Below are 1,140,181 nucleotides of genomic sequence, written 5' to 3'. Positions count from 1 at the left end.
AGGAACCGCTTCCTGTAGGGGAAATGGTTTGATAATAATTTAACTGAAATTCTGTTAAACCAACAGTATATTCATATTCATTGAATAACACACCGCAAGTTTATTCTCAGAGAAAAGGCTACTATACCTGAGCTACATATTTTAGAGTAAAATATATATATATATTCAGGGTTTGCTCTCTGTAATTAGCTACTGTTTACATATTTCTTTTTCTCAACTCAATTGTAAGCATTCTCCTGTAATATATGTGTGCCAAATCTAAGAAACACATTGAAGATACTGTACTTCTTAGGATTGTCAAGCTTGTCCCATCTACTCAAGAGTAGGTAGACAGGATAACTAGAGGGTACATTTGAAAGGATGGCCCCACTTCGTAGTGGTTAAGCTCTTGGCAGTTCACACCCACCCAGCCAATCTGTGGGAGAAAGACCTGGCCATCTCCTCCCATACAGGTTAAGCCTGGGAAACCCTATGGAGCAGCTCTATTCTGTCATATAGGTTCACTATGAGTCGGAATCAACTCAATGGCACCTAACAACAACAATATATTTAAAAAGAATATCAGTTATGAGTTTATCCAAGGGACAGAACACAGCAAAAAATAAACATCAACTATTGGAGTACTTGTTTCTTACATACCAAAGAACCCCACTGCCGTCGAGTCGATTCCGACTTATAGCGACCCTATAACACAGAGTGGAATTGCCCCATAAAGTTTCCAAGGAGCACCTGGCGAATTCGAATGGCTGACCTCTTGGTTAGCAGCCGTAGCTCTTAAACATTACGCCACCAGGGTTTCCGTTTCTTACATAGACAACCACAAAAGTGTTCAGAAACTTAATTATTTCTGACTTCATAGTAGTATGAGAAATTAGCAGTTTTGGGGGACCTCTCCTACGTCCCTTTCTTTGAGGAAAGAGTTACCTTTCGGAAGGATTTGAACCATTCGTGCATGCAAACAGCAGCTCTTCTAGATATGCAGATACGCCTTAAAAGTATACCTAGGTAAAACAAGCATCCCGGAGAGCTCAGGGCATATAAAATAATTCAACACAAATAATTGTTACATTTCAGAAAACTCACGTTGTTTTCTCGTAGGAGTATATATGCAGTCAGTCACTATTATTAGTTACGGTAAAACTTCATTTGGAAGGTTAAATGTAATCGTTCTCTATAATTTACACATGCAACAATGATATGTTATTAAGAACAGACAACTCTGATCATTTCTTGTACAAGAGAATCATCGGGTGACCTGTGATACTGACTTAGATTTCTTAATAGCTGTATCAACAAGAGAAGTGTGCGTGTATTTGCTGAGGCTTAATTTTTTTCACTGTTGGGGGGAACCCACTTTTCTAATAACTCCAAACCAAATAATTTGCGTATCAGTTTCATTTGTGAATATATTCTCAGTTCATTCTTCAACTACTTACAGATTTAATGATCTTAAATCACAGTGGTTAAGGGTGTGATTTTAAGAAATTTTTGTCTACTTCGATAAACCAAAAAACCAAGCCAGTTGCCTTTGAGTGGATTCTGACTCATAGTGACCATATAGGAGAGTAGAACTGTCCCATAGAGTTTCCAAGGCTGTGATCTTTATGGAAGCAGACGCACACATCTTTTTTCCTGCAGAGCGGCTGGTGGGCTCCAACCGCCAACCTTTCCGCAATTCTCCTTTTAATTATAGTGCAATTTAGTTTGCTATTCTTTAACTTTACAGTACTTCCAAGAATATTTTCATTAATTTTAAGATGAATACAGGTTAGTCAATGTTCTCATTTACCTGTTTGGTATTCTCCTCTTCCCCCCAAAAAGTTGCCATGGAGTCGATTCTGATTCATAGCTACCCCATAAGACAGAGTAGAACTGCCCCACAGGGTTTCCAAAGAGCAGCTGGCGGATCTGAACTGCCGACCTTTTGGTTAGCAGCCTGAGCTCTTACCACTGTGCCAACCAGGGCTCCGAGATTCAATATACATGGATGAATTTTTTTTCTTTTGTGTTCACAAACTCACAGAATATACATTGGCACACAGAACACTCCCATAACACCTTCTTGGATTGATTTACCTAAAATAATAAAATATTAATTCTACCCATGAAGGAAATGTTACATATGACATTGTCTTTAAAAACCAATAAAGCAGTGTTTACAAACTCTTAAATGATTTATATGATAATTTTGCTTATTAAGAGTTACGGGTAGGTGTTGAGGGTCCCAGGGCCGCATGTCCTCTCTTGAGTGTGGGCTCTGGAGTCAGACATGTCAGTATCTCCAATTCTGCTTTACTATCTTAACAAATCCTTTCCTGCCCCAAATCTGGACTGATTCTGTTTAACTCTCTATTTTTCTGGGATGTGGACCTAATTGCACACTTAAGGGAAACCCCAGTTTTTGCAAGCCTGCCACAGTGACTCCATCCACATTGAGACTGATTGCTGAGAGTGGGCTTATGACAGAATGTTTTATGATCAAATGTCAGAGGTGGTCTCTTGGGGCGCTTCTAAGAAAGAGTTCCTTGCTTTTAAAGAGAAGCATAAGGAAGAGACAATCTTCTTCTGCCACTGGACATGAAACACCTGCACGTGACAGGCTAGAACTGTAGCTGCCATCTTGCAACTCTGTTGATGCCCAAGCTAAAATGTAAAGAAGGGGACGGCAGACTCATAGAAGAAATGTGTGTCTTCGGTGACACTGTTACGCTCCTGAATTAGTCAATTCTTCATGTTCCCTTTTTGGGGACTTTTTGTTATATTAGGTGGAGTTGTTCTGGGTGATACAAATGGTTAATGTACTCAATTGCTAACCAAAAGGTTAGAAGTTCAAGTCTATCCAGAGTCACGTCAGAAGGACTTGGAAATCTATTCCGAAAAATCACTCATTGAAAACTGTGGAGCAGCTCTGCTCTGACGCACATGAGGTTGCCATGAGTCAGAATGGACTCTGCTACAACTGGCTAACCGGAGTGGGTTATATTAGGTAATATGTTTTCTTTATTATTTAAGTCATTTTGACGTAAGGTTGAATGCTAACTGAGGCAAAGACAACCTAACTAATTTTGCTAGTTTGAGGAGATTTATATTCCTACAGCCAAAGAGCTTTGCCTAAAACCATTTTCAATGCTCTTTCAGAATTTTTCCATTTGTCCACACCTATAAAACTATGATGTAAGGAGACACGGCCAGTGTTCATAGGCTAGAAAAACAAATTCATTTATCAAGATGTGTCTTATTTCCAGTTCTACTGTTATGTTTTAAAGTTTTTTTTATAACTTAAGTTGATTTAATAGTGTTAGGAAACTAAAGAAAAAAATATCAGTGAAACTGAGATATTGCTAATGAATCTGTCCTTTCCACAGGAACCAGAATGAATTAAGTCACATCTTTCAGAAAGGAACATGTGAAACCAGGCTTGTGCACCTCCATGTAAGATAGGAATCATCTCAAACTAAAGAAGAACCAGGGCCGGCCCAGGGAATTCTAGGGAAAATGCATGGGAATGCCCTTTTTTTCTCTCTCACTAGGAACATTAAACCATCTACCTCTTCAGAGGCAAACTTCAGTGGTGCCTAGAACCAACTGGATGCTAATGAGGCCTTGGACATAGAGAAAAATGATGTGAGGTTTTTTCCCCAAAAGTAAGACTCTTCAGAACTGCATCTGAGACCTGAGTCTCAGTGGATCTTGGGAAGAATGGGTGAGCAGAAATCTGTGGGCTCCCAGCAGTGGTCAATATCAACCCCAAGTGATCATGCCAAGTTCCCTTGACCCCGGAGAGTCCACAGGGAAATAAGTGGGCAGGGTAAAACGTCGTTATCTTTGAGGTTGGGAGACTATAAGATCAGAGCAAATGAAAGCCTCCCTCAAAAGCCTCATCAAAGACAGGAAGTTATCCTGTTTGTTCAGTGGGGTCTCACAGGGTTAAAGATCACCTGATTTTCTCCCACCAGGGACTAGACCTGCACCAGAATGATCCACTAAAGAAAAGTAATAACCTGCTTAAGGGAACTAAGAAGGTATAGAAAGAAAGAAGAAACAGAATACATCCCCCAGAAAATAGAGGAGACAGATACCAACTTGAGTTTAAAAAATTAATAAAAGGCTTAAGATGATTCAATTGCAGGAAAGAATATGTATATATATAGTAATCTAATAGATGAATTGATGAGCTCTGAATTCCTGGTCTGCAGGCTCAAGTGCAAGTAACACCTCAAAACATAGCGGAGGTGTAAAAGGGAATAAAAGGTATAAGCTGAAGAGAAGGAATGATTTAAAAACTTGTGGAAGAAAAAAAAATCTTAATCTAAGAAAGACCTAAAATTCTACTCACTGGTCAACAAGTTTCGGGTTGAAATGCTGAGAGGAAAAACAGATTAGGCAGGTCCTATTGAAATTTCTGAACAGGCCACAACTTGTGCATTGTATTGAAAATAAAGCTTATCAAAACACGTGAGGTTCTCTTAAAGCTGTTTCTACAAGGACAACAGTATCTTTAATTTGAGTGTCTCAGAAAAGAAAAATCAATGAGCTGAGCCTATAGCTCACAAAGTTGAAAAAAAATATAAAAATAAATTAGGCTTAAAGATAGAAATAAGGAACAGAAAAAGAAAAGAAGAATTTAAAGAACTAGATAACAAAAATTCAACACAGGATAAAAAAAATTGGTTATTTGAAATGACAAATAAAATCAGCAATTTGTAGGAAGACAGATTTCAATAAAAGAGAAGGTACAAATGTACAGTAACAGAGATGAAAAATAGGACATTAATGGAGCTATTAAAGATAACAAAATGATAATATATTATGAACAAATCTGTACAGCAACAATAGGGAAAAATAAGAGTATTTACACACTTTACTTACGCACAGAAAACAAAACAATAAGACAGGAAAAGCAAGAATGGCATTTGCCATTCGCTCCTTCAATAATGTACTAGGTGCCGGTGCTTTAAAAAAACAAACAAAAAGTTGAAAACCCCTGATTCATGAAGCTTAAATTCTATTGTATATGGTTATTTAAAACAATTTTAACGTTAATTTCACAGACTTACACAAAATAGTTTATCAGGTTTTTAAATTCTTTTGCATCCGTGGTTATTTCTCTTCTTTAAAAAAAGTATGCATTTATTTCTGATTTTCTGATTTCTCCCTTTATGTCTTGAAAAGAGAGCTAAGGTATCTGTTCTAGGATTGTTGTTTAAATAATCATTGCGTGATTTTTATTTATTGTCTTTATTATTTGCCTTATTCTGCACTTAAGTTTATCTTGTTCTTGATTCTTACTTACTCAGTTGAATGCTTAATCATTCAGCTACTTTCTTAGTTGTTGCTATAAACGTATAGGCTATTAAGTTTACTGTGAGCACTGTTTAGAGGTATCCAATCATATTTTATATGTAATGTTTTTATTATTAACATTCTCTGAAATGAATTATTAATATATTTCTGGATTTCCACTTTGACTCAAAAGCTGCTCAAGAGATATTTGCTAGTTGTTTTAGTTAAGGTTCAAGTAAAATTAAATTTCATTAGGTTTAGCCCTCTCCAAGGAAAAACTTCTCTTCTTGGGTTTTCTTGTTACTCAGGTTATACAACTAAGGGCTTCCGTGTTTTTAATTTGTTTTATTATGGAGTCTCATTACTCAGCCGAAATATAAATTTTATTTGAAAATTTGTAAAAACTGTGTTAGGTAGAGGAGCCTTGGTGGCACAATGGTTAAAGTGCTAGGCTGCTTACTGATGTGTCAGCAGTTCAAACCCACCAGCGGTTCCAAGGGAGGAAGATGTGGCAGTGGGCTTCCTTAAAGATTTACAGCCTTGGAAACCCTATGGGGCAGTTCTACTTTGTCCTGTAGGGTCTCTATGAGTTAGAATCCACTCCATGGCAGTGGGTTTGGTTTGATTTGTGTTAGGTAATTCTAGGCAGTCCTAAAACGTGCCTAATAAAGGAGGTAGTAGGAATTCATAAATTAAACTCACTGTGAAGTGCTTCTGAACTTACTGACTTCGAAATAAACTTGCTGATTTGTGTGGTCTGTTCCTGTGAATGTAAGCCTCTTTGTTCAAATATTACCATTAAAAAAAAAAGAGAAGGTGATTTCCAGAATTTTAACCAATAACACAATCTGTTATCTCCTGGGTACAGCTATTTACATACTTTAAACTGAATAATGAGCTTCCAGCAATTAAAAAAATGTAACACACTCCAGACCTGTATTGATATGTCCACACACAGAAGACACAATCATGACAAAGTGCAAAATTCATGTGAAATTCTCATTATCACTTGTCTACTAGTAATAATTAACCAAGGGTAACAAGGCAAATCAAATAAAGTATAAACTCTATTAGCTACTGTTAAAATTCTTCATCATTTCATAATACTATACTTAAATCATTAACCAAAGCTGTGTTTTAAAGTTCTCTTATTTGTAATGTTAAAGCCATTGATAGATACAGATCTGATTCACTGGTCAGCAAATTCTTTTAAAATACACTGACCCACATGCACATTTACTAATGAAGTACAATTAGAAGCACAAAGTTGCTAAGTTTGACCAGGGTATTTAGTTGAATTAATTAAATAGTTATTGTTATCAACACATGCTAGAAACATAGCCTACATTGTCCACCAGGGTAAACCAAAAAAAAAATCCAAGCCCGTTGCCATCGAGTCGATTCTGACTCACAGTGAGTGTGATGGTTAAGATTGTGTGTCAGTTTGGCTAGGCCATGATTCTCAGTGTTTTGGCAGTTGTATAACGTTGTGATCACTTCCCTGTTGAAATTTGATATGTGATCACCCCCATGATGGAATCTGCTGAGTGGTACATGCGGGAGCTGGGGCCTGTGGTGGCTCATTGCCCCCTCAGCCTTCATCTCTCTGCCCTCCACTGCCTGCTTCCTTCCTGCTCATCTTACCAAGGCCTTTGGCTGGTTCTCGACCCTACAGGGGCCTCTTGTTGTCTGACCTCTGGTTCTTGGGACTTGAGCTAGCAGCTTACCAAACAATAATGGGATTTGTCAATCTTGACAGCCTGTGAAAAAGAGTCCTCCTCTCTGGCTTGCCGATCTTGAGTTCACCAGCCTCTGCAGCTACATGAATCAGGAGGAGCCTTTCAGACTTGCCTGCCAGTCTTGGGATCCATTGACCTTGACAGCCTGTGATCCTGGGTTCGCCAGCCCCTGTAGCTGTGTGAATTGGGAGAGGTCTCTATCCTAATCCGTGGATTTAGGACGTTCCAGCTTCTACAATCACATGAGCTGTTTCCTTGATATAAATGTCTCTATATATACATGTATTTATACACTTAACTGGTCTTGGTTCTCTTGAGAACCCAGCCTAAGACAGTGACCCTATAGGACAGAGTAGAATTGCCCCATAAGGTTTCTAAGGAGCAGCTGGTGGATTCAAACTGCTGACCTTTCGGTTAGCAGCTGTCTTAGTCATCTGGTATTGCTACCCCAGAAATACCACAAGTGAATGGCTTTAACAAAGATAAATTTATTTTCTCGCAGTCTAGTAGGTCGGAAGTCCAAATTCGGGGCATCAGCTGTAGGGGAAGGCTTTCTCTCTCTGTCAGCTCTGGAGGAATGTCCTTCTCATCAATCTTCTCCTGGACTAGGATCTTCTTCACGCAGGAACACCAGGTCCAAAGGACACGATCTGCTCCCAGTACTGCCTTCTTGGTGGTATGAGGTCCCCAAATCTCTGCTTACTTCCCTTTCCTTTAATCACTTCTATGATAAAAGGTGGTGCAGGTGACACTCCATGGAAACTCCCTTTACATTGGATTAGGGATGTAACCTGAGCAAGGGTATTGCATCCCACCCTAATCCTCTTTAACTACAGACAGAGATTATGATTTATAACACAGGAAAATCATAAAATGGAGGACAACTACGCAATACTGAGAATCATGGCCTAACCGAGGTGACGCATATTTTGGGGGGAAACAATTCAATCCATGACAGTAGCCAGGTTCTTACCCACTTCATCACAGGCCTGCCCATGACAGTCATACTCTCTAGGATACCCCCTTCCTTGGACGTGCTGGAAACTTACCGACAACCTGACCTCCATTTTCTAAGGGCCTGTTACTGACCAATCTCTCTAACTGAAACATACTTTTAACCCATTATACTTTGCTTTATAATATAAAATACAAAACTCAAATGCAATGTAGGATGCAGATGAAGATCCGGGTTTTAATAGCTTTAAAAGAATTTTGGGGGATGATTAGGAAAAGCTTAATATGAATTGGATATTTTATTGTTGTTGAATATATGATAGACTGCCGGAAGAACAAACAAATCAGTTTTAGAAGAAATAAAACCAGAATGCTCCTTAGAAGCAAGGATGATGAAATTTTGTCTTGCTTACTTTAGATGAGTCGGAATTGACTCGACGGCACTGGGTTTATCATCAGGTTTCATGGATTGAAACTGTGTCCCCCCAAAATATCTGTCAACTTGGCTGGGTCATGATTCCAAGTATCGTGTGATTGTCTACCGTTTTGTCATCTGATGTGATTTTCCTATGTGTTGAAAATCCTACCTCTATGATGTTGATGAGATGGTATTAGTAGCAGTTATGTTAGTGAGCCAGGACTCAATCTACAAGATTAGGTTATATCTTGAGCCAACCTCTTTTGAGATATAAAAGAGAAAAGTGACCAGAGAGACAGGGGGAACCTATACCACCAAGAAACAAGAGCCAGGAGACTAGCACGTTCTTTGGACTTGGAATCCCTGCACTGAGAATCTCCTTAACCGGGGAAGATTGATGACAAGAACCTTCCCCCAAAGTCGACAGAGAGAGAAAGCCTTCCCCTGGAACTGGCACCCTGAATTCAGACTTCTAGCCTCCTAGACTCTGAGAGAATAAATTTCTGTTTGTTAAAGCCATCCACTTGTGGTAGTTCTATTACAGCAGCCCTATGTAACTAAGTTATCAGGAAAGACCAATCCATAGAAAAGAACATCATGTTTGGTAAAGTAGAGGGTCAACAAAAACGAGGAAAACCCTCAATGTAATGGATTGACACAATACCACAACAATGGGCTCAAACATAACAAAAATCATGAAGCCGGTGCAGGACTGGGCAATGTTTCACTCTGTTACACATAAGGTTGACACGAGCTGGAGCTGGCTCAATAGCAACTAACAACGATTTTTATTGTTAGTCATCTTAGTGTAATAATAATATTGTATTACATAGGAGGATGTTCTTTTTCTTAGGCAACACATGCTGAACAATTTAGGGATAAAGTGTCATCACACCTGCAACTTACTTTGAAATAGCCCAACAGAAAAGGAATAGATAGATACAACTGTTTGATAGACATGTAGTTGAGACAAATATTGAAAACAAACAAACAAACACATAAACAAATGCTGAATCTAAGCTATGGGTAAACGGTTATTCATTTTACTATTACTTCAACTTTTCTATATGCTTGGAAAATTTTATAACCAAAAAAAGGAACAAAAGCTCAGTCACCTTTTCCTATCTACAAGTTCTTGTAGAAAGCCCAGATTGAAGAATGGATCTTCACTCTTAGTCCATGTACATTACAATCTCATCCTTTTCCTAAAAAATAAAAATGATGATGTAAAATTGGGCTCAAAAGTAGCTTTTTGAGTTAGACATTATCTCTAGTTTATAGCTCCATACTTGCAATTGAGCTTACAGTGTAAAACTAACCCAGCTAAACAACTGTACCAGCTTTTATGCTGCTTCTTGCTTCTGCTCTTTCTCAGAGAGGACAGACCAGCTATGTTCAACTCGTACTCCTTCACAGCCTATGTCCATCACATGCTCTGTCTATTTCGGATTTTTAAAATCACATAGTATCTGTCAGTTTCTCATCAGAAAGGCACTCGGCAATGAGACTAGAAGACAAAAGGAGTGGTTTATGTTCAAATAGGAAAGACCTAGATCAAGCACCCTGGGACCTCTGATAGAGGTGTCTGTGGGGATCGCAGGGTCTAAATGTTAAATGCCTTGAGCTCAGAAGCCATGGAAAATACACTCATGGCTGAGCCTGGTATGGAAGAAGTAATTACTGCCTTAGAATAAACTCCATTTAAGAATGACCCAATGAAGACTTAAATAGCAAGCACTTCAGCAGTTATCATGATACGTTGAAAAGCAGAGGCCCTGTTTCAATTTTCTTACATTGCATAGGTCACATGATTTTTGAGCCATCCCAGAAGAAGATAAGGGTGCCCAAGATCACCACCACCCTTCAGCTAATCGCTGAGACTGAATATCCAGCCAGACAGGTAAGTGAGGGCTGAGCCAGATTTAATGTGATTTAGAAAAATAAGAAAACTCGATGTGTCCTGCTCTTGAGCGAATAGAATAACTCTTTCATAGCGATCTGTTCTTTCCAATTAGGCCACTGCTTTTTTCTACTTGTATTACATGTGCATTATTTGCTTATTCGTTATTGTCCTTCTTCCCACATCTTCCCAAATTCCATGAGAGCAGAAGCTGTGTCTGTTTAACTCCTGAATACCTAAAATATAGCACAGTACTAGACGTGTTATCCGAAAAAACCCAATGCCGTCGAGTGTCGAGTAGATTCCAACTCATAGCAACCCTACAGGACAGACTAGAACTACCCCGCAGTTTCCATTGTCTTGGTTAGCAGCCAGTCTCTTAACCACTGCACCACCAGGGCTCCACCAGACGTATTACAGATGTTCAATTCACTGAACGAATCAATGCAATATCCATTACGTGTTACTTGTGTGTGTGTGTGTGTGTGTGTGTGTATGTGCGTGTCGGATATAAAATCAAGAATTTAGGCTAGTTGATCTAAAAAAAATTTTTTTTAATAAAAAAGAATTTAGGCTACTTTATCTAAATATGCATTTACCCATTTATAGCTATACACACAACAGTTTAGAGTCATTTCTCACATTTCCCACTATTTCAGCATCCTTCCGTACCAAAATCTTATCAGCGTGTCTTAGGTCGCTATTATGTAGCACTTATGGTAATTTAATTAATTATGATGCAGTGTGGCAAGTGTGATGCACCTGAATTAATTAATCAGAATTAATCAGTTGGAGTTAGCTAATTATTCTGTACAGTTACCTTGTCTGTATTATATCTTAGATTGTATTAGAAGCATAAAAGCTGTCAGAAATGATCCCCAATTAGCAACATCAGGGACTTCAGGATATGTGCTTAGTGGGCACTGATAAAACAGGTCCGCTGTCTTTGCGTATACAAGGAGGAGAAGGTGGCCAAGCCAGGAGTCCATGGTGCAGCCCTCAAGTTTGGATCCTGTTAAACTCATCTCTCTTCATTCCAGAGGAATCCTGCTGTCTGAACAGCCCCACAGAGAATTCTGATATTATGACAAGAATTATCAAATACACATTGGGGTGACCCATTGATACAAGGGGCGAGGTGCACCCGAGGGCAGAGAAAAAGGCTTCTCCCACCAGTAGAAAATTATTACAACTATTGCTAACGTCTATGCTATTGGAGGAGCCTTATCTAAGACTCGCTCTTCTTGTAACCTACCACCTGGTAGTTAGATGGAGAGGGTAGGTGTCAAAGTCTTCTTCTAACTCCATCATCAGAGGATATAGATACTCACAAAAATAAACAGATATTTGCTACAGCTATCATTCTAGCAAAGAGATATCATAGTCTCGTTGAGGGCTTGTGATGTAAAACTCAATGTTATTTTTCTTGTTTTTCAATCAAGTTCAGATCCTTACAATTCAATAAAATGCACTTTTAAAATATTCCTGAACATATTAAGTGTAAAGTGTATGGTGGAGAAAGTTGTGCATAGTATGCTACCATTTATCTAAGAAGGGGGTCAGTGGGGATATGGATGAAAGAGAGAAAGAAAAGAAAGGAAGAGACTTATTTTCTAAGCAGGCTGCCCTTTCAGTCTGCTTCTTTACAACTGAAATATTTTAGATACATTTTCCTTATTTCAAGCAAATTTACACGTGGACTTCTAACACCATATCATCAGAAAAGATTTCTGCAGTCAAGTAGAAGAGAAGAAAAATATTTTTAAAATCATGTACAAAAAAGGAACTCTGCAAGTTAATTTTTTTTAATGTTAAGTACAATAAAACCCACAATATTGTCCAAAGCTCCTTTCTATTAAAAAATTATTTCTCTTATACTTTAGTTCAATAAAATACGTGCTAATTGTGACAAGTCGAACAATGTTGAGTTGTATACCAACTAATGATCTTTCCTTCCTGTGGCAATCTCTTCCCCCAGGTTACTAAATATCAAGAGTTTAATGAAACCCTGGTACTGTAGTGGTTAAGAGCTATGGCTGCTGACCAAAAGGTCGGCAGTTTGAATGTACCAGGCACTCCTTGGAAACTCTATGGGGCAGTTCTACTCTGTCCCATAGGGTTGCTATGAGTCAGAACTGACTAGACAACAATGGGTTTTTTTTTTGTTTTTTTGTTTTTTGTTTGGTTTAATATATATATATACTGTATATACAATCAGATAATATACAAATTCTATACAAACAAGGTACCACCTCTCTCTCTCTGTCTCCGTCTGTATGTTTTTCTATATAAAAAAAAACAAACCAAACCTGTTGCCATCAAGTCGATTCTGACTCATAGTGACCTTATAGGACAGAGTAGAACTGCCCCATAGGATTTCCAAGGAGCGCCTGGTGGATTCTAACTGCCAACTTTTTGATTAGCAGCCATAGCTCTTAATCAGTACACCTCCAGAGTTTCCACTTTATAATATACATATATATATATATATATATACATATATATATAGTTGTTGCTGTATGCCATGGAGTTGATTCTGACTCACAGTGACCCTATGGGACAAGTAGAACTGCCCTGTTAGGGTTTCCTAGGCTGTAATCTTTACAGGAGCAGATCGCCAAATCTTTTGTCCTGTGGAGCCAGTGGTCAGTTCAAATCACCCAACCTTTCGATTAGCAGCTGAGCACTTAAACGTTACACCATATACATATATATACGTATACATATATATACCCACATACCGTAAACACACATACATATACACACATATACCCATATGTCTCCTAAAGGAGCCTGTCCTCAGGCCCCCAGAGTGTGCCAGCTTCTGTATATGGGGTGTGGTACTTCATCAGTGTATGGATGGGGCATACCAAGCACAGAAAGCCTTTGTAGAAGCAAGGAACATTCATGCGAGCAGTGAAAACATCGTATGGCAAAATATATTAGGATCCAGGAGAGTCCAAAAAGCAAAAATCAATCTTAACCTGTGGCAAAATGAGTTTTTTGCCTTGATTCTTTGGAAAAACAGCTTGAGAAATTTTCCCCCTAAACTCTGAGCTTAGTTTTTACACCAGAGCATTTGTTACATTTGTCCAGGTTGATGGATATTTCCTGGGTAAGCTGTGAATAATCGTTGTTTGATACTTTATGTCTGGTCCTGGGCTGCAGCCTGCCGTATGATTGCTATGCACCTTGCAGTGATTGGGCAATAGACAATGCAAATGAGGTGACTATAGCTTACTATGCAAATGAAGTATCTGTGGTCTACCTAGAGGGGATTGGTCAATTTGTGACTCTTTTGGGAGGGGCCATGCCTTGAAATTGACAAGGAGTTGTATACATATTCTGCGAACCCCACATAGGTTTTTCAGAGGGAAAGAAGCAGGAAGAATCAGAAGGAAGAAAGAAGAGAGAAGGAACAGAGGGAGAACAGGCAAAGAACCTCCTAAAAGAGCTGTAACATGGGTGAAGGGCTGTAACACTGAAAACAGTGAGAGGACCAGAAGGGGCCCAGTGGCAGAGCTGGTGGCAACAGATGGTAGGGCCGAGAGGAGGCTGTCCTCAAGGCCTGAGAGGAGCTTGTCCTCAGGTGGCCAAAAGAAGGCCTGACCTCAGGGGGTCAAGGGAAGGCCTGCCTGTAAGTAGCCGAGAGAGCTGTCCTACACTGAAAGAGGAAGACTGCCTGCATGCTTGCTGACACTGATCCTGATCCCAAGTTGTACCCTGTTGCTTCCTTAATAAATCATTTAAGTATGGACTGTGAGTTCTGTGTGGCCATTGCAATGGATTATGGAACCCAGAAGAGAAGTACAGAGTGCTGTGGGAGGAATGGCTGGTGTCAGAATTGGTTAAAAGTTTGGAGGGTAGAGGTATGTCTGACCTCTACCTCATAGGGATCAGCTTTGGGCTCATCTTGATTCTCCTTATTCCCCCTGAAGTTCGAGAGGTTCTAACAATACCATTACTACTACTACCACCATTTTCCAACCTGACAATTCAACACATACAAGCACACACACGTACAGAGTAAGCAGCTGTGGAGAAGAAACTGGAAAGCAAATTAGTTAAAGTAGATTTGGGCAATGTCCTGATGGAGTCCAACCACTTTCTAGGACAAATCCTGACAAGATTTAAAAAAAAAAATTAAATCTGCAGTGGCAGCAACAGTAGCAGCAGCAGCAGCAGGAAATGTGGAGTTGGTGGAAACTGACCCATTTTAACCTCCGTAGACAAGAAAAAAACATTCTCTCTATGTATATATGTATGTGTGTCTTTCAATCTCAACTCTTCCTTTTTATATAACATCTGCCACAAATGTTGGCAAGCGTGTGGGGAAATTGAAACTCTTGCCAATTGGTGGCAGGAATGCAAAATGGTACAGCCATTGTGGAAAACAGTGTGACGGTTCCTGAAAAAACTAAAAATAGAACTATCATATGACCCAGCAATTCCGTTCCTCCGTATATACCTAAAAGACTTGAAAGCAGAGACTCAAACAGAGCCTTGAACACCAATGTTCATTGCAGCACTATTCGCAATAGCCAGAAAGTGGAAATAACCTAAATGCCCTTCAACAATGAATGGATGAACAAAAAGTGGTACATACAGACAATGGAATACTACTCAGCCCATAGGAAAAATAAAGTCTTCATGCATGCTACAATATGGATGGAGATGGAAGACATTATACTGAGTGAAATAAATCAATTACAAAAGGACAAATATTGTACAATCTCACTTATATAAAAAAGACAAATGTATAGAGAACAAAGTTTATTAGTAGTTACCAGGGGTGGGAGAGAGGGAGAAATGGAGGGTTAACAGTGATGAAAATATTACATTGATTAAGGATAGGGTTGCACAGCCGATTATTGTAATTGCTGTTAATAAGTGGTATATCTGTAAAATGTTGAATTGGCAAAAGTTGTGTGATAGATATATTTACAACAACGACCCCCCCCCCCAAAAAAAAAGAGTAGCTGCAAAGGCTGATTATGTACAACCAAACACCTCGTGGGATTTGGTTTCTTGGTTTGGAGGTTTAGGGTCACGGTTTCATGGGACATCCCAGTTAATTGGCCTAATAACATGCTTAGTGCCTCTGTTCTACCACCCAGTTTGATGCATAGCACCTGGGGTCTTAAAAGCTTGCAAGTGGCCACCCACGTGAAAACAACTGGTCTCTATTTACCTGGTACAACAGAGAAAGAAGGAGTGTCAGGAATGGGAGGAGGATATGGAATGAGTGCTAATTGCCTCCATGAACAACTGCCTCCTTTGAAGAAGAAACTGGACGGTGCCCAGCTACCATTACTGAACATTTTCATCAAAGATTTTATCGAAGAATCCTGATCAAAAGGAGGAAATATAGAACAGAATTTCAAATACTCATGGATTCCAGACTTCCTGGAGCCATTAATTTTGGATGAACCCCTGAACCTATCGCCCTGAGATAATCCTTAAACCTTAAACCAAAAATATTCCCCGAGGTCTTCTTGAAACCATAGAATAGTTTACCTGAACAAGTAAAGAATGTCTGCCTCGAGCATTATGTTCATTTAAGAACTATCTATATGGGATCAAATTGACAACAGCAACTCGAAAGATTAGATAGGATCTTTAGGGGGCGGTGAGTTTATTTTATTGGGGAGGAACAACCCGGAAAAGGAGGATGAGAATGGTTATACAACTCAAAGAATGTAATCAATGCCACTAAATGGTACATGTAGAAACTGTTGAATTTGTGTAAATTTTCTGTGTATATTCCCAACATCATCAACAAAATTATACATTAAAAAGATTAAAAATGTATATAAAAATTATTAGACATAAAAAAAGCAAAAATTGTAGCCCATAATCAAGAGGAAAAAGTCAAAACAAGCAGACCACAGATAACCTGTATATTAAAATAGCAAATAACTTAAAAATAAATATTATAAATATGTATGTTAAAGAATTCACAAAAAAAGATGGGTAGAATGAGTGGAGAGAGGGAGCATGTTAGGAGAGAAAAAGAAAGTCTGAGAAATAGCAGGATGAAAATGTGAGAGCTGATATGTGAAATTAAAAAAAATTGGCTGGGTTTAACAACAGAAGAAAGGTTCGATAGTAATCATCCAAACTAAAGCACAGAGAGGGAAAAAATTGAATAAAAGAAATAAAAAGAACATCAGTGACTCCTGGGCTATATCAATAGCCCAACATATTTGTAATTGGAATTACAAAAGGAGAGGAGAGAAGAATAGAGCAGAAAAAATACTTAAGGAAATAACGATTGAAAAATTTCATGAAGTTGATGGAAAAATTAACTCTAATAATCTATTTTGTCCTTCTACTCTTGGCCAATGAATGGTTAAAATAGTTAAATAGTTAAAATTCCAAACCTGGAATTTTCCATGTAACAGAACATCTAAGTAAATGTAAATCCCATCATCTCCTTTTCCTCTTTATCTGCATGTAAATATGTTCACTTTCATTATCCCTAAGTTTCAAGCGAAAGAGAAGAAGGAAATATTAGAATTGACTTTGTCACTATTTGCATTGTTAACCTGGAGGAGGTGACATTATTAAATAAATAAAGGTGAGGTTATCCAATAATGATGGACGTTGTTGATTATAGCTGCAGAACGTGACCCAAATGCATAAATAAATCTGACTTGAGAAACAATCTGATTAAAGTGTATGTCAGAATCATGATTATAAGGTTAAGACTTTTAAGAAAATTGTTTTTAGAAAATGTCCAATGGCTTCTTCTATACAAAGTATAGAAGAACTGGGCTGAGAGCAAGCCCCACCCTCCCTTCCTGTGGACTCTACGCCCCAATAAAAGGAGGCAGTTCTTTGCCTTGACACCAGTTGCTAATCTTTTTCACCATGCTAATAAGTACCGAATTTTACAACCAAGTGTAATTACTTAAGCAATTAAAACTGAACAAACTCAGCAACTTCTCTAGCTCGGAATTAGGCTCATGTATTCATTCAACTTTAGAACAAAGCTACAAACTTTGAATCAAACTGTCAACTGCCAGTTACTGTGCTAAGAGCTGAATAAAACATTTCATTTTCATTCTCCTTTAGGAATTTCTTCTACTAGTTCTCTTATCTCTTAAATATTCAAATTCCTCAAGCTAGGTCTCAGGCTGTCTTTTCCTTCTAGGCTTTCCCCTAGAGATTCCCATCCACTCTTGTGGTATCATTGATGACTGCTCAAATGCCTACCGGAGCCCAGAGATCTCTTCCAAAATCTAATGGCCTATTCAACATTTCCTACTGGATATTATATCATTCAAGTTTCTCTTAGATGCAAGCAGCAGAAGCCATCTTTGGCTAATTTAAATAGAAGATTATTTTATTAAAAATATTTTGGGTAACAACCAGAGTTTCTGGGAAAGATTGGAGGATCAAGCTTGGAGGCTACGTAAGTATGAAAAAAACTCCCCAAATCACAATGCAGAATTGGGACCATAAAGATACCATTGCTGCTACCACTGGACTTAGATGCTTCCACTTGGGCTGCCATTTGCAACAGTGTACCTGGGACCTTACTGCTACAAACACAGCTTCTGGAGGCCCTGGACCCTGGATGCATCCGCTGCTGTTGCTCACTGCTGACACCTGCGTTAACATGAGATGTTTTGTGGCCTAGCTTTTCCACGTCACCAGCTCCAAAGTCGGGAGCAAAGGTGTCCCTTGACAGAGTCCTGATCCCTTATAGAACTCGCATTCATCCCATAGAGGAAGATGGCCTCTGCCTCATGAGATGGAGAGTTGCCCAAGCAAAAGAAGAGGGTTCAAGTGCTGGGCAGCCTAAAAGAATGAAAAATACCTGATACATTGTTTCATAAGTACTTCAAACTTGTTATGAACATAAATTGAACTCCTGATCTTTCTCTTCTTAAAACCTGCTTTTTATATTTTCTTCTAACCATCCAAGTAGTAAAGGCAGAAATAAAGGAATGAATGCACTTGGCTGCTAACCAGAAGGTTGGAGTCCACCCAAAAGAGCCAGAGAAGAAAGCTCTGGGGATCTGTTTCTGAAAAGCCAGGCATTGAAAACCCCATGGAGCACAGCTCTACCCCGACACACATGAGGTCATCAAGACTTGGATGGAGTTGACTCCACAAGCAAATGATTAGTGGTAGTCACACACTTAGTTGTCACACAGGTAGAAGAAGAGTGACAAGGAAAATGTTTCTCTCAGCCAAAGTATAAATAGATATCCACAGTGTCTTGGTCATCTAGTGCTGCTATAACAGAAATACCACAAGTGGATGGCTTTAACAACAAGAAATTTATTCTCTCACAGTCTAGTAGGTTAGACTGAATAAAGAACTGAAAAACCAAGCCCCTTGCCGTTGAGTCAATTCCAACTCATAGCAACCCTATAGGACAGAGTAGAACTGACCCACAGGGTTTCCAAGGAGAGGCTGGTGGATTCACACTGTCAACCTTTTGGTTAGCAGTTGAGCTCTTAACCACTGCACCACCAGGATCCAAATAAAGAATATTGGGGAAAAAGGAGCTGAATTTTCATTTTTCCATAACTTACATAAATATAATTATGAGCATTCATATTCAAAATATTTACAAAAAGGTACTCCGTACTTTGGACAGCGTTATGGAAGTTTACAATGGCTTTAGATTTCTATGTACTTAGAATCATGGAACAGTTTTGGTGGAAGAGAACTTTGAGATCAACTAGTCTACCTCCCGCCCCCTCCGTTTTGAAGATGAGGAAACCAAGACCCAGAAAGGTGAAAAGTCATACCAAGATCACAGAACTCCTTAAACTGTGGAATAAAGAATCATTTTCAATAGCAGCTCACATACATTTTAAAGATGATTGAATAAAATGATATATTTTTAGGAGGAAAATGTGATTCTTGATAGAAATATAACCACATTTGTAGGCAAAAAAAGAAAAAGAAATATTTTATATAGACTGAATGCAAATTATAAATTGCATCATTATATTAAGTAACTAATAAATATGGAGAAAAATACTTATAATGTAAAAATACTCATAAGTTTAAAAAAATTGTCTTTTGAAATTTCTGAGTTTACAGGTGAAACAACAGAGATTACACTGAGGATTATTTAATTTCAGAACCTGAGTTATAGTTCTTGATGTCAGAAATCTAACTTAATACTTTGCTTGTCTTCCTTTTATGAGACCAAAGAAGTAGGGACCCTTGACAAAATTGTCAAGTGATAGTCATATATCGTCACTGGATTAACTATAGGTGTAGGGTCTCTACGAAATGTTAAAGTAGGATGAGTAATGAGAAACAGGAGTTATGTTTTAGTTATTATAAAGTTAATGACCAGAAATATATCCAGGAAAACTCATTGCACTAACAAGTCCACCCAACATTTTCACTCCATTACCAATCTGGTACTCTGGTACCATTTTAATTAAGCTTTCTCAGACCCTTTGTCTTGAAAAGGAGAAGTCTTGCTAACAGTTTAAAAAAAAAACAAATCCATCTGTTAGCCAATTGCAGCAAATTGATTAGCACAATTATGCTTATTTTATATACGATATTTAGGCTCAAGTTAAAGCAGACCAAACAATAAAAGAGTTACTACTTAATAAGAACTCCTGAAGTGGGGAATTGCCAGGACTCATTGTTGACAGTGAATCATGCTGACATCAAGGACACAGGTTCTTTTTAATATACTCTGTTCTGCCTCACTATCTTGCTTGAACTTCTGACTATTCCCCGTCGATGTATGACTGCAGTCATTTTTAAATTATCTTCAGCAAAATTTTGCTTGCATATGATAATGATATTATTCAATAATTTCCACATTCTGTTTGGTCACTATTCTTTGAATTGGGCACAAATATGGATCTCTTCCAGTTGGTTGGCCAAATAGCTATCTTCCAAATTTCTTGAAATAGATACGTAAATGCTCCAGAGTTGAATCTGTCTGTTGAAGCATCTTTCTTGGTATTCCATCAATTCCCGGAGCCTTGTTTATCATCATTCCCTTCAGTGTGACTTGTACTTCTTCCTTCAGTACCAGTGGTTCTTGTTCATATGCTACCTCCTGAAGTAGTTGAATGTTGACCCATTCTTCTTGGTACAGTGACACTGTATTCCTTCCATCTTCTGATGCTTTCTGCATCATTCAAATGTTTGCCCATAGAATTCTTCAATATTGCAACTCGAGGCTTGAATTTTCTCTTCAGTTCTTTCAGCTTGAGAAATGCCAATTGCATTTATCCATTTTGGTTTTCTAACTCTAGGTCTTTGTACAATTCATTATAATATTTTACCTTGTCTTCTTGAGCCACCCTTTGAAATCTGTTCAGGTCTTTTTCTTCATCATTTCTTCTGTTCTCTTTAGCTACTCTACATTCAAGAGCAAGTTTCAGGTAAAAGACTTATGGATTACATCTGAACACAAAGAAAATAAAAATCCTCACCACTGGACCAATAAATAACATCATGATAAATGTGAAGAAATTGAAGTCATCAAGGATTTCATTTTTCTTGGATCAGCAACATTCAATGCCCATGGAAGCAGTAGTCAAGAAATCAAATGCCATATTGCATTGAGTAAATCTGCAAAAGACCTCTTTAAAGCGTTAAAAAGCAAATGCCTTACTTTGGTAACTAAGGTGGACCTGACCAGGGTCTTTTTCATCACCTTATATACATAGGAAAAGTGCACAATGAAAAAGGAAGCTGAAGAAGAATGGATGCCTTTGAACTGCGGTGTTGGCAAAGAATACTGAGTATGCCATGGACTGCCTGAAGAATGAACAAGTCAGTCCTGGAGGAAGTACAGCCAGAATGCTTCTTAGAAGCAAGGGTGGTGAGACTTGGTCCCGCTTACTTTGGACACATCATCAGGAGAGACCAATTGCTGGGGAAAGACATCATTCTTGGTAAAGTAGAGGGTCAGCCAAAAGAGGGAGACCCTCAATTAGATGGATTGACACAGTAGCTGTAACAATGGGCTCAAACATCCTTGATTGTAAGGACGGGGTAGAAACGGGCAACATTTTATTCTGTTATACATAAGGTTGCTATGAGTTAGAATTGACTCCAACGTACCTAACAACATCTCCTAACCTAATCTATGTTTAGAGACTTGCATGATCATTGACATAGAGGAATGCTGAACTCATTTACACTTCAAGGAATATGTTCTGGAAATGAAGGTCAAGAAAAATGCCAGTGTGTAACATTAATCCAAGTGCTGGTCATATCTCATTTGTTTTTAAAAAAATAAGCATAATGATGATTTTTTAAAAAAGGAACCACAGGTACCTGGTGCAAGAAACAGACTGTAAGGAGTTAAAGATAAGGCACAATCCTATCAGCCAGAGTAGCAGGTCCATGGTAATGGTTCTTTGGCTTCCACTGATACCTCTCCTGAAGGTCTATGGTTCTTCTTATCTTATCTGACCACTTCTATTAATTACAGTTCGGCTTATTGATCTCACCTAATCTCCTGTTTCATATCCACCATCTGGGTTCTTTGCTCCTCTATTTCCTTGGCTTATTTTTACCTTTGTCTCTTTCCTTTGCTCAGCTTTTTATGCTAGATCCTTCTATTATAAAGAATTGAGTATCATTAAGTATCAATACACAAAATGCAATGAGTGCAATGGGTGTTCAGAAAGGGGAGACAACTATTGTTAGAGATACCACAGAGCGGGTCCTGGGCGGGCTGCAAAGGCACTGGGATAGGGAACACAGATAGGCCAGGGATAGGTATTGGGTGGAGTCTGAGGTAGAGAGCGTGTGACATTATACCCAGGGGTTATTTTAAAACATAGGACATTGATTAAATGCAGAGAAGTTAGCTTGGTTCAAGGAAGAAAAGAACAAGTACCTTTTACAGCTAGGTTAAGTTTCGTTTGTAACGGACCCTATACTGAGAAGTCTGGCTTTGATCTAATGAGAAATTCAGTCACTGAACGCCCTTTGGTAGGGAAAGACATCACAATTTTTCTGTAAAGTTAGAATGAAGGTGATATCTGAGGGGTAGATCAGTGAAGTTAGGATCTAGTTTGTATACTATTCAGTTATCAAAAATAAATAACATACAAGAGTCAGAACCATACTGGTACATTATAAAAAAAAAGTACATTATAAGCACTCGGCAAAGATTAGATATTATAAAATACTTTCAGGGACAAGTATGATGGCAGTGGAAATGTTGAGAAAGCAAATTTTATTGGAAAGAAATAGCAAGATCAGTTTCAACAGTATCAGGAATTGCTTTAGGAGGAAGATGACTCCCAGATTTTTTGAACCTTGGTTATCTATAAGAGGCTGAGAAAGGAGGTTAAGAAGTCTTATGTGAATCTTAATTTCTAGATTTTCTTGCAGGCACTCACATGTAACTACTTGGAAGAAAATGTAATTTATTGCATAACAGTCCTAATCTTAAGAATAGATTTGACCCGTTGAACACTAATGACCGAAGACCAGACGAGCTGTGGAATGACATCAAAGGCATACATAATACGTGAAGAAAGCAAGAGGTCAGGACAGGATAGAAAGAAAAGACCAAAATGGATGTCAGAAGAGACTCTGAAACTTGCTCTTGAATGTCGAACAGCTAAAGCAAAAGGAAGAAATGAAGTAAAAGAGCTGAACAGAAGATTTCAAAGGGTGGGTCGAGAAGACAAAGTATTAAAATAACAGGTGCAAAGACGTGGATATAGAAAACCTAAAGGGAAGATAAAATGCTCAGCATTTCTCAAGCTGAAAGAACTGTAGAAAAATTCAAACCTCAAGTTGCAATATTGAAGGGTTCTATGGGGAATATATATCAAACAACACAGGAAGCATCAAAAGAAGGTGGAAGGAACACAGAGAGTCCCTGTACCAAAAAGAACTGGTCGCCATTCAACCATTTCAGGACATAGCATATGATCGGGAACCAATGGTAATGAAGAAAGAAGTGCAGCTGCACTGAAGGGGTTGGCGAAAAACAACTATCCAGGAATCAACAGAATACCAATTGAGATATTTCAACAAAGAGTCGAGCGCTGGAAGCACTCACTCATCTATGCCAAGAAATTTGGAAGACAGCTACCAGGTCAACAGGCTGGAAGAGATCCATATTTACGCTTATTCCCAAGGTGATCCAACCAAATGCGAAAATTATTGTACAATTTCATTAGTATCACACACAAGTAAAATTTTGCTGAAGATCATTCAAAAGTGACTGCAGCAGCATATTGACAGGTAACTGCCAGGAATTCAACCCAGATTCAGAAGAGGACATAGAACCAGGGGTATCATTGCTCATGTCAGATGGATCCTGGCTGAACACAGAGAATACCAGAAAGATGTTTACCTGTGTTTTATTGAGTATGCAAAGGCATTTGACTGTGTGGATCGTAACAAATTATGGATAACATTCCAAAGAATGGGAATTCCAGACACTGAATTGTGCTCATGAGGAACCTGTGCATACATCAAGAAGCAGTTATTTGAACAGAACCAGGGGATGTGAGACAATGTCTCACATACTTTGGACATTTTATCAGGAGAGACTGGCCCCTGGAGAAAGGCGCCAGGCTTGGTAGAAGGTCATCGAAAAAGAAGACCCTCAAGGAGATGGATTGACACAGTGGCTGCAACAATAGGTTTAAGCGTAACAGTGAATAGCGCAGGGCCAGGTAGTATTTCATTCTGTTGTGCATAGGGTCGCTGTAAGTGGGAACCAACTCGATGGCACCTAACACCACCATCTGATTTGTCTAACTAGGTATCCCGGTTCATAGCCAGCTCTTCAGGAGTGATCCCCTCTGTTTACTTGTAATTCCATTTTAACCTTGCAAATGTATTCCAACATGAATTAAGTTGTCATGGATTTAGGATCGGAGGACTGAATTCAAATCCCTGCTCCATTCTCTGAAATATTGAGCCAGATACTGAACCACTCTGAGACTGTTTCTTTACCTATAAAATGGCATTACTATTACTCAGGTTTGTTGGGAGGTTTCGGTGAAATTACACGTGCAATATCTAGGCCTTATACTTGTAATGTCTTCTCCCTCCTGCTCCCCCCACCCCCAATAAGTTAGGACAATGTTCTCCAACCAGATCCAGCTGCTCATGATCTTTAGGACACAACAGAATGTAAAGGAAGAGGTGGGAAGTGAAACGGCAATGTGGAAAAATTCTTTTGAAAGAAATGGTGATGTAAAAACTGCTTCTTGAGAATCAGGTTGGCCGTTATCCAGGGAAGTGTTTGAGAGACCCCATTTCCCACCAGATCTACCCATGAATAGATGTTCCCTGATAAGTGAATATTCATCTCCACACCCAGTGGACCATTTAAGGTTTGTCATATACTTCCTACCAGCCAGCTGGTTCTGACACTACTCAAGCATGGCAAGTTTCTCGACAGGGGAAGTTAGGTTTACAGCTCCTGAAGGTTGAGGGTTATCGGGCTGTTATTTAACTTTACAATAACACTGATGTAAACACCAGTGGCAGAAAAATATAACTGAGATTTTCTTAAGAAGGCATTTTATGAAATGTGGAGGTAACATGACCACGAAGAGTTAAATTCTTTTCATATCTAGATTCATTTAACTAACCATATGTTTTGGGGCCAAGTCATCTACCAGCAGTTCATATACAAAAATCGTATTTTTAATAATAGCTGAATTCAATGTATGTAAGAGAACAATATTCTTGGGGGAAGGGAATATAAACCCAGGTTTCTACTTTTTATCCACACCTTTACTAGAGTAAACGTTTACTAATTTCACTACAAATTCAGGACTTTATTTAACCATTAAAGAAACTGACATGCCTTCCATACAATTTAACAGAGAATAAGGAAAAGAGACTAAATACAAACTATCTTAAGACATTATTCAAAGTTTTAATGTATCAATTTATTGCATATGTCAGTACAGAAAAATATATTTTAAAAGAAATTGTAAAAAAGAAAAAAACATAAATGCTTGCCATGGTTAGCACATAATTTACTATATAACATTTAAATTTGAGTTATAAAATTACTGCTTCAAACAAAATATGGCAAATAACAAAAATATGATTTATTGAAATTGAATTATTTTACCCCGAACGTATTTGAATATGTTGAAAACAACTTGAATTTTCAGTATATGCTGTACTGACAGAAATTTTTATAAATTATGTTAAACAACACACACTCATCCCTGTTATGTATGTATATATGGCACTTTTGTAAAAAAAAAAAGTCTCTTATACATAGTCCTATTTTTAAATCTACATTTTTAAGATACAAAATATAAATGGAGGTATATTTGTGCCATTTGGCAAAAATGTGTTCACTACTACTTAGGATGACTGTTGGCATCTACTTCACCACACATTATTTCTGATTTAGCTAAAACACTGATGTGCATATATAAGGTAATATGAATAAACACAAGTGCTTCATATATTTTACTCCATTGATTTAAAAAATAGATGTCTGTGCTCTGTCGTTTCAACTTTACCTGAGTGATATGGAAATACCTAGCTTCAAGCAGATAACTCTGAAAGCATCATTTATGACTAATTTTTCCATTTTTGTTTTTTTAAATAATTGTCGAACATAATACGAAAAAGGAAGAGGGATCAGTGGAGGATGTCCACGTATGTCAATCATGGCCTAAATGACAAAGTGACTTGCGTTACATCCTTCGAAGTTTAAACCCCTGACCACAAGGATGGAGGTGGCTCAAGAATATAAATTATACTCAAGCTGTCAGAGTTTGCAAGGTAATTTGTATAAAATTGAATATGGCCTTTATTCTTTGATTTCACCTGGAACAAAATTTTACAAACATAAGAAATGTCCACATAAGCATCAGATGGCACAAATTCTCAACAAGAAATAATACAGTGTAATTACTCCAGTAAAAGATTACTGAAGCTGGGACGTGTGTAATTATCGAGTGTCTATAGCTTATCAAGATAAAATTGGTCTGAGCTGTCCTGTACCAAAGTTGTTGTTAGTTGCCATCAAGCTGGTTGCGACTCATGGAGATCCCACGTGTTCACAGTGGAACCGCTTCACAGGGTTTTCAGAGCTGTGACCTCTGGGAAGCACATCACCAGGCTGATCTTCTGAGGTACCTCTGGCTGAGTTCCGACGGCCAACGTTTTACCTAGTAGTAGAGCACTGAGCTGTCTGTACCACCCAGGGATTCCTAACAAGATTTAGAATATCATTTTAATGACAAATACCAATTTTACAGTAAAAGTATTTGCAAAATGGGATAGTTGCACTGAAATATCCCAGCCACTCCGCTAGAAGTGCTTTACAAATGTTTTGTTTTGCACTGTTAAGTTTCCTTCGTACCCATCTCATCAATTATTTCCTCCACCTAAATTTAAGAACCACCTCACATTTTCTCTTCTAGGTTGTTTCAGTCCTAATGATTACCCTTTGCCTGTCACAGGTTATTTCTTCCCGCTATCTTTTCGATATGCTTTTTATGGGAAATCACAAGTTTTCAACAATCCCCTTTAAAAAATGGATTTTGGATTTCATTCTAAATGAATTGCATCTTGCTGCACTTAGGTCTTTCTTTGCCAAATTTACAGAAGCTTAAAACCAAAAAATGTGTAAAACCAAAAACACCAAACCAAACCCATTGCCATTGAGTCACTTCCAACTCATAGCAACCCTATAGGACAGAGTAGAACTGCCCCACAGTGTTTCCAAGGAGCAGCTGGTGGATTCGAACTGCTGACCTTTTGGTAGCTACTAACCACTGCGCCACCAGGAATCCATTACAGAAGTTTAGTGACATAAAATTCATATATAAACTCCTACAGCTGTTATTGCATGAACAGGCCAGAAATTAATTCACGAGATGACCACACTCCCATCATCACTAAGAGATGGGTCCAAACCAAGTAGCGACTCATGAAGGATTCAGGTTTTGACCAATTGCCTTGGTCATGAAACTAGAAATTCTTTGAAAGAATGATACCATGGGCTTCACGGACCTCTGGTAAGAAGGTTCTTTTCCTTCCCCTTTTCATCCATGGAAAGAGTCTCAAGCAGACGCTACTACAGAAAGATGTAACACAACTGGAGACAGAGCCTTCTCCCGCTGCTGCAGAAAGGCTCTTTAGCCCTTCAGTGAGACTGAAGGTCGGGGACGTACACAAGAACTCTACAACTTCACTCCCAGCGGAAAAAGGAAAAAAGATGGTTTCTAAACCTGGCATATCCCAGAAAACAAAAGAGCGTAGAAACAAAACGCTGATGAAGGATCTACGCATCATCAGCATAGTATTAACAAATAACGTTGCTGAATTCTTCCACTGAGCAGTAGACTAAATGATCACAGGAAAAGATAAGGTGGGACCTTGTAAACTTCAAAGAATGTTACAGATATAAGGTGTGCTAGATAAACTCATTTCTAAATATACTACATTGTGTTGTATTATTATTCTTTAATATGTTATTATTTAAGATAGTCATTCTATGTAACAATGATTTGACAAGATGAAAAGTAGCCTTTAATTTTGGAGAATTTATACATACAAAATACACCTTCTATATGTTACTCTTTCTTAAAAAAGCAAGACTTTTTACAATTAATCATTTATAGAAAAACAATATTCTTTAGAAATTATACTTTTTTTTTCCTAAATACTGACATGAAATGAATAGTAAGAATGTCATCTGGCAAAAGTATTTCCAGCCCTGTCTCCTTGGAAAGAGCTTTAAATTAAGGTCAAGATTATTGACTCATTATTTTTCTGCTCTAGCTACTTGCAAAAAGCCAATAAATATAGCTAAAATATTCAGAATATACTATAAAGCATACGTCACAACCTACAGAGCTCAGTTCCATGTAATTTTTGAGGATCACTTGACACAACATAGCACAATTATGCCTCACAGCTTTTATTTTTATTAAGGTAAATCCTGCAACTTTTAAGGGGCTAATTTTTTTTTTCTAAGTAAGGTTTTTCTTACTCTTCTATATATTGAAATGCTGCTTACCAATTACAGCCATTTAACAGTTAAATGTGGTAACAGGTTCTGTGTTAAAAATCTCTAAGTTACCTTCATTTCCACATTCCTACATGTAAGAAAATAAGACTTCTTAAAGACAATCCGTCTTTTTGGTCCAAGAGTTCTTCTATTTCACAGCAAATAAGACATTAAACCAAAAAACTGTTTTTGTGTTTTGTTTTTGTTATTTTAACTTTTATTTTCACTAACCCCGATAAATATCTTGGCTTTGATGGGTTACATATACCTAGGTATTGGGACTTAAAAATCAAATGTGGGAATTTTTGTAAAATAGTATGTACAGTCATGTAATCATAAGAATTCCTAATTTAAATATTAAACGAGTTCTAATCCTCACTATGGCTGCTACTACTGGTTCAGCTATAGACTTACAAAATTGACATAAGCTAAAATTCTTGTTGCCACCAAAATTACAAATGTTAAAAAGTTCAAATATGCACATCAAAGCTGCACTAAAATTCTAAATTTCTATTTTTCACATGCCATGGTCCAGATTGTACCTAACAAAAACATGGTACATTTATACTGGAAAATTGGGTCCCATTTATTTGTAACAAAAAGCTGGGTGTCAGCATTCACCAGAGCAAAATTCAATGGCAGCCTGCACACAGGCCTCAATCTCACTTCTTGCCAAAAACAAAACTGTTTACATAAAAATAGATATAAGCCAGGTAACCATATACAGCAGTATATGACCAGTGCTATTTACATTAAAAATGTTGCATTGCATAATTCAAGGAAAATACCATCATGCATTTCATATTAAATTTTAATGTGAAAAATGCAATTACAGAACTAAGTTTGCTCTCCATGATTGTCCCAACATTCACCTAAGCGATAATACCCAGAGCTTCTTATCTACCTTCTTCCACTCCCAGTCACGAGTCTAAGCGTAGCACAGCTCACACCTTTTTTAGCAACAAGAAACTTCTGAGTAGTCTGTATCAGCGTATTAAACTAAAGACATGGATACATAACCGCATTGAAAATTCTGATGAAAATGTATGAAATAATCCCAAGAATTATGGTTCTTCAAATGTAAAAAACTGTTTGGATCATCATAAAGCAGTACTGAAGTCCTTTCAAAGTTTAATATCACTCTTTAGACAAGTACAGATATAACACACTTCTAGAAAGGAACATTCTTTCCATTCTGCACAAATTAAAATACAGTGCATTAATCAAAAAAAAAGGATACATTATATAATTGTTACATTAGATGAAGTTTTTGCCATTTCTTCTGGAGAATGACTCTTTATTACTTCTTTGATGAACTGTTCAAGTGCGGTGAAATAGCCTTGGCACTGCCACGTGTCGTTGTGAGTTCCATCTGGAAAGATGGCCAATCTCTTAGTCCGAGATGGGGAAAGCTCATAAAGTTGCTTCATCATTACTGGTGGAATTAATTGGTCAGAGAGACCAGAGATGAAGAGAGAAGGCATTCTGCACTGAGAGATTTTTCTATAGGACAAAAACTTATTTTTATAGCACCACAAAGGAAGGTAACGCATTGGAAAGAATGAAAATAAAGTGCTGGCCATATGTGGTATGCTTAAAAACGTGTTCTCCACCATAATGGCTGATATCCTGTGTGAATTCTCAGAAGCCAAATGAATAGCCACCGCTCCTCCCAAGGAGCGACCAAAGAGAAAAATTTTTGTTTTATCGAGGTCAGGTCTAGTCATCATATAGTCTAGCACGGCTTCAGAATCCAGGTAGAGTCCTTCTTCACTCGGTTCTCCTTCACTTTTTCCGTACCCTCGATAATCAACAAGCAAAAGGTTAACTTTGAGGTTAACCAACATAAGCAATGCATTTGGTAACCTGTGGCCTATGTTGCCTGCATTGCCATGAAAATAAATTATAGTTGGGGAATAGGGTGAATTGTCTCCAGTGTACCTTATCAAAATAAGATTTAGACAGACTCCATCTTTGGTTCTGATGAAAATGTTTTCATGTGGAATACCAGTGGGCATGGGAACATAAAGGCGTGAGGATGACGGCTGTTCTGGAAAATAAAGCAATACATCTTGAAATTTATATAGAATACCTGCTATTGATATAAATATTAACAAAAGTAAGATAATGCCTCCATACAGATGAAAAGTCACTATTAAAGGTAAAAGAGAAATACGGCAGAGAGCCCAAGACCATGAGGCTAAGGCTATGAGCCATCTTTCCAGAAAGTTCCACAGCATCCATGGCTTTTCCATTGTAGCTCTCCGTGAACTATTATTCCATAAGTGTCCTAAAGAGAGAAAGAGACGTTATCAGTGACTCAACATTTGTCTACTAGTTTAAAAGATCCATGATATAATAAATGACGGTAACAGGGAATTCCTAAAAGCCAACATCAATCTATGTACAATACAGTTGCTATAATCCTCCTTCCCCTTTCTGTCCACAAAGGTATCCTTTCTCCTGTATCCTCCGTTGCCAGATTCTTCTTTTTATAGAGTCCTTACTCGCTGCCAGGTACTTTCCTGCACATGATCTTACTGATTTGACAGAAAAATTAAGTCGGTAATTTCCTAGTTTTTTAATATTCAAGGACATAAGTGAATCAGCCAAGGTCCCAGGTCTGCAGGTAGCAGAACCAGGGGGAAACAAGCATGATTCCAAAGCTGATAGTGCACTACTGCTAAAGTATGTATATTCAGGCCAAATTTTGTTCTTAAAAAAGTAGATAACAGATTCTAACCTATCAAGTGCAATGCAATATAATGTACAGTTATTTTTCCTTTTATATTATGGAAAAATTTTCTAATTACACTGGGATAAGGAGGAGGAAAAAAGTCCCCTCCTCCATCTGGAGGTTTTCACATCTAAACTTAAAGAATAATTTAAATTAACTGCCAGATTTTAGCATCCTTTTAAGAAAAAGTGTAATGATGTCTCTCACATCTGATTAAAAAGAAATTTCAGATTGCTAATGTCATGAACTACACAACACTTTTCATGTAATCTTTTTACAGGTTTCATGCTGTGGGGTCAACACAGGTTGTTACGATGTAATAAGGGGGTAAGTACGCGGAGAATAAGTGGGAAAAAGAATTATTCTATTTTAGAACCAGAGACAAATAAAAAAATTGAAGAAAAACTTAAAAAAAAAACAAAATAACTAGAAAATACGACTAATATAAAGAAAACGGGGGGGGGGGGGGAACTATCCACAGTCAATTTTCTTTATTTTAAAAAATGAATCAAATCAAAAAGTTTGTGTGTTGTCTTAAAAAGGCAAAAAGGAGATATGTTACGACTTTTTTTTAACATAGTGTTTACCTGCTTATTTGCCTAAGTTAAAAACCAAACTATATTCTGTTTTATTCACTGATAAAACCACCATAAAGAAATGCTATTCTTAACTGCAGACATGGTTTAATAATTGTTAGTGGCTGATTTTCAAAATTTTACTATATGCCATAAACTAATAAATGTGACACATAACATATATAAATCGGATTTAAACACCAACAAATTCATTATAAAACCAAGTTAGATTGGTTATAAAGATGAGCTGAATGACTTAAGTAAATCTGATTTTTCTCTATTATATACAAAGATACTTTCATATTTAAATTCTTGTTCAAATGACTTTCTTTGAACATAAACCAACAGTATAGCATTTTTTATGACGTTTCTTAGAAATCAACACTGCCACCCAGTTGTAGCAAGTTTTATTACAATGAGTACGATACGCAATCTAAAGAAAGGCATGTATGTAAGGTAAAACGCAAACCAAAGTTGGAAAACCTGGATAGCTAATGCCTAAACCCTGTAGGTGTAAATCTGGCTAAAATGTAGACTAAAAAAAAAAAAAATGTTATATTATAGGATGCAAATAGTAAGTCTATTATATACTACACTGCTTCAGGTCGATAACCTGACATAAATAAGCGATTTCTCTGGTCTGCCGTGTTTATTTGTCAACAGCTTGCATTAAAAGATAGGGCTAATTTATATTCCCAACAACATACTGGGTCTCAGCTCCCGTTTACTTAATTTTTAAAAAAATACAAGTGATACCTGAATTCTTTTGGTTTGAACTACAAAGACGTATTAAGGATTTTTGAAAACACATTGGTATTAACTTTACACATCAAAATAAAATGGTTTTTGTATGATCATTAGGATTAACTAGGTGTGGGTTATCTAAAAACACACACATTTTATAACCAGAGAGCTGCAGTATTTGGTAAATAAGAGTCCATTTATTTTCAGGAAAAAAATATCAAAATTTTACTGTTTTGTCATAGTCAATCCAATCATTTATGACAAACAGTGATATCAGGGAGATGAGTAATTCAAATTTCATTTATTTGGCAATGTATTACAAACAACGCTCAAAAATCCCATTACCCTGCAAATCTTATCTGTATCACTTACTTATTAAATAACCTTGGGTCTATCACTTATTTCCAGTCTGAAGTTCTTTTTCAGTATGATGAGAATTAAAAAATATTTTCCTGTAAGATTGGTTATCTGTACCATGTGAAGTTAATTTAAAAAAAATCATTTACAAATGCCATATAGAAGGACTAAGGTGCACCTGGCCCAAGTCATGATATTTTCCATCACCTCATATGCATGTGAAAGCTGGATAATGAATAAGAAGACCTAAGAACTGATGCCTTTGAATTATGGTGTTGGCGAAGAATATCGAATATACCATGGACCGCCAGAAGAACGAACAAATCTGTCTTGGAAGAAGTACAGCCAGAGTGCTCCTTGGGAGCTAGGATGGTGAGACTTCATCTCACATACTTTGGACATTTTTCAGGAGGGACCCGTCCCTGGAGAAGGATATCATGCTTGGTAAAGGTACAGGGTCAGCAAAAAGAGGAAGACCCTTGATGAGATGAATGACACAGTGGCTGCACAAACGGGCTCAAGCATAACAATTGTGCTAGTGCCGCAGGACCGGGCAGTGTTTCGTTCTGTTGTATACAGGGTCGCTCGGCGGCACCTAACAACATAGATACGCTTCTTTATTTGCTTTTGTGACCTGTATTCCTGATTGGCGCCCCTTGAAAACTCTACGGGGCAGTTCTACTGTCCTATAGGGTTGCTATGAGTTGAGATCGACTTAACAGCACTGGGTTTATTCCTGATTGTACTACTACTTTCTTAATTGTGTTCAGCTCTAATTAATATAAAAATTTACCAATCACTTATAAGACAAAAAAAAAAAAAACCTAGAAATTTGATAAGGACATGGCAAAGAATTCCTATAGCTGGATAATCAGGGTTTACCTGACTCAATTTTCAAATCAAATAAATAAACTTCTTATAAAGAACTATTGTAACACCAGATAAAGTATAAAGCTCCTACTACCTGGATAAAGCATACTTTGAAATTCCAACCTTATATTAACATTTGTATAGATTAAATCTATACGGTTAAAATGTGTAACTATTTAGACTTTGAGAAGTTATCTTTTTTCCCTAGTAGTCTCAGTTTCTAATTTCAGCACACAACACGGAATTCAAATCTAGAAGGTCGGGAAGTGTGTTTCTCCCTTTCACTGCAGCGTCCCTAGTGGGAAGCATGTTGTTGGGTGCCGTGGCGTCCATTTCAACTCATAGCGACCCCATGTGACAGAGCAGAGCTTCCCCAGAGGGTTTTCTGGGCTGTACTCTTTACTGGAGCACTCTGCACATACTCAAAGCTCAAATGCTTTTTGAATGAATAATCCAGTAATGTACCTGAATTATTAGATTTCTAAAAGAAAAAAAAATCTATGTATATTCTGAACGATAGGCATGTATGTTCAGCATTGAACATCAGAAAAGTTGGTATTTGTTTGAACCCATCACTGGGTAGGAATAATGATTAAATTCGCAGTTTTCTAAACCACCGGTGCGCCAGGACATACTGAAAAGAAGACACACATGTACACACACCGCCGCCCCCCCCCCCCGCCCAGGCAATATAACATATTCTTAAAATTGACTTCCATTTGATATTCTTCAAAGCAAGCTGACTTTTATTTTGATTCCCACAGTGTGATGCTTCACTGAATTGGTGTATATTTTGCTGAGTATATTCTTAACAACGAAACTAAAAAAAAAAAAAGTCTCCACTACCTAGTATGTATCTTTTTTATATTTTGTGTAACAAAATGGGATGTACCCATAAAACACTTCTGTGTACTGAAATACATTTGAGTTGTGAGCTGAACTAGCCATTTTTTTCATGTGACACTATTTTTACATAAAAGCACAAATGATGAACTGTGGTTACTCAGACTCTGGTGTTTGGCAGACATTTTCTGCAAAACGAATGAAGTGCAGCGGCCATGGTGAAGGACTTCCCCATATTAAGGGACTTTTCTGATGATATCGTGGTGGTGGTTCTATTAACGAATGTGAATTTTCATAATAATCTATGGGATGTGTCAACATTTGAACAGGCCTGCAAAACTCGGTAAACCGATTATTTTCCAAGTGACCAATCAATGACGGCACAAGATTAGGCACGGGCAAAAGATCCATTAAAAGGACGAGATAAACCAATGTTTTTAATGTAACAGAGAAGCAAAGTTCCTTGATAATGATATCAGATTCCACAACGTATTTAACCTTTAAGAAACTACCACCTGTTGAATGCTGGAGTAGTATGAGATAATATTCTCATCTGAAAAAATTATTAAACTACTCCTCCCTTTCCAACTACGAATTTGCGTGAGGTCTGATTTCCTTTACATACCTAGAACAACATATCCTAAGAGTGAATGCAGAGACACATGGGATAATCCCCTTGTCTTCTGTTAAGCAGACATTAAAGATACTTATGAAAATGTTAATGTCATACTTTTCATTACTTTTTTTCATTAAATACAGTAGCTGTATTGCATTTCTGTCAATATGTAATGGGTTTAGTATTATTTTTAATTAATTAAATATTTTTAAACTTCCCAGTTTTAATTTCTAATAAGGTAAACATCTATAGACATAACCTACATACACAAAAACTCTCTGGGGTCCTCCATGATGTTGAGAAGTCTGAAGGAGTCTTGCGATCACAAAGTTTGAGAGCCACTGTTCTACACCATCTAACTACACCACTTTATTGCCTTTCTTCCCACAGACTTGCTTCCTTCAAAGAATCATGTACTAAATTTACTTAAATTATTTGTGCATTATAATACATACAATTACAGCCTGCTATTTTTTTTTTTTTTTTTTTAGATGCTGGAAGGAAAACACCTTTAAAAAACACACCTAACATTTTTCAGGTTCCCATAGCCAGTCGCCACTGAGTCCATTCCGACTCATAGTGACCTTACACGACAGAGCAGAACTGCCTCATAAGGTTTCCAAGGAGCGGCTAGTTGACTCGAACTGCCGGCCTTTTGGTTAGCAGCCAAGTTCTCAACCACTTGTGCCATGAAAAAAGAAAAACAAAAACCAAACCCGCTGGACTCATGTCGATTCCGACTCATAGCGACCTTATTAAAAAAAAACCAAACCCACTGCCACTGAGTTGATCGCAACTCATAGTGACCCTATAGGACAGAGTAGAACTGCCCCATAGAGTTTCCAAGGAGCACCTAGTGGGTTTGAACTGCCGATCTTTTGGTTAGAAGCCACAGCACTTAACCACTATGCTACCAGGGTTTCCAGGACAGAAACCCACAGGGTTTCCAAGGAACGGCTGGTGGATTCAAACTGCTGACCTTTTGGTTAGCAGCCAAGCTCTTAGCCACTGTGACACAAAAAGCAAAACCCAGCGCTGTCAAGTCGATTCCGACTCATAGCGACCCTATAGGACAGAGTAGAACTGCCCCACAGAGTTTCCAAGGAGCGCCTGGTGGATTCAAACTGCCGACCCTTTGGTTAGTGGCCGTAGCACTTAACCACTACGCCATCATGGTTTCCACTGTCACATAAGAAATCACAAATACAAACAGCAGCATTGCAGAGGTGACAGTTCAGCTTGGGCTAGGGCTCTGTACCTTCCACAAGATGAGGGCGGAATGACAGAGCTCCTGAGTAAAACTTCTGCCCAGTTAGTGTTGCCTGGCACAGCCTCCCATTACCAGCCAAGTTTTCATCTACACCCAGTAGGAACGGGCATCCTTGCATACGCCTTTACTTTGGGTCTGAGTTACCACATTTGTAGAATGAAATCAGTCACCTGAATAATCCCTAAGGTCTCACAAACCCCATTTTATAGGTGATACAGAAAAATAAAAGGTAGAGTTGGAAAACAGATACTAGATTATAAATAATATTGTGTTTCCTAACTAGTAAAGTAGAAGGTTGGCAGTCCTGGTTATACAATTGTTATACGTAATTGAAAAGTTAGTGAGAGAGGCAAGTAAGCACATATTAAAAACAGACCTCCAGAAGTCTCAGGTGTGCACATATGTAGTGATGTGCATTTCAGTTAAGATTTGTTAAGTATTTTATTCTTCATACATTTTCAGTTTCCTTACCAGACCACTACCATCAAGGCAGTACATTTTTAAGGTGTACGTAGTTAAAATTGTTGAAAATGCCTTTGGCTAAACAATCTTTACATAGAAAAACAGACACAGTATGTTTCAGGAGTAATTATATACCGGAAGGAGGAAAAGCAGGGAAATAAATATACAGGCAACTGTCATGAGTTTCTATGAGCTCTGCAGTTTTTCTGCTTTGGTAATGGAGCTCTGGGTTTATTCACTCTAGTAAAAAGTAATGGAAATGATGGCAAACAATGCATTCAAGATTAACTCCAAGTCTGGAAAAACAACCATCCTCAACCCCTTCCTCTGCCGAAGAATACTGGTCTTCCACTGAAGTTGGTAACCTGTGCGGCTCAGTTCTTTACTCAGCAACATTTTATCCAAAAAATTAAATAACGAATAACCTGAACATAAGAATAAACTCAAACTATGGGAGTGGATACATTTTAATTATCACTGCCCCAATAACCAGCAAATAATAATCCCAATAATGAGACAAATCTACTCCTCCTTCGATTATAAATAAAATTCTTTTTCAATAAATGTGGGAAGTGCCCCCATAAAAAATTAAATGCTTGAATTATTCACATTGTTTTTAAGTGCAAAAGTTTACACTGTATTGCACACTGTATATTGATTTACTGATTCTGTCAAGAGTAAAAGATCTTTGAAAACTTAAGCTGTTTTACTTACATGTGAATAAATATGAATTAACCAGAAACAATTTGGCCAAAGGCCATACAATCATAAATACAATTTTAAAGAAAAGTCTGAAGCCGTAAATGTGCTATCACACCCACTCCTCACTTACTGATGTGGTTAGGTTCCGAAGACCAGGTCGCTATGCAATAGCCGGTATTATGCAAAAATGAAGGATGTCCACGTATCAGATGACAAAATGGAGAATGATTACATCATTACATAATTGCCAAACCACTGAAAATCATGGCCTAGCCAAGCTGACACATAACCCTAGCCATCACTGCCAGCGTTACTCTCACCTCACACCTCCGTGTTCATTACTGCCAGATGTGTGTCGTTAATGCATGAAATTGTCAGACGGTAGCTTTTTTACCATTGTTTTAAATGTGAAATGTTGGATAGAGATAGTAAGTGAGGAGTAGGTATATTTTCTAAAGGTTCTTGAGTGTATCTTAATTTGATAATTTTAGGAACAGCTTGTTTAAAAATAAAAACTGCTCATACATTTTAAAACACAGGCACGAGTAACGGTGTCTGTGTTCACGTGAAGGCTGTGGACAGGCGAAGGCAGGTTCATATATCATTAACACTGGTATCACAGGAGAATGAGTGCCCCACGGTGCTCGTCAATTCCTCTGATGGAGTTCACAGCTTCCAAACGCTTCTCTCTCCAATCACATTTCAAGTTGTATAAAACTCAGATTGAACATTCTCCCATCAATATCTTATCTTCTTCTGTTAAGCACTGGGAAGAAACCACGCCAGATGCATCGTTGAAAAGGAAACACACATAGTTCCTATCAGCGTGTTGGAGACACCACAGAATGAATTATCCATTTCCCTGATGGTTTACCCACACGTCATCAATAAAGAAGAAAATGTGTATTGATAGTCCCATGGGAGACATGAACAGCAACTGCCTATGGAGGCATGGGACAGTAACTGAACAGTTCCAAGAGCATTTTACACTAGGATTTAAACCTGCTTAAGCAAATACCTCAAACAGATTACAGTAGGCAGCAACACAGCTGCATTTTTATACTTTCCCCCTCACTTGAAACATTAGATAACATGGCAAATAGTCAATGCTGACAGAAGGAAGATAACAGATTAATGTCACTATGGAAGCCAATCACAATTTGTTCTGAGATTATAAATATCTGTAAGAAAGAAAACAGAGGGGCAGAAAAAAGGATTCACAAGACTAAACATGTAAATGGTAATGTTAGAATTGAGGCTGATGATAAAATTCAGGAAGGTTTCAACTTGAGAAGGGGTAATGTTCTAAAACTGTATCTATAAATTGGTGAATGAAACTTGGAATTTATTTTCTTACAGAATGAGTTGCAGAAGTAGTGAGAGTCCCAGGCTAGCTCATAAATGCATATACTTCACCTCCTGGAAACACCATACCTCTGTAAGGGATTCCAGTAGAAGGTACAACTGTAGGAGCTAAGAGCTATGTTAAACCAGCAGAAAACACACTGATACCTTCAATGAAGTCTGTCATTTGAGGAAACAACAAACTTAATTAGAAGAATTAAAAGAATTAGAGCTTTTTTTAGGTCCACTCTAAAAAGGGAATTTAAGCCTTAGGCTTTTTCCCTGAGGCAATGCAACAAGAATTAGAATCGCTTTAGAATCTGGGAGTAATAATTAAATGAGTTCTTAATCAATGAAAACAGAGAAATAGACTCTCCTGAGATAAGTGACCAGGGAGGAGAGAAAAATGTTAGGTCCAACGTTTCTTGTGCCCACCACTACGTCCTGTCGTTGGCTCAGGACAGGCTGGTTAGTAAAGCCTACCATTCTGACAGCAGAGAGGCCTGCGGTGTGCCTGAGAATGGAGACAGTGTGCCAACAGTCACCTGAATATACAAATGTTCATAAGCTGGTTTGCTGTCATCATTCCAAATCAACTATCAGTGGGGAGGCCGTTCCATGGAGTATAAAACGGGGCGGTGTTTTCTGGTTAGGTCAGTTAAGAGCTAGGTAGTTTTTGCCAACTTGCTTTGCCTCTCTAGATACGTATTTTCTCATATGTAAAAGGAAGATGGAAAGCGTAATTGAAAAACTGCTGAAATCAAATGTAATACAGAGACCAACCAATAATGTGCTGATAAATGCAGCTACTTCCACGAGGCAGAATTTAACGTGCTTTATTACCTTCTAGAGCAGAGCAAGCGAAAGGAAGTACAACCAGTTCTGTTAGGCTTGGCTGAAATAACCAACAAGACTCACTGGAGGCTACCTTGACTATTTGGACATGGGAAATAATGAGGTCAGTGCCTTATTTTCCCTTCAAAACCCAGCTCAGGTGACGGCTTCTCCAGGAAGTCTTCGTGACTCCTACTGTCAATCATTCCTTATTCTGTACCTTGTAAAAACTTGCGTGGTGGCCCTCAGTATACTGTAACTTATCTACTTACATGCCTATCTCCCCTACCTAAACTACGAGTTCTTGGTGGCGGTGGCTTCAACCTATTCAGCTCTGCGTTTCTGGTATATAGCAGTGCCTTGCACACAGCAGGCCTCTATTAATGATAACTGAATTGTGCAGTTCATGTCTCAGGAGGGAAAATTATGACATAAGGCTAGACAGACAATCATGAATTCATACTGAGTAGGAGAAAATTTAATATTTAGCAAAAGTGGGTGATTAACATGCACCCAAGTAAGTATGACATCCCTGCCAAATGAAACCAAGGGAGGATCAGGGAGACTGAAACATCAAACCTTAAGGCCAATATACACGCGCCGTTCCATTTGGTGGAAACCCTGGTAGCATAGTAGTTAAGAGCTACGGCTGCTAGCCAAAAGGTCGGCAGTTCAGATCCACCAGGCGCTCCTTGGAAACTCTACGGGGCAGTTCTACTCTGTCCATTACGGTGGCTATGAGTCGGAATCGACTTGACGGCAGCGGGTTTGGTTTTGGTTTTTTTCCATTTGGTTACTATTACACAGAAGACATACATTAAGACAGGTCTGTGAAATAAAAAACTTAGTTTTGATCATGACACTTCAGGCAATAATACTAGTAATGCATTTTGCATAAGATGAACTTTGACAAAAGTATCTACAAGCAACTTTGTTGTATGGGTATCTATTCCTCAAAAAGAAAAACATCAAACTTCCTACCATGATATCAGTAGGTCTAAACCTATGACTTACAGGAACAGGTCACAACTAGTCTATCGTCAAACCCAGTAGCTGATATTTCCTATTTTGCTTTTTGTGTGCGTGTGTGGGGAGGGGGATCGGGATGGAAAGGGGTGATATCTGAGTACTGGTTTTGTATACATCGCTGGAAGTGCACCTGACATATAATGCTAAAATTTGCTCTAGGTTCCGACTACAAAATGACAACAGAGGAGCCATAGGCAGGTAATAAGCACATCTTACTTTCCAAATACGTGTTTATTTATTTCTTTTTTTTTCCTGCCTGCGAGGTTACACAACTAACACTTCCTGCAGTGACACAGGCAGCTGCCCTGGAAGACGTGGGGCACCGGGAGCCAGGGTTCTGGTCAGGCTTCTACGGTCGCGCCCAAAGCACCAAGACACTGAACTCCTTTCCACACTGAAGGCGCAGCGTGTGTTGACTTCCTCTATTTGGGATCCCGTCGCCCTGCCGCTCTGGGAAAACTGCGTCGCTCTCTGGGGCGGGAGAGAGGCGGCAGGCTGCGCAGGTGCGGCCGGCACACCTGTGAGGATGCCCGGAACACCTGGGAGGACGCCCGCCCGGCACACCTGGGAGGACGTCCGCCCGGCACACCTGTGAGGATGCCCGGAACACCTGGGAGGACGCCCGCCCGGCACACCTGTGAGGATGCCCGAAACACCTGGGAGGACGCCCGCCCGGCACACCTGGGAGAACGCCCGCCCGACACACCTGTGAGGATGCCCGGAACACCTGGGAGGACGCCCGGCACACCCGGGAGGACCCTCGGCACACCCGGGAGGACCCTCGGCACACCCGGGAGGACCCTCGGCACACCCGGGAGGACGCCCACCTGGCACACCCGGAAGGACCCCGGCACACCTGGGAGAACGCCCACCCGGCGCGCCCGGGAGAACGCCCACCTGGCACACCTGAGAGGACCCCAGGCACACCTGAGAGGACCCCAGGCACACCTGGGAGGACCTCCGGCACACCTAGAAGATCGCCCGCCCGGCACACCTGGGAGGACGCCGGCCCGGCACACCTGGAAGGACCTCTGGCACACGTGGGAGGACCTCCGGCACACCTGGGAGGACGCCCACCCGGCGCGCCCGGTAGAACGCACACCAGGCACACCTGGGAGGACCCCGGCACACCTGGGAGTACCTCCGGCACACCTGGGAGGACGCCCGCCCGGCACACCTGGGAGAACGCCCGCCCCGCACACCCGTGAGGACGCAGACCTCGGTCGGCCCGGCCCCGCGGGCTCCGGCGTCCCGGGGACTCCCACTTACTTAGACTTGCTCGTACGCTGCGCAGTCGGCTACGAGCACGAACCCGGGAACCACGCAGCAGTGTCCACCCGCGCCTCTTCGGTCGCTCTTCATCCTCCTTCTCCCGCAGAGGGGCTGCCGCCGTCGCCACCGTCTACTCCGGAGCTCCGGCGCCGCCGCTCTCGGCTCCTCCACTTCCGGCCCGCGGGCAGGTGTCTCGGGCAAACGCCACCGCCGGCTCCCTCATAACCGGATCTCCGTCTCCCCGCCCGCAGTGGAAGCCAGCCTGCCCTCCCGGGCATGCGCAGAAGCAGCGGCCGAGGGGCGTGTCCGGGCCGCTGCGCGACGGTGGCTCGGAGGGACAAGACACCGCGGCGTCCCCGGAAACGGGAACGCGGGGGCCAGCTGAGCGTCGGAGACGCTCTGCGCCCCCCCGGGCCGGGTCAGGTTGTCCTCGCAGTGGGCCAGGTACTGCCCCGCGACGTGCTGCTCTCGGCCGCACGCAGTCCCCGGGGCCCTCGGGACGACCTCCCGCCCTGCTCTGGACTCCGGTGCGGAGGAGGAGCCGAATCCGGGGCAGGGACGACCCGGGAGCGGGGTGACCTTGGGGAGCTGGCCGGAGCGAGCTGCGACGCAGCGTTTATAGGAGCTGTGTCGAGCTGGTAGGGCTTTTCGGGGAACCAGAGTGATAACAGTCTTTAAAGGTCTTTGTAACTATACTTCCCTTCTTATCTTCTCCCAACCCAGGCTGTATCAGAGAGCCTTCTATCAGAGTCCTTTATCACAGGCAGATGCAGGCTTTCTGGAACCTGAACGTTGCACAATTCGGAGTGTGCTTGTAAAGAAGAGAATACAGAATTTGCTTAGTTCTGAAAATTTTACAGAAGCACAAGACCGTGTGAACCCATTGCCAGGGCACCTCCCAGGATCTTGGAAGTAACTAAAAAAATGGGGCCCTGAAGCTTGAGCTTCCTTGGTTTTACTATCAGTACCCCCTGCGCACCAAATGGTAGACAGTTTTTTGTTTACAGATGGCGTCGTGGCTAAGTACTACGGCTGCTAACCAAAAGGTCAGCAGTTCGAATCCACCATGTGCTCCTTGGAAACTCTATGGGGCAGTTCTACTCTGTCCTATAGGGTCGCTATGAGTCAGAATCGACTCGACGGCAATGGGTTTGGGTAGTGGACTTCCTGTGCACTATACTGAAGTGTACAGAGTATTTTGTTTACAGGTGTCTGACCCCCTCCCCCCCTTCGTTATTCCTTACCCTGTGTACTCTGTATATGCAGAGAACATCACAGGCACAGAAAGAAAGGGCAAACTTAGATGCATATGTACCCTGCTTCCACATTGGGAGCACCAGGAGGTTCAAGAGAGGCTCTCAATAATAGTTTCCCCTAGTTGATGTCTCCTATATGTCAGGCACTAAGGTGGATGGTTTTCATTAAAAAAAAAAAAAAAAAAAGGATCAGGAACTCTAGAAGATACTTAGTGAGATTCGCTGATTTTCTTTGAAGTATTAAGCTAAAGTGACATGGTAAATGGGAGGTTGGATTCATTAATCCATGCTTGTCTTGTTAAGCATAGTGTAGTCTCTGACATAGCGAAGAGGCTCAGATGTTGAACGAAGGCATGACTACACAAGCAAGTGCTCTCTCATAAAGTGCGCATGTGAAGGAGCCTCTAATTAACGCTGTGTTGGACGATCCTTAAAAGTGAATTAAGTGATAATTAAATTGAATAATAAGTAGAGAAATTACCCACAAAACAGTATCATGTGACTTTATACCATCACAGATGATTTCAGAGAAATATTCTGGTAATTTAGGTGAATTAGACATATAAAGAAATTCATAGAAGATTGTTGGGCTAGAAGTAAGGAGCCCTATTACTAGTTCTACTACAAGATGTGAATCTAAGTGTAAGTTTTGAAAAATAAAGTTTTTGTACCTTAGACAACCCCTGTGGGCTCTGGTGGCACAGTGGTTAAGAGCTTGGCGGCTAACCAAAAGGTCAGCCACCAGCTGCTCCTTGGAAATCCTGTTTGGCAGTTTTACTCTGTCCTGTAGGGTCACTATTAGTTGGACTTGACTGGACAGCAGCGGGTTTGGTTTGGTTTCTGTTTTGGTTAAGGGCCCTTATCAGGTCTCTATCGTTGTTGAGTCCATTCTGACTCATAGCAACCCTATAGGACACAGTAGAACTGCCTCATAGGGTTTCGTAGGCTGAAATCTTTACAGAAGCAGATCACCCGGTCTTTCTTCCACGGAGTGGCTGGTAGGTTTGAACCACAGACTTTTCAGTTAGCAGGCAAATGCTTAAGCATTGTGCCACGAGGGCTCCGACCCTATAGGACAGAGTAGAACTGTCCCATAGCGTTTCCAAGGAGCAGCTGGTGGATTTGAACTGCTGACCTTTTGGTTAGCAGCTGAGCTCTTAATTACTGTACCACCAGGGCTCTAAAAGTTCCCTAGGTTGTGCAAATTGTTTGCACTTGACTACTAATCTAAAGGTTGGAGGTTCAAACCTGCTCACCGAGTACTATGGAAGAAAGACTTGGCAACCTGCTTCAAGATTATAGCCATGAAAAGCCAAAGAGGCACAGTTCTAATCTGAAACATACGGGGTCACCATGAGTCAGCATGAACTTGATGGCAATGAGTTTGTTTTCTTTTTTTTTTTCGGTTAACAGCTCAAAAATGTTCACTCAGAGACCACTGCAGCAAAATTTCACTTTCATCTTAAGGCAACAATATTTTAAATTAAAAGGAAATAATTCTAAAAAGTTGTTTCCCACAAGCTTTATGTATGATTTCTCAATTCTCCATGGTAGGACAGCCCATATTATGGATTGAATTTTTTTCTCCCAGAAGATATGTTGAAGTCCTAACCCCCGTACCTATGCATGTGACCTTGTTTGGGAAATTAGAGTCTTTCTAGTAACAAGCCCTGGTGGTGCGGTGGTTAAGAGCTTATGGTTCCTAACCAAAAGATTGGCAGTTCAAATCCACCAGCCGCTATGGAAACCCTATGGGGCAGTTCTACTCTGTTCTATAGAATTGCTATGAGTTGAAATCAGCTTGATGTCAATGGGCTTGGTTGGTTTTTATTGAGGAGCCCTGATGGCGCAGTGGGTAAAGCATTTGGCTGCTAATGGAAAGATAGGCTGTTTGGACCTACTAGCCACTCCTCAGGAGAAAGATTTCAGCCTTGGAAACCCTACAGGGCCGTCCTACTCTGTCCTATAGGGTCCCTAGGACTGGGAATCCACTTGAAAGCGATGGGTTTGGTTTTAATGGATTTATGAAGGTATTTAAATCATACTGGAGTATGCTGGGCCCTCATCCTAATCCCTCCTGAGTGGTGTTTTATAAAAAGAACAGACATTGAAACAGAGTCAGGCACACAGGGAAGACACGATGTGAGGACCTGCCCATAAGCCCAAGGCCAAGGAACGCCTGGAGCTACCTGAAACTGACAGACATAAGAAGACTACTTCTCTAGAGCCAACAGAGAGCAAGCATAGCCCTGCTGAAGCCCTGAATTTGGATTTCTAGACTCCAGAACTGTGTGACAATGAATTTCTCTTCTTTCGAACCGCCTACTTTGTGGTATTTTGTTATGGCAGCCCCAAGAAACTAAAGCAGCCCATAACAAAATGTTAGAAATCGACAGCTTATGTAACCAAGGGACTGTGTTTTTCAATTTCTCAATCCTGAGTACTTAACACAATTACCATGTTATAGTAGGTGCTCAATAAAGGTTTGCTGAATAACTGTTTTTAATCCTCGAACAGATATTGGAAAGTTCATAGTTGATTTCTGGGTATGCAATTGTTTATTTTTGTATCACACAATCATGGAAAACACAGACTTAAGATAATTTTGCAAAAGCGTGGTTTTCAACCTAAATGAAACCACACAGGTTGTGAGAGGGTGTCCTGTCCTGGGCGCTCTCACAAGGTCCAGCGAAATAACTTGTTATCACTGTTCTCATAAAAGGAAAAGGAACTCTGAGAGGCTAAGTCACTTAACAGCAGGTCGAGCGGAGGGCTCAAGCTCGGGCTTTGAAAGTCAATTTCCAAGTAATTCAGCCCACAACACTATCACCGGGTTCACGTAACGACGAAACCCACTCATGTGGGTCAACCGTTGTGCAAACAGCACCTGGTGCCGAGACCAGAGGAAGCTGTCTCTGTAATCACAACTGCCATCTGCTAAGATCAAATATAAACGACTCCTCCCCACCCCTGCCAGCCTGCGCTCCCGCGGGGACGCCCAAAGCCCGGCGGGAGGGACCCCGGCGGGAGGGACTCCGGCGCGCCCTTTAGGCGTCATCGCGCGTGCGCACACCTCTCCCCCGTGACATCACAGACGCCGCCGAGGCCGGCCGTCCCGTCTGCGCCTGCGCGGCGAACAGCTGGCGGAACCGGCTTCTTTGGGTTCCGGTTTGGTGGTGTCGCCTCTGGCTTCGTGTTATGGGAGCCGTTTGTGCGGCGCATGTTGTCCGGGGTGTGGACAGAAGTGGCCTCCTGGTCAACGGAGCAAGCAAAAGGTAATGATGGCCAGGTGGAGGCTGGGCAAGCGTGACGGAGGCAGGACGTGGTCGTCTCCTGCCTCTCTCGTCCCTGTTCAGCAGGTGTTTGTGGACAGTGAGAGGTGAGGGAGAGACGAGCTAGGACATAGCCTTGTCTAAGTTAAATTCTTTCTCTTACTTCTGGTTGGGATGTTAAAAAATTCTTCAGTGCATCCGCCTCAGCCGACTTGACAGACGAGGGCTATGGATCTCCGGGTTATTAGTGAGCTGCCAGGTTTACATCGCCGTTGGCGATCGTTGATTCAGGGGTCTTTACCAACCCCCGCTGGGTGGCACGTGAGGACGAGGGAACAATAATTTGTCCTATTTTTTTTACTGTCAAAAACCGTTAGGTGCTGTAATTGCCTACATTGATTCTCACGACAGTCTCTCAAAAAAAAAATTATGATTGCATTTCACAAATAATCCTCAGGCTCAAAGAGATAACGTAGTTTGTTCACGGAGAGGTATTTATTCGGAATCTCCTGAGGGTTGGGGAAGGGGTAAGTAGAGGAGTTATAGGTACACCTCAGAGGTGTGATTTTGCCTCAGAGCGAAGGTAGCATTGGAGTGGAAGAACTTGTTTGGAGGAAATTACATTATTTCTCTGATTATACTTTGTCATGTGGAAAGTTGTTGTTGTTGTCAGGTGCCATCCAGTCGGTTCTGACTCATAGTGACCCCATGTGCAACAGAATGAGACACTGTTCCGTCCTGTGCCATCCTCACAATCGTTGCTGTGTTTGAGCCCATTGTTGCAGCCACTATGTCAGTCCATCTTGAGGGCCTTCCTATTTTTCGTTGACCCTCTGCTTTAACAGGCATGATGGCCTTCTCCAAGGACTGGTGTCTCCTGATAACATGTGCAAAGTACGTGAGAGGAAGTCTCGCTGTCCTCACTTCTAAGGAGCACTCTGGCTGCATTTCTTCCAAGACAGATTTGTTAATTCTTTTTGCAATCCATGCTATATTCGATATTCTTCACCAATACCATAATTCCTTGTCCAACTTTCACATGCGTATGAGGTGATTGAAAATACCATGGCTTGGTTCAGATGCACCTTCGTCCTCAAAGTGATGTCTTTGCTTTTCAACACTTTAAAGAGGTCTTTTGCAGCAGATTTGCCCAATGTAATACACCGTTTGATTTCTCGTCTGCTGCTTCTGTTGATTTTATTGATTGTAGAAGGCAGGCTACTGTAAGCCCTTTGTCTCATAGAAAAACCCATCATCTCATTAAGGGCTACACGAATGAAACTTCACTTTCTCCCCATTAAATAACCCTGAATCTTCTCCCACATTTATGGAATAAAACTGGGTGCTTTGTTTTTTTTGTCACTTCAGGACAGTATAACCAGCATCTGAATGGATGATAAATCGTTATGCCCTAATTACTTGTGTTCATTCCTGTGGAAGCTTTGCTTAACATTGTCAAAAGCTGGAGTGTCCTGCCCCTCATTTGATATTTGTAATATTTTTTAATGTCTGTATTTTAAAGGTTGCTTGGATTATCAAGCATCATAGTAGTAATGTTTGTTAAGGATTTAGTAAATGCGAGGTACTGTGTTAAGCACCAGGAACTCTCAACCTCACTCCAATTTCTAGATAGTTGTCAACCCCATTTTACACATAAGGAAACTGAAGGTTAGAGAAATTAAGTAATTGACCCAATCACCCAGCTATGAAATGTTTGAGTTCTTATTTGAACCCAGATTTTTTGTATTCCCTTAATCATCTGACTCTTTTGCTTTGTCTTTTCACAAATGGAAAATATTAGCCCAATACTGCAGAATTCAAAGAAATAATATTAGAGTGCATGCAAAAAACAATGGAAACCCTAATCTTGGATTTTTTATGCAATTGTAACAAGTAAAAACATTTAGATCTATTAACTTTATGTTAATTTTGGAATCCTTGATACCTGTATAACAATTTCAGGATGTGTGTGTATCCACACCATTACCTAAATTTCAGCACTCTTTGTCAAATACTTCGAGTCTCTGCCTGGAACTTGCTGAGGGAAACTTTGACTTTGAGACCACATAGAATCTATAGATGGATCAGAAACTGTATTCCAATACTGAGACTTTCAGAGAAGTATTTCGTAGCGTATTTCATTTTATCTGCATTGTAAATAGTAAATGTAAACATGCACCCAATTGAGGAAGTGTGTTTTTAGAGGTAAGATATTGTTCGTGCATAACCAGAGTGATTTGTGGTCAGTCATATAAGCCAGACACAGGAGAAGCAATTACTATATTCAAAAATAAAAATTAAAGAGGATAGTCCCATGGTTTATCCGTTAGTCTGACTGGCTCAGTCTTGGGAGTCCTTTATCAGGAATTAGCCTGAGAATTTCAACCTTCTCCCGTAGGCCACCACATGGCTGTTGTGAACCATTGCTAACACAGTCAGAGCTGCTTAATATTCTTAACCAAATTGAATCCCACCAGCCATGTTGGTGTGTTTGTGTGTAACTAGTCTGTGGCCTTCCCTAGCATGCTATTCCAGGAACTCAACTTTAGGTATCCAGTAATTCATTCAGGAAACAAAGCCAGCGTGTGTCAGGCACTAGAGGCACACATTACAACCTGATTACTGACTTGTAGAGACTGATAGTTTGGTAAATGTGGTATTCCAGTTAGCCATTACATTTTTGCTAGATACTAGATAATGTAGCTTTGGACTGATTGTGTGTGTGTGTGTGTGTGTTTCTGTTTTGTTTACTGTGATGGGAGCTTGGCAGACGGGGAATCTCATAGTATCTGTACTATATTAGAGGATCTTCCACCATGAAGCTTCGCTGACTCTCTGCTGCCTGGGGTACATGGTGGTGTGTCAGGAGCTGTCTGAACCCACTGGAGCCCATATTTTACTTGAGGTGTTTTTTGGAAAGGTAAGTTAATGTTACGTAGTTTAAACTGTATTAAAATAACTCCGATATATTATAGATTGTAATAAAACTTACACAAATATTTAAAATCTCAAAGAAATTTTACATCTGTGTGACCTCCTTAGGAAATTTTTTAGATGCTAGCCTAGCAAGTTACCCATTATTTCCTCCATGACTTTAGAATACACTGAAAAGGCTCTGTCTCGGGATGTTTTACTTTGGCCTTATTTTTGTTACTGCACTTAGCATTTTACTACAATCTGTTCTTAAAATGTCCCTTTTTCTTACAAGACTGTACGCTCTGATGGCAGAAACATCGTACTTGCCTATAGCACAGCTCCGGGCTCCTATGTAGTCAGTGGGTACTTAGCAATAACTGGCATAAGAATATGAACAAAAAAAAATTATACTGATGAATTTAAATTTATCAAGCTGTAAGAAACTACTGTAAAAGAGTTAAAAGAGGTAGGTGCAGTTAGGATTTTATGGGGAGGGTATTTTGAGTTGGAGAAGTTGCTGGGTAATGCAAATGGTTAAGTGGTCTACTGTCAGCTGAAAGGTTGGCCGTTGGAATCCACCCAGAGGCGCCTTGGGAGACAGGCCTGGCAGTCCATTTCGGAAGGTCATAGCCTTGAACACCCTGTGGAGCAGTTCTGTTCTGTGTACTCCGAACACTTGTGGTCCTCATGCGTTGGAGTCAACTTGAAGGCAGCCAACAACAACAACATCTTGGGTTGGACTTTGAATGTGGGGGTTTAGCATAGTTATCAGTAGAGACTGGAATGAAGACAAAGGCTTTGGCTGGCTGGGACAGAGTTTTTCCTAAAAACTAACAAAAAGAGGATACTTTTTTTTAGGGGGGGGAGCCCTGGTGGTACAATGGTTAAGAGCTCAGCTGGTAACCAAAAGGTTTGTAGTTCGAATCCACCAGCTGCTCTTTGGAAACCCTGTGGGACATTTCTACCCTGTCTTGTAGGGTCCCTGTGAGTTGGAATTAACTTGATGGCAACAGGTTTGGGTTTTTTTTTTTTTTTTTTTTTTTGGTGAAGGACCCTAGGCTGAGAAGTTCAGTCTTCCTATGAAGCCAAATCTAAATTCAGTGACTGGGAGAGAGATTTGATTTTTAAAAAAGCCCATTCTAATAAGTTTGTGTCTGGTGCTGTGTGGTGGAGTGACAGAAAGAGAAGAGATGTACAGGCAGGAGGAACCTTGCCTGAGGCCCAGAAGTGAACTCAGCTGAACATAGTTTGGTTTTCTGTCATTTTTACCAGTATGCATTTGCATTATATGCTAAATAATTTTGCGATGGAATGATTAATTCAGTGGACGTTGGGATTCAGGGAGAAAGGTAATTAAAATAATTAATTTCAGGATTGTGACTATAGGAAGTGGGGCCAGTGATACTTTTGATAATAATTACTGATTAGACTTGAAATAGTTAATTATCATAAAATGTAGAGGTTGAAAAGAGACATTTATAGTATTGATCTGTTTTCCCTTAGCAAGCATTAATAAGCATTTATTATGAACCCAGAGGAGCCTTGGTGGCACAGTGGTTAAGCCGTGGGCTGATAACCCAGAGGTCAGCGGTTCAAACCCGACAGCTGTTCTGTGAGGTGAAGATGTGGCGGTCTGCTCCCATGAAGATTTACAGCCTTGGAAGCCCTATAGGGCAGTTCTGCTCTGTCCTGTAGGGTTGCTATGAGTTGGAATCAACAGCAGTGGGTTTGGTGATTTGGGTACTATGAACCAAGTGCTGTTCTTTAAGGCTTTATATTAAATACTTGAATTTTCTCTTTTACTTAAAGTTATTCTCTTTTGCTTTATTAGTTAAACCAGAGGATTCACCATGGCTTCGGTGGCTGCCTCCCAAACTTCACCAGCTGTTGCGTCACATGTTCCTTTTGCAGATTTATGTTCAACTTTAGAACGAATACAGAGAAGCAGAGGACGTGCAGAGAAAATCAGACACTTCCAGGAGTTTTTAGATTCTTGGAGAAAATTCCACGATGCCCTTCATAAGAACCAAAAAGATGTCACAGACTCTTTTTATCCAGCAATGAGACTCATTCTTCCTCAGCTAGAAAGAGAGAGAATGGCATATGGAATCAAAGAAACTATGCTTGCTAAGCTTTATATCGAATTGCTTAATTTGCCCAGAGAAGGAAAAGATGCCCTTAAACTTTTAAATTACAGAACACCCACGGGAACTCGTGGAGATACTGGAGACTTTGCAATGATTGCGTACTTTGTGTTGAAGCCAAGGTGTTTACAGAAAGGAAGCTTAACCATACAGCAAGTAAATGACATTTTGGATTCAGTTGCCAGCAATAATTCTGCCAAAAAAAAGAACCTAGTAAAGAAGAGTCTTCTTCAGTTTATAGCTCAGAGTTCAGCACTTGAACAAAAATGGCTCATACGAATGATTTTAAAGGACTTAAAGCTTGGTGTTAGTCAGCAAGTTGTATTTTCTCTTTTTCACGATGATGCTGCTGAGTTGTATAGTGTCACCACAGATATGGAAAAAGTCTGCAGGCAACTGCATGACCCTTCAGTGGGACTCAGCGATATCTCCATCACCTTATTTTCTGCCTTTCGACCAATGCTAGCTGCTATAGCAGACATTCGGCACGTTGAGAGGGACATGAAGCACCAGAGTTTCTACATTGAGACCAAGCTAGATGGCGAGCGTATGCAAATGCACCGAGATGGGGATGTGTACAAATTCTTCTCCCGAAATGGATATGACTATACTGATCAGTTTGGTGACTCTTCACAGCAGGGGTCCCTGACGCCTTTCATTCATGGTGCTTTCCAAACAAATACGCAAAACTGTATCCTGGATGGTGAAATGATGGCCTACGATCCTAATACTCAGAGTTTTATGCAAAAGGGAAATAAGTTTGATATTAAAAGAATGGTAGAGGATTCCGATCTGCAAACTTGTTACTGTGTTTTTGATGTACTGATGGTTAATAATAAAAAGCTAGGACATGAGACCCTGAGAAAGAGGTATGAAATTCTTAGTGGTATTTTTACACCAATACCAGGGAGAATAGAAATAGTGCAGAAAACACAAGCACATACTAAGAAAGAAGTAATTGATGCTTTGAACGAAGCGATAGATAAAAGAGAAGAGGGAATCATGATAAAATACCCTTTGTCCATTTACAAGCCAGGCAAAAGAGGTGAAGGATGGTTAAAAATTAAGCCCGAGTATGTGAATGGTCTAATGGATGAACTGGACATCTTAATTGTTGGAGGCTATTGGGGTAAAGGTTTACGGGGTGGGATGATGTCTCATTTTCTGTGTGCCGTGGCAGAGAAGCCACCTACTGGTGAAAAGCCATCTGTGTTTCACACTGTCTGTCGCGTGGGCTCAGGTTACACCATGAAAGAACTATATGACCTGGGTTTGAAATTGGCCAACCATTGGAAGCCTTTTAATAGAAAAGCTCCCCCCAGTAGCATTTTATGTGGAACAGAGAAGCCAGAAGTATACATTGAGCCTTGTAGTTCTGTCATTGTTCAGATTAAGGCAGCAGAGATTGTCCCCAGTGATATGTATAAAACTGATTGCACTTTGCGTTTCCCACGAATTGAGAAGATAAGAGAAGACAAAGAGTGGCACGAATGCATGACTCTGGATGAGTTAGAGCAGCTTAGGGGGAAAGCCTCTGGAAAGCTCGCATCCAGACACCTTCATGTAGATGACGATGACGATGAACCGCAAGAAAAAAAGCGGAAAGCTGCTGTCCCAAAGTTGAAGAAAGCTGTTGGAATTATCGAACACTTCAAAGCACCTAATCTTTCTAACATAAACAAAGTTTCTAATATATTTGAAGATGTGGAGTTTTGTGTTATGAATGGAATAGAAGGCCATTCAAAGCCTGATCTGGAAAACAGAATTGCAGAATTTGGTGGTTATATAGTGCAAAATCCGGGCCCAGACACAGCCTGCATAATTGCAGGGTCTGAGAACATCAGAGTGAGAAACATAATTTCTTCAAATAAACATGATGTCGTGAAGCCTGACTGGCTTTTAGAGTGTTTTAAGACCAAAAGCTGTGTGCCGTGGCAGCCTCGCTTTATGATTCATATGTGTCCATCAACAAAACAACACTTTGCTCTTGAATACGACTGCTATGGTGATAGTTATTTTGTTGATACAGATTTGAACCAACTCAGGGAAGTGTTCTCAGTAATTAAACATTCTAACGAACAGACTCCTGAAGAAATGGCCTCTGCGATTGCTGATCTAGAATACCGATATTCCTGGGACAGCTCTCCTCTCAGTATGTTTCGACACCACACGGTTTATTTGGACCTGTATGCTGTTATTAATGACTTGAGTACCAAAATTGAGGGAGCAAGATTAGCTACTAAAGCGTTGGAGCTTCGGTTTCATGGAGCAAAAGTAGTTTCTTGTTTAGCTGAGGGAGTTTCTCATGTAATCGTTGGGGAGGATCATAGTCACGTTGCGGATTTTAAAGCTTTTCGGAGAACCCTTAAAAGAAAGTTTAAGATCCTACAAGAAGCTTGGGTAACTGACTCAATAGACAGGTGTGAATTACAGGAGGAAAATCAATATTTGATTTAAAGTTAGCCTTCCTAGTGGGGAAAAGCCTCTGTTGTCTGGTAGACTCTGCAGTAGGTAGTAATCATAAATTATTAAACCATATTTTGTTTGTATTCTTTTAGCATTATATTTATATAGCATCATTAGAGATAGGAAAACAATTTTAAATGTTGAGATTGTAGAGACAGTCAAGGGCACAAAGCCAAGGATTTTATTACACTTCTTAATAAAATATTTAATACACTAATAAAGTAATTCCTTATGATTGCTGTATTTTTAAAACAACTTGTAAGTTATATAAATTCAGCTTGATGTTACTGTATCAATGTAATTTTTGATTGCTTTAAGTCAGATTCCTTAAAAGTCTTTGTATATCATACTGCTGAATGAACTTTGTTAAAAATTTTAAACTTGTATATTATGTATTTTTTTCTATCATGATTTAGGTAAAAGTTTACAGCGCAAATCAGTTTCTCATTCAGAAATTCATACATGAACTGTTTTGTGACATTGGTTGCAATTCCCTCCTATGTGTCAGCACTCTTTCCCTTTCCACCCGGGTTCCCCGTGTCTGTTTGTCCAGATTTCCTGTGCCTTCCTCCCCTCTCCTCTTTGTTTTTGGGCAAGTGTTGACTGAACTAAGAAGCACATTCCTCACCTGTGTTACTGTTTGTTTCATAGTCCTGTCTAATCTTTAGCTGAAAGGTGGACTTCAAGAGTGGCTTTGGTTCTGAGTTAACAGGGTGTCCGGGGGCCATAGTCTTGGGGGTTCCTCCATCCTCTGTTGGACCAGGTAGTCTAGTCTTTTTTTTGTGGGTGTGTGTGAATTTGAATTCTGCATTTTTCTCCTGCTCCGTCTGGGACCCTACATTGTGATATTTGTGAGAGCAGTCAGTGGTGGAAGCCAGGCACCATCTAGTTCTTCTGGGCTCAGGCTGGTGGAGGCACAGTCACCCAGTTTCTACAATTATTGGTGACCAATCTTGTTACATATTTACATAGCCCCTGGATTATTTTAAAGTAAATCTTAACTCATGTTTCATTTGGAAATATTACACAAAGAGAACTTTGGATTTCTCAAACAGACTTACATTGCCTTCCAGTGTTCTCACTAATCTCTTCCTGCAAGCTCAGACTAAAAACCCTGGAATTATCCTTGACTCCACTTGTTCTCGTAACCTCTAACATACAGCAAATTTTGTTGGATAGAGCTTCAAAATAAGTCAGAATGTGACCTCTCACCACTCTGGCCAGCAACTGTAGGCAACTAATGGTCACTGGATTACTTTATAGCCTCCTAACTAGTCTTCCTCCGTGTACTCTTCTTTCACTACTTCCAGTTCTCCAGAACAAAATTATTATTATTTTTACAGATAGAATTCACATCACGTTATTCCCCTAGTCAAAATCACCGAATTCCCAATTCTCTTACTTTCCAAGGTCTAAAAAAAAAACTTAACTTTCAAAGCCCCAAAAGAGAACTAGGACTCCTTGGAAGATGCTGATTCTGTTCAGGAGCAAGAGCTGTATAAGATCCACTTGGAACTTTTGGTCTTAACTGATAGCAAGGAAGCTATCAACTCTAGTAGGTTTAGGACAGAGGTACCCAGGAACCAATTTGAAGAGGTTCCTACTGTCAAAACAATATGGGAATGTTTGAGCTTTGAAAATGACAATAATTGCAATTGATTGAAAGCTATCAGATGTTTAAATCTATGATTTCATAATGATACTAAACAACAAAATTTTAACCTTCCTGGGAAGATAACCAGTTGCCCTCCAGTTAGTTCTGACACATGGCGACCTCGACGTGTGTCAGAGTAGAACTGTGCTCCACTGGGTTTTCAGTGGCTGATTTTTTCAGAAGTAGATCGCCAGGCCTTTCTCCCCAGGTACCTATGGGTGGGCTCGAACAGCCGAACTTTGAGTTAGCAGCTGAGCACGTAACCATTTGTGCCACCTAGGGACTCTCATAGGAAGATAGAGAACCATTGTTTTTTCTGAAAGCTAGTAGATAAAGGGATAAAGTTTCAAGCGTTTATCCTGCATTTCACGTGACTCCCATGTAAGCAGTACTGTTGGGCTAATCAAATAGTTGGGGAGAAGGAATAAATATACAAGTAGTATAATTACTAAATGAAAAGACTCTATGGGATTAGAATATCAACATTTTGCAACCCCCAGTGGTTAATGTATCTATACTGACATCACAGAAAAGATGACAGAACACACTGCGATAGTCTTTAAGAAAGAATCATCCATGCCTCAGATCAAGTCTGTGTTAGATACCGATTTGCAGGAAATACAGAGGATATATGATCGTGTTGATTTGCGCCAGACGCTGGGAAGCTATACAGCTCAAACTGCCCTGGTTCTGCAGCAGGAAAGTTACAAGGAAAACAGAGATGGGGGAAGAATCTGTAGATAAAAGAGACATAAAAAGCATTTTAAAACAGCCAGAACTAGATTGTCAAGGTACATATATTCGGGTGATAAAACTACAATGAAATTCAAGGAAGTGAGTACTATAACAAAGTGGTGGTTTCTTCTGAGGGGAAGAAAGGATTTTGTAATTGCCATGGGGCACGTGAAGGAGCTTCTGAGGTGGATCACAAATTTCTATTTCTTGACCTCAAACGTGTTTGCCATACAATAATTCATTAATATATATGTGTGTGTGTGTCCTTACGTACATACATAATATATATATGTTTTGTGTTATTTTAAATATATGGGTTATTTTTAATTTTTACAATAAAGTGGTTACACAATACAAAACAAAACAAAACCCATTGCCGTTGAGCTAACTCCTACTCATAGTGACCCTATAGGACAGAGTAGAACTGCCCCACAGGGTTTCCAAGGCGGTAATCTTTATGCAAGTAGACAGCCACATCTTTCTCCAGCAGAATGCCTTGTGCGTTGGGACCGCTGACCTTTTGGTTAGCAGCCGAGCACTTAACCACTGTGACACTAGGCCTCCGGTTAGAGGATAGCCAAGTAAAATCGTGAAAATATTAATCCCAATAAAGGTACAAATTGGAAGGCTGCTTTCTTTCAGCACTGTAATTATTTTTCTCAAGGTTGTATTTAATGCTGTAACACAAGAAAAACAATTCAGGTGAAAGTAAGCGAAGACAAATAGCCCTGAACAATTGAAAAAGAGGAATAATGTGGGGTTATGTGCTCTCACAAACGTAAGGATGTGTTCGAAAGTGACAAAAATGAAAGTGATTCCTCCAGGTGGGGACAAATTGATTAATGAGATAGAGAGGCCTAGAGACAGATCTATTTGTATATGTTTATTTAATATGAAAAGGTTGCATTTTAAATCAGCTGGGGAAAGTTAATTGGTAAATAATTTTGGGAAAATTGGCTGTCCTATTAGGATGGAAAAATGTATGTGTATATAACATAGTTCCCTGCTGTCTATCATTCCAGAAAAGAAACTACAAATAATTAAAGATCGAAGATCTAAATCTCAAAAGTACAACTAAAAGCCCTGGAAGAAAATAAGTAGTATTTTCATAATCTTGCAATTGAGAGAACCTTCTCTGTGTGTGACTAGAAACATAAGTCATAGAAGTAATTGGTACATCAAGCTACATAAAATATTAAATCTCTGTCAGCAAAAGACAGGCAGCTAACTGAAACAGGGATGGTCAGGAAACACCGCCTTTATGTCTTCTTAAATATTTTTGTTTGTTTTTTTATTGTAATTTAGGTGAAATTTTATAGAGTAAATTAGTTTCTTATTAAACAGTTAATACACAAATTGTTTTGTGACATTGATTGTCAATACCATGATGTGTCAACACTCTCCCTTTCTCCACCTAAGTTTCCCTGTTCCCATTCGGCCAGTTTTCCTGTCGCTCCTGTCTTTGCTTTTGGGCTGGTATGCCCGTTAGTCTCATATATACGTGATTGAACTATGACTATGTAGCACGTCCCTCATGTGTGTTATTGTTGGCCCTATAAAAAACCCAAATCCGAACCCGTTACTGTTGAGTCGATTCCCACTCATAGTGATCCTATAGAACAGAGTAGAACTGCCCCATAAGATTTCTAAGGAGTGACTGGTGGATTTGAATGGCCAACGTTTTGGTTAGGAGCCACGCTTTTCACCACTGTGCCACCAGGGCTCCTGTACCAAACCAAACCAAACCCGTTACTGTGGAGCTGACTCCAACTCCTGGTGATCCTGTAGACCTGTCTAATCTTTGGCTGAAGGATGAACCTCAGGAGTGACTTCAGTACTGAGTTCAAAGGGTGTCCAGGAGCCATTTCTTACTGATTTTAATTTTTTTCATTGTGGTGAAAATAAGGACGTTTACCGTTTCAACAATTTCTATGTGTATAATTCATTGACACTGATTACATTCTTCATGTTGAATGACCTTATCCAAAGTATTTTATCAGCATTAACAAACTCGATGCCCCTAAACAAAATCTCCTCCCTTTCCTTCCCTCCCACTTCTGGTAACCACTAATAATCTTTGGTTTTTATACATTTGTTTATTTCATGTAAGTGAGATCATACAGTATTTGTCCTTTTATGTCTAACTTATTTCACTCAGCATAAAATTCTCAAGGTTTATCCATGATATATCATGTATCAGAACTTCATCTCTTTATGGCTTTATAATATTCCATTGTATTTAGATACCACGTTTTGTTTATTCATCTGATGATGGGCAGTTTGGTTGTTTCCACGTTTTGGCTATTGTGAAAAGTGCTGCAGTGACAGGTTTCTGTTTGCATTCCTGCTTTCACTCTGTGTATATCCTAAGATTGGGATTGCTGGGTCATATGGTAGTTCTAGGTTCAGCTTTTTGAGGAACCACCAAACTGTCTTCCATGGTAGCTATACTCATTTTACATTCCCAACAGCAATGGATGAGGGTTCCAGTTTTTCCACAACCTCACCAGCGCCTGTTGTTTTCCCTTTTTTTGGATCATTGGCCTTTCTAATGGGGGTGAAACAGTATCTCATCGTGGTTTTGATTTGAATCTCCCTAATGACTAATGAAGGAGCCCAGCTGGTACAGTAGTTAAAGAGATTGGCTGCTAACCAAAAGGTCAGCAGTTCTAACCCACCAGCCACTCCGCGGGAGAAAGATGTGGTGGTCTGCTTCTGTAAAGATTTACAGCCTTGGTATGACATTTCTGATCAGCATCTGATCTCTAAAATCTACATGGCACTACAAAAACTCAACAACAAGACAAATAACCCAATTAAAAAATGGGCAAAGGATATGAACAGACACTTTACTAAAGATGACATTCAGGTAGCTAACAGATACATGAGGAAATCCTCACGATCATTAGCCATTAGAGAAATGCAAATCAAAACTACAACGAGGTTCCATCTCACTCCAACAAGGCTGGCATTAATCCAAAAAACACAGAATAATAAGTGTTGGAGAGGTCATAGACTGGAACACTTATACACTGCTGGTGGGGATGTAACATGGTACAACCACTTTGGAAATCGATTTGGCACTTCCTTCAAAAGCTAGAAATAGAACTACCATACGATCCAGCAATCCCACTCCTTGGAATATATCCTAGGGAAATAAGAGCCTTTATAAGAATAGATATATGCACACCCATGTTTATTGCAGCACTGTTTACAATAGCAAAAAGATGGAAGCAACCAAGGTGCCCATCAACGGATGAATGGATACATAAATTATGGTATATTCACAGAATGGAATACTATGCATCGATAAAGAACAATGATGGATCCGTGAAACATTTCATAACATGGAGGAATCTGGAAGGCATTATGCTGAGGGAAATTAGTTGCAAAAGGACAAATATTGTATAAGACCACTATTATAAGAACTCAAGAAATAGTTTAAATTCAGAAGAAAATATTCTTTGATGGTTATGAGGGGGGAGGGAGGGAGGCAGGGAGAGGGGTATTCATTAATTAGATAGTAGACAAGAACTATTTTAGGTAAGGGAAAGACAACACAAAGTACAGGAGCGGTCAGCAAAACTGGACTAAACCAAAAGCAAAGATGTTTCCTGAATAAACTGAATGCTTCAAAAGCCAGAGTAGCAGGGATTGGGGGTTTGGGGACCATGGTTTCAGAGGACATCTAAGTCAATTGGCATAATAAAATGTATTAAGAAAACATTCTGCATCCCACTTTAGTGAGTGGCATCTGGGATCTTAAACACTAGCAAGTGGCCGTCTAAGATGCATCAATTGGTCTCAACCCACCTAGAGCAAAGGAGAATGAAGACCATAAAAGACACAAGGTAATTATGAGCCCAAGAGACAGAAAGGGCCACATAAACCAGAGGCTACATCAGCCTGAGACCAGAAGAACTAGATGGTGCCCAGCTACAACTGATGACTGCCCTGACAGGGAACACAACAGAGAATCCATATGGAGCAAGAGAGCATTGGGATGGAGACTTCAAATTCTCGTAAAAAGACCAGACTTAATGGTCTGACTGAGACTAGAAGGGCCCCAGAGGTCATGGTCCCCAGACCTTCTGTTAGCCCAAGACTGGTACCATTACCAGTGCCAACTCTTCAGACAGGGATTGGACTGGACTATAAGATAGCAAATGATGCTGGTGAGGAGTGAGCTTCTTGGATCAAGCAGACACATGAGACTATGTGGGCAGCTCCTCTCTGGAGGGGAGATGAGAAGGCAGAGGGGGACAGAAGCTGGCTGAACGGACATGGGGAATATGGGGTGGAGAGAAGGAGTGTGCTGTCTGATTGGGGGAGAGCAACTAGGAGTACATAGCAAGGTATATATAAAATTTTATATGAGAGGCTGACTCGATTTGTAATCTTTCCCTTAAAGCACAATAAAAAAAAAAAAAAAAAGATTTACAGCCTTAGAAACCCTATGGGGTCTCTATGAGTCGGAATTGACTTGACGGTAGTGGGTTTGGGTTTTTTGTAATGACTAATGATGTTGAGCATTTTTGCATGTGCTTGTTGGCCATTTCAATATCTTTTTTGGTCAAGCATCTGTTAAGTCTTTGCCCATTTTTTGATCGGGTTATTTGTCTTTTTGTTGTTAAGCTGTAGACTTTTTAAATACATTTTGGATATTAGACCCTTATTGGATATATGGTTCCCCCCAATTTTCTCCCAATCCATAGCTTGTCTTTTCACTTTGATAGCCTCCTTATATCGTCACTCTGTCATTGACTTCCTTCTTTTACTTTTGTTGCTCCTTTTTAATACTTGTATCGTTCTATCGCTTAAATGTTGTTTTATTCTCAGTCTTTGTCATGCTGCTCTCCCTTTCCTCAACATTCCATCCACTCTTCCAGCTTCATATACTTCTATACCACAAGCTCTTAATGTGGGATCCACAGACTCCCAGAGATCCAAGATGTCTCTGAACTCTGAGAAGTTGAATGCAATATTTCATGTATGTGTAAAATTACATTTTTCTGAGAAAGCCTTAGCCTTTTTTTTTTTTAAAACAAAATGGCCCATTAATTAAAAAATATGAATCCCTGAAACCAGGCTATCTTTTATATTCCCTAATTCAGTCAATAACACTGCCTACCCAGGTGCTACAAAAAATTTGATTTTGTTATCTTTATGTTTTATTATGTGATGGTTAAGATTATGTGTCAACTTGGCTGGGCCATGATTCCCAGTGTTTATGTGTGATCACCCACATGCTGGGATCTGCTGTGAGTAGCCAATCAGTTGAAAGGGAGTTTCGTTGGATGTGTGGACTGTATCCGAATATATGAGGACAGTGGATGTTCTGGCTTTTGCCTGCTCTAAATCCTGCAGCTGCCTCCTGTTCGTCTGACCTCCAGTCCTTGGAACTTGAGCTAGCAGCTTACCTGCCGATCTTGGAATTCATTGATCTCCACTGCCTGTGAACAAGAGCCCTGCTTACCGACCTGCCAATCTTGGGTTCTCCAGCGCTTGTAGCTGCGTGAATCAGGAGAAGCTTCTACCCTGATACATGGACTTGGGACATTCCAGCCTCTACAATTTCATGAGCCGTTTCCTTGATATAAATCTATGTATATATTGATAGGCTTTACTGGTTTTGCTTCTCCAGAGAACCCAGCCTAAGACTCTTACCAAGTCCTTTTGAGTTTACTTCTGAATTATAGCATGGTATCTAACAGCAAGATTTCTGGAGCAAAACTGCCAGAGTGTGAAGCCCTAGTTGAGGGCAAGGTCCTTAATTCTCTCATTTGTAAGATGGAGACATTGTCTTTGTAAATTGTTTTAGAGGGAATAAATGTGTTAAAATGCATAAAGGATCTGGCCCATGGTAGGCCCTATATAAGTGTGAGTTGTTATTATTCAATGAGGATTGTATCTGTACTTCTATAGCCACCACCATGGCTGTCAGATTCCATTAACCTGCAATGCTACTGTAACTTTCTGTTCATTGTACCTGTATCTAATACTGCCACAATGGCAAGGTTAATGAAGGTCAATTAAACCCCTCTACATCCAGCCAGTACGATGAAGGCACAGAATTTGAGGGGCAGATAAGAACAAGGAAACCTGCAAGCAGTGATTGGTTGAGAACATAAGAAATGAAGTGTGGAAAAGAAAACCGGAATAGAACAGGGAAAAATGAAGAGGGTGGGGGAAAAAAAGAGCAGCAGCATGTACATTGTGTGAAATTGTGTGGATTCAGTAGGAAAACCTGCATGCTAGTCCCGGACCTAAAAGGTCACGTAACCACCCTGCACCTCGATCATTCAGGAGGACATAACTGGTCATGAAGGTTCTTTCCTACTTTCACATCGTGGTGCATCCAAGAACCATTGACCACTAGGCTGCAGTTTGTCCAGTAGTGTGTGTTTTGTTTTTATTGTGAGTTCTTTGGCTAGTATCAGTGATTTTGTTAGTAGATGGGACTGGATGGGCAGCTGTTGGAAGGCCTCGGAGGAGATGAGGAGATCATGAATTATGAATGCAGCACTGGCTTTTCCAAGGAATAGCTTCTCATTCCATCAACCTTTTGGTTTGGATATATGAGCTTTTTTAATCTTACATAAATAAAACTATCTTGCATAGCTTTGAGATTTTTATTGATCTTTAACATCAATATAAGTGTGAACAAACTGCTTATTATACCAATACGCTTTCACGATAAATCCTCTTGGCCTTTCCTTACAACACAAACTTCTAGATTGCCTTCCCTGTGACCCCTCCTGTGAAGGAATTGCTGCGTAGAAACTCAGGAGCAGCCACTGGAATTCCACCGTCTCCTATTGAAATCATCCTAGCACGGCAATTCATAACAGAAGCTTAACCTAACCCTGGCGTAGGGCTGGTGCTCAAATAATAGAAGCTCCTACTTTTATTATTATCAGCGTTAGTATGTCTTTTTGTTACGGGATAAGGCAGATAAATTAACCAAAACACATGAATTCGTGAAAATCTTAATTCCTTGAAGTCTTTTTTTTTTTTTTTTAAGGTTTAACTAATGGTGCTAAAATTGCCAAAGGTCCCGATTGTCTTAATGAATAGCACTATTATTTCTTATATTTTTCTACTTGCTGATCGTTGTTGTTAGGTGCCATCGACTTGGTTCTTAACGAAAAGATAACAGGCAGTTCTTGCTAAATGTAAAGCATAACATACCCTTTCAAGGAACAAAAGCAAATTGAAATCAGCGACTAATGCAGCCCTTCAGTTCTTACAAAATGCGTATCATAGTATTTAGCACTGTGCTTTCCCTACATTTTCTGTTTTATGTATTTAAGTGGCTAAGTTACATCCTTTTCCTTGTAACTTTAGCAAAGCTTTATACAATTACTGTAGCAAATTTTGAGAAAGGCTCTGAAACTGAGGTCCCAGTAGGAAAGTACGAGTCATGGTGCTATTTTTCCTTCCTCCATTTCATTCTGTAAATTACTTCCTTTCAGCCAGAAATTCAGCACTGTTAATAGCCGTAGAGGGGGCTGTGAGTCATTTAATTTAGTCCTAAGTGACACAGGCAATTTGTAGTGTGTTTAAATGAAGGGAGAGCATCATTTTTCAACCGACAGTTTGAGGGCCTCAAGGGTCTACAAAGATGTTTCCATCTAAAATTAGTAATGGTTTTAATATCTTTGCTTTTATAGGAATTGATAAATAAGATAATTAATGTTTCCTTTAAGATGGAGTAATTTCAAAACCTCTGAGAACAAATTAAGCGAGCACTTGTAATAGTTGAGTCTGCGAAGTGGCCGTGTGACTCAGTACTGAATCGTACAATCACTCAGCTGAACACCACTTGCTGATACGGAGGGTAAGGCCATTATTCAATTTTAAATTGTTTTCATCCTTTAGCCACATAGAATATAATTTTTTCTCATGATAGGCCATTACTTAAAGCAGGAAAAATAAGGTACATTAACTAAAATCTGTTAACGAAGAGCACTTAAGTAATAATATTACAAATACATATTGAGATGACTATCGCCAGATTAATAAGTTATAGTCATCTGATCAAAATTCATATATATCGTATTTCTAGCATTTCTTAGAACATTGTTGAACAAAAGAGAAACTGTATTGGCAATCACATCCAGTTCGCCTTTTTATTGATTGGTAATAGAGCACTAGTCTCATCCTCAATGTATTTATTTGTAGAGAGGTACTTGCAAATAGCAACTCCAAGCATTTTCTTTCTCTAGCCACTTAGAAACAAACAAACAAAAAACATTAAAAAAGAATAATCCACTTTATTTTTGAAGTACAAAATGCAAAACTTAAAAATCAGGAAATGAAAGTATATTTTTATATAATACTGTTGCAGCCATCTTGGAAAAAATTTCCTACAAATATTGTTAATATTTGAATAAAGCAATTTATAAAACTTTGTGTTTATAGTCTATTCTTTATTACAACTCATTTCAACATGTCTTAGATTCACTCATGAAATTATGTATTAGAAGAGATTAACAAGTCAAGGAATGCTGACTTAGAGATTTAAGTTGGCTTTTTTTAGGGGAACAGGGTTTTTTATTTATATTTTTGTGTGGTTAAGTGACACAACGTTTTGCCCTCGACAGCTAACCCAAAGTTTGGCGGTTAGAACCCACCCGGCAGTACCAGGGAAAAAAAGGTCTAGCCATCTATCCCTAAGGATTATAGCCAAGAAAACCCTCTGGAGCAGTTTTACTGTGTAACACATGGGGTCGTCATGAGTCAGAATCAACTTGCCAGCAACTAACAGCAAGTATATATATAACCAAACATTTGCCATTTCAACCTCTTCTGCATGCATAATTCAGTGACATGAATTACGTTCCTTGTGTCATGTTTTTGCTGTCCATCTTGACAAGGACCATTAAGCATCACTGACATGTGGACCCTTGTGTGTAAAAGGCTTTCTTCCAATAGCAGCAATAGAAAAAATAGAAAGACTTCAAGATTTGGCTTTTATCCATATCTCGAATCCTTGAACTAAATAGCAAAATTCCCGTTTTTTCCCCTTATGTGACTTAATAGAATAACCTGTGCAATCCAGGTACAAGCTTTTCATGTCAGAAACAATTATACCTACTCTTCATCCTGCCACTACCAGTCCTTGGCTTATTTCATTAACATACTTTTTGAACGGTATTGTAGTATATATTTTATGAACCCCTTTCGTTTCCACAAAGTGAAATCTAATTTATATTCTCCCATTCTGACTGATATGGTTCTCTGGAAAATATATGTGTAATCAAATTGATATCTTTTTTCAGGAACCATTGTTCTTGAATTACCTACCCATTGTCAATTCCTTGTCCTTCAAGTTAGTTATATTTCCTTGAAAACATATTCTCCATATCAATATATTCACAACTGAACTTCAATTTGTCCTCAGTTCTCCAAATCTGTCCTTTCTCTTGACCATTATTAATGACTATTCTTCCCAAGGATCATTTTCATGAAGATCCAGACTTCAATCTTTAGTTACGTTCAACCTTTTCTTATTTTATTGTATTACATCAGTCACTTTAGGCTCTTTCTGATTTTTTAACCTGCATCTTATCTATTCCTGTGTATAAAATCTTCACACAAGACCCCCTTACCTGTCTTATGGATTATTATAATAGACTCTTGCTTTTGATCTCTTGCCCTCCTACTGTATTTAAACACTAACATAAGAAAAAACAAAATTCCCAATTTGTTTCTTGTGGTGGACAGATTTTAAGGTGTTCCTTATAATCCTCACCTTCTGGTGTTCATCCCCTTGTATAATATAACCCCTTCCCCATGGTCAAGACTTGTCACTTGCTTTTAGCCAATAGAATATGACCTAAGTAAGCAATTTGTTACATCATCTAAGATGCCATCTTGCTGGAAGATTTGCTGTATTCACTCTAGCTGCTCTTGTTGGCTTTGTAGAAGTAATCTGTCATTGATCCGACAGCTGCAAGGAGATGATGCTGCCCAACAACCACGGGAATGGGGAAGAGGTGGTTCCTCACATAATCCTTAAGTGAGAAAATAGTAATACATAACTAATAGAGATTTTGGTGTCAGAAGTGGGATGCTGCTGTAACAAATACCTAAAAAGTGGTTTTGGAAATTTTCAGTGGGCAGAGGGTGGAAGCATTTGAGGAACATGATGAAGAAAGCCTAAATCATCTTGAGCAGACTGTTAACAGAAATCAGTACTCTAAGGACACTGCCAGTGAGAGCTCAAAAGAAAATGTTGTTGTTGTTAGTTGCCTTCAAACTGATTCTGACTCATGGCGATTCCATGTTTGTCATAGCAGACCTGTGCTTCATAGGGTTTCCAAGGCTGTGATCTTTGCCGGCCTGTCTTCTGAGGCACCTCTGGATGGGTTTGAACGACCAACCTACCTGATAGTGGTCAAGTGCTTGAACATTTGTGCCGCTGAAGAACATTATTGGAAGCTGAAGGAAAAGGAACCCTTGTTAAGTAGTAGCAAAAAGCTTTGCAAAATTGAGTTGAAATTGACTCAACGGCCATGGGTATATGTATAATTATGTAAATATAGCTGTCATGGATTGAATTATGTCCCCCTGAAAATGTGCGTATCAATTTGGCTGGGCCATGACTCCCAGTCTTGTGTGGTTGTCCTCCTTTTTGTGATTGTAATTTTATGTCAATGAGGATTAAGGTGGGATTTTAACACCCTTACTAGGCCACATCCCTGATCCAATATAAAGGGAGTTTCCCTGGGGTGTGGCTTGCACCATGTTTTATTTTACAAGAGATAAAAGGTAAGGGAAGCAAGCAGACAGTAGGGGACCTTACACTACCAAGAAAGCAGTGCTGGGAGCAGTGCCGGGAGCAGAGCGTCTCCTTTGGGCCTGGGGTTCCTGTGCAGAGAAGCTCCTAGTCTGGAGGAAAATAGAGAAGAAGGCTGACAGAGAGAAACCTTGCCCTGGAGCTGATACCCTGAATTTGGACTTTTAGCCTACTTTATGGTGAAGAAATAAATTTCTCTTTGTTAAAGCCATCTGCTTGTATTTCTGTTATAGCAGCATTAGATGACTAAGACAGTAGCCAAGGAGATTTCCAAGCAAAGTGTTTATGGTACCACCTGGTTTCTTGCTGCTTATAATAAAATTTGAGAGGATTTAAACAAAATCTGGTTTTTAAACAAACAAAAAATATGACTTGGTAATTACAAAAACCCTCAGCCTATCCAGATAGCAAGAACTGCTGAAATTAAGCAGTCTTCCAACAGCATGGCATAGATAAAAGATTGAGGGAGTGATCACGCAGCCATTTGCTCCAACCTTGGAAATACCAGATCAAAGTATTCAATCTCGCAAAGAGTCCTTTCAAAAGATTAAGGATATACCTCACAGATCTCAAACTATAGAGCCTGTAGGAAGGTTAAGAGTGTAGTTCCTGATCCATCTCAGCAGGAAACTAGAGAAGGTCTTATCTTTCAAAGACCTGTTGGTGTGGCTTTTACATAATGAGGTCAACCCCACTGAAAGCCTCATGAGATCTGTAATGATCCTGGGAAAATTATTTCAGCAGAAATGCTGCCAGCTTGGACTGAAAGGGATAGACAGAGAGAGTACAGAATGTAAGAAGCTGCTGGACTGCCAAAATTCTGCTGGCGGGAAGCAGACTCATAAAACTACTCAGTTGCAAACATGTGCTAGCTTTCGTGAAAAAGGAAGAATGACACCGAGGGTAGAACTGAGAGTCCAGAGGGTGGACCCAAGAGCCACAGAGAATTATCGCCAAGCTTTGAAAGCTAAGTAAGGAACTTGCAATATTTGGACGACTGGATTTCAATACTGCTATGTTTTATGAAACAAAGGCTCCTTTTTCCCTTCCGTCTCTACTGCCAACTATTGAAGGGGAATGTCTATAACAGTTGTCCTATGTTCCACCATTGTGTGTTGGATGTGTTGGGTTGAAATATCTTGTCATCAGTTTCACAGTTCTATAGATGGACACCTGTACTCAACAGTTTACATCCCAGAGCTTCATATTCACTTGAATCTTTAGATGATGAGTTTTGTACTTTGGTAGTGTAGGTGTTAAGAGACCTGCTGCTAACCAAAAGATCGGCAGTTTGAATCCATCAGCCACTCCCTGGAAACCCTACGGTGCAGTTCTACTGTGTCCTATAGGGTCACTATGAGTCAGAGCTGACTCGACAACAATGGCTTTTTTTTTTTTTTTTTGGTTTATAATGGGGTGGGACTCTTGGGAACCTTGGGAGGGGGCAGATATATTTTGCAAGTGGGAGAGAAATGAATCACTAGGGGCCCAAGGATGGGAGTATGTTGGGCAGATTTTAAGGTGGCCCTTGCGATCTCTACCTCTTGGTTTTCATACCCGTTTAGAATCTCTTCCACCTGATCGTGGGAAGGACCTGTAATTTGTTTGTTATCAATACAGTATGACAAAGGTGATGGAATGTCACATCCATGATTACATTGCATTATATAAAACTCCATCTTACTAGCAGACTTGCCTTAGTCTCTCTCTCTCTCTGTAGGTTTTATTGTAAGCAAGTTGTCATGGATCTTGTATCCTCAAATAACTGGATGCTGCCAGCAACCATGAAAGCAGGGAAGTGTATGTTTTCCCAGGTAAGCTTACAGATGAGAGCTCAGCAGTCGATGACAAACACACACCTCTAATTATGGTCTTCTCTTTCTGAAACCTTTCAAGGATTAAAGAGGGTAATGTTTGTCAAAGTGCTCAGCAGTGTTAAGTGTACAAAACACACTGAAACATTTCTTCCTTCTCCCTCTCATATGCTCTATAAGTCCTACCGGAAAAAATTGAGATTGATTGTCATTCATTTCTAACTTGACCTCAAACTAATTTTTTTCTCTCTCCTTAGCCAACCCCAGCTGAAATGACTTGCTTCAGCCTTTCTACCTCCATACAAATAAAAAAAAAAACCTATAACCTGTTGTCATCGAGTTGATTCTGCCTATAGTGACCCCATGAGGCAGAATAGAACTGCCCCACTGAGTTTCCAAGGAGCACCTGGTGGATTCGAACTGCTGACCTTTTGGTTAGCAGACATAGCTCTTAACCACTATGCCACCAGGGTTTCCAAACTCCATAACTGTCCTCTATTTGAAATGGCCTCTTTTGGGATCTGCTGGGCGAATCTCCAAATTTCCAAATCCTGAAGGTACTTCTAAAGTCACAGACTATATGGTGTCTTTAGCCATGAGGACTATCCCAATTCCCTATAGATAATGAATCCACTTCTCCTTACCGCTCAGGAGTTTAGATTTATTATTTTGTGCTTCTTAAGATTTTCTGTCTCATAATCTGTTTATCTGGGATTATTTTTTAGTTTAGCTCTTTGAGGATACGAAGAGTGCTATGTGAACGTTTTATCCTTCACTGTGTCTGTGTTCGGAAACCCTGGTGGCGTAGTGGTTAAGTGCTACAGCTGCTAACCAAAAGGTCAGCAGAATGAATCCACCAGGCGCTCCCTGGAAACTCTGTGCGGCGGTTCTACTCTGTCTTATACGGTCGCTATGAGTCGGAATTGACTCGACAGCAACTGGTTGGGTTTTGGTTTTGGTGTCTGTGTTCAATGAGTGTTTCATGAATATATTTAGAGTATACAGTGCGCCTGACCCAAGCCATGGTATTTTCAATTGCATCATATGCATGTGAAAGCTGGACAATGAATAAGAAAAACCAAAGAAGAATTGATGCCTTTGAATTGTGGTGTTGGCGAAGAATATTGACTATACCATGGACTGCCAGAACGAACAAACCTGTCTTGGAAAAAGTACAACCAGAATGCTCCTTAGAAGCAAGGATGGTGAGACTGCATCTTACATACTTTGGACATGTTGTCAGGAGGGATCAGTCTCTGGAGAAGGATATCACGCTTGGCAAAGTACAGGGTCAGTGGAAAAGAGGAAGACCCTCAATGAGGTGGATTGACACAATGGCTGCAACAATGAGCTCAAGCATAACAATTGTAAGGATGGCTCAGGACCGGGCAGTGTTTCGTTCTGTTGTACCTAGGGTTGCTATGAGTCAGAACCAACTCAACAGCACCTAACAACAAGTGTGCCTCAACCCTTTTGTTTTTGAAAATTTTCTTCTTTCTTTATGCATAGTTCCACTGTTGCTTTTTGGAGACCTAACATCAGGACATATGGAATTAGAAAAGTCAACTCTGCTTCTCTACCTGAAAATCTCTCTGCAGAAACAAACAAAAAAATCCTCTACATTTATAGCTCAGCGGTCAAAAGCAGTTCGAATTTGCCAGGCGCTCCTTGGAAACCCTATGGGGCAGTTCTACTCTGTCCTGTAGGGTCGCTGTGAGTCGGAATCGACTCAACGGCACTGGGTTTATATATATATATATAGAGAGAGAGAGAGAGTATATGCATATATAAATGAGTGTATGGATCTAGATAGATGATATCAATGTAGATACAGATACATATAGATAATCCCTAGGTGGGACAAATGGATAATGCACTTGGCTGCTAACAGAAAAGTTGGTGTTTTGAGCCCACCCAGAGGCACCTTGGAAAAAAATCCTGGCAATCTACTTCCAAAAAATTAGCCATTGAAAACCCTAATGGAGCACAGTTCTACTCTGACACACATGGGGTCACCATGAGTCGGAATTGATTTTTTTTTTCGGTATATATATATCTATGTATAGATGGAAACCCTGGTGGCGTAGTGGTTAAGTGCTACACCTGCTAACCAAAAGGTCAGCAGTTCAAATCCGCCAGATGCTTCTTGGAAACTCTATGGGGCAGTTCTACTCTGTCCTGTAGGGTCGCTATGAGTCGGAATCGACTCGACTGCACTGGGTTTGGTTTTGGTTTAGTATATGTATACGTGTGTGTGTGTGTGTATATACATATGCATGAATATAGATATGAATATATATAGAGAGAGAGTGCTTAGAATGGTGTATCGTGCACGTTACTAATTTTGCACGTGCTTCGAGAAGGAAAACATAATAGATGCAGAGTGTTGTAATGTACAGTACTAATGGAATGTAAACTGGAGGAAAAAAGTGCATTTGCAAAGAAAAACCTTACAACAAGCATTCCTGATCTTTCTTTGTTCATTGTTTCAGAGATTGGTTTACAACTGCAAGTGAATTTTACCCCCCGGGGGGCCTTTGGACATGTCTGTAGGCTTGTTGATTGTCAAGTCTGGGGTGACACTACTACTCTCTGGGGGTGCTGCTAAGTATTTCATCATGCCCAGAACCAAAGCCCGTCAAACCTCACCCACTGCTGCTGAGTCGACTGCAGCTCGTGGCAACCCTGTCGGACAGAGTGGAACTGCCCCGTAGGGTTTCCGAGGAGCGTCTGGAGGATTTGAACTGCCAGCTTTTTGGTTAGCAGCTGTAGTGCTTAACCACTGCACAAAACAGACCCTCTCAAAAAGTAGTTTCCTGTCCAAAATGTCAATACTGCTGAGACTGAGTACACCTGTTCTAGAACCATCTGAAATGTAACAAGAAAAACACTATTATTTCTGAGTAACCACTTCAAATCATGCGTAATCACAGGTTTATCGCAAGTCAGCTTTTTCAGCCATAAAACAAATGCTAATTACCTGCTCGCTTCCATTAAAAAGGTTAGTATGTGGGCTAATTGGTGTTTACAAAGCTCTTTGAAGATGTAAAGTCCTATGTAAATGCTATTTATTATTAATTACTATTCTGGAAGACCTGTGTTGTGATCTCAGTTGTTCACTAGCAGAGCCAAGCCTCAATAACCGTGGTGATGCTGAATTATTTTTGACAACTTGGAATGTTTATAATGAGAAAGATAGGCATCAAGGGACCTAAGCCAATTTTAGATAACTGGAATCTGACTGTATATAAATTGGCTCATTAGGATCAAGGAAACTATAGATTTTGCTTTGGAATATTGTGCTACATACAAGTAAATTTCTTCCAGGTTTACTATGCTACGTGTATGGAAGGGTGGGAGCGGGAATATATAATACAACTGTAAATAATTATGAAGAAACAAAAATAATTCATAGAATATACATTTCTGTTATTGATATTTATAAACTGTTTTTCTCTGGCCAGTGAGTCACTGTGTTATTTGGACTGCGTTTCATATGATAAAAACAAATGATTTGCAAACACCTTGGAGAGCACACAATACTGGGCTTAATGATATGTTTTTTTCTCTGGACACAAAGTGTAAATCATGTCATGTGAATGTAATTTTACACTTTGACAGTATAAATGTCCTTAGATTTCAGCATAGCTCTTGATCTTATTTAATGTGACATTTTCCTGTTTATGTCTAGCTTCAAGATTCATATAACAATTAAGTTGCGTTCTGCTAAAATGCCTGTAGTGCTACCTTTACCTCAGCATCTACTAGGAGGAATTATTTGTTGGCGACATGCTGGGGTGAACCTGGATGGGGTATCCTGGTTGAGGTGTAGTCAGAGATGTGTGATTTGCTTTGGCAAATTACTTGGGAACACATCTACGTCTATGAATCAGCTTCACATCCATACTGACTACAGTTGCTCCTGGGTACCTTATTTTGAAAGAGAAATTTAGAAATAGAAAGCAGGTAGGCAAGAGGTACCAGGGAAGATTTGAAACTTGACCAAAAAATCCTGAGTGCGTGACAATTCTCTTCAAATTGTGAAGAACTGACATGACAGGGGTAGTAAGGTTCTCTCCTCGTGGCTTTAGGTAAGAATATGATTACTGGAACTTGAAAGTGACCAATTGCTCCTCAGTAGGAGAAAGGAGGAGCACCCTAAGTATGGAACGAGCTACCTTCGAAGCTGAGTTCTGTGTTGTATTGAAAGCCTAGCAAGGGTGACCATTTGTGCTCGATTCTGTAGAATGTCAGCAATTAATGAGAGGTTGGAACATATGGCCTTTAAGGTCACGTCTGTCTATGAGATTTTTACTATTATAGTTGAGTTGGCCAGTGATTTCTTTTACTCCCTCTTAGCACATCCAAAATTAAACCAAATTTTCTTGACATGCCAAAGATAAGAGTCTTACCGTAGAATCTTTTTAAATTGCGAATTCCGTGATCCCCTGACAGGTTCTTTATTATATCACCTTAGCTTCTTTGCAAGGAGCCCTGGTGGCTCAGTGGCTAAAGCACTCGGCTGCTAACCGAAGGGTTCAAACCCACCAGCTGCTCTGCAGGCTTAAGATATGAAACTTGGGTTCTGTAAAGGTTACAGCCTTGGAAACCGTATGGGGCAGGTCAACTCTGTCCTCTAGGGTCGCTATGGGTCGGAGTCCACTCAGTGACAGTGAGTCGTGAGGTTTTAGCTTGTTCGCATGGTTTCACTGTTCCAGTGCAATTTCTCTTTCATTCACGTGTTAATCCAGCACAGATTTATTAGACGCCTTCTGTGTGCACAAGCAAGACGCTTAGTGCGATGGGGGTTACATGGGAAGTTCCGAACTATAAGACGCCTATAATTTAGTAAGAAAAATACGATTACAGTAGTAGGTAGTATATTAAACTAATCAGAGTAATATAAAATGTGACGAGTGTTCATATTTCGAAGAGATAGTTCCTAACTGAGATGCTTTAGAGAAGGAAGTAGCATTTGAATTAGTACCTTGAATAGAGAGAGGAATTAATAAGGAAGGGAGCCTTGGTGCCATAGTGGTTAAGCGTTGGGCTGCTAACGAAAAGGTCAGCAGTTCGAATCCACCAGCTGCTCCTTGGAAACCTTAGTGGGCAGTTCTACTCTGCCCTATAGGGTTGCTGTGAGTCAGAATTGACTCGACGGCAATGGGTTTTGGTTTGACAAGACCAGAGAAAAGCCTCTTGCCACAATGTCGGAGCATCTCAAAATTTTCATCAGGGTTGATATAAGCCTAATAGAGAATGATTCATTTTTTCTTTGCATATCCTCACTTCCTCGCAAAAAATAAAAAAAAAATTTAGTATTTGGGAAATCAGTACTTTTTGTTCTAATGGTTAAGTTTATATAACAACTGAACCTAATACCCTTAGTTCTGTCTCTCTTCAAACGTACTATTTATTTTGTTCTCTACTGTAGATAATTGAAATTAGCAACCACCGTACCGTGTTCTCTCCTGGAGTTTGTATTTTGATATGGTATTTTATCTTGTTGCCATTGAGTCAATTCTTACTCGTGGTGACCCCATGTGTGCAAAGTAGAACTGCTCATAGGGTTTTCAAGGCTGTCACCTCTCAGAAGCATATCGCCAGGCCTGTCTCCCAAGAAGCCTCTGGGAGGGTTCACACAGCCAGCCTTTCGGCTGGTAGTCAAGTGCTTAACCATTTGTGCAAAAAAGCAATAAGGGAACGTATTATATTTTCCATATATTCTTCTCTGTCTCCTCCCATTTTTTAATCTTTCAATTATATCTACCAATATGTAATGCTTCAATGATCATTATTGTGCCAAACTCCTACAATCATTTCTTGGTGACTTGAAACTTGTTACCTCATGATTCTTGAGGTAGGACTTATGGAAATAATATTCCCAAATTCCTTCACTTTTATAATAGCTTCCTGTGACCTTTACATATAAAGTTTACTTAAAAACCCACTGCCGTCTAGTCAATTCTGACTCACAGTGACGCTATAGGACAGAGTAGGACTGCCCCGTAGGGTTTCCAAGGCTGTCAGTCTTTACAGAAGCAGACTGCTGCATCTTTTTCTCGAGGGGCCGATGGTGATTTCAAAACGCCAACCTTTCAGTTAGCACCTGAGCGCTTTAACCACTGTACCACCGGGCCTCCTAAGTTTAGTTAAGTAGAAGTAAAACCCTAGGCTCTCATTTTCTTTCTGAAGTATATTAAAAATATTATCCCATTGCTCTGGCATAAAATACTGCTGTCAAAAAGCCTGGTGGCCATTATACTTCACTCGTAAGCGACTTTGCCTGGATGACAAAGGAAATCATTTTTAAAAACATTCCAGGTGTTTTCCTAGAATATTTCTTGGTGTTGAGCATTCTGAGTTAGTTCTTTCACACGTACAGTGTGTCCTTTCAAAATGTAAGTTCAAACCTTTTATTACCTGAAACGCCTTTTGGATTATATAATAGAAGTACTTCTGTTACATTGCTTTAGTTTTCTTTGTCCAGATTCCTTTTATGTGTATGTATATTTGCTAATTTTGTCTTCTGTTTTTCCTACTTTTTCTTGAATCCTGTCTATCTTTTTGTTTATTTTTTTCTCCAGAATATTCCTTTCTGTCCTCTATTCTCTTAAAAATAATTTCTATGCTTTCTATTCACTCTTACGTTTCGTTTAGTTTAGGCTCAATTTCCAAAATAACACTTGCTTTTATTTCAAATTCTTTTCTGAGCATGCTCAGCTCTCTCTTTATATTCTCCTGTTGTTTAGTCCTCCCAATACTGATGTTTTCTAATTTTTTTTGTAAACTGCTTTTCCCAATAGATTCTGTATTTTTTCTTAATTTACTATACCATGATTTGAAATATTAGATGATGGTTTTTCTCTTTTGTGGCCATATGTTTTAGGTGTACCTTCATTTTCTGTAGAATGTTATTCAGATTTTTGGTGCAATTTTTCTTATATTTCTTTGGGTTTTTAACTGAAACCCTTCTATGTTGCTAGTATTTAAGTAAAATAGATTTCCTGTATGTTTAAGGAAATTTTCTTATTTAGGGCTGGGGATGAACTAGGATTAACTTTGTTAGCTTTATAATTCTGGAGTTTGATCTTTTGTTGTTCCTGCAAAGTACTAAAAATTGTCTTTTTCACGTAGCCAGCTTTTCAGTACTTTATGCTATCTTCTTCCCCTTGTCCCTTCCAAAAATAATATCCGAACTCTCTTTTTCCATTACTGCCACCATTCCTGCCCTGATAAATGTAGGTTGTATTCCCACAGACTCTTCTCTGTCCTTTACTGGCATTTCAGAGATCCCTAATGGCCTGGCCTTCTATAGCCCAGTCCCCTTGCACTCCACAGAAATTGAAGCTTTCAGAGCCTTCTTCCAATTTAAAACATTTTCAGATACAACACTCTCAGTGGGTCCTTCTCTTTTTGGAGATTAGTAATTGTTGGTAATTTTGGGTTCCCGTGTTACTAAGACCAGCAGAAGTCTTCCTTTCTTCCTTCTCTTTGTCCACCACGGCTGCCATTTCCACTCAGTTCTTACCACTGTGATTGGTTTAACCCTGTCTGCTCGCGTTCTGGGGTCTACAGGGATAGGTTTTCCCTAGTTTTGTGGAGCATGTTGCTGTCTGTTTTATTAGCTGTCCTAGTTACTCCATCTGCTTCATGAGGAAGGAAGACAAGGTTTTAAAACCACACGTTTTCTGTACTTGCTTCCATCTTGACTTTCCAGGAGAGACTTTCGTATTCTTGCTGTTGACAGATTAGTTCTCTAATGTTTCTAAATTAAAGAAAGTTTTATTCTTGAGTTGGAAATTCACCATTTCCTAGAAAAAGGAAGATTGGTCTTATATTTCCAAAATGTTTTAAGAAATAACCTTTTTCTGTTCTTTCTCAAATAGTTAGCAAAGTGCTAAGTTTAAACGGTATCTAACCAACCAGTTGCCCTTGAGTTGATTCCAGCTCGTGGTGACCCCATGTGTGTCACAGTAGAACCGTGCTTTGTAGGGTTTTCAATGGCTGACTTTGTATCACCAGGCCTTTCTTCTGACGTGCCTTTGCATGGCCTTGAACCTCTGACCTTTTGGTTATCAGGCGAGCACGTTAACCATTTGTGCCATACACACACACAAAAACCAAGCCCATTGTTGTCGAGTCAATTCCGACTCATAGCGACCCTATAGGACAGAGTAGAACTTCCCCATAGGGTTTGCAAGAAGCGCCTGGTGGATTTGAACTGCCAACCTTTTGGTTAGCAGCCTGAGCTCTTAACCACTGTGCCATCATAGAGGCTCATAATTATGCTGTATGAGATCAATTTCTAAGATGGAGATTTTTTTTAATAATTACAGCAATATTGATGGGATGTCATCTTAGGTTTTGTTTACAAAATCTTGCCCTCAGAAATACTGTAGCATTTCAGGAATGTCAATTACACATTAGTTCTTTGTTTGTAACAGATCTAGAAGTGAGGTGGGGAAGCAGGTGTAATCTTGATATAATCTGGCTTCCTGGACTTTCTCCCTATTTTTGTCAATATTTTAGTGCCCACCACCGCAATGGTAATTGATGGTTTGGCATGAATCACACGTGTGATTTTAGACATTATTACCGTATATGGATCTTACTCCTTGTTTGGCAATTGTCGTATTTGCTAGATTATTAGATTTTTTTTTTCCTGATAACACCAGCGCTGGACAGGTTGAGAAGATGGATTTATTTTTTCTCTAATTAAAGCCAACAGAAAAAGTGTTTCCTAGGAAAGAATTTTAAGTATATTAAATCCATTAACATATTGCTAATTTATAATGTTGAAATACAGAATATGGAAAATATAACCACCTCATCTTATGACATTGTAATCATATTTTGGGCTAAACAGCAGGGATTACAAAAGAAAGGGAGGTTTATTTTGCCTCTGAACATCAGAATAGCTCTCACACTGTATTTGCTACGTCCCTTCTTTCCCACGGAAACCCTGGTGGCCCTGTGGTTAAGAGCTGTGGCTGCTAACCATAGCAGGTCGGCAGTTCAAATCCACCAGGCGCTCCTTGGAAACCCTATGGGGCAGTTCTACTCTGTTCTATAGGGTTGCTATGAGTCAGAATCGACTCAACAGCAACGGGTTGGGTTTTTTTTTTGGTTATCAGTTAGATTATCAATAACACCTACAACTACATACAGAGATGAACAAGGCATTTTCTATGCATGCCAATATAGAACTATCTTTAAGATGTATTAAACAGAAGAACAAAACAAAGGAAGGGAGGCACAGCACACTGTGTAGATTCTTCTGCCTCTTGTGTTTTTTTAAAGGGAGGTGTATACTGGTGGACTTGTACATCTATTGTGTCTCTTCAGATTTATAAGGAAATGTCACAGCGATTCTTCTGGAGAAGGAAGCTGAAGGGCTATTAAATAAGGGTGAGGAAGATATTTACTGCTCTTCTTTACACTCATTTGTAACTTTAAAATTTTGCACCATATTTATGTATATTCTGTTGAAATGAAGGGAGGATTAACGAATGAAGTACCTGTTTATAATAAAAATCATGTTCACTACAGTCCTTAGCACTTTCCAATACTTATGGCATGCTGCCTCCTGAGGGATGTGTTATTGCCCTGTACCTGCATGATTGTAGCACAGTGGTTAAGAGCTCAGACTGCTAACCAAAAGGTTGACAGGTCAAATCCACCACTCCTTGGAAACCCTACTTTGTTCTATAGGGTCGCTAAGAGTTAGAATCAACTTGATGGCAATAGGTTTGGTTTTTGGTTTTGTGTGATTGTGGAATGGCCATCTTACTGGCAGAAAAGTTTAAACGTTATTTTTGAGTACATTTTGGGATTGAAAAAAATGCATCAAATTTTATTATTCAATACATAAGAAAAAATAGAAATGAAAAATATTTTTAAGTAAAATGTTTTCATTTATTAAGAACAAAACAAGTGAACAACAATACCATTTTAATCACAGAACAACTGTGTTGGAGCTAAGGGACATCACCATCCAAACTGAAATAGCCTAGATTAAAAAGCCTCAACTATTTTTTTTTAAAGATTTTTATAATGATCAAATTTACCTGACATTCATGTTTGGCATGAGAGCCAAGCTAAATCCAAAATATTTTCTGTGTTTCTTTTTCAAGAATAAAGAATAATTCTCAGAACTCAGTCTAAAAGCGACCTAATACTTTGTGAATATCTAACACTAGAATACTTTTAAGTATTGGCTCCTTGTTATTATTGTGCTGGCAGTGAACACATTTGAATATTCATCGTTGTGTTGACAGTGCAGGTAAAAATGTAAGAACTGACATGTCCAAAGTGGATACTCTAGATTAATGATTGGATAGAAAATTCAAGAGCACAAACCTGTTGCCCTTGAGTTGATTCCAACTCATAGCAACCCTATAGGACAGGATAGGACTGCCCCATAGGGTTTCCGAAGAGTGGCTGGTGGATTCGACCTGCTGACCTTTTGATTAGCAGCCGAGCTCTTAACCACTGTACACCAGGGCTCCACTAAAGAGTAGAAGGATTGACAAATTGATTCATTTTCCAGAGGAAACGTTTGGGAAGGGGTGGGGGGAGATACAGTTTCCTCCTCTATACAAAAACCAAATTCATTGCCATTGAGTCCATTGTGACTCATAGTAACCCTATAGGACAGCGTAGAACTGCCCCATAGGGTTTCCAAGGCTGTAATCTTTATGGAAGCAGACTACCACATCTTTCTCACACAGAGCAGAGTAGCTGGTGGGTTCGAATCACTGACCTTTTGGTTAGCAGCTGAGCACTTTAACCATTGCACAACCAGGACTCCTTTCCTCCTCTATAGTCTACCTCAAAATGAATGTTCTCCAAAGTATCCTGGTTTTCTTTGATATAAACTTATTAAAGGAAGTAGTTCCCCTTTTTTTATGGGCAACTCAATCAATTTGAACTTTTTTTTAACAGACAAATTTAGTGATAGGTTTCTTAGAATATTGTCTCCTAAGAATAAGTTTATTAGATGATAAACAGCAAAATGCTTTTCAGACAGTCTGTTAACAGCCAGGAACAAGTGCCTGCATTGGTAGTAACAGCTGCCACACTCATGATTCACTGAACAGGACAATAAATTTCAACCTTATTTGATTTTGTTAATTAGTGTAAATGAGATCACTGTAGGAGCAGTTGCTAATTATCAGTTATCATCAAATACCTGATGGGAGAGGTGGAGATGAGATGTATAATTTAAATTATATTCATTTCTTGAACATAATGAGAACGAGAGATTTACAGTTTTTCTCATCCAGTTCTTAGTTAGCATCCTTCTTTAAAATGAAATTCCTTATGAGTGTGGAAAGAAATATGTGCAAGGATGTTCATCACAGTATTATTTGTAATAGGGATAAGCTGAGAACAATCTAAATGGTTACATAAAATAGAGTACGTCATTCAGTCATTTGGTAGACAGCCATTAAACTATTGAGGAAGAAGATTTAGTGACGTGATATATACACTATGGTATATAAAGTACAATTTTTTAAAAGCGTGTTTCATGTGCAGGCAATAAAGTAAAACCTTGTGGGACATATATGAAATTGTGAACACCAATTATATCTAAGTGAAATTATGGATGCTCTTTTTGTGTATTTCTGAGTTTTTCCAGTGCTTCTGTACTGAAGGGAAAGGTTCAGGTAAAGTGGAATTGGTATAAACTTAAAAATGAGACTGTATTTTATTTAATTGAATAGTGAAATAAGAGATCTTATTTTTCTCTTCAAATGGAATTTATAAGATATTTCCATCTTGACTAATTTCATTTTTTCAGATATCTGCTTATTTCTGATGCCTTCTTCATTTATTTCAAGTTTTTATTAATGAGAAAACAAAAGTTATCTATTAATGTAATTACAAATCGTTAAGTATAATCTAGTTCTAATTCACTGATAGCCTTGCTGACGCTGAATAGAAATAGGAACATCGTAGGACTACACTCAGTCCTTCATGCTATCAAGTCTAATGTCACCCCGATGAGTAGGCACCATCTACTGAATAGAATTCTATGAGAACAAACGCACATATTTTCTCTCCTATTTCCTTTGAACCAAAAACTGATATTATAGCACAATATATGAGTATAAGGTAAGATAAGAAGTAAAAATTCACCAACTGTCCTTTGGTAAATGACAGAAACTGTAAATTATGAAGCTAGCAACATGTATCAAAGGGATTGTAATAGAATTATGATCCTTGGTCTCTTCAGTTCTCTCAGGAACCTTGAGGATGAACTTAATGACCAGGTATAGTTTTGCATTCCTAACTCCTGTGTAAGTCATAAATCTTGTTCACAGACTGTGCCCGTTAAGGATAACAAATACAAACCAATTAAATGAGTTAATACCTGTAAAGTACTTAAAATAACTGCTTGTCACCAGGAGCCCTGTAGCTTATAAAAATTTTGGGCCTTTCCACTGGAAAAAAAAAAAAAAGAATCCAAAAATAGATATAATATCAGGTGATTTCATCAGGAAAGGTGGAGTAAAAACCTGAAAGATCCTCTTCTCCTTAAAAGCAACGAGAACACTGGCAACAACAACAACAAAAAAAGTGGTAATTTTTTTCAGAACCCTGGTAGTGGGTCAAGGTTTGCAATACTCCAGGGTACATTTGTTAAAGAAAGATGACTGAATTTTGGTCAGAACTTTATGATTTATGTTTTTTTTAACTTACCCTATTCTCATTCCCCTCCCCCTAATGTCATGATAGCTGTGAAAACAGCCTGCAATAACAGTGAAGACCAGCAGCCTAGCAGCTACTAGATGGGTCAGAACAGGTTTGAAGCCTTTCAAAGCCCCATTCTCAATGAGTTGTCATTATTTTACCTGTCTAAATATCCCCTGAAAACCCCAAATTTAAGTTTAGTCTTTATTTTACTAGACTCAGAGTTTGACTTGGGCAAGCAGCCTTTTTCCTGGGTGTATTGGTCAAAAATAATCAGTGGCAATTGTTTAACATCACTTGCTCTCTGAGCCACAGATAAGAGTTGGGGCAAAGAATCAAGCCAACCAAAAACATAAAGGAAAATCAGAATTATATGTCCATAGATTTTGAAAAACTCCAAAAAATTAGTGGGAACCTAGAAAACCATGTCTGTACCCAGGACTGTGTGCATGCTCAGGAAAGACCTGAGAAGTTCTAACTTCTAGCTGACTTTAAGGCTCTACACAGGCAATAGGTGAGGCTAAGGCAGTGTTGGAAACTGTCTGAATATTGAAGATGTGTCCCAAAATGCACATAAAGCCCCTTGGCAAAGACTGGGAGATGTATCACTTCAAGGAATTTAAGGAAATCTGGCAAATCACTACTAGCTCACCCCAAAAGTGACTGAACAGAGACTTCAGTGGGCACACATGACAAAGAATACAGACTTTATAGAATTAGTTCACAACAGTCACTAAACCAACAAGCAGCAGCAACAGAAGCAAGAATAACAACAAAGAGCAACGACAAACTCGGTATGAAGGGGTGATTTCATTTTCAGAGCTGCCATATTACATTATATATGTACAGTTTTAAACAACAACAAAATTACAAGACATGCAAAAAACCAAGAAAGTATGATCTAATATCAGGGGGAAAAAGGCAGCCAATTGAAACTAACCCAAGGAAGCATAGATGTTGAACTTATTAGAAAAAATATTTTAAATCACTTATATTAAATATTTTCAGAGAACTAAGAGTCCATATCTGAACATCTAAAAGAAAGTACGAAAACAATGTCTCAATGAATACAGAATCTCAACAAACAGATAGAAATTAGGGGAAAAAAATAGATAATCTATAGTTGACAAGTAAAATAAGTGAAATTAAAAGTTTCCTGCAGGAGATCAATGGCTGTTGTCAGCAGTCAGAAGAAAGAATCAGTGATCTGAAGTCTGAGAAGCAGAATGAAGAAAGATGAACAGAGCTGCAGAGAACTGTGTGATGCCATCTAGCTTACCATCATATGGATAATGGAATCCCAGAAAGAGAAGAGAGAGGAAACTGGGCAGAAAGATTGTTTGAAAAAAATAATGGCTGAAAATTTCCAAAATTTGATGAAAAACTTTAATGTACACATCTAAGATGCTCAATAAAATTCAAGTAGAATTAACTACAAGAGATACACAAAATATACAACTTGACATGTCATAATAAAAGTATCAAAAGCCAAAGTCATAGAATCTTGAAAACAGAGAGATAGAAGCAACGTGTTACGTAAAAGAGGTCCTCAGTAAGATTAACCGCTGATTTCTCATCAGTAACCATGAAAGCAAGAAGGCAGTGGGATGACATATTCAAAGCACTGAAAGAAAAAGATTGTCAAACAATTCTATATTCGTAATAGCGTCTTTCAGAAATGAAGGATACCTTAAAGTATTCGCATATAATCACAAATAAAGAAAACTTTTTTGTTAGCAAACCTGTCCTACAAGAAATACTAAAGAGAGTCATTCAGGCTGAAATGAAAGGACCCTCAAATCCACATGACACAGTCACTTGAGTCCACATAAGGAAAGAAAGAGCACCAGTAAATGTAACTTACATAACCAAACCCTTTGCCATCGAGTCGATTCTGACTCATAGCAACCCTGTAGGACAGAGTAGAACTGCTCCATAGAGTTTCCAAGAAGCAGCTGGTGGATTCCAACTGCTGACCTTTGGGTTAGCAGCCAAGCCTGTTAACCACTACACTACCAGGGCTCCATAACTTACATAAATAAATATAAAAAGCAGTATAAATGTATTTTTTTGTGAAAATCTTATTTTCTCCTATCCAATGTGAGGACTGTTGTATAAAGCAATAATTATGGCAATAACAATAATTGTCAATTGTTTTGATAGGCATACAATGTACAAAAATGTAATTTATATTACAATAGCAGCACAAAGAAGGGGAGACAGAATAAATATCAAAATTTAGTAACTGTTAATAAAAACTATGTTGTTATAAAAAAAAAAATTAGGTATTAATTGAATTCTCAGGGTAACCAGTAAGAAAACAACTAAAGAATATATAGTAGAAGAATTGACAAGGGAATTAAATGGTACAATAGAAAGTATCCATTTAACACAAAAAAGCAGTCATGAAGGAATACAGGCACAAAAAAGACATAAAATATATTGAAAACAAGTAGCAAAATGGCAGATATAAATCTAACTTAGTAATTACATTAAATGTAAATTAATTAAACCCTCCAATCAAACAATACATTAACATAATTAAAAGATAAAAATGATTCAACTCTATGATGTCTATAGGAGACACACTTTAAGTTAAAGACATGAATAGGTTGAAAGTAAATAATGGAAAAATACATACCATGCAAACAATAAACAACAAAAGAATTGAGTGATTATACTAATATCAAACAAAACAGAGTCTAAGACAAAAATTGTTACTAGAGACAAAAAATAATATTTTATAATAAAAACGTCAATCCTTCTAGAAGATATAACTATTGTAAACATAGGTACACCTAATAAAAGAGCTTCAAAACGCACAAAACAGCAACTGACAAAATCAAAGGAAGAAATAGACAATTGAACAATAATATTGGACATGTCAAGACTCTACTGTCACTAATGACTAGAAAGATGAGGCAGGAGAGAAATAAGGAAACGGAAGACTTGAACAGCACTATAAAATTAACAGCAAGCTATACAACACTCCATACAATAACAGCAGAATACACATTCTTCTCAAGTGCACATGGAACATCGTCTAGGAGAGAACATATTTTAGGCCGTTAAACTCGTTTCAATAAATTTAAAACGAATTAAAAGCATGCAACGTATGTTAAAAAATATGTTATCCAACTGTAATGAGGTTTCATGTATCAAAATAAGTCAATCAACAGCTATAAATTTACCTGATCAGTTTGTTTGCATTCCATAAGTTTTGGTGTCTTGCATTTTTGCCTTTTTTTTTTTTGATCTCAAAGTATTTTCTAATTTTCCTTGTGATTTCTTCTTTCACCTATTGATTATTTAGGAATGTGTTGTTTAATTTCCACATGTTTGTGAATTTTCCTACTTTGTTTTTGCTATTGAATTCTAATTTCACCCCATTGTAATCAGATATTCATTACTCATCTTACTACAGAATAAAGGACTAAAAACACATAATCGACTTAATAACCTCCAAAAAAGCTTCTGTCAAAATCCAACATGCTTTTATGATAAAAACATTAAACAAACTAAGAATAGCTGGACTTCTTCAATCCGATTAAAGACATCGGTGGAAAATCTAGAGCTAACATCCTACTTAATTGTGAAAGACTGAAAACTTCCCCATTAAGTTAAAGAACAAGACAAGGGTGTCCCCTCTTATCATTTCAATTCCACATTGTACTGAAGAACCTAGGCACTGCAGTTAGTTAAGAAAATGAAACAAAAGGCATCCACATTAGAAAGAAAGAAGTAAAACTATCTCTACTTTCAGATGACATGACCTTTTATACCTAAGGAACCACAAAAAAAGTATTAGAGATAATAAAGGAGTTTGGTAATGTTGCAAGATACAAGATCAATTGAATTCTATTATATTTGCAATTAACAATCAAAAAGTGATATTAAGAAAATAATTCTATTTACAATAGCATCAAATAGAATAAAATACTTAGGATAAATGTGACGAAAAAAAGAAAAAAGCAACACTTGTGAACATTGTTTAAAGAAATTAAAGAAGACCTAAATAAATGAAGAGACATCCCATGTTCATGTTTCAGAAGACTTGACATAGTGAAGACTGCAGTACTCCCTCCGTTCATCTGCAGATTCACTGCAATCCCTATGAATATCCTCGTTCACTTCTTTTGCAGCAATTGACAAGCTGATCCTAAAAGTTGTACGGAAATACGAGAGACAGAGAACAAAGTCAGGAGAGTCACAGTTCCTGATTTCCAAACGAACTACAAAGGTACCACAATCAAGACAGTGAGGTACTTGCGTAAGGAAAGACATACAGATCATCGGCACAGAATTGGAAGTCCAGAAATAACCCTTTACATTCGCAGTCAATTGATGTTCCACAGGGTGCCAAGTCAGTTCAGTGGGAAAGAACAGTCTTTCAACAAATGAATGTGCACATGTAAAGTAATAGAACTGGTCCCCTACCGCACACTGTATGTAAAAATTAGCACAAAATGGAGCAAAGACCTAAATGTAAGAGGTAAAAGTATAAAACTCTTAGATAGAAACATAGGCATAAGTCTTTGTGATCTTAGACAATATTTCCTTAGATATGACAACAAAAGCCCAAGCAACAGCAACAAAGTAGATAACTTGGACTTCATCAAAATTGAAAACTTTTATTCTTCAAAGGAAGCTGTCAAGAAAGTGAAAAGACAACCCACAAGATAGTAGAAAACATTTCCAAATCATATATGTATATAATGGACTAGTAGCCAGAATATATAAAGTGCTCTTACAACCCAACAGTAAAAAGGCAAATAACCCAATTTTAAAGATTGGTAAAGGTATTTGAATAAGCACTACTCCAAAGAAAATACACAGGTAGCACATGAAAAGATGTTCAACATCATTAGTCATTAGTATCTTATTTATTTTGCAAATAAAACCACAATTATGTACCACTTCACATCCACTAGGGTGGCTATAATAAAAAAAAGATTAAAAAACAAAAAACCCAGCAATTGTTGCAAGAATGTGGAGAAATTGGAGCCATCGTACATTGCGGGTGTGAAGGTAAAATGGTGCAGCTGTTTTGCAGAACAATTTTGGAGTTCCTTAAAAAGTTAAACATAGGTTACTTGTGACTCTGCAATTCTACTCCTAATTCTAATACCCAAGAGAACTGAAAACATGTATCTAAAAAAAATCTGTACTTAAACGTTCATAACAGCAATATTCATAATTGCTAAAAAATGGAAACAACTCGAATGTCCAACTGATAAATGAATAAACAAAATGTGGTATATACCTAAAATGGAATATTATTCAGCCAAAAAAATAAAGGCAGTATTGATATATGCTACAATATTGATGAATCTTGAGTATATTTTGCTAGGTGAAAAAAATCTAGGCAATAGACCACATACTGTATGATTCCATTAATATGAAATGTTCAGAATAAGCAAATCCATAGAGATAGAAAGTAGGTTCCTGGTTGCCAGGGAATGTGGAAGGGGATAATGAGGAATGATTGCTAACGAACACAAGGGTTCTTCTGGGGTGAAGAAACTACTCTGGAATTAGATACTGGTGATGTTTGCACAACTTGGGGAAAATACCAAAAACTGCTAAATTCTTCACTTTGAAAGTGAGTTTTATTGTTTGTGAATTATATCTCAATCCATTTTGTTTTCAGAAGTGCCCCACAGGAATCATGTGTTGGAATTCAACTTTGCCAGAGGCTAAGATTTTTTGGCTTTAGTTAGAAAATAACATCAATGTGAATATTATTTAAATTGAGAAATGACAACAAAAAATTTAAAAAGTCACAAGAAATTAAAAATTTAGAGAAATGACAAATACCACAAGCATTACAAAATGTAGAAAAATGGCACTTTACATTGTTACGTGCCCATCACACCTCCCTAACACTTTTCTCCACATTTTTGGCTGTAAATTCTTTGATTGCATCATCATGTGAGGTTTTTTTTGTAGATAGGTCGTTTTCCTTCCTTCCTTTCTTCCCTCATTCCTTCCTTTCTTCCCTCCTTCCTTCCTTTTCCTTCCCTCCTTCCTTCCTTTTCCTTCCCTCCTTCCCTCCTTCCTTCCTTTTCCTTTCCTTTTTCTCTCCTTCCTTCCTTTTCCTTCCCTCCTTCCCTCCCTCCTTCCTTCCTTCTTTGTTTCTTTTTTTATGGTAAATCACTGAGACCTGTTTCAAGATAGATGCAGGACAAGAACAGATGCTGCTGGAGGGCCATCAGTGTAAGAAAAACATTTCCTAGAATTACTCCCAAAACGATTTCAGGTAGTTATTATCCGTATTTTCCGAGAAGAAACTGAGGTTCAGAGAAGTTAAAATCTTGCCTTACTGTATGGAAAGGGGACAAAGAGTAGTTTTACAAGTGGAGTAGCCTGACAATAACTTCCTCAGCCTGCTGATCAAGGTACCATCAACAGTGGCATGTCATGCTGATAGCAAGTGTACTTACTGAATGTGATGTGAGGAGAATGGCACTTTACCACTTCCTAAAGACCCACAGCTCCAATCTAGCCATGAGAAAAGCATCTGACAAATCCCAAGATGGACATTCTCAAAAATGCCTAGCCAGTACTCAAAACTATCAAGGTCATCAAAAAAAAAAAAGGGGGGGAAATCTGAAAAATTGTCACAGCCCAGTGGAACCTAAGGAGACATGATAACTAGATGTAACATGACATCCTGAATGGGACCGTGGAACATAAAAGTGATATTAGGTATCCAGTAAACAAAACAAAAGCAAAAACAACAGCAACACAACCATGGAACTCCAAATAGAATAGAATTTAGTTAATAGTACTGCATCAATACTGGGCCATTAATTGTGATGAGTATACCATACTAATGTAAGATTTTGATAGGAAAATTGAGTGTGAGATTTATGGGACCTCTCTTGGTCCCATCTTTACACCTTTTCTGTAAAACTAAAACTATTCTAAAATAAGAAGTTTGTTTTAAAATTTCTGCCTTAGGGAACATAGCTAGTATATGGTGCAATTGGGATTCAGACTCATGATCTTTGCATTATACCAGGGTACTTCGAATTTTGGGATTAAACCATGTATTTTTAAGAACTATCTTTCATCTTACATTAAAAAAAGGGAAGGACAATACGTTTAGGAGTTTTAACTGTGTGAAATCTTAATTGAGTTGCAAGTCCCTGCTTTAACGTTTCCTTGAAGCCACCTGCAGCTTCTGCCTGATATAGGCTGCTCACCCTCCAGCCTTCAGACCTGCATGTTTTTTCCTTTCCTTTCCTCTTGCATCTGGGCCTTTTATCTCTTTGTCCTCTCCTCTCTCGTTTTTGTATTTTGTGCTCACTTGGTATTGCCTGTATCTAATGCATCTGAAGGTGTTCTTTTCTCCTAATCCAAACCCTCTCGTTTTTGAGATCTCTACAAGCTAATGCAACCAGATCTTTTTTATTCCTTTAAAAGTCAAGATGTACCAGTAGTTCTAAAGAGACTTCTAAAAATTTCCATTACGTTTTTATGATATTGTCCACCTTCCTTTTCCTGTTTTACCCTAGGCCTTGGTCGCCAATCCAAAGATTCGCTATCAGCTGTTTTTAGGTTGGCTAGAGGTCATAGTGAGTAGTATTTTCTTATGCCCTATGTTGTAGGAAATTATAGCTATAAGAAAATGTTTTATGTTGTAGGAAATTATAGCTATAAGAAAATGTTTTATAGGGAGCATAAAAAAGTGGAAGAATATGAAACAGTCAATAATAATTTGAACTGAGGAATGTTTTAGTTAATCTTAAAAATTATGTTATATGAATAAATTATACAGGCTTGAATGAGCTGTAAGATTTCCCTAAACATCTAAAGGATTTTCAGAGAGGGAGAATGTCTATAATTAAAGTGGTAAATCTTTAAATAAGCGGTAGCTAAATTATGCAGAAGCTCTTGAAGAACTTGCCAGAAATAAAGACGAGACAGGGAGTTAGGGTATAAATAGATGATGATATATATACTTTTTTGTTTCACTTGGTATGCTTTTGAGACTTTAAATGTACTAAATATTTTTAAAAAATTGCAAGTATATAATGCATGAGATAACAGGATAGATTAAATATCTTAGAATCATGGAATTCTAAGGAGGCTCAACGATCATGTGAATTCTCACACTTTATTTAATAAATAAGAAAACTGAGGTCTAGAGAGATGATATGTTGTTGTTATTGTTGTTAGGTGCCCTCAAGTCGGTTCCGACTCATAACGACTCTGTGTTCCACAGAACCAAACACTGCCCAGTCCTGTGCCATCTTCACAATTGTTGCTATGTTTGAGTCCGTTGTTGCAGCCACTGTGTCAATCCATCTTGTTGAGGGTCTTCCTCTTTTTCCCTGACCCTCTACTTTACCAGGCATGATGTCCTTCTCCAGGGACTGATCCCTCCTGATAACATGTCCAAAGTATGTGAAACGAAGTCTCTCCACCCTTGCTTCTAATGAACATTCTGGCCGTATTTCTTCCAAGATAGATTTGTTCGTTCTTCTGGCAGTCCAAGGAATATTCTTCACCAACACCACAATTCGAAGGCATCAGTTCTTCTTCAGTCTTCCTTATTCATTGTCCAGCTTTCATATGCATATGAGGCAATTGAAAATACCGTGGCTTGGGTCACGTGCGCCTTAGTCCTCAAAGTGACATCTTTGCTTTTAATACTTTGAAGAGGTCTTTTGCAGCAGATTTGCCAACGGCAATAGACTGCTTGGTTTCTTGACTGCTGCTTCCATGTTACTAATAGTGACAACATATTGACAAAGCTGAACGTGTTCCGTCTTCTGAGCACCACGGGCAAGCGGAACGAAGAGAGAGGCAATCAAATTCATGGATGCTTTTGAATATATGACCAATGGTAGAAAGGAAAAGGAGTCGATATAAAAATTCCAGTTCTTCCTATTCCTCCACATAACTGCACATATATACACTAATTCCGTAAAGTTGATTTAATCTCTAATGTTAACAACTCTAGTTGATTAAAATGGCTGCACAGTCCCTCTCCTGCCCTGGAATCTTGGCTGACCTGTGATGGCTTTGACTATAGCGTATGGCAGAAGTAACACCATGCCATTTCCACGCCTAGCCTTGAAGAGGACTGGTAGCTTCCATCTTGGTCTCCAGGAGCCTGAACCTTCATGTAACATGTCAACTGGCCTGCTGAAGAGAGGCCATCTAGAGAGGCTCTAAAACTGCGTGGAGTGGCAGAGGGACCCCAATGGGCTCGGCCTTCCAGTTATTGCTTTAAAGGCACAAGACCTGTAAATGAAGCCACCTTGAACCCTAGATTAGTCCAGCTGCTAGTTGGCTACCACTGGATGACTTACCTCAATGCCCTGCCTGAATTCCTGGCTGACAAAATTGTGGGATATAATAAAACTATTGTTGTTTAAAGTCACAAAGTTTTGGAAAGTGTGTTATGGAACAGCGGGTAACTGAAACACTATATAAAAAAAATACTTTCTGTTAATTTAGGAAAAGATGTAACATTAATTTCAGGAAATGACTGTTTTTACCAAAACTCATCTAACTATATTAAAAATAATTATACTAACTATATTAAACAAACTAACTATATTAAAAATAATTCAAACTAAAAATTAAGAAGTGCTCATACCCTTCGTTTTCAAGCAGAGGCCACCATTCTCCTGTTAACTCATACACGCACAGGCTATTCTTATACTTAATGCCCTGAAACTAGTTGTACTCTAGTCCTTGACGCTAAAATTGCGACCCAGGGCCCAGCATCATCGGCCTACCCTGGGAGCTGGCAAGAAAAGCAGGATCTCCGGCCCCATGACAGGCACACTGAATCAGACCTACGTTTTAACAAGATCCCTGGGTGATGCGTGTGCCCTGTAATTACTGAGAAGCACTAGTCTGGATAGTTTTATTAGAAAGAGTGGGAATATGTAAATAAATGTGGGAGGAACATTCGTCATTTCATTGTGAAGTGCTCCTTCTTTTAGAATGTTTTGGTCTGTGGTTAAATCCAAACGGGAAATTGTCAGCATTTATTTTGTTCTCCCTTGCCCTGTAGTGATTTCTACTTTTGGGTAGCTTTGTTTTCCTTTAATATCAAGTAGTTACAGGCTGAATTTATCCAAGCCAAACGTGTTTAAGCATAGGAAAATAGACTTTCAAACCTGGGCAGGTATTATATACGTATTTCAATTATAGCTTAATTAGATGAGTAAATATATAAACCTGTGTATCAGTTCTTTGAACATAAATTTTTTAAGTTAGGCAAGTGGGAAAATAGACCCAACAGAAGGATTGTTACATGTGGAAAAATGAAACTAGTTCTGGTTTGTGACACTGGAAAAGGTGTAGCAAAACTGGAAGACATTTAGAGAAGAACAACTACGTTTATTAATACAATAGGTGACTTCCCCTGGCCAAACTGGTCGCCCAGCTGCATTCCCAATACCAAAGTTACTGGGTTCCCAAAGGTCATTCCCTTGACACCTTTCTACTGTCGCCACGTAGTGATTAAGAATAAAATTTCTTCTCCTGGCCTTGCTGTTTTAATCTTTGTTGACTTATGTGATTTTCTCGGAATAATTTAGTAAGTACATATTAAACCAAAACCAATCCCATTGCCATTGAGTCAGTTCCAACTCATGGCAGCCCCACGTGTGCAGAGTAGAACTATACTCCTCAGGGATTTAAATGGCTGTTGTCTCTTGGAAGGAATCCCTAGGTGTCACCAATGGTTAAGTGATTGACTGCTAGCCAAAAGGTTGGCGGTTTGAACCCACCCAGGGGTGCCGTGGAAGACAAGACTGGCAATCAGCTTCTCAAAGGCACAGCCTTGAAAATCCTACTCTGCATGCCTGGGGTCGTCGTGAGTCAGTATTGGCTCAACGACAACTAACAACAGAAATCTTACAGAAGTAGTTCACCAGGACTGTCTTCTGTAACGCTACAAGTGCAAACTGTTCGTGCCACCCAGGGTTCCATTAAATACACATGAAGGGCCTTTTGTATGAGAGGTGGAGCCCTGGTGGTGCAGTGGTTAAGAGCTTGGCTGCTAACCAAAAGGTCAGTAGCTCGAATTCACTAGCTGCTTTTTGGAAACCCTGTGGGTCAGTTCTACTCTGCCCTGTAGAGTCTGTATGAGTCAGAATTGACTTGATGGCAGTGGGTTTTATACGAGAGTGATAGAACAACTATAAGATGTGTTCCTTGACTCTAAAAGGGCATAGATTTGTTGAAAAGAAAGACAAAACCAGGCCATGACAACCACTTTGTACTTTGGGGGAAATGGCTTAGCCTCTCTCGGACTTGGTTTGCTCACTGGTACTATTGGAATATTAGGAATACCTACCTCATGGGGTTGTTGGGAGGAAGAGTAAAGAAAGTATAAGTAAAGAACTTAGAACAGTGCCTGGTCAGTAATAAGTGATTTTAAAAAAGTTAAACTTTAACCTTATTTAATAGTATTCTTCCTGGGCTCAGAGCACAAATGGTCAGCAGTTTAAAGGTATGCCCACTAATTTTCCCACACTATATAAGAGTATTTGAGCAGATTAGTAAATCCTAGCTGAAACGTTCAACAGGGTTGATGCCTTAGTTCCTTTGGCCAGCCTTCCCTGCTTTACTACTGTCAAACCAGCTGCCTCCACTTCTAGGTCAGGTCTTTGGAAAACAGGCCTTGGTTTTGCTGTATTTTTCACTCTCTTTCCCACCTCTGTACACAGGCTCAATGTTCATCTCAGTTTCCTTCAGGTTATCAGATTTCTGGGTATCCCATTTCTCTGGACATTGTCTGGGTAATTCCTCAATCAGTCTTTTTCTTCGCTGGGCCCATTATATTTTACTCAGCTGTTCAAGGGTAACTTTTAGTGTAACAGGTATTTTATTTAAAGGGGTGAACCTCTTTATTGTTTACAAATAGTAATGCATTGCCCCATATATTCTGTAATATTAAGTGTAAAAAATATATCCCTACCCTATTAGCCCTGGGATATTATTTTTTAAAAAAAGTATGACACATTGCTTGATATAGACCTTTTAGTTCAGAAATAGTTTTAATTTTTTTTATTTCAGTTCCTAACTCGTGCATTCTCTACATACTTCCCAATTTCCTCATGTTTTCCCGTCCTGTCACAGCTCACCAACTTCTCCGTGTAGCTGCAGAATACGCTTTACCTAGTACTTGTCAGCCTGTTTAAAGCACTCATATATCTTTCTTGCTTTGATCCCACCTTATATTTTATTGGGTTACTGTTAGTTCCTGGGTGAACTACTGATTATAAGGAGGAAGCCGCCTTTACTTTTTGGACCCTTTTCTAATCACCAGAAAGTAGTTAAGGTATGAATGAACATTCCTATTTACCCAATGTTGTTTCTCTCATTTGGAAATGAGTTTATTAAAACTTTGAGGGTTTATGCTCATTCAAATTCAGACTTAGGGAATAAGGTGGGTAGGTGGGGAATTACTAGAAACTCTGCCTTAAGGACATCATGCTTGGTGAGGTAGACGATCGTTGAAAAAGAGGAAGACCCTCAAGGAGATGGATTGGCACAGTGGCTGCAACAATGGGCTCAAGTATAACAATAGTTGTGAGGATGGCACAGGACCTGGCAGTGTTTTGTTCTGTTGTACATAGGGTCGCTGTGAGTCGGAACCAACTTGATGGCACCTAACAAAAACAAATGCCTGAAATTAGTTTTCTCTGTGGAGGTCAGTTGTTTATTCTGAATACTACTATATGGTTTGAAGTCCTGGTCATGAGGGTTTGAGAAGAATTGCCTTATCTACACACCCAGGTAGCAACACTCATATTTTAGTGGAGATCACCATTGTCTTTTGTGTGAGTGTTCAGTGGACTTGATAGAAAATGATGAGACCCATGAGAAATAACAGCCAGACCCCAGGGTTAAATATCGTGACCAGAACCAAGGATGAAAACAACCCAGAGTCTTGCATGCAGTTTCCCGGTGGACAGTAAGTTCCCCATGTGGGAGGAAGGGGAGAGTCAATAAAGCTGGGATAAGCCCTGGACTATAGTTTGGTCTTTAGCTATGGGGAGATGGTTCTGTTAGGCCCACGGGAAGGTCTTCTGATCCAGCTCCAGGTGGCTGAAAACTCTTTATGAGAAGGGACTATAGGAAAGATGATAATTAAGACCACTTTCTATGGCACCAATAACAGATTTGTAATATTGTCTATTCCTACCTCAATGACAGCAGCATGTTATCCCTGCTACATTCTAGGTTCCATGAGAACAAGGGGCATGCTTACTTTGTACACGCTGTATTCCCAGTAGCCAGCCTGGTGAGTGGCACAGAGAGCTAGCTGTGCACCAAATATTTAGTGATTGACTGACAGACAGGAGGAATATGACTCACTGAACAATAAAGAAATTGAAACCTGGAGCAACATCACAGACTAGTAATAAAGTCAGGGCCAAAGGCAGGAGCAGCACTAGCTCCAGGAACAACGTTGGAACAAGGAAGCTGTTGAAGGCTAAGTGGAGGAGACTGGCGCCCCCAGAGAGGAAAGGAGAATGTTAATTGCTGAAATCAGGAGTTTACTAGCCATCTCCGCTTGTTTTCTGAGGGCGTGGAGAGTAGGTATGAAGAGATAGTATTTGCTTTGCCCTCTGTTGGTGTTCTTCTAGGGCTGCTATGGCTTGAGAAAGCCCAAGTTACAATCCAACTTTTGCTTCTATCACGTTATGCAGCATGTTATTGTTTCTAAGGCCATCTGTATTCACACAAAATGAATCCTTATATTTTATCTCTTTTTTAAGCCCAGCTTTGGTGCCTACTCTCTCTTTGAGTACACACTAATTTATAAGGAGTGGACTTTACCATTTGTCCTACGTCCATGTACTGATGGCTGAAATAATCTGTTCTCATTTGTATGTAAAAAGAAACTCAGAGAACAAAAATAATTAAAGTCTGTAAAATCCCGGTGTTATGGATTAAATTGTGTCCCCCCAAAATGTGTCAGTTGGGCTGGGCCATGATTCCCAGTATTCTGTGATTGTCCACCGTTTTGTCACTGACGTGATTCTCCTATGTGCTGTAAACCCTACCTCTATGCTGTTAATGAGGTGGGATTACAGGCAGTAATGTTAATGAGGCAGGACTCAATCTATAATATTAGGTTGTGTCTTAAGTCAATTTCTTTTGAGATATAAAAGAGAGAAGCTAGCAGAGAGACAGGAAGACCTCATACCACCAAGAAAGCAATGCTGGGAGCACAGCGTGTCCTTTGGACCCAAGGTTTCTGTGCTGAGATGCTCCTAGACCAAGGGAAGATTGATGACAATGTCCTTTCCCCAGAGCCGACAGAGAGAAAAAGCCTTCCCCTGGAGCTGGCACCCTGAATTCTGACTTCTAGCCTCCAAAACTGTGAGACAATAAACTTGTGTTTGTTAAAGCCATCCGCTTGTAGTGTTTCTGTGAAAGCAAAGCAGCACTAAGACACGTGGCCTAAATACATTATATAAATCTGGGTATTGATCTATGGATTAAGCGGTGTTAAGATCTGTAGGACACACACAAGGGAAATAGTTTCAGAAAAGAGGTTTCCTGCACAAGAGTTAATAAAAGGTGAACAAAATATGTTCTACAAGCATTTATCAGGCACCTGCTGTGCCAGGCACTGTGTAGCTGCTGGAGATTAAATAGTGATCAAGACAGAAGAGAGTGCTTGTCTTCATTGTGCTTATAGGCTGGTAGAGAACAGAGAAAAACAAACAAAGAAATTGCAATAAAACATGAAATATTTGGATTGGGGAAATGCAGGAGTTGGAAAAAGGCTTCTCAGAGGAAATACTTAAGTTGGGAAACAGTAATTAGTGAGCAGGAAGGAGGATGGGATTTGCGGTGGAGAAAGAGGGCCCCAGGATGTTAGAGAATGACTCAGCATTAGCAGATAAAGTCAAGGGATTTGTATTTTTACCCTAAGGGCAGTGTCCATTCATTGAGGGTTTTTTTAAAGAAGAGTGATACGTTCAGATCATCACGTGAGAAAATTTGACCTGGCTCCAGTATGAAGAATACTTTGGAAAGGTGTAAGGATAGATCAGGAAGGACCAGTCCCTGGAGAAGGACATCATGCTTGGTGAAGTAGAGGGTCAGCAAAAAAGAGGTAGACCCTCACGAGATGGATTGACACAGTGGCTGAAACTGTGGGCTCAAACGTAGAAATGATTGTAAGGATGGCGCAGGACCAGGCCGTGATTCGTTCTGTTGTTCATGAAGTCGCTGTGAGTTGGAACTGACTCTTTGGCACCTAACAACAACAACAACATGAGTTGGAATCTACTGGAAAGTAACAGGTTTTTGTTTCTCCTTTTTTTAAGGATAGAGACCACTCTGTATGGCACCAATAACATGTTTACCTGATTTGCTTTCCGTCTCTCAGAGATTGAAATGGACAGATCCTAGGATCTTGAAGCCATGGTTTCCAGTTCCATCTGTCTTTTCATTCATTTGCATTTCCCCCCATCATTAGCACTTTTTTTTTTAATTACCATTATTGTTGACAAAATTTTTTTTTTCTAATTCTTTGAACTTTATTGAAAATACTAATATTTAATGTTTGTTGGAAGGAGGGCAGATGGTACAGTGGTTAAGTTCTTGGCAGCTAACCGAAAGGTTGACTGTTCAAACCCACCTAGTGGTTCCATGGGAGAAAGACCTGGCAATCTGCTTCTGTAAAGATTTACAGTCTTGGAAACCCTGCGGGCAGTCCTGCTCTGTCCTGTAGGGTCGCTTTGAGTCAGAATAGACACGGTGGCAATAGGTAATGTTTATTGAGCAAGGTAATGAGTGTTCTCATTGGATTTTCATAGCAATCCTTTGATGTACATGCTATTTTCATGTTTCAGATGGGAAACCTGAGGCTTAGAGTTAAGCAACTTGAGCAAGTTCACTCAGTAAATGCTAGTGATACTGAGATACACACCCAGATCTCTCTAGCTCCATAGTCCTGTTCTTACCCAGTAAACTACCATTAAAAAATAAGCTTTCCAAGGCAGATTTGGGAAGTATGGAGATGGAGAGAAATATGATATTGTGTTGGATGGAGTGAAATCAGTCTAAGGAAAGCAAGATAGGAAGTTTTCCCTTAATTTTATAGAACAGTGAGCATCTGCTTCTCCCCAAGTCCATCCTGGGAGTTTCTGCAAGATTTGTGGCAAAAGGATGAGATGTAGGTTAGCCGAGAGAGCTCTTTGCTAATGGAATACCTGTAGTTCCTCCAACAAACAGTTCTCAAAAAATGGTGATTTAGAGTTTGGGACCTTTTTACTGGTGTCCAAACATACCATAGCACAGTGGTTCTTGTCTTGAAACCATTATTTTAACACTCGTGACCACCTAAACATACCCTGTTTTCTTAAGTAATTCCAGTCCTTGGTACTCTAAGTGTGATCCACAGACCAATTGCCCTGGCATAACCTGGGATCTATTAAAAATGCAGAACCTCAGGCCCCACCTCAGAGCTTCTGAATGAGAACCTTCCTTGCAGCAAGATCACGAGTGGTTTGCATGCACATAAAAGTTTGAGAAGCACTGTTCTAAGTCTTTCAAAAGCCTTGTCAGTGATTTACAAACCTATGACCCGGTTGTACCAGAATGGCCTGATGTACTGATTAAATAAGATGCACATTACCAGGCTCCACAGTAGACACACTGAGCGAGAAACCGGATATAGAACCTAGAACTCTGTATTTTTGAAAAGTTGTCCTGTAATCCTGATGTGTGGCCGTGTTTGCCCACTAATGATTAGGGAAAGCTCTGATACCTGCTAGTTTCTACATTATTATTCATATGCCAATAAACCTGTCTTTCTCACAGAAGTAATTGGAGCTAAAATGTAATGTAAAATATTAGAAAACAGTCCAGTTTTATTTCTGAAAACATTTAAATTGTCATTAAAATGTAATGTCAAGGATATGTTGCAAGCAGATGAGAAAATTCTAAAATATCTCTAGGCAGATACATTGCATGAGTACATGTGTTCTTTCATGTGATAAATATTTTAGGCTTTTGAATATCCACTTGGTCTTTAGAACTTGCAGATATTCATATAAAAATCAGAGAAGGCTGTGATGGCCATTCAAATTCACAGTATGCCTGGTTTTTAAGGTTTTAATCACAGAGTTTCATAACGTGCAGATGCTAGACTCAAATTGGGAAAAGTCAGTGTTTTAAAAAATTTCCATTTCTATTAAATCACCACATCTGCTGTCTTACGTGTCAACAAATTGAAGTAAGTAAAACATACACAAAAGCAAATGAAATGTGTTCTTTTTTTGTTATTAACTTCAAAGGGGAATGTTTCAGTGAGACCGTTATTCTGTTGCCTTTTTTTTTTTTTAATATAGGCCAGGATGCTTTGATCCCCAGAACTGGGCTATTTGCACATGGTTCTGACTGCTGAAATAACCTAAGGGCTACATTTGTTTTACATTCAAGCCTTGCAATGGCACTCGCCTCCCACTGGCATCACAGGAAATTACATGCTCGTTAGAACTGAGCCATAGCTGTAATAAAGGGGATATTTTCTCTGGTACCTGACATGTCTGTGTTAATACTCTGTTAGTATTATATTGTGGATAAAATAGTTGTTCATGTAGGAAACTAAAGCAAATCTATGATAGAGAATTATTGAGATGGCAAACCATAGTAGGTTTTATTAGCATGCTCACTCTCTAGGGTACACATCTGTTTGTAATGCTTCATACAAAGATTAAGAATCTAGTATTTCAACCAAGATGACTTGATGCATAACAGGAAATCAGCTTCCTTTCTTGCATAATTTCAGAGGGTTTCCTGACATTCCCAATGACCACTCTTTCCTACCTGCATGCTAATACATTTAATTCTGCCATCAGGAATTTTTGGGTCCAAGTTCTGGTTTCAGACAAAAAATAAAACTACCAGTATGCTGGCAAAGCAGAAAGCTTTAGGAATCATTTGTAGCTTCCTGGCTTCTGGGATTATTCTTTTCCTCAACAGCAAGTGTGGACGGTGTGGCAGAAATGGCTAGCTGTACGACAGTTCGTGCCCCCCTTTCAGAGTTGAGTGTTGTAGCTGGAAGGCTGCCGCCTACCCATGGTCTACACTTCTCAGTCCCTTTCTATGAAGGTGTGGCCAGGTGGCTGCTTGTCCAATGACAGTGAGCAGAAGTGATGTGTAGAATTTCTGGACCAAGACATTTTAGAAGCAGACACTCTCTCTTTACCACCTTTTCCCTTCTGCTATCTAGAGGAGCCTCAGAATGGGAAGAGCCTGGGTCCGGAATTACCCCAAGAAGGAAGGATGCCTACTGACTGGGAACACCCATCTTGGTTAACCCTTTCATGTGCTGTGGGACATAAACCAACAACCATTTTTTTGGGAGGTTTCTTGGGAAGCTCATTTCCCACTTTTAGTGTGTGCTGCCACCTGGTAGGAACCTGTTTAACTGCCTAAATCTGAATAAACAGGCCTCATCCCACCAATCATATGGGAAATCTGAGGCTTAGAAAGAGTTAAGTAACTTGAGCAAGCTTGCTCAGTAAATGCTAGTGATACTGAGATACACACCCAGATTTCTCCAGCTCCATAGTCCTGTTCTTACCCAATAAACTACCATTAAAAAATGGGCTTTCCAGGGCAGATTTGGGAAGTATGGAGATAGAGAGAAATATGATATTATGTTGGATGGAGTGAAGCCCATCCAACTTGGTACACATGTGTCCCAGGTAATGTATCAAAATTCATATTCCTCAAAATTATTTTTCATTGATTTTAGCATGCTTCCCATTACTGAAAACACATGGATTCAAGAAGAAATTCAGAGTGGGAAATAATTAGGTCTTTGTGCTTTTGGAACTATTTATTCTTTCAGTTTAGCCTATCTTAATTAAAATAGAATAAACTGGAAAGGAATGAAAGCACTGCTGCGGAGGCACACTACTCGATGGAGCAAGATGCAAGTGAGGACAACACAGGTGGGCTCTCCCTAACTCACACACTCACCTGAGGCTGGCCCTCAGCATCAGTGAGTAATATGGTATAGTGTTCAGTTTTCATGTTTTGTCAATTTTTTGTCCAAAATGTAAATGGCCAATGAATTTACTAATTTATCCTTTTACTTAGTAGCACAATGCTATGTACCAATACATGCTAGGCATAGAGGGGAATACCAAAAAGAATAAGACCAGCTCCTTGCCCACAAGAACCTTATAACAAAGGTTTGGCCAAAGAAGTTAAGGAAAGAGGAGAGACAGGGTAAAACACATTATCACAATAGAATGTGATAAGGGCTATAACAGAGCACCTGGAAGAATAGGAAAATGTTTGGAATTCTGAGAAAGCTTAGACACGACAGTGATTCTGCTGGTAGGTGCTGTGGAGTGATTCACTAACTTTCAAATTGTAGTGCTTAGGATTAATAAATAGTTTTATAACTGAGGGTATTTTTATTAAGCAATAAAATTAAAATAATTGCAATGAATGGAAAAAATATAAAAATTAGTTTAAAAATACTTGTAAGTATGTTATAAATTGGAAACTAGAGGACAGATGGTACAGAAGAAGGAGGCAATTGATAGTTTATAGATTAATGATTAGACTTTCACCAGGACATTTAAGAAGGCTATGGCCATGTCTGTGGAGTTTCTTTCCCACGCTAGCCAATAGAAGTAACACAAGTGAATAAAAGGAGTGCACAGGTATGACATTCTTTACCTTCAGTGCGATTTATTTTATTACTCTGTTTCTTCTGTTAGCCTCATAACTATGCTATCTAAACATTTGTTTGCTATGTTTCATACTAGACTTTGAGGATCTACCAAGATGTCATTTTACATGGGTGAAATCAGCTGTCTAACTTGCATAATTTCTGAGAGTTCATGGGCATTCCAATGACTACCTAAAGAATTGTTATCTAATGAAAAATCTATCTAAAGATGTGCTCAACGGGATATTCAGTGATAAATTTTAAAAAGATCGAACTTTCTCAAATGGAAGTTTGTGGTGCTACTCTTACATAAAGTGGAATTGGATGTCTTACCATCAAATGATATGTACCCAATATTAATATCATGAAAGCCATGGTAAGACGGTCAGGATTTTTTCGAGACTATTAACTGCTAATTTACTCTAACCCTTTTCTGCTTATCTACTTGGACATGAGAATGTAGAAGGGTAGCTAACACACATAAAAAAGGAAGAAACAGGAGAAAAATACAAAGGAATATAGTTACATATGTGGAGGCCACAGCTTCATTGTGTACTATTAATTCTGAATTTAGAGAGGTTTTATTAAAAAAGTCAAGGCAAGACTGCTACTTTATGAACAACCCAGCTTAGAGTCTACCTCAGAGATGATGAATCAAGGAATAAAACCCTGAAATTTCAAACTAAGGAAACTTTCCCTTAGCCTCTAGTCTAGTCTGTAAACACTGATTTGGCATCCCATAATAAGCATAATTATACAGACTAAAGAGCAAGCAGGGGATGTATCGTTGTGCAAACCTTGAGTGTGAAGCCAAAGAACATGCAAGGCAGGCTGACACCCTTTGGCTTGGCAACACCAGAACCAAGAGAGGCTTTGCAAAGGACAGATAATTTGCAGAGGAAAGAAATACTTCGGTTGAATTTCTACGGTGTGCTGTGTAGTACACAGGGGACTTTCAGGCGTTGTCTCAATGAGTTCTCATGTGACTCTGCAGGGTGGATTGCTCTGCTTGCTCCTACCCAAGCCCAAGGTCTCTGACTTTAAGGGCCATGCTGTTTTTGCTCTGCTGCACTGCAAGGAGGTGGTTAAGTTAACAGAAATACTACAAGTGGATGGCTTTAACAAAGAGAAATTAATTTTCTTACAGCCTAGTAGGTTACAAGCCCAAATCCAGGGTGTCAGCTCCAGGTGAAGTCTTTCTCTGTCAGCCCTAGAAGAAGGTCCTCATGGTCAATCCTCCCCTGGTTGAGGAGCTTCTCAGGCACAGGGACCCCGTGTCCAAAGGATGCTCTCTGCTCCTGGTGCTGCTTTCTTGGTGGTAGGAGGCCCCCAACTCTCTGCTTGCTTCCCTGTCCTTTTTATCTCTTGAGAGGTAAAAGGTGGTGCAGGCCACACCCCAGGGAAACTCCCTTTACATTGGATCAGGAAGGTGACCAGGGTAAGGGTGGTGTTACAATGCCACATTAATCCTTTTAACATGAAATACAATCACAAAATGGAGGACAACCACAAAATACTGGGACTCATGTCCTAACCAAGTTGATACACACATTTTTGTGGGGACATAATTCAATCTATGACAATAGCCTAACCTAGAAAGGATAGTACAGTGAACACCCATATGGTCATAACCCAGTTACAGCCATCATCAGCTCTTGGGGATCCTTGTTTCAACTCTACCTTAATTTGATTCTGCTTCCTCTACCTCCAACATCACCACTACTGAGCTATTGAAGCAAATCCAAGACTTTATATCGTTTAACCCATAAATCTTTGATGGCACTGGTTTTGGAACCCATAAATCTGTATCTACAAAATAAAACCAAACCAAAACTGTTGCTGTTGAGTTGATTCCAACTCATAGCGACCTTATAAGACAGAGTAGAACTGCCCCCTAGAGTTTCTAAGGAGCACCTAGTGGATTCAAACTGCTGACCTTTTGGTTAGCAGCCGTATCTCTTAACCATTACGCCACAACGCAAGTTGTGTCTTTTTTTAAAAAACTGTTGCCGTTGAGTCAATTCTGACTCATGGTGGCCCCATGTGTTATAGCGTAGAACTGCCTCATAGGATTTTCTTGGCTGTAATCTCTATGGAGGCAGTTTGCCAGGCCATTCTTCCATGGAACCTCTGGGTGGGTTCAAACTACCAACCTTTAGATTAGCAGCCAGTTGCAAACCGCTTGTGTCACCCAGGCTGCCCTCTATTTTCTTCTATTTTATTAAACAACTACAATACCATTATCACCCCTAAAAAATAAATAATGATTTCCTAATATCATCAGATAGTCAGTAGTGTTCACATTCAAAGAGTTTTGATGGATGGTGGGAATCGAACGTTTTGTGTTAGGTATGTTGTTTTAGATGCCCACTGGACTCCTAAAAAGCGATGTCACACAAGGGGGAGATCATATGAATTTGGAGTTTTCTTGGAGATTGAGGAGAGAGATGCGGATTTAGGAGTAAGCAGTAGATGTACATAGACAGCATTTAAAATTCGAATTTTGTGTTACAGCCCATAAGGAGTGAATATTGATATAGAAAAGAAGAGGTCCAGGGATTGGGCCCTGGAGGCATTCCAACATGTAGGCGTTGGGAAGAGGAAAGACATACAGGAAAGAAAAATTTTCAGATAAAAACTAGAGCCCAGAAAGGATCAATGATTTGTCCAAGGTCACACAGCAGTTTGTGTTAGAACTAGAGCTTGAACTCAGAGCTTTTTATTCTTACATGAGTCATGTCTCCAGTTTGGTAATAAAAAATTAAGAGAACAGTACATTTCAGTTTTGAAATACCTGCTTGACTGTAAAGTTGAATCTAGTCTGTAAATCGATCTGTTTTCTTATTGTTATTAATTTATTATTATATACCATGTTTGTTATGGACAAGAAAACAGGTTGAGTCATGGAGGAGGGGCAGGGGGGAATCATGTCTGAAGGCTTTGCTTGCAAAAGGATCAATTTTGTTTTAGGTGGGAAATAAGATAATATTGTGAAGCTGTCATTGCCAAGGACTGTGTGTCTCCAGAAAGGAAGGAATAATACCTTGATGATGTTAGAGAATGACTCAGTAAAATAGGAGCACAAAAGCGTACCGAACCTATTGAGAGATAATAATATCTCTGCAATGACCCATAAGCTAAGAGCAATCTGGAATCCCATCAGTTGTTCTACATCTTATCTTCTTCTGTCTTAGGAAAGCGACACTATTAATGCTAACGTAATAAATTCAAAGCAAGGCTTTTTCAACAAGTAGAAACTAATCATTTGCAATCAAGTCTTTAAGGTCAAGAGGGCCTGAGAACAATACAATGTCAAGAGTGCTAGCATGAAGATATTTTGGACCTCATAATACTCTTTTCTTAATTTGAATTTAAAGTTTTATTATCTCGTAGATTGTATCCTTTGAGGCAGGCAAGATACATGTATGAAATTATGATCGTGCTTGGATTCGTAGCCTGATGGCAAAGGGCAGATACCTGGCTATAAGTCTCTTATGTAGGCCTTTACTTGTAGGGAATGGAAGGCAAAGGGACACTGACAGTAAGATTACAAGGAAATGATAACCTTTTTACAATTATTAACAAAATCCTATTCCAATGAAATAATTAAAAGCGAAAGCTATTCAGGAGTTATAACTTTAAAAATTAGTTATGATATTACAGTTGCTAAGAACATTGATTATCGGCATTAACAAGTTAGAAAGAAGTTATATCATTTGGTATTGTAGCAGATACTTTTCTCAAAATATATAATAAAAAACGGAAAGTAAGTGCAAGAATACAGTGTTTGACAAAAAAGGAAACAAATCGATCAAATTTATTGGAAGAAATCACCCTGCTTGGTATCTGCACAACATCTTACCTTTGATGAATTCATATTAAGTACTGTTAGTATTAGGCTAGTATTAAGTACTATTCTCCAGTGGTGTTAACATATTAGTGGATAAAATGGGAGAAGAGTTTAATCTTATCTTCAGTGGTTTCAGCCATGCAGCTGTGAAGATGAACATAATGTAGGAGACTTTTGATATTAGACAAACATAGATTACCATTCTGGGCCAGCAATTTGCAAATCATGTGACTTCAAGTAGGATGCATAAACCCCCTAAGCATCAGTTTTCTTATCTGTAATACCTCCCTTCAAGAGCCCTGGTGATGCAATGCTAATGGGAAGGTTGGTGGTTTGAATCTACCCAGCGGCTCCATGGGAGAAAGATCTGGCAGTATGCTTCCGTAAAGATTACAACCAAGAAAACCCTGTGGAGCAGTTCTACTCTGTGACATGGGGTCACTATGAGTTGAAAATTGACACAATGGCACTTGGCAATAACAATATCTCCTCTGCTGTGTTGTCAGATTTAAAATGAAAAGGTACATGAATCTATATACATATACATCTTTCACAAGTATCTGCTGTACAGAATATGAACAAATTATAATATTAGTAACTTAGGCCACATCTTGCAATAATTTTCAAGCTACACCCCCTGAATACTCAGAAAAAATGACCATTGATAATAGTAGTCCCTGCCCTTACTCTGTTATTCTTTGACTCTCAGTCATGCTTGCTTAATGGTGAATGAACAGATTACCTGAGAAAGGACATGGGTCTGGATTTGATTGTGGCCAAATACAACAAAGGTAAAACACTTTTATGAGGTATAATTGGGGGTTAAGGCTTTCACTTTTACAGCCTTGAAAGTAGGTCAAAGAGGACCATATATACATGAATGTGTTATGGATTCATAGCAGATCACTGAAGGAGAGTTAGGAGTAAATTGGGGCCACTTCTTTGAGGTTAAGGCAATGAAGGATAAGAAGCCCAAGATGTCTCAGGCAAAAACAGAACCATGAGCTGATGAACCTACCGCTGACATTCCATGTATTCTCTGCTTTTTAAGATCCTGCTTATGTATGGACAGGCTCTGTACGGCTACCCCTTGGGTGAAAGTTCTAAGGCCTCCTGACGGCTGTAAGGAAATGCCTTTCAGTGAGGTACCTGTAATTACAAGCCAGCATCTGTAGAGAAAGTAACCAAAACTCCCAAACCAAACCAGGAGCCGAAGGGCGCGTTAAAGCTACATTTCTGCGGTTCCGCTGCCCCTCCTTATTTTCCCTAGGAAACTGGATTTCCATTCACCTCCAATTCTAGGAAACAAAGCTGAAGATGCTGTGACAGTAAGCAGGAGAGTTGATAAAATATCTACTGGGCAAAAAATGAAGGGAAAAATTTGCCTCCATCTCTTATCTCCGTTCCTATATCTATTTCAAAAAAATATTTTAGGTATAATTTCAGTGCAAGAATTAATTTAAGAGAGGTTGATAGAATCCTATTAAAGCTATTTTTGGCTACCCTGTATCCTCCACCTGGTCTTAGGTCTTTTGTCTCTCTTTTCCGTTGTTCCGCTTCTCCAAGCCAGCTTCTTCATCTGTAGAGCAAAACAGTGTTTTTTCTTTTGGTATTGTATGATATCTATAATCCTTCCCAGCTCTAAAGTTCTATGACTGTAGGCTCTTGACTCATTTTGTATCTCTCCATCCTTCTCTTTTTTCAAAAGTGGCCTCAGGAGTCAGACAACCGGGTTTTTAGGCCTGGCCGTGTCATTGACTTGGTATGCAAATGTAGACATTCAGTCACTTGTTTGAGCCACAATTTCTTCAGCGGCTAAGTGTTCTACATACATTATAAATGTAGACATTCAGTCACTTGTTTGAGCCACAATTTCTTCAGCAGCTAAGTGTTCTAGAACTACATACATTATAAATGTAGACATTCAGTCACTTGTTTGAGCCACAATTTCTTCAGCAGCTAAGTGTTCTACATACATTATCACACCTAATCCTTACGACAGAGCCCTGGTGGTGCAGTGGTTAAGAGCTTGGCTGCTACCCAGAAGGTCGGCAGTTTGAATACACCAGCTGCGTCTTGGAAACCCTATGGGGGTAGTTCTACTCTGTCCTATTTAGGGTCATTATGAGTCAGAATCAATTCGACGGCAATGGATCTGGTCCTTAAAACAACCATCTGAGATTTCTATGCCAATTTTCATGAAGGAAATTGAAGCTTTGAGATACTGAGTTATCTAGTCCAAGTAAAGAGTAGGGATGATAGTCAAACCCTGAGTCTTAACTCTGAATTATGCCATAATGCCTGTGAGGGAGAGTGCAAGGTTTTGAGTGGCCTAGCTCTGGATTCCATTCTACTTAACCAATAATTCCTTAGAGAGATGACAATCAAGTACAAATATGTCTCCCACAGAAACCCACATTTCAGGGCAGATAGTGTTGTGTGCTCCCAAGGAAGGCAAGACAGGCATTGTGGAAGCTAAGGTAGCCATAGTGACTTTCTAAAATGTGGTACAGCCCAACTCACTTTTATTTGCCGTTCAGACACATTTTACTGTCATTCTCCATGTTCTGTGCATCAAGCCTGCATATATTTGAACTGTTGATTGTAAGAAAAATTACTCCTCTCATGATATCCTCAAACATGAGATGTCCTATGTTCCAGTGTGACTCTCGTCCCATGTTGTGGAAAATACCGTTATCTGTCTTATGTTATTCTTTCAGGTTTCTGATTTCCAGAAAGTTATGGACTCTTATTTTACATTGTCTACTTGCTACAACACATTAGCAAATCCTGCCATTTTCATGCTTGCCTGTCTCTCCCACTGCCACTGCACCCACCTTTCTACTACGGAGTCACACCACCTCAAGCTAAGAGTTCTACAAAAGCCTCTCCAAGTTCTTATTGATTCTGCATATTACTTCCAGAAATGTCATCCTGAATGTATCGTCCTTCATGCCGTCTCTCCAGGCAGAAATTTACATGCCTTTCTAATAGCTATTAGGTCAGACTTTTCTGTTTGGATTTCAAAACTTGATAAATTACCAAACTGATTGTTTATTTGATCAATTAACTAAATTGAAGTTGATATTCAAAGCATAAAATGGGATATCATATATATTAATATGACAATAGTTTAAAAAAGCAAATAGGAAAATATTGTTCTGCAGTTATCATGCTGGCTGTAGAAAATATTCATGAATTATCTTTTTCATGAGTAAGGGCACTTCTGGGCTAGACTTGGGTTAGAGTATCCTGAGATATATAAGACAGAAATTTCAAAACTGCTCTGGGAAAATTCATCCTCTGGCCCAAATAAGAGTAGATTCAATAGGGTTCAAAATAGTTAGCGATGAGTCATCTCTTGAGACTCTGGGTACGCTGATAAGCATGTATTAATTCTGATGTGAGTTCCTTTTCCTGCAATTAAAAAAAAATTATTTATAGTTGCCCCTCAATTTCCTTCGTGAATTTTTTTTTTTTTTATTAAGGCTAAATTTACTACTTTTACTTTAGTATTGGATTGGAAAGTTCCTAAGATATGACACAGTTCATAGATTCTTTTCCCTTGATGAGTCCCAGGAAGGAATTTAGGAGTCTGATGATTGTGTGTGTGTGTGTGTGTGTGTATGTGTGTGTGTGTGTGTGAGATGTATATGAGAATTTCTCTGGGAAGAGCTTCACAGCTTTCGTATGGCTCACAACTGGTTCCTTAACACTCAACACTTTAACCACCATGTAGTACAAAAACCCCACAAAACATACAGTGGGGTCCAGAGAGAGGCATAAGTGTGCCCAGGTGCACAGTTGTCCAACGTAAAGCCAGGAATGGAGCCGCCCTGTTTCCTCACCTAATGTTCTTGGCCCTAAACCATGCTGCCTTCTGGACAGATAATCCAGTGTTGAATGACCTAAAACCAAAACCAAACTCGTTGCCGTTGAGTCGATTCTGACTCACAGCAACCCTATAGGACAGAGTAGAACTGCCCCCATTCAGTTTCCAAGAAGCGGCTGGCGGATTCGAACCACTGACCTTTTGGTTAGCAGCCAGCTCTTAACCCATGTGCCACAAGGGCTCCATTAATGATCTAGTGGTTATTAAATGAGTTGTGGTGATTCACTATTATATGTAAGTCTTAAAAAATATGCCCCAATACTCTGCTACTTGGGATTTGTCACCTTTTAGGGATAGTTATTTTACTGTCTTTTAGTGAAAGACATACTGTGAGAGATTGCATATACTGTAAGATTCTGTTTTGGATTAAGTACTTTTAAATAACAAGGAGTTATGTTTTCTAAGCTTTATTTATGAAATCCTGCCATATTATTTTCTGGATTTTCATATGGGTTTATCTTCATTTTGGACTGAAGGTTAGCAATAGTGTATAACAACAAAATAACTCTCATTACACACCTCTGTTGTGTGCAATCCGACTCATAAGGACACTTAGGACGGAGTAGAACTGCCCCACAGGGTTTCCTAGGCTGTAAATCTTTAAGAGAGCAGATCATCAGGTCTTTTCTTGCTCCGAGCAGCTCATGAGTTCAAACCATGGATCTTTGGGTTAACAGCTGAGCGCTTAACCATTTTGTCACCAGGACTCCCATCCTGTAAAACCCAAATCTGATAAAAAGGGGAAACTAATAGAAGGATTTGAATTTTTAAAAATTTTTTCCTTAGTAACCTGACTATAAATTATTGATATTTTTGTCTGTGTCACGTTGTTTAAATTTTTTTTTATTTTATACTTGTATTTCTAAATAACATGAGGAAAACTATATTAATTCAAATTCCTTTTAATATGAAAGAAAACCAGTCTTCTACAGTCACATTTATTTCACATTCTATTTCTTATTATATTGGCCAGTGATAACTAAGAGTGTTTGCAGGGGTTACCATAACCATGCGTTGCCATAACGCATCGTCACCACAGGCGCGGCCTTCAACAGACCACGCAGCCTGTCCAAGGGTTTGAAGGTCACATTTAGTGATGATAGAGCCACCCAATGAGAGAGATCCCTCAGTGAATATCAGTTGAATGCTTCGAGTCACCTATTTTACTTTTTTATTTTGTTTAAATATGAAATTATGTCAGAAAACGTGGCACCGTTAATCACAAACGTAGGCTTTGGGAACAATTCCTGACTATTCCAGCAGGTGGCAGCATATAACACTGCAAAACCACAGAATATTAAAAAAAAAAAAAACCTTTGCCATCCAGTCAATTTCGACTCTGACCCTGTAGGACAGAGTAGAACTGCCCCATAGGGTTTCCAGGGAACAGCTGGTGGATTCCAACTGCCGAGCTTTTGGTTAGCAGCCGAGCTCTTAACCACTGCGCCACCAGGGCTCCAAGCACAGAATGGCATGTTTAAAAACATTTTAAGAGCCAGCATGCAATTCTCTCTCTTTTTAAGATGACTGAATATTCACTCGTTCCCTTTAATATGAAAGTAACATTTATCTGTGTGCTTAAGATAAAATAATTTTTCGGTTTGGAAATATCTTAACCAAAAACAAAACAAAACAAACCTGTTGCCGTTGAATCGATTCCAACTCATAAGCGACCCTATAGGACAGAGTAGAACTGTCCCAGGGGGTTTCCAGGGAGGGGATGGTGGATTTGAACTACCGACTTTTGGTTAGCAGCTGAGCTCTTAACCACTGGGCCACCAAGGCTCCAGTTTTCAGAAAAGAGAACTGCCTATTGAAAATAATTGCAAAGCTATAGCGGAATTACTAGCTCATTAAGAAGCCATCCACTATGAAATAAAGAAATTAATGAGTCCAACTAGAAGTCACTCAAGTTGAAGAGAAAATGGAATTTCCAGGAGCCCCAGCGCAGCTTCAGTTAGGCAGGCCAAGGAAAAGGCGGCAGGGAAGGACGGAAGGGAGAAGCAGGAGAAACTAGCAGGAGCACACACAAATCTCAGAGGAGCACACTGCGGCCCTGGAGAAGGCACTAAATCTGGCAGCATTATTGAAAGCATCAATCCTTATTGTGTTTCTGTGCTTCACTGATTCCATCTAATTCCAAGATTATTTCTTCATCTCAGTTGTATCTGTGCCTGTAACTAGATCACGTAACCCAACAACTGGGGCATATGCCAGAGGTTACGGAATATCTGTAGCCATATTTTTTCTTGGTGTGAACATTAGGGGTAATAAAGATACAAATCTAAAGGTGGCCTTTTATTTAATGTGAAAGTCAGAAGCCGTGATGACATATCTTGTAATGTCCGCTCTCCCAAAAACCTTACTCTCACCGCAGCATACTTGCTGTTTCTGAATTCATCTCTCGCTTGTGTGCTTGTATGTATCTGTGTATCTTGTTTTCTATACCTGGAGGGAGCTCCCATATCCAATTCCTTTCATTAATGGCTATAGAACTCATGTCAGAATTGACCAAAGAAAAGGTGGCATGTCAGGGTGGGAGAAATAAAGCAAAAAGAAAATCAGAGAGACTGGAATACACAGCAGTCCATGTTTTAAAGCCAATGTTCCCATTTGGATCTTGCAAGGGAAACTGCAATGAAAAGCTTTCTTTTAGCATTGTTATGTTAACTCTCTGGTGTCAGGGTTATTTCCCCAGGTAGACTGTAAATTCCTTTGAAAGGCGAGGCCACACAGTATTATTTCTTGGCATGCCTCCCAACCTTATCTACTGGGTGCTTTACAGTGGATAGGAAGTCAGTGAATTATCCTGGAGGGCTGAGCAGTGCAAAGTCCACCTCCAATGGCACATTTCTTATCTTGGTTGGACCTAAGTACCCTGTAGGCTGGGTTCTTAGCAGCCCTGAGGCCAACGGGGAGACTAAACAAGCTAAAATCAAACAGAAACCCTTCTTTTTATGATTTTGAGGAGAGGGTAAACAGCTGGAAAAGATGCCCATACAGAGAATAGCCAGATGGTGTAAGTCGCAGTTTACAAAATAAAGATATGCTTCTCAGAGCATTATCAAAACCAGGGGATACATTCTTCTGCCCATAGACTAGAAGAAGAATTAAAGAATACCCAGGGTTGAGAGATCGGCCCATATGTAGCACAGCTTCTATCTGGAACAGGAACAGGAGATCCAGGTAGGAAGAGCAACCATATGTACAAAACCTGTTGCTGTCGAGTCGATTCCGCCTCACAGTGGACCCTACAGAACAGAATAGAACTGCCCCATAAAGTCTCCAAGGAGCGACTGGCGGATTCAAACTGCCACCTTTTGGTTAGCAGCCACGCTCTCAACTACCGCGCCATCAGGGCTCTAGACCATTTGATTAAAAAAAAAAAAAAATTTTTTTTTTTTTTTCCAAGGCTGGAAAAAGCTAGGCAGACCTCCACAGAGTCTAACAATTACCTGAGCGTCTTAGAAAGCGCGGGAATAGTTAGTACACAGTAGACTCAAACTCTTTGACTTTAAACAAGTGGTTCTCAACCTTGGTAGATTCAATGCTCCCTGTTAATAGTAAATATTTTTATGCATGCTCACTGTAGTGAATGAAGTTTGAAGATGATATAACCTATTTGTGTACAAAACCAAAAAATCAGTATGAGTGCCTTACTGCATTTGAAAGACAGAAAAGCAGGAAAATAACGTATAATGAGGTAACCACTTCCATATAACTGCTCAGGAACTGCTATACTTGGTGAGATACTGAGGTATCCAGCTACGGGCACCCTCTAATTCGCTTCAGGAGGTCCAGCACTCCTGGTGCGTGCCCGTGAAATGTCAGTAGCACCTCCACTTATTTTGACAAAAACAACCCCACAAATTTACAAAATGCCCTTGAAGGGTATTGCCACCCGTATGAGAATCACTGCTTCTAATTAATTGCCAGAGTTAAACTCCTGGACCCCCACGTGTCTGTCAGTTTGCTGTACTGTGGGGGCTTGTGTGTTTCTGTGATGCTGGAAGCTATGCCACCAGTATTCAGACACCAACAGGGCCACCCATGGAGGACAGGTTTCAGCTGAGCTTCCAGACTAAGACAGATTAGGAAGAAGGAACTGGCAGTCTACTTCTGAAAAGCATTAGCCGGTGAAAACCTTATGAATAGCAGCGGAACATTGTCTGATATAGTGCTGGAAGATGAGCTCCCCAGGTTCGAAGGCACTCAAAAGATGACTGGGGAAGAGCTCCCTCCTCAAAGTAGAGTTGACCTTAATGACGTGGATGGAGTAAAGCTTTCAGGACCTTCATTTGCTGATGTGGCACAACTCAAAATGAGGAGAAACAGCTGCAAACACCCATTAATAATTGGAGCCTCGAATGTATGAAGTATGAATCTAGGAAAATTGGAAATCATCAAAAATGAAATGGAGCACACAAACATTGATATCCTAGGCATTAGTGAGCTGAAATGGACTGGTATTGGCCATTTTGAATCAGATAATCATGTAGTCTACTATGCTGGGAATGACAACTCGAAGAGGAATGATGTTGCATTCATCGTCAAAAAGAACATTTCAAGATCTATCCTGAAGTACAACGCTGTCAGTGATAGGATAATATCCATATGCCTACAAGGAAGACCAGTTAATATGACTATTATTCAAATTTATGCACCAACCACTAGGGCCAAAGATGAAGAAATAGGAGATTTTTATCAGTTGCTGCAGTCTGAAATTGATCGAACATGCAATCAAGATACATTGATAATTACTGGCGAATGGAACGCAAAAGTTGGAAACAAAGAAGAAGGATCAGTAGTTGGAAAATATGGCCTTGGTGATAGAAACAATGCCAGAGATCGAATGATAGAATTTTGCAAGACCAATGACTTCTTCATTGCAAATACCTTCTTTCACCAACATAAACAGCAACTATACACATGGACTTCACCAGATGGAACACACAGAAATCAACTTGACTACATTTGTGGAAAGAGACAATGGAAAAGCTCAATATCATCAGTCAGAACAAAGCCAGTGGCCGACTGTGGAACAGACCATCAATTGGTCCTATGCAAGTTCAAGATGACCCTGAAGAAAATCAGAGCAAGTCCATGAGACCCAAAATATGACCTTGAATATATCCCACCTGAAATTAGAGAGTATCTGAAGAATAGATTTGACGCATGGAACACCAGTGACCAAAGACCAGATGAGTTGTGGAATGACATCAAGGACATCATACATGAAGAAAGCAAGAGGTCACTGAAAAGACAGGAAAGAAAGAAAAGACCAAGATGGATGTCAGAGGAGACTCTGAAATTTGCTCTCGAACGTCGAGCAGCTAAAGCAAAAGGAAGAATTGTTGAAGTAAAAGACCTGAACAGAAGATTTCAAAGGGCTGCTCGAGAAGACAAAGTGAAGTATTATAATGACATGTGCAAAGACCTGGAGATGGAAAACCAAAAGGGAAGAACACGCTCAGCGTTTGTCAGGCTGAAAGAACTGAAGAAAAAATTCAAGCCTGGAGTTGCAATAGTGAAAGATTCCCTGGGGAAAATATTAAACGATGCAGGAAGCATCAAAAGAAGATAGAAGGAATACACAGAGGCATTATATAAAAAGAATTAGTCGATGTTCAACCATTTCAAGAGGTGGCGTATGATCAGGAACCAATGGTACTGAAGGAAGAAGTCCAAGCTGCTCTGAAGGCATTGGCGAAAAACAAGGCTCCAGGAATTGATGGAATGTCAACTGAGATGTTTCAACAAACAGATGCAGCACTGGAGGTGCTCACTCGTCTATGCCAAGAAATATGGAAGACAGCTTCCTGGCCAACTGACTGGAAGAGATCCATATTTATGCCTATTCCCAAGAAAGGTGAACCAACCAAATGTGAAAATTATAGAATAATATCATTAATATCACATGCAAGCAAAATTCTGCTGAAGATCATTAAAAAATGGTGGCAACAGTGTATCGACAGGGAACTGCCAGAAATTCAGGCTGGTTTCAGAAGAGGACGTGGAACCAGGGATATCATTGCTGATGTCAGATGGATCCTGGCTGAAAGCAGAGAATACCAGAAGGATGTTTACCTGTGTTTTATTGACTATGCAAAGGTATTCGACTGTGTGGATCATAACAAACTATGGATAACACTGCGAAGAATGGGAATTCCAGAACATTTAATTGTGCTCACGAGGAACCTTTACATAGATCAAGAGGGAGTTGTTCAGGCAGAACAAGGGGATACTGATTGGTTTAAAGTCAGGAAAGGTGTGCATCAGGGTTGTATTCTTTCACCATACCTATTCAATCTGTATGCTGAGCAAATAATCTGAGAAGCTGGGCTATATGAAGAAGAACGGGGGCAGCAGGATTGGAGGACGATTCATTAAAAACCTGCCTTATGCAGATGACGTAACCTTGCTTGCTGGAAGTGAAAAGGTCTTGAAGCGCTTACTAAGGAAGATCAAAGAACACAACCTTCAGTATGGATTGCACCTCAATGTAAAGAAAACGAAAATCCTCACAACTGGACCAATGAGCAACATCATGATAAACAGAGAAAAGATTGAAGTTGTCAAGGATTTCATTTTACTTGGATCCACAATCAACAGCCATGGAAGCAGCAGTCAAGAAATCAAAAGATGCATTGCGTTGGGTAAATCTGCTGCAAAGGACCTCTTTAAAGTGTTGAAGAGCAAAGATGTCACCTTGAAGACTAAGGTGTGCCTGACCCAAGCCATGGTATTTTCAATCACATCATATGCATGTGAAAGCTGGACAGTGAATCAGGAAGACCGAAGAAGAGTTGACGCCTTTGAATTGTGGTGTTGGCGAAGAATATTGAATATACTATGGACTGCTAAAAGAACTAAGAAATTTGTCTTGGAAGAAGTACCACCAGAATGCTCCTTAGAGGCAAGGATGGTGAGACTGCGTCTTACAAACTTTGGACATGTTGTCAGGAGGGATGAGTCCCTGGAGAAGGACATCAAGCTTGGCGGAGTACAGGGTCAGCGGAAAAGAGGAAGACCCTCAACGAGGTGGATTGACACAGTGGCTGCAACAATAAGCTCAAGCATAAAAAAGATTGTAAGGATGGCGCAGGACGGGGCAGTGTTTTGTTCTGTTGTGCACAGGGTCGCTATGAGTCGGAACCGACTGAACGGCACCTAACAACAAACTCCTGGAGGACACTTCTTTTCCTCTACCTTGTAAAACACTGTTTTACTCTTTTTCTTCTGCTGGAAGCACTGTTTCTCTCAGGACCTTTGCCCATTCTGAGGTATATTTATATGTCCTTTAAAACCCTTTGAATAAAATTGCCATTATGACTAAAAGTAAAATGCACTAAGCCAAAAGAAGATAGAACTGGCTGTAATTATATCACTTAAAAATAGCCACGGTTGTTACATGTGACTTACAAAATGTGCCCTATAGTGTATGTCTTTGATAATGTCTTTTTTTTTTTTTTAACTTAAAAATATATTGGGCTGGCAATATTTGGACATGGTGAGCAATATAAAACATCATTAAAAGTAGAGGTAACAGAAATTTTGAAGTATATAGCTCCGGCTCTGAAATATTCTTGTCAAAAACTTGAACTTGAATATAATCAAACATATATCTCTAAATTCCAATTTGCAGAACATGAGGGGATTAGGGGAACCAGATAAATGACAACAAGAGGATGCAGTCAGCAAAATAAAGAGTATGAGAAATTCTATGTGAAAATGAACCGCCTTTTTTTCCTTGTAAATAAAAATGACATACAAATGGAGGGAGTATCGTTATAGATGAAAAGAGACAACAATGGAACGCAATGTGTGACCTTGTTGTGTGCCATCAAGCCAACTCCAACTCATAGTGAGCCTCTAGGACAGAGTAGAACTGTCCCACAAGGTTCCCTAGGCTGTGATCTTTATGGAAGCAGATCGCCGGGCCTTTCTCCCATGAAGCTGCTGGTGAGTTCAAACCTCCGACCTTTTGGTTAGCAACCTAGAGCTTAACCATTGTTCTGCCAGGGCTCCTGGGTAGACCTTATTTGCATCCAAATTCAAACAAATAGATTATAAAAAGAAATTTTTGAGACAATTGGGAAGATTTAATCATAGACTCTGAGATTATACTGATTATTGATATTTTTGTGCTAATAGAATTGTATTCTCTTAAGAAAAATGATCATGTCTGCTAGTAATATATATTTCCGTATTTGCAGACAAAATGATGTGGTAACTGAGGTTTGTTTTAATATACTCAAGTGGATACTTCTGTGTCCAGCTATGATGGATTCACTTCGAGCAAAATTAGGAAAGTTATATGTAATACAACAATCACCCTGCAAATAAATAAATACAATAAAAAACAACAAAAGTCTGTTCAGAAATCTCAGAGAGCAACCAAAGCAGCCAAAACTTGAGAGTCCAATATCTCTGAGAGAAGAGAAAGCCACTGAGCTGAGCTTGAAATTTCATGCCGCATTCTCCCTAAGGGCTCCTGGTGGCTTTCCAGTTATTCTGAACAAGAGGCTAAGAAACCAAGGAGAAAGCTTAACAGGAGGCAGTGGCTAAGGAGAGCTTTAGGCTACCTCATAGTACTGCAGTCTAACAGTGAAATTCAGGCTGACAAACCAGCTACGATTTGTGAGACCAATTCCAAAAGAGAGGGAAAGACTAGAAATTCCAAAAGAGAGGGAAAGACTAGAAAAGCAAGCTTGGCAGTCTGAGCCACTTTTTCACTTGAGGGATACCCTGACTACTATGAAGCCAAGAGGAGGAAATCTCAAGCAAAGGGTTAAGCTAAGAGGATGAGGTGTAAGCAGGGATTTTGTAAGTTTCATAGGATTGGAGAAATGAAACAGGAAGATTAGGCTCTGCCCAGGAGGAAGAGCACTGATAGAAACCCACACTCTGGGTTGGGAAGCCCGAATGCCTGAAGGTCTACATCCTGAGCAAAAGTGTAAGTGAGAAATCAACCAGGACTTTTAAAGTCGGAAGCCCGAAATCAGTCTCAAAACTAGGACATGTAACTTTTTGTTCATTGACTGGAAAGAAGAAAAAACATCACAGCCAGGTGGAAGAAACATATCCACACGTTGCAGAACTCAATCCCTGATTGGATTAAGAGGATATTTCTTTATTTTACTGTTTGTTAAAACTTTGTGTTCAAGAAGATGTGTTACTAGTATTTATACAGGATATCCAATATTTCATTAACAACTACCAGGTATGTCACTATGGTATGGTATCCTCCCCATTCTCATTGTATGTGCTTATTAATGTAATTTACAAAAGCTATAGATATTTGCGAGTTTCAGAGTCTCCTCTGACATCCGTCTTGGTCTTTTCTTTCTTTCCTGTCTTTTCAGTGACCTCTTGCTTTCTTCATGTACGATGTTCTTGATGTCATTCCACAACTCATCTGGTCTTTGGTCACTAGTGTTCAATGTATTAGATCTATTCTTGAGATGGTCTCTAAATTCAAATGGGATATACTCAAGGTCATATGTTGGCTCTCGTGGACTTGCTCTGAATTTCTTCAGTTTCAGCTTGAACTGGCATATGAGCAATTGATGGTCTGTTCCACAGTCGGCCACTGACCTTGTTCTGACTGATGATATTGAGCTTTTCCATCATTTCTTTCCACAGACGTAGTCAATTGATTTCTGTGTGTTCCATCTGGCAAGGTCCATGTGTATAGTCGCCGTTTATGTTGGTGAAAGAAGGTATTTGCAATGAAGAAATCATTGGTCTTGCAAAATTCTATCATTCGATCTCTGGCATTGTTTCTATCACCAAGGCCATATATTCCAACTACCGATCCTTCTTGTTTCCAACTTTTGCATTCCAATCATCAGTAATTATCAATGCATCCTGATTGCATGTTTGATCAATTTCAGACTGCAGCAGTTGATAAAAATCTTCTATTTCTTCACCTTTGGCCGAAAGAAAGAAAAGACCAAGATGGTTGTTAGAGGAGACTCTGAAACTTGCTCTCCAATGTCAAGCAGCTAAAGCAAAGGGAAGAAATGATGAAGTAATAGAACTGAACAGAAGATTTCAAAGGGCGGCTTGAGAAGACAAAGTAAAGTATTATAATGACATGTGCAAAGAGCTGGAGATGGAAAACCAAAAAGGAAGAACACGCTCAGTGTTTCTCTAGCTGAAAGAACTGAAGAAAAAATTCAAGCCTTGAGTTGCAATAGTGAGGGACTCTATGGGGGAAAATATTAAATGACACAGGAAGCATCAAAAGAAGATAGAAGGAATACACAGAGTCATTATACCAAAAAGAATTAGTCGATATTCAACCATTTCAGAGGTAGCATATGATCAGGAACCGATGGTACTGAAGGAAGAAGTCCAAGCTGTTCTGAAGGCATTGATGAAAAACAAGGCTCCAGGAATTGACGGAATATCAATTGAGATGTTGCAACAAACAGATGCAGCACTGGAGGTGCTCACTCGTCTATGCCAAGAAATATGGAAGACAGCTTCCTGGCCAACTGACTGGAAGAGATCCATATTTATGCCTATTCCCAAGAAAAGTGATCCAACCGAATGTGGAAATTATAGAACAATACCATTAATATCACACACAAGCAAAATTTTGCTGAAGATCATTCAAAAATGGCTGCAGCAGTATATCAACAGGGAACTGCCAGAAATTCAGGCTGGTTCTAGGAGAGGATGTGGAACCAGGAATAACGTCGCTGATGTTAGATGCGTCCTGGTTGAAAGAGAAACCGGAAGGATGTTTACCTGCGTTTTATTGACTATGCAAGGGCATTTGACTGTGTGGATCATAACAAATTATGGATAACATTGCGAAGAATGGGAATTCCAGAACACTTAATTGTGCTCATGAGGCAGTTGTTCGGACAGAACAAGGGGAAACTGATTGGTTTAAAGTCAGGAAAGATGTGCGTCAGAGTTGTATCTTTCACCATACCTATTCAATCTGTATGCTCAGCAAATAATCAGAGAAGCTGGACTATATGAAGAAGAATGGGGCATCGGGTTTGGAGGAAGACTCATTAACAACCTGCGTTATGCAGATGACATAACCTTGCTTGCTGAAAGTGAAAAGGTCTTGAAGCACTTACTAAGGAAGATCAAATTGCACCTCGACATAAAGAAAACGAAAATCCTCACAACTGGACCAATGAGCAACATCATGTTAAAGGGAGAAAAGATTGAAGTTGTCAAGGATTTCATTTTACTTGGATCCACAATCAACAGCCATGGGAGCAGCAGCCAAGAAATGAAAAGATGCATTGCATTGGGTAAATCTGCTGCAAGGGACCTCTTTAAAGTGTTGAAGAGCAAAGATGTCACCTTGAAGACTAAGGTGTGCCTGACCCAAGCCATGGTATTTTCAATCACATCATATGCATGTGAAAGCTGGACAATGATTAAGGAAGACCGAAGAAGAATTGAATCCTTTGAATTGTGCTGTTGGCAAAAAATATTGACTATACCATGGAGTGCCAAAAGAACGAACCAACCTGTCTTGGAAGAAGTACAGCCAGAATGCTCCTGAAAAGCAAGAATGGCAAGACTGCGTCTTACATATTTGGACATGTTGTCAGGAGGGATGAGTCCCTGGAGAAGGACATCATGCTTGGTAAAGTACAGGGTCGGCAGAAAAGAGGAAGACCCTCACAGAGGGGGATTGACATAGTGGCTGCAAAAATGAGCTCACACATAACAAGGATTATAAGGATGCCACAGGACAGAACATGTTTAGGCCATGATTCCCAGTATTGTGTGGTTGTCCTCCATTTTGTGATTGTAATTTTATGTTAAAGAGGATTAGGGTGGGACTATAACACCCTTACCGAGATCACATCCCTGATCCAAGCAACGTACAGGGAGTTTCCCTGGGGTGTGGCTTGCATCAACTTTTATCTTACAAGACATGAAAGGAAAGCAAGCAAGTGTGGGGACCTCATACCACCAAGAAAGCAGTACTGAGAGCAGAGTGCATCCTTTGGACTTGAGGTTCCTGCACTGAGATGCTCTCAGACCAAGGGAAGACTGATGACAAGGACCTTCCTCCAGAGCCCACAGAAACAGAAAGCTGTCTCCTGGAGCCAATGCCCTGAATTTGGACTTGTAACCTACTAGACTGTGAGGAAATAAATTTCTCTTTGTTAAAGCCATCCACTTGTGGTATTTCTGTTATAGCAGCACTAGATGACTAAGACAGAATTTGATACTCTAACAGATACCTAAAATGAGGAAGAGGTTTTGAAACTGTGAAGGGATAGAGGGATGGCAGCAGAGGTACCAGCAGCAGCAGAGAACCTGCAGTGGCAGAACCAGGAGACCAGCATGAGATGGTGCTGGAGCAGACCCACGGATTGAGAGAGCTGAGTGCCTGTGCCCAGAAGGCTTCCTGGCAGAGTGGGGTGCCTCTGGGCACTTATCGGTAGAGCTGCAGAGTTTGGAACACTTGCCCCAGCAGGGCAGATGCAGGCGTAAGGCTGGAGGAGCCGAGAGGCCAAGAAACCAGGAAGTAGAAGCTGAAGAGACAAAGAACATAAGAAGTGGAGTTGCCTCGGTCTCAAAATGTGTGGCCACGACCTAAGGAGTTTCAAAGGGTGGGAGCCATGGCCTCGGGTGTTTCTAAGTGGAGTCACTACTCAGATAGACTAGGAGAATGGCGTGTCTAAAGCCGAGGGAGCAGAGTTGCTGTCCCGGTGGGCCTGGAAGGCAGAGCCAAAGCCGAAGCCCAGGGCTGAGGGGCCTCCACTCAGAACCTGGAGACTGGCCAATACCTACAGTCTGGAAGGCAGGGCCATTGTGTAAATGGTCTCAGAGAGCAGAGGATTATTTTCAAGCTTTGAGGACTAACATAATGTGTTCTGCTAACTTGACTGGTGCCTTTTATGCCTTCTTTCTCTCCAATTTCTCCCATTTGTAATTGAAATGTCTAGCTTGTGCCTGTTCTGCCATTGTACTTTGGAAGCAGATAACTTGTATTCGAGATTTCACAGATGAAGAGGAATTTTTGGACTTTGAATTTGATTTAATATTTTTCTAAGATACAATGGGGTGAATGTGTCTTACATGTAGCAAGGATGTGAATTTTGGGGGCCAAAGGATAGAATGTCATGGATTGAATTGTGTCCTCCCAAAATATGTGTCAACTTGTTTAGGCCATGATCCCCAGTATAACTAGATAATTAAGACACCCTTTAACAATGTTTATAGAAATTGTTCCATGACATTGGTTACAATTTCCACAATGTGTCAACATTCTCCTTCTGTTTGCTCTGTATCCATTGCTGTAGTTTCCCTTCCCCTCCTTACTTTCTCATCTTTGCTTTTGGGTAAATATTGACAGTTTGGTCTCGTATAGTTGATTGTTGAAGGGAGCACATTGCTCATGGGTGATATGGTTCCTTTCATAAGCCAATCTAACTGTAAGGTGACCTCCAGAGGTGGCTTCAGTGTCAAGTATCTTAGTGCCAAGGGTATCTTAGGATGATAGTCTCTGGTTTTTATTGGTCCAGACGGTCTGGAATTTTTTAGGAATTTGAGCTTTGTTCTACATTTGTCTGCCATTCTATCTAGGACCTTCTATTGTGTCCCTGGTCAGGACTATTGGAAGTGATAGCCGGGCACCATCTAGTTCTTCTGGTCTCAGGTTAGAAGAGGCTGTGGTTCGTGTGGACTGTTAGTCTGTGGACTAGTTTCTTCCTTGAGTCTTTGGTTTTCTTCATTCACTTTTGCTCCAGACGAGTAGAGACCAATAGCTGTATCTTAGATGGCTGTTTGTGAGCTTTTAAGTTCCGAAGACACTACTCACCAAACTAGGGTGTATAACATTAACTTTATGAACTATGTTATGCCAATTGACTGAGTTATTCCAGGAGACTATGATCCTAAGTCTTTCAACCCCATAAACCAATCCTGAAAGTTGTTTGGATATGTCTAGAAAGTCTTCATAACTGTGCCCCCATGTGCTTTATTATATATGTGGATATATACCCCGCACACACAAGCACGTATGTACATGTGCCTACAGATACTCCTATACATGCATATGCATGCACTCATATGTGCCTTCTTATACACATAGTTGCATACATATCTACCTATGTAACCACACACATAGTTTTTGGTTGTTACTACTGCTGTTGCAAAATTGTATATGTTATAGCATTTACTGAAATTGTCCCTTATTCTCTCGTACTTCTTAGTGTCTTCATTTACCTTGGTCAAGTTGTGCAGACTTCATCTATATTTGGTATTGTCTTTCCCATCACCAAAAATAACATGTGTCTACTATATAGGGAGTGACTCACCCTTCTTGTCCCTCGCATCCCTAGTAACCATCGAAGAACCTTGCTTTCTGTGTGTATATCTATTCTTGACTTTTTATAATAGTGGGATCATACAATATTTGTCCTTCTGTTATTGACTTATTTTACTCAGCTTTTAATGTCCTTCAGATTTATCCATGTTATGAGATGTTTCACAGCCTCCTCATTATTCTTTATAGTGTTCCATTGTATGTATGTACCACAATTTGTTTATCCATTCGTCCATTGATGGGCACTTAGGTTTTTTTTTTTGTTGTTGTGAATAATGCTGCAATGAGCATGGCTGTGCAAATGTCTTTTCCTGTCACTGATCTTGTTTATTTCTTTAGGATATATATCTAGGGATAGGATTGCTGGATCATAAGATATATTTATTTCTAGCTTTTTGAGGTAGCATCATACTCTTTTCCATAGTGTTTGTACCATTTTACGATCCCATCAACAGTACATAAGAGTCCCAATCTCCACACAACCTCACCAGCCTTTGTAGTTTTCTGATCATAGCCATTTTTGCAGGGCTGAGGTGATATCTTATCAGAGTTTTGATTTGCATCTCTCTTATAGGGTCACTATGAGTTGGAATCAACTTGACGGCAATGAGTTTTTAATGGCTACTTGGAAACTCTGGTGGCATAGTGATTAAGAGCTACGGCCACTAACTGAAAGGTTGGCAGTTCGAATCCACCATGTGCTCCTTGAAAACACTATGGGGCAGTCATGCTCTGTCTTTTAGGGCTGCTATGAGCTGGAATTGACTCAACGACAATGGGTTTGGTTTTTTTTTTTTTTCAAATGGGTAGTGATCACAAACATCTTTTCATGTTTGTTGGCTACCTGAATATTCTCTGTGGTGAAATGTCTGTTCATGTCCTTCGTCCATTTTTTTTTTTTTTGGATTGTTGTTTTGTTTTTTTTTGGATTGTTGTTTTGTTTTTTTTTGAGTTTTTGAAGTTTTCTTTGATTAGACCCTTGCATGTTGTTGTCAAAGATTTTCTCCCAGTCTGTAGGTTCTCTTTTGTTAAAGTCTTTTGATGAACATAAATATTTAATTTTTAGGAAGTACCAGGTATCTAAATTATTTTCTGTTTTTCATGCATTTTTAATTGCATTTGATATGCTATTTATGCCTAAAACTAAGTCCCCTAGTTTTGTATTCATGTTGTCTTCCAGGAGCTTTATAGTTTTAGCTTTAAAATTTAGGTCTTTGATCCATTTTAAGTTAGTTTTTTGTGCGTGGTGTGAGATATGGATCCTGTTTCATTTTCTGCAAATGGGTAACAGGTTTTGCACCGTTTGTTAAAGAGACTGTTTCTTCCTCATTGAATGGACTTTGACCCTTTGTTGAAGATCGGAAAATAGATACATGGATTTACTTCTGGGTTCTCAGTTCTATTCCATTGGTCTATATGTCTGTCATTTAATGAATAGCAGGCTGTTTTGGTTACTGTGGCTAGTTAGTAAGTTTTCAGATGGGGAAATGTGAGGCGTCCTACTTTGTTCTTTTTCTTCAATATTACTTTAGCTATTTGGGGCCTCTTTCCTTTCCATATAAAGTTGGAGATTAGTTTCTCCATTTTATTAAAGAATATTGCTGAGATATGGATCAGTATCGCATTGTATCTATAGATCACTTTGGGTGGTATTGACATTTTCACAACATTAAATCTTTCAGTCCACTGGCATGGAATGTTTTTCCATTTATGTAAGTCTTATTGGTTTCTCGCAGTAATGTTTTATGGTTTTCCTTGTATGTCTTTTATGCCCCTGGTTAGGTTTATTCTTAGGTATTTTATCTTTTGGGGGGTTATTGTAAATGGTATCGTTTTCTTGATTTCCTTTTCTGAGTTCTCCTTATTAGTATAGAAGAGCCCAACTGATTTTTGCTTGTTGATCTTGTTCCCTGCCACTTTGATGAATCCTTCTGTCAGTTCCAGTAACTTTCTTACGGAGTCTCTGAGATTTTCTATGTATAGGATCATATCATCTTCAAATAAGCATAGTTTTAATCCTCCATTTCCAATTTGGATACACTTTATTTCCCTTTCTTGCCTTATTGCTCTAGCTAGGACTTCCAGCGCAATATTGAATAATAGTAGTGATAAACGACATCCTTGTCTTGTTCCCATTTTCAAGGGGATTGCTCTCAATCTTTCTCCATTGAGAATAATGTTGGGCATTGGCTTTGCATATCTGCCCTTAACCAAGTTGAGCAATTTCTCTTTTATTCCTATTTTGATCCCATATAATTGTGATTTTTCAGGAATTTTGTAGTTTCTGGTCACTAGGTGTTCCATTTTATTTTTCCAATGTGGTTATGGTATATTTACAAATATTTAAAAAATTCTTCTAATACTTTGAGGCAACACAGTGAATCTGTTATGTGTATTTGCTTCATTATTTTTTGAAATGAATTTCTGAAATGTTTGTAGATTTTAATGAACATATTGTGATGCTTAAAAAAACTAAAGTACGTTCAGTCAATAAGAATAATTGGAAATATTTTTAAAAGCAATTCCTAGATTTTATTCAATTTAATAAATATTTATTAACTATCTAGTTTATAAGTTAGGCTATATATAATTCGATAGGTATACCAGGATGAGTAAGACATGGATTCTGACTTCAGATAAAAAAAGCCCGTTGCCATCGAGTAAATTCCAACTCATAGCAACTCTATAGGACAGAGTAGAACTGCCCACGGAGTTTCCAAGGAGCAGCTGGTGGATTCGAACTGCCGACGTCTTGGTTAGCTCTTAACCACTGTACCAGATATTTATGTATATGATACTTACACAGTGCAGTAAGAGCAAACTTGGAAGAATATATGGCCTATTTGTGAAATGGCTAGTAGCTCAGTGTTATTATTGGGTAAATTTCAGACGGAGAGGAGAAAAAGTAGATGAAGAATAAGAATAGGACAATACTTGATCTTGAATGGTCTTATTAAGGAAATTAGATTTTATTATATAAGCTATGGGAGGGTATTAAAGACCTTTACATGAAATAGAAGCCTAATCAGAAAGCCAGAAGGAATTCAATATATTCAGCCAGAAGAATATCATCTAGGGAATAATTTACTGAAACATAAAGTAATTTTTCCCTATGCAGATACAGCAATTGCTGAGGTAAGATAAAAAAGGCTAGTTGTGTGATCTTAGGCTCACTTGCGCAGGCCTCCAGCTAAGATGATTAATAAGGGCTTGAGAGGTAGTTCAGTTTATCTTCCCTCATTATTACTTTTGGCTTTTAGCCTCTTAGCTACTCTCATTCTAAATAGATATAACTAAGTGCCTTCTAAAAGTCGTGGTTAATATCCACAATCAAGTCTCTAAAGTAGGACAAAATTATTTCCCATCTAAGTGCTTTCCTGACTACCTCTGAAAAGAAAAAAAAAAAATGAAGTTAATTTTTTTTTCCTGCTAAGCTTTTTTTTTGGTCTTTCCTCTTCAACCTCTAAAGGAATATCTCCGATTATCCTCTGAAAACCCTTTTCAATCCCCGGTTCCCTTGCTGGCTCAATGTCTATTAACAAACAGTGGCCGAGGGGACTTCTGAGTAATTTAATATCTAGATGCCAAGTAATTTGAGATACAGAACAATTATTTCCTCTGAGGATTTCACAGTCCTTAATTCGGGATAGAGTCTGTACAAGTAGAACTGCCCTTTCCTTGGGAAGATACGACTTTCTTTGCTGTTAATATTCTAGGCACTTATATACAATGGGCGGAAAAAATTACGTTTTGCCTGATCTTAAAACGTAGTTTTGCCACAAATTGCAGGTGGCTTGTGTAGAAAATGATATTCAACTGTATTTCCTTTTTCATTTTTGAGAGATTTTTAGGGCACATGAAAGTGAAGGACTGATAACGTTGGCTTGAGCTACGGATAATAAGCTTTTGTGTTTCTTCGAGCCTGCGTATTTCCAGTGCCTGTTTCCTCAGTGTGAACAATGCCCTCCTTGTGGTCATATCGTGATTGTTTAGAACAGGTTTTAGAAAATCCCAAGTGTCCAATATGTTTGGTATTCTTCTTTATGTCCTCCTTTTCCTCTTCTTACTATTTTTAGAATTATTATTTTTCGACATTTGCTTTGTTCATGTTTAAAATATACTTAGAAAAACCTTTATAGTCTTAACCTAAGGAAATATCAAAGAGATATTTCCATTTCATTTTGAGAGAATTACAGTTTCAAAGGGTTAGGAGTCATCCCCTTTGGTTTTTGCCACCTCTGCACTTGCACAGGGTAGTTTATTTTCTGGAAGAAATGAGCCTAAGGTTTTAGCTTTTTAATCATTTCTTTTGAGCAGTAGTGTTAGGATTTTGTTCCTGTCTTATTTAAGGGATTTCTCTTCTGACCTCTGACTTCCTTTTGGCTATGACTTACTGATCTTTCAGCCTCAATAGAATAAGACCCAAAAACCAAACCCATTGCTGTAGAATCGATTCTGACTCACAGTGACCCTACGGACTTCAGTAGAACAGGGAGCTAAAAACCTACGTGGTAGAATGAGAGGCTGTTTATTCTGCTTAATAGACCCCAAGCCTCTATTGAGGGTACACTAATACCTGACACTGGGTTAAGCTCTAGGAACACAAGTTTGAATAAGACAGCTTCTGCCTTGAGGTAGCTCTTGGTCCAGGATGGAGAGGGTTGAAACCAACATAATCAACAAAATGATAAATTTTAACTTGTTGCTCTTGTTAGTTGCTGTGGAGTTGGTTTCAGCTCATAACAATTCCATGTGTCCAGAATAGAACTGCTGTACAGAGTTTTCAAGACCTTTTGGAAGCAGATCACCAGGACTGTCTTCCAAGGCACCTATGGGTAGGTTTGAACTGCCAAACTTTTGGCTACTAGTCGAGTGCTTAACCATTTGCAAATGCATAGATGGCTGTGGATTTAAGTGAGATCTGATGAGATAAAAGAGAGAATGTTGTTTCAAGTTGAAAGAACATGTGCTAAAGCAGGTGTACGCATCACAGTATGTTGTCTGGTGATCTACACATTAAGCACATGGCATCCAGCAATAAGTGTGTGTCTTAGTTATCTACCGCTGCTGTAACAGAAATACCACAAGTGAGTGGCTTTGACAAACAGAAATTTATTTTCTCATAGTTTAGGAGGCTAGGAGTTTGAAATCAGAGCGCCAACTCTAGGGAAAGGCTTTCTCTCTGTCGACTCTGGGGGAAGGTCCTTGTTCTTTGGCTCCTTGGTGATCTTCTTGTGGCATGGCATCTCTCTTCCCCCATCTCTGTTCGCTTGTTTAATCTCTTTTATATCTCAAAAGAGATTGATTTAAGACACACCGTAAAATGATACTGTGTTATTAACATAACAAAGAAAACCCATTACCAAATGGGATTATAACCACAGGTATACCCAAACCAAAACCAAACCATTGCCGTTGAGTCAATTCCAACTCATAACAATCCTATAGGACAGAGCAGAACGGCCCCATAGTGTTTCCAAGGAGCGGCTGGTGGATTCGAACTGCGGACCATTTGGTTGGCAGCTGAGCCCTTAACCACTTCACCACCAGGGCTCCAACCACAGGTATAGGAGTAAGGATTTATAAATACCTATTTTTGCGGGACGCAATTCAATCTGTAACATGGTGCAACCAAGTGGTTGAAAGTGGGAAGGAGGTCCAGGACCAAATTGTGGATAATCATGCAAGTACTGCTAAGGAGTTTGAGTTTTAGTTCTATAGGAACAAGTAATCATTGAAAGATTTTAAGAATGGGGATAAAATCTCAAATTTATAAATTAAAAAAATATGAAAGTTTGTATATTTTATGAAAGAAGAATTGAAGAGAGTAAGACAAGAGGCTTGAAGGAGAAAAGAGCATAAAAGGAATTATCTTGCTTAGCACCCAAAACCCTGTGACGTGTTTATTATTCCCACTTTCACATGGAGGCTCAGAGTGTTAACTTTCCTAAATGTTATATAACTAGGAAATGGGGAGGGAGTGTAGTTTCAAACCCAGTCTTTCTCCCCAAAAGCCCAAGAGCTTTCCACTTGGCTGTGAAGGTTTTGAGCCAGTAACCATCAAGTAGAAAGTGTGTGGGTTTCCCTTTGTGAGATATTGGATGCCATGTGAGTAGTGGGACACAGTAATTCTGCATTCATGGTACTTTCATGATTATGGAGGACTCTAATGTAGAATCAATATCAGTGTCAGATGGATTGAGATGGATGTCAACTCTTTGTAGAAGCATACTCCTGGGATCTGGGCCAAGGTAAGTTTCTTTGGTTTCCCAGATTGAATGAGATAATGCACGTTAAACAGCTTTACAGACTGTAAAATCCTAAGAGATGGAGGCTATTACTTTCATGTTAGAAGAATATAAATTGTTTATAAGTCCGTTTCCTTCCTAAGTGCACTAGAGTGGATTATATTCAGACTAATCCCATCATGAATTATTTATAAAGTGAAGAATTATATCTTTTGTGTTACTGTGGATTACCATATTTTTTTGGGTTGTCTGTGGATGACTCCAAAACCCTCTTTGAAATCCAAGAAATTGCCTTGAGAAAAGATCTACATATATATATATATATATATATATATATATATATAAAATATAAAACTTGAGATGTTATATGTTGCAAATTATGGAAAACCCCAATTTAAGCTGTTTTAAACTATGTTAATTTACTGGGTTTTTGTGACTGAAAATCTGACATCAGGAGAGGGTGTAGATAGCAACTCGAACAATGGATCCAGGACTTTGTTTTATTCTGACTCTTCACTCTGCCTCACTCTCTTAGTCTGGGTTCTCTAGAGCAGCGAAACCAGTGACGCGTGCACAGATATATATATACAGAGAGAGTGAAATTTACTTCAAGGAAATGGATCATGCAATTATATGGAAATGGCTCACACAGTTGTGGGGACTGGCAAATCTCAAATCAATGGTCAGACAACAGGCTGAACACCTCTGCTGGCTCATGTCGTTGCAGGGGCTGTCAAACCCCAAATCTGCAGATCAGGTGGCAGGCTGGAGGCCTCTGCTGGCTTATGTCCCAAGAGCCAGAGGTCAGGTGCTGAGAAGATTGCAAGGTTGAGAGAGAATGTGAGCTTTGCCAGAACATTTGTTTATACACTGGATGCAAGCCACACCCCAAGGAAACTCCTATTCCAATTGATTGGATGCTCACATCAGATCACAAAATGGGAAGTGATTACATTGTGTCTGCCAAACCTTTGAGAATCATAGCCTAGCCTAGTTGACACATAACATTAACCATCACATTCACTCAACGTTGGTTTCATTCTAGACCTTCAGATACTACACTACCTCCCACCACTCCCCCTTGCAGCCTCTCTTCATGTAGAAGCAACATGGTTTTAATGCTTCTAGACCTCTATTCTCATGTCACAACACAGTTCACACAATATCTTCTGTGGGAAAAAGAGGAAATTTCTCTTTCCCAGAAGGTCTTAGCAAATACCTCCTCACTTCTCATTTGTTCTCATTTGTTCACTGGACCAACCACTGTGAGCAGAGAAGGAGCTTCACTGAGTAGTTTAAGGCAATGAAGATCCCCTCTGCAGGTGAGGTTGGCTCATCCTACCTAAACCACATGGGCATAGCGGTTTCCCAAAGAATGGATGACTGCTAGGGAGCAAGCAATGAATAGTTTCTTCAAAACTCAATTTTAGTGGCCTTTTTGATTGACTTGGTGGGTGCTATTGGAAACATCCAAATTTAAATTCAGCCAATTTTACCAAATTGATCAATTTCCTTTGCGATTTCATCTTGAATTACTTGGAAGTTGAATTGGTCCTTCTCCGACAGGTTTATTGGAGGGCAAAAGTCAGGTCTCATCTTTTTCAAGTTATTTTATGGTTTAGTTCTGCATATTTTAGTGTTTTGTTTAGTTGAGTCTGGAATTTGTCTGGAACCTGTTTGGTATAATGTGAAGTGAGAATTTAAACAGGCCTGTTTTGGGCCAGATTTTCTAGTTGTCATCACCATTTATTGAAAAACTATTTCCCTTAATGTGTATCACCATTTGTTGAAAAACCATCTCCCTTAATGTTCTTGAGTATCTGTTTTGCTTTATTTATTGGCTATCCTTTTGACATAACTAAAGTTTTGTATATTTTAACTTTTAATCAATTATCTTTTTGAACTTAGGTCTCTTTTTAATATAAATGCAAGATATTTGCGTGGTGATTTTTCAATCAAGGATATATGAGATAAAATATCCCTTCTGTGGCCCCTCCCATCCCATTCCCCAGAGATAATAGTTTGTTATATTTCCTTCCAGAAATGTTCAATGCATATGTTCACACACATATGTAAAAATACTGAAAAGAAGTTACTCTGCACTTGTTCTATACTGTGATATTTATAGTTAATGTCTGAAAACTATTTCCCTAACAGAAAGTAAAAAAAAAAAATCAACTTTACTTTCTATAGCAACTTCAAAGAATATGACTTTATAGATGTGGCCTAGATTACTGAATTGGAACTCTTTTAATGGACATTTATTTTATTTATATATTTATTATTATAATATGCTGCCGTGAACATCCATGTTTTTAATATATTTTTACCCATGTGCAAGTAAACTAGTCGAATACATTCCTATAGGTGGATAGCTGGGTCAAATTATATACATTAAAAATTTGGAGAACTAAATTGCTGTCCACAGAGATCACACTATCGTACTTTTCCAACAAGAGAGTATGGCAGTGCCTGGGTCTAATGTTCTCTCCAACATTCTGTGTCAAACATTTAAACTTTGACATCATGATGGGAAAAAATATTATCATTTTCTTTGTTTGCATCTCTTTAATTCTGTGCGATGGTGGCCACTTTTTAAATATGTTTATAAGCCATTTATTTCTTTCTATGACATTACATTTCCTTCCAGATTTATAAGAACTCTCTATACATTTTGGGTATTATCCTGTCACCTGATCTATGTGTTGAAGAGAAATATACTTCCCATGCATGGATGGTGAGATTTTACCTTGCTTACTTTGGACACGTTATCAGTAAAACTAATCCCTGGGGAAGAACGTTCTGCTTGGTAAAGTAGAGGATCAGCAAAAAACAAGATAGACACAGTGGCTGCATCAGTGGGCTCAAACATAGCATCAATTATGAGGATTGCGCAGGACAAGGCAACGTTTAGTTCTGTTATACATAAGTTTGCTGTGAGGTGGAGCAACTCTATGGTACCTAACAACGTCAACAGTTAGTGCTTTCTTTGACTTTGTTTACGGTGGAGTTTGCTTTATGATAATTTTTAATTTTTATATGTCAAATTTTTCAGTATTTTCCTTTATTCCTTGTGGAATTTGTGTCTGTTTTCTTGAGCTGCTATAACACTCACTTGATTTTTACTGCTTTGTAATATATGTGATGGCCAACTTATGTGTCAACTTGGTTATACTATGGTGCCCAGTTGTTTGGTCAAACACTAGTCTAGATGTTGCTTTGCAAGTGTTTTGTATATGTGATTAACATCTACAGTAAACCAAAACTCAAACCAAACCCACTGCCGTTGAGTCAATTCCAACTCATAGCGACCCTATAGGGTTCCCAAGGCTGTAAATCTCTATGGCAATGGACTGCCACATGTTTCTGAACAGACAACCTTACAGTTAAACAGTTGATCACTTTAACCACTGTGCCACCAGGGCTCCTAAAATCTACTGTAATTAACTTTAACTAAAGGAGAATACCCTCAATAATATGGATGGGCCTCATCCAATCAGTTGAAGGCCTTAAGAGCAAAAGGAGAGAATTTCCAGAGAAGAAGGAGTTCTGCCTCAGGACTATGACATAGAAATCCTGCCTGAATTTCCAGTCTTCTGTCCTGCCCTACAAATTTCGGACCCCACAATTATGTGAGCCAATTTCTTAAAATACATCATACATGTTTGGCTATGTTTCTCTGGAAAACTTATTATTTTTCAGAGTGTTTCTGGTTAGTTTGGCATGTTTCCTTTTCCACACATATTTTGGAATGTGAATGTTTTGCTTTCTAGAAAATCCAGCTGATATGTATTTTTAAGGAATTTTCAAAAGCACAAATCCATAAAAACAAAGAGAACAGGAGAGGGGAAAACACCCACAAAATTTTGGAATCTGGAAAGCAGGTGTACAGTAGCAGCTGATGTTGCATAAGCAAGAACTATTAATGCTAAACTAGAAATGTAAAAAGGCATGAAGCATCCTGAGTCACACGGCAAATCCCCCACAGGCTCAGGATTAGAGGAATAGGATGTATCTGGAAGTGGTAGATCAAAGGCTACAGCTGGGAGAATTGGTACTCACCTACTTAGACATCCATATTCCCTTCCCCAACCTGGCAGAAAATTGGAGGCTCCTTCTCAGATGAGGGTAAAACAGTGGTTTGCTGGATGGGGCAAACTAGGCACAATTGAATAATCAAAATGAGCTAATGTGTTTAAAAGCCCACTTTTATAATTATCTAAGAAAGGCCTGGTGTTCTACTGCTGAAAAACCAGCCATTGAAAGCCTGGTAAAGTACATTTCTACTCTGACACACATGGGGTCACCGTTAAGTCTGAGTCGTCTTTACAGCAACTGGGTTTTTTTTTTTTTTTTTTTAAGTTTTTATAATTACTATCTCCTGATTTTATGTCTTTTTCACCAAAGCCCACTCCTAGCTCTATAATAGGGGGTTACTGGGGTAGATGCTGGCTTTGCGGGACCTGAAGCTTGTAAAATTTGGAGACCCTTCTTTAAGAAAACAAATACAAAATCATAAATTTACAGAAAATATGACCATGAGAAAATATGCCAGGGCCTTGGAAGGGGCCATGCAAGTGAGTGAGGAGGCTTAAGCTTAATCGGCGTCACTGCCAATCATTTCTGTGCACCGAATTGAACTGGGATTGTGTATGTGTATATACATACACGCAGTCATGCCCCGCAGAATGTCCATTCAGGCAATGTTCTACCACATATACTTCCGTGGTCCCACAAAGTTATAATGGAGTTAAAAAATCCCGATCAGAGAACCAGACTTAACCGAATTAGTGAACACAGCAGCCTTCCACACGCAGCCGCTTATAGGTCCGTAATATACATGTATACGTATATATGGAAACCCTGGTGGCGTAGTGGTTAAGTGCTACAGCTGCTAACCAAGAGGTCAGCAGTTCGAATCCGCCACGCACTCCTTGGAAACTCTATCGAGCAGTTCTACTCTATCTTATAGGGTTGCTATAAGTCGGAATCGACTCGACGGCAGTGAGTTTATATACATATATATATACATATAAATTATTAGTGATTTTCATTACACTTACAAATTTAAGCCTAATCTTATTTATTTTAGGCTTTGGAGAAGTAAGCCAGGCTTTATTTTCATAACTAATTTTTGTTATTTACACTCAGAAATCCTCCCAACAGGACCAATAAGCAACATCATGATAAATGGAGAAGAGACTAAAGTTGTCAAGGGTTTCGTTTTACTTGGATCCACGATTAATGCCCATGGAAGCAGCAGTCAAGAAATCAAATGACTTATTGCTGCAAAAGACCGCTTTAAAGTATTGAAAAGCAAAGATGTCACTTTGAGGGTTAAGGTGGGCCTGACCCAAGCCATGGTATTTTCAACCACCTCATAAGCATGCAAAAGCTGGACAATGAATAAGGAAGATCCAAGAAGAACTGATGCATTCGAATTACGGTGTTGATGAAGAATATCGAATATGGTCCATGAACTGCCAGGAGAACGAACACATCTGTCTTGGAAGAAGTACGGTCAGTCCTTCATACCCGTGGGTTCTGCATCCGTGGGTTCAACCAACTGTGGATTGAAAATATTTGGGGGCGGAGGAGCTCCAGAAAGCACAACTTGAATTTGCTGCATGCCAACCACTGCACTGAACCTACAGGAATGAAGGCTTCCCCTGCTGTAGCCTCCCGCCATTTAATGGATCCTCGGTCTCTCTCCGGAGCCCTGGTAGCGCAGTGGTTAAGAGCTAAGACTGCTAACCAAAAAGGTTGGCAGTTCAAATCCACTATCCACTCCTTGGAAACCCTAAGGGGCAGTTCTACTTTGTCCTATAGAGTCACTGTGGGCCAGAATCCACTCACTCTCCAGCACTTGTCTGAGTATCATTTGCTTTGTGTTTGCTACTTGTGTTGTGTGCACCCTTGGTTTCTGTGAGGAAAAAAAGGCTCCTAAAAAGCAATTAAATGGTCAAAGCAGCCTGTCAAAGGCTAAGAGGGAGCCTCAAGTGCTATTTATGTAGTACTTTACGACTATTTACATACCATTTACATTGTATTAGGTATCATAAGTAACCTAGAGAAGATTTAAAGTATATGGGAGAACGTACGTAGGTTAGATGCAAATACTGTGCCATTTTATATAAGGGATTTGAGGACTACGGATTTTGATATCCAAGGGGGTCCTGGAACCAATCCCCTGCAGATACTGAGGGACGGCTGCATAGCTAGAATACTCTTTAGAAACGAGACTTCGTCTCGCTTACTTTGGACATGTTATCAAGAAGGACCAGTCCCTGGAGAAGGACATCATGTTTGGTAAAGCAGAGGGTCAGCGAAAAAGAGGAAGACCCTCAACAAGATGGACTGACACAGAGGGTGCAATCATTTCGTTGTACACAGGATCTCTATGAGTCGGAACCGACTCTATGGTACCTACCAACATTAAATATCATACCACTGGAAAAAAAAATCAAATACAATTTTGGCCAGCAAGTTCTCTAGACAATTGAAGATCAGATCTCTCATAGTTATTTTTAATTTCTCAACTAACTCTAGTAACTGAAGGAAACTTTCTCAGATAAAAATGATAATGTCTTCAGAATAAACAAAAATTTAGGCAAATGTATATGGAGTTAAGATTATTGCAAAAGAACCGTAATCCTTTTATGTGTAGTGATTAGTTCTGAAATACGTTATTAGCTCCGAAGTGTCTTTTAATAACTAGGTACTTTTTACATAATGCACTTTCTTCTTAAAAAAATTCTTAGGGTGACAATTTGAATATGATTTAGCTCTTTCTGATTTTATTTCAGAGAAGCTCAGAAACCTCCAATCTAATTGCCTATTAATGTTTTTGGACAGATTGATAAGTCTCTGAGGTAAAAAAAAGAAAATTTCTAAATCACAGCCTCATTCAAAGAATTCATGTACCTCTCCTTTTAATGGAAGATTAACCCAAAAGAAGCTCTTGTGTACGTATAATGTGTACGCATGTTGCGTACATACCCTTGGTATGAATGCACTCCCTATCACGCTGTGATCGGTGTGTACAGACCCACAGGGATCCTCCCCTTGCCAAGAAATTCCAGATTCCTTTCTGCTACTTATATTACTTATGAGCTTTCTCTCGCTTAACTTCCATTTTAACTTTCCCTCTGCTTATTCATTTTTCTTGGCTTAAGGATCATATCAGGTAGTATTAACAGGGTCAAGAAGTTCATTATAGGTTTAGGGTAAAGGAGATCCTCTAGCTAAATGGGTGAGAAAGAAGGAATGCAATATAGCTGGTTGACATCCGGAAAGTTGGATGGAGTGGTGGAAGTGGGAACTTGGTTGGGTCAAGTGGCCGTCCCTTTGAAGGGAATAGCCAGGGGGAACACCACCACTGGAGTAGGATAGTCACTGATCTTTCCATTTTGTTTAATTATGGGAAATGTAATCCTTATTCATTTTTTTTCTAGGAATTAGGTTAAAATGCTCAGAGCCTGATCAGGGTATAACACTAATGATATAATTGCCTTTTAATTTAACATATGGATTTTAAACATGGCCCATAATAACAGTAACCATTTATGTTCTGAGGTGTTTTACATGTATAATTTCATTTAATCTTTTCAGTAAGTCTATGAATATTTTTATTAGGTCAGTTTTACATATGAGGAAACAGGGGGTCTGAGAAGTTGAATTTATCTTCCAAGATCACACAGCGGTGGAGTACGCACTCTCACCCAGGCCTTCTGATTCCAAAGCTTATGTTCTCAATTTTCCCACTCTATTGCAATCATTCTATTTGAACAGTAAAGTTTTATAAATTCCTATGACTCTGAAGTAAATTCTGCCTGAATTTTCATACAACCTGAATAATATACTGTCTGAAAAGAGAATGGAGTCCTCTCATGTGAAAATTGATCAACAAAGTGTCATTGGGTGTTATTTGTAGGGTACTTGGTTTACTGAGGAGCCCTGGTGGCACTGTGGTTAGGAGCTATGGCAAGTACAGCTGCTAACCAAAAGGTCGGCAGTTCAAATCCATCACTGCTCCCTGGAAACCCTATGGGGCAATTCTACTGTGTCATATAGGGTCACTATGAGTCTAAATCAACTCAATGGCAATGGGCTTGGCAACAGGCTTGCTTTATTGAAAGGAGCCCTTGTGGCACAGTGGTTAAGAGCTCAGCTGCTAACTGTAAGGTTGGTGGTTGGAATTCACCAGCTGCTCTTCGGGAAAAGAAGATGTGGCAATTTGCTTTCATAAAGATTTACAGCTTTGGAAACCCTATGGGGCAGATCTTCCCTATTCTGTTGGGTAACTATGAGTTGGAATTGACTTGCTGGCAATGAGTTTTGCTTTATTAAAATATTTGAGAGATATTAAATTAGCAACAATGCATCTAAAATATTTATATAGTTAAAAACTACTCTTATTTTGATTTTATAATTTAACCCACTGTACATCATATGAATTGGTTATTTTTTTATTAATCTTTAAATTATTTTAGTGTTTATTCACGTATATGCTTATTCCATACATGTTCGTCAAGGTGTGCTGTCTTGTCCTGGCTAATTTGGCTGTTTTAATGATCATTTTCTTTGATCGTATGGAGACTCAATTGTGGGCTATTTTGAAGTCATGTAAAGAACTTTGTCAGGGAGCACGGCTATAGAACACCTAACTCAGGGCGACACACAGAGAAATCTTTGAGAGCTAATGATAATGGCTTTTACTAAATTAGCAATTTATAGCCAGCATGCTGGGCACAACTCCTGTCTCCTGATTGTGCTAATATTTCAAACCAACCCACTATAATAAGTCTAAATGTCAAAAAACTGGACCTACTTTGATGTTCTACTATAGATATTTAAGAATATTTGCTTTCTAGAACTGGAAACGATGAACAATAATTGTATAATAAACTTATGGGTGGCTACTGCCAAGAATGCACTGTATTATATCAAGTTTCCACTAAAAGCACAATGATCAAAGCTAAAATCATTTCTGAGGACCAAGACATGAAGGAACCTGAGTCAAAAACACTACTTATTTTTGGCTTTGAGATTTAATAAATACTTTTGTAGGTAGGAAATCCAACTGATGAAGGGATTTCAAAAACTTAAGTGCTTAATAATACATAAATCCTTTGAGCAAGAAGTGTTTTCCTCAACAAGCTTGTGTTAGACCTTATTGAAATCACACATTTGAATATAGGGTCTGCCACTGGGCAGCTTTTGGAAAACACTTATCCATGAAGAGCAGGGGGTAGACAGTATAACATGAGGGATGCCCATGGTGAAAACAACCCTGTACCTGATTCATAAGCTAATTATCACCCTATTCTTGATAAAATTGCATTCTCACAGCAGATTTTCTGCAAACCAATTTTGAGTTCTATAAATTACATTATATTCAGCTAGTATTCCATTATGTGAAATACCTGTGTTGTATTACAGGGCCTCTGCTTTACTCACTTAGTTCAAATCTATTTCTGACATCTTTTTTTTTAATCTCACTCATCTCTTCACTCATGATTATTATTCTTTTGGAGATTTCTTTCTAAGAGACTTTTTTTTTCTAACTATCTGATTATTTCTCTTTTCTGTACTTTGAGTGTCATCCCTTAACTCGGTTTTCTTTCCTCATGTATGTGTACATTTTACTCATTGTATAGTTACTCTGTAGTTTATCCTTGTTCCTTCCCCACAAGATTATACTATTTTAAAGAACTATGTCTCCTGCTTCTGTGTACCCCAATGTTCCCAATGTGTTGTTATTTATATCCAGTAGGCATTCAACAAATAAACATCCAGTAAGTGAAATGTTAAATTCCATATAGCTTGCATATGACGTCCTAAATTGATGTAACATTAAAAATGGGAGGCATAATAGGTAAATGGTAATGATCATACTTTTCCCTGCAACATTAATCGGTCTTTAATCTTGTCATTATCAAGGGCTTTGTGCCCTTTCTAAGGTGAATTAAGCCTTGTTCTCTATCACAGGATTTGACTAAAACTTTAATTATTGATATAATACAACCCTAATATAGCATAGCTCATTATTCAAGTCAAGTCCATGAATATATATTAAGTACCCATCTTCCACTGGAACTGTACAAGGTGCTCTGTGGACACAAATTGGAATCAAAAGACAAAAAAGCACAATCTTTGGAATTTTTAATGTATTCATATATATAGTAGCCCAAAGTTTACTTTCTGAAATATTATCATCATATATTGCAGAAATGTAAGATGATATAGAAAGCTTATAACCTAAAGGAGGAAAGAAACACAAACAGATAATTTCAATATCGTATGGTTCTTTTCTCACTTGGTGACCTATTCAGGTGATACAGAATGGAAGATAAACAACACACTATCTAGGCTTCAGGCAGACTTTTCTGGCCAAACTGATGCCATACCTGAGTCTTGGGAGAGAGTATGTGTAAGCAATGAAAGTTTAGAAGACTTTCAGGGTACTGGGGCCACATGAACAAGATGGATATAGCATGTATGTGGAAGCAGAACTCTAAATTATTGATACAGGAGGAGGCAAAATGGTTGTAGATGAGGTTAGAACGCTAAGTAAGAGCTAGGTCAAAGATTCCCTTATATGCATTCATTGAATTTAGACCAAATCCTATAAATGAGAGAGAAGATGGGCTAGGCTTTACTGTGGCAACAACTTCCAAATCTTGGTTACTTAATGTAACACAAGCTGATTTCACGATCAGTAAAGTCTATTAGAGATTGTGGCAATTCACCAGAGGTCTTCCCCTCCATGTGATGATGCCACAAGCTAGGCCAATTTGATCTTGTGCTTGTACCATCTCAGCCCAATCCCTTCTTGTTTGCCATAGCAACAAACAAGTGACACTAGAGACTCAGACAAACACGTTTTACTGCCTCACCCTGGATGTGACACACATAATTTCCATTCATATTTCATGGGCTCGGACAAGTCACATGTTCCCAGTTAATTGCAGGGACTATAATGGTTATCGCTCTCTGAATACTTTATGTCCAGGAAAAAAAGCAAACTGGGTATTAGTGAGCATTCATAATGTTTACCATGATCAGATTTGCATTTTAGATAGATCTATCTGACTGTACTATATTATCTAGTTTTATTTATATCTAGTAATTTATGAAGACTGTGAGGATTTGTTAAAAATGATGACACCATACTTAATAATGAAAATTAATATATTTAACAATATATCTTTTTACAATTAACATGAAATAATAAAAAGTGGATCTTAATATCAATTTTCGGATCATTTTTGACTAAGGGACTTGTAACATGTAGATGAGGCAAGCAGTTAAATAGTGATAAGATTTGATAGGAAAGGCAAACCACTCTCTCCAATTCCACATTTTCTTCTTATTTCGAACTATAATATTTGAAATGCATTTCTTGGTGCTGATTACTGACCTTTCTGTCTTTTAGAAAGTAGAAATCTCCGGTTGGAGAAAAGCTTTGCCAAAAGCCTTGATGTGAATAAAATTCTAAGATTATCTTGCCCTGTTAATAGAAGAGCTAGCAGATGGCGTTGGAGTTATGAACGGGAAAAAGAGGGAAACAGTGAAAGAGAAGAATTTGATGGGCAGTAAGGTGAAGATAGACTATTCCTTTAATAGTAAGATTGAGTATATTCAAAGGAAACCAATCATTCTCTTTGGCTGAGTTAATTTTTTGCCACGATTTATTCAACACTTAACAGAAAACACAAACCAATCTGGAGGAATTATTTAGCGCTGCATTCCAGGGTATGAAAGCAGTGCGAAACACAGCTGCATATCAGAGATCCTAAGGGAGTACAGGCATATTTTTCAGGAACCTAGGCTCTGGGGTGAAACCGACTGGTATTTGCAGCTTGTAACAATGCTTATTAACTACGTGATCTTGATGAAATAACTCCCAGAAGTTTCAGTTTCCGAACCTGTGAAATAGGGATAAAACAAAACTTATTCTAAGGGTTGTTGTGAGATTTAAACTTACCCATGTTGGCCAAAACACTTACAATAGTGTCCAGCACATGATAAAGCTGTATTACTTTCCTAGGACTGGCATCACAAAGTATAAACTTGGTGGCTTAGAAGGACAGAAACTTACCCTCTCACAGTTTTGGAGGCTAAAAATCCAAATCACCTGTCAGCTGGGCCGTGCTCTCTCTGAAGTCTCCAAGAGAAGATCTTTCCTTGTTTCTCTGAGTTTCTGGTAGCCCAAGACATTCCTTAGCTTGTAGATACATCTTCACATGGTCATCCTTCCTCTATGAGTCTCTATTTTCCTTCTCTTCTATTATAAGAACACCACTCATATTTTATTAGGACCCACCCTACTCCAGTATGACCTCACATTAACAACTGATGACATCTTCAAAGACCCTGTTTCCAAAGTCATGTTTACAAGTACTAAAAGTTGGAACTTCACCCTATCATTTAAAAAACAAAACAAATAAAAAACAGTTGCCGATGAGTCAATTCCAATTCATAGCAACCCTATAGGACAGAGTAGAACTGCCGATAGGGTTTCCAAGGAGTAGCTAGTGGATTCGAACTGCCGACCTCTTGGTTAGCAGCCAAACACTCAACACTGCACCACCAGGACCCCACCCTATTCTTTAGGGGAGGGGCACTTCAATCCATAACAGAATGCTAACTCTTTATCTTATTCTTATGAATGTTTGTTCTATTGAACAGAAAATCTGAAAAGTCTTATGGTTCGGCCTCAAATATATTGTAAACAAAGGAAAACCATCCAACACCAGAGTAATTTCAAAATAGGTTTAAAAAATCATTGCAAGTTATATGGCTCAAGCAATATTTCTTAAATTCCTTCGCTTTTCCAACTTACTTTTCCTTTCTCCTACTTACTTTTCCTCATATTCTGCAGCTTCTCCGGTGTTTGTTAACTCAAAATCTCTAAGACCCCTCCCCATATCCAGTTCTCCATCTGCAATACAAAAGCCTGAACAAAACTTAAAATAGCAGAACTCTGACTAGAGTAAAAATATATATATTTATATAAGGAAGAATAAAAACTGACCAGGTAAGGCCAGTCAGTACCTCTTTGGTGGACAGAGAAGAAAATCTTGGGATACTCATGTATTCATACCATTTGTCTTGTCACAAGAACTATTAGTAGGAACGAGAGCCAATGCAATGAACATATAACCTACACAGTGTTAGGAGTGAACTGGATAGAGTTGTTCCTCTGACTTGTCCCAGAGTTACTGTTGTCAGAGGGATTTTTAATTCTCTTTCACAAGAAGTGACATGGTGCCATGCAAATAGGTGCCAACGTTTGGCTCTTCCCTGAGCAGGAAAACTCTTCCTGGAGGCCAGTGGTTAAGAGCATGGCTGCTAACCAAAAGTCAGCAGTTTGAATCTACCAGCTGCGCCTTGGAAACCCTCTGTCCAGTAGGGTCACTAGGAGTTGGAATTGACTTGCCGGCAATGGGTTTGGTGTTTTTTATTTTTATTATTTAGTGTTGCTTCAGACTGCAAAAAGACTCTGATGCTTTTGTGGACCAAACAGTCACTTATGGGAAGAACACTGATCCTCAAGGAAAAAAGATAGTAGAGAGACAGTAGACAGATCCCTCAGGCAGGAAACACAGGCTGCTGAACATCACCTGGTTTATAAAGCAAAGGATACACTTCATTTCGGACCAGAATGAAGAACACTGAGGTAAGAAATAGACGTTCTAACCCAGACTAGACCATATGGGATAGCACCTGTCTAGGACACACAGATTAAACCTCACACTGGACCAAAAAGAGGCTAGCTCCCAAGCCTATCATTGCTGTGTGAAATCAACAACAGCACTAGAAATACTTGTCAAGTATGTACAGACAGCAAAGAGACGGAGGAAGACACACAGACACAGAGACAGACAGAAAGACACACACACACAAAGACACGCACACACAGACAGACACACAGAGAAAGACAGACACACAGAGAAAGACACAGAGACAGACACACACACACACAGAGGACACGGAAGGATTACTGACACGGTACATTTTAGAATTTATTTTCATTTGGTCTGCTTGGTAAATACCAGTCACCTCATCACATAATAATAAATCGTAATTTGAAAATAGAAGTTTGTCAGTCTGATATTTTTCCCCCAGAGGAGAGAAAGCTTGAATATTAAAATTTTCTAGGTTAAAACCAGACACCTAAAACATATCCTTTTATTAGTGGGGAGGAACCAGAGATGTGATACTGGATCCCTGTAAAGATAACTCTGTGACTTCACTGAAGGTAATTGTCAGTTCCACCTTTGCTCCCAGACAGGAGTGGCCCCCGGCCTGGACTGCATGTTTTACACTCACTGTAAAATGTGCAACTTGTAACTTAAGTGAAAAACTGAAGAAATCAACTTTCAATTTTAGAAAATAATTTTAAAAATTTGCTGTGCATAAAACAAAGCCTGTGATAATGGTGCTAGATTGAAAAATTTGAAAGCAGGAAATTTTAAGATATTGTTATGTATGGATTTATATATTGCTTTAAGAAGTGGTAAAAATCATCATATGAGTGATAAGATAAAAATATTTTGGAATGTTTTCTAATGATAATTTATTTCAAATATTCCGTCGCAATGAACAATGATATATAAAATCTATAAAATAGTTACAAATCTAGTTTCTTCCATTTCAGCAGAGCAACTTTCTTCAAATTGAAATAATTCATAAAACTGAAAACTTCAGCGACCCAAGAAAAGTTATCTAGTTTGTCATCACTGTCAATAAAGTGTAAATTACGTGAAAAAAAATCATTAAAAACTTCTAACTGATGATTTAGCAAAACGAAGTCAAAAAAAGTAAATTTTAGGCAACAGGGTACCCAAGGTTGAGAAAGGGAGAGTGTTGACATGTCGTGGGGTTGGCAACCAATGTCACAAAGCAATGTGTGCACTAACTGTTTAATGCGAAGCTAGTTTGTTCTGTAAAACTTCATCTGAAGTACGGGAGAAACAGAGACTGGAGAAACCAAAAAAAAAGTAAATTTTATGAAATGAATACATAATAATTATATATATGTACATTTTATTACTCACCCCAATATCACCAGCACATTAACGGAATACTCAGATACTCACGTTAATAATTAAATTCAGTCAGAAGATTTTGGAGAGGAACAGAAACCCGCTGTTGATGAAATCATTATTTTCTGGGGACTTCCCTGTGGATGCAAATCTTGTGCAGCTAACAGCGTGTGTGTGCGTTTGTAAATCATATTAAAATTTATAAATAATTAAAAAAAAGTAACATTAATTTCTCAGAAATTCAAGAGATAAGAATTTCACTGGTTCTAACTTCAACTGAGACAGCATACCTGTACAAAAGCCAGAAAAATTCCATTCTAATAAAATTCATGGAAACCTCATGTGACAGTGTCTTCAAAGGAAAAGCGAGCTGTGTATTTAATAATGTAGGTTTTAGGGAAGCACGTAGCAATTTCATGCATCACAAGTGAGCCTGAGTAATTTTGTTTTCTTTTTGTAGACAACTACAACAATTATTCTTAGAATTAATTAAACAAGTAATCACATTGATTACTGCTACCTTTAACTGTTTACATATTTTGTTATTAAAGTTTCTGTTTTTAGTATCTTTTGTCTACATTTTTAGTATTAGGTATCATTTGTCTACGTCTGGATTGTAACTCCCTCGATTCTAGGAGCCTTGTTTTTTATTTTCATACCTTTGCCACAATATAGAGACACAAATAATACTGCAGAGATCTTTGTGGATGATGACAATTCTATGACATCAAGAGTCTTTTTTTGCCCTATTTGTCACTTTAGGTACTGTAATTGCTTATCTGTTCGTCTTAGACCTGGTAGTATATTACCTTAAACAAGAAATCGTCTTTGAAATTAAGAATACCTGGGGAACCTATGAGCTTAGCTTGTGGATTTAACTACAACAGAATGGGATGGATTTCAGCTATATTTTAATGGTGTTGTATGTTAAAAAGATGGTTAGGAAAAGAATAAGAAGGAAAATTTTAGCCCAATCATGAATGGCCCTTGATCAGAAACTACCTCTCACAGCATAGTAACATTAGGTAGATGGAACAAAAACCCCCGAAACAGGCCTCATTAGAGAACAAAAGCAAGAGGAAATGATTTAAGGAGCAAACTGTGGGATACAGGATGAAAACGAATCTGGAGGAATACTGAGAAAAAAGGAACACAAGAGGCCCCTCAGCGGGATAAAAGTTAACAGACTAAAGAGAAGTGCCTTGATTTCAGTTGCTTCCAGAAATGTGCTAATTAATTCGATTCCCGTTTCATAAAATGGATGTCAATGTAAATTAAAGTACATTAAACAAGGGATAATTTAGGGATTAATAAAGATATTAAATTTGTTAAGAATTTATTTTATCAAATGCATGAGATGAATCATTTTTAACTGTGCCATATCTTTTAGCTGTGAGAATGTAATTAACGTTTTATTTCTTAAAGTTTTGGGAATATCATAATGGTGGAGTGAATTACCGTATTTTTAGACAAACATGTGCCTTCTACATTTGTTTGCCGAGCTTGCCCTCCCCCCAACAGGTATTTTTGTAAGCGTGCTATGCTGATTTTTTTTTTCAGCAACATGTTTAAAAAATTGACATAGTGGCATCCAATTAAATACTTCATGGGGGGATGGCGCCGTTGACAAACAAAACGTAGAAGGCGCGCATTATTTGGGTAAAAATACGGTACTGGTTTTCCAGCTTAAACCCATGATGAACTTTCACATCTCTGCTCTCGCTTAGGTTGTTTCTGCTGACTGACGTGTCTTTCCTTCAAGTCCCAGCTCAAATGTCATACCTAGCCTTGTTCATTCTCTGATCCCCTCGGAGAGCGTCATTTGCCCACCCTTGTAATTTGTAGGCATATACACATCTCTGTGTAGTATTTAGGAGCCCCGGTAGCACAACTACAGCTGTTATCCCGGTAAGCAGCTCGACTCCACCAGCTGCTCCTTGGGAAACCTATGGGGCATTTCTACTCAGTCCTATAGGGTCACTATGAGTCAGACTCTACGGCAGTGGGTTTGGTTTTTTAGATAGTGTTTATAATTAGACATTACAGTTCCATGATTTATACATGTCCTCTCCCTGTGAAGCCCTCTAGGACCAGAATCATGTCTTGTAGTCTTTTAACTTCCCGGTATGGCACTTAAATAAAGTGAGAGCTTAAGAAAAGTAGCTCAGAAACATGAGGGTAAGGAAACCCAGGTTTTGAACATGACAGGACTTTACAAAAGTCACAAGTGGAATGACTTTATTTTATTGGCTCACTGTTGTCTAACGATTTGACAGGTTAACCCTAAGGTTGTGAATTAACCCTCTCGGCCTACTTTCCTCCCAATCCCCTGCCTCAGATGAGGGTAGCCATTCTGGGCTCAGAAACTCAGGTCTTGTGGTGGAGAGGAACAGATAAAGGAATTTCGGCTCGTACTAGGGGCCAGTGGTGGCACAGTGGTGGCATACTCAGCTTCCACGTGGGCGACCCAGGTCCAATGCCCTGTCAACGCACCTCAAGTGCTTGTCTGCCAGTGGAGGCTTTCATGTTGCCATGAAGCCGAACGAGATTCAGCGGAGCTTCCAGACTAAAATGGACCAGGAAAAAAGACCTGACAATCCACTTCTAAAAAACAGCCAGTGAAAACCCTATGAATCACAGTGGTCAGAACCACAAGTGACCATAGGGATGGCACAGGGCTGGGCAGCATTTTGCATGGGGGTGCCATGATTCAGGGGCAACTTGAAGGCAGCTAACAACAACAATACATTTGTTCTAGCTGTAGTGGAGGGGAATGGATTTAGGCACAGAGAAAACAAACTCTTTGAATGTGTTTGGTGGGTCCCTTTCCTCAAACACCTTTTAACTTAGGTGGTCTCTGTCAGGAGCAACATTTTCGTGGTTATGATCACATCCTGAGGTACTGGTTCATAAAAGAATAAGAAGAACAAATTAAACACATGACAACAAAAGCAGCCAAATACTTGGTTAAAAAAAAGATTGTTGAGGCGTTGTTTTTAGATGCCTTTGAGTCAGTTCCAACATATAGTGACCCTATGTATAACAGAGTGAAACACTGCCCAGTTCTCCACCATCCTCACAATCGTTGCTATGTTTAAACCCATTGTTGCAGCCACTGTGTCAATCCATCTCATTGAGGGTCTTCCTCTTTTTCGCTGACCCTTTACTTTACCAAGCATGATGTCTTTCTCCAGGGACTGGTCCCTCCTAATAACATGTCTAAAGTACGTGAGATGAAGTCTCGCCATCCTAACTTCCAAGGAGCACTCTGGCTATATTTCTTCTGAGACAGACTTGTTTGTTCTTCTGGCAGTCTGTGGAATGTCCAATATTCTTTGCCAACACCGTAATTCAAAGCCATCAATTCTTCTTCAGTCTTCCTTATTCATTGTCCAGCTCTCACATGCACATGAGGAGATTGAAAATACTACGGCTTGGCAGCTTAGTCCCCAACGTGACTTCTTTGCTTTTCAACTCTTTTGCAGTAGATTTGCTCAATGCGGTATGTCATTTGATTTTTTTGACTGATACTTCCATGGGATCTAAGTAAAATGAAACCCTTAGTAACTTCAATATCTTCACCGTTTACTATGATGTTGCTTATTAGTCCAGTTGTCAGGTTTTTTGTTTTCTTCATGTTGAGGTGTAATCCATACTGAAGGCTGTGGTCTTTGATCTTCATCAGTAAGTGCTTCGAGTCCACTTCACTTTCAACAAGGAAGGTTGTGTCATCTGTATAACGCAGGTTGTTAATGAGTCTTCTTCCAGTCCTAATGCTGTGTTCTTCTTCATGTAGTCAAGTTTCTTGGGTTATTTGCTCATCATACAGATTGAATAAGTATGGTGAAGGGACACAACCCTGTTGCACGCCTTTCCCGGTTTTAAACTATGTAGTATCCCCTCGTTCTGTTCAAGCAACTGCCTCTTGGTCTGTGTACAAGTTCCTCATGAGCACAATTAAGTGCTCTGGAATTCCCATTCTTTGCAATGTCATCCATAATTTGTTATGATCCACACAGCCGAATGCCTTTTCGTAGTCAATAAAATACAAGTAAACATCTTTCAGGCATTCTCTGCATTCAGCCAAGATCCATCTGACATCAGTATTGATATACTTTGTTCCACGTCCTCTGGTGAATCTGGCTTGACATCCTGACGGCTCCCTGTCTATGTACCTGCTGCAATCATTTTAATTATCTTCAGCAAAATTTTACTCAATGAGGTGAAACACCTGAAATTGTTCACTACAGATGACCTGGTAAATACTGTAAGCACCCTGCTTACTTTGCCTATTGGATAACCCACCCTTGCCCAGGACCTGAATTCAGTGGTGGAACTAACCTCATACTCTAACTTGACATCATATCCAAACGGCTGAACATGGTCTGAAATTAGAAACCTGAAAATTTACTTATTACTTTCACACTACACATCATATATTAAAAACCCAAACTCATTGCCATTGAGTCGATTCTGACTCATAGCTACCCTATAGGACAGAGTAGAACTCTATCCCTGGGTTTCCAAGGAGTGCCTGGTGGATTTGAACTGGCCACCTTTTGGTTAGCAGATGTAGCTCTCAACCACTACACCACCAGGGTTTTCACACATCATATAACACTTCACAAACTGTAATTACTATTAACCATTGAAGGAACCCACCCAGTGCCATCGAGTCGATTCCAACTCATAGCGACCCTATAGGACAGAGTAGAACTGCCCCATAGAGTTTCCAAGGAGCACCTGGCGGATTTGAACTGCCAACCTTTGCAGCCGTAGCACTTAACCACTACGCCACCAGCTTTTCCACTGAAGGAACACGTATGGATTTGGTACCTAAAATAAGAGACTTCGAGAAAACTATAAACTGTGGCTGCTGTCCTTACAAAATTTACAATGTATTTGAATGAATAAATACTTCACAATAAAACCAAAACCAAACCCATTGCCATCAATGAGTCGATTCTGAATGATATCAATAAATTTGAGATAAATGCCAGACAAATGAGAATTAAGAAACACTTTGAGGAGCTCAGAGGCAATTTCTTGTGTGCTTATTTCATAGTTAGTTTCTCTCAACGTTGACTTACCTCAATGTCTATTATCTTCTTCCATCTCTAAGATGCTGCAATTCACTCATTATGTAATGCTGCTTATTATAAAATGCAGGAGAACAGGAATAGGTAAAGGAAGCACTGTTATACAAAAATAACCATGACTAACTTGGAAGATTCTCAGTCTCTCCAAGTGCCCAACAACACTACAATTAAACATGACTGCTGAGCAAATATCTAATCCAGGGTGCCACTGGAAAAGATGAAGAAGAGAAGGCCATTGTAAAATGCTTTGTTAAAACTTTAAAGGTGGTGCCCTGGAGATCCCTTCTGTCAGACAAAAGGCCCTCTAAAGAGATTAAGGGTCTGCAGGTCCTTTCAATCGAACAATTGGACTTTCAGGAAATTTAAGGGGAAGTTCCTCAGGTCATTGAGCAGAAGGCCAAGGTAGAGAAGGGCTTTTTTTTTACTTGTACTCGGGGGGAAGAATTTCGGAATTCATTGACATAGTTTCTAGCACGGATGTTAGACAAGTCCTTATTTTTTGCAGAGTCCTTATCCATACTGGAATTTACTTCTTTCTTTCCTAGAGACAATCCAAGCAGCGAGAAAACACAGCCTGAAAGGAATGAGCCCCTAGACTTTAGCAAGGTATTCCTATTCTTAAGTGGTCTCCACATGTAAAATATCTCTATTTTTTTTTTCTTCCTCCCAGCAGACTCAGGAGAACTCAGCTACTTTGCCCTCTTTGAAGAGCAGGCACTTCATATTTATTTTGTTTTACTTTAATCTCCTCTATGCCTGGAAGTAGAACGGATTCCTATCTTCCTCGTTCTCATTGCTATGCTAAAAACAAGCACAGGGGGGCTTTTCTATGTAAAAAATTTACTGCTAACCTCTGCGGAGGAAGAGGCAGAGAGGAGAGCAACAAAAATAACTTATACAAACTTTTGTGGACAAGCTCTATGTTAAAATGGTTAATTTTTAGTAACTCTTCTTAGAATTTTCAGAGACAAATGTGTATATTCTGTTTATTTTTTGAAAGTTAAAAAATGGCACGTATCTATGACTTGGTTTCAAAGTATACATATGCATATATATGGTATGTGTGTGTGCATACATGGATAAAAATGCCTAGAAAGGTATATTCCAAAATGCCAAACATAATTTATCTTTCAAGTACCTTTAATTTTTCATTTCTCTCTTTATTAGCCAAAATTTTTATGGTAAATATATATTACTTTTATAGTAAGAAAAATCAGGAAATCTGGTTCTAATGAGTACTTTGCACAACTGAGAACGTAAAACACACCGATTTAGTGGAGAGCGAGCCTCGAAGTGACCCTAACATCATCTTTCTTTTGGCTCCTATGTAATTTGCTGGTGAAGCATTTAACGTGGGTAAGAATTCACTGTGATTGCTAAATTTCCTGATTAATAAGAATATACGTGCAGGAATGTATATCCCTGAAATTCGTGTTACTATGATATTAGTTCTTATAATTTTCTCATACCATTTCTAACACCTTTTCTAGAAATATCCCTACTTAAACATTCTTTTATTGAAGCACTTCTACTTAACTCTAAGTGTATGTTATAAGGACACCCAGCGTTTCTTGAAAGATCAGAAAGAGGTTCAAACATCACCATTAATTTAGATAACTTTTCCATAGTATCCCATCTGACATTATCAATATTTTTCCTATTTCCAAATTACATAACAATGATACACAAGGTGGATGAGAGGGCCTTAGACTTAGATGATTTAGATAAAAAAAGATTTTGAATCTCAACTTGATTTGATTTTATATTTTTAAATATTCTTTGCATTTTCAGTTGGGTTCCCTAGAAGCAGAGCCTTAGATGGGGGTTCTTGTCCTAGTAAATTATTAAGAGATTGCTTTCAAGTAAAACCTATAATGGAGTGAGGGAAGCAGCTAGGCAAAGATGTGGGATCACCTGAGGTCTGCCTTAGCCAGATCCCATGGGGAGCCCCAGAGCATTAAAAATGCCACAGAGGTAACCCAAGGTAAAACTAAAGGGCCTGCCTTTTGTGGCCCTGTATTTGTTGCTCACTGGCTGTGTGCTCCCTAGGGGAAGACTTGACTTCAACATATTTCATGATAAAACAACCCACTTTAGCTTGGGCGCTAACATCTACTACACTCAATTATAAAATACATCTTGTGTCTAATTAAGTCCTGTCATGGAAGAGGTGGCACATCCAAACGGTGTAATTAAGAAGTGTTTATAAAGGGACTATTACTGGGGTATGGGTAGACAAACAAAGACAGAGAGAAAACCAAACCAGTTGCCATGGAGTGGATTCTGACTCATGGTGACCCCATATGTTGCAAAGTAGAACTGTATTTTCTATAGGATTCCTAAGGCTTTGACCCTTTGGGAAGCAGGCTGCCAGGCCTTTCTTCTGAGGTGCCTCTGGGTGGGTTTCAACCTCCAACCTTCTGGTTAATAGCCCAGAGTTTAACCATATGTGCCACTGAGGTACTCCATGGTGTGGGTTGGTTAAGTGAAATCAACATGTGATGTTTAACTAAACACCTGCCTTCAGGGAGCATTAGCACTCCAGGCCTGAAGGGACAAAGAGTGAGAAGTTGCTGGAATCTAGAGAGAATAGCAGCATCTGTGGGAGAGAACTACCCAGCAGGAGTTGTCTTTTTAGATCCAGCCAACTAAGGTTCTCTCCACCTTAAGATCTCCTTGCTGGTCCCTCCCATTGGCTAAAGTCAACTGGAATCAAAGCATCTTTCTGGCACGCAGCAGGGTGGAGAATAGTGGAGGGTAGATTTGGTTGGACAAATAGAAAGTACCCTACATATTTAGTTTTAGAGTTGTCCCTACAAAAAGTTTGTCTGCAACCAAACCACTGTCACCTGTTGGATTTACCTCATGAAAAAAAAAAATTCCCAGTCAGCACTCCAAAGTTTCATATCCTGTTTTCTTCTACTTAACAATGGAGCGTATTGATAATACTGCTACATGAACACCTTGTTAACTAGATAGTCTTATCATACTAGGTAATGCAATGTTTAAAAGGAATTAAAATGCCAGTATGTACTGTTTATGGAGTCACAATGAAAACACCTGGAGAGATGGGCTTGAATACATCTCTACTGTCCTTCTCTGTTAACTGAATCCAACAACCAGGTCCTCTATGTAAAATAGGAGGACTGAATGAAATAATTCACATATAGTGCTGACAATGCTAGCTTGCATATTGTAAAAATTCTATTGTCAGGGTATATACGTGATACAAAGTATCTGATGATGTGACAGCAGGTAGGTAATGCCAGGCAGGTGTGAGTAGGGCCTAGGATTCTCACAGATCGGAGTAGGGATGCTTTACCTCCTGGGGAAAAAAAAAAGAAAAAGTCTTGGTGCAGTAAATTAACTTGAAGAGGTCTAGTCTTGGTAGAATTTCAGGGTACCTTTTGGGTTGTGGGTGGGAAGCAAACTAAATTTTCTCTGGAGGTGCATAACCTGAATATAAAACTCACATAGTGACAATAGATGAGCTAACACACACACACACACACATGTACACACTATAGGGAAAAAAAAATCTCATCACTGATGAAGTTATTAGACAAAAGACAGATTGGGAGAAGATATAGGCCATGTCAAACAAACAAACAAACAAAGAAATGAATAAAAACAAAAACAACAGCCTGGGACTGATATCTGAAAATGGAAGCAGTATCTCTCCTGAGTTGTTTGTACCACTGGGAGCCCATGAAACTAAGAAACATTTACCTGTCTAACTAACACATCTCATTATCCCTATCAGACTCCTTGGATAGTGGCACTGTCCTAGGACTCATCTTCTATGACCTGGGAGATATTTCCGTTTAGATTTTTTGCTCCTCTGCGGGGAATAATGCTCAGTTGATAGTTTAGTAACCCTGGATGAATCACATTACTTCTGAGCTCCCCTCCTGTCTCTGCTCCTGGTTATTTTTCCATTTTATACACATAACCTGTTATATCTTAACTCATTAGAGAACAACCTGTACAACTACACAAGCCTCTTCAAATAGCTGATTTTTTTTTTCTTAGTGAGGTCATATGTGACCATGTCATTGCAATTTTATTATGAAAGTCTCCCATTATTCTTGAGTTGTTTTCCCTTTTATCTCTTGCCGTTGGAACACACCTATGCTTGCTCTTTGAAGTTTAGCGAGACCCTGAATTTTTCAACCCATTTGATTCAACCAAAAAAAAATTGCTGGATACCTACTGTTGATACAAAAATGAATAATACATTGTCTGTTGCCCTTGAGGGAATCACAGCCTGGTTAATTTACACAGACCATGTACAAGAATACAGTATAAATTAATGGGGCTGTAATAGCGATTGGGAGTGAATCTTTGAGGTCACAAAGGCAAGAACAGAACAATCTGCAGAGGTGTTGAAAGCTGAGTAGGAATTTGCCAGGCTCAGAAAAATGATAGGGCATTTTTGACAAACAGTAGCAGCATACGTAAAGGTATTGTTTTGTGAACAGCGTTTGTCTCCTGAGAACAGAGAAGACGTTGTTAGGGTTGAAACAGGGTGTATGACTGGAGAGTGATTAGAAGGGACAGTAGGAGTAAGATTATAAAGAATATTGGTTTCCCTGCTAAAGTTTGAGCCTCGTCAGACAGGTAATAAGGATCCATATACAGTTCTTCAAAAATGAAATGCTAAAACTTATGTCCTTGAAAAAACACAATACCGTATTATGACTACTTTTTTCTTTACAGTTTGAGAAATGATAGTGTTTCACTTTTAAAGCCTTCGTGGATGGAAACAGCCATTTTAAAGAAACAGAGCATCTTAGTCATCTAGTGCTGCTGTAACAGAAATACTACAAATAGAGGGCTTTAACAAAGAGAAGTTTATTCTTTCACAATCCAGTAAACTAGAAGTCCATATTCAGGGCGTCAGCTCCAGGGGAAGGCTTTCTCTCTCTGCCGGGCCTGGAGGAAGGTCCTTGTCGTCAGTCTTCCCTTGGTCTGGGAGCATCTCAGCACAGGAACCTCAGGTCCGAAGGACGCACACTGCTCTCGGTGCTGCTTTCTTGGTAGTATGCGGTTCCCATGTCTTTCTGCTCAATTCTCTCTTTTTATCTCAAAAGAGATTGGCTTAAGACACTATCTAATCTTGTAGACCTCATCAATATAATTGGCACTAACCCACCTTATTACATCATAGTGATAGGATTTATAACGCATAAAAAAATCACATAAAATGGTGAACAATCACACAATACTGAGAATCATGGCCCAGTTAAGTTGACATATATTTTGGGGGGACACAGTTCAATCCATGACACAAAGAGTTTAGGAAAGAATCTACACAACACTCACGTGTGTTGGGAATCACAGTTTATATGGTTAATGTGTTCTAGGCTATTATGATTCACTACCTCCACTTGCTACCATCTGTCAGTTTGACGTACCGCGGTGGCTTTTCTCTCACTCTGATGCTGGATGCTATGCCACTAATATTTTAAATATTAGCACAGTCATGGTGGACAGTTTTCAGCAGACATTCTAGACCAAGTCAGAATCGGTAGAAAGGCATGGGGATCTATTTTTGAAAATTAGCCAATGAAAACTTTATGAATCACAAAAGAACATTATCCAGCTCTCTTGCTTTGGACACATCACCAGGAGAGATCAATTGCTAGGGGAGAACATCATGTTTGGGGACGTAGAGGGTCAACAGGGGCCAAGGAGACCCTTGAAAAGATGGATTGGCACAATAGTCACAAATATGGACTTGAGCATGCTGGCGACTGTGAGGATGACACAGGACCAGACGACATTTTATTCTTCTGTAAATATGGTTGCTATGAATGAGAGTCATCTGGATGACAACAAATAACCTCTACTTGAGTATTTCCCATGATCATAGTCACTTTCCACGTTTAGCCACAAGGAGCAATTTGATAGACAGTAACTGAAACTCTATTTTAAAGCTTATTGTGGGAATATGGGAGAATGTGAGTTGAGCTTTCTTTCAACTTTGTAAGAGTCCTAGATGACTCCAGCGTATTTTGTGTGTGCCTTGTATCCTATATGAAGGATGTTATGTAAGGTTTGAATGTGGAGCTGTCTTGTTCACCATTGTATCCCAAAGAACTCTCATGAAGCTTATGATTCAGTAGGCATTCAATATTTATTGAATGAATAAATGCATGCATGAGTGAATGAAATGGGGAAAAATGATCAGTCTCAGAGAACTGTACCATTTCCTTGGCAGGTCTTGGAGACAGGTCTAATCTGGAACTATAAAGGTGATATAAGACTCAATTTAGCATGTGGTAGAGCCTTGAATCACCCCAAAACCTGATCTTGAGAAATTCAGCTCATCCTTCTTCCATGTATTGTCAGAGATGAGAGGGACCAGTATTTCAAGGAGAGAAATGGCTTAAATTTGTGAACTAATTTAAAATTCTGACATGAGTGTAAAGATTCTAAAAGGTTTTAGGAAAAACTGAACGTCTGCTAGTTGTATTTTATATTCTTTCCTTCTGGGCAGTATTTTAATTTGTGTGTACACATGCATTTTCTATATCTGTTTGAGTTATGGAAAGCATAAAAAGTTAAAATGAAGGAATAAAGTGTCTATAAACAAAATATAGGAACAGGGCAGAAAGACAGGAAATATTTACTTTTCACTAAATGTCCTTTTGCTTTCTCTGTCTTATCCACCTTTAAAACAGTCAGTGTTCATTCTCCTCTTCTTTTATTCATTTACTCCACAAGTATTTAGTGCCTAATGTTTGCTACAAACCATGCTTAGAACGGAGTGAAGTTAGTCTTATATACAGGCAGTCCCTGCGTTACAAATGTCCGACTTACATACAACCCATGGTTATGAACCAACCCCTGTGAAGCCTACTGTATTAAAAATTCAAGGTATATACAATGTTCGTAATAACAAAAAGGGAAATACTTTGTGACACGTATCAAAACATTATTATTATTATTACTGTGTTATTATGTTAAAATGTTTTAGTGTATCTGGAAGTGTTTCTTTAATGTTTTTTATGCATAGAAACTTATACTATATACTAATCATTGGACTAACCGACGCTAGGTACGAATTGTATCTTCGACTTACGTACAAATTCAATTTTTAAAGACTTAGGAGGGGAACTCACTTGTGATCCGAGGCTTGCCTGTATATTTTCCTTCTAGAAATTGCCACACAATATTTTGTTGCTGTTGTTATTGACTGATTCTTTTATAGAGGAACAGAAAATGTGTAGTCGGTGGCTATGGTGTGTTTTCAGGCATTTTTCCATTAGTGGCTATGATGTGTGAGATCAACAGCAATCTCTCTACCTACCTTGAGATCATTCATAGACCAGGAACTCAGACAAATTTAGGGAATGATAGTATTTTATAGCTAGAGAAGCACTTAAAGAATATGCAAGTTTATCTCACATTTTAATTATGAGAAACCGAGATTGAGAAAAGTTATAGCTGTGTATCCCCAAATCACATGTATAAACAAAAACCAAACCCAGCGCCATCGAGTCGATTCCGAATCATAGCGACCCTATAGGACAGAGTAGAACTGCCCCATAGAGTTTCCAAGGTGGCCTGGTGGATTCTAACTGCTGACCATTCAGTTAGCAGCAGTAGCACTTGACCACTACGCCACCAGAGTTTCCATCACATGTATAGTTGCTATCAAAGTCAAGACAAGAACAAAGGTTTCTTACTTAATCAAGTGTTCTTTCAGCAATAGCCTGTGATGGCTAGCATTATACAGGGACAATAACCTGTAGAACATATTTTTTTCTGTGGCATATACCATTATAGAATACTAGTTAGCCACCTGCCTTCAGCCATTAATAATTATAACTGCTGTTTATTGAGCATTTTCATTTGTAGGGTACTTTCTGTTCATATCTGACTTAATTGTCATGGCTACATCATGTGATACTATCATCCACATTTTATGAAAAAGAACAATGAGGCTTAGGAAAGTTAATACCTTTACTTATGGCTTCGTTGCGGTAAATCACAGAACTGACACCCAGGTGAAATTAGTCTAACTAAAAAAATCCCATGCCCCTTTCAGCTGAATGATACTCCCTGAGTTAGGCTTAGCGTTGAAACAAATAGGTAAGATTAGCCCATTTCTAAGGTTTCTTCCAATTTCTATAAGCAATAATTTGATTCCACGTACAATTATGGAAGTTTGTGACACAGCAGTCATTAAGTAACTCACATTAAAAACACAGGTAGTCTTTAAACCTTAAACCAAAAATATCCCCTGAAGTCTTCTTAAAACCAAACAATAGTTTAACCTTAACGAGTAATGTCTGCCTTGAGCATTATCATTATGCCCTTTTAAGACCTATCTATATGGGGTCAGACTGACAACAACAACTCCAAAGATTAGATAGGAACCTTAAGGGGCAGTGAGTTTATGTTGATGAAGGAGGAGCAACTCAGAAAAGAAGGGTGAGAATGGTTGCCCAATTCCAAGAACGTAATCAATGTCACTGAATTGTACACGTAGAAACTATCAAATTGGTGTAAGTTTTGCTGTGTATCTTCTCAACAAATAAATAAAATTAAAAAAAAAAAACTACTGTAATACTTTGTTCTCAGAAAGTTTATTTTATTTTATTTCCACAAACTGCAGTGAATTGATTTCAAAGCTTTGAGTGTAATTTTGAAATATCCAAGGTATCAAGAAATTTTTAGTTGTCACGTGGACACAGAACAAAGGGTTGCTGTCATGGGAATGGCGTCCAAGTTGAGCCCTGATCATTTTCCATTAACATTTTTACTGGTCTTTAATTGTAAGGATGGTACAGCTACAATTTTCTTTTAAAATAGTACAAGTATCATGCTGGCAAACATCGACCTTTTCCAAAATGCCAGAAATAATATAACTTAAAAAAAAAATTCTTCCTTATTATTATTTTAGAGGGACAGCCAGATCTCTTCAAAGGGGAGCAGGTGATCCAGTTAGTTCATTTTCCATGACCTGGTGTTTCTCTGTCTCCTTCTTGTTCCTGTCTCTTTGAAAATGTTGTGCTTGTTAGCATCACTACTGCACTCTGCGGAAAGGCAGAGAGGTCGTTTTCTCTTGGCTGTTTGCAAAGGACTAAGTGGATAAATAAGCTAACTACAGCACGGATCTGAGGAAGTATCTGATGTTTCTAGATATTTATATGAATATTTCTCATATTCATCCTTTTGGGAAATCACTAGTTGAATATTTAGATTTATCTTCTTCGGGTTATATTTTCTGTAAATAAAGCAGAGTATAGGAATAAATAGTAGGAGTTTTTAGTACCTCGATAACCTTAACTTCACTCCCAGTAAATATTTGTGGTAAACTGTACAAATTAGGGTTTTGGAGGAATTTTAGAAAAGTGTTCGAGGTATTGAGCCATAACACTGCTGTCCCTGGTATGGGCTGGTATGAGCTGGGTAAACCAAACCAAACCAAACCCAACCCATTGCCACTGAGTCATTCCAACTTATAGCGACCCTGTAGGTCAGAGTAGAACTGTTTCCTAGGGTTTCCAAGGCTGTTTTTTTTTTTTTTTTTTTTAAATCTTTATGGAAGCAGACGGCTGCGTCTTTCTCTTGCGGAGTGGGTGGTGGTTTAGAACTGCTGACCTTTCGGTGATCAGCCAAGCGCTTAACCACTGAGACTCCAGGGCTCCTATAGGCTGGGTATAGACTGGCGTAATCTTATGCCCCAAACCGCCTGTGCTGTAGCGGACACGACCATATTTGTATTGTTCGTAGAGGTATCACCTGGTTCCTTTGTCAACATCAATTTTCAATGGCTCATTATCAGTGTATACTTTTTCTGTTCCTTATTGTGGCAATGATTGCAATGTATACCTATGATACGTAAAATTTAGTAACACAGCTATGCAAACTTTATATTCAAGTAAATAATTGTACAGAATTAATACGTAGTTTGTCATTAAGCTGGCATTGGAGAACTTCTGGCAGTTCATTAAAGTGAGAAGTCTGATTAGCTCAAGTAGTATTGAAGTTATTAATATTTCATAAGACATACCAATGCACGTAGGTGTTTTCTGTATCAGTATATTTAAGTTAACATGGGATAAAATGTTAAAATATGAATAGACTTGGGATAAATCTTCCTTGTTATTAAATACATTTTCTTTATCATTTAAGCCATCATTTGTAATTTAACAAAACAACCTACTTGAATAGAAATTTTTTATTTAAAATAAATTTACCTCTTTAGGTTTGTTTTCATTTATTTCACAAATTCTTTTGAAGTCGTAGATGTTTAGAATCATTGAGAGTAAGGGATTTATATCAGGCTGTGCTGCTTTAAGTGGCTGCATGATCAAAGTCACGGACAGTCTGAGCATATCCTGTCATAGGCTCCATGAACAGTATCTGCTTGGCAGAAAATGTTCAACATATTAGAATCACAGAACTGGAAGAGGTCTTAGATGTCATCTAGTGTAAGCCTCTTCTTTTGGCAAAATGTCGACTCAGGGAGTTAAAACCTTGTCTAAGGTCATATAGCTAGTTCAGGCATTCAATCAGCAAATATTTCTAGGTACTAAAAATATAATGTATACCCATGGTTAGTGGTAGAACCCCATCGAGAACCTACACCTTCTATGATTAACTCCAGTTCTGCTTTTATTTCACCGTGATATCTTTCTAGGCCTGCACAGCAACCAAGATGAAGCTCAATGACTTAGGCAGGAATCAAACAAATCACAATGGCCTCTTCCATTCTGGATTCTAATTCCATTAACTTCCTAAGTCATTTTGAAGTTAGTTGAGAGGCCTATGAGTTGAGTTTTACAAAGAAGGAGAGGCAAGGGAATAAGTTCATAAAATTTATATTGACCTCAGGTTACCAAAAAAACCAAAACCAAACCCGCTTCCGTCGAGTCGATTCCGACTCATAGTGACCCTATAGGACAGAGTAGAACTGCACCATAGAGTTTCCAAGAAGCGCCTGGTGGATTCAAACTGCTGACCTCTTGGTTAGCAGCCGTAGCACTTAAACACTATGCCACCAGGGTTTCCGACCTCAGGTTAGCCATGGAAAAATAACTGTCTCTTTCTTCATCAAAGGCCATGTTTTATTATTTTGGTAGGGAGGGCAGGCATTTTATCATCTATTGGCCTTTCCAACTATGATGACAAATGACAGAAATTAATAAGTCAATTATCGAAGCTATCCATGTTATTTATGTACCCAGTCACTGGAAAAACACTTACAAGGCAGGCTTGGGGTGCCATAGATCTTTTGGCACAAATATTAGAAGTGCATTTACTATCACTTCTCTATAATCCATAGTCTCATTGATGAACCACCAGTATAATTCTAGGTTGACTGCGTTTTGGGTAGAGCTTAGGTCAAAGAGACCTTGAAAATTATGGGTATTTCCTATTCCCATCTCACAGTTAACCCAATAACTGTGTCTAATGTTATGGCATGGCTTTTTCTGAAGAATATTGAGCCTCACTTTCATTCAAGGGGCTCTGACTCAGTGTGAAAATTGAGCAAGAGGTCATGACTTTTGGTCATGGATATTGAAGAAGGTCTTTTGTAGTTGACATTAACACTGTCTATCAGATAAACCCAATTCTCCCCTGCTCGAAGCATGTGGTAGGATGGCTCTTTCTGACCCCCCGTAGAGCCCTGGTGGCACAGTGGTTAAGAGCTCAGTGACTAACCAGAAGGCTGGCAGTTCGAATCCATCAGCCACTTCTTGGAAACCCTTTGGGGCAGTTCTATTCTCCCCTATAGGATCACTAAAAATCGGAATCTACTCGATGGCAACGGGGTTGGTTTGTTTTTGGAGGGCCTGTTACCTGTAGTTCAGTCTCTGGTGCAAAATTCTGTATTAGATTTCTTGGATTGCAACCCAGAGAAACAATTCTAATTAACTTAAAGAATAAAAGACATTTATGGGGAGGACAATGAGTAGCTCAAAGAATTAAAGGAATAGCTGAAAAACTCAACCTTGGGAAGGATGGAAATTAATACAGTTCAGGTATAAACAGCAGAAACTTCTGAGCATCTATCCTGTTCATTTGTTCTGAACCACGAATGAGCCCTGGCCACCCAGGGGAATCACCTGGAGATCTTTTAAAAAGTACTAGTATAAAAAATAAGGTAAAAACATAGATCATCAAATGAAGGAATCCATGGATAAAACTGGTTGACAGGTAGCAATAAAAGAAAATATTTTCAAGTTTAAACCTGGCAACTAATACGTAGAATGTGCAAAGAATACTTAGAGATCAACAGAAAACCAAAATCAGTCTGATATAAAAATGAGTAAAGGATATGATGGAATATGAATTGAGATGTTTCAACAAACGGATGCAGTGCTGGAAGTGCTCACTCGTCTATGCCAAGAAATATGGAAGACAGCTTCCTAGACAACCGACTGGAAAAGATCCATATTTATGTCTATTCCCAAGAAAGGTGATCCAACCAAATGCAGAAATTATCAAACGATGTCATTAATATCACACGCAAGCAAAATTTTGCTGAAGCTCATGCAAAAGTGGCTGCAGCACTGTATTGACAGGCAACTGCCAGAAATTCAGCCTAGATTCAAAGGAGGACGTGGAACCAGGGATATCACTGCTGATGTCAGATGGATCCCGGTTGAAAGCAGAGAATACCAGAAGGATGTTTACTTGTGTTTTATTGACTATGCAAAGGCATTCGATTTTGTGAATCATAACAAATTATGGATAACATTGCAAAGAATGGGAATTCCAGAACACCTAATTGTGCTCATGAGGGACCTGTACATAGATCGAGAGGCAGAACAAGGAGATAATGTTTGGTTTAAAGTCAGGAAAGGTGTGCATCAGGGTTGTATCCTTTCACCATACCTATTTAATCTGCGCACTGAGCAAATAATCCGAGAAGCTAGACTTCATGAAGAAGAATGGGGCATCAGGATTGGAGGAAGACTCATTAACAACCTGTGTTATGCAGATGACACAACCTTCCTTGCTGAAAGTGAAGAGGACTTGAAGCACTTACTGATGAAGATCAAAGACTACAGCCTTCAGTATGAATTATGCCTCAACATAAAGAAAACAAAAATCCTCACAAATGGACCAATAAGCAACATCATGATAAATGGAGAAAAGATTGAAGTTGTCAAGGATTTCATTTTACTTGGATCCACAATCAACACCCATGGAAGCAGCAGTCAAGAAATCAAAAGATGCATTGTATTGGATAAATCTGTTGCAAAAGACCTCTTTAAAGTGTTGAAAAGCAAAGATGACACCTTGAAAACTAAGGTGTGCCTGACCCAAGGCATGGTATTTTCAATTGCATCGTGTGCATATGAAAGCTGGACAATGAACAAGGGAGACTGAAGAAGAATTAACGCCTTTGGATTGTGGTTTTGGCGAGCAATAGTGAATATAGCATGGATTGCCGAAAGAACGAACAAATCTGTCTTGGAAGAAGTACAATCAGAATGCTCCTTAGAAGCAAGGATGGTGAGACTGTTTCTCACATACTTTGGACACGTTGTCAGGAGGGATCAGTCCCTGGAGAAGGACATTGTGCTTGGTAAAGTAGAGGGTCAGTGGAAAAGAGGAAGATCCTCAACGAGATGGACTGACACAGTGGCTGCAACAATGAGCTGAAGCATAACAACGATTGTGAGCATGGCACAGGACCAGGCAGTGTTTCCTTCTGTGGTACGTAGGGTCACTAGGAGTTGGAACTGACTCTGCGGCACCTAACAACAATAACAACAAAGGGTATGAAGGAGCAATTTCTATAAGAAAAAAACCCTAAAGCTAATAAACTCATGAGGAGACACCCCAAATAATTGACAAATATAAACCTGTGAAGTAAAACAAAAATATCCCTTTTGTAATTTTGGAATGACAAAAATTAACAAGCTGGATGTTGCCAAGGGTTAATGAGGGTGTGGGCATCTATAAAACTGCATGCCTGCTCTCAGGGGCATGAACTGGGGCAGCCATTTGGAAGAGCAATCTGTCACTATTTAGTCAAATTATGCACGTAGCACGGTGATTCCATTCTTAGCTATATACCCTGAGGAAAATCTCACATAAGTCCCTAAGGGAACATGTTCAAGAATATACATTGCAGCCTTATTTGTGCTACAGTGAGTTGGCTTCAAGTTGCCTGTCCAACTCTAAGAGAGAGGACGGTTAAATTTGGTGGACACACACTAAAGAGCATTCTTGCAGCAGTTAGGAGCAATTAGTAAAATACATACATAGCAACATGGATGGATCCTCAAAACATTTGCTTAGCAAAGAATGAGATAATATATTTCACATAAAATCATTAAAACTATTTGAAATACTTGCATACAGTCTTTAACAAATATTTTTTAAGAATACATAAAACAATGTTTCCTATGGAGCTGGAAAAGAATGATAGTATAGTACAAAAATAAAACAAATAAAATAAAAACAAATCTGATGACCATGTCCTACCCCAGACCAGTTACATCAGAAATTTTTGGGATGGTGCCGGGATAATTTTATAATTTTTTTTTTAACTTCTTCCTTCCTTCCTTCCTTTCTTTCCTTTCTTCTCCCCCTATCTGTTTCTCTCTAAGGGTCCCCAGATAATTATAATGCAGAGCTACAACTGATAGTTTATGGCATTGTCACCAGAATAAAAAATCTCTGATGACCTTTATCCCTTAAAAGTCTTCACACAGATTCCAATTCCCGTATGAGAGAATCTTTTTTACTTAGTATGGGTGATATCTCCACCCCTGGGTTCCTGAGATCAGAGCGCCAGCTGACTCTGTGATCCCAAAGAAAGGGATCTGGAGAATCCAAAACCCCAGGTGGGCATTATACAGTACCCAATACTAATTGGACTGCATCCCAAAACACATTTAAGACAAGATATCTGCCTCTAGCTGTACATCAATAGGAAGCTTCCAGAAATTCAAACCAGATTCAGAAGAGGCTGTGGAACCAGGGCTATCAATGCTGATGTCAGATGGATCTTGGCTGAAAGCAGAGATTACCAAAAAGATGTTTACCTGTGTTTTATTGACTATGCAAAGGCATTTGACTATGTGGATCATAACAAAATTATGGATAACGTTGCCAAGAATGAGAATTCTGGAACACTTAATTGTGCTCCTGCAGAACCTATGCACAGACCAGGAAGCAGCCGTTCAAACAGAACAAGGGGATACTGCGGGGTTTAAATCAAGAAAGGTGTTCGTCAGGGTTGTATCCTTTTACCATACTAACTCAATCTGTATGCTGGGCAAATAATCAGAGAAGCTGGGCTATATGAAGAAGAATGTGGCATCAGGATTGGTGGAAGACTCATTATCAACCTGTGTTATGCAGGTGACACAACCTTGCTTGCAGAAAGTGAAGAGGACTTGAATCATTTACTGATGAAGATTAAAGACTATAGCCTTCAGTATGGGTTACACCTCAACATAAAACAAAAATCCTCAAAACTGGACCAATAAGGAGAACATCATGATAAATGGAGAAAAGATTGATGTTGTCAAGGTTTTATTTTACTTAGATCCACAATCAATGCCCATGGAAATCGCAATCAAGAAATCAAACTATATATTGCATTGGGCAAATTCGCTGCAGAAAACCTCTACAAAGTCTTAAAAAGCAAAAACATCATGTTGAGGACTAAGGTGCGCCCGACCCAAGCCATGATATTTTCAATCACCTCATATGCATATGAAAGCTGGGCAATGAATAAGGAAGACTGAAGAAGAATTGATGCCTTTGAATTATAGTGTTGGTGAAGGATACTGAATATATCATGGACTGTCAGAAAAATGAACAAGTCTGTCTTGGAAGAAATACAGGCAGAATGCACCTTGGAAGCAAAAATGGTGAGACTTTGTCTCATGTACTTTGGACATGTTAGCAGGAGGGAGCAGTCCCTGGAGAAGGACATCATGCTTGGTAATGTAGAAGGTCAACAAAAAGGAGGAAGACACGGTGGCTGCCACAATGAGCTCAAACAGCAACCATTGTGAGGATGGCTCAGGACTGGGCAGTGTTTCATTCTGTTGTGCACAGGGTTGCTATGAGTCAGAACTGACTGGATGGCACCTAACAACAACAATATCTGTCTCCAGGATAGTAAAGATTAATTAGTCTATTGATGATTTCTGTAAATTCAAGATTCAATTTATTTCGCTTAAAGAAATATTTGAGAACTTGCACTACACTAAGTACAGGTAAAAAAAAAAAGTACAGGAGATAAAAACAAATATGTTTTGGACCTTGCAGTAAGAAGTTTCAGGTTAGATTGATTTGCCTCTGTTTTAAAAAATTTATTTTTATTAGTGCTAGAATGATATGTTTATCAGATATTTGTGAAAGATTAGGAAAACTTAGGAAATGATTTTAGGTAAAACGTCTATGACTTGAGCTAAACCTTCCTGACTCTGATTTTGAGTTTTCAGTGCTGGATTGGACTCTGTTCTCTGTGTTCTCCTCTGATTCCTAATCAGACGATAATTTATTCATCTTGTCTTTGTGTAACATCTCATTTTAATTACTGAGCATGTTTTAAACAATAGAAACATCTTTAGACCTAGAAGTGATCTTTGAGTTCTTATTGCCTACATTTTTAGTTTTATAAGATATAGGAACTAGAGCCAAGGGTCTTAAAGTCACTGTAACTAGATTGTGGAAGAGCCAGAATGTCATTCCATGTCCTCAGACTTCAACAATTTTATGATTCTTCGTATTCTTGTTGTCTCTGGTGGGTTACTTCTTCCTGGCACATACAGACTAGATGAGGCTGAGTGGTCTGGAATCTTGTTATCACCATGATTGAGAGTAAAACGGCCCATCACTTTATTTTCACAGCTTAATCATTTCAAATTGGATGTGGCAATGCCCCAATGTTTTCAATCCTAAGTCATATAGTATTATTGAGCTGCTGAATACATGCATTCAAATTCATTATATATGTGTGTGCGTGTGTGCGTATGTATACAGATTAGATATATATTACCTATGTGTACATACAAATATATATATATAAAATCTTCCATGTCCAAGGCACTGTCCTAGACATAGGAAGTATACTAAGATGGAAAAAAACGGGTAATTTTTGGCCCCAAGGAGCTGCAGTTAAGGAGAGATTATCAATTTCTACCAAAAGCAAGCAAACACACAAGAGATACCAAACCACAACTGTACATGGCTTAGCTGCTTAGCTGTTTTGTGCTCATTCTCATGAGTATGTGTGTGTTTGAGGAAGGGAAAGTAGATTGGAAAATGGGATGAAGAATGTTGTGTATTTATTTTATAAAGCCCTCGGAAGTTTGAAGAAAAATATATTTGGGAGAATATTTTCATATGAATATCTTTCAACCACTGAAAATAATTGTGTTACTGCTGGTGCTGATTGTGCACGGGGGTCCCCTTTTTCCTTCCCATTCCAACATTTCTCACTCTAATTTAGAGTGTAATTTGCCAACTGACTCTACTCAGTTGGTATTTTATGAGCTTTTATCCCTCCAGTTTTTCATAGGAAAATATTTTCCCAATCTTTAAAAAAAATGTGTGAGTGTTTTACATTTAAGCACAGGGAGTTTCAGTAAAATGCAGCTCTCTGATTATAAAATATTCTTTAATACAGGTTATACTGGACACACAGGAGAACTGATTGCTTAGTTGATTTTCATCACTTGAGCTCACCTCATGTCACTGCCCTTGAGTCTGTGCTGCTTTCTTCCTTGCACTGACACAATCTCAGGACTCCAAACAGAAAGTTGTACAAATTACTCCCACATCCGTACCTCAAACGTTGACTGTTTTCAGAGCATGAGTGTCATTGGTCCAGAAGGCTAGCGTACATCCCCACCAGGCTGTTGCACAGTAACGTATCAGTTTCCCTGAGCATTGAACTTTCCGACATCTTTTTTTCCATGGATGTTAGACCAATCTTGTAATCATTCAGGTTTAAGAACTTGAAATCATTAACTCGTCTTTCACTTTTACTCCTTATATTCAATCTGTCACCGGATGGAGCTGGTTCTCATTGTGCAAGCCTTTTTCCTGATAAGTGAAATCAATCAGGAGGTAAATCTGTAGTGTTAGCCTAAGAAGGGGTTGGTAGGTTAAGGGAAAAACCATGGAAACAGAGTCTGGTTGCTTGTGATCACTCGTACTTGAGAATATTTTATATGTTCTGTTATGGTGATGATTTCACCTCATGGGCTGGAAACTTAATTGAATCACTGAAGTATTGCTGCAAAGTGATTTGTTGTTTATGTTGAGTTTATATGCAATAAAATGCGCAGACTTTAAGGGCTTAGACTGATGAGTTTTGGCCCATGTGACCATCTTCTGAAACAATATAAAGAGAATTTCCATTACCCTTTAAAGTTCCCTTACAAAGTCCAATTAATATTGGGTACTGTAGAGCTGGTTTTGGTTCATTCAGCATCCCTTTCTTTGGGAAGCAATGCCTACCTACCTCAACTCAGTAGTGGAACTCTGATCACAGGGACAGAAACATCACTCATTCTATGGTAGCAAGACTTTCTCACACAGGAATCCAACTCCTAAGAAAGTAAGGCGACTGGAGATGGTCACTGACGACAATGCCATAAAGTAGTTGTTCTCATCCCCGGCTTCGCGTTAGAGGCATCTGGGGAGCTCTCAAAAAGACCTGTGTATAATAATGCTGTACTAAGGGAAAAAAATCTTAAAAATAATATACGTGAGACTAGGATTCTAAAGGAGAAGCTACGTCATTTTTTTTTTTTTTTTTCTTAAATCAGACTGGGTTCTCCACATGCAGGCTTTAGGACTAGGCTCTGTGATAGTTCTTCGTGTGAGCAATTTTACTAAAAGCAAAAATAATCAGACCGTGGTTTACTAGAAGAGGAAAGAGAAGAGAAGCAATAATAGCACATTAATTAACATTTATCAAAGCTTTTTGAAAATGTTCCTTGAACTGTGCCAAGAGGTTTACATACTTTATTTCTCTTAGTACTCACAAATACCTTACGAGGCATCACTATTATTATTGACATCCCTATTTGACGAAACCCCGGTGGCGTAGTGGTTAAGTGCTACGGCTGCTAACCAAGAGGTCGGCAGTTCACATCTGCCAGGCACTCCTTGGAAACTCTAGGGGGCAGTTCTACGCTGTCCTATAGGGTCGCTATGAGTCGGAATCGACTCGACGGCAGTGGATTTGGTTTTTGGTATTTGACATAGCCACCGCCCATCTGTCAGTTTGCCCCTATTTGACGTAGCCACCACCCATCTGTCAGTCTGTCCCTATTTGACATAGCCACCACCCATCTGTCAGTCTGTCCCTATTTGACATAGCCACCACCCGTCTGTCAGTCTGTCCCTATTTGACATAGCCACCACCCGTCTGTCAGTCTGTCCCTATTTGACATAGCCACCACCCACCTGTCAATCTGTCCCTATTTGACATAGCCACCACCCACCTGTCAGTCTGTCCCTATTTGACATAGCCACCACCCGTCTGTCAGTCTGTCCCTATTTGACATAGCCACCACCCGTCTGTCAGTCTGTCCCTATGTGACATAGCCACCACCCGTCTGTCAGTCTGTCCCTATCTGACATAGCCACCACCCGTCTGTCAGTCTGTCCCTATCTGACATAGCCACCACCCGTCTGTCAGTCTGTCCCTATCTGACATAGCCACCACCCGTCTGTCAGTCTGTCCCTATCTGACATAGCCACCACCTGTCTGTCAGTCTGTCATACTGCAGTGGCTTGCGTATTAATGTCATGCCGGAAGCGCTGCCACAATCAGGGTCACCTATGGGGAACAGGTTTCAGCAGAGTTTCCGGACTAAGACAGAGAAAGGCCTGGCCATCTATTTCTGAAAATTAGTCAATAAAAACCATTTGGATCACAAAGAACATTTTTTAATTACCAACGATAATGAAGATGGTGCAGGACCAGGCAGCGTTTGTTCTGTTATACATAGAGCTCTGGTGAGTCAGCGAGCCGTGGCAGCTAACAACAACAAACGGTCTGACATATGAGGAAACTGAGTCTTAAGGATGTTCAATCATTTTCTCAGGTTGATAATTTCCAACTGATGAAAACAGGCTTGAACTCGGTTTTGTCTGAAACAAAAACCTCAAGCTCTGAACTACTCTTCTGTACTGCCACTCATAACGTTATCTGCTTTACATGGCAACAATGCCGTATTTATTCTGACAATTCCTGCTTCATCATGATGGGGAGAAAATTAAACCTGAAGTATTGTTTTTCTCTTATAAAAAGACTACACGTATAATTACACACAAAACAAAACTGTGATTAAAACCACCGACATTTTGTGGATACATTCCAAACCTCGGATAATATAGATCGTTTCCCTTTAAATATACTAGATTTCTAACTATAAAATACTAGATTTCTAACTATAGCCTCCATAAAACAGGCTTCCCTCTAACAGCATAAGGCACCATCACATATTTCTATGTTTAATACAAACTCAAGTTATTGTGTGCAATTTCCATATATGAATTCCTCTCATTTGCTGCAGTGAAGACTAAAATCTTAATCCTGATGTCAACAAGGAGCCCTGGTAGTGAAGTGGTTAAAAGCTCAGCTGCTAACCAAAAGGTTGGCAGTTCAAATCCACCAGCTGCTCCTTGGAAGAAAGAATGTGGCAGTCTGCTTCCATAAAGATTTACGGCCTTGGAAACCGTATAGGGCAGTTTTACTCTGCCTGATAGAGTCGCTATGCGTCAGAATCAACTCAACAACAACAGGTTTTGTTTGGTTTTGGGTTAATGTCAATAATGGTATTCATAATGATAACAGCAACAAAGCATCGGCTATGCGCCTGGCGCTGCTCCAAGCAAGCTATAATCTGAATCTGAATCCCTGTACAACCCTCAGAAAAGAGACAATAACGTGCGCTCACAAGCGTGTAAGTGCCAGAGTGACGTGGCACAGGGTATCGATGACTTTCTTTTCCCCGATTCTGGGGCATAAACCCCCAATGGCTTTTTCCAGCATGTTGAACAGAGATTCTCCTCCTTCAAAACTGCTGCCTCTCCATTATCATTTTAAAGCCAAGACCAAAGTCAGAACTGCAGAATAAGGTATTTCTTGTCTTACTTCAGGCAACTTTTGTTACTTATGCGAACTCTCAAATAATGAGGCCTCTGTCTTGGAAGAAGTAGAGCCAGAATGCTTCTTGGAAGCAAGGATGGCAAGACTTTGTCTCATATACTTTCAACATGTTATCAAGAGGGACCAGTCCCTGGAGAAGGATATCATGCTTGGTAAAGTAGAAGGTCAGCAAAAAAGAGGAAGACCCTCAATGAGGTGGACCAACACAGTGGCTCCAACAGTGGGCTCAAGCATAGCAACAACTGTAAGGATGCGCAGTGTTTCGTTCTGTTGTACATAGGGTCACTATGAGTCGGAACTGACTCGACAGCACCTAACAACTATTGTACTTAACACTCTGAGAGGACTGAGTGGAAGATACTATCTCTTCATCCACCAATATACCTGGGAAGTCTTCCACTGGAACTGACATTGCCCCTTCAAAGCTGTCTTACTCTCACTGTAAGACAAATGTAGAAGTGAATTCCTGTTCTTGTGTCTCTCAGGTTTTCCACTTGGGCACGCACCATAATTCTCATACTAAAGTGTTAAAAATCTAACTACTCTTTATAGTAACACTTTGGGCATGTCTATTTTCCAAGGATCTCTAAAGTATCTTGAAACCTAGACCTGTAATATTTTTGCTAGTCATAGGCAGTAGTGTTATGAGGGAAAAGAAGGAAGACAGAAAATACAGAACAAAGAGAATGACTTTCAGGAAAAAGAGCATGGATTTAAAATGCCAGTCTATTCAGAACATCAGTTAATCCAAGGCTATTTTCCAAAGCCTTTCATGTCTGAACTTGAAGCTTGTTTGAAAGATACTTCTTCTGAAGAAGTTTAATAAACCCTCAAATAGTCTCACATTCCAAGGAAATTTACCACTGTTTATGGATTTTTTTTTTAAGTTGCATTTGGCCTATATTTATGTGAATGGCGAACTTGCAATACTTTTCTTTGATTGTGATTACTGATATATTTGGATTTATTTTCACAACTTATTTTGTTCTCGGAAACCCTGGTGGCATAGTGGTTAAGAGCTTGGCTGTTAACCAAAGTGTTGGCAGTTCGAATGCACCAGGCGCTCCTTGGAAACCCTATGGGGCAGTTCTACTCTGTACTACAGGGCCACTATGAGTTGGAATTGACTTGACAGCAGCGGGTTTTGTTTTTGTTCTTTATTCTGTTTTTTTTTTCCCCTTCCCCTTTTTCTTCCTTTGAATTAATTAATGGCTTATTGATTGTTTATTTTTTTCCATCTACTGATATGGAGGTTACACAATGTTTGTTATATTTTTAAATAGTTGCTGTTTATTTTAACACGCAAATTAATTAAAATTAATATAATTAATCTCCTTAGAAATAAAAAAGAATACCTTAACTCCATTTCCCTTCCTATATTCACTAATTCTGTTCAATATTTTGGTTCTATATTGCTTATTTTTTAGGTCACAAATTAGAAATTATTACAATTGTTTTATCAATTCCATGATTTCTTGTATTTACTTACCCACTTTCTAATATCAGTACTTTCAATTTACTCCTGCAACTCAGACTTACCATCTGGGGTAGTTTTACTTTTTTCTGAATTACGTCTTATAGAATTTCTTTAAAGATTGGTAGCAAACTCCATATTTATTTGTCTCTATTTCATCCTTATTCTTGAAAGATACTATCACAGTTTAGAATTTTAGGTGATATCTGTCCACAGCTCAGATGTATTTTTAGCTTGGTTTAGAATACCCTCATTATTGATGGTCCGTTAATAAACCTAGTATCTCAGACTACTTCATTTTAGAAAACCCACCCATTTTCCAAAGATTTAGACAAAACGTTTGAAAATGAATTTTAGAACTATATACTTGGGTGATCTTTCTCAGTGGATCCTTTTTGTTATAATTTTTTGGTTCCTGCAAACACCAGCCTCTGCAGAAAATGACTTCATAATTTTATATTGTTTTTGCATTGAAGATGTAGCAAATACTTAATGATGTGTATTAGTACTCTAGAGTTGCTGTAACAAATTATCGCTAACTGGGTTGGTTAAAAAAACAGAAATTTATTCTCTCATAATTCTGGAGGCTAAAACTCGAAAGTAAAGATGTCAGCAGGGCTATGCTCCCTCTGAAGGCTCAATGGGAGAATCTTTCTTTGCCTCTTCCAGCTGCTGGTGGTTCCAGGCACTTACGGTTGCATGACTCCAATCTCTGCCTCTGTCTTCACATTGCTTCTCCTTTGTGTCTCTGTATCTCTCCCATTCTGTCCTTAAATTTAGGGCTCAAACAAATCCGTGATGCTCTCAACTCCAAATTCTTACCTTAATTACATCTATAAAGTCCCTTATTCTAGATAAGGTCACACGGTTCCTGGTGGACATACCTTTTATGAGTCACGATTTGATCCACTGCAATACGTATCACTATCTGTGGAAAAAAAAAAAAAGTTGCTGGAAGACTTGTGCTTTGAGAAGAAATAAGACAAACATTCTAAAAGGCAGCAGTAGTAAAGGTAGACATTTAGTCAGCATGTAAATGTTGCCTACTTTTTAATTCTTTCATTAATTTTCTCAGTGGAGAGCTGAGATAAGCAATGTGTTATACCAGCCCATTGGGATGCAGTTGTCAATACTTTGCCGTTCTCTTATGTATTCTGGTGTTAACATTCAGGGTGACATAAAACCCATCATTACCTTTTCTGAGGTAATTACACATATTAGGCATCGCCAGTTTTGCTTGGTATACATATTTCCATATTATATAACTCACAAGGATATTTAAAAAGCTTAAGAAGTTATGATATTTGCTAGAGAAATTAGGAAACCCTGGTAATGTAATGGTTAAGAGGTATGGCTCCTAACCAAAAGGTTGGCAGTTCAAATCCACCAGGCACTCCTCGGAAACCCTATGGGGCAGTTCTACTCTGTCCTATAGGGTCGCTATGAGTCGGATAGAACTTCAAAGTTTCCATTTTCTACAGTGAGTGCTAAGAGAGGATACGATGTGGAGTTTAAGGAGATGCTGAAGTCAATTTCTTTTCTAGCTATTATGATCTCCTTCGATTATATGGAATTTTGGTATGTGCATAGTCCTGGAGGCCTCTCTGGGTCATCATAATAACACCTTTTCTTTTTTATTATGTCTGAGCAGTGTGAATTCAACCTTAAACTGTAATGTATCTTTTACAGAGTTGAAACGATTATGGAAGAGTATGACATTGTACATTTCCAGATTTAAAACCACTTTAAGTGAATTTAATGCTTGTGAAACTTGCTAGTGTGGTGAAGACCATACCTTTTTCTTTAGTGATAGGTCAGTATAGAGACCATTACAGCCTCTTTTCTGACAATTTGCTTCACCCATAAAGGAGCTAACTCCTTAAGCACCAAGAGAAGTTCTTTCCGCCAACAAAATCATTTATATAATTCTCCCTACAAAGAATTCAAAGTGCTGTTAATAAATTTGGTAATATTACATTTCCCTAGAAAATTGGACTATTTTATGAGTAGGACTTGTTAAGTTCAAAGAGTTGACTCAAGGGCCTTCTTATGGCTGTATTTTAAGCAAATAATTGGGCAGACTTTCCCACGTGAGTATGCACTCTCTTTTCAAAGCATCTTGGTGCTGACCCCTCTGTTTCACTTGCCCCTCAATGGGCTTTCAAATATTCAGACTTTTTAAAAAGTGTGTGTGCCTATTCATAAAAATGATTGTGGGCTTTCTTCAATCATGTCATATCATACAAATTATTTAAAACTTTCCTTACTACAAATATAAGAAAAAATATTGGTTTGCTGAGGAACATATAAAAAAAAAAAACAGGTTTTTTTTTTTTTTTAATATGTTCCTTGGAACCCTGGTGGTACAGTGGCTAAGAGCTACAGCTGCTAACCAAAAGGTTAGCAGTATGAATCCACCAGCCATTCCTTGGAAACCCTACGGAGCAGTTCTACTCTGCCCTATAGGGTCACTGTGTGTCGGAATGGACTCGATGGCAAGGAGTTTGGTTTGTTTGTGTGTGTGTTTTAAATATGTTTCTTATAGAATTTTAGATCCAGAAGGTATTCTAAAGACAATCTAGCTCTAGTTCAAACACCCCAGAGTAGTCATCCAGAATCATGTTTAGACATTCTGTGTATTGCACTACACTGGCTCTGAACTGGGCTATTTATACCCAGAAATTAAGACAAATTTCCAAGATTCCATCTCACTGAGAAAATTTCACTGGAGTGTTACTCTAGCAAAAGTCAATGGGAGTCAGAAAAGCTATAAAACTTATAAAAGCTGCTGTGGAGTATCTTGAACTTCCACAAAAAGCAAAAAAGTCATTGAGAAAATTTTTGAGTGTTCTCAGAAGCCATCTGCAATCCCTAATATGCTTATGGAAGCCAGCTATTGTCAGACCAAGACTTCAACCCTTTTCAAAGATTGCCAGGTTTGGCCCCAGAGGGAGTTTAGGATCCAGGAAGATAGAATCTAATGATGTCATTCTCTTCAAATTGAGGGGGAAATTGAATTCTATGTGGAAGACCCAAACTATTCAGCAGAAGGGTGCTTGTGTACAATAAAAAATTGAAGGAGTCTGACCTAGATAGAATATCCCACTTAGGGTTTTGGAAATCACAAGAGAAATCTGGACATTTAAGATTGAGTAGGCTCTATCCATTAGGTGAAATAACCAGGAAGCTTTCAGCTATCTTCAGTTAAAAGACTATCTTTCTCTCTTTTTTTTTTTTTTTTAAATTGTACTTTAGATGAAGGTTTACAGAACAAACTAGCTTCTCATTAAACAGTTAGTACACATATTGTTTTATGACATTGATTAACAACCCCATGACGTGTTAACACTCTCCCTTCTCGACCTTGGTTTCCCTATTACCAGCTTCCCTGTCCCCTCCTACCTTCTAGTCCTTGCCCCTGGGCTGGTGTGCTCCTTTAGTCTCATTTTGTTTTTATCTTACCTCTTTTTACAAAAAAGAATAATGAACTGTACAGTACTTCAGTAGCTCACACAGAATGCAAGATGCTGAAGGATATCCCAACTATTAAAAATATTACCTTTGTCTCTAAGAGGCTTAAAAGACAATATCCACAGATGAGAAACTTAAAAACAATAAAACGCAAGAAGTTATCAAAATATATACAAACAAGGAACACTGACCATTCCTGCCGAGGCTCTAGAAAAGCGGTAATTGAGATCAGATTACGAGGCTGGGATCAGAATGACAGAGGTTAGTAAAAAGAAGCAGATATAGCTGATATAAACTGAGGTTAGGAGCAAAGGAGATTAAGATTAGGTTATTAAAACTAAGGTCGAGAGCACTTGATGTATCTGCTGCTTTTGGTGGTTTCTGTTCTTCAAAAGCCTGTGTTTGACGCTGTTGGCTCTAGTAGCGAATGTTCTGGCAGGTTCCTCAGAGTTGAGAACTGTGTAGTGGTCAGTGCTGACTATAGTTTAGCTAGACCATGGGTTCCATCATCCTCCAACACCACACACCTTCTTCTGGTAGGGAACTGACCCTTCTTTTGTAGAATTTATTTCACGTTGGTTTTTAGATAGTTTTGCCACTTCTCCCCATCTTGCATAGGATTTACCTCAGAACTGAGATCAGCTGACAAAAGTCCTGTATCTACCTGATAAAGTTATTAGCAAACAGATCAACAGTTGACCCAAGCAGAGCTGGTCAGAATCCACCAATGTCATTTGTGGGAATAATCAGAAATAAATGTGGTTTTATTTCTCTAGGCTTCTTAGCTATGAGGGTGATGTAAGCAAGAGTTTTCTGTGTTCATTTTGGATACCTCTTGGAGACAACCCGACAGAGAATGAGATTATTTTGCCGTTGGGTACAACAGAAATCTGGGACTGCTCAGCTGCATGACAATAAATTCCTTTTACTTTGCTTAAGCTAGCCTGTTAAATTTGTGTTATTTGAAATGGATCAAGTTCTAATGCAGAAAACAAGAGTGATTAATCAGAATGGCTTCATAGCCTTGATATTCACTTTTACCTCATGAATGTTACGCAACTTTATCTTCTTAAACTAGTTTGCTCTTGGTTGTGATGATGGATTTTTACTTTTCTACTGTTGGTGGTTATTATGTGACTGTTGGCCCTGCCCTATATTTTACATCTAAATCTGCATAGCAGATGTCTTGAGTTTTCTTAATAAAATATATGATCTGAAACTTCATGATGCTGATTAATTATCATATTAACATGAAGAAATCTATATGATCACACCCACTGTTAGAACTGATCGTCTATATATCTCTTTACTACATACCATGACACATGACATTCATGCTTCTTAGCTCCCTGACATATTTGTTGTGCAGGAATGTATACATGTATCATGTGTTTCAGAGTAAAACTGCGCTCCATAGAGTTTTCATGTTTATGACCGTTTGAAAGCAGATGGCCAGACCTTTCTACCAAGGCACCTCTGGGTGGGTTTGAACCACCAGCCTTTTTAGTTAGCAGCCAAGTGTTTAACCATTCGCACCACCCAGTGCCTCAGTAACATTAATGAGAAGGAAAATCAAGGGGAACTCCTTAACACCATTTTATAAAAGCGCAGTGAATTGCAGGAACACTCTATAAGCTATAAATTACAACTTTCCCCAGCTTTAAGATAATGGTAAAATGTTTTAAAATAAAGGGTTATAATAAGTATAACGACACAGAAAAAATAGACATCTGCATTTTCAACACATTCAAAGATGGGGAAAAGGCATAGATATCTTCAAAAAGATGACTATAATAGTCAAAATGTGAGACCAGTGAGAATATAAGCTTGTATTTTCACCTCAAGAGTAGTTAAGTGTCTTCTCATTTTAGAAACATTAAATAACAGATGATGACACAATCTTGTCAGACGTGTGATGTAGTGTAGAACGAAGCCATGCAATGTCAATGATAGCCTCTCGAAGGAACTAGATGTCATGGAACTGAGTTAACCCAAGCCGATTGATGAAGATTGGTTGGTGAGCTACACTGCAGCATTTTCTTCTGGCTTGCAAGAAACTATTTGCCAGTCATGATGCCTTTGCAATAATTGTTCTTTGTCACTATCCCTAGTCCTTATCCAGAGCTATGGTAGACAGGATTTATAGCTCATTTAATTTTGTGTAATATTTACTGTCAATCTATGTGAAACCTTAAGTTCTTCATTAAGATTCTGCTGTGATTGGTTGTTGTTGTTAGGTGCCATCAAGTTGGTTCGTACTCATAGCGACCCTGAATACAACAGAACGAAACCCTGCCCGGTCCCACGCCATCCTCACAATCATTATATTTGAGCCCATTGTTGCAGCCACTGTGTCAATCCATCTCATCGAGGGTCTTCTTCCTTTTCTCTGACCCTCTACTTTACCAAACATGATGTCCTTCTCCAAGGACTGGTCCTTCCGGTAAACAAAGTATGTGAGACAAACTACTGTGGTTAGAGACATTATAAAGTGGGCAAAGTTGCACAAGGCTATTTTGTGATGTTTCTTTTTATCTTTGCCAAACTCAATTCTACAAACACAAGTTGTCATTTTGCCCAAGGCACTGCACTAGGTCGCATCGTACAAACATGAACAATATGTAGCCTTTCCCCAGAAAAACGTGACTTAGTGGAGAGGACAGCCATACACTCTAATGCAGGCTGTTGTTTGAACCCATTGTTGCAGCCACTGTGTCAACACAAACTGTTGTTACATCTTTCATATATATCCCACACATTGCTTAAAGAAAACCCTGAACAGCATTTTGATGTTACGACAGTTTCCATGTAAATCTGGATTTGTAGCTTCTTATGACCTCTGGAAACCCTGGTGGTGTAGTGGTTAAGTGCTACGGCTGCTAACCAAAGGGTTGGCAGTTCAAATGCACTAGGCGTTCCTTGGAAACTCTATGGGGCAGTTCTACTCTGCTCTATAGGGTCGCTATGAGTCGGAATCGACTCGACGGCACTGGGTTTGGTTTTTTGGTTGGTTATGACCCCTATTTTAAGGGATATTCGGTATCAACAGAAGAAACCATGTATGTTCAGGATGCATAGCCCAGTGCTTGCAAGCTTTGCAGTCCCAAGGGTGAATGCTGAAGGACTTCATCGCATTTATATGACAACAGTGAAAAGCCAATGACAATCACTTAAGGGGTTTGAATGAGCGCGTCCAAGTCAAGATTATGGGCCAAAGAAATAGTAAGCCTCTTATTATACTTTCATTTATTTCAACTCCTTGTTTTCACATTGTTAGATACACAAAAGAATAAATGTAAAATTACAGGAGTTCAAAATATCTGTCACCTTGGGCATAGGTAATTAGAGGAGGAAAAGTACAAAGGCATTAGTTTTAAAGTACTTGAGCAATTCCCGTTGATCAACACAGAAAGAAATGGCTAGGAGTAAAACAATACACTATTTTGTACAGGTGACACTATTGCTCAAAATTGGAGAGCAGGCATATCTATCAGCACGTAATTGCAACACTTCCTTATTTCCAGTTTCAATAAAATGACAACACTACTTGGAAGTATTAAACTGTCACATCCTTTTTAGTTGTCAAGGACCACCTCATCATTTCCAGTCATAAAGGAAGCCCTGCTACTTAACTGGCTTGCTGAGCACTTTTGAGATAGAATACCACTTTCTTCCTGATGTCTGCAGATCTTTCTTTTCCACCTTTGGTACTTAACCTCTTACTGGACTCCTCAGTAAGGATGCACAAATGACCAACTATTTGGAAGCTGAGTTTTCATTAAGGAAATTGATGAACCAATAAAAGGCCCCTTTCACTGATCATGTCTTTATACTTACTAATCAGTCCCATGTCAAATGTTTTTGAGAAACATGAGACATTTAATGTTAACCTGGCAACTCATTATCCTGGGATATTTTGAAAATTAAGTAACAGTCAAAAGACCTACCAAGCATAAATTGTCACTGTAAATGAAGTATTTCAACCCACATTCCAATACCTTGTCAACAAAATCTTCTGGGAAGATTTACTTACCTATGTTTGCGTCCTCTCTGGGAAAGCATAATTGTATTTTTCGTTTAAAGTAAGTAAATTTGTCAGAGCCGATACTTGGTACCACCTGCCTTTTGGTCTTGACTTTTCCTCACAGAATATGCACTTCCTTCAAAATGTTCTAAGTAGCTGAAGGATTCAATTTTATTTACATACTATTTTTATTTATTTTTGGTGGCAATATAGTCAGCCAAACGTACACCCATTCACAATTTGTACACGAACAGTTCAACATTAGCTACAAACTTCACCTGTTGTCAACATCACATCTCTACCCATATGGTTTCATTACTAAGGGTTCAGTTTTAATCATGAATATAAATTGGTGCCAATGGAGAAAGTAGCCCACATTTTAAAGGCCTTTTGTGTAATGTTAATTGATCGTGGATGTTATTAGGGCATTAAAATGAAAAAAAAAAATGTTTTGGTGACAACATATAGAAAACAACGGAAGCAAAGTTATGGGTGGATTTTTGGTAAATCATCCCTTTACGAAAGGAGAACTAAGCTCCACCTCCTGGAATGAAGAGTAGCTACACATTTTTATGTCAAATTCTGTCAAGAAATTTTGTTCTTTCTTCCCCGTTTACTTATATCTGTATGAACACATACATTAAAAAAAATATACTTTGGGATATACGCCAATATTAATTACATTATTTAATTTGGTGCTTAAATTGTTTCAGGTTTGTCCATTTTTAAGTTGGCTCCTGTATCCTTCTGACACGCCCCATCTTTTTGTATGTTTGATTTTTGAGCTTTTTCCTATTTTCTGACACCACAAAGTGCTCCAGGATCATCTTGTATTTTTCCCGTCCCAGGCCTAGGATCAGCCATTTCTCCAAGGTGCTTTGGTTTCTTTTACTGGAGAATGGTACTTAGAAATCAAGCTTTGGGCCCTGAGTATGCTTTTTGCCACTGGGGCGTCACTGCTTCTAGCCTTCTCAGCAGACAGAGGTAAGAAATATTTGTGTGTATACATCTATAAAGCAAAATAAGTAAATAAATCAATCCAGTTGCTGTGGAGTTGATCCCAAATTCTGGGGACCCCACGTTTGCGAGTAGAACTGTGCTCCTTAGGGTTTTCAATGACTGATCTTTCAGAGCTAGTCTGCCAGGCCTTTCTTCTCAGGTCCCTCTGGGTAGATGTGAACTGCCAACCTTGTGACTAGTAGCTGAAAGCTTAGCCATCAGCACCACTCAGGGACTCCTTTATATATTTACACATATCTATAATTTTATGTCTGTCTATCTAACTGCATATACGTATAAAGATAAACATGAGCTTATACTGATATCTCTGACTGTAATCCAACACCACAGGGTTCATTCTAGCTTTCTCCTTCTTGCTTATTTGTAACTTCTTTCTCAGACAGTGAGAAACTTGGATTCCATTGCTGATTAACCAATAGAAACTTAGTGAATCTTTGAATAATGTTTTAAACAATAAAACTTCTGTTTATCAAAACCCTGCCAATCATTCCATACACTGGTAATATCTATACTTTTGAGGTAGCCCATGAAAGAGATCTTGACCATCATTTGTTGTCTCTTCCCAGGCCTTAATATTTCTAGTTTCTTTAACTGTGCTTTATAGGCTTCGTTTATCAAACATATTGTAACATTAATGCTATCTGGTTCCCACAAATGGGGCAAAAATGCTTACAAGTAGGCTTGTAACCTGCGTCACTTTTTAATGTATATGACGGTGAGAAAGTTACTTAATTTCTCTAAGATTACAATATGTTCTCATCTGTAAAATGGGCTTAGCAACAGACATCTCATAGGAGTTCTTGGGAGGTTTACATGTAAATCTATCTAAAATATGTACCACAAAGCCTGGCAGATATTTAATACGCTTTGGTTTTCTTATCTTTTTATTTGCAATTGTTGGAAGATTAATGCACAATAAGATATTTCTTATTATATATACTGTTTTTTATAAAACAAAAATTGTAATAATCAAACATATTTATAACTCAAAACTTTAAGCAACATAGTATTTTGTTATTTCTTGCATAATATTTATTTCATTTTTGTATGGTGACAATTGTTATTGACAATGTCACTGAGGCAAAGTCCTACAGGATTGGGGGCAGTTTTTTGATGACTGATGGAGCCCTGGTGGGGCAGCGGTAAAGTACTCAGCTGCTAACGGAAAGGTTGGTGGTTTGAACCTGCCAGCCGCTTCTCAGGAGGAAGATGCGGCAGCCTGCTTCCATAAAGATTACAGCCTTGGAAACCTTATGGGGCAGTTCAACTCTGTCCTATAGGACAGCTATCAGTTGGCGTTGACTCGATGGCAAAGGGTTTGGTTTGGTTTTTATTGGTTCCTTGATCATCAGAGAAAACTTAACATGTTTGACTCTAGAATTAATAAAAGCTGTACCCTGGTATAATGTTTCCAAACTGTGCTTTTGAATTTTTTTCTAAAACTTATGCAATTTCAGACTTACTGAATATTTACATGAATCCATATATTTACATTTTATTTCAGTTGTTTTATTTTTTTCTCAACTGTTTAAGAGTAAGTTGCAGACATAAGCTCTTTTACTCCTAAATAATGCATAATAAACATAAATAATGCATACTTTGTAAAAAAAAACAGCATAATTTGTATTATTGGATTATTTTTGGGTAGGGGAAAGAATATTAAATTCAGAGACAGAATAACTGCCTACTTGACCTACTACAATGGCTGTGACTATTAGCTTGGGCAAATTCCACTATCTCTCATACATAGAATGAAGTAGAAAAACATGACTTCCAAGTCTCCTTTGAGCACTAAGACAGCCATGCTTAGGAAGATGATGACAGTGATGATCACTAAATGAAAAAGTGGGGTTGCAAGATGTCAGTGTTAATGTCTTGATCAACAGCCTCTCACATACCTGTTCACCAAGAATGTGGAGAGATGTACACCAATTATTATTAGCTTATGTTGTTCTCGTTAGGGGCATCCCGTCAGTTCCAACTCATAGTGACCCTACGTACAACACAACGAAACACTGCCCAGTTCTGCACCATCCTCACAATCATTGCTGTATTAGCTTATAGCGCTAGTTAATAGTCAATAACTAGCTAATAACCTTTCCAAATAGGAGAACCTTAGTATTTTTTATTATATCAAAATAATGATTATTTTGTCTATATGCAATTGAACAAGTAGTGTTTCTATGGTTTGAGTCATCCAACACTTCAATTAGTATTCTTCCTAAACTATCATATTTTTAATCCTTTAATTCCTCCTTTCCATTTTAGTCAGGCTTTAAAAATTTTTGCTTGACCTAGAAAAGTCTTATGTAACTGTTTTTTGATATGGTGGCATATTTTCTGACTATAGATACTGTGATTATTAAAACAAAGATTGCAATAATCAAAACATTTGTAATTCAGAAAACTTTAAGTAAGACATGAAAATATGAATTCTGATTGTGCTTTTCTTTGGCTAACAGCTCAAGACTCTGGTGCAAGGCATTGACATTTTTAAACAGGGTGTATATTAATCACGGCTTACAATGTTTTGAAGACAAATGGAGAATAATGTCTTGTTCATAAAGAACCACCTAAACCCACCTTCTAGTGCTGACACTTGAGGAAGCTTAGCCTGCTAATATGTGAAGAGAAATTAATGTTGGATGTGTTTGGCACTTTGGGCACTGTTACCAACTCAGCTGAATTCAAAGGCAAAGGCACTAATGTTCATCTTTTCAGAAATTACCCAGGTTTTACAAGATGGAAAAGTTGGTCTGCTCTTGCACAGCGAATCCAGATATAAAAAGGTCACCTCTTAATCATAACGTACATTTATAGAGTTCCCTTGTTCCCTTACTCTGAATTCTCACCTTTTTAGATTACGAGGCCATTTGGATTCAGTATTTAATTTCAGGCTTTTTGGTTGTTATTATATGTCTCTCCATCTTGCTTAGGCACCAAGTGGTCTAAGAATTTCAATATGTGACTTATTAGATAAAATTGAAAATCTCTAAATATTGAAAGTACCTTGATTTTAAAATTTTTAAATATTTTAAAATGTATGTAGATGATATGTGTACTTTACTGAATTGTTCACATTTTTATGCTTTTCTTCTGAAAGCTTTGTTAAAATAATTAGGTAATTAATCAACCTTGCAACATAATTTTTAAAATCATACATATATCATTGATCAGCTTACCATTGGGGTAAGACTTCATTTTGGAAGATCTACAAATGTATGTGATGTCAAGTCTCCAAGTATCGTTTGAGAGGAATCATGCTTGTCTCTAGAAGTAGTGCTGTATATTAGAAAGAGTATGAAAGTCAGAACTAAGCAGGGCTGAGTTCAAATTCTCTATCTGTATATCTAGGTTGAAGAAATTATATCACTTGTAAAATAAAGACGGTAATAATTGGGAAGATTAATTTTGATAAATACTAAAAGTTTAACATATGATAGTTTGTCACTTTGAGTTCTCCAAGAAGCAGATGTCATTAAGGGATTAACCAAACACCAAACAAAATTCATTGCCATTGAGTCAATTCCAACCTACAGCGACTCTAAAGACAGAGCAGAACTGTCCCATAGGATTTCCAAGGGGTGCCTGATGGATTTGAACTGCTGACCTTTTGGTTAGCAGCCAAACATTTAACAACTGGAGCCACCAGGGCTCCATTATGGGATTAGAGGTGCAAAAAAATTTACTGTGGGAAATGTCTGTGAAGATTAAAGGGGGAGGGAGTAGGAACAGGTAGGGAAAGCATTTAAATTTTGATGCAACTCAGACAACTGTGAAAGAAGAAGGAGAACGTATTGGGTAGGAAGAATGTCGACCACAGTTGAGCTCTGAGAAAGATTCACAGGCCGATGGAGAGTTCCCAAGTGAAAGTTGCTCATTTGAGGGGTCTCCAGTCAGGTAGGAACAGGCTGGCACAGTACCCCCACTATGCTCATTCAATGAATGGTATCAAAAAGGTAGAGATGGCCTAGCTCAAACCTTGTATGGATCCAAAGGGGCAATGGCTGGAGCTGATTGTCATCTCTGCTCCTCACAGCAGGTTGTCTTGAAGGAGATCTGAGCAACAAACTTCTTGGGCTGCGCTGATAAGGAGACTCAGTAAAGGATAACAGATACTGTAAAATGGTATTAATCATAAAAAAAAAAATGTGGATTTTTTAGGAGAAAATTCTATTTGGATTAATTACTGGTTTCAGAATATATTGTTAGGGTATTTAAGGAAAGGTATACCAGAGCACTTAATTGTGCTCATGAGGAACCTTTACATAGATCAAGAGGCAGTTTTTCGGACAGAACAAGGGGATACTGATTGGTTTAAAGTCAGGAAAGCTGTGCATCAGGGTTGTATTCTTTCACCGTACCTATTCAATCTGTATGCTGAGCAAATAAATAATACGAGAAGCTGGATTATATGAAGAAGAATGGGGCATCAGGATTGGAGGAAGACTCATTAACAGCCTGTGTTATGCAGATGACAGAACCTTGCTTGCTGAAAATGAAGAGGACTTGAAGCACTTACTAATGAAGATCAAAGACCACAGCCTTCAGTATGGATTACACCTCAACATAAAACAAAAATCCTCACAACTGGACCGATGAACAACATCATGATAAATGGAGAAAAGATTGAAGTTGTCAAGGATTTTGTTTTACTTGGATCCACAATCAACAGCCATGGAAGCAGCAGTCAAGAAATCAAAAGATACATTGCATTGGGTAAATCTGCTGCAAAGGACCTATTTAAAGTGTTGAAGAGCAAAGATGTCACCTTGAGGACTAAGGTGCACCTGACCCAAGTCATGGTATTTTCAATTGCATCATATGCATGTGAAAGCTGGACAATGAATAAGGAAGACCGAAGAAGAGTTGATGCCTTTGAATTGTGGTGTTGGTGAAGAATATTGAATATACCATGGACTGCCAAAAGAGTGAACAAATCTGTCTTAGAAGTACAACCAGAATGCTTCTTAGAAGCAAGGATGGTGAGACTGTTTCTCACATACTTTGGACATGTTGTCAGGAGGGATGAGTCCCTGGAGAAGGACATCATGCTTGGCAGAGTACAGGGTCAGTGGAAAAGAGGAAGACCCTCAACGAGGTGGATTGACACAGTGGCTGCAACAATGAGCTCAAGCATAACAATGATTATAAGGATGGTGCAGGACCAGGCAGTGTTTCGTTCTGTTGTGCATAGGGTCACTATGAGTTGGAATCAACTCGATGGCACCTAACAACAACAACATACCAGTCAAAGGGGGAGCCCTGGAGGCACAGTGGTTAAGAGCTGCGGCTGCTAACCAAAAGATTGGCAGCTCAGATCTACCAGGTGCTCCTTGGAAACCCTATGGGGCAGTTCTACTCTCTCCTTTAGCATTGCTATGAGTTGAAATCCACTCCACAGCAATGGGTTTGGTTCTGGTTTTAGTCCAGTGTTTATTGTATGAGTGGAGTTCTAGCGGGACCCAAAGGATTCCAAGAGTGTAGCCTCTTGACATTATCTAGCTATCAAGGCATGGGAGGGCTCAGGCCTCATCTGGATTCTAAAGAGTTTCATGATCTCTACACAAGTGAGATCATCCACAAAATAAAACATAGCCTTTGAGTACATAGAGGAAACCTGGTCTGGTGACATTATTAGCAGATTCATTAGAGGGAATGGTATAATTTGCCAATTTTCAGAAAGAGAATTTTGTGAACAGTCTTTCCCAATCACAGGGACTGAGGAACTCCTGGCAGACCAAAGCGTCTCTTTTATAAAGCTTAGATTTTTTTCCCTGGACAGCTTTCATCTAGGAAATCAAAACTCTTGGTTCTGTATGGACGGAACCCAAATCTGGCAAAGCCTAAAGTTAAATTATAACAAATGCCCGTTAACTCAATTTAATATCAGTAAATTACAAAAAAAAAAAAAAAAAACTTGGAAATTATTTTAGTAAAGTGGGATTTCATACTTACATGATAGCTCCAGTGTCTATCAAAACCAGCAGGTCTCCTCATTCACTTTGAACTCTGTTTTCCCATTTTGGCCTAGCTGGAGCAATGCCGGCTGCCTGCAGAGATATTCCCTGAAGCCCCATCAATTTTGAACAAGCCCCACCAGTAGCTGATTTTACCTTGGAGGGCATCTGTTGAGAGGGATTGGGGTCAATGGAAGAGGAGGCTTCAGAGATGGAAGAAAAAGAAAGTTCAGCCAGGACTTGGAATCAGGTGGGCAGGGTGAAGAGTAAGCAGGTAAGGTAGACTAAAGAGGCAGAGGGCAGTCAGTGTCACATCTATCAGGTCTCTGAGATGCTTTAACTTATCTACCTGAAATGTCCCCATAATGGCCACCAAAAAAAAAAAAAAGCCCATTTCTATCAGTTGATTTCAACTCGTAGCGACCCTGTAGGACAGAGTAGAACGGCCCCATAGATTTTCCAAGGAGTGCCTGGTGGATTTGAATTGCCTACCTTTTGGTTTGCAGCCATAGCTCTTAACCATTACGCCACCAGGGTTTCCATAATGGTCACAGTCCTTCTAAATTGATCTTAGTTAACTTGCATAAAGTTTGCTGCCATTCCTTGGATTCCCAGGATCCCATGTCTTACCTGCAAGTAACAGAAAGTCCCAGACAAACTTAGTTCATCCAAAAGGCTAGACCCAGTCTGTCCTACTCCCAAATAAAGCTCAGAGAACTCAAAACACAAAATGAGTGGAGTTCAGATCTGAAAGGAAAATTACTGGACAGCTGTCACCAGCGGCACATGGACAGAAAGCCCAAATGGCCTGGCGGGTAGTGACACCTGCTTCCCCGGAGTCCTTGGGCATTACAGGGTTTCTCTTTCAGAATCCCACTTCTGACACTGAACCTGTCCAAAGAAACTGAGTCAGTAATAAAATTAATCTGTTAGAGCAGGTTTATTCCTGCGGCAGGTTCGAAAATCCAGTAGCGCCAAACCACATGTGGAAAGGCATTCCAATGAGTATCAACAGAGATTGGCTTATACCGACAAAACAAAGAAGCCAAACCTTATTTCTGATTGGTTTATAAAATTTACTATTGAAATGCTGTCAGTATTTCATTGGTCAATGAGGGTGGAAGCAATGTCAGAATCTCATTGGTGAGTGACTAAAAACCTGCTGAAGGTGGCTTGATTTATAGGAAAACTAGGCTTAAGTTTCAGTGAAGACAAGCCTTAGGGGCATTGTCTCAACTTCCTATACCATTTTTTCAACCACACAACTCCATTTTTATTTCATTTAACATATATTGCTATTGATGAGTTACATGGGAATAATTGTCAAATCAGAAGAGATGCTCAACCCAGTATGGGAAAAATGTCATTACTGTAAACATTTCAGAGTCCTGGTGGTAAAGTAGTTAAAATCTTTGGCTGCTAGGTCAGCAGTTCGAATCCACCAGTCACTTCTTGGAAACCCTATGGGGCAGTTCTACTCTGTCTTACCAGGTTGCTATGAGTTGGAATCTACTTGACCAACGGATTGTAAACATTACATAAACTGCATGTTTTAAGAGGTTCCTAAATATTTGTCAATACCTTTGCAGTCCATAATATGTTTCTATTTATCAGAGTCCTATTGGTAATCTATCTGTTGATATTAGGAAACAACGGTAGAGTGTTATCAGGCATACTTTCCGTTATTATTGAAAAATCCCATTTGGCCACAGCCTTAGTTATTTAATTTGAGTCAAGCGTCTTCTAAGTACTCACTTGTGTATGCACATGGCCTACCCATGGAGTATTATAAAATACAGATGGAAGGCCCTGCTCCAAACTTACTGAACTTTTTAACTTGACATTTATATTAATTTCCTAGAGCTTCTGTAATAAAATATCCCAAGCTGACTGGCTTATAAGAACAGAAATTTATTCCCTCACGGTTTGGAGGAGGGAGGTCAGACCAGGGCGTCAGTTGCATTGATTCCTTTTGAGGGAAATCTGTTCCATGCCTCTGTCTTTGCTTCCGGTAGCTCCAGGTGTTCCTTGATTTGCAGCTGAAGAATCACATGGTGTCCTTCCTTTGTCTGTCTCTCTGTGTCTGTTCTCTTTTATAAGGATGGCACTCAGATTGGATTAGGACCCACCCTACTCTGGTAGTATGACCTCATGCGGACTGATAACATCCCCCAAGACCCCACTTCCAAATAAGATCACCTTCACAGGTAACAGAGGTTCAACATAGCTTTTTGGGGTAAGAGACTAAATTAACAAGTGGGCAATGGCCATACCATATAAAAATAGAACTCGGATCCACTAGCTAAAGCATCTATCCCAGGAAGTCAAACCACTATCTGCAGCTACCTGTAACAATGGACCCAAAATGGCCAGGATTGATTAATAACTGACCAAACCAAAACCAAACCCACTGCTGTCAAGTCAATGTTGACTCATAGTGACCCTATAGGACAGAGCAGAACTGCCCCATAGGGTTTCCAAAGAGCACCTGGCGGATTCAAACTGCTGACCTTTTGGTTAGCAGCCATAGCACTTAACCATTATGCCACCAGGGTTTCCTAATAACTGAAAGCTTCCTTAATTTTTGTTCCCACTTCCAACTTATCACCAACTAGAGTAAGCCAAATATGCCCTCCTAACCAATTCCATAAAATGCCCTGCTTCTGGTTAGCCCGACTCCAGCTTCCTCATGCCAACAGCCTCCAACCAGAGCCTCCTTCTTTTCCACTGAGATGCTTTCCCACTCTCCTCCTGCCACTTACTCTGCCAAATGCAGGTGATGGGGACTGACCACCTCGCAAGCTCTGAATAAATAGTTTTTCTGTTCTTATTTCATTTATTTATGTCCCAATATTCTTGGTATATTTTTTGTATTGTGTATATTATGTCTCAGGATTATTATATCTTAGGTATCAATATTTTTCTTCAATAAAAATTATTCATTTTTGCATATCAGATGTAACATTTACAAATTTCTTTGCAAATAGTTTTAATAATTGTGCTTATTAACATTTTCTTTTTTTAACTGGAATGTCTTTATTGTCCTTGTCACATTGTTGGAGAACTCTTTTTTGAAGCCAATATCTGACTCACTGTTACCTCTACTACTAGTGCACTTTTTTTTTTTCTTTAATCACATAATAGACTTTTAAAGGAGGAATACCCTCAATGACATTGATTGACACAGTGGCTGCAACAATGGGCTAAGACACAATAACAATTGTGAGAATGGTGCAGTACCGGGCAGTGTTTGACTCTGTTGTACGTAGGGTCAGTATGAGTTGGAACCGACTGGACGGCACCTAACAACAATAGACTTTTGTGTATTTGAAGATAGTGGTCTTATTTTTCTTATAGTCTTTTTCTACCTTTTTCATCCTATTAAATGAGATAATGAGTGAGAACCCCTTTTGCCCAGTGCCTGACACTTACTCAGCAGTATCTATAAAATTACCTATCATCCAAAATTGTTGGGGGAAATTTCAAACATGCTTATCCACTTTACAGCCTTTTTAACTTTCTCATTGAATTCTATTCTTCTCTAAGTTTGTCAAAGTTAATTTTTTGTTTCCTCTAACCATGTAGACTACATTGGTAACATTGATTTCAAGTGTTTCTTGAAAATCTCTCTCATGCACACGCGCGCGCGCACACACACTCACACAGAGTTATTCCCGTGTGGAATTCTTGAACTGCTCTTCAGAACTTCCACAGTTAGGACAAAACGGGCTTCCTGCGGATGCTGTAAAACCAGGGCAGTGTTCGTTTTGTTCTTACTCTCTAGTTCCGTGGGGTGTATGGTGGATGAAAGATTGCCCTGGCCTTGTCTTGACCCTCTGGCCTCACACTCCACTCCCTAATATTCTATTTCCCTTCTGGCCATTGCAGTCGTGCCCTCACCATTGAACCCTCTCTGCCTTTGCATATACTATTTCCTCTCCTCTTCTGCCCTGTTTCACTTAGCTCACTCCCATTCATTCTTCTGAATTCTGATTAAACAACCCTTCTTTGTGAAGACTTCCCTAACCCTCCCTGTCTGAATTTATGCTCCTTCTGTGTCCTGCCACGGCACTTCCCACACTGTCCCATAAATCTTGATTTACTTGTCTCTATTTCCCACCAGATACAATTATCTTTGAAAGCAGAGGCTGTGTTTTATTAGACTCTGTGTCATCGGTACTTATTTCAGTTTCTAGCAGCAATATTTGTAGAATTAATGAATTATTTATGAGTGAAAAAAGGCAAGTAAGAAGTAAATTTGACTTAGAATTTTTTTTTTTTTGCTCCACTGTCTGGGAGGATAATAATAAGATTAAATAGGATAAGTGGGTGTAGCAAAGGCTTTGAGAAGAAAATCTAAATTCAGTTCAGATGATGTCGAACATGAGTAAACTGTGGGACACCTAGGAAAATAATTAATCAGATTTAACAAATATTTATTCAAGATCACCAAATTGCCAGGCACAACATTATGCACTATAAAGACCAGAATGATCACAAGTGTGATAAAATCTATGGCAGCAAAGCTTAGAGAGTTATGACAATATTTAACAGGAATCTCTGGGTTCCAGTGTCACTGACCCAGTTGAATTGACTTAGGTTCAAAAATAAGTGGATTTCCTCCAAAGGTTCTTGGGGAAATTCATATAACCAGGGAATGGCAGGGATGAAGCTGGGCACTGAAAGCCAATGAAACATTTCAGCAGAAGAGTAACGTGAATAATTTCTATTTAAACATCACTTTGTTTTCATTGGACTAAAAAAAAAAAAAAATGATTGGAATTGGATCAATTTAAAAACGTTATTGCTGTACTCTGGGGGAGAAGAGATGGTGATTGTCTTGGTTTCCTAGTGCTGTCGTAACAAAATACCACAAAGCAAGTGGCTTTAAAGAACAGAAATTTATTGTCTCACAGTGGAGGCTGAACGTCAGAATTCAGGGTATTGGCTGCGTGGTTTTCTTCTGAGAGCTTTGAGAGAACAGCTTCATCTTCCTTCCTGCTCTCCTCAATTCCCCAAACACACTGCCAGAGTTCCATACCACACTTGTAATCGTGTTTCAGATATGCCTGCTTCTACTGATATTTTAATTTCCAATTCTTTAAAGTTAGGATATGCATTAAAATAAATAAACAAATATATGTTATATATATATGTGGAATATAAACCTGGATTTGTAAGCCGAATTACCAGAACTGGTGTTTGGAATCGCCACATACATTTTTCTGTGTACAAGCCAAGCACTGGATAGGAATACAGGAATATTACAAGAATAAATAAAGCTCTGCCACTGCTCTCAAAGGGCTGCTCTGCTTGGGAGAGGGACTGGCCCATATATAAGGAATAGTTGTGCTTGCAGAAAAGCACTAGGTGTGATCCTTAGAAAGTAAAATGGGAGTCCTAAGAATGTTACAATCAGCTGTGATTGGTGGGCTAGGCACTGTGTCTGTGTGGTTTTGGGTGGGCATGTCTATATGAGTGTGAAGTGCTCATGGGAGAAGGATCTTCGAGGCCTCAAAAAACTGATCAATGTTTGAGCAGGGTCTTAAATCAAGGGAATTCTGTAGATAGGGAGAGACTATCACAGGCAGTTGAAATTGCTTGAACATTTATTGACCATCTAATGCAGTTCAAGTGCACCAGCTGCTCCTTGGAAACCCTATGGGGCAGCTCTACTCTGACCTATAGGGTCTCTCTGAGTTGGAATGGACTCGACGGCAATGGGTTTGGTTTTGTTTTGGTTAATACAATCCTGGTACCAAAATAAGCTTTAGGATGAGCAACCTAGGTTAACAGTTTTTTTTTGTTTGTTTGTTTTTGTTTTCTTTCAGCATTTTAAAGATGTCATTTTATAGGTTTCTGGTTTGAGTAAAACCCAGCCAGGCTGGTCTGAGTAGATGCTGACAAAAAGTCTTCTGTAATTCTTACCTTAGTTCCATTGTATGTAATGTGTCCTTTTGTTTTTTTTTCTGTCTCTCCTCAAGATTTCCTCTTTGTCTTTTGTTTTCTACAGTTTGAATATAATCTTTGTGTGTGTGTGTGTGTTTGGTATTTATTCTGTTTAGTGTTCTCTGAGCTTCTCGCATCCGTGGTTTGGCTATGGATAATTTTGGAAAATTCTTGGTCATTAGTTCCTCAGCTATTTTTTCTATCCCATTCTCTCCTTCTTTTCCTATTAGAAATCCATTGCACATGTATTAAACCATGTAAAGTTTTTTGCCAGCACTTAGATGCTCTGTTATTTTTTTAAATTCTTTATTTATCTTTGCTTCAATTTGGCTAATTTCCTTAGGCCTCTCTTCAAGTTTGGAGCTCTGGTGGCACGGTGGTTAAGAGCTTGACTGCTAAGCAAAAGGTCAGCAGTTTAAATCCACCAGCCACTCCTTGTAAACCCTATGGGGCAGTTCTACTCTGTCCTATAGGGTCACTGTGAGTTGGAATCAGCTCAACAGCAGTGGGTTTTTGGGGTTATTTTCAAGACTGCTGATGTTTTCTTTGTCTGGGCTCTACTGAAGAGCCCTTCAAAGGCATTTTTCTTCTTTGTTACTATGTTTTGTTTTTCCCCATATCTTTTCCTTTTGATTCTTTGTCATTTTCAATTCCCTGCTGAAATTACCCATCTGACCTTTCATGTTGTCCACATTTTCTAATAGAGACTTTACAGTGTTAATCATAGTCATTTTAAAATTTCTGTCAGATGGTACCAACATCTGTTTCATACCTGGATCTAGATCTGAAGATGCCTTTGTTTATTGGCAATTTATTTTTGTTTTTGCATTTTTATGAGTCTCACAATTTTTTGCTGAAACCTGGATATCTTGAATAGTTGAGATTGAGGTAAATAGACTTTTTTGTGCCTGTAAATGGGTATACCTCTCTTTCTGCTACACCTTTAGAGTGGAGTTTTGAGTAATGTATTCAAGAATTGGGCTGGGACTGGGTTTGTTGTTGCATTGGCCACCCTCAAAGCATCCTAAGATCTTCACATTCCTCTAGTGATACGTTGTTTCAAGCAGAGCTGATTTGCAGAAGGTTTTCCTAATCTCTGCTCTACTCTCATCTTTAAATCTTTCCTTTGTGCTACACCTCGAAGAGAGTTGCTTTCCATGTTCTTGTCTCTCTTGTCTCCCTCTCCCATCAACACTTCATTATTATTTGTTACTCAATTTCCTTTCTTATGCTTGACTTTTTTTTATTTTTAATTACCACACATGAAATACAAAATTCAGGAGAAAAAGGGTGGTCTGTTATATTTACAGACACCACTGATTACTAAATATCAAAAATTTTATCATCATTCATTTAAATATTTTATTTAGTAGTAATGTTTTCACTTGATACTTTTGCTTTTGAATGGTACAAATATTTATGAATAAATACAAAATAAAATATATCCACAGGTTTCATGGTTATGTCTTTTTCAGAGAATTATGGAGAGACGGTGTTAAAATAATTTTAAAATGTAATAAACAGTTTATCAATCTTCCCACCTTCTCCTCCTTCGTTTCTCCTTCCCTCTCTCCCTCTTCCCTTCCTTCTGTCTCTGCTGCATTGGGTTCATTGAAGAGGCATTAATAGAATGCATGCAAACCAAAAAAAAAAACACCAAACCCGCTGCTGTCGAGTCGATTCCGACTCATAGCGACCCTATAGGCAGAGTAGAACTGATGCAGTACTAGAGAAATCTGTGATGTTAAATTCTATATTTTTTAAAGTGAAGATCGCAATGATTTGTTTTAACTCTGCATTTATTTAGCACATTTAAAAAAATAAGTTCACAGGGAAACATTAGAAATAAAATTCGCAAGTTTACAGGAAGAAGAGAAAGTTTTTTTCTCTCTCTCTCTAAAGGTCTGGGTAATTTGTCTTTCTCGTTTTATCTAGTTTCATTATTAAAAAATAATTTTATTTGTTGTTATTGTTGTTCAGTGTCATCAAGTTGGTTCCAACTCATAGTAACCCCACGCACAACGAAATGAAACACTGCCTGGTCCTGCACCATCCTCACAATTGTTGCTATGCGTGAGCCCATTGTTGAGCCACTGCATCAGTCCATCTTGTTGAGAGTCTTCCTCTTTTTCACTGACGCTCTACTTTACGGAGCATGATGTCCTTCTCCAGGGACTGATCCCACCTGATAACGTGTCCAAAGTATGTGAAACATATTCTTGCCATCCTTGCTTCTAAGGAGCATTCGGGTTGTATTTCTTCCACAACAGATTTGCATGTTCTTTTGGCAGCCCATAAGAAAATATTAAATATTCTTTGAAAACACCACAGTTCAAAGGCGTCAGTTCTTCTTCTGTCTTCCTTATTAATTGTCCAGCTTTCACATGTATATGAGGCGACTGAAAACACCATGGCTTGGATCAGGTGTACCTTAGTCCTCAAGGTGACGTTTTTTGCTTTTCAACACTTTAAAGAGGTCTTCTGCAGTCAATTTGCCCAATACAATGCGTCTTTTGATTTCTTGACTGCTGCTTCCATGGGTGTTGATTGTAGATCAAAGTAAAATGAAATCCTTGACAACCTCGATCTTTTCTCTTTTTATAATGATGCTGCTTATTGGTCCAGATGTGAGGATTTTTGTTTTCTTTATGTTGAGGTGTAATCCATGCTGAAGGCTGTAGTCTTTGATCTTCATCAATAAGTGCTTCAAGTCCTCCTCATTTTCAGCAAGCAAGACTGTGTCATCTACATGATGCAGGTTGTTTGCGAGTCTTGCTCCAATCCTGATGCCCCATTTTATTTATGCAAATGGTGATGATTTTTGGTAACTAAAATATGGCTCTTACATGTGTTATCTCTGTTTTGAACTCATAAATTTATTCATGACAAATACTTTTGTTTTGCTTTTATGTATAATTTTCATTATGATTTTATTATAATTTTGATATGAAACAAAATAAAAAAGACAACGCTAATCTGGCTACTCTTACATACCTTCCTTTGTGAACATATTTTTAATTGTAAGAAAAAGCTCCCTTTTTACTGATTTATTTTTATTCAAGCATTTCTTTTTTACATCATGATTATATCGTCTTAATTATCATTTCAAACATCATCACAACATCCCACTGAATGAAGATAATTTTATTATTTCATGTTATCAGACAACCATTTTTTCTGATTTTCAAAATTATATTAAAAATGTGTTATAAGCACTTTGTACATATATGCTTTCTTCATATTTAATGATGCTTATTTTGAATTGACTCATGGATATGGAATTACTAATCAAACAGCATAAAAGTTATTATGTCTCTTAATGTGTACAGCCTCTTGCATTCCAAATTGTTGATCTAATTTTAGAACACTTTCAGCAAATTTGAGACAGTCATTGCAGCTTTACAAACATTAGGGATCTCAACTTCTTTAAAATGCCTTGTCAATATGTCAAAAGTTTACTTCAATTCATTTATAATTTATATTTCTTTTATTAATGAGGTTGAATATTTCCCTATACATATGTTTACTTACTGTTTTTCATTCCTTTTTTTTTTTTTCTTGTTTTTCCTCATGAACTTCATGAATTAACTTTTTGAGGTTATATTAGCATCCTTATCAATTTATAAAATCTTACCTTTTTTTTAAACTTATGTTTGTGGTGTGGTGTTTTCCTTTTTATTAGGGCTAGATAGACTGTCTTACGGGTAAATATTATAAGTTTCTACGTAGTCACATTTGTCCCTTTTCCCTCATTGTCATCTCTTCTATAGCATCTAAATTTTAAAAGTTTTTCCTGACAGGCTGGTAGGAATATAATATGCATTTGTTCATCAATCATCTTTATCCAGCTATTTAGTAAGTTTTCAGTTATATTTTTTTCTAATTTTAAAATGTTGAGAGTTTATTTTACTTTGAATACAGGAAAATAGAATTTTTTTTTTTTAATGAACCAAAAACTGTTCACCCTAAGTAATCATTATATTAATTATCTTTATTTAAAAGTACATCACAGCCTTAAAATCAAATTGATAAACTTTTGGAGATATATGTGCTAATTCTGTGTGTTAGCTTCCTAGGGCTGCCATACGAAGTCCTACTAATCAGATGGCTATTAAGAACAGAAATTTATTGACTCACAGTCTGAAGGCATAGTCTGAATTCACGTGCTGGCAGGACAATGTTCTCTCCAAAAGCTCTAAGGAAAGATGATTTCTTATCTCTTTGGCTTCTGGTAGCTCCAGGCATTCCCTTGCTTGCAGCTGGATCATAACTCCCTTCCCACATAGCCATTTTCCCTCTCTCTGTGTCTCTTCTCTTTTATAGGACACCACTGGGAGAGATGTAGGACACACCCCGCTCTGATACGACCTCATGTTAACTGAACTGATAACATCTTCAAAAACCCTATTTCCAAACAAGGTCGTGGTCAGAGGTACCAGGGATTAGGACTGCAACATAAATTTTGGGGGAACACAATTCAATTCCTAACATTTTGTTAGGAAATATTTTCGTTTGACAAAAGTAAATGAAAATTGAAACAGATACCTCAAGGAAAATAAAAATACCGTAATTATGTGGGTGAGTTAATAGGAAGTAATGTGGGTATGAATCTAAATGATTTATATGATTAATTCCAACTTGGTCATTACAATAAAGATTTTGTGAGGTACGAATTTTTCCCTAACTTGATAGTTTACTTCAAAGATGTTTTATTTTCTCAGATTTTTGTTGTTGATGGTGGTGGTTAAACCTATAGATCACGGAGTATTAAAAGTTAAAAAAAAGAATGAAAGAAAACAAAAGTGTAGAGATTTTATAGGAAGAGATAAGCTGGCCAAATGTCGAGCACTGATAAAAGAGATACAGGGTATGTGATGATATGTCCTTGTAAGAAGAGATATCTCCTATGAGATACGGTGTAGTGAGCTTTATTAAAAACATTTTGACAGGAGATGGATTAAACATGGAAACAATCTAAAAGCAATAGAATCTCTACTCAAGTACTATTGTCGTTGTTAGGTGCCGTTGAGTCGCTCCAACTCGTGGTGACACCGTGTAAAACAGAACAAAACATTGCCTGGTGCCAGCTCGAGTCCATTGTTGTGACCAGTAAGAGACTCTTCATCCAGCACTACATCGAACAATATTCTATTGTGATCCATATGGTTTTCACTGGCTAATTTTCAGAAGTAGACTGCCACACCTTTCTTTCTACCCTGACTTAGTCTGGAAGCTCCACTGAATCCTGTCCACCATGGGTGACCCTACAGGTGGCATAGCTTCCAGCATCACAGCAACACAAAAGTCACTACATTATGGTAAATGATGGACAGGTGGTAGTTTTTCAAGTATTGTTGTTGCCGTTAACTCCCATCGAATCAGCTCCTGACTCGTGGTAACTCTTTGCACAACAGGATTCAACCATTGTAATCCATAGGGTTTTCACTGGCTGATTTTTTTTCAAATATTGTCTTCTCACAGAAGTTCTATAAATTAGATACTGTTATTATCCCCATGTTAAACAATAAGAATGCTGAATCACAGATTGGTTAAGTAATTGTCCAGGATTTGAACTCAACTTCTCCATTCCAGACACCAACTCTAAAACCACTATACTGTGTTTCCTCCCTACATCAAAGGTGACTAGATATTATAACATTTTGACAAGTATTGAATGGAGTAAAAGGTAAACACTTTTCAAATTTTGGTACATTAAGACTGAAATTTTCAAATATTTTCATCCTGCAATTTGGTGGCGGAGGCGGGGGGAGAAAAACCAGAATATCTTTCTAAAAAACAAGAAATTGCTGGACAATTATTTGTAAGCTCAAATCCCGTTGAAATGTGTTCTTTAGTTGAATTTGTCCTGAACATGTAAAATTGCCTGCATAAATTCAAGCTGAAGAGCCATCTGTTTTCTTCCTTTTTAATGACATTGCCAGCATGTGATTTTCCAACATTTGTGCAGAATTCCTTAGAGCCTTGTAGAGACATGCTAAGGAACTCCCTGGATTACATTTGGTACACCAGATAATGTTTCATGTTCTGATTACCGTGAAGAAAGCAAGATGCTTTTTAATCATGTTAGAAAAAAATAAGATAAAAATTTAAAAAGCATAAGTTGTTGGAGTTTCACATAAATTCAAGTTTACTTGCCTTTATATGCTCTAAAATTGCTGTCAGGATTGGTCTAAGACTCATTAACAATCTGCGATATGCAGATGACACAACCTTGCTTGCTGAAAGTAAACAGAACTTGAAGCACTTATTGATGAAGATCAAAGACTACAGCCTTCAGTTTGGATTGCACCTACACATAAAGAAAACAAAAATCCTCACAATTGGACCAATAAGAAACGTCATGATACACAGAGAAAATATTGAAATTGTCAAGGATTTCATTTTACTTGGATCCACAATCAATGCTTATGGAGCACCAGTCATAAAATCAAACGATGTATTACATTGGGCAAATCTGCTGCAAAAGACCTTTTTAAAGTGTTGAAAAGCAAGGATGTCACCTTGAGGACTAAGGTGCACCTGACCCAAGCCATGGTATTTCAATCATCTCATGTGCTTGTGAAAGCTGGACAATTAATAAGGAAGACCAAGGAAGGATCGATGCCTTTGAATTATGGTGTCGGCAAAGAATATTGAATACACCAGGGACTGCCAGAAGAAGGAACAAATCTGTCTTGGAAGAAGTACAGCCAGAATGCTCCTTAAAAGCCAGGATGGCAAGACTTAGTCTCACGTACTTTGGACATGTTATCAGGAGGGACCAGTCCTTGGAGAAGGACATCGTGCTTGGTAAATTAGAAGATCGGTGAAAAAGAGGAAGACCCTCAATGAAATGGATTGACACAGTGGTTGCAACAATGGGCTCAAGCATAGCAATGATGGTGAGAACGGCACGGGACCTGGCAGTGTTTCATTCTATCATACATGGGGTGGCTTTTAGAACCGACTTGACAGCACCTAACAACAACAGAATCTGTCCACATCTCCTTGTATCTAGCACTATCATCTTAGTCAAAGACACATGATTTTCATCTGTATTATTGCAATAACCTCCTAATTATTCTCTGCTTCTGTTCTGAAAACAAATCAGCCCATGTCATTCTTCTCCTCAAAAGCCACCAGTGGTTTCCTTTCTTAGAGTGAAAATGAAAGCCCTTATAAAAAGAACATGAAGAGGTCCGGGTACTAGACACTTAGGGTTTTTAGATTCTTCTTATTTTGGATTTCTGAAGCTTCTTGTACCTCACTAATACAGACAAAACCCAAATTGAACTCTGAGATCTCTGCCCTGCCGTGATCTTCTGTCGGCATAGCCTTGCCCTGGGAGATGCCCACATTTGCCTTGATGGAAATTTGTTAATAACCTTTAAGCCTACTCCAGTGTCATGATGTTTAATGCACAGCCATATTCAGTTTCTACCAGGGAAGAAGTATGTATTGGGCTTGAATACTGTTTGTATTTATAAGTTCTGTGATAATATTTTTCCTCAAAATTCCGTTTGTGTCAGGTCAGAGGACCTTTTTAATAGGCAGTTACAAAAACCACAACTATATCAACAACATCTAACAATTTGTGTTTACGATGTTCTAACTTTAACTATAGGGTTATGATGGGTCAGAGTTGACTTGATGGAGAGGGGTTTAGTTTTTTGGGTTTTTTTTTTTTTGGTATGTTCTAACCTAACGAAATGATAATTACCATTTCCACATCTCAATTTATTTCTGAAATTTCAATCTATTTTTTTCTGTCAAACCTTTGGTCTGTCTTTCAAACCAGTAAACTCACTTACCTCCAAAGCATTTGTTAGTATCACAAGATTTTGTTAACCTGTTCAGTGTCCATGGAAATACCTGCATCCCAACTATTCTAAAGGCAAAGACTTTTTGCTAGATACTGGTCATATTAGAAGTGTTATTGTAACACAAACTAGTAAATGTTTAGGTAAAACGTTGGCAGTTCTAATCCACCACCTGCTCCTTGGAAACCCCATGGGGCAGTTCTACTCTGTCCTATCGGGTCGCGGTGAATCCGATCGACTCGAATGCAACAAGTTTGGTTTTGGTTTCCTCCATTTAACATGTTTAATCGCATGTTACAAATGGGATAACACTCAATTCAAATAAAACGGGAGTTCTACCCACTTCCTAATTACAGAAGGATTTAATGCCCACCTGATTTACATTCCTGGTAAAATGAAAAAGTTAAAAACACTCAGTGGCAATTAGTCACCCTCAGTTAACAGAAATAGTTCTGTCTTTCCTTTAATAAACTGTGCCCGAAAACCCAAACCAAACCCATTGCCGTTGAGTCGATTCCAACTCACAGCGACCGTATAGCGCGGAGTAGAACTGCCCCATAGAGCTTCCAAGGAGTACCTGGTGGATTTGAACTGCCGACTTTTTGGTTAGCATCCATAGCACTTAACCACTACACCACCAGGGTTTCCAAACTGTGCCTAGGTAGAGAAATACGCATAGGAGGAGCACATCAATTAGCTCAGCATGTTTGGAAAAATAAGTGTATATTATGTGCTGCTTGTAAAAATCGAATACACCAAATCGTTAGAACAGATGAACATGGCTCATTCAGCAGGCTATTCTGAGACAGAAGAGTAATGTGCGATGACAGAAAAGAATAAACTGTGCAGCTTTTATGTTTTCACAACCACAAGGGGGGAGAAATGAGGTACAGTTTGGGAGGATTCACACAGAGGAAAATGCCCGTGGTGATAGGGAGATGATCTTTATTGTGGAAGAACAGAAATACATTGAGCTTGAAGATTTCTCAAGAGCCTCTTGTTCACTTCTCATGCTGGTCATTTCCCTGCTAGGTGATCCCAGCAGAGAGACCAGTGCAGAAACAGAAAATATATCTGCATCTCCTGTTCTCTCCGTAGCACGCTGCCATTGCATGGAGTCAACCATCAGAATAGATCTCTTTGCTGCATTACTGAGTAAACAGGAAAAAAAATTCAGTTGGGACCTACGGAAAAATATTGCTCCAAAAAGAAATGAGAACGTATGACAAGAACACAGTAGAAATTCGTATTTTTGAAATAGATTTTTTGCCAAGCGAAAATTACAATGTAGTTTCATGCCCTCGATAGAAAAGAAAAAAGAAAAAAAAATATCTATGATAAAAGCTCAGACCATTATAAAGGCAGAACAAAACAAAACTGGGATTAGCTGGCATAAAAAAAATATTAGCAAAGGTAAAAAAAAATAAAAGCAAAACAACAAAGACAAATGGCATGCTATAAAGAATGAGTTTTATTTTTCAGAAATTTAGTGATGTAAAGAACAAATTTATAAACAAATCACAGACAAGAAAAAAGACAAGTAGATGATATCTATGAGATAGGATAAAATATACTGGAAAAATGATGGACGTGTATTATTAAAGAAAAGACATAGCTAAATATGTAGAGAAAAAAGGATTTTCTGATAAGAACATCATCTTCCACAAAATAACAATATCATTATCTTACTTTGTAGAAGAAGAAGGCTCTACGTGGGTTGAAGACTAAATAAGAAAAAGGCTCACACTTGGTCACAAAGGGGTGACAATTTTACAATTTTTATAATTTTTTAAATAAAGTCAGTGGGTCATTTACAAAGTGGTAGTGGTTAAAGGGACCACAGGCTTCTTCATCGTTATTTAATACACCAGAAAGACAGTGAAGTGATAGCTTCAAATGCTGAGGGAAAACACTTTAGAGGCAATACATCCAAAACCAACAGATTTCATTTTAGAAGTAGTATTGGGCAATGTCACTGGATACAAATGATTCATCTTCTATGAAAAAAAAAGAACAAAACCCACTGCCGTCGAGTCAATTCTGACTCATAGTGACTCTATAGGACAGAGTAGAACTTCTATGAAGAAGTATTCATATTGAAAGCATACACATTTTGGTTTAAGAATTATTTTGAAATGCTTTTAAAAAAGTAAATTAGTAGAAGTATAAACATTAGGGGTGTCTTCAACTAGCACACAAAATATACTATACCTAATAAGAAAGCCAATTACATGAACAGCCAAGAAATAGTAAACAAAAAGTTAAAACAAAATAACATATTTAAGCTCCAGCCATTAGCTATCCTGCCTGTAATTCACCAGGCTTATTGAATTTGTGTTTGTTTCTTTCAGAATTCTGGAAAATTCTCAATTTTTATCTCTTCAAATACTTCAAATATTTCCACTGATCTATCTGTATTTTCGCCTCCTTTTGGAATTCTAGTTTAATATTTGTTTAATGTTCTTATTTTTTTCCTTCATGTCTACTAGTCTCTCTTTTATATTTTTATCTCTTTGTCAATCTGTTCTTGATAATTTATTTGAATCCCTCTTTATTGTTGCAGAGGACCCAACTGGAGTCTAAGGATGTAATACACAAAAGAAATAACAAAGGCCAAAGTGCGGTTTTAAAGTAGTGAGGAGAAAAGTAGAAGAGTTTTTGTGGCTTGAGAAATGAGTGTGGTAAGGAGTGAGCGTGCCAGAACCAGCTGCCATTGCTGGGAAGATGGTGAGCTAGGCTTTCACTCAGCATTTGAAGATACACATCATTGTTTTTCTGGTATATGGAATAAGGACGAAGAAGCCTAAGAAGAGAAAATTTAAATATGTCCTTCCTCCATGGTAGCCTCTTATAGAACTTGAATAAAAGATCAAAACAGCTTTGATTGCTTTCTAATTACCTTTCTGATTGCTGTGTGTGTTCTTGTGTACGTATTTGGAGGAGACTGGGGGAAAGTTGCACCAAGACTAAGCTACGAGGATATTTGTTAAACAAGCTATTGTTATTAAAAACACTAATACTATTTTCATCGGGATTATCTATATTTTGGAAGATATGTCTTTGAACTTTAGAAAACCTCTGATAAAGGCTGTAACATTTCTTATATTTGCAAATTAATTGTATGTCCATTCAAACAAAAACTCACGAGGAAAAATTTGATCTGGACATTGCCTATACAGAAAATATGATGTAACCTGTAGACAGGATAATTATTATTAAGTATTTGAAACCTGTAAAAGTGACTTTGAAGTTGGCTTGACCATCTCAGCAAAATTGTTTCAGACTCCTGAAATGAAAGCAGATGCTATGCCCTTTTATTGTAGGCTTTATTTCTATATAATATTCTAGGAAGGAATATTTAAATATTTGATACAAAATTGGATATTTAAAATTATGATGTGGTACTTAATAAAATATTAGAAGGCATTGTACTAACATAAAATATTCAGAAATAGTGCTTGACACTTACTCTGTCCTAGGACAACACGCCCTACTAGTTTTATGAAGATAAAATATTCATTTTATTTTGTATGTTAACATTCCTGGCTTTTGTCTCTCTCTGTGTGTACTGTTGTGACTGATTTAGTAATCAGCATAGAAATAACACTAGTCATTTCCTTCGCATAATACAGCAGAGTAATAGAAAGGTGATCAGAATATCTTATATTTAACTGGCATTGAGAAAGGGAATGCTTCGAGTCTGAGCATACTGAAAATGCAAACTATTAGTTTATAAACTGATGGATATTAAGGAGCATGACCTGCATTTTGGTTACATTATTGAAATGTAGTTCAAAACATGGCCACTCTGGAACTGAGCTTCGTCCTCCTTAACTCAAATATACTGACACCCGCCTTGTAGTAAGGCAAGAATCACTGCTTAAACCTTGGGGCTGACGTGCTATGTTAAACAGTAAAATAGCTTTTGTGTTTCCCTACAGATATGTAGTATAGTGATAAATATGTCGGGTTATAAGGAAGAAGGTATTTGTCATTTGATGTATATAACACTTCTGAAGCTCTGTCTGGAAAGAAATCAACAGCTTTTCAAAGAGCAATAGCTTCCCCCTGTTTGGTTTACACGGCATCAAAACAGGCCTGTTAAATTACTGGGAAAGAGCACACCAGTGAAGCAAGTGGCAGCAGGGTGCTTGTGGTTTCACATCAGCATTGAAATTCTCTCTTTTCTCCAGATTTTCGTGACAGATTCTGGCAGGGGTGATGTGCAGTGAGGGTGAGGTATTTGCCTACAGCTGGTGGAAAAGGCTTAAATGGAACAACAAAAACTTTAAACAGAATCGGTTGCAGAAAACAGAGAGAGGCCATCGGGAGCCATCCAGCTGCTGCCACCTGCCCGTTCACGTGGGGGGTGATCAGGGACGACCTGCTTGCAAAGGGAGACACGTGTCAGGCGACAAACAGTGGCAGCAGGGACCTAGGTGAATGCAAAGAGGACCTGAAAACAAACGAGTGGCCCAGGGTACCATTTCTGTTCACCTCTTCATGCAATAAACTACCTCAAAGGACCCTGTGCTTTCCTTGAGTGCATTTATTGTTGTCCTGTTAAAAGCGGAGTGCTAAGAGATTGCCTCTGGAGGAAGGAAAATAAATTAGGTAGTCTGGAAATTCGAGAGCAGTAAATATGTTTTCCTTCTACTTGCTTAGCATTTTTCCTTTCATAAGTAAGTGGCTCCTAAAGTTTGAAGAAACACAACCGGGAGCCAGGATGGCAACTTCAGCTCGCTTAACTTTGGCGAATCATCAGGAAAGACCAATTGCTGTAAAAGGACGTTATGGCTGGTAAAGTAAAAAAAAAAAAAAAAAAATGAGAGAAGCCCTCAATGAGGTGGATTGACACAGTAGACAAAACAATTAAGTCCGTAAAGCTTGAATACTGCTCTCGGTGTGTAAACATAATGATACACAACTCCTGTTGGATGATTTCTCTAATTGACAAGGGCACAAAAGCTATTAGCATTTAACCCAACCGTTGTATTTTTCGCAAATTGCGCACCTACGTAAGTAACGCGCACACGCATATAGCGCAGGAAAACGATGAAAATATGTATGCATACACCACGACTGTCTCGTGACATCTCCAGAAGTGAATTTTGGCCTCATTCACCCTCATTCAATGGTCAGAAAATGTTACTTTTGATCATATTTGTAAAATGCAAGTATAAGCTGTGATCAACTCAGAGCTGAGAGGAATCGACTCCACGGCAACAGGTTTTGTTTCTGGTTTTATGATCAAGATGTCGTAAATCGAGTTTGGTACCCAGGTAATTGGAAAATTAGCAACTGAAACTGTGCGTTTGCTCTGGGGCAGTTGGCGCCCCGCCTGAGAGTGATGGAGTCCCTGGTGGTGGATCTGGGCCCAGGTGCGGGGCTCCAGAGAGGCGGGCGGAGGTCTACGCGTGGAGCTGCCACAGCCGGGGCACAGGCTGGTCCCGAGGCAGGGTGGGGTAGATACCCGTGCATGCCCAGGTCCTGCGGTGCTGGCCCCACGTGAAGCTGGGAGGCAGGACAGTGCAGGCACCAGCGTGCACTGCTCTGGCCCCTTGGAGCCCCTGGGCGGCCAGTCAGGCCCCTCTCGTTTGAGGGAGGGACATGGGACCGCTCTGTGCCCGTGGCTCTCACGCCTGCCCCGGTGGTATTCCCATGGGCAGGAGATTCAAACACCCTGAGCTCGGCGACCCGTCTGCAGAACGGCCGAATGCATGTGGCTGTGGTCCAGCGGCCTTGGCCACCTGAGTGGCCTCTCCGCCTGGGTTGCTCCTGCTCGGGGCTGGCCACCCTGGCCAGGGCTGTTTCCTGGGCGGAGGAAGTGATTTCTGCCTGCGTTGGAGAAAGTGGTTTGCAGAGCAGGGGAGGAATCTAGCCAGGAGAAGGGCTGATTTGGAAACATGAGGGCAGGCTGGTGAGGGTCTGCTGCTGGGAACCAAACCTCCATGTCAGCAGGCTCCAGGACGAAGACTTAACATGAAATCCGTTGGACAGAGGAAAAAAGAAAAAATGAACTCAGCACCGTGTAAAAAATATTGGTATAGCACACTTATGAAAATAACGTGGGGAAGGGGGCTGTCCAGTATGAAAAACATATAACCAGTGTTATTTTCGTGAAACATGGTATGTCTATTTTACAGATAAAATGGGGATTTATTTCTACAGAGGATAAAAAGAGAGAGGGAGAAGGAAGCTGAAGCATGTTCTTGGGCCTGGTTGCCATCCTACCCAGCTGCAGTCAGGTCTCAGGGAACTGAGAGGAACCCAACACCTAAGAGCCTCAATGATAAATAATTCAAGTAGGCTTTGATCTCACATTCTGTTTCCCTCTCCATGTATATCCAGGAGATGTGATGTCTCTTTAGAAAGCTAGTGCTAAATGCTATGCAGAAAGCATTATAAACGTAACATGTAGATTCATTAAATTGTCGGTTTTACTTTCCACTTGTGCACACTCCACAGCCGCTGCCTCATTATAACTCCCTGAAAGTTGGAGAAGCTCTTACCTTAATGTTCGTCAATGGCTATGGGTTTATTAAGGAGCCCTGGTAGTGCAGGAGCCCTTGACTGCTAACCAAAAGATTGGCAGTTTGAATCCAGCAGCCGCTCCTTGGAAATCATATGGGGCAGCTCTACTTTGTCCTATAGGGTCGCTGTGAGTCACAATCAGCTGGACATAAATGGGTTTTGGTGGCACAATAGTTACGAGCTCGGCCGCTAACCAAGAGGTTGACAGTTTGAACCCACCCGGCTGCTCTGTGGGAGAAAGACCTGGCGATCTGCTTTTGTAAAGATTAAAGAAAACCCTACGGAGCAGTTCTGTTCTGTCACGTGGGGTCGCTAGGAGTAGGAAATGACTCGACGGTATCCAGCAATCACAATGTAGATTTATTAGAGTCTCGTGAAACTCTTGTGGATTTTACAATCATTGTTTTTGTAATTATGAATAGTTACACAAATCATGATTTAAAAATTAAGTCCTTAATGAGCCATAATGAAGATCAATTTGTAGGTTTTCAGGCATATCAGTATTAGATGACTGTAAGCACTGTGGCACCGAAGTTTCAGTTGACAAAGGATGGTGGTTATTTGCTTAAACTCTTGTGCATTACTGGGTAACATACTTTAAACTAACGTCACTTTTTAATCATTTAAAGATTAGAAACAAACACAAGATTTTCCTCCCTCTATAAACTCTTCAAAATTAAGTAACATTAAATAACTAATTCATCAAAATAAAGCAATGGTGACAAATACAATAATAAAAACAAATTTAAATCCAGGCCCGGAAGTCTCATGTGGTTCTCAGAAGCAGTTTAAGAATATAGATGAACATTTTTCATGGTCATTCAAATGATAATAGAAAACAACAATGAGTTCTCATATATATGTGGTGTGCGTACCATTGTCTTCCTTGCTATTTCTCTACCTACATGTGTAGGGGTGTGTGTGTGTATCTTTCCATCTCCATCTATCATCTGTATACTATTTTTTCCTCTCTTTCTCCCCCTTATTAATTTATATAAGGGTTGCTGGTGATAGTTAACTTTGTATTATAGTCTATTTTACTTACAGAATATTCAGGTAAGGCCATGACTGAATCTGAGAGATAATTATCATTGCCCTAGTGACTGATACACTGAATATTATTATAATGAACCAAATTGGTATATGTTTTTAAGAGAAATCACATGACTGTATCAGCAAATGTATATATATGTATATTTATATCTAGATATCTATGTATCTTTATCTCTACCTTTTTTACTGGTTCTCTTTCTTTTTTTTTTTTTTTTTCTTTCAATTTTTTTTTTTTCTTTCTTTAGAGGACTCTAAGACAATGGACAATGGGGGTAAGAACAAAACGATTTTGTCCTTTGCTGTATTCCAAGCACTTAGTAGGGTCTCTGATGTCTGATGAGCTCTCAGTCAGGAGAGGGTGAACAAAGGAACGAATGTGGTACCACTTCAGAGAAACACATTGTAGGCTGTGTCTAGCCCAATGTCACAGTTTCCCAAATGGCCAGCTAATGCGATTTTTCTTTTCTTTTTTTTTTTTAACCAAGGCTCTTAGATTTATATAAAGTCTGCCTCAGTGTGTCTCCTTTGAGATTTTTGGATTTTGGTAATTTGAGCTTCCATTATCTATTTCTAACCCACTGCCCACTGCCGTCGATGTAAATGTCTGGAATAAAATGTATTTTAAATCCTGTACCTTACTAATAGGACAAGTCGACAACAACACTGCATGTATGGAGAAGTTGTCAGTGTTTTCCCAAATTAAGAATTAAAATATCTGATCTGATATTTGTAGGTGCTTTGGAGAAAAATCAACAGAATGTTTGAAATAAAGGCTACTTCTGAGAGCCAAGATTTTATCTGTCATACTTACAGGTGGTTTCTCTCATTTTCTAGGCATTTTAATTATTGCCTCACGTAAAGTTAATATTTTAGCAGAACAGTAACAAAGCCTTGCTGAATAATACTGTATTTCACGTACAGCTTCCACATCCTCAGCTGGCGAAAACAACCTAATAATACACAGCAGCTGCAAAACGAGAATGCCAAAACAAAAAATAAAATCCCAAGAATTTATTTATGTTGGGACTAAGTGTTTTTTAAAAGGCAGTCTGGCAAAGAGACTAAAAAAGGAAAAAATCATACAAATGGACAATTTTTTTTTTTAATTGAATTCCTTAAACTCTAAACAACCGGGAGCACTTCTACCCAACTTCAGAGCTTAGCTTCAGTTTTTCTTCATTCAGTAAGTAAAAACCCAACCAAAATGAAACCCGTTGCTGTTGATTGATTCCCACTAATAGCGACCCTATAGGACAGAGTAGTACTGCCCCATAGGGTTTCCAAGGAGCGCCTGGCGGATTCGAACTGCCAGCCTTTTGGTTAGCAGCTGAGCTCTTAACCACTGTGCCACCAGGGCTCCTCAATAAGTAAAAGTGGCTTTAAAATCATTCCACATATATTTAACTATGCATTTTTAAAAATTTCGGTGAATATGCATACCATATTTTTATGCAAATAACGAGTGCCCTCTACTTCTGTTTGCCAACATCACCCTCCCCTTGTGAGGTATTTTCTTAAGGGCTGCTGTGCCAATTTTTTGTTACATGTTGCTGTGGAAAACAATTAGCATAGGACACTTAGGAAAATATCTGGCGGGGGTGGGAGGCGCAGTTGACACACAAATGTAGAAGGCGTGCATTATTTACCTAAAAATATGGCATATATATACATATAATGTGTATGTATGTATACATATATTTTCAATATATATATAAACATTTGGCATTTTAACATTTACATATACAATCCAGTAACATTAATTACATTCACCGTGTGCTACCATCACCATGATCCAAGGATCCATTTTCACATTTTTCCATCACTCTTAACAGAAGCTAAGTGCCCCTAGGCAGTGACTCCTGTTTTCATCATCCCTTCTCCCAACTCTGGTAACTGCTAATAAACTTTGTCTTATACTAGATGTATAAGTGACATCATATGACTTTTTCCTTTTGTAACTGACTTATTTGACTCAGCAAAATGTTTTCAAAGTTCATCCATGTCGTAGCATGGAAACTATCTCTTTTTATTTTTTCTTCCCAATCTCAATTCTTTACCTTTGCATTTACAAGTTAACTATTCATTTTACAATCTAATATCTAAACCTTTGTATTCCCTTGCCCATCTTGATCACTGTTGTTACTCAGCTCCCAACTGTCTAATAAATTAGCCATTAACCACACGTAGCCATTTAAATGTACATGAAATGGAGTAAAATAAAATTTAAAAATAAAGTTCTTCATTGCACCAACCACATTTCAAGTACTCAATCACCACGTGAGTCTACTGGCTGCTTTATTGGGCTGTGTGAATAGAGAACATTTCTGTCATCTCAGAAAATCCTTGGACAGCACTGATCTAACATCTCCAAACAATGACTTGAGTTAAGGACAGAGTGATGACAGGTGGGCCATGCAAAGACTGGGAAAAGAATGTACCACATAGAAAGAAGAGCAGTTGTGCATTTTATCCCTTCTTCACACAATCTATGTGACAGGGACTATTGGCTTTGCCAGGTATGAAACCCCTCTTTGGGGGACAGTCTTCCCTTTTGGGCCAGGCTCTGCGAGTAGGATCACATGTGAGGCCAATAAGTACTAGCCACCCACCTACGATGCTCAGCTGGGGGCCCGAACCTAAGCCTCAGGAGGCCTGGTGAGGCCAATGGAAGCCTGGGAAGAATGAGGCTCACTGGTGCTTCTGGGTTGGAGTGTCAACATTCTGCTCTTGGGAGGAGGCAAGCACATGCCCTGGGGACATGGAAACTCTGAGCTGAAGACACCCCTACTCCAGCCCTTGTTCCAGGGTGGAGACTGGAGGGGTTGGTGGCAGATAAGAAATTCTCGGGAAGAGATCAGTACCAGTAACAGCAGAAACTCTGGACCCCATAAGAATGTAAAACCAGGAGAAACAACAGCAGAAGCCAAGAGAAAGCAGAAGCTGGCCTCCACTGAGCAGAGAAGTGGCCTCAGGACGGTCTGAGAGGAGTGGGTGGAGAGCTGTAACTACTTAAGGCTGTGACAGCATCAGAAGTAGCCCAGACCACTAGCCTGGCAGCGGCTGGCAGCTGTCCAGGCAGTGGCAGAAACCCCACCTGAAGAGCAGAGGGCCTGTTGAAGCACAAGGAGGCCTGTCGGAGCTCAAGGGTCTGCCTGTGGAGGCTTGGGAGGCCCTGTACAGGGGGCTGTCCACAGAGGTAGAGAGAGAGAGAGCAAGTACAGCCACACCGCACCTGACCTGAGCTGGTGACATCAACTTGGTATGTAAACTCGGTGCACCTGCTTACACCTAAGGTGTACCCACCCAGTGAAGTAAGAGTAAACACTGGCTTTCCATCAGGAAGCTGTTACTTAAGAGTGAAGACTGATTTCTACTGTTTGCTATCTACTTACCATGTGCTAACATTCTGGTAGAGTTACGTGTGTTCTGGCTCTGATCGGACTACTGTGATATCTGTGGATGGATCACTTTTAGTGAACAACCCATGTGTGCACCACAATAATACCTTTGCATTGTTTAAAAAACCTGTGAGTGTTTCACTGCCTTCATATTGTCAAGAAAGAAATCGAGGGTAAAGTAACTTGCTAAGGATCTTGTTAGTTGACAGTGAATCTCAGGATTTGAACTCAGGTCTTTTGTCTTTCAATTCAGTCCCTATCTATGCACTTGGACATATTTTCCTGAAAACGTAGAAAAGTTGTGGCTGATATGAAGGTCTAGACTTTTTATATTCCCATTTTATTGAGCTGTGTTCTGGAACATAGTTAAGTTACTTGGAAACAGTTTTATCCTTTCAGACATTGCTCTTAAGACTTCTTAGTGTTGAGCCTAGGGCCAATTATTCTCCACTACTGAGGCCGGACTGTTCTACATTCTCTATTTAATGCCCCATTGGGGGGTTTTACTCTGGCTGGTGTGACAGGCACTAGGCATGGCCCTGGGCAAGTGCTGGTTGCTTTTACCTTACGACTTTCTAGTGACTTTCTCTGACCCCTGGTATTTTTCTCAAATGCATTTTCTGATCAGCTAAATACTCAAGATGACCTTCTGCAGATCTTTGGCATTACCTGTGTTTAACTCTCTCTGTGCTTTGATATTCTTTTCTGTGAAACCTAGATGTCTTAGTCAGCTTGGATTCTCAGCACTCTCTCCTCAACCTTGGTGCCCACTGGATTCAATCTGGGTTTCCTCTCCTCACGCTGTAGCCTGGACACTCCGTATAAACAGCAAGCTAGAGGAATCATAGCTTCCCCTATACCTGCTTCCTGGGTCTTAGGGTTAATGTCCTTTGTCAACTGCTTTCCAATATTTTTAAAAAATTTTTTAAGTTTGCCCTTCTATTGGGTTGTTCAGGAAGTAAGTAAACCTGTTCCTTGTTACTCCATCTTGACCTGAGCTATAGAAGTTGTGATGATTTGTTTGAGGCTCTTGAATAAATAGCAGAAGAGCCACTAGATCTCCAGCCAATGTTACTTAGCTCCCTCCCTCCCTCCCTCCCTCCCTTCCTCCCTTCCTCCCTTCCTCCCTTTCCCTCTTTTTATTGTAAGCCAGTGTTAGACATGTTAAACATTTCTAAACAATTCAAGATTCTGCCATCACAAAACACTCCCTGGAAATACTTCTCTGGCATTTATTATGAAGCTGACAGTAAAGACATTGCAGTGTAAACTTGTTTGTTTGCTACATCAACACATCTCTCCAAGTCAGGTAGATTTTAAGGTTTCTAGTTAATATTTGAAAATTCTCCTGAATTATAATGAAGTTGAATTTATTACTTAAAATTAAAACTAATGGATGATCTGACAGCAATTCTAAGAAGAGAAAAGCAACCCAGCTACATGGATACATTTTCCTTAGCAAAAACATAGCTCGTGGGCAGCTGTTTTATTCTCAGGTCTCCCTAAAGCACACACTTCTGAAAACATAATTTAAAAAAAATCTAATTCTCTTTTAGTTCAATTTATTAGAAAAAAAAAGAAGATAAAACCACAAACAAAACAAAACAAACAAACAAACAAAAATAACAGCATCAACTGAAGTAAATTAGAGACTCTAAAATGAATGGTATTTTACCAAACTTTGTAAATTCATTTCTCTCCCTGGTATTTGATCCCGTTGAAGTCCAATGGATGAAACACAGCAGAATTTTTTTAGCATTGTTTTATCTTTTCTGAAGAGAAAGATCAGTTATATTTAACTCACAAATTTAAAACTCTAGTAATTTTAGGTGGCTGGGGAAATAAGTGAATGCTTTCAAGGACGATATCAAAGAACCAAACTACAAGATACTTCAGGAGAATGGCCCCTTGAGTCCAGGGGAGACAGCAGCCTTCTGTTACTTGGCACATAATTTGGGAGGCTCATTTTTTACTTGACAGATATTTCTCTCAACCTCCTTTTATATTCAAAAGCCCCTGTTAATACCTTTGAAAAAAATATATGTGTATAGTAACGTAAAAGAATATATATAAAGAAATCAGATTTTCCTTTTTTATTATGTGAGACATAAGATAAAAATATTTGCCGGTTGAGTTTGTGTGTGTGTGTGTTTTATATACATATAAAACAAAATGTTTGCCATTTTGACATTTTTTCACATGTACAACTTAATGACATTAATTATGTGGCAGAATTATCACCACTCTGGGTTTCCCAACATTTCCCTTACTCTTAACAGACGCTTAGTGCTCCCGTAGCAATGACTCCCATTTCCCCCCTCCCACCTTGGGAAACCCTGGTGGCATAGTGGTTAAGTGCTATGGCTGCCAACCAAGAGGTTGGCAGTTTGAATCTGCTGGGTCCTCCTTGAAAACTCTATGGTGCAGTTCTACTCTGTCCTATAGGGTCGCTATAAGTCGGAATCAACTTGATGGCAGTGGGTTTGGTTTGTTTTTGGTTCTCCCACCTTGAGTTACCACTAATAAACTTGGATCTCTATACATTTTGCTGTTCTAGATATTTCACTAAGTGAAATCATTTTAAAAGAGATTCTTTTTAACCATTTCAACAACCTGTAATTGTAACTTGAAATCCCGCTCTAAATGTGCATGAAAGCACAACTCTTATATGACTTATTCTCAGCCATGGATTCACTTACAAGAAAGTGTTATCTTGGGTACTGTCTGGCACACAACTTACAATCTTCAAATTTTAAACAAATAATTCTCACCTTTTTCTTGAAAATAGAAGTTGAAAATTGCCTTTTAATTTTAGATTTACAGAAAAGTTGCAAAGATGGTATTGTTTCCACATATGCCAAATCTAGTTTTTACCACTATTAAAAGCTTATATTAGTATAAGACCTTTTATGCATTTAATTAATCAATATTGGTGCATTATTACAATTATTTATATTATTTTAATCAAGCATCGGGATTGTTATTCTTTAAAAATATATTTTGCACATTAAATATTTATTTAAGTTTTAAATGTGGGAACATATTCCCCTTGTTTACAGACTGAACTCTGGAGAAGTTAGACATCTTCTGGCATCTATTCTGAAGTCTGGGATTGCAATAGTAGTGTGCTGAGATTTATTCCTGTGATTGTGAGGTGTTGGCTCATAGTGACCCTATGTACAACAGAATGAAACACTGCCCAGTCCTGCGCCATCCTCACAATTGTTGTTATGCTTGAGCCCATGGTTGCAGCCACTGTGTCAATCCATCTCACTGAGAGTCTTCTTCTTTTTTGCTGACCCTCTACTTTGCCAAGCATCATGTCCTTCTTCAGGGACTGGTCCCTCCTGATAACATGTCCAAAGTACATGAGACAGTCTCACCATTCTCAATTCTAAGGAACAATTATGGCTGTACTTCTTCTAAGACAGATTTGTTTATTCTTTTGGTAGTTCATGATATATTCAATGTTCTTTGCCAATACCATAATTTATAGGCATCAATTCTTCTTTGGTCTTCCTTACTCATTGTCTATGCCAAATTTCTATCATACCATCATTTTCCCTGGTATTCCTTTCTACTCTGTGGCTCTCTGATCACTCAGTCTTCTAAAATATAGTGTTCTTTTCCTGGAGGAAGGTTTAAAATAGGAGAAAGAAAGAAAAAGGTCTTAATTCATAGCTTTGAGAGAATATGCACAAATTTTCATTACTACCCCACTTGCAATCCACTTAATTCTCAAGGCTGAAAGAAGAGAGAGAATCAGGAAAAATGGGAAGTACATAAACCTAGTGGAGCTATGAGAAAAGAAGCCTCTGTACCATGAACCTTGAGATTAAGGGAGAGGTAAAAGGGCCTAGAATAGGCACGAAGGTATTTGGGATCCGAGTATAGAGGGTGTACATATCTGATGTCCCAGGTAGAGCCCTGGAGAGATGGCAAGTATACAAAAGAATAGCTGTGGGTTATGCCTGGAAGAAGTCTTGGAAGAGTCCTCCTCATTCCAGTGGTATATAAAAGCAACAGTAATTCTCACGATACTAAAATAGACTGAATAAATTATGGGTCATAGGGAGGTTGACAGAATTTCCTGGGTTGCATTGTGGCCAACACCAAAAAACCAAACCCACTGCTGTCAAATCGATGCCGATTCATAACTACCCGATAGGACAGAGTAGAACTGCCCCATAGGGTTTCCAAGGAGTGGCTGGTGGATTCAAACTGCCAACCTTTTGGTGAGCAGCAGAGCTCTTAACCACTGTGCCACAAGGGCTCCTGCAATATGGCATTAAGTATTAAATCAAATTTCTTTCCTCAAAAGCAGAAAGGGTCATGTATCCTCAAGGGATCCTACAGACAAATCCTGAGTAATAAACGGCCAAAAACTGAAAGACAGTGATGAATATCTCAACAGGAGCCAACAGGGCCATATAATGTCAAGAACAAGAAACTCCTCCCACCTCTCCCATGGCCTTGCTTTAGTTTTGGGTGATACCCGAGCACCAGCATAGATTCAGTCCTTGGAGGAAAAGAACTTTAATTCCCACATGAGCAAGATTACATTCAACACTCGAGTTGTAGAAGTGAAGATTGAGTTTTATTTCACTACATATGCTGAAGTTAAAACTTTGCAGAATATTTTACTTAGTAATGAAAACTGAGGTTTTTTTTGTTGTTGTTTTTTGGTGTTATTGTGCTTGTCTATATTCAGACTCTATGTTCTTTTAATTCTCCATTTGTTTAAGTTATCTTTCATCATGTACGTGAGTATTTAAAGAAGTGCTTAAATTTATCTTGGAACCATTTTTAGAAATTAAAATGTTCTTTTGCTAATGTGATTGCTTGCTCTATTTAAACAACAGCTGTCACTAGTGTCCCACGTTTTTCCTTTTGTGTTTTAATGATTCGAAACTCAGCCTAAGAAAATGGCAGTACTATTATTGCTGGTATATGTTATTGACAGAAACAACTGTAATGTGCAGGTTTGAAATTAAGTCAAATTGATACCAAGGTTTCTTTCCATGCGTGAGAATATGAAAATTGGATATTGAATGAGCATTACTACCGACTCACAGAGAAGTGACCAGTTTTTTTAAAAACAAGGGCAGAGCTGGAGAAAAATGTAGAACAAAATTCTAACTCACAAAAAAAGATCAGACTTACTGGCCTGACAGAAACTGGAGAAACCCCAAGAGTACAGCCTCCTGACACCATTTTAGCTCAGTAATGAAGTCACTCCTGAGGTTCACCCTTCAGCCAGAGCTTGGACAGGCCCATAAAACAAAACGAGAATAAAGAGGCACACCAGCCCTGGAGCAAGGACTAGATGGCAGAAGGGGACAGGAAAGCTGGTACTAGAGAACTCAGGGTCAAGAAGGGAGAGTGTTAACATGCTGTGGGGTTGTTAACCAATGTCTTAAAACAATATGTGTACTAGCTGTTTATGAGAAGGTAATTTGTTCTATACACCTTCATCTAAAAAAAAAAAAGAAAAACTTGTTGACATCGAGTCAATTCCGATTCATAAAGAACGACCCTACAGGACAGGGTAGAACTGCCCCCAAAGAGTTTCCAAAGATCGCCTGGTGGATTCCAACTGCCAACCTCTTGGTTAGCAGCCGTAGCACTAAACCACTTCACCACCAGAGTGTCCCTTCATCTAAAGCACAATAAAAAAAATAAAAATTGCATAGAAACAACTGTCTAGATCTATGGAATATAGCCTTTTTTCTGAGTCCTCATTCATGCTTTGTTCTGAAGTTACATATAGAGACAGCTTTTAATAATCCTGTCATTCTCTGTTTCCTTTGAAATATACAATGACATTGCACATAGAAGACTGCCCATCACAGATAGGAATTTAAAAGAAGCAAGTGATAGTAGTTAGTAACAATAACTGAGCTGTTATTATTTTTCTGACATTAGAGGTGGGTGAGTCAGAATTGAGTTGACAGCAATGAATTTGGTTTTTTGGTTTAGAGGTAGATACTGGCTTGATAGGGTCTGAAGCTTATGAAATTTGGAGAACCAACTTTAAGAAAAAAAAAATACAAATTAGAAATTAAAAAAAAAAAATTAGTTACAGGGCCTAATAGGAGGCTGTGATCATACACATATCAAATTTTTTTAATGTTTTATTCTAGTGAGAAGGCTTTTTTTTCTTTTCAGTGGTTTTATATTAAAAGCCCTAGAAGTAGCCAGATTCTCTAGGTAGATGGCACTTTCACCTAACTGTGCATGCGGCATATGTTGTCCTAGCAGGCCTGACCCTCAGGTTTAATGAACTGGGGCACACCACTGTCTGGCTGTAGTGCGTATAATCTCCAGTTCATCACCTGTGGGTGACAGCACTGATGGGATGAGGAGCTGACATTTCTGAATTGTTACAGGATGAAATACCATGTAGGGAAAACTCAGCTTTGTTACCAACACTATGACAAGTTACATAACGATTTGTTAAATTCAAAACCATTTTGAAAATGTAGTTTCTATAAATAAAAAATGTATCTCCATAATTTGAGATGATATGTGTGAGTTTCATTTCATTCCTCATGCCTTTTGGAATTTTTTAAAATTTATTTTGTATTTTCTAAATTTTCTGCAATAGCCAGGCATTTGTGTGCGTGTGTGTGTGTGTGTGTGTGTGTGTGTGTGAATGGAAAATACTTTTTTAAAAATTATTGAAGCATTTGTGAAATGTAAAATAAATGTCAAAGCCACTAACTCTACATAAATAAAGAATAGTTATTCTATGTAATAAGTAGAATATCTGACCCAATCAACAATGAACTGCATCCTCAAAGGAAAAATTAATTCAGTATTTGTTAAACTGAATTCTCTTGTAAGATCTTGGTGTGGAAAAATTACAACTTATTTAAAAAATACAACTTTTCCTTAACTGGCTGAAACACATAAAAAAAAAAATGTTGGAAAAGAGAGATTAAATGAGAATCCATTTTGCTTTCATCTCACATACTTCCAATGAGTTCTCATGCTCCCACGGGAAAGATTTTCAATCAACTGTGTAAATTTGAGAATATTTCTTTTTAAGCCATATAACCTTGACTTAGTACTAAGCAATAAGGTGCAGGTGTGTTTTTAGCTCATATGGTGGTTTAATTTGTGGAAAAATAAAACCACAGGATGTTCTAATATCCAGTATATCCTAATGAATGAATTATTGCCAAGAGGAATCAGACGGGGTAAGTAAACACTATCAATATGCTAGTGTCTTCGTTACCTAGTGCTGCTGTAACGGAAATACCACAAGTGGGTGGCTTTAACAAACAGAAGTGTATTTTTTCACATTCGAGAGGCTAGAAGTCGGAATTCAGGGAAATGGCTCTAGAAGACTTTCTGTCTGTGTTGGATCTAGTGGAAGGTCCTTGTCTCTTTTCAGGTTCTGTCCCTCAGTTCCTTGGCAATCTTCAAGTGGTGTGGCGTCTGTCTTTCCCCGTCTGTGGTTCTTGTGCTTCTGCGCCTGATTTGCTCTTTTTATATCTCAAAAGTGATTGGCTTAGCAAACACCCTACACTGATACAGCCTCATTAACAGAACCAAGAACACCCTATTGCCAAATGGGATTACATCCACTGGTAGAGGGGTTTGGATTTACAACACGTATGTTCAGTTAGAAATTCAATCCATAACAACTAATTATAAAGCTTCAGCTAAAACCCTGACAGATTATTAATTATTTTATCTTTAGAAAAAAGATACAGATGGCAAACCGTTATAGTGGGAAAATGGGAATCTTTTGTTTCTTAAATAATAAAAACAGAAGACAAAAAAATCTTAAAATTATGGTAAATAGGAAATATTAAAATGTAAGAAAAGTATAAGATATAAATATGCTTTGTATGACTAAAGTAAAAGACTGAAGCATTATCCAAGATATATTCTCTTTTTCTTTCATCCAATTTTTTTTGTAAATTTTAATTATAAATCTCTGGAACCATATCAAAGTTTATCGAGGAAATTTTAAAAAAAGGAATTCAAAGGAAAGTAACATACTTGGCATTTAAAAAAAATATTGTCCATATTTAACAAGAAGTGATTGAAAAATTAAAGGTTCAGAAAAATGTGCCTGATATACCTTTTTTTTTTGCAAAGAAAAATGGCAAATATGTTTATATAGACATCTATGCACAGCTATTTTTTTATACATCTGTTTATGTGTACACATATCATTGTACAGGTGTATGGTTGTCTGAGCATGGAAACACATGGAGAACTACCGATTAGAATCTTCAGTTTGTTTCTATGATGTGGAGACAAAGATGAAGATAACTGGATGGGAAGGGAGGGACAGTTAAGCATAAAAATACAAATAATAGATGATTTGATTATTCATGCAATCATGTATGATTATACATGTCTGTATATATGTCTAAAGACATTAAAATGCTTAAAAGGAAAACACATGCTTTCCAAATCTGGGGAAAATTTAAATGATCCAGATTTCATTTTCCATAATCAAGAGTTTAGTGCACGTTTGTTTTTCAAAAGACTCAGATAAGAAAATTTTCTTCTCAGCATATTACTTAATTACTTTATTTAGTTGTCAGTTACACTTTTGCTTGTTTAAATAAAGGTTTGTCTAACACATCCCAGCAAAAACATAATTTTATTTAAATTACAGAATTAAAAAAAAAATCAAATTTGTTGCTGTCGAGTCAAATCCAACTCATAGTGAGCCTATAGAACAGAGTAGAACTGTGCCATAGGGTTTCCAAGGAGCAGCTGTGGATTCAAACTGCTGACCTTTTGGTATAGCAGCCATAGCTCTTAACCACTACAACACCAGGGTTTCCAATAACAGGATTAGAAGGTAAAATACTAAAAAAATACTAGGATCTGAAATATTCCACTTTCCTAATTAAAACAAAGCTTTTGAAAATAAGTATGTATCTTACACTTCCAGCATATCTCAGTTGTGATTGGACACAGTTCTAGTGCTCAATACCTATATGTGGATAATGACTACTGTATTAGAGTAATCTTAGAATACTGAAAAAAATAAAAAGGGAATTCTTAAAAAAAGTTGTAGTGCTAAAAATTTGCTCATGAAATATAGAGTAATATACCAGCTGCCAGCAAGGCCATGCCAACTCGTGGCAACCCCATTTATGCAGAGTAGAACTGCTGCCTAGATGTTTCATGGCTGTGACCTTTCAAAGCAGATTGCCAGGCCTTTCTTGTGAGGTGCCTCTTTGTGGCTCAAACCTCCAACCTTTCAGCTAGTAGTTGAGTGCTTCACCGTTTGCACCACCCAGGGACTCCATAGAGTAATACAGAGCCGTCTATTTTTTTGTTCTGTTCCTTGGCACACTATGTGTAAGTAATATATAGCATCTCCAGAACCGAAAACTTCCCCAACGCTTCACGGACTGTTTCTTTCTGAGGCTCTATGGGCATGTTTTTCCTCTCTGCCAGCAAAAGCTGTGTCTCTCAAACAAGTGCTCTGGCTAGAAGAGTGGGTGGGATGGGGAAATAGGCCTGTGTGTCTGCTGTCTACATGGTTCCTTCAGACTGTGAATGTCCTCCTTTTACCAAGTGGTTCATCACAATCATCTGGAGAGCTTTCCTTTTTTAAAATACAGAACTCAGGGCTCAAGCCAAACCCACTGAATTAGAATTCCCAGTGGGAAGGCGTGCGCCACAGGGCTATATTTTTAAAAATGCTCTCCCAATGATTTTGAAAGATTAATCTGAGGTCTGTTTTTTTGACAAACCCTGCTTTAGAAGGGTTTATCCTATTCTCATTTCTGGCCCACAGGCATCTCAGTGCCTAACTTATGCAGAAATTTCTTCTGTCTTTTAATGTTTATCTTACTCGGGATCTATTTTTTTAAATCTCACCCTTATTTTCACCTTGAAGATGAACTTTCTTTACATAACACTGACCCACAGCAGACTCTCAATAAAAGTTATTGAACAGAGGAAAAAAAAAAGAAAGGTATTAAGGTGTCTTTGGGAAATGTCTTCAGGAATGGATGACTTAAATCTTAGTTGCTCCAGGCAATTCATTTGCCTGCAGAGAAGATTACGAGTGTTACAGAAGGTAAAAAGAAAAAATTTCTGCTCAGTAAAATAGAATTTTGCCACAGGACAATTAGGTATGCCAGCCCATTTATTGTGTTAATAAAGGTCGTCAGTTCCCCTTACCTTCTCCCTCAGCTCTGCGTGTCAGCAGCCAAATCAAAGATGCACACTGTTAGGGTTCTCCCATAACATAGAGTGGGAAAGCTCTCCTGCTATGACAGCTGAGGTATGACGCTGCTGGTTCATAGAAGACGGGGGTGTGACATAGACAGAACAGGGAGCTGTGGAAAGAATCAGGAAGGGAGGAGATGGAGGTGGCCCAATTTCCTGAGGCCAGGGAAGGAGAAATATATTGGACAATTTAGGGCAACTTTGAGAGATCCCCATTTAGGACTCTGGAGAGCAGCTTCCTCAGATGCTACCACATACCAACCTGGAAAATAGTCCTTTTGGGGCCCTGGTGCACAATGGTTAAGAACCTGGCTGCTTACCAAAAGGTCAGTAGTTTGAATCTACCAACTGCTGCTTGGAAACCCTATGGGAGCAGTTCTACTCTGTTCTATAGGGTCACTATGAGTCAGAATCGACTCGATGGCAATGTATTTGTTTGTTTTTTCTTGGTGAAGTACATGAGGCAGAGCGCATCATGGTTAAGCCAAGGGCGATTCTGGGTATATCTTTCCCATAATCCTTCTGGTTCCCAGGTGATACAGACTGGAGTTAGGCTTAGCTGACTCTGGGAGGGGAACTTGCCAGAATAAGTCACTGTAGCAGAATAAGGTGACTGTAGGGAGGGACGGAGTCTGCACTGCTTGGGTAGGGATAGATTGGAAGTATGTTGGCTAATTTTCTGTGTCACCCTGGCTAGGCTATGGTTCCCAGGGGTATGGCCAAATACTAGACTAGTTGCTGTTCCATAATGTAAACTAATGTAATGTACTCAATCAATCAGTTGAAAAGGGAGGTTCCTTAGGGTGTGTTTTTCCCCACTTTGCACTCTTTTGTTGCCTGACGTACAGTCTTGAGACACAAGCCAGCAGGAGTCTCCAGCCTGCCACCTGACCTACAGAGTTTGAACTTGCCAGCCTCTACAATCCCATGAGCCAGCAGGAGTTTCCAGCCTATCGCCCAACCCATGAATTTCAGATTTATGAGCCTCTGAAATCTTGTGAGCCAACCCCTTGAGGGTAAATCTCTCTCTCTCTCCTTATATATCATCAGTTGTGTTTTTCTAGAGAACCCTGACTAAGTAAGTCACAGCCAGAGGAACTCCTGTTTGGAAACCCTGGTGGCATAGTGGTTAAGACCTACAGCTGCTAACCAAAAGTCGGCAGTTCATATCCACCAGGCACTCCTTGGAAACTCAATGGGGAAGTTGTACTCTGTCCTATAGGGTTGCTATGAGATGGAATCAACTCAACAGTAACGGGTTAGTAGTAGTTAGTGTGAGGTGAAGTACCAGCCAGTATATCCAAGGAGTAGCATCTAGAGCACTCAAGTCAGCTGATAGGAACCAGCTAATGAGTTGCACCAACCGTAGATGTCAGTCATCAATGACTCCCAAGCAGGCCACAGATAGGGGACAAGGGCTTTGCTCAGTGGCCGAAGGATAGCAAAAGAACTCTACATGGAAGTGAAGAAACTGTCATAAAATTTGAGGCCACAAGCCATGTATCAGCCACCCACCTCCTTTCTTAAAACCAGACACCATCTTAAGGGAAACAATCAGAAGACTAAAGATGCTCACCCAACAGACTATAACTGACTGAACAGCAGGTTAGAAGGAGCTTCAACCCATTTAATTATTGTTTTGTCAACTCAGAAGAAAGGTCAGTCTTCTTACAAAAGTCTTTTTTAAATTAGTTTTTCTGCATATCCATTTTGTAAGGAGGGTTAACTTTTGACTCCAAAAATAGATAAAAGAAGAAATGATTTAATGAAATAATAATCATCACATGGAGACCTGAACTATGCTGAAGGAAATATAGGAGTTTTTTTTTTTTTTTTAGGGTAGGATACCTTTTTCTTCAAGTTTAAACAAAGAAACACTTGGGAGTAAATAACAAGATATGAAATAAAATGTAATTATAGGAAATCAGGGGTGATAGTTTCTATGGAACATGGCTCCTGGTCATGGTGTACCGTGGAAATAATGAGACATAGAACCACTCACTGGGACTTTATTAAGATACACTTTACTGTGATTGTCCCTTACCAGTTCAACCTATGTCCAGAAAGAATTCTCAAGTACCTACTTGGAACAGAACATTCTCTGCAAAACATTCAGAAGATTGTCTTTAATCTACCTTTCCTACTCCTACTTAAGTTTCAAACTAATTATGGTCCCCAGGAGAAAAGATGATTTTTAGTCTTTTTTTCTAAGTTGCATAAATAATATTTCCACTAAAAAAAACCTATGTTTTATTGGTACTGATATCATTATCTTATAGTTCTTTACCCAGACCCAAGTGGAGTACAAACCCAAAATATTGAAAAGTTAAGAAACGTGGATTAGTTCTGTTTTTCAGGAATCAATTTTGGATAATTACAATTCATTTCATCTTCTTATATGTTGTATTTCAAGCCCTTTTATAACTTGCACACAAAAGTTAATTATTATTGAATGCTTTTACTGCTGAGAATGTTTTTTATTTTAATCAGTAAACATTTGCTAAGCATTCTGCCGGGTACTTTGTTTAAAGATAAAGAGCATGAAGATGATTCATTCTATTTACTGAATTTGAAAGAATATGGTAGGAAACAAAATTCAAATTCCCATTTTCCAGAGCATGAACCTGTAGCAAGATTTTAGAAGTACTATTTTATTTGTAGCCAATTATCATAGAAAATCTCAAATATATTTCTAAAAGAAGATAGCATTTTATATTGAAATCCTATGTTCTCATCTCCCACCTTCAGCAATTATCAATTCATGGCCAATCTGGTTTTATCCACAATCCACCTACCTCCTCCACTTCCAAGATAATTTTGAAGCAAATCCAGACTTCAAATTATTTCATCTAAATAAAGGTTTTTGATCTAGGGGAAAGAAAAAAAGAACTAAATGCAGAAGACTTAGCATCCATAATTATAATTGCTAATTTTTTATAATTATAAGAGAAAGATTTCAAAAATTTCTTCAGATATTTCTCATTTTACTTTAGCTCAAAACCATGAACTTGGAATTTTTTTTTTTTTCCTGAACTCACAAGGTACTCCATCCAGAAAAACCTTGTAACAAAAGAATTAAAAAAGCTGGGTAAAATAAAAATATTGAAAAACTTTCTTTTGAATGCAAGGTTATATATCAAGAAAATAAAGAAACCTTCTGGGGTCAAAAACAACATAAAGTGTCAATCCTGTAAGAACAGCAGGCACAGGGAGTGATGTCTGGCCTACTGGCATCTTTCAGTGGCAGGGCCTAGACCTTCGTTTTAATGAGACTCTCTGGAAAGTCAAGAAAGAAGTAAAGTTTGTGTTAAATCTATCAAAATTTGCTGTATGAAACAAAATTAAGAAGAATATGCAAATTCATTATCTTGGTGGGAGATTTTAACTCGCCTCTCAAAGCAATTGTTAAAAGAGACCAAATATATATATATGTATTTAAAAAATATATATATGACACAACATTAACAACTAGAGAATAAACTTTCTTATGACACTATGAAAAAATGGCAATTATGGAAATAAACAATTATGAAAACGACCGTGTACTAAGCTCTAAATCAAGTCTCAAAAATTTTTGAATGATCTACAGTACTATATATAGCTTATTTGCTCACCAGAATGAAATGAAATAGAAATTATTAATAAGAATATATCTTTAAAAATCCTATATGATTGGAAATTGAAAAAAAAATCTAAGTGAAAAGGAGAAGCATATAAAATTAGAAACATGTCTCATAGAACAATAAAAATATATAACGAATTTATGGCAAGTAAATGTACCCTTATCTTAAGGAACTTTTTTTTTTTTTTTTTGAAAAAAGAAGTCAAAAAGTTAGCGAACTACAAAGAGCATAAAATGTTGGAAAAAGCATCACAGAATAAAGGCAAAGAAAACAAAAGGAAAGGGATTATCATCTAAGGAAATGACTAATGACGTGGAACCCCCCCAAAAAAAGAGGAACAGTAAATCATAAAACTGTGTTTTTGAAAAGACTATTACAGTTGAAATATGATGTAAGACTAATGAAGAAAAGCATAAAAAAGAACGTCCAAATAAACAATATTAGCAATATAAAAGCAAATAAAGTTATAAATCCTGAAACTTAAACAGATAATAAGAAAATATTAGCAGCCATGTGTTTATGCCACAAATATGTGGACACACAAAAGAAGAGAAAATTTATAGAAAAAAAAATGTCAAAAACAGATCCAAGAAAAATTTAAAAATGGTTCTGTAACCTTTAGGAAAATTGCATAAGTGGCTTAAAATCTTTTAAAAAATAAAGTGCCTGTACTAGATAGGTTTTATAGCCAAGTTCTACCAAAACTATAAGAGAGAGCTCCAATCTTGCACAAATAGTCTCAAAAAAATGAAAAAAAGGGAACACTCTCAAACTCATTAGGTCGATACAATTTTAATATCACAACCTGATCAAAAATGGTAAGGAAGACAAAATATAGATGAATATGAAGCAAACATAACAAAATACTAAAAATAATAGGAAATTGAATTCAGCTATGAATAAAAAAAATATACCAAAGTTGAATTAATTTCTGAATTACAAAATTAGGTTAATGTTAAAATATATATTATTGTATTATCTGATTGTGATTATTTCAATAAGTAAAGGAAAAACATTTGATAAAATAAAGCATCAATTTATGATAATGACTCTTAGCAAAAAAGAATATATGGGGTATTCCTTAACCCGAGAAAGAAATCTACAAAAAAAAAAAAAACCTATGATTATTAGCACACTAAATAGTAAAAATTTTTCAAAATATTGCCTTTAAATTTAGAAATAAGGCAAGGTAGTCTGTTATCTCCTCTTCTGTTCTACATTGTCTTATAGGTCCTAGCTAGTGAAATAAGAAAAGAAAAATATATGCGTGTGAAAATGGTTGTGAGAAAAAAAATCCATCATTATTCATGGTTGATAGACTTGATACTCATAGAAAGAAAGGCAAAGAATACAGATCAGATTTTATAAATGGAAAACAGATTAATGATTGCCAGAGATTAGAAATGGGGGTGAGTGAGATGGGTGTGGTTACGAAAGGGCAACAGAAAGGATCATTTTGGTAACAACGGGACTGTTGAATATCTTGACTGTGGTGGTAAATACACAAACTTACACATGTGATAAAATTGTAATGAACTAAATACAGTGAATGTGTATACAAGATCTATCTGTACTTTTTACAACTGCATGGGAATTTACAAGTATCACAATAAGAATTTCCATTAATAACACAGACCAGGGACAAGATGACATAGGCTCATCTTTCCTTGTTCCTTCCTGCTAAGCACAACTGTAAATTTGAAAATAATCCAAAAGTCAGTCAAAGGAGAGTCTGAAAGATGGGAAGGAAAACGTAAAAAGATTAGGGATGCCAGGAATGGAGAAACTTGGCAGCAGGTTTTCTTATGACTAACATTCTTCCCCACCCAACAGAAGAAGGCAACCAAGGTTTGACGTTTTCTTACTCCCAACCTAGCAGCAGAAGACATTCCAAATAGACTCATTCTTCTCTCAAATCAAAGAGGAGTCCTGCCAACACTAGGAGAGCCTGCAGAACTGTCAGGGGGAGAGGCAGGATCAGATTCACTCTGATAATAAGTGGCCAGAGAAAGCACTCTTACTTCCTGCTGGATTTGACCATTCATACTTCACTTAGGGACTCCATATATCCACAGGCATGGCCAAGGGAGAGCATGCAATAACAGACAGCTCTTGCCAGGGAAGCATTTTCGTTTCCCACAGGCAGAGGAGATCCTGCCCCAACAAGCTCCCAGGCCACAAGAAACTAGACCACGAAGCTGAGGGAAACTCTTTACAACAAGCTACCAGACAGGAAGCAGGTTTATTCCCTGCTAGCCAGACTCTCTTCCCCTTCTTGGAGGCAATGGAAGGTGAAGCTTCTTCTACCCCCTTAAGAAGTACCAGTAGCATCAGAGAACTAAGCAGACCAAAATAATATCACAAAGGCCATGAAAGTTATATTGGGTTTGGACCACAGCCCATAGAAGTAGACTAGGATTTGCCTGCTGTACTTAAACAAGATGACTGCCTGCAAAATTTAAAGACGAATAAATAGGAACAAGAGTCTTCTAACGTAATAGCCAAAATTTCCAGGATAAATTTGTAATTAAAACAACAACAACAAGGTAATCACAACCTGAATGAGAAAAGACAACAGAAGATGCTGACACTGAGATAACTCATGTACTGTAATTATCTGAAAAGGATGGTAAAGCAGCCATCATAAAAATGCTTCAACAAATAATTACAGATTATCTTAAAAAATGAAAAATAATTAGAGAATTCCAACAACAACAAAAATAATCAAATGGAAATTATAGAACTGAAAAAAAGGTCCTCATCAAAAACAAAAATTTTTTTGATAGGCTCAACAGAAGAATGAAGATGACGGAGAATAGAACCAATGATTTGAATTCAAATCAGTGAAATTTATGCAATCTGAACAACATAGAGGAAATATGCTAAAAAAGAAAAAAAAAAAGAACAGATCCTGAGGAATCTGTAGGACAATAGCAAAAGATCCAGCATTCATATCATTGGCATTCTAGAAGGACAGGAGAAAGAATGTTGGCCTGAGGTAGTATTTGATGAAATACTGTGTGAAAATATTCCTAATTTCATGAAAGATACAAACCTGAAGATTCTGAATTATATGTGATGATTGAAACAAAAATTACAACACTGTTTAATACTCAAAGCAGTGAAGGATAAAGAAACCTAAATAGAATTAAGGTTCCTACACTTCACTGAAAGTCATGAATTCGGTAGACTGTGAAAAGTTATGTACGTATAGTTTAACTCCCATATCAACACTAAGAAAACTACTCAAAGTGATACACTCAAAGCCACTGTAAATATGTTAAGGTGGAACCCTAAAACATGTTCAAGTGATAGAGTGGAGGCAAGAAAAGAGAGACAGAGGTCCAAGGAAGAAAGGCAACAGAAAACAAGCAACAGAACAGCAGACGCAGGCCGTAAGAGATCAGTAACTTCTTTAAACGTAAGCGGTCTAAATTCATCCATGAAAAGGCAGTGATTGGCAGAGTGAATAAAAATCATGCACAACTCAACTTCTTGCTATTTATAGGAAGCTCACTTCAAATTCAATGACTTAGGTAGTTTGAAAGTAAATGAGTGGAAAAATATATATGCAAATATTAATAAAAAAGGAGTGGCTACATTAATACCAAGAAAGTAGACTTTGGAGGAAAGAAAATTACTAGAAACAAGATGGACATTATATAATGAGAAAAGTGTCCATCCACCAGGAAGACATAATAATCTCAAATATGTGAACACCAAGCAATAGAACCTCAAAATATGGTGATGAAAATACAGATCAGACTAAATGGTGTACAGTTTAGGGATTAAAGATTCGGTAAGATATAAAAGAAAACAAAGAAATCGCTAAAACAAAACAGATTATTGGTTACTTCTGGGTGAAGGAAGACATACAATTTCAGAAGAGCATACAGGAGGTTTCAAAAGTACTACTAAGTATCCCTTAAACTGAGTGGTATGCACAAATATATTTATTTAACCTTTTAACCGGGTGTATACATTTCTGTCATATATGTATATATGCACATGTGTATAATATACATATACATCATATATACATGTACAGATATACATATATGTGACGTGTGCATGACGTTTGTAAAAATATATATACTCGTGTAGGTATGACATTTAACAAAAATAAAGATTTGCATCATGACATATCTGAGTTTGAATTTCATCTCTGCCGCTTTCTGGATGTGTGATCTTGGGTACTCCTTTATCACTGTGGTGCGTGATTTTTCACAACGTTAAACGGGAGAAATACTTAGTTCAAGTAGAAAATAATGTAAAAAAATTTTTTTGCAGTCACTAAATAAATGTTAATCTTTCTCTGCTTCTCATTCACTCTGGCAGTACTCCCTGGGAGAAGTTTCACAGAATCCAAAAAAATTTTTTTTTCGAATACGCACATCCCTTTTAAAAAATTAACATAAAACTGTCAGGCTTGGCAGTATGTTGATGGAAAACCCTGAAGGGTTAACTGCTCGCTAATGCAGTGGAGTTTATGAACAGTACTGAACAGCTGAGTCGGGGGTGGGCATCGCATGTCAGATACTGGCTCTAGACACCACTTCCAAAATAGTTCTCCTAAAGAATTTGTAATCAAACTATTGTTCCCTTTTACAGTAATTTAAGCTTTGTTGTTATTATTGTTGTGAAAGGGATTTAATTTGGATGGAAATTTAGTCTTTTGAACAATTTGTCTTACACTAGCCCCTAAATTAAGACTTTAGAAGAAGTCTTTTTAAGTCCAGATTTCACTTCTTAATATTTCCACTACATATCTACAGCAATCTGTTCTTTAAATGCTTAAAATAAAATTAAATAGATGCACAGCCTTTGCCAAAGCGAAACTTTAAAAATTAGATTTTATTCACTTACAGAATATGAAGATATTATTTCTAAATAGAGTTGGCATATATGTGGGACACTTAAATGTTTATGATTAACTAGACATTAAGTTGCTATTTTTTTATGCTAAACTGAATTTTTTTTCAGAATTTATGTGAATTTTGCTCTTCTACTGTACCTACACACCAGATATTTCAGGAGGTAAAAATTTTAAATTCTCAAAGCTCTATTTTCTTTGCAAACTAACAAAAGGCAATATTATTTTGCCCTTCAGACTAATGAAGCCCTCACAACAGTGTCTGAATAGTGTGTTTCTTCTCATTGTGAGTGTTGTTGCTCTTAGATGCCGTCAAGTGGGCTCTGCTTCATAGCGACCCTGTGTCTAACAGAATGAAATGTTGCCCAGTCCTGTGCTGTCCTCGCAATTGCTGCTATGCTTAGCCTGTTGTTGCGGCCACTGTGTCAATTTATCTCACTGAGGGTCTTCCTCTTTTTCAACAACCGTCTACCTTATCAAGCATGATGTCTTTCTCCAGCGATTTGTCCTTCCTGATAACAAAGTAAGCGACATTAAATTTCACCATCCTCACTTCCAGGGAGTGTTCTGGCTGTACTTTCTCCAAGAAAGATTTGTTTGTTCATCTGGAAGTCTGTGGTGTATCCAATATTCTTCACCAGCATCGCAGTTTAAACACATCAATTCTCCTTTGGTCTTCCTTTTTCATCGTTCAGCTTTTGCATGCATGTGAGGAGAATGAAAATATCATGGCTTGTGTCTGGAGCACCTTAGTCATCAAAGTAACACCTTCACTTTTTCACCCTTTAAAAAAGTCTTGCAGCAGATTTTCCCAATGCGATATGTCATGTGATTTCTTAACTACTGCTTCCATGGGCGTTGATTGTTGATCACAGAAGAATGAAATTCTTGACAACTTCAATTTCTTCGCCATTTATCACTACGTTGTTTATTGGTCCATTTGTAAGGATTTTCATTTTCTTTACGTTCAGGTGTAATCCATACTGAAGGCTGTAGTCTTTTACCTTTATCAATAAGTTCTTCAATTCCTCTTTACTTTTGGCAAGCAAGGTTGTATCATCTGCATATCTCAGGTTGTTAATGAGTCTTCCTCTAATCCTGATGCCACGTTCTTCTTCATATAGTCCAGCTTCTCGGATTATTTGTTGAGTATATAAATTGAATAAGTAAGGTGAAAGAATACAACCCTGCCATACACCTTTTCCAATTTTAAAACCACACAGTATCTCCTTTTGTTCAAATGAATGCCTCTTGATGAGGTAAAAGGCAACAACCCTGACACACAACTTTCCTGATTTTAAACCATGCAGCATCCGCTTGTTCTGTTCAAACTACTGCCTCTTGGTCTATATGTACGGGTTCTGCATGAGCACAATTAAGTGTTCTGGAATTCCTATTCTTTGCAAGGTTTTTCGTAATTTGTTATTATCCACATAGTCGAATGCCTTCACAGAGTCAACAAAACACAGGTAAACATGTTTCTGGTATTCTCCACTTTCATCCAAAATTCATCGGACATTAGCAATGATATCCTTCATTCCATGTCCTCTTCTAAATCAGGCTTGAACCTCTGGAAGTTTTCTGATGATGTATGGCTGCAGATTTTTTTAATCATCTTCAGCAAAATTTTACTAGAATGTGATATAAATGATATTGTTCAATAATTTCTGCATTATGTTTGACTTCTTTTCTTTGGAATGGGCATGAATATGGCTCCATTTCAGTCAACTGAGCAGACAGCTGTCTTTCAGATTTCTTGACATAGATGGTAAGCACTCCAGCATTGAATCTTTCTTTTGAAGCATCTCAACCGATATTTCATCAATTTCTGGAACCTTGTTTTCCACCACTGCCTTCAGTGAAGCTCACACTTGTTCCTTCAGTACCAGCAGTTCTCGATCATATGCTACCTTCTGAAGTGGTTGAATGTCAAAGCGTTTTTCTGTGCTTTCATAAAATATTATCACTGCAAAATAGAATTCTGTAAATAAAGCTATATCTATAAGCTAAAGGGCGCTTATATATCATGGAATAGTAGAATTGTTGCTCACTGATTTTTATGCTGAAGCACACATTTTTGTTGTTGTTAGGTGCCATTGAGTCAGTTCCCACTCATAGCGACCCTGTGAACAACACAACAGAGCACTTCCCGGTCCTTGCACCATCCTCACAATTGTTGCTATGTTTGAGCCCATTGTGGTAGCCACTGTGTCAATCCATTTCACTGAGGGTCTTCCTCTTTTTCTCTGACTCTCCACCAAGCATAATGTCCTTCTCCAGGGACATGTCCATGTATATGAGATGAAATCTCTCCATCCTTGCTTCTAAGGAGCGTTCTGACTCTACTTCTTCCAAGACAGATTTGTTCATTCTTCTGGCAGTTCTTGGTTTATTCAATATTCTTTGCCAGCACTATAATTCAAAGGCATTAAGTCTTCTTCAGTCTTTCTTATTCATTGTCCAGCTTTTACTTGCATATGAGGGGATTGAAAATACCATGGTTTGGGGGCAGGCACACCTTACTCTTCAAAGTGACATCTTTGCTTTTTAACACTTTATAGAGGTCTTTTGCAGCAGATTTGCCCGATGCAATACTTTGATTTCTTGACTCCTGCATTCCTGGGTGTTGATTGTGAATCCAAGTAAAGTAAAATTCTTGCCAACTTTAATGTTTTCTTCATTTATCATGATGAAGCACACATAAATACTTGCAAATATATCATTTGAGTGTGAAGAACAATATTTTAGGATATGTTATAATTTTGAAGATAAATAAAGGGGCATACAGCCTATTAAGAGAATTGCAATTTGTAAATTTTGTTAGCTATTCACATTGGGACAAAATTTATGGGACAAAATTTACAAATTGTAGTTCTCTTAGGCTGAGTGCTCCCTTATTTATCTTCAAAATTGTAAGTCATTCTAAAAAGCTGCCCTTTACATTCACATTATAATCTGTACTTGTATGTGTGCTTAGGCATAGAAACCAATGAGCAACAATTCTATTATTCCATAATATATAGGCACCCTTTAGCTTATACATACAGATTTATTTACAGAGTTCTGTTTTGCAGTCGACGGCAATGGGTTTGGTCTTTTTTTTTGTTTGTTTTATTTTGGAGTGACTCTATTTTATGAAAGCACAGAAATGGAAAACATTCTAAGACCAAAACAGATTAGTCAGAAATTCATCACTAAGGTGGCAGGAAAAGACCATTAATCCAAACACCAACAATTTATGGTAACATCGAGACATAATCTGAGTTTATAACACGTAGACAATTTACCTTCTGTAAGGGTCACATGGTTGCTGATGAAGCCTGGATTGATCCTTTGCAATCACCCAACAAACCATGTAGATTGTTTATTGTTAGAGTTTCTTTCCTCACTGTACTTAAATTGTACCTCCTTTCCAATATCTTGGAGAAACTTGTTTTAGTCCACTGTCTAGCAGTGCCTGTGTATTCTGTCAACAGTGTAAAGAAATATCAATTCTACTCACAAAACTTCCACAATATTTTCAATATTCTTGGCCAACACCACAATTCAAAGGTGTCATTTCTTCTTTGGCCTTCCTTATTCGTTGTCCAGCTTTCACATGCATATGGTGCGATTGAAAATGCCATCGCTTGGGTCAGGCACACCTTAGTCTTCAAGGTGACATCTTTGCTCTTCAACACTTTAAAGATGTCTTTTGCAGCAGATTTACCCAATGCAATGTGTCTTTTGATTTCTTTACTACCTCTTCCATGGCTGTTGATTGTGGATTCAAGTAAAATGAAATCCTTGACAACTTCAAACTTTTCTCCGTTTATCATGATGTTACTCATTAGTCCAGTCATCAGGATTTTTGTTTTCTTTATGTTGACTTGTAATCCATACTGAAGGCTGTGGTCTTTCATCTTCATTAGTAAGTGCTTCAAGTCCTTTTCACTTTCAGCAAGCAAGGTTGTGTCAGCTGCATAATGCAGGTTGTTAATGAGTCTTCCTCCAACCTGATGCCCTGTTCTTCTTCATATAGTCCACCTTCTCATATTATTTGCTCAGCATACAGATTGAATAGATATGGTGAACGGATACAAAACTGAAGCACAGCTTTCCTGACTTTAAACCAATCACTACCCCCCTGTCCCCCTGTTCTGTCTGAACAACTGCCTCTTGATCTATGTAAAGGTTCCTCATGAGCACAATTAAGTGTTCTGGAATTCCCATTCTTAGCAATGTTATCCGTAATTTGTTATGATCCACACAGTCAAATGCCTTTGCATAGTCAATAAAACACAGGTAAACATCCTTCCGGTATTCTCCGCTTTCAGCCAGGGTCCATCTGACATCAGCAATGATATCCCTGGTTCCACGTTCTCTTCTGAAACTGGCCTGAATTTCTGGCAGTTCCCTGTCAATATACTGCTGCAGCCGTTTTTGAATGATCTTCAGCAAAATTTTGCTTCCATGTGATATTAATGACATTGTTCCATAATTTCTGCGTTCAGTTGGATCTCCTTTCTTGGGAATAGGCAAAAATATGGATCTCTTCCAGTCAGTTGGCCAGGAAGCTGTCTTCTATATTTTTTGGCATAGACAAGTGAGCACCTCCAGCACTGCATCCTTTGAATTGTGTTGTTGGCAAAGAATATTGAATACACCATGGACTGCCAAAAGAACGAACAAACCTGTTCTGGAAGAAGTACAACCAGAATGCTCCTTAGAAGCAAGGATGGTGAGACTGCATCTTATATACTTTTGACATGTTTCAGGAGGGGTCAGTCCCTGGAGAAGGACATCATGCTTGGCAGAGTACAGGGTCAGCAGAAAAGAGGCAGACCCTCAATGAGGTGGATTGACACAGTGGCTGCAACAATGAGCTCAAGCATAACAACGATTGTAAGGATGGTGCAGGACCGGGCAGTGTTTCATTCTGTTGTGCGTAGGGTCTCTGTGAGTTGGAACTGACTCAACAGCACCTAACAACAACACAAAACATACAAATGAACTTAAAAAACATTTTGGCAAACAAGTTTTGTGCTAAGACATCTATTGAGGTGCATCTCTAAAATTCAGGCCTATTTCAATGAGGGCAAAATGCTGCCTTCTCAGTGATGGAAGGGGTCCAAAATAATCAACTTGCTAAGAAGTGAAAAGCTAAAGTTTCTGAAGAATGTTGCCTTATTGGGGGCTGCAGAATAGGCTCTGTTGTTGGCAGCTTAAGCATTCAGCGGTGGTGGTACTCAGAAACACCTGGGCATTGTGATGAGGCCACATCAATACTGTGGAGTCCCCATTTCTGCCATTGTGAACTTATTACACATGGGCCATTGAGGAAATGCTGTGTTAACTGGGGAAAGAAGTTGAATGACAGCTCCCAGGCATTTTTTTTCTTAGCTACCTGATTAACCTCTCCCACCACCCCCCCCCCCCAAAAAAAAAACCTGATTAGGAGCCTCCTATTAGCAAATGTTTTTTGACGAGAGTTCAAATATCCTCACACTCTACTTGACTTGACAGATCCATTCACAGGCACCTTCCCTAGAGCTCCTTGTGACAACCTTCTAATTTTGTTCTTCCCAAGTTCCTAACCATCAAGCCAAATTATTGGCCACTGACCTTAAATCAATATGGAGGCATAACTCTTGTCCTCTCTCAATTTACGCAAAGCACAGAACTGAATATGTGGCTATAAATTCTGCCCATTGGGAAGTTTTGCCTCCACCAGCATTTTCAGGTACATGCCTGAAAGGGGCTGTAACACTGCAGAAGTCCATTTCTAATTGGTGCTAACTGTTGTGTAGAGGTCCATGTTTTTATTTCTCAGTCAGCTGGTTCTAAGGAATTCCCCATAAAGCCAGATCTGGATTGAGAAAGAGGAGTAAATGCATTCAAGCTACCAGTTCATGAAAAGGTATCAGTACCTTCCAGGCCTGCTCAAGCCTGGTCTCTTAAATATGATTTCTACATGATGATGGATTGCCTTTGAGCACTTCCAGTATTATAGTGTGGTGGGTCACATATCATCAGTTCGAGGTGGGCAAGAGTTACTTAAAGACCCATGGTGTGTGTGTTTAGTCTCTGTTAGGGCTCAGGAGAAGTCCCTGGCTGGTGTGAATATTTAAACACTCAGGTATTAGCTGAAATGTTGGTGGTTCAAACCCACCCAGAGGTGCCTCAGAAGACAGACCTGATGACCTGCTTCTAAAAGGTTGCAGCCTTGAAAATCCTATGGAGTAGTTCCACACATGGGTTTGCCATGAGTCTGAACTGACTCTACTCGACAGCAAAACTAACAACAACAACAACAGTGCTCAGGAGCAAGCCAGGAAGTGTTTTCTTAAAGAAGAATAAGGTATATGCACAATTGGAGGTAACTTTTCTCTGAACACCTAGCAGTCTGTGCTGTTATTATCCTATTGGAGCTTGCCAGAGCCTTCAGAGTGTCCCCATTTCCCACACACACTTGGCCTACCATTGGATATTCTGTATTTTAAAGCCCAAATGTCAAAGTAGCTTCAGCACAGCCTGAGCCTAATGTAGAGCATTCTCTTATTCTAGGCCTCACTCAAAATTGCTGCCCGATGGAATACATAGAAAGTAGATGAGAACAGCACTGTCAGTGCGTTATATGTTGCCTACAAAAAACGAAAAACCCTGTACACAATGTGCCACACTTTAGTGATGGGAGGGGCTGTGTAGCATCTTCCACTTTGGAGGTACAGATGAACGTGCTCCCTGGACACTCATAAATGCCAATTAGTGGGTGAGCTTCTGAGTTTCCATAGGGTTTATTCCTTGTGCTCTGGATCTCAAGGCATTTTAGGGTTTTGCTACTTATTGCTCATCAAGTTCAATTAGCTTGAAATTATCAATATAGTAGAGCAGCGAGATGCTTTATAATGAAACATTTTACAGAGCAAATTATGGCTGCTTCTATGGGTCCTTGTAGATTGGTAGAGAGAGAAGCGTATTTTCCAGATCAAAGACTGGATAACAGCATCTGTGTTGATCGGCTCCATTAAGATACCACATCTGGAACAGCACCTGCAATGGAACAATACCTGATTAAGTTTAGAGTTATACTTTAAGATCCATCATGTACTGCAGTGGAAAAATGGGCAAGTTAAATAGAGTTCTGAGAGAAATCCTATTCCTGCATCTTTAGTCTTTGATTGTAGTCTTTATCTCAACCATTCTTCCAGAGACGTAGCATAGCTGTCTGCTCCATCTCGAAAGTCAAGGAAGTCCCAGTGACTTGGGCTTTGCTCTCCCTATTGAAATGGTCCTCATTCCAGTATGGGGATTTTGTCAGTTGCCAAGTATGTTTACTCAAAGGATATGTTCAGGGACTGAGGAAAGAGCTGCTGTAATTCAGACCTCTGCTGACACTCCATTTGTCACCTGACCACCCACCTGACTTTCTAGAGCTCCATAACAAAATACCAAAAAGTGGGTGGCTTTAAAGACAGAAATTTATTGTCTCATATTTCTGGAGGTTGGAAGTTGTAATTCAGAGTGTTAGCAAAACAATGCTTTCACTCTGTAGGCTCTAAATGAAGATCTTTACTTGTCTCCTCCAGCTTCACATAGCCCCCAGGCTTTTCTTGGCTTGTAGACAGATCCTCAAACGGTGTTTTCTTCCTGTGTGTGTCTGTCTGTGGGTCTATTCTACCCTTTTATAAGACACCACTCAAAGGGATTCAGACCCATTCTACTCCTGTATGACCTTGTTAACTGGTAACAGAAGAAAAACCCTATTTCTTCAAACAAGATCATATTCACTGGTATAAGCGTTAAGACATCAGCACCCAATTCAGTCCATAACACCATCATAACCTTTTGCTTTGCCTGCTGGATCACGGTGGTATTTTTTGTTCATCTGGAACCAGCATTAATTCATAGCTAGTGTCTAGCAATCTTCAAAAGGACAAGGTATGTCCATTTTCCCAGTGAAAAGTCATCTTACTAAATGTATACATACCTCTTTTGAGAAATATTTGTAACATATGATTTATGTGGCATTGCATAATTCTTTAACTAGGCAACCTGGCCTACATTTAACTCTTGGGCTCTGTTCTGAGAGTAGGTCTGTTAATGTTAGAAAGCCATTACTCTTCTTTACGGTGACTTAAGTCAAGATCTAGATTTATATTTATATTATATTTATCAAAGGATACCTGGTGGTGCAGTGGATAAGTGCTCAGCCACTAACCTAAAGGTCCAGATCAAAGGCTTGAACCCACCCAGCAGCTCCACAGGAGAAACATGTGGCCTTGGGCTTCCATAAGGGTGAAATGGATCCTGGTGACAATGTTTAACCCAGAATTAAGGCACCCCTGAAGACAGGTGGCCCGTTTACCCTTCAGGTCCACGAGCCAATAGGTTTCTTCTTGTCTTTAAGATAGTTCAGGCTGGATTTTCTCTTATGCGAAATAAAATGCATCCTGCATGATCAAAAAAAAAATTTTTTTTTTTTTTTTTTTTGCAGCCTTGGAAACCCTATGGGGAAGTTCTTCTCTGTCCTCTAGGGTTGTTATGGGTCAGAACTGACTCCATGGCAATGGGTTTGGTTTGGTTTAAACTTATCAACCATTATTTTACTAGGGTGCTGATCTTTTTTTTTTTTTCCTGAAGACACTATAATCCGTTAGCCCCTTACCTGGGTGATTAATGTGATCATTAGACTTCCAATTCCAGCAAAGATGGAGTAGCAGAGGTAAGATTTTCCCCCCACCTGGCGCAACCAAAAATCAGCAAAATACATGAAATGTATATCATAAGAAATATATGAAATATATGGTTTTCGAGACAATGCTTATCAGATGACAGGCAGTGACTCCTGAAAGATAGGAGACAAATGTTAGCCCTACCTACTGACTTCAGAGATTGCAGGCCACAGCAAAAAAAAAAAAAAAAAAACAACCAAACCTGTTGCCGTCAAGTTGATTCTGACTCACAGTGACCCTGTAGAACTGCCTCATAGGGTTTCCAAGGAGCACCTGATGGGTTTGAACTGCCAAATTTTGGTTAGCAGCTGAACTCTTGACTACTACACCACCAGGGTTTCACACAGCAAAGGGATGAATACCCCAGGCAAAGCTCAGAAATCTCTCCGAGCTGGAGACACCGCTAAGAGTCTGGGGAGACCAAAGTGCTAGAGAATACCAGCCTGAAGAGAGCAGCAGAGACAAAGGATCTCCAGAGATCTGCAGAGCGTCTTCTCAAGTATTCAACCGAATAATAATCGGTGAATGTCTGTGAGGAAAGTACCCAGCATAGGGGAAAGAGGTAACAATGCCTGGCACTGACACAGGGCCGTGAATAGTCTCTGTTCACCCTACATAGAGAAAATATACAAATTTATAAAAGAGGCAATTCATAACAAAGATTTTTGCAGTTACACATATTGTTCTGGCTTGATTGTATTAGTGGCCTCATTATTTACCTTTCCCTATGCACGTTTTAGAGCCCTCATGGTGCAGTGGTTAAGTGATATGGCTGCTAACCAAAACGTCAGCAGTTCAAACTCATCAAGCGCTCCTTGGAAGCTCTATGGGGCAGTTCTACTCTGTCCTTTAGGGTTGTTACGAGTCAGAATTGACTGGACATCAGTGGGCTTTATACATGCTCTGGAGCCTTGGGGGTGCAGTGGTTAAGTGATATGGCTGCTAGCCAAAAGGCTGGCAGTTGAAATCCACCAGTCACTCCTTGAAAAACCTATGGGGCTGTTCTACTCTGCCTATGGGGTTGCTATGGGTTGGAATTGACCCAACGGCCACGAGTTTGGCTTTTTTTTTTTTTAATACATGCCCTCTGCCACGTAACTTTGCAGTTCCTATTACTAAGTAGAGGAGTGCTTGGCTACTAACCAAAATGCACCCATAGGTGCCTCAGAAGAAAGGCCTGGCAATCTACTTCTGAAAGATCATAATCATTGAAAACCCTATGGAGCTCGACAAACATGGGGTTGCCATGAGTTGGGATGGACTTGATCCAAATGATTTTAGGCATTACTAAATAAACCCATTGCTGTTGATTCAGTTCCAAGTCATATCAACCCTATAGGATAGAGTAGAATTACCCCATAGGGTTTCCCAGGAGTAGCTGGTAGATTTGAACTGCGAACCTTTTGGTTAGTAGCCAGTTCTTAACCACTGTGTCTCCAGGGCTCCCACACATTGAATTTTCACTGGCCTTGCAACTTTCTTTGGCCAAAACAACATAGCCAGATGAAAAGTGGATAGTTCTAAGCCTTGCCTGAAAACATGTTTGGTATAATCTGGTGGATGAAGGAAAACGTGTATCAGACACAAATCGGCATTGTCACTCCAGCCCAGGCCGGTCAAGATTAGCCAAAGTCAGCTGACGCCTCTGAAGTGTGATTGAGCCCAACCAAGACCAGAACTCAGCCTCAATCACTGACCCACAGATCAATAAACTAAATAAATGCTTACAGTTTAGAAACACTGAGTTATGATGTAGTTTTTAGCCAACAGTATTAGAGTATTAGAATATTTTGAATAAAATAAAAGTAGCAGCAACTTATATAAAACATAAATCACAGGAGACATAAGGAGAAATGGAAATCCAATAACTGAATATTTTAATCTAGATTTCAGATCAAGTGGGCCAAACACAATTAAATAAAAATGAATAAAATGATATAAGTAAATATAATTGACATATATGTAACTTTGTACCTCCGGTATAGAGAATGTATCTTTTCTGTCAAATGACCCTCAAACGATCATAAAAATTGACCATAAATTTAACTAACTAGAAAACCATGAACTATTCTATAATAGAAGTAGTATTGACAATATTCTGTAATCAAAATCTAATAAAAATAATAATAAAATCAGAAAAAATTCTAGATGAAAATTTTAAAGAGGAAATAAAAACCATGCAGTGAAAAGTTGTTTTAAAAACTGCAGAATTTGTGTAAAAAAAATTAATATATATGGAAATCTTTGTGGAATAGCTTAATAAATGCTCTAAAGAAAATTCCTACCCTTAAATATGTATTTTAGTAAATTTTAATTAAAATAAAACAAATTATATACTTGATTCAGAAACTTGACAGTAAACAATAAAACAAAGCAAAGGAGATCCATATAACATAAGGACAGAATCGAAATGAATAAGTTAGAAAATAGAGAAGGATAGATGTCATAAATAGATGTCCAAAATCTGATTCTTTGAAAAGTTAATCCCCAAAATATACAAAATTCTGTTCAATTGAATAAACAAAAAAATTGGAAATTGAAATAAAAAAAGATTAAAGGAAGAAGAGGGCAAGGATGATGGGGAACAGAGACTAAAATAATTGTAACAGACTGATTTCCTCTGTGTGTTAATATTAACTTATTTAATCTGGATGAAATCACTACTTAGTAGAAAAAGATCGTTTTCTAAAACCTCTCATGAATGATAAAACATCTAAACAGCCCAGTTTCTATACACAGTGAAACCTGTGAGAGCCGGATCTCAATGGGACTACCTTATTTTCCGGGTCTTTTTTTTTTTTTTTTTGAAAGTCTTTCGCCTTTGACAGGGAGCAGTCTTGCCACTTTTCTATCGTTCCTTCTAGCAGAAAACATTTGAGTTTTCTTTCTCTAACAGGTTTCCGCCCTACACTGGTTCTGGCTTTGGCAACTTCTACTGTAATAAACAGAAGAAAACTTCAGTGTTTTACTTCAAGATAAATCACCAGGCTGAGATTTTTATCGACTTTTTACTTTTTTTTCCAAAATAATGAAATTTCAATACAAGGGATTAAATATAAAAGGAAACAAATTAGATAAACATCTGACCAAATTTGACAATCGTTTTTTATTTAAAAAACTCATAAAATTGGAATAGATGACTCCTTCTTTAACATGATAAAATACATTAAATTAAATAAGTTTGTAAATCCATACAATGGCATATTAAACCAAAAAAAAACCCCTCGCTGTCAAGTCTAATCCTATTCATAGTGACCCTATAGGACAGAGTAGAACTGCTCTTATGGTTCCCAAGGAGTGCCTGGTATATTTGAACTGCTGATCTTTCAGTTAGCATCCAAGCTCTTAACCACCGCACCACCAGGGCTCTAACGATATATTAAACCCACTGCCGTTAGGTGATAGAAAAAAAAAAAAATTCTTTAGGTGCCCAGGGGCATTCAGATTGTTTCCAGCCTTTTGTTATTACAAGCAAGACTAAGCAGCAGTGAGTAACATTTTATAAATAGTATTCCCACGTTGTGGGTAAATGTCTACAGGAAAATTTCTTGGTGGAATGTCTAAGTTAAAATGTAAATTCATTTATTTTGATAGGTATCAGCAAATGGCTCTTGGTGAGCTATTGTTGTCGAGTGCCTTCAAGTCAATTCTGACTCACAGTGACCCTACAGGACAGAGTAGAACTGCCCCATATGGTTTTCTAGGCTGTGATATTTGTGGAAGCAGATCGCCAGGTCTTTCCTCCCACAGAATAGCTGGTGGGTATCAGAGAAGCACTTAACCATTCTCCCACCAGGGCTCCCCTTTTTCTAAGAGGTGGTACCAATTGGAAAACGGTTTCTCGCTGTGGTTTATTTTGCACTTCTTACATTGTGAGGAAAATCGAAGCTTTCCTATATTACAGAACCATGTGTATTTCCTGTTCTGTTAACTCTCTCTAGATTCGCATCCCTTGCTCATGTTTCTTTTGGGATGTTGGAATATTCTTATTGCCTTGTAGGTGCTCTTTATGTTGTTGTTGTTATTGTTAGGTGCTGTCGAGTTGGTTCCAAATCATAGTGACTGTCATAGATTGAATAGTGTCCCCCCAAAATATGTGTCAACTTGGCTACCCCATGATTCCCAGTATCATGTGATTGTCCGCCATTTTGTCATCTGACTTGATTTTTCTATGTGTTATAAATCCCACCTCTATGATGTTAATGACATAGGATTAGAGGCAGTTATGTTAATAAGGCAGGACTCAATCTACAAGATTAGGTTGTGTCTTAAATCGATCTCTTTTGAGATATGAAAGAGAGAAGCAAGCAGAGAGACAGGGTAACCTCATGCCAACAAGACATAAGAGCCAGGAGAATAGCATGTCTTTTGAGAAGCTCCCAGTCCAAGGGAAGATTGATGACAAGGATCCTCCTCCAGAGCTGATGGAGAGAGAAAGCCTTGCTCTGGAGCTGACGCCCTGAATTTGGACTTCTAGCCTACTAAACTGTGAGAGAATAAACTTCTTGTTTGTTGAAGCAATCCACCTGTGGTATTTCTGTTATAGCAGCACTAGATAACTAAGACAGCGACCCTATGTACGACAGAAGAAAACATTGCTCAGTCCTCCGCCATCCTCACAATCGTTGCTGTGCTTGAGACTGCAGCCGCTGTGTCAGCTCATCTCATTGAAGGTCTTCTTCTCTTTCGTTGATCCTCTACCAAGCACTATGTCCTTCTGCAGGGACTGGTCCCTCCTGATAACATGTCCAAAGTATGTGAGACGAAGTCTCACCATCCTTGCCTCTAAAGAGTATCCTGGCTGTACTTCATCCAAGACAGATTTGTTCTTTGTTTTGGCAGTCCCTGGTTTATTCAATATTCTCTGCCAACACTATAATTTAACGGCATCAGTTATTCTTTGTTCTTCCTTACTCATTGTTTAGTTTTAGCATACATATGAGGCAACTGAAAACACCATGGTTTGGGTCAGGCACACCTTAGTCTTTAAAGTGACACCTTTGCTTTTTAACACTTTAAAGAAGTCTTTTGCAGCAGATTTTCCCAATGCAATATGTCATTTGATTTCTTGACTACTGCTTCCATGGGCCTTGAGTGCTCTTTGTATATTGGGGAAAATAACTTTATTGTGTCTTTTCAAAACGGTAAAATTTTTCTTCATTTACATACCGTAAAACAAACAAATATGTTGCCATCAAGTCAATTTTCACTTAGAGCGACCGTGTAGAAAAGAGTAGAACTGAACCATAGGGCAGCCAAGGCTGCAATCTTTACAGAAGCAGTGGCTGGTGGGTTGGAACCACCGACCTTTCAGATAGTGCACATTTACTTTTAAGTTTATTCATTAGCTTCACTTTTGTTGCTATTTGCTATTGTAGATGGGACCTTAACTTCAATATCTCTTCCTAGAAGTCTTTTTATTTATGATGGCTATTGATTTTTGAGAGGAGCCCTGTTGGCACAGAGGTTAGGTGCTTGGCTGCTAACTGAAAGGTCAGTAGTTCCAACCCACCAGCTGCTCCATGGGAGAAAGACGCGGCAGTCTGCTTCCGTAAAGATTTACAGCTTTGGAAACCCAGTGGGGGCAGTTCTACTCTGTCCTATAGGGTTGATCCGAGCCGGAATCAACTCAACGGCAACAGGTATTAATTTTTTAATATTATTTTTTTTCATCAGACCATTTACTGATTTATCCTACTTACTGTAATTGTTTTTGTAGCATGTTTTCAGAAATAAAATCACACTGTCTGAGAATAATGATCAATTTACCTCTTTGGTCACATCACTATACTCTAGTTTATTTTCCCTCCTTAGACTGAATTAATAGTGCTCCAAAACAATGTTAAACAGTACTGTAAAGAGGAACGCATTTAACTTTTTTTTTATTAACTTTTATTGAGCTTCAAATGAACGTTTACAAATCAAGTCAGACTGTCACATATAAGTTTATATACATCTTACTCCGAACACCCACTTGCTATCGCCCTAATGAGTCAGCACTTCCAGTCTCTCCTTTCGTGACGATTTTGCCTGCTTCCAACTCTCTTTATCGTCCCATCCCCCCTCCAGACAGGAGATGCCAACACAGTCTCAAGTGTCCGCCGATATAATTAGCTCACTCTTCATCAGCATCTCTCTCCCACCCACTGTCCAGTCCCTTTCATATCTGATGAGTTGTCTTCGGGGATGGTTCCTGTCCTGGGCCAACAGAAGGTTTGGGGACCATGACTGCCGGGATTCCTCTAGTCTCAGTCAGACCATTAAGTATGGTCTTTTTATAGAACTTGGGGTCTGCATCCTACTGATCTCCTGCTCCCTCAGGGGTTCTCTGTTGTGCTCCCTGTCAGGGCAGTCATCGATTGTGGCCGGGCACCAACTAGTTCTTCTGGTCTCAGGATGATGTAGGTCTCTGGTTCATGTGGCCCTTTCTGTCTCTTGGGCTCTTAGTTGTCGTGTGACCTTGGTGTTCTTCATTCTCCTTTGCTCCAGGTGGGTTGAGACCAATTGCTGCATCTTAGATGGCCGCTTGTTAGCATTTAAGACCCCAGACGCCACATTTCAAAGTGGGATGCAGAACGTTTTCATAATAGAATTATTTTGCCAATTGACTTTGAAGTCCCCTTAAACCATGGTCCCCAAACCCCCACCCTTGCTCCACTGACCTTTGAAGCATTCATTTTATCCCGGAAACTTCTTTGCTTTTGGTCCAGTCCAATTGAGCTGACCTTCCATGTATTGAGTGTTGTCCTTCCCTTCACCTAAAGCAGTTCTTATCTACTAATTAATCAGTAAAAAACTCTCTCCCTCCCTCACTCCCTCCCCACCTCGTAACCACAAAAGTATGTGTTCTTCTCAGTTTATACTATTTCTCAAGATCTTATAATAGTGGTCTTATACAATATTTGTCCTTTTGCCTCTGTTTGATTTCGCTCAGCATAATGCCTTCCAGGTTCCTCCATGTTATGAAATGTTTCACAGATTCGTCACTGTTCTTTATCGATGCGTAGTATTCCATTGTGTGAATAGACCACAATTTATTTACCCATTCATCCGTTGATGGACACCTTGGTTGCTTCCAGGTTTTTGCTATTGTAAACAGAGCTGCAATAAACATAGGTGAGCATGTATCTGTTTGTGTGAAGGCTCTTGTTGCTCTAGGGTATATTCTGAGGAGTGGGATTTCTGGGCTGTAGGGTAGTTCTATTTCTAACTGTTTAAGATAACGCCAGGTAGATTTCCCAAGTGGTTGTACCATTTTACATTCCCACCAGCAGTGTATAAGAGTTCCAATCTCTCCGCAGCCTTTCCAACATTTATTAGTTTCTGTTTTTTGGATTAATGCCAGCCTTGCTGGAGTGAGATGGAATCTCATCGTAGTTTTAGTTTGCATTTCTCTAATGGCTAATGATCGAGAGCATTTTCTCATGTATCTGTTAGCTGCCTGAATATCTTCTTTAGTGAAGTGTGTGTCCATATCCTTTGCCCACTTCTTGATTGGGTTGTTTGTCTTTTCGTGGTTGAGTTTTGACAGAATCATGTAGATTTTAGAGATCAGGCGCTGGTCTGCGATGCCATAGCTGAAAATTCTTTCCCAGTCTGTAGGTGGTCTTTTTACTCTTTTGGTGAAGTCTTTAGATGAGCATAGGTGTTTGATTTTTAGGAGCTCCCAGTTATCTGGTTTCTCTTCATCATTTTTGGTAATGTTTTGTATTCTGTTTATGCCTTGTATTAGGGCTCCTAGGGTTGTCCCTATTTTTTCTTCCATGATCTTTATCGTTTTAGTCTTTATGTTTAGGTCTTTGATCCACTTGGAGTTAGTTTTTGTGCTTGGTGTGAGGTATGGGTCCTGTTTCATTTTTTTGCAAATGGATATCCAATTATGCCAGCACCATTTGTTAAAAAGACTATCTTTTCCCCACTTAACTGACACTGGGCCTTTGTCAAATATCAGCTGCTCATATGTGGATGGATTTATATCTGGGTTCTCAATTCTGTTCCACTGGTCTATGTGCCTGTTGTTGTACCAATACCAGGCCGTTTTGACTACTGTGGCTGTATAATAGGTTCTGAAATCAGGTAGAGTGAGGCCTCCCACTTTCTTCTTCTTTTTCAGTAATGCTTTGCTTATCCGAGGCTTCTTTCCCTTCCATATGAAGTTGGTGATTTGTTTCTCTATCCCCTTAAAATATGACATTGGAATTTGGATCGGAAGTGCATAGTATGTATAGATGGCTTTTGGTAGAATAGACGTTTTTACTATGTTAAGTCTTCCTATCCATGAGCAAGGTATGTTTTTCCACTTAAGTATGTCCTTTTGAATTTCTTGAAGTAGAGCTTTGTAGTTTTCTTTGTATAGGTCTTTTACATCCTTGGTAAGATTTATTCCTAAGTATCTTATCTTTTTGGGGGCTACTGTGAATAGTATTGATTTGGTTATTTCCTCTTCGGTGTTCTTTTTGTTGATGTAGAGGAATCCAAGTGATTTTTGTATGTTTATCTTATAACCTAAGACTCTGCCAAACTCTTCTATTAGTTTCAGTAGTTTTCTGGAGGATTCCTTAGGTTTTCTGTGTATAAGATCATGTCATCTGCAAATAGAGATAATTTTACTTCCTCCTTGCGAAACCGAGTGCCCTTTATTTCTTTGTCTAGCCTAATTGCTCTGGCTAGGACTTCTAGCACAATGTTGAATAAGAGCGGTGATAAAGGGCATCCTTGTCTGGTTCCCGTTCTCAAGGGAAATGCTTTCAGGTTCTCTCCATTTAGAGTGATGTTGGCTGTTGGCTTTGCATAGATGCCCTTTATTATGTTGAGGAATTTTCCTTCAATTCCTATTTTGGTGAGAGTTTTTATCATAAAAGGGTGTTGGACTTTGTCAAATGCCTTTTCTGCATCAATTGATAAGATCATGTGGTTTTTGTCTTTTGTTTTATTTATGTGGTGGATTACATTAATGGTTTTTCTGATATTAAACCAGCCTTGCATACCTGGTATAAATCCCACTTGATCGTGGTGAATTATTTTTTTGATATGTTGTTGAATTCTATTGGCTAGAATTTTGTTGAGGATTTTTGCATGTATGTTCATGAGGGATATAGGTCTATAATTTTCTTTTTTTGTAATGTCTTTACCTGGTTTTGGTATCAGGGAGATGGTGGCTTCATAGAATGAGTTGGGTAGTATTCCGTCATTTTCTATGCTTTGAAATACCTTCAATAGTAGTGGTGTTAACTCTTCTCTGAAAGTTTGGTAGAACTCTGCAGTGAAGCCGTCCGGGCCAGGGCTTTTTTTTGTTGGGAGTTTTTTGATTACCGTTTCAATCTCTTTTTTTGTTATGAATCTATTTAGTTGTTCTACTTCTGAATGTGTTAGTTTAGGTAGGTAGTGTTTTTCCAGGAATTCATCCATTTCTTCTAGGTTTGCAAATTTGTTAGAGTACAATTGTTTGTAATAATCTGATATGATTCTTTTAATTTCAGTTGGGTCTGTTGTGATGTGGTCCTTCTCGTTTCTTATTCGGGTTATTTGTTTCCTTTCTGGAATTTCTTTAGTCAGTCTAGCCAATGGTTTATCAATTTTGTTAATTTTTTCAAAGAACCAGCTTTTGGCTTTGTTAATTCTTTCAATTGTTTTTCTGTTCTCTAATTCATTTAGTTCAGCTCTAATTTTTATTATTTGTTTTCTTCCGGTGCCTGATGGATTCTTTTGTTGCTCACTTTCTATTTGTTCAAGTTGTCGGGACAGTTCTCTGAGTTTGGCTCTTTCTTCTTTTTGTATGTGTGCATTTATCGATATAAATTGGCCTCTGAGCACTGCTTTTGCTGTGTCCCAGAGGTTTTGATAGGAAGTATTTTCATTTTCCTTGCATTCTATGAATTTCCTTATTCCCCCCTTGATGTCTTCTATAACCCAGTCTTTTTTCAGGAAAGTATTGTTCATTTTTCAAGTATTTGATTTCTTTTCCCTAGTTTTTCTGTTATTGATTTCTAGTTTTATTGCCTTGTGGTCTGAGAAGATGCTTTGTAATATTTCGATGTTTTGGACTCTGCAAAGGTTTGTTTTATGACCTAATATGTGGTCTATTCTAGAGAATGTTCCATGTGCGCTAGAAAAAAAAGTATACTTTGCAGCAGTTGGGTGGAGAGTTCTGTATAAGTCAATGAGGTCAAGTTGGTTGATTGTTGTAAGTAGGTCTTCCGTGTCTCTATTGAGCTTCTTACTAGATGTCCTGTCCTTCTCCGCAAGTGGTGTGTTGAAGTCTCCTACTATAATTGTGGAGGTGTCTATCTCACTTTTCAGTTCTGTTAAAATTTGTTTTATGTACCTTGCAGCCCTGTCATTGGGTGCATAAATATTTAATATGGTTATGTCTTCCTGATCAATTGTCCCTTTTATCATTATGTAGTGTCCTTCTTTATCCTTTGTGGTGGATTTAAGTCTAAAGTCTATTTTGTCAGAAATTAATATTGCTACTCCTCTTCTTTTTTGCTTATTGTTTGCTTGATATATTTTTTTCCATCCTTTGAGTTTTAGTTTGTTTGTGTCTCTAAGTCTAAGGTGTGTCTCTTGTAGGCAGCATATAGACGGATTGTGTTTCTTTATCCAGTCTGAGACTTTCTGTCTCTTTATTGGTGCATTTAGTCCATTTACATTCAGGGTAATTATAGATAAATAAGTGTTTAGTGTTGTCATTTTGATGCCTTTTTATGTGTGTTGTTGACAATTTCATTTTTCCACTTACTTTTTTGTGCTGAGATGTTTTTCTTATTAAATTGTGAGATCCTCATTTTCGTAGTGTTTGACTTTATGTTTGTTGAGTCATTACATTTTTCTTGGCTTTTATCTTCAGTTATGGAGTTGTTATACCTCTTTGTGGTTACCTTATTATTTACCCCTATTTTTCTAAGTAAAAACCTAACTTGTACCGTTCTATATCACCTTATATCACTCTCCATATGGCAGTTCTATGCCACTTGTATTTAGTCCCTCTTTTTGATTATTGTGATCTTTTACATATTGACTTCAGTGATTCCCTGTTACGAGCATTTTTTTTTTAATTAATCTTAATTTGTTTTTGTGATTTCCCTATTTGAGTTGATATCAAGATGTTCTGTTTTGTGACCTTGTGCTGGTATCTGATATTATTGGTTTTCTGACCAAACAATATCCTTTAGTATTTCTTGTAGCTTTGGTTTGGTTTTTGCAAATTCTCTAAACTTGTGTTTATCTGTAAATATCTTAATTTCACCTTCATATTGCAGAGAGAGTTTTGCTGGATATATGATCCTTGGCTGGCAGTTTTTCTCCTTCAGTGCTCTGTATATGTCGCCCCATTCCCTTCTTGCCTGCATGGTTTCTGCTGAGTAGCCTGAACTTATTCTTATTGATTCTCCCTTGAAGGAGACCTTTCTTTTCTCCCTGGCTGCTTTTAAAATTTTCTCTTTATCTTTGGTTTTGGCAAGTTGGATGATAATATGTCTTGGAGTCTTTCTTTTTGGATCAATCTTAAATGGGGTTCGATGAGCATCTTGGATGGATATCCTTTCATCTTTCAAGATGTCAGAGAAGTTTTCTGTCAGGAGATCTTCAACTATTTTCTCTGTGTTTTCTGTCCTCCCTCCCTGTTCTGGGACTCCAATCACACACAAGTTATCCTTCTTGATAGAGTCCCACATGATTCTTAGGGTTTCTTCATTTTTTTAAAATTCTTTTATCTGATTTTTTTTTCAGCTATGTTGGTGTTAATTCCCTGGTCCTCCAGATTTCCCAGTCTGCATTCTAATTGCTCGAGTCTGCTCCTCTGACTTCCTATTGCGTTGTCTAATTCTGTAATTTTATTGTTAATTTCTACATGCTGTCTCTCTATGGATTCTTGCAACTTCTTAATTTTTCCACTATGTTCTTGAATAATCTTTTTGAGTTCTTCAACTGTTTTATCAGTGTGTTCCTTGGCTTTTTCTGCAGTTTGCCTTATTTCATTTGTGATGTCTTGAAGCATTCTGTAAATTAGTTTTTTATATTCTGTATCTGATAATTCCAGGATTGTATCTTCATTTGGAAAAGATTTTGATTCTTTTGTTTGGGGGGTTGGAGAAGCTGTCATGATCTGTTTCTTTATGTGGTTTGATATCGACTGCTGTCTCCGAGCCATAGTAGTGGTTTACTCTGTAATTGCTCGCTGAGTCTTATCTTGTTTTGTTTTCTTTCAGTATACGTGGATGGGCTACTAGATTGTGCTGTCTTGTTTGTTGTAGCTCTTGACTTACTTATGACCTATTACCAGCTGGCTTGGGTGGTTGCCAGATATATATGCCTGAGTCTATTCACTATTCTTGAGTAGAATCTGATTTTGGGTCATCAAGTGTGTGCTGTACCCTAACACCTATCCACCTCGAGAAGTAGTGGTGATAGTTGTGTGCACCAGATTCTATTAGCAGCTGGGGTTCACCCTCCAGGGGCGGCAGGATGCTGACAGGGTTCCTCCAAGTGTCAGTGAGGTAGGTGTGTCTCTATTCCTATGGCACCTTGGTGGGAGGGCACTGCAGCTGTACCTTAGGCCCCCAATGCAAGTACCTCTACTGATTGGTAGATGTCACCCTCCTTAGACCCCTAAGGCAAGAGGCTAGGTGGTCTGGGGGGAGCTTCAGCCCTCAGTTCCCTGTTGTGGGTCAGTTAGGGCTCTGTTGAATAAGCAGAGATATCAGACCTGGGAAACTTGTTTTTCCAGAAAATCCGCTAAAAAAAAAATGCAGTCAGACCCCTATCAGAACTGCCTTTGGATTATAATCGCCACCTTGTTCCCTGTAAGGATGAAAGTCTGAGATTTGGATCATATATGCTTGGCTGTAGCTGGTTCTGTGTTTTAAGTCCAATTAGGGATGGATTTTTGGTCCCTGGGTTTTTTGTGGTTCCTTCTCTCAGGCCAGAAGAATGGGTTAGGAAAAGACCAAAAAAAAAAAAAAGGGGGGGGGGAAGCAAAGCCACCGTGGAGCCGGAGCCTTTCTCCCTCTGGCTCAGGAAATTCCAGTGTTAAGCTGCCTGGGAAGGGTGGGGGAGGGTTCAGAGAAATAGGAGAGTAGCACCTCGGAATATAGCCAAAGTTGCTTGTCTTGCTTGGAATGACTATTTTATCTGAGATTCCTGAGGGGCATGTCGCCTATGTGTGCTGGCTGTGTGGAGATTGCCTCCGAGGGTCTGGCCTGCTGAAGCCCCGGTCAGATCCTCTGCTGCCAGTCCAACGCCCAGCGTCAAGTTTCCCCTGCTGGGACGCTGCACTTCCGGCTCCAAAATCAGTCGCTGTCTTCCGGGGACTTCTCATCCTGCCAGCCGTGTCGCCGCACAGACCCCGCGGACTGGCTGGGCCCCCTCCTGGGGTTAGTTCAGGGGAGTAGGGCTGCGCCCTGTGTTTGCGCCTTGACAGCGCCAAGTAAAAAGCCCGGCGCCGAGGTTCCCCGGCTGGGACATTGCACTCCCAGCTCCAAAACCAGTCACTGCCTCCCGGGTACTTCTCCCACCGGCCGCGTCACCATGCCACCCACGCGGACCGGCTGGGCCCCCTCCCAGGGTGAGTTCAGGGGGGTAGGGCTGCGCCCCTTGTTTGCGCCGTCAGCTCCCCTGGGCCCAGACCTAAGCTGGGCGCCAAGGTTACCTGACTGGGACACTGGCTCCAGGCTCCGAAAACAGTTGCTGCCTCCCTGTATTTGTTCGTTCTCCGTCTCTAAATCTGTGTTTGTTGTTCAGGGTTCGTAGATTGTTATGTATGTGATTGATTCACTTGTTTTTCTGAGTCTTTATTGCAAGAGGGATCTGAGGTAGCGTCTACCTAGTCCGCCATCTTGGCCCACAGCCCACATTTAACTTTTTTGACACTTTAGTGTTTCACAAATAAACTTAATTATGTGTTTCAATTTTTAGTATTTTGAAACACATATCAATCTATTTTTATTTTATCATTACACATTTTTACCAAGAACAGATTTCAAATCTAAAATTCTATTTCAGCATTATGGGAGATCTTTTATTTTTCACTTTAGATCTATGAATATGATGAATCTATACTAATATATTTCCTAATTCTAGAAAATTCTTGCATTCTTGGCTATGCTCTCATTTAGTCAACTTTTATTATTCTTTTAATGTATAGCTAAGTTCTTTGTGCTAATATTTAGGATTTTTGCTTATTAGCTGTAAGGGAGATTGGTATGGAACTGTCTTCTTGGGGCAATCTTTTTATCTCTATTTTTTCTTTATTATTTGTATTCAAATCAGTTAGAAGCTTTCATTGTCTTATATAATCTACAATAGTCTAAGCGCCATTGAAATAATCTTCTTAAGGATTTTGTAGAATTTCTCTTCAACTGTTTGGACTTGATACTTTTGGTGAGGAGTTATTTATTACTTCTCTGAAAATTGACCTCTTAAGATTTATAACTCTTTTAGGGTCACTTTTGGTAAAGTATATTATCCTAGAAAAACTCTACAGTTTATGATTTTAAATGTGTCGTTTTTAAATATATTGCATTTGTTTAAACAAAGCAGGCTTTGATGAATTTTTTTCCCTCCAATTTCTAGAATTATTGCTCTCTTCTTTCTAAGACTCTAGTACAGTGCTGAATAAAATGGTGATAGTGGACTTTGCCTTGTCCTCATCCATGGCCAGAAGGATTCATCATTAAGGAGGATGTTAGCGGCTGGATATCTATAAATAACTTGTATTAAAGGCAAGGATCAACTCAAGCCTATTTAGCTTTAAAGCTTCCCTCTCTTTCTCTCTTTTTTTTTTTTTTTTTTGCGTTAATTCATGCATCCACTGTTTGTAACATTGCAGAATGTGCTGTAAAGAATAGGTCCATTTGGGTATATTTATTTATAGAAACTGATTTGTCTTCTGTAAGAGATTGAATGTCTCGATTAAAAGCACATGAAAACAGATTGCAACATTAAATTACTATTTTTAAAGGAAGTTTAAGGTGTACATTATGAGTTGAATTTTGTCTCCTCCCCAAATACTAATTCTCTACAGCAGGCATGGGTAACTTGTTGAACCCCATTCATGATGGGAATCGGGTGTTACAATCATTCCCCTTGAATAAGTAAGTATGGGTCATAAGCTTGTGTTAATTAAGTCCTGGCTCTCATACCTGTTGATGTGATCCTGTTAGGAAATACAGTTTTTGTTATGTTAATGAGGGCATAACACAGTACAGTTGGCCTTGAACGTAATTACTTCTCAGTTATAAAAACAATAGAATAGGTGCAGACACACACACACACACACACACACACACACAGAGGATAGAAATGCCAGAGATTGCCAAGGCACTCCAAGGAACTTCGAGGGCTACACCAAGGAAGGACCCTCCCCTAAAGCTGATGCCCTGAGTTGGACTTTCAGCCTCCAAAACTGTGAAAACAAATTCCTATTCTTTAAAGTTACCCACTTGTGGTATTTTTTTTTTTTTTTTTTGGTTGCTGTTTTTGTGATGACAGTACTAGGTAACTGCAGTAAGCCACGATGAAAAATGGGCTGGTAGAGAGCTATAGCTCTCCGTAATTAATTGACATTACCCAGTGGTAAGATCACAAGCTTTTATTTCCTTACATATCTGTTAAACGTAGATGAATGGGATCAGATTCATTGCGGGGTCAGCCTCCCTCAGACCCCCATTCTGGGGTGAATTGACATAGGAAATCTGTTCTGCACATGTAAGGCTCCACATTTGCATTGCTAAAGAAAGACCACAAGGCAAAGGGATCTAGGGGTTTTATACCTCAGAGTGTGTGGGAACAGGGAAAGGGGTAAGAGGAAGGGACCTTTTTTCAGATGCACCTGGTCTGGCCATCCTGTTGCCAAGCTTTGTTCAAATTCAAACAGCATAACAGTTCTGTGATCATAGATGTATGACTCGAAAGAACATTTCTTTTCTAGCTACAAAATTAACTGTGTGAGCCTGCGTATTCTGATTACTGATATAGCAGTTTAAAAGCCACCAGGAGAAACTGACTCCTCTGGGTGTGTATCTTAATACAATTAAGTGGTCATGGGTAGCCATGGAGACAGTGGGAAGCGAATCTCATGCTGGAAAGCAGCCACCTTCCTTCAGTAACTAAGCAATGTACAACATTCAGAGTGTTGCCCAACTGTTTTAAGCCATACTTAATTAAAAGCATTTGGTCACATTAGGCTCATAGTCATCTAAATTTATACATGAGGAAAATTAAAGTTGTTCCCCCAATCACATAGTTCGTCATAGAATTTGTTCTAAAAATTTCAGCAAAAATACTACAACCAGGATTGGCTACAAAATTTGTAAGACTTGGTGCCAAATGAAACTGCAGGACCCCTTGTTCAAAAATTATTTAAAAAATTGAAGACAGCAACTGCAGAGGCCTAAACCAAGCATGGGGCTTTTCTAAGCATGGGGCACCGTGTGACTGCAAAGGTTATGCAACCATGAAACCAGCCCTAACTACACCCACACATCTCTTTTATGAAACCATCAGATGTCAGAGCCAGAAGGGACTTTAGAAATTATAAGACCATGCTTTGTTCCATTAGATGTGGGTTGAGGAAGTAGGGAAAAAGTCGACAGCAGTCCTGAGCCTTCTAGTCCCAAACTTCTAAGATTTACCATGCTATAGATTTCAAACGGCAGCTTGAGAAGGCAAAGCAAAGTATTATAATGACACATGCAAAGACTTGGAGTTAGAAAACCAAAAGGGGAGAACACACTCACCATTTCTCCGGCTGAAAGAACTGTAGAAAAAATTCAAGCCTCAAGTTGCAACATTGAAGGATTCTATGGGCAACATGTTGAATGATGCAGAAACCATCAAAAGAAGTTGGAAGGAATACATAGTCACCACACAAAAAAAGAATTGGCCAATGTTGAACCATTTCAGGAGGTAGCATATGATTGAGAACTGATGGTTCTTGAAGGAAGAAGTCCAAGCTGCACTGAAGGCATTGGCAAAAAACAAGGCTCCAGGAATTGACAAATTACCAATTGAGATGTTTCAACAAATGAAAGCAACTCTGTAGGTACTCACTTGTCTATATCAAGAAGCTTGGAAGAGAGCTACCTGGTGATCCAAAAGATCCAAAAGAATGTGGAAATTATTGAACAATATCATATTGTACCAGAAAGATGTTTACCTGTGTTTTATTGACTATGAAAAGGCATTCAACTGTGTAGATCATAACAAATTATGGATAACATTGGGAAGAATGGGAATTCCAGAACATTTGATTGTGCACATGATGAATCTGTACTTAGACTAAGAGGCAATCATTCAAACAGAATAAGGAGATACTGTGTGATTTAAAGTCAAGAAAGGTGTGCATCAGGGTTGTTTCTTTTCACCATACTTATTTGATCTGTATGCTGAGCAAATAATCTGAGAAGCTGGACTATATGAAGAAGAACACATCAGAATTGGGGAAGACTAATTAACAACCTGCAACATGCAGATGACACAACCTTGTTTGGTGAAAGCAAAGAGGACTTGAAGCATTTACTGATGAAAATCAAAGACTATAGCCTTCAGTATGGATTACTCCTCAACATAAAGAAAACACAAAAATTTTCACAACTGGACCAATAAGCAACATCATGATATGTGGAGAAAATATTGAAGTTGTCAAGGATTTCATTTTACTTGGATCCACAATCATTATCCATGGAAGCAGCAGTCAAGAAATCCAATGATGTATTGCCTTGGGCAAATCTGCTGCAAATGACCTCTTTGGAGTGTTAAAGAACAAAGAGGACACCTTAAGGACTAAGGTGCACCTCACCCAAGCCATGGTATTTTCCATTTTCTCATATGCGTGTGAAAGCTGGACAAAGAATAGAAGACCAAAGAAGAATTAATTATGGTGTTGGTAAAGAATATTGAATATACTGTGGACTGCCAGAAGAGCAAACAAATCTGTCTTGGAAGAGGCAGAACCAAAGTGCTCATTAGAAGCAAGGATGGCAAGACTTTGTCTCACATACTTTGGACATGTTATCAGGAAGGACCAGTCCCTAGAGAAGGACATCCTGCCTGGCAAAGTAGGGGGTCAGCAAAAAAGAGGAAGACCTTCAACAAGGTGGATTGACACAGTGGCTGCAACAATGGGCTCAAGCATAACAATTGTGAGAACTGCACAGGACCGGGCAGTGTTTCCTTCTGTTGTACTTGGCGTTGCTATGAGTCAGAACTGACTAGAGTGCACCTAAAAACAAAACAACCCTACCATATCTAATTTCGTTTTTGCTGGGTACATACTCATTCTCAGTTGCAAGACATTGCTGATAGAAATGTTTGTACACTTGGAAAAGAATTGTTTAACAGCCACCCTGTTCTTGATGCTGCATTCGTTTAGAAAATGTTTGCATTCTTTTCCCCACTTGGGCTGTTCATACAGTCTTGATAACTAGGTTGTTTTCATACCATATAGATCTTGGTTTTGGCACTAGTTATCTTTAAAAAAAAAAAAAAAAAGTTACCACATAGCTGTTCTTAAGAAATAAATTGCATGATAAGACCCAATTCTGTCCATACACGGCTGAAAACCTCTTAAGTATTATCGGGTACGTTAATACTTTAAAGCGAATAAATGTAAAAAAGGCAAGCAAGGGTGTTTTATGGACACGCTTAAAAGCAGCACTTAACTCATAAGTTACAGAATGGAAGCCACTCCAAAAATGACAAAATTATCTTGTTTGTTTCAGCAAAAACGATTAAGCCTGATAGGCATTTTACCAGGAACATGGTGATTCTGTATAATACGGGAAGTGCTGCAAAAATGTCCAACGTGCAGGGTGGCAAGTCAGCAATGATGTCGCTGGCGAATATTTACTTTTGGACCCTTCATCTAACAATTTTAAGACCTCTGAACCAACTAAACCTTCATTTTTACTTTCAGTCATGTTAGGACAGTTTGTCTTTGGTGAGTAATTGTCATTGGAGATCTAAAAATTTTTTAAATCGTTAAATACATGAAGCTGTCTATGAGCGATAACTAGCAATTGCTCTTCTATTGAAGAATATAGAGAAATTGTGGTATAATCTCATTAAATCCTCTCTCCAAATTCAAAATCAAGGACCAATATTCTAAAGTACCACATAGGTTTTATTTTTATCTGCAATGTCATTGATTTTTAATACATTAGCATCAGTTTATTTTTAAAATTTCACTATCTAAACTTTTTTGCATATGTAAGGATCACAAAATACTGTGATAAAATTATCTTTATCTGTGGTTACAGAATTAAGTTTGTACTAAATAACATAAATGCGTGTGTTATCTTTTTCAAAACAGAGACAGCATTTTCAGTTTAATTTTGTGTTAAATTAGTAGAAGCACAAACATTTTATATGTTTGTAGATTATTGGACCAGAGAGAACTCAGAAAGGATTACAGCCTCCCCTTTTTATAATTAAGGAAGCAGAAGCTCCCCAAGTAAAGTGACTTCCTCAAGAATGTGTAATTAGTATCCAGGAACGCATTAGGATATCTGAGTTTTAACAAATCTGGTGCAAAAGATCTCTTTAAAAGTTTAAAAGCTGAGTTGTCACTTTGATGACTAAAGTGCACCTGACCCAAGCCATGGTCTTTTCACATATGCATGTGAAAGCTGGACAATGACTAAGGAAGACTGATGGAGAATTGATGCATTCAAACTGTGATGTTGGTGAGGAATATTGACTATACCACAGACTGCCAGAACAACAAACGAATCTATCTCAGAAGAAATGCAACAAGAACGCTCTTTAGAAGCAAAGATGGCAAGACTTCAACTCACTAGTCAACTCACTAGTCAATGTGTATGAAGTAGCTTGTTCAAATTCTTAGGTGCTTGATAGGGGATTACATTAATGTAATTTAATATTTTGACTGCTTAAACCATAATATACACAGAGCCTCAATCGTCTTAAACACCAGATTGTAGCAGAAAATTGAAAAACTATATGAAAGGTGCTTTCAGTATTCTAATAATAATGCTTAATCCTGGTTAATAAAAATATCAGTGCTTTTCTTTTCTTTTTTTTTTTTTTTTTCCTGTAGTTTAGAACTCCCCTGCTGTCATTGATCAGGATTCCATAGGAGCTGGGAAAGACAAATACATTTGGCCATAGATTCTTTCCACAATAAGGGGGAGGCCAGCAGGGCCACTGTCTCTGTACTGGGGAATACAGGCTGTAGCAAGGTGAGGAATGATGGAAGAGGTGGCAACAAAACTGCAGTATGTGTTGCAAGCTTTCCCCGTAACTTCCTGAGGCTTCATTGAAGTTATCGTATTGGTAGAAATACAAGTGTGATTGTATTTTTTAGCAGTAAATAGTAAAGAAGCCCAAAACTGCATCTCAATCAACACAAAGCCAAGTTAAAACATTGCATGCAGATGTAGAGGTGGAGAGGAAAATCAAGAACTCAGAGAAAACATAAGAGGATGCTGAAGTCACAAACGTTGGGAAATGACCCTCCAAGGGGCTAAGCTGCCACAAATTGAACCTGAGCTATAATTTGGGGTCAAGAGAAAGGAGAGCTGAGAGGCATGTTGGAGGGGCTAGAGGACTGTGAGGAAGCAATGGTGGTCATTGGAGAACTGTCCCAAAATAAGTTGTAGAAACTATCCTGAAGTTGACATCAAAGTTTTTGAGAGGATGTACTGTTCAAGAGCAGTTATTTTAAGCAGCAGTTCGGATATAAACTTACTAGAGTGATGAAATGCGGTAGCAAGGAAAGAGGGGAAGAAAGGAAGAGAGGGAGGGCAAAAAGAAGAAGGGAAGAAAAAAGAAAAAATATAATTAATGTTAATTGCTCACTTACTATGTGTTAAGCACCGATTTAAGTCATTTAACTCATTTGCCCTCATAAATGTTCTAGGATGTAAGTATTCTCATCTCCATTTACAAATGGGGAAATGGGAGTACTTAGAGGATAAGCAACCTGCTCAGGGCCTCACAACTAGTGTGTGGAGAGTTAGAATGGGAATCCAGAATCTACGCATTTAACCACTAAACTCATCAGTCTGTCAAGAAAACATTTACTGCGCCTGCTTCAGCCCCACATACACTAAAATTGGAGCAGTGTAGAGAAGATTAGTACAGTCCTTGCACAAGGATGACACATACATTCAGGAAGCAGTTTTTTTTTTTTTTCATTAGGGAGTATTGAGCTTCATTTTACAATGATGGAAAAACTGCTTTGATTACGGGTAGGGTGGCACAGCTGATTAATGTAATTTCTGTCAACAAGTTACACAGTGGTAAAAAGTTGGATTGGCAAAAGTCCTCTCAGATATTGTCTTAGTCATCTAGTGCTGCTATAACAGAAATAGCACACGTGGATGGCTTTAACAAAGAGAAATTTATTTTCTCACAGTCTAGTAGGTTACGAGCCCAAATCCAGGGCGTCAGCTCCAGGGGAAGGCTTTCTCTGTTGGCTCTGGAGGAAGGCCTTTGTCATCAGTCCTGCTCTAGGAGCTTCTCCACGCAGGAACCCCAGGTCCAAAGGGCGTGCTCTGCTTTCTTGGTGGTATGAAGCCCTCCTGTCTTTCTGCTCACTTGTCTCTTTTATATCTTAAGAGATTGCCTCAAGACACAATCCAGTCTTGTAGACTGAGTCCTGCTTCACTAACACAACTGCCGCTCATCCTCCCCCATTAGAATCATAGAGGCAGGATTCACAATATATAGGAAAATTACACAATCCCAGGAATCATGGCACAGCCAAATTGATACAGACATTTTGGGGGTACATAATTCAATCCATGACAGATATATTTACAAAAAAAAAAAAAAGCTGCTGAGGCTGCTTATATACAACCAAACAACTCATGGGATTTGATTCCTTGGTTTGGAGGTTTAGTGTCATGGTTTCATGGAACATCCCTATTAATTGGCCTAGTATCGTGTTTAGTGCTTCTGTTTTACCTCCTCATTCGTTTCGTGGTGCCTGGGGTCTTAAAAGTTTACAAGTGGCCATCCAAGGCACAACAATTGGACTCTATTCGTCTGCAGCAACAGAGGAAAAAGGAGACTCAGGAATGGGAGGAGGATATGGAATGTGTGGCTAACTGCCTACATGAATAAACTGCCTCCTTTGCCATGAGACCAGAAGTAGATGGTTCTTGGCTACCATTACTGAATGTTTTCAGCAAAGATTCTATAAAAGAATCCTGATCAAAAGGGAGAAATGCAAAATAGAATTTCAAATTCTCATGGACTCCAGAATTTATGGAACCATTGAGGCTGGATAAATCCCTGAGACTATTGCCCTGAGATACTCTTTAGTCCTTAAGCCGAAGTTACCCCCTGAAATCTTCTTAAAACCAAACAATGGCTTAACTAATAAATAATGCCTGCCTTGAGCATTGTGCTTGTTTAGATCTATCTATATGGGATCAAATTGACAGCGGCCACTGGAAAGTTTAGACGGGAAACTTAGGGGACAGTGAGATCATGTGAATGAGGGAGGAATAACTCAGAAATGGAGAGTGAGAATGGTTGCACAACTCAAAAAATGGAAACAATGTCATTAAACTGTACATGTAGAAACTGTTGAATTGGTGCATATTCTCCTATGTATATTCTAAACAATAAGCAAAAACTAAAATAAATTTAAAATAAAATATTTATGTAGAGAAGATGGCAAGAAAAAGACTCTGGAAATTAGTGACTATCACAACTTTGGCTGACATGCATATGTACAGAGAGTCAGGACCAGAGAACTAAGACAATGTAGGCATGACAACTCCCTTGTAGCTTCCAGTGACTCTTTTCTAAAATTAATATTTATTCCTTAAAAATGTAACAAAATGAAAATACAGGGTTTTTTTTTTTATTTCAAAAAGTTCTAGATGCACAGCACTTTAATTTCATTTGGGTATTAGTTTGTATATTCTCTCCCCTTTTCCATATATATAGCCAGGACATTTATTCCCCCTTATCGCAATTTGTCAGGCAGATCATAAAAGTAATATATGTTTATAAGCAAAGATGATCTGAAAATAAAAATAAGTATAAATTTCCATTCACAATAGCATTTAAAAGAAATACTTTTGAATAAATTTTAAAATAGAAGTATACTGAAAATTGCAAAACTTTGCTGAGAGAAATTAAAGATCTAAATAAGTGGAGATACAGTCCATGTTTATGGTTTGGAAGACTCAATATCAATAATGTTAAGAGGGAAATTCTCCCCAAATCAATTGATTTAGTCAACTCAATCTCTATCAGAAGATAGAAGAGTTTTGGGGCTCTTCTTTGCAGAAATTGACAAAGAATTCATGAAGTTTATGTAGAGATGCAAAACACCCAAAACAGGCAAAACAATCTGAAGAAAGAAGAACAAAGCTGGAGAACTTTCACTTATTAGTTAAAAAATTTACTATAAAACTCCAGTTATCAAGACAGAGTGGTACTGGCATAAAACCAAAGAAACCAAACTCACTGCTGTCGAGTAGATTCTGACTCATAGTGACCCTATAGGACAGAGTAGAACTGCTCCATATAGTTTCCAAGGAGCACCTGGTGGATTTGAACTGCCCACCTCTTGGTTAACAGCCGTAGCACTTAACCATTACGCCACCAGGGTTTCCGGTACTGGCATAGGACAGATATATAGAAAAATGGAGCAGAAGTGAGAGTTCAGAGATAAATACTTATATTTCCAGTCACTCAACTTTGGAGAAAGGTCCCAAGGCAATTCATGGGGGAAAGATAGTCTGTTCAACCAATGGTGCTGGGGCAATCAGTTATCCACATGCAAAAAGATGAGCTTAGGCCTACATTTCACACCAAAAACCAAAACCAAACCCACTGCCGTCTAGTCGATTCCGATTCATGCTTTGCACACCATCCACTAAAATTAAATCAAAATGGATCAGAGACTTACATGTAATAACTAAAACAATAAAATTTATAAGAGAAAATCTTTGAGACTTTGGGTTAGGCAGATATTTCTTAGATATGACACTAAAAATCACAAGCCATAAAAGAAAAATAAAAAGGGTAAATTTGACCTTATAAAAATTCATAAATTAAACATTTGCATTTCAATAGACACCATTTAGGTGCTGTCAAATCATACTAACTCATAGCGCCCCTGTGTACAACAGAAAGAAACACTGCCCTGTCTTGAGCCAGCCTCACAATTGTTGCTCTGTTTGAGCCCATTGTTGCAGCCACTGTGTGAGTCCATCTCACTGAGAGTCTAGAGTCTTCCTCTTTTTTGGGTGACCCTTTACTTTATTAAGCATGATGTCCTTCTCCAGGGACTGGTCACTCCTAATAATATATCCAAATATGTGAGATGAAGTCTCGCCATTCTCACTTTTAAGGAATGTTCTGACTGTACTTTTTCCAAGACAGAGTCGTTTATTCTTCTGGCAGTCCATGGTATACTCAATATTCTTCACCAACATCATAATTCAAATGCATCAATTCTTCTTAGGTCTTTTTAATAATCACTCAGCTTTCTCAAGCATATGAGGCGATTGGAAATACCATGGCTTGGGTCAGGCTCACCTTAGTCCTCAAGGACTTTGCTTTTTTACCCGATAAAGAGGTCTTTTGCAGCAGATTTGCCGACTGCAATATGTCCTTTGATCTCTTGACTACTGCTTCCATGTGTGTTGATTGTGGATCCAAGTAAAAGGAAATCTTTGACAACTTCAAAATTTTCTCTGTTTATCGTGATGTTGCTTATTTATCCAGTTGTGAGGATTTTTGTTTTCTTTATGATAAGATGTAATTCATATTGAAGGCTGTAGTCTTTGATCTTCATCACTAAGTGCTTCAAGTACTCTTTGCTTTGAGCAATCAAGGTGTGTCATCTGCATTTGCAGGTTGTTAATGAGTCTTCCTCCAATTCTGATGCTGTGTTCTTTAATGAGTCTTCCTCCAATTCTGATGCTGTGTTCTTCTTCGTATAGTCCAACTTCTCAGATTATTTGCTCAGCATACAGATTAAGTATGGTGAAAGGATACAACCCTGACACACACTCTTCCTGATTTTAAACCACTCAGTATCCCCTTGTTCTGTTTGAACAGCTGCCTCTTGGTCTATGTACAGGTTCCTCATGAGCACAAATCAGTGTTCTGGAATTCCCATTCTTTGCAATGTTATCCATAATTTGTATGGATATGTCAGTAAAATACAGGTAAACATCTTTCTGGTATTCTCTTCTTTCAGCCAAGATCCATCTAACATCAGCAATGGTAGTACTCATTCTACAAAGCCTCTTCTGAGTCTGGCTTCAATTTCTGGCAGTTCCTGTCGATGTACTGCTACAGCCACTTTTGAATTATCTTCAGCAAAATTTTATTTGCAGGTGATATTAATGATATCGTTTGATAATCTCTACATTCTGTTGGATCACCTTTGTTTGGAATGGGCACAAATATGGGTCTCTTCTGGTTGGTTGGTCAGATGTCTGTCTTCCAAATTTCCCGACATAGATGAGTGAGTCCTTCTGGCGTTGCGACATTTGTCGTAACATCTCAATTGGTATTCCATCAATTCCTGGAGCCTCGTTTTTTGACCATGCCTTCAGTGCAGCTTGGACTTCTTCCTTCAATACCATCAATTCTTCATCATATGCTGCTTCCTGAAATGGTTGAACATTGACCAATTCTTTTTGGTATAGTGACTCTGTGTATTACTTCCATCTTCCTGTGATGCTTGCTACATCGTTAAGAAAATGAAAAAGAAGTATGTGACTGAAAGTACTTACAAAACCCATATCTAATAAAGGGCTTGTATCTAGAATTTACAAAGCACTGCTACAAAAAATGAATGAAACACATGAACAGGCATATCAAAGATGATAATAAGCCTATAAAAAGATGCTCAACATCATTAATCCCTAGAGATATGCAGATTAAAGCCACAGGGAATTACCATTTCACCCCCACAAGAATTCCTATAATGAATAAGACAGAAAATGACAAATGTTGGCAAGGAAGTGGAGAAAGAAAAAACTTCATTTCTTATGGGAATGTAAAATGGTTAAGCCACCGTGGCAAAATAGCTTAGCAGTTTCTCTAAAAGCTAAACATAAAATTACCATATGATGCATTAATTCCACAGCTGCCTAGCCAAGAGAAATGAAAATATACATCCATGCTAAGACTCGTAGGTAAATGTTCATAGCAGCATTATTCATCATAGCCCAAAACTGGAAACAATCTAAATGTCCATCAACTGGAAACAAGCAGACAAGATGTGTACATCCACACAATGGAGTATTATCCCAAAATAATAATAATAAACTGCATCATAGATGAACCTCAAAAACATTATGCTAAAAAAAAAAAAAGCCAGACACAAGAGATACATGTGGTATGATCCCACTTATATAAAATATCCAAAAAAAGTAAATTTATAGGAACAGAAAATAGATTAGTGTTTGTCCAGGGTGAGGGGTGGGAGCAGAGATTTACTGTAAATGGGCATGGGGATCTCTTTGGAGGAAAAAAAGTGTTGTGAAACTGATTTATGGTAATGGTCACACCACTTGGTAAAGTTATCATTAAATTGTACACCAGAAAGTGAGTGAATTGTGCATTATATTAAAATATACCTCAAAAAGATGTTAAGAAGAGTGAGTTAATTTGGATATTAATATTTTTCTCCCTCTCTTTTTTGGAAGGATAAAGAAATAGAAGTCAATGGGTTGTGCGTGCAACAAAATGTGAGTTGAACTGAATTTTTAGCAGTTACAGTCAGGGAGCTCAGATCTGCCTTTTAATCAGTGCAAAGCTGATATATTGGAATACATTCAGTTTGTAAAATTTCACTCCTTTTGTTCTTAACTTTTTTAATAATTGGAAGGATAAATTCTCTATTCAGCAATGCTGAGTTCAGATTGGCAAATCAACAAAAAATAACATGAAAAATTTGTGACTTAATTTAAGGTGATTTCTGAATTAGACTGTCTAATACGTTGTTACTGTAAATTAATTATGTCTAAATAATGGTAACTAATTTTCAAGGCATTTATGTTCTCTTTTTATAACTGAAAGAATTCTAAATTTTTTGAGATAACTTTTCTGCCTAGGAAGGAATTGATTGTTTGGTCAATAGTAAGTAAAGTAAAAACTGTATTTCATATTTATTTTGTCACATTCAAACAAGACTATGAACAAAGGGAAAGTTCATCCATCATAGGAAAAGAAAAGCAAAGGGATCATTGGTAAAAGAAAATTTTAGATCAAATTGTGATGAAATACACGTAGAATACGGCTGAATCCACCCATGAAGACAGGGGCAGCCTCATGGGTACACAACCTATACAATCACACAGGCCTGTGCTTAGGGGGGCCCAGACTTGGTTTAATGCTCTGTTGTAATTGTCATGGTATTCTTAACACTTTTTAAGAAAGAGGCCCTACGTATTCGTCTTACATTTGCCCTGCAAATCAGATAGCCAGACCTACACAAAGAAAGCAGGTATCTGAAGAAAAATGGCCCTTTATCCTATTAGTTCTACCTTCATTGTTCTCATATCTTCCAAAGAGGGCAGTGGTGGTCCAGTGGTAAAATTCTCACCTCTCGTGTGGGAGACTCAGATCCCATCCCTGGTCAATGCATCTCAAACGTAGCCACCACCCATCTGTCTGTGAAGGCTTTCATGTCACTATGATATTGAACAGGTATCAGGGAAGCTTCCAGATTAAGAAAGAATAGGAGTAAAGGCCTGGTGATTTACTTCTGGAAAATGAGCTAATGAAGACCCTATGGTGCACTTTGGTCCAATCCAGTTGTGCATGGTGTCACCATGAGTCAGGGGCCAACTCCACTGGAGCTGGCAACAACAACATATCTTGAAATTTTTCCTCCCTGTATGCTTTGAGTTAAATGAGCACAGGTAAGATGTGCTGTACTCAAGCAGCTGAAAGAACCCATGCAACCTTCTACCTCAGAGCCATCATTCTGTTCATTTTATTCAGTTATTTGCAGATATCAGACTTTCTTATTAAGAAACTTTAAAAATGTGAACTGTGGCACCGACCCAGCACTACATCTGTTTTGCCGGAGAGCAACACAGGAGTGACACACCCCCAGCTAGCTCTGCCGAGCAGGGAAGGGAAGAACAGCTGTCCAAGAGGCCTCAGTGCTGGAGGCCACTCTACTCAGAGTTGACGCTCTGATAGAGGAGAAGAAGGAAAAGGCGCCAGACAGGATAAATGGTAGTTATTTTGCACCTAAAATCCATAAATTATGCTATATGACATACACTTGAGAGAGCAGGCTGGCGTCATCTGCAGTGGAATTACATGAAGATGATCAAAAGCTTCTTATAAACGAATAAAACGTATTCTGCATAGCATATATTTTCTAGGAAGTAAAAATTTATTTTCTTTTGGCTTCACATGAAACGATCCCCTTTTCTATTTTTTGGTCTATTCTCATCCTTAAAATCCTTACCTACTCCATTCATCTATTTCACCCCTTCTGATGGAATCCAGAGCTCCCCGACTTCCACCTTGCCTTCTTACTAACACAGACACAGACACAGACACACACACACACACACACACGCACACCATGCTGATTAACTGACAGTGGTCGCCTCAGTGCTGAGATGAGGACTCCAGCTGCACGCCTGTCAGCAGGACGGCGAGTTGCAGTTGATTAGCGATGTCTGTAACAGGTGGAGAACACTGAGACTGGCGAGCTGGAGGGACGAGAGTGGGCAGTAGGGTTAAGGGAAGACGTGTCTTATGAATTTCCTGCTCTTAAATTAAAGAAGCATCTCTCTTATTGCTGCCAACCAGCCACGTACCCTAATGTTTACAATTCTTTTTCAACTTTTTTGGAAGCTTTCATTTAAAAAATACTGATTTGATCAACACGTTGCTATTTTATAGACACTTCCAACTTTAATGACGTTACAAAGGGGGAAAGCTGGAAATAAAACTAGAATCTAGGTTGAAATCTTGGGTAGGACACAGAATGACTGAAGTGAAAGTAAATTGGATGAATACTTAAACACCAGTTGTCGTCAAATGGATTCCAACTCAGGACAATCCCATGTCTATCAGAGTAGGACTATGCTCCATTAGGTTTTTAATGCCTGATTTTTAGAAAGTAAATTGCCAGGTCTTTCTTCTGAGGCACATCTTTCAGTTAGCAGCCTAGAACTCCACTTAGGGACTCCAGATGAAGAGGCCTCTATATATTTTTCACGTGCTTTTTGTTGTTGTTTCCTCTGGAATGTTTTTGTACAAGGAATAATTTTTTTCATTCTTAAAAATCTAGCTCAGCAGTCATCTTCTCCAGTAACTTTCCCCACACAGGTCATTGCACATGTCCCTTTCCTAACGTCATATTTTATATATCCTTTTATTTTTGCTCTTATTACTGTCGATTATAAAGGGCTTATTTTCAAAACAGGTTCCCGTTCCAAATGGTGAGCCACACTGAGCAAGCCCTATGACAACGTTCAAGAAGTTTCAGTTATCAAAAAATCTGTTAGAGAAGGACCTATCATCTGGCCTCTTAACATTAACCCTAAATGCGTTTTCTAGTGAATCATCAGTATGATTTGATTGTGCATAACAGGGCATTAATAAGAAACGTTAAATCATTAGTAATAAGTTTCTGAGGTTAACTGAAATATAGATATATCAATATGTCTCCAGACTTATCTCCTCTAACATATTGTGCAGTATCTTCATTTTGGTAGATGTGGACTGATTATTTTAGAAGACTTGTTATTTATTTTTAACTTATTTTATTTATATTAACCTATATTAGGAGCCCTGGTGGCGTAGTGCTTAAGAGCTTGGCTGCTAACCAAAAGGTCGGCAGTTGAAATCTACCAGCCACTCTTTGGAAACCCTATTGAGGCAGTTCTACTCTGTCCTATAGGGTCACTATGCGCTATAATTGACTAGACAGCAAAGGCTTTTTTTTTTAAAACCTATATTTAGAGGGCATTGGTGGTTCTATAGTAGAATTCTCCCCTTTCGTGTAGGAGGCTGGGCTCTATTCCTAATCAGTGTATCTGAAGTGCAGTGACCTTATGTCTGGCAGTGGAGACTTGGATGTTACCATAGTGCTGAACAGGTATTAGTGGAGCTTCCAGACTAAGATGGGCTAGGAAAAAAGGCCTGGTGATCTGTATCCAAAAATAAGTCAATGAAAACCCTATGGGCCACTGATCTGCAGCCAGTCATGAGGATGACACAGAGCTGTGGGGGTGTTCTGTTCTGTTGTGCTTGGGTTCACCATGAGTTGAGGGCCAAGGTGGCAACCACTAACAATGACAGCCTATATACGATATTTCTAAAATACTTCCTGCTTTCAGCAATAAGCATGCCTTAATCCAAATTGAAGACTTTTTAAACATTAATGGGAGTCTTTAAAATTGATATGCATGAGTTAATTATAGAAAATTATCTTGTTTTACCTGAGTTTGAAACACAACTGGATAACTAAGATTTAACAAACATGATATGTATGTTTATAAATCAGAACAATTCAGTATACGTTTTCAATGGATTATGTATTCAATTCTTTATTAATAATGTCCCCTCTAAATAATTTCGGGTTTGCTGATGTCAATGAATGTGTAAGTTTGGGCAACATTCAGCACCATGTAATAGAAAGAAAACCATCAAATATTCCATAGGATATTAATAAAATAAAAATAATTGATTTGAATACTTTAAACATTTACTCATGAGTATCGTTTCAATCATGCAGATATCACGTTTTGCCTCTATTATCTAAATAATTACCTCTGATTCTACTTTATATTCTGCATATACTTATAATCATTTTTCTTGAATACAATTCTAGTAGGGAATGATATGTTTTAGCATTACCGTTTTCATTTTTGCAAGACTTAAGCATTAGAAATGCTAAAATTCCAAAAGCAGTCATCAGCAAAATAGCTGTATCCCATTAGCTTGAATAATTCTGTGATTAATAGCCATGTTGGCAATCACTGAAGCCTAGATACTCAGATAAAAATCAAAAGAGGGACTGATGACTCATTCTGTGCCATTCATTCTGTGATCAAGACAAAAATGAAAAATGTGATAGTCAAACCATCCCATATGGTATAGCACCTATGCAGTTCAGCTGGTTTCATGTAGGAAATTTGTGAGTTGTAACTTAAGACTAGAGAAGCCAGCTCTAACAATGGAACCAGCTGTGAGAGCTGACAACTTCATTCTTAGACATGGGTACATCCTTTGTGCTAGCACATTCATTAGTAAGGAAACAAAATGCAAAGGGTAAATGAAGCCTCAGATTTAAGCATGAATCAGAAAGAATGCCATCATTTCACAAACAGGACTTCAATCCAGTAGGTAAAGTTTGCCCAAAGGGCATTTTCATTAATGGTATTAGTATTATGCCTTAGAGTTGTTAAGGATTTGAAATGAATAAACCTATAATCATTGTCATCATGATCATAATGATAATTGTGGTGATGACGATGATAGCTAATACTTTGTGGGTGCCAGTATTAGCATGTACTAACTCAAGAATGTGCGGCTCAGGTGATGGAAAGGGTTAAGTGCTTGGCTACTAACTGAAAGGTTGGTGGTTCAAAGGGGGTCCACAGGAGAAAGACCTGGCAATTTGCTCCCCTTAAGATTACAGCCAAGAAAACTTTATGGGGCAGTTCTACTATGTAATACATGGGGTTATGATGAATGCAAATTGACTTGACAGCACCCAACACTAGCTCAAGGATAATAACTGGAAGTTTCATCACTTCCCTTTACAAATGCCTGAGAATGCAAGTAAACCCTTTCAAAAATGTTATTACCCTTTGTTGTATATGACTCAGCCATTCTGGCCACAGATTATTGGATTAGAGTTGGTCACCTATCCAAAGGCAATAGCTATAGGCTACTCAGTAGCCTCCAAACTATTCTAGAAAATGCATACCCAGGGGAGAGCCGGATGGCAAAGTGAGTGCATGCTCCCATTTACTCCCCAAGCAACTAATCAACTGACCAGTGAATAAAACAAGCACAGATTGAGACCTCAGAAAGCAGCTGAGGTGTTGGAGAGTCAGGGTGAGTCCAGAAGTGGGAGAGAGGAGAGCAAGGATGGCACAGAAGCTCGGAGAATCTACCTGCTATCATCAGGAGCCCTCACTCATTGCAGCCATTTTGGGATGGGGCTGGGCAGCATCACAAACAAGGAACACAGAAAAGGAACTACTCTGAGAAAGCTGTAGCCCAACTTTTTTTAAGGTGATGCAATTGGCCATCGCATTTTGTAGGCCATGTAACTGGGAGCGGGCGAAGGCAGGCTGTTCAGCTGGCAGCTGGGTGCTTGGTTCCTGTGCCACCAGGGTGCCCAATCAGAAAATTTTCCCACAGAGACAAAAAAAAAAAGATAACAAAATGGCTCAAGTTCAACAAAAAAGGTAAAACCCACAAGATCACAAGAGAAGAAGGACTAATCAAAAGCAAAACATCAAGAGGAGGAAATTTCTCCTGTGGAGGTCAGGCTACCACAAAGAATTGATAATATTCAGACTGTCGTGCTAAATATGTTTAAAGAAAGCGAAAAGCACACAGAAAACCAACTAGCGGAGATCAGGAAACAAATGGAGGAATAAAATGAGAAACAACAAGGATATTAAAAACATCAAAACAAATAAACCCAAAGAGAACCTACTGGAACTGAAGAATAAAGCAACCGAATCAGAAACAACAAGAGAAGCATTCAACGGTAGAATTGGACAGCAGCTAGAATAAATAAACAGGAATGTAAAATAACTGAAATTATCAAGTCTCAAGAGAAACAAAAGCTAGCAAACCCAAAAGGAAATATAGAATTCAATTAAGAAATATAATATTAGAATTATTGGAATCCCAGAGCACTATGTCAATAATAAAGGCATAGAAACAATTTTTCAAGAGATAATCAAAGAAAATTTTCCAGACCTGAACAGAGAACCAAGCCTGCAAATACAGGAAACTACATGAACCTCAATCAAAAAAGATACAAAAAGATCAAGTCCGTGCCATATCCTAATAAAATTCTTAAAAATCAACAGCAAGGAGAGAATTCTGAAAGCAGCAAAAGAAAAATGGAATATAACATACAAAGGATCTTTCATAAGAATAAGTCAGATTTCTCCTGAGAAGCTCTAAAGGCATTGTCAGAAGACAATGGCGTGACATATATAAAACACTGAATAAAAACAGTTGGCAACCAAGAATTCTTTAGGCAGCAAAGTTGTCATTCACAAACAGAGAAATCAAGATGTTCCCAAATAAGTAGAATTCTGAAAATTTGCCACTACCAGACCAGTTTTGCAAGTATTGCTTGTGGGAGTACTCCAAACAGAAAGAAAAGAGCATTAAATAATACTCATATCTATACACAGGAAAGAAAAAAAAAAAATAGAGAAAGAGAGAGAGATCTCCAAAAAATGCAACAACACGGGCAATCATACGGACCAAGTACATGATATTTCAGTGAATAAGCTCAATAATTAAACCCCACAAACAATACAACATCAAGTTTGTAAGAAATAAGCACAAAGTAAACTTATCAAATATAGGTTGTATATAGATGTTAATGGAAACACACTGACAGAAATGGGGGAGGAAGGAGCATATTAGGACTAGATTTATTATGTTAAGGTTTTATGTTAACTATTGTTCATATGTTTAAAATTGTCACAATTGTATGTTGTATAATATAATATATGTGGTAACCACTAAGAAATCACCAAGAAGAAAAGAAAGAAGAAAGAAAAAAGGCTCATCGTTAAGAAAGCAGGCGAATACAAACAAAAACCAGAAAAATCAGAATTAAAAACAAAGAAGATAGAAAACACTCAAAAACAACAAAATGAGTGAGGTAGACATTTTGTTTTCAGTAATAACCTTAAATGTAAATGGCCTAAACATCCCATGCAAAAGGCAGGGTGTGGCAGAATAGATTAAAAAACACGATCCATCCTTTTGCTGTCTACAAGAAACACGCCTTAGACAGAAGGACACAAACAGACTGAAAATAAAAGGATGTAGAAAAATATACCATGCAACCAACAAAACAAAAAAAAAAAGAGCAGGAGTGGCCATACAGTTATCACACAAAATAGACTTTAAATCAAAATCTATTAAAAGAGATTAAGAAGGACTTTACATAATAATAAAAGGGTCAATCTAACAAGAAGACGTAGCAATTATAAATATGTATGCACCTAACAGCAATGCACCAAAATGCATGAAATACATTCCGACTAATATGAAGGAGAAATAGACAACTCCACGATAAAAGTAGAGTCTTCAACACACCACTTTCAAATATAGACAGAACATTTAAGAAGATCACCCAATATCACAATGATACACCTTCTTCTCCAGTGCAGGTGTGTCATTTTCCAGAATAGACCATACGCTAGTGAGGTGCAATGGATTACTTAATATCATCCTACTAGCCATGATCTTTGTGACTTACACACAATGATTGAGTGGGACTATGCAAATAAGATATACAGAACCTGTGATGGTTGGGGCTTTCTGTCAACTTGGCTAGGCCATGATTCCCAGTATTGTGTGGTTGCCCTCCATTTTATGTGTTGTAGATCCTGACCTCTACAGATTGATGAGGCAGGATTGGTGTAAGGTGTGTCTTGGGTTAAAGCCTTGCAGGAAGGTGTGACTCAAGCCCCACCCTTATTAAAGTTACGCCCTTCCCTGAGGTGTGACCTGCATCTAAGATATGTGTGTGTGTGTACTGGTGAGGCTCTCTGCATCTAGATCCCACATCCAGTTCGTGATCAAGTGATCTCCCCATTGGCCTGTTGACTGACCTGCCAGTTTTGAGATTCGCTGGCCTCCACAGCCCCTTGGGTTGTTGGCCTATCTTATGACCTGAATCGCCAGCTTCCACAGCCTTGTGAGCCGGAAGCCTGTGGTCTGAATTCCCAGTTTGGGTTCGTCACCTTCTGCAACCACATGGGTAGGGAGAAACCTGTGCCTGACCTACGGATTTGGGACTTGCCAGCCTCCACAACTGCATGAACAATTTCCTTATTATGGCTTGTGAGTTCTGTGAGAAGTTGCAGTAAATTAGAGAACCCAAAGATGGGAGGGAGAGTATTGAGGGGAAAGGGAGTAGTTGATGTTAGAGATAATGGTATTGTACAGCACCTTGGAAAAGTTGGATATTTGGGACATCTTTAACCTCTGCCTCATAGGAACCAGCTTTGTGCTGATCCTTATAAAAGAAATTATTTGTTTAGCTAGGACTCAAAACAAGTCTCAACAAAATTAATAAGATTGATATTATGCAAAGCATCTTCTTGGACCATAATGTTATGAAGCTAGAAATCAACACCAGGAAAAATAAGCGGGGGAAAAAAAAAACATGGAAATTTAATAATACACTACTAAAAAAATATTGGGTCATAGAAGAAGTCAAAGTGAAATTAAAAAACTTGTAGAATCAAATGAAAATGAAAACATAACTTATCAAAACCTCTGAGACACACCAAAAGCAGTACTCAGAGGGAAATTCATAAAAATAAATGCCTACATTAAAAAAGAAGAAAGATAAAATCATTAACTTAAAGTGAGAACTTGAAAAAATAGAAAAAGAAGAGCAAAAGAAGCCAAAAGCTATCAGAAAAAAGGAAATAATAAACATCAGGGCAGAAAGAAATGAAATAGAAAACCAACAGAAAGAATGAACAAAACCAGAAGTTGGTTTTTTGAAAGGATCGATAAATACACAAACCACTGCCTAGATTGCCAAAAAAAAAAAAAAAAAAAGCCAGAAGATAAATGAAATTGGTGACATTACAACCAATCTAAGAGAAATAAAGAAGACCATAAGAGATTACTATGGAAAATTGTACTCCAACAAATTTGAAAATCTAGATGAAATGGACAAATTCCTAGAAACACACCACCTACCTACCTAACACGAACAGAGATGGAAAATTTTAAATAGACCCATTACAAAAGAAGAATTGAAGATGTCACCAAAAAACTGCCAGCAACAACAACAAAAGAAACCCAGGACCAGATAGCTACACTGGAAAATCCTACCAAACATTCAGAAAAGAGCTGACACCAGTCCTACTCAATCTCTTCAAAAACAGAAGAAGAAAGAACATTCCCAAACTCTTTCTATGAAGCCAGCATAACCCTGATACCTAAACGAGGCAAAGACTTCACAAAAAGAGAAAATTACAGACCAATGTCCCTTATGAACCTAAACCAGAAAACCATACCTGTTGCCGTAGAGTTGATTCCTACTCATAGCGACCCTATAGGACAGAGTAGAACTGCCCCATATGGTTTCCAAGGAGTGCCTGGTGAATTCCAACTGCCGACCTTTTGGTTAGCAGCCATAGCTCGTAACCACTGTGCCACAAGGCTTTCCACAACCTGTCACTGTCAAGTAGATTCTGACTCAAAGCGACCCTATAGGACAGAGTAGAACTGGCCTATAGGGCTTACGAACATAGATGCAAAAATTTTCAACAGAATTCAGCAACATATCAAAAAAAATCATAATCCAGTAGGACTCATAGCTGGATTAAGGGTAGTTCAACATTAGAAAATCAATCGATGTAATCCACCACATAAATAAAAAAAAGGGAAACAACCATATGATCATATCAACTGATGCAGAAAAGATATTTGATAAAATTCAACACTGTCCCTGATAAAAAGTCTCAGCAAAACAGAAATAGAAGGGGGATTTTTCAACATAATTAAGGGCATATATGCAAAACCAACAGCCAATTTATACTCAACAGAGAAAGGCTGAGGGCCTTCCCTTTGAGAATGGGGACAAGGCAAGGATGCCCATTATCACCACTTTTATTCAACACTGCTCTCGAAGTCCTAGCCAGAGCAACAAGATAAGAAAGAGAAATAAAAGGTATCCAAATCAGAAAGGAAGAAGTAAAACTATCTCTATTTGCAGGTGACGTGGTTCTATACACAGAAGACCCTAAGGAATCCACAAGAAAAGTGCTGGAATTAATAGAAGAATTTAGCAATGTTGCAGGGTACAAGATCAACACACAAAAATCAGTTGGGTTCCTCTACACTAACAAAGAAAAAAAAAAAAGAATTCAAGAAAACAATACCACTTACATAGTCCCCAAATCAATAAAATAACTAGAGATTAACCTGACCAGGGACATAAAAGAATTTATACAATGAAAATGATAAAACATGACTACAAGAGACTTACAAAATGGAAAGACATCCCAACAATGAATCAGTCACCTGATATTCAGAGCATATTGCATAGTGGTTGGAAATGTACTGAACAAGTCATAATCTGGATTCCAATCTTAGCTCTGCCAAAATTAACTATAGGTTTTTTTGTGTAAGTGATTAAGTTAAAATGAAGAACCTGAAGTTTCCAAGATGTTAAAAAAAATTGTGATAAGATTGTTTGCTCAAGTCCTTACCGGTATTTAAAGTCTCTGATTCTGTGATATAAACTGGTCTACTAAAATATATAAAACAGTATTTGCACTTTTTATCCGCTTATTATTTGAATAGGTTTACTCCTTCATTATCTAAGCAAAATATTATGAATCAATCTATAAAAATGCAAGGCAATGAATTGCTAAAATGTAACCACAGCATACACGATGAAGTCTCATCATTGCTCTTTGATGCCAGTGTGATTTTAAGGAGCCTCGTAAGAGTTTGAGAGTCTCCTGCTGTGATGTGACACTATTGCCATAGATTTATCATGGTGTCGTTCCTCATGTTTTTTCTGTGAAATAAAGTAGTATGTTCCATGCAGTCTCAGCAGAACCTAAGTGCCTATAGCATGCTTTTTCAACAGAATGAATCTGTTCAGAACATCTTGGCCTTATCTTGATATTCATTCCATTCCAAGCGTGCCCGGTACTGAATATAGTGACTTGCTCAAATGCAATTTAGGATCTAGGTCTAATCAGTGATGTCAACATCCCGGGTCATGATGTCTTTTCTTTATGCATTATGCACCATTATGGTATAACTGCTTTCGTCCCCTTGCTTATACTCTTTCTCCACTAAGATTATATCAACATTGTATCACTGATTCAAGTAATTACTGCTTGCTAGTGACATGATGGAAACCCTGGGGGTGTAGTGGTTAAGTGCTTCGGCTGCTAACCAAAGGGTCGGCAGTTCGAATCTGCCAGCCGCTACTTGGAAACTCTATGGGGCAGTTCTACTCTGTCCTGTAGGGTCGCTATGAGTCAGAATCGACTCGAGGGCATTGGGTTTTAGTGACATGGTTAGGTCTCAGGAAAGGGAGAGAACTGAAACTGTTTTATTTTTAAGTAAATCCAGTAATCTTTTTTTAAAGGCACTCACTAAGAATCTTATTCTCTAGCATTTAATTTGAGCAATATCATTTCGTTTTATAAAAATAGATAATTGAAACTTCATCTTCTCCCAATAGAAAAATACCAAGTGAAATTTGCTCTTATCCTGGTAGAAATACTGGGGCCCTATTTATCAAATGTGATGCAATGCTTTATTTCTGGGACCCTGTAAATGTTATTTAATCTCAAGCAAAGCCAAAAACATAAGATTTTTATTCAAATTGAAGATGCACGTTCTAGTGACATTATGGGGTTATTATCTAACATTTAAGATGAATCCTGCAAAATCTTCCATCTTGGAGAATCACAATGAATAAACATAACTGTAGAATGACTTTTGTATTAAAATTTTTAAAAAATAAGTATTGTACATAAGCATTTTATAAAACTTCTTTATATCCATGAAAATCTCACTTTCATGATTTAAGAATGTGGAAATAATTAGCACTTTAATCCAATATATACTTCCCCCAAAAGTGAGGGACACCCTGCCATTTCTTGAATGGGCTTAGATGTTAAGGAGTCAGTATGGTAAGAGGAGGAAAACATTCCCCATGGAATCAGGATCAGAATGATAGATCAGAATGGCGTGCTATGACGTTATGGGTCTCACTCTCCTTCTCACCATAAAATGAGGATAATGACATCGCTTTGACCACTTCATAGAGTTACTGCCAAAATCAAATGAAATGCTAAGCATCAAATCAATGAGAAAAGCATGGGAATTATATGCATCATCAAAGATCAAAGAAAGATGTACAGGATAAAGATCAGTTACTAATGTAATTTTCAGAGACACTTTCAGATTAAAATTACTATATTAAGAATGGAACCAAGCATATATTCCAAAATAAAAAGAACATTTGCTTCTATTAATGTATTTGGTGTCATTAAGATTGCTGGTTATTTTTACATTTGGAAAGCTCCAAAGTAAATCTAATAGCCTTTAAAAACATACATAAATCAAGATTTATGGAATTCTTGTCACAGGGGTTTGCATTGCTTGTGATACAATGATAATCGCAAGAAATTCAGAAATCAATTTGGTGTTGAAGATGGCATTTCTGCTTCTTCAAGTGTCAGCCTTCAACCGTATTATCCCATGACCCTATGTGCTTCAAAATAATGTTTTATGTTAGGACCAAAGGGGAGAATTTACATACTTTTTTAATATTGAGTATTTCTATTTATCCTAATTATGGAAAAAGCATAATTTATACCAACTCCAAATTTGGGATTAAGATGTGATATTACCGTTAACTTCTCAGTACCTCACGGTCTATCGCATATCACACATACTATGCAGCTGACTTGAGTTCTGCCCATATCTGCCTCAAAGCAGTTAAACCAAAAAAAAAAAAAAAAAATCTTTGTGGAGTTAATTCTGACTCATAGGGACCCTATAGGACAGAGTAGAACTGCTCCTCAGGGTTTTCAAGCTCTTAACCGCTACACCACCAGGGCTTCATTGTAGTTAAGGGGACCGATTTCAAGGGGCAGGCAAAATAATTATGAAGTCGGTACAGGTAGTGGTATTCCAAGTGTTAGGCCAGTACCATGCTCATAAAAAATATGCTCCTAGATTATATAAATTTGTCCAGATTGAGGGGAAGAATAGAAACAGGACCAACAGTTGGCAAAGGGCTTTAAAAGGAACTAGCTGAAGGAATTTTTCTGAGGGGATCCTATAAATATTCGCTCAATGTGTACCATTACTAGACCTCTTGACATTCTGTTTTCTTCTCCCTTCAATATGAATTATGCTTTATAACTGGACCTTGTCAGAACTGTTTTCTAATATACTGTACTAACCTCCAAAAAATATACACCTCAGAGCTGTTAATTAAAAGGGCCTGCTGGTATAAATAAACACATATGCTGCTGATCAGCCACCCTTTAGGGGCCAACAGTGGGGAACTCCTGCTGGACTTCTGTTAATTGTTGTCCAGAATTTTAACAGGGACTGTCTAATGATCTCGTATGGCTTTGGCCATCTGGCTCTCTGAGCTTACTTGCCAGTAAATAGCCAGTCTTCAGAGAAAGAGAGAAATATCTCCTACAAGAAGAACGTAAGATCTAACTTAGCCATGCGCATGTGCACTTAAGTACTGATTTATCTTAACTCACTATAAAAACCCTACACGCCTCATTTAAATTACCCTTTAGATTAATTCCGGTGCCAACTGCTTAAATACTAGCCACAAAATGGGTGTTTTTGCCTCACATAAGCAGCATTAAATGTAGTGAGGAATTTTAGAAGTGTGTACTGTATTTATAGTTATAAGCAATGAAGAATGCTTCCAATAGTTAATATTTATGAATTGTAGCTGACAACATTTAGTAGTGTGCATCTTGTTCTGCCAGTAGGTGCTATGGACCATCAAGTGCAAAGCCTAGTTTCTACATATTCTAAAATAGACTTAAGATTTTTGTTGTTATTAACTTCTCTAAATATTACAAAGCTGCGCTCTTGCCTTGTTGATACCTAAAACATCACCCATTTCATTTTCAGCTGAATGTCACATAATAGAAAAAAACAGATTTAAAGGAGCTAAAAAGAGAATACTGGTCATTCATAATAAGATATTGTTTTAGGAAATTTCTGTTTTATTTGTCTCATTTCCAAACAGAGATAAAAACCTGGTATAGGGAAAGAGTACCGCATCTCAAGATGCATACATGCATTTTTTAAAAATAAATACTCTGGTGTTGAAGAGAAGAATGTAATTGGCTATGATTATTTTCACATGCTGAGATACTGTGAACAGTGATCTAACAAGGCTTTAAAATTTTACCTAAGCAATGGAAATGGAGTTAATTAGCATAGTGGTTTTTTTCATTTATATTTTATCATATTGGCATTTTGTCTTCTAACAAAAAGATCCTTTACATTCTAAATTTTCAAACAACACTTCCTCTCAAATGATATATGTTTCAGCCAGGGGTATGATTAGTTGTTGACTATTATTAGAAAAGGACATCATGTTGGATAAAGTAAAGGGTTAGCAAAAATGAAGGAAACCCTCAAGGAGAGGGATGGACACCATGGCTACAACAATGGACTAAAACATACCAACGGTCATGAGGACGGCAGAGGACTTTTCTTTTATACAGAAGGTTGTCATGAACCAGAGCTGACTTGATAGCACTTAACAACGGTGACAACAACAGTTTCTAAATAAAGTAAGTATAAACAGAAGAGTTCATCTTGGCATATGCCTGATCAGGAAAGAATTGTGGCCAATGAAACACAGCCAGGCCTTCACTGTCAACCCTAAAAGATGTATCGATTGCTTTTATGTTATTTGGCCTAATTCTGGAAAATAAAAAGCCAATTTAATTTCAAAGGATTTACTAACACATTTTATATTGGGAATAAACCAGTCAGTATTTTTCATTTTAGTTTTAGGTTTTATTTACTTCTTTTTGTTCCACGGTGCCTGCAACCAGATCTGAGGATTGAATAGGGCTATGAGAAGTCAACTAAATAACCACCAAATTTTTCCAGAATTCTTTTCACCCAAAGCTTTCCTTCAGAACACTTTCCAATCCCAAAATCAAAACTTTGTTTCTAGATGAGATTAAAAATAAAATAAAAAAGCAAAAGAGCTCTTGGATAATTGAGAAACTCTAGCCTTATATCCTTCCAGAACCCAAAGCCTAGACTGCCTTCCATTATACTTCTTTTGCTACCCACCACATCCTGGTTATGTTTTTGGTAACATCCTTGGAAAATGCCTGAGTTTTCTGATTTTCTTTTCCTTCCACATATTTCTGGTACTTCTAATGATTTTCCACAGTCTATCTTCAGTGTCTATAGCGTCGCTATGAGTCGAAGTCGACTTGACGGCAGTGGGTTTGGTTTGGTTTTTTGGATCTTCGGAGTCATGGGGGCAATGATGGTTCATGGTTTGCCTTCCATGTGGGAGACCCAGGTTCCAATTCCAGCCAACACATCTCATGTACAGCCACCACCCGGCTGACAGTGGGGGCTTGCATGTGGCTATAATGCTGAACAGATTTCAGCGGAGCTTCCAGACTAAGATGGACTAGACGAATGGCCTCGAAATCTACTTCTAAAAATCAGCCAGTGAAAACTCTATGGATCACAATGGCGGCACAGGACCAGGCAGTATGTCAAGTTCTGTTGTGTAGGGGGTCACTGTGAGTCAAGGGCTAACTTGACAGCAACTAATTACAAGAACAAATCTTCCGTATCATCTAAATATTTAAGATTCATCCATTTACCTAGGTATTTTACTCTTCTCAAAACACTAAAACAAGAAAAAAATACAGCTCTCAGTGTGGAGACTTCTTGGCAGATATATATGATTTTAAAAAATGTGTCTGCCTAATAGATATTTGTGAAAAACTCATAAACTTAGCTCAAGTAAAAAAGTTATTTATTACTGAAGTTAAAGTTTAACAAATGTATGTGAAAAATCTGAAACTGAAGTCATTTGCTATTGTCACAAGTTATATCTTATTCATTGTATGCCCAGCAACACAGATTTGTAATTATTGTTTTCTGCATTTTCTTTTAAACCGTAAAAGAAAAAAGAAATTACAAGCCAAAAATACATTAATACTGACTCATATTTTCCTATGGCATTTCCTTTACCTGTGTTCTTTATTTGTATGGATTTGAGATACTCTCTACCCATTGCCATCGAGTCAATTCTGACTCATAATGATCCTATAAGACAGAGTAGAAGTGCCCCACAGAGTTTCCAAGGAGCGCCTGGTGGATTTGAACCGCCAACCTTTTGGCTGGCAGCAATAGCTCTTAACCACTACCCCACCACAGCTTCCAAAATACTGTCTAGTTTCTTTTCATTTCAACCTGAAGGATTCCCTTAACATTTCTTTTAAGACAGGTCTACTAGCAAAAAACACACTCAGTTTTTGTTTAGCTATAAACCCAACCCACTGCCTTAATTTCTCCTTTATTTCTGAAGAATAACTTTGCCAGATATAGAATTATTGACTGACCTTTTTTTTTTCTTTTAGTACTTTGAATATATCCTCCTACTACTTTTTTGGCCTCCTTGGTGTCTAATGAGAAATCAGCTGTTAATTATACTCATGGTGAGTCACTTCTCTCTTGCTGCTCTCAAAATTCTTTCTTTGTCTTTCAACAGTTTGATTCTGTCTCTTTGAGTTAGTCCAAGTTGGTGTTTGTTGAGTTTCTTGGATTTGTAGATTCATATCTTTCCTCACATTTGGGAAGTTCTCAGTCATTATTTCTTCAAGTGTTCTTTCTGCCCCTTTTTGTCTCTCCTCTTTTTCTGGGGCTCCCACTATACATATGGCGGTATGTGTCCTGATGTCTGCAAGTCTTTTAAGTTCTGTTCATTTTTCTTCATTCTTTTTTCTTTCTGCTCCATAGGCTGGATGATTTCAATTGGCCTATCTTCAGGTTTGCTTATTCTTTCTTTTGCCTGCTTAGATTTACTCTTGAACCCCTCTAGTGAATAAATTTTCAACTCTAGAATTTCTATTTGTTTTTTTTTATAATTTATATACCTTTATTAATATTCTCTCTTTGGTGAGACATAATTCTGATTGTTCCTTTCTGATATGTCCATTGTTTCCTTTAGAATTTTGAGCATGTTTAAAATAGTTTACTTAAAACCATTTTTTTTCTTGTAAGTCCAATGTCTGAGCTTCTTCAGGGACAGTTTCTACTAATTTCTTTTCTTTTTTTTTTTCCTGTGTATTGGCCAAAGCTTTTGGTTTCTTTGCATGCCTCATAACTTTTTTGGTTGAAATTTGGGTGTTTTGAATATTCTAATGTGATGACTCTGGAAATCAGATTCTCCCTCTTCCCCACTGTATATTGTTGCTATTAGTCTTAGTTGTTGCTGCTTGTTTAGTAACTTTTCTGAGCTAATTTTGTAAAGTCTGTATTCTTTGTCATGTGTGGTGGCAATAGATGTCTCTATTCCATTAGTTTAGTGGTCAGTTAGTGATTCAGTAAAAATTTCCTTAAACATCAAGGGTCAAGTTATTATTTTTATTATTTTTCTTTATTAACCATTCCTTTGGTTGCTGTGGAAACCCTGGTGGCATAGTGGTTAAGTGCTACAGCTGCTAACCAAAAGGTCGCCAGTTCAAATCCACCAGGCACTTCTTGGAAACTCTATGGGGCGTTCTACTCTGTCCTATAGGGTTGCTATGAGTCAGAATCGACTTGACAGCAGTGGGTTTGGTTTTTTGGGTTTCATTGCTGTAAGCTTTTGATTATTTTCCAGAATTCTGACATTTTTTGCTAGGCTATTTGTTTCTTTTCTAGAGTGGTAGACACTTGTATTTTCCTACTCTGTCATGTTTGTTAATATCTGGACTTCCTTTTTTACACTCATCACTATTGTAATTTTTTGTAACTAATGTCCTCATTCTCAAAGACTCTAACTCCATAAAGGCAGAATCAGCTTTGTCTCTTCGCCTTTTAATCAACATAGGCAATGGTGAAAATGGTAGGGCTCAGTAAACATTTGTTGAATGAGTAAACTGCTTTTTGAATCTTATAGTAGCTTTTGCACACCCCTGCTTGAAATGCACACACACACACACACACACACACACTCACTTTTGCATACAATTTGGGGAATGCACATTCTTTGCTTCATTTCCAAAGAACAAGCAGGTCTCTGTGTGTCAGGTGATTTTAATTAATCTCTATCTAGGTTTTTGTATTTTCTCAAGGATCTGAGTCAAACTATGGTAAGAAAAGTGAAATTTAGGTCTTGGTCAGCAGGTTGAGAAGGTATATAAGAAGAAACTTTCAAAGTATGGCAGCTGTAGAGCTTATGTGCAGGAGTTGAGGCAAGAAATGTGAAACCCAAATTTTATGGATAGCTGTGTGTGTATATATGTGTGTAGGGGGGACAGTTATCCAACTCATTGACTTAGAAGCCTTATTTAAATATTTTGCTCATTTTTTTTATAAATATGACCTATTTACATCATCCCACTGGGCGTAGAAAACTACTAATTCAAAGTTATCATAATAACTCATGACCCATAAATATTTAATAGCTCAGTCAACACGTTTCTGTAATAGTCACATACCTACAACTTTAGTGTTTAACTCATGCATAAAAGAAAAAATACATTGATGATATCCATAGGGAGCAACAGGGCTGACTTGTAGGAAAAGCTCCATATACCCCAGAGTGTTCTGAAGTGAAAATTTAAGTGCAATGCATAGGTCATCCAGTTAGTATGACAGAAGAGAACATTCCAATATTTTCAGTACTATATTAAAAAAGAAAAAAACCCTTGGTTACTTGAAAACAAAAGATGCTTTAATGCATACTCACACCCCATTCCCAAATAAAAGAGAATAAAGTTTTGCAAGAAAGTATTTAACTTGTCCATTTATTTATTTGGAAACCCTGGTGGCATAGTGGTTAAGAGCTATGGCTGCTAACCAAAAGGTCAGGAGTTCAAATCTGCCAGGCACTCCTTGGAAACCCTATGGGGAAGTTCTACTCTGTCCCGTCATGTCACTATGAGTTGGAATCGACTCGATGACAACAGGTATTTGTTTATTTCTCCAGTGAGTATCTAACACCAACCAAGTACCAGATACAGTCAGAATTTGTTTTAGCATTCATAGTCCCCGACTTCATGTTGTATAGAATTTAGTATAAAAACATTCATGCAAAAGGACATGTTTTATTGGACACAAATTTTGTAGTATGTGAAAGAGGAGAATAAAGAGGAACTAAATATCTAGTGGAGCCAGAAGCATTTTGAAAGCACAGAAAGCATTTCATTTGAGGGGAAATTGGTGAGAAGTGGTTAGCTAGGCTAAGTAATTCAAGGCCATTGCCCCACCCACAGTTCGTACCAACTTAAAGAAAACAGCCTTCTCATCACTTTTTACTATATTTAAAGAAGGATGTATCTAACCTCCATATGTATAACTCATTATATATCAGGCCCTTTAATAGTGTCTTCCCTTATCTTTACAAATTATCTATCCTGCCCCCATCATATAAGGGTTGGAGCCTGGATCAAGTGTACATATGCTGCTGGGACTCATTATCTACGGATTGCCCCAGAAGCCCATCACCACCTGAACTGACAACTGAGGCAAAGGACCCATAGTAACTGGCTAAATAGGAGAGTCTGTCTATAGGATGTTATGGGGACTCCAATCTCAGCTACAGCTATCTTAATTGGAAATCAGTCTAGAGCCTTACTAACTACGTGATCTGGATCAACCCAAATGGGTGTCCACCTGAGACTGATACACCACCCCCACACCCTCAGACAACATCACCCTCTGTGCCAGAGATGACTGCACCCCAGACACGGAGACCATTGGCCCAGCGATGCCTGCAGACTGCCTCTCCCGAGGTGCTGACAAATTAGACAGGGACATTTATTGCCTTTCTTCTTTTGACTTTATGAATTCTATAATGTTTCTTGAGCTTGCTGTTTGTTCAGCCTATGATTCTGTTATGCCTCTGACTCTCTGCCAAAACATACAACCCTATACTACTATCCTTAAGAGGAAATCTTGAAAAGGTTACTGAAGATTAATAGTGATTACTACTGTCTCTAGGAGGCAACTGACTCATATCCTCCTGCCCCTCAAGCTCCTGAGGTAAGATCTCCCACTCCCAAGTGCTTTCTCCTGCTTTCCCCACTCCAGTTTTACTCCACGACCCCTCGCCCTGTGTCTTCGACCATGTCACCAAAACTACCCCTTCTTAGTTACAAATACCACTAACCTTTCTGACACAAGAAATGCACCATTGTTATCCTTAAAAAAATAGCCCATACTTTAACATACTTTACAGTTCCACCAAGATATTGTTAGAGATCCCCAAAATTTCAGATTTATTTACTTCGCGAATACCACATAAAGGAGAAAATTAATTATGAGACCAACCTTTGAAAATTTCTTGTACTTCTTGTTTCCCTCCATTTTACTCTCATAATAAAATGTTTTCTACCCTGTTTAAGGCAACTTGTACCCTATTCCCAGAAAGTCTCCTCCACATTCAAGCCACCCAAACAATCAAGCTCAAACTGATGTCAAGACATGAAGGGGTTACTTGTAATACATTTCCTTTAAATGCTGCCTTGACCCAGTTTTCAGACCCTTGCTGGTGGCTGGTCTGTTCACTCTCTCGAGCATCTGATTAAGGCCATTCCCCAACCCCTTTTTTCAGATTTTTATACTTCTAGCCCACTATGCACCCATCCTAATTGCCCCTGAGGCCAGGCAACAAAAACTAGGGAGAGCCCCTATGGCCCCTGGGCCTCCAGAATAACTTAAAACGCCCAATTCCTAGGAAGCCTACAAAACCTAGTTAATCCCACTCTGCTTGCCATACATAAGCCCTGTGCTAGAATCTCAACTTGTTCTTACCTTATCACGAAGTACAACCCCTGTGTGGCCCTGCATCATGGCTTGCTGTGCCTCCATGTCCCTGGGAACTGTGAGTTTTTTTCTGGCCTCCTTATATGAGTCTGACTTCTTCAAGCCACACCTGACAGACCATCCACAGACATCTTTGGGTCAAACTGAGTATAGACTGTGAAATAATATGAGTTATCTTGACAAATATAAGAAATTCAATATTGCAGGATGTTAATGTTTGAGATGCAGAATGGGAGGATGTATTAATAATGGCTCCGTTGGTTAAAAAGATGGAAACTCACCTCAAACAAATTTAGGGGTAAATGGAGAAATACTTGGGGTCGTGTAACTTAAAAGAACATGGGTTTTGGCATAGCCATATCCAGGGATTCAAATAATGTCATCTGGACTCTATTTGTGTCTCCATCCCTTGTCTCTTCTTTCTCCTGTGTTGGTTTCATACTCATTGAATTGATAAAAATGGTGGCCAAAGTTGAAGACTCACGTGCATTAGCTAACCTAGAGGACTAGAGAGTATTCTTATTGTGGTTGTCATTGTTATTTCCTAAAGGCTCTAGTAAAAATTCTGTGTAGGAAGTGGATTGGCCTCTTGGAGGTCATTTTCTCTTTCCTGAACTAATTACAGTTGCCAAAGATACGGCTTATTCTGACTTGCTGATTTTGATTTCACAAGCCTACCTCTTGGATCAGGACAGGAGGTAATAGTCTGATTCTGAGCATATAAAATAAATGGATCACTGCAAATTCTTATGAGATGACTTCCAAAATAGATAATAAGCTGAAAAAAGATACAAATAAAGCCTAAGAAACAAACAAAAATCATTAGGAAATAAGGAAAATGAGCATGATGGATAGGCAAAACCAGATCACGATATTATAAAAACAGGGTTCTCTTTTTTATCCCTGTGAAAAAGAGCTTTTGAACAAGTTTGAAATGGAGAGTGATGTAGTCATATTTGCATGTTAGAAGTTAGAAGAAGAGCCCTAAGGACTGTGGAAGAGGCATCGGAGAGGAGGGTTCTGAGGCAGGGATGCTACTGCCAATTCATACGTGTTTGCCGCTGACAAGTCATGTCCTTCACATATAGAGCTTCTTTTTTTGGCTACATTTTCCTAACATTTTTCATATTCTTTATGGGATATTCTTTATTTGCCCTCATTTAAGTCAGCTATTCGACTGTGAAAGAAAATTGATAACTGAACAACATATATATTTTATATATGTCTTAACCAATGTGGCGCAGTGGTTAAGAATTCAACTGCTAACCAAAAGGTAGGCGGCTTGAATCCACCAGCTGCTCCGTGGAAACCCTATGGACAGTTCTACTCTGTCCTGTAGGGTCGCTATGAGTTCGACTCGCCTGGATAGCAACAGGTTTATATATATGTATATTGTTCTTTTGAGACACTGCATTTTAGAAAATGCTAATGCCTTGCTCTGAATTGAATATGTCTATCTCTAGGACATTTTTATTTCCCGTACACATGCATGCATTTATGTGTACTTAGTTTTTTTTAGTGATAACTGTACTATTTTGATATACACACTTTTATGTAAACATTGTAAATTCTAAAAAAGATATTTTGATTGATCAAGCAATAGCCTTCTGAAATAACATGATTCGGAAAGGAATAAAATCAACTATAACAGTGAATATTCTCTAGAAGCCGACATGTGCTAATATCGTAGATCTCTCGTTAAGTGTTAATTTCTTGACTGTTTCTTCTTCCTTTAGAGTGTATTAAACACTAGCCTGGCTGCTGCTGTTTTATGTAATGAAAGGCTACCCATATTCACCCAAGCTCTCACAAATATTTATGTTTATTTAACATACCAAAGGGGGGGAAACTCTTCCAACTCACAACTCAAGACATCTTCAAGCGGAATATAAACATGAGGAGCAGCACCCTGAAATTCCTTTGTAAACAAAGAGACTTGTATTACTGAATTACAAAATATGTCAAGAGAGTGTGCTTGTTATTTACTTTTCTGTTACCTATTGTGTTGGACTTTTTTCTAAGTTTAGATTTGCAGAGTGTTGGGCATGCAGAGAAAAGAGTGCTTCTATTTGCATTTTTAATATTCGGTATTTTGGGCATAAATGAAGGTAGGTGGTTTGCCCTCAAATTCCCTCAGCGCATTTCGTGTCATGAAAATACCTCTCCAGTGATTCACTGAAATGCTGTGTAGAATGAGCTAGAAAATTATGGAGGCAAGCTCCATGCATCAGTTAAGTTTAGGCTCTTGGTTAAATCTACATTTCAAATGTAATAAAAAAAAAAAAATGCTGCACTAGGGCTGAGTCATACACTATTTCCCCAGCCACACCAGCAACCACCCCCAACCGTTCTACGTATTTGTTGGTATAGACTTTTCACTGACTCAAATATCTGTTTCTAACCTTGAAAAATGACATCGTTTAAAACCGTACAGTAGGTTAACAATACGTTAATTCATTTCCGCTAATTTGCTAAAGGGTAGCAGAGTATGAATTTAACCAGGAAAAGGAGGCGAGTACTGGCGGCATGTCCTGAAGCCTGCTGCCAGAGCTGGGATCAAAGCAGGATTCAGATATGTGTTAAATGAATGCAGCGCAAATATCAAGGCTTCAGAGAACCCTGGATTCAAATCCCAATTTTGATGCTTACTCATTGGGTGAATTTTGGTCAATTTCTAATCCATTCATTCATTTTTAAATTAAAATAATTTATTCAGTACGTATTTTGCAACAACCTCTAGTGCACCAGCAACTTACCTACCTGGATTTCACTTTATTACACCTAGCTCATATATTGTTCTTAATATTGCATTAAAGGTGACATTCATGAAGTATTTAGCACAATGCGGTATACATCGTGTGGGTTCAATACATATTTGTTGAATGAATGAATGAATGGATCAAACGGTGTTAACTAAATGTCATGAATACAGGTCTAAAATAAAAGAACAACTTTCTAGTATATAAAGAAGACCCTCTAGCTAAGAACGCATTAATATTCTACAGATTTTTAGACATTCAAAGAGATACCACACGAGCAATGTTTACTGTTTCTCACCACTCACAATATTTTTTTACGTATGCTTTATTTTCCAAAATGAATGTATGGCTCAACTTAAAAGCACTTCTGCATTATCAATGCTTTGGCATTTTTATATATTTTTTTTTGTTAATATACATAAATCCTCAAAAAAAAGTACGACACAAATTTGTTCAACCCATCATAGACTAAAGAATTGCACAATGTATCAGAATAAAATAATAACGTAATTTTAGATTAAAATCAGGAAAGGTGTGCGTCAGAGTTGTGTCCTTTCACCATATTTATTCAATCTGTATGCTGAGCAAATAATCTGCGAAGCTGGACTATATGAAGAAGAACAGGGCATCAGGACTGCAGGAACACTCATTAACAACCCCTGATATGCAGATGACACAACTGTGAAGAGGACTTGAAATACTCACTGCAGACGATCAAAGAATACAGCCTTCGATATAGATTACACCTCAGGCATGAAGAAAACAAAAATCCTCACAACTGGACCAATAAGCCATGATAAATGGAGAAAAGACTGAAGTTGTCAAGGATTTCATTTTACTTGAATATACAATCAACGCTTATGAAAACAGCAATCACAAAATCAAACGATGTAGGGCACTGGGTAAATCTGATGCAAAGACCTCTTTAAAGTATCAAAAATCAAAGATGTCACATCAAGGACTAAGCTGTGCCTGACTCAAGCCACAGCATTTTCCATAGCCTCATATACATGTGAAAGCTGGATGATGAATAAGGAGGACCAGACAATTATTGATGCCTTTCAATTATGGTGTTGGTGAAGAATATTGAATATATCATAGACTGCCAGAAGAACAAGCAAACCTGTCTTGGAAGAAGTACAGCCAGAATGCTCCTTAGAAGGTAGAATAGCTTACAAACTTTGGACATGTTATCAGAAGGGATCAGTCTCTGGAGAAGGACATCATGCTTTGTTAAGTAGAGGGTCAGTGAAAAAGAGGAAGACCCTCAACGAGGTGGATTGACACAGTGGCTGCAGCAATGGGCTCACACATAACAATGATTGTGAGGATGGTGCAGGGCTGGGTAGTGTTTCCTTCTGTTGCACAGACCTGACGGCACCAGGCAACAACCACAATATAGTTATAACTGCATTTTAAATCTTAATTATATCATGTTTTGATTCTTTCAATTCAAAAAGTCTCTAATGTTCATTGTTATTTCTATTTTTGACTCAGGTTATTTTATTACGTATTGCTTAATTTCCAAATATTTGGAGATTAACAAACTTTTTTTTTTTTTTATTTCTAGCGTAATTACACTGTGGTCAGAGAATATACTCTGCTTGCTTTCAAACTGTGAAATTTGGTAACACTTACTCATGGCCAAGACTACGGTTTCGTGTGGAAAATTTCCAATGTGCAATTGAAAAGAATGTATTCTGCAGGCTTGGGATGCATTATACCATATATATTAATTAGCTCAAGTTAGATAATCGCGTTGCTTAAGTCTGCATATATCTACTCATATTCGAAGTATGTCCTTGTCAGAATCAGAAAGAGTTATATTAAAACCTTTCATGGTTATGGTTTATTTATTTCCCCATTTGGTCTTTATATATCATATACCACGTTTTCTGACAGTAATATAGCAAGGTGAGCAGAATTTCTAAGTAGGGCTTCCCACATGAACATATTTTTTGTTTTAATCTTTCTGTGTCTTCTATGTTAAGCAGCGTATAATGGCATTTTTTTTTTTTTAACCTGACAAGTTTTGTTTTAACTGGAGATTTTAGGTCATCCAGGTGCTCCTTAGAAATTCTGTGGGGCAATTCTACTCTGTCCTGTAGGGTCGTTATGAGTTGGATTCAACTCGACAGCAACGGGTTTTTGTTTTTGGTATATTTGATTTATTTTATAACATCTTATTTAGTTTTTTTTTTAATGTCTTATTTTTTTTCTCTCTCTCTTTTTCATTTTCCTTCTGTATTACATTCTGACAGAGTGACTGAATTTCATTTCCTTCCTCATTCCATTTTCTCTTTCTTGCGTAAGTTGGAAAATTTGGAATTTAGACTTTTTATTAAAAAAAAAAAATTTTTTTTTAAATTTCTTTTCACTTGGGGGCTATTACAGAGATACCATTACTTATATTTATCTAGAAAATGGTTTAAAAACACACACACACACAAATAAACTTTTCTTTCTAAAATTTTGAGGAATTCTTTATTACTTCAGCTCTGATTTCACCTTCTTAAGTTCTGTGCTATTGCTGATAATGCAGTTTCATTTTTAATTTTTAACCTAACATCATGCTACCATTTTACGGAGTCAATATTTATGTAAAGTTACTCACAGTTTTTTTTTTTTCCTCGACAGTGACTGGACACAGGCCTACTTCTGAAACTGTTTCCTTCTTTGAAAAAGTACTTTTATGGAAAATCTTTGAGAGATGGTAGCTTGTTAGTAAATCCTCACAGTTTCTTCATGAGAAATGACATTATTTAATTTGTTTCTTAAAGAATTATTTTGTTGAATATTAAAGTCATGTTTGATTATTGTTTTATTTCCTCCTAAGTAGATATTATGCCCTTGTCTTCTGATCTTCACTCTTTCAGTTGATTAGACAATGTTAAATTAATTATTGTTCTCTTGTATGTAGTCTATCTTCTCTCTACGGCTGATTTCAAGTTTTTCTTTTTGTCTTTCATTTTTCCTGCTTTGGATTAGCTGATAATTCTAAATCTGTGGAATTATTTCTTGCGTCTATTCTGGAATATCTTTAGCCATTATCTTTTTGAAAATTACCTCTTTCCTTTATTCTCAATTCTATGTTTCTAGAAATACAAATATTTGATTGTTGGACCTTATAATTTTGTCCTCTTATCTTGATCAGATTTTCTAATTATTTTTTTAAGTGTGACTACTTCATTCTGTAATTTTTACCTATCTTCCTATTTGCTATTTATTACTTCAGCTATGTCTACATTCTGCTTGAATAATTTAGTTTTGAAAATTCACTTCTACATTTTTCACTGATAAAATCTATTTTAATCCTTTTCTGACTTATCATTTTTATAATCACTTGTTTCTTTTTCACACCTTTTATTCTTTTAATAACTAAATGTGCTTTTAAATGGTTGTCTAATTTTTATAAAACCTGCAGGCTTTATGTATTGTTGCAGTATTTAATGCCAAATCTTATTCTCGAAAACTTCATTTATATCTTTAACGTCTTTTTAGAGCTTAATAATCCTTTGAAATTTATTTCTAGAATTTATTTTTAAACTACATTCCTCCAAGAAGCAGTTGGCTTTGCTCTACTCTTACATACTTAGAAGGTGTACTTAAATACGACTGCTTTAGGATAACTTTAGATAATCCACTAAGGCTGAATTTTTATAGGGCCACATAAGGGATATGAATTTTTGCCCTATATACCATCTTGAGGAAACCCTCGTGGTGTAGTGGTTAAGAGCTACGGCTGTTAACCAAAGGGTTGGCAGTTTGAATGCGCCAGGCGCTCCTTGGAAACTCTATGGGGCAGTTCTACTCTGTCCTATAGGGTCTCTATGAGTCGGAATTGACTCGACGGCACTGGATTTTTGGTTTATACCATCTTGAGGTTAAAAATCTTTTTTCTTTTTCTTTTTCATCTGTATCTATATTGAAGGCTGAGACAGGATTGTGTCTTTTTGCCTCTTAAGTGTCTCCTCAGTTCACCCGGTGATACTGTATGCTTGCAAAGTCTCTGGCTTTTTAGGGGTACTCATATTTGACCTCTTGCTCTGCTTGAACTCCAGATATTGTATCCTTTCCCTGAGAACATGCCCCATTAAACTCAAGTTTTGCCTAGCAGAGGTTCCTTTCTTGAGCCCATGAAGTTGAACTTTCTTGCTGCTTCTGACACCTGGATGTTTCCCTTTCTTTCCTATTTATTCAGCCATTTTATAAAAAATACATTTTTTTCCTATTTCTTAAATATTGAGTCCTTCTGTGCCAAGAGGGATGTCTTTGCACACATAGTCTTTCATACTACCAAAGAACCAAAATATTTACACTTTGTTCCAAAAAAATGCATTTGGAAAGATCAAACACATTTTCCCTGGACTTCCACTTTATACTAGCTACACTATTTAAAAAAAAAAATGCTATTAGAAACTAAAAAATGAAGGTGTCTATGATAAAGTGTCCCTTTACTCAAGAAAATCACAGCAGAGTGATGAGTGGGATTTAATAGCATGAAGAAAGTCCAAGATGTATAAAGGTTTGGAAGCATCACATACAGGTCTGCACAGAGGACTGTACTTATGCTAACATGGCTGGAACAGAGGTTGGTGTCATTGCTATCTATCGCTGCATAAAAATCCACCTCAAAGTTTAGTGGTTTAAAACAACAACCTTTTACGTGCTCACAATTCTTTGAATTTGCAGTTTGGCCTGGGCTGATTTGGGTGGCTCTGCTAGTCTGACTTGGGATCATTCATGTGGCTGCCGTCATTCAGTGGCTCCACTAGGTCTGGGTGTTCCAAGATGGCTTCAGTCACATGTCTGGCAGTTGGTGCTAGCTGTCAGCTGAGTCCCTTTCCATATGGTCTCTCATTCCCAAGAAGTCTAGTCCAGAATCCTTCACACAGCCGACTCACAATTTCAAGAGAACAAACGTGTGTGCGAGGAATTCTCAAGCACCTGCTGTGTCATATTGGTCCAAGGATGTCATGTGGCCAACCTCAGCTTTCAGGGTTGGAAAAATAGATTCCATCTCTTGATGGGACAAGCAAAAATTTGCACTGCAAAGAGACGTATACACCAAAATCGAGAGGATTTTTCACCATCTTTGGCATCTACAACAGATAGGGAAGGTAATATAGAAGTTAGAAAGGAAGAACGCTTTCTTTATCTCTACATTCTGAATATTCTTCTTAAAAAAGGATATATTCTCATAAATTCACTTGATATAATAACTTTTCAGAAAGCACCCAAACTATTGATGATGACCTTTGATAATCTCTTCTAGTCCTAATGTTAACTACTTTATCTGTCAAAACGAAATATACAAGTCAGATTTTTAAAATGACATTTTAATTTAGAATGATTTTTAGATTTATAGCAAATGTGCAAAGAGAATACAGTATTCCTGTATACACTTCAGCCGTGTTCATGAAGAGGTTTCTTGTATGATCTGAGGACCAGGGATTTTACATCATACATAAAAATGATTCTTATGTTCTACCCCATCATCATTTGAAAATTTATTTTTTTTGTTCCTTCAAATCTGTATAAAAGGAGGGAAAAATCAAATACTTTGGATATTGTGATACAGACTGTGTTTTAGTTCAAGAATAATAAAAAACAAACAAGGGGTTTCATCTATGGTTAGGATAGCTATATAATTTATAGTACAAACCAGGATATTCTGAGAGTGAAAGAGGGTGTCATTTATAATTATGCTGTGGAAACAGGCAAAAATGAAACATTTCCTGGCTAACTTGTTCAAATGGTGACTTTGCATGTAATATGCATGAAGATGATTTTTGAGATGGCCAAAATGCAATTACCACTGCCCCACAATCAATACTATCCTTTATTACCCGGTTGAAGAATACAACTTTCAGAAAACATTTGGCAAAAAAAAAAAAAAAAAAGAAAGTGGCGCATTCCATTATGAGAAAACTATTCCATACAATAAAACATGATATGCAGAAGAGCTAAGTGGTGCCCTAAACACAACCATAAATGGAGGCCTTAGATTCCACCATATTAGCCCCCACGAGGTGTGACATTTAAAGACTTGTAATCTAAGCAGGAATTCCTATCCATCTTAGTCATCTAGTGCTGCTGTAACAGAAATACAAGTGGATGGCTTGAACAAAGAGAATTTTATTCTCTCACAGCCAAGTAGGCTAAACGTCTGAATTCAGGGCTCCGGCTCCAGGGGAAGTCTTTCTCCTTCTGTCAGTTCTAGAGGAAGGTCCTCGTCTTAAGTCTTTCCTTAGCCTGGGAGCATCTCAATATAGGAACCTCAGGTCCAAAGGACACACTTTGCTCCCAGCACTGCTTTCTTGGTGGTATGAGGTCCCCAACTCTCTGCTTACTCCCCTTTCCTTTTATCTCTTGAGAGATAAAAGATGGTGCAGGCCACACCCCAGGGAAACTCCTTTTGTATTAGATAAGGGATGGGACCTAGTAAGGGCATTACAGTCCCACCTTCATCCTCTTTAACATAAAATTACAATCAGAAAATGAAGGACAACCGCAAAATACTGGGAATCATGGCCTAACCAAGATAATACACACATTTTGGGGGGGGGCATAATTCAATCCATATAAAGTATAAATCCAGGAATATTGGAAATCATCAAAAATGAAATGAAATCCATAAATATTGATATCCTAGGCATTAGTGAGCTGAAATGGACTGGTATTGGCCATTTTGAATTGGATCATATAATCTACTATGCTGGGAATGACAACTCAAAGAGGACTGGTGTTGCATTCATTGTCAAAAAGAACGTTTCAAGAGCTATCCTGAAGTACAACACTGTGAGTGATAGGATAATATCCATATGCCTACAAGGAAGACCAGTTAATACCACTATTATTTAAATTTACACACCAACCACTAGTTCCAAAGATGAAGAAATAGAAGATTTTATCAGCTGCTGCAGTCTGAAATTGATTGAACATGCAGTCAAGATGCATTGATAATTACTTATGATTGGAATGCAAAAGTTGGAAACAAAGAAGAAGGATCAGTACTTGGAAAATATGGCCTTGGTGATAGAAACAATGCCAGAGATCAAATGATAGAATTTTGCAAAACCAACGACTTCTTCATTGCAAATACCTTCTTTCACCAACATGAACAGCAACTAGACACATGGACCTCACCAGATGAGACACACAGAAATCAAATTGACTACATCTGTGGAAAGAGACAATAGAAAAGCTCAATATCATCAGTCAGAACAAAGCCAGGGGCCGACTGTAGAACAGACCATCGACTGCTCATATGCAGGTTCAAGCTGAAACTGACGAAAATCAGATCAAGTACATGAGAGCCAAAATATGACCCTGAGTATATCCCACCTGAATTTAGAGACCATCTGAAGAACAGATTTGACACACTGAACACTAGTGACCGAAGACCAGGTGAGCTGTGGAATGACATCAAGGACATCATCCATGAAGAAAGCAAGAGGTCACTGAAAAGACAGGAAAGAAAGAAAAGACCAAGATGGATGTCAGAGGAGACTCTGAAACTTGCTTTTGAGCATTGAGCAGCTAAAGCAAAAGGAAGAATTGATGAAGTAAAAGAACCGAACAGAAGATTTCAAAGGGCCTCTCAAGAAGGCAAAGTATTATAATGTGCAAAGAGCTGGAGATGGAAAACCAAAAAGGAAGAACACAGTGTTTCTCAAGCTGAAAGAACTGAAGAAAAAATTCAAGCCTTGAGTTGCAATAGTGAAGGATTCCATGGGGAAAATATTAAACAATGCAGGAAGCATCAAAAGAAGATGAAAGGAATACACAGAGTCATTATACCAAAAAGAACTAGTCGATGTTCAACCATTTCAAGACGTGGCATATGATTGGGAACCAATCGTACTGAAGGAAGAAGTCCAAGCTGCTCTGAAGGCATTGGCGTAAAACAAGGCTCCAGGAATTGATGGAATATCAATTGAGATGTTTCAACAAACAGATGCAGCGCTGGAGGTGCTCACTCGTCTATGCCAAGAAATATGGAAGACAGCTTCCTGGCCAACTGACTGGAAGAGATCCATATTTATGCCTATTCCCAAGAAAGGTGATCCAACCGAATGTGGAAATTATAGAACAATATCATTAATATCACACGCAAGCAAAATTTTGCTGAAGATCATTCAAAAATGGCTGCAGCAGTATATCAACAGGGAACTGCCAGAAATTCAGGCCAGTTTCAGAAGAGGATGTGGAACCAGGGTTATCATTGCTGATGTCAGATGGATCCTGGCTGAAAGCAGAGAATACCAGAAGGATGTTTACCTGTGTTTTATTGACTATGCAAAGGCATTCGGCTGTGTGGATCATAACAAACTATGGATAACATTGTGAAGAATGGGAATTCCAGAACACTTAATTGTGCTCATGAGGAACCTCTATATAGATCAAGAGGCGGTTGTTGGGACAGAACAAGGGGATACTGATTGGTTTAAAGTCAGGAAAGGTGTGAATCAGGGTTGTATTCTTTCACCGTACGTATTTAATCTGTATGCTGAGCAAATAATACGAGAAAATGGACTATATGAAGAAGAACAGGGCATCAGGATTGGAGGAAGACTCATTAACAACCTGAGTTATGCAGATGACACAACCTTGCTTGCTGAAAGTGAAGAGGACTTGAAGCACTTACTAATGAAGATCAAAGACCACAGCCTTCAGTATGGATTACACCTCAACATAAAGAAAACAAAAACCCTCACAACTGGACCAATGAGCAACAACATGATAAATGGAGAAAAGATTGAAGTTGTCAAGGATTTCATTTTACTTGGATCCACAATCAACAGCCATGGAAGCAGCAGTCAAGAAATCAAAAGACACATAGCATTGAGTAAATCTGCTGCAAAGTACCTCTTTAAAGTGTTGAAGAGCAAAGATGTCACCCTGAAGACTAAGGTGCGCCTGACCCAAGCCATGGTATTTTCAATTGCATCACATGCATGTGAAAGCTGGACAACGAATAAGGAAGACCGAAGAAGAATTGATGCATTTGAATTGTGGTGTTGGCAAAGAATATTGAATATACGTACCGTGGACTGCCAAAAGAATGAACAAATCTGTCTTAGAAGAAGTACCACTAGAATGCTCCTTCGAGGCAAGGATGGCAAGACTGCGTCTTACATACTTTGGACACGTTGTCAGGAGGGATGAGTCCCTGGAGAAGGACATGATGCTTGGCAGAGTACAGGGTCAGTGGAAAAGAGAAAGACCCTCAACGAGGTGGATTGACACAATGGCTGCAATGATGAGCTCAAGTATAACAACAATTGACAGGATGGCTCAGGACAGGGCAGTGTTTTGTTCTGTTGTGCATAGGGTCACTATGAGTCAGAACCAACTCGACGGCACCTAACAACAACAACAACAACAACAACATAATTCAATCCATGACATGGTATCCTTTGGCCCCCCAAAAATCACATCCTTTCATCATACCGTAGCAAAAGCCTTAGCTCCAAGTCCCAAATCCAAAAATTTCTCTTCATCTATGAAATCTAGAATACAAGTTATCTGCTCCCAAAATACAATGGCAGAACAGGCACAAGCTAGACATTTCCATTACAACTAGGAGAAACTGGAGGGAAAGAAGGCATAACAGGTACTGAGCAAAGCAGCAAAACATATTACATTAGCCCTCAAGGCTTTGAAAATAATCTGTTCTCTGAGAGCATTTACACAATAGGCCTGTCCTCCAGACTCTAGGTATTGGCCATACTCTCCAGACTGTGAGTGGAGGCCCTTGGCCCTGGGCTTCAGCTCTGCTTTCCAGGCCCACTGGGACATCAACTCTGCTCCCTCGGGTTTAGACACACAATTCTCCTAGTCCATCTGAATGGCAACTTCATCCTTAGAAACACCAGAGGCCATGGCTCCACCCTTTGAAAACCAGAGGTCCTGCCCATACCTTTTGAGACTGAGGAGGCTCCACTTCTTGTGTTCCTTGTCTCTTCAGCTTCTGCTTCCTGGTTTCTTGGCTTCTTGGCAACTTGGGCCTCACACCCGCATCTGCCCTGCTGGGGCAAGTGTTCTAAAGCTCTGTAGCTCAACTGTAGCCTCGAGGCACCCCACTCCTCTAGGAAGCCTCCTGGGCACAGACACTCAGCTCTCTTGCTCTGTGAGTGGGCAAGCCTGTCTCCCCTGATAAGTGCCCAGAGGCATCCCACTCCCCCAGGAAGCCTCCTGTGCACAGGCACTCAGCTCTCTTGCTCTGTAGGTCAGCTCCAGTGCTGTCTGGCTCTGGTCTTCTTGTTCTGCTGTTGCCGATTCACTGCTGCCACCTCCAGTCCTCTGTTGCTGTTTCTCACCATCTGCACCTTCTCCAACATTAAGAGTTCTCCTCACTTCCTTCTGAGTCTTCTATCCATTCATAGTTTCAAAACCACTTCCACATTTAAGGTATCTGTTAGAGCAGCACTCCACTCTCTCCATACCAAATTCTGTCTTAGTCATCCAGTGCTGCTATAACAAAAATACCACAAATGGATGGATTTAACAAAGCGAAGTTTATTCTCTTACAGTCCGGTAGGCTAAACATCTGAATTCCGGGCACCAGATCCAGCGGAAGTCTTTCTCTCCCTGTTGGCTCTGGAGGAAGGTTCTTGTGATGCATCAGTCTTCCCTTGGTCTGGGAGAACCTCAGCACAGGAACCTCAGGTCCAAAGAACACACTCTGCTCTAGGCACTGCTTTTTTGGTGGTATGAGGTCCCATGTCTCTCTGCTCGCTTCTCTCTTTTGTATCTCAAAAGATTGGCTCAAGACACTATCTGATCTTATAGATCTCATCGATATAACTGCCACTAATCTATCTCACTACATCATAATGATAGGATTTACAACACATAGGGAAATCACATCAGATGGCAAAATGGTAGACAATACTGGAAATCATGACCTAGCCAAGTTGACATATATTTCTGGGGGACACAATTCAATCCATGATGGGACCTATATCTGAATGTCCTAGAAAACTAGGACTCACCATAAAATCTTGCAGAAACTTTTATATCTCAAAAGAGATCACCTTAAGACACTGTCTAATCTTATAGATGTCATCAATATAACTGCCACTAATCCGTCTCATTACATCATGGTAACAGAATTTATAACACATAGGGAAATCACATCAGATGACAAAATGGTAGACAATCATATAATATTGGGGAATCATGACCTAGCCAGGTTGACAGATATTTTTGAGGAACACAATTCAATCCATGACAGCACAGAACCAGGCAGTGTTTCATTCTGTTGTACATAGGGTCACTTTGAGTTGGAACTGACTCTACAGTACCTAACAACAACAGAGAAAAAAGAGCCTTTATTTTTCCTATAAATTTCAGGATAATTTGTGGGCTACCTCAAAAAATTCTGGTGGCGTTTTCATTATAATTGCACTGAACTTATACATTAATTGTGGATAGAACTAACATTGAAGATAATTTGTTCCATGCATAAATATTGTATATTTTTCTTTCTACATGTCTTCCGTAATGCTCTTGATACAGTTTTAGTTTTTTATTGCCAAAAACACCTTCTACATTTTTATCAGGTTAATTCCAACCACAATATAGTTGTTTCTGTTATTACTGTTTTCTATTATATTTTCTGGTTAATGATTTACCTCAGCAATGAACACCAAGGCTGCCACCATCTCCCCACAGCCACAAAAATTGCTGCAATAAATTTTTTCATTCACATCCCTGTAATGAGTATTCTTGGTAACATACACTCAGGAGCAGAATTAGTGGGTCATGGGGCAAATTTACTAATTAGTGGCAGATTGCTCTTCCGGACACTTCACCAGTATGTAGTTCCAGGAACACTTCATGAGGGTCACTGTATCCCTACTGCCCCAACAACACTTGGCATTATTCAGCATTATAATTTTTGCCAATGTAGTAGGCGTAAAATTACATCTCATTGCTGTTTATAATTGCATTTTTCTGATTACCCAAACTCAATGAGTTCGAGCATCTTTTTAGAGATTCCATGAAATATTCTAAAAAGATGATTGTATTGTGTAAAAATAATGAGTTTTCCTCCCTCTTGCCTTCTTTTTCCGGTACCTCTTAATTCTTTTATTGTCTTGGCCAGGTCCCAAGTTCCGTTGAACTGTATTTAGTGTGCTTGTCTGAATTTATTCTTTAGATATGATACTTTTGATGTCTTTGGAATGTAATTTTAATAAGTTAAAGATGTTACCTTATAATGCTAATTTTCTGAGTTTTAATCATAAATGGGCTTCTCCAAAAATCTTTTTTTCAGTATGTTTTAGGATTTTTTATGTGATGCTTCCATTTTACTTAGTTTCTTTAGTTATCTCTCTAGTTATTCAGTTACTTTATTCATTTATTTGCTAAATTTTCTGATGTCAAACCATTCTTGTATTTAAGAACTAAATTGAGTTTTATTAATTTTCTATGGAGACATTGTTCATAGTGGAGGTGGGCACAGGCTTCTAGACTGTGAGAGAATACATTTCTCTTTGTTAAAGCCATTCACTTATGGTATTTCTGTTACAGCAGCACTAAATAACTAAGACAGAATTTGGTACTGGAAAAGTGGGGTGCTGCTCTACCAGATACCTATAATATGGAAGTGGTTTGAAATAGTGATTGGATAGAGGCTGGAAGAGCTTTAAAGTACCTAAGAGCAAAAACTTAGATTGCCTTGATGAGACTGTTGGGGGAATTTCAGACATCAAAGACAATTCTGGAGAGAGATCAGAAAGAAGTGAGAAGAACTGTTAACACCAGAGATGGTACAGGTGGCAAGAAGCAGGAGCCAAGAAGCAGCAGCAGCAGAACCAGGAGGCCGGTGTGAGATAGCACTGGAGCTGACCCATAGAGCAAGAGAGCTGAGTGCCTTTGCACAGGAGGCTTCTTGGTGGAGTGGGGTGCCTATCGGCACTTATTAGTGGAGCTACAGAGATTTGGAACACTTGCCCCAGCAGGGCATATGTGGGCAGTGAGGCCAAGGGGGCCAAGAGGCCAAGGAACCAGGAAGCTGAAGCTGAAGAGACAAGGAACACAGGAAGTAGAGCTGCCTCAGTCTCAAAGGGTATGGCCATGACCTCTGGGGTATCAAAGGGTGGAGTTGCCACTCAGATGGGCCACCCAAATTCATGGGAGCAGAACTGCCATTGTAGTGGGCCTGGAAGTTGGAGCTGAAGCCCAGGGCCAAGGGGCCTTCACTCAGAATCCAGATACTGTGACCAAATCTAAAGTCTGGAGGGCAGGGCCATTGCCTAAATGGCCTCAGAGAACAGAGGATTATTTTCAAGCCTTGAGGGGTAATGTAATGTATTCTGCTGTCTTGCTTGGTGCCTGTTATCCCCTCTTTCCCTCTAATTTCTCCCATTTGTAATGGAAATGTCTACCACATGCCTGTTCTTCCACTGTACTTTAGAAGCAGATAACTTGTACTCTAGTTTTCACAGATGAAGAGGAATTTTTGGATTTTGGACTTGCAGTTGATTGAAGACTTTTGCTATGACATGATGGGGTGAATGTGTTTTACATGTGCCAATGTCATGAATTTTGGGGGGCCAAGGGTGGGATGTTATGGATTGAATTGTGTCCCCCCAAATGTGTGTCAAATTGGCTAGGCCATGATTCCCAGTACTGTGTAATTGTCCACCATTTTGTCATCTGATGTGATTATGCTGTGTGTTGTAAATCCTACCTTCTATGATGTTAATGAGGCAGGATTAGAGGCAGTTGTGTTAATGAGGCAGGACTCAATTTACCAGATTAGGTTGTGTTTTAACCCAATCTATTTTGAGATATAAAAGAGACAAGTGAGCAGAGAGACATGGGGACCTCATACCACCAAAAAACAAGAACCAGGAGAATAGCGCATCCTTTGGACCTGAGGTCCCTGTGCTGAGAAACTCTTCCACCAAGGCAAGGTTGATGACAAGGACCTTCCCCCACAGCTGACAGAGAGACAAAGCCTTCCCCTAGAGCTGGCACCCTGAATTTGCAGTTCTAGCCTCCTAGACTGTGAGAGAATAAATTTCTCTTTGTTAAAGCCATCCACTTGTATTTCTGTTATAGCAGCACTAGATGACTAAGACACCACACTTAGTGGGATTAAACCTCAGTGTAGCTAGATACTAACTGTAAGAGCTGGTAAATTAATTAACCTCTCTAAACTCCATTTTGTCTTCTAACCAAAAACCCAGTGCCATCGAGTCGATTCCAACTCATAGCAACCCTATAGGACAGAGTAGAACTGCCCCGTAGAGTTTCCAAGGAGCACGTGGCAGATTTGAACTGCCGACCCTTTGGCTAGCAGCTGTAGCATTAATCACTACACCACCAGGGTTTCCTTGTCTTCTAAAGTAAAGACAAAATTATTATTTTTCTATAGTTATTATGAAGATTAAATATGTAAGAATGAAAAACACTTAGGTTGGCTCATAATAAGTGCTCAATGAGTTATTAGTATTAAAATTGTTTTTATGTCATTAAATTTTATCTTCACTTTATTTTGTATATTCTTTATTGTTTCACTGTGTTTCTGTAGGTCTTTTTCTAGCTTCTTGAGTTGAAACTCAGGTCTCTTTTTATCCTTTCCTTTTTTTTGATAAATTAATTTAAACCTATAAATTTCCTTGTAAGCACAACTGTAACAATAGTTCTTTCAATATATTTCAAGTCCAAGTGTTAGCATTTTCCTTATGATTTTCTCTTTACTCCAAAGATTTTTCAGTATAATTTTTGCTGCTTTTCAGACCAATGAGAGTTTTTAAAATTTCTGTTATTTGTTCATAATTTATTGTTTTTCAGTAAAAAATATTATTTAGACTTTATTTGGGACCGGGAGGGGAAAAGTTTTCTCAAGCCTTCTCTTTTGGGCTAGAACAAGACTGAATAATTGAATAATGTCTATTCAATATTTTATTCAAATTTTCTACAAACGCATTGGTTTTAGCATATTAAAATGTTATTTGTATCCTGTTTATGTCTTCTCATATGTATTTATTATTTGTCTGCTTTGTATCTCTAGTTCTGGAAAACCCAAAAAACTAAACCCACTGCCGTTGAGTTGATTCCAATGCACAGAGACCCTATGAGTCATAGAAGCTACTGCAAAAATCACTAACAAAATATTGATTTTATTTTCCTAAAATGCCCTGTGTTACCCCTATTCTTCCCTCCCCTCTCCTCCAGGTTGCTGTGAATCCCTGGCAACCACTGATCTCTTCACTGTCTCTATAGTTTTACCTTTTATAGAATGTCATATAGTTCAAGTCATATGGTATGCAGTTATTTCACATGGGCTTCTTTCACTTAGCAATATGAATTTAAGGATTGCCCATGTATTTTTGTGGCTTGACAGCTCATTTCTTTTTTTATTACTGAATAGCACTCCATTGTATGGATGTACTACAGTTTCTTTATGAATTTACCTATTGAAGGACATCTAGGTTGCTTCCGATATATGGTAATTTTGGATAAAGATGCCAAATGTTTGTGTACATGTCTTTATGTGGACATAGATTTTCATCTCATTGGGATAAATACCTACAAGTGTAATGCTGGATCATGTGGTAAGCATATGTTTAGAAACTGCTAGACTGTCTTCCAAAGTGATGGTACCATTTTGCATTCCCACCAGCAATTAATATTTGTTCCTGTTGCTCCATATCCCATTCATCATTTGATGGTGTCCGTGTTTTGAGTTTTAGCCATTCTAATAGACAATATACTTCTGAAAACTGGCCAGTGAAAATCCTGTGGATCACAATGGTCCGATCTCATTGTGCATGAGGTTGCCATGAGTTGGGGACTGACTCAACCACAGTTAACAACAAGAGGTATATATATAACTATGTCTCATTGTTTTGATGTGCAATTCCCTAATGACGAAAGATATTGAACATCTTTTCATATGCTTATTTGCCATTTGTATACAGTAAGTCCCCAGAGTACAAACGTCTGACTTATGGACAACTTCTCCTTCTCCTTTGTTAGGTAAATTTGCCCTCATTTTGAAACAACCGAAGCAGCCCCTACTTGCAACAAATTCTTTATCACAATCACCTTCGCTTGCTACACATTCAGCTTTTACATCATCGAAAAGTCTTCCAGCTTTGTAATGCACCAAAACCCACCAAACAAACCAAACCCATTGCCGCCGGATCGATTCCGACTCTTAGTGACCCTATGGGACAGAGTAGAACTTCCCCATAGAGTTTGCAAGGAGTGCCTGGTGGATTCGAACTGCCGACCTTTTGGTTAGCAGCCATAGCACTTAACCACTACACCACCAGAGTTTCCTTAATGCACCAAAATAAGGCTAAATAAGAACCGTACGTACCTGTTTCAACCTACCTACAAATTCTTAAAGACACATTTGGGAACAAATCTCGTTCATTGCCTGGGGACTACCTGTGTCTTCTGATGAGATTTCTGCTCAGATTTTTTGCTCCTTTTAAATTGGATTCCTAGCTTTTTTCTGTTTGAGTTTTAAGTGTTCTTTACATATCTGGAATGCAAGTCCTTTATCACATACATGCTTTGCAAATATTTTCTTCCAGTCTGTAGCTTGTGTTTTCATTCTCTTAACTGTGTCTTTTGCAGAGCAGAAATCTTTAGTTTTAATCGAGTCCAACTTATCAATTTTTTTTCTTTTATGGATCATACTTTTGGTGTTGTATCTAAAAAGTCATTGCCTAACCCAAGGTCACCTAGATTTTCTTGTATGTTATATTCTAGAAATTTTAGTTTTGTGACTTACATTTAGGCATATGATTCTTTTTGTGTTAACTTTTGTGAAAGATGTAAACTCTGTACATGTAAACCTTGTATGTGTGGATGTCCAGTTGTTCCAACACCATTTGTTGAAAAGACTACCCTGTTTCCATTGAAGCCCCTTTGCTCCTTTGTCAAAGATCAGTTGACTATATTTCTGTGGGTCTATTTTTGGCTCCCTATTCTGTTCCACTGATCCATTTGTCTATTCCTTGGCCAGTTACTGCACTGTCTTGATTAATGTTGCCTTATAATAAGTATTGAAGTAGGGTAATGTCAGTCTTCCCCCTCTGTTCTTCTTTAGCATTGTGTTGGCTATTCTGTTTTTTTTTTTTTTTTTTTTGCTTTTTCCTATAAACTTTAGAATCAGTTTTTTGATATCCACAAAATAGCTTCCTGGGATTTGACTGGGATTACGATGAATCTATAGATCACGTTGGGAGGAATTGGCATGTTAATAATATAAAGCCTCCCTATTCACGAACAAGGAATGTCTCTCTGTTTATCTAGATCTTCTTTTACCTCTTTCATCAGAGTTTTGTAGTTTTCCTCATCTAGATCTTATACATATTTTGTTAAACTTATCCCTAAATATTCCATTTTTTGATGCTAATATACAAGGTGGTGTGATTTCAATTTCAAATTCTAATTGTTGCTGGTATATAGGAAAGCAATTGACTATTGTATATTAATTTTGTATCCTGCCACCTGCCTATAATCACATCTTAGTTCTAGAAGTTTTGTTGTTGTTAATTCTTTTGGATCTCATAATGTTTTTTACGTTAAAACCAAATATTAAAATTACTATTCTAGCTTTCTTTTAAGTCATAGATTTCTGGAAGATTTTCTGTCCTTTTATAGTCAAACGTTCTCTACCCTTGGGGCTTCAATGTGTCCTTTATAAAAATATATTACAGTATATTTTTGTTATTATTTGTTATTCTCTATTCTGAGAATTTAACACCTTTATATTTTCTTTAATATAATCAGGTCTATTTTCAACTTTTTAGTTCAGGTTTTCTACATGCCACTCCTTTTCTCTTTTATTTTCTTAATGAGTATTAAAAGTATTTTTTCCTATCAATTTATCATTGCTCATATCATCCCCCCTAATAAAATGAATATGTTTGCCAGTTCCCATATCCCTGTGGTCTCTTTTTGCCTCCTCACATGCCATACCCTTCCTCAACCAGTGTACAGAGAAACATCTAGAATTATGGTCTACATTGGTATGGACGTAATCTATTGTTTGTGTGTGTGTTTTTGTTCCTCGCTTACCGAGAAAACATTAAATTCAACTACTAGCTGAAAGGTAGGCAGCCGAACTCACCTGGAGATACCTGGAACAAGCGTCTGATGATCTGCTTCCAAAAAGTCACGGTCTTGAAAACCCTGTGGAGTAATTCTGCTCTGCACACATGAGGTCGTCATGAGTTGGCATGAACTCGACAGCAGCTAACAGCAGTAACTTCCATCAATTCCTACCATCTTTCATTACATTGCTGTCTTCTTACTAGAGTACTTTTCCCAATGGTGTTTATAAATCAGATGTTGGTATGCTCAACCATTTTGATGCCTTGAAAGGCTGAAAATATCTTTATTTTAACTTTTCATTTCAATGATAATTTAGTTGAATATAAAGCAACAATTTTGAAGTTATTTTACTTAAGCTCTTTGAAAATAGTACTCATTTTCTTCTTTCACCAAAATTGCTGTTGAAAAGTTTGAGGTTGATTTGATAGAATCTGTTTTCTAAGAAAGATGTTTTCCTCTCTGGGAGATTTTGTAATATTTCTCTTTGACTTTTATCTGCTTAAATTTCACAAAAATATTTCTAGGCATGTTTATTTAAGTACTCTAAAATCTTTCAATCTGCATTTTTGTCCTCTTATTCTTGGAAATTCTCAGATAGTGTTTGTTTCTTTTATTTTTTTCCACCCTTGGTTTCTCCTTTTATGTAGAAATCGATTCATTTCTTTCATCCTAAATATTTCTCAATTTCCTTTTGCATTATCCAACTCTTCATTCCTCCTTGACACCTTACAGGAAAGTATAACAATCTAAACTTGGAGTTCATTGATTTGTCTTTAAGTTTATTCTACTCTTCCCCAATCTATTCAGTTATTTATTCTTCAATATTAAATAAACAATTAAAACTAAATTAACGTAATAAAATGCAACCCCTTGTTTACCCTTTAAAATTACTTACATTCCCTTATGTCTTTGAGAACATGTAGTAGAAATAATTTAAATTCTTCCATTATCTGTTCCACTAATTTTACTTCATCTAGCATAAGTGATTGCATTTACCTTTCAATTTTTCTTTATACTTATTGCTTTCTTAAAACCTCTTAATTTTTCCCTGTGCACTAGTATTTACGCAACAGTACTATGTGCTAAGAAAGAGTTTTGTTAAATGCTGTGACTACTTTATGCTCCTTGTGAGTTTAGGGGGCTAAGGGTATGTCTCAAGAGAGAAATTGTCTAGCATTGTAATACTCTTCCTCTGTCCTTGCGCTGTCATTTTTCAAAAATAATCTTTCTCCATTGTAATCATCCTGCCTTTGAGATGTGGAAGGGGATTTATGATGGAGTCAATGCTTAAATATCTCCAGTCCATATGTACACATTAATAACTTCTTTCCACTCCATCTGGCTCGAGTGTCAACCTAATATTTTGCAGCCAGTGGCCTTCCTACAGCAATGCCACTGCAAGGAAAGAGCACACCTTGTGTCCCATCCCTGGCCCCTAGCCCTCTTTCTTTCTGGTCTATGCTTCTCTCCACACACTATAAATCCCACAGTTTTGGATGCCTTATGAATGTCTCATGGTCCTTTTTTTAGTTGGCAAATCCATCAATCTCCCTCTTGCTCTGTGACATGAGGGTTGGAGTCCCCGCTGGTTCATCACTTCTCAGAAGCACCAAACCCTTTTCTTGAGATAAGCTGATTTTGTGCCTTTTGACATCCCCCTTCTTAGTGAGTGACGAATGAAGAGGAGAACTGAGCTCAGATGCTCTCTCCTTAGCTATTTTTATCTAATGACAGAAGTAATAAGATGTCTATATTTCATCCATTCAGTGTGCTAGACACTCAGACAATTGAGAAAGAAGATGATCCCATCTCAAGTAGCAAAGTGATGTTAGCTACAGAAAACCCTCCAGAGACATGGAAATTATTTCAAGCTGTGCACAGCGTTGTGTCATCCAGCTGGTGAACCAAGAGTATCTGGCCAAACAGCAGGTCAACAGGCAAGCTGAAAGCCTGCTTTTTGGTAAATGAAGATTTTTTTTTTCTAAGAACAGCTAATAGAAAATTTCAACTGCAGATTTGTAAAAGTAAAATTTTTAAGAAGAGAAAGATAGCATTATCCTGAGCCCAAATAAATAGTTCAAAAAGTGTTTTAGCAATTGTAAACTTGTTTGAAAACTAGAGGAAGATATAAAATATAATTAAGGAGAGAGCATGAAAACCAACCACAAAGGTCCTGAGAGCTGAGGTGAAGTTCCCTCATGACCAAACTTGACTGAAAGGGTAAGCTTGGCATTTTGAGAGAAGATGTCCATATCAAACAAATTTCATACACTTAGACCATAAACTCTGTCTTGGAAGAAGTACAACCAGAATGCTATGCTCCTTAGAAGTGAGGATAGTGAGACTTTGTCTTGCTTACTTTGGGCGTAACACCAAAAAAAGCCAAACCCAGTGCCATCAAGTCAATTCCGACTCATAGCAACCCTACAGGTCAGCAAAAAAGAGGAAGGCCTACAATGAGATGGATTGACACAGTGGCTGCAAACATACCTACTATTGTGAGGTTGGAACAGATCAAGCAGGGTTTTGTCCTGTTACACATAAGCATGCTATGTATGAGTCAGAACCAACTTGATAACACCTAACAACAGCAGACCATGAGCTCAGTGGGAGGGTGTAGGGTGGGGGGGAGATTAGCACAATGACAGAAGACAAGGTGTCTTCCAGGCTTTCTGGACTGATAGAAACACTGAGGTCTGTCTGATAAAAGGACTTGAAAGTGCACCCTAAAAGCTACACTTCTCTCAAAATTGAGGAGAGTGCACTTAAGTAAGAATTGGTTTGATTAGACAAATTAGAAGGTGGCAATACTTTTTTATTAAGTGTTATGGAGAAACCCAGACCTGGCATGCACACACGTTCATACACTTACACACACACACACACACACACACAAGACGATAAGAAATCAAGAATGCGAAAATGTCTTTTTAAAATGCTTTCCTCTTATTAGTGGTATTGATAGAGCAATTATTTTCTTTATATTTCTCTGTATTTTCCACAATGATCAATTATTACATTTACTGTTTATAGAATACTGTTTTTAACATCAAGAATGTAAATTAACCTGTTATATTCTTTCTGGTTTCCTGCAAGTGGCTGGAAAAAGCCTGCCATGATTCCTTTTTAATAGATTAATGTTCAAATGAAGTGTCCTGATAATATGGAGGTTAATTTACAATAAAGGAAAGGAGGGCAAAGAGGGATGTGGCAAAATGAAAGAATCACATGGTAAGGCGAACATGGCAACAAACAATTTGTGTTTCACGTTCAGCATAGCCCAGTTTTTGATCCATTCTTGTGCTCCTGCTTCAATGCCAAAAGGATGGATTTTGATACTCTTGGCTTTGAGCTAGCAGCTTCTTTTGCAGACATGATCCTAAGTTTTAAGTATTTGCCATTCTGGGAATAACCATCTAACAAAACTGTCTCAGGCCATGTGTCCTCAATTTCATTTAAGGTGTGAGCTGACAGCGCTGAAAAACAAACACCAGATAATAAAGGCTGGACAAATGCCAGATAATAAAAGCTGGGTAAACATGCTGTCATGCTTAAAGTTGTGTGTCAACTTGGCTGGGTCATGGTTCTCAGTAGTTTGGCAGTTATGATGTAGTTTGGCAACTGTTAATGATGTAATCACCTCCATGAGATCTGTTATAATGTAATCAACTCCATGATGAGACCTGTTATGGGCAGCCAATCAGTTGAAAGGGAGTTTCCTTGGAGGTGTGTCCTGCATCCAATATACGTGGAACTTATGGCAAAGCTCTCCGGCTTTTGCTCGTTCTGGATCCTGTGTCTGGCTCTGTTCATCTGACCTCCAGTTCTTGGGACGTGAGCTAGCAGCTTACCTGCCGATCTTAGGATTTGTCACCTTCTGCAGCCTGTGAGCCAGCAGCCTGCCAGCTTATCTGCCAATCTGCCGTTCATCAGCCCCTGCAGCTATGTGAGTCAGGAGAAGCCTCCAGCATGACTCATTAGCTTGGGACTTTCCAGCCTCTACAACTATGTGAGCCATTTCCTTGATATAAATCTCTCTCTCTCACTTGCTCTCTCTCTACATATACATGCTTCACTGGTTTTGCTTCTCTAGAGAACCCAGCCTGTTTAAGAACCATTTTCTGTTTAAGAGCCTATGGGAAAATAATTTAAGACTACTCAGGGTTAAGGAGCCCTGGTGGTGCAGTGGTTAAAGCGCTCAGCTGCTAACCAAAAGGCCAGCAGTTCAAACCCACTAGCATGTGACTGTCTCTGGAACTATGAAACCCTCTGGATTATGTATATGTGAGGAGAGGAAGGAAGTACAGGCATTTCCCAGGCTGCAAACAAGATCTGTTCCTAAAACTATCTTTTAGTTGACTTTGTAGGTAAGTCAGAACAGGTGTATACAGTTCTTACTTGGCATCAGTTAGTCAAATGGTGGTGTAGCAGTTAAGAGCCCAGGCTGCTAACCAAAAGGTCAGCAGTTTGAATCCAACAGCCACTCCTTGGAAACCCTACAGGGCCTGTACGGTCGCTATAAGTCTGAATCAACTCGATGGTAACGGGTTTGGTTTTTTTGTAGTCAAATGTCTGTCTTAGTATGCAGTATATATTTTACCTTTCTGTGCATATAAAGGACGAGACCTGGTGGTGCAGTGGTTAAAGCGCCCAGCTGCTAACTGAAACATCGGCAGTTCAAACCCACCACCTACTACATGGAGAAAGATGTGGCAATCCGTGTTTGTAAAGATTTCAGCCTTGGTAACCCTATGGGGCAATTCTGCTCTGTCCTATAGGGTCGCTATGAGCCAGAATCGAGAGTCGGCAGTGGGTTTGGTTTGGATCTGGATGCATATAAAACGCTAAAGAAACACTTTCTAACTGCACAATGTTTTCATGAGCATCACAAAGTAGCACGTGCCTTCGCTATTACAAACCATTGTATTTAACTCCAATTTTTAATACAGCAGTCCATTCTTGAGCACGAGTTGTCAGTAAGTCAGACATTTATAACCGGAGACTGCCTGTACAGAAAGGGTGAAGGCCCAGTCTCCTAATTCCCTCCCTGGACCAGTCACAAAATGCATTATAAGCATATTTACTAGTACGACTTCAAAGATAAAGAGACCTTTCTTTCTTCACAAAACCATTCTCTCCACCTCCATGTGGTGAGCCTTTTTTTTCTTCCATTATACAAGGATTAAAATAAAAGTTTCACATAAAAGTAAAAATAAGCTTAAGTAAATAATGTAAAGGTAAGTATCATTTTGAAATAGGCAGAACTTCTGATGGATGACTTCTGGAAGAAAATAATGGAGTGGAAGTCCCCCACTGCTGTCGAATCGATTCCGACTCACAGTGACCCCATAGGGGATACGGGGCTATAAATCTCTACTGAAGCAGGCTGCCAAAGCTTTCTCGCATGAAGCAGCTGGTAGTTTTGATCCACCAACCTTTCAGTTACCAGTCAATCGCTTTAACCACTGCAGCACCAAGGCTCCTATCATGGGTTGAATTGTATCCTTTCAAAGTATGTGTCAGCTTGGTTAAGCCATGATCGCCAGTATTGTGGTTGTAACTTTACGTTAAAGAGGATTAGGGTGGAATTGTAACACCTTTACTGAGGTCACATCCCTGAGCCAATGTAAAGGGAGTTCCCCTGGGGTGGGTCTTGCACCACCTTTTATCTTACAGGAGATGAAAGGAAAGGGAAGCAAGCAGAGAGTTGAGGACCTCACGTTGACCTCACGTTGTTGTTCTTGTTAGGTGCCATCGAGTCGGTTCCGACTCATAGCGACCCTATGCTCAACAGAACGAAACACTGCCTGGTCCTGCGCCATCCTTACAATCGTTGTTATGCTTGAGCTCATTGTTGCAGCCACTGTGTCAATCCACCTCGTTGAGAGTCTTCCTCTTTTCCGCTGACCCTGTACTTTGCCAAGCATGATGTCCTTCTCCAGAGACTGATCCCTCCTGACAACATGTCCAAAGTATGTAAGACGCAGTCTTGCCAACCTTGCCTCTAAGGAGCATTCTGGCCGTACTTCTTCCAAGACAGATTCGTTCATTCTTTTGGCAGTCCATGGTATATTCAATATTCTTTGCCAACACCGCAATTATTCAAAAGCACCAACTCTTCTTCGGTCTTCCTTATTCATTGTCCAGCTCTCACATGCATATGATGTGTGATTGAAAATACCATGGCTTGGGTCAGGTGCACCTCGGTCTTCAGTGAAAACTTCATGCCACCAAGAAAGCAGGGCCCAGAGCAGAGCATTCTTTGGACCCAGGGTTCCTTTGAGGAGAAGCTCCTAGTCCAGGGGAAGGTTGATGACAAGGACCTTCCTCCAGAGCTGACAGACAGAGAAAGCCTTCCCCTGGAGCTGACACCCTGAATTTGGACTTGTAGCCTTCTAGACTGTGAGAGAATAAATTTCTCTTTCTTAAAGCTATCCACTTGTGGTGTTTCTGTTATAGCAGTGCTAGATGACTGAGACAGCTCCTTATGGATTGAAATGGGGAAACAGTCTGAGTCTTAATTTTCCCATTTGTGTAAAAGAGAGCAGACTACGTACTTCACAGGAATTCATCTAAGCATAAAAGAAAGCAGAGTTGGTAAAATCTGAGTGTACATTCAGAATAATTACTAGTTTTGTCTGCCTGTATCTGTCAATAATCTAGAGTTTTATTTAGCATACTACTCTAGGAGTAACAAAGGCAAGTCATAAAGCATTGATTGTGAGGATAACCTCTCAGAGGAAAAGAACACTTGAATAGCCTGTGTCCATGATTACATCCTGTAATAGAAAATGATTATTTGAAGTGAATGGCAATCATCAAGTTGTGGCAAATCATTCCAGAACTTCTTTTTTTTTCACGGAAAATGCCTAGTAAAAAAAAACTTAGGATGGAAAAATCATGTAAGTTTCACAAGTGGCCAATGAAGACTCTTTAAAGTCCTATGAGTTCTACCTCATCGTTTCATAACTCATGAAATATTTGTGGCCATAAAAATCCTGTATATGGAGTTTGATGGTTTGAATTGATGTTAAACTTAGGGCTCAAAATGAATTTTGAGAGGAGTGGGGGAAATTTGGGGATTCTGACAAAAAGAAACATTCTGAAGACATTTTAGCCTTGCATCAGATGGATAATCAGAATTCATGGAATCATTACCACGGGAATTCTGTTCTTTCTTTGCAAACAAGTTGGGTCTTTGTTTATGAAATGTACCATGTTTAAACTATTGCAAGAAAGAAGATTGCTTTTAAGCTGTCTGATTTCATTCTTCAGTGTTTTCACACAATAAAAAGGAAATTTCTCCTGTATTTCTTTGAGATGTTCCCAAAGGCTTACGAAAGGGGAGAGAAGAGAGTAGGAGAAATAGCAAAGGAACTTAGAAACCATAGGTTAGAATCATGTAAGAGAATAAACAATAATGTATATACAGATAAATACAGTGATATGCATTATATATGGGTGTCCCTGGGTGTTCCAAGTGGTTAAGTGCTGGGCTAATGATCAAAAGGTTGGCACTTCAAACCCACCCAGCGGTGCCTCGGAAGACAGCCTTGAAAATACTATGGAGCAATTGTACTTTGCACAAATGGGGTTACCAAGAGTTACAATTGACAGCAACTAACAACATACATATTTTGTATGTACACGTATCATGTATATACACATTATCTGTGCTTGTTTAAGAATATAGCAAAAAAGGCTTTTTGAGTCCATGTCTAGGATTCAAAATATACCTAGAGAGCCAATAAGATGTAGTGCCAAAGGCAGGAAGGAATAATAAATAAGAACTTCCTAGAATCATTGTGGCCCAGACAGCATTTTTTATAATTTAAATAAAGTAATTCATGTTCATTTAAAATTTTTTGAAAAAAATGAAATGAAACAGCAACAAAAAGACTACCCAGAGATAGTCACTGTGTGATATTGTGGTGTATGTCTTTGAATATTTATATAGATTCATGAGATAACAGTATATAAGTTGCGTATGTGTGTATACATACATATATATTCTACCTTCATCATTTAACATTATGTCATCAATATAACCATATATTAGCATTTGTTTCCTATGTCTTATTACGACTTCATAATATTCTTTTGAATGTCTGTTGTTAAGTGCCACTGAGGGACCTTTTGTACAACAGAACGAAACGCTGTCCAGTCCTGCACCATTCTCACAATTGTTGCTGTGTTTGAGCCCATTGTTACAGCCACTGTGTCAATCCATCTCATCGAGGGTCTTCTTTTTTTTCGCTGAGCCTCTACTTTACCAAGCATGATGTTCCTCTCCAGGGACTGGCCCCTCCTGATAACATGTCCGAAGTATGTGAGACAAAGTCTCACTATCCTTGCTTCTAAGGAGCATTCTGGCTATACTTCTTCCAAGACGGTTTTGTTCATTCTTCTGGCAGTCCATAGTGTGTTCAACATTCTTCATCAACACGTTAATTTGGATGTCTGTATCAACTATTTCCGTGATTGTTGAACATTTGGATGACTTTCAAATTTTAACTGTGAGCAACATTGTACAAAAATGAAACAAACAAACAAACTTTTAAATGGATGTGCTAAGCTACCAATGTTGGTCTGTCTTAGTGTTACAGATTGACTTATGTCCTCCCCCAAAATGTGTTCTAAATCCTAACCTCTATGCCTGTGGTTATAATCCCATTTGGGAATGGTTGTCTTTGTTTTGTTAATGAAGCAGGATTAGAGTAGGGTTTATTTTGAGTCAATCTCTTTTGACATATAAGACATTAAACAAAAAATTGATCCCCATCCTTGTTCTTGGGTACTAAATTCTGGAATTCACTCAAACCAGATTGCACAACCCAAGAATCTGTGAGTTACAGATGAGAATTTCTTTGTGCCCAAGGCCACTATCCCTGCCTCTCTCAACCCTTCACAGGATAATGAATTGTCTAAGATAGTTTGGAGATTGATAGTTCACACCTGGCCTAGGTGAGGTCTTCTTTGGCATGGATTTAGAATTGACTACTGGTAGGATTTCTAAAAGCTTAACACATACTTAGCTGAACCTATGGAGAAACTTTTACGCTTTGAGAAGTTCTAACATGACCTTCATTTTCTCACGTATCATCAACCACAGCTTTGCATTCATCGGGGAGGAATTTTACAGCTAAACTTTCACCTCTTCTGTGAAAATATCACTGATCTTTTTGCTATCTCCCAGTATTTCAGTGATTTGTCTATATTCTGCAAATACTCAAACACTGGTTGATTTACCCTTACAGAATATTTTTCTTTCCAACAATCTTTACCTACAAAATATTGACTTTTTTCAACAAAGTTCTCATTCATCCTGAAATACAAAAATTGACAAAGAAAACTCTAAACCATTTCAAAAAGAAGTAAAAAAGACTACTATTTTATCAAACAAAATGCAAAAAAAAGAAATGAAGAAAAACTAGAAAATGAGATCTCTTACTATTCGAAATTTGAACACACTTTTTAAAAACTTGGCTAAGACTGGAGGGCAAGTGGTAATTGTGGTGGGGAGAAAAAAAAAGCAATATTCCAGAATCTCTCTAATGTAATTACAAGAAAGTATTACAGAACATGTAAGATAAAACCAAATACACACTCAAGAAAAATTTATAACCATAAATAATTGCAATAGTAATGAAGAAGATATTATTACCCAAGTAGTCAATTCAAAGAGTTAGAAAAATAACAACAAAATAAGCCTAAAAAGGAAAAATAAAACTAAAGAGAAGGGAAGGTAAGACTTAATAAAGATAAGGTCATAAAACTTAATAAAGATAAGGTCATAAAATGATAAAATTGTCAAAACAAATATATCAACAGCTTGATCATCAAAGGAAAAAAAAGGCACAATAAAGTAAATAAATCACTAGCTAACTGTTTCAAGAAAAAAAAAGGGGGCAAATCACAGTTATTCAAAACAATCATGATAAAAAGAAAATAACCAAGGACAGAGAGGAAATTAAAACTCATGAGACATTTTTGTTCAATGCTTAGCAAATAATTTTGAAAACATGTGTGATGAATGAATGACAACCAGAAAACAAGAAAAAAAAAAAAAACTAATCAACGAAGATATGGAAACTCTAAATAAACCAATTTCTTAGAAAAGTTAGGGAAAGTTATCAAATGGCTATAATCTGAAAGACGCTTTAGGCCCAGATGATTTCACAGGGAATTATGTTAAACTTTTTTCTAGAGCATGGGAAAAATTCTCCTTAATTATTTTTGTGAATCTAATATAACATTGATACAAAGTCAAGTAGAAAACTAAAATATAAAGTGCAAATTAATATTATGTTTGGATATGGATGCGAAAACCCACTTCCTTCACAATCCTCTGACCCCCTTCACTCTACAGTGACAAACACACTTCTGAATTTGGGGTTTATCATTCACTCACTTAATGATTTTATCACATATTGATGCATCTCAAAATAATGTGTTGTTTAGTTTTGGCGTGCTTTTGACTTTAAGAAGACGTAATCTTACCATCCACCACTCGTCTGTCAGCTTGTCTCATTGTGGTGGCTTGCATGTTGCTGTGATGTTGGAAGCTATGCCACCAGTATTTCAAATGCCAGCAGGGTCATCCATGGTGGGCAAGTTTCAGCGGAGTTTCCAGACTAAGACAGACTTGGAAGAAGAACTTGGTTATCTACTTCTAAAAAAACTGGCCAGTGAAAACCTTATGAATAGCAGCGAACATTGTCTGATACAGCACCGAAAGATGAGCCCCTCAGTTTGGAAGGCACGCAAAATATAATCGGGAAAGAGCTGCCTCCTGAAAGAGTTCTGATGTGACAGAACTCGGAATGAGAAGAGACAGCTGCAAACATCCACTAATAACCAAAGCATGGAATGTATGAAGTATGAATATAATAAAACTAGAAATTGTCAAAAATGAAATGGAACTCTTGAAGAGAGATATCCTAGGCGTTAGTGAGCTTAAATGGACCGGCATTGCCCATTTTGAAAGAGAGAATCATATGGTCTGCTAAGATGGGAGTGACAATTGAAGAGGGACAGCATCACATTCATCATCAAAAAGAACATTTCGAGGTCTATTCTTAAGTACAGCATTGTCAGTGATAGAATAATATCCATACACCTACAAGGAAGACCAGTTAATATGCCTATTATTTAAATTTACACACCAACCACTAATGCCAAAGTTGAAGAAATTGAAGGTTTTTGCCCACATCTGCAGTCTGAAATTGATCAAACATGCAATCAAGATGCATGGGTAATTACTGGCGATTGCAAGGTGAAAGATGGAAACAAAGAAGGAAGGATATGTAGTTGGAAAATACGGTCTTGGTGATAGACATGATACTGGAGTTTGCATGATAGAATTTTGCAAGACCAATGACATATTCATTGGAAGTACTTTTTTTTTTTTTTTTTAACAATATAAACAGTATAGACCTCACCAGAGAGAATCTACAGGAATTAAATTGACTACATATGTGGAAAGAGTCAATGCAGAAGCTCAATATCATCAGTCAGAGCAAGGCCAGGGGCTGACTGTGGAACATATCATCAATCACTCATAGGCAGGTTCAAGTTGAAGCTAAAGAAAATTAGAACAAATCTACGAGAGCCAAAGTATGACCTGGAGTATATCCCACCTAAATTTAGAGACCATCTCAAGAATAGATTTGACCTATTGAACATTAATGACCAAAGACCAAAAGAGTTGTGGGGTGACATCAAAGAAATCATACGTGAAAAGAGGTAAAGGTCATTAAAAAGAAAGGAAAGACCAAAGTGCATGTCAGAAGAGACTCTGAAACTTGCTCTTGAACTTCGAGTAGCTAAAGCAAAAGGAAGAAATGATAGAGTAAAAGAGCTGAACAGAAGATTTCAAAGGGAGGCTGAAGAAGACAAAGTATTATAATTAAATGTGCAGAGGCCTGGAGTTAGAAAACCAGAAGGGAAGAACACACTCAGCATTTCTCCAGCTAAAACAACTAAAGAAAAAAATACAAGCCTTGAGCTGAAATATTGGGAATCCTATGGGCAAAAAATTGAACGATGCAGGAAGCATCAAAAGAAGGTAGAAGCAATGTATGGAGTCGCTGTACCAAAAAGAGTTGGTCAACATTCAAGCATTTCAGGAGGTAGCATATGATCAAAAGCTGATGGTATTGAAGGAAGAAGGCCAAGCTGCACTGAAGGCATTGGTGAAAAACAAAGCTCCAGGAATTGACGGAATACCAACTGAGATGTTTCAACAAATGCTGGAAGTGCTCAGTCCTCTATGCCAAGAAATTTGGAAGATAGCTACTTGGCCAACCGACTGCAGGAGGTCTGTATTTGGATCCATATTTCAAAGAAAGATGATCCAATGGAATGTGGAAATTATCAAACATTATCATTAATATCACATACAAGTAAAATTTTGCTGAAGATAATTCAAGAACAATTACAGCAGTACCTTGACAGGGAACTGCCAGAAAGTCAAGCTGGATTCCAAAGGACATGGAATGAGGCATATCACTGCTGAAGTCAGATCATTGTTGGTTGAAAGCAGATAAAACCAGAAGATGTTTACCTGGTTTTATTAACTATGCAAATGTATTCAACTGTGTGGATCATAATAATTACGGATAACATTTCGAAGAATGGAAATTCTAAATCACTTAATCGTACTCATGTGGAACCTGTACATAGACCGAGGCAGTTGTCCAAACAGAACAAAGGGATACTGTATGATTTAAAATTGAGAAAGATGTGCGTCAGGTTATAGCTTTTCACCATACTTAGTCAATCTGTATGCAGAGCAAATAATCTGAAACGCTGGACTATATGAACAAAAATGGAGCATCAGGATTTGAGGAAGACTTGTTAACAGCTTGCATTACGCAGATGACATAACCTTGCTCGCTGAAAGTGAAGAGGACTTGAAGCACTTACTGAGGAAGACCAAAGACCACAGACTTCCTATGGATTACACCTCAACATAAAGAATACAAAAACCCTCACAACTGCACCAATAAGCAACATCCTGATAAACGAGGAAAATACTGAAGTTGTCAAAAATTTCGTTTTACTGGGATTCACAATCAATGCCCATGGAAGTAGCAGCCAAGAAATCAAACAGCATATTGCATTGTGAGAATCTGCTGCAAAAGATCACTTTAAAGTGTTGAAAAGCAAAGATGTCACTTTGAGGAATAAGGTGTGCGTGACCCAAGCCATTATATTTTCAATGGCTTCATATGCATGCAAAAGCTAAAAAAAAAACCCAAGCAGTGAAAAAGGAAGACCAAAGAAAAATTGATGCCTTTGAATTACAGTTTTGGGCAAGAACACTGAACGTACCACGGGCTGCCAGAAGAACTAACAAATCTGTCTTTGTTCTGAAGTACAGCGAGAATGCTCCTTAGAAGGAAGAATGGAGATATTTTGTCTAGGGTAATTTCAGCATGTTCTCAGGAGGGACCAGTCCCTGGAGTAGGACATCATACTTGGGAAAGGGTCATAGAAAAAGAGGAAGACCCTCAGTGAGATGGATTGATGCAGCAGCTGCAACAACGGACTCAAACATAGCTCCTATTTTGAAGACGGCGTAGGACCGGGCGGCGTTTCGTTCTGTTGTACACAGGGTCACTACGAGTTGGAACTGACTGGAAGGCACCTAACAACAAAACCAATCTTATTGCAATCTTATTCTTCTATTTCTTGTTTTTTTTGTTTCCCAATATGTTCAAGAGATTTAACTGCCACAATTTACATTTTAATTCTAATACTGGTAGACAGTTGAGTTGTTTCCAAACAATACTCATTTCTAAGCTTAAGTCTATTTTTAATGGTATTAAATAATGCCTAGCGTTTTTCCAAATTAGTTGTACCAATTCTTTTGTTGAGTTTTCCAGAAGTCCTTGAAACCCTATTCTAAATTTCAAAGCTATTCTCATGCATGAGATATCCATCTGTCCTGATATGTTTCCTCCTTAACACATATCACCTTTTGGCATGCTATATTATATTGAGCTATATGAAAGGGACCAATATGACCTACAAAAATGGCAATTTTATTTGATCTTCAACCTCACATTAAATTTTTTTCAGTGTGGTCTCTTTCTCTCTGTGCTAGCCAGTGAGCTGCATGAGGGCAAGGCTTTTCTTTCTTTCAATTCACTCATGTACTCCCAATGCCTAGCATGTATCCTGACTGGTTATAGAAAATTTTTTTAATTCATGTGTTTCTCCATTGTGTTTGCTTACCATTATTTCTTGCATTTTTGTCCTCCCTGCTAAGTTCATTTTCTTTTTCCTGAAGCATATCCTTTCGAAATAAGAGATAATCTGTTTATGAAAAACGTTTGCCTAAAAATGTCTTTATTTTGCTCTCCTTCTTTAAAGATAGTGTCACTGAATATATATTATAAGATGCAGATATTTTGTTCCATGACCTTATTTTACTGTTTGCTACTTTCCACACTTGCTGGTGAGAACTCAGGTGTAAGTGTAAAGAGGAGTTATTTTTTTAGATAACCCATTGCTGTTGAGTTGATTCAGACTCATAGTAACCCTATAGGATGAAGTAGAACTACTCTGTAGGGTTTCCAAGGAACTTGAACTGCCGACCTTTTGACTGGCAGCCAAGCTCTTAACCACTGTGCAATTTTTTTTTTTTTTTCTGCTTTTTAAGAACTCAGTCACTTAGTAGGATACAATTTCATAATGAATGTCTACTTATGGATTTTATTTTATTTATTCTACTTGGGATATTTCTGTGCTTCCTGCATTATAGGATTGATATCTTTCACCAACTCTTAAAAAGTAGTAACTCTTTGAATATTGCCTGTTCCCAGCTGTCTGTGATCTCTTTCTGGTACTCTAACATAATGAATGCTTAACTTCTCAGTCTGTTCTCTATGGCTTTTCATATTCAACACCATCTTCCATTTCACTACGTATACATTCCATTATGGCTGGTAAAATTAAGTAATCTACTGGGTTTTTTATTTCAATATATTTTCTTTTCATTTCTAAAAATTATATTTAGCTCATTCTACAAAACCTCCAGTTCATAGTTGACACTCTCTTAGTCTTCACTCACTTTTGATACTTTTTTCCTTAAAATGTTAAATCTGTTTTTTTATTTTGTTTTAGATAATTCCAATATCGGATGTCTCTGGGGTCTGAATGTTTTATCTTTTTTTCACACCTTGTTGCCAGATAGGTTTTGTGCCATTTACATTGAGAGTTCTTTTCACGTGGAATTTTAACTATGAAAACTTTTTAAACGTTGTGCCAAAGGTGCTTGGGGATATTACCAAATTGGGATCATTTTACAAAATAATTCTTAGCTTGAGACTTTTTTGGGTCTCACTGTTAATTTGACTTTAGGCCACCAACAAACGTGAGGACCAGTTTGTAGCCATCAATTCTTGGGTAAAAATTTTTTTTCTTAACTCAACAACATGTTAAAGACAGATGAATTTCCTTTATTTTAATTCCTTTAGCTAAGTGAATTCACTTCCTTCACTCACATACTCCCAATGGGAGTCATCCTTTGATGTCCTGGCATTACGTGAGGGAGCTTCTATTGAACTCTCCCTATTTGTCTCCTGTTCCAGTCGTGGAAACAGAAACTCAGTATCATTGACTTTGTCAACTTCACGGCTACTTCCTTACTTATCCAGACTCCTGATTTTATGGAGGGCTCTGGAGTGAATGGCTTATATGAGAAATCTAGAACAACAGGTAAGTGTGTAGAGACCAAAGTTTATTAGTGCTTGAATGTACTATGGACTGCCAGAAGAACAAACAAATCTGTCTTGCAAGAAGTGCATTGAGAATGCTCCTTTGAAGCAAGGATAATGAGACTACATCTCGCTAATTTGGATGTCCCTGGAGAAGGACATCATGCTTGGTAAAGTAGAAGGTCAACAAAAAAAAGAAGATCCTCAATGAGATGGACTGACACAGTGGCTGCAACAAGGGGTTCAAACATAACAACAATTGTCAGGAGGTGCAGGTCCAGGCATTGTTTCATTCTGTTGTACATAGGTCACTATGAGTCGGAACCAATTTAGCAGCACCTAAAAACAACAGGAATAGGGGGTGAATCCCTAGGTGGTATAAACGGTTAAGGGGTCCAACTACTAACAAAAAGACTTGGGGTTTGAACCCACCTGGAGGCACCTTGAAAGACAAGCCTGGCAATCTGTTCCCGAAAGGTCACAGCCTAGAAAAGCCTACGGAGTATTTCTACTCTGCGCACATGGGGTGACCATGAGTTAGAATTGACTCCACATCAACTAGCAACAACAACAAAAAAAGCGGTAGGAAGGAGAAAGAGGGAGTCAGTGCTTAGGTTTAGCTCACAGAAAGAAACTGTGAGCTGCTGCTGCTTCTGGTCTGCCTTTTCTAAGGTACAAGTGGTCTACTTTGCACCAGTATTTAAAACAAACAAACAAAAATAAGTAAATAAAAAGGAAAGCCCACCACAGGGACCAGAAAAATCAGTGCAAGAAAAATGTCTGGGTTACTTTATTAATTTTTTTTTGGTAGAAATTAAAGGGACTTTGCTGGAAAACTCATTTTTTTCCCTTGACATCTGATTCTTGCCACTCTAAACCTTTCAAAGTGTTTATAGAAAGTAACAATTAAATGAACGAGGAGCTGGTGAGAGACAGGAGTCTCCCGTGAACTTTGGCAAAAAATTTTCTAAAAGAACTGGGTTCCTGGTCCTGGAACAAGTGAGTAGTCCAATAAATGTTCCTAATAAATAAATGTGGGTGACACATTTAAATGGAAAGAGCATCACATTAAGCATCAGGAGGCTTTGGCTCTATGTACTAGTTGCTTCACAGTTGACCTTGGACAAGCCGTTTAACTTTTTTGTGTGAACTTCATTTTCTTCATTTGTACAGTTGGAAGGTAATTGGATTGAGTAGGTGATATCTGGATATATTAGCTGATTTCTAAACAGCATTTCAAAGATGCTTAAAATAGTCATAAATTGAGGTATAAAATAATAGAGAAAATTAAATGTTTTGCACGTCTAAGTGGGTGGACTAAGCTCGGTAGCACCTCTGTGTGAGAACGTTGTTTTGGAATGCTAAGAATACTTTTAAGGAAAAGTCACAGATTTATCCGTCCCATATTCAAATGTGCAAATACAACTCAGCTTCTTTCCTTCTCTCTTATTTGAAACAGAGCCCTTCCCACTAATAAAAAAGAAAGTGGAAATTTTTAATTTAAATCCAATCCAATAAATTCAGTCTCATGGGGTAATTTAAAGAGTCCTTTGAGGAAAGGTTTGACACTCTTAGGAGAAAATGTCTCTAACATTACCCCTAACCTTATTCCTCTATGCAAGATGGACTTCAGCTGTCTGAGGGGACTTGCTGTATTCTTATGGCAACAAAGGAGTAGGAGTCTTCTATTTGCCATTGTGTTCTGTGGCTTCTCGCTGATCTTCTCTGCATTAAAGAAAAAAAGTTGCCATCAGGTCAACTCCAGCTCCAGGCAACCCCATGTGTTTCAAAGTGGAATTGAGCTTCAATGGCGGTGCTTCTTGTGGTCCCAATGGCTGATTCTTTGTATAGTAGTTGTTTACGATTACTCCTTAAATCATGACCACAGAATACCAGATTTCAGCTCTGGACATCCTGCTGAAATTTTCTGCTAAAACTCGTAATTCATTTCCATTTTGCATGATTGGTTATCCTCCTAAGCTGACATTACCCTACCTGGATTCTTCCTGGTTTTGCAGATCTCTCTCAGTGACCTCCACTTCTTTCTAGCCTCCGGCCAGGTGATCAATGGCACAGTAATAACTGTGAAGTCAGTCTTCTCCTTGTCACTTCAGACTCCACAAGAAGGTTTTTAGCCATACCACCGAACTAGCAAGGAGATCCAAGAACTCTGGGATCTGTCTACACTGAACTGAAACGTTAGCTGGCTCAGGAAAGCTAAAATCTAGTCTGAGAGAAAAAACAGCTCTGTAGTTAATCCAATAACATTGTATAACCAAGTTTATTTTGTTATGAAGGTCTACTAAGATGCTGTGGGGTGAAGAAAAAAAAAAATCCAGAATGCTCTAAAAGCCCATTTCCTCCTTTTTTTCAGGAGTTTACCAGAATTTGCCTTTATGTGTATGAGTTCATTCAGTGGAAGAACAGCTTCTGAATCTCTTCCATTCTCAAAGAGTTCTTTCCTCAGCAGGAAGTTCCCACTGTTGCACAATACACCACACGTACTCTGCCCTCCTTTCTTTAAAATATGGAGAGAAATATGGGTTTGGGTTCTTTTATTAATGCACTTCCCTTAATGTAGTCAGATCTGCCCAATGCAAGCTGCCTTCCTGCAGAATGGCAAGACAGTGCGGGAACACTGCATCCTGCGCTTCTCTGCCTCTGAGTTGTCTCAGTAACCCTTGTTTATAGACACAGAGCACGGCACTACTAGTGCTGTGTATCTGTGCCACCGTTGTACAACGAGGGGGAGACTGCACAGCTTCTCACTTGGGCCAGGAGGTACCATGTCAGGAAAACTGGTAACATGCCCCTGTCTCACTGAAATCTAGGGCAAAACTGGAATGTCAGGATCAGGTGGTGTGCTGGAGCTTGCTCTTACCCACTTGCAAGAGCTGATCGTGAAAGTTTTTAAGCACAGCCATTAATACAAGTTAAATTACACAAACTTACAATTAGATGAATTATATTGAAATGGAAATAACACATACTCAAAACTCATCACTTTCTAGTTATTTTACTGCTACTATCTAGGCTATTGGGGTTATTTACATTAATTGTTTCTGTGTAGTGGAAACACTACATAATGGTGTGCTATGCCACATCGCTTTCCAACTGCATTCAGGGACATTATACTGGTAGCTTAAAATTGGTTCAAGCAGAAGTACGCTGCAAAAGACCTCTTTAAAGTGTTAAAAAGAAAAGATGACTCTTTGAAGATTGAGGTGTGCCTGACCCAAGCCATGACATTTTCAATCACCTCATATGCCTGGGAAAGCTGGACAATAAATAAAGAAGACCAAAGAAGAATTGATGCCTTTGAATTACAGCGTTGGCAAAGAATAGTGAATATGCCATGGACTTCCAGAAGAACGAACAAATTTGTCTTGCAAGAAGTACAGCCAGAATGCTCCTTAGAAGTGAGGATGGTGAGACTTCATCTCCCCTACTTTGACATGTTATCAGGAGGGATCAGTCCCTGGAGAACGATATAATGCTTGGTAAAGTAGAGGGTCAGTGAAAAAGAGGAAGTTCCTTGACGAGATGGATTGACACATTGGCTGCCAAAATGAGCTCAAATAAACCAATGATTGTGAGCGTGGCAGGGCGCTGTTTAGTTCTTTTGTGCATGGGGTAGCTATGAGTCGGAATCCATTTGATGGCACCAACTGGAGTATATTTCTACAAAGTGGTTTTTGTTTTGTTTTGCTACAGAGAGCTGATTATTAAATATTTGACAGCACATCACCGAACACAACTCATCCAAAATGGAGATGATTTTCTGTTGATTAGGTGCCGAGAACAGAATACCGTCAACATGGCTGCCAGGCTATGAGAAGCATTTTCTGCAGGAAACCCTTTCTCCTTCCCAGAAAACATGGCAAGCTGTTTCCATACAGAACTGCAACCTAGCCATCCTTCAAGATGTATAATTAAATCTCAGTTATATACCCGAAGAATAAACATAAGAAAAAAATAAACAATCATTTCAATGTGGGTTTGTAATCCATTATCTCACTTATTTGACAGCATATTTACCTTTCTAAATATGTTTAGTTTAACTCAATCAGGCATTACCCATCTGAGCAATTACTCTTTGATGGAGGGCTTTGTAACCATCTCAGGGGATGGAGGAAAATGACCTGGTTAACATGATTTGCCACAAATAATATACCCAAGAAAAAACATATCCTTGCAATTCCTCTCATGGCAATATTTCTAAAGTTGTTTGACGTTCAACACTCTATTTTCTATTATTATTTTGGTTAATAAAACTCTTAATTTAGTGTTTTTATCCAACACAAACAGAAAAAGTGCAATTAGCATTTAAGGCTGAAAAAGGTGTGGTCTCTGCCCCTGAGGAAATCATAGTCCAGTTGGAGGAGACAGCCAAGTACACAGGAAATAGTCAACAAGTAAGTGCAATGACATAAATGGGATATAGTTTATCGGAGCACAAGTTGTCAAGTACTTGAACACATAATGCCTGTCCCCTCCCCTACCCCCTCTCTCTTTCTCTCTCTCTCTCCCTTTTATTGTCTCCCTCTCTGGTACATCCTCAATTCTTCTGCTGGGTAATTCCATCTGAAATGTATGGTGATATCCCTCAGTTGCTTCATGTGTTACTGTGAAAACAAAACCAATTTTAGAATCAAGGGATATTTTCAAGTATTTTTCCTCACTAGGCAAGCTGCAAGAAACCTTCAGCTGTTTTGTTGCCATGGTGAGTGGAGTTGAAGTGATATTTCTATTCAGAGAGGAAAATCTAGAAAATGAATGCTAATATGAAATAAACTAACAGCCATCATCCTTTAATGCAGTGAAGTTTAAATATGGGAGTCATCACCTCCTCTCAGAAAAGCAGAGTAGCACGAAACGGTGCCTGAAGATTGTGGGTAGGGATTACCCATTTTCTTCTCTCTGTCAATTCAATTCTGAATATATCTAAGGTTATCAATTGTTCTTTATTTCAGGGATAGGCTTAATATTTGGTTGCAATGAGAAGATAATTTGTTCTGGGGCAGAGGATCTAGGCTAAGTCAGTCCTCCAGAAATTATTACCTCCTGATTGATCCTGGGAAATTCATGTATTGGCAGAAGCTCAGTTTATTCATTTAGCAAAAAGAAAAAGGTGGAGGAGATTGGGGGCAACTCAATTCCTGTCTTTACCAGTAGTTTTAAGACTAAATAATATAAGGTGTTCCGAAAGGCTTTGTAAACTGTATGGAATCAGGAAAAACTTTTGATTTTAGCATTATCATGTGGCAAAATAATACTCAAAAAGTAGGTTATTGATCACAATGCCTAACAAATCAGCACTCAATTCTAGCTTGTCACCATTTCTGACAACCCATTTTGTGCTTTTCTTTACATAGTCTGTGACACCATGTCGCTTCTTTTTTTTTTTTTTTTGGGCCTCTATAGCTAAAATATTTTTCTAGTGGTGAATGGGTTTGTACCAGTGGCATCACTAGGATTGGTATGACCAAGTGCAGTAACTCCTGGTATCACCTTCCCATGCTTATTACCACAATATCGTAGATAAAACACCAAAAAATTTGACAAAATCAGCGCTATGAAAACATCGGCACCAACAAAAATCACGCATTTGTAGCACATGCAAAAGAAACCACATGATTCGAAGCCTCATTGTAATTGCGTAATAATCACAGCTCTACCTGGGTGGCGTAGCGGTTAAGTGCTGTGGCTGCTAACCAAAAGCTTGGCAGTTCAAATCCACCAGGCGCTCCTTGGGAACTCCATGGGGCAGTTCTACTCTGTCCTATAGGGTCACTGTGAGTTGGAATCGACTCGACGGCAACGGGTCTGACTGCCACACATTAACCCAAAAGTTAGAAGGTTCAAAAAAGTACATTAGCATAGAGGTTTAGCCTTGTAGGTATATTGATAGATGTAAGCTGGACTTATGAAAAATTCTTCTGTTGTTGTAATAAAGTACAGTGATATTTGTATAAAAAGTAATACATTTCTGCTCAAACACTGCACAAAAACTTTATGGACAGTCATTCTGGTGTCACCTCCTCTAACAGTGTCACCTGGCATGGTCTGCACACCCCACACCCCCCTAGTGATGCCCCTGGTTTGTACAGATTGGTATTTAAAATGACAGGGCTATTGTTTCAACACGAGATCCAGCAAAGAAAGTAATGAGGAAATACGATACGACAACTGGAAGAAAGTTTAAGCCAGACCAGTGATGTAATGCTAAAACCTTTCAGGTGGTAAAGACCTAGGAGGAGGCTGCTATCTAGGGCATGCCGTGATAGGAGGGGTTGAGACTTTCCAAGAGAATGTTAGGACTAGTGAGTCCTTGAGTATCAGGAAACCTCACTGTGCTTCCTGGCTGCACCCCAGTAAGTGGCAAGACCTCAAAGAAGCACAGGAAAGAGCACAGAACGCTTGGAGAAGTCACATGCACATCCCTGGGTCAACAGGTTTTGATTATGTCCCCATGACCAAGGAGCAAAACTGCCTATCTAGAAAGGACTCCTTGATCAATGAAGGTTCCAGAAAACAAAACGAGAAAGTAAACAGAGTAGGGCTATGCCCCTTAACATGTCATTTTATAAATATTCAAAATTAGGAGACCTTAGGTTAGAGGAGGAGTTTTCTGAAATCAATGAGATTGACTCTCCCTCCAGCCAAGTGGTATAAGGTCTTGGATTAGAATTTAATTAGCTGTGAAGAAAATTTTAAACAAAATATAATCACTATTGCTTTTTGACTTGATGGTTTCAAATGAATTCTCACCATATTAGTTAGAAATTTAGATCTGGAGATGAGAGTTATCCGAAAGTAGCTTTCCTTTATTTTCAAAATTGACTTAGAGGAAAAGAGAATAGAAGTGATAGTAGCAAAGAAGAAAACAGAGTGGAGTTCACAATGAAGACACAATGTGTTTTATTAAAGCATGCCATATGCATGTTGCTAATTGTTCTACGTAGTTATAACTAATTCCCCAAACAGCATTTCTTACCTTTTTCTGTTCGTAACCTAACCAGTTAAACCAGTTGCCATCAAGTCAGAATATCAATGACTGATTTTTTGGAAGTAGGTTTCCAGGTGTTTCTTCCACTGCATATCTGGGTGAACTCAAACCCCCAACCTTTTAGTTAGCGGTTAAGTTTGTTAACTGTTTACACCATTCAGGAACTCCTATCTGCAACCAACCCAGGCTTCATTTTCAACTGTTGACTTTTCTTCTCATTTAACTGAGAAAATGGAAGTAGATAGAAAAGAAAATTCTCTTCTCCCTTTATTAAATTCCCATCTTACCTGAACCAGCACCCATATGCTCTGCCTTCCCTCCTGTGGCAATGAGTGAAACCTAAGCTCCTAGCTGACTCCAGCCCCTCCTTTTGTACACTGAATGCTCTACCGTTAACCACAATGATTTCGTTATCATGATTTTCTCCTGACCCCTGAACTCCAGAGTATGTAAATGACTTCTGAGCGTAGGCCCAAAGACTTTGAGTTTCTTTCTTAGTTTATTTGCATACTCATTCTGGAGGAAAGCAACCAGTGAAATCCAACATTCCTGAGACCACCACGCTGGGAGAAAGCCAAAATCAGAAATTTGGATAGAGAGAGCAATAATAGACAGGAGGAAGATATTCTAACCATTCCAGCCTAGGGACTAATCATGTAGTACAGGGGACACCTTGGATAATCCAGTTCTATCAGATGTCATGTAGAGAAGAAAAGAAGTTCCAGACATATGATCCAGTCATCCTTCCTAGTCATCTCCAGCCATTAGAGCTGTGCCAACTACAGCTGGGGACATGGAGCAGAGTCAAATCTTCCTTCATGCGTATAAAAAAATTTCTGAGTCATAGAATCATGAGCATAAAAAACAAAGGTTTATGTTTTATTTCACTAAATTTGGAGGTTTTTGTTATGTAGAAATAAGATACCTGGAACCTCAGTCTAAATTTGTCTCAACGAGTCCACTAAAAGTATTATTGTCAAGGTTACCAGCAACCTCTATGTGGTCAAAAAAACCTTTTTCCCTCGTTTTCCTCACTTTGGCCATTGCTCGAAATTCTCTTCCTTTATCCTCTAAGACCCGTGTATTAGTTTCCTAAGCTGCCTTACCACAAACTGGATGGCTTAAAACAACAGATATCTCTTCTTTCACAATTCCGCAGGTGGTAAGTCTGAAATTGAAGTGTCAGCAGGGCCATGCTCCCTCTGGAGGCTCTAGGGAAGAATCCCTCCTAGGAAGAAGCTCTTCCTAGCATCTGGTGGCTCCTAGCAATTCTCACCACGCCTTGGCTTGTAGGAACGGTTTCTTGACTGCATCGCTCCAATCTCTGCCTCCATTTTCATATAACCTTCTCTGTGTGTGCCTCTATGTTCACTCCTGCTGTTCATATAAGGACACCACCAGTCATTGGATTTAGGGCCACCATAATCTGGTATGACCTCAGCTTCACTAATTACATCAACAAGGCCGTATCTCCAAATAAGGACACAATTCAATCAACTGCGACACCATTTCCTCCTAGTTTTCTCCTAAATTATTGGTGCCTTTTTTTTTTTTTTTTTTTTTTGTAGATTTCTGTGCTGGATACTCCTTGATCTCTGTCTCTCTGTGTCTCCTTCTGTCTGTCTGTCTGTCTGTCTCTCTCTGTGTACATGTAGGCATGCCTCAAGACTCAGTATTTGGGTTCCTTCTCTGGCTTCATTCACGTGTATTAAACCTGTTGTTGTCGAGTCAGTTGTGACTCATAGCGAACCTATAAGACAGAGTAGAACTGCCCCATGGGGTTTCAACTCAATTGCATGTTCTTCTGTCTCAGAATAAGCTCAACTTTCCTTGAACGGAGACAGATCTAAAGTCGCATCAAGGTTCTGCAAGATTTTAGGGTGAGTCTTAGTTTTCTGAAACATACTCAGATGTGGGTCTCATCATGAATTGAATTGTGTCCCCCAGAAATATCTGTCAACTTGGCTAGGTCATGATTCCCAGTATTGTATGATGGTCTACCATTTTGTCATCTGATGTGATTTTCCTATGTGTTGTAAATCCTATCACTATGATGTAGTGAGATGGGTTAGTGACAGTTATATTGATGAGATCTATAAGATTAGATAGTGTCTTAGGCCAATCTTTTGAGATACAAAAGAGAGAAGAGAGCAGAGAGACAGGGATACCTCATTACCACCAAGAAACCAGTGCCAGGAGCAGAGCTCATTCTTTGGACCTGAGGTTCCTGCGCTGAGATGCTCCCAGACTAAGGGAAGACAGAGACCTTCCTCCAGAGCTGACAGAGAAAGAGAGGGCCTTCCCCTGGGACTGGCACCCTGAATTCGGATTTCTAGCCTACAGGACTGTGAAAAAAATTTCTCTTTGTTGAAGCCATCCACTTGTGGCATTTCTGTTATAGCAGCACTAGATGACTAATACAGGTCGTCATGATCTGGTAACTTAGAAATTAAGTTGGATATTGCCTGGCCTTGTCCCTGACATAGATGATGGATAAAAAATAGGATAACCAAAAGAAAATCTTCCATTCAGAAAATGAGAGAATGGGAAACACTAAGTAGTTACTAAAAAAAACTAGTCCAGAACAAATATCAAACCTTGAGGAAAGGAAATGCAAAATATCCTGCTTCTGATAAATGAAACCAATATAAATTCCTTTCTCCGTGTTAAACAATATTGACTAAGACTAATCAAAAACAACTTAGCTGCTTGGTCTGAGCAATATTTGCTTCTGGAATACAAATCTGTGAACCAATTAAAAAGATTATATATTGAGACCAATAGCTTGTTCATCAAAACTCAGGTCAAGACCTTGTCTGGATATGCCATCAGTCTCAAACTATTATGTTACAAACTCTGCATAATCTGAAGCAGTTGACTTTGCAAGACCCACCTTAGTATCACCCAGCCTAGGTACTAAAACCGTATAAATACCCTGAATTCCTTCCTTTGTGGACAGTGCTAGACTCACCAAGATTGTTCTCTTCCGTGGTCTGACTTAACTTTTCTTGATCAACAAGTCTTCAGGAAGCTTTTGTGGGAAGCTTTGACAGTTCTGTGAGCCTCACCAGAAACCAACTAGAATGCCTTTGCTATGGCTCAGACCATTGAATCAGAAATAGGATATTTGCCTAGAGCTCCCCGAGCTTCACACTGAGCAGATCTATCTAGCCACAATGGTGAGGAAGGTGCTACATTGGATCTGAGCTGGTTTCCTTTTTTTGAAGTCCCAAACACTGAGTTTATTTTGTCTAGTAGGAATGAAGGTCCTCTTTTAGGGACCTTTTTGATTACCTCATCACATTAAATTAAATCATGAAAAATATGACGTCTGTAATATAAGAATTCCAAATGGGGTTTATCTTGGAATACAATGCTGGTTAAGCCTTCTAAATTCAATCAATGTAATTCATTACATTAACAATAATGTTGGCATAATACTTAATGGTGATATAATGAATATTTTTTTCCTAATAAAATGAATAAGGGAAAGATATTCACTCTTACCAAGTCCATCCAAAACTATGAAAAAGATATTGCCAGTGCAACAGAACAAGAACAAAATTAAATATAAAGATTTAAAAGGAAAGGTTAATCTGCCTCTTTTGCAGATGAACTATTGACTGAATTGAAATGGGAAAGATCATACCAAATATTTACTAAATATAAAGATATTAAATTAATGAGTAAATTTAGCAAGATTGAATGATACAAAGCTAAAATCCAAAGGTCAAAATTAATTGAGTTTTTATATGCTAAAAATAAAAATTTGGAAAATTAAGTTTTAAACAATTTCACTTTTAATTGCATAATTCATTTAAAAAAACCTTTGGGGAAAAAAATCGACAAATAATGAACAATACACTGTTGACAGAAATTAAAGAAGGCCTATATTTATATAAATGGAAAGATAGCTCATGTCCACGGGTTAAGGAGACTTCATAGCGATAGGAAACCCTGGTGGTGCAGTGGTAAGATATCCTTTATCCCAAACTGATCTTACGATCAACAAAATTCTAATCAAAATTCTATTACTTTGGGGGTAAAATCTGACAATTCCATTCTAACAAATGCATGGAAATAAAGAGGACTAGATTAGTCAAAAACATTTTGGAAAAGGAAAATAAATTTAGAAAAATTTCATACTTGATTGTAAAACTATGGTATAAAGACAACGTAGTGTGGAGTAAAGATAGACATACAGATAATTGGAACAGAACAGAGAGTTGAGAATTAGACATAACAGTTAATTGCTATTCAGCAAGTGTGGCAACATAATTCAACGAAAAAAAAAAAAGAATACCCTTTCAAATTAAAAAGACTTGAAACAACTGGATCATAGTATGGGGAAAAAATTCACCTTAACCCCTGTCTACACCATACACAAAAATTTATTTGACGTGTATCAGAGAGATAAATGTAAAATTAAAACAGCAAAATTTCTAGAAAAATACGTAGAAGAAAATTTTTGCACCCTTGAGGTTGTCAAAGATTTCTTAAACTGAAAAAAAGGCTATTAGTCTTTAAAAAAGAGAAACTGACCTACATCCAATTTATTTTGCTCTTCAAAACACACTATTAAGAAAATGAAATTCAAGGCACAGACTAGGTGAAGATGCTTGCAATACACACATTTGATAAAGGATTTTTATCCCTAATATGTAGCCAATTCTTACAACTCCTTAATAGAAGATAAAACATAAAACGCTGGGCAAATAACTTGTTAGACATTATACAAACAATATGAAAGAGTGGTCAGTAAGCACAAGAACAGATATTCAAAATCATCAGTAATCAAAGAAATGCAAATTAAAACCAAAACTACATACCACGTCACAGCCTCTAAAGTGAGTACCTTTGAAAAGACTCACAATGTAAAGCATTAGCTAGCCTACGGAGCAGCTAGAACTCTCATGTTTTGCCATTAGTGGTATCTCAACTGTGGAAAAATATTTTTGGATTTCCTTAAAATCAAAGATACATTTACTATAAAAACCAAAAGACCAAACCCACTGCCATCGAGTCAATTCCGACTCCCAGCCCTAACCCTAACCCTTACTATAAACCAAAAAACAAACAAACCCGTTGACATCGAATTGATTCCAACTCACAGCAACCCTATAGGACAGAGTAGAACTGCCCCATGGTGTTTCCAAGGCCCGGCTAGTGGATTCGAACTGCTGACCCATTGGTTAGCCGTAGTTTTTTCATTCCTAGGTATTTTTCCAAGAGAAAAAAAAAAAATGGGTTCACAAAAAATTTTGAATTCATGTAACATTTTATAATAATAGCCCCAAATGGAAATAATCCAAATATCCTTTCACAAGTAAATGAATACATGATTTATGTCATAATCGTACAATGGAATACTATTCAACAATAAAAAGAAATGAAATGCTGATGTACACGACATTGATGAATCTCAAAAAATAAAAAAAATAACCAGCCAGTTAAATGAAAGAAGCTAGACACAAAAGAATACATATTTTATGATTCAAATTATATGTTCTAAAACAGGGAAATGAATATATAGTGAAAGGTGGGATATTATTGAATTCAAAGGAGTACAGGGAACTTTTTGGAGTCATGAAATATTCTATACCTTGAATGGTATGATGGTTACAAGTGTGTGATAGTTTTATGTGTGAACCTGGTGAGGCTATAGTGCTCAACTGTTTGATCAAACACTAGTCTAGATGTTTCTGTGAAGTATTTATATGTGAACATCATTTCAATCAGTTGGATTTAAGTAAAGTAGATTACCCTCCATAATATGGGTAGACCTCTTTCAATTAGTTGAAAGACTTATAGCAAAACCTGACGCTTCCTGAGGAGGATTCTGCCTCCAGACTATAAATAGTCTGCAAAATTCCTGTCTCTCCAGCACAGCCTGGCTTACTGATTTGAGACACAAGATTGATGGAATTTCCAATATGTCCCCTGAATTACAGATTTTGTACGTGCCAGCCTCAAAAGTCCCATAAGCCAATTCTTCTGAACAAATCTCTCTCTTTCTCTAGAGAGCCCTAAGACAATAGGTATATATGTTTGTCAATACTCATCTCTTTATATATACTTAAAATATGTCCATTTTATGTAGTCTGAGCTTTGTAAAGTTTCCTTTAAATAATGAACATGAAATAGATTTTTTCCAGATAAATAAATACTGGCAGAATTTGTTGACAGCTGGGCTATAAGAAATGCTGAAAAGAAGTTCTTCAGGCTGAAAGGAAATACTTCCAGAAGACAAAAACTCAGATCTTTAGGAAAAAAAAAAGGGAAATAGTGAATATTTGAAAAAATATTGTTTTTCCACCCATAATTTCTGGGAAAAAAAGTCAGTTAATTTTTAATTTATACTTTCTTTTTTATTTATCAAATATTTTTATATTCCATTTATCCTCCTATTGGTTTTTAAACTAAATCTCTTTGCATTAAGTTTATTGGCTGCTCTGGAAATTACGTTTCCTTAACTAATCACAGTCAAGCCTGAATTAATATTATACATTTTCATGAATAAAGCAGAAACCTTACAATATTACAATTATATTTACTTCCGTCTGCCCTTTGTGACATTGCTGTTGGGCTGAACGAATTTTATCTTAAGAATAAATAACAGAAGTGCTCAGGTTTGTCGTGCATACACTCGTTTACTTTATCCCAAGGTAGCCATGGCAAGGCATGCAAGTTAAGACCTCAAGACATTCATTTAGCACTGGAGAGTTAAAATTAAAAAGTACAATGTTAGTCCAATGATTAGAGTCTGAATATTTAGTCTTCAGGCTTTCACCTTTAACAAGCAGTATCATGAGCAACACTTGACCACCACTTGAACTCAGAAGAGCTCTCCCTTTGCTAGCTCCTGTGGTTGGTTGTGGCAGGCAATATCTCAGCAGGCTGTCAGTCTTCAGACACAGAACCAAAAAGACCTTTGCTGCTGTCTTCTTTTCTCAGGGAATGAGCAGAAATCCACAGTTTATATACAATTCTTTTACCTTGACTTCACAAAATAAGGGTTAGGTGTTATGTTTGACTAGGATTAGTATGTTTTATTGCCAATTAGGAAATTGTGTTTGGCTAATCTATAGAGATTTGAATTATTTGTATGTTTTATTGGCAATTAAAGGAATAGTTGTATGACATTTATGTTCCCAGGTCAATTTATAGAGATTTTACTTATTAGAAAACAAGAGACTGTTAAATGACATATTATGTCCTTCTTTACTATACACTTCACATAGTTCTATTATCCATTTCCAAGCTTAGAACAACTTTCTAATGACTTACAGTTAACGGATAAAAAATATCTTAGAAATACACGTTTCTATTTCTGAATTCAGAAATTCTCTATTTCTAACTTCACATTTTCAGTGACGTATACACTGATGTTTAAAAGCATTATGAAAATTATAACAGTGTAAAAAGCATAGAAGCTTTGACAGGTGATTTGAGAACATCACAAAAACATGTATAACAGCCACCATATGTTTTAATTCTATATCTTACAAAACTCCCAATACACTGTCTTTATTTTTGTTTTAAACTAGTCAGTCAATATCCATTTTAAATATTAAGAGAACAATAGCCTTTTATATTTGCAAATAAAAAATAGCATTTTGAGTGATCTTCACTCCTTGCAGAGCCGGATTTCCATCGGGTATCTTTTCATTTCAACTTGATGACATTTCTTTAATTTTTGTTGTTGTATGGGGGCAAACTCTCTTGACTTTTTCTTGCTTAAATTTTTTTCTTTGTTTTTAAAAAATTTTTTGTTGAAAATAGAATTCTATGTTTATAATTTTTAGTTTCATTATTTAATTTCATTGACTTTTTTTCCCATTGTTTCAGAGGAAAAGTCAGCTATGTTTCTCATTGTACTTCTCATGAACATATGTCTTTTTTTCTATCACTTTTTCAGTTTTTCTCCTTTATCGTTAGTTTTTTTTAGCGTTTTACTATGGTATGCATGCATAGATATAGTTCTCTTTGTACTTATCCTTGGGGCATTCTGAAAATTTTTGGTTTGTGGGTTGATTATTCTAATCAGCTTTAGAAAACCTTGGCCAATATCCCTCTAGGTATTTTTTTGCTTTACTCTCTTTTTCTATCCTTCTGGACCTCCAATTGCATTTATGATACCTTGATATCACACAGGTCTCTGCTGCTGTGTTTAGTTTTTCATTTTCTCCTTTTTTTGTTTTATGATTTGAATATTTTCTGTTTACATTTTTCAAGTGAGCTGTTAATATCATCTAATAGATATTTCATTTCATATTTTTATGTTTTGGTTACAGAATTACTATTTATTTTAGTTAACCACCTTTGCTGGAATTTCCCATATATTCCCTAACCACCTTTTCCTCTAAATTAATAATCCATGTCTCCTTTCATCTTTCTTATGTAATTCTTTAATTTTTAATGTTTTAATTTTGTCCTGCAGATTTAATTAGTTTAACTTCACTCTGTTTTCTAACGAGATTACAGAAATAAGTCTTTGTTCTTTTTCTCAACCCCCAACTTCCTGCATCAGCAGGACTGTTCTCTTTATATGTTGTCTTCCATGTAATACCTGGGGTATGACTGGTTTGCAGGTTTAGTTATATTTAGCTTAGTTCTAAATTCAATTTCAGCACCGGTCTTTTTTTCCAGCTCTGACTTCAGCTAATTAAGTAAAATTCTAGTGGGGAAGAAACATCAAGCCAAAATATTTATTTTTTCCATTCGTGGCTCTGTCAGTTATCAATCAGGTTTGCCAGTCATCAGCATTAATAAAAAGTGTGGCTGCTCTCTCTGTTTCCTAGAAAGGTCTCTTCAGTAATAATGGGCATGTCCTTCTACTTTCCCATATTCAATTTAATCATTTGGCTCAAATTAAACAATTGGCAGCTGTCTCTTTTTGCTCAACTAGGAGCAGCTCATCCTTCTTTAGAGTTTACTTCATTTATACTTATTTGCATTTATTGCCTTTTGACAGACTTAAAGGAAAGCACGCTTATCCAATACGTTCTTATTGTTTCAGTGGAAGGAATTTTGTCTTCCACATGAGTCCAGTTAGTATTTTTATTCTGCAGTTTGCTTTTTTTTTTTTAACCTTCAACAGTATGCATTTTCCCCTTATCCCCATGAAGGGGACAGCACACAATATTAGTTCGCATAACTCAGCTTCATTCTTTTGAAAGTTTGAGTGTTATAGTATGGCAATATTAGAATTTATTCAAATGGTCTCCTATTGATGGCCATTACTACTTCAAATAATCATAGGACAAACAACCTTGTACATATAATATTTATCTCATGCTTTTGCAGAATTGCTTCATTTTGATAAATTCCTAGGGTTGGATGGCTGGCTCAACAAAAGGGAACTGTTACTTTCAAATTACCTTTCCAAATAGCTGTTACAATTAAATGCTTTAGCCACTTTGTCACCACTGTGTGTTCTCATTTTTTATAATTTCTGCCAGAGAGATGGGGGCGAATTTCTTCTCTCACTTCTTTCTTCTAATCTTTAATTTTTTCATTTACCAGTGGAAAACCTTGTGGTGTACTGGTTAAGTGCTACAGCTGCTAACCAAAAGGTTGGCAGTTCAAATCCACCAGGCACTCCTTGGAAACCCTATTGGGCAGTTCTGCCCTGTTCTCTAGGGTCACTATGAGCCAGAATCGACTGGACAGCAATGGGTTTTTTTTTTTTTTTTTTTTTACCAGCAGCTGACTGGCCACAAAGGCCATTACAATATCTTGGTAATTTTTTTTTTTTTTATTATTAACTTTTATTGAGCTTCAAGTGAACGTTTACAAATCCAGTCAGTCTGTCACATATAAGTTTACATACATCTTACTCCGTACTCCCACTTGCCCTCCCCCTAATGAGTCAGCCCTTCCAGTCTCTCCTTTCGTGACAATTTTGCCAGCTTCCCTCTCTCTCTATCCTCCCATCCCCCCTCCAGAGAGGAGATGCCAACACAATCTCAAGTGTCAACCTGATATAATTAGCTCACTCTTCATCAGCATCTCTCTCCCACCCACTGTCCAGTCCCTTTCATGTCTGATGAGTTGTCTTCGGGGATGGTTCCTGTCCTGTGCCAACAGAAGGTCTGGGGACCATGGCCGCCGGGATTCCTCTAGTCTCAGTCAGACCATTAAGTATGGTCTTTTTATGAGAATTTGGGGTCTGCATCCCACTGATCTCCTGCTCCCTCAGGGGTTCTCTGTTGTGCTCCCTGTCAGGGCAGTCATCGATTGTGGCCGGGCACCAACTAGTTCTTCTGGTCTCAGGATGATGTAGGTCTCTGGTTCATGTGGCCCTTTCTGTCTCTTGGGCTCTTAGTTGTCGTGTGACCTTGGTGTTCTTCATTCTCCTTTGCTCCAGGTGGGTTGAGGCCAATTGCTGCATCTTAGATGGCTGCTTGTTAGCATTTAAGACCCCAGACGCCACATTTCAAAGTGGGATGCAGAATGTTTTCATAATAGAATTATTTTGCCAATTGACTTAGAAGTCCCCTTAAACCATGGTCCCCAAACCCCCGCGCTTGCTCCGCTGACCTTTGAAGCATTCATTTTATCCCGGAATCTTCTTTACTTTTGGTCCAGTCCAATTGAGCTGACCTTCCATGTATTGAGTGTTGTCCTTCCCTTCACCTAAAGCAGTTCTTATCTACTAATTAATCAATAAAAAACCCTCTCCCTCCCTCCCTAGCAATGGGTTTTTAATGGGAGTGAGGTTAAATACAATTTCATCTTTGAAGGCCACTTATAGTTGTCCTTGTATTTTGTGCACGTACTTTTGCATTGTGTCATTTTGTTATTCCCTATTGACTAGGATGAACTCTTTGAATATTACAGATGCACAAATATACTACTTGTTATTTTTATCTGTATTCCCCACTAGGGTGGGATCTTCTTGATATAATCAACCTTTTATACCCAGAAAAATCGCATTGTCTTGTTTAAAGTTGATATCCCAACATTGAATAAATGAATACAATTGACACGAAGTGATGTATTCCATAATGATTCCTTTAATAAACAGTATGTAACCCACCGTGTTTCATTAAATTAGCTCCATAAACAATCAACTTGTTAAAATAGGTTCCAATGTGTTCTACTTTCTGTTTTAGGAGTTGTGGTCCCCAAAGTGCTTTTTAATAAGCCCCACCATTATCACTCTGCTTTAAGTCCCGTTTATCCGGTCATCTGGACTACCCTCAACTGTTGTTAGATCATGGCCTGTGATTTACTAATGATTTGTCTTTTCCCAGTACATCAATTGTTTTCTCTGACTCAGTAATAGATCTTACTCATAATAGTGTTTAATCTAACAACCTATTTAGTCCTGACAACAAAACATGTTACAATCTTTCTAAATCTGATTTAAAAAGAAAAGCCCTATGAAACAAGTATGTACGTGTATAGCTATGACCCGAATTTAATTGTGTATTTGCCAGTGAAAGAGAACCATGAGACATTTTGAAGGGAAAGTCCCACCAAGAACGGTAGAACATAATTATTAAAGCAGATTTTTTTTTTTTTTTTTTTTTTTTTTTACCAAAAGAGCATCTCAGGTGTTGATTGCAGTGATTTCCTTCTAGAACAGCTCTTCCTCACAGCACAGCAAGTCAGGACACATAGATGTGTCTTGATCAGTTACTGAATCTGTATACCAAAACCCGTTGCCATGGAGTTGATTCTGACTCATAGACACCCTATAGGACAGAGTAGAACTGCACCATAGGGCTTCCAAGGAACAGCCGGTAGATTCAAATTGCCAGCCTTCTGGTTAGCAGCCAAGCCCTTTAACCACTCCACCACCAGGGCTCCACTGAATGTATATAGAAGATAAAAGCCTCGGCATACAATTTCAGATGTGCAAGACATATACTTTGCTATTATTCAACTTAGAATTTAGTTTAAAGCTTTTATTCTGCAGGAACACAGCACCCATAAAGTTATCCTCACTCACACAGCCATAGGATCTTACACATTGCAAAGTGTGGAGATTGGAGAGGATATGCTTCTTAGTCGTTCGTCCATCCTTTGCTGTACTATTCCTACCCTAAATGCTTATACCCCTTCCCTTCCCTGCCATAACCCTACTCTGAGCTAATGATGGAGAAGCATTTGTTGTAAGAATGGACCCAAAAAAAGAGGATAAAAGAGAGGAAAAGAAAAAAATCAAAGTCATATCACTGCCACATATGGGATAAGAAATTTACTATTGCATACTGTGAATTATTTGCGAAGAGAGAGACGTGCATACACACGCACACATACAAATGCAAGTTTTTCATTAAATGACAGCACTCTCAGTGATTTGCACCCAGAGTTGTTTTTTGAATGGAAGAGAAAGAAGTGATTTACACAACGTATATAAATATGTACATCAAAAAAAAATTAAAAATATGTGTTCAGTTATTTTTGATGAATACTGCCATTCTTTTAGGATTTGCGGCAAAAGGAAATTATAGATCTCCCATCCCTTCCCACCCCTGCCCCGGCCACCAGCACCACCAAATTAGCAGTGTAGGGAATGGCAAATCTAGGTACCTCGTGAAAGTGTGTCATGCATTGGGAGGTCTGCATTTATGTCTGCAGCAGGAAAAAAAAGTGTGAAAATTACTGTTTTATACTTGAATTGAAGGGCTGTATGTCAGTTTTCAATAAAATAAAAGAGAAAACGTCCATAAAACTAGCCTCATTCAAAAAAAAATTTTTTTTTTCAGGAAATAAATTGACAGAACGTGAACAGATATATGCTGGCTGCCTTTCAATTAGATATATAAATTTGAGTGTCTACTCTGTGCATTTGTTAAAAATACATATGTCGTGCCTACTAGGAGTTAGGCCTAGTACTAGATGCTAAGAATAAAAACTGTAGGAATGCAGTTCTTATGATAAGAACCTAATTCACCGCTAGAAGTGGTGTTTGTCAGATAAGTTTGGAAAATGCTGGTTTAAATAAAGTTAAGCAAATTTGCCATAGGTGGGATTTCTTAGAGTTTTTAACACAAATGGGTAGTCTGAATCTCTAAGAATGTGGCATACCATATTTTTCCTGCAAATAAGGAGCTTTTTTTCTACGTTTGTTTGCTGACCTTGCCCTTCCCCTACTTGAGGTATTTTCATAAGCAGCTATGCTAAACTTCTCACAGCAACATGTAAAAAAATGGCATAGCGGTGTTTATGAAAATACTTTGTGGGGAGAGGGTGTGGTTGGCAAACAAATGTAGAAGACAAATGTTATTTTTGTAAAAATACAGTGATATTCAATATTTCCCGAAATTATTAGACCATAGGACTTTTCTTTGACCGTCATATTAATATCTCCTCAAAGAGGATTGTATGGAAATGTTATATTAAATTCTAAATGAAGAAGGTAAAATGCGCGTGGGGGATAATCAGAGGCATAAGCACCCTAAGTGACTTTTTTAAAGACCTTTGACAAAACAAGTTTTTTAATATTTTTGCCAGAAAAGAATACATCCTGAATAATAAAAATAAGGAAGGGCTGTTGTACTTTTTAAGGTCATAATTATATCAGATATGTTAAAAGAGAATTCCCTGAGTATTAGTCAAGGAGTAGAAGGTGGTTAGGAAATGTTGGAAGTCTGGTACTCAATATAGCAGAGATGTGCTTACAAGACATTCTTGGCAGCATTAATGCCCACTGAAGAGTTCTGGAGTCCCCTGTCAGAATCTTTTTCTTTCATTTTGCTTAAGAAAAGTTGCAGAGAAAGTGGCAGAACTACTCCAAAAACTGTGCACTAATAAATCACTGCAAGTAGATGGCATTTGTGTTCTGGAAGAAGTTAACACCGAAGCCCTGTATTCAGAAGAAGTTAAGTTTACAAATGCAACATCTGTAAACACGGGAGAATTTGGTTTCCTCCTGAGCTACATTAAGTTTCTTAAAAATGTTAAGGTTTCAAATACTAGACTTTTTTTTTTCCCCCTTCTCTTACATCCAATTCAGCTATATCTGCTTACATCTGACTTAACCGGCCACAAAGGTGTCAATGATTTAGGTGAGGAAGGAGAGGAAAAATACCCTCTTAGAATATGTATCTTTTTTCACATTATAATAGTTTTAACAAATACAAAAAAAAAAAAATTATTAGACTTAAAATGCTGCCCCATCTCCAGAGACCAAGTATTACAACTTCCACTCCATACACACACCCACCCCACCAGAAGGAAGAAATGGGAAAGTCAAAAGTAACCAGCTTCTGAGCCAGGCTTGATGTCAACTCTTCTTTAAATGTTTAGTAAAATCCTCCAATGAAGCCATTTGGTCCAGGACTTTCTTTGTTGGGAGGTTTTAATTACTGATTCAATCTCTTTACTTGTTATGAGTCTATTGAGATTTTCTGTTTCTTCCTGAGGCAATTTATGTAGTTTATATGTTTCTAGGAATTTATCCATTTCCTCTAAGTAATCTAATTTGTTAGCATACAATTGTATTCTCTTGCGATCTTTAGTCAACATTCTGTAGGGTTGGTTGTAATGTCCCCACTGTCATTTCTGATTTTATGTATTTGTGTCTTCTCTCTTATTTTCTTTGTCAGCCTAGTTAAAGTTTTGTTGACTTTGCTGATCTTTTGAAAGACCAACTTCTGGTTTTGTTGATTCTTTCTATTGTTTTTCTTTTCATTTATTTTCTTTCTAATATTTGCTGTTGTATTGCCTTTTAAATGAAGCCTTTAAATTATTTAAGTTTAATACAATTACTGGTTTTGTTATTTTATCTTATTTTTTGTTTTTTATTTCCCCATCTTTCCTTTTTTCTTCCTTCTGTTGTTTAATCAGGAAAAAAATAACTTTTTTTTAATCTTTTTTCCATTTTCCTGTTAGCTTTTTAGTTACACCTAAAATTAGAGATTAGAAACTTATGGATTTCAAAATGCATCCTTACTACCGTAAGACAATTTTAAATTAGTACTTTCTCTATGAAATTTAACTTCATTTATGCCTCCTATTTTTGTTACTCTTGTCGTTAATTTAAATTTTACATGTAAATCTCACAAGATAATTTTACTGTTGTTAGACTTTAATAGTCAATATTCAGTCTTTTTTTTCATGAAAAACTTCTTCATGCTACCTTCAACTTTGAGAGAGATTTTCATATAGAAAGAATACTTGAATTTTTTTCCTTTGTGTACTTGAATGATTTTATTTGTGGCTTCCATAGTTTTTGTTGGAAAGTCAGCTATCTTTTTTGTAGCTGTTGCTTTGAATATAACACGTCTTTTCTTCTAGCTACTTTAAAATTTTTTTTCTCTGTCTTTAGTTTTTAGCAGTTTGACTATATCAGGTGCCATGAATTGATGGGTTGATGTCTTTCATCAGTTTTAGAAAATATTTCATAGTTATTTTTCCAAATACTGCTTCAGTCCCATTCTTTTCTCTGCTCTCCTTCTGAGATTCCAATTTCATATATTTTTACCTTTTCAGAAAGACCTACATGTTCTTATAACCTGTCCTGGTTTTTCTCTTCTTTTCATCCTTTTAGTTTAGACAAGTTCTATTAACCTGCCTTCAAGTCTTGGAGTTCTTTAGTCTTTCTCCTCTTCCCAGATTGTCTTTGTAATGTGATACAAATCTCCTATACATTGCCTTCCACATAATTATCTGAGGTTTCTATGATTTTCCCTGTCGTAGCCTAACTGGATTTTAGACTAGGTTGGTGTCAAAACACAAACCCCTTTATCAACGATTTTCTTCTCCTCACCTCCTTCTGCTAGAGAATTCTTATTCAGTTTGAGTAAAGCACACCTGTGCTTTTCAATGCTCGTCTTTAAGCCCTGCTGTAGGTGCTAGACCATTAGAGAGTTTTAATCTTTTATAATCTGCCTTCTCTTATGTCATTTCTTCCCTAAAACAACAGGCATGGAATAACATAATTACTGCCTTAACTGGGAAGGATGACAGGGTTTTTCAGGAAAATTTCTTGCTTTAAAAGGACAGTATAAGTAGGCAATATGACATATGGTTAAGGACATGAATTTTCAGCCAAACTTTCTGAACTCAAATTCTTACCCTCTCTCTTATTATCTTTGTGGCCCTGTGCAAGTCATTTAACTTCTTTGTAATTCAGTTTCCTTATCTGCAAAATGGATATAATAATTGAATCCATAGGTTTTTTTGTAAAGAGTGAGTTGTTTTTGTTGTTAGTTGTTAGGTGTTGTCGAGTCGATTCTGACTCAGAGTCACCATACATACCACAGAATGAAGAACTGCCTGGTCCTGTGTCATCCTCACAATCACTGCTAAGTTTTAGCCTTCTGTTGCAGCCACTCTGTCAATCCATCTCATTGAGGGTCTTCCCCTTTTTCAATGAACTTTCCCAAGCATGATGTCCTTTTCCAGGGACTGGTCTCTCCTGACAATATGTCCAAAGTACATGAGACAAAATTTCACCATCCTCACTTTTAAAGAGCATTGTGGCTGTACTTCTTCCAAGACAGATTTGTTTGTTCTTCTGGCAGTCCATGGTATATTCAATATGAGTTAATATAAATCACATGAGTAGGAGAGTTCCTAGCCCTTAGGAAGCATTGTTTTCATTGTTATATTGTGAATTAAACACCCATGCATTGGAAACAAGGAATCTATGAACATCAGGCATCAGTGACTACAGTGAAACATAAGATATAGTGATAAAATCATAAAGAATGTGCTCTCCAATAATCCACTGTACTTTGCTCAAGTTTCAAAATCCTGGGATAAAGTGTTCAACTAGCCAGGACTAAGTCTTATGTTTGCCTCCGGAAGGGACTATGTAGAAGAATGAGGATTAAGCCTCTTTGGTTTCTGTAGTAGAAGGCAGCTACACTCTCCCAAAATTAACCAAAGTGTTAATGGGAATTGGAAACTGGTTATAAAAACACAAAAATATATATCTACTATACAGGGTCACAAGAAATGCGAGGCTTGAAAGTACATTGATAAATTGACCAAAATAGATTCTGCTGCATATTTACAAATCATAATTTACTTAGCCTATCTCTTTTTGACAGATAATTAGATATTTTTTCTTACCTTTACTTTTTAACTATTATAAAACAAAAACAAAAGAATGTTCTTGTATATATCTTTTTCTTCTTATATGATTATTTCCTTTAGACTATTTCATTGAAATGACTATTTGGAATCACATGTACTCATTTTACATTTCGATATATTTTACAAAGCTGATCTGTAGAAGGTTATACAACTACCAATAATGCTTGCGAGAGACCATTTGTACTCACTGTTAAGAATGCTCTGTAGAGATGTTAGCTTTAAAAGGAATTAAGCCTGGCAAGAGAAGGTAATACAAGAAGATGGCAGGAGAGCAGTAAAAATTCAAGAAGAAAGGGTAAAGTAGAAAAATGAGATTAGGTACAAAAATAAAAATATAGGATGATTGCTTGGAGAATTGGGATAGGGAGTCGAACAGGGTAAAAAAAAATTGTAAATTTTTTACAAAAAATTGTATAATTGTTAGGTGCTCTCGAATGGTTCTGACTCATAGTGACCCTATGTATAACAGAACGAAATACTGCCTGGTCCTGTGCCATCCTCACAATGGTTGCTATATTTGAGCCCATTGGTGCACCACTGCGTCAATACATCTTGCTGAGGCTGTTCTTTATCACTGACCCTCTCCTTTACTAAGCATGGTGTCCTTCTCCAAGGATTGGTCCCTCTTGATAACATGTCCAAAATACGTGAGATGAAGTCTCACCATCTTTGTTTCTAAGGAGCATTCTGGCTGTCCTTTTTCCAAGAGAGATTTGTTCTTTCTTCTGGCAGTCCATGGTGTATTCAATATTCTTTGCCAGCTCTGTAATTCAAAGGCATCAGTTTCTTCGTCCATCTTCCTCATTCACTGTCCAGCTTTCACGTGCATACGAGAGGATTGAAAATACCATGGCTTGGGTGAGGCGCACCGTAAAGTGACATCTTGATCAGAATTAAATTAAAATGGAGGAGGGGGGAAGAAAACACAGCAGAACTCCCTAGTATTCTTGGGACCTAGAACTTACGAAAGTTCTTTTATGTTTAACTAATAAGGAAATCAGCCTTCCAACCTGAACGACTAAATCTGTACAGACTCACAGATGCAGAATTTAGTCTAGTTGAGAAGGGATGGAGTCTACGGTATGTTCAATGTTCTTTGCCAACATCCTTATTCATCGTCCAGCTTTCACATGGATATGAAATGTTTGAAAACATCATGCCTTGGATCAGGTGTACTTTAGCCCTTAAAGTGATATCTTTGCTTTTGAACAAAGCCCTGCTGGTGCGGTGGTTAAGTGTTTGGCTACTAACCAAAAGGTCAGCAGTTCTAATCTACCAGCCACTCCTCGGAAACCGGATAGGGCTGTTCTACTTTGTCACATAGGGTCACTATGAGCTGGAATCAGCTTGACAGCAGCAGCTTTTGCTCTCAAACAATGTAAAGAGGGCTTTTGCACCAGATTTGCCCAGTGCAACACGTAGTTTGATTTCTTGACTGCTGCTTCCAGAGGCATTGACTGTGGATCCAAGGAAAACGAAGTCCTTAACAACTTCAATATTTTCTCCATTTATCGTGATGTTACTTATTGGTCCAGTTGTGAGGATTTTTTCTTTATGTTGAGGTGTAATCCTTACAGAAGACCGTAGTCTTTGATCTTCCTCACTAAGAGCTTCTAGTCCTCTTCACTTTCAGCAAGCAAGGTTGTGTTATCTGCATATCAAGGTCATTAAGGAAACTTCCTCCAATCCTGATGCTGAGCTCTTCTTCACACAGTCTGGCTTCTGGGATTATTTGCTCAGCATATAGATTGAATAGGTGTGGTGAAAGGATATAAACCTGACACATACTTTTCTTGATTTTTAAACCACGCAGTATCTTCTTGCTCTGTTCGAAAGACTGCCTCTTGGTCTATGTTCAGGTTTCTCATGAGTACAGTTAAGTGTTCTGAATTCTCATTCTTCACAATGTTAACCATAATTTGTTATGATCCACACAGTTGTATGCCTTTGCATAGTCAATAAAACATGGGTAAACATCTTTCTGTTGTTCTCTGCTTTCAGCCAAGATCCATCTGACATCAACAGTGATATCCCTCGTTATGCCTAGTCTTCTGAATCTGGCTTGAATTTCTGGCAGTTTCCTGTTGATAAACTGCTGCAGCTGCTTTTGAATTATCTTCAGCAAAATTTTACTTGTGTGTGATATTAATGATATTTTTCAATTATTTCCATATTCTGTTGAATCACCTTTCTTTGGAATGGCACAAATATGAAACTCTTCCAGTCAGTTGGCAAGGTAGCGGTCTTCCAATTTTCTTGGCATAGAAGAGGAAGCACTTCCAGTGTTGCATTCATTTGTCGAAACATCCAAATTGGTATTCCATCAATTCCTGGAGCCTTGTTTTTCACCAATCCCTTTAGTGCAGCTTGGACTTCTTCCTTCGGTACCATAGGTACTTGATTATATGCTACCTCCTGCAATGGCTGAATGTCAACCAATCCTTTTTGGTACAGTGACTCTGTGTATTCCTTCCATATTCTTTTGATGCTTCCTGTGTCATGTTATTTAATGTTTTCTCTGTAGAATCCTTCAATATTGCAATTTGAGGCTTGAATTTTTTTTCTTCAGTTCTTTCAGCTGGGGAAATGCTGAGCATGTTCTTCCCTTTTGGTTTTCTAACTCCAAGTCTTTGTACATTTCATTACAATACTTTATTGTCTTCTCGAGCTGTCCCTTGAAATCTTCTGTTCATCTATTTTACTTCATCATTTCTTCCTTTCACTTTAGCTATTCTACATTAAAAGCAAAATAGTAGAAAAGGCAAAATTAAATGTAGAAAGTATAGGTCTATGATAGAACAAGCCAACACAATTCTATTCCTTCCTCTGTACTGCGAACAGTGGAAGAAAAATTGAAGTGAAGGTTAGGTGAGGGTGTAAGGTATTGACTTGGTCACTGTGTTCTGAGCTCAGTGAGATGGCTGAGGGGTGGGAGGGGGGTGGATTTAGACATTTAGAACACTAGAGAATGCAGAGTTAAAATAATTGGCTAGAACATCTAAGCCGAGAGTGCAGTCAACCATGTAACAATGAGATTGGAAAAGGTTGGGGACAATGAAGAGTTAGCCACGTTTTCCTTACTAGAATGACAGCTCCTTAGTGGTCATACATAGCGTTCACCAAGCGAAACTTTCTGCATATTAAGTGCATAACAAATGTTAATAAACAAGAATGGACAACATTTTCTTCACCAAAATTCCAGAAAATGACCAATAATTTGAGACAGTCACTGAAAAGACAGCAGGGGGAAAAAGAGATTGGCTTATGCTTCCCAGGGAATGTAACACAGAACATAGGACAGATGGAGGCTTTAGGAATGAAGGTGCTGGAGGAGAAAGAAGCCAGGAAGATGTTGGAAGGTTGTGCACTCTTTTATCTCATTCCACCATGTAAACCTTTGGTTATTCAGGAACGTACAATATCCAAAAAGAAGTGTGTGTGTGTGTGTGTGTGTGTGTGTTCTAAGGGCACATTGATTGAGACCTGCATAGGCTGAGCAGATGACAGCTTGGATTTTCAAATCTACTGAAGAAGTTCTTAGAGTTAAGAATTTTCAGTTCTCGAAATAGCTGGGACTCTTTACTGATCTGCATTTTTTTAACAAAGGATTTTATACTAAGATGAAATGCCTAGGCACGTTTTAGACTAAACCATTCCTTAAAATTTCATCAAGAATGGACTCTCACCATGCCTGTTAAAAATCCTTGGATGTGAGGGGTCACGGAGTTGAAAACAGTAAGGCATAGTTTGCAATGATCCCTAACATACCATCTCAAAGTCACTGAAATTGCGAAAACTTCTCTAAGATACTAATTGGAGCTTTTGTGCATTGCAGGTTTTAAGCTTGATATTTCAGGTACAAAATTATACCCATGGAACACTGTATGAATTTCTAGAGAAAGGTCGAGAAAACACTTGGTGATATGGAAAAGTAGAAATTGGAGTTTAACTGAGTTTCAAGAGTTAAATTTTCATCAAGAAGTTGTAGTTGTCTAGCCATGGGATGGGTCACTGATGGTGGACACGTTACAGCGGAGCTTCCAGGCTGAGGCAGACAAGGAAGACTTGCCTAACCATCTACTTCTGATAATCAGCCAATAAAAACCTTATGGATCACAATAGAATATTGGCCAGTAGTGCTGGAAGATGAATCCCTTAAACTGGAAGGCACTAACCAATAGCTGCAGCAATGGACACATCCAATCAAAGATCATGAAGGTGGTACAGGACCAGGCAACATTTTGTTCTGTTGCACATAAGATTACTGTGAGTAGGAGCTGACAATGAGCCCTGGGAAAGGGTATGTGTGGCAGTCACGCTTAGTATGAAGAAAGGCTTTTTCTTTGATTCAGGTGACCCCCAACATAGGAGAGCTACTTGGTGGGGGGAGGGGGCTGGATATCAGGCACAAGTCTGAATTCCTGGTGTTACCAGAAATATTTGTAGGAAACACAGTGCCAGAAACAGGAGTGGAGAATTTTGAGTTGGCGTTACAATATGTCACTGAAATTTTAGAGAAATGACAGGCCTCAGACAGGAGAAGTGACAGATATAAATGGAAAGTTTGCAGGGCCTGGCATCAAGAATTATATCTGGTCTCACACCCTCAGATTCCTCCATTTCTAAACTGATGTGCAGTGCACTTGAACTTGTAGGAAGTGATATGGAGAGTTGCCAGAATTTTTGATGTCAATATTCTTCCATACAGCCAAGAAAGCAGAATATGTCTCTCCTTTTGCACAAAGTGCTGTAGTGTGGAGTTTGGAAAATCAGCCCTGGTTAGATAAAACTGCTGTGAAAGCAGACTGTCTATACCTTGAATAAAGTCTGATTAAAAAATAATAATAAAATAAGAGGACTTTCACGCGAGACTAAAGAATACCCCTAAATTCTTTTAATTATTAAAGTTAATTCAGGAGAAAGAAGAGTGGAAGGCAGGGCTGAATGACAGAAAATAGAAAACAAGGTTTGACAGTGAAGTTGGTATCTGAAGCATTAGGCTGACTTTCCAAATGTAGGGTTGATGCAGGTGTGACTCAGCCCCCAAACTGATCTCCTTGACATAAATGGCAGGCTTCCTACTTCTGGATCCCCTGCTCAGGACTCTGGTTGGAGACCAACTAATTTGTTTCTGATATGGGGAGCTTGTCACAAAAAGGTAGGCTTGACCTCATTTGAACTTACCATCTGACTCCTAGAAGGCTTGAGTAACTGTGGGGTAAACCCTAAGAATGAAAAAAAAAGAAAACTACCTAGGGAATCTTTTGAAGAAGAAATGCCCTTTTACTTGTTTCAGCTGAGGAGAGGACAAAATCATTTCCCTATATTGTACCCGATTTTTGTTTTGTTTCTTAAATCCTGTGCCACTACCTACAGCTCTGCTCAACGTCTCAACCTCTCAGCTGTCACTTTGACTTAATGAAGCAGTTCACCTTCAGATTTTCAATTAGCAAAATTTGGATGGGAAAAATGACAGCAAATACAAAGCATCAAGCTAACTTTGGATTTTCCTTTTTTTTTTTTTGTCTTTTGGAATATATTAAATAGGAAGATTTTCTAAAACAATCTATCACATCATTGCAGGAAGGTCAACTTGAATGTCATGTTATTTTATGGGTCTATTTTCCCTTCTGCTATCCTTGAGGATTTAAGGGTTTTGTTTAATATTTTCCCATTCAACTATTTTATGTGGATTAAAAAAACTGAGTACGATTTACATACAGTGAAATACATAGGAAACTGAGTCACTCTCTAATGTTCCTGGTGGACATGAGTTTGGGGAGATGCTATTCAACCCAGTAGAGTTTCTCTGGCTGCCATAACAGATTACCACAAACTGGGTGGCTTAAACCAACAGAAATTTATACTTTGACAGTTTGGGAGTCCAAAAGTCTGAGACCATGGTGTTGGCCAGGCCATGCTCTCTCTGGAGACACTAGGAGAGATTCCATTTCCTGCCTCTTTAAGCCTCTGGTGGCTCCAGGCATTCCTCAGGCTGTGGCCGCATCTCTTCAATCTCTGCCTTCATGTTTACATTGCCTCTGCCTCTTCTGTGTATGTGTGTCTGTCCTCTATCCATTTCTTAGAAGGGCATTTCTCATTAGATTTAGGACCCACTCAGAAAATCCAGGAGGATCTCACCTTAATTATATCTGTAAAAATTCTCTTTCCAAATAAGGTGACCATTCACAGGTTCAGAGGATTAAAAAATGGACGTATCTTTTGGGGGCCAACATTCAAACAGTTCAATGATCTTAATTAGGCTGAGGAAGTTCCCTTATATCCCTAATTTGTTGAGAGTTGTTATCATGAATGAGTGTTGCATTTTGTCAGATTTTTTTTTCTGAATTAATTGAAATGTTTCTATACATTTTCTCCTCCATTCTGTTAATATCTTGAATTCCACTTATTGATTTTTCTTTGCCAATGAACCTGGTACTACAAGCCTAAACCTACTTGGCCATCATGGACTATACTTTTGATACATTACTTGATTTGATTTTCTAATGCTCTGTTATGTTCTTGAAGGTTCTTGGTCTATAGTTCTATTTTGCCTTGTGATATCCTTGTCAGGTTTTAACAACAGCTACACTAGCTTCATAAATTCAGGAAGAGCTTTTCTTCTTCCTCTATTTTCAGAAAAGCATTATGTAATGTTGGTATTGTCCTTTTCTTACATATATGGTAGAATTTAACAGTGAAACCATCTGGGACCCAAAGTTTCATTGTGGAAAAATTTCTAACTGTAAATTAAATTTCTTTAATATGTGTAAGGCTATTCAGATTTCCTATTTCTTTCTTTTTTTCAGATTCCCTATTTCTTATTGCATTAATTTTGGTAAGTAGTGTTATCCAAAGAATTTGTCAACTTCATCTATTGTCATAAAGTTATTCATAATATTGCCCTGTTATTCTTTAATGACTGCAGAATCTGTAGTGATATTTGATCTTTCATTCTTGGTATTAGTCATTTTGATTAATATTAATAATTATCATTTATTACGTGCCAGGCACTTTTCAAAGTATTAGACTTTAATATTGAAAGCAAGAAATAATTGGGCACTTATTAAATATTAGAGGCCCTGGTGGCACAGTGGATAAAGAGCTTGGCTGCTAATCAAAAGGTCAGCAGTTTGAATTCACCAGCAGCTCCTTGGAAACCCTATGGGGCAGTTCTACTCTGTTCCACAAACTGTTGTTATCTAAATCGCATAGCGATACTCTGAGTTCTTATCCTGACTTTATAGACGAGAACATTTGGAACACCAACCTGCTCAAGTTCTCACGACTAGTAGGTGATAGAGCCAAGGTTTAAAACCATGTGACTTCAGAATAGGTACTCTGAAGCACTTCATTATGAGCTTCTGCATGTATTGTTTTATTTTGTCCTTGCAACAACTTTATGAGCAAACACTATGTTGGCACCTCTTTTATGGGTGAGGATTGTCTTACTTACCCAGTGCAGCCATGACAGAAGGTAGGTGGCTTTAAAGAACAGATATTTATTTTCTCAGGGTTCAGGAGGCTAAGGTTCCAAATGAGGGTGTCTGTCATGTTGATTCTTTCTATGGGCCTCTCCCCTAGTTTCTGGTGAGTGCTGGCATTGCTTTGCTTGTAGACAACCCTCACATGGTATCTGTATTCCCCCACGTGAATCTCTGGGTCTATTCTACTCTTTTTATAGCTCAGAAGTGATTAGGTTTAGGACCCACGCTACTCTCATATGACTTCATTAACATAATAAAGGAAACCCTCATTTCCAAATAAGGTCATATTTACAGATACAGGGCTTAGGATTCCAACACATATTTTGAAGGAACACATTCAATCCTTGACGTGGAGCTAAGCTTCAATTAACTGCTATTAATTGACTTGGGTTATTTAACTTGCGATGTGTCACAAATGTAGTGATCTGTGAAGACAGAATTTAAACGTAAGTGTGACACCAAAAACTTTATTAAATATGTGAGGCTTGTATTAGTTAGAAGCCCTGGTGGCACAGTGGTTAAGAGCTACGGCTGCTAACCAAAAGGTCGGCGGTTCTAATCCACAGTCACTCCGTGAAAACCCTATGGGGCAGTTCTAGTCTGTCCTATAGGGTCGCTATAAGTCAAATTGACTTGAGGGCAAAGGGTTTGTATTAGTTTTTATGCTGCCAGGTAGTGAAGTAAGGGAAGGTAATGGCAGATTGTCATGAAACAAGTGTGGGTGTTAAAAGTGAATGGTGACAGATGCCAAAGGGAAAGGAGATCCCCAAAGGAGAACATCTAGGCTCCAGGCGCACTTTGCTTCCCTGCATTTCAAATACCCACTATTTGGTTTTTATTTGATGGAATAATTTTGCAGGCATGCAAGTGTGACAGGCAGTTAGGTGTGTGAAATTGTGAGTCGGGACATTTTGAGTACTTAGGTTGTATTTATCAGATCTCTTGTTGTTAGGAATATAGAAACTGATCTGAACTCTCCTGAGCACAAAAGGCAACTTACCAGCTCAAATAACAGTTCTAGAGAGAGATTTTCTTTTGTGAAGTCCTCATTCAAAAATTGAGGTGATCTCAATGTCTCCATCTCTTGGCTCTGCTTTATTCCCTGTGGGTCTGTTATCAGAGAGTCTCACTTCTTGCTATGGCGAGATGGCCATTAGCAAATCCATGCTGTAGTATTGTCCTCTCAGCAATGCCAGTGTGAAAAGGGAGGGGACCTCTGTTCCCAAGAGTTCTAAAAAAAAATCCTAGATTGAGTTTTATTGGCTCTGCTTAGGTCTAGGCTCATCTGTTAATGAACCTCTCCTGTCAATCAGATGTGATTTTTTTTTTTTTGTCAGTAGGTTGATAGTCAATGGCAATTGTATCAAATGATCATTTCTCTTGGTATTCCTCTGATTTCGAATGAATTTAAGCACCGTATCATATATATATATATTTTTTTATCGTATGTTTATCAACCCTTTGCATTTTTTCTTGTCTGATGTACCTCTTCACTTTTTTGAACACTTTAATTGGTTTTTAGGTCTTTTTTGCACACATGCTGTGTATCTGTGGGTTTAAAGTTGTTCTTTATATGTTATGATACTAATACATTGTCACCTAAATACTATGAATTATGGGTATTGTTTCTTGTGTCCTTTTTAAACAGTTATTTCTTATCCTGAAGTAAGGAAGTCATTCCCCTATGGCATTAAAGTTTTAAAATTTCTCGTTTTGCATTTCTTTGTAATCAGCTTTGAGTTTTTTGGCATGATTGGTGTCAAATTTCACTTTTTCCTATAGGTTAAGACAATTATTCCAGTGTAAAAAGTACCATTTATTAAAACCAATATTATGGAAATACTGTAAACTCTGTGTTATGTTTATGTCTCCAGGAATTTTTATCCTGCAGTACTACACTGTATTAATTACAACAGCTTGAATAATTAAGGTAACCATTTATTTTCCAAACTGGGGCCATTTGAGAGTGAAAGAAGGCACCAAAAAAATCAAATTATACGCATTTTAGAAATAGTTATTTATTCATTTATAGTTTGACTTTATTTTATTGGTGAATCTATAGAAAATTGTATCTAAAATTATTTTGAAAAATAAAAAAATTTCTGAAAAATTAATATACTTATAAAATATACACATTATGTAAGACTCTCTGGGTGGTGTGAATGGTTAAGCACTTAACTCTTAGCTGGAAGGTTGTAGGTTTGAACACACCTAGAGGTGCCTCAAGAGACAGGCCCGGCAACCTGCTTCCGAAAGACCTGCCTTGAAAACCCTATACAGTTCTATTTTGCACACATGTGGTTGCCACAAGTCAGCATCGACTCAAAGAAAACTAACAGTAACAGCATACTGTTATAGATTAAGCAAACTAAAGAAAAAAAAAGAAAATCTTGTTATTGATTTTCAGCGTTAAAAGATAATAAAGCAAAATTATTAATGTTGGTGATATTGACAAAGTCATTTCTTACCTACATCTGATTTAATAATCTGTCACTAGTATTTTTCAGAAGTAAAGGTCTTTTCTTCAGTATGATCTTATCATTTATAATTTGTTATACAATTATTATAATCTATTTCAAAATTTTGTTTTATGGTCAATAATTTTGAAATTGTTGCAAAACTTGATTGAGTTTGCTCTGTAGACCAAAGTGTTTTTGAGAAAATAGTCTTCTCAGATCTTGAGTTAATTGGTAGGCTCAAGGAAAATTCTGCTAAATGGGTGATTTTCTCATCTTTTTAAAATATGAACTATGTAAATCTTCTACCAAAATATTCCCCAAGTACTGTCTTCTAGCCTCTATTCTGATCACCTTTTTTTGATGAAATATTTTTACAAGAAAAATTTTTTCTAGTCATTTGATTTTATTTATGATTCTTATGAACGTTTTACCAAATTCATAAGATGAACTATCACAGGCCTTTTCTATTTCATTCTGTTCCAACCAGAACATGAATTTATCATATTAAAATAGGAGCTTCATCAAAAATTCTTCTCATAATCCAAGATATTTCAAATCACACTTACAGAATTTCAAAATTAAACTCTGAACAGCATCTCAGCTCTCAGTTTGATTTGTTCCCTTCCTCTCTTGCTTTTGTAGGGATCATTTTCAATATTTTTCTGCTTGCAAGGTTAATTTTTGATAGCTGCAGTTCACCCAGTTACTCAAAAGCTGAAGTTTCTTTGCACTCTATTTATCTGAATATTTACAGTGAAGATTTCTAACCAATTTTGAACAAAATGGAACCAATTTTCAAAATAATTCAATAATACTACTGTGTGTTTGACTTAGCCATATTATTTCTGAACCTTGCTATTTTCAATTTATTTCAAGGCTTTTATTATTTTCTTAATCTTTTTAGCTCCATATGAAATATTAGGGTACAGTTACATCTGCTTTGTGGCCATGTGTGTGGTGTGTTTTCATTACATGTCAGAAGGTTAAGAGGTTTATTGTCATCTTTTTCCTTGTAATAATTTGTCGTGCGATTAAATTATGTTGCTCTTTTGTTCCCCTGTTACATGAGGTAGTGAAAGGTGTAAGTTCGGATGACTTCTCAGGTTGAAGGCTTGTGGGCTTCACCCTCTGTTGTTTTCATGATGGGTTCAAACATGGCCTTACCTCTCTCTGTGTAGCCATTTCTCGATCTCTCTGAATTAAGTCTTGCTCAGGGTGGTATATTTTCCTCAGAGCTAACACATCTTGAAAGGAGGGTTCTAAGCCTTAGATGTTCTGTGTGGCTTTCCCAGTGGTTCCTGGATTTGCTTCTCCTGGGCTTCTCCCCTTTGGGCCACCTGAACGTTCTCTAGCTCTCACCCCTAGAGTTCCTTATCTGTTCTTGTCTTTGTAGTTTTTCCTCAGGATGAGGCACTCATGTCCTGAGAGCAGATTTGTTGGCATTTCTGAGGCTCCCAGGGGCTCATTCTACCACGGCACTGTTTGAAGGTCCTACCTTCTGGATCTTTGTGCTTGCCACCAACTGGGAGACTGTGATGGCTTTTGCCAGTTTTGCCTGTGGTGTTTAGCCTTCCCAGTGTCTAATCCTCTCTTTTTAAGGTGAGTATTGGTTGGCAATATACTAGTTTCTGTAGGACTTTAGGCTCTGAATTAGCACTTTTCTCTCCACACAGTTACTGACTACTACGGATTTGTCCTCTGGGATCTTTGGAAATTCTGTCACCTCATTTTGTGGAATATGGCATGACTATTTTTTCATCTCACTATCCTGATTGATTTTTTTGTATTTTCAGAAAAAATTTTATAGATTTTCAAATATTATGCTGCCAAAATGATCACATCACTAGACTCCACATGATTTTAAATCATATAAAACATAAATTGCAAGTTCCTATTTCTCCTTTCAAGGCTCCCATCCCCAATAACCAGTACTTTTTATTAGATTTTTCAAACACTTTCCATATACCTGTTGCCACTGAGTTGATTCTGACTCAGAGCAACCCTGTAGGACATAGTAGAACTGCCACATAGGGTTTCCAAGGAGCAGCTGGTGGATTCGAACAGCTGACCTTTTGGTTAGCAGCCAAACACTTAACTACTGCACCACCAGGGCTGCAGTTCCTTGGATAGAAAGAAAAATTCTACCTTCATCTCTAATAGCAGAAATTCTTCCATGCACATATGAAGTAGGTAACTGCTACTTTGAGATGTTTCTAGAGCAGTGGTTCTTGACAGGGGGTGATTTTTGCCCAGGGGATATTTAGCAATGCCTGAAAATATTTTTGGCTGTCGAAATTGTGGGGAAGGGGACATACTACTGGTATCTGGGGGAAAAGGCCAGAGATGTTAGCAAATGTCTTACAAAGTATAGGACAACCCCATGCCACAAAGAATCATCCAACTCAAAATGTCAGTATTGACAAGGTTAGAAACCTTGACCTAGATTACTTGTAAAAATAGTTTGATCCCAACACCCTAGTTGGCCCTTAGTTTTAAAAGCAATCTCCTGACAGCTGTAATGATTCTATCATTACAGTGTAATGTGCTCTCAGCTGAGAGCACGGCTCCAGGCCAGTGAACCACGTTTAAAGCAGCAAATACATCTGGAGTGGTGGGGTTAAGGGAATGGAATTAGTAGAAAAGCCCCGGTGGTGCAGTGGTTGAGAATCTGGCTGCTGAGCAAGGGCATGGCAGTTCAAATCCACCAGCTGCTCCTTGGAAACTCTGTGGTGGGTGCAATTCTACTCTGTCCTAAAGGGTTGCTATGAATCAGAATTGACTCCACAGCAAGGGGATTTGGTTTTGGTGTACCTGACATGAGGAGCTTTGGTGGCACAGTAGTTAAGCACTTGGTTGCTAGCCATGAGTTCAGTGGTTCCAACCCACCTGCTACGCTGTGGGAGAAAGATGGGGCAGTCAACTTCCATAAAGATTTACAGCTTTGGAAGCCCTGTGGGACAGTTCTTCTCCATCCTGTAGGGTCTCTATGAGTTGGAATTGACCAGATTTTTATATCTGACATGAGAAAAGAAAGACTAAATATGTATTTCAACAGCAAGTACAATATTCCATTTCAACACAGCTGTCTGCCAGTTTTTTCTTTGAAGAAGTTAATGTCGTCTTTACACATAACCAGAAACCCTGGTGGCGTAGTGGCTAAGTACTACCAGCTGTTATCCAAAGAGTCAGCAGTTCAAATCCACCAGGCACTGTTTGAAAACTGTGGGGCAGTTCTACTCTGTCCTACAGGGTCGCTATGAGTTGGAATCGATTCAGTGGCGAAGGGTTTGGTTTGGTTTGAAACACAACCAAGGTTATGTGAATCACTGTGAACGGGAGCAGGTCTTACCTGATTTGAAAGTCCAAACTGCGAGATTTGTAGGTACACTGAGTGGGAAAAGAAGAAGGGTTTGGTGGGGGCAGGGGCAGCTGTAAGAAGTCGGGAAATGGTGGCTGTTTAGTTATTTCAGACCTGGAACCATTGTAACACTGACTTTGTTCACTTTCCTGCCTTTGGAATCGCTGAAGGTCTCTGGTGTGTTTTCCCTTTTCATGTTAAATAGCCAGAGGCTCTCAGGTCACCCCTGTCTGGAAACTAGGTCTAAATCTACCTGTGCATTTTCTGTGGAAGCTTTCCCTGCTAAGGGATATCCTGCGGGCTTTATCAATCAAGGGTTTTCTGAGCTTTCTATCTTACACAGGAGAAAGAGTAATACACATCTTTCCAGACAGCGTTTTCAAATTAAGAAGAAACAAGGTGAAGAGAGGTGAAATGGGGGTAGATAAAAGAAAGAAGCTAGATAGAGAAAATGGTTTATAAAATTAAACCCTGTAACCCAGACATTAAGCAACTAAATTGAGACAGAGAGAAAGAGGAGAAAAGAAACAAGAAATATCCCTTAAAATAAAAAATATCCAGCGCTGAGTTATAAGAAGAAAAGCATTGGATTATTAAATTAATCCACACTGTATCACAAAGACCCTACAGGTTCAGATCAACAGGGAGAGGGAGTCATTTCAGGATTCAGAATGTGATAGGTTTCCTTTCATGTTCTACAAAGCCATGTTGACTGAGACACAGAAAAGCAGATTTCTGATACTTTCTTCCACAAGCATTTGTTTAGACAACAGAAAATGCCAGACTCTACACTCAGTGATGTCTGCATGCAGCCTTTTATGTTGAAGGTTATATTTAAATTTGACTTGGCTTAAGAGGACAAGTTTTAAATTTAAGAAGAAAGCAATTATGACAATAGGGAGGGAGACAAAACAAAATGCTTTCTAAAATTTTAGGAGATCTTCCCAATCTATATCTTTATTCAAATCATTGGCTGAAAAAATAAAATTTTATTCAGTGTCGAAATAATTTAAATTAGCAAAAGATAGAAGAACTGAAAGACTATCTCCTCAGCTTAAGCCAGGTTCAGATACAAAGCTCAAAAAAAAGTTTTTTTTGTTTTTTTTTTGGTGTTTAATTTTCAAAAGAACATAATTTTTTTGCTTATTTAAAGATGCTTCAAGTAAGGATAAACTTGCCATAGTAGGGTATATTTGGTAATTTTTAGATCCTTCAATTAATCAATAAATTTCAACGCATTTAAATCCAAAAAATTTGAATGCTATACTTACCAAAATAGTATTTTAAAACATTATATGACATACTTGTAGATCAGCCAGCCATCAAACTGAACTTTGTTGATCACTGCATATGGTTTAAAAAAAAAAAAACCCAAACCAAACCCATTTCCATGGAGTCAATTCTGGCATACAGGATAAAGTAGAACTGCCTCTTAGGGGTGGTGGATTCAAACTGCCAGCCTTTTGGTTAGCAGCCTAAGCTCTTAACCACTGCGCCACCAAGGCTCCACATGGCTTTGTATATATCTTATGCCGCCGAAGGAACCGGTTGGTTGAATTATGCCAGTACATTTTGCAACTTTTTAAAAATACCTACTTCTCCCCAATTCCAACAACCACCGCCCCTCTAATAAACATTAATCAAGATATCAGTTTAGGTCGAAGGCGCGCCAGTACCACAATTCTGGGTGTGCACCCCGGCATTGTAGGAGGATCACTAGTAACACCGAAGACAGGTCAACCCCGCGATTGTCAAGCGGAGCAAAGTGCATGCCACGCGCGACCACCAGAGAGAGCTGGGCTAAGCCCTGCGCTCTGCCTGGTGCGCTTACAGGAGGCGCCCGGCACCAACGCCACGTCCCTGCTCCTCTGGCCCCAGCGTGGGGTGGGGGGCAAAGAGGGTAAAAGTAATTCCGAGGTTTGCCCACAGCTGCGGCCGGTAGGAGCCAGGACCGAGCCAGGGCACTCCAGATTTTCCCAGCGTGTTTGGTGCTTTCCTTCTCAGAACTCTGCGAGTCAACGCTAAGGGGCACCAGAGACTCGGGCTGCAGCGCCTGACGCCCAGACAGCCCAGCGCACAGGCTGCTGCGGAAGCCCTGGACGGCAGAACACCCAGTTCAGGGGGGGCTGGGGAGCGACAGCCGGCTTGGGAGGGGCTGGGGGTTCAGGAGCTCAGGCTGCTCCAGGTCCCAGGAGGAATCCCCTAAATTTAAGACATGGAATGAGGAAGAGAGGGCTAGGTCTCAACTGTTTTTTCCTAAGACTTTATGAGGCCACTTCTAATGTCTTTTTGCTTTAGAATACGAAAACATGAATATAAATATGTAGCTGTTAACGTATACACACACTCATTCCTTCCATATTATAGGATCAGTTGACAAAATAATTTAACACTATAATGCTGTTAATCTCCACTTGTCTAGAGATCCCGGGGTGCATCCAAAGAGACCAAATATCACCCTGTCTCCTCTAGACAGCTCGGGTTTACTCCCCCGGCCCCCACCATTATTTTGACATAAACCATTCATTAGCTAAGAAAACAGTACCCAGACCCTTGCCCCCAAAGGAACCTCTAACCGCCCGTCTGAAACTCGGACTTTTTCCGGGAACCGAGAGGAGAGGGAGTGGGAGATGCAGAAGAAATTAAACATCGTTCCCAATCATGCGGTCCACATTCTGACTTTTTTTTTTTTTTCTCCAGTGATTAAACAAGAAGATAGAGTGGGGACCGGGAGGGGCAAGGACAGAGCCAGGACCCGAGCTGAGAAAGCCCCGGGCCGGTGGGGGGCTGGGGGACGCTCCCCGAAGCCGGCCCCCGCCTCCTCCTTCCCCGCAGCCTTCGCCCTCCTCCTCGGGCCGAAGCCGGTGCCAATGCGCCAGGGTGGAGAGCTCTCGGCGCGGGAGGAGATGACGCAAAAGCCAGCGCTCCCCCCCAAAAAGTGTTTCTTCTGGACGAAGATGGCGGCAACTTAGCCGGGGGACTGAAGATGACCGTGGCTCTCGGGAGGCCCGGCGCAGGCGACTCGGCCCCCAGGCCCGGCGCGGACGGCGCGCGCGGCCGCCGCAGGAGCCCGGCAGCGGCGTGGGCAGCGGGAGCCCCGGCGGCGGCGGCGGCAGCGCCCGCGGGCAGACCTGCGGCAGCGGCGGCGGCGGCGGCGGCGAGAGCGCGGGGTGGGGGGTGGGGGGGAGGGAGAGCTCTGCCGGCGGCGGCTGCCCAGGCTCTGGACCAGGGGAGAGCGAGACAGAAGTAGGAGGAGGAGGAGGAGAAGAAAGAGGCGAAGGGAAAGAAGGAGGAGGAAGAGGAGGAGGGGAGGCGCTCTGGTCGCCGTCAGTGGGCAGCCGAGACGCGGCATGCCCCGGGCAGTGGAGAGCCGGCTGGCCTCGGCAGGGCCATGGGGACCCGCGCTCTGACAATGCCGGGCTGAGAGGAGCCGCGCCAGGACCCCGCCACCTCCACCATCACCTCCTGCACCCAGCCTCCCCGCCGGCCACCAGCACCAGCCTCCTCCGCCTCTCTCTCTCTCTCTCTCTCTCTCTCTGTCCCTCTCTGCATTACTGTCTTCCACTCCACAGAGGATGGGGTCTGCCGAGGAGTAGGTCGGAAGCCAGTCAGCCCTTCCTCCAAAGCCTGGTAATCTTTCTGTAGGCAAAAGAAGAGAGAGAGAAAAGAGAGGGAGAGAGAGCAAAAGAGGGAGAGAGAGAGAGGGAGAGAGAAGAAACGGGAGGAGGGGATAAGGAAATTAAACCCTTTAAGTCAATGCATATTGTGGTGAGACCGGCACAGGAGCCCTCACGGTGGAGTCGGCCAGGGCTGTGCGTTCCCAAAATATGACCAGGGGTGCTTGGATGTGTCGGCAGTATGACGACGGCTTAAAAATCTGGTTGGCAGCACCCCGGGAGAACGAGAAACCGTTCACCGATTCAGAGAGGGCTCAGAAATGGCGACTGTCTCTGGCATCTCTCTTGTTTTTCACAGTCCTGCTCTCTGATCACTTGTGGTTCTGCGCCGAGGCCAAACTGACCCGGACCCGGGACAAGGAGCAGCGGCAGCAGCACCAGCAGCAGCAGCGGCAGCGGCAGCAGCAGCGGCAGCGGCAGCACGAGCCCGCCTGGCCGGCGCTCCTGGCCAGCATGGGGGAGTCCTCGCCCGCCTCCCAGGCACACAGACTCCTCTCCGCCTCCTCGTCCCCCACCCTGCCCCCCTCTCCGGGAGACGGCGGCGGCAAGGGCAACCGAGGCAAAAACAACCGGAGCAAGGCTCTTTTTCTAGGAAACTCTGCCAAACCCGTGTGGCGCCTGGAGACTTGTTACCCCCAGGGCGCCTCTTCGGGCCAGTGCTTCACCGTGGAGGACGCGGACGCCGTGTGCGCCAGGAACTGGAGTCGGGGGGTGGCGGCCGGGGGGGAGGAGCAGCAGGTGAGAGGGAAGCAGCAAACCACGCTCTGGAACTTGTCGGATTTTTACCTTTCGTTTTGTAATTCCTACACACTTTGGGAGTTGTTCTCGGGGTTGTCGAGTCCCAGCACTTTGAACTGTAGTCTGGATGTGGTGCTCAAGGAGGACGGCGAGATGACCACCTGCAGGCAGTGCGTCGAGGCTTACCAAGACTACGACCACCACGCTCAGGAGAAATACGAAGAGTTTGAAAGTGTGCTGCATAAATATTTACAGTCGCAGGAGTACTCGGTGAAGTCGTGTCCCGAGGACTGTAAGGTAGGAACAGTGGATTCCCCCCCCCCTTTCTGCGTTTTTCTGGCCGTTTGCTTGGTTGTGGTATCTTCCAGTGTTTTTAAATATATATATATATTCCCTCCCCCGCCCCCGTGGTGGTTACCGTGGTTATAAGAGCTTGACTTCGTGCTTGAGTTAGGGCTATCTGTTGGATTGCAGGGGGACTGATTTTTTGTGGGGAGGGGAAGGTGGGGGGCATCTTGGAAGATCACGGAAGACCCTGGTCTTCTGAGATGAGAAAGCTAATGCTATTATTTATTTCTTAGGACTATACAATTAGCTCAAACTCTGTTAGGTTTCATAAAAACTGGATTTTGAATGTCGCTTTTTAGGAAAACAGTGATGGGGCCGCATGCTGACGATCATTAACTAAAGTCAGACTAGTCAGAAGCAGCATGCACAGTTTGGCAGATGGACTCGCACACCTGAATCCTCTTGTAATGCCGTTATTAAATTGGTTGACTAGCAGGACGATAGAAAGTTTTTTGTGGTAGTTGAAGTAGACTTAAGGAAAAGCATTTTATCAGTTTTTACAGGCGTTGTAGTGGTTACAAAGTCTGGGGGCCTGTATTTTTCCTTGGACTTGGTTGTGAGTAATCATTCATCTGAGACCCACTGTGGGTGGCAAGTTGCAATTGGGTATCTAGTGATCCATTATCATTGTTGGTTTATTTATCAGACACCTCATGTAATTAGCTTGAATTTTCAGAATGCTCTCCGTAATTACTAACTGGCAAGTGCTTGGTGCTATGAGCTAAATTTTACTGAACTCTTTAACTTGTATTATGTTCAGCTTCTTCCTGTTGACGATATAAAGAATAGAACCCTTGCTGATTGGCGAAGAAGTGTATGCAAGTTTCTTAGGAAATGACCAGTGCCACCATCGGTGCGTAGACCAATTGTCGCTATCCATGGTGCTGACACGAGATTTGCCCAAGAATTCTACTGAAGCTGCAGATGATGCAGTGACCTTTAAGTAGCAAAGCAGTGATGACAGACTCTCAATTAGTCTTAATGTATTGTTCTAAAGATCACTTCTTCACCAACAACAAAAGAAACATTGCTTTTCAACAGAAATAATACCCCACATCCTCTTTTTATCTCTTCTCTATTCCCCCAACCTGATACAAAACATCTGTCTCTCTGCCTCACTTGCCTTTTGTCAGGGAGACAGTGATGGGAAAGTGCAATCAAGGGAAGTATGGGTCGAAGGATTTTGTGAAGTTTTGACCAAAAAACCAGCATAAGAGATACCTATTAAAAATGAACATAGAGCAAGGGCTGTATTTTAGCTTGGGCTGACTAGTTGTGCTTTTGGTAATTAAGCTGATGCAGACTGATTCTGCTGTGTTAACATTCTTTAAGAGCGGAAACGAAGATCCACTTCGAAAATAGCAATGTTAAGTTCATCACATTAATGTAGAATGCAACTTCACTTAATAATTGCATCTTAAACTTTACTACTTTTTTTTTTTAAACCGTATAACTATATCTCACGCCTGGAAATTAGAATTAATCTTCATGGTGCAAATAATAATAGTGAATGACTAGTGTGTTTATTGCAGTTACTTATTGCGACAAGATATGTTGCACTGAAGTTGTAAAAGTGAGATTATTCAAAGGTGGAAGCTATTTCAGTATGTTTACATCTCGAAGCTTAGTTATGAATGCTACATTGTAATAATTTAAATTTTCCTGCTTCCCTGAATGTAAACACTCATAGCAATTTCTAATAATTCCAATTTTCAAATTTTAAATATTTAAAAGATAGTCCATATTGCCGCATAGACTGCAGCATACTTTAAAATAAGCATGTCAAATAGATCTTTGTTCAAAAGTCCAAATAAATATATAATAAATGCCCTTTCCCCATGATCCGAATTAATTCTCAACTTTGTATTTATGTCATAGCCATAAGGCCTGTGTAGTGTGGGTTAAACTAATTTATAACGTTACAGACTAGCTCTGGACCATATTTTTGTATAAAGGAGTAGTTGTTAGCTATATACACAGAAGCACATTATAAACACCCTAACTCCTTAAAAAAATCTTCACATTGAAAAATAAACACAGGCATTTGAGTTTCTCATCACCATTTCTCATTAAAGCAGATTGTATTGTTTATTTTCATTTAATAGACTTTGACCAGCAGGGTACTTCACAGCTGGTAGGCATGTGTAACAATCATGAGACATATATTTTCCTGTTTCGCAGGCACCTTTCACAAACATTAACCAGTTTGAGAGCATAGTTTGGTTTGCATAATGTACAATTTGGAAAAAAAAAAAGGCAGTTGTAAAGTGCTTTTTTTTTTTGGTGTTATGTACTATAGACTCTCAAAAAATACTTTTATTAAAAAAAGAAATTTAAGTATCTTACAATTCTTTTTACTTAAATGTTGAACTTAAAATATTATTTTCATTTTGATTAACTACTATCGTGCGTACAAGCCACTGTCCAGAGGCACAGGTTACATCTGCAAACGTATCTCTCTTTGTATTCTACAACTTGATTTATTATTTTCAAATCATATTTTGCTTCTCCACTAAATAAATAGTCTGATCTGACTGGGCATGCCGACGCACATTTTAATGATTAATAAGACTATAAATAAGGTCAAAGCCACTACCGTAACCATTTTTCATGACCTGGATTTATGTTTTTTATATTTTTGCTCTAAAGAAAACTACTGATTTATGATCAATCGATGTTTCATTTTTGTAGGGAAACACCCAGAATTTGATAGAAACTTTAGATGCCGTTTGTTGTACAGACTAAAGAATGAATGTTTTTCTTTGGATGTGTAACTGGGTCAAACTGGTAGCTATATAGGGCATAGCCGCAAAAGTCTTTGAATAATTGCTGTTATTTATTGGTAGTGTCAGCATATACAAGGTGGATTAAAATATAAAGAGAGAAAATCAAGCAGTACTCTCAGTCTCACCCCCCCACATATAAATCATAATCCATTAAGATAATTGGCCATGCTACATTGAATACATAAGAACAGGCATACAGATAACATTTCAAACAAAAAGCACTTTAATGGGAATGATGTGAGCTATTGCCTCTATTTTCAATTCTCCCTTTCCTTTTCGAAGCTTCATTTTCTATATAGCCCTGACATTGACTAAACACCGAATATTTAGTTGTTTACTATATGTAAATTTACATTGGGAAGACACTATGTCAATACCAGTGAAAATGTACTCTAGACCAGTAGTCTTTAGAATCACGTTAGAATTTCCTGGCTAGCTTTCATAAAACGGAGGCCCAGGGCTGCCCCTATCCCTATCCCCAAGAAATTCTGATTCAGCTGGTCTAGGCTGCTGCGTGGTTATTGGGATCTTGTAAAGCCTCTCACATTTCTATGTGTTTCTATTGTGCAGTCAAGACTGAGAACCACTGTTGTAGTTGACGACTAACTTGGAAAGACCTTCTGTCATATGTATCTCAGTAGTATGGAATAATCCCATTTGCTCAACTGAGGAGAGTGGAATTCAGACAGACGAGTTTAAACGTGGTAAAGGCAACCAGGCATAGCCAGATGGCAGAGAAGCAAATACGTGGTGACCAGACTAAGGAAGTGATGAGAAGAGAGCTGGGTGAAAGGGTTAGAAGGGTTGCCAGAGGAGAATCCAGACAACATGAGATGGATGTGGAGAGGACTGGAGGTTTTAATGTGTAAGGATGGGTCTGCTGGCTATGGATTTTCTGCCTTCTGGTCAGGACTGAGTTACTCTACTGGTGTTCACGTAATGGGCTGAGAGCATGTGCACAAAAATCAAAGGACTGCCTTTGTGAGATGAATCAACTGTTTGTTGTCTCATTGTTTTTGCCTCTAATTTTAGCCTACAAAAATTGCTAAAATTAAGATTTTTTTTCCCGAAAGTATATCATTGGTTTTGTGAGAAATTCTGTTGGATTTTCATAATATGTGACATGCATCTAGGGTCTGTTTTTTCTTTGTCTATTCACTTTTTAAACCTAGGAAGTTACAAATCTTCTTTGTGTGTGTGTGGGTGGGGGGGGCGGGTGTGGCGATGAGACTTTTTTTTAAACTCACTCCTATAATTCTGTAATAACTTGTTAACAGTCATACAGTTTATCTTCAAAAACCTATATGACTGTTAACAAGTTATTACAGAATTTGTACCTTCAAAACAAACTACTAAGTAGTCACAGATTAGAACCTAATTTAGGAATTAGTTTCAAAGAAGCTTATAATTGCTCTGATTTGACGTCATTGCAACATCAGCCTTTTTTTTTTTTTTAACATTTTAGGTTACAAGATACTGTGAAAAATTAAAGCCAATTTTTTCTCTAATAAGAAATTAAATATGTTTTCAATCTAATAGTGAAATTTCTTTACTGAAATGTTACTCTGATTCTGTAAAGCTGAAACAAGAGAAAATGTCTTTTTTTTGTGGTTATCACTGTGGTTATCACCATAACTTAAAAAAAAACCCAGTGCCATTGAGTCGATTCCAATTCAATAACTTAGGGTATCATTAATAATGATATACTGGAATGAATGAAAATACTTAATTCTGGGATGACTTGAGGTACTGTTAGATAATATCTGATTTTTCCCTTGGTAGTCTGATTCTACATTCAGTCATTTATAAAACAAAATGTTGTAAAAGCTACCACAGATGGTTAAAAAATCCTGCAAAAAGTAGAAGGTTGTTCACTTTAAATACTGTTACTGGTCTTAGCCGTACTGTATCCACACAGATAGGTGTGCACCACACAGATGGGTGAATGCAGTAATATATCCATTTTTAATCACTTCTATGGAAATACAGAGGGACTTTTTTATGTTAGTGGCTCCACCCTGTGCAAGAGGGAAAATGGGCTGTAGTCAAAACCGTGGAATTGATTACCATGTTTTTTAGTCTCTTCACCCCTCGGTTTCCGCTCCTCCTTGTAAGCGTGCCTTTTTTCTGTCACCTGGCTGTGTCCCCCAGGTCCCCAGGAAGCTGTATTTCTAGGGCCAGTGTCCCCCACGAAACTCAAGGTTCAGGATTCTTTTCTCCTGTCCCTGCACCTTAGCTCCCATCAAAACTAATCAGTTTTATGTCTTTGTCTTGCAAAACTGTCACTGACTTGGTTTATTTGAAAAGAAGATTGAACTAAGATGTAAACGGAGAAGCGTGACCATGCCTTAGCCCTTTCAGAAAACGATTTAAATCACTAGTAGAAATTTAAGTGCTGAAAGGAAGCTTTAATAGTAGCTCACAAGCTTTAGAGCTTATTAGATGTCAGGAGCTGTTCTAATTTATTAAATTCTCATGTCAACTCTCTGAGGTGGGTATTATCACCATTTTTACAGATGAGTAAGTTGAGAACATCTTAAATATCCCAAGATCCAACAGCTGCTTAGTGTTAAAGTTCATTTCAGCACTTTTAATATATTTTCTTTTTTATTATGGGCATTTTCAAACATTTTTAAAAATGGAGAGATTAGTATAATAAACCCACAAACACCTGTCACATAGATTTAATGATTAAAAAAAATTTTTTTTTGCCGTATTCGCTTATTTTATTTACTTATTTTCAAAAACTTACACATGATATGTAAGGTCATAGAAATCTGGGAATCATGAGCACCTGACTCCCAAATTGATAGATGGCCACGAATTCCAGGTTCGTCTTTTTAAAGGCCTCGGGGAGATAAAACCTAAACCAAACCTGTTGCCATCGATTAATTCCGGGTCAGCAAAAAAGAGGAAAGACCCTCAAGGAGATGGGTTGACACAGTGGCTACAACAATGGGCTCAAGCATAACAAGGGTTGTGAGAATGGTGCAGGAACAGGCAGTGTTTCGTTCTGTTGTACACGGGGTCGCTATGAGTGGGAACCGACAGGACGGCACCTAACAACCACCACAAGGGGAGATATGAATACGAGTAAATGGTCCGAAGATGAGCAGAACAGTTGGGCTTCTGATTTGAGTTTTAGAGCCGTTGTGGAGAAAGGACGTCTGGAAGGTTTTGGTAGGAGGAAAAAAAACCTGAAGATTTGTGATATTTCATTACACTGAGTTCCTGAGTTCAGTAAGTCACACTCATTTGTTTGTGATTTTGAAGCTAGAGATCCATTTTTATATGATTGTTTAAAAAAGGAGCTTGAGTTTTTCAGTTGAGAATTGGCCATGTATTGCCTAATATCCATAACGCTTAAAAGTCTGAATTTTTACCCCTCATTTTTGAGAGCAAGCAGTTCAGCCTGGAGCAAAGAGCCATTCTTTTCAATTCCTTCACTATTCTGTTTCATAGTAGTTTTCCAAACATGGAAAAATTCACAGGTGGGCTCATCAATGACGCCTGGGTCAAACTATGAATACAACCTCTTTAAATACGGAAATGGCCATGACATCCTGCCGCTCAATCTCAGACTACTTAGACGTTTGATTAATTGTACATGTGAATTGGAGGTAATTGCTGCATCATTTGGTTATAAGAATCAAATAATCTATATAACATGCTTGACACAGGCTATGGTATTTAAAAAACACTTCATTACTGGTAACTGCTGTCTACTGAGGTTATCACTGACATTATATGTGTTATTAAACCCATCTTCTATATGAAAAAACTGAGGCTTATAAAAATGAAATTATTTGCCTCTGGCCGTATAGATATGTAGGTACAGTCAAGATTTTAAGTCATGTTTGTCTATTTACAACCTCCAAGTTTTTTTTCTTTTAATTATTATACTGTACTGCTTCTCAGTCCATCATGCCTTAAATAGGTGTTTAGAGCATAGAGGTGATCAAGATAAGATCGTTGACCAAAACAATCTCACAGCCTGTTTTCAGCAAATAAACAATTATAACACAATGTGATAAGTTGGCAATTAACTGAGATCCCTGAGAACACGGAAGAGGAAGTTCCTAGAATTCCCTGATAACATCAGGAAATGCTTCTCAGAGGAGGTGATTTTTAGATCTGGGTTTTGAAGCATAGAAAAGAGTTTGTTATGCAGCAATGGAGAAAGGTTTTAAAGGCAATGGAAAAGAACTTGCAAAAGCACAAGGCTAGAAGAGAAAATGAGAATTCCACAGTGACTATGAATAAGATGTGTCCAGAACAGTAGGAAATAGCTCCGGGGAGATGTGAAGGGCCCTTTATCCCATGCCAAGGTCTTTGAATTTAATTCTCTGTGTGATAAAATATATTGGAGAGGAATTTTAATAAAGGAAGTGACATGGAACTATTTGTTTTTCTCAAAAGTTAGCTCTGGAACAATGTGACAGTGAGTTGGAGTAGGGGGAAGTGGTGTCAAAGAGACCAATTCAGAAGCTGCTGTCCTCCTTACGAGTAAAAGTGGCTGTCTTCCAAATCAGCGCTCTGCAGCAGAACTTTCTATCACAATGTCAGTGTTTTATAATCTGTGCTGCCAATGTGGTAGCCACTAGTCGTGTGTACATTCAAAATATGGCTAGTAGGAGTGAGGACCTGAACTTTAAATTTTATTTAATTTTTATTCGTTTGAATTTAAATAGCCCTATGTGGATTTTTTTTTTTAATGTGGATAGTGGAGGAGCCCTGGTGGCCATGAGCCGGAGTCAGCTCAACAGCAGTGGTTTTGTTTGTTGGTTGGTTTACGTGGATAGTAGTTACCATGTTGGACAATAAAATTCTAAACTACTTCGTTGGCTATAATTGGAGAAGAAAGGCCAGATTCTGAAGACTTTTCTGATTTCAAATTGACAGTATTTGGGAACTGATAACTATGTAGAGGGCGGATATGACTCAAGTTGTGTAAAACGTGAGAACGAGTGGATGTTAATGCTAATGAGTAGGAAATACAGGAGGAAGAATAAGTTGGGACTGAGGTTGGTGAATGAAATAAGGCATAGTTTTCGAAGATAATGGTATCAGGAGCGTTTGTCCAGTGGGCTGTGTGCCATGTGAGTGGGGAGCTGGGGTGTGAAGTTCACTCTGTACCTGTGGATTTGATCCTAGAAGCTGTAGAAAGAGATGAGATAACCTAACAAGAACAACGTGGAGAGTGCCAGGCATCCTGAGGAAGATCAACGTTTAAGGTTTTGAGCGGAGAAGGAACCAGCGAAAGAGACCAAGAAGGGAACAAAGATCGAGGTCGAGGTGGAGGGAGAGGTAGAGCTTGTTGTTGTTGTGAGCTACAGTAGAGTCTGCCCTGATTCATGGCGACCTTATGAATGAAAGAAATATTCAGGAAGAAGCATTGCCTGGTCCTGTACCGTGTTCACGATCGCTGGTATGTTGGAGTCCATTGTTCTGGTTATTGGGTCAGTCCACCTTATTGAGGGTTTCCCTCTCCTTTACCGCCCCTCTACTTCACCAAGCATGATGACCTTTTCTAGCGATTGGTCTTTCCTGATGATGTATACAAAGTGAGTTAAAGTCTCACCACCCTTGCTTCTAAAGAATGCTGTGGTTGTATTTCTCCTAAGATTGATTTTTGGTTTTTTTAGCAGTCCACGGCATAGTCAGTATTCTTTGCCAACACCACGGTTTGAACGCATCAACTCTTCTTCTGTTCTTTTTTCACTGTCCAGCTTTCGGGTGCATATGAAGTGCATGAAAAGACCATAGCTCGGGTCAGACATACTTTAGTCATCCAAGTGACATCTTTGCTTTTTAGAAAGTTTTTTTTTTTTTTTTAAAGTTTTAAAGAGTAAAGATGCTTTAAAAAGTAAAGAGGTGTTTTCAAGAAGTAAAGAGGTAGAGACAGAGAGGGAAGAGAGAGAATGAATCATGAGAATAAGATAATACGAAAGGCAAAAGAAGGAATTTTAAGAAAGAAGTAGAATCAGTCAAGAGTGTTCCATGTTCCAGAAAGGATGTAGGATGAAGGCTGGGTTACTGAATTTGGCAATTAAATCTTTGTGTTCTTCTAAGACCAGTTTGGATAGAATGATAGGAAGAGACATCAAATTGCGATGGATTAAGGAGTAAGTTGGAGCTACAGAAAGAGTAGTCAACATCACTATTAAGTTTGGCAGTACGTAGAAGAATGGAATAAGTGGGAAGATATGAGTTTAAAGAAATAAATGTTTTATGATGAAATAAATTTTAGAATATTTGTAGCTTTTGATGTGGGACCCAGATGGGAGGGTAAAAGTAAAGCACCAGGTTCAGAAGGAAATAATTATGGTACCAGATTCCAGCGAAGAGGTAATGGTATCTATCTATTGCTTAGCCTTGGGGAGGAGAAGTAGTTGTGTCTTATATACCCAGGTGTATCTCTGAGACTCTCCTTTTCTATTTATGCCTAAATGGAAACTGTGATTTACTTTCAGTATTTTAGAAAATAAACACCATTATCAACTTCAGTGTGCTTAAACGAAGTAGAAAACTCGCATTATGTTTTGTTACATTTTCAAATAATGTAAAATAATTATTGGGTCAGTACGAAATCATAAAAATTAATATATATGCATGCATTACTATAAATTATTTTCTTTCAAAATATGGTCTCCTGGGATTTGGTGGTATATTTCTAGAAGGAATTTAATTAAATATGGCTATCTCTTTCACTGGGTTCTGGGTTTATCTCTTTCAGGTTGTCTTCAAAAATAATTGATATATTTGATTAAGAAATCCAAAAATACAAATTATTTTTAGTCACCAAAGGAAAGTATAATAAAATGGCTTTTAAAAGAATGATTAAGGACAGACTGGGTTCAACTCCCCTTTACTAGTGGTATAAAACGAAATCCAAACCCATTGCCATTGAGTCTGTTTCAACTGATAGCAACCCTAGAGGACTGGGTAGAACTTCCCCGTGGAGTTTCCAGGGAGCAGTTGGTGGATTTGAACTGTCAACCTTTTGGTTAGCAGCTGATCCCTTAACTACTGTGCCACCAGGGCTCCAATAGTGGTATGGTGTTGTCCAAGTTACTTAAAATGGGGATTCTAATAGTTCTCTCATAGGATGGTTGAGGGGAGGAAGTTATGAGGCTTACATGCCCAATAAATGGAAGCAATTCATCATTTTCATTTCTTCCTAATAAGTATCATTTTAGAGTAAATAAAACTATATGTATAAAATCCGTGGGAGAAATTAATAAAATTAATATAAATTCTCATGTAAGAGCTCATATAAATTTTTTGGTAAACAACACTCATTCACAAGAGTTTTATATGCGGGCTTTTAATTTGCATGGTAAAATCCCCTGATTTTTTGCATCTGTATTCCCTCAGTTTCTCTGGAAAAGTGACACTAAATTATTTAACAACTCTAGAATAAAATGGGTAGAATAAAATGGAAAATGGAAGTTCAGTTGGAGTAAAAATTTTCCCTTCCTCAAGCTTGATTGTTTTTTTCTAAGTGGTATTTCAGATTAAGTATTTAACATTTTTCTTTATGTTTTTGACTGAGTAGATCAAGTTGAATTATCCCCAGGGCACTTGAGCATTTTTTTCACAAACTTTCTTTTCGGGGAGAAACAGTAGGTAAAAAATTGTCATGAAAACCTATGGGTAGGAATAGTTTTAAAAATTTTCTGTAGTTTGTTGGACATTGCAAAGTCACGGGCTTCTGATGACCGTTGAAAAGGGTGTGGCACTTGCCCTGTGCCATAGCTGGATGGCTTTATATTTTGTTCTTGTTCCTGTTCTCTGCTTCACCCCACCTTTTCTAAGCCTGCCATTTAGTAACATTTAGTAAATTTATTGGTCAGGGGAGTGGGGGAGGGCAGTAACAAATGGCCTTGGCACTGACCTAGAGGTAGCAGACCGGGACAAAGTGTCAGTGAGGCAGACATGGCAAGTGTCTAGAGATAGACATCTGAGTGGGGTAGAGAAAAGACCTGTAAGCCAGGCTCTACAAGTTAAAGTATGATTATCCCAAGAGAAGACAGAGGGAGACACAGTTTTTTTAACTCGATAAAAATTGTCACGTAGGAGAGACGTCTTCCTCTCCAACATCTTTGTAGCACTAAATGGAGTCCAGGTGGCACAGTAGTTAAGAGCTATAGCTGCTAACCAAAAGGTTGGCAGTTCAAATCTATCAGCCTCTCCTTGAAAACCCTGTGGAGCAGTTCTAACTCTCTAAGAGTCAGAATCGACTCGACAGCAACGGGTTTGTTTGTTTGTTTTTGGTTATGATGAGGGCCTGTGTATAGGCTTTCTTAGCAAGCAGACGTTTGCTTCACATAACGGAGGGTGGTCTTTTAGAAGGGCCATAGCTCACCCACGATAGAATGGGTTGTAAAGTGAAATCAGGAACGCGTTGCCATAGAAGATGTAAAAACAGGATGGGAGCTGTCTGCCATGAAGTTCCAGGTTAGACCACATGATTTTTAATATTCTCTCCACATCCTTTGGCATAAAATGAGGTACCCAAAAGTAACTTTGTGCAGTAAGATCATACTTATTGCCAACACCACTCAAAGGTAAAATTCCATTACACACAAAACGTAACAATTTTCTTATCCTAACACCTTAGCCATAGCAATAGTACTTTGCTTTTAAAAGGGGAAGTCTTGACATCAAATAACCTAAAAAACTTTAAATTATTTCTCTGGTTCCTAGTCATGTTATAATCAATCTGAATAATAATAAAATAATCAATTATGTGTGCTTGTTCCGGAGGTAGAGGGAAACTAATTTAGGCTAATCTATATATAAATGTATATATATATATTTTTTTGGTTGTTGCTGATATCAAGAATAAATATACTTTATTCTCTTCTGATCACAGACACATCAGTCACTGTCATAAATGCTCAAACAACCCTCTTGAGCAAAGCAGGACTCAAAAATATGGTGGGACTTGAAAAGAAACGGTTCATATTAGCTTTCTCCATTGGTTTCGTAGCACTTCTTTTCACCTGTTCATTCATCCCTATATCCAGGTTTTGGAGAGAATTTCAATAGGATTGAAGTCACTGTATCAAAATCCCTACTCTCATGGGATAGCACCCATTAAGCTAATAACTTTAGCATTCTTAGCTTATTCAGTAGTCCAACTGTGTGGGCAAAATTAGCTGTCTCTGGCAAATGGCATAACTAAGGCTTAGAGAAGTTAAACATGTCAGAGTTGTCACAGATAAGTGTGGCATGGGCAGAATTTAAAGCTAGGCATGTTTAACTGATAATCTCATGGGTGTGACTTTAACTCTTATATTATACTGCACACAATGGCACAAATATTTACCTGTGTCTTTTTTTTTTCTTGAAGAAGTGGGTGGGTAACGGGGGAATGGATAGAATGCAAAATTCTTCAATACGTAAAGCAAAATGTAACTTGCTTCATCCAATTTTGTTTTTGTTGTTGTAGCAGCAGCTTGTTGTTAAGGAAAGAGCTTGGGTCTAAAAGCCTGAAAGGCGTAGATTCAAACAGGGGTTTCACCAGTTGCTGTAAAATTGGAGTGCTCATATTCAGTTTGGAGCCCTGGTGGCACAGTGATTAAGAGCTTGGCTGCTAACCACAAGGTACATGGTTCGAATCCACCAGGTGTTCCTTGGAAACCCTATGGGGCAGTTCTACTCTGTCCTATAGGGTCTCTGTGAGTCAGAACCGACCTGACAGCAACAAGTTGATGCTCAGTTTGAGGAGTCACTGTGAAAAAGAAGCGACTAGGTGTATAATTGTGTAGGTAGGATAAAAAAAGAAGAAATAACTGTGTGATAAAGTGCTGGTTGTCTTCCTATCACTCAAGTTTCCAAGCTTTTCAGACAAGAGGCAACCTTGTCCCACTGCACTGTGACAACGCTCTCCTCTCCCTATTGTTTAGATACCAAGTTGGTGGGTGATACTGACGATTTTATCCGTGTAGTGCCAGTAATTTGTTTTTAATCAAAGTTGTCCTTCTAGTTTATATCAACTTCCTGACAGATAATTTAAATTTAAAAGGCACTGGTGATCTGTTTAATCCTGGAAACTATACTGACCCTAGATAAACTGTCAGAGTCTGTCTGAAGAGAAACAAATGTTTTTTCAGGGGGTCAACCTGAATCTCAGAGCTTCTAAAAACAGGATTTCTCCTACCTATAGAGAAGGACGTCATGCTTGGGAAAGTACTGGGTCAGCGGAAAAGAAGAAAACCCTTGACGAGATGGATTGACACAGCGGCTGCAACAATGGGCTCAACCATAACAATGGTTGGGAGGATGGTGAAGGACAGGGCAGTGTTTCATTCTGTTGTGCATAGGGTCGCTGTGAGTTGGAACTGACCCGGTGGCACCTAACAACAGCATAGTGAAAACTAGAGCTTGCTATGGGACATCAGTCAAGGTAAGAATTTGTAGGGCGTGTGTGCTTTCTGTGGCAACGGCTTTGTGCTGACGTCCAAGTGAGGAAACAAACTGCCGGTGATCTTGCTTTTGCTGGAACGGTGAACCCCTACGTCTGAGCTGCTTTGGGGAAGCTTGGCAAATTCTGACAGGTCTCAGATATATTCTGTCTGTCCCATGATGTTTCTAAATATATATTGAATTTTTCAAAATCACTAAAAAAATGAATCCTTTCATATCATTTCAGCTTAGGCTTTTGAAATGTTCATTTTTATTCAATGTGTCTGAAAATTCTGTTAAAGCTGAGCAAATTCAAGTCGGAGTAAATAAAACCCTTGTCAGCAAAGTTTGGCTTAATTGACTAATAACTGGATGGTTTGTCATTTTAAGCCGACACAGTTGTCAGCTGCTTGTCAGTGGACTTGATGTACCCATTCAGTTAATTGGTTCTTAAAGGTGATTAAAATAATTGACCCAGTCTTTAGATATTTTGGTATTTTGTTGTCCTTTAGACCTAATGGGCCAATCACGTATATACTCTTCACCACCATGGAGTAAAGAGGCTATTTATTTATTCTCTGGCAAAGGCAAGTAAAAATAAAAGAATACACGTTACCTTTTTTTGTTTGTTTAGTCCTTGGAAATTTTCTCATTTCCAAATGATTTTAGAATCTCAGAAAAATTAGGAAAGTCCATTGATACTTGCCAGTCCCAATTCTTCAATTTACATTTCATATATGATATTAAGAACTTGAACTGTTCATAGTAAAATCTAAACTATTTCCTTAAACCCCTAGGGATTAATCTTTAATGTTCCTCAATTATTTCATAAAGGTAAAGATTGAAAAATGCCCCTGACTGCACGAGTAGTTCTCAATATAGATGCTTAGCCAGAATTTGCCCAATTTACACAGCCCAAAAAACAGCCCTGCAGACGTACTTGGCAGAGTTAACCGTCATTCCATTTCACTCCTGTTTATTGAATTTTCCTAACTCTCTTTTTGGCTGTGTCCACAAATACAAAGAAAAGAAGGAAAAGGAAGACTAATAAATATCTACAATCAATTAAGACATGCAAATTTACGGAGATTTGAAACATTCTTTCTTCATCAATGTTTTTTGGCTGATGGTCTTGGTCAGAAATAAGGGACATTATATACGAAACAAATGGGCAACACCTGTCCAAAAGCAAAGTTGAGAAGGCAGGAAGGGACAGGAAAACTGGGCGAAAGGATACGGGAAAACTGGGCAAAAGGATACAGGAAACCTGGGGTGAAAAAGGGAAAAGTGCTGTAATGTTACAGGGATTGCAACCAATGTCAGAAAACAATGTGTGTATAAAGATTTGAATGAGAAACTAATCTACACTGTAAACTTTTGCCTAAAGCACAATGAAATTTAAAAAAGAAAAAAAAGAACTAAGGTGCAGCACTGATGGGAGATGAGGCTTTGTTGTGTGTTATACTTTAGTGAGATGGGTACTTGATGTTCTCATAGTATCCACTTGGAAATGCAAAAGTCGAGCCTGCATTTCTTTCACAGCTTGACAATATTAATAATATTACAACACAGTGGCTATAGACACTACCCAGCACTCAGTAATTTCTTTTTTCTTCCCGCCCATCCCTGTGTCAAGACTAGAATAGATGGGTTGTAGGAAAGCTCACGTGTGGTAGATATAGTTTAGGGGGAAAAAATCACGTATTTATCCAAATATATTAATTTACCTTAATGGCCTGGCATATGAAATACATGGAACAAGATGAAGTAGCTGAAACGATGGTGCAGATGCAACAGGGAGAACACAAAATGATATTTGAGTGTTCCCATTTCCTGCCCTTGACCGATGATGACAATTTTCTCTTGTCAGTGTAACTCTGTCTCCATTCTGGGTTATTTTGTGTGACCCTGGGCCTATTCTTATTCTATTGTGATTTTTTATGATTCATTTAGTGTGGTAAATTATTAAAGGGAATTTTCCAAGGGGCCGCTGAGTGGAGTTCCTCTGAATTCTACAAGAAATGACGAGGAGCCGTCCTTTGGGCTGGGGGTGTTTGTTGTGGAGGGAGCAGGTGGGTCAGTGGGGTCACACACTGTCAGCGATGCACAGACTGCAGCCACGTTCTGGGAAGGCTCACAGTGGTTCTTTGCAAAGGATATGGCGATTGTCGGCCAGGTGCATTAAAGGAGCTGCATAAAGAACATTTTACTAGCTTGATTTGTGATCATTGCCTCTGAGAAGCCATTTTGCCATATAATTTGGTGTACTAACGGAAAGAAACATATTATGGTCTTTTAAAAAATAGATCTTCAGTGGAAACTGTTCTTGGATAATGTGAGCACTGTTATTACATAGCAGTGGTAATTTAGATACTGAGATTGGAGATATCCAACAGGGCACCGAGTTAAGAAAGGAATAACTAATGAGGCATTTCATCATGTGTGACTCATACGTTGACATTAAAAATATACAAAGCTCATAAATAAACAGTAACTATTAAAGCAAGAGAAGGAAGACATCTGAGGGAAAACACGGGAGAATATTTGTTTTTCTCTTTTTAGACTCATGCTAATGAGAACAAGGGTTAAAGGGCATTTAAGGCTCTTTGTCTGAAATCTCTTTTGGTCATGATCTGTTATTGAAAAAAATTTCATTCACACATGTTCCTTTTCAGTGGTCTCATTTCAACCTACAGGTAAACATTAGATTTTACTCAGAGACTTGAAATCAGGACCGGGTTGCACCTCCAAGCCCAAGTTGTCCCTCTCGCTTGCCTATGGAAAGTTCATTGTTTCCCTCTTAAAATACAGTAGGCTCTGAGTCAGATGATTACAAAATACCAATTTTATAAAATATGGTGTTTGATATCTTTGCTGCTGAACAGCACAGCTTTTTTATATAGGAAATATAAACACACTATTTTATTTGTACATGCTTCTTTATGGCTAATTATGGGTTTGAAAAGTAATAAACAGCAGTGTAATTACACCAAAGCTAGCAGTTGGGATGTGTTAACTCCTTAGTCTGGCCATTTAAAAAAAGAAATAACAATTCATTTGTGAACCTTTTCCCAGAAGCAGTTTTTTTTTTTTTTTTGTAAGCCAGTGTTGTCTTCCAAATTTAGAAGACTTTAAAAATAAATATATCACTATTTGGTTCGACTGATCACCTCATGAGTTGTAAGAAATTGGAAAGATATAGGAAACCCTGGTGATGTAGTAGTTAAGAGCTGCGGCTGCTAACCAAAAGGTTGGCAGTTTGAATCTACCAGGCGCTCCTTGGAATCTCTATGGGGAGGTTCTACGATGTCCTATAGGGTTGCTATGAGTTGGAATCGACTCGATGGCAACAGGTTTGGAAAGACATAACCTTACCATGTGGGGGACTAAAATTAGGAAGAGATTAAAACAGAGAACATTCCACTCAACAGAAAAGAGCAAGAAAGGCTGACAGCATAATAGCAACTCACTTGATTAATTCAAGCCTTGGGATGAAAGTTGTAGATTTTTTTTATTCACTACAAAATCCTGTTTGGATAATTTAACATGCATGTTGAAAGCGGCAAAATTATTATATCAGCTGAGAAATCGTGTACAGGTTAAATAATTCCAAAAATTCAAATCATATTCAAATGTTTAAAAATATCACTTTCCAAACGTTATCTATACTGTGGAATGGGATAGAGTATTACATTCCTAATGGTCATTCAGGAAAATCTGTTACTCATGTAGAAACAAATATAAATAACTAATGTGAATGCTTTGATAAGATGATTTGAAGATAGTTTGATACCAGTCAACAACTCAAATATGTGGAAAATGAGTAAGAGAAATTTATTTCTTTTTGTAAATATAAGTGATTTAACTACAATTTAACTTTTAAACTTTAATTTGACTTAGGGAAAGTCAACAAAGTTATGCCCAAAGGTGGAGGGAAGTTTTCTTCTCTGGCAAGATAGTAATTAACAATTAGCACTTAGTGTTGGTGCCAGGCCAATTTATTTAATTCTGTGAAGTTCTACAGCTACCCCATTTTGCAGATAAGAAAACTAAGGCTTAGGGCCCAGGGCTCTTAAAAAGGCTCTTAACATCCATTTTACATTAGTTTTCTATCACTATGGTATAAAACCAGTGCTGACTTTCAAAGAGTATAGATTATTGAGAAAGGAAGAAAGTAAGAAATCACTGTAAATATTAGCTTTAAGACAATTCCAGCAATGCTTGCAGTTAATTTACATGATAAAGCTATAAAATACGTTGGGTGATTATAGACCCCAAAACCAAACCAAACTCACTGACGACGAGTCAATTCCGATTCATAGCGACCAGCCAGTCCATTTGTTTCTCCTGTGAGGTTTTGAGAATATTCTTAAAGATAGAGCTATTCATTTTTGTCTAATCACGTGTAAAACAAACAGAAAGAAAAAGAAAAAAACAACAAAAACAAATGAGCTTCTGTTGGTTGTAAAGTAGGGCTGCAGATTCTCTGATATTCCTCCAACTGAGAGGACGCAAGCATGCCTCCCTTTAAATCTGGGCATGGTTGAGACTGCCTCACCCAGAAGAATGGGGCAGAAGAGATGCTCTGTGGCTCCAGGGTAGGTGATAAAAAGGCTATGCAGTTTTTATCTTGTTCGCTGGAACATGTTTTCTTGAAGCTTTGAGCTGTCATGTGAGAACCTCAATTAACCCAAGACCACTATGCTGTGAGCAAGCCCAACCACATAGAAAAGCCATGGGTAGGTGTTTACAAGAACAGCCTTTGTTAAGCCCAGACTTTGAGTCCTCACAGGCCAGATACTAGATATGTGAGTTGAAAAACCTCCAGATAATTCCAGTCCTTCTCACTTAAGTCACCTCGAGCCATTCAAATCTTTCCAGCCAAAACCCCAGTGGTTTTTTTTTTTTTTTTAATGAATTTAAATTATGTTAGTCCAACAAGAATAGAAAATACCAGATTAGGTTAAGGGGAGGGAGATAAGATTGAAAGCGATGAAACTTAGACAATCAAAAGTGGCTCGGTTCTGGGATAGACTTTGAATTTTATTTTTTCTTTTTATCAAACATGTTTTGTTTGTAGAAACTTTTCTTTTGAACATTTTGTTGTACTTTTGGTGAAAGTTTATATAGTAAACTAGTTTCCGCTTCAATAATTCATATACAAATTGTTCCGGGACATTGGTTGCAATCCCGGCAATGTGTCAACACTTTCCCCGTTACTACCCTGAGTTCCCCATTTCTATTTATCTGTTTTTCCTGTCCCTCCCTGCCTTCCCATCTTTGCTTTTGGCATATGTTATCCTTTTGGTGTCATCTAGATGGTTGTTCTAAGGAGCACATTCCTCATGTGGGTCCTGTCTATTCTTTGGCTGAAAGGTGCTCTCTGGGAGTGGCTTCAGTTCCTCATTAGAGGGGTGTCTTAGGACTAGAGTGTTGGTGGTTCCATTGGTTTCTATCAAACTTATAAGCCTGGTCTTTTTTATGAATTTGAGTTTTGTTCTACATTTTTCTCCCTTTCTAACCCCGGGATCTTCTACTGTGTTCCTGGTCAGAGTATTCAGTAGCCGGACACCATCTAGTTCTTCTGGCCTCAGGCTATTGCAGGCTGTGGTTCATGTGGGCCGTTAGCCTTTTAGACTAATTGACTCCCTGAGTCTTTGGTTTTCTTCATCCTCCTTTGCTCCAGAATGGAAGAGACAAATAGTTGTATCTTAGATGGCTGCTTGCAAAACCCCCATGTATTTTGGAGGAGAGAAAAGCTGCTTTCAACGTGCATTATCTGCATTTCTGATCTATAGAACCCTAAAACATAATAAAAGCAGTTGTTGTTTTAAACCACTCAGTTTTTGGGTGGTTTGTGACTCAGCTATAGATAACTGGGCTAGTGCTCATTAATAGTTTGTTGAATGATTCTCCATTATGTGAAAGGTAGCACTGAGTAAAATTAATGAAAATTGAAATAAAACAAACCTGTGTAGACTCGTATCTTTTATTGAATTTTTCCCCTCTCTGGATATTAATGTTGACAGGTAGTTTCTTGAAGCTGTTATTATGGCATTTCCCCCTGCCAGCTCATTTAAGTCATTCAGTAGCCATTATTCATAGAGCCACTCCTGTCTATAATTCATCATCTGAGGAGTTATGAGATATGTAAAATGTTAATAAGACACAATGCCTAGAATCAGGTTGTGTACCGTATAACAGAAAAGATACAGTTTGAGGCTGAATGTGAACAGTGCCATGGAAAGATAGAGTGCGATGGAAATTTGGGGGAGACGTATTTCTTGCTTCTCTTATTGGATTATACTAACATGTTTTATTCTGTGTCCATACGGAACAAGTAAAACAGAAACTATGAGTCCAAATAATTCAGGAATCAAAATGTATCTGTTGAACTTTTGAGCAAAAAGTAATTTTAAAGTTGCCTTATCTGGAAGTTCGGAGCCCTGGAGGCGCAGTGGTTAAGAGCTTGGCTGCTAACCAAAAGGTCAGCAGTTCAGATCCACCACCTGCTCCTTGGAAACCCTATGGGGCAATTCTACTCTGTCTTATAGGGTCGCTGTGAGTCAGAATTGACTCATGGCAACAGGTTTTTTTTTTTTTTTAAATCTGGAAATGCAATTTAAATCCTCACATCTTGATTTTTTTTTAAAAAATAAGAAATCAAGTGAAATAGTCCTCTTGAAATCACATCATTTACTCTGCATCGAGAACGTGAAACGTTTTGAAGTGGGCAATTATTGTGATATTCCCTTCCAGTCACAAAGTTTCTGTTGCCTTTTAGGAGAATATAGTTGTGTTTTCACACCTATGTTATAATCATCACCTCTTTGATCATAAAACTCCCAACCATGTCTTTTGACTACTGTAAAGAATATTTGTACATCTGAGGTGCTTCAATTTATTTTAAATATTTTCTGAATTAAAGGCTAATATTCATGGAAATCACCAAAGAAAATTGGGATATGGTGTAATTGGGAGCATGCAGGAAAGCACTGATCATTTTCCTCAGTGACTGAGTAGAATTTTTATTCAACAGAGGTGTTGCCATTTTTTACTGGTAATTCCAAAAATGAAGTAATGGTATGTTCCATTTCTTTTTGAATTTTAGATCAAGGTGAGGCAGCTGCAGTTTGTTTTTATGCTTCAAAAAAAAAAAAAAGTAAGGACTATCATTGTGTGGTTGCGTAACAAAACACTACAAATTAAACAGGTCATCGTCGTTGTCGTTAGTTGCCGTGGAGTGGATTTCGACTCGTGGCCACACCATGTGTGCAGAGTAGACCTGCTCCATGAGTTTCTCAAGGCTGCAAACTTTCAGAAGCATGGGTTTGGACCGCGCTGACCTTTGGGTCAGTAGTCCAGCATCGAGCCATGTGCGCCTCCCAGGGACTCCCACTTAATGGCAGATTAACCTGTTAAACCTGTTGCCATCGAGTTGATTCTGACTCACAGCGACCCTACAGGACAGAGTAGAACTGCCCCATAGGATTTCCAGGGAGCACCGGGTGGTTTTGAATTGCTGACCTTTTTGGTTAGCAGCCGAACTCTTAACCACTATACCACCACGTTAATTGTGTCAGTCTCTGTGTGTCAGAAATGTGGACACAGTTTAGCTACTTCCTCAGCAAGCTACAAACAAGATGCCAGCCAGAGCCATGGGCTTATCTGAGGCTCTGCTCAGGAAGGTCAGCTTCCATGCCCACGTGGATGTTGGCAGAATTCAGTTCCCAGTAAGCCTTCAGGTTGAGGGTCTCTGTTTCTTGCTGACTGCCTGAGGCTGCCCTCAGCTCTTTGCCATGTGGTCCTACCTAGAGTAGCTCACAACCTGCCAGCTTGCTTCTTTAAAGCCAGCAAGGGAGAGAGAGACTCTCAGCAAGACAGATGTTACAGTTGTCTGTAATGTAATCTCAGAAGTGACATCCTCTCCCCTTTGCCATTTTGGTTAGAAGCAATTCACAGGTCCTGACCACATTCAAGGGGAGGGACTCACACAAGGGCTTGAATGTCAGGAGGCAGGGATCATGGATGCCACCTCAGAGTCAGGTCACACGTCTGTTACTTCTGAAGGTCCCTCAAACATATTATTTTGTAGATAATCAGAGACTATTTTAAATGTGTTTTCAGTCATCTAACGCAAGATACATGTCCATTCTTATTTTAGTGTTGTCACTAAATCAAGAACTACATGATCAATATTTAATTATTATAAACGTAGGAGACCGTTGACATCATTAAGTGTGCATTTGTTTTATTGCTGGGACGTAGCTAAATACAATTTGTTAGGTGTGATTATGTGTAGGGAAAATGGAACTTTAATTAATGAAATTGAAAATGATGGTTTCCAGACTTCCTTCTATCTGACAAAATTGTTTCTGTGTAAAAGAAATTCTAAGATTTGCCTTGAAACTTTTTTTTTTAAGTTACAAAATTTGCTATATGGGATAATAAATGCCATGTAATTCTTTAGTAGAGCACAGTTTGTGTCTTAAGAATGCATATTGGGGTAAATTAATGAAATCTTTACAACCTGTAGTTTCTAAGTGACTTATAGCTCTGATAATAAGATCGACTTATTTAGATCAATACACTAACCACGTATGCCTATTTAGTCATCCATAGAAATCTCATTTGTCTGGCATGCTGCCCATACTGTGAAATTCAGATTAAGGGTTTCAGCAATGGGATTTGAAATAAGCATGAAGGCACTTTAGGGCAACCGCCTTTTGAATAGAGTTCTGGAATTTCCCTTTCTTCACACACTCTGGCCCTACTAGTAGAATTACTTCTTTTATCACCAATTTTAGAATGCCAGAAATTCTTCCAGGAGCCAAAGTCATTGATTTTCATTACACTACAAACCCTAAGCCTGTTCGTATATATTTATTCTTATGGAAAAAATGTTTTCCAAATATCCCTGGAGTAGGAACGAGAGTAATGGAGTAGAGTTGAGAAGTCAGACCAAAAACTCAAAACCCATTGCCATTAAATCGATTCTGACTCATAGCGACCCTGTAGGACAGAGCAGAACTGCCCCATAGGGTTTCCAAGGAGGGGCTGATGGATTTGAACTGCTGACCTTTTGGTTAGCAGCCAAGCTTTTAACCACTATGCCACCAGAGCTCTGAGAATTCAAGAGTGTATCAATCCAGATGGATCAGGTTATGCAAATGTAATAAACAACCCCCAGATCTCAGTGGCTTACAACAATGGCACCAACCAAAGATTTCTTTCTTGCTAACGTTATATACCTGTTGTGGGTTGCCTATGGAGCTGTTCCGCTTTGTCTCTCTAGGATTCAGGCTAACAGACCAATGCCTGCCTTCAACATTATAGCCCCACTGGCAGAAGGAAAAGAGATATGGTGCCATATGCTGGCTCTTAAAAGTACTGCCCAAAAGTGATTTATGACCCTTACAGCTATATTTCATTGAAACAAGTCACAAAGTCGCTCCTGTGTTTGGCAGAGCAGGAGGAGAACTAGAGTGTTTGGCAAGCTGTGATACGATCTACCGTGGAGGGCAAGGATAAAGTGCAGAGAATCTGGGTTCAATGAAGATATATTTCGTATTTCAGCATTTTGTCTATGATCAGTGATGCTTTATTCTAGAAGGGAAATATCCAGGATTCTAAGTATTATTAATCCTTGCACTGTACTTGAAACATAATTGTTCACTAAATATTTGTCCAATAGACATTTTTCATAAAATGTCATTTAAAAAGCTAGTTTTAATTCCATAAACATTAAAAAAAAAAAAGAGATCAGGTGGCTAAAAATGCTATGACTCTCAGAATAACCTACCCTTAACGAATACTCTCTAGGAAATCAAGTACAGTTCAGCTCTGGTCTTTTCTGTGTGGCTTTTAGATAAAGTCATGCTGGATCACAATGTCATAATCGTGTCTGAATTGAGAAAAAAGGAGTTAAACAAACCTATCTCTTCCTTTGAAGTTGCATTCTTTCTACTGTCAAACCATCAGGAGTTGTTGGATTTCTTCAAATCAAAGCATGATTCATATAATTACTGTATTATGATTAGCTTTATTAAGGACTGGAGGTATTTTAATGGTTTGTGACAAATGAAAAGAAGATGAAGTGTGAAGAACTCATCTGCAGTGAGAACTGCCGAATACTGAATTTAGCTGTAGTTAGCATTGAATATTCTTGTCATAAGATTAAATCCAGAGGCAAGACATTTTGTTCCTTAAAACTCTATTGAAATATATTTTAAGAATGACCTACATGGTAATAAATTTTCAAATTCGTATTGCATATTGCAAAAAAAAAAAAAAAACTCTGGCATAATGACTTGCCTTTTCCGTTTAAATACAATAAGGAACAGGCATTGGTGTTTAAAATAATAGACATTAATAGTCACCCTTATCCAGTTTCTAAAGGAACCTCATTTTTGAAGTGTTTTCAGAATAGTTTATTAGACTCATGATTTAACTTAAAAATTCTCTTTTCTAATATTTATGAATGGAAATAATTTTATTATTACTGGTTTTCTTCTGTTGGTTTCATAAAATTCTCTTCAAAATTATATCTTATTTATGGCTGCTAACAACTTGCTACTCAATAAAAATCAATAGACAATTCTAATTTTCATTCGAAAATATTAATGGAGAGAATTTTCAGTTAAAATTTTATTCTAGTGAACTATTCTTAGAACGCTTCAGAGATTCCTTTAGAAATTAGGTAAGAGAGGAGTGAGTATTAGTATATATTATTTTATACAACTAGTTCACGTCAGGTTTAGTTAGGCAGACAGTAAGGCCAAGCATGTTTTGATGCTTCAGTATTTGAGTGGAATTCGTCAATGGGACATACTTTTACAGCATCTTGACTCTTTACAAGCAATAGCAGTATCTGAATATTTAGTTAATATATGATTTCTTTAGTACACTACTACTTCTGTCCAAACATCTTTAAAATGTTATTTAGTTTATTCTCAATTAATTTTAGGGCTTGATTGCATTTACAAATGGCTTATTTTTCTACTTGCTCCTGTTTCTGTAACTGACTTTAGGCCAATATGACGTCTGTCCCAGGGAAGGCAGCAAAGAGGTCTTCCACGTGCGTGTTAGAAGCTTTAGGAGGGTGTATCTGATATTAAACAAAGCTGAAACAAGGAAGTGCGGTGATCTGTTTAGTTCACCTGTGAATTCATCTATTTTTTACCAACGGAACTACTTGGGAACTTGATCAAATGTCAAGTCTGATTCTGTAGGTCTGGGTGGGGCCTGAGATTCTGTGTTCCCAACAAGTTTCCAGGTGATGACCGTGTGCTGGTACAAGAAATAGACCATGCTTTGAGTTGTGAGCGTGTGGCACTTGAGGTAGTCATACCAATGAGCCTTGCTTAGATGCAGCCTGCCTTCATTTTAACAGAGCCCTGGTGTTTATGATTTAACATTCAGAGTTTGAAGTCCATTACCTGTAGATTTAATTTGTCATATTGCTGAGGCATAATCCTGGGTTGTACACTATGAGAATAAGTCCTTCATCAATTAAGCAAATATATAATGATATCTTACCATGTGCTTAGGCATTCTGTTAGGGGGCTGGATGGTAAGGACAAACGAGATTCAGAAAAGTAATTGCAAAACAGTGTGATTATTGCAACTACAGTGGAAGCTCAAGGATTATGGGGGATGTAGAAAGACTATCATACTCAGAGGAACTGAGTGTCTAAGCTGAAACCTAAAGGCAGCCAGCAGAGTTGGCGGAGAAAGGAGAGAGGCAAGGGACAGAGAGGAGGAGAGTCCTAGATCCCTTGCTGCTCAAAGTGTGGCCCTAGGTCAGCAACATAGACTTGACAATGGAGCTGGTTAGAAATGGGGTCTCAAGCCCCATCCCAGGTCATTTGCATCCCTGCATTAGAAACTGCATTTTATCAAGACCCCCAGGTAATTCCATGAACAGAGCACTGGCTGTAGGGGACAGAGAGAAGGGATAGTCAGTGGACTTCAAGACATTTATTTCATTGGAGGAGACAACTGAGCAAACATCAAAAGAGTTGGCACCTTGAAGGGCAGTATGCACATAAGGGTACCCTTGAGTGTCTTCGTCAGTTTAGCAAAAAGTTTACATTCTTTAGTTTTTAATTAGCTGATAAAAATGTCTACAATTTAGAAATACTAGGTACGAAGTCCGTTATTTGCTGGAAACTCAACCATTTTCAGAGAAGGAGGTTTATAATTATTGGGGTTGTTCCTCTCTGGACTTGATTACTTGACTAAAATTTCTGTGCCAAGTCATTCAAGGAATAATGTCTGAAAACCTGAAATTATTATGCCAATTATATAAAGAATATAACTATGCCAGTCTTCTCTAAGAAAGCGGTTTTTCTTTCAGACCCTCACTCATAATCAGCATGCTGTACTTGGTGTGGAAACACATTCCCAGTGATACAAGTCAAGCTATAACCTCTCCCTACAGATGCTCCCATATTTAATTTCAGCCGTCCAGAAAATAAACTGGGGATACTGAGGCGTATTATAGGCAGCATATAAAAGCACAAAAATACATAATGGTCCTCAATTCGGCCATACCTGTTGGTTGTCTACTGCAAAGACAGTTATTTGCTTGACATTATGTATAATCTTCCGTTCATTAGCCCACTCAGTTTGCTTTTCTGCCTTTGAATCATAAATGATATTTTCAAAGATATTTTTCATTTAGGTAAAAACGATTTATTAGACAGTTTATGGTTAGTACTTGGTCTATCAGGAGTGAATAAAATGAGGGTAGAAACTTGCACAGAATAATGGCTAAAGTATATAAGCTGGAGGTTCATAGTTAGGAATTTTTTTAAAAAGCTATTGAATTTTTACTTGTCAACTTTAGTCCCCTGGGCATTTTGTTTTCAATTGATTCATTTGTCTTTTTATTCTATATATTTAGCTGTGGATGGTTAGTCCTTTTGTTTTTTACTTGATGCTATTTAAGAATTATGTCTTATTCTAATTAGATGTATGACTTGATCTCTTTGCAATCTGAATATTACCATAAAATTAGAATATCTGAATGTCAGAAGTCTTGTATGTTTAAGAGAATCATCCATTGTTTATAAAATTTGTTAAGTTCTGTTGAATTGTTTGGATACATGAGCACATTTTAGATGGAAAATCTCCCCCAAATAGGTTTAGACTGAGAGATTGTTCATTTATGATGAAAATATGTGGAAGATGTAAGTGTGTCTGATATCTTTCCATTCCAATTTAGGGCTCTTGTGATGGTTTGGAGTATTTTTAGGCTCATAGCACATAATGTACTTAATTTCCAGTGTAGAAATCTGACAGACGATGAGTCATGGGTTCTGGTGGTGTACTGGGCCAGACCAAGATAACTACTGAGAGCTTTTGACTTGGACTCGGTTCAAGGTAGCTGAAAACAAACAATGCGAAGATATAAACAAGGTAAAAGCAGAGGGGGTAGTCAAGACGTTTGGTTTTTTATATGCCCCTCCTAGAGACAAGACAGGCTTATGGAGCCACATCCACTTACCCGTAAGCGTGTTACCTTTTCTACCTTCAGCCACATTAGCAACAAGAATGATGTCTATTCCCATATAAGGCCATCATTCTGCTACTCAGTGACCAGAGTCACCCAGCAAAAGGCTAGAGTTCTGGGCCTTCAAGTTTGATTTGGGCAAGTGTTTAGCAACCTGTCCTCACCTACCTCATACTTTGGCTGAGGAGCTTTTTGTTTTCATCCATCTTGAAGCTTTCCATGAGCAGACTGGCCACAGCTTACTGCTAGCATAATATTAATTTCATGTATCAAGGACATTACTAATAAAATTTAGAGCTATTATGGGAAAAAGTTGAGAGTGAAATCAGTCAAATGAGGCCCAGAATAACAGTTGCAAAATTAGAAAATTACGTGCATATGGGCAATTATTCAAGCATTTTGAAAAACATTATGTAAAATTTAAAAGAGCACCAAAGCTTCCATTTTTAGACCAAGTTTCAGAATTTAAGTAATTTCATTAAATTGCCTCTTTATAATCTTAAAATATTATTGTATTTTAAAAAAAAATTTTGTGCTTTAGGTGAAAGTTTACAGCACAAATTAGTTTCTCATTCAAAATTTTATACTCAGATTGGTTTTAACCCCCACAATGTGTCAGCACTCCCCCTGCTTTTCCACCCCAGGATCTCTGTGTCCATTCTTCCAATTTTCCTGTCCCTTCCTGCCTTCTTGTCTTTGCTTTTGGGCAGGTGTTGCCCATTTGGGCTCATATACTTGATTGAACTAAGTAGCATGTTCCTCGTGTGTTATTTTGTCTGTTTCATAGGCCCATCTAATCTTTGGCTGAAGGTGGACTTAGGGAGTGCTTTCAGTTCTGAGTTAGTGGGGTATCGGGGGCAGGGGCACACAATCTCAGAGGTTTCCTCTGGTCTCTGTCAGACGAGTAAGTCTGTTTTTTTTTTTTTTTTTGTCATTTTGAATTTTGTTCTACATTTTTCTCCCCGTCTGTCTGGGACCCTCTGTTTTTATCCTACTCAAAGTGGTCAGCGGTGGTAGCTGGCCACCATCTAGGTCTTCTGGGCTCGGGCTGTGATTCATGTGGTTTGTTAGTTGTTTGGACTAATGTATTATTGTATTTTTACCTTAAATGTTAAATAATCCTTCAAAAGTTAAATGAAAGAGACCAATAATTCTTTATTTATGGAGATATTGACCATCCCCTTATTTTAGAGAGGAAGTTACAGATCCTTAACCATATTTTACCTAAGATTATTCAAGAATGGCGTTATTCAGTAGACCTTTCCACAATAATAGAAATGTTTGAAACATTCACTGTTCAGTACAGTAGCTACTGGCCAGATGTGGCTATTGAGCACCTGAAAAGTGGCTAGTAAACCTGAGGAACTGAAATTTTTTTGTTATATTTAATTTTAATTTATCTAAAATTTAAAATATCCACATGTGCCTAGCGCCTACGCAGTTGGACAGCACAATTCTAAGAAAATAGTATGAGTATTTGTTGACTGAATGTCTTTTTATATCTCTGTGGCATTGTCAGTGTAACTCATATGTGTTCTGTGCTCAAATCATGATCAGTAAGGTGAGGTGAAATGAAAATTCACTGCGCAGCAGCCCTTACTAAAAGGTCATATTTATCCACATGAAAGTGAGAGAATATAACCTTCAGCGGAAAGCTCTCAGGTGGTTGCCATTTCTTTGATAAATTCAAACGCTCTTGCCCCAGTATTTATAAGATCACTGTTGTATGATCATAACGCACACCACAAATGGGAAAACTTGACCTCAGCAAGGTGAACTTTGAGGAACTCCTGTCATATAACAACATATAGCTCCTCTTTTGATAGAGGAGCAGATTGTACGGATGGTTTCCTAGGTGGTATGGGAACTCTGTAGTCAGATTGTTTAAATTCAAACTTTGGTTCTGGAGTTTACAAGTTGTGTGACTTCAGGCCATTTCCTTAACTTTCCTGACATGGTTTCTTCGTTTGCAATATGAGGACAACAATAGCTCCTGGAGTTGTTATGAAGATTAAGTTCAGAGTACTAAAACACGTAGAATAGTGCCTGGCACATTATAAGTGTCTTAAAAGTATTTGGTAGATAAATTATATGTGTTTTACATGTAGAGTTTAGCAGCCAGCCAGTAGTCACTCCTCAAGGTCTGCTGAATGTTCAATGTGTTTCAGATATCCATGAGTGGGAATCTACTCAACTCAACTAACAACAACAAGAAAGTTTTCAGTGATCTGGGTAATATGAACATGACCCGTGGAGCCTGAGTTTCCTTAGCTTAGGGAATACCCCAATGATGCATTCATTGAAGAAAACACAAAAGCTGGTTAGGGAAGCGTTCTGTTGTTGGGTGCAATAGACTCAATTTTCTCTTCCTAGCCACCCTATGTGTCAGAGAACTACCCCACAGGGTTTCTAGGCTGTCATCTTTGCAGAAGCAGACTGCCAGTGAATGTCTGACCTGTAGGTTAGCACCCAAGCCCTTAACCGTTGCGCCACCGGGGGTCCTAGGGAGGTGACCTAAAACCTAGTGTTACCTAAATAAAAAGCTGGGCCATAAATATCACAGTGGCAGATGTCTTTTTCCCAGAGATTTGCAAAGATTGAGTTAAATCACTGTCAAGTTTCCCCAGAGAGTGTGTTGAGGAATGACTAATTGCATAGAAGATATTGGAAGATAGTCTGTGGTAAAGTATATCTGAGAATTGCCAGCTTAAACAAAATTATATTTCTTTCTAGCAAGTCTACTCAGAGGTTTTTTTACACATCAGTGTGCTTCGTGAATGTCCAAACATATTTAGACATGAAACTCTAATAACAGACATTGTGAGGGATTTCCGTCTAGTACAATTTGAGGCAGCAACCCCAGAGAGCCTTTAAAGAACTGTTGTTATTTGTTGGTAAACACATAAATGTGTACCTTGGCCTTTGTGTATAATGTACTTTTTATCTACATATTTGATTTTGAAAGCACTTATGATCTTTGTATTATAAGAATCGACGCAATGGCATCTACTTTGGCCTTTTTTTCGATGTAAATAATCTTAAAATGGCCACATACCACATATATGTAGTACACACACTATTTCTTTGGACCTTACACAAGTACTTTGATCTCTATCAGTTATGATTTTCTTGCCCATAAAATGGACTTACCTCACTTGAATAGACGTAAAATGATGAAATAAACAATTTCTCAGGTATCTTTCAATTCCGATATCTATGAATATATTAAATTTGGACCATGTTTACGTCAAGTATATAGTGCGTATTTTAGGGACAAGTGGTTATCTATTGCTTTTTACCTTACTGTAAGCTTAGGAGTCACCTTGGCTAAAATGTTTCAAAATGGGATCAGAGTATCTGAAAGTGATCAGATATGTGTGAAATGAATAAAACATTTTACCAAGTTATAAATAAGAATGTTTTCAAAATATGGTAGGCATAATGAAATGCATTATTATTCGTAACATAAAGCTATTGGTTTATATTTTGTCTACATGTTTTCCACTTCTAAAATGGTAGAACTTCAAATATAGATGCATGTTTCTACACATACGGTTTGTGAAAAGCATTATTTTGCAAGAATGTCTGGTATTTCAATGACACTTCAAGCGTGCTAGAAATGTTATAAAAAGTAAACCAGATACCCCATCTACTTTTTTTCTACAACTTAGTCAAACAATATGCTTTCCCATGGCAGTGTAAAAACAGTCTTTGTAAAATGTGGTATGTAAAAACAAAACAAAGCAAAACAAAGTGAAAAATAATTGAAAACTTTTTTTTTTAGTTCAGGCTTCATTTTTTTTTAAGTGGAAATTCCAGCTTTTCTTTTGCATTTCTGTTTTGTATGGGCAATAAAAGGCCATAGTCATTTTCATTGAGAAGAACCAGGAACTAGTAAAAGAGAGAGCATGTTAACCTGTAATACTAATGTATATCTTTTGAGTCTGAGGATTTCCTTTTTTAGGCCCAAACATTTTAATGTTATTATTATTTTTTTTCAATTTAAATGAAAATAGCCCTGAACAGCACTTCATAATACCATCAGTTGTGCTAAAACATCCGCTTTGTCTTTGGTCAGCTCTGCCCCTTTTAGGACAGTAACTTAAAGCATGTATCTTAGATGGCCTCTTGCTAGTGTTTAAGACCCCAGACACTGCTCTCCAAAGTGGGATGCAGAATGTTTTCATAATAGATTTTATTATGCCATTTGACCTAGATGTCCCCTGAAACCATGGTCCTCAAACTGCCACCACCCCTGCTATGCTGGCCTTTGAAGCATTCAGTTTATTCAGGAAACTTCTTTGCTTTTGGTTTAGTCCAGTTGTGCTTTCCTCTCCTGTATTGTGTGTTGTCTTTCCCTTCACCTAAAATAGTTCTTGTCTACTGTCTAATTAGTGAATACCCCTCTCCCTCCCTCCCTCCCCACTCTCATAACCATCAAAGAATATTTTCTTCTCTGTTTAAACTATTTCTTGAGTTCTTATAATAGTGGTCTTATATAATATTTGTCCTTTGAGAAGCAGAGTTGTTTAAAACTATTTATAATCCAAGTTAGGACACTGTGGGATCACAAGAGATCAAGTTCAAAAGGAAGATTAGGAAATATTTATTAACACTTTCAAGATACCATTATTTTCTGCTTTGATTTTTTTTTTTGATACCATGTCTTTTCATTAATGGAAGCATGCTGGGTCACGGAGTGTGTTTAAATTTTTGGTTGGCAATATGAATTTTGGAGTCGTGGTGGTGCAGCAGTTAAGAGCTTGGCTGGTAACCAAAAGGTTGGCAGTTTGAATCCACCAGCCTCTCCTTGGAAACCCTATGGGACAGCTCTAATCTGGCCTATAAGCTCACTATGATTTGGAATCAACTCGACAGCAACGGGTTTGGTTTGGTTTTGGAATATGGATTTTGAGAAATATTATCTGGTGCTACATGGTTACCACAGAACTTTTAAGATTCTTTAACCCTGTAATTTGAGGGCACCCATCTGTACCTTTGGACTTTGATTGCTGATGTTTTCCATGGCACCTTCCATTAGGTTACATGGGAAACCTCTGGTTTTCCAAATATGATACAACAAAACAAAGCAGGAAACTGTAAATATGCTTACAAGGCTTATCTAGGAATACAAAAGCCAAAAAGACAAAATTTTTACCCAGTCACACTTCCTGGTTGCACTACCTCACTTGCAAGCCTCATATGCCAGCTATTTTGCTTCAATTACTGTTTGTTTCACCTTTACTCAAGTCCCCACCAAAAAAACCCACCGGAGGGCACCAAATACTTTCAGTTGTAAAAGGATGCTCCCAAAGAACCTGAGAACTGGAAAAAGTAGGTGGTATATTTTTTTATACCATATATACCATGGGTTATGAAGGGGATAAACAAGTGCTTTAAAGTTGAACCATAAGGATGAGCAGGAGCTTAACAGGGAAAGAAAAGATCATCCTGGGTAACAGAATACCAGGAATCAGGCGCAGATTAACCATTGAGCAAGGTATGCAGAGGCGTACTTGTTTTTACTTACTAATCTGTAGTATGCAATTTCACATAGGTTTCACCACATTTCACATGTGAAATTGTGCATTACTGATTAGTAAGTGAGCACAAGGAAGCCTGTGCATACCTTGCTTATTGAGTAATCCATCCCTGACAAGAATAAAGACACAGAGACTGGAAAGGGGATCATGTGAAGGGGAATGGTAAGTGATCTGATGTGTCTAATTTACTGAAAGCCTTGATTTTTTTTTTTTTGATCTGTTTTGTGTCCCTATCCTGCCGTTGTTCTTGTAAGCTGCCATCTAGTCATGGTGACCCCATGAACAACAGAATAGAACCATTGTGACCCATAGGGTTTTCATTGACTGCTTTTAGGAATTAGATTGACAGGCTGTTCTTCTAATCTGCTTTAATCCGGAAGCTCCTGTAACCTGTTCTGCATTATAGCAACACGTAAGCCTCAACTGATAGATGGGTGGTTGCTGTGCATTGGCCAGGAATAAAAACGATCTCCCACAGCATGGAAGATGAGAATTCTACCATTGAACTACCACTGCCCTCTCTGCTTATCAGTCATTAGTTTCTCTTTACTATTTACTGATCCACCCAAACCCACTGCCATCAAGTCGATACCAACTCATAGTGACCCCATAGGGTTTTCAAGGATGTAAATCTCTATAGAAACAGACTGCTACATCTTTCTCTGGAAGAGCTGCTGGTGGCTTCAAATTGCCAGTCTTTTGGTTAGCAGTCATTCGTTTTTATTCATGCCATACCAGGGCTCCTTCTATTTACTAACAGAACTGGCAGCTACATATGACAGTGTGACAAAGGACTAGCCAATAAAAATGTACACAGAAATTTCATGTAGACTTGTCTGAAATCTTCTTAAAGGGGAAAACCAAAAACCAAACACATTGCCATTGAGTTAATTCCGACTTGTAGGGACCCTATAGGACAGAGTATAACTGCCCCATAGGGTTTCCAAGGAGTAGTTGGTAGATTCAAACTGCTGACCTTTTAGTCAGCAGCTAAGCTCTTCACCACTGCACTGCCAGGGCTCCTAAAAGGGAAAGTCTATTCCTTTTTCTTTTGTCCCTTCATTCTGTTCCCTGGAATACAAATGTGATGGCCACAGATTTCATTAGACATCATGAACCTTGAAGATGAAGGTCTTATCACATAGGGATGATGCAGTTCAGCTTGTGAGCCTGGTAGTTGTGTGGAGCCACTAAATCTGTGGGGAGCACCTGGCACCAGATTTTTTTTCTGTTAATGTGGAAGAAAAACAAACTACCATCTTTAAACCACTATTATTTGAGATTTTACTATTACATGTAGCTAAAGATAAGTCTAGCTTGTATAGTCCCCAATAGCCATAATTCTCCTGGAGTTTACAGTTCATAAAACTAGATTCTCTGCTCCTTTTCTTTTTGCATAGTTACATGTACAGCGTTTGGGACATGTTGTTGTTAGGTGCTGTTGAGTCAGTTCCGGCTCATAGCAACCCTGTGTACAACAGAAGGAAACACTGCCCACTCCTGTGCCATCCTCACAATTTTTGCTATGCTTGAGACCATTGTTGTAGCCACTGTGTCAGTCCATCTCACTGAGGGTCTTCCTCTTTTTTGCTGACCCCCTACTTTACCAAGTGTGATATCATTCTCCAGGGACTGATTCCTCCTGATAACATGTCCAAAGTATGTAAGACACAGTCTTGCTATCCTTGCTTCTAAGAAGCATTCTGGTTGTATTTCTGCCAAGACAGATTTGTTTGTTCTTTTGGCAGTCCATGGTATATTCAATATTCTTCACCAACACCATGATTCAAAGGTGTCAATTCTTCTTCGGTCTTATTCATTGTCCAGCTTTAGCATGCATATGAGGTGATTGAAAACGCCGTGACTTGGGTCAGGCACACCTTAGTCTTCAAGGTGACATCTTTGCTTTTCAACACTTTAAAGAGGTCTTTTGTAGCAGATTTGCCCAAATGCAATGCGTCCTGTGATTTCTTGACTGCTGCTCCCGTGGATGTTGATTGTGGATTCAAGTAAAATGAAATCCTTGACTACTTCAGTCTTTTCTCTGTTTATCATGATATTGCTTATTGGTCCAGTTATGAGGATTTTTGTTTTCTTTATGTTGAGGTGTAATCCATACTGAAGGCTCTGGTCTTTGATCTTCATCAGTAAGTTCTTCAAGTCCTCTTCACTTTCAGCAAGCAAAGTTGTTACGCAACCAGCATAAAGCAGGTTGTTAATGAGTCTTCCTCCAGTCCTGATGCCCTGTTCTTCATATAGTCCAACTTTTTGGATTATTTGCTCAGCATACGGATTGAATAGGTATGGTGAAAGGATACAGCCCTGACACACACCTTTTCTGACTTTAAACCACTTAGTATTCCTTGTTCTGTTCGAACGACTGCGTCTTGATCTATATAAAGGCTCCTCAGGAGCACAGTTAAGTGTTCTGGAATTCTCATTCTTTGCAATGTTATCCATAATCTGTTGTGATCCACACAGTCGAGTGCCTTCGCATAGTCAATAAAACTCAGGTAAACATTTTTCTGGTATTCCCTTCTCTCAGCCAGGATCCATCTGACATGAACAATGATATCCCTCGTTCCATGTCCTCTTCTGAATCCGGCTTGAATTTCTGGCAGTTCCATGTTGTTGTACTGCAGCAACTGCTCTTGAATGATCTTCAGCATAAACACTCTCAAATAATCAGCAATTTTTATAGTGAAGATCCTTTCATGATAAGCTAAAGAGTTTAGATGTTATCCATGTAAAAAAAAAAAAAAAGGTAAACCAATTAAACTGAAAGGAAAAGCATATTAGATGAAGAAACAGGGATTTTAGCTGGTTAAAGAGATTGGAGTCTGGAAGACAGATTGGATGGAACAAGGAATAACTAGAGGTATGAGAACACCATTTAAATAGCAGCTGTGCTTTTACAGGAATTGACCAGAATGATTGCTTTCACCTACATGGCAGAAAACTTGTACTAAGCACTCAGCTAGGTAGGCCAACTAAATATCAACCCCCATCTCTTGATCTTGCTACAAATTAAATATTTTTCTCCCTGGAGGTGGGGAATTACTAGTTTATTTCAGCGAAGCAGAGGTCACCGTGATTCCTCGCTGGCCCAGAGGGAAAGGCCCAGAGTCACAGAATCGGAATCTGGGTTTTGCAGCAAGTGATAGATGAGGCACCTGCGGACTCCTGGGTGGAAACATCTGCCTGTGCCTCTTCCTGCAAGACAGCGCTGTTAATCCTTCACTTGCTGGAACACAGTAATTACTCACCAAGAAAATGTAATGGAAGATGGTTGGTTTTCATATAATGACTCTCATACTCAAAACATCCCCAAACTCCTTGCAGATCAATGATTGAAGAGCTCTGTGTCAGCCTCCCACCTGCTCAGCAGTAACTGGAACCTCTCACAAACAGCAGATATTTTTCCAGCCCAGGGAAATCACAGGGGTGGGGGAGGACTGCCATGGAGGTGTGTTTGGCATAAATTTAAAGGATAAAAAAAACATAAAACAGATCTTTGAAGCACTTTTTTAACTGTTACTGTCTCCATTGTCTGTGCTACAATCTCGTTAATCAGTGCTATAGCCTGGATGCATATTCATGCACGCCTGCTTTCCACCGATTAGCTGGTACGCGTAACACAATTTCCAATGCCTTTAAGAAATGTGTCCCTGAACTCCCTTTGAAAAGGAAAAACAAACTGATTTCCAAATGTCAGCTGCTCTGCACAGTGTAAGCATTACAGGAAAACAAAAGAAAACTGTAGTTGAGTAAAGAAGAAAAAATAAATTTCAAATTTATTTTATGGCTGAGAAAAAATATCTATGGCAGTGCTTCTCACACTTTAGGTATGTCTGTGAATCACCTGGGATCTTGTTAAAATGTAGATTCTGATTGAGCAGGTGTCTGCAGGGCTGGGGAGCACACGCCTTTCTAACAAGCTCCCAGGCGATGCCTTTGATGCTGCTCTTTGGGCTGTGCTCAGAGTAGCAAGGATCTATGGTATACCTACACAACTTCCCCTTAGGTGTGGAGAAAACGTGGAATCCTGGCACTTCAGAGCCTCACTCTTTCACAGGTGTGCCTTGTGCTCAGCTTGTCATGCGTTAGCATTTGGAAATGTAATCTAAAAAGAAGTCACAGCCGCGTCTACTCAAATTCCAAGCAACCCATTGCCTTTTAGTCAATTCTGACTCCTAATGACCCAGTAGGACAGAGTAGAACTGCCCCACGTTCTCATAGGGTTTTTGATGATTAAAATAAGAATGTAAAATACCAAGCATCAGTGAATGGGCTCTCTCTTAATTAATATTGCCATTTCACATGTTTTAGGTTGGTGTTGCTTGACCTATATTATTTATAAACGTCAAAAATGTTAATAACCAGCTAAGGCCTGAGCCTTTGGCTTGCCTGTCGATCTTCTGCCTCTTGTTATGTTCGCTTTGTGCTTCGCAATGACTCAAAACAGGCTTCATGAAAGACTCAGGAGGCTAAAGTCCCTGACTCCCTCATTCTGAGGACAGAATGAGGCTGAAGGAAGGAGTAGTCCAAAATCAGGGTTGGTACTTCCTATTTTGAGGGTAGTGGGCTGGGTGATAAAATGGCTCTTTTTATTAACAAAGGTCAGCCATACACATCTGTAAGAATTTTCACACTACAGAAAATATGGGGTGGGGGGAGTGGGGGAGGCTAACATGTCATTCCAGCATTCAGGAGGAAGATATTGATGGCTTGCATAAAGAATCTTTAAGGCTTTTTATTTTCTTGTGTATCCAAAAATAAATGTTTCTATGTGACATTTTAAATAGTATGGGATCTTGCTCTCACCTGCTTATGTGATCTCCATTTACTTTAACCCTGCAGTGTATCATGACAACCAACCTGTAAACAAATACCATGCTAAAACAAAGAAAACAAACCCTCTATCAGACATCATAGTGATCTAAACCAGACATTTCCATGAAAGAAAGAAACAGAAACGGGAAGGACTAAAATATATATCACTGCAGAGTTGTTTCAAAAATCAGCCTTTAAAGGCCATCATTTATAGCAAGTCTTCTATAAATTATCTTCCCTTTCTTCTTCTGTGCCGTTTGCTGTCGTTAAACCTGGAATTAGTTTAGTGTTCATGCATTGTTTCCCTAGGAACCTTTTAGAGTGATTCGTTATACAGGAAATTATCACCCACAGTTAGGAAGGTAATGTTACACAGGAATAATGTTTTGACAGAATTTTCTAAATTAAATTGCATCCCATACCTCAGCAGAGCTGAAATATCTTAATGTATGTGTTCCTTAGAGAGTTATCTTTAGGTCCAAATAGAGGATATGGAATGAAAAATAATTGCGTTTTTCTTATCAAAAATTAGAGAGTAGAACTTCTCTTCAGGCAAGAAGACATCCAGCTGTCTGGGGTAACATTTAGACATGAGATTCAGAATCTTTTTAATTACACTAGTTAATTGTTTACCCAGTTATGGCATCATTAATTGCCAACCTTGTTCAACCAGTACCCTGAAGACTACTATCTCACAGCATGGCTGATAAATAGGATGATTCATTCTTTTTTTTTTTTCAAAACTCTTGACATCAATGGTAAGCTGTAGTTTCATTTTTAAAAATGTCAAAAATTTAATCTCACATTCTCTGACTCAAAGATAAAGACAAATATTGTCTAGTACAATATTAAATTTGATGTTTCTTCCTCACAGTTGCTGTAATTAATATATATGTTGGTCAACGGCATTTTTAAAAATTAAAAATAAGAGATTAAAGTGCAAAATGTTGAAAATTTAAATTTTGTTGTGAGAAGAATGTAAAATGATGTCATGTAACAATACTTTTCTGTGGAAAGCATTAGGTAACATTAGTCAATACCAAAGCCAAAAACCAAACTCTCATTCTAACTCATAGCGACCCTATAGGACACGGTAGAACTGCCCCATGGGGTTTCCAAGGAGCACCTGGTGGATCTGAACTGCTGACCTTTTGGGTAGCAGCCATAGCTCTTGACCACTACTGTCTTGGTTTTCATTTCAACACTTTCACTAATTGAGAAACTTTAAACTCATTCTTTAATCTTCTCTTCCTCCATTGCTTTATTACATAAAGTATCTTAATTTAACATCTTTCTATCTGAGAGAATTTAGAATGTGGGCCATGACCATTGAACATAAAGAAAAAGTAAAGTCAAATATGACACACAAAAAAGTTAAATAAATCTGATACTACAGCATGATTGGAACATTGAACTGTAGAAGGTTAGTTTTAAGAGTTAGATGTAATATAATAAGAGCACTAGTGACAATAATTTTATAGAAAAATTAAGCCCTTCTGTCAGTTAAATCAGTTGCCATTGAATCGATTTCAGCTCATGGCGACCCCATGTGTGTTGGAATGTAACTGTCCTCCACAGGGTTTCTGTGGCCAAAGCAGATCACTAGGCCTTTCTTCCAGGCTGCCCTGGTTGGACTCAAATCTCCAACCTTTGGCTGGAGCTGAGCAGTTTACCTGTAATGCCCAAGGATCCCAAGCTCTTCTATAGAAAAGGAAATAAGAAGGAAGTAATTTTTCTTCCAACTAATACACATTGTATAGCAGATGGCTTATTTTGAACCTAATGTAAAATGATACTGACAATACTCATGTGTGTATTTAATAAAAAAACACATTGCCATTCAGTAGATGCTGACTCATAGTGAGCCTGTATGTGGTCTGTGCCAGGCACTGCGTAGGCACCAAGTATTATTGGTGAGCAAGGTAGACCTAGTTCTTGTTCTGGAAGCATTTGAAACAATGTAGCAGACCTCTCTTGAAGTGTCTAGAGTCTATGTTGAGGGGAGCATTTGTGGGATGCTCCTGGAACATCTAGCAGAGCTTCACCTCAGAGGTGATCACTTTTCAGCGACCTGTAGAATGGACATGAGTTAGGCAGGAAAAGTGGGCATATGTTCAAAACACCAGAGAGACCGTGGCCCATTGAGGAACAGAAAAAAAATTTACTGTTTGGATGGTAGAACGTAAGGAAGAATAAGGCTACTGAAGCCAGCAGGCTCCATGTTGGTGAAGTTAAGGAATTTGGATTTTATCTAGGAGCAATGGGAAGCTACTGAAGGATTTTAAAAAGGGGCATGATATAATTATTTTGTTTATTTGTGTATTTATTTTGAAAGCTCAGTCCTCTGCAACTTGAAGCATGGGCTGGCAGGCAGCAACACTGGAAGATCAGTTAGGTAGTTGTCTTAGTTATCTAGTGCTGCTATAACAGAAATACCACCAGCGAATGATTCAAACAAACAGAAGTTTATTCTCTCACAGTCTAGGAAGCTAGAAGTTCTAATTCAGGGCACCAGGCCCAGGGGAAGGCTTTCTCTTTCATCAGCTTTGGCCAAAGGTCCTTGTCATCAACCTTCCCCTGGTTGAGGAGCTTCTCAGTGCAGGGATCCTGGGTCCAAACGATGCATTATGCTCCCTGTACTTCTTTCTTGGTGGTATGAGGTCCCCCATCTCTCTGTTCCCTTCTCTCTTTTATATCTCAAAAGAGATTGATTTAAAACACAACCTAATCTGGTAGATTGAGTCCTGCCTCATTAACATAACTGCCTGTAATCCTGCCTTATTAACATCATAACCCACTAACCCACTGCCCTTGAGTCGATTCTGACTCATAGCGACCCTATAGGACAGAGTAGAACATCGTAGAGGTAGAATTTACAACACATAGGAAAATCACATCAGATGGTAAAGTGGTGGACAATCACACGATACTGGAAATCATGGACTAACCGAATTGACACACATTTTTAGGGGACACAGTTCAATCCACAGCAATGGCTGTTCTAATAAGCCAAACAAGGGAGAGCAGAATCCACATTAGATGGAGGTTGTGGGGATGGAGGAAGGTAAACAGATTCCAAAGACGTTTCAGAGCTATCATACCTAAAATGGATAGGACTCGATGAATGTTAAGGGAAAGGAAGAAAGAAGGATGCCCTTAGCATTCCAGTTCAGGCAAGTAAGTAGCAAGTAGTATCATTCCATCAGAGGGGAGGCAAAAGAACACTTTTGTTGGTAAACTGAGTGGTGATGGTGTGAAGTTTAATCGTTTATAACTGTTGGATTTGAAGTGACTGTGGGATATCCAAATGGGGTGGGAAAATTTTCACTATGCACCCCCAAATAGGAATATTTTTATTTACATATTATACACATATACATCAGCCCGAATATATATGTATATTTATATTTACACACATTAAATACATACACAAAAATATTTATGTAAAGTGGGATAAAGCTCAAGTAACCTATATTTTAAAATATTTTCTTTTATCTATTAATGAAAAAGAGTACGTTTTCACTTGAATAGATGAATAGATATGAATAGATATTACAAGCAATATATTAAGAATAACGTGCTAAATTTAAACTTTAAGTGAGAATGTTGTGGTTAGTTGCTGGTGAGAGTTGGCTTTGACTCATGGTGACCTTATATATAAGTGAATGAAACATCGCCTGGCCCTTTGCCATCTTCATGATAGTTGATATTTAAGTGAGAATTATGGGATTGAATTTCCATCAGATTTTGAAAATTTTGGTTTAATATTTTATGAGAAAACACTTGTAACATATAGATCTAAGTTTGATTCAGGTCAAAATTTTTGGTTTTAATATTGGGAATGGTAGTTGAAAAAGTTACCACAAAAGTACATAGCTCCAAATTGAAGAAAGAGCATTAGGGGATATATATATTAAATCATTAGATTCACTTTCAGATTTTTCCAATGATTATGCAAATTTTCTACCACAAACTATGGAAATGTGGCTGTTGAATTGCCATCTTTTTGAAAATTAATTAGCTGTACTTGCACACTAAAAGAAATCAGTTGAATTTTTGCATTATTATCAAAAGAATTTAAACCTGAGTTGACTCTTTAGAATATTTTGAAACGTATTAAAAACGTTCTGTGTCTGGGTAGAGTTAAGATGTGGCATACATTGTTTTCAGGAACAAAATCTCAAATGATGCAAATATTGCCACACATTTTTTTTTTTGGTAGCAAGGCTCCCTCCAAAGCTTAAGTGCCTTCCTAAAATCAGCGACTAGACTTTCTCACTCATCATTAGATAGTCCCATTTCTCGAAACTGAAATTGTTATTATTTTTTCAACCCCCCAGATTTTTTTACTCTCTTTTCTATTGAAACACAGGAATGGTCAGAAAAATTAAAATGTCTTTTTTCAAAAGACAAATATTTTACTCACCTTTGAGTTTGACAACGCTCTTTAGGTACTTTGACCCAAAAGAAACCAGCAAATCTCTTCAGGACCCAAGATTTTGTCCTGGTCACTTTCCATCTTTTCAAATTATTATAAAGTATTGCTGTATTATAATGTTTCTTTTAAAAAAAAAAAAGTTTCTTTGAGCTGTGAATAATTGTCAATAGCTGTTAACTACTGCAGTTTAGCTTTTTAAATGTCTTGCTAATCTTAAAACCCACTGCCATCTAGTCTATTCTGACTCATAGCGACTTAGTGGTTTCATTTTTACTTAGGTAATATTTCGAGGGCTTTTAAGGCCGGGTTCATTTTTAACAACAGTCATTGTAGATTCGGAGTTCAGGTAGTCTTCTTTATAGTTTGAATTTTTGGAGCTGTCTCTTGTTCAGATCTGAATGGACTGTCACTGTTTTTGCTTTGAAATGTAGGTAACGAAAAAAAAATTTTTTTTTGAAGTTAAGTGTCAACACTGCTTTTTTCTTGTTCCCTTGTGTTTGCATTTTCAGTACTACGTTCAGTCCCAATTTCTTTGCAGGCACATTTGAAACGTCTAGTTATAATTATGTACTGTAATCCATGTAGCCAGAGTGAGGCCAACACTGTCAACCCCCCCACCTTATGTAACTTCTCCATTTCCTTCAGAAGCTTCACGCACCACGTGACTGATCACTTAATAAGGATGGAGCGAAGGCACCCGTTTCAGTCTTAATATTTATTAATCTTAATTCTGTTCATATTTCAACAATAAAGCATAACAGAATTTCTAATATTTTCCCCCCTTGCCCCAGTGAATCATCTACCCTGCACACTGGCTGCTTATACTCCACTTTGGAGACCTGCAGTCCAGAAGATAATTACGACTGTGGGAATGGTTGAGATCATACAGGGAGAGTATTTGGAGGGAAAAACAGAAGGGGCCAAGGGCAGATTCTGAGTGAAAGCAATATTTAAGAGAATGAAGGAGAAACGAAAAGGAGTCTAAAACAGAATGAGGATTCAAAGTAGAAGGAGGAAAACAGGAAGGTACAGGGTCGTGGAAACCGCAGAAGGCAAGGAGATCAAAAGGCTGGGGCAGTTAACCTTACAGTCAGCTGAGACAGAGGTCAGTTTAAGTAAGAAGTGGCAATTTTTGTAGATCTCCAAAAGAGCAGCTTCTTGGAGCAGAGATGGCAGAAGCCAGTTGTCAAGGGGCTCAGGGGTAAGTGGAGGTCAAGACATGCAGGAATAAAGCCACCAACTTGTGGAGGACATCTGTGCTGGGAAGCACTCCATGGATATCTGTATAGCACAGGTTGCGTATTTTTCATTCGCTCCTTTTAGAGGCATGGTACACATTATTTACTTCAGTTTGATGTCTTTTCTTTTTTTCTACTCCCTCCCTATCCCTGGCCCCCTGCGCCCAGGAGAATTTTCATCACCTGAAAGGTGTTGATTTTCATGTTTTGTTCTTTTCTTCTAATGAATGTTGCCTGTGCCTTTTTGTTCACTTTGAAATGTCATGTCTTTGGAGGCCAGCAGTAATAGCAGGGGTGAGAACTTCGAGTAGCACACGTGGTTCCTGTGGTTGAATATCATGCCCTCCTGTTGGGAGAGTGAAGCACAGTGTCTTTAATAGATGTCTCCTTGTAAGGGAGAGAGGGGGTTTTGTGTCTTCGGATGTACGGTTGTCTTTTGTTTCCCACACACTGGCCTTCCCAGTGCTGACCCTGCTGTTCCTGCCATTTTCAAGCCCCATCCTTGCATCTCTAGGCCGTATCTTCAACTTGTCCTCAGTATTCTCACTCAGAGTAGGAGTCACTTTCAGGGTAATGTTATCCTAAGACACTCTTGTTTTCAGGTGCAGACTGCATTTCTGCCTTTGTTGTTGTTAGGTGCCATTGAGTCAATTCTGACTCACAGTGACCCCATGTGACAGAGTACAGCTGCTCCATAGGATTTCCTAGGCTGTAATCTTTTTTTTTTTTAATTATTTTATTTATTTTATTGTGCTTTAGGTGAAAGTTTGCGGCTGAAATTAATTTCCCATACAAATATTTATGCACATATTGTTTTGTGACACTAGTTGCAGTCCCCACAATGTGATAGCGCACTCCCCCTTTCCACCCCAGCTCTCTGTGTCCATTCAGTCAGCTCCTGCCCCTTCCTGCCTTCTCATCCTGCCTCCAGATGGGAGCTGCCCATTTGGTCCCATATACCTGACTAAACTAAGAAGCACACTCCTTGTGTGTATTATTTTTTAGTTTATAGTCCTGTCTAATCTTTGTCTGAAGAATGGGCGTCAGGAATGGTTTCAGTTCTGGGTTAACAGAGTGTCCGGGGCCATAGTTTCAGGGGTTCCTCCAGTCTCTGTCAGACCATTCAGTCTGGTCTTTTTATGTGAATTTGAGTTCTGCTCCACACTATTCTCCTGCTCCGTCTGGGACTCTGTTGCGATCCTTGTCAGAGTGGTCATTGGTGGTAGCTGGGCACTATCTAGTTCTTCTGGTCTCAGGCTCGTGGAGTCTCTGATTTATGTGGTCATTTAGTCTCTTGGGCTAATATTTGCCTTGTATCTTTGGTTTTCTTCATTTTCCGTTGCTCCAAGTGGGGTGGGACCAATTGATGCATCTTAGATGGCCGCTCGCAAGCATTTAAGACTCCAGATGTCCTAATCTCTGCAGGAGCAGATCGCCAGGTCTTTCTCCTGCAGAGTGGCTAGGTGGTTCGAAAGGCCAGCCTTTTGGTTAGCAGCCAAGAATTTAACCATTGTGCTACCAGGGCTCTTCATTTGGGTTTTAGTGCTTTCCAAATTACATCAGAATTGAAGTTTTTAGTTTTTTCTGAATTCTGGCTAGGTTTTGTGAATGGATTCTATTTGTTGTTCTTGTTCATCTTCTTGTTTTATCTGTACGATTTTTGTAGAATATAAGTGAAGAGATTCAGATTTAAGATACAACCATAATCCTATGGAAGCATGGAAATTGACTTGAACAGATTAAATATTTGTTAAGTGCAATCACTAGAAAGGGAGGGACTAAAAATTAGATTGTTGAAGGGCTCTTCCCTGAGAAGAGAAAGGGATGGGATGATAATACTTTGTACTCTCCATCGATATTCTACTATATGAGAATTGACTTGACGGCAGTGGGTTTGGTTTTGGACATTCACAGAAATAGTTACTTGACCTAGGATACTTCTGTTGCAGTCTTACCGCACTGGCGACACTAGCAATAGTGTAGAAAAAGTAGCCGCAACACCAGCAACGACCAATTTCATCCTTAAAATATTTCTGAGAGGAAGACATTATGAGCCTTGTTTTACAGATGAGGATACTGAAACTCAAGGAGGTTGGTTAACTGGCCAGTCATAGAGGCGAAGCCAGTGAGTGATAGAGGTAAATTTGATTAGAAGTACATCTTGAATGTGTTGATTTTTAACCAAGCTATAGCACGGCCTTGCTCTACAGATATGAAACTGGAGAAAAGAGGAAGAAACAATGTTCCCACAACTCCAACAGTTAGCTTTATACAAGAAAATCAATTAGTTAGGATTATCCTAGAATTTTGATCCTGCGTGAAAATGCATCAACATATTTCTGGAGAGATTCCTTAAGAAAAGTATATCAAAAAAAAAAAAAAAAAAACTAAAGAGAACAAGGAAAATTGGTCTAATTATCAGTGAGTGAGTGAACGATTTCTTTTCATGATTTGAGTGTGATACTGCCAAAAGAAGACAAAGAAAAGTGTTTTTAGTATGGAACAGCAAATGATGCAAAACCTCAGAAAGAATGTTTTGTGAAAGAATAAGAGTGATAGTGATCACAGAGGAAGGAGAAAATGGAATAATTTGGATAAAATTTGGATAGACTTGGTAAAAAAGCACTAGAAAAGCAAAAGACAAGTGTGGTATACTGTGCTGCATAAATAATAAATTAGCTTGATGTTGTTCTTAATGTATTCAAGTAAACAGACATTTAAAAGAATGAGATTTTGAGGCATTTTTGGCCTTAGAAGAACAGATATTTTGGTCTCCCAGTGTAAATTATCTGCTTTATCAGTTTATAGAGCACATACTAAGTCAGACAACTTTGAATACCCCTGAGGAGGTAGGAAAGGAGGATGGGCCAGAGATATGTGGGCCAAATCAGTGTCAATTTAATTTTTTTTACTTATTTTATGAGGGTTTCTGAAGCTCATGATGTTTTTGTCATAATTGTGACATACCAATACTATTTTTATAGGTAATTAATGCAGTTGTCTTAAATTTTATTATAAACCCTGATGGCAGAGTGGTTAAGTGGTTTGGCTGCTAACCAAAAGGCTGGCAGTTCGAATCCACCAGCTGATCCTTGGAAACCCTTTGGGGCATTCTGCTCTGTCCTGTAGGGTCTCTGTGAGTCGGCATTGACTTACCAGGAATGGGTTTGGTTTTTTGGTATTATCATATCAAAATTCAGAAAGGAGATTCTGTTCATAGCCTGACCTCTTAAATGTGCTTTTGACTGAAAGAATTTGGAAACATAATAGCTATTTGGACCTGATTTTATCCAACTGTTATTAAGTACAAAATGAGTTGGTTTCTGTGTTATTTCCTTTTTGTTATGGGCACATATTATAAGAACATTAAATTGTTAAATCCACCATTGTATTTATGGTCTAGTAAATTTCTGAAGTGTGTGTATGTGTGTGCTTGTTTACGGCAGATGTGGTCTACTTTATCAAAGCCACAGCCTTGGCTTAACCAAAGCTATACGAAGCGTATTAGTCACTGCTTCACACTGGTGTTTTCTAGATACAAACCCATTGTCATTGAGTAGATTCTGACTCATAGCGAACGTATAGGACAGAGTAGAACTGCCCCATAGGGTTTCCAAGGAGTCGTTGGTGGATTCGTGCTGCTGACCTTTTGGTTAACAGCTGAGCTCTTAACCTCTGTGCCATCAGGGCTCCTAGATACAGTGGGGAGCAAACATGGGTTCTGGATGTAGAGGTGTTTTTATTTTACCTCTGCGTCATCCTGACATCCTCTGAAGGTCTTTCTTTTCTTTACAGGAGCCCTGGTGGTGTAGGGGTTAAAGTGCTTGGCTGCTAACCAAAAGGTCAGCAGTTCAAATCCACCAGCCACCCTTTGGAACCCCTATGGGGCAGTTCTTCTCTGTCCTATAGGTTGGAACCGACTCGATGGACAATGAGCTTCGTTTTGGTTTAGTGGCCTCCAAAGGAGCCTTGGTGACACAGTGTTTAAAGCACTTGGCTGCTAACCAAAAGGTCAGTGGTTCGAACCCACCAGCTGCTCCAGGAGAAAGACGTGGCAGTCTGCTTCCGTAAATATTTACAGCCTTGAAAACCCTATATAAGTAGTTCCACTCTGTCCTACAGGGTCACTTGCAATAAGTAATGAGAAATCCCTGTAGTATTTCATCTCTTTTGGAGAATTCAGTAAAGACTTACTGACTCTCCTTTAACTTTTGGTGTATACTATTAATTTTTAGGTTCTTCAGAATTCCTTCCCATTCAGCAGCTCAAAAATTCCATGTTGTCTAGTTCAGTCTGTTCCTCTAAGATTTTCAGGTTTGTGTCTGTGATTCTCAAACATACGCCTTACATTCTCAGATCAGCCTCTCTAATTTTGGTTTGTCCAGCCAGCTACAATCTTATCTGCAGAAAACGAGTGGGCATTTTTATGATCCAGCCTTCTTTGAAAACACAGTTCTAAGTTGTGACAATGGAGACAAGTTATGATGGAACTTTGGCGAGGGAGAAAAAAAAAAAAAGGAAATAATCGAACTACTTAGGGAAATGTCCTTGTTCCAATAATGACATACTCATAACCAAAATGGAGAAATTAGTACTGTATCCCCAAACTGATCTAAAACCACATCCCTATTCACATAGATGTAAGTGCTGGTTATCAAGTAAAAGTATGGACTCACATCTCTCTTGTGCAGCTTTTTAATAGGTGCCCAGTTGCTAAGCCATTATTCTTTCATCTGACTCCCTAAGCAGAAACTAACCTTCTCTGAAGAGAGATATTCCCTTGCCATCTGATGCACCAGAAATGAAAATACTGTTTGTCGATATTTCCATTTCTGGTGCATCAGATGGCAATGGAATATCTGTCCTCAGGATTAATGTAATATAGCTAGATAGATGATAGGTAGGTAAGTAGGTAGGTAGGTAGATAGATGATAGATTCATAGATAGATACATAGATAGGTAGATACATGATAGGTAGGTAGGTAGATATTCAGTGTATATTCTGAATTTTCTTATAATGATTTTCTCTTTGCAAGGGAAGGAAAACCAACAACTCTGTGGCTAAAATCTCAAAAATCGCTTTCAGAGTGATTAGATTTAATCAAATAAAATGAGTTCTGGGTAAATGTTTAGCACAAACCTAAGGCACACAGATGCATTTGCTGTCGCGTGCGTGGCCTGGTGCCTTCACAGTGTGTGTGCTTGTGGCGGTGACTGTGGATGCGAGTCCCACGCAATGAGACGACCGTGGGCCATGGAACAACAGCAGACATTGGGAATGCAAACGGTACTACAAACCCAAAACCCACTGCCGTCAAGTTGATTCCGACTCATAGCGACCCTGTAAGACAGAATAGAACTGCCCCACAGAGTTTCCAGGGAGCGCCTGGTGGATTCGAACTGCCAACCCTTTGGTTAGCAGCTGTAGCTCTTAACCACTACGCCACCAGGGTTTCCAAACGGTACTAAAAGGGAGCCTTAATTCTAATTACTCATAAAAGCCTTTTCAAAAAGAAAGATAAGATTGTGCAGTTTAATAAAAGTGCTATCGGCCTTTGAAGACTAAGCTGAACATTGCCCAAATGAGAAATAATGTGAAATCTAATTCAGAGATTCCTTAGGTTTGTTGGGACTCTGTAAGACCCGTGTCACCTGCTGAGTGCCCAGCAGTTTGAATGCACATTGGCGTTGTAGCCGAAATGGCATTAAGTCGATTCTGACTGAGGGACAAAACACTGTCTGTTGCTGTCTGCTGCAGTTTTGCTCAAAGAAAAATAAGAGTGTGGATATTTCCATATAAGTTTCTTTTCTCAGTTAAAAGACATATTTTTTAACTGTCTTTTCTGAAATTTATTCCATTTCAATTTTCTTAAAATTGTAATCATTAATCATATATATATATTTTCCAGTTCAGTACTGTACTGACAAAGGAAGAAGCGTTTCATTTATTCTATTTTTATGTGCCTGTGGAAAATAAAGCAAAGGGTTTACAATCATATAGTTTTTTAAAACATGCTCAGTGAATACAATTAGAGTATTTATTGGCAGGGCAGAGGTTAAATTATCAACTAAATATAAAATAAACACAAATATGGGTAGTATTAATTAAAAGTGAATGAAGGGAATTGGCTGAGAGGTGGTAGCATGATACTAGGTGCCCTGGGGAAATTGGATTTATTGTTGGATTCTAGTATCTCCTTTTGGCCAGAACTATGTCGAGTTCTTTGTCACCAGGAGCTGAGTTTAGCTTCCCGGAATGGTTCTGTTCTCAGTGGTTCTACAAGAAAGAAACCCTCTCGCCCTGACACACATTTTTCCTGAGTGCCTGGGGGTAGAATAAATACAAAGGAAAGACAAAGCTTCTTCTCAAGGAGTCCGTAGATCTTCAGTGCAGACAAACCCTAAGCTAGATGAAAGGCAAAAGAGAGAATGTGAGAGGAAGAAATGCAAAGTAAGTTACAAATACAGTTCAGAACCCCACTGGGGGTAGCTCTTCAATAATTTAAAACATATAATCCTTAAATTAAATATATTTAATTTTAATATTTATTTCTGTATTTTTAAGATGAGTCGAGTAATATTTGATCTGATTGGTCAAAACAGATACATTGCAATATTTGTCGTTTTAGATCCCTGTAGTAATAAACCCTAAGGGAATGTCAAGGAGCCCTGGTGGCGCAATTGTTAAGCGCTCTGCTACTAACCAAAAAGTTGGCTGTTTGAACCCACCCAGCAGCTCCACGGGAGAGAAGACCTGGCAATGTGCTCCTGTAAAGATTACAGCCTAGGAAACCCTATGGGACAATTCTACTCTGTCCTGTAGTGTTGCTATGAGTTGGAATCAACTCGATGGCACACAAGAACAAAAAGGGAAGGTCAGAAGATTGTTCTCAGTATCAAGGTTGGTACTTGGAACATAAAACAAAAAAAAATCTGTTGCCAGCTAGTTGATTCTCATAGCGACCCTATAAGGACAGGGTAGAACAGCCCCATAGGGCTTCCAAGGCTGTAATCTTTATGCAAGCAGACTGCTACATCTTTCTCCTGAGGAGCTGCTGGTGGGTTCCATCCTTGGGCCTTTCGGTTAGCAGCAGGGCTCTTAACCTCCACACCACCAGGATCCCTTGCTTGGAACACAGGTGCTAAGTGAATGTCTTTTAAATTAATCAGTTTATGTGGCTTAGTAGCCTGAGATACTCCAGTGTAATTTGATATGCTAATTTGCTTCATCTCTTCTTGCTTTTGTCATAAACTTAAGCAAGTTCATGTTTTTCTCATAAACTTAAGAAGATTGAGCACCTCCTGTGTGTCAAACGAGGTGCAAAGTGCACTACACTTCTTTTTCAACAGTCGTTTGACGCCATCGATGGTAATGAGAAACCTGAAGCTAAGAGAGTTAAGTGTCTTTCTCCAAGGTCACATTAATAAGGGGAAGCTGAATTCAAATTAAGTGTGTCAGAATCCAAAGTCACTTCTCCTCCAGAGAGAAAGGCCCTCTTCCCTGTGAGTTCACTGTGATTTTCTCTGCTTTTCTAGTATATGCTTTATGCAGCCAAGTTGCTCTTGCTGAAAAAATTTTACAAGTCGCCTTGTCTTCCTATGGAATAAAAAAAAAAAAAAATGGAATATGTATATGTATTTTCCTGCTTCACACTTCCAGCCTTTCTAGGGCGTGTTCTGCTGTCCTAAGCATGCCAATAGTACTCCTGCTTCCTTTATATTGCACCCTCCTCATGATGTGTGGAAACGCTGGTGGCGTAGTGGTTAAGTGCTATGGCTGCTAAGCAAAAGGTTGGCAGTTCGAATCTACCAGGTGCTTCTTGGAAACTCTACGGGACAATTCTACTCTGTCCTCTAGGGTTGCCGTGAGTCGGAATCGACTTGACAGCAACAGGTTTCATGCTTGTGTTTGGTAGTTTTTCAGCTGCTGGGATTCCCTCAGACACACCCGCTGAGTTTGTGTTACTGGTTAAGTGACTTTGCACCATGGTTGGCCCTTACACCTACGTCCGTGCACATGTACATACAAAGTATCTGGCACTTAAACGGACTGGAAAGACCATTTTCATGTACCTGAAATGAACCTTTTCTCAAAAGTTTGTGTATATTTTGTTTTGTTTCATTTTCTCAGCCTAAAATATTCTCCAGGCTCCAGCAAACTGGGTGCATTTAAAGGACTCCCAGCTGGAACGATGACCATTGCTTTACTCTCTGGTGGATTATACTAGTTTTTGTTTTTTTTTTTGAACATTTTATTGTTGTTTAGGTATAAGTTTACAGAACAAATTAGTTTCCCATTCAACAATCTATACACAGCTTGTTTAGTAACATTGGTTGCAAGCCCCTGGATACGTTAACATTCTCCCCCTTATACTAGTTTAAATCAAAATACAGACACATAATCGGGTTTTGTTGGACTGGTAACTGCCCGTTTGAAAAGTTTGCGTGAATAGCTGCTTGTGTGATAAATGAAACGGGCAATTTTCAATAAGTAGGTGAACTTATTTCTTTTTAATTATCCTCCTAGTTTTGATTATTAGATACTATTTTCATCAGCAATTGAGTTAATGTTCTCTGTGAATTGTATTTTCGATGTGGTATTTAAGGATTGAGACCTGACTATTGATTGAGGCAAGAGTTAAGATGAAGGAAAAAAGGTTCTGCCGAAAGATTAAATGATGAAAAAGTTCAAAAAGCATCAACGTTTTTTCTGGTGCCATATGACATTTGATACTGAAAAATAGGATTTCACCAATTCAATAGCACACTTATTTTACCTTAGATTAGAAACAAGGTATAGAATTATTTTTATAAAGTCTTCTGATCTCTAGACATATTCATAGTAGACTAATAGTCTCATTTTAAACTAAGTAAATTTCTGGAAGATTGGTTTTAGTTTACTTACTACATAACATGAAAGCTTGTAAGTTACATGGGCCAGAGAGACTAACAACCAGCGTCCCGTCCTGTTTTTCATTGCTTTAGATTGTTTCTAGAAGCAACATTTATATTTTACTTTTGTGGATGATGCATTTATTATTCTCAGTATGGCCTTTCTTTTCTAAACGTCCAAAATGCCATGGGAGTCTAAGTAATAAATAACAACAATAACAACACTGTAACTAGTAGTTTCATGGACACATTGGATCGTGTCCTAGTCTTCAAGAAAAGTGGAAACCGTTTATCTTCTACTTGCCCACTTGTGCCATTGGCCACTGAAGTGGCAAACTGAAATTTATAAGGGCGGTGGTGCTGAGGAAGTGTGGTCCATGACTACATAGTGATGAGAAGTCCTGATACACACACACTGGAAACCAGTGCGCACACACACTTACCAGTATTCTCACCAGAAATTAACTGCAGTTCATCTTTACAGAAGCAGACTGCCACATCTTTCTCTGCAGAGCGGCTGGTGGGTTCCAGCTGCTGACCTTTCAGTTAGCAGGCGAGTGCCTAACCACTGTGCCACCACGGCTGCTTTCTTAAAGATTACAGCTTTGGGAACCCTATGGAGCAGTTGTACTCTATGCTGTAGGGTCACTATGAGTCGGAATCGACTCCACGGCAACGGGTTAGTTTAGGTTAGTAAAGCCAAATATTCTTGGCAACAACTTTTCCCTTGGTCAATGGTGGCCAAGCACATTTACAAAGATACTCCTCAGCCAACCACTGTTATTTCTGCTTGGTTATTTGTTATGGCCACTGGCGTACACTGTGTTAAAACTCGATTTGAAGAGAGTGCAGTCTGCCTCAGAAAGATAAATTAATGTTCATGTGCCATAAATTTTTGGTTTAACTTAGTTTAACTGACCATTTCCATCTTTGGGTTACTCTTTTGAAGCTGAATTTTTTATTGGTATTTTTATATTTGACAATTTTCCTCAGTATCTTCCCAGGATGTTAATGCAATCTCTCCATTCCACTATAGTGCCAAAGCGTGGAACATTTGCAGCCGCTCCAGTGCTAAAACATAGAGGAAAATTGAAGCAGGTTATACAGAGATGGAGCTTAGCACTTTAATAATATTCACGTGTTGCCATTGGCTCTGATATGGCTGTGCATCCCTGCCATTTTTATGCTGTAAAAGCACTTTTCACTTTCAATCCCTGCAATGGTGAAGCAGTGATTCGCACACTTAGGTGTGTGTCAGAATCACCTGGAGGGATTGTTTCACGTCGGACTTGGTGGACCTCACCTCCAGAGCTTCTGAGTCAGTAGTTCTTGTATTTGCATTTCTAAGAGTTCCCGTGTGTGCTGATGCAGCTAGTTTAGAGAATAGACTTTGAGAACCACTGGTTGAAAGGGAAGGGGCTCTTCAAAGTACTTTTGTGTGGCACTGAGCAGCTGATTGGATTGGAGGGAGAGAGGCGCTCTAGCACACAGATGCACTGCCATGAAAATGAATGGAAGGCAGACTGGGCGTTTTGTTGTTGCAGAAGGTAAATTTATGGCCCCTTCCCTAGCTGCACTGGCACTTTTATGGCAAGAGACTTTGCTAGTAGCCAGCCAGCCTCCCAGGACGCGCTCTGTGCAAAATAGTACGCACATGTTTTCTGAAAGAGGGACATCTTTGTAATTCATTTTTCATGGACACAGGGGAGGATAAATGGTACGACAGGAGAAAATGTGTTTATGCATTATTTTTGTCTACATCTGTTAGGATTTTCGAGTTATTTTGAATATTGTGTTGTATTATGGCCACTTGAGTCAAATTAAAAAAACAAACAAAAAAACAAAACCAGTTGGTGTTCAGCTGATCCCGACCTGTGGCGACTCCATGTGTGTCAGGGAAAAGCTGCACTTCACCGGCTGATTATGTGGGAGTAGACCACTAGGCCTTCATTCCAACGAGTCATATAATCTTTTTAAAGATACACTTAAATTTAAATATCAATTATAGTATGATAAAGGTAAGTTGTTTAAAGATGTAAGAAAGAAAAAGGAGAATGACACAATATTTCACAAATAACAAATTAGATTCAATGGTTTAAACTCTTCTTTCCTTTTCTGTTAACATTATTAATGATATCTTTATCTGAACTGACATCTTCATTTTTGTTATGATACAGACTCCCTGTGATGGGGGAGTTAATAGTGCATTTTGGTTCATTGATTATTTTCCTAGAAAGATAGGATTCTGTGAATGTATTTAGTGTAAAAGTATTATCTACTTTTTTTTTTAGATGTTTACCTGTGTTTTATTGACTGTGCTAAGGCATTTGGCTGTGTGCATCATACCAAATTATGGAAAAATTATGGAGAATGGGAATTCCAGAACACTTAATGGCGCTCATGAGGAACCTGTACGTAGATCAAGAGGCAGTCGTTCGGACAGAACAAGGGGATACTGCATGGTTTAAAGTCAGGAAAGGTGTGTGTCAGGATTGTATCTTCACCATACCTATTCAATCTGTATGCTGAGCAAATAATCTGAGAAGCTGAACTATATGAAGAGAAACAGGGCATCAGAATTGGAGGAAGACTCATTAATAACTTGTGTTAAGCAGAGGACACAACCTTACTTGCTGAAAGTGAAGAGGACTTGAAGCACTTACTGATGAAGAACAAAGACTGCAGCCTTCAGTATAGATTACACCTCAACATAAAGAAAACAAAAATTCTCACAACTGGGCCAATAAGCAGCATCATGATAAAGGGATAGGAGATTGAGGTTGTCAAGGATTTCATTTTACTTGGATCCACAATCAAACCCCATGGAAGCAGCAGTCAAGAAATCAAAAGATGCATCGCGTTGAACAAATCAGCTACAAAAGATCTCTTTAAAGTGTTGAAAAGCAAGGATGTCACCTTGAGGACCAAGGTGTGCCTGACTCAAGCCATGGTGTTTGCAATCGCCTCATATGCATGTGAAAGCTGGACAATGAATAAGGAAGACTGAAGAAGAATTGACGCATTTGAATTGTGGTATTGGAGAAGAATATTGAATATACCATGGCCTGCCAAAAGAACAACAAATCTGTCTTGGAAGAAGTATAACCAGAATGCTCCTTAGAAGCAAGGATGGCGAGACTACAATCCACATACTTTAGAGATGTTCTCAGATGGTATCAGTCCCTGGAGAAGGACATCATGCTTAGTAAAGTAGAAAAGGTCAGCGAAAAAGTGGAAGACCCTCAACGAGATGGTTTGACACAGTGGCTGCGGCAACGGGCTGAAGTATAGCGACAATTGTGAGGATGGTGTAGGACCGGGTACTTTTTCGTTCTGTTGTGCATAAGGTTGCTATGAGTCGGAACTGGCTAGACGGCACCTAACAACAGCAACAAGTTTATTTTAAGCAAATAAACTTCCTATTTTGTAATAATTTTAGATCTTAAAAAAAGTTATAAAGATAGCGCAGAGAATTTCTGCATACCCCTCACACAGTTTTCCCCATTGTTAATATCTTACATAACCATGGTACATTTCTCAAACCTGAGAAACCAACATTGGTACATTATCACTAATAGCCTCCAGGCTTTATCTGGATTTCACATGTCTTTTTTCCATTAATGTCCAGTCCAGTCCAAGATAGCACTGGTCTGTGAATTTTCTCAGTCTTTCGTCATTTTTTGTGACCCTGATGGTTTTGAGAAACACTGGCCGAGTATCCTGTGCATGGGCTCATCTAATGTTTTCCCTCATGATTAGACTGGAGTTATGGGTTTTGGGGTGGAAAACTACAGAAGCGAAGCACCCTTCTCGTTACATCATATCAAAGGGTAAATGATACCAGCAGGCCATCGTGGTATCGTCTACTGTTAGACTTATGCCTGTGTTTATTTAACTACAGGTGTACTAATTGCTGGCGCTAAGTTGTAAAAGATGCATGATAGTAAATGGCTGAGTAAATTCATTTTTCAGCAGTTGAAGGATGTCACAATGTAAGCCATCAGCAAGTCAGGTGAAACATTCTTTTTCTTATAAATATTGCTATACATAAATCAAAACTTGATAAACTCAACAAAATTACAAATAAACAAGGTAAAAAATCATTCTGAAGCACAGAGACATTTTTAGTCTTGAAAGAAGCATTTATTTTCAGCTCTAGAAGCATACTTTGTGTTAATTAATATGGGCTGTGTCACACGTGTTTATATAATGGTTGTAATATGTGCTTATATTCCTAGTTTTCATGACATGCTAAGGGGAGGGAGTGTGCAAAATGGATATCTGTGTGTTTTATCCACATATATGAAAGTGAGAGTAAAACAGGCTAATGTTTACCAAAACATGGAGTAAACAACAGGGGAATTTTGCATCCAGGTTTTTAATTTTGATTATGGAATGTTGTTATGTGCCATCGAGTCAGTTTTGACTCATAGTGACTCTATATGGCAGGACAGAACTGTCCCATAGGGTTTCCTAGGCTGCAGTCTTTGCAGGAACGGATCACCAGGTCTTTTCTTCCTCGGAGTGGCTGGTAGATTGAAACTGCTGACCCTTCAGTTAGCAGCTTAACTATGTGCCACCAGGGCTCCTTGATTATGGAATAGGTCGTGAAATGATATCATATTTTGCCAAATCAGAGTCTCCTGTGGTTATTAAGCTATAGACTAGCACTGGAAAAATCCCTGTAAGCAGCAGACACTGTGACAGAAATATCAATGTAATGAGTGCTGGAAAACATGTATTTTCTATTAAAATTTGAAGCCCTGAAGCATGATGGGAAAGATCTATAGAATCAGTAAGGGGGAATAGATTAACTCTCCCAATATTCATCTGAAAATTGTCATTTTGGCTTTTGGACTCCCCAAACACTATAAGCTTCTGCCTGGCAGGTTTTGCACATCAGCACCTTGACAAGCGGGTAGGGAAGTGCAGGTGACTAGACCTCGGGCGGTTTCAGTCCACTTGTGAGATGCACGCCAAGGGGTTTGGAATTATCCCTCCAAAGTAAATGTCAGAACTGCATAGCCATTCAATTTTTAAAACTTGGCTGTGATCCAGGCAGTTGGAGACAGTCCTACTCATGAAAATATATGGTTTAGCAGTGAGTCCAGTTGCCTCTGAAATTTTTTTCGAAAGAATAGGAAAAACAGCAGAACACATCATTCTCTAAAGAAGCATTCGTTGAGTTTTTATCTGCTGTCAGAGGCTGTGTAGAGTGCTGGATGGGATGCAAATGATGGGTAAGGTAAAAATCTACTCCCAAGAAGCTTATGAGCAAGAGCGTCTTAGTTTCCTAGGGCTGCTATAACAGAAATACCACAAGTAGGTAGATTTAATGAACAGAAATTTATTTTCTCACAGTTTAGGAGGCTAAAAGTTCGAATTCAGGGCATCGGCTCTCTGGAAAGGCTTTTTGTCTCTCTTGGTTCTGGGGGAAGGTCCTTGTCTCTTTTCAACTTTTGTTCTTGGGTTCCTTGGTGATCTTCGTGTGACCTGAAATCTGTTTTCTCCCATCTGTGTTTGTTTCTGTGCCTAATCTGCTCCTTTTATACCTCAAAAGTGTTTGGTTTAAAACACACCCTACAATGGCATGGCCTCATTAGCATAAAAAGAGGAGCTCTGGAGGTGCAATGGTTAAGTGCTAGGCTGCTAATTGAAAGGTCATTGGCTGGAACCCACCTATTGGCTCTGTGGGAGAAAAGACCTGGATATCTGCTCCCATAAGGATTACATGCCTAGGAAACCTTATGGGGCAGCTTTACTCTGTCCTCTAGGTTTGCTGTTGGTTGGTGTTGACTTGATGGCACACAACAACATAACAAAGAAAACCGTATTCCTAGATAGGATTGCATCCACATGTATAAAACCCACTGGCGTCGAGCCGATTCCATAGGGGTTAGGATTTACAACACATTATTTGGGAACACAATTGAATATATAACACATACCCTACACTGATATTCTCTCATTAACATACCAAAGAAAATCCTATTCCCAAATGGGATTACATCCATAGGTATGGGGGTTTAGGATTTACAACACATATTTTTGGGGAACACAATTTAATCCATAACAAAATGCATGGGTATCTGAACCCCTTTCTGGAGCAAGGAGGCATGGGATTCTACTAAGCTCGGATTCCAGACGCAGCACTAGGTAATGAAATAGAAAACGCTGCCTGCTAGACCTGAGCAAGAAGAGTGCGATCTACATTCTGACCGTTTAGTTTCATGGAGTCCCTGTGAATGACTCTATTGTTGGAACAGAAACTGTTAATAGGATAGAACCTGTTAGACAACTGTATAGTCAAGTAAGGGTAAATTAGAACTCCTACAAAACAGAAAGTGCTAAGGACTACAAGAAGGTAGGGAGGAAGGGGGAGAGACAGAGACAGGAAGGGAGGAAAAAAGGGAAGGAGGGAGAAAGGGAATTTCTAGATTTATTTTGTGGGAATGTAGAGTGTCAGAAATCAAGTAATACACTCTTAAAGCCATTTAAGTGCTAGGTTGCTAAGTGAAAGGCCATTGGTTTATGTGGCGTGGTCAATATTAACTGATTAATATATGTGGCGTGGTCAATGTTAAGTGATTAATATTTGTAAAGTAATGAAGGAATAGAAACAGAATTGTGCTTTAGAAAGGTTGACTTTGCAGCAGTTTATAAAATGGATTTTAGTTGCATAGGGCGGTGGGATACGTTCAAAAGATGGTGATGTCCCAAAGCTGGCAAACAGAGGAGACATGTGCACACAATGCTGTTGAGATAGAATGGGCGTACCATAGTTATATAACCACTCATTTGTGGAAAGGTATTTATTGAGGGCCTGCTCTTTCTGTGCCAGTCACTGTGCTAAGTGTTGGAAATTCAGAGAGAACAAGGTAAATATAGTTGTTGACTTCATATTACTTATGAAGTGGGGAAGAGAGACTTACTCAGCTAAGAGATTGCATGTAATTCATTCGTTTATTCACTGCATGTTTTTTTGAGACCCTCCTATCTGCAAGGGGCTGGTCTCAGTTCAGGAGATAGAACAACAAATCATACCATCGTGATGGGTGTTACAAAAATAACAGGATATAAAGGGGGTGTGCATCAATGAGAGGATGCCTAGTCTAAGGGAAAGAGAAGGAAAATAATCTAGTGTGATTTTCAAGAGTCAGGGTATCACACTTCTTAATTCCTTAGTATTCTCACTCAACGTGTAAATACACGCTTGCACTGGAAGGCTCCAACTTGCTTGGCTGAATTTTGAGGGCCAATCCTGACTTCAAGTTCAAAGATTCTAGCTACTCTAACTCTACGGCCTATGACTCAACACCAGGTAATCCATGTTGCCTGGTTAGGGGTTCTCTGGGACGGGAACTCATCCTCCCCACACTCCCCTCACATGGACCTGACTTCACACACCCATCCAAGCAGGAGGGGCTGTGCATGGACCTAACTTCCCTGAACATCTTAGATATTGAGTACTTGCTGTTCCCAGCAGCACTGTAAACAAGGGGTTCCTAAGTCGTGTTGCTTGATACTCAGACTCAGAGTGTTTTGCTTTCTCATCCCACTCTCATGCTCTCCTCTCCCTTAAAAAGGGAGAGGAACAGGTGGGTGGGTTCCTTTGGATGGCACACGACCTTCAGTACTGAGTCTGGCCCAAGTTTCCCTCTTCCCAAGATGCCCGCAGAGATTAATATGCTCCCTGAACCCAGCCAGGGGATGCCTGCTGGTGTTCCTTATGTTCTTTGTGTACCAGGGAAGATATTTTAAACATAGGGAGCATTGATTACCATATGATGTAAAAGGAGAATTCAAGAAGGTTAGGAGTTCAACTTTTATTGCATCTCTCTTTCTACCTCCTGACAGCTCGTAGACAGCAAAGAGTGTGTTTTATTCATTTTTGTGTTCCCAACACTTAGCGGAGCAACTGAAATTCAACAAATATTTGTCAAATTCACAAATGAATGATTATAGAAAGGAAAGTCCTTTAGAGCGCACTAACATAGTACAAAACCAAAAAGAAACATGGAAGCCATATTACAAGGGACGATGTGTTGAAATATTTGTTGCTGTTTGCCATCAAGTCCATTCCGACTCATGAAGACCCTATAGGACAGAGTAGAACTGCCCCATAGGGTTTCCTAGGCTGTAATCTTTATGGGAGCAGATTGCCAGGTCTTTTCTCCCCTGAAGTGGCTGGGAGGTTGACCAGTTAGCAGCCTAGTGCTTAACTGTTGCGCCACCAGAGCTCCTTTGAGGAAGTATAGGACTCAGAAAGAGAGTGCCCTTTCAAAAATTTGACAGTGCAGTGAAGGAAAAGGGTGGTGTGCAACGTGGCTTAGTTAAAAGGGTGAAAGGTGCCATTTAGAATTGACAAAACGTGAGCACAACTACAGACTGAGGGGAAGTCTTCTATGATTGATGAGAGATTGAAAATGTATTTAAAAAAAGAAAAAGAAGGGGTAAAATGATACAAGTAAATGTACTGCCTTGAAATGGGAGAGAGATTTCTTTAAGAGGAGGGAAGTAGGAAAGAAGATAGAAGACATTTACGGCGTAAAAATCCCCAGATCCCCTCAGGATATCGTAGTATGTTTATTTTCATATAGCGCTGGTTATGTTTCATTGCCTTGTTTGTACTTATGTCATAGATCTTTCTTTAAATCTATAGCTAGTTTTAGAACCATCATTCTAAGTAACAGTTATGAGGATATCACAGGTGTTTAATGTTGTTTTTGTAGCTATTATGTGTCATTTTGTACAAATTACAATTTCAAAATGCACTGCCTTATTTTCCAAGAATAGTTACAGGCAGTCCCTGGGTTTCGAACGTCTGACTTATGTACACCCCATAGTTACGAACCAACCTCCCTAAAGCCTATTAGATTAAACGTTGGAGGTACATACAATGGTTTGTAATAACAAACAGGCACTGCTTGGTGACACGCATCAAAACACTATTATTATTATTACTGTATTATTTTGTTAAAGATGTTTTAGTGTGTCCGGAAGTGTATCTTATGCATGGAAAGGTACACCATATACCATATACAAAGACAAACATTTGACTAACTCATGTTAGCCATAAACCATACCTAACCGTTCCAGCTTATGTATAAATTCAATTTAAAGACAGATTTAGGAATGGAATTCATTGGTGATCTGGGAACTGCCAATAATTCCTGGGGAGATTTAAAAAATACAAAAAAAATTGCATTAAATTCCAGAAACCGATCTGTACAAAAGAGTAAGGAAAAAGTGCCATAATGAAATAGGAAATTCCAGTCATGAATATATTAGCCTGATTAGCACACCAACATTTTTTGCTTTTAAAGGTTCCTGGCTAATTTTCCATTGGATAGACAAAAAATTACTAGTATGCATTTGTCAGATTTATTCTTGGGTCTGGAAGAGCTCATAGGTACATATCCAATCGAAACTTTCCTCTTTTTGTTGATTGAAACCACAGCTCCCATCTTAATAACATTACAGAAAAAGTTCTTTGTATCATTATATAGTTTTCTAAAATTTTCAGCAGAAAATTTGTATTAATGGCAGACAATTCAGTAAGTATCTACTGTGCACCGAATATGTGACCAACATTCTGATAAATTGATAAAACACACACACACACACAAAATTGAGAAAAGATTGAGTTTTTGAAAATTTGTTTTGTGAGTTTTCCAAAATTTAATTAGTTACAGAAAAAAAAAAAAAAGGAATGTTTTGTGATGATCAGGTAGATTTGTAATCTTTCATGTTTTGTTTACGTAGGAAGTGTACATTTCTAAATAAACCACCTTCGATGACTCTAATGCTGTTGCAGAATATAATAGTCATTTTTATCAACTTAATTATAGCTTTGGCTTCTTTGTCATGGTGGTAATTTGCTGTGGGCCAATAACACATACAATTAAGCATGTTTATTCAAATCTAATGAATTCACAATTTATGAAATTTAACCAAACCTGTGCCACAGTTTGTATTTATAAAGGAAGTTACTAATCTTACCCTAGTGAGGTAAGAAAATCTTATAACATCATGAATAAAAAGAATGCTGTTATCATGTAGATATTTCCAGAATCCAATAGTCCTTGAAAGTAGAAACTTTGACCTGGGAAAAATAAAAATAAATACTAACTACTTGTAACCATGAGAAATTGTATATGTACAGATAAATATTAAATAATTTTATTGTGAAATTTGAGATAGGTTCATGGACAATAAATACACAGCTATAAGAAGAAGTTTGAGTGTTAATATTATAATATGGTCTCTGTAGTCATTCTCAAAAATGCTTTTTCATCGACATGAGTAAAAAAAATCACATGGCTATTTATACCTGTATAGCGATACATGTTAATGTAAGTAAAAAGAGCACCTTGGAAAGCCTACCTCACTGAGGATTTTTGGGGTCTATTCTATATGTTGGAAACCCTGGTGGCATAGTGATTTAGAGCTACGGCTGCTAACCGAAAGGCCCGCAGTTCAAATCCACCAGGTGCTCCTTGGAAACCCTATGGGGTAGTTCTCCTCTGTCCTGTAGTATCGCTGTGAGTCAGAATTGACTTGACGGCAACCAGTTTGGGCTGTTTTTGGTTATTCTATACGTAGATTCTGAATAAAGGTGTAATATGTTCTCATGCATCACAATATATGTTCGTGCATTAATGTATATGTTAGATCATGTGTACATGATATATGGATAATATATGATTACACATAAACACATAATTATTCATAATGTATTATTATACGTGTATGAACAGTTGTACAAAAGTTAATCTGATTGTAGAGTGGAAGATAAAGTGGAGAGACAGGAGATAATGGAAGATTATCAAGATGTTAATGCAACATACTTGTTGAGAGGTGCTGAAGATACAAATCACAAAATGACATATGGGAGCAGAGGGAGCAGCCAGATGAGAATTTTTTTTTTTTTTAATTTTTATTGTGCTTTAAGTGAAAGTTTACAAATCAAGTCCGTATCTCATACAAAAACTTATATACGCCTTGCTATATACTCCTAGTGGCTCTCCCTCTAATGAGACAGCGCACTCTTTCCTTCCACTCTTTATTTTCTTGTCCACTCGGATGTTGCGGTTAAAGATATTGGCAGAACATCCCTAAATAAATGTAAAAAGTAAAATAAAAACCTGTTGGAAAAAAAAAGTGGGTATAGAATTCAGAAAAGAGGTCACAGGCAAAATATAGATTTAGGATTATCTGTATAAAATGAAACCAAACCCGTTGCTGCTGCGACTCATAGCAACCATTTTCTGCATAGAAGTGATGAAGTATGGGATTGAATACATAGAGCAAAGAGAGAAGAGAAATGATACCAGAAACCTGAGAGAGCTTATCTTTACGATACCTGAACCGAGGGTGAGGGTTGAGGAGACTCAAATGAATTGTAAGAGACCCAGAAGCACAAGCAGAAATGAATTCTTACAAAAAGCCAAGGAAGGTGACAATTCCGTGAGCGGTCGTAAGTGTCAGATGCTATGGAGATACTGAGTGGTGTGTAGACTGAGATTAGGGATTTGCCGTTAGGGAATCGTTGCTAGTTTTGAAGAAAACAGTTTCCACAGAAGTGGAGAAATGGGAGGAAACCAGTTTGATCATACTGAGGGAAGAGAGAAGGGTAAGGGAGTGGAGATAGCAAATATGAATTATTTCTTAAAAATTTTATAAGTGAAGAAAGTTAGCTGGAATAGTATCATCATGCGAACCTCATAGGTGGAGGAAACATGAATATGTTTAAGCTAAGGGAAGGGAGCTGGTAAAGGCAGAAGAGGAAGGAATGGAGAGAGTGGCAATGACTGAAAATAAGATCAAAAGGACTGTGAGTGGCTTGCTCTGACACGGAACAATGATGATGAGATGATGCCAAATGAGGATAAAAAACAACTGAGGGATAATTGAGAAATATGGCGAAAATTGACATGAATGTAAGTTCTTCTAGTCTTAGAGAAGCGTGAGGGTGGACATAGGCTGAGAACCAGTAGTATAAAAGTGGAGATTTTACTCTGGGGAGTGAAAATCCTGTCTGTGAAAGTCACTGTGAGGATATCAGAGTAGACTTGATATTCACATCCAGCATGAGACAGCTGATCGCGGCAAAAGCAAGCCCCAAAACTGAGGACTTAACTGATGAGTCAAGCAAAATCAGCTTTGTACGTTCTCGCCGGAAAGGGGAGCCTGATTTGAAAAAACAACAACAAAAACCACCATTGCTGTCCAGTGGTTCCAACTCATAGCCACCCTATAGGACAGGATAGAACTGCCCCGTAGAGTTTTCTAGTCCGTAATCTTTACGGAAGCAGACTGCCACATCTTTCTCCTGAGGAGTGGCTGGTCAGTTCAAACCGCTGACCTTTAGATTAGCAGCCAAGTGCTCAACCATTGCACCACCAAGGGAACACACCCACTTAAACTATGGGCATCTCAGTCAGAAGGAGTTAAGAAAGACTTTTTCAGGGTTTGGAAATCTGAGGATATTCTAATGTGAAGCAAGGAATACCTTCAGAATTGGAAACTGTTGTGAAGCAGAGTCTGTTCATCAATAACTTATCTCAGTAGTTCAGGAGCTGGGAGGAGTAAGAAGGATCAGGAATATCTTGGGAAAGAAAGCAACAGTCTCACAAGAAGAGAGGTCATGTGATTTAGGAAGAAATATTGTTTACATGGCCTTGTTTATGTCTACTTAAAAGCATCATTTTATGTTCTGTTGGGAATGTTGTAGTTTGAGTAATAGCAGAGCAGAGAAGTGGTCTTGGAATCAAGGACCCTCTTTCTTTGAAAGCCACATGATTAAAATATGTATGGAATGCTGAGTCCCCAAACTCTGTATTTGAAGCTCTACGTTGTTTGGAAATTGAGGCTGCTTTTGGTGCCAGTTGTTAAGCGTTCGGCTGCTAACCAAAAGGCTGCTAACTAGTTCGAATCTACCAGCCACTCCTAGGAAACTCTATGAGGCAGTTCTACCCTATCCTATTGGGTCACTATGAGTCAGAATCAACTCAACAGCAACGGGTTTTGTTTTTTTGTTGTTGTTGTTGTTTCCTGCATCAGTGACTAAGGTAGCTCAGATTCTTCAGGCTAGATTGCATTGCTCCTTTCTCACTGGCATGGTTTCCACCACAAGTATGACTTCAGAAAACAAGGTTTCTTAGCACTGTTTTGATGTTAATTAATAAAATCATGCTTATATGTTCATACAGACTTAGGAAACCCATTGCTTTCGAGTCGATTCCCACTCAGTGGCCCTATAGTCACCTATCTTCAGCTCTGGAGAGTGGCTCCTGAGTAGGACAACCTTAGTGAGAAGGCACTTTGATTTGGACCTGCCTGAGTAGATTTCTTGCCCTTATTCCCAGGGAAATCTTCCACCAATCCTGATGTCCCATTCTTCTTCACATAGTCCAGCTTCTCAGATTATTTACTCAGCATCCAGATTGAACAAGTATGGTGGAAGGATACAGCCCTGACGCACAACTTTCCTGACTTTAATTGAAATGTATACTTTCCAGGGGAAAAAAAATAGGGAAAGATCCCTTTAGTTTGGAAAAACCTAAATAAACATCATACATATTTCATCATAAACTTTAGCTGGTACAGTCATTTGTGTGGTAGTCCTTATAAGGTATTCCCTGTTGGGCAGATATCTAGGCTGCAAAAGCACTTCGGTCTCACAACACCCTTGCAAATTAGGTAACTGTCATGGTCCCCTTTGATAAATAAGCTAAATGAGGCCTGAAGAGAAAAAAAGTAATTTTCCTAAACCAGACAGCCTGTTAATGAGGGATGCCAAGAACTCATGAGATGCACTTGCTGCCTGCATAAATTATTGTTTGTGGAAAGACCCACATTGAAATCATCTGAGTTCATTTATCACTACCACATTTACTGTTTTAGTTCCTGTAGATAATGCAGTGTGGAAAGAATAATATAAAATCTACAAGTGGTTCTTGGATGGTAACCATCATTGGCTCTTGGTGACGTGTGTGTGTGTGTGTGTGTGTGTGTGTGAGAGAGAGACAGAGAGACAGAGAACTAATTTTCATCAGTAGTGAAAATTTTTGTATTTTATGTGGCATTTTAGAATTTTGTTTTCACTGATTTGATTTTGTCAGCCTCTGCAGAATCATCCAGGTGGAGAGAGATTATTCAATAATTTATCACAGCATATATTTATCTATTGTGACTTTTGTATTTCAGATGTGCGTATTGTATGTTAGATATTGAGAATACTATTTTGCTACAATGCGAGTTGTTTTATGAAGCTCAATAAGCAAGCTCTCATATCAATAAAATCATACTTGTGTATCAAATATTTTTTAACTGATTTACAAAGAATAAGTCATGAGGTGATTAATAATAAAAGAAAATAAATACATCATTATGTACCTTTGGAAGTACAAGTCAGTATCAGGTATTTTAATAAGTGTCTACTGGCTTGATATTTAGAATTTCAAACACATCAAAATTCACCAAACTAGGAAATAAGATTAACCTGCCAAAAATTGTTTTAGCTTTGAAAAAGAATTATGGAGTGTCTACTGGCAAAGGTAATATAATTCATGAGAATGATTTTGAAAGAAAAGAAAGCCTAGTGCCTGTAAGTCAGGAGATTTTAAGCATATTTTACTGATTTCTTCCATTTAAGATTTTGGGATTAAAAAAGAGCTATTAAAAAAAGTCTTTGTGTTCTATTTCTTGGAAGCCCTGGTGGCATAGTGCTACTGCTGACCAAAAGGTTGGCAGTTCAAATCCACAGGCACTCCTTGGAAACCCTATGGGGCGGTTCTACTCTGTCCTATAGGGTTGCTATGAGTCGAAATTGACTCGACAGCAATGGGTTTTTTTTCTATTTGTTGTAGTTGGTTGAAAATCTATAAAGAAAATAAAATGTAGACATTTCAGTTTCTTTGCAAACCATCATAATGGTAGAAGTGACTTTTGTGATAAATATTCTGAAGGCGCATTTCAAATTTTCTCATCTATTTAATGGGCTGCATCAAGCTCACATAAAGACATTTTCGCTCTTCCGACAATATGTCACATTTTGACACCAAATTTAATGATAAATGTACAAGCCATTGGTTTATAAAGCTCCTAAAATTATTATACATTCTTACTGTTCCCAAATTTTATGAAATCACACGGAGAGATAGGCGCAGTTATAATTGGTGTTGTAAAAAAGAACTGATGTGTTTCAAGCATTCCTTTTTTATGGTTCTCTTCTAAGATAATTTCTTTAATTTGATCTAGAGTGTTTTAGCGTTCAGCATTTTAACATCTTTACAAGTAGTAAAACAGGATATATTATAGTTCATCTTTCCTCAAATTAAAAAGGCCAATGTTTAAGCCTCATCGTCAGTGACGACCTTAATGAAACACCGAACGGCAGAGAGCATTTTACAATGTCGGTCATGGAACCTAGCAACGCAGTAGACCGTTTTGTACCAGAAACTGGGTCATCTCTCTGTACATGCACGCACCTTCCCGTCCTTTCCTTTTCCCTCTAGGTCTCTTTTAGGTTTATATGCTTCTTTCAAAATCCCTGCAATCGGAAACTGCTCAGAAGGGATGGGCTTCCTAACCCACGTGTTTCTCCATGTTTCTTTCTAATAATTCCACAAAATCTTACTTAGAACAATGAATAATGGCAAAAAAGTATTTAAAGGCAGTCAATCTCTTTTCTTTTTTTTTAAACCTATGTTATTTTGGCAGGCCTTTTCATTTGTTATATTATATATATATGTGTGTGTGTGTGTATTTATTATTTTATGATCAGTAGCCATATAAATTTCGGGGATCTGGGTCTGAAGAAGCCACAAGAGTTTAAATTGAAAGTGTAAATTTGAAACTAATAGGAATTAGCCCAAGCCCAAGCCTGTCAAGTCGATTCTGACTCAGTGACCTTATAGGACAAAGTAGGACTGCCCCATATAGTTTCCAAGGAGCGCCTGGTGGATTTGAACCGCTGACCTTTTGGTTAGCAGCCATACCACTTAACCACTGTGCCACCAGGGTTTCCAGTAGCAGTTAGAGGCACTAATATATATATATAAAGTTGCTACCAATTCATTTAAAAGATACTTGGAAAATGTCTACTGAAGACTTCCAAAACTGTGTCAAATACTTCATCTGCGTATAAATTTGCTCCTGTAATTACTAATTTTGAGGGCTAATAACACATGGGATTAAATATGAAATATACCTATTCCTCAATCTAATGTCTGTTTACCCATGGAGTGTAACTTAGAAAGGCTGAAGCCTGCGTTTTTATTCCTCATGGAAATAAAGATCGGGTCAGAAGGTAGATAGACCCTGCAGTCTGTTATAGCTCCTTCTGTCTTTTTTCTCTCTGTAGGGATGGAAGGAGTCCCTCTGATGGTAGAGAATAAATGTGTTTATTTTTGTAATTATCAAGGAGCAAAATTATCTTGGACATCTTAAAATATTATGTGTCTCCCATAAAAGCATAGAACAATGTATGAGACAACACAGAGAAAAAAATGTTTGAAGTGGCAAGTATTAATGGTATGGATAGGTTTTGACTCACCGGAGGGGGAAATCAATGGTTATATATGCATATTTACAGGATTGCATATGATATAGAAAAATAAACTCTTAGAAACCTTTAAAAATGGTGCAATGACCTATAGAATTTACTTACAGTCTAATATAGTTAATGCCATAAAAAAAGTCACACAATTGGACTGATAAAAACATAAACCGAGGATAATTACAGTTCTCTAAATATATATTAATCACTGTTTTTAGTTGCCTGACTCAAGGGTGATTATTTTATAAGGCAATTATTTAGGGTAATCCACCAAAGTCAGTGAGGTTTCAATGTTTTAAATTATGAATTATATCCTTTACTTTTGTATGTTTGTTGTATTTGAATGCATAAGTTCCCTTAAACATAATTTGAAGCAAAAGAATTATGATGCAATATAAAAGATACAATATCTTATTTGTTTATATTGACACATTCATATGTATATTTTTTTTGCAGTTTAGATGAAAGTTTACAGAAAAAACTGGTTTCTCATTGAGCAGTTAGTACACATATTGTTTCATGACATTGGGTAACAGCCCCACGACATGTCAGCACTCTCCTACTCCACCCTGGGTTCCCCATTACCAGCTTTGCTGTCCCTTCCAGCCTTCTAGTCCTTGCCCCTGGGCTGGTGTGCCCTTTTAGTCTCACTTTGTTTTATGAGTCTGTCTAATCTTTGGCTGAAGGGTGAATGAACCTCGAGAGTGACTTCACTACTGAGCTAAGAGGGTTTCCGAGGCCCATACTTATGGGGTTTCTCTGGTCTCTGTCAGGCCAGTAAGTCTGGTCTTTTTTACGTTTTTCTCCAGCTCTGTCCAGGACCCTCTGTTGTGATCCTTGTCAGAGCACTCAGTGGTGGTAGCCGGGCACCATCTAGCTGTACTGGACTCAGTCTGGTGGAGGCTGTGGTAGATGTGGTCCATTAGTCTTTTGGACTAATCTTTCCCTTATATCTTTAGTTTTCTTCATTCTTCCTTGCTCTTGAAGGGGTGAGACCAGTGGAGTCAAAGGTTTTTTTTTTTTGTGTGTGTGTGTATGTGTGTGTGTAGACTTTTTCATGAGTTTTTACACCAGTGGTCTCATACAACATTTCCCCTTTTGTGATTGACTTATTTCACTCAGCACGATGTCCTCCAGAGTAATACATGTTATGAGAAGCTTCGCAGATTCATCATTGTTCTTTACTGTTGCATAATACTCCACTGTGTATGTACGATAGTTTGTTTATCCAGTCGTCTACTGATGGACATCTAGATTGTTTCCATCTTTTTGCTATTGGGAACAATGCTGCAATGAACATGAGTGTGCATATATCTATTTGTGTGATGACTCATTTCTCTAGGATATGTTCCTAGGAGACACATTCATATTTTATTTTTATTTATTTCTTGTTCCGGGCAACAACTCCTGCATGTAAATGCTTCTTAGGAAACTAATCAAATTTAAGACACTAGGGCATTGTGTATTACACCTATTTTTTAATTTTAAATTCAGTGTCTGAAATTATAATATGCATATACCATTGTATTTTTATCTGATGGATATGTACAGATGTTCATAGTGCCTTCAAATCGAGAACATAGAACAGCATGCCAGTATTCTATGTTGAAAAATAATACATTCAATTCAACAAATACGTGTACAGTGCTTCCACCATGCCAGGTTCACGTGAGGTGCTGAGGGTACAACAGTGAACAAGATGGACGTGGCTGCCTGGTGGTTCTGTACCTAGTGGAGGGCATCCCACTGCAGTGTGCTAAAGAGTGTATATCAGGGTTTTATGAAACGTGGAAGAAAGTGACAATAGGATCTTGTCCAACTTTTTACTCTTGCCTCCCCACTTCTAAGGTAGTGTCTGGAGCATAGTGACTGAAGGGCATGCCAGACAGAAGCAAAAGCATGTGCAAAAGTCCCGACGACAGGGTTGAGGGTCCCTCCCTGAAGCCTAGAGATGCTAGCAGTGGGAGGGACAAGGAAGACATGGCCAGCTGGCTTGTCCAAAGGACTGCCTCCTTTCAGTTGTGATACTGCCAGAGGGGGAAGTTGATGAAAAGACCAGTTTTCTGTTCTAAGCAATTCACTGAGATTAGAATCATGGAAAACTAATTGGGACACTTTAAAAATAATCGGGGGATTGGAAAATTTGAATTTTGCCCATATCTGAATCAGTGATTTCAGGAGGAAAATGTTCATCATAGGGAATATACTAAGTGTTTCTTTTGTTTTTTTGCAAAAAAGCAAGTGTGGTAAAGTAGATTCCATTCCTTAGTATAAACAACTTGCCCATCTGCCTTTACTTAGGTCGGTGGCTCCTGAAGTCTGAGTTTTTGAGTTGAGTTCTGTGGTCCTAGCCAGTACCTACGGTAGTTTCTTTGTATTTAAGAGTAAAGAACATCAAAAGACTAATCCGTTGCTGTCGAGTCGATTCCGACTTACAGCGACCCGATAGTGTAGAGTGGAACTGCCTTATCAGGGTTCCGAGGAGCAGCTGGTGGATTCAAACTATTATCTTTTTGGTTGATAACTGAACTCTTAACCACTGAGCCACCAGGGCTCTATCAAAAGACTAGGGCCTGAATAATAACTCCCAGTCAATTTAGAAAGGCTTAGTGCCATTCTCAGCCTAACAAAAGTAAACCATCTCTAAAGTGAGCTCCAAAAGCAAAGAGAGACCATTACTTGTTAGTAAGCTCTGTTCCATAGTGTCCAGAGATAAGTGGATGGATGGATCCCTAGTTAAAAACCCATTACCATTGAGTCGATTCTGAATAGAAAGCAATTGATTTCCTTCCAAAATGCTTCCACCTACATATTGTCCGCGTGGATCTATTCCCACTCGGAAAACAGAAACATGTTACTGGATCTGTCTAGCTTAACTTTACGTCAGTGCATTCTTCGTTGAGTGGTTATGGTGTGCCCAGGAGGGAAGCAAAGAAAAGATGTTCTACTGCAGGACTCACAGAATGTATGGAGGAGGTAAAGACATATTTAACGTTGGTGGGAAACACACACACAACGAAACAAACATTAGCCATACCTGAAGCAAATCCTCTTTAGTGTAATTTATTTGCACAGCCCATTGTATTCAAGATACCTCTGTCTCAGTTCCCCTGGCTCACTCTCCTGCCCTGCTAGAACCGAGGACCTAATACTTTGAGACACATTCTGAGTTTGAGGGACGGCAATGATGTATTTTAAAAGTTTTTCTCTGACGAAAGTTTGCATTCAGTTGAAACAAAGGACTGAAAGTAATTTTTAACCAGTCTTCCCTGAGTCAATAAGACTTGAAACTTCAAATACTTTCATTCCTTCTTCCTGGCAATTGCCAAGTTCTGTCAAATTCTCTTTGATGTGCCCATTCTTCTATATTCCAGATTGACTTGTTGTTAGGTGCTGTTGAGTCAGCTCTGATTCATGGTGACCTTCTATATAATGGAACAAAACTTTGCCTGGCCCTGCACCATCTGCACAATTGTTGCTATGTTTGAGCCCATTGTTATGCTGTCTGTGCCCATCTATCTTATTGAAGGTTTCTTCTTTTTCCCTGACCTTCTGCTTTAGCTACCGTGATGTCCTTCTCCAGCAATTAGTCCCTCCTTTTTTTTTTTTTTTAATGCAGTGTCCAAAGTAAGCGAGACAGATTCTCGCCATTCTTGCTTCTAAGGAGTGTTCTTGGTCTCCTTCCTCTAAGACTGATTTGTTTGTTCTTCTGGCAGTCCACACTATATTTAGTATTCTTCGCCAACACCGCAACTTGAATGTGGCAGTTCTTCTTTGGTCTTCCTTATTCATCACCCAGCTTTCACATGCATATGAAGTGATTGAAAATACCATGGCTTGGGTCTGGTGCTCCTTAGTCATCGAAGTGACATCTTTGCTTTTCAACACTTTAAAGAGGTCTTTTGCCATATATCTGCCTGAGGCAGTATGTCGTTTGATTTCTTGACTGCTGCTTCCATGGTTGATGATTTTGGATCCAATAAAATGAAACCCTTGACAATTTCAATTTCTTCACTGTTTGTCATGAGACCTTAACCTTAGTTGAGACCTTATTTCTTTAAACAGAATTTAGCTAATGAAATGTACAAAAGACAAATGTACATTCAACCAGTGTATTAATGGGTGTGAGATGAGAAAAGGGGAAGGAAGTAGGTGACAGAGCTTATGCATACTATATTCATGGCCAATTTTAGAGAGCAGACTGAGTAGACTTAGTTCATCCTTGTGAAACATTTTTGAAATTGCTCTCTATCAGTGTTAATTAGGATATGAAATTAAAATTTGTTCACATCCAGCTGAATATTATGTCAGCAATATAGGGCACATATTTAGTTAGCCCCTGACAGGATTTTAATTTTCCACAGTCAGTTTCTAGGAAAACCTTGTAAGAAATGCAATATGCTGATCAGTGTTTTCTGTTGATAGCTGCCAAGGTCCTGCAAAATCCATCTGTCTTGTTATTCGGGCCTTTTACTGGTTTTCCTTGAAATTTCTTTTACATAAAAAGAACAGTGTCTCAGCATTACCTATGACTGTGTAAAATTGCACCCCCTCTTGTAATTGCTCATCTAGTCAAAACCTTTCTTGCAAATATTTTAAAACAAATTGACATCATCCTGGTACTCTAGTTAATCAACTGTTCTGAAATATCTCGGAGATGTCTTCTTGCTCCTTTGTATGCTTGGGTACCTTAGAAAGAAAATTAGCTATAGAGGCAGTGTAGAATATTGTAATGAATTAATTATATTCAATCAACTAGAATTTCTAGATTTCTCTGACAGCAAGTGACACTGTGTTACGGTTCTCAATTCTTCTTAACAAATATCTTAGTATTATGATAAGTAGTGTACCTTTATTTTTTATATAATCCATAGAATTATCTATAGTACCAGCGAAAGCAAATGAGAGCACATGCTATTTAAGGATATTTAAGTAGGTTAATTGACAGATTGTATAGAACCTGTAGCAAAATAAGTGATGCAAACCATTTTCCTTGAAATGTGATCGAGCAAGTGCGGTTAGCATAAGACAGTCTGTCTGTTATAAGCTAATGTTCTTCTGTTCGATAAAAGAAAATTCTAGAACTATCATCAAGGCCTTGCCCCATATATCTATTATTTAAGAAAAAAACACACTACCCTCACTCATTCCAAATGATGCTAAAAGGAATATTTATACATTATTTTATTTGCAATCGGGAAATTATTTTAACTTCAAAAATATTTTAATTATTTTATATTTATTGCTTGAGTGCCAGCCATGATAGAGCTTCAGGCAAAATAATATGAATAATAATAACACAGTAGAAAAATATGAGTGGATTTTCAACAAAATATCAAATTCGAAAGGGAGTTATCTTAAACATTGTTTCATTTGACTTAATTTTCTTGCCCACAAAAGTTAGGCAATGTGCAACTCTAAATTATTCCTAAGGTAAAATTTCAAAATGCAGTCTATTCTTTGTCTTTCTGTTTTTTTTTTTCCCCGTTATAGTTCTATACCTCAGCCAACCAATGAATATTAATATTATGCTCTTTAAATGTGAGGATTGCAAGAGAAATGTTAGACACAGTTCTGTTTCTTAAAACAAATTAAAACCAAACCTGTTGCCATCCAGTCGATTCTGACTCATGGTGACTGAGGTGTGAGGCTAGCGTAATGCTGGCTATGGTGGTTCAGGTTATGTGTCAGCTTGGCTGGGCCACGGTTCTCACTGGTTTTGAAACCGCCAACTAATAGGTTCTTGTCAAGCAAGCTAGCAAATTGAAGTCAGCCAGACACAGGGTTGGAAGAACAGAAAGGTTTATCCACAGTTTGCAAACCGGGAGACAGGCAGGGTCTCGTGACCTAAGGTGGCCAGCTCCCTGAACCAGGGCAGATTTGCTCCTTTTATAGGGAGTGACATACATATGCATGAACAGTGAGGGGAGGATCTTCAGTCTTGTGATGTGTGCACAGTCTGCATAATTTTAGTGAATGGTTTTTGTGCAGGGCTCTAAAAATACTGTGCCCAGCCCTGAAAAAATGGTAATGGCTCGCTACTGGCACCCCAGGAAGGTTATATATTGGGGTAGGTTCAGAGTCAGTGCGCCTGTGCCTTGGTCGCCTAACAGGAGAAGTCAAGAAACCTGGGGATTTGACCAATCATGGTGAACTGCTGTAAAAGTAGTAACAAAAATGTAGCAAGAGTAGACTTTTCTGAAAACAACTACTATGGGATGGCTAATAACCCTTTCATGACTGCCTGCTTCAGTTTGGCAGCTATATAATGATGTAATTTGGCAGTTATGTAATGATGTAGTCATCCTCCATTTTGTGATCTGATGTAGTCATCCTCCATTTTCATGTAATGCTGATTTTCACATAATAACCTGGTCTTTGGAACCCAACCATGCCAATAAGTGGGGAGTGGGTGTGCTGACTTTCTTCACTCTGCAGAATTTTTGCTCCTGCCTCAGAGTTATTCAAAACAGATGTAACTAACTAAAATTCCAGAGATTCTTTCCTTTTGTTTTTCTGTTAAACTCCTTTTGTAAAATAAGAGAAACTAACCACGTTTTGACCTTCAAGTTTGCTATTTTCTTTCATTCACTGACTTACTCATGTATACAGTTTTCAAAATTTCAGCATTGCCTTCTTTGCTCTTTTGCAAAGAATATCTTAATGTGCATCGATTCTACTTTTTAAAGCTCCTAAGAATCAGTTCATATATCCTCACACCCAAAGACTTTTTGTTATAAGCAAAACAAGTACTTTTTGAAAAATGTTTTGTTGTAAAAAAAACCAGAGAGCACATTTGCTGATTCAAAATTTTTCATGTCTACAATTTAATAAAACCAGTTACATTGATCACGTTGTGCAACCATCACCAGTGTCTCTTGCCAAATTTTCTATCTGCATAAAGAAAGAGTTTCTTGTAAAAATAAATGAATCCAAACACCTAGTTTCTACCCATGGTGGTGGTGGTGGTGGTGATAGGATAATTGTGGAAAAATAGATGGATATGAAACTATTGCTAGTTGCTTTATCATTCTTATGTTTAAATATGTGATGGAAATGAATAATAAAAGGAAGAAGAAAACAAGTGTTTATTTATTTATTTTGAGCATATATCCTGTCCTAGGCACTGTGCTAAGCACTTTCCCACACATTTGCTCATTTTGAAGCACCAGTACCAGCTAGGGAACCTCTGCTGAGTACACCCCATAAAAGACGCTGTAAATAGGGCATAATGAAAGGAGGCTGGTGGCTACACCAAAGTAACGCGTTCATGATTTTTCATTGCACGCTTTCATGTCCCACAGAAGGTGTTTAAATCACTATAGTGAATGTTGGAGGCCACAGTTGTTTTTCAGAGTCCCTTAGCCCTGGTGGCACAGTGGTTAAGAGCTCAGCTGCTAACCAGTTCAAATCCACCAACCACTCCTTGAAAACCCTGTGGGGCAGTTCTACTCTACCCTATGGGGTTGCTATGAGTTGGCATGGACTAAATGGCAGTGAGTACAGTGTGAGAGGATTAGGTACTAAGTAGAAGACAGTGCATACAATGGTTAGAAACACAGGTTTTGAAGGTAAAGAAGCCAAGGTAGACTACTAAATCTGTAATTTTCTAGTTACGTGACTGAATGTGTCAGCCTCTCGGGGGCTTGTTTTTTTCTGTAAATTAAGGCTAATTATGCCTGTCTTTTGAATTATAGATTTAAAAGAGAAACCATAAAATTCCCTGGCCTATAATACAAGTAGTCAAAAGACCATAATTGGTATTTTATTATTAATTGACATAAGTTGCACCTTATTCCACGCCATGTTTTGGCAGACTGTTTTTCCTTATTTCCAGAACTTTACAGAATGGATTCAAAGTAGGACTAGACAGAAAGGCTTAGTTTGGAAAATAAATGTTTTTCCTCATATTGGCAAACTCTGTGAAGCAATGTTTAAAAGAAAACTATACATTCCTAACTGAAAGGATTGCCGCTCTGGATAGCCTGTGTTTAATAATTTAAACGGTACTATCACTTGGCTGGAGCCCTAGTGGTGCAGTGATTAAGAGCTCAGCTGCTAACCAACAGGTCGGCAGTTCAAATCCACCAGCCGCTCCTTGGAAACCCTGTGGGGCAGGGACAGTTCTACTCTATCCTATAGGATCGCTATGAGTCAAAATCGACTTGAAAGCAATGGGTTTGGTTTGTTTTTTATTACTTGGCTTATATTATTCATGACTGTATTTCAGAAATTCAAAAGAAAAAGAGAAGAACGCAAATAAAAGAAATGTAGGAAGGAAGGAATGTGTAAAATGATACAAGAAGGAAAGAAGAAACTGGTGAAAATAGTGTTACTATGATAATATAGATATTTGTAACTGTACTTTTAGGGATTTTCACTAATCAATTAGAGACATTGTGTTTTAAATTTTAAAAACAGTAGTATCTCCATTCTCAATGAAAAAATCTAGAGACAAGAATTTAGAACACTCAACTAGTAATATATTTAATATGCATTTTATTAATTGTGCCCTCTGAAAAAAACAATTTTTTCATATAAAAAGCAAATAAACACACAAAGCTAAAACTGACTTTAGTTAGCAGTTGATGGTCTCCACTAATCGTCAGTGAATGGAAAGGTGTTAAAACTGCCCATATTCATAAGAAAGCAGGATATAAGAATCATGGGGAAAAATGTAATGTTTTTACAGATGGCTGTGATAATTGTTATGTGTGTAGCATTACACTGAGATAGAGGGAATATGCTGAATTCATAGAACAGGGCTTTCCACCTTCTGAACTTAGAGTTCAATTCAGGAGAATGGCTTCGTACAGAAAAAAATAAAGATCCTTTCTTCCATCTAACTTTTTAAAAAGCTAGGAATATGTAGCAAGACAGTCTTCAAGTAGAGGGTTGGACTAGTTTGTAAAACAAGACTTCCCATTCTCGGTGTTGACTGTGTTGACCTATGACTTCTGGAAAAGGGTGCCTGGCTTGATAAACTGCACGTGAGTAATGAGCCTTTGAAAGGTTTTGTTTTTTCTCCACATCAGTAGCTTCCTTCTCTGCCCTCTTTCACAAGTCTGTACTGATTTTTTTTTCTGACAACGAGCAAATTATATTGACCTAGATGTTGCCTGACATGGTTTATTTTATCCAGAAACACAGGCATGATTTGTGATTACGCTTTTATTCTGAATAGAAACTACAAACACAGGCCTTCAAAATTACCTTATTTAACTTTGCCTCTTTTCTCTTATGTGAGGAGCCCTGGTGGTACAGTGGGTAAAGTGCTTGGCTGCTAACCAAAAGGTAGGCTGTTCGAAACCACCAGCTGCTCCGTGGGAGGAAGATGTGGCAGTGTGCTTCTGTAATGGTTTACAGCCTTGGAAACCCTATGGGGCAATTCTACCCTGCCCTTGTAGGGTCACTATGAGTTGGAACTGACTTGACGGCAGTGTTTTTTTGTTTTGTTTCCTGATGTGTACTTTTTTGATTTCTATATGCAGATAAACACCTTCAGAAATCACTGCCGTTTCTAATTTTATTTTCTGTTTTTATTGTTACATTCTCATTTATTGAGGTGACTGGGAATAAGTGAATGAATAGATTTTCTTATCTTCAGTGTTACTTGCTTGTTTGGCAAGATTTTTTCCCTTATTGGTTAAGAACTTAAACCAATTATTTGGTGCAACTTAAACATAGCCTTAGGCATGGATATTTTGTACCAACATTCAAGGGCATAACAAAAAATTACTCGGTGCTTCCTATGTGGCAGATATTTGACTTAGAGTACGTTAAATTCTTAGATGACCCTGTAACGGTCATACCATTATTCCTAATGTCCATGAATAGGAAATAGGGATGCTGAGGTTTCTTGTTTTTTTTTTTTTTTACCCAATAATATCTGATTACAAAAATACTTGTGAAAACTAGTTTCACATGTCAGATTTTAGTAGCTTTTTATTTTGAGTGGGTAGGTCAGAAAGAGTTTTAGGAAAAACTGGTCTTACAATAAATTGGCAGTTTTGTGTTATGCATTGTAACACTTGCAATGAAAAACAAAACAAAACAAAACCACCAAAATATATGTTACTCTGAATAGAGAACAAAAGACCTGTTATAATCAGCACCATCAGAGCTTGATGTCTCTATCCAGTTCAGGAGTCTAGCTCTTAAAATAGTAATACTACTAATAATAAAAGGCACAGCAATTATTCAAGAGTGGAGAAGTCAGAAACTCATACGAAAACAATCATTGTTTAAATTGGAAACAGAAAGAGTGACATAACCAGGAGTATAAAACCAAAAAAACCAAACCCGTTGCCATTGAGTTAATTCCAACTCATAGCAACCCTATAGGACAGAGTAGAACTGCCCCATAGAGTTTCCAAGGAGCAGCAGCGGATTCAAACTGCCAACCTTTTGGTTAGTAGCCGATCTCTTAACTATGGTACCAGGACTTCCAAGGATATAGGACAGGGAATAAGATGTGTGGTGCTGTTTGATGGATTTGGGTTAGATATAAACTGCCTATGGAATAATTTACTTAATGAAGGTATATAACTCCTTTTCCTAGATGTATTTTAAAACACGGAATATTTTCTCACTTATTTGGGATAGTCTAGATATTACCTTGGTTAAAATAAAGAGTGAATAGGGTGAGTTATGAAATGATATTGAAGCTCAACTTTTTATTCAGGCAATGTCAAGCAATTTTCAAAGACTGAATTTTTTTCAAAAAGAAACTTTGTAATGATTCATCGTCAATTTATAAAGAAAGTAGGTAAGTTGAAGTGGGTTTATTTGTGTCTGGATAAGAGAATTTATAATATGCTTTGTAGGTGGGAGAGACTTTATAACCTAAAATCCCAGTAGAAATGGATTCAGAATAACTCAGCCTGACTGAAATTTGTGACTTGGTGACAGCAGAAACTTTGAAACTGAGACTGCCTGCTTCTTAATGGAAGCAGAATTAGGGAATAATTGCACTTTGCTTGGCGTTGACTAATGCAGTTTGGGAAAATTATGTAAATGTGTTAAGTAAGTGTTCAGGATAGCATTTTGTATTATATTTGGTGGAATCTTTGTGTTTGATAAATCCATTGAGATGGTATTGACTAACTGTAAATTTATTCTCTACCTCATACCCCTTGCCATCAAGTCGATTCTGACTCACAGTAACCCTATAGGACAGAGTAGAACTGCCCCATAAGGTTTCCAAGGAGCACCTGGTGGATTTGAACTGCTGACATTTTGGTTAGCAGCCGTAGCTCTTAGCCATTAGTACATGGTTATTTACTGAGCAGTTGCAGACTATTCATACTGAGTACACAGTTGATTTCTATACACACTTGCATCTAAGCTTCTAAAATAAAATTAGTCTTTTAATATTCACCCGCAATTCTTTCAATTTGCTCCCTATTTAAAAGGTAATTTGGGCACACTCCACATATTAGTCCATTTTTTCCTGTTAACATTTTTTTTGTCCTGTGCCATGTTTAGTACTTTTAATTTTCCTTTAGCTAATTGGTGTGCATAAGTGTATATAAGAGACTTTGAATAGTGCCTGGAATAAATACTCAATGAATGTTGGTTGTTGCTATCCTTATAAATGTGTTTTACAAATATTCTTAAATATTATGTCAGAACCACCCTTATATCCTAAGTTGGCCTATGATTTATGAGTCTTTTGGATTTTGCTTTTTAATACAGCAATGATTTATTGAGACATCACCATAAATATGTAATACTACACATTTCTAAATAGGTCCAAAGTACAGATATGTGACCAGCTCCCAGACAATACACATGGACAGTTTTAATTTTATTTTCTTAAACAAAAGTTCGGTTTCTTTTTATCTTGCTTTTTCTACACATGGCATTCAATAAAATGATTGACAGATTGATCGGCCAAATATTACAAATTACCAGGAATTTAAGTAATTACAACCGTCTACGTCTGGCAGCATAATGTGGGAGAGAAAGTGTGAGTATTTCTACCAAAGAGACCTGGGAAGAAATCTAACTCTGCCACTTTAGATGTGTGATCCTGGGAAATAACCCCTTCTGTGTCTTGGTTTTATTATCTGCAAAATGAAAATAAACTGATTCTATTTAAGGATAACATTGAGGCTTAAAAAATAAAAAGGCCTAGCACATAGTAAGTGCTCATTACATTTTAGTCCTTCATCATTATTCTTGTTTCTCATTCTGGCCTAGATACTTCTCAAAATAGATTGACAGGGAAATCATGAATTAAAGATCAAATAAGCAATTTCAAAACAATAAGCTCTCTGTATATAAAACCTTTACCCTGTAGTGTGGACCTTTACAAAATTATAAGTCTCACAAAAGCTAATTTCACTAAATTCAAGACAAGCCATTAAGATATTTAATTTTAATATCACCATCTCTATTGTCCTGTATTTTCTGTATATTTCTATATCAGTTATACTTACATATACATATATATACACAGAATATGTATACAATATGTAATAATATATACACATACACATATGTACGTTATATATGTGTGTGTGTACAGATACACATATACAGTATATACAATGTTATATATGTACATACATTATATATATTTGTATATGTGTATATATATTGTTATACTGTATATGTGTGTTTGTATACTATTTTTTATATACTATTTCTCCCTGTTATATTACTGTGTTTCCTTATTCTTATTTCAACCCTTGGTCCAGTTCAGATACTGTTGTGTTCCATCCCACTGACAACCCAAGGGAGCAATCAGTCAGTCCATGAACTCCCTCAGTCACCCCCTGCCAGTTTTCTCACTGCAGTCAAAATGCCATTTGTGGCAGACACCCAGGTCTCTCTCCAATCTAATTAAGGTTCCATTAACTTAACTAGGCTAGACATATTTGCTTTCGGTTAAAATCAATCTCCAGTTCTGAATTTCCATAATTATCACGTATTTCTAAACTTTTCTTCACAAACTCTTTTCAGTTCCTCCTCTCCTTCTCCTCCAGCAACCTGACAAAATGCCCGCATTAGGTAACAAAAAGATAAAATAAAATAAATAATGCGTGTAATTAAAGTACATTCATTGATTAGCCAAGGTGTTGCAGTCACTGTAGGAAACGCTTAAGTCAGCAGGATAAACTGCTACTTTCTGAAGCTCACTTTGTTATAGGCGATATTGCCAAGTCAAACAAAGCTGTGTAATAACTCTTAGCATTTGGAGGTGTACTCCAAATGGAATCGCCTGTGAGGAGCAGTTAATACAGACCGGGGCAACCAGGGCAGCATCACTGGAGGAAAGGACTAAGCTGAGTCTGGAAATTCAAGCAGAGATTAGCCATATGGAGAAAGAGGAGAAGGAAGAGGCTATTTCAGGAAAGAAGGTAGTGATTATACAACAGATGGAGAAGTGCATTTATTCAACAAGTTTGACCCTATAAGGGTTACCAGTGTAGAAAGAAGAGGGAGAGGTGAATGAGGTCAGAGAAAGCATCCAGGGGCCTAGATCCGTGAATGGCCCATGCAAAAGGATTTTTATGGAAGAAATCATGATCGGTTGCCATGTGAAAAAGAGCATTTGGGGCCATATGTGAAGAATGGATTGGAAAGGCAAAATTGGAAGCCAAGGAAACAGTTAGGAGGCTGTTGCAGTGATCTAGTTGAAAAACGATGAGTATCAGCTAAGACAGTGATGGGCAGATGGAGGAAAACAGATAAACGAGGAGGTCAATTTGTTAGGATTCAAGTGTGGAGGCTGGAGAAGACTTAAACACAAAGTTTGGCACCCAAATGACAAATATGGCGCCCCAAATTCAGATTTACCCAAGTGTTTAAATAGTGGTTGCACTGAGCAAGCTAAACAACAGTGGAGGAGAAACCGACCCAGGCACACCTAAGTCTGGAGATAAGGAAATAAATATGAGTTAAAGTTTTATGAATCATAGTAATGAGTGAAAAATCTCAGGGTTTGAAAAAAAAATGAATTATATCACCTAGAAAAATTTGATTAGCACATATACTAATAACTTAAGCACATACAATATAGAGTTCAGGAAAGAGTGATAATTGTTTAACCTATGAGCTATATAGATAGCCCTGGTGGCACAGTGGTTCAGAGCTCGGCTGTTAACCAAAAGGTTGGCAGTTCCACCGGCCGCTCCTTGGAAACCCTATGGGGCAGTTCTACTCTGTCCTATAGGGTCACTGTGAGTTGGAATAGACTCAAAGGCAAGTTTTTTTTTTTTTTTTAAGTAATTTTTATTGTGCTTTAAGTGAAAGTTTACAAATGAAGTCAGTCTCTCACACAAAAACTTATATACACCTTGCTTCATGCTCCCAGTTACTCTCAACCTAATGAGACAGCCCGCTCTCTCCCTCCACTCTCTCTTTTCGTGTCTATTTCGCCAGCTTCTAACCCCCTCTACCCTCTCATCTCCCCTCCAGGCAGGAGATGCCAACATAGTCTCAAGTGTCCACCTGATTCAAGAAGCTCACTCCTCACCAGCGTCCCTCTGCAACCCATTATCCAGTCCAATCCATGTCTGAAGAATTGGCTTCGGGAGTGGTTCATGTCCTGGGCCAACAGAGGGTCTGGGGGCCATGATCACCAGGATCCTTCTAGTCTCAGTCATACCATTAAGTCTGGTCTTTTTATGAGAATTTGGGGTCTGCTCCCTCAGGGGTTCTCAGTTGTGTTCCCTGTCAGAGCAGTCATCGGTTATAGCTGGGCACCATCTAGTTCTTCTGTTCTCAGGATGAGAACATTTTTTTTTCTTTTTTTTGGTATGAGCAATATAACAGTTTGCAAGAGCGTTCAACTAGTTGTCATATTTTCTTCCCTAAATGGTAACTTTGGAAATTCTTTATTTTGCTTACAAACTGACTAGAATAAATGATGTACTTTTAGTGATATAGGAATGTGCCAGAGTCAGGGGCCCTGAGCCCCATCCCTTTAACCTCATACAAGCTGTGGCAATATCTATTTAATTGCTTCAGTACCAGACACTGAATGATAGATTTGTTATCATTGGCTATAAAATTAAAGAAATACAAAATTTGAGTAAAAAGGAGAAGGAGGGGCATAATCAGGACTCAAGCTGTGTGAATTTCCAATATCTTTGAGTCTCTAAGTTTGTATCTGTGAATAAGCCACTTACATGGCCATTCTCACCATGTAATTGTGATGGTAATATTTTCTGCCATCTACAGGTATTATTAGAAAAATATAAGGTTAGAATTTCAAATTGTTGGGAATAATTGGTATATGGATTTCTTTTCGGCATGCAAATATTTTTTGTTATGGCTATATAATAAAACCTGTTACCACTGAGTCGATTTTGACTCATAGGAACCCTATAGGACAGAGTAGAACTACCCCATAGAGTTTCCAAGGAGCGCCTGGTGGATTCCAGCTGCCAAACTTTTTGTTAGCGGCAATAGCTCTTAACCAGTACACCACCAGGGTTTCTGGCTAAGAGAACTGGTTAAAATAATTGGTTAAAAGCGTGACTGCTAACCAAAAGATTGGCAGTTCAAATCCACCAGCTGCTCCTTGGAAACCCTATGGGTCCGTCCTACTCTGTCCGGTAGAGTCGCTATGAGTTGGAATCGACTCCATAGCAATGGGCTTTTAAATCCTAAGTAGTTAAGGAAAGCATATAGGGTTTCCAAGGAGCGGCTGGTGGATTCGAACTGCCAACCTTGTGATTAAAAGCCAAGCTCTTAACTACCGTGCCACCAGGAGTCCAGATAATTAATAGTGATGGCAATTCAATGTAATAATACTGTTAGATGTGCAGAATAGTTTAAGGTCCTGTAGATTTCCAGTGTAGGTCAGCAGTAAGCACAGAATAGGAGACGATGAATGGTCTGAAATCACTCTATTAAGTAGGCGCATTAACCTAGTTGGACTGCAGTGGTCTCGCCTCTGAAACGAGTATGCTGATATACCAGGCTTGTGGTTGCATTTCTGGAGGATTCTCTCTCCACCATTCCATCTTCTGCTCTCAGCCCTGGGCAGTGGACCAATACACATAGCCTGGCTTTTCCTTGCCCACTGGTTTCCTTCCATACCATTGACACCAACTAATCAATGGACAAATGTGTGCCTCTGACTAGTAGTGGGAATTGCTAATAAGTCTTAAGTGATCACATCAAACATTTTTCATATATACAGAATTGAAATACGTAATATTAGAGATGGAGGGACAGATGTGAATAGACTCAGGTAGTACCCAGAGTTAGAAAAGGCACAGAATTTATAAGCAGGGGTGGGCGGGGGCTGAATTAAAGTTGAGTACAGATAAAAAATGTAGATGAAATTAAAAAAAAAATCTACAGATTATTCTGTTGTTTTCTTCAACTGGGTGTTGATTTTTAATCTCTTAAAACTTGTGTAGTAAAGCCTCTGCTAAAGGTAGTTTGAACTCTCGTTTAGTGCTCTGTTGCATCTTGGAATTATTAATGTGGGAAAGATTCATTGAGTTAAAAAAAGTGTTCTTTTTTGCAGAGACATCTTTAGTTTCAAAAATATACGAATGAAGTTAAGTCTTTCACATAATAAAATTATCATAGACAATACTTATTATTTTCTGGCCTTTGCACAAGAAGAAATCTGCAGGATTATTGCGGTAAAAATGAGCCACAGATTCATAATAAATTTAAAAAATATTTGACACTTCTGCTTTCTAGTTTACGCAACTGGTAAACTTAGCAGATATTAATTTAATAAATGAGCACCTAAAATGTGATAGGCAACATGCTACATAGCAGGAATATAAAAATGAAGAAAAACTGGTCTCCATCCCAAGAGCTCACATTTTGAGAGTGAAAGCATTGCCAAGGGGTTTTAATGTCAATTTGGGGCCTATATAAAATGGTTACTTAGTGATAACCATCATTGTAAAGCACTTCATAGAAATTAAAACTCTTTCCAAATACTTTAGCTCATTTGATAGTTGCTTTCAACACTTCTGAGAAATAACTGTCATTTTTATCACTCCCACCTTCCACATCAGGAAAACTAAGTCATATTCTCCTTGAAAACCAAAAACCAAACCAGACCTATTGCCGGCGAGTCAATTCCGACTCATAGCAACCCTATAGGATGGAGTAGAGCTGCCCCATAGGGTTTCCAGGGAGCAGCTGGTGGATTTGAACTGCCGACCTTTTGGTTAGCATCTGAACTCTCAATCACTGCGCCACCAGGGCTCTGTTTTCTATGAAGGTAGGGAAAAATTGTGCTAATGTTAGTGTTGCATATAAGTAAAAACTTTGAATAAGAGGAAAGACCTGAAAATAGCTTAAATGTAAGTAGCAAGGGAAGCTTGAGATTGACTAACTGCCAGAAATTTTTACATTTAAGAATAGAAAATTGTATAGAGAACTGCCAAGGATGAAAGGTGGTGCCAACAGCGGCTGCAACAATTATGAAGCACATTCTGGGTGGAAAAAATTGTATATTTTGGACAAAGGGAATTAAATAATAGCACAATTATGTGAAAATAAAAAATAATTTTGTATTAATTTTTTAAATTACAGATTAGTTTTTCAAATAGCTTAGGACCGTAAATGAGACTTTACATTTTACAGCAGAAGTGAGTAAGTTAAAGGCCCAGATGATGTGGAGAAAAGAATACTGAGCTCCAATAAATAAAAGAAATTTCCCTACAGTTTTTGGAGAAGAAGGTGGTAAGGGGGGTAAGATAGTTAATTCAAAAGGCAGCTTTAATGCATTAGTACAATAATTCAAGTGCAGAGAAAGCTCAGCTTAATGTGTAAACATGTATCACACGTAGCCTAAAAAGCAGAATACTACATAACCAGCCTTTGGAATGCGGAGATGAATGTACTGTAGCCATCTACGAATGATTTGGCTAAGGGAAAAATGAGAAGGGAAGAACATTTCAAGTGAAGGAATAGGAGGTGATTGTATATTTTGGTTATATTTGCTCAATAAAGGCAGAAAGGCACTTAGAAAAATACCAAGGTTTGAGAGCCATGGGATCTGATTTGGAAGTAGTACCATCACATGGGTGAATCAGAGACTATAAAGTATCACAGCTGTAAGCGTGTATTCTTTCAAGGAAACTTGGAAAGAAAGTTTACATAAGGCGGACTTTTCTGCTTCTGAGCAAAAAGTACCCAAAGCACTGCTTAGTTTGATTTCTGGACTGCTGCTTCCATGGGTGTTCCTTGTGGATCCAAATAAAATGAAGTTATTGACAACTTCAATCTCTTCTCCATTTATCATGATTTTGCTTACGGGTCTATTTGTGAGGATTTTTGTTTTCTCTATGTTGAGGTATAATCCAAACTGAAGGCTGTGGTCTTTGATCTTCATCAGTAAGTGCCTCAAGTCCTCTTCACTTTCAGCAAGCAAGGTTGTGTCATCTGCATATCAAAGGTGTTATTGAATTTTCCCCCAATCCTGATGCCACATTCTTCTTCATATAGTCCAGCTTCTTGGCTTATTTGCGTAGCATACAGATTAAATAAGTATGGTGAGAGGATACAACACTGACACACACCTTTCCTGACTTTAAACCACGCAGAATTTCCTTTTCTTTTCAAACGACTGCCCCTTGGTCTATGTGTAGGTTCTGCATGAGCACAATTAAGTGTTTTGGAATTCCCATTTTTTGCAGTGTTGTCCGTAATTTCTTATGATCCACACAGTCAAATGCGTTTGCACAGTCCATAAAACACAGGTAAACATCCTTCTTGTATTCTCTGCTTTCAGCCAGGATCTATCTGACATCAGCAGTGATATCCCTTATTCCATATCCCCTTCTGAATCCAGCTTGAATTTCTGGCAGTTCCCTGTCAATGTACTGTTGTAACCTTTTTTGAATGATCTTCAGTAAAATTTTACTTGCATGTGGTATTAAAGATATTGTTTGATGATTTCTGCATTTGTTGGATTACCTTTCTTTGAAGGGGGATGAATATAGATCTCTTCCGGTCAGCTGGCCAGGTAGATACTGTCCAAGTTTCTTGGCAGAGATGAAAGAGTGCTTCCAATGTTGCATCTGTTTGTCGAAACATCTCAGCTGGTATTTTGTCAATTCCTGGAGACTTGTTTTTCACCAATACCTTCAGTGCATCTTGGACTTCTTCCTTCAGGACCATCAGTTCTTAATCATATGCTACTTCCTGAAATGGCTGAACATTGCCCAGTTCTTTTTGGTACAGTGACTCTTTGTACTCCTTCCATCTTCTTTTGATGCCTCCTGCATTTTTCTGTATTTTTCCCATAGAATCCTTCAATATTGCAACTTGAGGCTTGAATTTTTTCTTCAGTTCTTTCAGCTTCAGAAATGCTGAGTACGTTCTTCCCTTTTTTTTTTTTAACTCCAGGTCTTTGCACATTTTATTATAATACTTTACTTTGTCTTCTCTAGCCACTCTGTGAAATCTTCTCTTCTGCTGTTTTACGTCATCAATTCTTCCATTCACTCTAACTACATTCAAGAGCAAGTTTCAGTCTCTTATGACATCCATTTTGGTCTTTTCTTTCTTTGCTCTCTTTTCAGTGACCTTTTGCCTCCTTCATGTATGATGTCCTTCCAAAACTCTTCCGATCTTCAGTCATTGGTGTTCAATGCATCAAATCTATCCTTGAGACGGTCTCTAAATTCAGGTGGAATATACCCAAGGTCATGCTTTGGCCCATTCCTTCAGCTTCAACTTGAACTTGCATAGGAGCAATTGATGGTCTGTTGTGCATTCGTCCCCTTACGTTGTTGTGACTGATGATATTGAGCTTATCCATTGTCTCTTTCCGCTGATGTAGTCAAGTTGATTTCTGTGTATTACACCTGGCGAGGTCCACATGTATTGAAACCCTTTATGTTGCTGAAAAAAGGTGTTTCCAAAGAATAGGTTGTTGGTCTTGCAAAATTCTATTATGTAATCTCCGGTGACGTTTCTATCACCAAGGCCACGTTTTCCAACTACTGATCCTTCAGCTTTGTTTCCAACATTCTCATTTCAATGACTAGTAATTATCAGTGCATCTTGTTTGCATGTTTGATCAATTTCAGATTGCAGAAGTTGGTAAATATCTTCATCTTTGGCCTTAGTGGTTGGAGTGTAAATTTGAGTAATAAGTGTTAGCTAGACTTCTTTGTAGATAAATGGATGTTATCACTGACAACCTTGTGCTTCAGGATTGATCTTGAAATGTTCTTTTTAAAAATGAATGCTACACCATCCCCTTCAATTCGTCATTCCAGGCATAGTAGATCATAAGATTATCTGATTCAAAATGGCCAATACCAGTCCATTTCACCTCACTAATGCCTAAGATACCGATCTTCAAGGGTTCAATTTCATTTTTGACATCTTCCGATTTTCCTTGATTCATATTTTGTACATTACATATTCTGATTATTAATGAATGTTTGTAGTTGTTTCTTCTCATTTTGAGTCATACCTCATCAGCAAATGAAGGTCACAAAAGATTTCCCCCATCCACGTCATTACAGTCAACTTTATTTGAGGAGGCAGCTCTTCCCCAGTTGTATGTTGAGTGCCTTCCAACCTGAGGGGCTCATTTTCTGGAATTATATCGGAAAGCTCTGCTGCTATTCATAAGGTTTCACTGGCCAATTTTTTAGAAGTTGGCCCCCAGGTCCGTCTTCCTAGTCTTCTTAGTCCAGAAGCTCCACTGAATCTTCTCCACCCTGAGTGACCCTACTGGTATTTGAAATACCAGTGGCATAACTTCCAGCATCACAGTAACACACAAGAAACCACAGTACTGCAGCTGACAGACAAGTGGTGGATGTTATTTATTATATTAGTATTACTATCAACTCTATGTGCCAGAAACTGTTTATGTACCATTTCTTATTTAATCCTCACTAAAACCCTATGAGATGAGTTCAGTTATTAGCTCCAATTTACAGATGAGAAAACTGAGAAACAAAGAGGATAAGAAACTTATCCAGGGTCATTCAGCTGGGAAGTGACAGAGCCAGGATTTGAATCCAGCCTGTCTGACTCCAGTGCCAAAACTCCTCATCATTGCCGTTCTTTTCTTCCTGCCCTGCTAAGTGCTAAGGATAGTAATGATTAAAAACAACAACTTTCTCCCAGATTCTTGTCAATCTTTCTTTATTTTTCATTCTCTCGACTGCTTTCAGAAGCTACATGTTGAGAGAATATGACCCTTCCTTCTTTCCTCTAGCTGCTGAGGCCAGCAAGCTGTACATTTGACATATGAGAAAAGCAAGGTGAATTTCCAATTTAGAACTATTTTACTATGTGACTGTCACTAAGATATTACTATTGAGCCGTTATAGGCCAGGTGGGCATAAGAACCAACCTGTTGTGGTGGCCTAGCTCGGTCATTTCCTAACTAGAGAAACTCAGAGGCATTACTTAGCCTCCTCAACCCTAAGTTCCATTATTCTTTGAAATGGTGAAAATAATACTTTGCTATATTACTGTAGAGAGAAATGAAATATCATATGAAAGCATCTAAAATGTGTCTCTTGCTCAGCTGGGATTCACAGTCTAATGGGGCACGTAGGAATTTATACCAATAACTCAGGATAATGTGGCATCTAAGGTATATTGTACTGAACACACACATAATAGGGAGCCCTGGTGGCGCAGTGGCTAAGAGCTCGCTGCTAACCAAAAGGTCGGCAGTTGAAATCCACCATCCCTCCCTTAGAAACCTTATGGGGCTGTTCTACTGTGTCCTATAGGGTTGCTATGAGTTGGAATCAACTTGAGGGCATAGGTTTTTTTTTTTTTTTGATACTCGTTATATAGAGATATCAGGGAAGAAAGAGACCTCCTGATGCTGAAAAGGAGAAAGATCTGCGAGAGTTGTAATTCTGTGCTGGTCCTTGAAAAAAGTTTTCAGTGCCTTCAGAGTATGGCTAATTTATAGCTATTGGTTCCTATAAATCCCATGAGGGCAAATACAGTGGTTATTTCCCAACTTTCCATTCTCACTTCCTAGAACCAAAGCCTTACATACAATAGGAATTCAATAAATGTTTATTGGATGAACTATTAAACAACGGTGACTATAATAACCAAACTGATACTGTGTGTTAGATAAGTATTTTTAACTCAGTTTCGCTGATAAAAAATCAGCGTCAGAGCAGTTGTAACATGGCCAAAATACTTCATCTAGTCAGGAGCAGAGACAGGAACATAAGATTTCTGACTGTAAAATCAATTTTTGTTCTCCTAATATAGAAAGAAATGCCAGAATAAAATCAATTGTTCAGAATTGTTTCTGGAACCAAGTGGGGATTACATATGGACTTACCACTTTATTTTCCTAGATGATTTAAAATCTCATAGAATTTGTTGAGAGTCTTTTTGATGGAGACTGCCACTAATACTCAAAAACCCTTTAGAAGTAAGTATGGCTTGATACACAGAATTGGAGCTCGGTAACACAGGTATGTCCATAAATACAAATACACACACTTAAATTGGCCCAGAAATTCTGCTACTACATGAGCCTCCTCAAGTACATCAGAAATGTCAAGAGAAATGACAGAAGCATGGGACTGCTATCCTCATCTACATGAAGGAGTGAATAGTCTACAGTAGTTTCTAGAGCGTAGTAGACACTCAACTAATGTTGATAAATATAATCGTAACAGGCTGACTAAAGTAATTTATTAATTTAATAATGAACTCTTTGAAATTGATTCCATGAGCAAAAAAAATCTTCATCATCCTTAGAAAAAGAGGATGACTTTTACAACCCAGTAAATCTTAAACAATGCAAAGTAGTGATCCTCACTGTTATTTTTAAATAATAAGGAATGAAACTTAAAATGCAAACATGTTTTTATTAGAGATGAGTGAGTTTTCTTGGAGGATAATTTTTTATTTAAAAAAATATATTGAGAAGTGGAGGAGTATCATTAGGATAAGAACAAGAAATCAATTTCTTGAGATTATTTTATAATCTTGGCTTGTTCACCCCATCTCAGAGAAGTCACAAGATTATTCCATTAATGCGACCAAGGTACAGCCATATAGTAGCTTTAAACAAAGACATTTGTCTTTATCCAGCATTATTTTTTAGCGAGCTTATTGTATGAGTATGATTTATAACCCAAAAGTATGACTTATCATGTGTATCAAGATAGTTTCAAATTCTCTAGTGCTGTCTTTGTTTCAGTTCATGTTTCTGATGAGAAAATTGAAAAGGATCCATCATTTACTGACCAAAACTGGTATAATATGTCAAAATCTATGGATAAAAAATATATCACAAATCGACTTCTGCAAACACAGGGCCAACATACTGTTTACCTTTATTGAGTTACCTTAATTAAGTAGTTTCGTATTATCCTGTAATGAGATTAAGCTCCTTAAGATAAAAAGGTAAGAACTATGAATTGCTCATCCTATATGTCTTGTACCTATCAAGGTACATTCCAGATACTCATTTATGTTCATTCCATTAAAAAAAAAAAAAAAATAGTAACGCTCTATCCTGACATTTAGCATTTCATATAATTTGAACATTTTTAACTGGGAACAAGTCACATATGGTAGAAATTTTGTATAGAATTTTTAAATCTAATATTTTTCCAGGTGGGCTCCATAGATCACTGCTTTCAGAGATTTGTAAAGGAACTGTAAAGGACCCCAGGTTTCTCAGAGCTTTGAATAGTCTGATGTGCAAAGCCAGGACCCAATAAAGAATATAGTTCACTGTGTTTCCCACACTTTTTTTCACTTTAGGAAATGCTGCTGTAAACTTCAGAGTAGTTAATTCATCATTTTTTTTTTTTTTTTGACACCATTTTAGAAGTAAGAATGGTGAGACATTGTCTCACATACTTTGGACATGTTACCAGGAGGGACCAGTCCCTGGAGAAGGACATCATGCTTGGTAGAGTAGAGGGTCTTGAAAAAGAGTAAGACCCTCAATGAGATGGATTGACACAGTGGCTGCAGCACTGGGCTCAAGCATAACAATGATTGTGAGGATGGCGCAGGACCAGGCATCGTTTAATTGTTTATTTTGCATAGGGTAGCTGAGTTGGAACTGACTTGAAAGCACCAAATGAAAACAGTATTTTAGGTAACTTCTCAAGGACCTCACTGAGTTTACGTTTTCAGTTGAATCTGTCCCAGGAAATGGAGAAATACTGTGTTGTTTGTGCCAAGATGGGATTTGCCCGCATCAAGTATAGAAATTCTGTAGAGTACACAGGATCAAACGATCCACCTATCTCAGTGTTTTGTACTCTCTTCCTTTGCTTCTCACCCATAGGATGGTTGTTTTCTTTAATGGCCTCCAGTTCACTCGACAACTGTCAAGTGTATTATTTATGTTCATGATTTTGTGACCTTTATGATCTATTTATATTTCCAATTGCAAAACATTCATAAAAGTAAAATTCCAAGTATTTATCTTATACTAACAATCTTATACTAAAATATAACCTGGGATCAATCTAGAATTTTAGGATTTGGAGGCAACCAGAAAGTAAAATTAGAAGTTTGTGTTGATTTTATATTTTAAATTATATTTTTGAATGTTAATCACTAATAAACGCAAATATGGACTACAAAATAAAATACTAAATATATAATAAATACATTTCCAAATGGAAATTATTTTCTGACCTTTGGAAAAGCATGTATTAAGTGATTTTATTTAAGGTACTAAAGCCAAGCTCCTTTATTCCTGGGAACTGCGAAGATAAGTGACTCACAAGGACCTCTAAAGGTCAAAGAAAATTTAGGCCAAACCAACAATGCAACAAAAGAATTGCCAGGAGCAAAGAAGACATGGTGAAAAAGGAAGTCAGCGAGTTCTTTAAAAAGGGGGCAGAAAAATGAAAGTTTAGGTCATTAAAAATTTAATTGAATAGTCAAAGTCAGAGAGAACAAAGACATTAAATGAACTTTTACAATGGCCCCATTGAGATTTCACCCTGGCCATTAATATGTCTTCCTAATTATACAAGGCAGAGCCCAGAAGGGCTGTTGGTAAACCCAGCACTTTTGAGAAACATAATTGGATAATGGCTTGAAAGTGATTAGAAGGATCATTGGATAAGAGAGTCCATATTATTTACTTGTAAAACTATAGTGCTTGAAGCATATTTCAGACCTGAAAGCCCAGTTAGATACTTAGGGAAAATATCTTTCCTTAAGATGTAGAGTTCTTCTTAAGTGTCAAACCAGACTTACTATTCTATATGCGTATTAATAATTTACTGTGCATAAATGCTATTAAATAACACTCTAACATTTAAAAGTTTTAGGTACACAAAGCAAAAGCCATATTGCGTATTAAGATGGCGGTCTACCCCTCATTTTACACTCACAATGCAAGCCTAGATTATGAGAACTCAACAAATCCCCCTGAACTTTTGATAGCTCCAAACAATAGAAGTAATCAAAAGAACATTTGTGTAACTCTGGCTGTTGTTGACGATTACTGTAATTATACAAAACTAAAATGAATTTTGAAACTGAAGATATTCAGAGGCTCTTCTGTGTGGCACAGTTTGCGCTCGACTGTTAACCTACCCTGTCAATCTGCTTCTGTGAAGATTCAAAACCAAAAAAAAAAAAAAAAAAAGCCATTGCCCTTGATCCGATTCCAACACTGTATGTCAGAGTAGAACTGCCCCGTAGGGTCTCAAGGCTGTAAGTCCCTATGGGAGCAGACTGCCACATCTTTCTGCCGAGCAGCTGGTGGGTTTGAACTGCTGACCTTTCGGTTAGCAGCTGAGCACTTAACTGTTGTGCCACGAGGGCTCCCCTCTGTAAAGATTACAGCCAAGAAAACCCTATGGAGGAGTTGTACTCTGTCACACACGAGGTTGCCATGAGTCGAAATCAACTCAAAGGCAACAAACAGGTTTGGGTTTTGGTTTTTCATTGATCGAATTATCCAAGTAAAGACCGTAACCCCACTACAGTGTAGGCTAAACAGCAGGATTTTCCTCTATGTCTGCATCCATGTACAACCATTGACTCATTGGGGGACTGACTGGTTTCATTAAGGTTAATATAACCGTTACTAAGGTTAAGCACTATGTTTCTTTCTAAACTCTAAAGACCTTAGTCTATCTCCCAATCAGCTACAGTTGTGTATTGATTTTATTGGTGGTATTAATTTTAAGAATATATGCCCTCACTTCCATTTTTTTTTTTCTATTTGTTTATCAGATATTAAAGATACAGAGAAACTTACTCAGAGAGAGATTAAAATTGTCTATCTCTGTTTTCAGTAAGAGCTTTCTGGAGATCTCAATTAGTAGAAAAAAAAGTCAATATTTTTGTTCACCGACTAAAAATTTTGAAACTATTATATAATATTAATTTATTGTGCCACTTCATGTCAGTGTTTCCATAAATTTTCCTTAGTCCTTAAAATGAGTCCCAATCATAAGTGTTGTTATTGTTAGGTACCATAGAATCGGTTCCTACTCTTAGCTACCCTACGCACAACAGAACAAAACACTGCCCGGTCCTTCACCATCTTCACAATTGTTGCTGTTTGAGCCCATTGTTGCAGCCACTGTGTTAATTCATCTTGTTGATGGTCTTCCTCTTTTTTGCTGACCCTCCGCTTTATCAAGCATGATGTCCTTCTCCAGAGACCGGTCCCTCCTGATAACGTGCCCAAAGTACATGAGACGAAGTCTTGCCATCCTTGTGTCTGAGGAGCATTCTGTCTGTGTTTGTTCTTCTAGCAGTCCATAGTATATTCAGTGTTCTTTGCCAACCCCATAATTCAAAGGAGTCAATTCTTCAGTCTTCCTTATTCATTGTCCGTCTTTTACAGGCATATTAGGCAATTGAAAATACCATGGCTTGGTTCAGATGTACCTTAGTCTTCAAAGTGACATCTTTGCTTTTTAACATTTTAAAGAGGTCTTTTGCAGCAGATTTGCCTTATGCTATATGTTATATGTTATTTGATTTCTTGACTGCTGCTTCCATGGGTGTTGATTGTGGATCCAAATAAAATGAAATCCTCGACAACTTCAATATTTTCTGTGTTTATCGTGATGTTGCTTATTGGCCCATTTGTGAGAATTTTCATTTTCTTTATGCTGAGGTATAATCCATACTTAAGGCTGTAGTCTTTGATCTTTACCAGTAAGTGCTTCAAGTCCTCTTCATTTTCAGCAACCAAGGTTGTGTTGTCTGCCTGTCGCAGGTTGTTAATGAGTCTTCTTCCAATCCTGATGCCATGCTCTTTGTATTGTCTAGTTTCTCAGATTATTTGCTCAGCATGCAGATTGAATAAGTATGATTAAAGGATACAACCCTGATGCATACCTTTGCTGATTAAACCATAAGTATGCCCTTGTTCTGTCTGATCTATGTACAGGTTCCTCATGAGCACAATGAAGGGTTCTGGGATTGCCATTCTTTGCAGTGTTATCCATAATTTGTTATGATCCACATGCTTGAATGCCTTTGCATAGCCAAATACTGTCTAAAGCATTGTACGTGTATTGTCTAACTTTATTCTGAAAATAATCCTAGGGGTTTTGTATCACTGACTCCATTGTTAGATAAGGAAACCGAGGCTCAGAGAAGTGAAATGACTTGTTCTAGGATGCATGTCTCTAAGTGACATAGCTGAGATTTGAGTTCAGATCAATCTGACTCACAGCCATGCTCCTGTCCTCTCTCATAGAACATGTCCCTCTGTGGATATTCTCTTGAATGACTGCCCAACTATGATTCCTGGTAGTTCTTGCTCTGTCAGAGAGTCCACTTTCATTCATGTCTCCCCACTCCTTAAATGTATCTTTTATCAGAGAGAAACATGAAAGTGAGAAGGAAAAAAACATGAGTGAGGATTTAGGATTCTCTGTGAGGATTCTCTGTGCCTTTCTGAAGGTGGATCTCCTTTCTTCATCTCTCTCCTACATTATTTTCTCTTCTGTTGGATTTTCCCACTGAGTCTGTCTTACTCTCTGATTTTCCTTCACGTTTCTGATTCTTTCTTCTGCCTGCTGTTGTCTGCTTCCTTTAGCCACGATGTGAAATAGCCACAATGTGAAATAGCTCTGCGTTCTTTGGAGGCGGGGGGGAGGCTTTGTCTTTCGTTTGAAAATAGAAATGAACTTTGGGATTCTTTTTATGGGCTAGGGCCATTAAAACAAGAAAACGACAGCTGCGTCTACGTTCTTGGTCTTTCTATGAACTGTTTAGAGGATCACACAGGAAATCAATACTACCATAATTGGGAATGTCTTGTGACGCTATATTTTTGTAGAATTTGTCTTCTGTTTTGAATTGTATCAGCGTTGTTTTATTGTTGCTTTAACCAAAATGTATCAGAATGATACCTTTAATATGAGAAGGGATTTTTTTTTTTACATATATAGATCTTAATCCTCTCATAGATGGATAACAATTCTAAACTATCCTATTTTGACACTTATAACTTTGCACTGATTATACATGTCATTAACCCAGCAGATATTTGAGACAACTCATTCACCAGGGATTCAGTGTGTATTTCTCCTGTCATCATTGATGCGAATAGACCTGCTTTTCACTCTGTTTTGCAGTCAAATTTCACTGGACAGGAAATAATTTTTAGTGACCTCATCACACTTTTTTTTTTTTTTTAATGTCTGATTTTCACTTGATTTGCAAAGAAAGTGTTTGGATGAGCCCCCATTTACTCTTTTGCATAGCCCCTCCTCCAACACAGTTGCTAAGCCACTGTTTGCTTTAGTTTACTTTTTAAAACGAAAGCTACCTATTTGATTTACTTCGTCACTAGAGATGGTAAAGACTCATCTCACAAAAACCGTCCGGGCGAGATTCACTAAGCTGCCCATCAGCCATAGTTCTTCCTGATAGAAAGGGAGCCGGGTTGGCAGCCTCATTATAGTTGCACCTATGTCTACCATCATGTTGACCTCTTAGCTTGATATGAAGAGTGGGCATCGTGTGTAAATGTGGCTGTCCCTGCTGCAGTCATCATGGATGATCTTTCTCTTCTCTGGGCTTTTTATTTTTACAACGAGCAAAGGAAAAAAGACAGCCACAATACAGCTATTTTTAAAAAGGAGAGCAATGTGACCTAGATAAAGAGGAATTTAAAGCAGCTGGTTGATTAGACCCTAAAGAATGTGATTTGTCGTGGACCTGATATGCCCCTCAAACATTTATAAGAGTTTAACAATAAGTAAGTACTCTCATTCTTCATGACTGAAATAATTACTTCACTCTTTTTAAAGGCCTTCATAATCTAGGTGATATTTATTAGGGAAGTAGGTTTAAATGAACTGAAACAATAGCCTGGAACTACACAGTGAGACAAGGTTTTATAAATGATGCTGGTGAGTTTCTATTTGAGTAGGTGGGCGGGCAGGCAGGCATCTTCTTTACTAAATGGTTCCATGATAGATGAACACTCAATTGTACTTTTAAATCTATCTTTAAATATTACATAATGCATATTTAAAGGAGCCCTGGTGGTGCAGTGGTTAAGCGCTAGGCTGCTAACCAGAAAGCCCGTGGTTCAAACCCATCAGGCTCTCCGCTGGAGAAAGATATGGCAGTCTGCTTCTGTAAAGATTTCAGTCTTGGAAACCCTATGGGGGCAGTTCTACTTTGTCCTCTAAGGTGGTTACGAGTTGAAATTGACTCGAGAGCAATGAGTATGTACATATTTGTATATACGTAATAAAAAATACACACATATAATTGGAACTAAATCGGTAAATGTTGTCTTAGCAGGCTTCAAGTTTCTGTAATCAGCTAAAATGGCTAGGTAATGACGATAAGATGGCACTTCAGGATGTTGTTACTTGTGTACCCAACCTATATCTGCCCCATTCACACAAACCTGACACTGAGCCTCGGAATTTTGTTGTTGGATAAATATTTCAAAGAGAAAATTAGAAACCCCATTGGACTGGATTTATTCACAACAGATTCTGATGGTCTCCAGCTCTTTGGGAATGGGTATTTATGGCTTGTTGAACATTTGTGGTGTAACAAAAATCTGTAAATGGCAATTAACACAACAAAGCTGAAAAATGAAAAAAGTTGTGAGGTTTCAGTGTCCTTGCTACTGAGCTGCTTGTGTGTGTGTGGTGGGGGGAACCTCTGGGATATTCTAATCCTCCCAGCGCAGTTTCTTCCCATCAGTTGTAGCTGTCATTCAGAGAAGTGACAAATACATTTAGTAGACATCTCTATCAGTGGGTGAGGAGCAGCTCATGTTGTAGAGAGCTCTTATCATGTATAAGTAATTTACACTGACTTGAAAAGATTGGAACTGGCTGTTCTTCATTCATAAACTACTCCCAAGCTGTAAGATACATCAATTTAGAATTTACATTGGTTCCTTTAGGCCAATGGCTGGAAAATAGCTAATTGAACTTGGACCTCTAATGGCGTGACTTGAGATCGTACAGCGACCTAAGCACAGAGAAAATCTTACCCGAAAAATTGTAAACTCCACTGAAGTAATCACTAATAAGACACTTCTCCATATTAGTGCTGATGTTGACATGTTTGACAACATTCAATGGACATTTTGACATAGTAAGAGTAATTTTTAGGTGCTAGTTTTGAGAAGGAAACGCTGGTGGCGTAGTCATTAAGTGCGATGGCTGCTAACCAGAAAAGTTGGCAGTTCAAATCCACCAGGTGCTCCTTGGAAACTCTATGGGGCAGTTCTACTCTGTCCTGTAAGGTCGATATGAGTCAAAGTTGACTCAACGACAATGGGTTAGTTTTAAGAAAAAGGAGTCCTCGTGGTGCAACAGTTAAGTGCTTGGCTGCTAACCAAAAAATTGGTGGTTTGTACCCACCCAATGGCTTCACAGGAGAAAGATCTGGCAATCTGCTCCTGGAAAAATTACAGCCGAGGAAACCCTATGAGACAGCTCTACTCTGTCACATAGGGTTGCTCTGAGTGAAAATTGACTCCGTGGCACCTAACAACAACAGTTTTAAGAAGTCAGGTGAGCTTGGGTTTTCCCTTTGTTGGTTTTTCTTACATTATCATCACCTAGATGAGACAGAGGAGCCCTGGTGGCACAGTGGTTAGGAACTTGGCTGCTAACCAAAAGGTCGACAGTTCTAATTCACCAGCTGCTCCTTGAAAACCCTATGGAGCAGCTGTACTCTGTCCTACAGGATCACCATGAGTTGGGGTAGACTCGAAGGCAGAGAGTTTGGTTTAGATGAAACAGGAAGTCCCTTCATCAGAATGCTTTACCAGATACTGATGTCAAAATCTTAATACATGTGACCTACTTAATTTTGAAACAAGCAAGGAAGCTTGGCCTTATGGTGTTCCAGTATCCAGGACTTCTATTTCCTTTTGTAACGTGCTAAATTTCCATAATATTTCCACCCATAGCTGAAAGAAATGGGATAATGAAGCAACAAGACCACAGTAGGGAAATTTCCCTAATGTTATGGTGTCCCTACATACACTGCCTGGTAGGCTCTCCGTGATGTTATGGGTCACAGAGACTTGATGACTAAACTAAAATCCTCAAGATTTTTAAATGGTTTGAAACCTACAGACAAAGCAAGGGGGAGAAAATGGTGGACAATGTACTTAGGGTAGGGAACAAGCAGGGTGGGACAGCTTATGATAAGTGAGGGAGACCCTTTTTGCCAGGGGTTGGAAATTGTGCCTAAACGGTTGGGTACGTGCAAGGCATATGTTCTGTATATAACGTTTGTAATATTAATTCAATGATACAAAATATTAACTGTGTTGCTAGTAGAAAGAATGTATTATATTTCTGCATATATCACTGTAATGTAACCTCAAGCATACAGAAATCATTAGCTATTTCTGTTTTCCATTAATGTCTATTTGTTGCTTGTTCATTAATGTTGTTTGTTGTAGACAAGCAGAAGTAGGCCCCAAAGCTTTAACAAATATTTTTGAAAGAAGCTTAAAATTGAAACAATCCCATCTACTGTTTATCTCCCCAGTGAACGGGGAAAGCCTGCCATTTTTTTTTTTTTTTTTTTAGTAGTGGGGCACTTCAGTATAGAACCCAGATGTTCTGAAAGTCCATAATTTGAGAAACGGTGATTTAGCCTAAAAAAAATAATAATGGGACAAGCAAATAACTATTTTAAGGCGGTAAGTGGACGTTGTATGGAGGATGACATCAAGGGATATTTAATTTACTGGAGTCACTATTTTTATCCATGGAGGCCTGATTGGTGACAAATTCTTGGGGAAGGAGGAGGTACAGTGGATATCCTTATTTGTGTAGATATTGATTTTCTCATTTCTGTTTAGAAGATTTTATAAGATATATACTTTTCAAATGATATGCTGAATGCCAGGAAAAGCTATAAATTTATTTTCCTTACTTTAAAATTTGGGGCCCATTAAGAAAATAAAAGTATCAAAACAGATATGTTTATTGATACTTTTTGCAGCATCCTCAAGGACTGATGTCCAGAGGTGGAAATTCTGTAACTATTTTGGTTGCCCCAAATCCTTGTCTAAAAAGCTTAAAATAGTCTTCCCTCACTCCTCAGATAAAATCAAAACTCCTTAATAAGATTTATAAGGCTTTCTTGACCTGGTCCCTGCCTACATTGCTTGCTTTTCAAGTTGACTTAAAACCTGCTCTGCAGCCACCCACGAAGTCTCTCAATCTCCCATTCTAGCTCTCATTTCAGGTGAACCGTGTTCGTCCCATCGGCTGCAACACTCTCCCCCAATCCTTTACATTGTTAACTCCTGGCTGACCTTTCAGATAGAGACCTTAAAGTCTCGTGTAGAGTGGGAGATACATACCTGGATAGCACCTTGCATCTAGACATCATAAAAATTAGGTTTTATTTGTTTGTTTTTTTCTGATAGAATGTGAGCTTTTTGAAACAAAAAACAATAGCTATATAATTTTTTTTTATATAAATAAGAATATTCTGTCTTGCTCATCATTTTATTCCTGGCACTATAGCACTCACTAAATAAATATTTGTTGGATGAATAAATGGGTCAGTACTTGAAATACTAAGATTTGAATCTTATTTGGATACCCACTAGTTGTGTACCCTTGGGCAAATAAAGATAATGATAATGATGATGACAATAATATCAACACAAACAATTATAATAATAGTAGTTCTAGCAGCACCAATTGCTGGCATTTACAGAACATGTATTAGTACTAGGCGTTTTTCTTAAAGCTTATATTAATTAATTTAATCTTCATAATAACTCTGTGAAGTAGGTGCTTGGAGTATACCCATTTTCAGAAGAGTAAAGAGGATGGGGGAATTAAAAATCTCCTTAAACTAAAGACTTAAGGTCACACAGCTTGTAAGAAGTAGAACCATCATTTGAATGTAAAAAAACCCAAAGTCATTGCCGCTGAGTTGATTCCAACTCAGAGCAACCCTGTAGGACAGAGTAGAACTGCCCCATGGGGTCTCCAAGGAGTGGCTGGTGGATTAGAACTGCTGACCTTTTGGTTAGCAACGAAGCTGTTAACCACTGTGCCCCCTTGAATCTGAAGTTAATTTTTTGAAATATTATTGCTTAATGTGTGGAGACCCCATTTCCGTACTTACAATAAGAGTAGTTAACAACCATTTCAAAGATGGGTGCTGAAGACTAAATGTTCTGGTCTATGTAAGGTGCTTAGCACAGCGCCTGATGTGTAATGAGAACTCAATAAATGACAGGCACTGTTGTCTTAATATGTATGTTAAGAGCCTTACTCAGTGCTGGTAATGAGGTAGGCTTTCAACAAATGTTGTTGAAATGTTGTTTCCTCTCTCTCTTTCCCTTTAATTAGAGAAAGCTAAAGGCAAAAACTAGTGAGAAAGAATTAGGTTAGGAACACACTGCAATGAACACTAAGAAAATGAGTTATACTTGTTACAAACTGTAGAAGAATAGCATAAATTTAAGAAGAAAACGATGTCCTGTAACTGAGTGGTAATATTTTGTTGGAGTTGTGAGTAAGAATGTCTTGTAATTGAATAATACTTGTTCCGTTGAAGGCATGTTCACAGGTCTCACGTCATTTTTATTTCACAGCTCATCTTGAGAGAAAAGTTGGAATATCACAATTCTGTTTTACAAAGGGCCACGGTGACTTGCTGAATAAAGGGTGGTTAGGGACTAAATAAGAACTATAAATTATATTAAGTTATTTTAGAATAAAACTATAATTCATTATCCAACCAGGACATTTTTTGAAGGGGAAACTCTTAACAAGTAAGACAACAGATATAAACTGGACAAGATAAAGAATCTGAGTAAAAGGAGGGACACCCTACCTCAGGGCCACCAGGAGGTATGAAGCCCTTTTCTTTTAGTCATATTCTTCTTTATCTTGTTCATCATTCATTTCTCTTGCCCTGACAAGCGTCACACTCATTTGAAATAAAAAGGAGCCCTGCTGGCACTAAAGTTAAGCTCTTAGCTACTAATCAAAAGAATGGCAGTTTGAACCCTTAGGGGCATCACAAGAGAAAAGACCTGGCAGTCTGCTCCTGTAAAGACTACAACCTTGGAAACCCTATGGGTCAGTTCTACTCTGTCCTGTAGGGTCACTATGAATCAGAATCGACTTGAGGGTACACACAACACCCTGATAAGTTACTCTTCCTCCTCAGGGCTTCCATAGTTCCACTTGTAAGTGCTACATAAACTGTTCGTCGTCAAGTCGACTCTGACTCGTGGTGACCCCACGTGTGTCAAAGTAGAACTGTGCTCCAAAAGGTTTTCAGTAGCTGATTTTTCAGATATAGACCTCCAGACCTCTCTTGTGAGGTGCCTCTGGCTGGACTCGAACTGCCAACTTGTAGGTTAGTATTTAAGCACATTAACTGTACCACCCACAGACTCCATATGCCACATATACATGTGAAAATCAAACGTTATATCTAATTGAAAAGAAACGAGAAATTTACCTTGATTCACTGACGTGTGTGTGTGTGTGTGTGTGTGCACGTGATTTTTGAGAAAATTTCCTGGGCTGCATGCACAGACCAGCATAACTTGGTATGATTTGCTTCTGTGACTTTCTATGACTGCATTTTCTGTTTGGCCAGCTGGACCTCCTTTTATCACCTGCATTAAATAGTAACACCAAACCCAATCATACTTGGGAAGAATTTGCCAGTGTTGCTCAGTCTCTGTAGGACTCTCCTGTGTTAACTCGTGTTTCAGGAAAGCAAGAAAATAGAAGAATTAATTGTACCTGCTGAAGATATAATCTCATAGTGATCCTCTCTTCATTGACTGGAAGATAGTGATGGAATTCGATTTTATAGACAGGATTTATAAACAGAATTATCACAAAATGAATATTTTGCTTAAATTGTTTTCTGCATTTGCTGTGTTTAAAGGTATGGAAATTATTTCCCTTCTTATGTTTACAAAAATTATATTTGTGTTTTATCGATAGTTTTCTGTTGATTGTATTCAGTTTGTCTTTGTATCTTAGTCATGAGTTGTTGATGAGAATGGAAATAATTTGACATTTTAGTAAAATTTTAGATTGTTACTAGGTAGGTACTTCATGCTCTTGCATTTCTAATGTGACACAAATTATTATTATTATAACCTGCCTTGTTTTTTCATAAACGAAACAACATATTGCTGGCTGGATGGCCTTCTCATTCCCAGGAGAACACAGCTGGAGAAAATCACCAATAACATTGAGGAAAACCTATCCTGGTAAAATTGATAGATTCTTTGAGAAGACATCATCAGCACCAAGCACTTGGCTCCCAAAGAATAAAAGAATAGATCAAAGTAAAAACGATCCGAAGATAGCTGACTGAGGTGCCAAACAGAGAGAATAGGTAGGAGACTGGTAGGTAGGGTCAAGTGAACATCGGTAGTCTGCTGGCATATGGGCTTTATGAAAATTGGAAGACTGGGGCTAGCACCCAATCTGACAGGCACTTGCTAAAACAGACAGTCAGTCCCTTTGAGCTAGTTGGAAGATGGGTCTTGACTCATGAGAATCAGAGACTCAGAGATGCATACATGGATCTATTCCCTCTACCCATTTCTATGTAGATGGAGGAGTGTCCTTATAAGACTGTTGTGGGTATTTTTTCTGGTCCTGCTGTTTGTCATTTCTTTTTGACTCTTTAGCATAAGAGGACACAGTCCTACAAAACTCAGAAGCTCCTTTCATGTCCCTATCCTGAGACCTTGCTGGTGCCCTGACCAGGCAACTGAAATGTCTGTATGGGTCATCCTGACACACTCAACCTAGGTAGTCTACTGAGTTCGTGTGGGTTCATGTAATCTTGACAATTGGATGTAGATTTTTTCTTTTTCACCTCTTGAAATTTGTATAGAGATTTAGAGAATAATAAAGTTCCATATCTAAACTTTATTTTCTGTTGTGCATGACACATTGTATTTTAAACATGTGTGTTCTGGAAGAGATAAAAGTATAAATATAGCATGATTTTTATTGACATGGTAATATGGTAATGTGTGTGCTTTTATATCAGAATTAAAACTGAAAAGTTTCATAGCTTCGATGATTAGAGATTTATGAATAGGATGGTGTCAATACACAAATGGGTAAATATTAATTATGGAAATTTTCAGTTTCTTTGGAATAAAATCCGGGTTTTGATTTTAGTACTAGTGTGGGTAGGAATAACACAGATAAGCAGTTACCTATGAAATAAAAAAAATCTAATCATAGTTACTTCGATTTTTTTACCTTGTTCCTAAGAAATTTTGCTTGCTTTGCCAAAATAGCAGAAGAGAGTGGCTGCATTTCAGTTTTACTTCCTCTTGCCATTTCTGAAGGACAGTGATGGGGAGTCGCTACAATTAAAAAAAAAAAATTAGCTGGGTATAAATTGCAGTAGTCAGATAAGGAGATAATCAAGTTATCTCCTTGATTAAAAAAAAAAAAATTTTTTTTTGATTAGTCCCTAAAAAAATGATAGTGGGAAATAACAAAATACCACTCATAATGTTTGAAATAAGAGGCTGTTGATGAGCCCGTACCATTAAGGATGACACAGTCACAAGCCCCAAGATGGTTTGACAGAAGTTTCCCAACTGTTTAAATCCCGTAAGCATTTAGTTTGAATAAGCTTCAAATTAGTCAAGTAATTCATTTGATAAATGTTTGATTTTACTGACCAGCCAATAAAAGCCCTAAAGTCTTCAAACAGATCTGTATTTTGGAGACAATTATAATTTAACCAGTTATGTAAAAAGGGGAAAATATTTGTATGCGATGCCTATTGACGTGGATTCTCCTAAATTTTCAACATCATTGGAAAAAATGCTTTGGGATTAACTATCGGTGCAAGTCTTTACATCTACAGTAACTTTTCACTATCTATTAAATGCAAATTTTTACAGAGTTAGAGCCTGCCTATTTACATATCTCTAGCTCCTTAACTGGAGCACTGGTGGCTCAGTGGTGAAGAGCTGGGCTGCTAACCAAAAGGTCTGCAGTTCAAACCTACCAGCTGTTCCTTGGAAACCCTGTGGTGTAGTTCTACTTGACCCTGTCCTGTAGGGTCACTATGAGTAGGAATCAATGATGGCAATGAGTTTGGTTTGGTATGAGAATAACGCGTCAAAGGTTTCATGAAATTGTTAAGATTTGTGTGATGAGTATATCTAACATCGTTACAATAAAACCGTATCTTAAAACCTTTGTATTTTACCAGTTAATTTTGCAATCTAGTAAGGCCTCTGTCTTTATTTATTGTGTGAAACAGAAAGTGGAAATCTTTGTTCTGAGGGTTAACTGTCTTCATTGATGACACCCTCTTTCCTTGTGCTCCTGAGGACTGCCTATGACCCATGACCACTTGTGAAAATTGATATTCACGGTTTATGGGCCACGAGGAATACTTTGAATGGTAACAAATCCCAAGAGGTATTGAGTATAGTTAAGTATGCATGTTTAATAATGGCTGAAATTTTATAAATGACAGTTGTAAGGATGCAAAAATTGTGTCTGGCCTGCCTGGATATTTGTTCTACTTTATGTTAAAATGTAGAGCCGATGTTGTGATTTGTGTATTTGTTTTATATGTACTTAGGTTTATATAGAAACCCTGGTGGCGTAGTGGTTAAGTACTATGGCTGCTAACCAAAAGATCGGCAGTTCAAATCCGCCAGGCGCTCCTTGGAATCTCTATGGGGCAGTTCTACTCTGTCCTATAGGGTCGCTATGAGTCGGAATCCACTTGACGGCAGCAGGTTTCTTCTTTTTTATGGTTTATATGTGTTTACATTAAATCACTTTAATATTTGGTTATGAATGATTGAAATAGGAGTCTGCAGTCTACAATCTTGCTCTTCAAAGTGTGGTCTCGTGCCACCAGGGAGCTTGTTAAAAATACAGAATTCAGGTGCCACTGTAAGCTGTTGAATCAAAGTCTGAATTTTAACAGACTCCCCTCCCCACCAGTGTTTCTCATGCACATTGAATTTTGAGCATTGTTCAAAATCCCTATAAAATGAACATTCTCTAGACTTGAATTAACACTTGGTTTTGAAAAATTGCCATCTTCTCCTAGAAGCTTTATTTAGGTCGATATAGCTCCTAGGAAAAAAAATAATCTAGTATTTTAACTTTAAAAGGTCTTCTCTTCTAGCTTCTGCTTGGCAGATGGAGTTTGTTTTCAGGTGTCATAAGCAATATTAGTAAGAAACATTAGAAACAATGTCTTTAGTAACTAAAAAGGAAGATTGCATTAGATACCATGTGAATGCCAAAAACCAAACCCGTTTCCATCAGGTCATTTCCGACTCATAGCGACCCTATAGTACAGAGTTGAACTGCACCCCATAGGGTCTCCAGGGTTATAATCTTCATGGAAGCAAACTGCCACATCTTTCTCCCCTAAGAAATGCCGACTTTTCAATTTGCAGCTGAGCACTTAACCACTGTGCCACCAGGGCTCATTCTATGTGTATAACAGGCCTACATATCATTGGAAGTAGGTTCTTTCTTTTTAGGGACCACCCCTTTGTCCTGTATTATAACATCTATATTTTATAGAGAAATATGTAGGACATAGAATTGTATGTAAATAAAACATTTTGGTCAAATGAAGTTGCTAGATTTGATTTCCATTGTTCTTTAAGTAACAGGACTCTTGGCCCTCCTCAAAAAGAGTCTATGTCCTGAGATGAATGCTACCAACTCACACTTGGGGCTATCTCTGAGTCTGCAGTAGATTATGTATGTATGTGTGCGCATCTGTGTGTGCACAGGCACGTTTAGAATTAATTTTGAGTAGCTATAACCCTTTACCTTTCAACATATGTTCATTATAGTAACTAGGGCAGTTACACAGAGAAATAGGGGGCATTTCTTGCCTTCTAGGCACTTCTAATCTAGCATGCAAGATAAATTGAACAGAAAGAGCTTCAGTATGAAAATGCAACAAGAGAGATACTGATTGCCTTTGGCTGCGGTAATCAAGAAGACAGTTTTGAATAGAGTGGCATTTAACTTAACCTTGAAAGATACTTGGCACTTCGACTGGTGGGGGAAAAAAAAGGAGCATTTTAACTGGAATCAATAATGTGAACAAAGACAAAAAAGGCAAGCATTATAAGACACGGGCAGGGAATAGGTGAATTGAGGGAAATGGTGAAGCAGGGTAAGACTGTAATGGTAGAGAGAGGCTGGAAGGATAGTTTGAAGCTAGATCCTACAAGTGTTAAATGCTAAACTAATATTTTATGCTTCATTTACAAGATAAAAGGGGCCATAGGTGAGTCCTTGGGGAGGGTTCTAAGATCTAAACTGGAACCAAGGCAGAATACTCTGGCAAGAAGGAAAATCAATGTTCTTTTGTTGTTTTAAGGGCATTTTCTTTTTGGTGTAGGAAATTACTCACCTTAGAGATTATTGAAAAGTTCTCTCTTGAGTTTTTGCTCCCCAATGGTAATAACTATTGTGACTTTTTATACGCCAATACTCTCATGAACAACTAGACACCTTGTCTATATTATGAAGTCAAAATATATAATGCATTCTGTGCTGTAGACATTTATGTTTCATCTCTATGAAATACTTTAGAGCTGAGATTTGGAGTTTAAATATTAAACAATGACTGAAGGAGATACACAGGATCACTTTTGCTGTTGTGCCATTGAGTTTATTCCAACTCATAGTGATCCCATGTGACAGAGTAGAACAGCCTCACAGGATTTTCTAAACCCCAGTGGTTTAGTGGTTAAGAGCTTGGCTGCTAACCAAAAGGTCAGCAGTTCGAATCTACCAAGCGCTCCCTGGAAACCCTATAGGGAAGTTCTACTCTGTCCTATAGGGTCTCTATGAGTTGGAATCGACTCGACGACAATGGCTTTGGTTTGGTTTTTGGTTAACCTTTATAGGAGTAGACCTCCATGTTTTTTTCCCTTGGAGCCACTGGGTGGATTTGACCCACCACCCTTTTGTTTAACAGCCGAGGGCTTAACCGTTAAATCACATAGGATTGTTTAAAACCAAACCCGTGATTCTGACTCACAGTGACCCTATAGGACAGGGTAGAACTGCCCCATAGGGTTTCCAAGGAGCAGCTGGTGGATTTGAACTGCCAACCTTTTGGTTAGCAGCTGAGCTCTTAACCACTGGGCCATCAAGGTTCCATAGGATTGCTACTACATATTAATTTACCAGAAGACCTTGACTATCACAAGTTAACTTCTTCAAGAAAAAAACCCAGAATAGATGAAAAAGAGTTATTGTTTTCTCTCTTTTTTTTTTAAATGAATTAAAAAGATACTTCTGTGGTTAGCAGGCCAGCATTTCGAGAGTGCTCTCTTATGTAACCTCTATTTAGCCAATGCCTGTTTTTAAAATGCCAGATCAGGATTGAACACAATACTCTCAAACGTAGTCTTCTCTTGTTTTGGACATTCTCCCAGTATAAGTGCAGCCAAATAATGTATTAGATATTTTTGTCAGCTTTGTTGTTCAGTTTGTTCACCTTGTAGTCAATTGCAACTCTCATCTCTACCAAACCACCTCTTTATTTGTGTAATTCGCTTTTTGAACCTAAAGGCAGCACTTTATATTTATCACTGTTCAAGTTTATCTTGTTGGGTTTGGTCCAGCATTGCATAATATTGACAACTTTCAAAAAAAATGTTGATATATATATATATATATTTTTTTTTGTGAAGTCTGCTTTTCACATCTTCAGACTATTGAAAAATTGAGCGGGGAAATTATAGAAAACTCATCCCAGAGCTGAAATTCTATACCAATGGTATTTCAAGGTTTTTTTTTGCGCTGACATAAATAAAAATTGAGTTTTATGGACTTACGAAAAATTCTCCCAGGGTTAAAGTTTTGACAAAAACAGTTTTGTATTTCTTCATAATCAGTTCAACATTAAAAAAAATAATTGTGATGATTTTTATCATGACCAAGAAAATGTATGATTTTGCTGCCAAGAAATTCAACAGCTAATTTGAGGTGAGCAAGACCCAGTGGCAAACCTTCATTGATAATCTCAAAAAACCTGAATGGATTGAGGCGCTCTGGCAACATGAAGGAAAGAGTCTATAAGCATTAACCAGTTAAAAATAAGAAATATGGCTATAAACACATAGTAAAGTAATGACTTGAAGAAGCTAGAAACGTGACAAGATACTAGAAATGTTTCTTGTATGGGAAGACAAATATTCAAAGCAAAGGAACAGTAGCCAAATAGAGACCGAGAGCCAGAAGGAGCATTACAAAAGATAGCAGGTGATATGTCTCTTCTTCCTCCTTAATCAGACTTGTTTAGTGTAAGGCAGCCATAACCCTGATTTTTAAGGACAGTGCATATACTTATGTAAATGTCTATGTTGAGAACAACAAAATTTATAACAGGATCTCACTTGGAATTTTATCATGGTTCAGTTAGAGGGGAAAATGATCAAAACATGGTTACTTTTCTATTCCATTTTATATGTATAATGATATTAAGTTAGATTCAGTATTTGAAAAGTGCAAACACATTTATGTATGTACCGACCTTTGCCAATTGTCTAAAGTCTAAGAATACAGTCATCCAGGTAAAGTTTTTCTTTTTCTTGTGCTAACCTTTTATTTAAAAGGTGATAAGTTATATATTGAACAAGTCATTAGGCACCTGTAATCTGTTTCAAAAAGTTTAGAACATAAACAGCTTGATATTAAAAAGCAGCTATGAGTCTCAGAAAAGAATGTCTTCTATTATTAAACTTAATACTTATGTTATGGCCAAAGTCTAAATGTTGGAGAATACTTGCTGTGGTGAAAAACCATGAGAAAAATTTGGGTCTTTTCTAATCTCTTAAGGTAGGCCCTGGTGGTGTAGTGATTAAAGTGATTGACTGCTGGCTAAAAGTCAGCAGGTTCGAAACCTCCAGCAGCTCTGTAAGACAAAGATGTGGCAGTCAGCTTCCATAGAGATTTACAGCCTTGGAAACCCTTTGGGGTCACTCTGAGTTGGAATTGACTGGATGCCAGTGGGTTTGGCTTTTTTGGTTTTTGAGGGGGGCAGTTCCTCATAGAGTATAATATCTATGACTTTCTGCATTACGTCCCTCATCGTGATTTAGCATTTGAGAGAGAAATATTTTACAAGGCAGTGTCTTAACGGGCTTCAATTTGGACATATTCAATACCACTTAGCAGATGATATTTGCAGTGGAAAATTCTATTAACGTTAATTAGGTCTGTAGTAAAGAATAACTACTTATTACAGTCCAGGAAACTGGGCGTGTATGATACGAGTTGATCTAACTTTGTAATTGATAAATTAATAAAACTTTTTAAGCAAAATAGTGGGGCCAGTGAGTGCCTTGTGTTTAATCCAGAGACCACTTGTTTTGGGCATCATTTAGCTATAACTATTTTACCTCAACGGTATTCTCGGACTCTTTAAAAAATACGGTGCTATTCTTCAAGGTCAGTTCCCATTATCTTGGGGAAAGAAAGTTTCCATAAGCATACAAATGCAACTTCTCTTACCTCCACCGTGGGCAAAACCATGTGAAATATTATTGGGACCTGCTCTGCCACTTTGCTATGAGCCTTGCAATAATTTACCCACTTCAGAAAGGTTAAGGCGTGTCACCCAGCGGAAACCTTCTAAGCCTACAAAATAGATTATTTTACAGTAAAGCTGCTTTCTTTTCTAAGTATGCTTTGCACTGAAGGCAATGAAGTTGTCACTTTATAATGCTGAATAACACATTCTACTCAGCTTTGTAGTTCAAAGAGACTAATCAATTTCTTATCTGTTGTATCACTCAGTCAAGAGGCTTGCAAACGAAGATTACTGTTTGTCAGACTCTCACCTATGTCCGACTCTAGTATTTAAAGTAGGCTTTCTATATTGCATCTGCTTGTTTTGCTCTTGACATGCTTTATAGAGCACAAACTAAAAAAAAAAACAAAAATCAGCTATTTCAAATTCGGTACCTCTTAACTTTCTAAATAAATTATATATATAAAAAAACTCTGTTCCTTCAAAGAGTTTATTTTCTAATTTTTTAATATTTTATTTTATGATATTTTAGTGTAAAGGACTTCCATACTAACCTTTAAGAAAAAATAATTTAGAATCTGCTGTTTTCTACTCGAATTGCCGAATAAATAACTACAGCTCAATTATTATGTTGGTGAAAAGCTACTATCTACTTAACGGTATTATGTTACTATTATGTCATTTGTGGGTTTGTTTTTGCTTGTTGCTTTTCTTTTTTTTTGATGTTAGAAAAGATAGTATTTTGGTGGTTAGGGATTTTTCACAAAGAGTAATTTTATTTCTTTTTCCTCTCTTTTATCCCTTTCCTTTTTTTATTACAGAACTCATAATAGCCAGTTTCATTCTCAAATACAACCAGTTGTAAATAATTAAGGGGATTGTAATTTATAATGAGGCTTTAAAAATAGCAATGCACATCAATTTGCATGAGTTAAATACTGGGTAAATAATTGCATACCTTTCCCTTTCTTGAGAAGTTCAATTTTCATGGTTACTTTCTGCATGACCCAAGCCCACTTGTTTGGCAGCCTTGAAGATGATGTCGTATTTTTTAGACTCAGTGGAAAATATTGTGTGAGCTGCTTCTGTCGGTGTGGGGTGCTCTGTTGGATGAACTGCTGAGCCTCTAGGGCTGTGCCGTCCAGTATGGCAGCACTGGCCACATGTGACTATTGAGCACTTGCAATAAGATTAGCGAGACTGAGGAAAGAATTTTTAAATTTCGTTAAGTAATTTAAACTTTAAAACTGAAGCACCGGAAAATATTTTTACATTAAACATATTTTTTTGTGGTTTTAATAGGCCTGTATTTCACTTTAACCTTTGAAAATTTTGCATATGAATTAAAATGTGCTATAAATGTAAAATACCAGATTATGGAGATGTACTAAGAAAAAAGGAAGTAAAATATTTTGGGAATAATTTTTATGTTGGTTATGTGCTGAAATAAGGTCTTGAATATGCTGGGTTAAATAAAATGTATTATTAAAATTAATCCCACTGTTTCATTTTACTTTTTAATGTGTCTATTAAACTTTTAAAATCACCAATGTGATTCATGTTGTATTTATATTACACTGTGCCGCACTGGCAATTGAGATGTAGTGAGATAGTGATTGTTCTCTGATAGAGGTGAACTTGGGTAAGCAATTCTTCTGAAGTTTTCTTTGGCAGTAAATCCTCACACAGGTTAAAATTTTCTCCAGTATGACACGTTTTTTCCTTTTTAATTTACTAAGAGGAAATCATCTTGAAACTCAGAATTGCCAAAATATGAATATGTGTTTAACAAAGCTGAAAAGGTTTCTCAGGGTTTTAATATGTTGTTGTCAGGTGCCTTTGAGTCAGCTCACAGCGACCTGATGTCTAATAGAACAAAACATTGCCCAGTACTGTGCCACCTTCATGATTGTTGATACTTTTGAGCCCATCGTTGAGGCTATTGTTGTCAGCCTATCTCACTGAGGGTTTTCTTGTTTTCACCGACTGTCTACGTGACCAGGTCCTTGGATGGTGCAGGTAGTTTGCGATTTGCTGCTAACCTGAAGGTTGGCAGTTCACACTCACCCAGCAGTGCCGCAAAAGAAAGGCCTGGTGACCTGCTTCCATGAAGATTACAGCCAAGAAAATCCTATGGAGCAGCTCTGCTCTGTAACACATGAGGTCACCATGAGTTGGAATTGTCTCAATGGCAGTGGGCCTGCTTTACCAAATGGGATGTCCTTTGCTAGTGATTGGTCTTACCTGATGACATGTCAAAGTAAGTAAGCTGAAGTCTCGCCATCCTTGCTTCTAAGGAGCATTGTGGTTGTATTTCTCCTAAGACTAATCATTGTTTTGGTAGTCCATGGTATAGTCAATATTCTTCACCAACACCACGATTCAAATGCATCAATTCTTGTTCTATTTTTCTTTTTTATCATCCAGCTCTCACTTGTATCTGAGGCAGTTGAAAAGACCCCTGGTTGCTTTGAGTCGGAATTGACTTGCTTGTTTGTTTATCGCTTGGGTCAGGCTTGGGTTAGGTCTTTTTAAGATTTTAAAGAGGTCTTTTGCAGCAGATTTGCCCCATGAGATAAATCTTTGATTTCCTGACTGCTGCTTCCATGACTGCTGATTGTTGATCCAAGTGGCATAAAATTATCACAGTGTTGTTTGTTGGCCAGTTGTGAAGATTTTCCAAGGAGCATCTCTCAGGAATAGTATTCTACAGATCAGATTTTGGGAATTATAATAATAGCTATGTAATTTCTCATATTATTTTGATAGATTTTATTATAATATTAGAAACGGCAGTAACTCACATAACATCCCACGTGCATACTACATAGATATTTGCATGTTATTAAATACTTCATTCCTCATGATTAAAAGATATTTTACCAGATGGATGACTTTATGCTCCTCACAGTCCTTTTCTCATTCTTTGCCTCTTTCTCTCATGCATCCTTTTTCTGGGAATTAGCAAGTGTTATAATTAAATCAAATAAAGCGTGTGGAATCTCCACCCCAGTGCTTAGCACATATATTTTTATATGCTGAACATTTGTAATTCTTATCGCTAGCTTCAAGTTAATATTCAAGACATTAAGTTAAATTCCAGAGGGCACTCAGTGCCTCTGATTCAAAAATTATTTCTGACTAATAATACCAATTAATTCTTCGGTGAGTTAACAGATATTTATGGAGAGTTTACATTACCCAAGGAAGGATGCTGTAGATTTAGTAATGATAGACACGCAGGAAACTTCATAACCTGACCTCATGGAGCGTAATTGTTTCAGTAAATAAATGCCGAATAGTTTGCAAAAATAGTACCAGTGTAGCTTCAAGTCTTGTTCATTTATTATTATTTTGAGATTTTCTCATTGCTCCACATAGATGACTTATGTGGTAACTTTGCTCCACGAGGTAATTTACGTGGAAGTGCAAAGTAACCTTTAGCACATGAAAACAAAACAAAACAAAAAACAAACCCATTGCTTTCAAGTCGATTCCAACTCATAGGGACTCTGTAGGACAGAGTAGAATTGCCCCATAGAGTTTCCAAGGAGCGCCTGGTCTATTCAAACTGCCCACCTTTTGGTCAGCAGCTATAACGCTTAAGACTGTGTGACCAGGGTTTCCTTAGCACATAATAGGCATAAAATAAAAGTGAGTTTCCCATCTTATAAACCCTACACTGAAATGGTAGTATTTTTACTCAATTTCAAATTAATAAAGAATATAAAATTATTGAGAAACATACCAGAAAACCACTGCTTGATAGAATTTCCCAGTTTTTGGTTTTCTGATGGCTTTACAAGTTTCAGAATGATTTAACACATAACATCTCATTTGATCCTTTGATGTTGTCGTCGTTAGGTGCCATCAAGTTGGTTCCAATTAATAGTGACACTGTAGAACAGAATGCTTCATCCTCACAATCACTGTTACGTGTGAGCCCATTTTTGTAGCCACTGCGTCAGTCCATCTCGTTGAGGGTCTTCCTTTTTTTCGCTGACCCTTTACCAAGAGTGATATCCTTCTCCAGAGACTAGTTCCTCCTGATAACATGTCCAAAGTATGTGAGACAAAGTCTCACCATCATCCTTGCTTCTAAGGGGCATTATGGCTGTACTTCTTCCAGGAGAGATTTGTTCCTTCTGGCGGTCTGTGGTATATTCAATATTCTTCGCCAACACCATAATTGGAAGGCATTAATTCTTGTTCAGTGTTCCTTATTCATTGTCCAGCTTTCACTTGCATATGAGGCAATTGAAAATACCATGGCTTGGGTCAGGCACACCTTAGTCCTCAAAGTGACATCGTCCTTGGAAAGAGATAGAGAAACCAGGGATATTTTTTGTTGTGTCAAAGACACAACTGTCTCATGGCAGACCTGGGACTAAGGCCTGAGATTTCTGAAAAGCCAACCAAACCCTGTGAGGCAGTTCTACTCTGTCCTACGGGGTCTCTGTGAGTTGGCATTGCCTCGATGGCAACAGGCATTCCTGTAAAATATGTATCTAACTAATATTATTTAACACTTGTAGTTATCGACTTCTTAGCATTTGAATGGTTCAGGATAATTTGCTCTAAATTCTACCTAAAACCAATTCCAGGGAAGTCCTAGCTTAGACATTTTAGTACTAAGAACGGGAGATCTCATCACTCATGTTTTGATATATTGAACAAAATACTTCTCTTACTCTTCACGTTCTCTCTGCTTTCTTTCCTCTTCCATTCCCTCTGTTTGAATTTATCCCTGCTACGTAGGCCAATCCAAGAGTAAGAATGTTAATTCACAAGTAAAAATGGATCAGTCCTCTTAGGAAAGGGGGAAAAAAAGGCTGATACTAATTTTCACATTACAAAAACAAATACTGCCCATATATCATTATTATAAAGACAGGTATGAATTGAAAGAAGAAATACATTCTAGTTCATTATATATCCACTGAAAGGCAGAAGTCAGTAAAACAATAATAAAAACCTTAAAACTGCTGGCTCCTGTGTAAAATGCAAACATTCAGGCTCTGTCTCATTTGCTAAAAATTATGATCTGGTTTTATTCTTTTAATTTACACCAGACCTAGCGGTAAGGGATCATTCATGCTTCATAATAAACCAGTTGTACAGTAAGAGTTAAGTGTAATTAGAAGATCAAACACCAACTCACTGTTAACTGCGATGAACAATAGATTTAGCCGTAAGCATCGTGGAAGACATGGCAGAAAAGGAAATTGAAAGGAGTTATATGAAGTCATTATTTAAACAAACAAAACACATTATGCCTTCAAGGAACAAACTTAGTCCTGGTGCAAGAATGCCCAACACAAATCAGAATCAGTCATTGGAAAACGTTTGTGTATTACTAAAGTCTGCCTATCCCTGAGATGGAGCAGTAGTTTAAGAGCTCAGGTTGCTAACCAAAAGGTCGGCAGTTTGAATTCACCAGCTGCTCCTTGGAAACCCTATGGGGCAGTTCTAGTCTGCCTTGTAAGGTTGCTATGAGTTGGAATCTACTTGACGACAGTGGGTTTGGTTCCAAGTCTGCCTTGTAAGGTTGCTATGAGTTGGAATCTACTTGACGACAGTGGGTTTGGTTTCTTGGTATCCCTGAAATGCACTGAGATGGCGTATCACTTCATAATACACTGTAGTACCTCTAGCTCAGTGACTACTTTCCTGTGAGGAACACAAGGACAAGCCTTCAGGTGCTCCAAAAAATGAAGAATGTGGGAATCGTGTGTTTGTCATCATGATGACTATCAGGTTGTTTTCCATAAATGCCAGGGGTCATAAGTAGCTTTTGACATGTGTTGAATCTTGGTCATGTCATGATCAAATTCTCCAAGTTCTTAAAAGATGGCATTTATTTTTTATTGGTTGGATCAAAAGCCATACCCTTTTGATATCTTCCAAATGTAACAAAGTTATTATTCTCTAATGAGTTCTTTTATGAAGGAACCACAGGAAAAAATTAGAATGAAAATAATAATGTTACTACTGTGCGTTTCTGTTTTTATGCTATTTTGTTTAATTTGCTACTGTCTCTATTTTATTTCCCTATGTTTGAAAATTAAGATGATTAATTTTTACTAGTAATTCAAAGTTGTTTTGATTATCATACAGATTCTTAAGTTTATTTCCTATGTGGCTATATTGTTAATATTATATTGAGACAAATAGACACTATTTCAACTTTATAACTTTATTTACTTAAAAGACCGACCTTGGATTAAAGTTGTGGCTGAGCCTCAATTTCGCCACAGTCATGGATTGAATTGTGTCTCCCAAAAGTATCTGTCAACTTAGCTGGGCCATGAGTCTCAGTATTGTGTGATTGTCCACCATTTTGTGTGATTTCCCTATGTTGTAAATCCTATCACTATAGTGAAATGAGATGGATTAGCGGCAGTTACACGGATGAGGTCTACAAGATTAGGTAGTGTCTTAAGCCAGTCTCTTTTGAGATATAAAAGAGAGAAGCTAGCAGAGAGACAGGGGAACTTCGTGCCACCAAGAAAGCAGCGCCAGGAGTGGAGCGCGTCCTTTGGACCTGAGGTTCCTGGGCTGAGATGCTCTCAGACCAAGGGAAGACTGATGACAAGGACCTTCTTCTAAAGCTGACAGAGAGAGAAAGACTTCCCCTGGGGCTAGCACCCTGGACTGTGAGAGAATAAAATTCTCTTTGTTAAAGCCACCCACTTGTGGTATTTCTGTTATAGCAGCACTAGGTGACTAAGACAGCCACTTTATTAGAGTGAAAGACCTCAGATGCAGAAATAACATGGTGAGTTCTTGTCAATTGATTACTGATTCATTTAAGATGTTCCTCACTGATAATCAAAACAGAGAACATATTTGGTGAGACATAAAGTCATTCTGTGAAATGTACTGCTGATTATATACAGGAAGCAAACCAGAAATAATTAAATTTAGAAATAATTATCTCACCTTAAGTTTTTTTAGAATCTCAGTAAAAGCCAACTGCCCATGGAGTCCATCTGACACATGGCAGCCCAAGTGCGTGAGCACAGAACTGTGCTCCACGTGGCGGCCCGTGGCGCGAGCGTAGGACTGTGCTCCACGTGGCGGCCCGTGGCGCGAGCGTAGGACTGTGCTCCACGTGGCGGCCCGTGGCGCGAGCGTAGGACTGTGCTCCACGTGGCGGCCCGTGGCGCCAGCGTAGGACTGTGCTCCACGTGGCGGCCCGTGGCGCGAGCATAGGACTGTGCTCCACGTGGCGGCCCGTGGCGCGAGCGTAGGACTGTGCTCCATCTGAAGGCCCATGACGCGAGTGTAGGACTGTGCTCCACGTGGCGGCCCATGGCGCGAGCGTAGGACTGTGCTCCATCTGAAGGCCCATGACACGGGCGTAGGACTGTGCTCCACGTGGCGGCCCGTGGCGCGATCGTAGGACTGTGCTCCACGTGGCGGCCCGTGGCATGAGCGTAGGACTGTGCTCCACGTGGCGGCCCGTGGCGCGAGCATAGGACTGTGCTCCATCTGAAGGCCCATGACGCGAGCGCAGGACTGTGCTCCACGTGGCGGCCCGTGGCGCGAGCGTAGGACTGTGCTGCACGTGGCGGCCCGTGGCGCGAGCGTAGGACTGTGCTCCATCTGGCGGCCCGTGGCGCGAGTGTAGGACTGTGCTCCACGTGGCGGCCCGTGGTGCGAGCATAGGACTGTGCTCCATCTGAAGGCCCATGACACGAGCGTAGGACTGTGCGCCACGTGGCGGCCCGTGGCGCGATCGTAGGACTGTGCTCCATCTGGCGGCCCGTGGCATGAGCGTAGGACTGTGCTCCACGTGGCGGCCCGTGGCGCGAGCGTAGGACTGTGCTCCATCTGAAGGCCCATGACGCGAGCGTAGGACTGTGCTCCACGTGGCGGCCCGTGGGGCGAGCGTAGGACTGTGCTCCACGTGGCGGCCCGTGGCGCGAGCGTAGGACTGTGCTCCACGTGGCGGCCCGTGGCGCGAGCGTAGGACTGTGCTCCACGTGGCGGCCCGTGGCGCCAGCGTAGGACTGTGCTCCACGTGGCGGCCCGTGGCGCCAGCGTAGGACTGTGCTCCACGTGGCGGCCCGTGGCGCCAGCGTAGGACTGTGCTCCACGTGGCGGCCCGTGGCGCCAGCGTAGGACTGTGCTCCATCTGGCGGCCCGTGGCGCCAGCGTAGGACTGTGCTCCATCTGGCGGCCCGTGGCGCCAGCGTAGGACTGTGCTCCACGTGGCGGCCCGTGGCGCGAGCGTAGAACTGTGCTCCACAGAGTTTTCAAAGGCTAAGTTTTACAAAGTAGATTGCCAGCAATCTTCTGAGGTGCCTTTGGGTATACTGGAGCCTCCAACCTTTCCGTCAGCAGCCGAGCATGTTAAAACATTTGTACAACTGAAGAACTACACAGTTTCAGTAGAAGTCCCCATACATACATTCTGGCTGTGAGCCGCTGAGGAGAAAAAACCAACAAAAACCCAAAAAACAACTCATAACCCTTCTTGAGGAAGCACGAGTCTCTCCTGAAGAGTTATTTTATAGGAGGAGAAACTCTTACATGGCAGAATTTTTGTTTCCTATAGCTAACAAAAATGAAAGACTTAATGAGGATGGATTATAGATATGTAAGACTCTCCACTAGATCCCAAGACGCCCTTCGAATATCAGATTTACACCAGAGTTTGGCCATCTGCCAAAAGTAGCGAGCCAGTTGAAAAATATTTATTGAGCTAGGTATTAGAGGCAAAGGAGAAATAAGTAAAACAGGTTTTACGCTCAGAATGCTTAGAGTGTCATGGAGTAGAGGGAGGTAAAGCAAATAAATATACAATTAACAAAAGCAAGGGATGGATGTTAATTTTCTGAGAGCTTAAAGAAAACACCTAGTTTCAGGATAGCGGAAGTAAGATCCCATTTGATGAAAGGTTTGGACTTCACAGAATAGGCAGCACTGGAAATTAGCTGCACAAAAATGTCAGGATTTTACAGATAGAGATGGAAAAGAAGGCCTTGCAACCAGAAGGAACCGCATGGACATAAAGAGAAAAATGTAAATCATGATCAGGATACAGCAAAAATGCAGTTTAATTACAGCATAATTAATATTAGTGTAAGGGAGCAAGTCTCAAGATGGAATCAAGGTCAAGTTGTAAAAGGCTTTGGATGTCGTGACCCCTATTTTATTCAGCGACAATAAAAAAAATTAAAATTAATGAATGGACATTAGAAATATGAATCTTACAGTAGAATGGATCAGAGTGGATAAAATTTGGAGGCATATCGGGTTGGATGGAGGCAAGTTTTGTGAGCATGAAGACAGCTTCCTCTGAGATCAAAGCCCTAGTGAGATTTAAGCAGTTCAGGAAGCTTCTCTACTAAAGAATAACTTCACCTACAATTTTACAAGAGTTCACAAGTAAAAGATTTATTTAGGTTAATCACTATTTGGTTCAAAATATAAATAGACTTGGAAAGTTCAAATGGGGATTCATTCACACTTTAGTAAGAATCCATTTAATAAATTTTCTTCCTCTCCTCTGAGTTCATTGCTGTTCACGAGAAGTATATAATTCTAGGACTGTATGCAATTAATGAAAGAGTCTAAAATATAACCAAAGTAAAATCGACGGAACTAAGAGAGATATCGGCATATTCACTATTTTAATGGGAGATTTCAACACATTTCCCTCAAAATGAAAAATAAAGATGTGTTTGATCAACACGATGAGGAGGTCTGATTTATTAAAACCCTAGGCATATATCTTTTTATTTATATGTCATCCATTGCCGCTGGTTCAGTTCCAAATCATAGTGACCCCATAGGGTTTCTAAGGCTATAAATTTTGATGGAAGCAAACAACCACGTATTTCTCTCGGGGAGCCACTGGGGGTTTTGAACCACTTACCTTTCAGTTAGCAGTGGAACGCTTTACGAAATCATCTACCAACCCATAAAGGAACTGTCAACAAATTTTAATAAATTAAAAAAAATTATATCAGACATGACGTAGAGAGGCAGTAAAGTTTCGTGGTTGTGAGTATGGGCTTTTGAGCCACACGAATGAGCTCACAGTCCGGTACCGCCGCTTACTTGACCTTGGGCATGTTGATGTGAACGTGCTTTCACTACAGCCCTCTGCAACAAAGAGATTTTCATTGTGACATATCAGAAAACAAAAATGGGAAGTTGGCTGCAAGCACTCAGGCTATGAACAGACCAGAATCCAAAGAGGTACAGTCTATAGGTGCTTTTTATACAGTTTTGACAGGTGCTGACTCACTGTGAGTAAGAGTCTTTCAATATGCCCTTTACAATCATTGGAACACGCACCACGGAGGCAATTACTTAACAGACTATGATTGGTTAAAGTAAAGACAAAGAACTAAGATCATGACTGAGTGACCTTTTCTTGTTTTTTGTTTCTTACAGTTTGATCTCTTGGCTCAGGTGCCTTGGGTCTGTCATATGTTGGTTGTGTTTTGTTATATGGGCTACTTATGGTATTGGGTAGATCTTCAACTCGCTTCCTGGGGTAGACGGTTATTTAGTTTTGGTAGGCATGGTCCATGGTCCATTGAACGGGTTACAGCACCCTGTCCTACGCCTTTGGTGTAGTTTCTTATTGTTTGAAGTCCTGTAAATTCTGAGAAACAAGCTGGCTTTTGTGGTTATGGTCTGCTGTGGTTAGGTTTACCCTTTATCAGACAAGAGGTGTATTCTTTATAAACTGCAGTTTCTTCACCTACGAAATTGAAATAACAAATAGTACTAATTTTACAGAGTTATTGTGAGCATCAAACAAATTAACAGTAAGACTATATAAGTGTTTGCTATTAGTTAGCTATTATTAAATAATAGTTTTCTGTCGTACAGGAGCAATGGGAAAGGAAATAGTTTTTGAGAACGTTACATATTGCAAGGCAAGCCTGTCTCGGGTTTTCTGAATAAAGAAACAGAATTGGATGGCGGTTCAAAGGGTATGTATGAGATGAAGGGTTAAAAAAAGGGTCTAGTCATCTGGAAGTAGGAAAGAGAGGTAAGAAAAATGAGATTAAAAAAAAAAGGCAGAATCCTGTCTGTTTTTGTCCTAAGGATATTAGCAACAACAGTGAATCACAGACGCTGCCTGAGCCATGCTTGTGGCTCTGGTGCTGATCTTGGCAGCTCTGGAAATGATTTCCCAAGCCCTCGGATGTGGTACTCGGGGGATGCTGGCATAGGCGTCTCAACAGTACCCCTCTTTACCGTCTGTGGCATGTGTGCCGTAGGCTGTGATTTACCTTGGGGTTGTAGATGTTGTCAGGGAACACTGGGATAAAGCACAATAATGGAAGTCCCATGTGATGTACATTATTGGCCATGGCCTGTATTGTATATTCTTGGGAAATTTTAATTCCATTGCTTATTTTCTGTGAAAGCAAGGTATTGGGCCTTTGGTTTTGGATCCTTGTGTCCTACATTTATTGAACTAGAAATGTGTTCTGCCTCAGTGTGATAACCAAAAATTATGAAACTCTTAATCTTCAATCAATTTGATTATTGCTAAATGTATAAATGCTTGTTTGAAAGACTCCCTTGACAGAGTTATTAAACCAAATATTGCTTTCCCACTAATACCCAGAAGCCTCTAAATTTTAGTGCCACTCCAGCAAAAAAGTAGAAAATAATTGCTTAAAAACATGTTTTTTTCTTGATAGTAAATATCTTACATACATAGAATACCCTGCTAACACAGTTTGTGGATGAATTAAAGAAAAATTGATCTCAAAAAAAAAACCTATGCAAAAACAAAGTGTTAAAAGTGAAAAATTGAATTCAGAAATGGGATATTTCTTATAATGCCTTGAAAAGAAGCCTGATTTTTTTTCTCCACACAATATGTATTTCATTTAGACACAGAGTCAATCATCAATATTTATTAGGCATCTGCTGGGGTAAACCCTGGACCTGTGTTATTTCTCTGCCTCACTGGCTATAATAAATAATAAATACTGTTGCTATATTTGAGTTTTTTTAAGTCATAAAAATAAACACAGGACACTATGAATAGTTTAAATATTTTATTATTTATTTATTATTTATCTATGTGAATCCCATTGTGAAATAAAAAGGGGGTGAGAGGTAAGATCAGATCTGTATTGGCTAAGGAGCAATGGCAGTTTTAGGTAGGATGTTAAAACTTCAAGAGGCTTTCATAATCATCTAGTCCAACAACCTGAATATTTATTGAAACTAAGTACAAAGGAGTGTCTCTAATTTAATTAATATTATGCCACTAATTTGTGGTAGAAGTGAGAGCAGATTTCTCTTCTGGTTTAACTCTCAATCAAGTGCTCTTTCAACGACATCAGGATAAATCCCACCTTCAGTCGTGTTCTGTGTAACTTTCTGGAAGTGGGGAGAAGACCTTGCTTCACAAGTTAGAAAACACACAAAGAAAAAAATCTGGGTTAACTTGTTTTTATTTTGTTTACGTTTTAGTTGCAACAAAAAGCCATCATTGGTGTCCTTTGAATCTAGTTACTTAGTGCTCCAGAATTTCCCCATGATGGACTGGAGTACTGAAGTATGGTATTTGCTAAGGGCCTTTCATTGCCAGTTGGCAATGGTTGCAACTTACTCATTGCACTCAATTATGGATAAAAATGGAGTAGAATGAAGAAGTCATATGGTTTAATCATTCATTCAAGAGTACTGAGTGCTGCTACATGCCAGGTACGGTGAGGTGAATGGAAAAGATAAATGGATATTTTTTGGTAAATTCCTCTTGGCCTAGAATCTCATCTTAAGGTTTGTATTCTTAGAAACTTGACTTTTTCTTGATATTGAAAGTACAATCACCTTAACATCATAAAAGATGATACATAAACTTAAAAGGTGAATTTATTAGATTTCAATAAAACTACTTCTTTCACACAAAGATTTCTCAAGTTGTCGTGGCCAACGTTTTGTGTCTTTGTAGTCAGATATACATGTGGCACTAAATTATAATTTCAAGGTTCTTTTGAGATCACTGAAGCAGAGGAAGGACCATATATCACACATTTTACATAGACTCACGCATTGAACTCCATGATAGAGAGGTGCTCTGATCCTTCATTTATTCTCCTTCTTCATAGTTAATTCTAGGCTGATTAGCTGTACTCCTCTTCTGCTAGTTAAAAGTTTTATTTTGGTATGTTAATACCTTTGGCTACGTTTTAGTCTTGGGGATATCTTTTTAAAAAGACTTTGCTTAGTTATTTATCCTTTAAGAACAACTTCCATCAATTATCTGCACACTTAATATTCTGCAGGCTCTCTGCTGAGGTTTAAATACATCAGCCGCACAAGACTTGAGGGTGTTTTCTTCCCTTTTGTGCACATGAAAAGTCTGAAGTCTCAGAGCCTGTAAACTCTCTCTAAGTTCTTGCAATGGAGACTCGGAGCCCTGGTGGTACAGTGATTAAGAGCTCAGCTGCTAATCAAAAGGATGGCAGTTCAAATTCACCAGCTGCTCCTTGGAAAGCCTGTGGGGCAGTTCTGCTCTTTCCTATAGGGTCACGATGTGTCAGAATTGACTCAGCGGCAGGGTTTTTTTTTGTTGTTGTTGTTCTTTCTGACTTGCAGTGTCTTTCTCTGCTATACTTTCTGTGCTTGATTCGTACAGTGTTTTCTTTGCCTCACAACCAACCAGCCTATGTCTAGTATATACCTTTTGTCTTTTCTTTTCCACTGTCACTGCTTTACCCGTATTTCTGACCATCACTACGTTTTTGCTACCCAAACGTTTGGACTAGCCTTCCAGAAGGCCTTCACAACTCTCTTCCCAATTCTAATCTGTTACATGATTAAAAGATCAGTTTTCCTAAGGTATATTCTAATCACGTCACGTATCTTAAAGGCTCCCCATTGCCTATAGAAAATAACCAACTTCCTGGGTGAACACATCTCCAGAGTCTTGTTCCAACCCGTCTCCTACTGTTCCTGTTCATGCAGCCAACGGTCCAACCAAAGACTCTCACTGTTGTCTGTATTCAATCCTGCCCCATGGCCTCAATGCTTTCCTCATTCTTTTTGTTAGGAAAGCTGCAATTTCTTCATGTTTATACTTAACCATCTCTCCCAACAACCCAGATGGGCTTTAGCCTATTGCAAAGGACTTGGGAAGGTGCCTGGTATATAAAAGATGTTTTCTTTCTTCTTTATAAATGACATCTCTTCCTTTTTCTTTAAATGCCATCTCTACCTGATTCTTCCACGTAGAAGTCCATCCCCTGAGCTTCTATAGCACTTGCTCTGTACTTTCACTATGGCCCTTGTTACTTTCAGTGTTATGCTAGAGTGGCTTTAGAATGTCATTTCCTACCAGAGTGCGGTGAGTTCCTTGTCACAGGCTGATTTCCCAGAAGTAGAGACCGAAACAGGGATTTGAGTGCAAGTTATTTATTTTGGAGTCGATCTTTGGAAGTACTTGTAGGGGAGTGAAATAGAACAGGGAAGGATGCGTGTTAATGAGCAATAGGAAACTAAGACACAATTCTTCTGGAAATCTCTGGAAGACCTTGTCAAATATCCCTAGGGAGGAGGGAGCAGGGGCATTTATGTGCTAACTTTATCTGTCACTGGTTGAGGACCCTTCCCAGGTACATTCACTCCCCAGCTCTCCCAGTCTGGCCAGAGCAGTCTGGGCATACCAGGCAGCCTGAGAAAGCACTCAGACAGACAGCTGATGAGAATGCATGAGAGATGTCTGTGTTGAGGGGACATGAGTGTGAGATAGGACTGACAGCGTTTGCCATACTCCTTCAGGGAAAAACCTTGAGGATTTCTGTGTCCCTACGTGGCGTAGTGGTTAAGAGTTTGGCTGCTAACCAAAAGGTTGAATCTACCAGGCACTCCTTGGAAACCCTATGGAGCCGTTCTACTCTGTCTGTAGAGTCACTATGAGTCGGAATCAACTGGACAGCAATGGGTTTGGTTTTACTTCTTAGCACCCTCCATTGATTTATTCATTCACTTGAAAATTGTATCTGGTGTCTGTTAGGTGCCAGGCTCTGTGGTAGGGGTTGTGGATATGTCCATGAACAAGATGGACGTGGTATCTGCTTATGCTCCAATTAGAAAGAGTCAGTAAGGAAGGAAGGAGACAAGTAAGGACATAAACAGGGAGAATCACCTGAAAGGAGGGATGGTCCCTGTAGGAAGGGTGATGAGCTTGTAGGAAATGACATTTGAGCTAAGACTGCAGAATAAGAAAGAACCAGCTGTGTGAGTAGTCAGGTCCTAAGACGGGAACAGTAAGCACAAAGGCTGGCATGATGAAAGAGCTGAAAGTGACCCGTGCACCATCAGAAAGCTAAGGGACCAGATCATGTTGAGTGAGGGGGAGAATAACTTCCAGCTGAGTTTTCATGCCATTTCCTGGGGACACGGTGAGCCACTTCTTGAAGACAGATCACCACATATTGAGAAATTGTATGACAAATACCTGGTGAGACAACTTTTAAAATATTTACTTTATTATTTTTATTGGTGGAGTATCTCACATAGACTAGGGTCTGTGGGTGCCAAGGATGAAGAATGCTGCTTATGCTACGTTGATTTTTATAGCTACTCACGTTTTTGTCACAAGTTCTTCCATTTCTACTTGCTTGCTCATAAGCTAGAGAATAAGCCAAGTACCAAACCTTGCCTCTCCTTGCTTTTGACTTTAACTTCTTTCCGTCAGCGATCTCACGCACCAAATTAGCTTCAAACCATTTTTCTTCCAATTACTCTCAGTTCTACCACTTGGGCCTGACCTGCCTCTTGAGTCGCAGTCCCACCCCAGACAGTTCCAACTAGATCGTATATCAGTTCTTAAACTCAGCGTGTCAAAAACAAACTCGTAAACTCATATTCTTGCAAGTTATTTCTGCTCCTGTCCATGATACCACCATTCTTACGATGACCCAGGCTTAAATATCTGTCATCACTCTACATTTTTTTTACTTTTTCCTGACCTTGTTACATCCACCCATATCCTAAGACTTGCGTCAAGTTTATACGTATATATAAATCTTTCTAGAACTCCAATTTTATCTGCATGCCCTTGTTCAGACTCATTAAAGCTTCCTCAATATTTTTGTAAGAAAATCCAAATTTCAGGCATTCATAGCCGTCAAAGTCTAACTTCTACTTAATTCTTTAATCCCCATTCCCTCTGTCCTTCAAATAAACCATCTGCTTCAGCCAATTCAGACTCTTCATTGCATATTCATATTTTTGTGGTCTTGCTTTTACGTTTATTCCTGTTGGAAGTGCTTCCAATTTAGTTTCTGCTTTTAATGTGTTTAATGTGTTACTTCAGAAGACACTTGATTCCGTGAAACCTACCCAGAGCTTTAATCTTGAAATTGTTTCTTTTGGACAACAGGAAAATCTAGCTAATGCCTGTTACCAATGTTTGTCAGTGGTTGATATGCCTGTCCAGGTGGGTGTTTATTTCTCTTTCCACCTTTATCTCTTCCAAAGCTACAAATTCAGCAGAAGACAAGTTTCCTCTTTTACCATAAATATTCAATAGAGTACTTTTCACTCCTAGTTGTACTTTTCTTCTGGCCACCACCAGGAGCATTGTTATGTATATTGCTTAAATGAACATGGAGGTAATACCCTTATCGACCAAGCATGTGCTCTGGAGATATGGCGTTTTGTCAGAACTCCCAAAACTGTAAATAGAAATAATAGAAGAGGTACGTGATATTCATGAGGTCATTAAAGAATGAGAAATTCCTAACCAAAAAATGGAGTGTTATTGAAAACATAACATTTTTTTTGGTTATGGTCAAGTGGAGCAAATGATGAGATGAGGTTCACTCCCTTGTGCAATGCAGACTCAAGACTTTGGCAGAAGGGAGTGGGTAGATGAAATGATCAAGGTTATGTTCATTGCCATTTGCATAGACCCAGCGCATTAACGAGATGTCTCTAGATCTTTCTCCTCTCTCAATCTCCACAAAGCTGACTGTTGTTGGATTTTAATGTGGTATGGGAAAATATTTTTCACTTATATTTAGAAACTGCAGGCTTAAAAATGTTGAGATAAAATAACTGTTAAGAGTGAAGAAGTTTTATTTTAATTGAATGACCCAGTGTTAGTTTTAAATAAAAGATCATCATTTGGTTTTCCCTACACTAGTTAAGAAGTTAGGAAAAGTGGAAAAGAAATGTGAACCTTTAAGTTAAGGAGAGAGTTGGTTGTCAAGGACGTGAACACAGTATACATGAAGAAGGCTGTGAGGTCATTAAGTAAACTACAGGGCAGTAAAGACCGCAGAACTGCCATATTGAAAAGCTGCTCGGGATTCATTTTCTAAAAGCTGTCGCTTCAACGCATCTTGGGTTCGCTTGACAATTGTGCACGTCAAGGATAGGAGGACTGACAGTTGAGGGCTGATAGAGATGGGGTGTGCCTGACATTTCCCGTGGTACACCGCTGCTTCAGGGACAGCTGTAAGAAATTTTTTCTTTGCCTATAAATAGGTAGGAAAAAAAAAAAACTACATGAGGAACTTTTTTTTTTTTTTTAAATTTAGGCAGTTCTGAGTCGGAATCGACTCGACGGCACTGGGTTTGGTTTGGCGGTTTGGTTTCAGAATTGATAAATGTGCTAAACCCAGTGCTAGTGGGCATAATTTAAGATGGCTGCCTTCATAAATATGTATGAAATTATATATATATCTATCTATATAAAACTTAGATTACTTACTTAAGACATTTTTTAAATTACTATGTAACATTTTAGGCATAAGAATTCAATAAGATCTCCCTCTCAAAAAGATTAAAGCCCTTAAGGTAGGTGCCTAGGAGGTACTTCTTATTAGTAAAGAACACATTTTTCTTTTTTCAGAGCTTTACTTTATCCAAAGGCAATGCATAAAATAAGTTCACTTTATCGATCCATGCTTTTATAAATATCTCTCCTAAAAGTTAAATTGTTTCTCAAATCATAAATATGATTTAGCAAGGTTTCCATGTGAAGTGAGTAGAAATATCCTTTGTCATGTTTGCTACTTTGGACATCAACACTCGGAGAAAGTTAAATAGTGGAATTCCAGAATCCCCTTAGTGCCAGAAAAATATATAAATATTTGATCTAAGAATTGTATGTCAGTTACACTATTCATGAGCCCATATAGTGTCATAAATGAATTATCTTAATAATATTGAATTGATTTCATTGTATTAAAACTAACAAAATGCTACTCATAGCAGAGAGGAGTTTAGGATTCAGTAAATAGGAATTCAGCATTGCAGTGGACTATTGATAAAAACTATTTCAAAAATAATTTGACTATGTCTTAGTAAGCTTGGCTACTAATCAAAAGGTCAGCAGTTCGAATCTACCAGCTGCTCCTTGGAAATCCTATGGGGCAGTTCTACTCTGTCCTATAGGGTCACTATGGGTTGGAATCAACTCGATGGCAGTGGGTTTGGTTTTTTGTTTTAGTAAACTTAGAAATGTTCATCACTTTTGATCTAGGAATTTAATTTACTGTTAGCTCTTCTATAGGAGCAACAACAGTATATTGCTAAAAAACAGTTTCATGAAATCATTAATAGATATGAAAGCTTGGAAATTACATAATGCCTAATAAAGGGGGGCATAGTGGTTAAGTAGAAACGCTGGTGGCATAGTAGTTAAGTGCTATGGCTGCTAACCAAAGGGTCGGCAGTTCGAATCAGCCAGGTGCTCCTTGGAAACTCTGTGGGGCAGTTCTACTCTGTCGTATAGGATCACTATGAGTCGGAATCGACTCGACGGCACTGGGTTTGGTTTTGGTTTCTTTTTAGTGGTTGAGTGCTATGGCTGCTAACCAAAAGTGCTGTGGCACTCCTTGGTAACCCTGTGGGGCAGTTCTACTCTCTCCTGTATGGTCGCTATGAGTCAGAATTGACTCAATGGCAATGGGTTTTTGTTTTTTTTTTAAGGGGGAACTGGTGTTTTCTTAGTCTACACTCTGATGCGGCTATTAACGATGTTGTTAACAAAGACTTAATAATAATGTTTCCATGTTCAGAATAAAAGAAGGATATAGAATAGCTGATGTGGTTCTCAGCTGGCTTCCAAATTGATTGAATAGATAAAACATGAAGTTATGATTCACAGAAATATGTGTAATGGGCAATTCAGATCTCCAGTGGTTGGCAGGCAGTTAGGATTTCTTCACTGCATGGGAATTCCCTGCCAAGTTAGTCTAGGAAAAATGGTGTTAATACTGTGAAGTTGATTTCATTTTGTTTCGTATTAAATATTGGTCTCTACCCTGGCACTTATTGTTGGCCTTTACTTTGCTCATCTATCAGTGCCTTTTCATACTCCAAATTAGCTGTTTGTCTTTGATTCACTTTTGACCTCTTTCACAACTTCTGTTGATTAAAAACAATAACTTAAATGACCAGAGCTGATAGGCAGCAGAATCGAGAGGGAAAGAAGAGACTATTTAAAACCCCTAACAGTTTGAATGCTGATGTAACACCCAAATTGAACAGTGGGAGTGTGAAATCTAGCTTGCGGCTGTACTCTATACTTTGGAGTTCTTTAGAGAACTAACAGTATGTACATTTTAAAGAGATTCATAACTAAGTATTTTAAAACACAAAGGAATGAGTAGGTTTGTGGCTTATTTGTTCTGATTTATTCCCACCTGCTGAATTGCAGCATCTCATTTTCAGGAAAACCTACTGACAGCAGCAACAACAGGAGTGTAATCAACCTACGTGAACAATTCAACAAGCAAACTCCAACAAAGAAACATTACTCAACCAAACGTGGCTGCTGCACTTTGTTACCGAGGTGGCCAATTTCTTACAAACACAGTGTAGTGTTTAGATATAGCTGATTAGTGGTGTGTGTGTGTGTGTGTGTGTGTGTGTGTGTGTGTCTTGGTATGGTTGACAGAGAAGCCATGAAAATGTGATCTTTGTTCTTTCACATTCCGTTTTGGGCTGTAAGTCTTGACAACTTTGATCAAGTCAGCACCCATTTATTGTCAGGATGCTGGAGTTATTCCTACCCTCAGAGTATTTATAGCCTTTTAGGGATAAAAAGAACATAAAATGACCATAAATACAGCATGCCATGAGAGGTGCAGAAAAGTCAGAGTACAGAAAAATGACTAAAGAGTTAGGACTTTGTCTTAAAGAGAGAGAGACAGAGAGACAGAGAGATTAAGACTGATTTACTTTGAGGAATTGGCTCACATGATTATGGTGGCTGGTAAGTTCAAAATCCATATGTTAGACAAGAGGCTGGACAGTCCTACAGGCTTGTATCCGCAAATCCATAGGTCAGTGAGGGGAAGGGTGAGGAGAGAGTTTGGTCAAAATATGTATTCCTAGTCTGGAAGTAGAACATACTTTAGGGAAACTTTCTTTCTGCTGGTAATGCTGTCAACTGATTGACAGAAGCTCATCCACGGTATGGAAGGTAATCTGCTTTACTTAAGGCCAACTGATGTAATTACAGCAACTACACTAGTGTTGAGTCAAACAACTGGGCGCCATGGCCTAGCCAAGTTGACACCTAACATTAATCATTGTGGAGTTCAGAAATGCATAATTCTTGCTCTTAGGCACTGCCATTTGCCTTATTTATTAGCTGTGATGATGTAATTTACAAGTCTTCCTGGCTTCTTGCATTTCTACATATTCCTCCCACCCCCATACGTGTGGGGACCCTGGAACAGAAATCTATCTTCTTCTAACAATAATCCCTTCATAATGTGAATTCAGATCTAGAAGGCTGCAGCTGTTGTACAATATCTACTGTTTTTACTAAAAAACCCATTGCTATTGAGTCATAGCGACCCTATAGGACAGAGTAGAACTGCCCCACAGGGCTTCCAAGGAGGGCTGATGGATTTGAACTGCTGACCTTTTGATTAGCAGCCGAGCTCTTAACCACTGTACTGCCCATTAGCTAATTCAGTCAAAAACCTGATTTTATGATCATGGGCTCTTAAGGAATCTGTTTTAAGGCAATGCAAGCATTACGTTTTTCTATACTCCTTTGCCATTTAGCCCTCTCCCAAAGTAATCTAAGCGTAAAAACCAATAAACATACGTGCATTAAGGTAGAGAATTTGGAGACAAACATTTTTCTGATTGTTCAGTATCTTCCTTGGCAAAGAGGGCCAGTCAGCATTCTACAGCCAGCAGAAAGAGGCAGGCTGCCAAACTGCAAATATTGGCTAAAAACATTTGGCCATTCATCACAAATTAATTATTTTATTCAACCAACCATGTTATATTCCCGATCACTTGGAATTTAGAAATATTCATTATTTAGTCTGCCACAAAGACATATTGACTTCACTATACCTTAATTCCATAGGTTCACTTGTCATATTGGGAGCTGACATACAACAAAACTTAATTGCAAATTTATTCTCTGGAACTCTGGAGAGAATATGTACTCTGGGTTACTATTTTCCATCAGGGCTCCATGCCATTGGATCAAGTCCTTATCCAGGGTTTCTGGGCATTCAGCTTACCAGGTGTCCTGGTGGGAAATTATTTTCATGATGGGAGGGCAGGCTTTCTAGTCTGCAGGTCATGTCTTCTGCTCCCGGGAGTGATAGCCTCTTATTTCCATAGACAATCCAGATGGAGTTTAGTTCACCAGTTTGCCTTATTACCACGCATAGTGAGAAGTTCATAACGGTGTCTACACTTAGCCTTGTAGTGGTGACTGGAGTATGGGAAGATGGGGAGGGGATGCTCACGCAAACCATCATTTTTGGTAGAATTGGAGCCTTGGTGGTGCGGTGGTTAAGAGCTTGGCTGATAGATAACCAAAAGATTAGCAGTTCGAATCTACCAGCCACTCCTTGGAAACCCTATGGGGCAGTTCTACTCTGTCTGGTAGGATCACTATAAGTCAGAATTGACTCATTAGCAACGGTTTTTGTTTTTTTTATGTAGAAATATTTGTACAAATTTTCAGCATACAGTGTGTGTGTTTTCAGTGATAATTCTGTCATAATTATTATGGACTGGAGCATATTACATACCTTATCTTATTCCATCCTCGAACTATTTCTATGAGATGAGCAGTATTATCATTTTTTTTTTTTAATGAGAAAACTAAGGTCAAAGCAGTAAACTTCTTGTCCACGTCATCCGTTATCACAAATTCGCGAGTTAGAACCTCTTACCCCGAACAGCCAATATTCTTGAGACAGGGGTGAGGTGGGTAGCAAGAGCTTTATTGTATGTATCGATATATAGAAGACAGAGGGGAATGATCTCTTCCTAAACCTGTCTGTGTCAAGAAACTGGATTCCGGCTGGGGTTTTATAGGGAACAGGAGACTTGGGTTTTAGGAACTTGTGGGATGTCTGTTCTCTTTTTGTGTGGTTTCAGTGGTCATCTCTCAAACATGTTGATCTTTTCCTGCCATTGTCTCATCAGCCCAGGGGGTGACTAGCGCCATCCTGGTGGACATTGTCCTGTTTGACAGGCTTAGATTGATTTCACTTGTTTTTCCATGGTCTTAGGGGAAACACTGGTTAACTTTGAACTTTTAGAGGGGCTAAAAGCAAAATCATACTTGGGCTAGGGAAGGGAAAAAAACATGGCACAGGTAGTCTTCAAGATATGGCTGAGCAGCCTGTTCCATATCCATTGGTACGAGGAGATGGATTGGTAAAATGCAGCTTCCTAGATTCAAAGCTTGTTTTCACTACACCACAGAGTTCACCATGGACCCCAGCTTAAAAAAAACAAAAATCTAGTAGTGCTTAAACTGAATTTTTTTTTTAAGACTACTTGTTTTACAACAACTTTAATGCATTTAGTGCTTGACTTCTCTCTTAATTCCATGGTGATGCATTTTAAGGCGGAAAAAAAGATCAGTGGAAATTCTCCTGCCTCACAGTTCATCAACATAGATGTTTCTCTAGTTAAATTGTAAGATTCATCAATGGCTGATGGTACTGTAAATAACCCAGTGCCGTCGAGTCGATTCCGACTCATAGCAACCCTATAGGACGGAGTAGAACTGCCCCATAGACTTTCCAAGGAGCGCCTGGCGGATTCAAACTGCCGACCCTGGTTAGCAGCTGTTATGCTAGTATTTACAGTACTGTAAATACCAGCATAATTAAATGATTTGGCAGTGAGGCCAAATTCCTCTTCACGTTTCTTATATTCTCTTGACTCCCTATACTAGTAAAAACAAACAAAATTGTTGCCACTGAGTCCAATTCACAGTGACCTGATAGGACAGGGTAGAACTGCTCCACAGGGTTTCCAAGGAGTGCCTGGTAGATTCAAACTGCCGACCTTTTGGTTAGCAGCTGTAGCTCTTAACCACTGTGCCACCAGGGCTCACAGAGGCATATAGTAGTATTAGCCTAAAATCAGGATATGTTTGAATTAAAATAGGATTTTTTTTTTTTACTGAATTTTTAATCTATATAATGAAAAAAATAAATGGCATAAAAATAATCACTAGTAGAAATATCATGACATTAAGAGCCACTATGGCCATTAAATCCTTTAAAAACCGATTGCCATTGAGTTGATTCTGACTCATAGTGACCCTAGAGGACAGAGCAGAACTGCCGTATAGAATTTCCAAGGAGTGTGTGGTGGATTCGAACTGCTGACCTTTTGGTTAGCAGCACTTAACCACTACACCACTAGGGTTTCCTTATGGCCATTAAACCCGTTGCTGTCGAGTCGATTCTGACTCATAGCGACCCTATAGGACAGAGTAGAACTGCCCGATACAGCTTCCAAGGAGCGCCTGGTGGATTCGAACCTCTGACCTTTTGGTTAGCAGCTGTAGCTCTTAACCACCATGCTATCAGGGTTTCCTTATGGCTATTAAAACCAAAAAACCAAAGCCAGTGCCGTCGAGTTGATTCCGACTCATAGCAACCCTATAGGACAGAGTAGAACTGCCCCATAGAGTTTCCAAGGAGCGCCTGGTGGATTCGAACTGCTGACCCTTTGGTTAGCAGCCTTTGCACTTAACCACTATGCCACCAGGGTTTCCTTATGGCCATATGGCCATTAGGGAAGCTTAATTATTGTAGGGATTTTTAGATACTTCATGGAATTGGAAGTTGTTTCTAGGACACAGTTTGTATCTATGTATCAGTAGTAGGCGGAGCCCTGGTGGCGCAGTGGTTGAGAGCTGGCTGCTAACCTAAAGGTTGGCAGTATGAATCCACCAGGCGCTCCGTGGAAACCCTTGGAGGGCAAGTTCTACTGTGTCCTGTGGGGTCGCTATGAGTTGGAATGGACTCAAGAGCAATGGGTTTCGTTTTGGTTTTAAAAAGCAGTAGATATAATGTGTATCTTTGGCAATTTATGCAATTTTTTTCAAAGACATATCTTGATAAACTAAAAATCATAATTTTAAGCTGTTAACGTCTTCCATGTGACTAAAATTCTGTCGCTGCCTATAGACATTACACAAGAACACAAAAAGAACTAAAACTTGAGGCATTCTGAATTAAGAGAAGCCTTCAGAACTGTTAATAGCATGAATTTACTGGTGAATAATAGCATGAATTCACTGGTGAATATGACGATCAGTGCGTCTCCACAGTGAAGCAGAGATGCGTTGTGGGAATCAGGGAGCCGGATAATAGGAACGCGGTTGTATAGCGCACTGCTTTTACCTCTGGAACCTTCTCACTTCTCAAACAGGCTTTACTGTTGGTCACTTTGGCCGGTGGACACTATTGTTGTCGTTGTTAGATGCCCTTGAGTTGATTTCGACTCCTAGTGACCCCATGTGACAGAGTAGAACTGCCCCATAGGGTTTCCAGCAAGTGCCTGGTGGATTCAAACTGTTGGCCTTTTGGTTAGCAGCTGTAACTCTGAATCACTACGCCACCAGGCTTTCTGCTGTATCCTAAAACCAAAACCAAACCAAACACACTGCCATCGAGTGGATTCCAACTCATAGCGACCCTACAGGACAGAATAGAACAGCTCCCACAGAATTTCCAGGGAGCACCTGGCAGGTTTGAATTGCCCACCTCTTGGTTAGCAGCTGTAGCTCTTAACTACTGCGCCACCAGGGTTTCTGCTATATGCTAAAAACCAAACCTGTTGCCGCCGAGTCGATTCCGACTCGTAGCGACCCTATAGGACAGAGTAGAGCTGCCCCATAGAGTTTCCGAGAAGCACCTGGTGGATTTGAACTGTAAACCTTTTGGTTAGCAGCCGTAACACTTAACCGCTACACCACCAGGGTTTCCGCTGTATGCTAAGGTGTCCCTAATTATGTACAGACTCTGAAACGAGGCACTTTAGTGCATGTTAGCCTATGAGACGTATGCTGCTGGATTCCTGCTGTATCATTAGCATTTAGCTTAGACTGTATTCTTATTTACTGATGTACAAATAAAAGCTAAAATAAATGGTAACAATTCTATCCCGAAATGGTTACTTGATTTTACACACTAATATCAGGTACCTCTAAATATTAAAGGAATATGATATTTTTGATTGAAAAGTACATTGAAAATGATGTCTATGCAATTTTTTAAAAATTGTTTCTGAGCTACAATACATTTATAAAATATGCCAAATGTCTTTAAAGAAAGTAAGTATTGGGCGGGAACACTTGGAATTATTAGAGTCGCTTTCAGCTTCAGCAAATGAGTTAAGTAGATGAACAGAGAAAGCACTAAATCAAATTAACTCCCAAGTTTAGTTGTTGTGATGCCTAAAGATTAAAAAAAAAAAAAATCAACAGCCAGTGTTAGTCACAACAAAAATAAAAATCAATTTAGGAACCCAAATCCTGTGAATTTTTATGTTGTGGAGGATATGACTTGAATATGAGGATAGGAGAGTATTGACTGAGCCTGAATCCCTGCTGATAAACGAAATGTGGGAAATTCATTCATGTTTCAGCAACATTTTTAATAACTCATTTGTGCTGAGAAGTCATTTTACTTAAAGCAAAATATTAGTGATAATGAGAAGAAGATTATTGACAGTAATCTGTACGTAGAAACATACTTTATGATCGCACTCACTCATTTTCCCTGGAATAGGCAGGTATTTGATTCTTACAGTAGCAAATTTAGTGGCAGGCTTAGAAAATAGATGCCATAGAAATTATATTACTGATAATGAGCAGAAATTGCTTTTTAAAAATATTTGCCAAGAGCTTTATAGCTTTGGAACATTTACTATGTTTTGACTGCGTTGCATAGAGAGGTGTTGATTTTGTTAGGTGCCTTCGAGTCGATTTCAACTCTTAGTGACCCTGTGTGACAGAGGAGAACTGTCCCATAGGGTTTCCTAGGCCGTAATCTTTACAGGAGCAGTAGCTATGACTTGAAATTGACTTGATGGCGACGGGTTTATTGCCAGGTCCTCCTCTCATGGAGCCACTGGGTTAGCTTGTGGTTAGCTGCCAAGCACTTAACCATTGTGCCTCCAGAGCTTCGTTCTTACATGAAGGAAACCCAAACCCAATGCTGTCGAAGGAGGGACCCGATAAATGCTACTGGTAGACTGAGTCAGTTCTTCTAGGCTTATGTCCACAAAAACTCGTCCCTGGTGTAGAACTTACTACACGCGGCCAAATGGAGCTCTGTGGCCCAAGTTAATTTGGTTTGTTTTAAACTAAAAATGCATTAGTCCCTAACTTTTTAAGAGCATCTTTGCATATTGCATTTCCACACATTTTTTTGCAGTAAAAATGTAACATATCATGGCGACAACACCTCATTATTTAACTCAGAGCTGAAGTATAAAGCAGAAAAGAAAGTCGTGATTGCCTAGAAAAGGGCTTAGTCCAGTCATTGGCAAAATGTTCTACAGATGGCCAGGTAGTAAATATTTTAGACTTAAGGCTTTTTGGGAGATATATGATTTTTATCACATCACATATTCTCCTCTTCCGCCTCTGCCTCCCTCTCCTTCTTCTTCTAACAACCCCTTAAAAATGTTTAAAAAAAAAATTCTTAAATTCTTGCAATACAAGAACATACAACAGGCTGGATTTAGCCCTCGAGCAGTAGTATGCCAAAACCTGAAACCAAACCATTGCTCTCCAGTCGAAGTCTGACTTCTGTAGGACAGAGTAGTACTGCCCTGTAGGGTTTCCAAGGTGAGAAATCTTTTCAGAAACAATCTGCCACATCTGTCTCCCAAGGAGCAACTGGTGAGTTCCAACCTCTGAACTTTTGGGTGGTTAGTAGCTGAGTTCTGTGCCTCCAGGGCTCCCAAAGTAGGCCAATTAGATCAAATTCATTGAAACCCTGGTGGAGTAGCGGTTAAATGCTACAGCTGCTACCCAAAGGGTCGGCAGTTCAAATCCACCAGGTGCTCCTTGGAAACTCTATGGGGCAGTTCTACTCTGTCCTATAGGGTCGCTATGAGTCGGAATCGACTGGACGGCACTGGGTTTTTGAAAAATAAACACCTTCTTTTCAAACGCTATTTGGTGCATCCCCTAAGGAACAGACATCTAAACTGGAATTTTTTGCCACGATGAACAAATATATCAGATATAAGCAATTTCTTAACCTTGAAAAATTATAGATTATCTTCAAATTCCTCTGTGCCTTCATGGTTTTCTCTTGTTGTAGTCTTTTCAGTGGATGGCTTTTTGACCTATCGGCCCTTCCCTTGCCTCCGGACTGACATCTCTGCTGTGCCACCCCCTGAAGAAGAGGCTGGTTTTCCACTTTCACACCGAGTTTTGCAGTAAAGGGGGACATCTCTTCTGACCTTTCCTTACAGCCAGATTCTTCTTCCTCTCCAGGTTCAGGAGCTGACGAAATTGCAGAAACCAGTACTGGAACTGAGGACTGTAATAGAGGCCTGCTGCTGGACTCGTGGAGGGTCTTTGTCTTTCCCTGGCGTTCCCAGGGACTCTGCTAGAGCCACAGAATCCTAGGGTATGATCTAATGCAGCTCCTAAAGGGACGTAGGGCAGTTCCCAAGTTCTGAAAACTCACAGCCTGTGAAACACCGACGAAAACTGCCACAAGTTCAGGAAGTTTTTCATGCAGAGTTTTTGGACAAAGCCATAGAAAAGTCAAAGAAATAGAGGAAACGACATAACACAACTACCTATCTTAACCTTTTCAGATGTAATTTTTAAAAGATTATTTTAGTTTGTTTCTTTGAGCACATTATCTCCCATTTATTATTATTATTATTTCTTTCACGGCAAACTGTGCCTTTGTTCTCCCTTTCAGCAAAAGACACACCAGACTCAAATACATTCCGCACAATGTGGCTAAAGCTTTATAGTTAAGGGAAGTCCCTGTACTATGTCTTCTGGCTAATTAAGGATTTTTGTTTTTTAAACTTTTTTGTTCATCTTCTACTTTGCCGTGTTTGATAGTCCTAGGGAATCTGAGACAGAGATGGGGTATTCCTCATATGTCTGGCCATCTGTTTTGACCAAAGTCTAACTTCGGTTTTCATTCGTCTTTCTCTAGTCTTTGAGACAGCCGTAGCTACAATGAATGAGTTCACAAGAAGTAAGCTTTACATAACGTAGTCCCAAGTCCAAGTCCACTGCTCTCGAGTCGATTCTGAGTCATAGCGACCCTATAGGACAAGATAGTACTGCCCCATATGGTTTCCAAGGGGTGACTGGTGGATTCGAACTGCTGACCTTTTGGTTAGCAGCTGAGCTCTTAACCACTCCGTCACCAGGCCTCCAGATAAATACAAGTAGCTGTACCTTCTGCTTTTAACTTTTAGAAGTTTTTAAGCAGTGTATTCTGCTTAACTTTTAAATTATTTATACACACTCGAGGGCACCAGCATTCCTTTACAAAATACAGATTCATTTTGAAATTGAGCAATATAACATCATGCCTCTCATATGAACTCAGCGTATTCAACTATTAGAATGTTTTTGTGTCGTTTTGTGAGACAGCTGAATATAATTTTCTTGGCTTTGATGACATAAATATTAAATCTTAGATTAAGAAGGCAGAAGAGACGAGAGATTGAGACTCAACTGCCATTTGCCACGATTTTAGCTGGTGTATTGGGTGAATATGAATAAACCCATTTCTGTAGTCAAGAATGCTGAACGAAAAATCATGAGTGATTTGCATTTTCGTACATCCAGGACATAAAGATGAAGGAAAAAAATAGAATGAAATGAAAAATTGTCAATCTTTATGTCTTGGTTTCTTTACATATTTAGTAGTGCTAATACTGAGCAAGCGGCCAGTAGACTCTATCTCTTTATACAGATATGTATACATATATACATACATATACATGTATATTTAACATATAGGTGCACACGCTGTCTCTTTATATAAATATATATGTGTATATATATATACACACACATACACATCCCGCATGATATTTGTGTGTGTGCACCTACTTTCTAGCTGAATGAGTTTTCTAAACAATATAAAATACTAATTAAAAATTCAAAGCTGTTGAATTTACTCCTATTCCTTAACTTTTTGACCATTAATGTCAGGTTAAAAAAAAAAAAAAGAAAAATATATACTCATAGGTGCCTTGGAAGAAAAGCCTGATGGTCTCCTTTTGAAAAATCAGTCACTGAAAACCCTGTGGAGTACAGTTCTGCTCTGAGCACGTGGAGGTGACAGATCACAGTTCCAGGGCCCCTGGTTGTGATACATGCGTGGATGCAGTCGGATGGTCAGCTTTGCTTTGACACAGAGTTGTTGGCTTCACCTCTTAGACCCTTAATAGTTGGCTTCTTGGCCAGAGTAAAAATACTGATTTTTTTTCTCAGAATTCAGAATGCATCATAGATGATCTTCTGATGCTATTAAACATGTTTTGTGGTTAAAATGTAGCCCCAAGAACTTATGTATTTGTAGAATTGATGTATATGTATATACATACAGAGAGAGAGAGAAATACGCAAGAGAACTTAAATATATTCTTAAGTAAGTTATACTTTATATAAAACTAAATGTCATGGGGCTGAGGACATACTTATTTTCGAAGTCAAGACAAATGCAAACAATTCTCAATTTTATTTACGCTCGTTTTTACCCAGATGCAGAAAATCACAAGAGTTAACTAAAAAATTATCTGTTACCTTCCATTTCTGGGTCATTTCTGAAGAGCATACTCTTTATATCTGGGATGATGGTGGTTAGCAAAATGAATCCCTGAGTTACATTATTAAGGCAGCTGGCAAAGCTCTCCCTAAAAAATGCAACTTTTGTGTGCATTGTTTATCTTCTGATAAAGCTGGCAAAGTGAGGAACTAACACCACTTCATGTAAAATATTCCTTCAGCTTTATCCAGATATTTTGCTGCATTGAAAAGAAAGATAAAATTCAGAATTGTGTAGTTTTCCATATGATAGGTGATTTCTTTTATGTTTTAAGGAAAAATGTAGCAGTGTGTAATTGTACACACCATGAGGCAGACATGAATTCCAAATTTAGCAAAATAAAAATGAAGAATTAATGAAAGAACAAAATACCAAACATTGAAAATAACAGATCTTACAAAAAAATAAGCAACTGAAGTAGAACTGTTTGAAAACTGGGGTTCAAAATATTCTTGAGCTTCTGTCTCTCTCTATGTATACATATCAATGAAGCTAGCCTCACATTTTCTTCTTTCATTTTCTGTGTTTTGTTTGTAAGCAATAGTATGTCTTTGCAAATTAATTTGCAACCATCTGCTCTCCATGAGGAATGTATCTCTTATTTTTCAACCCATTTAGCTTAAAATTTAGCTTTAAAAGTATGTTTATCAATATAAAAAATCAAATATTTAATTGGAATGGTAAGGGATATTGATAAATATAAACATATATAAGAGTGAAATGAGAGAAAGAAAAGAAAAATCATAAACTAGATGTGAGTTCACTTGGTACAGTGGCTAAGAGCTCGGCTGCTAACTAAAAGGTCAGCAGATTGAATCCACCAGCCTCTCCTTGGAAACCCTGTGGGGCAGTTCTACTCTGTCTTACAAGGTCACTATGAGTTGGAATTGACTCGATAGCAAAGGGTTTGGATTTTTTGGGGTTCACTTTATGAAAGGAGACTTCCATGAGGGCCACCTGGAAATTTGGGTATAGTTTGTGGTTAATTCAATTAATCCAGCCAAATAATAATTCCCTTTAATTATTTGATAGCTTCAGGTGGAATATTTTATCTTGAAATTACCTGATTGCCATCCTTTTCTATTTCACTCTGCTTGTTTAAATACCTTTGCTATCACTGTTAAACCTAGTTTATTTTCTTCCTTCTTCACTCTTCACAAGTCCGTTTTGTGTGCATCTAAGCTACAAGGGGCTGTTTTTTAAAAAATTTTATTGGCCCCTATTGATTAAGGGTTTATTGCCCTCCCTTCATTTGTGGTCCAAACAAAAACCCAAACCCGTTGCCGTCAAGTCTTTTCGACTCATAGTGGCCTTATAGGACAGAGTAGACTTGCTCCTATAGGGTTTTCAAGGAGTGGCTGTCTGGTGGGTTCCAACTGTTGACCTTTTTTGGTTAACAGCCAAACTCTTAACCATTGTACCACCAGAGCTCTGTTTTTGGTCCATGTATAGTAAAAACCTGCATTTCTGGTACATAGTGGAAAGCGTGAACTTTTGAACAAACCATGAGAAATTAGCAAGATATATTATATGTATTTATATGTTTATATTATAGATATAATGTTTATCCGTAAAATTTATTATACATAATTGCATAGAGCATATGTATTCATATTGTATATTATGTAATATATATAAAATTACAACCATACATACATTATATAGTATATGTCATATATCATACTATACACTATTTTAAACATATATATATTTCACATTTAACTATTGTAAATTAAATTCCAAATGACAGATTCTTAGGTGCTAATTGTTTTAGATCAGTCCCTGGAGAAGGACATCATGCTTGGTAAAGTACAGGGTCAATGAAAAAGAGGAAGACCCTCAACGAGATGGATTGACACAGTGGCTGCAACCATGGGCTCACGCATTAGAACGATTGTGGGCATGGTGCGGGAGCAGGCGGTGTTTCTTTCTGTTGTACGTAGGGTTGCTATGAGTCGGAACTGACTCGGTGGCACCTAACAGCAACAATTGTTTTATTTAATTTTTTTTTTTCAAGATGTACTCCGGTGATCCAGTGTGTCTCTGCAGGCTTCATAATGGATGAATGCAAAACTGAAGTTTGCAAAGCTTTCTTAGATTGCTGAAGAAAACTCTATAAAATTAGTATTGTATGTATGTCTTTGGTATCTTTCTATTCCTTTCTTTTCTGGCTCTTCCTGCCCAGTGTCTCATAGAAATGTTCTTGTTTTGACTGTCAACTGGATATTAAGTGATTTTCTAAGTGTTGACTAAAAAGAATTAAATGAGGCATTTCTGCTCCAATGGAGAACTTTTGACATCCATAAAAATTAAGTGTATAGTAGTAAGACTGTGATAATTCTCAGGAAGTGGACCTTTCCACTTCTCCATCAGGTCATCCACATACGTGGCTGTTGACTCCACCTTCATATAAATGTCTTTATAGTCAGTCATGGGTGACATCAAAGGCAATATATTTCAATCCCTGAACATCTCTGATCTGTAGGAAAAAAAGTAAGAATCCAGTCAATTAATAAACTCAGTTATCTTCATAGTTCCCAAACAACAAACTGTTTGGTATAAGTCACTTATATGAAGGGTAGTTTAACTTGATAAACTTATATGTTACATATGTGAAGAAAATGTAGTTTTGGGCCATAATTTTATTATATATATATAAATTGGGAAACTCTGGTGGCGTAGTGGTTGAGTTATGGCTGCTAACCAAGAGGTTGACAGCTCGAATCTTACCAGGCACTCCTTGGAAACTCTATGGGGCAGCTCTACTCTGTCCTGTAGGGTCACTGTGAGTCAGAATCAACTTGATGGCAATGGGCTTGGTTTTTTTGGTTCATATAACTTTAGACAGATGTCTTTTCATTTCCTGTGATCTAATCATAAAAAGAAAAAAAAAAAACAGGCTTGATTAGTAAAAGTCAAATAAGATTCAGCAAAAACAAATTTTTACAAAGGATGCCTATAGCATGTAACTACGGGAATTGAGCCAAGGCTTTAAAAAAAGTTAATTGCACCTCTATTCGGTACATAATAACCTAGCCATCAACCATCCTTATCAGAAAGATTAGGTTCTGCTTCAGACACCCAAAATCAAATTTTAATATATAAGTTAAAGTCCCTAATCAATTGCTTCTTTTACCTAATGACGAGGAAACATATTAATATTGGAAAAAGGCAATTTTGGAATTTGAAGGTAGATATGATGGGAAGAAAAAGACAATATAACTTTAGCATCATTCCCTTTACCTTCCATATTTAAAAACCATCGTTCCGATAGAACACTGATTAATTGAGATTTTATTGGTTTTGAGTTTTAAATGTCAGGGATGTGGTTCTAAGTATTATAGGTACTAATTTTAGAGCCCTAAAATAAAACACCAGAAGAATAATGCAAACCCGATATGTTATTGCTTTATATGGCATATACTACTAGGATTTCTACTCTGTTTTAAATCGTATTTAAATACATCTCTTCTGATCCTGTCTAGCACTGTCTTTACCTACCAATAGGAAATGATGTCATTCTCCAGTGTTTAGTATAGCTAGTGCTTACGAGTTTCCACAAATTAAAAATATCCACTGCAAGGATGCTATGTGGGGAGAGAGCACTTGATAAGGACAGTTGGACTTAGAAAGATGGCCCGAATTTGCAAACTTTTCATTCCAAAGTAAACAATACCTATCGTTACAGTTATCTAACTATGTACCTACAAAGAAATTTATCAGCCATTTTCCTATATGTGCCTTAGTCGTGTGGTAGAGACGGTTGGAGACGTAATTGGATGTTAGGGCGCAGCACATTTGTCAGAAACCATAGGAATCTTCCTTCAATTAAGTTGTAAGAGTGATATTGCTTATCATGTATCCTGACGTTCTATCTGGTATCCCGTCATGCATGTAAGCCTCCTGTTTAAATAAGCGAGTGAGAATGGAAGCGTTTTGTGACAGGAACCAATGAAATGGTAAGATTTGAAGGTAAATACTTATATTTAGAAAGTCACTTCCCTGTGATACCTCAGGCGTGACAGCTAAAAGTCTCCTTCGGTTTGGAAGTCAGATTGTTGAACTGTTTTGCAGGATTCACAACGGCAGCAGGCAGCATCCTGAATGAACAGCAAGATGCGTTTTTAGCTTTCAGATGTGATTTCCTCCTATGCTTTCATCAGCTTTTCACTTTCAACTCGCAGTCCAGTTTATACACTGACTGTCATATGTGATCCCTAGAGAAGTAGCTATAGTTTTCCATTTTGGAAACATTTGAAATACGATTTTGTTTCACTTGTTCACTTAGTAACTCAAGGAAATGCATTTCCTGCCTCGTTTACAAGTTTGGCGTCTTTTATAGCGCAGTTAAGAACTGGCAAGCTGAAAGTTTGGCTGACCCAATCTAAGTTGTGTTCCTATCATTTTCTCTCATACTACCTTATGATTGTCATATGGCTGTCTGTCTGTCTGTCTATCTATCTATCTTTTATACATTTTTTAACTTTTTTTTCGTCCTTTTAGACTCTAAGTTCAGTGAGGGCACGTATCATGTCTCTTCTACCCGTTACATATTAGGCATTCAGTAATTGTTTTTTGAATGAGAGTAAACACATGATATTCAAAAAAAGAAAAAAACCACAACCCATTGCTGTTGATGCAATTCCGGCTTACAGCAACCCAATAGGGCAGAGTAGAACGACCCCAAAGGGTTTCCAAGGAGTGGCTGGTGGATTCAAACTGCCAAGCTTTTGGTTGACAGCCGAGGTCTTAACAACTGCATCAGCAGGGTATTTAAAGGGGATCGTAAATCAAATGTTAGATATTGCCATACTGAACTAAAGCACTAAAGAGAAAGGAGAATAATGTGAGTAGAGTCGGATTAAGGGAGAATACCGTGGCCAAAGATATAGTGCATGCCTTTTAGCACAGTAGTAGTTAAATGTGGCTAAGGGCAATAAGGGTAATTGGGATAGTAGATGGAGTTCCTGGGAGACACAAATGGTTAGCAAGCCCTACTAACCACGGTTTTTGTGGGTAACCGAAAGGTTGGTGATTCGAACCCAACAAGAGGCACCTCTGAAGAAGGGTCTGGTGATTTACTTCTGAAAGGTCATAGCCTTGAAAATCCTATGAAGCAGTTCTATATTGCACACAGGGGGCTGCCATGACTTTCAGTCTATTCAAGGCAACTGATAATGACAACAGTAAGGGTAATGAAGTATAATATACCGGAATGGTAGGTAGGAACTTTATGTTTAAGGGCATCATATGAGGTTTCTAAAGTGTATTAAGCTTGAGCTACGTGTGCCACATGAAAGACCAAGAAGAAACAATATTCACTTCACAATTCCATCTTTTTCTTTGGGGGTAGGTCTAAGTTTATCTTAACGAGCCCTGGTGGCACAATCGTTAAGAGCTTGGCTGCTAACCAAATGGTCAGCAGTTCGAATCCACCAGTGGTTCCGCAGGAGAAAGGACCTGGCGATCTGGTTCTGTAAAGATAGTTGTTAGGTAGTTGTTAGATGACATCAAGTTTGTTCTGACTCAAAGCGACCCCGTGTACAACAGAACGAAACACTGCCTGGTCCTGCGCCATCCTCGCAGTCGTTGCTGTGTTGAGCCCATTGCTGCACTCACTGTGTCAATCCATCTCATTGAGGGTCTTCCTCTTTTTCACTGACCCTCTATTTTACCAAGCATGATGTCCTTCTCCAGGGACTGGTCCCTCCTGATAACATGTCCAAAGTATGTGAGACAAAGTCTCACCATCTTCGCCTCTAAAGAGCATCCTGGCTGCACTTCTTCCAAGACAGATTTGTTCGTTCTACTGCCAGTCTGTGGTATATTCACTATTCTTTACTAACACCACAATTCAAAAGCGTTAGTTCTTCGGGCTTCCTTGTTCATTGCCCAGCTTTCAAATGCATCTGTAAAGATTACAGCCTTGGAAACCCCATGAGGGCAATTCTACTGTGTCCTATAGGGTCTCTATGTGTCAGAATTGACTTGACGGTGCACAACAACAAAGTTTAGCTTCAGTTCCATCCTGCCTTCAGGCTATCTTTTATTTGTTTCGATTTATGTGTTATCCGCATTCAAAAAGGTCTCAAGCAGGTTGCTGAGCCTTAGTTATTCATAAGCAGGAACCATGTTCTACTTGCCTGTATCCCCCCCCACCCCATCCCCAAGTTCAGTGTTTCCATCTTTCAGAATTTCTGAGCTCCATCCTTCCCAGCTTTGAAGTCATGTCTGAGGAATTTAGATTTTAGTACATTTATAAGGGCTTCTGAGGCAATGGGTTTTGCAAGCTAGTACACTGTTGTTGTTGTTAGGTGCCATTGAGTCGGTTCCCACTCACAGCCACCCTATGCACAACAGAACGAAACACTGCCCGGTCCTGCACCAGTTTCAGGGTCTGGAGGATAGCCACAAGAGGGATTGCAGAACACATGCTACGGAGGCTAGTCAGGAGCCACAAAAGCAGTCAGGCATTCTGGCACTGGGACGTTCACAAATGAGTAACCCAGAAAATACACGCCCCATTTCTCATTGATCACGTCTCGGGTGCTCAACCCGTTGGCTCAATATTATGAATGAATGCAATAATTAATCAGGATTATTGCACAAGGAATTCCAGCTTTGGGTATGAGTTCTAACTAGATAATTTTTAAGCGTTTTTATTCAGTTTTTGAAAATCTGTGGTGAAAACATGCAAAGCAAATTCTGAATTATGTGATAATTATAATAGCTATACTTTAGGGTCTATACCAGGCACTGTGCCCAGAGCTGCCGTGTAGAGTCATGCAGTTTTTGCCCTACACAAAGGATCCAGCCAGAGGGGAAAGTGTTGGCTGAATCGATCCTATTGGTAAAACAAACTGACCTGATACTGGGCTGAACGATAGATTTATATACAACATTTAAGATCGCTGCCACAACCCTGGTGGTGGCATATTATTTCCATTTTGCAGATGAAAATGAAGGTCGGAGAGGTTTAGTGAATTGCCCAGGTGATACAGCCAGATATAGTCAGGTGAGAGCTCAGGTCTGTTTGGATTCAAAGCCTTTCTCACCTAGTCTGGTACTAGAGCTAGAGACAGATACTTTAAGAAGAAAAATGCCAGTGTTTAAGGAGTCCCCCATGAAGGTACTGACAGGACAGGCTCCACTGAGGAACAGACAGACAGCTACGCACCTTGACCAGGATGGCATTACTTCTGCTCCTTGTTCTGAAACATGGAAGACAAGACAGCCAGGGCAATAAGGGGTATGGCTAAGGTTCCTCCTAATTAACAATTACATGAACTGTCAAATCTTCCAGCTTCAGAGACCTGGTTTCTCCTTGTTTTCTTCAGTTTGCACTCTCTGAATACACAAAGGATATGAATACCAAGCTTCGCTTTATGATAAGACCATGTTTTCTGAAGTCGATTTAATGAGCTCTCTAATATTCTCTTTCTCTCTCTCTGTGTCGATTTAGGTCACTGTCTGCATATAATTCCATCAGAACATCTTTATTGCTTATCCTGCTGAAAGTTTATTTTGCATTTGTAATGGTCTTAAAACTCAAAGGTGAAAAAAAAAATCCGTCAGAGATGACTTCTTTAATTTATCATTAGCCGGAAGTCTGCGGATAAACAGAGCATGGCCAAAGCCTTCTGAGTGCATATGCAGCTGCAGAAAGTTTAAAAACATTCGTGAAATGAGGGGAAGAATGTACATGAGCTGCTGTGATCGCTCAGAAATCAGCAGTCCCCAAAGTGCCTCTTCGAGATGCAATTCCCTTCTCTTGCGTGGAAGAACAGGGAGTATTTTATACATATTCTACTCCACATCACTAGGCAGAAAGATTATTGTCATGTGAAGTGAAAATGCAGATTGAGGAAACCCCCAGCATCCATCTCTCCCCGGGAGCTAGGTGTTTGGATTCTTCCAGAGAAGCAGCCCTGTACATTCTGGACAGAGTGCAGAAATAGGAAATCCCTTCAAAAGGGATTGATGAGCCTGCCTGCAGTTCCCTGCAGCATGGGGCCACGCAGGGAAGTGGCGGTGGTTTCGACCATATGGAGCGAGAGAAAGCGGAATTTGCACCACACTGTGGAGAGAGCTTTGTTCTGCATAATTTTTTTCAGGAATACATAAAACTTGAAATACATATACCTGCTCCAGTGGAAATGTAGTCTAGCATTGAAAAACAGGAGGTCTGTAGGTATTGACTCATCCTCCCTGCACTGCTTGCTTCTGTAAATGTGCACAGCTCCTGTTTTTACTGTGCTCCTTAAGGACTGTCACGGTGTCTGTGTTAGACAGAGGACTGCGTTTTTGTTGAGAGCTAGGTGCTGGTGCAAGACTGATGAAGGCGTCAACTCATGGCCGAGATGGCTGGCAGAAATAGCAAGTATCAGCAAATCCACCTTGGTTTTGTAGGGTAGCCCCTCAGAACCTATATCCCTTTCACGTGCATTACCTTTATTTTGCAATCCGCTGAACTATACACAGGAATTCACAACGCTGTCCTTGATATCTACTGGAAAAATGAAAATTATGATCATCTTATGATATGTTCTTTTCTATATGTTGATATCCAGTGACAAAACAGCCTTCAACTAATGTCTGCCTCAGAGCAAATGATGCCTCTGTGAGCTTCCAGTGTATTGTTCACATTATACACATGATAAAATACACACAAAGGGGGTTAACACTTGTAAAGGAGAAAACGAAGTTAGAAAATAATGTCTCCTGTTGTCTCTGTCTTCAGTTCAGATTTGACTGGATACACATAGAATGTTCTGGGTTATTCTCCCAGTATGAAAAGACAAAAAAGTATGTATACAACCTTTGGTGTAAACAGATGTATTTCAACATGTGTTTATCCAGAAGGTGGGAGTAATTACTGCCCTCACCCCAGCACGGCTGTGCTCTAACGTGATCTGTTATTAGCAGGGCTAGGATTAGAACTGCAGGAGCAGGCAGATGGATGCTGGTTGTGAAAATTAAACTCTCTCTGGTTTCCCAGCCATGTTCCTCCCGTCATTTGATTCGACCAATTTGCTGCAGCAATCCTTTAGGTGGAAGAATGCAGAACTTAAACATTCAATCAGCAGGTATTACTGGATTCTTAATATTCACTAGGTATTATGCTGGAGCCCTGGTGGCACAGTGATTAAGAGGTTGGCTGCTAACCAAAAGGTCAGCAGTTCGAATCCACCAGCCACTCCTTGGAAACCCTGTGGGGCAGTTCTACCCTGTCCTATAGAGTCGCTATGAGTCTAAATGCACTCAGCAGCAACCGGTTCAGTTTTTTGGCTTATTATGCTGGGAACTGTGACCGTTACAGAATTGAGTTGAGCCCATTATTGTCTTCAGGGAAATTTAATAAGGCAGAGAAGTCACACGCAGGTCTAATGCAAGGTAATGGATGGCGAGTTGTTAGTACGGGTACCACCAAGGTGCAGTGAGATAAAAAATACATGTCTAGTTGGAGGTGGTGAGAAATGAGAGAAGTCACAGATAGGATTAGATTGGTGTGGAGGAGTAGTGGGTAGTGTCTTAGTTTTCTAATGCTGCTATAACAGAAATACCAAAAGTGGATGGTTTTAACAAACAAAAATTTATTTCCTCACAGTTTAGGAGGCTTGAAGTCCAAATTCTAGGGGAAGGCTTTCTGTGTTTGTCGACTCTGGGGGAAAGTCTTTGTCTCTTCAGTTTGTTTTCTGGTTCCTTGGAGATCTCCATGTGGCTTGGCATCAATCTTCTCCCATCTCTGTTTGCTAGCTTGCTTGTTTAATCTCTTTTATATCTCAAAAGAGGTTGACTCAAGATAGACCCTACACTCATCCTGTCTCATTAACAAAACAAGGATAACCCATTCTCAAATGGGATTTTAACCATAGGGATAGATTTACAACACATATTGTTGGGGGACACAGTTCAATCTGTACGAGATGGCAATGAGGAGGACGAGAACAGAGAAAAACATGAGCAAAGCCACTGGGTGTAGTGATCGTTGGGAAGCAGAAGAGTAGGTGGCGTGATTGACATCATCGTTTCTGAAAATTAGTCATGTAGCAATATTTGCAATGGATTTGGGCAAGCAAGGTCCAGGAATACCCCTGTTAGAAGTCTGTTATTAGAACCTGAGTTAGAGGCAGGGAAGGGTTGAGTGGGTCAGCTGGACATGAGTAAATGCTGAAAACAAAGGGAAAGGGAAGAGTGAAAATGACTGTGGAATTTCAAGCCTAGATCCCCAGAAAACAGGTACCGTTACAAGAAATGCAATATTCAGAAGAGAGGAAGAATTTAGTTGGAAGTGTGGGGAGAGGACAAGGATCTTGATTTTAATTATCTTTGAGTTCTGTTGGGACATCTGGTTACAGATGTCTAGTAGGAAGGTGGAAATGTGGGTTTAAAGGGTAGAAAAAGGCCAGAATATGGTAGACTTTGGAAATGTCTTTAAAAATTATTATTTGAAATGGTAAGCATGATCATATGACCAAAAAAGAGGGTAAGTATGGCAAAGTCTTACACATACAGGAGATGAAAAAAAAAAAAAAGAGTAATTTAGATCTATTCTGTAGGAGCAGTTATAGAAGGATTGGACAAAGTCTTGTTGAAAATCTAAGAATATTTCACAGAGATAAGAGTAATCAGCAGGATTAAATATAAAATATTGAAGTAACTTGACCATTTGAAAACTAAGAGATTATTGGTAACTTTTGTGGACGTTGATCAGCTTTCAAGTAGATAAAGAGAATATATGGTGATGAAATAGGAGGTAGCTCTTTCAGAAAGAAAAATTGATAACCTGAAAAATGATTATAAAAATTATCATTTTCTGAGTACTTATTAAGAAAGGGCCAAGGACTTCACACACATTATGTCATTTAATTCTAACACTGTTGGTGCAATGGTTAAGAGCTTCGCTACTAACCAAAAGTTCTCCAGTTTGAATCCACCAGCCACTCCTTGGAAACCCTGTGGAGCAGTTCTACTCTGTCCTATAGGGTCACTTTGAGTCGGTATTGACTCAATAGCACCAGGTTTGGTTTTGCTGTTGTTGTTGTTGGAATTATGATCCTATTTTAGACAGGAAGAATTTAAGGTCAAGTGTTTATGCAAAACTACCTAACTAGTACATGGTTTTGCATCTAGTATTGCCCAGTAGAAATTTCTCAGAGGAAGAAAATGTTCTCTGTCTGCACAGCCCAATGCAGTAGTCACCAGCGACATGTGGCTACTGAGCACTTGAAATGTGACTAGGGTAACTGAGGAACTGAATTTTTATTTTCATTTTAATTTGTTTAAATGTAAATAGCCACTCATGGCTAATGGTTACGATGTTAGACATTTGCGGGGCCTGGCCTGCGGCAGACATACAATAAATATTTGTTGACTAAGTGGCATGTTGGAGCCCAGCATTGATCCTGAGTCATACTGGCTTCAAGTCTGTGCTTTTCCAACTACACTGGGCCTCTATTAAAGTAGTTTCATGAAACTCAGGAATTCTGGTGCACATTTAAAACTCTAAATATTCTGCCCAGATGCACCCTTTTCTAGGTACAGAATCTACCTATTTCTTCTATATCTCTGCTCAACCAAGCTGAACACATTGTCTCTCCAAGAGAAATGTCTAAGGATACAGTTATGTGGTAAAGTTGTAAGTTTGGTGGCAACTGGGAAGATGGGGAATAAAAGGGCATGAGACTCTCTCCTTTCTACCCAGGTAGATGCCGTGGGACCTGATTTGGAGCAAGTGGCTGATTGAGACAAAATGACTAGGAGTTTTGAATTTCAGGGGTTACAGCCCATAGCAATCTTATCAGAATTGTGTAAACCATTGCAGCCAAGCTTCTGAAGTAAGTAATGACGTCTAAACGTAGAGACAGGACATCATGATATCTGTGGTCGGCAAGATCTAGGACCAAGCAAGTGGATGTTACTATCCAGGACATGTGTTCAGAGCAGCAGGACCCTGGTGCAGGGATGATGGATAAGCATTTGCCATTGACACACCAGGGCTCCCAAGCTGGCTCAGTTGCCAGAATTTAGGAACAAAAGACAGAAGTTATTTCCAATAGCTGGGCCATTACAGGCAGAAGGCTGGGTCTAATTGGGGCAAGTAATCATAGGTAAAAAAAAAAAAAAAAAAAAAAAAAATTTTATTTATTTTTTTTAATCATAGGTAGCAGTACAGTGGACTAGCGAAGTCATTGTTGTTGTTGTGTGCCATGAAGTCGATTCTGAATTGTAGCGAACCCATATGACAGAGTAGAACTGCCCCATAGGGTTTCCAAGGAGTAGAGGCATTAGGACATAGAATTTTGAATCTTAAAAAAAGCTAAAAATTACCTGGTGAAGAGAGAGGAAGGATTGAAGCCTATTATGTATATAACACCTTAATCAGCATTATGTCCTACTCATGTCTGGTTCAGCAACTAAAGTAAGGCTGAGACTGTGGGATTTGGAGTGGAGAGCAGAAGGCAGCACAGAGGATTCCACTTCACCTCCACAACCCTTCTGCTTTTAGGAATTTGGAACAGGATACAGGGGAGTTAGGGAGTCCTGGTGGCACAGTGACTAAGAGTTCGGCTACTAACCAGAAAGTTCAGCACTTCTAATCCACCAGTTGCTCCTTAGAAACCCTATGGGGCGGTTATACTCTGTCCTATAGGGTCGCTATGAGTTGGAATAGACTCGACAGCACTGGGTCTGGGTTATAGGGTCACTATAAGTTGGGGTCGACTCAATGGCAGTGGGTTTTTTTTTAGGTAGAAGCTGAAATTTATACTTTTTGGAAAGTCAGTCCTTTTCTGTCTAGATTCAGCCCCACTCATCCTTTTCACTTCTTGGTGATCACTGCAGTGCTCTGGGCCCCGAAATAGCTTCTTACTAGGTATTCCTGAGTTACCTTAATTAACACATTCTGCTCCCTTCTCCTTCTACATACTACAGGCCTCCCTGCTTCTCTCTTCTACTTCCTTTTAACGCTTTTCTAGCTCAGTGGCTCTCAAACTGCAGAATGCATGAGAATCACCTGGAGGGTTTGTTAAACCAGAGCCTGCTGGGCCCACCCCAGAGTTTCCCATTCATTCTGTCTGGAGTGGAATTTGAGATTTTGCATTTCTAGAAAGATCTCGGTGATGTTTATACTGCTGGTCTGCGTCCTGCACTTAGAGAATCTAGTAAATTAAGAGTGTATTTGATTGATCTGGAGAACATGACAGGCTCCTTCAAATAACTAAATGGTTGGCAGCTCCAAGAGGAATTTTGTTGATATGTGGTCCCATTGGGCACAACAAGAACTAATGAATAGAAAGGGATCAGGAAAATGACTTAGTTCACAGAGAGGTTGTGTGGTGTGGGGGGAGGCAGTGGGCTTCCGGAACTGTTTAATATCCACCTGCCGAGGATGCTGCGGGAGTTTGCAGCATGGAACACGCAGTTGAAATAGCTGATCTTTAAACTTCCTTCCAACTATGAAATTCAGTAATTCAGATGCCCCCCAAGTTCAACATTCTCATTCGAGATAGCCTGGGCTCTCTTTCCTTCCAGAGCTGTCTGTTAGAATAATAAAGCAAAAAAGCTGTAATGATGCCTTTCTCTTCATAACTCCACACCCCTCTCCACCACCGTCAGTAACGACAGTTGATATCTGAACTCTCTTCCTCCCAAGCCCACTCTTCTCTTACAGGAGTCTGTGACTTCTGTTTAATTCCTTATTAACCATTAAAGAAATGTCATCTTAAAAAAAAAAAAAAATCTGTGTTTAAATGTAGTCATCTGTCCTGTCTGAAGCTAAGCTGGCCGGTGCATACTCCACTTTTGAGAAGGAGATATTTATAGCATTATGTCCTGTAGGGATTTCAAAAGTGTCAACTGTCTGTACAGGAAGTGAAGAAGAAGCAGGTTGCCTAAACAACTCCTCTGTCAATTTAAGTGTAGAGCTTCTGTCTCATATCAAACCGTCCCCCTAGTTGTACTGAGAGTGAGATTAGGAGAGAAAACTAATTAACCTGTCTCCTCTCCTGTCCTCAGCATTGAACGTTTATGAAGGCTTTGCCATGAGTGTGAAGGAGGAAAATATGGTTCAGGGCAATACAATATGCTGAGACTCTTTCTCCTTGGTGAATTTTACACCTGGCTGAAATCAGGGAGCACTGTTCCTGAGTGACTGGAAGTTCTCTTTTGGAAACGCAAAGATTATGATGGGTTGTCACCGTTCAGCACTCTATTATCTTTGGTAATGACTCCAGCTAAGAAGTGCAAATGAATTCTGACACGTCTTAGAACATCTGAATGGTCTTGATGGAAGCATTGAGAGGGTGATCCAGATATTATCATTGCCTTTAAGAGTGACGTAAATGGGTTTGAAATACCGCCTGAGATGGACACCTAATCTTTACAGGAACCATCAGTCTTTTAGCTTCCCAAAGTTGACTACGTTCTATGCATTGAATTCAGCAAACTTTTATAAAGCAAGGAGCACTCATGGTGCAGTAGTTAAGAACTCGGCAGCTAACCAAAAGGTCAGCAGTTCGAGTCCACCAGCTGCTTCTCGGAAACCCTATGGGGTAGTTCTACTCTGTCCTATAGGGTCGCTATGAGTCGGAATCGACTGGATGGTAATGGGTATATAAAGCAAAGTCAGAGAGAATGCCCAGCACACTGGGTCCTTTACCCCGTTTGCACTTTCTGTTTCATGGAGCAAACCTTTTGATTATAGGAAAAACAAATATCCTCTTGCCAGAAGCCCTGTATCCAAATCTTTGGAGCTTCGGTTTCCTTTAAAATCTTCAAAGAAGCCCACTCACAGGTAATCCAGAATAATTATTTGTGTTCATGTGTGACCAAACACAGTGGTAAACATAGAGACATTAGAGGCCTCTTGGTCGGAAATGTATGCTGTGCTACAGAGCAATATTTCCAAAATGTCTCTGCTGAAGGACTTTTTATTCACGTGTATCAAAACCCATGATGATCCTATTGCGCGTGACCGTACAAAGCTCATGCCACGTGCAGCTCACCACATAAATTCAAAAATATTCTAACTAGCCTCTACCCTGTTCAACAGAGTCCCCAGATTCCATGCTGGAATGTCGCAGTAATACCAAATAGCTATAAAAAGGTTTCTGAACACTCTCAACTTGCCATGGCATGTAACTAATAGTCCATGGCCACACCTAGAGTACTACTGCACTTTATAGAACAGCCTGGTTAATTGGTGAGACATTTCATAGTATAAAACACTCCCTGACTCAAAAATAATACCATGGACACAATGCCTGGTTTTTGGAATTTTTAATTGAACAGGTAGGAAATCATACTCATGATTTGTCTCATCTCTAACGAAACCATAGTAATATTCAAGCAGAACAACAGAGATGAGGGCCCTGTTCAGGTTAAGGGGCTGCATAATTGTGTAAGGCAGAGATGATTGGAGGTGATTTCAGGGTACAGGAGAATCTAGGAAGTAGGCACCAGTCTGAGGGCCAGGAAGGACAGCTTTGGACCTTGTCAGTTCTAAGCTTTAGACAATGAACCCATCATCACAGCCCGTGATCAACAAGAAAAGGAATATTTGAAGTGAAATGGGAGTCTAAAATAAAATTGGGAATCGCAGAATTAAAAGTTGCAGAAGACTTTAGAGATTCACTCTTGATTTTATGGGAAGCCATCTTGAATCTGAAGGCTGAAACCAACTCATGGCAAACCCAAGTGTCACAGTGGAGACCTGCTCCATAGGGTTTTCTTGGCTGTAATTTTTATGAAAGTAGACTGCCAGGCCTTTCTTCTGTGATGCTGCTGGGTTGGTTTGAACTGCCAACCTTTCGGATAGTGGTTGAATGCAAACCGTTCGTGCCACTCAAGGACCCTCTAGATCTATATTTGGTGTAGTTTGTACCAGGCCCAGGGACGGGTTACCTAATAAGCAAGGTAGGAATGAACTTATTTATGCTTACTTACTAATCTGTAATGCATAATTTCACCTATTTTTCACCACGTGGAATCAACGTGAAACCTGTGTGAAAGTGTGCCCTACAGATTAGTAAATAAACACAATTAAGCCCAGGCATACACTGCTTACTGGTTAATCCACCCCGTCCAGGCCTCAATACTACAGAAAGGTAGGGCTCATACGCAAGACTTCCGACTCTGACTGCAAATATGAGGCGCTTTCCTTGACCCTGTTCTGTCTCTCTCTCCATCTTGATTTTTATTTGGTTCACTTAATTGTTTAAGAACACTTCTCTCCTTTAGTATATATAGCATGCTGCCTCTTTTGCAGTTTTTTCCCCAATTTCAAGCTCTGGTGTTTGAACATGCACGACTATATTTGTACGTAGGAATGATTAGGGTAATTCCTGTCATTTCCTCTTTATTTTTAAAACTCAGCTACAGAAAAATGATCAATAAGTACATAATTTATTGTATATCTGGTATTTATTTACTTGTTTTTATTGTATGTACCTATTGTATATCTTGATTAATTTAAACCAGGGCTTCAAACCAGTTCGTTCTGATTTGAACCCCTAGTGAGAATTTGCATTACCACCCCAGATATACTGGATCAGAATCTACATTTTAACAAGGTCTCTAGGTGATTCTTAAGTACAATAAATTTTGAGAACCACTGCTCTACTAGTGGTTCCCACAATTGGTCCCTAACCAGCAGTATTAGCATAGCCTGGGAACTTGTTAGAAATGCAAATTATCAGCAGGGGTTTGAACTGGAGTGAACCAGTTCAAAGACCTGATTTAAACTCTCCATTTTATCATTCTCTTGCCTCCATACCATACTGTTACGAAGTAATCAGTGACTAAGTTGCCAAATTGAGATGAAATTATGAGAGCATAATGTCAAGGATACAGCCTTGTTCAACCTGCTCCTAAATCTAGCTGTGTGACCTCAGATGACATGTTTAACCTCTTTAGCCCTCAGTTACCAAGAAATGTAGAAACTAATGGTGTCTACCACACTATAGGATTGCTATGAGTCCCAATCGACTGGACGGTTTTTTTGGAGCACACCGTGCTCTTGTGAGGATAGTGTGTGCCGCTTGTGTAAGGCACTGGGCGAGGTGTAGTACAGGAGCAATGAAGATGAACACCTGTCAATATAGGCTTAACCGGACCACCAAACCCATTGCCATCCAGTTGATTCCAACCCATAGAGACCCCACAGGATAGAGTAGAACTGCCCCTAGGGTTTCCAAGGAGTGGCTGGTGGATTTGAACTACCAACACTTTGGTTAGTAGCCGTAGCTCACTGTAGTTCTTAACCACTGCTCCTAAAAGAGAATAGAGAAGGAAACTGCCTTGTAACGAATTCAGAAAGGAACAACACACAATTTCTATTGTTTTGCCTTGAGAGAGTACAAACCTTTTGTATTCATTTCGCTCCATAAATGACCAATGCCTGAAAAAACAGGGGCATTAGAAAAATATAATTAAATTTAAAAAGTGCATTTAGGAGACTTATTTATAGACAGAATTAAGTGCTTCTTTGTAATGACTGTCCCTTAAGGGCGGATGTGGTTCTGACCTGTGGATTCGGGTCAGAAAGTCATTTCTCTGCAGATGCGGGGACATGGCAGCTCCGTTTGCCCTGCTCTGGAGCACAGAAAAAGGGTTCGCTCCCCAGCCTCAGGTTACATGCTGAACATAGTCCATTTCTAGGCAGATGGAAATGAAGCATGCGTGGACCTTCAGACTCACTATTTTGTGTGTGGGTTAGTAAAGTCAGCTTCCGTCTTTGATCGCATACGAGAGAGAGCCTTTTGAATTTAAGGAATCAAAGCACTGCAGCTGTTATGAGGCTACAAACAATTTGAAAAGCTTTTGTAGACTATCTGCTGAAAGACAGTGCGGTACGTTTTCATACGAGCCTTTCACACTGCGTGACATTTTCAGTGCTTTCATTTTTTAAAATCCTTCTAGCACACGCCATAGAAAAATATTAAGAACGGCGGTTCACCATCTGGCAAGACACTCATTCTCCCTAAAACTAAGCCGAGGCTGTTAAAAATGCTTTGCATGCCGTGATTCTCCTCTTTCCTACATCTGTATCAACCTGTGTGGTGTCCCTTTGACTTTTTAACCAAATCTTCAAAAAGAACCTTCAAAATTAATTTTTATGAATTTTAAAGCTTCAGTGTGTCATCCTGGATCTTGGCCAATTCAGGATCTTAATTTGTGGTTGTGGTTAAAAATCTGACACATTTTTTAGGCTGTGTGTTGCCCTGGCCTCTGTTTTATTGCCGTTCTGACAGTCCAATTGTTTATGGCTCAGTCCTTCTGGTTTTTGAATACCTTTTAGGAATGTCACTGCTCATCAATAAATCTTCTAGGGTAGAGCAGAGCAAAGAAGAACGTAGGCTTCAAAAATTAAGGTATACATGGATTAAAGATAAGAATTTCAAAGGACATCATTCTATGTTGTGAATTGCCCTGGAATGGGTGCCGACTCATAGTTACCCTACTAATAGTGACCCTGTGTACAACAGAACGAAACACTACCCAATCCTGCAACATCCTCACAGTTGTTGCTATGCTTGAGCCCATTGTTGCAGCCACTGGGTCAATCCATCTCCTTGAGGGTCTTCCTCTTTTTCTCTGACCCTCTTCTTTACCAAGCACGATGTCCTTCTCCAGGGACTGGCCCCCGTGGCATCATTAGTGGGGTGCGGGCAATGCAGACTGCGCTGCCTGATACTGTTAGAGGGGCTGACACCAAAATAACGACCCCAGGTCTCCAGTGGCAGTAGAAGTGGCTGTGATGGGAAGTTTGGTGCCACGAAAAGAGGGTCTACCAAGGCAGTGGCGTCACTAAGTTTAGAGTCATCCATCACCCAGTGGGCTAACTCATAACCCCCTCCCTGTCACCTGCCGGTCACTGGAGTTGGTGTCACACAGTGCAGTAACTTGTCACGAGAACCCCAAGCATCCCACCCCCCTCTCACCTGCCAATCAGGGTGCTGGTGGCTGGGACCCAATTCCTACCACTGGATGGAGAGGAGAGTCTCTGCCTTGGCTTATGCATGGGAGAGGAGAGGAGCTAAGGGAGCCCTGGAAGCAGGACCAGGAGGGGCAGGGCTGTGCCACACTGTACTCAGCCCTCAACCAGATGGACTGACATAGCAGCAAGATGAGGCCAGGCTGCCCTGCCCACAAGGGAGGGGGATTCGCTGGCTGGCTTTGCCCACCCCGGGCCAGGGGGGAGTGGGGGTGACACCATCAGTTACCACACTGGGTGACACCAACCCTAGTGATGCCATGGACTGGTCCCTCCTGATAACGTGTTCAAAATATGTGAAACAAAGTGTCGCCATCATCATTTCTAAAGAGCATTCTGGCTGTAATTCTTCCAGGACAGATTTGTCTATTCTTCTGGAAGTCCATGATACATTCAATATTCTTTGCCACCACCATAATTCAAAGGCATCAGTTTTCCTTCAGTCTTCCTTATTCATTGTCCAGCTTCCATATGTATATGGCTTAGGTCAGGTGGACCTTAGTCCTCAAAGTGACACCTTGCTTTTTAACACTTTAAAGAGGTCATTTGCAGCAGATTTTTCCAATCCAATATGCTATTTGATTTCTTGACTGCTGCTACTGTGGGCATTGATTGTAGATCCAAGTGAAATGAAATCCATGACAGCTTCAGTATTTTCTCTGTTTATCAGAATGTTGCTTATTGGTCTAGTTGTGAGGATTTTTGTTTTCTTTATGTTGAAGTGTAAGCCATACTGAAGCCTTTGATCTTCATCAGTAAGTGCTTCAAGTCCTCTTCGCTTCTGACAAGCAAGGTTGTGACATCTGCACATCGCAGGTTGTTAACAAGTCTTACTCTAATCCTGATGCCGCATTCTTCTTCATATAGTCCGGTTTCTAGGATTATTTGCTCAGCATACAGATTGAATAAGTGTAGTGAAAGGCTACAACTCTGACACACACCTTTTCTGACTTTGAACCACGAAGAATTCCCTTGTTCTAATCAAATGACTTCTTTTTTTTTTTTAAAATCAAATGACCGCCTCTTGATCTATGTACAGGTTCCACATGAGCACAATTAAGTTTTCTGGAATTCCCATTCTTCACAGTGTTACCCATAATTTGTCATGATTTCCACAGTCAAATGCCTTTGCATAGTCAATAAAACACAGGTAAGCATACTTCTGGTATTCACTGCGTTTAGCCAAGATCCATCTGACATCAGAAATGATATCCCTGGCTCCATGTCCTCTTCTGAATCAGGCCTAAATGTCTGTTGATGTACTGCTGCAACCACTTTTAAATTATCTTCAACAAAATTTTACTAGTGTGTGATATTAATGATATTGTTTGATAATGTCTGCATTCCATTGGATTACCTTTCTTTGGAACGGGCACAAACATGAATCTCTACCAGTCCATTGACCATGTCTTCCAAATTTCTTATCATACACAAGTGAGCACCTCCAGCGCTGCATCCATTTCTTGAAGCATCTCAACTGGTATTCGGTCAATTCCAGGAGCCTTGTTTTTTTGCCAGTGCCTTCAATACAGAGCACTGGTGGTGCAGTGGTTAAAAGCTATGGGTGCAAATCAAGAGATTGGCGGTTTGAATCCACCAGCTGCTCCTTGGAATTGACTTGACAGCAACAGGTTTGGTTTTTTTTGGTTTAGGTTCAATGCATCTTGGACTTCGTCCTTCAGCACCATAGGTTCTTGATCATATACTACCTCCTGAAATGGTTGAACATTGACCAATTCTTTTTGGTACAATAACTCTATGTATTCCTTCCATTTTCTTTTGATGCTTCCTGTGTCATTCAATATTTTACCCATTTAATCCTTCAGTATTGCACCTCGAGGTTTGAATTTTTCCTTTAGTTCTTACAGCTTCAGAAATGCTGAATAAGTCCGTCCCTTTTGATTTTCTAACTCCATGTTTTGCACATTTCATTATAATACTTGACTTAGTCTTCTTGAACTGCACTTTGAAATCTTTTTAGCTCTTTCATTTTATCATTTCTTCCTTTCTCTTTAGCTACTCTACATTCAAGAGCAAGTTTCAGAGTCTCTTCTGACATCCATTTTGGTCTTTCCTTTCTTTGTTGTCTTTTAAGTGACCTTTTGCTTTCTTCACGTATGATGTCCTTGATGTTTTCCCACAACTCTCCTGGTCTTCAGTCATTAGCATTCAACCAATCAAGTTTGTCTTTGAGATGGTCTCTAAATCAGGTGGGATATACTCAAGGCTGTACTTTGGCTCTCATGGACTTTTTAAAATTTCCTTCAGCTTCAACTTGAACTTACATATGAGCATTTGATGATATGTTCTGTAGTTGACTCCTGTCCTTGTTCTAACTGATATTGGGCTTTTCCATTTGTCTCCACAAACATAGTCAATTTGATTCCTGCGTATTCCACCTGGTGAGGTCCAGATAGAATATACATATATATGGAATATATAGAATATGTAGTATATAGAATGAAAAATTGATATAAGTAGGAGCTAGCTCACTTGTATAATCTTGCTAGGGACTATTCTATGTGGTTTTAGAGAATCCATATAAAGATTTGTTTCCCTTACTCTGAAAAATATCTAAAATTGTCTAATTTCAATAAATTCTTATTTCAAGCAATAATCTTAAAATTGTCTTTTCATTAGAAATAGTCTTTTGTCCCATAGCATATATTTCCTATTAACAGGGAAAAAAAAATCAATATTCAAAATAAAAACATGCTTTTAGCCAGTCTCCCGTCCTGTATCTATAAAGCCAGTGGTGGTCAGGTCGACTCTGACTCATTGCACCCCCCTGTTTCTGTTTCTATAGAAAACAATATTTAGAACTACTCTAGGGAATGCTCTTTGAAACTCTTGCTGAAGACCATAGAGTTTGTTATAGATTAATAAGAAATTTCTTCTTCTTTAAGCAAAAGCTGCTAGAGAAACTCTTGTGGAACACAGATATTCCCTAGATGATAAGGAACGCATTTGATAACATATATCCATGGACATTTTCCTGGGTACTTCATACAACCGAGGAGTTCATCCTTTGCAAATGTGTATATGCTTCTTAGTACGTTAAACAGAACACTGCAGAATGAGGATGTTGACTTTGGTATAATATTACGATATAATGCATAATTCAATTCCGTAAATATTTCTGGAATATTTACGGAGAGGATGGTGCTGTTTTAGTTAATGTAGTCAATATAGTTACGTCCAAGAAACAGCCTCTTCCCTCAAGTTACTAATATTGCACTGGGGGAAAAAAAGCACAATAACAATTACAAAATATGTCTGTGACTAACAAATAACTGAACATTTCAGAGGAAGGAGAAATTACATTAAGTTTCATTTAAGGTGATCTGTCCTGAAATGATTATTAGATTCAGTCATTCCCAAGCAAATAATACGCAGAGAGACATTAACAAGTGAAAGAAAAATAAAAAAGCTTGGTTTATATCAGCGATCTAAAATCTGATTTTATACCGTCTTATCTTACATGAAGGAGCCCTGGTGGCACAGTGGTTAAGTGCTAGGCTACTAACTGAAAAATTGGTGGTTTGAACCCACCAGCCACTCTGAGGCAGAAAGATGTGGCCGTCTACTTCCGTAAAGATTACGGCTTTGGAAACCATATAGGGCAGTTCTACTCTGTCCTCTAGGGTCCTTGTGAGTTGGAATCGACTCGATTGCAATGGATTTGGTTTTGGTTTTGGTTTATCTTAAACTGGCAACACCTGTCTGATGGCTTGTGTGTTGTTATGATGCTAGAAGCTATGCTACTAGTACTTCAAATACCAGCAGGGTCACCCAAGGTGGATGGGCTTCAGTGGAGCTTCCAGGCTATGACAAACTAGGAAGAAGGGCCTGGTGATCTACTTCTGAAAATTAGCCAATGAAGACCTTATGGATCACAACAGGATATTGTCTCTGTAGTGCTGGAAGATGAGCTGTTGGGTTGGAAGGCACTATATAATAGCTGCAACAATGGACTCGGACTTACCAACCACTGTGAAGATGGTGCAAGACCAGGGATCGTTTCGTTCTGTTTCACATGGGGCTGTGTTGAGTCAGAGCTGACTGGACGCCAACTAACAACAATCATATGTGGATTGTTTGTATAATAGTCCATGTGAAATATATGCCAGAGGAAAGTGTCCATGCTAATTTTTATAGTGCTACGTCATTGCCACTTGGAATAGTTTAACTTTATACTAAAAAAATAAATAAAAATTAGATTGCCTGCAAAGCAACTTGGGGACCCTGGTGGTGTAGTGGATAAGCGTTTGGGTACTGTCCAAAAGGTCGCAGCTCGAATCCACCAGCTACTTCTTCGATACCCTATAGGGAAGTTCTGCTCTGTCCTATAGGATCATTTGGAGTTGGAATCGACTCAATGGCAGTGGGCTTACAAATCAACTTGGAATAACTGTTATCCTGCCCATCTCACTTACATTCAGATGCTTATCCTGTTATATTTGCCCCAATTATCAAATCCCAAGCAAAATTTTACTTTCTATGGTTAGTGGCTGCCATACTGAACTGTGCAGATATAGGACATTTACATCATTGCAGACAGTTCTGCTGGACAACACTGCACTAGATTGTAAGTTCCTTGAAGAGCAGAACCGTAAATTTTACTCATCAGGAGATTTAAAAAATATATTTGTGGAATAATTGATTGAAAGAGAGCTCTAATCCAGAAACTCTGGTTTTCTGAGGATTCTTTCCAGGGCTTTGAATATCCAAATCCAAGAGAATTTTCTGCGTTGTGAAGCTCAAAACAGCTTGCTTACTTTATGACTTTCCTCTCCCTGTCTTTGTTGATGGGCACTGGTGGAGGTAGCGGTGGTGTTGGCGATAATGATCAAAAGACAGTGATGTTAGCCGATATGTTGATGATGATTGAATGAGTATGTCTAACCAAGAGTGAGCAGTCTGAAGTATTTTGAATTTTATTTGTTACTTAATGGGCAATTTTTGCCAGTTCTTTGAAGAGAGAAGAGATATCTACAGGTTTGGTATGTCGATGGTGAGTGTGGTGTGATGGATCACTTTTCTTTGGCCTTTCTTGCTGTGGCCTTGTAACTCCCACCCAAGTGATTGAGTATGACTGTGCAAATAAGGTAATTGTGACCCACCAAAAGGATTGGTCAGTTTTGCCATCCCACTAGGTTTAAAACGAGCCAACCCGGAGGTGAGAGGAGACGATCTCACCACCAGCAAGAAGGAAGAGCCGGGAGTGGAACATGTCCTTTGGACCTGGGATCCCTGCTCTGAGAATCTCCTGGAACCAGGAGACCGAGAGAGAGAGGTGTAACAATGAAAATGGCAAGAAGCAGTTGCAGAGAAATGGCAGTGGAAGAGACACTGGCAGGGGATGGTGCAGTGGGCTTCCTGGCCCACAGAGCAAGAAAGCTGAGCACCTTCAGGCCAAGGGTTATTGGTAGAGTGGGGTGCCTCTGGGCACTTATTGGCAGAGCTAAAAGAGCTTTGTAACACTTGCCTGAGCCAGACAGAGGTCAAGGGGCCAGAAGGAGGTATGTCTGCTAACACAGCAGAAGAGAGTCTGTCCTGATGGAAGAACTGTATCCTGAGTGTTCCTGAACCTGACTTGTAACCTGTTACTTCCCTAATAAACCCCATAACCGTGGGTATGGTCTCTGAGTTCTGTGTGGCCATTGCAATGAATTATCGAACTCAGCACAGAAGTAGAGAGTGCCGTGGGAGGGACAGCTGGTGTCAGAATTGGTAAGGATGGCGGAGAGAGGAGGCATGTCTGACCTCTGCCTCACAGGAATCAGCCTTGGGCTGTTGATCTTGATTCTCCTTTTCTCTTGTGAAGTTAGAGGAGGTCAGACCCTGCCCCCACACCGTTTTTACAGTGTGGGTACATGTGCTTACTTGCACGTAGTCCTTTTCAACCTATCTGAAACTTGAGACTGAGGGCTATGAAAGAGACCTTGAATATGTTGAACCATGGTGTGATATACCGCCAACACCCAGTTGGGATTGTTATCTATTTTAATTATTTTAGATGGTGTGGCAAAACGGTCGTTGAATGCATAGCTTGGGCTTCTGAAAGGTGAAATAGCTTAGGAGATGCATGTTGAGTATATTAATCTGATTCTCGTTGCCGACTAATGGAAACCAATTCACAAGAGACTGATTGATAAACCAGAATTGTTTTCAGTGGTTGTCCTTTAGAGGAGGCATCTTCTCAGTGACTAAGCAATCGTATTTATAGTTCAGACTATCTCCTTTCCAGAATAAGTTATTTCGTCAAACACACTTCTGGTCAGACAACTGTTGAGTTAGCATACTATCAGAGGTGAAGGTGTTTAGGTTTATTTGATCTGGAGGCTTGGCAAAGTTTGTGGTAGATTATCCTCGTTCTGAAAGTAGAGCACAGCTTGTCTGATAATGGGAAGCCTGGACAGTTCCCTAGTTGGTGTTGGATACGCAGGAATGAGTTCTCATGCCTCATCTTTCTTTGTGCCATATAAACTTTACCCATACCAACCGGTGTTATGTTGTAATATACATAAGTATATGGTAGATGTTAATGGAATTTAGTTGACATTTTAACCATTCTGTAAGTAACACTGAGTCCCTAGAAGTGATATTTGCGGACTCTATACCATGTTTTTAATGTTTTATAAGGCAAATAGAATTTTCTGTTTTAAGTAAAGCTGAAACAGATTATCTGAAGTATTACAGGGCTTGCTGAATTTTGGTTTGTTTGTTTTTTTACTTTAAAACATCCTTGCTATGTTTCTTGTTGTTGTTTGCTTTTAGTTCACAGTTTATTTTATGTTGCTCAGAAGCTCTGCTTGTTCTGTGTCTCAGATAAATATGAATGGAAAAAGTGTGTTATCTGTTGATAAATACATTTTATTTTGAAAATGAAAACTTTTCTAAAGTGAGGAACAAGAGAGAAGGGTGTAAAGTAATTGGTTGGTGGCAAAATTGTTGGGTCAATTAGGTGTTGAAATTGTTTCCATAATAGCATGTTTATAAACTAACTCTTAGCCTAGAGCCATTTCCTCATTCATCTTTCTGTAATTCCCACAAATGTTGATTTCTTCTTTTTTTTAATCACAGTTAACTTGACATATATCCCTCCCAGGAAAATAATAGTTTGTCTTTTATGACTATTATTTATAGATTAATCCTATACTGTTAGATTCTTAAAGGCAAAGGCTGTGACTTAGTTGTTTCTGCTACCCGCAACAGTTTATGTGGTGTCTACCGCAGCCAATGTTGTCGACTGCGTATGTCGGGAGGAGAGATTCTTTCAGGAGGTAAGACAGAAGCACCGAAGAAGTAACTGAGAAAGTATCCGGAAAACAGACTCATGGCCAATAAGAGAGAGGGTGACTTTAAAGGATAGTCGTAGAATAAGAGTAATACTTGTTTTCCTAGCAAGAGTTCCCTGCTTCTGGATGAAATAGAGAAAAACTTAGACGGTATCTTTTAACCTCAGACTAAACTATTTCCAGGAACAAATGTTATCATGTCTTTCAAATGTTCATCATTCTCTTGAAATAAAAATGTCTATGAACATTTTTCTAGATGGCAGCAAATAGACTTTATTCGTTCTTTCTATCCTGCCATTCAGAATGATAATAATAATAGTAACCTACCCATTCCAACAGTTTGGAAGAGATTATGTTTATATCAGAACAGCATACATTTCCCAAATCAGACCTTGCTGTGTGACTTTTTGCATCCACAAGTCCCAACCCTGGAAAACTAGAGAAACAAAGCAGAGCATTAGTTAGCCTTCTTACAAGCCACACATGTTGGTTAACTGTCTGACTAATTTAAGCAGAACAAGTAAAATGTATTTCAGGCTATTAGGTAGCTAACAAAAACTTTAGGGAAACCAGCTAACCCAGCTTGAAGGCTGTACAGCTGTGAGCAATGGAACATATTCCCCCAAATGTGGCGAAGATAGATACCTTCACCACCACCTCTGGGATAGGAGACACTGTTGACCACAATGGGGTCTCTGCATCCCTTCCCTCTTCACATTGGCAGTTTCCTATTCAAAGTAAGAAGGGAGTTCTTATGGTCCACACTAAGTCATGGGTGCACCCTGGTTGTGGGGTAGAAACGGAAAGTGACTCTAAGGAATTTTCTTTCTGGTTGAGGGAGTTGGGCTCTGCCCAAGCGGTGGGTATTTCTTCAACATGGAAGGTAGGTTCTGAAATTAAGCAACCAAAAATAATGAAAAAGCTCCAGGGTGCATTAATCTGCTTAAATCTCTTTATCACCGATATCAGTTGTATTATTTTTATGACTCAAAAAGGCAAGGAGATTACATTTTGCCAGATTATTAGATGTACTTCAGCCTACAGTACCGTATTAACGCACCTAATTTAAAAACTGGAAGACATACACCCTCTTCCCTTGTATGTGAAACAGTGAAGCAATTCTATTCAACTACTAGTGAGATTAAAAGTAGGAAGAGTTCAGTATTTTCTTGTTGATATTTTACGTTAAAAGAGAGAAAGTTTGAAGTTCAAGAACTGAAGGCCATCAGAATATCCAGTAAGTAAACCAGCCCGAGGACAGCCCATTCTAGTACAGCCTACTCCCTGGGAGTGGGCGCTGGAGATTTATCTCTGTATTTAAAAAATTCATTATTTTTTGAGATGACAATGTCTTGGCCAGGACTAATTCTGCTTCCAAGTTACTACAGTAAATAGACTGCATTTAATGCTAATTTTAAAGGGTGCGTTGAGAATTTTTATTATGGGGGGGCTTTGAAGAATTAGGCATGAAGAAATATGATGAAATATTTTAGGATAAAACTTATCTACTTAAAATGAATGCATGCAAAAAGACAAACCGTAGTATTAAACCTTATTAGACTTAAAGAATTAAATGTCAACACGATCTACCTTACTGAACTGCTTTTCCATATACACTACATATCATCTAAGGAAATGGGAATAAAGGATGGAAGAATAAATTTATAATGTCTGCAGGGAAACAGAGTTCTGGCCACATGTCTGACTAATACGAGTTTCCCTTCTGTGTGGGGAGCCCATAACCCATAGCCAATTCTGACTCATAGCAACCCTAGAGGACAGAGTAGAACTGCCCCATAGAGTTTCCAAGGAGCACCTGGTGGATTCAACTGCTGACCTTTTGGTTAGCAGCCATTGCACTTAACCACTACTCCATCAGGGTTTCGGGGGAAGACATTGTTTAGGCATTTTATTTTTACTGCAGTTTAAATCCTCTGTTGTTCTAGAATACTCCAGATTTCTCTTTCGCTGCAGGATGCTGAGAATGTGTTCTTAAACTGAGTAACTTGTCATTTATCTCGATGTCTGTGTTATAGCCATTGGTGTCGAAGGAGTTAAAATCCTGGCTGTCTGTGGAGTTGAGCCTTTGACAGCTCCTTCAGTGTTTTGAGTCACTGCACCACTAAGCAGGCTTCTCTCTCTCTCTCTTAAATATCCGCAGTATGTATCAGCTGGAACTACAACTAGCTAACTCTTCTCTCACTGTTACAAACCTATTACCAAATATAAGCGCTCAATGGATGAAAAATAATAACAGTGAAATCTACCAACTTTTACACAGTTTTTATTGAAGCATCTGCTTATGTTTTCTTAAGCCGAAAGGAAAAATTATTTCCGTTTTGTACTCAGCAGAGGATGGTAACTAATTCAACCTTTTTTTATTCACATTGTGCCTTGGCTTTGGAATAAATCGTATGGACAATTATATTACGTTCTCACTTTGCTTCTTTATAAGCCAGGATTTTGTTTGCATCTGACAACACTCATAACACAATCAACGGCAAATTCTCTGGTCTTATACTAATGCGTCACTGTGTGGACGTGATCCAGTTTGCAGCACAACAGTATATATATACGTGTGTGTGTGTATGTGTGTATAAATGCCCTACTATCATAATATAGACTTGGCATAAGGACTTTCTTCAGCTCACTGCATTAGGTGACGTCGCGTGCCAATATTGTAAAAGCAAATGCATACTCCTGTGTGTGTGCCCTTCTTGCAAGCACTCTCCTGGGCTACCTGCAGTAAATGCTTTGAACTTATTTAAATTCTAGTTCCTTTGGAAAACAAGTAGCAATGGCCACAAAATTGATTGGGACTGCAATATGGCGAGGCCCATCTGCAGGACAGTCTTGTGAGGGAGGTGGGACCACATAGAGGTTAAGAGTACAAACTTTATAGAAGGACAAAGCTGGGTTTGACCTTTGCCTCCACTGTTTCCTAATGTGGTGACTTTGGGAACATCCCTTTCCTTGCCTTTAAAAAACCAAAACCAAAAATCAAACCCACTGCCGTTGAATCAATTCCGACTGATAGCGACCCCATAGGGTTTCCAGTCTCTGCAGAAGCAGATTGCCATATCTTTCTCCTGTGAAGTCGCTGGTGGTTTTGAACAGTCGATCTTTAGTTTACCAGTTGATTGCTTTAACCACCGTGCCACCAAGGTGTGATAATCTTATCTCTTTCATATTGTTAATCTCATTTAAATGAGATAATATATTTAAAGCCCGACACCTAATATAGACAAAAAAAAAAAAAAAAACAAAGGGGCCTCAAAACATGGAAGAACCAACCTTCATAAATTATATAGGCCAGGTACGAAACTAATTGACTGGTTGAAAGTCTGTATTCAGCTTAATTAAACCCACCTTCCCGGAGTTCTCTTGCACCCCCACCTCCACCTTTATTCTTTGGATAAAGTGAGCTAGGTAAATTAGGACTTGGGGATGCCTCAATTGTAGGGTAACGTTTAGAGATAAAACCACAGAGAGTTTATGATATACACTACAGACTGAAAAGTTGGCTTTCCTTGTCATTTTTTATAATTTTGTTTGAGAATGCCTGTAGGCAGGCAAATATTTCCAGAATTGTAGATGGTTGGAGTCTTTTTAGGATAAACGGAATAATCCCCAGAGAAAAGACTTATTGACACTAAAATCTGGGACATATCTGATTCAAGATAAACATTGTTGCATTATGAGATAAGCATGGGATAGCGTATAACAGAAATTGTCTGAGAACTGAAAGAAAAGAAAAAAATTTGAAAGAATTATAAGCTAAAGTTGAGGAAATCTCCCAGAAAGTAGAATAAAAAGGAAAGAGATGGAGAATAGTACAGGAAAGGTTAGTAAATTAGTGAAAATAATCAAGGAAGTCTTAGATCTGACTATTATGAGTTTCAGGAAGAGAGAAAAAAAGGAAAATTATCAAAGAAAGAAACAATTCAGTAGTATTTTTCAGAACTGGAGAAACTTAGGAAAGTTTGGTAAGCTTGCTAATGTCATTTTTCAGAATTGGAAAATACAAATCCTTAGAGTGGATGAGCCACCAAGCAAATAGACTGATGTAGGAGGGGAGGGAGACTCACAGTAAAATAACCATGAAGTTTCAGATGACCAAACATAATAGCAGGGATCAAAAAACGTCTAAAAAGGCAAAAAGCCCTTAGAGCAACAGTGGAAGCTAGAGGACAGATGAGCAAACCTTTAAATTTCTGAAGGAGAATTATTATTTTTTTAACTCAGAATTCTATAGCCAGCCAAACTATCATAAGACTGTGGGAAAAATAAAGACAATCTGGGAATTTTTTTCTTTTTTTTTCCTTTTCTTCAGTATTTCTCAGGAAGGTAGAGAGGCTATGCTCCACATAAGCAAAGGAGTAAACTGTGAAAGAAGCAGGAGCTCCAGCAAACAGGACTTAGTAGAGGAGAGAAGCAAAGACAAGTTGCTTGTGTGGCTGGCCTAGAAAAGTTCCAAGTAGAGGACTCCAGGAAAAAAAAAAAAAAGACAAAGCTTGTTATCTGTGCATTTGAACATAAGGATATTAGAATTGATAGGGCTTTTACAGAGGTCTTTGAGAAAATTGCACAGTGAATATGTAAAAAAATAAATAAAGAAATATGATGTTGTTGTTGTTAGGTGCCATCGAGTCGGTTCCGACTCATAGCGACCCTCTGCACAACAGAACGAAACACTGCCCGGTCCTGAGCCATCCTTACAATCGTTGTTATGCTTGAGCTCATTGTTGCAGCCACTGTGTCAATCCACCTCGTTGAGGGTCTTCCAGTTTTCCATTGACCCTGTACTCTGCCAAGCATGATGTCCTTCTCCAGGGACTGATCCCTCCTGACAACATGTCCAAAGTATGTAAGACACAGTTTCGCCATCCTTGCCTCTAAGGAGCATTCTGGCCGCCCTTCTTCCAAGACAGATTTGTTCGTTCTTTTGGCAGTTCATGGTATATTCAATATTCTTCGCCAACACCACAATTCAGAAGCGTCAACTCTTCTTAGGTCTTCCTTATTCATTGTCCAGCTTTCACATGCATATGATGTGACTGAAAACACCACGGCTTGGGTCAGGCACACCGTAGTCCTCAGGGTGACATCTTTGCTTTTCAATACTTTTAAAGAAGTCTTTTGCAGCTGATTTGCCCAATGCAATGCATCTTTTGATTTCTTGACTGCTGTTTCCATGGCTGTTGATTGTGGATCCAAATAAAATGAAATCCTGGACAACTTCAATCTTTTCTCCATTTATCATGATGTTGCTCACTGGTCCAGTTGTGAGGATTTTTGTTTTCTTTATGTTGAGGTGTAATCCAAACTGAAGGCTGTGGTCTTTGATCTTCATTAGTAAGTGCTTCAGGTCCTCTTCACTTTTAGCAAGGAAGGTTGTGTCATCTGCATAACGCAAGTTGTTAATGAGTCTTCCTCCAATGCTGATGCCCCGTTCTTCTTCATATAGTCCAGCTTCTCATATTATTTGCTCAGCATGCAGATTAAATAGGTATGGTGAAAGAATACAACCCTGATGCACACCTTTCCTGACTTTAAACCAGTCAGTATCCCCTTGTTCTGTCTGAACAACTGCCTCTTGATCTATGTAAAGGTTCCTCATGAGCACAATTAAGTGTTCTGGAATTCCCATTCTTTGCAATGTTATCCATAGTTTGTTATTATCCACACAGTCGAATGCCTTTGCACAGTCAATAAAACACAGGTAAACATTCTTCTGGTATTCTCTGCTTTCAGCCAGGAAAAATAAGCAAATGAAGAAATATGATGCATTTGTTAATTCTAAGGAAAACAAACTTGGTACCAAGAATATGTATTGCACTCTTTGGGTCCAGCGGGAAATTATTTAAATAGTCGTAAAAGTGTATATAATAATTATTGATGTAAGAGCTTGGCTGCTAACCAAAAGGTCAGCAGTTCAAATCCACCATCCGCTCCTTGGAATCCCTATGGGGAAGTTGTACTCTGTCCTGTAGGGTCCTTATGAGTCAAAATTGACTCAATGGCAAGGGGTTTGGTTTCGTTAACCCAGATGTTGATATAAAGTAACTATTTTGGGAAGCTAAAGAATGAGGAAGTAGGTAAAGGTGAGAGACAAAGAGGGTTGAATATTCACCATAGTGGAAAATCAGTAGGAAATTTCTAAAATATATCATTCAAGAATTAATTATATAAGAACTCTTTCTCTCTTTTTAGGAGTATAAATTTAAATACTGAAAGAAACCATTCAAACAGGTGATAATAGTTGCTTCTGAGAAGCAAAACTGGTGAGTCATAAGGGTTAAATAGGAAATGCTTTCCATTCTAAGCTTTGAAATAGAAATTGGTATTTTAAACTTTTCATTTCTTATATTAATCATAATAGTCACCATTCACATCATTACTTTTACAGAATGAAACTAAAACCTAGGAAGAGTTCAGTAAGCTTGCTAATGTTATTCGGCTAGTAAGTAAGAACCATATTTTAAATCTTATCTGTCTGACTCCAAAACTCTGTACTGTCAACATTGCACAGCGTCAGCATTTCCATATGTGTGTGGATACACTTACTATTTTCTCATTTTAGTAAAAAAAAAAAAATGTAGTGTGAATTGGCTTCAAACTAAGATAAATTTGGTCATGCGAGGTGGTATTACGAAGAAGCAGTATGTGACTTTATTATAGTTCATACCAGTTGGGATTTTCTTATTTGTTCCATATGGCTGCATAGTTACAGAAGCCTGTCCCATCCCAACCAGTACATGCCTATTAAAATGAACATACTTCAACATCTATTAATTGGAGATAGAAAACAATAAAGTGTTTTTAAATGTGCCTCCCCCGCTTTCCCTCTCCTTATTTTTTTTTATACTAGGGTAAGATAGCTGGTGGGGGTCTTTGCTTAGCATGGATGTGGCTGGAGATGACATAAAGTTAGTGAATCTTTTCGGACGATGACTTTTCAGTTGCCTGTTTTGAAAATGGTGTCTATGGGTAGAACAGTTTTCCAAGAGCGTTCAAAATAGTTGAAATTTATGCTATGGAACACCCACCTCCAAATCAAGCTCTTATAACCTCTTAAAATACTGTCCCCCTCTCCACTCCTCTTCAGAAAAACACAGTCCACTGCTCAGTAACACTCCGTCACCAAGTTGCTTCTCTCTGTTTGGTATTGAGTGTAATGACCCATTCATTTAAGGAAGTTCATTATTATTGGTTAAACCAAACCAAAACTGGTTGCCGTTGATTCTGACAATTTAATAATACTCTCAAACAAAAGGGTCACATTCATGTTACTGCCATAAAATATTTACCAAAATTCTAGACTTCCTATTTGAATGAACAATGGGTCACTTCTGCATATGGTAAGGAAGGTGTATTAGTTATGGTAAGGATTTACTATAACCCAAAACGACAGACATCGTAAACAAGATCTATTATTTTTCTCTCTCTTGTAAAAGTCTAAGCTGTTAAGCAGCTCTGTTCCATGAAATCATCAGGACCCCAGGCTTCTTCTGTCCTGTAGTTCTGCTATCACAGGTCTTCGTGGTCCTAGGTGTTTATCTCCACTGTGTCAGCATCCTAGCTGGCAGGAAGGAAAAGGAAGGGGCACACCCTCACTTTGAAGGTAAGACTCAGAAGTTGGATACACACCTTTGGCTCACATTTCATTAGACTCTGGGCCACACTGAGCTGTAATGTAGCCTTTTCAGCATATTTCTATGCTTAACTAAAAATCCTAATTAATGGATGAAAGGAAGACAACTTGTAGTCTTGACCTTAGAAGAGGATATTCACATTTTATATTTTAGGTGGATTCTTTAATCATGCAGCAAATAATTGAATAGGGAGCATATACTATTTAACAAAAAATATTTGGATACTGTAGTGGCCTACATGGGAGCAGGTAGAAGACAACTGTGAACAGAAGAAAATGGCCTTTGAGAACAGAAGAGTGACACTGGTTGTGTACTGTCATGAACACTTAGAGGATTTTCCGTGGCTGAACTGGCAAGCACAAGAGAAGAGGGAGAGGAATAAGGGGTAGGTTAGAATTGCTACACCAAAAAAAAAAACCAAACCCATTGCCGTTGAGTCGATTCTATCTCATAGCGACCCTGTAGGACAGAGTAGAACTGCCCCATAGGGTTTCCAAGGAGTGCCTGGTGGATTTGAACCGCTGACCTTTTGATTAGGAGCTGTAACTCTTAACCACTATGCTACTGGGGTTTCCAGAATTGCTATAGGATGTATAAATTGGCACAACCCCCTTGGAGGGCAAGCATTACCTCCCAGTGGTTCCTTGGAAGAAAGGCCTGGCCAACTACTTCTGTAAAGATTACAGCCAAGAAAACCATATGGAGCAGTTCTACTCTGTAACATGTGGGGTCACGATGAGTTGGGGCTCTTTCAGCAGCAGCTAACAACAGCAACAACAATATGTAGACTCTAAAACCTGGAGATGTGAAGTACTTAGTTCAAGTAGTAGATAGTAGACTAGTAGATAATAGAACTGATACTTGAAACAGAGTGTGTCTGAATCTCAGGTCCTTTATACTACACTCTTTTGCCTATGTTCATCCTGCTTTTCATTTGTATGAGGTTCTCAGCTGTGATATGGGACTTGGATTTTGAAGCACCCAGTATCAATTGGATGTCCACCATGATTAACACTTGCAAGGTGTTGGGAATTTTGAAATGTAAATTATATATATATAAATCTTTTCCCCAAGCTATGCTTGCACTTCCAACTCTTTTAAGACTCAGAAATTCAAAGATAACTAACCAATAAAGGCTCATATTAAGAAATTATGGATGGGCAAACCTACCTCATTTTTTCCACTACAAAACTGCCTTAATTCATTCAACAGAAATTTATTGAACCAGGCAGTGTGCTGAAAGTGGATCTTACTTATGCTTTGGATAAAGATGGACTCAATTGGATGTTGTTGTTGTTGTTAGGTGCCATCGAGTTGGTTCCGACTCATAGCGACCCTATGCACAACAGAACGAAACACTGCCCGGTCCTGAGCCATCCTTACAATCGTTGTTATGCTTGAGCTCATTGTTGCAGCCACTGTGTCAATCCACCTCGTTGAGGGTCTTCCTCTTTTCCACTGACCCTGTACTCTGCCAAGCATGATGTCCTTCTCCAGGGACTGATCCCTCCTGACAACATGTCCAAAGTACGGAAGACACAGTCTCGCCGTCCTTGCTTCTAAGGAGCGCTCTGGTTGTACTTCTTTTAAGACAGATTTGTTCGTTCTTTTGGTAGTATATGGTATATTCACTATTCTTCACCAGCACCACAATTCAAAGGCGTCAATTCTTCTTCGGTCTTCCTTATTCATCGTCCAGCTTTCACATGCATATGATGCAATTGAAAATACCATGGCTTGGGTCAGGCGCACCTTAGTCTTCAAGGTGACATCTCTGCTCTTCAACACTTTAAAGAGGTCCTTTGTGGCAGATTTACCCAATGCAGTGCGTCTTTTGATTTCTTGACTGCTGCTTCCATGGCTGTTGATTTTGGATCCAAGTAAAATGAAATCCTGGACAACTTCAATCTTTTCTTCGTTTATCATGATGTTGCTCATTGGTCCAGTTTTGAGGATTTTCATTTTCTTTATGTTGAGGTGCAGTCCAAACTGAAGGCTGTGGTCTTTGATCTTCATTAGTAAGTGCTTCAAGTCCTCTTCACTTTCAGCAAGCAAGGTTGTGTCACCTGCATAACACAGGTTGTTAATGAGTCTTCCTCCAATCCTGATGCCCCGTTCTTCATATATTCCAGCTTCTCGTATTATTTGCTGAGCATACAGAATGAATAGGTATGGCGTCCTAAATAAAACTAGGTATCAGAACAGCGCTGGAACAATAAGCCAAAGATACATGGTGTAGTGGAAGGAGTGCTCAACTAGGAACTAGGAGAACTTTGTTATTTGCTCTTTCACTGTCTACATGTATTATTTTTAATCTCCAAGAACCTGAGTGCTTCCATCTATACAATGAACTGGATAAAAATGCAAGTATTCAAAGTAAGCTTGTTCTGGGTTTTGAGCAAGCATAAAATAAATAAATAAATAAATTAGAAGTCCTACTAGGAGAGAATAAACAAAGTTATTTGGGTACAGAACACTAAATCTGTCATTAAATGGTATTTTAACTTGTTGAAAAAATATGTGATAAGGGAATCATTGAATGGTGTCTTAGGCTAAGGTGACCACAACCTGCTATGTTTATTTGATTTAATGTCTGTGGGTTTCTGCAGAGCTAAAAATGTGGTATCAAAAGTATCGTAGCCTTATTTACACATTCAAATTCATTAGGACTCTCTCTGCCAACTATCTAGAACATACTTGTTTCTCTGACTTTAAGATATATGGTGTTGTTGGGTGCCGTTGAGTTGATTTTCCACTCATAGCGACCCCATGTGAAATGGTAGAACTGTCTCCATAGGGTTTCCTAGGCTGTAATCTCTCTGCAGGCAGATTGCCAAGTGTTTCTCCTTTGGAGTCACTGGGTGGGTTTGAACTGCCAACCTTTTGGTTAACAGCCAAATGCTTAACATTTGTGTCATCAGGGCTTCTTTTAAGACATGTGGTAGATGCTTTCTCTATTTGCATTTTCTTTCATCTTAAAAGTACTTGTTGGATGTGTGTCATATGTGAAAAACTGAGTCTTGGAGGGTAAGGAGCTGGGATGTATAACCACAACTGACTCCAAAATAATGTCACAGAAGCAGAGCATTTGTAGAGGAGGAAAAATACACATATTTTCTCGATACCATTTGATGTATAGTATTGATTTTTTTACTGAGAAATTCAGGACTATTTGGTGTTATTAAAATACAGCCTGAGACATGGCAAAAACATTAAGAAAAACTGACCAAATGATCACATCACAAACATGAATAAATCAGTACTAATTGGATTTTTTTTAATTCGATAGCACTTAAGTGCTTTCTTTGTGGGTCTCAATAATACACAGTTCTTCCCTCTTCCTCCAAACTAAAATATATCAGAATTCTCAGGTATTCATTCCCATGCAAGCCAATGGTTGGTTTCATCATGTATTTTTATTTTCCAGTGGGCTGTACATAGACTGAAAACTAATACAGTCTGCCTCTTCTTTACTTCTCAAAATAGAGATGAAATGGAAAGCCAGAATAGAGCAGATGCATAAAGTAGGTAGAAGAGCAACGAGCTTGGGGAGTAGGAAGAAATTGAAAGATAACCTGAAACCCTATTTTAAAAGAAGGATTGAAGCTGAGACAGTCAATGCTGGAGCTCCTAGGATTTGGGACGGTATCTCCGTCCTCTCCTAATCCTTTCTAGCTTCAGCATCTGCTTGAAAAATCCACTGTCCATGTTTTTAATGGTATGCTGTATGTCAAGTACTGCTCCTAGCTGCAGATTACGATGTAAAGTAATTCTCCTGTCTGCAGCAAAAAGTCTTTCTCCACATGGTCCTGTTTCATGAGATGGTGAATTGTGGAGATGCTGGAGTCAGGTTGTATGATAAATTGGTGGTTTGCAACATCACCACTACATCTATGGTTTTGCATGTGTGGTTGAATCTTTCTTATATTCCGTTTCCAACTCTGTAAAATGAAGGTGATAATACCTGATGAGATATTTGCAAGAGATCCATGAGGTACCTGTGAGTCACATTTTAACATTTCTAAATCGGACTGTATTATGTCCAATGTATACATTTACAGCATTATCTTCTCTTTGGGAAACATGTTATACTGCATTCATAGGGTCAAAGCAACAACTTAGAATGGCAATATGGTACAAAGTACGTAATAAGCAATAGTTTTTTTTACCTGATGGAGTAGGGGCAACAGATTTTCCCTTTACCTCTATAATAATAGAAATAGAGAAAATGACTTTATAAAGAACTTTGCCTTACATATTAGCATATGCAAGATTCTACACGACTGTCACTAAAAAATGTTTCTCCCAATTTGTTTATCCTAGAAATGTATTAAATCGTTTAGAAATTATATGAAAGTTTACGAACTGCTTCTTCTTAAAAATAGCGTTTATGTTATAGTAGTTTTTTAGGTACATAGTGAGTGAGTGAGTAGATGTATAGCCAGAGATCCATATGTTAGTATACCGATTCCTCACTTATCAATATCTTGTTATCCGACATTTCATATTTACCATAATACTAAAAAATCTGCAATCTATTTTGCGAATTAATGATGTACATCTGGTAGTAACCCTTTCATGACCAGTGGGATGTACAGTGCCCACCTACATTTTTCACCGGGTCCAGAGGGACATACGTGTCTCACATAATATTTTGAGATCTGATGTGGTCGTCTTCCATTTTTGCATAACGAACTGGTCTTTGGAACCTAACCATGTTGATAAGTGAGTAGTGGGGGTTGATGTTGTTAGTTTGAGGTAGCCAAAATATCTGCCCAATGCAGAAGATTATCTCTAGTTATGTCAATTGCATAGTTCTTTTTCAAGGTTTGTTAGAAAATTTTTACTTAGAATATGGCTTTAGATTTATATTCTTATTTGATTCTGATTGAGACCTCCCAAACAACTACCCAGAATCACACAGTCTGAATTTCTTTAGCTGCAAGGAAAACACTTGAATCCATAAATAGCCAGAATCCACGTAATTTCTAGATTACTTCAAACTGAGTCAGATTTGCATAATACAAACTCGATTTATATGTGATTTTTTTTTTCAAGAAAATGGAGGTTTTAAATGAGAAAAAATGTATTTGGCTGCATTTATCAAAATTTAAAACCTGATAGATTGTTTTACCCAATTCATTTTTTATGCAGTACCATTACATTTCATATGTGAGAAATTTAGGTACCCCATTTTTTATGGATACCAGCCCAAGAGAGGCAGCAGAAAATTGGTGTTGACTGCGCCCCATTCACGCCAGAGTCTAACTTAAGGAGTAGTAAATTAAGCTTTTTGTTTTTTTCTAGCTTTTCCAGTGAATGATTTTAGGTAATCTGAATTATGTATAAATCTGAGTGTATCTTTTATTTTTAATATTTATGGCTAATGTGCTTTGCTCATTTGTCCGTAAGGTTTAATTTGCTTCATTTGTTCATTCACACATTTGATAAATATTAATTAAATATGTACAAGGTGATAGAAGCTATGCCTAGAGGTAGAGATAAAATGAATAAATATGACATAGGTCCTGTTCTCAATATATTTCCAAAAATAATAGAGTTTAGAATATTGTGGTTTACGTTTTTTTAAAGGAAACATGTATTTTATCCACTCATGTTCAGACTCTCTTGGCCTGCGCTTGTTTAATTCATATACCTTTTTTTTTTTAATTTTGGCATTAGTGGAATACATCACAATATCATCAGAAGAATTATAAAAGTCAGATTCAACATATTGAGACCAAAAAAACACACCTCAATAAATTTCAGGTATTTGCCTTTTTCAGTATTCAGCTGTTAATTTATTGCTGCATTTCCCCCTGAATTTATGTATTTATTTAACTGTGGCAAATATATATGTAAAAATTTTTTTTTTTTCCATTTTCAGTGTTCTTCATACGTGCAGTTCAGTGACACTAACTTACGTTCATCATGTTCTTTCGGGATGGGTAAGGCAATGGCTGAACATGCTGCTTTTGTTGTTGTTGTTACTTTGAAAAAATTGTGCTATTGAGAAAAACTAAACTCTGAGTCATATAAGACAGAATATGACCTATTCATTTTACTTTGATTCCGACCTTAAATGCACGTGTGGAACTCTTGGTCACGCTTCTCCAAGCTGGTCAGTTCATACAGAAAAATCAGAAGTGAACTACACGCTGGGTACTGAATTCGTGGCTCAGGTATACCTGCCCCAGAAGGATTTTTCAGATCTCTGCAAGAATACATGAGTGACCTATATTCTTAGTCCATCATTTTGTGAGTGTAGCTTCTTCATGAAATTCTCTGCAAGTGTTTATAGCGTGAATAATTAAATAGGTTCCACTATCCATTGATTTCCACCTCTCATTTTCTCTTCGTCATCTCAACTGCAGCATTTTTATTCCTTGGGTTAAGATGTCTTTCTGAGGGGCACTGAGTGCCAGTTCTCCCAGGTGCCTTTAAAGCGTTTGTCCTGGCTATATTTGGTTTTTATTAGGTGCCGTTAAGTCGCTTCCAACTCACAGCAACCATGTATACAACAAAAGGAAACACTGTGCAGTCCTGCCCCATCCTCACAGTCGTTGCTATGTTTGAGCCTATTGTTGCAGCCACTGTGTCAGTCCATCTTGTGAGGGTCTTCCTGTTTTTCATTAACCCTCTACTTTACCAAGCACGATGTCCTTCTCCAGGGACTGGTCCCTCCTGATAACATGTCCAGAGTACGTGAGCTGAAGTCTCGCCATCCTTGCTTCTAAGGAGCATTCTGGCTGCACTTCTTCCACGACAGATTTGTTTGTTCTTCTGGCAGTCCATGGTATAGTCAGTATTATTTGCCCACACCATAACTGAAAGGCTTCAGTTCTTCTTTGGTCCTCCTTATTAATTCATATTCCACAGATGCACTAATATACTGTTGATGGGCGTTTGAGTGGTTTCCAGCTTGTGACCTTGATGAATAATGCTGCTGAAAAAAGGAGGGCAGACCAAGGATGAAGGGTGTGATGTTGCAAGAGACAGAAGAAAAGATGAGCACTGGCCAGGTGAATTGAAAATCGGACTCCCGGAGAGCAGACACAGATGTCCTGCATTGCTGTGAATCTTGGCAGGGTGACTTCTCTCTGGACGTTTTCAAGGGGACTACAGAGAAATTATCCCCAGAGAAGCAAACCGGTAACCTTCCTGCCCACTTCAGTGGCAGAGCAAAATCCCAGACTTTTCCAGCCGAGTCTTTTCCTCTTGTTTCCTTCCCTCCTTCTTCTCCATTTAAAGTATGTCTTCCTGCTTCTCCTCATTACCGTCATCCTCACCAATGACCTCCATTTCGAGACTCTTGTCAGCCTCACTTTGGTGACATTTTCATTATGTAATGCAGTTATGTCACCAGACCCAGGAGCCGCATCTCTGCCAGCCTCTGCCTCTGACCTCTGAATCCTCCAAAATGTTTTTCTCCAATGGATTTAAATTTCTAATCCACTTCTCGGGCAGCAGGTTCACGACCTTTGGTGCCATGGTTTCCTGTCCAGAAGATACAGGACAATGCGGAGATTGCTGCGTTTGACACTGCTCCGGACTTTGTCCTTTGAAAATCTTTCCTATGCAGAAAAAAGGGATCACTTTTCATTTCATTTGAATAGTCACCTTAGAATTGGCATTCTTTGTCATATTTTCCTTTGAATTCTAAAAACAATTGAGCTTTGCCATGCATTTCTAAGGGCTTCTATACTTTTTATATATTTTTCTAAAACTGGTATTTCTGTGACTATTCATCACTTACCTAAGTTAATAAAAATGACATATAATTTAAGTTTAGCAACATTAAGTATGTTAGTATTTGGGGAAAAAATCCTACCTGAGCAGTCAGCTGCTAAGCTAAAGGTTAGTCGTTTGAACCCACCAGAAGCTCCGGGAAAGAAAAAACCTGGTGATCTGCTTCCTTAAAGATTCTTTTTGTTGTTAGGTGCCATCGAGTTGTTTCTGACTTGTAGTGACCCCATGTACAACAGAACAAAACACCGCCTGGCTGTTTGCCATGCTCACAATCGCCGTTCTGCTTGAGCTCATTGTTGCAGCCTTGGTATCAATCCATCTCCTTGAGTGTCTTCTTCTTTCTCGCTGATCCTCTGCTTTACCAAGCATTATGTCCTTCTCCAGGGACTGGTCCCTCCTGATATGTCCAAAGTACGTGAGACAAAGTCTCGCCATCCTAGCTTTTATGGAGCATTCTGACTATACTCCTTCCAAGACAGATTTGTTGGTTCTTCTGGCAGTCCATGGTATATTCTGTATGCTTCACCAGCACCATAATTCAAAGGCGTCAATTCTTACTCAGTCTTCTATATTCATTGTCCAGCTTTCACATGATGTGATCGAAAACACGATGGCTTGGGTCAGGCGCACCTTAGTCCTTAAAGTGACGTTTTTGCTTTTTAACATTTTAAAGAGGTCTTTTGTAGCAGATTTGCCCAGTGCAATGTGTTGTTTGATTTCTTGACTGCTGCTTCCATGGGCATTGATTGTGGATCCAGGTAAAATGAAATCCTTGATAACTTTAGTCTTTTTGCCGTTTCTCATGGTGTTGCTTATTGGTCCAGTTGTGAGGATTTTTGTTTTCTTTATGTGGAGGTGTAATGCGTACTGAAGACTACTCTTTGATCTTCATCAGTAAGTGCTTCAAGTCCTCTTCACTTTCAGAAAGCAAGGTTGTGCCACCTGCATATCGCAGGTTGCTAATGCATCTTCCTCCAAGCCTGATGCCCCGTTCTTCTTTATATGGTCCAGCTTCTTGGATTATTTGCTCAACATACAGATTGAATAAGTATGGTGAAAGATACAACCCTAACATACACCTTCCCTGACTTTAAATCATGTGGTATTCCCTTGTTCTTTTTGAATGACTGCCTCTTGGTCTATGTACAGGTTCCCCATAAACACAATTAAGTGTTCTGGAATTCCCATTCTTTGCAATGTTACCTGTACTTTGTTATGATCCACACAATCAAATGCCTTTGCACGGTCAATAAAACACAGGTCAACACCTTTCTGGCATTCTCTGCTTTGAGCCAAGTTCCATCTGAGATCAGCAATGATATCGCTTATTCCATGTCCTCTTTTGAACTAGCTTGAATATCTGGCTGTTCCTTGTTGATGTACTGCTGCAACCACTTTTGAATGATCTTCAGCAAAATTTTACTTGTGTGTGATACTAATGGTATTTTTCGATAATTTCTGCATTCTGTTGCATCACCTTTCTTTGGAATAGCCATAAATATGGATCTCTTCCAGTCAGTGGGCCAGTTAGCTGTCTTCAACATTTCTAGGCATCGACAAGTGAGCACTTCCAGCACTGCATCTGTTTGTTGAAACATCTGAATTGGGGACTCAGTCAATTCCTGAAGCCTTGTTTTTCACCATTCCCTTCAGTGTAGTTTGGACTCCTTCTTTCAGTACAATCTAACACATTCACCAAGGATCCAACCTACTTCCTGAAATGGTTGAACATTGACCAATTCTTTTTGGTACAGTAACTCTGTGTATTCCTTCCATCTTCTTTTGATGCTTCCTATGCGGTCAGTATTTTGCTCATAGAATCCTTCAATATTGAAACTTGAGGCTTGAATTTTTAATTCAGGTATTTCAGCTTGAGAAATGCTAAGCATGTTCTTCCCTTTTGGCTTTCTAACTCCAGGTCTTTGCATATGTCATTATAATGCTTTGCCTTCTTGAACCACTCTTTGAAATCTTCTGTTCAGCTTTTTTACTTCATCGTTTCTTCTGTTTGCTTTAGCTATTCAACGTTTAAGAGTAAGCTTCAGACTCTATTCTGATGTCCGTTTTGGCCTTTTCTTTCTTTCCTGTCTTTTTAACAATCAGGGTTCCTTAATTACCCACATATAGAAGCTCCAAACATAGGGAATTGGTAATACCAAAAATCATCTGCTATCAAGTGAGCTGTCAATAGTGATTTGAAAAAAAAATAAAGGGTGGAAATGATTGTGTATTTTCGATCAAACAGTGCAGAATATTTTGTGTAATTTATTTATCTTTAGAGACAAACAATGGAATGATTAGCATGATCCCGATGAAGTTCATAACTACTTTAAGCCTAATGCGTTTTATGTTCTTTCTAAATTATTCACACTATTGTTAAAGACAGGGGATGTTTAAATACTCATGGAGAAGGCAAACTGCAGGGAATTACAGAGAACTGGGAATGATAAAACCTACCTCAAAGGATGGTCATGAATGCTGAAGGAGTAAGATATATTTTATCAACCATCAAAGCCTATATAGATATGAGGTGTATTTATTCTCATGTTAATATTATAAATACTTGTGAACCTAGTGCACACCTTTGATACATCACTTTCCCTTGTATTGTCTCTCATTCCTAGTTAAACATCTATGTTCTCAAAAGTTCTTTCTGCCTCTATACCTGTCCAAGTCAGTGTTGTTTCATCCGGACTCTTGCAAATTCATTTTGCTTGCCCTCCATTCATCTTTTTTCTCTGATAGCATATTTTGCACACTACGGTCCAAGCAAACTTTTTAAATAGACCTTGCATAAACCCCCCTCATCCAGTCCCACCACAATTAAAATAAAGTCCTTACCAAGCTTTTCCATGTACCCCCTCCTTCTGTCACTACAGTGGAGCCCCAGGGGTCCTCTTGCTATCTTTGCTGCATGTCAAGCTTGTTATTGCTACGCAAGCTTAAAATGACTATTGCCCTGATTGAAATATTCTACCGTCTGCTTTTTCCATAGTTTTTCTGAGTTCTTAGTTCAAACATCACCATTTCAAAGAGGTGCAACCTCACCAGCCCTTCTCATGCCTCCGCGTCCTCAGCTTTCATGCTCTCAAACATTACCCTGTTTTGTGTTCTTCGTAGCACTTATCGTTAATGAGAGCGTTGGTTTGTGTGTTTATTATCTGATCCCCAACATCAACGGGAATATAAGACTATGAGGGAGGAGCCTTATCTAATATACTCACTATTAAACATCGAGAGCCCAGAACACAGTTCTGGTAAAGAGTAGGTGCTCAAAATATATTGGTTAAATGAATATGCAGGGTGATTTTATCATTTGCATTTCTGTACTTTGCTTTCATTGATCAACCTTTTCCTTTTTATGCCATTCCTTTTTATTTGGTTTGGATCTGGTATATACAGAGAGAGATCTACTCATTCATTAAAGATTCAGAGGGATACAGCACTGAAATAAAACTTAACTCCAGTGAAGATCAAGTATCCCCTTAAAAAGTAATATTATCTCATGCCATAAAAAGTATAGAAATATAAAGCAATTTCTAAAAATTTTCGATAAACTCCAATTGCAATAAGAATGTTCCTTTACAAAAAACAGCATTAAGCCTTTCCCTTTTTCTATCCCAAAACTTTGCATCTGAACACATTCAACAAGAATCCAATATAGAAGGATTCATATATATATATATATATATACATATATATAAAAAAATATATATATATACATATATATATATATATATATACTATTATTCATTTAAAATTGCTTGAATTCCAACACTTGCTCTCCTCTGTAATCTTTTGATCAATTAAAAAAAATAATTTAACATTCAACAAATACCCTCCATGTCCCGAGCCGGCATTTAGATACAAGTGTACTAAAACCAAAGTACACTGAAAGTACACGAAACAAAAATATTTCATGTACATGTAACTACATGAAACAAAATGCCAAAGTGAGAGTTTATGTCTTTACCACGTTTTTAAATCTAGGGGAAAGATGGTATGTGTGAACAAATAACTATAATACCAGCTAGTTATGTTACCCGACTCATGCAAGTCTGGGGGAAATGAAAGCCTGATTAGCTATGAGAACAGACACACAGCTAGCAGCCAAGGAATCCATGGGCCTCAAAAGACTTTCAAGATTAAGGTCTACTAATACTGCCTATTCAAAGAATGGTATTTTAATTAGAAACTTTACGCTGAATTGAAGATATCTGTCCCCGTCTGTGCTTGTTGATAAGTATTGAGTATCCTGAAATCCCTCATAGTTGGTAGCTAGGTGATTCACTAGAGACAACTGAACCGAAATTATATGGTTCTTAATTCCTTGCCAATTAAAAAGGTTACACCAGCATGCTTTTTATTTGGATCGGATCTGGTGTTACAGAGAGAGATCTATTGATTCATTAAAGATTTAGAGGGATATCACTGAAATAAAACTTAGCTCCAGCTAAGATCAAGCATCCCTTTGAAAAATAATATTATCTCATGCCGCAAAAAGTGTAGAAACATAGTTAAAGCAATTTCTAAAAATCTTTAGTAAATTCCAGTTGCAATAAGAGTGTACTTTTGGAAAAAATGTAGTATTATGTCTTTTCCTTTTTCTTTCATAAAACTTTTCACCTAAACACACTCTATTTTAGTGAAATGTCCATATTTCCATGGTGGCTGAACATTTTATTTGTAGTCTTCTTGACTTCTTCCTTCCACGGATCCTTGCTGTTGCCACTTGGGATTTATCCCTACCGTTAAAAAAGAAAAACAAACAAACAAAAACTAATTATCCAGGATTGCTGAGTACTAGCATTTTAGTGGAGTCCCTGGGTAGTATAAATGGTTAATGTGTCAGCTGCTAACCAAAAGGTTAATGGTTTGAGTTTACCTGGAAGTGGCTAAGAAGAAAGGCTTGGTGATCTTCTTCCAAAAACCAGCCACTGAAAACGCTACGGAACACACTTCTCCGATGCAAATGGGGTCACCATGAGTTGGAGTTGATTTGAGGTCAACTGGTTTCTGATTATCATGTTAATATTACAGCAGCTGTCTTCTTACACATAACAAAATGTTAGAACGGGAGTCTTTTGACTTCAGTTTCCTAAGGCATCGATATGTAGATACCAAAACCAAGGTAAGTATGATAGAAGCACTTCCTCCCCGTGCACATTTACACAGAAAACGAGCCTAGAGATACTGTTCTTGGCCTCAGACTCCGTAGCAAAATGAAGGATAAGAAAGAAAGCATCAGGAAAGTGCCTCTCCCTTCCCTGCCCCCACCTTTTGTGTTGTGAAGCTATGGGTTTAGGGATGAGGGAGATGTTCATACTCATTTCTTACTGAGAACCAATGTTGGGGAGCGGGCTGTAAACCACCACCAGGAGAGCTGTGAGGTGTGCTCCCTGCATTTGGGAGGTGTGGAGAAGTGTGGCTCACCCTTGTCTCTAAAAGCTGAGGAGGGCTGTGGCCTGGAGTGTAAGTACCCTGGGCAGCCCAGCGGTGAGGGAAGGATTGAGAGGATGCTTTGGAGGTAGCACCAGAATTGAACTGCTTGCCAAGTTTTTGGAGCAAGGATACGTGTTGCCAAGAGTCAGCGATAGGTCGATTTGATTCCTGTTACCCAGGTGTCTAGGAGACCTCCACAGGGAGTTTTCCACAGGAAGTATTCTACAGGAAGTATTCCACAGGGAGCGTCCCACAGGGAACGTTCTACGGGAAGTGTTCCACAGGGAGCGTACCACAGGAAGTTATCCACAGGGAGCGTTTTCCACAGGGAGCATTCCACAGGGAGCGTTCCACAGGGAGCGTTCCACAGGGAGCGTTCCACAGGGAGCGTTTCACAGGGAGTGTTCCACAGGGACCGTTCCACAGGGAGCGTTTCACAGGGAGTGTTCCACAGGGACCGTTCCACAGGGAGTGTCCCACAGGGAGCATTCCACAGGAAGTTATCCACAGGGAGCGTTTTCCACAGGAAGTTATCCACAGGGAGCATTCCACAGGGAGCATTCCACAGGGAGCATTCCACAGGGAGTGTTCCACAGGGACCGTTCCACAGGGACCGTTCCACAGGGAGTGTCCCACAGGGAGTGTTCCACAGGAAGTTATCCACAGGGAGCATTCCACAGGAAGTGTTCCACAGGAAGTTATCCACAGGGAGCATTCCACAGGGAGCATTCCACAAGCAGTGTTCCACAGGGAGCCCAGTGGCTGAAAAAGGAATCACCAGTGACCACCCAGAATAGAAATGCAACTGTGTAGGACAAGAGAACACCAGCAAAAAAATCCCTGAAGAGCCCTTGATCATGTTACCAGTAAGGAGAAAACCCCCCCAAAACCAAACCTGTTGTCATCGAGTTGATTCCTGCTCATAGGGACCCTGTAGGACAGTACAGCTGCCCCATAGGGTTTTCAAGGAGCAGCTGGTAGATTCGAACTGCTGACTTTTCAGTTAGTAGCCAAGCTCTTAACCACTTTGCCACCAGGGCTCCACCAGTAAGGAGAGTCAGCTTTAATTACTTCCAGGCCTCTCTGGAGACCCAAGCGTTACCACTTCACCAGGTGAGAGAGTAAAGCCACGCAATCAAGTGGAGCAAACACAAGAGTAGGGAAGGAGAGAAACCAGTAAAGAGTAGACAGCAAAGGACTGCCTCCCTCTCCCCTGCATGCCTCCAGCTGAAAATCCTGGAAAACTGGGAAAATTCAATACTAAATTAAGTTTGGAATTTGGAATAACACCTTTTACTGTCAATTCTAATCACAGAATTGACTATTTTGCAACTTAAATAATCTTAAAGGCTGTCTGTTGACTACGTGGAAGGAGAACTGGTATGGAGACACTTAGAGTTTTCATCCAGTGTGGGGGAAGATTACTTCACCAAAACCAAAAAACCAAACCCGTTGCCATCGAGTCCATTCTGACTCATAGTGATCCTATAGGACAGAGTAGAACTGCCCCATGAGGTTTTCAAGGAGCGGCTGGTGTATTCGAACTGCCGATCTTTCAGTTGGCAGCTGTAGCTCTTAACCGCTGAGCCACCAGGGATCCGATTACTTCACCAGTTATATTTTAAAAGGATGGTGGGAAATCAGAATTAAATAGTGTGTTCATTACATGACTGGTTGTGTTTATCCAACTTACTGTTTACACATGCATTGTCAACTACAAACAATTTGAAGAGAGAAAAGAATGTTAGTTACTGAAGTTGGCCTAGCATGTAATTTAATTTCCAATTGATAAAAAAAAAAAGGCATTTTATACGCTTTGAGGTCACCGATGTACCAGTGGTATATTGAAAAGAGCGCTGGACTTTGATTAAGATCTTCTTTCAGCCCGAATCTCAGATTTTCTTATTTGTATGCAAATGTATCACGTACTCCATGAAGGCTTCCACTAAATGCCAGTCTCTGTGCTGGAGCCTAGGTACACAGGATGGACAAGACAAACAGAGGCTTGCCCTTGCAGAGCTGATAGTCTAGTGCCAGTGATAGATAGTAAATAGGTGAACGCACCTTTACACAAATCATTGCAAGTTTCAAAACTTGTGATGCACAGAGCATTTTAAGAGCAGTGAAACTATTCTGCATGGTACTGCAATGGTGGGCACATGACAGTATGCATTTGTCCAAACCCATGCACAACACAAAGAGTTAAGTCTAACGTAAACTATAAAAAAAAAAACAAAAAACCATTTCCATTGACTTGATTTCGACTCAAGGTGACCCTATGTGTTACAGAATAGATCTGAGCTCCATAGTGTTTTCAAGGCTGTAATCTTTATGGAAAAAGATCATCAGACTTTCCTTCCATATCACCAGTGGGTGGGTTCCAACAACCAACCTTTCCTTTAGCATCCGAATGCAAACCATTTGTGCCACCCGGGCTCCCCAGTGCAAACTATAGACTTTAGATAGTTATAACATATCAATATTGGTTCATCAATTATAAGAAATATACACACTAATGCAAGATGTTAATAATAGGCAAAACTGTGTGCAGGGGCAGAGGGGTTTTACGGGAATTCTCTGTACTTTCTGTGCAGTTTTTCTGTAAATCTAAGACTGGTTTAAAAAACGACAGGTTTTACAAAAAGTGTTGGAAATGAAAACAACAGCGAGCGCCAGGAAGAAATGAGAGTGAGTTCTAATTTTGACTAGGAAGCCACTGGGGGAACTCGTTGTTGTTGGTTGTCTTCAAGTAGATTCTGACTTACTGTGACTCTGTGTGTCACAGGGTAGAATTGCTCCACAGGATTTACTTGGCTGTAATTTTTTTTAAATTGTGCTTTAGGCGCAAGCTTACAGCTGAAGTTAATTTCTCATACAAAAATTTATACACATATTGTTATGTGACCCTAGTTGCAATCCCTATAATGTGATAGCACACTCCCGCTTCCCCCCCAGGTTTCTAGTGTTCATTCAACCAGCTGCTGTCCCTTTCTGCCTTTTCATCCCGCCTTCAGACAGGAGCTGCCCATTTAGTCTCGTGTATCTGATTCAACTAAGAAGCACACTTCGTGAGTACTATTTTAGGTTTTATGGTCCAGTCTAATCTTTGTCTGAAGAGTCAGCTTCGGGAATGGTTTTAGTTCTGGGCTAACAGAGAGTCTGGGGGCCATGTCTTCTGGGTTGGCTGTAATCTCAATGGAAAGAGCCCTTGTGGCACAGTGGTTAAAGCACCAGGCTGCTAATCGGAAGGTCAGTGGTTCAAACCCACCAACCATTCCGTGGGAGAAAGATGAGGCTGTCTGCTTCTGTAATGATTTACAACCTTGGAAACCCTATGGGGCAGTTCTGCTCTGTCCTGTAGGGTCACTATGAGTCCGTGGAATTGACTCAACAGCAGTGGGTTTTTTCTTTCTTTCAAGGTACAACTAAACCAAATACCAAACTGGTTGCCACCAAGTCCATTCTGACTCATAGTGACCCTATAGGACAGAGTAGAACTGCCCCATAGGGTTTCCAAGGAGTGGCTGGTAGATTCGAACTGCCTACCTTTTGGTTAGCAGCCAAGCTCTTAACTACTGCATCCCCAAGACCACATTATATTGACAGTGATTCTTTAAAAGCTCAAACGTCATCTGTTACTAAATATGATGTACTTCCAAAAAATATGATAAACTAAATATATATATATATATACATAATGTGGTTCCTATATATATGTACGTATATATGTATATATGCACAAATATATGTACATAAAATGTGATTTAATATCAGAGAAAGCAGACCTGAGTCTTCACGGTCCTGGAATGTGTTATTCTCCTGAATTCCTCAATGTTGACGCTTCCCCAGGACCAGCCTCATTAGCTGCTTGTCATCACAGTCATCGCAGGCATTTGTACAGAAAGAACATTTCCTCTCTGTGAAAGTAAAACGGCAAATTTTAGGAAGGGTTGGCTTGGCAACAGCCGTTCCCCTTGAAAGAGCTGCTGAGCACTGAGTGGGCGGAGCAGGCGGGGTACCTGGCAGCAGAAACCCAGGGAGCCACAGAGCCTGTGGGAGTACCATGTCCTGGGAGAACCCCCGCTGGTTCCCCACAGCCACGAGTGAGACACATTCAAGTGTACACAAGCCCAAGTGAAGGATTTATGGCTCCTGATTAAAGAAAGGGAGCAAAAACAGAGTAGTGAAAACTGGTTTCTTGCTCTTCAGAAAGGTAACTAGATAGTCAATAGATGCAGACAGAGCCCATTGCAGAGCATACAGGCTTTGTTTAAGAAATCTCCTTCTTAGATTAACTGAGATGCCCTAAGATTTCAGTAACAGTGAGCTGTCATGGCTTCATTCTGAAGATCCATGTTTTCCACTTAGAGGTTCTTCAATGTTATGAAAACACATAGAAGCCAAGTAATACTAGGAAACCCGAGGGTACAGACACCACAGGATTCTGGACAGCTGTGGACTACTTCAGTGGCAAAGCCCTGGAGTAAGCAGGGGACGCTGAGAGGTGAAGGACCCCTGGAGTGGCACGTCCTGAGGGGGTGTTGCCTGAACTCTGTCGGGGTGCTGAGGTCTGTTTGCGGTGCTCTACCTCCTCCGTGCACAGGGGTCGTCTGCACTCAAGAATTGCATTGTACAATGCTAATGGTATTTCTAACCAGATTTACCCGCATAAAATGTGAAGGTTAGAGCGAAAGGTGCACACACGGTGAAATCCAGTTCTGTAGCTACCCCTCCCCCACCAAAACCCAGGCACCACCCTCCCCCAGCGAGGGCATCGGCATCCCACTCCTTCAACGAATACCTATGGAGCCCTTATTGTATGCTAAATCCCAAAACCAAACTAGTTGCCCTGGAGTTGACCCCAACTCAGGGCAACCCCGTGGGTGTCCGAGTAGAACTGTGCTCCATTGGGGTTTTGACGGCTGATTTTTTTGGAAGTAGATCAGCAGGCCTTTTTTCCAAAGCACCGGGGCGCCTCTGAGTGGACTGAACTGCCCACATTTTCTGGTTTGTATTCAAGTGTGGTAAATGCTTTTACCACCCAGGGTCTCCTATTTGTATGGGACTGGCTATGTCGGGTGGGGAGAGTGGAGATTAATAAAGAGAAATAACGCCCTGGATCCTCCCGGAGGGATGTTTATAGTTAAACAAAATTTCAGAAAACGTGGCCTGAAAAGGCATATTTTTCTTTTTTAATTGCCACCTTTTTTTTTTTTTTTTTTGGTACTTTAGGTGAAGATTTACAGAAGGAACTAACTTCTCATTAAACAATTCGTACACATATTGTTTTGTGATGCTGGTTGGCAACCCCACGACATGTCAGCACTCTCCCCTGAAAAAGGCCTATTTTTCTGCTGTAAATTTATTTAGCGAAAAGACTGACAAAGTCATGAAAAAATAAAACATTAAATTATAAGACCCAATAAATTACTTTTTTGAACCTTTTTTTTTAAACTATAGAAAACTGAGGTTGTTCCAGAACATACAAAATATATGGGCCTAGAGATGAAAGTCAGGAAAGAAATGGATTGTGGATAAAAACTAAAACTCACAGTCATCATTTTAGCTGTCTTAAAGATCTTTCAAGAAAGGATAATGAATGCATATTGAACATTAGTTCTGTGCCAGACCCTTTATTTATAACCTCATGAGGTATATAGATGAAACCCACATTCAAACAGGTTAGTGACTCCAGTTTACAAGAATTTGGGTTTGTCCCTAGGACAGCGCATATTTTTAGTAATCCTCCCAAGCCACTTCTCAGGCTCCAGGTCTGTGGTAATGTTATGTATGGATTTAGCAAAGACAGAGGCTATATAAACATTTATCAAGCTAATGGATGGCTTTGGATTTTTTTTCTGCAGATGAAACTTTGAGGCTCCCTGACAGTACGCCCTCCATCTCTCTTGCTGGCACCACACCTTTCTACCTTCCCACCAGCTGTATAAAAAGAACCAAACCAAACCCGTTGCCGTCCAGTCAATTCTGACTCATAGCGACCCTATAGGACAGAGTAGAACTGCCCGATATGGTTTCCAAGGAGCACCTCGTGGATGTGAACTGCTGACCTTTTGGTTAGCAGCTGTAGCTCTTAACCACTGCGCCACCAGGTTTCCACCAGCTGTATGCTAAGGGCTAATCCCAAGCATTAAGAATGCCCTCTAGTGCAGCAGCTTCATGGTGGAGAAAGAGAAATCCCTTTAAGGTGAAAGCTGAGTGTGTACGCCCTGTGGCTCTGGAAGTGCTTCGAAGAAGGTCACTGATTTCAAAAATTGTCCAGCCAATATTATTTTTCATTCTGATGCACAAATTAGATGGACTCTGTGGTTTAACCCTGGTGGTGTAGTGGTTAAGGGCTACGGCTGCTAACCAAAAGGTCGGCAGTTCGAATCTACCAGGTGCTCCTTGGAAACCCTATGGGACAGTTCTACTCTGTTCTGTACGGTCGCTGTGAGTCAGAATCGACTCAACTGCAACGGGTTTGGTTTTATTACAAAATCGAAGAATTAATAATTCAACTGAAAAAAGGTCTTTGCTGCTATAGACACTTTTCACAGTGCAGCAGGGCAGAAGTACACATAAAAGGGTACAGAGTAAAAAGAAAAACCGTTACTGTGAACCCAGATATATGGAGTGTCTTCTTGAACTTCTGATCCAGACTTCCTCAAGCCTTCAGAGTCAAAGGGTCTCTACTATTTTGCATAGCTTGCTTGTTTATTTTTGCTTCCATTATTTCACATTTTAACTCTATAAAATATATAATATAGTGTAACATAATGTAACATAATAACATAACAACATAACGTAATATAAAGTAACATAACGTAACGTAACATATATGGAGCCCTGGTGGTGCAGTGGTTAAGAGCTCAGCTACTAACCAAAAGGCCGGCAGTTCGAATCTACCAGCTGCTCCTTGGAAACCCTATGGGGCAATTCTGCTCAGTCCTGTAGGGTTGCTATGAGTTGGAATAGACTTGACAGCAATGGGTTTAAGTTTTTGTTCCATATAATATATGTAATGTAACCATCGATATGTTGACAGAGCGACATAATTAAAAAGGAGTAGGTGAGTAACCACAGCTGTAATGCTATATTTGGTAGATATTTTTCTAAAAGAAAAAGGAAAATTGTGTTTTTCTAGGGCCGAGTACTACAACCCATTGGCCAAACCTACTTCTCTCCTTTCATACAGCCCACTAGCTAAGAATAGTTCATACATTTGAAATGATGTGGGAAAAAAAATAAAGAGAAACAGTCACGATAAGTGAAAAATATGTTTTTGCTGCGTGACTTTAAGTTGATTCCAACTCACAGCGACACTGTAGGACAGAGTAGAACTGCCCTGTAAGTTTTCCCGGGCTGTAATCTTTATGGGAGCAGATCTCCAAGCCTTTTCTCCCATGGAGAGGCTGGTGGGTGAGAAGACCATTGACCTTTTGGTAAGCAGCCAATAGCTTAGCCCTGGCACCACCCGGGCTCCTTTGTGAAAAATATATAAAATTAAAATTCATAAATAAAATTTGACTGGGGCACAGCCATAACCATTTATTTATATATCGCATTTTTCTATGTATCGTCTGGGTCTCTTTTGCACTGTAATAGCAAGGTTGAGTAGCTGGGACAATAGTTTGTGTGGCCCACAAAGCCAAAAATATTTACATTCTAGTCATTTGCAGGAGAAGTTTGTTCACTCCTGATCTAGAGAATCCAGAATCAGTGTCCATGTAGAAGTTATGAGGAGATTCCATGGAAAACAAGTCATTCTCTGAGTATGTTGTATTCTTTTAGAGAAAAATTATAGGAAATTTCACCAACTAAGATATTTACAACCAATGTGAAATTAAAAAAAAAAAATGTATGTATCAGTGTTGGGATAATTGTGTAAATATATATGTTGTGCTTGTTGTTGTTGTTAGCTGCTGTTGAGTTGGCCCCTGACTCATGGTGACCCCACGGGTCGCAGGGTAGAACTGCTCCCTAAGGTTTTCTGGTCTGTCATCTGTATAGAAGGAACATTTAGCAGCCAAGCTCTTAACCACTGCACCACCAGGGCCAGTCATTGGGCAAGTAGCCACCTGAAATCCTTCTGAATAGTAGATTTGTGGATTGAAAAATATACATTCAGATAAAAGGGCTGACTCAGAGGAGCACGGACGGCTTTGTTCCCCCGGTGGCCTCCTCAGTGTGTGTCTTGCTGCTGGAAACGGAGTTTTGATGGCATCTGGCTTCCCCCTGGACAGTTGTTAGTGTCATTTCCTAGGTCACGGACCTTTTTGTGAGACAAGCATTTGCTCTTGTGTTTTCAGTTGTGTTTGGGTGATGTAACTGATAATTGCTATGTAACTTTCTTGCTGACTAATGCTAACTTTGTGCATGAACTGCTCAATGGCTATGCAGTTGTCTCCAGCCTACAAAATTAATCAGGACAGAGACCCTTATTCTGTAAAAACCCTACACAATCTTGTGAGATTATTTGGGTTATATTACAAATTCTGTAAGGTAACTTTTTGCAAGCGAAGGAAGGTAAGGATTCCGTATATAATATGATTGCTAAAATCATTGTACCCTTTTTTCAGCTTGAGGGTCCTACACTTACTTGGTAGGATTTTAGCTTTGAAAGTCCTTCTTGATGTGGACAGAATGCTACGGTAAACAATTCACGATGCACATTCAGATTTCTGAGAAAGAAACAAAAGACTAAGAAGTTGAATGGTATGTGATAAAAATGCTTTTAAAAAATGTTGTTCCCACCTCAACCGAGAAGCCTTTGGAGAAGCTCTAATCACAATTGTTCAGCAGTCTGTTGGGTGATGACATGGCCTGTGACCAGGTCCTGCGGGGATGACAACCTGATCCCTGCAGTCTATGAGCCTGTCTGTAACCTAGTGGGAGGAGCCCTGGCGGTGCAATGGTTAAGTGCTCAGCTGCTAACCAAGTGGCGGGCAATTCAGACCCACCCAGTGACTCCATGGGAGAAGAGACCTGGCAGTCTTCTCCTGATGTGGTTACAGCCTAGGAAACCCCTGTGGGGCAGTGCTGCTCTGTTCTACTGAGTTACTATGAGTCAGAATCGACTTGACGGCACCCAACAACAACATAACCTAGTGAGGTGAGCAAATGGGAACTTGGTGATTATATGCAGCGATGAATAACATAATGTGAATGTTAAAACGGAAGTATAGGAAATTGCCGTGGAAATGGGGCACAAAATATCAGCTTTTTTTTCTGGAAGGGATTGTTTAACGTGAGAGATGGTATTTAAATTGAGCCTTTATAAGAAGCATAGAGATGTCTTACCACTCCTGACTTTCCTGGCCTCCTTTGCAGCTTCTAGTTCGTGCCTTGTTTTCTCTTGCCTGAAGCACTGTAGTGGGCCTCTAACCTGCCTCCCTCAAGGACGTTCTCCACACGTTCACCAACTCCTACAGGAGACATCATTGTTTCCCTTGCCCACCTCCTCCTTCACCTGGCCAAAAAAAAATACTCCTCATAGTTTAGTTCCAAGCTCCTCCCGGTATCTCACCTTTGAGTAGGTGGAAGGGGAGTAAAGACAGCAAGATGAGTTACTACTTCAGAAACACCCTTTCCACCACTTCACTCCTGGCTGCCCTGAACTTTACCCCGTTCCCTCAGTCCAGAAGGCCCTTCACTCGACCTTTGCTTGTGTTGTTGTCTGGCCTTCTGTGTATTTAAAGCAGATTTGTTCATTATCCCTTCAGGGCTGTGCCTTACTTTGTTTATGCATTTATTTAATATGTATTGTAAAATTATTTTTTTGAATGTTTATAAAGCTTTCCTCATCCTCAAGTCTTAGCCCCTTGAAGGCAGGCACAGGGCCTACGGTATTGTGTGGTGTGTAGAATGGACGCAATTTTAAAAAGGAAACATTGAGTACTTAAATTACAGTTGTTTCAAGAGGGATAAGTTGGAAAGACGGACTTAAAGTTCAAAGGGGGCAGGATGAACAAAAGCTTATAGTCATGACGGTACAATGTCATATGCAAAGACCCGTGAGTACTCTGATGTGGCTAAAGCCCTCAGAGAAGAAATGGAAAATGAGGCTGGAATGCGTGGTTTAGTTAAGACGGTTAACAGCCTGTATGCATTTCTGAGAATATAATTTACTGTAATGTGGATTTGGGAACAGGACAGTGGCACGTCCTATTGTACTTACAGGCCATATTCATACTGCGGCCCACCATAATGGGGTAATGGAGAACATGGAGGCAGAGACTCAGTTTAGACTTGTTCTTTTTTTCTTGCCTTTCCAGGACTAATAGGCAGGCAGGCGATGCCAGGACAGCAGATTAGATCTTCAGTTCCATGCTGAAACTTGAAAGTGAAAATTAAGTGATGGTTTGGTGTTGCCTCCTGTCTTTGGGACCAGTAATAGTGAGAACTGTAAATATGTTTTGGATGACATTTAATAGCTGCTGCCAAGTGTATAAGGCGCTGGCCCCTGACATGGGGAGAACACTTGTATTATTTCCATGTATTCTGCCTCTGCGGTTGAATCAGCTCCAACAGGTACAACTAAATGGTATCTTCTGTAGTCCTCACCTCATTTTCTCCTTCATTGTTTTTATCGTTTTGTTGAAAAGTTCTGTGATCTTGTGCTCACAGATTCCTTTCCCCAGCTTGGCAAAAGAACTGTAATTTTTCTCGATCCTAAGGGAGTAGGAACAGTGTATGTGGTCAGATTGGGTATAATCACCAAACTCCTGTGATGTAGCCTCTGGCCCCAAGCCATCTTTCAGCTGACAGCAACAGAATTGTTTCCTTGGGACAAGCCTCACCCCTGGTTACAAGACCGATGATGTGAAAGTGGGGTAATTTTTCTGGTTGTTTGTTTATTTTTACCTGCTAATTTTGTTGAGACATTTGTCCTAAAAACTCAAATCCATTAGACAAATCCATTAAACTGTGAACAGAAAGGAAGGAAGAGGAGCAGAAGGAGAAAGAGGAGAGGACAAGGAGGCTTAGTAACGAGCCAGTGAAAGGTCTCGAGAAGATAAGGTAAAAGTTCAAGTTCCACCACCACACCACCCATTGCCATCAAGTCGATTCCAACTCATAGTGACCCTATAAGATGGAGTAGAACTAACTGCCCCATAGAGTTTCCAAGGAGCACCTGGTGGATTTGAACTGCTGACCTTTTGGTTAGGAGTCGTAGCACTTAACTGCTATGCCACCCGGGTTTCCAAAAATGTCCAAGCAGGCAGCAGCAATGGTTACAGAAAGAAGGAAGTATAAAAGGCACTTTGGATGTAGATGCTATCGGCATCTTTGATATCAGGTTTGGATATGTAGCTGCTGTAAGCATTATTGGGTTAGAAGTTATCATCTTAATTCTGTGGGAAAAATATGTCTCTGAGGGAAGGCATACAGCAAGACGAACTAACAAAGGAAAAAGGATGAAGGAACAAGAAAGAAAAGAGGGGAAGATAAGGCAGTAAAAAGTGTCAAACATTGATATGTGAGCACGATGAATCTACGATTAGCAGGTCACTGGTGACCTTGGGGAAACCCTGGTGGTGTAGTGGTTAAGTGCTACAGCTGCTAACCAAAGGGTCGGCAGTTCGAATCTGCCAGGCGCTCCTTGGAAACTCTATGGGGCAGTTCTACTCTGTCCTATAGGGTCACTATGAATCGGGATGGACTTGACGGCACCAGGTTTGTTTTTTTTGGTTTGTGACCTTGGAGAAAGCTTGTCTATGAAGAATTTTAAGATAGCCTCTGCAGGAGTTTAATTAGGGAGTTTGTGGAGGAGTGGAAGTGTTGACTGAACACCTGTTTTGATATTACTGGGAGTAAATATAAGGAAAACTGGTAGAGATTTTTGGGGGAGTAGGAAAAAATGGATGGACTCAACGGCTGCAACAATGAGCATAAACATAGCAACGATCATGAGGAGGCATAAGACTGGGCCACATTTTGTTCTGTTGAACGTCAGGTCACTCTGAGTTGGAGCCGACTCTATGGCGCCTAACAACAACAACAAGAAAAAATAAATAGAAGAAGCATAGATTTTGTTTTAAAGGCAATGTTTCTTATTCACTTGAATGAAATATCAAATATAACCAAATCTCCCAACAGGCCAACCTGGGGCTTCCAACTTTCTTTTTTGACTAATCCCTCTCTGAGCATGAGTTTCCATACCTATAAGGGGGTAACAAGATAATCCAGGCCTAACTATAGTTGCTATTAGGGCCACGTTTTCACTCAACACTTCTATATTGCACGTTTTCTCCACTCCAGGCACTATGCTAGACACTGTGGGTACTGTCCTCAATCAGGCAGTCAAACATCCCTGTTCCCATGGAGCTTGCCTTCTAGTATAATGCATGTTGCATAATGTTCTAAAAGGTAACCAAAAAACCAAACCAAGCCTGTTGCCATCGAGTAAAGGTATTATTAAATTAAAAAAAAATACAAATCCATTGACTGGCTGTTTAGAACGAGAGTTGACTTGCAAAATTTAACTCCAGGAGCAGAGGGTGGATATCATTGTCAAGCTAGCACAGGAGACCTTGCTTAACAGCAACTTTAAAAAAAAGAAGAAAAAGATTTTCGGTTTTTAAATTTCAATCTCAGTTTGAGTAAGATTGTGCTATAGCTGCCTCTCAACCCCAAATGGCTAACTGATCAGGAGCCATGACAGATTTTGACTAGTTCTGGGCACCATGATTGAGAAGAGATGGTAACAAGTTCTAGGACATCCATGACGTATGAACAGTGAAGGATCCCCCAGGCAGCAACAGCAAGGTTATAAATAGCCTGGTATGTGGCACCTTCGATGTGTGAGGGGCTGTGCTGGGCACTTGATACACATTAACTCATTTAAAATATACAAAAGCCCTGCAGGAGAGATACCATTATTCCCAGTTTATATGAGAAAACTGGGGTTCGAAAAGGTTGAGTTTTAGCCCATCTTTCTTAGAGACCTTACTCAGGTCACTGACTTCATGTTGATTATATCGTCTTGGAAATGAATGGATAAACAAAATGTGGTACATACATACAACGGGATCCTACTCAACATTAAAGAGAAATGAAGTCCTGATACACGCTACGACATGGATGAACCTTGAAAACATTATGCCGAGTGAAATAAGTCAGTCATAAAAGGACAAATACCTACCGCGTGATTCCACTTAAACGAAATGTCAAGAATAGGTAAGTGTATTGAGACCAGATTTTTTAGTGGTTATCAGGAGTGGGTAGGGGGAAGAGGGACTCAGTACTTTGGGGACACTGAGCTTCGGTTAAGAAAAAAAAAAAAATTTTTTTTTTTTTTTGTATAATTTGGGAACAGTAAACATGGTGGTTGAACAAGAGGAACATAAAGTCACTGAACTGTACATGTGAAGATTGTTGAATTTTCAAAGGTTTTGTTGCATATACACTCACCACAATAATTTTTTTAAATGAACAGATAAAGGAGAAACTATGATCTTTCATGTGGTTTTGTGAGCATGTGTGTGAGTGTGTATGTGTGTATTTGCATATATGGGTGTAAGAGGGTATTTTTAGAGGGATGACTCTTCTACTAGCCACTAAGACCCTACTCTTTAGATGTACTACAGAATTTCATTTCAATTCACCTTGTTAACGCCTGCCTCAGTGCATCCTTTTGTATAACAGATTGACCATTAACCATCACAAGCTAATTTTCTTGCTATGATCTTAGATCTACCAAAACTTCTGAGCGATATTAATAAGTGACTCAGAACTGGAAGCATAAACTTATCGCTGTGCAGCCACACCAGGTGAGGTCCAAAGGATTCATGTTCTGAAAGAGGCATTAAGAGCAACCAGCTCACATTTTCTGTAAGTCATTAAAAACCATAGGGTAAAGCCAATCAGTCCAAACATCATTTCAGTTGAGTCAAGCTTTCACCACTGAGGACTTGTAGCATCATTATCCACAAAATTTCATGACCTAGAGAGAATAACAACACTGCACAGTGCCAGCAAGGGAGAGAATAGCTGCTGAAATGGGACTCCTTGATTGCAGTTATGTTGGTTCTGACTTACGCTATATCCCAAAGCACGTTCACTTTTCCTCTCTAGCTTTTCTCCAAAAAAAGCCAACAATCGCTTTCCTATTTTTCGCTACTACATTGAGCACATGAGCCTTAACTGAAAACACTGCTGGAAGGAAGTAGAAGATTATGCTACTATGCCATTCCTCTCTGAAGAAGGTGGTTGTGTGGTGAACCTTTGTGATGAGCTCCTAAAAGCTCTGCTTGCTAACCCTGTTGTAAATAACAGATGTTAGACTGTTCATGCAACAGCTTTGTGCTCCTTCAGGGAATCCAATGCTTTCAGCAGGCCCCGAGGACTCATTAATGTGGTATTGAATTGGTTTGCACAGTTAATACTGTGTGATTGCCATCGTTTGTCCCTGTTTGTATTGATTTGGGCTGAAGTGGGGACTTGGGTAAATATGTATAAAAGAGTTTAAAGTAACACTCCAAGTATCATATTTTGTAATTTTCAAGCATTTTCTAAGATATAACCTTTCCTGCACAATCTTCTAAATAGAGACTATTAGAAGTAACTTTTTATTCTTGGTTGTTACTTCAAAAAGTGTTTTTATATGGAAACACCATGTATAAGAAAAGCTATCGCTAGGATTTCCTATTTAAATTCAGTGTCTCCTGAAAACTTGAGTCAGCGCTTTCTCCTGTCTATCCTCAATTTTTCTCTATCCCAGGCCTAGGATAGTATTTAATGTATGATAGATTCTTGCTAAATATTTACTGCGTATGTTAGTGAACATAAAAGTACAAACCTAAGAAAAATGCAGGCTCAAAATTAATGCCATACGATTGAGTTTCTCAGTAGTATTTTGTCATTGTTAGGTGCTGTCAGATTGGTTCCGACTCACAGCAATATTTTGTCATTGTTAGGTGCTGTCAGATTGGTTCCGACTCACAGCAACCCCATGCACAGCAGAACGAAACACTGGCCAGTCCTGCGCCATCCTCTCAATCGTTGCTATGTTTGAGCCCATCGTTGCAGCCACTGGGCTAATCCATCTTGTTGAGGGTCTTTTTTTTTTTTTCCTTTTGCTGACCTTCTTTACCAAACATGATGTGCTTTTCCGAGGACTGGTCCCTCCTGATAACATATCCGAAGTATGTGAGAGAAGTCTTGCTGTCAAAAGGAAAGCAAAAGCAAGGGTTTGAAAGTGTGGTACTTTAGTGATTTCTTAAATTTTGTTAACTGAAAGTGAAAATTCAGGAGTCCATTCTAAATATTTAGTACACTGTTTACAAGCTGTCTGTCTTCCAAGAAGCTCATAGCATCCCCTTGACCCGATTTCATTAAGTTTTCCTACTATTCCTCTGAGGTAGGTGATGAACCATGGCTAAACTATAAATGAAAAGCTGTTAGATTTATAATAGGATGTTTCATGCATGGAGTCTCGTAGGGCAGAGAGGCTGGGACTTTACATGAGCACATCTCAGATATCAGAGGGCAAAGTTGCTCCTGATTTTCTCCTTCTCTGTTGTGTAAGTCCAAGGTGGGGAAGAGAAGAGTAAATAATTGCCCATCATAACTCAGGGACACCTGTTTATCGTGATTTTCTTAACTGCATTTTGCAAATGCAAATAAATAAATGCGGGTTTAGTTATCTAGGCATACGATAAGGAGAAGAATCAAAGTAAAGACTCCCTTCCGATTGTAAAATATTTCCCAGTTTTGGAGTTCCTAGGTAAGGAGCCCTGGTGGCTCAATGGTTAAGCGTTCAGCTGCTAACCAAAATGTCCACTGTTGGGATCCACCAGTCACTTCTTGGAAGCCCTATGGGGCAGTTCTACTCTGTCTATAGGCTTCCTTTCAGTCTGAATCGACTCCACTGGATAGGTATAGGTAAGTTCATCCTGAATGACTCTCAGGATAGAAAGCTATGGGGAAGCCTTGCCTTAGCAACAGCCCAGGCTCTTCTGATCCTCCTGCCAAGCCAGAGGACCTCAGGGAATCTGCCTGGGGTGTTGGACTTCAGCCAGGTATGAGAAGGAATAGAGGTTCAAGGATTTTCCAAATCTTGGTGATGAGTTAGCAGTTGAGATTGAAAGCAAAACTGAACAAGAATTACGTATTGTTTTCATGTCTTTAAACCTTGCATGCTTACACTTTTACATTTTAGTTAAAAAAAAAAAATGAGGTATTTCTATTTGGCGAATTGTTCAGCAACGTATGCTTTACCATTCTCCAGTAACTTTTGAAAGGGCCAATTTCAAAATAAACTAGAAACTAGTCATATTACCAATAAAATTTTGTTCAGCCAAATATGTGATTCCCCACATCCAAAAAATAATAATTGATAAAAATATCCAAATAGCCTTATATTCTTATAATTTTGAAGATGTTAATTAAGTTGCATATATGCATATATCATCTACAGATAAATGTGTAATAAGAAAAACTGTTTGATCTGCCATCATAAAAAAATAAATAAGAAAGTAATTTCCATTATATAGATTTTTTAAAAAATTATGATCCTTTACTCTGATAACATACTAAGTTGATTAGTATCATCAAATATTTATTGTACCTAAATTTTCTGTAAGCATTTTATTTCTGACCTCTGTAGTAGTTACAAGAAGCCCTGGTGGCACACCAGTTAAAGAGCTCAGCTGCTAACCCAAAGATTGGCGGTTGGAACTCATCAGCCCCTCCATGGGAGACAGATGTGGCAGGCAGCTTCTGTGGGGATTTACAGCCTTGGAGACCCTATGGGGCAGTTCTCTTCTGTCCTGTAGGGTCTCTGGGAGTTGGAATCTACTTGACGGCAGTGAGTTCTAGGGTACTAGTTACACTATACAGATTCATCTTTTTTTCTAATTGATAGACATTTGGCTTATTTCTAAAAGAAAACTCCCAAGAATTGAATTTTTTAAAAATCGACTTCGAACACTAAATTTTACTTCAAAATTTGTATCATATACCGTGGAACTTGTGAGAGCTGGAACTTGATGGAACTGCTTCCTTGTTTTCTGGGATATCTAAAGTTTTTTGTCTTTGGCAAGGTGCAGTCTTACCGCATTTCTTTCACACTCTATTTGTGCAAAATATTTGAGTTTTCCTTCTCTGACAGATTTCCGCCTTACATGTTTTCTGGCTTTCCCAGATTTTACTGTGTTAAATCAAAATTTTAACATTTCACTTTCCTTTATGATGCTTCTGTACCTTCAAATATGTTTCAAGAACCTTAGAAATCATCTAGTCTAAAACTTCACACAACTAATGAGGAAGCTGAGGACCAAATGGTTAAGTAATAATAAATAAAATAAAAAAGAAGTCTCCCTTTCTTCTTCATTTTAACTAATGAGTGACCAGCAATGATACTGGCTTCTCTGCTTCTCTTTTGTCTTTGAATTGCATTTGAAAATTGGAATTCCAATGGAATAAAAAAAAAAAAAATCCTTTAAGGGTATAAAGTAAAAAAAAAAAAAATTAAAGAAGAGAAATGATAGGATCTATTCCTTTAGCATGATTTTGTGAATTTAAAAGGTTACTGGTATTTTCAGGACTTACCAATGTTTTATTTGCTTGTGTTGGGTGGGGGCGAGTCTTATAAAATTTATAGTGACCTTCAAGTAAAAAAATATCACCTATGGCAAATAAATGCCAGTTGATGGATATGTGTTTATTGAGCAATTAATGATGACACTAGAAATCTGAATGAGATCATGAATACAACTGCCTATCTATTTAAAATGATTTAATAGTTTCTGTTACTGAATGTTTTTTTTTTTACAGATTTTGTCTTTATTTATTCTCCATCTCTTTACAAGCATTTAAGGGAACTTGCAAAATATAAACAATATTAAAACATGAGGTCAAACAAAATTAAATATGGAAATAATGGAAATAAGTAGGATATTTCTGCTCTCAGTAAGGCATGCAACTGCAAAGTACCCTTGGTATTTAGAGGAAAATGTGGTTTCTAAGAATTAGCTTATCATGAAACCCTTTGTACTTGTTAGAAGTGTTCCACAGATTCATCTTTAAGCTTTGTTGCAGCCAAAGTTAATATGGAAACCTGTCAGTTACAGTATTTGCAGCACTTATATTGTAAAACACAAAACTCTTGCTCCAGAGAAAGAGCTATCATGATACAAACAATATGAATCTTCAACTGCCTAATGTCTTTGGAAATATCCTCAACGTTCTTTGAGGAAACACAAAGATAAATCTCATAAGTTGCTCGTTAGGATAATTCTCTTTTTATATTATGTATAGAAAAATGATGGTAAGAATAGGGGGGAAGAAAGCCTGGGGTACAGATACTTGATTCCACTGTCAGATAACGAGAATTCCATATCCAGCCTGTTTCTCTTTTACTCGTATCAGGGAGCTCAGGGATAAAAATATTATCCCGTTACCACACCACATTATGTCACCTCCTCAGCGTTGTGTTATCCAATACGGGTTATGGTATGGTTATGGTATATCTTTTCACTTTCTGTTTAACTATCTTACGGTTGTTCCACTTTGTCCTCTGTGAACTGTATGATCAACTAGTGAAATCAAAGCCCTGGGGTAGGTTGTAAAGAAGGGAGACCAAAACACCTGGGCAGATAGACCTCAAATTCAAGGTGCACTGGAAAACTGCAATAGTGGTCCAAGGAAAACATGCTGGGGTCAAATTAAATAAGGATGAATACAGAATGTCACACTAGAATAAACAATACAATGCAGAGAACAATAAAGAACTTTGGGGTACCCCAGTCACATCTCTGTGCACATCTGGGGGAACCATTTCTTGTGATTATGCTTATAACAAATATATAAAACAGCTAGGCATGAATTAGAGATGAATGGAGTAGGAGAGAAGGCAGGTGAAGGAAGAGTAGTAAGAAAGGAGGCCAGAGACTGGAGGTTGGGAGTGGTGGTGGGAACGCAGACCAGCTAAAGCATTGCAGGCCCTCATAATGGTGTTGGCTTTTCCCGTGAATGGAAAGGAAATCATTAGAAGGTTTCGTTTACAAGGGGACATGTTTTACATTTTCTGCTGTGTTAAGAATTCACCAAAAGGAATGGTATAAGTAGACATCAGCAGGCTGATGTGGTGATAATCCAAGTGAGAGAGGAGAGGGGCTTGGACAAGGCAGTAGCATGGAAAGTGGAGAGAAGTGATTGAGTTTTGAACATATCTTGAAGGTAGACCAGCAGGATAGATATGAAGACAGATGGGGTGTGAGATATGAGAGAAAAGAGAAGGGTAATGGATGATTCCAAGGTTTGTCCTAAAATCAGAAAGAATGGCATTCCTACCAACTGAGATGGAGAAAAACTGGCAGAGGATGGAGCAGGAGGGTTTGGTGGAGGGAAGACTTCAGTTACGGACATGCTTTTTTAATGTTTATTTAGTACCTCCTTTTTGACAGCTTGTCATGCTGTGGCAGCTTACATGTTGGCATGGTGCTGGAAGCTATGCCACTGATATTTCAAATACCAGCAGGGCCATCCATGTTGGACAGGTTTCAGTGGGAGCTCCCAGGCTAAAACAGACTACGAAGAAAAGCCTACTGATCTCCTTCTGAAAATTAGCCAATGGAAACTTTGTGGATCACAAGAGAATCTTATGTGATGTAATGCCAGAAAATGAGTTCCCTATGTTAGAAGGCACTAAAAATGCACAGTGGCCACAACAATGGACTTGACCAGACTGGACAAGATATTGTTCTATTGTACGTGGAGTTACCCTGAGTTGAAATTGACTCCATGGCAATTAACAGTAACATTAGGTGTCTGTCTTAGTTATCTAGTGCTGCCATAACAGAAATACCACAAGTGGATGGCTTTAACAAAAAAAAAATTTATTTTTTCACTGTAAAGTAGGCTAAAAGTCCAAATTCAGGGTGTCAGCTCCAGGGGAAGACTTTCTCTTTCTGTTGGCCTTCTCATCAATCTTCCCCCAGACTAGGAGCTTCCCTGCACAGGCTGCTCAGGTCTAAAGGATGCGCTCTGCTCCCGGCACTGCTTTCTTGGTGGTATGAGGTCCCCCTGTCTCTCTGATTGCTTCTCTCTTTATATCTCAGAAGGGATTGGTTCAAGATACAATCCAATCTTGTAGATTGAGTCCTGCCTCACTAACACAACTGCCACCCATCCACCCTCATTAACATCATAGAGGCAGGATTTACAACATGTAGGTAAATCACACAGTACCAGGAATCTTGGCCCAGACAGACTGATACACACATTTTTGGGGGACATAATTCAGTCCATGACAGTGTCCAAGTAGAAGTGTCAAGTAGGCAGTTGCGCATGTGGGGTTGGATTTTAGGGGAGATTTCTGAGCTACAGATGTGCGTTTGGGAGTCATTAGCATACAGATGATATCAGAAGCTATGACATCAGGTGAGATTAAAAAAAAAAAAAGTGAGTATAAAGAGAGAAGATGTCCAAGGATAGAGCCTTGGGCTAGTCCAACATTAAGACATTTATGAGTTGAGGAGAGAACAACAATGGAGAATGAGAAGGAGTGCCCAAGCACTGGACCCAGAGTGTGGTGTCCAGGAGATCAAATAAAGAAAGTGTTTGAAGGAAGGAGGGATCAACTATGCAAAAGCTACTGATAAGTCCAATAAGATTGTTGAGAATTTGTCATTGTTTTATTTAAAGAAAAGGAATAATTTTGTCTTAAAATAAGCTAATCTCTGTCATCATTAAGTTTAAGAATAAGGAGGTCATTGGTGACTTCGTCAAGAGTAGCTTCTGTGGAAGGGTAAGGGGAAAGGCTGTCTGGAAGGTGACGTCTTTTAGGATTTCAATAATAAAATAAGCTTTTAGATTTCTGATTTAAAAAATAGCACATTGTTTCCTAAGTGCCTGGAACAAATTATGATCTATTTCCTGAGCTAATAATACTGAGAATTTAGCCTGTATCACTGTGGTAAAAACAAAAAACCAAACTTGGTGCCGTCGAGTCAGTTCTGACTCATAGGACAAAGCGGAACTGCCCTGTAGGGTTTCCAAGGCTGTAAATCTTGACGGGAGCAGACTGCCACATCTTTCTTCCTAAATTGTGGTAAAAAAAAAAAAAAATAGGTATTAAATTCTACATTTAAAAAACAAACAAAAAAAAAATTATCATCTTGACATTTGAACTTCTTTGGAATTTTCTGCTTTGAAGGTCTTAAAAATTAATTCATTTCTCAGTTGATAAAGATGGCATAATTATGTGTTTTTCCACAGTAGTGGTACACACTATATACCTTTTGAAGGTCTTTTTTGGCCGTGGGATAAAGCAATTTCACCTCATCAGTTTTCTATTCAGGGCTGTTACCCCTGGACATGAAAACATTTTTCTCCTTAGGAGCTGATGAATGAATTTATGCACTAAATATCAGAGGAATCACTAGAATTTATCAGCACCTCCAAACACAATTGAACATTTTTCTTCAAGAATGAAATATCACAGTACAATTTTTGTGTAAGGGTTTATTACCATGAGACGTTATTTATAAATACCAACATAATTTGTTTTTTAGTGAAAAGGAACAAATCAAATTGACAACTAAGTATCACAGTAAGGGGAGAGGGAATTTATATTTTGATAATTTTGATTAATTAATTAAGCTTTCACATGTCTACTATAAATAATGTGTAAATACCAGAAAAAGTTAATTAAAATTTTAAATTAGTTTAGAAATGACTTATTTCAGTTAATTTTAATTTCCATAATCTCAAAAATATATCCAGCTGAAAAGTGTAGTCTTAATTTCCGTGGGCTAAATTTGCTTTAAGTTGTATTCATGTTTATTGTGCTTCTGCCAAATTGGAGTATCTTTTCACAACTAGTAATATTATTTAGTATTTTTATTAGTAATATTACTTGAGTACAATATGCTCATAAATGTAGACCCCTTTTCTTTATTCTTTCTTAATTTGCTAATTTTTGTAGAATCTTTAAAATCATAATTTGCTAATTTTTGTAGAATCTTTAAAATCATAGTTCATAATGACAAGAAGAATTGTAATATGACATTAATTCTGTTTGAAAATTATTTTTAATGGACTGTACTTGAGGAATGTATGAAACGCATTGATAGGGAGTACTTGTACGATGGCTAAAAACCCAATCTTCAAGACAGATTAATTCTCATATTTTTCCTATGGATTCTGTGTACCTTGTTGCTATCATACCCAATTTCCTCTACTTAAGAAAATACTGTTAATGCTATCAATAATCTTAAAAGTCTGTTAAATAAAATGTGGAGGTTTACCAGATGACATGTTTTATTGGCAGCTCTGTTCTACCCGAGAGATGTAGCCTAGTGATGATGAATTTCATTGTCAACCAGTTGAACCTACTGTTTAGGATGCAGTGAGGATATTTCCTAGTGTACCCAGTGGCCTTCGTTACCTCTGGCATGTTTACTGCCCACCCTGACTAGGCTGTGATGAGTGGGGCGGACACAAAGCAAATGAGAGGAATGGTTGCCAAGGAGAGGAGAGAAAACACCTATGTAAGAAGAGTTCAGTGCTCAACAACATCGAGAGAAAAGAACACATTTTAGTGGAATGGCAGAAGCTTTTGTTCCTTTACCCCTTTTATATCAAATGAAGATTCTCGAATTTAGTCCTTTTGGAGCAAAAGCAATTGTTAGTAAATTCCTTATACAATTTTTTTTGAAGATTATAGTCACAGACATGTGACATGGAGAATAGTGAAATTATACATTCAGCTGAAGAATTGAGAAAATTTAAGAAATCTATGTAGATTTCTTGTTTCCATGTTTTCATTTTATTTTTTCTTTTTCTGGAAAAGGCTGTAACAGGTTTAAGTATCAGGCTTCAAATATGTATAAAATTAGTGTTGTAGAATATATTTATTCCTTGACATTTCTTATTACCTCCATGTGAGTTGGGCTGTGGAACCCAGAATTTTCCCAGCAATGATGATAACGGGATGTTATCTCTAACCGTGAGATGGGATGTAATTCAGTTTTCACAGAATGTTTATGAAATGCTAATTGAATTAATCCTTGGGTTGGGTTATGTGGCATGTCTTGTTTGAGGTATTATATGCCTACTGCTTTGATTTATTTTTTTGATTTATTAGGAAGCTTCTCCATCATGCCTTCCATAATTAGTTATCTGTAGCACTAGTCCAATTGGCCACTTGCGAAAGACGCAGCCTACAATTTGGTTGTTGCCATTATAAGATAGTCTTCTTTACTTCCTTGAATATGTCATGAACAGAAGATGTGGAGGTCAAGACAAACTATTTAACTTCTTTTCCAACCTAACAAAAATTGTGTACTTTACAAATTAAATTGGAAGTAGGTGACACATCCTGATTGAATCTAGTTGTTTGTACCCGTTTTTAGATATAAAAAGGGTTTTACTACATGCTAATAATTTTTTTTTTAATAAGATTTGGAAGAACCCAGTGTGGGGTGGCACTGGAAGCAGGTGAGAAATTCTGGAATCAAATCCACACAAAGTTGCTCAATAAATTTCTTCTTCCGATAATGAATGCAAACTTTTTAATTTCTGAAAGTTCCTAGAATTTAGAAGCTCATAGAACTGAATAAAACTTGTTTAAGTGGAACTCCAGTCCCTCTCCTAACAAAAAAACTATAGCTACTTCTCTGTGACTTGCTGAAGTTAACCCACGCAGTTTTTCCAAATAAAACTATGCAGTGGAGAGAAGGATCTTCTGACATTTTCTACTTTAGCTTTTCATTGTATGTTTGATACATTTCTCAGGCAGTGGCTAAGTTTATGCCTAGAAGTGGAAAATAATTAAGGAATGGAAACGGCTGTATAAAAAGTAAGATTTTTGTAAGATAACTTAAAAGGCTATGCTTTGCATGATCAAAAAACCTGTTTTAGTTTAAAGGACAGACATTACCCAGGTTTTCATTAGATTTAGAATTTCTCATACTCTATTGCAAATATTTGATAATTTATATTTTTTTGAGGAAAACTATGTCATAAGATAAGGCAGATCTGTGACTATTTATATAGCCAAATGTTTAAGAAAGAACAAGTTACATAGAATTCAGTGGCAGCCGTAACAATCTCATTCCTTAATTATAAATATACATATGTAAATGAATACATTCTATATATATATAAAACATGTGTATATATATACATACATGAATATATTCTCTCTATGTATACATATATACATACGTATATAAAATGAATTGAATATATTCTCTATATATGTGTATGTACATGAATATATATATAGATATATGTACATATATAGAGAGAGAATATATTCAATTTATTGAATTCATATTTCAGGAACACTATACTAGGCACCATATAAAAGAGCCAAAACACATTCACTGCCATAGAGATACCTATTACTTAAGAAAGGAGATAGCCAGTTTCACTAGAATGCTATTTTATGTTTCAAATAAGATACCAACTAAACACAGCAAGAGAGAGCAGGGAGAGTTGCCTCTGTAGGGATAAGTAACATGTTGATAGTTTGAGGGGTAAGAGGAAGGTCTTTTCAGGTATTGACACATTTAATTTTTTTTAATGCCTGCAACCTGAAAAACTCTCCACTGGGCACAAAAGTTGCAGGGATAGAAGGTCCCTCTACACATCTGTGGGCAGGATGAGAGACTGGAGTTTTCAGGAGTAGAGGAGTTTCAGGTCATGAAAAGAAGCAAGGCTTGAAAATGGCCCTAGGTTTATAAAGAATCACAGAGACTGAAGTAAAAGAACCAATTCATTTTGTTTAGAGATTAAGATATTCAGAAGTCAACATAAAGTACAGTTTGAGATGCAGAGTCTTGATTAATGATATGAAATGACCAGAAATTTTTAGATCCAATTAGGAAAGAAAGGAGCCCTGATGGTGCAGTGGTTAAACGCTCAGCTGCCAACTAAAAGGTTGGTGGTTCAAACCCACCAGCTGCTCTGTGGGAGAAAGATGTGGCAGTCTGCTTTCTGTGTAAAGATTACAGCCTAGGAAACCTTATGGGGCAGTTCTGCTCTGTCCTATAGGGTCACTATGAGTCGTAACCGACTCAAGGGCGACAGGTTTGGTTCTTGTTTTTTGGTTTTTTTTTTTGGATTAAAAAAGAGAACAGGAGGTGATATACATTAAAAACCAGACAAAGAGATGAAGAATGAGAAAAAGAAATTAAGAGGCATAGAGGGTAGACAGATATGGTTCTGAAATAATCTAATGAAGGTTGCTAGAGACAGGAGATATAATTGGAAAGATGCAAAATTCAAAGATAGCTGAAACTTTTGCAGAATCAGTAAAATCCACTAATCTTCCTGTTCAGCAGGCTCGCCAAATACCAACAAAGATAAATAAAAAGAAATTCACTCCTAGAGACATAATTAAACTATAAAATACCGAAGAGGAAAATCCTAAGAGTAGTCAGGAAGAAAAGACAGATAACCTATAATGGGGTCACTGTCAGATTTAGGAAGGACAATTGCCTTCTTAAAACCATTTCAAGATCCAATTCTTTTCTGCTTTGAATTTTTTGTTGGTATCGTATTTTCATTAATGGGTGCATGCTGAATCATTGAGTGTTGTTGAATTTTTGGTAGGTAGTATGGATTTTTCTTTTTCTTGCCCCTTCTCACAAGCGTACTCTTAGAGTCCTGAGGGGTATACCTTCTCCTACTAATTCTACCCCCAGAGTTCCCCTGAGCCCACTGGGACATATGTGTTCCAAAAAATTTTTTTTCAAAACTTCTATTTTTCCTACCAAAAATGCATACACCTCATATAACATCCTGTAGAAACAGTAATTTGCAGCACATGCCTGTTTTTTTGGTTTCAAACAGTCATAAAGACCCCAGCTTTGCAGCAGCATGTACTATTAGTGGGAAAGAGCTTCCCAATGAACCTGAGAGGCAGAAAATGTTGGTGGGCAACCATTCATCCCACATGCATGAAAAGGTTTTGAAACATCTATGGAAACCAAGAAAGAATTTGCCCTGGAAACATAACTGTATTCTTAAAGGTACATATCCAGCCAAACCCATTTTCAAGAAGAAGAACGAGATAAAGACGCTTTCAGTCCATCAAAAACTGAGAGAGTTTGCTACCAACAACCCACAATAAATACAATTCTAAAAGGTCCCATTCGTGTAGGTATGAAGTGCCAGAAGGAATGCCAAGCAAGGGAATTGGTAAATAGGTGGGTAGATCCAAACGAAGTTATGCACGGTACTGACATTTCAGGTATTTGCACTTAGATTAAGTTTGTGTATTTTGAGAAAACAAAAATGGATGAACATTCTTAGGTGAAATCAGAAGTGGGTTATACATTCTGCATCCCACTTTAAAGAGTGGCATCTGGGGTCTTAAAGGCTAGCAAGCAGCCATCTAAGATGCATCAATTGGTCTCAACCCACCTGGATCAAAGGAGAATGAAGAACTCCAAGGACAGAAGGTGATTATGAGCCCAAGAGACAGAAAGGGCCACATGAACCAGAGACTATATCACCCTGAGACCAGAAGAACAAGATGGTGCCCGGCTACAAACGATGACTGCCCTGACAGGCAACACAACAGAGAACCCCTGAGGGAGCAGGAGAGCAGTGGGATGCAGACCCCAAATTCTCATAAGACCAGACTTAATGGCCTGACTGAGACTAGAAGGACCCCGGTGGTCATGGCCCCCAGACCTTCTGTTGGCCCAGGACAGGAACCATTCCCAAAGCCAACTCTTCAGACATGGATTGGACTGGACAATGGGTTGGAGAGGGATGCTGGTGAGGAGTGAGCTTCTTGGATCAGGTGGACACTTGAGACTATGTTGGCATCTCCTGCCTGGAGGGGAGATGAGAGGTTGGAGGGGTTAGAAGCTGGCGAAAAGGACACGAAAAGAGAGAGTGGAGGGAGGGAGTGGGCTGTCTCATTAGGGGAAGAGCAATTGGGAGTGTATAGTAAAGTGTATATGGGTTTTTGTGTGAGAGGCTGACTTGATTTTTAAACTTTCACTTAAAGCACAATAAAAATTGTTAAAAAAAAAAAAAAAAGAAGTGGGTTATAGAGTCTTGTTTAAGAGTACTGACCTGCAAAGCATAAGGAGATAACATCTGTCCAAGACTGGTAAAAGCTGTGTGCCTACAATAATAAAAACAGAGTCAGTAAAATGTGCCGTCTCTCCACAACTCTCATTGCCAACTTTTTTTTCCTCTCTATTTTTGCCACCAAATACACACACACACACACACACACACACAACCACTCATGTGGAACACCACCACCAACAAAAAAAATCAACAAAGCAAGCTTATAAGAACTTCTGTTGGGCAGGGGTTTGGGAGGATGTGTTTTGGTCGGGGAAAGGAGTGATTGGATCAGTTTTAAAGAAAATATGGAAAATACCTATAGCATTTCATGATGTGTATTTTTTAACATAAAAGGGCTGGATAACTGTGCCTGGGGCTCTTGAGAGAATTTGAAACTGAAAATGTAAATTTATGAAGACATTATTCCTAAGTAATGATACATAAACATACAACAAAATGAATATGCCACGTGCATGGATTCAGATGTAGAATTAGCCAAGGTCTAATCAATACCTGTTTTTTATCGAGAGAAAGTAGTGGATTGAGTTTGTTTGCAGCTTTTTAGTACACTTTATTCTAAATTCACTTGTAATACTAAACAATCAAAAAGACGGGTTAAAATTTAATGCAAAAAAAAAAAAAAGCCTGTGCTTTGACATTTAGAAAGGCACAAATAGCTGTGGGTGATGACCGAGTTCGGTACAGTGTTCTATTTCCTTTCTCATCTTCCTTCTTCTTCTCCTTCTCATCCTCATTCTTCTTCTTCCTTTTAGTCTTTGGAAATACAAAGAGGTGCCCTCATGGCATAGACCAAACCGAAAACCAAGCCCAGTGCCGCCGAGTTGATTCTGACTCATAGCGACCCTACAGGACAGAGTAGAACTGCCCCATAGAGTTTCCAAGGAGCGCCTAGCAGATTCGAACTGCCAGCCCTTTGGTTAGCAGCCGTAACACTTAACAACTACACCGCCAGGGTTTCCCCATAACATAGAAAAAAAAAAAAAAGTCAAGGCAAAATACATTTTATCTTCAGTTACTTGGCTGTACCATTAAAAATTATTACTGTTGTTTTCTCTATATGGAAAACACTCTCCAAAGTTAAGTATTCTACCTGCTTAATTTATGAACAATATTCTAATTGATAAATAGTTATCAATTATGGCCACATGGTAGGCGCTCTGCTGGAGGCTGTGAGGGACAGGGTAATGAGCAAAACTTGGTACTTTCTTTTGAAGAGCTCGTTTCAGTTGAATGGAGAAAGTATTATATTCAGTTTGAACTGCTTCTGTAAATAAACCCAGCCATTTACACAAAACGGCATTTTGTAGGGGGAAGTATTTTCTAACAGACAATTCAAATGGTTTTGTTACTATTTGCTTATTTAACCTTATACACGGTAAGCTATCAACAAAAGAAACCACCTGAAGAGCTGCTGTTTGAGAGGAGAGAGAGCTATGGCTATAGAAATTCATGAAAACATTTGATAATAAATATTAGCTATATTTATAATATGGAAAGCACAAAAATATTTCACTAAATCTGAATATTAGTGTCAGGTATGCACAAAATCTGAGAGGCTTTCCAGCTTTTCATTTGAGTATTTTGGCATCTTGTAGACATAACCGTTTAGTAACACTCAGCAAGAGCATGTCCATTTTTCATAGAGAACTCCCCAAACAAAGAGAAATAAATAATACCTGGTGGCGTAGTGATTAAAAGTTTGGCTGCTAACCAAAAGGTTGGCAGTTCGAATCCACCAGATGCTCCTTGGAAACGCTATGGGGCAGTTCTACCCTGTCCTATAGGGTTGCTATGAGTCAGAATCGACTCAATGGCAATGTGTTTGGTTTTTTGGTTTGGTATTATGGTTGCTATGAGTTGGACTCGACTCCACGCCAACCAATTTGATTTGGTTTTTTATGCCTGGCATTACAAGAGCCCTGGTGGCACAGTGGTTAAGAGCTTGGCTGCTAACCAAAAGGGTGGCAGTTCAAATCCACCAGCCACTCCTTGGAAACCATATGGGGCAGTTCTACTCTATCCTGTAGGATATCTATGAGTCAGAATTCACTTGATGGAAATGGGATGCCTGGAATTTGAGCTTATTCAAGAAAACCACTGCATTAACTTCAAGTACCACGGTTGTTAGGTTCAAATCCTACCAAATATTTATTGTGTGTGTTGCTATTTAATTCTTAGACTGAGATTATCTGTTTGGTTCCATTTTTACTTTGAGCTCAGGAGTGATAGCAATGGTGTTTTGTGGGTTGCAAATAAAGAAGAGATTGTTCAGAACTTTGCTGATTTGTCTTCTCTTCCTTACTTTTGTTACTTGCAGAGAGGGAGAATGAGAGAGAGAGTTTTTCTTCTTTGTTTGGGATCCCAAAATACTTCCTCATTGTCCAGAGTACCTACAGATTGCTCATGGTGTCAGCATGTGATCTCCTTTGCAGTCTTTGAAATATGTGTACGTAAAGTCTAGGTAGAAGCACATGAAGCTTGCCCTACAGAGACCTCTGGAAGGTGGAATTGCCTTCTTTTCCCTGCAGCCTGGTTCTGAGACCGCCTTTCCGGCCTGCCATAGACAAGGGACAGAGCTAGGAAGTCCCTGGGGAGGAAGTATCCTCTCCCACTTCTTGGAGCTACTCTGCAGCCCCGAGGAAGAATGGGACTCACAGAGTTTAAAACGGAGACTCATTTTTTCACTCGCTTGAAATTTTTGTTTTTATAGTTTACCATTTTCCTCCTGTGTGTATACGTTTGTGTGTGTGGTGTGTCTGTATTTTAAGAGGCAAGTATGTTTGACCTTGAAAATACCTCCAAGATTGTTTCCAGCTGGGGAGGTCTCTTGGGATCTCCAGCTGTGAAAGTCAGCTGTCATAGATTCCTGTCCTCATGTGTACTCCAGGCAGGAAAAGAGACAATATGTTCTCTTTGGGGATGGCATATCTATATGAAAATCCCAAAATGCTTTGGAAGTAAAAAAATGAAGCTAATGACTTAACTGACAGAATCCAACATTTCTCAAAAATACTTTGTAATAAAAAAGAGAAAATAACTTTATGCTAAAACAACAATGACTTGATTGTATTTGTTGATATTAGACAACTAGCGACTAAAACAAATGAGCCTCCGATGGAAAAACGAATATGTAATGGGGAGATCATTCTTTCTATTACATTATTTTCTCTTTCAACCCAGTAACTTTCAGCGAATTGGGTTCCCAATTACCACACCTTCCCTCCTGCAAAAATAAATGGAAAAAGAGGGTGTATTAATTAGGCTAAAACTAAAATAAACAAGTCAGTATACAAAATGTATACATTTGATCTAATTGAAATTTGGCAAAATGATATAGACTAGATTGTTTTTTCTGAAATGCATGTTCTTACAAACTCTTAAAAAATTCCCTTTTTTTGTTCATACATCCTATTTTAATCTCAGAAAGAACATTTTCTTCTTAAAGAAGCCCATAATGGGTAGTTTTGCAAATCAAACTCATTTTCTGTAATGCAAAAATTCCCAATTTTTCCTTTACTGATTTATTGTATCCGTTCATACAGCCTTTCAACAAAAAATTATTGAAGCTTGACTATACGTTGTGAATGTCCTAGGAATTTGGGATATAATAGGAATAAAATGGATATAGTCCCACCTAGTCGGATTTTTTTTTTTTTTTTTAGTCGGAATCGACTCCACGAGAGTGAGTTTTTTTCCCCCACCAATTTGTAGTCTATGGAGAATTAAATGATTAAATAAGAAATAATAAGGAGTAACAGAAAGGATAGTAAGTGCTATGTTAGAGAAAGCACTGCCATTGTTGAATGCCTGCTTTGGCCCCATGCCTTGATACATGTATATTTTTCATTTGATAGCATGCCAGAAAATTTTTAGATTGTATAATTCAAGAAATAGGTACATTTGAAAATTTAAAAGAAAGAGATTTGGAGTCCTTACTTTCTGTTAGTTAAAATATATTTGCTGATAAGTATTTAAATTTTAATTTACGTATTAATTGTATAGAACAAACTATCATCATAAAATAATTTTCAAGATTGTTGTTTATACATAGCAATACTTATTTCTTTAAAAGTATATTTATTAACTCCAGCATCTATTTGTCTCCAAATATTATATTTCTAGTAGTATCCCTGTCATGTTTGTGGTAAAAGTCAAACTGAAAATAGAAAGCTGTAGAGTTGATCTTTATATTTAAATTTAGCAATTTAAATAAATTTAACTGATGTAGTCTAACAGATACCATGCAGATGAAATACTATTTTAGAACAACATAGGTCATCTGAGTAAATATTCAAATTACACAGTATGTCTGAATGAGCTTCATTTATTTAAGTGACCCATGCAAAATCATCTGGATTTTTCAAAAAATGTTGTTTTGTAAATATTAATAATTGACATTAAGACATTCTGGTAGAGGAGTTTAATAAGTGATATAAGAACGTATTGTACCTAATGTTTTAGAGCTGTTTCATTTTGATATTAAGTTGTTGTTAAGTGCCTTCGAGGTGGTTCCAATTAATAGTAGCCCTGTGTGCCAGAGAAAGAAACACTGCCCAGTCCTGCACCATCCTCACAATCGTTGCTATGCTTGAGCCCATTGTTGCAGCCACTGTGTCAGTCCATCTCCTTGAGGGTCTTCCTCCTTTTTCAGTGACCCTCTACTTTATCAAGCGTGATGTCCTTCTCCAGGAACTGGTCTCTCCTGATGACATGTCTAAACAACAGGAGATGCAGTCTTTGCCATCCTCACTTCTAAGGTGCATTCTGGCTATATTTCTCTTAAGACAGATTTGTTCGTTTTTCTGGCAGTGCGTGGTATATTCAATATTCTTTTCCAGCTGCATAATTTAAAGGCATCAATTCTTTCTTTGGCCTTTCTTATTCATTGTCCAGCTTTTGCATGCATATGAAAAATGAGGTGACTGAAAATAACCATGGGTTAAAAAAAAAAAAGAAGTTTTTTTTTTTTTTTGGGCCAGACGCATCTTAGTCCTCAAAGTGACATCTTTGCTGTTTAACACTTTAAAGGGGTCTTTTTCAGCAGATTTGCCCAATGCAATATGTTGTTTGATTTCTTCACTGCAGTTTCCGTGGGCATTGATTTTGGATCCAAGTGAAATGAAGTCCTTGACAACTTCTGTCTTTTCTCCATTTATCATGATGTTGCTTATTGGTCCAGTTGTGAGGGCTTTTGTTTTCTTTACGTTGAAGTGTAATCCATAGCAAAGGCTGTAGTCTTTGATCTTCATCAATAAGTGCTTCAAGTCCTCTTCACTTTCAGCAAGCAAGGTTGTGTCATCTGCATAATGCAGGTCGTTAATGAGTCTTCCCCCAATCATGATGCTGCATTCTTCTATATATAGTCCAGCTTCTCAGATTATTTGCTCAGCATGTATTAAGTATGCTTGTATGTTGAACCATAATGCTGTAATTTATGTAAATTATATTTGAATTGTAGTTAACCCCTTATTTTTCATTTTAACTCTGACAGAATTAACCTTGACCAAGAAATAACATTTTAATCGCTCTAGAAATTGTTACTTGGATTTTCACCAGTCATCTTTGTTCTTATTCCCTTTTTATTACCTCTGTCTTGTTCCTGGTTGAAGCATACCTTTTGGCAGAGTTTGAGGTTAGAGATTTCTTTTCAGTATTCTTTGTGTTGAAGAAGGGTTTACAGAGATGAATATTGCCTTATTTTTCAAAAAAAAACTACCATTTTTCTCTGCTCTCTGATCTCTACTACATAGCTAACTCCCACACATGTGCAAAATAAGAACAGAATAAAGACACATCTAGCCTATGCCAAGCCTTCTTTGAAATATATGCAAAAGTACCCTTATATTATTTTTTTAATGGTATTTATTTGTTTTATCCATCAGTCGGGTTTTCAGAGACTCAGCAACTGAAATTTAGAGAGACAAGGGTTACCCAAATTATACGGTGTTACTGTTGAGCTCAAAGGAGTACTGATTTTTTAAAATCGGTTATCGTATCCTATATTAGCTTCAGAAAATAAATTAAACGTTGACAGTGATGATGCTTTTCTTTTAAAATTATGGTAAATTTTTCTTTTCTTTTAACTTTTGTAATTCATTGGCTCGTGAAAATTGCCTAATTGTGTGAGAGTGTTAGACAGTGATGATGAAAACAAGGCCCGCGAAGCCTACTTGCCACCTACATAGTCCCAAATTGTTTTATAGAAATCTATTATTTTTCCTAATGACAAACTGCCTTTTATTTGTATTGAGAAAAAATGAAATTCTTTCTCAGATGCCATGCAGTTTCAAGGAAAGAGCTTTGTTTTGATATGATTGAAAGCCATTAGTACATTTGCTTTTAGAAATATACAAACTAATCATTAACAGCATAGAAAAATCATAGGACAAGAATCTCTAAATGTGAGAAAAAATTCATGAAAGGAGTTTTACCCAGCATAACAAGCTTTGAGATTTAGGGATTTTTTGGCAGGACTTAAAGGCTTTTTTAAACCAATGGGTGACTTATTAGGTTTTGTATAAAATCGAGGCTTACCAAGCTTGAATGCTGTTTTGTAATGCTCCTCTGCCAACTAGTTGATAGAGTTAAAATTTATTTCTCTCTCTTTTTATGTATTTATTTTTAAACGGTAGCCATGATACTTTCAACTCAGATGGGAACACAAAACCATAAGCATGAATTTAATAATTCTTTACCTATTGCAATTTTGGCTTAATTTTTTAGTTTCTATAACAAAAAAAAAGATGCGATTCGTGTTTCTTTTGAATAACCTCGTTGAAGCCCACAAGGGAGGCGAACTTAGTTCTCAAAGTTAGAAATTCTTGTAGAAAGAAACAAAAAGCTTCATGGAACAACATCTTACCATCTTTCCTACTGTTGTCAAGACCATACTTTATAATTACCTTTTTAGTGAGGTCCATATAACCATGTGTCTTAGTTTCTTAGTGCTGCTATAACAGAAATGCCACAAGAGGAGCCTTTAATGAACAGAAATTTACTTTCTCACAGTTAGGAGGCTAGAAGTTAAAATTTAAGATGCTGGCTCTAGGGGAAGGACCTCTCTGTCCACTCTAAGGGGAGATCTTCGTCTCAGCTTCTCTAGGATTCTTGGTGTTCCTTGGAAATCTCCATGTGGCATTTATCTTTGCCCCATTCATGCTTGCTTCTCTGTGCCAAATCTCTTCTTTTTACATCTCAAAAGCAAGTAGTTTAAGACATTCCCTACACTGATATGGCTCATTAGTGTAACAAAGAAAACTGTATTCCCAAATGGGATTACATCCACAGGTATAAAAACAAACAACCAAAAAAACCAAACCCATTGCCATCCAGTCAATTACGACTCATCGTGATGTTATAGGGCAGAGTAGAACTGCCCCATAGGGTGTCCAAGGAGCAGCTTGTGGATTTGAATTGTCGACCTCTTGGTTAGCAGCCAAGCTCTTAACTACTGTGTTACCAAGGCTCCAACCACAGGTATAGTGGTTAGGATTTGATCACATATTTTTGGAGGACACAATTCAACCCATAACACCATAAAATATCTCTGTATTGGGAGTTTATTTCTTCATAAGTAAAGAAAATGTCATACCCAATCTGGAATCCTTAGAGAATGAAGTTTTCTTCTTACATCATCATTTGTCTCTTTTGAAACATAGATGGCAGAAGTCATGAAGGGGAAAAAAAAATGCAACTCAGTGGACATAGGGCATTCTGTGAATAAATTCCTAATGCAATAAACAGATGTAACAAATGGTACAGTGTTTCTCTAATCATTAGCATTTTCCGTATTGGGAAAGGGAATAAACTATAAAGTGATTCCAAGGAGAAAGCCCCTTACCAGCAGTGTGAGGATGATGCACTTATTAAGATAGGGGCAGGCAGAAAAATGGAAGTGATATAATACTCACTTTGGGACTATTTCAAGGATATGATGTCAAAGTTTTAACACTTAAAAGGGATTAAAAAAAAAATGTTTTGTAAACTTAAGGCTCCCTGCCCACACATAGGCATTTTTTTGGATCTTAAGAATCCCAAATGTACTCGTCAATTTAATGATACGAACAAATAGGGCCATTATTTTCCAATTTGATACCTAGTGGAAAAAAAAAATTTTTTTTTTGTCTTATATATATATATTTATTTATTTATACGGCTTTATGTCTTAGGTTGCAAAATCCTTTGAACCCAAGCAAGAGCTTGCTTTAACTAGAAGATTCCCCAGACTGAGAAGAAATAAATAAAAAGTAATGGAATATTATTATTATATGTAAAGATTTATATACAATATAAATACATAAAATATATAAAGATTGCTCTTCCAGGAAATGCAAGGCTTCCTAGCTTTTTTGCACACAGCCAGTGGTGCCGTGGTTAAGAGCTTGGCTGCTTATCAAAAGGTCAGAAGTTCGAATCCACCAGGTCCTCCTTGGAAACCCTAGGGAGCAGTTCTACTCTGTCCGATAGGGTTTCTATGAGTCAGAATCGACTCCATGGCAATGGGTTTGGTTTTGGTCTTTAACACATACCCAAGGGAGCCACTATGAGGTAGGCCCCGAGACCTCTTAGCCCAGGTATAGAAGTAGGTACTCATGTTGGCCTTCTTAAAGTTAAAACTTCTGGACCATGTTGGTTTTTGTTTTGTTTTGTTTTGTTTTTTTGAGGAGCATGGTTAGAAATCTGGCTTGGAGCTTGGAGAGTGAAAATGCTGAAAAATTTCAGTACTTATATCAACATAATATTGGACTGCTCATTAGAAACATTGCCATGAAGGAAAATTAACCTAAATCTGAATGAATGGTGACCCTCTGTCCTCCAGAGACCAATTATTCAGCTTAAATTGAGCATCAAATTTGCCTACCAGTAATAATTTTAAACAAACACAAGTTTTGAGTGTTGAGTATATCTAATATGAGTTCACACATGATATGGTATTGATTAAAATACACAGTGAGTTGTTGCAAAGTTTCTGTTCTACTATCATGAATTGACCTTTCGGCCAAAAATGGACAGTTCTATATTATTAGGCTTAGAGAGGATATTATAATATGTGTCATCTGTTATCTGATGTGATGGAAACATATTGATTGGTAGCTGTCATTTACATTCTCTTTTTTTTCAGTAATTAAAACTTCTGTCTTCATAATGTCAAAATGTCTTATTAATTAGGTGAGGCAACCTAGTTAAGTTTTTCCCCCAAATGATTGTTAGTATTTACATTGTGTACTTTGTGAATCACTATGACCTAACAGTTTCTTCTTAGCACCTCATGGACATAGGCAAAGAAGAAATTATAGGCCCAACAGTATACAATTTAAGAAGATTACAATGATAATAAGTAAATGAATGGAGTATAGTTCTTGTTTATAAACATAAAATCCATTAATTAGCTAAAAATTATTAAACTCATACTCTGTCAATGGTTTTATGTATACAAAAAATCAATAATTATAGTTAAGCAATAAAGTTCAATTAAAAAATGATAAAAGACGGTTAAAAAATTGTACATCTGTTATGCTCAAGGTAATTCATTTGGCACTAAAAAACACAGTGCCACAAGAGAACCACTGATCCTACACTTTTACAGCTGGCCATGGGGGACACACATTACATAATTAACTATTAACTGAAAGTTGTGAATGACCTTGACAGAGAGGCATGTTTTTCAGTTATCTGTTGTTATATAACGAATTACCCTAAAACTTAGTGGCTTACAATAACAATCTTTGTATGTTCTCATCATTCTTTGGGTCAGAAGTTTGTGATTGGCTCTGCTGAGTTGTTCTGTTGATCTCAGATAAGGTCAATATTGCAGCTGCAGTCACCTGGTTGTTCAACTGGGCTGGATTTTCACACACCTTACATTTGTTCTGGCCATTGGCTGGTTGGCCTAAAGGGATCTCAGCTCAGATGGCTGGTCTCTGCTCCATGTAGCCTCTCATCTTCGTGAACACTGGACTATGTACACTAGACTACCTTACATGGCCATCAAAGGTCAGCGTTTCAAGGGAATGGGAAAGAAAGCTTTAAAGCCTTTTGAGGCCCAGGCTCACATGTCCTGCAATGTCAGTTTTGCTGTATTTATGTGCTTGAAGTAAATCACAAGACCAGCCCAGATTCACAATATGGAGAAACAGAATCATCCAAATAACAATGCAAACAGACAGAAGAGATTATTACAGCCATCCTTGCAATCGTCAATGGAATATAACAAGGGTATGTTATTTCATCCCACTGGTCTATCAGGAAAGATGCCCTTGAGGAAAAGATGTCTGAGCTGAAATCTGAAGACTGAACAGGAGTTACCTGTTTGAGTAATTGGAGAAGGAAGAAAAAATTTCTATGCAGTCATAAAAGTGCTTGCAAAGGTTCTGAGGTAGGAAGAATATCGTTACAGAGTAACTGAAAGGAAGTCAGTGTAACTGGAGCTCAGAAGCAAATTTTTAAGGGTATAAGGTGGGGAGTGAGAGGAATACAGGTCTATATCATCCAATAGGTCATGGTTTTTAAATTAAGAGTGGTGCTAAGCCTTTGAATGATTTCAGCAGAGGAATGGCTTGATTAGATTTGTAGCTTTGATAGATTACTTTGGCTCTATGGCGAAGAGCTCAATTGAAGAGAGGTGAATTTTTTTTAGGCACTAAAGAAGACTGGATAGAATGTTAATGCAGTGTACAAGTGAGAGACAATACTTGAAATGGAGAGAGATGATTTCAACATAGAAGTGGTAAAGTTTGATGGGAATAAGAAAGAGGTGATTGTCAAAAATGACCTCTAGATTTTGATTTGTGTAACTTGGTTAATGAAAGTTCTATTCATTGAAGTAGAGATAATTCAAAAGGGATCTATTTTTGAGGAGGTGAAGGTTGTAAACACCCTTCATTTTGGACAGTAGAGAGTGTTGGAAGATAAGTATTACATAAGTTTTCTGAATTGACTATAGTATTTGAAATTTTTCCTACAATAATACCAACCAACTTTCCTGCAATGGTTTCTCTATTGTCTGTTTTCCCAAGATATTTTAAACTCAATTTAAAAAAAAAAGGACTGGCTTCATCTTGGTGCCAGAAGTGGGATCCTACTGTAACAATCACCTAAAAATGTGGCAGTGGCTTTGGAATTGAGCAGTGGACTAGGGATAAAAGAATTTTGAGGAGCACAATACAAAAAGCCTGGATAGATACCTTGAACAGAAGTTAGTAGAAATATGGATGTTAATGACACTGATAGTAAGGACACAGAAGAAAATGAGGAACATGGTAGAGAAAACACATATCATCTTAGAGACATGAAATGACTGTTAGTAGAAATAGATGTTAACAGTGAACTTGTGAGGTTTCGGAAGGAAATGAGGGAAAAGTAATTGAAAGTTGGAAGAAAAGGGATCCTTTTTTATATAGAGGCAGAGAACTTGGTAGACTTGTCTCCTGCAGTTACGTGTAAAGCAGAACTTGAAAATCATGAAATTGTACAAATTGTGAAATTGTCACAGAGGAGTATTTCCACGCACTCCTTTAAAGCAAATGGAGTTTGCCCAGCTGGATTTCAAAATTACTTGAGACCAGCGACTCCTTTTTACTTTCTATTTTCTCCCTCTTTGAACCAGAATGTCTATGACTGTTATCCTATGCCTGGTCCAAAATTGTATTTTGGGAGCAGATAACTTGATTTCTAGTTTCACAGGTCACAGAAGGAGAGGAATTTTGCCCCAGGATAGATTACACTCAGAGTCTCACTCATGTCTAATTTAGAAAAAATGACAGATGATGAAATGTGAGACTTTTGAGCAAATGATATTAGGTGAGATTTTAGACTTTGCGTTGATGCTGTAATGGGTTGAGCTTTTGGGGGGATTTTTGGATAGGGTTGACTGTATTTTGCCTGTGGAGCAGACATGATTCTTTGGGGGCTAAATGGCAGAATGTGGCAGGTAAAACAATGGCTTCCAAAGATGGTCACATACAAGCCCCTGGAATATATGAATATATTACATTACCTGGCAAATGGACTTTGCTGGTGTGATTAAATCAAGGCCTTTAAGATGGGGAGATTATCCAGGATTATTAGTGTGAGTCCAGTCTAATCACACGGATCCTTTAAAGCTAGTAACTTTTCCTGGATCTGTTGGAAGGAGATGTGACTACTGAAGAATGGTCACTACTGAAGAATGGTCCGAGAGAGGCAATGCTACTGGCTGTGGAGATGGAGGAAGGGGGTCATCAGCCAAGGACTGTGGCAGCCACTGGAAGCTGGAAAAACCATAGAAACAAATTCTCTCTCAATGCCTCCCGAAGAGAATGCAGCCCTGCCAATACCTTGACGGTAACCCAGTGAGATCCTTGATACAAGTTGTCCCCTCAGCCTTTAGCGTACTTCCTGACACATACATCGTACTGAATAAATATTCACTGAATGACAAACTCAGACCACTTCCCTCTGTGATAATCCTTTGTTAAATTATGTAAAGGTGTCATTTTTATTTTTTTGCCCCTCCAACATTGATCAACACAGAATTCTGCCCTTAACCCTTAACTTTCTAGATACCACTCAAATTTACCGCACCCAAGACAGAACTCAATATATTATTTCTCTTCAAATTTGACTCCCCCTCCCACTTTTTAAAGATTACTTCAGACGTCCTTTTTCCCACTTACATGAGATTTTACATCCATATCTATTGAACCTATGAGACATTTATTATTTATATTTTGGTACCCCACAATGTTACTATGTATTCTTTCTAAGGAAACCTAAATTATGTGTTTCAAACAATATTTTATTTAGATATCATTCATTTAAAGAACAATGACTAGTTCTCTAATTAGTAAGTTCAACTATTTATAACTCATTATTCACATCATGTACTTTAAAGCAAGCTTAGTAACAAAGGACACTGCAAATATGAAATCTGAATGACAAATATATCAGAGTAATTTCAGACAAAATAGGATCACAGAAATTTAAATAGAAGGAGAGACCTTAGTTATCAGGTTATCCGATAACCTCATTACATAGATGAGGAAACTGTAGCCCAAAAGTTTAAGTGAATTGTTCAAAGTGCCAGACCAAGTCATAGAGAATTACTCAAAACTTTTTTTAGCACAAGAATCAGAATTTGAAGTCAGTTCTATATCATAACTCAAAGCTATTTTCAGCAAAGTGTAATAAAGCTGTTTATAGAGTTGGTCAAACCTATAATTAGACAGACTTTTTTAAAATCCATGTTATGTCTGCTTCCTGTTTATTATCTCACGTTCATTAAAATGGAAATCTTCCAAGTTTCAAGGTAGCTTTGATATGTTTACAGAGGGTGGTCTCTATAGTCCTGAATGTATATCTGAACATCAAGATGGTAAGATGGGTTCCTCCTTCTTTATACCTTTTGATCCGCTAAGAAATCTTATTCTCAGTAAACTGGATCTGCAACTCGGTAATTTGCAAACGTGTATTATTGAAAACACAGCATTTTGAAACTGTTCTTTAGGAAACTCATGTAATAAGCTGATGTTTTCGCTATGTTCGGAGACAGCTGGAAGTATTGGAAGATGAAGGTGTGGGTGGGACATATGTTTTATCTCCTGGAAAAGAGATAAGAAAGCTGGACATGTTTATTCATTTTAAAGGTAATTAATATGCTGTGCCATTGAACAGGCATGTTTATAAATCTCTGTTTAATAGTTGTATTCTTAGACTTTTTCATTATGTGACTGCATGTATAATCTCGGTGCTTTCAATATGTAGGATTTGATTATTTCAGGGAATTTTCCCACACTCATTTCCCCAACAAAGAAACAAATCAAGCCTCTAAGACACAAAAATAACCGGTGAAATACTCAAATATGCACTCGAATGCAATGATATGAAATCAGCTGAGTGACTTGACATTTTGGCATTGTGTAGTGAGAACGGTGGAATGGTTTTAAAGCATGGCCAACATAACTGATTGCCATAGCTTCGTGATCATTGTTTCTCGCAAATAAAAAATGCAAAATGGAAAGAGCATGGGACAAGATGTCCAAAGCCAAAGGTAGTTTACTAATGGGTTTTGGTTCAAATGAGATAACAGATATATTATTCTTTGCATACAATAAATAAATAAACACCCCGAACCTATTGCCGTCCAGTGGATTCTGATTCATAGGAACCCTGCAATATTATTCAAATGGCTGTATCTACCAATAAGTATTTGATTTTGTTGGTGACCAAAACCAAAAACCAAACTTGTCGCTGTGGAGTCGATTCTGACTCACAGTGACCCTATAGGACAGAGTAGAACTGCCCCATAGGGTTTCCAAGGAGCGGCTGGTGGATTCAAACTGCCTACCTTTGGGTTAGCAGCTGTAGCTCTTAGCCACTATGCCACCAGGGTTTCCTTTGTTGGCGAAGACTCTAAATTAAAGCCACTAGGTGGCGCAACATCATCGCACTCTCACCCAGCCGGTTGTAGACTGCCAGGTGGTTGTTGGTCCTTTCATGTGTAGAGACTTTGCTAACTTCCTTGAAGCTCAAGTGACCTTCCTTTGCGTACATCATTGACTTGGGAGGCATATCAGGTCCTCTTCTTATCAGATAAACTGCAAATACGTTATTAATGACAGCGAATGAAATGCCACAAGTGATATAATACCCTCCAATTCCAGACTTAATTTGCAACTTTAAAGCACTCATGTTAAAAATGGAGGAATGAGCAGAACAAATTTATCCCCATTAAAATTCAGGATAATTTATCAAGTGCGTTTTCTAAGGTGTGGTTCTTTCTCCTTTTAGATTCCATAATAAATGGGCAAATGTATTTATAAATATCAACAACAATCTACATAGAATGAAGTTTCTGGAGGACGAGCTGACTTTTAGGAACTAGGGATTGACTCATGTCTATATCATTGTGCTTAAGGCGGTCTCTTTAAAATAGACTCCAGGACACAGCACACCACTAAAAATAAAGTTTCATAAGAGATAGTCTGTTATATAAAAAGTTAAACTGATAATATAACCTAGTTCTACCTCAGTTATATACTAAGCTTCCCTTTTAACTAACGTTTAACATACAGATGAAGGTCAAAGACTACAGCCTTCAGCACGGATTACACCTCCACATAAAACAAAAATCCTCACAACTGGACCAATAAGCGACATCATGATAAACAGAGAAGACTAAAGTTATCAAGGATTTCATATTACTTGGATCCACAATCAACACCCATGGAAGCAGCAGTCAAGAAATCAAGCAACGTATTGCACTGGGCAAATCTGCCAGAAAAGACGTCTTTAAAGTGTTAAAAAGCAAAGATGTCACTCTGAAGACTAAGGTGTGCCTGACCCAAACCATGGTGTTTTCAATTGTCTCATATGCACTCGAAAGCTGGACCAGGAATAAGGAAGCCCGAAGAAAACTGATGCTTTCCAGTTAAAGTGCTGGTGGATAATATTGAATATACCATGCACTGCGAGAATGAACAAATCTGTCTTGGAAGAAGTAGAACCAGAATGCCCCTTAGATGCCGGGATGACGAGACTTCGACTTCGTCTCATACTTTGGATGTGTTATTAGGAGGGATCAGTCCCTGGAGAAGGACATCATGCATGGTGGAGGGTCAGTGAAAGAGAGGAAGACTCTTAATGAGATGGCTGCCACAATGGGCTCAAACGTAACAATTGTGAGGATGGCACAGAACCACCCTGTGTCTCCTTCTGTTTTCTGTGGGGTTGCTATGAGTTGGAACCTGCTTGACAGCACCTAACAACAAAAACAGCAGCGTAACCACGAAAATGTTTTTCAGGTTTTACAGGACAAACTGATTTTTTTCAATGACCGAATAAACTTTTACTTGCATGAAAAGTTTTATTTGTTTATTTTTAAAATAAAATCCTCTTTAAGACTATTGAATAAAGGTACAAATAAACGGTATTCAGTAAATACATATCACAGGGAAAGCAATTTATGTGGAACAAAAATTGGCTCTACAGCCCAGAACTTAAAGGAAAATCCTGACAAAGGAAACATCTGATTTAATCATTTTAAACAAAACAAAACTGTACCTTGGGGAAAAACACAGTAACTGCACAGTCAGTACATTTGAAAACTGTAAATGTTTATGTAAATTTCATCGTACAGCATACTAAAACCTATGTGTCTTCTCAGAGAACGTTTTACCTGTAAACTGAACTCAGCTCTGTAGCCTCATGTTTCTTGGTATTTTCATCTCTAGTTGCATAATTCAAGATAATAAAAATCTCTATATGAAAATCTGAATATCTGTGAAAATGGATTGTTCCCAGATAGTTGGATGAAAAGGAAAGCAACAAAGTTAAATCAAAGTATAACTGGTAATGTATTTTTTTTTTAACATTTAAAACAGTGCTAGTCATTTTTTATCATTAATAGCTTGATGTAATATACATAATTTAGAAAATACATTTTTGTAATTATAAGGTAAAATTTAAAGTAACATGTTTTTTGCTTACTAGCTGATTAAAAAAAAAAATTTTTTTTTTTTTTAAAAATCCAGTCCCATGAGTTTTAAAATAACATATATTCCTCAATTTTTAACACGTGATGAAGCTCAGAATAAATAAATGAACTCATTGCCACTGAGTTGATTCCAACTCAAGGCGACCCCAAGTGTTTTCAGATTATAACTGTTCTACAGAGTTTTCTTGATTTTAATCTTTACAGGAGCAAATGGCCAGGACTTCCTTCCAGCGTACCTCTGAGTGAGTTCAACCCCCAACTGTTAGGTTAGTAGATGAGTGCAAACCTCTTAAGCTACCCAGGGACCTGCGATGAATCTTACTGACTTAAAATTTGGAGAATATAATTTTTAACTCCATTGTTTGCATTACACAACATAGACTAGACACTCACAGATATTCCTAAATTATATTTAAAATAATCCATCCTTTTTTTCTAATTTATTTTCTGACAAGTTGAACTCAGAGACATAATTAAGTTGTTCGAGCAACTGTAGATAGCCCCCAGGAAGTAGTCACCGTAATCTCCTTGTTAAATGGTCAGTTGAGTAGCAACCTTCATTCCCTTTGCCACCTAAACCAACACGTCCCACGGCTCTGGGGATTAGGGCATCTTTTGGGTGCCATTGTTCTGCCTACCACAGTCATCAAGGTCGTGCGCACTAAAATCACAATGGTATTTCTATACACACCCAGATTGGTTAAAATAAAAATGACAATACCAAGTATTAGGATGTGGAGCAGCTGTAACTGCTGTTGCAATTATTAACTTGAACAGTCTCTTTGGAAACTCTTTGGCAGCCTCTACAGAAGCGGAATATACACACACCTTGAGACTCAGCAGTTCCACTCCTAGGTATACATCAACAGAGATGCTCACATGTATTCATAACAGCACTCTTCATCATAGCCCAAATCTGGAAACCCCAAATGCCTGTCAATAGTAAAAAGGCTAAATGGTGGTGCGTTCATCTAGTGGAATAAAGCAGTGAGAATGAATGGTCTCTTGCTACATAGAACAACATGGATGAATGTTATAAACACGATGTTGAGGGAAAGACGACAAGCGGACATAAAGAATATGGAGTATATGACTCCATTTCTATAAAGTTCAAAAACAGGGAAAACTAATCTGTGGTGTTAGAATATTGGGATAACCAAACCTGTTGCCATCAAGTTGGTTCCAACTCAGAGTGACCCCATAAGACAGAGTAGAACTGCCCCATGGGGTTTCCAAGGCTGTAAATCTTTACCAAAGCAGATTGCTGCATCTTTCTCCCATGGAGCAGCTGATGGGCTTGAACTGCAGACGCCTTGGTTAGCAGTTGAGTGCTTTAACCACTGTGTAACCAGGGCTCCTTGAATATTAGGGTAGTGGTTACTTTTGTTGGGGAAAGGAGGGTGGAGGTAGGGATAGTGACTAATCTGGATAATGGTTATGGAGGTATGCTCAATTTTTTTTTTTTTTAAATTTCAAACTTCAACTTAAAAAGATTTTACCCTAAAACTGAACACTAAAAATTGAAAGTACCTTTTAAGACAGTATATTAGACATATGAGCAATCTCATATGGAGCCCTGGTGGTGCAGTGGTTGAACTCAACTTCTAACCAAAAGGACGGCAGTTCAAATCCACCAGCTGCTACCTGGAAACCCTATGGGGCGGTTTTACTCTGTTCTATAAGGTCGCTGAGTCGGAATCCACGGGACAGCAGTAGGTTTGGCTTTTTTTTTTTTTTTTTTACATGAACAATCACAGACTAGTTCTATGATTTTAGACTTCAGTAAAAAAAAGATATATATATATATATAGAAAAAAAGAAAACCCATTGCCGTCGAGTCAATTCTCTCATAGCTACCCTATAGGACAGAATAGAACTACCCCATAAAGTTTCCAAGGAGCACCTGGTGGATTCAAACTGCAAACCTCTTAGTTAGCAGCCATAGCTCTTAACCACTATGCCACCAGAGTTTCCATTATATATAAACGTAAGTAAAAAAAAAAAGAAAATATATACATATCTTTTTACTTAAAGCTATTCTCTTCTGTCCTATGATGCTGCAGTAAGCTGGAAATTATTTAAGGAAGCTAAATGAAGGGGTGGGAATGTGATTGAGTGGAAGAAGCCAATTCTTTAAAGTCAATTAGACCCCAGGTTCAAATTCAGCCTCTGGCCTTTATTGCCTATTTAACATGAGACAAATTTTTAAAACTCATTTTCTTTGTGTATAAACAGAGGGAAATAATACCAAACCCGATGGGCTGTTGTGAAAATTGGAAATACATAACAGAAGCGTGGTTCTGAGTACGTGGCAGTGCTCGATGTCTTAGCAGAAGCTATTACACAGCTGTGTGGACCTGTCATTGAATATTCATCTTCTGAAACTCAGTTTCAACCTCCTAACTATAAACCTCTCTCTCTTTCTCAGTGCAAAATATAACTGTAAGGCAGGCCAGGCATCTGTGTGTTGACCTGACTGGCATGGTATCTCCCTGAGGCAGGCTGCACAGGAAGTCAAATCACCAGAAGGTTTCTTAGTGGGCAGGGACTGTCACAAAGGGATTTCGTTGTAAGAATGGGATATTTAGTGACATCAGGGATGGTGCTACTTTCTCTGTGATTCAAACTGAAAACATTTTTCTCATGATAAAAATGTAATATATTAAGATTTAAAAATTAGAAATAAACTCATAGGGAAGAAATTAAAAGTATTCATTTTCCTAACCATCTCTTCTTCCTCTTTATTCCTTCCTCTCCTCACACATAAACCAAAAATCTGCTGCCGTTGAGTGAATTCCGACTCCTGGTGCTCCTATAGGGCGGAGTAGAACTGCCCCATAGGGTTTCCATGGAGCATCTGGTAGATTCAAACTGCGGACCTCGGATTAGCAGCCGAGCTCTTTACCCCTGCACGACCAGGGCTTCAGTACTCATACATAGCCCTTTGAAAAAATGTTGTTGATTCCTTCCATTCTCCCTGCCCCAACACAATATGTAGGAATTACACTATATTTACAATTCTTTATTTTAAGTTTGTCTTATTCTGTTGGAAGCCATTTCCATAACCGACATATTCTATGAAAGCATAATTATGAGTAACTGCCATTTACCATTTTTGAATAGTAATATTTAATCAAAACATACCCTATTTCTTTGCTAACCCTTCTTTCTCACTGACACTTTTTTTTAGTTATGGTAATATTCTTAGTCTACAAGACTATCTCTAATTTCATTCAGTTGTTTTTCCCTTAGCCGCCATGGAAACACTCATTTGGGTTTTAAAAAGTCATGTTTTGTAACTTAGGTTTTATGGGGCTACATTCTTCAGGAGGTTCACCTCTAGCCCATAAAGCATCTTTGTTGGAACTGGAGCAAGGTCCCTTCCTCCTGGCAGACTAAGCCCCATGCCAAGGCTCAAGGCCTGGACTGGTGAGTGTAGCCTTAGGTGCATAGAGAACAAATTGCAAACGTGATGACATAACCCTGCTCTGAGATATGCCACCTGCTAATCTATTCTATGAAATATGCTGTTGTCGTCTTCTTCGTTCTCTGATTCTCATATATGTGGCAGTTATGCTAACGAGAAACTTCCATAGGAGGTCTTAGCATAAGACCTTTTCCAGAAACACCACTAATTTAGCAGCACAATACAATACCTATCTTTATGTAAAGTTAAAAGGGCTTCTGACATGACTGTGTAAAACAATGAGAAGGATCAAATGAGGCATTAGTTAATGATAAACTATATGTTATGGCCAGTTTTGTATAGCATTGACTGAGTTATGTTTGATTTTTACTCATTTCCATTCTGAGGGAAACATCTTCTAATTTTCCTCTTTGTGATCTTTTTACCTACACATGCTTCTTTGCAATACCACAATGTCCTTCCACGGAAACTGTGCACACTTCATAAGTAAGTAAATAGATAAATAGGGGTTTATCTAGGACAAAACTCATTCATATTTTCAGGACATATATGTTGACATGAGCAAATAAACATTAGGAATTGATTATTGTGAATAAACAAAATAGATGATTTTTCAGCTCAGGAATGTGAAATCTGAACAACTATCAGTGTCTTATATGCTGGACACATAAAATCTAGGTTCTTATTTAACAGAAACCCAAACTCCACAATGTCTGGTCCAGTGCCTGGGGAATGGTATTGTCTCAATAAATATTTGTTAAATAAATGGGTAAATACCAAATTTGATTCAGATATTTTCTTATTGTGCAAACATTGCAACATTTGAGCTTGGATAATTGGATCATAGGGAAAGAAAGAAATATGAAACTCAAACTTGATTTTTAGTGGAAATATAATCGCACAAGGTGTAGCAGTCACTTCCTACCAGCTCTTATATGAGTTTAAGGCAGTGCTTCTCAGCCTTCACTGTGCGTAAAAGTTTTCTGGGGATTTTGTTAAAATGTAAATTCTGATCTGGTAGATGTGGGATGGGGTCCAAGATTCTGCATTTCTAACAAGCTCTTTGTGATGTTGGTGCTATTGGTCCAAGGACCATGCATGGAGCAGGAAAGTCTCAGAGCTCTGTTTCTCAAACGTCACTATATTGGGATAGCCCGGGAAGCTCTGGAAGCTACTGAATCCCACCCCTGAGATATTCAGGTTTAATTGTTATGGCATAAGGTCTGGCCATTGGGGTTTTTCTAAAGTTCCCCAGGTGGTCCTTATATACAGAAAAATTGGAGAAGCACTGTTTGTAGAGAACCAATACCCAAGGCTTGTTAATTCCCCTTGCCCTGCTGAGTCTGCCCCCAGCCAAAGTCCAGAGTTCAATGCCTGACATCGGTGCAGTCATTCAGGAATTTGTTAAATCACGACTGTAGGTCTCTAATTATTCCCTAATGCACAATGGAGAGTGAGGTGAATCTGGGCTGGTGGCTGTTTTCTGGCATAAGGCAGTGTACAGATCGAAGAATGAAGCCAAACAAGCAAGTAACAACTGAGTTCAGGAGATTTCATGGCCCCACAGGTCCTGTCCTTTCAAGATCCAGCTACACTTTCTGCCCTTAGCTTTTATGAAATATTTCTGCATCTTCAACAGAAACTCGCCTTTTGGGGTTAAGCTACTTTTTGTTAGCTGCTATCAAAGAATTCTTGACTAAGATAACAATCAGTTTAAGCACCAGGTTGTGGAAGTCTTACTGATTATTAAATTAAAAATAAGTACATACATTATCAACATTTTGTTGTCATGGAAATATACTGCCAAAGTAGCATCTTTGCTGAATAAATAAGAAGAACTCATGTAGGAGGAAGGATGTTAACAGCATCCTGATGCCCTCTGACCACTTTTTATCCTGGAACTATAATGGTTGAGGGAGTCCCTAGGTCATGCAAATGGTTAGCACACATGGCTGCTAACCCAAAGGTTGGAGGTTTGAGTCCACCCAGAGGCCCTTGGAAGTAAAACCTGGTGACCTACTTCCTAAGAAGCAGCAACTGAAAATCCCCTGGACCATAGTTTTATTCCGACACACATGGGGTCGCCATGTTTAGATGGTGACTGGTTATGGCAGATGGAGTTCTTTTGAAGCCTCGCCAAAGACAGCCTGAAAGTGTAGGTAAAAGGAAGGAAGTTTTTTTCTAAAACCCTAATTTCAACTTCGTTTGGTTCTTAGTTCTTAGGCTAGAAGTGAAATTGCATGCATACATTTCCCTAATGAAGTACATTTATACCAAAGCAGCTGGAGATAACCCAGCAAATTAAAACTGTGACAAGTTAGATTTGGTGATATAAGTTAACCCTTAAACAATAATTGCACACTTATTATGTTCTCTGCGTTGTGCTGAGACATACAGAATTTGCAGAGAGAGAGAGAAAAAAAAAAGCTATATAAGACATGCTCCTTACTTTTGAGGAACATCCAAAATAGTTTATTTTCCTTGTGCATCGTTTTATAAGGGCAGATGTAGTGGACAAAAACCCAGGATTTAGAGCTTGATTATCTTCACTTAAATTGCATCTCTGCCACTTTCTGACGCGTGACTCTGGACAAGTTATTTAGCTCTGGAAGCTTCCATTTCTGTATCTGTGAAATGGGGATAATAAAGATGTCTGTTTCTGTGGATATTTAGAGAATTAAATAATTTAAGAGCTTTGGAGTAGTACCTTACTTATGGTAATTACTAGCTTTTATTATTCTTGCTATTATTATTATTTTTTTTAATAATTTTTATTGAGCTTTAAGTGAACGTTTACAAATCAAGTCAGTCTGTCACATATAAGCTTATATACACCTTACTCCATACTCCCACTTACTCTCCCCCTAATGAGTCAGCTCTTCCAGTCTCTCCTTTCGTGACAATTTTGCCAGTTTCTAACCCTCTCTACCCTCCTATCTCCTCTCCAGACAGGAGATGCCAACACAGTCTCAAGTGTCCACCTGATACAAGTAGCTCACTCTTCATCAGCATCTCTCTCCAACCCATTGTCCAGTCCCTTCCATGTCTGATGAGTTGTCTTCGGGAATGGTTCCTGTCCTGGGCCAACAGAAGGTTTGGGGACCATGACCGCTGGGATTCCTCTAGTCTCAGTCAGACCATTAAGTCTGGTCTTTTTATGAGAATTTGGGGTCTGCATCCCACTGATCTCCTGCTCCCTCAGGGGTTCTCTGTTGTGCTCCCTGTCAGGGCAGTCATCGGTTGTGGCCAGGCACCATCTACTTCTTCTGGTCTCAGGATGATCTAAGTCTCTGGTTCATGTGGCCCTTTCTGTCTCTTGGGCTCATAGTTATCGTTTGACCTCGGTGTTCTTCATTCTTCTTTGATCCAGGTGGATTGAGACCAGTTGATGCATCTTAGATGGCCGCTTGTTAGCATTTAAGACCCAGATGCCACATTTCAAAGTGGGATGCAGAATGTTTTCATAATAGAATTATTTTGCCAATTGACTTAGAAGTTCCCTTAAGCCATAGCCTCCAAACCCCCGCCCTTGCTCCGTTGACCTTTGAAGCATTCAGTTTATCCCGGAAACTTCTTTGCTTTTGGTCCAGTCCAGTTGAGCTGACCTTCCGTGTGTTGAGTATTGTCCTTCCCTTCACCTAAAGTAGTTCTTATCTACTAACTAATCAGTAAATAACCCTCTCCCACCCTCCCTCCCTCCCCGCCTCATAACCACAAAAGTATGTGTTCTTCTCAGTTTATACTATTTCTCAAGATCTTATAATAGTGGTCTTATACAATATTTGTCCTTTTGCCTCTGACTAATTTCGCTCAGCATAATGCCTTCCAGGTTCCTCCATGTTATGAAATGTTTCACAGATTCGTCACTGTTCTTTATCGATGCGTAGTATTCCATTGTGTGAATATACCTCAATTTATTTACCCATTCATCCGTTGATGGACACCTTGGTTGCTTCCAGCTTTTTGCTATTGTAAACAGAGCTGCAATAAACATGGGTGTGCATACATCTGTTTGTGTGAAGGCTCTTATTTCTCTAGGGTATATTCTGAGGAGTGGGATTTCTGGGTTGTATGGTAGTTGTATTTCTAACTTTTTAAGAAAACGCCAGATAGATTTCCAAAGTGGTTGTACCATTTTACATTCCCACCAGCAATGTATAAGAGTTCCAATCTCTCCGCAGCCTCTCCAACATTTATTATTTTGTGTTTTTTGGATTAATGCCAGCCTTGTTGGTGTGAGATGGAATCTCATCGTAGTTTTAATTTGCATTTCTCTAATGGCTAATGATCGAGAGCATTTTCTCATGTATCTGTTAGCTGCCTGAATATCTTCTTTAGTGAAGTGCGTGTCCATATCCTTTGCCCACTTCTTGACTGGGTTGTTTGTCTTTTTGTGGTTGAGTTTTAACAGAATCATATAGATTTTAGAGATGAGGCGCTGGTCGGAGATGTCATAGCTGAAAATTCTTTCCCAATCTGTAGGTGGTCTTTTTACTCTTTTGGTGAAGTCTTTAGATGAGCATAGGTGTTTGATTTTTAGGAGCTCCCAGTTATCTGGTTTCTCTTCGTCATTTTTGGTAATGTTTTGTATTCTGTTTATGCCTTGTATTAGGGCTCCTAACATTGTCCCTATTTTTTCTTCCATGATCTTTATCGTTTTAGACTTTATGTTTAGGTCTTTGATCTACTTGGAGTTAGTTTTTGTGCATGGTGTGAGGTATGGGTCCTGTTTCATTTTTTTGCAAATGAATATCCAGTTATGCCAGCACCACTTGTTAAAAGACTATCTTTTCCCCAATTAAGTGACACTGGGCCTTTGTCAAACATCAGCTGCTCATACGTGGATGGATTTATATCTGGGTTCTCAGTTCTCTTCCATTGGTCTTTGTGCCTGTTGTTGTACCAGTACCAGGCTGTTTTGACTACTGTGGCTGTATAATACGTTCTAAAATCAGGTAGAGTGAGGCCTCCCACTTTCTTCTTCTACTTGCTATTACTATTATTTTTATCGCCAAATCTTTATTGTCTTTTTCCCCAACTGAAAGCTGACTCTCTAAACAGAAGTTTTATGTCTTTTAACTTTTCACGTCTTACCATGTCTCATACTGATCTCAAGATCCCCAAAGAGCACAGCAAACAGTTTTTACTTGTTTGAATCTTTTGTCTCTAATTATTATTGTACTTTGGCCACACATGACGTTTTATAAGACAAATGCCGGATGTCAAATCTTATAATTGAATTTATTTCACTAAAACATTTATTCTTAGAAAATATTCATGAAAATGAAGCCTTCAGGGGGAAAAAGTATCATGCAGAAATATTTTCACAAATACTGCCTTCTTACAGGTATATTTATATGAAGTGATGAATCAAAGCCAGCTCAGCACAACACCCAATCTATACTCATTGTTTCCATTTCATATTTATTAATTCAAAATCTTATAAAGTAAAATGGGTGTGAAATTAATGAAAGAGAATGAGAATGGTGCCTGGAAAAATGTCTAAAGTGCATAGCTAAATTATCATAAAAGTATTATATTAATGTAAAACCAAACAGACTGATATATACAGGAATACTTCATTTTAAATCATATTCTAAAACCTGCCTCCTTGACTTTTAAATCCTCAAAATGTGTGCAGTACTGAGTAAACAAGTCATGTTCTCATCGGTTTAGCTGTGGGCTTTGTCATCTAGAGCAGGTTATAATTTTTATTCTGTTCTTCTGAGTAATAATGTGGTACTTGGTGGTTGAGACACAGAATTTGTGGATAACCTTCAACATTGTATGAACTTGTTTTCTTCTGCTTTGGCAGAAGGATTTTCTAATTATAATTTTAAATGATTTCCATTTTATTTGCCAAAGCAATACCCTAATAACAAGAAGGGAAAGTAAATTATAAATATTTAAAACATTCAGTGATTCTAATCCTCTGAATATGAGATCTGCCATTATTTTATTGTATATTTGCTTGAGTGATGTTTGGTTATAAAGATTGGTGCAAAACAACCATAATATAAAATAAGTCAAAAGATATTTCTCAGATGTTTATATACTTAACAAATATTTACTACGTGCCAACTACCTATCTTAGATATTGGGAATATCAACATGAGCAGAATATAGTCCTACTCATAATAAATTTGTATCGACGTTTACAGATAAAAAGAATGCACTGAGTACAATGAGGACATAAAGCTAGGTATGGGCCTTTCCACCTGGGCTCTCAGAAATGACATTAAAGAGAAATGGCATCAGACAGTAGATAACTTGGATTGGATTCAGGTAGGCTCATTTACCTTCAATTATTAATTGAATACTTGCACCGTGTCAGCAATGGTTCTTAGGTACTAGGAATTGAAGGACATATGTGCTTGAAATATGCATAAATTACAATGAGAACAGAGTGCAGTTGGTATAGGCTGGGTAGTTCCCTAGCAGAAATGCCACCTAAGCTATTTTTAAAGCATACGTTAGAGATATAGGGTAAGCACACTCTAGATAGAATAAACATTATGAGCGAATGTGGAGGTGGCACGGTATGACTAGGGAAATAAAAGAAATTGTTTGGCTGGGCCACTGGGGGAGAAAAGAAACGGGGGAGGGTTCTTGAGCGATGGGTTTGAGAAAGGAGGCAGGAACAGATTATGCAGGGTCTTGTATTCCTGCATAAAGCAGGGTATGTCCTATGGAAAAGCAGAGGATGATGGCATTAGATCTTGCCTTTTAAGTCACTCTGGCTGCTGTGGAGGATGGATTAGAAGGAATCCGCTTGGCTTTCAGCGAAATAAATAGTTTATATTAGGTAAATTATCTCTTCCACAAGGACAGCTATCGTTTTCATTATTTCTCTCAGGAGAACAATTTACTTTTACCGTTAATGCTCTGTAATCAATCATCTGTTGCAACAATCATCAATCAGCAACTGTTTATTGAGCTCCTGTTAATGAAAAGCATTTTACATGTTATGTGTGTACATCGAAGCCAGATGTCAGCATGTGGGTGTTCCGAATTGTTCTGTCACTGTGGGGTCTGATCCCTGCCAATATCCCTGTCCTCATAGCTCAATATTCCCCAGGCTCACCCACCTTCTGTAGTGCTGCTGCTACCAAGTCAATCTCAGTCGCACCTCAGGACTTTTGCTCTCACCTGTTGCCTCTGCCCAGGGAACCATTTCTCCAAGATATTCAAATGGCTGCCTTCTGTTTCATTCAAGTTCTGCTCTTTAGAGAGGACTGTGTGACAGAAGGAACCTTGGTGGTGCAGTGGCTAAGAGCTCAGCTGCTAACCATAAGGATCAGCAGTTCGAATCCAACAGCTGCTCCTTGGAAACCTATGGGACAGTTCTACTCTGTCCTATAGTCCTGTAGGGTCGGTAAGAGTTGGAATCAACTCAATGTCAATGGTTTTTTGTTTTTATGTGACAGAATCTCCCTTAGCTACCTTCTTATCTCATCCTCTTTTTTCTTCATACTTGTATCACTCTCTGAAATTGTCTTATTCCGTTATCATTGCATTTTTTTTTTTAATTGCTTTTCACCCTCTTTACCCTACACCCTACCCCAGGAACTAAGACTCAATAAAGCAGCGACCTTGTCTGCCTTCTTCACTGCTATACCTGCAGTGCTTTCAACAGTGTCTGGCACATAGTAAGCACTCAATAATTATGTGTTGAACGAAAGATTATATGAATGAATGGACGAAGCCTCCTCTGTCAGGCTGTGCATCTGGAGTTCCCTGCTGCCATATCCCTGCTACCATAAACAAGCAGTTTGAGTAAGAAGGCTTGCTAAGCGAAAGAAGAATCTACTCCTAGGAATAAATTACACCCTTTCCATGGGAGGTAAAGGACTCTGTCAATATTTATGTTAAATAACGTACTTTCTCCAAGAGATAAATAAATACGTTTTAGAGAATTTATAAAAAAAGCTTTCATATATGGGTTTATTGCCACACTTGGTTCCCTTAACAGCCCAAAACAACCCAAGAGGGAGCAGATGAGGTATCTTTTTATTTATTTATTGGGCTTTAAGTGAAAGTTTATAAATCAAGTCAGTCATACAAAAACTTATACACACCTTACTATGTTCTCCTAGGGGCTCTCCCCTTAGTGAGACAGGATACTTCTTCCTACCACCCTGTATTCCCCATGTCCATTCAACCAACTCCTGTCCCCCATGTCTTCTCATCTCACTTCCAGACAGGAGCTGCCCACGTAGTCTCGTGTCAACTTGAGGCAAGAAGCTCACTTCTCACCAGTATCATTTTCTATCCCATTGTCCAGTCCAATCCCTGTCGAAAGAGTTGGCTTTGGGAATGGTTCCAGTCTTGGGCCAACAAAGGGCCTGGGGACCATGACCTCTGGATTCCCTCTAGTCTCAGTCAGACCATTAAGCCTGGTCTTTTTACGAGAATTCGAGGTCTGCATCCCACTGTTCTGCTCCATCACGGATGATGAGGTATCTTTTTAGACGCCACTTCTGAGGAAAGTTGAACTCGGAAAGGCAGCTTGTGGTCATAAAGGCAATATGTGACAGAAATGTATTAAAACCACATCTACTGGATTTTAGTCTTTGCATTCATCACATTGAGGCTAATTTGACATTCTAAGACAGGATCACAAGCCAAAATACCCATGGCTGTTAGACAGGTACAGTAAATGAGTGGGGTAGGCTGAAAATAAGATGATCTACTGTGTTTTTTGTGTGTATATAAGTTTTCTAGATCTTGACCTATTTCTTCTCCAAAACTTGTATTTTAACATCGTTCATTGGTTTATTTGTGCAGTTACATTTGCACTCATTTGGTGCCAATATGGGTCAAAAGCCTTCACCAGAGCACAAAATGAATGGCAGAAAGAAGGACCACAGTAGAGTAAACAAAACCATACATACTGAGCAGAACATACAACCATGGGTTAGCCATGTAGAATTTTTTCTTTTTTGGCAGAGAAAAAATATGTAATGTAGTGTCTGCCACAGCAGCATTCATTACTGAGAGCTTAATCTCTCATTGACGGAACAAAATCAAATAGTAGTTTAAAGACTGTGGTTTGGCTATGGTTTGAGCTTTGAGTATAGGAGAAAAATAACAAAAATTTAAAAACATAAAAATTATAAAGTAAATAAAGTTGTACGAGAGTTTAAGAAATGAAATTTTGCCTTAAGAACTTTTTTTAAATTCTCAAGAGAACACAACAAAATCAAATCAATAGAACAGGCTTACTTCATATATTATATGTTTAAAAGCACCAGAAAAAAAAGAATACCGGGAAGTATTCAAAGGCCTCATCTACCCTGAGACCAGAAGAGCTAGATAGTGCCCAGCTACCACTACCAGTGTTCTAATCCGGGCCACAATAGATGAACCCTAATAGGATGGGAGAAGAATGTGGAACAGAACTTCAAATTCCTAAGACAAAAAGAAAAAGAAAGGAAAACAGATCTGTTGGACTAGTTAAGACTGGAGGACTCCTTGAGACTATCGCCATGATATACTCTTCAAACCTTGAACCACAACTAATCTCTGAGGTCGCCTTGTAGCTAAATAACAAATTGGCTCAGAAATAGTGAGTATCACCCATAAGTACTGTATTCCTTTAAAAATCACCTATATGAGACCAAATAGTGAACAGTTACTTTAAAATAAAGATGAGCGTGTAAAAGGGCAGGGAAACTAAATTAATAGAAATGGAATAACAAGGACAGAAATAATGAGAATATTCACACATTGTGAAGAATGTAACCAATGTCACTGAACAACTTGTGTAGAAATTGTTGAATGGAAACCTAAACTACTGTGTAAACCTTCACTGAAAACACAATAAAATATTGTTATAAAAAAATTTATCATACCCTAAAGTAATTAAGATAATTCCTTAATATCATATAATAAACACTGCATTTAAATTTTTTTAAAAAAGAATATTGGGAAGTATTAAAGAAAATAGAAAATAACTTTGACATACTGCATAAAAACACAGAGGCTATGATGTCAATTGTAAAATTAGGACTGATTTGAAGACTTCAGTAATTTGATAAAGTCTCCATTCTATTTCCCCTCACTATGTGAAATAAGAGCAATTAAAAAAAAAAAAAGAAGAACCCTCTGCTTCTCACGTATCAAAAAGCAAAATAAAATTGAAGCATGAAAAAAATAAGCAAATATCACTGCGTAAAGATGTCATTTTATTAAGTTTATCCTTTAGTATTTTGTTTTTCTTGAAAATAAATGATTAAATAGTGTTCTTGATCAATCTCTGTTTTGGGCAACCAGAAATCAATCATCTCAATAACATGCAATAAATGTTTTGTTTCTGCTTGCATGTCTATAGGATTGGCACCAGACGATTTCAAGTAATTGTATGTGTGATTGTTTTAAAGCAGCATTCAGTGGATGGATACATGGGCAAACTTATCCATACTACATTCCAGTTTATTTCTTGTTTGGCAACTTTGATTTCTGGATCAAGTTATGCTGGATAATGGCTTCAATAATTTAACTGTTTTGTGTAGTGACAGTTTGTGCTTCTCAGCCACGTAAGAGGAACTCAACTGACCTGTTTTATGCTTCCTTCGATACAGATTCAAACTACACCAATTAGAGAACTCATACTTTGAATTGGTAACGTCTTCCACTTATCTTTCCTTCTGTACCTCCAAAAAAAAAAATTTTTTTTTGTTTTACAACCCATTTATAGTGATGGTTCTTCTTAAGCATTTCTCAACTGATTAAGGTTTACAGGTTTAATAATTGAGTAAACTAGGGGAGGACACCAAATCATACTTATAAATTTGTAAGTAGGCTTTTGTTTCCTCTTCAAGCTTTTATTTGGGCTACTGCTAAGAATACTACTAAAAACTGAACTTAATATGCTGTTCCCTGGGTTGTATATTCTCCATGCACTCTTATGTTCAATTCTGCAAACAACCCTATTGCTTCACTACTATTATTATTACCATTCCCGTTTTATGCATGAGGAGATGAAATTCAGAAAGGCTATGTAAATAAGCTCTCGCATGTCTGTCAGTTTCTCATACTGTGGGGTCTTGTGTGTTGCTGTGATGCTGGAAGCTATGCCACCAGTATTCAAACAACAGCAGGGTCACCCATGGTGAACAGGTTTCAGCTGAGCTTCCAGACTAAGACAGACTAGGAAGAAGGACACCACAGTCTACTTCTGACAAGAATTAGCCAGTGAAAACCTTGTAAATGGCAGTGGAACATGTCTGATATAGTGCTGGAAGATGAGTCTCTCAGGTTGGAAGGCACTCAAAAGACGACTAGGGAAGAGCTGCCTCCTCAATCTAGAGAGGATGAGGTGGATGGAGTCAAACTGTCAGGACTTTCATTTGCTGATGTGGCACGACTGAAAATGAGACGAAACAGCTGCAAACATTCATTAGTAATCAGAACATGGAATGTATGAAGTATGAATCTAGGAAAATTGGAAATTGTCAAAAATGAAATGGAATGCATAAACATCAATATCCTAGGCATTAGTGAGCTGAAATGCACTGGTATCGGCCATTTTGAATCAGACAATCATACAGTCTACTATGCCAGGAATGACAACTTGAAGAGGAATGGCATTGCCTTCATCGTCAAAAAGAACGTTTCAAGATCTATCCTGAAGTACAAAGCTGTCAGTGATGCGATAATATCTATATGCCTACAAGGAAGTCCAGTTAATACGACTATTATTCAAATTTATGCACCAACCACTAAGGCCACAGAAGAAGAAACTGAAGATTTTTACCAACTTTTGCAGTCTGAAATTGATCAAGCATGCAATCAGAATGCATTGATAATTACTGGTGACTGGAATGGGAAACTTCAAAACAAAGAAGGAGGATCGGTCGTTGGAAAATACGGCCTTGATGATAGAAACGATGCCAGAAATCACATGATTGAATTTTGAAAGACCAGTGGCTTCTGCATTGCAAATACCTTTTTTCACCAGCATAAACGGCGACTACATGGACCTCACCAGATGGAACACACAGGAATCAAATAGACTACATCTGTGGAAAGAGACAATGGAAAAGCTCAATATCTTCACTCAGAACAAGGCCAGGGGCCTACTGCAAATCAGACCATCAGTTACTCATATGCAAGTTCAAATTGAAACTGAAGAAAATTAGAAGAAGTTCACAAGAGCCAGAGTACGACCTTGAGCATATCCCACCTGAATTTAGAGACCATCTCAAGAATAGATTTGATGTGTTGAACACTAATGACCAAAGACCAGATGAGTTGTAGAATGACATCATATATGAAGAAAGCAAGAGGTCATTAAAAAGACAGGAGAGAAAGAAAAGACCTAAATGGGTGTCAGAAGAGACTCTGAAACTTGCCTTTGAACATCAAGTAGCTTAAGTAAAAGGAAAAAATGATGAAGTAAAAGAGCGGAACAGAAGATTTCAAAGGGCAGCTCGAGAAGACAAAGTAAAGTATTATGATGAGATGGGCAAAGAGGTGGAGATGGAAAACCAAAAGGGAAGAACATGCTCAGTATTTCTCAAGCTGAAAAAATTGAAAAAAACAAGCCTTGAGTTGCAATACTGAAGGACTCTATGGGGAAAATTTAAATGATGCAGGAAGCATCAAAAGAAGATGGAGGGAATACACAGAGTCCCTGTATTAAAAAGAACTGGTGACGTTTAGCCATTTCAGGAAGTAACGTATGATCAGGAACCAGAGGTACTGAAGGAAGAAGTCCAAGCTGCACTGAAGGCAGTGGCTAAGAACAGCGCTCCGGGGATTGACGGAATACTAGTTGAGATGTTTCAACAAATGGATGCAGTGCTGAAAGTGCTCATTTGTCTATGCCAAGAAATTTGGAAGACAGCTACCTGGCCGACTGACTGGAAGAGATCCATATCTATGCCTATTCCCAAGAAAGGTGATCCAACCAAATGCAGAAATTATTGAACGATGTAATTAATATCACATGCAAGCAGAATTCAAAAGCAGCTGCGGCAGTATATTGATAGGGAACTGCCAGAAATTCAAGCCAGATTTAGACGAGAACGTGGAACCAGGGTTATCATTGCTGATATCAGGTGGATCCTGGCTGAAAGCAGAGAATATCAGAAAGATGTCTACCTGTGTTTTATGGACTGTGCTAAGGCATTCAACTGTGTGAATCATAACAGATTATGAATTTAGTTTAACTTAATTGTGCTCATGAGGAATCTGTACATGGATCAAGAGGCTGTCATTCAAACAGAACAAGGGGACACTGCATGGTTTAAAGTCAGGAAAGGTATGGATCAAGGTTGCATCCTTTCACCATACTTGTTCAATCTGTATGCCGAGCAAATAATCCAAGAAGCTGGACTATATAGAGAAGAACGGGGCATCAGGATTGGAAGAAGACTCATTAACAACCTGCGTTATGCAGATGACACTACCTGCTTGCTGCAAGTGAAGAGGACTTGAAGCACTTACTGATGAAGATCAAAGACTACAGCCTTCCTTATGAATTATACCTCAACATAAAGAAAACAAAAATCCTCACAGCTGGACCAATAAGCAACATCATGATAAATGGAGAAAAGATTGAAGTTTCAAGGATTTCATTTTACTTGGATCCACAATCAACACCCATGGAAGCAGCAGTCAAGAAATCAAAAGATGCATTGCGTTGGGCAAATCAGCTGCAAAAGACTTCTTTAAAGTCTTGAAAAGCAAAGATGTCACCCTGAGGACTACGGTGTGCCTGACCCAAGCCGTGGTGTTTTCAGTCACCTCCCACGGACCCAGTGCCATCGAGTCGATTCCGACTCATAGCAACCCTATAGGACAGAGTAGAATTGCCCCATAGAGTTAGAGTTTCCAGGGAGTGCCTGGCGGATTCGAACTGCCGACCCTTTGGTTAGCAGCCGTAGCACTTAACCACTATTCCACCAGGGTTTCCTCAGTCACTTCTTATGCATGCAAATGCTGGACGATGAATAAGGAAGACTGAAGAAGAATGGATGCCTTTTGAATGGTGGCGTTGGTGAAGAATATTGAATATACCATGGACTGCCAGAAGAACGAACAAATCTGTCTTGGCAGGAATACAGCGAGAATGCTCCTTAGAAGCAAGGATAGTAAGACTACATCTCACATACTTTAGACATGTTACCAGAAGGGGTCAGTCCCTGGAGAAGGGCATCATGCTTGATAAAGTAGAGGGTCAGCAAAAAAGAGGAAGACCCTCAAGGAGATGGATTGACACAGTGGCTGCAACAATGGACTCAAGCATAACAATTGTGAGGGTGGCGCAGGACCAGGCAGTGTTTCCTTCTGTTGTAAATAGGGTGGCTGTGAGTTGGAACTGACTCAATGGCACCTAACAACAACAACAATGTGAATAAGGAGATGGTACGTTAACAAAACAAACGAACAAAGAAACCATGACTGTTTCATACTCATAGTGACCCTCTAGGACAGAGGAGAACTGCTACACAGGGTTTCTAAGGTGTGGCTGGTGCATTCGAACTGCTGACCTTTTGGTTATCAGCCACAGCTCTTAACCACTACCCCACCAGATAGTACGCAATAGGCTGAATATAGAGAGCTCCTTAGTAACTTGCAATAGCCTTAAGTGGTAATGATCAATACATCAAGGAATTTGAGTTTTTATGTATGTGAATGCCAAAAGCCCAACAGTTTGTGGAGGGAATGCTAGGTGACACGCACATTCATATATCCATATTTGGTAAAAACATTTTAATTATTGCTTATGAACTAATTAATACTTATTTGGATAAATATGAAGTAGAAAACAAAAGTCAGTTCACAAATATGCCCAGTTACTGTTTATCTTGTTTGCATGTAACAGTAACCTTATACCCTTGCCATCAGCCTTGCTCCCTGCAGTTGATAGAGATACTATAAAATGCTGAATATCCTCTTTGTCTAACTTTCTTCTTTCTCCATGTCTTCATCCTCTCTCCCTGCAGAAAACTTGCCTCTAAGTCTGTTTTCATGTCATTTTCCCACCTCTGTGTCCTTTCTCCTTCTCTCTGTTTATCTAAATCTTTCACAATTTAGCCGAAGTCACACCTCCAAAAATAAATCTTTTTAAATTGCTCCAAACTCTACAGTTTTCTTCTTTTTCGAAACCTCTGCTGCAATCCCATGTGCTTTAGAACAAACATGCTCTCTGGTTGGTTCACGTATATCAACTGCATTTTTCCCAGGTGAGATGTAAGTACGTACAATGGCAGGAACGGTGATTTCACATTTTAGTTACATGCTGCCTCCTCGCCACCCCTAACTCCCTTCCTGGAGTCATTCACTAAGTACACCTCCTGTGGATAGTAAAGGCCTGTTGATTAATCAGTTAATGTTTCTTATTTCGAGTCAGCCCTTAATTCTTCACAATTTCATAAAGGACTAAAGAGCCAGTACTTACCCTTCTTTTAAAATGTTATTAAAGCCCTTCTATGTTTTTGAGTATCAGAGTTCCTAGAGGAGAAATACGAGAGCGAGCTTGCAAAAAAGGATTCGTGTTTGCACATGTGTGTAAAATTATATATATTACCAACGGCTGCCGAGTCGACTGTGACTCACGGTAACCTCGTGTGTGTCGTCGGCATAGAACTGTGCCCCACAGCATTTTCAGTGAGTGATTTTTCAGAAACACATTGCCAAGCCTTTCTTTTGCAGCACTTCTGGGTTGTCTCAGAGCGCCAACACCAACCTTTTGTTTAGCAGCTGAATGCATTAACAATTTGTACCATCCAGGGGCTACCATACAGTTATATATATATATATGTATATGTGTGTGTGTGCTTAAAAAATAAAACGTTGAACAGATATAATAAAAGACATAAAATAAAACTGGGTTTGTTTTCATACTATCGCTCAGTGCATCAGTAAGGAGGAAAGATGAGGTCCAGGCCATGAGGCATAACACAGATGGGTGGAGGGGGTGGCGAATGGATTGGGTAGGAGCAATGTTAGTGATAAGCTGCCGTTTCAGCATTAACACTATAGAACAATCATTTACAAAGATGATCTATAAAACAGTGCATTGTGGGAGAGCGATGAAGCTTGCAATGCCCCAGGAATCCCCTATTTCAGCAATTCATATTCCGGACACGGTGACTGAGGATTAAAGGATATGGGATTTTCTCTGTCAGCTTAGTTCTTATGAGTTCTCGAGTTTCCTGATCTAATATTCCTTATATTTTATACTGTTGTTTTCAGAATTGATTTGCGTATTTTATATATCTCTTCAATACACGTGGAAAGCTTTAAACATTTATTTTTTTTAATGCCACTACCTTTTGAAATTGTCTGCTTTTATATCAAAAGTGTCCATTCCGTATATCTGGACATGCTATTTAAATATTTTTTTGCTTATATACAAGATCTGTTTACAAAAAAAGTAAACATGAAAATTTGAAGCATGGTTTTAGGATACCAGGTCAATTATTCTCCCTTTCTGAAAATATACATATGCCTTATTTTGCATGTTACTCCTCACTGGAGACAGGTGCTAACTTTAAAAATAGCCGCACTAATTGAAATGTGTCAATGAAATGTGCACACCTGCACTCTCATATTTGTTATTCCTGAGGCTTGCTATAAGAGAGCCTTATGCTATCTCTTCTACTTTTCTGAGCTTTCCTTCTCTGGACCGTTCTTGATATAACAATCACAGTCCATTTATTTCTCATTCATTTTGAATATGATGTTTACTCTCGTTTTATCTTAAAAGTCACTGATTAGGACATGCGTCGTGCCTTATAATCTGGTTAAATAGAAACTCTTACCAAATTTAGCCTTTCAAACGTCTTGGATGGAAAGGAACTAAAAGTGGAAAATTTTCCCCCCTTTATATATATATATTTTAAATATTACTGGGTTTGGTGAGGGAGTAGAAGCAAGTGATATCAGCCTGAAGAGGGAGTCGAAGACCAGGTGCAGAAAGGTCATTAAAAGATGAGAGAGAAAAAAAAAAACATTGCTGTCAAGCTGATTCCGACTCATAGCGACCCTATAGGACAGGGTAGAACAGCCCCATAGAGCTTCCAAGGAGCACGTGGTGGATTCGAACTGCAGACCTTTTGGTTAGCAGCCGTAGCTCTTACCCATGATGCCACCACCATTTCTGGAAGAGAAAGAGAAAAGGAAAGGACTAGTGATGTTGGAGAATATTCATGTGGGGAAAAATATAAGAGTTTGGAAATGTTATCAGGAACGTGGGTTCCTAGAGAAGGGGAGAGAGAGAGAGGACAGAAGAGAGCAAAGAAGAACCAGAAAGGGATCTTCTGCAGATTTTAGCCAAGACCAGGCTCTTGTCATCCACCCTCATTTATACTTCCTTCTCCCAGGTACCAGAATCAAAAGGGTCACACAGAGGTGTGAGAACCCAAGGAAGTAAAGCAGAGATGAGCCAATCAAGCATATACGTGCGTGTGTGCGCGCGCATACGTGTGTGTAGATTGTTGTCGTTGTTAGGTGCTGTCGAGTCGGTTCAGACTCATAGTGACCCTATGCACAACAGAACGAAACACTGCCTGGTCCTGGGCCGTCCTTACAGTCGTTGTTATGCTTGAGCTCACTGTTGCAGCCACTGTATCCATGCACCTCATTGAGGGTCTTCCTCTTTTCCGCTGACCCTGTACTCTGCCAAGCATGATGTCCTTCTCCAGGGACTGATCCCTCCTGACAGGTTAGTAGATACATAGATGGGTAGATAGGTAGGTAGGTAGCAGGCAATATTTACTAAAGCATTTAAAATGCTGTGTGCTATTATTTTTTTTTTTATTATGGACACTTATAATACCCCTTTGTGGTATATTAAGTGCAATTTAAATAAATAGCATATGTAAAATTTTTGTCAACTATAACCAGTATGCAAATGTAGCTATTATTCATTGTTATCAACATACAATTTTTCAGTTTTACACCCAGAATATTAAATGTGGAGGATTACAACATGGGTTATTTCATTTTTTAAGGCCTGCAAGAGTCTCATCTTTTCTAAACCTTTGAGGGTGGAATGGAAGGGGAGAAACAGAGAGAGAGAGAGAGACATGCTATTATTAATGTGGCTGAACTGATACTTTTCAGGGTTGGTTTTGACAAACAAAAAAACTCATGTGAAATATTTCTGGCTATAAAAAAAAAATATGGCAGGATGGCTTCTCCCTTAGTTTGATGTCAACACCTATGCGTGGAGCTTATCATAAAGGGAACAAATCATTTCGTTACTTAATGTCTTGGCAAGTCTGTGCATGGCTAATGTCAAGGCAATCAGCCTCCTAAGTGATTGTCAGTGGTGAGTCCTGCTGTGCACTCTCCTTGTTCACAGCCTCCCTTTGCAATATAAAACTCTCAAGGCGGACTTCCACTCTGAATTCCAGATGGAGGGTAATCTCAGTGGCATCATTTCCATTATGTTTACCACATTTCTGAAGTATTTTTCTTGTGTTCTAACTTGCTAAAAATCAAAATTGATATGACAATATAGCTGCTGTCTTAAAAGGTAGTTTTCTTCATTTGTTTTTTCTTCCCACATTATTAAATTAATAAATATGCAGATCTGTTTCATTTGTAAAGTGGTGGGAGCCAGTGTTTACATGGAAGGGAGTGGAGGGAGAAGTGGATAAGCATCTAGCACAGGCACACTATGATAGCAGCTGTTAGGATTACATGCTCACTAAAGAATATTTGAAATCAGAGGAAAAGAAAAAGGAAGCTATAAAGCCATTTTGCCAAAATAACGTATTTCTCAAATGACCTTGTATCTCAACATTCAGGTCTGTAGATAAAAAAGGTGAGGAGGTTTGGGTTCAGTTACCGAGCTCATTGCCTCAGCTGTCTGTCAGGGACCATGAATTCCCATGCTTTCTGATCAACACTTAATCATCCAACCATCCCAGAGATGGTAGTATTAAAAGTGTTTCTTAACGTAACACACCACATATGTTTTACCAACCATATTTCAGAACTTCTTTTAGTCTTGAAGGTATTTGCCTTTTTTGCCAGACTTAAGTTATAGCTGTATATGCAAAATAAAATCTAAACCAGATATTGTGTGACTGTAACAAAAAATATAATTTTGCCCCAGTTATTCATTCAACAAATATGTATTGAGAGTTTACCAAAAGGCAGGCACAGTAGGTAGAAAGATTATAGAAATAATATCCCCCCTTTGAGGGTCTCTAGTGAATGATAATGATGTATTAACTTGGTACAATGATAGCCTTAATCTGAGAAATGCCTATGGGTTCAGTGATATTTTGAGGACAGGGAATGACATTTGACATCTTGAGAAAGAGCCTGAAAGTTCAGTGAGTTCGTGGTATATTAGGGAAAGATGATGAACTGGAATGGCTGCTTTGTTGCCTATGTGGTAGACTCCGGAAGGAGTGGACAGAAAGCTTAGCAAAGTTTTAAAGGGCCTCTTGTGTCATGCTGAAGAAAATGCATTTAATCCTATTAGCAAAGGGAGTCCATCAAAGAAGGACCTGATGATCTATTTCTGAAAATGGGCCAATGAAAACCCTATGAATCTCAACTCAAGGGTCCCATTGACAACCAATCATGGCAATGGTGCAAGACCAGGCAGCAGACCAGGAGGCATTTTGTTCCATTGTGCAATGGGTTGCCATGATTAGAGGGCCGACTCGAGAGCAGCTAACAACATCTATATGTTTCCATCTTTGTTGGTATGTCTGTCTGTCTGTCTGTCTACCTACCTACCTACCTATCTCTGTAAGTATCTAGAAAAGATATTTTGACTGCTTGATTTTAATGAGAAGATCCTGGAAGCAAAGATACTAGTTAGGAAGTTGTTACATTAGTTCAGAAAGTATTGATATGGGTTTCATTGGAAACAGAAAAAACAAGACAAGAGTCTATCTACCTAGCTATATAGTAAAATTCACAGAAGTTGGTCATCAATTGAAAAGGAATAGAGAAGAAGAAAAGAGAGTAGAGAATGACTCCAAACTGTCTAGCTTGGGTGACAAGGTGAATGATGCCGTCCTCACTGTTAATCCAGAATGAGAGACAGAGAAGTTAGCAGGGTGAGGGACAGTTGGACAGTTTTGAACTTGGTGAGTCTATCCTGTCTCTATGATATCCAAAACGTGACAACCACCAGGCTATCAACAATTAAGATCTGAAGCCCTAGAGAAAGGCCAGAGTTGAAGCTACTTTGGATATGTGAATCAAAAGAGTATTTTAACTGAAATTATTTAATTGTCAGAAAGCTCAGTCTCAGTTTTCAGTGATATAATTTCATGCCTTTAGAGAAGAATATCGTAAATTCATTACAAATAATTGTATAGATATATTGCAAAGATTTCATTTGTGTATGTTGACCTAAAATAAATAGATACATAATGCATGAGAGCACAATTATATATTAATGGTTACAAATAAATTAGTATTATTTTCAAAAGACATGTTGGTAGAGTCAATGGTCAAATAAATAAGTTTATTATAACTGTGGTTATAAACAGAACCCTGGTGGCACAGTGGTCAAGCTTTTGGCTGCTAACCAAAAAGTCAGCAGTTGGAATCCACCAGCTGCTCCTTGGAAACCCTATGGGGCAGTTCTACTCTGTCCTATAGATTGTTATGAATACAAGCATTTGGTAACATTGACTTGGCCTTCGATTATATGTCTAGAATTTCGTTAGTGGGCCTTAGTCTTAGGAGATCTAATTCAGCTCCATGCAAGGTCCTTTGCAGATGTAGGGGTATGAGAAATGGGTAAGAAGGTGGACAAGGTGACTTCTTCTCTCAAGTAAGTGTGTATGTGGGGGAAGACCGACGAAGGGTGCACTGTAATACTGTCAAAGCGAAAACAAATGGCAGAGGAGATAAACAAACAAAATGTAATAGGGGTTTAGCTAAGTAAGGAAAAGTTTCCCAGATAAAGAGTACGTATTTAACTCAAGGTTAAATATGTTTGTCAGAGAAGTACCTTGATGCCCTGGTTATTAAAAATTGCCCAAGTGTTTTGCAAATAATTTTGAGGAACAACATGAATAATAATTTTAAAAATACATATCCATTTGGCATTCTATGTGAAAGCAAAGCAGGTTTGTTATTTGTTTTGCTTTTTTTTTTGTAACATTTGCAAAAATACATCTTCCTTCCTGGATAATGCAGAAAAAAAAAAAAGACTGAAAGAACATTCAGGACATTACTTGAATCTGTGATAATCTCCCATTTTAAAAGAGCATTGAGAATTAACTCAAGCAACTGCAAAATCATGTTACTTTTTGATGTGCGAAATAGTTTGGCAAACTTATGTTAGCTAATTATTCTTTTTTCCATTTGCTATATTTTGAGAGCACATCATATCGATATACCCTTTAATAATGGAAAACATTCTATGAAATGTAAAAATGGTAAAGGATTTCTCGGACATTTCTATGATACCAAAAGAGATGAAGTAAAGTCTGCCCTGCCTTGAAGGGGAATCTGTTAACTCAAATTATTTACCGGAAGTCTCAGCTTCTTGTTGAGGCTAACCAAACAGCAAGAGATTAATTAGCATATTCACTTGACATGGTGTGTGAAAAAAATAGTGACATCAAGGGTGGCCTAGTGAAAGGAGAAGTGGGGACTAGAGATATAAAATGTCCTTTACATGAAAGGGCATTGGATTTTGCCTTAAATCAGCTAAAATGCACTGTGAAAATACAACACGAAGCACTCATAAATATCAGTTGATTTATAGCACCAAATGACCAGAGCGTGAATCTTAGCTGTCTTTTTAAATGAAACACCTTGCTTGGGAAAGATGTCAACTTGTCCATTACAAGGGTAACAGTCCTTCATGATTGTTCATTAAGAACAAACAAACTGAGACTGCAGGAGAAAAGATCAGTTGGGTAGGTGAGGAAGGTGTTCGTGTCACAATATAAGTCTGATTTGTGTGATAACTTGTACATTTATAGATTTGTTGTTGTGGTTAGGTGCTGTCAAGTCAGTTCCAGCTCATAGGGACCCTATGTACAGCTGAAAGAAACACTGTGCCATCCTCACAATCGTTTCTATGCTTGAGCCCATTGTTGGATCCACTGTGTCAATCCATCTCATTGAGGGTCTTCTTCTTTTTCATAAAAAAATCTGCTTTACCAAGCATGATGTCCGTCTCCAGGGATTGGCCCCTCCTGAGAACATTTACAAACTATGTGAGACAAAGTCTTGCCATGCTCCCTTCTAAGGGGCATTCTGGCTGTACTTCTTCCAAGATAGATTTGTTTGTTCTTCCAGCAGTCCCTGGTATATTCAATATTCTTCGCCGTCACCACAACTCAAAGGCATCAATTCTTCTTCGGTCTTCCTTAGTCATTGTCCAGCTTTTACATGCATGTGAGGTGATTGAAAACACCATGGCTTGGGTCATACACACTTTAGTCCCCAAAGTGACAACTTTGCTTTTTAACAGATTTTATGAATGAATAATTTCATCTTCATAACATTTCTAGATTCTATTTGGACATTACCTATGGAATGGAACTGGAATTACGTTCAATGGTACCCCCCCTTTTTTTTGTAATTTTTTTTTACTTTCAAGGCATAAGAAGCCTTTAAATTTGCTTTCCTCTTGTCAAAATGATCCGGATTTCAGCTAAGAGGTGACAAATTCAGCAAACCTACGGAGGGTATTTATATTGAGTGCACCCAGATTTGTACTTTTGGGAAAGCAGGATGCTTTCAGAACTAAATTGAGAATTAATAATAATAGGGACGAAAAAGAAAACATATAGTGCAGAGTTAAAAGCTCTTTATCCAAAGTGGTATTTCATTGGATTCTTTGTTTCCATATTGCTTTCGGAATGGCTTTTTTTCCCCTAATTTAGGGTTTGTGTGTAGGCTTTAAAATAAAAAAGTTTGGTAAGAAATCACACTCTTAGGTTGATAGGGAAGAATGTGTCCCAATGATTGACATTCAGGCCACTTTCATGTAGAGAAAATACAGGCACAAAGGGCTCCTTCGTTAAGGTTTCACTGTCACATGTTGTAAGAACCCACCCCCATGGTAAATAACATTGAAAAGAATAAGGCTTTCCCTTAAGTCGTGGGCTCCATTGTATTCTTTTCAAATTATAATCATAAGGAGCAAAAAGCCTCAAGAAATCTATTCATTTCAGTAATACAGGGTCTGAGAAATGACTCTGATGGAATCAAGCTGGTGCAAGGCTTAATCTCTCAAGGCACTCATTTCCTTTCATGACTTTTTTGAAAATCATTCTCTACTTCCCATATCCCAGGGGAAATAATAATATATTTTCTATCTAATTAAAACCTCCCTGAGTTCACTGGTACACAGGGCCACGATGAAATCAATTGGATTAAAAAAATACTTCAACAGGTGACAAAAGTCACCTTCTCTAGGTTTTGATTCAATTTCTGAAAATGACTCAACTTTTATAACGTCTCATTGTAGGTATAGAGAAGAATAGGAACAATGTATCATTTTGAAACTGACTCCATTTTTGAATTCCTTATTGTAGTATGTTGCAGAGAAGACTGAGAAAATTAAAGCATACCCTTACTTATTCAACAGCTTTCTTATTTCGGATCATTTCAGTTGTTTCTGCTTTTCATCTTGCTCCTTTTTGGTGTGTAATTAGGATATATTTATGAAAGTAGCAGCTCAGTACATTTTATGAAGGTTTTGACGTATCTGTTAGCTCGTCAGCTATCAACAAAATCAAGTAAGCAACCATTGCCAATATTGTCCAATTTCGTATAGGGCATGGAATTAACAAGTTAAAAAAAAAAAAAAAAGGCTTTTCTTAATTTACGTCATTAATACTTTCCAGGAGGTGTTATTGAACCACATAAATATCTTGGGTGTTCAGCGAACAACTGTAAAAATGTTTTGCTTTCGACACAGAATGCCTCATACATCATTCATGCACTGAATTGACTAAGCTTGTGTCTACATTGCCAAAACAACCTGTCAGTTCAGAGAAAATAATCAGTCAAAACAGTTATTTGGTGTCAGGTAGGAATGAATTTTTACTTTTCAACAGGTTTTATTGGTGTCGTGTAACTCCAGCCTAAAAAACAACATTCGTCCTAGAAATAGTATCCTTCTTGGGAACTATAAAGTGCCCCTGTCCTGGGAGATAGACGGAAGGCCAGGTGAGGGAATGATGAAGAAAAAATGAATGCTGGGCTAAATGGTTATTGGAGCAAAAGAGACTTTTTTTTTAAGCATGTCATTTGTAAACTCTGACTTTCCAGAAATATTTTTGTATAGACAACCCGTGCCTCACCTAAAATGCGGAACTACCCTATGTAGAAATTAATGAAAGATGAGACATTATGGTGTTTTGCAATCTCTATAATGTACTTTTAACACACTCTGATATAAAAAAACCTTTAATAATTAATTGTACATTAAATAAATTATTTCATAACTTAAGACATAGCTAATTATTTGTAGTGGGTAGTTCATACCCGTGTGCTCTTTTCTACCAAATGTAAGCAAGTCTGACGTCTTTTCTGAGCCATTAAGATGCTTTCCATTCAGTTCCAGAACTCTCTTTTATCAAAAACATGGAACCACGTTTCATTTTTATTTTCTTTTCCCCCAAGTTACAGTGCCTCTAGGTGGAGATGAATCTAATACTGTGTCTACATAAAGCTGCTGCAAGTAGAGATAGGTTAGGATGAAATTTTCAGCCGCTAGTGAAAATTTAATCTTTAAAGCAAGAAAGAGTGATACTCTAATTGGGAGTTTTGTGTCAGCTCCATGATCACTGGTAATTCCTCAGCATAAATGACTCAGGGGCCAGGATAGGCGAAAGCAATCATATGTTCAGATATAGTTAGATTAAGTGCACACTGGGAAAAGCCATAGGTCATACAGAATAAATGTATATGTTAAAATAAACCAAACCAAAATCAAACCCGTTGCCTTCAACTCCACTCCGACTCATAGCAGTCCTACAGGACAGAGTAGAGCTGCCCCATAGGGTTTCCGAGGCCGTGATCTTTAGGGAATCAGATTGCCATATCTTTCTTCCAAGGGGCAGCCGAAGGGTTCAGACCCCCAACATTTTGATTAGCAGCCTAGTGATTGTAAATGCCTGTGGTTTAGCACATCTGAATGGGCTCCTTTTAACTTTGGCCTATAACCTAGTGCATGAAATTAACATAGCATTTACCTCTAAGATGTGGAGCATCTTTTTCGATAGTCTGATACTGCCTCCCTCTCTCCTCCTTTACTGAGAAGGCAGGAGGACTGCTGGTGATCTTTGAAGGATAAGCAAGCAAAAAGCCTGATGATAAAAAGAGGAATTGAGTTGGTAGCTAAGAGTAGCTAAGGGTCAAGGACCATACTTGTGGGCAAATCAAACGTTACCTTTTAGCTATGTCTGCTTTACAGTTCAAGAAGCCCTGGTGGTGTCAGGTCTAAGCCTTTGCCTGATAACTGAGACGTTGGCCTTTGGAACCTACTCAGCCTCTCCAAGGGGGAAAGACCTGGCAATCTGCTTCTGTAAAGATTACAGCCTAGAAAACCCTATATGGCGGTTCTACTCTGTCACATGGGGTTGCTACCAGTCGAAATTGACTCCATGGCATCTAACAACAACAACATTTTACCATTCACACCAAAAGTTTACAACAAAAATTAGAAAAAAAGCACAAGCATCCGTCCATAAACATTCACATATTGAAATACTCTGCAGCTGTTAAAAAAAAAAAAATTGGAAATGACCTATTGATTTGAAAAGATCTCAGGTTATGTTAACTTAAAACTTGGTGCAGAATAATGTGTTGAGTATGCTCCCTGTTAATGTTATAAAAAGGCCTATGTTTGCATAAAGAACATCCTGGGGAGATACCCACTACATGTAGTTGATGAAGGTGGATGGCTGGGAAACTGGTCAACAGAAGGCTGAGTAGAAACAGGACTTTTTAATTTATGATTTATTGAATCATTTTAATTTTGAAGATGTATGAATTCTTACTCAAAATAATAAAACTCGCTTTATCAAAGGAAAAATGCTGTCTTAAAAAATTACATTATTCATCTCAAAACTAATAATAGCTTGCCTGAAAAGAGTTAGACAGAATGACATCCTGTGGTTTCTTCTAGAACTACAGGCTGATAGATCTCCGATTTAACAATTTTTACCAGGAAACCCTTAATGTGCTGGGGAAAGCAAGAGTTATTATAAATAATTTGAATTTTAAGAGCTCTACCAATTGTCTCCGGGTTTTTTGTTTTTCTTTCCTTGCTCTCACTGACCATCCATTTTATGCATTCAAATTTGTGTAAATCACACAATGACCGTTAGATGTAAATCAGAAGAAATTTCAGTCCTAGCTGTACGGCTTTCTTGTGGGTAGAATTGGATCGCTTATTAACATTCCAGACCCTCAGCTTCCTCATTTCTAAAGTCAAGATGACTATTTCTCCACCACTGGATTATTCTCAGTCAAGGACTTAATGCCATAAGATTCAAGAAAAGTGTTTTCAAACGTTAAAGTCTATGCGAATAGAAGATAGTTGATATTATGGTGGTTTTGTTATACAACTCGATGATGTTAATGCTTCAGTCAAGCAAATCTATACGTCCACATGCTATGTTGTTGGTGGTGTTAGGTACTGTATCCCCAAACACGTCTTTCACCCATTGTTTAAAATGCCTTCGTATGCCATTTTCTCTCCATCTAAAAAATATTTCCGGATCCTTCGGGTCAAATCAGTTTCCTTCCTTCCTTCTAAACCCTGACTAAAAATTACTTAGTCCATGATGTCTCCTGTAATTAATACTGCCTTCTAGCTGTGGCCATTTTACTTGCTTAATTAATTAATAATTATTGATCATCTACTGTGTTTTAGTGTTCTCAAGAGATATCGGGGGAGCATAGTAAATCAGCTGCCACCTCATTGCCCTTGTTGTTGTTGTGTGCTGTTCAGTCAATGCTGACTCATACTGACCCTATAGGACAGAGTAGAATTGCCCTATAGGGTTTCCAAGGAGTGGCTGGTGGATTCAAACTGCTGACACTTTGGTTAGCAGCCTGAGCTCTCAGCCACTGTGCCACCAGTGCCCTTAGTTCACAGCAAATATGCCATATGTCTGCATTTCTACAGATGTTTTGTACAACAGACTTGAAGTGTTCATGCAACAGAAAGAAGCAATAGTACAGATACTACATTTATATTTGATTGAAGGCTTTGGAATATTTTTGCATTCACCATTTGTAAGCCTTCAGAACCCTTCCCAAAGTAACTCTGGGGACATGACGCAAGGGGAGTTGAATTTTTCTTTACATTTTTCACCTTGTTTCCAAGCTTGGGAATATTTCCTGCCTGAGTAATATAGATCTTTAATAATATTACCATGAGAAAAATTATGTAAAGAAAAAGTGCTATATGTTTGTTTCTTTACTTTTAAAAATGGATGGATAGATAGATGATAGGTAGGTAGGTAGATAGAAAGATAGATTAGATGAATAGAGAGTGAGAGATAGGTAGGTAGGTAGGTAGATGATAGATAGACAGATAGATGATAGATAGGTAGGTAGATAGGTAGGTAGACAGGAAGGTAGGTAGACAGGAAGGTGGGTAGACAGGACGGTGGGTAGACAGGAAGGTGGGTAGACAGGAAGGTGGGTAGACATGACGGTGGGTAGATAGGAAGGTGGGTAGACAGGAAGGTGGGTAGACAGGAAGGTGGGTAGACGGAAGGTGGGTAGACATGACGGTGGGTAGACAGGAAGGTGGGTAGACAGGGAGGTGGGTGGACAGGAAGGTGGGTAGACAGGAAGGTGGGTACACAGGAAGGTGGGTAGACAGGAAGGTAGCTAGACAGGAAGGTAGGTAGGTAGATGGATAGATAGATAGATGCTGGAAAGAATGGATGTGTGGATGGCTTTGTAAAGGCACGAGAGAGAAAGATGAATTCAGAATGTGCATTTTGTGTTCATTTTAGTTTTTTTGTTGTTCTTGTTGTTATTGGATGTCTTAGTTCCCCACAATAATATTGAGAAGATCTTTAGTATTTTTTTAGTTTTGGAAACTACATCTGATTGTGGCTTTGAGGAAGAGAAAAGGGAAACCTTCAGATGGGTTCTTAATGTTTATGAATATTATTGTTTCGATTATATTTTAAATGAGTTATTTCCATTTTTATCTCTTCTTTCCCAAGTTTTCATTTGAATATTCAGAATTTATAAAAACAAAGTTAACTTGTTGGGGATGTATTTTCTATGTTCTCTGTCTCTCAAACCAGTAGTGTTTCAAAATCCAAAACAGATGACGACTCTCTAGTTCTGTACCTGCCAGCTTTAAATAACAAATATTTATAGATCATGGTCCAGAAAATATGCTAAAAACTGGATATAACTCTTATGAAACCCCCTCCCCTACCAAGGAGCACTGGTGGTGCAGTAGTTAAGCACTCAGCTGCTAATAAAAATTCACAGTTCAAACCCACCAGCTACTCTGAGGGGAGGAAGATGTGGCAATCTGCTTTCGTAAAGATTACAGCCTTGGAAACCCTATGGGGCAGTCTACTGTGTCCTGTAGAGTAGCTATGAGTAGGAATCAACTCATTGGTAATGGGTTTTGGTTTTTTGAGACCCCCTCCCAAGAAGGAACTTATTCAACTTCAGAGAACTAGAAAAATTACATTTAATGAAGGCTTCTTTAAATGCATTTCCGGAAGCATTTTGTTGTGTAATATAATTTTGTCTTTTCGGTAGCTTACCCATGAGGTAAGCAAGTAAGGACCAGCAAAGTAATGATTCACTCGAAAACTCCCTCGTGGATATAGTCTCAATATCATTCCACAAATTACAGCAAAACCCCTATGTAGAGGACAATTTTATTCCCAAATACATATGGCGGAACTGACTGTTGAAGGAAAGAGGGAGCCATAGGTCTGCTGACTCATGCCATCTATGAAAAATCTCGGATCAAAACTCAAAGGATTGAATTCTAGGGTGGGCACTGCTTGTTCATCTAGGCCTTCGTAATAGTCTCGGTGGAGTAGTGTGCTCAGTTTTTCTACAGATTTTGAGCATTCAATGTTTCCCTATGGGTGATGTGTCAGATTGCCATGTATTTGACTCAGACATTCCTGGGATAAATGTTTATTCTCTCAAGTGAACAAGAATGCCCAGAAGCAGAATGTAATGTCATAACAATTACAAGAAAGTCAAAAATAACACCGCTGTGTTCAGCTGGAGCCTCTCTGAACCACAATTCAGCAGGCACGCAAAACACAGACCTGGTGCTAGGACTTTTCTTCTGAGGACATAGTGGTCCTTTCTCTGTAATTTCATGTCTGTCTAATTTAGCTTAAAAGTTCACCAAACAGGATTCCTTTGCTGCCTTATTTCTCACAGTTCACAGCTTCTTGATGGAAACTGGAATGTTTATCCTTGTCAAAGATGCCTGCCCTCACATTCGTACAATCCTTTTAACCTCAAGACAGCTTAATAATACTAGAAAATATTTATCAAAAAAAGTATAATAAGATGATGTCCTCACTGACCTTGTAGTATGCAGACGACTTAATTGTGGACTGTAATGGTAGTGCTGGAATTTAGGACAGGAAGAATCTGATGAAATTGTGGGGAGACTTTAAGTAGTCGGATGTAATTACTAACTTGAAGACCAGCCAGAACACCACATACCTTCTGTAATGGGATGGCTCAGCAGCAAAACTGAGAAGTCCATGAGTCGATCCGGTCTTAATCACATGTTCCACTTGATAGAATGATGTTTCAAGTCCTGTATTTGAGTTCCTAATAAGCTGGGTGGAGTCCTTGAGTGTCACAAATGATTAACACACTCAACTGCTAACAGGAAGGTTAGAAGTTCTAGTATACCCAGAAGAAAGTATACTTTCTTCTGGGTATACTACTATACTTAGAAGACCTGGCAATTTGCTTCTAGAGAATCAGCCATTAAAAACTCTATGGAGTACAGTTCTACTCTGACGTACTTGGGGCCGCCATGAGTTGAGGCAACCAGACAGCATCTCTTTCAGACTCATAGCGACCCTGTAGGACAGAGTAGAACTGCCCCATAGAGTTTCTAAGGAGCTAGGTGCTGTGAAAGATACAAAGATCTGGATAACATGAGTCCTCCCCACTAAAATACACACACACACACACACACACACACACACACACAGAAAAAGATAGAGCAATAAAAAGAATTACTTCTGCTATCGGGGACTGAAGTTTCTCTTCCAATAAACCAGATGCTTTTTGCAGAAATGAATTAACAGAGCTGGTCACTAAGTGGGACAAGGAGAAGCTTTAAGTTAGAAGGATAGGGAAACTTTCACTCATGTTTCCCCTGAAGAAATATTTCTAGATGTCACTACCACATGGTCAGTTGGGAATGGAATATCAAAGGAAGAACATGGATGAGTAGGAAATACACTTAATATTTAGCACCATCAGCACCTGGCTGGACAATGAATAAGGAAGACTGAAGAAGAGTTGACGCCTTTGAATTGTGGTGTTGGTGAAGAATACTGAATACACCATGGACTGCCAAAAGAACAAACAAATCTATCTTGGAAGAAGTGCGGCCAGAATGCTCCTTAGACGCAAGGATGGCGAGACTGAGTCTTACATACTTTGGACATGTTGTCAGGAGGGATCAGTCCCTGGAGAAGGACATCATGTCTGGTAAAGCACAGGGTCAGCGGAAAAGAGGAAGACCCTCAGTGAGGTGGATTGACACAGTGGCTGCAACAATGAGCTCAAGCATAACAACGATTGTAAGGATGGCGCAGGACCAGGCAGTGTTTCGTTCTGTTGTGCATAGGGTCGCTATGAGTCAGAACCAATTCAACGGCACCTAACAACAACAACAACAACACCTGGCATGATGTGTTGTTGAGTGTGGCTGTGTGTTGAATATACACATTGATTTCCATTTTATAGCTTACCTGACCATAGAGTAGACGGAGAAGAGAAACCATAGGCACCAGAGTTCTTATTACTGTGAAAAAGCTGTTTTGGTGCTACCTCTGTCTAGCCACCAGGGAATCCACTGTTGCTGGAGTCACCTTGTGGTTGACTGTTGTTAGGTGCTGTCAAGTCGGTTCTGATTCATAGTGACACTACGTACAACAGAATGAAACATTGCCCATTCTGCACCATCCTCACAGTTGTGGTTATGCTTGAGCCCATTGTTGCAGCCACTGTGTCAATCCATCTCATTGAGGGCCTTCCTCTTTTTTGCTGACCCTTTACCTTACCAAGCATGATGTCCCTTTCCAGGGACTGGTCCCTCCTACTAACATGTCCACGGTGAGTGAGACGAAGACACACTCTCTTGCTTCTAAGGAACATTCTGGCTGTATTTCTTCCATGACAGATTTGTTCATTCTTGTCCGTGGTATATTTAGTCTTTTTTTGTTTTTAAGACATTCAAAACTTTATTTTTAATAATGCCTTCTTTACAAATTTAAATCTGGAAAAGTTCCTTTTTTTTTTTTTCCCCACCCAAAGATTTCATAAATATGAGCATCAGGGCAAATTCTTCATTTAAAAACAACATTTTTAAAGTGATAAAAGGTGATATCCATAAGCATTAGTCCAACCTCTAAGAGACAAAAGAATCTTCGGGCAGCCATGGTACCAGGTTTAGTAAAGTCGCCTCACCTTCCAGAACGCACAGCTTAGTTCCTACACTTAACAGGGATGGATAAAAGTATGTATGTATTGACAGGGGAAGAGCTATTCTCAAATGATATTCCTGGATGGATCTCTGTGTCTACTGCTTTAGATGATGCTGAGTTATTCTTCTTCACTGGGCTTTGGAATGCATAGCTATTTTTCAGTTCAGTTTTTGTCACAAAGGTAGATAAAGTGGACTTTGAGTATAGCATGACATTGGGATATGACCAATATGTCTAAAGTCACTGGTTCAGATGTCACTGAACTTTCTATGAGAATAGTCAATGGGCATTCATCAACTTTGATGCCACAAGAAGAAAGAATATAAAAGAGCTCAAAGAAATCCAGTAGCTCTCTGGTCACAAGATAGCCAGTTCCCAGATGTAGTTCATCTTCCTTATTCATTGTCCAGCTTATGCATGCATATGAGGCGTTTGAAAATACCATGGCTTGGGTCAGATGCTCTTTAGTCCTCAAAGTGACATCTTTGTTTTTTAACACTTTAAAGAGATCTTTTGCAGCAGATTTGCCCAATGCACTACATGGTTTGATTCTTTGATACTGCTTCCATGGGCTTTGATTGTGGATCCAAGTAAAATGAAATCTTTGACTACTTCAGTATTTTCTCCATTTATCTTGATATTGCTTATTGGTCCAGTTGTGAGGATTTTTGTTTTCTTTATGGTAAGTTGTAATCCACACTGAAGGCTGTAGTCTTTGATCTTCATCAGTACATGCTTCAAATCCTTTTCACTTTCAGGAAGCAAGGTTGTGTCATCTGAATATCACAGGTTGTTAATGAGTCTTCCTCCAATTCTGATGCCATGCTCTTCTTCATATAGACCAGCTTCTTGAATTATTTGCTTAGCATACAGATTGAATAAAGACAGTGAAAATATACACCCCTGATGTACCCTTTCCCTGATTTCAAATCACACAGTATCCCCTTGTTCTTACAAATGACTGCCTCTTGGTCTATGTACAGCTTCCGCATGAGTACAATTAAGTGTTCTGGAATTGCCATTCTTCGCGATGTTATCCATAATTTGTTATGATCCACACAGTCAAATGCCTTCGTATGGTTAAAAAAACTCAGGTAAACCTTTTTTTGGTATTCTCTGCTTTCAGTCAAGATCCATTTGAATCAGCAATGATATTTCTCGTTCCATAGCCTCTTCTGAATCCAGCCTGAATTTCTGGCAGTTCCCTGTCCATGTACTGCTGCAACCATTTTTGAATGATCTTCAGCAAAATATTAACTTTTATGTGATATTAATGATATTATTCAATAATTTATGCCTTCTGTTGGATCATCGTTCTTTGGAATGAGCACAAATTTGAGTCTCTTCCAGTCAGTTGGCCAGGTAGCTGTCTTCCAAATTTCTTGGCATAAACAAATGAGTGCATCCAGTGTTGGATCCATGTATAGAAACGTCTCAATTGGTATTCGGCCTATTCCTGGAGCCTTGTTTTTGGCCAGTGCCTTCAGTGCAGGTTCGACTTCTTCCTTCAGTACCATCAGTTCTTGATCATATGCTACCTCCTGAAATGGTTGAACATCAATCAGTTCTTTTTGTTACAGTGACTCTGTGTATTCCTTCCATCTTCTTTTGACGCTTCCTACATCATTCGTTATTTTGCCCATACAATCCTTCAGTATTGCAGCTTGAAGCCTGAATTTTTCTCTTTGGTTTTTTTCAGTTTGAGAAATGCTGAGTGTGTTCTTACTTTTTGGTTTTCTAACTGCAGGTCTTTGCGCATTTTATTATGATTGTCATGGATTGAATTATGTCCCCCAAAAAATGTGTATATCAACTTGGTTAGGCCATGATCCCCAGTATTGTGTGGTTGTCCTCCATTTTGTGATTGTAATTTTATGTTGAGAGGGTTAGGGTAGGATTTTAACACCACTCTTACTCAGGTCACCTCCTCGATCCAAGGTAAAGGGAGTTCTCCTGAGGTGTGGCCTGACCCACCTTTTATCTCTTAAGAGATGAAAGGATAAAAGGAAAGGGAAGCAAACAGAGAGTTGGGGACCTCATACCACCAAGAAAGAAGCACCAGGAGCAGAGCGCATCCTTTGGACCTGGGGTCCCTGTGCCTGAGGAGCTCCTTGACCAGGGGAAGATTGATGACAAGGAATCTTCCTCCAGAGCAGACAGAGAGAGAGAGCCTTCCCCTGGAGCTGACACCTTGAGTTTGGATTTGTAACCTACTAGACTGTGAGAAAATAAGTTTCTGTTTGTTAAAGCCATCCACCTGGTATTTCTGTTATGACATCACTAGATGACTAAGACAATAACACTTTACTTTGTCTTCTTGAGCCACCCTTTGAAACCTTCTGTTCAGCTCTTTTACTTTATCATTTCTTCTATTCTCTTTAGCTACTCTACATTCAAGAGAAAGTTTGAGTCTCTTCTGACATCCATTCTTTCTTTCCTGTCTTTTTAATGACGTTTTCCTTTCTCCATGTGTGATTTTGTTGGTATTATTCCACAACTCATCTGGCCTTTGGTCATTTGTGTTCAGTGCATCAAATCTATTCTTTAGATGGCCTCTAAATTCTTATGGGATATACTCAAGGTGGTACTTACATTTATGTACACTTTTTAAAATTTTCTTCAACTTAAACTTGAACTTGCATATGAGCAATTGATGGCCTGTTCCACAATTGGCCCCTGGCCTTGTTCTGACTGATGGTATTGAGTTTCTCCATTGTCTCTTTCTATAGATGTAGTCGATTTGGTTCTTGTGTATTCTGTCTGGTGTGATACACGTGTATAGTCATTGTTTATGCTGTTGAAAAAAAAGGTATTTGCAATGAGTAAGTCATAAAAAAAAAAAATCTATCTTGTTATCTCCCGTGTCATTTCTATCACCAAAGCCATGTTTTCCAACTATAGATCTTTGTTTTCAGCTTTCGCATTCCAATCACCAGTGATTATCAATGCATTTTGATTGCATTTTTTAACAATTTAAGATTGTAGAATTTGGTAAAAATCTTCAATTTCTTCTTCTTTGGCATTAGTGGTTGGTGCTTAAATTTGAACAAAAGTCATATTAATTGGTCTTCCCTGTAGGCATATGGATATTATCCTATCACTGACAGGGTTGTTCTTCAGGATAGATCTCGAAATATTATGGTTGATAGAGGTGAGACATGTGGCAGATAAAGGGTCTAGCTGGTAAACAGTCTTGTTAAAGGTTTGTGAACATTCAGTTATAGAGCTGCAGTGTTTTCTGTTCCTCTTGTAATTACCAGCCAACAAGCACAATTAGAGATTATCCTGCCTCATTCAAACAATAGTGCATTATTGCCCCTGTAGATGATCTCTATTAGTGTATGATGGGATTCTTTGTGCCTCAGGTATTGATAGGTTTAAATACCAGGGGTATTTCTCACTTGACCACATCATCACTATTCTTTTGAAATTCCTTCTTTGGCTTATCCTCAAATTGTGGTTCCAATGGGTCCTTTTGGACTTCAGTGATAAGCTTCCTAGCTAAGATTAGCACCTCTTTTTCTGTGCTAGAAGAGGGTTTTTGGGGGCCAGATTTCAAACATAACAATTAGTGATTATTCAGTTTTAAAGGCCCTTTAAAAGCCAATTGGCAAATGCCAGAGAAGAATGTTCAATTGATGTGTGCCAGATTACTTAATAATGAACAGACAAAATGAAGGACACCTGTTTTTTCCACCCTCCTAATCTATTTATGATATGGGAAACTTGACAGGAAAACAGAATGCCCAGGCTTTAGAGCTTATGAAATTTCTACCTTGGCTTTCTTAGTAAAGAAAAATTGCATCGGCTTCTGTCTCTTTGACCTAATCTTATCATGTAACATGGTGGCTATATTAGAAACTTACAAGATACACATCAAGAATAAGAAGATTTGGGTTCTTGCCCTAGTTCTGCCATTCAATAGTTGTGTGTCCTGAAGCAGGTCGCTTAGGTTTTCTTTGCCAGCTTTGCCCCATTTGTTTAAGTCAGGTAATAAGACTGAATCTCTAAATATCTTCTAGTTCAAATGGCCTATAGTTTTCTATAAATCTGGAATTCTTTAGACAGCTAATTCTTTCTCTTATCATTAAAATTTGAATTTGGCAACAGATTACGTATTTGACAGTCATCTAATACATAAAACTGTAATGTGTAAGAGAGTAGCTTTCCATTCTGAGGTAATACAGTTTCAATTTCCTGTCACCAAGCTCTCTTCCTACAAAATCCCTATTGATTTTCAGGTTTCAGAAGAGACATGGTTCTGCTGTGAGGCAGTGTGAAACTTTATGATGGAATGCTGCTCCTAATCGATGTAACACATTTTTGATATAGTAAAAGCTGATTCTTATGACCCAGAGTTCACACTTTTCCACTCTTTCTGCACATATCTTAACTACTTCAATGCCTGAGTGTTTCCATCTGAACTGGGGACAGAAAAGGTGAATCCTATCTCAACGAGATGGATTAACACAGTGGTTACAACAGCGGGCTCAAGCACAGCAAAAATTGTGAGAATAATGCAGGACCAGGCAGTGTTTAGTTCTGTTGTACACAGGGTCACTATGAGCCACAACCAACTGGACAGCACCAGTCATGGATTGAATTGTGTGCCCCAAAAATATGTGTCAACTTGGTTAGGCCATCATTCCCAGTATTGTGTGGCTGTCCTCCATTTTGTGATTGTAATTTTAGGTTAAAGAGGATTAGGGCGGGATCATAACACCCTAACAGAGGTCACATCCCTTATCTAATGTAAAGGGAGTTTCCCTGGGGTGTGGCCTGTACCATCTTTTATCTTACAAGAGATAAAAGGAAAGGGAAGCAAGCAGAGAGGGGGAACCTCACACCACCAAGAAAGCAGTGAGGGGAGCAGAACATGTCCGTTTGGGGAGATCGATGACAAGGACCTTCCTCCAGAGCCGACAGAGTCAGAAAGCCTTCCCCTGGAGCTGGCTCCCTGAATTTGGACTTCAAGCCTACTAGACTGTGAGAAAATAAATTTCTCTTTGTTAAAGCCATCCACTTGTGGTATTGCTGTTATAGCAGCACTACGTGACCAAGACAGCACCTAACAACTACACCAACAACATCTTGACTGATTTAACCAAATAAACATAGTTTCCATATGTCTCTAGATTAGAAGACATGGGTAATATTCTAGACAAATGCTGTCTTAATAAGGTTGTCACTAGATACCTGAGGTTCTTTAAGTATAAGTAAATGAAAATTAAAAAGTTCCATTTCTCAGTTACATTAATCACCTTTGAAGTGCTCTATAGTTACATGTGGTGACATTTTTATCACCGAAAATTCTGTTGGACAGTACTGTTCTAGATGTCAGATAAGGACCTTCTAGAGTAGCAATAGTAGGAATGAAAACGAGGGGGCAGATATGAGAAATATTAAGAAATAAAATCAATGAGTCTTTGCCACTGTTTCCACATCTTAAAAAAACAAACCACAAACAAAAAAAGCTGTTGCCATCAAGCTGATTTCGACTCACAGTGACCCTATAGGACAGAGTAGAACTGCCTCATAAGGTTTCCAAGGCTGTAATCTTTATGGAAGCATACTGACACATCTTTTTCCTGTGGAGCGGCTGGTGGGTTCGAACCGCCAACCTTTGTGTTAGCCACTGAGCCCTTAACCAATGCACCACTGGGGCTCCTTCTACATCTTAGTGCATGTCCAAACTGCCAATCTTATTTCCTTCCCGCTCCTTCGCACTTATCCTCGACTCTTTACCCTATAATCCTCAACCTTATCCTTAATATCCCCCATGTCCCCAGTGACACTGTCATCTACCTAGTGGCCATTACAATGCTTAATTCCTTCCTTTTCTTCAGTTTTCTCCCTCCCAACCCCAGCATCCATGGATGTCCACTACCGAGTCCTCCAAAATGTGTCTCGAATCCAGCCGTTCCTCCCTGTCTCTGCTGCCAACGTCCTAGTCCTTGTTGCCTTCATCTCTTGCACCTGGATTGTGGTGGAAGCATTGAAATTGGTCTCTCAGCTTCCACTCTTGGTCTGGCTCTAATTGATTTTCTACACAGTGTCCAAATTGATTTTTTAAAGTATAATTAGAATATGTCACACTCTATTTAAAACTTTTAATGGACTCCCCTTTGCTCTTAGGATAAAACATAAACCCTATGCCTAGTAGTAGTATTACAGCCCATGCCTCGCCCTGCAGCCTGGTCTCCTCTCACATGGTTCTGGTTCATGACATTGCAGTCACACCATCTTCTGCCCTGTCCTAGTTCATATCAGTCTCTTTCTTATCTTGGAAATTTGCGCTTGAATTCTCTCTGTTTTATGCAGGAATGCTTTGACACGGACATTATGAATGTCTGGGTCTTCTGGTTTATTCAGATTGCAGCTCAAATCTCCTCTCTTCAAAGAGACTTTTCTTGACCCTCTTACTTTGAAAGCCCCCAGAAAACCACTTGTTATCTTGTTGATTCCTACTCATGGTGACTCCATGTGTTGCAAAGTTGAACTGCTCCATAGGGTTTTCAAAGCTGTGACCTTTCAGAAGAAGATCACCAGACCTTTCTCCCAAGGCACCCTGGGTGGGTTCAAACTGCCAACCTTTCCGTTAGTAGTTGGACTCACTCTGTTTATATGCTCTGTTGTACTTATCACAGTTTGTAGGTACTTTGAATGTATTGTTTCTTTTTTTAGTAATTGCATGATGCATTTAGTATTTATTAGTTTAGCTGTAGCAATCACTTTTAAGAATGAAATAAAGGAAAATTTCAACAAGCGAACGTGATCACAAAATTCCTCGAGCATGTCAGTCACCCAGAGTGATGAATTACAAGCAATCAGAGCTCATCATGAAGACAGGATGGCGAAGGTCCTTGTAGGAGTGCTACAGAGAAAAATGAAAGGGGGAAAGTGGTAAAAATATCAGGGTTATTTCAATCTGTCATTCCTATGCTGCCTTTTCAGAAGCCCTGGGGGCACAATTGTTAAGTACCTTGGCTGCTAATGGAAAGGTGGGTGGCTTGAACGCATCCAGAGGCTCCATGGGAGAAATGACCAGGCAGTTTATTCTAGAAAACGCCACGGGGCAATTCTACTCTGTCACATGGCAATTCTACTCTGTCACATGGGGTTTCTCTGAGTCGAAAATCAACCGGATGGCGCACAAAGACGACATGCTTCCTTATCTATAAGGCTCTCCTGCCTCAACTTACTTATTTATTTTTTTTTTCAATTTGTGGCCCTTTCCTTATTTGCTGCCTTCTCCAATTCATTGGAAACCCTGGTGGTGTAGTGGTTAAGTGATATGCCTGCTAACCAAAAGGTCAGCAGTTGGAACCCACCAGGCACTGCTTGGAAACTACGGGGCAGTACTACTCAGTCCTATTGATGGCAATGGGTTTGGTTGGTTTTCTAACTCATTGATGTCCCCAGGCTCCTTCTTTGTGGCTCATCTCCACTTGACTTGCCTGGCCACTCACCACCCACTGTGGTGATTGTCAGGCTAGTTTCAATTCTTGAGAATTTTTTCTTTTTCATACCTAAAATTGTTATACAAACAAATGTTGATAGAAGCATTCTGTCCTTCCTCACTGAATTAAGAAGAAAAGCTACAAAATTCTCTCCACAGAATGATTTTAATGATTCCCCATTTAGATGCCAAACCCACTGCTATAGAGTCAATTTCAACTCATAGCGACCCTATAGGACGGAGTAGAACTGCGCCATAAGATTGTAATTTTTATGGAAGCAGACTGACACATTTTTTTCCACAGAGCGGCTGGTGGGCTCCAACCGCCGACATTTTGGTTAGCAGCGGAGCGCTTAACCACTTTGTCGCAAGGACTCCTCTCCATGGAGACAGTTGAGTATCATCGATGAGTTACAACTTGAGTGATTCTGTTCACAGGGAGCCCTGGTGGCACAGTGGTTAAGAGTTTGGCTGGTAATCAAAAGGTCAGCAGTTCAAATTCACTAGCTGCTCTTTGGAAACCCTTTGTGGCAGTTCTGCTCTGTCCTTTTGGGTCGCTGTGAGTTGGAATCGACTGGACAGCAATGGGTTTGGGTTTGGTTTTGTTTTTTTATTCATCAGAGCATCAACAAAAAGTGCTCTGTATCAAAGAGTATGTTTAGATTCCTTTCTAAAGTGGGAGCTAGGTTTGTCATTTTTAACTGTTCATGGTTAAATGTACAAAGATATGACTATGTTCATATTAAAGGAAGCAAGAAAGGGGAAAATACCTAATGTCCTTAACTTGAATTCTAAAATTTCCTGACAAATTAAATGTGTCTGTCATGAATATGGGTTGCTATATCAGTTGGTATTGACTCGATGGCAGTGGGTTAGTGGTGGTCATGAATATAGCTTGCAAACTGTGCCTTTAATTGTATGTATTGGGGAAATCCATTTTGTATATACCTTGATTTTTTTGTGTTAAAAAAGAAATAATTCTTAAGAATGATTACGTTTCATATTGTAAATGGAAAAAAGAAACAATAGTTGTTTTATAAGAGCCTTTTATTTTTGCATTTCTAAATGTTAATTCTGCATTTCACTCGGCTAGTAATATATGGGAAACCCTGGTGGCGTAGTGATTATATGCTATGGTTGCTAACCAAAAAGTCAGCAGTTCAAATCCACCAGCCGCTCCTTGGAAACTCTATGGGGAAGCTCTGCTCTGTCCTACAGGGTGCCATGAATTGGAATTGACTCAATGACAATGGGTTTTTTTTTTTTTTAGTTTGGTTTGGTTTTAGTGATATATGACTGCAAAAAAAGATAAGAATTTTTTTGCAGTCCAGGGACAGGTGAATTCAAGAAAGGGTTGTTCAGGTTGTTTTCGGTGGTCCAGCTCAATACACTGTAGCAGGAGAGCTGTCTGGGGCAGCATAGACACTGACTTTTTCTTTATTCTTCTACCACTGTTCCTGATGACCCCAAAGCACTGTGTGCCTTCCACTATGTCAGCTCAGCTGACATTTGTTCTACCGAGGATGGATGAAATCACAGCTATTGACATTTGCTTTGGACTAAAAGAGGGAAGAGTATGGATCTCCTTATCTCAGCTCCTTATTTTAACAGTTAGGTTTTCAGAAGGCTTTCCTGAGTTCTGTATCCAAACCTCTGTTTTAATATTTTTCCCATCAAGAAGACGAGGAAATTAGTGGCCTTAGAAGATACAGATTTTTTTTTTTTAAATAGAAAATTCTGGTTGCAAGCGTATTTGGCAACAAAAGGCTTAGGTCTTACTGAACTAAAATGTGCAAGCGCTTCAGGGATCCTAAGTCTGGTGGTGTATATGTGCCCGGGGAGTTCTTACAGAGCACAGGCTGATTGTCACAAAGTCATGCTGATAGATTTCAATTGCTGGGCCTTAGGTGTGCATTTTAAAGTTAAGCAGAGGACATGCCATATATCCCAAAACACAGCCTCTAGCCAGACTCTGGAAACCCTGGTGGCATAATGGTTAAGTGCTACGGCTCTTAACCGAGAAGTCAGCAGTTCGAATCCACCAGGCGCTCCTTGGAAACTCTATGGGGCAGTTCTACTCTGTCCTATAGGGCTGCTATGAGTCGGAATTGACTCGATCGATGGCAATGGGTTTTTTTTTTTTTTTTTTTGGTTAATCATCAGATGACTATAGACCAATGATTCTCAGCCTTCCCACATCAGGGAACACAGAAAAAATTCCTGAATAAAATTTGTGCTGGTGAGACTGGTTTAGATGGAAATAATTAACCCATGGGCTCCAGTGACCCCAGGCCATGTCTCGTTGCCCTGAAAATAGAGGGGACCAATATGTTGCTGCCCTTGTGATCTATTCCCTGCCTAATGGCTAATAAGTTCATGCTATAAGCTTTTTTTTATATAGGCTTTAGGAGCTACAGGAATTGAAGTAGGGGCAGCTGTAGGGGACAGTGGTCAGTTTCAGATACAGGTAAGATTTATGAAATAATGGTGAGATTTAGACAAGGAGAAAGTCGTGGGGCAGAGTAATTAGGCAGTAGGACCAGTAAGAGCAAACATGAGCCAGTAAACCTGAAAATGATATACTCAGGAAACAAAGACTAGGCAAGAGAGCTTAAGCTTTATTGAGTACCTACTATGGGCAAAGTACTGTGTTACTGTAGAGAGAAGAGACATGTTCAGAGATACTATTTTTGCCTCTTGTTAGAAAAAAATATATATATGTGTGTTTATATATACACAAAGTGTTAGCTGACTTGAGCAAAGAAGATGAGGAGGTCAATTTTATATAGGTTGATTTTTGAGATGGCAGTTTCATATTTGGTGTTGGTGTTTAGAAACAAAAAGAAATGTGGGATTGAAAATAAGAAAAGGATAAAGTTTCAAAAATAGGTACCTGCCCTCCAGTATTTCAGAGTAGACAAAGACAGTATATGTGGTCCATGGACAAACCCCTACCTTTCCCCAGAAAATAGTGAATTGGTTTATTTAATGAGCAATCTTAATAGTATTTTTCTAAGTTCCAAACATGGTTCTAAATGTTTTACAAATACTTGTTTCATTGACTCCTCATAACAACCTTATGAGTTATGTTGTATTATTATTCCCATTTTACAGATGTGGAAAGTGAGGCAAGGGTGCTTAGGTAACTTGGCTAAGACCAAACAGCTAGTAAGTGAAAGAGCCAAGACACAAAACTAGATGGTCTGATTCCACAGTTCAAGCTATTAATGAATTCACTCTGCTACCTTCACAGTGGATTCTTGAAGCATGGGTAGGAAGAAGCAGCGAAGAGCTTGCCTATTTAATGAGAAATTTAAGTGCTTATCAACAAAATACATGTGGAGAGGCATTTCTTCAATCCCTGGTGATCCTTGAGGAGATGGCACTGTCAACGTTTTTTTGTATGCCACTTAAAGTGATCAGTTTTAGGTAAAAGAATATATTTTTCAGGAATGCTTGGTCTTGCTATGTTATGAGAAGTTTAGATTTGGTCTGAAAGAAGGATCCCTCCCTTATACCCCTCTTCAGAGTCCTCTAGCATCCTGAAAGAGCTTATAAAAGATGAGTCAGCACTTAACCCTTCTGAGTATATCAGTTATAAAGTAGAGGTAATGTCCACTTCTCAGGGTTGCCAGAAGGGTTAAATTGGATGTCAAAAGAAGTAATGGGGTCTTAAATGCTAACAAGCAGCCATCTAAGATGCATCAATTGGTCTCAACCCACCTGGATCAAAGGAGAATGAAGAACATCAAGGTCACACGATAACTATGAGCCCAAGAGACAGAAAGGGCCACAGGAACCAGAGACTTAGATTATCCTGAGACCAGAAGAACTAGATGGTGCCCGGCCACAACCGATGACTGCCCTGACAGGGAGCACAACAGAGAACCCCTGAGGAAGCAGGAGATCAGTGGGATGCAGATCCCAAATTCTCATAAAAAGACCAGACTTAATGGTCTGACTGAGACTAGAGGAATCCCGGTGGTCATGGTCCCCAAACCTTCTGTTGGCCCAGGACAGAAACCATTCCCAAAGACAACTCATCAGACATGGAAGGTACTGGACAATGGGTAGGGGAGAGATGCTGATAAAACTTGTATCAGGTGGTCACTTGAGACTGTGTTGGCATCTCCTGTCTGGAGGGGAGATGGGAGGGTGGAGAGGGTTAGAAACTGGCAAAATTGTCACGAAAGGAGAGACTGGAAGGGCTGACTCATTAGGGGGAGAGTAAGTGGGAGTATAGAGTAAGGTGTATATAAGCTTATATGTGACAGACTGACTTGATTTGTAAACGTTCAGTTAAAGTTCAATAAAAATTATTAAAAAAAAAAGAAGAAGTAATGAACATGGTGCCTGCACACAGTAATTGCTCCACCAAGGTAGATTATTTTCTTCTTCTTCCTCCAATAAGAAATAGGATGAAAATTCTGATTCCTGATTAAATTCAATATCCTTTCCAAGAAACCCTATTTCATATTGACCTGAAAATTTTATTGAATGGCTACTTTGTGCTAAGCACTGTACAAGGTGCTACCAAGGAAGATAAGATGCATCTCTCAAAGTGTGCACAGTCTGCCGCAGAAAAGAAACCCGTAGACCTACATGTAGCTCTACTCCTTCGGGTAAGTGGGATGGAAGCACGTTAACTGAATCAAGAACTTGCAAAGAATTACAAGCACTTATGGAGGCCTGGTGGTACAGTGGTTAAGAGTTCAGGTGCTAATCAAAAAGGTTGGCAGTTCGAATCCACCAGCTGCTCCTTGGAAATCCTATGGGGCAGTTCTGCTCTGTCCTATAGGGTCACTATGAGTCGGAACCAACTCGATGCCACCTAACAACAACAACAACACACCTAACAACAACAAAAACAACACGGGTGCTTAAATGAAGTAGTAATTTGTTTTTCTGGTGTAGCTGAATGGGGGAAGAGTTCAGAATTAGGAAAACCAAAGTAGTTCAAATAAACGTAGGTTGAAATCTGAGAGAAAAAGTATACAGCTGTTTTAGAGAAATGATGTTTTAAATTCAGTCCCTTCCTCTGTGACATAATAACTTCATTGTCAAGTTTTCTTTGATAGTTAATGGGACACTCTGAGTTGAGTATCCCACTGTGGACCTGAGTCTACAGCCCTCAGGAGAGGGAATCCCAAGGTGATCCAGGAGAATGAAGTACACTAGCCAATCAGGGCTGTTGCTGGGGCTACCTACAAAAAAAAAAAAAAAAAACCTACAGGTCAGATAAACCAGCCCTCTTTTTAAGAGGGGAAGGATGGAATGACAGTGTTTGCCTCTGAATATTAGTGCACCTCCTCTTGTTTCAAGAGCCAAATTAACACAACAAAAGATTTCAGAGTTTTAGTAGAGGAAAGTTCCAAAATTAGGTTGACTGGGTGAGAAGGGGAAACACATAAACAAACAAACAAAAAAACAAGTTTGCAAACTTTTTAAAAACTTACTCCTGGAGTTTCATCTTTTCCTTTGACTTCCCTCCTTTGATGCCTTCCACTCTGAATTCCCAGCTCCCTCCCGGGGAGGCTGCACCGTTTTTAAAACTTCCACGAAAACACCTTTCCTTGGTTTTGCGTACCCTCGCTGAGACAGATTGGTATTTTAAAAAAGAACTGCTGAATACCATGGCAGAACAAACAGGAAATGATCGCAGAAAATGCACCACAAAAATAGTTAAACCTAAAAGGGCAGTTTCTGCCCCGAGAAGACGTCGCTGTGAGTAAGCTCAGTTTCCTTGCACTCTGTTTTATTTCTCTCACTCCATCTTCTTGCTCAGCTACATATGGCAAGCACCATCTTGTTTTCAGTCACAACGGAGCTGCTTTCTTGACACCTCACTCCTCCACAGACAAAACCAACACAATTCCCAGGGCTATCCAGTGTCCCCAGGCTCAGTTCCTGCTCCCGGACTGATGAAAAGACCACATCCACAGTGATCCCTTCATTCTTCAAATCTTTCTTTGTAGAATTAGGGAACTCTGAGTACTGACTTGAAGGCTGACCCATACATAGGCTCATGCGCCCTTTTTCTACTTCCCAAGCACAGTTGTGTTTCATTTCCATTCCAAATAAATAATATTATATATACATTTTAGTGTAACTTTAAAAATACACAGAAAGCTCAAATCCTTTGAAACTGCTATCAACAACCCAGAGACAATCATTGACATTAATTGGACATCTGTGATTCCAGTACTATTTTTGAACACTTCCAGGAATATTAATGTATTCAGAGACAATATATATCATGGCATCATATCTATTTAATGACTCCAAATGACAAAATACCGTGTGTGTCATACTGTAATTTTTTTAGTTAAAATTGTTTTTGAGGTATTTTCATTGCATATAGACAATTTTTTTAAGTGTTCTCATTGTCACATTCATCCACTTAGATAAATGGATATTTAGACTTTTTTAAAAATTTTTCTTTTATAAACTGTGGTATAATGGACATCCTTGTACAGCTCTCCAATCTCCTTGTGCAAAGGTATGTGATTCTCTAGTGTGTACTCTTAAAAGGAGAATTGATAGGTAGCATATGGAAAATTCTGACTCATCTATAGGGTCACTATGAGCTGGAATTGACTCGATGGTAATGGGTTGGTTGGTTGGTTATATGGAAAATGGGCCCTGATGGTGCAGTGGTTAAACATTCGGTTGCTAACGAAAAGATTGACAGTTCGAATCTACCAGCCGCTCCTTAGAAACCCTGTGGGGCAGTTCTACTGCGCCCTGTAGGGTCATCATGAGTTGGAATCAACCTGATGGCAATGGGCTTGGTTTGGTTTTGGTTTATATGGAATGTAATATATACTACGAAGTTGCTCTCCAAAGTGGCTGTACCAATTTACACTCCCATCAACAGTACCTGTGAGTTCCTTTTTCCCCACATTTTTGTCAACATTTAATTTTCAGATCATTTACATTTAGACAAATCTAATAGCGGAAGGAGAGTGTATCATTGTAATTTAATTTGTGTTTCTTAATTACTTCTAAATTGATTGTCTACCATCTGTCTGCCTATCTCTCTCTCTCTATCATCTTCTACCCATCTATCGTCACCATCATTTCTGTCTCCCTTTTGCTGTTTGGATTTTCTCTTCCATTTCCCTCTGCCCATTTTTCTATTTTTCTCCATCTATTTAGATAAATACAGATGTATTCTGGATAATTGTTATTTGTCATGTACATGCAAATACCTTCTCCAAGTAAGTTGCTTGTCTTGTTCTTATGCTCTTTGACAATCACTTGCAAAGATGTTTTGAAAAAAGGGAATGGGAGTTTTATTGAATTGGATTTTTTAATCAATTGCAATTATCATATGCTGTTTCTCCATTTAGTTTTAAATGTGGTTAATTACGCTAGGTATTAGAACTCTGTATCATCCTTGCTTACCTTTCTAGGAAAAGCTGCAAATCACCAAGTACAGCTTTCATCCGCCAGCCAGTCCCAAAGTTACTCACGTGTGGTTTAGGTTTTTTAATAAGGCCACACCCCATTTTCAGTAACAAAGTTTTCTCTGGTAAGGTATTGCAGTATAAAAAGCCAGCCCACTACGTAACAGATTAAAACACTAACATCTGTTCTATCACACATTTGCTAACTGGAAGCTGTGTTCATCTCTACTGGACATGAGTCGCGGTGGCTTGAGGAGAGCCTGGAATCACCTGCATGCTCTTTCATTCACACACCTGGTGGTTGGTACTGGCTGTTAGCTGGGACCTTAGTCAGGACCCTCACATACCCTCTCCTTATGAATTGGACTTCCTCACAACATGGCAGCTGGGCTCGAAGGGCAAGAATCCTGTGAGAGCGCGCCAGTGGCTGTGTTACCTTTTTATCCTAACCTCAGAAGTCATGCAGCATCACTTCCAACGCATTCTATTTATCAAAGTAAGGCACTCGGGCTACATAAATGTTCAGTTTAAGATTTGTAATAAGAAATTCATTGTTTTAACTTGGATCTTTAAAAATTTATCTTTAAACATACTTAAAATGTTTTCTCTCAAAAGATGTTAAAAATACAAAATTGATAGGAAGAGAAAGAATGTTTCCTCAGAGAGCTAAAGGAGTCCTCAGTCATGACTTAAATTTGGTCGTTATGAAATTTGTGCTGTTGTCGTAATTGCAGCAAGGATTACAATGTGCTCATTTGGGGACTTTTTAGTGTACACATGAGTTTAAGCAGTAAAGAAAAATAGGAAACTCATTTTCCTCAAATTGTGTATTTTGCCTGCAGTATACATAGTTGAAGAATTATGTTGTCTAGGGTATTTCAGGAAATCTGCTGGAGATTTGACGATTAAATACTACAATCCAAACATCCCCAGTTTTGTATCCCATGATGGATTATGATTTGAATGATACAGCCTGGCTGGGTGTGCATGTGTTTTTGGAAGGAATTAACTGGTATGTAAGCGGCAAAGGCATTAGCTTCTCAGCATGGGAGCAGGTTGCGTGCTACAGAATGTTTCGACAAATGTTTTCTTCAACTAATATGTTTCGCTGTGTGGAGGAGATGTTTTCCCAGCAGCAGTGACTGGATCTCCCTCTGCTGAATCTGAAACACCCCTGTCTAGCTCTCTAGAAACACACCATATGGAAAAAATAAACCATATCATCAGCCTGTAGAATAGACCATTGCAGTGTCACATAAGCAACTAGGTGGAGATTTCTAGGAAGTGCCAAGTTAGGATTCTTCTCTTCTTAGGAATAGAGTCCTATTTTCTTTGACCTACTTTTTTTTTTTTTTAATGAATCCCATAACTAGTATACATAGCAAAATCTAATAGATGGAAATAGTAAAAACAGAAGCATGATAAAATAGAATTAAGTAACTAGGTCTAATAATTAAGCTGGTGTTTAATCTCTTATAAACCCCCACAGTGGACAAGAAGGCAGAAGAGTGACTCCCAGTTACTCTAGAAAGGGGACAGGAGGATGTATGACATATTTAATGCCGTGAGCCATAATAGTTTGAAGTATTTCACAGGAGGAGAAGCACATCAAGGGAGAATTTTGATTTAAGGAGAACACAGATGGGATTAGATGAATTGATGTCCTCGTCACAAATGGAAACCATGCGTTGACCAACACTCTTTTTTTTTTTTTTTTTAATTGTCCTGTTGGGGGTAACAGCGAAGCACATAAGAGCTCATCCCTGGAGCAACCATGATCAGACTAGGCAAGCGACCCGTGACCTTGGACAAATCACCAAACTTTTAGTTCTCAGCTTTTTCATCTATTAATACGATATCAGCTTTGTTGTTGTTGTTGTTATATGCCTTTGAGTCTGTTCTACTCAGGGCAACCCTATAGGACAGAGTAGAACTGTCCCATGGGGTTTCCAAGGAGCGGCTGGTGGATTTGAACTGCGGACCTTTTGGTTAGCAGCCAAGCTCTTAACTACTGCGCCACTAGAGTGCCTTTTTTTTTTTTTACTGCAAGGTGCTTAGCATAGAGTTTTTGGCACATAGTAAGGACTCAAAAAATGATGCAATTCCATTATTTGTAGCATTGTTATTGTCTCATGGCTAACAGGATGATTGGAGGTGGAAATACCCATGTCAGTTCCACACCATAGTTCAGATCTGATCTTGACTCAACAGAGCTTCGTAACAGTCAGACCCTCAATCACTGTCACCAGGCAACTTGGAAGGAGCACAGCACTTTTGCTTAGGTAAATTTCACGCTGTGAACTTAATATTTCTAAAGTAAAAATATTTTTCAATATCAATGAGACAACATGCTATATTCTGCCTCTTTTCTCCTTCCATGTTTTGTCTCTCAGGTATTCAGTTTTTTATTTAGTATTATAGGTATTCAGTTTCCTATTTGTCTTTTTGACTGAGCCTGCCAAAAAGAACATCAAGCATGTAAACTAACACACACCCAAGACTCTTTTGAAATCAGCAATGTTTTGTTCCTATGTGTTTCCTGAGAAATGAAAAATCCACTAATTCAGGTAGGAATTACATTAGCTTTGAACTATTTTTATTTTGATTCTGAGTCTTATAATATGCCTAATCAAACACAGCCCCTCCATTCCCTTAAAAGCAAAAAAAAAAAAAAAGCATTTTATTGAGGTTGCATTTTCAGGATTGTTGTTATTATATTATTATCAGCAAGAATACAATTATGAGGAATACAATCATTTTCTGATCTAAAGGTCACAGATTTAGAAAATGTTTGGAGGAGGAGTGGTGTTAGTATTTTAACTTCTGTGTACTTGGTGTGTACTGTGTACTGGTGGCGCAGTGGTTAAGAGCTCGGGAGCTAACTAAAAGGTTGGCAGTTCGACTCCACCAGCCGCTCCTTGGAAACCCTATGGGGCATTTGTACTCTGTCCTGTAGGGTTGCTGTGAGTCAGAATCAACTCGAGGGCAGTGGGTTTGGTTTTGGTACTTGGATGCTTTTTCTGATGGCTTAGATATATTTTAACTGCATGATTTATTTTTAATCTTCAAATATGGCTAGAGGACAAATTATTTCTGGAAGATTTGAAATTGAGGATGACTTCTTCCTCAATTAAAAATAAATTCTTCGAGTTAAGACACATCCTCCTGCGTGTGACTCCTGTGTGTGTCACTCCTCGCTCTGCCCCCTCCCCCCACCAGTGCAGCAGGATGTGACAATCTCTTGGCGCACCGTTTATGAAATGTAACTCGTCAGAGTGTCCAAATGTGCAAAAAGCATGGCATTTTCAAAATAGATAACTGTATTCATCAAAACCCTGTTGGCATTTGGAGTCACAGATGGAAACATAGAAAATGGAGCAGCAGACACTAATAGCACGGATCACTGGTCACCCACAGATAGAGGATTTTGGTTTTTGGTTCTGCTTTCCTCTCCAGCTTGGACTTTACGGCCAGGTTTAAAATTGGCTCTTTGTTAATGTGTTCATTATTGATCTGTTATTAAAAGGAGAGGAAACCACTTCTTATGTGTGTGACTTGACTTAATCCACTTTTCTCTTGTATTTTTGCTGCACATTGGCGTCTTAAGAAAATAATTCCATATCATTGATTTCAGACCAACTGTGATGTTCCCATGGTTGATGACTGCTGGTTTTTGAAAACAGCAATTATAACTCAGAACTGCTTCAAAATTATAAAAAAGATGCCTTGTATTTGGCCATCTTTTCTGATTCACCTCAGAGTAACTTCTTAAGTTTGGGCAATTGGAGGTAGAAAATGATCATCTTTCTTCTTGAGAAATTAACTGATACTTCAAGAGATTTTCTACTAAGAGAAAATGGTAGCATGAGTCCCTAAGTCACCTAACAAATGTGAAGAGGAAGTGTATTTCAAATACAGTTGTCTTGATGAATAACATTTCAATAGCATTTAAATTTCAAAACTAATTAGTAAAATGCATAAACGATCAAGAAAAGAAAATGATCAGTTTGATTAACTTTAACATTGCTTGATAAAACAATTTAAGGAATATGTGTAGTTTTTTTTTTTTTTTCCAAAATGAAATCTCAATAAGGAAAATTTTCAACTTACCAGAATTTTCTTTCGAATACATGCCTGGGACCAGAGAATCTATGTGATGAGAACTGTTAAAACTTTCCTATTTTTTCTCTCACTGAATAGGCCTCTTTGCCACATTATCTTTACTGAATAAGAAACAAAGAATAAGAATAAAGAAAAAAGTTATGGGATAAGCACGTATTATTAAATGTCTAACAACGTATGAATGTAGAGAATCATGTGTTTTCACGTAGTTATGCTTTTGGGTCTTGCAAGGCTATGAGAGGCATGGGTAAGGTGATGTCGTGAAAATTTGCAGATATAAGTAAATAAATTGCAGGGCTAGGTACCCAGGAATAATTTGATAAACTCACCTAGTATAGTATCAAACTAAGTTTACATTTTTCAAATAGTTTTCAAATATACTGTGGAATTTGTTTATATATTAACAAGCTAGGATATACTATGGAATTTGTTTTATAATATTTAGGTAAAATTTGTTGTTGTTAGCTGCCTTCAAGTCAGCCCCCAACTCATGGTGACCCCATGTGTTACAGAGTAGAATGGCTTCATAGGGTTTTCTTGGTTGTAATCATTATGGAAGCAGTTAGCCAGGCCTTTCTTCTGCCAAGCCTCTGGGTGGGCTTCAACCTTTAGATTAGCAGCCTACTATAAACTGCTTGTGCCACCCAGGCTTTTTAGGAAAATAGGAAAGTATTAAAAAGCATTTCATCGTTATATAAATTCATACGTTATAGCTTGCTACGGTTTCTCAATTGATCTGCTTAAAATATTTGAGATAGAGAAAACAGGTTTATCATTATGTCTTTAAGAGATGGGAAAACACCCCTTCCCAGAGGTTGAGTGACTGACCCAAGGCCCCAAGTTAGCAGTGATCTGGTCCAGTGAACCCTACATTATAAGAGGCCATGCTTCTCTCGAATTAATCTGTCCTCAAGCCTTTTTTCACTCATAATGCTTTCATTACCTGTAAAGATTTGGCATAGAGATTTCAGATTCAATTCTCAAGGTTCCCTAGACAGTTGAATTGAAATAATCTATATATCTTCTTACCCAAAGCTGTCGTTGAATATATAAACTCATTAAAGCTCAAAGAGGTTAAATAACGTGCTCAAAAATATAGGCCTTCTGAGTGGCAGAGCTGGGATTAACATCCAGGTGTATCACATACAGTTCAGAAGTCTTCCTATATACTCAAACCATAACCTGCCATTTCCAACTCATAGTGACCCTGCAGGACAGTGGATTCCAACTTATAGCAACCCTATAGGACAGAGTAGAACTGCCCTATAGGGTTTCCGAGGCGATAAATCTTTAAGAAATCAGACTGCCATGTCTTTCTACCGCAGAGAGGCTCGTGGGTTCGTTCGAACCACTGATGTTTTTGGTTAGCAGCCGAGCACTTTAACCACTGTGCCACCAGGAATCCAGATTGAACCATATAAGCCTTATTTTTCAGGAATTTTCCAAATCATGTTGCTATATAAACAAAAATGTATAAAGGAAACAATGGGAAGATTATGCTGTTAAAAGAGGAGAGGGGAAGGAGAAGTAGGGAGAGAGGGAAAGAGGAGAAGGAGAAGGAATAACATAAGGAGAGAAAGAACAGCTAAGTAATTTCATTCTGGGAAGAACGACATTCATTTTATGTCACAGCATGATCAATTCATAGCCAAGGATTTGTCTATATCAAGAAACATATTCTGGACCCGTTTTACTCAGGCAAAGATGATACTTCTTCTTTGTTCATTATTATTTTTACTTGTTTTTTCTCATATGTTTTTTTTTTTTTTTCTTATTCTGGGAGTCCTAAAGCTGCTCAGCAAAAAAGGCAATGCCCTAAAATGGTTGTGAATGAAGTCCTGTGTCAGTTTCTTGAAAAGTATTATGAAGAGATTGGCTGTGTGGAATATCCATAGGCCATGAGAAATTTTAGTCAAGGAAGTAATCTGATAATTTCATTCACCACAAACAAACAAACAAAGCCACCTAATTAAAAATATAATTGCTAACTGCATTTGTGTCAGTCAAGAGAGAAAGCTCTAGGGGCTGGCTAAAATACTTCTTTAAGAAAGGGTGTAGAATCACTGTGTTGGAAGGCAAGTGGGTTGTGTAACTTTGGGGAAGTCACTGCATCTCTTTAGGCCTCATTTCCTGAACTGAAAGTGAAAGATAGATAAAATACCTTTATGATTAAGTCAAATTCTCAAATCCATATGTCTGTATTATAGTGGAAATTCTTACATTGAAATCCACCTACTTTTTTCCGTTCTGGTTGGCAGCACACTAACGCAGGTCACCTTTACATCTGACCTGGAACAGTACTTCAGCTTCCTGAAGAGCCTTTTCAGTCTTCGCTTAGTGGGAGGAGGCGTTGAGCATTCCAGACCTTTCCCTAGGTAGAAACTAGAGCACTCTTTCTAAATGGGCAGTCAGACCTTCTAAGTCTCCAAATGACAAGGCTTAACGACTCTATTTTTCATAGGATAAAAGCTAAAATCTTTCACCTGACCAGGAAAACCTATGCGATCTGTGTTCCAAAGCCCCCAGTATCTCCGTTTTCATTTAGCAATACTCTTATCTTTTAAAGAGTTTGCCCAGGCACTCCGCTCTAACAAAAAACACTTCCTTCGCCCCGCCTTGCCTAAGATAACTTCTAATTTTCCTTCAAGACCCTGTTCACACAGCTTTACTCATTTATTGAGCAAACACTGTGTAGTTAAAATTTTGCACCAGGATATTTCAAAGCACTGGTAAAGCACCAATCAGTCCTTGACCTAATGAATCTTATATGACTTTATTTGTTTTTATCTTTCATTCACCTGTAAGTTCCTGAACTCAGGGCCCACATTAATTTATTTACCAATATCCCCAGAATCTAGAACAGTGCCTAGCTGGTACACAATAGGCACCAATTACTGAAAGTAACTGGTATACAATTAAGCTTATAGCTGAAGTAGCGTATGAGTCTTTGCAGTAAGTGGGCTATTAAAAAATATGTTATTTTTCTGAGAATTTGCTTAAAATATTGTTTATTAAAATAATATATTGTGATAAGGCTACCTGACCTCTAAAAGCCATTTATCTGCATTAAAATTTTGGGAAGTCTATTTCTATCAACTCCTTCAACAATAGCAGTTTCCTTTGGGGATGAAGATCTTAAGTCATTCTATCCCAGAAATATTGGAAGCATGACAGAGGCATTGAACAGTTGACATTGTTCTGTCTTTGTTTTCTTCCTGTGAGCAGACTAAGTTGCATGTCCTTGAATATTGTCTAAGAGACTATCACATTATCTAGATAAACTTAATTGAATTTGATTGCTGTATTCCTGTCTTCTCATTGTCATTGTACCGCATCGTCTTAAACCTGGAACTGTGAATGTCATGGTGATTTTCTAATCTGTAGTGTTTCCTAGAGAGGTGAGTTTTCTACAGCTTCTAAAGCAGAGTCCAGAATTTGATTTACGTTATACTTACCACGTGATAACCAGTTGAGTCATTGAGCTATGGTTTTGGATTATGTATGATGGTCTCATTTCAGTAATAATGTTATATTATGATGTAGTTAGACTATATAATGGGAACTGCTTAAAGTTGCTTAAATTTGCAGATTTGTAAACAATTGGATACTTTTTAATGATCTATTAATAGGGACTTGCCAAATGCCTACAGGTACAAAGATACAACTAAACTGACCTGCCCTATTCAGTTTACTTCAGTAAAGAAACCATGTCATATTTGTTCATTGAGTTTCTTTTTAATAATTAATATTTCTTAGCTTTTTATCCCATTTTACTAGTTAAAATTCACACATAAAGACTGGATGAACAACAACAACAAAACAGGCACAAGAAAAGATGCTCAATCTCACTAATCTACAAATAAATTTAAGGTAACAAGAAATAATAAAATAGTATTTTGCACCCATTTGACTTACAAAATAATAAGTGTCTGGTAATATTAACTACCGGTCAACAACAAAAAAAAACCCATTGATGTCAAGTCGATTCCAACTCATAGCGACCCTATAGAACAAAGTAGAACTGCCCCGTAGGGTTTCCAAGGAGTGGCTGGTGAATTCCAACTGCTGACCTTCCGGTTAGCAGCTGAGCTCTTAAACACTGTGCCACCAGGGCCCCAAACTATTGATTGGGATGTGGAAAAAATTACATAAATACTTTAGAGAGGGACTTTAGTGGTATTTCTAAAGACAACGCTGGATTTTCTACAGCCTAATTTTTTTTTTTTCAATGTTACTTGTAGGCATATTTCTAGAGAAATTCTCACATGTCCAGAGAATCCTATCTAATGAGGGTTTTTGAAGTATTTTTGTTCTAAAAATGTGGAGACAACACAAATATCCATCAGTTAAATAATTTGTGATACACTCATGTTAATGGATTCACTAAAGCCAATAAAATATCTGATTTTTAAAATTCATCAAATATTTATTGAGCATCTAGTGTGTATCATGTGAGCTTCTAGGATCTGAGAGTAAAGTAGAAAAGACAAACAAAACAAACAAAAAACCATCCTAGATCTCATTTATCTTGCGTTACATTTTAATTGGGGAATACAGATTATGTCAGATCATGAAAACTGAGAAGAAAAATAAACTAGGGTTAGTAAATGATGATAAATGAAGCGGTAGTCTTTTATTCCAAATAGGGTAGTCAAGTAAGTTCTCTCTGACAAAGAGATATGTGATCAGAGACCTGGACGAGATGAGGACGAAAACCATGCAGTAATCTGCAGGAAGATCGTCCTAACAGAGGAACAGTAAATTCTAAAACGTGGAAGTCAGAGGAGTCATAAACCACAATGACTGACTGATGGAATGGCTGTTTTACTTATATGTGCAAGACTGGGGAAGGGCATTCTGGGGATGGAAAGAATAAAAAAATTGGTTTGAGGTAACTTAAATTTGATGTGCTCACGGAGCATTCAATTATTGTTGCTGTTTTGGCAATGGTATATAAAATTGGAATTCTATGGAGAAATTTTAAGACTGCAAGCGTACAAATTATTTTAAGACTTTGGAGCCCTGGTGGCACAGTGGTGAAGACTGATGGCTGCTAACCAAAAAGTCTGCAGTTCGAATCCACCAGCTGCTCCTTGGAAACCCTGTGGGGCAGATCTACTTTGTCCTATGTGGTTGCTCTGAGTCGGAATCAACTTGACAGCAATGGATTTGATTTTTTTTTTTTTTTTCCTTTGGTTATGATTACCTGAAACATGAGTGTAGAAATTTAAAAATTGAGCCTTGGGTCACTCCAGTATTTAGAAATTAGGAGGGTAAGATTTAGCAAAAGAGAATAGGAGATCAAAACTAAAGATGTAGATGGAAAAGCAAGAGAGATTAGTGCCCATAATGTAAAGATGAATGAAAAGGAAGTAGCACATCTATGACAGATTAGAAGCATGCGTGTGCTACTATAGAAGTTTCTTAAATCTTATACAAAAAGCTTACTTGAGCTTTACTTTAATTCAGCTCTTCTACTTATGCAATAATGCCATCTGTGTCTACGGTGTGAGGGCAGGGGCTTATGTGGGCATTTGATACACAAGTCACAAGGCATGAAGGCAATACCATGTGCTGGTATCTTTGATAATAAGTAAACTTGTTAAATGGACTGGTCTGGGAAATCTGTCCATTCATCTTATCTACAAAAATGCTAAAGTTCTCAGAGGACATATGAAGCGTAACCCCCTCAGTATTTGCAAAGTGTCATTTAAGTTTTATCTCAAATATGTATCAAAATGTCACAAGCAAATGCCTGACTGAAGTAGAAGAAATAGAGTTATATACTTAGAAGATCCAATCATCCTCATTTTAAATGACTTGGGATAACTTCAAAGAAATTAGCTCCTAGGCAGGAGGCCTTTCCCTAGGGTAAGTGTAGCATTAAGCATATTGCCAATTAAAAAAAAAAAAAAAAACAATAATAAACTGGAGAGAAAATCACTTATTCCTATGAGAAGGCGCTTAAACTTCTTTAGAGAATATGACATACCGTGGTTATCCTCCCAGTTAGTTCCATGGAGGAAACCATTGTGTTGTAAGATATCTGCTAACTTGTACACTAACTTGCATTTTGTCTACATGCCATCTTCCTTAGTTTGGTCTCTCCTCCACCGAAGATTTTTTCTGTTATTGCCTTCAGATCTTGACCTAATGATACGTCAACACACACGCACACACACACGTCAGTTGGGTTTATTTTTCGTCACATATTCTTTGATTTTATCTTCTTTATTATCTCAGGGGCTGATGGCTAAATGGAGCCCTGGTGGTGCAGTAGTTAAGTGTTTGAATGCTAACCAAAAGGTTGGCAGTTCGAATCCACGAGCCATTCCTTGGAAACCCCACAAGGCAGATCTACTCTGTCCTACAGGGTTTCTATAGAGTCGGAATCCACTTGATGTCAATGGGTTTGGTTTCTTGAGGTAATGGCTTAATATCTAAACAGACCAGTTGAAATCAAGTGGATTCCGACTCTGGCATCTCCGTGTGTGTCAGAGTGAAAATGTGCTCCGTAGTGTTTTCAATGGCTGATTTTTTTCAGAAGTAGGTCTCTAGGTCTTTCTTCTGAGATGCCTCTGGGTACTCTCAAATATCCAAATTTTTGGTTAACAACAGACAGTGTCAACCTTTTGCACCACAAAGGGACTCCAGCAATATCCCAACACGAAGCAGAAAAGCCAGACCATGCATTATGCCAATGTGGGGAGAATTTTAGTAAATGGTGGCAGACAGCTCCTATGGCCGTCTGTAATAGGATCCCTTCTATTCTTGGGATTAAAATGTGTTGGGTTCTTTGAGCCTTAATGTTCCACTTTTTGGGAATTGTTTTAAATTTTCCCACACAGGCTGCTTATTGTCTTAAATGATGAGTGTGATAGCTGTATCAGCTTGGATATTTTAATCAGAACATTGAATTTATCATCTTCAGAAATGATTATCTGGGAAATGCAATTTAGGCTTGTAAAGAAAACTTTCATAGGGTTATAGCAATGAGAAAACATGCACTAAAAATAATTCTATTCCTACTCAATAAAAACATGTTCAGCTGTGGTACTTCACTTATTTAGTTTTTTTTTACCTAATAAAAAAAATTTTTTTTTTTTTTTTTTATTAGGATTGGTGGTGTAGTGGTTAAGTGCTAAGGCTGCGAACCAAAGGGTCAGGAATTCAAATCCTCCAGGCGCTCCTTGGAAACTCTATGGGGAGGTTCTACTCTGTCCTATAGGGTCGCTATGAGTTGGAATCGACTCAACGACACTGGGTTTGGTTTTTGGTTTTTTATTAGGATTGTAGGAAACCCCGGTAGCTGAGCGGTTAAGTGCTATGGCTGCTAACCAAGAGGTCAGCAGTTTGAATCCATCAGGTGCTCTTTGGAAACTCTATGGGGCAGTTCTGCTGTGTCCTGTAGGGTTGCTATGAGTCAGAATTGACTCGACGGCCATGGGTTTTTATTAGGATTGTCATGAAACAGAGTCAGAGTCGGTGGTGGACAGTGGAAAGCATAAAGATCCAGGAAATAATAGGAAAAAGGCCCAAAGTAATCAATACTGCTGCTATTTATAATACATTTAAGGGAATATATGAAAAAATCTCCTTTTAACAATTTTGGTACTTCAAGCTCATGGAGAAGAGAGGAGATGCTCTGGGTTTGTTATCGTTCCGAATATAACACACAAGAATAATTTTTCTTAGGGCCACATTAGTGTGCTTGTTACATGCTAAATTAGATGCACTCCAATTAAAGGGAAGAGCTTTTCACTGCTTATAAGCAGTGTGACAATTTTACAATGACTAGATTGCCAACGTTGATTTAAGGAGGCTGAAATGTTCCTGTTCATCCTTACTATGACACCAAAACTTTTCAGGGACACTGGCAACAGTTCGAATCCACGAGCCACTCCTTGGAAACCCTATGGGGCAATACTACTCTGCCCTTTCAGGTCACTATGAGTCCAAATTGACTTGAAGGTAATAGGTTGGGGGCTGTCTTAGCACCTCATGTTCCCCTTATTCCAACTGTGAATATGTGTACATGTTAACAATGATAACAGGCTAATTAATTTCTGTAATAGCCAACATTTGAAATTGTATAAACTAAATGATAATAAACTATTTACCTGAGAGCATACAGAAAATTCATTGTATACTCATTTTTTTTTTCTTTTGCCAAGGTTTTCTAATGTTTAGTGGAGTTGTCATTGGGAAAACACTGTCTCAAAATATTCCTTTAAAAAAATTAATTCACTTTAATTTTCCAACTAACAGAGATAATTGTCACGATTGAATTTGGGATCACTTAAATACTACCGTATTTTTATAAAGAGAATTGTGCTTTAAACATAAATATATATGAAAATACTAAATTATTTTGGCTATCATGGTCTTTATTATTTCCTGCTCTCAGAAATTAAACTCTAATGGGTAGAATTTTTTTTTTTAAATGATTCTTTTAAGGGCAGTAAACGAAGGAATCTTTAAAAGCATGCACAAGTGATCAGTTTAGTGGGAGGAAAAAAAAATACAGAGAAAGATCGGTAGTATGAATGCCACAAAGTGACTAACTATGTATGTCAGTAATTGGATTCATGCAAATAATTCATTTATCGTTTTTCATGAAATAATTTATCCATTATTCATGCATCAATTCATCAAATATTTATTAAATGCCTAACTTTCCAAGCAACAAGTTAGAGAAAGAGTAATAAGAAGAGAACTTATGTAGTAAGGTCTTGCACCTTGGCTCTATCGTACTGAAAGTTGTGTGGGAGATGGTACAGACCAGAATATGGGATGCAACTTGGATCCAGTAGATCAGGCGAGAGATGAAGAGGCCTCTTGGTAGTTGGATTGGCGTTTGAGAGATGATTTATGGAAATTTTAAAAAAACAAAAGCCATTGTTTTCGAGTCGATTCTGACTCATAGAACTGCCCCACAGGGTTTCCAAGGATCGGCTGGTGGATTTGAACTGCCAGGCTTTCGGTTAGCAGCCAAGGTCTTAACCATTGGCCACCTGTGCTCCATGATTATATTTAGGGATAAGTAATTAGTATTTTTTTAAATTAATCGGATATTGGAGAAAGCTTAGAAAGGACTCAAGATTGGCTTGTATTTCTAGAATTGTTGATTTTGTAATGCTGTTACAGTAAGGAAGTTGATGACAAAGAATAGCGGATGAATCTTTGATTGGCATATTGGGTTTGAGACGGTCACTTGGTGATTAGATATGACATCAGAACCTTAGAACCTCTAGGATCTGGTCTGGAGATTGTGTCTTGGGGCCATCAATTTGCAGGTGAGAATTGAAACTAAGAGAGTAGGTGGGATCTTCAGAGAAAGTGTAGAGTTAGCTGGGTAGTGAAAGAAGAACGGAAGTCTGTAGGCAACCAGCATTTAGGGGGCATGCAGAGGAAGAGGTAACCCTGAAATCCAGGGTGGGGACGTCAGCTCTGATAAAAGACCAGATTAGAGTTGTTTCTGAAATGCTTCCACGTATTAGAGACACAGGGAAGGAGGAGAAAAGGGAACTTTCATTCGTGGTAAAATTTCAGTGTCTTAAAAGTTTATTTATATACATGAAATACAGTTATATTTTAGACTAATGTGATATTTAGCCTTAACACAATTCTTAAAAAATGCAACTTTATTGATCAAATTAATAATCTTAACTGTGTTGAGTTTCTTTTTATCTCTTTTCTTAGTAATTAATGAAAATTTTAGCAAAATATGTACTCTATCAAGGACTTACTTATAGGATCACCTTATATTGTTAAAATAACCTTTAGGTTTAAATACATTTAGAATCATATATACTAAAAGAAAACTTTCAGAAGAGCTCAACAGCATTAAATAATAAAGACCTATTTTTACATGCCTATAATATAAAAGATATATATTTATGAACATTTCATTAGACTGAGACCCAGATATCAATAACATTAAAATCTGTTGAATATAACAAAAGAAAGTGCAGAGTATGGATGGATGGTTTGAAAGGACAAATGGTTTGCATTCTATGAGGGTTTAATTTCTTATGTATTTATTTTTATTTTTTATTCTTTTAAGATTTTACCACCAGCCACGAATGTTATTAGAACTCATGCAAAAAAAGTTTTTGGAAATATCTGAAAAATCTGTCTGTGAGCTTGATACCTACTCAAAGGTTGATAATGGTAAGTGAAAAAGAAATAGTATCTGTTTTCTGTATAGAATTCAGTGCGAAATATCTCAAGATGAGCCTGGCTCAAGCTAAATCAAGGTGTCCTGTTATTTTGCCAAGAAATGCGGTTCTCTATTTTCCATTCTGCTAATAGACGTTATTTATTTTATGCTGAATGGCAATTTCATTCTACATTTTATTTTCTTCTTGGAATTCAATAAATATCAAACATAGTAGTTGTATCAATAATGTCAAAGGACAAACCATACTTTGTGTGAAATTTGTCCCTTGTAATAAAAAACATAGTTGAAGTAGAATTTAAAATATTAAAAATAAATTCTTATTGCTAGAAAAAAATCCGAACTTCATGATCATAATTTAAACCTGGGTGGGACGTTCAACATTATCTGTAGATTACCTAGTTTTACAGCATTCCCTCTTTTTCTTTCTTAATCATGATAGCTAATGTAATATTTTGAAATAGACCAAAAATAATGTAATTCTTTCTTTAAATGAAATTCCAGCAAATGTATTTGTCTATTTTTGGTTATTTAAATAGAAGACAAACCTTGCAAATAGTTAAAATACTTTTATTCGCCTTTTCAAAAAAAATCTTTTTGTTGCTTAGGCACACACCCAATATTCTTTCTTTACCTGAAAGAAACGGGATCATAGCATATCAACTTCGCAAGAATCCTTGAGTAAAAGTACTTGAAGGTATCACCTGAGTTAAACCTCTACATTTGTTTATGTAAATATTTGAAATACAGAGCAAGTGTAGCTGCATGTCCGAGGGCTGTAGAATCTCATCCTTCATCAGAAGTAGCAAAAATAATAGTTCTTCTTCATGTAGATAGGCTGTTCAGGGGAAAAACGTTCAGGCCAAGTTCAATTTTTAATAAATACTTTGACAAAAAGTTGCAATTTGATAGAATTTGGATGCACGTTTTAAAAACAGATACTGTTGTTAAAAATAATTAAAACTCAAAGAAATTGGAACATAAGATTTATTCTCAGCAGTTATTCTGTGTGCATTTAGGGAGACCATTCTGATCTAAAGAATAAAATAAAATAATAAAGCAAGTGGCCTGAGGTAGGCTGGTTACTGAGAGTATGAGTCTGACTGGACTCAATGGCAAGGGTTTGGTTTGGGGTTTTTAGGCTTGTTATAAAGAAGCTTACAAAGGGAGGAGGAGGGAGAATAGAAGATCAACCACTGGCTAATCTTAACATTATTGATTGACCCCTGCCCCCCTCTTTTATTGAGATCAGTTGACATCCGGTCATGAAGTCCTCTCTGGCCCTCCACCCACCTGAAGCCAGGATACTTTTTGGAATTTAAATTAAGTAAGCCTGACTTCAGAAACCCTGGTGGCATAACAGTTAAGTGCTATAGCTGCTAACCAAAAAGTCGGCAGTTCGAAACCACCAGGTACTCCTTGGAAACTCTGTGGGGCAGTTTTAGGGTCTCTATGAGTTGGGAATCCACTCTGACAGCAGTGAGTTTTGAGAGCTTTTAAGCCTGACTTCCAATAGGAAAGAAAACATTAGCAACTTTGGGTAAAAACAAAAAAACAACTGTGGGATTAATTTGGGATCAGGAATTTTTTTATGGTTAATATTTGGTTTCATTTTAAGAAAAACCTTAAAATCGAAGTCCGATGTCTGTTATTCATTTTTTCACTTTGACACTGAGTCAATCAAGAAGTTTCTTTAAATCGTTTCTGTCAGAATGAAGCAAGTGGATTTCTACAATTCTAAAACTTCAGTGGAGTTGGAGGAAAGAAACAGCGCTTTCTTCTGTTTCTATTAAACTAGTGGGAAGAGGTATAAAATCAAACAAACCTAAATCCAGTCACACTTCACTCATTTGGAAGTAAAGTCACAACTGCAGTCCTACTTAAAATACAATGAATTATCCCTTGTGATGCATCTGGCATTTAATTGACATGTATAATACAATATGTAAAAATGCTGTAATCAGAGTTTACATTTGCATATTGTTATTCATCTAAAAGGTAGGTTCTGAAGCTGTCAAATATTTCAGTCAGACTGAAGAAGTCTGCAATAATGCTGATTGCTCTAAGCCTGTTACATTGCGAAGTAGGTATTAAATGTGGTTACTCAAATGAAAATTATTACTCGTATTAAAGCTTTGGAAGGGCAGGAGTCTGGAATGTCTCTATCCTTATACAACATCTTCTACTTATTTTCTTTCAGGATTCTGTGCCAAGCATAACTACATCAGGGTGTCTATGTAAATATATTTTCATTTTATTTAAAAAAAAAAAAATACTTGGGACCCACTGAAATATTGAATTGTCCATATGGAAATTCTGTTGTTATTCATGTTGTTAGGTGCCGTTGAGTCGGTTCTGACTCACAGCGACCCTACAGGACAGAGTAGAGCTGCCCTATAGTGTTTCCAAAGAGCGGCTGGTAGATTTGAACTGCTGAACTTTAGGTTAGCAGCCAAGCTCTTAACCACTATGCCACCAGGGCTCCTTGTTATTCATGTCCTTTATTATTATTAATAATATATATCCTTATTAATCCCATTAGGCATTTCACTTCCTGGATAGATTTTTTTCCTCTTTACTACATCGTGATTTCACATTTACAAGTTCTTTCTGTCAATGAACTTTTGTACGCTTAGAAAATAGTCACGCAGATCTTATGACTTCATAGGTTATGAATCACCTGTAGCTAATACACGGGGGTTTTAGCTCTGTGTTTGTTAAAGGCATATGGGAGAAGAAGGCAGCAGAACAGGGAAGCTGTCAAAAGTGCACGTGAACGACGTACTTGATTTCTGCTAAGTTACCACTGCAACATGGCAAATACAGACTGAACTTCTTACTCATAAGACAATTTAAAGTGATACCAACTTACTACTATCAAAAGGCAAACAACAACAAAAAAAAAATCCAAACCCACTGCCATCGAGTTGATTTCAACCCATAGCAACCCTATAGGACAGAGAACTGCCCCATAGGGTTTCCAAAGAGCAGCTGGTGAATTTGAACTGCCAGTCTTTTGGTTAGCAGCCAAGCTTGTAACCACTGTGCCACCAGGGCTACATCAAAACACAAGCCTAGAGAAGTTCACAAGTGATATATGTATAAACAGATAAAGAGAAGCTATCCCCAAGAAAGGTGATCCAACCGAATGTGGAAATTATAGAACAATATCATTAATATCTCATGCAAGCAAAATTTTGCTGAAGATCATTCAAAAATGGCTGCAGCAGTATATTGACAGGGTACTGCCAGAAATTCAGGCCAGTTTCAGAAGAGGATGTGGAACCAGGGATATCATTGCTGATGTCAGATGGATCCTGGCTGAAAGCAGAGAATACCAGAAGGATGTTTACCTGTGTTTTATTGACTATGCAAAGGCATTCGACTGTGTCGATCATAACAAACTATGGATAACACTGCGAAGAATGGGAGTTCCAGAACACTTAATTGTGCTCATGAGGAACCTTTACGTAGATCAAGAGGCAGTTGTTCAGACAGAACGAGGGGATACCGATTGGTTTAAAGTCAGGAAAGGTGTGCGTCAGGGTTGTATTCTTTCACCATACCTATTCAACCTGTATGATGAACAAATAATACGAGAAGCTGGACTATATGAAGAAGAACAGGGCATCAGGATTGGAGGAAGACTCATTAACAACCTGCATTATGCAGATGACACAACCTTGCTTGCTGAAAGTGAAGAGGATTTGAAGCACTTACTAATGAAGATCAAAGACCACAGCCTTCAGCATGGATTGCACCTCAACATAAGGAAAACAAAAATCCTCACAACTGGGCCAATGAGCAACATCATGATAAACGGAGAAAAGATTGGAGTTGTCAGGGATTTCATTTTACTTGGGTCCACAATCAACAACCATGGAAGCAACAGTCAAAAAATCAAAAGACGCATTGCATTGGGTAAATCTGCTGCAAAGGACCTCTTTAAAATTTTGAAAAGCAGAGATGTCACCTTGAAGACTAAGGTGCGCCTGACCCAATCCATGGTATTTTCAATCAGATCATATGCATGTGAAAGCTGGACAATGAATAAGGAAGACTGAAGAAGAGTTGGCGCCTTTGAGTTGTGGTATTGGCGAAGAATATTGAATATACCATGGACTGCCAAAAGAATGAACACATCTGTCTTAGAAGAAGCATAACCAGAATGCTCCTTAGAAGCAAGGATGGCGAGACTGCATCTTATATACTTTGGACATGTTGTTAGGAGGGATCAGTCCCTGGAGAAGGACATCATGCTTGGCAGAGCACAGGGTCAGCGGAAAAGAGGAAGACCCTCAACGAGGTGGGTTGACTCAGTGGCTGCAACAGTGGGCTCAAGCATAACAACGACTGGAAGGATGGCTCAGGACCGGGCAGTGTTTCATTCTGTTGTGCACAGGGTCAATACGAGTCGTAATCCACTCGACGGCACCTGACAACAAAGGAATAGTTGAGATTTCTTTCCAGCCTCTGAGAAGGACTCTGCCTATTTTAGATAACATCCTTTTCTTTTTTTAAAATATTTCTTGGTGTCACCAAAAAATACAAAATATTCAGCTGTATTGTACACTGTTATAAAACAGACAGGCATTTTTTGTTCTTATGATAAATAAAAAAAAATAGAAATGGTTTATTCATTGCATAATTAAATAGGTTGGTTTATTTATTATAAAATTAATGATCTGTATTTCAAACAATGTCATTTTCAACCAATAAACAGACATATTCAGCACATGATATTTAAGAAAAAATAAAATGTCATACAATAATTATCGTGAATTTCATGTTACAGTATTTTTTATTAGAACATATCTTCAATTGCTTAGTTTTCATAACATTTACTGTAGTGTAACATTTGTCTAGGACTTTCATTATGGCTTCCAGACATCTACTTCTAGACATTCTACTGGCTTCTAGACAGTCAACTTTGGACATGTTATCAGGGGGGTCAGTCCCTGGAGAAGGACATCATGCTTGTTAAAGTAGAGAGTCAGCAAAAAAGAGGAAGACCCTCAACGAAATGGACTGGCACAGTGGCTGCAACAATGGGCCCAAGCATAACAACGATTGTGAGGATGGTGCAGGAGCGGGCAGCGTTTTGTTCTGTTGTACATAGGGTCGCTATGAGTCAGAACCAGCTCGATGGCACCTGACAACAACAGACGTCTCAGGCTGTCATGGCGTGTTTCTTACCTACTCTTTCCACCGATTTTGGAACTTGAGGGGCTAGTGACCCCATTTCTAATTCATTTAAGAACCTATACAAATACAATTTGAACACCAGATGTTGAATGTTGTAATTTTCATTGAATTGTTACTGTTCGTTTAGAATTATAAAATAATTTCATATATCTTTATGTGGCAAAAAAAAAAAAAAAAATTAAACATTTCCTAACTATATGGTGGTGATATTTTTCATGATAAGAATATTTGTCAAAACAGTACTTGTGACTGTTATAATTACAATCTTGATATATCGCTAGTGTCTTTGCTACAAAAAAAGAACAGGAATAGAAATAAAATTTAATTCCATTGAAATAGAGAATATTAGCCTTTAACTGGTAGGAATTCCTAACAGCCTGCTGCTGCTTCCTTTCAGCTACATGTCCATGATCTAGCTATATTTATGTATAAAATGTGCTTGGTCATCCTGCCTGATAATACAAGTAAGTTATGCACAGCCGATCACAACATATAGTCACTGCCTCATGGGAATTTCCAAAAAAGCAGGCAATCAAAGAAGAAACTAGTTTACTAGGTAATCTAACCCCTTAATCAGTATCTAATTATACATGGATTCTTGTGTTTTGGAAATATTGTACTTTAATGTTCTGAATCACAATTGCAGACTAATTATACACGAATGAGAGAAATTCGTACTAAATGTTATGAAGACTAAGCAATAGCAGGTGTGCTCAAATGAAATTAATGTTTAAGGCCAAATATCAGCTATTCTGGAATCCCTGGTGGTGCAGACAGTTAATGTACTCGGCTGCTAACCAAAAGGTTGGAAGTTTGAGTCCACCCAGAGGTGCCTTGGAAGAAGGGCCCGGAAATCTACTTCCAAAAAAAGCAGCCATTGTAAACCCTATGCAGCACATTTCTATTGTGACACCCGTGGGGTCGCCATGAGTCGGAATCCACTTTTTTTCTTTTCATTAGTTATTCTGCATTGTACAAGGAAAAAAAAAAATATTGAATAGCTTAGTGACCCTCAAGTCAAGGACAATTGTTTGAATATTAATACAAATTCATATGATTATTTTTAAAAAAAACTTTCAAAAACTTAATTAAATATGCCATTAACTCAATGCATTTGTAAAAGCATAAAATATTTCAAGAATTATTTTCCCAAATGAATTCATTATGGTAGGAAACATTTTAGTTACTATTTAGTAAAAAGCTACCAAAATTCGGGCAAGTGGCATTTGCTTTTGGCTTCACTCATGACTCAGAAAATTAACCAAAATTTTAACGTCAGTGAAAATAGTACATTGTATTTTCTTCATTTTCCTAACCACTCACAGTGAGCCAATGTTTATAAAAATGTTAAAAGGGAAAGAAAGGAAACACATGAGATAAACAACAATTTCGATAATTCAAAAATTAGCATTTGATCCTTGACTTCTTGAGAATTGATTGTATACACTACCACAAAAAAACAAGAAAATCCATGAACAAAAATATTGTGGTCCAAAATATCTTGGCAGCAACCTGTTTGCTATTTTCTGCCCTGATAATTTTAGGCGAATTTTCACTTAAAATGAATTGTAATTAAATTATTTTGGGCAGAAGTAGGTTTTAACCTTTGATTAAATTGACAATTTCCAGCATTTTAAAACGCTTACACTATTTCTTAAAGTGACATCAGATTGTTATATTGCCATGTATGGAGGCTCAAATTGCCTCAGTGCTTTTAAAAATGTGGTGTTCTGACTCTCTTTTTTTCATTACCCCTGCAAGCTATGATTGGTTCAGTTTTATACCCATGCAGAATGCCATTTTCATGGCGCCAAGTATGCCCCATTCAGAAAAAAAGAAAAAGTAAAAGGACACTTCTCCAGCAGCCAAAATCATGGAGCTATAAAAAAAAATCTAAATCCTAAGATTACGTTGGGCAAATCTGCTGCAAGAGACTGCCTTCAAAGTGTTAAAAAAGCAAAGATGTCACCTTGAAGACTAAGGTCCACCTGACCCACACCATGGTGTTTTCAGTTGTCTCATATGCATGTGAAAGTTTGACAATGAACAAGAAAGACCGAAGAACTGACACCTTCGAATTACGAATTATGGTGTTGGTGAAGAATATTGAATATACATACCATGGACTTCCAGAAGGACAAACAAATCTGTCTTGGAAGAAGCACAGCCGGAATGCTCCTTAGAAGCAAGGATGGCAAGTCTATGTCTCACGTACTTTGGACAGGTTATCAGGAGAAACCAGTCCCTGGAGAGGGACATCATGCTTCGTAAAATAGTCAGTGAAAGAGAGGAAGACCCTCAACGAGATGGATTACCCCAGTGGCTGCAACAAAAGAGCTCAAGCAGAGTGACGATTCTAAGGATGGTGCAGGGCTGGGCAGGGCTTTGTTCTGTTATGCTCAGGGTCGCAATGAGTGGGATCCTCAGAACCGACTCGATGGCACCTAACAACAACAAGATTACATGCCAGAAATTGCTCAAGGAAAACTTACTTGTTTTCATTCTCCATTCACAAATAGCCTCTTTATGAACACCAAAACAATGAAATGGGCAGTATTTCTTTGGTGACTCCAGCCTCTCTTCTACTTGTGCAAAACCATCATGTCTCAGGCGACTTAGATGCCTAATTATTTGGGGCCTCCCTGTTATTTCCAGGTATGCCTAAGTTGTATCAGTAGTCCAGGACTTTCCTTACAGCTTCTAGACATCTAAGGTTGTCATGCCAGTGTTTCTTAACTACTCTTTCCAGACTCTGCAATGTACCCATAATTATCCTGTGTCATATTGCATCAGAACAGAGATTCAAAATTGCCTAAAGTGATATGGACCGTTAGCTGATACGATAAACTCATTACCAGCTGGACCTAATTACCAACTAGAATATGTGTAGATCCATAGTGGCCTTCAGCTGACATTCTGGCTTTGGAATCTCTTGGATGATATCACCATGAGAAAGTGAAGGTTGATGGTTATGAGGGGTCCACTTCATGCTGGCACTGTGGACGCAGCCCTTGGTGGTAGGTGCAGGTAGCTTAAATGAGTCTTTAGGAATAAAGTTCCTTCTTAAGGCAACCAAGAAAAACTTTAGAAGTCATTCATTCATCCATCTATCCATTCATTCAGGACATTGCATCGTGCTAGGTCCTGAGGATACAGAAGAGAGGACTATGGATACTCTCCATATCTTCATGGGATACACCCATGTGCCTTCATTTAGTATGCTGCTGTAACTGAAATTTATTTTCTCACAGTTCCGGAGGCTAGAAGTCCAAATTCAGAGCACCAGCTATACGGGAAGACTCTGTCATTTCTGGGGGAAGATCCTTGGCCGCAGCCCTGGTGCTCTCTCCCCCCTGACCCTGGGTGGGGGGTTGTGCTCGCTTGTCTGTGTGTCTACATTTCTCTTTATGCCTTTGTATCACCTGGAAGTGAGTAGGTTTAGGATGCACCCTACATTGACATGGCCTCGTTAACATAACAAGGAAAATCCTATTTCCAAATAGGATCATATCAACAGATTTAAAAAAAAACCCACTGCCGTTGAGTCAATTCTGACTCATAGCGACCCTACAGAACAGAGTAGAACTGCCTCATAGAGTTTCCAAGGAGCACCTGGCAGATTTGAACTGCCAACCTCTTGGTTAGCAGCCGTAGCACTGAACCACTATGCCACCAGGGTTTCCATCAACAGATATAGGGGTTAGGATTCCAACACAACCTTGGGGACACAATTCAATCCCTAACACCATGTAACAGGAATCCATTCACAGCTCTCCCCCTAGCCCAGTTGAAAGTAAAAATAAGTGCAACAATAATGTTCATAATAACACCAATAAAATTTACTATTTCAGTATTGATTAGGAGTGCTAAATGTATTGCTCATTCAGCCCTAGATAACCCAGAAACCCAGCCCTAGACAAACTGTGAGGAATTCTGAATCTCAGCTGCCATTTTATGCACCTTTTCGTCCATTTACTAGAACTTTTCCCTTCCTGTCAGAAGCCAAGTGTGTTCTTCTTTTCCGATCCATCTATACAGTTGCCTGCCTTTTTTCTCCTTTCTTGCCCCTTTCTTTTCCTCACCCCTCTGCCCAGGTATAACAAATTTAATCACCTGAACTTTTGGCAGGAATTACCATCTCTAAAGTGACCTTTACATTCAAAATCTTTTGTTCTCTACAGAGGAATGGGGGTTAAAAAATGCAGTATGATTGAAATAGGGAAGGATTACTCTAAAAAGCATAGCTTAGATGTATGTTTTTTTTGTAATTCGTTACATTGATCTTCTTAAGAGACCTATTATTGACTTTTTTACTGTATGCTTTGTGAGATGTTTGCTTCTAAAGAATCCACGAATGGCTATGAAAAGCACCTGGGTCCCTGCAACTCATATAGAGAAACTTTTATAAGCCTTGTGGTATCTCTGCGGGTCCCTCACAATATTCCTGCCCTCTCTGATTTCAGTGTCATTGAGATAAGCATTTTTTACTTTCGTCAGCTTTGGTTTTCCAGAAGCTGTACAACAACACTCTAAGTATAGTTAGAAGTAGTGGTATCATTCAACTCTAGAAGCAAGAGTCAGTTTCTCATGAGTACAGGTCTTGAAAAGAATATTTTCAAGGCTTTTTTTTTTTTTAATCAGGCCAGCTTTTCTGCAGATTCATGAGATTTACCCATTCAACCACAAATTTATGGCTTTATAGAAGTACACGAGGATAGAAGAGAAATCATAGTGAATGTAGGAACCGTTACGCCTCTCCATCTATCCATTTCTATGTACATATGCCTCAGAACCCAAAAGTAACCAATCAAAAGAAGGTTGATATTAGTAGACAGGAAAAATGGTAGTATTTTGATGACATGGTAGTCTCTTGGACAGTATTCCTTATAGATGCCTATGCCATTTTGCTAATTTCTAGCACAAATTAACTTAGGAGAGCTCTGGATAAAGACATGACCTCTGAGTGGTTATTATCTGAAAATATACTCCTACAATACAAGTTGAATAACCCACTGTGCATGAATAATACTGTAAGTGCAATTCTTTATTTTAATACAAAATATTTGAAATGGACCCATAATATACTGGTATTCAGAGAGCATGGTGGGGTTGGTACTTAAATCTTCAGGGAATAGAAGGATCCTTTGGCGCTCAAACATTGTATTCATATGTCTTTAAGCCACAGAGAGTGCTGGGGTTCTTCTTGGTAAAGAACAGGAAGACTACATCTCATAAACGAAAAAACCAGACTAGTTGACATTGAGTGATTGCTGATTCGTGGACACCCCATGTGCGGGAGTAGAACTGTTCTATAGGGCTTTCCAGGCTGTGACCTTTCGGAAGCAGATACCTAGCCCTATCTTCCGAGGTGACCGTGGGTGGGTACGAACTGCCAACTTTGAGTTTAGTAGTCATGCGCTTAACCGTTTGCACTACCTAGGAAATGCCATATGACTGGCTGAAGAGCCAGTCTGCGAGTTGGGAGGATGATTATCGACCTACTTTTTAAATGAGGAAAGTGAGGTTAAGATTACATAGGCAGTAAGCAGTGGAGATGTAGCTTTCAACTAGCTCTTCCCTGCGGTGCTGGTGGATTCCAACTGCCGACCTCTTAACCACTACACCACCAGGACTCCGTTCTTTTTCTAGGACACCGCAATTTTATCATGTGCCTGCACTGTAGACACCTCACATTGCCTTTCTGTCTCACACAGTCTTCCGTACTCGGTGGCTGTAAATGAAGGTTATTGTCTGAGTTTTTTGTGTCAGCTGCCCAGGTGACAGGCACTCTTCCGGATCTTAAGTTTTCACATGAGGTACTTCAGAGCCCTAACTTTGAATCCTACTTCTATCCTACGCAAATGTTCCAGTGCTAAACATATGTTCAAACGTAATTAAATAAATGCTTTGCTTGAGATTGCAGAGAATTGATATTTTTCACCAACTGAAAGGATTTTGTGAAACAAGTGATTAAATTAATGAAATACCATACAGTGTGTTTATGAGATTGGTATGTGGCAATGGCAGACAAAAAATAAACACACAGAGCGGTGCTTTGTTGTGCTGAGGTATTTATTGTCCTTGACTATTATCCAAGAACAGATGGCAAAGCCTGTCAGCTGGGCTACGAGGCCCTGAAAGCAGGAAGCAGGTGATGATAAATGGTTGGTAATTTCCCATGGTGGAGCAACTATTACAGAAAGCTCTGTTGAAATGAATAGGTGCTGGACTAAAACATCATCTGTGGAATTTTGTCCAATATTTAAGTTTTCTAAGAAAGGAAAGTATAGAAGTCTTGTCCTTCGCCTCTGTGAAGTCTTCTTTGCAAGAATAGTAATACTTTCTTTGCTCCTGACATAAAATTACTGGCCTTACCTAAGAGGTGAAACCTTACATTGCTTGCAAGGTTAATCGGAGTTTTCTTTTCTTCTATAAGCCCTTCTATTACTGAATACGTCTGGTGTACTCACCTTGGCATGCTGTCTTTGATTGGCTTGTCTCTTTGGTTGAAGGCTTGGTCCGGTAACTTTCTCAATGTAATTGTGTCTATTTTCAGGTGAAGGAAGGGAAGTGATTATGTATTTGATTTATTTAAACAATTCACTATTAACAGTCTATTTTGGAAAAAAAAAATCATTGGGTAGGATTTAAAGATTGATAAGACATCTATTTTGTTCAAAAGAACATGATACTTTAGTATGATAGGAAAAATAAGTCTCTGAAGTCCTAAGTTTGAATTGCAATTCTGTCACATTCTATCTGTGGTGAACACAGTCAGTAACTTTATCTTTCTGGACCTCTGCTTGGTTGCCTGCAAAATTAAAATAATCTTTTCCTCATAATGTAAGTGTGAGGATAAATTATTTTTAACTATTTATGGAAGCTAGCACTATGTAATAGCTACAAAAACCAAACCCGTTGCCTTTGAGTTGATTCTGACTCATAGCGACCCTATAGGGTGGAGTAGAACTGCCCCATGTGGTTTCCAAGGAGAGCCTGGTGGATTTGAACTGCTGGCCTTTTGGTTAGCAGCCACAGCTCTTAACCACTGCACCACCAGGGTTTCCATGTAGTAGCTAATCCACACTTAAAGAATGGGATCCCAGTATTGAATAGTGGCCATAGCAGTAGTAACAATAATAAAGTCGCCATTACAAATTCATGGAAGAAACAGACTCCGAAATCCTCAGAAGGGCTGAGTTAAGAGGAATTTGAGTGAGGAATTTGGGCGCTTCGAATGGAACAAAGCATGGCTGGGAGAACTTCCATCTGAATAGCAGCAAAAATGGCAGCGAGGTCTCCCCGCTGTCAGAAGCCAACCATTCCATTTGTCACAACTAGAAGTACAACAAGCTAAAAAAGCTGACAGTTTGGTTAACATTCCATTTTGGCTTAATATCACTTAATAAAGTAACAGAGAATGAGAACCCACTTGACAGGTGACATTCCCCTAAGCGGTAAGAACTTAGAAGCCTTTTTAAAGGGTTGTCCACATTTGGCATATTGATCGTCGCTTCCCTGAGGTTTAATTCACGACATGAAAGTGTAGGTCTGCATTGATTAATGAATACAGAAAAATGTGGGCTCTTCCAATCCAGGATTAAGAAAAAAGAGCTTATTCCCTTCAGCCGCCATGCAGTGAAATACTTGAAGTGATTCTATGCTGCAAGGATCTTGTCTTATCAGTGGCGGTTTCCGCCTACCTGGCATTCCAAATCACGGTTCCTATTGAACCTCTGATGCCACCCTGACATATGTCTAATTTTCTTATGCATGTCGTACATATTAATCTTGTGTTTGCATGTGACTATTTGACAGGCTCCCCGATCCTGATGTGACATTAATTCAAGCAAAACACAGTTACTCCTTTTAGAAACTGGAAAGGGAGAATTGTTTATTGGAGAACCCATCAGTTGTTGATATTTTAAAACCATTTTCTGTAAATTAAAAGCATAGATTCTAAACGTTCGTCTGCCAGGGACCCTTCAGAATTTAACCTCAAGCCCTGTATGGCCCTGAGACTGTATATTCTCTTATGTCAGATAACGGGGAAGTAAGGGAGATTTTTTCTTACAATTGGGACACAGGAAACCTCCTCCCTTGAAGAGGAGTCAGAAATGAAGGGAAACGAGAAATGAGGGGAGAACAGAAACACACACCTAGGGGCAGTGAAAAAACATTAGCAAGCAAGCGAGTGGAGAGCAGGGTTATTTCAGTGGACGGTAACCTCCTTAGGGACACAGACCCTTTTGACAATATAATTAAAGCCACGTATTTCCACCCCGGTAGGACGTATACACACACAAAACTCTGTGTACAATTTCCTAGAGTTTGAGCATTTCCTAAAATGTTCATCCATAGATGTCAGGTTAAGAACCCTGGGTCTCTTTAGATAAGAGAATGCCAACTGTGTACTTTTAATATTCATTAAATTGAGGGCTCAAACAATTTGTTTATCCTCAAGGATGCATTATTTTGAAACTTAACTTAAAGTCACAGTAGCCATTTTCAAATTATCATATGAATGGATCACTCTTGCTATATTTTATCATCGCTGGCCGCAAAACCGTTAGACAGAAATATTTATTATACAGAAACAGAGATCATGCAAATTATATCAACCTACTGTGGTTGTGGTTAGTTGTGTTATATATATATATACATGCTATATGGTTATATGTTATAAATTTCATGTTTATATAAATAATATATATGTATGCATGTGTGTTTTATCTGTCAAATTTAGAATCTTTGTTTCCTACTATGTCAAAAGGCTGGGTGATTAGGACAAAAGGATGGTAAAAACTGAGGGAGGGAACCGTAATGAAATAGTTCAAGAAATGATCCCAGAACTGATGAAAATATTCTCACCTCTTCTTTTTGTCTTTGTGAGAACTTTTGAAACATTAATGACAGAATAATTCTAAAATCTTCCATGGAGGGGAAAGAGGGGAAGGACAAGGGATGAGGAATTCCAAAGCCTTTGGATGTCTCAACAGCAAAGCCCATTAGAAAACAATGGGAAGATGGACGCGCATGAACGTGCAAGTGTGGACACATGTTTCATCTGCTAGATAAATTACAGATGAAAACTTTTTAACTGGTTGCATTTCACGTAAACTTTTTTTTCCATTTAAGGGAGGGAATTCGTAATTGAAGTATTTTTCTTAGAATTTTTTTGCTTTTAAATGTTAACTTTCCCATGTTTGGAGTAAATGCATTTGCTTTTGTCTACTTTGTAGTGTGTCCTAAATGAATATATGTCTTAGTGTACATGTCATTGTATTAATTTTAGGCACCAGCTAGTCAACATAATCACCATGAACTTTTTTTTTTTTAATTTGTATATAATATAGAGGATTGTCTTGATTCTATGGCCTGGGCTTTGTGCTAGGCAATGTATGGCGCGGAAGAATTGAATGACAGTGTTGAATGAGAATGGAAGAGTCACTAGAAGAAAGCCTGTAATTCTGCAGCAAATGAACCGTGTAACATGTACGTGCCAAAGGGGAACTTATGAGAGAATGATCACTATGGAATGGAATTTTTAGGAAGAAGAATAATTATCATTACTATGGATTTATTTTGGAGACCTCGTAGCATAAGGGTTATAGAGCTTGGCTGCTAACCAAAAGGTTGGCAGTTCAAATTCACCAGCCGCTCCTCGGAAACCCTATGAGGCAGTTCTACTCCGTCCTGTAGGGTTGCTTTGAGTCAGAACTGACTCAACGGCACATAAGAACATCAACATGGATTTATTTAAGATGATGGGTGACAACAGAGTCTTCCAAAACTAGGAGATGGTTTTAATGAACTATACGTGAATTAATGAGCACCTGAATTGGTGTGGATATAGAAAATTCATCTGATTAGCTTATGAAGGATTCAACAGGACTCAGGGTCTTATTTGCAAGGATGCATCTATTATCTAAACATTTACTGGAATACACTTTCATTTTATTTTATTAAAAATTTGTTCTAACGATGACTAGAATTGTCTGTGTTGTTCATGGTTTGGGTACTCTCTCATTAAACATTTTTGTTATACTACACAATTTTTTGAGTGTTTGTTTTTAATTAAATTAGCAAGGCCATTAAATTTGAAAGCTTATTGATATCCTGTAATTGCTTTACTCTAGATGGAAATAAACTCCATATTAAATTTTTGAGAAATATATAATCATCAAGATAAGTGCCAAATAGGAAGTTTGAAAGGATTTCCTCAGATACAGCGTTACGTATACACCGAGTTTCAGAGCAGTACTCTTTTGATTCTGCTCTCCCTTTTTCAGTCCTTAATTTGGTAACTTTTTATGTGAAAAAATACTAAGTGTTCACATTCAAGCAATATCAGGAAAAACAATAACACAGCAATTACCCAGCCAATTTTTTTCTTTTGAAAAGCCGTGTGGGGAATCAGTTATTTGCTTGCTTTAGTCTAATCGAAATACCTTTAAGGAACATACACTGCAAACAAAACAGGAGAAGTAACTCTATTTTTCTTGAGAAATCACTTATATGTCTTGGTTACCACAGTCAGCCCCTTTTACTTAGCTCTTATCTGGGTTTACTGTGTTTTGACCATTCTTCTCTCTTCTTCCCAGGTCATTGGAGGCCTCTCTTGGCTCCCGTCCAGATTGGCCCAGTAAAGGGCCATTTTTCTTCTGCTGTTACAGGGACTTTTCTTTCTTTTCGCTCCTTAGCTGTTTTTCCTTTAACTCCTGAGCCACCACTAAGCCTCTAATCTTAATTTGTCAAATCCTTGCACCTTTGTCCTTATAAAACTGTTTAGTTATAATTCAGAAAGAGGGGGGAAATCTGTTCATTACATTATATACCAGAATTTTAAGCTTCTGTCCCCAAAACACAGAAAGAATATATGCTGATAATTATATTCATTAGGTAGATACTAACTGATGGTCTTCTGTGTGGTATAGGAACAAGCAACGAGTAAGACAAAGTCCTTATATTCTTAAAGCTTATATTCTTATAAAAAGACATACAATAATAAAATAAATAAACAGTAGCATAATTTGAGGGTATGAAAGGACAATGGAAAAACTGAAAGAGGCTAATGTAATCCAGAGAATCTGGGGGGAGGAATGTTCCCTTAGAATGATAGCCCATGGAAAGCCTCTCCGGGGAGGTGTCATTGGAGCTGAGATTTGAATGACTGAAAGGATCCAGTCATGCACAGAATTGAAACAGTGCATTCCAGAAAACATGTGCTAAGACCCTTGAGTGGGAACCAGCTGAAAGCGTTAAGAAGCACAAGGAAGACATATTGAAACATATGTATTTGAAAAGAACACTGGTAAGACATGAGGTGGAGAGAAGGCAGGGGCCAATCTTGAAGGGCCATGTGGTCCGCGGTAGAGTCTGGATTTCATTCCAAGATCAGAAACTTGGCTTTTCACGTTGCTCTCTCCCCAGTGCATTGCACAAAGTAGGAACTCGGTAAATATCGAATGAAGGAATATAAGCAGAAACATGACAGGATAAGGATAGTAGAGAGATCAAATTGAGAACTTGGAGATCAGTTATGAGGGTATAGCAGTCATCCATTACAGATACAATGATGGCTTGGGTCAAAGCAATAGTAGCTGAGAAAAATATGGTAGAACTAAAAGGACTTGTTGAGGTGGATTAAATATGGAAGATGGAGGAAAGAGAGAAAAGAACACAAGACAAGGTCTAGGTTTCTGACTTGAAGCCCTAAAGTGTACAGACATTAGCAGCCAATTTAGGAAATAAAATGAAAAATGAGCTAAAAATCAGTTACTCTCAGCAGACAGTGTAGTTCTGTGTATCCATTTTAGATGGATATATGAATTCAGAATGGAGGTGCATTTATTTATTATGCAAGTATTTATCATATACACTCTAAGGGTGTTGCTGTTCCACCATGCATTTGTCAGTGGGTCATACTATGGTGGCTTGCTTGTTGCTGTGATACTGGAAGCTTTGTTACCAGTATTTCAAATACCAGCAGGGTCACCCTTCATGGATAGGTTCCAGCTGAGCTTCCAGACTAAGACAGACGAGGAAGAAGGACCTGGCAGTCTACTTCTGAAAAAAATTGGCCAGCAAGGGTGTTGTTTTTAGGTGCCGTCAAGTCGGTTCCAACTCATAGCGAACCTACGTACAACTGAACGAAACACTGCCAAGTCCTGTATCATCTTCACAATTTTTGCTGTGCTTGAGCCCATTGTAGCCACTAGGTCAATCCATCTTGTTGAGGCTCTTTCTCTCTTTCATTGACCCTCTACATTATCAAGCATGACATCCTTCTCCAAGGACTGGACCCTCCTAATGATGGAGGGTAACTCGTTTTAATATATGCTATGAATCACAGAAAAATAAAGATTAATATGATTCATGTCCCCGTTGAGATAACAATCTAGTTGAGGGGTAACATATATACATGATTCTCATCTTTTAAAAGTAATAGGGCAATATACAATGAGTATTAATTAAATGACAGAATGATTACCTAGGCTATGGTTGTCACATAAAGGTCAACTGAAGTTTACGTGATACTCAAATAAACATAAGAGAAGAAAGCATACTAGGTCGACAAAGACATCACAAGGAAGGATGAGATGATTGCTGTTTTAGCGTGTTGAATAAATTGAAGAGTGATGAGAATCAATCACAGTAAACAGAAGAGACTAGTCAGAGATTAGTAAATTTCGCTAAACAAGGTGTGACTGATGTCAGAGAAATCAGTTAGAAGACCACTATGAGGGGGAGTGGAGCGCTGTGCTAGAGTAGAAACAGCCAGAAGAGATAAAAGTTGACATATTTAGGACTTAATTCAAAAGGAAAAGATGGTGGAGTATGTCATCAAATTGGATGATAAGCACGAATAAGTGAAAGGAGGCATAGACTCAGATTGTAAGTTCCAGTGACTGGAGAATGGAACACAATGTGTACAGGAGACCCAGATTTGGAGGAGGTATAACATGAACTCAATTTTGGACCCATTGAAGTTTAGGTGTTGGGAGATCTGCAGAAGATATTTTTTAAACGAATGGAGATTGAAAGAATTTTAGGCTGTAGATATGCAGCTAAGACAAAATACTAGACGTGATACTGGACAATGAGAAAATGATGACACAAATAAGAAGGTGAATATCTTCTAAGAAGATGGGCAATGACAAAAGCCAAACTCGAGGGTGGAAGGAAAAGGAAGAATGGCCCAGGACTCGTAGGCAACCCATGCTTACCGTGTTGGAGCCAGTGTGATACATAAGGTTTTCACTGGCTGAGTCTTTGGAAAGAGATTGCCAGGCCTTTCTTTCCAGTTCATCTTAGTCTGGAACCTCTACTGAAGCCTGGTTGGCATCATAGCAACACACCAGCCTCCAGTGACAGACTGGTGATGGCCGCATTTAAGGTGCATGGGATGGAATCAAACCTGGATGTCCCTCATGGAAGGTAGAAATTCTACCACTGAAACACCACTACCATGCTATATAAACCAAAAAACCAAACCCAGTGCCATCGACATTTTGAGATGGTTTTGCTCTCCAGGACGTATAAAAGAACCAGGGAATCTATACTGAGTTTACTTACTCTGTAAGGTGGAGCTCCTAGGATGCTGCCAAATTGAGGCACAAGCCATCCTATGTCGAGAGCAGGTCCTGGTTTTCTCCCCTATTAGATTGGCTTTGGACTCCTCCCTCCATCTCTGTGCACCCCAGTTTTCTCAATTGCAAAATGAATACATTGCACCAACCCCTTTGAGTCTGAGATTTTGTTTTTGTATCCCTGGATTCTACCAATTTTGCTAATCTGAAAAATTCACCGAAGACCTACGGTGCCACTCCATAACAAAACAACCTATGGTGCCATTCCATAACAAAACAACCAGTACTATCAAAGTCCACCAAACCAAAAAAAGCAAACCCGTTGCTGTCGAGTCAGTTCCGACTCATAGCGACCTAGTGCCATCCAGATAATTTTCTGTTGTCAGTGGAAAATAGAATCGCATAGTAGGCCATGTCAACCTCTTAGATCTCAGTTATGCCCCTATTCCTAACACAGCTAAAAGGGTTAAACAACCCCCTCACTCTAAACCTCAGAAAGGACTTTTCATGATTTTAATGGCACTCATCCAGGAATTTTGTTTCCTGAGGACTGTACCCATAACGTATATAAGTGCAAACCAAAAAAACCCCAAACCAAACCTGTTGCTGTCAAGTTGATTCCAACTTATACTGACCCTAGAGAACAGAGTAGAACTGTCCCATAGGGTTTCCAAGGAGCACCTGGTGGATTCAAACTGCAGAACTTTTGGTTAGCAGCCTTAGTTCTTAACCACTATCCCACCGGGGTTTCCAGCAACCATATAACCAGAAACCAAACCCGATGCCATCGTGTTGATTCCGACTCATAGTGACCCTATACAGGACAGAGTAAAACTGCCCCCATAGGATTTCCAAGGCTGTAATATTTATGGAAGGAGCCGTGGTGGTGAATTGGTTAAGGCCTAGGCTTCTAATGGAGAGATCAGCAGTTCCAACCCATCAGCCACCCTGCGGGAGAAAGATGTGGAAATTGGCTTCCACAAGGATTACAGCTTTGGAAACCCTTGGGGGCAGTTCCACTCTGTCCTATAGGGTTGCTAAGAGTCGGAATTGACTGGATGGCAATAGGTTTGGTTTGGTTTAAGTTTTTTAATCTTTATGGAAGCAGACACCACACCTTCCTCCTGTGGAGTGGCTGGTGGGTTCGAATCGCCAATCTTTAGATTAACAGCCAAGTGTTTAATCATTGTGCAACCAGGGCTCCTTAAACTAGATTATAATAAATAAATAAATAAAAATAAAAAAAGAAAAACTAGATTATACTGACTTTATTTTCCAGCCCTGTATTCTACTCAGAGTGTAAGTTTTCATTTGTAATTCAAAGATGACATCTTTGCTAAAGAAAAGCTGCATTTTTTTTTTTTTGTTCATTGATATGCAGATTGAAGAATCAGTGAGTCCTTTAGGAGTTTCAAGCTGTGGAATCAACCAGAGGTCTGCAGAATAATAGGGCTGTTCAGCCATTTATGATTGTGAGGCTTTGATCTGCTACGAACAAGCCACTCAGTTTTACCTGTGAGCCTTACTTAACAAGAAAAAGCAAACCATGATCTCCAGTAAATGATTTTAATACAGAAGTAATGGTCTTAGCTCTTTATATGTTCATAGGACAAGCTCCCTTGTAAAAGTTCACTGATTGATTTATTCATTCATATATTCTGCAAATATTTATTGAGCTCTTATTTTTATAGGTGCTAGGAATACCCTGGAAACCCTGGTGGCGTAGTGGTTAAGTGCTACAGCTGCTAACCAAAGGGTTGGCAGTTCGAATCCATCAGCCACTCCTTGGAAACCCTATGGGGCAGTTCTACCCTGTCCTATAGGGTTGCTATGAGTTGGAATCCACTCGACGGCCAGTTTTTTTTTTTTTTTTTTTTAATTAGGAATATCCCATCCCTGGGTGGTGCAAAAGGTTAAGTGCTAGGGTGCTAACAGAAAGGTTGGAGGTTCAAGTCCACCCAGAGGCACCTCAGAAGAAAAGGCTAGAGATCTATTTCCAAAAAATCAGCCATTGAAAACCCTATGGAGCACATTTCTACTTTGATAAATATGGGGTCCCCGTAAGTCAAGATTGACTCAACAGCAACTGGAAAAAGGAATATCTCAGTCACCAAGACAGAGCCTCTGTTCCTATGAAGCTTATAGTCTAGTTGGGAGGGGGAGTGAAAAAACAGTCAATAAGCAAACAATTAATAATAAAGGCAGAATGGTTAGATGATAAGTGATAGAAGAAAAACGATGTAGGTGAGGGAACGGAATGGAGAATGATGGCCGTTTGAGAGGAAACTCAGGTTGTGAATTCCATCTGTCTATTCTGTCAAATCCCTTTGAGCACTGCATCATTTAGGATCATGTGTCAATGCATAAATCAGAAACAACTTAACAACACTCGCTTAAACAGGACAGAAGCTTGTTTCTCTCGCGCGTAACAGAAGTCCAGAGGTAATCCAGAGCTGTTCCACTAACTCCTGTTTACCAGGACCTAAAGAGCTTCTGTCTTCATTTTGTACACCCCTAACCAGTAGCTTCTGAACTGAAAATCATCTTATTGATGCTGAAGCTCAAGCCCCGGTAACCACATGCCAGGCAGTAGTAAGGAAGATAGAATGAGTGGCATTCCTGGCAGTCACAGACAAGCTCATCTTACACCTCACTGGCCAGAACGTAGGTACATTTCCACACCTAGATGCAAGAGTGACTTGGAACTGCAGCCTTTTAGCTGAACACATTGGAAAAAACAGAGATGTACATTTGGGGCAGAAGGACCCTGCCCCAAACATCAGTTCTATGCCAAATACCAAGGATTTTCTGATTCCCCCAATTTAAAGCTATTTCTACTATCCTACACCTTGGCAAGATACAAATTATAAGAAATTGTGAGTGGCCATCTAACATACAGCTATTGGTCCCATCCCATCCGGAGCAAAGGAGAATGAAGAAAACCAAAGCCAAAAGGAAAATATTAGCCCAAAGGACTAAAGGACCACATGAACAAGAGCCTCCACCAGCCTAAGCCCAGAAGAACTGGATGGTGCCCAGCTACCACCACCAGCCACTCTGACAGGGATCATAATAGAGAGTCATGGTCAGAGCAGGAGAAAAATATGAAACAAAATTCAAATTCACAAACAAAGATCAGACTTACTGGTCTGACAGAGACTATGGTCCCTAGACACTCTACTAACTCAGAACTGAAACCACTCCCAAAGCCCACTTTTCAGACAAAGATTAGACAAACCTATAAAACAGACAATAACACACATGATGAACGTGCTTCTTAGTTCAATCAAATATATTAGACTAAATGGCCAACTTCTGCCCAAAAGCAAGACGAGAAGGCAGGAAGGGACGGGAGCTGGACAAATGGACACGTGGAACCCAGGGTGGGGAGGGCGAGAGTGCTTTTATACTGTGGGGATTGCAAGCAATGTCACAAAACAATTTGTGTATAAATTTTTGAATGAGAAACTAACTTGAGCTGTAAACTTTCACCTAAAGCACAGTAAAATTAAAAAAAAAAAAATTACAAAGGAAGTCAAATTTGCGTCATGGCAGAAACCTGTCTACACAAAATATGCACCAAAAAAGAAAAATTAGACAAATAGAAGCAGAAGCATATTGAGAAGATGGTAAAATCAGTTGATCTACTTCTTACCATGACAGCAATTCTTTCCTATGTCAGTTCTACTTCCCTGTACCGTTTTGTGCTGTAGTCATCAGATCCAGAGCAACTCTAGAGTTACGGGCACTGAACTGGGAAGGGCACTGTAGAGAGATGAAGCACGTGCAAGGCCCTGAGCAGGAAGTGTGCAGTGTGTATCTGAAGAGCAGCAAGAAGGCCAGTGTGGCTTCAGAGTGAGCAAAGGGGAGTACGTGCGGGAGATGATGATGGCAAAGAACTAGCAATGAACCAAATCCAGAAAGATCGCGTAGGCTGTGGATCGCACTCTGGATTTTACTCTGGGGGTGTTTTGAGGAGGGGAGTGACATGATTTGATATATGTCTTAGAAGAAAAGTTTTTTCTTTAAGTGTATTTTTAATAATAATAAAAAAAAATTGAAATCAAAATGAATGACAAATTTGCTTCCAGAACATAGATGGGCCATTTTCTAAATTACTGTTTTGTAAGGACTTAAGAAAATTTCATTTGTCTCCCATAAATGAAGAGTTTGCATGGAAATTAGTTCAGTTATATTAAAGCTAATGAAGATCTGCCAAAAATTGCGAAGGGCCTAAAATTTTATCCTACTTGGCAAGCTAACAAGTTAGCTTGCCACAGTTTCATGGGTGCTGATGGAAGTCACAAGATTCCTGCATCCCAACTAAAGGAAGTTTATTACTTACAAAATAGCAAGCACTAGAATATTATCATTTTTGCACCAGTTCTCTGAGCCGCAGTTCCCACAGGGCACCACAAATAGGACCAGGTGACTTCTGTGCATACAGTGGGTTGCATTTCAGAAGTGGAACCTTGAGTTTAGGATAACCAAATTTTTCGTAGTGAGCAGAGCACATGCTTGCTCCTTGATCCAGGCAGAGCCACTGTCTTTCTTTTAAGGCTGTTCAATATACAGTGGTCCTTGGAAAGGTAGACAAGAACAAAAGGCAGTCAGTGTCTCCCTTGCAAAGTATGCAGAAATGCAAGACTCATGAATTGTCTCCCCAGAATGCAATTTGGGTAGTTCCATTTGAAAGTACCTGTGCAAGATCTGTCAACTCCATTGTTTTTAAATTACCATTATAATGTGAATTATAGTGTTTTGAACACTATTTTAGCATAAATACAAAGTCTTATGTATATTGGCAGTGAGATGTTGTGATACCTTAGAAGTACGATAGCTTTGCGATATGCCATACACACATTTCACAGTATAATTCACCTGGAAGTCAATGATTTGAAACCACCTGGATTTATAAAAAGCAATATTCATTTCTTGTCTTACACATTGTTAAGATGTTTGTGAGTTGTTTGTAGAAGTATTTTTACATCAGGTAGCTTTGCTATCTAATATAGTTGTAATTTTAAGGTTGTGTTGCCATAGCAATTCATGGGAATTTAAGATATACAGATCTGATTTAAGAATACTAAGTTACTGTCTTTTTCTTTTTTTAATATGCAGTTTAAGTGCCTCTAATTCTCTTCCTAAATCCTTACAGAAACTTAGCCCAAGGGATAGTTTTTTGCATTCACTTTGTTGTTGATGGTGGTGGTGGTGCCCTCAAGTAGATTTTTGACTCATAGAGACCCCCTGTGACAGAGTAGAACTGCTCCATAGGGTTTTCTAGGCTGTAATCTTTACAGTAGCAGATAGCCAAGTTCCTTCTCCCTCAGAGCTGCTATGTGGGTTAACAGCCTAGCACTTAACCTTTGGATCACCAGGGCTCCAGCATTCACTTTAAGTAAAATGATAAAAAATATAAAGAAATTACTGATTTAACTGAAAGTCTCCATTGCTTAATACTAAAATTTCTTGGTACTTCCTCTGTGAAAAATATATCAGGTAATAGCTTTTAAATATGTCACATGCATCTGTTGATGTAGTTTCTTTACTTTTAAAAAGTAAAAGTTAATCAAGTTTATTCCAGGTATGGTAGGCTGGCTCAATATTTGAAAATCATTCTATGCAATGCACAATATCAAGAGAATAAAGAAGGAAATTATATGATCATATTAATTTAGACAAAAAAGCATTTGATAAAATTCAACACTCATTCATACTAAAAATTCTCAGTATACTAGGAATAAGAAGGAAGTTCTTTAACTCTATAAAAAAGAATCTATATAAAACCTACAGATAGCATCGCACTTTATAGTGAAAGACTTAATATTTTCCCCCTGAGATCAGAAAAAAAGCAAAGATGTCTACTCTCATCATTCCTTTCAATGTATTACTGACACGAAAACCAAACCCTACGATTCCAACTCATAGTGACCCTATAGGACAGAGTAGAACTGCCCCATAGGGTTTCCAAGGAGCAACTGGTGAATTCGAACTGCCGACCTTTTGGTTAGCAGCCAAACTCTTAACCACTGGACCACCAGGGCTCCGCTGACACTTAAAGCCACTGACATAAGTCAAGAAATAAATAAGCAAATAAATAAATAAAGGCATACCGTTTGGAAAGGAAGAAATAAAACAGTGTCTCTGTAAATGTTATGTTGTCTAAATAGAAAGTCCCAAGAAAGTTATCAAAAAAAAAAAAAAAAACCTCTTAAAATGAGTAAATGAGTTCACTAATGTAATAGGATACAAGACCAACAGACAGAAGTCAATTTTGCATTTCTGTGTATTGACAATGGATAAGTGGAAACACAATGCCTTTTAAATTGCTCCAAAGAAAATAAAATACTTCGGTGTAAGTCTAACAAAACATGTACAAGATCTGTATGATGAAATCAAAGAAGACAGAGAGACACATGATTTTCACAAATTGGAAGCATCAATATACAAAAAATGTCAATTCTTTCCAAATTGATATACAGGTTTAGTGTTATTTCTTTTAAAATATCAGTAATTTTTATAATAGAATGGCAAGGTTATAATTAAATAATGTGTAGAAAGATAAAGGCCCTAGAATAGCTTAAACAATTTTGGAAAAGAATAAAATGGGAAGAATCACTCTTCCTGATGTTAAGACCTACTGTAGAGCTGCAGTAGTCAAAACTGTGGTATTAGAGGAGGAACAGACACATAGATCAGTGGAGCAGACAGAAGAACCTAGAGATAGATCCACACAAATATACCAGACTGATGTTTAACAAGAAAAAAATATGTATATTAATAGCCTTTGTTATAAATGGTGCTGGGATAACTGAATAGGCATACACAAAATACTGTAATAATAATTATTATAAACCATAAAATAATTATTGCAAAATAATCTTTACCTAAATCTCACAATTTATACAAAAATTAACTCAAAATGGATTATGAGCTTAAAAGTAAAACAAAACTATTAAACTTCTAGAAATGAACCTAGGAGAAAAATTTGGGAGGCTAGGATGAAGCAAAGAGTTCTTAGGTTGGACACCAAAAATACAATTCCTAAGAAGAAGAATTGACAAACAGGACCTCATCAAAATAAAAAACTTCAACTGTGCAAAAGACCCAGTTAAAAGAGAAAAAGAAAAATTACTAAGATAAAATATTTGCAAATCACATATCCAGCAAAGATTTTTATATCAATAATATACAGAACTCTCAAAACTCAACACTAAAAAACAATTGAATTTGTCTAATTTTCTTCATTTAAAAAATTTTTAAACAATTATAAAAGATGTGCACAGACTAAAGAGAATATTCAAATGGCAAATAAGCACATGAAAAGATATTCAACATCATTAACAATTGTGTTGTTGTTAGGCACCATTGAATTAATTCCTACTTGTCGTGACCCTATGCACAACAGAACAAAACGCTGCCCAGTCCTGCACCATCCTCATAGTCTTTGCTATATTTTAGCCCATTGTTGCAGCCACCGTGTCAATCCATCTCACTGAGGGTCTTCCTCTTTTTCACCTACCCTCCACCTTATCAAACATGATGTCCTTCTCTAGGGACTGGTCCCTCCTGATAACATGTCCAAAGTATGTGAGACAGAGTGGCCATTCTTGCTTCCAAGGAACATTCTGGCGTACTTCTTCTAAGACAGACTTGTTAACCATTAGGGAAATGCAAACTATGATGAGAGACAACTGCATACATATCAGAATGACCAAAACAATAAATGGTGATAACGCCAAATATTGAAGAGGATGTGGAAAACTGGATCATTTATACATTGCTGGTGGGCATATAAAATAGTCTGGCCACCCTAAAAATAATTTGGCACTTTTTTTCAAAACTAAAAATGAGTTACCCTAAGACCCAATAATTGTGCTCTTTGGTATTAATTCCAGATAAGTAAAGGCTTATTTTCATGCAGGAACTTGTATGCAAATATGTTGACAGCACCTTTTTTTGGAATAGCCAAAAACTGGAAACCATCTAAATGCTCTTTGATGGGTGAGTGGTTAAAGATACTATGGTACATCCAGACCATGAAATACTACTGAGCATGGAAAAGGAACAAAGAATTGATACATACAACAACTTGGATGAACCTCAAGGAATTTATGCTGAGTGAAAAAAAACCAGTCTCAAAAGAACCCATGATCCCATTTATGTAAAATTTCTGAAATAACACAATTACAGAGATGCAGAATGGGTTAGTAACTCCCAGGGATTAGGGATGGGAAAGGGTTGGTGGCTGTGACTATAAAGAGGTGACATGAAGTAGACCTCTGGTAAGTGTATATTTGAGCATGGTGGTTGTGATAGTGGATACGCGAAGCTACACGTGTTATAACAATGCATAGAGCTACACATGCACACACCCATACAGATGAGTCCATCTATGACAACCCATTGCTGTCGAGTCGATTCCGACTCATAGTGACCCTATAAGACAGAGTAGAACGGTCCCATAGGGTTTCCAAGGAGCACATGGTGGACTCCAACTGCTGACCTTTTGGCTAGCAGCTGAGCTCTGAACCACTGTGCCAGCAGGGCTTGCATCTATGACTGTGAAATGTTAATAAGGTCTATGGATCATACCAATGTTGATTTATTGGGTTTATATTTTAGTTGTAGTTGATGTACACCCTGTAGTTGTATAAGACATTAACACTGGGGGAGACTAGAGAAAGGCTGCAGGGGACTTCCTGTATAATTATTTGCAACCTCCTGTGAATCTATAACATTTCAAAATAAAAAAAGCTAAATAAAATCCAAATATGGGTGTTGTTTCAAGTAAGATATCAAGCCAATCAATGTGTGTTGAACTTAATGGTTGACTAACTCCTGACTTTGTGTCCCAATACCTCTTTTATTAAAAACAAAAACAAAACAAAGTTAAATCTAATACTAGCTGAGATTGTCATGATAAGTTCTGTGATTTAAAATTTGTTATCAATGAAGATAGCTAATGTGTTTTGATAAGTGGAGAAATATATATACATATATATATCATTTTGATTTTTAAAATAAAAAATTATATATTATATATTTATTATATATGATTAGTCCAATTTTTAATAATATCATATGCTACCAAATGTATGGACAAAATTGGAAGAATGTACTCTTGACGTTAGATTTTTCAGGGATATACAATATGAGTTTTTATTTTACTTTCTACATTATGTATTCCTTTAATATTTAACATTTGTATATTTTTGTAATACTCTTCTTTTTTTTCTTCTAATTACAAAATAGTTAAAATCAAATAAGAAAAATAAAATGAAGTCTGGCAGAAAATATTCTTTTATGGTTATGAGAGGGGAGAGGGAGGGAAGGCAGGAGAGGAATATCCACCAATTAGATAGTAGACAAGAACTACTTTAGGTGACGGGAAAGACATCACACGATACAGGCAAGATCAACATAGCTGGACTAAACCAAAAGCAAAGAAGTTTCCTGAATAAACTGAATGCTTCGAAGGCCAGCGTAGCAGGGGCAGGGGTTTCGGGACCAGGGTTTCAGGGAACATCTTAGTTAATTGGCATAATAAAATCTATTAAGAAAACATTCTGCATCCCACTTTGGAGATTGGTACCTGGGGTCTTAAACGCTAGCAAGCGGCCATCTAAGATGCATCAACTGGTCTCAGCCCACCTGGACCAAAGGAGAATGAAGAACACCAAGGACGCAAGGTAATTACAAGCCCAAGAGACAGAAAGGGCCACATAAACCAGAGACTACATCAGCCTGAGACCAGAAGAATTAGATGGTGCCTGGCTACAACTGATGACTGCCCTGACAGGGAACACAACAGAGAACCCCTGAGGGAGCAGGAGAGCAGTGGGATGCAGACCTCAAATTCTCTTAGAAAGACCAGACTTAACAGTCTGACTGAGACTAGAAAGACCTCATAGGTCATGGCCCCCGGACCTTCTGTTAGCCCAATATTGGAACCATTCCCAAAGCCAACTCTTCAGACAAGGATTGGACTGGACAATGGGATGGAGAGGGATGCTGGTGAGGAGTGAGCTTCTTGGATCAGGTGGACACTTGAGACTAGGTTGGCATCTCCTGTCTGGAGTGAAGATGAGAAGGTAGAGGGGATTAGAAGCTGGTGAAATGGACATGAGAAGAGAGAGTGGAGGGAGAGAACGGGCTTTCTCATTAGGGGGAGAGCAATTGAGAGTATGTAGCAAGGTGTATATAAGTTTTTGTGTGAGAGACTGCCATGATTTGTAAACTTTCACTTAAAGCACAATAAAAATTAAAAAAAAAAAAAATCTGGCGTTTACCTACAGAACAAAATGTTGCCCCTTTTCTGTTATTTAGTCAGTCTGCAAAGAGGTTTGAACCGTTTCCCTGTGTCTAGACCTAGTCAGCACTGGGTGATTCTGACTGTTACAGCCAATATTTCACAGGACTCTGCACCTCTGAATTGCTCCCGATACAGCTATTGAATTTCAGAGAGTTTCTGCTGTGACTAGAGACCTCATCACCTCTACTTCTGCTATTGTAGCTGTTTACGCTGCTCCTATTTCGTGATGTACAAATCAGCAGAAAATGCTCAAAGGTGTGCCTCCTTTCTAATAGAATGTGCTCTGCTGAAGCTTTCTGTAAAGTCCCTCCTTGCCTGTAAAATTGTGACTATCTTTTGTGAAATGCCTCTCATAAAATCCTCTCTATCACTGTGAGTGAATGTTTTTATTGTCCTACTTGACTTTAAGTGAGAAAATGGTATCTTTTCAGCTTACTGTTGCTGAGAAGAAGTTCCGTATCACTTAAAATTTCACTTTTTAGCAAACGATGCTCAAATTTATTTGGGCCCATGTCAAAGGAAATTACAGTTCATGTGTGTCAGGAAAATATATACATATTCTTTTACTTTATCTGGAAATAATAGGATTATATTTTAACTGAAAATTAAGTCCTAGTCACGTCTACCTCAGCCTCCCCCAGACTGAGTCAGCACAACTAGATGGTACCTAGTCAGAACCACTGATCGCTCTGACAGGGATCACGTTAGAGGGTCCCAGGCAGGGCTGGAGAAAAATGCGGAACAAAATTCAAACTCACAAAAAAAGACCAGATCTACTGGTTTGACAGAAGCTAGAGAAACCCCAAGAATATGGCCCCTAACCTAACCTAACCTAACCTCACCTAACCCATTGCTATCAAGTTGATTCCGACTCACAGCGACTCTGTAGGACAGAGTAGAACTGCCCCATAGAGTTTCCAGGGACCGCCGGGTGGATTCAAACTGCCGACCTTTTGGTTAGCAGCGGTAGCACTTAGCCACTATGCCACCAGGGTTTCCAGTATGGCCCCTGGACACCTTTTTTTTTTTTTTTTAAAGTACTGAAGTCACTTCTGAGATTCACCTTTTAGCCAAAAATTGTTGTCTTTAGGTGCCGTTGAGTCGGTTCCGACTCATAGTGACCCTGTAGGACAGAGTGGAACTGCTCCCATGGGATTTCCAAGGATCAGCTGGTGGATTAGAACTGCCGACCTTTTGGTTAGCAGCTGAGTTCTTAACCACTGTATCACCAGGTCTCCAGCCAAAGATTAGTTAGGTCTATAAAACGAACAGGAAACCCTGGTGGTGCAGTGGTTAAGTGCTACAGCTGCTAACCAAAGGGTTGGCAGTTTTAACCCGCCGGGCGCTCCCTTGGAAACTCTATGGGGCAGTTCTGCTCTGTCCTGTAGGGTCACTATGAGTTGGAATCGGCTCAACGGCAACGGGTATGGGTATAAAACAAACAATAATACATGTAGCTTAACCTTGTATATGAGACTAAATGACACACCAGCCCAGGGGCAAGGGCGAGGAGGCAGGAGGGGACAGGAAAGCTGGACAAATGGCAATGGGGAACCGAAGGTCAGAAGGGGAGAGTGTTGACATGTCACGGGGTAGGCAACAAATGTCACAAAATAATATATGTATTAATTATTTAATAAGAAACTAATTTGCTCTGTAAACCTTCACTGAAATGCAATTAAAAAAAAAAAAAATAAGTCCTAATGAGAAATCCTTGGATGGTACAGATGTTTAAGTGCTGGGCTACTCACCAAAAAAGCTTGGGAGGTAAGCCTACCCAGAAGCACCTGAAAAGTACGGCCTGGTGATCTGTGTCTGAAAAATCACGTTGGTGAAAACCTTATGGAGGGTGGCTCTACTCTGCACACCCAGGGCTGCCGTGAGTCGGGACTGACTGGATGGCAGCAAACAATAACAGCAGTCGCGTGTTCTGTCGCTTTCGAGGCTGAGAAAAAATGTGTTTCGTCTTCAAAGAGAAATTTAGACAATCAAAAATATTTTCCTAGGAAGGCTACTCGTGATCACTAGCGAAATCCGTTGAAGAGTTTTGCAGAAATTTTCTGAATTTTGTCTGTGCAAAGCATTATAAACCCTAATCCATTGCTGTTGAGTTAATTCCGACTCATAGCAATCCTATAGGACAGAGTAGAACTGCCCTATAGGGTTTCCAAGGAGCACCTGGTGGATTCGAACTGCCGACCTTTCGGTTAGCAGCCGATCACTTCGATTTCAAAGTCAATCAGATTAATGAGAAAAATTCAACTATTCCCTTATTGGAGGAAATAGAAGCCTTGAGAAGTTATAAAGTAAAAGAAAAAGAAAAAAATACAGGGCGTATCCTGAAACACACACACATTATTTAGCATCTTAACTGCCTTATTTTACAGATAAGGAGCGTGAACCCTCGTGAGAATTATCACTTGCTTGGGTCACAGGGTAACTTTCGACAGACTTAGCTCTAGAAAGGAGGTTTTCGAACTCCTAAAAGTGCATTATTTTCAAAATATATGTGTGTCTCTTCTCTAGATAATTTTTAGTACCGTTTTTGTTTTCCTTTTAGTATTGCTCTCTTTCCAGCATATCTTTGTTCTTAATGACACCAGCTTGTTTCATTTTCTATTGGCTGTTTATGCCTTTGAATTGGTTTTGCTCCTTTTGCTACTCCTTTGACTTATGTTTATTTGTTTCCCAATTATCCCTTGTTTGCTGCTTTTTCTGTAATTTTACCCCATCCTTTGTTCTGCCTCTGCTTTCCTCTTGATTTATCTGCGTCTTTTCCTTGATTCTATTATGTTGATTTTGTTTCTGTCTCTTAGTCTTCGGGATCTGTCTTCCTAATTCATCAAATGACACATTTCCTTTAATATGTTTCTCTCAATATAACCAGCTTTGTCTTCCTGCTCTCCTTGATTTAGACATGATTCTATATAAAGTAAAATTCCAGGAAAATACATTTATTGTTAGCTTCTGTTTTGATGTTTAATTGTGTTGGTCAACATAAAAGTTAAAATCATATACATCCTTGTACATATAATCTGCTCTCAACATCCCCTGTAATATTCCCTGATATTTGAGAATTTGGGGCAGCTCGTGTAATGAGTGGCCATGCCTGTTCTTGATAAAGGCAACATCAACCATTTGCTTGTGTGGGAGATTTGGGCTCAAGAATCTAAAAACTTGCTGGTAGCTGTAGGTGAGTGAAGAAACCCTGCTGCTGCTGGCTGGATTTGGAGTTAGAAAAAATGACCAGAGAAGAAGTCCTGTCTTTATCAAAAATTCTCCTTGAATCCTAGGATAGAATAAACTCATGGCTGATTGAGAACAAGTAATTCCATCTATGGCAGACGGAGGAAAGACGTGTAGAGGCTTCTGGCAGGACAAACAGCATCCATTCTGAAGATGTGGGGTGTTGGTTTCATTTACTCAGAGAGAAAGCGGAGTCTAGTCTCCAGAAACAAACTTCCAAAAACGAGGTGCCCAGTTCTTAAGGTTAAGCTGAAAAGGATGTGGAGGAGTAACCAGGAGGAACTGGGGAAAGGACCAGCCACACTGACCGACCTACAGATGAAGGACAGTAGAAGGGGATATGATTTAAAGTTTTCTCCAGGATATGGTCAGAAGGCAGAGAGACACCGTATAAAAATGTGGCTGGCAACTGCCCCTCTTTGGACCAGTTTGATGACAGTTTAGGCTAATCAGTCTCAGTGTCTCTCCCCCTCCCTCTCTCTCTCTCCCCCCCCTCCCTCCCCCCTCTCTTTTTCCTTCTCTCTCTCCCTCCCTCCCTCTCTACTTCCCTTTCTCTCATACACACACACACACACACACACACACACACACACTTCTATACTTTTGTTCTCTTACATTCACAGCTATTTTTGGTTCCAATATATATTTCTAAAATCCTTGAAATCAAACAAAAGGTTCTTTAGAATCTTTGGATTTTTGAGCTTGATAAAGCCTTAAAATTGATCAGTTACGTATTTAAATGTGAGTGATTAGGCTTTAGATTTCAGGAATAGAGGAAATCTCATTACCTGGGCTTCTTTAGGTTGGAGACATTTACTCCATTCTTTCAGTAGACACCTCTTTTTGGGCTCTTTCCCATGTATTTCGAGGAGTGTTAAGAACTGCGAAAGTGTGGAAAATACTGCTCTGCTTTAACAATGGCGCGCTAGATATGGGATATACCATGAATGTTTAGAGATCTTAGGAAAGGTATTTTTATAAGGTTATAAAGTATTTGTAAACAACATTTAATTGTCTCGTATTCTAAAATGGTTATCTGCCTGACATAGTCAGAGCAGATTAATTTATGCTTTTTATTTGTCCCGGATGGATAAACTAAATAGAATTAGAATTATACAAGTAAATGTTATTTCAAACCCTCCAGTAGCAGGAAATAGCTTTATAACAAAATTACATAACAGCTGGTGCTGTGGCCAGTGACCAGAATGGTAATGTTTTCTTTTGATTCCCTTGTAACTACACAGGGCTATTTAGCTGCACCGTCTTCAAAGACTTTCAGCCAAAAGGGACAGAATTAAGGGACACTCAGGCTTTAGAGGAATAAATAAATAATACATTACAGGAAAGGTACAATCTATTATTCTCATAGGAAATCACCTTGGCAAATTTATGTTACTTTAGAAATGTAAACAAAAGAGTAAAATTGCTATCCCAGACCTTCTCAAATGTTGGTGAGCATCCGAATTACCTGAAGAGCCTGGTACAGAGTAGACTCAGAGATCTGGGTCGGGGCCTGAAATTCTGTCTTTCTAAGGAACTTCCAAACGGTGTTGGTGCTGCTGGTGGTACTTGAACCGTTCTTTGGGTAGCAGATTGTGTTTGTCAAACACTAATGATTGTGTTTGTCAAACCGCACATTGTGTTCCGGTGTGTTCTTTAATTCTATCGATCCTGTGAGAGCTGATTTCTGACACGGAAGGAAGGCTGTGATTTTTCTCAGCTGCTGAGGTCTCCTTAAAACTGTCCTCTTTCCAGCAGACTAGAATCACCTCAAAGTAATTATGTCTCATTCACTTTTGGTGCCCCTTGAATATCAAACCCGTTACGGTTGAGTCAATTCCAACTCCTAGTGACGCTATAGGACAGAGTAGGACTGCCCCATTCGATTTCCAAGGAGCAGCTGGTGGATTTGAACTGCTGACCTTTTGGTTAGTAGCCATAGCTTTTCACCACTACACCACCAGGGTTTCCCCATGAATATCAAGGAAAGTGCTTTATACTACGTTTGTACTCCATGAACTTTTTTCAGTTGAATTGAATACACAGTTATTAAAGCTCATTAAACATATTTTCATATATTGTCATTCACACGAACATAACAAAACGTGGAATGTAACCTGTGACGTAACGACCCATAATTTCATTCACACTAAACTGTTCACCTGAAGAAGCTTTTCAAACTCCAAAAAGCCTGCCCATCTAAGTTCTAAGCAGGGCTCCGCTCCAAATAGCCAAAAGTAGGCTTTGGCGGTTTTGAGGCGCATCGGAGAGAAAGAGGAGCCCTGGTGGCACAGTGGTTGAAACACTCAGTTAACTAACCAAAAGGTCAGCGATTTGAGCCCACCTGCCACTCCGTGGGAGAAGGGATGTGTCAGTCTGCTTCCATAAGGTTACAGTCTTGGAAGCCCTACGGGACAGTTCTACTCTGTCCTGTAGAGTCACTGTGAGCCGGAATCTATTCAAGGCGCAATAGGTTTGGATTTTGGTTTTAGAGAGAAAAATAGACATTTCACATGGAAATAAACAGTGAAGATTTAGTCAACAGGGAGGTAAAATTTTCTTTGAAATGAAAAAGAGAGCTCATAGCCACTGCTCTTTTTTGTCAGATTATTGCCCAGTGCTGCCTCAGGGCAAGGACCAGATTTAAATTATCCTTGTAACCTCCTGCCTGAAGCATGGTGAATATTCAAAAAAAAGGAAGTCAAAAGAATGAATGCAGAGGGTCTTGCAAACAAACTTCATTTTCCTTGATATTTTTAAGATCCTGAGGCTGATACCTAGAGACTCTACAAAGGCAGATTACATTTTTTAAAAGACCCACTTAGATGCATAGCACTTACGAATGGGTTTTTTTTTTTCAGAGCAAAATAAAATGGAAACTTCTGTATGTTCTATCAGATATCTTCACAAAACCCGGTGCTGTAGCTGCTGTGGGAAGCATACAAAATAGACCAGGCACAGGGGGGTTTGAGGGGGGAACAAAAGCAAAGACAGGGACCACAGTTTACAATCTCCTATCTTCTAGAACAGTCGTGCAGCCAGATATTGAGTTAAGGATAGAATACACAAACGGCAAACATGCTGCCAACTGTCATTTCTCTTGGAAATAAAACTGCACCGATGCTAGCAGAAGGACTCAGTTCAAAACGGCACGCACTACAGAGTGACAGTGAAGATTAAATAACATAATGAAATACACTAATCTCATACGCTTAAGCGTTTGCATATCTTCAAGCCATTGAGTGGTCCCTGAGTAAAAGGTAAACAACAGTTTTCATTTCCTAGATGCCAAAGCAAAGTTCAAATTGGAAAATCTCTTTTTTGAAACCATTTTCCAATATTCTATTAGGTAGCCATTGCTAGATTCTCTGGATGATATTTTTAAAATGTGCTTAAATTCAAGGAGTTACAGGAACCCATTTTGCATATATATATATATATATATATATTATTTTTGTGAATCTAAAATGGCAAGCGGAAGAGCTCAGTCAACATCATATGAAATACGGAAATAATAATATGGCCAATTCACAGGGTTAAAAACTGTTAAATGCTAGCAATATGGTAGTCTCTACCTTGAAGAGTCAGTAGAGGGAGGAGGCAGTTATGGAAACACACAGTGAGCAAACTCAGGCTTCACTGGAAACTGAGAAGGGAAGAGAATTAGCAACGCTCTAGGACTAGTGAAAGTTTCAGTCAGAAAAAGTGGTAATCTGAAAAAATAACACATAGGAATTCACAAAGTAACAAGGCTGGCAAGGAGCAGGCTGTTTGCACGCTCTCAGAGTGTCTCCCTATAGGTCACTTACTAGATGCAAGTATTCAAAATTAACATCACCAATGGAAATAGACAGACAATGGGTGGATTTAAATATGACGCTGTGAGAAATAACAGCAATGCATTGTTCTGGTGGGGATAGAACACCTGAAGCTGATCACCAGGAACCATCAGACTAATCCAGAGTGAGGACATGCCATAAAATAACATTGTTCTTCAAGATGTCGATGTTATGGAAGGCCAAGAAGTAAAGCTGAGGAACTGTTCCAGATTCTAGACAGGACAACTAAGTACAGGATGTAATCTTGGATGGAATGATGTATGGGAGCTTGGGGATGTTGTAAAGAATATATCACTGGAACATTCGTCAGAGTTGCAATTCTGAGCGTACATTATTTGAAATATTGTATTTATGTTCCACACACTGACTTTGATAACTGCACTGCTATTATGTAAGAGAATATCCTTTGGAAATAAGAACTTAAACGAAATATAAAAGTGCAAAGGGGCTTTATAGCTTGTTCTCAAGTGGTTCAGAAAAAAAAAAATACAAACATGCTGGCAAGGGTGTTCAATTCTCAGGGCACATGTATAAAGGCACAAAATTATGAACCAACATAAAGTATTTCAAAAAATTAAAACTTCCATTCCACAAAAGTGTAGGATTAGTGGTGGCTAGTCCTAGGAAGGAAACCCTGCTGGCGTATGGTTAAGAGCTATGGCTGCTAACCAAAAGGTCGACAGTTTGAATCCACCAGGTGCTCCTTGGAATCCGTATGGGGCAGTTCTATTCTGTCCTCTAGGGTCACTATGAGTCAGAATTGACTCAATGGCAACGGGTTTGGTGTTTGTTTTAGTCCTAGGAAGTGGGCTAGGAAAAGGTATGTTGAAACGAAGTAGTTAACCAGCTTCTAGGCCCTGATGGGGAGTTTATCCAGCGTACACAATGTTGGCAGTGAAGACTTTCAGCCAGTATTTTATAAGAAAGGTTTTTCTATCCCTTGGCAAATACACAGATGAAGAGGGGTGTGTGTGTGTGTGTGTGTGTGTGTGAGTGAATTTACTATATGGTGAAGGTATGAGCAGAAAGAATTCACTAATAATCAAATCAAGCCCAAATCCCTTGCTGTCAAGTCAATTCCAACTCATAGTGACCCTATAGGACAGAGTAGAACTGCTCCATAGGGTTTCCAAGGAGCGGTTGGTGGATTTGAACTGCCAACCTCTTGATTTGCAGCCATAGCTCTGCCACTGTGCAACTGGGCTCCAGCGATTAGTTTTGGCAAATCACTATTTAAAATAACAAAACCCAGACCCTAATTCATGCAATATAAAAATACATTTTAGACCTTTAAAAAAACAAATGTACAAAATAAAATTATAAAAATGCTGAGATAAAATATATGTAATACTGGAGTGAGGAAGGCCTTTCTAAGCAATAGAGAACATAATGCTGGTATCTACTTTGCTTTTGGATTTACAATGTTCTTGAAAGAAAATCTATCAGACAGATTCTTTGTTATTAGCTCCCTTCAGTGGTTTCGCTCTCTTCTTTCTGGATCCCCAAACATTCCCCGTCTATTTGCAGTAGAACCTTTCTCCTTGCCTCTCTGACTTCATCTTCTCCAGCAGATTACTATGCCAATCCCAGTGCGTATTCCTTGAAGACTACATAGACGGTCATCTATACCTGAAAAATTCTATTGGCTTCTTAAACCCAACAGGTCCAAACCAACTTGTTGTCCCCATTACCCACTTGGCCCTAATCCCAAACGGGTTTGATAATTTCTCTGGTATTTCTTATCTTGCTAAATGATATCTCCATTATTCATTATCCCTGAGGGAAGTCTTGGGTGATCTTCAGCTCCTTCCTCTGACTCCCTGTCTTCCTCAACTCATTGCGTATTAATCACTGTTGATTCAGCCTCTGGGATACCTCTCTCTCCTTTTTCTCTCACCTATATTGATCTACTTCAAATAAGTATTATTCTTCCCCCTTGAATAAAGGTTTTATGTTTATTTTAGTTTTTAAATGAAATAATTTAAGAGTTTAATATTAGCAAACACTGAGGCATGACACAAATAGCAGCCCTATGGATTGTGTTATTCTGGTTTTTTTTTTTTTTTTTTGAATAGATTGAATGCTGGGCATATGGTTCATTACATTTCCTTTATGTTTCTTGTAAGGACCCAGAGGAGAAATTTCTATCCTGATGAGCAGCTGTTCCTCTCCAGAAAAACTTAATAATGTCCTTGTCCTAGGACACTATATATATATATATAAAAAAAAATTTATATATATATATACACACACATACATACATGTATGTATGTATGTGTACATATATGTATGTATATGTATGTTGTTGTTGTTAGGTGCCATTTAGTCGGTTCTGACTCATATGGAGTACATGGGTCAGCAGAAAAGAGAAAGACCCTCAATGAGATGGACTGACACAGTGGCTGCAACAATGGGCTCAAGCATAACAACAATTGTGAGGATTGTGCAGGACACGGCAGGTTTTGTTCTGTTGTACATAGGGTCACTATGAGTCAGAACTGACTCAATGGCACCTAACAATGACAACATATATATACGTACATATGTGGAAACCTTGGTGGCATAGTGGTTAAGTGCTACGGCTGCTAACCAAAAGGTCAGCAGTTCAGATCCACTAGGTACTCCTTGGAAACTATGGGGCAGTTCTACTCTGTGCTATCGGGTTGTTATGAGTCGGAATCGACTCCATGGCAACGGAATATTTAGATATAAATTTCAACATAATGGAATGATGTACTAGGGAAGAGTAGACCCATGTTTTATTCATAGGTTTATGACTAATTTTTGCAATATTTGAGAGCTATTAATTTTTCCCTTGTGAAACCATCTTCATCCACATTTGAAGAATTCTTTTTTTTTTCTGATGATTCTGATTTCTCAGAGTTATAGGCCAGTGACTTGAGTGTATCCAGGATACCATTTGTTATGGGGTTCTATTTCCTCAATTCAGTCATCCTGAATACCAAAACTTTTTCCATTATTAATGACTATTGGGAAAGTGATGCAATGATAGAAATCCATAACTATAGCTAGCATGCAGACCCAGTGTTGATAGTAGGTATGTTTGATACAATTTTAAATATTTTTTTCAGAATACAAGAAAATTAGAGTTGCTGTGAATCCTCTCTTCTGTCGATGACACGCATGCTTTCAGTTATTTGGTTTGTTGGCTTGCTTGTTTGTATGTTCTTACACTGTGTGGTATGGTAGAAAGCGTATTAAATAGGATTCAGGACCCAAGGATTTTGTGCCTTACGAAAAGCACTTAAATTTTCTGTGCCTGAGTGTTCTGTTCTGTAAAGTGAGTTTTTTTTTTCCCCCCATCTCTAAAAGGCCACGCTTCTGAAAAACCAAAGTAACTAAAGGAGAGATAACCATCATCCACTTTCCAGGGCAGCAGCAACAGTGGGACCAGAAGTGGCCGCTTTGTCTGGTGTTGGAAGCACAGACGGATACATCAAGTGTCCCTTGGGAGTGGCAGCAGTGGCCTCAGCAGCTGACTTCTGCAGTGTCATTTTGGCATTGTTGGCAGTGATTGGGCTCAAATTGCATCCTGTGTTCCAAGTCTAATTCTTGGACTTTTAAAGGCATTTTCAAAAAAATTATTTTCTGTTATAATAAGCCAAAATCTATTTCTGCTGCTTAAAAATTAGAACTCTGCCTGATACAGGCAACTTATATGGTCAACAATCTGTAGAGAAGATTTAAAAGAAAATCAAATCGAGGTTGCATTGAACAGTTAGTATTCAAAGCTGCCACAAATGACAGGGTACATAGGTAATACTAACATCACTAACTTAAAAAATGGCTTTTTTGAACACTTGCCATATGTTAGGAATTGTATTGCAAACCGTAATACAAAGCCTTTATATGCATTATTTCATGTAATGTACAGAAGTCATAGGAAGCCACGTGTAGTGAAAACGAGCAAGATGGAAAACATGGCTGACTATTTAGTCAACAATGATGATGATGAAGATGTCTGAAGTGAGTAGAATTGTAGTTAGCACCAAAGCCCATATTATTCAACTTGTTTATAGTGTCCCATGTCACATTGACCCTATTGGCAAGAATCTCAGCTCCAGGTAAACACTTTCACTTTCACAAAGAGAGACAGGATTTAAAGTAAATATTGATTGTGATGATAATCTCTAAGTCTCTTGGAATTTGCTTCCGTTTCGTGGTAGGAATATCTCTTGGCAAATCCTACAGTTTCCCAGTTATGTTGATTTTAGCTGTAAAGCTGCTTATGTCTACCAACAGATTGATGTTTAGATCAAAGGGATTGTTTTGAACAAGGATAGTATCTGAGTCTCGGCCACTAGCATGCTTGTGGTTTCAGCCACTGGGAAGTCATCCAGTGTCACTTTTTGGTAGAAGGAGTAGCTGGAAGACTAGCCCACTTTCAATGGTAATTCCTCTTTGCTATTTAAACGAATAAAGAATAGCTTACTTTCAATATATCATAAAAAAACAATAAAATAATGAAGTATAATTAAAGGTAATCAAAGATATGCCAAATAAATATTTGCTAAAAGAAACACTAACAACTGAGCAAGGTCTTTTGTCTAAACTAAAGAATATTAAAATGTCACAGGACTAAAGAAGAAAGTATATTCCCAATTAGGCTTGAAATAGGGAGATGGGAGGTGAGGGTGGGGGGTTATTTATTGTACACACTAAACAGGGAAGGTTAAGACAAGGTATAACCAGTGAAGTTCAGGCTCTTCATTTTCTACCCAGCTGCATGCAAACCTTTCCCACTCCCCACATACTCTTTCCAACGTTTCCATCCTTTTCCTGAAACTGATTTAAAAAAAAAGAAACTGATTGGGCTATGTGAAATTTGTGACTCTATAGGACAGAGTAAAACTGCCCCACAGGGTTTCCAAGAAGCGGCTGGTGGGTTTGAACTGCCAACCTTTTGGCTAGCAGCTGTAGCTCGTTGTAGCTCTTAACTACTGCACCACCAGGGCTCCAATATAGGTCTAGGAGAGTTAAATAAGAATTAAACATGTTGTTGCTAGCTGCTGTCCAGCTGGTGCCAATTCATGGAGACCTTATGTATGTGTAACAGAACAAAACATTGTCCAGCTCTGCACTGTCTTCATGATGGTTGGTATGTCTGAGTCCATTGTTCCTGCTATTGTGTCAGTTTATTTCGTTGAGGGCTTCCTTCTTTTCCTTGGCTTTCTGCTTTACCAAACCTGGTGTCCTTTTCTAGCGACTGGACCCTCCTGATGATATGTCCAGTAAGCGAGTTGAAGTCTCATCTTTGCAAGATATAGTATGCGCTCAATTTTGTTGACTAAATGAATGTTCTTTAAAAAAAAAAAAGAGTGAAAGCACAGATATTATAATTTGCAATGTTTCAAAATCTAATTAAACTTTTTCTCTGCATTTTGGAAGTTAAATGGTTGAACTGTTGTAAACAAAACCGTAATCCAACATATACAGCATTTTCAGAGGCTGGGTACTTTCTTTTCGTACTAGGTGTGGTATTGAATGTCCTTGTTTCTCTACTGTCTGTTAGCAGATCCCCCCCCCCGCTTCTTTTATTAAACACTGATAGATAAGCAGAGCCTAATCTGAAGGAACTGATGAATAATAAAACAGAGATGAATTCAGTTTGCTTCTTTGAGGCCTAAGGAGTTTTAATGTTAAAAATGAGAAAGAAAAAAAGAACAGTTCTAATCCAAATATTACTTCCTTTTCAATAAATTAACAAAAATAAAGAAAGAAATAATAATAACCAAAATCAAATCCATTGCTGTCAAGTCCATTTCAACTCTTAGCGACCTTGTTGGACAAAGTAAAAGTACCCCATAGGGTTTCCAAGACTGTAAATCTTTATGGACACAGACTACCACATCTTTCTCCTTCAGAGTGACTGATGGATTTGAACTGATGACCGCTGTGCTACCAGGGCTCATAATAATAATAATAACAATAATAGTAAATGAATGAATGAAGAAACGAAGTACAACATAGCTTTAAAGATGAGCAGTAAGAACTCATCAGCAGTCCCATATCAGTGTCCAATATAATTTTTCCCTCTTCCTCTTTGTTTCTCCTTCTTTTCTCTCTTTGTTTTAATCAACTGTATGTCTCCAACAGATCTTCTTTGTCTAAGAATTTGGTCAGATTCTCTTCACTAAAATAAGTTTAGCTTAAATCTAAAAGCAGAATCACAACCTTCAAAAGAATATGTCCCTTTTGTTTAACAGATACAAACCAAAAAAATCAAACCCATTGCCATTGAGTCAATTCTAACTGATAGCGACCCTGTAGGACAGAGCAGAACTGCCACATAGGGTTTCCAAGGAGTGGCTGGTGGATTCGAACTGCTGACCTCTTGGTTTCCAGCCGAGCTCTTAACCACTACACCAAACCCACTGCCGTCAAGTCAATTCTGACTCATAACAGTAGAACTGCCCAATAGAGTTTCCAAGGAGCACCTGGCGGATTCAAACTGCTGACCTCTTGGTTAGCAGCCGTAGCACTTAACCACTAAGGCACCAGGGTTTCCTTAACAGATATATTACACTGTTAAAATAAATTTCAGTAGAACTTAGAGTTGGAAAATACTCAACGGTGTCATTTTAAAGCATTTAAAAAGTAAATTCTTGTTACAATTTAAATAATATTTGAAATATATATCATTCTGCTTGGTTTGCATTTAATAATGTATTGCTATATTTCTATGATCATATAAAAATCATTTTTATATGATCATAGAAACTTTAAAATAGTGAAACTGCATTTGTTCTAAAGTTCTTGTCTCATTTTTTAAAACTAATTTATAAATCGGCTTCCCTTGATAATTCAAGATTATTTTTTGTGTTATTCTTTGGGAGGTCAGCTGATGAGTGAAGCGCCAATGCACAATAAGGCAATTTGAATAAAAAAAGTTACTGACTGCTATCTAAACTGAATTTGGGATTCTTGAAAACTTCCCAAATTTGTTTTACTATCATCAAATATTTTCTCCCCTCAAAATATAAATTTCAAGCAATAATTTGCATGAAGAAATGTATATTATCCTGTTCCACAGCCCGTTCTAATGGTTAGAGCTTGTGAATCACAATATAATTAAGCCACCTGCTCAATGGTCTACTGGATTATTTTGGTGGCTGCCAAGTGGAATAATTAGAGTAGCACTAATCACTCCAATTAAGGTGATTGTTTTACAGAGCAACCTTCTTTACCTAAAAAAAAAAAAAAAAAAAAAATTTTTTTTTTTTTTTGATAGGGGAGAGAAAAAAAACATCATTCAATTGCAGTAGTTTAGGCTCAAAGCCTTGTCTCCACTCTTATCTGTGGCTCAGAGTCTCAGGTTGCTGCTTGGCTTCCTCCTGCCTAGATACAGGAGTTTCTTCCCTGATTAAGCATTCCCCACACTCCTCCCTCAGCACCCTGGTGTCCTAGCCCCGCAAGCCAGCCTTCTACAGAGGCGAAGACCTTCCCTGCACTTAAAGAATGGCGATGTTATCACTGTGCCTTAGTGGCAGCTGCAGAGGGAGAGAGAGTCACACCGACCAATAAAAAGCCGTGGGCTGCAAATATGAATGGCACACCCTAAACCGAGGCTATTAGAAAGGAAGAGTCCATTTCAAACTCTGGAGTTAAAACTTGTGTAAATAATATATCCAGTGTGACAGGGGCCAGGCCATGCTTTGATAACTTCCTGCCGGCTCCTGTATCTTGACTTTTGCTTGAGCCCCTCGGAGCCTTGCTCCAGCTGCTGCCTGGGTGCTCTGGAAGGAAGCTGCCAAAGGTGAGGTCTCCTGGGTCCCACTGCTGCAAAGCCTAGCGGTAATAATTGCATCGCCTCGCTTTGGTCCTCCCTCGGTTAGTGACGCCACGTGTTTTGTGCAGGACTGACCATCTCTGTGTTGACTTTCTTCACCCACTCACTGAAACATCAGTCCTTTTGATTCGTGTCTCCACAGATCCCTCACCAAAAAGGTGCTTTTCCTTGTAGCTTTTCCCTAGGACCTTTGGTCTAGACCATGGAACTAGACAGAAGAACAAATGCAGTTCTGTCTTCTCAATTTATCTCCAGAAATCTGCAAATAAAGCTTCAGGCAAAGAGGATCCCAGGACCCTGTCCGCCAGAATATGTGACCCAGCCTGGCTCTTGCTCTGAGCTGTATTCTGAGTTCAGCCCAGAGTGTCTACCACAGATCAAGAACCCCTAAAGGATGTCAGGTGCTTTCTATATCTTCACTGACTTACCTTCACAACTATATAAAGTCACAGTATCTCCCCATTTGCAGATGGGGAAACTGAGGGTCTCAGAATTTCTAAGCCTCAAGACACATAGCAGGCAGCCACAAGTAAGGGTTTTTACTTGGATCCACAATCAACACCCACGGAATCAGCAGTCAAGAAATCAAACGACGCATTGCATTGGGCAAATCTGCTGCAAAAGACCTCTATAAAGTGTTAAAAAGCCCTGGTATTTTCAGTTGCCTCGTAAGCATGTGAAAGCTGGACAATGAATAAAGAAGACCAAAGAAGAATTGATGTTTTTGAATTATGTTGTTGGCAAAGAATATTGAATATACCGTGGACTGCCAGAAGAACGAACAAATGCGTCTTGGAAGAAGTGCAGCCAGAATGCTCCTTAGAAGTCAGGCTGGTGAGACTTCATCTCATGAACTTTGGACGTGTTATCAGGAGGACCTAGACCCTGGAGAAGGACTTTATGCTTGGTAGAGTAGGTCAGTGAAAGAGGAAGGCCCTCAACGAGATGGATTGACACAGTAGCCGCAACAATGCATCCAAGCATAACAACAATTGTGAGGATGGTGCAGGACCAGGCAGTGTTTCATTCTGTTATAAGTGGGATCCTATGAGTCGGAACTGACTCAACGGCACCTAACAACAACAGTGAAGTGAGGAATGTTTTGAATTGATTTGACAACTTTCTGACTCTTAGAGGCCACATTCTTTTTCTTACCCCATGTTGCCTGTAAGTTCATGAATATGCTCTTTTAAAGTAGACGTAGATTCCACTGTGCCGTGGTTACTAAAATAGCATCAGTTATATGATTAGGACAAAATAAATCCTGAGTAACAAAACACGGATCCAGATAGCGTAATTACTCTTCAAGACTATGAGGCCCTCGGGCCATGCCTTCTTATAATTAAAAACAAAACAAAAAAACCCACTGCTGTCGAGTGACTCAGGCTCTTACCGACTCTATAGGACAGAGCAGAACTGCCCCATAGGGTTTCCGCCACTGTAAATCTTCATGGAAGCAGACTGGCACATCTTCCTCCCACAGATGGCTGGTGGGTTCGAACTGCTGACATTTTGGTTAGCAGCCGAACACTTAATCGCTGCGCTACCAGGGCTCCTTCTTATAATTAAGGCAGAGTGAAAAGAGCCTCCGTTTAGTATAACTTTAGTGACTTTCTATTAAGTATATTAAATGTAGTTATATTCCTACTGCACTGCAATTCTCAATGCACCTGATATCAAGCATGGGAGGTAAAGCCTATTGAAAGCAGAGGGAAAAGAGCCTCTATCTGACATAATTTTAGTGACTTTCTATTTGTGTTAAGTGCTGTCTAGTCAATTCCAGCTCATAGTGACCCCATGTACAACAAAAGGAAACACTGCCTGGTCCTGCGCCATCCTCACAATCGTTGCTATGTTTGAGCCCATTGTTGCAGCCACTGTGTCAATCCATCTCCTTGAGGGTCTTCCCCTTTTTCTCTGACCCTCTACTTTAGCCGGCATGATGTCCTCCAGGGACTGATCCCTCCTGATAACATGTCCAAAGTATTGAATTTAAAAATGTGTTTTCTTTTAGCACATCTCTGGAGGTAATTTATTCCTGTCAAGAAATTTTGGTGGTTTATTGAATAATTTTACCTAACACTTTAAATCTAATACATATTAACCTTTAACAGCATAATTTCATGTGTTTTTCTTACTTTCCAATTACCAAGAAACTTATGTCGATTCTGATTCATTTATTAACTTCCACTGACTCTCAGGTAAGAAAATTTAGTGACTGAAGAGAAACTGTGAGAGGTATATACCTGAGCTATTTAGTGCGATAGCTCACCTTGTTAGAAATCTATTATTAAGTTTCCAGAAATAAATAGAAGAAACACCTCCACGTTAAGAGAGAGAGAAATGTATAAGAAAACAGCAAGCTATTAAGAGTTACTGTTAAATTTCAGCATTAATATTGAGTTACATATTTCTTGAGGAGAAAAATCTAAGAATAATATGAGTGGATCTTGAGGTTATGGTTATAAAGATGATAGCCAACACTCCCAGTCCTATCAGCTAACAACCCAAACCAAACCTGTTGCCTTCGAGTTGAGTCAATTCTGACTCAAAGCCACACTGTAGGTCAGAGTGAAACCGCACCCATAGGGTTTCCAAGGAGCACCTTCCTAGTGGATTCAAACTGCTGACCAAGGAGCTCTTAACCACTATACCACCAGCGTTTCCAAGGATCGGCTTGTGGATTCTAACTGCTGAACTTTTCTTTAGCAACTGAACTCTTAACCACTGTACCACCAGGACTCCTCAGCTAGCAATACCAGGAGGCGCAAGAAACAATGAGTTTAGTCGTGGTATTTTTTTGTCCAATAAAATGAATACAACTTTACATATTTTTATTTAGCTAGAGCACAATGCCAGGTAGGGGTTGGAGAGGCCAATTTTTTTTTTTTTTTTTTGGAAATTACTGTGCATTAAAACAAAATGTTCTAGACGACAAAGATGTGACCATTGCCCTCAAAGAGCATATGAAGAATCTGAGATGATAAGACACAAAGAAATGAACTGTTGTGTAAATATGAAATTTGAATAACTAATGAAGGCGATCATCTATAGAAGAAAAAACATAGAATGTACATAAACTTGATTCTAAACAAATACTTTAAACACAATGCTCCAAGAGTGGAAGAAAGAGTGGAATAAGTCCGGGATGATATTGAAAGCTTTAAAGAGAAGATGGAATTTGAGAGTCTTCAAAGTTGGTAAGATTTAAAAGTTGGAAAAGGGCTTCTAGGCAGAGAAAAAACTTCAGCAGAACGACAAGTGTCATAGAGGACACCTTAGTGGGTACAAGGAAAACAAAGTTTCAGGTATGGCATACGGGAACACTCAGACATAAGGTGTATGCACTAATAGGCAAGGAGGAATAAGACATAAGAATAAGAATTGAGACTAGAAGGAAAAAAATAGCATCAGTAACAGGAATACAAAATGTCAGTAGATAATTAAATCTTGATTAGAAAGTTATACAAAACCTTGAATTTGAGGGCAGGAAATTTGAATTGTATCTTGTGTCTTTTGAGTCGAGGGCTCAACTAGGGTTATTGATTCTTCAGAGACTTGAAACCATGAATTCCAACATCTGTCTGATTCAGAATTCTCTTGTACAAGGTCCCTGATAAGTCAGCATGTTACCTTTGCATACATACTTCCAATGATAAAAATGTGTGAGGCAGCCCATGACCTCTTCAGTAATTCTACTGATTAGAAAGCTTTTCCTAATATTAAGGCCAAATCTCACTGCGAGTAATTCCCATTTTTCTGTCTAGCTCTCCGCTTTGGTGGTGGTGGTGCTGTGTACCACCCAGTCGATTCCAACTCATAGTAATCGTATAGGACAGAGTAGAACTGCCCCATAGAGTTTCTTTGGCTGTAATCTCTACAGGAGCAGATCACTAGGCCTTTTCTCCTGCAGGGCTGCTGATGGGTTCGAACTGCTGACCTTTCCTTTAGCAGCCGAGCGCTTAACCATTGGGCCATCAGGGCTTCTTCTGCTTTGATAAAGCAAAACCCAAATCTCTTTCCCATTTTAGCTCTTCACTTTCTTGATCAAAGGACTATGTAAGGAAAATTAATCACTCATTTACAGAATAGTCTGAATTTGTAAAGTCCTTTTAATATTCAAGCATGGGTATGATAAAAGGGCCTGAACCAAAGTAGTGACTTTTAGATAATGAGGAAGAGGTCAAGGAGAGTGCACCGATGAACAAGAATCTCAAGTCATGGTGATCTGGACTATTCCTATAGGCAGAGAGAAAAGGGTGAAAAGTTACCCCTATTGTTATATAGTGTTAGTAACTGAGTGATAAATTATTTAGTGTATGAAAAAATGACTTAAAATTTCAAAGCTTCTTTAAGTCACTTACTATCCATTTTTAGCAACGTTGAGAGGATTCGTGACCAATCAGTCAGTCAATACTCTAGAAGTACAGAGAGGTCCTTAGCCCAGAATACAGATTCAGAGAAAGCTTAAGGCTTTGGAGGATGGTGAGCGCTGGAGCTCATACTGAAAAACTAGTAACATTCACCAGAAAGGCGCTCAGTAAAGGGCATTTGAGACAAAGGGAGCAATAGTTATCTAAAGAGGTTGTAAAAATGTTTGCTTGGTGTAGACTTTCAAAAGTATCAACATCTGGGATGGTTTTGGTGAGGTGATCTTTTGGATGATCCCTGAATTCAAAATTTTATTAAAACATCTGAGGCTTATCATGAGGAAACATTAGACAAACCAAAAATCAGAGACTCTCTTAAAATTAAATGACCTGTGCTCTTCAAAAATGCCAAGGTCACAGATAACAAGGAAAGACTAAGGAATTGTTCCAGACTGAAGGAAATAAAGAGTCATGACTATAAATGCAATATGTGATCCTCCCTTGGACTCTGGAGCAGAAAATAAAATGCTGTAAAGAACGTCAGAGGAGCAGTTGGCAGAATTCAAATAAGTCCTGTAGGTTAGATAGTAATACTGCATCAATATTCATTTCCTGAGTTTGATAATTGTACTATCGTTATGTAAGAAACAATCCTTGTATTTAAGAGGTAAAGTGATATTACATCTGGAATTTACTCCCAAATAGTTCAGAAGAAAAATGGCCTACACAAAATCACACGTGCGCACGTGTGCATGCACACACACAGAGGACAATAAAGCAAATGTAGTAAAATGTTATCATTTGAGAACCTGGGGGAAGGCTATACTGGGATTCACTATACTATTTTTGAAACTTTTGAAGATTAAAATATATCAAAGTTAAAAGAAGTAAAGATAAATTTGTAGTTAAGTTCTTCAGAGCTGAATCTGCTTTTCTTTGTATTGAGTCATTCACACATGAATTGATACCTATATTTACTTTATATCCTTAAGGCCTCTTAATGACAACCTTTTAAAAATTTTAGAATTATTCAATATACAACTCGGGATACAGCAAGTAACTCTCTATTTTTCCCACTTATAAACATTAAACCTTTCTAATTCTCACTATCACACGCTTGGTTCCACTTTTGTCCTCAATTATTGAGTATAAGGAACCATGCCATAGATTGGTCTAAGAGGAATATTAACTTCAACTGATTTTGTTCAGTGGTAATTGAGCTAGGTTGCCCTTACTGATTCTATGTCACCATTACTGACATAGGTCATTTTCATAAAGTAACTTCCATTATCTCATGTCTCAGAATATACTGATGATCATATATGCTGGGTTTGGGAAGTGAAAACTCTTATCAAGTGTTCTGTAGCCATTATGTTAATAAGCTATCAGAGTGACGGGCAGTTTCATTACCAAGAAGTATTTTCCACGTTGTTAGAAGCTGCACAAAACTGGACTCCCAAGGTATTAGCAAAGGCTGTGTTTCTACAATTAATTAATCAATCCAATATTTGTTTTAAAACTATGTATGTGTGTGTGTGTAACACACACCTAAGTGTAGATAGATCAGAATCGAAGAGGAGAATGCCCCTAGATATGCCTCCACAAGTTCACCGTGTACAGAAAGTTATTCAAAAACATCGATAGTTGTAACAGAGCACACTTAGAGCTAAGGGTAGACTGTATAGAACTGCAACAGAGGAATGGACACAAACAAACAACAGCCTGTAGACATGTTGAGAAACATCTCTAAGGTGTGGTACTTGATAGATTATTGTTTTTAGGTGTTGCCGAGTTGATTTTTGATTCATAGTGTCCCATGTTACGGAGGAGAACTGCTCCATAAGGTTTTCTCGGCCAGAATAGAACTACTCCATAGAGTTTTTTAGGGTGTAATCTTTACGGGAACAAATCGCCAGGTCTTTTTTGTCACAAAGCCGCTGGGTGGGTTTGAACTTCCAAGCTTTCGTTTATCGCCAGCTCTTTTTTGTCACAAAGCCGCTGGGTGGATTTGAACTACCAAGCTTTCGTTTAGCAGCCGAACACTTAACCATGGCACCACCAGGGCTCCTTACTTGATAGATTGTGGAGGAGGAATAAACATTAGGCCAGCCACCAAGATGGGGAAGTGACTTCTAGACAGAACTAACAAGGAAATGTATGGGCTGACCTCCTTTATTCTGAGAGCTTTTCTGTTCTGTAAATCGTTTATCCTACTGCAGGTGCTGTTGCAGACATTGATCTTTTATCTAAATCTTTAAATATTGTATTCTTAGCTAATGATCTCATCGATTATTAGACTAGATCAATGCATTTTGATTTAACATGACCATCTGTTTACCACTTTGTGGAACTCTGAGTTATTCCTATATAAATTTGCTGCACTGCGGCCCCAAGTGTTGGACTTACTTTGCTGGTCTGTAGGCTGTCAGGCTCTGGAGCTGCTGGCCTACGTTTTACACACTTGCTACCTGTGCTATGCAGGCCCATCGTGCCTCAGGTACCTCATCTGTAAAATGAGGGTAATGATCATGTAGTTGTGAGGATTCATTGAGCTAACCCATGTAAAGTACTTGTGTGTACTACCTGGCAATAATTGTTAGCTATATTATATATATATTTTTTATATATTATATTACTATCTATCTATATTACTAAAACCCATTGCTGTCGAGTCGATTCCGACTCATAGCAACCCTACAGGACAGAGTAGAACTGCCTATCTATATTACTATCTATCTATATATTACTGTCTATCCATCCATCCATCTACCCACCTACCCACCCGTCTGTCTGTCCATCCGTCCATCCATCCATCCATCCATCCATCCATCTATAAATTATATTAAGGGCTAAGGTGTGCCTGACCCAAGCCATGGTGTTTTCAATCATCTCATATACATACAAAAGCTGGACAATGAATAAGGAAGACTGGTGAAGAATTGATGCCTTTGAGTTATGGTGTTGGCGAAGAATATTGACTGTACCGTGGACTGCTAAAAGAATGAACAAATCTGGCTTGGAGGAAGTACAGCCAGAATGCTCCTTAGAAGCAAGGCTGGCGAGACTTCATCTCCCATACTTTTGGCATGTCATCAGGAGGGACCAGTCCCTGGAGAAGAACATCATGCTTGGTAGAGTAGAGGGTCAGCGAAAAAGAGGAAGACCCTCAATGAGATGGATTGGCACAGTGGCTGCAACAACGGGCTCAAACATAGCAACAATTGTGAGGATGGTGCGGGATGGGGCAGCATTTCGTTCTGTGGTACATAGGGTCACTATGAGTCAGAACCAACCTGAAGGCATCTAACAACAACAACGTATTATTACTCAACACTGTGAAAGAGCTTAATTTGGTAACCCGTGAATGTTACCTACTACAGATGCTTTTAAACTCCAAAATAATTAAATTTATGTTGTTCTAACTAGTATTGTAAAACAATCTCGTCTCAGATTCCATAACAGAATTAAGCGTTTCTGGATCCCAGCTCCAAGACAGTATTTTCCTTTAGGGAAAATACTAAAACTATATCCCTTAACCACCCTTTTTCTCCCAAATTACAGAAATATTGCAAACTGTTCTGTTATACAGTTACTTTTCTGATGCCATAAAAAGTCAAAGGAATTCATGTTGTTATTTGTACCTCTATTTATAATTTATGATCATTATGAATGATTATCATTTATTTGACACTCTCCAAATGTTAGGTACGGAGAAAAGAGCCCTACGAATATTTTATCATGTATTTTTCTTAACAAAACCAGGAGGTAGGTATTATTATTTTTATTTGCATATGAAGAGGCTAAGGCAGTAAGAGAGATGAGTGGCTTATTGGCCATCATAGAGCTCGGATTCGAATTGGATTTACAAAAATAGGTCTGACCACATCCCATATGCAAATTCTTCTATCATATTTTGTTCCCTATATAATAAAATGGCCTTTATTAAGTACTCAATTATACTGCAGGAAGGACTTTTGCCCTGCTGGTGCAGTGGTTAAGAGCTCAGCTGCTAACAAAAAGATCTGCAGTCCCAATCCCCAGCTGCTCCTTGGAAATCCTTGGGCAGTTCTACTTTGTCCAGTAGGGTCACTATGAGTCAAAATTGACTTGACAGCAATAGGTTTGATTTGGGTTTATATATATATATATATTTTTTTTTTTTTTTCAAAACCTGAGTATCATCTATCACATTTCTATTCTTTACTAAAAGATTATTTTGTTCATAAGCTACAACAGTGGGATTTTATCTTTTTTTTAATTCAGTAAGTGCTTTAGAGTTTTATTTAAGAATAGTTACAGTGAGGCTAGGTTGTTGGTGTCAGGAAAACTAGTGGAGGAGGGCGACAGAGAAAGAAAGAAACAACAGCAGCAAAATAAATAAGCTTGCCTCTCAGTGATGTTTTATTGATTTGTGTTAGTGGTACTTAAAGTGGTAGCTAGAGCTATTTTGCCCTCTGGAAGCACAAATAAAAAGGTCAGCATAGAACATGAATCTACAAATGAATGTGGTATTTAGTTCAAATGAAATACTTCAGTCTGTTATATTCTGGACACTTAGCACCCATGAGGTCAATTATGAAACACGTAAGAGGTTTTCTGGGCAAACCTGCCACGAGGAAAGGCTAGAAAACCACAGCCCAGTGTGTTTATCCTTTCTATTGATCCCTCTTGCCTGGAGGACAAACGCAGTAGGTATCTGTGAAGTGTACTAAGGTCAAGTGGCAACTCTCTCTCTTTACCTAAGGACTGTCTACAAAGCAGGAGGACAGGATAAACCCCATGTGGAATTCACTGGAGCAGTGGCCCCAGGATGTGAGAGGCCCACTGGGAGTTCACAAGGTTTATTGAGTTGTTGGCTGTGACTCCATCGAAAGAATGAAGGATCTAGCAGCTTCTAACTCTCTGCAAGAGACTTAAGGGAAAGCTAAAAATTGTTCTTGAATGCTTGACCCAGAGACCCTGAGCCCTCCAAATAAAGGAAGCACCACTTTTGATGTCATTTGTTTTGGTGAAGAAACAGAAACCTGCAAAATGCACCATCATTCTTTCTAGAAAGACTTTTGCCGTAGGGAAGAAGCCATGCTGTAGAAGGAAACTAGTCATTAGACATATTGGCATGTCCCACTGCTAGATCTATTCCAGTGGTTTAGAGCTTACAGGGGAGATAGTGTACCATCGAATGTGCCCATTGCTTAGATATTAGCTCACTGAATGGTTTTCTTTCCCGGTTCTCAAGGCCTTGCCTACCCACCTACCCTACCTCATCTGATCCCACTCTGAGCCCTGTCCTCCACATCTCCATCACACTGACAACATTTTAGTTGGAAAGCACCATACTTCTTGCTTCCTCAGGCCTCCAGACCATACTGGACCCTGCCTAGAAACACTCCCCCTGCCCCCAACACCTTCATCAGCTCTGACCCTACTCACGCGTCAGATCCCAGCTCCAACCTCACTGCTTCAGGAAGTCTTTCCTGACTTCCTCCTTCCCTCCTTCTGAGCTGAGCTCAGGCACACTTGTTATGCTCTCCCACATCACCTGTATTTTTTCCTTTAGAACATGCAGCGCGATTTGCCTTTGCATGCTTAGTGGAAAAAACAAACCAGTTGCCATCGAGTCTGTTTGCCATTGAGTTTACTTTGACTCATGGCAAACTCATATGTTGCAGAGTAGGACTATGCTCTGTAGGGTTCTAATGACTGATTTTTCGGAAGCAGATTGCCAGGCCTTGCTTCCGAATCTCCTCTGGGTGGATGCCAACCTCCAAGTTTTGGTTGGTAGCTGAGTGTTTAAAACCATTTGCATCACTCATGGTCTCCATATGTGTCACTAACTGTTTAAAGCCTGTGTCCTACATTGGACTGTGAACTCCATGTCATTCAACTCTATCTCCAGCTCCTCACACACTGATAGGCATAGACTTGATGCTTTTTTTTTTTTTTTCTAAAATGAACGAATCTCTTTTCTACTTCTGAACCAAGATTGTTTCCCAGCTTTTCCGCATCCAAGGCAGGGAATAAAGTCCTATGACACACAATTAAAAAAAGAAAAAAATCAAACCCATTGCTGTCGAGTCAATTCCGACTGATAGCAAACCTATAGGACAGAATAGAACTGCCCCATAGGGTTTCCAGGGAGCAGCTGGTGGATTCAAACTGCTGACCTTATTGGTTAGCAGCTGAGCTCTTAACCACCGCACCACCAGGGCTCCAAGTGACACACAATGGGTTGCTGTCACTAATAGGTTCTTCCCTGGACCTGGGGAGAAAAAAAGTTTCTCCGTAAAGGCAATTATAGAAACAGTGGTCATTCCGCCTAATGCTCACGTTGACATTCTGGTCAGTTAGCCCAAAACACATATTGTTAAACTCCTGGGTTGTCTTAAGTTTAGCAGCAAAAATGGTTTAGAACGCACCAGAATTTTTTATTTTGGAAATTGTTCATATTTCTATTTTGCCTCTGAGATATATATTTTTTCTAGTGGAAAAGTTTGAGGAAAATAGCTACTGCTTCTTTATTCTAGATAGCTAACACATCTATTCTCAATTATGATTAGGCTCGTCTGGAATAAAGACGCATCTGAACTGGGAATATGGAGCATATTAAAATAACATCACGAACGCCAAGTCTTTCTAACTAAGTGATTTCATAAAGTCACAATGTTAATCTTTTTGGATGTCCCACAGGGTTTATTTGAAGATCCAAGGCCCACTTAGCTAAAAGCTTATGTCCGCCCACATCCTTTATGTTAGCAAATTGTTATTTGACAGTTTGCTTAGAATGGGTTTTCATAATTTAAAATTCGTACATATAGCTTTTTATTATTGCATTTGCACACTTCAATTATCTGACTAATTCTAGCAGAGGGAAGCATTCTGATAGATTTAATTATCACAAAACTTTGTTTTTATTTTGACTTTTAGATTGTTGTTGCCTTCTTGGAAATGCCACCCCACCCAGTGTTAGATATATATGTATATAGATATATGGGAACCCTGGTGGCGTAATGGTTAAGAACTACGGCTGCTAACCAAAAGGTCGGCTGTTCGAATCCACCAGGCACTCCTTGGAAATTGTACGGGGCAGTTCTACTCTGTCTTACAGGGTCACTGTAAGTCGGAATTGACTCAATGGCAACGGGTTTTGATTTCTTTTTACTGTATATATAAATTTTTTTTTTTAGATAACATTTGGCTATATATATTGAATTCCTGGGTGGCCAATTGGTTAGTGTGCTCAGCTGCTAACCAATAGGTTGGAGGTACAAGTCCGTCCAGAGGCACCTCAGAAGAACAGCCTGGTGATCTACTTCTAAAAAATCAGCCATTGAAAACTCTACGGAGCACAGCTCTACTCTCACACATGTGGGGTCACCATGAGTCAGAGTAAGCCCAACAGCAGCTGGCATATTATATTGAAGGTAAAAATAGTTTATCAGCTGTAGGTATTTTACCACTTTAAATGGCCACTCTGTTTCTACTCTTTTCCTACTATTTCCCCTCTTGTATTCTCTGCACCTCTGCGTCAGGTCCAGAACTCTAAAACTTGGAAATGGTTTTAAAAGGAAATAAGTGAGTTTTGAGTCTAGAAAATATGATCATTCCAAAGGCAAAGACAAAATTTTTAAATAAAAATTTAGCATGTATATTCCAAATTATATATTTTATAGAAAAACCAAAACCAAACTAAACCCATTGCTGTCAAATCCATTCTGACTCATAGCAACACTATAGGACAGAGTAGACCTGCCCCAAAGGGTTTCCAAGGAGCACCTGGTGGATTTGAACTGTTGACCTTTTGGTTAGCAGCCCTAGCACTTAACCACCGCATCACCAGGGTTTCCATATATTATATACACATATGTAAAACATATATATGACAGATTCCCCGCGCCCCCCCCCACACACACGCTAGGAAGTTGTCTAGTAAGCAGATGTCTCTGACGGTTGACTGAATTATAATTGTCTATTATATTATATAAAAAGTACAGGACATAATACTTGGGTCATTTATCGTATTCCCTGTGAGCAGGCCTGAGTAGCATCTTCAAGTTAATTACAATTGAATCCATGATATGTGATTCTGTTTTGTGTTTGTTGCTACTTTAAATAACATGAACTGAACTTTGGATCATAATATATGATATAGCATTAGTTTCAGGTTTTAAGGGTAAACATAAACCAAAATGAAACCCAATGCCATTGAGTCGATTCCAACTCATAGCGACCCCATATGTTACAGAGTAGAACTGCACCACAGGATTTTCTTGGCTGAAACCTTTACAGAAGAAGATTGCCAGGCCTTTCTTCCTGGGCATCACTGGGTGGCTTCAAACCACCAACCTTTCAGTTAATAATTGAGCAAAGATCATCCATGCCACCCAGGGGCCTTGAGCTATATTTAGTGGAGTTCAATGTCTGATATAGGAGCTCTTCCTTCTGAATTTAGTAACAGGGTCTGCCCTGCAAAAAGATTATGTTTGTTATGTTTCAAAGTATACAAGTTTAGTGGTAAGCTTGTTAATATAAACACTGTTGCTATAACATAGTTGGTTAGATATATTTCCACTGTGCTTTTTCACTTCTTGAAAAGAAAACAATTTGACTTTTAAACTCATCCTCAGGAAGTCTGAAAAATATTTTTGATCCTAAATTTTAATGATATATTTCAAGAATTTATAAGGCATTGCTGTTAAAAAGGATATATGTAGATGTGTGTGTATATGAATTATCATGACTTTTTAGAAAACTGGAAAGAGAAAATCAACATGAATGAAGTTTGCTAAGGTGATAGGTAGACCAGTGATTACCGTAAATTGTCAGAAGAAAGGTTATTATGATAGGTGAAGGGATTGTTAGGATTTATCTAAAATATCATGTAATTTAAGGTATCTCAATACCTTGGCTTCCAATGTTTTAAGACATCAATTAAAATTATAAATCATAGCATCATCTTAATAATCTAAATTTTTAATATTTTTAATATTTTCTAAGAAAAATCAAGTTAAAAATTCAGCTTTGATTCATAACTTTTGAAGAGCTCTGTAGGATTTTCAGTATATAGCGTAGCAGCAGTATGTATGGAATAACATGTTTTGCTCATTTTTTTAAATTAATATAGTAAAAAAAAATTTATGGGCATAAACATCAGATTAAATCAGATAAGTGAATGGGTGAATGAATTAGTAATTCAGTAAAATAAATAAATAAATACGTTTGGAATAGCGTGGAAATATTGACATTGAAGATTGGTTCTTTTAAGTGGCATAAATACATTTGAATCAAGTCTAATTCCACTACAATAAACTGAGTGGGAATATCAATATTGTCTTTTCTTCATTTAAGAGAACATACCTTTGGACCAAATCTAATTCAGCTTTTTTTTTTTTTTTTTTAATTTATTGGGATATAACATACATACTAAATTCACCCACTTAAAGTACACAATTTATTGGTTTGTAGCACATTCACAGAAATGTGCAACCATCCCCACAGTCAATTTTAGAGCGTTTTCATCACCACAAAGAGAAACCCTACACCCTTCAGCTATCAGCCCCTTATTTCCCTCTATCTCAGACCTAAGCAAACACTGATCTATACTCTGTGTCTATAGATTTGCCTATTGTGAACATTGCACGTAAATGAAATAAGGTAATACGTGGTCTTTTGTTACTGGCTTCTTTCACTTAGCATAATGTTTTCGAGGTTCATCCATGTTGCGACATATATTGGTACTTCATTCCTTTTTATGGCTAAATAAGATTCTAGTATAAGGCTATAGCACATTTTATACATCCACTTCTCTGATGAAGGACATTTTGGCTGCTTTCACTTTTTTGCCTTTTGCTAATAGCACTGCAATGAACATTCACGTATACGTTTGTGTTTATACACCTAGCAGTGAAATTGCTAGGTCATACGTTAACTTATGTTGAACCTTTTGAGGACTGTTTTTCAAACTGTCTGTACCATTTTACAACCCCACCAGCAGTGTAAGAGGCTCTGATTTTCCCACATCCTAGCCAACATGTACTGTTACCTGACTTTGATTCTAGCCATCCTCTTGGGTGTGAAGTGGTATCTTATCGTGGTTTTGGTTTGCGTTTCCCTGATGACTAATGATGTCGAACATCTTTTCATGTGTTTCTTGGCCATTTGTATAGCCTCCTTGTAGAAATGCCTACTCAGACTCTTTGCTCATTTTTTTTAACTTAGGTTAATTCTACCTGTTTTTAATCTTGGTGCTTCTAACTCTTGCCCATAATGTCAAATCCCAGCTGAAACACTTTTCTCATCAAAGAAAATAAAGGAAAACTCTCCTCAGCCTGCATCCCCCTCTTGTCCTCTCCTTTCTTTCACTGCCTCCCCGGCTACACTCTTACATCCTTCAGTATCAGCTCAAATGTCACCTCTACAGAGAAACTCCTGATTCCTCCCAATGAGGGTGGGTAGCCCAGTCGTATGCGCCTGTGGAAGGATGCACTTGTCTTTGCAAGCCTTCAGTAGTCAGCTCTTACTCAGCACCTGCAGGTCAGATGTAGTGCCAAGGGCTGCGTGTGCATTCTTGTGTTCAAGCCTTACAACTGCGAGGTGAAGCAACTTGCCCAAGAGCACACAGCTATCAAGTGGGTTATGCAGGATTCAAACCCAGGCAATGCGATTCCAGAGCTCCGGCTCTTAAACTATGTTAGTTCATTTTGCACATTTTAGTTAACGTAATTATTGCAAATAATCTGCTGGCTGTAACCTTCTCCATCTACTGTGCTCACCAAAGTATCTCTAACATTTGCCATGGTAGGTGCTCAGGAGGTGCTAACTCTCAGCCTGAATAATTCTCTGCCAACCCTTACTTTCTTTGCTTAGTTTACTCTAGTTCATCCTCGAAAACATGAATCGGACGTGCCTTTTGTGTACGTAGGAAAACACCTGGGCTTCCCTGCATCACAGCATTTATCGAATTGTATTTTAATTGTTGCCTGTTCTTACTCTTATGATACTGCGAGTTCTCTTGGGGCAGGCACTGCACAAAGCAATAAACTCTTTGTGTCACAGTACATCCAACAGTACATTTTCCTTGATACACATTTGCTGAATGAATAGATTGGATGTGTGGACTCTATATATGTCTCAGTCATAGCAAAACTGTCTATCCATGCATACCTGTAATTACGCTCAAGCCAATATTTGCAGTTTACTATACATAATTAATTAACCGGTTAAAGTATTGCCTAAAAAAATCAGGCTCTCTGGATTTTGGATAACGTGTTATCTGTTAATGCAACTGGTCTCCAAATTCTATCTCCATGGAGACAAAATCCCATACCTTGCAGTCATAGAGCTGGCCGGTTAGGCTCCCTTTTATCTCTGCAGAGGAGAAACCAAGTTCATGCAAGCTAGCTCCAAAAGTTTAGTCAATGGCATGGACTTGATGTGGGACAAGGTCTTCCCACAGGCTGTTTTCACGTTAATTTGATTTTTTTTTTTTTTTTTTGTATCTTCTTCTACTTGCAAACATATCAAGATGATAAAGAGAAAAGCGTTTGATGTATAGAAGGATGTTTTATAGCCACATTTCTGTAGTATTAAACCATCTTTCTGCTCAGTTGGTAAGATATGTAGAATACTGCACGGGTGGCCACACACACTTTGAACCACATACACTCTGAACCTTAAAATCTCACGGAAACAAAACAGTTGTCAAAGGGCAGAATTATGGTGAAGGTGTAAAGCAGAGTCTATTGGTTTTTTATCCTAACTGGTTGCCGTTGAATCCACTCTGACTCATAGTGACCCTGTGTGATCCTGTGTCAGAGGAGAACTGTGCTGCATAGAATTTTCAGTGGTTGATTTTTCAGAAGTAATCTGCAGGCATTTCTTCTCAGGCATCTCCAGGTGGATTTGAACCTCCAACTTTTCAGCTGGATACATTAACCTTTTGCACCACCCAGGACTCCACTGTTTAATATTTTTACATTTCTTGGTTTGTTGTTTCATGTTTATATTGCAAGACTGTCATGTCACTTTCATTTAAAGGCCATGGATGCGATTGGGAGACACTTCCCCCCTAAAGAATCCTGCACTGTCAAGCTGTTCATTTTAATAAGATCACCTTTGTTCATACACCTAGTCTTTTATCTGTAACATTTATGTCTATTCAAATTATATATGCATATTCCCAAAGTAAAAATAAAATGCATATTGTATGCTTAAAGTTATATACAATGAAAGTCAGTATCAAACCATAAGACCTTTGGTGTGTTTTTTTGTGCTCTCTCTTTGTACCTCTGTCTCCAAATGTCAAGAGATTGGTGATTCAAGAGTCCTGAATTTTGATTAAAGCTATTTCTCTCTTCTGTTTAAATGCTCTTTCTTTTGATCTGAAAAATGAAGGAAGAGAAAAGGTATTCTTGCAGATGCCCAAAAACCAAAACCAAACTCACTGCCGTCGAGCTGATTCCGACTCATAGCAACCCTATAGGACAGAGGAGAAATGCCCCCACAGAGTTTCCAAGGAGCGCCTGGAGGATTTGAACTGCCGACCTATTGCTTAGCAGCCGTAGCACTTGACCACTACACCACCAGGGTTTCCCTTGCAGATGTACTAACTTAACACTCTCCAGTAATGACAGAGTTTTAGGACAATGTACCATCCAAGCTAACCTCTTCATGAGCAAGAAGAGAACAGCAGCTCCAATGAGTAGCCTCACCTTTGCAATGACAAGATAATTCCTTCAGCCTTATAATGATCCTAGCTTTTTATTCTCTGACAGTTTGAATAATTAATTAAAACAAATTTGTAAGGTTATTAAAAGCTTTGGATTAGGTGGGGAAAAATAAAGAGCATAAATCTTGCTTTTCATTTTATTTTGTTTATTACAAGTGGCTGTCAGGGCTGTTTTTAATTCATTTAATATTCTTGTTAATAACAAGTCTAATTAAGAAATCCATTAGAAGCCTGCAAAGTTAATTTAACAGGGGGAAGTCCTAACGGAGTGCTACTGGAATTGTCTTTATAAAAAGAATGCCACGGGCTTTCATGGATCCTTAGTCAGAATAGCCGATCATCTAAATCAGTTCCTGTAATCAGACTTGTATATTTGAAATGTTCATTGTTTGAATATATCTCAAAACATTTTTTGGCATACGTTATTATGTTGTTGAGTAGGTTTCTCTCCTTGACATGGCTGTGTTGGCAGGAGTTCTGAAATTGGATGACTTTTATTTATGTAAAATGTCCTGAGTGTAGACAAAGATTATATGATTTTTACCCCTAATGAATTCAGTACCTTAAAATTCAGGCACCAATGTGACCCGCCATCAGTGTGGAAATTGACACCAGAGCTTTCAATCAGTCGTGCGTTTCAAAAAGAAATCGTTGACTTTTCTAGAAAAGAAGACTTTTCTAGAAGGTCTGTATTTCTAAAATATATATTTCTATATACACATATAAAATATTCACTTTGGAAAACCAAGAATGCAGTTTTAGGGTACATGATACCATCTTTCCATCATGATAAAGAAATTAAAATTTCAAATGTTATTTATGAAGTAGAAATATACTGAAACGCTGGCTAAATCGAAGCTCAGGGACGGTCTCTTCAGGTTTGTCAGATTAAATGATTTTTTACATGTTAGGTACTTCCAGCTTTAGCAGAGGCTAAAGAATTTGCCATTACATTTTCTTTCAGCGGGATAAAGGCTTACCGTGAGGCACATGAGTTCCATATATGCCATACTTGAGGTAAATGCCATTCACACCTATCCAAGGCATAAAGAACATCCCTCAGACTGTCACAAAGAATGACTTAGCAGTGTTATTCTGCTGGGAATCGCCTACAGAATCTAAATACCCATAACTCGTTGGCATCGAGTCAATTCTGACTCATAGCAACTCTATAGGACAGAGTAGACCAGCCCATTCGGTTTCTAAGGAGCGGCTGGTGAATTCGAACTGCCGACCTTTTGGTTAGCAGCCAGGCCCTAAACCACTGTACCACTAGGGCTCGTAACTTCTAAAAATTGCCTATGATTATTGTTATATAACTTAGGAGCTCTTTAAATTCTCATTGGGCAAACAGAAGTTGGTGGTTATTTGATGTTTTTTTCCTTGATTTAAAAATGGGCTTTTAAGAAACTATTCGTTAACTAGAAAAGCATTAAAATTAAGCTATCTTCAGGAACTTAGGGAACAGGCTTTTTAAATTTATACATCTCAGTAATATAGAGCAAAATCAATACATCGTGCTAGTTTAGAGTATATAAGTTTTGGAGTCAGGGAGGACAGGGTTGGAGGCCCAGTTTCACCGATTAGAGATACCTGGCCATAACCACTGTGGGTATCAACATATAAGTCATGTGATTAAGAACATTTAAAGTTGTTCCTTTCTTTCAGTTAAATTATATTGGCGGGGGGGAAACCCGTTGCTGTTGACTGGATTCCGACTCATAGTGACTCTAAGGGACAGAGCAGAACTGCCCCATAGAGTTTCCAAGGAGCACCTGGTAAATTCAAACTACTGACCTTTTGGTTAGCAGCCATAGCACTTAACCACTGTGCCACCAGGGCTCTGAACCACCTGGAGGCTTTGTTGAAACACAGCTGGCTGGGCCCCACCCCAGAGTTCTGATTTCATAAGTCTGGGATGAGGCCAAAGGACTTGTTTCTCAAAAGTGTCTAAATGTTGCTGACGGTGCTAAGGGCCACACTTTACAAACCATTAGTCTAGATTTTTCCCTCATATTCCATTCCTCTTCCCTCTCATCTCTTCCTCCGTTGTCCAAAAAAACTTCCTTTTGCAGCCTCTTGCCTCCTGGAATATTTAATTCCTTCTGTTCAGTCTAGGCAATTATGGATCTAGTTTTTCCTCCTCAATAACATTTGCTCCTATGTATCCAAACAGTCGGAAGAACAGATTATGCCTAATATGCTGATGACTTCAGTAATTTAGAACATGGTCCCTTTGAGTTATTCAGCTTTTAATAAAGTCTTGGCCAAAGTTGTGATATCTCCGGTGGTGCGGTTTCAGGCACCAGAGAGCATCCGTAGAGGAGGGATTTGGGGATATCTGTTTTGTGTGGTGAGTTTGTTTTGTTTTCCAAGGTAAGACCTTTCTAATACTCTCCCAAATCCTACCCTATACCACAGACTTATCATTGAAAAGATGACGTCTAAACACACCTGAATGATACTGTTTTATAACCGTTAATATACAGTTATGCTTTTTGAATTGTAAATTTCTATAAAGATTTCTAACAAAGTCACTTTATAAGCTAACAATTGAAATATATCGGACGAAATTTTTAAAATTGGCAAACTGAGCCTCTGTGAAGTTATGGTTCTAACAGTCTATTTTACTGGGAATACTTACCTTTGGGCAAAATAAAAGTTTTATTTGAAAAGACAGGCAACAATCAGATCTAGTCAAAGCAATTCAGTCTCTGAGATGGTATTTTAAAGTTTCAGCTTAGCATTTATACTAAATTGGTTTTGGTATCATTTTTGATATCTTCATAGCTTTCATTTTATGTAGTTTCCTAAATAATTCTGCTACTGACTTTAATATAATTTTTGAAGCATGTCTAGGGGCCAGCATTTTGTCTTTGGGTAATAGAGTTGCAATTTTATATTAGAAGCCAGCATAAAAACATAATTATATTCCTAAATTAATTTCTAAATAGCTAACTTTTCAGGGATTCATATTTTCTCTAAATTGAAGTTCTTAGGAATTTCATTACTATCCAAGGCTAGCCGGTAAATGGGGCAGGCGGAGCGACAGAAAAATCAATGTTGGAATGAGGTCTATGGGAAATAATCGAATGATTTTGATAATTCATGTCAAAAGGTATGGGTACATGGAGACTTCACCTAATACATTTGGATTTATATTTCAGTAGTTTGTGGAGTATGAGTTTCAATTACATCCCACTAAAAGCCCGATGTTTAGGATGACTTGAACTCTTGAATGTTTGATAACATAAATTACATATTTCTCAATGGGCTCCTGTGCCACTACAATGAACATTTCTTGCAAAAACACAGTAACAGGGAGGAAATACCAGCAATGATTTTTATTCCTCAGTAAAGTAAGAAAGCATAATAGTCCATGATGATAGCTAAGCCAATGGAAAATAAAAATCATTGAAAGCTGTTAATGAATTCTTTAATACTTATCCTCACATAGAAACATCTCTCACTTTGGGGAAAGTTCACAATATTTCAAACGAAGTAATATAGTTTTACTTTGAAAAATTTGTCCTCGAAAGCCTATAGCTTTTCAGACTCCCAGTCTGTTTACATGCTCCTATTTCTCTTTCCATTTCAATGTGAGCTGTGTTAATTCTTGGTTGACTGTAAGCAGAAACCTAAAAATCAGACTGTAGTACCCCGGACAAGGAGCCTAGGTGGCACGAATGATTTGTAATTGGCTGCTAAACAGAAAGGTTGTCGATTTGAACCCACCTAGAGGCACCGAGGAAAATAGACCTGGTGCTCTGCTCCCGTAAAGATTATAGACAAGAAAACCCTATGGAGCAGTTCTGCTTTGTAACACACGGGGTCATCACGAATCAGGGGCCAACTTGATCACAGCTTATGACGAGTGCTCTGGACAACGTTTCATTCTGTTACACATAAAGTTGCTGTGAGTCAGAGCCAACCCCACGGCACCTAGCAAGAACAAAGTACTTAAAAGGGTTGAGAGTATGTATACCAAGTCAGTTAGCAAATAATGCGTCTGCAATAAATGTTTTTTGGATAACTAGATCACTATTGGATGCACTGCATTGGGCAAATCTGCTGCAAAAGACTTCTTTAAAGTGTTGGAAAGCAAAGATGTCACCTTGAAGATTAAGGCGCACCTGACCCAAGCCATGATATTTTCAATCACCTCACATGCATGTGAAAGGTGGACAATTCATAAGGAAGACCAAAGAAGAATTGATGCCTGTTGGTGAAGAATATTGAATATACCACGGACTGCTAAAAGAAAGAACAAATCTGTCTTGGAAGAAGTACAACCGGAATGCTACTTAGAAGCAAGGATGCAGAGACTACGTCTCACATACTTTGGACATATTATAAGGAGGGATAAGTCTCTTGAGAAGTACATCATGCTTAGTAGAGGGTCAGCAAAAAAGACGAAGACCCTCAAAGAGATGGATTGCCACAGTGACTGCAACAATAGTCTCAAGTATACAGTTGTGAGAATGACACAAGACCAGGCACTGCTTCATTCTCTTGTACATAGAGTCGCTATGAGTTCGAACCAACTGGACGGCACCTAACAAAAACAAGATCACTATTAGAGAAGAAAAAAGAGCAGTACCCTACATCAGCTATGTTAGAGAAAAGTGATACCCTAAAAACTAAAAAACAAACACAGGAATGCATGATTACAAAACGACAGAGAACTTCTTAAGCATAAAGCCAATAAAATAAAATCCTAAGCAAATTATCAGCAGATATGTCCTCATAAAAGGCAAAAACTCTATTGCTGTTGTTACGTGCTGTCGAGTTGGTTCCTACTCATAGCGACCCTATGCACAACAGAACGAAACACTGCCCGGTCCTGCGCCATCCTTACAATCGTTGTTATGCTTGAGCTCATTGTTGCAGCCACCATGTCAGTCCACCTCATTGAGGGTCTTCCTCTTTTCCGCTGACCCTGTACTCTGCCAAGCATGATGTCCTTCTCCAGGGACTGATCCCTCCTGACAACCTGTCCGAAGTATGTAAGATGCAGTCTTGCCATCCTTACTTCTAAGGAGCATTCTGGCTGTGTCCTTCTTCCAAGACAGATTTGTTCATTCTTTTGGAGGTCCGTGGTATAGTCAATATTCTTCTCCAACACCACAATTCAAAGGCGTCAATTCTTCTTCGGTCTTCCTTATTCATTGTCCAGCTTTCACATACATATTACATGATTGAAAATACCTGTTTTCAAGGTGTACTTGTCTTCAAGGTGACACCTTTGCTTTTCAACACTTTAAAGAGGTCCTTTGCAGCAGTTTTACCCAATGCAATGCACCGTTTGATTTCTTGACTGCTGCTTCCATGGCTGTTGATTGTGGATCCAAGTAAAATGAAATCCTTGACAACTTCAGTCTTTTCTCTATTTATCATGATGTTGCTCATTGGCCCAGTTGTGAGGATTTTTGTTTTTTTGTGTTGAATTATAATCCATACTGAAGGCTGTGGTCTTTGATCTTCCTTAGTAAGTGCAAAAACTCTAGCATGTCAGAAAGCATTGTAAAATTAAAATGCAAGTGGGAACCTAGAAAAACCATTTACAACACATATGCCAGTCAAAGAATAAGATGAGCATGCCGGTAAGAAAATGGAAAAAAAAAAAAAAAAGTATGGGCAGACAACTCAGAAAACACACACCTGCAAAAATAATCCATGTAAATTTCTAAGAAATAGCAATTTGATATTGAACTGTAATTAGGGGGAAAATTGATGATGAGGGTCAGTGAATCAAGAGCTTGCTCTTTCTGGAGAGCAATGTTAAGTATATATACTATATTTATATGTAAGTATATAGTACATTAGTATACACTAAAAATTTATATAGTATATTTGTATTACATATTAATATATAAAATTTATATAGTATGTGTTTATATATATTCTTTGATCCAGTAATTTCTTCAATAAGAATGTGTCTTAAGAAAATATCTGAGTTGCAAATATTTGTGAATAAGAATATTCATCAGAGGGTTATTTATAATAAAGTCCAGAGAGCAGAATGTTATCTCTTTAAGAGTTTTTACACATAATTTCTTCACTAAAAATTGCAATAAAAATATAGTATTCTGTATTCTTTGCACAGAGCTGGACGCAGTCTGGCATTTATGCTGTTTTCCATATTATTTCTGAAATCTTATTGGGAGAATGAGCTAAGAAGTGCATGGTTCATGTATTTCTTAGAAAGGAATTTCTTTATACATTGTCAGCTGCTATTCATGGGTGATTAGCCTCAATGTTCTGGAAGGACTCTATAGAATTATAATAGGATGGCTATCCTGTTTTCCCTGTAGCTTTGGTTGTTTGCAGTATTGTTTTCCCTCCCATTTATCATGTTACAGCAGCTTCGTTACCCCAAAGGCAGTATTTGAGCCATGGTATTTTTTATTTTTGTGTAAAATTACAGTCCATTTTATGAGTGCTTGCATACACTACTATAAAAACCAGAAACCAAACCCACTGCTGTCCAGTGGATTCTGACTCACAGCGACCCTATAGGACAGAGCAGAACTACCCCATAGGGTTTCCAAGGAACACTTGGTGAATTTGAACTGCTAACGTTTTGGTTAGCAGCCATAGCTCTTAACCACTATGCCACCAGGGCTCCAATATTAAGGTAGAAAAGTTCCTGCGACTTGGGTAATGAATCCTTGTTTAACTTGACATTTTTAAAATTTTAAAGAGCATGTGATTCTATTAGACTGTAGGTATCTAATATATCGAAAAGCCTGGTGGCCTAGTGGTTAAGTGCTTAGGCTGCTAACCAAAAGGTCAACAGTTCGAATCCGCCAGGCGCTCCTTGAAAACTCTGTGGTGCAGTTCTAATCTGCCCTATAGGGTTGCTATGAGTTGGAATCGACTCTATGTCAGCGGGTATCTGATATGTTGGCCTGTTAGAATGTAGTTATGTAGCTTTGTTTTTTTTTTTAACTAGAGTACGCAGAAGCACTAAGTAATGAAACTTCTTGGACTCTGCTTTTTTAAACTTGTTAACTTATTTTATTATGACATAAACATAAGATTTCTCTTACATTATTATGTAGATGAGCAAATTGGCCCTTTTGAGGAAAACAGTTCTTCTCTAATCAGTAAAATATGTGGACGTCTTCTTAATTGTCATTATCAACATGCAAATTATTGTATTATTGTGTAGATTAATTGCAGAAACTGTTTTAGAGCTGTCTTTATAAAATGATTTGCTAGTATTTTAGGAATATTTATGTTTTATGCACTTGTATTTTCCAGTTAGTGGATGCTCTTTCAATTACCACATTTTATGCAAATAACACGCACCTTCTACTTTTATTTGCCAGCCACTCCCTCCCCCTCCCCAGGTGTTTCTGTAAGCTGCCGCTATGCCATGTTAAAAAAAAAAAAAATTAGCATAGTGTGCTGTAAAAAACGGCTTGGGAGCAGTGTCTGACCTCCAACCCCAGAAGGGCAAAGGACAACCAAGATCAACAGCACAAGACTGACTCCCATGAGGTGGAGGTCAGAGAAGCGTCCTCTCTCTGCCACCTGTGTTAATTCTGATGCCAACCACCCCTCACACAGCACTCCACTTCTCTGCTGGGTTCAATAATTCATTGCAATGGCCACACAGAACTCAGAGCCAATTCTCACCTTTGTGGGGTTTATGATGGGGTTTATGATAAGGGAAGTAACAGTTACAATTCTGGCTCAGGAACACTCAGGATACAGTTCTTTCTTCAGGACAGCCTCTTCCCAGCCATGCTTGCAGGCATGCCTCTCCCTGGCCCTAGGCCTCTGCCCAAAGGCACTCAGCAGGAAGCCCTCGGCACTGTCTCCTGCGGCCAGTCTCTGCTGCCTGGTCTCTCCTCCTACTGCTTCTCATGGTCTTCAGGGTTACAGCTAGCTCTCTCTCTCTGTCTCCTGCTTCCAGGAGCTTCTCAGCACAGGGATCCCGGGTCCAAAGAACGCATTCTCTGCTCCCGGCTGTTCTTCCTTGGTGGCAATAGGATCCTCCTCTCTGCTCTGGAATTCGCTCTCTTTTAAGGCAAAACTAATGCCCTAGGTGGGCCACAGTCACCCCATCACACAGTCCTACCCAGTCACCTGAGTGGGAGTTCTAAGACCGTGGCTAATAGAAGCAATCATTCACACCGCACGTGCTTACGACAATACCTCTAGGGGAGGAGGGAGCAGTTGGCAAACGAACGTAGAAAGTGTGCGTTAGTCATGACCTCATTAATTTTAATGTATCAGTATGTTTATATTCCCTTTGTGGTAAACTAAATAATTTTGAAATATATAAATTCTTATGTTTTAAGCTTGAAAATTTGGGCAGCCTCAAGCTATCCAGAGGTTTTCAAATCAAGGCAAAACATTCTGTAGCTAATTAACAGTTATGAAGGAGGGGGTGGGGGGATGCGTGCATGTACGTGCGTGCGTGTGTGTGTGCGCGCGCACATGCGGGCATGTATTTAACTAAAAGTAATACTTCGTGTCTCCAATAGCTGTTTGAAAATGGAAGACTGACACCTCCAGAAAGGAGCACATCTATGCCAGCTCTCGGGGAGCATTGTTAGTATTTTTTCCCTGAGCTGTCAGAGTTCCTCTGCTCATGCTGCGGCAGATGTCCTCTGAACCTCTTTGCAAATGTTAACAATATTTCACACAGGAGTCAAGTTAGGCATGTGAGTGGATCAGTGCAAATCCATTCATCCCGCTACACATCAAAGTGATCCGCCAGTGACAGCAGGTCAAGCAGCTGTAATTCCCCAGGTAAAGATCAGCACATCCTAGCCCTACCTGACACCTGTTCTTCTTACCGCTGAAGGCAATGGAAGAATAACTTTTGACATTCCACTGGGGGTTAATTAGAAAACTCCAAAACAGACCTTGCAAGTCTTGGGGCCTTTTACAAGTCATCCTTGTCCTGATTTTTGAGTGCTCTATTTAAATATCTCGGTGGATCTTCAGCGTGGGGTCAATTGGTTCATAACTAGGTTAGACGACACTTGTTCTCAATTTAATTTCATCCTGTCATTTTGTAGATAAACACTTTCCAAGCTGCCTCATGTCTGAAAGTATTTTCTTGACTCCTTTTTTTTTTTTTTATGAGCAGCAGATGCTCTTTCTTAACCCTAAAGGATCTTTAAAAAATTAAAAGATTTGAATTTGATTTTGAATGCCTTAAAATTGATGCAACCTAGAGACAGAGGTGTGAGCTAGATCTTTGTGCTGGGTGAATTCTAGGCCCATAGTTTCAGGTGTTCTTCCTCTGTTTCCATCTTTAAATCACATCAATCATATTGATAACAGAACAATTGCTGCAGCCACTCTGTTAGGATTCCATTGCTCAACAATATTTTTTTCACTGTTTATCCGACTATGATAACAATCTTATTTGTACTTAGAATGCAGCTCAAACCTCAAAAATTGTCAGGCTTACTGTATTGCCTTGGACACTAATATATGAAATGAATAATAAATGTTGAACTAATAAGCAGCCTGTACAAGGACTCCCGGCTTCTCTGCTAGGGGATGCACAGAGAAGATGAAACAATCAATTGAAACGGAGTTAAGAGATAAAAGCCTCAGGAAGAGGTACATCAGTTGTTGCCAGGAAAAACCCTCAATTGATGAATGCTCAGAGAAGGGGTGAGTTCGCGGACACTCTTTTAGGCTTAGCTAAAGGGTCGAATTATCTTAAGGACATCCTTCAGTTTAGCTGAGCACCCAGATGCTCCTGAAACAAATGGGGCAGACAGTATATGAGTCTAGAGGGAAGAATTAAAAGAAAAAATGAGGAGGATAACAAAGAAAAGGAATTAAAAACTTTCTGTCTGAGAAAGACAGTTAAGAGAATGAAGAGACAGCCTATGAACTGAGGGGAAATATCTGCAAAGCGTATGTCTGACAAAGAATTTGCATCTAGAATATACAAAGGACACTCAAAACCCAACTATAAGAAAGCAAACAACTCAATTAAAAAGGCATGAATAGACCCTTTACCAAAGAGGGTTTGTGGATGGGAAATTATGTGAGAAGATGTTCAACATCTTGAAACGTTACAGAAGTGCAGACAAAAATCACTGTGAGATACCACGACATACTTTTAGCAACACCCAGGTACCCCTAGGTATTAACGCAGCAAGAAACATAAACGTTTGTACATAAATGTTTATAAATGCTCTTTTCATAGTGGCTAAGAATGGGAAACAACCCAAATGTCTTTCAGTAGGTGAATGGATAAATAAACTGTGCTATATCCATAACATGGAATAGTACTTAGTAAACAATAAAAAAGCGAATTACTGTACACGTGACACCATAGATGTCAGAGGAAGCGTTATGAATGGAAGAAGCCAGCCTGACACTCAAAAGTTACACACTGTGTGATTCCGTTTATATTACGTTCTGGAAAAGACAAAGTTAAAGTGACAGGGAACGAATCCGTGGTTGATAGTGGACGGATGGGGGGGAATTGTGTGACTTTAAACCTGTTGTTGTAGAGTTGATTCTGCCTTGTGGTGACCACATGTGTGTCAGAGCAGTACTGTGTCTCGTAGGGTTTTCAAGGACTGATTTTTTTCAGAAGTAGATTGCCAGTCCTTTCTTCCGAGGTACATCTGGTGGACTTGAATCACCAACCTTCCAGTTAGCAGCCGAGAACGTCAACCATTGGCACTACCCAAGGACTCTGTGACTTTAGAGGGATTTTGGAGGGGATAACGGGACAGTTGTGTGCACTGATTGTGGTGGTGATTATACAAATTTACACGTGTGAAAATTCGAAGAACAGTATGCACAAAAAAATCAATTTGACTTTGTGTTAATTTAAAATGTGCTTTTTTTTTTTAAAGGGGCTTTAGGTGTGTCCTTTTGAAATGCTCAGTATTCCTTTAATCATCTGTAGTTTAATCTCGCCAAAGCGCCATGTGGAAAACAAGTCAGAAAATGGTGGGATAATCTTGTGAAGTTTGGAAGCTCTCTGTGTCTCCTGGGAATTTTTTTTTTTTTCACTGACGGAGGACAAGTTTCTCAGCTGTTACACTGGGATGTTGAAATTCACAGCTTTTAAGCTGCAGCTGCTGAACTATGGCTCTGGAAATCATCTGAAACTGAGGATGTATAAATATTATATATACAGTCATTTAGAAGAGAGTCAACACTTCTTTTCTTCACCCAAGGTTTTTGAGTTCCTGAAATTGTCAAGGTCGAGTAAACTTTTAAGCCATCCATTTTATTTCTCTTTATCCAAGTTTTCATATTGAATGACTGTCTCTGTGCCAAGGGTATTCCAAAATTCAATGATTAGGCTGCAGAGTGCTTTGAGACTTTGGGATACAGAAGATTCAAGTGCTAATTATTATGTGGCATTCTCATTCCATTTTTCTTTTCTTTTTTAATCTCATCTACCTCGCCTTCTGCTTTACTGCCCTCTTATTTTTCTACTACTTTGCTGATCATGCCATTCTAACATTGTCTCTGAATCTTCTCCTTTATTCAACCTCTAAATGTTGGCATTTTGTTAGGGTAGAAACATGGAACTGTAAATTCTTTCTTCCCATAGACTGATTTCTTCAAGAAATCACAGTAATTTTCGTGGACTCTGCTTACAAAGGAAACCCTAGTGGCATAGTGATTAAGAGCTACGGCTGCTAAACAAAAGATCAGCAGTTCAAATCCACCTGGCACTCCTTGGAAACCATGTAGGGCAGTTCTACTCTGTTCTGTACGGTCACTATGATTCGGAATTGACTTGACAGCAATGGGTTTGGTTTTGGTTTTGGTTTTTGGCCTGCTTACAAATAGCCATGCAAACAATTCCCAAACCTACAGTTCAGCTTCTCCTCTTTCTTGAACTCCAGTTTGCCAATTAGTCGGGTCATCTTTACTTGAGCTTTCTGTCAGCATCTTGTGTTTGGCAATACTCATTACAGGCGCGGGATGGAACAGGCATTTTCCTGCATTATGGGTGGAAATTCAAACTGGGAGGAATTTTGGAGCACAGGTTGTCTAGTGGTACCAAAAGTTTTTATGATATGGCTTTTGACCCAACAATACCACATTTTGGAATTAAAAAAAAAAGTCAAATCTGCACAAAAAAGTATAACCAAGGCTCATCTCTATTTCATAGCAAAAAAAAGAAAATAACTTCAATATCCATCGGTAGGGTATGTTCTCAAAAACTTAAAGATAATTCCATATAATGCAGTTCTGTGAAGCCATTGTAAGTTTACATTTATTGTTATAAAAATACACCCACAGAATATTATTAACTGAAGATAAGAGGTTATAAAATAGCATATAATTGCTTTTTTAAATATTAATTTCTCTTGACTTCCTCTGACATTATTTTTGTAATCAGAAAAACTGTGCTCATTTTGGGGGTAACATTTAAACAAAACATAGTTTATTGGTTTTGTCCTAAAATCCACATCATCTTGATTGGCCCTGTTTCCATTGGTAGGTACCACCAACCCTCCAGACACCCACACTAGAAAACTAAGAGATGCGACCCTTAAGGATACAATCTCTCCTTCCTCAACTTTCACACCAATGACAAATCTTGGCAACTGGACCTATAACAGTGATTCTCAAGAAAGGTTGGCTATGGATGTGTATATCAAAATCTCCATGGAGAATGGCGTATATGGAGACCCCCGCCCTCTACTGAGATTCTGAAATATCCATGGGTTGCTCACCTTTCCACTTTGAGAATCTCCGTGGGTGCTGAAGGCTCTAAGTGTTGGAATGTTTTGCCATCTGGAAATGGTACAGAGAAATAAAAAGTACTGAGACTCATAGCTCTGAATCCCATCCCTTATCATTCCCACTGGGTACTTTTCCCTGGATAATTTTAAGGAACATCTAACTGGTCCCCCCTCTGCCTTTATTTTTTGACATCCAGACTCCCAATTAATTGGGTCAATAATGTGGATTGCATTGTTTCTAGGCATAGTATGGGAAAACACATCAGATATCTAGTTTTGCTATAGCAGAAATACCACAAGTGGATGGCTTCAACAAACAGTTTATCCTCTCACAGTCCAGGAGGCTAGAAGTCCAAATTCAGGGCGTCGGCTGCAGGGGAAGGCTTTCTCTCTCTGTAGCCTCTGTAAGAAGGGCCTTGTCACCAATCTTCCCCTGGTCTAGGAGCTTCTCAGTGGAGGGACCCCAGGTTCAAAGGACATGTTCTTCTCCTGGCACTACTTTCTTGCTGTTATGAGATCTCCATGTCTCTCTGCTCATTTCTCTCTTTTATATCTCAAAAGAGATTGACTTAAGACACAACCTAATCTTGTAGATTGAGTCCAGCCTCATTAACACAACTGCTGCTAATCCCACCTTATTAACATCATGGACGTAGGATTTATGAAACATAGGAAAATCACATCAGATGACAAAAATGGTGGATAATCACATAATACTGGGAATCATGGACTAGCCAAGTTGACACACACTTTTGGGGGGACACAGTTGAAGCCATAGTGGTGAAGAAATGTAAATTAAACAGGGAGCTCTGGAATTCATTTATACTGTTTTAATCATGGTCTTAGAATAGGAAATCATCATCTAAGTGAAAAGCAAGGAGACTGATACCTTTAATAACTGGTTGTTTTTGTTTTCATGTACGTTTTCTTCCTTCTACATGTATGAATTCAGATATATTTATTTTAGCCTCCAGAAGCAACTTCCAAGTTACGACTTGGGCCAAAACAAGCGAACTTCAATTTCCTATCAATTTCTCCTGTAAAATTTACAGTTGATCTTCATAGTGCTGACCCTAATGACTACAACATGCTGAAGAATTTCCTGAGCCATTAAAAAATAAAGTCTAATCGTTATAGAAGGAGCCCCGGTGGCTGAACGGTTAAAGGCGTAGCTGCTCACCGAAAGGTTAGTAGTTTAAGCCCACCGCTCCACGTGAGAAAGACCTGGTGATCTGCTCCAGTGAAGATCACAGCCTATGAAACCCTATGGGGCAGTTCTACTGTGTCATATGAGGTCATTATGAGGCAAAATTGACTCTATGGCACCTAACAAAACAGTCATTAGAGTGTTAATTTTACTTTCTTAAATTTTAATTAAGTAGCATTCCATTTGAATGAATGAGTGATATTATGAGCGACTTTAAGCTAGTCAGAGTATGAGATTTGTTAACATGTCCTCCCTAGCTCCTCTGGATTAAGCCCAGTTCATTCTAGTGGAATAACATCTGAAAAGAATTCTAGTTACTTTCTTTCTTCCCATCTGCCTTGGTAATATCATGAGATGTAGCCGCACTGGATGAAAAGTGTGGGTTTGGCTGAAAAGTATTGTTCCTTTTATTAGGTCATGTGGATTTATTTCATTTAATATATTGATATTAAATATTTGGCTTTTGAGATTTTAGTTTCTGTGGCCACAAAAGATTTGAAATAGTCTTCTTTTCCTTGCCCCCAGCAAAAAAGAAGCAACTTTGTTTAGTAATTGGGTAAATTTATTTTGCCTGCCAAATAATGGACAAATGTCAACCCTTTGGTAGGCCATACACTGGATATTAGTTGTTATTCTCCTAAAACAGTCCTCTCCTCCCAGAATAGTCACCCAACAGAACACTGTTCTTAACAACACTGGGTCGTTTTGTAAGTTAAAACTTACAGTTATATAGGCTTCGGTGGTTACATTCTTTAGGGTGTGTTCTTGGAAACATTCTCCTTTCTTCCCCAGGTCCTCCCACATGGCATCACATAAGAATTATCTTTGTGTTTCTCATGCTTATGATACAACTTTATTGTCAAATACTCCCAATAGAAGAAATTGGATATAAGTGTATAAGGAAGTTTTCACCCCTTTTTGAGAATCTCAAATACCAGAGTTCTGATTGGAGACCAAAGCAAAACATAAATTATATGTTATCTGGAACTTGTGATTGGTTGTACGCACGGATCACAAGCCATTACCTAGGGATTTTTTTTTTTTAATATACCGGATCCTAACCAAAGCTCTCCTGAGGGCACTGTATAAATTCTGCACAGTAAAATTTGTACCAGAATGCTTACATCAGTGTGACATCACCTGAGTCATGGCCCACTTATGTGTTTGTTCCCTGTGTTGCTTTCCTTTCAACCTTATCCCAATTCACTTTCCCACAAAGGTCACTTCAGTCTTATTTTTCACTTTGCATTGCAATCCTGCTTTCATTTCTACCTTGAATCCTTCTGGCCTTGTTATCTTCTATGGATCCACTTCAAATTCACTTTTCCAGATAAATCACTGTGATGTTGAAATATTCTCAAGTTTATTTAGGATAATCCATCTGAAAATCATCATGATTTTTGAGGAATACCCAAAATAAGTAAATATTCTACCTTAGCATAAAGCGATAGCAGGCACCAATGAGATCAATGACCCACTGGATACTGAGTACTGCGTGTGGCTGGCCAGACCCAGCACTCATGAGCATGTTACCCTGTTCTGTTTTCTTGAACTTTTTCTGCCAAAGCAGTCATCACCTTCTACAATAGTGTAAAGATACTCGTTTATCATGTCTCTGCTTATCTTTCGTCTCTCTCCACCAGAATGTAAACTCAGTGTGAACACATACCTCTGTTTTGTAACTCGAAGTACCCCAAGTGCCTGCAAAAGTGACTGACACACAATGCGATGAATAAATATTGGTTGAATGAATGAAAACAGAACAAAAAATAAAGGAAAAATATAGGACAGAGAAACTTAAAGTTTAGAAAAAATTACGTGCATTAGCCTAATATTTTCCCTAATTCAGAAACAAAATTACTCTTTAATTTTTATGGCAATATCCCACCAAAGCAATATTTGTGAATCACTGAACTACGTGACGTACATTTTTAATATCCCTTCCACTTCCCTTGAGCCTTCATAGAGCCATCGCCCTTCTCTGGCTTTCTCAAATGCCTGTAGAGCCATAACCCTTTTCCCACTTCAGGAGCTTTAGAGAGCTTGTTTGTCAAGTATATACATATGAGCACCTCATATCTCATTTCACTAATTTCCTGAAAACTGCTCTCACTCCATCACCTACTGGACACCCCCAAATTCCAACACCTGAGCTCGTTTCATAGAGAATTTGTAAGCAATTAAATGAAACCAGAGTCATGCAGAGTCCCATATAAATGATCTGTTTTCTCTTTCTTTCTATAAAAAAAGTTTTCAATTTGTTTTTGTATTAAATGGGATAAAATCTTTTTTTTTCTAAACTTTGTTAAAGAGTTGAGGAAGCAGGGGCCAAGATACTCACACATACACACATATTGTAGATGGGCTGAACAGAAATATTACCATGCTGATATTCATATATATAACTGAAAATTGAGAAAATAAAAAGAAAGAAAGGACTAGTGAGGAATATCTTCCTATTTCATATGAATGGAAAAGAGTCCTTCGAATTAAAACTGGGCACCATTCATCCTCTTTGGTGAATGTCAGCATGTAACAGTTCTCGTCATCCAATCTATCTAAACGTTATGGACTGAATTGTGTTCCCCAAAAATGTGTGTCAACTTGGCTAGGCCATGATTTCCAGTATTGTGTGGTTGTCCACCATTTTGTGATCTGATGTGATTTTCCCATGTGTTGTAAATCCTACCTCTATGATGTTAATGAGGCAGAATTAGAGGCAGTTAATGAGACTGGACTCAGCCTACAAGGGGGGTTGTATCTTGACTCAATCTCTTGAGATATAAAAGAGAGAAGCAAACAGAGAGGAGAGGGACTTCTTACAATGAAGGAACCAGAGCTGGGAGCAGAGTGCATCCTTTGGATCCAGGGTCCTTGCGCTGAGAAACTCCTAGACCAAGGGAAGGTTGATGACAAGGACCTTCCCCTAGAGCCAACAGAAAGAGAAAGCCTTCCCCTAAAGCTGGCACCCTGAATTTGGACTTCTAGCCTCCTAAACTGTGAGAGAATAAACTGTTTGTTGAAGCCATCCACTATGGTATTTCTGTTATAGCAGCACTAGATAACTGAGACCCTAAAGAACTGAAATTTAAAGCTTTGGACTCTTGTGTTTAGGAAGTAACCAGTGTCAGTTTTTACAAATCGACAAGACACAAATTTTACGTTTGTTATTGGGAAATATCCGTGAATGTCCCAATATTAAGTAAAACCCTCGTTGTTGCTAGCTGCCTTCAAGTCTGCCCCCCAACTCATGGTGACCCCATACACAATACAATTGAGCTGTTATGATCTAAAAAGTTTTTTGTGGTTGATTTTCTCCCTAGTCTGCCTTAGTCTGGAAGCTCCCCTGAAACCTGTTCAGCGTTATAGCAACCCACAAGCCCCCACTGACAGATGGGTGGTGGCTGTGCATGAGGTACACTGGGCAGTAATTGAACCCAGGTCTCCTGTGTGGATGGTGAGAATTTTACCACTGAACCACCTTTGCCCCCAAAACCCTCATTAAAAAAACAAAACAAAAAAACCAAACCCGTTGCCGTTGATTCAATTCTGACTCATAGCAATGCTATAGAACTGCCCCATAGGGTTTCCAAGGAGCGGCTGCTGGATTCTAACTGACCACCTTTTGGTTACAAGCCGGCTCTTAACCACTGCACCATCAGGGCTCCAAGCCCTCATCAGTTGGCAGAAAGCCATAAGTGGTCAGAGCCTGGAGAAATGCCCCTGTTATTCTCAGTTTAAAAGTGGAATGTGATTGTACTCATGGTTTCCAACATGCTAAATTCAATGTCTTCAAAGGAGAGAATAAAAGATTAATCCACCATTATGGGAAATATTTTTTCTACCAAGCGTGGTGGGTAAACAGTTACAAGATTGCTTAAAATATATGTTAATTTTTTTTAATTGTGCTTTTGGTGAAAGTTTACAGAGCAAATTGTTGTTGTTGTTGTTGGGTGCCGTTGAGTCTGTTCTGACTCATAGCAGCCCTGTGTACTACAGAACGAAACACTGCCCAGTCCTTCATCATGTTCACAATCATTGTTATGCTTAAGCCAATTGTTGCAGCCCCTGTGTCAAGCCATCTAGTTGAGGGTCTTCCTCTTTTTCGCTGACCCTGGACTCTACCAAGCATGGTGTCCTTCTTCACGGGCTGATCCCTTCTGATAACATGTCCACAGTATATAAGACAAAGTCTCTCCATCCTGGCTTCTAAGGAAGTTTCTGGTTGTACTTCTTCTAAGACAGATTTGTTCATTCTTTTGGCAGTCCGTGGTATATTTAATATTCTTTGCCAACACCACAATTCAAAGGTGTCAGTTCTTCTTCGATCTTCCTTATTCATTGTCCAGCTTTTGCATTCATAAAATGCACTTGAAAATACCTTGGCTTGGGTCAGGCACACCTTAGTCTTCAAGGTGACATCTTTGCTTTTCAACACTTTAAAGAGGTCTTTCCCAGCAGGTTTGCCCAACGCCATGCGTTTCTTGATTTCTTGACTGTTGCTTCCATGGGTGTTGATTGTGGATTCAAGTAAAACGAAATCCTTGACAACTTCAATCTTTTCTCCGTTTATCATGATGTTGCTCATTTTTCCAGTTGTGATAATTTTTGTTTTCTTTATGTTGAGGTGTAATCCATACTGAAGGCTGTGGTCTTTAATCTTCATCAGCAAGTGCTTCAAGTCCGCTTCACATTCAGAAAGCAAGGTTGTGTCTTCTGCAAAATGCAGGTTGTTAATGAGTCTTGCTCCAATCCTGATGCCGGTTCTTCTTCATACAGTCCAGCTTCTCAGATTATCTGCTCAGCATACAGATGGAACAAGTATGGGGAAAGGATACTACCCTAATGCACACGTTTCCTAACTTTAAGCCACTCAGTATCTCTCATTCTGTTCAAATAACTGCCTCTTGATCCACATACAGGTTCCTCATGAACACAATTAAGTGTTCTGGAATTCCCATTCTTCGCGATGTTATCCATAATTTGTTATGATCCACGCAGTCAAATGTCTTTACATAGTAAATAAAACACAGGCAAACATCTGTCTGGTATTCTTTGCTTTCAGCCAGGATTCATCTGACATCAACAATGATATCCCTTGTTCTATGTCCTCTTCTGAATCCAGCCTGAATTTCTGGCAGTTCCTTGTGAATATACTGCTACAGCCTTTTTTGAGTGATCTTCAGCAAAATTTTACTTGCACGTGATATTAATGATATTGTTCGATAATTTCCATATTCGGTTGAATCACCTTTCTTGGGAATAGGCATAAATATGATTCTCTTCCAGTCAGTTGGCCAGGTAGCTTTCTTCCAGATCTCCTGGCATAAACAAGTGAGCACTTCCAGCGCTGCATCCATTTGTTGAAACATCTCAATTGTTATTCTGTCAATTCCTGTAGCCTTGTTTTTTTGCCAATGCCTTCAGTGCAGCTTGGACTTCTTCCTTCAGTACCATCGGTTCCTGATCATATGCTACCTCTTGAAATGGTTGAATGTCAACCAATTCTTTTTGGTATAACGACTGTGTATTCTTTCCATCTTCTTTAGGTGCTTCCTGCATCATTTAATATTTTTCCCCATGGACTCCTTCACTGTTGCAACTCAAGGCTTGAATTTTTTCTTCAGTTCTTTCCGCTTGAGAAACACCGAGCATGTTCTTCCCTTTTAGCTTTCCATCTCCAGCTCCTTGCACGTCACTGTGATATTTTACTTTGTCTTCTCAAGCTGCCCTTTGAAATCTTCTGTTCACTTCTTTTACTTCCTCATTTCTTCCTTTTGCTTTAGCTACTTGACCTTCAAGAGCAAGTTTCAGAGTCACCTCTGACATCCATTTTGGTCTTTTCTTTTTAATGACTTTTTGCTTCCTTCATGAGTGATGTCCTTGATACCTTTCCACAACTTGTCTGGTCTTTGGTCATCAGTGTTTAACAAGTCATATTTATTCTTGAGATGGTCTCTAAATTCAGTTGGTAGTACTTTGGCTCTCGTCGACTTGTTCTCATTTTCTTCAGTTTCAACTTGAACTTGCATATGAGCAGTCGATGGTCTGTTCCGCAGTCGGTCCCTGGCCTTGTTCTAACCGATGATATTGAGCTTTTCCATCATATCTTTCCACAAATGTAGTCGATTTGATTCCTGTGTTTTCCATTTGGCGAGGGCCGTGTGTATAGTTGCCATTTATGTTGGTGAAAAAAGGTATTTGCAATAAAGAAGTCATTTGTCTTGCAAAGTTCTATCATGCGATCTCTGGCATTGTTACTATCACCAAGGCTGTATTTTCCAACTACCGATCCTTCTTCGTTTCCAACTTTTGTATTCCAATCAGCAGTAATTATCAGTGCCTCCTGAGTGCATGTTCGATCAATTTCAAACTGCAAAACTTCTAAAAATCTTCAATTTCTTCATCTGTGGCCTTAGTGTTTGGTGCATAAAGTTGAATAACAGTGGTATTAACTGGCCTTCCTCATAGGCGTATAGATATTGTCCTATCACTGACAGCCTTGTACTTCAGAATAGATCTCAAAGTGTTCTTTTCGATGATGAATGCAACTCCATTCCTCTTCAAAATGTCATTCAGAGTAAATTAGTTTCTCATCAAAAAATTAATACACATAATTTTTTTATAACTTAAAATATTATTTTACACAGGATGTGAAGGCTAGCCATAAATTGTGAAAATAGTTTACATTAATATAACTGACAAAAATTAATCTTAATTGTTAAGTTAAATTCTTTTTCACCTTTTCATGGTATGTGCTAGTATTTAAAGGCAGTTATTCTACACTTAACAAAATAATGCTTGCTTTTGAATATGGTATTCTTAATGGACATGTAACCTCATTTAAGTAACTTATGCTCTTTTCTTTAAACATCACTTTTGGCCACATTGATGGGTTAGTTCAGATCATCTTTGTTCTCGACTCTGTTCTTTCTTTCTCCACATCTGAGTCCTCAAACCTGGGCTCTGCTCATTGTCATTCTTGCCTCTGTCATTTTAAAAGCTGAATAGAATCTCTTTATTGCTCATGGATCAAATGTCAGCCTTTTTCTCCTTAAAACCTGGCAGGTCGTGTCTAATAGCTTCAGTCCTCAGAATGAATGTTTTCATTTATTTGCAGAGCCATTGAGCCAGACCAGCCTGGAAATGTGTCACTCTCTTATCACATTCTACTTAGCCCATAATAGTCAATTCAGTCTTCTATTTGTGAGATTTTCTCAGTTCCTTTCAGGCTGTAGTCAATGCCTGAAATACAATTTCCTAACAAATCACTGGGGCTACCTGCTTTCTCATCTCCAAGACCTGAAATTATTCCTTCTCCTTGTTAAATTAAATTCCTTTTGATGGTATGTCCTAGTAGACAGTTACTCTATACTTAACAAAATGGTTGTTGCTTTTGAATGTATTACGTTTAATGGACATGGAACATCAAGTAAATAACTTACGCTGTTTAGAGCCTTGCCGTCTTCATTCAGTGTGTACGGTGGGGCTATTTCCACTTCAGCGTAGCTCTAGAAATGAGCCTGACAGAAGAGTTATCTCATTGCCTGGGGTGTGATAAGCAAGCATTCTATGGGCTTCTGTAGAAAGCTAGGAGGACAATGTGAAATAAAAACTTCACACTCACATTTTACGTGGTTATGTTAACAACACACCTGTGTACCCAGACATGGCTGCCATTCATTAAAACAGTGCGTAAGAAAATGGATGTTGTAGTTGGACAGAGTCGGTTTGAAACCTAGCATTTGTTATTATGAAGCTATGTGATTTGGGGCAAGTGTTCTTGGTTTCCTAAGTTGGTTTCCTTTCCTGATTCATGGGGCTCGCGGGAACAGCTACCATGTGAGGTCGTTATAAGGGTTTAATGGATTAATTCATACAAAAGGCATAGCATGGTGCCTGACACATAGTAGATACTCAGTCTACAGATCTATAATACAGTACTTAATATACTTTGAGCTTGAATTTGTAAAGGCAAGATTTCTGGTCATTTTTAACTTTCCTCTCTTTCTTTCCTACTATTTCCCACATCCGACTTTCCCACTCTTTCTGTCAGCTGGAGGGTTTGGGCCCCAGGTACCACTCAGTTGTTTGTAATGATAATCATTTCTAGTTTTGAGCAGTTCCTGTGGTCACTACAGTGTACTTTTATGAAAGAAATGCCTTTGATTTGGAAAGCCTCTCTTTAGGTAGATATGCTTATTTTTTATATTTTGCGAGCGGTAAACTGTTGCTCAGAGAAGTTAAGTAATTTAATTATGGTCACATAGCTGGCAGGTAACATAAACAGCTTAATCTTCCTAGAGTAGGTGGTGATGAGCTCTTATAGAGCAGAGTCTGTGTCTCCGTACCCATCTGTCTTAGCCGTCTAATGCTGCTGTAACAGAAATATCACAAGTGGTTGGCTTTAAGAAAGAGAAATTCATTCTCTGACAGTCTAGGAGGCTAGAAGTCCAAATTCGGGGCTCCAGTCCAGGGGAAGACTTTCTCTCTCTGTCGACTCTGGGGAAAGGTCCTTGTCATCAATCTTCCTCTGGTCTAGGAGCTTCTTAGTGTAGGAACCTCAGGTCCAAAGGACACGCTCTGTTTCCGATGCTGCTTTCTTGATGGTATCAGGTTTCCAAAAAATTTGTGTCCTTGCCACATGTAAAACATTCACCCCATCATATCATAGCAAAAGTCTTAAATCTACTCCAAGTCCAAAATCTAAAAATTTCTCTTCATCTGTGGAATCTAGAATACAAGTTATCTGCTTCCAAGCTTCAATGGCAGAACAGGCACAAGCTAGACTTTTCTATTACAAATGGGAGAACCTGGAAGGAAAGAAGGGATAACAGTCACCAAGCAAGTCAGCTGAACACATTACATTAGCCCTCAAGGCTTGAAAATAATCATGTTTTCTGAGACCATTTAAACAATGGCCCTCCCCTCCAGACTCTGGGTGCTGGCAGCAACTCTGGATTCTGGATGGAGGCCCCTCGACCCTGCCTTCCAGGCCCACTGGAACAGCAGCTCCACCCACAGGAAGTTTATGATAAAAATCCGAAATAAAACCCAAACCATGCTGTCAAGTCGATTCCGACTCATAGCAACCCTACAGGACAGAGTAGAATTGCCCCACAGGGTTTCCAAGGAGTGGCTTGTGGATTCGAACTGCCAACCTTTTGGTTAATAGTCAAGCTCTTAACCACGTCACGACCAGGGCTTCTTTATTGTACCTGTTAAATAAACAGAAAGGCAGCTCTGGTCCCATTTTCCTTTGTCAATGAACTATAATTCCTTAGCCTGGCCGTTTTTTCACCTTTATTTCCTGGTATTCATCCAATGATTCAGCCAAACTGGAGTAAGATGTTAAGTAGGGAGAATATGGGCTACAGACCAGAGTTTGAATACAAGTTCAACCATTTTTTTACTTCTAACCTTGGGGAAATTCCTTAGACCATCTGAATAAAGAAAGGCAAGATTCAGAAAATAAAATAATGCATATAAAGTACTGCCACGTGGGAGGTGCAAATCTTCCTCAAAAAATTCAGGTATGCAGAGCAAGTTAATTTACATTAATTTATATCACGTCTTAGAGCAGGAGAGCCATAAATTTGGTCTTCAATTTTGTTGCAGACCCAGCTGAAACCCCTTAAGCCTGGGGTCATTCAGAGGTCTCAGGGCTCTTATGCTGAACAAAACAATAGAGGAGGTGCCACAAATCATTGGTTCACACCAATGACCTACGAAATACCCCTTGCCCATTGAAGTGTGTACCCTGAATCCTGTTGTCCTGGACCCTCCACACTGCCTAGGGCTCAAGCCTCTGCATGTTTTAGCCTCCCTTCATGTACCTATAGCCATTCTTCTGGAAGGCCTACCACCTTCTTCTTTATCCATCTTCTTCATCTTCCATCTTCTCTATTCATGGAATGCCATCATTGATCTAGGCTCCAAACAATGTTTCTGCTTTTTGTTATTACTTCTACTATCAACTCTCAAAGGCACTTCCCTCCTTTACTACAACAACATAACCCTCAATTAGCTCAGATTTCAGAAAACAAGATGCTGGAAAGCTCTGATCTAATAGAACCTCTTTGTCCTTTCCTACAATACAAACCTCCATTGAGGCAAGGGAGTAGAGAAGTCTTGCTAAGCGCTTGGGATGGGTGAGTGAGAAAGATTTATGGCATAAGAAAAACACACAAATATATCATTTCAGCAACTTTTCTGTAGGTTTAAATGTTTTTCAAAATAAAAAAGTCAGAAAGATAAACTAAATTAATAGTTCAAAAATTTATCTAGCCGTCGAGCTTCTGTAACTGATACATGACAAAAGCCCAAACCCTTTGCTGTGGGGTCAATTGAAACTCACAGTGACCCTATAGGACAGAGTAGAACTGCCACATAGGGTTTCCAGGGAGCAGCTGGTGGATTTGAACTGCTGACCTTTTGTTTAGCAGCCAAGGTAAACCACTCTGTCACCAGGGCTCTGATATATGACAAGTGCCTAGTAATCAGTAACTACCTTATATATGTCCAAAGATCAAGGATAACTCTGTTTTCTCTGAAAAATTATCCTTCAGAAAGGATGGTGGTGTCTTATTTGAGCCTTAGAAAGTCCTTCATACTATGATGGGCTCTTTTAAACACCTACTTTGAAAGCACTCTTTTGGGAAAACATATTGACTTGAGACAGTTGCAAGCAACGCTGGTTTTGATGCTTATTTTCTGTAACTTCCTAATGATTAAAAAATTAGTACAAAAAATTAATGCAGATGTTAATTCTAGCTAGGTTCTTGTGGGTATGACTTTACAATTGCAAGTTTCAGATACTGAAATAAACAAGCGTTTTTAAAAGATCACTTTGGAAAGGAATGCAGTATGTGGTTCACGTATATAACGACAGAGGTGAACAAAAAGTACTACTATTACGTCAATGTTTTCTTGTGGTTTGACACTCGACATTCTGTGAAATCATTGCCCAAAGGAAAATAAAAACCAAACTGGTTGCTTTCGAGTTGATTAATTCCCACTCAGAGCGATCCTATAGGACAGAGTAGAGCTGCCCCATACTGTTTCCAAGGAACAACTGGTGGATTCAAATTGCCGCCTTTTGGGTTTGCAGCCGAGCTCTTAACCACTGCACCACCAGGGCGGACAACTGGCAAGTGAAGGCCATTGCTCTGGGTAAACTATTTTACATACTCAAAACATTATTTAACAGTGAAGGTTATTAGATGTAGGTGGAGGTTGAATAATTTTATTTGGGGGAAATATGAATGGGAACAGCAATACTTATAAAATGAAAATGTTTTTCACCAGTTTTCAATATGTGAAACAAAATTAATAAATTAAATATTGTAAATAAATATGTGATTATCCATTGTTCTAAAAGTTTGAAGCCTGGCTCAGCCACTTGCCGCCTGCATGAGACCTTAGCCAAGTTGCTTCGTTTCTCTCTGCCACAATTTCACCATTTGCAAAATTGCAATAATATTAGTTATTATTAACGTCGTTGTGAGAAAAAATGTGTTAATTCACGGGAAGCACTTGAAAGACTACACTCGCTGTAATACGGTAACTGACATGTTAGCTGTTACTGTTCTTTTGGGATTTGCCTTCTACTCAGGCATTTACGGCATTTTAATAACATCTCTTATCCTTTTCCACGTCTGCATATTTGCGTAGGCTTTCACCTTCTCTATGAATTTTGCCTACCAGCTCCTTGCACCAGAGCCCCAGGTTTCCCCATGGTGTCTGTTCTTCTTCCATGCAAGGGGTAATATTCCAGCTTGTTTAACTACAGTGCGTAACTGGCACTATTTGGTTGGAGGCCGTTAACGTGACCTCTCCTCTGATTGCCTTTAAATCTTTATTTGAGCTTCTTGGGATTCCAGTCACATGCCATATATTTTCAGGTTCTGCATAATAATATGATCCAGTCAGAAAAGATATAGACAACAGAAGAGATTTGAGATCTGCCTGAGCTAGTTAAAATAGTTGTCACCTTGATTAAGTTATTTAAATCTCTTGAGTTGTATTATGTTAACGGTATCCCACCAAATAATTCAAGGAACACACATGTAGGTAAACCAGTTGGATTATCCCTCCTTGCGTGGAAGAAGAACACACACCACGGGGAAACAGGGGTGTCTCAGTAACAGGCTGTTTGTTGCTGTTGTTAGTTGTCATTGAGCCAGCCTCCGACTGCTGGCAACCCTATGCAGGAGGAAATAGCTAAACACTGCCCCATCCAGCACAATCCCCGTACCTGGTGACAGATTGGACTGTTGTTAACTCACAGGGTGTTCATGGGGTGATTTTGGAAGTAGATTGCTAGGCCTTTCTCCCTAGCCTGTCAGTCTGGAAGCTATGCTGAAAGCTGTTCAGCATCCTAGCAACACACAGCCTCCACTGACAGATGGGTGGGTGGTGGTCATGCACGAGGTACACTGGCCAGAAATCGAACTGGGGCCTCCCTCATGGAAGGGGAGAATTCTACCACTGAACCATCACTGCTGCAGAAGAGGATGTTAGGAGGGACTTAGTACCAGATTTAGGTTTGTGCTGGATGATTTCAAAGACGGTTAAAGGAGGTGGGACATTGCTCTGAATTATATACTGCCAAAGAGCAAACTAGAGTCTCTGTTAAAATTAAACCAAAGGCTATTAATGAAGGAATACAGTGATCTGGGTTGGCCAGCACTTGATGAGGATTCACAAAAGTACTATAGCAAAAGGAATTTTTCACAGTGGTTTAAGTACAGATATTCCAGGAAGTTGCAAGGAAATAATCCTAATAGGTTGACGTTTACATAATCATGCTTTAACAGACACCAGACAGTTATGAGATCACTTAAGCATTGTTTTGTTAACCATAAAGTTTGAATCAGTTAACATCTTGCTAATCTCTGAATGTTTTGGGGGCCAGCCTGAGTAAATATCCTTCCTGGGAACATGCCGTGAGAGGAAGAGAGGGGAGGGAAGCCCCACAAACTTCGTGGATATTCTGGCCAGCTGATTTTTGAGAGTCAGCTCAGAATGAGCAGTAAGCAACGAAAATGGAGCTCGGCCTACATCTTTGGAAGAAAATTCTCCTTATGCCAAGCACCCAGATATTTGGTGCTTCTTCCAGGGAATATCAAGGCCTCATTGTGAATGGCAGGCCAGCTCCAGGAATTCAGTCTGCTGTTCTTTCTCAACTCTTTTGTCACCTATGTATTAGGCATGATAATATTCAGTATGCTGGATTAATTTTTGTAAGCATGTGATTAGGAAAATACCTCTCAGAGGGAGGGCATACTTGGCAAACAAATGTAGAAAGTGCACTCGTTATTAGCATAAAAATATGGCATGCCAGAAAAAACCAGGCCTATTGCCATCAAGTTGATTCCAACTCACAGTGACCCTACGGGTTAGAGTAGATCTGCCCCATAGGGTTTTCAAGGCTGTGAATCTTTTCAGAAGCAGACTGCCACATCTTTCTCCCGAGGAGTGGTTGATGGATTCAAACTGCAGACCATTAGGTTGACAGCTGAGCTCTTTAACCACTGTACCGCTAGGGCCCTTCTATGCAGGATTAGAGTAAGGATTAAATTATATAGGTTTTAAAGTATTTCACATAGTGTCTAAAACTACTAAAAAAGTGCTTGAAAATTTCAGGCTTATTTTCGGTACTGCCTTAAATATCTGCCCAAATACAAAGCATGTTCCACCTCTGTTGTGATTCTGACCTTGAGTTTTCTCAAGCAATGAAATAAGACCTTCCGTTGGAGGCTCAAATGGGAAAACATTCCTCTTCTAGTCTGTCCCAGCTTCCACAGGGTGATTGTTCTTGAAAATCACGGCATGGCCCTGAAACTCTAGTGTTAGAAGAACCAGGTATAACAGCTGATTCTTCCCAAGAGTTACTGAGAGAAAGGAGAGGGAATTGGATGTGAAAGCATCAGTGAAATTTAATGCTATCACTCAAATGGCAGGATCATCATAAGCACATCTGAGCTGTCATTAAGGGTTATGCAGGCGTATAGGTTTTGTTAAGGAAGAGCAAAATCAAGCTTAAACTTGAGTGAAACCAATTTTTCTCTTAAGTATTTCAAAGAAGAGTCAATTTAAAAGCCATTTTTGCCTGATGGTTATAAAAGAAGCCTTTTGAAGTGGTTAATGTTTACATATTCCCAACTTTTCCCATGCCTTTATACTGGGTCAGGTGCAGAGATGAGAGCATCTAGTAAGAGCTGCAGACATTTTGAAAAGCAAGTTGGTGGTAATACTGTGAAAGTGACGTTGTGTAAATTACACAGGGCTCAGAGACAGACAGACAAATGTTCTGTCTTTGAAGTATGACTATTCCAAAAATGAAGGGCGTGTTGTTCTAACCACCCCCCATATTTCGATTTCAATCTGTTTCTCAGAAGTCTTTCCGTACTGAAATCTCTGTTGTGAGGGTTTTAGGACAGTAAATTTAGTCACACTTTTCTTAATTATTAGTTTACTTCTTAATTATTTATCTAGATTTCCTGAAGGTAAAGCCTTAAAGTAGTGAAAATAAATGGAATAGCCAATTTAATCCAAGTCACCAAGAGTGCTTGGTGTGTGTGTGTGTGTGCGTGCATATATGTGTTTTTGTGTATCACATTGCAGTATGTAATCTGTATGTATGTATGTAATACAAATATATGAACTAATGGTATAATCACCATGAATCAGGTCTACATAAACAACAGGCTTTATTCTAATTTTGGCTGTTTTGTTTGAAGCAGAATATCTGACTTAAAAAATTATGTATATATACTTATAATTATCTATAGTTTCATTTTTTTAACCATTGGTGCTTTGTTAAAATATAATTTGGAAATAATGATATATTTTTATATTAATTTTTTATTAAAGTAATAATAGTGTTGTATAACAAGACTTCCCCCCCTCCAAAAAAAAACTTTGACGTCGAGTTGATTCCAACTCATAGCAGACCTATAGTGGAAAGTAGAACTACCCCACAGGGTTTCAAGGAACCCCTGATGGCATAGTGGTTAAGAGCTACAGCTAACTGAAAGGTCAGTAGTTTGAATCTACCAGCTGCTCCTTGGAAACCATATGGGGCAGTTTTACTTTATCCTATAGGATAGTTAGCGGTCAAAAATGACTCCTTTTTTTTTTTTTAATAGGGTTTCCTAGAAGCGGCTGGCAGATTCCAACTGCCTTCCTGTTGTGGTTAACAGCAGGGTTCTTAACCATGCACTGTTTCCCAAATCCAAGTTTTACAAGTATTAGGCACAGAAAGTGTTCTGTTTTCTCACTTTTTTTTGTTTGTTTGATTGTTTGCTTTTTAAAAAGTCCATGATTTATTTGGCTCTGCTCTCCATTTTATGAGATTTATTTTGTTGGCTTTTTATTCCTGATTTTGCATCATTTGTGAGATTGGAGAGTCTTCGCTTAGTTGAAGCCTGTAATAATATGCAGCTGGAATTGTCCTGGCAGTTTTAGTTTGTGATGCCGTTTCTTCAGCACACTGCTCAAGGAGAGAGCTGAATGAATTTGAAAGGCCTTGGTGAAATCAGGATACTTAGATCTGTATTTTCTTCCAAAAGTTTGGAAGTTAATTTATCCCCTGTTTACATTATAGATAGGAACTTTGGTGGCACAGTGGTTAAAGCCCTCAGCTACTAACTGAAAGGTCCACACTTCATACCCACCAGCCACTCTGCGGGACAAAGATGTGGCAGTCTGCTCCTGTAAAGATTTACCGCCTTGGAAACCCTATGGGGCAATTCTACCCCGTCCTATAGAGTTGCTATGAGTTAGAATCAACTCGAGGGCAACGGGCTTGATTTTGATGTTATAGATGGAAGTGCAAAGTTTGAGAGAGGTTGGATGACTTGTCCAAGGTTCAGAGCAGATTAGTGATACAGCTTCCACCCAGACAAGCAGTTCAGCTCTCAGTTTACCGTCAAAGCATCTTATCACTATGAGTAGTATTCATATGTGTGTTTGCGTGTGCATGTATGTAAATAGTAAATTTCTTAGGTAACTTATTCCTCTAAGGCATTTATGACTGACCTTGGAAATCCAACATACTTGTTATTATGCAAGCTCTGTGGTTTACAATTAACTTTACCCACAGAATTTGTCTTTGGTGCCTAAGAGGTAACCTTTAAACTCTTAGAATTTCCTGAGTGATTCGAGTGTTTTTGTTGTTAATAAGGGCTCCAGACCACACTTACTTAACAAGTTATGGTAATAAGATGACTAATGAGTTCAGGTAGGGGCTGGGTATGCCACAAACACCCACCTCTTGATATCAGCCACCCTCAGGAGAGGGGAGCATGATTCAATCAGTCGTGCCTTGTAATGATGCCTCAATACAAGCTGTGGTTATGGAAGCTCCTTGGGCTTCCTGGTTGGTGAAAGACTTCAGTACTTGAGATGGTACTGAAGGTACATGGAAGGTTCATTTTGGGAAATGTCCCAGACTTCGCCTTTGTGTCTCTTCATTTGTATCCATTTTTCTCTAGTAAGACTGTAATTGTGGGCATAGTGCTTTCCTGAGTTCTCTGCATATTATCAAGCCTGAGGGAGTAGCGGAAGCTAGCGGGTGAGAAGTGAACGAGGCCCTGGGCACCCCTGAAGTTACGGTGAGTATTCTGAAAGGCTAATGAGATATCCTCCAATTCGTAGCCAGCAAGCCAGAAGTGAGAGTCCACCAAGCTTGTGCACCAACTGGTGTCTGAAATCTTAGGCAGACTTGGCAGTCTGGAGAACTGTGTCCTTTAACTTGCAACATCTGACCAGCTCTGGTGCTGAGGGTCAGAGGAAGAAAAGTGCATCTGCAATTAGGAACAGAAGCGGCACAGAATTTCACTGCATTGATTGACCCAATTTACAAGGTAACAACAAGAGCTGAGTCAATGCTTCTTAAAATGTCATAAACCAAGTAGTATCTCCGCTAATTGTTACCACCAGGAGGATTATAGAGCAACAATAGTATATCATTCCTTTTCTACTTCTGTTAAGAGCCAAATATTCCTGCGAATAATTCCACTTGTCAGAACTCATAATAGCTACATTTTTAAATAGGAGAGTATAATTTATTATTATTTTTTTCTAAATGATGAGGCTAATTTTTTTTTTTTTTTTTGGCAGAAGGAGGAATTTCTAGAGAAGAAAGGTCTGACAAGACAGTTGTGTAGGGGAAGGTTCAGACATAGGAGTGCATTCTGAGGGCAATGCTTGCTCTTTTAGTTTCCCCATCCAGCCTCCTTTTTTCCTTTTTAATTAGACTTTTCATTTGGCTTGTCAATTATCCATTCAACAATGAGTGCAAGTGATTCCCTATTATTTCAATAAATATAGCAGGGTATAGTTTAATGGTTATAAATTTCACAAGGGCAAGACAAGTTAAGATAGCTAAAGCCAAAAGGCTTGTTTTCAAAGCAACTTCACCACACCAGCAAACATTGCTATGTGGGCAAATGAGACAACTTGAAAAAAAGAAGGACATGAAGTGGGCTTTCAAACATATGTGTACAGGTTCCGCAACCCAGTTGCTGTTCTCCTTAGCTTCCCTTGAGTCAACCCCCAGACTCATGGCACCCCATACACAAATGAATGAGAGGCTGCCAGGTCCTGCACCATCCCCATAATTGCTGATCAGATCTTGTGATCACAGGGTTTTCAATGGCTGATTTTCAGAAGCGGATTACTAGGTCTTTCTTGCTAGCCTGTGTTAGTCTACGAGCTCTACTGAAACACGTTCATCATTATAGGAACACGCGAGCCTCCACTGACAGACAGGTGGTGGTTACGCATGAAGCGCTTTGGCCAGAAATTGAAGAATTCTGCTACTGAACCTTCACCACCCGCTCCTTAACCTAGATTGCCTCAATTGCTTGCTTATCATTTTCTTTTCTTTCTTAATCATTAAAATAATCCATCCCATAAAATAAGTGAAATCCCTCTGGGGCCAGTTATAAACAAATGTTCTACATTCCTAGTGAAGGCAAGGAAGTTTGAAGAAGATGTATTTTCCTCCTAGATATTTCTGCCATTTTTATAATTAAAAATCTGCAATTATCCCAGAATCCATGGACTAGGAAATGTCAATAAAAAGCTTTAAACCAGGTCAGTTTAACAACAACAACAACAAAATTACATTTGCAAAGTTCTATTACAATGTGAATAGTGATTTCATTTTGGAAAATAGCTTAGTATTTCCATGTGCATTCATTAACTCTTGAATTAAGAGTGTGTGTGTTTTATATGCTCCATGAAAGGTCTTCCTATTCAATTAAAAATTGACAGTATTCCAGAAATTCAGCATTCTTCCTCTTTCATATTTCAACAGTGAAAAAAGATGATTATCTTTATAGAGAGTTTTTGAATGTTTAATTCAGTTTAAACAATCACTGTTTTATTTTAAGATACTATTGCCTAGCAATTCCACTCCTAGGTATATACGCAGGAAAGATGAAAACATAGGATCACCCTAAAACCTGAACACAAATGCTTATGGCAGCGTTATTAATAATAGTCAAAAAGTGGAAACAACCCAAATGTCCATCAACTGATGAATGGATAAATAAAATGTTGTATATCTATGCAATGGAAAAATACTCTGCAAAAAAGAAAGAGGGAAAGAAAGAGAGTTCTGAAACCTTCTATAGCATGGCTGCACCTCAAAAAACATTATGTTAAGTAAAAGAAGCTCGTCACAAGAGTCCATATAATTTATGATCAATTTATATAAAATGGCCAGAATAAGCAAATGTATAGAGACAGAAATGAGATTAATGGTTGCGTAGGGATGGAGAGGTGACTTCTAATAAGTGCAGGATTTTTGGGGGGGGTGATGAAAATGTTTTAATATTAGATTATGGTTATGGTTGCACAACTTTGAGAATATACTAAAAATGGTTGAATTGTACACTTAAATGGATGAACTGTATGATATGTGAATTATATATCAATAACTATTAAATTTTTTTTTTAATCCAGTATACTTTTTTAAACATACCAGTGAAGGAATGGAGTAGGAATATATAAGAGTGATTTGATATAATTGAAAATGACCATAGTTTCTTCAGTTAATGCTATCTTAGAGTCTTTCTGGTCAAAATTGAGTCTTTAATTTCTCATATATTCTGATGTCATATATTATCGATAATAACAACAAAAATCCTCTAAGTTTGAGAACTGATGTGGTAAGATGCTTTATGTCCTAACTGTTAATAAATAATGCCAACACAACAGCATCAAATATACTTCAAACACTTTCAAACTGGTTTTAAAAACAAAATTTTAATGCAGCAATTACACCACCTACCTAGGAAATTTTATTATCATAACTCCAGCCAATGTTTATGGAGCCTGTCTTAATTACCTTGTAGTGCTGTAATAGAAATGCCACAAGTGGATGTCTTAGAAGAACAAAACTTTATTTTCTCAATGTTCTGGATGCTAGAAGTCCAAATCAGGGTTTAGGTCCTGTGGATTCTTTCCTTGTAGATAGTCCAGGCCCTTGTTGGTTTCTTAACAATCCTCAAGCGAAGTCTATCTGTGTCTAATCTGCTCTTTTTATAAATCAGAAATGATTAGGTTTAGAACCCACCCTACTTGGGTACAATTTAATTAACATATCAAGGAAAATTCTATTTCCAAACAGGATTGCATCCACATCCAACACATTTGGGGAGTGGGGGCACAATTTAATCCATAGTAGATCCTTCACTATATATCCATGTGTTCATATATCACTGTCGTTATGAGTCAAAATCGACTGGACAGCCGTGAGTTTGTTTGTTTTTTTGTATTATGCAAAACAGAGATTATGTTCCCTCTCCAATAAGCATTTGATATGGTGGGAAAAACAGATTTGTCGCTATGTAATTGAGATGGTGTTGTATGCCATCCACTCAATTCTGACTCATAGCAACCCTATACGATAGGGGTAGAACTGCCCCATAGAGTTTCCCAGGCTGTGATCTTTACTGTACCACATCACCAGGCCTTTTCTCCCTCAGAGAGGCCTGTGGGTTCAAACCACAGACCTTTTTGTTAGCAGGTGAGCACTTAACCATTGTGTCACTAGGGCTCCTATAACAATGATACTAAGACTAAAATAATTTACACAATAATACATATATAAGCTGTCGTTTTTTTTAAGCTCTATGACTAATGATTCCGAAATTTGTATGTCCAGCTTAGAAATTCAAGACTCACATATCCAATGACCTACTCAAAATTTCACTTGGCTGTCTCCATTTGGCTGCATATGAAGCATTTCAAATGTCATATGTACCAAACGTAACTCTTAATCTATCTCTAAACCTGTTAAAACCCATCGAGTTGATTCCGACTCATAGCAGCCCTATAGGACAGAGTAGAACTGCCCCACAGGGCTTTCGAGGAGTGCCTGATGGATTCCAACTGCTGACCTTTTGGTTAGCAGCGAGGCTTTTAACCACTTTGCCACCAGGGCTCCAGCCTGGTGTCCACCAAACTTGCTCTTCTGTCAGTGTTCTCTAATTCCATCCCTCTTCCCCATTGTCAGGCCAGAGGCCTCGGAGTCATGCACAGCTTTCTCTTTCTTTCATTCCCTACATCCAGTTCAGTCCAGGGGTTAATCTTGCCACCCTACGCTCCACATAAGTCTGAATCTAAACAGCTGCCCCCTTCTCCCCAGCTGCCATCACCCGTCAAGGACTCTGTCTCTGTTCTCAGTGCTCCTGCCTTGTGCCTGCATCACAGCAGCTAGCGTGATCTTTTCTAACAACAAACTAGATCATGCATTCTCCTGTTCACAACCTTTCAACAGGGTCCCATAACACTGAAAGTCCAAACTTCTTTACCATCACCCTCAACACCTTCATCAGCTGCTGTCTTCCCCACTCACTGCCCTTCAGCCAATCTAGCATCCTTGGCAGTCCTCAAAAATGCTCTCTTCTACCCTGGTGGCGTAGTGGTTAAGTACTATAGCTGCTAACCAAGAGGTCAGGAGTTCAAATCTGTCCGGCGCTTCTTGGAAACTCTATGGGACAGTTCTACTCGGTCCTACAGGGTAGCTATGAGTCGGAATCAACTTGACGGCAGTGGGTTTGGTTTTGTTTTTTTCTCTGAGATGTCTTGGAATTTGCAGTAGTCTCTGTTTGGAACCTTCTTCCACAGATATTTGTGTGATCCTTTTCTCACTCCTGCCGGTTCTCTGTTCCCCTGTTGCCTGCACAGAGAGGCCTTGCTGGACCCTGTAATTGCTCTCTAATGCCTTCCCCTTTTTATGTACTTATTTTTCCCCACATCACTTACTGCTTCTTTCGATGACAACAACCTTTGTAGATCTATATATTGTCTGTTTCCACTGCCAGAACATAACCTCCCTGAAGGCAGGGACCTTTGTCTTGTGTAACATTGTATCTCCAGGGTCTAAAACAGTGAGTGCTTCACATCTAGTAGTCATCCAGGCAATCGATGTTGAACAGACAGATGTGAACAGAAGGAGTTACTTGGCCCAGAGGACCAAAGAAGCTTTATTTGAGATGACCATTTGCCCTAGACTTGAAGGACAGTGTTGTTGTTGGGTATCACTAAGTCCGTTTTCCACTCATAGGTACCCGATGCGATAGAGTAGAACTGCATCATGGGGTTTCTCAGGCTGTAATCTTTATGGACACAGATCACCAAGTCTTTTTTCCCACAGAGCAGCTGGATGGGTTCAAACTGCCCACCTTTCCATTAGCAGCCGTGCACATAACTGTTGCTCTGAGATAGTTAAAAGGTGCCAGATGTGGTAGCAGAAGTCACAATAGGGAGAAAGGTCTGAGTGTAAATATGTTATACTCAATAAAAATACATGAGTTTTTGGGTGAGGTTAGTACACAGAATAAAATTGAAAAATTAAGTGGAGGTCAGGTTTTGGGGGGACCTTCGGTATCATTATCAAGAACTTTGGAGTTTATATTATAAACAACATGTGAACCCATTAAGGAACTGAATAGTGGTATAATTGTGCCTTTTTGATAATAAATTAGTTGTCTTTTTTACAAACTTACAATGAGCACTAATACTCACTAAAGATTAACTTAAAAAGTTGATCTGTTTGGTCTTATCATTTCTGTCATATGTTAAAAGCTACAATTTCAAATGCCTTCAAGGATTCGTTGGGAAGGAAACCTAGATGAATGACCTGAACTGGTTGGAGGGCTTCCTAGGGGAAATAAGGCTGGAAGGGCTTGTGCCAGCTAAAGGCATTCAATTTCAGTTTTTGAACTTTCAGTCCTATAAAGCCTGTCTCTTGGTAGGATTCAGCCTGAGGTCCCTGAGTCTGTCAACACTGCACTCCAGACTCAAATCAGCTAAGTCCCTAAGGCGCCCCTGGGGCTGGAATATATTGGAGCACAATTTCAGTAGGACTGTTACCAGTAGTAAAACGGCTTCTTTTCCCAAATATAGCAGTGAGCAAGCAGCATCTCCCATTTTATATATATTTTTAAAGAAAAAATACTCATTAAGCATCAGTATCAATATGAATTCAGCTGCATTTTCTGAAAGCTTTTAGGAAGTTAAATTTCACAGAAAGCAGAAATATAAGGGAAAAAATCTGGATTTAATCATGTGTCTGCTCTCACTTTTATCTCATTGTCTTAAAAACTATCTGAGATTCTAGACTTGACTCATTAAGTCTATATAAGAACCGTAATACTTGACAAAGGTTTTTAAAAAGCCACGGTTCATCCAAATCTTAGAAGCAAGGGTGGTAAGACTTCACCTCACATATTTTGGATGTGTTATCTGGAGGGATCAGTCCCCTAGAGAAGGACATCATGCCTGGTAAAGTACAGGGTCAGCAAAAAAGAGGAAGACCCTCAATGAGATGGATTAACACAGTGGCTACAACAATGGGCTCAAGCATAACAACGACTGTGAGGATGGCACAGGACCAGGTAGTGTTTCGTCCTGTTGTTTATGGGGTCGCTATGAGTCGGAAACGATTTATTGGCACTTACCACCACCACCACCACCAGCAACATCCAAAACCTCAAGGGAATAGATTAAAGAGATTTGGGGCCATAGTGGATAACGTCCCTGCAGTAAAGGGATTGAGGAAAGTGGGCTCAACTTATAGCCATTACATTTCTCATTAGTCTTATCATCTGAGGTGAATATCTTCTATGAACCTCAGCTTACTCTTCTAAATTAGCAAAGAGCTGAACAATAATGCATTTCTTTAAATAAAAATCTCCTAAGGGGTTTAACACAGAGAGTTATAGGACAGATTCAGGCTGTGTTTGCAAAAGGATGAGGATTCGTGAGATGGAAGGTGGCCTGGAAAACGCCAACATCTTTTTTTTTTTTTTTAATTGTCAAAAAAATGTAGATATTTGCCAATTCAGCATTTAGTCATGTCCACAATTCAATAAAACCAATTACTTCAATCAAGTTGGGCAACATCACCAATTTCCGTCTCCATAAGTAAAAGCTCAAAGCTGCCACAAACATCTTTTAAAGCCTTTTTCCTGAAAAATCGAAGTTAATATTAATTAAAGTTTTCTACTTTTCTCATTGTCAATATGAAGCATTTTCAAGGTATATTTCTCATCTGCATATCTTCACGTGAGCCTCCAAAAGATTAAAAAAGGAGAAATTCTTGAGACTGTGCTATTACTTGAGACTATGTATCATTTTCACTCTTGAACTTATGAAACAAATACTGAGTAATATAAATAGATTCCTCTGTTGACAGTTTGGGGCCGAGAAATAATCTTTGTCTTGTCCTTGGTCAGATATAGGCTACAAGTGACAAAATACTCATTCAGTGCCTTTAAATTGCAGGGGACCCTTGCTTCCTACTCCAAACAGAATCCCCAGCCATAATCCTTTTGCATTTATCATGAAAAGTAATGAAATGCCTTCAGAATTTCCATCCTTTCTGTTAGATAGATAAATCGTTAATTGTTCTTCAAAAAGACTTACAAACATGAAAAGAAATGCCAGAAATCATATATTTCACAGGATGGATGAACGCAAAAAAAAAAAAAAAAGTAATGCCTTCTTACTTGTTTTCTAGTACATCAATCTTTCACGTATCCTGCTTAAACCACACAAATTCAACAGAAAGTAGAATTCTGATCCTATCAGCATCCAGCCTAAGTAATGCACACACTTCTGCCTAAAATTGGATGAGGAAATTGACTTGGTAAATAGATAAAATCACATTTACTTGATGTGTTGGACATTCTGAAAAAGTAAACTTCTCTCTAAATAATTCAGTTTATTGAGTTCTTTTACAAAATATTTGCCTTCTCAGCAACTTAGTTCTTAGCAGATATCTTCCTCAGGGGATAGGGTGATACACAGTAGGAGGGACAACAACAACAACAAATTAACAAAATTGAGATGAGAGTCATAGCAAAGTGTTGCCAGGGTCAAATGAGTTCCTGAAATATGATTTTTTAGAACAAAAATAAAAACAAAGTAGTGGGGTCATTTTACATCCCTGTCTACTTTAGAAGGGATATATCTGAGACTGTCAAACCTTCCAATGTTCTTTTGTTGACAAACCCAGTTGCAAACTTCTAACCTTATGCATAGTAATTGATATAGCCGAACTATACACTGTGTGATCTGTTTTGATAGTACACGTCCCCTTGATGCTGCTTTTATATCTGACCTTTTAAACTGAATACGAGGGTGCGTTTTAAAGATAATGAGACACCTCTGAGAAACAATAGAACTGTCTATCAGTGTACTACTAGAATATAACAAGTAAAAATTAGATTGATGCAGGTAAACAGCAACCAAAAGTCTCAAAGTCACTTATAGCTGACTTTGAAAATATACGCACATGAGGAAAATTGAGGCTGATAAGAGAGGTATGTCCAATTCAGGAAAACAAGAAAGACAAATGCAAAACATAAGGAAATAATTGTTCAATTATGTTTTGTTTTGGGCTCCAAATCTCAGCCTTCTCTTTCAACAGTATCCTCAGCTTTTGGAATGGTAGTATAAAATCACACATTCTTAAAATAGTGTGAAATAGTGACTTAAACAAGGGCATACACATGTCCTGTAACCTAGAGGATGCTGCGAAGATGACACATGACGGGGCACTGCTTTGTTCTGTTGTACATCGGGTCGCTATGAGTCGGAACCAACTCAATGGCACCTAACAACAACAGCAACATAACCTAGAAGAGCCAATTAAAAGGTAGGATTTTCACTGCTTCTGTGACAAACTGACTTTTAAATAAAAGTTTTTTGTATGTACAACCTTTAGAGGTAAAGCTGTGATTTAATTTTAATATTTTGTGAGTCCTGTGGATCGGTAATTCTAAAAATGTTTGCAAAAAAACACTTTTAGTGTTTGAAGAATTATTCTTCAAGTGGTCTGTGGGCATGAATTTTATGAAGTGACCGAAGAAGTGTTCCCGTTTTTGTTTTCCTGGTATTAATGTATCGACTAAAATCATTAAAAATCAGGCATCTTATCAGTTTTACCAGTGGGAGTGTTGATCCTTTTTTTAGCTTTCTTGGAGTGTTATTCTCATTAAGACTGCATCACAGGTATATGTGTGTGTGTAGTGTGAGAGAGAGATAGTACACACACACACACTCATAGGATGCATTTCTTCTACTCTTCTTACTGACTCCCTGGGTGGTGCACATAGTTAACATGCTTACTAATAACTGAAACGTTGGCTGTTTGAGCCTACCCAGAGACACCTCGGAAGAAGGGCCTGGCAATCGACTTCCAAAAAATCAGACATTGAAAGTCCAATGAAGTATAATTCATATGGGGTCACCGTGAATTGCAGTGGACAATTCAGAACAATTCAAAGAGAATACCAGCCAGTTGCAAACAGTATCCTGTGTGGTGTTCTCTTTGAACTGCCCTGAATAAAAACTGCTTTTAAATCTTTCCCAGAGATTTTTTGTATTAACCAGAAAAGAATCCCTTCTAACTGCTTTCAATATGGCAGTTGTCAGTATTGTTTTTATTTATCTTGTTGAAGAAACTTAAACTCTTTGCCAAAACCATAGTAGCAACAAGAATGAAAGACAAACTCCTGTTTAATTTTCCTGTAATATGTATGCAGTCTTCTTTCCTTCTTTTCATAACTGGGACAGTTCCATTTGCAAGAGGCTTCGTAGGTCTAAAGTTCATTCTCGGTTCCGCATTTTCTCCTCATGTCTTCTGCCTGCCCATATCCTCTTCTTAAAATTGCTGTGATAAGTTTGCCTGTTCATCATTATTCATCATCTTCCCTTACCTCTTCCTGCCCCAAACTTACTTATTTTCCCAAATCACTGCGCAAATTCGATTGACTTTCAGAGATGCAAAGCCATTTTTAACAATGATCAGAAAGCAGACATCTCCACTGCTTTCTTATATTCCTGAACATAAATTGTTTCTATTCTGCCTCAGTTCTTCTTATAAGCCCTTCGAAACCTCCACCCACAGTTCATCTATAATGGATCCAATTACTGAAGTCTTTGTTCTGATCTGTTTAATATCTGACGCCTTTCATCTGCCCCCCTCCTTTTGCCACATGAATAATATTTCCCCATCTCTTTCATTTTGATTGAGAAATAAGACCACCACCAGATACAGCTTTCTTCCATCTTCTTTGTTATTCATACCTAGATGCTGTGTGCCAGATGTGTTTCACATGGCGATTCGTCAGGTGATCAGTATCACACCTGTTTGAACAGCAAATTAATAAGAAAAAAAAATTTCACCTGATTGGCTTTATCTTTTTTCATTCAGATAAAAATCTGAACTTAAGAGGCGGTCAAGCAGTGTGGTTGTATCTCATATATCTTACTGCGTTCTTACCTGGGCAGAGAGTTTGTCTGAAGACAGACACATTTTGCAGTTACTGGATTTATCTGCATGCCAGTGACAGAGCTGCTGACTCATGACTCAGTGATTTTCTTTCATTTAATTGTCAGATGCAACCGAGGCACAGTCAATAATCATTAACTCAAGACCTCAACCAACCAAAGGTGCCTTAAGCATGTGAAGAAAAATGAGACATGGCTCCCAACCCTGAACTGTTAATATTTGATAAGGAAATATCTATAATACCAATCAAATCATAATAAAGCTATATCCAAAGTGCTGTGGGAACCCTGAGAATTATTCATTTTGATTGCTCTGATTGAAAAGGAACCCTAGTGGCACAGTGGTTAAGAGCTCAGCTGCTAACCAAAAGGTTGGCAGTTCGAATGCACCAGCCACTGCTTGGAAACCCAGTGGGGCAGTTCTACTCTGTCCTGTAGTGTCACTATGAGCTGCAATCCACTTGAAGGCAATGGCTGTTTTTTGTTTGTTTTTGGTTTTGATTGGAAAAAGCCTTTATTGATAGGATAACATTGGTCGTGCTTCTTAAATTATCTTGAAAGTGTACATCAGAGAGAGGTTTCTTGTGCTGAGAATGGCAGAGTATAACCTAGGTGGTCATAAAACCCATTGCCATTGAGTCGATTCCGATTCATAGTGCCCTTATAGGTCAGAGTAGAGCTGCCCCATAGGATTTCCAGGGAGTGGCTGTTGGATTCGAACTGCTGACCTTTTGGTTAGCAGCCTAGCTCTTAACCACTGTGCCAGTGCGTCTCCAGTTAGGTGATCATAGAGATCACCTTTTTATAGACACCACACAGAATACAGTAATATCAGATAAATCCAAAACATAAAAATATTATATATAATAAATAATTATACACATGTTATTACTTTAACAAAATATGAAATATAGGTACTTCTTAGAAATTATGTATTCTGTATTTACTTTTCTGTTACATAAGTGCTGTTATTTAAACATAGTAATAGGACTGGCTAACGGTATGAATTATGGTATTAATATAGGACTAAGTAATCGAACAGTATGTGTGAAAAAATAACAGTATTTTTATAATATTTATTTTTTCATGGATACAGCAACTTCTTTTAACCCTTTTTATTGGATGTTTACCTTACATAGGCTATATTACTGTGTATTCTTAAGATGTATAAATATAAGAATTTTAAAAAGGATAACACTGGAAACAGGGCTTATTAAATAGATATCACTTATATTTAATAAAAGAATAACAATGATGTGTTGTTTTTTGTTCCATGATGCAGTGGGATTTTTTTTTACTCTTTTTTTTTTTTCCTTTTTTCTTTTGCAATAGCACCTCTCTGAACTGCCTGCGGCCTTTAGGACATATTTTTATTTATTTTTGTAAATATTTCATTTTTGTGGTTGTTGAAAACATACACAGCAGAGAACACACCAATTCAGCAATTTCTACGTGTACACCTCAGTGACACTGATCACATTCTTCAAGTTGTGCAAATCTTCTCACCCACCTTTTCCACACTGGTCCTTCTGCTTTAACATGCACTCACCATTTTAATGTAGTGCTGAACCTGAATACCGTCAAATGGACAATTCACACTGACTTGCAGCTCTGCTCCTATCAGACCCAGTCGTGCTGATTCCTGCTCTCAGTCCAATGTGATCACATCAAGCTAAACATCCTCTCAGTCAAAGCATTGGAGCATTGGATACTTAGGATTTTACTTACTGGGAACAACAGGTTTTAGACTCGTAAGAATTACTTTCCAGGTCTCCAAAAATGGCCATCCACTTTGTAGCTACAGGCTTGTTTTGGTAAACCAGCTGTCAGTCAGATCTTTTGTATTTATAAATTTATTATATAAATTATCCACGCCCTGGTGGCACAGTGGTTAAAAGCTATAGCTGCTAACCAAAAGGTTGGCAATTCAAATCCACCAGCTGCTCCTTGGAAACCTATGGGGCACGCCTATTCTGTCCTATGGGGTGGCTATGAGTCGGAATCAGCTTGACGGCAGTGGTTTGTCTTTTTTTTAAATCCATGCCTAAAATGTCCATCATTTTTAAACACTCCAAAGCAAAGTGGGTGTCATCCTAAGTTAAACCTCCCCTTCTCAGGAATAACGCTTTCAAGGACAGAGGTAATTTAAACTTGTGAAATCAAAGTTGTTTAGAAATAAATAATAATTTTAATGACGAAATTGAGGACCTGATGTTTAACTTGTTTGCCCTTCTTGGGTAACTTTTTTTTTTTTTTTTGAGTTCTGAGGCATTCTCCTTTCCAAAAAAACAAGTCATTATTTTGCTCCATAAATTTTCATCATAACCTACACACAACATCAAACAACTCAGTTCTTCCCTTTCTAGGCTCCTTATAAAGGTCCTCCTCCCTTTCTAGGCTCCTATGTCCTCTTCCCTTTCTAGGCTCCTATGCCCTCTTCCCTTTCTAGGCTCCTATGTCCTCTTCGAAAGTTATCGAACAGTTTTGGAGAAACAGCCTATAAATTTCTGCCTTGCTGTAATTTTTTTTTATTTTCATTCTCAACGAATTTCCACACTAGGAGGGGCATTCTTCCTGTCCTAAGTTTTGAAAATATAGGATTTTATAGCCGGCCAACATTTTAACATCTTTTTTATGGCTGGCAACAATGAGAGACATCTTGTCTAAAGAGGCTGTATCCTTCCATTTGTGAAAATTCAGAATCTCATTAAGTGCTTCTGTATATTTTGAGGAAACTGAAAATCAACCAAAACTTTCATTATGAAAGTCTCAACGTGGCAGGAAAACAGATCACAGCCATGGTTAGCAGTACTGTGTACAAGGTATACAGGATATTTAGAAAGTATTTTGTTTTGTATAAAGTCTGTAACTCTCGTTATTCATTGCCAGCGAGTTGATTCCAACTCATAGTGACCCCATAGGACAGAATAGAACTGCCCCATAGGGTTTCCAAGGAGCAGCTGGTGGATTTGAACTGTCAGCCTTTCAGTTAGCAGCCAAATGCTTAACCACTGTACCACCAGGGCCCCGTAAATCTATAGTGTAAATGAATTTGCAAAATTTATATTTGTACCTTCTGTTGAATATACAGGTAGATGAACCAAGTCTAGTTTGCATTTGGACATGATATCAACAATTTTTGTTTAAGTTTTCTGTGGTTTTATTAAAATCTTCACAGAAATCAAGATGCTGATTCAAAATTCTGTTTTTCAAGTCAAAGTCCATTCGTGCTAGGGAGAACGTTTTTGTTGTTGTCACTGTCCAATCTTCTCGTGATTGGACGCATCACTTGAAAGCGTGATCATAGTAAGATCTGATAGAGTCAGCTCTACACTGTAAGAGCCAACTTGTCTGTTCTCAAAATTCTTCCTTTTGTTCAACCATGAGACATTTTAGTTGCAACCTCTGATTCAGGAAGCAGAGTTTTTCTCAATTTCATTGACCAATCGAGAGAATATGATGATGCGCTCCAGTTCATGTGGTTAACCTCAAACTAATTCAGCAGCCGCTCTTTCTACTGAACATCGATCGGCGTCTTAGGAGGAGACAAAAAGCTTTTGATTGACTTAGAAGTACTTTCCAATCTTAGGGAGGTTTGATTTCCATGTGTGTTTTAACACCCCTTTCTCTACCATCCCCAAATCCAAATTCTTTTCCGCACATTGTGCAACCCGCTTCCTTTTTGTTATTTACTTCCCTGATATAGTTTTAGAGCCCTGGTGGCACAGTGGTTAAGAGCTACAGGTCAGCACTTCAAAGCCAACAGCCACTCCTTGGAAACCCTATGGGTCAGTTCTACTCTGCTCTGTAGCATTGCTATGAGTAGGAATCGACTTGATGGTACACAACAACAACAACCTAGTTGTATCTGTGAGCCTATCTGTCATTAAAATAATGTAGTCATTGAGCCTTTACTTACTGTGATGTCTGGGCCATGATGGTGTTGGTGTAATCATCCTCATTTCCACTATCTGAACTCTGAGAAAACATTGCCACAATATTCACAATGTTAAAAATTAAACTAGGGTCATCTTGGTAGGAAGCACCAGGGTTAATCCAAAGGCAAAGGAGATGGACTGTTAAGGCTGATGATCACAACACACTTAAATTGAATACGTAGGTGGCATTACTCAGAGTGACGTAGCAGAGAAAGCTATTTAGGCAACAAGAATAGTGTGTGCAAAGGTCCTGAGGTAGGATGCTGTGTGTAGGTTTTGAGGAACTGAAAGAAGGCAGTGTAGCAATAGTTCAGGTGGAGAAAGCAGTCACAGTACAGATAGAGGCTCAGGGTTAAACCTCACAGGTTTAGATCTTCCGTTTAGTTGAAATTTTGATCTGGGGCATATTCTTTCATTCTTTTTTCCTCTTTTCTTTCTTTCTTTATTTTAATAAAGAAAGTCAATGGACTCCTCTTTACACCAAGCTATTTAAACTGTTAAAATGAAAAATAACAGTGGATTCATCTGCCTGCCAACCTGTTGATAGTAGTGACCACAGCCATGGAATGTATCAGTCCTTTTATGACTCAAAAATAGATAATTCTGTCTATCCAAATTCTTGTGAGGTCACTTTCTCCTGTCATTTCAGCCATGGCAAGGGGGTAAGCCATGACCATATATGAATACTTTTTTGATTATTCCTCACATTTATCACTCTTTTCTTTTTTAGCCATTTCCAAATATGGGCTCTCATACCTTATACATTTTCAGAACTACTCTTACAAAGAAGAGAAATAGACTTTCGTCTACTGAAATCAAAGCATTATACCTATTTTATAGATGAGCAAATTAAATATGGAAGAAACCAATCAATAAACCTTCTTCACATTCCACGTTGTTGTTGTTAGGTGCGGTCAAGTTGGTTCTGACTCATGGCGACCCTATGCACAAGAGAACAAAGTACTGCCTGGTCCTGCACCATCCTCACAATCCTTGCTATGTTTAAGCCCATTGTTGCAGCCACTGTATCAGTCTAGCTTGTTGAGGGTCTTCCTCTTTTTCATTGATCCTCTGCCCTACCAAGCATGATGTCCTTCTCCAGGGTCTAGTTCTTCCTGGTAAGACGTACAAAGTACGTGAGAGGAAATCTTGCCATTCTAGCTTCGAGGAGCGTTCTGACTGTACTTCTTCCAAGACAGATTTGTTTGTTCTTCTGGCAGTCCATGATATACTGAATATTTTTCACCAACAGCATAACTCAAAGGCATCAATTCTTCTTCCACCTTCTTTATTCATTGTCCAGCTTTCACATGCTCACAGTCCAGTTTCCTCCAATGCTTTTGTTTTATTTTTGCTATCTGCTCTTCTTTCCAACCTCCTTAGAACACTTGTAGTTCTTATTTCTGTATATTCTAAGTGTCCCTTTTGCTGCAATTAAATTTTTGTAGGTAGAATAAATGCACCTTTTGTAAAAATAAGGTGACTTTTTTTAATGTCAGATGTTTTCATCAATTGAGACTCCAAATTAAATCCTGTCACAGCCTGAGTTACCTGTTTCTAAGACTCTACATAATATAGGGTAAAAGGCTCAAAATAAATTTTACTTTGGATCATTTCTTTCAGGGGTTATTTTATATTGTCCAGTTTTCCAGGTAACTCCTCATCCAGTCCTTTCGTTGTCATTTCTGGCTTGTCCAGCAGTGCTGAGCCTCAGTTTAGGAAAATCTCTTTACGGGTATGATTTTTTTTTCCTTTATACATAAAATAGAAGTGGTAATATATTTTCCTGTGTCATTGGGCTATCATGAGAGGATAAACTGTAAATATAAAAATACACTTAAGAGAGCACTTTGGGCAACTCTAAAAATTATAAAATAGTTGACGATCAACTGGTACTTAAAATTCCAGTGAGAAATTCAAATTTAGCCCCACTTGTTCTTATTGTTCTCAGCGATAGATTGTTCGGGTTTTCAAGAATTATTCTGCATATTAATATTACAGTCAAGTCATCACAACAGCTGTTTCTTTAGAGCTACAGATGTTTTGCCCTCCAAAAAAAAGAAATTGTAAATTTTTCTTCTTTTTTGCAACTTTGATTTTGTCTGCTTTGAATCTAAATAAGTACAGAAATACATAAATATATATTTGCCTGTGAATATATATATGTAATATATATATATATATATTCCACCCCCCTTGCCGAACCCTGAACTGCACCCATTAGCAGAATCTTATAAGTTAACCTTTTTTTTTTTTTTTTTTAAATCATCCTTTATTTCCTTTGATTCAAGTGGGGAGATCTAGTAGTCAAGGAGGGGGACAAAAAATAAAAAGCCAATTATATAAAGATGATACAGCATTTCAGTTCTAGAGCTATGGTGGCGGATTATAGGAGGACCCTGGGGCAGGCAGGGAAAGCTTCTTGAGGAAGTGACCCATGAGTTGAGATTTTATAGAATGAAAAAGTTAAGCAGGCAATGTTGCGGGGGGTAGCACCAGAAAACCTATGGAGGCAAGAGAAATAAATGAGTTTTTAGACCATCAATTTCTGGTCCTATTTCTGGTGCCATCAATATTTACTGACGGGACAAGTTTAAGACCGGCCTATGAAAATGAAGCAATAATACATTGGAGGTCTACTGGAACACCTTAAAGGGTATACATGCCCAGGCATCATTCAGTGGTGTAATAATAGTAATTATTATTAACATTAATACCATTTAAAATCATGCACCCTATCATTCCTTCACTTTGACTCATTTTATCTGTTGTCTTCAACTTTTTTCTCCTTTTTTTCACCTTTCTAGACTAATATTTGTAAGAATTAATTAAATGTGCACTACAACTCTCACCATGTGACGCTTACTAAAACGTTTTGAGTATTCTAGAGAGAGAAAGGGTGTGTATGTTGCACGGGGAGCAAGCAGGAATGTGGAATAGTTCAACAAGAAATTAAATATGAGATAAAGTAGAGATTGTTGTTGTTGTTAGGTGCTGTCGAGTCGGTTCCAACTCATAGGAACCCTATGCACAACAGAACGAAACACTGCCCGGCCCTGAGCCATCCTACAATCGTTGTCACGCCTGAGCAGTAGTTACTGAGATGGTTGTTTTGATGACTCGCACATTCCAGTTATTCTTTTTGCCTCCTACGATTGTGCCTTCAATTTAACCCTTTGCAGGGATTGAAAGGTAGAGAGATCAGGGAGGCCTTTTGGGAACTGAATCGAGAATCCACTTCTGGTGAGCTCAGCTTCGTGTCTCCCCTAGGCGAGCAGAAGGGAGCTGGATGGCTGGATGTGAGCATCCACCTGCTGTCTTGCCAGGGCACCCTTGGACCCTCCAAATCCTATGCAACCAAGTAGACTCCGTATTCTGTGCTCTTCTGAAAACCACTTCTTCACTGCAGATAAAGTTCGCTTTGGCCTTTTCTCTCTTAGCCTGGAGTCCGTCGCCAAGAGGGATTTCTGGCATTGTCTGTCACTCCTTATAACTGACAAAGTCATTTGTGCGTGACTCTAGAGGGGAAGGCACAAAGAAACTCTTCAAGCTTTCATAGCCCCTGCCTGTCTACAGATGTCCTTTCAGCTCCTTCCATCTCAATTAGGTGTGATGTTATATAATGAACCCACTCAGGGCAACGCCTTCTCTCTCCTCACATGTCATTTTTTTTTTTTTTTCTTTGTTCACAATGCAGACTTCTCCAGCAGTTTTCCACTGGCTCGTTAGAGCCGTAAGACCTGTATTAGATGCCATCGAGGCAGAGAATTGTGTTGCCTTTTTAAGTCGAGTATGCGTGTAAAATACGTGACTTAATTTTGCTAAGGTAAAGTAGTAAGTTGGGGTATCCTTTTTCCTGAAGCCTTCTATGTCTGGCTAACACTGTCAGCACTGTAATGCTTGTTTGTAGACTATATAGTGGTTGAGTTGAATCGATTAAAATTTTTCTAAGTCTCTCAAGTCCACTGTATCATTATTTCCCATTTTGTTGCACTGCAGTGCTTTCTATATAGTAAACTTCCAAAGTAAACCCCAAGCCAGTGACGAGTGTAGAAAAATAAGCACTCCTTTTAAAAAATAACAACTTGTGAGAAAACAAGAAAATGTTACACAAAGCTTATCATTCTAATGGTTATATATTCCCATAACTGGTTCTGCCTTGTGGCATGTGAACAAATCTGTGTGCTGAAAGGAAAAAAAAAAAAAAAAAGTTCTTTACACAAAGTTTTCATTAACACGGGTAATAAATTCCTGTGTATTTTCAAAACTGTATCCTATCTACTAGTATCTTGCTAATGATAATATTCACTGTTCAAAAGAGGAAGATGTATCCAGCTATCTAGAAACTCATTTCCCAAATCATGTCCATATGGAATTGTGTGCAAAAATTATAGGTGTTTTGCCCACCCCTAGTTACCCGTGGAAACAAACCCTGGTGGTGTAGTAGCAAAGTGCTATGGCTGCTAACCAAGAGGTTGGCAGTTCGAATCTGCCAGGTGCTCCTTGGAAACTATGGGGCAGTTCTACTCTGTCCTATAGGGTCGCTATGAGTCAGAAGCGACTCGACAGCAGTGGGTTTTAGTTACCCGTAGCAGCCCTTGTGGTGCAATGGTTAGGAGCTCGGCTGCTAACCAAAAAGTCAGCAGTTTGAATCCACCAGCCACTCCTTGGAAACCCCACGGGGCAGTTCTACTCTGTCCTATAGGGTTGCTATGAGTTGGAATCAACTCCACAACAACGGGTTTTTTGGTTTAGTTACCCCAGACAATTTTCCGTTGTTAACGTTGTCCACCCTGACTTAAATGCCTACATATTAAAAATAAATTAGTTTAATGTTGCTACAAATATGATGGTATGTGTGCATGAGTGTGAGTAGATAGTAAATGATTCTCATCACCTATAAATCAAAAAAAAAAAAAACCCAAACTCATTGCCATCGAACCGATTCCAACTCATAGACATATGTAAGACAGGGTAGAACTGCCCCATAGGGTTTACAAGGAATAGCTGGTGGATTCGAACTACCGACCTTTTGGTTAGCAGCCGAGCTCTTAACCACTGTGCTACCAGGGCTCATGTCAAACTAATCAAATGCTATTGAGAATAGCAATCCTGGGGACACCCCAGGGAGCTACACAGAGTTACTGTGCTTGTGGAATGCATATTCTAGACCTGTGCCATTTCCTGCTCTACACAGGCCCAGTTTCCCCTCCTAATATTTCACTGGAGGCCTTTATTAAAATTAAGGTTCAGAAACTTTGTGTACAGCTGTTCTTTTTAGTCCCATACTGTTAATAAATGTATTCATCTTATGGAACATAATAAGAGAAATGGTTGTAGTATTTCCCCAAGATTTAATGACTTCTCTGAAAACAGGATGAAATTGATGCCCCTCCCCAGACACCCAAAAGATACTAAATTGAAATATAGCTATGCTAAGGAGGGAAGGAAGAAAATACTATGTCCATTTTCTTGCTTCCCCCTCAAGAAATTTAATTCAGATTGGAAAGAAGACACAGGAAAGGCACCAAGAAAGCCCCCTTTGGCTAACCTCTGTGCCTGTGTTTGCCCAGCCAACTTTGTGATGGCTCTCCCTAAGTCACATGTACGAGCAGCAAGGTTCAACCAACACCAGGCCAAGAAACATCAAGGAACACTGGAGGGAGTCTTTTAGTTCTTTACCCTTTGGGTCCCAGGCCTACTTTCCAAACTCAAAGACACGGGGATTGAGAGAAGAGGAAGATTTTGAACTCTGTTTCACTAAAAAAAACAAAAAACAAAAAACCCTATTCCTTCCTAGGTTATTGGTGTCTTATGTTCCCTGTTCTTGGAAGCCCTGGTGGCATAGTGGTTAAGTGCTACAGCTGCTAACCAAAGGGTTGGCAGTTCAAATCCACCAGGCGCTCCTTGGAAACTCTATGGGACAGTTCTACTCTGTCCTATAGGGTCTCTATGAGTCGGAATCGACTCAACGGCACTGGGTTTGGGTTTGGTTTTTGGTTTTCTCCATCCAAAAGCTCTCCCTATAACTCCTCCTCCCCAATTTCTCTCAACTTCCATTACCCTTAATCTATGGTTTAGCAGCTAAAATACAAAAAAAAATTTTTTTTTTCTCTTCATCGTATTCTAATTATGAGGTGAATCCAGCCAACTGGTCCATATCGGATCAAGGCCTAAACATAAGCTCATTTTGTCCAGTCACTTTAGCCCATGGACACAGATTGCCATCCTGCAAGTGTGTACAATCTGGAACAATCTGAAGTTGCTCGAGTATTTTGGAGCACTCAACTCTATATCTAATACTGTGTTCAATTCTAGACATAAATGGTGAGTAAGAATGCCTCTTACCAGATTTGGAAGAATGGCGGGTGGAGGGCAAGATGTACACAGGACAGACAAACAACTCCACAAACTGATGAAAAAGTGCAACTGTTTTAAGTGCTGTTGCTGAGTGCTGTCAAAGTGATTTTTGACTCGTAGTGACCCTATAGGACAGAGCAGAACTGCCCATTGGGTTTTCTAGGCTGTAAGCTTTGGCTCCTTACCCAAAGGTTGGCAGTTCAAACCCACCAGCTGCTCCTTGTAAGCCCGATGGGGCAGTTCTACTCTGTCCTGTAGGGTTGCTATGAGTTGGAATTGACTCGACAGCCATGGGTTTGGTTTGGTTTAGTAAACTTTAGAAGGGCAGATTCCCAGGTCTTTTCTCCCAAGGAGTAGCTGGTGGGTTCAAACTGCCAAACTTTCAGTTAGCAGCTGAGCTCTTAACTGTTAGACCACTGGACCTGAGATCATACAACAGGGAAACTTGTCGTGGTCTGGGGTTTAGAGCATGTTTCCTTAGGATATAATTAACTTGGAGTTAGCTATGAGAAGGAGTGGCAGTGTTGAGGAACCAGGGTGAGATCCTTTACACCCCAAATCTCCCTTCACAACTCCCTACCCCCACTCCCACCAGAGGGAGCGTGGTGTTCAGGGAACTGAGAAAAGCCCACGTTACCAAAGACCCTTTAGTTTTAGCTCTGAATGTACATATAAGATTTTGACTTTCCTTAAATTTTAGGTGGAAATGTTTTAGGAAATGGTTTAAAGAAGCTGTGCGCAGACGCAGCTGTATTTATGTTGGAGCAGTTGTTTCTTTTTTTCATTCAATGAATAGTTTTTTGAAAATTGTCTGTGCCGTTGTCTTCATACTGGGTACTAGGACTATAGAAATGAACACAACACAAGCAGTTTACAGTCCCTAATGCATTTTCATCATTTTCCCCTTTGAATCTTTGACAGCCAGTGAGATGGGGGACTTGCGCTGCAGTTAACGTGCAGTTCTTACTTGAAATGCAGTGATAGCCCTCAGATCTTTACTCTGCAACAAACTGCTTTGCACTGACAGCGCCACCTTACCAGACAAGAAAGCCGATGTCTTTGCAGATGTCTGGAGCTTGCGAATGCTGGGCAGTGTGAATGGAACTAATGGGATCTTAGCATCAAGCTCACTGCGGCTGTGGCAGAAGTGCCAGTAAAGTGTCTAATTAATTTTTACTAATTGGCAATCACTGCGAGAGGCAGCGGGGAAAGACCCTGCCTTCATCTCCAAAAGGAAGGCAGACACACACAGCACAACTGGTGGAGCGTTCATTATGGGGAGGATAGCAATTACCCAGGAAGCCCTACTTCACAACACTTATATCATAGCTGTACATTTAGGAAATTTGCTGAAAAATAAGATCTTTTTCAAGCCGTCTGTGAGCTAACTAGCATTTATGAGGCTAGGAAATCCCAGGAGAGTGTAAAGAGAAGCTGAATGTGATATTCCATCAGGTTCTGCTGGTCAAGTACTTTGATCACTCAAAATACCCTAAGGACAAATACTCTGCCACAGTGATCTTTCTGAGAGGCTTTCCAGCTAAAAAATGAATTATTGTGGCTGTGAACTCCAGTTGCATTGCAGAGTTTCTCTGTTTATATGCCCATGGAGTTCTGATTTGAAAAAATAAATATTGCCTTCAGCAGCCAATAGGGAGCTGTTCTTTGGGTTTGATTGCACCCTTGTTCTACCATTTACAACCCTGCACAAATACCAGAATATCTTCAAGATTACTGCTCTTCCCCCCTTTTCCTGCTACCTACAATGCTAAGTGTACTGTTTGCACACAGGGTGTTAATGAGAGCTACTAGTGGACTGGAATCATTTATTTATAGTCATTAATTAACCAATATTTATTGGATGGCCCAGAGAAGGCAAAGATGGATAGTCAAATGCCCTGTTAGGGTCTTCCTTGTTCTTCATTTGACCTGAATGAGGGAGAAGGACAAAGAAAGGCGAACGAAGAGGAAGGTCGTCTTCATTGCAATACCTTCCTCTTCCCCTGCCAAAGGTAGTTCTCCCTGCCAAGGTCTTGTGGGGATTTCACAATAGTGAAGAATAATTTAAGCTTCAGACATCTAATGTGTTCTTATGATTGAAAATAGGGCCATTCCCTAAAGTCATTTGCCAGAAAGTGTTTATGAAGCGAAAAAGTCAAGTCATAAATGGACAGAAAACTAATTCAATTCTATATTGAATATAGACTATGCAGGGAAAAATAGATCATTCTGTTTTTTCCAGGAGTACTGAAATAGATAAAAAATATCGGGTACATATTTCTTTATTTCAATTACCTCTCCACTGTCAGCAAGCTATAATGAATGATGACATTCTTGTTCTGTTTTGGCCTTCTGCTCTGTGCTCTGGTGGTTTGGTGGAAAAAGAATGAGACTTTAGAGGTAGAAAGTTTGGCCTCAGTGCTGACTTTTCCATATACTTGCTGTGGGACTGTGGATAAATCATTTAACTTCCAAAATTATGTAAAGGCTTAATAACAATGTGAACAACAAGAATAATACCACTAATAGCTATTCTTGGATATTTTTGTGAGAGTCTTAGGAGATTTTTTGTATAATGTATAATCCTTTCACCATGTATAGCCTCTCCAAATTTTTTTTAACTTCAAGGCATTCTTAAGCTGTTATATTTATGTAATATATTTATATTATATAATTGTTATCATTTTTAAGGCTGGTTTTAGTGCTATAGTGTTGTAATGTCAGGTTTTAAGTTAAAGCTCCAATTTCTTTCTAAGTAAATCCCAGTGATAATCATTGGTTCAAATGATTGCAGAGCTTAAGGAATTATTCCGGTTCTAAAATAATTTGAAGTCTCTTTTGCCTAGTAGTTCCTTCTTTTCTAGGCATATAAATGTGTATGAAAATTAAAAAAAAAAAAAAAAGGATTGTTACTTAATCAGATTCCTATATGTTACAGGTAGAAATCTGGTTAGACGAAAACAAAACAATATATTATTAATTATAAGACTAAGAAAAAAAAACCTGCCAATTAAAATATACCAAAAGCCAGATTTCAGAAATGTTAAAAACACAGCAGGTAAAGTTGTTTTAGAATTAAAGAAATTTGGAATATAGAATGAGATTTGTATGCATTTTACCTGAGTTAACTGAAATCGTATGTTATGTAGAATATATAATCTTCGTTCACCTTTTCGTTTAGCTGGTAGATATTGAGTGCTTGCCATGTGTAGGCATGATGCTAGGTGAATAAATAAAAAACAGACACAACCAGTACAGTGTATCTCTATACAAAAGCTCATGTGTTATTTGGGAGGTTGGCGTTAGTCAGAAGATCTCACCAATAAATGTAAAACCCCAGGTCTTCTAGGGACTACCAGCGGTGCATGATGGCGGGAACCATTCAGTGGGGCTGACCCCAGTGGATTCTGGGAAAGCTTTCCTGGGAGACTTACATGGAGCTGAGACCTAGAGGATCAAAAAAAAAAATCGCTGAGTGTTAATTGGGAAAAGGAAGGAGATTCTGATTTATATTTTTTAATTGACTATCCATAGGGAATTGAGGATAAATCTTTACCAGTATGGCTAGACAACTGTTTTTGGATTGATGTAGTTCAAATTCTTCTCCTCCTTGTGCTGTCAAAGTTCCCCAGATCCTCTTCTATGTTTTCCATTATCTGTTTTCCATGCTGCTATGGACTGACGGGATCACTGGTGGCCCAGTGGTTAAGAGTTCGGCTGCTAACCAAAAAGATCAGCAGTTCTAACCCACCAGCCACTCCTTGGAATCCCCATGGAGCAGTTTTACTCTGTTTTGTGTGTCACTATGAGTCAGGATTCGCTCACCATTGGGTTTGGATGGGCTGACGTACTTCTCTACTCTCCCAGGACAATGATTCTAGGCCACTTCCTAAACTCTTGCTGAAAAATCATTTTATATCAAGTTTTAATTAATTATACTGCTGTAGAGGCTTGTTCATTTCTTTTTTTTTTTTTTGCAAAATGTAGGCTGCCAGCTTTACTTGTTCCACTGAAATGGTACTTAATGCAGTTTCTCCCTTCTTTTTTTTTTTTTAATTCAAATGCTCTCTGTCCTATATTTGAGTTCTTTCCTACACTGCAGCCATAAAAGAGAATTATCAAAACAGCCTCCTCGGTGAGATCTCTGAGAAATCAGTTTCATGCAGATGGCAGAACTATGGGTGATAGAACAGGTCTTGAATGACCTAAGTTAATATCCTCTACTTCTGCCAAAACTCGTGGCTTTTCTACACCTGGGTAAGGAAGCATCACGTAAAAGTCACAATGTAATGAAGCAGAGGCCTTGTCTCAACAGTCCCTATCCTCCAAGGCCCCTATCAAATATCACCTTTTCCAAGAACAGTTGATTATGCTTCTAATTAGAGTCACCTCTTTCTTTAAGCCGTCATAGCACTTAATACATTCTTCCTCTCAGATTTTCACTACATCTTCATACAAGAGTACTCTTCCAGCGAAGGCAGTGTGTCTCCATCTTTTGTCCTACTAAAGCAGTACTTTTCACCTTGTTGTTGTTAGGTGCCATCGAGTCAGTTCCGACTTACAGCTTTGCTGCCTGCAGCAGGGTCACTATGAGTCAGAATCGACTTGACGGCACTGGGTTTGGTTTGGTTTTTTTTTAACCTACAACAGAATGAAACACTGCCCCATCCTGCACCATCCTCACAATGATTACTATGTTTGAGTCCTTTGTTGTAGCCACTGTGTCAATCCGTCTTATGGAGGGTCTTCCTCTTTTTCGCTGACCCTCTACTTTACCAAGCATGATGTCCTTCTCCAGGGACTGGTCCCTCCTAATAATCATGCCCGAAGTAAGTGAGATGAAGTCTTGCCATCCCCATTTCTAAGGAGCATTCTGGTTGTACTTCTTCCATGACAGATTTGTTTGTTCTTCTTTCAGTCCATGGTATATTCAATATTCTACGCCAACACCATAATTCAAATGTAAGAGGTACTTAATAGATAAATTTTAACTGAATTTAAAAATCAAATAAAAAGTCAAAATCATTTTATCTGTTTTTGTGCTTTGGAGAGAAGTAACATTAAAAAATGTTAATTCAGTAAAATCAGTTTTTCAATTATAGTAACTTCATTTTATAGAAAAGAAAATATTGCCAGGTGTTTTCTTTTTCCATTAGAATTGGAAAGGACAATAGGAAAGATCTTTAGAGCGTGAAATCATTTGAGATATACTATTTCGACAAGATTTATAGCAAACAGTTTAAAGATAGTATTTCACGTATAAGGAATTTTAGGCATGCACAATTTTCAGTTTTAGGGCGAAGTTTCACGATCCGAAATCCATTCAACTATGCGTTAAATGAATCCATTTCCTTCAGATTTGCTTTCTCTTGATCCCAGTGACATTACAATGCAATTGCTGTCTAATTGTGCTAATCAAACTCTTAGCAGTCAATCCAGTGGTAAGCTGTTTGACAGATCAGTTTAAAAGTAATTAATAAAAGAGAAACTCTTTAGCCTCAAAGAACCAGACTCTGTCAGAACTCCTTTGGACAGTCAAAAGGACTAGCATTCTGAGCTTGACCTTATAAGGTGACATCAAGGTATTAATTGTTTCAGTACCAAATGGTCAAATCCTTTCTTTCTGTTTTCCCTGGTTTGTTTTACTTTGGAATTTTTTTTTTTAAATAAAATTCGTAGAAATATTAATGAGAGGATACAAGAAAACTTTATCAGTGTATCTTGTAAAAAATTAGAGATTTCGCAGGAATATTGCTCTTAATATTTATGTTCACTAGAGCCTTAAAGAAGCCCTGGTGGTGCAGGGGTTAAGAACTATGACTGCTAACCAAAAGGCCACCAGTTCGAATCCAGCAGCTGCTCTTTGGAAACCTTGTGGGGCACTTTTACCCTGTCCTGTAGGGTCACTATGAATTGGAATCGACTCGATAGCAATGCGTTATTTGGTTGGTTTTAGATCCTTGGAGCCTACATTATCTCATGTAATCTGTATTCATATTCTAATATATGGGACTTTAGACCATGATAAATAGTGCTATCAACCTTTAATATAAACAGAATTAACTGCTTTATAGTGACTACAAAGACCCACGGCATGTAGCAATTTGGAATTTTCCTGCGTCAAAATACTGCAAGGCAGGTCTACTGGAATGATTTCGTTAATAAATATCTTAGCAAATAACTGATTTAGCAGATGGGTGATTTGAGTAATGAGTGAGTTTAACCTGCAGAGAAGCCATATCATAGTTGCTATTAAAAAAGGGTCGACTTGCCCAGTTTCAAATGTCTGCTCCTCCACTTATAGGCTCTGTGTTCTTGGGCAATTTAGTGAACCTCACCGAGCCTCAATATTCTCAGACATAAAATGGGACTAATCCTAGCAGGAATAGTGTTCAAATGATGTTAGCTTTTTATAGCCCAATTGGGCGTTGAAGTTTTTGTCTCAATGTTGTGAGTAAAGGCATGGCCCTCCTTTGATTATTATGTTTTATTCTTTATGGAGAGTGGAACTTTGAAACATATATTCTTTGCTCTACACCAAGCCACAGATTACTTAAATAACCCATCTTTCTGAGTATTGGAACCCTGGTGGCATAGTGGTTAAGAGCGCAGCTGCTAACCAAAAGATCAGCAGCCTGCATCCACCAGCCACTCCTTGGAAACCCTATGGGGCGTTGCTACTCTGTCTTATAGGGTCACTGTGAGTTGGAATCCCCTCGATGGCAATGGGCTTTTTTGTGTTCTCTGAGCACCAGTCTCATGCTTGGCATTGCGAACGATTTTGTTAATGTACAACTTAAAGAGAGAAAAAGGGAGTGAAAGAGAATATCGAGTGGACATAATTGTTTATGACTTTCAAGAAATGACTGAGTCATTCTGCTAAATTAATTTCATCTTAAGAAATAATGTGCTTGAACTTAAAATAAAAATAAATTACAGGGAAGTTTCTAGTATAGGTCTCTCACACTTTATGTGTTGAAAATATGGTTTTATGAAAGGCGAAAATCATAGGAGCATAACATCCTCCTAGAAAGCACAGTATGGATGTTAATTAGTGGTGCATAGGATTAGAAAGAAAACACCAGTTTCTCCTCTTTCCATTTTTCTTTTTTTTCCAGAGAAGATCTCAATTAAAATCCCATAGAGCACTTTAATTCAGTTTAGAAATCAGCTATCAAGCATTCCTAATCATGAAGGAGCTAAAAGTTGCAATTATGAAAGTGGATGCATATAGAAAATGTGCCAATGACAAGCAACATATCTGTTCAAAAGGCTAACGTAAAGAGAGCAGAACTGGAATCAGATTCCTTTGGCAGATATGTTAAAGGAATGAAAATATTTCTAAATGTAGAAGATACATATAATGTTGTTATTTGTCTCCAACCTGACTGCAAAAGAAAAACAAGCTAGAGGTGTTATGAAGCAAAATTATTCAGAAGGGGTTAATTGCAGCGATGCAAGGAGTTTTGACATTCTTAACAGGCGAAGTGTGGTTAAATGGTAGATATCTTGAGGATTTTTGCATTTCCAATGCAGATAGTCAAACATCCAGGATGTTTTTAAAACATAGACAACCTGTGCAGGGAGAAAGGAAACTAGGAGCTGGAAACGGGATGAACAGTACCGTAACGTATTGGTTTGAACTACCTCTTCTAAGAAGGCTGGAACTGACTAATGTCAGGGATTCCTTTGACACTTAAAACTAATTTGAATAAAAAAGTTACTTTGATATGAAAATTTTTTTATTCTCCTAGTTTGCCAGGTACTCTGCATGGTGAAACTCTAGAGAAACTTTTGAACTGTAACTTTCATTGGAAGTCAGAAATTATTGTATTTTAGAATTTGGAACGAGTGTATTTGTTTCTCATGAGGCTGTGTATTTCCCAAATACATATTTCTTTATTGTAATCGACTCACAACAACACATACAGCATTTCATCAATTTCTACATGTACACTTTAATGACATTGATTACATTCTTCAAGTTGTGTACCCATTTTTGCTCTCTTTTTCCAGACTATCCCACCACCGTTAGCAAACCTGCAACATACTCCAAGGTAAAGCTCCCTTTTTCCCCCTCCCTACCACCTCGATGGCATTGGGTTTTGGGGTTATTTTTTCTACCACCTCTGATAACAGCTAATTACTTGTGATTTCTATATATTTGCATATTTCATATAAGTGAGGTCATATAGTATTTGTCCTTTTGTGCCTAAATTATTTGATCACCATAACGTTCTCAAGGTCCATCCATATTGTAGCATGCATCAGGACTTCTTTCCTCTTTATGGCTGCATAATATTCCATTGTACATATATGTATACCACATATGGCCTATCCATTCATCAGTTGATGGGCATTTCAGTTGTTTCCACCTTTTGGCTATTGTGAATAGTGCAATGAACCCAAATATATATTTTAATCTTTAATAATACTACGGAATACAGTTATATAATAGTGACTTTATTTGTGTTAGAACACCATTAATCTCAGGCTTTAAAAGTAAAAACCAAGAAAGGTTAGCTTCTTTCAGTTTCCCAGTTAAGCAAAAAGCAAATGTAGTAAAAATATTAATAAAAATAAATAAAGCCATTTGACTATAAAGATGAGAGTGTGTATAGCATAGTGCTTTATAGAGGACTCTAAAGCCAGACTCTTTTTGTTGGACTTCGTTTTAATACCTTGGGGGAGTTACTTAACCATTCTTTTGTGTTTGTTTGTTTTTTAAATCAGTATTGTGGGCATAATAATTTCATCCACATCACAGTGGTTGTGTGTGTGTGTGTGTGTGTGTGTGTGTATTAAATGACTTAGTACAAAGAAGCTACCTGTCAATAAATATTCAGTAAATATTGGCAATTATTATTAAAATTTTTTTTTATAGCCTTGCCTAGGAATGTTCTACCTTATGTTATACCTTATATTGTATTTGTAAAAAGTTTTATTGGAAGGATTTGTGTTTTGAATCATTAAAAAATATTTACTAGATTGCATAATAAATTAGAATTTGTTTCATTCCCTGAGAGAAAAGTAAAATAAAGTCCAGCTAGACATAAAAATCACATACAGGAATCTTATCTTTCAACAGCGTGTTTCAGTTTTGAATGCAGTGTCTGTGGGCATTAAAAATCTCCCACATTTTTGTGTAAGAAAATGAATGTTGACCTCCACCTCCCTGAGAGACTACTAGAATAAACTTTTGATCAAGCAAAGCTGAGTTTATTACCTCCAGTAAGGAAGAAAACACCGCAGCAGTTTTTCCAGTATTTTTAGGAGTGGGTGGGAGGCCAGGGTGATGGATATTGATGGGATTTTGGGGTCTGAACTCAAGTGATTTAAGGTAGGTTTTTCAACGCAGGAATCTGACTGGGCCTGGGAAAATTCGTGGGACTCTAGTTTGGGATTGGTGGACCAAGAGAGGCCAGAGCCTTGAAGCAAGTATCGATAGTTTTGGTTTTATTTTTATAAGAGAGCAGTTTGCCCAGTTGAGCAACCAACCCCCTATGTGGAGAAGGGGGCTGTTTAGTTTTGGGGAAGTTCCTGAAGCAAAGAATGAAGTTATTTACTGGTTTACAGACTTGTCTCCTGAGCAGGAATTTGCTGGAACAAATAGTAAAGTCATGTTGATGCAGAAGGTCTTTATTTTTGGTCTCGGTTGTTAAACTACAGGATGTCTTGAGATCTCACTTCTCATTATTTAATTGAACATTCAACTTTTTTTTTTTTTAAGTTGAAAAAGAGTACAAAAATGGTTTTTGTTTTACTGGGATTTTTTTTCTTTTTCTTGACTCGGTTTCCCTGACTGTTAATGCCATTAGTGAGAGCTTCAAGCATCACATGAAAACGCTTTTCAGGGTCACATTAAAATGATTTGTATTCTGAAAGAAATTACTGTCCATTTAAACACTGTAGTTACTCTTCTAAATTGTTTGTTGACTTACAAATTAATTGATCCCTGAGCTTCTAAATACCTTTCAGCTCCTTAGAAGAGCACTTTTATTAATTGACCCAGCAGAGGGTCTCTGTGGTTGTCTCCACTGCTGGAGAATTTTTACCAGGTGTGTCCACGTAGGGATTCCAGTATAAATCTACCATCATAATCTGATGAGAATGGGTGCAAAAATCCTCAACTCCACCTGCATAAAGTGAGGTGTCTTTCAATCAGGATTAATCACGTGACCAAAATTTGTCTGAACTTTGTTCAGATTACTCTAAATGGTTCAAATGGTTTTATACCTTTCAGATATTAAAGGAATATACTTCAGAATTCTTACTCTTAGAATGTCCATTTGCTTACATTATATAAAAATTATTAGATTAGTTTAATATATCTGTTTTTTTAAAGACCATATTGCATACTTCTAAAACCAAAATAATTATCAATTTAATTTCCTCTTATATTTTATGCATCAGGAAAAAAAAAAGTGCTCAGATGGTTAAGGAATTAAACATGGTCAGATGGTTGGGTGGAAGCAGAAATTCTAAACCCGCGCATTATAGCTCTTTACTGGACACCACTTAGCATCTTCAAGGCCCTGTAGTTTAAAATATCTCAATTTACAATCACCCTCTTTGATGAATGGTTCATATTGCAAAATTCGAAACTCAAGACAGGTAATTTATGTCCATGAAATGTCAAGTCAGACGTGAGAGGGCTGCTGCCCACAAGAATAGCACGTTCTTAGTAACTCAAGGATACCACTCCTAAAAGTAATTTTACTAACCCTAAAAGATTTCATATTATTTTTCCACAAGCCACATGTATGGCCTGAGCATGGATTCACTTGCCAAGAAAATGTGTTTGTCTACAGAACTAGACTCTTCACGATGAGTCTGTCCCCAGGGGCTTCCTGTGCGAGGTAGTTTATGGGTTATTAGACTCTCTTTCTCATCCCTCCTACATCCCTTTTGTTTATTAAAAAAATGAGAAAATTATATTTGAACACTTGGTAAAGGCTTTGGGTTTGTGTTTCTACATCTCTGGGTTCCTAGGTAGAGTTGGTCGAACAGCTCTCAATAAAGAGCTTCTCCGAGTAGATAATTTCTCCCTCAAACTCCATCGCTTTCTGATTTAATTGTGTCCATTTCATTGAACCGAAGGAGACAGTAATTCCACTGAGAATTTATTTAGCTATTTCCCAAATAAAATTATGTTATAATTATGCTTGCTTTCTTCAGTTTTTCTTTTTTCCTTGGCTCTTTGGGAGCATCTCTGAGGCACTGATTTGAAGGGTGAATTCTTATTACCCTAAAAATCTTCAAGCAGTCCATTGTCAAGATTTTGAGAACAGCCAGCACTTGATCACTTTATAGTAATTAACATTGTATGTATGAAAATAAACTGCTGTATTTGGAGCTGAAAAGAAAGATACCTTCCACATGTGTTCAATGAGTGGCAGCTACACTTGAATATAAGGTTCAAAGCGTTGGGATCCCTCATCTTGTTTGCCTCTCATGTTTCAGCTGTTTTGCCCTCTTCTCTCAAATTCTAGTCATCTTCCTGGCTCTTTAATGAGGACCTTCTGTCCATTGTTGTGGATAATACCAAGTTCAAATAGTTTGGCCTGTTGTCCTTATGACACGTAAGAGATTACACGGCCTAAGTTGTGTTGCGGGAAGTGTGATCACCTTATTAAACCACAAAGCTTCCAAATTGGTGTGATTAGTATATTGTTGATATATTTAATGTATTTTGGAGTAAGGACTCTGAAAGAAGGAACCATATGCATCCACAAACTGCACACTCGTTAGCAGCCTCTATTCCTAACTTTTTACTAACGGATATAGAAGTAAAAATCAGACATGTAACAAATTATTAATCGTTCTGCAGAATTTAGAAGTCTTATTAGACATTTAAAGGGCCCCTGGTGGCACAATGGTTAAGTGCTCGGCTGATCACTGAAAGATTGATGGTTAGAACCAACTCAGGGAGTTCACGAGAGAAAGACCTGGTAATCTGCTCCCATAAAGATTACAACCTAGAAAACCCTATGGAGCAGTTCACTCTGTGTGTTAAAATCACCTTGACGGCCCACAATAACAACAATTAGAAATATAAATTATATCAAAATTCTGGCACTTTGTAATTAAGTCCCAAAGAATAGAGTACGTAGAGCAGAAATTTTGCTGGTGTAGTCACCTCGCCAGCTGCCCCTCGGGCCCTCTCTCCTTTCACTCCAGCCAGGTGTTGATACGACAGCCTTCTGTCTCAACTACAAACGCAGGCCCTCCTCTGTCCAGCCACCTAGCTGCTCACCCAGGAGGCTCTAAAATTACCTTTTCTAAAAGTTACTTTCTTATATCTACATGTCTCCTAATTTCATGAAAATCAAAAGTGGCTGTAAATAAATGACTAGCAGGGGGAAACTAAAATATAAATACTTTCAAATTTATAACTCCTTACTTTTTTTTATATATATATTTTGGAAAGGGATAAAATCCATGTCAATGAGAACACCAACAAAAAACAGTCAATTTTAACAAATGCGATGAAACTTTAAAGCCACGTGTTAATTAAGTCACAGCAATAAATCACAGCAGTGAACTGTGTTATACACACGCATGTGCCACGGTTTATACAATTCTGGAAAATCATTGATTTTTATGTCAACATCTTTAAGTAGGATGGATAACTTTATCAAAAGGGTTTGGGTGAGAATGACAATGTCAAAAAAATTACAATCGACCATGCGTTTTATAGTTCTTGAAGAATTTTCCAGCAGTGTTAAATTATTTTTGCAAAAGATAATGAGCTGATTTTTTCTTTTCACTTTTGCTTTAGATGAAGGTTTACAGAACAAATTAGTTCCTCGTTAAACAGTTAATACACATATTGTTTGGTGACGTTTGTTGCCAATGCCATGACATGTCAACACTCTGCCCTTCTCAACCTTGGGCTCCCCATTTCCATTTGTCCAGCTTTCCTGTCTCCTCCTGCCTCCTCTTCCTTGCCTGTGGGCTGTCGTGCCCATTTAGCCTTTAATACATGGTTGAGCTACTTTTTCTTAATTTTTGTTTTATGGGCCTGTCTAATCTTTGGCTGAAGGGTCAGCCTCGGAGTAACTTCAGTATTGAGTTAAAAGGGTGTCCAGGGGCCATACTCTCAGAGTTCTTCTAGTCTCTGTCAGACCAGTAAGTCCGATTATTTTTTCATTAGTTAGAATTTTACTCTACATTTTTCTCCAGCTCTGCCCAAGACTCTCTATTGTGATCTCTGTTATAAACTGTTCTTTTTTTTTTAATTCTCATTTTCAAAATAGAAAAGCAATATATATGCATTGCAAAAATTCAACAATATAGAAATAGCCTATAAAGTATAAGGTATTATTTTTTTTATAACCCTCAGATTATCAAGGATAAATATTATTAGTAAGTTGATATCATTCTTATCAAAAATGTATACATATATTTAAGCCTTATGAATAATATGGTTATACAAACTCCTTTTATAACCAAAAAATATTTCATGGCCATCCCTCTATATAAATTTAAAAATCTTACTATTTTTCCATATCTACATCATATCACATGATATATATTTACAATAATTTATTTAACCAGTGACCACTAAGGATCAGCAGTTAAGAGGAAAAAAAACTTATTTTTTTCCAACTTCTTCACTTTTAAATATAATGCCCCAATAAGGATTTTTGCACTTACATACACATGTACATGTGTAAATATTTTTAAAGTTTAGCTTCCTGCAAATAAAATCTCTGGCCATATTAGTCTTTGTTTTCATTGGTATGGTTCGTAACTGATGACCTCCATGTGGTTCTAGGACAACCTCCATGTGGTTCCAGCATACTTCCGGTGACAGGTGTTTATGATCACCTCTAGCACACATGCAAACTTTTGCTCTGCCATCTTGAATGCACAAATGAGACTTATATTTTGCCTGAGAGACAAGACTGAGTTTCCTTTTCATTTCATACATGAAATATGTGATGAGAACTGACCTTAAAGTACTGAAAGTTTGAAACCTATCTATGCTGCAAAATAAAAAAAAATCTATGCTACCTATTATCAAATCAATCAAGAAATAAATACTTTAGAAATAACTATATGCATAAACAAAAAAAGAAAGGAAAAAAACAAAACAAAAAAACCAACCAAGACAGCAACAACTAGCAAGCAGTTGAGTATGGGACCATTAGATTCTTCCAGCTAAGACTGAGCGATTCTAGCTTGTTTTAAAATAATCTTTTTTTTTTTTTGACAATCAGTATGAAAAGCAAAGCAGTCATATGAATATTGATTTATACTAAGAGGTAGGTCATAAATCCATCTTGATTAAGAAGATGTACTTTATGTCCACAATCCACATAATAGATACTGTGAACATTTTCTGCTACCCTGTTATGCTATAGAAATCATTTGTCTTATTATAAGCTTGGTGGTGCAGTGGTTAAGAGCTCGGCTGCTAACCAAAAGTACTTTATATGTAGCTAAGGTTGAAAAATAATCCTGTGTTCCAAACAGAATCTCTTCTCAAACAGCAGAAAATTGTACCACTTTTTTCATCTCTAGGATTTTTAAATATGCAGTGGATTTTTAGATCACCTTTTTTTTCCCCCCCTGGGGTGCTTGTGAAAATAAGACTTCCTTGACTTTGGAAGAAATCAAGGTTCAAGCTTTATAGTAACAATGTAACAATTCTATTGAGGAACGTGCTCAAAATTCAGCAAGGAATACCATATGCTTTTGACTATAATCGTGCTTCTGCAAATGTATTAAAAATCATAAAATCATTTCAATAAGCTCTTTGGCAAGTGGGAATGTGTATGTTTTGGTTCAACAGCTGAGAAATATGCCAATAAAATATCTATCTTCTTTCCCAAATACTACTTCTCGTCTTTATTTCCAAAACACTTTGTTCAAATCCCCATTATTAAAATTATCATTTTATAATTACTTGTGTATACCTGTGTTTTCTCCCTTACTATTCCGTAAGCTCAGTTATGCATTTAAAAGAAATTTGTTATATTTTACCCAATAATTCTAGATGCTTTGTACTTGGGGTTTTAAAAATATTTCCAGTTAACTATATTGCTGAATATAGAAATCTAGTCAACCCATTTTTTTTTTTAATTTTGTTCCCATATTTTTCTTATAGTGACTCTATTTTAAAATTGGGAAACTTAAACACAAAATTGTACGTGGGTTAACCACTCTTAACCAGCATACCAGGTGCTGAGTTGGGTTTAGAAAACTTCACAGCAGCACCTTCTCAGCATTTATTTCATCCTGCCATGTTTCAGAGTTAGGTGGTTCAGCCCCCCTCCAGATATGAAGGCAGAGACATGGATATGTGTTCTTTGTATCTATCAATATTTATTGAATCGAATCACATTGGCCTCTATATTCCCTCAGGCAGTTACAAGTAAATTTTAGTAAGTTACCAATAAAAAAAAAGAAAAGAAAAAAACCAAACCCGTTGCCGCTGGGTCGATTCAGACTCATAGTGACCCTACGGGACAGAGTAGAATTGCCCCATAGGGCTTCTAAGGAGTGGCTAGTGGATTCGAACTGCTCACCTTTTGGTTAGCAGCCGAGCACTTAACCACTATGCCACCAGGGCTCCCTAAGGAATATTAATAATACAGATTTCTTAATTGGTACTTGATTTTTATTAATCATAACAATTAAGCTGTAAGGATGAGAAGAAAGCTAAAAGAGCTTTTATTGTGCATTTCAATAGCTTGATTTTACAGCAACACTCAAAGGCAGCAAATAGCATTGAATATACCGTTACCTCTTGGTAGATTGATTATGAAGAATTTAATATATTTTACACAGAAACTATATTGTAACAGCAGTTCCTGTGGAGAACTGGAGAAATATTTTTAACCTAGTATCCCGGTAATGAAAGTATATATTTATATCCATGCCGTAATAATAAACTTCATACATACAGAAAGAGACACATATCACCTCTGTGATCTTAACTTAGTTTCCACATACTACATACTACTGTTAGAAGCTGTAGATAATACTATACACGCACATATATGTTGATGTTGTTAGGTATCGTCGAGGCGATTTCGACTCATACTGACCCCATGTGACAGAGTAGAATTGCCCCATAGGGTTTTCTAAGCTGTAATCTTTATGGCAGCTGATCGCCAAGTCTTTTCTCCTGCAGAGCCTCTGGGTGGGTTGAAGCTGCCAACCTTTTGCTTAGCTGGTGAGCACTTAATCGTTGAGCCGCCAAGTCTCCCTATACGTACACACACACACACATAAACCCATTGCCATCTATTCGATTCTGACTCATAGCGACCCCTACAGAACAGAGTAGAATTGCCCCATAGGGATTCCAAGGCAGTGTTTTTTTTAGGTAATCATTACGGAAGCAGACTGCCATATCTTCCTCCCACAAAGCAGCTGGTGGGTTTGAACCACTGACCTCTTGGCTCGCAGCTAAGTGCTTAACCACTGTGCCACCAGAGCTCCTAGATAGATTTCATAGTTGCTGATTTTTATGCTCTCAGTAAAAGTGTACCCACAAAAGGTAAAGTTAATCAAGAAGGCAATAGACACAATCCCTAGTGAATAAAGAGAAGACCACCTTCTAATGGGTACAGAAGGGAGAAGAGCAGGAATTCCACTCATTCAGAATCTAATGTTGCCTGTCATATCGCATGTATTTGAACATGATTTCCCCAAATACAAAAAATCAAATTAAGGTTTTTGTAAGAATTCAAAACTAACAATATGGTACATTCCTCCAGCCCCCTAGTTTTGACACTTTGGTATCCCTTTGGCTCCATCTCTCTCTCACCACCCACCCCATTTACTCTGTCGTCAGGTGTTTCTCATTTCAATATCATAAATTTTCATGCAGAATAGTAGTGATAGCAAACTTTCATTGAGTACTTATCATGTATCAGTCACTTTAATATATCAGATTTTTATTTGTTTTTTTTATTGTGCCTTAAGTGAAAGTTTACAAATCAAGTCAGTCTCTCATACAAAATTTATATACACCTTGCTATCTAGGGTGTCGGAATCCTAGGGTGGGTATGTACTCCTAGTTGCTCTCTCCCTAATGAGACAGCACACTTCTTCCCTCCACCCTGTATTCCCCATGTTCATTCAGCCAGCTTCTGACCCCCTCTGCCTTCTCATCTCGCCTCCAGACAAGAGCTGCCCACATAGTCTCATGTGTCTGCTTGATCCGAGAAGCTCACTCCTTACCAGTATCATTTTCTGTCTTCTAGTCTAGTCCAATCCCTGTCTGAAGAGTTGGCTTTGGGAATGGTTCCTGTCTTGGGCTAACAGAAGGTCCAGGGACCTTGACCTCTGTGGTCCTTCTAGACTCAGTCAGACCATTTAAGTCTGGTCTTTTTTATGAGAATTCGGGGTCTGCATCCCACTGCTCTCCTGCTCCCTCAGGAATTCTCTGTAGTGTTCCCTGTCAGGGCAGTCATCTGTTGTAGCTGGGCACCATCTAGTTCTTCTGGTCTCAGGATGATGTAGTCTCTGGTTTATGTGGCCCTTTCTGTGTCTTGGGCTTATAATTACTTTGTGTCTTTGGTGTTCTTCATTCTCCTTTGATCCAGATGGGTTGAGACCAATTGATGCATCTTAGACAGCCACTTGCTAGTGTTTCAGACCCCAGGCACCACTTACCAAAGTGGAATGCAGAATGTTTTCTTAATAGATTATGCCAGCTGACCTAGATGTCTCCTGAAATCATGGTCCCAAACCCCTGCCCCTACTACTCTGGGCATTTGGTTGTATTCAGGAAACTTCTTTGTTTTGGTTTAGCCCAGTTGTGCTGACCTCTCCTGTATTGTGTGTTGTCTTTCCCTTCACCTAATAGTTCTTGTCTACCATCTAATTAGTGAATACCCCTCACCCTCCCTCCCCACCCTCATAACCATCAAAGAATATTTTCTTCTCTGTTTAAACTATTGCTTGAGTCCTTATAATAGTGGCATCATAAAATATTTGTCCTTTTGCAACTGTAATATGTCAGATTTTTATGCAAGTTGATAAATAAAGGTATTTCCATTTTATCTCACAGATGATAGAAATAGACACAGGCCTTAGGTAATTTGTCTGAGGTAACATAGCTTAGTAGGTGGTGGAGCTGGGATTCTCTCCCTCCTGTCTGAATGTGAACATAAGTTTCCATGTCAGGCAGGCAGATGGGTTGGAACCTGTGAAGGCTGTCACTATTTTCAGCACAATTAGTAGTGCTTTTCGCCTAGGCAGTATAACCTTTTATGCACAACTCTCTACTTACAATGGTCTTGTTACACACCAGTTTCCGCAACTGGATTATGAGCCCCCCAGGGGCAAGGAACTGAATCTGACTTGCCATTATACCATTATTCCTAGGAACAAGCTCGGCTTCTGTTTCGATGGAAGTGCTCATTAACTACTCTTTCTGCTTTTTGGAATGCCAACCCTTCCTTTTTTTTGTCACTTTAAATATGATCCATGTTCCTTCCCTTCTCTACTGAGTGTTCCCACATCTGTGAAATCTTTTTGCTCTCCACGACCCGTCTCCTTCCATACTGAAGATCTCTAACACTGCTTTTCCAACTGTAAGGAGTATTTTATTCTCAGTTACATATTATGGATTCCTGTACAGGTCTTTCACTTTTCATTCTCCATCCATGCCTGTCAGTCTAACAACTTCTTGAAGGCAATATCGTTGTATACACCTGCTTCTTCTGGTCTTCCCAGTGCTTAGCATTCCATATTCGATAGATCGGTGTTGAATGGTTAAATAAATAAATTTCAGAAACTCCTAAAATTGCCTCATAATTATATATATATATACATGCACACATATATATCTATATATGTGTACATGTGTATATATATATATGTTTGCACGTATATATGTAAACAATAACCCAAAACCCAGTGCCCTCGAGTCGATTCCGACTCATAGCGACCCTATAGGATGGAGTAGAACTGCCCCATAGAGTTTCCAAGGAGCACCTGGAGGATTCGAACTGCCGACCCTTTGGTTAACAGCCGTAACACTTAACCACTATGCCACCAGGGTTTCCATGTAAATAATACTCATTATATATTTATTGGATTTAATTAACTTGATTATTTTACTAATTCAAGGGCAAGTTTTTTTGTGTGTGCTTTTCTTGTGTTTTAGGAAACCAGCTAACCTATGAACTTGTATTACTTCCAACTTCAGATTTTGTGTTTGTATTTCTTTGGATTATCACAAAGCCTTCCGAAGATTGTTGGTGATTTGCAGTTGCAGTAAAAAGCAAAGAAACTCAACAGTGATCTTTACTTTAACTTCAAGTACACACAATGGTAAAATTCACACATTTATGGGTAAACAGAGAAAACCTTCCTTGGAAGGATTTACCCTCAAAGGAAATAGTGGAAAGATAAGGGTAAAAGCCAATATTTGCAAAGCCACGGGAAGCATCTAAATGTTAAATAAATGACTATCTAAGGATCTGAAGGTGACTAACCCACTGCCTTTATTTTTTTAGATGATCAGAAAGATCTAGGATTGGAGACCAGGGCAAAAGGAGGAGAATATGTATAAACTTCTTTACTCAGTTCAGTTTAGCCTTCGCTCCTTTTATCAATGAATGTGCAAGTCCTTGGGTCTCATAAACGTTCAGAAGTGCTTTTGAAAGTGTGTAGAACATACTTGGTGGATGCTAGGCACTGAAATGGGGAAATTAAAGGAAAAAAAGCAGACATAATTTCTTGACAATATCTTCAACCTAGTGGAAGACAAAATGCCCATGTTAGAAAAGGATACATTTCTTATTCTTTCTACCACATGAGGGGAACTGTGTAGAGAGAAGAAGAAGTGTTCTACAAAGTATTTTGTAAAGCTCATTGTCTTCAACCGAACAATGTGTTTCATATTCTTTACAACCCTTTGGCTCACAAATGACATTAAATGTGCATGTTTATGCAAATTGAAGAGTGAATTCGCTCAATTTTAATTACTTCATGTTAATGATAAAAAAAGAGATGATAGCCGTGATTAATACAAGGCCATTTCCAATTTATATTCAATTTTTAATATCCAGTGAGAACACTATAATTTTCTCAACATAATTGGATTGGATCTCATTTAGAAAAAAAGAAATCTAAATTATTTCTGTTTTTTCAGAGTGTTGAAGATAAATAAGAGAGACTTTGGGACACTCCACGGCTTTGGCCTTTAACAACTCCTCAAGCTTTTGTATAATGGGCCCTTTTAACAAAGTGGTACGCTGACTTTTGGTCTTTAGATGAACGGTTAAAATCAAGACCAAACCAAAACCTGTCACTGTTGTCAGTTGACTCAGAGTGACCCTACAGGACAGAGTAGAACTGTCCCATAGGATTTCCAAGAACAGGCTGGTGGGTTTGAACTGCCGACTCTTTAGTTAGCAGCCGAGCCCGTAACCACTGTACCACCAGGGCTCCAAAAATCAAGACAGTATACTCTAATTTTATGCCCTGTATTTTATAAGGTGGCTTTTGGTCCCACATTAAAATATTAAAAGACATGGCTTCATATGCCAATTGATTCCTTTTCAAAAATAGAATTATATTAAAGACAACCTCTGTGACATATTTTTTCATCCAATATTGCTGTTGTTGGTGGGTGCCATCGAGTCAATTCTGACTTATCGTGACCTGAAGTAACAGAGTAGAACTGCCCCATAGGGTTTTCACGGCTGTAGTCTTTACAGAAGCAGATTGCCAGGTCTGTCTTGTACAGAGCCTCTGAGTGGGTTCTAACTACCAACCTTTTAGTTAAAAAAAAAAAACGCGCTGCCATCGAGTCGATTCTGACTCATAGTTAGATACCCATGATCAAATTCTGCTGCCATTAGCCAGCGATGTTCTTGCATCCATAAAACACCTGTAAAAGAAAACCGCTCTTGCATCTGTAAAAAAAAAAAAAAAGCGTCTCTAAAAGAAAAAGAATTCTTAGAATAATTTTGCCTTAAGAAATATATCTGTGGTAACTTTTTATTATCAGTACACGTAGTCCGGCATATGTAATACCACAAACAACGCTAATACCTGTAAAGCCTTAGACTTAAACATTATGTTCCGCCTGACACAAGACAGCTGGATGTCAAACTCTACCGTGAGGCTTGCCGGGTGTAAAATAGATCAATGCTTTGCTGAAGCGAAGAATTCTGTGTACCTTCTGCAGAAATTGGATTTGATGCCAAGGAACATTTTTTATAGAATAAAAGGCCTTGCAAAAAGTAAGCATTTTGGGACAGAGCACACCTACTCCTAGCACAAAATATTAGAGGTAGATGCCAAGTCTCGGAATCCTGAGAAGTGTGTTAAATTAGAAAAATAATTGGATGTTATGTAAAGAGCTGATAACCCTGGATGCTGGGCTCCCATCTATAAGTCCCTGTGTGTGCTTAGCCTTGTTTGAGGTCTGCAGAGCTCTGCCTCTTGGGGGTATCTGTGGAGGTTGTGAATCCCTGGAGAAGTCTGGGCTTCTTGCTTTTTAATTTGTCATCCTGTCACCCTCCCACTCTTGTCTCTTCAGAGTTGAGATGAAAGAAGTGAGATATAAAGGAATATTCATTTCACTTTTTAATTAAACATTTGGCTTGGTTCCAAAATATAAGACTTCTGTACACATAGACACATACACACAAGATGTTAGAAAAATGGCAGAAAGTTATGCTTAGAAAGGATTTTCATACACTGCAGGGAGTTTTAGTTTTGCTTCAATGCCAAAACTCGGCGTGCAGGGCTCTTCTAGGGCTTTCATATATTGCAGTCTTGGGATGTGAATTTTTTTTTTTTTCTGAAGCCCTGGTGGCACAGTGGTTAAGCATTTGGCTGCTAACCAAAAGGTTGGCAGTTCAAATCTACCAGCTGCTCCTTGGAAACCCTGTGGGGCAGTTCTGTTCCGTCCTATAGGGTTGCTATGAGTCAGAATCGACTCCATGGCAACAGGTTTGGGTGTTGGTGGTGGTGGTTGTTGCGTGCTGTCAAGTAGATTCCCACTCATAGCAACCCTATAGGACAGAGTAGAAATGCCTCATAGGGTTTCCAAGGCTGTAAACGTTACAGAAGTAGCTTTCCACATCTTTCTCCCTCGGAGTGGCTGGGTGTATTCAAACTGCCAACCTTTCCGTTAGCACCTGAGCTCTTAGCCACTGGGACACCAGGACTTCTTGAGATGCAAATATATTTTGAACTCTGTTAGCTGAAATAAGTGCAACATGCTATAAAATACAACAGTGCAAAGAAATTACAACAGTCTGATATTATTGCAGTGCTTGATATATGATGTTTTATATTTTTACACAGCAATGGTGTTTTATGCTTTATGTTGTATTTCATGTTTGTGCTGAGAAAGATCTTTTTTCATTGCATGTCAGCAAAATAGTTCTTTTTATTTATTTATGTTTATGTCTTTAAAAACTTTGATCAAGTTACAATTTATTAGCTCCATGGTGTGAAGAAATCTATTTTACAAAATAGTTTTTTTTTTTTTAATGCCAACAACAAATACAGGGAAACCTGTGAAAGCCGGAACTCTGGGCTGCTTTGTTTTTCTGGGTCTTGCAAGTTTTCTGCCATTGACAGGGTGCAGTCTTACCACTTTTCTATCTCTCATTTTAGTGGAAAATATTTGAGTTTCCCTTCTTGACAGGTTTCCGCCTCACACAGGTTCCGGCTTACTCAGGTTTTTCTATATTAAATAATTTCTCCCTTTACGTTGAAATAGCACCTTTGGCATATACTAAAAATCAAAGCTTAATCCTGTGTTTTCTCTTCTGCCTAAATATGTGTCTATTTTGCGCCACTGGCATACTATTTTAAAACGTTTAATTTAAGCACTTAAGAGTGGACAAAATGGAAGCAGTTTCCTCCGTCAGTCCCCTACTATCTTAAAGTTCAAGGCAGTATTTTAACCTTTAAATGTCTTCCTGTTTAACTTCACTTTGTGCTTCCTTCATTCTCTTTCTACCCTTTTCTATCATAACCTGTGGAATGAACTGAACCTGATTTTGTCCAGGCATATTTTCCTGCACTTGATCAGCACCCTGCCTCCCTTTCTAGTCCCATTTTTGTCATTCCTCTGTCTACTCCTTACACTCCTAACTGACTCAGGCTTTGCAACTGCCATTCCTCATGGCATTTGCACACGAGCTGTTCCTTTTGCAGGTAGTGTCTTTTCCAAATTTTTCTTCTTGACAACTCTTCCTAGACAAAGCTTTCTGTCACCCCCTAGGTCTGAGTAAAGTGCCCTTTATATGCCCTGCCATACCCCAGAAACCAAACCCACTGCCATCCAGTGAACTGTAACTCCTGTGTGCAGAGTAGAACTGCATTCCATAGGGTCATCAAGGCTGTGACTTTTTGGAAGCAGATGGCCAAGTCTTTCTTCCAAAGCACCTCTAGGTGGGTTTAAACTGCCAGTGTTCAGGTTAGTAATAGAGAGCTTAGCCATTTGTACCATCCAGGTGCTCACCACCAGGGACTCATCCAACCCAAAACCCAGTTGCCATCAAGTCGATTCTGACTCATGCCAACCCTATAGGACGAAGTAGAATTGCCCCATAGTGTTTCTAAGAGTGTAATATTTACAGAAGCAGACTGCCACATCTTTCTCCCACACAGTAGCCGGTGGATTTGAACCACCAACCTTTTTTTTTTTTTATATAATTTTTATTGTGCTTTAAGTGAAAGAACCACCAACCTTTTGGTTAGCAGTCGAGCACTTAACCACCTCACTGTCAGGGCTTCTTCAGGGGCTCATACGGTAAACTTTTTGCCTTAAAGTGTATCTTGACTCAAAACGACCCTATAGGACAGAGTAGAACTGCCCCACAGGGTTCCTAAGGCTGTGAATATTTATTAAGACTGTCACATCTTTTTCCCTCTGCTGGTGGGTTTGACCTTTCAATTAGCAGCTGAGCACTTAACCACTGGACCACCAGGGCTCCTCAGAAACTCGCAGCGTCTCTATAATCATCATTATGCAACATGGGAAGGCTGGTCCGTTATTTACCTAGTTTCCTCAAAAGATGAACGGTTCTGATATAGGGCATGGTTTTCCTTTTTTTTTTCCCTAGCAATATGCCTACCCTGAAAAAAAATCGGCATTAAATAGGTTTTGTGTTTGTCTGTTTTGAACCAAACAACAAACGAATAAATGCGGAATGCTTTCCTCTGTATCATTTTATTCCTGCTTCTTGAGTTTTAGAGTGTAAGCGGAAAAGGGTAGAGTGTGAGAAGTTATGCTAAAGCAGTGAAGCTGAATATTTGCCAGTTAAACAATGTGGTCTGAACAACTTAAAAAAAAAAATTAATAACGCAAACAAACAGGGAAGGTAGAAACAACATCTGTGTTTGTGTTCGAGATGTCTTTAAGAGTGCCATAGTTTCTAATTGCACAAGTCGGTGAAAAAAAAAAAATTAGCAGAGATTGCCAAAAATAAATAAATAAATGAAGCCATAAGAGCATGCTTGGAAAAGTATTGTTTGTTACGTTTCTTAACCTAAACAAATGTTAGAACAGTTGTTTAAAAGACTTGTAGATATCTGTTTGCAGCGGTTCTTATTATCTTCGATTGACCATCTAGTTGTGAGCATTCAATACATTGCAGTGAGTTCAAACAAACCTCTATATACCCTTTTTTCTATCTTAGTGTATGATGTAGTTACCAATTTGGCAAATGAAATATTCAACATCCTCTAAAAAAAAAAAAAAAAAAGAAAGAGCCTAAATAATAAGAATGTATTTTTTTTATTCTACCTAGTAAGTGCTCCAAATCAGAGCATGGAACCCCCTCCTGCTTCTCTGGTGCCTGACAGACATTCCTCAGCCTCAACACCCAGTTAATGGATGCAAATTTGCTTAACACATTCTGTCTTGTATCAGGTCAATGCTGATGTTGGTTCTGAGCGTCTGAAAATTTCCATCAAGCCCTTTCACAGCCTCCTGTATGACATCCAGTAGTCCTTTGAGGTCCAGGGAGAATATGTTGTGTTCTGGGCCATCCCTGGTGAATGGGGCCATGAAGAAGTCACTTCACTGTTTTTTGAATGACCTTGAATGTCTCTTCCAGTTATAACGTTCTATGGATTTCTCTTCATGAAGAGTTTTTAAACCATACTGTAAATGTTTGAACTTGAATCTTCCTATTAAGACAGCATTTAGTGAATTTTAATGGAAAAGCTAAGTAAGGAAACACTCTTTCCAATGATTCTGCCTGAACGTCAGAATTTTCGTACTTGCACCTTCCTTCTGGCACTTCTCTACACTCTCTCATCAACAAATGTCATGTAACTGTTATCATCTTAAACTCCTGAGCTAAACAAAGTCAGGACAATCTATATAACTTCTCAGTGGTGACACTATCTAATCCTCTTTTTTATGGGATCTATGGGAGAAGATTTGCATTGATCAAATCTCATTTCTTTAATGAGGTGTTACCCTGATAATATAAGCTTAGAGCAATTTTAAATATCATTTTTTGAAAATATTAACATGAAAGGAGACTTCTCACATGCCATACACATAGACTTTTGCTAGAAATTCAACAACTCCCGAGCGTGGTAAAGGTTTGATTCATTATTTTTCTCTGAAATAAAGCCAATAAGAAATATGAAACTGCAAAGGGGGTTCAAAGAGTTGACAAGATGTTATGTATCATCGGAATTTTTCTTTTGAAACCACAAATGGTAGAAATGATCTCCAACGTTTAACAGAAGTAAAAAAGCAGAGGATTAAGCTAGGCTAAAACATGAATCTACCCTTGTATCCCAAGTTGTAAGAGCCTGAAGGAGAGTCAGGAAACATTGTGTAGAATGCCTAAATATTTTACATGACTGAAATGGGCCAAGTAGAGAGTTTCATGTAGATGTGGTATGATTTGTTTGGCTGAATCCTCCTAGTCCTCCCTCCATATGACTTCCTAAATTGTTAGACAGCAGATTATTCAAATAAGAGATAAAAGCTAGAAGTTGGTGGGAAATGTCATGGGAGACATAAATCTGGGTAACAGCATGTTGTGAATATTTGCCCTTGCTTTCCCTTTTTTGCTGTGCTCTTTAGGGGAAAGACAGGTTCTAACTGGCTCTGAATCAAATGGAGAAAATGGTGTTAGGAAGGAGGCTTGGTAGTGCAACAGTTAAGCACTCACCTGCTAGCAGAAAGGCCTACAGTTTAAACCCACCCAGCAGCTTAGTAGGAGAAAGACCTGTTGAATAGATCTTCTCCTGTAAAGATTACAGCCTAGGAAACTCTATGTGGCAGTTCTCGGTCACGTGGGGACGCTGAGTTGAAAATAGACTCAATGGCACCTGAGAACAATAACACAGTGTCAAGCGAGAGAAAGCCCTAAATCTTGACAAATGCCAATGCCAGGCTTCTTCCACCCCCTGACAGGGATTTGGATTCTTGTCCTGTCTGTGGTAATGAAGGCCCCCATAGCTCCCCTGGCACTACCCTGCACCCCTACAGTTCTATGGTCAAAAATAGCGATGGAGGAAAAAAAAGACAAAAATTGCATACAACTGTACAATTGTGGTGTGGGATTTTAGTTATGATCCATAAGAAACATTAACAGTTAAGTACCTAATTTAATTAGAGAAACAATAGGTTGTATTTCTCAACGAAACCAATGATTGATTATTAAAACACTTCTAATTCATTTTAATTCAATAAAACTTTTCATTCACCGGAGGGGAGGAGTGGAGAAGGAAAAACACTAACTAGATAGTAGATAAATGGTAACGTTAGTAAAAAGGCTAAGAATTCATACAATAATGGGGAAGTCAGCACAAGCTGACCAGGGCAAAGTCACAGAAGCTCCATAGACACATCCAAACACCCTGAGAGACTGAACTACTGGGCTTAAAAACAAAGCAAAACTTTTCATTAACCAGACCTAATATATGATACGTAAATATTTTTCATGTGGCTAATGACAGAAAATATTTAATTCCTGCCAAACTACAACAATAAGAACAAGAGTAAAAAAAAAAAAAAAAAAAAAGTTACAGAGTCCAGTAGGATAGCCTGCATTGCTGACATTTCAGGAGTGGACTCCGGGGTGAGCCAGGGAGGTTGTGTCCCATCCTCAGGGCTGCTTTTCAGCTGGTTATCAGGTAGAAACAAAGGCCTAGTATTTTCAGGTCTTCAATATTTTCAAGGGAAGCCAGAGTGTAAAAATCCGGTCCCCCCCGACAAAAAAAAAAAAAAAAAAATTCCACCTAGATGTTAAATGGAGACTTGATGGAGCAGTGGTTAAGAGCTTGGCTACTAACCAAAAGGTTGGCAGTTGGAATCTACCAGCTGCTCCTTGGAAACTCCATGGGGCAGTTCTGCTCTGTCCTATAGGGTCACTGTGAGTCAGCAATGGGTTTGGTTTTTGTTTTAGTATTTGGATGTTAAGTAAAACTTTGTAGGCCAAACCAACACATTTGCAAAAACCAATGTCTGGGGGTCACCCATATTTTTACCTTTGGACTAAGAGAATGGGCGTGAGAAATAGGTCACTGAGGAGCCCTGGGCTAAGAAAAAGTGCTGAGAATTAAGAGTGGGAGGAGAAGGAAGAAGAGGGAAACAGTGAGGCCAAAGGAATATGAGAGAGACAGAAACAGAGACAGAGAGGGAGAGAGATAAATAGGTGGATAGATGGATGGATAGACAGATGACCAATATAAAAAAGAATAGAATAAAATCAGGGATGCCAACAAAGCAGAGATGAAGCCAGATGGGGTGAAACCCAGGCAAAGTACATACCATATCTCTTATATACGCGTCATAAAAAATAAGGATGAAGAAAATTCGTTTGGTTGGCTTGTAAGGTGACTTTTGACCTTTGGCACTATGACCCATTGATCAGTAGTAGGGTCACAGAGGTCATTAAGGGAGGGGTAAAAGACAAAGGGGTTAAATGGGGTTAAATAGGAAAGAGTAGTAATTTATTTATTGAAAAAGTCTGATAAGGAAAGTAACTGATCAGAGATTAGGGAGATAAGTAAAGTCAAGAGAAAAAATATATATTTTTTTATATATTTTATATGTACATGCATATATATATATATTATAAGGGAGCTTTTTTTATGTTCATGTATAAAGCAGAAGTGAGGAATCCATGAGGGAGAAAGTAAATACAGATGCTGGGGATGGAGAAAAACAGGAAAGGGCTGAAGCATGTCCAGTGCTTATTCAAATGTACTCCTTATTCTGCTTATTCTTCTTTAAAGACGTTATGCCCTCGTATTTCATAGGCTCATAGATCCAGCTCTCTTTATTTCACACACTTACAACTTAATGGCTTCTTTTTGTTCTGGGGATTTTAACCCCAAAGTGACGGGGACGCAATGGTTTATTATCAAGCTGAAATGAATCTAACGTAGCATGTGTGCTTCCCAAGAAGATATTGTTAGACACCCGCAATATAATAATTAGGAGAGGAAACCAGGAAAACCTAATTGACTCAGCCATGCCAGATACTGCCCCCTTCCCCCAAGAGTCTACAGAGTTCAATAAATCTCACTGATGGGTTTTTATATCTGGCATCTGCACTCTGGTGCTGGGAGAAGCAAACGTTTCCGCTTGCCCAGGCGCTGGCAGGATCCTGCCATCCCTGGTTCCCTGCCACGGAGCTCTGACCCAGCCTTTGTTCAATACTCGGGGTCTGCTCAGTAGAGCACAGTCATTCTAATTGCCTCCCTTTGGGTTTTCATTTCGTCGACAGGGCAACTGGTTGCAGAAGGCCCACATCCTTTGTCTCGGCAGAAGCATATGAAAGCCCGGTGTTATTTCCTGTGCTGTGACTCACATCCCATCTGGCAAAACCAGGAGTTGACACATCATCTGCAGGGCACAGAGTATTTAAAATTTAACTCATCATTTGAGGGTTTCACAGCCAATTCAGAGCCTATATTTTCCATTAGTTAAATATTTAGTATTGGCAACATGAATTTGGATTCTTTCATCTTCTTGCAAATTATGTGTTTATAATTATTAGTGGTGCCTAATGAGGTTGGCAAAAACTCGGGTTCCTTCCTAATCCCCAACCCCACTGTATTTCTCAGTTTCAAACCTGTTCAGGCTGCAGAGCCTGGGGATGTCACCAATGGTGTCTCTAGGAGCCTTACACACGGCAGCCTTTCTTACCCGCTATTCATCTCTCCTGTGCTAAAAATGTTCGGTCTCCTAAGCATTGCAACACCCCAGTGATTCTGGGAAGCTGTCTAAGCTCAGTGCTTTCATTTTCTCATCTTACTCCTGTATTTCATCTTCCCGCAGTGGACTTTTCTAAAGCCCATATCAGAAACTGCTCTATTAAAATCTCAGTTTTCAAGCTCACCAATTCTTCCAAATATCTGTGTTCAGTTGTGTCTTCCTTCTCTTCCTCCTCTTTGCAACACCCACCACAGAAGCAGCCCTTCTCCTCCTGGGCCCTCTCAGTCCCCATGGTGCTGTGAACAGCAATTTCCAGCTTTCCCACATTCCTCCCAATTACTACATCTCTGCCTTTCTCACGGATACCCTGGGTGGTGCAAATAGTTAACGCACTTGGCTGCTAACCAAAGCGTTGGAGATTCAAGTCCACCTTGGAAGAAAGGCTTGGTGATCTCCTTCTGAAAAATCAGCCTTTGAAAACCACACAGTTCTACTCTGCCACACATGTGGTTGCCATGAGTCAGAATCCACTCAATGGCAACTGCTTACTAGTTGGCCTTTTACATTAGTTCCTTTTACTTTCCCCAGCCCTTCAAATGTAGGTGTTCTTTAAGGTCCATCTTCTCTCAATGTTCTCTCCTTTAGGGATCTCATCTATCACTTAAGCACCAACTCTTAGATAACCTCCTATATAAGCCTGGAACTTGGACGGAGCTATTGGGTGTATGTTCCAGGTTGGAAACTGTTAGAAGACATGTTATTATTTATGTTGTCATTTAAGCTCTCTTTGCCTTAATTACATTTCACTTCCATCACCATCTCCTCATCCCCACCTCCTCCAGGACAAATACCTGGAAGATACTGCTGGTGCCAAAGTTGGCCAATGTGCCATAGTGAATGACATAATGGTCATGGAAGAAGAACTGCTTTTCCCACTGCTGAATTCTAGACAAGTCTTCCAATCTTTATATGCCTCCATTTTTTTTTTATCTATAAATTTCAAATAGTGATAGGACCTACGGAATGAAAATACTGCCTAAACATTTTAAGTGCTGTTTGAGTGTTGGTTATTATTATTAAACACTGCTTTGCTCCATAAACTACATTTCTAGCACCAATCTCTCTTCTAAGCTCCAGCAACCAATTGATGTCTGTACCTCCATGTTCCCAAGGTCCCCAAATATAATAGATTTAAAATCAGATTTCTCTGTACCTTCTTCTTCAGATCTGCCTGAGTATTGCCTGCCTAGACTTCTTTTATAAGCATCATTATGTCTTATCAGACTTCTTGCTTGAACCACCTCAGTCAACTTAGTTATCTCTTTTGCATCCTTTTCAATATTAACTCTTCCTTTCTCCCCTGTTTCACCCTTGTACATCATTGTCCATAATCTGGGTCAGATGTTCCTTAGTTTATACAATCAGAAAGTCTCTCAAGCAGATCTTCTTCCAGTATTATGCTCCACCCAACACAGCCCTCTGGGTCCTGCCCACTGCCGCCTGCATGATTTTCAGAAAGCCCAGCTCTGCCTGTATGGCATAGATATGTGGTATTCAGAAGATCGTTGGGAAAAGCTCATTTCGGCTGCTGTCACATTAGCTTGAGTAAAGCAAGACCTACATGAGCTCTAAGTAAGGACATAATCACACCTGTATTTCCTCAGGACTCTAGCATGTAAGTCTATTATTCTACTTCCAGACACTTAACTCTCAAAAACCTTTCCAGGGCCGCTTCTATATACACACGCAGGTACATTCCACAGCCCTAAGTGTCTTGTCATCTAAAATAGCTCCTGGTAGGCAGCAGGTGTTCTTTGTACGTTTCTCAAATGAGAGAATGAATGAGTAATGCCTGCAAAAATACATATATGAAATGCAAATGTGTGTATCAAGCGTATGGCCACCAATATAGACATGACCCATTTTAGATACTATCCCTCCCATTGCTTCCATCAAAATATTACATAAATATTCTATTTCTCCATTTCTAGGAACAAGGGCCACTCTGTGCACAGGTAGAGTCAAATGCTTCAAGGTGCTAGCATGTCGAGAATGATCTTCCCTACTTTCATGCTATGTGACTAAAACTCCTAGTACTTGGATTTCTCCTCAGGTTGAAGTAGTAGAAACATTGGGGCACAGTAAAAATCCATTTTTTTAATTTTTTTTTTTTTAACACATATGCATTGTTATTGTTGTTAGGTGCCGTTGAGTCAGTTCCAACTCATAGCCGCCCTGTCACAACAGAACAAAACACTGCCTGGTCCTGAGCCATCCTCACAATCATTGTTATGCTTGAGCTCATTGTTGCAGCCACTGTGTCAATCCACCTCATTGAGGGTCTTCCTCTTTTCTGCTGACCATGTACTCTGCCAAGCATGATGTCCTTCTCCAGGGACTGATCCCTCCTGACAACATGTCCAAAGTATGTAAGACGCAGTCTCACCATCGTTGCCTCTAAAGAGCATTCTGGTTGTACTTCTTCTAAGACAGATTTGTTCGTTCTTTTGGCAGTCCATGGTATATTCAATATTCCTTGCCAACACCACATTTCAAAGGCGTCAATTTTTTTTTCGGTCTTCCTTATTCATTGTCCAGCTTTCACAAGCCTTGAGTTGCAATAGTGAAGGATTCTATGGGGAAAATATTAAACAATGCAGGAAGCATCAAGAGAAGATGGAAGAAATACACAGCGTCATTATGCCAAAAAGAATTAGTCGGTGTTCAACAATTTCAAGAGGTGGCATATGATCAGGTACCGATGGTACTGAAGGAAGAAGTCCAAGCCGCTCTGAAGGCATTGGCGAAAAACAAGTCTCCAGGAATTGATGGAATGTAAACTGAGATGTTTCAACAAACAGATGCAGTGCTGGAGGTGCTCACTCATCTATGCCAAGAAATATGGAAGACAGCTTCCTGGCCAACTGACTGGAAGAGATCCATATTTATGCCTATTCCCAAGAAAGGTGATCCAATCGAACATGGAAATTATAGAACAATATCATCAATATCACACGCAAGCAAAATTTTGCTGAAGATCATTCAAAAATGGCTGCAGCAGTATATCGACAGGGAACTGCCAGAAATTCAGGCCAGTTTCAAAAGAGGACATATGCATTATTATTATTTTCTGTTTTGGTCAAATTAGTTCCAATCATTGTACAATGAATGGGCACTGGACAGAAGAGACATGTCCTGATGCCATGATGAAGACAGTTTTGAGCCAGTCAATTTCAATATGGGGCCAAGACACATGTTGAATGTAGAGCTCAAAAAGGACCAGAAAGTCTGACTGAAGGTCAGAGAACCTCATGAACACAGTGGATGAGAAAGAAGAGGAGCAACTCTGAGGCTAGGGGAATTATCAGGAAGTGAGTAGAAGTCACTTAAATTGCACCATGTTTGAAAGAGAACACATCAGTTTCCCAGACCGAGAGTTGGGTAAGAAGCCTTTTAAATTCTCCCGGCTGCAGCAGGAGCCACAAAAGCCTTCTTAGGTGCAGCTAACCAAAGCCAGGTACAAAGAACCCATGACACTTTAGCAATGACCTCAGTTGCCAGTTTCTGATACAGGAAGTTTCGAGGTGCCTGAGAAGAGTTTAGTGGCTGTGACTGGGGCTGTGACACTGGGGTGTCTTGACTTGAAATGCAGGCACACAGAATTTGCTTTGAGTGCTGCTGCTGGAGATGAGCAGCACAGGGGACACCATGCAGGTTCTGTTACTTATTAGACGAATTATACTCTTTGTGACTCAGTTTCTCTGTCTATAAAATGAGAATAATAACAACAGTTCCCTGAGAGAGCCAGTGGAAGCTTTATGTAATGCACATAGAGAGCTTAGAATAGCACGTAGCATATTGTTAAATCTCCAGAAAAGTTAGCTCTCATTATCACTATTCAGAGCACAAAAAAACTTGATGCATTTACATGGTGACCCAGTAGTTAAAGCGCTTGGCTGCTAATCAAAAGGTCGACAGTTGGAACCCACCAACCGCTCCACGGGAGAAAGATGTGGCAATCTGCTTCCGTAAAGATTACAGCCTTGGAAACCCTATGGGGCAGTTCTACTCTGTCCTACGGGGTAACTATGAGTCAGAATCGACTGACAGCAGTGGGTTTGGTTTTAGTGGGTATCTCGTTTAATAGAAATGAGCTTCACAGGGTGACAGGACTCAGAATGGTGAGTTTCGTCAGAAGAAGAGAGATGGAGTTAAGAGTCTGAAGCCTCATTTAGATAGGCCCAGTTCCAGAGAGTTCTGCAAAGGAAGGCCCTAGGCAGTCTGAAGATAACCAGAGTCTTGAGTGAACTTGCAGAGGAAAAAATAATAATGAGAAAACTGGAAAAGTGTAACTTTGGTATTTATAACTTAGCTGTATCAGCCACTCCTTCCTTAATCAGCTTAGCAAACCAGGAAAAGGCGAGGCATTCTTGCTTTTAGAGAGGGCAGAACACACACTTTTTGAAATGCGAAACACCTGTGTAGTACCTCATTTTTTCGTCAGGCCAATGTTGGCTTTACATCTGCTATTTGTCAAGCACTCTGCTAGGTGCTAAGTGTGCAACGGTGAGAAGAAAACTCACCGTTTCTGGTCTCACAGAGCCAAGCACATGCCTATTGGCTCAATATGAGGGGTGATTATTTCCGACATTTTCAGAATTCTTAATTCATAAATGTTTCTGGGCAACTGACTTACTCCGTAATTATTTAGCAGTCTTCTATTTTTTTCTTTCTTACTGAGGTCATAAATAATATGTTGTAGAACAATGTAGAAGATGAGGGTTTTGCCATTAAAAAAATAGTAAAAAATTATTGAGTCCATTTCAACTCAAGAAATTTCAGTGTTTCAGAGTAAACTGTGCTCCACAGGTTTGTAAAGCTGTGACCTTTCAGAAGCAGGCCGCCAGTTCTGCCAAGGTGCCTCTGGGTGGGTTCAAATAGCCAACCCTGCAGTTAGTAGTGGAGCGCTCAACTCTCTACACCACCCAGGCACTTCCTGGGTTTTGCCATAGTTGACTTACCTTCTTGAAAATTTTCTTATTTCAACATATGCACAAACAAATAAACAGGAAGGGCTGGAGAGGTTAAGCACTATAAAAAACAAAAACAAACCAAACCTATTGCGATCAAGTCTATTCTGTCCCATAGTGACTCTATTGATAGCATGAAATCTTTGACATAGCAATACCACACCCAGGAAATTAACCTTTGCACATCATTATGTAATATCACAAAAAGGGGTAAACCAAAGTGTGCCTCATTTCTTAATTAGAATAGCAAGAAAATGGAAATTACCTCAATAAATATTACATCCAAACAGTGAACTGCTGCACTGACATGAAAAATAATATTGTAGGATAACAATGATGAAGAAAAATTCCTGATATATTAGGTTAAAAAGCAGAAATTAAAATATCATATCCAGTATATTTCTAATTTTGCATAGAGTACAATTAACAATATTGTAAAAAGATATATGTGTGTGAATAGCTAGATAGCTGATGGATGGATGGAGGGAGGGAGGGAGGGAGGGAGGGAGGGAGGGAGGGATGGATGGATGGATGGATGGATGGATGGATGGATGGATGGATGGATGAAGGAGCCTTGGTGGTGCAGTGGTTAAGCACTCAGCTGCAAACCAAAAGTTCAGCGGTTCGAACCCACCAGCCACTCCATAGGAGCAAGATGTGGCAATCTGCTTCTGTAAAGATCACAGCTTTGGAAGGCTTGTGGGGCAATTCTACTCTGTTCTGTAGGGTCACTATGAGTCAGAATAGACTTAATGGCAACTGGTTTGGTTTCAGGTATTATATACAGATGCAAATATACATATACATATACATATACATATACATATACATATACATATACATATACATATACATATACATATACATATACATATACATATACATATACATATACATATACATATACATATACATATACATATACATATACATATACATATACATATACATATACATATACATATACATATACATATACATATACATATACATATATACACCTATGTTGTTGTTGTTACCTGCCTTCGAGTCAGTTCCAACTCAGCGACCCTATGTACAACGGAAGAAGACACTGCCTGGTCCTGCACCATCTTCACAATTGTTGTTATGCTTAAGCCCATTGTTGCAGCCACTGTGTCAGTCCATCTCACTGAGGGTCTTCCTCTTTTTCACTGACCTTCTACTTTACTAAGCATGATGTCCTTCTCCAGGGACTGGTACCTCCCAATAACATGTCCAAAGTATGTGAGAAGAAGTGTCACTATCTTTGCTTCCAAGGAGTCTTCTGGCTGTACTTCTTCCAAGACAGATGTGTTCGTTCTTCTGGCAGCTCATGGCATACTCAATATTCTTCACCAGCACCATAATTCAAATAAGTCAGTATATACCTATACATACAGGTATGGTATTATTATCAGAGATGAGATTTCAGGTGCATGCTTTCCTTCTTCCTTCTCGTCCTCCTCCTTCAGGCATTTATTTTTTTATATTGAACACAAATTATAATTAGAAATGTGTAAACACACCGAAGTGTTTGGGACTTGAGCATATAAAATATAAGAAACAGAATTAGAGAAAACACATACTAAACTTTGGTTCTGAACAGCAAGCTGTCCCACATATAAATGACGTATAAAAATAATTTTTTTCTGTTGAGCACCATTAGCCACTGGGTAAACATAAATCCATAATAACACATTGGTATGTATCTATCAGAATGGCTGAAACAAAAATAACGATAATGTCAAATGCTGACAAGGATGCAGAAAAACTGGATCACTCATACATTACTGGAGGGAATGTAAAATGACATAGCAGTTCTGTAATTTGGAAGTTTTTCAACAAAGCATGTGGTGAGAGGCACTGAAAGAAGCAGAGGACTTTAGAGATGAGGATATGGGTGGAGATCCCTAGTCTACCTGCATGCTATCTTAGTCATCTGGTGCTGCTGTAATGGAAATACCACAAGTGGATGGCTTTAACAAACAGAAGTTTATTCTCTCACAGTCTACAAGGCTAGAGTCTGAATTCAGGGTGCCAGGTCCAGGGCAAGGCTTTCTGTCTCTATTGGCTCTGGAGGAAGGTCTTTGTCATCAATCTTCCCTTGCTCTAGGAGCTTCTCCGGGCAGGAACCCTGGGTCCAAAGACATGCTGTGTTCCTTCCCTGGGCTGCTTTCTTGGTGGTATGAGGTCCCCGTGTCTCTCTGCTTGCTTCTCTCTTTTGCATCTCAAAAGAGATTGGCCTAAAACACAACCTAATCTTATAGAGTCCTGCCTCATTAATATAACTGCCACTAATCTCATTTTATTAACATCATAGAGATAGGATTTACAACACATAGGAAAATCACATCAGATGACTAAATACTGGACAATCACGTGATACTGGGAATCATGACCTACCCAAGGTGACACACGTTTTTGGGGGGACACAATTCAATCCATAACAGTGTCTCTATGCAATTCATATTCATTGATACTATCAGAATCCAGACCTATAATTTATGATCTGGGTACCTGTGGATAATTAAACTTTCTATAAGCCTTTGTTTCCACTTAAAATACAATGAGAATCACACCAACACCAATTTTACTGGTTGTTCTAATTATTAGGTGACAGAATACATGCAAAACTTATAGCATAGGTCCATTTTCCTAACCAAATCTACCATCACTGATGTTCTTTTAGTTCCTTGAATGTATCCAAGTCTTTTCTCACTCCAGTGTCTCGGTGCACACTGTTGTTCCATTAAGCTTGAATGGTCCTCGCTAATTAACACCTAAGCTTTAGTTCTCCTTTCCCATATTTCCCTCTACCTTTCCTTTACTCCTCACAGTTTGAAACTTTGCATTATTCCTGTGGTGAGTTGATTAGTTTCTTCCCAAGCCCATAAGCTCAATGAGGAATCATTTCTGCTAGATCCCCAACATCTGAGGTCATGGCATTCCATCAATATTTGTTGAATGGCAGAATCAATGCTGAATGAATAATATCAATATTTTACCTCAGTCGAGGTTGCGTGGTGCTTGAGAAGCTGCATCTTTCGAATCTATTAAATTGAGTTGACGCCTGATATCTACCACATGGGGCGAGTCAGTCGCCATCATTCCTGTCTCCAGGAACTGCATGCACAAAGTAAAACCTCTTTTCTCTTCTCGGTATAAAACTGACAGCCTATTTCATATTGGATTTTGTTTGTTTTTATCTTTTGAACTCCTGATCGTGACCCTGCTTAATTTTATTTTACTGTTCTCTGCAGGAAAACAGAATTCGTTTTATTTTCTGAGATCAGTTGGCACACTTTAATATGAACAGGATTGAGATAAACTAGACCCTAAAAAGAGATACTTGATTTAGGGCAGTTTCCGATTTCTATATTCAGATATAATTATCAGCATCCCAGTTTTCCCCTGTACTCAACAGTCTTTTCATTAAGTAAAGCCCTCTGCAGGAATTTTTGGAGCTCGAAGCATGTAATTTATTCCGTGTGTAATATTTTACAATTCACCATCTTTCTCAGTAAAAGCAGTCTCTGTGGAAGCACATTTGGGAAGCCAATCTGACCATAACTGTCGGCCAAACCGATGATGGTCATCTGTCTGAGAATGGACACAGACATGAAGGATGTCAGTAGTTCTAATTGTGTTACGTAGAGTGACCAGGCAGAAGCAGTCCGTAGACTTGCCCACTGCTCTCCCTGTGCACAGCCTGTCTGGCAGTACTGTCAACGACTGCCTCCCAGCACAGTTGCTCAAACAGACAGTAATGGAAATTGCTTAGGAAATACAAGAGCAAAAGGCAATGTAATCATAATGACAGTCATAAAATTCTTATTTTTTTCTTAGTAATCAAGAGACCTCAGAGAGGAAGTACGCAGAGTTCTTTTCATAGATTTGTTGCCTTTATCCTGAAGCACTTACTTTTCATGACAGGAAGATAGCGAGTTGCCTGAATGTCCACATCCATCAGAACCCAGGAATCCGTTGTGGGTAATGATGACGATTGTCTTGGAGATCTACATCATTGAAAATTTTCAGGTTTTGCATGAACTTATCGTGGGTATCTCCAGAGATAGGGAAATGGCTCGCATTTACAGCGTTCATGATGGTAGAAGAACTGAGGTAATGATATTTTCTGTAATTGCTATTTCCAACCCTATCCTGCGCCCCTGGTTTACTGTGGAATCTCTCTCCATTTTTATTAATCTGCTATTCTAAATAGGTTATCTTGGCCAGCACAGAAATCTTGCATTTTTTTAAAAAATAAAATCCAAGTACTTTTTGGTTTCTCTTCTGATGCAGCAAAGAACTGGGGAAGAAAGCTTCAGAAGGTTTCCAAGGCTCAGGACAAGGTTTTCAGCAGCGTGCACTGAGGTGTTTGTGGGCTTCATTCCCTACTCCCCACCAGCGAGGCTACCGTAGATGCAATCAGAATGGATTTGCTTTTGCAAGATGCACGTTGAAGTACAATCAACACTTCCGTGAGTGTTGTGCAGTTGTAGTAGAAATTGCACAATTATTAATCCAACACTGAACGCCTAACTGGCTGAGATCAGTTGCTCCTATGAAAAGGGAATTTTGATAGATTTGAAGGGAAGAGAAGTAAATAATCTGGCATTCTGGTGATGCTGCTGAAGTGGAGGCTGGGGAACCAGCAGGAAACGCACTACGAGGCACTGGATTTCAGGAAGATTTAGAGAACTCTGTGATGGAAGAGTGGGACCATCAGGCAGTACATGGAATATATCAAGGTGGAGAGATACTAGATCTTGTGGAGCCTTTTTAGTTTTCTGCATGGGTTTATGGAAATCTAGGACATTTAACAAAAGTGAGGAGGGCTTTTAAAAATTATTTAATGGTGACAACAACTTTTAATTGACATATAGTCCTACTCTTAAGAGAAGCTGCTGTTATGGCTTAGACATGGTTGCTCACTGTTTTTTTTTTTTTTTTTTTAGCATTTGAAAGCCTACCACATACCAAACACTGTTAATATACTATCATCACAACATAGTAAGAAGGTTAAAAAAAAAAAAAAAATTACCATAGAGCATATTCCAATTCATGGAGTTGCGTGTCAGAGTCAAATGTGCTCCACAGCACAGTTTTCAATGGCTGAATTTTCGGTATTGTATTATCATCAGGCCTTTTTTCAGAGGTGCCTCTGAGTGGACGTGAACCTCCAACCTTTTAGGTTAGCAGTCGAGCATGTTAACCATTTGCACCATCCAGGTACAGTAAGAAAACCCCAAACCAGACCGTTGTCGACCAGTCAATTCCGAGTCATAGCGATCCTACAGGACTGAGTAGAACTGCCCCATAGGGTTTCCAAAGCTGTAAATCTTTACGGAACCAGACTGGCACGTCTTTCTCCCCAGAGCATAATCACCAACTTCTAATCTAGCTTTCGGGTAGCAGTTGAGTGCTTTAACCACTGTACCAACAGGGTTCCTTACAGTAATAGGGTAAATAGGGTAGGGGATATTAATATCATTTTCAGAACTTTATGCCAGTCAGATAAGAGTTTTATATTTATTAGCAAAATAAATTAAAAAAATAAGGGAATGAATGACAAGTAAGAGTGTCTTACAGAATACACGGCTATTATAGATTTGGCAGGTTTGGAAGGACCATTACAGAAGCTGTGTAGAGTATACCCAAATCCAAAGGAAAGCGCCACTTCCTGTACAAGGAACTTTGTTTAAAAGTAGTCATTGTAGTTGTGTAATCATGGACAAACTTAGATAGACGGACTTTTATTGAATGTTTATCCAGACGCTAGGGCCACAGGATCACATTCCTTGCTACAGTCAACTTCATTATACCCTCTTCCTAAAAGATTTTTGCACAAACCTCATAACTGGACTACTCACCCAACAGAGCAGATAAAACATGAACTGTGTGGTCCTAAATTCATTTTAGGAAATGCACAAGATACAAATAATAGCTCCCACAAGATCCATTTTGTAGCCTTCCGAAGTAGACATACAAAACCCATTGCTGTCCAGTTGATTCCCACTCATAATGACCCTGTAAAACAGAGCAGAACTGTCCCATAGGATTTCCAAAGAGCGACTGATGGATTCGAACTGCCAACCTGTTGGTTAGCTGCTGAGCCCTTAACCACTGCACCATCAGGGCTACAAAGTAGACATGATGGATATTAATAAAATTTTTGCTGATTCTCTAACATTATCTTTGGCATTCCTCTTTATTATTTAGTACCGCAATTTGTTCCCAAGGTTTCACAAACCCTTACTGCATGTTTTTTCAATAACTGTCTTCTTAGGAAGTGGATTTTTTAGTTGGTTTTTAGCATTTTCTGCCTATATGGCGATTTTAGCTGTAACCTTTTTTCTCAATGCTTTACTTGACGACTACAATAATTGGTAAAGTTATGACTTTCCTTTTTAAGAAATAAATCAGGTTCTCCTAGTGGGCAAACTCTTTGAAGTCACCGTTATTTCAGGGAAATGGCTAAGGCGTTACTGAGGGCACTGCAATGTCCATTGACTTGAAAATTGTTCCTGTAGTGGCAAGGTTAACGCAGGTTTCCGGAGTTGTGTTTACCTTGAAGTTTCAAGTTGCACACTCATAGAATCTTAGGCAAAGACATTTTAAGAAACAAGTTTTAGCCACGGTGAAAAAGTTCTACTCTAGGTGAGTGAGTGGAGAAGCAGTGTTAATTCCGTATCTTTATCAAAAAGTTGTAATTTAAAGTGAAGTCAGACTTTAAGGTCAATTTTATTATGACAATGGTATCCTTTCACGTCTGTGACTTATGGAAATAGCTGTAAATAAACCTTTATTTATTTGAATTTTTTATTTCTTGCACCCTGAAGTATGAAAGCACTAAGTGTTAATAAGGACGGATCTTCAGTCTTTTACTTTATCCAAGTCAGAAGGTTAAGGCATAATAGTAACTGTTCTCTTTTATTCTTTACTATGGACAAAATATAGGGTCGCTATGAGTCGGAATCGACTCGACGGCAACAGGTTTGGTGTTTGGTTTATGGACAAAAACTATCTTTTGACTACTTTTTCAATAATAGGAGACTGTGAGAATTAAGGCAAAAAATATTCTGTTAGTTCAAATTAAAAGACTAAAAAAGTATATCATTTCAATCATAAATGTAATATTCTTTAAGAAAAAAGCAAGTCATTATTTTTCTGTGGTCTCGGCGGAAAACAAGATAGTGGATTTTCTCACGGAAGAACTTGCCTTCTGTGGTTAGCATTTATTAAATCTATTGACCACTCTTTTTACCCTGTTGTGCAGGCTTGATTTAGCAACTTGCTATAGTGTTTTGTTGGGCATGTCTTATAAACTAAGAAAAATGTATTTTTTTTTTCATCTTCAGGGCATATTTAAGACGTTGAATTATGCATTTTAAAGACCAAATAAATGTAATGAAGTAGTCTGGAAAACTAATCGCTTCAGAGAGGCGGGTTTTTCTCCCAGACCAGATTAGTCCGCAGAGCAGCTCCTTAATCAGTGGAATTTCCCCCATTGCATACGTGCTCTGCTACAACAACCGCATTCGTTACAGAGGAGAGTTAGAGCTCAGGTAATAAAAAATTAGCTCAAAATATTTCTTTTTTAAGTACAAGCGTGATCTGCATTTTGAATTATTTCCATGATCACCCCTCTTTGCACCCAAACCATAACGAAAAAAAAAACAAATCCACTACCGTTGAGTTGACTCAGACTCATAGTGACCCTGTAGGACAGAGTAGAACTAGAACTGCCCCATATGGTTTCCAAGGCGTGCCTGGTGGATTTGAACTGCCGACCTTTTGGCTAACAGCTGTAGCTCTTAACCACTACACCACCAGGGTTTCTGCACCCAAACCATAGAGATACTGGAAATAGAGTAAGAAGCCAGAGCAAGACCGTCCATCAAAGCAAAGCTGGGCAGCAAAACATAGGGTCAGATTTGGAAGCTCCAGTTCCGCATTTGGCCAAGAAGCTGCAATCCATCAATCAAGTCAGAGGTGAAAACGTCAGACCTGTAGGTACCAACACCTGGACATCTTGAAGGAGACAAAGCTCCTACCTTGGAATACTTTTCATGCAGTTCTTGCTGGGGTCTGCCAGTTACGGCAATGGATTGTGCTAGCAAGGCCATGTGTTGACCTGGCAGAATGGACAGACAGTGTCCAGAAATAAACCCAAACCCTAAAAGTCATGGACTATAACGTCTTCTTAATGACTTCAATAGTGATAATTCCAGATAACCTGTTAAGTACGGTCACTTCCTATACTTCCTTCAGTCCTCTAAAGTAAGACTATCAGAGCTCCTCTTTACAGATAAGGAATCGACGGTTAAGGGAGGTTCAATACTTTGCATAAGCAACAGATTTCATATTCAGTTCTGACTGACTTCAGCACCTGCAGTACTGTACTTTCTCACAAGGAAAACACGGGTGAAGCACAATGATTGTTTTAGTTGATGTGTTTATGAGACAAAACCATTTAATGACTTACATAACCTGAAGAGGTCCCTGGGTGGCACAAATAATTTGTGCCGTCTACTACTAACCTAAAGTTTGGCAGCTTGAACCCATTCAGCAGCAGCGCTGTGGAAGAAAAGCCTGGTAATCTGTTCCCATAGAGATTACAGCTGAAGAAAACCCATGGAACAGTTCTACTCTGTAACACATGGCGTTGTCATGAGTCGGGATCAACTCAACAGCAACAGGTTTGGTTATAGCCAGAAGAAAACCAGGGCATTGCATTAGCTATTCCTCCATAATAAATTACTACAAAATTAGCGGCTTAACCCAACACGCATTATTATCTCACAGTTTCAGTGTATCTGAGTCCAGGCACAGCTTAGCTAGGACCTCTCTCGGGGTCTCACATAAGGCTGCAATCAAGATGTCAGGCAGGGCTGGCATTTCATCTGAAGGCTTGATTGTGGTAAGACCCATTTCCAAGCTCAAGTTGTTGTTGGCAGGAGTCAGTTATTTGTGGGTTGTTGGATTGAGGTCTTCAGTTTCTTGCTCTTGGTTGGTTGAAGGCCACCCTCAGTTCTTTACCACACGGGCCTTTCCAACCTGGCTGCTTGCTTCTTCAAAGCCAGCAAGGGAGAGAGCTTGCTAGCAAGAGAGAGCTTACTGTCCTATGTAAGATAATCACAGAAGTGACATCCCCTCAGCTGTGCCATGTTCTTTTGGTTAGAAGCAAGATGTTAAACCAGCCCACGTTTAAGAGGGGATTACACGTTGTATCAGATGTAGATAGAGATTAATGTGCCTTTTTGTAAGAAATGATGCGGGTATAATCTATTTAGCTTAACGCTAAGCTTAATTAGTTATTTACTTAATTAATTTACTAAAAACATTAAAATTTGAGTTGTTTTTCAACTCAAAGCTGTCTGACACAGGTTTATGACTTTATTGCTACCTTAACGCACAATACAGTCATACGTGTCCAGTCCAGGCTTTTAGAGCCGAATGGCAGTTGCTACAGCAGGAAAGGAGTTTAACATTGGTTTTTAAAGTAACAGCTCTTCGAGTGAGGATAATTTCTAAATGGCCTGTTTATTTTAAAGAAGCACAAATTTTTTTTGATGTGTAAATGAGCAGCTCTAGAAAAAGGCATCCTATGGAAAGCAGTTAACAAAATCATGAATTGTTTTAATTTATCCCGAATATATGATACGACAAAGATATTTTAGATTTGGTTTTTTAAAAGGCAGTATAGTGAACAATAAAGCTGAATCCTTTCAACGCCCCAGGTTTGAGCTTAGGTTTCCTATATATAATAAATATTTACATGTTGGTCAAATCAGAATATGCATATGATTAAGACAGAATAGGGGGTCAGTGAATGAGAGGAAGACCCTCAATGAGATAGACTGACACAGTGGCTGCAACAATGGGCTCAAGCATAACAACAATTGTGAGGATGGTGCAGGACCAGGCGGTGTTTCATTGTGTTGTACATAGGTCGCTGTGAGTTGGAACTGACTCGAGGGCACCTAACAACAAGGCTTCATTTATTCTTGAGAATTCTTGGAGTCCATTTCAGTGGGGTTCAACTAATCAGATCTTTAAATAACATCATCGTAGAACGAATCTCTGTATGAAGATCTCAACTAAAATAGCCTCAGTGAATTACTCTTGAGCACGGAGGTTTATCAAGGCTTGATTTATAACTAGTGTGTGCTTACTAAGATATGGTGAAAAACATGTGAAAGTGTTCACTACAAAATAGTAAGTAAGCACAAATAAACCCATGTTTACATTGCTTATTGGGTAATCTGCCCCTGTTGTAGGCAATTATCTTTTAAAAAAAATCGAGGCCAAATTTTGAAAAGCATTTCCCAGGTAAATACCAGGGCACAGTATTTGAGACCAAAAAAAAGAGCAATCAAAGCAATGTGAAAATGTGTCAAGAATAATTACTCTGATTATGTTATTGTTTCGTGTTCAGATAATTGTTTAAAGTTTATATGCAGGATTTGTTTTGTTTTAATATACGTATTTATTCATTTTTATTTTTAGAAGAATTTATCATTTCTAAAATAAAATTTTGAATGTAAGTATTTTATAAATTAACTACTATGATAAGATAGTTTGTTGGTCAAGATATACATTTTTTATTACATATGTTCAACATCACTTTTCATACTCAGAATTGTCTTGAATAGAACAGTCATTACGTGCTTGATCAAATTTTACTCTATGTCTCTTTAATTTTCCTAAAATTTATATTTCATCTCCTGTCTGAATTATCACCTCTTAAAACTCTAATCAAAAATAAAGCAGACAAGTCTAAATTTTCAACACTATAATAAGCTTTACTCTTTTATCTTTAAGAATATCCTTCAGTCTTTTGTAATGATATAGTTTATAAGTTGAAAATATTGATACATTCAATTAACTGTGACCATGCTCTCTTTTAATTGAGGAAAAGGTCTTCACAAGTGCTGAGGTACCTGGAAAATTCAAGCAAATTCTGCGAATTGGAGGTTTTTAGCAATGTTACTTTGTTTATATTTAAATGGGTAGATATCCCAGTGCAAACGTTTTCATATTTTTTCATTCAATTCATGCTATCTTTGTTTGAAAAATATTTTATTCTTTTGAATATTTTGCCAAATTTAGATGTCACAAAAGTGTAGGCCTTTAAATTTCCTGAAATCCTGGTATAGATTATAAATTTATCCAATTAAACAAGAAATCTCCAATCTTTCATTCCATGAGGTAAGATATTCAAAAGCTCAAGGACAGAATATAAAAATGAAATCTTGAGCACTGAACTCTGCAGGTATTTTGCTCAGGATAATTTGTTCTGTTTTCCATTGCTTTAGTAAAACATGTTTCTGTTTTTCTGTTTACATGCTTGTTTTTCATTACTGAAATTCACTAAAAAGCTGAAGTGTTTTGATGCTTTATTAACAAGTACTTTGAGTAAATATTTCCAGTTTATTTTGAAGAAATATAGCAAAAAATATATATAGAGAGAGGCTTTATTTAAAATAAAAGTTGAATAGCAGTCTTTAAAAAAAAAAAAAAGTCTTTAGTATACCTGAAATAATTTACAAAGTAGTTCTTCAAAGGCTAAAACATTTCTAAAACATGATCAATAAGCAATTTTCCATAAAACTTGAACTTGGAAATGAGTGAAATTAATCTTAAAGAACAAGAATATCACATGCTTTGCTATGAGCAGAATTAATTTCCAAAGGCTACTAAGATTCCATGAATTGGTTGCAAAAAAAATCAGTTACTGGAATTAACTGATTTTTAACTTGAAATATCTGATGGTATTGATATTATTTTCCACACTTATGCTAACCACTAGTGAATGGACCTGATGGCACCACGGATCAGCACTTAGCTGCTAACCTAACGGTCTGCGGTTCAAACTCACCAGCTACCCTTCAGGAGAAAGATGTGGCAGCCTGCTTCGTTAAAGATTACAGCGTTGGAAAATCTATGGGGCAGATCTACTGTGTCCTATAGGGTCGCTATGAGTAGAATCAACTCGATAGTAATGGCTTTTAACCATCGGTGATCTCCACCTTGAATTTCAGCTTTAGGAATTGCCCTTGGCTTAACCTTGTCTAAAGGATTCTTCATGTGGAGCTCCCACAAGCATCAGTGTCAACTGGAACTTGTTAGAAATAGTTTCTCAGGCCCTGACCAGGCCTTCTACACCAGACGCCCTGCAATCTGTGTTTATGATAAGTCCTCCAGGAGAGTCTCAAGCATGCTCAAACTTGAGAACCACTGCCAGAAAGCATAGTGGAAGGCCATCTTTCTCCTGCTGGTATTTATTCTGAAAATGTAAATTATTCTTAAAGTTTGCCTAAGCTAAGCATAATTACAGAGAAAAAATAACTGCCAAGTAAATCATCTACTATTTAAAAAACTTAGCTACTCTCCTGAATAAACCATGTCTCAATTAGCATAAATAATTGGTAATAGGCCAAATTAATGTATGTTAATGTAACTAATTGTGCATTCAAAGCTAAATATTTAGATAATTTGTAAATTGTTTATTAATCAATTACATGCGTGAGGCATAGTATGCAATGTTGACGTAGTGGTACCAAATAAATAAATCATTCAATGAACATCATAGCAGAACACCTATTCTAGTGTTATTTTATTATATTTTTGGTCTAGTAAAATTATTTAAAATGAAGCTTCATGGTCTTTTAAAAAGAGCATTATTATGCAATGAATTTGGTTAACAGACCATTTTATGTAAATAACTCATCTTTGCAACAAAAGGGTACAGAGAACACTGTCATTATTGAATGCCTCCTTTTATTTTTTCTGCTTTCAATGTTTGTTTTCGCTTGGTCTTTCTTATGACATGTTTATAAAGAAAGAACCAAAGCAGTTGAATACACATTTTAATAGAAATTGATGCTAGGAATCAGGGTATTCAGCTACTTATTTTTCTGTTGGCACCATATCTCAGGGCTTTCATCTCTACTTTAAATTCTGAGTTGTGGAGTGTGAAGAAGATCTGCACTCTTCCAAGAAATGGTAAAACAAAGGATTTGGATCAACAAGGGGTTGGAAGCACAATATACAGGGTGAATGCAGCATGCCCGTGACATGGCCGGGGGCCATGAAGCTTTGAGGAGCACTGGGCTGGGCAGGCAGGAGGCTGTGACCTTTTCTTCCATCAACTGGGTTTATTTCTTCTCTCTTACGCCTTGTACATAATTTTTCATCTATTTATTTTAGGGAAGTACAGGTTGGATGAATTATGAATGTGGAACATCTCCTTATATTATGGGTGTTCTACTCTGTCCTGTAGGGTTGCTATGAGTCAGGATTGACTCAACGGTGATGGGTTTGGTTTGCTTATTTTATCCCAAAGTAAGTACCCATTTGCCTCTTGTCTCTATTAGTGTTTGTGTGTGTACCCATGTTTATGTAAAATGTTCAACACATCTCTCTTTTATAGAGCATGGCATAATACATATCTGTCTTAGGGATATGTATGTATGTATTTGTATATGTATGTGTGTATATATAGCTTTTTTTTTGTTTTGTACAACCCTCCTCCCATTTGTTTGTTCCCCAATAAGCAAAAATAATTAAGAGAGCTGTTTCTGAATTTTTTTTACTCTGGGTACCTTGTCTACTCAAGTCATTGAACCTACAACTTCTCCAGTAAATATGATGCACGCAGTCTACAACTGTGTTGGTTTTACTGGGCTTACCATAACATATGACCATGCCACTCCTGAAACTGGCCACCTGGACAGTGGTTAAGCATTTTTTTAGCACCATGATGTTCTGCCCCAAACATGGTAGCTTTCTACAATGTCCTGGATTCAGCCTTCCTTACATGTAGAAATGCTTAACGTTAACAGCGTGAATATTGGTTTTCTAACTTGTAAACTAACCCATTGCCCTCGAGTCGATTCCGACTCATAGCGGCCCTATAGGACAGACTAGAACTGCCCCATAGAGATTCCCAGTAGCATCTGGTGGATTTGAACTTTTGGTTAGCAGCCAGAGCAGTTAACCACTATGCCACCAGGGTTTCTGATTGGTAAAAAAAATGAAAAGAGAATGATTTTGTTTTTCTCTTCTGTTGCACTTGGAAGAGTGATTGTTTATGTTTTCCTAAGCTTCAAATCTTTCACTCATTTATATAATAAGTATCTATTAATTGCCGACTATATACCAGACATCATAGCATGTGGGGAGGAATACAACAGTTACAGTCATGAGTATCAATTTATTTATTCTGAATTAACAGGTCAGTGAGTTTATCATCAATAAATGGAGAAATAATTAGTATTGGGAACAGCTACAAATCATGAAAAATAAATGAATTTTTCTCCTACCAAATCCTTCTATAATACTTATTTATTCCACACAAGAAGAATATTAGTAAGAACCATTTTAAAATGCTTCCAGTCAGTTGCCAGAAGGATCCACAAGAGGGCACTGTATGTTCTTGAGCGCTCCAATCCCCATTTTCTATTTATTCTCTGCATTGTTTGGCTTTTAAAAATTTTTGCAAATGAATGAATTAGTCACAACTGCCAGCACTTACGATCTCATGTCCCTTTTTCTGGGTTGAAGAGTAATTCTCATTTTCTGAGTCTACTTAATAAGTGGTAGAAATTTGTACCTTATTAATACTAACTTTTTCTGGTTGCTATTCTGGACAGCTCAAATAGTGAGAAAATACATAAAAGATAATTTTGCAAGAAGCTGCCTTCCACACTCTTTTTTTCGAAATGGATTTTTACACTGGAAATTTTGACCCTTACCATGAAGTTCAGAGAAAAAAAATACCAATTTCTTTTTTTCTTGAAAATGACAATCATGGTCAAGTGGGAATTGTCCATTTTTTCCTTGCCTCTGGAACGTTGTCAGGCGGCTGGAGAGAGAATAAGTGAATATCCGTCAAGTTCATCTGTAACAGAATCAGTTAGGGAACAGTGTGTTGGCCACTCTCATTTTTAACCACTTCTCCGGATGGTCACCCTTTATTTTACAGAGCGAGAGCCTGATATGCCAATCCCCGGGTTATTGTTGGGATGGTGGCATCTTCTATAAGTAGGAAGGCATAACGATATTAAACGCAAAGTGACTTTCCGATCCCTCTCCTTTTTAAGATCACTGGTTAGGGAGGGATCAGGTTCCTATGGCTACAATGGAAACCCTAATAGGTTATCCTTCTTGACAAATATGGAGCCAAGGGATGAGTCCAAGTCCATGTCTTCTGGGGAGTTTCAAAAAATTAAAGTGTAGGAAGCTACAGACTAATCTCATTGTGATGTTCAAATACAGGCAGAAACTCAGGTAGACTAGTCAATAACCTCCAATGACACAGAGGGCCTGTGAATCATTTTGTTGGTTTACCTGTACGTGTGATTAATGTCTCTGTTAGTTTAACTTTCAAAGTACCGGATGGATGCCTTAAACCTAAAAAGCATTTCAAATTTCTAGTCAAGGTTCTTTGACATTCCACACTAGACAGCTTTATCTTAACATCAGGACTAAATAGAGCAAAGGTAGAATCTTGAAGCATCTCTAAGTATTTATTTCTTCCTCTTATAATCCTGTAGGCATAGAGAAACAAAAAGAAATACCAGGACAGGAAGAAGGCAATCAGCCTCCAGCACTGTGTAGAGTTAGCAAGAGAAACAGACTGCGGGGAGTGAACTGTAGACGACTGACTGTAAGAATAGGTCTCCTTGAAGCGGTTCTTGTAGCTACCCTGCTTGGATGGTTTTCCTTGTGCAATCTCCTAGATCCATGCAATTGATGATTGTAATATAAAAAACAAAACCAAAACAAACCCATTGCCGTGAAATTGATTCCAACTCATATATAGGACAGAATAGAACTGACCCATAGGGTTTCCAAGAAGTGGCTGGTGGATTTGCCAGGCTCTTAGCCAGTGTGCCACCAGGGCTCCATTTGATATATAGGATAATGAAAACCATAACCTTGGAGCAGTGATCCCAGATGTTGGACCTTCACTAAGGGTACAGTTTTATCTTCCAAATATGTCCCTAGAGAAACCCCCTTGCTTTATTTGACCTGTGCTATGACCTTAAGTGGTTTAAAGAGATGAACTTAGAATTTTACTTCATATATATTTATGTGAGCATATAAATATATATGTATATAGTCTGATTAATATTGATAAGTTTCTACTTTATAGTCTTGACCGTAAAGGCCATTTTTCACATGCCAAAAAAGTTTCCACAGAACTCTTGAAGTGGGGCTCTGAGCAGGATAGAGTCTGCTGAGTGAAGGTTTTCTCCAAGCTCATTTCTACCACAGCAGAAGAGGACTGCACTTCCTCTTCTGTCTTTATGTAACTTAATGACATTGTAGCATTGTATTCCTGTTCTTCCCTTAGATAGTACTGAAGCTTTTTCAGGATATTTTCCACAAATGTCCTATGTTATTATTTACATCTGATCTGGCCTTACCCGAGAGAATTGTCTCCATGATAGCTGAGAGTCTACTCCTTGCTGTAAAGATCATTTGCTCTCAGTGGTAGTCAGACATTGCAGCTCAGACTCCTTAAATACTTTAAACGTTGGAATGGGTTATTGGGAAGGCCTCATCTTTGGAAAGAGCCTTGTAGCACAGCTATGCTGACTGAGGAGCTTTTCTGAGTGCTTTCTCTTGCCCTCCTCCAAAACTGAATGTAGAAAGTGACCGTCTCAGAGTTACCTTGATAACATAAATGTTTCAGTGAACATTATGAACTTGATGTCCAACAGAAGCAGCAAGAACATGAGGGAGTAAATCTCAGAAGGATACTCCTGTCAATTTATGGTGACAAAGCTCAAAGGCCCAGCCCGTGGTGCCTGGAATCTCAAAAATAATTTTAAGGAGGTACTTGCCTTGCCTGTGTCTTCTTGGGGAGCTGTTAATAGTTGACCTTTGTCTTTCTTTCTGTCTCTGGCCTTCAGGAAGGCTGTTACTGACTTTAGTGCTAGGAAGATCTTGCTTTCTCCTAGTGTCAACCTCAGGGCTGGCCCAATGAACATGGTCATCAGGCAATTCAACAAGCTCCAGAGAAGTTAAAAGTGTTAGTTAAAAGTTAAAAGTGGTTAGTGGAAGCAGTTCAGTCTGTATGACCCATAAGATTACCTTAATTTTTAAAAATCAATCTTCAGCTGACTGCTGCCATGAACACAAAGGCAACCAACTTTTATTAAACAGATTAGTTTTTCTTGTCATATGAAAGTTACTTTTCTTGTAGAACATTAAAATTCTCAATTCTCATTTTACTCTTAATAAGTTTATTAACTTCTTTATGGTGGGAACTAAGTCTTATTATATTTTTGCATCTCTCTTAGCACCTTGCATATAATGGGAACTCAAAAATGTGTTGTTTGATTTCATGAAGCAGGGTGTCATTGGATGTACCCATTGGAATCCCCAACTTGCTACATCTCCTATCACATTTTTTGGCCTTAAGCAAAATGCTGGTGGAGTTTCTTTTGCCCTTCCCTCTTACCTGTTTCTTGCAGTGTTTCTGCTTCCATTGCCCTTTATAGACCACCTTTGGCCTGCCAAAGTCCATTCCACATGGCTGACACATTTTTAGCCAATGCCCTCTGGTTCATAATTATCTCACCCCTTTTAAACTAACTTAGGTATTTTTATGTAAAAAAGAGTCTCTGATAATGGCATTTGCCCTGAAGTTGTAATAATATTAGCAACATATCTCTGTAGGTACATGTGAATTTCAGAAGTAGATACTTAAAGAAACAGTGCTCTAGTGAAATTAGACTACTCACTCTATCATTGACGTTGCTGAAATTGTAATCACTTAGGTCATCTGTAGATGCCAGTTGGTCTCGGGTGGCCTGAGTTTACCCCTTTGACATAGCTTAGTTATTAAAAGGCCCCCTTTCCCTCCCAAAAGTGTCTCAGATTGAATGATAAGTTAGGTGGTCACACTACCTATCATCTACCCGTTCATAGGGCAATTTTGACACACACATGCAAAACCTCATTATTTTAAAGCCTCCTTTATTTTAAATGACTGAGATTTTCTCAGTTATACTAGCTATTCAGAGTTAGTCTGCCAGAGTTAGCCTGAAAGCTGTAGAAATATTTCCCAGTATCATTTTAACAAGTTACTGAACTAGTTACTTCTGGCAAAATGGAGATTACGATGTTTAATTAATGCCGTCACCTGAACAACCACTAAAATAGTAACTCGTTAAGGTGAATGCTAATAAGGACGGTGTAATACCGCTTACTAAAGTGCTTACTACAAAACCAGGAATTATCTTACCGAGAAAACACCAAACCCGTTGCAGTTCCGTCAATTACGACTCATAGTAAACTTATAACACAGGGTTTCCAAGGAAAGCCTGGTCAATTTGAACTGCTGATCTTTTGGGTAGCAACTGAGCTCTTAAACACTGGGCCACCAGGGCTCCAGAAGATTCTCGGGGGCTGACGTTATACATACGTTACATTATTCCAGGGTTTCCTTTAATCAGAGCTACAATGACTCACTTTTTAGCTGTCTGTAACACTGGTTTCTCAGCTGTAATCTCTCCATTCATAAAGCAGCACTTTACTTTTTTTTCTTTTGGTCAAGTATCTTGGGAAGTGCCTCTTCTTTAGTTCTTTGACGTCAGTGACTCTACCTGGAAAAATAGTTTGTAAATCTTTTTCCTTTTTTTCCTTCCTATGCTTTTACTTAAAATGCACGTAAGGTTTTACATTGAAGAGTAAATTCCCAGTTACTATGGCAGAATCTTGTTGTGATATGTTTGAGATGACTCTGGGACAATGATTTTCTTATACTGTGTTTAATTTAGTTACCATTGACTGTTGCTGGATAACATAAAAACATTATTCTCTTCTTTTTTATTTTTTGTATTGAGTTTGTTGTCATTGTGTGCCATCAAGTCGGTTCCAACTCATGGTGACAATATCGGAGAGTACAGAATTGCCCCATAGGGTTTGTCTTTATGGGAGCAGCTCACTAGGTCTTTTCACCTGAGGAGCAGCTGGTGGGTTTGAACCAATGACCTTTTGATTAGCAGCTGTGTGCTTAACCATTGTGCCAGCAGGGCTCCTTTTTATTGATTTTATTCATTTTAATCTTCTCTGTTATTTATCTCCCATTGTGGGTCGAAGATGCTGACCCATTCAACCATGGAGTTATTGAAAATTAAATAACGCCCCCTATTTTTTTTTTTTTTTTACCCTATGGGGAAAAGGACCCCCCTTTTTTAAAAAAATAATTTTTATTGTGATTTAAGTGAAAGTTTACAAATCAAGTCAGTCTCTCACATATAAACTTACATACACCTTACTACATACTCCCATTTACTCTCCCCCTAATGAGTCAGCCTGCTCCCTCCTTCCAGTCTCTCCTTTTGTGACCATTTTGCCAGTTTCTTACCCCCTCTACCCTCCTGTCTCCCCTCCAGACAGGAGATGCCAACATAGCCTCAAGTGTCCACATGGGGCAAGTAGCTCACTCCTCATCAGGATCTCTCCCCAACCCATTGTCCAGTCCATGCCATGTCTGACGAGCTGGCTTCAGGAATGGTTCCTGTCCTGGGCCAATAGAAGGTTTGGAGGACCCCTTTTTTAAGTGACTTCAAGCCTCTAAAAGAGGTTGGCAAGACCAAGTTATTACTGGAGATTTAAATATATATATATGTGTGTGTATATATATATATATGAATCAAAACCAAACCTGTTGCCGTTGCAGTCTATTCCAACTCCTAGCAACCCTGTAGGACAGAGTAGAACTGCCCCATAGGGATCCCAGGGAGCAGCTGGTAGATTCAAACTGCCGACCTTTTGGTTACCAGACAAGCTCTTAACCACTGCACCACCAGGGCTCATACAGACACACGCACACACACACACATACACACATCAGCTCTGACTTATAGCAACCCCATGCACAACAGAATGAAACAATGCCTGGTCCTGCACCATCCTCACAATCATTGCTATGCTTGAGCCCATTGTTGCAGCCACTGTGTCAATCCATCTCGTTGAGGGTCTTCCTCTTTTCTGCTGACCCTCTACTTTACCAAGTATGATGTCCTTCTCCAGGGACTGATCCCTCCTGACAACATGTCCGAAGTATATTATATATATGTATTTTTTTCCAGAAAAAGAATTGTTGATATGCTCTTGGTCCCACCTTCATAATAAGATGCAAAGAGCAGTCTTAAATTCAAATGAAGTTAGAAAAATTTTGTTATTATGCCGGACTGAATATTTTAATTACTAAACTGAGACCATGACTTGAAGTGGTTTAAAGTGTCTAGAGCATGTTTTGATTATCTGAAAATGAGATGTTTCATGGAAACTGTCCTGGTTTCCATCCACAGTGACAGGAAGGAAACCACCCACGGGGCATCCATTTAAATGGGTAGCAGAGGCAAGGAAACAAAGATGCTTTCTGAGGCTACCTCCAAACGCCCTACTGGCTCAGAATACTGGGTAAACCAGCTAGGCGTTTCTTCCTCCATATTTTATCCCGAGCTAGTCATTGGGCCTGGTACATACTAAATTCTTAATAAGGTTTTTAAAATAAACGTTGAATGTAGTGAGAAGTCTCCATCATTCCTTCCATTCTCTAAAGAAGCCTCTAATGTTTTTGTTCTTCTGTCCTACTCTGCCTGGCTGTATGAATGGTTTTGCAAGTGCCCTATTACTATCGTAGCTTTGTGCAGTCCACTGGAGTTCTGGATGCCATTTTCTTGTGAAATATACCAATTTACTTAATTTATTTGTGCATTTCCTTTCTCATATGTAAAATGGCAGTATTGCCTGAGATCGGCCTTGAATAGTTTTTGACGTTGATGAATCAGTTTTCTTCAACTAAAAATCTAATACCAATAATTTTGGAGTATTATTGCTTATTTGTTACAATTCTAATGTGGGTTGTTTTGTATGTGTGTGAACTTGTTTTTTCTTTTTTTGCATTTTATGCTTCAAGATGCTTAGTTGGTACAGAAACACAAAAGGCTTTAAGCTGTCCAATATCAAGTTGTGTTTCTAGTCACAAGCAAAAAGTTCATTTGAATCTTCTAACACAGGATATATTTTTCCTACCAAAATGAGTCAATCATTAACTTCACCAATAAATTGTAAGAGAAGTAGATATATAATTTAAAAAAAAAAAATTGGAGGTCTTATTTTCATGTTTAAGCATCTGACAAGGCATAGCTTAGACAAGTTCTGTTGGCTAATGCTTAGACCTGATTGTCACATCAAATTACATTTGAATGTTATGAATTTTGTCCCTGGAAGTAATTTACCCATTCAATAAGCATTCATTGGGCAGTGCTAAGTGCCAGCTCCGGTACTAAACAGCTGTGCTAGATATATCAGTGAACAAAACAGATAAAACCTTACCTTTGTGTTTACATGCTAGTGTGTGCATGTCTTGAGAGGGACATACAATTAATCATGAATTCATAAATAGCTAGATAAACTAGATGGTATGCTGGAAGGTACTTTGGTGTGGTACCAGGGATGAGAAAGTGAGCCTCGTGCATAGGTACAGAAGAACCATCTTTGCACAAGGCATCCTCACACCACCCCGCTGCTTCAGCCTGTCCCTGAATGTCAAGGATCAGGAAAATCCTGAGCTACCACATGGGCGCAGGGGAGCGGGGCTGTCTTTGTGTAGCCAAGAATCCTGTATAGGAGGACTGCATTTTTTTTTTATTCCCTAAAGCCCGAGAACCGCATTATGCTGACACTTCACTGTATCGTGGGAAACGAGGCTTCAAAGACATTGAGAGTTATAACAGGTTAAAGTATAGTTTACGTGAATGTTTACTGTAATATATAGTATGTTCTTACATTTCTTGCTCTATGACATTTCTTTATATGTTTTTATTATTATTTTTAGTAGATTTGTCATGGTAGGTAAAAGCATAATCTATTTTCTGGATTGCAGCAGTTTATAGGCTCTAATATTTGTGCTTCTTCGTTTCTTTTAAAAATTCTAAGCCCACTATAAAAAAGGTGTGAAGAAACAGGGACCATTCCTTCTAAATATATTTTACTCTTGCTTGATACAGTGTCTTGTAAAACTTGCACTCACTCTATTCAGACCTAGTGTTTTCTTCTTACGTTATAAAATCTTGCCTTAAACTGTACCTGATTTATTTTGTATGGCACTTTCATAAGTGTTTTTGTTTAGTATGAAATGTTTACTTTTTCAGATATGTTTACTCTTCCCAATTTCTTAAGTATTTAAAAGGAGAGCGTGTTAGGGCCAATATTATGGATGAGAACATAACATCAATTTAGGCGTGAGCATAAACACTTAATCTCTTGCAGTTTTACAGTTTTGGGGAAAAGAACTTTCAGTATAGAGTTTTTGAAAAACAGAGATATCTAAGCTTTTAAATCTCAGTGCTATACCCTGTCCAACAGCCCGAAAGTATTCTGGGTAATAAAATATACATGATGCCTTTTTCTCTTGCATAAGATCAGAGGTGAAAAAAAAATCTGTTTTGAGTGTATTTCAAATGATCTATGTTATACATGAATAAGTGTTATAAGAGAAATTCCACGCCACGTTATGTTATACCTCTGATCCTTGAACAAGTGTACCAAAGATTAGCAGCCTATTTACTTCTGAGAGTCAGTGAGGACGGAAGGGGAACCTGGAGGGTGGGAGGCAAGGCAGGGCGGAGGCTGGTGCTGCTGACATGCTGTGGGCATTAATAGAAAGGCTATGGGAGAGAGGACACCATTTTTTCATGTAACAAAGGAAGGCGGGGATGGCAACAGAAGTGTATGGGAAAAGGCGCACGATAGCTGCTAAACAAATGCTTTTTAATGCATGAGAATGGTCAGAAGAAGATGAAAAAAGGTAAAAGGGGAAACAAGGTTTGGTGAGGTCAGTGAAGATGTCTCCACCATGAATTACTCAGAGGCACCTGAACTTCCTTTATAACCATTTTGAAAATGACTTAGCTGAAAAAAAAAGTCCAAATACCTATGAATCCCAGCCAATTTTATTTTATGCAAAACTAGGGCAGCTGCCTAGCCAGTTGTTAACTTTACAGGCCTGCAAACTTGGCCATTTTCTCCTGCACACGTTCTGAGTCTATAATTCCACTGTCAGTTTAGGGGAAGTTTTGGCCCTTCATGACACCATGGTTATTTAAATCTCATCTCAGATCAGAACTGATCTTTGAAATTGTTTCATTTTCAGGTGAGGGTTGCATTTTCCTGACATAGAACAGAGCCCATGTGCTACCCAGAGAACTTCCTTTTAATCTAGCAGCGTGCTTCTCAATTGAACCAGACAGCGGTAGACAGGCAGACCGTGAAACCCAATCAGTAGGGGTTGACGGTAGCCCATTAAAGGTGCAAAGATAAGTCATGTCTTATTTGGAAGACTTCAGCTTTGTGAAGTAACGAAGGGACCTGCTGCTGGGCCTTGCATGACTGGGGGTGGAACACGGGACAGAAGAAGCTCTGTCAAACATTATCCCATCTGTTGCTGCAGAATTAGACAATCAATCCATATAAGGATGGATACAGATTTCTAAAATGTCTCAGAGTTTCAAAAGTTCCCATTTGGATCATTTCCAGAAAAGAGCTTAATTTCTGTCAGTTGCGTCATGTAAAATGACCAAGATGCCTTTGATTAAGTGTCTTTCTTCTCTCTACCCAGGGATGTATACATCTATCATTGTCGTCTTTTTTGAAGCTGCTACTGATGTGTTGTTAGTACTTTTTCTGGGGGAAAAAAATCCACTCCATGAACTGAAGTCCTTTCCAGACTAGGAAACGTGTCATTTTTGTCTGTGATGCCCGCTACTGCGTGAAGAACCTGTTCACAGGGCTGTTTCTGTTTAACATGTCGCTTTTACTTAAAAGATAAGTCTGTCCTTTTCTTGCATCCTCTTCCCAGGACTATCTGTCATCTTATGTTTCCTTCCTTTGACCTCTAAGCTCTGTGCGTGGAATTGGAAACGTAAGGGCTTTGTGTGACACAGGTGAGGGCACCTGAATGGAATAGCTCCGATAACTTTACAGAGTGGCCAGTGAAAAGATGTGCGGACGCATTTGTGACAGAGTCAACAAATTTCATTAGAATATTAGAGCTTTGAGGTAATCTCAGCCATTTCCCTCACATCACAGAGTTCAGAAGATTGTCAGGGATTATACAGTTAAACCCATTGCCGTTGAGTCAATTCCATCTCATAGTGACCCTACAGGACAGGGTAGAACTTCCCCATAGGGTTTCCAAGGAGTGGCTGGTGGATTCAAACTGCCAATCTTTTGGTTACCAGCCAAGCTCTTAACCGCTGTATTACCAGGTTTCCGTTGTACAGTTAGTTACTACAGTAAGGGCAAGGACCGAGTCACTCATCTAAAAATCATGGAATAACTAGACTCAGGGAGTCAGAAAAATCTTCGCAGAGCAGATGACAATTCAGTACAGTTATAAAGAATGACCAGTTAGCAGAGGAGACAGGAGAAGGATTTTGGAGGTAGCTGGAGTAGCCAAAATAATTGTCTAAAAGTACAGTTATAAGAAAGAGCAGATTGTACACAAACCTAAAAAGAAATGTAATTTCCACAATCGATTTTTTCTTATAACTGAAGCGGTTGCTAAACATGAAGCAAGATATAATTTGACTTGCAGACAACAAATCAAAGAGTCTTTTGCCTATAAATATTGCCTTTAGGCACTTTATTTTGGAAAAATAATCCTTTGTTCAGTAGTGTTCAGTAAAGAATGCAATTCTATGCTATTTAAAGGTAGAACTAAAAGTGGGAAAAGTGTCTGGTTTTCATATGTTACTCCCACTCATCTAATGGTTTCATGTTGGAGCATACCCCTTTAAAGTTTGCACCTGTGGTGGGCTAATAAAAACCTGCTAACCAAGAGGTCAGCAGTGCAAATTCACCAGCGACTCCCTGGAAGCCCTATGGGGCAGTTTTCCTCTGTCCTATAGGGTTGCTGTAAGTCAGAGTTGAATCAATGGCAGTGGGTTTTTCGGGTGGACTAATGGCCAACTCATGTTCCAAGACATATTGTTTATTTTGAATTGTGTCTAGATTTAACTAAGGAAGGTCCTTTCTGTTCAAGTTAAATAACATTACTGAGTGAGAAGAATTTTGAAAAAATTCTATGAGATAGCACTTTTTATAAATGAGAACAGAATGTAGAAATACGGGATTTGCTCCTTTTAACACCATTTTCTAAGAATTGACATACAGATTGCAAACTATTGAACAAAACAGAATTTTTTCTCTAAATAGCATGAAAACCTGTTATTTTAAGATGCTCTCAGTGCAATTAATTTCCAAGAACTGGAAAACATTGCCTTTATCCCTCTATATCATTTAAATGCTCAGTTAAATTAAGTAATTTTGTATTTATAAAACAAGGGGGGGTTTCTTGTTGTTAGCTTTAGAGTATTTTGAAATAGGAATGATGATAATAGTATATACATATATACCAGTTGCCATCAAGTTGACTCTGACTCATGTTGACCCATATGTGACAGGGTAAACTGTGCTCCGTTGGGTTTTCAGTGATGGTGATCTTTTGGAAATAGACCACTAGGCCTTTCTTTTGAGCTATCTGTGGTTGGACTCGAACTGCCAACATTGGTTAACAGCTCTGCTTCTTAACTGTTTGTACCACCCGGGAACTGTGATAATAATAGCTAACATTCAATTACTCCTTAATATGTGCCAGAACTATGCTAACCACTTTACTTTGATTATATAATTTAATCTTTACAACCATATGAAGTAGGTATGAATATTATTAACTGCTTTCTACAGATGGAGAAACAGATTTAGAGGGAAGAATTTGCTTACCTGAAACCCCACAGGTGAGAGTGGTAAAGCTGAGGTTCAAACTCAGGCAGTCTAACTCCTAGGTGTACTACTTAATGGGAGATAAAGACCTTGATACATTCTTTCTTCGAAAGCAAAATCAACATATTCCCCATGAAATCTTTATAAATGTATTTGTTTTCTTTTTCTTTTAGTATCATGTAGATGTAGATATATCTTTCTTAAACTTTTCTTTCACCATTCTAGTTTTGCTTTCTTTCTGAAAAGCTTACTCTCAGAGGGAGAAAAGTTAATTGAAAAATCAATATAGGGAAGGTAGAACAAGATGGTGAAGTAAGTGGATGCTCCCATATCCTCTGCTAGCAACTAACTCACCGAACAACAAATGAAAACAAGCATAGACTGAGATCTCAGAACTCCGGACACCAGCTGAGGTATTGGAGAGTCAGGGTGAGTCCAGAAGAGGGGAAGAGAAGGAAAGGATCAGCTCAAAAGCCAGGAGACCCTACCCAATAATGTCAGAAGCACTTGCTCATCACGACCATTTTGGGACAGGGCTGGCTAACACCCCAAACACAGAAAAGGAGCTAATCTGAGCAAGCTCTAGCCCAATTTCTTTTTTTTGAAGGTAGCTCAAATTGGCCTTGGGAGTTCACAGGCCATACAATTGAGAGGGGGCTGAGAGACCATGGTGTTTCCTCAGAGAGCTGTTGAGTTTTGTTTAGGCCCCAGATGGATGGGCGCTAGGACCAGGAGTAACTTCAAGGGCAGCAGGGTGAAGGGAACACTTCAGACTGACAGGGACAAAGGAAACGGCCTATAGTGGGACACCATGGGATACCTGTGTGGGGTGCCAGTGAGGGAAATACATAGACAGCCCCACACAGTCGCCTCAGGGAAGTCAAGCCACTGCTTAAGGTAGAGTCTCTGAAAAACTAACACTCCCTCACTCCCTGTGAATGTGTATTGAATTCCAGAGATGAAGCATACAGAACTTTTGGACCAGCGCTGGAAAAAACCGAAGGATAGAAGTGCCGTCTAGGGGTTCTCAGGGTCATCTTGACTCATAGTGAACTTGTAGAACTGAGGGAAGCTGTCCCATGGAGTTCCCAGAGCTGTGAACCTTTGCAGAGGTGGTCTGTTGCATCTTTCTCCAGTGGAGAGGTTGGTGGGTGTGGGCCTTGGCCTTTTAGTTGGCAGCCAGGCATGTGGCTGCTGTGCCACCAGGGCACCTAATTGGAAAATTTACCCACAATCAATAGAACCAAATTTTTTTTTAAAAGACCACAGAATGGCCCAAGCACAACAAAAGTTAGTAAAACACAGGAAATCACAAGAGAAGAAGGAACAATTAAAAGCAAACTATGAAGAACAGGAAATCTTTTCCTGTGGAAGCCAGACCAATGCAAAGAATTGATAATTTTCAGACTGTGGTGCTAAATATGTTTAAAGAAGGCAAAAAGCACACAGAAAAGTTATTCATGCATTTTTGGAATGTGTTATCCTATTTTTACAAAAGATTAAGTCCTATAATTTTCTTCATGTGTTGACTTCCAGAAATTTTATTATTTTAGATTTAACATTTATATCTTTGATCCATTTTAAGTTCGTTTTTGTGAATGATACGAGGTATGGGTCCTGCAGATGGATATCCAGTTTTACCAGATCCATTTATTTCTGCCCCACTGAATGGATTTTGACCCTTATCAAAAATCAGTTGTCCATAGATGGCTGAGTTTAATACCGGGTTCTTAATTGTACTCCACTGGTCTATGTGTCTATCATTGAACCAATACCAGGCTGTTTTGAATACAATGGATTGGAATCAACTGGACAGTCTTTTTTTTTTTTTTTTTTTTTTTAATACGTTTAATATTGGGAAGTGTGAGACCTCCTACTTAGTTCTTTTTCTACAATATTACTTTGGCTTTTCAGGGTTTCTTTCCTTTATATATGAAATTGGTCAGTAGTTTTTCCATTTCAGTAAAGGATGCTGTTGAGATTTGTATCAAGATTGCATTGAATCTATAGAATGCTTTACATAGGATTGCAAATTTGAAGAGTTTTTGATTCTGTAGGAAGGTGCCGAGGGGTTGGGAGAGAGATGCCACCCATAACTAGAACTAGAATCTTTGATGGGGTGAAAATAATGTGAAATTCTTCACTACAGAGGATCTGGTAAGCAAGGTAAGCACCGTGCTTACCTTGCCTGTTAGATAATCCACTCCTGAGGCTTGCACATCTCTTTGCCACGCAAATATACACCCAAGTTTTGCGTTTCATTGGTTAAGGCCTTCAACTCAAACTCCTCCTTACTGCATTCTTATAAAAGTTTTTTTCTCTTAACACAGTTTGCTTTTGTAGTCACTATCTCATAAATAAATAAGCAGATTTTTCAAAAACTGACAACTACCAAGGAAACACAGTAATCCAAGTATGCAAATATCTAGTAAAGGCCAGGAAATTTTGAATTTTTCAGGCTATGTTGATTTAAATTGTAGAAGTGGGGACATTAAATATACTAATTTTTAAATTGTTTTTTTCAGTAGTTATATTCAGTTAATGACTCAAAAATAGCACAAATAATTACATAGCAAATTAGTAGTGAACATTAGTTGCTTTTATAATCATTAGGGAATCTATTATTTTTCCAGTATCATAGAGGAAAAAAGCCATATCTGCCATTAAAAACAAAAACAAAAAATCTTGGTATGTGTGTATAATTTTCTTTTCTTTAAACTCTGAAAGAGTTAATAAAGAATTGGCAGGTGAGTCTAGGTCTTTAGAATAGAGCATTTATTCACCTTTGTCTTGACATTTTTAGCATCTCCATGTCATATTGATTTAGTGGAGAGAATTTTAAATCTCAGCCTTGAGTATAAATCCCATGTGATGCTCTCAGGTTATGATTTCTTTCTAAATAGAAGAGTATTCTGTGATAGGTTGTCTCAAGGCTTGTCATTTGTCTGAAACTTAATTAGTTCTGAGCAGGTGTTGAATAAAGAAGTGATCAAGCCAAGACACAGTTAATCAGACAAGGTTTCTTGGATGAGGACTGGTGAAGAGGAGGAAGAGAATTCTCTGGGTGGGTTACAGCTTATAAGCATGACTCTGTGAGTCATAAGTGAAAACGATGAACAGATGGCGAGACTGAACTCACGTTAGCAACATTTCCTAAGAAGAGCTTACATTTCCTGATCAACTTTGGTGTGGGTACAGAGCTTAACTTTCTCTGTGCTTTATTTTCCTTTGCTCTTCCCTAACTTGCTTGTCAGGCCTAAAATATCCTTGAGATCAGATGTCTTCATAGATTGGGACAAATCATATCAATAAATTATCGTTTAGGCTCTGTGGAAACCTAGATATTCTGGGTGGTTTTGAGAATCTAATAGCAATCATAATATCAAGCCCAGTTTGGGACAGGGACATATAAAGTTATTGTTATTTGTTTTTTATCATTTCCTTGGTGACAAGAGAAGCTATAATTAATTAACAGCCTACTACTATGGTGATTTCTGGGTTATCACTCAACAGAACATGAAGTGATTTTTTTTGAGCTGCATGAGAAATGGAACCTTCCAACTCTAAAATCATTCATAACGTGCAAGGTAGCCTATAAAGATAAAATAAGTCCTTTCTGAAAGGGGCAGAATAGTCATTCTGTCACTGTCACCTAAGGCCAGGGATAGTGTTAGCAGCTGTCTGTTAACCCGCAGTGTTCATCATTACCTTGTTAAAGATATCTCTAAGAATAAAAATGTCCTAAATTAGTGTGATCTTAATTTTATTTTCCATTTCAAATATCAAGCCCTTATTTCCCTGATTCAGCATGATCAGCATGCCTTTTGTTTTTGACTTTAATCCAAAGGACTTGATGCCTTATTATGTAACAGTAATATAAGAGTTTTTTTGGGGGAGGGGGAGGATCTGTTGCAATATCTGATTTTTTTTTACAAATTTTGGATTTTCTATTCTTTCTGTTTTTCATCATGAGCCCTGACAATAATACAACTTAATTTTCAGATTTTTAAATACTCCACAGATATTTTATCATTTTGAACCAGAATAAGTGCCAAATTCCCGTCACGTTTATGGTGTTTGAAAGTGGAAAAGTTCTCAGAGGAAGTTTGCTTTTAGAGGAAGTAATTTGTATTTTGGAATGCCCAAAAGCTTTTGGTGAGGTATGTCCATGTGTGTTTAATCTGGATGCTGACCTGTCATGGAAATTGGCTCTATTACAAAATGTATCTACATGTGTGTGTATATCTAAAGAGGTAGAGACATAGAGATGGACTGCTGAAGAAACTTACATCCCCAAGTTATTAGCCTGATAAGGAGCTGTTAAATGGTAATAAACACCCTATACAGAACTGAAATGTATACAAAGCCAATAGTTCTTGCCGTCGGTGGTGTGGTGGTGTTTCTTGAGGAACTTAATTTTAGGGAATTATGCTATTCAAATTTGTAAGAATCTCCTGGTTTGTTCACTTGAGAAACTAGGTTTTGTTTGTTTGTTTGTTCTCTCTAGCATTATAGAGAATGTAAAACAAAAACTTCCGTAACTTTCAAGTTCCAGGCAACTCCTGCCCATGGCAACCCACTATGTATTGTCTGTTAGGCATTAAGTTCTACCTCTGTTTAAACTCTGAGGAAGCTACATAAGAGACGAAGAAGAGGTCTTGTTGTTGTTATGTGCCCTCGAGTCCATTCCAAAGAGGCAGGAAGATGGAATTTAAGCACAGAGATCAAATCAGATAAAAGCTATGAGAAGAGAACAAGGGGAAAAGAAGAAAAAGATGCTTTGGGAAAGGAATGTCAGGATACATAAACTATGTACATTAGCTGCATTTCGCAATTTGGATTTGGAATTAGAAGTCATTTAGAACTCATCCAAACCTTTATTACCAAAAGATTAGTCCAAACTGCTACATTATTTTGAAAATAAATAGATGTCTAGGTGTCAGGTCTTGTTTTGCTTTGCCATGTAAATTTGAAAAACAAATAGGGAAATATCCCTTGGCGTTTCTCAGTCTCTATCTACTGCTTTCTTATCTTGTAGGTCTCAGTGATTGTTAGCTGCAGTCAAGTCTATTCTGAATCATCATGACCCCATGAGTGCATTGTAGAGCTGCTCAATAGGGTTTTAAAGGCTGTGACCTTTCGGAAGCAGATCACTAGGCCCGTCTTTTAAGGCATCTCTAGGTGGGTTTTAATGGTCAATTTTTCAGCTAGTAGTTGAGCATTTAACCCTTTGCACCACCCAGGGACTCTTCGGAGCCTGAGAGATTAATTTTTATGACCCACTGATAAAGTACTTGCCAAGTGAAGAATCAAAATGTATTCCCTCAGGTTCTCCACAGTTGTCCTTGTTTTGAAGCAGGTACTTGGTTGTAAACAAACAAACAAACAACAACAGGAGGAGACTCATTTCCTGACACTGATCAATTTGCATGTCCGCCTTTCCTCCTCTCAATGCTCTGACTTCTCAGCTCCACTCTTGTTCTCATGTAACCCTTACCTCCTGAGGAAAAACATATCTAAAGACAGATAAAGGGTGCTAACCTTACTTCTTGGAGCCCTGGTGGCGTAGTGGTTAAGAGCTTGGCTGCTAACCAAAAGGTTGGCAGTTCAAATCTACCAGTTGCTCCTTGGAAACCCTATAGGAAAGTTCTGCTCTGTCCTATCGGGTTGCCATGAGTCAAAACCAACTCAACAGCACCTAACGACAAAAACAACCTTACTTCCAGTAAGCACCAGCTCCTGAAGAGGTGGGAAGGGAATGGATGCAGAAGACCAGGGAAGGACTGGCTTCCCCAGCAAGGGAGAGAAGGACAGACATGTGGGTTTAACTGCAGCAAGTTGTGAGTTGCCTTCGGATGGCTTCTGTTTTCTCCACTGCAAAGGAGGTGAAGTGATCTAATCTGCCTGGCAGAGAGATCTATTAGTATTAAAAGTGGCTGCGGAGAATAAAGGTTTTAAAATAATCATTGTGGTGAACAGGAGGGAGTCGTCAGAAATACAAAACAATCGCCTGGCAGTTGAGAGGATCAGTTTGAGGTCAGCTACCACAAATTTAGAGTGTAATCAATTTTCTTGGTTGTGCAGTTTTCTCCAGCAGTTTTCAGCCAGTCGAGTCCATGGCACAATTAAACAGGAAAACAGGAGTCACTCAAGGTCAGTCTTTTGTCTGACAGGCACTAGGGTATAAAATGAAAGGGTGCGGAAAGGTCAGTGCCTGGAGTCCATCTACAGCTCTGTATGGCAGACACGGATATGTTCAAAGTGATTTCACTTAACTTTATTTGCCCTTGAACTTTTGTTGTATGCCTCCCTATGCTGGTATTTGCCACCATGCACCAGTATTTGTAAATAAAATAAAACTTTAAAGTGTTTTCAAAGGTAAAGTTATTTTTGACGTTCTACGGCTGCTAACCAAAAGGTCGGCAGTTTGAATCCACCATGTGCTCCTTGGAAACTCTATGGAGCAGTTCTACTCTGTCCTATAGGGTCACTATGAGTCGAAATCGACTCCACGGCAATGGGTTTTATCCTTCTAAAAACTTCTGTGATTCAAAAATATACTGTTAAAACAAAAATCATATTAAGCCAATGAAAGAAATTTACTTAATAGACCATTTGCAAATTGGGGTAACATTTCGAGTTGTTGTTGTTTTAGGTCCCATCACGTTGGCTCCAACTCATAACTACCCTGTGCACCACAAAATGAAACACCGCCTGGTTCTGTGCCATCCTCAACAAATGTTGCTATGTTTGAGCCCATTGTTGCAGCCACTGTATCACTGTGTCCTCGAGGGTCTTCCTCTTTTTCGCTGACCCTCTACCTTATCAAGCATGGTGTCCTCCTCCAGGGACTGGTCCCTCCTGATAACATGTCCAAAGTACATGAGACAAAGTCTCACCATCCTTGCTTCTAAGAATCATTCTGACTGGACTTCTTCCAAGACAGATTTGTTCATTCTTCTGGCAATCCATGGTATATTCAATATTCTTCGCCAACACCACAATTCAAAGGCATCGATTCTTCTTCGGTCTTCTGTATTCATCATCCAGCTTTCACATGGATATGAGGCAATTGAAAATCCCATGGCTTGGGTCAGGCTTACTTTAGTTCTCTGACATCTTAGCTTTTTAACAGTTTAAAGAGGTCATTTGCAGCCCATTTGTCTAATGCAATACATCCTTTGATTTCTTGACTCCTGCTTCCATGAGCGTTGATTGTGGATCCAAGTAATATGAAATCCTTGACAACTTCAACCTTTTCTCCATTTATCATGATGTTAATTATTGGTCCAGTTCTGAGGGTTTTTATTTTCTTTATGTGGAGGTGTAATCTGTACTGAAGGCTGTAGTCTTTGATCTTCATCAGTAAGTGCTTCAAGTTCTCTTTGTTTTCAGCAAGCAAGGTTGTGTCATCTGCATATCACAGGTTGTTAAAGAGTCTTCCCCTGGTCCTGATGCCGAGTTCTTCTTTATACAGTCCAGTTTCTGGGATTATTTGCCCAGCATACAGATTGAATAAGTATGGGGAAAGGATACAACCCTGACCCACACCTTTCCTGATTTTAAACCGTGCAGTATCCTCTTGTTCTGTTCCAATGACTACCTTTTGGTCTATATACAGGTTCCTCATGAGCACAATTAAGTGTTCTGGAATTTCCATTCTTTGCAATTATCCATCATTTGTTATGATCTGCACAGTCGAATGCCTTTGGATAGTCAATAATACACAGGTAAATATAAAACAAGACTAAATGGGCACACCAGCCTACACAGGTAAATATAAAACAAGACTAAATGGGCACACCAGCCTAGGGGCAAGCGCAAGAAGGCAGGAGGGGATAGGAGAGCTGGTAATGGGGAACCCAAGGTCAAGAAGAGGAATGTGTTGACGTGTCATGAGATTGGCAACCAATGTAACAAAACAATATATGTATTAATTGTTTAATGAGTGCTAAAATTGAATTGTGTCCCCCCAAAATATGTGTCAACTTGGCTAGGCCATGATTCCCAGCATTATGTGATTATCCACCATTTTGTTATCTGATATGATTTTCCTGTGTGTTGTAAGTCCTATCTCTATGACGTTAATGAGAAGGGATTAGTGGCAGTTATGTTAATGAGGCAGGACTCAATCTACAAGATTAGATTGTTTTTTAGCCCAATCTCTTTTGAGATATAAAATAGAAAATCGAGCAGAGAGACATGGGGACCTCACACCACCAAGAAACAAGAGCCAATAGAATAGTGCGTCCTTTGGACCCAGGGTCCCTGAGAAACTCCTTCACAGGGACTTTCTCCCAGAGGTAACAGAGTGAGAAAGCCTTCCCATAGAGCTGACACCCTCAGTTCAGACTTCTAGCTTCCCAAACTGTGAGAGAATGAACTTCTGTTTGTTGAAGCCACCCACTTGTGGTATTTCTGTTATAGCAACACTCGATGACTAAGACAATGAGAAAATAGTTCACGCTGTAAACCTTCATCTAAAGTACAATTTTTAAAAAATTAAAAATAAATAAATAAAGCCCATAAATCCAAAAAAAAAAAAACACCACAGGTAAACCTCTTTATATGTACTGCTGCAACTGTTTTTAATTATCTTCAGCAAAACTCTATTTGCATGGGATATTAATGATATCGTTCAATAATTTTCACATTCTGTTGGACCATCGTTCTTTGGAATGGACTCAAATATGGATCTCTTCCAGTCAGTTTTCCAAGTAGCTGTCTTCCAAATTTCTTGGCATAGATGAGTGAGTGCTTCCAGCGACATCTAACGTTTGTTGAAACATCTCTATTGGTATCCTCTCAATTCCTGAGCCTTGTTTTTCACGAGTGCCTTCAGTGCAGCTTGAACTTTTCCTTCAGTTCCATCAGTTCCTGATCAGATGCTGCCTTCCTGTATTCAAATCAAACCAAACCTACTGCCGTCGAGTTGATTCCGACTCATAGCAACCCTATAGGACAGAGTAGAACTGCCTGATAGAGTTTCTAAGGAGCGCCTGGCGGATTCAAACTGCCGACCTCTTGGTTAGCAGCCGTAGCACTTAACCACATGCCACCAGGGTTTCCATATTTCAAATAGGGAGTCAAAAATGTTCCAAAGATGAAAAGAACTTCCATAAATTCTTATACCCCATCTTAGTGACATTGCCATGAAAAGGGCCAGAACAATGATTACACAATAACAATTTATCCTAAGGCAGAGCTTTCAGTTGGACCCTGGAATTTCTATTTCCAGAAACTAACTGCACGCAGGTAAGTCTTCAAAGCAGCCCAATGTCTAAGGCAAATGTCCTTCACTAAGTTGCTTAAGAGGCTATTGCTTGACTTAAAGGTGACTAAAAAAAAAAAAAAAAGATGACTTTAGGAAACCAGTTTTCTCAAGGCTCAAGTTTCAAAATGACATCTAAGGTCAATGGCTTCGATGAATTAGTCCAACTCCATGGACCCCAGAAATCTGAACTCCAGTAGAATTATATCTGTTTCTCAATATCATATGTGTTTGATGCAATGTGTATTTCATCAATTTTATATTGTGAACTATTAATGGCCTGCTGGAAGGAACCACATTGGATTTTTATCCTCAAGATAGAGATTTCTATTTCACAAGTGAAGTAGAAAGTCGAGCAAAGAAAACAACCCATGCTATTTAATAAAGGGCCCAAACCAAAAACCAAACCCAGTGCCGTCAAGTTGATTCCGACTCATAGCGACCCTGTAGGTCAGAGTAGAACTGCCCCAAGAGTTTCCGAGGAACGCCTGGTGGATTCGAACTGCCGACCCTTTGGTTAGGAGCTGTAGCACTTAACCACTACGCCACCAGGGTTTCCTTAATAAAGGGCAACTACCAGTTATTGAAGGCCAAGCTAGTAATCAAAAGCAGATCTTTTCTTTAGCAGATGTTTAGCATGCATTTTACAAATAATTAACTCAATTCTTTTCTGAACTAGGCTTGTATACACCCAGTGTTCCTTATTATTTTCATCAAGCAAAGACTTTCATTTAGAATATCTAAGAATCAATTTAGCTTGGTACTTCCTTTCTGTAACTTCCCACCCCCCTCAGTAGCCTGGACCCTCCCATGCTTATCCTCTTGGTTGATGTCTTCATCAAGTTGTGTATTTAGAGAAGGACGTGGATACTAAAGTATGCCATGATGCACTGATAACGATTAATGGATAATAGCTGCCATTTATGAACACAGGCAGATATTAAGATTTACAACACATAGGAAAATTATATCAATCACAAATTGTATTTTAGTCACACAAACCTTAAAATCTCCTTGTTATATATCCCATTATTATTCAACAAGTATTACTGAGCACTTAGTATGTGCCAGACACTGGCACATACTGGACACAGGGCTGCTGTGTACAGTTTCCAGGCTGTACCTGTACAAGGAGATTCAGGCCAGGAACCAGCTGGGGCTGAACCCCGCCAATGCTCAGCTGGTCTGGAGGAAGTAGAATGTTTCCCCAATTCACACAGATGCACCATAAAGCTAACAATGGCTCTGGGGATATGGAGATAAATTCAAGAAGTAGAGACAGAAATAAACAAATATAAAATAAAGATACGATTTAATGTTGAGTGCCAGTAAACACAATGGAGGGAAATTGGGAACATGAATCATAGTAAAGGAATTGCTATATTAAAAAAAAAAAAAGGAATTGCTATAGGTTAGATTATTGTTCGATAATACCCGAGTCTCTATGGGAGGAGTATTACTTCCCCACCTCATTGACCTTGGGCTTGAATGTGCTTTGGTCAACGGATGTTAGCAGACATGATGCAAGCAAAGGCCTGAAATGTGCGTCTACAGTAGGGCACTCTCGGTTTTCCCGTTAGAAGAACATGTTTCTGGCAGCTGCTGGTCCAAGGATGGTGAGAGACAAGTGAAAGAGATCCAGTCCTTAGCTTAGAGCCAAGCCCAGTCTAACTCAGCTTATAAGTTAAACTCCTGCTGACTCAAAGATGTATTCATGAGAGAGAAATGCCCATCATGGTATGCCACTGAGTTTTGGGGTGGTTTTTTACTCAGTCTTGTTGCAGAGCTGACGGTGCTAGGTTAACCAAAACACCAAACCCTTTGCCATCGAGTCAATTTCAAGTAGAACTGCCCCATAGGGTTTCCAAGGAGCAGCTGGTGGATTCGAACTGCCAACCTTTTGATTAGCAGCCAAGCTCTTAACCACTGCACCACCAAGGCCCCAATGCAAGGTTAGAGAATTATGAAACTGAGAGTCAGGGAAAGACTCTATGTGGAGACAACATTAGAGCAGAAACTTGAACAAAATTAAGAAGTACCTCAAGAAAGAACAAGCTCAGTCTCTGCCACAAGACAAGTGAGGCTAGACCATGAGAGCAGCTGGAGAGACTGGCCCGTGACAGACTATGTATTTGGAAACCATGGTAAGGATTGGAGTTTCATGATGAGTATGATGGTTGTCTGTGGAAGATTTTGAGCAATGAAATCATGTGGTCAAACTCATCATCAAGAAAGATCACTCTGGCTGCTGCATCAATTATTGCCCATAGGAGGGAAGGGGAAAAACATGTAGACCTACTAGGAAGTTTTTACAGTAGTCTAAGTAAGAGATAGGAAAGGCAAGGACTAGAGGAGATTTGGGGTGGGAGGGTAGTAGGTAAGAAGTGATTGAATTTAGAATACATTTGGAAGTTAGAATCAGCAGCACTTGGTATGAGATTTAATGTAGAATATAAGAAGACAAAAAGAATTAAAAATGAGTTCTAGGTTTTTGTTGTTGTTTTTTTTTTTACTTCAGCAACAGGCCTTGGTAATGCCATTTGCTATAATAGCAAGACAGAGGAGGGATAGTGAGACAATTCTGTTAAACTTTGAGAAACATGTGAGAGTTTTTTTTTTTTTAATTTAAACAGGAGGAAAAAAAAAAACTGAAAGTCTTATTAAGTAATTTACAAAGCCAGTACAGCTAAGTTGTATAGATTCCCTAATAATCCATATGTATTTAGAAATGCTATTATGGGGCAGTTCTACTCCGTCCTATAGGGTCACTATGAGTTAGAATCGACTTGAGGGCACTGGGTTTTTTTTTATTTTTAAAATTAGGAAAAGACACAAAGGTGCTATTTAGATAATAAGATGATTCCAGCAAAAATAAAAAAGCACACAGAGATAGGACATTTGGAGATTCTGCCCAAGAGTAGTGGTAGAACCAAACCAAAACCAAACCCATTGCCATCGAGGCGATTCTGACTCATAGCAACCCTATAGCGCAGAGTAGAACTGCCCCATAGAGTTCCCAAGGGGCCCTCTGTGGATGTGAACTGCTGACTTCTTCGTTAGCAGCCGTAGCACTCCAGCACTCTACCACCAGGGTTTCTAGTGGTAGAATAGTGGTACTAAACCATGGCCACACGTACTGTACGTGCTTAAATGAGAGGCTTTTTGAACATACACTTTTCTGTAAGCCAGTGACTGAGATATACAAGCGAACATATCTCAGCTTAATGGGATTGAAACTGAAGGGTCTGTAATTTTAGAAGCTCCCCAGATGATCCTGCCGTGCAGTCAGGATGGAGAACCATTTTTGTCTAAACCACACCAGATAAAGCACTAGGTACATTTTCATTTTGTTTTTGCTCTGTGGCAGGTGTGGATTACAGCCTTACATTAGCAAATGAACTCCATTTTTTAGGTTTTTAAGACACTTGGTATATTTATAGGTTGCAGATAAGACCTAAGGTATTTTTAATATATTGAAAGTAGTTAATGGACTCTGTTACATTACAGCCTTCAGCAGTGCCCTGGAGGGAAGGTGGCAGATTACATTTTCAGAGAGCCTTTTGGTCAGTTTTGTATGTGACATACTCTTAATTGAGAATAATTATTTATTCAGTTCATGGACAAATATTTATTGAGAGTTTATTATGTGACAAGTACTGTTCCAGGCATGGGGTTAGAGAATTAAACAAGATAGGTAAGGTTTCCACTCTTATGATACTTTCATGAATATATTCTAAGTAAAACAAAAATGCAAGAATACTAATAGGAGAAAGTGAAAATCTGTCAATCCCACTAAACTAGTTGTCTATTGCTATGGAAAAAATTACCCTGAAATTTAGCACTTAAAACAACAACGTTTTCTCAAAAAGTCCCTGAGGTTCAGGAGTTCTGAAACAGCTTATCTAGATAATTCTGGCCAGGGTCCTCTCAGGAGATCATAGTTACAGTTTTGGGCTGCAGTCATCTGAAGGATTGACTGGGGCTGTAGGATTGGATTGCAAGATGGTTCCCTCACATGGTTCTGATGTTGGCAGGAGACCTCATTTCCTCCCCAGGTGGGCCTCTTCATGGGGCTCTGAGTGTGCTCAGGACATGGGGTCTGGCTTCCCTTAGAGAAGCAATTGAGACAGACAAGACCGAAGCCCTTTATGACCTCTCCTTGAAGTCACGTGCCACCATTTTTACAATATCCTATTGGTTACACTCTATTCAGGTCAGCTCTAATCAGTGTGTGTGTGGATGTGACTTTATGAGAGTGCGAATATCAGTAGGCAGGGATCATTGGGGATCACCTTGGAGGCTGGCTACTATACCCACTTTCTACTTTGCTCATTTTACTCCTTAATCTTCTGTTAACGGTTTGGTAGTTCCTTTCTGAATCTCTCCTAGGACAATCTTTGAGTGTGTGTGAAGGTTTACCCAGATAAGAGCGTAATATCCTGAGTTGATTCTCCCCTCAAACTTGGAGCTACATTTTCATTCTATTTTACTTTTCTTCCTAGAGTTCTCATAGTTGAACTTAAAAAAATCAGATTTGACCCTTAAATTCTCATATATTCCTAGTATTCTGTATTTTTTCGTATTTGATGATACAAAACATGCAACACTTCGTTATATGGTACAGCTAGTTAGTAATCATTGGAATTGGGCAAAGCACAAAGATGAGAGTCACTTTCCAGTTATCTACATGATAGATATTTTCTGGAGTGCTTTTTCTTCTTTAATATACATTTTCATAAACGATATTTTTGTAGAGTATGACCTAGCATTTCCCAGAGTTACTCTTTGAGAACTTGAGAACTGTAAAAAGAATTTCCAATGTGTCTTCATTGGCTTGGTCAAGTAGAAAATATCAAGTGTAGTTTTTGTATATCTAATGAATTTTATTAGGTAGGAAAGAATGTTTTTGAGACTATGCATTTGAAAGCTAAACATATAAAATACATACATACCTTACAGCCCACATCATTCATATACAATTTACTTATTCTTTAAATCATAATTGTTAGAATTCTAAGTGTGCCACATTTATCCTATCAAAAATAATGTAATTGGATTTACGCACATACTTTTTCCCCTGTAAAGCTGGGGAAGACGTAATTGAGCCATTTATATAGTTAGTTGTCTTTGTTTTTAGTTTTCTGCGAGTCCATTCCAAGTCACGGTGACCCCATGTGTGCACAGTAGAACTGCTCCATAGGGTTTTCACGGCTGTGACCTTTAGGAAGCAGATCAACAGGCTTGTCTTTTGAGGAGCCTCTGGGTGGGTTTGAACCAAGAACCTTTTGCTAGTGGTGGGGCAGTTAATTGTTTGCACCACCCAAACCCGTTGCCATCAAGTCGATTCTGACTCATGGCCACACTATAGGACAGAGTAGAACTGCCCTATAGGTTTCAAAGGTGGAGTCCAACTGCCCACCTTTCAGTTAGCAGCTCTTAACCACTGCACCCAGTGACTCCTGTATGTTGTTAGAAGCTATATTAAAGTGAATTTTTAAAGTGAAGTAACCTCATCTCTGAAAATAATGCCTTAACCTTGACCATGAATGGTTCCACTCTGGCTGTGAGGGTGCTGTTCTAAACAAAGGTGTGTGTGTTGGGAGAATGTCCTTGGTAACAGCGACTGCTCTAGGCTGATTTAGAGCCAAGAATAATTTGTGTAGGAGAAACAGGGAACCATTGAAGAATTTTAAAAAATAGGTTCTTAAAACTTACAAAATATGACATGGGAAAAAAGCTTTTGTTAAGGATTTTGTTAAGGATTTTAAATAAATTGTGGTATATTCACACAATGGAATACTACGCATCGATAAAGAACAGTGACGAATCTCTGAAACATTTCATAACATGGAGGAACCTGGAAGGCATTATGCTGAGCAAAATTAGTCAGAGGCAAAAGGACAAATATTGTATAAGACCACTATTATAAGATCTTGAGAAATAGTAAACCTGAGAAGAACACATACTTTTGTGGTTATGAGGGGGGGAGGGAAGGAGGGTGGGAGAGGGTTTTTTATTGATTAATCAGTAGATAAGAACTGCTTTAGGTGAAGGGAAAGACAACACTCAATACATGGAAGGTCAGCTCAATTGGACTGGACCAAAAGCAAAGAAGTTTCCGGGATAAAATGAATGCTTCAAAGGTCAGCGGAGCAAGGGCGGGGGTCTGGGGAACATGGTTTGCGGGGACTTCTAAGTCAATTGGCAAAATAATTCTATTATGAAATCATTCTGCATCCCACTTTGAAATGTGGCGTCTGGGGTCTTAAATGCTAACAAGCGGCCATCTAAGATGCAGCAATTGGTCTCAACCCACCTGGAGCAAAGGAAAATGAAGAACACCAAGGCCACACGACAACTAAGAGCCCAAGAGACAGAAAGGGCCACATGAACCAGAGACCTACATCATCCTGAGACCAGAAGAACTAGTTGGTGCCCGGCCACAATCGATGACTGCCCTGACAGGGAGCACAGCAGAGAACCCCTGAGGGAGCAGGAGATCAGTGGGATGCAGACCCCAAATTCTCATAAAAAGACCAAACTTAATGGTCTGACTGAGACTGGAGGAATCCTGGCGGCCATGCTCCCCAGCCCTTCTGTTGACACAGGACAGGAGCCATCCCCGAAGACAACTCATCAGAAATGAAAGGGACTGGTCAGCGGGTGGGAGAGAGACGCTGATGAAGAGTGAGCTAATTATATCAGGTGGACACTTGAGATTGTATTGGCAACTCTTGTCTGGAGGGGGGATGGGAGGATAGAGAGAGAGGGAAGCAGGCAAAATTGTCAAGAAAGGAGAGACTGAAAGGGCTGACTCAAGAGGGGGAGAGTAAGTGGGAGTAGGGAGTGAGATGTATGTAAACTTATATGTGACAGACTGATTGAATTTGTAAACGTTCACTTGAAGCTTAATAAAAGTTATTAAAAAAAACTTACAAAATATGACATGGGAAAAAAGCTTTTGTTAAGGATTTTGGGAAATTTCAAAATGGGTGGTGGTAATGGTTGTACAATATGATGATTGTAATTAATGTCACTGAATTGTGCATGTAAAAATATTGAAATGGCAAATGTTTTCTTTTATATATACTTACCACAATTTTTTTTAAAGGCCAGTAAAGTTAATATTTTTATATACCTTAATATTTTTCATTAAGATAAAAAGACATCCGGAATGTATTTTTCAGGTAGTAAGAGGAAAAGCAATGTTTCATTTTAAGGAATATTAAGTATGATCCTAAACTATTGATCTCCATGTGAAATCTATTTTTCATAAATGGTATTCTTTTTATCAATGGAAATTTCTGTAAACGAGGTGAATTGTTCTGACATAATCATAACCTTTCACCATGCTCAGCCAGATTTCCTTGGCTTTGATAAGCCTGAACCACGCATGTTTGCGTGATTAGCCCACCCACTGTTTGATTAAAAAAAAAAAAAATAGAGACAGACTAAATCTCACACTTAATGAGAGAGAGAGAGAGAGCATTGCCCTCTGGTGGCTATTCTAAGACTAGACAGCCACTTGAAAAGACCTGGATGTGGGAATATCTCTTCCATATGATTTAGCCTTGAAAATCTGGTCATGTTCCAGAATGCTGCTAGATCAGTTATGACCCTGTTGAGGTCCCATCCTCCATTAGCTGTGGGGGATCCATTAGCTGAGATCATGGATTAGGATCCCAGCTGTACCCAACTACTACATGTAATTTGAGTAAATCACTCAACAATCTCTCAAGTTGAGACTCTTAAAAACTAGAATTTCAACTCATTTCTACGAATCTATTCCATTTTGGATCCCTAATCTGTCTCAGACCTGTTTCCCTGCTCAAGGCGCCCATCGTCTCTTATTGAAAGTGAAGCTGCATGTCCAGTTTCTCATGAACCCGGTGCTGGATGTCAAGAGAACTTGATGCTGGTCTCAGCTCTGCTCTTCACTTTGCAATCCTTAAAAAGTCTCTTTCTTGTTAGGCGTTACTCCTGTTTAATAAAGAACGGAAGGAAGAGAGGCAGGGAACTTGACATTTATTAAGGCAACAGACTAGTAAGCACCTTGTCCTCTGCTAGGTACTCAGTTTAAAACCAAAACCAAAAACCCATTGCTGTCAAGTCAATTCTGACTCATAGTGACCCTATATGACAGACTAGAACTGCCCCATAGGGCTTGCAAGGAGGGGTTGGTTGATTTGAAATGCTGACATTTTGATTAGCAGCTGAGTTCTTAACCACTGTGCCACCAGGGCTCCAGTACTCAGTATAACCCACTAACCCACTGCCGTCAAGTCAATTCAGACTCATATGAGTACTCAGTATGGGTTATATGAATATATTATTTTTCATATAATGATTACATAACACATATAATTATATGAGCTGTTCCAAAAGAATCAAACCAAGTATGTGTTATTACCCGCACTTCACAGATAAAGAAACCGAGGCTAAGAGAAGTTAAATGACTTCATTAAGCTAACAGAGTCTAGTAGTGGAGCAATTAGGATCTGATCCAGATATTTTCGATATTATTTAAAAAAAAAAACAAAACTTGTTGTTGTTGAGTTGATTCCAACTCATAGCAACTCTATAGGATAAAGTAGAACTGCCCCATGGGGTTTCCAAGAAGGTGTTGATGGATTTGAATGCTGACCTTTGGTTAGCAGCCAAGCTCTTTTAATAGGTATTAATAAGAGAGAGAAACAAAAAGGGAGAGACAGAGAGTTAGTTTAATGATTACATAGGCATGAGGAACACTGAGCTAAGCAAAGTTAAACAGGCGTTCTTCAGAGTTTCTGGTGGCCTTTGATGATGTTTGTGCACGTCCTTCCAGACATTTTTGTTGATAGAGTTTTGTAAAACATGTTTTGAAAGCACTAATCTGTACCTGTAGGCTGTTCTCATCTCTCATCTAATTGAAGACCTGCTTGAAGCTCTTCTCTGGTTTTCTACTTTTTCTGTAAGAACTTTATTTCTGAACTTGTCTTCCTTTCTACAACTATCTTTATGATGTTTATCAGATAATTTATTTTATAATTGTAATTTCATTAAATATTCTTTAAATTTCAGATCCCTAGAGGGCAGCAAGTAGTTTAGAGATAAGCAAAGTGTCTGGACTTGTAGGCACTCAGTAAATAATTGTGCAATATGAGAATAAAACAATGTGGTCATGCAAAAAACAACGTTCGCCTGGGATGCTCTTGGCTTGTGTGTCACATCTCCTGGAGAAGATATTATTGTCTCAAGAGAAGCATTGCACGTTGTACCACAGAGGGTGTCTAAAATAGAAATCTCAGGCATCAAAACATTGTCAGAGAAGAATTTGATGGGAAGTAGGTTTCAAGGCCCTTTATAATACACACACATTGTTAAAACCTCAGCATTACAAGGGATTATCTGAGTCTGGAAGATGAAAGAACTAGGGACTTCGGTTAATCTGTAATGATTTATTCTTTCAACACCTCGCCTACTCTGTGGTTACATACGGCAGCTGTGGAGACGTGCTGGATTCTGCAGGTCTCCCAAGCAGGAGACCCTGTTCAACTCCAAAGAGGAAATGCACAGAATTGTAGGGCTGGGAGAGATGTTAGAGAACTAACCATCTCAGTTATTTTTAAATTGCTTTGGGTCCTAGAACAGGAAAGGTCTGGAAGAGTTTGGTTGAATTTTTATTTCAGCAGATGTGTTCAATTACTTTTAAGAGTGTAATACAGATTTTAACACGTGCAATACCACTTCTCCCTTGACTAGTGCTGCAAATTTAACTTCTGCCTTTTCCACTTGATTGAAGTGTATCCTGGATTGGAAGGTGGGTTACCCATCTTTATGGTGAGGGTCTTTCAGTACAGCTCAACCAAAGGAAAATAAATTGGGTGCTAAGAGCTAAATAAAATCACAACCCTCAGCCAAAGCTCTGAGTTTCACAATTGCATCTTTATCAAAACAGGTTCTTTGTTCTCATCAATTGACAATATCATAAATACTGGGCTTAAGGGTAATCTCATTAAATATGTTTATTCCAATCAAGTACCACCTCTACAGTTTTATATTTTGGGTTGTCCCTTCAGAATATCTCAAAAATTCTTGCTTCAGAACATTCCCTTCCATGTATGGTTGAGAAAACTGTGGCTCAGAGAATAAGGGCTAGAATTCAGGTCTCCTATGCCAAGTTCTCCAGTCCCTGGAGAATAACATCATACTTGGTAAAGTAGAAGGTCAGCAGAAAAGAGGAAGACCCTCCATGAGATGGATTGACACAGTGGCTGCAGCAATGGGCTGTTGGGCACGCAGGACCACGCAGTGTTTCGTTCTGTGGTACATAGGGTTGCTATGAGTAGGAACCGATTGGAAGGCACCAAACAACATCACACCAAGTTTGCTACTTTGCTTTCCACTGCTCTCCAGTGGATCAGCGAAAACAAGGGAAACCCTCCCTAAGAATTATTGACACAACTATGGGTTCAAACATACCAACAATTGTGAAGATGGTGCAGGACCACGCAGTATTTCCTTATATTGTACGTAAGATCACCATGAGTCAGAGTTGACTTGAGGGCGATGAACCACACCACACTCTGTTAGGTGCCCCTGGGGGCTGCAAACAGTTAACACGTTTACTGTTAACTGAAAGATTAGAGGTTGAGTTCAACCAGAGGTGCCTTGGAAGAAAAGTCTGGTTATTTACTTTGGAAAAATCAGCCTTTGAAAACCCTGTGGAGCACAGTTCTACTCTGACACACATGGGGTCATCATCAGTCAGTCACCATTATGAAATCGAATTAGTACAAATTGTCTCGAAGGAGAAAAAGTGATCATGAGAGCTGGTAGAGAGGATGGCAGTCTTCTGAAACAGCAACTTGGAGGGCAACTATTTTTATACTCTATTATGTCTTTTGTTTAAGAAAACAGGTCATCCAATGGTTAAGCCCTCAGCTGCTAAGCAAAAGGACGGTGGTTTGAACCCTCTAGCCACTATGTGGGAGCAAAAACCTGGTGATTTGCTGCCATGAAGATGGCAGCCTAGGAAACCCTATGGGGCAGTTCTGCTTTGTCCTATAGGGTCACCATGAGTCAGAATCAATTTGATGGCACACAACAAAAACAACAAAGTATTTTGTTTAAAGGCAAATTCTAACATAGAGTAGATAGGGTGAAGAAGAAACCAGTCTTTTAATGGATGATTAATTGAAAATTAGAAGCTTTAAGTTGTTTCATACTAAGTCATTTTTACCCGTATATGCAGAGCAGCTTAACCCTGGTTTATTTAAGTCTAATATGATCTGAGGTAATTATGGCCACCGAGATTAGTTGCTGGTTTAGTTGTCCAGGAGCTAAGGATTTAGCCTTTGTAAGTCTTTGAGATTCTTCATGGGGAGGATACAGGATAATAGGCAGACCTTTCCAAAACTGTGCTTGAATGCTCTGTAGGAACTCAGGAAACGCGATTGCTCTCAGAGTGAAGTCAGAGCAGACTCTATTTCAGGGAGAGAAGGATGAGAACTCAGAGCTCTTGCTGATTCATCTCACCGCATGTGTTATATACTAGGTATGGAGGACTCAGTGGTCTCTTTGAGGCAAATGTTTGCAGGAAAACTTGCTCTCCCCAAAACTACAGTATAAAAAAAAGGAAGAAAACGAAATTAGGAGTTTTATCCTTAAGTCATGTTCACAGATTCGCACTCTCTGTGCCTCAGGCTGATAGACATTTAGCGTTTCCAATGTAAAATTGCTGTTTCAGAAGAATGCCAGCCATCCTTTCCACAAGCTCTCCCATGATCAGTTTTTCTCCTGCTAGACAATTTGCATTAATTTGAACTCATAAAAAAATTCCATAATAGTTTGTTTATCTTCTATTCCTCCTTTGGTTTAGTAAATGAATGAAGGAGACAGTTATTATAAGGCCCCCATTACTATCTTCCGATATTTGCCCCACGGCTGTTTTTGGAAAGAAACTAAATTTAAGAGTGCAAGAAAATGTACTAGCTTTCTTTTAAAAATCATAAAAAAGAGATGATTTCAAGAATAAATGATTTTCATAGTATTTACTACAGAGAGGATTTTTTTTCTTCTTCTGTTTCTGTTCTTAAAAATTGTATATAATTTGTGGTGTCTTTACCTGACTTTTGTATCAGGGTTATGCTGGCTTCATAGAATGAGTTCGGGAGTACTCCTTCCTTTCCTATGCACTGAAATACTTTTAGAAGTACTCTTCTCTGAAAATTTGTTAGAATTCTCCTGTGAAGCTGTCAGGGCCAAGGCCTTTTTTGGGGGGGGGAGTTTTTTTTATTACCTCTTCAATCTCTTTTTTTATTATGGATTTATTTAGTTTTTCTACCTCAGTTTGTGTTAGTTTAGATAGCCAGCGTGTTTCTAGAAATTTGTCCATTTCCTCTAGGTTTTCAAATTTGTTAGAGTACATTTTTCATAGTATTCTGTTATGATCTTTTTTATTTCCGTTGGGTCTGTCGTGATAGTACCATCTCATTTCTTAATCTGGTTATTTGCTTCCTCTCCCTGTTTTGCTTTTGTCAGTCTGGCCAATAGTTTGTTGATTTTGTTGATCTTTTCAAAGAACCAACTTTTGGTCTAAAAAACTATATACAATTTGGATTGTAATTAAGCATCTTTTGATAGGATCTTAGAAATATATCTTTAGGAACCAAGCAGAGGCCCATGTTTGAGTAAAAACAATGACATCTGCAAGCCTTTTATTCAATGAACAGATTAACCCTCTTTAGGTTGTATTTTTTAATTCTCTATTTCATCATTTTATTCAACAAATATTTATTGAGTGTATTCTATGTTTCAGGAAGACAGAACATGTACAAAGTAATTTTATTTTAATTAATGTTTTTATGTATATACACATACATACACACACACAAAGAAAAAATATAAATATTGGAAATGTATACAATCATTAAATGTTTTCTGTTTTTAGTTCTTGATGGTAGGGTTACAGATAATTCTATTTTTTTGTTATACTTATTTAAATAATCTAAATTTAATTGTAGTAAGAAAAAAAGGTTTTGAGAGACAATACATAGCACCTAAGAAAAACTATTATGTTCAGATATTGAAATATAAATACAAAGATGACTCATGATGTTCTGTGACAGAGGAACCCACAGTCAAATGGGCACAGTTGTAAAAAGAAACCTAGCTTGCATCAGGGTAAATGCTCTAATACAGTTGTACATAAGGTGTTATGGGAGTTCAGAGAGATTGAACTTCCCATAGAAGAAAGGGACATGGAGGCAGTGACTGGGAATTTTTAAACAAAAAACAAGTAGGATTTCAAGTTGAGCATGGAAGGGAACTGGGACTAGAATGTGCATTTGCTCAAAACTGTGTGAATGATTGGCGTTATGGGATATTGGTGAGTCAATAGTCAAGAGAGACTGCGTTGGAGGGTAGGACATGGCAGCAGGTGAATGATGTTAAAACAAAAACAGGGAGCCAAACCTTAAAGCGTATAGAGGACTGAATGATGGCCTCCAAAAAGATATGCCTTTTCCCTAAACACCAGAGCCTATGATGTTATCTTATTTGGAAAAAGGGTCTTTGCAGATGTTACCATGTTAATGCTCTTGAGATGAGGGGATCATCCTGGCATATCTGGGTTGGTTCTAATTCCAGTGACAAATGTCTTTATAAGAGACACACAAACAGAAGAGAAGACACAGAAGAGAAGATGTTGTGAAGATGGGGCAGAGATTGGGGTGGCCAAGGAACACCAAGGATTATTGGCCACCACCAGAAACTGGAAGGGCGAGCATCTGACTCTTCCTTAGAGCCTCTGGAGTGTGGCCCTGTTGACAGCATGATTTTAGACTTCCAAAACTGTGAGAGAATAAACTTCTGTCGAGTGAAACCACCAAATCTGTGGTAATTTGTTATGGCAGCCACAAGAAACTAATAAAAAGGGTATCTTATGCCACATAATGAAGAGTTTTATGCAATTTTAGCAGGAAACTACACAACCATATTTGCATTAAAACTTTGTGTAAAGGCTAATAACCCTTTGTGACCTAGTTGCAAGGACTCATGGGTGTTTCTAAGGATTATGAGGCATAAATAGCCAGTTTATGTCTGCTTATGGACATTACTCAAAATAAATATGCAGACCCACATATTTTATATGTGTCATATGAGAGTGTTCAAATTGTTAACATGAAATTATTACTACAGTCTACCACTTAGCACTTTTCATGGGGAACCACAGTGCTCAGCATAATGGTTGCCCCGAAATCAAAGATAGCATCTTCAAAAAGACATCCCTTTTTAAAATAAAGATTGTGTTTAAATTTTTTTTTCTTTTTGCACAGTCTACCTGACATCCTTAGACTCGATGCTGATTCGAACAATTATCGTCACTTGTCTGAATGTTTACTGCGTAGTTTGCCAGTGGATAATGATATTTTCCCTGTTTGTCTCTCAGGAAATTTATGAATATCAAAATGAAATACTGTTGTATTTCGCACGAGAGGTTGTAAAATTAGATGTGAGAAGGCGCCTGCCCAACAGTCCACTCCTACCCATGAAGACCTTGAGTGATAAGGGACTGTTATGGAAATGTGCTGGGTAGCTTGTCCAACAGGACCCAAGAGGCTACTAATGAAGCCTCAGGCTTTGTGCGTGTCCTTCTTCCACCCCAGCTTCCTCCTACACAGAGAAAATTCAGGCCACCTTTGTAATTAATTCTTGCCTTAGTTTCAGGCCTCTTCTGTCAGCCAGGAGAGATGCTAATCATACAATCAATTCATGATCAATATATTCAAGCAGGAAATGAGGACAACATTTTGTCCTCCGGCTTCTCTGGTTGAAATAAGAAGTCAGGGCCGCGTAAATTCTGAAACAATATTCAGGTCATTCTAATTCAGGACTGAGAAACCTGTGCCTACTCAGTAAATGCCAGTTGATGATACAGGGGTCTGGGTTATGTCAGCTATCGGTGGCTCTAAGATGTTTGCTTTACAGCTCAGTCTTCCTTTTATCATTATAATTAATTCTTGCATTGTGTGTTTACAATGGAGATGGAGTGTGTGGTAAGAACAGCTGTCCTTCAGGTTTTTTTTCTTTTTTTCAATTCCCCGAACTTAAGTCCATCCTACTTATTGTAGGATTTCGTTCCTTAGCTTTAGCTTTCCCCTCTCTTGCCTTTTCACTTTCATCCTGGAGGAAGGGACTCTTTGTCCTTGTAACCCTTTTTCTCTTCTCCCCTTAACATAACTCTTAAATGTTAGTTGTACACAGGGCCACTCAGCATGAAGACTTCATTTCCCAAGTAACTAAGTTCTGGCCAATGGGATATAAGTGAAAATGATAAATGTAATATCTATGAAGCGTCCTAAAGGGAGCGACATGTTTCTGCCATTTCTGCGTTTCCAATATGGACATGATGTCTGGAGCTGGAGCAGCTGTCTTGGAGGATGGTCCGGAAACTGTACTGAGGGCAGTAGAGCAACAGGGAGAAAGAGCCTGGGTCCCTAAAGATGTGGGAATCATTGACCAGCCCCGGACTGCTTACTTTTAAATTGGGAAGATAGAAACTTCCACATTGCATAAGCCACTGCTATTTTGAATTTTCTGTCATTCACAGCTTACCTTGTCTTCCAAAACAAAAGTGCGTAGAGTTGCAGCCTGGCCTAAATTAACCATACTGACAAACGGTGTGTCACTGAAGAAGTAGAATGGAGGGGAAAATACCGCCATAATAAGAATATCTTGCCTCCAACATAAGTTGGGCTGAGACCTTTTATTTGTATAGATTTTTCTGAGCTGACACATTTCACATATACAGCCTTTTTTTTTTTTTATTTTAAGTTAGAGCTGGCTTTGCATTAGAGAATTTAGTAGAGGGGAGAGACTAAAGGGAAGGGGAACAGGAATATAGAAGGAAGTCAAAATGATTATAATTCCCTGTCAAGTTTAGTTATATTGCAATTATTCTTCATCATACAGCAAGATATATCCCCATTTATAACCTAGTTTTTTGCTGTTGTGCTTTAGATAAAGGTTTACAGAGCAAATCAGTTCTTTGTTAAACAATTAGTACATGGATATTGCTTTCTAACATTGGTTGCCAACTCCGCAAGACATGTCAAACCTCTCCCTTTCTTGACCTTAGGTTCCCCATTATCAGCTTTCCTCGCCCTTCCTGCCTTCTCATCCGTGCCTTTGGGCTGGTGTGCCCATTTAATCTCATTTTATTTTACGGAGCTATCTAATCTTTGGTGAAGTGTGAAGCTTAGGAGTGACTTCCGTACTGAGTTAAAAAGGGTGTACAGGGAATGCACTCTTGGGGTTTCCCCAGTCTCTTTCAACCCAGTAAGTCTGGTCTTTTTCTGCAAGAGTTTATAACCTATTTTTGTATTAAAATGGCAATTTGTTACATATATATTTACCAAAAAAAAAAAAAAACTCATAGAAGAGTAAGCAATTTCTGCTTCAGACTCCCTGTGTATGTGAATTTATATGTGGTAGAAACAGACCTAGAGAAGTACTTCATAAAGGAGGTTATTACACTAATTTTGTCTCTGGTCTTGAGCCTCTGCGCATGCTAAGAATGATTTTATTGTTTTTATCAAAATAAATCATAATTTCTTAGCACCCTATGTGCCTGTGTGTGCATCAAGAATGATTTCTATGTTGATTGCATAACTTACTTTGTTTTATTCAGCACACAGGGAAATGCTGAGCAGAGACCACAATAGGCTTTGTAATGTCATTGTCACTTGCTAATTGAACTTCCGATTTCATCATGTTGTAGCCAAACAGCAAGGTGCTGGATGTGTAAGGAGGGCAGTCTGTGGGGACTAGTAATGTAGGATAATGAACAAGAGTAGGACAAAAATGGATTTGGTGCATAGTTTGGGGTTAGTTTGTAATCCAACGAGCGTGTAGCTCAGGGGAATCTATTCAACTCCTGATACTTCTGGAAGAGGATCTTTCTGCTTAGAATTAAACAGTCCATTCACTATCTGACTTAGAAGTCCACACTTTGTTTTAAGTCAAAATGCTTCTGCTGGCTGGACTAGATCAAGCTTTCCCTGGCAACCTGGCCATGCCAGATGTAAGCATGGGTAAATCACAACATCATAGGACAGTAGGTAGGATATCCATGCCCCTGCTATTTTTTTTTTTTTTCTCTGCTCTTTAACTCTTTGCCGTATTTTCTTATTTAGAACTTTAGAGAGAAAGCCCGACGGTGAAAGAAGACTGAATTGGGAGATGTGTATTACTTGCTTAGTACACAGATGCCAGAAGATAAATTTAGAGCAAAAAGAGCTCAAGACTGAGCTTTGAAGAAAGACGGAGGTTAACTGGAAAGAGGAAAGCAGGAAATCAACCATCTACATTTTCCCTCACATCTGATAAAGTACTTACAGCTTATTAGGAGGTATTTTTTGCAGCTAGGAGTTTTCTGCGTCTTTTCAAACTTGGTCTGATCGCTTTTATAATATATCCATGTCCATCACAATACAATGTTAGCGGACGTCTTCAAGTGGATGTGCTACTACTAGTCTTCTGTTGAGTCAAAGTTGGGAAGAGGAACAAAATTGACACAATTCAGACATAATTCTGAAGGATGAAAAAGTATGATCTCTTTGTCTCAGTGTCACAAATCCCATCATCTTAGGTGAGGCTGTCAGACAAGTGGGACAAGGTGTTCCTGTACTTTAATAGATGCTTCTTCCTGACCCCATTCTCCCATTTCTATTAAGATCCTTGACTACTTTAAAGAGAAAGGGCGGATAGGACAGTTTGGACTCCTTTGCTTGAACCTCATTTAATATCCAATCACTTGCTCTTTCATTTTTTCGGCAATATAAGGTATGTTGTATCTATACCATGTGGAAGTCACTGTGCTGTGTACTTAAAATACAGGGAGCGTCAGAGCAGAAGCCAGTCACCTGTGTCTGTGTCTGTGTCCCCACAAGTGAGGATGGGACAGATGGGAGTGAAAGTATTATTTGCCATTGGGTGTTTTAGCACCACTAGCCATGTTACTGCTCATGGTCCCACACTTTCCACGTGTTTTATTTGTGCAAACGTGCAGATTTGATGCTTACACAATGCCTTGCATTTCAGATCCACAGTACTATGGCTCTCTATCCTCTGTGATTTTGAAGACTCTCAGAAATGGAGAAATTGTCACCTTCCTACTCGTGATCATCAAAATTATTTTGAAAGCCTGAAGGGACACACCCTACATATTTTTTAAGTTTCTTAAGTTGTATGAATTGTTTAATAACAAAGGTACTTTAGTACTAGGCAGCTTTTGTTTCTCGGTAGGAAAAATATATCCCATGTAAGATGTTATGAAGGGTACTGAAAACATAAAATTAGTTTCTAACTTCTTATTACTTAAAATTTCATTAGAGCATGTCCATATGAACAACAGTAGGGTACCTGGTTTTCGTTTAGGTGATTTCTACTCTTCCTCAAGTACTACTTCCCCACATTCTCTGTAAGTGGAGCCACTTGTCAATGAAGTTCTCAGGTTCCCTATCTCCATTCCCCGAGAAGGCTAAGAAACACAACACGAGCTAGATTTTCTGCAACATCTCTTTGAAATAAAATTGCATGTTTTATGAATTTATTTATAAATACCATTGAGGAAATTCTGATCCAAGGATTATTTAGGCCGAATTTGTTTATAATACTGAAGACAATTTTAGAACAGAGCAAAACATCTCTCATTTTATTAAGGATCTAAAATATAAGCAAGCCAAAAATAAAATCATATATTATTCTGAGAAAATTGGATAAACTGAATTCATGGAGCTCATACAAGATAAACACAGCATTCTGAATAAGGCTATAGGCAATGCTTTTCCATCACTCTTGAAGTGCTAAGATTAGTTCATGGTAGGAATTCTAAAATCTTTATAGGAATATGTGGTATGGCAGTTTGAATAGGAATGGATAAACTAAATGAAACTTCTTGACTTGACTTTGAAACGTGCAGTATTTAATGATTTAATTATGCCAATGGAAGTTTAGGTGTGTGTGCTTTGTTTTCTGTGTAAGATCTGTTTTTTTTGTCTGTTACGATTCCAACTGATATGGAATAAGCCTTTGGATTTTTGGAACGTTGTGATTCTGTGAGAGAGGATATATAATAGAAGTTCTTCCTATATCATGAACGTAAAGATATGTATAGATGACTAAGACACTCCACCCACTGTCGATGGACCACTGTCTTAAAACAGACTTCGTACTCAAAGTGATTCATCACTATGTGAACACAGGCAGTCATGCACTCACACAAGTGTGGAGAATTATTACAGAACACGCGTTGCTCTGCAAGGGCATAGGGGCTCCATAGCACTCCAACCACTGTTCTTTCCTCTTTACATGAATATCACTATCAAAGCCATCACCTGACCGAGCCTTCCCTTCAAATTGCTATCGTTATCTCCTTTTCCACAAAAAGTCTTAAGCCTCTTCTCTCACCTCCCTTCTTCCTTTCTTTTCCTTCTCTCTCTGCCTGAACTTTGCAGACTTCAGCCTTGAGACAACTCTACTTAAACTCCTGACTTGAAGTTTTTCAATGACTATGAAAGGATGCATAGTACACTGGGACACTACTGGCTTTGGCACCAGGTAGCCTTGTCATTTGTTGTATTGGCTAATAGAGGATGGATTATGCTCTAGTAGGAAACCCTGGTGGCGTAGTGGTTAAGTGCTACAGCTGCTAACCAAAAGGTTGGCAGTTCGAATCCACCAGGCACTCCTTGGAAACTCTGTGGGGCAGTTCTACTCTGTCCTATAGGGTCGCTATAAGTTGGAATCGACTCGATGGGAAGAGGTTTTTTGGTTTATGCTCTAGTAACAAGCAACTCCAAAATTTCAGTGGCTTAAGCAAAGAAGAGTTTACTTCTCCATTCAAACATGTGGAATGCAGGCCGGCAATGGGAGTTATATTTATCACCATCTTTCTGGACCCACTTTATGACCGTGCCATCTCAAAACTAGGATTTAGGATTTGTTTAGGCAGGAGACTTAGTGGTACAGTGGTTAAGAGCTGCAGCTGCTAATCTACTAGCCACTCCTTGGAAACCCAATGGGGCAGTTCTACTCTGTCCTGTAAGGTCGCCATGAGTTGGAATCAACTCGAAGGCAATGGGTTTGTTTTTTTCTTTTGGATGGGCAGGAGATAAGGGCATGGAGAAGCAAGCACTGGCTCTTAAATGCTTCGAATCAGACGTGACATCTGCTCTTTCACTCATATTTCATTGCACGAAGCAACGTTTGTTTTTGCCTAATCTGTTATCTGTTAAGCATTTGTCTGCTAACCAAAAGGTTGGCAGTTGGAATTCACCAGCGGCTCCTTGGAAACCCTATGGGGCAGTTCTACTCTGACCAGTAGGGTTTCCATGAGTCAGAATTGAGTCGATGACAAAGAGTTTGGTTTTTTTGGTTTTAGAATCTCTACTAGATGAGAAAATGTGCCCAGAAGCAGGGAAGAAGACAATACATCAGCGAGCACTTGTAATGTCTACCACATTTGCTAATTGCTTAAGTTCCTTTTCACGCTTGCAGATGGGGATGGTAATACTTACCTTATTTAGTTGTTGTAAGATTTAAATAAAAACTTGTAGACTCACAACAAATATTAATTCCCTACCTTTTCACTTTATTCCTGCTTCTTTAGGAAAAGGAGTCTCTGCTGCCTCCTCATCTGATTAGAACATTTTCTTTTTAGGCATTTAGTAATGTTCTACTATCCTGTTTATCCTCTAGCTCTTTGATTTACTCCCATCCTCAGCCCCTTACCTTTCTCTTGGTTCATCTTCCTCTTCTAGACCCTTAAATTCAAGCTCCTATTCAGGTTTTTTCCAATGTTTTTTTTTTTTTTCCCCACCGTGTTGTCTCCTTGAATGGTCTTAACACTTCTTGCTGCAACTACGTGTTTTTATGAAAATAAAGCACACTTTCTATGTTTGTTTGCCAACCCCACTCCCCCAAGTATCATTGTAAGTGCACTATGGCATTTTTTTTTTTTTATGGCAACATGTAAAAAAAATTGGCACAGCTACACTTATGAAAATACCTCATGGGGGGAGGGCACAGTTGGCAAACAAATAAAGAAGGTGCATGTTATTTGCATAAAAACACAGTACTTTCTTTATATAGATGCTCCTGGCCTTTAACCTTCTCGTGAACAACAGAGTGAAATTTCCAATTACCTCCTCCACACCATTCCCTGAGTCCACCATCTTTCTTGTTCATTCCACAGACTTTTTGCAGCAGCCTCAATGGAGGTTTCAAGGCTCACATCAAAAGCCACTTTCTTTGGTAGGCGCTTCCTGAATTCCTCAGATTTACTTAGATATGATAGTTAAATAAATAGTAACTTTTATTTACCAGTCTAAGCACAAATTCACAATAATAGAAGGTTGGAATAAATTACAAAGTGAAGGAAAGCAAGCCCTTGATTGCTGACACATTGCTGATACAATAAAAAATATATATGTATATAAGTAAGACTTGGCTGAAATAAAAACAGGCCCTGAAAATTATCAAGTTTAGATTCTATAGATTTAATTACCAATTTTCAGCAAATACAGGAGAAAGAATATGTTAAACAACATCACCAATATGTAAACAGTACATTAGATTATAGAAAATTTCCCAGAAAAATGACATAGTTTAATGATCAAATATATTGTAAGAGAAAAAGACATAAAAACAGAAAAAGAGGCCAGGAAAGAGAGAGAGAGATTAAGCAGGAAGAGAGAGAGAGAATACTATAAATTAGTAAAGAAAAAATATCAGTCAGTTGCAATTGTTACATTCTGATTTGAATAAACTATTAAAATTATGAAGTGATAGGGAAACTTTTATTGTATTAAGTTATTCTTTTTATTTTTTAGATGGGATAATGATACTGAAGTTACATTTATGTCTAAAACATGTTTTTACAAATAAAGTGACTTCATAATATCTGATATTTACTTCAAAATAATCGCTAATGGGGAAAAATGGGTGGACACATAGATAAAATAAGATGGGCCTAAGTTCAATTATGTTATGTAAGAGTTAATTTTACTGTTCTCTTTTCTTTTTATATGGTTGAAATTTTTCATAATTAAAAAAAATACTTGATAGAACTTGGTAAATAACAACTAAGCCTTCACCAATTTTCATGATGTGAAAAGGGTGAGATATCTCATTAGCAGTATGGCTCCAAATGGATTTGATGATTCCAATGGGTTTCTGATATGGAAGTGGAGAGTTCAGTCAATTTGGAGGCTGAATTCTCTGGGGATCTGTGCACCAAAGTTTGTGGATATTGTGTATGCAATTCAAATCAAGTTCAGGCTCTAATATGCTATCAAGTAAGGAATGACTAGCAATTCTACACAAACTTCCTTTGGCTGGGATTCATTTTATTCCTAGTGCAATTTGTAGACTTGTAAATGCATATAAGTACCTACTTTTATTGTCTCTTTATTAGTGCCATACCAGCCATCATCAAAACAATTATTTCTACTGCTATGCATTTAATTGTAACTTGTCTCTTGCATGTTGCTACAAGTCATTTGCAAATTCTCAAGTATATGCAATAACATAACCATATTTGTGGTTGTCATCTTTAAAAATTAATTTCTCCCTTGTGCCCACAGTGAAAATGATTACAGGTTATATAAATGCAAGTTTTATCATGACGGTGGAGCAGAACTGCTGTGGCATAATAATTTATTCATTAAAGTGCAAATGAGCAAATTATCATCGAAGGTGGTTACATAGGTTCTTTCTGTCACTATTGTCCTGGAACACACACTCCATTCAGAAGGGAGACAAAGATAAATCTTTAGAGCCCTTAAGAGCATTTTGTTTTGGACCTTATTAAAAAAGTGATTAAACAGCCACAGTCTAGAGGTAGCAATATTTTTATTTGGATCCTCAACAGAAGAGAATTTGTCATTGAGAAAAATCAGTAAACAGAAGGAAGGAAGAGGGAAGGGAAAAGAAAATAAACTTTTAGGGTGTCGTTAGGTGCCATGGAGTCAGTTCCGACTCATAACGACCCTATGTACAACAGAATGAAACATTGCCCAGACCTGCGCCATCCTCACAGTCATTACTATGTTTGAGCCCATTGTTGCAGCCGCTGTTTCTATCCATCTTGTCAAGGGTCTTCCTCTTATCTGCGGACCCTCCGGTTTACCAAGCATGATGTCCTTCTCCACAGTATGTGAGACATAGTCTCGTTATCCCCACTTCTAAGGAGCATTCTGGCTGTACTTCTTCCAAGAGAGACTTGTTCCTTCTTCTGGCAGTCCATGGTATATTCGGTATTTTTCACCAACAGCATAATTCAAATGCATCAATTCTTCTTCAGTCTTCCTTATTCATTGTTCAGCTTTCACATGCATATGAGGCAACTGAAATACCATGACTTGGGTCAGGTGCACTTTAGTTCTCAAAGTGGCGTCTTTGTTTTTTAATACTTTAATGATATTGTTCCATAATTTCAGCCCTTCTGTTGGATCACCTTTCTTGGGAATAGGCATGAATATGAATCTCTTCCTGTTGGTTAGCCAGGTAGCTGTCTTCCAAATTTCTGGGCACAGACAAATGAGCACCTCCAGCAGTGCATCTGTTTGTTGAAACATCTCAATTAGTATTCCTTCAATTCCTGAAGGCTATTTTTCTCCAATGCCTTCAGTACAGCTTGGACTTTTTCCTTCAGTACCATGTGTCCTTGATCATATGCTACCTCCTGAAATGATTAACTGTCAACCAGTTATTTTTGGTACAGTGACTCTGTGTATTCCTTTCATCTTCTTTTGATGCTTCCTGCCCATAGAATTTTTTTGCCCATAGAATCCTTCAGTATTGCAACTTGAGGCTTGAGTTTTTTCATTCCTTCAGTTCTTTCAGCTTGAGAATTGCTGGGCATGTTCTTCCCTTTTGGTTTTCTAACTCCAGATCTTTCAGATTTTATTATAATACTTTACTTTTTCTTCTTGAGTTTCCTTTTGAAATCTTCTGTTCAACTCTTTTACTTTATCATTTCTTCCTTTCATTTTAGCTACTCTACATTCAAGAGCAAGTTTCAGAGTCTCTTCTGACATCTATTTTGTTTTTTCTTTTCCATCTTTTTCGTGATCTTTTCCTTTATTCGTATATGATGTCATCCCACAACTCATCTGGGCTTAGGTCGTTAGTGTCCAATGCGTCAAATCTATTCTTGAGGTGGTCTCTAAATTCAGGTGGGATTCCTCAAGGTTGTTTTTTGGCTCTCGTGGTCTTGTTTTAATTTTTGTCAGCTTCAACTTGAACTTGCTTATGAGCAATTAATGGGCCCCTGGAGTAGAACTCCATAATTTATATCATTAACATGGCACCTTAATGCTTTTTTTAATATCAATTAAACTGGCCACTTTTAAAGGTATACTTTGTTTTTATCTTTCATAGAGTGATATACTTATTCAATAACTTTATTCTAAGTATAAGTAAAGAATGTATTACTCTATTTAAACATCAAAAGATGAAAAGACACAGCACACACCATTTTAGAGTTCAGGATTCTAGTAGAGGAGCCACAAAAAACACAAAATAAATCAGTTAACTGTGTATAACAAATCAATGTACAATAAATCAGCAAGTGCTATAAGAATGTCAGAGTGAGGGACGTTCACTGTGGGTTCGAGTGTCTGAAGAGAAGTCACAGCAGGAGAAAGGTGACTAACAGAGAAGGCTGAGAATAATTTGACCTGAGAAAAGAGAGGGGAAGGAATTATGAGAATGACAGAGCAATGGGCATGATTTCAGGGCAGGGAATGTACAAAGCATGTGTTGGGGAGCCTGTGGACCAGCCTGGCTGGAATGGATGCTTCCTTGAGAAATAAGATTAAGGGGAAGTTCTGTAAAATTTTCCTGGATGTCCAAGAGTTTTGGTGGCATGTAAAACCAGGAATTAACACGTAGTGACATTTTAAGAATGTGTTTTTGTTATTGAAGTGATGATAAAAAGCACCTGTCAGTGATAAGCTTTCTCCCTGCATGACTCTGCTTTTCCTCCTCTGTTTGAGAATCCCAAAGAAACTTGTGTGTAAATAGAAAACAATACGTGTTACTCATCAAAATCAACATTTGAATTATGCATATTGTCATCGTTTTTCAACCTTGTACACTAGCATAGATCCCACATTGAAGATGTTGACTAAATTTGCTTGCATAATGTATTGTGTTCAGTCATGCAGAGGCCACACATATGGTTTGTTCTCCTGGCAATGGCAGAAGACATTGTATTTTTAATGCCCGACACTGTGTTTCTTTGGATATTTTAAAAAGACATGCTTCTGGGAGTTTCTTCTCCAGGTCTCCTTAAGCAATGAGGCCTGGTGTTCAGAACAGTTCATTTAGGTTTCCATATTCCATAGAGTATGGCATACAAGACCGCATGAACCAAAACTGAGTTTAAAAACTATTTGGGAGGTCTATTGCTTAGTATTTAGTATGTATCGTGCATGGCAATGTCTTTTTATGACTTTATCTCGCTGAAGCTCAAATCCTTTGAAAGGAGTTATAGCCATTATCTTCTTTGGGCAGATGGGGAAACTAAGGCTCAGAAAGTTAGGTAATTTCCTGAAAGTAACATAGCAAGCAAATAATGAAGCCAGGAATCAAATCCAAGTTATCTAGCTCCAGAGCCTATAGTCATAACTGCCACAGTTTCCTTGGAATAGATGCAGTCATGCACATATAACATCCGGCAACGTTCAACCGCATATACATCCACGGTCCCATGAGGTTACAATATTTTAACAGAGTTCAGAAATCCCAACCAGAGAACTGGACATATATTGGAGAACAAGACCAAACACAGCACAAAAGGAAACTTGCCTGGTTCTTTTGGAAAGCTAGAGGGTTTGACTGTAGATAGCCTGTGCTGACCGCACAAGACCCCCTCTGGGCCCCATGATCTCCAAGCCCTGGTGTCTCATGGGCCCTGCCCTGAAGGCCACCCTGGGCAGTGGGACAGCAGCCCTCGGGGGCATGATTTGACACAGTGTTTGCACAACATCCAAACCATATTAACATCCTATTTTCAGAAGGTATCTTGGACATTAAGCTATGCCTAACTGTATATATATGCAGAGAGACAGAGAGAGGAACACTGAGGGCGTAATGGTTAAAAGCTATGTCTGCTAACCAAAAGGTTTGCACTTCAAGTCCACCAGGCGCTCCTTGGAAACTATGGGGCAGTTCTACTCTGTCCTATAGGGTCACTATGAGTCAGAATCAGCTCGACGGCAATGGGCTTGGTTTGGGTTTTATATATATATATATATATGCATAAAAAGAGGGAGAGAGAAAAAGAGAAATGGATAGACACACGTGTATTTGTATGTATTCTGTATATATACAGTGTCTTAGTTATCTAGTGCTGCTATGTTGTTATAACAGAAATACCACAAGTGGATGGCTTCAACAAACAGAATCTTATTCTCTCACAGTCTAATGGGGTAGAAGTCCAAATTCAGGGCATCAGGTCCAGGGGAAGGCTTTTTCTCTCTGTCAGCTCTGGATGAAGTTCTTTGTCATCAATCTTTCTCTACACTAGTAGCTTCTCAGTGCAGGGACCTCAGTTTCAAAGGACACGTTCTTCTCCTGGCTCTTGTTTCTTGGTGATGTGTGGTCCCCATGTCTCTCTGCTCATTTCTCTCTTTTATATCTCAAAGACGTGACCTAATCTTGTAGATTGAGTCTTGCCTCATTGACGTCACTGCCACTAATTCCACCTCATTAACATCATAGAGATAGGATTTACAACACGTAGGAAAATCACATCAGATAACAAAATGGTGGGCCATCAGGCAATACTGGGAATCATGGGCTAGCCAAGTTGACCCACATCTTTGGGGGACACATTTCAATCCGTAACATAAAAAAACATGGGTATATAATATACATACAGGTGTGTATGTTGTATAAATATGCATATGAATGTACATACTTGCACATATGTTCATTATACATACTCATTCATTTATTTATTATTGCAAATGTGCATTTTTTTTGCACAGCCCAAATGGCACACTGAGAATAGTTATTTACCTACGCTTGGCACAGTCCCTGCAAATAATGGATACGGAGAGCCTGACAGTGACTCTGGAAGAATCAGTGGGCTCTATACTGAGTGGTTTATTTGAAAACCCCTCAAGAAATGATCCATTATACTAAGTAAGTTCTCTAATGTATGCCCATATGTTATTGCATCGCTTTCTGCAAGAAAAATGTGGAGTCATTTGCCATGATTATTTCCAGATTATGCCTCAGCTGTTTTGACAGTAACATTAATTTTTTTATTCACGTTTTTTTTAAATAATTTTTATTGTGCTTTAAGTGAAAGTTTACAAATCAAGTCAGTCTCTCACATATAAACTTATATACACCTTACTACATACTCCCACTTACTCTCCGCCTAATGAGTCAGCCCACTCCCTCCTTCTACTCTCTCCTTTCGTGACCATTTTGCCAGCTTCTAACCCCCTCCTCCCTCTCATCTCTGCTCCAGACAGGAGATGCCAACAAAGTCTCAAGTGTCCACCTGATGCAAGTAGCTCACTCCTCATCAGCATCTCTCTCCAACCCATTGTACAGTCCAATCCATCTCTGAAGAGTTGGCTTTGAGAATAGTTTCTGTCCTGGGCCAACAGAAGGTCTGGGGGCCATGACCACTGGGGTCCTTCCAGTCTCAGTCAGACCATTAAGTCTGGTCTTTTTATGAGAATTTGGGGTCTGCATCCCACTGCTCTCCTGCTCCCTCAGGGGTTCTCTGTTGTGTTCCCTGTCAGGGTAGTCATCGGTTACAGTTGGGCACCATCTAGTTCTTCTGGTCTCAGGATGATGTAGTCTCTGGTTCATGTGGCCCTTTCTGTCTCTTGGGCTCGTAATTACCTTGTGTCCTTCATGTTCTTCATTCCCCTTTGATCCAGGTGGGTTGAGACCAATTGATGCATCTTAGATGGCTGCTTGCTAGCATTTAAGACCCCAGACGCCACTTCTCAAAGTGGGATGCAGAATGTTTTCTTAATGGACTTTATTATGCCAATTGACTTAGATGTCCCTTGAAATCATGGTCCCCAAACTCCTGCCCCTGCTACACTGGCCTTCGAAGCATTCAGTTTATTCACGAAACTTCTTTGCTTTTGGTTTAGTCCAGTTGTGCTGACCTCCCCTGTATTGAGTGTTGTCCTTCCCTTCACCTAAAGTAGTTCTTATCTACTATCTAATCAGTAAATAACCCTCTCCCACCCTCCCTCCATCCCCTCTCTCCTAACCACAAAAGAATAACATTGATTTTTTATGGGAGGGAGTGAAACACTGCAGAGAAAGTAAAGAGAAAGCTCCACTTGAAATGTCCTTCCTTTCCATTTATCTGTTCACATACTTCAGTGCTACTCACTTTATAACGTTTTCTCTAATTTCCCAACCAGAAGCCATCCTTCCGTCTCCTGAGACGAGTCATAACACTTTTCTTTTAAACAATCTCTCTGTGAAGGCAGCTATTGTTTTCTCCTTGGTATTACAGTTACTCTTATTCATCTCTTACTTTCTCTCCTCAATTACAGACCACTTTATGTTTGATTCATCTTCCTGTCCTTCACAGCGGGCACCATGAGTAGGACACCCTGGCAGTCATCGAATATTCCTTTAAACAGCAGGATTGTAGCCTACAAAAGGCCCAGGAGAAACAGTGAATTTTGCATGGCTGACATTTATTTTTCAAATTGTTTTTCAAAGGCCAACTAAAATTTCTAACGATGATGACTGTTTGACTGACATCCGTTCACCCTTGTCGATTTGACCACAGAACATGTCTCTATTCACGTCCACTGTCATTAACAAGAGAACTGTTATATTTCAGCTTTATTTACTTGTATCTTTTTTTATCGTGAATTTTTAAAACCATGGATGCCAGTTATTATTGTAAATCATTTCATTTCTAAAGGTTTGTCCTCTGGGATAAATTGAACGGTATGCATATTTATGTCAGCTTTCCCGATATTGAGTTCTAACTTATGAGAGAGGGATGGGGGACGAGGAGGGAGAGAAGACAGCAGGACACAGTACAAGCACATGCTAGAAAAAGAGGGTAAGTAGATTGTATTAATTTTGAAAGGACAAAAACTAACCAAATTGTATCCTTGCTTTCCAAGCTATTTAAGATTTCTTAGTAGAGATATAATAATCTGAAAGAATCAAACTTTCAGGAAGCTACTTCGGCACTGATCTCACCAGAGATACGAATTTTTGTTTTGTTTTAGACTCTTGACATTTTGAAAACTTTTTAGCGAGCATCTCTGTGGCACAGTGGAGTTTTTATTTTTGTCCAATCTACCCCTGCCTTAAATGTCTAATATAGATCATCACTGAGAATTAAACAGCGGGAAAAAAGTTGTAAACATACACTAGTACTAAAATATAATTACTTTCAAAGGAATAGTCACACGTATAGAGCTTCACAGAAAATCCATGTCGCTTCTGAAGTTTTAAATGCTGATAACTGTGTATGTGTTAGCATCGCATCTACTGTGTGTTAGAGAAGAAGTGGACATCCAAGACCTCATCTCACAGGATTTTGGAAAGACAACACGTTATAGTAAAGAGGGACTTTTCTATGATAGACAGTATGTAGGAACCAACCCTGAACTCATTGGGATTTTTAGGTGCTAATAAGGACCTTAATATTGGAGCCCTGGTGGTGCAGTGGTTAAGAACTTGGCTGCTAGCCAAAAGGTTTGCAGTTTGAATTCACCAGTCACTCTTTGGAATCTTTAGGGCACTTCTACTCTGTCCTACAGGGTCATTATGAGTTAGAATTGACTTGACATCTATGAATTAGAACGCTTAATGATTAAATGCATGAGATAGTCTGCTTTAGAAACAGATATCCTTCAAGGTTAAAATTTTACTGTTTTATTTTTCTCAGCTCTCAGTATTTTCTTCTTTGTACAGGCCTCTTCTTTGGAACTTTCTAGAACGAATACATTCTAGAACTTACCACTTTGCCAAAATTATTGGTTGTCAAGACCAACATTCTTCAAATTGAAGTTAGAAACTGATTCCCATCCATTAGTCTTACTCAGGATACCTTGTGACTTAATTTCTTCCGTTACGCTTATTTTCTTTGCTTCAAAAACTCTCTTTCTGTGTTCAATTACTCTTTGTCCCCTAAAATGACATGCTGATAAATTTGAGTTTGCAAACCTAGTTCTTCAGGGACTATTTTCTCTGAGACTTTGTCATCTCACTTTAACTCATTGCCTCCAGAGGAACAATAGTACCTGGTCCATGGGCTTAGGTATCCATAGGTAGAGGTAATCAAGAGAAAAGATTGACATTACTGAGTTATCCACAGGGGTCTCCCTGCCACAAAAATTGGCCTGAAGTTCCCAATTCTGTGGCCTGCTGAAATCCTTGTTGTTGTTGGGTGCTGTCAAGTTGATTCTGATTCATACCAACCCCATGTGACAGAGGTGAACTACTGTATAAAGTTTTCTTGGCTATAATCTTTATGGAAGCAGATCACCAGGTCTCTCTTCCATGGAGCTTCTGGGTGAGTTTGAGCCACCAACCTTTTGGTTCGCAACCAAGCGCTTGACCTGTCACACCACAGAGCCCCTTGCTGAAATTCTTAGTTCTCGCCAAACCCTCTGGAAAATCCTGGAGTTGGTAGGGTAGACTAGGGTGGGTGATTACGTTCTCATGCCTTCCGTTTTCCAGGTTTTTTTTTTTCTCCAGCAGAGTTGCTTCTGTGCCCATGTTAGTGCAGATGTGAAGCCCAAACTCCTTAATGGCTTGTCCACAGGCAAGAGTTCCCACTGAAAACATCTGGAAGTACAGAAGACTTTACCAAGGATCCAAGGATCAGAGAAAGAGGTCACAAGAAAAAAAAAAAAGGGTAAAAATTCTCAGTCTCCAAAATCCTTTTGAGACTCATTTCCAGGAGCAGACAGCATTTTGGCTTACCAGCCACATTTCCCAGATTTCTTAGTTTTGTCTCCCCCACCCCAAAGCCTTTCTGCTCCTCACCCTTTCCTCCAGAGTTTTCCTGGGGTTCCCATAATAAATGTTTGATGTTATGCAGAACAACTGTGCTCTCTCTGGCTCTTACTCCCAAGCTACCACCTCATTGGCTAAAAATGCCTTCCATTTAGTTCTCTCTTCTACAGAAGTTATAGGCCTGGTAATCTGCTTCCATAAAGATTTTAGGAAGAAAACCCTATGAGGCAGTTCTTCTCTGTAACATATAGGATCACCATGAATCAGAATCTACGAGACAGCAACAGGTTTCTATAGAATGTTAAGCATTTAGAATTAAGGGGGAAAAAAAACCTTGGTGTCGAGTCGCTTCTGACTCATAGCGATCATATAGGACAGAATAGAACTGCTCCATAGGGTTTCCAAGGAGCAGCTGGTAGATTTGAGCTGCTGACCTTTTGGTTAGCAGCCAAGCTCTTAACCACTGTGCCAACAGGGCTCCATCTATTAGATGCTCACGAAACCCAAATCTTCTTTGTATTAAAATAAAATGTAACTATAAATACATACCAAGTTACCTCTGAGTTAACAGATTATTCCTATATTATAAATTAGCCTACATCATTTAGGTCTGGCACAATGACTTGTATCCGTTCACATTCAAACACTTGTATTAGATCCCTATTGCTACTGTAAGAAATTACCACAGTTTGCAGCTTACAACAAAAACTTATCTTGCTGTTCTGAAGATCAGAAGTCCATGTTGACACCACTGGCTTCTCTGTTCCAGGTTTAACAGGGCCAAAAGCAAGGAATTAGCCAGATGGACTTTTATCAGCAGACTCTGGGAAGAACTCCTTCCAAGCTCAACTCCTTCAAGCAGATATGGTTTCTTATGATTGTAGAAATGAGGTCCCGACATAGCAGAGCCAGCAATGGTGCCTCAAATCTTTCTCACACTTGGAGTCTCACTGACTTTCACTCATGCTACATTGTCTGCCTCCAGGTGGACGAAGGTTTTGGTTTTAAGGACCCATGTGATTAGGTTGGGCCCACACAGAAAATCTAGAATCATTTCTCTGTTTTAAAGTTCTGAAACCTTAATTATATCTGTAAAGTTCCTTTTGCAATGTAAAGTAACGTATTCATAGATTCCAGGGATTAGGGTATGGACGTGTTTGAAGGACTGTTCTTCTGCCTACCATACACTAGATAGCTTTTGTAGATAATGGATGGATGGATGGATGGATGGATGGATGGATGGATGGATGGATGGATGGATGGATGGATGGATGGATGGATGGATGGATGGATGGACTGGATGGGTGGGTGGTTGGTTGGATGAATGGGTGGATGAATGGGTGGGTGGGTGGGGGTGGTGTATGGATAGATAGACAAATTATACACGTAAAAAAATCAAAAGAGCCAATAGCTAAATGTCATGTAAAATCATTATCACTAATTAAACTACAATAAATCACATTTACATCTGCCTCTTGTTCTCTCTCTCGGAACGGAGTAGATTGGAATTTTGAATTCATCTCCAAACATTTCCTCATAGCTACAACATTCAAGATCCATACAGAAACTTGGCGCTCACTACGATGCTTCCAGATTACTTAGCACGTAACATTCTTCTCAGTAAATCTTTACAACTTAATATTCTTTCTCTGTATTTCTTGCTCAATACTCAGGCTAACTTTCCAATTGTTGTTTGGTGCTGTAGAGTCGGTTTCGACTCATATCAACACTGTGTACAACAGAATGAAACCCTGTCCGGTCCTGTGCCATCCTCACAATCATTGCTATGTTTGAATGCATTGTTGCAGCCACTGTGCCAGTCCATCTCATTGAGGGTCTTCCTCTTTTTTGTTGACCGTCTGTTTTACCAATCATGATGTCCTTCTACAGGCACTGGTCCCTGCTGATAAAGTGTCCAAGGTATGTGAGATGAAATCTCACCATCCTCACTTCTAAGGAGTATTCTGGCTGTACTTCTTCCAAGACAGATTTGTTCATTTTTCTGGCAGTCCATGGACTATTCAATATTCTTTGCCAACACCATAATTCAAAGGCATCAATTTTCCAGTACTTGTCTGCAATTTCACATAGAGAAGAGCCTGACCTTTTCCCCAATGGCTTGCCTTTCAGTTCCCTGCAGTTTCCTTCTCTGTTCTGTTTCGCTCACCAAGAGAACGGAATTTCACAGCCTCAGTTGTGGTCATGTCTGGTATCTTTGCTACTGCATTTTTTCCAATGAGGAGGGTCTCCTTTTCCCATTTCATCTAGAATTTTCAATTAACACATTACTTGTTTCTTTGTTAGTTCCTACAGTTTCCAAACCTTACCAAATCTCTACCAAGTTTTGTACTGAGCAAAGCTGAAGACAGCACATACAATTTAACAAAAGAAAGTTGGTTGGTGATTCTTTTCAATAGATAAAAAAAGACAGGAAATGGTAGAAGCCTCGGACAGCTTTTGAATTAGACATTTCGTCCAACTCTGAGATAGCAATACAGCTCATTACTGATATTACTGATGTGGCATGTCTTGGAAGACAACTTCCATCACTACTACCTCCTTAGTAACTGCTTCACAGCTTCTTAAAGTAAGCCAGCAGAAGGAAGGTTTAGTGGAAAACTGGTGCTAGCTTTTAGCAGCAAAGGAGAGCTCGATAGCTACTGATACTTTATGGTTCAAGAATGTTACCGTTTAATATAGAATCTCTTTATGGACTAAGAGCGGGCAGAAAATCAAGATGATGTTTATAGCCCAGCGATTTCGAAGTGTGGTCGGTGTCACCTAGGTACTTGTTAGAAACATAGTGCCTGAAGCCACATCCTACACCTAGTGGACCAGCAACTCTGGGTGTGGAACCAGCCATCTCTGCATTAATAAGCCCTCTGGGTGATTCTGATACACGCTATTTTGAGAACCACTAGTATAGTGTAAGTCCGTGGGTGGCAACACAGTGAAGCACTGGACCACTAGCTGAAAAGTTGGTGGTTAGAACCCAACCAGAGGTGCCTCAGAAGACAGCCCTGAAGATCTCCTTTTGAGAGGTCACAGGCTTGAAAACCCCATGGAGCACAGTTCTACACTGACACACTTGGGGTTGTTCTGAGTCAGAATTGACATGATAACCTGTTACACATAAGGTCACTATGAGTAGGAGCTGACTCGATGGTAAGTAGCAACAACTATAACCCAGTAATTCTCACTTGAAGCAATGCTCCCTTTAAGGGAGGAATAGGGAAGAGAAAAAATAACTATATATATATATATAAAACTAATATGCATCTTGGAATTGTTCTTCAAGAAGAAGTTATTCATCTAAATTATGCATTCATCTGTAATCAAATACATATAAATCCACTTTTCTCTGTCATACAGTAGAAATAGGTTACCGTTTGAGCCGAAATCTTTCTTTCTTTCACTATTTACTAGCTGTGGAACACGGAGCTGGTAATTAACCTGCCTCCATCTTCACTGATTGTCCTTGGTCTCTTTCGGGAATGAAAAAATGACATGCCCACAGCTGAGTTGTTATATGAGGGCCTCTTTTCCTACCTCTTAAAAAATCATATGGCTTTGTTGTGTACCATTTAAAAGATGCCTGTTATTCCCCCCACCCCATGAGGGTCAGTGGTTTTCATACACAAAGCTGTTCCACAGGACCTGGTAGTTAAGATATCATTGCAACTTAGGTTTACAGAATGCGTTTGAGTTTTAGTAAATTGGTTTGTCTTGCTTTTGTAACACCTTGTTTTATCACAACATAGAGAACGTAAGCAAGGCAATGCATACCAAACCTAAATTTCAGGTCAGAGGGCCTACTCCTGGACGTTTTGCAAGAAGTTAGCAGACGTGGTCTTCTTATCTCTTCCCTCAGGCCTGCCTTCCACGGAGCTTTAACACTGTTATGGAACACTGGGGACCCATTCATGTTCTCAAGGGGCAGGGCAGCTTCTGTTGAAGGCCAAAGACACAAACCCAAGCACTTTCAGCAAGCAAAGTTATGTCATCTGGATAATGTGGGTTGTTAATGAATCTTCTTCAGGATTGGAGGAAGATTCATTAACAATCCACGTTATGCAGATGACATAACTTTGCTTCCTGAAAGTGAAGAGGACTTGAAGTACTTACTAATAAAGATCAAAGCCTCCACATAAAGAAAACAAAAATCCTCACAACTGGACCAATAAGCAACATCATGACAGAGAAAAGATTGAAGTTGTCAAGGATTTCATTTTACTTGGATCCATAATCAACAGCCATGGAAGCAGCAGTCAAAAAAATCAAACAATGCATTGCATTGGGCAAATCTGCTGCAAAAGACCTTTTTAAAGTGTTGAAAAGCAAAGATGTCACCTTGAAGACTAAGGTGAACCTGACCCAAACCATGGTGTTTTCAGTCACCTCATATGCATGTGAAAGTTGGACGATGAATAAGGAAGAGTAAAGAATAACTGACACCTTTGAATTGTGATTCTGGTGAAGAATACTGAATACACCATGGACTGCCAAAAGAATGAACAAATCTGTCTTGGAAAAGGAACAACCAGAATGCTCCTTAGACACAAGGATGGTGAGACTACACCCCACATACTTTGGACATGTTATCAGGAAGGATCAGTCCTTGTAGAAGGGCTTCAAGCTTGGTAGAGGGTCAGCAAAAAAGAGGAAGACCCTCAATGAGATGGATTAACACAGTGGCTGCAACAATGGGCTCAAGCATAACAAGAATTATGAGAATGGCACAGGACCGGGCAGTGTTTCCCTCTGTTGTACATAGGGTCGCTATGAGTCAGAACCGACTGGATGGCACCTAAGAACAACAACATTGAACTGTTGGAACCTTGGTGGCGCAGTGGGTAAGAGCTCGGCTGGTAACCAAAAAGTCAGCAGTTCAAATCCGTCAGCTGCTCCTTGGGATCCCTATGGGGTAGTTCTACTCTGTCCTATAGGGTCGCTATGAGTTAGAATGGACTCAGCGGCAGCAGGTTTGGATTTTTTGTTTTGTTTTGTTTTGATTGAGGTGTTAAAGTTGCTTCTGAGGAAACTTAAACTTTAAATACCAATGAAATGCTTTTTTCAAACTGATACTTTATAATTTATTTGAGTTAAATTAGTGTTTGATCCATAAAGTATGTAAGCAATGTCATTATTAGTTTTCTTCTGAAAATGCCTTGACAAATCAACTAATCCAATGTTGAAAAGATCTTTGATGTTTTCTACAGAAATGAAACAAAATAAATAGCCTTAAAAGCTACTTTCAGATAGTGTGAAAATAATTGAGCTTTGTTTTTGGCTTTTAGATTGTAATAAAATTAAGTCAGTAAAATAATAGCAATAGTTTGAAATGAATGTTTTGGGAAGAATGTCAGATGCGTTTGACCCTTCCTGGAATAGGAAGGGATCATTACTCTTTTTCTGCCTTTGCTGTGAGGTATAACAAGCAAGAGCCAAACCTCACCCGGTTACAGAGTGGCTGCTGGCTTGGGGGGTGGGTCTACCGCAGCATCTGCGTCATAACAACCATGCATTTTAGAAGCTCGGAACACTTCATAGACAACCAGCAATTAACTCTTATCAGCATCGCGGGCTCAGCGGACACTGTCCAAGTTGAAGTTTATACATTGTTATCAGTGTAACCTCAGTATTTGAGGTATGGTTAGTAACTAGAAAGCTTTTCTTTTCTTTTCTTTTCTTTTCATTTAACTAAAACACAGACCTCTCTCTCTATTTGCACTCCATATTGTTAGACAAGAGCCCAGAAATAAGGACAGCCCCATCAATTCCCACTTGACCATTTTGTGCTCATCATTATTTTACTTGCCCGGATATTCGCCTGTGAAAGACAAGATGATGGAATTTTAAAGTAGGTCGTGTAGTAGCTGGATAAGTAGAGGCTATCTTAGGCTTGTAATAATTGCATAGACTATTTGTGAACCTTGTTTCATAACTCAAAACATGTCTGCATGTGTTTACTCTGCTAGGGAGGCAGAGGGTTTAGGTCTGCACTAGCTACGGCTGCTAACTAAAAGGCCGGCGGTTCAAATCTACCAGCCACTCCTTGGAAACCCTATGGGGCAGTTCTACTCCATCCTATAGGGTCACTATGAGTTGGAATCAGCTCGATGGCCACTGGTTTTTAAAGGATGCTTGACTAAAACAGATAGAAAAAGGTACAGAAAGGAAATGACAGCAGATGGTTGGTGGTGCCCTTGGCAGGCAAGCAGTGACACCTGATAGCCAACATGAAATGAGAGGGTGACCCCAAGGCAGGTGGAGGAGGCTGTCCTTGGAAAGCCAAGCAGTTAGCAGTTCTGAAGCCTGCTGGCAGATTGAGGTTCCTTGGAGAGGAGCCTGGTAAACTGGAGTTGTCTATCCTGAGGCTATGACATCCTGTACTTTAAAAATTTTGTCAGTGATTTAACTGTAAAATAATAACTTAGACTGTTTATGTGACTGTGGGTAATAAATTCATCTCTTCCAATGTTGGTAACAAAATATTAGGTTTTTAAACATTTTATAACAATTTAATTCAAGTTTTATGCAATTAAAATATACTTCTTTCTGTTGTTGGGTGCTGCCGAGTCTATTTCAACTCCTAGTGCCCCCATGTAACAGAGTAGAACTGCCCCATTAGGGTTTTCTTGGCTGTAATCTTCATGGAAGCAGATCGCCAGGCCTTTTTCCTATGGACAAGGACAGGTTTATTACTCTCTAGTTCTTTTGTGAATTTATTTTTCCTAAAAAAAAAAAGGCTATTACTCGACTGCATGGAATTACTTCATTAACAGGCTACAGTGCATTTAAGTTGTCTCTATTAGTTTTGCTATAATCGCTCTTTTAAAAAGTCAATGGAAAACATAAAAGATTAATTGGTTCAATTAGTCTTTATTCTCTTGGGCTGGACTGGGCATAGCTAATGAATGAACTATTTTGGCAAACGTGTATCAGGATCAATTATGGGACAAGTTATACTAGCTGATAAGTTAATTGAATTGCTTAGCTATCTATGTCACTGTCTAGTTGTTTGGGTAATAGAGAAGTGTCTTTAGTTATATACCTAACCCTTAACATTTCATAGCTTTCCAACACTGACAGAGGACTTACTGCGAGTCCGGCACATTGTAGGCAATATGGGTATATATCTATGTCTTAGTCTTCTAGTGCTGCTGTAACAGAAATACCACAAGTGGATGGCTTTAACAAGCAAAGGTTTATTCTCTCAGTCTAGGAGGCTAGAAGTCCGAATTCAAGGTGCCAACTCCAGGGGAAGGCTTTCTCTCTGTGTTGGCTTTGGGAGAAGGTCCTTATCATCAATCTTCCCCTGGACTAGGAGCTTCTCAGTGTAGGGAGCTCAGGTCCAAAAGACGTGCTATTCTTCTGGCTCTTGTTTCTGGGTGGTATGAGGTCCCCTTGTTTCTCTGTCCACTTCTCTCTTTTATATGTCAAAAGAGAGTGACCCAAGACTCAGTCTAATTTTATAGATTGAGTCCTGCTCGTTAACATAATGGCCTCTAATCCCATCTCATTAACATCATAGAGGTAGGATTTACAACACATAGGAAAATCACATCATATGACAAAATGGTGGGCAATCACACAATATTGGCAATCATGGCGTAGCCAAGTTGACACACATTTTTGTGGGACACAATTCAATTCATAATAGTCTCTATATATCCTTACCAAAATTCATGGGTACTATTATCTGTCTCATTTTTTCGAATGAGGAAAATGGGCCACAGAGAAGTTAACTAAGTTACTTAAGGTGTCACATAACTGTTAAGTAGGGATGCAATGATTCAAACTCAGGCAGTCTGGCTCTAGAAGCCCCACGCTTAACAGTAACCCGATACACGTAAGTGGTTTATTATTTAAAACACACACACACACACACACACACACATATTTTTAGATCAATTTGCATAAGCTAGACGTGTTTATGATTTCACTCTATTGTATCACATGTCTTCAAGTTTACAAAGAAGTGAGAAGCACTCTACTACATAGGAACCCTGCTCCAATTGTTTAAGGGTTTATACAAAGGTACCCACCCCCCACACACACATTTTTAGATCAATTTGCATAAGCTAGATGTGTTTATGATTTCACGCTATTGTATCACGTCTTCAAGTATACAAAGAAGTGAGAAGCACTCTACTACATAGGAACCCTGTTCCAATTGTTTAAGGGTTTATACAAAGGTAGGATCATGGAAAGTATCTTTGTCAGATCAAATGACATCTGTTTTTTCAAATTGTATACAGCTCAGCTGCTAACCAAAAGTTGGCAGTTGGAATTCACCAGGCGCTCCTTGGAAACCCTATGGGGCAGTTCTACTCTGCCCTATAGGGTCACTATGAGTTGGGATCACCTCCACAGCAATGGGTTTGGTTTTTTTTGTTGTTGTTTTTTGTTTGTTTTTAGGCTTCTTTGTCCTTAGCACTGAGTGACTTAAAAATCTCTGCCATTATCCAATATGCTGGTAAAAAGAAGGGTATGTGTGGGTGTTGCAGGAGTTGAGATATTAGGAGAAAGAGAAATTTGCAGTGATAGAGATTTTCCCTGAATCTTTCCAACTACCTTTCATCCTGTGAATCAGGTGGAGTTTTAGAGCCAAAACCTGCCATCTTTTTGGCTGAGCTGAAGGGCTATGATTGAGTAACCTGTCCAAAACAGGCTGTTAGTTTAAGATAATATATTTTATTAAAATTACATTTATGAGGAAAATAAATCAGGAATGTAAGGAGGTATTAACACACCCAAACTAAAATGGATGACATGAAGACCTCTGATAGCCACTGTGGAAATGAAAAGGAGACACACATGTTGTACACAGCCGCATGGCCCTTGACACCCTTCAAACATAATGACTGTATTTGTATTCTGCTTTCAGTGAAATAACGTCTCTCCTTCCAGAAAATGCTTTCTCCCCTCCTGCTTTAGTTTCTAAGTTAATAAAATCAAAAGAAACAAAAAGAATATAAGTGAAGCATTTAAAAGAATGCATATCAAAATAGGTAAGGAACAAATTGGGCATGTTAATGGAGATACCTAGAGACACACATCTTTAATGGAGATTTGACATCTTTGAAATACACATGTCAGAACTGATGTTTTTTGAGCAATTTTTATGGATTAAGTTGGGAACTGCATTTAAATGTTAGTTAACCTCAAAAGGTAAGGAGAATTGCCCAGGAATAGGAGATACAAAGATAAGATTGCACCTGGTGCATAGTAAGAACACAAATTTAGCTACGATTTTTTATTAGTATACTAGATGGCACTGGGTAAGTGAAGTAAGTATTGTACTGTATTTCATTGAATTTAGAAGATATTATCCGTAAGTAGCACATCTTGTAATGCATGAAATATGGCACTCTATATGAACAGGCTTTTGATCAGTGATGTGTGTCAAATTGTCTCAGCATAACTGTAGCAGCTACTACTTTTTTGAGTTGTTACAATGTACCTGATAGGGTGATAAGTATGCATACCCTAAACCACTGCCGTCGAGTCGATTCCGACAAGTATGTATATTATGTTTAATTTTCTCAGCAATTTGGTAAGACATTGTCTTGTTATCTAGTGCTGCTATAACAGAAATACCCCAAGTGGATGGCTTTAACATGCGGAAGTTTTATTCTCTCACAGTTTAGGGGGCTAGAAGACCAGATTCAGAGTGCTAGCTCCAGGGAAAGGCTTTCTCTCTCTGTCAGCTCTGGGGGAAGGTCCTTGTCAATTGAATCTTCCCCTAGTCTAGGAGCTTCTCAGCAAAGGGATTCCAGTTCCAAAGGATGCACTCTGCTCCTGGCTCCTCTTTCTTGGTGGCATGAGGTCCCTCTCCTCTCTGCTGGCTTCTCTCTTCCATATTTCAAAAGAGATAGACTCAAGATACAACATAATCCTGCAAATTGAGTCCTGCCTCAATAACGTAACTTCCTCTAATTCTGCTTCATTAACATCATAGAGGTTAGGATTTACAACTCATAGGATAATTACATCGAATCACAAAATGGTGGACAATAACACAATATTGGTAATCGTGGCCTAGCCAAATTGATACACAGTTTTGGCAGATGCAATTCAGTCTGTAACAGATATTATCATTATTATTCTTTCATTACACAGATAACACAACTTCAGCTTAGAGAAATTAAGCAACTCGCTCAAAATCAAGCCACTATTAAGTGGTAGGAAACCCTGTGGCATAGTGGTTAAGAGCCACAGCTGCCAACCAAAAGGTCAGCAGTTCAAATCCACCAGGCACTCCTTAGAAGCACTATGGGGCAGTTCTTCTCTGTCCTGTAGGGTCGCTATGAGTCAGAACCAACTTGATGGCTCGACGGCAATGGGCGGGCCTTAAGTGGTAGAGTCAGAAGTGATATTGGAATCCTCTGATTCCATTCTTAGGCCCTGTCACACTCTGATGTGTCCACAGTCTCTAGTCACCAGATACCTTTCTTAACTGTTGTCTGTGCAAGTCGCTTGGCCCTCAGATCTTGAATTTTCACCTAGAAAACAGAAATGATAATACCTTCCCAATGACCAGGATCAAATGAGAGAAAGGACATGAATACCGAGGGGTGAAGTATCAGGCGAGATGCAAAGGAAAAGTATCACTCTTTTTCTATCTATTAGCATTAGTTGTACTCAGGAAATACATTACACATCAACCAACTTCGACAACAAGTGAGGAGTCATGAAATACATAACTCCTTCAAAGGCTGAAAAAGTATTTTAAAAATTAAAAAGAGATGGTTACATTTGGAAGAAATACAGATACAGTGCTGGGTTTCAGTCTTCAAATATTTTACTCTCTAAGTTTTTCTCTGCTACAAAGTAATCTATTATTAAATTTAAAGAAAAAAAAAAAACAAAAACATTGCTGTCAAGTTGATTCCGATCCATAGTGACCCCTGTAGGACAGAGTAGACTGCCCCATAGGGTTTCCAAGGAGCGGCTGGTGGATTCAAACTGCCAGTCTTTTGGTTAGCAGCTGAGCTCTTAACCAGTGCACCACTGGGGCACCAAAGAAATAATAGAATTATTTATTTACATATTGCACGGAAGTCCAAGTTCTGGGACATGGGTACCTGGCATTTAAAGTGACCAGTCCTAGGCTTTCTGATCTAGAACAAATGTCTGACCATCCACGGCCTTCCATTATTCAAGGTGTAGATCAAACCATGATAGGTGTCAGGCCCAGAAAAGTCTCTTCTAATGTGTTTCTTGGTCAATGAAAGGAAATATTTTATTTTCAGGAAGACCTGAGTATTTGAGATCAAACAAGAACAACACCAGGTTTTTAATGGCGAATTCTGTCTCATTTTATTTGGGAACTCTATTTCCTTTAGTTGATCTTTATTCATGAATGGATTAATACTGATTGCCACTCCAGAAGATAGTCTTAATTTTTTATCCTGATCCTATCGTGTCTGTAAAATAGAGTATGAGGGAACTAGATGACTTGGAGACACTTCAGATCAAGCTCAATTATAAACCTAAATTTAATTTTTCATTCAGTTGAGTCTTGTTTGAATTAGACTATTGGAAGAAAATAATAAACCTGTTCAAAAGTGGATTATCTTCAGGGTGATATAAAAAGGAGGGAAAAAAAATACTGTTACTAATAATGGGCTTTACTCATGGTTTTGAGCAACATGCCATTTATGTTCTAGTGCCGTTAATACGGAAGAGGAAAGTGATGACTGGAAGGTGGTTAGTGTGTTAGTTCTCCCAACTTGTGCGCTTGACAGTAAGTGAGGACACAAAGCTGTCCCCTCTAAGACCAAAAGCTTCAGTGGTAGTTGTACTAAGAGCAACCAACACATTAAATATATATAAGAATTCTGTATGCATCGCAGTATATACGCATTCCAATTATTACATATTTTATGTAAGTTCTGGGCCATCTTATATTTCTGTATTTGATGATACAGAATATATTCATCAACTAAAATATTCACTGTCACTGTATAAATAGAAAAAGTGTAACCAAACCCAAACTCACTGCCGTCAACTCCTAACAACCCCACAGGGCAGAGTAGAATTGCCTCATAAAGTTTCCAAGGAGTAGCTGGTGGATTTGAACTGCCAGCCTTTTGGTTAGCAGCCAAACGCTTAACCACTGTGCCACGAGGGCTCCCAGAAAAAGTATAGATGGGTATATAATTAGAAAAAGGATATGGTAAAAAGGGATGAAATGATAGAAATATTTTTGATATTTGAAAGAAATTTATTAGCGTAAATTTTCATTTTTACTCCTGTTTAGAGCATTCTGTGATGTTCTCATGGTAGAGTTTGAATTTATACTGACCACATTGGAGATTGAAAGATGCAGTTCAGCTATTTGTACAATTATTTTTGGAACCACATTTATTCCAGTATTTAAAGTACACATGAAAACCAAAACCATACTTGTTGCTGTCGATTCCAACTTATAGCGACCCTATGGAACAGAGTAGAACTACCCCATAGGGTTTCCAAGGAATGGCTAGTAAATTCAAACTGCCAGCCTTTTGGTCAGAACCTCTAGCTCTCAACCACTATGCCACCAGGCTTTCCACATACATGTATACAATACATATACGTATGTATGTATTCAACTATTTTAAAGAATGCACTGTGAAACTTCTGGAATACACTTTCCCACTCACAAAGTTATTATTAGATTTTAAGTAATAAGATACTAATTCTGCAAGACGAAGGCTAAAAGAAATTTATCACCTGCTGCCCAACCTTCCTGTCACCACCCCCACTTCCCTGCTCCACCAGCTTACTGGCTTGATTAAAAGATTGATTTCATACGCTGAAAAAAATGAACTGATTAAAATTTGGAAGATCACATTTACTAGTACCAAAAAAAAATTAAAATCTGGAAGTTATATCTCTGTTAATGAAGTAAATGCAGTCCAGTATCTCACTTGGGGCCCAGCATGGCCAGAAATCTAATTTGGGCATAGGATAGGGTGGAAAATCAGGTACAGAGAATTTGAAGCAAATTTCATCCACCTTCTATGTTTTTTATTTTCTATGTTGCCAGCTGCCTGTCCTGATTGGTACTCACTTGTACCCCAAAGAAGTGTATTATGGTTGGTCTAGAGTATATTAAAAAAACAAAAAAAGTAAGTGTATTTTGCTTGAGGTTAAAAGAAATGAAATCAATTCTATTTCTAAATGACTATAGATTTTTATATAGTCATGCAGAAGTCACAAAAACAAGCCTCCCCATAAGTGGAGTTTTGACATCACTTTAAAAGTGGTGGAAAATTAAAAGGAGATATTTCACTTCTGATGAAAGAAGCTCATTACCCTGAGATTCAGCCTGAGAACTTGGATGTGCCTCCTCCAGCCCTCTCTGAAGACAGCTGAGGAGCAGTTAAAGCGTGAGAACACCCCATCAGCCTTATTGGTAGCACCTATTATTCGGAAGATTCAGGAACTGCTATTTTTGTTACACTGCCCAATAGCAGCTGCCAGTTGTCCCTTAAACCAAAGTCCTGAGAAATTAGATGTTCTTATATAGCTGATACCATTACTTTTCACTTCCAAGAGATTCAAGACGAGATCATGGAAATTACTGTCCGGTCTCATTCCAGTTGCTCTCTCTCTCTCTCCCCCAACAGAGGATTTAGGCTCTGCAGCAATTTTTTCTTTTTTTCTTTTTTTACAGCGTTGATGCTGTATTAGGCATAAATGTAGTAGGTAGAGTAGAATTCTCTCCAGACCCTTCCCTCTCGGCCTCACCCTCACTCCAGCTCTGAACAGATAGATACAGAGTCTCTCAGGAAAGCAGGCCCTTTGGTTTTCCCTATTCTTTCTTTACCTTTGACAAGCTACTTTCAAAATCTCTAAGCCAAAACTACAAAAACAGCACCACCAATAACAAGTCATGACATAAGCCTTTGTTACAAATTCCACCTAAGCCTAGGAACATTGCTTTTTCATTTCACCTGCCAAAACAAAACACCGTAACACTGACAGAATCAATAACAATTTATATAGCAAACCTAGCAATTTGATCCTCAGTCAAGTGTTTGGGTAGCTTCGTATTTCCCCACCCCCACATACCCCCCTCCCCCCCAAGGAATAGACCCATTGCTGTCGAGTCGATTCTGACTCATAGTGACCCCATAGGACAGAGTAGAACTGCCTCATAGAGTTTTCAAGGAGCGCCTGGTGGGTTTGAACTGCGGACATTTTGGTTAGCAGCTGTATCTCTTAAGCACTACCCCACCAGGGCTTCCCCCCAAGGAATAGATGGAGAGTAATTGCTTTGCATTTGTGTGCTTTCCATTTACATTCCAAAGTTAAAAAAAAAAAAAAAAGTCATACATCCACAAATGTAAACCAAAGCCCAATTTCTAGTAAAAGAAACTTATTTGTAAATTTGAAATACAAATTTTTCAGAGCTTTCACCCTTTGAGGTTAAAAAATAATCTTACTGGAGTTGAACTCCTGAAGGCTTTTACAAAGGGGGTGACAGAGCCTTCTGGATGAATGTGTGAAGGAAGGGAGAAGTGAAGGACCATTGTAGAGAGCCAGAGCGGGTCTGGCTGAGGGCTTATGAAGGGGGTGCTGGGAAAGCTGAGAGCAGGTGTGGGAAGGTCTACCGGAGGTGCTGGGCCTTGGTCCTATGGGACAAATGTTCCCAACTAAAAGCTCAAATTGGATTCACCAATGGAGCTTTTTTCAAAATACATACATTTTGGGATGTCTAGTTTGGGAAGATATCCCAGGTAATAATGATACCTCCATAGTCAAATCTTAGAATATGACTGCTGTATTCAATGAATTTTCACTGAGTATGCCTGATTTCCTTGGATTTGATCCGCCACCACGTTATTTATGATATAAAACAAGAGCATTTCATTTATGTTTAGTTTGTCTTAAAAATGTGGCTTTCTAAATTTGCTGAGGTATTTCTTAGCTTCTAAAGATAACTTCATGAATGAAACAGTGACATGAATGAACATAATGCATTCCCTTTATTTAAGGGAAACTCGAAAGAAGTTTCAAAAATAAAGACCCAGCCTCTTCTCTGAATTATTCAATCTATGAGGAGTTCTGATATTTGCGAATCACGGTACATCCTTGAACAGCGAGGCAAACACAAGCCATTATCAACAGACGCCTTCCCCTGTACAAATTGGAGGAGTCTGCTCTGTCCCTTCTGTCAAAGGAGAGAGGAACAGCCAGTCACTTGTGTTTTGACTTTCCCTTGCTCTCTCTACATTTGAGCACAGTGTACTTTGGGAAGGAGCCCTGGTCACGCAGTGGCTTAAGCATTAGGCTGCTTTCCAAAAGCTTGGTGGTTCAAACTCACCAAGGGCTCTGAGGCAGAAAGATGTAGCAGTTGGCTTCTGTTGAAGATTACAGCCTTGGAAACCCTGTGGGGGCAGTTCTACCCTGTCCTATAGGATCATCATGAGTCAGAAGCGACTTGGTGGCTGTGAGTTTGGTTTTGGTTTGGCACACTGGGAAACATTTTTCTGTGCAATCCTTTTAGAGCATCCCACGTTTCTGAATATATTTCATGTACTTTTTCCAGGTAATTTATTTTTCACCTTTTATTTGAAAAATCTTATCAGAAATAAAATCACGTGAAACTTTGTTTTAATTTTTTTGTCTGTTTGTTTTTGTTTATGACAGGAATTCATGTTAACAGGTTTTTGTTAAATATACTCCTCCAGTGTGACCATGAGTGGCAGATTTAGGGACGGATTACCCCATCAGCGAGGTACACACAGGCTTACTTGCGCTTACTTACTAATCTGTAGTACACAATTTCACCTGTTTTTCATATCAGAGACGTGTTGAAACCCATATGAAATTGTGCACAAACACAAGTGAGTCCCTGCATACCTTGTTTACTGGATAATCCACCCCCGACCAACTCACTATTTGTATTCTGGTACTTCAGTGCCAGGCCTCTAGCTAGGCGAGCGGCTTTTCTCCTCAGTAGGCCGCTCTGGGGAAGGCCTGCCGCTGTGGGCGAAAACTATGCCCTCTGGACATGTTTCCTACTCCTGCGGCGCCTCTGCAGAATTCTTTTTTTTTCTCAGTTTAAACAATTTTGATTTAATTCCCTTCCGGGCTTAAATTCTCTATTTGTATGCCAGGTGGCACTGTGGTTAAATGTAACTATTTCTGTCCTTTCTGCAAACGTTTGGTCTGGGTGATTTGCAGGGCCAGGGAGGGGGTCATTCCAGAGTTGTGATAGAAGCCACAAATGAACGCGTTTGAAAGCTGGCTGTTTGCAGCTACTTTCACAACATCTATTTATTCAGACACTGATTGGTTTTCATACAGCACGCAATGACATACAAAGGTCCAATTCCAGGAACTAGGCATTGCTATCCACATCTAGGACTTGCTCTTTTATTGGAATTTAATTTAAATTTACTGACGGTTTTCATGTGAAAGGGATTACTTTACAATTATTTCTCTTAAAAAAAAAAAATAGACACTAGACATGGGATATGTAGTGGGCTTTGCCCTTGTATTTTCACTGACTGTTTTGAAGTCCTCTGAAACCTGTGCCCTTTAGAACCTGAGCTTTGATATTCCAGGGTATAAGAAATTGAAATGTCTCGTGAAAACATTTCTAAGCATTTTGATTTTCTTGCTTAAATGTCCGATCCCTTCTGTATAACTAAAAATATGCATAATAATTTCCTCTCATTACTACTTGAAAGAAAATTATATTTCTAGGGATAAAAATTGCTACATATTCTAATGAATAATTATCTAAGAGTTACTATTGTATTATGATGACTTGGAGAGGAAAGATTCATTCCTCTTTATCAGAATGCAATAGCTGTCAAGAGACCAAGATTTTCGTACTGACTCTGCTGCTTGTTACTCATGTGAAATCCTACCCATTACTTGATTTTTGGATGCCTCAGTTTCCTCAGTTGTGAAATGAGGTGGTGAGATTGGATTCCATTTATGGTTTCTGCCATCTGGGAAAAAATATGATCCTATGAATATAGTAAAAACTAATCATGTCAGAGAACTAGCCTTTATATCTTAAATTGTTTCTATTATTTATGAACAAATTGTTCCTGAGTCTTCACAAACGACTGAAAAACTGGTCTACAGCCTTCTGAAATATTATATAACAGTAATATACTACGAAAAAAGATTAGGTTTGAATTCCTCTGAAGGCCAACAAATGTGAAATCAATAAAAAGTCCTTTTTTATTCAAAGTTTTCAGATTAGCATTAATTAGTGGTCTTTAAATTTGATTTGAAACATTTTAGAGGAAAGAAAGCATACTTCTAAAATAGTTTCTTCTTTTCTTCTGTATGTCTTTTATCATTCTCATCTATATGCCTTGTAATTATTGCATGGGCTAGGGAAATTCTTGGTCACTTTATATTTCTGGATTTTATGATGCAGGCTGTATTTGGTCATTAAAAATACTCACTGTGTAATTAAAGAAAGGATAGATATGCAAGTAGAACAATGGCAAAAAGGGTTAAAGTGATAGAAATGTTTTCGTGCATTTGACAGAAATTCACAAGCATAAATCATCCTTTTTACCCGTTTAGAGCATTCTAGGATGTTCTTCATGACAGCCTTTGAATTTATACTGATGGCGTTTGAAATTGGAAGATGCGGTTCAGCTGTTTGTGCACAAATATGAAACAATTATTGCTGGAACCACATTTATTCCAGTGTTCCCCTGTAACTATGGTGACAGAAGCCCAGTGCTTCAAAAAAATGCACAGAACCAGCATCTAAGAAAAAGCCAACCTCTGCAATTGTGGATTTCTGAGATTGGTTTAGAGAAGAGGGAAAAAGACAAAATGTACTTAAACCCCGGTATACAGTGCCTTTTATTTTCTGCTTTCTAACCTTGGATTATAATTATAAACTACTCTCATAGTTACTTTGACATATTTTTCAACTCCACTTGAGAATCAAATTAGAATTAGTTTGATTAAGGGTGTAATTCCTGATAATTTTATCTATGTCATCATAATACCAAATGTACAGATAAAAATCAAACTATTCAGGTCTGCTGATATTTTTTTATTAAAAAAAAAAACATTGCCATCGAGTCGATTCTGACTCATAGTGACCCTATAGGACAGAACTGCCCCCTAGCGCTTCCAAGCAGCAGCTGATGTTTATAGACACCTGGACATCAGGCACCATGGAGACAGCATGTCCCTATGTTTGCCTTTGCCACCATCTTTTGCCTTTTGACATCAAGTTAACACAGTCTCAAAATACTCATCTTCAGAGACAGAGTAACCAGAGTAGCTCCTCTAACTTCTGAGGGTTGTATCTCTTCTGGACTTGAGCCCTGATGAACATTTCAGCCAAACATACTGTAGTTTGGATAAGGTCTACTGCCTTGACAGGAGCCTTGGTGGCACAGTGGTTAAGCACTCGGTTGGTAGCCAACCGGCAGCTCCACGGGAGAAAAGACCTGACGATCTGCTGCCGTGAAGACAGCAACCAAGAAAACCCTATGGGGTAGTTCTACTCTGTCACATGGGGTCACTCTGAGTCGAAACCAACCCCTTGGCACCTAACAACAATAACTGCCTTGATATGCCTCCCTAGGATTTTGGTCAGTGCAGCTGACTGCAGGGTCTCTCTCAGCCCTCCCTAGGGAAGACTGAGTCTAGAGCTGCTCCTGAGCAGGAGTACCTAGACCCTTCTCCTTGGGGACACTCTGCTTGGGTTCTCCAGAAGCAAAGATGCCTCTCAAGCGAAAAGTAAATGTCTTGCTACCAAACTGCACTCACCCACATTCTATGACCTGACATGAGGAGAGGTTGGGTGGAAAAGACGGTCTAAAAAGTTACAAAGGTTTGAAGTTAGGCAATAAAGCAGATGGGACAATTTCTTTTTCTCAAAAAAGAAAGAGTCAAGTCAGATTTTTTCCAGGAGAAAAGCTAGTGGATCGTTGAAAAGTGAGCTTGCTGGAAAATACTTACATCAGGACATGGTATTTCCTGGCTACTTGGTATCAAACACTTAGGTAGAATGCTCCTTTCCACAGCATTTGTTTATGAAATTGCTACATGGATTCCTAGAAAAATGTTTCAGACGTTCTTGCACTCAGATTTCAATCTCTTATCGATACAAACGTTTATTAAGCTTTTATTCTTCAGCTCTGCTTTTCCACATTCCACACGGCTCATTTTCAGTTTCTAACTAGCTTCATGTTTCAGTGTTTTGAAGAAATAGCCACTTTATATTTACTGAACATTTTTCTTCTCGAGTATTGCGTATCTCATGATTCTTCTGGTCATTTCACTCTACTGAGAAGCTCCTCCTTGTTTAGAAAAGCTAATATGCTGCAGCGTCATATTGGTGAAATAATTTGCACCTCTAATTTAAAACCTAGTCACATTATTTTGTGGAAATATTGTCTTAAAATGCTTGTTTGGGACCTCTTTTTTGATTTGCATTGGAATTGTTTTTACTTGGGATTCTGCGATAGAGGTAAATTTCCAGTAGCTTAGACAACAGCAGTATGACTGATTCTAGGAAACGTAAGTGCTGTTTCATGCTAATCGTTTCCTTCTGTGAATGTAGAGGCTGAGACTCTGGATTGGAAGGTTATCCCTCTATTTCATCCTTTAAAAAAAAGTTAGATTAGAAAGTTGGTTTCTCAGGACAAGGGTTAAAGATTGAAGGGCATCATGTTGTTATTCTAGAAAGATATTCTGTTCTTCTAAATACTTGTGTGTTGATAAAATCCAGAGAGGTCAGCAAAGAAGCCAAAGGTATGTCACAGCCATTCATTAAACAGCTGCTGTAATAATTGCTGGAACTCTGGTGGTGTAGTGGTTAAGTGCTATGTCTGCTAGTCACAAGGTCGGCAGTTCGAATCCACTAGTCGGTCCTTGGAAACTCTACGGGGCAGTTCTACTCTGTCTTATAGGGTCGCTATGAGTTGGAATTGACTCGATGGCAGCGTGTTTGGTTTGGTTTTTTTATAATAATTGCTGAGCCCTTGTGGTGCAGTGGTTAAGAGTTACAGTGACCTGTGGCTGCTATCCAAAAGATCCCCGGCTGGAATCCACCAGCCATTCCTTAGAAACCCTATGCAGCAGTTCTGCTCTGTCCTATAGGGTCACTATGAGTTGGAATTGACTCGACAGCAATGAGTTTTGTATTTTGGGGAGAATATAACAATTGCAAGAAAAAAATGCTTTATGTGAGAGCTTGGGATGTTGGGTTGGACTTTTGAGTTTTAGCAAAGATCAATTGCTGGCAGATAATTATCGGAAACTGATTTAAACAAGCCTCAAAAAAAAAAAGTTTGTTTGAAGCACCACAGCAGGCCAAGCATTGTGGTTAGAAATATGATGAGTCTAGGAAGGAAAATTACAGGTTGCTCTGTAAGCATAAAAGGAGCTCTCATGGCACAGTGGTTAAGCGCTCTACTGGTAACCGACAGGCCAGCGGTTCCAACCTGCCAGCCACTCTGTGGGAGAAAGATGTGGCAGTCTGCTTCTGTAAAGGTCACAGCCCCGGAAACACTATGGGTTGGAATCAACTGGATGGTAATGGGTGTGGTTTTATGAGAGCATAGCCCATGGGTGGTGCAAGCAGTTATCCTGCCTGTCTGCTAACCGAAAAGTTGGAGGTTTGAGTCCACCCAGAGGCATCTCGAAAGAAAAGCCTGGCAATCTCTTTCAAAAAATCAACCATTGACACCCCATGGAGCAGTTCTACTCTGGTACACATGAGGTTGCCATGAGTTGGAAGCCACTTGGCAGTTATTTTTTTTTTTCTTTCTTTTTTACAAAAGCATATAACAGTGAGAGCTGAACAAAAATTGTGTGTGCGTGTGTGTATTTGAGGACATGGGGAACTGAAAGAAGAGGAAGGGTGTTTAAGAAAGAGAAAATGACTAGGAGTTGGGTGGAGCAGGTGCCACACAATAAAGAGAGAATACATGGGGCAAAAATGTATACACAGTCCAGTCACAAAAACCAAAAAAACCCACTGCTGTTGAGTCCATTCTGACCCTTAATAACTCATGGCTGCTTAGGCTAATTACAAAGCACTTAAGAAGAAATCATTAGCCACTTGAAAGCTGAAATTGCAACTTCAATCTGTAAAGAGACAAGAAAATGGAATGGTGGTCACCCACAGTAAAATGCTTCCAAGTTTTGGTGACTCAAGTCAGTGAAAACTTTTCACAGTACTGCTATCATCATGTTTCATCAATCACCCTGAAATTATTCACAAGCCTGATATCTTGCTACATTGAGGACACTCAGTGACATTTGATTAAGTGGTAATTATACCAAACGTCTGATAATAGAAGAGAGTGCATTAACATGTCTGAATGACAACCTATTAGAGTATTCATTATAAAATAGTTCAGGACACCATGGTCTCATTCATGCTGCATTTGTTTCATAAAAAGACTTTTTCCTGAAATGAAATGAGCATAGTCCAAATGGAGCTTCGAGGTGAACAAAACCCAGTATTCATTACCTCCCCTTTTACAAGTCAGCAGACCAGGCCACATCATGGTGTGGAAAACTGTAGCCAACTAACCCTATCGGGGTATTACCCACTGCCAATGAGTCCATTCCAACTCATAGTGACACCATAGGGTTTCCTGGGCAATGAACCCCTAGGGAAGCAGCCTGCCATATCTTTCTCTGGCGGAGCTGCTGGTGGTTTCGACCTTTCGGTTAGCAGTCGATTGCTTTAACCACTGCGCCACCAGGCAAATATGGTCGCCCTTTTGAGAGATTTTGGTAGCTTCCAATGTTTTTAGACAGGTGAGACCTGTAGGTCTGCTTGCCAACAACTTCACTATTTAGAAAGCAAATTGCTCTCTAAAAACAAACACTGATTAGTAACTGGCCATAAAGAAGCAGTCATATCTGCTGTTTTGTCAGGTCAACCAAGTCCCAGCTCTCCGTCCTTGCCCTTCCTGGTGACAGAAATTTTCAATGCAGGGTTCTTAAGGCTAGGTGGGGCTCTATCCTAGTACTCGTTGCCTGTGAAGTCAATTCCACTTCATAGCAACCGTACAGAACAGAGTAGAACTGCCCCGTAGGGTTTCCAAAGAGCAGCTGGTGGATTGGAACCTTCTGGTTAGCTGCCATAGCTCTTAGCCACTGCACAACCAAGCCTTCTCTGTTCAAATGGCAGGATTCAATTCAGATAACCTTCTGTTTGGGTCATGTAAGTGAATCTTCTCATTAAAAATGGCCACACCCTAGACCGATGGAGGCTCTAGGCTTAGGGCACTGTTCTGAAGAATACAGATTCTATGCTTGTTAGTTCTTCATACCCTGTTCCCTGGTGACCCAGTGGTTAAGAGCTTGGCTGCTAACCAAAAGATTGGCAATTCGAATCCGCTCCTTGGAAGCGCTATGGGGCTGTTGTACTCTGTCCAATAGGGTCTCTATGAGTCGGAATCAATTAATCGGAATGGACTTGAGGACAATGGATTTGGAAATTGTCTGAAGCTCCTGTACAACCCGTTCTTTAGCCAACCCACAAATCTGGGACAGTCATTTTAATAGGAAAATCACTGTAACGCCAGTTTACTACTCAGCCCTTTGGGGGTTGTATGAAATAAAGAATCTGAGTCCAAATTTGGAAGTCTCTACTTGTTAAGAATAAAACAAACAAACAAACAAAAAAATTCCACTGCCTTGAGTGATTCCAAACTGCCCCATATGGTTTCCAAGGAGTGGCTAGTGGATTTGAACTGCAGACCTTTTAGTTAGCAGCCAAGCTCTTAACCACTGTGCCACCAGGGCTCCCTTGCTAAGAACCCATGTCTCAGTTTTCAATGTTGTAAAATGAGCATAATAGAGAATTACTCTAAGAATTAATTGCAATAATGCGTATAAATCAATTCGCACAATGCACAATTGACTGAGATAATACAGATAAATTGCTTAGCACAAGGGAAATGTTAATAATTGATAAAGGTGAATATTTGTATTATGTTGCTGTAGTGCCTATGATTGGCAATATAATCACAGGCCAGGAATGCCTGGGAAGTGGTGTTTAGATCAGCTCTGCTCGTACAAACTCATTATTTGAAGGAGAAAAGAGGCAAGTGTTCTTGTGGCTGCATAAGCCAGACTCAGCTTTGCTTCAGGTGCCCTACTGCTAGCATAAGACTAAATATCCAGCCTCCTGAATCCTGCTCCCTAGAATTCTGGTCTTCAAAATTCTTTCTTTTTTTTTTTTAATTCTTTGAAAATTACTATATTGTTCTTTTCTGGTGATTTGTTGGTAGCAAAATAATTTGATGGAGAATAGAATTAATTATTTTCTTGTAAACTAACAGGAACTATAGAATAAAATATTAGAAGCCCAAGGGGAGAAATGAAGACTTTGATGCTCTTTTCTGGTCTCAGCTCTCAAACTACTCGACTAATTTTTGGCAAGCCACTATCTTCCATGATCTTCTTTTTTTAGTCCAATCAGGACTATAACATATGCCACATGGGATTGTCCTATGATTAAGAAATGGTTAGATATTAAAGAATTAAAAAAAATATAAACACTTGAAGAAAGTAACTTATTATTACGTCTTTATATTTTTAGGGCATTAAAGAAATATTTTTGTTATTTTATTTATATTGTATTATATTTTATGTCATTCTCTTATTAGAATATGTACACTATGCTCGTCAAACTATATAGTAATTGTTAAGTGTCATGGAAAACCTTTAGTTTTGAGAACATGAAGAATAAATTATACGTTAACAGGAAACCTCCATATTTTTAAGGAAGCCACTAACAATTTCAGCCTAGTTTTTGATTGAACAGACTGTATTTGACAGGCTGAAGTGGATTGCAACAGTCTTCTTTACAATTGATTCAATTGCTCCAGGAAATCCATTTTGTAGCAATAGACATAAATCATTTCAGATGATTAAAGTGAGCAAATTGACTCATCCATGTTTTGTTAATATCACAGTGTAGAAACTATGTGGCATTGAGTAATACACCTTGTAATCTTTGAGAGTGGATGCTATGGCATAGCTGTCCTACATCAATAAATTTAGCCTCAATTCTTCTGCAATGGAAAATAGTTTATTTATAAGTAATAGAAGCTGCTGAAGAAGAGGAAATATTTCAGGAAAATTTGACCTCTGTTTCATGAGCTTACATATACATATAATATACACACACACATCACACTCATACACAATTAAAAAAAAATGAAAAAACCAACTCATTGCCGTTGAGTCGATTCTGACTCATAGTGACCCTACAGGACAGAGTAGAACTGCCCTACAGGGTTTCCAAGGAGTGCCTGCTGCATTCGAACTGCCGACCTTTTGGTTAGCAGCCATAGCACTTAACCACTACCCACCAGGGCTTCCTTCATACACAAGATACCATGAGTGAACACATGGTGAGAAAATGCGATGCTTTGATTTATGACAGGTACACCTTTACATAATGATATTACCTGGCACAAGGAGACTTACTTGGAAGTTAGGGATCTGCCTCTAAAATTTTACCTTTGAATATGCACAGGAGCCCTGAATGCACCTATAAATACAGGCTTTTAGAAATCTAGTACTGTTAAGTTTAATCTGTTAACCAGAAACCTCAGAAATGCGAATCTGAAGTTGTCTCTGGTGACTTTAGGTAATCATACTAAAACCAGAGGGAGGAAGTGATAAAATTGGCTTCAAAAAGCTTTTCGTGGATAAAAAGGAAAATGTTTTAAAATGATAGACATTTTGAAATAAATCTTTGATTATACATATAAGATGCTATAATTTAGAAAAATAATAGGAAGTGCTGGGAAATATTTCTCAAAGCTTTGGGACAATAATAAAAATGAAAATTCTCTAAGGTCCCTTCTGTCCTTTTGACTGGTGAAATAATCACTATAAGAAATAAAAGGCAGATACATATTAACAAGCTCTCTGATGAGTTCAAATTTAAAACAAAAAGTTAGTTGAAAAACCAAAAAAAAAAAAATTGAAGGATAAACAAAAGACCAAAGACAAACATAATAGCATGTTTTCATAAGATAGTTATTGTGCTCTTGTTTATTTCAACAAATATTTCTTGCAGGTCTACCGTTGTACAGGGACCGTAGTAGCCCTGAGTTGTAAAGACAAGCAGATCTTCATCTGCTTGTGGATGGAAGACAAATAAGAAATTAGGACCCAGCAGTAGATCTGAAGCACAGGGACTAATAATCGGCTTTGAATTTTTTAAATATCTCTCTGAGGACAAAATACAGAAAAAATTGGAGGGGGCCAAATTAGAAGCTAACTCAGAAGATGATACAAATAACACCCCCCCCCCCAAACAAAGAAACAAAAACAAAAAAAGGATCAATAATGGTGTAAGACCCAAAATGTAGAGGCAGTGGTGAGGAATTTTCTCAGAAATTTAAGAATGGTGATTTGAAGATCGATGCCCCAGAATGAAGCAAGATTGGATAAGTGTCCTGAAACCAGAGCAGAGCTTTTAAAGCTGTACACTAGTTTCTGAGGATTTATAAATATAATATTTTCTTATTGCAATATTTTAAAGCAAATTTCAAGGTCTATAACATGAAGACATTTACAATTTTGTTGGATTATAAACTTGAATTTTATTGCTGGAAGCCTGGAACGTAGGAGCAACCAATCCAGCAATTACATCTTAGCAGATCTTTGCTTGCCTGTACTAGTCTGGCCTGTTAATGAAGTGTTAAAAACTTTCTTTACAAAAAGATTTATTGTTGTTGTCAGTTGCCATCAAGTCAGCTCCAACTCATGGCAGCTTTATATACAACAGAAAGAAACCTTGCCTTGTCCTGAGCCAGTTTTCATGATCATTGTCATGTTTGAGTTCGTTGTGTGGCTGTTGTGTCAATCATTCTCACTGAGAGTTTCTTTCATTTTCTCTGACCCTTTACTTTCCCAAGTAGATGTCTTTTTCTAGCGATGGATCTTTCCTGATGACGTTTCAAAGTTTCACCATCCTCGCTTCTAAGGAGTATTCCTGATGGTATTTCTTGTAAGGCTGATTTGTTCGTTCTTTTGGCAGTGTGTGGTACATTTGATATTCTTCACCATAACTGCCCTGGAAACAAACACTCATTTTAATGCTAGTTAAAAAAAGGTAGTAAAGTCAGTGGTTGTTTTTAAGGGAGGTGAAAAAACGCTTTGGGTCTATCACAGTGTGGAATGTGGCATTTGAAACAATGTAAACCCCTGATGTAACAAGAACCCCATTCACTCTATTTGGAATCTGGTAGAGTAAATAAATGTCACCGTTGGAACAGAGATTATGTTTTACTGCACAATGGGCTGGATTGTATTTTATGAAGGTAATTATTTTATATATATATATTTTTAATTATGGATGGCAGAACAACTCTACCTCCATTTTGTCTCTCACTTCTCTATCAAAAGAATTGTCTTCTATGAAACAGCAGCAAAACATGGTTAGGAAATTTGAAGACCAAACTGGGTGAGAGAAAGAGAATTCATTGAGCCACTTGAAATCATCTAAAGTTTCCGGGGTCAGAAGGACCACATCCCAGGTGCTGCTGGAAAAACTCCCTTCCCAGGCTGATCTTCAGTCGCTCTTGCTATTCATTAAGAAACCAGGCAAAAAGGTGGAGGTATCAGAAAATTGCAGATAGATTATTTTCCTAAGAGCTGAAAGGGAGAAAAAAAGAATTAAAGACAAGTTAACATAATGGAGATTTATTGCCTACTTCTAGAATTCAGTGATTAGTATTTACTTAAGAAAAACAAGAAGTCATCACAAGAATATAAAATTAGTCACTCTAGTTTAATGCTATATATTATTGATTTTGGGGGGCTTCTTCAGTGACCCTAATGAGATATGTAACAGCCTTTTGACAGCCTTTTGGGTAAGATACAGATATGTAGGTTTGTTCATTTTCTGAGTAGGTGAGTTCAGAACTATTGAACAACTGTCCTGGTAGAATGTGGTTTAAAGTGGATAACACCAATATGAAAGGAGTAAGGAACGCTAGGGTTAAAAAAAAAAAGGTTGAACTAGTGTGACCAACCAATTGAAATCATGGTTAACTAGAAATAAAGAGATCTACACCTGGGTTCAAATACAGTCTTTACAAATACAAGGAGACTGGGCTTAACAAAAAAACTCTATATTCAACGTAAATCAATAGGGTGGGCTATATAAAAAAAAAATATGGCTACTAAAAAAAAAATCCAAAGTGTTGGATTCCAATAACAGAATAGATAAGAGGTACAAATCGCACACTATTTGAATTTCTTGTATATGTACAATTTTTTTTTTTTAATTTTCAAAGTCACATCTTAAAAGGGGAGATTGACCAATAAAAAATAGAGAAGTATTAGAATGTATGAAAATGATGCCACGTGGGGAACCTCTGTGTATTTTATGGAAGAGGTAACTTGGAAGGGACTTGATATCTTTAACTATCTGGAGGGGTTTGTTAAGAAAGAAATCACAGGCAAAATCCAAATAGCTCTTGACGTAGGTCTAGGAACAATCCACAGAAATTAGTTGGAAGCAAAGTTCAAGTCAAGATGGGGAATTAGAATTGTCTGAAAGTTGAATGAGCTGCTTTTCCAGAGAGAAGAGGTTGGCACATACCCTATTCTGAGAAAGTCATCTCACTAATTATTCCTGAAATTAGCCTTTAAAACGCTTGGAACCAACTTGCTAAGTGTAGCTTTTTCAACTCACAAAGCAAATGTAACGTTTCCAGTGGAGTTCAAGATGTTCTGCTAACAGTGAAAATTACACAAACTACAGGGAAAATCATAATCCTCATTATCAATCACTTGCCATGTTCTCATGTTTTTGTCTCCATATTCAGAAAACAGAAAATTGCTTGTTCTGTCCTTTCAGCTGGCCTGTTCCCTTCAACTCATTAATTCATCTCGGAAATTCCACTTTTCAAATTTAAAAGCCCATAATTAGGATGTTTAATATTGATGGATAAAATAAAATGAGTACATTACCAACAAAAATAAAAACATTTGCCATCATTTTGAATAAATGTTCTCTAGATTGCTTAATCTCCTGTAACATTTTGTATTTATCTTAAAATCCAGTGTGTGGTAATATTGTAAATTTCTCCAAGTTTTAAACTTACTTAGCCTATTTATATTCACATAAACTCTTATGAATATTTATTGTGTTGTTAGGTGCCATCACGTTGGTTCCGATTCTTGGCTACTCTGTGTACAACAGAATGAAACACTGCCCAGTCCTGTGCCATCCTCACAATTGTTGCTATGTTTGAGTCCATTGCTGCAGCCATTATGTCAATCGATCTAATTGAGGGTCTTCCTTTGTTGGCTGACCCCCTACTTTTCTCTAGGGATTGGTCCCTCTTGATAACATGTCAAGGTGTGTGAGAAAAAGTCTTGCCATCCTTGCTTCTAAGAAACATTCTGGCTGTATTTCTTCCAAGACAGATTTGTTTGTTCCTCTGGCAGTCTATGGTGTATTTGATATTCTTTGCCAACACCATAATTCAAAGGCATTGATTCTTCTTCAGTCTTCCTTGTTCAATGTCCAGCTTTCACATGCATATAAGGCAATTTAAAATACCATGGCTTGGGTCAGGGCGCCTTAGTCCTCAAAGTGACATCTTTGCTTTTTAATACTTTAAAGAAGTCTTTTGCAGCAGATTTGCCCAATGCAGTGCATCATTTGATTTCTTGACTTCCACTTCCATGGGCGATGACTGTGGATCCAAGTAAAATGAAATCCATGACATCTTCAATATTTGCTTTGTGTATCATGATGTTGCTTATTGGGCCACTTGTGAGGATTTTTGTTTCATGTTGAGGGGCAATCCATACTGAAGTCTTTGATCTTCATCAGTAAGTACTTCAAGTCCTCTTAGCTTTCAGCAAGCAACGTTGTGTTATCTGCATATTGCAGGTTACTATTAAGTCTTCTTCCAATCCTGATGCCTCAGTCTTCTTCATATAGTCCACCTTCTAGGATTATTTGCCCAGCATACAGATTGAATAAGTATGGTGAAAGGATACAACCATGAGGCACATCATTGCTGGTTTTAGTATCCCCTTGTTCTGTTTGAATGACTACCTCGTGGTCTATTTACAGGTTCCACATGAGCATAAGTAAGTGTTCTGGAATTCCCGTTCTTTGCAATGTTATCCATAAATTGTTATGATCCACACAGTCAAATGCCATTGCATAGTCAATAAAACACAGGGAAACATCTTTCTGGTATTCTCTGCTTTCAGCCAAGATCCATCTGATATCAGCAATGATATCCCTTGTTCCAAGTCCTTCTGAATCCAGCATCAATTTCTGGTAGTTCTCTGTCAATGTACTACTGCTGCCTTTTTTGAATGATCTTCAGCAAAATTTTACTTGTGTGTGATATTGATATTGTTTGATAATTTCTGCATTCTCTTGGATCATCTTTCTGTGGAATGCACACAAATATGGATCTCTTCCAGTCAGTTGGCCAGGTAGCTGTCTTCCAAATTTCTTGGCATAGACTATTGAGCGCTTTCATTGTTGCATCCATCTGTTGAAACAACTCGGTATTCCCATCAATTCCTGGAGCCTTGCTTTTTGCCAGTTCCTTCAGTGCAGCTTGGACTTCCTCCTTCAATACCATCAGATCTTGATCATATGCTACCTGCTGAAGTGGTTGAACATACACCAACTCTTTTTGGTATATTGATTCTGTGTATTCCTTCTGTCGTCTTTTGATGCTTCTTGCGTTGTTCAATATTTTGCTCATATATTCCTTCAATATTGCAACTTGAAGCTTGAATTTTCTCTTCAGTTCTTTCAGCTTGAGAAATGCTGAGCATACTCTTCCCTTTTGGTTTTCTAGCTCCAGATCTTTGCATATTTCATTACACTTTGTCTTTTTAATCTGTCCTTTGAAATCTTCTGTTCAGCTCTTTTACTTCCTCAGTTCCTCCTTTCGCTTTAGTGACTCTTATGTTCAAGAACAACTTTCAGAGTCTGTTCTAGCACCCATTTTTGTCTTTCTTTCCTGTCTTTTTGCTTTTTTCATGTGTGATCTCCTTGATGTCATCCCACAACTCATCTGGTCTTTGGTGATTAGTGTTCAATGACCCAAATCTATTCCTGAGGTGGTATAAATTCAGGTGGGATGTACTCAAGGTCATACTTTGGCTCTCGTGAACTTGTTTTAATTATCTTCAGCTTCATCTTGAACTTGCTTGTGAGCAATTGATTGTGTGTTCTGCATTCGGTCCCTGGCCTTGTTCTGACTGATAATATTGAGCTTCTCCATCATCTCTTCCAACAGATGTAGTTGATTTTATTCCTGTATATTCTGACTCGATGGCACTGGTTTTTTTTTTTTTGTTGTTGTTGTTTTTATATTCCATCCGGCTAGGTCCATGTGTATACATGTATAGTTGCTGCTTATGTCATTGAAAAAAGGTATTTGCAGTGAACAAGTCGTTGGTCTGGCAAAATTTTATCAAGCAATATCTGGTGTCCTTTCCGTCACCAAGGCCATATTTTCCAACTACCGATCCTTCTTCCTTGTTTCCAACTCACACATCCCAGTCACTAATAATATCAGTGCATCATGACTGCATGTTTGATCCGTTTCAGACTGCAGATGTTGGTAAAGATTTTCAATTTCTTCATCTTTGGCATTAACAGTTGGTGCATAAATTTGATTAATAATCTTATTAACTGATCTTTCTTATAGGCGTATGGATATCGTCCTATCACTGACAGCACTGTACTTGAAATGTTCTTTTTGATGATGAATGTGACACCATTCTTCTTTAAGTCGTCATTCCTGGCATAGGAGACCATAGGATTGTTCAATTCAAAATGGCCAAGACCAGTCCATTTCAGCTCACTAATGTCTAAGATATCGAGGTTTACTCATCCCATTTCATTGTTGAAGACTTCCAATTTTCCTAAATTCAGACTTCATACATTGCACATTCTGGTTATTAATGGAAGTTTACAGCTGTTTCTTCTTATTTTGAGCTGTGCCACATGAGCAAATGATGATGCCAAAAGCTTTACTCCATCTTTGTCATTTAGGTTGACTCTACTTTGAGGAGGCAGCTCTTCCCCAGCCGTATCTTGAGTGCCTTCCAACCTGAGGGACTTATCTTCAGTTACTATATCAGACAGTGTTCCCCTGCTATTCATAAGGTTTCCACTGGCCTTTTTTTTTTTTTTAAGTAGACTGCCAGGTCCTTCTTCCTAGTCTGTTTTAGTCTGGAAGCTCCGCTGAAAGCTGTCCCTAGGTGACCCTGTAGGTATTTGAAATACTGGTGGGATAGCTTCCAGCATCACAGCAACACACAAGCCACCACAGTACAACACACTGACAGACAAGTCATGGATAAATATTTATGGCAAATAGTATTCTTAAAGATACAATGGCTTCTGTTAAGATGGTCTTATGAATAAAAGTTCATGGAGATTCACAACTAGAAGAAACATTAGAGATCATACAACCTAACCCTTCATTGCTAGATGAAAGCCTGCGATCAGTAAAGGTGATGTGAGTAAGGTTGCCACGTCAGCAATCCTATCCTAGTATTCAGGTTATAGCACGTAGTAAACATTCAGTATGCCAAGTGGTACTTACTCAAAGTATGTTCCTTGAAACATTAACCAATTATTTAGTAATAATGGAAGGATTATACAAATAATTCCTGACAATCCCAAAATTCGTTTTTCAGTACTCTTTATCATTTTTCTCAGATTTCGCCATTATTGACAATCTAACTCTGTTTAGATCTCTGATCCCATTCTCTGTAACTAATAAGCTGACTTGGGGCAGTGGTGAAATAGCTCAAAGATTTGAAAGATATCAACTTCACCTTGTGGATTTCTATGACGAGCAGCTGAGTGGGACAGGAAAATACAATTTTGTTTGTCAGCTGGCTGGTTGGTTAGCTCTGTTTTTTGCCTTTGTCTTTCGTGGGTGGAAGGAATTAGAAAAAATTTTCCAAAGAAAAGGGCCCCTGATGGGCCATTTCACTCCTTGACCACAAAGATTTATTTGAAAAGAGTAAAATTGCCCTTTTTTTCTCTAACATCAGTCCACGTTTAGGTACTTTATATGTACATAGGTAAAAACTTGTCCTAGAGACATGTATGTGTAACATTACACTTAAAACATCAAAAGACTTGGAATCCATTCCCTAGGAAACATCTATGCCTGTATCTTCAGAGATAGTATATTTGCCAATGAGACTTGGAATTTATATTTGGTACCAAGTTCTCTTTTCTAAACTCGTGTTTTTAGATGTCTTAACTTGGACAAGTCATAGGTATCTCAAATTTAAACTCTCCAAACTGGCCTCAAGGTCTTACATCCATCTAATCCAGCTTCTCCTTTATTCCAGATGTCAGATTAGTTGTGGCTCCTTTCACCCACTCACCCAAATTGGAGTCCTGGCATCATTTTGGCAGCTCAGAGCCATCAGTTCAGCCTGAGAAGCAGTAGAGTGGAGTTAGATGCACACAAAATGGTGTTAGACTGCTTTGGTTGGTAACTCTGGACCCACTATTTATGTGACTGCATGACTTGGAAGAGTCATTTAAATATAACTATGCTGCTGTTCACACATTTGTATAATGAGGATGATAATATTAGAACCTATCTTACATAGCTGTTACGAGGATTTAATTGATTAGCATTTGTAAATCTCTGAGAACAATGCAAGACTTTTAGTAAGCACTTGGCCCTCACCATCTATGTCTAACTAATCACCAATTTTTATCAGTGTTTTCTTTAAATCCCTCCTCTATGCATTTCATCCAGTCTGTCCTTGCTGCTTTTGCCTGAGTTCAGGCTCCTGTCATGACTGAAATTGTCATTTAGTTAAACTGCCCTCTTTTGGTCTTGCCCTGCATCCATCCTTGATGCTCCCGGCCAAGTAATCTTCCAATATGTAAATATGATCACGGCAGTCTTCTCTTCAGCGTTCATCAGATCAATGTTCTTCTATGACTCATTATTTTAAAACCCAATCCCCTTAGTGTTATTGATAAGATCCCTCATGGCTGGTCTGCCTGCAGATTGGCAGTCTCATCTGTTGGCACCTTCTCTCTAGCATCTCTCAAACGATACTCTGTCTCCATTCTCTAGGTGACTGAAAACATGTCTGGACTGTGGTAAGATGTTAGGACTGTGATGGCTTAGCAAATTGAACTCTGCTACATAATCTTCTTCTAGACAAATGTAAATGTATTGAAGAATATGTCTGTATGTGTAAGTCTTAGAAAAAATGTGTACATGAATGGGAGCAACTGTGTATATCCACTGTGTTCACCTTGCTTTTGTAATTTAATAGTATATAGCAAATGTTGTCTCATATGCAGCACATGTAGATCTAATTCTTTTCAATTGTTGTACATTTTATTTAAGCCATTCTCTATTAATGAACCTTTATGTCGCTCTCATATTTTTGTTCTATAAACAATATATTAACCAACTTCAGTATACACAGTTTTGCTTCCATGTGTAAAAGCGTGAGTTGCAAAAACTGCTAGAAGTAGAATTGTTAGGTGAAAGGGTGTGAAGGTTTAAATTTTTGATAAATGTTTCCAAGTTGTACTCCGAAGAGGTAGTCTTAACTTTGACTCCCACCAGAGTACAAGAGAAGGCCCATTACTTCTAACCCTCACCCAAAAGCATAAACTTTTTAAAAGTTAATCAGAATAAACATGAATTCCAACTTGAAAGCTCTAATTTATAAGCATTTCCTCTATTCTCAGGTATTATTTTAGACTCAAAAAAGGTAGTACCCATAAATGGCTCCCTATAGAACGAATTTAGGAATTACAGTTTTTGCAGTTGCATGCATCCAACAATTCAGTCACTTAAAGAAGTTTGTTAAAGCAATGATAAGTTCTGTGCGAATATGTGAACATGAATATTAGCTTATATTTCTTTAAAGCGGTAGCTTTGCAGATGGTGATAAAAAGGTGGGAAAACTTCGAAAAGGCTTATTATGTGCTGATTGATGTTATTATTTTGATTCACATTTTGTCAGGAAACTATCAGTCATTCATAAAGAATTCCTCAGCGTTCAATGATTTTCCTAGCAGCAAGGTCAAATGAAATTAATGCAAAATGGGTTATTTGCTTCCTTTGCTTTTTTTTTTTTTTTCTGGCAGAGATAGTCTTATCTTCTCATGATATTTGCCTGATTCTTCTGAAAAGTAGGAGAAAAGTACTAGAATCCTCAGCTATTGTTCCCTCTGCCAGTTCTATTAACTTATGCTATTGGATTTTGCATCTTTTCTGAACACTTCTTATTCCCAGAATTTAACTTTTTTAAGTTCTATTCAAATCAGTTGTTAGTTTTTGCTTTTTTTATGTTATGTGAAGTTTTTTGTGATCTTTCCTTTTTTCTTAAATCTAGATTTTATATATTTAATGCATTATTTTGGAGCCCTGGTGGTGCAGTGGTTGAGAGCTCAGCTGCTAACCAAAATTTCTGCAGCTGGAATCCACCAGTCACTCCTTAGAGACTTATGGGGCAGTTCTACTCTCTCCTGTAGGGTGGCTATGAGTCGGAATCGACTCAACAGCTGTGGTTTGGCTTGGTTTTTCGAATGTGTTATTTAGTCTCAGTTATTTTATATTGTTTTTATGATGTGGAGACCATAGTTTAATTATTATTTAAAGGTCCTAAAAGACGTTGGTTCTTCCCTATTTTTCAATAGGTTGTTTTCTACATATTATAAACATGCATATATAATGGCTATTACTTGGTATAATAGTTTGGTATACACTCTTAATATTGATAAGATTTAAGTCAGACTAGCAATGCAATCTGTTTTCTACCTCTTCTAAACTATTATTAAACTTTTTGTTTGGGCAGATCAGATTTTAGGAGAGGGATTGATTTTAAACTTTAAATCTGAAGTTGACTCTCAGGAGTTCTTAATTTCTTTCAAACCTCTGGTTTCCTTACCCCTCACATATATAAATTGTTATCAGTATCATGGACAAAATGGATCTAACTCAGTCTCTCTCTCTCACGAGATCTCTGAATGGTTTTGGTAAAAACCAGTGATTGGCATCCAAGTACAAATACAGTTTAATTATGTCTTAGTAGACATACATTCAAATATATATCTAAATAGACAAAAGCGTTTACACAACAGTGAATGATCTTATCCACGGGCTGGATAAGTCTGAAAAATAGTCATATTATTAACTTTATGTATGAGACAACAAGCTGCGACTTGGAAAAATTAGATGCCTTACTCTAAGTCAGACAGGTAGAAAATAATACAGGGGGAATTTCACCCAGGCCTTTTGATATCAGCTTCCTGTTTGTTGCCACCTTTCCTGTTGTTCCCCACACTGCACTAGCGACCATACTAAATGTTGTCTCAGATGATGTGTAACTGAAACCTTTCCTAAAACTTACTGCATTGAGAAACACAAGAGCCAGGCTGTTCTTCACCCCAAGGACAATCTTGTAAAATATGCTAAATTCATCTCTTTTTTGAAGATGACTACATAAATTAAACCAATGGAATTTATTTCTGCCAAATAGAATAAAATGTAACCAGATAGAAGAGTAAGATTTATGATTTTCACTTGCAGGTCATGAAAGCCTGACCCAAAGAACCTTAACACAAAGAGGAATACCATTACCTCAAGTAACTGAGAGCCTCATCCAAGGCTCAGATGTGACTAGAACCCTCTTTCTCCTCCATTGGTCCTCTCAGCATCCTCAGTGTTACCCCCATATTCATGCAAGGTTGCTGACTCCTAGTCCCACGTAACATATATCATTGAAAAATAAATGTCTTAGCACAATCAATTTTTATTTCAATATGAAATTAAATATAGTACATACTCAGAATGCATAGCATAAAAATGGACAACATGAACATTTGAGTAAGAAATTGATATTTGATTTTTGATGGTTATTAAAAAATTTTTTTGATGGTTATTCAAGGGGCGTTTAAATAAAGAGTAAAACGTCTCCAACAGTAAAGCTTCAGTAATTTGCATTACTTGGGGGAAAGCCCTGCTGAAATTAGAATATTGAATTAGGAAAGAATATTGTTTCTTTCAGTATTTCATAATGAGTTATTGCTAGGTCTTCTTTAATAGGTAGATGAGAAAGCTTGAGATAAGTACAGCAGTTACATTAATTAGATATTCTTTTTAAAGTGCTTGAAAATGATAGGTTCATATTACTTAAAGCGAGGTAAATAACTTTCTCATTCACCGAAAACAAAAACCAAACCCACTGCCGTAGAGTTGATTCTGACTCATTGAGGTCATATAGGAAGGATGGAGTAGAACTGACCCATAGGGCTTCCAGGGCTGTAGTCTTTATGGGAGCAGACTACCACCTCTTTCTCCCACAGGGTGGCTGGTGGGTTCGAACTACCAACTTTTTGGTGAGCAGCCAAACCAATGTTTTTACTATAAAGTTATAGTATAAACATTGGTAGTCAAGACTGCAATCCTGATTTTGCAACTACTTCAATCATACTTAGTTTTACAGCTAATTTTTTACCGTCTATGACAGAAGTGACTCAGCAAAATAAATGTTTGGAAGTAAAGTGTGACTATATGGAGGCAGTTAATGGGCAAGGAGCCCGGGTGGCACAGTGGGCAAGCACTCGGCTGTTAACTGAGAGGTCTGCCATTGGAACCCTTGAGCCGCTCCCTGGGAGAAAGATGTGGCAGTTCGTCCCTAAGGATTACAGCCTCGGAAACCCCATGGGGCAGTTCTGCTCTGTTCTATAGGGTTATGATGAGTTGGAATTGACTCGATGGCAACAGGTTTGGTTTTGGTTTTATTGGGAAGGGAATACACTAATTTCTACTACTTTATGAAGAGGAAACCAAAAGCAGAAAATATTTTTAAGCAAAGGAAGATATTGGAGCTTTTTTAATCAGCCACTAAAACAAAAATAAAGACTAAAGCTGAATATAGGAAAGAGCAGCATAGTTTTTTGTAGTTAATTCTTGATGAGTTTGGAAGATCTGAAATGACTGAATTTTCATTTCTAAAATAGAAAACACTTACTGAAGAAGTAAACCTCAAAAAAAAAAACAAAGTTCACTGGAAACTGCATTCGCTCAATGCCAGTACGAAATTACCTATAACGTTGTGTTTTACATTATGTGACAAAGGCAGTCAAGGTAAGATTATAGAAGGCTTTCCAAGGCAGGTGGAGAAAGCTACAGGTGTGACAGGAAAACATCCTCAGTGGAAAACTGTGTTTCAATAAAGTGAATTTGGCATCACTATTGGTGGAACCCTTGTGGTGCGGTAGTTACGATCTTGACTGCTAACCAAAAGGCCGGCAGTTCAAATCCACCACCTGCTCCTTAGAAATCCTATGGGGCAGTTCTACTCTGTCCCATAGGGTTGCTACGAGTAGGAATCCACTTGATGGCAGTGGTTTGGTTTGATTATTCACCTTTGGTAGGGTGGAGGAGTGACTGAAGGTAGCACTTCAGAGAGCCTGGCTTAGAGGAATGGTGATGAGGTTGGGTAAATCTGACAGACATTACTAGGAAAACATAAAGAATTTATGTTATTGAATGTGTATTAAAACAAAAATATAAGAGAATTCCTGAATGTGATACCTAAAAGGATTACTGGGGAAAGGAGCCAATTCAAGGGAAAAGGTAATGTTTTTAGTTTTGTTCAAGTTTCATTTGAGGTGAGGACAAGGATTTCACATAGAGGTGAATATCAAGAGTACTTGGGTTGATATTATCATAAACAAAAGAAGGAACACAGTGAAAATTCTTTATTAGTTATCCTATTCCACCATTTGACTTGTGTATTGTTTGATTACATTCGTTTGTTCATTTTTTAATTTGATATTTATAAATGCATTTTTTCTGTGTGTTGTGCACTGGGCATATTAATAGTAAGATAATCAGGGTTCTTTCTGGAGGATAGTCTAATATAATCAAGTAAAAGTCCATAAAAATCCAGTGGAATGAGTTCAGTAAAAAAGAAAGAGTATATGTAACCGAGATTGTGGTGGATGGAGGTTTTCAAAAGGAGAATGATGTTAATGCTGAAATAATTAGGACAAGATTAGGCAGAGAGAGAAGAATGAAGAGTTTGTTCTAGTTTAACAACCAACCAACCAACCAGTTGTGTGGAGTAAACCCCGACTCGTGGTGACCCCATGTGTGTCTGAGTAGAGCTGTACTCCATGGGGTTCCCAATGGCTGCTTTTTTTAGAAGTAGATCACCAGGCCTTTCTCCCAGGGCATCTCTGGGTGGATGTGAACCTCCAACCTTTGAGTTAGCAGCCCAATTTTTTGCCTGTTTGTAGTACCCCAACATTCATATTCTACTCAAATGGACGATTATACACGAAAGGGTGGAGACAGAAATGGTGAAAATTGTTTATTGGAGGACCTAAAAGAAATCAATGTGTCTAGAGAGTCAAGATGAGTGTGTAAAAATGAAAAAACTGAACCCTTTGCCACTGATTCGATTCCAACTCATAGCGACCCTATAGGACAGAGTAAAACTGCCCCATAGGGTTGCCAAGGAGCGGCTGGTGGATTCGAACTGCTGACCTTTTGGTTAGCAGCCAAGTTCTTAACTACTGCACCACCAGAGCTCTGAGTGTGTAACTAGATGGTAAAGAAAGAGAAGTTAGAGAGTGGTGCAAAATAAAAGTGTTAAATAGGGTCATGTCATGCAGAGTCTCATTAAGGAATTAGTACATTATCCTGCGGCAACGGGGAGATGACAGGATTTGCATTTATAGAAGATTACTCAGACCATCAGGTGGAACGTGGATTCCAGGAGACTGCTAGAGGCCAAAAGCTTAATTAGAAGGCAGTCACATTGTTCTGAGAGAGAAATGATGGTTGCTTTCTTTGGAGTAATGGCAGCGGGGATCAAGAGAAAAATGAGTGGATTTAAGAGGTATTAGAAAATGGTCAGGCTTGGTAAAAAATTAGATGGGAAAGTGAGGATAGGAAGAAGAGGGAGAATTAACAATGACGCAAATATCTGGCTTGAGAAAAGAAAACGTCACAACAGAATCAGGTTGTATGGGAAGAAGATGCGTCTATTTTTCAACATTTTGAGTTTGAGGTGGATTTGAGATGATTGGTCTGGAGATAAAGGCTTGAGAGTCAGTAGCATATGAATGATATCAGAAAATGAGGAGAGGAAAAAAGGTGGAAAGGGGCAAAGACAAGCCTTGAGTACTAATATTTAAGAAATTGATTGAAGAGCAATACTCCCAAGTATACTGAAAAGGAGTGGCCAGAAAGTTATAGAAAACAATAGTGTGACCATGAAACTGAAGAAAGATAGTATCTCAAGAAGTTGAGGTTTCTATACCCAGCCAAGTTATCAATTAATGTCAAAGATGAATAAACATATTCTCAGACTTTCAAAGTCACAAAAAAAATCTAGGATCAAAAAAAGGTTATTTTTTCAGGATTTTAAAGATCTTGCTTAGCTCTCTTCAATTACTGTTTCAAATGTTGTCTTTGAGAAGTTCATGGCCATTTTCATGCCCAATCTTTGGTGTATGGTATCTTTCTTATCCACCCAGAATCTGTTAGTCTTGTCTTTTTATTCCTGGTGGTCTGAGATTTCATGACTATTAAGCAACTTGGTGTTACAATTTTTTCTTTCATTGCTCTAGTTTAACTTTAGAGTTGGGTTAGGTTATGGTTATAATCAGAGTCTTTTCAGTAGAGAAACCCATGCCTTCAGTCCTGAAAAATACTTTTTTTATTGCTTTTAAAAAATTTCCTGTCCCTCATTATCTGTTTTATATTTTGGAGGCTTTCATTAGTTGGTTGTTCTACTCCTGTTTTGTGTGTGTGTGTGTGTGTGTGTGTGCGCGCAAGCATTAGGTGAAACTTTACAGAGCAAATTAGTTTCCCATTCCACAGTTTGTATATAAAGTGTCCCATGGCATTGGTTTCATTCCCCACAATATGTCAGCTCTCTACCCATTTCCATCCCAGGTTTCCCGTTTTCTTTCGTCCTGAATTGCTACATCTTCCTACTTTCTCATCTTTGCTTTGGGTAAATGTTGACCTTTTGATCTCGTATAATTGCTTGTTCTAAAGAGCACATTCTTCTCCGGTGTTATTCTTTATTTTATGGGCCTCTCCATGGCTTGACTGAAGGTTGGTGTCCAGGGTCTACTACTGTTCTTGGCCATTTCTCTTATTGTTTCTCCTCATTTGTTTTCTTTTTGTTACATCATGAAGATTTTCTCATTTTACCTTTCTACCCTTCTATTGAATTTTTTCCTTCAGCTATTATATTTTAAATTTCCTAGGTCTTTCTTTTTTGTTTTTTGAGCCCTGGTGGCATAGTAGTTAAGAGCTTGGCTGCTATCCAAAAGTTGGCAGTTCGAATACACCACCCACTCCTTGGACAACCCTATGGAGCAATTCTACTCTATCCTATAGGGCTGCTATGAGTTGGAACTGATGGCAATGAGTTTGGTTTTTTGGTTCTTTTTTAAAAAATTTTTATTGTGCATTAGGTGAAAGTTTAGACAGCAAATTAGTTTCCCATTCGATAGTTGGTACATAAAGTGCTCCATGACCTTGGTTTCATTCCCCACAATGCATCAGCACTCTCCACATTTCTGCCCTAGGTTCCTCATTTTCCTTTCATCCTGACTTTCTACCCCTTTCTGCCTTCTCGTCTTTCCTTTTGGGCAAATGTCACCCTTTTGATGAAATATAATTGTTTATTCTAAGGAGCGTGTTCTTCTCCGGTGTTACTGTTTATTTTCTGGCCTGTTTATGGTTTGGCTGAAGGGAACTCTCTGGCAATGACTTCGGTTTCATTTCAGAAGGGTGTCTTAGGGCCGTAGTCTCAGGGGTTCCTCCAGTCTCTGTCAGACCAGTAAGTCTGGTCTTTTTTGTGAATTTGATTTTTTGTTCTACAATTTTTCTTCTGCTCTGTCCGGAACCCTCTGTTGTGATTCCAGTCAAAGCAGTCAGTAGTGGTAACCACGCACCATCTAGTTCTTCTTGTCTCAGGCTCCTGTAGGCTGTGGTTCACCTGGTCCTTTAGTCCTTTGGACTAACTGCTCCCTTGAGTCTTTCTTTGGTTTTCTTCATGCTTCTTTGTTCTGGACAGTAAGAAACCAATAGTTGTGTCTTAGATGGCAACTTGCAAGCTTTTAAGACCCCAGACACTACTCAAGAAAGTAGGGTGCAGAACTTTGTCTTTATGAAACTATATTGTGCCAATTAAGGCAGATGTTCCCTGAGTCTATGGTCCTTTGCCTTCAAGCCTAGGAACTTCATCCTGCAAGGTGTTTGGTTATGTCTAAGAAGTTGCCCTGACTGTGGACTTTGTGTACTGTATTGTCTATATTAATATATTAGTGTCTTTACAGTTGTGTGTGTAGAAATATGCAACACCAAACCCATTATCTGCAAGCGGGTATGTTCTCTTATACCCTCCCACACCTCTTGGCATACCTATCTACCTATGTATCCATTTGTAAATTACTGTTTGTTAATACTATTGTTGCAGCTAAGAGGTTCTTATTCTCCAGTTTCTATTCATAGTGGTGGTTGTTGTTAGTTGACATCCAGTACTCAATTCTTATACCATGAATGCAGTGTTTTTTGTTTTTTTAATTTCTGTGAGGAGATCAATTTTTGTAACAATGGTGTTTTTTGTGTCTTTCTGGTCTTCCCCGTATCATGACAATTTCTTCAAGTTTCTTTTTTTTTTGGTTTGTTTTGTTTTCAATCTTTTTAAGTAGGCAGCTTTCCTGAGATATTATAAAAACTTTTTCTTTCCTAATTGAGAGTGAGCTAGTCAGCTTTTTTAGTGTCTCACTCTTAATTTAACAAGCAATTAAATGCAATTCTGTCTTCAAACAACTCTTTGTCTAATGTGCTACAATGTTCACTTCTAAACCAGTAAACCCATGAATACCAAATAAATAGATGTTTTATTCATTCAAAATTTGATAAGTTCTAAGATAGCATATATTTTAAGATATGACAGGTTTCTGATTAAAGTAGCAACATCAACCCTTTTAATTTTCAGATGCTTATTTTAAAATTGCCATAAGGTTTCAATTTCAGTATAAACTTGGATGGGAAACGTGTGTATGTTTAAAAGAAGCACAGTGGGTGGGTACATGAATTATTTTTCTGTACTAGGCCTCCTTTACTGTTCCTTTTTTTACTCAGACTATAGGGGAAGTACCTTCAAGCAAAAATAATACAAACAGTACTGATAGACGAGATGGGAACAGCTAGAGAACTATCTCATTTTTTAGAAAAAAAAAAAAAGTGCTATAACGTCATTCAGGATATTTGGCTAGCACCATGTTGTTTTCTTATCAGGTTGATATCTCTTTTTTTTTTTTTTTTTTACCCTTAGGCCACATTTTCTAATTTCTCCTAGTCATTTCACCCACGTATGGTTTTTAATAATGACAGAGAATTTCCTTGTGTTTCATGATAAAGTGGCTGATATATTCACATAACTTGATATAAAGGAAAAACCAGAAGTACTAGTAATTAAGCATTATTTTCATGTCACGAGAGTGACCATTCTACTTTCTATTTGATGGGGTGAAATTTATGGTGATAATTTCATGTAAAGGAGCATCACTTGTGGGGAGAAAATTCATTTGTTTTTCAATTTCCTAGGACAAACATAGTTTGATACCTGAAGTACTGAGACATTAAGAAATTAAAATTAAAGGAAAAAAAAAAAAAAAACCCTAGCAAAGTGTATACATTCCAACTTGCTGGTAGCTCATGAGTCAAGGTGCCATATGGAATTGACATCTGGGATCTTTTACCTAATCTGTAAAGGGACTCTGCTGTAAAATGAAGAAATAAGATGGATACAGTATTAAGAGGAATTCTCTCTACTGTGGAATCTCAGAGAACACATACAATTGGAAAAGAAACACACTATGCACCAAAATACTTCTGATGGCTGAAAGTCAAGCCAGATGATAACCATATCCATTAAACAAGCACGGGCTTAATAACTATTTGCTGTATGTTCCAGCTAAATTATAGTCAGTGCCGTGGTGAGCACAATGCTGAAACTCAGAATTGGGAATGAACACCAGAAGCTCTGATCCTGTCTACCAAGCACCAGCCTCCACATTAGGCTTAAATAAATTTCTTCATAATTGAATATAGTCTCCAAATTGACCTGTCTAGGTCCTATTTGTTACCATGGACCTTTGTATTGACCTCTCATTGGGGCCCTGCTAGTTCACTGAATGTCAGTTCACCCCTCCATGAGTCAAACAAAAAACCCTGCCTTCTGTTGTCAGTGAGTGAGTATTATTTGCCTCAGGATTTCTCTCTGAAATTTGAAAAAAGTAAAATGAGAGTTGGCTTGCTCTTTGGCATTTAGAAGAAGGAATATTTCTAAGCACGATTCAAGTGGTCAAGAGCTCTAGATGCCAATGAATGTGAGACAAAATATTAGGAGGTTTAAACGACATTTTGGCAACCATCCTGTTCAAACCTATTGTTTCTCACTGTTTCTATGTGGAGAGAAAGCATCTCACCAAAGACGTTTCTTTTCTTTGTTGGCATATTGTTTATTCATTCATCAACATTTTTTTTAGGACCTACAAGTTTTCAAAATGAGTTAAATGATGTCCTCACCATTGAAGAGCTCCCTGGTAAGATAAAAAATGAGTTAAGTTAGTAAATGGATACATTTCTTTTGGAACTGGTGCTGTTAGATACACAGCCAGACAAAACGTAGCTGCTCTGTAGCCTAAATGCCTTAAATTGAATTAGAAATAAATTTCACCTTTAAAAAATAGGTAGGTATTAAATAATAGGTTCCAGAACCCTGATGGCGCAGTAGTTAAGAGCTACCGTGAGCCATGTCTGCAAACCAAAAGGTCAACAGTTCAAATCCACTAGTCACTCCTTGGAAACCCTATGGGGCAGTTCTACTTTGTCCTATAGGGTCACTATGAGTTGGACTCGACTCGATGGCAACAAGTTTGGTTTTGGTTTGGCCAGGCACAATCCCAGTCTGAAGAGGCTGGTCACTGAGACAAGGAAAAGGACATCCTAGACATGAAAAGCCCAGACCATATAACAGCAACAATAAATTCATAGCACCAGTGGTACACGGTACAAGTTTTTGCCCATGGCTGGTATCACCAATCGGTTTCAGAAATCCTTTATCTGAGACATGCCAACCTTAGGTTAATTCTTAACAAAGACCCCAAAGGCCAGTACTGATGTGTGGGTGTCGGTTTGGGAAGAACAGCCCATCGGTTGTCTCTGCTCAAGCAAGTCTCTTTCCTGCAAATATAAATAATGTTGCAAAAAATGGGAGATAATATGTTGTTCTTATTCAGGAGTAATTTTTAGGGGAGAGATCAAAAAGTAGAACTAGTAGAGCAAAGGTATTAGCATTCAAAGTTGGATATATATTGCAAATTGTTTTCTAAAGGAGCACACTGTGAACACTGTGTGAGCATACCTGTGTACAATGTGTGAGACTGCTAGCGTCACCAGTATCTTCTTAGGATTTCTTTTTTTTTTAATCTCTACTTTGTAGGCAAGAAGGCAACACATTGTTTTGATTTGATTGCAACTGATGTCGAGTATTTTCCCAGTCATTAGTTGACTTTGGTACTTGTCTTTCCTTATCTCCAAATTACCATTTTTGTTCTTTGCCCATTTAGAGTCTCTTTATTGGCTTTAATAAAAATTTTAAAAAATGAAACATTTTCATACTGTTAAAAATATTTCTTGGTTTGTTTGCTTTTTAATTTTGGTTATTATTGCTATGGACATTAGAAGCCATAGATATAAAATAGTGGAACTCTAATGAGCATTCCAGTAATTTTTTGGGTAAGTTATAAGCTATAAATACAATGGCATCAGCAGCACAAATACTGTATTCATCCACCTCCACACACACACACATACTGGCAATATACTAAGGGTGTATGTAACATTATGTATTTCATAACGTTAACAGCTCTTCAGACAAGAGTTACAGTATCATTAATTACAATTATAAATTGCAACATAAGTTACAGATTAACATATTACTTCTAACTAACTGTACATCAATCACAGTTTGTAGGTAAGCTTAAATTATTTTTTATAAAGTGAAGGAAGATTTCTCTTTTCCGAATGTAACCTGGGCACCCCTCAGTACTTAGTCATCAAACCACTCTATTTGTGTTAAAGAATACCTAATTCCCTCAACTGCTCAAGGGTGAACAGAGTTTCTATAGTGCTTCATAAAATGATAAAGAACAGTGGGATTCTAAGACTGATTCCATTTGCTTGCTTAATTTCCTGTCATCAAATTAAATGTTTGCCATTATAGCTCCAATGACTTCTTTTTCTTTTAATAAAAAAGAGTCAAGGCAATACCCTGTCCTACCAATCAAATAAATTAGGAAATACGAGCCTCCCTTCAAGTTAATCATTTTTTCTGCCAAAATCGTAGATGCTGCTCTGATGTTAGTCCCCAGGCAGAATCCATTAAATACAACTTCACACTTCCTCTCGAGTCTGCCCCAAGTAATGTGCGTCTTCATAATAGAGGCAATGACTTTACTGTCATAACAGAACAGAAAAGGAAACATTTATTCTTATTACCACTTGCCTTCGAGTCGGTTCTGATTCATGGCGACTTCACGTGTGTCAGAGTAGAACTGTGCTCTGTACGGTTTTTATGACTGATTTTTTTTTTGGAAGTAGATTACCAGGCCTTTCTTCCAAGCTGAGCGTGTTAATGGTTTTCAAAACCTAGGGCCTCTTTTTTCTTAGTAAAAGCACAACTGAGGCCCTAAGTCACTGGTTGGTCTCACTCCCAGAGATGCCGACTTAATTGGCATAGCGTGCAGCCTGGGCATGGGTGTTTTTCACACTTCTCCAGTGTCTTAGTCATCTAGTGCTCCTGTAACAGAAGCGCCACAAGTGGATGGCTTCAACAAACAGAATTTTATTCTCTCACAGTCTAGGCAGCTAGAAGTCCAAATTCAGGGTACCAGCTCCTGGAAAAGGCTTTCTCTCTCTGTCAGCTCTGGGGAAAGGTCCTTGTCATCAATCTCCCCCTGGTCAAGGAGCCTCTCAGTGCAAGGACCCCAGGTCCAAAGGACACTGCATGCTCCCAGTGCTTCTTTCTTGGCGGTATGATGCCCCCATGTCTCTCTGCTTGCTTCTCTCTTTTATATCTCAAAAGAGATTGGCTCAAGACACAATCTAATCTTGTAGGTTGAGTCCTGCCTCATTAGCATAACGACCACTAAACCCATCTTATTAATATCATAGAGCTAGGATTTATAACACACAGGAAAATCACATCATATGACAAAATGGTAGACAATCACACGATACAGGGAATCATGGCCCAGCCAAATTGATACACATATTTTGGGGGGACACAATTCAGTTCATGACACCTAGTGATTATACTGGAAGTAAAGTTTAAGGGTCCCTGTGTAATGTAAATTGATGATGTACTCCACTGCAGACCAAAAGGTTGGAGGTTTGAGTACACACAGAAGACCTGGTGATCTACTTTAGAAACATCGTCCTTTGAAGACCCAATGGAGGACTTCTACTCTAACGCCCATGGTGTCTCCACGAGTCAGAGTCAACTGAATGGCAACTGGCTTACTGGTTAGGTTTTAGAACAACCAGTATGAGTCTGCACCTCGTTCATAGGTGCACAGATATCAAGTAAAGTGACCAAGGGCACCATCAATTGGAATATGGTATAATTAAAAAAAAAAAATTTTTTTTTTTTTATATTTAGCAGTTGGGTTCATATGCTTTAGAAAGTAAATAGAATTGTTACTAAGGATTAATCTGTTGGAATTAAAAATAAGAAAAAAAAACTTCTTTCATTAAGGAAAAATAAAAGTCAAGTCAGGGTTTTCAAGTAAGATTTCATATTCCAAGGACACAGTAATTTAAAATAGAAGTTGCTCATAATTTTCATGGTAAAAATATCAGGAAAAGTGTTTGGTTTTGTTTTTCTTTCCCCCAATCAGTTCTTGATTGAAAATAAATTATCATTCATTTTGTTGTTGTTGTTGAAAGAAGATGATCAGAGCCTCTTCCCTAGTCCACCCCCGCCAAATTGTAAATGACAGTGGATTCAACTTTGAATGTTTACAAATCATTGACATGCAATGTCAGAATTCACCTGTAAAAGTGGCTGTGGAAGATGGTAGGGGCTTTGACTTTGATTCCACTCTTGCTGTGTTATCCACGTGCCTGGTATGTCTGTTACAGATGGACAGAGGAAGAAAACATCTTTGAGATTTGGGTCTACAACCAAGGTCCCATACTGAGCTTATGCCAGTGTGATAAGTCACACCATGGGTTTTTGGTCTGTCTTGGGGATTTTCTTTGTTCTTTAAGTAGTTAGAAAAAAAGAAAGAACTTTTTTTGGATATAATGAATAATTATTTTGAGATTTTTTTTTTTAATTTTGGAAAGTTTCAAATATATTCAAAGGAATCAAAATAGTACTAAGGAACCCCCGTGTATTCATCACCCAGCCTCAACAGTTACCAGCATTCTGCCCTTCTTATTTCATCCACACCTTCACCCACTTGCCACACTACAACTTGATTTCTTATTATTTTTACAGTTTTTAAGGTAAAAATTACATGCATTCAAAAGCATACATCTTAGTGGTATGATATCGACAAGTAGATATACTTGAGTAATCTACACCTTTTCACAACATAAAACATTTTCTCCTCCAGAAAGTTTTCCTCTTACCATTTACCCAGTCAGTCCCCAACCTACAGAGGCAACCACTGTTACGATTATTTCTTGTCTTTTCTAGAATTTCAGATATAAAGAGACATACAGTATACATTCTTTTATATCTGGCTTCTTTTGCTCAGCATAAAGTCTGTAAGATTGATCCGTGTTGCTTTACGCATCAGTATTTCATTCATTTTTATTGTTGCGTAGTATTCAATGAGAACATATGGGTTGGTTTGGCAATTCAGTGATGTCATTAAGGACCCAGACTGTTTCCTCCCAGTCTCAGTAGGTCACAGTTGTAATTGTTCATGGACACAAGCATTGTTCTCCTGTGGTAACATCTAAAGCATGAGGGAAGGAGATAAATGTAAATTAATTTGAGATTTTTTAACTTAACCTGAATAAATAAAATTAGCATTTTGATAAATAAAAGAAGGAAGTAGATTTAGTGATATTATTCATTTTAGAAATCTCATTCACCTACATGCAACAGGATTTTAATTCCATTTTTAATATCAAAACAATCGATACTTTCAAGTTCTTTCTAAACAAGAAACTGATAAATGTGAGATTTTATGATTTGTTATTTTGTCTTCCTTAATATAATCAATGTAAAGACAGTAGCCCTGCCATTGAAGAAGAAAAGGAGAAGAAGAAGAAAAAAAAAAAACTCCTTATGCTAATTTTTGACCCCTAAAGCACAGTGTCGGACAAGCAAAACCAAACCCGTTGCTGTTGTGCCGGATCTGACTCAGCAGCCCTGTATATGTTTTAATAAGACATGGTACGGTTTGCTGAGACTTACCTCTAGCTAATTGGTGAATCTAAGGCTAATACTTGGAGGAGAGGGTGTAGAGCGGAATAGAAGTGTTGATTCTGCTCAAAAAAACAAAACAAAAAAAACTACTGGCTTCATTTGCATAGCTGAATATTACTTTGCACACTGAACAACCACATTTCATTTCTTATAATTTTGTATTCAGACGAGGACTCCAATAAGAACTTCAAAGACTTCTACGTTTATTTTTCAGGACTTAGCCAGTGTTCATAATTACCTAATGGTCTTCAGTGTGTCCATGGAGCGGTAACAACAGGGATAAATGATAGATAACATTTGCGTGGGGCTACAGAGTTGACAAAGCCTCAACCTCTCTCCAGCAATTGACATTCTTATCACCGCCTTCGTGTTGGCTCTGTTTCCTTGGTTTACGAGGCGGTGTACTGCATCTGTGTGCATCTCCTTCCTGACTTAACTGTCTCCTTTAATTGGGTTTTCTTCCTGCTCTCAAGTGTAATTATTATGCAGGGTTTTTAAAGGAACAGTGGACTAGGAATGAGAAAATAAGAATTCTAGTCTTGAATCCATAATTTAAAAATGTGTAGTGAATGTCATTACACCTCTCAAACCTGTCCAATTATAAAATGGACACTTGCATATTTTATTGGTTAATTGGGAGGGCTTCCTTCACCATCAGTTGAGACAAAATGTGTCCAACACTCTTAATTTTTAAAAGACTTAAATTACAGTGCAAATTTAAGGCACTTCAATGACTCTGCTTTCTGTATAGCCTCAGTGAACTTATCTGTTTCTACAGCTCCATCTCTTATGTAAGTGTTGTTGACTCTCAAATCTGAACTTGTTTTTTTCTATTTTGACTGAAAGTCCAATTTGTTACTTCCAAAATTCATGTTAATATTCATGAGTGCCAGTTTTAACCATCAAAGTATGTGAGGGTGGCCAGATGTGAAGCTAATATAGCTAATTGGAGATGAGTGATGCTTCCCTGATCATATATCTGCAATGTTAAAGATATTAAAGTAACCAAATTTAATTTCCAAATACATCATGATCTAGCTCTCTCTTTACTGAATTATACTGGATGATAAAATGGTATGGATGAAAATGATATGCTCAAAGAAAGTGTGAATATTTCTCTAATTATTTGTAAATATTGAATGGGAAACAACTCGAGAATAGTCTGTGTTACTTTTCAAAAAGAGGGCCCTTACAATGAATAATAAAATAAGGAAATAATCAAAATATGATTACTGAAAATTTAGTATTATGCAGATTATTTAACTATAAATATCTCCCAGAAAAAAAAAAAGTCTGCTAAAAGACAGCATATGCTATATTTTTGAGCTGCCTTTTTGAAAACTCAGTTGTTCAGGAGGAGAAGAAGCTACTGAAAAGAACAGCTAAACTTCATAAATTTTGACTATCAAGAAATTAGTTTGGCAATTGGTTGTGTAATGGTGTCAGAGAAATGGAGACCTTGGAAAAAGAAACTTCATTCTTTGGGTTTATAATAACTACGGTAGGGAATGATAAGTATCTAGTCCAATAATATGATGATTTTTAGAAACTTGAGAAATTTAATTTAAACAGTTCAGATAATTTTGACTCTGTAAGAATCGCATTTCAGCAATGAAGCAAAAGGAAAATCAAAATAATTTTACTTGTGACACAAATACCCTAATGTTTTTATTTAATGCCATAGATTACCTTTGTCCATTTTTTTAATTTATTTTAATGGAATCATACAGTGTCATAGTCATCTAGTGCTGCTGTTAACAGAATTACCACAAGTGGATGGCTTTAACAAAGAGAAATTTATTCTCTCATAGTGTAGGAGGCTAGAAGTCCGAATTCAGGGTGCCAGTTCTAGGGGAAGCCTTTCTTTCTCTGTTAGCTCTGGGAGAAGGTCGTTGTCATCAATCTTCGCAGGTGGAGGAGCTTCTCAGTTCAGGGACCCCAGGCCCAAAGGCCACGCCATTTTCCTGGCTCTTGTTTCTTGATGCTATGAGGCCCCCCTGTCTGTCTGCTCACTTCTCTCTGTTATATCTCAAAAGAGATTGACTTAAGACACAACCTAATTTAGTAGATTGAGTCCTCCCTCATTAACATAACTGCGTCTAATCCCACCTCATTAACATCAGAGATGTAGGATTTACAACTCATGGGAAAATCACATCAGATGACAAAATGGTGGATAATCACACAGTACGGGGAATCATGGCCTAGCCAAGTAGACACACATTTTTGGGAGGAACACAATTCAGTCCGTAGCTTACAGCATCCAAGCTTCTGTGTCTGACGTGCTTTTTTTCATTCAACATTATTTGTGTAAGATTCGTCCACTAGATCTTTAATTTCATTGCTTCACAAGCATGATTTATCCATTCTGGTATTGTTGAAGATTTTCCTTGCTTCCATTTGAGGCTATTGTGGATAAAGCTGTCATGAAGATTCTTACACCTAGGAGTAGAATTGGTACATCATGGGTTATGCATTTATTCAGCTTTAGTAAATATTAACAGTTTGCTAAAGTAGACTTACCAGTTAAGCTTCCAGTGTAAGAAAGTTCCATTTGTTCCACTTTCTCAGCAGTCCATTTGGTTAAGCCATTTGGTTAGGTGTGTGATGTCATCGCACTGTGATTTTAAATTATATTTTCCTGATGAGTAATGATGGCAGACACCTTTTTGTATGTTCATTGTCTATTTGGATTTCTCTGCTTGATGTGCCTGCTCAAATATTTTGACAACCTTTCTACTGTGTTATCTACTTTTTCATGGCTTATAATATATGAGAGTCCCCAGGCAGTACAAACGGTTAACGAGCTCACTGCTAACTGAAAGATTATTAGTTCAAGTCCACCCAGACGTGCCTTGGAAGAAAGACCTGGCTATCTACTTCTGAAAAATCACCCGCTGAATACCCCATGGAGCACAGTTCTACTCTGACACACATGGGATTACCATCGATGGCAATCGACTCAAAATATGTGGTATTCTATTGTTTTCTGTTACTAAATCATGAAGTTATTCTCTTAGGTTATCTCCTACCAGCTTTATTGTTTTACATTTTAATCTACAATCAATGGATTAATGCATTTTAATGATGTCTTGATACTTTGTAGTTTGAGCTCTCACAATGTGTAATTCTTTAAGTTTGTCTTTGTTATTCTTGGTCATTTCTATTTTCATATAAATTTTATGATCACATTGGCAATGTTTCCAAAAAATAATATGCTGAGAATTTGGTGATTTCATTGAATTTCTAGCTCAGTTAGGTAAGCAGTGACACGATTAGACTACTTATGCCTCCAGTACAAAAGCGTAGTATGTTCTACCACGTGACTGTGTTTTTTAGTTTACTACACAGAAGTGTTCATTATGTGTCAACTTGGCTAGGCCGTGATTCTTAGTGGCTTGTCAGATATTATGTAACCATCCTCTGTTTTGTGATCTGATGTGACCAGTCAGTTGAAAGGGGAGTGTCCTTCAGGGTGTGGCCTGCACCCAGTGTATGGGGATGTTCTGGCAAAACTTGCTCACTCATTCTCTAACCTCTGTCAGACTTGTCATCCTCTGACCTCTGGTTCTTGGGATGTAAGCCCGCATCCTGCCACCTGACCTGCCAATTTTTTAATTCACTAGCTTCCGCAATCCCAGGAGCCTGCACCCTTTCACCTGACTGCCGATTTTGGGTTTCTCAGGCCCTGCAACCACGTGACTCAGGAGAAGCCTCCACCCTGACGCCTGAAGCCTGACCCACGAATTTCAGTCTCACCAGCCTCCACTACTGTGTGAGCCATTTCCTTGAGATAAATCTCTCTCTATACATGTGTGTATACACTTCACTGGTTTTAGGAGCACGGGTGGGGCAGTGGTTAAAGCCCTGGCTGCTAACAGAAAGGGCTGGCGGTTTGAACCTACCAGCTGTTCTGTGGGAGAAAGATGTAGCAATCTATTCCCATAAAGACTACGGCCTCGGAAACCCAGTGAGGCAGTTCTACTGTGTCCTGTAGGGTTCCCGTGAGTCAGGATCAGCTCCATGGCAGCACGTTTGGTTTTGGTCACTGGTCTTGCTCCTGCAGAGAATCCAGCCTGAGTACAAAGAGAAGTTTGTTAAAATCTCCCGTTTAATCATTTAATTGTAGAAACGCCTAATTCTCCATTTTTGTTGGTTATATATATGTACATATATTTAAGCCTATGTTTTTAGTTGCATATGTATTTAGGATTGTACCTTAATTTCATTACGAAATGCCTCTTTTTATCTGTGGAGATGCATTTTAAATTAGATCTACTTTTGGTGATATTAAAATAGCTACACTATAGATTTCAAAGATCTAAACATGAGAATAACAATCAAAATGTCAGTTAGGAATTGAATTGTGTCTCCCAAAAATACATGCTGTGGCGTAGTGGCTAACAGCTACGGCTGCTAACCAAAAGGTCAGAAATTCAAATCCTCTGGGCGCTCCTTGGAAACTCTGTGGGGCAGTTCTACTGTATCCTATAGGGTTGCCATGAGTTGGAATCTACTCTGCAGCAGTGGGGTTGGTTTTTTTTTTTTTTTCCTATGGTTATAATCCCATTTGGGAATGGGTTGTCCTTGTTATGTTAATAAGGCAGGATTAGTGTATGGAACGTCTTGAGTCAATCTCTTCTGAGATATAAAAAAAGATTAAACAAGGAAGCAAAAGAAGCAGAGATTTGGAAAGAGGGATGCCAAGCTACGTGAAGATTGCCGAGGAGCAGAAGCTCAAAGAGACAAGAATCTTCCTCCAGAGCCGACAGAGAGAGAAAGCCTTCCCCTAGAGCCAGCACCCTGAATTCAGACTTGTAGCCTCATACCTTGTGAAAAAATAAATATCTGTTTGTTAAGGCATCCACTTGTGGTATTTCTATTATATTGAAGAGTGTATTAGAAAGAGTTGTTGCATAATGTGAATTTAATGTATTTAACTTGCATCTGAATTTGGATGACTCTAGAGATTTATTCTCAAGCTTTGGGGAATTGATTGGAATGCATTATCGTTTGAGAAGGTAATCTGTCCCTCCTGTTAGGACCATATTTTAGCTAATGCGTTTTAAAACTGCCCGTGGAAGGTAAACCATCGTGAACACTAGGCGTTCGCACAAGCTACTTATTAAGTCAGTTGTGTTGTTTTTCACTGTGCTTTGGATGTGGCACTTTTCATATTTCATTCCCAGGTCTGTCGGTAAGGAAATGACGACTGTGGAATTACTCCAACAGCATGCACGTTTAACTTAGAATTAAAATTTGAGATGAAAATAATACTTTGCTATTTTTCATCACAGACAACTAAATGTAGATACTTCAGAGATGGTTAAAAAAAAAAAAGCAAGTACACGTGTAAAGTATGTTCGTTTTCTGACATGTAGAAATAACGCAGATATTAATATGACTCACACCAATTGTCCAGATGAGCTGAATTAAAGCAGAGCTGTGAACCATAGGGCAACCCTGGTGGCGTAGTGGCTAAGTGCTACGGCTGCTAACCAAAGGGTCGGCGGCTCGAATCCGCCAGGCGCGCCTTGGAAGCTCTATGGGGCAGTTCTACTCTGTCCTATGGGGTCGCTATGAGTCGGAATCGACTCAACAGGGCTGGGTTTGGTTCGGTGAATGATAGCTCACCTTGTTGAATGGGAACCGCAGGCCCATCTGATTAAAATTAGGGCCTTTGGCTGCAAATACAGGGAATATATTCATATTTTGTCTTTTTTCTGGATTCGAGAATATCCAGATCAATTTTAAAGCTAGCTCTCTAGCTGGCTAGAGATGGGAGAACTGGGCTGTGGATAATTCTCAGAGCAGGAACATGGTACAGTTTATATTTTTAATTGTTTCGAGCTATAGCCTTTAAGGGTGTAACATTAATGTCCTCAAACTGTGCCAGGTAGTGGGTGAGAATGAACTCTATTGGTCTTTATGCCTCAATTTTAGGAGCTCATAGCTTCATAATGTCCAAATAGGACCTCCAGTTTCCTACCAAACTCGTGTGGGAATCCGCAGGGGATATTTTACCTGGCCTAGGAAACAAAACCTTTCTCCTGTAATTTGCAGTCATCCCCCCAACCTGGCTGCACCTGTGGGAGGGCCCACTGAGCTGGGCTGGCGCTGGGGTCACTCCATCTCCATCTGCTGATTGTCAGCGGGGGCCATAGCTCTGCTGGGCAAACCCTATGTGGCGCTGCTCACCACTCCCGTGCCCTGGAGCACAGCTGGGCCGGTGCCTGCACGTTCAGTGAAAAGACCTGCAAGCTGAAGAAAAGAGAACATCTTCTTCCCCAATACATGAAAGAATTTAAAGATTTTTTTTTTTTTTTCTCCAGACACTGCGCTTTCTCTTTCCCTCACAGGGAACTTAACAGGAATGCATTCAAGTTACCGTTTATGAATCAGAATTCTCATTTCAGTAATTGAAATATTTTTAAATGAGGCAAATATGCTTTTGCCCAGCAATTTCTATTTAAGATTTTTCAGAGGACAGACTTGAGTCTTCCAGCTGTCTCCAGCACTTCACGCACACGCACACACACACACCCACACACATGCACACACACTTGTATACACAGATACTGATATGTACAAAGCTCCGGTAGTGTATAATATTCTCCCCTGCCATCTCTTTGGCCCCAAATCAAACTAGGTCTTAGTATCATCTTCATACTAGTTTATCTGATTTTTCTGACGTCCCTAAATCTTTTAGACTCAGCCTGAGACTGTGTTGTGTATTTTGTTGTTGTTCTTAGGTGCCGTTGAGTTGATTTTGACTCGTGTCACACCCATGTGACAGCAGAACTCCCCATAGGGTTTTCTAGGATGTACCATATTTTTATGGAAATAGCACCTGCCTTCTACGTTTGTTTGCCAATCGTGCCCTTCCCCCCGCCCCCCCGCCAAGGTATTTTCATAAGCGCTGCTATGCCAATTTTTTTTTTTTTTTTTTTTTTACGTGTTGCTCTAAAAAAATTGGCATAGTGCACTTACAAAAATACCTCACGGGCGGAGGGCGAGGCTGGCAAACAAAAGTAGAAGGCGGACATTATTTTCCTAAAAATACAGTAATCTTTATGGAAGCAGATAGCCAGGTTTTTTCCCCCACGGAACCTCTGGGTGGGTTCAAACTCTCAACCTTTGGGTTAGCAGCCGAGCGCTTAGCCTTGGCGCCAGCAAGACTCTCTATTATATAATTACCTAGGTATAAAAATCTCTTGGTTCTCAAATACTAGCAAATAACATCCTTTTTACTATTTAATCCCTTCAGTTTTAATTTGAGAGAATCAGTATTTAACAGAGTTTTGGTAAATATATTATTTTTAAAATGTAGATACCCACATTTCCAATTCATAAATGCATTCCTTTTCTAAATACTGTTCTCCAATAAGAAGAACGGGGGCTCCTTGAAGAAATCGCTGACCCTAGGGTTGGGGCAGGGAGAATGCAGAGGAGCCTGGGATGTGATCCCAGAAAATAAGGAAGGGCTCAAAAAAGGACAGGGGGCTTGTCAAAAGAGTTCAGGAGTGATTGCAAGAAGTCCCCACTGGTCAAAACTCTGATAATCTGTGCAACAAAGTAATGACAATTATCAGATCATAGCCCATAGAAGAAAATATATATCCATGACAACATAGTGATAAAAACCAAAAACCCACTGCCATGGAGTCGATTCCGACTCATAGCGACCTTACAGGACAGGGTAGAACTGCCCAATAGAGTTTCCAAGGAGCACCTGCTGGATTCGAACTGCTGACCTCTTGGGTAGCAGCTGTAGCACTTAACCACTATGCCACCAGGGTTACAAGGAAGTAATTGAAGAAAGAAACAAAGAAAAAGAATGAAAGATGAAGAAAGTCTCTTCCTTACACAGGTAAAAAAAAAAAAAAAACAGGTAGTCATATAAATATGTATTACAAAAAACCCAAACCCACTGCCATCGAGTCGATTCCAACTCATAGCGACTCTAGAGAATAGAGTAAAACTGCCCCATAGAGTTTCCAAGGAGCGCCTGGTGGATTCCAACTGCTGACCTTTTGGTTGGCAGTCATAGCACTTAACCACTAGGCCACTAGGGTTTCCATAAATATATATATATATACATAATAAATTAATGAAGTTTAAAATTACCATTAGTCAAACACCACAGCAATAATTATTGCAGAGAAGGTTCCCTTATAGGTTCTAAAATCAGTTGTTGAAAGTGTGAGGAAAAACAAAATATTCCCAAAGGCTCAAAGTATCTTCCCCAAAATGTCTATTAATTACAACAAGAAGAAATAATAGCTTTATGGTGGAGAAACCCAGCACACACCACCTTTACCAAGCGATCCGGGTTAATATCACCAGTAATAAGACACAGCCACATAAATCATAACCCAGTTGCCATCGAGCCAGCTTCCACTCATGGTGACCCCGTTGTTGCAGAGTAAAATTGTGCTTCACCGGATTTTACCTGTGATCTTTCGGAAGCAGACCCCCAGGCCTTTCTTCTGAGAAAGCTCCGAGTGGATCCGAACCACCAACTTTTCGGTTAGTAGTCGAGCACCTGTTTGTGACCCTCAGGGACTCCACCCACTGCACCCCTGATATGACCCACTGACAAGGACAAAACATCACTTGTGTATTCTTGGGGGAAAAAAAAAAAATCTGAACATGAGAAAATAGCAGACAAGCCTTAAAAGAGAAGTATCAAAAATGTCAAGATCATGGAAGATGAAGACTGAGAAAATGTCACAGATTGAAGGAAAATAAGGAGACACAATAACTAACTACAAACAGAAAATTCGTGACAGGGAAAAATAAGAGTATTGCATCAATATTAGCTTCCGTGTTTTGATAATTGTTCCATAGTTATCTCAGATGTTATCACTAAGGGAATCTGGGCCAAGGTAGACAGGAAACATCTGTACTGTTTTTATAATTTTCTAAATACAAGGTAAAAAAAAATACAGGTATAAATAGATACGTTCTTGCTTCATTACAATCAAAACCTGATCTATTAAATTTGCCCAGGCTTCAATGCATAAATATAGAAATTATTCTGACTACGGTTTAGGGTACCTAACAACAACAACATAGTTTAGGGCAAATTTGGGGAGAGAACAGATGCCTTTACTGTAAATAAGTGCTCCTTTTAATTGCTGAAGAATTCCTCACAGAATTGGGTAACATCATTTGACCTGTGTGGATCCACGCAGACGTTTATAAAAGTGTTCTGTTTCTCATTTTACGTATCATGTGTGCACAGTTCACGACCATGTGGCTGTAATATGATCTATCCAACAATGACTCATTAAGTAGGCTGCATGTTGCCATCTGTTAAATAATTTAAAAACCCATCATTAAAATATAAAAATAAGCCTAATTATTAAAGTAGGAAATTATGCGGTAAATGGGTTTAACTCAAGCTTGTTGTTGCTGTTGTTAGGTGCCATCCAGTAGGTGCCAAATCATAGTGACCCTATGTACAACAAAACGAAACACTGCTTAGTACAGCGCCATCCTCACCATCGTTGCTATGTTTCAGCTCATTGTTACAGCTGCTATGTCAATCTATCTCACTGAGGGACTTCCTCTTTCGCTGACCCTCTCCTTTACCAAGAATGACATCCTTCTCCTAGGACTGGTCCCTCCTGATAACACGTCCAAAGTATGTGAGACAAAGTCTCGCCGTCCTCGCCTCCAAGGAGCACTCGGGCTGTACTTCTTACAGACAGATTTGTTCTTTCTTCTGGCAGTCCATGGTGTATTCAACAGTCAGATTTGACTCGAGGGCAGTGGATTTGGGTTTGGTTAACTCAAGTTTAGATTGTATTATATCTGCCAGGCTGGACCTGCCTTCAATTTTTCCATCAGTTATTCTGACAGTCATCTCCTTTCTTCCTAAGTTCTGATGTCTTTTTATTTTCCTTTGTTTCTTCTTGTGAAGTACATTTTCTGAAATACGGCCATTTGGGAATTCTTGGGTAAAATACAAAGATAAAGTTTCCCCTCTTTTTAATACTCTGAGACCAGCTTTCTCCCTCCATAAATTTTAGAGAAAGAAGGCATTTCTGTGGTGTACCTCATTTTGAACAGTTGTCCTCCAGTCAGTTCTGACTTATGGCGACTCCGTGTGTATCTGAGGAGAACTGCTCCATGGGGTTTTCAATGGCTATGATCTTTCAGAAGTACATCACCAGGCTCTTCTTCCAAGGTGCTCTGCATGAATTCTAACTGCTAACCTTTTGATTAGGAGCCAAAAGCTTAATGTTTGTGCCACCCAGAGACTCCAATGAAACTTAGAGAGGTTATATGAATTGTATAAGATCTCATTGATTGTAGTGGTAAAGTTGAGAAAAATAATATTTCGTTTCATTATCAGTACCAGAAAAACAACAACAACAAAAAAAAACCCATGGCTATCAAGTTGATTCTGACTCATAGCGACCCTATAGGACAGAATAGAACTGCTCCATGGTGTTTCCAAGGCTGTAAGTCTTTATGGAAGCAGATTGCCACGTCTTTCTCCAAAGAGGGGCTGGTGGGTTTGAATCGCCCTCCTTCCTGTTAGCAGCTGAGCACTTAAACCACTGCACCACCAGGGTTCCTCTTCATTATCAAAAAAAAAAAGTAGTCATTAAATCATTCAGTAAACATTATTTTGCTTGCTATGTCCTCAATACTTGAGGTAAAAAGAGTGAAGAAGATATGACCCTTTCTTCCATAAAGCCTACCATTTAGTGAGACCCAGAGGAAAATCAACAGTTATAATGGAACCCTTATAGAGATTTCAATAAGATCGTAGAGGAGAGGCCAAAACACAGACCAAGTGGGTCAGGGATCCCTCAACGTATATTCCATTTGTTTTTTCCATTATGGCTCTGTTAATCAATAAAAAGCCAATACACTAGTCTACATGGGTCATAAAAACCATTGCCATCAAGTCAATTCCGACTCATAGCAACCCTACAGAACAGAGTAGAACTGCCTCATAGGGTTCCCAAGGAGCGGCTGTTGGGTTCGAACTGCGGACCTTTTGGTTAGCAGCCGAGTTCTTAACCACCAGGGCTCCATGTGGGTAGTAGTAGCGGCTAATAATGCAGCACTCATTTTCTGAACTTTCTCAGATACAGTTGCCTGCGTGTGCCCTAAGGTGATGTCTTCCCCCAGTCATTGGTGTGGACGGATCCCCTTTGTCATTCAAGTCATTGTTCAAAGGTTCCCACACAGAGGACCCCTCCGCCACCTTGGAATCAAATCTGCAGACACTTTCAATCATATTAACTCATTTCAGCCCTTGCCACTCTCTGAAATTGTATTTTTATGCATTTTTTTGCTAAATGTATGTTGTTGTTGAGCGCAGTGGAGTATTTCCCACTCGTAGCAGCCACATGTGACAGAGTGAAATGGCTCCATAGGGTTTTCTGAGCTATAATCTTTATGGAAGCAGGTCACCAGGTCCTTCTCCTGAAGAGCTGCTGGGTGGGCTCGAACCACCAACCTTTTGGTTAGTAGGGATCCTAATGTTGGATATACAATGTTGTCTATCTTCCCCTGAAAGGACCTTGACTTGTTCATTGCTGTGATCCTCATGCCTACAAGACTATCTGGCTTTGATTTATTCCCTAGTAAATATTTGTTAAAATGATGACATTTTCATTATTTTATCTTAAAAATTTCCTGAGTATAGCTGAAACCAACAATTTGAAATAAGAGCTTTAATGAAATACTTGTTTCTAGGGCAATGCTGGAGCCCTGGTGGCTAGGTGCTGAAGAACTCGGCTGCTAACAAAAGGCTGGCAGTTCTAATTCAACAGCCACTCCTTGGAAGCCCTATGGGTCAGTTCTGCTCTGTCCTGTAGGGTCGCTATGAGTTGGAATTGACTGGATGGCAACGGGTTTGTTTTTTTCTGTTTTGGGGACAAAGCTAACTCCCAAGTTAGGGACTAAAGTCTCCTTCATCTTTGTCATCTTTCCCTGTCTCAACCATCCCTTAGATAGCCTATTTTACCTTCATATATTTTTGGTTTGACTGATGAATATTCACTAATTATAAACGTTATTCCCACAAAAATAAACTATGTACGAATTTATCTGTAACTGTTTTTAATAGCACTAATTTACTGTATCTTCTTGTTATTCTTTTGATACTTTCAAAGAAAATTAAACAGTAAACACTGTAAAGGATTACAGAAGAATATTAATTTGGATGCGTTTCAAGTACTCTTTTGGCAATAGTTTTTGGCAGGGTAAATACAGTTGCTGTTAATTTGATGATATTATGCAATTTTTTTCATTAATCTGTGTCTCATTAAATTAGATAAAATATATGTAAAATTGGAAATGGTTCGAATTGGCAATGGTTTGGTTAAAAAAAATAATGTTTTGAATGTTTCATCTACCGTGCTTAGCAATTATCAGAACGCACTTTGGCAAGCATTTCTCTTCAGTTCTTTAACTTCTTGCATGTTGAAGAAATTCAGTCAAGATTTGTTTCAGAATTTACATTGCCAGTTCAAAACACCAACTTGTAAAAGGGCTAAGACAATCAGCGGTTTCTGTGAGTACTTTGAAGAAACTTTTAGAACAGTGTTTCTCTATATCAGACTTAGACAAAGGTGATTTTAATCCCCACAGAGTTTAGTTTATAAGTAAAATAGCATATTTTATGCAAATAACACACTCCACTAAGTTTGTTTGCCAACCATGCCCTCCTTCACCAAGGTATTTTTGTAAGCACACTGTGCTAATTTTTTTAGAACAACATGTAAAATAACTGGGGTGGGAGGTGCCGTTGGCGAAGGAACGCAGAAGGTGCATACTATTTTCGTAAAAATATTGTAGCTAATTTTTTTTCTTTAAAAGAGATCTTCAGCAGATTTGCCCAGTGCAATATGTCATTTGATTTCTTTTTTTTCCTAAATTTTATTTATTTTGTTGTTAAGAAAATACCTCAATTCGACAGTTTCTACATATACAATGTAGTAACATTGATTACATTCTTCAAGTGGTCTAACCATTCTCACCCTATTCCCCTAATGGTAGTTTTTTTGTTGTTGTTGTTTAAAAATATCAGTATTTTAGTTCAAAATGAAAGTTATCCAATGCTTCCATTTTGAAGCCAAGAGGTTATTGTTGTTTTTTACCTTTTCCTCCTTCTTCTCCTCCCTTAATTATTTGGGAAAGGCTGTAGCAGTAGAGAGCATGTCACCCTTGTGAGCATTTAGCAAGAAAGTCAGGAGATCTCTCATGGAGAGAAGGAAGGTGGGTGGGTCCTTCTGTGAGGGGTGACAGTGTGCAAGGGAAGCACCTGAGAGACTCACCTCCAAGAGCTGAGAAAATCTGAGCTAGCTCTGAAAGAAATACAAGACTGCAACGGCACCAGTCAAGGTTCTAACACATTTGGGATGGTATTCATCAAGGTTCAGACACATTAGAAGCAAAGTAAATATGCCTGTTCTGAATATCTCCCCCCACCCCAGTAAAATTTTATTTAGCATTTATTCTAGGTCCAAAACTGTGTACTTAGTCTCTTTTTAATCTTCACATAATCTTCACATTAGCCATCTGAATTTGGTATTCTACTCAAATTCTTAAGATAAAGAAGGTTAAGTATACTGAGAATCACTATAAAGAAGTCATCAAGAGCTTGCATACTACAGATAGAAAGTTTGAGGTTTGAATCCTGAACTTTTTTTTTTGCCTCAGTTTCCACATCTCTAAAATGGGGATAATAAGAGAACCAATCTTACAGCATTGTTGAGGGTTACACGAGCTGCAACATGGAAAGTGCTTGGAAGAGTACCTGGCCTATGTCAGGCGTTGAATAATGTTGGTGAGATGGAAATATTTTTAAATAAACTTCAGCTGTTATTTTTGTCCTTCTTCTTATTATCATTATTCTTAACTAACTTCTCCAAAGTCCCACAGGTAGTAGGTGATAAAGACCTGAGTTTAAATTTTGGCTCTGACGTTATTAACTCTGTGACCACGGGTGGTTACCTCACATAAGTCTTAGTTTGCCTTAATGAGTGAGAAAAACAATCCTATCCCTTCAGCGGTCCTAGGGATTAAATAGATTAATGAATGTAGAAAGCAAGAGGCACTGCCTAGGGTCGATAAATTCTCAGTGCCTGTGGGATCCCACGCGTGCCCTTTCTTCTTTGGCTCCTCCTTCCCTAGTACATTCCTCAGCTTGGCAGGGTCCCCGACGGTGGTAAGACTGGCAGGAGAATTTCTGTGTGGCAGCTAGACAGTGCAAAGAAACAGTACCCAGCACTCACCGTGGCAGTGCTTTTCCAACATACCCTGCTAAGCTCACCTCACAGTAAAAGAACACAAAGGAAGCCCTCTTGGCATCTAGGTAGGAAAAATAGCTAAAATGGCCTAAGAGGAATTTGAAATTTCTTTAAATCCTCTTGTTTTCTTTCCTCCCTCTCCTTTTTTTGTTTTTGGAATGCAAAATTTGCTTCCTGCATCGTAAAGTGTTTGTGCTTTTCTTAATAATAAAATAATAAGGCTGTTTTCTCCAAGTTGTTACATAAAATTGCCTATTCAAGAAGATGCTTTCTATTTCCTGGATGTTGTTTTCGTTTTCCTTATCTCTGAAGCCTGTTTCTCTAAATAACCTTGAATGGATTATAAAAATGTACATTCCTGGGCTCCGCTTCAGAAGTTCTGAAGACCAGTCTCAGGAATTTGCATTTTTAACCAAGGTTCAAGGTAATACTAAATTTTGAGAATTGCTGTCTTAAACTGTGCCTAATGAAATACCAGTGCAGGTTAACTCAGTATTAATTACCACTGAATGCCTGAGCTTACGTCTTTTCTGCCTGAAGCGTTTTTGGGTCTGGAGACAGGCCAAGCTAGTTGTTCTGATGGATATCTGTCAAGCCACAGTAAGTGAAAAGAAGGTGAATGAGACCTGGAGGCTCCCCCAAAGTTTCCTAAAATCTTCGGTGTATGGTAGAATAAGAATAGCGTTGTTGTTCTGTGCAGTCCAGCTGATTCCAGCTCATAGTGACCCTATATGACAGAGTAGAATTGCCCCCAAAGAGTTTCCTAGGTGGTAATCTTCACAGGAGTAGATCATCAGGTCTTTTCTTCTGAGAAGTGGCTGGTGGATTCGAACCTCCAACCTCTCGCTTAGTAGCCAAACTCTTAACCATTGCACCATCAGGGCTTCTTAAGAATAGCATAGCATTTTTTTATTCTTAGAGAAAATTATAATTAATAACAAAATGAAGGCATACTTTTCAAAGAATCATACTCCAGTAGGAGCAGAATAGCTGTGGTGGGATATTATTTTTCACTTGTGAATTTCAGGATTCTTTTTATTGAAACACCTAAGTTTCAATGAATGTATTTTATTTGGAAATTAAATCAGTTTAGGATCTGTCCTATAGGCTCACTATGAGTCGGGATCGACTCAACGGCAGTGGGCAGTGGGTGGGTAGTCACAGTCCAGAGCCCTGGTGGCACAGCGGTGAAGAGCTCACCTGCTAACCAAAAAGGGCTCCTTGGAAACCCTGTAGGGCAGTTCTACTCTGTCCTGTAGGGTGGTTGTGAGTCCAGATGAACTCCACAGCAGCAGGTTTGGATTTTGGGTTACTCATTGTTCAGGTAAAATACCTGAAATGCTCACTTGAGGAAGATAAAACATTTCATTCAAAAAATGTTTTTCTTAGCACAGAGTTTTTGTTTACAGGAGGGAAAATCTGGCAATGGATGTTGGTGATGACTGCTCAACATGACTGATGTAATTTATTTTACTGAATCGTGCATGTGAAAAATGTTGAATGGCAAATGCTGTGTTCTTTATATTTTTACAACAAAAAATTTCAAAATATATATTTTTCTTACTTTTCACAAATAAATGTAGATACCGCAATTTAAGTCTTTGGTTTGGGAGGTACCTCAGGTTGTCCTTTATCAATATAAACCACATAAAGGAGGAATTCTAGTTAGTCTTACTTATCATTTAGTGCTTAAAAACATGGACCAGAAATTCTAAATTAGAGAATAATTTGTCATGTGTTGTTTACACCAGTATAGCTAATGGGAAAAGAACAGGCTTCCAGAATAAACACATACATTTGGGAAGAGGACTTTGCATATTTGATTGTACATTTGAACTAGTTATTAAGAATAATTAAACTTCAAAATATGGCAAACTAGATAATCTGCCTAAGGAGAGACAAATCATAGAGGTACAATATAGTTAATTAAGAGTGAGCTTTAACAAACTAAACACAATCAAAAGCCTTTGTTTTTTGGAATTTGCATCACAATCACCAGTGAGGACTTTAGGATACTCTAAACCTTCAATTAATAACTGTTTTCCAAATGTATCAGTTAAGACACTCTTTTTCCTTTTATTCAATGATTTATTCACCTTTGAAGATAAGCCCATAAATGTATGCAAGTCTATAAGAAACTATAGACAGAATGTACATAAATACATGTATGTGTGTGTGTGAGTGTGACATAGTTATGCCTCAATATCAATTCATTTCCTTAAATTGCAGTAAGTTCATTTTCAAAATAAAACACCCAAATAAGAAATACATATCTTTTCCTTCTATTATGTATTTTCAAGGACGAAATCACTCTAGTTACAAAAATTACTAAAACAAATTGAGTGATATAAAATCATCCAAAACTCATCAAACGTCATTTGTAGCTAAATGTACTTCTGTTTCCTTGTTGATGTGCGCTTGAGGGAGGTGAGGCCGTGGTGGGGTTGCCAAGAGGGGGGATACTTCGCCAACTCAGAAGCATAACAAAGGAATTCTCCCAGTAAAGTCTCCTGAAGTCCAAACATTCCTAGAATGTAGAGGAACCTTGCTGTTATCTCCTCAGAACATGGAAGTGTCAACATCCTGTTACCTGCCACCTTTGCTCTCCTGCACGTTCCTCCACTTTCCCACATTCAAACAAGCTCATTCCTGTGACTGCTGGCCCTAGGGATTGACTTGTCTTTTAAATTCTTGGGTCCTTCCTAACATCTATTCGTTTATAAATTGCCCCTTGTAGGAATGGCCATATTTCTTTTATGTTCTTTTCATTGTTGAAACATCTGTATTCCAACCTATTCTGGTGTAGTGTTGGTGAAGACTTCATCAGGAAGTAGCTTGTTTTTTTCCCAAATGTCTCTCAGCTGGATAACTACAGATGGAGATTGATATATTTGCATGGGTGCACTCAGAGGCTTGCTCCTTGAAAGGATCAGCTCGTCTGGATCCGATTATCGTCTGTCTAGTTCTCTGGTCTCTAAACAATCAGTAAACAGTTTTTGAACACACGTCCTCCATATACATACGTGCGTATATATTCTGTTACTGTTGTTAGGCACCGTCGAGTTGATTCCGACTTATAGCAACCCCATGTGACAGGGTAAAACTGCCCCACAGGGTTTTCCAGGCTCTATAAATACATAATATATATTTCAAAACAAAAAAATAAGATATTTAAGAAAAGTAATGTATTAACTCTTGCAGTATTTGTTGAGTGCCAGTTTTGTGTCACGTACTATTCTAAGACTTGGGAATTCGACATTGAGCAGGAGTATCTATTTTTTTTTTATCTATTTTAGTGGTTAGACAAGCAGTAAATAGACTAATATGTAATATAATTATTATGAAGAGAAAGCAAGGTAAATGTTCAGAGGTGATCAGAACTGAAGGAATATTATTTTAGATAGCGCGGTCAGGGAATACTTGAGCGATGGCCTCAGGAAGGAGAGGAAGTGAACAAAAATGTTTGAGGCACAGATGTAAACAGTACGATGCCCAAGACAATGGCAGATGAGATACTGAAATTCACAGGGTTTATTTATTTATAGTTACTGAGGCACCGTTAAGGAGCATGGGTGAATTATCTATGTTCCAAATAGTCTTTTGAATACTTTTTTTTTTCCATCTGACTGCTTGTCATATCTGATTGGTTCATTATTGTTTTAACTTCATAACGTAGCTAATAAGGAACTTATGCCAGGAATAAGAATGAGTGTCATATTCCATTGGTTTCTTTTATTTACTAATAAAGAATGTTTTCAGATCATATAAATATTCTACCAAGACATAAGACTAGTCTTTTATTAAGTATAATTTATACTGGTCATTTGAGGTATGACGTCAACATTTCTTTAAGAACAGCCATGAATTTTGATTAGACAGGGTTATTTTATAATAAAAACGAAGAGTTAGCTATAAAAAAAAAATCGATATTTGATTATCCTAAATTAATAGATAAGGACTTAGAACGAGAGTCAAGTCTTTTCAAATATTTGTATTTCACAGTAAAAACACAGAACCAGGAAGACATAGGAGCTTAAATTTTTTAGACAATGACAAGCACATACAATTCGAACAAATTTCAGAAGCTCATTTGGGCTAGGATACAAATCTATCATAGTAGGCAGTGAGAATCCCATGTAATATGACAAATCTATCTTCAAAAAAAAAAAAAGCTGTATGGATTATGGGAGAAATCTGTACTGCTGACTGCTAATTTGCCCTTGTCAGTGTATCGGAGAAGTCCTAAGGAAAAGAAAACCAACCTGAGCTTCTAAGAGAGCAACCAAGGAGCTAGTAACATGTTAGCCTGCATTATGTATGATCTGTACGTGTCACTGAAGGTGGAAAAAGTTCAAATTAGAATTTATTTATAAAACACACTAAGTGGCCAGACTGACTGCCAGGCAGTATTGTATGCATGTTAGAATGTCCCACTGACTCGTCTGCCCCGAGCAGTTTTCTAAACTGTGTCTGTCCATAGGTGGTAGTGATAATGAAGGCGGTGGTTAATACATGTTTTTGATTCACTAACGGCTTTTATCAATTCTGGAAGCAAAGTAAGCACTGCAGACCATCCAAAATAGGTTCCCATGCAACAATTTCAACACATATTGTTCAGTGGCATTGGTTACATTCTGCTGGTTATGTCAGCATTCTCATTATTTCTGTTCTAGTTGTTCCATTCCCGTTAATTTTGTCTCATTGTATCCCAACCTTCTCATCCATGCTTTAGAGTAACTGTTAACCATATGGTCTCAGATAGCTAATTTTTTAAAGATCACAGTGCTCAAGGGTGACATTCTTTACTTTTTGAGTCAGCCTGCTATTAAATTAACAGGTGACTTCAAAGGATAGTTTCTGTTCAAGCTTTAAAGAGTATCTCAGGGCAATAGTCTTGGGGCTTGCTCCAACCTCATAGGGTTCAGTAGGTCTGGGTTCTTTGAGAATCTGAAGTTGTCTTCCACATTTGTCTCTATTAGGATGCATCTACTGTGACCCTGATCTGATCGTTTGGTATTGGTAGCTGGGCAACAACTAGTTCTCCTGGTCCCAAGGTAGACAAGGCCATGGTTCATGGAAATAATTAGTCCTGTAGACCAGTTCCTTCTCCGATTATTGGGTTTCCTTCTTTCTTAATGTTTGTAAGATCTTCAATCAACGAATGTTTACCTTCATCCTTCAGTCAGTCAGCAAATACTTAGTGATTAAACATGGTACCCTCCTATGTGCCAACACTCTCCTGGGTGTCTGATAGAATCCCAATTATTACACTTTTATAGCAAAAATTAAAAAAGATACATGAAATGTCAGTGCTTTCATTCAGTTTACTATGTAAGTAAGTGAAATGATAACATTTACACAACTAATGTCATGGGTTGAATTGAGTCCCCCCAAAAATATGTGTCAGCTTGGTTAGGCCATGATTCCTATATTGTGTGATTGTCCTCCATTTTGTGATTGTAATTTTATGTTAAGAAGATTAGGGTGGGATTGTAACACCACCTTTACTCAGGTCACCTCCCTGAGCAATGTAAAGGGAGTTTCCTTGGGGTGTGGCCTGTACCACCTTTTATCTCTCAAGAGATAAAAGGAAAGGGAAGCAAGCAGAGAGTTGGGGACCTCATACCATCAAGAAAACAGCACTGGGAGCAGAGCACATCCTTTGGACCCAGGGTCCCTGTGCCTAAGAAGCTCCTCGACCAGGGGAGTATTGAGGACAAGGACCTTCTTCCAGAGCTGACAGAGAGAGAAAGCCTTCCCCTGGAGCTGATGCCTTGAATTTGGACTTTTAGCCTACTTGACTGTGAGGAAATAAATTTCTCTTTGTTAAAGCCATCCACTTGTGGTATTTCTGTTATGGCAGCACTAGATGACCAAGACACTAATAAAATAATTAAGATTCTTTAAGAGAGGTGGAACTAAGAGCTCTGCCATTTCAGGGTAGTGAGAGGCCTTTTTTCACAGAAAAAGAAGCATTTGAGCTGAGCCTTCAGGGTAAAGAGGAAAATTTAGCAGTTGGAGATTGTCAGTAGGAGAATTCCAGGGATGATTATAGATTTAGAGTGCAGTATTGATCTTGTAATAATTTAGTACGCCTGGAGAATGGAGGATTTATAGAGGAACAAACTAGTTATGGTGCGGTAGGGAGATGGAACATGAGAATCGAGAAAATGCCATCTTCACTGGCATGTAGAAAGTAACTGGTGACTTTGGAAAGCAACAATTTCTATTAAATCGTGAGAGTTGATTGCAAGTCATTATTGAACAGGTGGACAGGGAGAGAGGGCAGCCAGTGGAGAGGGTGGGGATGGATGAGAGGAAAGAGCGGAGAGATCAGAATGTACGTTGCCCAGAAGCAATTTTGCAGAAAAGATGTTTTTAGAACAAGGGAGCATTTTATGGGCAGAGTTGAGTGCCTGGAGATGGAGAGGTTGAAGATGGGAAAAGTAAGGAGGATAATTGACGGGGCAGGGTCTCTGAAGAGGAAGAATCAAGGGGCATCTCCAAAGGACTTCCCACTAGAGAGGGTTGAGCAAAGGGGCAGGCATTCCTTACTCTGCTTCTGGGAAGAAGTAGAAGAGAGGTTCAGGTTTTGAGCAAAAGAGGAAGAAAATGGAGGGAGCACAAACCTAGCTTAGTTGGAGGTGGATGGAGAACAAAAGGAGCTCGAGGGAGTACAGATAATTCGTAGCGAACGTCAGGGAGAAAAATAAGCAGCTGGAGACTGGGGGAGAGATAACATTTATTTGCCTTGAATCCAGTCAGTGTCGTTTCCCAACTTTCTCAGGTGACCTTGTTGCCAAGTAGCAAGTGGCATCTTGGTTACTGACAAGCAAAGGCAGCCTAGCAGAGTATTTCAAACTTCCAAGTTACTCTGGAAGACAAATATCGCTCAAAATATTTGTGGAAAAGCTAATGATCTATCTTTTATCCTGTTTCCGTAAGTTCTTATGTTTCCCAGGCAATCATTCCACAAATTTGTAGCTAAATAGAATCAGACTAAAGTACTGGTATTACCAGATTAAATAATAATAATAACCTCATGTCTCTTAATTAGTTGCTAGAAACTACTTTACTGGCCATCCAGAATTAGCTAAAATATTCAGAAATAATGGCATTCTTTTTGGCTCTAGCCTCTTGGATGATGAGAAACTTGTTAGGCTCAAATTCATACATTCATTGATTCATTTACCGATCACATGAGTAGTGCTACTGAGTGCCAGGTAACATGATAGGGTCAGAGAAAAAGAGGAGAAAAGCAAAACCCACACAGTCCCTAATGCTGGGGAGTTTGCAGTCTCATGCCTTACATTATATCTATCCATCTATCTATCTACCTATCATCTATCTGTCTGTCTGTCTGTCTGCCTGTCTGTCTGTCTACCTACCTATCTACCTACCTATCTATCCAACTATCTATCTATCTATAATGAACAAATAGCAGATGATAAGGGAAAGAACATGGGGCCAGGAGTTTAGGAAAGGCAAAATTCAACATTCACTCTAGGTCTTTCTGGAGTATGAATGGGCCTAACAACATATAAAACTATCTAGATAGCAACAAACCCTTCATTCAGCTAAAGTCTTTCATTCAAAACTACAAATTTGTGCCATTGACAGCTAGATCATGAATGTAACCTTTGATTAAATGAGGAACAATATTTTGTGACACACTTTTAAACCAGCCCGTGAAAACGAATTGCTCTTACCTTTACACCGTGGCATAAAATGAAAAGCCATTGGCTGTTTTTGACCATTTTTCCAATCAGTTTTTAGATGAGCAAGGTTGAAAGCATGCATATATTAATAATATTTAATAAAATGTTTAAAAAACAAAATGTTTACACACTGTAAAATGGAGCAAACAGTATCCGTTCAAAAGAATTCCTGATTGTCTGGAGGGGGGATGGGAGGATAGAGAGAGAGGGAAGCTGGCAAAAGTGTCACGAAAGGAGAGACTGAAAGGGCTGACTCAATAGGGGAAGAGCAGGTGGGAGTACGGAGTAAGATGTATGTAAACATATATGTGACAGACTGATTGGATTTGTAAACGTTCACTTGAAGCTTAATAAAAGTTAATAATAAATAAATAAATAAATAATTCCTGGGCTGATGAAGAGTGAGCTACTTGTATCAGGTGGACACTTGAGACTGTGTTGGCATTTCCTGTCTGGAGGGGAGATAGGAGGGTAGGGAGGGTTAGAAACTGGCAAAATTGTCACGAATGGAGAGACTGGAAGGGCTGACTCATTAGGGGGAGAGTAGGTGGGAATATGGAGTAAGGTGTATATAAGCTTGTATGTGACAGACTGACTTGATTTGTAAACGTTCACTTAAAGCTCAATAAAAATTATTAAAAAAAAAATAAAACACAACCTAAAAAAAAAAATACAGCAAATAAAAAAAAAAGAAAGAAATGCAAGTTAGAAGGACAGTGAAATGTTTTTTGCCTACTAGTTTAATAAAGGTCAAAGAGTTAGCTAAAAAAAAAAAGAATTCCTGGGAGTTTTCAATGAAGATAATCTAGGATAGAATATGTAAAGCACTTAGCCCAGTGCCTGTTACCAGCTTGCTTATTCTTGTAAAGTCCGGTTGATTTGATGTTCACAGTTTCTAATAATTTCCATAAGCGAGCTCACTGGTGCTAACAGGTGAGTGAAAGAAAGGCTAGGAGCTGGCAGACAGCAAGTGGGTGGGGACAGAAGTGGAAGTTAGGGACCTGGAGAAAAAGACGGAACTAGGAAACATAGATCTTTCAGGTACTGGTTTTATAAGCCAATTTCATTAGCAGGATAAGTGCCTTCAAGTAGCCATTTTCCAGGGCAATGCTAATGAGGACCTGAGGGCCAAGATCCATATTTAGGAACTGCTAAAATTTTTTTCTAATGTGGTTTTTTTAATGACTCTTTGTGGACTGCAGCTATCTTAAAAGTGCTACATCTTGACTGAGGAGGGGAATAAAAAGTTTCTCTTTTGGATGTTTGAGTTTTCAGCCAAAATTGCTTAAAGTAGACATGAATATGTCATGCTCCCTTTCCTAAGAGAAGGAAGCAAAGCTAAGAAAAATAACCCATTACTTAATTCTTCAAGTTGTATGTGCTGACTAGCCAAAATTACAGGCTTACTAATCATTAGGGCAATTGAAAGAGACTTGCATAAATAATTAAAATATTTCTCAACTATCGCACTCAAAACGCTTCTCAGACTTGAAGAAACAAATGACTTTATGATTTTTAAGTAATGAATTAAAATTTTCTGGCAGGTACCCACTGTACCTTATTTCTTAATCACAGTTGAAGAAAACAATTACCTCAAATTACCAGAAAGCTCAAATAGTTTCCTAGAACCCAGTGAAAGACTAGAACGTGAATAAAATGTTCTGTATCTTGCGTAACTTACTTAGGGGAAAGATAATTTAGTTAATTTGAAAATGTTTCTTGAGGCATTTTCCTTTTTATTTTTCTCTTCCTTTGTGTTTTTGATGTGGATTCAGCAGACTCATGGTTTCAACAAAACAGATAACAGTTTTAGGAAAAAAAGCAATTAAGAGTTAAAATTCTTCTATTTAGGTAACTAAGCTTAAAAATGGCTTTTAGATTATAGAATGTCTTTAATTGTAAACACAAATGCATACATTTTCCTTACTTGAAAATGATGTGTTCATCTCTTGATGTGTTTGTAAAATAAGTTGAACTTTCATAATCTATGCAAACACAAAATGGAATATGTTGAGGTTTTCTTAATAACTGTCAAAAGAGCAGGCACACAAATATCCTTCTATACTGAACTGGGTCTACAGAAAAGTAGGCCTTAGTGAACTTTTATTAGACCCAGAGTTTGTGTGTATGAATTTCCACGTCAGTCAGAGTTTTTGCTATTTTTCGTCATTGACTCTGCAACATAGGTTAGTGAATCAGGTGCTCCTTGCTGGAGATGTCCCCACGAAAGGTAAAGAGCCTGTTACTTATTACATAAGCATGAGAAATGTAGCATTCGGACTCCCATTTGGATATTCACTGTGTACACTAGCAAGGCAGGTACAGCTTTCTGGGAATCTTTTTTTTTTTTTTAAGTATATAAAATTACCAAGACGAAGTTACATATGAAAGCGATATATTTTAATACAAAAACAAAATCAAAACAGGTCACTCAATGTCTGGAGGTTCACATCCCTTTCTTCTGCCAACTCTCTAAGGCAGTAGTTTTTTGTGTTTTTTTTTAATTAATTTTTATTGTGCTTTAAGTGAACGTTTACAAATCAGGTCAGTCTCTCATATAAAAATTTATATACACCTTGCTATACACTCCTAATTGCACTCCCTCTGATGAATAACACAGTACTTCCCTCCACTCTCTCTCCTCGTGTACATTCGGGTAGCTTCTGGCCACCTCTGCCCTCTCATCTCCCCTCCAGACAGGAGGTGCCAACATAGTCTCATGTGCCAGCTTGATCCAAGAAGCTTGTTCTTCACCAGTCTCATTTGCCATCCCCTATTCCAGTCCAATCCCTGTCTGAAGAGTTGGCTTTGGGAATGGTTCCTGCCCTGGAGTAACAGAAGGTCTGGGATCCATGGCCTCCGGGGTTCCTCCAATCCCAGTCTGACCGTTAAGTCTGATCTTTTTACGAGAATTTGGGGTCTGCATCCCACTGCTCTCCTGCTGCCTCAGGGGTTCTCTGTTGAGTTCCCTGTCAGGGCAGTCATCGGTTGTGGCTAGGTACCATCTAGCTCTTCTGGTCTCAGGCTGGTGTAGTCTGTGGTTTGTAGTCCTTTTTGTCTCTTAGGCTTATAATTATTTTGTGTCTTTGGTGTTCTTCCTTCTTCCTTGTTCCAGGTGGGTTGAGACAAATTGATGCATCTTAGATGGCCCCTTGCTATCGTTTAAGACTGCAGACAGCACTCTCCAAAGTAGGATGCAGAATGTTTTCTTAACAGATTTTATTATGCCAATAGATGTAGATGTCCCCTGAAACCATGGTCCTCAAACCCCTGCCCCTGCTATGCTACCCTTTGAAGTGTTCAGTTTTTTAAGGAAACTTCTTTATTTTTGGTTTAGTCCATTTGTGTTGACCTCTTCTGTATTGTGTATCATCTTTCCCTTCACCTAAAATGAAACTTATCTACTATCTAACTAGTGAATACCCCTCTCCCGGCCTCCCCCTTCTCGTAACCGTCAAAGAGTATTTTCTTCTCTGCTTAAGTTGTTTCTCCAATTCTTATAATAGTGGTCTTATACAATATTTGTCCTTTTGCAATTGACTGATTTCACACAGCATAATGTCTTCCAGATCTCTCCATGTTATGAAATGTTTCATGGATTCAACATTGTTCTTTATTGATACATAGTATTCCATTATGTGAATATACCATAGTTTATTTATCCATTCATCCATCAATGGGCACCTTGGTTGCTTCCAATTTTTTGCTATTGTGAACAGTGCTGCAGTAAACATGAGTGTGCATATATCTGTTCGTGTAATGGCTCTTATTTCTCTAGGATACATTCCAAGGAGTGGGATTGCTGGATCATATGGTAGTTCTATCTCTAGCTTTTTAAGGAAGTGCCAAATTGATTTCCAAAGTGGTTGTACCATTTTACATTCCCACCAGCAGTGTATAAGTGTTCCAGTCTCTCCGCAACCTCTCCAACATTGATTATTTTGTGTTTTTTAGATTAATGCCAGCCTTGTTGGAGTGAGATGGAATCTCATTGTAGTTTTGATTTGCATTTCTCTAATGGCTAATGATCGAGAGCATTTCCTCATGTATCTGTTAGTCTTGGGCTGTGGTTTTTAACGTCTTTGTTGTCACAGACTCCTTTGATGAGAGCAATGATTCCTCTCCCTAGAAAAAATGTCAGGGCTCACACCCACAGAAATTCACCCAGAGTTGCATGTGTTCTCAGATGCCTTTCTCCCTTCTCTATGGTCCTGGGAGATTAGAGGAGGCACGCTCAGCATCCCCACTCTGACCTGTGCCCCGGCGCCTCCCGGACAGGCTGTCACTGCTCTGCATTGTGGATACCAGCTAAAAGGAGGTTATTTCACTAGACAGCTTGCGTGCCCTTCTTCTTTTTCGTAATTCTTATTTCTTCCCAAAGTTTATTTTTATTTCTCCTGGGCCCCATCACTTTGTGCCCCAAAAGACAGTAAATATGTTGATTTCCCAGCAATCCCTTTTAGCCAAATTCAATGCCTGTCTTACTGACATCATATGTTAATTTTTCAGGTGGCAAACAACAACGTGGTGTTTGTGTGGTGTAGAAATAAGCCTTTCCTATAATGGCGATGAATATGTCAGGGTCTTCTTTTTCTTGTCTAGTAAATGAAAATAGAGAGACAAAGGATAATACCATTCCACCTAATTTGTGCTGTAGGACTGACTTATCTCTTCGGTGGTGAAAATTTTACAGGAAATCCAATAAACAGAGCTTCATAGCTAAAAAGGGACTTTAAACCTATTGAAAACAAGAATATTCAATTCATTTACCAAATCACCCCCCTCCAATAATTAATGTTTTCTTTTCAGTCTCCAGTGCCCCAATGCTAGCAGGTCTTCGTGTTCTAGTAATTAAAATTAGGCCGAGCAGCGAGTAACAAAGACCCAAACAATAGTGCCTTAACCAAAAGAGGAATTTATTACTCTCCCAGGTAAATAAATTAGGAGACCAGTGATTAGAATGAGTAGAGCAGCTTTATGGTTTCAGAGGCCCCAGGTTCCTCTATATAATTGTTGTGCCATATGGGGAAACCCTGGTGGTGTAGTGGTTAAGTGCTACAGCTGCAAACCAAAGGATCAGCAGTTCGAATCCACCAGGGGCTCCTTGGAAACTCTATGGGGCAGTTCTACTCTGTCCTATAGGGTCACCGGGTTTGGTTTTGGTTTTTGGTATGTGGCTTCTAAGACAGCAGTGTTCCAAGATAATAGTGGTAGCTCCGGTTATTACACACACTTTCAAAATAGCTGGAAGAAGGTAAAGGTAAAGAAGGCATACTCTGTTCTGATAAGGACATTTGAACTTTTCTGCTTATTTCTTGTTGAGGAAAACTTAGAACTATGGTATTTCTAGCTGCCAGGAATGGCATGGAATGTCATTTTTTAGCTGGATAACAATGCGCCCAGTTAAAAAATGATGATATTTATACACATAAGATGTGTAAAAATAACAGAGTGCATGATGGCTTATTTATCTAATGTCTTTATCTTAAACTCAATCTCACTATAGACTTTTAAAATATATCGCCACTGAGGAAAAGACATGTAGCTGAAGCAATGAATTGCTGGAAGGGATACACCAATGTGTGTTCAGTGTGTGTGTGGTGTGTGTGTATTTGACGAATTCTCATAAATGTATTGCAAAAGAAAAAGTTTTGAAAACACAACTTAGCCAATAAATGGTTTAGGGAAAGGAAAAGAATGCAGTCACACCCAGGGGTGGACCAAGAACGAAGTAACTCTGGCTGCAAGTGTCAGGCAAACAGCGTGTGAACTCAAAGTTGAGTTGATGGTAATTAAATTTAATGCTAATTTAATATAAAAGCAGGTTATCTTTCCCATCAATAAGAAAAAACGCTCTTAGAAAAGGCACATGGTTTAGACAGTGATGCTATGAAATCCTAAACCCAGTGCCAAATGAAATCCTAAAATAAGTGTTTATTCGTAATGCCTAAAAACAATTTAATAATCGTTTACTCACTTCAGAAAAAATACGGTGGTTAAGCATTCGGCTGCTAACCAAAAGGCTGGCAGTTTGAATCCACCAGCTTCTTCTTGGAAACGCTTTGGGGCAGTTCTACTCTGTCCTATAGGGTCACTATGAGTCGGAATCAACTCTACAGCAACGGGTTTAGTTTTTTTTTCCTTTTAATAATCTAAAACAGAACCAAACTAAAACCATTCCCGTCCAGTTGATTTCAACTCATAGCGATTCTATAGGACGTAGGACAGAGTACTCATTGCCAGTGAGTCGATTCCGACTCACAGTGACCCTATGGGACAGAGTAGAACTGCACCACAGGGTTTCCGAGGAGTAGCTGGTGGATTCGAACTGCCAGCCTTTTGGTTATCAGGTGAGGTTGTAACCACTGCGCCACCAGGGCTCCGGCTCATCTACAACATAGCAGTATTTTTCCAGCTGTTCCTCACTGTGCTCGTATGTCTTCAGTCCACTTGATGTGTAGACGCAACATTCCTTCTCAGAGTGTAAAGGCGGCTCCTTGTATATTCCGCTTACTGTTTACTGCATAATGTTTTCCTCATCTGTTTATTTCTCTGATCCATATGCTATAGAAATATTACCTAAAAGAGGATGGGAAGTAAGGGAGAAAGGTAGAAGCATTGACCAGGAAGCCCTGAGTTTCTGTTTATGGTGATGGAAAATTTGGCAATGGATATTGGTGACGGTTGCACAAAGTGATTACAGTAATTAGTGTCCCAAACAGCACATGGGAAAAATCTTGAATTGACAAATGTTGTGCTACATATATCTTTACAACACTTACAGAAAAAAAAAAAAAAAAACAACGGTTACTCCACCATCAAGTTCAACAATAAGAACAACGTGTTCTGAGCCCATCTTTTGGAGTCGGCTCTTGTGCTATTCTGATGATGGCAGTTTCTGATGATATTTGGTCATGATTAAAAACGAAATGAAATCTGGGAACACCATTAATGATGTAGCTATAACACAGATGGTGGTCTGCATGCATAAACAGTCTGAAGCTTCTTAAAACGACATTTTGCATGATGACTTGAACATAACTTTGCATGCCTTTGGAGGCATGTTAGTATCATACACTTGTTCTTTGTCGAAAGACTACACATGCCTTCCTTATTATTATTTCCATAGTCTAGTTTATAACTGTGTATTATTTGTTATATTTTCTAATGGTATAATTTTCATTTCTTTCTTTATTGACTATAATGGGGTTTCCTTGGACTCTAGTCTTCTTTAGTTTTAACAGTACCTACAGATATGTTGACATTTCGAAGTAGCCAATCATTTATGACATTTGTTTCCTTGCCTGAAAGTTTTCAAAGGGTCTTTTGATGGTTTCGATAGTCTATGAAATGGATACGGCTTTCTGTAGGGCTAAAAATACATTTGAATATTAAACTATTGATTTATTGCTTTTTGGTGAAACTTCAAAGTGGTTGCATGAATTATATTATGCAAAACAGAAACTACTAAACAAAAGTAACTCCACTCCAATTGTAAAAAATATAGAATTGTATAGGGAATCATCAAATAAAACTGGGCAGATATTCTGCCACCTCCCTGCAAAATAAAAAAAAAAAGCAAAACCTAATAATGAATTTTCCTTTCTTGGAAATTTCTGAGGGTTGCTTATTTTTGTCAGCAAATATGTTAATTATATACCTGTGTGTGTGTATATAAGATATATGTATGAATATGATGTTGAGATATTCATGTTGTTGCAAGTACTTTCATACTTATATTATTACAAAGAATTTGCAAATTTAAGATTGTGGCTTTCTAAAACCAAAGCAATAGATTAGAACGTGGATGAACTACTGAAATGTGAGCCCCTGTGGAATGCTCATTACTATTATCATTTATAAAGTATGGAAAATTGTATCTGTCTTCTTATTTGTTCATATTAGTTTGTACATCAGAAACAGAAAGTTCACTGACACAGTATAACTTGCCATGAAAGTTAGGTTTGGTTCTAGAGTGTGATGTATATGTAGTTTATGAAATAGCAAAGTAATGGTCTAGCAGCCAAAGGAAAAAAAAACTACATTTACTAAGCAGTCATTTAGATAGTCACATGGAGCCCTGGTGGCACAGTGCTTAAGAACTCGGCTGCTAACCAAAAGGTTGGCAGTTCGGCTCTGTCGTATAGGGTCGCTATGAGTTGGACTTGACTCCATGGCAATGGGTTTGGGTTTATTTTTGTGTGTAGTCACAAGGCTAGTGATAGATTTACATTAGTTTCACAGATAATCTTTAAAACTATGTATTAGTTTTCATCTGCTGCATAACAAATTACCACAAACTTAGAAGCTTAAAACGACCCTTTTATTACCTGGAAGTTTCTGGGCACAGAATAACCGGGTCCTCTGCTCAGGGTCTTACAAGCCACAATCAAGGAGTAGGCTGGGCAGGCTGTGTTCTCTAGTGGAACTCAAGTCCTCTTCTGATGAGCTCATTCAGTTTGCTGTCGAGTCAACCACTAAAGAAATTAGCCTGGTTTATGGTGCATGTACTGCTTCAAAAAAAAAAAATGAAATTATAACAAAATTAGCCTTTGGGAAATTGTTCTTGGAAACCATTAATAATTCAGTGGAAAGAATTACCACATGTTTGGGATAGAAAGAAATTAAAATTTCAACATGCTGGGAAAAAAGCTTGGTTATTTCCAGAATAGGAACTGTTAAAATTTTACATTATATAGCTGGTCATTTTCAAATAGTCATATGTCATTCATGATGAAAAGAAATATTATAAGAAACATATTTCTTCCTCATATAAAAAAATAGAGTTGCCAGTAAGTAACATCAAAAGTCCTGTCCTCCACTCCTTATTCAGTCGATGCCTCTTGCCTCTTGTGACTATCACCTGACAGAGGTGGACATTTCACTTTCCCCGACATCTTCCGATGACATACTGCTACCTCCATAGGATACTGTATAGTGAAGGGAAAAGGATACTTTTTGATTTTCTGCCTGAATATGACTCAAAGAACTATGGAATGAGCTGTTATACAAAAATTCACCTACTGAAATAAAACGCAGCTCAAGCTTTTGTATGGATGTCTATTTTAAAATAATCTAAACACCCTCACCTCCATCCCCTTACCTGTTGCCATCGAGTTGATTCCGACTCATAGAGACCCTATAGGACAGAGTAGAACTGCCCCATGGATTTTCCAAGGAGCACCTGGTGGGTTTGAACTGCCGACCTTTTGGTTAGCAGCCGTAGCACTTAACCACTACAGCCACCAGGGTTTTCCCTCATCTCCATAGCCTTCCCAAAATCGATTTTACTATCTGACCCCTACACCCTTGTTTCTTTTTAGGTGTATCTGGTTTTAGTATAATAGCACTACTATTCACTCAGCAAGGGGTCCCTAATGGCGCAGTGTTTAAACACCCGGCTGCTAACTGAAAGGTCAGCGGTTCAAACCTGCCAGCCAATCCATGGGAGAAAGATGTAGCAGTCTGGTTCTGCAAAGATTACAGCCTTGGAAGCCCTATAGGGCAATTCTACTGTGTCCTATTGGCTCTGTAATTTGGAGCTGACTCAATGCCAATGGATTTTGGGTTTTTTTAATGCACTCAGCAAGACACATTTATGCAAGCAATTACCAAGACAAATTCTTTTACTACCTAAATACCTCCTGAATCTATTCCTTGTTCTCCACCACATTCCAGTGATTTCGTTTAGTACATAACAGTCTTTGACTACCGCTGTAGCTTCTAACGGACTCTCCCGTAGCTGCTTCCCTCCATGTCTAATCAAATCTCCACTCTACAGTGATTTTATAAAAACACTAATGTGACTGTAATCACACTCCTGCTTAAAACACAGTACCCTTAGAAAAAAGTGAAAGCTCAAAGCGTTATTATGACTTCAGTGCCTTCAAAAACCTGGCGTCTTGCTTACCCTTGAATCTCACCTTGAGGCATTCTTCCCGTCTTGTACTCTCAACTGGGCTTTTCTTTGTATCCGCAATTGGGCTTTCCTGCCTCAGGTCCTTCAAATATGCTGCTTCCGTGTCTACAGTATATGCTTCCACCTGCCTTTACTTCTCTTCACCTCTTCAATTCTTACTCTGGGTCTTTGTTTAAGGATTATTCCCTTGAGGGAGATTTTGTGATTCAGCAGACTAAATGAACCCCCCTGCCCCTTATTTTTAATTGAAATTTTTATTAAGACAATTGTTGATTACATGTAGTTGTGATCCTATGTACCTTCTACCTAGTTTCTTCCAGTGATTGTTGTTGATGTGCATTGTTGTTGTTTGTAGCCTCGTCTAAACCCTGGTGGTGTAGTGGTTAAGTGCTACGGCTGCTAACCAAAAGGTCAGCAGTTCGAATCCACCAGGTGCTCCTTGGAAAATCTATGGGGCGGTTCTACTCTGTCCTGCAGGGTCTCTATGAGTCGGAATCGACTCAACGGCAATGGGTTTGGTTTTTTTTTTTTTTTTTTGGCAAAAATGTAGTACAATATCACAACCAGGATATTGACATTGATATCATCCATTTATCTTATGGGAAACCCTGGTGGCATAGTGGTTAAAAGCTATGGCTGCAAACCAAAAGGTCAGCAGTTCAAATCCACCAGGGGCTCCTTGGAAACCCTATGGGGCAGTTCTACTCTGTTTATAGGGTCGCTATGAGTTGGGATCAGCTCGAAGGCAATGGATTTAGTTTTTTGGTATGTATGTGTTCATTCCTATGCCATTTTATCAAATACATAATTTTGTGTATATATCATCACAGATAGCATACAGGTTAGTTTCATCACCACAAGAATTTCTCAGGTTGCCTTTTTATAGCCAGACCCACTGGCCTCCTACCATCGAACCCCCCTTAACCCCTAGCAGCCACTAACCTGTTTTGTACTTCACATTTTTATACGTTTCTTTTTTTTTTTTATCAATCTTATTTGTCAATTTTTACTGGTGTCTACTTTATCAGCTAAACTATAATTTCTCTGTTTACCACCATATTCTCAGCTTCTATCACATTGCCTGGCACAAAGTAGGTGACCAATAAACATTTATTGACTGACTGAATCTAAGAAAAAATGAAATAAAAAAAACATGGTGGAAGGAATGTTGACCCAGGAATGAAGTAATTACAGGGAATTCTGGATTCTAGGACTGGCTCCATGGTGAAATACTTGATGTATAGGCTCCGGTTAACCTATGCTTAAAATGAAGGAAAATAGGATATAAAGTAGTATTTACTCAGTAAACACCCTCGCACAGGTGGTTGAATGGGTTGGATTCTAAGGTCAATACCAGCCACGTTACCATCAACACAGCGTGTTAGAAGCAGAGGCATAACTGGAGGACACCATCTGATGCTGTAGTGGTACACCTCTCTCTGAGATGATATCCAGAGTTTAGCTTTGGTGTTAGAATCTAACCTGAAGGAAAACAAAACAAAACTGCAGTACCGCTTAATTAAAGAGAATTTAAAAAATAATTTCCCTTGCTGATTTGGTACATAGTCATTTTAAATGGAAGAACTTTCATGGACACCAACTGAAAGGACAGCCCTGACCATAAAAATCAGTGCCAAGCTGGTTCCTATGAAGTGGAGGTCAAATGTACTCCATTCTCCAACTTCAGTATTTCTGACATCAGATGTTCACCCCATGGCCCTCTTTGTCTACTGGGTTTGATAATTCATGGAAACGATCACAGAAAACTCACGGAAACAACATAACTGCAATAACAACTTTAATAACAGAAGAATATAAACAGAAATGAAGACATGCAAGGGACAAGGTTTGGGAGGGGCCCCAGAATGGGGTACCAATATCTAAAAGGAAATCCACTTATCCCTACTGAAAACCAATGGAGAAACTTACAAATAGGAAACTCACTGAGGACTCTTGGCAGGCTGGCTATTGGTTGCTCCTCTCAGCTCTCAGCTGGGAATCAGTCTTTATATTCTGCTGCTACTGTCCGAGTTCACTAGTTTTCTCTACTTCTTCCCTCTTTTTTTTCCCTCACCATCCCAGGTGTACTCTGCCTGGGAGGGTCATAGTGCAGGGACCCAGTGTCCAAAGCAGGCACTCTTGTCTTAGCTCTCATCAATCAGAAAGCCCCATCTGAGCCTCGTGTTCTAGGGTTTTCATCAGTCACCAGGGAGAGGGGGCAGCCAATCTGTTAAAGGTCAACTACTGGGGATGGGAGGCCCAGCCAATTCATATTAAGTTCAGCTATTGGGTGGGGCTTTGGAACCAGGACCCAAAGGCCAAAATACTTTTATAGTCAAGTGATTTCACAATGTGCAGTCATGTTTCATATTCTATCCTTTATTTATTTTTGACAGTTAGAGATTGCATTGTGGTGGTCTCAGACTTTGGACAACTGCTGTAGTATGGTTTTCCTATAACACTCTAAAAAAAAACCAAACCCAGTGGCATCGAGTCAATTCTGACTCATAGCGACCCTATAGGACAGAGTAGAACTGCTCCACAGATTTTCCAAGGAGCGCCTGGCGGATTCGAACTGCTGACCCTTTGGTTAGCAGCTGTAGCACTTAACCACTACGCCACCAGGGTTTCATGACACTATACTTATGCATATTAAGAGTACTGGGTTTATATATATATATATAGTCATATCTATCTACTTTCTCCAGAGTTGAAGGCTGAAAAAAGGGAGTAGGGAACTTAAAGGCAGAGAGGACCTGAATAAGAAGAAATCAGTGCACACAAAGAACATAAATGTTTGTGCAACTGTGTGAGATTGTGTTGTCAGCAATATCTATAGCCATCTATTTGCCCGTGTTGAAGTAGGCAAAGTGTTCTGTTAACTTGCAGTGAATAGCTTTCTACCCCCTTCTATGATAAAAGTGTAATTTATTTAATTTTAGAGGATAAAGTAACAGTGACAGGTTTTCACTTAAATAAAAATCACCAAACACACGTGAATATTTTGTACCCATACCAAAGTAGACCCCAGGGCTAACCCAGGTGGCTAATATCAGTCAGTGGGATAGAAAGGACAACATGGGGTGAAAAGATGGAAAATGGAAAATAGATTTTCAGCTTGTTTGTAGAATGTGTGTGTTGCACAGCTTAGGTCACTGAACTATTCTCTTCTGCTGGATTATTTTGTAGATCCTTTCCCTGTCTCATTTCCTGATTTTAGGAATAGAGATTATAACATTTGGTCCGATGTCCTGGAAGCTTGAAGGGATTAATGAGAGAAGATCTGAGAAAATGATCTCTCAACTCCTTAGAGAAAAACCAAGTATTTTATTTTCTTCTCTTTCAAAACTGCCAACACTGAAGCTACATGGCTGATTTCTTTCTTAAGGACACACTTTAAAAACACTTGAATTATTTAATCTATGCTTGTAGCATTTCCTTGTGGAAAAAAATGACAAGATTTTCAAGAAAGTATTTACATAGGAAAACTTACCTCATATTCGTAGATCAAAGTAATTGTGACCATTCGTCTAAATGTGTCTCACTTTTAAAAAACGTAAGCATGTTGCATGACTTAAAATTAATGGCTAAGGTGAATTTTGACATTTGGCAGTTGAATTACTATGTTAAAAATACAGCAAAATAAAAAGAATAAAGTGATAGATTAATATTAATAATAACCAAATTCAGTGATGGGGCTAGATGGAAAATAAGAAACAGAAAGAAGTCAGCAAATCATTAAGGCAAAGGCAAGCAACTTGATAATTGGGAAAACGTATATGCAGGCAATTTATGGAGGAAAAATTATTGTTCACTAAATATATGAAAATATATATTTAGTGAACAGTAATCTCATAATAATCAGGGAAATATATATTATAGCCAGAACCAACTCACTCTTCTTTTTTTTTTTTTTCTTAAATTAAGAAATTGTCGAAAGGAGGAAAGGGAAATGACATCTAATTTTGATGAGGTGTGTTTGGCAGCATCCATCCAAAGATAAAATGTATGTACCTTCTCACCTGACAGGTCATCTTTAAAAAATGTCTTCTACAGAAATATACTTAGCAGTGTTCAAAGACTCATATACAAGACAAATACACTTATGTAATGCAATGTTGTTTGAAATAGTGAAAAATTAAGAACTGCCTAAATGTTCCTCAACCAGGAAATAGTCAATTAAATTAGGAAGCTTATACACGGGGAATCCAATACAGCCATTAAAAATGGACTACACATGCTGACATTAATCTCTAAAATGATATTAACCAAAAAAGCAAATTGTGCAGTAGGATAATAACATATAAATGTGATTTCATCTATATATTGAAAAATGCTAATTCCAAAAACAGTTGAGTAGCCAGACAGGTGAATATAAATATAAATGCCTAGAAAAACCATTGGAAGGATAAACATCGAACTGCTATTAACAGCTGTTCCTTCTAGGGTAAGGAGGGGGCAGGGACTGATGCTGGGTCAGAGGTTGCTAAAAGGGACATTTTTGTTTCTTTTTTTCACATATACTTCTATATTAAAAATGTTTTAAAATGAAATTATACATTATTTGCATAATTAAAAAATGAAAGATACATTGGCCCAATTGAAAAAGTGTGTAGAGTTTGCAAATAGAACTAGTGATTAATAAGAGCAAAATGAAATAATCAAATAGTTTCCCCAGACCCAATAAGCTGCCTCCTTTGATTTAAGATCAACAGTTTGCAGTATCTAAATGGGCTAACTAGTTTATAAGCAAAAGTGGAATAATTAAATCAATTTAGTCACAGAACCATATACTCTTCCCAGTGGGTTTCTTAGACAAAGCAGTTAAGTAAATTCAATCTTTAAAATGTAATGAGAAAAAAATCATTTGTATGTATATGTCAATTATTATAAACCAATCTTAATGAATTACTTATTCATCTAAAATGGTCTCAAGAATTAAGAAGTTGGCAATCTGATTAATGGAAAATATAATTTTAACTCACCACAACCAAAAAATATATTTTCAGTATAAAATATAAAGATTATAACATAAAAATAAGCTGGTGTTTCTGAGATTGGAGGATTTGAATATCATGAATTAAAAAAAAATTAATACACATTTTCTTTTAAATCTATTTTGTATCTGGAACTCCCAGATGTGTGCTTTGCAAGAACCAAATTAAATCTGTCCATAATTTCATAAGCTAAGGTCAACTATACTCTAATTCAGCCAAGTAATTTGCGTCAGCTACTGCTATAAGGAGGTTACGATCTATAGCTGCTAACCAAAAGGTCGGCAGTTAGATACCCCAGATGCTCCTTGGAAACTCTGTGGGGCAGTTCTGTTCTGGAATCGACTTTACTGAAATGGGTTTGGTTTGTTTGGTTTTGGTTTACTACTACAAGGTAACCGTGAATACCAGTTGGGCCGAGAGGGAAGCTTTGAGCCCTGCCCTACCTCCATCCTTCTAATCTATGAAAAGGTATAGAATTATTTTTATAATAGAGAAATGTGATAGGACCAACTCTATGAATAATTAACAAATAAATGGATTATGAATATGTGGTAGACCTGCATGCTCAAGAACTTCAGTGAACCAAGATGGGTTTTGTAATAATCAAGCAAAGATTCACAGACATTTGCATGTAAATCCATCTAGATAGATATATAGATGCATGATCATTTATATATAAACCAAAAAAAACCCAGACGCATTGCCCTCGAGTCAATTCTGACTCATAGCAACCCTGTAGGACAGAGTAGAACTGCCCCCATAGGATTTCCAAGCTGAGTACCACGTCTTTCTCCGGAAGAGCCATTGGTGGGTTCGAACCACCGACATTTTGGTTAGCAGCCAGGCACTTAACCACTGCACCACCAGGGCTCCTTATTTATATGTGACACATATATATTAAATATATGTAAATGTATATGCAGTATGTATGTATGTGTGTGTGTTTGTGTATTTTTTTGTTATTGCCGTTTTATGGGGTGCTGGAAGCCTAGGAGTTTACACTCAAAAAAGCACTCAGCTGCTAGATTAAGAAGTAGGGCCAGCCTGAGGTGACCAACCATCCTGATTTACCAGGGATGAAGGGCTTCGGGAAAGCCCAGGGGAAGCCAGGGTGATTGGTTCCCCTAGCTTTCCCTGACCTTTGCTACCCATTTAAGCTAGTTGTTGCTATTACTAAACATTTGATGGTAGGACCTTGCACCATCCACATATGAGCATCAAATTCTTAATTCTCTGTGTTTTTTCCAAATCTGATGCATTGGGTGACACGTGCAAACATTGCAGTTATGGCAGGTATTGTCAAGTGAGTGGCTTCTTTGATTTTCATGATTTATTTAGGTCAGCCACGTATAAAGAAGTGATTTTGCCCAAGAATGGAAGAGTGCGCGGGATTATGCAAATGAGTAGAGTTCCATGATAAATTTTTTACACTGATAATATTGGAAAAGCTTGAGTCTGATGCATCCACTCATTTGGGTAGCCTAAGTGATGTATTTTTATAAACAGTGCTTATTCTTATCAGAATGTAAAATTACATACATACATTTATCATATATATAAAGAAATCAGGTTTGCTTTGGGAGAATTTCATTTTCTGTCTTTATACCAAATACCTTTGGAAGCGAATGAATTCTTTGAGGCAAATAGAGAGCACCGAGGAGGCTACCGCGATGGTTTGATGTGGAGTGTAAGGATTGCCTGAAAGAAATACTGCAGTTCCCATATGCTAGCTTTATTCATTATAATCATAGGCAGAAGTTTGCTCAATTTTATTTGTGAGCCTTAAGCATGTAAGCAAATAACAAATAAATAAGTGTGATTGGTAGTTAGGCCACACTATTATTGCATTCAAATACGCTTTAATATTACTTGTTTCACTTTAACATACATGGATCGAATGCAAATCCAGTCCTAACACAGTGAGTATGAAATGAGTTAAATGTGGTATAATGTTGAAATCTGGGGAGGATTAATCTAAGACTTCAGAAGTTAATGATCTAGCTATAGACAAACGCTCTCAGAAGTGCTTTGGAAGGTGCCTGCAGCCTAGATACATTTCTACGTCTGGAGCACTTTGTTGAAAATGGAGGTGGGGAAGAAATGGAAAATTTTTATGCCTGTAAAACTGTCTTGAAATTTCCATTTTGCAGCTGCAATAGTAGGAGTTTTTTTTTCCCTCTGACATATGTATTTATATTTTGTTGAAACAATAAGGAATTTATTTGCTCAGGTAACTATGGGTCAGAGGAAGATCAGCCTTTAAGGTCAACTTAACCCTTTCATGGCCCAATGATTTTTTCCTTTTAATTTTTTGATGATATTTTATGTTTTCAGTAATGGAGGGCATGCTGAATCATTGAATGTGTCTGAATTTTTGATAGGTCATATAGTTTTTGTTTTATGCCTCATTCCACAGATTGTCCCCTTGGAGCCCAGAGGTACATATGTGCACCAAATCAAAATTTTCAAAATTCATGTTTTTCCTAATAAAAATGCAGTGATCAGCATCACCTCACACAATACCCTGTCAAAACAGTAATTTGCAGCATACGCCTGTTTTTTATATTTCGATCTGTTATGTAGGGCCCTACCTGCAGGCAGCACGTACTGTCAGTGGGACAGGAGTTTCCCAATGAACCCCAGAGGTACAAAAAGCGGAAGCTAGGTGTATGGCCTTTCCTGAAAGGGTTTTGATCCAGTGGCTCCTGCTCCTGTTCTCTGGCATTCTCTTGGCTGTGTCTCCATTTGTGTTGGTTTCATTGGTAAGTTGCTTACTCAAGGTAGTAAAACAACTCCAGCAGACCTCAACCCATTGCTGCCGAGTTGATTCTGACAGTCGATTGGACAGTAGAACTGTCCAATAGGGTTTCCTAACTGTAATGTTTAGGGGAGCAAATTACCAGGTGTAAAATGGCTTGGGGGCAATGTCTGACCTTCTCCAACTTCACGAGGGGGAAGGAGAACTAAGATCAACAGCCCAAGGCTGATTCCTATGAGGCAAGGGTCAGACAAGTCTTCTTTCTCCCTGTCTTTACTAATTCTGACACCAACCATTCCTCGCACAGCACTCTCTACTTCTCTGTTGGTTTTGATAATTTATTGCAATGGCCACCCAGAACTCACAGACCATACTTATAATTATGGGGTTTATTAGGGAAGTAACAGTTACAATTCAGGCTCAGAAACACTCAGGATACAGTTCTTCCATCAGGACAGTCTCTTCCCAACCATGCTCACAGGCGTGCCTCTCCTTGGCCCTGAGTCTCTGCCTAAAGGCACTCAGCTTTCTCTCTCCGTGGGCTGGGAAGCCCACCTCACCGTCTCCTGCTGCTGAGTCTCTCCTTCCTTGGTGGTAGTGGAGTCTTCCTCTCTGCTCTGGAATTGGGTCTCTTTTAAGGCAAAACTGACCAATCCCCTTAGTAGGCCACAATTACCTTATCACACAATCACCTGGGTCAGAGTTACAAGACCATGGCTAGAAAGGCCACACACAAAAGTAATTCACACCACACTGGTCTTTTCTCCTACGGAGCAGCTGGTGGGTTCGAACTGCCAGCCTTTCGGTTAGCAGCCTAATGCTTAACCACTGCACCGGGGCTCCTTCCAGCAGACCCTATAACCATGATATCTAAAAAAATAGAGAGAAACCCTCTGTTCCAGGATCCTGACCAATAGTTCTGAGATTTACCTGAAGCACTTAGATCATATGTTTATCTTGAAACTAACTGTAGTTAAGATTTGGGAGTAGCCTTCGGGAGCAAGGAAGAACGAAGAAAACTAAACCCACAAGGGAAAGATTAGTCTAAAGGACTAATGAATCACATTTACCATGGCCTCCTCCAGACCGAGTCCAGTAAAACTAGATGGTGCCCGGCTACCACCACTGAGTGCTCTGACAGGGATCACAATAGAGGTTCCCAGACAGAGCTGGAGAAAAATGTAGAACAAAATTCTAACTCAAAAAGAAAGACCAGACTTGCTAGCCTGATAGAGGCTGGAGAAACCCTGAGAGTAGGCCCCTGGACACCCCTTCATCTCAGTAATGAAGTAACTCCTGAGGTTCATCCTTCAGCTAAAGATGGGACAGGCCCATAAAACAAAACAAGACTAAAGGGGCACATTAGCTCAGGGGCAAGGACCAGAAGGCAAGAGGGAACAGGAAAGCTGGTAATAGGGAACCCAAAGTTGAGAAAGGAGAGCATTGACATGTCATGGGGCTGTTAACCAATGTCATAAAACAATATGTATACTGTTTAATGGGAAACTAGTTTGTTCTGTAAACCTTCATCTAAAGTACAATAAAAAAAGAAAAACAAATTTGGAGGTAGAGACAGCTTCTTTCAAAGAACACGGGTCAGGGCGTATGCCAAAATGAAAATAAATTCCTGTAGGATGTGGGAAGATAAGGAATGGATAGGAAGCCAACAAAACCCACTAAGCCATCTTTCCGCTTTGACACCAGCTCCATCCACTGAGGGAACTGGGGGTACTATGTAGCATGGCAAAACCCAAGGAAGGTAGGAAAGTGGCTGAGTATAGAGACAGAATCAAGTGAGTGTAAAAGGGAGGTAAATTTTGATTTAATCCTACAGTGGATATCACACATGTCCTTCTCAGAGCCCCCAGACAACAGGCCTGATGTGTTTGATATATTTGTATTTATTTACTTTTTAATTGTATCCACTCCTTAATAATAGATTAGCAGGGACAGGCTAAGTGCTGTAACAAATAAATCCAAAATTTTAGTTATTTAATTCAGTAAAGTTTCTTTCCCAGTCATATCCCATCCAAGAGATCTCTTTAAAGTGTTAAAAAGCAAAGATGTCACCTTGAGGACTAAGGTGCACCTGACCCAAGCCATGGTGTTCTCAATCACTTCATTGCATGTGAAAGCTGGACAATGAATAAGGAAGACCCAAGAAGAATTGCCACCTTTGAATTGTGGTGTTGGTGAAGAGCGTTGAATATGCCATGGACTGTCAAAAGGATGAACAAATCTGTCTTGGAAGAAGTACAACCAGAATGCTCCTTGAAAGCAAGAATGGTGAGACTATATCTCACAAACTTTGGGCATGTTGTCAGGAGGGATTAGTCCCTGGAGAAAGGTCACCGAAAAAGAGGAAGACCCTTAATGAGATAGACTGACACAGTGGCTGCAACAATGGGATCAAGCATAGCAACAATTGTGAGGATAGTGCAGAACTAAACAGTGTTTCGTTCTGTTGCGCATAGGATTGCTATGAGTTGAAACCGCCTGGACAGCACCTAACAACAACAACAACAACATCCCATCCAGTGTAGGCCAGGTAATCTTTCTCCAACCAGTGACTCAGGGATCCAGCCTCCGTCCATCTTTTGGAGACACCATCTTCCACCTGTACAGAAGAAGACAGAATAGAGGATCATGTGTGAGGCATTTTTATGGGCCACACTTGAAAGAGAAGTATGTTAATGTCATTTATAGTCTATTGGCCAGAACTCAGGCTCACAGTTCTCCTTAACTGCAAAGGAGTTGGGAAATGTGTGGAAATAAGTGCCAGGGGAGAAAGGAGAAAACAAATAATGGTATGCACTAGCAGTCTGCCACAAATGGCTACCAGGTATTATTTCAGAAAATCATGGCTGTCTGGGCCATCTCAATTCATAATCTGGATTGAAGAATAAAACGACAAAGAGGAGAAGAAGAGAAATGTCATAACCTGCTAAGATATCCTGAAATAAGCTAATATCACAACAGTCTGTCTATAATACAGCACTGCCTACCGTTTTAAAACGGTAGAAATAGGACTGGAAAATCAAAGTGGAAAATGTTGTTATATTACAAATTCATGAGAGCTCTGAAAACCAAGCGCTGCAAGAAAATTGCACTGAAGTTGAAAACATCCGTGATTTAACAGAATATTGCTTTCATCATAATTTTATCTGATTACCAAAAAGTGAAAGAACTCTATTTCCAACATGTAAGGTCTATGTCACAGATGCTGGCCACTCATCATGAAAGGAGAATCTTTTCCCTCAATCCGCATGAGTGCATGATTCTCAGCTGACTGGTTCACAGAACTAGCTATTGGATGTATGCAATCACCTCAACAATCATTCATCCAGGTTATTTTACCTAATTACAACTTACCTAGCTGGAGATCTTGGGAATGTATAACCCGTTGAACCTGTTGCTGCCAAGTTGATTTCGTCTCATAGCGACCCTATAGGACAGAGTAGAACTGCTCCATAGAGTTTCCAAGGAGCGCCTGGTGGATTTGAACTGCCAGTCTTTTAGTTAGCAGCTGTAGCTTTTAACCACTATGCCACTAGGGTTTCCTGAGAATGTGTAGGTCCAAGTTCAGTTATCAACATGGTGGAAGTCAACTTCATTTTAACCTTTAAACCCCTAAATTAGCTCACAGACATAAAATATAATGCAAAAGGGAGATTAAGCCCCACCTCTCTGAAACTTCCCATGTCTCTTCCAGGTCACAAAGATACCTTTCTTTTCTAATATTTCTGGGCAAAGATCATGGAAGAAAAATGCCATTTATTCATTCCTTCACTGATTCAACATTCATTCATTCATTCAACAGTATCCTTGTGCCATTTAGAGCCTTTGAGCTTTCTAACAGGCTCAGAGGAGAGGCAGGTATACCAGACCCCAAAGAGTCAATGGTAGACTTTGACAACATTATAAGCAACATCTACAGCTTTTCTTACTTCTGATCTGCAAAAAGTCAGAGATTCTAGGGCAGAATTGTAAAAGGCTATGAGCTCAATTCTTCAGTAATGAATCCGTGGGACTCCTGATCTTAGTACTCAGTTCAAACTTAAGGCACCCACAGCAAATATTTCCCACAGATCCACTGTTTACAAGAAACTATGCTAGGCACAGGTTAATAAAGTAAAAGCCTTTGCATCAAGAAGTTTACCAGCATGCAGTAGAAAAGGTATATATCTAAATAGCCATAACCCACAGTGTAGTGTGCACTAGCGTGAAGTGGGAAGGTAATTCCTGGAGCTACAGGAGTTCAAGGGAGATAAGAAGTCTTACTTAAAGTGTGAACAGGGAAGTTTTCATGAAGAACAGCACGATTCATGGGCTAATACACATGCTCCATCCCACCTATGGACCATCTTTAAAACACAGAGCCTTCTTGTGTACTACATTCCAGCAGATATGTTTAAGCTGCTTTTGAATAATGATACTGTTCTGTGTATTTGTCCAAGGACATCTTATCGCTAGTCCTTAATCTTTCTTTTTGCCTCTTTTTATACTTTGGGCCTTCAATCTCTGGTTCTCAACATTGACTTTTAATATCGACCCACATATGTTTCATCATTTCCTTGTCCCCCTCTTCTTCCAGTCTCTGTCTTTTGGTAAACTGAATTTACTGAAATCCAAATTTCAACTCTCTGCATGACTTGGATTAGCACCCAGGTCTCCTGATTGCCTTGTTACCACAATTTCTGGATCTTGACATCTGAGTAGGATTTTATAGAAGTACAAACTTGATGTTTAGAAAGGGCCTAAATACCTTCTAGTCCAACTTGAAGGCTTTATGTTTCCCCTAGTAGGTGGTCAGTAAATGTGTTAATCAATTGGTAAGATTCTACTTGTCCTTTATTTGAGGCAGTATAGGGTAAGTGATTAATGGGATGGCTTCAGAGGCAAGCAAAAGTGAGTTCAGATCTTGGCTGTGTCATTTACTAGGTGTGAAGGACTAAAGAAATGGCCCAAGTTGTGTCAAATTCTAAAATGGTGACGGCAACAAAAACATCACAGGCTGTTATAAGCATTACTCCTGCATGTAATGTATATACTTGGCATATATGAATATTTGATAAATGTTAATTATTATGAATTTTGAGTTGATCCTTCAATATGTTTACACAGAAGTTGGATTTGTCCATTTACAAAACTGGGTTGATTGCTCCTGCTCGTCCCAAACCTTGTAGGAATGTCACAAGGGATGGATTACCTAACGAGCATGTAGTGAAAACCATGTGCAATTGGGCACTATATATTAGTAAGTAAACACAAGTAGGCTCATGTGTACCTTGCCTACTTGTTCATCTGCCCCTGAGCTTCAGCTTGACTCAATATGGTTGTGAATATTGCCATGTTACTCAGACAGTAAGGGGTCATTTATGAATTCACTCCTTATTTTGTGCATCATCCTGTGGAAATGCAGAGAATTAAATAGTGACCCACTCTCTAACCTAAAAGGAGTTATTGCAGCATTAAAACCAAAAAACCCATTGCCGTTGAGTTGATTCCAACTCATCACGATGCTATAGAACAGAGTAAAACTTCCGCATAGGGTTTCCTAGGGGTGGAGAGGCAGATGGATTTGAACTGCCAACCTTTTGGTTGGCAGTCGAGCTCTTAACCACTGCACCACCAGGGCTCATTTGAAGATGTTAAAACATAATTGAATTAACAGGAAAAAAAAGATAGAATTTTCTGGTTGAAATGAAGAAAGATTAAAATGTTCTGCCATCACAAGAGCAAAGACATAATAAAGAATGAAAGACTTCCTTGTGTTTTCTGCCAGTAAACTACCCTTCTGGCAGAGAATATGCAAATTTGATATTTGTCTATGTTTCCAGCTTTAAAATAGGAATCACAAGTCTGTAAATAAAATGGACAGATATTTTCTGCACGTCATATATAATCCTCTTCCTGTGGGGTACAGGATTGTAGGTGGTGTTTGGGAAACGTCTGTGAATAAGAGAATGAAGATATATTGAACACATCCTGAATTTAACAGTCTTACATTTGTTTTTAAGAGATAGTAGGCTAATTTTGAAAAGAACAGATTAAGAAAATGTAATCTTTCACAGATTCCACAATATATATTAACTCGTACTGTGGGTTTTTCTTGAGTTAGTCTAATTAAAATGGATAGTTTAGGGTAATAAGCCAATAGGCTAATAACAATAAAAAAAAAAAAAAAACTAGAATTAAAGTAGTTGCTTGATTAAATTATTTAAGACTGAAATATAATTTCCCCCAAATTATAGATCTATTAATCCCCCCAAAAAAACATTGTTGTAGAGTGTATTACCACTAATGGAGACCCCGTGTGTTTCAGAGTAGAACTGCACTCCACAGGGTTTTGAATGGTTGTAATCTTATGGAAATAGATTGCCAGTCCTCTCTTCTGTGGAACTGTTGGTGGATTCAAATTGCCAATCTTTCGGTTAATAGCTTAGCACCAACGGTTTTTGTCACCCCAGGGCGTATAGATATATTAAAACCCACTGCCGTCAAGTCAATTCTGACTCATAGTGACCTTATAGGACAGAGTAGAACTGGCCCATAAGGTTTCCAAGGACAGTCTAGTGGATTCGAACTGCTGACCTTTTTGTTACCACCCGAACTCTTAACCACTGCACAACCAGAGCTCCTATAGATGTATTAGAAAGGTCAAGATAAATTAAAAAGGAAAAATTTTATCAGTGATGTCCAGGATCTAAAAGGAAACTTGTCCTTATGTAGGTTGTCTTGTCACTTACTTTAGGCAGTTTACTTCCCTTAGGACAAATCTTTTACAAATGGGCAAGTACCAAGTATTTGTTAATTCCGAGGACAAGTCTTTGCAACCATGAAGGAACAATGAGCTTGTACAACTGTGATAGCAGCTATAGAAATCACCATTCCCTACTTCCTATAATAATTTTTTGGACTATAGCCTTATATAACTTCACTAAGCCTTTTCTAAGGAGTCCTGGTAGTGCAACAGTTAAGTGCTTGGCATCTAACAGAGAGGCTGGCAGTTGGAACCCACCAGCAGCTCTGCAGGAGAAAGACCTGGAGATCTGCTCCCATAAAGATTACAACCTTGAATCCTCTATGGGGCACTTCTAGTCTGTCACATGAGGTCACTGTGTCGGAATTGACTCGATGGCACTCAACAGCAACAAGACTTTTTCTACTACTTTCCTGCCCTCCATTCATCCATTCATCCCCATCTCTGTTATGGAATATGGACAGCTCACCTTCAGCCATTCAGTCTATCAAATTCCACCTAATATCCACTGCCCAACTTCAATCTTATTTCTCACATGAAGATTTCCGGTAAAGTGTAAAGGTAAATATGTAAGCTTTCCTTATAACAACGTCAGTTTAATTCTGGCTCTGCTACTTCCTTGTTTTTGTTATTGTTGTTGTTGTTGTTCTTAGGTGCCATCGAGTTGGCTCTGACTCATCGCAACCCTATGCACAAGAGAACAAAGCACTGCCCAGTCCTGCCCCATCCTTACAATCATTGTTATGCCTGAGCCCATTGTTGCAGCCACTGTGTCAATCCACCTCTTCCTCTTTTCTGCTGACCCTGTACTCTGCCAAGCATGATGTCCTTCTCCAGGGACTGACCCCTCCTGACAACATGTCCAAAGTATGTAAGACGCAGTATCACCATCCTTGCCTCTAAGGAGCATTCTGGTTGTCTTTCTTCTAAGACAGATTTGTTCGTTCTTTTGGCAGTCCATGGTATGTTCAGTATTCTTCACCAACACCACAATTCAAAGGCGTCAACTCTTCTTCTGTCTTCCTTATTCACTGCCAAGCTTTCACGTGCATATGATGCGACTGAAAATACCATGGCTTGGATCAGGCTCACCTTAGTCTTCAAGGTGACATCTTTGCTTTTCAACACTTTAAAGAGGTCCTTTGCAGCAGATTTACCCAATGCAAAGCGTCTTTTGATTTCTTGACTGCTGCTTCCATGGCTGTTGATTGAGGATCCAAGTAAATGAAATCTTTGACAACTTCAATCTTTTCTCCATTTATCATGATGTTGACCATTGGTCCAGTTGTGAGGATTTTTGTTTTCTTTATATTGAGGTGCAATCCATACTGAATGAAGGCTGTGGTCTTTGATCCCCATTAGTGTTTCAAGTCCTTTTCACTTTCAGCAAGCAAGGTTATATCATCTGCATAACGCAGGTTGTTAGTGACTCCTCCTCCAATGCTGATGCCCTGTTCTTCCTCATATAGTCCAGCTTCTCGTATTATTTGCTCAGCGTACACATCGAATAGGTATGGTGAAAGAATATTATCCTGAAGCACACCTTTCCTGACCTTAAACCAATCAGTATCCCCTTGTTCTGTGTGAACAACTGCCTATTGATCTATGTAAAGCTTCCTTATGAGCACAATTAAGTGTTCTGGAATTCCCATTCTTTGCAATGTTATCCATAATTTATTATGATCCACACAGTCGAATGCCTTTGCATAGTCAATAAAACACAGGTAAACATCCTTCTGGTGTTCTCTACTTTCAGCCGGGATCCATCTGACATCAGCAATGATATCCCTGCTTCCACGTCCTCTTCTGAAACCGACCTGAATTTCTGGCAGTTCTCTGTCGATATACTGCTGCAGCTGTTTTTCAATGATCTTCAGCAAAATTTTGCTTGCATGTGATATTAATGATATTGTTTTATAATTTCCACATTCAGTTGGATCACCTTTCTTGGGAATAGGCGTAAATATGGATCTCTTCCAGTCAGTTGGCCAGGAAGCTGTCTTCCATATTTCTTGGCATAGACGAGTGAGCACCTCCAGTGCTGCATCTGTTTGTTGAAACATCTCAATTGATATTCCATCAATTCCTGGAGCCTTGTTTTTTGCCAATGCCTTCAGAGCAGCTTGGACTTCTTCCTTCAGTACCATCAGTTCCTGATCATACACTACCTCTTGAAATGGTTGAACATCGACTAATTCTTTTTAGTATAATGACTCTGTGTATTCCTTCCATCTTCTTTTCATGCTTCCTGCATCATTTAATATTTTCTCCATAGAATCTTTCACTATTGCAACTCTAGGCTTGAATTTTTCTTCAATTCTTTCAGCTTGAGAAATGCCGAGTGTGTTGTTCCCTTTTGGTTTTCCATCTCCAGCTCTTTGCACATGTTATCATAATACTTTGTCTTCTCGAGCTACCCTTTTAAATCTTCTGTTCAGTTCTTTTACTTTATCAATCTTCCTTTTGCTTTAGCTGCTCAACGTTCAAGAGCAAGTTTCAGAGTCTCCTCTGACATCCATCTTGGTCTTTTCTTTCTTTCTTGTCTTTTCAGTGACCTCTTGCTTTCTTCATGGATGATGTCCTTGATGTCATTCCACAACTCATCTTATCTTTGGTCAATAGTGTTCAATGTGTCAAATCTATTCTTGAGATGGTCTCTAAATTCAGGTGGGATATACTCAAGGTCATGTTTTCACTCCTGTGGACTTGCACTGATTTTCTTCAGTTTCAGCTTAAACTTGCATATGAGCAATTAATGGTCTGTTCCACAGTCGGCCACTGGCCTTGTTCTGACTGATGATATTGAGCTTTCCACAGATGTAGTCAACTTGATTTCTGTGTATTCCATCTGGTGAGGTCCATGTGTATAGTCGCTGTTTATGTTGGTAAAAGAAGGTATTTGCAATGAAGAAGTTTTTGGTCTTGCGAAATTCTATCATTCAATCTCTGGCATTGTTTCTATCACCAAGGCCATATTTTCCAACTACTGATCCTTCTTCGTTGTTTCCAACGTTCGCGTTCCAATCGCCAGTAATTATCAATGCATCTTGATTGCATGTTCGATCAATTTCAGACTGCAGCAGCTGATAAAAATCTTCTATTTCTTCATCTTTGGCCCTAGTGGTTGGTGCATAAATTTGAATAATAGTCATATTAATTGGTCTTCCTTGTAGGCGTATGGATATTATCCTATCACTGACAGCGTTGTTCTTCAGGATAGGTCTTGAAATGTTCTTTTTGATGATGAATGCAACACGATTCCTCTTCAAGTTGTCATTCCCAGCATAGTAGACTATATGATTGTCTAATTCAAAATGACCAATACCAGTCCATTTCAGCTCACTAATGCCTAGGATATTGATGTTTATGGGTTCCATTTCATTTTTGATGATTTCCAATTTTCCTAGATTCATACTGTGTGCATTCCAGGTTCCGGTTATTAATGGATGTTTGCAGCTGTTTCTTCTCATTTTAAGTCAAGCCACATCAGCAAATGAAGGTCCTGAAAGATTTACTCCATCCACATCATTAAGGTCGACTCTACTTTGAGGAGGCAGCTCTTCCCCTGTCATGTTTTGAGTGCCTTCCAGCCTGGGGAGCTCATCTTCCAGCACTATATCAGACAATGTTCCACTGCTATTCATAAGGTTTTCACTGGCTAATGCTTTTCAGAAGTAGACTGCCGGGTCCTTCTTCCTAGCCTGTCTTAGTCTGGAAGCTCAGCTGAAACCTGTCCTCCATGAGTGACCCTGCTGGTATCTGAATACCGGCGGCATAGCTTCCAGCAACATGCAAGCCCCCACAGTACAACAAACTGACAGACATGTGCGGGTGCTAGTTCCCAGCTGTGTTAAATTTAATGTTCGTGTGCTTTTATATCAAATAAGGATGATAACAACATCTCCCTCATAAAAACCAAAAACCCATTGCCTTCGAGTCAATTCCGACTCATAGCAACCCTATAGGACAGAGCAGAACTGCCCCATAGGGTTTCTAAGGAACAGCTGGTGGTTTCAAACTGCCAACATTTTGGTTAGCAGCAGAGTTCTTAACCCCTGAGCTACCAGGGCTCCACCTCCCTCATAGGACTATTGTGAAGACCAAATGACTTAGAATATGTAATGTGTGCAAGACTTTGCTTGGGTATAGTTGGCATTCAATCGTTGTTAGCTCCTTTTACCAAACTCTTCTAGTGCTTATAGTTTATATAAACAAATACACTACTTAACAGATTAAACCTCCATTATATGCAGACACTATTTTGGCACTGGAAATACAGTCATGCATAAGACAAAGTCCTTGCTGTCGTAAATCTTATATGCTGGTGGAACCGATGCACAGTTGACTCCATGGGAACCGGTTAGGATGGGGATTGCCAAAAAAGTTTCCTTTTGTTGGGCCCCCCTTTTTCTGGCATCTGGGCTAGGGGAACAGGTTTCTCTGAGCTTTTCTGTTTGTGTCTGCTGGTCATTCCAGGCTGGAGGCTTCTGTCCAGGATATATAAGAGGCAACTAGAAAACTCAGAGAACTCATGGCACTGCCATTCCTTAAGTCCCAAGGTCCCCAATCAGCCAGACTTCTTTCCACCCATCAGAATTCTATGCTTACTTGTGTATGTCCATGCTTTTTTGAGTTGTAAGAAGGAGGACCTGGAGTAAAGCATTACACTCTTTTGGTGAACGGAAGTCTCTGCTTGTCTTATTTTTTACTCACTGCTTTTTTTAAAAGCCCCTTTGAATGTACTGGTTTTGAAAATCATGCAATAAAATCATTAGGATATTTCCAGAAAATAAAAATCTACGACTTCCAAGTAAAAAAAAGCATATTCAATCTCAGGCTTCTATCCAAATGCAATTATGTAACTCCCAATTAAATGGGACTAGAAAAAATCCCTCTTAGTCACAGAATACAAACAAATCAGTATACACTCCCAACATACTTTAACTCATATTGCTTCCATTACTCCACCTTCTTGGCATTTCTGTAATTGAACTCTGGTGCTCTCTTACCTTCAACTCAGAGTGGTCTTTGAAGCCACATCAAAGTTTATAGCCTCTTATTCCAGAGCGAGTTCTAAGACTGCTGCCTGTTGGCTGTAGCTGCTGGCAGGTGTTTATCTCTGTAATGAGTGCTCTTAGTCATAATTGGCTAAGCGGCAACCGTACGGCAGCTGTCTACAGAGGCAACGTCTTCTCTTCAGCTTTTCCCCAATCTGTGCCTTTTAAAACTGAGACAAAATGGAGAACCGTGTGTTGTGTTATTCTGCTAGTCCTGTGACTTCTTTACTGTTCTGCCTGAAAGAGGACTTCCTTGGGTTTGCTGCTCTCTGAACTTCCTCCATCTTCCATCTAAGGAGCCTGAAATGGAGGCATTGGTCTCAAAGATTGCTTTTCACGGATTTTGGAAGAGGAATGTGCACTGTTTCCCTTGATCTGCATAGAAAGAAACGCTGCTGGCTTGGGGTTGTTTGCTTTTGAGTAGTACACTTTTCACCACACATCCTACAGAGTGGGACAACACGAGGCAAACCAAATGTTAGGGGACAGGTATGATATAATTGAAACCCAGGCCATTCACTGGAGAAGAAATGTGCCCAAGCTGATGAACAATGACATTTTGCATTTTCCTGTTTTTCTGAAATTTATAACATAAGTTAGTGAAAATAAAAAAGAAATATTCTGGGTAATATTCCTATCACAGAAACCCACCAAGCCTAATATTGATATGCAAAATGTCATTGGAATCCTGTGAGAGAGAGCTCTGCTCATCGTCTGTCTTTTGGTGTTCTCGTCCCTAGCTCCCTTATTTAAAAAAAAAAAAAAAAGTATTTAAAAATTCTTGTTCCTATAGCTGAAAGTAACATTTTGAATTTGTTTAATATGATATACTAAATGCCTTGATTAACAGAATACAGTTTTTAGCTGATTTCAATTATGTAAGTATTATTTTCTTCAAGTGATAAATTTTTCAAATAAGTAGAGTTAGAAAATAAGTAATCGTGTATAATGCTAATCTGGGGTCCCGGTAGTAGTGATGAATTAATCTCATTCATAATTCTCAACCCTTGCTGCACATTAAAATTAACTATGGAGCTTGGGGGGGAAAAAAAACTGATACCCTGGATCAAATCCCAAAGCCATGCTGGTAATGATCCAGGGTATAGTGTTGTTCCCCCCACCCCCAAGCTCCACAGTTATACACAAGTACTTATTTTCAAACTCTGTTTATTTGAAAAATTCGGTCCACTAAGTTTTTTTTTTTTTTTTCCTCAGGATGTATCTTGAGTACCAGTGCTCTTTTTGTACAAAACTATCCATCCTACAGTCACTCACTAAATATCTTTCAACTCCCCAAAGTTTGTATTTTTATTAGGAAAAAAAAAAAATTAAAATAGGCAGAATTCCCTAGCACTCTTATGTGCAGTTTTCTTTGTCTTCATTTTAGAGATGTTATGGATTGAATTGTGTCCCAGAAAAAATATGTGTTATAAATCCTAACCTCTTTGCCTGTGGTTATAATCCCATTTGGGAATGGGTTGTCTTTGTTATGTTAATGTGGCAAGGTTATTGTGTCTTGAGTCAATCTTTTTTGAGACGTAATAGAGATTAAATAAGACAGCAAGTGAGCAGAGATGAAAATAGAAGATAAGACACCTGGATATCTCCAAGGAACCAGAAAGCAGAAACTCGAAGAAACAAGGACCTTCCTCCAGAGCAGAGAGAAAAAGCCTTACCCTAGAGCTGATATACTGAATTTGAACTTCCAGGCTCTTAGACTGTGGGAAAATAAATTTGTTTATTAAAGCCACCCACTTGTGGTATTTCTGTTATAGCAGCATTAGATGACTCAGACAAGAGACCATTTGGGATATGTGTTCTGTTTCTTCCATTCAATGATCTTATGTATTTTTGCACATCTCTAGATCCATTTCTCAATGAGAAAATAAGATTCTCAATAAACTCTGTTTAATTTGAATTTCCTTTCCATAAATCATCACAATATCTATGACTGAAAATTAAATTATCTCCCTGTCACATCATTGTTATTATAATCTTCACGGAAAAATCTTGTTTCTGTAGTAACCTGAATAGTTTCTCCCCATTTTGTACAAATAATATTAAATATGGTAGAAATTTTACTAAGTAGGCTGACGATTAGGGGGTGAATGTAAATTGTGGAATCAGGAAATTTTCTGAGATTTCACCTTGCAATATGTCATTTTTGTTTTAAAAATACATGTTTTAGGGTCTAAACTAGGTACAGATCTGTTTATTATATTTGTCATCTTAAATCAGCCTTCAGGAAAGATTTTATTTTTTATGTGTTTATTGTAATATCTTTATCCATGTTCTTCAATGTAAATTTTATTTAAATGTAAGTTTAAAAAGCCACAGTGGCTAGTGGATACCATACTGGACAGTGCAGTTCCTGCCCCACCACCAAAAAAAAAAAATTTAGAAAACTTACCTGCTGCGGTTGAGTCGATTCCAACTCATAGTGACCCTATAGGACAAAGTAGAACTGCTCCATAGAGTTTCCAAGGAGCACCTGGTGGATTTGAACCACTGACCTTTTGGTTAGCAGCCATAGCGCTTAACCACTTTGCCACCAAGGTTTCCATTAGAAAAGTTAGGCAGATTTTATTAACTTAAGTTTTACTGTTAACTTTTCATTAGGTCATAGGGAATGTTGAAAGTTTTGACTGGCTAAATTTTTGCAAGAATTTGAGCATATGAATAGATTACTTTCAATGGCTGTCTACAGTCCCTAAGAGTAAGCCATAATTAGTTGGATAACTAAACTAGCAAGGTATCAGCAGAAAATAATAGGTTGTAACCTAGATTCTAAGCATAGTATTCTTGCTACAAAGAGCAGCTAGTTATTTTACAGTAAAAGTTTTTGCCTAAAATTTCCCTCCAAATTTCACTGAATACCTGGGTTGTTTTCCCCTTTAGCCTGGGCCTTTTTGTTTTGTGACAGTCCCATTTGCCATTCCTTCATGACGATCCCATACTGCACTGTCTTCGTGCTGCCTTTTTTCTTTTCCTTTCTAAATGATTTTTCCCATCCAGTCTTTGTTTTGTGGGTTATGTAAGGTGACAGCAACGTGGAAGACAATAACCATGACGATAATACCCTGTTTGTAATATTTTTTTATTGGGTGCTTTAAAGCTTTCCTGTCAATGTTAATATCCTCCAGGATGCTTGCTAGTTGTCGATATTCTTTGCTTTTCCACTTCTTCAATAAGTTGCTGTAATGTGCTCAACTTGAGCAAAATACCCCGGGTGTGGCATTTCTAGAGGCTGTGTAACAGTGCACTGATTTTATTCGGCGCATCTCTATGCTACAGAAGGCAGGTAGATTGGGCCAATGGAGGGTTTACTGTTGTTATTCGTTTCTGCCTCTGTGAATTCAAAATCCCACAGTCACTTCTTAAGATCCATGTTTGCCCTTCTCCTAGTCCTATCTCACTTCCTCATCATTACTTTTTGTTTTCTACCTTGAATTAATTATATTCCTTTTCGATGCTAATAACAGATATTCTCATGCCTCCCTTGAGAAGCAGAGAGCTCTTTCAAGCGCACGTGATTCAACTAAGCATTTAATTCTTGATCTCAGTGTGTCTTTTTTTTTTTTCCTACTGCCCTGAGGCAGCTGTCTCATTTTTAAACATCTTTCCACCAAGGATTTTTTAAAGTTGCTTTTATATCAGAATTTATAAAGAATCAGTAAATTCTATTATCTTTTTCTCATTTGCTTTGATCCCATCACAAATCGAGCCCCTCTTCTGGCTGTCATCAAGAACATTGATTATCTATATCTGTTGAGTTAATACAAGTAAAGAGATTGTTATCCTTCAGCATCTTTTGAAACATTTCATTTCAGTGTCTAATTCTAGATGCATTTAGAAGATAAACAGAATTTTCATTCCTGACTCTTAGCATTTGCTCCTGTCAATATTAAAGAAGAGAAAGGAATCACTGCCGCATTTCCCACTGTGCCCTTTTTTCCTTCATGTTAATCCATAGAAATAAAAAGGCCAAACTAATTAAAAATTAAATCAGGTGAGAAGTTATCCTCATCTAGGAAGTGCTCAGTTGCAACTCTGAGTGATCTTTTTAAAAATGAGAAATAAATCGTTACAAATAGGTTTCATAACAGGAACACTACAGTTCCCTTAATAAAAGAACTCCAGTGGGAACTGTCATAAATGTGTGAAACAATGATTGTAGAAACATATTTTTTAATCCAGAAAGTTACAATTATTTTTTTTTTATATAGTTATGGAAAGTATCGTTGAAAGCTAAAGCTTTCTCCTGTCTTCTCTCGTACATCGAAACATAAACAAGAGTTTGGAAATTTATTATAAAGAATAATCTGCAAAGTAGCATATTTCTTTTTCTTTATAATTTTTATTGTGCTTTAAGTGGAAGTTTACGAATCAAGTCAGTCTCTCACATAAAAACTTATATACACCTTGCTACATACTCCCAATTACTATCCCCTTAATGAGACAGCCCGCTCTCATCCTCCACTCTCTCTTTTCATGTCCATTTCACCAGCTTCTAACCCCCTCTCCCCTCTCATCTCCCCTCCGGGCAGGGGATGCCAACATAGTCTCAAGTGTCCACCTGATTCAAGAAGCTCACTCCTCACCAGCATCCCTCTCCAACCCATTGTCCAATCCAATCCATGTCTGAAGAGTTAGCTTCAGGAATGGTTCCTGTCCTGGGCCAACAGAAGGTCTGGGGGCCATGACCACCAGGGTCCTTCCAGTCTCAGTTAGACCATTAAGTCTGGTCTTTTTATGAGAATTTGGGGCCTGCATCCCACTGTTCTCCTGCTCCCTCAGGGGTTCTCTGTTGTGTTCCCTGTCAGGGCAGTCATCAGTTGTAGCCAGGCACCATCTAGTTCTTCTGGTCTCAGGATGATGTAGTCTCTGGTTCATGTGGCCCTTTCTGTCTCTTGGGCTCACAATTACCTTGTGTCCTTGGTGTTCTTCATTCTCCTTTGATCCAGGTGGGTTGAAACCAATTGATGCATCTTAGATAGCTGCTTGCTAGCGTTTAAGACCCCAGACACCACTCTTCAAAGTAGGATGCAGAATGTTTTCTTAATAGACTTTATTATGCCAATTGACTTAGATGTCCCCTGAAATCATGGTCCCCAAACTCCTGCCCCTGCTACACTGGCCTTCGAAGCATTCAGTTATTCAGGAAACTTCTTTGCTTTTGGTTTAGTCCAGTTGTGCTGACCTCCCCTGTATTGTGTGTTGTATTTCCCTTCACCTAAAGTAGTTCTTATCTACCAACTAATTAGCGACTACCCCTCTCCCACCCTCCCACCCTCCCTCCTCTTGTAACCACAAAAAAATATTTTCTTCTCAGTTTAAACTATTTCTCAAGTTCTTATAATAGTGGTCTTATACAATATTTGTCCTTTTGCAACTGATTAATTTCACTCAGCATAATGCCTTCCAGGTTCCTCCACGTTATGAAATGTTTCACAGATTCCTCACTGTTCTTTATTGATGCGTAGTATTCCATTGTGTGAATATACCATAATTAATTTTTCCATTCATCCATTGATGGGCACCTTGGTTACTTCCATCTTTTTGCTATTGTAAACAGTGCTGCATATATCTGTTCATGTAAAGGCTCTTATTTCTCTAGGATATATTCCGAGGAGTGGGATTGCTGGATCGTATAGTAGTTCTATTTCTAGCTTTTTAAGGAAGCACCAAATGGATTTCCAAAGTGGTTGTACCATTTGACATTCCCACCAGCAGTGTATAAATGTTCCAGTCTCTCCACAGCCTCTCCAACATTTATTATTTTGTATTTTTTGGATTAATAGCGTGTTTCTTTAACAGTAAATATAAGTTATAATTTTCTCATGTTTAAGTAGTCTTGTATCATTTTCACATTTTTCAGTGGCCAAAAAAAAAAAAAAATATGGCAAAACCATTCTGGATGGAGAAATGTTTTTGATAACATACCATAGACTTCACTGATACTATGGAGGAATCAAAGTACATACAGATGGTTGAACAGTCTCTTTGAAAGTCACATTTTTGCCCCATGGGAATTCTGTGTGTCATCTCACCCTTCTCCGAAAAACAAAGCAAGCATTTTAAAAAACAACTTGATAATATTTGGAAGAGAGAGCCAAGAAGATGAAAGACTTAAAAATGCCCCTAAATTTCCTCACAAGATTCCAAGGTTCAGTGCATGAGACTGTAGCAGGATTTTAACTCTTCATTTGCAGCCCTGAACTGTTAAAACTGTTCAGATGATTGTTTTCTTAAAACAAAACAACAACCAAAAAAAAAAAAAAGCTAAACACAATAAAATCACAATGATGATTCAGGTATAATGTAAAAATTAGTCTCTTTCAGGGACAGAAGATAATACAGGAAAGATCTGGGCCTTGAAGTGTGAAGAATGTGATTTTTGTCATTGTAGTTGGTTTTGTTTGTTTGTTTTTTGACTACTAAGAAGCAGTGGAAGATAAATCGTGCTGCTCATCTGAGCAAACCTGGGACTACAGGGGACAGAGTTGTGGAAGTTGAGAGGTGCAAAGAGATACTTAGAACTCAGATAAGTTGGAAAAGAACTAGGAAAATAGATATTCAGCTTTTAGGAAAGGAGAGACCATCATGAATGGTAATCAGTCCTCGTCTCAATTTATGGCCAAATGTTTTTTAGTATAAATACAAATCTTACATTGGACCAACTCTCATTCCTCCAGGACACATGGACTATGGATTCATGTTTCCTCTTGCGGACGTGCTATAGCAAAAATAACAACGATTACCACATGTTACTTAGACATAATGAAATTTAATAGCTTTAAACAAAAAAGCCATTTACTTCGGAAATAATGCTCTACTAGTCAGTAAAGTTTTTTTTTTTTTTTAGTCAGTAAAGATGGAGGATGGAGAGACTTCATCTCACATACTTTAGACATATTAGTAGGGGGGACCAGTCCCTGGAGAAGGACATCATGCTTGGTAGAGGGTTAGCAAAAAGAGGAAGAACCTTAATGAGATGGATTGACAAGCGGCTGCAACAATGAGCTCAAGCATAACAAGTTTGTGAGGATGACACAGGATCGGACAATGTTTCATTCTGTTGTGCATGGGGTCACTATGAGTCGGAACACACTCAATGACACCGAACAATAACAACAAGACTGTTCTGGAACATTCTAAAATATTAAGTTGTGTGTTTTCTTTTTACACGGCTTATTTCAACATTCTGGAAGAAGAAAACACAGAGCATTCTACACCAATTAAACCTGCTTGTCCCTATTTTATATGGAGAACTAAGAAATGAAGATTTTCCAGGATGTATAGTACAGTTCAGTAGCTCTGGTTTAAATGTGTTCCTTTTAAAGAGTGATGAAAAAACCAATACTTTCCTCTGTCAAAGTCAGCAAAAGTCAGTTTCCATTGTTTTGTCTTCTCCTTCCTCTCTTTCCATCTCAACCCATATACCCATGCATGTTCAGGTCAAGGTAAAAATATTCTCTTTTTGTGCAAATACTGGGAGGCTGTAAATACTATATTGGTTATCTATTGCTGAATAAAATTTACCTCAATTTCAGGTATTAAACATATTAAATCAACAAACATCTATTATGTCACAGCTTCTATAGTTTAGCAACCTGAGAGTGGCTTAGCTGGGCGGTTCTTGCTCTGGGTGGTTTACCGGGTTTTAGCCGGGGCTACAGGCATCTCAAGGCTGGACTAGGGAAGGACCCATTTCCAAGTTGGCTCACTTGGGTGTTGGTGTGGCCCAGACCTGCGTCTAGCTCTCAGGGCCTCTGCATGGGGTTGCCTCATGACATGGCAGCTGCTTTCCCCAGAGCGAGCAACACAAGGGTGAATGAGAGAAAGCACAGAAGAAGGAAGCCACAGTCTTTTTACGACCTAATCTTGGACGCCAGATCCATCACTTCTGCTCCACTGTGTTTCTTTAGAAGTGAGTTACTAAGTCCAGCCCACACTCAAGGGAAGAGAATTATGTAAGGGTGCGAATACCAGGAAGCAGGATCCTAGAGGCTGCCTCCCACACATACTTACAAGAATGTGTATGGCTCATAATTATACCAAGTGCTAAAAAAGAGAGAGAACCCTGATGGTGATCCTGGCTGCCAACTGCCCTGTAGAAAGTCCCAATACTTTCTGTCTACTGTTCACTTTACAGTACTGTACCTTGCATTGTTGCCGTGGTTAAGAACTTGGCTGCAAACCCAAAGGTTAGCAGTTTGAATCCACCAGTCGCTTCTTGGAAACCCTATGGAGCATTTCTACTCCGTCCTATAGGGTGGCTATGAGTCGCCATCGACTCGACGCCACTGGGTTTGGTTAGGTTTTTCTTACTGTAATATAAAGTTTTATTCAGAGTGTGAGAGAAAAATTCCTAAGCCTCAGGAGGAAGTGAGAGCCGAACACAATGACAGGTATATTTCTTTCTGTGGAGTTTGAAAATCATTTTAAAACTAATAAAAGAGTTCTTTCTTTGAAATACAGTTGAAAATCTATAACAGTTTTTTTTTTTTAAATCTTTTGAAACACATCTTAGCGTTAACAAAAAATATATACAGATGAAGAGTGAAATAAATGATCTGGGGATTCAGGGAAGTAGAATATCACCATTTTTGCAGAATGAAATATAGGAACGTGGATGCAGAGAGAGGAGGACATTTTGGAGACCATCAGGACCAGCAGAGGTGAAACTGGCTTGGGGAAAAATGTGGTGGGTTCTATTTTATAGGTGCTGAATTCAGGTGGGATGCCTCCTCATGCTGGAGGAAATGCCTATTTTCATTCAGGATGGGGGACTAGACCTCGGGACAAAGGCACTGAGGTGTGGCTTTGGGAGTTAGACACACTGAAGTGACAATTATCTCTGTGACTGGGGAATACAATTTAATTTGAACTGAATTTCAGAGAAGGAAATTCCTAATTTTAAATTTTTTGAGAGAAAGTTATTTTGGAAAAAATAATGAAAATATGACTTCTTCTTATATGTGTGATGACCGTATCGTCAAGTTGACGATTCCGGCTCCTGGCGGCCCCATACGTGTCAGACTAGAGCTGCGCTCCACAGCGTTTTTAACAGCTGATTTTTCAGAAGTAGATTGTCAGGACTTTCTTCCAAGGCATCACTGGGTGGACTCAAACCTCCAACTTTTCAGGTAGCAGAAGAGTGCTTTAACCGTTTGACGCACCCAGGAAGTCTACATGGGTGGTAGACCCATTGCCATTGAGTCTATTCTGACTCGCGGCAACCCCATGTGTTACGAAGTGGAACCGTCCCCTAGGGCTTCCAAGGGGTGGCTGGTGGATTCGAACTGCCAACCTTTCTGTTAGTAGCTGAGCTCTTAACTACTGGGCCACCAGGGCTCCTTTAAGTTAATTGCTGACTGCAAACCATTTTCACCACCTTGGGACATTACATGGGTGATAGGCAGACAGTACTTTTTTCTGTTTGATGTGGTTTTATTCTTTTATGGCAGAAGTTTTTAAGGAAAAAAAAGATACAAAAGAATAAAACAGAAAAAAGAGTATAAAAGTTATCAATGCATAAAGTTATCTTCTTAAAAAAAATCTTCTTAGGATTGATTAAACAATAAAGGCAAATTATTAGAGAAAAAATACCATTAAAATGTATTGACTTGGAAATCAGAGTCATTCCTGGGGGAGATGTGAGGTTGAGGAAGATATATTAGGTACAAGGATCCTAAGTAGAGACAATAATTATGATCCAGCAAACAAACTTTTGTTTTAAAATACAAAATAAATCTGTATTCTGGATTTCACTTTATACCAGAAACATAATGAAAAGTAAACCTCAAAATGTTGACGAATTCCTGACTTGGAACTGATCAACATAAAATCCATGATTTTCTTTATATGAACAACTCACGAAGTAAGTTAATTTTCATTTAACAGACACTTGCAAATAAATTTCCAAAATTAGAAATAGAATATTAATGTCACAAACCCATAATAATGAGCAGAATATTCTATGTTGACATCTTTGAGGCATCTCTTTGATTCTGGTATCTCAAACTGAAATAACTATTTCCCCCTACTTTATAAAGTTAGTGTTAAACTGAAAAATAGCAATTTTTTTTTTTTTTTTAACCAACAGAAATTTATTCTTTCACAGTTTAGGAGGCTAGAAGTCCAAATTCAGTGTGCCAACTCTTGGAGAAGGCTTTCTCTCTCTGCTGGCTCTGGGGAAAGGCCCTTGTCCCCTTTCAACATCTGTGGGCCCAGCTTCCCTTGGAGATCTCCATGCATCTTGGCATCAATCTTCCTCTGGGTCTAGGAGGTTCCCAGAGTAGGGACCCCAGATCCAAAGGACACACTCTGCTCTCTGCTCTTCTTTCTTGGTGGTACTGAAGTCCCTCTTTCTCTGCTCAATTCTCTCTCCCTTTGTCTCTTTTAAAATGAAAGGTGGATGACACAGGCCACACCCTAGGGAAACTTTCCTTACGTTGGATCAGGGCTGTGACCTGATTAAGGGTGTTGCATCCCACCCTAATCCTCATTAACATGACCTAATCCTGTCTCATTAACATAAGATAGCTCATTCCCTAATGAAATCCATAACCACAAGCATAGAGACTAGGATTTACAACACATCACAAAATGGAGAATAATCAGATCACAAAATAGAGGACAACAACAAAATACTGGGAATCACAGCCTAGCCAAGTTGACGTATCTTAGGGGGACACAATTCAATCCACGACAAGTTTCTTATTAATTTTAATATGCGTTGTTGTTAGGTTGTTATTGTTAGGTGCCATTGAGTTGGTTCAAACTCATAGTGACCCTATGTACAACAGTAAGAAACACTGCCCAGTCCTATACCACCTTCACAGTCGGTGCTATGCTTGAGCCCATTATTGCAGCCACAGTGTCAATCCATATTCTTGAGGCTCTTTCTCTCTCTCTCTTTTCTTTTTTTTTTTGGAAAATTGCAATATTTTTTCTGCTCATCCAACTCGTTGTTTGCCATCAAGTCAATTCTGACTCATAGCGACCCTACAGGACAGGGTAGAACTGCCCCATAGGGTTTCCTGGACTGTAATCTTTATGGGAGCAGATCACCAGGTCTTTTCTTCCCTAAGAGCTGCTGGTGGATTCAAACCTTCCACCTTTCGATTAGCAGCCAAGTACTTAACCATTGCACCACCAGGGCTCCTTCAAAAGTCTGAATGGCTCTTATGAGGCCATGGGATAGTAGTTAAGTGAATATTAGGGAAAGTATAGCTATCTATGGGCTACCTGCTGATTATCTATTAGAATCAGATAGTAACATTTACTGAAGCAAAACAAAATTGGGAGGTAACAATTCTTTCCTTTAACTTTACAACAACAATAGCTTATATTTGGAAATAGTTTTATAATTTGTGAAACGATTTCCCATATACTACCCTTTTACCCATATGCTCATGGATATGCTTATGGATATTGCCCAATGTAGTACTGGAAGATGAGCCCCGTAGGTTGGAAGGCACTACACAATAGTCACAACAATGGACTCAAACACACCAGTGATCTTGGAAAGGGCGCAAGACCACACAATGCAATGCTTAGTTCTGTTATACATGAGGTCACCATGAGTCAGAGCCAACTCAACAGCTACAAGGAACAACTCGTAACCTGTTTTCCTTGCAACGCTATCTATGAGGTAAGCAGAGAGGTATTATTTTCCTCCATAAGGACTTTGCTTTTGTCTGCTGCGGAGATAGAACTGCTCATACTAAATAAAGGGGGACAATGAGAGATAAGCCTCAAAAGATGTTTCCAAAAACCAAACCCACTGCCATCGAGTTGATTCTGACTCATAGTGACTCTGTAGGACAGAGTAGAACTGCCCCATAAGGTTTCCAAGGCTATAAATCTCTGTGGAAGCAGACTGACATGTCTTTCTCCCGTGGAGCGGCTGGTGGAGTGGCTGGCGGGTTCAAACCACCGACCTTTTAGTTAGCAGCTGAAGGCTTAACCGGTGCGCCATCAGTGCTCCTAAAAGATGTTTAGGAAGCAGATTATGGAAGTTCCAAAACACTGGCTGTGTCTGACCGTTGACATGAAGAATCCATCTCAAAGACACAAACACACTCACCCATGAAGAAAAACAATTCTGTCATCTTAAGACTAAAATTCGTATACCCTGTTTTTTGTCTTTCAGGGGAATCTATTTTCGTAATATGCTTGGTCACCATGATAAAGCTCATACAGCATTTAAGTAAGAAATAAATGGATGTGGATTTGACATTAATACACGACTCTTGAAAGTGACAGTAGACACTATATCAGTGATGTTTTTCTTTGAATATTTAGACCATCAGAAAATCACAAGAAGCATCTTTTCCTCAGTAAAATCAACATAATAATTTAATACTTATTTTATAACATCATCACTTTGTTCTGGCTCCAGTTTTTGCAGTCTCATTGCACAGAGCCAGTATGGACAGTGGAATAATTTATTGTGGGTTTTGAAATGATTTCCTGTTGAGGGAAAATTATATAGCAAATTTTGACACGAAATGATGGCACAGATTGTTACAAAGTCCTTGATATGCCTTTTAATTGATGAGTTCAATACAAAAGGCAACTTTCTTATAGTTCACAAGGCTAATCCGATTTTGTGACTTCAGAAGCTTTGTGGCAAAGCTGTAGCCAGTATTTTTCCGTAGTGATTGGATTAGGGCAGGGAGAGGAAGGAAGAGGGACAAGTGGGAAATACCCTTAAACCACACAAGCATTCCTTTGGCAAGACTGAATAACTCACAGAACCCACAGCATGGGAATCAAATGGGGACATCAATCCATTTATCTTGCATCTGGCTGCCTGGGGTTGCAGCAGCAGACATTATACTTTCCATTTACCAAAGCTCTATCATCAGTCTTCAGCCATCATTTTCACCCAATACTATAGGTAAAGAAAATAACAAAAGTTTTAAAACAATTAGGAGGCTGGTACACCAGGCGACGTGAAATATCTGAACACCCTTCTTTAGCCCTTTTTATACTTACAAATGCACAGATCATTCATCCATTTCTTCAAAAATATATACTGAGGGCCAACACGTTCCAAGCATTCTGTGAGATGCTATGCAATCAGTGAAGACAGACACAGCCTCTGCTCTTATGGACTTAGTTCAGACAGAGAGAGAAAGAAATCAAGTACAGTAATCCATAAATAGCACACATTTTGATGAGTTCCTTGGAAGAAAAAAGCAGGGTCTATGATGGGGTGATGGCAGTGACGATGGAAGACTTATTGAAATCCAGTGGTCTGAGCCAGCCTCACTGCAATCTGAAGGAGAGGAGAAAGAGGTACCCAGCACATACAAAGTTTAAGATGCAGAAAAGACCTCAGACTGTTTGAAGAAATGAAACAAGCACAAAGTGACAAATCTTAGGGAGAGAGACCCAAGCAAATGGTGGAGAGCTAGGCAACGGGCAGACCAACCACACAAAGGTCTTATAGATGAGACATTTGGATGTAATTCTAAGTGCAAAGAGAGGGTAGGGAAGGATTCAAAAGAGGTTATCAAATTTGGGTCATACTCCCCATCTACTGTTTGGAGATGGATTGCAGTGTGTCAGTATGGAAGTGGGTGGGTGAGAGGGAAGGTGACTTGATTTAAGACTGGTGGTGGCGATGGAGAGAAGAGACAAAACTTTGAGATACTCTTTGGAGGCATGATTGACAGGACTTGCTAATAGAGCAAAAGATGGAAAGTAGTCAAGGCTTATCTAGTCCAACAAGTTCAATATACTGCTTGTTACTGTTGTTGGGTGTGTCCACGTAAATTCTGACTCATAGCAGCCCTATGATGTTATTAGTTGTTGTTGAGTCAGTTTGGACTCATATAGGGACCTTATGGACAACAAAATGAAACATTGCCTGATCCTGAGCCAGTCTCACAATCATTGTTATATTTGAGGCCATTGTTACAGCCATTGTGTCAACCCATGCCATTAAGGGTTGAGGGTACTTAGGGACTGGTCCCTCCTCATAACATGTCCAAAGTATGTGAGTCAAAGTCCATCATCCTCACTTCCAAGGAGCATTCTGGCTGTATTTTTTCCAAGACAGACTTGTTCGTTCTTCTGGCAGTCCATGGTATATTCAATATTCTTCACCAACACTGTAATTCAAAGGCATCTATTCTTTTATCTTCCTTATTCGTTGTCCAGCTTTCACATGCATGTGAGGCGATTCAAAATATCATGTGTTGGGTCAGGCGCACCTTAGATCTCAAAGTGACATCTTTGCTTTTCAACACTTTAAAGAGGCCTTTTGCAGCAGATTTGCCCAATGCAATATGTCCTTTGATTTCCTGACTGCTGCTTCCATGTGTGTTCATCGTGGATCCAAGTAAAATGAAATCCTTGACAACTTCAGTCTTTTCTCCATTTATCATGATGTTGCTTATTGGTCCAGTTGTAAGGATTTTTGTTTTCTTTATGTTGAGGTGTAATCCATACTGAAGGTTGTGGTCTTTGATCTTCATCAGTAAGTGCTTTAAGTCTTCCTCACTTGTAGCCAGCAAGGTTGTGTCATCTTCATAGGGTAGGTTGTTAATGAGTCTTCCCTGTAGGACAGAGTAGAATTGTCCCATAGGATTTCTAAGGCTGTAATCTTACAATCTTATTACAAGGCAGTAATAAGGAGCCCTGGTGGTGCAGTGGTTAAATGCTGACCTGCTAGCTGAATGGTTGTCGGTTCAAACCCACCAGCCACTCCATGAAAGAATGGTGTGCTTCTGTAAGATTTACAGCCTTGGAAACCCTATGGGGCAGTTCTACTCTGTCTATAGAGTCACTATGAGTTGGAATTGACTGAATGGCTACGGATTTTTGGGAATCTTTACGGAAGCACACTGTTATACCTTTCTCCCAAGAGTGGTTTGTGGGTATGAACAGTGGACCTTTTGGTTAGCAAGGAAGTGCTTAACCATTGCACCACCAGGGTTCCTTTCAACATACTTAGGAGAAAACATACACCAGAGAGTTTATATAATCTATACACAAAGGAGTGACAGAATCTAGTCTATAAACCAAGTCTTCTCACTGTGATCTTCTTTCTACTACTGTGCCTTACTGCAAAATGGATCTTCAGATAAAGAGGCTTAAGTCATGTGCACGTGACTACAACTTTGAATTATTTATTAATTTGGTGTTAATTAATTAATGTTCATCAGCTAATTAAAATAAAGGTAAATTAATTCAAAACATATTCCCAACCTGTTCAAATATTATGAAAGAAAAATAATTTACCACTGGGAAAATACAACATGGTACTTTATTCTGTGAAATAAGCTAAAGGAAATCACTTTTTTCAAAAGTGTCTAGCTGTTCTTCCATATTTTTGTCTCATTCCTCCTTGCTGTCACTGCCTGACAGCTCCCCACTGGGCGCTCACCTGGAGCAGAGCATACAAGGGGAAGAAGGAAGGACCTTCCCAGCAAGGGGCCTCCCTCCCTGCCCACCTGCCATTGCCACTGAGGTGAGGACACCAGGCTGCTAGCAGAAGAGTGTGGAAAAGGAAAAGAAGGGGAACACCTCAATTTCATGCTTAGAACCAGGAAGTCTTTGACCAAAGATCATTCACTGGTCATAGAAGACCCCTTCTGAAAGTAGAGTTACTGCATACTTGCTGAGCTCAGAATGCAAGCTGGGAAATGGGCTTTCAAGGCCCATTTGAAGTAGTGAAAAAAGTAGCAGTTAGTGACTAAATGTTCTGTCCATCCAAGACATTCAAAGTTTGGTTTTTTTTTCTTTTTTAAAGTAGGAGCAGTACTAATTGGAAAATAAGATTTCCCTAGATCTTTGAGAGTCCGCAGACCCTCCATCACATACCAGCCAAGTTTTACTGCTTTGGGCAAGACCTTGGGAATAGTTAAGCATGGAGTCTGACTTCTGGGAAAAAGGCAGGGAACTGAACCTTGTCTGCTAACTCTGCTAACCACTGGGCTCAGGCACTACACAGTTTGTTTTTTGTTTTGTTTCGTCATACCCATTTCAATAAACTGTGAAACAGGTATTTCCATTTTGCAGGTGAATGAGCTATCTTTTTTTTTTTTTTTTAAGGACTTTACTTGTGTTCATCATTAAATTCTCACAACTACCAATGAGCTAAGTACTACTTTAAAGTGTTGAAAAGCGAAGATGTCACTTTGAGGACTAAGGTGGGCCTGATCCAAGCCATGATACTTAATCACCTCATATGCATACGAGGAAACCCTAGTGGTGTAGTGGTTAAGAGCTATGGCTGCTAACCAAAAGATCAGCAGTTTGAATCCACCCGGAGCTCCTTAGAAGCCATATGGGGCAATTCTAATCTGTCCTATAAGGTCGCTATGAGTCGGAATCGACTGGAAGGCAATGGGTTTGGTTTTTTAGGTTTACATGCATGTGAAGGCTGGACAACGAATAAGGAAGACTGAAGAAGAACTGATGCATTTGAATTATGGTGTTGGCGAAGAATACTGAGTATGCCAAGAACTGTCAGAAGAAAGAACAAATCTGTCTTGGGAGAAGTACAGCCAGAATGCTCCTTAGAAGGGAAGATGGCCAGACTTTGTCTCACATACTTTGAACATGTTATCAGAAGGGACCAGTTCCTAGAGAAAGACATCATGCTTGATTTTTTTTTTTTTTAAAAAAAGTAGAGGGTCAGCAAAAAAGAGAAAGACCCTTAATGAGATGAATTGACACAGTGGCTGCACCAATGGGCTCAAACACAGTAAATATTATGAGCCTGGCACAGGACTGGGTAACATTTCGTTCCGTTGTACATAGGGTCACGATGAGTTGGAACTGACTTGATGGCACCTAATAACAACAACAGCAACAGAACCCCTTCGGTAGTCCTGCTTTGTCCTAAAAAAATTTACCCTTGCATTATTCAGTTACCCTACACTTTTTATAACCCTCTACATTAGAGATAATAAATGTATTGTCATGGTTTATGTGTCCCCTATGGGAGATATCTCTTACCGCTATCTAACTAATTCCTGGATTTTTCTCTGAAACTCCACAATCTCTCTTGAGTTCTAGACCAGTATACCAGTGTATCTGATGGCCCATTACCTCTCCATCCAATATGATATGTATATCCTACACACACACACACACACACACACACACACTTATTGTGTATTAATCACATATATCATTGCAAATGGAAACGCTGGTGGCGTAGTGGTTAAGTGCTACGGCTGCTAACCAAAGGGTCGGCAGTTCGAATCCACTAGGTACTCCTTGGAAACTCCATAGGGCAGTTCTACTCTGCCCTACATGGTTGCTACGAGTCAGAATCGACTCGATAGCACTGGGTTTTTTTTTTTTTTAGTATCATTACACGTTAATCATCTACAGTGAAACCTCTGAGAGCTGGAACTCGATGCGACTGCCTTAATTTTCCTGGTCTCTCCAGTTTTCTGCCTCTGGCAGGGCACAGTCACTACTCTTCTGTTGCTCTCTATTCAGTGGAAAATATTTGAGTTTCCTTCTCTGACAAGTTTCTGCCTTACGCAGGTTCTGGCTTTCTCAGGTTTTACTGTATATAACTGTTTTGGGTACAATTTGGATAACTACAACAAAATCAGGACACAGTATTTCTAAGTATTTTTCTTTGTATTTAGAACTTTGATGTTCTACAAACTTATATTCTAAATTGTCTCCTAGAACTCACTATAAAGTGAGTTTAACTTTGTTCCTGTCTTTCTCCAGGTTAAATTATTTGTCATGTATGTATGCTATATTTTATGTGTTTACAATAATGTCCCATTAAAAAAAAGAGAAATTATATATTTACATAATTTTCTGTTATATATATATATATATATCCTAATTTATATGTGTATATATGGTCCCCAGGAGTATTGGATGTGGTGGTAGTCAAATACAATTCAACTACTCAATGGAGAAATGAGAGACACAGCTCCTGTTCCACTAATTTGATGGGTAGCATGGAGAAACATATCCTTTATTATGTGTATTCCAGCTTTCAGAATGAAAGTATTATAAGCTCTGCAGCCTCTTCAAACTTGGGAGATTACAGCCCTGCTACCTCTGCACTGTCAGGGAAATGAACAATCCTGTTCTTTTTTATCCTCAAAGAACCTTACAGGTTATTAGAAGAGACTGACCTCCGGTTAAATGCAGCTACCCTGGAACATCAATTGAACCCCATTGGAAGTTATTCCCATATACAGAGAGTCCGAGAACTTCCAATACTTCACTGTCCCCCTCTCCTCACCCTATATCCCTTCTCTGTGCCCTTTTCTAGGCGGATGTCTGAGACCAGACAGAATGCCATGACCTGGCACAAACTCCAGCAGAAACACAGACAGCAGCCAACAGTCGCAGGCCCTGGGGACTTTAGTCTTTGCCTAGCCAGCCTTTCCCTTCACCATGAGCAGATGGGACTGGGGAAGGTCAGAGAAGGAGGCGGCAGACGTATATGCCTACAGCAAACTTCTCTCATCACTACTCTAAGAATTTGAGCGATTGAATTCATGTAGGACCCATGCTATTCTTCTGGAAAGTTTTTTTCCCCCTTTGTAAAATGATAGTATTTACAAGTGAGGAAAACTCTTTAACTTGTCTTCAAAACATCAAGACGATAACAGTAACACAATGCCTTTTATATATTCCAAAAAACCAAACCAAACCCATTGCCTTTGAGTTGATTCTGACTCATAGCTACCCTACAGGACAGAGTAGAACTGCCCCATAGGGTTTCCAAGGCTGTAGTCTTTACAGAAGCTGACTGCCATATCTTACGCCTAATTAGACCCTCAATAAATATTAATTGACCTGAATAGAATAGCATAAATCTCTATCATTCATGATTTCTTATCTTTCTGTCATAAACAGAACTGTTACAAACATTTAATTAAAGTGTTCTTGGAAATGACATCTTATGAATCATAAAAGCAAACAAGTCACATTGCCCTGGAGGCACTGGCTGCCTTTAAACGTGTGTTTACAAAATCCTGGATTATTTTTATGTTCTTGTGTAGGAAGCAAAATTTTTTATCGGGCAGTGTGATTAGCAAATAAATAATAATTTGCTGCTTTCAGGGACCATTTGAATATTAGGAAGACAGTGCAGTCTGATAATGAATATCACTTATTTGATTTCTAGTAAGACTTTTAATAAGTTATAAAATTAATGTATCCTGGTTTATTCGTCAATTAAAATAAAGGCAAAATTATACAGAAAATATGCAAAAAGTAGAAAATGGATGTTGAGGAGCTTTTCAGGCTTCCACATCCAGAGGAAGGCTAAATGGGATTAATTTGATAGGAGAATCATTAGAATGAAGGAAGCGGGGGTGCGGGGAGGGCACCAGAGTCGCATTGCGGCTCATTAGCATTCGAGAGAGCAGATCAGTAGGCTTACCAAGTCATCAGGTCTGTCTGATGTCTAAGGAAAGGATTCTGGGTGCCAATCAGTCAAACTGTAATTACCCAAAACAGAGAGGCCATAGACCAGTTCTTAAGATTAACCAAGCTGGAAAGTCTTTAAAACCTGAAAAGCCAAGGAGTAACGGAGCTTACGATGCTCTATCGTTTTGTTTGGCTTATGCCTAGATTCCGAGGTAGGGACTCTGCGTAAGTCACCTGAGATCGTTATTAGCAAGGCTCAGTAACCCTTGGTGAAGGAGAGCAGATGAACTTGAAGGAGTGGGTTCTGCTTTTTGTTTTGCACGTGACCCAATCCGCTTGCTGTGCACAGGGCCAGCTGACAGTGTTGGGCAGAAGCGCTCTGCCCCGCCGGGGCTGGCTGTCCAGCCTGTCTTTGATGTTTATAAAAATGGCATCCTCATTAAAGCTGAAAACAAAAAAATCCTGCCACCTCAAGGACATGTACCCCTCGTGAAAGGATAATCAGGTCACGATTTGGCACAGCCTCATCTGTGCAGGTTGTGTGATCTCGTGCCTGACGATGTGGGCAAGGCCACCAGGAGTTTCCTGGAGAAAGAGGGGGCTTGGTACCACAGGGAAAACATCCTTTTCCATTTGGTGTTAGCAATACACAAAGTTGCTGTATTTTAAAATATGAGGAGGAAGGATATAGAGTGTTGGACAGAGCATGCTAACTTATTACTTAAAAAAAAAAACTAACATACAAAATTCCCCATTCAATTGTCCTTGTGAAAATTATTGGCTTGAATTACAATATCACATTGGCCCTAATGTTTCATTTGAGACTCTGAATAATGGGATCTTCAGTCAGCCCATAGTACCGGAATCTTAAAGATTTGTTTTTTTTAACAGTATTCTGCATTTCTAGTGCTATTGTGTTTCTCTTATAGTTTACATTAAGAAAAAGAAAAGTTGCCGTTGAGTTGATGCCAACTCACGGTGGCCCCATGTGTGTCAGAGTAGAACTGTGCTCCATAAGGTTTTCGATGGCTGATTTTTCAGAAGTGGTGTGTCAGGGCTTTCTTCCAAGGTGCCCGTGGGTGGAGTCCATGCTCCAACCTTTCTGTTAACGGTGGAAAGCAGCAACTGTTTGCATTATCTGGAAACTCCATAATTTGTATGTTGCCGTTGTTAGGTGCCATGGAGTCTATCCCAACTCACAGTGACCTTATAGGTCAGAGTACAACTGCCCCACAGGGTTTGCAAGGAGTGGCTGGTGGATTTGAACTGCTGACCTTTTGGTTCACAGTTGAGCTCTTAACCACTACACCACCAGGGCTCCATAATTTGCATAGGAATGTAGTAATTCAAACAACACTGTAACAAAAGGAATAAAATAACAGAATAAGTTCCTGTGATATAATAAGAATAATAATTGGGTTTTTATAGCTCCTTTTTTTTTTTTTATCATTTTACAGAAAGACTATGGATGTTCTTAACCATAGTATATTTTTCATTTAGTTTGAGAATACTTTATTATCTATAACTCCTTTATCATTTTACAGACAGACTATGGATATTCTTAACCATGGTATATTTTTCACTTAGTTTGAGAACAATATTTTATTATCTATAATTCCTTTATCATTTTACAGACTATGGATATTCCTAACCACAGTATATTTTTCATTTAGTTTGAGAATATTATTAATTTTTTTAAAAAAATGCTTTGTTAAATCTTATGGCATGTATTATAAATTATACCCTTTATAGTTATGATTATTTGACTCATGGTTGCATTTTGAAATATCTACATAGTCAATTTTCTCTTGACTTAAAATCATTATGCATTCTTAAATGATAAATCATTTTTAGATGTTGACTTTTTTCAAGAAAAAGTTGAAGAAATGATACTTTTATTGGGTAGAGGGTTGGATACAAAAGTAGTTTCTAAAATGAAGAGTTTATAATTATATGCCTTTATTCGATAATAAAATAGGGTTTGTGTATGTCGTTTAGAAGGGAATAAAACTGCTGCTCGCTTCATTATTTAATCATTTATGTTGGAAGTAAGAGCACTTTGCGCGAGCGTTCAGCTTTTCCTTGCCCTCTCTCTCTCCCTGCTTGGCGGCCTTGTTTGGTCAATGTAGTTGTTCAGGCACTGAATTCAATTTAGCTGGTATTGACTGTGACTCTGCCCTTGCTGTTTATGTAATCTGTAGCAGAACTAGACAGGCATAAGCCCTTATAACTTCGTAAGCAAAGTACATGCATTTTTTTTTTTCCCTCTTTGGGCTCCCAAATTTCAGCTGCAATTGGCTGTTAGGGGTGTTTTCCACTCAAATATCTATTTTAATACCCCAAAGCATCCTTTAACTCAGGATTTTATGAAAATTAAACTGCTATGAGAATTGCTGGATCCACATTATGGAATGTGAATGCTATACCTTTATACTTTTTAATGAATTATTAGCTTCTGCTTTCAGGTATAGTAAACGATCCAGAGGCTTCTTGTTTTAACTGGTAATCTTTTCTGTCCAGAAGCAGATGATACAGCCAGCCAGAGATGACTGAAAACTATCTCTGGTGTGGTCTCCTTTGGCCATGTTCTGTTTCTGTCACAGTGGCTCACCTTTCCTGTGTCCGATAGGCCAAAGTTTCTTGCTGGTTTATGCAATCCTCCTTATATGAGAGTTTGAAATCTGGGTGGCATGGGGAGAATGTCAATCTCATTCGTACTTGTTCACAAACTCAGAATTAAAGCAGATGTCATTTCAGCTGAATCATTGTGGTCATTTTTCTACCAATTCTTAACTGCATAGAAATAAATAAGTTTCTCTTGGAAGCTAAAATACTCTGCAAAAGAGAAGCAGCACAGCAGAGCAGAGAAGAACGTACGCAGGCTCTGAAGTCACTCTGGTTGGGTTCAAAGTCTTGCTTTGACGTCAACTGCCTGTGTGACCTTAGCCAAGTTACTCAACTTCTCTGAATTCCAATTGCTTTATCTGTAAAGACAGGGATGATGATAGCACCTACTGCATGAAGTTGTTTTGGGAACGGTATGGGTCACGGTACATAAAATATCTAGAACAATAATGGCAGAAAAGTAAGTTCCTCAAAAACGCAGACTCCTATTATCATTGTTTTATTAATTCCCAGGAACCATCCACAAAATCTGTTTGAATGGTGCTTTAGTTCTCTATTTATCTGAGTACCATTCACCTGGGCCAAGCAAGTGTTTTCATCGTTTCAGTGTAGATCATGGATGAAGTGAGAAATACTGTTAAAATAATGCAACTTCCTATATTTTAAGTACACGTCTCCTAATGGGAACATATTGGTAGGTGTCATGAAGAAGAGATTCTATGTGCCTTGTGTCGAAAGAATGGGTAACACCATTTATTATTGGCATGTGATGCTCAGTGCATTTCTAGGTCTGTTGTCATAGATGAAATAACATAAAATCTTGGAGATAGAAGGAATCTTTAGGATCATATCATCGTTTCCCTATTCTCCCATATGTGAAATCTCAAGTGTTCTTTTTAACGTCCAAGATATATGTTGACTGGGACCAGCTACACCATTATCAGATAGCTTTAATGATTAGCTACATTTCCCCCCTTATTTTGAACTGTTCCTTCGTTCATCCTTTAATGCAAATGCCAGGCACCACGATAGGAATAGCATGGCGTGCCTTTACCCATCTCATTATCTTGGTTTACTTCCAAGTGCTTCTGTAAATGGTGACTGCAAAGGAGGAAATGGCTGTGATTGTAAGACTGATGTACAAAGCATCTCTCCACTCTTTCCAGACCTTATTTATAAGTGTTCACATTGAGATAAAAGTGCTTGATCAAGGCTTGCTCATTATTATAAGTGCCCTAACTTTCATACAAGTTCCAACACCTTTCTTTGACACCTAGCCATTTTGAACTCTATTATTAAAAAGTAAAAAAGAAAGAAATCAGATGAATTTAAAAATGTTAGGGTACTTTAATACAAGAGGAAACATCAAAACTTCCTGCTGTCTGGGCTGTTCTCTGCAATCATTAGTTAAGCAGAGAAGTTAAGACTTTTGAAGGACATCTTACCTTTTCAGTTCTCCTTTTCCTTTACCTGCTACCATATTCTGTGGTTCCGAGTTGTTGTTTCAAATGTGCAAATCAATTTTGGTTCTCAAAATCACACGTGCACACACAAAATAAAAAACCTGTCTTAAGGAGAAAGGTAATTTTTTTGCACACCTCAAAAACTACTTTTTCATCTATCATCATCATCAGAAGGTTTTGGCGAAGAAAACCACTTGCTGTTGAGTGGGTTCCAACCCATGTGTGTCAGAGTAGGACTGTGCTCTACAGGGTCTTCAAGGACTGATTTCTCAGAAATAGATTGCCAGGTCTTTCTGCAGAGCTGTCTCTGGGTGAACTCAAACCTCCAAACTTTCAGTTAACAGCTGAGCACGTTGACTGTTCGCACCGCCCAGGGACGCTCCTCAAAGAAGAGCTACCAGTAAAGCCAAAATGTAATTGGTTGGTAACAATGCTGAGAAACAGGATAAAAATATGGGACTTAGATTTGTCACGTGGACTTCTTCCATGTAAAAGCACTTTTCCTAGTCTGAAGATAATAGAACTTCACTTATTCAGACTTATTCAGAGCCTGGGAAAAACAGCGACAACATGGATTGTTTGAACCCGTTAATAGAGCCACAATCTGGAAGGCTTTCCTCTACTGTAAATTATACATATGTAATGTTTAAAAGTGTTAATTTTGTGAAAGATATTTGAGATTACACAGACAAAAATATGCAAATACTTGAAGAAATCAAAGCTTTTCGATTTAATTTCAAAGCTTATTTGAAGAATTCTTTGTCATATAAATGGTCTTAGAGCTCGTATTCTTTCTTCTAATCCCCTCTTCCCCCTGCCTAAGTTAATGTTTTTGTAAAAACTTAATTTGCCAATTTTTAAAAAAAAAAATTTAATGTATGCAAATTAGACTTCTTTTTGGTAAATTACAAACTCTTGACTCGAGTACCTCCCAAAGTTGTTGTTGGTTTTTGAATGTCTACCAAAGTAGGAGCCCTGGTGGCACAGTGGTTAACAGCTGGGCTGCTAACCAAAAGGTCGGCAGTTCAAATCCACCAGGTGCTCTTTGGAAACCCTATGGGGCAGTTCTATTTAGTCCTGTAGGGTCGCTATGAGTCAGAATCAGCTCCACAGCAGTGGGTTTTACATCAAAACATCCTCTGTGGTTCATTTTTCCTACTGCCTAGCCTGCTTGTCTTTATTTCTCTCTCACCTCTTTTTTCCCTAGTTCCTTTCTGGTTTTCCTCATCATATCTTATTTGTATTCCTCCCAATACATGCTGAGCAGGCAATAAATATTTATTATCTTGAAGCTTATAATTTTCCTACTTCATTCTACTGTTCCTTACATCTTGAAAGACAAAGCAAAACAAAATAGTCAAAGAAAAGATGAGGACAAAGAAAGTAAATATACTAATACCAATGTATTCACCCAAAAAGATACTTAGGCTTTTTTCTTCACATCAGCAGGCAACCAAGATAAAGTTGCTGATGCCATCGCATGCTTCCAGACCATATGCATAGATAGAGAATTGCTTTTGAAATTCAAGAGAAGGCAGAGGTGAGGGAGAGAAAAAGAAGGACTCTAATAAATTTTTTAAGTAGGGTACTTTTTTTTTTCCGGTATGAAATGTAGAATTTCTGGAGTTTACTAGATCGGACCATATGAAGTTGCCACTTTGTAGTTCAAAAATGGTTGAATATGAGGATTTCATAGGGTTCAACCTAAAAAACATTAACACACTTGTGAAATAAAAACTTTTAATTTAACAAAAATGGATAGATTCCAGAGTGTCTCTCGATCTGTGAAAGTAGAAGGCTGCATCGCCACAAAAAGTTAACTGAAGGCAGTTAGCAGGAACGAACCCATTATTTCGCTGAATTCTAATTATCTTGCCCCTCAAAGGCAAAATCACAGGAGAAACGACTTCCCCATAATTTGCTGATGTGTTCATCACGGAACGGAAAGGTATTCGTCTGCTTTACCTTTTCTTCTGGCTGGCCCTGGAAGCTTAGTTTGGAATCAGAGGCAAAAAAAAAAAAAAGTAGTTTTGCTGAGGCAGCAATGAGAAGATAAGCGAACTTGGAAAACCCCTACCTGGCAAATGAGCTTTCCTGAGCCCAGGGAGACTTTAATTAATGTTAATGGAGAAACCTCCTTCAAAACCCAATTAAGCACTTAAATGTGTTCTTAATGATCTCTGCTCCCCGAGCCAGGGTGTAGAGAGGGGAACTGATTTATCCCCAGGAATGAAAACGTAAGTGTCCACGGATACCGTGCGCTGCTTTTTCTGCTTGAGCTTTGCTTTCTTTTGGTAAACAAGCTTTTCTCCACATTTCTCACGCACTCTGAGGCCCCCATGGAGGACTCCCCTCCCCTCTTGAACTATGCTGTGAAAAGGTTAGCAGCTGAGCCAAAGGCATCCCCTCATGCATAATAACAGTTATAGAAAGCACTTTGGAAATACAAACAGATTTTGAGTACCTAATTATGCTGCAGGTGTTGCACGGCCCCCAGCTTGAGAAATGATGGTGGCCCTCTCTTTATCACAGGCCTGACATAATGAAAATTCCCCTCTCCTCCGAGGGAGAGCCGCCTGAGAGGACCTTTCTGCAGCATCACGTGGTCCCCATCAGGATGACTGGTATTGCTTTTCGATTAGCATGTATTCTCCATGATATATTTTCTCCTTACGAGTTTCTAGATGAAATCTAAAATGAATATGCTCACCTAGGTCTCCTATTACTTCAAAATACTTGAGTACATGGGTCTAAAATATACTTTCTGTTTTATCTGAACTCTCTCTAGTTCAGATAGTATTATTTGGGGATAGAAAATACTATAAAACATTCAAATGACGTATCTTTCGTGATTCTTCGGGAAGCTGGTTGGCTTGAACCAGAGAAAACAATCAGGTTTTGGAAGACAGCCTCAATGATTGAAACGGAGGGATTTTCGTCCAGGTAGCAGAAGCATTATCAGCCAAGAGTCTCCAAAACCCGGCAGCGTGTACATTGTCCTCCATGTCTGATGTTACTCCAAATAACAATATAACAAACTGAAAAGGGCTGAATTTTCTGGGGCTTTTGTTTGAGATACAAGTGACAACAGAGCCTACTAAATGAGTGATGTGGTCGCTTCATCCCCCACACAGTTATAAATTTAACTTCTAGGCCTCTTTTCCCTTTGGCAATGAGATTATCTTTTCATAGCAACTTGCTTTAATTTCCCAGGTCTCCTAACACTGAACTTTGCACTTTTCTACCTTTTTAAGAGAGATGTTTGATGATCTGATTTCACTGAATTAGGCCATGAATTTGGCAACAGGGAGAAGGCTTCAGTACAATTACGGAAACTATGCTTATAATTCTGTGCTGCTTCATTACCTTTTATTATGTATTTTCCAAACCAGCTATAATATATTGCAGCTGCTGTAACCTTCATGGACACCACTGTTATCTATATTAACTAATAAATACAAATTGATCTACAGCAGCAGCATTTCTTTTACCAATGAGCCTAGCATGAGCTCTGCATATAATAGATAGTAAATATTATTGGAATGAATAAGTTAATCAAAAGGGGAACTTCGATAGTTCTACTATTGTGCCACACAAAGAGAGCTTACTGTCGAAACATGGGTCTTTGCCAACACATATCATTAGCAAAGTTTTGTTAGACTTGATTGTATTTTATTTTCCTTTACATATACATAGTTATTTTAGTCTCCCTAAAATGCCACATGGCTGTGTTACTAACTGAAGCACAAATAAATAAGCTAAGTGCAAATAAATGAACTTCAGTGGCGCATCACAACTAATAAATGCCACTGTTCATGGTATTACCTGATCATTCTCCCTTGATGGACTCTCTTCTTTCCATTATGTATTTTGTTCCATTCATTTTCAATCCCATGATAAAAAACCAGAATGTATTAGTGGGGTTCAATTACTTTAACCATACCTTCTTTCCTGAATACCCGGACATGAAAATCAGCAGAACTATACAATGTTGAATTGTATAAAGACGTTTCAGAAAAGCAGTTTGCTATTCTAATTTCACCTTGAAGTAATTACGAAGAATATTTGAACAGAAGGCCTGAATTCATTCATAATCACTGTTTAGATGCTTTGAACTCCCTTTTACAGACATGGCATTTACAAAACATTTGGTACTTTAAACATTTTTGGCTGTAACAGTAATCCAGCTCGCTCAACAACTGTGTAGAGATCATGGCACAGTTCTATACACAGAAGGCTACTGGAAGTATCAAAATGTTGTCATAAATAATCTAATAGACAAAAACTGCCGTAATACTATCATCTGCAAAGGAGAAATCAAGGCAGCTGTGGAACAAATATGGGAAGATGGAGCATGCTTCACAACTAGACAGAACTACAGGATTCAAAAGAGTCTGTAATGCCTGCCTGGCTGCCACTGTGGTTGTTAGTCACCATTGAGTCAGCTCTGACTCCTAGCAACCTCATGTATAAATAGAGATGGTCATAATATTTTTCTACCAAAAATATTGGGGAAGTTTTTACATAAGTGTGATAGTCTATGTAGAAGTACACAGTATCCATGTTCTGTAAAATGAAACTACATAGAGAGGGACAGGAGCTTTGACCTGTAAAACGGGAAGAGAATTGTAGGAGAATTCTCCATGCCGTTCTGATGGCATTTTGAGTTGTTCAGTCCTTACTTTTCATCACATTGCCACAAAGAAATCTCCTGAAATAACTTCGTGCAAGAATGTGTACATACAGCATCCAAACCCAAAACCAAACCCACTGTCTTCAAGTTGATTCCAACTCAGAGTGTCCCTGTAGCACAGAGTAGAACTGCCCCATGGGGTTTCCAAGGCTATAATCTTTATGGAAGCAGACTGCCACGTCTTTCTCTCACAGCAGCTGGTGGTTTCAGACTGCTGACCTTTTGGTTAAAGGTCAGCCGCTGAGTGCATTAACCACTGTGCCACCAAAACAAAAACCCCTTGCCATCAAATCGATTCTGACTCATAGAGTAGAACTGCCCCATAGGGTTTCTGAGGAGTGGCTGGTGGATTTGAACTGCTGGACTTTTGGTTAGCAGTCAAGTTCTTAACCACTGTGCCACCAGGGCTCCATGGGCTCCCCATATACAACATATATATTATACAAATGAACTATATACTTCTGTGAAGATAAAAAATCCAGAAGTCATCATAGGTGTCCTGCCAACTAGTGCTGGGTTTGTGGACACAGAAGGCCATGGCTTTGAATTCTGGCTGTGTTGGTAACTTCCAGCAGGGGCTTAAACTTCCTGGATCTCAGTTTTCACATCCATAAAAAGGGGAAATATTAGTACTTACATGGAAATTCTTTGTGAGAATTTAATGAGCTATTACATGTAAAGGTCTTATCAACAGTTCCTGGCACATAGTAAGAACTGGTGATTCTTATCTTTGCTTTTGTACAATGTGTTGCATTTTGTACATTTTGAAATTATCTACTTGTAATAAAACCAAACAAACCATTACCATCCAATCTGTTCGGATTCATAGCGACGCTGTAGGGCAGAGGAGAACTGCCCCATAGGGTTTCCAAGTCTGTAAACCTTTATAGAAGCAGACTGCCACATCTTTCACCTGAAGAGTGGCTGGTGAGCTCAAACTGCCAACCTTTTGGTTATCATTAGAGCACTTAATCACTGTACCACCAGAGCTCCCTGTACTTGTTATGATCATTATTATAATGCTTTAGTTGGATAGTGATTATGAGAAGTCAGGGAACTGATGTTAAAATATTTTAGAGTGTAAGTCTACGAAGCTCAAACATCATTATATTTTTGTTAATTAATTTATTCCATAGTGAATAAGAATCCATTTTGAACCATCTCTTACATTCGTAGCATGTGGAAGAAACAAGTTTTTGGTAATTTTTTATTGCAAAAGAAACAATTCCATCTAAGTATTTACAGATTCCAAGAAATATATAATTAACGTAACTTTGCTTTTACATAAACAAACAAAAACCATTACCTGGAGTCAATTCCAATTCCCAGTAACCCCATAGCTCAAAGTAGAACTGCCCCTGTAGGGTTTCCAAAGAGAGGCTGGTGGATTCAAACTGCTGACCTCTGGGTTAGCAGCCGAGCTCTTAACCACTGTGTCACCACATTAGAAAATATGGAAGACGTTTTCTGGCTCAAGCTGAGTCTAAATAATGAAGAGGATTTTGTATGCTAAGGAATTAAATACAACTATGATTTTTGCCAGAATTTTCTGGTTGCTTTATAACATACAAACAGCATTCATTTCTGATCAAAATTTCCCAGAATCTTCCATCCAATGCAATCTGCTTTCTCCTATTTGGTTGAGGTGTGTGTTTAAACCCCACACCCTCTCTATGGAAAAACATATTCTTTCTAATTCACTGACCCACAGGAAAACAATCTTCCTTAAGTCCTTAATTCCTTAAGGACTATTGGAGTCATAGTTCTACCAAGGGAAAAAATGCCAGAAACATTCATGTACACGTAAAGTAGATTTTGTTTTATTTTTAATTGTAAGGAACAGCTCAGTTCCAGTTCCAATGAAAAGGAAGCACAGGCAGAAGATAGTTTTCCTTAATGTGATCATGGCATTTGACCAAATATAAAGAATAACGTGTGTGTGTGGACTGAGCATTCAGGCAAACCTGATGGCTCTTTGATTTGGCTTTTCAGTATCTCTATGTCATGAGAGGACTGAATGATAAATTCACTTTGCTATTTAAGATTCAGAATGGATATTTGGAGATCTATTTATACACTTGTTTGTTCTACCTCACTACCAAACTCACTGCCATCAAGTCGATTCCAACTCATAGTGACCCTATAGCACAGAGTAGAACTACCCCATATGGTTTCCAAGGCTGTAAATCTTTACAGAAGCAGACTGACACATCTTTCTCCCGAAGAGCAGCTGAGCTGCTGAGCACTTCAACCACTGTGCCACGAAAAAAACCCAAACTCAACCCATTAATGTCCAGTAAATTCCGACTCATAGTGACCCTATAGCACAGAGTAGAACTACCCCGTATGGTTTCCAAGGCTGTAAATCTTTACAGAAGCAGACTGACACATCTTTCTCCTGAAAAGCAGCTGGTGGGTTGAACCACCGGCTTTTTGGTTAGCTGCTGAGCACTTCAACCACTGTGCCACAAAAAAAAACCCAAACTCAACCCATTGCTGTCCAGTAAATTCCGACTCATAGTGACCCCATAGCACAGAGTAGAGGCGCCCCAAAGGGTTTCCAAGGAGTGGCTGGGGTGAATTCGAACTGCCGACCTTTTGGTTAGCGGTCAAGCTCTTAAGTACTGTGCCACCAAGGCTCCTCCAGGGATCCCTTATTAGCTGGTCAATATATATGGTTGCTATGAGTCCAAATCCAAATTGACTTGATGGCAATGGGTTTGGCTTTGGTTTATTCAAGCTTAAAAGTAAATGTTATCTGAATCTTCCTACTTTGATATGAACTTGATGTGGTTGTTGTTTTGTTGCCCCCGTTTTTTCTTTTTGTTGTTGTTACTGTTTTCCAGTGAGGGTAGTAAAGAATGTAAAATTATTAGTTATGGATATTCTCTTATTTACATAGTGATAACAATCTTTTTATAACTAATGTCTTATATAGTTTTTGGAAACCCTGGTGGCTTGATAGTTAAGAGCTACGGTTGCTAACCAAAAGGTTGGCAGTTCAAATCCACCAGGCGCTCCTTGGAAACTCTATGGGGCAGTTCTACTGTGTCCTATAGGGTCGCTATGAGTTGGAATCAACTTGACGGTAAAGGGTTTGCTTTTTTTTTTTTTTTTAATGGTTTTTAAACTAAACCCTAATTTGGGATTTTTGTGTTAAAATACACATTTTTAAAAATCATTATCAGTACTAAACCACAGCCATTCATCATTGTTGTTGATGGAAATGATCTGTAAACCTTGTTATCATTTGTAATCCAATAAGAATGATTTATTAAAGATGCTTATTTCAGGGACTATGGCATCCTGCAGTGCATAACACCCTCTATGGAAGGAAAGTGTTCACCTTAATTATTAAAGCGATATCATGGACATAGAATTTATGAGATTTTCACTGATTAGCATTTGCTTTCATTGGGCTGATAAAGTATATCTAATATTCAAAACTGGAAGTATCATTTGTTTATGTGATAACTTACGTTTTATTGATGAATATAACCCTATATCCTCAAGATAATAAAAATCTTAAGATGAAGCACTCAGATTTTATGATACAAGCATTACATGCTGATATAAGAAGTCTTTTGTTAATTTAATTTAAGTATATTTTAATGCTGTTATGCACCTTCTGTTAGGCTTCACTCAAACAGTCTATAATCATCAACTCTTTGCCCTGAAGTTGCACGTTCCGCTGTTATCAGAAATCTTACTTTTGCTGATTATGAATGCCATTAAGTATAGTTTTTAATAATAGTGAATATTTCATAAACTTAAAAGCATTATTTTACATTAAAATATATGTCTGATTGCACACTGAGTTCAGGGGCAAAGAGAGACATGTGGACTATTATGAAATCATAGGAAGTACAACTATCATGTTGTTTCAGTGGGAACTATGAACAATGATAACTCCTGGTTATTAGAATGCCAGAGTTGGAAACCAAGAAGGAACAGTAGCTGGAAAATACAGCCATGGTGATAGAAGTAATACCAGAGATGCATGAAAGGATTCTGCCAGACCAATGACTTATTCGTTGGAAATACCTCTTTCCAACAACACAATCGATGATTAGACACGTGGGCCTAGCCAGATGGTCCACAAATTGACTATAAGAGATGATGGAGAAGCTCAATATCATCAATCAAGACAAAGCCAGGGGCTGATTGTGGAACAAAACATCGATTTCTCACAAGCAAGTTCAAGTCAAAGCTGAAGAAAATCAAAGCAAGTCTATGAGACCCAAAGTATGACCTTGAAGACATCCGACACGAATTTGGGAACAGTCTCAGGAATAGATTTGTCACACTGAACACTAATGACCAAAGACCAGAAGAGTTGTGGGAAGACTCAAGGGCATCATACTTGAAGAAAGTAAAAGGTCATTAAGAAAACAGGAAAGAAGGAAAGACCAAAAGAAACTCTGAAACTTGCTCTTAAGCACAGATAGCTAAAGCAAATAGAAGAAATGATGAAGTGAAACAGCTAACAGAAGACTTTTAATTGGAGGCTCAAGAAGACAAGGTAAAGTGTTATAATGAAATCTGCAAAGCCCTGGAGTTAGAAAACTAAAAGGGAAGAATACAATCGACATTTTTCAAGCTGAAAGAACTAAACAGAAAATTCAAGCCTCAAGTTGCAAGACTGAAAGAATTAATACACAAAAAAATTAAATGACACAGAAAACATCAGAAATTGCCTTTTATTATTAGTATCTTTATAAACCTGATCTTTATTTGTCTTCAGGGGTTAGAAACATTACAAATAAACTTACAGATATGATGACATCAGCAAATTACATGCTGTAACATTGTATGTAGTACATATTACTAACAATAAAATGTATAAAACAAAAAAAACCTGGAATTGTAAGTGCAGTTCTTCAAAACTCAAATACATCATAAGTTGGGGACTACATGTGTATGTGAACAAGAACCTGTAATAATGAAGGAAGAAGTCCAAGCTGCACTGAGGGCCTTGGTGAAAAACAAGTCTCTAGGAATTGACAGAATACAAACTGAGATGATTCAATAAATGGATGCGATACTGGAAGCACTTGCTTGTCTGTGTCAAGAAATATGGAAGACAGCTACCTGGCCAATGCCTGGAAGACCATATTCATGCCTATTCCAAAAAAGTTGATCAAGCAGATTGCAGAAATTATCAAACAATACTACTAATATCACATGCTAGGAAAATTTTGTTAAAGGTAATTCAAAACTGCTGCAGCCATATTTCCACAGGGCACCTGCAGAAGTTCAAACTGGATTCAGAAAAGGACATGAAACAAGGGATATCATTGCTGATGTCAGATGAATCTTGGCTGAAAGCAGAGAAGACCGGAAAGATCTTTACCTGTGCTTTATCTACTATGAGAAGGCATTTGACTGCATGGATCATAACAAATTATGTATAACATTATAAAGAATGGTAATTCAAGAACACTTAATTGTGCTTATGTGGACCCTGTACATGTATCAAGAGACAGTCATTCAAATAGAGCAAGAGGATACTGCATGGTTCACAACTAAAAAAGGTGTGTGGCAGGGGTGCATCCATTTGCCTTACTTATTTAATCTGTATATATATAAAAAAATCTGTATACTGAACAAATAATCTGAGAAGCTGGACTGTCTGAAAAAGAACGTGGCAGAATGATTGGAGGAAGACTCTAACACCTGTGTTATGCAGATGCACAGTCTTGCTTGCTGAAAGTAAAGATGACTTGAAGCACTGACTGATGAAGGTCAAAGACTGGAGCCTTCAGTATGAATTATAGCTGAACCTGAAGAAAATGCGAAGTCTTACAACTGGCCCAATAAAAAAACATCATGATAAATGAAGAAGAAATTGATGTTGTCAATGATTTCATTCTTCTTGGATCAACAATTAACATGGATGGATACAGCAGTCAAGAAATCAAATGACATATTGCATTGGGTAAATTTTCTGCAACAGATGATCTCTTGAAAGTTTTCAAAAACAAAGATGTCACTTTAAGGACTAAGGAGTGCCTGACCTAAGCCAAGGTCTTTTCAATCACCTCATATGCGTATGAAATCTAGACAAAGAAAAAGGAAGAAAGAAGATGCATTTGAACTGTGGTGTTTATGAAAACTGTTGAATATGCTGTGGACTCCAGAAGAGCAAACAAAACAGTCTTAGAAGAAATAAAACAAGGATGGTAAGACTAAGATTCCCTTACTTTCGACCTATCATCAGGAATTGCTCTAAAAGGATATCATGGTTTCAAGAAAAACGCTCGATGAAATGATTTGACACGATAGCCAAAGCAACGAACTCAAATATAGCAATAATCACGAAGAGCATTTCGCACTCCGTTACCCGTGAGGCTGCTATGAGCTGGAGCTGACTTGACAGCACCTAACAACAACAACAACAACAGTTGCCATCATGCCGACTCAATAGAAACAATAAACAATGGACAGCAAGATGTGGGCACTTTGACGGAGAGGTATCCGGTAGTGGTACCAGTCACCTACAAGTCAACTCCCACTCGTGGTGACCCCATGTGTGCCAGAGTAGAACAGTACTCCATGGAGTTTTCAGTGAGTGATTTCTTGGAAGTAGATTTCCAGGCCTTTCTTCCTAGGCACCGTCGAGTGGACTTAAACCTCCAACATTTTGGTTAGCAGCCGAGTGCATTGAGTGACATACCTACCTACAACTATTGCCTTATTCTTCTGTTTCTACACAAGTAGGAACAAAAAAATCTTCTTGCCTTAAAGCTCTGTGCTCCTAAACACAACATTTACAATGATGGGCTCCAAGGGGCATATAACATATATTTATATTATTAACTCAATGAATAGTATGGCACTTATATTTTTTAATATACAACACACTAATATGCAACATTCTTTTATCTTATCGCTCAAAGACATGTGTTTTCTAATTAGGAAATTAACATGTTAAAAGAATGTATTTTAGTTTACTGAGGAAATACAGAAAGAATGGAAACATTCACGAAGAAAAAGGTTTCCCTCTTCTGTCCCCAGAAGTTGGTGTAGCATTTTAGAATACAAAAGAGGAGTTATTAGCAATGTGTCTTGTTAGAATTCAACAAATGATCTGATTTTTCTTAATGCTATATACAAATATGTACATAGGGTATATGTATAAAATTAGCAATATTTTCACAAGATGCCAATAAATTCAGTCTTAGCGGATACGGAGTAAAGCATTACTTTGACACCAGAAACCATGGCAAGTCATACTGACTAGACTACAGAGAGAGTTTTTACTACTACCATAGCAGTGGGTTGGTTTTTTATAGCTGCTAAAGTCAGCATTAGCTTATCCGATTATGCTTTTTTGCCCCCTAGAGTTTCCAAGGGGCAGCTGGTAGATTCAAACTGCTGATCTTTTGTTTAGCAAACAAGCTCTTAACCACTATGCCACGAGGGCTCCAGAACTAGAACAAAAAAAGTTTTTATTGCTACCATAGCTGCTGAAAGTCAGCAGCATCATTACACCTTATCCAAAATTGTGTTTGCACAGTTTCTATTGCCTGTCTTAAAAATCCATCGGTGAAAATGAATGTTTTTAGTTTCTAGATAAAAAAAAGAAAAATCATTTGTTAAAAAAATAAATCCTACTAAATGCAACAGGACAAATTTATATAGGGCTACTGTCACTGACCTGGAGCCATTTGGACACATACCTTCAGATTACATCTGAGGCATCCATCCATCCATCCATCCATCCATCCATCCATCCATCCATCCATCCATCCATCCATCCATCCATCCATCCATCCATCTGCCCGCCCGCCCATCCATCCATCCATCCATCCATCCATCCATCCATCCATCCATCCATCCATCCATCCATCCATCCATCCATCCATCCATCCATCCATCCATCCATCCATCCATCCATCCATCCATCCATCCATCCATCCATCCATCCATCCATCCATCCAACCATTCATTCATTCATTCAGGCAGTAATGACTGAGTCCTGCAGAGGCCAGCCCCCCACTGGTGCAGCATTCACGGATGGCAAAAACAGACCAGGTTCTTGCCCTAATGATTTTTGAATTTTGTCTAGTTGGTTTGATAAGATTCATCAAAATTTACTTGCACAATTCACGCAAGAGCTCAGTTTTAAATGTCTGCAGCACAACTTGACATGATTTTTGATAATTCACATGAGCTTTTTTTTTCCAGTTTTTTAGAAGTTTGCAATCGCTGTTTTAATATGCACCAGGCTTCTCATAAGTAGGGTGTATACACCCCCAGGACATGCACAAGGTGATCCATTGTGATATGACAAGAAAACATTAAAATTCTATTTGTAGTAATCACTTATTCTGTCCCTTATGGTATACTTTCTTATTCTCTCCCTTTCATAAAGTATCCTTTATATAATAATTCCTGTGTACACTTTATTAATACATATTTATAGAGGGACTATGCTGACGTTTTTTAAACGGATAGAGTGAGTACTAAATGTGTTTACCAAGTATAGTTTTGAACATAGGCAATTTAATTTCATTGCTATATAATTTAATATTTTAATAAATGTTCATGTGAGAAATAACCAACCACAGAGCAACAGAGAAGAATGTAAGATGAGACCTAGCAATATTATTACTCAAGTCAACGATTCACAGGGTTTGAAGCTTGCGTTTATAAGATCACAAACGTCGCTATCTTTTAAGTAAAGTCTCTCACTATAGAGAAAAATACACATAGCAGTTGCTGAAACAGCTTGTTGGGATATGCAGGATTGCACTATGAAGCTTAGGAAATGTTGGAATTTCTAAAACTTAACCCCAGAAGAGAGGCCTTTCTTGCAACTCACAAACATCTTTTCTTAAACATTATGCATTAGTGTTTGTTACATCTGACTATCCTGTGTTGTTCTTGTTAGGTGCCATTGAGTCAGTTCCAACTCGTAGCAACCCTGTGTACGACAGAATGAAACAATGCCTGGTCCTGCACCATCCTCACGATTGTTGCTGTGGTTGAGCTCATTGTTGCAGCCACTGTGTCAGTCCATCTCATTGAGGGTCTTCCTCTTTTTGCTGTTTTTCCTCTTTTACCAACCATGATGTTCTTCTCCAGGGACTGTTCCCTCCTGATAAGGACTATATGTAGTGTAGGGCAAAAACTTTTCGGTGTGGGCTGGAGGCTGGGAGTAAAATGACCTAAATTCCAATCCTGGCTCTGCTATATTCAGCTGTGGGACCTTGTCCAAATTAAATTCTCTGAGCCTTAGTGTTCACATTTGTAAAGTCAGAGTAACAACACTCATGTCATGTGAAAACGCCCAGCAAACTAACAGATGATAGTAAATATTTAATTAACTGCTTCTTTCCTCCCTGTCTTCCTCCCTTCTTTCCTCTCGCCCTCTGCCCTTGCTTCTTTTCTTTTCTCCATCATAGTTATAATAACCTCCACTCTATTCCCCTCTTTGATGTGTCCATATCACTCCTTCTCAAATAATGCCCCATTTCTTCTCCTCCATAAAACCTCCAGACACCCCCAGTCATCGCTGATTTCTGCTTCTCCAAACTGAGTGTACTGGTTGCACACATCTTACCTGTCTCCTTTAATTTGACTGTTTATAAATACATATCTTTAGATACATATATATATCTTTAACCTGCCCTCCACCTTCACTCCCAAGAGTACTGCTCCATAACAGGTTCTCAGTAAGTAATTTTGGATTAACAGATTTAATAACAGAAACCGGTGTTCATACAAAGCAGTTAGCTTCTTTCTGTTTTGTGATAACAGGCTACAACTCTGTATTCTCATTAGAATACTGAAACGTTCGCTCTGTGGCTGTTTAAAGCTATAAATTCCAATAGGATGATTGGCACTTTGCAGACAGTCAGTCAGACCAGGTTTAAATAAAGGGCCATGTAACGTGTGATACTGCATCCCCAAGGTGCTGGTTTGGTCAAAGTCGACAGAAGGAGCTGTCACTTATTCCTGTCCCTGCTCATCACTAGCAGGACAATTAGGATAAAGTATAAAAATAACGATAGCAATGGTATTAGACTCTATTTGTTGCTCATCCATTATATGATGACAAAACCATAAGTCCTCACGTCTATGGGAAAAATAAGGAATGTGGAGAACCTACTCAACAAAGAGGCAATACCACCTTTGAGCAAAGGCAGATTATCACTTTTTTTAGCTCATAACTCTTGTGAACCTGAAATTGGTAAAACAGGCTGCAGTAATACATTGTTGCCACAGAAATATCCCAACCATATGACAAAGAGCTAGAAAATTTAGAGAGATACCCAAAGCATTTTATATTCTTGATCCGTAAAGTATACTACTAAGCAAAATGATCAGATTGTTAGATACGTAATTTTACTTTATTATTTCAAATTTTCCATCTATTACTTTCAAGTCTATGATCAAGTTATATATTAACTTTTTGTAGATTTTTTTGTGTGTGTTCCTACTACTTGAATGAGTTACAGCAAGTCCCACTCTATTTGGTTTTATGGAAAAATGACTATAATGGCATTTTGCAGTGAATTTACCAATTACTTATTACAGCTCTGCTATGACAAGTAACACACCAATGAATGCATTGGCATTTTCTAAGTACATGCTAGATTGTGTAAGGTAATAGTCACTCATTTATTAATCATCACGTGCCCCATGAATTCCTATCTGAGTTCTGCAAAACAAGGAAAGTTTAACACAAATACCTTTGGCTCTCAATGGACCATATTCATTCTTTCCCTTTCCTTGGTTTTATTATACCTTTATATGCTTAAGGGCAGTTTAAGATTTCTTATCTATAGCCTCACTTCCACTTCTTTTTCTTCAGAAGGCTGCTTTCCCACTTCGAAGCCCTTTTTCACATTCTCAACCCACTTAAAATGTGGAGCCCGGAACTGAATCTATACTGAGGTGTTTGCTTGGCATCTTTTTTGAGCTGCAAATTCTAATAGCATCACTTGCGCTTCTGACAGTTAATACAGTCCAGATTTCAATAAACGGTTTGCTTAAGGAGCCATGGAACTGTAACACCGCGGTATTCCCAAGGCGTTGATTGGCAGTAGTGTATAAAGGAGCTGTCATTTGTGCCATTCATCCCTTTCTGACTTGGAAAAAGCAGCAGGCACATCCACTCATGGCAGAGATTGAGCAGTAGCGTCCACGAAAGAACTTCCTCCCTTCCAGATGCCCACCAACAGGGCTCCTGTCATCTTTGTCGCTAACGTGAAAACCAGATGAAGGCTCATTAAAAAAGATCTTGCTTGACACCAGAAGAGGTGGTTGTCTCTTCACTGTGAGCTGAATTCATATTTTACCATCATTGTTAATCTTCACTTGGGGATGCATGATAAAACTGTTTGGGAAAGGCATGCGTTAGTATTATCTGTCTTCCGAACACGTGTGCCATCATCCCAGACAAATGAACTTGTCCATTTCCAATTTCAAAATAAATTCTGCCTATGTGAAGTTCTGTTTACTTTCCATGAGCCCTATGCAATAAGCCACGTTTTGCCTTCTCTTTGTTTAGAAATGTTTCTCAGATTGCAAACGAACTCCACATTTTGCCTTTGACTTCAATCACGACAGCTACGTGAAAGGAGAGATTCTAACCGTCGAAGTTCGCTTTTAAAAATGTATTTGTTTAGCATTTCTTTGGCCTCCAATAAAGGAGTTAGCTGGTCACTTGGAAAAGTATTCACAGGAATTAATATCTTGGGAGCTCATCAGGTTCATGGCTGAATTCTCTGCTCTGCAGAACCAGATTCCGTGCAGGAAATCAGACCCAGATGGTTGACTTATACCTGCCCAAGCACAAGACATTTCTATGCAAACCTGAAGGCCGAGTTACTAATTTTCAATGAGAGTTCCATTAAAGATATATTATTGCCATTCACTCAAGGCCCTGGGTGTATAAAAACACTCAAGGCTCCAATGCTGCACTCCAAGCATATAAAGCCTAGAAGGCGAGACAAACAAGAAGACAGAGTTACATTCCATATAAGCCCATGTTGTCATTGCTGTTAGTTTCTGTCGAATCGATTCCAACTCAGGGCGACCCCATATGTGCAGAGTAGAACTGCTCCATAGGGTTTTCAAGGCTCTGACCTTTTAGAAGGAGATCACCAAGCCTGTCTTCTGAGACACTGCTAGGTGAGTTCTAACCACCAACCTTTAGCCTATTAGTGGAGCACTTAACTGTTTGCAGCACCCAGAGACTCTGGCACAAGCCCATAAGAACCAAAACCTGTTGCCATTGAGTCGATTCTGATTCATAGCGACCCTATAGGACAGAGCAGAACTGCCCCCGTAACGTTTCCAAGGAGTAGCTGCTGGATTCGAACTGCCAACCTTTTGGTTAGCAGCCAGGCTCTTAATCATTGTGCCACCAGGGCTCCCATAAGCCCCATAAGCCCATAGGCAAGGACATTTCCGAGTCTTGAAAAGGGTTGCATGTTAGAGGAGGTTTGCAGGTGAGTTACACAGGATAGGTAGAACTTAACCAGGCAATTATGAATATTGTGAATAGTGCTGAGATGAACATAGGTGTGCATATGTCTGTTCATGTCACTTCTATTAGATCCCTAGGGTATATACCTAGGAATGGGATTATTGGCTCATGTGGCAGCTCTCCCTCTTGTTTTCTGAGGAACCACCAGACTTTTCCACAATGACTGGGGCATTTTGCATTCCCACCAGCAGTGGATGAGGGTTCCAATTTCTCTTCATCACCTCCAACACTTGCTATTTTTCTATTTTCATCTTAGGCATCCTAAACCAAAAAAAAAAAAAAAAACAAAACCAAGCCCATTGCCATCAAGTCAATTCTGACTCATAGTGACCCTATAGGACAGTGTAGAACTGCCCCACAGAGTTTCAAGGAGCACCTGGAAGATTTGAACTGCCAACCTTTTGGTCAGCAGCCATAGCTCTTAACCCCTATGCCCCAGGGTTTCCATCTTAGTGGGAGTGAAATGATGCCTCATTTTGGTTTTGATTTGCGTTTCTATGATGGCTAATGATGTTGAGCGGTCAAGTGGCTGTTAGCCATTTGAATACCCTTTTTGGTAAAGTGTCTGCTCATGTCCTCTGCCCAGTTTTTGATTGCGTAATTTGTCTTTTTGTTAAGTTGTCAAAGTAGTCTATATATTTTATATATAAAATTTATATATTACATATATATTATATATATATATAACATAACCCACCCCAAGCCGTCGAGTCGATTCTGACTCATAGCGACCCTATAGAACAGAGTTGAACTGGCCCATAGATTTTCCAAGGAAATCTAACATATATTTTATATATTAGACCTTTATCAGTTATATCCACTAGCCTGGTTCTCAAGTGTCCATTTTTCATACTCTTCTACAGGTGACTTAGCCCATCCTTATGCAGTGATTTTTTTTCTTGTTTATCACTCAAAACATATCACAGTGTTCAATTTCCAGGTGCAACAGGCTTTAACCAAACACTGACACAGATGAAGAAGAAAGCTGACATTCAGATATATGAATGTCAAAATGCATTTGACTTTCAACCCCTTTTATAATTGTTGTTGTTGCCTTCGAGCCAACTCTGACTCCTGGTGACCTTATGTACAACAAACAAAACGTTGCCTGGTCCTGCGTCATCCTCATGACCCCTGGTAAGCGCAAGTCCATTGCCTCGGCTATTTTGTAATTGTTTATGCCTTATGCATAAGGTGCTTTAGCCTGGGCAGTTGCTGTAGCAAACGAATGCTTTTACACAACCAATTATTTCACCCCCACACACTCAAAACTCAGGCCACTAAAGCATTAGAGCTTGTAGAAAAAGATCTAATCAAATTCATCAGCAAATGGGAAAAGAAAGTCCTTACTAACACATGTGAAAGAAGGCAACCTTCTAATATCAACGTGACAACCATTTTTAACATCTGAGATTTTTCTTGATAATAAAAAAATTAGCCTTCATGACACTCGTTTTTCAGAAGGTTAAAAAAGAATTGGAAGTATAAATCTAACTGCTATCTGGCCATTCTATGCTTTATAAAAGAGAACAGATTAAGGGACTACTCTGTACTGAATTCTAAACATGCACATGGTCATCATGAGTTGGAATTGACTTGACAGCAACTGGTTTTAAACACACTTTTTTTAAATATTGCAGCTAAGTCCAGGCAAGAAATCCTTTATGAATGTTTGGGGACCACGTAACTTCAACCTAGGTTAACTTACTTCTAGGCATGTTTGCAAATACTTGGGTGGACTCAAAAATATAAAAATAGACATTTGGAGTGGGGGGCATGCAGATTTAAAATTAATGAGAATTAATGAGCCTCTGCTGGAAAAATATGAACCTGAGAACTTTTATGATCTTTACGAGATCACGTGATGGGTTATAGCTGCAATCAAATTGCATAATAAGAACCTGACATTGGAATATGTTGACAGTCATTTATAATGAGAATACTGCTAACCCAGACTCTGCTGCACCCTGCTTATAACTAACCACTAATTAATGACAGCGATACCTGTCTCAGGCTCATCCATACAGCCACATAAACCATTGCCTTTCAGAGTTGCATAGCTTAACATGTCTTCCCATAGTCACAGGGCAGAGAGCTTCCCCTCCAGCTAGCTTCTGAGGTTTTCAACTCAATCATGCTTGTGCCCTTACAACCAACATTCTTCTGAAAATTGAAAATTATCTTAAAAAGAAAAGTCTTCAGCAAGAGTGTGGAAATGCATTTGCTAGACCACAGTTCCCCTGGATTGCCTTCCCTCTCCTTATCCTTTGCGTCCTGGATAACATCTTCCTACAGGCCTGTGTAACAGAGGGATAGATAAACCGAGGTGAGGGCAGAGAAGAGAACTGGAAGTCCACCTCAAAGCAAGATGAGAAGTGGCTGTTACAGCCCACTGTGCAGAGTGATAAGTGAAAGTTTCCAAAATGCAGTTCTAAAACAAAGTGACTTGCAAAAAAAGTGAATTTTTTAGCAATGTACAACGCTTACTTGATGCTGTTCAAAATATACAGGTATTCGGTTTGTGCTACACTGCTAACCTAAAGGTTGGTGGTTGGTACCCACCCAGAAACACCTTAGAAGAAAGCCGAGGTGATCTGCCTCTCTAAAGATTACAGCTGAGAAATGCGATGGAGCAGCTCTACTCTGGCACCCATGGGGTTGCCATAAGTCGGAATCCACTTCACAGCAGTGGGTTACTATTTAAACAGTGGCCTGGAAGTCAGAGAATCCAGGTTCCAGACTCCCATCTTCTGCTATTGCCACCAACTGTGCTCTTCCCAGTTCCCAATTCCCACTTTAAAATGAAGAGGCTGATCTAAATGATCTCCAAAACCTTCTCCATCTCTGGGACGCCATGGGTCTGTGACTCCAGAGATCTAGACCTATCATATTTCATCACTTTCTAAGTCCTTTCGGTAGCGTTTCACTCAAGAGAGTTCCCAGGTGTTGTTGTTGTTGTTAGGTGCCGTCAAGTCGATTCCGACTCACAGCATCCCTATGTGCCACAGAATGAAATACTTCCTGGTCCTGTGCCATCCTTACAATTCTTGTTATGCTTGAGCCCATTGTTGCAGCCACCACATCAATCCATCTCATTGAGGGTCTTCCTCTTTTCCACTGACCCTGTACTTAACCAAGAAACTGATCCTTCTCCAGAGACTGATCCCTCCTGACAACATGTCCAAAGTACGTAAGACGCAGTCTCGCCATCCTTGCTTATAAGGAACATTCTGGTTGTACTTCCTCCAGTAGCCCTGGTGGCGCAGTGGTTAAGAGCTCAGCCACTAACCAAAATGTCAGCAATTCGAATCCACCAGCTGCTACTTGGAAAGCCTATGGAACGGTCTAGGTGTTAAGAGACCTGAATTCCATTAATTTCCTGTATAATATCTGTGTACTTCAGTTTCCTTATCTGTAAAATATTTCCCAAATAATCTCAAGAGTTTCATCAAGAAAGATAGCAAAAGAAAAAAAAAAAAAAGACTTTTGGGAAAAAAAGAGAAAAGTGTTACCCAAATATTAAGTGAAAACAACATTCTCATTTATGCCACTTTGTATTTCAGTCTGTTGTTTTGGCAACAGGTAGGTTCAAGGCAGTAACTTGAAAATATTCCCCATTTACTCTACAGTGAACAGCTGGCAAGCCAAGTTTTGTATACCCCATGCCGTCGAGTTGATTCCTACCCATCGTGACACTATAGGACAGAGTTTCCAAGGACCGCCTGGTGGATTCAAACTGCCGAGCTTTTGGTTAGCAGCCATAGCACTTAACCACTATGCCACTAGGGTTTCCCAAGTTTTGTACAGTCAATAGTTATTTCTAAGGGGCGTGGGCAGGGGTGAGAGTGTGGGGAGTGAATAGATTATGTGAGCTGTCCGTCATGGGCATAATTAGCTCGCAAATGTGACAACTTCTACTGGTGGAAAAGGTAAAATGCTCTCAGTGAGAAGGGTGGGGTAGATAGTTTAACCATTCATTTGTCACCAGAGACCTTACACATCACTTTCTTCCTTCCCAAATTATTATTTACCATCATATAATTATTTATATGATTCAGTGACACCTACAAAAGTGATTTATCTAATACTTCTCTGCATATGAGAAGGCAAAGACATTATTTAAAAAAGACTTCTATCCTCTCTGATAGTCGGTAGTTTTTGTGAAATAAGACAAATGTATTCATTGTTCATCCTGTGCTTTTATTTAAAAACCCTCTAGTACTTTTTAAAATTAGTCATTTTGTTTTCTACAGCTTTGTTCTACCATAAAACATCACCTGTCTCAAATTACCTCCTTCAGAACTTGTGGAAACGGGTTGGAAAGTCTCTTAGGACCATGTATTTCTCTCACCTTCCCAGCGCAAGAGTCCTTCTCACAGCATTTGGACAAAAGTTGTCTAAACTTTTTTTGAATTTTCCCAGCTATAGAAAACTGAGTAGCTCCCAAGAAGCCCATTTTGTTTCTCTACATCTCCTCTGGAAAGAGAGCTGTTCTTTGTATCATACCAATATTTACCTATTTATTGTTTTCTGTCTTATCTTTGGAATTCTGGTGGCACACTGGTTAAGAGTTTGGCTGCTAATCAAAAGGTCAGCAGTTCGAATCCAGCAGCCGCGCCTTGGAAACTCTGTGGGGCAGTTCTACTCTGTCCTATAGGGTTGCTATGAGTCGGAATTGACTGTATGGCAACAAGTATCTTGTCCTTATCCTCTGATTCCACATAGAAAAAAGCTACTATCATCAGCACTTGTCTGTTCCCTCAGATTTTGAAAACAATAGATATCCCATCTCCCTTTTTCTTCTAGTCTTAATATATTTATATTAATATTAATATATTCCCAGGGACTTATTTTTTTTTATATAACACAGTTTTCAGATTTTTACTAACCTCGTATTTATCTTTTCAAGTAATCTGTTCAAAGAATAGGGACTAATTTTCTTACTCCCTAGGCAAACCCTTTCCACTTTCCTCTGGAATATTTTAGCAAACATGCTGCATACAAGCTCTGCTTCTCTTAGACACTTTGTTCATAAACACACCTATTCACAGGGGAGAGAAATCCTTCAGCTGTATAGAATTTTTTTCTGGGTCTTCGTCTCTTCCAGAACAATAAAATATTTCTCTCCCGTCCTACTTATTTTGTCTCCTATATACTCTTTCCCTCATTGCTTTCTGACACATCTCATCCCTAGAACTAAAATTTTAGAGAACGTTTATGACTCAGATGAAGACTTTTCTTTGCCTATTCAGAAGTCTTGGAGACAGATCATGAGAACTGAGGCTGTGGAGAAGGAAGTCCCCCTGTGGAGATGGTTTCAGCCCCATATAAGCTCCTGAATTCTGCTTGTGGCTCTGCAAATTATGATCAGTTTTCTTCATGGCTAGTACCTGACACTTATAAAATGGCTTTGATCATATACTAATATTTGAGTTAGAAAATCTGTAAAGAAAATATAGCTGAAATAGGATTTAAGACACCAGAGTAAAAATGAACCTCTTTCAATTGGGCAAGGCTGAGGAAACCAGGGGTTTGAACCGGAACGAATTCGCATTTCTAAGTAGTTCCCAGGAAGTTATACCTAAGAATCACCCGGGGATCTTGTTAAAATGTAGATTCTGGGTCAGTTTTTTTTTATATCTAGAGTGGGAATACAAGTTCTCAAGCGGGAACTTTTTAGAAATGCAAATTCTCAGCAGGGGTCCAAACTGGTTCCAAGTCCTGGAGGAAACTGATTGAAAGAGGTTGTGCATATATTTCAAGACACTTCAATAAGCAACACCCCATTGTCTGTGAGCGAGAAGAGATGGTGTTCGTCAGAGTTTACAGGTACAGGGTGTAACAAGCTATGGAGAAGCCATCTTAATTTGACTAATTTTACCAAAACCAACTGGGAAGGGGAGTAGAGAGCTTGGCCCAAGAAAATATGTCAATTGTCTGGAATAATGAAAAAAAGCTATTCTCTAAAAGAAAACAGAAAGCTCTATTCTTTAGAATCCTAGAAATATGCAGAAGGTGAGCTTTTCTCCCAATGGAATTTTCATACAGTTAGAACTGCATACATAAGGGTATACAACTTCCTCTAGTACCTAAAAGACACACTCAAGACCAGGACTCACAAAATAGACACTGGTCGTTCTTAGGTTACCTTGTGTCATAAATGTAGCATCATATTACATACTATAACTACTATGTCATAGTGCACAAATGTCAATGGTATTTTGAAAAATATCTTTAACGCCCCCCTCCATGTATGGTTTAGGAAACCATTTCATTTTCCTTCCTGTGAAACTAATGCTCCTTAGCTCTTTCTGACAGCATGGCAGTGCCACCCCCCCACCTGCCACTTATACCTCCATAAACCCACCCACACACTCCCGCCCCATTTCCTAGTTGAAATTTAAGAATTCTTAGGTGTTTCCTCAACTATTGTAGTATTTTCTAGGCAATTTTTCAATGTGTACTTTTATGTTAAGATCCATTCAGAAGACCTGTAATGATGATAACCATTTGCATGTTTCCCTGACAAGTTATTTGGCTATTATGTACTATTAATGACTTAGAAAATAAAGTTACCTTTGTTGTCCTTGGGTGCCGTTGAGTCGGTTCCGACTGCACAACAGAACAAAACACTTCCCGGTTCTGCGCCATCCTCACAATTGTTGCTGTGTTTGAACCCATTGTTGCAGTCACTGTGTGAATCCATCTCATTAAGGGTCTTCCTCTTTTTTCACTGACCCTCTACGTTGGTGATCTAAAATTATATCTGATTTCATATTTACCCTGTTATACCTCATTTGGGCATCTTTTATCAAAGAATAAAACTTTATTTTGACCAAATTTTTTTTTTTAATGCTTAGTTTTTTTCAAAAAATTTACACAATTTTCCTTGTACAAATGGACTTTGGCCAGCAGCATGCAATTCAATTACGATTTTAGGTTGCTATGAAAACTCCCTTGTGATTTCTACTCTTCCCTGTAAGTTCTTCCAAAAACAAGTTTTCAGAGTAAAAGTGGAGGATTGTTAATAACGCAGGTTTTGGAATCCTAAGGACCCTGGGTTTGAATTACTTCCATTACTTCGTATAGTTACTATACAAAATGTGGCTAATACTTCCCTAAGTGTGGGGTGAGGATTATATGGGGGAACAAATGTGCGTAACTTGTTTGGAACATTACTTAGAACAGTGTATTAACTTGTTACACACTAGCTATTATTCTTGCTATAATTACCCACTGTCTATGACCTTTTAGTGTGCATTTAGTTAGCCCTGCTGGTTAAGCACTTGGCTACTAACCAGAAGAACAGCGGTTAGAACCCACTGGTGGATCCACAGGAGAGAAGACCTGGCGACCTGTTCCTGTAAAGATTACAGCCTAGGCGATCCTGTGAGGCAGTTCTACCCCGTCCTATGGGGTCACTGTTAGTTGGAATTGACTCGACAACATGCAACAACTGTGTATGTTTGGAGTCTGGGTGGTACAAAAGGTCAATACACTCAGCTGCTAACCTAAAAGGTTGGATGTTTGAGTCCGCCCAGAGATGCCCTGGAAGAAAGGCCGGGAGATCTACTTTTGAAAAATCAGCCACTGAAAACCCTGTGGACCGCAGATCTACTCTGACACACGTGGGGTTGCAATGCGTCAGACTCGACTCAATGGCAACTCATTTAATATTAAACTATGAAGTATTCACTTTTCCATGTGGAACATAATTTGAAACATTTTACCTAAATAGTATTAATCTTCAATGCCCACAGAAGCAGCAGTCAAGAAATCAAACAACACACTGCATTGGGCAAATCTGCTGCAAAAGATCTCTTTAAAGTGTTGAAAAGCAAAGATGTCACTTTAAGGACTAAGGTGCACCTGCCCCGAGCCATGATACTTGCAATTGCCTCATGTGCAAGTGAAAGCTGAACAAAGAATAAGGAAGACCCAAGAAGAATTGATGCCTTTGAACTATGATGTTGGTGAAGTGTTGAGTATGCCATGGACAGCCAGAAGAATGAACAAATCTGTCTTGGAGGAAGTACAGACAGAATGCTACTTGGAAGCGAGGATGGTGAGACTTCTTGTCATATACTTTGGACATGTTATCAGGAGGTACCAGTCCCTGGAGAAGGACATCATGCTGGGTAGAGTAGAGGGCCATCAAAAAAGAGGAAGACCCTCAATGAGATAGACTGACACAGTGGCTGCAATGATGGGCTCAAGCATAGCAACAATTGTGAGAATGTTGCAGGACCGGGCAGTGTTTCGTCCTGTTGTACACAGAGCCACTATGAGTCTGAACCAACGCTATGGCACCAAACAACAACAACAAGTGTTAATCTAGAAACAAACAAATGAAAACCATCAGCGTCAAGGATCCAGGAATAGCTCTGAAGCTCAGCAGTGTGTTGCCGTAAATTAGAATCCACTGCATGGCAACTAACAACGACCCACTGTAGATGGGTTCTTTGGTCATTGTTTTATTTGAATTTATGTTCAGTGTCCTTCGTTTTATTAGAGAAAGTTCACTTTTTCGATTTTTTTCCAAATAGGCACAAAATAAAGCAATGAATAAAGTCATAGTCCTTTCACAATTTTAAAAATTAAATGCATAATAATACATGTAGCTAAACTGTGTATTCGAGACTAAATGGGCACACCAGCCCAGGGACAAGGACGAGAAGGCAGGAGGGGACAGGAAAGCTGGACAATTGGGAATGGGGACCCCGAGGTTGAGAAGGGGAGAGTGTTCACACGCTGTGGGGCTGGCAACCAATGTCACAAAACCATATGTGTATTAATTGTTTAATGAGAAGCTAATTTGCTCTGTAAGCTTTCGCCTAAAACACACACACACAAAAAAAATTGAAACATGCAGAATATGTTCTAAAACAATAATAGAATTAAACTAGGAATTATTAACAAATAAATAAATACAGGTAGTCCCCAGCTTACATGAGGTTTCTTTCTGATGACTCTGTCATAAATCAGTTCTCATAAGCCCAATACCTCTTTTTTTTTTAGTATTATTATTGCCTTTTATTATCATTATAACATACTTTTTTTATAACTTTGGTCTATATTTTTCTTTGGGGATTGGAAATACTACATATGAACATCTGCAAGTGAGCACCTGAGACTGATAATATCAGGAAATTACACCCTGCAACATTGTATGTAGCGCATGTTACCAGCGAAACACACGGTGGTAAGTGCAGTTTGTCATAACCGGAACCCATGATAAGCAGGGAGCTACCTGTAAATACTTAAATGTTATGGATCGCACAGCCTCTAAAAGGTCAAAGCTGTTGTTCTAGTAAGGTTTTCCTCTTCCTCTTCACCACAGCACAGAATGTCATGTCTTCTCTATGTTGGATGTTTCTGGGCTTTCGGGCAATGAGATTTTTATTGCATTTGATGGGAGTCATTACAATGAGCAGCCACTTTTGCTTGTTCTGTGCCTCATGAAGGAGCCTGGCGGTGCAGTGGTTAATAGCTCCTTGGAAGCCCTGTGGGGCAGTTCGACTCTGTCCTATAGGGCTGCTAAGAGAGGGCAATGGGTTTGGTTTCGGTGCCTCTTGAAGTTCAAGTTTTCTCCCCTCCTGCTGGGTTGTCATTATAGAGGAGTCAGCGCCATCTAGTGTTGACTGGAAGCATAGACAGTGGGACAGATGTACAGGGAGCAGGGAAGATTAGCCAGGGACCTTGCAGGTGGCAATAAATAACTACAGTCTGTCAAAACGGCCAATTAGTCCTTTCACTTTCTATCTCACCAGATCTGTGAGAAAATGCAGAGGTCCTGCCTAAATCCACTGTTTTTCAGATAAGCTACATCAAACCAAAAGCATATCTTTTGCATCCTATTAAGGGCTCAATCAAATAACATTTTGCTCTCACTGCAAAGTCTTTTGCTGCTACCTTGTTAGCACTTGCAGTTGGCATGGTGTAAATATGCTTTTCCAAAATGAGAGTTTTCTTATAACCCACCCGAAACCAAGCATGCTTCTCACACCACAGCGTGTCGTTGTGTTAGAGACAGAACGGTTGTCATCACTCCGTATTTTTGATTCTTCTCTTTTTTCAGATTGTCTACAAAGCCTGGCTCTGTTCCCAGTATTTTGAAGTCACACAGTTTAACTGCAGAAAGACAATTCCTTGCAAGCAATACTGTTTGGAGGTTCAGACAAGGTGTCCATTTATATTGCCTGACAATGATGAAGTCATCTACGGAGGACTGTCCAGCTTCATCTGTACAGGTACAGTGGGGAAGTGTTCTGTCAACGAGTCTCTCATTGTTGTCCTGCTCACCTCTGTGACGCTTGCTTGCTGTGGTTTTTCCTCCCACAGATGTAACCTTGAAGAGAGGGCTGGTAGTTTTCCATGCCTTCATTAACAGATGTACAGAAACCTTCTGAGTGGTTTTGGAAATGTTTCCACTTCTGTGCCACTTTATCTACAGTATGACTGTGACCACAATAATTTACCTTGTAAAATGATAATTCTGAGGGTAAAACATTAGCACTCATTAGACAGACTTCAGTTTGCCGTAGAGTGGGTTGGGTCCTGTCTGCATCACCTTTGTGTTACATAAGAACAGATGATGCGATGAAGCTAGCAACGTTGTATTTCTTCTTCAAATTAGTAACAGGCTTATACGGCCATGTCTATTTCCTGAGAATTCCATGTTGCATTATCTTAAATAAGTATCAAGAGAATAAAGAAATGTTTGCCGATGTTGTGTGTATGTGTGTTTGTATATGTGTGTATTAACGCTACTTAACAACCAGGCATATACAATTCTCATTATTTCCAATTAACAGTGTTTCCTTCTTTCAGCAAATGATTCATACTGGGCAAAATAACAGTATCTTCACTTATTTTCTGGATATTTATAAGCATTACGTAATTTAGTCACAGAGTAAGATGTGAAGGTCCAGAGAAGTCTGGTTTTTAAAATGATGAGTAGACAGCAAGAGCAAACTACTTCACCAGGTTCACCAGGGTGGTGTGAGAATCAGACCTACATTCTCTTTTAGTAAAAACTTGTACAACGAACGCTCTTGTATCTATATGACTTGAATTGTAGCATGTTTAGTTTTCAAGTTGTAGGAATAAAAAAACTATATAAACTATACAGCCTAAGGGCTGGATGCTCTAAAGAAGCAAAGTCAGTGAAGCATATATATATAGAGAGAGAGAGATTTATCTCAAGGAAATGGCTCAGGCAGTTATGGAGGCAAGTCCCAAATTCATGAGTCAGGCGTCAAGCTTCACCTGTCTCAAGTGGTTGCAGAGGTTGACAAACTCAAATTGGCAGGTCAGGTGGCAGGATACTGGCTCACAAGGCTGCGGAAGCTGATGAATCAGGTCAGACAATAGTCTGCTGGCTCATGGGGCTGTGGAAGCTGACAAATCCCCGCGGTGGCAGATCAGACGGCAGGCTGCTGGCTCAAGTCCCAGGAACCGGAGGTCAAATGATGAAAAGCACCCAGAGCGAGAGAGCTTTGCCGGAGATTTCATACATATTGCACGCAGGCCACACCCTCAAGGAAACTTCCATTAGATACTTAAGCAAGGTAGTGTCTTGAGTAAGGGTGTGACTTGAAAGCCTTTAGTAAGGGCGTGGCTCAAGATACACCCCACACTAATCCTGCCTCATTTCATATAGAGGTTTAGGGTTTACAACACATTATTACTCAATACCACAAAATGAAGGACAGTTCGATTATAGTGGGAATCATGGCCTAGCCAAGTCGACACATGACATTAACCATTGCACTAACTGTATTCACTGTAAAACTATGTAATGTAACCTGAAAGGAGAGAGACTAAAACTCTGTTTTTATATTAGGCATAAAGCTTCATACAAATGCTTCCAAAACAGAGTCACATGTTGAGATGATCACCTGGGGAATTTATCAAATTAGTTTCAGATTGCTTATTTACATACCAATCCATTAGCCACACTTGCAGTATTGCCTGCTCTGATCTTTGACTTCTAACTCTAACCAATAAGCTGTCAAGAAACGCTCCACTCGAGTTGTCCCCTAAGGAATTCCTCTAAGAAGTGAATGAGTATTTTTGATGCTGCCCAAATTTGTGGGAAGAACATCTAACTGAAAGTTAGCAGACATGAGCTTGAGTTCTATTTCTATTGTGTTTTCTCTCTAAGCCACTATGCCCTCATTAGTAAGTTAGTAATAGCCATCTCCCCATGAAGGTTTGCTATGAGGATTACAGATACAGGACGAAGTAGGTCACGAATGAGCAATAACCACTGTACACAAGAAAGTGAGTTGTGAGGCATAAAATGATCTACCAATCATTTTTAGTTATTCCACAGATTCAATGCTCTGGTCTTTTTCATGTAGCTCCTCTTTCCTGGAGAAAGAGAATGGGAGGCAGGAAAAGGTGGGAGGGAGGGAGGGTGGGAGGGAGTGTGGGAGACAGGAAAAGGTGGGAGGGAGGGAGGGAGGGAGGGAGGGTGGGAGACAGGAAAAGGTGGGAGGGAGGGAGGGAGGGAGGGAGGGAGGGAGGGAGGGAGGGAGGGAGGGAGGGAGGGAGGGAGGAGGAAGGAAGGAAGGAAGGAAGGAAGGAAGGAAGGAAGGAAGGAAGGAAGGAAGGAAGGAAGGAAGGAAGGAAGGAAGGAAGCCAATCATTTTTCCTTTTAATCTGAGCCAAAAGTCACCAAAGGCTACTATCTTGGTATTTACGTAGAACTCTCAATGAATGAGGCATCCGTGACTTCAGCAAAACTAGAAGAATTTTATGTAAAAGCTGCTTTTACATTTGCAAGCACATTAAATTTTCCTGTAAAAAGTCAGTAGCTTTTAACAGGTTTTCAAAGTAGAAAACACCCCATAGGAAGGGTGAAGGATTTGTCTTCTTTCACCCCCCACAATTTCCTGCGCTTTATCAGTACACGTGAACCTAGTGTACGGGTCTGAATATACGTCCCCTTTGCTAAGGCACTTACAAGCCTGTCACAACCCAAAAGATGGGATTTAATCTCTTCCTGCATCGCATGGGAAGAGAGCCCACCTTATTTTTTAAGTGGCTTTTGATTTTTATAAAAAATAGCTCTTCCGTAGTCATACCTACATCATTAAAGGGAAGAGGCAGGGCCTGGGAAAAGAGGGATGTGTGATCTAGTCCAGGGAAAAATTCTTTCTGCATTAGAGGCTTTCTGGGATAACCTCATCACTGAATATCAGGGAGCCTAACAGTCCTTCACGGCTCTTGTTTGTGTCTTTGCTCCTTTTATTGCAGAGTCACTCAAAAATGTGCAGAATAAATTCTGAAAGCATTTTACTCTGAAGTCCTGTTAAATTGATGAAAAAGATACCAATTTTCAGATTAATCTTCTTTTCTAATATGTGACCCAGGCCTCTTTGACAGATTCCCACCTATCTAGGTAACTAGCAGCCATCATTTCCCACCTTAGGGCACCCATGTCCCTTTAAGGGCTTTGCTATAGGACCCTGAACCTGTGTGGATGCTAATCACTTTTGCCTTACCACCGCTGACCTGACGAGGTCCTGAACATGGCCCCAGATTAGCATCCGTCTTGAAAGGTGCCCATCCTAGAAGACGTTAGCATGGAGAGCAGCCCCAGGGCACCCTCTGGTTAAACCCACAGAGCTGAATCACTTGGCACGCTTCTAGGAAAATGAGTAAAACACGTGTAGGTATAGCATTTGCTGCCAAACTTTAAGTCACATGATTTTTGGAGGCTCATTTCTTATAAATGGACATGAAGGCCTTTAACCAGCCATCCAAATAACAGAGCTTTTAGATGAGTGTGGGGTTCACGTAAGCCATCTCAGGGGTATATTTATGAATGAAATGTCTTCTGTGCTCAAGTAAACCAGGCTACCTATAGTAGAGAAAGAGGGTATTTTTTCCACTTTTCACAGCTGGCTGCAGATAACCTAAGGCTGCCTGGGACGGCAGGCACCTAGCAACTTTACCTGTTCACAAGCAGTAGCAGATCTCTTGGGTGTCTTCTTCATTGAATTAGGTACCATGATGATCACTAAACACATCACTATTAAAAGAAATTAACCACCCTTGTTGGTCCTAACCTTGCTTCTAGGAGTTGCTCTTTTTTTTTTTTTGGTTCAGTAAATGGTTTTATTTCCATTATTTATACTAAAAAAAAAGATAATCATTTATCATCAAGATCTGAAGGACTAGACAGAGTTTTCTTCAAATCCAGCAAGTATAATTATAGTTGTTTCCACACAATTTGAAAATACATCCGCCTTGCAGCTTATAGAGATGCCCTCTAAGATGCCACTGAGGGTCTGAGGGTCATTCACTTACCTGTTGGTCAGCCTGTAAAAGTATTCACTAAGCACATTACTGCAAACGGCCCTTTGCCAGGTGCTCTTCACTGAGGCTTAATTTTGCTCAAGGTGCTTCACCTTAGTGACAAACCAGTGCTAGGGTGGTTACTTATCCTGAGAGTCCTTTGCGTCCAGCTTTTTATAGATATGAAATTATAGGACACCCAGTTCTTCCTCCTGTACGTTTATTAGACATATACTGATACTTGTGATTCTTAAAATCTACAAAAGAGTGAAAGTCAGCCCTTAGGATTGGTGAGCCACTTGGAAGGTTCAGAACAGAAAAATTTCCTCTAAATACTCATGTGTCGTTTATAATTTTGGTAACAGTTATTCAATACAGTGATTAGTGTTCTTTTCTATATGATGTATACATTACTTACCCATGTCCTGAATTTGAATGTTTCGGGTTTATATTTTTTGATTGTCTGCCACTCTGTGGATCTATGGTCCTTAGTTAGCCAGTCGTGTATCAAAAACAAAAAAAAATCCGAGAACACATGTCTATTTCCACAATGTCTCTGAGTCAGGATGGCACAGAAGGTCATGACCGAATGTTCTCTGACCGCAGACCTGGATGACAAGAAGACTGTCTCCTTGTACGTTCAATTTTGATTCCATTGTAGGAGACAAAGGAAAGACACATGACCCAAGACCTCTCTAGGCTTTCCTGATAAAAAATAGATCTGACACATTACGGATGAAGTGTTCGGAAAATTGATTAGAGAGAAATTCTGAAGTGCTGTCAGGATGAAACCTGTCATTCAATGTTAAGCATTACTGAGCTAAAAGTTTTAAAAGTAGGTTCTATTTGCAAGGCTTAGTTCACATAATGCACTGTGTCTTCATCTTTCAAGTGAGGGGAAGAGACTCTTAGATCCTGCCATGTCAGCCCATCACTGTGGTAATTATGTGGGTTTCCTTCTCCACACTCCCTCGTCTTATTCTCGAGTCCCCTAGAGAAATGCTTGATTGCTTAACCGTGAACCGAACTGAAGAAAATGGAAGTAGCAGAGTATCCCAGGTTGTGGTGCTCTGGTAACAAATGTTATGAAAATTATCGTTTGATTGATAGATAAAATAGACTAGATGTGTTTGCTGTGCTATTTTTCATAGAGAAATTATCAGAAGGAAGAAAAAGTGAAAGTTGGTCTGCCGGGTGTTACTGACAATGGAGATAAAACATATTTTGAGAATTGTATGTAAATTCTGCGTTCCATTTTTTTAGCTGTGACAAGAATAAGGTTATGTTTCTGTCTCTCGGGAAAATACTGTGGGCTGCTGTTAGTTACCTTGACAGGCCTGATTCTGCTGTGAGTGGAGGATTTGAGCCACCTTGTGGCCGTGCTGTGCTACTACAGAATATCTAAAAGGAGAGGTTACTGTCTTCGGGCAAGGAAGTTAAATATTCCAATGAGAGAGAAAGAAGGGAGAAAAGCACTTTGATATGCATATCGGTCAAATTAGGAAGGAGTTTTTAAAGATGTTTTGTGTCTCCTAATTCACTCGCCAGAGTTCGAAACGCTTAAAGCGGAAACATTTCCAAAATCCAGTTGTGGTATGTTCAGTGAGTTGATAAAGATTTTAAAAAGACGTAAAAGATTTTCTAAATAAAAGAATGTCATTGTAAAATAAAAAACAAAACTGCTTCCCATAGACTTGGTGGGTTTTTTTTTTTATATATACCAAACCAAGCCCACTGCCTTCGAGGTGATTCCAACTCATGGTGACCCTATAAGGACAGAGTAGAACCGCCCCATAGCATTTCCAAGGAGCACTTGTGTGGATTCAAACTGCCGACTTTTTGGTTAGCAGCCATAGCTCTTAACCACTGCTCCATCATACTCTTTTCAATTTCCATATTTTCCCGAGTGTGTCAATCTGTTTCATAAATTAAAAAAAAAAAAAAAGTTATTTTCTTTTTACAAAAAGAATCATAAATGCCCCTTTAGTTATGGCATCATTTAATGTTACATGAAATCTTTTGAGCTTATCAAGATATTAATAAGTATATCAAAAGTGTGGGCCAAAAAGGAAATGTGGAGGGAATATGATGGCCAGAATAAAATAAAGAAATACAAAAATAAGTTAAAATAAAAGTTAAGTAAAATATAGTAACTTCATATGTTTGAGATTCCATGTTCATTAAAACACTGTACCTTTTCAGGTTTATTCAAAGTCAGCTCTTCAGATCTGAAATCAAGTCATGAATACTTAAAAATGTTTTCCCTGACTTCTATCTCCATATGTATTCGTTCTGATGGGCATAGGGTCGCTAGGAGTCAGAAGTGACTGGCAACACCTAAAAACAACAACTTATATTCACAACAGCTGAAGTTTGTCTTTGGCAAGGGAGCTCAAAGTGGGAAGAGAGCACCAGGGTAGCAATTGGGATATCTGAGCTCCTCCAATAGTTATTTACATTGGAAAGTGACACCCACCACAACGTTTCAGTTTCCTTGTCTATAAAAGTGAAATAACAGCACTTAGCCTCCCTAAATTGATAGCTCCCAGGGTTGCTGAGAGTTGAGCCCCCAGTTAAATAGGGAATGTGTCTGGCCCAGTGTGACAGTGCTTGCAGAAGGGTCAAGTGCTATAGCCTCAGAGGGGACTTTGGGGTTTTACCCTTGGCTTGGTGGAGTGGCATGGTCCGAGTAGGAAGACACCTGACCCCAGCCAGGAAGAATTTGTGGATAAACTTATCCATCTCGAGGTGTGCTGAGACAACTGATTGTATCCTTCACCGTTCTGCTTATATAGACAAACTTTGTGGAAATTGCGACATAGCTCAAGGTGTCTTTCTTCATTTCATCTCTATACTTTGCCTGATCCAAGAGGATAAATGAAAGGGATTAAACCAGAGAGCATAGAAAAAACCATTCCTGAGCTTTCACATGGACAGGAGTTGAATCAGTCCCAGGAACTATCCAAATTCCACCTCAGTGAGCACCAAGTTTGCCAGCTCCAGGGAGCTGTGTCCAGCTGAGCCAGCGGTCATTTACTGGCCTGTCATCAGGCAACTGAGCACCACAGGCGGACTGTGCAGAAAGCGGGTTAGCGGTCCTCTTTGGTGCCACCTAGGGAGAATCTCTGACATCAGCCCACAATTGCCTGTTAGCCTTCCAGCAGAAGTGACAAGGACTTGCTTCTGGCAAATAAGCTCAGAGATATCTCGGATGGTAGCCCCGTTTGCTCAAGCCAGGACTCTTGAAGGTTACCTGCATAGAGAGGGAGTGCCTGGCACCTGGACAGAAGAGTTGGGTAGTCTGTGCTTAGGTGGGAATTGAATCAAAACATTCAGTGGTCATCCCTTAAGCAAGAAGTGGTGGAACTCACAGCATTATAGAGCCCCCCTACCCCCAAACTATACGTGAATGATAAAACTCAGAAGTATTTGCAGTGCAGTAGCAAGCAAAGCATTAAGCCAAAGGAAGAATTCTAATTCTGGAATTTCAGTTTAAAAAGAAGGATAACTTTGGGCAAAGAGGAATTTGCTGACACAAATGAAATCTTACTCAACAAAGGTGTTTGTTTACCTAGTTGTCTGCAGCTAAAGTATCTTTTCTAAGGGTTTGTCCCCACTTTGTAGCTGTGCTGGGTACTGAATCACCTTGGACTCTGCAGGTTATCTCAGATAGTTATAGATTCAATCAGTTTTAGAGCAAGCCTGGATTACAGAAGTCATCTAGTCTAATGCTTCTTTTACATAGGATTAAACCGTCTCGCATCTCCCCCTGCCGCCCCCCCCCAAATAAAATCTGTTATTGCAGAAGCTACAATAAAAAACAAAAACCAAACCCACGGGCATCAAATTGATTCTGACTCACAGTGAACCTATGGGAAAGAACAGAACTGCCTCATAGGATTCCCAAGGCTATAAATCTTTACGGAAACCAGAAGCAGACTGACAGATTTTTCTCCCACGGAACAGCTAGTGGGTTCAAATCACTGACCTTTTGGTTAGCAACCGAGCGTTTTAACTACTGCACCACCAGGGCTCCTCGAAACAAGAATAGATGTACAAATACTGGCTAGTCCAGTGTTTCTGTTAAGAGTGGAAGAGAAAACAACCAGTTAGACCCTCCAGATTTGAGGCTGTAGGCAAGTGTTGCTTTGTTGGTAGGACAGCTGGAGGAAGCCGCTCAGTAGGTAAAGCTGAAGGTGAGGGCCTCAGCCTGCAGTCTACACGGTGCCAACTACTTCAGCACACAGGTCCTCATTTCACAACACATACCACGTTAAAAATGAAAGTTACAAGTATTTTGCAACGTAGACCATTGTTTCTGGTTAAATATAGAAAAGAGAACTTCTCTAGCCGCCTGTTCTCTGGAAAATTTTATGCTTAGGACTGACTTTTTCAGTCAGACTGGTTAGCAGGTTTGTTAGAGTCCACATTTACATGCGTACAAATACGTTAAAGACAAAGAGCCCACGTTTCTAAAATGTTTGCGTAAACAGTACTGTGGATCTAAATGGTCTTCCTCTCGTTTTTTTTTGTTCAGTCGCTTCTGAGTACTTGTATCTTGTATTTCTATAACCCAGACACATCCATATTTGTTTGTGTCTCATGAAGAAAAATGTATTAGGTAAATTTTAAAATAGGAAATGAGCCAATTTTTCTCCATTTTGAAATCCTGTCTTTTTGGTGTTTGGGGCTGAAATAGGTGGATGGGATTGTCACTGTCATAAATTATAATTTACCAGATAATCATAGTGTCTAGTCTTTACAAAAAGAATATTAAATCATATCTTCCATGGATGTTTTTCTTCAAATTAGTAAAATTTAGAGGCTCAATTTTTATACCCATGGTGAAGCCATTATTCAAAATAATTTTAAATATTTTCTTTGGAGATAATTTTCACATTCTTCAGCATTCTGTTTATGTTTGGGAAGATTACTCAAATGTGTATATGTATACACACACACACACATAACCATAAAAAAAAAACCATAGATGATTATAAATATATATACGTGTATATTTATATAGCATTCATTTATACATAAAATTTATACAAATATAACATATACATAATCCAAATACCCATGTTTTGTAAGTATTGTAGGTAATTATAAGAGGAACCATTTTAGGTTTAAAAGTTTAATATCGATTTTTAGCAGCCTTCAAAATTCACTTTGAGGGTGATTGCAAAAACGGAGTGAGCCCAGCTTAGGAAAAGCAGCCCCCTGAGGAAAGAAATGCAAGACCTCACAAAAGGAAAACTTGAAAAACCAAAATCCAGTTCAAGATAAAATGTCCGGGTTTCTGTTTTAAGGCAACGGTTTTATTACCTTTATCATCTTATTGATTGTATTACCTTTTAGTTCCAAATATGGTATACTATCTTTTTATTGGCAGATTTATACTGTTAAAATAGTAATCAGAAACTGAAAATCCAGACTTCACCACAAACACTCACCCTGACTTCTAAGTGTGAGGTTCACTGTAAACTCCACTAATAGTCCTTCATTTACTGGACATTTCATTATGACAGGGGCGGGGGGTTATGAGTGTGACTTGGAGGGACTTTTCCCATGACTCCCAGACCTAGGATTTAGTCTTTTCTTGTGGCTCGAGAAGCCCAAGGCAGTCCAATTTCAATTAACTGGGAACAAACATTGCAAGGGAAATTAAAATAACTCACACAGGTAATAATTATCCCAAGATAGGATCTGCTTCTTATTGCGTGATAAATTTTTGTAAAGTAGGTAACTGTAAAATGTAGAATCCCTTTCATAACAGTGATGAGACGGGGGCTGTTACTTCTGACATTTCTACGGTGTTTTATGTGTGTACGTAAGCATATAAAGTCAACATGGTTACCAAAATTCGGATTTCCAAGGCCAGTTTTCAGGAAATGGATTCAAAGCTGAAACAATATTCAATACCTGTCTGTTCTCTTGCAATGTAAGTAATGTCTGACAATCAGTTTAATAGACATTTTCACTGTTTGAAGGTTTGTCTTAACTCTCCCCCCCCGCCCCCCACCAACACGCACAACACTGCTCCTTGATCTCTTAAACCCAAAACCAAACCCATTGTCATCAAGCCTATTCTGACTCATAGCAGCCCCATAGGACAGAGTGGAACTGCCTCATAGGGTTTCCAGGGAGCAGTTGGCAGACTCAAACTGCTGACATTTTGGTGAGCAGTCAAGCTCTTACGCACTTTGCCACCGGGGCTCTCTTGATCTCTTACACTTTTATAAACAGAATTTTCAATGACTCTGTACATTAATAGGAACCAAATAACATGATCACAATAAAGTCACTGGAACTAAAGCAGCTAATATTAGATACACGTGGCACAAAATTTAAAAGACACAAAAGAGCAAAAAATTAAGTTGACTCCTTCACTCCCACTGACAGCAATCATTACCAGTTACAGATTTATCATACTTTGTTTAATCAGTCCCTAATTGATGCTCATTAAGGTTATTTCCAATCTTCTGTTATTATATTCAGTCTGGCAAGGATTTTTTTTTTTTTGATATATCATTTCCTATACATGGGAGTTCATCTGTACCAATACTACACCAAGAAATGGGTGTAGACTTGCTGAATCAGAGTCTGTACATTTAGCATCTGTAGGATATTTGCCACGCAACCCATTCTTGACTGTGATCACGCCACTCCCCTGATGCCCTTATGAGATTATCCAATCTCCTTTACATGCTTGGTTTAACCATCGTTGACTCCTCCAGCTTCATTTATCATCACTTCCTCTTTGGAATCCAGCACTCCAAATGCCTTCCAATCTCTCAGCTCCCTTTGCTTGGTACACTTATCCTTCAGACCTTCACCTGGCTGATTCATAAGCATTTGTCAGGTGACTCCCACTGGGAGGCCTTCCCTCACCCCCAAGTCTGGGTTAGGAGTATATGTGCCCTATAACCTCCTGTGCTTCCCCTTTCTTAGCACTCACTCAGCTGCATTTTAATCATGTGTTCACTTGTCTGTCACCTTCCCATGTTATGGTGATGTCTTAATTATCTAATGCTTCTATATCAGAAATACCACAAGTGGATGGCTTTACCAAAGAGAAGTTTATTCTGTCACAGTCTAGTAGGCTAGAGGTCCAAATTCAGGGAGTCAGCTCCAGTGGAAGTCTTTCTCTCTCTGTCGGTTCTGGAGGAAGGTCCTTGTCATCAATCTTCCCCTGGACTAGGAGCTTCTCCTCACAGGAACTCTGGGTCCAGAGGATGTGCTCTGCTCCCGGCACTGCTTTCTTTGTGGTATGACGTCCCTATGTTTCTCTGCTCACTTACCTTTTATATCCCAAAAGAGATTGTCTTGAAACACGAATCTTGTAGATCTCATCAATATAACTGCTGCTAATCTATCTCATTAACATCATAGTGATAAGATTTACAACACACAGGGAAATAAGATCAGATGACAAAATGGTAGACAATCACACAATACTGGGAATCATGACCTAGACAAGTTAACGGATATTTTTGGGGGACACAATTCAATCCATGATGGGTGTGTTGGCTTAGGTAGGGACTTTCTTGTTCATGACTGTATCCCAGTGCCCAAAAAGTGCTTGACACAGTTTGTGCTCTACAAACAATATTGGCAGGGAAGGAGGGATGGAGGGAGGGCAGGAGGGAAGAAAGGAAGGAAGGAAGATCAAGGAATTTGTGGAGTTGCTCTTTGAGACAGAAGAGCCCTCCAAGGTAAGAATACTAACTTGAGGAAGGCAGGGTTGTAGAAGCAATGCCCTGCCAAGCCAACAGGTGTCTTCTACCTACATTTCATTGTCTGCAGGTGGTAATAAGAGTGTTCACACGAAAAGAAACCGAGAGTTACGTACACTCTAACAAAATGTTCTCCCTTTACAGTGAAGATAAGAATAGCCATCTTTCATTTTAGAAACTCTTTTTTTTTTTGTCCTTATATCCCATCTTTCCTGTCACATGCCATATGAGGGCTCAGATCATCCTCACTGGGCTCAACACAACCTGAAATGCTTGGATTTAAAAAAAAAAAAAAAAGCTTAATAAATGACGCGACATATAAGCTTATGGAATTTACATTTTAGAGAGGTACCCAAAACTGAATAATACCTAGCAATTTTGGAATAAAATAGACATGTCTGATCATATTTGTTCAAGAAGAGAATAATGTCTAACTCTTATATGAAGATGAATTCTGTGTACTTCAAAAGTTTTAGGGGATTAGAGGACAGGAAGCAATAAAAAGGAATTATAAAAGCAATGAGAGAGCTTGGCTGAGAGGATTTAGAGCATAATATTAATGTGGAGAAAGTAATAATGAAGAAGAAAGGGTATTAGCATTACAGATCATTTTTTACTATACAATGAAATTATTTTTGTAAACTTCATGGATCTTCTTTTGAAGAAATTTAGAACCACAATCATTTTGCAATGCTGGCATATAATCTGTGTCCAATTCTTCACGGTTCAATAGTTAGAATGTCTTAGACCTGAGTCTGAAAAACCCTTCTTCTCAGGAATATGCAGTCTGTGAATTTTTATTTTGAAAATCTGACCAAATAAACCTTCTCTAGATAAACTGTCTTCTATTTGAAAATGTATTTGTTCTATCGCTCTATCATTTCTAGTCTGATTTTATTTACCTTTCTTGTGGTGTTAGAAGAAAATATAGACTAAAGACCTCTTTAAAGTGTTAAACAGCAAATATGTCACTTTAAGGACAAAGGTGAGCCTGACCCAAGCCATGGTGTTTTCAATCACCTCATATACATGTGAAAGCTGGACAATGAATAAGGAAAACCAAAGAAGAATTGATACCTTTGAATAATGTTGGTGAAGAATATTGAATAGACCATGGACTGCCAAAAGAACAAACAAATCTGTCTTGGAAGAAGTACAGCCAGAATGGTCATTAGAAGCAAAGATGGTGAAACTTCATCTTCCATACTTTGGACATGTTGTCAGGAGGGAGCAGCCCTTGGAGAAAGACATCACGCGGGGTAAAGTAGAGGGTGAGCGAAAAAGAAGACCCTCAAAGAGATGGATTGATGCAGTGGCTACAACAATGGTCTCAAACATAACAGTTGTGAGGATGGCGCAGGACAAGGCAGAGTTTCATTGTGTTGTACATAGGGTCACTGTGAGTCAGAACTGACTCAATGACACTTAACAGCAACAAAAATAGTTTTACATAGTAGTTTTACTAAATATCTGAATAGGTTTCAAACCCCAAACTTCAATCTTTACCTGTTGTTGTGTGCTGTCTGGTGTACTGCAACTCATAAAGACCCTATATGACAGAGTAGTATTGCCCCATAGGGTTTCCTAGGCTGTAATCTTTACGGGAGCAGATCACCAGGTCTTTTCCTTCATGGAGCAGCAGGTGGGTTTGAACCACTAGCAGCCGAGCTCTTAACCATTGTGCCACCAGGGCTCCTTTCAATCCTTTCCTAAAGAATGGCTTATGTCTCTATTTGTTTTTATTATCTATTACACAAACAAGCAGCACAGAAGTTAAAGCACTCAGCTGTTAACTGAAAGATGGGCAGTTCGAATCCCCCAGCCACTCCATGGGAGAAAGATGTGGCAGTCTGCTTCCGTAAAGATTTACAGCCTTGGAAACCACAGGCTTGCTATGAATTGGAATGATTTAGATGCAATGAGTTTGGTTATGGTATTACACAAACAGATAAATAACTTCTGTTGGACCTGTGCTGTTAAGGAGAATTGTGCAGTCTCAGACTAGCTCATTGAGAATGATTCCAGTGAGCAATTAAAAATATCTGCCACGAGTGCAGTAGTGGATGGGTGCTTAATTTACTTCTTTGTTCAACACAATAGCTCAGCTATTAAATTTAGCAAATAAGCGAACTGAAGAAAAGAGAAATGAAGTAGCTTTCCCAAGTCCACACAAAAGCCAGCAGTAGAAACTGGGCTTCTGACTCCCCACCTAACATAGTTCATTGCTCTTCTCTGCTCTGTTTCTTTTCACTGGAGCTTTATTTTATGATGGGAGTACCTGAACTTCTCTTACTTGTGACTTTCTCATTGCGAACTTGGCTCCAGAGTGGTGATAAAGTATTTTCCTTGCTTTTGTATATTTGTTATAAAATAGTTGCTACAAAAAGGGAGAAATTTGTAAAAATAAATGTGGTAAACGTACCTAAAAATCTGTATACATTCTTCCTTCACTGCATTTAACGTACTAATCAGTAGATTCTACCTCCCTTCCTTCAAAAGAGATTCTGCATTTTCACTGATTCAACAAACATCTGCTAAAAATCCATAGTATTAATGTTTTGTCTGCCTTAACAAATCGTGCTAACTTAGTGGCTTAAAACAACACAATTCTGTCATCTCACATTCTGTAGGTCCAGTGTTTGACCCGATGGTCACCAAGCTAAAACCCAGGTGTCTGCAGGCTGAGTTCCTTTCCCGAGGCTCTAGAGGAAGGTCTGTTTTCTGATCATTCGAATTGTTGACAGAATTCAGTTTCTTGGTATTGTAGGACGCAGGACCCTGTTTTCTTGCTGGCTGTGAGCTAAGGGTCATTCTCAGATTCTAGAAGCTGCCTGTGATCCTTGGTTAACGGCCTCCTTCCTCCATCTTCAAAGCCAGCAACTGCGAACCAAGTTCTTCTGAAGTCACATATCTCTGACCCAGTCTCCTGCCCCTTTCTTCAGGTTTTAAGAGCTCTTGTGATTAGGCTGAACCTACTTCATAATAACAGATTGTAGTTGAAATTGTTCATTGCTGTTGAGTGGATTCCTACTCATGGCAACCCCATGTAACCCCCCGTGACCCCAGGTGTGCAGAGTAGAACTGCTCCATAGGGTTTTCCAGGCTGTGACCTCTCAGAAGCAGATTGCCAGACCTCTTTTCCTAGGCACGTCTGAGATAATGTCACTATTTTAAGATCAGCTGATTAGCAACTTAAATCCCATCTGCAACCTTGTTTTTTGCCCATACAAAGGACATGGACATCTTTTGGGGGTCATTGTTATGTCTGCTATATCCGTGATATGCCAGGCATTGTGCTAGATGCTGGTAATCCAAAAACGATCAATAATGTGATTCATAACCAAAGAAACACACATTCACTTGCGAAACTAAACAAATTAGGTCATTTCCTGACTGTAGGCATAGCCTGCAAAATATTAAGAAAGTGCAGAGGAGGAAGGGACCAATTAATGATATCTCTGTAACTTCTCGGAGAAATCCTCATGTAACCTGTTATTATCACAGATTTACAGATGTGAAAAAGGAAGTACAGAGAGATTACGTTTACTCAGGTTTAAATAGGCTATTTCCTAAACAAAGGATGAAACGCACAGTGAAGATTTAATTCATAGTTTCATGGCTACCTTCTGGAGTATCCATGTCAGTGCCACTGCTATTATAATTACCAGCTACTAACTTAGTGCTTATTGTGTGCAAGACATCCAGCCAAGCCCCTGAGGTAGATGAACTGCCCCATTAAATTCTCACGACGCCTCCGTGAGGTATGCGTGTTGGTGAGAACTCTTGCAAGTGACAAAATCTCACTAAAAACGGCTTAAGCAAAAAGACAATTAATTCATTGGCTCATGTAACTGAAAACTGCACTAAACGTCCCTATTACCAACGAGGCCAAGAAAGCCTGAGTGAATTTCCCAGTATGACTCTTCTGATAGGTGACCGAGCGGGAGACCAAACCAGTCTTGTCTGAAACACTGACCTTCCTGCACACGTTGCTGCCCATTCTAAACGTGAAGGAACAAACCAGTCTCTTGGAAAATATAACCATTGTGTTCAAACATCAAAAAAAATCATAGCATATTTTCTGCAACATTTATTGTTGTATTTATATGAGAAAATATATACCTAATCATTTAAAAATATTTAGTAATTCAGATAAGCAAAAAGATTTTAAAAGAAACCATAATTCCATCACCCAGAGAAAAATAACATTTTATACAATGAATATTATTAAATATGTTCCCACAGCATCATTTTACCTGCATAATATGAGTATAAGGTAAATTAATTATTATTAATTATATAACATTTTGTCATTTCTATTTTTTCACTAAAAAAAAAAAAAAAAAAAACCCTACAATTAAATTTTGATTTATTTCCTTAAAACAAATTAATCGAATTGGACTTGACAGGTCAAAGGGCATGTAAAAGTTTAAGGCTTTTGGTATTTATTGCCAAAAATGCTACAGAAACTTTTTAACAGCATAGGTTCACGCCAACAGTATGTTACACTGCTTGTTTGCCAGCTCCTCTGGGAGCCCTGGCGGCACCGTGGTTACGATGATTGATCGCTCACTGAAAGGTTGGTGGTTTGAAACGACCAGTGACTCTGCTGGAGAAGGATTTGCCAGTGTGCCTCTGTAGAGATTTACAGCCCCAGAAACCCTACGGCGTTGTTATGAGTCGTAATATACTGGACAGCAGTGGGTTTTCTGGGAACCTAGGGCAGTATAATTAATTTTTTTCCAATCATATAAGTAAAATCTTACCTTTTTTTGCAGTTCTTTAAATCCTAGCACCTTGAACTTCATGTGGACATTACCAGTTGCCCTTGAGTTGACTCCAACTCGTGGCAATCCCCAGTGTGCCAGAGCAGAACTGTGCACCACAGGATTTGCAGCGGCTGATTTCTCCAAGGGGGATCTCCTGGCTTCTCTTCTAAGGCACCACTGGGTAAACTGGAACCTCTAACCTCTCAGTTGGCAGCCACGCTCCTCAACCATTTGAGCTACCCCGGGACTCTGATGTGCACATTAGCCCTTTTTTTATTTCTCTTTTACATTGTATCTTAATATCTAATTCTTGATTTGATTCATAATTCTTTTTTTTTTTTGATCATCCATATACATTTTCCTTTTCCTGCATCTTTGTTCTTGTAGGAAACATGGGATTTTTTTTTTCCTATTTGTAGCTATTTATTCATGTAATTTTCACATACAGAAATTAAATTCTTGGATTTGTATCACAATCCAGTGCGTTGTAGGTTTGTTTTTTGAATTCTTTAGTTATCTGATTGGAACATTTTTATCAGGAATCTGCTTGTTATCAGTCATGGGTGTATGTGTACATACATACATGCATAGGTACATAGAACTTGTGTGTGTGCGTGTGTATGTGTGTGTGTGTGTGCTTTAAGTGAAAGTTTACAATTCATGTCAGTTTCTTAAAAACTTATACACACATTGTTATGTGGCCCTAGTTGCTCTCCCTACAATGTGACAGCACACTTCTCTCCACCCTATATTTCCCATGTCTATTCAACCAGCTTCTGTCCCCCTCTGCCTTCTCATCTCGCCTCCAGACAGGAGCTGCCCTACATAGTCTCATGTGTCTACTTGAACTAAGAAACACACTCCTCACCAGTATCATTTTATGTCTTATAGTCCAGTCTAATCTTTGTCTGAAGAGTTGGCTTTGGGAATGGTTTTAGTTTTCAGCTGAGAGGCTGGGGGTCATGTCTTCTGGGGTCCCTCCAGCCTCAGTCAGACCATTAAGTCTGGTCTTTTTACTAGAATTCGAGGTCTGCATCCCACTTTCCTCCTTCTCCATCAGAGATTCTCTGTTGTGTTCCCTGTCAGGGCAGTCATTGGCATCAGCCGGGCACCACCTAGTTTTTCCGGTCTGAGGCTGATGGAGTCTCTGGTTTATGTGGCCCTTTCTTCCTCTTGGGCTCATTTTTTCCTCATGTCTTTGGTGTTCTTCGTTCTCGTTTGCTCCAGGTAGGTTGAGGCCAGTTGATGCTTCTTAGATGGCCACTTGCTAGCTTTTAAGACCTCAGATGCCACTCACCAAAGTGGGATGCAGAAGATTTTCTTTATGTACTTTGTTATGCAAGTTGACCTAGATGTCCCCTGAAACCATGGTCCCCAGACCCCTACCCCTGCTACTTTGTTCCTCGAAGTGTTTGGTTATATTCAGGAAACATCTTAGCTTTTGGATTAGTCCAGTTTTGCTGACTTCACCTGTATAGTGTGTTGTCCTTCCCTTTACTTAAAATAATTGTTGTCTACTATCTAATTAGTGAATACTCCTGTCCCTCCCTCCCTCTCCAGCCCTGTAACCATCAAAGAATGTTTTCTTCTGTGTTTAAACCTTTTCTTGAGTTTTTATAATAGTGGTCTTATACAATATTTGTCCTTTTGCGACTAATTTCACTCAGCATAATGCCTTCCAGATCCCCTCATGTTATGAGATGTTTCACGGATTCATCATTGTTCTTTACCGATGCATAGTATTCCATTGTGTGAATATACCATAATTTGTTTATCCAGTCATCCGTTGATGGGCACCTTGGTTGTTTCCATCTTTTTGCTATTGTTAACAGTGCTGCAACGAACATGGGTGTGCATATATCTGTTTGTGTAAAGGCTCTTATTTCTCTAGGATATATTCCAAGGAGTGGGATTGCTGGATCGCATGGTAATTCTATTTCTAGCTTTTTAAGAAAGTGCCAAATCGATTTCCAAAGTGGTTGTACCATTTGACATTCCCACCAGCAGTGTATAAGTGTTCCAGTCTCTCCATAACCTTGCCAACATTTATTATTTTCTGTTTTTTGGATTAATGCCAGCCTTGTTGGGGTGAGATGGTATCCCATTGTAGTTTTGATTTGCATTTCTCTAATGCCTAATGATTGTGACCATTTCCTCATGTATTTGGTAGCTGCCTGAATTTCTTCTTTAGTGAAGTGCCTGTTCATATCCTTTGCCCATTTTTAAATTGGGTTATTTGTCTTTTTGTTGTTGAGGTTTTGCAGTGTCTTGTAGATTTTAGAGATTAAACCCTGTTCAGATTTGTCAGTCTGTATGTTGTCTTTTTATTCTTTTGGTGAAGTTTTTGGTTGAGCGTAAGTGTTTTATTTTTAGGAGCTCCCAGTTATCTAGTTTCTCTTCTGATGTTTGTGCATTGCTAGTAATGTTTCGTATACTGTTTACGCCATGTATTAGCACCCCTAGTTTTGTCCCGATTTTTTCTTCCATGATCTTTATTGTTATAGATTTGATTTTATATTTAGGTCTTTGATCCATTTTGAGTTAGTTTTTGTGCATGGTGTAAGGTATGGGTCTTGTTTCATTTTTTTGCAGATGGATATCCAGTTATGCCAGCACTATTTGTTAACAAGGGTTTAATATGTGAGACTTCCCACTTTGTTCTTCTTTTTCAGTAATGCTTTACTTATCCAGGGCCTCTTCCTGTCCATATGAAGTTGCTGATTTGTTTCTCCATCTCATTAAAAATTTGCCATTGGAATTTGGGTCAGGATTGCATTGTATCTGTAGGTCGCTTTGGGTAGAACAGACATTTTCACACTGTTGAGTCTTCCTATCCATGAGCAAGGTATGGGAAACACGGAATTTTTAAAAAGTGCTGTGTTACTCACATGGGGTAAATGATGGATATTTTAAATCTCGTACATGTCAAGTAGAAGGGGATCCTGGGAGCTCAACTTTAGTTTATATAGTGTATTTCCAATAAGAGATATAAAAACCAAAAAAGCAAACCCAATGCATCAAGTCGATTCCTACTCATAGCAACACTACAGGACAGAGTAGAACTGCCCCACAGAGTTTCCAAGGTGCACCTGGAGGGTTTGAACTGCCGAACCTTTTGTTAGCAGCTGTAGCACTTAACCACTACGCCACCAGGGTTTCCACATACACTTTGAAAATTCATTTTTATTATCTTCATATTTGCTCGGTTCAATAGGTCTTCCTAGTCTTCCTTTTTTTTTTTTTTAGAAAATGTAACTATTAAAAAGACAGTAGATAGCTAAACTATTGAAAGCATTATTGCTTTTGTTATTATAAACAGATATTCTAGGTCTCTCAGTAAGGGCTGTGAGTGTTAAATCCAGTTATTTTCCTGTAAAGAATAATTTCCTGTTTTTTTTTTTTTTTAATTGCATCTGTAATACTTTAAACTCATTGTTTTGACTAATTAGTAACCCTTGTCATACTCCTTTGCATTGCATTAAAGCTTTATGGAGTGTTGTGTCTTCAATAATAGTTTAAACCCATAATCCCAGAGGGCAACGGCTGGAAAGCAATGCAGGGAAATAATCCAAGGTGCCACTGGATGAAAGGAATCATAATTACGCCACTGGACATTGTAGTGTAACTAAGGGAATAAACCTTCAGTATGCTACCTGGGACTTTCCCTTTGGCAATTGACATGTCAGAATCTGAACTAAATGATTATTTTCTATCATTCAGTGGAAAATACCTGTAGCTATAAGATGATAATGGAGCCCTGGTGGCATAGTGGTTAAGAATTTGGCTGCTAACCAAAAGGTCACCAGTTCAAATCCACCAGCCACTCCTTGGAAAACCTTTAGGGCAGTTCTGCTCTGTCCTACAGGGTCGCTATGAGTCAAAACTGACTTGACGCCACCTAACAACAACAAGTAAGACAACTCTATTTTTAACTGAAGCGTGCATTCCAATAAGTGTCATTCTCTTCCAGTGGATCTACACTCCATCCCCCCAAACCTCTTCCTGCCTGCTATCAATGATGTCACCAATTCCAGGATTTTTTGTACTTCCTTTTTAAAAAATATTGCTTAATTTTCTTTGAATTTTCTCCTCTAAATGTTGAAACTTCTAAAAGTCAATTGATGGGGGTTAAATATGAAAATAAAGGTGGCTAATCATGCTAGTTAATGTTTGTTTGTTTTGGTTAAATTTAATGTTAACTCTAAAATGGTGAGACTGATTTTCTTCTCTGATCTAGAAACTGTTCAAGCATATTCAGTTTAAAAGATCATTGCTTTTGTTTAAAATCAGAATATTACCAACTTAAGTCCTGGCATTTGCATTGAGTAAAAACATTTTGATGAAAATCACCGCCGTCCTCCCACCCCCAACATTTAATACAGAAAAAACTAGTACATCAAATGAGGAAAATCATTTTCCCTAACTCATTGAAAAGAGAGCGTATTTTTCAAAGTCAGGTCTATTTATGAGGTGATTTTACATGCCTTGAGTTCTTTGATTCATGTCCGTGAATGCAGGAGTGTACACAGACATTGGGATAGTTTTGTGTGTATGCTTTGATTACACAGAAAGTCTGGTTTTCTCTCTCACAAGTAAAGCAGGAATTGTTGTTCATCCTCCACATACATTGACGGATCAAAGCATTAGCTATGCTGCCTCTTCAGTTACAAGGTACTGCAGCCACAGAACTATTTACATGGTTTCCTGTTTTCAAGGATATTTCTTTTGCAGAGTTATGGTTAACTTAGAATTTCCCAAATTAAAAGAGACTGTTTTTGTGGGCAATACACTAAACAGTGACATTAATTCACAATATGTGAGCCCCACAGTGCCATTTCACAGAGGAAAATAACGACAGTAAGTAGAAATAGGAGCCCCAGTGGCACAGTGGTTAAGAGCTCAGGATCCTAACCAAAAGGTCTGCAGTTCGAATCCACCAGCCATTCCTTGGAAACCCTATGGGGCAGTTCTACTCTGTCCTATAGGATGGCTATGAGTCGGAATTGACTCAATGGCAACTTTTTTTTTTTTTAAGTAGAAATAGAACAAAATAGGTAGAGTTCTAAAGAAAAAAAACATACATTTTTGTTTATGTGGCTTCTTGGGCAATGTTGTGAATAAAACCAATCCTGAACTAAACCAAGCCAAACCAAGCCCGTTGCTGTCTAGTCGATCCTCACTTATAGCGACCCTATGAGACAGATTAGAAGTTCTCCATAAGGTTTCCAAGGAGCAGCTGGTGGATTTGAACTGCCCACCTTTTGGTTAGCAGCCAAACTCTGAGCCTCTTTTAATGATGTACTGTTGTTGTTGTTTTTCTTTGTTGTTGTTGTTGTTGTCAGGTGCCGTCAAGTCGGTTCCGACTCATAGCGACCCTATGCACAACAGAACGAAACACTGCCCGGTCCTGAGCCATCCTTATGCTTGAGCTCATTGTTGCAGCCACTGTGTCAATCCACCTCGTTGAGGGTCTTCCTCTTTTCCGCTGACCCTGTACTCTGCCAAGCATGATGTCCTTCTCCAGGGACTCATCCCCCCTGACAACATGTCCAAAGTATGTAAGACACAGTTTCACCATCCTTGCCTCTAAGTGGCTGTACTTTTCTAAGACAGATTTGTTCGTTTTTTTTTTGGCAGTCCTTGGTATATTCAATATTCTTCACCAACACCACAATTCAAAGGTGTCAGTTCTTCTTTGGGCTTCCTTATTCATTGTCCAGCTTTCACATGCATATGATCTGATTGAAAATACCATGGATTGGGTCAGGCGTACCTTAGTCTTCAAGGTGACATCTTTGCTCTTCGACACTTTGAAGAGGTCCTTTGCAGCAGATTTGCCCGGTGCAGTGCGTCTTTTGATTTCTTGACTGCTGCTTCCATGGCTGTTGGTTGTGGATCCAAGTAGAATGAAATCCCTGACAACTCCAATCTTTTCCCCGTTTATCATGATGCTGCTCATTGGTCCAGTTTTGAGGATTTTTGTTTTCTTTTTTATGTGGAGGTATGTGGTCTTTGATCTTCATTAGTAAGTGCTTCAAGTCCTCTTCACTTTCAGCAAGGAAGGTTGTGTCATCTGCAAAATGCAGGTCGTTAATGAATCTTCCTCCAATTCTGTTCTCCCTTTCTTCTTCGTATAGTCCAGCTTCTCATATTATTTGCTCAGCATACAGATTGAATAGGTATGGTGAAAGGATACAACCCTGACGCACACCTTTCCTGACTTTAAACAAACCAGTGTCCCCTTGTTCTGTCTGAACAACTGCCTCTTCTTCTATGTAAAGGTTCCTCATGAGCACCATTAAGTGTTCTGGAATTCCCATTCTTCGCAATGTTATCCATAGTTTGTTATGATCCACACAGTCGAATGCCTTTGCATAGTCAATAAAACACAGGTAAACACCCTTCTGGTATTCTCTGCTCTCAGCTGGGATCCATCTGACATCAGCAGTGATATCCCTGGTTCCACGTCCTCCTCTGAAACTGATGTGTTCTCTTTCAAACATGGTGCAATTTTGACTTCTACTCACTTCCTGATAATTCCCCTAGCCTCAGAGTTGCTCCTCTTCTTTCTCATCCACTGTGTTCACGAGGTTCTCTGACCTTCAGTCAGGCTTTCTGCTCCTTCTTGAGCTCCACATTCAACATGTATCTTGGCCCCATATTGAACTTGACTGGCTCAAAATTGTCTTCATCATGGCATCAGGACATGTCTCTTCCGTCCAGTGCACATTCATTTTACAATGATTGGAACTAATTTGACCAAAGCAGAAAATAATCATAATGCATATGTCCTCTTTTGAAACTGGCCTGAATTTCTGGCAGTTCCCTGTCAATATACTGCTGCAGCCGTTTTTGAATGATCTTCAGCAAAATTTTGCTTGCGTGTGATATTAATGATATTGTTCTATAATTTCCATGTTCGATTGGATCACCTTTCTTGGGAATAGGCATAAATATGGATCTCTTCCAGTCAATTGGTCAGGAAGCGGTCTTCCATATTTCTTGGCATAGACGAGTGAGCACTTCCAGCACTGCATCTGTTTGTTGCAACATCTCAATTGATATTCCGTCAATTCCTGGAGCCTTGATTTACTCCAATGCCTTCAGAGCAGCTTGGACTTCTTCCTTCAGTACCATTGGTTCCTGATCATATGCTACCTCTTGAAATGGCTGAACATCGACTAATTCTTTTTGGTATAATGACTCTGTGTATTCCTTCCATCTTCTTTTCATGCTTCCTGCATCGTTTAATATTTTCCCCATGGAATTCTTCACTATTGCAACTTGAGGCTTGAATTTTTTCTTCAGTTCTTTCAGCTTGAGAAATGCCGAGTGGGTTCTTCCCCTTCGGTTTTCCATCTCCAACTCTTTGCACATGTCTTTATAATACTTTACTTTTTCTTCTCAAGACACCCTTTGAAATCTTCTATTCAGTTCTTTTACTTCATCAATTCTTCCTTTTGCTTTAGCTGCTTGACATTCGAAAGCAAGTTTCAGAGTCTCCTCTGACATTCATCTTTGTCTTTTCTTTCTTTCCTGCCTTTTCAATGACCTCTTCGTATATGCTTTCTTCATGTATGATGTCTTTGATGTCATCCCACAACTCGTCTGGTCTTTGGTCATTAGTGTTCAATGCATCAAATCTTTTCTTGAGATGGTCTCTAAATTCAGGTGGGATATACTCAAGGTCATATTTTGGCTCTTGTGGACTTGCTCTGATTTTCTTCAGTTTCAGCTTGAACTTGCATATGAGCAATTGATGGTCTGTTCCACAGTCTGCCCCTGGCCTTGTTCTGACTGATGATATTGAGCTTTTCCATCATCTCTTTCCACAGATGTAGTCAATTTGATTTCTGTGTGTTCCATCTGGTGAGGTCCATGTGTATAGTCGCCGTTTATGTTGGTGAAAGAAGGTATTTGCAATGAAGAAGTCGCTGGTCTTGCAAAATTCTATCATTCGATCTCTGGCATTGTTTCTATCACCAAGGCCATATTTTCCAACTACTGATCCTTCTTCTTTGTTTCCAACTTTCACGTTCCAATCGCCAGTAATTATCAATTATCATGTTGATTGCATGTTCGATCAATTTCAGGCTGCAGCAGCTGATAAAAATCTTCTATTTCTTCATCTTTGGCCCTAGTGGTTGGTGCATGAATTTGAATAATAGTCACATTAACTGGTCTTCCTTGTAGGTGTATGGATATTATCGTATCACTGACAGCATTGTACTTCAGGATACATCTTGAAACGTTCCTTTTGACAATGAACACAACACCATTCCTCTTCGAGTTGTCATTCCCAGCGTAGTAGACTATATGATTGTCCAATTCAAAATGACCAATACCAGTCCATTTCAGCTTACTAATTCCTAGAATATCGACGTTTATGGGTTCCATTTCATTTTTGACAATTTTCCTAGATTCATACTTCGTACATTTCAGGTTCCAATTATTAATGGAGGTTTGCAGCTGTTTCTTCTCATTTTGAGCTGTCCCACATCAGGAAATGAAGGTTTCAAAAGCTTTACTCCATCCTCATCATTAAGGTCAACTCTACTTGAGGCAGCTCTTCCCCAGTCATCTTTTGAGTGCCTTCCAACCTGGGGGGCTCATCTTCCAGCACTATATCAGACAATGTTCCACTGCTATTCATAAGGTTTTCACTGGCTAATTCTTTTCAGAAGTGGACTGCGGGGTTCTTCTTCCTAGTCTGTCTTAGTCTGGAAGCTCAGCTGAAACCTGTCCTCCATGGATGACCTTGCTGGTATCTGAATACCGGTGGCATAGGTTCCAGCATCACAGCAACATGCAAGCCCCCACAGTACGACAAACTGACAGACAAGTGGGGGAATAATGAACTAGCTAGCACTAAACATGAAGTCACAGAAAGACCCAGGAGAGAGGTCCAATTGTTTTAACATCTTCCTGCAGACTCATATGAAACATTTAAGTAAATTATTCTGAATTCTTCAATGCACTTTATGAAATTTCTTAAACACCCTTTAGATTTCTGAGAGAAATCTAACCTGAATAGTGAAAGCATGTTGCAACAGTGGTTGGTGAATAAGGTTAGCCAACATTATGAAGAGAAAGGAGTTGCTACTTTTTACTTTCCCTGGTTATTCTTACCATGTTCCCTTGCAGTCATTGGTACACATAACTTACCAGAATAGACTCATGCTGACTACCTTGAACTCTGCATTGTTTTGAAGCTCAGAGCAGATGGGAACAGCTACACAATGGGCTACCGACATCCCCTCCAGGAATATAAATAGCTTCCCTCTGCACCACCCTTGAAGGTCCAGCTATCATTAAATCAGCCATCAAAGGATTCTTTGGCGGTGGGGAGGCAAATTAAAATGAAGCATGTATTTCCTTTATCCATTAACTTTTTTTTTCTATTTTCTTAGAATAAGTTTTCTATAATTAGGGGAAAAAATCACTGTAATGATTTGGGGGGGAAATAATGTGAAATGTGATATTGAACAGTGTCTCCTAGGCTTCTGTTTTGACTATTTTCTGTCTACATGCAGTCTTTGTTCCTCTAGTGAAATACCAGAAAACTTTAGAAATTGTTGGTTAAGGGAATTCTCTACTTACCATCAAGACATTCGAAAGGCTAATTAGTTCCTCAGCTTATGGTCTTAATGAGTGAGTGAATTCTCTGTGAAACTTCTCTGCCATTTTAATGTGGGCCTTTGATTTTAATTTCCTTTCGTATCATTTTCAGTTTTTAGAGCAATTTATATTCCATCTTAATGTCCACTTAGCTTACAGCTCTGAATGACCTGTGTATAACCAGGTACTTGCGGACCTTTCTTGAGGTTCTGTATCACTGTTCTTCCAGACATGCGTACTTGCGTTACATTTGACAATTAGATTACATCTATGTGCTCTGTGATCCGGAGTTTTCAACTGATTGTAACATTTGCTCACAATTCAAATCATTGCAGCATTACTTCTTTGTTCTTTCCCTCATTAAACAAATACTTATTGTACTTTTGCAGCCAAGCAGTTTTCTAGGTGCTAAGAATACGAGGGTGCGGTAGAGGGGTAATCCTTACCCTCAACGATATCAACATAAAGAAAAGTAAAATAATGCTATGAATATTAGGTTAGCTGTAAGAACAATGCTTACTTATTCATCATTACAGATCTGAAACTCCTCCCCCCCCAAAAAAACTACCCTGTTTCAGATATATTTCCTAATGACTTAAAAATTTTCCTTTGCTTTAAAAAGATACTGTAGGCATCATAAATATATATTCATAAGTCTAGTTCTTTCTGCAGGTGGTCACTACTATTTAAAATTTCTTTCTAGGTTTTTTTAAGATTAACCCCTCATTTTATATTGTTTCACCTGCCTAAATATAAAATAACCCTATACTATTAGCGAATTATCCAGAGATCGTTTATTTTATCATTCTTACCCTTTCAAAAAGAAAGATGGGCACAGTTTGGGTACTGGCACTGTTTTTGTATTTCTTTTGTAAGTTAGTTCTAAATAATTCCTAGTTTGTATTCCTGTGAGATCAGTATTGTAGTAAATATAAAATGAAGAGGTACTAAAGTTAAACAGTAATTTCAAAAAATTTCCACGACACTAAGCTACAATTTCCATAATGGGGAAAAGAACTGTCTTGGAAATGATTGAATCATTGCATCTGAAGGTGACTTCTCCTTTAAGCTGGCAAATTGAAGCCAAAATTTTACTTCCCATTCCTCTCTAAGTCTTGTTGAAATTAAAGTAAAAATTACAAGAAAAGATACATTTGTAGAAGTACTAAACCTAGAAAACAGGACACTATTAGGAGTGAAACTTTAAAAACACATAGAAGAGAAAATGGACATGGGCCATATTGATGATTAAACTTGAGCTGAGAAAGCCCCCAGGGCAGGCAGTACAAAAGACAGCAAAGGTGGGCACCTTCTTCCAGAAGAAGCCCTTTGGTGGTCAGTGTTTGTTTGGGGGAAGCATAGAAAGCAAGGAAATAAAAAGGCCAGAAATTACCTAGTAGTTTAAAGACTATAAGCAAATATCTGAGAAAATTTGTCACCCTTGTTATTATGTATGTAATGGTGCTATTGTTTTTACAAAAACAAAATAAAAACAGGCATCTACTTTCTACCTGAAATGGATGTGAGGAACCCAGATTCACAGCTTTCTTATTATGTGTGTCCTTGATTCACTCACTTTATCTGGTGGGTTCACTTACCCTAAAGATAAATCTGTCCATTGGAGAGACTTACAATTCAAGGTGACAAGTGAGAAGCATGTTAAGAGTCACTACAGATGTAGAAGGACCAGGATAAGTCCAATATAAACTTTCCAGAGAGAGAAAATACATAAATAAATAAAAAGAACAGAAACATGGTAATAGGGGAGGAGACCGTTTCTCGAAGCAAGGTTACAAGGAATTTTCTTGGTATTAAAGAAAGGCATGACTACAGGTTTTAAGGAGCCAGCAAGAAAAAGCTATTAAAAAAAAAAAAAAAAGTAAGCCTAAAAAAAAACTTCTTGGAATTTTAGAAATTTAGAATACAAGAGATAAATGGGGTATCCGAAGAGGTTTCATAGAGGAAAACAAACCTTCCAGAAAACCATATTAACATCAGTGTGGTATCAGGTAGGCAGGATTTTGGCTCCCTGTGATCTTTGCCCCTGGTATTATACCTGTGATTTGGTTATGTGGCATAACAAAAAGGACTTTGCAAATGGAATTAAGATTGCTAATCAGCTAAGTTTAAAATACGGAGATCATGCCAGATGATCTGGGTGGGCTTAATGTCGTCACACAGAAAAAGTAGAAGTGTCAATCAGAGAAGTGGAAAAAAAAAAAAAAAAGGAGAGATGAGGGAGACTAAAAATGAAAGAACTTAACCCATCATTGCTGGCTTTGAAGTCGGAGAGAGGGGCCATGAGGTAGGGAATATGGGTGCCTCTGTAAACTGAGAACACCACCCAACCAAGAACCAACAAGAAAATGGGCATCTCAGTCTTATAGCCACATGAAATTAAATTTTGCCACCTACCTGAGTAAGCCTGGAAGTGGATTCTCCCTGAGAGCCTCCAGATAAGAGCTCAGGCTGGCCAACACCTTGATTTCAGTCCTGTGAAACCTAGAGCCAAGAAACTAGTCAAATCAACTCAGACTTTTGGTCTACAGAGCTGTGAGATAATAAATGAATATTGTTTTCAGCTGCTAAGTTTGTGGTACTATGTTACAGTAGCAATAGAAAACTAATGCAGATTTTGATACTGGAAGTGGGGGTGCTCCTGTAACAAATACCTAAAAACAATGGAAGCGGCTTTGAAATAGATGGTGGGTGGAGGTTGAAGAATTTTGTGGAGCGTAATAGAAAAATTCTAGGTTGCTATCAACAGAATGTTAATAGAAACACGTACATGAAGGTGTCAGAAAGAAATGAGGAACGTATTACTGTAGTTTGGAGGAAAGGAAATTCTTATTTAGAGTCAGAAAGCTTAGCAGAATTGCATCCTGCAGTTATGAGTGAAGCAGACATTATGAACAATGAACTTGAGGGTCTAGCTGAGGATAGTCCCAAACGATGAAGAGATGGCTTCGTTTCTTCTTGCTGATCAGAAAGGGTCCTATCCAGAGGCCAAGATCTGAGGAATTTTTTAAGAGTAATAGAGATTGGATAAGATCAAAGTGCACTGAGAGCTCACCTGTGATGCTTCTCCTCAAGAAAGAATTGTGAATATGTTGGCGGTAAATCACAAAGACCTGTGATCCCATAAGGTCCTTATTTGGAGAAAAATGGTTTAGCAATGAGGACAGGTTGAGGGAGAGTTTGGGAACATTCTCCGGGGTTTCCTTGATCCAGTGCTAATTTAAAGCATTCAAGACAACTGTACAGGGAACCCCTGAGCAAGGGGAGGCTTCAATCATCTGAAAGCCTGCAGGCAGTGAGGATTTCTTCCAAGTGCCTGGGCTCTTCTCAAATGCAGTACAGGGTATCACCAGGGCGAGAAGTTGGTCACACTTCATCTAGTATCAAATCTAACAAAAACCAAAATCAAACCTGTTGCCGTCCAGTCGATTCTGACTCATAGCAACCCTATAGATCAGAGAAAAACTGCCCCATAGTGCAGAGTTGCTATGAGTCAGAATTGACTGGACAGCAACGGGTTTGGTTTTTGGGTTTAATCTTTAAGGAAGCAGATTGCCACATCTTCATCCCACAGCTGGTTAGCAGCCGAGTGCTTAACCGCTAAGCCACCAAGGCTCCTAGTATCCAATATAATATAGAATAATTCCCGTGAAGAGAACTCACTTAGTATTTCCTAGGGCACTGGTTCCCTTCGCAGAGTGTAAGGGGAAGGAGATATGGATAAATAAACAAATGCATGCTTACAAACATCCACCTGACCTGTTTTGTAAGCAAATGGATAAACATCTCTGCTCGAAGATTAATACACATACAATGAAATATGGAGCCTACTATGATACTCTTGGAAACCCTGGTGGCATAATGGTTAAGAGCTATAGCTGCTAACCAAAAAGTCGGCAGTTCAAATCCACCAGGCACTCCTTGGAAACTCTATGGGGCAGCTCTGCTCTGTCCTGTAGGGTCTCTATGAGTGGGAATCGACTCGATGGCAGTGGGTTTGGGTTTTTTTTGGTTTATAATACTCTTTACATAAAAGAAGGAAAACAAAGTGTGAGACGAAGAATGATCACATATATTTGAGAAAAGTTACCGCAAGGGTAATTCTAGACAGCATCTGCTTTCAGTAAAAATCAAGGACAAATAGACCCTTTAAAACAAGAGGCGAGGAGTGAAAAGGAAATTTGCCTGGGATGCAAGTATACATAAAAATGCAGTTAAATAAGAAAGGAAAATATTGCAATGCTGTGCAATAAAAACTTGGAAAAGGGTAATTTACAAGTTTGTTAAACAAGTATAGTATCAACCATATAGAGATTGAAATAAACAAAATGGAGGACAAACCTGAAGAATTCTCCACGGATGTGCTGACAAAGCCCAAAGGCTGGGACCAAGAATATAAAAATAATGAGAAGTTAAGTGATCAATATGAAAACATAGAAAATAAATAAAATCAAAAAAAGAAATAGTTGGTAATATCTTTCCTGAGCTTAAGGATACTCATTAGCAGATTAAAATGGTTCTACCCATTCAGGCAAAGTTAAGGAAATTAGATCATATTCTAAAGATTCTTGAATTTTGGGAATGAACAAAATAACCTATGAGCTCCAAGAGGGGCAAAATAGTATATTGGACTGGGGAAACTAAGAATGATGTCACATTTCTCTTTGACACGCAGCTCACAATCAGCCATGTCTTTACTACAGGAAACCTTTCCTGGTTGGACTGGTGTAAACAAGCAAACAAGTCATTTAGATTTGCTTCACCACAAATGTGGAATTGGAACCCAGAAATTTCAGTCAGTACTGATAGCTTTTGACCTGAGAGAGCGCAAAGAAGTCATCAAGTACATCTGCATAAGAAAGCAGCAAAGACTTACTTGTCTGCAGAGGAGGACAGGAATGAGGCAGGTGTATAGCAGGACCCAGATATTAAAGTCTATAGTTCACCCCGGTGGAGGGTATGCTCAATTCTGATGGCCATTTAATCCCTTAATTCTATTCTTTATGTTGCCTAGCATGTTGCTGGCTTTGTATTTCTTTAAATAGGCTTGAAGTTTTCTAATATCTCTCCCACCATCTGTTGTTTTTTTTTTTTTTTTTGTACAAATTTGCTCTAAGGTTATCTGCAAAGAGCTGGAGATAGAAAACCAAAAGAGAACACGCTTGGCATTTCTCAAGCTGAAAGAACTGGAGAAAAAAATTAAAGCCTCAAGTTGCAATAGTGAATGTTCCATGGGGAAAATATTAAATGGCACGGGAAACATTAAAAGAAGATGGAAGGAATGTACAGAGTCACTACACCAAAAAGAACTGGTCACCATGCAACCATTTCAAGAGGTAGCATATGATCAGGAACAAATGGTACTGTAGAAAGAAGTCCAAGCTGCACTGAAGGCATTGGCAAAAAACAAGGCTCCAAGAATTGATGGAATAACAATTGAGATGTTTCAACAAACAGATGCAATGCTGAAAGTGCTCACTCATCTATGCCAAGAAATTTGGAAAACAGCTACCTGGCCAACTGACTGGAGGAGATCCACGTTTATGCCTATTCCCAAGAAAGGTGATCCAACCGAATGCAGAAATTATCAAACAATATCATTAATATCACATGCTAGTAAAATTTTGCTGAAGAGCATTCAAAGGCAGCTGCAACAGTGTATTGACAGGGAACTGCCAGAAATTCAGGCCGGATTCAGAAGAGGACATGGAACCAGGGATATCATTACTGATGTCAGATGGATCCTGGCTGAAAGCAAAGAATACCAGAAAGATGTTTACCTGTGTTTTATTGACTATGCTAAGGTATCAGACTGTGTAGATCATAAAATATGGGTAACATTGTGAAGAATGGGAATTCCAGAACACTTAATTGTGCTCATGAGGAACCTGTACATAGATCAAGAGGCAGTTGTTTGAACAGAACAAGGGGATACTGTGTGGTTTAAAATCAGCAAAGGTGAGCATCAGGGTTGTGTCCTTTCACCATACCTATTCAATCTGTATGCTGAGCAAATAATCCAAGAAGCCAGACTGTATGAAGAACAGTGGGGCATCAGGATTGGAGGAAGACTCATCAATAACCTGTGTTATGCAGATGACACAACCTTGCTTGTTGAAAGTGAAGAGGACTTGAAGCACCTACAGATGAAGATCAAAGACCACAGCCTTCAATATGGATTACGCCTTAACATAAAGAAAACAAAAATCCTCACAACTGGAACAAATAAGCAACATCATGGTGAGCAGTCAAAAGACTGAAGTTGTCAAGGATTTCATTTTACTTGGATCCACAATCAATGCCCATGGAAGCAGCAGTCAAGAAATCAAAAGATGCATTGCGTTGGCAAATCTGCTGTGAAAGACCTCTTTAAAGTGTTGAAAAGCAAAGATGTCACCTTGAAGACAAAGGTGCACACAACCCAAGCTGTGGTATTTTCAATCGCATCATATGCGTACGAAAGCTGGACAATGAATAAGGAAGACCGAAGAATTGACACCTTTGAATTGTGGTGTTGGACAAGAATATTGACTATACCATGGACTGTCAAAAGAACGAACAAAGCTGCCTTGGAAGAAGTACAACTAGAATGCTCCTTAGAAGCAAGGATGGCGAGACTACATCTTACATACTTTGGACATGTTATCAGGAGGGCTCAGTCCCTGGGGAAGGACATCATGCTTGGTAAAGTACAAGGTCAGGGAAGAAGAGGAAGACCCTGAAGGAGATGGACTGACACAGTAGCTGCAACAATGGGCTCAAGGATAACAAAGATTGAAAGCATGGCACAGGACTGGGCAGCGTCTCCTTCTGTAGTACATAGGTCGCTATGAGTCGGAACTGACTTGAGGGCACCTAACAACAGCAAAATATGTATTGTAATTCCTAACCTCTATGTCTGTGGTTATAATCCCATTTGGGAATGGGTTGTCTTTGTTACGTTAATGAAACAGGATTTGTGTAGGGTGTGTCTTGAGTCAATCTCTTTTGAGATATAAAAGAGATGAAACAAGCACAGATGAAGGAGGAGAGATGCCAAGACACATGGCAATTGCTCAGGAGCAGAAATTCAAAGAGACAAGGACCTTTCTCCAGAGCTTACAGAGAGAAAAAGCCTTCCCTTAGAGCCAGCACCCTGAATTCAGACTTTCAGCCTCCTAAACTGTGAGAAAATAAATTTCTGTTTGGTAAAGCCATCCACTTGTGGTATTTCAGAGCCCTGGTAGTGTAGGGTTTAAGAGCTCAACTGCTAGCCAAAAGATGAGCAGTTTGAATCCACCAGCTGCTCCTTGAAAACCCTATGAGGCAGCTCTACTCAGTCCTATACTGTGTGGTCGCTACGAGTCGGAATTGACTCAACAGCAGTGGGTATGGATGTGGTATTTCTGTTATAGCAACAATAGATAACCGAAACGCTCTCCTTTTCAATAATTGTGATATGCTTAAATGTAGAAAACATTGCAGAGAAAAGTATAAAGAATAAGAAAAAGTAAAATAAGAGATAAAGAGACATCAGGAAAATGGGCAAAGATATATAGAGATGGATGACTGCCTTTGAGTCAGCTTTGACTTATGTGACCTCATATACAACAGAACAAAGCACTGCCTGGTCCTGTGTCATCCTCATCGTTGCCAGCATGTTTGAGTCCATCGTTGGGGCTATTGTGTCAGTATAACAGAAGGTTTCCCTTGCCCTTGCTGGCCCTCTATTTCACCACATATGATATCCTCCTCCCGTGACTGATCCTTCCTGATGACATGTCCAAAGCAAGTGAGTTGAACAGTGTTCAACTGTGACGCATAATGTTTTCACTGGTTAATTTTCAGAAGTAGATTGTCAAGCCTTTCTTCCTACTCTGTCTTATCATGGAAGCTCTGTTGAAACCTGTCCATCATTGGTGACCCTGCTGGTATTTGAAATAAATCCTGGTGACATAGCTTTCAACATCATAGCAACATGCAAGGCGCCACAGTATGATAAACTGACAGAAGGATGGTGGCAAATATATACAGAAAATATATATATATATATATAGGGATTATATTAATACCAAAGAAAATATAAACTGCAACTGGAACAACAGCACAACAAAAAAGTTTGCACTTTATAAGAACAAAGAGTGTCATTCATGTTTCTTGTTTAATAGTCTATTAATGTTTAGTGAAAATATAAAGAATTATGAAATTTCCTGTACCTACTGACATAATGGAAACCCTGGTGGCATAGTAGTTAAGTGCTACAGCTACTAACTAAAAGGTCGGCGGTTCAAATCCATCAGGCGCTCCTTGGAAGCTCTTTGGGGCAGTTCTACTCTGTCCTGTAGGGTCACTGTGAGTCAGAATCGACTCAACAGCAACGGGCTTGACCTTGGCTTGGACTGACGTAAAAGCAAATTATATAAAGCAAAACCATTACAAATAGTTGTAGAAGGCACATTTTTTCAGTTAATGTTATTATGAGTAGGAAAAAATAAATAAAAATAGAAACTAATTCTATAATAAGACATAAAGAAAACAAAGGAGAAAAAAATCAGCTTTTTAAAGGCTGCATTCTTCAACTTAATGTAAATAAAATTTAAAATTAATGGCAGAAGTATAATCTAAAATATATCAAACAATTGGAAACTAAAACAAAACAAATAAAATAGTCTGAAATAATTTGAATTCAAAAGAAAATAGAAATTTTAATGAGAGTATATCTGAAATCACTGTATATGAAAATAATGGTCATTGGCTAGGTCTATTCTCAAATGCAAACTTAGAGCAAAAAATGTTTTACTTATTAAGAAAAATGAATTAAATGAGTAAAAAGTGGCCTTCAATTCAATAGAGTCAGAAGGAAAATAAAAAACTAAGCAAAAGTTGACAAATGAATTAACAAAAATGAAGACATGAATGCATTAGGAAACAGTAGGTATTGCCATGGTCAAGAGCTTTATCTTTGGTAATGCAAATACAAGAGGAAAAAAAAAAAACTTTTGCCAATCTAATCAAGGACAAAAAAAGAAAATTGAAATACAATAGTAACAAAGAACAGAATCTGTCGCTATAGAGTCGATTCCTACAGGACAGAGTCGCAGCAACCCTACAGGACAGAGCAGAAGTGCCCTATAGTGTTTCCACGATTGGCCAGTGGATTAGAACTGCTGCCCTTTGGGTTAGCAGCCAGGCTGTTGACCACTGTGCCTGTATACACAAACTGACAGTTTTAAAAGTGATAGTTATATACAACACTGTATTAATAAATTTTAAACTCTCATAAACTAAGGTATTTTTAGAGAAGTATAAATTATCAAAATTGACACAAAATAGCCTTGGCCAATTAGGAACCATGCAAGACAGAAAAAATTGTAAAAATTAATTTTAAGGAAGGAATTAAAAAATAAACTGTTCTAGAGAGTAAATAATAGAAAAATTGCTGTTTTTAAAACTTGAGAAATACATAAAACAAATGTTAGCAAATCAAATAAAGAATAACATAATACAAAGCACGATTTCATAAGCTAAATATATTTTCGTCTGTAAAACATATAAATTACATTTCTGTAGCGTATGTGTCTACATTAACGGAAAAGGTACTGCAAACAAATGCCAGTAGTTTCGTCATTTTCCTCTTTTCATTCAAAGAAGTCAAATTTTGAGCGATTTCCCCCCCTTATTTTTATTTCACTTTTTAAAATCAGCTTTTTACAATCAGAAATTAAATATACTTGAAAGTATATTAATAGCTCAAATATTTGGAAATTTGGTCTCATGTATTCCTGGACTTAAAGAAAGTCAAATGTAAATCACTGAGACATTGAAGGATTTTATTTAAATAACATTATGTGTTTATTCTAAGAATTTCCTCTGCTTAGATAAGATTTATATTTACCACACTTGAATAATTGCTTTGAGCCATGAAAAACGAGGTTTTCTTTGACTTATATTAATTGAAGAAACAAAAACAAATTGAATTAAGTGTTCTTTCAAATCATTTTCAATAATAAATCCTAATTCTACATCTTAGTCCAATTTGTAATAGGAATAATTAGTATTACATGAAACCTTTGTATTTTGCGGCCACTGTTCTAAATAGTTTATATGTATTATGTCATAATTTTCACAACAACTTCATGATGTTGGTACTATGAGATATAGTAAGAGTTATTTTTATATTATATACAATAATAATGTAATAATAATAGTATTATTCAATGTCAAAGAACAGATAAGGATTTATTAGACATTTCAAAGTAAATATTTTGTAAGCAAAATATATCAGAACAATGTTGCATTAAATGAAAATTTGCTTTTTTTTCTTTCCTAATTTCAATCCCTATATATTTGTGCAATGAAATTATTGTTTGAGAAATTATTTATTTTCAGTTCGCAAATATGTTCTTAGTTTCTTTGTGTCTAAGCAAGAGTAAGCTGCTCTAGGTAGCCCATTGTCATCAAGTCGATTCTAGCTCATAGTGACCTTATAGGACAGAGTAGAACTGCCCCATAGGGTTTCCAAGGAGTAGCTGGCTGGTGGGTTAGAAATGGTGACCTTTTGGTTAGCAGCCGAGCTCTTAACCATTGCACTACCAGGGCTCCACTGTAGGTAAAGCCTCCCAGAAAACCACCCCACAAGAAAGATATTTACACAGGTGGTTTATTGGGAAGTACTCTCAGGAACAACATTTGTGAGGGAGTGAGGGAAGGATGATAGGGTAGAGGAAAAAAAAAAAATGTGATGTAGGAATGGCCCTTCAGAGATATTCTGACTCAGGTCTATAGGGCTGGGTCTTTGCACCCTCACCTCCATTGGAGGCAGGCTGCCTGAAGCAGGGGAGAAACCTTGAGTAGGGCTGTTGACCTCAACCAAGGGCAGTTTCTGGGGAGACACTCCAGTGGAAGCCGTCTGCAGTCAACATTCATAGCTGGAGAGGTGAGTGCCCGGGTCCTGAGAGACGTACAAGCGTATTACAGAAAGCAAAGAAATACTGGGCTTAAAACAAAACAGAAGATAAACCCATTGCGGTGAAGTGGATTCTGACTCATAGCGACCCTATAGGACAGAGAAGACGTGCCTCACAGGGTTTCCAAAGAGCAGCTGGTGGATTAGAACTGCCAACCTTTTGGGTAGCCGTCTGAGCTCTTAACCACTGTGCCACCAGGGCTCCAAAACCAGAAAAGCAGGCACCTGTCCAAGTTCAGGACAGAGCAGAATGATATTAAGTGCGGCAATAAAGCGTTCCAGGTAAATAGAAACAGAAAAGGAATTTTTTAAAGGTATTAATCCAAAAGGGTAGTAGATAAAGCTGAACACATGTGTTTATCTGCATATCCTGTGACCCTAGATATATGCCCAAAAGAAATGTATACATATGTACCCCCAAAATGCAGGTACTAAAATGTTTGTGGCAGCACCCTTTATAGTAACTCTAAATTGGAGACTATTCAAGTATCCATCAGCAATTGATGAGTAAATACATTGTGATATATTCATGCAATGAAAAGAAATCAACTACTGTTAAATGCAACAATAATGGACGAATCTCACTAACATATTGCTGAGTGAAAGATGCAAGACTCAGAAGACACATAATGTATGATTCTGCTCTATGAAGTCCAAGGACAGGCCAAGGTTATCCATAATGTTAGATGGCAGGATAGTGGTTTCCCCAGAAGGGGGCAGTGATGATTGGAAGGGGCACCTTTCTGGGATGCTGATAACGTTGTGTTTCTTGATCTGGGTGCTGGTTATGTGGTTGTGTTTACCCTGTGAGTATTTATCAAGCTGTACACTTGGAATATTTGCACCTTTCTGTATGTATTACAATACAATAAAAAGTTAAAAGTCTGCTGAGGAAAAAAAAGGATAGTAGAGTAGATATAGAGAAAACAACAATACCTCCTAGAATCCAGAAATAATATTGATCCATGTTAAAGAGTTTGCCAAAACCTGGAAAAATTCATGCTAAAACGGCAGGAAATAGAGTGTCAAGCAGTTGTAAATCCAACGCTCACTTTAGCCACAGGAATTGACTATATAAGACACTTCGCAGAAGGGGACTAAATAAGGAGGGGCGGGTGGAAATCTGTTTAAGCAGCAGTCATATCTCCATATTCAGTTCCCCACTCTACAAACAAGCAGTTTCCCTTCCCCCACCCCAGGAAGATGATCGGTGGCATATTAATGTGAGGAGGCAAGCTATCTTTTAGAGAAGGTAAAGGAGACTCTTGTCAGACTGGGAGATACCAAAGACCCATTGCCATGAGTCGATTCAGACTCAAAGCAACCCTACAGGACAGAGTAGAACTGCCAAGTAGAGTTTCCAAGGGGTGCCTGGTGGATTCCAACTGCCGACTTTTTGGTTAGCAGCCGTAGCCCTTAACCACCACGCCACTAGGGTTTCTAAGGAGTTAAAAACATGGAATTATCCTGTCTTTAACTCCTTGGGATTAAGTTAACATATGCCTGCTGGAGAGCAGGATTTCTCTCATTTCAGCCTGCTCCCATCTAGCTCTCAGAAAACTGGCAGCCCGGCCTTCACCTTCTTGAAGAGACATCGAGTAACCTTTTCTGAGGAACCCAATCAACCCCAAAGAATTGAAAAAGCTTCTGCATGGAAACAGCTTAGGCTAACTATCCAACAGCGCAGCTCATAGTTAAAAATCCGTTAGTGTTCAGAGCTTCCAGTGCTTTCTAATATGTGAAGGCAATCAAGAAAGAACATACATTTGTGTAAAGCTTCCCACTTGAAAAAATAAGAGAAAAATTAAAAAGTAACTTGGACAAAACAGTGCCCATGATGGAGAGAATACAGCACTACAAATCAAAGTACTATGAATGTCTCAGAGAGACAAAAGAATATAGTGAAACTGTGAAATAAAAATAGTCACTTCAAAATCAACATTCAGATGAAATAACGAGCTTTTGGAAATTAAAACATGATTAAAAAAAAATAAAGAAAGAAATTATTGCAAGATAAAGCTGACCATATCCTGTGGGAAGCAGAAGCAGAGGAAAAGAAGAGAAACGAGGTAAGAAAATTAAATAACAGGGCCCAGAGGTTCAGCCAAATACTGCAGTAATGCTTGAGTAAACCCAGAAGTCAGTGTTTTCACCTCTTTCAAACTTTCCACATCCAGCCAAACAATCAATTAAATATGAGGTAGAATAAATACATTTTTAGGCATACGACATCTTGAGAATTTGCCACTGTGAACTTTTCCTTACGAAGATAACTAGAGGTTATGTTTCACCAAAATGAGAAAGAACTAGGTTCCAAAAAAAATAGGCATCAAAACCAAAAAACCAAATCCGTTGCTGTCAAGTCGCTTCCAACACATAGTGTCCCTATAGCACAGAGTAGAAATGCCCCATAGAGTTTCCAAGGAGCGTCTGGTGGATTTGAACTGCTGAACCTTTGGTTAGCAGCCTTAGCATTTAACCACTATGCCACCAGAGTTTCCAAAGTAGGCATACCAAAAAAAACCAAACCCACTGCCGTCAAGTCGATTCCAACTCACAGCGACCCTATAGGACAGAGAAGAACTGCCCAATAGAGTTTCCAAGGAGCACCTGGCAGATTCGAACTGCCAAACTCTTGGTTAGCAGCCATAGCACTTAACCACTATACCACCGGGGTTTCCAAAGTAGGCATAGGATATAGAAAATAGGAATCAATGGAATTGCCAAGTGGTAGCTATGCACTAGGCAGAAAACAACCACTTCAAAGGGCAGAAGATTCTAAGAGGTGTTTCTTCAGAAAGATAAAACTGATGGAACACTTGATGCCCCTGAACCAACTGGCAAAGTGTTTGGGGTTAAATCTGTACGTACAGAAAAAAAAAAAAAAATTACAAGGCAATTTGTTAGCTCTGGGACAAACAGAAAATACTATAGGAATGGAAAAACTCGAGTTTGCTACATGGCTTGAAGCTGAGAATAGTGTTTATATAATCCTTGTAAAGGGAACACCGAAAGTTGAGCTTACTGCAGATAGAGGAATGGATGATGGTATGGGGGGGGTGGGGGGGATGTATATGCTGGAGGAAACAGAAGGGAGACTATTTGATCCTCCTATTTCCTCACGAGAAGTCTATAGCCAATGTCAAAAAACTAAAAAAAAAAAAAGTCAAGAAAGTCATGGAACATGTTCTTTTTAGAAATGGAGCTAAATGCATAAATAGCTAAAAGAGATATAAGTATTTGCCTCTGAGAATGAAGAATTCGGGATGGAGGAGGCAGAGGAATTGTTTTCTTTTGTAAAATACCTTGTGCAATTATTTGACTCTTTAATACATGTGCGGGTGTAACTGTAGAAAAACTCGGGGAGGGGAAAAAAGATGTGTTAATATTGTCAGTCAAAAAGAAGGGGTCAGATAATAACACTGGCCTGAATGTGTTCTTATTTATTTCTGAAATGCCTTGAGTTATACATCTGCAAGTCAGCTCCCGGGCAACCCCAAACAAGCTTCTTATTTGGATACCATTGTTAAATATGTCCTATTAGCCTTCTAAAATGTCAGTGGAAATGAGCTTTTAATTTCTATTTCTGTATTCTTAGGCATAAACTTTTTACTTTGTAGACTATAATAACGGAAAACATATACTTCAATAAATGATTAATTTACCAGTGAGATGGCTTATAGGAAAAAAAGAAAATATCATACAATAAATATGTCAGAGATGCTGATCTCATTAATTCAGTTTTTTTTCCATATTCTACCTAGGCGAAGGTGAAGTTTACCTTTGAATGCTAAGAAGAAATGAATATTGTAAGCATCATTATAAGGATATCTTGGTCATTTATTTAAAAGAAACTGAAGATTGAAGTGTATATTATTTAATAGATTCTTTTTATTAAACATATATTGAGTTTGTTCATGTAATAAGTGCTCACTAAATATCTATTTTGTTCAGGCAATCTGCTGCGTATTGGAAATGCAAAGCTGAACGTATACTGTCCTTGCTTTTAAGTTGACAGATGAGTAGGGAAATTGACATGAAAATGGACAATTTTGATTAAAAGAAAAAAAAATTTCTTTTGAAAAATTTTGCAAAATGTACTAGTAACCCATGAATGTAAATATAGGCTTCACACTGGGAATTTCATGAGTTGAACTTGAGGGATAAATGAAATCTACGTAGTGGAGCTGAGGAAATTCCAGGCAGAAAAAGTGGATTGGGCAGTGGTCAGATGTGGGTAAAAATATCACACATTGTAGAGGAGCCAGCGGTTCAGGATTGCTGAAATATCGAGAGATGAGTTTGCAGAGAAAGGAAAGCAGGGTTTTTAGGTATATTATTTGGGTAAAGGCAATGAGACAATATTGATTTATTATTAACAGTAGCCAATTTTTTCAAGTCTTTTCTTGGTGCTCCACACTGAGCCAAGCACTTCGTATTCAAAATCTCATGTAAACTTCACAACTCTAACAACATCCCCAGTTTTAAGTTTTTCAAGCATGAGACTAACATGATAAAATCTGTATAGAAAGTTCACTGTAACACTCTTGAGAAAATGTTTCGATCAAATGAAAAAAAAAAGATACAAAATGGCTTATACAACTACCTAAAGCAGAGAGAGAGAGACAAGATTGGAAAGATTACAGATAACCAGTGAAAGTTGTTTTAGTATTTCCACCTCTTTGAACGTTTCCAGAATATGCATTTATCAACTTTAAAATAAGAACAATATGTATTTTTAGAGGAAGAAAGGAAGAGAGAAGGGACAAAGAGAAGGGAAGAAAAGAGAAGAGCAAGAAAGTAAGACAGAAAAAGCTAATCAGTATGGCCAGTACTGGAGGATAGGATGGAAGAGGACAAGACAAACAGCAGAGAGACACCAAGTGCAGGGATACGAACAAAACATAATAAAGGCTTCAACTTAGGCGGTCATCAAATAGAATGGAAAATAAAAGGGTACAAGAAATATTTAGAAAATAAGTCAAATACTGGTCACCCATTGGATGAGTAGATGGTTATGCCCATCCACCAAGACAGGATGGAGGTTTACGACAGGAAGTGATTAGTAAGTGTGGTTCTCATATCTGTGATATTATGATTGGTTGGCTATTTCACTAGCATTAACTAGTTAATATTACTCTGTGAATTCCATTAAAGAGAAAGGATGGTTGAATCTACTTGGCCACCAAGTTGATCCTGAACTTCAATTTCTGATTTGACTTAATAGAATCTTTTATTCTGTATTCATGGCAAGCCCAGACATTTCATGGTATGACTAGCAGGAGTGTAGAAGAACAAAATGAGGAACACAAAAGCACTGGTTTGAGACAAATGTTGACTGTTATCCAGATTGTATTGACTTTACTTTCCAGTAAAAAAAAAAAAAAATTCAGGTAAACCTGTGAAAGCCAGAACCTGTGTAAGGTGGAAACCTGCCAGAGAAGGAAAACTAATATTTTCCACTAAAACGGCCATAGAAAAGTGGCAAGACTGCACCCTGTCAAAGGCAGAAAACTTGTGAGACACGAAAAACAAGACAGTCCCTCTGAGTTCTGGCTGTCACAGATTTCACTGTATAGGTATGTGTGTATGTATAAATATATAAATATACACACACACACATATATATTTAATGGAGCCCTGTGGCACAGTGGTTAAGAGGTCGGCTGCTAACCAGAGGTTGGCAGTTGGAATCCACCAGCTGCTCCTTGGAAACCCTATGGGGCAGTTCTACTCTGTCCTGTAGGATCACTGTAAGTTGATACCAACTCCAGGCAAGAAATGCAAGTATATATTTAATTGCTTGTAAGATTTTGTGAATCTAAAATGTAAGGAAACAGCTTCATTGTTAACTACTGTGAACCCCTTCCTGTATGTCTTTATTTTCTTTTAACCCTCTACTTCCTTTACCCTACAGGGCTCTATGAAACCTTTCTAACCAGTGATGAACCAGAATGCTGTGACGTCAGGAGAGAAGACCAATCAAGTTACCTATCCAAAGGGACGGTAGAAAAAAGTGACTCGTGTCACAGGACGTCGCTCACAGCGTCATCAGCAACAAGACTGTGCCACAGCAGACTCAAACTGTGCGTCCTTGTACTAATTCTTTTACACACAGTACTCACAGCCTCAGCAGCACAGAACACCCCAGGACTGAGCTACGGAGGTATCACCACCCTGGAAGACAACTCCACCAACGAGGACTAAGGAAAGGGTGACATGTCGTCAGAGAAGCAACCGGCCCACCATGAAAAAAGAAGCTGCTGTCAAACGTAACAGAAACTGGGTGCTTTTACCCTTTAATTACTTCTTGCAAGGCCTTTAGGGTAAAATTTAAAAAAGATGGGCCTGAATCCAAACAAGGACACAAACACAGCTTTTTATTGACGAAAAGGCTGAAAAGTGACAACTTTCTCACACCATTTTATACACTGTGTTTTAATGTTCGGAGGTTTTATTTGCTTTCGTTTTGATTTGGGTTTATTTGTTTGTTTATTTTATTTTTTGCACTTGTTAATACAGGATTTATTTTTGGGGGGATGGTTTCTCAGAGGCAAGCTAGGTCTTTTCACTGTCTCTCTCTATATATATTTCTAGTAATTGTGTGTGTTCATCAGATAGTTCTGTCTTCTGTGTCTTGTCAGTTTCTATTAGAGAAATGATTGCTATGACCTCAGGGTCTGGCAAACAACAACAACAACAAAATAATAATAAAAAAATTAAAAAAGACAAAAAAAAAGAAAACAACAAAAACTACAAAAAAAAAAAAAAATTTCCCTAACTCCCTCTTCTACCTATGGAACCCATGCCCTTCCGGCCCCTTCCTTCTCTTGTCCCCTTAAGCAGACAACATCCGCTTGCTTCTGTACGCGTAATCACAGTAAATGGGTGAGCATGCTCTGGTGGGCTTCAGACCCGCTGTTGAGCAAACCCCAACTGAGCGGAACCAAGGGGGCCTGATGGGGGTTCCTTTTAACTGAACAACGAGTGCTCTCCATAATAGATGGAATCAGTCAGTTAACATATTTTTTATGTTGAAACAAAAATAAAAGGAAAAAATATATGTATTGAACTGCGTTGCTCCAGTTCCCATTTCTAAGAAGTTCAGTCTTTTTTCGCTGGTTGGTTGAACAGGAGCAGCCATCTACGATCAGGATGTAAGGAGTTAGGAAGTCATTCCCTTGGAGTCTTGAGGCTGGCTTTCATTGTGACTTCAGTTCTGTCGCGCTAATATGCCAGCAAATTTTGGCCATGGTGATGGGAACAAAGAGACTGAGGAAACAACCTGGACTTTTCCTCCTTATTGGTGTGGAAAAGATACTAGAAATTCTCAAACAGCTGCAGTATGCAAAATATATACAATTTTACCCCAATATTTCCCTAATATATTGTTGAAAATTATTTCAGGTATAAAGTATAGGCAATCATGCATTATCACAAAGGAACAACTTCCTTTTTTAAATAAGTAGGTCGGCCATTTTTAGGAAAGTGCAAAAAACGTTCCCACTCTAACATGTTCTAGGTCGTCAAGGAAAAGAGGAATCTGACTGCCCTGTTTGTATTTATTTATTTTTTTCTGTATGGGAACATTTTACCTGCTGAGTGTCTATGAATTTGCTTTCTAAAAAGGCTTTTATGAGTTTACAGTAGACTCAGTGGAAGGAAGAGTTAATAAGGGCTGTTTTTAAAAAAAAAAACAAAACATGATAAAAAAAAAAAACTTTACATTCCTTCCTATTCTCTAACACACTTGGGAAGTGCACTTCAGATACATTTGCCGCGTAGCTGGGAGATAAAGGAAAATTATAGAAAGGGTCCTCTTAGCGATCAAAATTTAGTTATTAACTTGATAGCTATGAAATTCCCCCAGGCATTTGTTTTTGTTCAAACAGACTTTAACCTCTGCATCATACTTAACCCTGCGACATGCGTACAGTATGCATATTTTGTTTTGGATAAAAAAAAAATGTTTTGTTCCAGTCTGTTAAGAATATTCAAAAAATAATAAAGGTATTGCTTAATAAAATTGCTAGAATTGTTTAGCAGTACATGCACAAAATATTTTCCTAGATTCTTTGTTTTAAGAGTGTTTTGTTGAGACTGAAAATCCTAAAATGGTCTGCGCAAATACAAACAAAACAAAAAACACCAAAATGCAAAATTCTCCAGCTTTTGTTCCTTTTTTAAAAAAATTTTAATTCAAATGCAAATACTCATGTTCACATGTGCACACACATAGGCAAGGTATTTTAACTTATGAAAAATGTGCTTTTGGGGGGCCATGAGTGGGTGGCGGAGTGCCTCGCACGGACATATCAACTGGGTTGAGTTGTGGCAACGATTCAACATTTGCAGAAACCAACATTTTAAAAATCTTAACAATGGAATTGGACATGAAAATGGAGGAGCAATATCGCACCCACAAATGATAGCTCAGGTTGCATTCCCAAGGAAGCACTCATTAAGTGAGCCCTTGTTCAGCAGGCCTCTGTACTACTTTAAGTGTACACGCCAGGAGAAAGTTTGCTATAACCTCTAGCTACCCCTGCTGTGCGAAGCTAAGGCAACCACCCATTCCTTTCACCTCCCTCACACTTCTTTTGCTCGCCGTTGGCATTTCCATTCTCTCAGGAAAATGACACATCAACACCAGTGTAAGTTCTGGCCCATCTACTTTTCCTCCTACGACAAAAAGTCACTATTTCTAAACATGGGACAAAATAATGAAAAACAGCATCACTCAAAAAAAAAAATAGTGTTTCATTTCTTTGAGTATCTTTTGCTGCTGAGCAAACTTCAAATGTAAGGGGATCTGAGTGTTCCACTGGCCCATGTTTGAACAGTTGAAGAGAATGGTAGCCAAAAGAGGGAAACTACGTTACCCATGAGGTAAGCCCCCTAAAAGACAATTTGAAAAGTTGGGAGAAACAATACGAATTCATTGCAAATGTAAAGCTATAAATTAGGTGAGGAAGGGGTAGTAGGGAAGGAAGGAGGATGAGCCCTTTTTCTTCAACCAATCAGTCAGCATTGGAAAAGTCTGTCAGTTCTCCCTGTTTTTATCTTGCCATATTCATTTAAGTTCATTTACTCTTATATGAGAATGATCTCAGTGCCTTGTATTTACCATATTTCCTGTTGGCAGCTTTGTCGTTGTGAATCGCCATCCAGTGGGTTCCTACTCATAGTGATCCCGTGTACAACAGAACGAGACACTGCGCAGTCCTGCACCATCCTCACAATCATTGCCATGTATGAGCTCATTCTTGGAGCCACTGTGTCAATCCATCTCGTTGAGGGTCTTCCTAGAGGATCCAGAGAGGCAATGACTCCTTTACAAAGTTAAGAAACAGTCATTGATGATGCAAAGTTCACCCCATCCATTTATCATTTCTAGTAGTTTCTCTGGCACAAACTTGAGCATGCTTGATGTTGTGCACGTCTTAATTTTGACAGAATAAATTCAGACCCTGCTTCTTTCTAAGCAACATCTTATTCCATTTTTCTTAGAGTGGATATCTATTGCGTATCTGATAATGAACTATGATTAAAACAATTAGTTCTGCAAGCAAGTTGAAAGCCAAGTAAATAATAATTATATCACAATTGTATAGAACAGGCATTCTCCATGCTTATTATTGTGCTATTTTCTTTAATAGAGAAACTCCAGTTTGTGGAATATGTTACTACTGCTAAGCCAAGTAACTTGAGTGAAGTTATATGTTATTTCTTATTGCTTTTACATTTGGGTATACATTATATTGACTTTTGTTTCATTAAAAAGAAAGTATTCTTCCTTGTCACCACATTATAATAAGTGAAAGTTGTCCTTTTAAAATGACATAGCAGAAAATAATTTAATTTCTTACCAATGGACTGGTATTGTTAAGTACCAGAGCATATAGTCATTAAAATTAAAAGAAGACTGGCGATTAAGCAGAAAGAAGAAGAAATTAGGAAGGGAGGGAAGAAGGGAGGGAGGGAGGAAGGAAGGAAGGGAGGGAGGGAGGGAGGAAGGGAGGAAGGAAGGAAGAAAGTGGATTTTTATATGAGTGATTAAGTATAACATTTTCGCCAGGAGTGGAGGGGGAAGGAAAAATGTAGTTGGATGTCACATCTGTGTGCCTGATACCTGACTTGTCAGATCATATTTGATATCTTGACATCATTAAAATATTGATCAGTCTGAGGCATCATTTTCCTTTTTCCTATTAAATAATTAAATTTGCAATGTTCTTGCTACTAGAAGCATTGCATCTGAATGCTGAAATAAAAGGTACATCTTGTTTTTATCAGAATTGTAGGCAGATATTTTATTACATATCCATGCATATGTAAATATAAAGAAAGGGACACATATCTTATGGCATACCTTTATATATATATATATATATATATATGTACACATGTATATATATCATTTACAAATAAAACTTTACCAACCAAATCATTCAGGCCATAAAGATTTACAGCCTTGGAAATTTGGATACCCTTGGGCAGTTCTACTTTGTCCTATAGGGTCGCTATGAGTCGGGCTTTTTTTTTTTTTTTTGGGTGGGGTACAACGAACACACACAGCATTACAATAAATGGTTCCTATCTGTTTGAGCAGCATGCTCTTTGAAAAATTACACCTACTTTGATATGGAAAACAGACCATCAGACTGTCGCCATTCATGAAGGAATAACAATCTTGAAATAATCAGAACCTTCCCCATCTGCCAAGTGCTAATCATGTTTAGAAAAAAATGAATAAGTTATATAGGCATTAGGCCAAGATGAATAACAACACTGAAATAGGGAGCAAAAGAGTAAGTTCCGTTTAAAGCAATATCTGTATGATATTTACAAAAACTATCAAACTCTGCTACAAATTCTAGAAATTCTCCAAATAATGATAAAATACGTAAATAGTCAATTCTCTCACCCTTGGAACATAACTTCGGCATGAAACAAAATATTAACCATGTTCTTGGTTCTCGAGATACTGCATGGGTTTGTTTATTGCATGGGTTTGTTTATCTGACACAAAACATTCAGATTAAACTTGAATCATCTGAATATTTTGTCCAGCGCCTCAAAGGTAGGCAATGATAATATAGAAATCAAGTCACGTCTTCTGGTTTCAAATTCCACACTTTGACTCTGGTGCACAATCAGGTCGTTAGGCTTCCAACTTACTCTGGGAAGAGGATTTGTTTCGTTCTAGATTCCAAGATGTTTATAAAAACACTAAGTATTAAATTAAGAAAAACTACTCAAAAAAGCAAGCAAATATCTTACAGCATGTTTGCCCACATATCACTTTGTTCCACTTTTTTTTTTTGCATGTTTCTTTACATGTCCCCTCCCTATAAATGCTGATGATAAGCAAAGTTACAGAAATCCATTCAAAATGGGAGGTGGTTCCATATACAAGCATAAATTGATCTAGAACAGTAATGAAAGTACTTATGCAGCCTCAAGGAGGTTTTTAAAGTACTCGTAGATTCCAAAAAAGTAAAAAGTAAGTAGTTGATGCCTCTAGATTTCTTAAGCAAAAAACACTGTAGTAAATTTGATATTTTTGAAGTGAAAGCAATAGTGATCCATGGGATTATTTTCTTTAAATTCACAGCTAAGAAATGGTGGTGGTATGAGTTTTTACATTTCTTTTTCACCATAGGGAAGAGGGCCGGGATCTTGGCATCAAAGCAGTGGTTTGAGTCCCAGATTTGGTCCTATAACCATGTGATCCACTCAGACCACTTAACTATTTGAACAAGACACCTCATGAGGTAAAGAACCTCATGGGACCATTTGAGACTTAAATAAGATAAATAATAAAGGTAGTCAGTTCTGATGTAAGTTGAATTCCTCATTTTTTTTTTTTTTTTTAGTTTCATTATTATCAGTATCTTTATAAATCCAATCTTTGTCTTTGGGTGTTGGAAACACATAAATTTGCAGATATTCTTTAACATCGTATGTAGTACAACTGCACGTAGTATGGAGCCCTGGTGGTTCAGTGGTTAGGAGCTCGACTGCTAACCAAAAGTTCTTAGTTCGACTCCACCAGCCACTCTTTGAAAACCCTGTGGGGCAGTTCTACTCTGTCCTATAAGGTTACTATGAGTCTGAATCGACTCCAGGACAACAGGTTTATGTAGTACATAGCATATTGTTAAGCAAGTAACACGTGCCTTCTACATTTGTTTGTCAACTATGCCTTCCGCCTCGAGGTATTTTCATAAGCATCCTAGCAAAAATATCTTTCAGGGAGGGGAAGTGGCAAACAAAAGTAGAAAGCGGGTGTCATTTTTGTAAAAATACAATATAATTAACCATACGTCTAAAAATAAATAAACGAGCAGATCGTAGTAAGTGCAGGTCATCATAACTCAAATACCCGATAGCTGAGGCACTACCTGTATAACTGTTTGTAGACACAATGGCTCCTCAACAGCAGTTAGTTATAATGATTATCCATGAAGCGAAGTGCAACTGTATCTACTTGCTTGCAGAGATTGCTCCTAGAAGCCTTTCAGGGTTGCTGAATTGAACTGCTTTATCTTTTCATTATATCTTTTTAGAAACACCTCACACCTTTAATCTAGAGCATGACCACCAATGTATTTTCAACATAATTTGAAAGAGCTTGCCTATATTACTGATATAAAGTGAGCTCTGATGACTTTTCATGCAAGCAGCTTTGGTTTCTTTACATGTCCCCTCCTTATAAATGCTGATGGTAAACCAAGTCACAGAAATCCATTCAAAATGGGAAGCGGTTCCATATATACAACTATAAATTGATCTAGAGTGGTCATGAAAGTATTTATGCAGCCTCAAGGAGGTTTCTGAAGTACTCATAGATTTCTTTAAAAGTAAATAGTTGATGCCTCTGGATTTCTTAAGCAAAAAAACACTACAGTAAATTTAAACTTATTGAGCATGAATATATATCTAAGCTGAATTGATGTCTCTTTTGACTTAAACTATTACTATAATTTTTATAGAATGAAGTCAGGGTGAAAGACATTAGGAAACCTGAGACTTTCTTGATAAAGTCTAGGTAAATGGATTAAACAGGCTTCTTAGCTAACTCTTCTTCATGAATTCTTTTCTTTCTTCCCTGTCCACCCACATCTCACCCACCTAATAGATATTCTAGTGTATTCCTGTATTTTTTTTTTTTTTTACCTACTATTTATTTATGGCCTACAACTAACACCTTCAAATACATTCAAAGTTACAATCTGTTGGAAGCCAGACTATGGATGTTGACCTATAGATCTTTCTTCAGAGGCTCTCTGTCCTAAGATGCCCATTTTAGTGGGATACCACCTACTTCAAGATGGTAGTTGTCCCTGGGCTAGCTAACCAGAAGATTACTTGTTTGAAAAGCAAATTTCAACATATGCCTAGTTCCCACCTACTATTTCATTTCAACATAGGTAACAAGAACTGAAAATTAAAGTAAAAGTTCAATATGGAACGTAGAAAAAGTTTGAACTGAAGTTCATTTGCATTCTACCTTTTTTATTTTCTTCCGTGAGTTTTATTTCCATACCATGATGAACGTTTTAATGTTTGCACTGAAACTCAAGAGTCTTTATTTCCATTTTGCTTAGATTTGTTGATGATGTACAATATCTTAAAAGTTGGGACAACTATACAGGCACAGATGTTATTTTTAAACTGTTTTTCTGAATCCACTTGAAAATAATTCTTAATAAGTGAACAGAAATATGAAGTAAAAGGACCAAATCTCATCAGTTCTCAGACGCTAAGAAAGATGTGGAAATCAGCAAGTTTCACTACATCATTATGTACACAGCATGATAGCTGCTGAAGAAAATGCTTCATTTCTTAATTAAATTGAAAATTCTAAAATCATTAAAATTCAAGTAATAAAAAGATAGAGGCCATGGGTAAACTGTATCGACACCCTGTTTGTTGATTTGCGGGTTGGATTAATTATTTAGATGAATTTGTTTTTGTTTTTTCCATCTGTGTCATTGAGCAGTTGACCCAACTGACTCATCACTAAATGGAATTGGCAGAACTTCAGTGTGTTGATTCTCAAAAAAAAATTACCTAGTTAACTATAAAGATTGCAGAGCTCCACTCAACTTCTTTCTCTATTTTGTGTCCCATTTGTGTTTTTTATCCTTGGCTGTGTTTATATAAAGGAGCCCCAGTGGTGCAGTGGTTAAAGTGCTTGTCTGCTAACTAAAAGGTCGGCGGTTCCAACCCATCAGCCACTCTGCAGGAGAAAGATGTGGCAGTCTGCCTTCATAAAGATTTACAGCCTTGGAAACCCTGTGGGGCAATTCTACTCTGTCCTACAGGGTCGCAGTGAGGTTTTATTTGGTTTTAGTGGGTGATGCAATGGTTAAGTTCTCGACTGTTAATTGAAAGGTTGGTGGTTTGAACCAACACAGAAGCTCCATGGAAGAACGATGTGGTGATCTGCTCCTGGTAAAGACTAGAAAACTCTATAGGACAGTCTTACTCTGCCACTTGGGGTGACTGTGAGTCAAAAATCGACTTGACGGCACCTAACAACAACAACAACCATGTTTATACATAGTATGAAATAATGGAGCAGTACATTAAAGTGAATAAAATCTGCTGACTTGATTTTAACAACAACAACAACCATGTTTATACATAGTATGAAATAATGGAGCAGTACATTAAAGTGAATAAAATCTGCTGACTTGATTTTATTGGTTTATCAATTCACTAAGGAGACCAGTGGACCACTGTTATGAATTCAAGACAACTTAAGTGACTTGGATTAGGCCACTAGCATCTTGGCCCTTGAGTTGAACCTCTACACTGATGATGCCTCTAAATGAACCATGCGATGATTTAATGATATGATCACGGCTACTGCTGAAGCAGTTCTCAAGGATTTCATTTTTTGGAAAGATCAGAAATAACATTTGCCTCCATTTTTTGGTTCCCTTTAACCTAACAAGAACAAATTTTATTTCTGAGCCTTTAAATCATGACTCAGTTTTGATGAAAATCTTGGTGAGATATTTGCCACTGCTCTTTGCAAAAGTCAAGTTGAACCGAAGCATTTTGATTTCATGACACTTCTTCTCTGATATGTGACAGTCAACTCATATGATAAAGCAAATACAAAAAACACAACACGATGAACAAAGAAGTAAAACAGACGTAAAATATTCTCCAATATTTTTTCCATAATTAGAGCTAAAGTGTGTTCTTTTTGGTTTTGTTTTTTTGCAGTTTTCTTTTCCCCTTAAAAAAACAGAACTTCTTATTTAATTCATGTAGGTTTTCAGAAACTTCTTGTTTATAGTTACCTGGATCTTTTCAAATTTCGTATGAAACTATGCAGGATCATAAGTACAAGATTTGCAATAAAAATTGTTCTATTCATCTGTGAACCCCGACATGTGTAAAATGAAAAACTCATCTCTTTACAAGTAGATTTAACTACGTGCATTTATTCTGGACTCTTTGGTCTTCTCTCCTTCCTGATCTCTCTTTGTCTCAACTTCAGGAATTGATCTCATTTAAAGTGAGCTACACTGGTGTTAGTGTTGTTCTCATTGTTGCTGTCATTATTATTATTATTTCACCATGTTGAGTGTCTCATGATTCTTAGAATTAAGAATAGGAAGAAATGGCTCTATCAGAAAAAAAATTAAAGATATGTGATATATATTAAATATTTTATGATCAGAATAAATTTAATTGATCAAGCAAGACCCTTTAATTTTTTACTGAAAACTTTGATGAACTAGTTTATTGGAATGACTCACAAAGAAATATTGTTCTTAAGATGACTTAGGAAAACTGTCAGAGACCGTGAAAAATACTAATATAGTACTCTCCTAGAATAAATTTGAATATGCAAAGGATGAGTTTGACTTTTTCTGGGTTAGAGGTTTGGTTTTCATATATTCTAATAAAATGTAGGAAATATACTTTCAAAATTTGACTTAAAAAAAGTAAAGCTTGTGTGTCAACTCATACAGAAATGTAGTTTTCTTGTACACAGTATTTAAAGGAATCCTTAAGGAGGTGTTGTCTTTATATTTTTATGCAGATTTAGTATCTGAGTAAGAGTTTACCCTTCTTTTTCAAGATACACTCTGCGTCCATCAAATTCTCTGATTTTTATATTTATCTGAATACTTTACAAACTAGACAATGGGGGCACCACTGCTTTAGATATGCAGATATATTTGAAAAGATCTAAGGCTTAAAGGCTAAGGAGAAGAAATTTAGCGTGTTTTTCCTTTTAAGAATAATTCATCTCACATGTGATAACCTTAAGCAATTACAATTAACAGCTAACTCTCACAATATCTTTAATTAATGTATCAAATCAGCATGTGATTATGTGTATAAAAACAGATAAACACCAGTTTTCTTCCTTCTGTAGCTCGTGAACTTGGTCTATCAATTCATCTTCTAACTTAAGCGTTTCTCAAAGGTAAGTATAAAGCGAAAGTTCGTGTTTTGGGACATCACAGGGAAAATCATGAAGCTCATGTACAATGGGATTTGCATACCTTTTACAAAGTTCCTGGTTGGCTCGTTGTCTGACAGAACAACGCTACGTCTCCCAGACAGCGTACACCCCTCCACAGCTATTCTGCTGCGGGGAACTGAGAAAGGGACCAGAAGGCTGCAATCAAACCAGAAAAACAGGACAAAGTGGATATCTTGTTTTGTTTGAATTACCTATTTGATACTAATAAAATTTCTGGGTATAAAAATGTGTCTCATGGTATTGAAAGGTAACATTATATAGATTACTTTTCCTCTTTTTTATTTTATTGAGGTTTCCAGAAAGGGAGAGAAATAACTGAATATTAAATCAATACCTACTTCTTTTCATTTTGAGGACAGTATGTATATCTTGTATGTATATTCCATCCCTTTGTTAATTTAGATAAAGCAGACGTAGAAACTACCTGCATTCAGTGCTTCCATTTGCTTATTTGAAGAAACTTACTAAGCATCGTCCATGGACCAAGGACTAGGCTAGGCCTTGGAGAGACAGATGCACGTCCATGGACCAAGGACTAGGCTAGGCCTTGGAGAGACAGATGCACGTCCGGCCTTCTAAAACAAAACCAAAATCTGTTGCCGTCGAGTTGATTCCTACCCACAGGGATCCTACAGGACACAGTAGAACCGCCCCTTAGGGTTTTCAAGGAGTGGTTGGTGGATCGGAACTGCCGATCTTCTGGTTAGCAGTCTGAGCTTTTAACCACCGTGCCACCAGGGCTCCTCTAGGCAGTAAAATCAGTTATGCACTAGAATACTAACCAAATGGTCGGCGATCTGCTTCTGAAATGAAAACCCTGTGGAGTGCAGTTGTACTCTGATACACATGGGGTCTCCATGAGTCAGACTGGACTCAAGGGCAACTAGCTCGGTTGTATGTGGATTTTTACGGAGTACATAGCCCAATGTGAAAAGAACACCAAAACCAAACCAAATGTCATCAAGTTGGTTCTGACTTGTAGCCACCGTATAGGACAGAATAGAAATGCCCCATAGGGTTTCCAAGGAGCAGCTGGGGGACTTAAACCATTGACCTTTTTATTAGCAGCTGAGCTCTTAAGCACAGAGAAATGCAGGGAGAGCCATGTGGTTGCAGATACCATTTAGAAAGAGGGCAGAGAAGAGGCTGGCCTCATAACCAAGGTGAGGAGTTTGGATCTGACCCTTAAGGGAAGATTTAAATATATATATAAGGGGATATATATGTTTAAATACATATATATAGCCTTGGTGGTGCAGTGGTTAAGAACTTGGCTGCTAACCAAAAAGCTGGCAGTTCGAATCCACCAGGTGCTCCTTGAAAACCCTGTAGAGCAATTCTATTCTGTCCTATAGGGTCACGATGAATCAGAATAAACTCAATGACAATTGGTTTAATATAAATATGCATATTTAAGTACAGTATAATAAGCTTTAGGGAGTCCCTGGGTAGCACAAATCATTAAGCACTGGACTATTAACCAAAAGGCTGGTGGTTCAAACCCACCCAGAGGCGGCTAGGAAGACAAGTGTGGCGATCAGCCTCCAAAAGGCCACAGCCTTGAAACCCCTAGGGAGCAGTTCTACTCTGCACACATGTGGTCTCTGTGAGTCAGTATTGGCTCCACTGAAGCTAAAGACAGTGACAAATAGCAAGCTTTGTGTATTTAAGTTAGTTTCCCCTGCAGCTGTCTTAATTTCCTAGGAGTGCAGTAACAAAACACTGCAAAGCGAGTGGTTTAAAAGAACAGAAATTTATTTTCTCCCAGTCCTGGAGGCTAGAAGTCTGAATTGAGGATGTTGGCAGGGCTATGCTGACTCTCTCTGTTGGCTCGAAGGGAAGATCCTTCCTGTCTCCTCCAGTTTCTGGTAGTCCTGGCAGTTTCTTGGTATTCCTTGTCTTGAGACAATTCCTCACAAGCTGGCTTCCTCTGTGTATGTGTGTTTCTATGTCTGTCCTTAATTGATAATACCTTTTTTTTTTTTTAAAGAACCTTTCTTCCTTAAACAGGGTCACACTCTCAAGTACAGCAGTTAGGACTTCAATGAATCTGTTTTGGGGACACAATTCAAACCATACCAGCAGCAGAATAGAATAGGTTCAGAGAAGTGAGGCTTTATGAAAAAGAAAAAGTCAAGAGAAAGTAACATTGGAGAGATATGATGAGAGCTGGAACAAATGCAGTAGCAAATGAGAAAGAGAAAAGGCAAAAATGTGAGAAATGTCAAGACAAAAAATTATTGAGACTTCATAATTTTCTGAACACAGTGATAGAATGAAAGTCTAAAAAGGACAGAAGAAAGAGAGGGAGGGAGGGAGAAAGGGAGGAAGGAAGAAATGGGAGGGAGGGAAAAAGAAAGAGAAAGAAAGGAGGGAAGGAAGGAAGGAAAGAAATCTAGTTGTCTGTCACGGCCATGCATCAAATAAAGAATGAAGGAGCAAGAAGAGATTTGAGACCACAGATAATTTGTAAAGCTTTAGATGTGCTAGCAAACACCTCAGGGGAGATATCTCATGACAGCTTAATATTAGGATATTCATTAATTGAGCCAATTCCAACTCAGAATGACCCTATGGGGCAGAATAGAACTGCCCCATAGGGCTTCCAAGTAACAGCTGGCAGATTCAAACTGCTAAGCTCTTTACCACCAAGCCACCAGGGCTCAGGATATTCACTAGCTGCTACCAAAAAGGAGACTACAAATTTCCACAGCTTAGCACAATGGGAGGATATTTGTTGTTCTTGTTAATAGACCAGAATAGGTGCTCCCCAACAATGGGCAGCTGATTTTGAAACCCTGACTGTAATGTCTTATTCTTAAGACTACCATAGCCTTGGTCTCGGTCCTTATATTCATCCCGATGAAAGAGAGAGTGTGGAAGGAATCATCTACTTTTAAGAAGTGCTGGCCAGGAATTGACGCAAAAGCCCACACCTCGATACAAGAGCTTGAGCTGGGAAATATAAGCGCCCCCAGGCAGCTGCTTCCACCCGAGAACACTATAGCTCCATGGAAGTACTTCTCAAAGTCTGTGATGAGGGACACAGTTTTTCTAATCTGCCATAAACTGAAACTTTTTAAAAATATGAAAAAAATGAATTATGAGAAAAGGGAAATAATCAAAACAAATAATACAAATTTATTTTTTTAATTGTACAATGACTCTGTCGACTAGCAACTGAAATTTCTAAATGCTTACTCTAAAGCTTCATGATTACATCATGGTGGATGGATGTCACAGACCACATGGTGAGTAGCGCTGCTCTAATCCTTGGCCAAGGAGTATAAATTTGTATGGATAATAAGCTGTCTGTCCTAAAAATGCTGTTTTGCAGTTCATGGCACCAGGGTATAATAGAAAATTGCATTTGGGAATCATTAGGAAATACATGACATTTGAAGACCTAGGAATGAATGGCTGCAGAGGAGGAAGAAAGTAATAGGAGACAAAGCCATGGGGAAACAAGGCAATGTTGTTGTCTCCCTGTGGGTCCTTGACTCATGGCAACTCCACACCCAGCAGGACGAAAGACTGCATCATCCCCATGATCACTTGCAAATTAGACTCTTGTGATCACAAGGGTTTTGTTGGCTGATTTTTGGAAGTAGACCACCAGGCCTATCTTCTTAGTCTTAGTCTGCAAGCTCTAATGAAACCTGTTCAACATCATAACAGCAAGCAATTCACCAATGACAGACAGATGTTGGATAGCCAACATGAGATGCACTGGCCTGAAATTGAACCCAGGTCTCCTGCATGGAAGGCAAAAATTCTACCACCGAACCACCAATGCCTCCTTTAAGGCAATAGTTCTTATTTAATCTTTGGATAACAAACCGCTCTGAGACTTTAGCGAATGCTGTAGACCTCTCCTACCAGAGATTTGAGAGAATAGGCAGTCACTGAGGTTCATATAAGAAGCCTTCCTGGAAAATAACAAAAACATAATTTAAAGGAAGCCAGAAAAGAAATATTACAAAACCAAGGGAAGAGAGTTTCCATAAAGAAGAAATGGCAACGGTATAACAGATTACAGAGAGATCAGAGAGAAAGACAGAAAATCATGGACAAGTAAATGCTTGTTGGTAAACTTGAGGGGAGCAGTTTCAGCAGAGGTGTCGGGGTGAAGGCCAGAATAACACAGGCAGTTAGTGTAGACTCCCCTCAACCAACACACACACAAGAAGATGGCTTCTGTAGAGATGAGAAGCCAGGAGAAACAAAGCCACACTGGTGATAAAGTTGAGTATTTGAGAAATTCAGGGAAAAAGAACACAAACAGTGAGAGGGCGAGTAAGAAGCGAGGTCCTCAAGAAAATGCAGGGCTTCAGAGGAAGAAGGAACAAGGAAAGTTGTCCCTACAATTGGTTTTACCAGTTGATAAGGAAAGCAGGTTTCACTGTGTTCTCTTTCATTCCGTTGATACTCATGAGTACAATTGTGTCACGTGAGCATGAAACAAAACCGAACCTGTTGCTGCCCGGTTGATTCTGACTCATGGTGATGCCACGTGTTATATAGTAGAACTCCTCCATAGGGTTTTCTTGGCTATACTCCTCACAGAAGATGTTTGCCTGGACTTTCTTCCAAGGCACCACTGGCTAGGTTCAAACAGCCAACCTTTCAGTTGGTAGTCAAGTGCAAGCCATTTTGCACCACCCAGGGGCTCATAAAGGGATCCAAAAATCTCATTGGCCCCAAAGCTACATAATACTATTCAATAAAATTACTGTGAAAATATAAACATATATTAGATTTTTAAGGGAAAAAAAAATATTGCTCTGATATTTTAGAGAACAAAACTAAAATTGTAGGGTTTTGATACTTATTGAACATATAAACTAAAATTCTCAGTTTATTATCAAACAATGAGATGAAATTAGGTCACTCATCCACTAATAAAAATGTTCAAAATTCACTCAAATATAATAATCTGGAGAGAGTTCTTAGTCAATTACAGCCCTTTTAACTCAGGATTCCCATTATTTTAATGAAATTTATTTCTGATTATGGAAAACTTCATAGTCTTTTTTTTTTAAACTTTGAAACAATCACAAACTTACAGAAAATTTTCAAGAACAGCACAAACAACTTTTTCCCTCTTTTCTCAAACATTTTGAGAATCAATAGTTGATCTGAAGCCTCATCATCATTGAATACCTTAGATGTGTATTTTCTATAAAAAATTCCCCACATAACATGCCACAATGAGGTATACTATATACTCATTTAGAAACAGTGAAGTAATAAAAGAAAGAAAGGAAGGAAGGAAGGAAAGGAACAAAACAAAACAAAACCTGACAATACTAAATGTTGACAAGGACATGGAACAACTGGAACTCTCATAAACTTGTAATAGATCAATTCTGAAAGCAGTGTGTTGAGTTTCTTAGAAAGTTAAATACATACCTACCATACGACTCAGCCCTTTGTCTCTCAGGTACTTACTTAAAAGAAATACAAATGAATGCCCACATAAAGACTTGTGTATAAATGTTCATAATGGCTTTTTTTTCCTTAATCCATACACTGGGATGCTGTTCAGAAATTAAAAATAACCAACTGCTGATACAACAACATGAATAAATGTCAAAAACAGAAACAAATGACATGTATTATTCTATTTATATAATATGAAACCTAATTTATAACAACAAAAAGCTGGCCAGTGATTCTCTAGAACCTGGGGTGGAGGGTGAGATGTTCTGTAAAAGAGAGTGAGGAATATTCTAGGGGTGATGGAAATGTTCTCTATCTTGACTGTGCTAGTGGTTTCACAGGTGGACACAACTGAACAAACTCATGAAATTGTACATGTTAAATGGATCACTGTACACAAGTTTTTTCTCAATGAAGCCATTAATAAAAAGGACTAAAATAAGTTGGTTAAAAAAAAAAGCACATTAGTCCAAAGGACTAATGGATCACAACTACCACAGCCTCCACCAAACTGAATCCAGCACAGCTAGGTGCTGCCCGACTACCACCACCAACTGCTCTGACAGGGATCACATTAGAGGGTCCTGGATAGAGCTGGAGAAAAATGTAGAACAAAATTCAAACACAAAAGAAGACCAGACTTACTGGTTTGACAGAGACTGGAGAACCCCTGAGAGTATGGCCCCCGAACACCCTTTTAATTCAGTACTGAAGTCACTCCTGAGGTCTACCCTTCAGCCAAAGATTAGACAGGCCCATGAAACAAAAGGAAACTAAATGGGCACAGGGACGAGAAGGCAAGAGGGGACTGGAAAGCTGGTAGCAGGGAACCCAAGGTCGGGAAAGGGAGAGTGTTGACGTGTCATGGGGTTGCAATCAATGTCACAAAACAGTATGTGTATTAATTGTTTAATGAGAAACAAATTTGCTCTGTAAAGCTTCACCTAAAGCACAATAAAAAAAATCATTTTTTATCATAAAAAAAGTCACAACAATATTTTGGAGTGAATGATAATGTAATATCATTCGCACACCCTTCTTCTGCCCCAGGAAAATGACGTTCAGAGAGGTTAAGTAATCTTCCTAAAGCTACACAGATGTGAAGTGCTCTTGCTTCACAGCGAACCCTGGCCAGGCCCCAGATCCACTGCCCAGGTTCATGGTGAGGGAACAGCCAGGTTCTAAAAGCAGCTTTGCCATCAGGGATGGCCAAAGCACTAAAAATGAAATCCAGAAAGAACCAATATTACTCAGACTCAATCCATTTGTCTTAATCCAATACAGCTCCTAAATGTGGCAGCGCTGATCCTGCTACATGGTATAAGCTCAACCACTCTCTTTAGCATCCTGTTCTACCTTTTTGTCCTATTAAACCACCAGTTTATTCCCTAAACGGGTAGTAGCTCTCCAAACTGCCTTTTCCCTTTACTTGAAAAGTGCTTCTGTCCTACTGATCCTCTGACAAATCCTGAGATTAAAAGTAAATTTCTCCTGGGCTCTCACCTCATTTGTTAGTACTGTTTCCAGCAGTTACTGTGTATGGTGTACTTGTCTTACCCCAAGGATGTAAGCTCACGGAAGGTGGGAAGAAGCTTCTATCCCCCTTTGTATTCTGGCACCCAACACTGTGACCAGAATATAGGAAGCATTCAGACACTATCTGTCTAACTAAACAGAATTATAACAATACCATATTTTTGCACAAATAATGCACTCCTTCTACATTTATTTGTCAACAGCACCTTCCCCTGTGAGGTATTCGTAAGTGTGTTACGCTAATTTTTTTTTGTTTTTTACAGCAATGTGTAAAAGAAAATTGGCATAGCAGCCCTTACGAAAATACCTTTCAGGAGGAGGGCTCTGTTGGCAAACAAAGATAGAAGGCATACATTATTTGTGTAAATACGGTAATCATCAACCATTCTAAATATTGAACAAATGATTTTGACTTTCCACCTCAATGAGCAAGTACATTACAGAGGACATAAGGAAGAAACCACATCCTCAAATATAATGGAATACATAGCAAAACTACTGAGGAAATAGTTCAGGAGTGTTATATTTGATTCATACCTGCTGCTGCTCCTTAAATTCAATTTGTCTAAGAAAGCTTAAATATACAGAACGGTAAAATCTCAGTTGGGATTAAACGGGTGAGTTTGTTAGTCTTGGTTTCTGATTTTTTGATACTGGAGTTTTAATTCTGACATGACATCGTTGACTTTTTCCCCTTCCTTTGAAATTTATTTGTTGTTTCAGGAAATCGTTCCTCAAAAACTTCGTAATACGTTAGTTTTCTTCAATTTTTAAAATATTTTACAATATTTAATTGGGGGTTATTTTGTTGTTTTTAGATGCCTTCGAATTGCTTCCAACCCTATGAACAGCAGGACAAAACACTGCCCGGTCCTGAACCATCCTCACAATTGTTATGCATGAGCCCATTCTTGCAGCTACTGTATCAGTCCATCTCATTGAGGGTCTTCCTCTTTTTCACTGATCCTCTCCCAAATATGATGTCCTCCTCCAGGGTCTGGTCCTTTCTGATAAAATGTCAAAAGTATGTGAGAGGAAGTCTTGCCATTCTTGCTTCTAAGGAGCATTCGGGCAGTACGTCTTTCAAGACAGATTTGTTCCTTCTTCTGGCCAGGGGATAAAAAAAAATTTGCCATTGAGTCGATTCTGACTCATGGCGACCCTATAGGACAGAGTAGAACTGCCCCGTAGAGTTTCCAAGGAGCACCTGGTGGATTCAAACTGCTGACCTTTTGGTTAGCAGCCGTAGTTCTTAACCACTACACTACCAGGGTTTCCCTTCTTCTGGCAGTCCATGGTGTATTCAATATTTTTCACCATGCCATAGTTCAAAGGAATCAGTTCTTCTTTGGTCTTATTTATCGTCCAGCTTTTGCATGCATATGAGGCGATTGAAAACACCATGGCTTGGGTCAGCCACATCTTAGTTTTAAGGTGACATCTTTGCTTTTTAGCACTTTAAAGAGTTTGCAGCAGATTTGCCCAATGCATTGTTCGATTTCTTGACTGCTGCATCCATGGGCATTGCTTGTAGATCCAAGAAAATGAAATCTTTGACAATTTCAATCTCTTCTTCATTTATCATGATGTTGCTTATTGGTCCAGTTGTGAGATTTTTGGTTCTCTTTATGTTGAGGTTTAATCCATAATGAAGGCTGTAGTCTTTGATCTTCATCAGTAAATCCTTCAAGTCCTCTTCACTTTCAGCAAGCAAGATTATGTTATCTGTATATCGAAGGTTGTTAATGAGTCTTCCTCCAAACCTGATGTCGATTTCTTCTTCATACAGTCCTGCCTCTCAGATTATTTGCTCAGCATACAGATTGAAGAAATATGGTAAAAGAATACAACCCTGATGCATACCTTTCTTGATTTTAAACCACACAGTAACCCCTTGTTCTGTTCTAAGGACTGCCTCTTGATCTATGTACAGGTTCCTCATGAGCACAACTAAGTGTTCTGGAATTCTCACTCTTCACAATGTTATCCATAATTTGTTATAATCCACACAGTGGAATGTCTCTGCATAGTCAACAAAACACAGGTAAACATCTTTCTGATATTCTCTGCTTTCAGCCAGGATTCATCTGACGTCACCAATGATATCCCTTGTTCCACGTCCTCTCATGAATCCAGCTTGAATTTTTGGCAGTTCCCTGTCAATGTATTGCTGCAACCACTTTTGAATGATCTTCAGCAAAATTTTACTTGTATGTGATATTACTGATATTGTCCAATAATTTCCTCATTCTGTTGGATCGCCTTTCTTTGGAATGGGCACACAGATGGATCCCTTCTAGCCAGTTGGCCAGGTAGCTGTCTTCCACATTGCTTGGCATAGACAAGTAAGTGCTTTCAGTACTTCCAGCCATTTGTTGAAGCATCTCAGTTGGTATTCCATCAATTCCTGAAGTCTTGTTTTTTGCCAATGCCTTTAATGCAGCTTGGACTTCTTCCTTCAGACCCATCAATTCTTGATCATATGCTGTCTACTGAAATGGCTGAACATCAACCTATTCTTTTTGGTATTCATATTTTGATACGTGATCTAAATTTCACATCTAAGTTACTTTTTCTCCATATCCATTTAATACCAATATTTATATTTAAAAAAATACATTCTTTTAAAAAAGCCTTAGAGAAGCTGAAGTTGCCAAAATATCCCAGAATATCTGGAATAAATGGAGACATGAGACAAAAGATACAATTCATGTTGGTTAATACAGAAAGTCCAATACTTGACTAGTAATAGTACATGAGTTACATGTAGCTTTTGTTAGGTTTTGTCTGGTTGAATACTCCCAAACCTTAAAAATGATGTATGATGGTGTTTTGTTACTTCTCACTATTTTGTGGATTGACAGGCTCAGATGGGTGGTTAGTCTGTTCCATATGAAATCTGTTGGAGTTGGAGTGTCCAAGATGGTGTTTTGAGTCACATGTCTGATACCTCAGCTGGGAACATTGGAATAGCTGTAGGCTGTGCATCTCTCTGTTTCTCTCCATGTGGTCTTCTCAGCTGAGTAACCAGAATGGTGGCTCCGGGTTCTGAGAGCAAGCCTTCCAAGACGACAAGCTCCAATGTGCAAGTGCTAATCAAACTTCTGTTCTGCTAATGTCTCATTGTCAAAACAAGTCACGTGACCAACACACAGAATCATTGTGTAATTGGAGAGTGTGAAAATGGCAAGATGGTGGCAGAGCTCCTCTAACTTCAGGAGTGGAAGAAAGAATCACCATCAGTGTGCCCAAGGCTGGTTCCTATGAGGTGGAGATCAGACAGTAACCCCTTGTTCTGTTCCCTCCCAGGGTACTCGATACTTCTCTGCTGGGCTCAGTAATATGTTGTGATGGCCACACAAAACTCACAGACTATAATCATGATTGTATGGTTTATTAGGGAAGTAACAAGTTACAATTCAGGATCAGGAAAGACTCAAGATACAGTTCTTTGGTCGGGACAGCTTCTCGGCTGTTCCCACAGGCGAGCCTCTTTCTCCGCTCTCTGCCCTTCAACCCCTCCCCTGCTTGGGCACATGCTACAAAGCTCTTTAGTTCTGCCGATGAGTGTCCCGAGGCACCACACTCCTCTTTGTCTCTCTGTAGGCCAGGAAGTCCACAGTAGCCTCCTCACTCTGTAGGCCAGGAAGCCCACTGCACCATCTCATGCTGGTCTCCTGGCTCTGCTGCTGCTGGTGCTCCACAGCCATCTCTTGCTGTCTCATGCTGTCCCTGGTGTTATGGCTCTCTCTCTCTCCTGGGTCTAGGAGATTCTCAGCACAGAACTCTGGCTCCAAAGGACACTTTCTGCTCCTGGTTCTTCTTGGTGGCAGTGGGTCCCCTTCCGTCTCTGAGATTGGCTCCCTTTAAGTCTAGCAGGATGGCAAAACTGACCAATCTTCTTGTTAGTGTTTCATATTCTTTATTTGCATGGTCCCACCCCACAACTGTTCCATGTATCTGTTTTGCAGTATTAGCAATCTGTCCATTCCCCTTGGTGGGCCACAGGAACCTTATTTGCATAGTCCCTCCCAATCATTGTGTGAGAGTCACAAGACCATGGCTAGAAGGGCCATATTAAGTAATTCACTACACTGCAGAAGAACTACAGAAATAATCAGCATACACAAAGATGTGATTCCTCAGGGGCCATCAGAGTAGCATCCACCACAGAGAGTTACAGAAAGTGAGAACAAAATAGAAAATTTTTCAGAGCTGAAGAGGCACTGATTGTCAGATAGAAAGGGTACAACAAGTTTCTGGCAAAATTAATGAAAAAGAGTTTGAGATAGACTCATCTTGATGAGATTTCAGAATAACTGAGCTCAAGAGAAGGGCCTGAAAATAGGTAGATAAAACAAAGAAAACGTCATAAAAATGAATGAGAATCACACTGGTGTAAAAATTCTCATCTGCATTCCTCTATGTTAGAAGACAATTTAGCAATGCTTTCACAATTTGAAAGATTTTTTTTTTTTTTTAACCTGACAAACTATCAGTCAAGTTAAGGACAAATATTTTAGGAATACTTTCATGACTAAAGATTCTAGCAAAAAAAAAAAAAAAAAACTCAGAAAGAAGCATTGGTGATCAAGACACTACATATAACACCCTAGGAGAGCAGAGAAGAAAGAAGCCCAGAATATCGAATGTGCAGTATGCTTTGATTGTAATTTTCCAGATTAGAGGAAAAGGTATGAACGTGGTCCCTGAGAAGAAAGTAGATTCCATTCAATCGCTAGTATGGCTAGAGACTAGACAAACAAAAAGTCTAGCTATTTTGCCAAAAAGGAAAAAGGAGGATGTAGCTATTTTAAATCCAGGAAATAATCCAAATATGAAGCCAATTAAAATGTGGCATGACCCTCATGCATTTACACATATTATCCTTTTTGTCTCTCCCCTTCAAATCTTCTTGAAAGACTATTCATGTATTCACTGCTTCCATTTTATGCAAGCCATTCCACTTGGACTTCATTCTTCCATTCCCTTAAAATACTCTATAAGGTCACCATATTGCTGCAAACAATGGCCTATGATCAGCTCTTATCTTACTTAGACTCTAAGCAGCAACCAGGACAGTTGATCAGTCTTTCCTCTTCAAACACATTCCTAGGTTTCTAGGACACTAGATTTTCCCAGTTTTCCTCCTATCTCTCTGGCAACATCTCCTTTATTGTATCTTGGATTCTTGTATTCCTGATTTCTAAATGATGGAGCACCCCAAAGCTTAATCTTTGGGACCCTTCTTTCTCTTTTTACATTCATTCTTTAGGTGATTTCATCCAGTCCCATGACCTTAAATATCCTCTTTATGCTGATGGATCCCAAATTTGTATCTCCAGTCCTGACCTCTCTGTTCATATCCAACTGACTGTTTGGATAGCTAACTGTCACCTCTAACTTAACAAGTCAAAAAACAAACCTTTATCTCCTGCTTCCTGAACCACATCTTCTCCTCTCATAATCTCCTTGATCTTGGAAAATGGTGCTACCATTCTCATATGATCTCTGCCAATCACCTGGACAACTTCCTTCTTCTTCCCCCTATACCCACAATCAATCAACAAGTACTTTCCTATCTACCTTAACATATATCCTCAGAATAAACTGTATTGATCTGATTGAGTTGGCTGCAATTAATAAATACCTAATTATTGTGGCTTAAGTAAATAAGGATTCATTCTTTTACATAAATGAACTGCAATGGTTATTCCATGGCTGGTAGGACAAGTCTATGAAGTCATCAGATACTCCGGATTCTTTTGTCTTTCTGTTTTGGGTCCCACTTCTCCTATTCCCAGTCATCTCATTATTCAAACCACTTCTAGAGCTTCAGACTCTCATTCAGGCCATCAGGAAGGGAGAAGAGAAAAAGATCAAAACCGATATAGAAAAATTAACATTGGCTGTGAGAGAGATTATGTTCTCTTGAATACAGTTTTCAGAAGCATCTCTATGTTCTCTGTCAGATAGTTGGACACTTGGTAGCTCAATATGCCATCTTCAGCTCCTTTTCCTCTCAAGGTCTAACAAGTGCATGCCAACAATCTCCAGGGAATTCAATATTTTTGATTTGTTTGTATTGTTGTCCCACCAAAATTTGGAGTCTACTGACCCAGTCACCCATAGGAGTGTAACATTTATAAATTTAGGTGAAAGTATGCATGGGATTTTGTGGGTTTGGAATAGTAGAAAACAAAATAAAAATTATAAGAGTATTTTCACCGTATTAATAAATGTCATATTCATTCAAAAACTACAAACACACCAAGAACAAAAAGCAATCATACAAAATATCTCTTTCTACCTGGACAAATAATAACTGGATAGGTCGGTATTGGTTAATAATTTTTATATCAAAAAGAAAAAAACCCATTGCTGTTGAGTTGATCCCAACTCATAGTGACACTATAGAACAGAGTAGAACTGCCCCAGAGGGTTTCCAAAGAGTGCCTGGTGGGTTTGAACTGCCAAACTTGTGGTTAGGAACTGAACTTTTAACCACTACACCACCAGGGTTTCCAATAGAATTATGTGGAATAGACATGAACATGTATTTATATAAATGTATAAATGTATTTTTATATTTAATATGTAAAGTTGCCTGATTAAATTCAAAATGTATAAAGATCCCTTTAATATTTATTTGTACTGGTTTCTCACATCCTGTGCAAATTCTTAAGATTATATGATAGGCTATTTAGCTATAAATACCAATTCATTTTTTGTCAGCAAGTTGTGGTACTAATTATGGATATGATATACATATTACATTGACTTGTGCGTAGAAATTTATTCTATATATTTTCTAGGACATAACTGCCTAGAGATGCAATATAACGTGAAGATTATTTGAATGAAATACTTTGTAGACTCCCAAACAAGAAGGTTGACATTTCGAATTATTTTTGACACTTTCAAAAGTAAAATAATTTGCACTCACTACGTGAATTTTTAATTCTTTTTAATACAAACTTTAATTGTTCCTTCCTTTTGTTTTATCCTAGAGTGTGTTGCTTATAAATAATTTTGTTTTGTATTGTAGTTATTTGGTTACATAGCTGTCTTCTCAGGGAAGCCAACACAATGCATCAAGTATTGCAGACACTCAATGAGTTGTTTTCTTTTTTTTTAATTACAAACAAAAAGCCAAGTAATTAATGAAACTGCACAGAAGATGGTGCTGCATGATCCTCAAATGTAGTGCTTAGATCATAGATTAAAAGAAAAAAAAAAAAATCCCATTACGGACCAGTTGATGTCAACTCAAAGAGACCCTATACATATATCAATGTAATGATAGATCATACATTCAAGGGGAAAAATACCTGAGCTATTTAATTTCAGAATTTTGATTATTTTGTTTTTTCAGGAGAAAAAAAAATCCCATATCTCCAAAAGAATCCTCACATAAATATTATTTTGTGTACAGGGTCAATGCTGACCGCTATCAGTAAGTGGGTCAAACACTTCCTGATGCCGTTCCAGTAAACAGTACGAATTTGCACTGTTTTCCCTGCATTCTCCTGGGTGTATTAATGTGTTGTCTGGATTGGTTCTCAGACCTCATTGTAAATCTACTCTATAATTCGGTTGTGTCTTGGAAGAAGCACAACCAGAATAAAGTACAGAGAGGAATTCAGTAAAGCCTGTTCAGATGCAGAAAGAGTATCTACAAACTGACTTTCAATAACAACATAATTTAGCACCAGTTCAGCCAAGTATTTATTTAAATATTCAATAACATTTAAGATTTGCATTTAAGGAATACTCATAATTGCCTCAGATATCTTTTCCTTTTCAAACTAAAGTGATGGTAGCAACTGCCTGAGATTTCACATAAAAGGAGGGCCCCGTGAAATCATATTGCCTTGTTGCTGGCTGGCATCTAAACATGAAATGACTTTCTCAGAATCATATTTGGGTTTTAATTCCTTCTCCCCCTCCCAAGGCTAAGGTTGACTCTGAAACCTAAAATCAGTTTTCTTCCTGGATATTCAAACTCCTGATGTGCTGTTTCCAGGTTTATACTACAGACTATTCTCAATAATTCTTACCATTATTACGTAATGGTGTAGTGGTTAAGAGCTACGGCTGCTAACCAAAAAAAAGGTCGGCAGTTCAAATCCAACAGGTGCTCCTTGGAAACCCTATGAGTCAGTTCTACTCTGTCCTATAGGGTCGCTATGAGTCGGAATTGACTCAACGGCAATGGTTTTATATATAGAGAGAGAGAGAAACAACATAACAAAGAAAAAGTATCCCTGTGGTCCTTCTTCATGAGTTAATGCTCTTGGACCAGTGTTTCTCAACTTCGACAATGTTCCCATTTTGGGCAGGATAATTGTTGTGCCATGCGTAGCAGTGTCCCTGGCCTCTACCAATATGATGCCTGGAGCACCCTCCTAGCTGTGACAATCAAAAATGTCTCTAGACATTGCCAAGTGTGCCCCAGGGACGAAACTCTCCCTGGCTGAGAACCACTGCCTTGGATTGAAATACAATCCCATTAAAGGACACATAGAGAAATGCCCTGAATGTTGGAAACAATGCTTAGTTCTTAAAATCCTTTTTAGTTTATTTTTGCAAAAAAAAAAAAAGAATTTTAAACAATATACAATGAATGTGTTGGTGAGATGACCTTTGTTGTCTAATAAACATTTTATTTGGACTTCTTTTAAAGGAATTTTGATTGGAGGTGTTTTGTGATTAAAATCTGAACTCTGGAGCTAGAGTTAGAAATAGGGACTATGAAACCCTAGATGAACCCTCATTAGAAACATTAGCTCAATGGCTACAGGCAAACCAAACAAGCAAAGGAGAGAGGATGGTGAAAGACCTTTACTTCCATCTTCAGGATGGGAGATGCTTTTCAAATGCTAAAAGAAAAAAAAATTTTTTTTTGCTTCGTTTTATTTTTATCAGGTAAGAAAATAATTTCAAAGAAATGAAAAATTGGCCTAGTTGTGATGATTCAGTGACTCACTGTTTCACGTGTATATAATGTTACTAGTTGCCATCGAGTCAATGTTAACTCATGGTGACCCCTCATATCTTGATGAAAAATTTGTTACAAAACTAGAATTCTCAGGATAGTAGTTCAGTGTAGTAGTTCAGTGAGACCAGTGCCCATATTAAGTAATAAAATAACTCAATACTATTTCGAGTCATATTGTGGCTGTTTTACACATAATCTTTTCAAAAACAAATCAACATAAAACTAAGAGAATCTTATTTAATATTATAGTTCTTTTCAAGGGCTATGCCCTGAAATTCATACTTAGATACTTCAGTATTTGTTATCTAAATATTTGGCTGCAGCTGGCGCTCAGGTCTTCCATGTTACACAAATAACTAAGTAATATGGCATTATTTCTTAAAAATGAAGTTTTGTTCTCAATAAGCATAAGTACGTCTTGCTTTGGGGTTTGCCCAATTATTTAAAATTATTTAAAAGACTCATCAGTGACCTGAATTTCAATACCATGGTCCTTTTGAGGAAGCAACTAAAAGAAGTACCTTTCTTCAACTCTCAACAAAACACGCTAGTAATGCTGCTGTTGTCATTGTTGTTAGGTGCTGTCAAGTTGGTTCCAGCTTATATCGACTCTACGTACAATAGAACAAACCCTTGCCCAGTCCTGTGTTATCCTCACAATTGTTGCTATGGTTGAGCCCGTTGTGGTAGTCACTGTGTCAGTCTGTCTCGTTGAGTGTCTCCCTCTTTTGCTGATCCTCTACTTTACCAAGCATGATGTCTTTTTCCAGGGACTAGTGCCTCCTGATAACATGTCCAGAGTGTGTGAGATGAAGTCTCACCATCCTCGCTTCTAAGGAGCATTCTGGCTGTAACAGATTTGTTCTTTCTTCTGGCAGTCCATGGTATACTCAATATTCTTTGCCAACATCATAATTCAAAGGCATCAATTCTTCTTCAGTCTTTCTTATTCATTGTCCAGCTTTTGCATGCATATGAGATCATTGAAAACACATGGCTTGGGTCAGGTGCACTTTAGTCCTTAAAGTGGCATCTTTGCTTTTGAACACTTTAAAGGGGTATTTTGCAGCAGATGTGCCCAATGCAATGTGTCATTTGATTTCCTGATTGCTGATTGTGGATCCAAGAAAACAAAATCCTTGACAATGTCAGTCTTTTCTGTTTATCATGATGTTGCTTATGAGTCCAGTTGTGAAGATTTTTGTTTCATACTACAAAGGTCATTGTCTCTCCTGATGGCAAATGAGACACTAGGGATCAGCATGAGAGAAGGGGCAGGAACCCATGGGAGGTGTTGGGCTTCAGTGATCGTCATCCCTCCAGGATAGAGAGGACATAGGCTGTGTGTCTGCCTGTCATGTCTGGCCCTCATGGAAATGAAGGAAACTTAACATTTGCACAGAGTAAAAGTGAGGATATGAAGGAAGAGTGACAGCATTTTTCTGGGGTCTTAATGGGGAATGCCCATTTGCGTTCTGCTGGACCACAGGCTCCTGAGCAGGGAGTGGTGTTCTTTTCTATCATCTTGAAAACTGTCACCCCATGGATGCCAAGTTGGCTAAGCCTCTACCACTTAAAGTACCCAATGAGCAGACACAAATGAGGACTATTGGTTTAAGAAGATTGAGCAGCCAGAGAATGGAAGAATTAATAAAACACTTTCCTAGTGGTTAAGTGCTACGCCTGCTAACCAAGGGGTTGCAGTTCAAATCCGCCAGGCGCTCCTTAGAAACTCTTCGGGGCAGTTCTACTCTGTCCTATAGAGTTGCTATGAGTCGGAATCGACTCGACGGCAGTGGGCTGGGTTAATGAACTACAGCTAATGGAATAAATCAATGACAACTTAAAACTGATCATAATAATAATACATGCACTTAAGGACACCTAGGTATCAGAAAACACATGAACACATTTTTGGAATTTTTATTTTTTTAAATCTGATTTTTGAACCAAAATGTCAAGTGCTAAATTAAGTCTTTGGAGACTTGAATTAGGGATGTAGAAAATCAAGTAGTAGAGTTATTCCAAGTCATAGAGGAAGATATGAAAAAGATAGAAACCATGATGTCAAAGGCAGGGGACTTTAAGGATAGATTCACAAACTTAAGGAAAAAAGTACCTAATAGAAGAGAGATACGCAATTTAAAAAATAGAAGAAAATTGCCCTCAGTGAAAGAAAGGCTTATGTCTGCAAATTTAAAGGGATTGCTGAATTCCACACAAAACCAATGAGGAAAGACAAACATCTAAATATAGACCAGATTTGCACAACATTTTACTATTTTTAATATAATGATGGCTTTCACCACTTTAGTGTAGATTAATATAATCTTTCAATGCAGTAGGAGAATAGTGAAAATAGCAAGAACTTTAGTCAAAAAATTTGGCTTTTTTAATTTTGTAGCCTCAGCTCCATCATCAAGTTCATTCCGATTCATACTGACCCTGAAGGACAGAGTAGAACTACCCCACGGGGTTTTCAAGGCTGTAAATCTTTACGGAAGCAGACTGCCACATCTTTCTCCCATGGAGTGAGTGACTGTTGGATTTGAACAGCTGACCTTTTGGTTAGCAGCTGAGGGCTTAACCACTGCATCACCAGGGCTCCTTGTGGCCTCAAGTAAGTTATATATCTTACTGAAGCCTCAGTTTATTCATCTATAAAATGATGCCTTAGTCATCTAGTGGTGCCATAATAGAAATAACACAAGTGGGTGGCTTTAACAAAGAAAAATTTATTTTCTCACAGTCTAGCAGGTTACAAGTCCAAATTCAGGGCATCAGCTCTAGGGGATGGCTTTCTCTCTCTGTCGGCTCTGGGGGAAGGTCCTTGTCCTCAATCTTTCCCTGGTCGAGGGGCTTCTCAGGCGCAGGGACCCCGTGTCCAAAGGACATGTTCTGCTCCTGGTGCTGCTTTCTTGGTGGTATTGAGGTCCCCAACTCTCTGCTCACTTCTTTCCTTTTATCTCTTCGGGATAAAAGATGGTGTAGGCCACATCCCAGGAAAATTTCCTTTACATTGGATCAGGGAGGTGACCTGAGTAAGGGTGGTGTTACAATCCCACCCAAATCCTCTTAACATAAAAGCACAAACACAAAATGGAGAACAACCACACAATACTGGGAATCATGGCTTAACCAAGTCGATACATACATTTTGGGGGGGACATCATTCAATCCATGACAAATGGGAATATTTACTTGTAGGCTTATGTCTTAAGCGATCCGTTTTTGTAACAAGCCCTTATTGAACCCCTACACCGTAAGGCATTGTGGTAAGCGCTGGCACACAGCTCAGAACAACAAAAATACAATCACCGCTTTCAAGGAGCTTATATCCCAGTGGCATAGATAGGCGTTGCTGGCTGCCTTTGAGTCGATTCCGACTCACAGCAATCTCATGGTACAGAGTAGAACTTCTCCATAGGGTTTGTCTTGGCTGTAATCTCTATGAAAGCAGATAACCAGGCCGTTTCTTGCAAGGTACCTCTTGGTAGACTCAAACAACCAACCTTTGGGTTGGCAGTCGAGTCCAAACCATTTTTGCCACCTAGCTATAGGGTCACTATGAGTTGGAATCAACTCTGATGGCAAACAGTTTGGTTTGATTTTAGAGAACTCAGACATTACATTGCTGAATTTATAATTAATTACCTATTAAAATTTCGATAAACTTTTCTAGCGATAAGTACAGGATGCACCGGGAATGCACGTTAGGGTAGAGAATGGAGCTGTACCTGGTGTTGGGAGGGGGGTCACGATAGGCTTCCTTAACCAAAGAGCTGCCATTATTTTAACCTTAATTCATAGCAACACCGTACGCACCAGAGTTGAACTGTGCTCCAGAGGGTTTTCCGTGGCTGATTTTTCAAAATTGGATCACCAGATCTTCCTTTCTACGTGCCGCTGGCTGGACTCAAACCTTCCACTTAGCAGCCAAGCATGTTACCTCTTTGCACCATCCAGGGACAGGCTCCTTTAAGAACACCATAACTGAGCTGAGTTCCGAAGGACGTGCAGATGAGTGTGAATTACTTTGATAAAGTAAGAAGTAAAAGAAAGGGAGGGAGAAAATTATGGAGCCCTCCAGCTAGACACAAAGGCCTACACAAACAACCTGAGGCAGGAGAGAGTTCAGTAGTATCAATGAATTAGGGGGAAAAAAACTGGCCAAATCTTGCCACCACCTATTTTTTGCACAGCTGGCAAGCTAAGAATAATTCTTACATTTCTAAATGGCTGAGTAAAATAAAAAGATAACATCTCACGACACACAAAAATTAGGCGAAATTTAAATTTCTCTGTCCATAAATAATAAAGTATCAACACTGCCACATTCACCAACATAGTGTCTATCCCTGCTTTTGCATTATAGCAACAGCATTGAGTGGTTGCTACAGAGATCTTAGGGCCTGAAAAGCCTAAAGTATTTCCTCGCTGGCCTTTGACAGAAGAAGTTTGCCAACCTCTGGTATAGATGAAACAGAAATTTCAGGACGAACGGGATGATAAAAAACTGATGAAGTAGGCAAGAGACAAATCATGAAGGCATTTAACAAATAGTAGGCTGTCAATAAACAGTTATTATCTCTTTGGTAACCCAATTATTTTCTGCTTTGAATTTTTTGTTGGTACCATGTGTTTTTATTAATGGAAGAATGCTGAATCATTGAGTGTGTCTGAATTTTTGGAAGGTAGTTGGATTTTTTTTTTTTCTTGCCTCCTCCTCCAAGCCTACCCTAAGTGTTTAGGGGTACATATGAAGTACCACTAATTATACACCAGAGTCCCCACCGGGGTTTACTGGTACATTTGTGTAACAAATACAAATTTTCAAAATTTCTATTTTTTCCTACCAAAAATTCAGACACCTCATACAATACCCTGTAAAAACAGTAATTTGCAGCATACCCCTGTTTCTCTGGTTTCAAATAGTCATAAAGGCCCCTGCCCTGAGGCAGCCTGCACTATCAGTAGTACAACAACTCTCCAATAAGTCCCCAAGGCTGAAAACATTCTTGGTGGCTACATGTACTGCTAGGCATGAAAGAGTTATTATTATGCTAGAAATCTAGCCACAATTTGTAGCTCTGCAACTGTGGGAAAATGCATTAAAAATTCCAGCCAACCATTTTTTAATATTGACTTTTGGATCATAACCAATTTTTTTTCCAAAAGGTAAAGAATTCCTTTCTCAGGGGAAAAAAAAAATTCTAGGTAAAAAACAAGTTTATAAAACATAATGAACTTCTCTTTATGTTCCTGGTTCTGTCTAGAGAATAATTAGGTGCCCAGTGGTAAAGACAGATAGTGTTGTTAGGCCATGTTGGCAGAGCAATTTTTCTACTCTGAATATCAAGTCAGTTGTACCACTATGTTATGAGATCAGGAGCCAAAAGAAACACTAGATTAGGCCAAATGGACCACTCTGTTCCAGGTTACTCAAATCGGAAGGGACATATCTTGGAAAGATAATAAAGCAAATTAGTTCAGAGGATATTTTCAAAGTAGGGAACACTGCAATCACTATTGAATTTTATGAGAGTTGGGTGGCTTTTTATGCAGATGCAGCTTTGAAATTTCAATCAACAGATAATTCTCCCTGCTAATGGGGAAGAAAAGAGATAAAGTAATGCAGAAGAATGAATAACCCTGAGTTGTTCGTATCTGGCTTTGTTATGCACTCGACTTATTTCCTGGCACCCAGTTCACCTTAACAAATCTGTTTGCTTCATATTAAAAATTGTATTTCCTGAGCACAAACAAATGATGGCAGTGAGAAGTCACTTAAAAATCACTTGAGAGAAGTTGTCCTTGGATTTAAAAATGTGCTGGCATATTAAACCAGAGAAGGTAACACTTAGAAATATTGAAAATAATGGGATGTTGATAGCTGTCATTATTTGTCACATGAAGAAGGTACCAGCACACCACAAAGGTAAACCTTCTGGATTCTATCAGGAGAGTTCCTTTCCCTAAGTGCTGGAAAATGTAACGTAGCCTAAATTTCTCTATGAGTCGGGATCGACTCGAGGGCAACTAATAACAACAGATTTCCCCAATGACATCTCCACATCCCAATTCTAGACTTACCTCCTAATTCTCATAACTCCCAGAACCATTATGCATCTAGGACTGAAGCAGGAACCTTCTGGCAGTAAACAAAAAACAAACCTGTTGCCATTAAGTCAATTCCAACTCATAGTGACCCTAAAGCACAGAGTAAAACTGCTCCCACAGGGTTTCCAAGGACCGGCTAGTGAATTTGAACAGCAGATCTTTTGGTTAGCAGCCATAGCTCTTAATCACTGTGCCAAGTAGAAAGTTAAAAAGAAAACAAGACATAGCAAAAAAGACAGATGGGAAAACCTAGTCTGTTGAATAGGCTGAGATGGAGTAACACCTAGTTACCTTCTTCTGTGAAGGAACTAGGTGACAGAAAATGAAAAGCTGAGAGTCTGGCCTGTATAATACAGATAAGCCTAATCTTTTTTCCCCCAAAGTGAGGTAATTACTACATTGCGACCAGATAGAAACAAAGACCATTCAAAAAAGGAAGTGTGGTGGGCGGGATCTTTAGACACCCATGATCTCTATCTGCTGGTATTCACCACTTTGTGTAATTCCCTTCCTTTAGTGTAGGGGGGAGGGTGTTTCTAGGACTTGCTTCTAACCCACAGAACAGGGAAAATGTAATGGGATGCATGTGGCTATGTATATGTGATTAAACCAAAAGCAAGCCCATTGCCCTTCAGTCCTTCCCGACTCATAGTGACCCTATCAGACAGAGTAGAACTACCCCATAGGGTTTTCAAGGCTGTAAATTCTTCCAAAGGCAGACTGCCACATCTTTCTCTAGCAGAGTGGCTGGTGGGTTTGAGCCACAAACCTTTTGGTTAGTCTAGTCGCTGAGTGCTTAATCACTTCACCAGGGCTCCTATATGTGATTAAAAAAAAAAAAACTAGTGCCAATTAGGGGATTATATATGTGTGGTTAAGTTATATAAAATGGTAGGGCATGTCTTGTTTGAGTCTCTCACTCCCCTACTGGCTTTGACGAAACAAGGTGCCATGTTGTGGGTTGCCTGTTTTGGGAAACTCTTGTGACAAGGAACTGAAGATGGCCTCTGTGAACCGAGAGTGGCCTCTGGCTGTCAATCAACAAGATGCTTCAGTTATAAAATCAATAAAAAAGTGAATTCTGCCAAAAAAAACTAGATCTTTTCCCAGTTGAATCTCAGATGACTCTGCAGCCCTGGTCAACCCCTTGACTGCAGCCTTGTGAGAATCTAAGCAGTGAACCTAACTAAACCATGCCCAGACTCTTGCTCCTCAGAAGCTCTGAAATAATAGACTTGTGTTATTTCAAGCAGTTAAATTTGTGGTAACACGTTACATGGTAATAGAAAGCTAATCCTGGGAGAAAGCCCAAACATTTAATCAAAGTACATCAAAGAGGAATACACTGAGAAACTAAGGCTTAGAGTATGCTTTAGCGTGTCCTCAGAACATTAGTTTAATGAAATAGTCTGGGAAAAAAAGATTCTTCATTGCAATTACAATATGAAAGTTCTGAGAAGCTTCACAATAAAAAATCTGCTTCACATTTAAAGTCAAAAGTTCCCAAGTTATTTATTCAAGGCATCTTTGTTGCTTAATATACCAGGAGACATTATCATCTATAGTTGCTTGGGATATAGTGCCAATTGAAAAAATATATTGGGATATAAAGTAGGTGCTGTATCTGACTATCATGGTGTGAATGTTAAGGTTGTGTGACAATGTGGCTGGGCCATGATTCTCAGTGACTGGGCAGTCATGATATAGTTTGGCAGTCGTATAATGATGTAATCACTTTCATGATGAGATCTGATATAACGTGATCACCTCCATGATGGGATCTGCTGTGAGCAGCCAATCAGTTGAAAGGGAGTTTCTGTGGGGGTGTGCTCTGCATCCGATAGAGGTGGACTTTCCGGCTTCTGCTGTGTTCTGAATCCTGCATTCGGCTTGTCAGCATCTGACTTCCAGTTCTTGGGACTTGAGCCAGCAGGCTGCTGTCTTATCTGCTGATCTTGTATTCATCAGTTTTCACAGCCATGAGCCAGCAGCCTGCTGTCTGACCTGTGGATCTTGGTTTCATCAGCCCCTGCACTTACATGAGTCAGGAGAAGCCTCCAGCCTGACACCTGACCCACAGACTTGGGACTTTCCAGTCTCTACAACCATGTGAGCCATTTCCTAAATCTCTCTCTGTCTCTCTCTCTATATATATTTATACGGTTTTTTTTTTTAATGTGCGTATATACGCTTCACTGGTTTTGCTTCTCTAGAGTACTAGTCTAAGACATTTGGTACTGAAAGTGGTTGTAAGGATGAGTTTTCTAAATTGTTTCTTAGGTCTGGTTAGTCTTAAAGATATTGATGCCTCTGCTTCTAGTAGTAAAGAGATCATGGCTAATTCATTGCATGAGGTGGCAATGGAAATATGCAAAATATCACCATCAATAGATCAAGTATTCATCAGAAGGTAGGCTCTGGGTGATTGCATGTGTGATGCCTTTCTAAAATTTTTTTCACAATGAGAAGTGTAAGGAAGCTGGTTGGCCATTCCTACTTTTGCTAGACAATCTGGTGAAAGAAAGAGATAAGCTCAGGGCTTCAGAGACAAAGCTCAAGTGTTGCATAAACGACCTCAAACTTTCCACTTGTGCCTTGAAAGAGCCTTATTTCTTGTAGTAACAGAGCTGATATTGCCAAAAACCAAATCCAGAATCTTATCGTAAGAGTGGCTGAATTATAATGTCAACTGAATTCCCAACCTTGAGTGGTGTCTGAAGTTAATGTGAGGGCATTTATTGGGAAGAACTCATGGTATGTATGCAGGTAATGATGACATACATGGGTGAGATTTCTATTTATGACTGCAGTGGAAATCTAAAAAAAAGAAAATGAAAGATCAGCATATTAACTCCCAACTCAACTCCTAGTCAGAGAATTAAAGAATTTCCTTAGTGACTTTAAAAACTTATTTCCACTAGCCACAGTGTAGCATGGCTAAAGGCTCCAACCAAATGTTATATATTATGCAGACCAAATACTTAAAATGCAAGTCGAATTCACAACTTTGTCAAATTTCTTAAGTGAGGTTCAAAAAAGGATGAGAAAGGACTAGGACCCTGAGATTTTTGATCAGGGTGAAAATGAGAATCTTGAATGTCAAATCCCCCTGAGTCTCTTTTTGTCATAAGACATAGCCTCTCCTTCCTTGTCAAAAGAGACCAGCCTTCTCTTGCTTAAAGATCACATAAAATCTCACCTGAGGCATTTCTCTTACATGGGGCTGACACTACCTCTCCCTCCTCTTGAAGCTCATAAGTACAACCAAATTTCATCATTCTCTTGGGGAACAGGGGTTGCAAAGTGTCATCTTGGAAGACAGCATACACACAAATCATTGCTAGACCATGCCAATTCGTATTGGCAGGAAACCAGCAAATATGTATGGGAATGGACTGTAAGATTGTTAGACAAATAAGACCAATGTAATATTGGATCAGACTAAATTTATTGTTTTGGATACACTTCCCTCAAAATCTAAATTTAATGTGTTTGGGTAGCTAAAAATAGATGTGTTCATTTGCTTGATTTACTGAACCATTGAATGTAGTCCACCACTCACTGGTGGACTACATTCAATGAGATTGAACTTCACTGGCATAAAGTAGAGAAAAGATTCTAAAGGCTTAAGTGGATGAGAATGTTGGGGTAGATTATTACGCACCAACACCTCACCTATTGCTCTACTATGCCAACTGAGGGAGCCCAGAAGACCCTTAGTTTACTAAGATATTAGGAAGGGCACAGATGAGGGGAACAATAGTGTCTTCGGGAAACGTTGCGATAATTGTTCTATACCAGTTCTATAGCTTGGTATTACAGTGAGAGATGCATCCGTTGAAATGGGCTCTATTATTTTAATATAAATGGTGACATCTCAGAGTGATGTAGGCCATAATGCAGTGCTTAAGTGTTAGAGACAAGAGGGTGAAATTGTGGAAATAGGAAGCAGAGGCACAGTGTCAATCACAGGGTTTTGCTCCGAGAGCACCTGTGGAGGTGGTTACTTGGTTATGGTGTTTGTAGGAATTAGATATGTGGCATAATAAGTGTTTACTGATATATATGACTGTAAATTCTCTTGCATGTATGCCTGTAAAATCTCTTGATATGTATCCATGCAATAAGAATTTATGTTCTCTTGCCTAATACAGAACTAAACCTGTTCACAGACTTAGGTCTTCTTGGTTGAAAGAGAGGCTAGATATTCTTGAGTTAAGTACCTTCAACACAGTCACAGTGAATAAAATAAATAACATGTATATACTCTATACTCTATGTATGTACATAATATATACTCTGATATTCTTAGGATTTTTTTTTTTATCAGAATGATTTCATTCAGGGATTATTAGACACTGCTTTTGAATTGACTATAATTCCTGACAGCTCAAAACATCACTGTGGGATCCTGATAAGAGGGAACATAGCACTGCTGAGATGATCTAAGACTATTTGACTATGCACTGAGTATAAAAACTCATTCTGTGATTATTTCCCCAATTCTTGAATGAATGGTTGGAATAGACATACTCTGAAAATTAGAGTACCCACAATGCCTCTCTGACCTTGAAGTGGTGGTATTGTGGTAAGAAATACCACAGGGAAGGCCATGGAACTTCCCTGTCCAACTATAAGAGTAAATCAAAACACCATATCCCTAGAGGAACTGAAGAAATTAATGCCAGTGTCAAGTACTTGAAAGCTGCAGAAGTAGGGATTGCTTTCATATCCTCTTTTGACTTACTCGTTTGGTCTTGGCAAAAGCTGGATAAATATTTAATTATAAACTTTCATATTCATTACTCTGATTATAGCTACTCTTCCAAGAATAGTGTCCTTATTCAAGCAAAACAGCCATTGTTCTACACACGTTTTATTTTTCCTCTAAACTAACTGGAAAGAATGGTCAGAAACAGTTGACTTTTACCTGGGAAAGACAGCAGTACACCTTCACTGTCTTCTCTCAAAACTGTCAAGTTTACTACTCTATGTCATCCCCGTTGCCATCGAGAAGAGTCCGACACATAGAGACCCTACAGGACAGAGTAGAACTGCCCCCATAGAGTTTCCAAGGAGCGCCTGGTGGATTTAAACTGCGGACCTTTTGGTTAGCAGCTGTAGCACTTAACCACTACACCACCAGGGTTTCCCTCTATGTCATAGTATGTTTATGTCATAAAATATGACCCAAATGGACCTTGATCAACTTAATATTATATAGAACATTTCAGTGTTTCACTAAATTAATATCATCATGCTGATTGAAACTGGTAGCCAGGAAACAATAAATAATTTATATGCTATGAAAAGACATATGTGTACTGTAAGGTTGGAGAGAAATACACACACACACAGACACGCACAAATTAGAACCCTATAAGAGCAGTTAAATTTCTAGTTCTCTAAGGATTTTTTTTTTTTAAGGATATTAGACATGTATACATCCATTTTAATGTTAGAAACAAATTCCTCCCCTTTTCATGGCCTACTACCAGGAAAAAGGCAAAATGTTTTCTGGGAATTTTTGGATTTTCAAGCAAGATATACCATGCTTGGGTATGCTACTCAAACCCATTTACCAAAGAATACTCCAAGCTATTAGTTTTGAGACAATGTCCCGCTGCTAGTCATAAGGTTTTCACTGGCTAATGCTTTCCAGAAGTAGACTGCCGGGTCCTTATTCCTAGTCTGTGTTAGTCTGGAAGCTCAGCTGAAACCTGTCCTCCATGGTTGACCCTGCTGGTGGTATCTGAACACCGGTGGCATAGCTTCCAGCATCACAGCAACACACAAGCCCCCACAGTACGACAAACTGTATGAAGAAGAACGGGGCATCAGGATTGGAGGAAGACTCATTAACAACCTGCGTTACACAGATGGCACAACCTTGCTTGCTGAAAGTGAAGAGGACTTGAAGCACTTACTAATGAAGATCAAAGACCACATACCTCCACATAAAAAAGAAAACAAAAATCCTCACAACTGGACCAATGAGCAACATCAAGATAAACAGAGAAAAGATGGAAGTTGTCAAGGATTTCATTTTACTTGGATCCACAATCAACAGCCATGGAAACAGCAGTCAAGAAATCAAAAGATGCATTGCATTGGGAAAATCTGCTGCAAAGGACCTCTTCAAAGTGTCGAAGAGCAAAGATGTCACCCTGAAGACTAAGGTGCGCCTGACCCAAGCCATGGTATTTTCAATCACATCATATGCATGTGAAAGGTGGACAATGAATAAGGAAGAGCAAAGAAGAGTCGACGCCTTTGAATTGTGGTGTTGGTGAAGAATATTGAATATACCATGGACTGCCAAAAGAACGAACAAATCTGTCCTGGAGGAAGTGTGGCCAGAATGGTCCTTAGAGGCAAGGATGGTGAGACTGCATCTTACATACTTTGGACATGTTGTCAGGAGGGATGAGTCCCTGGAGAAGGACATCATGCTTGGCAGAGTACAGGGTCAGCAGAAAGGAGGAAGACCCTCAATGAGGTGGATTGACACAGTGGCTGCAACAATGAGCTCAAGCACAACAACGATTGTAACGATGGCACAGGACAGGGCAGTGTTTCGTTCTGTTGTGCATAGGGTCGCTATGAGTAGGAACCGACTCGATGGTATCTAACAACAACAACAACTAGTTTTGAGTGGATTCAGAGTAAGAAAAGACTTTTCAGTAGCAAGCTTGCAGTGAAAGGTGCTCTGCTATTTGAGCATTACGATTCAGCATATCCAAAGTTGATATTTGTGACAAACAAAAAAGTTACAAGAAATATTCTGTAGGCTCCTTTAAAGAAAAATCATAAGGAAGAAACAAGATTTTTGCACAAAGCCATGTCCTCTTCTTTAGATAACTCTTATCCTTTGAAAAGCCACACCTGTCTTGTTACTGAAGCCTGGTAAAGCCCAATTTTTTTTTCACCAGGTGTCACCAAGTTACCATGCAACCTGGGCAGGTCATCACGCACTGTGCATATACAAGTCTACACTCAAGACAGTCTTTGTGGCACACAATTTGCTTCACAAGTGGCTCGGGCTCCCAGGGCACCTCTTCGGCCTGCTCTGACCCTTTCCTTTGATCCCACCTGTGGACTAATGGGGATTTTCCTATGATAAATTGACAGAAGATAAAAAGATCCTGACCTAGTTTACATTCTGTAGACACCAGCAAGAACTGAAATTCTGTCACATGTTGGCCCATACTAAAGGATAACACTATAGAAAAATCAATCCAGTTTTATGCCATGTCTGATGGGACAGAAGGCCAAAGTTACAAACTTACACTGATTCATGTGAGGAGGCTATATATTCGGTGTTCAGGGGATTGAAAAGAATGAAAATGGATGACCAGTGACAGGAGAAGCTGGAGAAGAGGCATGTAGAAGGAATTCTCAGTATGAGCAATTATTGCTGCTAGGTGCCGTCAAGTTGGTCCCTAAGTAAAACAGAACAAAACACTGTCTGGTCCTGCCTAATCCTCACAATCATTGCTATGTTTGGGCCCATTGTTGCAGCCACTGTGTCAATCCATCTTGTTGAGTGTTTTCCTCTTTTTTACTGACCCTCTACTTTACCAAGTATGTTGTTTTTCTCCAGGGACTGGTTCCTCTGGATACCATGTCTAAATTATGAGAGACAAAGTCTTGCCATTCTTGCTTCTAAGGAACATTCCGGCTGTACTTCTTCCAAGATAGATTTGTTCATTCTTCTGGCAACCTATATGTGTTGATGTCCAGTTGATTCTGATTCATAGTGACTCTATAGGAGAGAGGAGGACTGCCCCACAGGGTTTCCAAGGAGCAGCTGGTGAATTCGAACTTTGGACATTTTGGTTAGCAGCCAAGCCCTTAACCACTACACCATGAGAGCCTATAGTACATTCGATATACTTTGTCTACACCATAATTCAAAGTCATTGATTCTTTGATCTTACTTATTCATTGTCCAGCTTTCACACAAATATGAGGCAATTGAAAATATCATGGCTTTGGTGAGGCAAACCTTAATCCTCAAACTGACACCTTTGCTTTTTAACACTTTAAAGAGGTCTTTTGCAGCAGATTTGCCCAGTGCAATAAGTCATTAATTTCTTGACTGCTGCTTCCATGGGTGTTGATTGTGATCCAAGTAAAATGAAACCCTTGACAACTTGAATCTTTTCTCTGTTTATCATGTTTATCTGTTTATTGGTCCAGTTGTGAGAATTTTTGTTTTCTTCATGTTGAGGTGTAATCCATATTGAAAGCTGTAGTCTTTGATCTTCATCAGTAAGTGCTTCAAGTCCTCTTCACTTTCAGCAAGCAAGGTTGTGTCAATGCAAGTTGTTAATGAGTCTTTATCCAATCCTGATCCCACATTCTTCTTCAGATGACCCATCTTCATGGATTACTTGCCCAGCACACAGATTGAATAAGTATGGTGAAAGGATACAACCCTGATGCACACTCTCCTGATTTTAAACCATGCAGTATCCCCTTGTTTTGTTTGAAGGACTGTCTCCAGTCTATGTTTAGGTTCTGCGTAAGCACAACTAAGTGTTCTGGAATTCCCGTTCTTTGCAATGTTATCCGTAATTTCTTAGGATCCACACAGTTGAATGTCTTTGCATAATCAATAAAACACAAGTAAACCTCTTTCTAGAATTCTTTGCTTTTAGCTAAGATACATCTGACATCAGCAATAATATTCCTTGTTCCATGTCCTCTTCTGAATCAGGCAGTTTTTGAATTTCTGGCAGTTTCTTGTCGATGTACTGCTGCAACCATTTTTTAATTATCTTCAGCATAATTTTACTTGCGTGTAATAATAATGATATTTTCAATAATTTATGCATTCTATTGAATCACCTTTCTTTGGAATGGCACAAATATGGATTTCTTTCAGTTGATTGGCCAAGTAGTCGCTGGCCAAAGTTCTTGGCATAGATGAGTGAGTGCTTCCAGCATTGCATTAATTTGTTCTAACATCTCAGCTGGTATTTGGTAAATTCCTTATACTCATTTTTTGCCAATGCCTTCAGTGAAGCTTGGACTTCTTCCTTCAATACCATCCATTCTTGATCATATGCTACCTCCTGAAATGGCTGAACATGGACCAATTCTTTTTGGTACAGTGACCCTCTGTATTCCTTCCATCTTCTTTTGATGCTTCCTGAGTCGTTCAATATTTTGCCCACAGAATCCTTCAATATTGCAACTTGAGGCATGCATTTTTTTCTTCAGTTCTTTCAGCCTGAGGCACGCCAAGTGTGTTCTTCTCTCTTGGTTTTCTAACCGCAGGTCTCTTCACATTTCATTATAATACACTACTTTGTCTTCTTGAGCTGCCCTTTGAAATCTTCTGCTCACCTCTTTTACTTCATCATTTCTTCCATTCGCTTTAGCTACTCTATGTTCAAAAGCAATTTTCAGAATCTCTTCTGATACCATTTTGACCTTTTCTTTCTTTTCTATCTTTTTTAGAGACCTTTTGCTTTCTTCATGTATGATGTCTTTGATGCCATCCCACAACTCACCTGGTCTTTGGTGCTTAGTGTTTAATGAGTCAAATCTATTCTTGAGATGGTCTCTAAGCTCAAGCTGGATATACTAAAGGTTGTACTTTGGCTCTTGTGGGCCTGTTTTAATTTTCTTCAGCTTCAACTTGAACTTGCATATGAGCAATTAATGGTCTGTTCTGAAGTCGGCTGCTGGCCTTGTTCTGATTGATAATATTGAGCTTCTCCATTGTCTCTTTCCACAGATATAGTCAATCTGATTCCTATGTATTCCCTCTGATAAGATCCATGTGTATAGTCCTTGTCTATGTTGTTGAAAAAAGGTATTTGCAATGAAGACGTCATTGGTCTTGCAAAATTCTGTCACGCAATCTCCAGTATCATTTCTATCACCAAGTCCATATTTTCCCATTACTGATCCTTCTTTGTTTCCAATTCTTACATTCCAATCGCCAGTAATTATCAATGCATCTTGATTGCATGTGTGATCAATTTCAGACTGCAAAAGTTTGTAAAACTTTTCAATTTCCTCATCTTTGGCATTAGCGGTTGGTGCATAAATTTGAATAATAGTTGTCTTAACTGATCATCCTTGCAGATGTATGGATATTATCTTATCACTGACAGCATTGTACTTCAGGATAGATCTTGAAATGTTCTTTTTGACATTTTGACATTGAATGCAATGCTATTCCTCTTCAAGTTGTCATTCCCAGCATAGTAGATCATAAGATTTCTGATTCAAAATGGACAATATCAGTCCGTTACAGCTCACTATCTTTATACATTTCATTTTTGATGATTCTCAATTTTCCTAGATTCATAGTACAGTACCTTCCACATTTTGATTATTAATGCATGTTTGCAGCTGTTTCTTCTCATTTTGAGCTGTTCCATGTGATGGTTAAGATTGTGTGTCAACTTGGCTGGGCCATGATTCTCAGTATTAAATATGTGATCACTTCCATGATCGAATCTGCTGTGAGTAGCCAGTCAGTTGAAAGGGGGTTTGCTTGGGGTTGTGGCCTGCATCCGATTATAAGCAGACACCCAGCTTTTTTACTCACTCTGGATCCTGCTGCTGCCTCTTATTCATCTGACCTCCTGCTCTTTGTACTTTAGCGATCAGTTTATCTGCCGATCTTGGGATTCATCTATCTTCACAGCCTGAGAGCAGGAACCCTACTCTCTGACCTGCAGATCTTGGGTTCGCCAGCCCCTGAGGCTATGTGAATTGAAAGAAGCCTCTATCCTGATTCATGGACTTGGGACATTCCAGCCTCTATAATTGAGTAAGCCGTTTCTTTGATATAAATCTCTCTCTATATATGTATTTCTACACTTTACCAGTTTTGCTTCTCTAGAGAATCCAGGAGAAGACTTGCAACATCAGCAAATGAAGGTCCTGAAAGTTTTACTCCATTGACGTCATTAAGGTCGCCTCTACTTCGAGGAGGCATTCGTGAGATAAAAATATTATAGAAATATGTAGTCATCACAACAGAAGGAACATTTGAAGGAGTTTATAGTAGTTTCTCATAAGTAGTAGAGAGGGTGAGGTAGAGGCCTTTTGTTCTTCTGCACAATTACATTTTAAAAACATGAATATACACTAAAAATTATATATATGAATACTAAAACAAAATTAATAAAAATGCATTTATTATACACTCGAGTTGTATTCTAAGATCCATAGCCTCTATAATATATTGTGGTGAAACAAAGCAAACTGATGGTAAATACTGTCAAGAGAAGTTCATGTAAAGCACTTAAGGAGTACAGTGAAGACGGGCTCTAGATGGTAGATTGCTGGAGGATTACTAGAAAAGTAAAGTCTTAAAGAAATGATAGGTTCATAAGCGAGACAAGGACATTCCAGACGAGGATGAAGACAACACTGTGCTTTCGGAAAATGTGGGGTGTGTGCCGTGACTATGAAAAATACCTTCAGTTCAGTACAAGGTTTCTAAGGTTGAAAGAAGAGTTACTGCAAGATACAGATAGATATTTAGTTTTTGGCAATTTTTTTTTTTAGCACGTTTATTGTCAAAATAGAAGCTTAACATTTATTTAAAACACATTGCATCCCCATAGGAGCTTTTTACAAGATCAGATCAGATTACAGGAAAATAAATCTGTAAGCATAGTGTGTAAAAAAAGCTTAAAATGGGAAGAGTCCGGAGACTGGTGATCTACTTAGGATTTCTTGCAATATCCCAGGAAAGACTTGAGTGATTATATGGAGATTATGATTTATAGAGTCTTCAGAAGGGCCAAGGCTTTTGCCAAATTATTTATTGAGATTATCACATTTATTCAGAACCCTGAAAATTCAAATATTGTATTATCCACATTTTGCATGTGGTACAAATTAGGCTTAAGTAAATTAAATATTTTTTCCCAAGATTACAGCGTAAACGTGTAGCAGAACCAAAACTTGAAGTCAGCAAGCGAGACTCCAGATTGGATGCTTTATCAGTAGCCATGACTTTCTCAAGTCTGAAATCAGACAATGTGTTTGGCTACATAAACCCTGGCAACGAGCTTAGATTTTATTCTAAGCATAAAGCCACTGGAGGGTGACGTGATGTGATGTGATGTGATGTGATACACAGGGCTGAGAAAAGACTATACTTAGCAGAGTAGAAGGTGGTGAAAACCATTACAGGTGAGAGGAAACAGTGACTTTGGCTTCTGGCTGGGGACAGAAGTGATCAGAAGAGGTTGGTTTAGGGATTTTTTTTAAGGTAGAGCCAGCTGAACTTGTTGATTGCTTGAATGTGGAGGTGAGAAAGCAGAGGAGTCAAGGATAATGCTGAAGTTTTAGGCTTAAGAAACCGTATGAATGGAGATGGGGAGGATTATGAGAGGAGGAAGGGAATCTTGCCCTCTATCTTGTCAATTCAATGAGTTCACTGGCTGAGAGGGGACAACCGAACAAGCTTAGGGACCCAGGAGATGACAGATAGTTTGAATGATCTGAAATAACCACTCTGGCTTTGCTGCCAAAGCAGGAGCACAAAGTAGGAGAAACAGCATCATTCATGAGAAAATACCATTAAAGGGTAAAAGGACATTCATTGGAGCCACATTGCTGAGTTGGAATCCTGGTAATGCCACTGCTTAAGTGTATGACCCAGGGCAACTAATAACTAAATCTCTCTGTGCTTTTATTTCTTCATCTGTAAAATAAATAAAATAATGCTATCTACTTTATGAGTGTGAAGATTAAGTGGCATTAAATAACTTATAAAAAGGCTTGGTATATTTTTTTTTTATATATAAAGGCTCAATAGAAATTAGCTGTTGTATTATCACCATCATTACAAATTTACAGTATTACATAGTAAAACACCAAGGGCTTAGAAAAGTAATTTTAGTTATCAAAGCTGCCTCAGTTGGAGCCAGAGCTAGTTAAGCTCTCCAAGAGATTATCTAAACTGCATTTACTTGGTGTTCTGTGGACGAATATTCAAGAAACATTAAAATTAAGTTAATCCAGTGATTCCATTAACTATTACTTTCACAATAAGCTTGTCACCTAAGTATTTTATCAAGTCATGGCACCCACTGGCCCATTAGCGATGCCTTCACCCCATGTTATTAAGAAGCATAGCAACTGATAAAATGATGCCAGATACATAGAAACATGTCAGAAAAGAACACAATAGCTCAGTGACTTGCCATACAGAAATCTGCTATCGGAATGAAAAATTATCCTCCCTCCACGGCAGTAGTCTCTGTGAAGGTCACAGAAACACCACCAAAGCACCATAGAGTTAGAAACCTTTTACTGAAATAGTATATACAAGGAACAGTGGAATAACTCACTAAATACACTCCACAAAATATTAGCACTAAAACACTGGAAATGGGAAAATGCTATTTTAGCCACAAAATCATTTCTCTGCTCGTTTATTTGACTCTAGTTTGTGTTAGGTTCTTTGTACACAAATTAAACAATTATATTCCTGGTTATCAGAAAGAGAAGGTATGAGTCTAAGACTAAAAATAGTAGTGCACAATATATACTGTTGTTGTTGTTAGGTGCCGCTGAGCCGGTTCCGACTCATAGCGACCCTATGCACAACAGAACGAAACACTGCCCGGTCCTGCGCCATCCTTACAATCGTTGTTATGCTTGAGCTCATTGTTGCAGCCACTGTGTCAATCCACCTTGTTGAGGGTCTTCCTCTTTTCCACTGACCCTGTACTCTGCCAAGCATGATGTCCTTCTCCAGGGACTCATCCTTCCTGACAACATGTCCAAAGTATGTAAGGTGCAGTCTCGCCATCCTTGCCTCTAAGAAGCATTCTGGTCCCACTTCTTCCAAGACAGATTTATTTGTTCTTCTGGCAGTCCATGGTAAATTCAATATTCTTTACCAACACCACAAATCAAAGGCATCAACTCTTCTTCAGTTTTCTTTATTCATTGTCCAGCTTTCACATGCATATGATGCGATTGAAAATACCATGGCTTGGGTCAGGCACACCTTAGTCTTCAGGGTGACATCTTTGCTCTTCAACACTTTGAAGAGGTCCTTTGCAGCAGATTTTCCTAATGCAATGTGTCTTTTGATTTCTTGACTGCTGTTTCCATGGCTGTTGATTGTGGATCCAAGTAAAATGAAATCCTTGACAACTTCCATCTTTTCTCTGTTTATCTTGATGTTGCTCGTTGGTCCAGTTGTGAGGATTTTTGTTTTCTTTTTTATGTTGAGGTGCAATCCATACTGAAGGCTGTGGTCTTTGATCTTCATTAGTAAGTGCTTCAAGTCCTCTTCACTTTCAGCAAGCAAGGTTGTGTCATCTGCATAATGCACGTTGTTAATGAGTCTTCCTCCAATCCTGCAATATATACTACATGTTGGCATTTTCGGAAACCCTGGGGCATAGTGGTTAAAGTGATACAGCTGCTAACCAAAAGGTTAGCAATTCAAATCCACCAGGCGCTCCTTGGAAACTCTATGGGGCAGTTCTACTCTGTTCTATAGGGTCACTAGGAGTTGGAGTCAATTCGATGGCGACGGCATTTTCTTTAAATCAATTTAATTTTAATTACGAGTCCCTCACCACCTCCAAAATGACCGAGCGCTGTTCGATGGTCAGTCTCATTACTTTGGAGTCACCACTCCCTCACAGAAAGAAAACAAGAATCCTCACAACTGGGCCAATAAGCAACAACATCAAGATAAACAGAGAAAAGATGGAAGTTGTCAAGGATTTGGTTTTACTTGGATCCACAATCAACACCCATGGATGCAGCAGTCAAGAAATCAAATGATGCATTGCATTGGGCAAATCTGCTGCAAAAGACCTCTTTAAAGTGTTAAAAAGCAAAGATATCACTTTGAAGACTAAGGTGCATCTAACCCAAGCCATGGTGTTTCCAATCATCTCATATGCATGTTGAATCTGGAATATGAATAAGGAAGACTGAAAAAGAATTGACACTTTTGAATTGCAGTGTTGATGAAGAATATTGAATATACCACGGACTGCCAAAAGAACAAACAAATCTGTTTTGGAAGAAGAACAACCAGAAAGCCTCTTAGAAGCAAGGGTGGCAAGACTACATCTCACACTCTTTGGACATGTTATCCAGAGGGATCACTCCCTGGAGAAGGACATCGTGCTTGGTAGAGGATCAGCAAAAAAGAGGAAGACCCTCAACAAGATGGATTGACACAGTGGCTGCAACAATGAGCTCAAGCATAACAACAATTCTGAGGATGGTGCAGGACCGGGCAGTGTTTCATTGTGTTGTACATGGGGTTGCAATGAGTAGGAACCAACTCCATAGCACCTAGCAACAACAACTCCCCTACAATGATGGAAAGATGCACAGCATCCTAATCATTGGGAAGGCTGCTCCAAACATCCTTCATCAATCCTGGGACTAAAGAGCACACATGGTTGTGATTGTTAAGATTGTGTGTCAACTTGTCTGGGCCATGATTCTCAGAGGTTTGGCAGTTATGATGTAGTCTGGCAGTTGTATAATGACGTAATCACTTCCATGATAAGACTTGATACAATATGATCACTTCCACGATGGGATCTGCTGTTAGTGGCCTATCAATTGAAAGGGAATTTCCTTGGGGTTGTGGCCTGCATCCAATATTGGTCAACTTTCTGGCAAGGCTCTAGGGCTTTTGCTTCCTCTGGATCCTGCAGTTGCGTCTTGTTTACGTGACTTCTGGTTCTCAGAACTTAAGCTAGCAGCTTGCCTCCCAATCTTGGGATCTGCCTCTGCAGTCTGTGAGCAAGTGGCCTGCTGTCTGCCCTGTCAATCTTGGGTTCACCAGCCCCTGAAACTACCTGAGTCAGGAGAAGTCTCCAGCCTGACTCATGGATTTGGGACTTTCCAGCCTCTACAACCTCGAGAGCCATTTACTTGCTATAAATCTCTCTCTTTCCCTCTCTTCCTATACACACACACACACACACACACAGAGAGAGAGAGAGAGAGAGATACAGGAGTTTCACTGGTTTTGCTTCTCTAGAGAATCCAGCCTAAGACAATGGTCCACATTGTTTCTGCAGTTCTGGAGTATGTGGCTTCCGTGCCACGGCAACCTTTGGTCAGGGTGGAAACCCCCAGGCATCTGGATTCTGGGCCTCCCGTTTCTTGTGTGAGTCTCTGGGCCCTTCCTTGTCTCCCAGACTCACCATTCATTCTATCTTCATTTTCCAAGCCCTTTACTGCTGTCCTTGTCCTCCTGGAATTCTATCTTAATCCCTACAAAAGCTGAGGTTTTTACAAAAATATAGAAAATCTGTTGCATCCAAGCTACTTAGTTCTTTTGGGGGCAATGTGCAACAAGGCTTGGCTGTTATTAGCATGAAATGAAGGGAAGAGGGAAATCATAAGAATAATTTTCGTTAACATTTAAATATATTATCCTGCCATACATTCTAAACCTAAATGGATATTAACATAGAAAACAGACAGTTCTTGTTGTTAGCTGCCTTCCAGTCGGGCTCCCTGACTCATGCACAACAGAACTAAATGCTGCTGTGTCCTATACCATCCCCATGATCAAACCATTTTGATCCATAAGGTTTTCACTGGCTGATTTTCTAAAGCAGCTCACCAGGCCTTTCTTCCTAGTCTGTCTTAGTCTGGAAGCTCCCCTGAAAGCTGTTCAGCATCATAGCAACACAAAAGCATCCACTGACAGGCAGAGGGTGGCTACACATGAGTTGCACTGGGTGGGAATCAAACCCAGGTCTCCTTTATGAAAGGCAAGAATTCTGCCACTGAACCACCACCATTAGACAAGTGGATAGATACACCCCTTCCCTCCCTAAAAACAGTCTGAGATCAATAGATAAGCCCAATGGGTTAAGTACCACTAATGGGTGTAAGCTCATGGAGGGAGGGTGGGAAACTCTCCAGTGTGGGAGGAGGTAGGCTGAAGGGCAGTGGGAAAAAGAGAAAACTGGCCTTAATACTCCCCCTCCCTGCACCCCACCTCAGTACTGCATCCTGAAGTAGGCAAGGGCTTGGGGAGGGGAGAAAATATAACCCCAGTCAACTCTGGAATTTTGATTACCACCTGAAAGCGAGTGTTCTAAAGACTGAATTGAGACTGTTTCCTGACCTAAGATTGAGCAAAAAAGCCATGAGAAGTGCAGGCGTCTTCGCCCAGGAGCAGGGGAAAATTGAGCAAGTTTAGAGGGATGGAAAAGTAGAAAGAAAGTTCAATTGTGATCACGATTGGCAGGTTGTGTTTTTTTTTTTAATTAACGTACTGGTTATATACACGTTCTTTAGCTTCAGCAGGACCTACAGTCCAGGCATCTCCTTATCAGGCCTGTCCTGAATTTATGCCCTTTCTTGTTGTTCTTGTTGTAAGGTGCTGTCGAGTCAGTTCCAAATCGTGGCGACCCTAAGTACAAGAGAACAGAACACTGTCCAGTCCTGCTCCATCTTCACAGTTGTTGTTACACTTGAGCCCTTCCTTACCAGGTTAAAATTCTATGACCTATCGCTTCAAACAATAAGTTTTATTGTGTTGTTCAAACTCTTCAGCTAGGTTTCACTCCATCACACTTGCCTGCCAAAATCCTACCCCTGGGGGATATTTCTTCTCATTTTTACACAGAAGAAAAATACACAACCACGCCGTTTGGTGCCATTGCAAACACATCGTGTCTAACAATGACTGGGACTCAGAAGATAACAAACATTCCTACTATACTAACCCTACCTGGACTCTTTCTTTTTTTCTGCAGTGGTTGTTTTAGATATTCTGTCCATAGTAGTAGTGATTTCAAATATTCCTTTCTTGTCTGGAGCCACTGGCCTTTTTATTACCCACTGGATTTCAGCAAGTGATCAATACTCCTACTTCTTAAAGACAAGCTGTCACACAACTTTCTACTTTCCATCACTAGAGATGACCGTCCATTTGCATCCAGACACATCCCTTCCTGTCTTCCCATTGTTGTAATAAGAGTTGTAAGAAGAGCTGTTTGTCCTACCTTTTCTTCCATTTGGGATCCCTGGTGGCATAGTGGTTAAGAGCTATGGCTACTAACCAAAAGATTGGCAGTTCAAATCTACCAGGTGCCCCTTGGAAACCTACAGGGCAGTTAGTTCTGCTCTGTCCTATAGGGTCTCTATGAGTTAGAATTGACTCAGTAACAATGGGTTTATATGTATATTCTTCCATCTGGTGGTGTAGTGCTTAAGAGATGGGCTGCTAACCAAAAGGTCACCAGTTCAAATCCACTGGCTGCTCTTTGGAAACCCTATGGGGCAGTTCTACTCTGTCCTATTGGGTTGCTGTGAGTCAGAATCAACTTGACGGCAACAGGTTTGGTTCTTTTTATTATTATTATTTGTTTTGGTTTTATTACTCCATCTGTTTTCAGAACACCATCCCATCCTGGCATATTCAGGGACTTTCTTCCCTTGAGTATTTTTTTCTTGTATCTGTAGGTTTTCCTTTCTATTGGATTCTTCTACACACTACTTAAGTATGCTTCATTTTCCCATCTTAAACACTTGGCCCCACTAGCTCTGCTCTCTCTCTCCTCCACTTTAACCAAACTTTTTCGAAGAGTTGTTTATACTTGCTATCGCTACCTCCTCACCTTCCTGTCCCTATTTGACTCCCTGCAATCCACCTTCTAACCCTTTTGCTTCAGTGTAATGTCGTCTATCACCGCGGTCACCAATGACTTCCTTGTCAATAAATCCAGTGCACACTTTCACCTTTATCTTTCTTGACCTTTCAGCAGCTCGGGATCACTCCCTACTTCTTGAAATGTTTTCTCCTTATTGCTTCCATGACTTTAAACTCTTCTGATTGTCCCCCTGCTTCCCAAAACCAGCCCTCCCCTGCCTCCTTTCCTGCTTTGTCCATTACCTCAGCTCATCTCCCGAGTTTCTGCCCCATACACTCCACTCCTCTCTCTATGCCCAGAAGATGATCTCATTCTCTTCCATGGCTTCAGTTACAATCAATAAGTTGATAACTTTGGGTCTGTATTGCCAGCCCTGATTTCTCTATTGTGCTTCATATTTCCACAACCAAATCCCAATTAAAGCTCTCCATCTTGATATCTTTTTGGCTTTTCAAATTAAAAATGATCAAAACCGAAAACATCTTCAAACCGTCCTCAAACTTCTGTTTCTGTCTTAAAGAATGGTTCCATCATCCCGATGAACTACCGAGAAAGTTGAGAATTTTTGACAGCTTTTCCTCTCAATCAAACCAAATCAATCCTTTTGATTCTCTGGCTTAAATAGCTCCCTCAAGTGTTCACTGCTTCTCACCCCCACAATCTTTACTTTTAATGTTGGATCAAATGTAATATATGATTTAAAAAAAAATCTGTACCTAAATAAGTCTACAATAATTTCTTTTGAAAGCAAGTGTTGGGTTATAGTTTAGTTGGCCACATTTTTCTTCTTAGTGGTACATATAATATCAATGTATCTAATCACTGTTATTCTCTCTAAACAGGAATTCTCTGATTTTCTCCTCAAGAAACTCATCCTAATCATATATATATATATTTTGTCTCTCTCTCTCTCTTTTTTTTAAATTAGCTATTTCCACCGCTGGACTCTGGGGTCTATGAAGGCAAAGCCACTTCTGTTTGGCTTGTCAGGAGAATACACACTGACAACAAAGTGACTGCTTTGTAATAGGCTTTTGTTACACATTTGTGGGTTTATTGAATCAGCGAATGAAGAAGGAATTATTACAGAGGTCACTGTATGTTAGTATGTAAGAAACGTTAGTCTCTATAGGATATAATGGGGTAAAAGGAAGTCTGCTTTGATTTTCACCCGAGACTTTAGTCATTAAGTACTAAAACAAACATACTAGAAGACACTTTAACAAGAAAACTCTCTAAGGCTTTATAAAATAAGACATATAAAAGGCAATTGATTTTTATTTAGCACAATTAGGATAGGCTTTAAGAGTTTGTCGCTGCCCTACCCAGGTCAACTCTTTGGATGAAGTGACCCAAATGTTCAGTCAGGAATATATTTCTGTAAGCAAGGGTGCACAGCCTAAAAATATGAAGTTTCCAGAAGACAGAATAAAAAAAAGCATTAATAAACCTCTAGAAATTTCTTGCTCAAATCCAGAGCAAATATTCCCCATCTGGATTTCCCTTTGTGCAACCATGGATATAAACCAGAGTACAGGTAATCGTTCTATAATCCCTCAAGTCCTTAAGCAAAGAATAAATGCAATTTTCTTTTTCTGGATACAAAAATAAAAAGTAAACTCTGATTTGGAGCAGGTGTCAATGCTTAATTGGATCATAAATCACAATTAAATATAAACAGTGCCTTATCTTACCTTTTGATCGAAGTTGTTCATTTTAAAGACAGGATGAAACGACGAAGAGCTCTAACTGAATGATACTTCATTGGAAATGTGTAGCTAGCTGTCCCTTTCGTTCTGGTTGGGGATTAGTGTTATTCCAAGAGACTTCATCAGTTGCTTACATGTATTTAGGCACTGTCTTTTGCTGATATTCTGGGGTGAAAATACATAACTGAATCACAAAAGTATGCAAATTAAATGCCTAAGACTTGCATTTGAAAAGTCAATTGCTAGCTGCATTAACAGACCTAAGAAGTTGAACAAATAAAACACAATGATTTGTTTCCTCCTGGGGATGAAGTGAAGCTAAATGAGAAAACACGTATTAAGTGCTCTTTGAAAATGTCTTATAAATGTATGATATTAACCACCATTATTATCTTTCTTACATTTTCCTGGCTCATTAGTTCATGTCTAGATCTCAAAATATTTATACCCCATTTTTAATTTTAGAAAACTCCATGAAATAATGATTTTTTTAATTGATTAGATGGAAATTCAAAAAAGAAAATGTTCATTTCCAGTGTGTAAAATGATTGTGAAAATTTGGTTTCTGGTTAAAATCCTTCCTTTCTAGAAGATGATATACCAAATTACATCAGGAGATGGCAGTAACGTTTCATACTTAAACATTTTTATATTTCTTAGATTGGACAGGAATAGTCATTTCAATTTTTCATTGCAAATCAAAGCATAATTACAAGCTAATGTCCTATCCCACCACCAGCCTCAAAGGTCATGGGAGTATGTTCTGTAAATGAAAAGAAATTGTTAGCTCTAATTACATGTAAAATTAGTATTGTATGTTCTAGAAGTGCTTGTTTCTTCTTGGTTTTCCTCTTCATCTTTAAATTGAATGCGATATCAAAGGAGATATAAAGAGTGCGATCAATATCCTTCGTGTATTAAATTCTATGCTTTGTAGCTTAACCAAAATCTCTTATTTATTATCCCCATAATTTAACTTACTTCAAATTAAATTCAGGGCTTCAAACCAGTTATAAACGGTTCAGTCACGGTGGAAGGAAACAACGCAGGGCTTCAAACTGGTTGGAAGCAGGTCAGTCACGAAGAGGGAAACAAGGGCAGCTTATGTGTTGTTTAGCAACCGAATCTCTTGAGCATTGGCTGTTGATCAGAGTAGGAAACAGACAGTGGTGGTCCCCTCAAAGATGGCGGCCAGCACTTGAGTGTGTATCAAGAAACAGGAGATTCCATTATTGGCGGGGCAGAAGAGAGCAACACACTTTCAGAGCAGTGTGGTTGGCTGCCATCTTTGAGTAGGGCACCACTCTCTGTTGCCTACGCAGGTCGAAAGCCTACTTGTTAAGATTTGGTTCCTATGCCACCCTGCCCTTGTTTCCCATGTCAGCCATGACCGAGCAGTTTAGAACCCTGTTCGAAGCCCTGATTAAATTAGTGTTTTTGTACCGTCTGAATGCCTCACCAAGAAAACTTAAATTTGCTTAAAACAAATAAAACTAAACAAAGGAACAAATTTAGTCTTTTGTAAACCCCGTGAGTTATCTTACAGCTTAATGTATCCAAAAGAACAAAACACAGTAAATCTACTGTCCAAATCTGGCCTTGGTTGTCACCGGGCTGAGTGGGTGAATGTCATTATGTACACATTGAAACCATGCTTCTTAGAATCTTGAGAATAGTTAATTTGAACATGAGATGTTTTAGGAGAAGGAACATTTTAATGCAGAAAGAGTAACAAACGTTTTTTGCAGACCCTGAAGAACAGTAGAGCCCAAGGCAAAATTTGCAAGTCAGCAACGCTTTTGAGGCACCCCGATCCATTTGGGTACCGACACTATCAATTCAAATCAAATTGGCAGAACCAGGAACAATGGTTAGAAACTACAATGAGGCTGATCTCAGGTCAACTCAAACAAGAGCTTATAATTTTATAATAACAATTACACCCACTGAATAGAACAAAAGTTTATCTGAAAAATGAATTTCATGTAAAGAAAATGAGCTTCAAGCAGAGAATGGAAGATTAGTGATTAAAGACTGAGGAATGTAATGAGGTTCAACTGGGTAATCTTTGAGGGGTTTTGCTTTGTTTCACTTTCTTGTTTTGTTTTTGCAAATCCAGTATGCTGTAAAATCAACACATACTTGCTGAGCATCAACTCCTACACGACCCCACATCTGTGGACCCCTTCATCGCTCTCCAAATCCCACTTTGGTGGTATTCCAGAGCCTACATTTGAAGACACAATCCATCAGCTTTCCTTTTTCTTTCAAACTCCAACTGATTGATATTTCTGGACACTCTGCTGGTTTCTGAATTTCACAAATAAGTACAAGCTGTGATAAAAGAAAACGTAGATGAGATGAATCTTTATTTCATGTTCTTGGGGTGCCTGCAGCTGAATCAGCGTCTACAGAATCCGAGTGAACAGCGTATTGAAAGGCTGCACCCACCTAACTTCCCAAGGCTGTTTTCAGATATTAGGCAACTCTCCTGTGCAGTTCCCCTTTCCTCCAAGGGCATAGCACTGTATTCTCAATATATAAAATCCCCTCATTTTAAGCAAGAAAAGCCATAGTTTTTCTGTTGTATCTTCCCTTGTTGGACACAAGAGTCGAGCCTCCCTTCATCCCAACTCCTCTACTCTATCCAGTAACACAGCTTATTTTTGTTAAAATCAGTTTTCTCCCTTAATCAACTCCTAGTGGGTCTCCCATCATATGGCCCTACACCCCTTCATGTTCTGTAGCAGTTCCATTTTGATCCCCATGCCTCTGGTTTTGGAGTTCGTGTTAGATACCCTAAAGTGCTCTCCAGAGAGTCTGTTAGACATCTCCCTGCCAGGAAACCAATTGCTGTCGAGCTGACTCCAGCTCATGGCAACCCCATGTGTGTCAAAGTAGAACTGGACTCCATAGGGTTTTCAGTCTGATGTTTCTGAAGTAGTAGATCACCAGTCCTTTCTTCTGAGGTGACTCTAGGTGGACTCAAACCCCCAGCCTTTCAGTTAGCAGCTGAGGACGTTAATCTTTTGCACCACCCAGGAACTCCAGGCATCTCCCCAGTGGTTAGCTAATGGCCACTGTGTATTTGAGCTCTTAGTATGTACCAGGCATCAAGCTAAGGCTTTAAACGAATTATTTAACTTAATATTCAAAACAATCCTTTGCAGTTAAGTATGCAAAGTAATTAGTGATAAATATCAGGAAGCCTAACCCACAAAATTGACCTGGGAACTACGCCTGTCACATCCCACACCAATTTGGTTGAGCTACAAATGGAAAAGTAGTATTAATTTATCAGGCAACTTTTTTAACAGCCTAGTAAATTGGTAGAAAATTTATTGAGCCCGTTAATTTACTAAAACTATTGAAGGAGACACAAAAAGTCATCATAACTGAAATTGATAGAAACCAACCTTTCAACTGGTTCAAGTCTCCGGGTTAGTGGAATAAAGCAAAGACATACTTGTTTCTTACTTATTATGGTTATTCAGTACAGTTAAACAAAATACCAGCAACTGAGAAATAACATGTTCCTTGTTTATAAAGTGGAATAAACATAGTAGCTACCTCACTGGAATAACTTCTCAAATATATAAGATAATTATATAAGAACACTTAGCACAGCAGCTGGAGTCCCTGGGTGGTACAAATGGCTACGTGCTCAACTACTAGCCGAAAGGTTGGTGGTTAGAATCCACCTAGAGGCATCTTGGAGGATAAGCGTCGAAATCTGCTTTGGAAAGGTCACAGCTTTGAAAACATTATGTAGCAGTCCTACTCTGCACATGTTTTATCTCCATAAGTGGGAATTAACTTGAAGACCCTAACAAAAGTGTAGCAGCTAGCACGTCGTAAACACTCAATAAATGTTAGCTGGATTGCTATGAGCTGGAATCTACTCGATGGCAATGGGTTTGGTTTTTTTTGTTTGTTTGCTTGTTGGTTTTGTTTTGTTTTGTTTATATTATCAGTAACACCAGAATGTTATCACTGAGGACAGGCCTTTGTGTCTGTTTTATTCATTGCTGCATCTTTGTTTTCACTAAAATATTGCCTGGAACATCGTATGCACTCAAGAAATAGCTGTTGAATAAATATTTAGCATAATGATAGAGAGTGTGAGCTATGACATCAAACTGTTCAAATAGCATTGTCCCCACTTGACCGTATGAACCAAGCTGCTGATCCCAGGCATAGGTAGACCAACAGTGTTTAAGTCCTCAAAGTCTAGTTGGCTATGTATTGGGGGAGATGCTAAATTTTGCTAAGTAATCAAAAATCAAGCAAGAAACACAAGTGAGTGTTTAACATAAGGGATAGTTCCAGGAGAAGGGGCAAGTTTGAGATCCAGAGGGAAAGAAGCAGAGAAAACAGAGGCTCTGGGGTACTGAGCTACAGGGGAGTCCAAATTGAAGAGATGGAAATTCTGCAGCTTCCTGGGAGGATGTTCTGAGCAGTTGGTGGTCTAAGTTGGTTGTTTTTGTCCTTACTAGCCTCTTACTGCTTGTCTAATCCTATGTTTTATACCACTCATTCTACTATTTTGGAGCCCTGGTGGTACAGTAGTTAAGTGTTCGGCTGTTAGCCAAGGGGTCACCAGTTCAAATGTACCAGCTGCTCCTTGGAAACCCTATGGGGGCAGTTCTATTCTGTCCTATAGGATTGCTATGTTCTACCATTTATTATTGCACAGTTTTACTTTGTTCTCTTCTCCTGGGACTAAAGGAAACCTTATCTTTCTCTGTCTGTACAATTTAAATATCCAACATACTGGGAACCCAGCCATCTGAACCGACTGCAATTCCAGAGCTGACTAATTTTCATACTCTTAGATAGGAAAACAAGATTATCACTGGCACTCCTTTTCTTGTTTTTGTTTGACTGTTTATCCTGTGGGTTTCCTATCCCTTTCAGAGCAAAGACACAAGGATGGCCTGGGACTGAGGCCCTGACTCACCTATGGGAAGAATGATCAACCTATCTTTTTAAAAAGATTATCTACTTGGGAGCTCTTCAAAATCTCTGATTAATAAAATAATTTCTTATCTCTTAACGCGTTTTTTTTTTTTTTTTCCTTCATTATTAGAGGTCATACTTGGGCTGGAGCAGAGGAGGTAGGAAGTAAGCAGGTGAGTGTTACCTAAGCCTAGCCTCAAAAATATGTCATTAAATCTTCGTTAAAACAGACTTTGCTCTTATTGCATATCTAGGCTTGTGCAAGTACAGGTATTATAGAGTTGCCTAGGTCAGGCTGAATATATATGGCTCATGACATATTGTTAAGAGAAATGTCTGGTTAATGCTTAACGTTGTAAAAAGCAAAAAAATAAATAAAAAGGAGGGTTTTCTTATTAACTAGGCTTAAGTAGATTGAAACACACTTTGAAGTATTAATAATTATTGATAGTAAATTGTATTAATTTGTTGACAACTATGCTACATATTATTCTGACCTTTTAAATAGATACTAACCATCATTTAGACTTTAGTTCCAAACTATAAAGTAAAACTGTGGTTTCCCAGAGAGCTTATCAGGAGGTGCTTTCTGTCTATCCCTGACTCACCCTGTGTGTTTTGAAAACTTCCTCCACCATTTCCACCCCCATTTCAACGTGTAAGAGCTCAGGTTTCTTAATGCCTAAATGGGAGTTACATTTTACATATGAGAAAATTAACACAGAATCTTTTTTATTAAAAAAAAAGAATTAGGAACATTTTTGGTCTTCTTGGGAGCATTTATGGTCTTTTTGATAAAGTTCAAAGTATCGCTCGTATGCATCCCTTGCACATTTACAAATTTTCTAGTCAATTGTTTAATATACTACTGCAATCTGCAAAGGTATTTCACAAAGGTTTTTGTGAACAGATTGGGGGCATTAAACCCTGCTGGAGTTTACCAGCCCTTTCTGTTGCACACATTCCTTTGTATCAAAGTTTCACCCACTAGGTAGTAAAGGTAAGACTAATACTTATGATGTCTAACATTTATTGTGTATTATTTGCCAGACGCTCTACTAAGCAGTTATGTTAGTTAATTCACAAAGAGTCTCATGAGGTAAGGGCTATTATGATCTTCAGCATACAGGCTTAAAAATTGAGATGAAGAAATATTAAACAGTTGGTAAGTGGTAGATCTTAGATTTTTAACCCAGAGCCTTCATTGTTGTACTTTTTTCACCTGTTAATTTTTTCAAATTTTGTTGTCGTTGTTGAGAATATACAGAGCAAAACATACACCAATTCAACACCTTCTACATGTATAATTTAGTGACATTGATTACATTCTTTGAGTTGTACAACCATTCTCACTCTCCTTTTCTGAGTTGTCCCTGTTCCTCTATTAACATAAACTCACTGCCCCCTGAGGTTCCACTGCCCCCTAATGTTCCTGTCTAATCTTTCAAATTGTTGTTGTTAATTTGATTCAATATAGATAGTTCTTTAAAAGAGCATAACGCTCAAGGCAGACTCTTGTCACTACTTAAGCTATTGTTCAGTTTTAAGATGATTTCAGGGGATATTTTTGGTGAGAGGTTTAAAGATTATGTCAGGGCAATAGTTTCAGCTGTTCATCCAACCTTCATGGCTCCAAAAAGTCTAGAGTCCATGAGAATTTGAAATTCTGTTCTGCATTTTCCCCCTTTTGATCAGGATTCATCTATGGACTTTTTGATCAAAATGTTGTGTAATGATAGCCGGGCACCATCCAGTTCTTCTGGTCTCATGACAAATGAAGAAGTTGTTCCCAGAGGCAATTAGCCACACATTCCATATCCTCCTCTTATTCCTGACTCTCCTTCTCCCTCAAGTGAAGAGAGACCAACTGTTGGGTGGCTGCTTACAAGCTTTTAAGACCCCAAGCACTATGCAACAAGCCAGGAGGTAGAACAGAAGCGTTAAACACATTATTAGGCCATTGTACTTTTAAAGAACATTATTCTAAGGCACTAGGAATATAAAAATTAATGAAATTTTCTGCCATGAAGAAAACCATGGAAGAAGACGTATAAACAAATAAGAACCCATAATATGATGAACTTCAGAGTACTATTCTATACTGTTATGAGAAGACAAAGGACACACTGGGATTTACTTATATTGAGTACATATTGTGTGCTACCCACCCTTCTGGGTACTTTGCACATTTTACCTCATTTAATGATCAAAATACATTTCTGTGGAAGGTATAATTATTCTTCTTTAGAGAGGCAAAAAAATTGTTGAGCTTCAGCAGCAGTGGCAGAAAGCAAGGTGACAGAGCTGAGAGGTCTTTCACTTAGTGGAATGGACATACTTGGTTTGGCAGAGTTGGCTTTGTGTTCACCAAACCCAGTACTTCCTTCCAGTAGGCACACAGCCCAGCTGTTTCTCCACTTTCCTCAAGTGCAGTGGGCACCTATGCCTGATTCCTGGCCAATGGACATAAGTGATTTTTATCACTTCTTGGCCTGGCCACTATGTGACTCCCCCGTGCTTTCTCACTCCCTTCCCCTTCCACCAGGTGGGAGCAGAGCATCCCATGTAGGACTCCAGAATATAAGGCCTGGTGCAGCCACCATATGGAAAAAGCCTGGGTCTCTGAACACTGGCACTGAGGGAGAAATAAACCCATATTGTCTTAAGCCACTGAGATTTGGACATTGTTATAGCCATTAGCCTACCCTAACTACAATTGATGTCCATTTGGTGTTAGGGGAGAGAATATGTGTTTTGAAGATGACTCCGAAGTATCCAGCTGTTTGCCATAAACTGACATAATAAATTAAGGGCAAAGTGAAAGTTGTGGTCTTTCAATTCAAGTAGCATATGCTAGTTTATGTCATTTTGGGACTACTTGCCAATTCTTGTTAAAACAATTTCTAACCAGTCCAATGAAATTCTATGAACAGACCAAATAGGACTGTCAGTATTTTTGTAGAAGACCAGCTCAGAAACTTTAGCATGTAGAATGAAGATTCAAACTCACTGCTGGAGGCCTTCATTTTTCACGTCTAGAAACCGTCCAAGTGATTCTGACACAGGTGGGTAAGGACCAACCCCATTTGGAGAAACACTGCCTCTGCTCTAATTTACTGATGCAGCCCAGACTTTATGAGACCGTTGTTGTTAGTTGCCATCGAGTCAATTCCAACTCATGCTGATCCCATGTGTACAGAGTAGAACCGCTCCGTAGGAATTTCAAGTCTGGGACCTTTCAGAAGCCGATCTTTAGGCCTGTCTTACGAAGTGCCTCTGGGTGGGTTCAAACCACCAACCTTTCAGCTAGTAGTGGAGCACTTAACCTTTTGTGCCAGTCGGATTCCTTTATGAGACTCAATATAGTAATATAAAATTGCACAGATTGGCATGTGCTATAGAGGAACTCAGTGGGCTCAAACATATCCAAAACTGTAAGGATGGTACAGGACCAGGCAATGTTTCCTTCTGTTGTACGTGGGGTTGCTATGAGTTGGAACTCACTCGACAGCACCTAACAGCAACAACAACATAGAGGACCTAAATGCCAGGGTAGTGCAAACAGTTTGCACCTATTAACCTATAGGTTGGCAGTTCAAATCCACCCAGCAGTGCTGCAGAAGAAAGGCCTGGTAAGCTGCATCCATAAAGACTATAGCCAAGGAAACCCCATGGAGCAGTTCTACTCTGTAACACATGGGCCGCCATGAATTGGAATCAACTTGATGGCAATGAGTTTGGATTTTTTTTTAATCTATGTGTCTTAGCTTCCTAGCACTGCCATCACAAAAAATACCACAAGTAGGTGGCTTTAAAGAACAGAATTTTATTCTTTCACAGTTTTGGGTGTGAGAAAGATGAATTCAAGGCATCTCTGAGCTATGCTCTCTCTGTGTTGCTTCTAGGGAAAGTCTTTTCTTTCCTTATTGAGCTTCTATAGACTCAGGTGTTCCTTGATGTTCTTTGACTTGTAGATGGATCTTGTCTTCCTCTTGTGTGTGTCTTTGTGTCTATTCTGCTCTTCTAAGACACCACTCAAAAAAGATTAGATTTAGGACCACCTTATTCCTGTAGTGTGTGTGTGTTGTTTGTTTATTCCTGTAGTAGGTTTAGGACCTTATTAACATACCAAAGGCAAATCCCTATTTCCCAACAGGGCCGTATTTACAGCTATAGGGGTGAGGCCTTCAATTTGTTTTTGAAGGACACCTTTCAATCCATAAAAAAATAAACCCATTGCCGTCAAACCAATTCCTACTCATAGTGACCCCATAGGACAGGGTAGAACTGCCCTATAGGGTTTCTATGGAGTGGCCAGTAGATTTAAACTACCAATCTTTTGATTAGCAGTCGAGCTCTTAACCACTGTGCCACCAGGGCTGCTTTTCAACCCATAATACAATGCCTAACTCGCCTTTATTGCCAGGTGGTAGTCTTCTTATGTCTCATGACATTTCAACAGCCCCAAGTAAGCTGAAAGTTCAGCAAATAAGACTCACCTGTTTCTACAGTCCGTATATTCCACATCATATATTATATGGATCAATAGGATATGAAAAATTAAAATGATGCTGCATATAAAATACCTGTTAGAATTTATTTTTGAAATAGAGATTCCATTATAGGAGATGCAATTGTTTTTTTTAAAAAAAAATGTGAGCTAAGTTTTTATGTTTGACCCTGCAACCGACCACCAGAATCTTAAAATAGAAATTAATTTATTTGCTCTTGATCATTCATGAGCTGACCCAAATAAAGATGATGGCATTTTTCCTAACAAGGTCACCATCGTGCCTGCCTCTCACTCTCCCTTTAAGCAGATAGGATGGAGCAGGATCCATTACGTTCCATCTCAGCTTAATCCCTTGCTGTTATAAGAAGTGGAAAATGCAATTAAATGCATTTCTGAAACCTCTTCCCCAGAGAGCTGTTTACGATCTTGCCTGCATTAAACAGGCTGAATACGGTGATGTGGACACTTTTCTCTGCATCTGGCGGCTTTATGAAGCTTTGGGAAACCCGTTTGTAATTTAAAGTGTTCAATCAGCAGCTCTAAGAATAAATCCCGGTTTGTTATAAAAGAATATCGTTTAAATAAACACTCTTGTGGATTTTATTTGCAGAGAGTCTCAGAGTAGGAGGACTGGCAGTAGATTCCAAGGGGGCTGAATTTGGCCTCTGTTTTGCCAAAAAAAAAAAAAAAAAAAAAATGTGAGAATTAGATATAAACAAAGCTTAAAATTATCTCAAAATAGAATTCTAAGCCAACCAAGATTTTTCTCCCCTCACCTTAAATCTTAAATGTTAATCCATTATTTAGATAAGCAAAAGCCACCATGAAGGCTGCCCATTTCTTTCAATGAAGGATATTGCTTTCCTTTCTGACCACACGTCCCATTTGCTTCTCTCATAGAGAAGAGTGTTAAGTAACAGATGACTAGGAGCCAAAGTACAATGACAAATGTTCTTGAATCCATCTCAGGCTAGATTGTTGTTTTATTATTAGATACCATCAAGTTGGTTCCAACTCATAGTGACCCTGTGTACAACAGAACAAAACACTGCCTGGTCCTGAGCCAACCTCATAATCATTATGCTGGAGCCCATTGTTGCAGCCACCACATCAATCCATCTCACTGAAGGTCTTCTTTCTCCCTGGCCCTCTACTTTACCAAGCATGATGTCCTTCTCTATGGACTGATCCCTCCTCATAACATGTCCAAAATATGTGAGATGAAGTCTCACCATTCTTGCTTCTAAGGAGCATTCTGACTGTACTTCTTCCAAGACAGATTTGTTCACCCATCTGGCAGTCCATGGTATACTCAATATTCTTCACCAGCACCATAATTCAAAGGTATCAATTCTTCTTCCCTTATTATCAAGCTTTTGCATGCATGTGAAGTGACTGAAAACACCATGGTTTGGGTTAGATGCACTTTAGTCATCAAAGTGAGATCTTTGCTTTTTAACACTTTAAAGAGGCCTTTTGCAGCAGATTTGCCCAATGCAATATTTCATTTGATTTCTTGACCACTGCTTCCATGGTTGTTGCTTGTGGATTCAAGTAAAATTAAATCCCTGACAACTTTAATCTTTTCTCTATTTATCATGATGTTGTTTATTGGTCTGGTTGTATTTTTGTATTCTTTATGTTGAGGTGTAATCCATACTGAAGACTGTAGTCTTTGATCTTCATCAGGAAGTGCTTCCAGTCCTCTACGCTTTCAGCAAGCAAGGCTGTGTCTTCTGTATATCACAGCTTGTTAATGACTCTTCTCCAGTTCTGATGCCACATTCTTTTTCATATAGTCCAGCTTCTCAAACTATTTGCTCAGCATACAGATTGAGTAAGTATGCTGAAAACATACAACCCTGATGCACACCTCTCCTAACTTTAAACCCTGCAGTAGCTCCTTGCTCTGTTGGAATGACTAGCCTGGTAGGTAACCATAATCAGGGCATTTACACTCTCCGTGATGCAACTGTCTTATCTACATAGGTGTCATCGGACTGAAGAGTTATTCAATATATTTTCCACCTGTAGTATCTTGGCTCTGCGTTTTGCTGAAGGTGAATTTGATGTGATACGGTAGACACATTGTAAAAATCTTTCTTCAGCATATTTCTCAAATCCAGTATATGAGTGCTCAATTTCCTTCTCACCACTTCCTTCTGAATATCCCATTTCCCTCCCAAAAGAGTGGTTTTCTGTCTCTAGTTAATCAATTAGCAGGTTCCCAGGCAGCCACCATGGGCCAGGAGTGCTGAAGGTGATCCACCCACAGCTCCTGGACTTGAAGATCTTCCATTCTCCTGTCCACATGCCCTCTCTTCTCTTCCTTTCTTTCACTTTCACTATTAGTCATTTTTATGACAGAATAATGAAAAGCTCTGTCTCCACCATACACTGCTCATCTTAACATAAACAGTATCACAGCACTGACATTTCACCCCTTAAATCCTATCTGTCGCCTCATACCTATTCTTCTTTTGCCTCCCCCGTCCTCACCCGCCATCTTTCTTTTCCTGTATGTGCATTAAGTAAACACAAAATCACTTGCCATTGTCTTCAGTAGCATCAACAAACATGTCAAGTGACAGGTGTAGGGTGAGCACTGTGCTAAGTGCTTGGGATCACAAGAGGTGCAGCAGAAAGAAACCAGCTCCTGCCTTCCCCAGGCCTTCTGATCTGCAGATAGTCACAGCTTCAACAAAGAGGTTCACAAGCCTAAACTGATCAAGGCAACCTGTGTATCTGTCTTCTCACACCAACTAGAGAATGGGTCCTGCCGAATTCATGAGGACTGGAAACCCCTGTGCTCACAAAATCACAGGATCCTCCTTACCCTCACCGCTCTGGACCAGTCTTTATAACTAAGCTCTCGGTTTTATTTTCAGTTCAGCTCTCTTTTTCCTTTCTGGAAATACGTCTTAAAGTGACTTCAAGCCCCCTGACTTAGTCAGCTGTTATCCTACCTATCTCTTATCACTTCCATTTACTATGACTGACCTCTAACTACACCTGAAATGAGGTGCTGGACTCCCTTCTTGAGCTACTGACTCGGATTATTCCACACAAGCAGTGTATCTGTTGCTGTGCCTCTTACAAGAAACATTTGCTGAAAGGAAGCTCGAGGGCATGCTGTCACAGTGTAGCTCTCCTTAATCTCAGTCCTTTTAGACTTGGCTTTTCTTCCTCCTCTCCCCAGCTGGCTTTGGCTTCCAATGCCCCAGCATGGCCCACGCCTAATTCCTCTGCAGTCATGACAACACAGATCCTGCCCAAGAGCAGAAGTTGTTCTTATTGTTAGGTCCTGCTGAGTCGGTTCTGACTCATAGTGACCCCATATGGCAGAGTAGAACTGCCCCATAGGGCTTTCTTGGCTGTAGTCTTTAAGGAAGCAGATCACCATGTCTTCTTCTGTGGAGCCGCTGGGTGGGTTTGAACTGCTAACCATTTGGTTAGCAGCTGAGCACTTAGCCATTTGGCCATAGGCTTATAATATAGTTAAAAACACTTAAATCATATTTGGCAAGATATAAATAACAGTACAAGCTAGATTTGTTTATAGAAGAACTACAAATAATGAATCTCACATGTGGGGAGGCAGAGAACATAAGAGAATAGGAAACTAGTAAAAGATTCTATAGAAAAAGGTTTTGAGATGGTTTATGGTGGTTTTGTGGTAGAATTATTTGTCTTCTCACTTTACATGCCAGAGCCCTGGGTTTAGTTCCAGGCCCATGCATCACCTGACAGCTACCACCTGTCTGTCAGTGGAGGCCGAAGTGTCGCTATGATGCGGAATGCTATCAGTGGGACAGCCAGACTGAGAAAGACCAGGAAGAAAGTCCTGGCTATCTCCTTATGAAAATCAGGCAACGAAAACTCAGTGAATCGCAATGGTTCAACCCACGACCAACATATGAATGGACAGGACCAAGCAGTGTTTTCTTCTGCTGTGTGTGGGGTCACCATGAGTCAAAGGTCACCATGAGTCAAAGGTGACATGAGTCAGGGGTCACCATGAGTCTAAGGCTGATGGACAACAGCTAACAACAACAGCATAGAGGAAAAAAAATAGAGAGAAGGGTTAATATCCCAAGAAAAAAAGACTAAAATTAAAATGCAAATGTTGGAAGTAGAAACATATTGCAGAGCTATAGGGTTCACTTAAGATGGTAAAAGGAAATCTTTAGGGGCTTCAGAGAGGCCAGACTGGGAAACAGTATATGTAAGAGGCTACACAGTAAAAAGGGTTTTATACCATCAGGCAAAAGACTTGAACTATAAACTCAGTCCTGCCACCTGATGATTTTAGACAAGCTGTTTATTCTCCATTGGTTTCATGTGTCACGTGTTGAGACTTGTAGAGTGGTGATCACTAAAGCTTTTTGAAATCAAACATTATAAGTCTGTGACTTATTTTAGTGAACGACTCCTTAAGATTTCTGAAGAAGAGATGATTTCGTGGAGTTCGGAAAAATTAATAAGCAGTACACGCCATGATGAATAAGAGGGCAAAAGTGTTAAGGTAGAGAAATTAGTTAAAAGAGTTTTATAATTAGGGTGTGGACTAGTGTGATGAGCATGGACAAATAACAGAATGTTAAAGAAACAAAAACAAAAAACCCGTTGCAGTTCAGTTGATTCGGACCCATAGCGATCCTGTAGAACAGAGTAGAGCTGCCTGCCCCATGGGGTTTCCAAGGAGCAGCTGATGGGTTGGAACTGCCGACATTTTGGTTAGCAGCGAAGCTCTTAACCACTGGACATTTACAGAATGTTCTCGTGATTAGAAATGGAAGCGTTGAAATAATGAAGAATCAAGATGACTTACATAGTTTGCAACCTGCGGGACAAAAAGAATGGCAGTACTATCACTTGAAAGAAACAAATTTAGAATGGAGCCTGCAAAATTTTTCTGCAAAGGGTCAGAAAGCAACTATTTTTGAAGTTATACTGTTTCTTTCACAACTGTTTACTACTTAACTGCTCTCATTGCATAAAAGCAGGCATAGGCAATATATAAACCAATTGTCATGGCTGTGTTCCAGTAAAGCTTTATTTATAAAATGCTTGTGGCAGACCAGGTTTGGCCTGGAGATAATAGTTTGCCAAACCCTAAGCAAGATGAGGGGGCACAGTAGTTAAGTGCTTGGCTGCTAAAAACAAGGTTGATGGTTCAAATCCACAAGCCACTTCTCTGGAGAAAGATGTGGCAGTACGCTATGTAAAGATTTATGGTCTTGGAAACCCCACAGGGCAATTCTACTCCGTCCTACAGGGTCACTATGAGTTAGAATCGACTTGATGACAGTAAGTTTAGTTTTTTTTAAGCAAGACGAAGGTCCCTGTTTGGTGTAATGGTTTGTACTTGGCTAATAACCAAAAGGTTAGCAGTTCAAATCCACCAAATGGCACTGTGGAAGAAAGGCTTGACAAGCTACTTCAATAATACTGCAGCCACCGAAAACCCTGTGGAGTGCAGACACAGACACACATGGGTTTGCCATGAATCAGAATTGGCCTGACGGCAAAGGGTAAGCTAGATGAATAAAGATGTGCTGATTTTTTAAAAAGTAATTTTTGAGGGATCACAAACTGAATGCACGCAGTGTATAGCAGGTAAAATAAATGTGTGAGTCAGTATAGTATAAGAAATAGAGAGTGGACTACCACTTGTCAGTTGTACTATGGAGGCTCGCCTGTTATTATGGTGCTGGAAGCTATGCCACCAGTAATTTATTTTATTTTTTTAAATAATTTTTATTGTGCTTTAAGTGAAAGTTTACAAGTCAAGTCAGTCTGTCACATATAAGCTTATATACAACTTACTACATACTCCCATTTACTCTCCCCCTAATGAGTCAGCCTGCTCCCTTCTTCCAGTCTCTTCTTTCGTGACCGTTTTGCCAGTTTCTAACCCCCTCTACCCTCCCATCTCCCCTCTAGATGGGAGATGCCAACACAGTCTCAAGTGTCCACCTGATACAAGTAGCTCACTCTTCATCAGCATCTCTCTCCAACCCATTGTCCAGTCCCTTCCATGTCTGATGAGTTGTCTTCGGGAATGGTTCCTGTCCTGGGCCAACAGAAGGTTTGGGGACCATGACCGCCAGGATTCTTCTAGTCTCAGTCAGACCATTAAGTCTGGTCTTTTTATGAGAATTTGGGGTCTGCATCCCACTGATCTCCTGCTCCCTCAGGGGTTCTCTGTTGTGCTCCCTGTCAGGGCAGTCATCGGTTGTGGCCGGGCACCATCTAGTTCTTCTGGTCTCAGGATGATGTAAGTCGCTAGTTCATGGCCATAAGTATTTTCAATAGCAGCAGGATTATCCATGGTGGGCAGATTTTAGTGGCGCTTCCAGACTAAGACAGACTAGGAAGAAAGTCCTGGGAATCTCCTTTTGAGAATTAACCAGTGAAAACACTATGGATCACAACAAAATTTTGTCTGATATAGTGCTGGGAAATGAGCTCCTCAAACTACACAGTGGCTGCAACAAAGGACTCAAGCACACCAACGATTGTGAAGATGGTACAAGACCTGGCAACATTTTATTCTGTTGTCTATAGGGTTGCCATGAGTCAGAGCCAACTTGATGGCAACAAGCAACAACAATGGGGAGTGGGGAGGCTTGCAGCAAAATGAAAAGTATATGTCCTACATAACAAGATTTAAATTCAAAACACTGAAAAAAAAAAAAGTTTTTGACCAGGGCAAAGTCATAGAAGCTTTACAGGCATATCCAAACACCCTGAGAGACTGAGCTGAAGGCTGGGACCATGATCTCGGGGCATCTAGGTCAATTGGCATAACATAGTCTATAAAGAAAATGTTCTACATTAGACTGTGGTGAGCAGCGACTGGGGTCTTAAAAGCCTGAGAGTGGCCACCTAAGATATATCTACTGGTCCCGTCCTGGCTGGAGCAAAGGAGTATGAAGAAGACCAAAGACACAAGGGAAAAATTAGTTCAAAGGACTAATGGACCACATCTACCACAACCTCCACCAGACTGAGCCCAGAACAACTAGATGGTGTCTGGTTACCAACACCGAGTGCTCTAGCAGGGATCACAGTAGAGAGTCCCAGACAGAGAGGGAGAAAAATGTGAAACAAAATTCAAATTCACACACATGCACACACACAAAAAGACCAGGCTTGCTGGTCTGACAGAGACTGGAGAAACCCAGGGAGTATGGCCCCCAGACACCCTTCTAACTCAGTACTAAAGTCACTGCTGAGGCTCATCCTTCAGCCAAAGATTAGACAGGCTATAGGGCCAACAATAACATACGTGAGGGTCAGGCTTCATAGTGCAATCATGTATACGAGACTGATGGGCACACCAACCCAAAAGCAAAGTCTAGAAGTATACCAGCTGATCAAAATAAACTGCAGACATGAGAATGGGGTGACACAAGTGGAGATATTCTGAAGGGAAGAGATTAGAAGTAGACTTTGTGAAGGAATACAGATACTTGGAAGTTACCTATACAAATTTGGTGACTGACTCTATGAGATTAAATGACCAAAGGAGAGATTAATTTAAAAAAAAAGATGGATTTCAGTGTCGACTCCTGGAATACGCCTCCTGTAGGAAATAGGAGAATGTAGCCAGAAGTTTAAAGAAAGAGTAGCCAGGTAATAAGCCTACATGCTGGTTACCAACACGGAGAACAAAAACTGATGAAAGACCAACTGGTTTGGAATTTGAAGGGTGTTGATGGCCTTGGAGAAGGCTGTTTCAGTGAAGAAGTGCACTAGAAATTTTATGATTTTAGGATTTTGTTTTAGGGCTAAGATGTGAATAAACCCTGTCGCCACCAAGTCAATTCTGACTCATGGTGATCCTGGATAGTTGGGTAGACATGGCAGCAGCACAATACTGTAGAGAGAACATTGGATGTAGCAGCAGAATGGCCTGTGTTCACCTGCCTACCAGATCCTTCCCAGCCACTTGGGTAATCTTGATCTAGTTGTTCAGCCTCCTTGAGATTCAAGATTGCCCTTGGTAGAATGAGGAAAATAATACCCATCTTCAGGATTGTGCTAGAAAAAGAAATGCTAGAACATACAGAGATCTGAGAAATGAAAAAAGGAAAAGAGAGAAAAATAAGACTGTGGTAAATAGAAGAAATGCAAAGCACATTGCATGATGCCAGGCACGCATTAGCCTCAAGAATTCGTCTTCCTCTCTCCTCGCCTTCTAGTCCTCTTGGAGCATAGATTTCAGTTCCGAAATGTTTAGAGGTCACAAAGTGTGAACCCTAATGTAAACTACTGACTTTAATTAATAACAATGTGTCAATATTAGTTCATCAATTCCAACAACTATACCATACTAATGCCACTACTAGGTGAGACTGTGTATGAAAAGCAGGGGTTTAGGTGGGCAGGGTGTGTGGGAACTCTATGGACTTCCTGTGTAATTTTTCTATAGATCTAAAACTTCTCTAAAAGATAAAGTCTATTACAAAAAAAGGATGGTGGTCAAACACCTTATTATATCTTCACCTAAATCAACCAAAATTTCTTGTCCCCATGACAAATCCTGTGAATTTGGAATATGGATGACTGGTGATAAAAGGTCAAGATGAAGTCATGGAATAATAGTTTTCTTTTTTTTTTCTTCCCATAAACGGTAATGTACCAGCAAGACTATGAGCTTGTTTGTAAGTTTGCTCAACCAGCTGTGACTTGACGCAATGTTGATTTTTTTTTTTCTTCACTTTAGGTATTCTCATCCTAAAGGGGAAGAAAAGAAGGAAATGAAAGAGTGTAAAATAATTGTCTTTACTATTATATGACAATATAGATTTTTTTCTCAAAATCAATAGCAGATTAGAAAAAAAAGGATTCTACCCTATGATTACGTCACTATGAAGATAAGACAATTGTGAACTTTTTTTTCCCCCAATTGTCAGGCAAATTAAAAATTTAAAACCTTGAAAAATTAATGGTTGAAAAGATTTCAATAGCTCTAAGTTTCTTTTATCCTGCAGAATAATTTTTTAGAGATTGTTATAAGAATAATTTCTATCCCATAAAAAAATATATAATTTGTAATGAAATAAATGAATTTCATAGAGTCCTTCATAAGAAGGCCTTGGTAGACCTTTGGTATTATTAGCCAAATTTAAGTAGCACTTTACAGCTATTTTGCTTACAATACTAAATACCAGTCCCTAGACTCATTAAGACGAACTTTGTGATATCTATATTTCAGAAGGGAAAATTAATTGTAAAAAAGGTTAATTATTTAACCCAGAATGTTTCAACCTTTTTTCTACTCATTTCCATCTCTAACACTTCTTCTTGAATGTAGGAGGTATCTGACACTTCAGAGAGCCCTGTGAAGCCTGAAAACTCAGTGGGTATTCTGGTTTGCACCCCATCCTCATTCGAGGTAGATCCAAAACCAGGAATAGTTATTGGTGGTCCCAGGAGTAGAAAGAAGGTAGGTGATCAACACTCCAAGTTACAATTTCCTAAAGTGTGATACAAAATATATTTCAATCTGTTTTCCCTCCTATACACGA

The 1,140,181-nt window shown here is 38.8% G+C and overlaps 4 protein-coding genes and 1 non-coding gene across 7 annotated transcripts; 4 read left to right on the top strand and 1 right to left on the bottom strand.

The window, feature by feature from the left end:
• Window positions 1-25,323: 25,323 nt before the first annotated feature.
• Window positions 25,324-42,185, bottom strand: ABHD13 (abhydrolase domain containing 13). Its single transcript, XM_049867486.1, has 2 exons — window positions 41,921-42,185; window positions 25,324-30,558 (listed from the first exon to the last, which is right to left on the bottom strand). Exon 2 carries the CDS (start codon window positions 30,521-30,523, stop codon window positions 29,510-29,512), a length of 1,014 nt encoding a protein of 337 aa, XP_049723443.1. The 5' UTR covers window positions 30,524-30,558; window positions 41,921-42,185; the 3' UTR covers window positions 25,324-29,509.
• Window positions 40,130-42,148, top strand: LOC126066392 (collagen alpha-4(IV) chain-like). The gene is made up of 2 exons (XM_049867415.1): window positions 40,130-40,139; window positions 41,052-42,148. The coding sequence occupies exons 1-2, from the start codon at window positions 40,130-40,132 to the stop codon at window positions 42,146-42,148; spliced, it is 1,107 nt and encodes a 368-aa protein (XP_049723372.1).
• A 4,095-nt stretch (window positions 42,186-46,280) lies between the features above and the next one.
• LIG4 (DNA ligase 4) lies at window positions 46,281-57,307 on the top strand. 2 transcript variants are annotated; one of them, XM_049867602.1, is made up of 3 exons: window positions 46,281-46,454; window positions 49,255-49,371; window positions 51,199-57,307. In XM_049867602.1, the coding sequence occupies exon 3, from the start codon at window positions 51,218-51,220 to the stop codon at window positions 53,966-53,968; it is 2,751 nt and encodes a 916-aa protein (XP_049723559.1). In that variant the 5' UTR covers window positions 46,281-46,454; window positions 49,255-49,371; window positions 51,199-51,217; the 3' UTR covers window positions 53,969-57,307. The 2 variants fall into 2 exon arrangements, with proteins under 2 accessions (XP_049723559.1, XP_049723560.1); XM_049867603.1 differs by lacking the exon at window positions 49,255-49,371.
• A 202,825-nt stretch (window positions 57,308-260,132) lies between these two features.
• Window positions 260,133-260,237, top strand: LOC126066635 (U6 spliceosomal RNA). The gene has a single exon (XR_007515214.1). It is a non-coding gene; the product is annotated as a U6 spliceosomal RNA (small nuclear RNA).
• Window positions 260,238-363,989: 103,752 nt separating this feature from the next.
• Window positions 363,990-1,070,202, top strand: NALF1 (NALCN channel auxiliary factor 1). Of its 2 annotated transcripts, none has more exons than XM_049867417.1 (3): window positions 363,990-365,489; window positions 1,024,879-1,025,050; window positions 1,068,114-1,070,202. In XM_049867417.1, exons 1-3 carry the CDS (start codon window positions 364,605-364,607, stop codon window positions 1,068,401-1,068,403), a joined length of 1,347 nt encoding a protein of 448 aa, XP_049723374.1. In that variant the 5' UTR covers window positions 363,990-364,604; the 3' UTR covers window positions 1,068,404-1,070,202. The 2 variants fall into 2 exon arrangements, with proteins under 2 accessions (XP_049723374.1, XP_049723375.1); XM_049867418.1 differs by lacking the exon at window positions 1,068,114-1,070,202 and adding an exon at window positions 1,065,961-1,066,006.
• The last annotated feature ends 69,979 nt before the right edge of the window (window positions 1,070,203-1,140,181 follow it).

Source organism: Elephas maximus, chromosome 23, assembly GCF_024166365.1.
Source record: "Elephas maximus indicus isolate mEleMax1 chromosome 23, mEleMax1 primary haplotype, whole genome shotgun sequence".
Taxonomy (NCBI): Eukaryota; Metazoa; Chordata; class Mammalia; order Proboscidea; family Elephantidae; genus Elephas; species Elephas maximus.
The sequence above is the reverse complement of the archived record's forward strand: the minus strand, read 5'-3'. Positions and strand labels throughout refer to the sequence as shown.

Bases quoted from the DNA above. Each gene is read 5' to 3' on its own strand.
- ABHD13 (XM_049867486.1), bottom strand. From the start codon at position 30,523: ATGGAAAAGCCATGGATGCTGTGGAACTTTCTGGAAAGATGGCTCATA.
- LIG4 (XM_049867603.1), top strand. From the start codon at position 51,218: ATGGCTTCGGTGGCTGCCTCCCAAACTTCACCAGCTGTTGCGTCACAT.
- NALF1 (XM_049867417.1), top strand. From the start codon at position 364,605: ATGACCAGGGGTGCTTGGATGTGTCGGCAGTATGACGACGGCTTAAAA. The intron at 365,490-1,024,878 runs GTAGGAACAGTG...CTCTTTTTTCAG, and splicing joins CGTGTCCCGAGGACTGTAAG to ATTGTCTACAAAGCCTGGCT. The intron at 1,025,051-1,068,113 runs GTACAGTGGGGA...TTTACCCTACAG, and splicing joins GTCCAGCTTCATCTGTACAG to GGCTCTATGAAACCTTTCTA.